Source organism: Stegostoma tigrinum, chromosome 8 (genome assembly GCF_030684315.1).
Source record: "Stegostoma tigrinum isolate sSteTig4 chromosome 8, sSteTig4.hap1, whole genome shotgun sequence".
NCBI classification, from domain to species: Eukaryota; Metazoa; Chordata; class Chondrichthyes; order Orectolobiformes; family Stegostomatidae; genus Stegostoma; species Stegostoma tigrinum.
The window spans coordinates 76,191,343-77,166,517 of NC_081361.1; the positions used below are offsets into that span (position 1 = coordinate 76,191,343).

General features: G+C 41.7%; 3 protein-coding genes across 7 annotated transcripts; 1 reads left to right on the top strand and 2 right to left on the bottom strand.

The window, feature by feature from the left end:
* Positions 1–204,363: 204,363 nt before the first annotated feature.
* Positions 204,364–224,270, top strand: ptger4c (prostaglandin E receptor 4 (subtype EP4) c). Its single transcript, XM_048539370.2, has 4 exons — positions 204,364–205,191; positions 209,771–210,347; positions 222,383–222,486; positions 223,977–224,270. The coding sequence occupies exons 1-4, from the start codon at positions 204,364–204,366 to the stop codon at positions 224,268–224,270; spliced, it is 1,803 nt and encodes a 600-aa protein (XP_048395327.2).
* Positions 224,271–276,386: 52,116 nt separating this feature from the next.
* Positions 276,387–398,711, bottom strand: LOC125456050 (uncharacterized). The gene is made up of 5 exons (XM_059647691.1): positions 398,612–398,711; positions 306,980–307,068; positions 306,180–306,426; positions 287,227–287,740; positions 276,387–281,988 (listed from the first exon to the last, which is right to left on the bottom strand). The coding sequence occupies exons 1-4, from the start codon at positions 398,709–398,711 to the stop codon at positions 287,283–287,285; spliced, it is 894 nt and encodes a 297-aa protein (XP_059503674.1). The 3' UTR covers positions 276,387–281,988; positions 287,227–287,282.
* Positions 398,712–423,846: 25,135 nt separating this feature from the next.
* On the bottom strand, positions 423,847–967,001 carry LOC125456234 (CMP-N-acetylneuraminate-beta-1,4-galactoside alpha-2,3-sialyltransferase-like). Of its 5 annotated transcripts, none has more exons than XM_059647998.1 (12): positions 966,821–967,001; positions 847,259–847,406; positions 800,891–800,933; positions 782,745–782,852; positions 762,640–762,732; positions 632,217–632,311; positions 590,004–590,067; positions 578,283–578,378; positions 570,715–570,901; positions 488,417–488,563; positions 470,309–470,455; positions 423,847–437,674 (listed from the first exon to the last, which is right to left on the bottom strand). In XM_059647998.1, exons 2-12 carry the CDS (start codon positions 847,374–847,376, stop codon positions 437,585–437,587), a joined length of 1,188 nt encoding a protein of 395 aa, XP_059503981.1. In that variant the 5' UTR covers positions 847,377–847,406; positions 966,821–967,001; the 3' UTR covers positions 423,847–437,584. The 5 variants fall into 5 exon arrangements, with proteins under 5 accessions (XP_059503981.1, XP_059503979.1, XP_059503978.1 ...); XM_059647996.1 differs by lacking the exon at positions 966,821–967,001 and adding an exon at positions 862,373–862,466; XM_059647995.1 differs by lacking the exon at positions 966,821–967,001 and adding an exon at positions 861,849–862,125.
* Positions 967,002–975,175: the final 8,174 nt, after the last annotated feature.

Below are 975,175 nucleotides of genomic sequence, written 5' to 3' on the forward strand. Positions count from 1 at the left end.
CTCAACTGGGCTCACCACATTAACGGAGTGGCTACAAGAGCAGACTAGAAACTAGGAATGCTGCAGCGAGTAACTCACTTCCTGACTCCTCAAAGTCTGTCTACCATTCACAAGGCACAAGTCAGGAGTATGATGGAATACTCCCCACTTGCCTGGATGAGTGCAGCCCTAACAACACTCAAGAAGCTTGACACTGTCCAGGACAAAGCAGTCCACTTGATTGGCACTACATCCACAAGCATTCACTCCCTCCTCCACCGATGCTCAGTAGCAGCAGTGTGTACTATCTACAAGGTACACTACAGAAATTCATCAAAGATCCTGAGACAGCACCTTCCAAACCCACAACCACTTCCATCTAGAAGGACAAGAACAGCAGATATATGGTAACACCACCACCTCCAAGTTCCTTTCCAAGTCACTCAGCATCCTGACTTGGAAATATATTGCCGTTCCTTCACTTTCACTGGGTCAAAATCCTGGAATTCCCTCCCTATTAGCATTGTGGATCAACCCACAGCATGAGGAATGCAGACGTTCAAGAAGGCAGCTCACCACCACCTTCTCAAGGGCAACTAGGGATGGGCAAGAAATGCTGGTCAGCCATCAACACCCACATCCCACAAAATGATAGAAAAGGAAGCATGGAGCTTCACTGGGGGACCTAATGACTAGGATGAACCTGAGACACTTAATGCCAAATACAAACTGTGCTCCCTTCTGTGATCTCTCAATTCCTAAAGAATGGAAAATAGCTATGATCATATGCAGAATACGTGGAGTCAGCATTTTTTTGCTGTCCCAAAGCAAGGGCTCCAATTCTGTGCAATGGTTGGACCTTCAAGGGGTAATAGCATCAATTGTGATCTTGCGGAGTGCAGGTTAAAGTCATCTGTCATTATAGCATTGTGTATGTGAAAAACATGCCGTGTCCAACTATGTAGGGTATAAATATGTAAGGTCACAAGCAATCTTAACTTTGTTATTGGTCCTTGCTGTTCCAAGACAGGCATCTCTTGTAGGAAACAATGATTCCAAAAGACCTTAAAAGAGGCAGCTGCAGGCCTCACATGTAAAGTTAATACAAAACTTCATAGATTGCACAGGGGCATAGGACTGATTTTCTTTCAAGCTGAAACTATAGTTAAATTTGCATATGCTCTTACACACAGTAATGTCTATCATGAGTGATGTAGATCTGGGAGGATATGCATTGAGTACTAAAGCAGCACTTGTAATTTCCTAATTTTTCTTACAATGTGGCTGTAGTCAGATCAGAAAAAAGCCCAATGCCAACCCTCCATGCAGACTTAATGTGTGGTCCTCCTTGTTGATGTCTTCCATGTCTCACTGTATGGAAGACTATGCTAAATTGCATCATCATTTGTGTGTGATGCAAATGCTAACTACTCACATGACTGAAGACCTCTTCTGTTTCTTCTGATCCTCAGACAGATTCATCGCAAGTGTTTGTGATGGACCCTGTCACAGCAGGCATTAATCTCACTATTGCTTAGTACAAAAGATGCAGAGAAATGGAGGAAAAGCAGATGTGCCAGCAACCCAGAGTTAGCAGTGACCTCTGCATGAAGAAGCTGCAGCTGAAGGTCCCTTTCAGAATAGGCAGCAGGTCCTTGATGGCATTTCCTCCAGGTGAGTGAGATGCAGTGTTGCCACAGGCTGAGGATATCCTGGGATGGCCACAGAACTATGCCAACTGCTGGAGCAAGACTTGCAACCTAATGGAGTGGGTGGCCATCATTTCCTGGTGGCCCTTGAGGTGACAGCTGTATTGAACCTTTACGGTTCTGAAGAATAATCATTGGACTTTAAACATTGACTCTAATTCTCTCTCCACACTTGCTGAGTTTCTTCAGTGTTTTCTGTTTATATTTCTCATTTACAGCATCCACAATATTTGCTTTTAGTTGGCTGTTAACTGATGCTATTGTGCCATGTTACACCACTTCATCTCGTTTCCCCACGACGAGGTCACTGCTGCTGCCGGGGCAGTAGGCTTTGGAACATAGTTGGCATCCCCCAGGTACAGATACATATGTCATGATGAGAGGGACATATCATAATGTATCTCAGTTCACAATAGAAAAGGGTTCTTTTTCATTAATGTGCAAGTAATTTGCGGTCATCTGTTCCATTCTTGGAAGTTTGTACCAATTATCCTGGTACCTGCCATGATGCCAATATCCTTGAGCGCTCTCATGTTCCATCTTTGTTTGAGGCACCTGATGCTTTATAAAGATTGTTATTGGAGGACAAGATGTGCCCCCTGGGGCCATGACTAATGACTCCATTGTGCAACCCCTGACTGGTGGAGCGCATTTACAGTACAGTACCTCCTTTGGCCAGAGCCAAGGTGGAGCGGATGATTGGCTTGTGAAAGATGAGATTAGCTCATTCTGAGGTGTGCTGATAGTACGCTTCAGACAGAATGCCCCACATAATCACAGCGTGCGGTTCTCTGCACAACTGCGGTAGACAAAGATACTGATGAGTTGGGAGAGTGAAAGTAGTCTTTTGAGGAGTGGAATGAGGTCATTGAGCAGGAGGAACATCACCTTCTGCATGATGTGATACTGGAGTGTCAGATGTTATAAGCTCGACAGAACTTCATTGATACCCCCTTCTAGAAGATGAAAGCTGAGCGCAGTGATCAGTCCATGATTGTTAATTTGTTCGTATTCAACATGCAATTCATTCCTGTTCTGAGAACCAAATATAGCTTCTTTCTCTTTGATTTCAGTTTGTTTTTGTTGTTAATAGTGAATAAAATTTATTCTTTTGCATCATTTGAAGGCTTCGCTTTTTTTGCTGATCTCAATGCACTTAAAATTCTTACTGTGTAGAAACAGGCCATTTGGGCCAACAAACCCATACCAACTCTCCAAAGAGCATCCTACTCAGACCCATCCCCCTTGTCTTTCCCTGTAACCTCACATTTCCCATGGCTAAGGCACCTAACCCACACATCCCTGGACACTATGGGCAATTTAGCACAGTCAATTTGCAGAACTTACACATTTTTGGACTGTGGGAGGAAACTGGAGCACCCAGCGGAAACCCACACATACACAGGGAGAATGTGCAAACTCCACATAGACCTTCGCTTGAGGGTGGAATCAAATCCAGGTCCCTGGTGCTGTGAGGCAGCAATGCTAACCACTGAGCCACCATGTTGCTCTAATGATGCGATTTCTGACTATATAACCCTCATTCTTCAACTCATCATAGGTGTGCAATGATAATATGTTGGGCTACAATGAGCATTTGAGAAAAAGAATAGCCGTGAGTTGGAAAGAGTTGTGAGGTGGGATGTGGTTGAGGGAAACTGTATGGCCTGGTGCTTGAACAGCAATTGGTGTAGGAATGTGCAGCTGTATGTGCAAGCAAGTGTCAGCCAAGTCACCTGTGTGCCCTGAGATGAGTTGGTTTGTGGTTGCTGTGCTACTATATCCATGGTGAATAGCAAAACTGGTTTTGCCAGTGTTTGACTGGGTTCTTGGCTGGCACTCAAAGTAACCACCAGAACTAGGGATTCTGGGATACTCTGGCAGTCATAGTACTTTCACCTACGATGAGTGGGAGAATTAGTGTTGTATAGTCTGGATGGGCATCACTGGGGTGTGGAATCATTGATAGATGGTATGTAGTTACTAGGTGAGTTTGTGACAATCATATTGATTGAGAAAACTAGCTAGACCTTCTGATGCAAACGCCTTCATGAAGCTCAATGAAAACCAATTTCTGGTAAGCTTTGGCACATTATCTTCTGGATTTCAGTTAACATATGGGATCCTGGATGGACTGAATCAAAATTAAAATAATTCGTTAATGTCTTAAATAATTATCAGCTTCCATTAAACTTAAAGTCACAGCACCAGCGAAGATTAAGTTTCCTAGACACCACAATATATATACTAGAACAAGCCATTAGTTAACAACAAGTTTTCTTTTTCAATAACCGATATACACTTCATTAAAAGCACATTAATGTACAAGGAATTTATTACCTCTGGCATGCAGTCAGATTTTTGAAGGAGTGGCAACCTGATGCAGATTTTTGTAAGATGAAAGAGTTCTCTATATCTGAAAGGAGATTCCAATCAGAACTCATTCAGAAATGTGGAAACATAGTTCAGTTCTGATAGTTGTCTCAGTGCAGAACTGTCAGGGGGAGGCAAACCACACCCTTTTCTTTACAACAACCAGGTCCTTAATGAGTACATTTCTTCGGTATTCACAACTGAGAGGGACCTCGTTGTAAAGGAGGACGTTGTGAAACAGGTCGGAAGCGAGGGAAGATATCGCAAGGACTTCGGCGAAGATCTTTTCAACCTCACCGTCCACGCTGGAAGATTCAAGAGAGGCAAATATCATTCCCTTGTTCATAAAAGGGAACAGGGATACCACGGAAATTACAGGCCAGTTAGTCTTACGTCAGTGGTCGGCAAAATATTGGAAAGGGTTCTGAGAGATAGGATTTAAGATCACTTTGAAAGGCACAGTTTGATTCATGATAGTCAGCATGGATTTGTGAGGGATAGATCATGCCTCACAAAACCTATTGAATTCTTTGAAGAGGTGACCAAACATTTAGATGAAGGTAGAGCAGTGGATGTGGTGTACGTGGATTTAAGTATGGTGTTTGATAAGGTTGCCCACGGTAGGCTCATGCTGAAGGTAAAGGGGCATAGCATGGGGGAAATGTGGCAGATTGGATTCAGAATTGGCTGACCCTTAGAAGACAAAGGGTGGAAGTGGATGGAAAATATTCAACATGGTGCTCAGTTATGACTGGTGTACCACGAGGATCTGTCCTGGGTCCTCTCCTATTTGTGATTGTTGAAATGATTTGGATGAAGGAGTGGAAGGGTTTATTAGCAAGTTCGTGAACAATATGAAGGTGGGTCGCATTGTGGACAGTGCAGAGGGCTGTTCTAGGTTACAAAGGGACATTGATAGGATGTAGAGCTAGGCTGAGAAGTGGCAGATGAAGTTTAACCCTGAAAAGTGTGAGGTGATTCATTTTGGAAGGAAAAACTTGAAAGCAGAATACAAGGTTAACGGAAATATCCTTCGCAGTGTGGAGGAGCAGAGGGGTCTTATGTTTCATGTCGACAGTTCCCTGATAGCTGTGACCGATTTGGATACTGTTGTTAAGAAGGCCTATGTTGTGATAGCTAACATTAATAGAGGGATTGAGTTCAAGAGCCATGAAGTTATGCTCCAGCTATACAAAAGCCTCGTTCACCCACATCTGGAGTATTGTGTCCAGTTATGGTCCCCCCATTACAGGAAAGATGTGGAAGCATTGGAAAAGGTGCAGAGGAGATTTAGCAGGATGTTGCCTGGAATGGAGGGAAGGTCTTACGAGGAAAGGTTGAGAGAGATGGGCTTTTCTCTTTAGAATGACGAAAGATGAGAGGTGACTTGATAGAGGTGTACAAAATGATCAGAGGTATAGACAGAGTGGACAGCCAGAGACTTTTTCCTGGAGTGTAGGCAGCTATTATGAGGGGACATAGTTTTAAAGTGAGTGGAGGTAATATAGAGGAGTCTTCAGAGGTAGGTTCTTTACTTAGAGAGTGGTTGGGGCGTGGAATGCATTGCCGAATAGGGTAGTGGAGTCGGCCTCATTTGGGGCTTTTTAGCAGCTACTAGACAGGCAAATCGATGACAGTATAAGGTAGGGGTGTAGGTTAGATAGACCTTAGGATTAGGGTAAAAGCTCAGCACAACATCGTGGGCCGAAGGGCCTGTACTGTGCTGTAGTGTTCTATGTAGGCACTGCCCTAAACAGATACTTTGTGTTAGTCTTCACAATGGGAAAGGAGGACACAGTTTTAGCTGTCAGGGTAGAGGACTGTGAAATATTAGAGACTAACAGCATAGAGAGACAAGAGGTACTAGACGATTTAGCAGCATAAAAAGTGAATAAATCTGGAGACCTGGATGAGATGTACCCCAGGCTGTTGAGGGACACAAGACAGGACACATCCGGGGCCCTGACAGTGATTTTCAAATCTTTCCTAGCTGGTGGTGAGGAGCCAGAGGATTGGACAGTGCTTTTACTTGGCAGAGTGGATGCAGAAAGGTTCTTTCCACTAACCATGATCTCATTGAATGGCACAGTAGGCTTGATGGGCTGAATTGCTTATTTCTGCTTCTTGGTCTTCTGGCCTTATCTGCAGAAATCTTTGGAGTGATATCTAGGAAGCCTCAGGTTCATATGCCTCCCCCATAGTCCCGTGAGGAAGAAAGATGGAAAACTGAAAATCTGCATCTATTACTTAACACAAAGGCTCATAGGAATACTCAGCCTCTATTCAGGATTGAGGAATTATTGTAAGTTCTCAAATGTGCAAAGTATGTCTGCAGTAGCAACTTGGCCCATCTTTATAACCAGTTGCTCACTGCTGAACTAGGCAATGAGAAAATGACATTACAACTGTGCATCAGGGGACTTTATGTTTACACAGGGATGGTGTTTGAGCTCTGTAATAACCTTGCCACCTTCGTGTGTTTGATGGATTGTTTTTTGTGGCTTTAATTTAGAGTTCCTCCTGTTGTATCTGGATGACATACTTTTGTCTCAACATTTAAGGAGACTCTTGCAAGCTTAGACACCATCTGAAGCTACTTGTTCCAGTTTAACTTGAAAGTCAAATGAGAGAGAGCCAACCTTTCCAGGTAATAGTATGATACTTTGATCATTTCCTATCAAAGAAGACATTAATCCTGACGATGAGAATGTCCGAGTGGTAAGGAGTGGCCTTGGCCTAAAATGGAGACAGAAGTGCATCCACATACAGGGCCTGTATGTGAGTTTGCTCACTGAGCTGGAAGGTTAGCTTTCAGACATTTCGTCACCATTCTAGGTAATATCATCAGTAAACCTCCGACGAAGCGCTGGTGTTATGTCCCGCTTTCTATTTATCTGGTTATGTTTCCTTGGGTTGGTGATGTCATTTCCTGCATTGGTGATGTCATTTCCTGTTCTTTTTCTCAGGGGATGGTAGATTGGCTCCAAATCAATGTGTTTGTTGATGGACACTACATTGGATAAACTGGCAGAAAGCTAGCCACCAGGGTAGATGAACATCAACTAGCCACAAAACGACATGACCCACTATCACTCGTATCCTTACATACAGATGAGGAAGGACACCACTTTGATTGGGACAACACATCCATCCTAGGACAAGCCAAACAGAGACATGCACGAGAATTCCTAGAAGCATGGCATTCCAACCAGAACTCCATCAACAAACACATTGATTGACAGCCATGGCTGACAAAGGAAGTCAGGAAATATATTAAAGAAAAAGAGACAGTCTATAAAGTGGCCAAGAGCACTGGGAAATCAGAAGATTGGGAAGGCTACAAAAACAAACAGAGGATAACAAAGAGAGCAATAAGGAAGGAGAGGATCAAATATGAGGGTAGGCTAGCTAGTAATATTAGAAATGATAGTAAAAGTTTCTTTCAATACATAAGAAACAAGCAAGAGGCAAAAGTAGATACTGGGCCGCTCCAAACTGATTCTGGAAGGCTAGTGATGGGAGATAAGGAAATAGCTGAAGAACTTAATAAGTACTTTGCGTCAGTCTTCACAATGGAAGGCTTGTGTAGTATGCCAAAAATTAGGGAGAGCCAGAGGGCAGAGTTGAGCATGGTAGGCATTACAAAACAGAAAGTTCTAGAAAAGTTAGAAGGTCTAAAAATTGATAAATTTCCTGGCCCCAATGGGCTACATCCTAGAGTTCTGAGGGAGGTGGCTGAGGAAATAGCGGAGGCTTTGGTCGTAATCTTTCAAAAGTCACTGGAGTCAGGGAAAGTCCCAGACGATTGGAAAATTGTTGTTGTAACCCCCTTGTTTAAGAAAGGACCAAGGCAAAAGTTGGAAAATTATAGGCTGATTAGCCTAACCTCGGTAGTTGGTAAAATTCTAGAATCCATTGTCAAGGATGAGATTTCTAAATTTCTGCAAGTGCAGAGTCAGATTAGAACAAGTCAGCATGGATTTAGTAAGGGGAGGTCATGCCTGACAAACCTGTTGGAATTCTTTGAAGAGGTAACAAGTAGGTTAGACCAGGGAAACCCAGTAGATGTTATCTATCTACACTTCCAAAAAGCCTTTGATATGGTGCCTCACGGGAGGCTGCTGAGTAAGGTGAGGTCCCATGGTGTTCGAGGTGAGTTACTGGCTTGGATTGAGGATTGGCTGTCTGACAGAAGGCAGAGAGTTGGAATAAAAGTCTCTTTTTCGGAATGGCAACTGGTGACGAGTGGTGTCCCGCAGGGTTCAGTGTTGGGGCCACAGCTGTTCACCTTATACATTAATGATCTGGATGAAGGGACTTGAGGCATTCTGGCGAAGTTTGCCGATGATACAAAGATAGGTGGACAGGAAGGTAGTACTGAAGAGGTGGGGAAGCTGCAGGAAGATTTAGACAGTTTAGGAGAGTGGTCCAAGAAATGGCTGATGAAATGCAATGTGAGTAAATGTGAGGTTTTGTACTTTGGAAAAAAGAATACAGGCATGGACTATTTTCTAAACAGTGAGAAAATTCACAAAGCAGAAGTACAAAGGGATCTGGGAGTGTTGGTCCAGGATTCTCTAAAGGTTAACTTGCAGGTAGAGTCCGTAATTAAGAAAGCAAATGTTGTTCTTTATCTCAAGAGGGTTGGAATATGAAAGCAGCAATGTGCTTCTGAGGCTTTATAAAGCTCTAGTTAGGCCCCATTTAGAATACTGTTTCCAATTTTGGGCCCCACACCTCAGTAAGGACATACTAGCCCTGGAGCGTGTTCAGCGGAGATTCACACAGATGATCACTGGAATGGTAGGTTTAACGTATGATGAACGGCTAAGGATCCTGGGATTGTACTCATTAGAGTTTAGAAGGTTGAGGGGAGATCTAATAGAAACTTACAAGATAATGTATGGTTTAGAAGGGGTGGACTCTAGGAAGTTGTTTCCGTTAGGTGGGGAGACTGGGGCCCGTGGGCACAGCCTTAAAATTAGAGGGGGTAAATTTAAAACTGAAATGAGACGACATTTCTTCAGCCAGAGAGTGGTGGGCTTGTGGAATTCATTGCCACAGAGTGCAGTGGAGGCCAGGACGTTGGATGCCTTCAAGGCAGAGATTGACAAATTCTTGATCTCAGAAGGAATCAGGGGCTACGGGGAGAGTGCGGGGAGGTGGAGTTGAAATGCCCATCAGCCATGATTTAAATGGTGGAGTGGACTTGATGGGCCGAATGGCCTTACTTCCACCCCTATATCTTATGGTCTTATGGTCTTACAAGGTTGGGGAGTTAGAACAAGTGACGGAAGAGGTTAAAGGCAATAGTGAGAGTGCAAGAGCATGACCCTTGATGGGAGGTGGGTGCAGTAGCAGAGATGGGGTCAGTAGAGGTAGCAGAGAGAAGAATGTGTCACTTTTGTTGGTGAAGCAGAAAAACTCATAGGTCTTCTTATTGCTTTACTGGCAATTTCCCAAGACCATGAAATGGCTCTGATTCAAGTGGTGACTTTGGACCAAGCTGCCAGACTCTCGCCCTCTGCAGATCCTGTGGGAAGAATGTACCCCTCCTTTGAATTACGCCCCCCAGCTACAGTCTCCCTGTTGGAGAATCACAGTACCATTTTCTCCTCCTCTGACATTTTTAAGCTGGGTGCTTGACCAAGCAGGGCAGCTTTGAAATGCCACTGCTTGTTTGGATGCACAGAGGCCTTTTAACTGTGGGATGGGAGCCCAGAATGCTGGATTTTGATGGATCTCCACTGAGTAGCAAGTTTTTTTGGGAACAGTGTATGGTAAAATGGGATTGAATCAGATGTGACAGTTTCTGTAGAACATAGGACATAGAGCAGTACAGCACAGTACAGGCCCTTCAGTCCACTCTGTTATTCCGAACTTTTACATCTGTAGGAGCAAGTAGATCGTTAATGAGGTGACAAAAACAGAAGTTGCTGGAAAAGCTCAACAGGCCTGGCAGCATCTGTGAAGAAAAAATCAGAGTTAGCATTTAGAGTCCGGTAACCCTTCCTCAGAATAGAGGAAGAGTCTTCTGAGGAAGGGTCACCAGATCTGAAAGGTTAACTCTGATTTTTTTCTTCACAGATGCTGCCAGACCTGCTGAGCTTTTCCGTCAACTTCTGTTTTTATTTCTGATTTACAGTATTCACAGTTCTTTCGGTTTTCATTAATTAGGTGAGCGTGGTAAGACAGGTTGAGAAGACTTGCTTGGCCTCTTCATGATAAATGCTCCAGAAAAACTTGACACAACTCAAACTTAGCCAAAAAAGGTAAATGTCAGTCCTTAATTTTAAAAGATCAGTTATATGGTAAATTTCAGTTGGCTAATAAAGCAATTCTAAGTTTGTGCTTTGTAATGTCAGCAGGATGTTCAACTGTCTTTGTTAAGAAGAAGTCTGTTATAAGGTTGATTCAATTACTTTTACATGTTTTATTTATATTTAAGTGCCAATTACTGGCAATTCTGCAGCTAGTTGTGTGTCATTGGTGACTCATGCCCAGTGAAAACTGAATCAAATTTGCACCTCGCTAATTGCATTGAGAATATGTTGCAATCATGAGGAAAAGAGATATTCATTCTCTGTGGCTGAATCCATATCCTTGAATTTTAATGTCAGCCAAGATCCAAAATGTATTTGCATTATTAGCAAATGAACACATATTGCAATCTTGTGGCATTCTATTGACCACTACTTGAGCAGAACAATTAACTCATTTAAATTGGATGGTGTAAATAACAGAAAGCAACAGCCTCTGATAGACGCAACCCGAAAGTTCCTAAGGTTGGAATTACATCTATAGGCGAACAAATACCTTGCTTACTGCTGCTTGGATTCTTCCCCTTTTGGACAGAACCTTCACCTTTCCATTGTCTGCCTATCCCCTCCATCTGTAGGGTCGAATTTTACCTCCAGGTCGTGGCAATCCACATTATGGAGCTGGGAAAGCTATTATGTATCTGCCTTACAGGATACTAGCATGATCGCTCTTTCTGTACAAGCCCACAGCTGGCTTTTGGGTCTTCATTGTTAAGTAATGAACAATAGGAGTTTTGCTCTGTCATACTTCACTGATGGAGTCAGATCCTTCAGTATCTCTGTAGAGGCAGTTTCTCTGATGTTTGTGCTGATCTACATTTTGCAGTTAATTTCCACAGAGAATTCTCTTATTATCCTCAGTTCAGTTTGTTTGATTCTAGTTCGTGATATGTTGTTATCACCTCAATTCTATGCTCTATCATTGGGAATTTTTCACTCAAAGCTGAGCTACACAACATTTGTTCTCACTGGTTCCCATCCTGCTTTGAATACCACTTCACTGCTGCTGAATGACCTTTCCTTTGTTATTTTTATGCTTCTTTCTATTTTTTTTACATAGAAGGGAATTATTTATTACTTCACTTTGCAGGAATTCCATGCTTGCCCTGATCTGGCAGCATTTGATATTTGCAATGGAAATCAAAAATGTAAAGCTCTGGCATTCCTCTCGCTAATAAGTACTAAAAAAGTAAATAATTTCATATTTGTTCCTTTATCCTCAGTGTCACTCAGGCATGTTATATTATTGATCATGTCAAGAAAGCAATCGTATTGTCAATACAAACTCTGGTTTATGGAATCCTGACAAGCATTTAATCCAGAATGCCTCAACCCTAACAATCGTACCTCGATACACAATGTTTATTTTCCAATGAATTCGACAAATTGACTACTTAGAGTTCTGCATTTTTGGCTGTAAATTACATACAACTCACACACTCTTATTTTAATAATTCATACTTTGCATCTATAAAAACAGTGTCACTTGATTTTGTTAAATATAAAATGAAAAATTATAGTTTATGTGATGCTGCAGTTTCCTCAACAGTCTCTGACGAATTCATCCAATGGATGTTTAATTGTGTTTTCAGCACTAAACAGATTGACAGTTTTAATATGATACCTCTGCTCAACTCCAATTAGCTAGGTTTAGGTCAGAAATAGAGACGTAGGATTTCTAGCATCTAAAAAATTGGGTGCATTGAAAATGTACGTTCCCCCAGGCAACATATTGGGCTGAATTTTCCAAAACATTAGCTGAGAGTCAATTTAGGAGTTTCATGTGGGTTTTCTGTCTGTGAGCTCCAGTAGGTTTTCTCACTGCTCACTTCACTTCCTTTGTACCACATGTCACTACAGTGATGGTCTTGGGCTAACCCGCAGTGGATGTACTCACCACACCTGGATCATTCTGCACTTGAGGAATGGGAGTCCAGGGACAATAGTGCCACTGTGTCAGCAGCAAGGACAAATGATGGCCCCGTCAGATTTCTTGATCAGACACTGATTACCTTAATTGACTGATCGCCTCCTTGCCCCAGGGTGACATACGTCCCACACAGTTTCAGTTATTGTGCACACCACATGATGACAGCTCTGCCTGCTGCTGGTTTAACCCCAGGACCATTGTGATGAGACCTTTAAGTGGTCATCAATTGGTGTCTAAACTGCCTCAACTGGTGGCAGGAAAAGAAACATAGAAAATAAGAACAGAAGTAGGCCATTCAGCCCATCGAGCCTGTTCATGACTGATTCTCTGTCTCAATGCCATGCTCATGTTCTCTTCCTATACCCCATGAGACCTTTAGCCTCTAGAAACTATTCATTTCTTTCTTGAGATAGTAGGAACTGCTGATGCTGGAGAATCTGAGATAACAAGGTGTAGATATGGAGGAAGACAGCAGGCCAAGCAGCATCAGAGGAGCAGGAAAGCTGACATTTCAGTTCAAGACCCTTTAGAAAATTAAGAAAACGTCAGCTGCTTGGCCTGCTGTGTTCATCCAGCTTTATACCCTGTTATCTCATTTCTTTCTTGAACGCTTTAAATTGAGGGGTGAGAGATATAGGACAGATGTCAGAGGTAGGTTCTTTACTCAGAGAGTAGTAAGGGAATGGAACGCTTTGCGTGCAACAGTAGTAGATTCGCCAACTTTAGGTACATTTAAGTCGTCATTGGATAAGCATATGGACGTACATGGAATAGTGTAGGTTAGATGGGCTTGAGATCGGTATGACAGGTCGGCACAACGTCGAGGGCCGAAGGGCCTGTACTGTGCTGTAATGTTCTATGTTCTGTGTTCTATGTTCTATGTATTCCGTTCTTGGCCTCTGCAGTGTTCTGTGTTGCAGAATTCCACAGGTTCACTATCCTTTGATTGAAGAAATTCCCTTGATCTCAGTCCAAAATGGCCCATTGCACATTTTGAGGCTGTGGTTCCTTGCTCTGGACTCCCCTGGCCAGGGAATCATCTATTGCCTGTCTGTCCAGCCCCATCAATGTTTTATGCGTTTAAATGAGATTTCCTAATCTCCAGTGAATGCAGGCCTAGTCATTCACTGTCTCCTCCTAAAAATGTCTTGTTGGTTCCAATGTCAACCTAATAAACCTTTGTTGCACTCCCAATACGGTGAGTAAATCCATTTATAGGTAAGGAGAACAATGCTGCACATAATATTCCAGCTGTGGTCTCACCAAGGCCCTGTATAACTGCAGTAAAATCCCTTACTTCTAAACTCAAATCCTCTTGCAATGAAGGCCACTTGCCTTTCTAATTGCTTGCTGAACTACCTGTCTGCTTTCATTGACTAGTGTACAAGGACACCCAGATCATTTTGTATGTTCACACTTCCCAGTATGTTACCGTTTAAGTGATATTCTGCCATTCTGTTTTATGCACTGAAGTGTGATTCAACCACATTGTGCTGCATCTGCCATGTATTTGTCCACTCACTCAACTTGTCTAATCACCTTGAAGCCACTGTGCATTCTCTGAGCATCCCTATAGTGTAGAAACAAACCATTAGGCCCTACAAGGCCACACTGCCCCTCTGAAGAGCATCCTACCCAGATCCATTCCCCTACCCCTACATTTTGCATATCTAACCCACCTAACCTAAGTATTCCTGGGCACCATGGGCAATTTAGCATGGCCAATCCACCTACCCAATCCACCTATTCTTCGGATTATGGGAGGAAACTGGAGCACCGGAAGAAAACCCACAGGGAGAGTGTGCAAGCACCACACAGAGAATTGCCCAAGGTTGGAATTGAACCCAGGTCGCTGGAGCTGTGAGGCGGCAGTGCTACACGGCCACCCTGCTGGATTATAATCTGATCAAGTTTTATGTTGACAGCAAACTTGGAAATGTTACATTTGGCTCCCTCATCCAGGTAATTTGTATATATATGTGTATGTGTATACATGATATATGCATACATACTGATCCTTGCGGTATTCCTCCAGATCCTGTAAGCCACGTAGGGAAAAAATCCCACTCATTCTCATTCTCTCTTTCCTGTCTGTCAACTAATCTTCAACCTATGACAATATATTACACCCATTCACGTGCTTTAATTTTGCCCACTAATGTAGGACCTTATCAAAAACGTTCTGAAAATCCAAATATACCACATCCACTGGTTGTTTCTTATCTATTCTATTAATTACATCCTCTATATATCTCCAGTTGATTTGTTAAGCTTGATTTTCCTAAACCCACACTGGCTTTATCCAATCCTGTCCATGCTTTCCAAGTGTCTGTTATCACGGATTCTTGCAATTTCCCACCCTCAATGTTAGGCTGACTGGTCTATGCAATTTTTTAAAATCTCTGTCCCATTTTTAATAATGGAGTTATATTTATCACCATTCAATCTGCCAGAAGTCCAGTGACTATAGAAGTTTGGAAGATGGTCGCCAAATCATCCAATATTTGTGGGATCACTGTAATACTGTGGGATGTAGATTATCAGGCCCCCGTGATGCATCAGTCTTTAACCCCATTAATTTAGCACCATTTTCTTACTAATACTGATTTCTTTTGGTTCTTCCTTCTCATCCTTATTTCTCTAACAGTCCTGAGAGGTTATTAGCAGCTTCTTTTTTGGAGACAGAATCAAGGTATGTATTCAATTTCTCTGCCATCTCTTTGTTTCTCATTATAATTTTCCTGACTTCTGATTGTAATGGACCTACATTTGCCTTTAATAATCTTTACTAATTTCCTAATGCCTAATCAAACGTCATTTCCATCTCCAAGCTCTCCACCAGTATTTCAGATCCATAATCCTTAGCCAGGAAATACATATCTGTGTTGGATTGGGCAGAACACAGATTCACCAGGCTGATGCAGGAGATTAAAGTGTTAAATTATGGGAACCAGCTGCATAAAAGTTACTCATATTTCCTGAATTTAGACAGTAGCAAGGAGGTGCAGGGATCTAAATAAAATCGTCAAAGCAAATCAATATTCTAGATGCAAATAAAACTGTTCCCTCTGTTGAGAATTAAAGAAACAAGGGGCATAATTTTAAAATTACAATAGGTCAATTTAGGAGCGAAATTACGAAGTAATATTTAATGAAAAAGGTAGTGGAAATCTAGAACGATCTCACGGTCAATTAGAATTTTGAGATGACAAATTTTTTGTTGAAATTGGGTAATACAGGTTATGAAAAAAGGTAGATTAGTAGGGCGAGGGAGATCAACCATTCATCTACCTGAATGGGGAAATAGGTTCAAGGGGCTGAACGGCCTCAGACTGTTCCATGAAACCAGACACTTCCATCTGAACAGGATTTCCTCAGTCCTGCCCTGAACTACCATCTTAAATAATATGATTAATTCTCTGTAATGAAACTAGGCCCACACCTTCTGACTCAATTCAAAGTCATTACCACTGAGTCATGGCTAGCATGTGCAATACATGTCCTGCTGCACATATCCAGTGTGGTCTACCTTTAGGCTACAGGAAAATAGTTTCTCTCTTCATCATCATGGTTTCCAGTGCTGGAGATATGGTTGCCTATATAAATACTTAGCTAGGTGATGATGATATTCCTCTGTCTTTGTAGTTCTGAAATATGAAACACTGCCAGGGATCTGGGAGGGAAAGATGTCTGAGTCAACAGAGAAGTGTGGTGGATGTGGTGTGAATTCATATGGCTGGAGCTTTTAGCAGCTGAGATCACAACAGCGCCAGTGTTAAAGGACAACAGTAAATTGTTTTACTGGGTGGTGGAAAGATGAGACTTGCTTTTCACTACGCCTATTTTTAAAAATCAAGGTCTGTCTGAGACAAACATTTCCAGCACCCACTTTATTAAGAAAATCCACCCACATAGGTGGTAAGCTGTGACTACATGAGTGGCTGCGGAGTGGAAAATGCTTTCAGACAGGTAAACCCAATGGAAAATTCCTCCAAACTGCCTTCTAAGAACAAACAGCAGGAGCAGAAATCCTGGCAATGTTAGCCCATTCCAGTCCAGGGAGCATTCAACATTACTAAAGCAGATTTGGTGGATCCATTATTGAATGTTGCCAATAGGGCATGGGTTGAAGTTGCACTCTGAAATGTACTACCTGGAAGCGTACTGGAAGCAGTTTCAATCATTTTTAAAGGAGAGTTGGACAAACATTTTGATTAAAAAATTGCAACATTATGTGGAGAAAGCAGCAGAAAGAGATGACTGAATAGCTCTTACATTGGAGGCATGATGGGTTCAACTGTTTTCTTTCTGTACTAAAGCATTCCATACAGGAAACTGGAAATATTTTGAGCTATTTGTTTCAGGAAGGGATTTCTCTTAAGTGTTTTCATTTTACAAGTCCGATTGAACTACGGTCCTGAAAAGAAGACGAGTGAACCATGTACAGGCAATGAACCCAATCCATGTGGAGAAAGCATACCGCATGCCAGAGTTATCTGACTGACTTTGATGCTGATTTATTCATCTCTCTGTTTAATTCAGGGTCACTCATGACTCAAAATAGCCCATTTTCTAAAGATAAAGCAAAACTCAGTCTCATTTTATTTAAAGAGTTTAGATTGCAGTCTTCGAGTTACTCCTGGTGACTTTTGTGATAAATGTAATATAAATTTTGTAATATACTTTTGTACAATTTTTGAGCTGTTTCATATTGTCAAAGGACTTCAGTACTTCTGCTTATTCACTCCATGTTGTTGATTCAAGAAGTAATTCAAGCTTAGAACAAACGCCTGGAAATTTCCAGGTTATTATTGAGGAATCCAGTGGTCAGTAACTAGGGCAGAATTTTGCCACTCCTGATGGAAGGCCTGTTCTTGCACTTTCCTGTTTCCTATGTGATTGCAATTAAAATTTGACATGCTGGCAGTATGGAAAAAGTGTGCGAGTGTGCAGCGAGGGGTGTTCTGCAGTTGTAAAAGCTGCTTTCAGCTGACAATCCTACAGTTAATGATGAATTTTAAAAATACTTCTGGACAAACAGAAGCTCTGCATCATGGCCAAAACCTTCCTGCTCAACTTCATTGCCAAAAACATGAGACATATTGAGAGCACAAAGATGGCAAAGGTCTTTTTACAACTGTATTTCCCATTACATCGGTTTCACTTTATTCATGTGTGCATCATCATTATTTATTGAGACTAGCAGTCAGACAGTTAACCGGCATACCTCATAGTTGGTACACACACACTCTCCTCCCCTGAATCACTCTTTCAGTCCTCCACACCCCAACCCCACTCCACATTACCCCACCCCACTGACTCACTCTTGCCAGTCTCAGCCCTCCATCCTGCCCCTGTCCCTGGTGCTATCAAGTTCAATAAGGAAAACTGCTGACCTCAGACACAACTGCACAAAATAAATTGCTGCACATTACCTTTAACTGAAGGTGCAGTTAGATTCTCGTACGCATCTTGAAGGCAAGGCGATAATAGAAACTCTTTAATGTCTTTTGAATATTCATGGCAAGCAAGTACAATCCTAGCACAGACTTGGTATGTTGCGAACACACCACTGATTATATCTCTGCATCTCAGACTGCTGTCAGGAAATTAAAATTTTCCATCCTACCCACATGTCATGGTTCCCCTTTTTTTGTAGGCTCCATAAATTCCACCTCCCACTGCACCCACAGTGTTGACATTTTCCTGTCCTGATGGACATGATCACTTACGATGTAGGGTTCGGTCATACAAGCCCCCCATTCCGAAGCTGATAGCACACTCACTCTGTGCTGGTTTAAGTGATGCCAACATGCCGCCAAGCATTGAATCTGCTTCCAAATGGTTGCATGCCCAGTTTTTGTCATGAATTCAATCTAGTCTGCATTCCTGAAATGAAGCCTGTATCTCTTAAAAGGAGATATATTGCTGGCTGGAACTGCCTGAAATTGAGTGTCTGATTGGAAGGAGACTGAATATGGCCATCTTTGTTGACTATCCCCTAATGTGAAGATGCCAGGGTTTTGAATTTCTACCATGGATCTTTACGTGGCTGAACAGGTTAACTCTCAACCCATAGCTTATAAACGCTTCACTGTACTCATGCGAGTGAATACATGTGACAATGAAAGCTAATTCTAATTCCAGTTCTAATAGATTTTGGAGCATGTGAGGCAGGATGTCCCACAGAATCAATTGATTCACTTCCCCTTCTGCTGCTTCTCTGCCTGATGATGAAAGCATTTGGACTCACAGCACAATGCAACTCGAATGACTAACTTTCATCATTTTGAATGATCGGTAGCAAGCTCTTCCCAGCTATTGAGGTCAATGCTGCCGTGCTTCGAGGAGCGCTTTAAAATGCGTTTGTGCCATTTTCTTTGCCCTCACTGGGAAAGCTGGCCATTTGAGAATTAAGAAAAAGACCTGGCAGCAGATACACTGTTCTGCCATTTGGGTGCAGTGCTCTGTCCAATGTCATAGATTTTGCAGTTTGTTTTGCTTGAATGTTTCTTGAGTTGGCTTCAAGAAGGCCACAAGCTATTGCTTGACAGTCCAACAAATGAATTAAAATAAATACGATGCACAAGGGCAGAAAGCATGCTCCAGGGTTTGCTGACAAAGCACATGTAGCCTTAATGAAGGAGGCTGCCCACAGGACAAAGTGCCAGGTGTTGTGCTGGCAAAGCCCGTGGAAGCCGAAACAGACAACCATTGTTATCAACAAAAACAGTTAAGCTCTAAGGATCTAGAAGGAGTGTAGGAAGAATTTTATTGACCTTATATGAGTGGTCAAGGTCAGTGAGTTCATTCTCAAATGCCACAATCTTTCATGTGAACCATCAGCCTCACACACTGCTCAATTCACCAGCCTCACTCCACTAACCAAACAACAATTAGTATCAATCATGGCTCATACCTCACATCCGTAGCTCAACCTCACTCTCACAGCTTCACACAATTCACTTTGTACTGCTGCAAGCCCCACAGCCAAAGCTCACAGTTTGTGCTCACTCCCACTTATTCAACCTCATCACTCAAATACATTGCATCACACTTGCTGACACACTTACCTCTCTCTTGAGGGTTAAAGTGAGACAGAAATGACTGTAGGAGTAAACTGGTAAGAGACAGGCATGGCTGCATGCACTCAACTTGATAGCAGAGATAGTGCTTACCATTGTTGAAGCTTCCATGATTGAGGTTATGACCAGTGGTATAGCTGAAACAAATCATGTAAATGTACCTTCACTTCTCCCCATATCCATTCACTACATCTCTACCATTATATCCTTCTTCTTTTGGATAACTAGCAACCTCAACCTGATCACACAGTATTGCATGATTTAATGTGAAACTGATGATGATGATCGAACACCATTATTCATTCTAGCACTCACAGCCACCAACTCAGATAATATCCCTATATATACGTTAGCTTCAAGGCAGGTTCTACAGGTGGTGAGATACCAATTCACTCTGCTTAGATACCAAGAAAATTTATTGCATAAAAGCAAAAAATACAACTACATTTGGTCAGTCATAATTGCTAGAACCTGAGGAAGCTGTACAGATACATCTACTCTCTTTGAAAGCAAAAGTGGAATTCTTTTTCTCCACTTAGAGACTGCATGTAACATCAATAGAATTGGTCGAGTCAATGTAACATGACCATTAACACTTCCAGAACAATAAGTTTATGCCACAGACCTGGACAGAGCCATTGAATGTACTCCAGAGGAGGACAAGCTCATTGTGTTAGTGGACTCATATATCCCATTAAGGCAGAAAGATTCTAACAAAGGGATAAACCAACCATGGCTAATGACAGAAGTTAAGGAGAGAACCAAGTTGAAAGAAAAAGCGTATAGGGAGTCAAAAATCAGTGATAATCCCAAAGACTGGGATAAATTCAGAATCCAGGACCAAAAAGATAAAAAAAAGAGAAAATAAACCATGTGGGCAAATTAGCAAGGGATATAGTAATAGACAATAAGAGCATCTTTAAATATATGAAAAGGTAGAGAAGACAAAATAGTCTTAAACCCCTTAGATAATGAATCTGGAGAGATAGTTATGGGAGGTAAGGAAATGGCAGAGGTGTAAAACAGACATTTTGCAACAGTCTTTACAATAGAAGATACTTTAAACATCCCACTAGTCCTAAGGAATACTGGGGAGAGTATCATCACCATCATAGAGAAATAGTATTAGACAAACTAATGGAGCGAAAGATAGATAAGTCCCCTGGTTCTGATGGCTTGCATCTGAGGATCCTAAATGAAGTAGCTACACAGGTAGTGATGCATTGATTGTAATTTTCCATAAATCCTCGGATTCTGGAGAAGTTCCAAAAACTGCCAATATAACACCCTATTCAAAAAGGGGAGGGAAAAACCAGGTAACTATAGGCCGATTAGCCTAACATCAACTGTTGGTAAAATGATGGAATCAGTTATTAGGGGAGTAATGTTAGCATCTTTGGAAAGCCATAATCTACTCAAAGAGAATCAGCATGGCTTCATGAAAGGGTGATCACTTATGACTAATTTATTAGAATTTTTGAGGAAGCCTCAACCAGAGAGGATAAAAACCAGTGGATGTGTTATATTCTTACTTCCAGAAGGAGTTTGACAAGGTACCTCCAAAAAAGTTACATCATGAGATAAGAGCCCATGGTATTGGAGGTAGGACATTGGCATGGATAGAGATTTGGCTATTAGTCAGGAAGCAAGGATGGGGGAATAAGGATTCTTTTTCAGGTTGGCAACTTGTAACCAATGGGGTTTCACAGGGATCAGTGCTGAGACCGCAGCTGTTTGCAAAGGTATCAATGATTTGAAGATAGGAAGTAAACATACTGTAGCCAAATTTACAGACAACACAAAAATACGTGGAAAGGCAAGTTGCAAACAGTTCATAGAGAGAGATTGATTAGTTAAGTGGGCAAAAAGTTGACAAACAGAGTATAATATGGGAAAATGTGAAGCTGCTCATTCTGGAAGAGAGAACAAAAGAACGTAACATTATTAAGTGGAGAACAACTGCAGAAAATTGCAAGACAAATGGACTTATCGGCACAAAGCACAGAAAGCTAGCACACAGGTGCAGCAGGTAATCAGAAAGATGAATGGAATGTCAGCCCTTATATCAAGGGGGTTAGAGTACAGAGTAGGGAAGTTTTACTGCAACTGCCCAAGGTGCTGGTAAGACCACTTTTGGAGCACTGTGAGCAGTTTTGTTCCCTTGTATTATGACTTAAGGTTAAACAGGGTAAGACTTTGTCCACTGGAGTTTAGAAGAATGAGAGGTGATTTCATTGAAACCCAGATGATTCTTAAGGGGTTTGAAGGGATAAATGCTGAGAGAATGTTTCCACTTATGTGAGAGTCTAAAGTCAGAGAACTTAGTCTCAGAATAAAGAGATGCTAATTTAAGAGATAAAGTGGAATTTCTTCTCTAAGATGGTTTGGCGCTCTTATGGAGCTCCTTGCCACAGAGAGCTGTGGGAGCAGAGTTCTTGTGTATATTTAAGATAGATAGATCCTTGATCGGTGAAGGCATTAAGGGTTATGGGGAAAGGGCAGGAAAGTGAATGTTGGATCTGCCATGATCCTATTGAAAGATAATCAAGCTCACAGGGCCAAACAGCCTGCTCCTGTGCCTTTTTATTCTGGTCTTATGGCCTTATTAGCTTCAATGCTAGGGTAGGAGTTGACTATCAGGTTGGGATGATGTTCTGGATAATGATGGAGTGGGGAAATGCAACAGCAATGGTACCCTTCTCCTGAGTCTTTACTCCTCTGAGAACATGTCAAGCAGAGTGAACATAAAAGGTGTCAAGATCACAAGGGTTACGAGAGGAGTGAACTGCTCTCTGGACCAAAGTACATTTGCTCCCAGATAGACGTTAATACCTCACTGAAAGGAAACATGCACTGGGCCCCCAAAAGAGTTCAATGTGCAAGAACTGTCATCCATAGCGTGCTCCCAACAATTCAGGCTCAACCATGAGGATATCTGTATTCTGAAGAAAACCCAAGTAATGATGTTGAAGTGACATGGACAACCTTAGAGTCAACAGTTCTGGAAGCTGCCAATGGTGTCCTGAGAACATAGAAAAGAAACCACAGAGGTTGGTTTGATGAGGACACAAATCAAATTAACGAACTGCTGGAGGACAACATACAACAGCATGGCTGGGAAGTAATGATACATTTGCTGCTAATAAATCCTTCCAGAGACAAAAAAGAAACTTACAATGAAGCTACCTAGAATGCATGATGCATTAATAAGCTTCAAGTCTGGGCTCAAGTCTATGCTAATCAATATGACATGAAGAATTTCTGTAAAGCCCTGAAGACTATTTGTGTAGTTCTCCATTACTGAGCTGCTCACTTGATCTCAGCACTGATAGAACAAATCTCCTAATCTGTAGGAAAGTTATCAAAGAACACTATGCTGACTGGATGATCAATTGAGGTTGGTGCCTAACCAATATAATTGGGGTGATTTCAAGAATGTCACTACTGTTCATCTGTGAGATGCAAAGGAACAAAGTGTCCATGTGACAAAAACAGAGGAGTCTTGCTGATTACGATAACTGGTAAGATTCTAGACTGCTAATCCACTTTAAACAATGTGCACTGCCAGAAACGCAAAGTAGATTTATGATAGGCAGAGACACTTGTAACATGATCTTCATCCTTCAGCAAATGAAGAAAAAATGCCGCAGACAGCAGATGGGATGCAGCTGTGCCTTTTTTGACCTGATAAAGGTCTTTGAATGGAGAGGCCTAGTGAAGAATCTCAGTTAAATTTAGGTGAGCATTTGGAGCTGTAAGTTTGATACAGCATTTTCATTATAGAAACTGGCCAGAATCGTTGACTGTGGGGAACATAGCATAGTGGTGTGGATCAGACATGCACCATGGGCCTTGTGCATTTGTACTTGCTGGGCCACTTATAGTTACTTAATGTAAATGTTGATTGAGTGTAAATACAATTTGAGATCAGATGGCAATCACTTCAACCCGAGACAACTGAAATCCTGAACTGCAGTATAAGAGATGACGATATGGTAATACCTCTGTCCTCCTGCCACACTTTCTAACTGGGTTTGGGAGGTGTTGCCATTATCAAGTAGTGGTTATATTCGTACAGAAGCGAAATACAGTTCTTCTTGTGTCTCCTTTGTAAAAATGTATTGTGTGGATGAAAGCTAAAGTTGCGCAGGATATCGTAGGATGTATGTATGGAGGAGGCAATAAGGTGGGAACACAAGAAACATTTCTGTGTGAACTGATTACAGTGGAAATTGATTGTACTTGGTTACCCCACTCTCACAATCTTAAATCTTTGTTTCTGATAGCTTAACAAGTCAAAGCTGCTTGAGATATGCCTGCCTGCAGCAGATGATCCACAGTACCTTCTGCATCTTGTTGAGGTTGGTTGGCTCACCAAGCTGGTTTGTTGTCTGCGGAAGAACAAACCAGCTCAGTGAGCCAACCAACCTCAACACCCACAACCTGAGCTACAAATCTACTCCAAATCCCTATAGACCTTCTGCATCTGCACGAGTTTTACAGCTATCCTGCAGAAAGGATTATCTCTGACACACACTCCACACTCCTAGCTAACAATGCAAACATTAAACACTTCTGAAAACATTGCGGCAGTCAGTGGAAGTCAAGCATCAACTAACATGGCTGTAGTTAATGTGATAATGGGAACTGCAGATGCTGGAGAATCCAAGATAACAAAGTGTGGAGCTGAATGAACACAGCAGGCCAAGCAGCATCTCAGGAGCACAAAAGCTGACGTTTCGGGCCTAGACCCTTCATCAGAGAGGGTCACCCTCTGATGAAGGGTCTAGGCCCGAAACCTCACCTTTTGTGCTCCTGAGATGCTGCTTGGCCTGCTGTGTTCATCCAGCTCCAAACTTTGTTATCATGGCTGGTTAATGATGCCTTTAATTAGCAGTGGTGGAGGTGGGATTCTCTCTTGCTGTTGGACATGTGTCCTGTTGTGTGAGGTTAAAAGCCGGAGCTTTGCACCACTGGAGACAAATTAACGTTATAGAATACCATGAAATGCATAATACTATTGTTCGCTCCCAGTGCCCATGCTAGCAGCTTAATCAAAATAGAGTCCATCATGGTCTGCGCAAAAATCATGTGTAAGAAGCGTGAAAGCTATTTTGTTTCGACAAACGCACAAATAATACAGAGAAATCGGTGCTAACTGTCCACATTTGGTAACAATTGCACATAAAAGCTACAAAAATATTTCTTGCGCATATATTTTCAGTGCCAATATTTGCATACTCATTAACTTTGCACAAAATTGTAAAATTTAATGTTTCATGCTTCAATTTTATGATATAGATTGTACTTGTTCTAATCTTATCTATTTTATGGTCAACAATTAGCCCAAATAGGACTCAGCTTTGAGGTAAATCTAGTTTTTTAGATTATTGCAAGTTCGATCTGAGTCTCCAAGAAATAGTTAAGAACCAATGGTTTGAATGTCACGCTGATCCCACCTTCACTATTATCCCATGCTCCCAGTTGAGTGATTGATTGGCTTAGGTGAGATTTCCACCCCGTTTAGGAGGAAGTCCTCTCACGAAGTGCTTCTGCCCATTTGATTGGAAGTGGGAGTTGGGTTTTAGAGGGCCATGAACAATGGTACTATGGAGGAGAGCCCACCATTGGCTGCACAGTTATATGAAATGAAAGGATTCTGTTCCGCAGCTGGTAAAATACCAAGGGTGATAAGAAAAGACCCTTAAGTGTCCATTATTGGCTGATTTAAGGCCTTGATTAGCTTCAGAGCAAGCATGCCACTGGCAAAATAGGGCAGTATTATGGCTCAGTGGTTAGCATAGCTGCCTTGTAGTACAGGAGACCCAGGTTCATTTCCAGCCTTGGGTGACTGTCTGTGTAGCCTCACCACATTCTCCTTGTGTTTGCATGGGTTTCCACTGGGTAGCTCCAGTTTCCTTTCACTGTCCCAGTAGTGGTCAGGGAATGGCAGGCTCAGTGGGTTACCCATGGGAAATGTGAGGTTGCGGTTAAAAGGTGGAAGGTGGGTCTAGGATGCTGTTAGGAGTGTTCGTGCAGACCTGATGGGCCAAATGACCTCTACTTGCACTGTAGGAATTCAATGAAAGTAACAGCAAAAGCAGATAAGCAAGGCATGGCACAGCCATGATGGCTCTTGTCATGCATGGCTTCCACCCCTTCTTACCTGCTCATGCTCTGTGGACTGTCAAAATCCATCCAGTGATATGAATACAAAACCTCTGCTGCCAGGTAGCATTTCACCCTGGTGCCTTACCAGCAGACTGCATGTTCGTTTGTATGTTAGAGACATTGTTGTTCTATGTAAGATTTCAGCAGTTGAAGACTTGCTTCACACAATAATGACCACTCTCCATTTATTGGGATTGTTACAAGCAGATTTACTCCATGAAATGATGGAAAATGCTTTGTACATATTGATCTCTCAAAGTAAATTTCGTTGCCACTTTGGTTGCAGACATCTGATGAATGCCCATGATCTTTGTGTTCTGCACAATTGTTCTGCATCTCATTCTTCTTTATTTATGCTGTAGGTTCCAGAAAAAGCAGTCAATGTTTTTGCAGCATTGAGGGAAAGAAAAGGAATAAAATGACAGTGACGAAACTAAGTCATATCAGACTGCCTTAACATACTATCACAAAAGGTTCAGTTTGTAAAACTCGAGTTGGTTTCCCAGGAAACAGTCAAAGGCATACAGCTTTGACCTTTGAGGATGGATTATCTCTTATGTTTCATCTTTGAGAAAAACACATTTTCCATTATATCACCTCCTTTCAAATTACATTCAACGTTCTCAAACTGAAGCATAAAATTCTAAGGACTATTAACAGGCCTTAAAAAGATGGCAATTTAATTATTACCTAGGATTTACAGCATGACAACATGCCATTCAGCCCGACTGGTCCTTGATCCTCTTTATGTTGCAGATAAATGTCTCCCACTCATCTTCTCACATCTTCCACATAGCCTTCTATTGTATGCTCTCTTAAATTCTTATCTAGTTTCTACTTAAATTGATCCAAGATGTTGTCCTTAAATACTCACTGTAGTTGAAAGCTCCACATTCCAATTAGCCACTTTCTGGATTTGAAATTTCCCCTGATTTTCCTATTTGATTTAGGTCTTAGTTATATTTCTGTTGTATAATGCTGATGTTATACACAAGTGGAAACATCTCCTCAACCTAAAAATCCTTTCATAGAATTAACGCCCTCCACCAGTATTTTCTTTACCAACCTGTTCAATATTTCTTGACATAACTTCTCAATTCTGATATAATTTTAGTAAAACAGTTCTGGACCTTTGTTAGCCTACCTATATCCTTCTGCTATGGCTCACACTAGAACTGCTCATAGTGGTCAAAGTGTGATCTAATTCAGGATCTAATTATACCTATTCAACATAACTTTGCTTTTCAATAACAGCTGCCCAATAATAAAAGCAATGTTTTGTTTGCTTTACTAAATTTCTTTATTATGCATTTTTGTTACTTTTGGTGATTTGAATGTCTATATACCATGGAATTTGCTCATTCTGCCCGTACCTGCCTGGGCTTCTTCTGGGTGTTTCGGTTTCCACCCACAGTCCAAAGATGTGTAGGTTAGGTCGATTGGCCTTGCTACATTTCTACGTTAGGTGGATTAGCCATGGAAAATGCAGGTTTAAAGGGATAGAGTAGGGGAGTGGGTCTGGGTCAGGAGCTCTTCAAAGGGTTGATGTGAACTTGTTAGGCTGAATAGCCTCTTTCTGCACTGTGGGGATTCTATTATTCTATGATTTAAGCACTTATTTTCCAAGGGATATTAAATCTTTTTGTTCTTCCTATCAAAATTTTGACCTCATAGTTGGCTACATTGAATTGTCAATTATGCCGCCACTCAGAAAATTTTCAAATATTTGGCCAGTTTTTGGTCATTGTCATAGAACATAGAACATAGAAAAGTACAGCACAGAACAGGCCCTTCGACCCACGATGTTGTGCCGTGGAATAATCCTAATCCAAAAATAAAATAACCTAACCTACATTTCCCTCAATTCACCGCTGTCTATTTGCATGTCCAGCAGTCGCTTAAATTTCACTAATGTCTCTGCTTCCACGACTACCACTGGTAAACTATTCTATGCGCTCACAACTCTCTGGGTGAAGAACCTCCCTCTGACGTCTCCTCTGTACATTCCTCCTAACACCTTAAAACTATGATCCCTCATGGCAGTCAATCCTGCCCTGGGGAAAAGTCTCTGGCTATCAACGCCATCCATGCCTCTCATTACCTTGTACACCTCGATCAGGTCACCTCTCTTCCTCCTTCTCTCCAGAGAGAAAAGTCCGAGCTCAGTCAACCTCTCCTCGTAAGACAAGTCCTCCAGTCCAGGTAGCATCCTGGTAAACCTCCTTTGCACCCTCTCCAAAGCCTCCACATCTTTCCGATAATAGGGCGACCAGAACTGGACACAATATTCCAAGTGTGGTCTCACCAGGGTTTTGTAGAGCTGCAGCATAACCTCGCGGCTCTTAAACTCGATCACCCTGTTAATGAAAGCCAAAACACCATATGCTTTCTTAACAACCTTATCCACCTGGGTGGCAACTTTGAGGGAGCCATGCACTTGAACACCAAGATCCCACTGTTCCTCCACACTGCTGAGAATCCTGCCTTTAATCCTATATTCAGCATGTAAGTTCGACCTTCCAAAATGCATCACTTCGCATTTATCCAGGTTGAACTCCATCTGCCATTTCTCAGCCCAGCTCTGCATTCTGTCAATGTCTTGCTGAAGCCTGCAATTGCCCTCGATACTATCAACGGCACCCCTAACCTTTGTGTCATCAGCAAACATACTAACCCACCCCTCAACCTCCTCATCCAAGTCATTTATAAAAACTACAAAGAGCAGAGGCCCAAGAACAAAGCCCTGCAGAACACCACTCAGCACTGACCTCCAGGCAGAATACTTACCATCTACAACCACTCTCTGCCTCCTGTCAGCCAACCAATTCTGAATCCAGACAGCCAAATCACCCTGTATCCCATACCTCCTGACTTTATGAATGAGCCTGCCATGAGGAACCTTATCAAATGCCTTGCTGAAGTCCATGTACACCACATCTACAGCTCAACCCTCATCAACCTGCCTCGTGACTTCCTCAAAGAACTCAATAAGATTTGTAAGGCATGACCCGCCCCTCTCAAAGCCATGCTGACTCCCTTTAATCACGCTATGCTTTTCCAAATAGTCATAAATCCTATCCCTCAGAATTCTTTCCAAAACCTTGCTGACCACAGACGTAAGACTGACTGGTCTGTAATTTCCAGGGATTTCCCTATTCCCTTTCTTGAAAAGAGAAACAACATTTGCCTCCCTCCAATCTTCCGGTACAACTCACGTGGAGTGTGAGGAAGCAAAGATCTTCGCCAGCGGCTTAACAACCTCCTTTCTTGCTTCCCAGAGCAACCTAGGATAAATCTGGTCTGGCCCTGGGGACTTTTCAATCTTAATGTTTGCCAAAATTTCCAGCACATCAGCTTCCACAATCTTGATCTGTTCAAGGCTGTTTTCCTGCTCCTCAGAGTTCTCATTTACAACAAGGTCCCTTTCCATAGTGAAAACCGAAGCAAAAAACTCATTGAGGGCTTCCCCTATCTGCTCAGACTCCACACACAAGTTCCCTATGCTATCCCTGATCAGCCCTACCTTCTCCCTGATCATTCTCTTATTCCTCACGTATAAGTAAAATGCCTTCGGGTTCTCCCTAATCCTTCCTGCCGAGCCTTTTTCGTGCCCCCTCCTGGCCCTCCTCAGTCCACTTTTGAGCTCCTTCCGAGCAAGCCTGTAATACTCTAAAGCTTGCTTCCTCCACCTTACGTACGCTGCCTTTTTCTTTTTAACAAGAAGCACCTCTGTACCCGTCATCCAAGTCTCCTTAATCTTACCCCTTCTTACCTGTCTCAGAGGAACAAATTTATACATCACTCACAACAACTGCTCCTTAAACAGCCTCCTCATGTCTGCTGTGCCCTTTCTGTGGAACAATTGCTCTCAATCTGTACTTCCCAACTCCTGTCCTTCTCTGTATTAACTGCATGCCCAGTTTTGTTTCATCCACAAATTTTGAAATTCTATTCCCTGATTCTCAAATCTATGTTATTGATATAAATGTTGATAACACAGCTCCTAAAATCAATCCACATGGAATGTCACTTTTACCATTTTATCAATATGAAGAACCAACATTAACCTCTCCCGCTATCTTTCTGATGCTTATGAATGTCCCTTGATTTCATGTGTTCTGACTTTAATCATGAATCTACAATGCTGCACCTAATCTACACTTTCAGTTATTCCATCAAAGAATTCAATAATGTTGACCCCTTTTGGAATCCATGTCAACAATGGTCTATTACAGTTATTTGGTAGTATTGAACTTGGAATTTGATGAGGAAAGATACATATTGATAAAATGTTTTCTACTCATCAGGACACGTAAAAATATCACATTTCTAAAGGAGCAATAATTTACCTGCGTGAAGAATGGTACTGCTTGTTTGGCATGTCAACTATGATTGGTCACGGAGAATGCACTGGAAATCATTGTCCCCATGCTTTGTAACAACGTCTACAAAGTGGCCATCCAGTCTGAATTTGGTCTCCCCATTGCACTGGAAACCACTTTGTGCAGAATGAATTGTTGAAACTAGATTGAAAGAAGTACAATAAATTGTTGCTTCACCTTAGAGAGTCTGGGGTCCTGTACAGTGAGATGGTAGGTAAAAGAGTGTTGCACCTCCTGTGATTTCATAGGCACATAGAAAATGGAAGCACAGGACCAGGCTATTCAGCTCTTCAAACCTGCTCCACCATTCAATATGATCAAAGTTGATCATCCAACTTAGTGTCTGGTCCTACTTTTTTTCCTATTCCTTTTGATCACTTTAGCTCTTAGAATTAAATTTAACACTTCCTTGAAAAATATTCAATGTTTTGGCCTTAACTATTTTCAGTGGCAGAGAATTCCATGGGCTCACCACTCTCTAGGTGAAAAAAACATTCTTCTCATCTCAGTCCTAAATGGCCTACCCCATATTCTTAGACTGTGGCCCATGGTAATGAACTCCTGGCTACCTGGAACATGCTTCTTGTGTTTTTCCTGTTGAGACCTGTTAGAATTTGATAGCTTTCTATCAGATCCATCCTCAGACTTATAAACTCCACTGCATCTAGTCCTAACCAAGCTAGCCTCTCTTCAAATGTCAGGTCCTGCCATCCCAGGAATCAAACTGGTAAATCTTTGTCGTAATCCATCCATACCCAGAAAATCCTTCCCCAAATCTGCTCACTATACTCCAGGTGTGGTCTGACCAAGGCCTTGTACAATTGCAGCAAAACATTCCCGCTCTTGTACTTGAACACTCTTGCTGTGAAGGCTAACATATCATTTGACTTCTTCATTGCCTGCTGCACCCGAATGCCTATTGGTGTATGACTGGTATACAAGGTCACCCAGATCTCATTGCACTCCACCTTTTCCAGGCATATCGTCATTTAGATAATAATCTGCCTTCCTGTTCTATGGGAGTGGCATGAAGTGTTATGGATGATGGAGATGTCGATCAGAGTGTCAGGAAGGGAGTGCTCCCTCCAGAATTCTTGCAGCGGAGTAGAGCTGAAGATATGTTTGATGGTGGCATCATGCAGAAGATGACAGAATTGGTGCACCATGGCTTTTTGCATACAGGGGCAGGTGGAAAACGGGGACAAGGGGAAGCCTGTCCTTCTGGGAGAGAGGGGAGGAGATGAAAGCGAGAGTGCCAGAAATAAGTCAGGCATCACTGGGGGCCCCATTCACCACAATCAGGTGGTGGTAAAGGGGAAGGATCTCCCAACTGAAAATCATGGAAAATCTATCAGATAGAATAGAATAGCATTTATAGAATAACCTTGAGTATCATGTGCACTCAGATGAGTGCAGTGAATTGTTTGTAATGTTGCCTCTTGGTGCCATTTTACGTACAAGGTACCTTGGTACAGAAACTTTAAATGTTCTGACAGAATTGAAATAGTGAAAAAAAGTGGACTAGCATGGGAATACAAAGTTTAAAAGTCCAGAATGAGAATAAAAGATATCTTCAAAGTACTCATGTTATGGTCCTTTTTCACTGAGCCCATGCCCACCGGGCTTCAGAAAACAGGGCCTCACTCCCTGCACACATTGGCCTCTGTCCCAGACTCGCCTTCAGGACTCATACCCCTGCCGGCTTGGGCTCGCTCTGCTCCGGCTCCAAGCTGCAGCCACAACTTGGCTCCCAGTTCGGCCTGTATTCATTCCACTCCAGCAATGACTCACTTCCGGGACTCAGCCTGTACTTGCACTGCTCCCGTTCTGGCACCGGCCACAACTGGGCTCCCAGCTTGGCTTGTGTTCACCCCGCTCCCTCTCCAGTCACAATTCTCTTCCAGGACTCAGCCCGTCGGTCTGCAACTCGTCTCCCATGCCGAGCCAGTCTCAGATTCCGTTCACCATTCCCTCCAGGTAGGGTACTTTAAGAAGTTCAACGTTTGGGGGGTGGGGGGGTGGTGTTGGGGATGAAAATTGCAGCAAAAGGTGAAAATAAAAGAGAAAAAGTTGCTGGTGAGTAGAGGAGCTCCGGCTGGAAGATTTCACTCTGCCACCATCTTAACCAGAATTCAGATACATTGTTCTTGAAGTTGGCATCACCTCAATAGATGAAATGGAGACAGGGTAAGTAAGTGAATGAATTGGAATCATTACAGAAAGTAGGGTGTGACGAAGTGTAGTTGAGGTAGTGGTGAGACTGATTGGGTTTGTAACAAATATTATTCGCCTATCTACACGAAGGGAGATTGTGAAGTTAAGAAGGAGAATGGAAAAGTCAGAGATGGATAATGTGAAATTAAGATAAAGGTAGAAATTAAAAACCAATTTGACCAAAGCTCAGTGAGACTCTTATAGAACCATCAATGCACTGAAAGATGTCCTGTTGGAGAGAGTCCAAATCAGATTGGAATAATAAACCACACATAAAGACACACATAACTAAGAGCTACATCCTTGGCCACACCATTTACCTCAAGGTGACATTGTTCAATGGGAGAACAAGTTAGGCCAAGTAGAGGAGGATGATTGTGGATGGGGGTGGCTGCTGGGGACTTTGTTCAAGGAAGAAATGGAGAGCTTTTAGACAATCCTTGTGGGATTGAGGTGTAGAGACATTGGATGTCCACAGTGAAACAAAGGGAATTTAGGCCTAGAGATAATGGGAACTGCAGATGCTGGAGAATTCCAAGATAATAAAATGTGAGGCTGGATGAACACAGCAGGCCAAGCAGCATCTCAGGAGCACAAAAGCTGACGTTTCGGGCCTAGACCCTTCATCAGAGAGGGGGATGGGGAGAGGGAACTGGAATAAATAGGGAGAGAGGGGGAGGCGGACCGAAGATGGAGAGTAAAGAAGATAGGTGGAGAGAGTGTAGGTGGGGAGGTGGGGAGGGGATAGGTCAGTCCAGGGAAGATGGACAGGTCAAGGAGGTGGGATGAGGTTAGTAGGTAGCTGGGGGTGCAGCTTGGGGTGGGAGGAAGGGATGGGTGAGAGGAAGAACCGGTTAGGGAGGCAGAGACAGGTTGGACTGGTTTTGGGATGCAGTGGGTGAGGGGGGGAAGAGCTGGGCTGGTTGTGTGGTGCAGTGGGGGGAGGGGACGAACTGGGCTGGTTTAGGGATGCAGTAGGGGAAGGGGAGATTTTGAAACTGGTGAAGTCCACATTGATACCATATAGCTGCAGGGTTCCCAGGTGGAATATGAGTTGCTGTTCCTGCAATCTTCGGGTGGCATCATTGTGGCAGTGCAGGAGGCCCATGATGGACATGTCATCTAGAGAATGGGAGGGGGAGTGGAAATGGTTTGCGACCACACCATTGCAAACCATTTCCACTCCCCCTCCCATTCTCTAGATGACATGTCCATCTTGGGCCTCCTGCACTGCCACAATGATGCCACCCGAAGGTTGCAGGAACAGCAACTCATATTCCGCCTGGGAACCCTGCAGCCAAATGGTATCAATGTGGACTTCACCAGTTTCAAAATCTCCCCTTCCCCTACTGCATCCCTAAACCAGCCCAGTTCGTCCCCTCCCCCCACTGCACCACACAACCAGCCCAGCTCTTCCCCCCCCGACCTACTGCATCCCAAAACCAATCCAACCTGTCTCTGCCTCCCTAACCGGTTCTTCCTCTCACCCATCCCTTCCTCCCACCCCAAGCTGCACCCCCAGCTACCTACTAACCTCATCCCACCTCCTTGACCTGTCCGTCTTCCCTGGACTGACCTATCCCCTCCCTACCTCCCCACCTACACTCTCTCCACCTATCTTCTTTACTCTCCATCTTCGGTCCGCCTCCCCCTCTCTCCCTATTTATTCCAGTTCCCTCTCCCCATCCCCCTCTCTGATGAAGGGTCTAGGCCCGAAACATCAGCTTTTGTGCTCCTGAGATGCTGCTTGGCCTGCTGTGTTCATCCAGCCTCACATTTTATTATATATATTTCTGTTTTTCTTTTCATTGACTCTGTCAGACCTACTGAGTTTCTCCAGTACTTTCTGTAGATATTTGATCAAGTTTGGAAGAGATTGTAGTAATAGGAAGGGGGGTTGAAAGAGTAGTGGTGTAGAGAAATAGGAAGTGGTTTGGATTATCCTTTTTAATTTATTACATTCATTGTATTATTTCCGTAATACCTCATGTGACAAATATTACCAATCTCTGTTAGGAAATACTTAAATGGATAAATAGTCAAAGTCAACATTTCTTTTAAAAGGGAAAGATATGAAATGTCCTGAGGAAATCATTTCCTTTTGAATTTTTTCTTTGTATATCACACGGCATACTTAATATTTTTCTTTGATACGTAATTGGTTGCAAACCTACCTATTGTCACCCTTTCCTCTTAAAAGTCAATTCACAGCCAAATACTCTCAAATCAGTGGATGGATCTGTATAGGTGCAGGAAATACTATACCCTGAAGCTGCAATTCTCCCAACCATTCAGTACATTGACCCATAGACAGTGTCTCCTCCTTCTTGTTTTTCCATTTGGCAAATATAACACAGTATCCCCAAACCACAGCAGAGTGGTTGCAATTTATTCATCTATTATGAACATGTGCAGCATACAATGACATTCAAAGCAAGACACCCTCCAAGTGTAAGTGAAAATGAGCGTCCAGCTGATTGGCAGTAGGGACGAAGATTTGCAATAGTGCAGTCAGCACTACCAAACAGGAGTTTGAGGAGGAAATGTTGTCAAGAGTACTGTGTAATAAGAAGGCAATCATTGGTAATCGAGCTGTGCAAAACCACTTAGGGAAGAGTGACCATAAAATCACAGAATTTTTAATCAAGATGGAGAGTGAGGTTATTGAATCAGACACTAGAGTGCTAAACCTTAATTAAGGAAGCTATAAGGATGTGAGGCATGAGTTGGCCTTGATAGATTGGGGACAGTTACTTAAAGGAATGGCAATGGCAAACATTCAAGGAACACATGGGTGAACTGCAACAACTGTTTATTCCTGTCTGGCACAAAAGTAAAATGGTTCAGAGGGCTAATCCATGGTTTACAAAGACAATAAGGTATAGTATCCAATCCAAGGCAGAAGCATATTGTCTGGCCAAGAAAAATAATAAATCTGAGGATCGGAAGCAGTTTAGAATTCAGCAAAGAAGAACCAAGGGATTGATTAAGAAGGGGAAAATAGAGCACGAAAATAAGCTTGCAGGGATCATAAAGACTGACACAAAGAGTTTCTAAAGGTGCATGAATAGAAAGAAATTGGTAAAGACAAATGTAAGTCTCCTACAGACAGAAACAAGGAATGTATAGTAGGGGACAAAGAAATGTTAGGTGAACTGAATACATACTTTGGCTCTGTCTTCACAAAAGAGGACACAAATCAGAATTGTTGGATGATGCAAGATTTAGTGAGAAGGAAGAACTAAGGGAGATCAATATTAGTAGAGAAATGGTGCTGGGAAAATTGTTGGGATTAAAGGCAAATGCAGCGTGCCACTGAAGGAATTATCATTACATTCCAATTTCACCACATTCTTAGAATATGTATTATAAGACAGATTTACATGTGGATGAAGAATTCCAATTAGAGTGACGAGGCAAACAGATTCTTATATTTGAAATCGTGCCTGTAGTGACTGGAAACAGGTTGATCTAGTTGACTACAAGGCCATTAATTGTTTTTTTTTTTAGCTTTGGACAATCAGGAAAGCCCTGGTTGATATAACTGGGGATGAGAATCTCTTTGGTTCAGGGGCTGACTCCAAGCCGACTGACGACAGCCACTGTACTGAGCACAAATAAATAAAGGGTGATTTGGTGATGCTGTACTGGCCTCTGTGCAGTTATTTCAGTGTGGAAGACTGTTTTTACCATGGACTTGTATCATTTGAACATATGAATCACTCAAGTCTGTTCTACTTTTCAATAAGATCACAGCTGATTGAATTGGTCTGCATTTTCGGCTACTACCGAAATGCCAATCTGCTTCATTAATGTCATTTATGGAAGAAAATCTGTCATCTTTACTTGTTCTTTACTTGACCTACATGTGACTTCAGAGCCATAGTAACGTGTTTGACTCCTATCTATCCTCTTGGAAGTTGGGGATTGCAATAAATGTTGGCCTAGCCAGCAACTCCCACATCCAGGGAATGAATTAAAACAAAACTCCGGTTGGATGATCTCAGCTTTTCCTTATAAGACAGCCAACCCATTTCAGGTTTTTGACCAGTAAATTTTCTACAAATTCCTTCCTATATCTTTCTTCACTAAGAAGCCCAACATTGTACACAAGTCTCCAGAATAGGTCTCATTAGTGCCCTGTATACTTGAAGCATGACCTCTCTATTTTGGTATCAAGTCCCCTTTTAGTAAACCATACTCAAAGGCGCCAGCAACAATCCTTGTGGCACACTACTCATTGCATCTTATCAATCAGAAAATTATAAATTTATGCCTACTTTTTTTGATGCTAGCTGGCCAATCTTCTATCAATGACAATAGATAGTTATAAAAGTATGAAATATGAATTTAAAAGCCTCAGAATGCTTTCAAGATGGCCCCACATAAGACATTAGCATGTAAAGTTAAAGTGTGTGGGATTGGGTGTAATGCAGTGACATGGATAGAGAACTTGCTGGCAGAAAACAAAGCAAACAAAAATTAGTACTAAATGAGATAACACAGTGTGAAGTTGGATGAACACAATGTGAAGTTGGATGAACACAGCAGGCCAAGCAGCATCAGCGGAGCAGGAAAGTTTGACATTTCGGGTCAAGATCCTAAACGTCAAACTTTCCTGCTCCTCTGATGCTGCTTGGCCTGCTGTGCTCGTCCAGCTCCACACCGCGTTATCTCAGATTCTCCAGCGTCGGCAGTTCCTACTATCTCAGTTATACTAAATGGGTCCTTTTCCAGATGGCAGGCAGTGACTATTGGGTTATCTCAGGGGTCCCAGTTATTCACAATACATATTCACCACAGAATCTTGGAATTTTACAGTATAGAAGGAGGCCATTCGGCCCATCATCTATGTAGTGTGAATTAGGTGAGGGAACTAAATGCAATATCTCCTGGTTTGCAGACATCATAAAGTAGAGTGGAGCTTAAACTGTGATGAGGATGCAGAGTTGCTTCAGTGTGATTTGGACATGTTGCATGAGTACATGACAGATTAAGCGTAATGTAGATAAATGTGAAGTTATCCAAGCTCAGACCGAGAGCTCTGTTCTATGACCCTTAGATTGTATCAGGTCCATGGGAGGACCAGAAATTTTCATGCCCAGATTTCCAGGGAATTAGCAAGGTACAGAGTCAGTTCTGGCTCCGCATCTCCAAGGCTTTGTGACGTAACTATGCCAGATCCTAAAATAAGAACTGAGGGCTGCTAGAGTGGCAGGCCATTCTGGCCTGAAGGTGACAGCCGCATTGAGTTTCTATAGAATTGTCTCCTTCCAGAGAGTATGGGTCCCTGCGTGGAACCTCTCAGTTGTGTACCCACAAATGCATCAGGGCAGTGACCTATGCTTCAGATAAGGTGCAGGGAAGGTGGAGAAGGGTGTGGTGGTCCTCCAGTATAGCCTGGAAAGAGTGTGCTGCATCAACCTGGTGAACTATGTTCTTATGCAAGCAATGAGGTGATGTGCCAGACGCGTAGGAACTGGGAGAGCAGAAGCAATCTTCTCAGGATGAAGATGAGGACACCAGAGACAAGGAAGCTGTCCTTGTGTGTAGCTCAGCTGCACTGCAATCGAGCAAGGACCTGATTGACACTTGGTTCTTGTAGATGAGAACAGGGTGCAACAGACCCTCAGAAAATTCAAAATAATTGTTGTTTGTCAACCTGCCAGCATTTGATTTGCGTTGTGGCAGCAAATTATTCATTTTGTTTGACTTTGCTTTTGCTGGCTGTAAATAAAAGCTTGTTTTTGGAATTGTCCAATTGCTGCCTGTAAGTGATGTTACATTCCTGGAATCAACAAAATGTGGGCCTCAGTGACTATTGGATACTTTGAGCAGGAGGTAGCTAAGGACAGGTAAACTGCGTGGCCTGGTGGTGAAGCAATGACTATGTGAAAGAATATGTTTGAGCCATAAGCAGAGTGGCTTTGTGCCATTACAATGAAGGGCAATGGCAGCTTGTCAGCATTTGTCCAGGTATGCAGTAACCTTTTAAAGATGGGTTTGATATCAGAGATGCTGAACTTTTGGCAGATATCTGCTGAGTGGCAAGTTCTAAAATGGGGCTAGAATCAAGGAAGAGTAATGCCATTGGTAGGTGGTTAATGAGGTAAGCGTGGTTAGATGTGCTGAGACAACTTACTAGGCCTTGCAGAATGAAACCCTCCGTGAAACTTGCTAGGGCTGACTTTCAGCTAAAGGATAGTAAGATTCAGCTGAATGTGGAGTTATAAAGGAGCAAATGTAAGTGTACCTTTGTGCGGTTAGCCTTACAACATATGAAAAGAAACTCCCAAGTGAAATGGCAGGTGGAAGCTATCCTCAGTTCCCCAATACCAGAAGTTGGGCCTGCGCTTCTTGAGTCATGGCCTGATACTGCTCATGATTTCTGCCTGAGCTAATAGTTGCATTAGCTCCACCACAATTTGTTGGAGAAAGATGTGGAACAGCAGTGGTCTAAAACTCCACAGGTTCTTTGAATTTTATGCAAGAAAATCCTGACCAGTGTTGCACTGATCTGAAGTTAGCATGTGATGCTTCAAATTGCAGGATTGGAGCAGAGATTGGTCGTTTATGGATTATGGTCAAGTGAAGCCAATGGTGTTCAGTTTGCATACTCTCACAAAGATCAATATTCAGACAAAAAATTGTCTTCTGATTGTAAATGGTATAATTACTTATTATGGATGACCACAGGACTTTTCTTCCTTTTCAAAATTTCAGAAAGTACTGTACAATGATATCAAACAATTTTCACTGCCGATACCATCCAACATCAAAGGAAGCATTTGAAAGATCTGTTACAAATAAAAGACCAAATAAGCATGTACTGTGTGCATATTCAAAACTCTTTATCAAATAGAGTTTGGATAAATTTAAACTGAAATGAAGAATAACTCTACACTACAAGATATAAACTGGCTCTGAGTTTTTTGAGATAATGGTGTAGGATATATTTGAAAATGCTTCTGCCAAACTTAATAGTTTGAATTAAACACAAACTGGTCTGTCCAAAACATCATTATAGAACAAACTAAAAAGAAAGCAGTTTTGAGTGAGATAAGTCTGTTTGTGTTCTGAGTGTCCCCAATATCACATAAGTAGATGTAGGAAATGTCAAAGTGTGTGGAATCATACTTAGTTGAAATTGACAGAAAGTTGATAAGTGTTAGAACCCATAATCCTGATAATGGATGACTCAAAACATGAGTCCTGTCTACTTAGTCATTATCACTTGACAGAATTTGAACTATGTCAAATGCCAGTTATACCAATTGCTAAGAAAGGAACAGGACCTTCATCGAAGATTCAACTAAAACCAAACATCCAAGACTATTTCTACACCAAAACGTGCAAAGAGATCAAAAGATTTTGCAAGCCAGTTATTAAAATTCATTTGCAACTGTTGTTCAAAAAAAAATGTAAGCTGTCATTATACCAGAAAGGCATGTCCACAAAGATGTATTCTGGACGTGAGTTTGCTCGCTGAGCTGGAAGGTTAGTTTTCAGACGTTTTGTCACCTTTTTTTTTATTTGAAAAAATATACTTTATTCATAGAATGTACAAAAAATAAAACATTTATACACCTACCCAGTCATGCAAGCCACTCCAGGTTACCCGGGGGTACGTACGCCAACTAAAGGGAAAAAAAAACAAAACAGAGAAAAAAAAAAACAAAGCAAAGAAGCCGCCCCGGCAGTCGTCACCCCGCACAGTCCCAGTTGGCCCCCTGACCAGTTGGGGAAGGCGCCAGCTGGGCCCAGTTACCAGATAGGATTCTTTTCCCTTTTCTGGATGAGGGGTTTCATACGGTGGTCTTTCCCCACCGCGCCTTGGCGGCGGCTGCCCCAACCTTTAGCGCGTCCCTCAGCACGTAGCCCTGGACCTTGGAGTGCGCCAGTCTGCAACACTCGGTCGGGGTCAGTTCTTTCAGCTGGCAGACCAGCAAGTTGCGGGCAGACCAAAGAGCGTCTTTCACCGCATTGATGGTCCTCCAGGCGCAGTTGATGTTGGTCTCGGTGTGCGTCCCCGGAAACAGCCCGTAGAGCACGGAGTCCCGCGTCACGGAGCTGCTCGGGACGAACCTCGACAAATACCACTGCATCCCCCTCCAGACCTCCTGCGCATAGGCACACTCCAGAAGGAGGTGATCAACAGTCTCGTCCCCCCCGCAGCCACCTCGAGGGCAGCGTGCGGTGGTGCAGAGATTCCGGGCATGCATAAAGGATCTCACTGGCAGAGCCCCTCTCACCGCCAGCCAAGCAATGTCCTTGTGCTTGTTTGAAAGTTCTGGCGATGAGGCATTCTGCCAAACGACTTTGGCAGTCTGCATGGGGAACCACACGACGGGATCCACCCTCTCCTTTTCCTGAAGGGTCCCGAGGATACTACGTGCTGACCACTGCCTGACGGCCTTGTGGTCAAAGGTGTTTCCTTTCAAAAATTTCTCCACGAAGGACAGGTGGTACGGAATGGTCCAACTACTCGGAGCGTTCTGCGGCAACGAGGCCAGGCCCATCCTTCGCAACACTGGGGACAGGTAGAACCTCAGTAAGTAGTGACACTTGGTGTTTGCGTACTGAGGATCTACGCACAGCTTGATGCAGCCACACACAAAGGTAGCCGTCAGGGCGAGGGTGGCGTTCGGTACGCCCTTTCCCCCATTTCCCAGGTCTTTGTACATGGTATCTCTGCGGACCCGGTCCATCCTCGACCCCCAAATGAAGTGGAAGATGGCCCGGGTGACCGCAGCGGCGCAGGTCCAGGGAATAGGCCAGGCCTGCGCCACATACAACAGTACCGAAAGCCCCTCGCACCTGACAACCAGGTTCTTACCCGCGATGGAGAGGGACCGGAGCGTCCACCTGCCCAGCTTCTGCTTAAATTTGGAGATACGCTCCTCCCAAGTCTTAGTGCATGCCCCAGCTCCACCAAACCAAACACCCAGCACCTTCAGGTAGTCTGTCCTGACGGTGAAGGGGATGAAGGAGCGGTCGTCCCAGTTCCCGAAGAACATGACCTCGCTCTTACCCCTATTGACTTTGGCACCCGAGGCCAGTTCAAACTGGCCGCAGATGTCCAACAGCCTACTCACCGACCGACGATCGGTGCAGAAGACGGCGACATCATCCATGTACAGGGAGGTCTTGACCTGAAGGCCTCCGCTGCCTGGGATAGTCACGCCCCTCAGGCTCACGTCCTTCCTGATGGAGGCGGCGAAGGGCTCCACACAGCACACGAACAAGGCAGGAGAGAGCGGGCAGCCCTGTCTGACTCCAGATCTAACAGGAAAACTGTCTGATTCCCACCCGTTGATCGAGACTGTGCTAACGATGTTGGCGTAGAGCAGCCGGATCCAATTGCGGATGCCCTCCCCGAACCCCAATTTGGAGAGGACGTCCCTCATGTAAGCATGAGAGACCCTGTCGAAGGCCTTCTCCTGGTCCAGGCTGACGAGGCAGGTGTCCACCTGCCTGTCCTGTACGTAGGCGATCGTATCCCTGATGAGCGCGAGGCTCTCAGCGATCTTCCTGCCCGGCACAGCACAGGTTTGGTCAGGGTGAATCACCGACTCCAGGACAGACCTGACCCGGTTGGCAATGACCTTGGCCAGGATTTTGTAGTCCACGTTCAAAAGTGAAATGGGACGCCAATTCTTAATTTCTTCCCTCTCCCCCTTCCTCTTGTAAATGAGGGTGATGATGCCCTTCCTCATGGACTTGCACATTTCCCCTGCCCGAAGCGCACTATCGTACACCTCCAGCAGGTCCTGGCCGACCAGGCCCCACAGAGCAGAATACAGCTCGACCGGTAAGCCATCACTTCCGGGAGTCCTATTCCTCTGCAAGGACTTGAGGGCTCTGGCCAGCTCGTCCAGGGATATCGGCTGGTCCAGCCACTCCCTCGTGCTGTCGTCTAAGACCTCCGTGATAGACGACAGGAACGACTCGGAGGCCGTGCTGTCCGTGGGCTTCGTGTCGTACAGTCCGGCATAGAAGGATCTGCTGATCCTCAAAATGTCGGGCCGAGACGACGTCACCGAGCCGTCGTCCTCCTTCAGCCGGCTAAGCACAGAGCTCTCTTTGTGCACCTTCTGAAAGAAGAAACGCGAGCACGTCTCGTCCTGCTCCACAGAGCGGACCCTGGACCGGAAGATTATCCTGGAGGCCTCCGCGGCGAAGAGCGAGGCTTGCTGGCCCCTCACCTCGCGGAGGTCCTCCGTGACATCAACCCCCATCAACTGCAGAAGGAGCAGGTTCTGCACCCTTTTCTGGAGTCGCGACAGCTTTCCCCGCCTCTCTCTTGCCTTCTGAACACCCTTGAGGACAAAGAACCTCTTGATGTTCTCCTTCACCGTCTCCCACCAGTCGCCTGGAGACTCAAAGAGGGGTTTCACAGTTCTCCAACCGGTGTACTCCCTCTTAAGCTCCTCGACGTTCTCTGGGGTCAACAGAGTCGTGTTGAGCTTCCACGTCCCCTTGCCGGCCAGCTGGTCGTCCTGTAAGTGACAGTCGGCCAACAGGAGGCAGTGGTCAGAGAAGAACACCGGCTTGACACCAGTGGATCTGACCGAGAACGTCCGTGACACAAACAGGAAGTCTATCCTTGAGCGGATAGACCCGTCTGGCCGCGACCAGGTGTACCTCTGCTGCGCTCCGTCTGCAGGGGTGCTGAAGACGTCGAGCAGCTTGGCGTCGCTCACCGTGCCCATCAGGAATCTGGACGTGACGTCCAGATGACTCCCCCCACCCGCTGTCCCCACGCCGGATCTTCCACCTGCATCGATGATGCAGTTGAAGTCTCCGCCTAGGATGACCGGCCTGGACGTAGCCAGCAGGGGTGGAAGCCGCTGCAGGACGGCCAACCGCTCACTCCGTACCACTGGGGCGTACACGTTGATCAGCCTCAGGGGAGCATTCCTGTAGGTGACGTCAGCCACTAGGAGGCGCCCCCCCACCACCTCCTGAACTTGAGAGATGATGAAGTTGTGCCCCCGCAGCAGAATAGCCAGGCCCGAGGAGCGACAGTCGTTACCCCCCGACCAGATCGAAGGCCCACAGGTCCAGGCGCCGGACCATTTCCCGTACCTGCCGAGGTGCGGTATCCCGCACTTCTGCAGAAACAGGAGGTCCGCCTTGATGGTGGTCAGGTAGGCCAACGTGGACACACATCTCGCGGTTGACTTGACACTGCGCACATTAATGCTCGCAATTCGTACCCCCATTGTGGGCAGTGACCGCAGTACCCTCCCCAGGTCCAAGGTCCAGCCCCTCCATCTGTCCCTTCATGCCCATTGCCCGGGCTAACTGCTGGACGCTCTCTGGGCTCAGGAAACCGTCTGTGCTGCCTTCCGGGTGGCATCCCCCCGCCAGGGGTGCGGAGGCAGGAGGGTCCGGCTCCGGATCAGGCTGGGGACGTGCTGTTTCCTCCTTCCCGCCTGGAAGTTCCGGGGGGCCCTCCAGTGCTCCAGCGGCACTTGACTGGGTGTCGGAGTGAGCCTCAGGACGCCTCCCGTCACCTGGAAGCGGGGTGCTGCTTTCCTTCCCCCTCGAGACCTTTAACTTCTGCTTCGGGTGGGCCCTCTCCGAATCCTCCTCGTCAGAGGAGCTCTTATAGCCCCCCTGTAGCTGCCTCTTCCCTCCTGATTGTTGCGGTTCCTGGGCCCGTCGACGCACCTTCCTCCTCGCTTTCCGGACTGTAGTCCACTCCCCTGGGTTGCCTGCCACCGCCTCCATTGGCTCCGGGTTGTCGGGGGGGATCGGAGCCTGCAGGGGTGCTTTGCTGGCCTCGGGCCCATCCTGCAGGGCTGGGCCCTCCTGCACGGCCTGGCCCTCCTGCACATTAGTGGGGTCCTTGCTGGGCCCTGGTGCCTTCCTCTCCTCCGGGGGGGCTGGCCCCGCATTTCCCCTGCCGGCGACCTGGGCGTAGGTGGTACCCCGCCGCGGGCATGCCCTATAGAAGTGGCCCGCTTCCCCGCAAAGGTTGCAGCTTCTCTCTCGTGGGCAATCCTTTGCAAGGTGTCCCTCCTCCCTGCAGTTCCTGCAGATGGTGACTTTGCAGTCGGCCGCCATGTGACCTGACCTACCACAGGCATGGCAGACTTTAGGTTGCCCTGCATAGGTCAGGTAGCCCCTGCTCCCGCCGATCGCGAAGCTGGACGGTGGGTGTGCGACATTCCCGTCTGCGCCCATCCTCAGCGTCACTTGACCTGCCTCTTACTCGTCCAGATGCCAAAGGGGTCCACGATGTCAGTTAGGTCCCCTTCCACCTTCACGTACCTTCCGAGGAAGGTCAGGACATCAACTGCTGGCACATGCGGGTTGTACATGTGTACAGTCACCATACGGCTCCTCTGCACCGGCATCACAAACAGCGGGACAGCGGTCAATACAGAGAGGGGGCCCTCACCTCCTTTCTCCTTGAAAACCTCCAGGAAGCGCTCGCAAAGCTTGGCACTCCGGAAGGTCACATCGTAAAAACCTCCTCCGGGGAAGTCCTGCAGGCAGTAAATGTCCGCAGCAGCAAACCCACAACAGTCCAACAGGACCCTCTTCACGAAGAAGGTGCGGTCCACAGGCGCACCTTCATCCACCTTCTTTACAGAAACACGGATGGTGTTCCGGACCCCCTGACCTGGGGCACGAGCACTTGCCGCAGCCATCGTTGCAGGTTGGCTGCTCCCCTGAACCAGCGTTAGGCCGAAGCCAGCATTAAGATCCACTGGTCGCAAGGGTGCACAGCCAACCCGACGTCTTCCTTTCACCTCCAAGACAGCACTCTCGTCCTCTCAGTCCACAAGAGAGTGGGTCTTTATTGTGTTTGAGATGTAAGCTGGTTCACTGAGCTGTAAGGTTTGTCCCCAGATGTTTTGTCACCATTCTAGGTAACATCATCAGTGAGCCTCCAACGAAGCGCTGGTGTTATGTCCCACTTTCTATTTATCTGATTAGGTTTCCTTGGGTTGGTGATGTCATTTCCTGTGTTGGTGAGGTCATTTCCTGTTCTTTTTCTCAGGGGATGGTAGATTGGCTCCAAATCAATGTGTTTGTTGATGGAGTTCGGTTGGAATGCCATGCTTCTAGGAATTCTCGTGCATGTCTCTGTTTGGCTTGTCCTAGGATGGATGTGTTGTCCCAATCAAAGTGGTGTCCTTCCTTATCTGTATGTAAGGATATGAGTGATAGTGGGTCATGTCGTTTTGTGGCTAGTTGATGTTCATGTATCCTGGTGGCTAGCTTCCTGCCGGTTTGTCCAATGTAGTGTTTGTCACAGTTCTTACAAGGTATTTTGTAGATGACGTTCGTTTTGCTTGTTGTCTGTATAGGGTCTTTTAAGTTCATTAGCTGCTGTTTTAGTGTGTTGTTGGGTTTGTGGGCTACCCTGATGCCAAGAGGTCCGAGTAGTCTGGCAGTCATTTCGGAAATGCCTTTGATGTAGGGGAGAGTGGTTATGGCTTCTGAGCCCGTTTTGTCTGTTTGTTTGGGTTTATTGCTGAGGAATCGGCGGACTGTGTTCATAGGGCACCCATTCTTTTTGAATATGCTGTATAGGTGATTTTCTTCTGCTCTGTGTAGTTCCTCTGTGCTGCAGTGTGTGGTGGCTCGTTGGAATAATGTTCTAATGCAGCTTCATTTGTGGGTGTTGGGATGGTTGCTCCTGTAGTTCAGTATTTGGTCCGTATGTGTTGTTTTCCTGTAGACGCTGGTTTGAAGTTCCCCATTGGCTGTTCGCTCTACTGTGACATCTAGGAATGGCATTTTGTTGTTGTTTTCCTCCTCTTTTGTGAATGTTATGCCAGTAAGGGTATTATTGATGGTCTTGAAGGTTTCCTCTAATTTGTTTTGTTTAGTGATGACAAAGGTGTCATCCACGTAGCGGACCCAAAGTTTGGGTTGGATGATTGGCAGAGCTGTTTGTTCGAGTCTCTCCATTACTGTCTCTGCTAAGAACCCTGATATCGGAGATCCCATGGGTGTACCGTTGGTTTGTCTGTAGGTTTTGTTATTGAAAGTGAAGTGGGTGGTGAGGCATAGGTCCACTAGCTTGATGAAGTTGTCCTTGCTGATGAGGTTGGCGGTGTCTGGTGTATGTGTCTTCGGTTCTTCTAATAGTGTAGTCAGTGTTTCTTTGGCCAGGTTGATGTTGATGAATGTGAACAGGGCTGTTACATCAAAGGAGACCATTATTTCATCCTCTTCTATCTTGGTGTCTTTGATGGTGTTCAGGAATTCTTGGGTGGAGCGAATGGAGTGGTGGGAGTCTTCTACCTAGAATGGTGATGAAACATCTGAAAACGAACCTTCCAGCTCAGCGAGCAAACTCACATCCAGAACCTCAACCTGAGCTACAAATCTTCTCAAAACTCGCTAGCAGCTATTTTGTATTTTGCCCAGATATAAAAAAAATTCAGAAGACTCTCACTAGACATGGAAACATATTCATATGTAAGAATTACTTCGTGCAAAATAGGAAATCATGCTTTTTATATCCAGCAATTAAACAGAGAGCGAGTCCAAGACATTGTCTAGGAACAATCAGGGTTGACTTTCCCTTTTTATATCTTTCTCTTGCATTTCTTCTCTGTATTGCAGTCCAGGTTCAAAATTTTACTGTGTCGTGATTAGACTTATGATTTTGTTTCCTGATTTACTTGGTACTTTAAAGAATAACCTGACAAAAAGGAGTTAGTAAGAACTGCCGATGCTGGAGTCGGAGATAACAGTGTGGAGTTGGAGGAAAACAGCAGGCCAGGCAACATCAGAGGAGCAGGAAAGTGAATATTTTGGGTCAGGACCCTTTTTTTTTCCATACTTTGTTATCAATCTTGCTGCCTAAATTCTAAAAAAAGGCTTTCTGGTGACAGACTTCACCTTTCAAAACTGTGGCTTGTCATTTATTGGCAAACACCCAGGATTGTAGGCTGTACATTATAACCTGTCTGTGTCAAAAACAAACCTATTAGAAAAGCTCCCATGTTGATATGTTCTTTTCCAGTTCTTGTACGCTTTGCCGAGACAAGCAGGCTATGAGTTCTTTGTGGGTCAGTGGTCTGCGACTGAACTTCACTTTTCCTCTTTAATTAATATTCAGGTATGTAACTGTAGGCAAGAATTTCTAGAGAATGAACTTGCATTGGGACACACATTCCTTGGTGGCTCTTTTGTGTTGATGTGCTAATAATCAGTCTTGATATCTATATCTGCTTCAATCAAATTGGTGCTATTTTTAGTTGTTTGAATAGGGGTATCACATCAAACGTTTTCTCTTAACACAGCAGTTATCAAATATGGCATGCGATGAATCTAAACTGCATTTTACATTGTGTATTTGCAATCTATTGTGCCAGATGATTAGCACAAAATAAATATTGTGAAAGTACAAATTAGGAGCAAGAGTAGACCATTTGTTAGCGAGTTTTGAGAAGATTTGTAGCTCAGGTTGAGGTTCTGGATGTGAGTTTGCTCGCTGAGCTGGAATGTTAGTTTTCAGACATTTCGTCACCATTCTAGGTGACATCATCAGTGAGCCTCCGGTGAAGCGCTGGTGTTACGTCCCTCTTTCTATTTATCTGCTTAGGTTTCCTTGGGTTTGTGATGTCATTTCCTGTTCTTTTTCTTGGAGGATGGTAGATTGATTTGGAGCCAATGTGTTTGTTGATGGAGTTCCGCTGGAATGCCATGTTTCTAGGAATTCTCGTGCGTGTCTGTTTGGCTTGTCCTAGGATGGATGTGTTGTCCCAATCAAAGTGGTGTCCTTCCTCATCTGTATGTCAGGATACAAGTGATTAGTGGGTCATGTCCTTTGTGGCTAGTTGATATTCATGTATCCTGGTGGCTAGCTTTCTGCCAGTTTGTCCAATGTAGTGTTTGTCACAGTTCTTGCAAGGTATTTTGTAAATGACGTTCGTTTTGCTTGTTGTCTGTACAGGGTCGAACTTAAAAGACCCTATACAGACAACAAGCAAAACAAACGTCATCTACAAAATACCTTGCAAGAACTGTGACAAACACTACATTGGACAAACCGGCAGAAAGCTAGCCACCAGGATACATGAACATCAACTAGCCACAAAACGACATGACCCACTATCACTCGTATCCTTACATACAGATAAGGAAGGACACCACTTTGATTGGGACAACACATCCATCCTAGGACAAGCCAAACAGAGACATGCACGAGAATTCCTAGAAGCATGGCATTCCAACCGAACTCCATCAACAAACACATTGATTTGGAGCCAATCTACCATCCCCTGAGAAAAAGAACAGGAAATGACATCACCAATGCAGGAAATGACATCACCAACCCAAGGAAACCTAACCAGATAAATAGAAAGTGGGACATAACACCAGCGCTTCGTCGGAGGCTCACTGATGATGTTACCTAGAATGGTGACGAAACATCTGAAAACTAACCTTCCAGCTCAGCGAGCAAACTCACATCCAGAACCTCAACCTGAGCTACAAATCTTCTCAAAAGATGTATTTATTTACACCTTGCTAACATAGGAAATTATTTTTTGAAGAAGGCTAAACGTCCTTTTGTTGTAGAAGGGAAAGGTTGAAGAGATTGCTGCTTTGAATTTTTTTTGTTTATTTTTGCAAATGAAAATCAATGTTCACAAGAGTGCATTTGAATGTATCTATGAAGAGAAGATAAACAGGCAACCAACATTCAGATGAAGAGCTGCAATGGCTCTAATGAATATTCCCAACTGACATACTGATAATTTGTGATGAGTTTTGAAGTGATTGCCTCCATTAGGAAGTGGCACAGAGTGAAGCCTGTCTGCAACACTGAAGAGATTAGAGGGAGGCCAACAATTTTATCGTGCCACAGTTTTAATGTGCTACCATTCCAATATTGCCTCTTGCAGTGATGGGGGGAGAACAAAAATTATTAGGTTTATCAGTGATTACAAAAATAATTAATTATTTGAAATTTTTGACAATGTCAAATGGAGTTTCCTGAAAAATGTGTCTGCATATTATTTAATAATTACTGGGTTCTGGCATTTTCATGTTTCTGAAGGCTTTGTCATGACCATGAAATAAAATATTATTGTGATATAGCAGTTAAATGGGCAGATTCTTGTGATTACATGTTAATTATAAATGAGATTAGGGACTCCAGGCATTGTTTATGAACTGACAGAATGACTGGCGTCAACAGAATATTGTTTACAGCTTAATAAGTGTACATACTATTTGTATGATGGTAAGATTTCATCCATGCAGTGATGAAAAGATCGTGGGTGTGCTTTTCACACAACTATGAGCAAAATCTTGGGATTGCGTGTAGCCTTCCAGAACGTCATTAAACTGCATTAATACTAAATAAGGCAAAAACAATTGTAAAATCTATATATTTTTGCTTAGTAATTTCAAGGTTGTAAGAGTGAGAAAATATTCTGAATAATAATGTGAACATTATGATAAATACAGTTGACTTTTTTTAAAGTTGAAGTGTTTGGTCATAAAGATGTCTTTTAATTATTAGTTTTGACTGCATCTCCAAAGAGAAGCCCTTACATTTTTATAAGATAATGAAATGTGAGGCTGGATGAACACAGCAGGCCCAGCAGCATCTCAGGAGCACAAAAGCTGACGTTTCGGGCCTAGACCCTTCATCAGAGAGGGGGATGGGGTGAGGGTTCTGGAATAAATAGGGAGAGAGGGGGAGGTGGACTGGAGATGGAGAGAAAAGAAGATAGGTGGAGAGGAGAGTATAGGTGGGGAGGTAGGGAGGGGACAGGTCAGTCCAGGGAAGACGGACAGGTCAAGGAGGTGGGATGAGGTTAGTAGGTAGGAGATGGAGGTGTGGCTTGGGGTGGGAGGAAGGGATGGGTGAGAGGAAGAACCGGTTAGGCAGGCAGAGACAGGTTGGACTGGTTTTGGGATGCAGTGGGTGGAGGGGAAGAGCTGGGCTGGTTGTGTGGTGCAGTGGGGGGAGGGGACGAACTGGGCTGGTTTTGGGATGCGGTGGGGGAAGGGGAGATTTTGAAGTCGGTGAAGTCCACATTGATAACATTGGGCTGCAGGGTTGCCAAGCGGAATATGAGTTGCTGTTCCTGCAACCTTCGGGTGGCATCATTATGGCACTGCAGGAGGCCCATGATGGACATGTCATCTAAAGAATGGGAGGGGGAGTGGAAATGGTTTGCGACTGGGAGGTGCAGTTGTTTGTTGCGAACTGAGTGGAGGTGTTCTGCAAAGTGGTCCCCAAGCCTCTGCTTGGTTTCCCCAACGTAGAGGAAGCCACACCGGGTACAGTGGATGCAGTATACCACATTGGCAGATGTGCAGGTGAACCTCTGCTTAATGTGGAAAGTCATCTTGGGGCCTGGTGAGGGAGGAGGTGTGGGGGTAAGTGTAGCATTTCCTGTGGTTGCAGGGGAAGGTGCTGGGTGTGGTGGGGTTGGAGGGCAGTGTGGAGCGAACAAGGGAGTCACGGAGAGAGTGGTCTCTCCGGAAAGCAGACACGGGTGGGGATGACAAAATGTCTTGGTTGGTGGGGTCGGATTGCAGATGGCGCAAGTGTCGGAGGATGATGCGTTGTATCCGGAGGTTGGTGGGGTGGTGTGTGAGAACGAGGGGGATCCTATTTGGGCGGTTGTGGCGAGGGCGGGGTGTGAGGGATGTGTTGCGGGAAATGCGGGAGACGCGGTCAAGGGCGTTCTCGACCACTGTGGGGGGAAAGTTGCGGTCCTTGAAGAACTTGGACATCTGGGATGTGCGGGAGTAGAACGCCTCATCGTGGGAGCAGATGCGGTGGAGGCGGTGGAATTGGGAATAGGGGATGGAATTTTTGCAGGAGGGTGGGTGGGAGGAGGTGTATTCTAGGTAGCTGTGGGAGTCGGTGGGCTTGAAATGGACATCATTTACAAGCTGGTTGTCAGCTTTTGTGCTCCTGAGATGCTGCTGGGCCTGCTGTGTTCATCCAGCCTCACATTTCATTATCTTGGATTCTCCAGCATCTGCAGTTCCCATTGTCACTCACACTTACGTTTTTATGATGATTTTCAGGACGGCAGGACATCCCCGAGTACTTTCTAGACAATGATTTGCCTTTGACAAATAGTCATTGTTGTAATGTAAGAAATATGGAGGTAATCACTTCAAAACTCATCACAAATTATCAATTTGGGAACAGCAAGCTCCCATAACAGCAATATGATAAAGACCAGTTAATCTAAATATTCTGTAATGTTGTTTGTGAGATTAGTGTTGTCCAAGACACAAGAGAGAATTCTTGTTGTGCTTCTTAGCAGTGCAATGGGACACTTTTTGGCACAAATGTAGGATTACAGAGTGCAGTCAACTCATTTGCAACATATATAAATTTGCTGATGACTCGAATAATGGTAGGAAAGTAAGTTGTGAGGAAGACCTAAGTGGCTACAAAATGATATACTTAGGTTAAGTGAGTACGCAAAGATCTAGCAAAGGAGTACAATGTGGAAAAACGGTGAAATTGCCCCACTTTATCAGGAAGGATACAAAATAGGTGCATTATTTAAATAATGAGATATTGCAGAGTTCTCAGATGCAGAGGGATCCAACTGTCCTAGTCCTGAATTAGCAAAAGGCTCATAAGTTTTCAATAACTCACTCCTAACAGATTGTGTGCTGATACTATGGATTTAAGAGATGTATTTGGTTCTTTTTTCTTATGAAGAAGGGTTGGGACAGAGGAACCAAACAATCTGCTTCAAAGCCAATAAAATAAGCAGCTGATGAGGCCTTGGTGTTTTTTTCTCCCTAAAGTTGAAACAGTAGAAGCAGCCTGAGTGGGTAGGGTCAAGCTCCCATACAGTATTTTTAGTTTTAGCTTTTAGAAATAGTTGTTTGGGTCTTGAAGCTGGGTTTGGAAGCTACAGTTCATCTCTCCCTGCTACTCTCTCTCTCTCAAAGGCTTCTCTGGATGTTTTTCCTCCTGGACTTGAGAATTACCTGTGAGACAACTTATTTTACTGAATTTGCCTTTGCCAAGGGTGTGTCTATGGGATGTTACTACATTGGAACAGTTACTGTTTAGCAGTAAAATAATCTATTATTCTGTTAAATTTTCTAATACAGTTCTTATTCCAATTTCTTCTTTCTTTTTGTTGTATTTTAACTATAGTGTATGAATAAAGTATGTTTTGCTTCAAGACCGGTAGTTTGGCATTCATAATGCAACACTTGGCACTTGCCTTTAAAGTAAGAGGGAGTTAAGGTCTAATCTGTCTTCTTAATATGTTTTGTGGAGACACAGTAATTGAAGGATATGGTTAGATGTGGAGTCAAGGTTCAAATGGATTAATAGGTTGGTAGTTTGCTCTGTGGCAAAAAGCAGACAGTGGGACTAAGTGATAGCCATTCCAAGAGGCAGAAGTTTGTAAGTGCTGTTCCACAGGAATTAGTTCTGTGGCCACTGCTGTCCATATTATAGATTATAATTTACTCATGGAATCAAAACACCATTGCTAATATTGTGGATGTTGTAAGTCAAGGTGGGATAGAAGAACAGAAGGGTTTCCAAGTGCAAATGTGCAATAACTGCCATCACAGGTCAGTAAGACCATTTACAAGAAGCAAACAAAGCACTGGGCTTTATTTCTGGAGGGATAGAAATGAAAATTGATGAAGTTATTGCTAAACCAGCATCAATTTTTTTTCAGCCACACTTAGAGAACTGCATATATTTCCGGTCATCATATGATTAAAAGTTACATTGACACTGGTGAGGGCACAGGGAACTTTAAATGTATCACATGACAGAAACATGGATCTTCTTTTCAGGACAGGTTTGACAAACTGTTTTCTTTTTACTTTTGAAAAATAATTCTGAAAGATGACATAATAAATGTCCTTAAAATTTGAAAAGTTTTCACAGAATAGATGCAGAGAGAATGGTGCATTAAAATCCATCAACTTAAGATAGTCATGACAAAATCCAATTGAGAATTTGGCCACAGAACTAACTCACTCAAAGAATGGAACTTAATGCTGTTGAGGGTGGTTGGAGTGAAAAGCATTATCCATTTAAGATGAAGCTAGATAAACATATGCTGAATAAGGGAATCATAATTATAGTGGTACGATCAGATGGGAGAAAATGGAAGCAGGCTCAGGTGGAGTATTAAAACCATTATGGGCTGATTGGGCCAAATGACCTATTTCTGTGTCATAAATTTTGTATAATACAATGTAATTCACTGTATGCAGTGTTACTCCAGTGGTTACAGCCTGATTGGTAGAAAACTGTTTATGTTAACCACGAAGGCTGCTTTGATATCCTCCCTTAACCCAGATTAAGAGTTCAGTACTGTCTGAGGGTTTTGTTACCCAAGATAATTTATGCAAAAAATCAGTATCTACCAATGAGAAGCTCCGGCTGTTAAAATTAATGTATCTGCCAGGTTTGAATAAAATATGTGAGGGGGCGGCTTGAATGATGTAACAATGTGAAATGAGAAAAGAAAGATTACCTGATGTTTTATTTTGTACTTTTAACTACACAATAAATATTTCTGAAAAGAAAGGAAACAAGAAAACAGGGGATTTTCAGATTTCCAGCATGTGCTGTTCTTTGCTTTGTGATTGAGAAAAAAGCCTAGGTAGGAAAATTTCATCAGGATAGTCCTTTGTAAATGACCTAATGCCACAATATTTACCAATTAAATTTTTCAACATGTCCAGCCTACTTGAACAAGAGGAAGCAAAAATGGATATCCTGAATTATCAAATGATACTATCTATCAGTCTCCCTGAGAAAACCTGATGAATTAGTTTAAGCCCAATATCAGTGACATAAGCAAAGTCTCATATTTACGGTAAGTCACCACAATAATGAACAGGACACTGCCCTCTCTAAGTACTCAAATACATTTTTTTTTTCACTTCTCAAGGGAACATCTGTTCTTGAAAAACTTATAAAGATTGAATAAACTCAGCCAAAAAAAAGAGTGGTGCTATTTGTTGGGTGTGAGTGATAATGGGAACTGCAGATGCTGGAGAATCCGAGATAATAAAATGTGAGGCTGGATGAACACAGCAGGCCCAGCAGCATCTCAGGAGCACAAAAGCTGACGTTTCGGGCCTAGACCCTTCATCATATATGTTCGCTGCTATGCTGTTACATTTGAAGCTTATACTGTCAGTTTGACTGATACATTCTTGAACAAAATATGTTATCATTTGAAAAAGGTCATGACCTATTCATCCAAAACCAACGCGGTTTAAGTGATCAAGGAATAAGTTCTTCAAACATTTGACAAGACCAGAGGCTGAACAATAAGTTAAAAGTAAGTTAAAAAGCTGCATATGTATCAGAGTGCTCACCAGTACAGACTCTCAAAAAAGATTGGGCTTCTTTCATTCAAAGAACCTTGTAGTTAAAAAAAAGCTAAATTCTAAATCAACTTGTTAATTCTAGGCTAGCAGAAGCCTGATTGGAGGGATTTGGAAATGAAATTCCAGGAAAGGTAGTTATTTAGCTATCTGTTCTATTAGGAAATTCAGGACAACAGTAGAGGTGTTGGGTCTACCATTTTTGGATAAGACATTTGTGATGAATTTTCTAACGCAGCAGAAAGGTCTGTAACTTGTGATTCAACTTTAAAAGCCAGCCAAGGAAGTTATCAGAGAATGTAAGTGCTGGAATTAACTAGAAGAAATGGTTTTAGTCTCACCGGTGATGAATTGAAAGTATTTTTGTCTCATTTAAGATTTTATGTTGAAAGCAAAAACTGCTCGAAATCACAACGGGTCAGGCTGCATTCATTGAGGGAAAGCAAGCTAACATTTCGAGTCTGATGAAGAGTCATCAAGATCTAAAATGTTAGCTTGCTTTCACTCCATGATTTCAGCCTGACCCACTGTGATCTCAGACCATTTGTTTTCAGTAAAAACTCCAGGAGCTGCAGTAATTTCCTGCTAAGATTTTATATTGAGGGGCAAATAGATAGAGTTCACTGAAGCTAGGTGTTGGCATGATTCATGTGAATATGTTTGCAGACAACTGAAAGTAAGACTTTGAAACTAGGACCACAAGATCACTCCAGTGTTGGTTCATTCTGTAACTGTGACAGGGAATTTAACAGAAGCAATAACAAAGGAATTAGTAGCAATGGCAAGCCATATAGCAGGAAAACTACTAAGGATACTAGGGAAGAAGGAAAATAGTTAGAATACAACCCTTTACATCTGTGACCAGCATTCAAATTCAACAAAATGGACAAATTCAGTGACTCACCTACCCAAGTGTATTTGAGGTATTTATGAGGTATTTGTAGGACTGAGGTCAGGAGGAACTTCTTCACCCAAACGGTTGTGAATCTGTGGAATTCTCTGCCCAGTGAAGTGGTTGAAGCTACCTCACTGAATGTTTTTAACTCAAAGCTAGATAAATTTTTGAACAAGAAAGGAATTAAGGGTTATGGTGAGTGGGCGGGCAAGTGGAGCTGAGTCTCAAAGATCAGCCATGATCTTATTAAATGGTGGGGCAGGGTCCAGGGGCCAGATGACCTACTCCTTCTCCTAGTTGTTATGTTATGTTATGACAGAATTTTCTAAGTCATAGCTGCTCTAATGCACAGCATAAACTCATTTTACAATAGAAAACTATCCATAACTGCTTTATCTTGGTACTGCCATCACTCTCACAAAGGGAGATTATTGTAAAATTGAAATTGGGACATAGAAATGTCACACTAATTCTGATAGTGTGTTCATGGAGTCAGCCACTGAGTCATTATAACAGAAATGGAAGCCACACAGCCCATCAGGATATGCTTCAGGAGCAGAGAAAGAAGAAAGCTCTTGTGGAGATTTTATCAGATAGTACACATTTTTTGTCTTCATAGGCTTATAAATGTTTGCAAGAGAGTTCCAAAAACACAGATAAAGCTTCGATTCACAAAGATGCATATACTACATGGATTTTCCTTACTGCTTACAATATGTTGTGTGTAACGGAAACTCTGGAGTAATGACTAAATGGTGTTAATGGCATTTTCTTATGGTTTTCACGGCACTTGTGCCAAAGTTGCAGCAGGTAAGCAAGTGCACAGGAATTCACCATCCGTTATTGTTAATTTATATCTCTCTAAATTGCTGATAAGGACTGATATTCTGATTTGTGAGTTTGCTACCTTTAAGATACAACTGCACCACATACACCTTTTTCTAAACCAACAAAGCTGCAAGATCAAAACAAAACAGAAGATTGAGTAAGAAACAAATGTACAACTAGGACTATGTTTCTATGTTCAGATGGTCAAGGTTCAGCTAATCTATGCTGTAACATGTTTTAGTATATGTATACTTGGGGATAAGACTGAAACTTTTGACTGTAGAATGAATTTACTCTAGCAGCTAATATGGAAAAATCTTAACAAAATGCTGTAACCAATTAATTACTGACTGCTCAGAAAATTATTCTACATCGTTATTTACAGAAGTCACCCCTACTTTACTATTCCCCAGACAGCATCAAGGAAAGTGTAAAGAAAAATAATATGATTAGTTTCAATAGTTTCTCTTCAATTCATATGACATGCATGACAAATTTTATGTTGAGGTGACTGTTGTAGTCCTGACTTCATTATAGCTGAAGTCTTCTGACAAAGATTGCTGTGGTCTTATCATTGCTCATTAAGACATAGAGAGGTTAACATGCAGCTCATTACATAAGAAGAAAACCAAAAGGAATCATTGCACTTGTGGCAAATGGAAGGCCACATTGAGGATGAAGGGACAAGGTTCAATTCAAGCAACAAAGGAAATTAATAACACTTGGTTCTATATTATTCAACGTGTTTACAGTCTGACATGATGCTACTTCCAAGATGTTGGTGGAGTAGGACACCTGGCCTCATTAGCTTTATCTGTTTCTTTTCTCTTTTTCTGTCTCTTAACGTGTTTTTTTTTAACTTGGTGACGTCTGGGATGAAAGCCAACATGGACGTCCAGCCTTAGTGTAGACTCCCAGCCTCAGTGTGAGCTCCCAGCCTCAGTGTGGGCTCCCAGCATTAAGGTGAAGCCCAGCATGGCCTGTATTGGAAGGAATGTTATTGAGAACTCTTATTTCTCTACTTTTCTAATTCATTGCCGGATTTCTTTTCATGTCTTTATCCTTCCACTTTTCCCCCTAAAAATTTGTACTTAAGATTCTGTACCTAAGAACCTTGGTATCTAAGATGGTGCTGTAAGTGGCTACTTGTAAGCTTTTCACTGTACTCTTGTGCGTATATGTGACAATAAAACTAATTCTAATTCTAATGTTCTCACAAAAACAGTTGAAACACAGAAAGAGTTTTTAAAATTGCTGCTTTTTTTCGCTTTCTAATATCTCTGATACCCCCTATTGCTTGAAATTGAAAAACTAGACCAGTCCCAGACTCAAATTTGAATCTTTCTGTTTCATAAGAACTGATAGGGTCCAAGGCAAATCATCATTTTGGATCCAAAATCAACTAAGAGGCCGGAAACACTGAATGGTGCTTGAGAGCTGTTTCTGGGACTGGTTGTCTGTTTCCAGTGGAAAGCTGTAGTGTTCAGTGCTGGGCCCCTTGTACTTTGTGGAGTACATTAATGATTTTAACTTAAATGTCAGTGCTATGATGAAGATGTTCATGGATGATATGGAAATTGTTAGGCTAGTAAATAATAGGGAAGATAATCACAACTGGCAAAATTATTAAAGGACTGGCCAGGAGGACAGTGCATGTCAGAGCAACCTGGAAATTGTGAGGTGATGCACTTGCAGAGGGATAACAAAGCAAGGGACTATACTATGAATGGTAGGACCCTGGAAAACATTAAAGTTCAAAGAGACCGAGGTATGCATTTTACCTGAAATTGAATGTGCGAGGACAGGTAGATAATTGGTCCAGAAGGTGTTCTTATACCAGCCTATATTAGAAAAGACGTTAAATACAAGAATAGTAAGGCTATACTGGAATTATGTCAAATACTGGTTGAGCCACAACTGGAGTACTCTGTGTAATTCTGACCACCACAATATAGGAAGGATGTGATTACACTAGAGACGGTGCCATGAAAAATAACCTGGGTGTTACCTGGGCTAGAGGGTCTGATCCATGAGGAAAGATTGGATAGGCTGGGGTTATTTTTGGTGAAGCAGCAAAAGTTGAGAAGGTGCCTAATAGAGGCGTAAAGAATTATGAGGTGCATAGATAAGGTGGTTAGGAAGGCACTTTGTCAGTTAGTATAGAGGCCAATAATGACAGGCCTAGATTAAAGGTAAGAGGAAGAAGACTAAGAGGAGTGTTGAGAAGAAATGTTCTTACTCAGAGGGTGGTGGGAGTCTGGAAATCACAGCCTGAAAGGGTGGTTGAGTCAGAAATATTTGCGTTGCCATAGTCAGTAGAGATATGGGTCAAGGGCTGGAAAATGGCCTTAAGGGAGTCATATCTTTGCTGACTGGTGTGGACATGGTGGGTTTAATGGGCTCCCACTATGCTGTAAATATCACTAAGTCTACAAGGTTTAGCTCTCCAGCAGCAATATATGGCTAATATATGGATAGGTAGACTCAATTATGGAGTTTTAAGGTGAAGGAATCTCTAAGGGTCAGTGACTATGATATAGAACATATAACATAGAACAGTACAGCACAGGAATGGGCACTCTGGCCCATGATGCTGTGCCAAACATGATGCCAAATTAAAGTAATCCCTTCTGCCTACACTTAGTCTGTATCCTTCCATTCTTTGCATATTCATGTGCTTCTCTAAATGCTGCTTAAATACCTCTATCATATCTGCTTCCATGACCCCTGGCAGCACGTTCCAGACATCTACCACTCTCTGTGTAAAATGTTTGCCTTTTGGATCTCCTTTGAACCTTCCCCTCTCACCTTACATGCATGTCCCCTAATATCAGACATTTCAACTCTGGGAACAAGAGTATGACTGTTAACCAATCAATGCATCTCAGAATTTTATAGGCTTCTATTAAGTTTCCCCTCAGCATCTTCCACTCTACAAAAAACAACCCTAGTTTTTCTAGCCTCTCCTTATAGTTCATACTCTGTAATCCAGACAGCTTTTGTGCTCCTGAGATGCTGCTGGGCCTTCTGTGTTCATCCAGCCTCACATTTTATTAGCTTGGATTCTCCAGCATCTGCAGTTCCCATTATCACAGCATTATGGTAAATCTCTCCTGCACCCCCTCCAAAGCCTCCACATCCTTCCTGTAATGTAGTTACCAGAATTGAACATAATACTCTAAGTGTGGCCTAACCGAAGTCTTATAAAGCTGCAACATGACACTCCGACAATTTTACTCAATGCCCTGACCAATAAAAAGAAGCATGCCATTCACCGTCCTTCCCACCCTGATAGAATTTGCCCTGCAGTTTGAGAAGAAGGAGCTGGAATCAGTTTTAATGGCATTTCAGTTGAGTACAACTAACTACAAAAAGAGAGGGGATGAATTGGCCAGAGTTGGTTGATTGATTGATTTTATTGTCACATGTGTTGAAATACAGTGAAAAACTTTGTTTATGAGCGCTATAGGCAGATCACAGCAAGCAAACAATGTCCAGGTCAAAAAGATTTAGGAACGTACATGTTATATTGCAAGTTACATTGTTTGAGGCTAGACTCCAATCAACAGTCTGATAATGGCCAGAAAGAAGCTGTTCTTGCTGGTGCGTGTGTTCAGGCTTCTGTATCTTCTGCCTGATGGAAGAGGCTGTAGGAGATCATTACCGGTGTACAATGGGTCTTTGATGATGTTGGCCGCCTTTCCGCGGCAGCGAGCCATGTAAGTAAAGTCCATGGATGGCAGGTTGGCTTTCATGATGGTCTGGGCTGTGCACACCACCTTCTGTAGTTTCTTTCAGTCCTGGAGAGAGCAGTTGCCATACCAGGCCGTTAGGCACCCGTACAGTATGCTTTCAATGGTGCATCTGTAGAAGTTGGTGAGGGACCTTACAGATGTGCCAAATTTTCTGAGCCACCTGAGGAAGAAGAGGCGCTGTTGTGCATTCTTGACAATCGCTTTTATGTGGTAAGTCCAGGACAGCTCGTTGGTTATCATCACTCTGAGGAAATTGAAACTCTTCATTCTCTAAACATCACTTTCATTAAGGTAGATGGTGCATGTTTTCCTCCTTTCTTTCTGAAGTCGATGATCAGTTCTTACATTTTGCCAACATTGAAAGACAGACTGTTTTTATTGCACCACATGTCCCTTCAGTAATTTGATTTGTGGCTTTTAGATATCCATTCCACTACAGAGTTGTCATCAGCAAACTTGTAGATGACATTCATTCAGAATTTGGCGACACAGGAGGTACAGAAGGAAGCTTACTCCAGAATCAAAAGAGGAGCCTAGCAAGAAAGATGGTGGAGCAGTGATAGCAGGATTTTGGAGTCATAAAGTCGTAGAGTAATTCAGCAAGGAAACAGACCCTTTGGCCCAAACTGGTCTAAACTGACCATGGTGCCCACTCAGCTAGTTCAAATTGTCTGCATTTGGTCCATATTCTCTCTAGACACCTCCCGTCCATGTACCTATCCAAATGTTTTTTATATGTTGCTATTGCACCAGCCTCAATGAGAGGTATAGACAGGGTGGATACATGAAGCTTTTTCTCAGAGTGGGGGACTCAATTACTAGGGGTCATGATTTCAAGGTGAGAGGGGAGAAGCTTAAGGGAGATATGCATGGCAAGTTCTTTACACAGAGGTTGGTGGGTGCCAGGAACGCGTTGCCAGCAGAGGTAGTAGAGGCGGGCATGATAGCGTCATTTAAGATGTATCTAGACAGATACATGAATGGGCAGGGAGCAGAGGGATACAGATCCTTGGAAAATAGGTGACAGGTTTAGATACAGGATCTGGATCGGTGCAGGTTAGAGGGTCAAAGGGCCTGTTTCTGAGCTGTAATTTTCTTTTGTTCTTTTTTCAACCACATTCTCTCGCAGCCAATTCTATATATGCACCACTCTTTTTGTGAAGACATTGCCCCTCAGGTCATCCTTAAATCTTTGCCCTCTCACCTTAACCCTATGCCCTCTAGTTTTTAATTCCCATCCCTGGGATAAAGACAATATGCTTCATCCTGTCTACGCCCCTCATGATTTTATACACCTCAATAAGGTAATCCCTTATTCTCCTACGTTCCAAGGAATGAAATCCTATCCTGGCCAACCTGTCCCTATAACTCAGGTCTACTAGTCCTAGCAACATTCTCGTAAATCTTCTTTGCACACTTTCCAGTTTAACAATGTCTTTCCTATAACCGGGTGACCAAAACTGAACATAATACTGAAAATGTGGGCTCACCAATAACTTTTACAACTGTAAGATAATGCCCAACTGTAAGATAATGTCCCAACTCCTACAATCAATGCCTCAACCGGTGAAGGCCAGCATGCAAAATGCCTTCTTCACCACCCTGACCACTTGTGATGCTGATTTCAATGAACTATGTATTTATACTCCTCAGTCCCTCTGTTCCACCACACTCCTCAGGGCCTTACCATTTACAGTCCTTGGTTTGACTTGCCAAATCGCAACACCTCACACTTATCGGTATTGAATTGCATTTATCAATCCTCAACCCACTTCTCTACCTGATAAAGATCCCTCTGTAATTTTTGATCACCGTCCTTGCTACCAATGATACCTCCTAATTTTGTATCATCCACAAACTTACTAATCATACCTTGCACATTTACATTCAGATCATATATGTAAATACCAAATAACAGCACCGACCTGTGTAGCACACTACTAGTACAGACCTTCAGTCTGAGAAACAACCTTCAACCCCCTCTCTTTGCTTTCTACCATCAAGCCAGTTTTGAATAAAATCATCTAGTTCTCCCTGACTCTCTTGTGACCTAAACTTCATTACCAGCCTGCCAAATGGGACCTTGTCAAAGTCTTTACTAAAGCCTGCATAGACAACACCCACTGCCATATGCTCGTCTATCCTCTTGGTTACCTCTTTGAAAAACTCTGCAAGATTTTTCAGATGTGACTTCCTGCACACAAATCCATGCTGACTATCCATAATCAGACTTTGACTTTACAAATGTTGGTTGCTCCTGTCCCTCAGTATCTTCTACAATAACTTGCTTACCACTGATGTCAGGTTCACTGGCCTGTAGTTCCCTGGTTTGTCTTTGCGACTTTTCTTAAACAATGGAAGAACATTAACCATCCTTCAGTCTTCTGGAGCTTCACCAGTGGCTAAAGATGATGCAAGAATCCCTGCAAGAACCTCTACAATTTCTTCCCTAGCCTCCCACAACACCAGAAGATGAACTTGATCAGGCCCATAGATTTATCCACCTAATGCACTTTAACGCTGCAAACACTTCTTTGGTAATATGTATGTGGTCCAAAACACCCACTTGTTTCCCTTATTTCCTTATCATCCATGATTCTTTCCTCAGGAAACATTGAGGGGAAATATTCATTAAAAAAATCTCCTCCATTTCCTGTTGTGGCTCCACACATGAATGGCCATGCTGATCTTTAAGGGGACATATTCTCTCCCCAGCCACCCTTTTACTCTTAATATAGCTTTAGAATCTCTGTGGATTATCTTGAACCTTATCTGCCAGATCCATCTCTTACCCTCTTTTTGATCTTCTGATTTCCCTCTTACATGTGCTGCTGCAGTTTTTATAGTCATCTAGGGATTCACTTGAGCTTGATAGCTTAAAAACCAATGTATGCAGCCTTTCTTTTCCTGACCAGAGCCTCAACATCCCTGATCATCAAGAGATCCCTAAACCTACCAGCTTTTCCCTTCACCCTTACAGAGGCATACTGTCCCTGGACTCTTGACATCATATTTTTAAAAACCTCCTATTTGCTGGTTGTCCTTTCTCCTTCAAACAGACCCACTCAATCGACTGATAATAAAATGTGAGGCTGGATGAACACAGCAGGCCAAGCAGCATCTCAGGAGCACAAAAGCTGACGTTTCGGGCCTAGACCCTTCATCAGAGAGCTCTCTGATGAAGGGTCTAGGCCCGAAACGTCAGCTTTTGTGCTCCTGAGGTGCTGCTTGGCCTGCTGTGTTCATCCAGCCTCACATTTTATTATCTTGGAATTCTCCAGCATCTGCAGTTCCCATTATCTCTGATACTATTTCCACTCAATCGACTGTTGCTAGATCCTGCCTAATAGCCCCAAAATTGGCCCTGCTCCAGTTTAGCACCTTAACCTGTGGACCTGTCCTATCTTTTTCCAAAGCAATGTTAACACTCAGTGAGTTATGGTCACTGGACCCAAAGTGTTCTCCGACTGACACTTCAGTCACTTGCCCGACCTCGTTTCCTAAGAAGAAACCCAGTGTTGCAACCTCCCAAGTAGGGTCCTCTACATATTAATTCAGGAAACTTTCTTGCACACATATAACAAATTCCACCCTGTCTGGGCCTTTTACATTCTGGGTGGCCCAGTCATACAGGGAAATTAAAATCTCTCATCAATACCACTCTGTTTTTCCAAATGATATGTGTAATCTCTCTACACATCTGCTCCTCTAGCACCCGCTGGCTATTTGGGGGTTTATAATACAGTCCCAACATCTTGTTTCTAAGTTCTCACCATATGGCCTCATTTAATGACCCATTAAGAACATCCTCTCTAAGCACTGTTGTTATGTCCTCCCTTATCAAAAACACAACTCCCCCTCCTCGCTTACTTGAACATCTGTCACACCTTTAGCTTCTGTACCCTGGAACATTGAGCTGTCAGTTCTGTCCTTCTCTCAGCTATCTTTCTGTTATAACTTTAATACCCCATTCCCCAGAGCCAACGCATGTTCTGAGTTCATCTGCCTTACCAGTCAGATCTCATGTGTTGAACTAAATGGTTTTAAAACCAAAAGTCTTTTCCCTTCCTTTACTCTGCCCCTGAATAGTAAACTTGCCCTCAATGGCTAATGTATTTTCCTCTGACTTCTCGATGGCCCACTCTTATTCAGAGTTTCCCTGCCAAACTAGCTTAAACCCTGAGGGGTAATTTGGAAGGCATAATTGAAATTCATCCCAAGGAAGAATAAACATACTCAAGGGAGGAAGAGGCAACAATGGCTGACAAGGAAGCCAGAGACAGCATAAGGGCAAATGGAAAAGCATACAATGCGGTGATGATTAGTGGGAAGCCAGAGGATTGGGAAACCTTTATGGGGAGAGACGATGAAATATGAGGGTAAGCTAGTTCTAATATATAAGAAGATTGCAAGAGTTATTTTCAGTAGTAAGAGAAAAATCAGTCTGAACCTTGAACCACTGGAAAATGAGGCTGGAGAAGTAGTAACAGGGAACAAAGAAATGGTAGAGCAACCGAATAGGTACTTTGTATCAGTTTTCATGGTGGAAGACATCAATAACATACTAGAACTTCAGGACAGTCAGGAAGCTGAAGTGAATGTAGTGGCCAACACCAAGGAGGAGCTAAAAGGTCTGAAAGTGGATATATCACCTGGGGCGGATGGACTACAGCCCTGCGTTCTGAAGGAGACAGCTGAGTAGATTGTGGAGGACTGAAAAATTGCTAATAAAACACCTCTGTTTAAGAAGGAAGAAAAGCAGATGGTTGGAAACTGTAGGCTAGTTAGCCCAACATCAGATGTTGGTGGGACCTTTGAATCTATTATTAAGGATGAGATTGTGGAGCACTTGGGAGTGCATGGTAAAAGAAAAAGGGCTGAATCAGCATGGCTTCATAAAGGAGAGGTCAATCCTGACAAATCATTTAGAATTCTTTGAGGATGTAACGAGCAAGTTAGTTGAAAGAGAGTGAAGGTGATCTATTTAGAACCAGAAGGCCTCTGACAAAATGTTGCACAGGAGGCTGCCAAATAAAATCAAATCCCATAGTATTAAAGGCAAGGTACTGGCATGGCTAGAGAATTGGCTAACTGGCAGAAAGTAGAGAGTAGGGATTACTTGGTCCCTTTTAGGATGACTGCCTGTAATTTGTGGATTTCCACAGGAGTCAGTGTTGGGACCAAACTATTCACATTATACATTAAAAATCTGAATGAAGGAACTGAGAGCATTGTTGCTGAGTTTGCAGATAAGACAAAGATAGGTAGAGGGACAGGTAATGTGGAGGAACTGGGGAGGCTGAAGAGGATTTGGACAGGCTCAGACAATGGGCAAAGAAGTGGCAAATGGAATATAATGTGGGAGAATGTGAGGCTACGCATTTTGGTAGGAAGAATTGAGACCTGGACTGTTTTCTAATTGGGGAAAGGTTTTGGAAATCTGAAGGACAAATGTATGAAGGAGATAACAAGAGATAACAGGCCAAGCAGCATCAGAGGAGCAGGAAAGCTGACATTTTGGGTCTAGATCCTTCTTCAGAAAAGGTACTTAGGATCAGGATTCTCTTAAGGTTAACAAGCAGGATCAGTTGGCAGTAGGAAAACAAATGCAATGTTAGCATTCATTTCACAAGGGCTAGAATACGAGAGCAGGAATGTACTGCTGATGCCGCAGAAGGTACTGGTCAGATGGTGAATGATCCCAGGGATGAAGAGGTTTTCATATGAGGTGTGGTTGAGGACTCCAGATCTGCACTCAATAGACTTTGGGTAGATGATGGGGATCTCGCTGAAACTTATAGAATACTGAGAGGCCTGGATAGAGTGATGTGGAAAAAATGTTTCCACTACCAGGAGACACTAGGACCTGAGACGACCCTTTAGAACTGAGACGAGAAGGAATTTCTTCAGCTGGAGGGTCGTGAATCTGTGGAACTCATTGCACAGGAGACGTGGGGATCACGTCATTTAATATCTTCAAGTGAGAGATGGGTATTTTTCGATTAGTAAGAGGATCAGGGGTTATAGGGAGAAGGCTGGAGAATGGGGATGAGAAGCATATCAGCCATGATCAAATGGGGCAGTAGATTCAATGGACCAAATGGTCTAATTCTGCTCCCATATGTTATGCCCTTATGGTCTAATTCATTTGTAACATCTGTCACCTGTTATGACCCCAGATCTTGGTAATTCTGGGCAAGTCAGATGCTAGAATGAAACTTAGCTTGATGGATCACATGTGTCATTTGAGTTTATTATGCAAAAGAAACAAAATTAAACACATACATATATAGTTAGAAAGATGTAATACAAACAGCAAAACAAAGTTTCAGCCTGTTCCCTATCACTATATTTTTACCGATACCAAATTTCATGGAAATAAATATACAATCACAACATAGTTGACACCTCCCAGTTTTTTTTTCCTGGACTGTGGAGGCAAGCTTGCTGTACAATCCTTTCATAATTCTGATGACCTAAACCAAGACTTCCTAAAGTGAAGTCTATACAACATGTTGCGATTGAAATCTGAGATCATGAGCACCAACGCAGAAATGGTTGCTGTGGAGTTCCACTCCCACAATGACCATACTCCCCATCCTCTCTCTTCCCTGGAGTCACATTTCCCCACCTTCCCACTTTTCATAGTGGAGTTATGACAATTTTCAAGTATCATGATAGGGTCTAATGGAAAAAAATTGAGAAATATGGACCCAAACCTTTACAATTTTAGCAACTTTCCACCCAAATTCTCCTGGCTTGGAAACTTGCAACTCTGTTTATCGGTTACCATGAAGGTCCTGCCTTCTCAGTCACACCCCTCACCCAAGGTGTGGTGACCCTTGGGGTTAAAGTCACCACCAATCATCTCTCTCTATGAGACAGCAAGTCTATGGTCCGCTGGGATTATGGTGACACTACTGTGAGTGTGGAATCAGGTCATTTCAATTAAAAGGGTGTCCTTTTGGCCAGGAACAATTCAGAAATGAGTTGCATTAATTTTTTAAAGTGTATTTTTCCATAAACAATCAGCTTAAAAGGACTGAATTAGAGTCAAAACATTTCCAGCTACCATATTTCCAAAAGTACACATTTGATGAAGTTTTTAAAAATCCAAGGAACTTTGTTTCCTAATGTGAAATGCTTTGGCACTTTTTCTCATTCAGGTTTGCAATTTAAGGATTTGCCCTGCAGACAATGTGCTAAAACACTAAGCTCTGATAGATTTTAATTACCATTGGACCTGTTTCTGAAGCTGCAGACAGATTTAGTCTGAAAACCAAGCTGCAATAAAATGCTTTCCTTTAATAAAAGGTTAAGATTGGAGTCATAATCCCAACATCTCGGTATATTTTGATAGCAGTTCCTGTTGTATTGTCATAATTACAAATTCACTGTTAAAATTCGGTATCACATTTTGTCCTGTTATTAATCTCTGACAATAAAAATTGACTATCAGTCATCGAGGAGCTGGTGTGTGTGTGTGTGTGTGTGTGTGTGTGTGTGTGTGTGTGTGTGTGTGTGTGTGTGTGTGTGTGTGTGTGTGTGTGTGTGTGTGTGTGTGTGTGTGTGTGTGCATGCGTGTGTGTGTTCAGAGCATTTCATAGAAAATTCAAGTGTGGTAGAAAAATGAATTAGGGAATTGATGATTTGCGCAGCAAATTCCCTCTTATTTAAACCAGGACATTTTAATTGGGGAAAATAGAATATTACTTAAAATAATAAATACCTTCTGAATTAGCTGGTAAAAGATTATATGAGGAATTCTACTATCCACATCTTAAGACAGCAGAAGGTTAAATGATGTTGTGGGAGAAAGCAGTTTTGATTCAGAAGGACAAAAGCAAAGTTTCTGGAAAAGCTCAACAGGTCCAGCAGCATCTGTGAAGGAGAAAAACAGAGTTAAAGTTTCAGATCCGGTGACCCTTCCTCAGAACTCAGAATTCTGAGGAAGGATCACCGGACCCGAAATGTTAACTCTGTTTTCTCCTTCTCAGATGTTGCCAGACCTGTTCCAGCAACTTTGTTTTTGTTCCTGATTTACAGCATCCACAGTTCTTTTGGCTTTTATTTGATCCAGAGGGCACTGGCACCAATACTGGGGAAGGTGGGAGCTGGATTGTTGGAATCATCTTCATCTTAACCATTCTGGGAAATCAATTAAATAGGAAGGTAGTGAGGGGAGGGATTATGTGAGGGGAAATACAATGAAGGAAAATGACAAGGTAATAGAACATGAAGCCATTTCAGCAGTGATTACCAGAGAATGATTGGTAGGGACAGAGCATACAATCATAAGAGTGCACCAGCCGATACTGGAAAAATAGTCAAAAGAAAGTTAAATGATTTTTTTTTCTGTGTGCAACATTTATTACAAAATGAATGGATTATTAGCACAGATAGTAATAAATATGTATGACCCCGAGTCCCATTTCAGCAACATAGCTGCAAGGTCACTAAAGCTTAGCCCTAAATATCGAAAGGTATTTGATATTTCAAAGAGGCAGGAAAACAGGCAAGTGTCAGTGGGGTGGCTCTGTTAATTAAGGATAACACTTGTATAGTAGTGAGAGTTTACATTAGCTCAAAACAGCAAGTTATAGAATCTGTTTCGGTAGAGAAAATAAATATGAAGACTAACAGGTTTCTTGTGAGAGTAATCAATAGGCTGCATTACAATATTCCACTGTAGAGCAAAACATGCAACAGGTAATACATGGCCTATGTAAGAAAGGTACTGCAGTAATCATGGGTGACTTATCAACATGTAGATTGGACAAATCAGATTAGTAGAGTGTAGTTATGAGCTCCTGGCGTGTTTTCAGAACAATTTCTCAGAGCAGTATTTTCTAGCGCGAATCAGAAGCAGGCTATTGTAGAACAAGTAGTGTGCAATAAAACAAATTAATTAATCGCATAGCAGAGGATCCTCCAGCTGGACAGTGAAAACAACATGATAGAATTCCATATTAAGCTTACAGGTAACTATGAGTGTGTGGCTGGCTAAAGTGAATTAGGAAACTAGGGTAAAAGGAAAGACAGTCAGGCTGCAATAACAAACTTTTAAGGAGATATTTAATAATTCAATAAATCCCAGCAGGAAAGAAAGACTCCTTGAGATGATGCATCATCTGTGGCTAAACAAGGTAGTGAAGGATGGCATCAAATTGAAAGAAACACTGTACCATTCTGTGAAGATTTAGTAGCATCTCAGAAGATGGACAGATTACAAGACTTAGCAACAAAAAAAATAGTTTCCATTCTAGGTTACTGCCGTTCTGTGTGTGACATTAAACCAAATCTTGATTTGCATAACTGATAATAAATACTGCATACTGGAGGGACGTATTAACTTTTCACCATGTGTACTTGTCCTGAAGGCACTCAACTCTCTTCTTCTCAGATATCAAAACATCAAGAGCATGCTAATTAGAGCTCAGCATCACTAAGTCAGTTAGATGGTTCGCAGGAAGGAATCCCAGACACCAAAGACTGCACACTACATCTAGCTGAGTATGGGAACCTCCAACGTAGAACTTAAAGTCACAGAGCATAGAGTTTACAGCACTGGAACAGACCTTTCAGTCCAACTCGTCCATGCTGACCAGATACCCTAAACTATTCGAGTGTCATTTGCCAGCATTTGGTCCATATCTCTCTAGTCTTTTCTATTCATGTACCCATTCAGATTCCTTTTAAATTTGTAATTGTTCCAGCTTCCATGACTTCCCCTGGCAGCTCATTCCATATACTCACCATCCTCTTCCGTGAAAATGTTGCCCTTCAGGTCCCTTTTAAATCTTTCCCCTGTCACCTTAAACCAATGTCCACTGGTTTTGGACTCCCCTATCCTAGGAATAAACCTCTACCCAGCAAACTTTACCTAGATAGCAGAAAGACAATCTGAAAGCCTACGTCCAAGCTCATAAATTGCATTCAACATATGGGACGGACCAAAATGGAGAGGTCTCAGTTATTTAGTGATTTTGACATTTGAGGAGAATTGTCAGAGTGCAAAATAAGAGTTCATGGCTTCTGGGTAAAGTATTAGTTTGGATAGAAGATTGATTAACTAATGGGAAGCAGAGAATAGAGATAACTGCTTCATTTATCGGATAAGAGTCTATGACTGGTAAAGTGCCACACGGATCAGTGCTGACAGTATCTCTGCAATGCAAAATCAGGGATTTGGATCAATGTATAGTCACTAACTTTGTTGATGACATTAAGATAGATAAGAAAGTAAGTTGTCAAGAGGCAATAAAGAATCTACAAAAAGGACATAGATAAGTTAACTGAATGGGGAAAAGTTTGGCAGCTGGAATTTAATATGGAAAAATGTGAATGTGCCCTCTTTAGTAGGAAGAATAGGAAAACAGTACATTATTTAAGGACAGGCAGAAAAGTATTGAGACCATAGTCAGATCAGCCATGATCTTATCCAATGGTGGAGCAGGCTCGAAGGGCTGAATGGCTTCCTTCTGCTTCTAATCCTATGCCTTTTATAGCTGTACGTCTTCCAGGCTAGGGATAATAAATTCGTTCATGGCAGTTTACAGGACAGTAATTTGGATGTTCACCAGTCTACAAAATTTACCAGTTGGATAAAGGTTCTTCAGCTATGATTCCCTGTAAAAGTGTTGCTAAACATTTTCCCTCTATCACCCTATTTTGAAACTTACATTGGTGTGGCCCTCTCATTGAAAACTGTGAGAGGGGAGCATAGTTGGTATAACTTGATCAGGGCCCTATGGCAAAGCGACTGCTGTCCCAGGTCTTATGACATCAAAATTTCAGCTCATAGCCCCAGTTAGTGTCTGACCCTCAATTTGGGCAGTTCCCCTCCATATCATAGAATCCCTGCAGTGTGGAAACAGGTCCTTTGTCCCAACTAGTCCACGCCAAACCTCAGAGCATTCCACCCAGACCCATCCCCCTACAACTCACCTAATCTACACCTCCCTGAACACTATGGGCAATTTAGCATGTCCAATCCATCTAGCCTGCACATCTTTGGACTATGGGAGGAAAATGGAGCACGCAGAGGAAACCCATGCAGACACAGGAAGAATGTGCAAACTCCACACAGACAGTCACCCAAGGTTGGAATCGAATCCAGGCCCCTGGTCCTGTGAGGCAGTACTGCTAATCACCGTGCACACCCTAAACAAAGGAAGTCAGCATAACTGTTGTCACTTAGAACATCCACATATCCTAGACAAGGCTGAAGATAGCATCCCAAATCCAGGAGTTAACTGCCTTTGTAATCTGTCAAACTTCTGGCTGATGCCAGAACAGCATCACACCTTTCTGATCCTGAGGGTAAAGCACAGGAAGACCCTAAAGAAATGCGTCCTCCTTGGTATTTCTGTTCGCCCAGGTGTAACGCCCTCTCCTGGAGAAGTGAATTGAGTTTATATACACCATGTATGGTTTCCATGGCTCTATAAACCTCCACTGTCCTCACTCCAGTTCTCAGTAGACTTGTGTTCCACCTACAGAGGGCTTTAAAGGGCAGATAGGTGAGACCTTCTGAAAACATGACACATGAGGACGGGCAGAAAATTTCTGCATTGTCCTCCCTTCAGAAAATTAGAATAATATCCCATAGTAATCATTTACCTATCCCAAGCCAATCCAGTTCTGACTGAAAGTTTGAGTTTATAGTTTCACGATTTTGGCAGCAATTTGTCTTTAAAAATGTTCCAAGTGGAAGTGATGAGGAAACAAACTAGATTTCCTGGATCCCTACCTTGCAAATAGAAGATGATTTGAAGGCAGATTTCTTCAACAGTTTGGAGGAATTTGCTATCCTACTGCATTATTTAGGCTTGATGCTTGGCAATGTGAAAGCAATAAAAGCAGATTTTTGAAGAAAGAACTACCTTGAACGCTAGAGAATAAACGACCTTCTGGACTAACGTTAGTGTAAGAGAGGAAAGTTGAAATGAAATATCAGGCCGTTTCACTTCTATGTGCATCTGATGAAGCACAACTTTAGCATTTAACAAAAAGCGCAGACATTTATTCCCTATAAAGATGAGTCTTGTCCCAATAATTGTCTGGCAGTGGCTACAAAGAAATATCCCTGTGGGCAGATGATAGGATTTTCTGTAAAGTAACAATACATTCAGGTTTAGCATTGAAAAGGTCTCATTCTTTATTAAAAAGCCTCTGTTTGTTGCATTTATGTCTCATCGATTGCAATATTAGGAGCCGAGGTGGCAATAACTGTAACATCTGCCAAAGGAGAAAGAAAAATGTTTCATTTGTCATTCTATAGGATACCCATTAAATTTAAAGAGAAAGAACTGCTCAATGAACTAGGATAAGAGTCACAGATCAGCCATATTATCCCCGATAGGTTGAAAACAAGTGCAATCCCATTTTAAAATAGAAAATGCTAACAATTCTTCTGTGACTGCCCAGCTGCTGACTAAACCCTCATCCATGTCATTATTGTCCCCCAACGGGGAATCATGACTGTCCCCTCACGCTCCTCCACTAATTTCAGCTCATCTAAAACTCTGCTGTTTACATCCTATCCCAGATCAGCTGTGAATCTCCCCCTCTCTATTCTCTATTTATTTCAGTACATCAAAAACTCAATGGCTCAGTTCTTATTCCACCCAAAATCCCATGCTCCCTAAAATTACTGACCTACATTAGCTGCTAATCCTTAAATGTCATTCATTTAAAATATCATCCCCATATTGAAATCCCTTCATGGCCTCACTCCCCCCTATATCCGTAACCTCCCACAAAAGCTTCTCCCTAAAGTTTCATTCCTCTGACTCATTTTTTAAAAATATTTCCCCAAATCCTTTTGCCTCCTCATTCACATCTGCACCTTTAGTCTTCTAGGCTCTATTCTCTGTAATACCCTTTACATTTCTCTATCCCTCTTTGTGTTGCTCACTGAACTACTGAAGAAGAGTTCTGAAGAAGAATTATATCAGACTCAAAGCATTAACTCTGTTTCTCTCCCTTCAGATGCTGCCAGATCTGCAGAGTTTTTCCAGCATCCTCTGTGGTTGTTTCAGACTTCCAGCATCTGTATTTTGTTGCCTTTATGGAAAGTAAATTGGGCATGATGACAATGTTTGGTTTGCATTGTTGGGGTATACTGCAGCCTCTTTTAATTTCATTTTTGCTAAATGGAAATAAATGTTCTCTTGGAGAGAAGATGGCCTAGTTGTATTATTTACAGGACTGCCAATCCTGAGATCCAGTAACGGTTTGGGGAACTGGGATCAAATCCTACCATAGCAGATGGTTGAATTTGAATTCAATAAAAAAAATCTGGAATTAAGAGTCTAAGGATGACCATGAAACCATTGTCATTGAAAAGCCCATCTAGTTCACTAATGCCCTTTAGGGGAGGAAACTACTGTCCTTTCCTAGTCTGGTCTACATGTGACTCCAGACCCACAGCAATGTGGTTGACTCTTAACTGCCCTCTGGGCAATTAGCAATGAACAATAAATGTCATCCTAGCCAGTGATGTTGTCATCCCATGAGTGAATGCAAATAAAGAAATCTACCTGACAAAAACAAGATGTGAGTCTACCAATGGCACTGGGAACAGAGTGGCAATGGCTTAGGGAGGGTGTTTAGCTAGGATGAAGCTAAACTCAGGTAATCTGTGTTGCTTGGTGTTTAAGCGGTGATTAGGGTGAGAGAACAGAGCTGTACGTGCAAGGGAGTGCCAGCCATGTGGGGCATGTACTGTGCACAGAATAGCTTTGAGGCTGTTATGCCATTAGATTGTTGGTGAGAGTCAATGCCAGATTGCCAATTCCTGTCCAGGTGTACAACACTCTTTTAATGATGTTGCAGGTACCATGATGCTGGTCTTTCAGCAGATATCCATGAGCAGTGAATTGTTCCAGAACACCATAGGGACAGGGTAGGTAATTACTGAGGCAGGTTTGGTAAGATACAACAAGAGCTCTCTCAATGTCTTATGATGATAAGACATCATAAGCCCCCCTTAAAACCTGACCAACTGAGATTTAGCCAGAAACTTAAGATTCAGCCCAATAAGTAATAAGCTAATCTGACAGAATGTCATCATTGATTGTTGAGGCTAATAAAAACAGTATAAAAAGATCATGCTGTCGTTAGCTGGAAAAGCTCAATTGGGATAATGTTTGACTGAAGATTTAAATGCTCCTGGTTCAATCCTAGATTGAGGTTCTTGTGGTGCAGAATTAGCATCCCTATCTCTGAGCCAAGGAGGCCTGGGGTCAAATCCAACTAGTTCAAGAGCTGTGTAATGACCTCTCTGAACTGGCTAAGAGGAAGTATCTAGGACGGCAATGCTTCAGTTATATAGGGAACTGATGACACCACATCAGGATTGCTGTGTATGATATTAATCTTCTTATTTAGGGATAGATATAAAAGAATTAGAAGCAGTTTAGTGACAGTGTACTAGAACAATACCTATAATGGGTGAATTGCCTTATGAGGAAATGTAGAAAGATTCTTGTTAAGTAACGGAATAAAATGTTATCAGGTGTTGCTGGGAATGTGGAGTTGAGATTGCCATCAAGTCAATGATGATCTTATTAAGTCATGTATTACTTTCAAGGAGCTAAATAAAGGCTGCTTCTAACTCTTGAGTTTATATATTCATGCGTAAACATAACTCACTGGTAAAAGAAATGATTACCAAGCAACAATATGCATTAATCACAGAAGTGCCAATGCTTTGTAAGGCTAACTGATTGATATTTACAAATTTGATTGTATTGCTCCCTGGGCAGCCTATTAAGTTCATTTTCCTTCTAAACAATTGTGTCTACACATCAATTAGGCAAATTGATTTTGGAAAATAATAGTTTTGAAAGTTTAATGAAGTCATCAGAAATACACAGCTAATAAAATCATAAATAATCCTTCTGTGTTGTGAATGCAAGAAAATTACAGTCAGTTCCTTTGTTTGATCTCATAAACTGATAAATTATCATTATGATATTTGCATGCTAGCGTTTAATTATTTCATCTGTTTAAACATACCTCTCCAAACATGTTCCTTCCATGTACTGTTATCTGATTAAATAAATTACAAATGTTTATACTGTCATTATTCATAGAACATTGTTATTAAACTGGTATTAGCACAGAAATGCTTGCAATGTGAATACACATTCCTGGAAATGACTATTGCAATCCATCTAGTCAATCTCAAAATTTAAACAATCTAAAGGACTGTGGGCTGAATCTTACCAAAAATTGACTAAATTTCATTTTCCCTAGACATGTTGAACAGAGAAAACTTGGCTCCTCACTTTGCTTGGAAGTCCTGCTGCATGTGATATGCAGTGTGCATGTGGTTGCCTGTAATGGAGCAAAACCTGAGTATTTTATCAGAGATAATGGGAACTGCAGATGCTGGAGAATCCAAGATAATGAAATGTGAGGCTGGATGAACACAGCAGGCCAAGCAGCATCTCAGGAGCACAAAAGCTGACGTTTCGGGCCTAGACCCTTCATCAGAGGAAGGGCCTAGGCCTGAAACATCAGCTTTTGTGCTCCTGAGATGCTGCTTGGCCTGCTGTGTTCATCCAGCCTCACATTTCAAAACCTGAATATTGGTGACTACTCAAGGTTCAGAGACGGAAGCACTGATCTGAAGTCACCAGTTAACTTCTCTGATTTTCATGTCAGGAGTTCTCACCATTGAGTCTCTGTTCAGAGAGCGGAAGAACAGGCAATCGTATGGTAGTGAGGTGAGATTAGGTAATGGTGAAATTGTAATGCATGCTAATACATGCAGACAGGCCCCTCGCCGTTTTTATGTTGTTACGTTTCAAACAGTAAGAATCCCGCAGTTCAACACTTGGTTGAAAAAGGAACATTTTTGCTCTTCAGCTGGGGGAAGCTCCTCATTTCTGGTCCCACGTGATTCTCCCAACTTTCTTGACAATCCACACATTATTCAGAGGTTGGGAAGATTCTGCCTTGTAACTCCTGCCAACCCACAGGGAAAAAGAAGAAAAAGAAGAAACACTTGGAAATTGACATATTTGTCACAGTGGAACACTGTTCTGAGGTATACAAAGCAAGTTGCACCAGTATGTGGTTGACTGACCATAAGACCATAAGACCATAACACATAGGAGTGGAAGTAAGGCCATTTGGCCCATCAAGTCCTTCCGCCATTTAAATCATGGCTGATGGGCATTTCAACTCCACTTCCCCGCACACTACCCGTAGTCCTTGATTCTTTCTGAGATCAAGAATTTGTCGATCTCTGCCTTGAAGGCATCCAACGTCCCGGCCTCCACTGCACTCCGTGGCAATGAATTCCACAACCCCACCACTCTCTGGCTGAAGAAATGTCGTCTCATTTCAGTTTTAAATTTACCCCCTCTAATTTTAAGGCTGTGATTCCTTACTGCTAATCCTTTTTGCTGTTTTTCATCTGAGCTACTGATACTATGTGGGCTCGCATGCCTTCATAAAATCTAGAGCAGAAGAGAGAGATTCAGTCCTAAAGAGTAATTGGATTTATTATACTTCATTTAATAGCTAGTAACATTACATCTGACTGACATATTCGCCCTTTGCGAGACATCAGGATCAAGAGTAAGTGCACATGAATATCACCGAAACATCCTCAAACAGTTTTGGTAGCAAACACAGAAGCAATATAGCACAAAATAGGTTAGCTCCTTCTAAGAATATTCGTTTACATGCTGATGACCAGAACTTATCTTGTGATGTCATGTGATGCTTTTTATGTATTTAACTGCCATACGTGACATGCATGACCAAATGCATCGAAGACTAGTCAAAGTAAAAATCAGTCCACAGGTTAGAGGAAGTAACAATATTGGTCAGATAACTCTGGGTGGGAGATGCACAAGCCGTTCCAAGTGTGTCATTCTGTCATATTTATCTCTTCCTTTAATTTACAGTATCATGCCAGAAAACTGCCATTTCCATCAGAATTGAAGGATTATTGGATAGTTTCTAACTTCAATTTAAAAATAAAGCTATACAATTTGGTAACAATTTCTCAATTGATCATATCTTGATTGAATATTGTGAAGTACTTTCTATCTGAAGACTTCTTTCCAAAGCATAGAAAAGATACTCAATGTGATCAAAACATAACAAAGTGTGAAGCTGGATGAACACAGCAGGCCAAGCAGCATCTCAGGAGCACAAAAGCTGACGTTTCGGGCCTAGACCCTTCATCATCACACTTTGTTATCTTGGATTCTCCAGCATCTGCAGTTCCCATTATCAGTGATCAAAACATATTGTGCTCTGAGGAACAGTCACTGAATTCAAAATGTTAACTCAGATTTCTCTTGATGTGGAGGTGCCAGTGCTGGTCTGGGGTAGACAAAGTCAGAAGTCACATGACACCAGGTTAAAGTCCAACAGGTTTATTTAAATCATAAGCTTCAGGTGAAGATGAAGTCACTTCACTTGACAAAGGAGCAGCGCTCCAAAAGCTTGTGATTTCAAATAAACCTGTTGGACCATAAACTGGTGTCATGTGACTTCTAACTTTGTCTGATTTCTCTCCACAGATGCTGCCAGACCTGTTGAGCTTTTCTATCAATTTCTGTTTTTGTTTCTGATTTACAGCATCTGCAGTTCTTTCAGTTTTTATTAAATTCTTAATGGAACTTCTGTCCCTCACTTGGAGGACGTCCCACTCTTCCGAGCAACTGTTCACTGGTAGATATAGTGGTCAATGCCAGGCTGCAAGGAGGGCCATGCCAGAGGCCACATGGATCCCAGATCCAGGTAGGTCCAAGGATTTTGGGTTTGAGTTTGTTGGCAACTTTGGAGGGTGGTATTATGGGGATGGGAAGGAAGAGGTGTTGCTTTCTTTTCATGGTGTGGTTGTGGGTGGATAGCTCCTAATAAGCAAAGATCACCCTTCAATGATAGCATGCCTCCTTCCCTCCTGCCGTTTTAAGAGCTTTTAAAATATAATGTGAATCCCATTCCGACCTGACTGCCAACACCAATCATATTATATCATACATAGGGGTCACTTGAGATTTTAACAAGCTTGGTTGACCTTAGTTATTTATTTGCATATAGTGGGTGACCTGTCAGTTCTGGCATCTGTCTACCTGCTATTATTGTGGTGAGATTGTGGATGGATGGGAAGGTGATGGAACAGCTTATGTGCTCCCCCATCCGAACACACCCAGTTGGGGCACTTTATGTACATTGAAGAATTTTCATGGACGGCAAACCAGAAGTAAAATGCTCATTGTCCTTCAGCATTTAATCACTTCAGCAAGAACAAAATAAAGATTGGGACAATTGCATGGGAATAAGTTGGATATTGAAAAATTAACACATTTTTAAAGAAGTTTTTTCATTACAAGAAGAATCTATCCAATTTTTGTGCTGTAGAAATTTGACATTTCAAAATTAATCTTTGTCTGAGCATGTGTGTGCATACTAGAAAATGCTGCAGCTTCAGAATTATAACAAAGACAATGACTAACAGTTTTATTGTCAATATGTCTGTAAAATCTGACTCATAATACAAATCTTAAGAAAGAACTATTCCAAGACAAGATGATTGAAGGTACTTTGTTTAATGTTTTTTCTAACAAAATACTTAGCTTTGTTTGTTTTGTGGTTTATGTGCATTAATTATGAACATTCTACAATATTCAAGTGTTGGCAATGGTGCGGTGTGATTGCCGAACTCTGGTGATAATGCATGAGAAACACATTGAAATGAGGCACATCTACTTGGAGTATTTATACAAGTTATATTTAAAGGTGATTTTCTCTGACTCTTTGCTAAATGGAGGAGGTGTTTCACATGCAAAAAGGTTTGAAACAATGAAGCTTTATCTAATTACTGCTTTGACATATATGTCTTGTCCTCATGAGCAACCTGTTACAGACTCTAACACAGAAACATGAAACTGAAAACGCTCAGCAGATCTGGCAGCACCTGTGGGAGCCAATCATAGTTAACATTTCAGGTCAAAGACCTTGCTTCAAAACTGATGGGAGATGGAAATGAAATGGGTGTTAGGGAAACGAGAAAGAAAAATGGGAAGGAAAAAAAGTGTGTGAAAAACAGAAGAGATTGACTAAACAAAAGTTTCATGATACAGTGAGCAACAGGAGTAGTAATTATAGCAAAGCAACAAAAGATTAGTCAGAGATAGTAGGAACTGCCGATGCTGGAGTCTGAGATAACAAGGTGTAGAGCTGGATGAACACAGAAGGCCAGGCAGCATCAGAGAGGCGGAAAAGCTGACTTTTCAGCTCTGGACACACCTTCAGATAAAAGAAATTTTCTGAAGAAGGGTCCAGACCCAAAACGTCAGCTTTCCTGTTCTTCCGATGCTGCTTGGCCTGCTGTGTTCATCCAGCTCTACACCTTGCTATCAAAAGATTAGCCAGGATAGCTGCTGTGTTTGTTGCAAGGGAATCACAACCAAGCGATTGCTTACTTCCCCATGTTATGTTCAGCTCACGGATTTACAAAGATGCATTCTAACCCAGACTTCCTGTTAGACAGGAGTGTTTCAGAAAGAAAATAAGAAGATATTCCCCTTTGAAAATCACTTCCAACCATGACTCCATCCCATCATCCCAACAGCAGACATTAATCTACATCCAAACGTCTGGCAGTAAAACCAATCCTAAAGGTGTCATAAGTCTATGATAATCACTTCAGTCAAGAGAGGGATTACTTAAGGATTCAAAAGTTGCTGAAATTTGTTGGGAAACAGAATAAGGCAGGCTGTTTTCTGGAGCTGGACATTATTATTTAGTGTTTGACAGTTAGTAGAAAAATTAAACGGACTGTTAGTACCACAGGCAGGATACCTACTGATTAACTTGCTTAAGCAGATTGAGACCATTACCAAAATAAAGGAAATAAAAAGTTTTCTATTTAAATCTAAGCAATTGTGATTTCTTAGCCAGGCAATTGAGGTGTTTATTAAATATTATGTTTGTATCGTTTGGTTTATAAGAGTGTGTTTGGGACTATACCTTTAAATTTAGGGAGCATAAAAGCAGTCATGTAACATCTGCAGGATTCTGTCTGAAAGTACACATGGGAGTTTAATTGTTAGAGAGCAAATTAAATGCTCGCTTTATTTTACGACGGGGTAGATGCCAGATAATTCTACTTAGAAACAATGACAAGCTGTCAATGAAAACAGCTAACAATGAGAAGATTGTAAGACTTCAAAGGCCTGGAATGATGTTGTTGACATTAGGTTGTTAATGGTTATGTTGAAACCTGTCCCTTTGTTTCTGACATGCAATCATTATGATCAGAAATAGCTGAGTAGGATAGCTACTTGGCTACAAAGTTAATATGTTCCTTGTTGCTGTGGAGAAAGGGACAGTGGAAGCAAATTTGAGATCAGGTCACTATAGACAGAGATGTATCACAGAGAAAGGGCAGTTTGGTTTTAGGATGATATATAACCAGCTGGGAACCTGAGAGCAAAAGTTAGATGTTAACCAGGCCTTCACCGTGAGCAGTGAAAATGTTGCTTCTATTATTCCCCATGCAGAATGAAAGGAAGAGCTAATGCTCAGTTTGAAAATGAACTTTACAAGGAATTAAGCAGGCTGGAAGATTCACTTGGCTGGACATACAGGAAAATCCACAAGAAAACTCTCACAGTAAAATATACTATAAGGAAAGGAAAAGGAACAGAAGTGAACCCTTAGGATCTCTTAAATACTTTTAATTGCTTCCAGAAAAATTGGACATTGGCAGACTGAATAAGGTAAAATGAAAAAGGAGCTGTTTGTGGTCAGTAAGAGCAGAAGGGTGTGCATTCTATTTAGTTGTTTAAAACATAGGCTGCCTCTGAAGATAAAGTTTTGGACAGTAGGTTTTTCTTTTGCATTTGTACGTAAAAGTTTTAAGAGGTGGAATTTTGTCATATGTCCTTCTTTAGGCTAATGACGGGAAGTTTGGTTTTCCCTTTAACAGTTATCAGTCTCTAGAGAGAAGCTAAAAATTTCCTTTCAGGCAAAAACCTTTCAGCAGGCAATCATGTTTTTAATCCCATTTGCCCGCCTAGACTGCATAGTATTTATTAATAAAAAGAAGTTAAATGTGCTGTCTGAAATTAGAATACAATTTTCATCCAAATTACAGTAGAATGTCTGTATATAATGGAGTTTTTAATGTAGCTGTGTAAGTGCTGGAAACAGCATTGTGCTTGTTTGTCTCGATAAGTTGTAATGGTCCCTGTGCTTGGTTACATCAAAGAAATCTCAAAAGTCCATTCTACGTAGGGCGATACCGTCGTAAAGCACAGAGACAGACCCTTTAGTCCAACTCGTACATGTGTACCAAGTTACTGAAAACCAAATCAGTCCCACTTGCTTGCATTTAGCCCATATCCCTCTAAACCTTTCCTATTCATGTACCTATCCAAATGTCTTTTAAACGTTGTAACTGTACCTGCACATACCACTTCTTCTAGCAGTTCATTCCACATATGAACCTCTACATGTTAGCATGACAAATGAGCTGGAGATGAAAGATGGAGTGGAAAAAGTTGCACCTCAGGTCCTTTTTAAGTCTTTCTCCTTTCACTTAAAATATGCCCCCTAGTTTTGAACCCCCCAGCCTTGGGAAAAGACCTTTGCTATTCACTTTATCTATGCCCCTCGTGATTTTATAAACCTCCTTTAGGGCATCCCTCAAACTTCCATGACCCAGTCCTGGTCTAACCAGCTTTTTGTTATAACTCAAATCCTCCAACATCTTGGTAAATCTTTTCTGAACCCTCTCCAATTTAATAATATCCTTCCAATAGTAGGGCAACAAGAATTGTACACAATACTTCAAAAGTGTCCTCAATTCTGAGGAAGGGTCACCAGACCCGAGACGTTAGCGCTGTTTTCCACTCCACAGATGCCACCAGACCTGCTGAGCTTTTCCAGCAACTTTGTTTTTGTTGGCCCCACCAATGTCCTTTACAACCTCAACATGATGTTTCAACACCTATATTCAAAGATCTGAGCAATGAAGGTAAATGTGCTAAACACCTTGTTAACCACCCTGTGTACTTGTAATACAACTTTCAAAGAACTATGTATTTGAACCCCTAGGCCTCTCTGTTCAACACACTACCAGGGCCCTACCATTAACTGTATAAGTCCTGCCCTTGTTTGTTGCACCAAAATGCAAAACTTTGCAATAGTCCTAATTCAACTCCATCTGCCATTCCTCAGCCTATTGGCAAAATTGATCAAGATCCCTTTGTAGTCTTAGATAGCCTGATAACCTGTAGCATTGAGTTATTGCTCATTTTGAGACTTTATGAAGTCAGTACTATTGGCCTAATGACTCGGTTGAGATAACTCATTTGTATCAATTTATTTAGGGTGAGGTGAAGGAATGGCGAGAAGGAGCATGATCTGTCTGAGTGTGCATGATAGCAGGGGAGGAGGTGTTGATTTAATTAGGCCTCTAGATAAGGACCCAAGTGTTCCCATGATATCATTTTCTGGATTTAAAAAAACCAAAAGAACTGTGGATGCTGTAAATCAGACCCCAAAACAAAGTTGATGGAAAAGCTCGGCAGGTCTGGCAGCATCTGTGGAGGAGAAAACAGAGTTAACATTTTGGGTCCGGTGACCCTTGCTCAGAACTGGCTTGATGGCAAAGTCAGTGTTAGATCTAGTGCACAAGGTGCAATTGGTTTGGAGAGAGATAGGTTGGAATTGTTGAGAGAGGCAGTGAAATTGAGGCCACTAATGTCACGTCGAAAGTTCTCAATGAAAAGATCGCGTGCAGGTAAAAGGCCGGAGGGAGGGGTCCAGGCGGAGGGAGAGTGTTGAAGTTGGGTAAAGGGGTCTGTGGGATGGGGAGAGGACTCTTGTCCAAAGAAATGGTCACGGACGCAAAGACAGCAGAAGAAGAGTTCGCCATCATGTCGTGCCCAAGATTCGTTAAGATGGGAATGCAGAGGGATAAAGCTGAGGCCTTTGCTGAGTACAGCATCAGAGAGCAGAAGGTTAGGAGAGATGGTGAATACCCGACAGGAGGTGAGGGGGTGGGGGTGGAGATAAAGTCAGAGGAAAGGTGAGGAGAAGAAGGTTCCAGAGGGCCATGGGTATTTTTGAGTTGTTGCATCTTGTGGGCCTTGACACCTGAAAAGAGAAGAAAAAGTTTCTTGTTAGCATGACAAATGAGCTGGAGATGAAGTGGAACTGCGGAGGTGCAGCCCTGAGCCAGTGTGTCATGATGCTGTTGGAGAGAGAGGTTGAGTGTATACATGTGGAGCCACATGGCACTGAGTGTGAATCGCAGGATGTGGCGAGAGCGGCTGTCCGTGGAACTTTGAATATCACAGAGATGTCTGTAATCCTGGAAAGATTCAAAACATCAGGGATGAAAATTCATTTGGAATCCACGTGGGGTGAGTCTGAACCGGAAGCCGTCACTGAGGAATATGATGTGGCTGTGGAAATGAGTTTTAGCAAATACCTGGGCAAACACCATCAGTGACAGTGAAATTAAAATCGATGGGCAAGAAGAGAGATTGGAATGGAAACCCCATCAGAGAGAGGAGCAGAACTTCTTCAAGGTGACCATGCCTGGAAGAGATGTGGCAGTGAGTTAAATACTGAATAAAAACCAAAAGAACTGCGGATGCTGTAAATCAGGAACAGAAACAAAGTTGCTGGAAAAGCTCAGTAGGTCTGGCAGCATCTGTGAAGGAGATAACAGAGGTAACGTTTCGGGTCCAGTGACCCTCCCTCAGAACTCATTCTCTTTTCATTTTCTGTATTGACTGGTTGGCAGGAAAAGCAATAAGTGAACAATGGATCATCTTTAATGAAGGTTAGATAGGCTGGGACCTGTTTTCCCTGGAGTATAGAAGGTTGAGAGGTGACCTGATAGAAGTTTATCAACAAATGGGAGGTATAGATAGAGTTAATGTTAGTTGTCTTTTCCTTAAGATGGGAGTTTTCAAGACTAGGGGATACATTTTTAAGGTGAGAGGAGAAAGCTTTAAAAAATAAATCGAAGGCATATCTTTTACAGAAGGTGGTTCCCATGTGGAATTAACTTTCTGAGGAAGTGGTGGATGCAGGTACAATTGTAATATTTAAAAGGCATTTAGATAGACAGATGAATCAGAAATGTTTGGAGGGATGTGGGCTAGGAGCAGACAGGTGGGACTAGTTTAGTTTGGGATTATATTCAGTTTCGATTGGTTGGGCTAAAGCATCTGTTTCCGTGCTGTACAACTCTATGACTCTATACAATTGAGGTATGTTGGAATGAGAATTCTAATTTGAATTAGGTTTATTGTCATGTAGTCAAGTACAGGGATACATGAGTACAGCGAAGAGTGTACAAAATTGCCATTTCCAGTGCCCTCTTGGAAATGAAGACACCTAGGAACAAAATTGCTGGCATAAATCAGAAAAGAAATAAAACTGAAAGTTCCGCATTACAGTCCTAAAGTCCTAAAGCAGAGAATCCACACTGAGTTCCACTTCAAGGCTGGGAGTCTGCACTGGGCATCCTTGAGCCTGGGAATCTGCACTAGGCTTTCTCGGGCTGGGAATCCGCGCTGAATTCCTTGTATTTGGAAAGGTAAGACAAACAAATCCAGAATGTGGATGACAAAGGAAGTGTAAAGTGACATGAAATGGAAAAAATGTTGTTTACAATTGGTGTGAGGGAGAAAATATAATTGAGAACCAAGAGGAATGCAGGTCGTTCAGACAGGAGGTAGGAAAGAGAAGCAAAGGGGAGTTATGAGAAAGGGACTAGTGGTTAACATGAAGTGGATTCCCAAAGTAATCTATAGGCATGTAAATAGTGATAGAGTGGTTTAATAGGAGAGAAGGGCTGAATAGACACTAGAAAGGGGATTTATACATGAAGACAGGGAGCATGGTTGAGGTACTCAATGGATACTTTACATCTGTTATTACAAAAGAGGAGGAGGAAAATCTATCACTAAACGGCTTCAAAATTAATGAGGAAGGAGTATTGGATAGATTGTTGGCAATTAAAGTTAACAAGATACCAGTATCAGATGAGATACATCCAACAATTTTGAAGGAAACCAAAAAGGAATTGTATGGGAACTGGCCATAATCTTTTAGTCATCCTTGAACTCGATGGAAGTTCCAAAAGAATGGAGTTGCAAACATTATGGCCTTGTTCAAGAAAGGCTTTATGGGTAATTGCAGCAATTACAAAGAGGTCAGTTTAACTCAGATGGTGGGGAAGCTTCAAGAAACAATTACTTAAGGAGGAATTAGTAGTCATAAATAAACAGGTGCATTGATTAGGAAGAGTCAGTATGGATTTCTAAAGGGGAAATCATGTTGAACTAACTTGCTGGAGCATATTGAAGAGGTAACAGAAAGGGCCAATGAGGGTAACACTGCTGATGAGGTAGACATAGATTTGCAGAAGATGTCTGTTACATTGTCACACAACAGATTTGTGAGGAAAGTTATAGGTCATGGTACAAAAGGGATGGTAGCAACATGGATATAAAATTGACTGAATGATAGGAAACAAAGTAACTGTCAATAGATATTTTTTGGGATGGAGAAAGGTTTGTAGTGGAGTTCCCTAGCAGTCATTATTGGGATTCTTGTTATTTCTAATACAAACAGACCCCACATTGTGAACAGTTTCTTTTCCTGAATCTGTTTATGAGTCAATTTATATGCAAATTGGGGCACAATGCAGGACAATATAAAGCAGCCATTCATAACTACAGGAAATGTTCATCTGTCAGATATTTAAATGATACCCCTGGAGGGGATCTGGAGCGTCAGTATGAGCATTCATAAGTCAGATATTCATAAATTGGGTACTCTTTGTTCATATTAAAGACCTGGATCTTGGTATGAGGGAACAATATGAAAGTTTGCACAAAACTTGGAAGAATTATAAGCTGTGAGGAGGACAATGTGAAATTTGAAAATGTCATTGGCAAGTTGGTGGATTGTGCAGACAGGTGGGAGATAAGATCCAAAGCAGAGAAGTGTAAAGTGGTGCACTTTAGTAGGAAGAAAGTTGGAGAAAAATATTAAATGGGTGGTACAATTCTAAAGGAGGTGCAGGAGGAGAGGGACCTAGGTGTATATGTACACAAATCATTGAAGGTGGTAGGACAAGTGGAAAGAGGAATTAATAAAGGATACTTTGTTTTCAGCTTTATTAATACAAACATAGCATGCAAGATCAAGGAAATGATGTTGAACTTGTATAAGCCACTTTTTAGACCTCAGCTGGAGTTTGGTATACAGCTGTGGGCAACACATTATGTGAAAGGTCTGATGCATTGGGGAGCATGCTGAAGTGAGTTACAGGAATTACTCCAGGAATAAGAAAGGTTGACTATGAAAATAGATTGAAGAATTTAAGACTGTTCGAAGAATGCTGAGAGGAGATTTGAGAGACGTTTTGAAAATTGTGAATGAACTGTATGGAATAGATAGGAAGAAGCTTTTCCCACGTGTAAAAAGAAAAAGATGAAACAAGCCCACCGACTCCCACAGCCACCGAGAATACACCTCCTCCCACCTACCTTCCTGCAAATATTCCATCCCCTCTTCCCAATTCCTTTGCCTCTGCCGCATCTGCTCCCAGGATGAGGCATTCCACTCCCGTACATCATTCTTCAAGACCGCAAAATCGCGCCCCCGCCTCCACTACTCTGCAGTTGTCCAGAACGCCCTCGACCGTGTCTCCCATATTTCTCGCAACTCATCCCTCACACCCCGTCCCTGCAATAACCGCCCTAAGAGAATATCCCTCATCCTTACATACCACCCCACCAACCTCAGGATACAACGCATCATCTTCCGACACTTCCGCCACCTTCAATCCGACCCCACTACCATAGACATTTTTCCATCCCCACCTTTGTCTGCCTTCCGGAGAGACCACTCTCTCCAGGACTTCCTTGTCTGCTCCACACTCCCCTCCAACCCCACCACACCCTGCTCTTTCCCCGCAACCACAGGAAATGCTACACTTGCCCCTACACCTCCTCCCTCACCCCCATCCCAGGCCCAAAGATGACTTTCCGCGTCAAGCAGATGTTCGCCTGCACATCTGCCAATGTGGTATACTGCATCCGCTGTACCCGGTGTGGCTTCCTCTACATTGGCGAAACCAAGCGGAGGCTTAGGGACCGCTTTGCAGAACACCTACGCTCGGTTTGCAATAAACAACTACACCTCCCAGTCGCAAATCACTTCAACTCCCCCTCGTATTCCTTAGACAGGCCTCCTGCAGTGCCACAACGATGCCACCTGAAGGTTGCAGGAACAGCAACTCATGTTCCGCTTGAGAACCCTGGAGCCCAATGGTATCAATGTGGATTTCACAAGCTTCAAATTCCCCCCCTCTCCCTACCACATCCCAAAACCAGCCCAGCTTGTTCCTGCCTCCCTAACCTGTTCTTCCTCTCACGTATCCCCTCATCCCACTTCAAGCTGCACCTCTATTTCCTTTCAGAACCCTCTCCCCATCCCCCTTTTCTGATGAAGGGTCTTGGCCCAAAATGTCAGCTTTTGTGCTCCTAAGATGCTGCTTGGCCTGCTGTGTTCATCCAGCCCCACGCTTTGTTATCTAAGATGAGAGGGCATATAGTTTAAAAAAAATTACTACCAATGTTACAAATTTCACTTAATTATAAAACATTAACTAACACTGTGAATTTGTTGTGGGATGAAACTATTTTTGATTTTAATAGATTTTTGAAGCCTGCCTTCAAAATTTGGACTATGTTTCTGCCAGAACATTGGATGATGAATGGTATGGAACAGTCCTTATATGACGAATACCATTCAACTTTAAGAAATACTCAAATTCTTTGCTGGTAAATGATGGACCTTTACCTGTGGCCAACACTTCCAGGAGCCCATGTATTGCAAAAGATGCCACAGTTTTTCTATCATCATCCCTGAGTTTGACAAATGATCTCTATGCATGTCCAACCATTTCAATTAGGCATCCACAATGACTATGAGCATTTAGCCCATGTAACTGAGTCCAGGGTTTACTTGGCCATTCCCATGAATGTAGGGGAGCTGCTGGCAGTATTTTTGTTCTTGTTTGCACTCTGGTCACTCCTCCACCATCGCAGCCGCATTTGCATCCAATCCTGGTCCACCGTTAAAACTTCTCACTAACATACTCTCACTAACATGCCACATACCAGACAGACTCCCAGCATCTCATTAAGGGTTAAACCAAAGTCACAGGCCTCTTCCAGTCATTGCATGGCTAACCTATCAAATTTTCTAGCCAAGATATCAGCGTGGCCATATACAAGTTAAATAGGGTCTGTTCTCATATGACTTATTTGTGAGGGGTATTTGTCTATCACTGATGTGTAGCAAAGCAAATTATGCTGATTTACTCCTGAAACTCAACCATCTAACTTAAGTTCCTGCTATTCAGAGGTTATGTTCCTTTCAGAGAACAACAGCAAATGAGAGCCTCAGTCCTTTTAGCACATGATGCACATAGGTCTAGGGTGATCATTTCCCCTCAATGAAGACATAAAATAGTCAGAAGATTTGACAAATTGAGATGTACTACAGGGCTGTCATACAAAGTGCTGTGTTTGTGCCAAGTTTAATGTTATTGAAAAGGTTGGCAAACACACAGCCAGTGTGTTTTCATGTTCTCTAATCTTCCTCTGCCTACTGCTGCATCATTGCAGTGTTTCTGCAAGCAACAGGTGAGCTTGAGGAAGGCTGTCGACCATTTTATCTCCTTGCCGTAGATAACTTTGCATGCATCTTCCGTTGGCCTGGGGCCTGGTGGTTCCCTGCACAGGAGCTGATAAAAACTTCTCAGCCTAACCTGTTGGAAGCATTCGGGGCCCCTGGGTGAGGGGAGGTGATGCAGTAAAGCACCCCGGACTGTTCAGAGATGACAATTCCTGGGAGACTGACTATCATTCCTCCTCCTCCCTTTCAGTGCACCTCCCTCATCACTCGAGGGACTGGAGTCTCTGGACAGAGGTCAAGATTCCTCAACATTTCACTCACTTTGTCAAAGATATCAAAGAAGTCTAGGGGTTAGTGGAAAAGTTGAATTCAATACACAAACAAAACAGCCACGATTTTATAGAATGTCAGAACAAGCTTGAGACGGCAAATGGCCTATTTCAGCTCCCAATTTGTAGTTTATTTTTTATTCACTCATTGAATGTGGGCATCTTTAACTGGGCAGTGCAGATAAAAGTCAACCACATTGTTATGGGTCCATGGTCACATTTCAGCCGGACCAAGTAAGGACACCAGATTTCCTTCTCTAAAGAACATTAGTGAACCGGATGGGTTTTTCTGACAATCGACGGTGATTTCATAGTCATCATTAGACTCTTAATTCCAGATTGTTATTGAATTCAAATTTCATCATCTGTTATGCAGATGAACTCAGGCCCTCAGAACATTAGCTGGGTTTCTGGTTTAGTAGTCTAGTGATAATACCACCAGGCAATTGCCTCCCCATACATTGACATGTTTCCTGAGCTCTCAAAGAGCAGCATGCAGGCCTTATATTGAAATATATGCAAAACAAATCTGAGCCTTGCATCCTCATTGAAATATTTAAATTATTGACTTACTCTCGAAAGCCATTTAACTGCCTGCCTCCCACCTACTCTCTGTTAAAACCCAACGGTAAGATGAGTTGGAATCTAACTCCCTATGTTTAATTTTTTTTTAACTGTCACCCCTCTTCCATATGCCATTAAGAGTTAAACTACCTTCCGTTACAAACAAGATGCTGTTTCAGCAAATGGTGCTCTTCAACACTGTGCAAGTGTCAATAATGACTTCTATAGCAATATTACCGCGAACAGTTGTCCAAAGGAGAATAAAGAAGCTTGTGTTGCAAATGAGAAGACTTTGAATAATTGAAGCTCTGAGTAACATCTGAATAATGTAGACAACAAACATATATCAAAGACTAGAAATGATGTTTGTTCTGCATCAATGTACCCTCACTGTGAAAGAAAGAGAAACAAATTACAGAATGCTTTATTTTTTTGACATACACTGAGGAACTAGTAGCAAAGCAACAATCAGACGTAGTCTTATAGACATTTTTATTATTTACTTCTGACTAGAATAGAGAAATTTCTTCCCGAAGTGCCTTTGCATCTGTGTAAAATAAAAGTTCAACATGCAGATTCTTGCAAAAAACACTACATGGAAAAGAAGATGACAAGATCCCTCAACAAGTTAAAACAGCCAACAAAAATCCAATAAAGCAACAGGAATGGCCTGAATCTGGAACCATCATCTGAATTTCAATGGATATGAAAACATTTTAGTCATTAAACGACCCCTAGCCCATTCCTCCTTTCTCTTCCTTGTGCCCCAAGTTTTTAATAGTGTAACTGCTCTGGAGATACATAAGTGATTCTTTAGTGCACACATGTCTTTAATTTCAAAACAATCAGAGAATGTCCTGTTCCAGTTCCTACCAGCTGTTAACATAACAGTACGATGCACTGCTAGAATTGCAAACACGTCTATTTAAAAAAAACAGGAAGAACTCAATAGATATTAATGAGTTGAGAGAACTAATGAAGGCTGACAAAAACAGAAACATCTAGCATTGTAATAACCATCCAGGGAGAAAGAAAGAGCCTTAATGGGTTGAACTTTTCTGGACCTCGGGTTGTGAGAATGGAGCTAATGGTGCCACAGTGAAATAGTGGACAGTTACATCACAATGGCTTCTTATCACTGTCTCACCAACAGGAAGGTTTCCCAGTGGTGCTCTGTGAAGTGGATTATCTGACTGCTCCTTTGAGGTGGGTATCTAATTTACATAATAATGCCCAAAAATAGGCTAGTTTACTAGTCCATTCATAATCTGCTGATAGTGGGAGGTAGCCATCTTCATCAAAATAGTGTCATAGCAGCCTATGGGACTATTGAAACCTGAGGCTCCATGATGCAAAGAGGGGGCAGCAAACATGAAAAGCGGACTCTAATTCCATATAGATCACCCAACTGTGGAGGGGTTGCAGTTCATGTGGGGGCACAATATGTTCTCTCTGCCCCTTAAATTTTAATGTTTATTTGCCTGTCAGATGATGCCTCTAGTATGAAGTGCCCTGAAGTCTCTGATCAGCCTCAGCAGTGTCTTCTTTTCCCAGTGGCACTCCTGAGTCTTCAGGAAGGACTGGCAGCATCGAGAGTCTGCTCATCCTCATTACAATATGTCAGGACTACAGCCAACCAATCACAAGATTGCCTGTGATAAAATTGCCAAGATGGTCAAGCTGGTGGCAAATCCAGGGTCAACTTTTGTCTGGAATTGGAGATCCTGAGCATCGCGAAAATTTAGCTTCACATTCTAGGCCTGTGACCTTTTGTCAAATTATATTTACACTTCCTGCCTTGCTGAAAAATTAGTTACTTCTACCCACATCTACATTTCCTACACTGAGATTTGGCATCATTTGAACCCAGTCCGCAGGTTCGGACTCCAATGCGTAGATGCAGATATAAACCATTCCCCAGTGGAAAAGCAATTGATAACATTATTTCCAAGCTTTGAAAAAATGGATCAGCCCATTGTTAACGTCTTGTCCTGATCCTATCCATACTAAATGTGCAAGATACATTTGTAAAAAAACAATAAAACTTGCACTGAAATATACTGATCCACCTGTGCTTTGAAATGAAGTTCCAGTAATGACCAGAATGTTCAATTCCAAACAGGACCACTTTTTTGCTGTTTTTTTTTCCAATGTTGTTATTTTTCTAACTGATCTCTCTGGTCCCAAGTGACGCAGTGTATGAGAATTGTTCTTTACCACATCGTTCATCTATATCACTCCAGTTGCAATTGACTTGAATTCATGGACATCTCCAGACTGCAATCTCTTGAACTTCCTTTATTAAAACTCACTTTCCATTTACCACCAATCCTTGATCTGGTTTCAGCAGGTCCTGTCTGTTTCATAATTGCTCTTGGCCTTACAATCGGCTGGTGTGAATAATTACACAGAGTACAGAATCTGGTAGAGGTCTCAATGATGTTGGCAATGTGGATATTTGAGGCAAAATTGTATGAGAAGTCTAATAAGGATTATTCCATTGATAGTGCAACTCACTGCATATTTGATAAATTTGCCAGGTGCCAAGCTGAGATTCTCACTCGGCAGTGACACGATGCCTATTAAGGCAGAATCATAGCTTATTAAAGGTCTCATTCATTGCACTCCTTACCTCATTAATATTCAGCTTCCTATCCCACCAAATGTGCCAAACAAAATAGACATTGGGAATTATTGAGGTGGAAGTTACCTGGTGAATTCAGTTCATCAGCACCGTGACAAACCTCCACGTTGTGTACCATGAAACAGCAACTCAGAATAGCGTCTCACCATCCCCATGGCACCAGAGCAATGAAGCAAGCGTGACAAAACCTTTTTAACCACCCTGTCGACATGTGATGCAAACTTCAAAGAATTATATACTTGCATCCGTAGGTTCCTCTACACGAGACCCTACCATGAATTGTATAAGCCCGATCCTTGACTGTTATACCAACATGCAATACCTTGCATTTATGTAGATTGAACTCTGTCTGCCATTTTATAGCCCATTGACTCATTTGATCAAGATCCCTTTGTAATCTTAGAAAACCTTCTTCACTGTCTACTATGCCACCAATTTTTTGGTGTCATCTGCAAACTTACTAACCATGCCTTCTATATTCTCATCCAAATCATTTATAAACATGACAAACAAAAGATGACCCAAAACTACAGGCCCCAAACCCCACCTCTTCCTCCGTTGCATTGATGACTGTATCGGCGCCGCCTCTTGCTCCCCAGAGGAGCTTGAACAGTTCATTCACTTCACCAACACCCTCCACCCCAACCTCAAGTTCACGTGGGCCATCTCCAACACATCCCTCACATTCCTGGACCTCTCAGTCTCCATGTCAGGTAACCAGCTAGAAACTGATGTCCATTTCAAGCCCACCGACTCCCACAGCTACCTAGCATACACCTTCTCTCACCCACCCTCCTGCAAAAATTCCGTCCCCTATTCCCAATTTCTCCGCCTCCGCCGCATCTGCTCCCAGGATGAGGCATTCCACTCCCGCACATCCCAGATGTCCAAGTTCTTCAAGGACCGCAACTTGCCCCGCGCAGTGGTCGAGAACGCCCTTGACCGCGTCTCCAGCATTTCCTGCAACACATCCCTCACACTCCGCCCCCGCCAAAATCGTCCCAAGAGGATCCCCCTCGTTCTCACGCACTGCCCCACCAACCTCTGGATACAACGCATCATCCTCCGACACTTCCGCCATCTACAATCTGACCCCACCACCCAAGACATTTTTCCATCCCCACACTTGTCTGACTTCCGGACAGACCACTCTCTCCATGACTCCCTTGTTCGCTCCACACCCCTCCAACCTCACCACACCCTTCACCTTCCGCTGCAACCGCAGGAAGAGCTACACTTGCCCCCACACCTCCTCCCTCACCCCCTTCCCAGGCCCCAAGATGACATTCCATATTAAGCAGAGGTTCACCTGCACATCTGCCAATGTGGTATACTGTATCCATTGTACCCGGTGTGGCTCCCTCTACATTGGCGAAACCAAGCGGAGGCTTGGGGACCGCTTTGCAGAACACCTCCACTCGGTTTGTAATAAACAACTGCACCTCCCAGACGCAAACCATTTTAACACCCCCTCCCATTCTTTAGACGACATGTCCATCATGGGCCTCCTGCAGTGCCACAATGATGCCACCCAAAGATTACAGGAACAGCAACTCATATTCCGCTTGGGAGCCCTGCAGCCCAATGGTATCAATGTGGACTTCACCAGCTTCAAAATCTCCCCTTCCCCCACCACATCCCAAAACCAGTTCATCCCCTCCCCCCACTGCATCACACAACCAGCCAAGCTCTTCCCCACCACCCACTGCATCCCAAAACCAGACCAGCCTGTCCCCGCCTCCCTAACCTGTTCTTTCTCTCACCTATCCCTTCCTCCCACCTCAAGCCACACCTCCATTTCCTACCTACTAACCTCATCCCAACTCCTTGACCTGTCCGTCTTCCCTGGACTGACCTATCTCATCCCTACTTCCCCACCTATACACTCCTCTCCACCTGTCTTCTTTTCTCTCCATCTTTGGTCCACCTCCCCCTCTCTCCTTATTTATTCCAGAACCCTCTCCCCAGCCCCCTCTCTGATGAAGGGTCTAGGCCCGAAACGTCAGCTTTTGTGCTCTTGAGATGCTGCTTGGCCTGCTGTGTTCGTCCAGCTTCACACTTTGTTATCCCCTGGTGCACCACTGCTCACAGGCCTCCTGTCCAAAAAGCAACCATCCACAATTACAATCCGACCCCACCACTAAAGACATTTTTCCAACCCCACCCTTGTCTGTCTTCCGGAGAGACCACTCTCTCCGTGACTCCCTTGTCCGCTCCACACTCCCCTCCCACCCCACCACACCTGGCACCTTCCCCTGCAACCGCAGGAAGTGCTGCACCTGCCCTCACACCTCCTCCCTCACCCCTATCCCAGGTCCCAAGATGACTTTCCACATTAAGCAGATGTTCACCTGCACATCTGCCAATGTGGTATACCGCATCTGCTGTACACGGGGTGGCTCCTCTACATTGGGGAAACCAAGTGGAGGCTTGGGGACCGCTTTGCAGAATACCTATGCTCGGTTTACAATAAACAACTCCACCTCCCAGTCGCGAACCATTTCAACTCCCCCTCGCATTCCCCAGACGACATGTCCATCGTGGGCCTCCTGCAGTGCCATAATGATGCCACCAGTAGGTTGCAGGAACAGCAACTCATAATTGGCTTGGGAACCCAATGGTATCAATATGGATTTCACCAGCTTCAAACCCTCTCCTCCCCCCACTGCATCCCAAAACCAGCCCAGCTCATCCCCGCCTCCCTAACCTGTTCTTCCTCTCACCTGTCCCCTCCTCCCACCTCAAGCCGCACCTCCATTTCCTACATACTAACCTCATCCTGCCCCCTTGACCTGTCCGACCTCCCCGAACTGACCTATCCCCTCCTCACCTCCTCACCTCCTCACCTATACTCTCCTCTCCACCTACCTTCTCCTCTATCCATCCTTGGTCCACCTCCCCCTCTCTCCTTATTTATTTCAGAACCATCTCCCCATCCCCCTTTTCTGATGAAGGGACTAGGCCCGAAACGTCAGCTTTTGTGCTCCTAAGATGCTACTTAGCCTAGTGTGTTCATCCAGCTCTACACTTTGTTATCCCGGATTCTCCAGCATTTGCAGTTCCCACAATTACCTTCTGTCTCCTTCGAATAAGCCAATTTGTGTCCAATTGGCAAGCTCACCCTGAATCCCACGTGACCTAACTCTACTAATTTGTCTACCATGCTAAATTTTGTGAAAGGCTTTATTAAAATCAAAATAAGAAGTGTGTACTGCTGTGCCATCATCAATCTTTTTGGTAACTTCCTCAAAAAACTCAACCAAGTTTATGAGACACAATCTTCCTAATCCCTATCCCTAATCAATTTTCAGCTCTTGAGATGCCCATAAATCCAATCTTATAGTTTCCCAGTTTCTCCTTACGCTTTTAAAACAAAGGTAGAGCATCAGCCACCCTCTTGTCATCAGGCACCTCACCATAGTTACAGGTGATGTAAATATTTTTGCAAGTGGACTCATAATTTCCTCCATTATTTCCCAAGAGTTCTGGGATACATTAGATCAGGTCCCGGAGATTTATCCACCTTTATATTCTCTTGGAGTTTAAGAGCTTAATCATAATCACCAAAAATTCAGAGATGGACATTATAACTACTGCACAAGATGCCTTGCCACCTATCCTGCAAACCTTTTCCCTGCCCTGCATCCCTATTCACAACCAGTGTCAATGATTCTCCCATTCTGGATAATTTGCAGCTCCTGGCTTCCCAATAGTTGTGCGGCCAGTATTCCTGCTGTATTATAAGCACAGCCCAAGAGTTCAGGGTACATCTCTACTCATTCATGAGTTGATGTAGATTCCAAAGATTGTGATAATTTTATCGCCATGTTCTTTATATGTCAGTTTCCCAAAAGGGCACAAGTCTATATTGTGAATCTCTTGCCAGTTTATATGTGATAATCTCCAGTCTCCATACTTGCCTATAACTCAGAAATCAATTTCCTCATTTATTTTAATCTTTAGTCTTCAGTGCACTTTTTCCAAGGCTACTTTGATATTTTGTTGCTCTGAAGCCCATTAAAGTAATTATTGTCATCTTACTGCCTTTGCCAGTTCTTGCTTTGTTTGTCTACAGCTTCTGTTTAATGGTCAGTATAAGAGTGAGAGCAGATATCCAATATTTCAGGAGTTGTGATGGGTTTTAGACTTGAAATTCTTTGTGTACTGAATCCAGTATTCCCTTTTATCTATTGCCAACTTGAGGGAATCTGCGGCGACTTTATAACCACTCCATAGGTCCAGCAGGATTTGGATTCAATAATGTCAAGATGCCACAAGAAATGCTTACCCCTCCCTCAAGGCCTAAAGCCCAATATCTGGAAGCAATTAACAAGCTATATCTGCTTCTTTGAGGGAAACTGCTGGAGCTCACCCAACTTTATACTGCATGTAAATATCACTTCAAAACAACCCAAGAAAACAGGGAACATGTTGTTCCAACTTTAACAGCTGTATCATTTAACATTAATATAATCTACTGCTAAAACTATAAACAGGAACAGTTTAAATGAATTGAAATGGACTGAACAGACTTTAACATAGCAGGGATAAAAACCCAGCCTCACAAATGCACAGGGAAATCAACTATAGTCATTGCCATTAATGTACTCCATTCATTTCTAATGTTCCAAGAATATCTGCAACCAGTACGCAGGTGGCCTTTGTAAGCACCCTTCTTGAGAGCAAGGGATATATCTTCCTTCCACTAAAACCTAAGGTCCTGGGGGGTTGAACGTTACTTCAGATCTATCTTAAGAGGGTGTGTCTCCTAATCTATGATGTTTCTGTCTTGTAAAGTAAGGGATCCCCATAACCAACAGTGCTTCCTTGATCTAATCTTCAATCAACAGACATCAGCGTATTCGGTTTTCCTCCAAATCTGTCCATTTCCTACTCATCAGTAACTAGAATATCTACCATACTGTTTTCTTCCTTCATAGAATCAAGGGAACATAACATGGGGAGCCTCTGCCTGAATTTGATCTAAAGGTCTGGCAGTTTCTGAGCCAACAATGATATTAGACAGTTTCATCGACATTGACAGGTTCAATTCCTCCAGAGGAATCCCTACCCAGTCATCTGCTGCTTTAGACTCTGGCACTCATTGTGTTGCTGGGTCATCTCTTCTTTGGTTCCTTTCCCCTTCTTTATCTTCCCGCTTCATATTTTCCTCATCAATTTTCTCCAAGGTAATTGTCCCTTAAATCGCTGCTTTGTGAAGCTTTAAACAAGCTAAACAACCCACTCGGTGCAGCCCAAACAGCAGAACTATTGTTTTAGCAGACGAAAGATTTGTTCAAGGAGAATCCTGTGATATTTGGTTCACATCATTTCAGAACACCTATGTCCACGCTCCCATTAGGAGTCATGAACCAGATTGAGAAAGATATTCTGCCAAATAGTCTAATTCAGACAGAATAGGTAAGTTAAACTGATGAATACTTGAAAATATTATAACTACCAGCATCAAGTTGAGAATACATCTTTGTGCTTTGTTGCCTGTGTTTACTGTATGCTAACTGTTTAATTATTACAGTTGAACAACATTATTTGGAGTTTCACTTGAACCTGCGTGAAGAGACACATTTTGATACAATGGTGTTGCTGAGTTAAGAGGTGTGTGCTTGACATGTTTCATTCTGAAAATAAAAGTGCGTAAGGATTGGCTCCACTACTATCCTTCCTCAACTTTCCACTGGGTTAGAAAGCCTGTGATTGCAAATGAGTTGCACGTTGGGAAGGTGAAGATCCTTCCTGTTCAGAAACAAAGCTGTCTCATGATCGGGAGCTCACAGTATGCAGGCAATGGTATCCTGCCATTGCAGGAATTCAGCACTGCAGCAAAGCCCCAGTGCTTTTCATTCCTGTTTGTCTCACTCTGTGGAGTCGTTCCAATTCTTTATGGACAGGTTCATGTCTTTTATCCAGATATGATGAAGAGTATCTAAAGACACACACACAATGAAAGTTTTTACACCATTATCTCCTTTGGTGTCTTCTCGTAGCTAGGATTTACATTATTCTAAGAATGATGAGGGCTTTCTTAGAATTGAAGGTTACTATAGCAACCACAGTCTCCAGCAACCTTGATCAGCAACTCATGTCCCAGCACAGTTTGCTCTTATGAACAACAAACACTTATGTGAGGCAATGTAAATAGTGACTGTTAGATTGGCATCAGGAGTCAAACTGAGATTATACTGCATTCATTTTGAATAATTTCCAGTCTAAACCACAGTGTTTATCATCAATCATTGCTCAGTGTTAGCACCTTAAAAGCGCTGCGGCTGTTTGATCCCAAAATCAGCGTTTTTGAAATCAAGGATTTCTCTGAAATCATGGACTCTGGCCATGATTCCTCCGAAAGTGAATTGTCTCAATGTATTAATGAGATGTGGTCCTTTGTGGCTATTGATGAAATCTCACTTCAACAGGAATAGGATAAACAGTTATTCACATAATCAGATAACATGTGACCAAACATTACTGCTGAACAGTCTGAATGCCACGTGGCCTACCCTCCAGGAGTACCTCCAACCAGAGTTGGTAACTGGACTTTCAGCTGGTGCAGTTTTCCCAAGTTCAGCAGTTGCAACAAGAAAAAATACATTGAAAGATTGCTGATGCCCATAAACTTTCTAGTCCAAAGTATCCAACAGCAAAACAGTGACCACTGCCAAAATGCCTTTTAAAAGAATCCTTAGCATTTGAATCAACTAACGAATGATTAGCCTCAATGAAAGTTAGTCACTTTTGAAAATTATTTCTTAATTGTTTGTGGATTAAAGCAATAACATGGGAGTACAGCTGGATACTAAATTCAGAAAAGGGTGAATACCCAGCACCAGGAAATTGAATTAAGCAGCTCCTTTGTTTGCCACAGGTGACCATTAGAGATTTCAATTGTTGCAAATGGGGTTAATGAAGGGGTTAATACTGAGGAGTGCCATAAGCACCATATACGAGCTTAGCGTCTTGAAGGAGTAAGAATTAACATCTGGGCCACTAAAAGTCTCAGTAACAATATCCATCATGTCAATATAACCTGCAACTGGTTACTGTCAGGCGAAAAACTATGGGCTGAATTTTCCCATAAATTGGCTGAATGTCAATTTCAGTAAGTAGCATGGTGGATTTCTCTCTGTGAGCTCTATTAAGTTATCTCACACAATTCAACACATTAAGTGTGCATTTTATCTCTACAGCACCATGCTCATAAGTTGTAGAAATACTTATTGGTGCAAGACCTTCTGGGATTTCCACCCTTGGTGTCATACAAAGAAACAAAGAAACAAAGAAACCTACAGCACAGGAACAGGCCCTTCGGCCCTCCAAGCCTGCGCCGATCAAGATCCTCTGTCTAACCTGTCATCTATTTTCTAACAGTCCGTGTCCATTTGCTCCCTGCCCATCCATGTACCTGTCCAAATATATCTTAAAAGATGCTAACGTGTCTGCGTCTACCACATCCGCTGGCAACGTGTTCCAGGCGCCCACCACCCTCTGTGTAAAGAACTTTCCATGCATATCTCCCTTAAACCTTCCTCCTCTCACTTTGAATTCATGACCCCTAGTAATTGAGCCCCCCACTCAGGGAAAAAGCTTTTTGCTATCCACCCTGTATATACCCCTCATGATTTTGTAGACCTCAATCAGGTCGCCTCTCAATCTCCGTCTTTCTAAAGAAAATAATCCTAATCTATTCAACCTCTCTTCATAGCTAGCACCCTCCATACCAGGCAACATCCTGGTGAACCTCCTCTGCACCCTCTCCAAAGCGTCCACATCCTTTTGGTAATGTGGCGACCAGAACTGTACGCAGTTACTTAAACCCTAAATGTGCAACAAGTCAAATGCTTCAGCCAGGAATAGCTTTTTACAGTTGATGTTGTGGGGGGAGGTAAAAAAGAGATTATGAAGGCACTAATTTGATACAAGCGATACATTATTGTGATTTAAATATCACTTTTGGAAATATATTGGCTCTTTACATCAGTAGCCTAGTGGTATTATCACTGGGCTGTCAATCCAGAGGCCCAGGTAATGTTCTGGGGACCCAGGTCTGAATCCCGCCACAGCAGATGGTGGAATTAGAATTCAATAAATATCTGGAATTAAGAATCTAATGTTGACCTCGAATCCATTGTCAATTTTGTGAAAAATGCATCTGTTTCACTGATGTCCTTTAGGGAAGGAAGCTGCCATCCTTACCTGGTCTGGCCTACATGTGACTCCAGGCCCACAGCAATGTGGTGGCTCTTAACTGCCTTCTGGGCAATTAGGAATGGGCAATAAATGCACCCTGGCCAGCGATGTCCCTCATCCCGTGAATGAATAGAGAAAAAAATCTGCTTCTGTCTGTCTGCTTCTGTCACAGTAGATGCAGATACAGGAATGAAATTGCAGAGGTGACTCATGCTTAACACCACTACTCATTTCGTAACATCCATTGCAAAATAACATCTTACCAGTGTTGAATGTGACAGCATCACAGGTTGTAAAGGTTTCAAATGGAAGAAAGTACAAACAAAAATCACACTGATGCAGCAAATAATGAGGAAGGTGAATGGAATGTTGATCCTTATTTGAAAGGAGTTTGGTTGAAAGAGTACAGAAGTCTGACTGAAACTGTAAAAGATTTTAGTGGACCCCATCTGGAGTAGTGTGAGAAATTTTCATATGCTTATTTAAAGAAAGGTGTTTCATTGGAGGTAGTTGAGGAAAGGTTCATTAGGATGATATCTGGTATGGAGGGATTGTCTTATCAGCAAAGGTTAAACAGGGTGGGACCCTAATCTTTGGAATTTAGAAGAATGAGAGGTGATCTCATTGAAACATATGTGTTTTCAAAGGATTTGACAAAGTAAATGCTGAGACGATAGTTCGCCTCATGTGAAGTCTAGCACTAGAGAGCATAGCCTCAAAATTAAGGGGTGGGCCAATTTAACATTGAGATGAGGAGGAATTTCTTCCTCAGTGGGTTGAGAGTCTCTGGAACTCCTTTCCCAGAGAGCTGTGGGAGCAGAGTCCCTGTGTATATTTACGGCTAAGATAGATTCTTGTTCAATAGGGGAATCAAGGATTATGAGGAAAAGGCAGGAAAGTGGGCATGAGGATTGTCAGATCAGCAATGATCTTATTGAATCATGATGCAGGCTTGAGGCATCATGCAGCTTACTTCTGTTTCTATTTCAAATGGCCGTATGGCTTAATGCACCAGTCTATCATGGTAACTGTGATGTTCCTCTTGTTTAATGTCCTCATCTCTCTTGTAGGATGACTACTGCTGCTCTCCCAGCTCATCAGCCCCTACCACGTCCCTTCTTTGCTTTCTTCAGTTGTACAGAGCACAGCATGCAAGGATTATGTGGCACACACTTTCTACTGAAAAGCTCACCCAGATCGATTCAAGTATCAGAACCTCACCTTCAGGAGGTCAGCCTTTTTTTTCTCCTCAATGGCACTGATGGAAAAATAATTTGAATTACCCATCAACAGTCAAGGAATTTATTGAATAGTGTCATCAGCCATGGTTGCAAACAGTTGACTTTGTTTTCAGGTAATTATCTTCATAAAGGCATTTGGTCTTTGAAATGAAGCAGGGGCCTGAGAGGTATCAAGGATAAAAACATCATGGCAGCTTCCAGTGTAACAGATACAGAGTTCTAAAGATAATAAAATGTGAAGCTGGATGAACATGGCAGGCCAAGCAGCATCTCAGGAGCACAAAAGCTGACGTTTCGGGCCTAGACCCTTCATCAGAGAGGGGGATGGGGTGGGGGTTCTGGAATAAATAGGGAGAGGGGGGAGGTGGGCTGAAGATGGAGAGAAAAGAAGATAGGTGGCGAGGAGAGTATAGGTGGGGAGGTAGGGAGGGGATAGGTCAGTCCAGGAAAGACGGACAAGTCAAGGAGGTGGGATGAGGTTAGTAGGTAGGAGATGGAGGTGCGGCTTGGGGTGGGAGGAAGGGATGGTTGAGAGGAAGAACAGGTTAGGGAGGCAGAGACAGGCTGGACTGGTTTTGGGATGCAGTGGGTGGGGGGAGAGCTGGGCTGGTTGTGTGGTGCAGTGGGGGGAGGGGACGAAATGGGCTGGTTTAGGGATGCGGTGGGGGAAGGGGAGATTTTGAAGTTGGTGAAGTCCAGATTGATACCATTGGGCTGCAGTGTTCCCAGGCGGAATATGAGTTGCTGTTCCTGCAACTTTCGGGTGGCATCATTTTGGCACTGCAGGAGGCCCATGATGGACATGTCATCTAAAGAATGGGAGGGGGAGTGGAAATGGTTTGCGACTGGGAGGTGCAGTTGTTTATTGCGAACCGAGCGGAGGTGTTCTGCAAAGCGGTCCCCAAGCCTCCGCTTGGTTTCGCCAATGTAGAGGAAGCCACACCGGGTACAATGGATACAGTATACCACATTGGCAGATGTGCAGGTGAACCTCTGCTTAATATGGAAAGTCATCTTGGGGCCTGCGATAGGGGTGAGGGAGGAGGTGTGGGGGCAAGTGTAGCTTTTCCTGCGGTTGCAGGGGAAGGTGCCGGGTGTGGTGGGATTGGAGGGCAGTGTGGAGCGAACAAGGGAGTCACGGAGAGAGTGGTCTCTCCAGAAAGCAGACAAGTGTGGGGATGGAAAAATGTCTTGGGTGGTGGGGTCAGATTGTAGATGGCGGAAGTGTCGGAGGATGATGCGTTGTATCCGGAGGTTGGTGGGGTGGTGTGTGAGAACGAGGGGGATCCTCTTTGGGCGGTTGTGGCGGGGGCGGGGTGTGAGGGATGTGTTGCGGGAAATGTTGGAGACGCGGTCAAGGGCGTTCTCGGCCACTGTGGGTGGAAAGTTGCGGTCCTTGAAGAACTTGGACATCTGGGATGTGCAGGAGTGGAATGCCTCATTGTGGGAGCAGATGCGGCGGAGGCGGAGGTGTTGGGAATAGGGGATGGAATTTTTGCAGGAGGGTGTCTCCCTAACCTGTTCTTCCTCTCACCCATCCCTTCCTCCCATCCCAAGCCGCACCTCCATCTCCTACCTAGTAACCCCATCCCACCTCCTTGACCTGTCCGTCTTCCCTGGACTGACCTATCCCATCCTTACCTCCCCACCTATACTCCCCTCTCAACCTATCTTCTTTTCTCTCCATCTTCGGTCCGCCTCCCCCTCTCTCCCTATTTATTCCAGAACCCTCACCCCATACCCCTCTCTGATGAAGGGTCTAGGCCCGAAACGTCAGCTTTTGTGCTCCTGAGATGCTGCTGGGCCTGCTGTGTTCATCCAGCCTCACATTTTATTATCTTGGATTCTCCAGCATCTGCAGTTCCCATTATCAGAGTTCTAAAGCATGGTATCCAACATTTCTTCTAATCATCTGTAAATCCACTCCAATGTTTCATGTATGCAAAAACATTGGCTTCTGGTGCATGAATCTCTGAGGTCTGTGCACCAAAAAATTAATTAGTGGAAATATTGGCAACAACTTCACAGATAACTTTTTCATTGACTGAATGTAATCTTTTCCATTTAAAAAGTCAGCTGTGTAATGATTTAATGCCCTCAACATAGTGTCTGTATTCCATACCACCATGCATCTGGGAGGAGCCTAATATGTTGGCAAAAGCAAACTGTTTGGGATGTTGTATTGACCTCATCATGGGGAAATAGGATGACATGGTGTCATCGGACACAAATTGTATCATTAAAATAGCCTTGATAACAAAGTGTGGAGCTGGATGAACACAACAGGCCAAGCAGCATCTCAGGAGCACAAAAGCTGACGTTTCGGGCCTAGACCCTTCATCAGAAAAGGGGGATAGGGAGAGGATTCTGAAATAAATTGGGAGAGAGGGGGAGGCGGACTGAAGATGGATAGAGGAGAAGATAGGTGGAGAGGAGAGCATATATGGGGAGGTAGGGAAGGGATAGGTCAGTCCAGGGAGGACGGGCAACTCTGATCATGAATAGCCTTGATACATTTGTTAGCTGAGCATTGAGAGAAGCCACACAATTGCCTGTGTCTCCTTGGAAGCAGCCCGTTGCATCAAAATTTCATGCAGTCGTTATTCCTTCACTGTCACTGGGTCAAAATCCTGGAATTCCCTCCCTAATGGCATTGTAGGTCTACCAACAGCACATGACCTGCAGGACTTCAAGAAGGCAATTTACCACCACCTTCTCAAGGGCAACCAAGGATGGATAATAAATGTTGGCCCAGACAGTGATGCACTTGTCCTATGAGTTACTGGGAAAAAAATCAACATAAAGCACCCAAATTTAAGTAATATGTGGATTATCCAGCATTTTCCTAAACTGTAAATTGACCAAATTTAAATTATCTTTAATTTTCAGTGTAGATCTTTTATGTGAACAATTTAAATACACCGTATTTATACATTTGACTTAGTGAAGTGCTACTAAAAATAGAATTCATGAGGAAATATGTTATATGCATCTGATACTCTGTTTTGTCAGTGTTTATTTTTCTGCCCTCTTGTCAATCCCATCAAACAATTGAAAATCCGATACATCCTGTAATGCAATTCTAATGCACTTAAAAGTGGACAATGAGCAATAGTATCGTTGGGCAAGCTTTCCATTGAGTAGATGTTTTATTAATTTGAGGAATTTTGGCATTACTGGCACAGCCAGAATTTATTGAAAATCTCTAATTGTTCTTGAGAAAATGTTGATGAGCCATCTTTTTGAACTGCTGCAGTCCTTGCAGTGAGAACATTCCCACAAACAGTTCCAATGAGGAAACAACTCCAGGATTAATTCCTGCCTTCTGAAAGCTCCTCTGCAAAATATATGGTGCAAGTAAGTATTTTTGAATACTTTTCTTTAGCTTGATTAAAGGAGATGCAAAAATAAATCAGCAATTTCAGCATCATGCAAGATAATACAGTCAATTGTTTGATTTTCTATCCGCTGAACTAAGTATCTACTCACCCTATCTCTTAAAAGGAGAAAGGCCATTATACCATGGCTGTGGTATGTATTACCTGCAGCGTGCATTGCAACAAGTCACTAAGATTTCTTTGGCAGCATCTCCCAAGCAGCCCACCAACAACCTTTAGAAGGACAAAGACATTGGTGGTATAGCAAAATCATAATCACCTTGGAAGGTCAATGGAAATTCAATTAAGGTAAGATGTAAAATGGGCTACAAATTCACCATTAACAAGATTACATTATTAAATAAAGCCAACATCTGTCTAATGACAACTAACAGAGCTCACAAAGTGGGGTATCATATTAGGATAAATATCTATAATTCTTCTAAAATAGAGTGTGAGAGAAAGACTTCCTGGAAGATAATGGAAACAGGAAACAGAAAGTAGGCTTAAATGAATCATTTGCGGCTTGGCAGGATGTAATAAGTTGAGTGTCAAGGGAGAAGGATTCAGGCCTCAATTATTTACAATTTATCTGAATGACCTGGATGAAGGGGCGGAATGCAAGATAGATAATTTTGCTAATAATTCAAAATTGGTAGGATAGTAAGTTGCAAAGAGGACACAAGAAGTCCGCAAAGACACATTGATACATTAAATGAGTAGGCAAAAATTTGGCCGATGAGAAAATGTGAACATGCCTAATTTAGCAGTCTGTGCTTTATACATATTTTTACATCTTTTATTTTTGAATTCAAATTTTGAATTTGAATTAGTGGCTAATGAGATTTTTGTATTTCTGAAGGGCTTTAATGTTTAACTTGCAGACCTTTCAGTAACCAAGGTGACTTATTTTAAAACAGAGTGTGAGAGAAACACATTCTGGAGGGTAATGGATATTTCTTTACATTGGGAGAAGGTTAGAAGAAAACAAACTAAATGGTTGTGCATTCACCTCTAGTTTAGAATGTCTGGGACTGATTTTTTTTTGGTAAAGAGAAACTCTTACAAATATTTTGATAAAAACCTAAGGATTGATTAGTTTCAGGTTTTTTATTTAATTGGTTCACCTGATGAAGGAGCAACACTTCGAAAGTTTGTGATTTCAAATAAATCTGGTGTCATGTAACTCTGACTTTGTCGACCCCAACGTAATACCAGTATCTCCACATCATCTTTGCCTGGACAGCAGTCGGTCAAGGGTCTATCACATCACTTTACTTCTGGTGGCACATGTAGGCCAAACAAAAAGATTGCTCTTTACTTGTGAACCTGGTAAGCTTTTATAACAAAGTAACAGTGACTACACAGCCACTCATTGGCTAGCTTCTTTTTCCAGCCTTCCGTTGAATTCAAATTGAAATCCGTGCCCCCAGATGTTTGGCCTAGTGTTCTGGTTTGTTAGCCAAGTGATGTCACCACTATACCACCGCCTTCCCTTCTTCAGGTCATTTGGCTGAGTCTCAAGAATGGGAGTTGAAGCCACTGTTAAATTTATCCCTATAACAACGATAGGGAGGGGTATTCTCTCTGGTGTGAGTACTTTAAATGAGTGCTTTTTGGGAGTATTTCGATTATACTTTACTCAGTGATAAAAATCTTTAAATGTGCGGTTATATGTAAGTAGTCTGGTTTATTCTATTTTGTCTTCCTTTCTTTTGCATTGTAATTTTCTGCTTTATTGCCAAAGCCAAATCTATAACATTGTCTATTTATGTTTCAGTGAGAGGCCACCTCAATAAAATAAAAATAAAAATAAAATGGATCATAACAGCACAGAAAAGCAGGATATTAGTTGAATGGAGAGAGATTGCAGAACTCAAGAGTACAGAGTGATCTGTGATAATAGGAACTGCAGATGCTGGAGAATCCAAGATAACAAGGTGTGGAGCTGAATGAACACAGCAGGCTAAGCAGCATCTTAGGAGCACAAAAGCTGACGCTTCAGGCCTAGGCCCTTCATCAGAAATGGGGGAGGGGAAGAGGGTTCTGAAAGAAATAGGGAGAGAGGGGGAGGCGGATCGAAGATGGATAGAGGAAAAGATAGGTGGAGAGGAGACAGTCAAGTTAAAGAAGTGGGGATGGAGCCAGTAAAGGTGAGTATAGGTGGGGAGGTAGGGAGGAGATTGGTCAGTCCAGGGAGGACAGACAGGTCAAGGGGGCAGGATGAGGTCAGTAGGTAGGAAATGGGGGTGCGGCTTGAGGTGGGAGGAGGGGATAGGTAAGGGGAAGAACCTCTGTCCTCCCTGGACTGACCTATCCCCTCCCTTCCTTCCCACCTACACTCGCCTTTACTGGTTTCATCCCCGCCTCTTTGACTTGTCTGCCTCCTCTACACCTATTTTCTCCTCTATCCATCTTCGATCCGCCTCCCCCCTCTCCCTATTTATTTCAAAACCCTCTTCCCCTCCTCCCCCATTTCTGATGAAGGGTCTAGGCCTGAAACGTCAGCCTTCCTGCTCCTAAGATGCTGCTTGGCCTGCTGTGTTCATCCAGCCCCACACTTTGTTATCACAGAGTGATCTGTGCTTAGCAGACAAATCACAATAAGTTAACATCAGGTTCTTCAAGCGTTTAAGACAACAAATGGAATTGTGTCATTTATGGCAATGGAAATTAGATGTAAAGGTAGGGATGTTGTGCACAGTTTTTGTTTCCCTATTTAGGAAACGATATAAATGCCTTAGATGCAGGCCAGAGAAGGTTCATTTAACTGATTCCTGGATGGTAGGTTATCTTGTGAGAAAAGGTTTAACAAGCTGGGCCGATGTCCTTTGAAGTTTAGAAGACTGACAGGCAATCTAAGTGAAAAATAAGACCCTGACAGGACGGGACAATATAGTTGCTAAAAGGATGCTGATTTTTGCAGAAGGGATGAGAACCGGGGGACACAGTTTAAAACTAAGGAAAGATGAGAAGAAAATTTGTCTATGGGACTGTGATGTGTCTTTGAAATTCTTTTCCCTAGACAACAGTTGAAGCAGGTTTATTGAACTGTGTAAAGATTATTGATTAACAAGGGATTCAAAGGTTATCAGGGATAGATTGGCATATGGAGTTATGTCTACAATCAGAAAAGCATAATCTTATAGAATTGTAGAGCATGATTGAAGACCGAAAAACCCAGCCCTGCTCCAAATGTGCATTTTCATAAATATGTCATGGTTTCACTCTCAGAGATAAAGCAGCTTTATTTAACCATATTAGCATGACCACATTAACCACTTGAAAGCCATGTTCAAAACCTGTGTACTAAATTTACAGCACAATAACAGGTTGTTGTTAGCATGATATTTATTGCATGGGAGACCACTGCCTTTTATTCATTGTAATCTGATGATAATGGATTGATGGTGTATTCCATTGCCATGGCACTGATTTTCCAAAGAACTGTGATGTAAGTTGTGTATATCAATATTTATGCCATGTAAACATTTCCTTGTACCACTTATCCGTTCTGTTGTAATACTTACCACATTAGTGAGAATTCGATTTGCATGATTCCACTATCCTGTAAGATCATTGGCCACGTCCAATTATTTGCATTACTTTGATTGCTGCTGCTACTTAGACTGAACTGGAATGTTGCTCATGGCACTAGCAGCAATGTGTGTGAAGGAGAATGTAAACTTATTTCAACATGCTTTTGATAAACAAAGGATTTAATGGAGTAGGCTCCGACGTTGTCCTTTGTGGAGAAGACTAAAGCTGTGATCCGTAAATATGAAAGAAATCCAGGGGAACTGAACTGGGCCAGCATCTTTTAATAGAATTAGAATTAGATTTTACTGTCACGTACTCAAGCACAGGGATACAGGAGTACAGTGAAAATTGTACAATGTCACCATTCCTAGCACCACCTTTGGTACAAAGGTACCTAGGTTCCAAAGCTTAGATACAAAATCGAAAAATATGGAAATATGATTGAAAGTTCAACATTACACTCCTTCATAGTATAAAGAAGAAAAATAAAGATATAGAGTTGGGAGTTCAGCGTTGCCGTTCTTCTTAAGTGCTTAATCATGCTGGGCTCACAAAGGTGTGATCTCCTTTGCGCGGGCCTCAATGACCCTGTGCTCAACACCCGTCTCAAATTGTCGATTTTAGTAGCTCGGTGGGGCCACTTTCAAGGGCAGTTAAGAGTCAACCACACTGGTGTCAGCCTGGAGTCATATGTCAGCCAGATCAGGTAGGGGAATCAATAAGAAAAATTTTGCTTTACAGCAATCAAATGTGGTTACATGGTAACCATAAGCTAGTTTTTAATGCCAGATTTAAAAAAAATAAATTCAAATATCACCAGCATGCATGATAATAAAATGTGAGGCTGGATGAACACAGCAGGCCCAGCAGCATCTCAGGAGCACAAAAGCTGACATTTCGGGCCTAGGCCCTTCAGAGCATCACCAGCATGCACAGTGGAATTTGAATCCGTGTCCCCAGAGAATTAGCCTGAGACTATTTGCTTACTTGTTAAGTGCTATTACCACAATATTACCACTATATGTCACCTCCTTACCCATGAGTGTGGTTTGATTGTAAGACTCATTACCATAAGGCCTGGTTGAAAGGAATAGAGTAGATGGATTTTGCTGAAGCTATATGAACACATCAAGGAGAGAGGAACAGGAAGTTGGTGGGATCAAATGGGACATTGGAGGAGATTAAAATGAAACATTGGCAGCTGCACACAGCAATTGAGCTGAATGTATTTCCTATGCTGCACATGTTAGATAAACTGATAAAGCCACCTGTATCATAAATATTTCAGTAACTTATTGACAACTATATTTTGTAAAATAAACACAACTGCCAGTACATGTATGCAAGTAGTTCAGACTGCCATTTAACATCCCATGGTTCAATATGATAACTAATCAACTAACTGTGTGAAAATTATGTTGTAATAGCTTCTACCATTGATCGAGTCTAGATGGCAAGAAAAAAAGACTGAGAAATATTTTAAAAATTAAAATTCTAAGAAAAAATTCCAGACTTCTCAAAAATGAGTCTCCTCAGCTTCAAGTTTTTTGAACTTCTAGGCTAGGAATGATGTGAACGTCAGAATATAGTAACAAGTCTCGAGGTGCACTGCACATACAAGGGCTTAACACAAGACTAGTGCAAGTTGTTAACATTTATTACCTGTTGATTATATAAATAAACATGATGGAGAAGGGTTTCACTGGAACCATCTTTCAGTATATCTCAGTTTCATGTGATCTGACCTCATGACAATACAGCGCCTGACGCTATAAACTATACCACTTCCAGGTCATCCATACCACTATTTTTCATCAAACCAGCTGTGGAATGATAATGTGGCCCTGGGATAATGACAAATCTTCAACATTATTGTCATTGACAGCAATACAGCTTGTGTAATATGGTGCAATGTAACTAAGGACATAATTCACTTTCTCTATTATTTCCTGGCACTTTAATGCATTAATAATGGCACATGATACTACTTTTGAGGTGCAAGTTTGCAACAAATTAAGATCTTTCTAATCTCCCAAAATATCAATATTACAATAAATTATTAATCAAGGATGCTGGATTGTAAATTTTACCAAGAATATGGAACATAAATTATACTAATTTTTTTTTTTAAATTGAAATATGTTTTGCAACTAATAAGAAATTCATTCATAATTCATCTATTTAAATAAACAAGATTCTTTTCCAGGCGTAGAAACAAATAATTCACATCTAGGATAATAAAATGTGAGGCTGGATGAACACAGCAGGCCCAGCAGCATCTCAGGAGCATAAAAGCTGACGTTTCGGGCCTAGACCCTCCTCCTGAGATGCTGCTGGGCCTGCTGTGTTCATTCAGCCTCACATTTTATTATCTTGGATTCTCCAGCATCTGCAGTTCCCATTACCACTAATTCACATCTAGGGCAGTTTTAAGATGCCTCAATGACATCAACCGTCAAAACATTGTAATTTCTACAGCAAGCTTTAAAATCAGCAAATTCACACGATAATCTATAACAAAAGAAGGTGATGGTTTGTTACTCTTGGGCTCTATTCTAACATCCTTTATGCATTCATAGGACAGAAATTTAATCTTTGGATCTAGGTTCCAGCAGAAAGGCTATTATTGGTCCAGGAACCGACAAGAAAATGGGAAACGTTTGCTGTGGCTTTTCAATTCAGCCACAAATTAGTATCTTACTTTCAGGTTTCTGATCATTCAGAGTGGGCTGGCCTGAACATGACCTGTGCCTGTCTGAAAAAAACCTCACAATTAAAGGGGGTCCTGTCATGGAGCAGATTGGATCCATTCTGCAATTGTCCGGGTAGAGATGGAAAACCAAATTGTTCCAGTGGGAAGACTGCCACAATTCTCGTATGCATTTTTGGAGGTAATGGTGCTGACTTGGAGTGTCTGTACAGAAATTTTCTTCCCGGTGGAAGGTCAGCTTCTGCAGTGAGCAGGGATTGGGGACGAGGTGAGCAGCAGGAATATGCAAGGTAAGAGCAGTTAAAACATACCAATTCCCAACAAAAACAAAGTTGCTGGAAAAGCTCAGCAGGTCTGTCAGCATCTGTGAAGAAGAAAACAGAGTTAACAATTCGGGTCTGGTGACCCTTCCTCAGAACTTCCACCAGACCCAAAACGTTAACTCTGTTTCCTCCTTCGCAGATGCTGCCAGATCTGCTGAGCTTTTCCAGTACTTTGTTTTGGTTCCTGATTTACAGTATCCACAGTTCTTTTGGTTTTTATGTCAATTCCCAAGCCTCCATCACACTTTGCTGCTATTTTTTTAATCACTCATGGGTGTGGGCCTCCCTGTCCAGGCCAGAAATTATTGCCCATTCTTAGTTACCGTTGAGACGGTAGTGGCAAGCTTCCTTTTTGAACTACTATATTCCGTGTGCTATTGGTAAGCCCACAGTTCTGCTGGGAGACAGTTCCAGCATTTTGGTTCCGTGACAATGAAGGAATGATGACATATTTCTAGGTCACGATGATGCTTGGCTTGAAGAAGAGCTTGAAAGTGGTGGTATCTGTTGCCCTTGTCCTTCTAGATGTAAATGTTGGTTTGGAAGGTACTGGCTATGTATCCTTGGCAAATTTCTGCAGAGTATTTTATAGATAGTGCACACTACCGCTCCTGAATGTGAGCAGTGGAAAGACTGGGTGCTTGTGGATGTGGTGCATATCAAGTAGCTTCTTTGTTTTGGATAATGCCAAGAGTGCTGTGTTGTTGGAGCTGCACTCATCCAGGCAAGGGGAGAATATTCCTTCACAAGCCCAACTTGATGGGAGATAAGCTTTGGGGAATCAAAAGGTGAGTTGCTTGCTGCAGGATTCCTTGCCTTTGTATTTATATGGCAAGTCCGGTGAGTTTCTGGTCAATGATAACCCATTCAGGATGTTAATAATGGGAAATTCATTGATGGGAATGCCATTGTATGAAAAATGACAGGAGTTAGATTGTCTCTAACTAGAGATGGTATTTGTCTGACATGTGAGTGGGCAAATGTTACTTGGCACTTGTCAGCCCGAGCCTGGATATTGTCCAGGTCTTGTTGCATTTGCATGTAGACTACTTCAGTTTTTGACGAGTCACAAATGGTGCTGAACATTATGTCATCATTGGTGAAAATCCCCACATCTGACCTTATGATGGAGGAAATGCCATTGATGAAGCAAGTGAAGATGGTTGGGCCTAGGACACTACCCTGAAGAATTTATGCAGAAATATCCTGAAGGTGAGATTACTGACACCCAAAAACCATCACCAGCTTCCTATGTGCCAGGTATAACTTCAACCAGTGGTGAGTTCCCCCATCACTCCCACTGACTTCAGTTTTTTCTAGGGCTCCTTAATGTCATACACACCGAATGCAGCCTTGATATCAAGAGCTTCACTCTCACTTCACATAATCTCACTATAAATTCTTGCAGAACCCCTGGGCATCAGATATCTCCTTATTAATAATTAGAATGGTTTTGGAAGGTGTAGCTGTGGCACTTTTTATGCTAATGGTGGGTGTTACACTGAGCGTCAGAATGCAGGGAGAGAAAAAGCAAAGGCTGTGTGAACATTATATCGATACAAAACATTTGCAGATCTTCATATGTTTATCATCATGGTTTCATGCAGTGTCTTGATCCAACATGTAAAGGGAATTATAGTTTCTCACATTAGCAATGCTTCTGAGATATGCACTTAGCAAGCAACCTATTACAGTAAATTGTGCCACTACTGGAAGCAAAAGGTGAACTGATTCAAGTCTTTTTATATGGAAGCTTTTTCTTTATAAAATGTCACCAGGTAATTTGCTGGCAGCGGTATTAATGCTTATCACATTACGAGAATGAGCCATCTTTGGTAAATGTAATAAAAGGTAGACAATTTAGATAATTCCCATTAATGAAATGATACGACCAGCTCACAGTCTATGGTATGGAAACTATTGTTCTGTTTCTTTTTGAGACAATGAAATGTTGAACTTTCTGAGAACTGTTAAGATTTGAAAGTTAGGAGAACTATTCAGTTTCCTCATCGCCAACCTCTCTACTATGGCTTTTAGAGGACAGCAGTTTATTGGTGAAAAGGTGACAAAAACTGATTCCTCCACAGCAGTAATAACTCCATATTATACAGTGTCTTATAAGTAAGTAAAGTATATTTTATGTCCATTGTCTGCAAGGCAGTAAAATGATTTGCCCTTATTGAGAGTAAACGCGTTTTAGAAGCAGCCCTTCAAAAAATTATGTGCACTTCAGAAAAAAAATATGATGCTCTGATGAAGTCCTTGCACTCACTGCCACTTTCAGGCAGCGTTCTAGAATGAGCTAAATACAGATGCTATTTTCATGGTAAATTCACAAACAGTTCAAAATAACTCCCTAAAAATGAATGAACTTGAAAACTGTGTTAAGAGGCGACATATGTGTGAGCAATAACCCAACAGGATGAAAAAGGGAAAAAAATATCAGTTTCCATGCAATGAACCATGAGATTTCATCTTTTTTATTACCATAAGAAAAATTTGTATCCTGTTTTCCCTGAACAACCCAAGCATTGAACATAAGTCATGATAATTGGCTTCTGTTGACATTAGCTGTTGATTTTGCTATTTTGGTTTGTGCTACAAAGCTTTGATGAGGTGCATTTCCAGAGGAAGAATCCACCAATCCTAATGGCGAAAGCCATTAGGCAAAAATAGCCAGTGCTTCTGCACTAATTTTAGAAATTAAGATTTAAGATTCTGATTTAAGAGCAAGATGGAGCAGGGAGAAGAGGAGTGGGGGCTTTGCTGCACAAAGCCATGGAACTACCTTCATTTAGGGTCAGCATAAATTCGTTATCATATGAATTTTAAAATCAATAAGATGTATGAATGTTTCTGTATGAAACAATGGATTAAACTCTCGATGAATCAAACAATTATTCCTTGGAAATGTAAAGGCGTTACAATTATGATGTGCCCAAGTTACCCAATGTGCACCAGCGTAGGAGTGAATACAAGGGCGGCAGGAACCCATAGTCTCAAAAGTCTCTCAACTCAATGCAATGGTCGTAACTGGTCTGGGCAACTGGAGCAGAGATGATGGGAACTGCAGATGCTGGAGAATCCAAGATAACAAAGTGTGAAGCTGGATGAACACAGCAGGCCAAGCAGACCCTTCTGATAAAGTTTCTAGGCCCGAAATGTCAGCTTTTGTGCTCCTAAGATGCTGCTTGGCCTGCTGTGTTCATCCAGTCCCACACTTTGTTATCTATGTCAACTGGAGCAATGGTTTCGCCACACAACATCTGTTTGGAATAGAAGCTGAAGGAGACAAAGCTATTCCAAAGTAGCAAAGAAGTGGGAACTTCCTGCTTGTGTCACTCATCTGCCTGTAAACCCATAATAAATGATTTGGTGGGTGTAGCTTTTGTTGGGCATTGGTTTGAGTAATGCAGTCTGAAGCTTCCAAACCATCATGGTAAGCCTACAGGTGGCACCACTAAGTAAAAACCGAAAGGATGCTGTAAATGGATGCAGATGCTGTAAATTAGGAACAAAAACAAATTGCAGGAAAAGCTCAGCAGGTCTGGCAGGGTCTGTGAAGAAAGAAACAGAGTTAACATTTCAGATCTAGTGACTCTTCCTCAGAGCTGTTCCCCAGTTCTGTTGAAGGGTCACTGGACCTGAAACGTTAATTCTGTTTCTTTCTTCACTGTTGCTGCCGGACCTGCCGAGCTTTTCCAGCAATTTTGTTTTTGTTTTAGCACCCCTAAGTAACCCACTTGGGTCTTGCCACTTTGTTTGGGAAGGCCATTTCAGTTCTAGGGATTGAATATTTTCTCATTTTCTCATTCTTCTCCAACTAAAATTTATGACCTTCAGTTTTTCAGTTTTCAAGTTGTATGTGTTGTTTTTATACATTTGATTATATTTGGGGTTTAAATCAAGATCAAATGAATTTAATCTATCTAATGTTGGTTGTGACTATTTTCCACGGAGAATTGAATGCTGAAGGGTTACCTCGCAGAGGTTTATAGAATTATAAGGGACATAGACAAGGTGAATTGTTAAGGTCTTTTCTTCTTAGGGTGGGGGAGTCCAAAACTAGAAGGCATAGGTTCAAGGTGAGACAGGAAAGATATAAAAAGGACCCGAGAGGTAACATTTTCATACGAAAGGTGGTGCATGTATGGAATGAGCTGCCAGAGGAAGTGGTGGAGGCTGGTACAACTACAACATATAAAAAGCATCTGAATGGGTCATAAATAAGAAGGATTTAAAGGGATATAGGCCAAATACTGGCAAATGGGACTACATTAATTATGGATACTGGTCAGCATCGATGAGTCAGACCGAAGGGTCTGTTTTCATGCTGTAGATCTCCATGAATCTGTGCTTCTATGACTGTTTAAGTCAAATTCTATTTGTATTGTAAAATTTGGATATTTTAAACCGATAATTTGGAATTTATTCAATAATTTATTCCATTTACATGTAGTTGATAATATCTGAAAAAACATTGTATTTCTAATTCATGGGTTTCTAGGACAGTCCAGAATTTTATCTGTGTTTTAGGATAATATTCTTTGATTCTCTCTGTTGATCCAAAACAACAATAAAAACGTGGTTTGAGTTCTTGGCCTTTGTTTGCTGCATTTGTAGTGATAATAATAATTGTTAAAGCAAAAAGTGACTACATAAAGTAGTTATAGAATATTATGACCAAGTAATTTCCTTAGTCATATGGAGATTATTGTTCCTTGGATACATACAGACTAAATAAGATGATTTCCTATAAGGAAACCTCTAATATAATTTTGGTAATACGTCATTGCATAGTTTTCTTCCTGATGTAATCATATCATTGATTATAATATCTTAATGATGACCAATTAATTTCTCACAGCCTAGAGAAATTATCCACTTTTCACTATGTTGTTTTGCTGTTTAGGTTAAGATGCAGTACCAGGAGTATAGTGATTCAGTGAAAAGTTATTTTAGTTAAGGGGTGAAAGATTCAAAATTGGTGCTGTGCTAATAAAACACACTTATTTGAAAGAGACAGTAGGAACAGCAGATGTTGGAGAATCTGCGATAACAAGGCTTGGATTTGGATGAACACAGCAGGCCAAGCAGCATCAGAGGAGCAGGAAGACTGATGTTTTGAAGAAGGGCCTAGACCCAAAACACCAGCCTTCCTGCTCCTCTGATGCTGCTGGGCCTGCTGTGTTCATCCAGCTCTACACCTTGTTATCTCACACTTACTTGAAAGCCTGATTTTGGCACACAACTTTTGTTCCCAATTTCTCACTATTGTAATGTGAGTTTGCATGCTAAAACAGACTTAGTGTACAAGTGTTAATTGGAGGCTTTTTTAAAAAATAGAGCACTATACACAGTCTGCATATATCACATTCTCTTGAAAAGGTCAGAGTGCATACATTGCCAGAAAGTGGCAGAATTCAGCGCAACTCAGAGATTGAGGAAGAGGGTGTCAGGGTTCTCAGCCACAATAATAAAGATTCAGAAGGGGAGGAATGTCCTGTAATTGCATTGAGGAAGGAGTCCATTTAAGTCTCAAGTCTCCCCCACTCCTCTATGCTGCCTGGCCTCATGTACTCCTCACATTTCTTCTGCAGGCCAGAGGGTTTCTGAGTAAGATACCCATGACCAAATATTCTCCTTCTCCGAGTGGTTTTAATAAAGCATCCAATACGGTGAGGAATCATAGGATGTACATTTTGTAGATAAAATCTTGAAAGAATTTTCAAAGTAAGTATCATAAAATTTGGACAGGTTGAGCCAGAAAATATCCCAATATGTTCCAAAAATCCTCCTCAAACCTCAAGCATCAAGGGAACAGCTGTGTTACACCTTTTTGTAGCACTCAAAATTCTCAGCAACTACTTCCCAAGCAACTGAATTCTTCAGTACGAGGGATTAGATGCTGACTTGAATCCCTACTGTGTGGGAAAAATCTGTTCAGCTCTTCAAGTCCACACTGACCCTCTGACGAACATCCCATCCAGACCTACCCCATCCTATAGCCCAACATTCCCTATGACTAATCCACACAGCCTGCACATCCCTGGATGCTATAGGCAATTTAGCATGACCAACCCACCTAACCTACACATCTTTGGACTGCGGAAGCTCCTGGAGGAAACCCACACAGACGCGGGGTGAATGTACAAACTCCACACAGACAGTCACTCAAGGCTGGAATTGAAACCAAGTTCCTGGCGCTGTGAGGTGGCGGTGCTAACCACTGAGTCAGCATGTGGCCCCTTCCATCAAACTGCCGTGCAGCCTTCTCAATAAGCACTGCAATTTAAGTGGCAACCAACTTTTTAACAATTCTCCAACCAGCCATGCCTAATGTACACTCAACTCTCTTGTCAATATGTCGTATTGTACTAAAAGCAGCTACACGTACAAGCTACTTCAGAATCCCATCTTGGGTACCTCAGATGTTGTTCAGCAGCAAACAGAACTCACAAAAATTGTTTCCATGATGTTCAAAACTTCCATCCTGTTATGCCACTTTGCCAAATAAAATCTGTCACCAGTAAATGGCTATGAAAGCTGGTTGTAAAACCTGACTAATGTCCTTCAAGAAAGATCATTCCTACACATGTCTAGTCTTCATTTCACTGTATTCCCACTGTATAAGGATAACCGGTAAACTAGGGATGAGCCATGAATGATGACTCATGTTTCCTGCATCCCACTATTATTTTTGTTTCATTAACCATGGCCATTGTAAATCAACTTGCTTTACAGTACAGCAGTGAAAGATAGAATTTGCAAGCCTAAATTAAACAAGTCAGTGACTCATAATTTTGGGAACTTGAATTTTGTATTTTGTTTATTAAAATAGACAATCCTCTCTAAAAGCAGGTTATCAGCAAATTTTGGGCATCTGAAAGCATGTGACTATAATATTAATGTTGTTTTTAGAATGTGGTAACTGTGTGTAACATATGATAAAGTAATAAACTAAAGAATGACATGGATATTAATGTGGTTAAATTAAACACGTAATGTAAACAATATAAGATAATAGTGATACTACAAAGCCTCACATGCAGCTTCTGGGTATTGGAAAACGTAGTTCAGTGCAATCATAATGCCTTAGGAATTTAAGTGCCTGCTAAATGGACAAGTCCTTGATTCTAGTGAATTATGTTTCTTATTTATATTATGCTTCTTGCTTATTTAGTTATTGTGTTGCATTCCATTAGTGGTTTGTGTTTTGTCTGGTATTGCTTCCATTTTGTTCTTTAGTTGATTACATAGCGTAAAGGAGTAAAACAGGACAAATTGATTGAATCACTGAAGGGATGACTTAACATTTTATTCTATGTCTTTGACCTAGGGATCAAGTTGCATATATTTTACAACTGTAATCTTTCAATTGTATTACATATAAAATCTAGCTTTGGAATTCATCGCTTTTTGATCATTTCAGTGTCATATTTCCAATCACAGCGTTATATGACATGCCAGTTGCCTTGTAAGTATTCATTATTTCTGTTATCTCTCAATAATGATGTTCTCTTTGTGTTACAAAACTTGCATCATCAGGTTTCCTGACCTTGCTTATATTTATAACATATTCATTTTAACATGTCATTCATTTTAGCTGCCATCTAATCCATCTAGAATACAAGGTGTCATTGAGAATGAATTTGCCATTTTTTGATGAGGTACAAAGCACAGTTCAAGGGTATCCAGCAATTTGCTTTTTTATAAGAACTTATCTCTAAATATGAGGTGACATACAAGGTGAGGAATAAATAAGTCTATTCACTTCATTCTCAGAGTGTGAATTTAAACACATTTGGTATAACAAAAGCACAATATCATTACACTGCACCTTTCCTCTTTTGCAAAGTCAAGATTAATTCATTTCTATTTTCTATTATGCACCCGTGATTATGTGGAGACACTTTTAAAAAGCCTGATTTCAATTCGGTAACACAGCATGCAACAGATTTTGAAAAGTGTCCAGCTAAATATTGTTTTATATCTTACTAATTTTCACAAAATAAGTTCAACTGACCACTAAATCAATAACATTTACTAAGTGTAGCATTTACTTTCAGTGCAGCCATACAATTGGTGTAATGAACGGGATAAATGGATGCAAATTTGTGACTACAGCCTCTGTCTCTGTACACTGCCCTGTGATTAGTTTCGGTTTTCTTATAGTCAGTCAGACTACAAGGAAGAGTGGCCCTTCTTTGAAAAAAGGTTATGAGAAGTTAGTCATACCAAAAACATTGCACAATGGGCAACATTGGGAAAATATTCTAATCGTGATCAGATGGCAAGGAGAAACAACTGAATAAAACTTCACTTTGAAAGGTCTATGATGCTGGGCATCCACTGAGTGGGACATGACTTGTACATATTCATTCCTGAGTCAAATTCCTGGAATTCCCTTCCTAACACCAGATTTTGGTGAAATTTCTCACAATGTTTATCTTCCAAGAAACTGTACTTATGGTTATCTTTTTGGGTTGAGTACAGCTAGTAGATTACATGAGAGGACCAATTAAACATAATATGCATTACAAATGTCATTTGTTGGACATATCATTGGCAGCCAGTTCCCACCGTACATTCGCCAACATGTAATCTAAATGCAACAAAAAGGAAAAGAGTTCTACTTTGTTAAAGAAAGTGGAAAGTTAGTCATGCAGAGTACCAGGGTAGGTGGTAAATTCATAGCTGGAAATCTGATTAACAGAATCCAGATACACAGGGGGCCAGACTGTGGAGAAAACAATACTTAACAGCATTTTCTGTTTATGTTTCAAAGACACAAGCGAAGTCATTTTTCTGTAAAGAGAGCCTGACTGTCAGTGCGCTGAGCTGTTCTGTGCCTCCATATCGCCCCAATAATCTTCAATAGTACAACTATCCAACTAGCTCAAAGTCATCAAATTCTTTGCTCTTGATTATCCTGGATTTTAATTGCTCTGCAGTTGGTGACCATAATTCCAGCTGTTAAGGCCCTGAGCTTTGGAATTCTCTCCTTACAGTCTCCACTTTGCTTTCTCTCTTTATTCCTTTAAATGCTACTTAATGACCAAACATTTATCATCAGCTGTAATATCTTCTTCTTTGCCTCAGTGTCAAATTTTGCTATTTGTGGCTTTTATGGCAAGCCTCGGGGACTTCTTCAGGTATTCGTTTACATGGGATACGAGCATCAGCGCACAACTATCACTTATTGCTTACCACTTTTCACTCAACTCCTGTATCTCTGGACTTGAGTACACATGACAATAAAATCTATCCTAATTCTAATTCCTTGAGAATGTGGAGCCAAAATGAGTAAGAATCACATATTTTTATAAGGTGAATAGTGAAATAGATAATTTATTGTTTACTTTCATCTAATATTCATTTACCAGTTTCATTCAAGTATTGTGGTAAATACCAGATACCAAACATGGCGAAGGTCACCTAAACCCTAGACAGGGTGTAGAGAATATTTCTTTGACTGATAGCAGTGATGGAAGATTTCAGTCACATGGCCACTCGAGAAATTGATGTTATTTTCCTTAGATCTGAGAAGATTAAGGGAAGATTTGAAAAAGGTGTTAAAAATCATGAAGCATTTTGATGAGCATGAGATAGAAAACATATATTTCTGATGTAAAGGATTGTTAACCAAAGGAAGTAGATCAAAATTGTCGACAGAATCAGAGTTAACGTGAGTTTAAAATAAAATTGAGTTAATCTGGAATGCATTGAAAAAGAGTTGGAATCAAATTCAATAACAACTTTACAAAGGTAATTGCTAAATATTTGAAGGGAATGGTTGCGAGTGTTTTTTTGTAATATAGCATTAGTGTTTCTGCCTCTGAATCAAAAGTTCTAGGTTTGAATCTCACTCCAGAATTTGATGGCCATGGAATGCAAATACATAATGTGGACCAATTAACAGAAGGTTAATCGGTTCATCCTTTCAAATTACCTTTGATAAGTTTTAAGAATGGGTGAATTTCCTTGTCAGCCATGATTGATGTGGAATGGCCTATCTCAAGCTGTTGCCTTTGGTGACCTGTTTCTGGAAAAAGAGGAGCAATGTACTCTGTTTATTACTCGATGTAGAAAGCTTCTAAGTCTAAAAGTTTGCACAACTTCAGAGAAAGAGTAGAGGCACGGTACTAATTGGATAGTTTTTTCTAGAAGCCAGCACAGGCACGATGAGCTAAGTAGCTTTCGTCAGTGCTGTGTGTTATGATTTAATTGTTTGTCAGCAGCAAAGGTTTGACAGTGTTGTCCAAGCTTTATTGGCTAATTAACTATCAGGGAAATGGTATGTGTTGTTTAAACCATGTTAATATGCTGGGATTAGCCTTTGAGTTTGCAGAAGGATTTTTTTTAAAAAAGCTTCTGTCTCAACAGCATTGAACAGCAATTTAATCAGACCTGGAAGCCTATGGAGCTCATTTGCTTCACCATAACTATGAATCCTTGGTTTAAAAGGGAAATTCCAGGTTTGATGTATTTAACTGATAACTCTTCTCATATCCATGCATTTTTATCATTTATCTAACGTGGACTGCACCATAAACAATGCAGATGAACACTGTTGAGCATCCTTTCTTTAGTCTGTAATTTGTCGATGTTTCATGGCCCTATAACAAAGCATTAAAAGTGCAGGCCTCATAAACCAGCACCTCACAATATGTGTCACTGTGGATCCAAGGTAGTAAAACTAGAATGAGCAAAGTTGAAGATGTGACATTCTGTCCCATATTACAGTTTTATTGGTGCCTTAATGTAGGACAGCACATTACAGGTTTTCTTCCATCTGTCCTGATACAACTCCCATCTGAAGAAGGTAGCTGCCGACAAGGACTGTCACCTAACATGAATTATCCCGGTCTCCACACACTTTAATTCTAGGCACTGGCAGTTTACCCTATGTCAATCACTTCTTTGAACTTTTCAAACCAAATAATACAGGACAGGAACTCAAGGTGCCAAGGTGGTCATCTCCCTCCCTGTCACTCAGCTTTTTGATTTATAGGTAATTCTATAACACGTTAGGTGCATTCTTATGTGACCTTGTGCTATAGAAAATCATATTATAGGGAAATTGCTATTGAAAATTGCCATAACTGTACAGCAGAAAGCTTGCGTTATTCAAACAGCATCCACTATTCATCAATCGCATTACAGCCAATTTGTATTAACAAAACACACATTATAGCAGAACTACCTGTACTTTGTGCTGAGGGCAATTTCCTGACCCTTTCTAAACACTTGCATGATTTTGGAGCTATGCCAGAAAGCTCCCTTATATCACTTTAGAAATGCCAAAACTTCAAAATCAGGAGCTTGATTTCTGTGACTTTTAACTCTACATTGTCCTGGATCTTGACTACATAGAATTATTTATACTCTTCCAGAGAGAGAAGAAAATCATGTGAGCCAACTAATTCATAAATGAGTTTTGTACTGCACTGAAAAATGCTGTTTATTAAATGCCATTATTTTTTACAACAGGATGTTTGTGATGCAAAAGTCAGCCCATTATGCAAAAATAAATGTGAGAGGAAATTGCACCCATAAACATTATGATTAATAAATTGCAGGAATTACGTTAACCTGCTATAATAGACTGTTCCTTTTGGATTTTGCAATACCTTAAACAATAAAGTTAATTTATTGCAACTTCCGCCAACATAGGACATCACAGGAGGTACAAGAATGGTTCAACAATTTCAAGCTATGAGCCAGAGTTAATGTTTCAAACAAATAATAAAGGTGGCCAAAAGAGAAGGTCCTAGCAACTAAGGCTACTGATTTTTGACAGTGGTAAAAATATGGTTGAGCTGACCCAATAACATATATAACAACATAAAATTATAAGAAATAGGAGCAATAGTTGTGCATTTAAAATTTTCATCTGCTTCAATTACAGTTTCCCACGTACCCTCGTATCTGTTGATTCTCTTGGTAGTTGACTTGCATACCTGTTGCAGGCAAGACGGGAACAATTTGTCATTGAGTGCAGCTTGACACAAAGTTTAAGCTTGGGATTTGGTGAATGAGGAAATTCAGTACAGTGAGGGAGGATAATAAAATGTGAGGCTGGATGAACACAGCAGGCCAAGCAGCATCTCAGGAGCACAAAAGCTGACGTTTCGGGCCTAGACCCTTCATCAGAGAGGGGGATGGGGGGAGGGAACTGGAATAAATAGGGAGAGAGGGGGAGGCGGACCGAAGATGGAGAGTAAAGAAGATAGGTGGAGAAGGTGTGGGTGGGGAGGTAGGGAGGGGATAGGTCAGTCCAGGGAAGACGGACAGGTCAAGGAGGTGGGATGAGGTTAGTAGGTAGCTGGGGGTGCGAGGGAGGAGATGCTTTTTACATAAGTAGCTACCCTTTGTAAAGAGTCTTCATAAAAGAGCTTGAGAGGGGAGGCCCAGGAGACTTTACAAAAGAACCAGTTCTGAGTTTGATTCTAGAGAAAACTGGCTGGGTTCTGAGGAAATAAAGTGTGGCACCACAGGAAAGTACTTTCAGTATTTTCATAATTGTAAGGTTTTATTAGCGGTAAGCTTTATGAATAGTAAAACTTAATAGATGTGTAGATGAGCATTTCCTAATCTTCATCGGAAATTTAAATCAGAGCTCAGCAGAACTATTACTGAAATAAGATGATAAGGAATTATGAGAGATATTAATTAAAATCTGATGAGTAACTTTAGTTAGTTAAATAATATAAGATGACTGAATAGTTAATACGTGGAGCCTGCAAAATGAGTCCTCATGTGCAACTATGTAATCCAAGGCAGTTGCATCTGCACTATACTTGTCTGAGGCTGAGGGATCATAAAATCAGAGTTTTTGAACTGACGACTGAGCTGCAGACGCTGCTTCACATCAGAAGGAATAAAAATGCCTGGGTGCTTCCTTTCCAGGAGGCAGTCATAGCCCTTGAGATTGCATCAGCTAATTTGGTCTATGATCAGAGACAGAAGAGTGTGCCTATGAGTGGGACAAGTAAGGCGATCAAGAAAATAGAAGTGGAGGAGCTTCAGCCCTTGCAATTGTTCATCAGGTTTGAAAATCCTGCAGATTGTACAGATAAAAGGAGGGATGGCAGGGTAAATGAGAAAATTGACTATGACATTGGGGTATAGGTTGTCATTTAGGCTTTGGAAAGGAGGTTAATAAGAATATCGTGATAGTGGGGACAATGTAGTCAGGGTGACAGATATGGTGCTCCATAGCCGAGAGCACAAATCCAAATTGCTGTGCAGCCCACTCAGTGCCAGAATTCTAGGCACCTGCGCTGAACTGGAAAGGAAATTACAGTGGGAGTGGAGAAATCCAGTTGGTGTGGTCCATATGGTACTAACAATATAGGTTCGACTAGGAAAGAGGTTCTGCTTAGTGACAGTGAGCAGCTAGTGCTAAATTGAAAAGCAGATCCAAACAAGTAATGGTCTCAGGATTAATCCTGAAACTAGAGTCTAACACAAGCAATTGGTAGATTAGATTCCCTACAGTGTGGAAACAAGCCCTTCGGCTCAACAAATCCACACAGCCCCTTGAAGCATCTCACCCAGACCCATTCCCCTTTTAACCTACACATCCCTTAACACTATGGGCAATTTAGCTTGGCCAATCCACCTAGCCTGCACATCTTTGGACTGTGGGAGGAAACCAGACCACCCGGAGGAAACCCACGCAGACACGGGGAGAATGTGCAAACTCCACACAGCCAGTCTGTTGAGGCTGGAATCGAACCCGGGTCCCTGGAGCTGTGGGGCTGCTGTGCTAACCACTGAGCCACCGTGCTACCCCAGTTAAATATTTGGCTGCAAGTTTGGTTTAGGAGATAACAAGGTGTAGAGCTGAATGAACACAACAGGCCAGGCAGGGTCAGAGGAGCAGGAAAGCTGATGTTTCAGGCCTGCATCCTTCTTCAGAAATGAGGGAGGGGAAAGGGATTCTGAAATAAATAGAGAGAGGGGGAAGTGATGATAGAAGGTGGATAGAGGAGCAAATAGATAGAGACAAGACAGGCAGGTCGAGGAAGTGGGGATGAAGCCAGCAAAGGTGAGTGTAAATAGGGAGTTGGGGTGGGGGTTGGTCAGTGAGGAGGGAGAGGCGGGTAGGTGGGAAGGAAGACGGATAGATCAAGGAGGCGGGGATGAGGCTAGTAGGTAGGAAGTGGGGTTGGGGATTGGTCAGTGAGGTCGGAGGAGCGGATAGGTGGGAGAAAAGGTGGACAGGTCAAGGAGGCGCGGCTGAGAGGGGCTGGTCTTGGGATGAGGTCGGGGGTGGGGAGATTTTGAAGCTTGTAACGTTCACATTGAGACCAATGGGCTGCAGGTTTTCCAGGCAGAATATGAGGTGCTGTTCCTCCAGCCTTCGGGTGGCATTGTTATGGCACTGGTGGAGGCCCAGGATGGACATGTCAGTTTAGGAGAAATGTGTTCTGACTCCACTGTAATCATGGCTTCAAAGAATTTCAGCCACCATGGGGAGGTATATAGCTCTGAAAAGCAGCTTCAGTTAGCAATGCAATATGATTCCACACACTTACAGGTGTATAGATGATCGAGAAATGCCCGTGGCATTTACTGATCAGATTTTGCCAACTGAATTGCATATGGCTGCTGAACCACAAGTCTATTTAAACATTCAGCACATCTAAATGAAGCAGGAAACAGTTTGCACCCTTACTTTTTGGTAACGATGAAAAACTTGACAATTCCCTGACTGCACAACGCATTGAAAAGGTGACAGTATCTTGGTATGGACAGTAAGACATTCCAAACATTTGGCAAAGAGAGTTTAAATCTGTTCACCTGTTAATCTATTTCAAAATGTGAGTGCTGAAGCAGGAGGCTCATAACTCCAAGGCTGACAATCTCAGAGGATCTGCCAGGATTGCATCCAGCTGTTGTCCCAGCACCAACCACCGATGAAATTTGCAAAGGCAGTGGGACAGCATCTCATTTGCATAGGGCTAGCTGGTAGAAATGCCAGTTGGATCCATCTACTCCACGAGCTTGGAATCTGACATGGCATTCTACCATGACCCATCCCATGCAGTCCTGTTCTGTTTGATTGGCAAGTTGAGTGTGCAACCTTGTTCTACACTGAGTCCAGCTGACCTGTCATTTGTATCATCATGTCTTCTTTGAATGTACAGGTCTCAAGGATAAGTTAAAAATTCTCATTTTCATTTTTAAACCTCTACATTTGCTTCACTTAACCCAAACTCTGCAATCACCTCCACTCTCATGAAGTAACCAAGAAGATTGGCAAGGGCAGAGTGGGTTGACTTTGTCTAAGTGGACTTTAGCAAAGCCTTTGACAAGGTTCCATGTGGTATGCTAATTAGTGATGTTAGGTCACATGGGATTCCAGGACAGTTTGCCAGTTGGAGACAAAATTAGCTTGATGGTAGGAGACAGAGGGTGGTGTTGGAGGGTTGTTTTTTAGACTGAAGGCTGTAACCACTGGTCTTCTGCAGGGATGCGTTTGTCATTTATATAAACAATATGGATGAGAACTTCCAAGGCACAGTTACTTTGCGGATGACACCAAAACTGGTGGTGTAATGGACAGTGAATCTAAGATAGCAAAGAGATCTTAATCAATTGGGTCAATGGGCCGAGGAGAGGTAAATTGAGTTTAACTTAGATAAATGTGAGATCTTGCATTTTGGTGAAATAAACAAGGGCAGGACTTATATAATTAATGGTAGGCCTCTGGGTAGTGTTGTAGTGGCTAGCACTGCTGCCTCACAGCACCAGGGACTCAGGTTCGATTCCAGCCTTGGGCAGCTGTCTGTGTGGAGTTTGCACATTCTCCCCTTGTCTGCGTGGGCTTCCTTCAGGTGCTCTGGTTTCTTCCCAAAGTCCAAAGATGTGCAGGGTAGGTGGATTAGCCATGCTAAATTGCCTATGGTGCCCAGTGATGTTTAGGTTAGGTGTGTTAGACATGGGAAATGCAGGGTTACGGGAATGGGTCTGGGTGGGATGCGCTACGGAGGGGCAGTGTGGACCTGTTGGGCCAAATGGCCTGTTTCCCCACTGTAGGGATTCTATGCTTCTATGCTTCTAACAGAGAGATCAAAGGGTTCAGGTAAATATTTCTTTGAAACTTGCATCACATGTAGTCGGGGTGGTTAAGAAAGCATTAAGCATGCCTGCCTTCATTGCTCAGACCTTTGAGTATAGGATTTGGGACATTGTGTTGAGGTTGTACAGGACATTGGTGAGCCTTTTTTGGAATACTGCATACATTTCTGCTCCCCCTGCTATAGGAAGGATATTATTAAATTGAAGCGGGTTTAGAAAAAATTTACTAGGATGTTGCCAGGAATGGAGTGTTTGAGTTATAGAGATTGGCTGGATAGGCTAAGGCTTTTTTTCATTGGAGGTGAACACAGGTTTATAAAATCATGAGGTGCAGAGATAAGGTGAATAAACAAGGTCTTTTCCTTAGGGTAGGAGAGTGCAAAACTAGGGGCCATATTTTTAAGGTGAAAGAAGAAAGATTTAACAAAATCGCGAGCGGCAACTCTTTTACACAGAGAGTGGTTTATCTGTGGAATGCACTGCTAGAGGAAATGATGCATGTAGGTACAGTTACAATATTTAAATACATTTGGATAATGACATGAATAGGAAAAGATTGGAGTGATATGAGCCAAATACAGGCAGGTGGGACCTGTTTAGTTTTGGAACATGGTTGGAGTGGACTAGTTGAACCAAAGGGTTTGCTTCCACATTGTATAACTCCATGAGTCTAACAATGAATCAGAAATCTCCCAATTTTCTACTACTCTGATGCTGGCCTATTGTCCATTCCCATTTCCTTTCACTTCACAGTTAGTGGCAGAGATTTCAACTGGCAGGAATTCCTTTCCTAATAATTTTACCTGTCCTTTTGTCTTTCCTTATGGCCCATCTTTGCAACTAAGCTTTCCGTTAACCTTTACAATTTCTGACTCATAACTCATTTCCCACTGACCAAACAATGAAACATCTTCCACATCTCAAGCAAACTAAATGAGGAGCTGGATTTCATTTTACTTCAATTGGTGATACTTGTCAGCAAAAATAAAGATATTTTGTGAAAGGGAGCACAGGATACAGAAGTTTGCTGTAATCCTGAAAGTTATTACTTTATCTGACTCATCTGGTGACAAAGTGACAAATTCACAACCAACAGAACAGTTCTTGACCCTGAAGAGAAACTGGAAAATTGGATGATTGTATGATCTCATAATATCACCATAGCAATCTTGAATATGCATGAATGAAGACTAAAAGTACATTGACCGTAAATACAAAAGTAGCATCACCTTTCCTGCATACAGCTTTCAGTGGAGCAATTGCTAGATGTTTATTTTAACAAATCAAGTAATAACACACATGTATAGAAGCACATCTGTTGGAAAGTGTTGTGTAATTCCAATTAATTGGTACCTCCTGTAGCAAAAATGATGCAATTTTGGTTTGAAAATTACATTATGTCTATTCACTTCATCCCTTCTACATTTAAAGCCAGTACTGACTGAAGGGATGAATGTCTGCAATCTGATTGCAACAGGAACCAGATTGACAGATTATGGTCAAAGCTTGCTGCAATGAAATGACAAGGTTCAATCATCTTATTCGTTTAAACGGCTACACTATTCAACTCAAATCAACTAACCCGAAACATAGCCCTATCACTGGGAAGCAGGCACCCATGTCAGTACAGACAGTAAGGCAGAAATGACCAGGCAGCAAAGTGAGGATGCCTCCATCCTGGTGTCAAGATATGGGTGTGCAAGGGAGACAGGTAGGCCTATAATGTGCCCATAGAATGTGCTGAACCTTCATGTTTTGCTTTACGTTTTCCATTACTGGTGGTAACAGTTTAGGCTGCAGCAACTAACTGTCAGTAAGACCTCTAATTCTGAAGAGGAAGAAGAAAAATCCCAAGGGGATACGCCTCCAAATGCTTCTCCCACACTCTCCATTAATACAGTGGCAGCCACACCTTTTGTAATTGTTCTGCCTTTCACAAGTCAATTTGACTTTAAAGCATTATATTTTTAAATAACAAACTCTAGTACAATTCTGCAAAATTTAAATCATAGTCTATTCTGTTTCTACAATATCCCAAGTAATTTAGATTATCCTTTTCTGGTTCTGTATTTTTGAAATATTATTATAGTCTAATCTTAAATAATTTGAATATTACTCTCATTTCTTCTTAAAGTTCACTGTGCTAGCTGCAAGAATATACCATTTGTTTTGAAATGAAAATTATTGATCTAAACTTTTACCTTCCATTCTGTTAGAACACATGCTGATTCTTCATTTTTTGTATCAATATTTGGTTTGGAACTGTGAGCTGAGAGCTGAAAGGTAACGTATAGACAGTGAGCAGCAGCTTGTGTTTTAAAACAAAGAACGAACAAATTGTGATTGTTTTGAGCCGAGTCTGAAAGTTAATTGCACATTGGTCTTTGATCAAAGAACTCTATAGACTCCAGAATGGCAGTATGCTTAACCAGACAGCAGAAGTTTGGCCATTAACGTCAGTGAGAGAATATGGAGATAATGGGAACTGCAGATGCTGGAGAATCCAAGATAACAAAGTGTGAAGCTGGATGAACACAGCAGGCCCAGCAGAGATCTGATGAAGCGTCTAGGCCCGAAACGTCAGCTTTTGTGCTCCTGAGAAGCTGCTTGGCCTGCTGTGTTCATCCAGCTTCACACTTTGTTATCTTATGTCAGTGAGAGAATATGATGATCAAATAAAGGGAGAGGCTAAAGTCTTTTTGAGCTGTTCTGAGCTAGGAGTTTCTGAAAGGAGGAGTTTGGCTGTTAACATTACAGCATGAAGATTTGAAAGCTCTCTGCCTAGCCTCCCATTAATAGTTATTGCAAGTTCACAGAGTAGAAACTGTTATAAGTAGTATTGAATCATCAGAGTGAAGTGGAAAAGGTGGCATTGATCAACATCTTCAGAAAATATAACAAGAAAATCCCATGTACCTGTGAAGCAACATATAGTGGAAACTGCTCAATAATTTCAGTATTGTTATCTTCATTTTTTCAATCCCTTAAATGTATTTGTCAGTCTTTTGAGAGTGGGTGAAGAAGTTTCTCCTCAACTCTGTTCTAAATGGCCTACCCCTTATTTTTAAACTGTGTCCTCTGGTTCTGGGCTCCCCCATCAACGGGAACATACTTCCTGCCTCCAGATTGTCCAATCCTTTAATAATCTTATACGTCTCAATCAGATCACCTCTCATTCTCCTAAACTCAAGTGTATACAAGCCCAGTCGCTCCAATCTTTCAACATATGATAGTCCCGCCATTCTGGGAATTGACCTCGTGAGCCTACGCTGCACTCCCTCAATAGCAAGAATGTCCTTCCTCAAATTTGGAGACCAAAACCGCACACAATACTCCAGGTGCGGTCTCACCAGGGCCCTGTACAGCTGCAGAAGGATCTCTTTGCTCCTATACTCAATTCCCCTTGTTTTGAAGGCCAGCATGCTATTAGCTTTCTTCACTGCCTGCTGTACCTGCATGCTTGCTTTCATTGGCCTGCTGTGTTCATCCAGCTTCACGCTTTGTTATCTTACTACTGCAAGTAATTGGGCTGAAGGTAGACTGAGGTCTTTCATGACCAAAAATTAGCTACGTAGGTTTGTTAACAGGTTTAGAAAGTCACCTGTAGGGCTCTAGTGGGCAGCGGTAGTGGCCCTAGATTTGCACCAGGAGGACTGTGTTCAAAACCCATCTGTTCCAGAAGTGTATAAAAACATCTCTAAACAGGATGATTTGAAAATATAAGAATGTCCCTTGTGGACTCTGTCACCCAGAACTTAATTGTTGATGGGGAATGCAGGAGAAAGAATTGGCCCTGGGGAGATTCTTGCTATCTTCAGGAAGGGGATAATTATGGATTGACTTCAAAACATTTGGCTTTATTAGGTATTCATGGGATGCTCATGTGCTGAAAACTACCATTGAAACATTACTAAATTAATCACAAAATATCAACCGTTGTGATGACCTACATTTTAGCTCCCATGTTTTTAGGTCCCATTTTTAGTACGTTAGAAAGTGGAGCTTGGCATCCAGACCATTAGAGTTGTAAACAGGAGATATGAAAACTATTGATGCACATAAAATTGATCCCAGTCTTTATATTGATAGTAAACTTTGATCTAAATTTTTCTAATTAAAAAATACATCAACCATGCTTGCTAACACTACTGTTCTGATGGCGCTTACTGTGATGGTTGAACACTTTCACTCATTGTCTTAGTATTTATTCATTTTTAAATGTTTCTCAGGACTGTTCTGAATTTACCAAATCTGCCCTTAACAATGGAATCAGAAAAATTGCTTTGTGACTAATACTTAGCTCACTCTTAATTCCATTTAGCATTGTAACACAATTGGAAAGGGCACTACCTAGCAGTAAAGGTTCATGCAGTTTGTATATAGACAAATATTATGTTGTAATAATAGCTACAACAAAATAAACAAAAGTGTTTAATATGGCAATTGCGACTTTAGGCAGTTGAAACTTAGAAAACAATAACTGGTGTCTGGAACAGTAATAATAATCACACCAAAGGAGTGGGAGTAATCTTGTTTGTGTGCATTTAAGGAATTAAGGGATAAAGTAATAGAACATTTCAGACTGCCAGGCAGAGGAGATGCGCAAATGTTAATTGGTTTAAAATTGTCATTAAAATCTTGCTACAGGCTATGAAGTCTCATTGTTCCTTCATCATTATTTAGGTTAAAATCATTATCTAAAATCTCTGTAAGAGTACCTTCACCACAAAGATTAAAGCAGATCCTGAAATCTGTTCGCCACCACCACCTTCTCAAGAGTAGCAGGGATAGGCAATAAATGCTGGTCTTGCCAGCAACACCTCATCCTGTGACTGGATTGGAACAAGTAAAGCATTAACTAAGCACTTCTGCAATGTGTAGGACAGGAACAAAAGGTCATTTCACCTATAAAGAAATGAACTCTGCTAGTATCAGAGATAATGGGAACTGCAGATGCTGGAGAATTCCAAGATAATAAAATGTGAGGCTGGATGAACACAGCAGGCCAAGCAGCATCTCAGGAGCACAAAAGCTGACGTTTCGGCCCAGGGTCTAGGCCCGAAACGTCAGCTTTTGTGCTCCTGAGATGCTGCTTGGCCTGCTGTGTTCATCCAGCCTCACATTTTATTATCTTGGAACTCTGCTAGTACATTGGTTTCATTCAAATAGTTATTTTACAATACTATTTAGTGAAGCTCACTTGGTCTGAGTGTGTATTGTCATATCCAAACAATAGCTTCATTCTTGATGTGCCTTTAGACAGACAAGAGAAAGGTCAGCCTAGTACAAATAACGCTGTTAGAATATTCAGTAAACTCATTGTAATCCAGCAATTTAAATAGAGGTTTTTGAAGAAACTTAATACAACCAGTAAATTTTCTTAGAAATACTTTGTCAATTGCATGAGGTTCTTGATAGCTTGGGTACCAGATTACAGGGAATGTAATGTACATGTTAAGCGTTTATGGCACTATTAGAATATCTTGATGGCATTGATTTAACGTTTTGTATTTGTGTACTGGAATATCCTGAATGCAGCCTATGAGAGGAGAATGTATGAGGAATTTAACAATGCTAAGATGTGAGTGGCAGCAAAAGATGAACACAGCTAAAATTTCAAATTAACATTAGATTTGAATTTGTTGGAATCATCAGACAAATGTTGAAATGGGATTTCTTCCCATTCTTCCCATTCTTCCATGAAACCACCAGCGACAAACCCTGGGGCTTTAATGAAGGACAGATCCTCCTCCTGAGTATCCATTCCTGAGATGGAGGTGAGTACGGGCTAGTTAAAAATGAAAACCTGCTATAGATTTACCCAATGCACAGTGTTCACTCTGTTTGGAAGAAAGATCTTAAATCATCTGAGGCTGACTGATAGGATGACCCGTGTTGTAAAGCTAAAGCAAAGCAAATTGAATATTAATAAGGATATTAAGTTGCTAGGATGATCCAATATAGAACAAAAAACAACACCAGATAATACTAGTATGTAACCGTGATCATGCCTTAGCTGTAGTAAATTTCAGCATTGCTTCCCTCATATGATCGGTAAAAAGGCTTACTAGCTTAGTGAAAGTTCCTAGCTACTGCCCTAGATTTGTATAGCTGGGTTGTCAGTCCACCTCCTGCATGTGTACAGTGCTGTTGTAAGGATTTAAAAGGAATAGTTCCAGAAATCCACCATTTAAAGCCAAAAGTAAAATAATGTGCAGATATTTTATTTACTTCAGGTTGTGAGATATGAGATTCAATATGTCAACATTAAAGAAACACTAACTTCTTTTAATGAGAAGGGAGAGCTGAGATAATTGTACTTTGTGGGCCATTTCCTCATGTGGAACAAATCCAATAACACATCATGGTCTAGTACACTCTAATCACACTTTCAATGTGTGAAAACAGTAAAATGTATACAAATCAATAGTGCACATGACCCCAACTGGCCTTAGACTACATGGCATGCTTTACCTAAATGATACATTCTGCTTGATGCTCACATATAAAAGCGTTGTTAAGAAGGGCTATTTTGAGAGACAAATTTGTTTGGTCTCAAAGTTGTGCCTCTGCTAATTCTGACATCATAGAGAAATGTTATTTCCTTGGAATCCAGCTGTGGTTTTGTTGCACAGTCACATGGACAATTTAAAAGCAGCAGGATTGTTTTTTACAGAGATAAGCAGTGATAAAAGTAATCACAGAACAAATATGCATTTTACAAAAATAACATTGACTTTAAAAAACCAAACCTAGCCATCAATATTGAGGTGCTTTGCTTGGCAGTTCTGTATTGTGGGTGTTGGAAAAGTGTACCCTGTACACTGATTCATTTTAAAATTAAAATGTTAAGTTGAATTGAGATCTCTGACCTTTCAGGACTTGATTTCATGCCCTTTTGGAAAGGTGTGTGTATATTAATACAAAATGACTCATGAAACTTATCCTTATAAACCCTTGTTCTCATTATCTAATTGAAATATTTGTTCAACATGGAATAATTTAGTCCAGGTATTGTTTTAATAACATTAATCACATCTCAATTGAACTTGATGCTTTGTTTTGAATAAAATAACCCAGCTATACAAATCTAATGCAGTAACTAAGAACTTTTAAGTAAAGTACTAATCTAGTTGCCCTCTTCCTAACTTTTCTCACCCATCATGTGAGGGACGCAGTATTAAAATTTTCTACAGCTAAGGCATGATCAAGATTCGATGCCAAATATTATAAAGCATTGTTTTTTAGAACATAGAACATAGAACATAGAACATGGAACATAGAACATAGAACATAGAACATAGAACATAGAACATAGAACATAGAACATAGAACATAGAACATAGAACAGGACAACACAGTACAGGACATTCAGCCCATGATGTTGTGTTGAACATTTACACTAATCCTAAGGTTATCTAACCTCCACCCCTACCTTATACTATCATCCATTAGCCTACTTAATAGCCACTTAAATGCCACTAATTAGGCTGATTCCACTAACCCCTCCGGCAATGCATTCCACGCCCCAACCACTGTCTGAATAAAGAGCCTACCTCTGATGTCTCCCCTAGATCTACCTCCATGCACATTAAAACTACATCCCCTCGTAATAGCTACCTGCACCCTAGGAAAAAGTCTCTGGTTGTCTACTCTAGCTATATCCCTGATCATTTTGTACACCTCTATCAAGTCACCTCTCATCCTTCATCGTTGTAAAGAGAAAAGCCCTAGCTCTCTCAATCTTTCCTTGTAAAACCTTCTCTCCATTCCAGGCAACATCCTGGCAAATCTCCTCTGCACCTTTTCCAATGCTTCCACATCTTTCCTGTAATGAGGTGACCAGAGCTGGACACAATACTCCAGATATGGCCGAACCATGGTATTGTGTAGCTGGAGCACAACTTCACGGCCCTTGAACTCAATCCCTCTTTTAATGAAAGCTAACACACCATACACCTTCTTAACAACTCTATCCACCTGAGTGGCAGCTTTCAGGGAACTGTGGGCATGAATCTTGAGATCTCTCTGCTCCTCCACACTGCCAAGAATCTTTCCGTTAACCCTGTATTCTGCTTTCAAGTTTTTCCTTCCAAAATGAATGACCTCACACTTTTCAGGGTTAAACTCCATCTGCCACTTCTTGACCCAGCTCTGCATACTATCAATGTCCCTTTGTAGCCTAGAAACAGCACCCACACTATCCACCACGCGACCCACCATCATATCATCTGTGAACTTGCTAATCCACCCTACATCCAAATCATTTATAAAAATCACAAACAGAAGAGGACCCAGAACAGATCCTTGTGGTACACCACTCGTACCTGAGCACCATGTTGAATATTTTCCATCCACTACCGCCCTTTTTCTTCTAGGGGTCAGCCAATTTTGAATCAAATCTGCCAAATTTCCCCCCTTCCCATGCCTCCTTAACTTCTGCATGAGCCTACCATAGGGAACCTTATCAAATGTGTTACTTAAATCCATGTATACCACATCCACTGCTCTACCTTCATTCACGTGTTTGGTCACCTCTTCAAAGAATTCAATAAGGTTTGTGAGGCATGATCTACCCCTCACAAATCCATGATGATTATCATGAATCAAACTGTGCCTTTCCAAATGATCATAAATCCTGTCTCTCAGAGCCCATTCCAATAATTTTCCCACCACTGACATAAGAATAACGCTGATGAAAGACTAAGATGTAAGACTCCAGGGTTATCCTTATCCCCATTTTTGAACAAGGGAATGATGTTTGCCTCTCTCCAATCTTCTGGCACTATACCAGTGGACAGTGAGGATGGAAAGATCATCATCCAAGGCCCTGCAATCTCTTCCCTCACTTCCCATAGAATCCTTGGAAAACTCCCACCAGGCCCAGAGAACTTATCTATCTTCAACTTCCTTAAAATTCCTTGTGCATCTTCCTTACTAACAGCAACCTCCTCTAGCCTACCTGCCTATTTCACACTGTCCTCTGCTACAACTAGGTCCCTCTCAGTTGTGAATGCCAAAGAAAAGTATTCATTAAGGACCTCTCCTATCTCATTAGGCTCTGTGCACAAATTCCTTTTATAATCCTTGATCAGCCCTACCCTTTCTCAGGTCATTCTGTTATCCCTCACATACATATAAAAAGCCTTGGAGTTTTCCTTGATCCTATCTACCAAGGTTTTCTTATGCCCCCTTATAGCTCTCCTAAACCCTTTCTTCAGCTCCTCCCTTGGATAACTTGTATCCCTCTAGAGCTTTTTCTGTTCCGTGTCTCCTCAACCTTACATAAACCTCCTTCTTCCTCTTAAACAGTCATTCTTGAGAACCAAGGCTCCCTCACTTGACTGCATCTTCCCGACTGCTAGGGACAAACATATCAAGCACACGCAGTATGCATTCCTTAAACAATTTCCAATTTCAATAGCACTCTTCCCTGACAGCATCTGTTCCCATTTTATGTTACTCAGTTCTTGCCTGACAGAATTGTAATTACCCTTCCCCCAATTATAAAATTTACCCTGCTGTATGTACCTATCCTTTTCCATGACTGTTGTAAAAGTAACAGAGCTTTGATCACTACCACAAAAATGCCCTCCTACCAACATGTCTAACACTTGGCCCAGCTCATTGCCAAGCACCAAATCCAAAGTGACCCCTCCTCGTGTTGGTCTATCTACATACTGTGTCAGCAATCCTTCCTGAACACACCAGACAAAATCTACTCCATCCAAACTATTACAACTAAAATGTTTCCAATCAATATTTGGAAAGGTAAAGTCACCCATGACTACAACCCTGTGACATCTGCACCTTTCCAGTATCTGCCTCCCAATCCACTCCTCCACTTCTCTGCAACTATTAAGGGTGCTGTAAAAAAACCCCAAAAAAGTGACTGCTCTTTTCTTGTTCCGGACCTCAACCCAAACTGACTCTATAGACATATCATTCTAGATCTGCCTTTCAGTACCTGCTCTACTAGCCCTGACTAGCAATGTCACTCTCCCACTTCTTCTTCCACCTCCCCTATTTCTTTTAAAGCGTCTAAATCCTGGAACTTCCAACAACCATTCCTGTCCCTGAGTTAGCCAAGTTTCTGTAATGGCCACAACATCATAGTTCCAAGTACTGACCCATGCTCTAAGTTCATCCACCTTATTTCTGATACTTGTAGCATTGAAGTATATACACCTCACACTATTCCTGTGTCCACAATTACGCTCCATCGACTGCATTTCTTTATTAACAACATTACACTCCAATCATGTCTGCTGGAAGGCTGAATACCTCATCCTCTGAATTACAAATACAGTTCCCCACCCCCTCCCAGTCTAGTTTAAACCATCCCGTATAGCTCGAGCAAGCCTCCCTCCCAGGATATTTGTGCCCTTCCGGTTCAGGTTCAATTCATCCTTACTGTACAGGTCCCACCTTCCCCAGAATGTGCTCCAATTGTCCACATAATGGAAGCCCTCCCTCCTACACCAGCCCTGCAGCCACGTATTTAGCTGCACTGTCTCCCTATTTCTTACCTCGTTATCACATGGCACTGGTAGTAATCCAGAGATAACCACCCTGTTTCTCCTGTACTTCAGCTTCCAATCTATGTTCTATGTCTGAACATTCTAGCAATACTTCTTAATATTCTATTTGCTTAGCTATAGCTTTATAACACAGTTCATGAACCTCCATATAATGCAACACATAAAACTCTTTGTCATTCAGTTGTGTTTGGTTTTGAACACTGTATAGTATCCACATGGGTGGTATTTGCATCACCCATGTGAATAACTCTACATTTATGTATATGGTCCATCAAAAAGCTGTGCAAATCTAACCTGATCGCTTCCTTTTCCATCAGCTCACTCTTGATCATTCACAAAGTGGTAGAAAGGGTTGTTTACAATACAACCAGGCAGCACCTGGCCAGCAATAACTTGCTTACTGGTGCTCAATTTAAGGGCCACTCAGGTCCTGGCCTCCTTACTGGTGTGATTTACCTGAAGTGAAAATGCATGTTATTTTCTGTAACATAAGAAACTGAGAGTGGATATTGTGGTATTGAAGAATCCAACAGATGTGTATTACAACTAAGTATTATATACAACTCATTACATTCCTCAACAACTTTAAGCTATTCATTACAACTGAAGACCATGCTCCCATTAGAGTGTCGTGCTTCAACTGATCTGACGTAAGATAGATTATTATCTTTACTGATGATGTCATCAACATTTCTCATACAGCTATATTGGCATACTGACCGTGAGGCATAGTGCAACAATTATCATCTTGGTCCAAACATTGACAAAATAACTGAATTCAAGAGATGAGATGAGAGTTCTGCACTAGAGATCAAAGCAACATTTGACCAAATGAGGCATCAAAAACACCCTAGCAAATCTGCAGTCAATAGGAATTGAGGGGAAAATTCTTCATTAGCTGGAGTCACACCTAGCGGAAGGGAAAATGGTTATGTTTATTGAAGGTCAATTATCGTGGACATTGCAGCCAAAGTTCCACATGGTGGTGTACTGGACATAACCATCCTTAGCTGCTTCATCAGTGTTCATTCTTTCTTTATGAGGTCAGATATGGACCCATCAGTTGATAACTGCACAATGTTCAGCAATATATTCCAACTCTTCAGTTATAGAAGCAGCCCATGTTCATGTGCACTTAAACTTAGACAACATCCACATGAAGCAAGTAACAGTTATGCCATTCTTCTCACAGTACTGAAACTACACTCAGCAAAACCATTCATTGTATTCTCTGGAGCTACAGTGAAGGCTCACTATCTATGTTTGTTCTGGTTAATCGGTTGTTAGCACCGAGATATAGTTTGCATGGCAGTTGGCTTATAAGGAAGTTGAAAAACATGGTCAGTGGATTTCAAAAAAAATATAATTGCAGCTTCACAGCTTAGCAAGTAGCTGAACTACAGACGTAGACCATTTCAGTAGATTCTTGCATCCAAAGACAAATGGAAGAATGGCAGAGACAAACTGTAAGGTAAGGTTGAGAGTGAGATCATGTCCTATTGTACCTTGAGAAACCAAATAAGTTTTGTTTAATACCTAGCCTAGCTGTCAGCATTGAGATGTGATTGAATGATATGCATTGTAAGATCCTGAAGATAGGTGATGAAAGTGTCTGGTAAACATTGTGAAATCATGGGAGCACCTAAGATTGTCTATAGAGTTGTCCATCATTGATCGTGTGTTTACAGGATTAGAAGTGCAGATTAGGGGGATATGGCCACCAATGATATCAATGTCACATGTAATTATTGCAATGTGAAATGTACAAATGAGACAGCCAAAGTGTCCAGTGGAAACTGTTTCCGAGGATCTCTCCCATGTTGCATTGGTAAAGAACTTGTAATAAAGACTGACTTGTACTGCTAACCACAGGACTCAAGACTCATTTTTGAAATCTCTCCCCCAACAGCCCTTGGCACAAACAAACAGATAGTCACTGACAGACAAAAATAAGTTGGTATTATAGGTGGAGGGGAAACAATTTATGGGGAAGTAATTCAATAGCACTAACCACTGGGATTCAGTGGAGTGTTTTTTCTGTCTCCCGAATCCTTCAGTTCTGTAATATTTGCCTTCAGGTTTTCTCACTTCTCCAGAAGAGGCAGAGAGTGACTGGTTCACAAATGATAAAGTCTCTGGCTTATTCATTAAAAGCAACAGTTTACATCAATTCGTAGGCGAAAATAAATTGGCTTTCTTCAGGTTTTAGATATTTTACTGGAGAAAGAGAGAGAGGCACCATCAGCAGTACAAAAACTTCTGCCAGCATTCCTCACACCCACAAACTGTTCAGCTATCCAGAAGATAATCAAGTAGTTGTCAGGCTGATGGCCTTTGAAATCCATAACTGGTCACAATTCCAGAAACCAGTTAGCGATATGTTTCTGGCCAAACCTCATTTGAACACAGAATCTGTAGCCAAGCAATCTACAAACATGTCACCCATTGTTTGAATAAAGCAGCCATGTCAACACCACATACAATGAGTTTCAGTAATTTCACAATTAAATATTCTTTTTCTGTTCTTCCTTAGTAAAACAGTCCTTTTCCAAATTCACTCCACAATCAAACCTAAAGTATAGTAAAAAGAGACAATCTGTACAATATTCCCATTTGAAAGTTGATAATGGGGCAAAGCCTGTTTGTCATGATCTTTTTATATTGGCAAAAATGTTGCAAATATTAATTTTGTGACTTATTTTGAAATTTAAGAAAGAATAGGTCCAGACAATTTGAGAGGATTTTTTTTTAAATCTTGAGAAGATTAAAGCTTAACCAATATGCATATGCACTAAAAGAAAATAATGTTGGCTTTGCATCTTGCTCCTTCTGGTCCTTGGATTACATCTGCCCACACTGCCACTCAAGCCATGATGTAACTTATTTTTGTTCAAATGACAGCTTAGTTAATGTTTCCTTGTTTGCAAACATCAAGATCGTATTGTTTCTTTCATCAAATGCAATTTTGTTTTTAAATACTTCTGAAAAGATTGTTACATCACATATTGGAAGGTATCCAATTTGCTGTAACAAAATCTCCCTGTAGATAGACAGTCACTGTGTGCACTTCAGTGAATCAAATGCCAAGAAGGCAAAGTGATGGAAACTAGTTGTTATCCTGTAACAGTTGCAAAACCTATGACCTTTCTGTTAGAGATGTAAATGATATGGGAAAAGACAAGGACGGGATAATGGTTAATGTTTCACAAAAACCTCTTCCATTAATGAGGGGACATTTTGATCAGAGCATTAAATTGTACACTCCACACCCCTCATGATGTTGCAACAATTCTAGTGTTCAGTGGATTTAAGTTTCTTCAATACTGGTTGATTCCCCATGGGATTGCTCTAGAAATCTGAAACTATCTCATTTCATGATACTGAAAAGCTGAAAGTGAGATCAGGGAGAAGAGCACAACAGGAGGGGGACAAGAAGGAACTAAGTGAGAACTGGATGGGAGCTAATTTGGAATTTTGAAATTACGTTTAATTGACTTTGATGACATAGAGCTTCTTAGATTAATAGTGCCATAGGAACACAGAAAGGAACAGAAAATCACCACAGGAGGAGGAGAAGAGTAGAACAAAACAAAAGAGTGTAGGGAATAAGAATGCAATATATAATAACATCAAAACTTCAAGAATATTAGAATCAATATTATTCATAAACTTAATCATAATACTGTGAATTATTTATTCATTATATGTTACTTAAGTTAGAATGTTTACTTTTGTCACTATCGTGTTTAACAAAAAAAGAGGGTAAGCAAGATATTGTGACAATTCTTTGTTGATTTTGTATTATTTTGAGTCTCATGAGTAAATGGCTTGCTGTGTGAGGTCATTCATAAATACAGATCCTTTCTTTTCTCACTATATCTTAAATTACATTGATTGTACAAATCTCAGCTATTTAAACATGACATTTACAATGTGTCTGCCTATTTGCATAACCTAACTCCAACTGTTTTTCCAATCTCCAGATTTTTCACTTTCTGAACCATTTTGGCAAAAAACACAAAAAAATTGTGTAAAATTGAAGCAATAAGGCCATAAGCATCATACCCTGAACGACTGCAGTCAACTTCTCTCACAATCTGATATTGGGGTTGATTTTATGAAACTGGTGAAATCTGTGTGGCGAAAGGATATTTCCCCATGTTGTGAAAATGTTTAATTTCATCATTAATCCTTCTTAGAAGATTAACTTTCAGTCTTAAGACTTTGCTTTTAAATGTAGGATGGAAAAATGGAAAACCTGATTAATAAATCGGCAAATTCTAAAGTAAATAACAGATGGGTGGTAATCAGAATTCACAAGAGAAGTTTTATTGTATTTCTGGCTTTTTTGCAAACGATATTCATGTTTCAGATCATAAGGGTGACTTTAGATCAGTCTAAAAGAATTAGTTTATCTGAAGCCATCTCAGGAAATTCTTTGAAGTTGGAATGGAAACAAAGATGGTTTCAAGTAAGGATGAAGGTTTCCCAGATCAACTGTCTAAATTTAACTTGTAGACATTATAATTTTTGATGGAACCAATAAATTTAATAAAATGGCTGCTATTTCTATTGGAGATATACATTATTCAAGTCAGTCACGGACTCAAAGGAATGTTTTGAAGGTAAAAGCCAATTAAGTAAACTTTCTATCTAGAACAGCCCTGGTGTGCCACATTGTAATGAGAATGATGTTTCTTATGCTTTGAGTTTAACTGTGTGCTTTCTCCCAAGAGCAATTTGCTGTCGCCTGGATGCAGCTTTGAGAGACAACTCTGCCAACCGTGGTAGGCACTAAGAAAGATGACATTGAAACCATGTTTGATGCTAAGGAATCTTATGACTTAATGAATAATCAGAGAAAACAGTTAATTCAGAAGATGCAGAGGTGACTTAATTTAAACCTACATGGTCCTGAGAGGACTTCACTTCAAAACAATGTTTCCTCTTGTGGGTCAGTCGGGAACTAGGGGGTTTAGTTTAAAAATAAGGTGAGGCATTTAAGACAAAGATGAGGAAACCTTTTTTTTCTCTCTTTGGGGATTGGGCTTTTTAGAACTCCCGTTCTCAAAACGTATTGGATTCAGAATCTTTAAATATTTTTAAAGCAGAGGTAGATACTTTCTTGATTACCAAGGAGATGAAACGTTATCAGGTATGTTAATGTATATTTGAGGTTAAATTCAGATTGGCCATGATCTTATTGAATGGCAGAGTAGGCTCAAAGGGCCAAATGGTTTCTGCAAAACTCCTTTCATGTACATTACGGGCTAAGCTTTATAAGGGCCTGAGCAATGTAGTGTAGGAGAGAAATATGGCAGAATTGAACAAGAGCTCCAGCAAGGCCTACCTTAACATTGGGAACAACTCACCGCACATTTTGACTCCAAGCTCCACGCATCAAGATAAAATTCTCTCTAGGTTAAGGGAAATTGTCTATTTAGAGGAATTATTGCTTGTAAATTACCTAATCACCTTATCAGTACGTAGCTTCCAAACCCAACATCACTGCGAGCAAACTAGGCACCGAGCATTCTTGACATGAAACTCAAAGGGGCATCTGGCAACTTCAGCCCACTGCTGACTATAAATAGCCTTCATGTAGAATTGCTCTTTTGCACAGACACACAGGCAGGTTGCTTATCAATGAGGATCTGTCAGCAGTAGGGAGTCATTTTATTGCATAGCTGGACAAAAATGGTCATCTAACACCTATAACATACGCCAGCTGCCTACACAGCAAACATACAGCACATTTATTCAACTAAATGGCCATGACAGAAATTAGGTGGGGGCTAGTCCAGTTGAGTGGAAGGGACTGCTAATGGCCAGGCACAATCCACACACAGCCCAGGCCATGGTCAGTTGTTTGCACAAGCAAGTGACAGTCAGTGAATACACCAAAGTACTGTGCAGGGTGTGGGCAATGAGCAGTCCAATAGGGCCATCACAAGCAGTCAGGGAAATTGTCAGGGAGCTGCAAACACAACAGTCAAGGGACTAGTCAGCCATGCCTAGTGGCTGTTTGTCGAGGTTAGTCAGGGGTCTGGGACAAGTAAATATCTGGAGGCTTTTCGGTGAGGAGGATGCAAGGAAATGCTGGCGGAGCAATGGGAGTTTCATTGCCAAAAGTGGGTAAGTCTGAAAAGGCTGGGGGCCATGTGTAGAGGTGGGCCCAGGGACAGTGATGTGGGATTCTCAGGTATAAGGGGAATGTGCAGAACAGCTTTAGAGGGTGTAGTAAGGTATGTCAACACAAACCACACACACTACCTATATCTGAGGACATTGAGATAGAACCATGCGGGCTGCTACAGCAGGACCTGAGGGCTGCAGGACCATCCTCTACCGGCGGTTGTTTAAGTGACAACTGCTTTAGAATTCTACACTACTGTCTTCTTCTGGGCATCTACAGTTGGTATCTCAATGATTTTGGTGTCCCAGACACCCACAAATGCAACAGAACAGTGACTGATACCATCTGTGGAAGATCACATTGGTTCAGTTCATACTCCCAGGACAAGGTCAGTACTGCAGCCTGGGCAGTAGGAATTGGGAACATAAAAACAAAAGAACTGCAGATGCTGTAAATCTGAAACAAAATCAGAGATTGCTAGAAAATCTCAGCAGATCTGGCAGCATCTTTGGAGAGAAATTAACATTAATGTTTCTGGTCCATTGACTCTTCTTCAGAAATGGATTTGGATTTGGGAACATAGCCGCAAAGTGCAAGGTACGATTGACTGTGCACAGGTCACACTGAGAAATCAATGTTTGGAATTCATCAATAGAAAGGGTATCATTTCATTAATGAGGAGGCACTGTTACCACTGTCTGGTGATGTATGCCTGCAAGCTTGATGGCTGCCATGACTCCTCCATCCTTGAGCAGTTAAATGGGCCTGGTGCATTTGAGTGTCCATGTGCCTTACAAGGCTGGTTACTGGAGACAAGGGCTACAAGCTACAACCATGGCTAATGACACCATTGCATATCCCTGTGGCTGATGTGGATCACAGATACATTGCTGTCCTTGCCTTGACTAGGGGTATGGTGGAGAAGGTGATAATGCTGCTGAAAATGCAGTTCTGCTGCTTGGACTGGTCTGGGGAGGGATCCTCCAATATAATCTGGACACAAATAAAAAACTAAAGGACTGCGGATGCTGTAAACCAGAAACAAAAACAGAAGTTGCTGGAAAAGTTTAGCAGGTCTGGCAGCACCTGTGAAGAAAAATCAGAGTTAACGTTCCGGGTCTGGTGACATGTCTTCAGCCTTGTCAATGCTGTATCTGAGACATCCATACTCTAGTCCTCAGATGTCCAAGAGGGCAGCTCCTTCTTTGCAGACATCATAGGGAAGCTAAAAAACCTGCAAGATAAAAGACAGAGAAGGTGTTTCAGGCAGTAGTTGAAAGTGGTCATCAATGACTGGGAGTGATAGCAGGTTAATGGGAGACTGGTAGAGGCATGAAGATTAGATTAGATTACCTACAGTGTGGAAACAGGCCCTTTTACTCCTTTGGTAGACATGGATATCTCAGCATCCATGCAGGAACGGTCTGTCTTCTGTGAGAGACAACTTCCTGCCATTCCCATATAGCTTTATTCTAACCTGTTATGGCCTGTCTTTTCCTAGAATAGGAAAAAGGGGGGATATGAGTGAGACAACAATGGGTGCCACAGGTCTTAGTGTATTTTGTAGGAAAGGCAGTGAGGTTTGTAAAAGACTGATGAGTGCAGTAGGCATGTGGGGTTGGTAGTGTGTGAGGCTGAGGGAGAGGTATGTGCATTACAGTCCTATGTGAGGGCGATGAGCCTTGGTGACAGCTGTGTGCAACGGCATTGATTGTTTGAATGTGAGGTGGCAGAAAGAAGAGTGTGACACTTACCCTGGTGAAGCAGGGATGGCCATTAACCTTCTTTCTACATGCTGGCCAGTCTTCTGCTACCTGGAGATGGCCTTTGCCCAAGTAGCAACCTCAGAAGAGACTGGCAAGGTATGGTCACATGACCTCAGTCCTCTGGGAAGAGAATTCTTCTTCTTTGCACCACCCCATTCACCAGGACAACCAGATCCCCATCAAGGAAACACAGTATCATCTTTGCCTTGTCTACCAGGTTCCAATTCTGCCCCAATGATTAGGGCAGCTTCAGAATGCCAGTGCTCAACCAGGTGCATGCGCCATTTTAAAGATACCAGTTTTGGGCAGATGTATCTGTTATGATGGAGCTGACATAAGACATGAGAGACACAACAGGGGCATGGTAGATAATTAATGAGGTGAGGTTGGTAGGACACAGTGAGAAAACTCATTAGGTGTCACAGAGAGAAACCTTCCAGGCAACTCTAAGCAATTTGGGCTTTGCCTAAAAAATCCATATTCAGTTACCTTTAACCACGACCTTAAATTTTCTTACTGCCGCAGTGAGGAGCTTGGTGGGAGGTTTCTACTCTGTGCCACCAATCCAGATGAATTTTCTGAGATCAAGATTATTTACTCACTAAACTAAAAGTTTTTCCACCATAGAGAGATGTTACAGTAGCTCCTCACAATGTACATTAGCAGGTTATACAGTCTGAAGATTTTTTAAATGTTAATGAAGTTAAAATACTTGAATTAGGCACTTTGAGTATTAAAAACTTATCTTTCAAATGTTCAGCCTTACCATTTGTGGTCCTTTTCAATGCTGATTGATGAGAATTCACATTGGCGTTCTTGATGCCAAGAATTGCTGTGAATGCCCTGATGGGAACTATATTAGATCCTGCAGCTCTGATATTTGTCTTCCATTTGTAATAATGGAGCACAATTCAAATTTAAGTGCTAGCAAATACCAATTTTCTTTCACATCCCACATGTTACATTAGCTTACTAGTGAGCTGGATAAATTTGGATCCTTTATTCTGCAAGTCAAGCTAATGAAAAACTGCTGGGCCCTTCTTAAGGAGTTTTTGTTTTCTGACATAAAATTTGTGAGAACCTACTTTCAAAACTCTGTCATATGTATGATTTGATTTGATCATCAGTGCAGCCTCCAGTTGCATTTGTCTTTTCACAACAAAAAGGATACAACAGCAAATTTGAGACGCATGCTCTCAATCAATAAGATTCTATGTCAACAGCAGATGAAATGCATCAATTTTCTGAAAGTCTGTTCCATGAAGAGCATCATTAGTTATTATCAATTGAACCATCAAAAAGGTTTGTTCCTGAATCTGGCCTTTCTAAATGAACGCTCATTTAAAGTTATTTTTGTCATATATTTGCTTTGATTGTTATAACTCATTGTAATGCTGTGATATCTATTTTTGATGCACATCCAGTGGGTTACAAGTTGCTTTCACTAATCTTTTTTGCCTTTTCAAATGAATAGTTTATTTTTTCTCTTTGCAGACTGCAAACTTTACCACTGCTTGATGATTCATTCCCTGATTTAAAAGTGGTGCCTCACCGATATCCTTCTTTACTTCATTCTGTGAAGCTTCATGTGGTGGATATGATTAATCAGAATTGCAGAAAATTAATATTCAACTCAGAAGTTTCTGCACATAGGAAGTATTATATACTAGGACAATGATTGAAAAAAGTGGCATGTCGGACTAAACTAAGTTCTCAAAGAGACTTTAGTTTTGGCAATGTTATTGTTTATGATTATCTAAGGTGAACTCCTTTCCGAAGCAGTTGAACTTCTCATTTTAAACAGAAATTGTCATCACACAAAGACGTAACTCAATGAGATGAATCCATGTGAAATACATATTTGCCAGCAGTTTATTGAACCAGGTTATAAAAGTGAATGAAGCTTTTCTGTCAGTTATACCTCTGCAGACAAAACTAGTTGCAGGGAGTAGAGTGGTGTAACTAGTCCTTAGTACTAGCAAGAAAACTGACAATAAAGAAACAGCAGCACATTTTACACTGAGTTCAAGCTCAGTTCCTTAGTAATTTTTCATGATGTTGAATGCAATTCAAAGAAATAGTGCAGAGCAACATGTCACATTTCCAGATAGATTTCATTCCCCGGTGCCTAACAAAAGCTTTTTAAAACTTTGAACCCACATTGCATTTCTGATCAGTAATTTCATTTAAATGTAGTTGTCCTGTCAGGGTTGGTAGTACTTTACAGTTACAGAAAATCCATAAAATTAATCCTAATAGATACAACTAGATCAAGCTTTGATTTCCTAGGATCACAGAATTTTTACTGAAATGGGAGATATTTTGAGCAGTATTTGACTCAGAAAATAATCTGTGAAGATGATGTTCAACTAATTAAAGGCAAATTGTGGGCAGGATGGACACCGAACTGGACACCCAAAGAAACTCAAACTGAGCCTTTCATATTGCCTTGTGGCCTCGTTTGGAATATATGCTTCTCCATCTGTTGACCATCTAAATGTCAATTCAGCTACAATTGTCTTGGGGAAAAATATGTCTCGGGGTTTCCTGATCTCCTGGGGTAACTTTAGTAGAAGATCTTCACAATTCCTAGATTGGTGGCACTAACAAATGGTGGCTTTTAGCTGTTTGCACAATTTCTCTAGAGGAATCTTGATGAGGCAGGTGCTCAGGAGAACTCTGTGGTAATTCTAAAGCTTCCAAGGCTACATCAATGGTTGAATTTTTTGTCCAACCAAGCAACATTTTTCCTAAACATTCCTTTTGAAATTTAAATGTCTCCAATGATATAAGAAATTTTAGATTATGTTGGTGAATGTTCCAAAAACAAACGTTAACTTGGAAAATGTGCTATTCCCGCTATTGACAGTGCCGACATACAGTGTGACAAATTCCATTACAGTGTAGCAATATTAAGTATTTCAACTTAACTTTTCTGTAACACTGATGCCCAAATTTCCATTCCATTTTTCAGAAAGGTTTGTATTGTGATGTCATCACGTTTTTGGGTACAATCATTACAATTGAGAAATTGAAATACCCAATTTATTCTTCCTTTAAACATGGCTTTGAAAGAAGAAGGGGATGAACAATGTATGACAGACAGTTAGGGTGCATCAGAGTCCAACAAAGTTTATATACTTGCATTCTTCTATCCTTGTTTTTAGGCAACTGTATATCTTTGCAATGGCTGCCGAAATGGTAGTATAACTTAGAGGTCAGCAAGATCTATAAAGGTGTCTGTGGAAGCAAATTCTGCCCTTGCATGCTTATTTTCAGCAACACTTGTACAAAAACACCCAGGTCTTGTTGCACATCCGCTTTCCCCAGTCTATTCAGATAGTAACCTGCCTTCCCATTAACTGCACAGCTATCCACATAATGTTGTAGCTGCCATGTATTTGCCCAATAATGCTCAATAGGTTGAGACCTATCCATTCATAGTAGGGTGGACAGTGACAGTCTTTTTCCGAGGATGATGACGTCAGCTTGTACAAGGGGGCATAGCTACAAATTGAGGGGTGATAGATGTAAGACAGATGTCAGAGGCAGGTTCTTTACTCAGAGAGTGGTAAGGGCGTGGAATGCCCTGCCTGCCAATGTAGTTAACTCAGCCACATTAGGGGCATTTAAACAGTCCTTGGATAAGCATATGGATGATGATGGGATAGTGTAGGGGGATGGGCTTAGATTAGTTCACAGGTCGGCGCAACATTGAGGGCCGAAGGGCCTGTTCTGCGCTGTATTGTTCTATGTTCTATGTTAAGCCATGCTCTTCCAGATGGTCATAAATCCTATCCCTCAGAATCCTTTCTAACACCTTGCAGACGACAGATGTAAGACTTTGAGGGCCGAAGGGCCTGTTCTGTGCTGTATTGTCCTATGTTCTATATTGTTCTATGTTCTAAATTATCTCCACTTACTTCTCACCCTTCCACCCAGCTTTGCGTCGTCTGCAAACTTGGAGATATCCCATTTAGTTCTCTCACCTCTATTTCTTTAAACTATGTATCTCATAGATTTACATATTTTAGCTTTGTTACAATCAATTAATTATTCTGTGACTTGTACTCATCATTATTTCACTATGATTTATTGACAATACGCATAAAACACGTGATCAAGGGGAAAACTATTATTTAAGTGTGAGTAAATCACTGTTCAAAGCTAGAAATGAGAAGGGAAAGTCCCAGTAGAGAACACACATTGTCACGGCTGCTCTGTTGAAGGGTCTAGGCCCGAAACATCAGCTTTTGTGCTCCTGAGATGCTGCTTGGCCTGCTGTGTTCATCCAGCTTCACACTTTGTTATCTTGTCACAGCTGCATATGTCTGTAATCAGGCATTTAAGGAAGCAAAATTAACTACAATAAAGATGCAGTGTGTCAGGTAATTCCAATTAACATGCAGTAGAGTAGCATTGTCAATGCAATGAAGCTACTCTGACCTATTGGAACGTTGAGGCAGGAGTGATCTATACAGTCCATTAATTCTGCTTTGCCATTCAATTAGATCATGGTTAATTATTTATCTCAATACAACTTTTAAATTATTCAGTCTCCTTGCTCCCATTGCCGCTATGCCACCTAAGGTAGCCCACTGCAGCAAGCCTGCAAAGATTGGAAAGACCTTGTACCATTTTCATCTCTCATTTGCTAACTTCGTTTCAGGTATTGAAACTTATTGTGCTGGCAGTTGGACTTTGCCATACACTGTGTTATTCAAAAGTCAAAATGTACATATTATAAATGTTAATAGGCTTTACAATCGTGGACAGTATTTCTAAACTCATACTTGGTCTCATCTAACTATTGTTTAACTGTTGCAATTTGGCGAGAACCAAACAGGCTAGGAAGCTTTTAAAAAACTCAGAATATTTGTCGAAGAGTTGTCTTCCCACGGGGCTTTTCTTCCCCAGAGGCAAATGAAGATGGACTCATGAAATTAAGCAACATCAGCACACAAAATAGATAAGGAGGTGCTGATGAAACAATATTGTTTGATTCATATTTATTTTGATGTTTTACTGTTAGGGTGTTGTTACAGGATACTTCAGGGTGTTTAATTGCTGGTCAGTGTATTTTGCTGTTAGTTTTTTTTGTTTGTCCTATTTATCTGCTGCTATTTCAGTTGGTTTGAAAGCCAGTGATAATTGTTTAATGTACGGTATGTTGTAGATGGCTGAGCACATTAACATTTGCTTAAATCAGTTTCTAATCACTGGTTGAAAAGAAACAAATTACTCACAGATAATAATACCTTTCTTAAACATTTTATTATGAATATGACAATTTTTTTTGTCCTTTTTAAGGGCAATTAAGGATGGGCAATAAAAAACTCTGCATGCAATTTTCTTCTCTTAAAAATCGGGTTGGAGAATCGCAATGTCTTTGCAGGGCTGTTTCATTAGTTTAACAAACAAGACGGATGAAAATTTGAAAATCAAAAGTATAAACATTCAGAAAGAATACATAAATAGGTTTATGTTACATTTGCTCTGACAATGAAAGACAAGACCTCAATTGCTAGGAATTACAGGCCAAGCAATTGTTCTGGGGATCATCCATTTTTCACTTGCAATATAGATTTATAGCCTGCTGTAAGTAATATATCCACTTGTCACGCTTACTGATGTACATTCTCGGAATCTTGACTTGCATGCAGCACAGAAACTGGGTTTTCCATATTCAGTTTGCAATAAACATGTCTGCTGGCTGCATGGAATGGAGAGGAAGAAGGCAAAAAGGCAACCAAGAAAAAAATACTTTCCATATTTCTTTCCCCAGGCAGATACCCACACCTTAAAAGCAATGAATTGTTGCTATTTTCATCTCTCTCTTTTCTTCTGTTTCTGATAATTGCCTGAAACATCTTTTCATTACCCAGTTCTTGCATTGTAACTAAGGTCTGCGAATGTGTACAAATCTTGAAGAGTAGGATTTTATTCACCAATGTTCTGTGTAGTATTCATCATGTAACAAAGTGCTTTGTTATAAAAGACAGCAAGCAACTCTGCAAAAAAAACTCTGCAAGCAATTTTCTTCTCTTAAAAATCGGGTTGGAGAATCGCAATGTCTTTGCAGGGCTGTTTCATTAATTTAACAAACAAGACGGATGAAAATTTGAAAGCAAAGTAAAACAAATTTATTGTTAAGTATTCTATATTAGGACATTGAACAATACGGCCTAACCAAAATACATCCTAACCTGAACCATAAGCCTATCACAGGGAACAATTCAGTGAAGGCAACAAGACTTGCCCATGTTATCAAACCAGTGGCAATCTTGGCAATGGAATAGAAAAGCGAGTTCTATCCTGCGGAGGGAATCTCTGTAGGTTGAGGTGTCTCACATATGATGCCTATATGGGATCCCAAGGAAAAGGACAGGTTGGAGATCTTGAAGAGGAATGTTGGCCTGGGAAGTAATATGTTAAAAATCTAGGACAGGAGATCAGGGACCAGAAGGAAGAGAGCTTCAACATCTGTTGAATGTCAGGGATCTTGGGAGAGATCTATAAAGAAGATCAGAGGTCTGTAGGAGTGGGTAGAGGAAGGGTACAGTGTTGTTGGCAGATCAGACGGAGAAGGGATAAGTCAGAGACCTCATGGATAAGGTCATGGCGCCGGGTGGGTCAGCAGTTCCTGATCCTGGTGTTATGCAGGCAGGCACACGAGATAAAGCAGGTAGGATTACACCTTCTGGATGTACCAAGCATTTGCCCAGACATAGCTGTCATATTTTCTGAGGTTCTGACCTGACCGCGATGAAAGTTAAAAACTACAATAATGATAAGGCTTGCATTTCTAGTTGATTAGATTAGATTCCCTACAGTATGGAAACAGGCCTTTTGGCCCAACAAGTCCACACCGCCCCTTGAAGCATCCCACCTAGTCCCATTCATCTATAAGCCACACACCCCTGAACACTATGGGCAATTTAGCATGGCCGATCCACCTGTCCTGCACATCTTTGGACTGTGGGAGGAAACCAGAGCACCTGGAGGAAACCCACGCAGACACGGGGAGAATGTGCAAACTCCACACAGACAGTGGCCCAAAGCTGGGATCGAACCCGGGTCCCTGGCACTGTGAGGCTGCAGTGCTAACTACTGAGCCACCGTGCCGCCCCAATGGTTGCCTATATTTAGTTCTGGGGTCTGTCTTGGCTTTTGGAACCAAGTTTCCTGCATGTGCATGTCCCTGGGGCTACTTACTTTACAGGTATCATTGTGACAAGGAAGAACTCAGTTCAGAACCAATGTACAGCACACCGAACTTGTGTGAACTCAGTGAGGAAAAACACTCCCACAATGATGACTGTGTTCGGAATGACTGACACCAACCAGCAACAAGTGCAACAGCAAACAATTCGTTTGTCCATAGATGGTCACCAGATTAGAGTGAGTTGTTAAATTTCTAAGGCATTACATTGAAGTTTTAAATGCTGCTCTTCTAAACTTTGTTTTACCTCTTTGCCAGTTTGACAATTAATCAATGTGTGCCTATACATATCCATGTATATTCATTAAGTTTTTATCTTTGGCTAAAGAGGAATATTATGTTATGTTTCACAGTCAGAATGTCAGTATCCCTTCAAGGTAGAGGCTCACAATATCATTACTGCATCATAGTATCTGAGCTGAGGATATAAATTATCTCTGAAAGTTGTTCTGTGTAACCTAAGAGTTTAATATCAGTCCAGATTCCTATCTGCCAGTGAATACAAGGTTGTTTGAATGTCCATCAATACCACAATACCCATGCCCAGTTTGTTTTGTCATGTGGGATAACATAAGCATTACTGCATCAGTCGGTAATCTCTGCAAAATCATATCAAGTTAGTCTAGTTTGTGAGTGCAGAACCTGTATGAGGAAACAACGCATACAGTGGAGTCCTAACTCCACAGCAGGTAGGGGAGCACTGGTTTCAGATTCCCTGACCAAATCTTTTCCAACTGCTCAATCCACTTATCAAAACACATTGTCAACATGGGGTCTTCATGAGGAGATTCCCAGAGGGTTGCAGTGGGAGAGAGATCCACTGAGGTCTTTCAAGAGGCAGGAGGGTAACTTCTTCAAGGTAGGCATCCTTAGAAGGAGAGCCTCCCAAATAGGAATAGCACCTCATGTTTTGCTTGGGAACCCTGCAGTTCAATGGTCTCAGTGTGGACTTCACAAGCTTCAACATCTCCCCATCCCCAACCTCATCCCAAGACCAGCCCAGGCCATCCCCATCTCCTTGATCTGTCTGTCTTTTCTCCCACCTATCCACTTCTCCCACCTCACTGACCAACCCCCAACCCCGCTTTCTACCTACTAGCCTCATCCCCACCTCCTACACTTTCCTACCCATCTGCCCCTCCCTCCCAACTGACCAACTCCCATCCCAACTCCCTACCTACACTCACCTTTACTGACTTCATCCCCACATCCTTGACCTGTCCATCTTCTCTCCACCTATCTGCTCCTTTATCCACCTTCCATCATCGCCTCCCCCTCTCTCTACTTATTTCAGAGCCCCCTCTCCCTCCCCCATTTTTGAAGAAGGGTCCAGACCCGTAATGTTAGCTTTCCTGCTCCTGTGATGCTGCCTGGCCTGTTGTGTTCATCCAGCTCTACACCTTGTTACCATGGGGCCTTTATGTTCACTTTTACCTTGATCAGGTGACACTGACCATTGCTATCCTATATAAAGCTCATTCAAAACTAACCCAGGTGGGGTAAACATGGGCAAAGCATTTTAATAAAGTAGCACCAACTTTCAGCCAACTTTCATTGCTCATAAACTTGCCCATGGCAATTAATTTGATCTTAATGTTCTCATCTCCCTATTGATTGGGCATTATAAATATTAGTTAAGCTAATAGGTCTAAGATGTTCTACACAGCCATCCAGTTACCATGAAATGTATGTAGTCTTATCTTCACCTGAAGAAACCCTTTAGAATTGTGCTAATAATAATTGCCATATTGTTGATAAAATTTCCATTAAATGGAAAAATGTAACGTAAAATACTGCTCACTTACTTAGTTTTACCTCCCGTCTCATTTGTGAATTGACAGATTTGATAGGATGGGGAAATTGATACACAAATTATTCATGCATTATTTATCTGTGAAAAAGATTTGCATACCACAATACCCTTATAAATAATAACATAGAAAAAACCCTATTCAATTTTTTACCAATTTTTTAAATTTTCCTTTAAGCAGCCTATTTGTTAGATTATTAGTGGTGTTATTACAATGCTCTTTCTCCAAGTATGAGTGTGACATGTGAGAGGTGAAGTGTTATTGATATTGTTCTCCTGATGACCAATCTGAATTGAGAACTGAGCGCATGCCTTGGCTGCTCAGTTTTGCTGAAACCAGTTACAATTGTGATGCCCTAGAAACTGAAAATAATGTCCTAGTACAAAGCTGAATCTCTAGTGATTCATTGCCAAAAAACCTCCTGAATTAGGTTAAGCTCATAAAATATAGCCCTTAAGGACTAGTTTCATAAAGCAAGTGTTTCTGAAGGTTCCTCACCATAAATTCTTATTTCCAGTCTAACACAAAGCTCTTTATTGAACCCTTCTGTAGCATGAATATATAAAGAAAACAGGAAATTGCAGAGATGTCAGCCTTGATTTAAAAGGTTGAGAGTTTAAGTCACATTCGTGACCTAGGTTAATGTTCCAATGCAGCAAAAGTGACTGTTGGAACAAATTACTCTGTATTGCAGCTGAGATCCATAGTCAGCGTCCATAGTCTTTGCCAGATCCAGCACATTTAGTCATTTCTTGATACCACAAGACAAAGTAAGGCACCTTGGCTATGGTGCACAGAGAAATATACAGTTATATAGTTTAGAGTTCATCACTTCACACGAAGAATTGATGAAGTAAGGAAACAGCCTTCCAAGGACGACACAACCAGAAAAGGGATTAAACCCACATTGTCAGTGTCATTCTGTACAAGTCAAGCCATCCAGCCAACTGAACTAAGCCGCCTCCACTGATACCACATGTTTTGAATCAAATTCAATGAATAGTTATTTCTATGTTGATTGAGATCTCAGAAGGAGACTGAGATGGATCACCCGCTTGGCACTTCAGGTTGAAAGATGTTGCAAATTTTTGTCTTTATTTGTTACACTTGTGTTGGGCTCTGCCTGTTGTGAGGAAGAGGATATTTACAGAATTAATTGTTTAACTGTGCAACATCATTTTCCCAATAAGACGTGGCAAGACCTCAGAATTTTAACCTGATCTATTAAGCATTCATCCCTAACTCTGTCCATAGCATGTGCTATGAAAACATATTTCATAAATGTTATAAACTTGAGTTTGGAGGGTTGTGGATAGTTGGACTTTTTAAAGAGGTCAAAGAAAGGTCATAGAACTTTTTTAAAATCAGGAATTTCTTGGTAGTCACTTGTCTTGTGACAACTGTTTTGTTTACTGGAGAAATTTTGGCTGGTTTATAACGATCAGGTTCCAGGTTATGCTCTGGCTATCACTTGGAATATTTGAGGGCAAGGCTGCTGAAAGAAAGAAGCTTCCCAGCTCAGCTCTCTTGTTTCTCTGGAAAGAATCTTTGCTGTGGTCAATTGTGGTACCTAATCCAGCTGCAGTTGTTCAGGAAGCTTGAAAAAGAGATAGTCAATCTTTCCGTAACATTCATCTTTGCCACCAGAATGTTAAACCAAGCCATCTGTACATTTCATACTTTATCCTTCTTTTTCCTTCAAGAACTAAGACTTATTTGCCAAACATGTGTTTTTAATGCAAACCTCTGCATAGAAAAATCTGTTTTTATCAGGTGTGTGTGTGTGTGTGTGTGTGTGTGTGTGTGTGTGTGTGTGTGTGTGTGTGTGTGTGTGTGCGCGCGCGCGCGCGTGTCTGTCTGTCTGTCCATGTGTTGGAATATCTAGTTGGGTAAGCATCTATATTTTCACAATCAAAATGGGTGCATTAACTAATTTTGCATGTTCATCAAATATATTTTGTTTAACGTTAAATTAACAAATTTGTGTTTATTAAAGAGATCTGCTTGATGGGACATTGTTTTTAATTTATTATACAGTAAATATACTATTGGCAATATCAGGAACCAAATAAAACAATTAAGTCTAAGACAAACTCCAATATCAGTCCAGAGGCTAAGGCATGATTTTGTGATCACCCCTAACTAGGGTGGTGATGATCCAGGGGTCTAATCAAGTCACTATGTAAGGAAGGAAACAATAAGGGGTCCTGCATGAGGGGGTCATCAATGGTAGAAAGCACACTGATTTATGGGAAGCCTTGATATGTTCATCTCATATCTCTGGACGGTGGGGCAAAGTTGGGCAGATGCAGTCTCAGGCAGGCTGGGTGGAGACTTGAAGAGATGCAATGCCTATGAGGTTGGCATGGAGGACTAACAGCAAGGGATGTCGATGTTTGGGAATTCACGCATGCAGCAAATAGAGCCTGGTCTAAGGACAACTTTCTTTTGCTTTCCATTGTCTTACAAGTCACTAGTGAGCATTGGAAATGAAAATAGCTATGACCAGCCTCAGAATGTGTGGAGGTAATGCTGTCATCTGTGAGGAGGGGTGTACAAGTTGTAGCTATATGATGGCCTTCTAAGGGCCATCCCAGTAGGGACAAACCCACACAGTGAAAGTGAAATGGATTGGCAAGCTCAGCATTCTTGTGACTTTTCAGCATTAGCTGAAAGTATGCAGCCTGGCTCTTTGACCCAAGCAATCCTGACTATTTCATTCAGGCTAACGGCTGAAACCCACTGAAATGCCTGTGAAATAATAGCAATGTCTGGCCACCTGAAGACCAGGAGCCTGGTTACTGAGATTGCAGTCACCTGCAATACACTTATTGCCCGTTCACTGTGCAGCACTGCTAAATCCACAACTTGCTCTATGGAATATTGTGGCGAATAAAATGTCATTCTTTTATTCCATTTTTTTTATGAAGATAGATTGGATAGGCTGGGGTTACTTTCTTTCAATGTGAGAAGGTTGAAGGGAAACCTAATTGAAGTGAATAAAGTTATGAGAGGTCTGAATCGAGTTGTCAGGAAGATTCCATTCCCTTGGTTCTACGCATACTTTGTGCATGAGGCCAGAATTTGGGTCATAGGAAGAGAATGTTTGGCTATGAAACTTACTTTTTCACTGAAAACAGCCAAACAGTATTTGACAAGTTCCTAAGCTGGGATAATTAGATGAAATAAAAAACAAAAGAAGTGTGGATGCTGTAAATCGGGAACAAAAACAGAAGTTGTTGGAAATGCTCAGCAAATCTGTGAAGAAAAAGACAGAGTAAACATTTTGGGTCTGGCCAGTTCTGAGGAAGGGTCACTGGACTCAAAACATTAACTCTGATTTTTTCTTCATGGATGCTGCCAGACCTAAGGAGCATTTCCAGCAACTTCTGTTTTTGTTCCAAATGAAGTGAAATAATGCTACATAAAGCTAGCAAGATTCTTCTTTATAAGGAAAGACTTTCTCAACGCACTTTGTGCAAAAAGAAACAAATCCGCTTTGAAAGCTTCTCATTTCTTTCACAATGAAAATCGCCCCCATTTGCCATTACTGCTTTGGTGGTTATTGAGCATTGTGTCAATCCTAGTTTCAACAGATGTGTAATATAAATCCCTGGGTTTAGACTTGTCCATTCGTTCATGTCATCCAGACTTCTTTCCCTTGATCTGTTATCACCAAGCATTCCAGGTAGTGGCAATCAACAACTGTTCCCATGTCTCCCAGATAAATTGCCCACAAGTTATCATTATTCACATCATAAACAGTCTCATTTTTTTGCTTATGCTAGTCAAGGATACTCCCATAAATTATCCTTGTTGTTCAATTCAGTTTCTGAAAATGCCTGTCGTAACTCAAACGTTTCCAATCTTCTCACTCAACAGGCAAGGTGTAGGCTTTATAGCTGTGTGTTGCTGTTAGCCTTACAAAACATACTTCTCTCACATTTACCTTTTGACAATGAATTTAACTTTAGCTGCCAGGGTAAAATTACTTTAAAAGTTAATGTCTAGTTATTTACCTGCCGCAAAACCACCTGACTTCTAATAATTGTGGTTTTTACTCAAGTTTCAGGACAAATGCCTAAGCCATTGACCCAAGGTAGTCTCATTCCTTCTATAAACAAATAAGGAGCAGGAGTAGGTTATTCAGTTTCTCAAGGCTGCTCTTCCATTCAATACAATCATGGTTGATGTGATTGTAAGACTGGAAATTTATGTGTTTATGGCTAAGTGACAGTTTTATCCATTTCATGATGGATTTTCTCCAGAAGATCTAGTGAGCTCTCCTACCGCATCTCACCAAACTAATCTCATTAACCACCTGACAAAAGATCACAAGATGGAAGAGCAGAAGCAGACCATTAAGCCCATCAAATCCATCCACTGTCCTGGCTGATCTGATAATCCTCAGGTCCACATTCCTGACTTTCCCCCAAACTCCGGTCCCCTCTGACCTTCCGCCCCCTTCTTAATTTTGGCGATATCAAATTACATTTTAAATTAATACCCATCAGTTGACTCAGAGCCAAGACTCATCAGCAGATACCCAGCATCAGAGGTGTGGGACCCACACAGCATGATGGTCTCCAGCTCAGAGGCAACGGACGTGGAAGCAATGGCACTGATGGCGGCAGAATTGGAGCACATGACCAGGACTGTGGGGATGGTAATGGACGGCGGTGACTGGAGTAGCAGAGAAAGGGAAGTTTATACAGAGGCAAAAAGAAAACAAAAACTGTTGCGGTGATATTAATTTATTCAGTATTTTACCATATGTACAATTAATTCAGTAATTTATTCTGTGATCTAAGATGGTGCCGGAATGTTACAACATTATGCGCTTTTCACTGCACCTAGGTAAGGGTGACAAAATATTAAATAAATCTAAATCTAACCCTTGATTCCCTTAATGATTAAAAATCCGTCTACTGCAGCCTGGAATACATTTAACAACCCAATCGCAACAGCCCACTGCGGTAAAGAATTCCATTGATATACCGCTTGCTGAAAGAAGCAATTCCCCTTCATCTCTGTCTTAAATGTGTGATCCCTTACTCTGAGATTTTGTCCCCTGGTCCTAGACTTTCCTACAATAAACAACAACTTTCCATATCTACCCTGTCAAGTCCTCTGAAAATCAATGTTTCAATGACGTCACCTCTCATTCTCTAAACTCCAATGAACACATGCCCAATTTATACAACATCTAAAATGCAATTCCACCATATACACAGGATTAGTTTTTCTGGACTGTATCCAATGGCAATATATCTCTCTTTAGATAAAGGGACCAAAGCTTTTCACAGTATTCCAGGTGTGGTCTAAACTTTGTCTTGTATAGTTTTAGCAATGCTACCCTTTTTTTTAACATTATTCCCTTTGAAATCAAGGTCAACACTGCATTTGCCTTCTTTTTTACCTGCTGAAAATGTACGCTAGCTTTTTGTGATTCATGCATTCCTTTTGTACTGTCACATTTTATGCAATTGTTCTCCATTTACATAATATTAGGCTCTGCTATTCTGGTCAAAGTGCATAATCTCACATTTTCCCACAATACATTCCATCTGCGAAGTTTTCACTTAATCTGTCTACATCTTTCTGCAGACTCTTCAAGTCATCCTCAACATTTCCCTTCCCAAATATTTTTGTGTCTTCTGCCAATTAGGCTACAGTACAACCTGAAATTCTCACCTTTGTCCCAACACTCTACCTTATCCCTAAGGTACACTCACATCCAATTCTGGCTCTATTCTACCATCCTCCGTACCCCTAATAATTCACTGTTGTGGGATTCCCCAGAATGGTTTGCACCAATGCCAAGTTTGAAAGAAAAATGCGCCCATGGACAAATGTTCCTGATATTTGCTCTGGACATGGCAGAGAAGGGAAAATTCGTGTCTCAGTTTGCAGGCAGGGGCTTAGATGTCATGTTGGACTGGTGTAACACAGAGGTAGCAAGTATTCTTCCTTCAAAAGCAGCAGAGTAAGCCATGACACCACGCCAAGATGGCCATTGGGGTCAGTGCAGTTCCAGCCAATGCAATCTACCATCATGTGTGTCACAATCTTGTCTCCAATCCCTCAAACTAACTCTTTCTCTGCTCCCGCATCCATCTTCCACCAACATCCATGCTCTACCTCTCTCACTATTGCAAATAACTTTCTTCCTGATTAACTCTCACTCACCCCAACCCCATACACAATAGCCCTGTGTGCCCTCTGTGGTGCCTTCTCACTCACTTCCCTACCTGTATCAAAAGTAACAGCTGTGGTACCCACTTTCACCCCCCCTTAGTACCTACCTGTCTCTCATTCCAGGAGAATACATGCCATAATGGGGCAGAAAGAGTCAAGACAATTGCTGGGCAGCCCAAACATAGTGACCATAAGATATATGAGCAGAATTAGGTCATTCAGCCCAGCGTGTCGGCTCCACCACTCGATTATGACTGATATGTTTCTCAACCCCATTGTCCCGCCTTCTCCCCATAATCCTTGATCCCATTACTAATCAAGAGCCTATCAATCTCTGTCTTAAACACATGCAATAATTTGGCCTCCACAACCTTCTGCAGCAATGAGTTCCACAGATTCACTATCCTCTGGCTAAAGGAATTCCACCTCATTTCAGTTCCTAAGGGTCATTCCTGAGTCTGTGCCCTCGGGTCCTAGTCTCTCCTGTTAGTAAAAATATCTTCTCCAAGTCCACTGTATCCAGGTTTATCTGTAAATTGCCACGAGAGCCCCCTCGTTTCCCTAAACTCTATCGAGTACAGACCAAGAGTCCGCAGCTGCTCCTCACACAAAATGTCCTTCATCCCCAGAATCATTTTTATGAGCCTCTTCTTGATCCCCTCCAACACCAATGCATCCTTCATTAGATAAGGGGCCTAAAACTGCTCAAAATATTTCAAATGCAGTCTGACCAGAACCTTATACATCCTCAGTAATAAATGCCTGCTCTTGTATTCTAGCCCTCTTGAATGAATACTTAGATTACACTTGCCTCTTAAATGCCATTTGAACCTGCATGTTAACCTTGAGGACATTGGATTCATCATCAATTGGAAGAAAAGAATCCTGACTCTGACGACCCTGAATGGCCTGATACACGGCAGTGGTAGCAGAGTTTGCCATTGACTTGTTCAGGACCCCATGACTGTAGGCTATCTCATAGATCATAGAAATCATAGAGTTGCAAGACATTGAAACAGGCCCACGAAGTTTAAGCAAACCAAGAAACACCAAACTACACTAATCCTATTTACTTGGACTTGGTTAAAAAGCCTACTATACCCTGGCATTTCAAAAATTCATCTAAATCATTATTAAATGTTGCAACAGTATCTATCTCCACCAGTCTCTTAGGTAGTACATTCCATGTTTCTACCACCCTTGAGTTCAGAAGAAGAGCCACTAGACCTGAAATGTTAATTCTGCTTTCTCGCCACAGGTGTGCCAGACCTGTTGAGCTTTTCCAGCAATTTTTGTTTTTGTTTCTGATTTCCAGCATCTGCAGTTCTTTTGATTTTTTTGTTTCGTGTCATCTGCAAGTGTACTAGCCATACTTTCTATATTCAAATCCAAATTGTTGATTTAAGTTACAAGCAGCAAGGGTCTGAGCAACAATCCTTGTGGTACACCACCGGTCACAGGCTTAGAATCACAAAAAACAATCCCGCCACCATCACCCTTTGTCTCCTATTCATAATCCAATTTTGGATCCAGTTCACCAACTTGTCTTGGATGCCATGGACTCTTACCTTACCTTTCAGACAAGCCTTCCATGTGAAACCTAGTCAAAGGCCTTACTGAAACCCATGTAAACCACATCATCTGCACTACCATCATCAATATATTTAGTTACCTTATGAAAAAAATCAATCATAATAGTCATACAAGATCTCCCTCAAACAAATTCATGCTGGCTATCCCTGATCAATCCTTTTCCAAATATTGATTAATCCTGTATTTCAGGATTTTTTTCCAAAAATTTCCCTACCACTGACATCAGACTAACTGGTCGATAATTACCTGGCCCATGCCTGCTGCTCTTCTTGAACAAAAGAAACACATTAACCATCCTCCAGTCATCTGGCACTTCTTCAGTGGCCAGTGAAGTGTTAGATATATTTAACAGGGCCCCAGCAATCTTCTCCCTTACTTCCCATAACAGCCTGGGGATTTGTGCACTTGTTTTGCCTGTTAAAACATCCAATATCTCCTCCTTATTAATTGTAATGTGTTCTAGAACCTCACCAGCCTAACTGAAATCCCAGCTATGATGTCTTTCTCTTCTGTGAATACAGTTAAGAAATATCCATTTAATACCTCATTCACACCCATTGGCTCCACACACAAGTTGCCCCTTTGGTTTTTAATAGGCCCCACTCTTTTACTGGTAATCTTATTCTTAATATACTTATAAAAAGCCTTGTGGGAGATTTTCTTGATTCCATCTGCCAAAGATATTTTGTAGTCTCTCTTTGTCCTCCTAATTTCCTTTTTCAGCAACCTCCCGCACACTGCATACTCTTGAAGGCCTCCCCTGTTTTTAATGCACTATACTTTTATCTTTTCCTTCATCAAATTCTCAATTTCCTTTGACAACCAGGGTTTCCTGGACCTGCTGCTCTTGCCCTTCACTCTTAGAGGAACTCACTGACCCTGAATTCTCATTTTACCACCTTTAAAAGATTCCCACTTTCCAAATATAGACTTACCTTTGAGTCACTGCTCGCAATTGAGCTTTGAAATTTAGAAGCCAACCTTCCCCTAATTAGACATTCTGCACTATTCTAATCTCTTTTCATAATGACTTTGAAACTTGCAGAATTTTAGTCACTATTCCCAAAATGTTCACCCACAGAAGCTTCAATCTCCTGACCGGCTTCATTCCCTGGGATTAGGTGTAGCACTGCCCCATCTCTAGTAGGACTATTTACGTGCTAGCACCAAAAGCTGTCCTGGACGCACATTAAAAATGTTACCCTTTGCAAACCTTTCACATTAAGGGGATCCCAGTTGATGTCCCCTATAATTATTTCTCTCACAACTTTCTGTGATTTCCCTACATGGCTGCTCCTCCTTCTGACTTTTTGAAGGCCTGTAGTATGATCCCAGAAAGGTAATCACCCCCTTTCTATTTCTAAGCTCTACTCAGATGACCTAATTTGAGGATATTATCCTTCATTATGGCAGTGATTGTTTCTTTTATCAATAATACAATGGCCCACCTCTTACTGCCCCTAATCCTCACATTAGTAGTCTTCCTCATCAACCTACTATCTAACTCACTGAATTCCTATTGCAGGACCTCATTTCCTTTTTTACCCATGTTGATGGTATCAAAATATACCACCATAGCTTGCAGTTTACGCTCCTTCTTCAGAATGCCTTACAGCCTCTCAGAGATATCCTCAACCCTGGCATGAGAGTGAAAATTTCAGGGTGGATGAGCTTGCTTATCAATATACCGTGGTACAGGAAACTATGCAAGAGGTAGTGAACCATATGAGAAGTCCTTAACTCGACTGAGAACTGTCAACAAACATCTTTGCTTTGCGTCTTCACAAAATGGCGCAGCCACACAGCAGTACTGTGAGCCTGTCATCTCTGATAGTAGGGAAAGGTGCAAAAGTTAAGATAGGGATGCTGTGAGCATTCAGTTCAGCTCAAAGTGATTGAGCCCAAAGAGAATAAGTGAACGGCCCAGAGTCACAGCGTTGTCCTGTTCATGATCTGGGTTCATGACCCTGAGTGCAAGGTGTCCTTGCTGCTGTATTACAGTGATAGCTGTCTTTGTGCCCCAAGATGGAAAGAAAACTATCTATTCCCCTGTCTTGAATGATTTCCTGTACCACAGTGCATTGGTAAGCAAGATCATCCACCTAACAGTCCCCACTCTGATCTAGATAAACTGAAAGAATCTCATACCTGTTGGACAATTGTAAACATTGGAGAGACTGTGTTCTTACTCATTGGGCCTCTTAACCTGCCTTACTCATGGTCACACTGTCCTGTCTGTGAACACTAAGCGAATCAGTTGACCAAACGCTAGGAGGTGTGACTGCTTCCTACTTCAAAGAATCAAATAATCTTTCCCCTCCCTGATGTATTGCAATTGTCAGTAGTCGCAGTGTCTGTAGTTCAGCCTCCACCTCATAAACTCAGAGCTGAAGTTGCTCGATCTTCAAACACTTGTCACAGATGAGTTTGCTCTGGTCTGATCTGAAAGATCAGAGTTTGATGACAATTTCATCTCATTTTAGCTCATGCTTTTGTGCCAGATTGAAGACAGTTAAGATCTGCAAGGAAATGACCCAAGCAGGTAAAAGATTTACTTCTTTTCTTAAAATTTAAATGTACTGAAGGTAAGACCGAAAACTATTGGATATCAGTTTGCTTTCACTGAACATTGGACAGACCAGAGTAAAAAAAAACAAGTTCCTTAACAAAGTTTCAGCAAGAGTAAGAAAGAGAAACACTAAATAATTTATTTACCTCAGTTTTTACAGAGGAGGCAATTGTCGGAATTGTAGAACCATCAAAGATCATTATTGAACTTTAAGGACGCTCCTATAAATTATTCTAGTTCAACTCATTTTCAGAAAATCTTTTTAGCACAATAACTCAAACATTTTCAATAAATGTGTGATTACAAGAGAAAACATTCTCTCTGCATCCACTCTGTCAAAAACTTTTAATAATAATGAAGACCTCACCCCTTTGGCTCCTTCTGTTTTGAGAAAGAAGAGACCTCAGCCTGTCAATCCTGTTTAATGCATCCAACCATGTCCTTAAGGCATCACATCTGTAAGTCTTCTCTGAACCCACTCCAATGTTTCAATATCCCTCTTATAACATGGTAACTAAAGTTGCATACAACTCTCTAAATGTGTGCTAACTAAGGTTCAGTAGAGATTTTGTATAGCTTCTTCAATTATATCCCTCCATAGTTTAGTGCATTTTTTTTAAATGGCCTTGCTAACTGCTAGTGCAACAATATCATGATCAAACTTCTGGAAAGACACTTCACTATGAGGTTCTAAGCTTATACTGACTCACTGCACATTAGCAGGTCTAAAATAGTCAGCCTGTTCTCTTGTTATGTGCACAATGTATTATTCTATGATGCTGTCCTAAATGTCATCAATGAACTTGTCCCTAAGTGTACCATCAGCAATTTGATTTGCACAATATATACTAATATATGGCTGGAATGGTTGCTGGATATTCCAGGGTTTAGAACATTTAAAAAGAATAGGGAGGGGGGAAAAAGAGGAGGGGGTGTAGCACTACTAATCAGAGAGGGTATCACAGCTACAGCAGCTTCCATTGTCGAGGAAGATCTACCTACTGAGTCAGTATGGGTGGAAATTAGGAACAGCAAGGGAGTAGTCACCTCGTTAGGGGTTTACTACAGGCCCCCCAATAGCAGCAGGGAGATTGTAGAAAGCATAGGTCGACAGATTTTGGAAAAGTGTGGACGCAGTAGGGTTGTTGTAATGGGTGACTTTAACTTTCCTAATATTGATTGGAACCTCCTTCGAGCAGAAGATTTGAATGGAGCTGTTTTTGTAAGGTGTGTTCAGGAGGGTTTCCTAACGCAGTACGTTGACAGGCCGACGAGGGGAGAGGCCATTCTAGACTTGGTGCTCGGAAACGAGCCGGGGCAGGTATCAGATCTTGTGGTGGGAGAGCATTTTGGTGATAGTGACCATAACACTCTCTCATTCTACATAGCTATGGAGAAGGAGAGGATTAGGCAGAATGGGAGGATATTTAATTGGGGAAGAGGAAACTATGATGCGATTAGACACGAGTTAGGAAGCATGGACTGGGAGCAGTTGTTCCATGGTAAGGGAACTATAGACATGTGGAGATGGTTTAAGGAACAGTTGTTGGGAGTGATGAGTAAATATGTCCCTCTGAGACAGGCAAGACGGGGTAAGATAAAGGAACCTTGGATGACGAGAGCGGTGGAGCTTCTAGTGAAAAGGAAGAAGGTAGCTTACATAAGGTGGAGGAAGCTAGGGTCAAGTTCAGCTAGAGAGGATTACATGCAGGCAAGGAAGGAGCTCAAAAATGGTCTGAGGAGAGCCAGGAGGGGGCACGAGAAAGGCTTGGCAGAAGGAATCCGGGAAAACACAAAGGCATTTTACACTTACGTGAGGAATAAGAGAATGGTCAAAGAAAGAGTAGGGCCGATCAGGGATAGCATAGGGAACTTGTGTGTGGAGCCTGGGGAGGTAGGGGAAGCCCTAAATGAGTTTTTTGCTTCTGTCTTTACGAAAGAAACGACCTGTGTAGTGAATGAAACCTTTGAAGAGCAGGTGTGCATGCTGGAATGGATAGAGATAGAGGAAGCTGATGTACTGAAAATTTTGTCAAACATTAAGATTGACAAGTCGCCAGGCCCGGATCAGATTTGTCCTCGGCTGCTTTGGGAAGCGAGAAATGCAATTGCTTCGCCACTTGCGAAGATCTTTGCATCCTCGCTCTCCACTGGAGTCGTACCTGAGGACTGGAGAGAGGCAAATGTAATTCCTCTCTTCAAGAAAGGAAATAGGGAAATCCCCGGCAATTATAGACCGGTAAGTCTCACGTCTGTCGTCTGCAAGGTGTTAGAAAGGATTCTGAGGGATAAGATTTATGACCATCTGGAAGAGCATGGCTTGATCAAATACAGTCAACACGGCTTTGTGAGGGGTAGGTCATGCCTTACAAACCTTATCGAGTTTTTTGAGGATGTGACTAGTAAGGTTGATGAGGGTCAAGCTGTGGATGTGGTGTATATGGACTTCAGTAAGGCATTTGATAAGGTTCCCCATGGAAGGCTCATTCAGAAGGTCAGGAGGAATGGGATACAGGGGAACTTAGCTGCTTGGATACAGAATTGGCTGGCCAACAGAAGACAGCGAGTGGTAGTAGAAGGAAAAGATTCTGCCTGGAAGTCAGTGGTGAGTGGGGTTCCACAGGGCTCTGTCCTTGGGCCTCTACTGTTTGTAATTTTTATTAATGACTTGGACGAGGGAATTGAAGGATGGGTCAGCAAGTTTGCAGACGACACAAAGGTCGGAGGTGTCGTTGACAGTGTAGAGGGCTGTTGTAGGCTGCAGCGGGACATTGACAGGATGCAGAGATGGGCTGAGAGGTGGCAGATGGAGTTCAACCTGGATAAATGCGAGGTGATGCATTTTGGAAGGTCGAATTTGAAAGCTGAGTACAGGATTAAGGATAGGATTCTTGGCAGCGTGGAGGAACAGAGGGATCTTGGTGTGCAGATACATAGATCCCTTAAAATGGCCACCCAAGTGGACAGGGTTGTTAAGAAAGCATATGGTGTTTTGGCTTTCATTAACAGGGGGATTGAGTTTAAGAGTCGTGAGATCTTGTTGCAGCTCTATAAAACTTTGGTTAGACCGCACTTGGAATACTGCGTCCAGTTCTGGGCGCCCTATTATAGGAAAGATGTGGATGCTTTGGAGAGGGTTCAGAGGAGGTTTACCAGGATGCTGCCTGGACTGGAGGGCTTATCTTATGAAGAGAGGTTGACTGAGCTCGGTCTCTTTTCATTGGAGAAAAGGAGGAGGAGAGGGGACCTAATTGAGGTATACAAGATAATGAGAGGCATAGATAGAGTCGATAGCCAGAGACTATTTCCCAGGGCAGAAATGGCTAGCACGAGGGGTCATAGTTTTAAGCTGGTTGGTGGAAAGTATAGAGGGGATGTCAGAGGCAGGTTCTTTACGCAGAGAGTTGTGAGAGCATGGAATGCGTTGCCAGCAGCAGTTGTGGAAGCAAGGTCATTGGGGTCATTTAAGAGACTGCTGGACATGCATATGGTCACAGAAATTTGAGGGTGCATCCATGAGGATCAATGGTCGGCACAACATTGTGGGCTGAAGGGCCTGTTCTGTGCTGTACTGTTCTATGTTCTATGTTCTATGTTCTAATATTAAAGTTCCCATTTGGTGAAGTACCTTTCTTACAAATACCCTTTATTTCCCGATGATCTCTCCTACAACATAAATACTATTAGGGTAGGCGAAGTTACAGCTCTTCTGTATCAGGCAGGAGAAAGACATAAGGGTAGTAATGTGAGAAAGAGGGAAGCAAGAGGTGCATCATGAAACATCTGCAGTTTGTACTTCACAAGGAATGATGTGATGAGGGAGAAATGGAGTGCAAGAAGGAGGGATAGTTATGAGCATAACATCATCTTTAAAGGCACTGTATTTCAAGGCCTCATCCACGGCTATTTTGATAATGGCAACTACTGCTTCTTCCATCAGAGTAAAATCATACAGCCATACCTGACCTTCCAAGTTAGCTGTTGTTAGTTGCAAGTTGCACCCATTTGTGTGAGAAAGAGGGAAGTGGAATCCCTTAAATCCCTTTAGATGATGGGCTTGTTGTTATTGAGTAATTGTGGAAATGGATGCAAATTTTGAGATGTGATATGAGGCATGGAGGATTGCTAAGTGTGTGAGGATGTGGTGAAGCTATAAATATGAAGTACGAGTTATGTTTTATAGAGTGGGTGAGCAACGGAAGAGAGTGGTGCATTTAATAAAATGTGAGGCTGGTAATACATTTAGTGGGATGCAACATTTGTAAATGTATTCACTAAGGTCACTGAACTTGCAGCATGGCATTCTAGTGTTAAGGGTAAAGTCACACACTCACAGTATGGAGAGACATGTGGTGGTACATCAACTTAAGGGTCACCACAACTCAGACAAGCAAGAAAGTGAGACCTTCATGGTGATATCAGCCTGTTTGGGAAATGAATGCACATTATTCGCATCTTTCTGCATCACAAACTAGTTATCCAGCCAACTAAGCTGACCAAGTTACACTTGTGGTTATTTACCCTGACCACTATCTGCAACCATTGCCTTCGGTGCTTGTCACAAAGGTCTTCTGGAGCTGCAGCAGGCTTTGTGACATGCCATGCAATTCATGTGCTTTTCCTGGGTCAAACCTACTTTTACAGTGACTTCCAGCACCTGCTCCAGTCAAAATGCACCTTCTCTTTCAGAGGTGGAGGCTGGCTTTCAGTATTGCCAATTAACCAGAACTCATGTGCCACCAGCTCAGCCATGCTACACTTACAAAAATGTAACTATGAAGCCAGCACAAAGCCTGCATACATCCGAAGTCTAGACACAGGTTAGCAGCATACGGAAAGCCCAGTCTATTTGCCCTATTGGGTTGATATGTAAGTTTTCCCCTAACTTGCTGTAAAGGCCCAGTTGCAATATCCTCAAGTTAAGCCATTTGCTCCAGGGTAGACTATAGACTACAATACGTAAATGCCCACATCATACATGCTGGAAGCTAATTTCTCACATTTTCAGTTCTGCCAGTGCCACTACAGCAGTTTTTTTTTGATATCTGGTACAACTGGATTTGTCAAGCAAGCTGTTTTGCCATCATTCCTGGTTCTCTAAAATCCACATCTCTTGTTCTCCTTCGCAGCTTCTCCTGAACCCTCACCGCCACTAATATGTACTGCTGGTTATTAGTTCTCAATGTTTCACCCTGTGCAGAACCCTCTTACTTCACACTGTAATCCGGTCAGCATGCTGATGCTTGGCAATGATGGAACATATGTTGGAATCTCATCAGAAGGATTCTGCTTCTGAGGTAAGTTCTCCTGCTGTTTATGCCTGTTGAAAATGACCTAGTGGAAAGAGAAAAGGAAAAATATTTAAGTTGTCTCTGAGATTCTGAGCATTAGCACCTAATATTTATCTAAATACAACTTTATGAAGTCAGAGTATGTGACTGCATTTTTCACTTGTTCATAAAGGATGCAAGTAATAGAGACACACAGTTCCTGTCAGCCTCGAAATGTCCTATCTTGAATGCAATTGATCTCCAATACCTTTCATTTCCGTTCCTCCGTCTCTTTCAGTCTTGCGTCAGTGTTGTCCCCGTGACATTTTTGCAGAGAGGGCACAGGCATTGAAACTCCCTTGTCTCTTGTACAAGGGGCTTGTAGAAAATGCAAGGAGAAACAAGATGCAAGTGAAATACTGAACTGAGAGCAAGTGAATGGAGCATAAAGTGAGAGGGGAGACAGAAGTGGAGTTGACAATTCTGCCAAGACTTTGAAAATGTGAGGAGATTGCTGCTCCTGGCTGATATCAGTAAGGAAGAGACAAAAGGCGTATTTGTAATGTGAATTAAATGTTATCATGTGACCTCGTAATGGAGATGATGGACATTATGAAAAGAAGGATGTGAAGGATTGGGCATATTCCTGACCCCATTTCTTCAAAACAACTACCTTCTGGGCAATAGAGAAATGAAGCCCTTGAATTTTATTAACATATCTGTTCCTAATTCAACTGTTAAATCCATTGCTCTATGAAATTCCCAGGGAGTCAAAGTTTCACAAAGGGTTAAGGAAGCCACCATGTGATTCTGCAGCCCCTCTTCCTCCAATTTACATTGGTTACTAAGTATTTCCTTTTTGCAAAGGCAAGTTTAATTAGCAAATAATTTGAAGAACATGAATCACAGCAGTTTTTACTCAACGTCTGCATTTATTTTCTGCATTGCAGCTAGCTGCCAAAATACACTATTTCAAAGTTTCAGCTGTGTGTGTGTGTGTGTGTGTGTGTGTGTGTGTGTGCGCGCGCGCGCGCGCGCATGTGAGTGTACACATGCACGCATGTGTATATTCTAATACCCTCACAAAATTCAAGAATTCTGTTACTTAGTTACTTTCCCCCATGGATCACTGATAAATCATTTCGAGCACTTTATGTTTCTCATTTTCGTTTGTAAGCATCAATTGATTCATGTGCTTCTTGGCAAGTCACACTGTGTGCTGACAATATTAAAACCACCAGTGATTTATTCAATATCATTGTTCCATTAAGCTTCTTTGTTTTACAGGCTACACCCAGTTCTGATTTCAATCTCTTAGACTCTCTGACTTCAGAACAGCATCTCCTACTGTCTGGTCCCGTCATTTCAATTTCCCACGTCAGTCGACCTTAGATTTTTCTTTGAATTATGCTATCAACAAAATGACGTATTCAGTACAACTTTATATTGCTGTACTGGGACCTTATGAAATAGAAAAATGCCTTTTTAACTCCTGAAGACAACAGAGAGTAAAAACGAAATACAGAGTATAAGGTATAGCATCTTTGGCAATCTCAAGCTACATCAAAGTGCTCTCCATCTAATGGAATACTCTTAAAATGTAATCCCTGTTTCACAGTAGGAAATGAAGGAGTCAATTTATGTACAGCATGTTGCCACAACAGTAGTGTGATTATATCTGTTTTAGTGATATCCCCAAGGCCTCACTGGGGAACTGTGGCATTCCCACAGAAACTTGGGAATCACTAGGCCAGGGCTGCCCAAAGTGGAGGAGGAGCATCTGGGAAGGCACCAAGCACCTGGAGACTTGCCATCAGGAAAAAGCAGAAGCCAGGCAAGGACAGTATAAAGGCCGTGCTGGCACACCAATGCTCCACCCACCCATTCCCTGAGAATAGAAGAGAGTTATCGTCATCTGTGAGGGACCGCCAACTATGATGAATGTGATAATAACCAGATAATCCTTTTTTTAAATACAATTGATCGAGGGATGAATGCTAAGAAGGAACCAGCAATAACTTGCCTACTCTTTTTTGGAAATAGTGCTAGAAGATGTTTTCATCCAGCTGAGTGAACAGCCATCACCTCAATTAAACGTACTATCTGAAAGGCATTTCCCACCGAGCAGCAGTAAAGTGTTTGTTTTTTTTGAACTCAGGCTCTGGAATGGGACTTGAACAACAGGTTTCTGACACAGAGCTGGGCCATGACTGAAACAAGTTCAGGGATATTGTATCAATGAAAATCACCAATCACACCAGGTGTATCTGATATCTATATATCAACTCTTTGCACTGGAAGGCTCATATAGCTGCTTTTTGAAGGCTGGTGGTGAATTCATGCTTAATGTAATCATAGCAATCTAGTCCTGTGATTGTAAACTTGTAGTAATGTTTTCTTACACTGCTCCCCAGAGATTTCCACTTTCAACCTACATCTTTACATTTGGCTGCCCACAGAAATTTGTCACCATCCTCTTCATACTGTCATATTCTTATGTTGTGTTCCTTAACACAGGATTACCACTCTCCTGCTGGATTGATAAGCTGCTTTGGTTCAATTTACTTGTAAATCTCAAGCAGGTTTACTTAAGTTGAAGCTATACATCAACTTATACATACAACATTAATCTAGTATGCAGCTGCTTTGACTCCTCCTGGCTACTAATCACAGGGGGTCTTCCTAGTCTTGGAGTCATAGAGACATACATCACAGAAACAAATACTTCAATCTGACTTGTTCACGCCAACCAGATATCCTGAATACATTTAGTCTCATTTGCTAATATTTAGCTCAGATCCTTCCTTTCATATACCCATCCAGATGCCTTTTAGATGTAATTGCACCAGATTTGAAGCCAAACAGCAGGTTACTGCTCAGTCAGGCAGTAGTGTAGGTTTCCTTCTCCATTTGAATCACTTCCCAAGTGGTCACTACCCTTTGTCTCCCTTCCTCCTTTTTTATGTGCCATTGCTTTGACCAATTTTTTTCCAAAGTTCCAAAACAATGCAACAGCCTATAAAACAGTAATTAATGCCCCTAGAATTCAACAAAATCAGCTCTGATACTGAAAAATACCTCAAAAAAGGAGGCACAATTTTTTCCTGCCCTCTACCTTGGATTCATCTTGAATTATTAACATACTCAACTCTTAAATCAACACCCCACAACATCCCCTTTTTCCTCCAAGATAGGAACATAGGGAAAGGAGTAGGCTATTCAGCCCCTCAAGCCTGCTTACCATTTACTGAGATCATAGCTGAATGTGGCCTAAATCCATATTCCTTTTGTCCATTTTTCTTACTCTCTTTGCTTAAAAAAAATCTGTCTCAGATTTATATCTAACAACTAATCTAACATCAACAGCAGTCTGTGAAATAATGTTCCAAAATTCAACCACCCTTTGTGTGCAGGAGTGCTTCCTAAGATCTCTCCTCAATGGTTTGGACCTAATTTTTCAACTATGCTCCTGGTTTTATGATCCCCAAGTCGTGGAAATAGTTCATCTGTATCTACGCTGTCTTTTCCTGTTAATAAATTGAAGGTTTTGATCAAATAACTCCTTACTTTCTAAATTCTGGACAAAACAGGCCTAAAATTACATACATTAAGAATAAAAACGTGAACACATTAGTTAGTTGCAAAATTATTTATATGTAATAAGAATTGAAAAAAGTTTACAAGTTTATGAGTCTAAAAGATTGACTAATATATGGGTGGTTTGATGATCTTTCCAGATGTTGTGAAGGTTTAAGGTTCTGGAGATCTAAATTTCATACTTGGTTACTGTTGGCTTATATTTGTTTTGGCATCTTGAGACCATATGAACATAAGAAACAGAAACAGAAGAAGGCTGTTCAGCCCCTTGAGCATGCTATGCCGTTCAGTAGGATCATGGCTGAATGACATTCCTCATGTTCACTTTTCATTCTTTTTCCCATATCCCTTGACTCCTCTATTAATTAAGAATCTATCAATTTCAGTCTTAAATATATGCAAGGACTTTGCCTACAGCTTTCCATGGCAAGGAGTTCCAAAGATTCACAACCCTCTGAGAGAAAAAACTCCTCTTCAACTCAGTCTTAAATTGCCACCCCTTCACTGAGGCTATGTCCTCTGATCCTAGACTCTCCCATGAAGGGAAGCACCCTCTCAGCATTTATTCCGTCAAGCCCCTTAAGAATGCGAGCTGTTTCAATAAAATCACTTCTCTTTCATCTAAACTCCAATGAGTAGAGTCCCAACCTGTTTGGCCTTTGCTCATAAGACAATCCATCCATAACATGGATCATCCTAGTGAACATTCTCTGAACTGTCTCCAATGAAATAATGTATTTCCTTAAATAAGGGGACCAAAACTGCTCACAGTAGTCCAGATATTATCTCACCAACAACATGAACATCACTCTTATTTGTTGTTAGTTTCCTGCCATGTCGATCATCCACATCTTCACTATCCAAGTATATATTTATTGGTGTTCTATGGACAATTCCTGGGCTGTTTTGTTTCTACTCGGTATTGTTGCATTAGATGTATCTTAACAAGATCTAGGCTCAGTGAACACTCGACTAACATTGGTCATGACAAATGTTCCTTGGCTACGATATATGACTCTGACCCGCAGTCTTCAGTGCAGATTAGGCAGTTCCATCCTCATATATCACTCATGCGCCATCTTCATTCTGCCTTTGTTTTAAAGGGGTTTGTCCTGTATTTCTGAGAAGTTGGACAAATGAAGGACCAGCAGGGTTGTACAGTCAACACGGTTTTGTGAAGGGTAGGCCATGCCTCACAAACCTTCTGGAGTTCTTAGAGAAGGTGACCAAACAGGTGGATGAGGGTAAAGCAATTGATGTGGTGTATATGGATTTCAGTAAAGCCTTTGATAAGGTTCCCCATGGTAGGCTATTGCAGAAAATACGGAGGCATGGGATTGAGGTTGATTTAGCAGTTTGGATCAAAAATTGGCTGGTTGGAAGAAGACAGAGCGTGGTGGTTGATGGGAAATGTTCATCCTGGAGTTCAGTTACTAGTGGTCTACCGCAAGGATCTGTTTTGAGGCCACTGCTGTTTGTCATTTTTACAAATGACCTGGATGAGGGCATAGAAGGATGGGTTAGTAAATTTGCAGATGACACTAAAGTCGATGGAGTTGTGGATAGTGCAGAAGGATGTTGCAGGTTACAGAGGGACATAGATAAGCTAGAGAGATGGGCTGAGAGGTCGCAAATGGAGTTTAATGCAGAAAAGTGTGAGGTGATTCACTTTGGAAGGAGTAACAGGAATACAGAGTATTGGGCTAATGGTAAGATTCTTGGTAGTGTGGATGAGCAAAGAGATCTCAGTGTCCATGTACATAGATCCCTGAAAGTTGCCACCCAGGTTGATAGGGTTGTTAAGAAGGCGTATGGTATGTCAGGTTTTATTGGTAGACGGATTGTGTTTCGGAGGCATGAGGTCATGTTGCAGCTGTACAAAAGTCTGGTGGGGCTGCATTTGGAGTATTGCGTACAGTTCTGGTCACTGCATTATAGGAAAGATACAGAAGTATTGGAGAGGATGCAGAGGAGATTTACTAGGATGTTGCCTGGTATGGAGGCAAGGCCTTATGAGGAAAGGCTGAGGGACTTGAGGCTGTTTTTGTTAGAGATAAGAAGGTTAAGTGGTGACCTGATAGAAACATACAAGATGATTGGAGGATTAGATAGGGTGGGCTGTGAGAGCCTTTTTCCTCGGATGGAGATTGCTGGCACGAGGGGACATAGCTTTAAATTGAGGGGTGATAGATATAGGACAGATGTCAGAGGTAGGTTCTTTACTCAGAGAGTAATAAGGGTGTAGAATGCCCTGCCTGCAACAGTAGTAGACTCGCCAAGTTTAAGGGCATTTAAACAGTCATTGGATAAACACATGGATAATAATGGAATAGTGTAAGTTAGATGGGCTTCAGTTTGGTTTCACAGGTTGGCACAACATCGAGGGCCGTAGGGCCTGTACAGCACTGTAGTGTTCTATGGAATATGGAATATGTCTGAAATGTCTTTCCATACCTGATGCTTGCCAGTGATGGTAAGCCCATATCTAAAGATATAGCTCTTAGATATATCACAGCAAAATGATTTTGAAACCTGCGCTTCACAACAAGTGCCTTAACACTGTGAACCATTCACTCAGTGAGGATCTGGGATAACATAATGCTGTCACATGATATATACACCATTTAGCACTCATGTACCTGAAAGGTCTGCCTGAACTTTGTGGCCTGTGTCAGATATCATGTCTTTGATCTGTTAAATAGACTAAACATTGCACTCATTGTGTCCACCACTGACACAGTTGAAGTGATCTTTGACTGACAATTGCAAACTTGCAAAAGTAGCTTTTTACTAGGAGAAAATTGTCCTAATGTAATACTTAAGAAGGCAAATTGATCTACTGGTATTAGAGGCTGTTAAAAAGACATTTACTAGACTGATTCTTTGGAAAAGGAGTTTTTTCATTCATTTGTGCGTCTTGGATGTATTGGCTGGTCTAGCATTTAATGATCATCTCTAGTTGTCCTTCAAAAGGTGGTGATGAGTTGCCTTCTGGAACCACTACAGTCTATGTGCCGTAGGTTGACCCAAAATGCCCTTAGGGAAAAAATTCCAGGATTTTGACACAGTGACAGTGATGGAACAGCAATATATTTCCAAGTCTGGATGATGAGTGATTTGGAAGGAAAACTGCAGGTAATGGTGTTCCCATGTATCTGCTGCCCTTATCCTTCAAGATCAAAATGGAACTGCTTCACAGGTTTGGAAAAGGCTGTCTAAGGACCTTTGCAAATTTCTACATCTTGTACAATACATCTTGCAGATAGTACACAATGCTGCAGCTGAGCATCAGTGATAGCATGACTGGATGTTTGCGGATGCCAGTCAACTGAGCTATTTCACCCTGAATGGTATCATTCTTGAGTGCACTTGGAGCTTCATTCATTCAGGTAGAGGAGTATTCCATCATACTCCTGATATGGGCCTTGTGGATGGTGGACAGGCTTTGGGGAGTTGAGAGGTGAGTTACTCACTGCCATAGGGTTACGGCTTGAGTTAACCCTGTCACAGTATTACTAGCCTCTGATCTTCTTTTAAAGCCACAGGACAAATATAGCTAGTCCAGTTGAGTTTCTGGTCAATGGTGACCCTAAGGTTGTTGATGTGGGGGATTTAGTGATGGTAACACCATGGAATGTCAACCAGTGGTGGTTAGATTTCTGTTGTTGGAGAAGGTCCAGACTGATTGGCATTTGTATTGCATCAATGTTACTTGTCACCTTTCAGACCATGTCTGGACACTGTCCAGGTCGTGCTACATTTGGACATAGACTGCTTTACTATCTGAGCCAAATTGTGCACCATCAGTGAACATCACCATTTCTGACTTTACATAGGAGGGAAAATCATTGATAAAGCAGCCAAACATGGTTGAGCCTAGGGCACTGCCCTGAGGAACTCCTGAAGAAATATTCTAGAGCTGCTTTATCAAGATGGATAAACAGGTTAGGGCTTTATTCATTAAGAAGAATGGGGGTGATCTTCCTGAAAAATCTTCAGGGAACTTCACAGAGTTGATGTTGAGAAGATGTTTCCACTTGTAGTGCTGTCTCAAACTAGGGGACATAGGCTGGATACTAGAAAACATTGAGGAGTAATTTTAAAGAAGGTTGGAAAGTCAAATCTACACAACAATGCAGAACCTGAAGAGTGTGTGAAGAACTCCAAGGCTGCTCCACAGCAGAAGTAGAGACAGAGACCCTAAGACCATAAGATATAGGAGCAGAATTAGGCCAATCAGCCCACTGAGTCTGCTCCATCATTCAATCATGGCTGATAGGTTTCCCGGTTCCATTCTCCTGCCTTCTCCCTGTAACCTTCTGCGAGAGTCAGAAAATTAACTTGCAAATACATCAGACTTCACCACAGAGTTTTAGTGTTTGGTGAAGAAAATCCTGATCTACCAACTTCAACTCAGAGAATGAAACATTGGCTGAAGATTTGGCAAGTAACCCTTAACTAGGGTAAAAAGGTTACATTTATGGTGGACTTGGCAGTCAGCACTGGGAAATTTAGTTCCCTAGAAAGGCAGCTTCAAACAAACAAAAAGGAGCAATCCTCATCCAAGGTTAATAACATAATGCATGGGGACATGGAAACATAGAAAGTAGGAACAGCAAAGTAAACCATTCAGCTCTTTGAGCCTGCCCTACCATTCTAGATAGTCATTGCTAATCATCCTCATGAGTCGCTGTCCCAGCTTTTGCCTCATACCATCTGATCCTTTCCGCCATAAGAACAATATCTGTCTCAATCTTCGAAAGATTGAGAAAGGTTGAAAAGAAAGTCTCCCTTTTGGACCATGAGGAAGGAAAGAAAACTAAAACCAAAAGAATGCCCAGATCATGGAATAAAGATATTATTAAAATAAAGCAGTTTTTGATGATTTTGAATAATATAAATTAGAAGTATCTAGTTTTAACACAGTTTCTTCAAGAGAAGATAAAAGCTGCAGCAAGATTGAATGCAAAGCTAAACAGTAAGGAAAATCTTTGAATATTAGAAAAGAAAATTTAGAAAACCAGGTATAGCACTTAGAAAGCTTAGGAAAAACCCATGGATCTTAAAGTTACACTACATTAAGGTTTGGACACGTGTAAAGACCCAATCAAACTCAAAATAGGGCACTTTAGAAGAAAAGATTTCTAAGGTACAGAATTGCTTCAAAATTAGACAGCAAATCTGAAGCAGAACAAATCAACACACTAGATTGCTCTAAAGAAAGAATAGCAGATGATGCAAGACAAGGCAGTATTGAGACATCAAATAAATCTGAAAAAGTCTTAAAAAGCCTTGGATAATTATTTTAATCTGAGGAGCAAAAAAAATTCTGAAAAGGAACAAATTCAACTGGAGGATTGAGAAACCAGGTGTAATTGTAGAAAATTTTATTAATGACCTTTTCGGGCTAGTGTGAGAAAGTAGACCTAAACAGAGGATTAAAATGAGACTGCATTGCAATACGTCTTGCTGATGAACCCCTACCAAACCTTGCATTCTAAGAAAAACCTCACCTATAGAAAGCAATTGTACGGTGAGATGAGCAAAAGTCCACAAACAGAAGGTTGTTTTTTGGACTGTAGGCCTGAGACCAGCAGTGTTCCACAGGAATTGATGCTGAATCCACCGATGTTTGTCACTTATGTAAACAATTTGGATGAGAATGTAGAAAGCACGATCAGTAAGTTTGCGGATGACACCAAAATCAGTGGTTTAATGGACAGTGAAGAAGGGTATCTACGAGCACAGCAGGATCTTGATCAACTGGACCAATGGACCAAGAGTGGCAGATGGAGTTTAATTTAGATAAGTGCAAGGTGTTGTGTTTTGATAAGACAAACAAGGACAGGACTTCCACAGTTAACGGTAGGACACTGGGGAATGTTTTCACACAGAAACCTAGAGGGGTCAGGTACACAAATCCATGAGCATGGCATCACACTTAGACAGATTAGTGAAGAAGGCTTTTAGCACACTTGCCTTCAATGGTCAGTGCACTGAGTATAGGAGTTGGGATGTCATGTTGTGGCTGTACAGGACATTTGTGAGGCCACTTTTTGAGTACTGCGTACAGTTCTTATTGCCCTGCCATAGGAAGAATATTAGTAATTGGAGAAGGTGCAGAAAAGATTTACATGGGTGTTACTTGGACTGGAGATTTTGAGTTATAAGGAGAGGTTAGATAGACTGGGTCTTCTTTCACTGGAGCATAGGATGTTGAGGGATGAACTGAAAGAAGTTTGTAAAATCACGAGATGCATACATAAGGTGAATAGCAAAGGTCTTTTCCCTAGGGTTGGGGAGCTTAAAACTAGAAGGCAGAGGCATAGGTCCAATTTTGGCCCCACACCTCAGGAAGGACATAGTGGTGCTGGAACGTGTCCAGCAGAGATTCACATGGATGATCCCTGGAATGGTAGGTTTAACATACGATGAACAGCTGAGGATCCTGGGATTGTATTCATTAGGGTTTAGAAGGTTGACGGGAGATCTAATAGAAACTTACAAGATAATGTATGGCTCAGAAGGGGTGGATGCTGGGAAGTTGTTTCTGTTAGGCGGGGAGACCAGAACCCGTGGGCACAGCCTTAGAATTAGAGGGGGTAAATTTAAAACGGAAATGAGGAGACATTTCTTCAGCCTGAGAGTGATGGGCCTGTGGAATTCATTGTCACGGAGTGCAGTGGAGGCTGGGATGTTAAATGTCTTCAAGGCAGAGATTGATAAATTCTTGATCTCACAAGGAACCAAGGGCTACGGGGAGAGTGCAGGGAAGTGGAGTTGAAATGCCCATCAGCCATGATTAAATGGCGAAGTGGACTCAATGGGCCAAATGGCCTTACTTCCACTCCTATGTCTTATGGTCTTATGGTTTAAGGTGAGAGGAGAAAGATTTAAAGGGGACCTGAGAGGAATGTCTTTCAAACAGAGGGTGGTTCACTTGTGAAGTGATAGATGCAAATACAGTTAAAACATTCAAAAGACACTTGGACAGGTACATAATTAGGAAAGGTTTGAAGGGATATGTGCCAAACACAGGCAAATAGGACTGGTTTAGTTAGGAAACCTGGTTGGCATGGATGAATTGGATCTGTTTCTTTGCTGTATGGCTCTATGACTCATTAAAAAAAAACCTGCTTCAGAAAACCTCCAATGACCATGCATTTCCTTTAGTACAGGACTATAGACGACGCACCAGAAAAGAAGATACATTCTTGAGCGAAAGTATAAGTTTACATAAAACCCTACCAGCAACATGGAGCCAAAAGACTTCACAGGCACAAACATTGACCAGCAAACAAAGAAGAGTATTTTCACTGCAAAAAAATTGTCTATTTTGAGATGTGCCAAAATAAAATTAGTTTCACAAGTTCTAAAGCAAAAATCTCCACAATTAGAAACATTAATTAAGTTGAAGTATCTCCACCAAATGAGAAACTAAAAACATCCTTGGTAAGCAAGAGGCTCAGAGAAAGAATAAACATGTCATCGGCAAAGAAGGTCATACTTCTGCAATGCTATATACAGAATCAAAATGTGTAATTAACATATCAATATCAATATTGAAGCCTGATAAATACTCTGTATCATCTCCCAGCTAGACTAACCAAACAGACAACACCTCCTCCATATCGTTGAAAATATGGACCATTTCTGCATGTATCTTAGGAACATCCAATCAACAAAAGAAGTCAGATGATCAAATTTATCATTGCTTTCAATGTGCCAGCTCACCCTTCATCCTACTGAGGGAAGGAGTACTTGAGGACCTATATCTCAAGCCTGAAACAAAGACCATGATCAATAGGGAAACAAGATTACAAGAGAGGCGTAGATAGAGTGGATACCCAGAGACGTTTTCCCAGGGTGGAAATGACAATTACGAGGGTGTATAATCTTAAGGTGATCGGAGGAAGGTATAGGGGAGATGTCAGAGGTAGGTTCTTTACACAGAGAGTGGTGGGTGAGTGGAATGCGCTGCCGGCAGTGGTAGTGGAGTCAGATACATTAGGGGCATTTAAGCGACTCTTCGATAGGCCCATGGATGGTAGTAAAATGTAAGGTATGCAGGGCAGTTTGATCTTACAGTAGGATACTGGGTCAGCCCTACATTGTGAGCTGAAAGGACTGTACTATGCTGTACTGTTCTATGTTCAATGATTCCCATATTTCTGCATGTTTTGGAGACTTGGACAAACTACAACAGGCAGCTCAAACAAATCCAATGGAAAAAAAGGTGGTTCACTAGCAATATGCTTTCCCAGATCAATATGCCCAACAACAAGACACTAGTCACTCAAAGCACAAAAGCTGATGTTTCGGGTCCAGGGGTATGGGGAGAGGATTCTGAAATAAATTGGGAGAGAGGGGGAGGCATATTGAAGATAGATAGAGGAGAAGATAAGTGAGGAGGAGAGTATGGGTGGGGAGGTAGGGAGGGGATAGGTCAGTCCGGGAAGGACGTACACGTCAAGGGGGCGGGATGAGGTTAGTAGGTAGGAAATGGAGGTGCGGCTTGAGGTGGGAGGAGGGGATAGGTGAGAGGAAGAATAGGTTAGGCAGGCTAGGATGAGCTGGGCTGGTTTTGGGATGCAGTGGGTGGAGGGGGAGATTTTGAAGCTTGTGAAATCCACATTGATACCATTGAGCTGCAGGGTTCCCAAGCGGAATATGAATTGCTGTTCCTGCAACCTTCGGGTGGCATCATTATGGCACTGCAGGAGGCCCATGATGGACGTGTTGTCTAAGGAATGGGAAAGGGAGTTGAAATGATTCGCGACTGGGAGGTGCAGTTGTTTACTGCGAACCGAGCGTAGGTTTCTGCAAAGCGGTCCCCAAGCCTACTGCAAAAAAGCCACACCTCCATTTCCTACCTACTAACCTCATCCCACCCCCTTGACCTGTCCGTCCTCCCTAGACTGACCTATCCCCTCCCTACCTCCCCACCACCCCACCTATACTCTCCTCCCCACCTACCTTCTCCTCTCTCCATCTTCAGTCCGCCTCCCCCTCTCTCCCTATTTATTTCAGAATCCTCTCCGCATCCCCCTTTTCTGATGAAGGGTCTAGGCCCGAAACGTCAGCTTTTGTGTTCCCGAGATGCTGCTTGGCCTGCTGTGTTCATCCAGCTCCACACTTTGTTATCTTGGATTCTCCAGCATCTGCAGTTCACATTATCACTAGTCACTCAATCCAGCTTCCTTGGATGTCACATATCAATTGCATGCCTGACATCAGATTCCTCAAGAAATTCCTCTACTTGAATAGTTGCATCCCTGGAGAGGCCAACTCAAAGGGAAAACAAATAGCTCCAAATAATCTATCCACCCAACCCTTCAAGCGCTACCTACCTCACACGTGGCAGAATCTGCAGAATACATCGTTGACTTATCAGCCAACTCAGAACCTATTGAAACAGAGTGGAAGCAATTATTATTAATCTCAAGGGACTGCATAGGAACATCTATACAGATCTAGAGAGAAGCTCTATTTATACAGCATCTTTACTGTTCCCAGAATTTTCCAAAGAATTTGACTATCAACAGTTTGTTTTGGACTTGTTGTTACATTACATTATTTAATTAACAAATAAGAGTTTGAATTTGCACACAGCTAGGTCAAACAAACAGCAATGAGATCATTTGTTTTTGTGATTTTCATTAAGGACTAAAACTTTATCATGTCAACTCTGTTCTGCTTTGAATGTATATTTTCTGCATGCAACTGAACAGAATGTATCATTTTTTAAAAGCACACAACCTTCAATCCTTCCAAATTATACTGCAATCCAATTAAGGAAGTCCTGATGATGAAAACAGTTAATATTTGCATATCATTCGAGTGTCCCCTTAATGAACCTTCTTCCCGCAAAAGCGGGCACTGAGTCCTAATGTAGCTGTAACAAGGGTGTAAATAAGTAATTACAGCATTTCAATATTTCTAACTATCTATTTTTCTTTGCCTACGGCCTCACACTGCTGGTCATGCATGTTCAGTGTTTCATGAACTACAACACCCACGTATCTCTTCTGCTTTGTTCTGTAATGGGAATAATCTTGTGTATGATTATAATTGACTCTAAATGCAGTTTAATGCATCTATCCCAGTTGTGTCATGCTTGAACCTATTGCCCGAAAGAATCTATGTCATACTCTGGGAGAAATCCCAAATGCCCTGTTGTCTCATCAACAAACTGAAGATTTGCTCCTGATGGATGCTATGATCAAAAGGTCATCTGCACATGAAAGTGAAACTGACAATGTTAAATGGATATATTTACTCTACTTGAATTAAAATTAAGTAATGTGGAGTGGTTCATAGTTAAGTAGGGACTTACTGTAAACCTAAATATAAACTTATAATAGTCAGATACAGGTGTATCCATTTAGCGCATTCTCATTTTCCCCTTTAAAAGTTATGATCCCGGTTTAAAGTTTAATGAGCCTTTAAAGCGCTTCTCAGTTTGTACAACATGGGGTCTTGACTTTTTACATGTTGGGCCCATGACTGGTGTCACTTTCCCAGTTCCAGGTAGCATTGTGGACTATAGATATTATGACTCTGAAGGTGAATGAAAATTTAAATTTAATTTGTAGATTGCTTGAGCTGAATTTTCTGCAGCAGAAGTACAATACAGAACATTCTGCAGCAAAGGTGCAATACAAACTTGAAGAACTAATGGCCGACTCCGTCTCCTGTGCATTAATGAAGAGATATTTTAAGTCAATGCAAGAACTGATGATGCAGAGAGCAATTTTAGAGTCTCTTCTTCCAGCCTTGTACTGCAAACACTTTCCAACGTGAGCCAGAAATGCCCAGCAAGCAGCACAGTGGTTAGTACAGTTGTCTTATAAAGCCATGGACCTGGGTTCGATTCCAGCCATGGGTGACTCTGTGAAGATTACACATTCTCTTCATATCTAAATGGGTATCCTCCAAATCCTCCCACAGTCCAAAGATGCACAGGCTAGATAGATTAACCATGCTAAACTGCCACATAGTGTCCAGGATTGTGCAAGGTTGGTGTTTTAGCTATGCAAGGTGAGATGCTGATTGGAGGGTTGGTGCAAACTTGATGGACCAATGGTCACTGCAACGAATCTGTAGTCTAAATTATGGCAATGAGCCTGCAGCTACAAAGAGATCAAAAAATATATTTGCTGGGGTGTTTAAAGGCATCTTTAAGCAGAGGAATGATAATGCGAAGAAATCAAAGATTATACCGGAATCTCAACTACAACTAACCCAAGAAAATCCCATAAAAGCTAGATGCTAAGACAGCACAAACCAATTTAAAAGAAAAACAAGAGCAATAGCATGATGGGAATAGCATTTCTTTTTCTCACAAGCCATCCTCAATTGTTCATGTAACATCTCTATTGTGTCCATATTCTACTATCCCCCACCTAATGCAATGTGCAAAGGCAATCATAACAAGGCAGCAAATCACAGACCCATTCCACCTTTAACAGGCAATTAAGAACGGGTGATTTTTGTAGTTTTGCCTACGCCACCCACTTTCTCTGAACAAAATGAGCACTGAGTTTTCTGTTGAGACAGGAAATCAAAAAAGTAGCGAAAGGAAAACTGAGTCCTAATTTTCAGGGATACTAGAGGAAAGAAGTACTTGATTACAAACAGCTGAAAATCATTTTCATGAGAATAATGAGAAAAAATTTTACTTGGGATAAATCTATATGAAATTGGAGGTAAAAGAGCAAATTGAGCTGGGAAAAATCCCAATTTTGTTTTTAACTCAAGATAGCAAGAGGTGCAGATGCTGGAGTCAAAGATAACAAAGTGTGGAGCTGGAGGAGCACAGCAGGCCAGGCAGCATCAGAGGAGCAGGAAAGCTGACGTTTCGGGTCGGGACTCTTCTTCAGAAATGGGGAGAGGGAAGGGAGTTCAGAAATAGAGAAAGGAGGTGTAGGGCTGGGGAAGGTAGATGGGATGCTGATAGGTAAGTGCATGTGGGGCAGTGCTGGGGATTGGTCAGTGAGGTGGGAGGTGCAGATAGATGGGAGAGGAGATTGTCAGGTTGTGTCAGATCAAGGAGGCGGGGATGAGAGGGAGGGTTGGTCATGGGATGAGGCCAGGGGTGTGGAGATTTTAACACTGGTAAAATCCACATTTAAACCATGGGACTGTAGGCTCCCAAGGCAGAAGGGTGTTGTTCTTCTAGTTTGCGGGGGGTGACATTGTTGTGACACTGGAGGAGGCCCGGGATGGATATGTCACCCAGGGAGAGGGAGGGGAGTTAAAATGCTTTTTGACCGGAAGATATTATTGTTTATCGCGAATAGAGCGCAGATGCTCTACAAAACAGTCTCCAAGACTCCAGTTGGACTCGCCGATCTAGAGGAGGCCACATCAGGAGCAGTAGATGCAGTAGACCACATTGATGGACATGATGATGGACCCTTGTCTGATGTGGAAGGTTTGTTTTTTGCCTTGGATGGAGGTGAGGGGGGAGATATAGGGCAAGTGTTGCACTGCCTGCAGTTGCAGGGAAAGGTACCGGGGTGATGGGGCGAGTGGGGAGTATGGAGCCATCGAGGGAGTCGTGGACAGCAAGGTCTACAAAAAGCAGATAGGCATGGGAAGGGAAATATAGCTTTGGTTGTGGGGTCAGATTGTAGTGGCGGAAGTGGCAGAGAATGATATGTTGGATGTTGGATCTCGTCCTCACACTCAACAACTTCTCTTTTGACTCCTCCCACTTCCTACAGACTAAGGGGGTGGCCATGGGCATCCGCATGGGCCCCAGCTATGCCTGCCTCTTTGTAGGTTACGTTGAACAGTCCCTCTTCCGCACCTACACAGGCCCCAAACCCCACCTCTTCCTCCGGTACATTGATGACTGTATCGGCGCCGCCTCTTGCTCCCCAGAGGAGCTTGAACAGTTCATCCACTTCACCAACACCTTCCACCCCAACCTTCAGTTCGCCTGGGCCATCTCCAGCACATCCCTCACCTTCCTGGACCTCTCAGTCTCCATCTCAGGCAACCAGCTTGTAACTGATGTCCATTTCAAGCCCACCGACTCCCACAGCTACCTAGAATACACCTCCTCCCACCCACCCTCCTGCAAAAATTCCATCCCCTATTCCTAATTCCTCCGCCTCCGCCGCATCTGCTCCCACGATAAGACATTCCACTCCCGCACATCCCAGATGTCCAAGTTCTTTAAGGACCGCAACTTTCCCCCCACAGTGATCGAGAACGCCCTTGACCGCGTCTCCCGTATTTCCCGCAACACATCCCTCACACCCCGCCCCCGCCACAACCGCCCCAAGAGGATCCCCTCATTCTCACACACCACCCTACCAACCTCCGGATACAACGCATCATCCTCCGACACTTCCGCCATTTACAATCCGACCCCACCACCCAAGACATTTTTCCATCCCCTCCCCTGTCTGCTTTCCGGAGAGACCACTCTCTCCGTGACTCCCTTGTTCGCTCCACACTGCCCTCCAACCCCACCACACCCGGCACATTCCCCTGCAACCGCAGGAAATGCTACACTTGTCCCCACACCTCCTCCCTCACCCCCATCCCAGGCCCCAAGATGACATTCCACATTAAGCAGAGGTTCACCTGCACATCTGCCAATGTGGTATACTGCATCCACTGTACCCGGTGCGGCTTCCTCTACATTGGGGAAACCAAGCGGAGGCTTGGGGACCGCTTTGCAGAACACCTCCGCTCAGTTCGCAACAAACAACTGCACCTCCCAGTCGCAAACCATTTCCACTCCCCCTCCCATTCTCTTGATGACATGTCCATCATGGGCCTCCTGCACTGCCACAATGATGCCACCCGAAGGTTGCAGGAACAGCAACTCATATTCCGCCTGGGAACCCTGCAGCCATATGGTATCAATGTGGACTTCACCAGTTTCAAAATCTCCCCTTCCCCTACTGCATCCCTAAACCAGCCCAGTTCGTTCCCTCCCCCAACTGCACCACACAACCAGCCCAGCTCTTCCCCCCCCCACCCACTGCATCCCAAAACCAGTCCAACCTGTCTCTGCCTCCCTAACCGGTTCTTCCTCTCACCCATCCCTTCCTCCCACCCCAAGCCGCACCCCCAGCTACCTACTAACCTCATCCCACCTCCTTGACCTGTCCGTCTTCCCTGGACTGACCTATCCCCTCCCTACCTCCCCACCTATACTCTCCTCTCCACCTATCTTCTTTACTCTCCATCTTCGGTCCGCCTCCCCCTCTCTCCCTATTTATTCCAGTTCCCTCTCCTCATCCCCCTCTCTGATGAAGGGTCTAGGCCCGAAACGTCAGCTTTTGTGCTCCTGAGATGCTGCTTGGCCTGCTGTGTTCATCCAGCCTCACATTTTATTATGTTGGATGTGGGGTGGTTTGTGAGGACAAGGGAAAATTCTGTCTTTACTTTTGTTTTTGTTAAGGGGAGACGATGTGAGGGCAGAGGTGTGAGAGATGCAACAGCAGATGCAGTGGAGGCGGACGAATTATGATCCCATACTCCTAATTCCTCTGCCTCCACCACTTCTGCTCCCAAGATGGGGCATTCTACTCCTGCACATCCCAGATGCCGTCCTTTTTCAAGGACCATAACGTTCCCCTTCAGAGGTTCAAAAATGATCTCAAACACATCTCTTGTATCTTTCACACCTCTGCCCTCACATCGTGCCTCCCACAAAAACAAAAATAAAGACTGAATCCCCCTTGTCCTCATATATCACCACACCAGCCTCCACACCCAACATATCATTCTCTGCTACTTCTGCCACCGACAATCTGACTCCACAACCAAAGAGATATTTCCCCCCCCCACCCCTATCTGCCTTTCATAGAGATCTCTCCCTCTCCAACCCCCTCATCCAGTCTACACTCCCCACTAACCCCACCACCTCGGCATCTTTCCCTGCAACTTCAGGAAGTACTACACCTGCCCCCACACCTCCCCCCTCATCTCCATTCAAGGCAAAAAACAAACCTTCCACATTAGACATGGGCTCACCTGCACATCCATCAATGCGGTCTGCTGCTCCCGCTGTGGCCTCCTCTACATCGGTGAGACAAAGCAGAGGTTCGCTGATCGTTGTGTTGAACATCTGCGCCCTGTACGCGATAAACACCATCCGGTCATGAAACATTTTAACTCCCCCTCCCACTCTCTGGGTGACATGTTCATCCTGGGCCTCCTCCAGTGTCACAATGATGTCACCCATAAACTGGAAAGGCAGCACCTCATATTCCACCCAGGAGCCTACAACCCAATGGCCTAAATGAGGATTTTACCAGTTTCAAAATCACCCCACCCCCATCCTCATCCCATAACCAACCCTCCCTCCCATCCTGCCTCTTGACCTGACACACACCTGTCCATCTTCTCTCCCACCTATCCGTCCCTGTCACCTCACTGACCAATCACCACCGATGCCTACATGCACACACCTATCACCATCCCACCTACCTTTCCCAGCTCCACCTCTCCTCTTTCTATTTATTTCTGAGCTCCCACCACCACTCCACTCCATTTTTGAAGAAAGGTCCTGACCCAAAACGTCAACTATCCTGTTCCTCTGCCTGGCCTGCTGTGTTCCTCCAGCTCCACACTTTGTTTTCTTTTTAACCCGTTGCATTTTTCTTTTCAATGCTGCATCTGGCGACTTCTCAGATTGTTGTTTGATTTTGGGCTACCAGGCAGGATAACTGTACAGGAAGCAAAGAAAATACAGATATTTTATATTGTTTATGTGTTTTTAAGAGAACTGTTAGATCCGCCTTTTAAAAAAACAACACTTAGGTGAGCAGCATTGAAATGTTTAACTTTAATTCAATTTCATAGAATCATAGAATCCCTGCAGTAAGGAAGCAAGGCATTCAGCCCATTGAAATCCACACTGACGCTCTGAAGAGTGTCCCATCTAGAACAAACCCCGTACTCTATAACCCAGCATTTTTCATGGCTAATCCACCTAGCCACACATCTTTGGACTGTGGGAGGAAACCGAAACACCCAAAGGAAACCCACCCATGCAGACATGGGGAGAATGTGCAAACTTCACATAGACAGTCACTTTTGGGTGGAATAGAATTGAGATCTCTAGTGCTGTGAGGCAGCAGTTCTAACCACTAAGTCATCGTGCCACCCTCAAGTGATCTTAAAAGTGTCTGATCAGCTCACTGGATCATCTTGGGCTGGGGAACACTCCCACACAACACTGCCTGACAATGTCGTTTGTTTTAAAATATCTTGATTGATAATGGCAGTGCGATAGAAGGTGTTCCTGAGATTTCAGTTACTTCAATTGCAGTAACTCTTTCATTTGTCATTGCCATCATGTCAGAATTTGGTTGGGAGTGTGTAGAGGCAACAATATACTGGGTGAGCTTAAAGCTAAAACTATGCCTGATTGGAGACACAACAGTTTATCTGGATCTGCCGGCACAGGAAGAGTTCAGAATGTCTTCATCACTGAATGTACATGAAAACTTTGGAACATGCAGTTACTTGATATACTGAGTCACTTTATTAATGAGAACATTTCTCACCATATTTTGACAGTAACTGATTTCCACACATAAACCAGAGCTTTGTTTCAATTGCTCCAGCTTTGTGAGATTCCTCAAACATCGCTGCATTGTCAAGCAAAACTTTTGTTAACACTTTATACATTTTCATTTTTCTTTAAACAAAGCACAATTTAGGTTGAGAAATTGTGGTTTTATTTTGGCTGAACTTCAAATGCATCATCGTTTTCTCATTTTGCAATTTTTGGAGAGTTGTCGATTGAGAATTACACACAAACTGGCTCTGCTTTCTAACAAGCAGATCAAAATCTACTGATTTACTTGAGGCCATAAGGAACCATAATTTATTTATATTTGTTCCAATTTTCTCTCAATTCTAATAACTTAAATACTTAGTCGAAGATGCTACAAAATGAATGTCATTTTGCAACTAGTTAATATGATGAAAGCTGAATAGAAACAGGATCATTTGTTGTTGCTCATGAAGCTTGCTGCAGAGTCTCAATCTAGCCAAACTGGCAATAAAAAAGATTGGCCACTTGATTGTGAATATAGAATTTAACTCAAACCTTCTACATCCTATTGTCCTTTCAGATATTAGCATCAGCATTTTTTTCAGTAGTGGTTTTGTAATTAAAGTTTGCAATGTATTGATCTACACTTTGCACTGGAGATCAAATCCACAACTAATTCTAAATCTTGACATTGAGCATTGGATAGAAAATCATGCTGAGGGCAGGAAAATGTAATCAAATTGAAATCATTTGGATTATGCATCCATTTTCTATCTTGCTTCCAAATTTCACATTATATAAATAAATTGGTTAGACTGACAGATGTCTACAGTAGCTTTGTGACTGAGAGCTGAGTAAGATGAGGTGCAATAGTTTGACTCAGCAGGAATTACATAAGAGAAGAAAGGAAGTGGTGAAGGCACAAGCAGCATTTTGAGCAATTCACTTGAATGAGATAAGAGGCTAAGTAAAGGGAACAGGAACCAAATTGAGGCATTGAAAGTCTAATGGAGTTAGGAGTTGCTCAAAATGAGGCAGTTACAAAATATCAGAATGATCCAAGTGAAAAGTGTCCAACTCCTTTGACATAGTGCATGAAGAAACATTACCATTCTATCCATGCATACAGAGAAGCACAGACACACACATGGACATATACAAGTGTTGTATGTTGTAAATACCATATTTAGAACCTACATATTACATGAGATCATCTACTTGGCATAGAGAACTATACAAAAAAGTGCAGTCTTAATGGCAGCAGTGATGAAAGATGCAAATAAGAACACTGAAGCACAAACGCTTAAAAAGATAACATATTTGTTGTTTCAGCAATTACTATCATGAGCCAAGTAATTGTCAATAAACTGGATCTCCAAGGGACCACAAAAAAGGAAAAGAGACATTAACATGCAGCAAAATTGTTTTCAGCAGGTTTTACATCACAAATAAAATCCATTGAGCAGTGTTTAATTGAGCTTGAGGATTGTGGATTAGCAGCTAAAATTCTCTTAAGTGCGCAGCATCATGTCATCATCATCAGGGGGATGGGAATGCAAGTGAAGCCGAAAACCTGCTCAGAATTGTCAACTGATTTTGTAGCATTACCATGAATCGGCACTCTTGCCTGAACTTTATGAAGCTGAGGATACGGGACTGGAGGTGCGTGAGGCCACAATTTCAAATTCCCTGTCCGTGACTTTGTCCCCCATTTTCTATGCAGTCCTGCCTCCCAGCAATTTTGGAAGAAATAGTGTAACCTTTACACCCATACTCTGAGTTGGAGGTGAGCTGCAAAAAGCAATCATGCTCTTACAGCAAGGGTATCACATTGATCTTGTATGACATATGTTCTGCAAACAGCATTGGGAGAATTAAGGGGATGCATTCCACATAGAATATATAACAATACATGCTGCTTCCCAAACCTGACAGACAACCAGTGGTTGATAAAGGATGTGTCTGTCAAGAGAGATGGTATCTGAGTTGTGTGTATCGGTAGAAGGCACTCCCATGCTTACCAGTAACCTGGAGACAACATTTTTAGTCCTGGGTGCTTTCAAGAAGCAACAGCTGACCTTGCTGCCATCTCAAGGTTAGATCTCCAATGCACATTTGCCCTGTTTCCATAGGCTACACTTATATTAAGTTCACCATTAATGGGGCCATGCATGGACAGAGAAAAAGGGGATTTGCTCTAATGAGTTGCAGAAGATTGTGAACTACACCCACGTGACTGGTAAGGTGCTGGCTGAGTAGCCAGACACATTAACAAACTGTGTCAATGTTCAAGTAGTCTGTGACAGTGTTTCTTGTCGGTACTCCATATCTCAGCAGTTATCTTGACTCCTTCATCCTTAGACAGTCGCAGGTTCTCCTGCTGATCATTTTGCTAATGAGGCCACTGTATGTTAAAGTATTATTCTTTGAAAGAAAGCTGCATAATTGTCTGAATTAATCCAAACAATCTACTTCCAAAACTTCAGAACTTGTTCCATAGAATTACACTAACTCGCTAAAATATTACTGCAGATTAGTTTTAAATTTACCCTCATTCAAGTGCTAGCCATGTTTTTTTGGATCCACTGGTCTGAACAAGGTGAAATAACTTAGCATCTAGTTGTAAGTGCTACCAGAATCTTAAAAATGAAAATCATATTACCTCCTAATCTTTTCTCATTAGAATATCCCAGAAATAAATGCAGGGTGGATGGCAGCTTCATGAAAGTATTCACAGAAACATAGAAAATAGGAGCAGGAGTAGGCCATTCAGTCTTCCAAGCCTACTGTATGTTTCAATCTGATTATGGCTGATCATCCAACTCAGAACCCTTCTCCCAGATGCACGCATACTGTTTGATCCCTTTAGCCCTAAGAACTATATCTAACTCCTTCTTGAAAACATTCTCTGTTTTGGCCTCAATTGCTTCTGTGACAGAGAATTCCTGCCAGCACTCTGAGTGACTTTCAGTCAGAAAAATGTGAGGACTCAAACAACCAAAGTATTGACTCTGCAGTCAGTCATTTAGCTAACAATGCCAGTCTACAACTAACCACCCTCTTCCAAAATATTGCACGCCAGAATCCTGTGATGTCCTTACTTTACATCGATGAGATGACAGCCTTCGGTGTTGACATCTAAAGGGTTCCTTGTTGTGATGCCCAAGCGACAACTGTTAGTCAGGATTTACTAAATCTAAATATGAACATCAGGATGTCATCGTTTTGGTTTTTTGATTTTCATCACTGTGGCTGATGTGTCACTTTGGCCTGAGAATTATACTGTGGGGGTTTCTTTCACAGATTCAGGTTCTGATGCTTCATCACGGTTAGACTGCTGTTTTAAGAAATTATTTTGCATTGAACTCTTATTTTCATTATGAACTTCCTTTTTTTTCTGAATAGCTTCAAAAATGCCGTGCAAACAATTTTCCTTCTTCCTTGGGATTTATAACATCTATTTTGCAGAGATTAAGCATAAAAAGGTAATGGGGCAATCACAGCATCGAAAATGAAACTGAATAAACTCCACTAAACATATCAACTCTTTTGATTCACCATGAAAAGATATAGAAAATGTGCTCCAGACCAGGAAGTATATGAAGAGGTAATAAAATAATGATTTATAGAAGACACTAACTAACTTATTTAATAGGAAGTAATATTAATCTGAGCAAGTTATGAATGACAATGGTCTTATGTTGGGGCGTATTTCCAATTCTAATTTAAATGAACAGTATTGATTTACAAACTCTGCATAAATTAATCAAATCATAAATGGTTCTGTACTGGGGGAAGTGGTATATCAAAGAGGAGGGGCAATAAAATCTACCAAAGCCTCAACCAGTCTTTAAAGTGAATTACATAAAATTTGTGAGTGAATGGAACATAGGCAGATTGAATTTGATACAGATCAATAACAGGTATTTAGCACTGGACAACATATGTACATATTTACAACATATGTGGATGCCAAGATAGCAGGGAGAATTTAAAAGACTATGGCATGTTAGTAAACAGAGCAGTTCACATATTCGGTGGCTGCAACAGCAGTTAATAAAGCAGACAGCAGCATTCAGCAGTAGTGCGAAATATACCTGCACAATAAAAGGCTAAGGACATCATACTAAACTTGCACCTTATTGTCATCAAAACCCACTTCTCAAGTTTGATCAAACAGAAGGGAGCTATTCGAACCAGGAAACAGTGAGGGATAAAGACATCTGACTAATTGTTAGATCATGCTGTTATGTATCATGTTAAATAATTGTGTCTTACAAATCGGAGGAGAAATTTGATGTCTTTGATTTAAGAGGAGGGAACTCAGATGAGACTTCAGAGTGGTTTGTTAGAAAAACAGAAATAAAGTCCCAAACATTACTTCTATTTCAACAATGACACTAAAATTTGATTGACACAGGATCAATCAAGCTGAAGACAAATTAAATATTTTTACCATATAGATCTTCATGCAAAGAGTGTCCACTGAGATTTTGAACCATTATTGTGTCTGATTTGAAGTCACTTCTCCCAACTTCTGCTCTCCTTATCCCTTCTATTATTCATCAACCCATTTACTACCAGGATTTAAACGTTTTAGCAAATGGTATGCAACAGCAGTCAGAGTGGGAAAGGTTAACATTGCCTATATATGGAAAACAAAAGAAAGAAATTATAATTTTCACATGCCTTGCATAACTTCAGAAGGGAGTAAAGTGTTTTACAGCTAATGAAGTACTTCTGATCTGTAAGAGACAAACTAAACTTTGAAAAAGAGACAATGAAACATGAAGTACAAGAGATCCAGTTTAATTGGTGCACTGCAAGATCCAACAAACAACAATGTGGTAAATAAGCTGTTTGTTTTAGTAATATTGGTTAATACATATTGGTGAGAACACAGAGGAGCACTCCTCTGTACTTCCTAAAAATAACGCAATAAGATCTTTCATGTTCACTGAAGTGGCTAATGTCTCATCCAGAAAGATAACATCTCCAACTGGGCATAACATCCTCCATAATACACAGAGCTGAAGTCCCAAGAATTAGTCATCTTTCAGTCTCAACCTGATTCAGAAAGACCTAGATGAGATTAGAGAACTGTTATTTGGCTGACTGATGGATATCTATGGCAGTTCTCACCATGCAGTCATGGAATCACAAACTCATAGAATCATACAGTATAGCAGAGGCCCTTTGTCCCATTGAGTCTGTATCTCCAAAAATACACTACAATCTACAGCGATAACAAGGTGTGGAGCTGGATGAACACAGCAGGCCAATCAGCATCAGAGGAGCAGGAAAGCTCAGGAAATGTCAGCTTTCCTGATCCTCTGATGCTGCTTGGCCTGCTGTCTTCATCCAGCTCTACACCTTATTATCTCAGATTCTCCAGCATTGGCAGTTCCTACTATCTCCTCACCATCTGCAGTAGTCCTATGTTCCCAAACTAAGCCCATAGTCTTGAATGTTATGGCACTTCAGGTGCTTTTTAAAGATTGTGAGGCCATTTGCCTCAACTACCTCCCAGATGGTGCATTCCAGGCTGCCTTCACCCTGTGCGTGAATATTTTTTTCCTTAAGTTCTCTCTAAACGTTCTACCTTTCACTTTAAAACAGTGGCCCCTTGTTCTTGATCCTTCGACTAAGGGGACCAACTGTCTTCCATTCACTCAATCACATCCCTCATAATTTTTCACATCTCAATCAGGTCCCACTCAACTTCCCCTTCTCATAGCTGAAATGCTCCGTCCTAGGAAACAATCTAGAACAAATTGTTGATGCTAGTTCAATGGGCAATGGCTTGAGAGTAGGATGCTTATTTCACACCTTTAAAGAGGCCATCACATTCCACACCAATTGTTGGTTTGTCCTCTGATATCGGTGAACCTTCCCCAGTTGTCATGGTTGTACATGTTCTTTATCTTATCATTTAAAGAATAAATCTAATCTGCTGCTTCCGAACAAACTCAATAAATAGAAAATTACTTACAGGTTGTTGATTGACTACATTGGGTAACTGTGATGGCAAATCCCCTAAAATCAACAGTACTTTGCTTTTATATTAGAAAGGCTGGCTATACTTAAAGCTGGTAGGTCTTTAGATTTATCAAAGGCATTGAAGGAAAAGTGGAAATTGCAAAGGCACTAACCATAATCTTCCATAGAGATAACAAGGTGTGAAGCTGGATGAACACAGCAGGCCAGGCAGCATCAGAGGACCAGGAAAGCTAATGTTTCGGGTCTGGGCCCTTCTTCAAAAATGGAGGAGGGGAAGATGGACTCTGAAACAAATAGAGAAGGGGGGAGGCGGATGGAAGGTTGATAAAGGAGCAGATAGGCGGAGAGGAGACGGACAGGTCAAGGAGGCGGGTATGGAGCCAGCAAAGGTGAGTGTCGCTGGGGTGTTAGGGTGGAGGTTCATCAGTCAAAGGAAGACGGACAGGTCAATGAGGCGGGGATGAGGCTGGTAGGTAGGGGTTGCGGGTGGGGGTTGGTCAGTGAGGTGGGAGCAGCAGATAGGTGGGAGAAAAGACGGACAGATCAAGGAGACGGGGAGGAGCTGGGCTGGCTTTGGGATGAGGTTGGGGGTGGGGAGATTTTGAAGCTTGTGAAGTCCACATTGAGACCATTGGGCTGCAGGGTTCCCAAGCCAAATATGAAGTCCTGTTCCTGCAACCTTCAGGTAGCATCATTGTGGCACTGGAGGAGGCCCAGGATGAACATGTCGTCGAAGGAGTGGAGGTGGAGTAGAAGTGGTTTGCGACTGGGAGGTGCAGTCATTTGTGATGAACTGAGCGTAACCAACCAATCTTCCAATCTCGTTAGAGGCAAAGATGGTGCCCAGGGACTGGAGAATTGCAAACATTACACCGTTGCTCAAAAAAAGATACAGGGATAAGCTACTACTGGCCACTTAGTATAACCTCAGTGTTGGGAACTCATTTTGAAACAATAATCTAAAGCAAAATTATGAGTGAACTGAATAAAGTGTATTAAGAAAACCAGTACGGATTCATAGGGAAGGGGGAAAAACATGTTTGACGCATTTGGCAGCTGCTATGAAGCGAAAACAGAGTTAACATATCATGTCCTTCTTCAGAACTGGATTCAAAACTTTAACTCGGTCTTCTCATCATAGATACTGACAGACCTGCTGTGTTTCTCCAGCAATTTCTGATTTTTATTTGTTTCAGATCCAGCATTAACAGTTATTTTATTTAACTAATTTGATTGAGCTTAACAATTAAGTAACAGAAGAAAGCTGAAATCTTGGAATTCAAAGACATATTTGATAAAGAGCATCACAATAAGATTTGCCCTTCAATATTTAAGTTTTGTTTTGAAGCAAGTTACTGAGTGTGAGATGTACAAACATTGTAGTGAGGAAACTGGCAACATGGCCAGGACCTGTGCATCTCCTTAACTAATCAGATTGAATGATTGTCAAACTAATAGTGCAAGGGCTGGGAAGGACATGTAAAATTGAATGCAGTAAATGAATACAATGCAGAATGAGGTAGAGAAAGAAAAGTGCAGAGAAGGAAAGAAAGATCAGATTAAGAGAGAGGGAAAAAAAACACAGAATGAAAAAGCAAAGATAAATTACATTTTTATTATTTCCAAGAATTCAAAGCCGAACATAGAACAGTACAGCACAATACAGGCCCTTTGGCTCATGATGTTGTGCCAAACTTTTACCCTAATACTAAGGTCTATCTAATCTCCACCCCTACCTTATACTATCATCCATGTGTCTATCAAATAGCCGCTTAAATGCCCATAATGAGGCCAACTCCACTACCCTCTCTGGCAATGCATTCCACGCCCCTACCACTCCTTAAGTAGAGAATCTACCTCTGACATCTCCCTTATATCTACCTCCACTCACTTTAAATCTAAAAGCTCTTATTCAGAGAAGTACCACAGCTTTCAGGAAGACAATAGCAAATATTTGCTGTCAAAGTAACAGGCAGACAAATGGTACTCAACATTATTTATGTGCAAATGCTTCAGTAGTTTCTGACAGGAGCAGTGCTCTTAGAAAGAACTAAACGTTGCTCTCAAAAACAACATCTTTCTTCTGGATCACCCTCATAATAGCTACCTCCACCCAAAGAAAAAGTCTCTGTCTGTCTACTCTATCTATATCTCTGATCATTTTGTACACCTCTATCAAGTCACTTCTCATCCTTCGTCATTCGAAAGAGAAAAGCCCCGGGTGTCTCAACCTTTCCTCGTAAGACCTTCCCTCCATTCCAGACAACATCCTGGTAAATCTCCTCTGCACCTTTTCCAACGCTTCCACATCTTTCCTGTAATGAAGTGACCAGAACTGGACACAATGCTTCAGATGTGGCCAAACCAGGCTTTTGTATAGCTGGAGCATAACAGCTCTTGAACTCAATGAAAGCTAACACACCATATGCCTTCTTCACAACTCTATCCACCTGGGTGGCAGCTTTCAGGGAACTGTGGACATGAACCCCGAGATCCCTCTGCTCCTCCATACTGCCAAGAATCTTTCCCTTAACCCTGTATTCTGCTTTCAAATTTGTCCTTCCAAAACAAATCACCTCACACTTTTCAGGGTTAAACTCCATCTGCCACTTCTCAGCCCAACTCTGCATACTATCAATGTCCCTTTGTAACCTAGAAACAGCACCTGCACTATCCACAACTCGATCCACCTTCATATTGTCCATGAAATTACTAATCCACCCTTCCACTCCTACATCCAAATCATTTACAAAAATCACAAATAGTAGAGGACCCAGAGCAGATCCTTGTGGTACACCACTCGTAACTGAGCACCATGATGAATATTTTCCATCCACTACCACCCTTTGTCTTCTAAGGGTCAGCCAATTCTGAATCCAATCTGCCACATTCCCCCCTATCCCATGCCTCCTTACCTTCTGCATGAGTCTACCATAAAGAAAGAAGACTTTATGTTTATAATTGTTACTTTTCAAAGGCAGAGAGGTAATTGGAATAATTGCGACTTCAAAGCTATCATGTCATTGTGAGAGTACTTGGACTTAACATTCTGCAGAACATCTCATCGATATCTGCTGTGCAAATATAACTTCAGTGCAATTCAATGGTGATCCAGAAGAAAGATGTTGTTTTTGAAAGCAACGTTTAGTTCTTTCTAAGGATACTGCTCCTGTCAGAAACTACTGAAGCACTTGCACATAAGTAATGTTGAGTACCATTAGTCTGGCTGTTACTTTGACAGCAAATATTTGCTATTGTCTTCCTGAAAGCTGTGGTACTTCTCTGAATAAGAGCTTTTAGGTTGCCCTGAGCCTCACCAGAAAGCTCTCAGGTAATTACTGACATCTTCAGTTAGCAAGAAAGTTGTTTTTTGTTCTCCCACAAATGCCAGAAAAATATTTCCATTAAGTGTATTATATATAAATGAGCTCAAAGTAATGCGCATGCAATATTTTAATTCAATTTGTACAAGTCATCACATGCTCCATCATGTATTACAGAAATGACACAGATCATTAATGTCAAATATTGGTGCAAATATATTTTGAAATTAAGACAAAGAGAAGAAATGTTAAAACAGAATTTATAAACAGAAAGATAGTAAATCATGTGAACAACAGAGCAAGGAATAACAAAGTGTAGAACTGGATGAACACAGGAGGCCAAGCAGCATCTTAGATGCTAGATAATAAAATGTGAGGCTGGATGAACACAGCAGGCCCAGCAGCATCTCAGGAGCACAAAAGCTGACGTTTCGGGCCTAGACCCTTCATCTTAGATGCTGCTTGGCCTGCTGTGTTTATCCAGCTCCACACTTTGTTATCTCAGATTCTCCAGCATTTGCAGTTCCCATTATCACCGAGAGCAAGGAATGCATGTTTATGTACTCTCAATTGTTAATGTGAACCTGCACTGGATTTGTTGCAAATCTGATATCTTCAAAATCTAAGCCTGTCACACTAACTGTAGCTGAAAGGTACAATTCACCTCTTTCAATTTTGGCCTTTTAGACACAAACTGAATAATACACTCTGGGAAGAGAATGCTTATAATCTTCCAACTTTTGACTGACCTAGAACTTTCCTCAGTAGCGGACAAGGTGAAGGCAGTCCATTCTTTACTCCTGCATTGAAATTATTTTGGACTAAATGCCAGCATACCATTTCCTTTGCTAATTGCTTGCTGCACCTGCATGCTGGCTTTCAGTGATTCATTCAAGAGGTCATCCTGGTCCCTTAGAAGGTCAAAATCTCCCAATTTAAGAAATTCTCAGCATGTCTGTTTTTCCCAACAATTTTTTGCTCACATTGCTATTTTACCAGTTCCCCAGAGACTTAACCTGTCTAAATCCATGAAGCCTTTTTGCACCTTCCTCACAATTTACTTTCCCACCTGGTTGTGTGTGATCAGCCAACTTGGAAATATGGTGTCCAAATCTTTTCTTTTAATTCACCCATAAAATGTGGGCTTAGGTTGCTGGGCCAGCATTTATTGTCCATTTTAAATTGCCCAAAGGGCAACTAAAGGCCAGCCACATGATATGGGTCTAGAGTCGCATGTGGGCCAGGCCACCATTATGCTGCTTTTTAACATATATTCAAGATTATTTATTATTGAATTCAAATTTCACTATTTGCCATTGTGTGGTTTCAGCCAATGTCGCAGAACACTAACCTAGGGTTCTAGATTCTTAATTAAGGTTCAACATTGCCACTGCCTATGTCCAGCATTGGCCTCCTTCCTGACGTCCCCAAACCCCACATCCCCGCTTAGAGTTATTGCTGCATCCACGCACTGACCCACTTGTCACAGCCTGCTAACTTGGGAATTACTTTTTGTTTTCTGTCCATTAACCAATCCATGTCTGTATATACCCCCCAATTTGGGCCTTCCAAGATGGCAGTGAGGTACCAGGACTGAGCAGGCTCTTGCCCTGAGCTCATCCGCTCGCATCTGCCTTTTCTATCATTTTTTTCCCCTCTTTTTCTTTTGATTCTTTTTCTTTCTTTCTTCTTTTCTTTGGCAAGTTAGTCGGCTGTATTGGCACAGCAGCGGGCCATGTGCAGAGCAGTGGCAGCCTCCAGGTGATCAGAGGTGGTGGATTGGCAGCAAAGATGCCCTCCTGGCAATCAGGGGAAGCAGTGGCAGGAAAGGACTCTTGAAGATGGCAGCACCAGGGAAGTGACATCTTTGAGGAGGGTGGCCAGAGTGGAACTCTTGGTGCAGCACTAACCTGGCCTGGCAATGGAGCCAGGGACTCCTGGTTGCAGTACGTCCTGAGTGGGCATTGGTGAGGCTGCCTCGATTAGGGACTCCTGATGTCATTGAGGCAGCAGGAAAACCAAGAACTCCTGGTTGCAGTCATGGTAGACCTGGAGCGGGGACTCCTGATTATTAGGGAAGGCAGCAGCAGTGGACTGTTGGCTGTGGGGTGAGTGTGGGTTCATTAAGGGACTGGGCCCACCTGGAAGTGTGGTGACTCCTACAAGGGTAAGTCCAGAGCAGATGGCAGCGAGGCAGTCGAGGATGGGTGGTGGCACAGGTGTCATTGGTAACCCCAGTCATAGTGAAGGCAGTGGAACAAAGACATATCCTCCTGCTGTTATATCTTTTTACACGTTTTATTCTCAAACTGTTCAAAATGGCACTGGATTGTGGCAAAAGTTGAAACTTCTTTTATTGCATTTTACTGTATTATTCCCCGTAAAATGCAAGGGACAATAGATCATTCAAATTCAATTCATTGCAGCAATAACGTAGAGCCTTGGTGAAACAGTATTGTATCAGGTTTTGGTTACCCCATTTACAGAAGGGGATTTCAGTCTTTGTGGCACAATTGGTCTATTAACTGAAAAGTTTTTTTCCTTTTGGGAAGAAGCAGTTGCCTAGTGGTTTTGGCACTGGCCTGGTAATCCATAGCCTCAGACTAATATTCTGGGACATGGGATCAAATCCTACCATGGCAGATGGTGAAATTTTAAAACATCTCAAATGATAAAGTGAGCACCAATGGTGACCATGTAACTAATTTTGATTGTCATAGAAACCCATCTAGTTTGCTAGTGTCTTTCAGAGAAGCAAATCTGCCACGAGCGCCTGGTCAGGTCCACACATATCTTCAGATCTACAGTATTATAGTTGACTCTTAACCCTTTGGGCAATTAGGGACAGCCAATAAATGCTAGCTAGCCAATATAGACACATCCCACAAACAAATAGTGAAAAAAAACAAATGCCCTAGAGGGAGTGTAACAAAAGATTCATTAGACAGATTTCTGGAATTGAGGGATTGCTTTCTAAGGAGCTGTTGAGATAACTGGGCTTGTACTCTCTACAGTTTAGAAGAATGAGAGGTGGTTTCATTCTATAAATCCTAACAGGGTGGATGGTTTGGGATTTGGAACCAGGATGGGCAATTTTTGAACTGTAGGTAGGTCATTTAATGACAAAGATGAGGAGGAATTTATTCATTCAAAGGGTGGAGAATCTTTGGAATTGTCTATTTCAGGCAGCTGTGAAGATTCAGTCATTGAGTACGCTCAAGAGCGAGTTCTATATATTTCCAAATATTAAAAAGTATCAAGAGATATGGGGATAGCATGTGTAAATGATGTTGAGATTAAAAAAAAGTCATGCTCTAATTGAATGGTGGAGCAGTTTTGAGGTGTCCAAATATATAGTGCAGCAAAAGAAAAGTCAATGTTAAAAGGAAAGAAATAGGAGTTTCAGAGCAATATCTGATGGCCTTCGAACTCAAATCTAGAAAACAATCATCAATGGGTATTTAAAGTTATTTATTTTAAATCCAATTAATAAATATGAAGTCATAGGATTATACTGAAACTTTGGTTCCAAATAGGCCACTCTGCCAAACCAATTGCCTCTTCGCCATCCCTCTTCATCACACGTTATCAGCAAAACCTTTTGATTCCGTTTTTACAATCCCGCACTTGTCCAGCTTCCCTTTAAACTTGCCTGCTCCATAGACTTCAACTTCTGGGAGCGTGCGTTTCCATGTCGTGATTGTCCGGACGTTCCTCCTGGTTGGAATATGGAAATACAAGTGTGTGCAGGCGGAGAGAGCTCCCGGCAGATTTCACCGCCGTGTTACCGCTGTCAAGTTGCTGTTGTTAACGTCCGAGGCGGTGACGTCTGAGATCTCCGCTTGTGTCACCTGCAGGAGGCAGTTTCAGATTTTAAAAAGAGAGCGCGTTGGGAAGAGACTCAGAACAGCAGCGAGCAGAGCCGGATGTCGCTGTAGCACAGACCCAGGGAGAGGGGAAAAGACCCGTGCAGCGCGCAGATTTGTCTGAGATCTGCTGCTTTCACCCGCGTGTTTGCCCCCTCTCTGTGTCCGTGATGAAGCCGGTGTCAGCTACACCCTACCCTGGAGGATGCTGACCAGGACGATGGTTGAGTCTGTGAGCCAGGCGAGCTGGGAGGAAGTCAGTAACACTTCGATCAACGGCTCGACCATGTCTTTAAACATCAAGTCTAGCCAGGTAGTGCCTTCAGCCAGTATGTTCACCATCGGGGTGGTGGGAAATCTCATTGCCATCGTGGTGCTGTGTGTCTCCAAGAAAGAACAGAAAGAGACCACTTTCTACACGTTGGTGTGCGGGCTGGCAGTGACTGATTTACTGGGCACCTGCTGTACCAGCCCAGTGGTAATAGCCACCTACTTAACCCAGCAATGGCCAGGCGGGCAGCCGCTCTGCCACTTCTTCTCCTTCTCCATGCTGTTCTTCGGCTCAGCCGGCATGACCATCCTGTGCACCATGTCCATCGAGCGCTACCTGGCCATCAACCACGCCTTCTTCTACAGCCAATACATCGACAAGGCTCTGGCCAGGCTGACCCTGCTGGGAGTCTACCTGCTCAACCTGGTCTTCTGCATCCTGCCCTTCTTCGGCTTGGGCAGCAACGTCCGGCACTTCCCTGGGACCTGGTGCTTCCTGGACTGGAGATCCGACAGCACAGTAGCCGCCTCCTACACCTACATCTATGGAGGCTTCAGCGCCTTCCTGATCCTGGTGACTGTCCTGTGCAACTTGTCGGTCTGTGTCACCCTCATCAGCATGAGGAAGAGAGCCATGGGGAGGAGGGACGCCGCTGCTACCGGAGGCTCCAGGAGCCGCCGCTTCCCCAATCTGGCCGATTCCGCCGCCGAGATGCAAATGTTTTGGCTCCTGGTTCTTATGACCATCGTCTTCCTGGTGTGCTCCATCCCTCTGGTGGTAAGTGACGAGGGGCATCCAAAACACTTTTTTTTGCACGGAGACAGACAGTGAGTTTCTCCCTAGTCATCAATCCCAATATAGGTAGCTAAACTTATCATGGAAATGTTTGCGCTTGACCAATAGCTGCATGACCCACTGAGAAACTGCGTCTACTTTTAATTACATGTTTAATTCTTAGGAAGGATCACCGGACCCGAAACGTTAACTCTGTTTTCTCCTCCACAGATGCTGCCAGACCAGCTGAGCTTTTCCAGCAACTTTGTTTTTATTCCGGATTTACAGCATCCGCAGTTCTTTTGGTTTCTACTTTTAATTACCACGCCAATGCAAGATCAGATACTTTTATTGAAAATTCTCCGCTTTATATTTTAACCATGTGAATGCCTTGTCGCATTTCACTTCACAGGGCATCCGTTAGTCTCAATTCTTAAAAGTGAAAGATTCATCTGTTTAAAACTCCGTTATATTATTGTACACAGGGAAGGTCTAACGGTATTATGATTAGACGGTTAATCCAGAGGCCACGTAACGAACCTAGGTTCAAATCCCACCACAGCACATAGTGGAATTTGAATTTGGAAAAAAAAAATCTGGAATTAGAAGTCTGATAATGACTGTGAATTTATTGCCAATTGTCATCTGGTTTACTGATATCCTTTAGGGAAGGAAACAGTCATCCTTATCCAGTCTGGCCTCCAGACCCACTCCAAAGTGACTGACACTTAACTGCCCTTTGAGCAATGAAGGATGGGCAACAGTTGCTGAACTAGCCAGTGACACCTTTATCTCGTGAATTAATTTTTTAAAATGCATATAATTTGTAATATTGCAACCCAAAAAATTCAATGCACTTATTTGTAGTGTTACTGCTGAAAAGCTGCTCTATATGAATTTAAATAGAAACATCACCTATCAGATTATTTCACATCTGGAAACCGGCTTTCAGCCATGATTCGAGGTGCTACCCATTTTATGATGTAAATTTTGAGAAAAAATATCAGTTAAAATTATAGTTCTTACAGCCTTATTTATACAATGCATCAAAATGTATGGTGAAGCTATGACTTGTACACATACCACCTGAAAAAGGGAATTTTTCAGATATCTGAAGGTTGTTGACAGTGCTAAATTCTGTTTGTTGAAGTTACAGTCAATACCAAATATGACTGTGTAAATAAACACAGTAGGTTTTGAGTGTGATTAGTTAAATGGGAGGCATGGTTGATTCTGATTGTGCTTGTGGATAAGCCACTGTTCCCTTACACCATTTTTATAATTCTCCATCACATAATCTCCACTTGTCCAAAAGTGTCATTCTCAGAGTTGATACAATCCTCCAGCTGAAGCTGTGCCAATGGTGTATAAATTTCTAAAGTCTTACTTTTATATTCAATTTATGAAAGCTACGATTTCATTTGTTTATTAAACAGCCTTATCAACCTGGACTGCCGTTATTGGATTTCTGGATAGGTTGTCTGTTCCTGTACTCACTTCATAACAGTGCCATAGAATTTACATTTTTTTCCTCAAAAAACTCATCACGTCAGAGATCTCTGATTTGAATTTCATCTGTCTTATTCAGATTCAAACCCTGTTTGAGAATATATATGACATCAGCTGCAATACCCATTTCAACCATCTTGCATGGCTTCATTTAAAAATGCAAACAAGTTAGTCAAGCACAACTTGCTTTTAATTAAGGACAGCCAGCCTAGATTTGTAAACTCAGTTTTTCCAAATGACCATTAACATTTTCCCAGATTTCTGTACAGCTGATGTTAGACTGATTTATGACCTGATTGACCCCTCTCCCTTTCTTGAACAGGGTCCTAATATTTATAATGCTTTAGTCCTCTGGTACCACTCCCAAGTCTAAAGAGGATTGAAAGATTGTAGCCAGAGCTTCGCTATTTTTCCCCTACTTTCCTCTGCATCCAGGGATGCATTCCTTTCAGGCCAGTTGAGTACAGCCAACCTTTTAGTATCGCATTTTAGTTTTTATCCTATCCAACGGGTCTGTTACCTTCTCCTTTAATGTGACATTAGCAGTATTCTTTCTTTCCTGCAAAAGCAATGCCAGATATTCATTCAGTATCTTAGTCTAGTATTCTGCCTCCACAAGAAAATTTCATTTTTGTCTATAATCGGCCTCGCCCATATTTAAATATATTTTGACATTTTGTAAGTTAGTTTAAAAATAACGTTTCTTTTCATGCTATTCACTAATCTAAGAAACATAGAACTAATCAGAACTGAAACAGGCCATCTAGTCCATTTTATGCGTTAGCGTTTTGAAAGAGCTACCGAACTGCTCATAGTTCGTTGCTCTTTCTCCATAAACCTGCATAATTTTCCATTCAAACTCCTGTTTTGAAAGTTACTATTGTATCTGCTTCCATCATCCTTTCAGACAGTGCATTTCAAATCCAACAAGCTGCTGTATACATTTTGCTTCCCTCTTGGTTCCTTTGCAAATTATGCTTTATGCTTCAGTCACCAAACTCCCTGCAAGTGACAAATATTATTTTTTATTCACAATACATTTGTTTGTCTTATTTCTATTTTCAGTTCACCTGTATTTTCCTAATTCAGTTTATTTCTCTCCTGTGATGAGCTTCACATTTACCATAACTTTCTTTTTCTGTATCGTTACGTCCCTACCTTTGGTAAATCAGGAACCTCTAGCTATGGATTCCATTCCTTTCCCCCTTGTGTTTCCAGTCCGTGTCCAAGCTATCACTTCTGTGAAGAATTGTCACTGCTCACTTATCCTTTGATTTCAATCCAGTTGTCCTAGATATCTTTTTTACCTCACTGAAATTGATATACCTTAGTCGAGCTTGTCTATCTTTCATTGTGTCTTGACCTTTTCCATAACTACTTGACCTTTATAGAAACAGCAGATTGAAATTATAAAATAATTGTATTGCCAAACTAATAAGCAATCATTTTATTAAAAACACTTTAAACTTCAAAGGTGAAATGCCAAATATTGCATGCTGTACAAAAGCAAGGAAATTACAAATGCTGAAAATCCATGTTACAAGTTCATGGCAATTTATTAACATCTGTAAGGAAATGTTAATATTTGATTGCAAAAAAAAAGTGAGATCTCTCGCTACTATCAGAACCGTGCTCATTGCTGTGCATATTGGAAAATACATGTGGCATCACAAATTTCTAAATGTACACTGTCTGCTTCTAAAATTTAACCTAATAGAACTTGCATTTGAAATATTAAGTTTTTTTATCATTATAGATGCTAATGAAACAGCAATATGTTTGTAACACTTTTATGTTTTCAGGTCAAATTTATCGTACTATTAGCATCAAAATAGTAGGTTTATGTTGGGGTAATCAATCACATTTTATATTGAAAATAAAATCAGAAAAGAAACCTCTTATTCGTTCATGGGATATTAGTGACTTTGGCAGAATATTTGTTGCCCTTCACTAATTCCTTGATGAGCTACCTTCCTGAAGCACTGCAGTCTGTCTAATAAAGGTACACCTACAGGACTATTAAGAAGGGAGTTCCTGGATTTTGATCCAATAGCAATGAGGAAACAGGAATATATTTCAACATCAGTAGTGGTGGTCCCATATGTCTGCTGCCCTTGGCCTTCTAAGTAGTGGACGTCTTGGGTTTAGTAAGTGCTGTTGAGGCAGACTTGACACATTGCAGCAGTGCATCTTTTATATGATCCACACTGCTGCCACTATGCGTCAGTGGTGGAAGGAGTGAACATTTAAAGTAATGGATGGGTGTTAATCAATCATGCTGCTTTGTCCTGAATGGTATGTAGTTTTTGAGTGCTATTGGAGACCTGTTCATTGATGCAAGCAGAGAGGACTTCATCGTGTTCCTCCTTGATGCTTAAGAATGTACGGGCCTGAACAATTTAATATTGAGGAGTTAACACCACCTACTGTAATGATTTCATATCAACATGTTGGCAGAACAAATCAGGATCTCAAAGGAATAATATTTAACATGCAGATCCTTCTCATAGTCCCTGTAACAATCACATCATTGTAACCTGTAACCAGTTGCTAAAATGCAATATGCTACTTCTTGTCCAACACACAGTTCTCTTCTAATTAGACCAGCAATAATATTCCTCTACCGCGGAAGACCACGCTGGGCCTGTGGATCCCTACACTTGAAGACAAAATGAAAACTACCAACTAGAGAGGTGTGGACTTAGTCCGACTACAACACTGACTTGTACCTTGTAGATAATGGACAGATTTTGGGGAGTCGAGAGGTGAGTTACTCGCCACAGGGTTCCCAATGCCACCATGGTGTTTATATGGCTGGTCCAGTTCAGTTTCTGGTCAGTGGTAATTTTTCCATACTCTTGATAACAGGAGATACAATGATTAAAAACAGGAAGTTAAGCAGCATCTATGGAGAGGTCTACACAAGGTTTCGGGTCCAAGACTTTCCATCATGGAAAGATTTTGAAAAAAAGAACATAACTTGACAAAGGAGAATGGAAATTGCTTTTGCTGATTTGACCTCTACAAGGTTGTGAGATGAAGTACTTAAATTAATATCTTTTTGTTTATTCAGATCCGCATTTTTGTGAATCAGCTGTATGGCCCTGCACAGCTCCTGGCAGGTGAGAAGCTAGATTACCGCGGCGATCTTCTAGCCATTCGTTTCGCTTCGTTCAATCCAATCCTTGATCCCTGGGTGTATATCCTCTGCCGGAAAAAGCTTCTTACCATGGGGTGTGAGCGGCTGAAACGAACGGTGGGTGCTGCGAGGGATGGCCAATCACGCAGGGTGGGTTGGGCCAGTGGCCAGCAGACACCACTTTCAAGCACCAACAGCATTGCCACCAGCTATGCCTCACTACAAATAAAAGATGAAAACAAAATGTTGCAAGTGAAAGCCTGCCACAGAACTGCTGACTTGACTCATTCATTCACAGACTTCACGAACCAGCAACTGTGGGAGGCCGTAGCTCACCCCTTCAGTATCCCTAATGAGAATCACACTGGCATCACTAAGACTCATTCTGAAAGCCCTCCACAGTCTAATGCTATTCTATGCACAATACTAAAGAAAACTATGATACCAGATGTCAGTGTACAAAATAATGCTGCTCTGAGCCAGGAGAGGAGAACTTTTGACATTTTGAATTGTACTTTAAGTACACCTTCATTGTGCATATCAGAGAGAAGTATTTGACAGGAAAGATTACTTTTCTAATGTGTTTGAGACTAATTTATAAATTTTGAACATGTCGAGCAGCAATCTCATTTTGGCACAGTAACTCTTGTCACAATTTTAACTGAAGTTTTGAACACTGAGGGAAGATTAAGGCATCTCAATTCATGTTAAAATAATAGTAAAAAAAACCCACTTCAGTCATTCACGTGACGAGTTGTAGACCTTAACTTAAATCACTTGACATTAACGGGTTGATACTGTCCTCAGAATGGGGTCAGTAGCTTTACTCCATGTTACCTTTGAAAACCCAGCTGCTAAATGTTTGCACAAGGCTTATCAGACACTGAAAAAATGTATATTAACTGGATCCTATGTTAGTCATCATAGTTTGGAAATCATAGAATCCCTACAGTGTGGAAACAGACCATTCAACCCATCGAGTTCATACCAACCCTCTAAGGAGCATCCCTCCTCGACCTACCCTCCAACCCTGTTCCTGTAACCCTGCATTTCCCATGGCCAACCCACATAGCTTACACATTCTTGGACGCTATGGGCAACTCAGCATTGTCAATCCAGCTAACCCCCAGATCTTCGAACTGTGGGAGGAAACTGGAGCACCCAGAGGAAACCCACACAGATACAGGGAGAATGTGCAAACTCCACACAGACAGTCGCCCAAGGCTGGCATTGAACCTGGGTCCCCGCTGCTGTCAGCCACCATATTGCACATTTTCCATAAACTAAGATGGAACAGAGATCCAGCCAAATTAAGTTTGATATCATTTTGTGAGCCAGGAAGATCAATAGTGCAGCTTTGGATCCCACATTAATATTTGGCGCCATTGCTACCTGAAGATTCCTCATACATGATTGCACTTGTTGTCCCCATACATTCACCTTTTTGCTGACCAGGAGATCCAATTCAAATAGATCCTGCTTGACTTCCACTTGACTCAGCAGCCCATTGTTATTTAGACTCAGCACCACTTGCAAGGTCCCTTCCACTTCACTCACCATCCTACCTTGGAAATATATTGCTGGTCCTTCACTGTTGCTGAGTCAAAGTCTTGAAATTCTCTCCCTAAAAACATTGTAGGTCAACCTGCAGTACATGGACTGCAGCAGCTCAAGAAAGTAAGTCACCACCAAATTCTCAAGGGCAACCAAGGACAGGCAATAAATGCCATCCCATGAGTGAATAAATAAAATAAAGTTTCCTTCTTTTGAGGGCCACTGCCTAAAATTCAAAACCAGCTACATAATCATCTCAGTTTCAAAAATTTGATTTTAAGGGTGGAATTTGATGTTCTCCATGTGGCATGTTTGGTGGAGAATGCTGGGTAGTGACCCAGAATCTACCCGTCTCTGTTCTAATTTAGCCAATTTGGAAAGGCTCATGAACAGCCTTTCTGCTCTGCTGTCAATTGTGCCCGAAAGTAGATGATTAATTAATGATTTTTAACCAATGTTGAGTATGGGTCTGACTATGTGAGAGCCCAATAACCATTCCTGTCAGGGTCGCTTATGGGTTTCCAGGGGATCGGTCCTTGGGAAGGGTGGCGATCTTTCAACCAAAGGCAGTCAGTGCCTGCTTGGGGGATGGGCAGTTGGGAAGGGAGCCCTCTACTGCTAGACTCTTCTTCAACAGTTCCCCACCTACCATTATTCACTTGTATTCCTGAGTTCTGGGTCCGCTGGTAATCATAGGCATTAGATGAGTGTGCTAACATCATCAGTGACCACCTACCCAATGGCACCGCTGAGCAGTTATGGTCTGCTGTCCTTTGATTGGCCAGCAGCTCTTGTAGAGACCAGCACACCTCTATGAATGGGATCTCCATCTCCAGGATTCTCAGTCCCAGGGAAAATCCAACACTGCCAAGATATGAGCCGGATTGGCATTTAATGTTGGACGCTCCCTGAAACGAGGAGCTACAGTGCTCTCACAGTCAGTGAAACTTTTAAAAATTCTCCAACATTAATCACAAGTGCAACAGACAAAACTAAGGAAAAGGGAATAGTTAGTAATGTTGTTACCTAAACCATACAGAATTTAAATACACATTATCTAACAACTTTCCAGACCTTAGCTGTCATAGTTTGCCCTATACTAGAATATGACTACCAATCAGTTCACTGGCACCAGAGTGAAAAATAATGTCCCACCAAAGACTGGAGTCACAGTGGTCTGTTAATTATTATTAATGCTTTATCAGAAACTGATATCTCACTGTCATTACATCAGCTTATGAATTCTATCCAGATTTAACCAGAGAATAGCCCAGAACAATTGGTAAATTTTATGCCTTATTACATTAACAAGATGTTTCAAAGCATTTCACAACCAGGGAAGTATCTTTGAAATAACAACAAAAAATGCTGGGAACACATACCAGGTCTCTCTTGAGAGAACAAAAGTGTTAACACTTCAGTTTTAGATATGGGTCGATATCATTGCTCTTTCCACACAGGTGACAAGCTTAATATATGTTTTTAATTAGTTCTATTTTGGTTTCAGAATTCTAGCATTTCCAGTATTCATACTTTTCCTGATTATTTCTGAAATATATTCACTGTTGATATGTCAAACTATCCAACCCATAATAGAGACTGGCATTAAGGTTGGCATTATGGCTCTGTGGTTAGCACTGCTGCATCACAGTGTCAGGAACCTAGGTTTGATTCCACCTTTGGGCAACTGCCTGTGTGGAGATTGCATGTTGTCCCCATGTCTTTATGGGTTTCTGCTAGCTGCTCCAGTTTCCTCCTACAGTCCAAAGATGTTCAGGTTAGGTGGATTGGTCATGCTAAATTGCCCTAGTGTCCAGGGAGTGTGCAGGCCAGGAGGATTAAGAATGGGAAACATAGGATTACAGTGATAGGTTAAGGGGGTAGGATGCTCTTCAGAGGGTTAGTGTGGACTCAGTGGGTGAAATGACCTGCTACCACGCTATAGGGATTCTATGATTGATTAGTAATGAAATACTATGTGGACCTTAACAAAAACTGGCCATGGTCCAGCAGTCAGATACTATCTATCCAGTCAATTTAGAGGCTGGCACTAGACAGTGTGAAGATGTAGTGATTGTGGAATTTCCTTTAGAATTGCACCTGATCCCTAACAGTGTGGATAAAAACAATCTGTTTTTGTGGAAAGTTATTTGCAATGTTTTCCATCCTTTTCTCTCTAATCTTCAAACAGGTCAGATTATGATTGAGAACTAGAAGCATGATTCACTACCAAGGCTCATTCAATGTTATGCTTTAAGTGACCAACAAGACTGGCAGCAAAAATGTCTTGATTGGATATGACCATTGAATTATAAAAAAAATCTCTAAAATTTTATAAACCCCAAAATAGAAATTGCTGGAAAAACTCAGCAGGCCTGGCAGCATCTGTGGAGAGAAACCAGAGTTAACATTTCACCCCTGGTGACCCTTCTTCAAAACTGTTCAAAATGATTTTGGGGTGGCAAGGTGTCTCGTGGTTAGCAGTACTACCTGAATGCGAGGGGCCCGGTTTCAATTCCAGCTTCGGGTGACTCTCAGTTTAGAGTTTGCATGTTCTCCCTGTGTCTGTGTAGGTTTCCTCTGGGTGTCACAGTTCCTCTTACAGTCTAAACATGAGCACGATAGGTGGATTAGCCATGTTAAATTGCTCATAGTGCCCAGGGATGTGTAAGCTAGGTGTATTAGTAAATGCAGGGTTACAGGGGCAGGTGGTGAGTCTGAGTGGGATGCTCTTCAGAGGTTTGGAGACAAATAGCCTGTTTCCAGGGATTCTACGAGATGCTGCCAATCCTGCCGAGTTGTTCCAGCAATCTCCATTTTTGTTTCTGATTTTCAGCATTCACAGTTCTTTCGTTTCTTTTTCCCCAAATTTTATCCCTGACACTCCTGACAGTGTTGACTGTTCATGAAGTTCCATGGCCATCAGCTGCTATATGGTTCTCCATGCAAGTGGAAGATGCACATTAAGTCAAATTGATAAATTGGCAATCTATTCTAGCTCAGGAGTCACCAGTGTTGAGCTTTGTCTTTGGCACACAGCTGCTTATGCAATCTATATTCAGCAGAATGTACCAAACCGTCATCACGAAGCAGAATCCTAGTAGCTAATGCTTTGCCCAACTCAATGTCATTGATGCTATCTAAACAAAAATTGAACCTGTATCTATGATCTGTTCACTGAATTGTCTGGAATTTAACCCCCACATCTTCATAAGAGGACCTAAAGCCCACCCTTCACTATTGGTTGGCTTGTGAGAATTTATTGGTGAAGCCTGCCATGACCAATACAGTATGTTCAAGTTCCACTACATGTTATTGACTCTGCAGAGAGAGCGCATATTTTTAATTTATTATCATGTAGTGTCTAATGTTTACCTGTGACTTAGGATCAAGCTGCAGCAATTTCTCTCATTACCAAGTATTCAATTGTAAAGGTGATTCTTGTGTCAAATATGTTGGATTTCCATTTACAACAACATTGCATGCTGGAAGAGGCTGCACATATATTTCACTGAATTGTTTTCTTTATTTAAAGACTTTCTCTCAGATGAATAAATTGTGTAAAATATTTTTATGTTCAATAAAAAAGATTTACAAATTAAGAAATCCATAAATGTTGGTACGATTCTAACTGACATTATTACTTGACAATTCAGATTACAGACTGAAATCTGGATAGATAGATCATACTTTGATTTGTTTTTATTTTTTCAAAAGGGTCTGTTGCTAAAAAATTGAGCAATGCTGCAGATTTTGCTTTATCAGCAAAACAGAAGTTTATTAACAAAAGATATAAAAATGAAATAGAATAAACCAAACTACCTATTTATAACAAATTCAATGATTTTAAACACACTGTAAGAATATGTTATTCCTCAAAATGCTTCTTTATAAATTGAAAAGAAAACAGTAACTCTTGTATACTACTGAAAAACTCACCTTATATTATGCCTAAAAACACCAGTCATGCAGTACTCACACCAGAGTTCCTGTTCCTATCACCTCAATGGATTTAAGTCACTTGTGGCTTCAATTTATACACTGAAACTGCAGATAGCTTCTTCCTGTAGCTATTATACATCTGAGTTTGAATGTACTCATTTTAAGTTATCTGTCCGGGATTTTATTAGCATTTCTTGGTCTGGGACAAATGTTTACCCTTCATTCTAAAATAACCAAGTTCACAATAAACATCCCTCCTCAGGAACACTGGTCGATGCAGCCAGCTTCACTCAAGGACCCCACAAGACTGCCCAAAACGCAAAATAAAATTAAATCTCTCTAAACTTTTTCTTTAAGCTTAAAAAGAAACTCCAGAAATCTCTAACAAAACTTGAGGCCCTATTTATTTTACAGGGTTACAAAACAATTGAGTGTAAACAAAAAACCCATCAGTGGTGGTGCACAAAGTATAATTAATTCTAAAGGCCTCTACAAATGTATGAAAGAAATCACCATAACAACAAAAGTACTTACAATTTAATTATCATCTCTTCCACACAAAGAGAACCCCTACATTACTGATTCGAAAACCAAAAGCTCAAACCTAAAGTAAATGATCCTAAAATATATTTAATTTCACAGTCTATATCATACTGTAATGGTTGGCAGTTAACCTGGAAAAATATTCCTTTCATTGAAGAATAAAGAGAACCAAAAGGAAACTGTGAAATCTAATAAATTTGTTCCAAATAGAACCATTCTTTGTTCATTGCTCATCCAACTACTCAAGTCCATTCTGCCATTCAGCTCAGTCTTTGCAATGTTTTTCCATTTTATATTATGCCCAAAAACACCAATCATGCAGTACTCACATCAGCGTTCCTGCTCCTATCACCTCAATGGATTTAAGTCACTTGTGGTTTCAATTTATACACTGAAACTGCAGATCTGCAATTCTCAGCATCCGTATTTAACAAAAATTTATCAATGTCAGTTTTAAAATTTTGAACTAACCAATCCTCAACAGAATTTGAAGTGAGTGTTCCAGGTTCCGACGTCACATTGTGTGAAAATATGCTTCCCGACATTTATCTGAATAGCTGGGTCCAGTTGAAAAGTTATGGCCCCATTTTCTGGATTCCCCCACTAGACAAAGTAGATTTTCCCATTGCTTCCAAAAGCCTTATAGTCACTTTAAAATCTTCAATTCATTACCTTTTAATCTTTTTTTAAGGGAATACAAGTATAAGGCTGAATTCTACCAGAAATTGACCATATTAAATTTCAAACGTTTGATAAAGGGCTTCTCTTCATGAGTCCCAGTGAGATTTCTCATTTTTTTCTGTGAAACTTGCCTCATTATCTATGAGTTATACCACTGTGGTGCCCCTCTCACAGTAGCTTCCTATGGACTGTACCCCTCTCAGCTTACCTTCCCTCTGATGGCTTTGGAAATACTCACCACCGCTTGGACATCTCATTTTATTCACGATTTTTAAAGCCTAGCCATGCACCAAATCAACCTCAGCCAGCCAGGAGTTGCCCTTCTCACTGCATATAGTGTGATGGGAACCCAAAGGAAATGCTTTTGAGGGCATATAGATGGCACAGCTGTCACTTCATTTCAAACACAAATGCATATTTGTGTTTTATTGCTCTTTCAGAACCAAGCTTCACAGGTTACCAATTTGTCACATAATTCCATGTTAAAACCCCATGTAAGGGAATGCTATGCTTTCCCCAATGCCCAGTGTAGCCTAGCATCTTCTATTTTTCAATGTGGGAGCATAATAAACTAGAAGGCCTTCAAACGGTAGGAAACAATTCACATTTATTCAGCAACTGCAAAAGCAAAGAAGAACAAACAAACAATGGGGTGTGGTCAGAGATAATGGGAACTGCAGATGCGGTGTGGTCGCTGCTCATCAACATATCCTGAGATGTTGGTGACTGCTGTTCAAGCTGCAGGCCTGGAGGAAGACATGGCGAACTGGAGTTGACAGATCACCACTCTGATTTTCATATCAGGATTTGACATCATCTACTATCTAACCAGTGTGGGGGAGAATAGGAAGCTGCAAATAAATGAAGCAAGATTAGATACTGATGGCACACTAGTACATGCCAATAGGCCTCTCACCATTCACCAGTGTAAGTCCTGTCTCACCATTCAAAACTTGATTGATTGAGTGAATAATTTATTGTTGTTACATTTGCAGTAGTTGTGATGTTGGGGTCTGTTTCAGGCAGGAAATTAGTGATCCGTACAGTAAAGGTACAGTAGTTATTATGGGTGACTTCGATCTACATATTGATTGGACTAACCAAACTGGTATCAATGTGATGGAGGAGGATTTCCTGGAATGTACGAGGGATGATTTTCTCAACCAATATGTCGAAGAACCAACTAGATGGCAAGATATCCTAGACTGAGAGAATTAATTAGCAACAGTGTAGTGCGAGATCCTTTGGGGAAGAGTGATCATAATATGGTAGACTTCTTCATTAAGATGAAGAGTGACACAATTAGATCTAAAATGAGGGTCCTGAACTTAAAGAAAGCTAACTTTGATGGTGTGAGCCATGCATTGGCTAGAATCTGGCAAGATATTGAAGGAGCTGATGGTGGATAAGTAATGGCAGACATTTAAAATACATGATAAACTATTTAGTAAAGTTAGATTGCACAAAATACAGGAAGAACTAGCTTTTTGAATACAGAACTAGCTCAGAGGTAGAAGACAGAGGGTGGTGATGGAGGATTGCTTTTCAGACTGGTGTGTCACAAGGATTGATGCTGGCTTCTATGCTTTTTGTCATTTATATAAATAATTTGGATATGAACATAGGTATGGGTAGTTAGTTTGCAGATGACACCAAAAATTGGAGGTGTAGTGGACAGCAAAGAAGGTTACCACAGACTACAGTGGGATTTTGATCGGATGGGCCAATGGACTGAGGAGTGGCAGATGGAGTTTAATTTAAATAAATGTGAGGTGCTGCATTTTGGGAAGGCAAATCAGGGCAGGACTTATACACTTAATGGTAAGGTCCTGGGGAGTGTTGTCGAACAGAGACCTTGGGGTGCAGGACCAAAGTTCCTTGAAAGTGCAGTCGCAGGTAGATAGGATAGTGAAGAAACGTCAGCTTTTGTGCTCCTGAGATGCTGCTGGGCCTGCTGTGTTCATCCAGCCTCACATTTTATTATAGTGAAGAAGGTGTTTGGTCTGTTTGCCTTTATTGGTTAGTGCATTGAGTACAGGAGGTGGCAGGTCATGTCGAAACTGTGCACAACATTGGTTCAGCCATTTTTGGACTACTGCATGCAATTCTGGTCTCCCTGCTCTAGGAAGGATGCTTTGAAACTAGAAATGGGTCAGAAAAGATTTATGAGGATGTTGCCAGGCTTGGAAGGTTTGGGCTATAGGGAGAGGCTGATGAGGCTATGGCTATTTTTCCTGGAGTGTCGAAGGCTGAGGGGTAACCTCATAGAGGTTAATAAATTTATAAGAGGCATAAATAGAATAAATAGACAAGGTCTTTTCCCCAGGGTGGGGGAATCCAAAACTAGAGGACATAGGTTTAAGGTGAGAGGTGAGATTTAAAAGGGACCTAAAAGGTAACTTTTCCATGCTTAGGGTGGTGCGTGTATGGCATAAGCTGCCAGAGAAAGTGGCAGAGACTGGTACAATTACAACATTTAAATGGCATCTGGATGGGTACATGAATTGGAAGGGTTGGAGGATAATGGCCAAAAGATGGCAAAGGGGAATGGATTTATATAGGATATCTGGTTGGTCTGATCAAGTTGGATCGAGGGTCTGTTTCCATTCTGTAAAGCTCTATGACTCTATGGCTATTGCACTATGACTCTAACACATGGGTAGACTTCAAAAATTGTACATTCCTGTCTAGTGTAGGAGTAAAACATGGAAGGTGGCTCAACCATTGCTAACAAGGGAAATCAAGGATAGTTAAAGCCAAAGTGGCCAGAAAAAGCAGCAAACCCGAGGACTAGGAGAAATTTAAAATTCAGCAAAGGATGAAAAAGGGTTTAATTTAGAAAGGGAAAATAGAATATGAAAATAAGCTTGTTGGAAACATAAAAACTAACTGCAAAATATTCTGTAGATATGTGAAGAGAAAAAGACTGCTAGATGAACATAGAGCATTGATAGGCAAATGAGAATGTAATATTATTGCATTCATTGAGCCACGGTTGGAGGAAAGTCAGAACTAGGGTCTCAGTATTCCAGAATATCGAAGTTTTGGGTGGGTTGGAGAAAGTTGAGAGGGGAGGCATTGCATTACTTTCAAAGAAAATCAAGACTGCAGTAATGAAGGATGACATTGTAGAAGGTCTTCAAATGAGACCATCTGGGTGGAGCTTAGAAACCAAAAAAGGGGCAATCACCTTGCTGGGATTATGCAACAGGTCTCCCAACAGTCACAGGGAGATAGAGAGCCATATGTGTAAGCAAATCACGGAAAATTGTGAGAAAAACAGTGTTAGTTGTAAGGGAGGTCTACTTTGCTAACATTGACTGAGATTGCCTGAGTATGAAAGAATTAGATCAGGTGGAATTTGTAACATGCATCAGGACAGCTTATTGTGCCTGTATATAAATAGTCCTGCTAGAGATGAGTCAGCGTGTGAACCTAATCCTAGGGAATGAAGCCGGTCAGGTGATTGAAGTTTCTGTGGGTGAGCATTTTGGGAATAGTGATTAAAACTCTGCAAGTTTCAAAATCATTATGAAAAGAGATTAAAATAGTGCAGAAGCTAAGTGTCTAAAATTGGGCGAAGTCCGATTTCAACATCGTTAGGCCAGAATCTAGCAAACATTGACTGGGAGCAGTTACTTGTAGGTAAGTCTACATCTGGAAAGTGGGAGTCTTTTAATAGTAGTGTGGTGAGTATTCAGGGCCAATATGCTCCTCTAAGAGTGAAGGGTAGCAGGCCCAGGGAAACCAGGAGACTAAGGATGTTGAGAGGCTGATAAAGAAAAGAAGGATACATGTGCCAGGTACAGCACATTAAAACTGGGGAAGCCCGTCAAAAGTACGGAGAATGTAGGAGGTTGTTTAAAAAGGAAATTACGAGGGTAAAGAGGGTAAATTCATGTGACAGATGGAATCACGAGAAACCTCAAGGCTTTTTATAAGTTTATTAAGAGTAAGAGGATTGTCAGGGACAGGATTAGAGACCAAAGGGGTAGCCTGTGCATGGAGCCAGTGGATATTAGAGAGGCATTAAATTAATACTTCTCATCTGTTTTCACAGAAGAGGAAGACATTGTAGCTGGGCATCTCAGTTGGGATGGTGAGGTTCTAGAACATGTTAAAATTAATAAAGAGATGGTACTAAATGTTTTAACAGTTATACAAGTGCACACATCGCCAGGCCTGATGGGATATATCCCAAGCTGCTATGAGAAGTAAGGGAGGCAATACTTGACCAACCACAGGTGATTTGCCAGGTGACTGGAGGATGGCTAATCTGGTTCCTTTGTTCAAGAAAGGCAGCAGGGATAGGCCAGGTAATAACAGATTGGTTAGTTTGACATCAGGTATAGGGAAATTTTTGGAAAAAGTTATGAAGGACAGGACTAAACAATATTTGGAAAGGCAGGATTGATTAGGAATAGTCAGCATGAATTTGTTCAAGGGGGATCCTGTATGAATAATTTAATTGATGTTTTTTGAAAAGGTGACAAAGTATATTGATTAAGGTAGTGCAGTTGATATGGTTTACATGAATGTCAGTAAGGCCTTTAACATAGTTGCACCTGGAAGGCTGGCCCAAGGGGTAAGAGCCCATGGCATTCAAGGCAAGTTGGTAAACTGGATCCAAAACTGGCTGGCAAATAAGAGACAAAGAGTAATGCTGGATGCTTGTTTTTGTAATCAGGTGTGAGTGACCAACAGTGTACCACAGCTGTGAGTGCTGGGACCCTTGTTGTTTGTTATGTACATTAATGACTTGGATGTGAATGTAGATGGTAGAATTAATAATTTTGCAGATGGCATGAAAATTGGTGGTGTAGTTGATAGTGAGGGGAATGATCTTAGGCTCCAGTCTAATAATGATCACTTAGTAAATTGGGCAGAGCAATGGCAGATGGAATTTAATCCTAGTAAGTGTGAGGTGATGCATTTTGGGAGGTCCAATAAGAAAGGACATACACAATGAATAGTAGGTCCCTAGGGAGTACTGAGGAACAAAGGAACCTTGGTGTACAAGTCTTTGGATCCCTGAAGGTGTCAGCAGAAGCCGGCAGGGTGATGAAGAACACATACAGGACACTTGCCTTCATTTGCTGGGGCATAGAATATAGGAGCAAGGAAGTCTTGTCCCAGCTTTATAAAACATTCGTTAGACCACAGATGAAATATTGTGTGCAGTTCTGATTGCCACACTATCAGAAGGAGGTGAGAGGGTGTAGAAGAAATTTACAGGTTTTTTTTCTTTTAGTTATAAGGAGAGGCTGGATAGGCTGGGATTCTTTTCAGTCTTATGTGGGAGGTTCAGATGTGACTTTATTGAAATTTATAAAATCATGAGGGGTACAAATGGGATGAACAGTAGGTGTGTTTTCCCTAGGATCGGGGAATTTCAAGACTAGGGGTCATATCATTAAGGTGAGATGAGAGAAGTTTAAAAAAGGCATGAGGGTATTTTTTTTTATACATAGGGTGGTTTGCATGTGGAATAAACTTCCTGAGAAGGTGGTTGATGTGAGCACAGTTACTAGGTTTAAAAGACATTTAGATGAGTTTATGAACAGGAAAGGTTTGGAGGGCTTTGGGTCAGGAGCAGGCAGGTGGGACTAGTTTAGTTTGGGCATAGACTGGTTGGACCAAAGGGTCTGTTTCCGTGCTGTATGACTCGATAACACTATGATTCTATGGCAACAGTAGCAGGGTAGGAAGTGTTTGGGCTTCATGCCTATGTGCTCACCTGGCCAGCAGCATTCCTCTTTTTTTTATTTGCTCCTTAATCTTTTCTTTTGTATCTAAGTTCACTTTTCTTTTTTTTCTGTGCTGCAGTGGAGGAAGGTGCCTGTCGGGGCCTGCTGCGGCAATGTGGTGGATCTGGGTGTCCATTCCTCATGGCCATAGCAGCCATGGCTTTATCGAGGGCTTCATCATCAGTAGGTCTGGTCCATATCTCCTGGTAGCGTATTGATGGTTTCAGGTAATTCTGGTTCATTCCTCATGACTATGGCGGCAATGTGACAGCTTCAGGCATAAACCAAAATGGTGACAGCTTGAGCAAGTGACAGCGACGTGGTGGGTCCGATCTGTCCCTCCTTGCTATGGCAGTAACAATGTGGCTTTGGTTTCAGCTTCAGTGGTGGCAGCATGATGGGTCTGATCTGGAAATCCTTGCTTTGGCAGCCTCAAGGGCAGCTTCAGCAGCAGCATTCGCAAGGCACTGCAGAAATCTAGGAGTCGTTGAGGGAACAAAAGATGAACTTAGTGCTAACCTTGTCTCAACTATTTCCTTTTATAATTTCTGTAATTAAAATTATTGCCAAATTATGGCTATTTATTCACATCTAACTGTACTTTTATAAATACAAGTGACAATAAATTGCTATTCTCTTCTGGGATGTTGTGTGGGTTGAAAAGTTATGAGGAGAGACTGTATAGGCTGGGTTTGTTTTCCTTGGAACAGAGGAGGCTGAGGGAGGACCTAATTGAGGAATACAAAATGATAAAAGGCATAAACAGAGTAAATTGTGAGAATTTCTTCCCACGGGCAGACGTGTCTAAGACCTGAGAACATATGGTTAAAGTGCGGAGCGAGTGGTTTACAGGAGATCAGAGAAAGGATTTTTTTCACTCAGAAGATGGTAGAAATATGGAACGAGCTACCTTAGACAGTGATAGAGGCAGGCACTCTCTCAACATTTAAGAAGCATCTGGATGAGCACTTAAAATGCCAGGGTGCAGCAGGCTTTGGTCCAAGAGCAGGTAAATGGGGTTAATGCGATGTGGTGTTTGTTGGTCAGCATTAATATTGGTGGGCTGAAGGGACTGTTTCTATGCTGTAAGGCTCTTAGACTCATAGTAACCTAGAAGTCGCAAGCCACTCAGTTAATGCAGGAGCTGTGCGTAGACCTGACCTGCATGCTATCACCGTTTCCATGGCCTTAGTGCAGTTTTGGTTTGAACAAAGGGGCTGTGGAGGGGTCAAAGCACCACAAATCACTGCCAGGCCCTTCACGTTTCTGCTGGTAAGCAAGAGGTACAGGTGTGCCTTGGACCTGATTAGAAATAGTGCCTGAAGCCTCTGGCGTCCTCTCAGGTCAAGCCTGGTATGCGCAGCAATTACTCAGAATCTCTACCAGAGACACCAACACATCAATGAATTGCACAGAAGAGTCCTCCACTTATGCAGAAGGCCTTCAAGATACAGAACCCCCTAGTTTTCAGGTAGCCAGAAGGCAATAACCAAGGTCATCCCAAGCCACATGACAGCAAAGTCAGCAGTGTAAGTGCAGGGGAAGCAACTGTATCGATGAACACATGAAAACTTTAAAAAGAGCATCTATATAGACAAAGGGTTCATGGTTACTTTTTTGTAGATTTAGGAAGTCTTGAAAATTGTTGTAACATGAATAAATTTTTGTTACAGCAAGGCCCAAATTCTTTTCATGCGTCTTTAGGATACCATTTAGATTTCAGGCGCTCTTTTCTTTACAAGGTAAGAGTACACAGTCTTCAGTTGAGACGTTGCCACGGCTATTGTGTCCATTCTAACTGGGACAAGACAAATGGTAACATTAATGAAGGAGGTGACACCAAGGCAGTGCCAAAGCTTCATTGGATTATGTGGAATCCAACAAACAGACCATGTGAATCAAGTACAAGTTATGTGAATCTTTTTGAGAATGAGTATGTCCAGAACATCCCTTTCACAGATAGCTGACACTGCCTATGGTCTTTAGGGTGCTGATGCATCTGGTCGTTATTTTCCTGAGGTTACCGTGTAGGACTCATTTTTTCAACCTCTCCCCCTGCCTGAAGTGTGGTGACCCTTAAACAACCACCAGTGATCTCTCCAGTGAGAGAGCAGCCCATGGCCTAGTAAGGCCTTTACCTTTTCACATGTTCAACAATATCCTGATGTTCAATTGCTCTCCATTCTGGAATGCCAAACTACAGAACACTACAATAATGTTTTAATACTTGCTGGACCATTGCAGGTCTTCACCTGATTTGTTCACCATTATCCCCACTTTCAAAAGCGCAATGGCCTGCTCATTTGTCACTCAAGTTGTGCAGTGACAAGTATTGTATATCTCCCATTCAGCAGTGCCAGTGGCTCCTCACAGGTGACGACAGCCATTTCCTCAATGTCACTGTTACAATACAGGGAAGACAAGTCAAACCAGCCTCACTATCATTGAACTTGCAATACTGTGAAATTAAAGCATTCAATGACTCTCAAACATGCTCAATTGTTCATAACCAGACTTTACAAGTAACAGATCTTAGGCGCCAAGTTTATGACCTCAAAAGAATTGACAATTTATTATGAAGAATGTATCTTCAGCAAAACATAGATAAACTATAAGGCAATGTAATTAATATCTGCAATCTAAGCCCCATCTCCTTTGATCATAAACCACCACTAACACACCAACAAATAGCAGACAGACACAGATAAGGGATGAATTAAAAAAGAAAATAAAAGAATCAACATTTGCTAATTTGATAACCATTTCAATGATGGATACCAGGCTATCATGAAGTCCTTAGATGATGGTTGTATGACAAGTACCGAGAACTGTATTTCTTGCTTGAATTCTAAAGTGAACCCATCGATGCAAACAGCTTTTGCAAACCTCTAGTGACTTGTATTTGTTTCTTATAGACTGTGAATATTTTCGCACAACTTTCAGCAATTCATTAAATAACTAGAGAGGGCAAAACACTCTGGAAGATTCCAAAACAAAACTGCTTCCTGCCAAAACGTGCCAGTACGAATCAGGTTAACAAAGTGTGAAGCTGGATGAACACAGCAGGCCAAGCAGCATCTCAGGAGCACAAAAGCTGACGTTTCGGGCCTAGACCCTTCTTCAGTGAGGGAGATGGGGAGAGGGTTCTGGAATAAATAGAGAGAGAGGGGGAGGCGGACCGAAGATGGAGTGAAAAGAAGATAGGTGGAGAGGAGAGTATAGGTGAGGAGATAGGGAGGGGATAGGTCAGTCCAGGGAAGACGGACAGGTCAAGGAGGCGGGATGAGGTTAGTAGGTAGGAAATGGAGGTGCGGCTTGAGGTGGGAGGAAGGGATAGGTGAGAGGAAGAACAGGTTAGGGAAGCGAGGACGAGCTGGGCTGGTTTTGGGATGCAGTGGGGGGAGGGGAGATTTTGAAGCTTGTGAAGTCCACATTGATACCATTGGGCTGCAGGGTTCCCAAGCGGAATATGAGTTGCTGTTCCTGCAACCTTCGGGTGGCATCATTGTGGCACTGCAGGAGGCCCATGATGGACATGTCGTCTGAGGAATGGAAGGGGGTGTTAAAATGGTTCATGACTGGGAGGTGCAGTTGTTTTTTTTTTGTTTTTTTTTTCCTTTTTGTCTCATTCTCTGTGGTTTGTCTTCCTTTGACTAGTTCGATATCCAACCACTGCTAGTTCCTAAGCATAGCAACACTAAGCCAGGTAATAGTAGGGGATCTCATTATGAGAAGCAACAATGAGGCTATGGGATAACAAGGTGTAGAGCTGGATGAACATAGCAGGCCAAGCAGCATCTTAGGAGAAGGAAGGCTAACGTTTCAGGCCTACTACAAACATCAGCCTTCCTGCTCCTATGATGCTGCTTGGCCTGCTGTGTTCATCCAGCTCTACACATTGTTATCTCAGATTCTCCAGCATCTGCAGTTCCTATTATCTCTGATACAATGAGGCTATGGGAGATGGGTTTTTGAGGGTGTCTTGAAGGGGAGCACCTGGGGGAGTGAGAACGAGCAGTTGAGGGCAGTAGAAAGGGTATTCTTGAGGATTGAGAATGTACGGGGCGATTGTGAGAAGGCTATTCATGGAATTTTATGGGCTTCCTTGCCATCAAATCCATCAGTGGGAGACCACAAAATTCTGCCCTCAGGAACATTAGGATAGCATTCAGTCCCTCAAACCTACTTTGTGGTTCAATTATATAAGACCATAAGACCATAAGACATAGGAATGGAAATAAGGCCATTCGGCCCATCAAGTCCACTCCACCATTTAAATCATGGATGATGGGCATTTCAACTCCACTTCCCTGCACTCTCCCCATAGCCCTTGATTCCTTCTGAAATCAAGAATGTGTCAATCTCTGCCTTGAAGGCATCCAACGTCCCGGCCTCCACTGCACTCTGTGGCAATTAATTCCACAAGCCCCCCACTCTCTGGCTAAAGAAATGTCATCTCATTTCTGTTTTAAATTTACTCCCTCTAATTTTAAGGCTGTGCCCACGGGTCCTAGTCTCCCCGCCTAACGGAAACAACTTCCTAGCGTCCACCCCTTCTAAGCCATACATTATCTTGAAAGTTTCTATTAGATCGCCCCTCAACCTTCTAAACTCTAATGAGTACAATCCCAGGATCCTTAGCCGTTCATCGTACGTTAAACCTACCATTCCAGGGATCATCCGTGTGAATCTCCACTGGACACGCTCGAGGGCTAGTATGTCCTTCCTGAGGTGTGGGGCCCAAAATTGGACACAGTACTCTGAATGGGGTCTAACTAGAGCTTTATAAAGCCTCAGAAGCACATCGCTGCTTTTATATTCCAACCCTCTTGAGACAAATGACAACATTACATTCGCTTTCCTAATTACAGACTCTACCTGCAAGTTAACCTTTAGAGAATCCTGGACTTTTATGCTGTTTGGTTCAATGAATCTATGAACTTGTGGCAACAGCCTGTTTGGTAGAGAATACATGCTTAATAGGAATTCTGTAGAAAGCGCAAGACTGTTTTCACAACTTGATAACATGATACATTTGAAAGATCTCACAACAAATTATTGCTTTTTTAAAATACTTTCATGGGATGTGAGTGATGCTGACAAGGCCAGTGTGTGTTGCCCATTGTTAATTGCCCTGGAGGAGGTGATGGTAGGAAATTAATCTCAAGCCCAGGTACTTTCTGACTGAATACATTCAGGCACTTTGGGGTTTGTGAAATATCCTTACGAAATGTATTTCATCAGAAATGACAAGTGCTCCAAGCAAAACAATATGGAAAATGGGCAGAAAGACTTATACATTTCTCATGAGGCTTTCACAAAGAACAGTCTGCTTTTGCTATTGTGTTACAGTTGCCTTCCATTTGTCATATCTCCTCAAATATAAATGATTGCTGGCCACTGTGCCCTTTATCTTCAATGACTTGAGTACCTTAATGACCACTATTGTTACCACAGTGCATGGGAAATCAAGTAGGTTTCAATTGTCGCTTCACAGCTCGGAATTCCCGAACTGCAGCTGTCAAATATTTACTCATCCGTGAATAGGTAGTACTACACGTGCTACTAGCCTGTCATGCTGAACCTTTGTGTGGGCAAGTTCTGAGGGCCCTTTTCTGGTGCAGTGGTAGTGCTCCTATCCCTGGAACAAGAGACCTGTGTTCAAGTCCCACCTCTTCTAGGAGTGCATAATAACATCTCCAGAAAGGCTGATTAGAAAAATAGGTTAAGAAAAAGGGAGTGTCCACTGCCCCAATGAGCTTTGCAGGTAAATTCTTAATAATTGGAAACATGGGTCACATAGTGATGGTGGGTAAAACAGTGAGTTGGTGGTGAACTAAAACTGTTCAGTTGTGGATGAAACCACTTCTGGCTATACACAAATGAGGCCGGAGCCCTGGAGAGATCTTGTGACGCAGTGGTAGTATTCTTTCACTGTATTTATTTGTTAAACACAAGTGGCAATAACTCATTCAATTCAATTCAAGCTAACATGGGGTAACCCGGTGGCTCAGTAGTTAGCACTGCAGCCTCACAGCACCAGAGATGCAGGCTCAATTCCATCCTTGGCCAACTGTCTGTGTGGAGTTTGCACATTCTCCCTGTGTCTACGTAGGTCTCCATCAGGGGCTTCCATTTTCCTCCCACAGTCCAGAGATATACAGGTTAGGTGGATTGGCCATGCTAAATTGCCCGTAGTGTTCAGGGGTGTGTAGATTATGTGGGTTGCAGGGGGATGGGTCTGGGTGGGATGCTTTTCACCGGGTCAGTGTGAACTTGTTGGTCTGAAGGGCCTGTTTCCACACTGTAGAGATTCTATGAAAATACTTCCATGAAATTCATATTTCACTTCTGTCTTCACAAACGAAGACTTGAGAAATGAACGGAACAAAGGACGTATTGAGGGGGAATAACTGAAGGAAATCTGTATTAGTAGAGAAGTGGTGTTGGAGATATTGATGGGATTGAAGGCTGATAAATCTGCAGGGCCTGATTATCTATATCCTGGAATACTCAAGGAAGTGACCTCAGAAGTAATGGATGCAGTGGTGGTTATCTTCCAAGATGCTTTAGATTCTGGAGCAGTTCCCAAAGATTAGAGAGTAGCTAATGTATACTAACTGTTTTGAAAGGGATTTAGAGAGAAAACAGGGAGTTGTTACCTGGTGAGTCTGACCTTGTTAGTGGGAAAGGTGTTAGATTCCATTATTAAGGATTTTACAGCAGAGCACTTAGAAAGCAGTGGTAGAATCAGACACTGTCAGCGTAGATTTATGAAAGGGAAATCATGCTTGACAAATCTACTGAAATTCTTCAAGGATGTATCTAGTTTAGTTGATCAGTGAAGCCAGTGGATGTGGCCATTTGTCCTTTCAGAAGGCTTTTGGAAAAAATCCCACATATGAAACCAATGTGTAAAATTAAAGTGCATGAGATTGGATTTGATATAGTCACCCCCAATTTGAGTTGGGGAGAAAATTGGTTAGTAGACAGGAAACAAAGAGTAAGAATAAATGGGTCTTCTTCTAAATGGCAGGCAGTGACTAATGGGGGTACCACAGGAATTGGTATGAGGACCCCAGCTAGTCACAATATACATTAATGATTTAGATGAGAGAACTAAAAGTAATACCTCAAAATTTACAGATGACACAAAGCTGGGGTGGAAGGGTGAACTGTGAGGAGAATGCAGACATGTTGCATTTTGATTTGGACAAGCTGAGTGAGTGGGAAAACGCATGGCAGATTTGGTGTAATTGGATAAATATGAGGCATTTCACCTTGGTAGCAAAAATAGGAAGCGAGATTACTATTTGAATTGTTGTAAATTGAGAGGGGGGGATGTGTTTAATGAGACCTATGCACCAGTTGTTGAAAGTAAGTATGCAGAAGGCAAGAAGGCAAACTGATTGCTGGCTTTGACAGTGAGAAGATTGAAGTACAGGAACAAGGATGTCTTGCTCCTATTACACAGGGTATTGGTGACACCGCACCTGGAATATTGTGTATAATCTTGATCTCCTTACCTAAGGAAGGGCATTCTTGCTTTGAGTGAATACAACCAATGTTTAACAAAAGCAATTCCTGGGACGGCAAGACTGACAAATAAGTTTGTTTTGAGCTGGTTGGCACTGTATTCACTGGTGTTTGGAAAAATGAGGGTGCATTTCACAGATGCCTAACCAACTCTAACAGGAGTAGACAGGTTAGATGCAGGAAGAATGAATCGCTTTGGTTGGGGAGTCCTGCATCAAGGGTCATAGTTTAAAGATAAAGGATAAACCTTTTAGAAGTGACATGAGGAGAAAATCTTCACCTAAGAACCTGTGAAATTCACTAACACTGAAAGTGTTTGAGGCCAAAATGTAATGTGTTTTAAAAAGGAGGTACGTTTAGCTTTTATAGCTCAAGGCATCAAAGGAAATGTGTGGGAGGGTCAGGATAGGGTATTAAGATCGATGATCATATTAAATGACAAAATAGACTCAAGGGGCCACAGAGGTATATAGCACACAAACAGACCTTCAGTCCATCTCATCTGTGCTGACCACATACTCTAAATAAATCTAGCCCAATTTGCCAGTATGTAGCCCATATCCCTTGAAACTCTTCCTATTCATATAGCCATCCAGATGTCTTTTTAATGTTGTAAGTGTACAGCCTCCATTGCTTCTTCTGGCATCTCGTTCCATACACGCACCATCCTCGGCATAAAAAAGTTGCCCCTTAGGTCCTTTTCAAATCTTTCCCGTCTCACCTTAAACAAATGCCATCTAGTATTGGACTCCCCCATCCCAGGGAAAGGATCTTGTCTATTTACCTTATCCATGGGCCTCGTGGTTTTATGAACCTCTATAAGGTCACCCCTCAGCCACCGATGCACCAGGGAAAATAGTCGCAGTCTGTTCAGCATCTTCCTATAGCCCAAACACTCTAATCCTGGCAATTTCCTTGTAAATCTTTTCTGAACCCCTTCAAGCTTCACAACATCCTTCCTATAGCAGGGAGACCAGAATTGCGCACAGTGTTCCAAAAGTGACCTAACCAATAACCTCCCAACAACTATACTCTATGCACTAGCTAATAAAGGCAAGCATGCCAAATGCTTTCTTCACTAACGTATCGACCTGTGACTCCACTTTCAAAGAATGATGAACCTGCACACCAAGGGGAATTGCCTATTCTTGCTGCCATCTTCTTTACTTCCATGTTTCCACGTGAGTGAGCATCCATAATTGCTGTTCAACTGTGTGGCTTATTTGGCTATTTCAGAGGATGATTAAGAGTCAATCATATTGTTGTCGTTCTGGTGTCATCTGTAGGCTAGTACAGGTTGATAGATGACAGCTCACCTTCTCTAAAGAACATTTGTGCGCTGGATTTTTTAATAAAAATCGACAATGATTTCACGGTCACCATTTCTCAGACTAACTTTTAATTTCAGATTTATTAATTGAATTTAAGTTCCATCAGCTGCAGGGTGGAATTGAACATGTGTCCCCATTGCATGAGCATGGGGTTCTAGATTACAAGTTTAGTGACAAACGTTGAGTATTTTATGTTGGTCAGTTCTATACTGGTTGGGGTCAATACCAGGTTGGTTAAATATTGGGCAGGTTCTGTACTGAGTAGTTTTGCTTTTTTATGAAGATGATTTTTCATTGTCTGCACCTGACATGGAGTAGGTTATATAATGTATCTGGTTCTGTGTTGTGAGTAAGGACTACTTTGGGCTGATCCCATAGTGGTCAGTGAATAATTCTGGCAATTTACCAACAAGATGTCAAAGCTGAAATGTACTCCTGTAATTTTGAGCCAGCTCTGATCTTAACTATACTTTATAGACAATGTTGCAATCAGAATTGAAGAAGAAAATACAAGATAAAAGCAAACAGAGAGACACACAAAGTGATGAGGATCAGGAGATAAAACGCAGCAGGGTAATTTACAATGAGAGTGGAAGATCCTCCTGCCGGAGAACCAAAAAGTATTCTTAACATTAATGCTAATCAATCTGGTTAATTGTACAGAAGGCAGGGCTAATTACTTTACCTAGTTACCTTCTAGGTAGCAATGATCTTCCACTACTGTCTGTAAGATAGAGTAGACTGAAGATATAACAAATTAAAAGCAACAGTCACAATTAACAGGAATTGACAGTGGAACAAGAAAATAAAACAGTCATCGAAATGTAAAATATTCCTCAAAAGCAACTGTCGTAAGCACTTGGATAAAGACCATTAACAGCAATGAAAAATATTATTAAGGAAACATGTCAAGGAGAAGCTGTTAGTCACAGTTGACCTTATCATGAATTATTGCAGAAAATTATTGTCAATTCAGTAGAGGAGGCCTTTGATACGGTGCCTCACGGGAGGCTGCTGAGCAAGGTGAGGGCCCATGGTGTTCGAGGTGAGATACTGGCTTGGATTGAGGATTGGCTGTCTGACAGAAGGCAGAGAGTTTGGATAAAAGGCTCTTTTTCGGAATGGCAACTGGTGACGAGTGGTGTCCCACAGGGCTCAGTTTTTAGGGCCACAGCTGTTCACCTTATACATTAATGTTCTGGATGAAGGGACTGGGGGCATTCTGGCGAAGGTTGCCGATGATACAAAGATAGGTAGACAGGCAGGTAGTACTGAAGAGGAGGGGAAGCTGCAGAAAGATTTAGACAGTTTAGGAGAGTGGTCCAGGAAATGGCTGATGAAATTCAATGTGAGTAAATGTGAGGCTTTGCACTTTGGAAAAAAGAATACAGGCATGGACTATTTTCTAAATGGTGAGAAAATACGCAAAGCAGAAGTACAAAGGGATCTGGGAGTGTTGGTCCAGGATTCTCTAAAGGTTAACTTGCAGGTAGAGTCCGTAATTAAGAAAGCAAATGTAATGTTGTCGTTTATCTCAAGAGGGTTGGAATATAAAAGCAGCGATGTGCTTCTGAGGCTTTATAAGGCTCTAGTTAGGCCCCATTTAGAATACTGTGTCCAATTTTGGGCCCCACGCCTCAGGAAGGACATACTAGCTCTGGAGCGTGTCCAGCGGAAATTCACACAGATGATCCCTGGAATGGTAGGTTTAACGTATGATGAACGGCTAAGGATCCTGGGATTGTACTCATTAGAGTTTAGAAGGTTGAGGGGCGATCTAATAGAAACTTATCAGATAATGTATGGTTTAGAAGGGGTGGACGCTAGGAAGTTGTTTCTGTTAGGCAGGGAGACTAGGACCCATGGGCAGAGCCTTAAAATTAGAGGGAGTAAATTTAAAACTGAAATGAGATGACATTTCTTCAGCCAAAGAGTGGTGGGCTTGTGGAATTCATTGCCATGGAGTGCAGTGGAGGCCGGGACGTTGGATGCCTTCAAGGCAGAGATCGACAAATTCTTGATCTCACAAGGAATCCAGGGCTACGGGGAGAGTGCAGGGAAGTGGAGTTGAAATGCCCATCATCCATGATTTAAATGGCGGAGTGGACTTGATGGGCCGAATGGCCTTACTTACACTCCTATGTCTTATGGTCTTATGGTCTTAGGAGTAAGGCATAACATGTAACCACGAGCTCCAATCAGACCAATTTCAAATGAAATGGTGAAATGGAATTTGCAATCTCTTTCTCACTGTAACCAATCTACGCAAAATTCATTTGGGTAGTTTCAGTTCAAATCCACAACAGAAAAAAAATTCTTAAAGTTTGATCTTGGTAATAGTTAGCAAATTAGAAGCAGTGCCACCCTGTGGTCATTCAGCTGCACACAAATATAAATTCCACAGCAACAGATTGTTTGGCAAAGGAACTAGAGACAACATGAGGGAAAAAGTCTTCATACAGCAACGAGTTTGGATCTGGAATACAAGGCCTGATACAGAGGGGATAAAAATTGCAGAAGTGTAGAGAAATATCAGGGCAGTGGGACTAACTGGAACAATCTCCAAACAGCTAGTCCAAAAGAACATAAGACATAGGAGTGGAGGTAAGGCAATTCGGCCCATCAAGTCCACTCTGCCATGAAATCATGGATGATGGGCATTTCAACTCCACTTCCCTGCACTCTCCCCATAGCCCTGGATTCCTTCTGGGATCAAGAATTTGTCGATCTCTGCTTTGACGGCATCTAACGTCCCGGCCTCCACTGCACTCTGTAGCAATGAATTCCCCAAGCCCACCACTCTCTGGCTGAAGAAATGTCATCTCATTTCAGTTTTAAATTTACTCCCTCTAATTTTAAGGCTGTGCCCACGAGTCCTAGCCTCCCCGCCTAACAGAAACAACTTCCTAGTGTCCACCCTTTCTAAGCCATGCATTATCTTGTAAGTTTCTATTAGATCTCCCCTCAACCTTCTAAACTCTAATGAGTACAATCCCAGGATCCTTAGCCGTTCATCATACGTTAAACCTACCATTCCAGGGATCATCCGTGTGAATCTTCGCTGGGCATGCTCCAGAGCTAGTATGTCCTTCCTAAGGTGTGGGGCCCAAAATTGGACACAGTATTCTAAATGGGGCCGAACTAGAGCTTTATAAAGCCTCAGAAGCACATCACTGCTTTTATATTCCAACCATCTTGAGATGAACGACAAAAGTCCAAGCTCAATGGACTGAAAAGCCTCCTTCTCTGCTGTATTGTTTGACAGTCCTATTTTCTTTTGAGTTAGGGACTTTTTTTAGCATTTTGTAAGGGATTGCTAAGGTGGTGAGGGCTTTTTTCCTGCTATTGATAGAGTCAAGAACTAAGGGACCTAATCTTGAAGCCAGGGCTTAGTCGCTCAGGAGACGACCTAAGATTAACTTCCTACCCACAAAAAACAGTAGGACTAGGCCAATAGTTAATTGTAAAACTGAGATCAATAGATTTTGTTGCCCAAAAGAAGTTCTGAAATCTTTTAATCAGGAATTCTCCCCTTGTGTGACAGACAAAAGGCAAGGAATCGACTCAGAATTTAATTAAACAAACCCTTCTGTTTTTAACTCTTCCAGTACTAATGCTCAATATAAAACAGACATCCATTGCAATAGTTATTTCTTACTTCATCTAATTTAGCTTCAACTTTAACTCATCTCAATTAGCTTCACTTAATTCACATTAGCTCTTACTTTGACTCTTGAAGGTTGGCTTGAAACAAATACTACCCTCATTCAAGTGAACTGGCCAACTTAGCTCTCTGTGTAGGTCTTACTTTGTGGTTCTCTGAAAGTCACTCTAGGGCACATACTTTTCAAATGTTGGTCTCGGCAACCTCTCCTGAGAAAATCCTTTGTTCCACTAACTTAAGTCAAAATGCGATCCGTTTTCAGAAACTTCTCTGGCACTAGCCAATAAATCAACCAAAGTCTGATCACATTGTTCGATCCCAGCCAATGGAGTTTACTGGTGAACATGTCCCAAATGTTTACACCATGTCATAAACAGCCACATGCGGTGCTCTCCAGATAAAGTCATATGCTGCCAGTATGTCGGGAGACGACCATAAAACCTGCCTTGTTTGGTCATCACAAGCACTGCAGGTCACAACACGTCCTGGCCCGCGGTTTTAACTGAGATCAGACTTTAAATTAGCTTGACTAAAGCTCCCAGCATGCTTGCGTCTACCTTAACCATTTCTACTATTGGCCAGAGATAGTAGGAACTGCAGATGCTGGAGAATCAGAGATAACAAGGTGTAGAGCTGGATGAACACAGCAGGCCAAGCAGCATCAGAGGAGCAAAAAGGCTGACGTTTCAGGCCTAGACCCTTCTTCAGAAATGGGGGAGGGTAAGGGGGTTCTGAAATAAATAGGGAGAGAGGGGGAGGCAGATAAAAGATGGATAAAGGAGAAGATAGGTGGAGAGGAGACAGACAGGTCAAACAGGTGGGGATGGAGACAGTAAAGGTGAGTGTAGGTGGGATGTTAGGGAGGAAATAGGTCAGTCCAGGGAGGACGGACAGGTCAAGGGGGCGGGATGAGGTTAGTGGATAGGAGATGAGGGTGGGGCTGAAGGTGGGAGGACGGGATAGGCGGGAGGAAGGACACGTTAGGGAGGTGGGGACAATCTGGGCTGGTTTTGGGATGTGGTGGGGGTAGGAGAGATTTTGAAGCTTGTGAAGTCCACATTGATACAATTGGGCTGCAGGGTTCTCAAGCGGAATATGAATTGCTGTTCTTGCAACCTTCGGGTGGCATCATTGTGACACTGCAGGAGGCCCAGGATGGACATGTCATCTCAGGAATGGGAGGGGGGAGTTGAAATGGTTCGCAACTGGGAGGTGTAGTTGTTTAGTGCAAACCAAGCATAGGTGTTCTGCAAAGAGGTCTCCAAGCCTCTGCTTGGTTTCCCCAATGTAGAGAAGGCCACAACAGGAACAGCAGATACAGTATACCACATTAGCAGATGTGCAGGTGAACATCTGCTTGATGTGGAAAGTCTTCTAGGAGCCTGGGATGGTGGTGAGGGGGGAGGTGTAGGGGCAGGTGTAGCACATCCTGGGAATGCAGGGAAAAGTGCCGGGTGTGGTGGGGCTGGAGGGGAGTGCGGAGAGGGCATGGGAGTCATGGAGAGAGTGGTCCCTCTAGAAAGCAGACAAGGAGGGGCGAGGGAAAAATATCTTTGGTGGTGGGATCGGATTGCAGATGATGGAAGTGTCAGAGGATGATGCGTTGGATCCGGAGGTTGGTGGGGTGGGATGTGAAGATGAGGGGGATTCTCTTTTGGCGGCTATTGTGGGGACAGGTGTATGGGATGAGTTGCAGAAAATGCGGGAGACATGGTCGAGTGCGTTTTTGACTGCTGCTGGGGGGATGTTGCGGTCCTTGAGAAACGAAAACATCTGAGATGTACAGGAGTGGAATGCTTCATCCCGGGAGCAGAAGTGGTGGAGGTGAAGGAATTGGGAATAGGGGATTGGGGGGGTCCACCTATCTCGACTCCATTTTCTCCCCCTTGGTCCAGGAACTCACTACCTATGTCTGTAACACCACCCATGTCCTCCACCTCCTCCAGAACTTCCAATTCCCCAGTCCCCAACACTTCATCTTTACCATGGACGTCCTGTCCCTGTACACCTGCATTCCCCATGCAGATGGCCTAAAGACCTTCCGCTTCTTTCTGTCCTGCAGGCATGATCAGTCCCCCTCCACCAATACCATCTGCTTAGCTAAACTCGTCCTCCCCTTCAACAACTTCTCTTTCGATTCCTCCCACTTCCTACAGACAAAGGGGGTGGCCATGGGTACCCGGATGGGCCCAAGCGCTGTCTATCTCTTTGTAGGCTACATGGAACAATCCGTCTTCCATAGCTACACTGGCCCTAAACCCCACCCCTTCCTCCATTACACTGATGACTGTATCAGCACCACCTCATGCTCCCACGAGGAGCTCGAACAGTTCATCCACTTCATCAATACCTTCCACCCCAACCTTAAGTTAACCTCGACCTTCTCTGAGACCACTCTCTCCTTTCTGGACCTCTCTGTTTCCATCTCTAGCAACCATCTAGAAAATGGTATCCATTTCAAGCCCACCGACACCCACAGCTACCTAGAATACACCTCCTCCCACCCACCTTCCTGCAAAAATGCCATCCCCTATTCCCAATTCCTTCACCTCAAGCACATCTGCTCCCAGAAGAGGAATTCCACTCCCGTATATCACAGATGTCCTCACTTTCCAAGGACCGCAACACCCCACCCCTACCCCCACAGTGGGAGAGAATGACCTTGACCCTGTCTCCCGCATTTCCCGCAACGCATCCCTCACACTCCCTCCCCGCAATAACAACCAAAACAGAATCCCCCTCGTCCTCACGTATCACCTCACCAACCTCCAGATCCAACACATCATCCTCCGACACTTCCACTATCTGCACTCCAACCCCACCACCAAAGACATTTTTCCCTCCCCACCCTTATCTACTTTCCGGAGAGGCCACTCTTTCCGGGACTCCCTTGTCCGCTCCACACTCCCCTCCAACCCCACCACACCCAGCACTTTCCCCTGCAACCACAGGAAGTGCTACACCTGCCCCCACACCTCCCCCCTCACCCCCATCCTAGGCCCCAAGAAGACTTTCCACATCAAGCAGATGTTCACCTGCATATCTGCCAATGTGGTATACTGCATCCGCTGTACACGGTGTGGCTTCCTCTACATCAGGGAAACCAAGCGGAGGCTTGGAGACTGCTTTGCAGAACACCTACACTCGGTTTGCAATAAACAACTGCACCTCCCAGTCATGAAACATTTCAACTCCCCCTCCTACTCCTCAGATGACATGTCCATCCTGCCCTCCTGCAGTGCCACAACGCTGCCTCCCGAAGGCTGCAGGAACAGCAAATCATATTTTGCTTGGGAACCCTGTAGCACAATGGTATCAATGTGAACTTCACAAGCTTCAAAATCTCCCCTACCCCTACCGCAACCCAAAACCAGCCCAGCTCATCCCTGCCTCCCTAACCTGTTCTTCTTCTCACCTATCCCCTCCTTCCACCTCAAGCCACGTCCGCATCTCCTACCTACTAACCTCATCCTGACCCCTTGACCTGTCCGTCCTCCCTGGGCTGACCTATCTCCTCCCTACCTCCCCACCACACTCACCTCTACTGGCTCCATTCCTGCCTCTTTGACCTGTCTGTCTCCTCTCCACCTACCTTCTCCTCTATCCATTCTCTCTCTGCCCCCCCCTCCCTATTTGTTTCAGAACCCCCTTGCCCTCCCCCATTTCTGAAGAAGGATCTAGGCCCAAAACATCAGTCTTCCTGCTCCTCTGATGCTGCTTGGCCTGCTGTGTTCATCCAGCTCTACTATTCACCACCTGACCACAATTTTTATTAGCCAAGGGTATTAATGGATGTGGAACCAAAGTGAGTGGTTTCAATTCAGACATTTAGCAGCCATGGTCTAGTTGAAAGGTGAAACAGACTCAAGAGGAATATTATTAATTTGAAGAGAGTTCAGAAAAGATTTACCGAGACGTTGTCAGGAATGGCGGATTGTGTTATAAAAACAGACTGGACAGGCAGGAGCATTTTTCTTTGGAACAAAGGAGTTTGAGGGGTTACCTTATAGAAGTTTATAAGACCATGAGAGCACATATAAGGTGAACAGCAAGGGTCTTTTCCCTGAGGTGGGGGAGTTCAAAACTTGGGGTCATATTTTTCAGGTGAGTGGAGAAAATTTTAAAAGGGACATGAGGGCAATGTTTTTACACAGATAGTGGTTCATGTGTGGTATGAACTGCCAGAAGAAGTGGTGGGTACAGGTACAGTTACAGCATTTAAGACATTTGGGTAAGTGCATGAATAGGGAAGGTTTGTAGGAATATGGGCCAAACTTGGGCAAGTGAGACTAGTTTAGTTTGGGAACATGGTTGGCATGGTCTATGTGGACCAAAGGGTCTGTTTCACTGCTGTATGACTCTATGAGATGCTGAGTGGATTTGTCATGGTCCTATGTCCAAATTATTGCTGAGTCTTACTTGGCAACAGAGACAATTCGGAAGAACTTACCAATAGCTTTGAGTGGTTCTATTGGTTTGCTTCCCACTTTGATATATTTAGTGACTGAATATGCAAGAGGCCCTTGGTTCAAATCGCAGGTAAGCCCTGGTATATTGTCACTGTAGCTGGAGATGTTTGGTATTTCTTAAATATCACCTTTTGTTCAAATGTGAAGTGGGTTCATGAATCCACAATATCGTTGTGGCCAACATATCACAGCAAAAGGTGGAATTGAATTTGGAGGCCCTTGTGGGTCAATGGCAATGTCCCTGCGTTTGAACTAGAAGGTCCAGGTTTAAATCCCATCTGTGCTGGAGGTAGGTCACTGATCCAAAACGATTACCAACAGCTTTGAAATTTGCGACTGCTCTGCAAATTCACTTCTGCCTGTAGTTTCCAGTGTCCAACAGCAGGGGGAGCTAACCAGCAAAAACCAGAATTTGACACACGAAAGGGTCGAACTGAAACTTGGAAATAGCTATTGGAGACAAAACTGAGCCAAATAGCCAAGGACATTTCCTCTGGCTTTACAACTAGATGTACATAATATTTGGCAGGCAGCTGACCCAAGATGGAAAACACCTTGAAAAGCTCTAAATCATACAGTCAGCAAGAAAGAACAGTTACTAGTTGTGGAATAATCGGAAGACTAATAGGGCAGCCTTATTTTTTTTCTGTCATGTTATCATCAATCTGGCTCCCACGCTGTTCTTCTGAAAGCATTCATTCCATGCTGGGCCACTACTTTATAAGGAAAGGATGCTCTCCTATTTGCTCACAACGACAATTCGGCAAGCTTTGATGTGCCGTACAAGAGAGGTCAATCTGTGGGGCGCATCATGGAGATGTACAGCACGGAAGCAGATGCCTCGGTCCAACTCATCCATGCCAATCACAAATCTTAAATTAATCTAGTTCCATTTGCTGGCATTTGGCCCATATCCCTCTAAATCTTTTCTATTCATATGCCTATCCATATGCCTTTTAAATGTCACAATTGTACAGGCCTTCAACACTTCCACTGGCAGACCATTCCATATACACACCACCCTCTGCATGAAAAGGTTGCCCCTGAGGTCTCTTTTAAATCTTTCCCGTCTCACCTTAAGCCTATACCCTCTGGTTTTGGACTCCCCTAAGCTAGGGAAAAGGCCTTGTCTATTACCCTATCCATGCCCCTCATGATTCTATTCGCTTCTACAAGGTCACCCCTCTGCCTGCAATGCACCAGGGGAAAATAGCCCCAGTCTATTCAGTCTCTCTCTGTAGCTCAAACACTCCAACCCTGGCAACATCCTTGTAAATCTTTTCTGAAACCTTTCAAATTTAATAAAATCTTTCCCAACGCAGAGTGACCAGAATTTGATACAGTATTCCAAAAGTGGCTTAACCAATGTCCTGTACAGCCATAACATGACCTTCCAAATCCTATGCTCAATACACTGACCAATAAAGGCAAGCATGCCAAACGCCTTCATCACTATCCTGTCTACATGCAACTCCACTTCCAAAGAACTAGGAACCTGCACTCCAAGGTCTCTTTGTTTGGCAATACTCCCCAGGACCTTACCATGAAGAGTTTAAGTCCTGCCCTGAACCACCCTACTAAAGTGTAGCGCCTCACATTTATCTAGATTAAACTCCATTGGCACACCAGTCCATCTGATCAAGGTCTCGTTGTACTCTGAGATAACCTTCCTCACTGTTCACTATATCACCACTTCTGGTGTCATCTTCAAACCTATTGCCTCCTGTATTCACAAGCAAATCTCTGAGCTCTGATCATGTTGCCATCCCTTGTTCTCAGATATAGTTCCAACAAGAGTCAAAGTGCCTCTTCCTAATATGGAGATCATCTACCTAATTATTCTGCCCACCCTTCACCTAGCTGGAACCGAAACATTCAGCACAGAGTAGGATTGAATCAAAGATTTTACTGTTTGGCACAGCAAAAGCAGCTCAGCGCATTTGGATTTTCTTCAAAATAATTTGGAATAATTTTTTTCTCCTTTATATACTTACATGCTCTACTGAAAATAATTGTCCTTATAAAAAACTAATAAATTATATGCTCTACTGAAATGTGATTTCAATGCGCAGCAGTTCTACCTCTTAGCAATATTTTAGTCTATAAAAACCTATTCTCAGTACTTTTTAATAGCACAGAGATGGCAATCAGTAACAAGATCAGAAAATCCTCGCTAAGTAGCTGTCATCAAAACACACAACCTATGTTAAGTTATTGAACATGTTTAAAATAAAAAGTCAGGTAAAAACAATTTACTGCTTCAATAGGTCACTCAGCCAGAGGGATTGACAGTTCAAAGGCTTGCCAGTCTTCCCCATAGGGGGATTGGAAGTTCAAAATTCTCCTACACTGTGCCTCAAAACATTTATGCTTTCAGGCTTTTGCTTCAAAGTTTTGGAAACCTGAAGCCATTGAGTAAAACAGCCACTGCAGCCCAGTCGGTAACTCTCTAGAGACTGTCATGAAACATGAGCATATACTCTACTCCCCTGTTGGAGTGCTGAAAGAATCTGGGGACTTGTTCACCACATGCTGTCAGACACAAGATACTTCTCATGAGAACATTAGATAGGGTAACATAAAAAGAAGTTACATTTGGGGGAAAATGGTTATCAAAAGAACAGCACTTGCCTTGAAGTGACTGTGACCAGAGGGCAGGTTGTAAGAAGAGAGTAGCAGTGAAGGGAACTTACCGTTGTCATCTGCTACGAAGCTGGTTTTGCATTTCTGGGACCCCTAGTTTCAAATGTGATCCAGACTAGATGAAAGTCTCTGTCTATTGAAAACATAGTTATTGCATGAATTCAGCCTTGGTCAATACATTGGCTGAGGAGATCGTATGGCAATTCATGCTCCTGGTGTGACAAATGCTGTATCCAGAAACACTAAATTGGAAAATTTACCTTTCAGTGCCAAGAAGCCACAGTTTTTGGGATTTTGCATTGCAGATTGGGAACAATGGAAAAAATCTGCACTGAAGTTAATGTGTTCTATGCACGATTTTAATTTTCAATATCAATTGCCAGGGCTCCAAAATCTTACACAAATGATAGGGTTTTGAAGGCTACAATTTTACTTTTGAGAGCACATTCTGTTTCTCTTAAGCCAATCCTTCAAATTTATATTGTTACTATGGTTGATTTGATTTTGTTTTGAGTTGGGGCAATGAAATGATAAGTGAGTTTAAGGGGAGGCTTGTTCATTGAAAAAGGTGGCAATATAACTTGCATTTTGGACTGCCATGCGATGTGCTAGTGCATGATTGCTTCCCAAGCAGTCTTCATTTTACTTGTTATTTCCAAACTGGATTGGTGTAGATTCTGATGATTCCCTTATTCTGTGTAAATCACATTGCTGGGGGTCTGGAGCCACATGTAGGCCAGACTAGGTAAGGATGGTAGTTTCCTTCCCTAAAAGACATTAGTGAACCAGAAGGATTTTTCCTGACCATTGACAGTGGATGCACTGGCATCATTAGATTCTTACTTCCCTAGAACATTATCTGGGTCTCTGGATTAACAGTCCAGCAACAATATCACTAGACAATCACAACCCCTCCCCCCACCACATCACCACCCCGTCCCCCGCCCCCATTCTGACCGTGTACTCAGAACAACCTGTTCAATGGTGGCAGCAGGAGATGCCAGCTTTTAAGAGCTTCTCCATTAAACTCTTTAAAATCAACTACATTTTATTTCCATTTACACAGCAACTTTCACATCAGGAAATGTCACAAAGCAATTCATGGCAATCAAAATCAAAAAGACAAACCAAAGAAGCAATATGGAGCTGACGTTGGAGACAGTCTGTCAACACAAGTATGACTTGTTTATTCTTACTATCTGTTTTCTGTCTGTCACCCATCAGTACATTACTTCGTATACCATGCGCTTTAATTTTGCCAACCAACTTCCTATGGGGCATCTTATCAAAGTCCCAATCTAAATTTATGATATCTATTAGCTTGTTAGAAATTTCCTCAAAAAAATCTAAGTTTCTCAAACATGGTATCTTACTTGCAAATCCATGGTAACTATGGCCTGGCAGATAATTTTCATCCACTTATCATGTATTTTATGAGAGATACATTTGTCCAACTGCCTGACATAAACCAGATGGGTATAACAGAGTAATTTCTTCAGTGGAACACTTTGACTGGGACTAATTTCCTTCAACTCCTCATTCTCCACAGTTCTCATGGATCCACAGTTGTCTTAGCCAAACATCTCCTTCAACATACCTGTAGAAACTTTCATACTTTATTTATATTTTTATTTAACTGATTTCATTCATTTTCTACTCTTCCTTTCCTTACCAGCTTCTTGCTCCTCCTTTTGATGTATTCAACAACCTTCACAATGCACAGATTTATTACTATTTGTGGCCACTCTATAAGCCTTTCCTTTCTCATTTTATACAATCCTAGTTTCCACTGTCAGCCATGGTTTACTGACCATTTTTGAGTTTTGCATCTTGAAGGATACATGCTGAAGCCATGTAATAACTACTTAAACATTGTTGCCTGATTATAGTCATGATTTTTAATGTGTTTGTCCTCTGCAGTTCATGTCTTCATAATTTCCTTTCTTTATACTTAATACCCTAAATTGACTCACTCTCATACATAATGTGAATTTCCATTATATGGCAATCAGTCATTCTTACAGGCCCTTTTAGAACATGATTATTAATTAATCAGTTCGCATTGTTTAATATTAGGTCCAAAATAGTACATCCCCTTGTTGTCTCTTCAACATGCTGATCAAAAAGACACCCCTTAGATTTTCCAGAAACTTGTCCTCCACCACTTCCTCATTATCTCCATGCTAAACCTCCTTACTGAGCAAGTGCAGCTGTAATCAATTTCTTTTGGCAAGTTTCTCTTTTTACATAATGCTATTTTCTCTGACTGATGTCTCTCCCTGAGACCTTATACAAACTGCTAACTCAACTCACTTCCCTAACTTCATGCCTTTGACTGCTTTGGTGGAGGGCCTTTCCCGTCTGATACTTCAACAGCCTTCTAGTTGTAATTGTCTTCCAAGCCACTCAGGACATTTTCCCCATCCTTAACTTCTTGGATTGCTAATAGCTACTCTTCTGCTGTTTGGGACATCCCTCTATAAGAATAAGTTTCTGTCTGATTAAAACTGCTTCTGGGCTTTTCTTTCCATCTCTCTGGTCTGTGCTATAAAACTGACAGCAAATAAAATAGCAATTATTCTCCCCCAACTCCCAAACTCCACCACCCCATCTACCAAAGAATTGTCTAGTAATTTTGCTATCATGATAAAACATGAAAATTCCTCTAAAGACAACTAGAAATGCAATCCTTAGCTCACTGTTGCAAAGTGGCTTTCTGACCTCTCAAAGTAAATATTGGTGGTCACAGAATGAAAACTAAAATTGATTTTTCCTTCAGTTTAAAACTTAGCCTTCGAAATGATAATTTACTATGACTTCATCACACAGAAGAAAAATGAAGATCTGTCTTTAAGAGGTATTTTCATGTTCTGTTACAATTTTCTCATATGATTATTTCAATTCCTAGATTTTACTTGATCAGCAACAATTTATTTGCCTCATGTTCACAAGGACATTACAAAATGATTATAATCTGCATAAGTCCATTTTTATCATGATATTAATTTTTCTCAATGTTTGCTTTTGATAAGGGATCTGCCATCATATTGTCTCTCACTGCGGTGTGAATTATTTTCAAATAACATAGTTTTAGCATGAAACTCCAGTGAAGTAGCCTCACATGTTAGTTATGAAATTTCAAGGAATAAGTTAGAGGCTTACAATTCATATATGTAATAGTCTCTGCAGAGTTGTTAGATATGTAGACTTCAAAGCATTTAGAGCCAATACTAAACTCAAAGTCTCTTTTTCCACAGTTGAATATTTTTCATGGCTTCATTCATCTCAGATGAAAAATATTTAACTGATCATTCAATACCCACTTTGCCTTCTTGAAAAAACATTGCACCAACACAATGTTGCTGGCATTGACATCTTGTTTCAAAGGCTTAAAAAACCTCAGTGCTGCTAAAACTGGTGCAGTAGTCATTGTAACTTTCAAGCTTCAAAGGCACTGTAACAGTCCCTTGTCAATTCAAATGCCTCGCTTCTTTTTAAACAAACTTGTTAATGGAACTACCACAGTGCTTAAATTCAGAGCCACCATCCATGAAATCCATTCATGCCAACTTATCGTAAAATGTATCAGAGATAATAAGAACTGCAGATGCTGGAGAATCCGAGATAACAAAGTGTGGAGCTGGATGAACACAGCAGGCCAAGCAGCATCTTAGGAGCAGGAAAGCTGACATTTCGGGCCTACACCCTTCATCAGAAACATCAGCTTTCCTGCTTCTCTGATGCTGCTTAGCCTGCTGTGTTCATCCAGCTGTACACCTTGTTATATCGTATAATGTCTTGTTTTGTCTTGGGGAAAGGTAACTCCACAGCAGCCCATACTTTCACTTCTCCAAGTGCTACCTAGTCTTGCCCTATATTGTGGTCCAAATAAATTACTTTTACTCTGTCAAATTCACTTTTAGCCAAACTTCTGACCAAATAGCTCTTTGCGATCAATCAAACAATTTGGTTAAATGTTGTGAATGTTCCATGCATGTTTGGCTGAACAGAGCCAAATTGTCTATGCATATAACACAGTTGTATAATACTTCATTGACCTTCTTTCGTTAGTCGCTGAAAAGTTGTTGGTGCATTTTGCATTCCAAATGACATGACTTTAAATTGACAACATCTGAATACCCAGATAGCAGGGTCTTCTCTTGACCATTTTGAATCCAAAAGAAAGCGAAGCATTATATTTGATAGCAGCTGAGTTTCAGGAGTTGCTGGAAAAAATGACATATTGAGATATAAGTTTACCCTTAGACTCCACTACAGATTTTTTTGCCAGGGTTTAGCTTTCAATTTTCCTAAGCTGCCTAAAAGGCAGTGAAGTTATTCACCAATATCTGGGACCTTGGTACATCAGCATCAACCTGCACTGAAGGCGTGGTGATGGGGACTATGGATGTTTTCACATATGTAGGCTCCACAATCATTAGGAATATGTCACTTAAGCTAAAATCCACTTAGTCAGCGCTAAACCTGAGTTGTTATTCCAAGCTGTGTGAGAAAGTGTGGAACGACAGCAAACTACAGTGGAAATTACAGCCTGTACAGCATTGATACCTGGACAATATATATTAGGCAGGAGAAAAAAATGAACAATTTCCACTTCACAATCTCAGACATTTACTTGGTATCTCTTGGCAAGCCAACACCACCAACTCCTAGAAACCAATCATGTCTTCACTTGCACAGCCTCACACATAGATAACAGCACCTATCCAAAGATCTTCTATGTGGTGAATTGGCCACTGAATCATTACTTCCTGGGAATCCATAGGATTCTCTGATATAAGGACACCCAAGAGTAATTATAAAGTTGGCAGACATAAAAAATGACAACTTGGAGACAGTCACTGACAGATGTGACCACTGGAAGATAACTGTTTGGAGGAGGCAAACATTACCAAAACATTCAGCTGGTCAAGAAGATGCCCCAGAAGAAACAGAGGCCAATGAGACCTGTTTCTTCTCAGGGCATTGTCTTCTTTTGCAGCAAATTTAGGAGAGACCGTTGTGCCAGAACAGGGCTCCTAAGCCTCACCAGGCGATGCCCAACATAGAGCTCACAGCCATGGCGCAAACCATTGTCTTACGAGAAGGATGATTTCCATCAAAGATCACCCCTCCATTATTTTCCCAGAAATTGGACATTCTCAAATTAAGTTGACCCACTAGACATTATAGCAGGCAAGAGGTTTTCATTTGTTTGATTAGTTGAGTCCTGCCCATGCTCAAGTGTTAGTTACTCTGTTGTGTGTTATGTCCAGCACATCCAAACATATCAATTTCTCCCAAAAGCAGACAGAGCAATGTTTCCATAAATGTTTAAGTGCTGAACATGTAGGATTGCCATATAATATTGTTGATAAAATTAGAGGTCTATCAGTAAGTCATCAGACCATGTCGAGTCGAATTAGTAATTTCAGCTGTTCCCACAAGAGGGTATCAAAGTATTAAAATCCAGGATTCTGAAATCTGCTAGACACACAGCAAATATTATTCATCACGTTATATCATAAATTCTTTGTTACAATACTGATTTTAAAGAACAGTCCTCTAAAAAAAACTACATGCAAATACATTTATTGTTCCAATCCTGTGAACATATACAAATAACTGACATAGAGCAACTGATTCTGAACTAAAAAACATCTAAAGGATAAAAAGTGGCTGGTGAGGTGAAACAGGCAGTAGGATTTCTGATAAACATCAGCAAAACCCAAACGTAAATTACAGCGTTAACCACATTAAACCATTGCTTCTTGTAATAATTCCTTTTTGAGGAAGGAAGATGCAAGGCAATGCTGGTCTTGAATATCCAAGCTTAAACAGTTACTTAATTTTTTGGCGTTAGATCAGAGGGGTTTGTGATGAAGAGCAGATGCCAGAGTTTAATTAGGTCCTAATACAGAGTGTAGGGTGTCTTTGAAAGAATCAGTTTACCTCAATGATTTGGACAGTGGATTATGATGTGTCCTCTCCAGTTTATACAACATATTTTCTTTTGGCACTTCTCACTCTCTGCTCTCCATTTAAGTCATTTTTTAAAGCCTGTCTCTCCTAAGCTTTTGATTTCCTGACTTGTTAGGCAGAATCTGATTGTATGGTCAGAATTCACAGTAGGGGAGGAGATGGCCTAATGGTATTATCTCTGGGCTGTTAACCCAGAAACCCAGAAAATGTTCGGCGGACCCGGAGTCAAATCCCACTGTAGCAGATGATGGAGTCTGAATTCAATAAATATCTGGAATTAAGAATCTAATTGTGACCATGAATCCATTGTTGTATGTCAGGGAAAACCCATTAGGTTCACTAATGTCCTTTAGGGAAGGAAACTGCCATCCCTTTACTACGGTAAAACTTTGTCACAAAATTGTGGGCCAAAGGGCCTGTACTGTTCTATGTTCTTACCTGGTTTCACCAACATGTGACTCCAGACCCACAGCAATGTGGTTGACTCATGACTGCCTTCTAGGCAATTAGGGATGCGCAATTAATGCTGCCTGGCCAGCGACACCCCCCCATCCTATGAATGAATAAAGGAGCTCGATGGCAAGCCAATGCAGGAGTTGTGGACAGTAGTTAGCATTGCTACCTCTCAGTGCCAGGGACCCAGATTTGATTCCAGCCTTAGGTGACTGTCTGTGTAAAGTTTCGGTCGGGTGCTCCGGTTTCATCCCATAGACCAAAGATGTGCAAGTTAGATTGTTTATCCATGCTAAATTGCCCTGTCGTATCCAGGCTAGGTGGATTAGCCATGGTAAATGCAGAGATACAGTGGGGCTGGGTCTGGATGAGCTTATTTTTGAATGGTCGGTGTGGACTAAATGGGCCAAATGGCCTCCATCTGCACTGTAGGGACTCTATGAATTTCACTGCCTTTTTATAGATGGGGTCCATACTTGCCGTTTAGCAGAATCTTTCTTTTGCTGTCTTTTATTGGTATCAATAATGTACTGCCTGAAAAGCTGATGGAAGGAGGGTCAGCCATAAGTTTCAAAAAGAAATTAGATTCAGTTGGTTGACCCTCTCACCTCTGTGTCACAAAGTTGTGGGTTCAAATCTTTCAGGGCTCTAGCATGAAAATAAAAACTGACACCCCCAGTTCAGTAAAGAAAAATTTACCGTAGCCTAACAAGACAATAGGGCTGCTCTCTCTCATTAGAGAGCAAGAGATGACTGGTGGCTGTTTAACCTGAGGTGCACCAAGTCTCAGGTAAGGGAAGTGGTTGAGTAGGACTGTCCCTTATAGTAACCTCAGCCAGTGTGGAAATTGAACTCATCAGCTCGGTGCTACTCTGCATTGCAAACCAGCCATTCAGCTAACTGTGCTAGCCAAACCCTTCTTAAAAGCCCACTACATTTAGTATTCTAGGCAATCTCACAGTCAAGTACTAACCGAGAATGAATCTGCTTAGCTTCTGAGGTCAGACAATTTCAGGCTTTTTTTGGACGAATATACTGCACCAGAGATTAAGTGCTTTGATTGTGAGATTAAATCGAGGCTCCATCTGCTTTGACCCTGGGTGGATCCGAATAATTCAATGATATCATCGTTTAGAAGAAAAGGAAAAGTTATCCTTCGTGAGCTCTATTTATCCTTCAATCAACATGACAAAAAAAATTATCAAGTCAGTATTACATGCTGTTTTTGCAAGTTTGCAGTGTGCATATTGGCTGTCACATTTCTTATATTGCTATAGTGACTTCATTTCAAAATTCTTCGATTGTTAAGCACTTTGAGATATCTGGTGGTTATGCAAAGCATTACATAAATGTAAATATTGTTTTCATTGCTACTTATTCAGTTATAGTCGTCAGATCTTTATTAGTAAAAATTAAGAACAGTCTATAAACAAAAAATGCAAAAAAACAGAAAAATATGTGATAATTAGATTTGCATGCTGATTTTACTGTCTGCAATATTTATAAATATTTAGAATTTAATAAATTGACAAAATCAATTTAAGCTCTGACTCAATAAATTACAATTCCAATTATTTAGCCCACAATCATTCTTTCTCCAGTAGTTAAATTCTTCTGGCCTGGTCATTATCCTACTTCCACATTGTGGAAGTCATGGTAAAGGAACGTGGTTGAAAAATCAAGTTTGTTGAACAAAAAAGAAAATGCACATGTGGTGCTATTTTTGTAAACTCCCACTGAACAATCATGAATAGTATAGCTCAACAGAGCTATAACAATTCTTATATCTCTTCCTTCTATTCACATTCTATGGCTGCACATAATATGGCTGCTTGTCTTCAGCATTAGCCCTCTGCCTCCCATCATCTCCCATCTATCTGTCAGAGAGGAAAATTTTGGCCACAGAACTTTTACAGGATGGCAAAAGACCCCATCTATTCTAATCCCATTGTCAGCACTTGGTTTGTAGCATTGCTGGTTATGTCCCTCAAATACTCATCTAAATATCTCTTAAATACCGTGAAAGTTCGTGCTTCTACCATGCTTTAAGGCAGTGATAGCCAGATATCCACCAGCCTCTGAGTGAAAATGAATTCCGCAAATCCCCTCTAAAACTCGAGCTCCTTATCTTAAAATTGTCTTTCGATTATTGACCCTCTCTTCTAAGGGAAAAGGTTTCTATGGCCCTTTAACTTTGTAAGTCTCAATCAAGCACATCTTCAGCCTTCTTTACTCTAAGGTAAACAATTCCAGCTCTGATGAAGAATCATCTAGATGTGAAACGTTGGCTTGCTTACTATCCATGCATGCTGCCTGACTTGCTGTGGTCTCTGGCAGTTTTTGTTTTCAGTGCAGGTTCCAGCATCTTTATTAATTTGTTCCAGCTATCTAGTCTCTCTTCACAGCTGAATCACTCCAGGGCAGGCAACATCCCAGTGCAACAAAATGTGAGGCTGGATGAACACAGCAGGCCAAGCAGCATCTCAGGAGCACAAAAGCTGACGTTTCGGGCCTAGACCCTTCATCAGAGAGGGGGATGGGGTGAGGGTTCTGGAATAAATAGGGAGAGAGGGGGAGGCGGACCGAAGATGGAGAGAAAAGAAGACAGGTGGAGAGAGTAACCCTCACCCCATCCCCCTCTCTGATGAAGGGTCTAGGCCCGAAACGTCAGCTTTTGTGCTCCTGAGATGCTGCTTGGCCTGCTGTGTTCATCCAGCCTCACATTTTGTCGTCTTGGATTCTCCAGCATCTGCAGTTCCCATTATCTCTGATACTATTATAACATCCCAGTGCATTCTCATCTGCACCTTCTCTTAATGTAATCACATCCTTCCCATAGTGTGGCGACTTGAACTGCATACAGTACTTCAGCAGTTAGAAAGGTAGTGACCTCTCCAAAGGACTTCTGTAAGAAAGGTATTCCATTGAGATTTTATTTTTAATGCACTTTAGAAATAGTCAATTGAGGCTGAACAAAAGAATTCTGTCTCCTTAAAGTTGAATGCAGTTGCAAAGCAAAATGAATGGAAGAACCCTCATGTCTTTAGCAGTTAAGTGATGCTCATCAATAACATGATACAAACTGTTTGAACACCTGGTCACATACTTCTTTTGAACTGTAGAGTTGACTTTTTAAATGTCTGAAGATTGATATCAGAGATGATCTCAGTTTGTTATTCCCTACCAAAGCTGTTTGTGATCCACAGTTATTTATGTAAACTGTAATGCAGATCATGTTATGAATCAATCCCTTGTTGATGTGTTTCCCTGTCCTGTTTCCTGTGAAACAGTCATTAAGATGAAGGATCATACATCTGAAATTCAATGGTGAATAATCAGCAGCTAATCTTCAGAATTGAAAACACAAAATACATAGACATGAAAGAAGCCTTGTGAGTTTGCACTGAGAATTTCTTTGCTTAAGAACAGTCGCATATTTACAAAAAGGGTTATTTACATTTTAACCAGACACTCCCTTCACTGTATACAGCGGTAAGGGCATAAGTGTGGACACTTACATTCTCCCTCAGGCAAAATATGACATAGGCAGGAGATTCTCTGGATGGATATTTACTACAATACCACCTTCCCTAGCTGAACCTATAGAACTTAGTATGGAGTAATGGAGAATGTACAAAATTAAATGCAGGTTAGATCTGTTTCAAGCAAGAAAAGTAAAACTTGGTGCTGTTTCAATTAACCAAATTCAGACTGTGTCCCTTATTATCATGTACAGTGAGGTGTTAAATGAACATGTCACAATGGCAGACTGGAGAAGAAACCTTCTGGTCCATAGAGTCTGTCCATAGTCTTGTAGCAATCGAGGATCATGACCTCCATTGGCCCGATTCACTAACAGCACAGATGGGCAAAGTGAAACGTATGATGTAACATTTGTGTAATGTAAATAATTGACAGGTGAGGGAACATTGAATCAGTGCATAGATGGAGAAAGGAGATTTAATGCAATTTGAAGAACGGAGGTGGAAAGGTGGGGTGTAATTACATAACTCTCAGTGTTGAGGTAGAAGCTACTAAATGTCTGGGAAAGTGTCGATAAGATTGTCCCTTTGATCTGACTGTATTCTAGTAGGAGCTTGAATACATTACTCATGGTTATTCTTTCTTTTTGGTCTGAAAAGAATATCTGGAAACTATTGGAAACATTGCCGAGGGATGAAGGATTGTAAAAACAAATGTCCGGAAATGATAAAATCCTGGGCTAATCTCAACAAGGAGGTGAGAAACAGTCAAATGTTGCTGGGTTTGTGCTTGTTCACAGGAAAATTGCTCCAGCTGAGTTTTTAAGTTGTATTGTAACATACAAAAGTGCACAGAAAGACAGGGGTGTGATCTGAATGATGTGAGCAATGCTATGATTTGCGGCAGAATTAGATGAGAAGCCTGTCAAGGCTAATCTCGATGTCACAAACATATTATTGCTTCTCCTGAGCAGTAAGGTGAGTTTCTCAATATGCAGTGATGAAATGCCAATTCTGAGGATCAGAGGTTATTAAACTCTTTATTATCAGTTTAACTCACCTCACTAATATTGAGCTTCCTAATTTATAGGCACACTGAATGAACTTGACATTGAGAGTTCCCAACATGGAGGCCAAAATGGGTACCTGGTAGATTCAGCTCGCTGCTTGCTCCAGAGAACCTCCATATTGGAGACCGGTTCTGACATAGTCTATGAACACCAGCAACACACACATCCTCACATCCACTGACATTGGCATTTGACATGTAACAGCCTCAAAAAACCCTACTGACACATCTCTGATCAATTTACAGTCTGCTTCTGAGCTTCAATGCCGCACCTCAAGCTGTACCAGCAACTATCATTGTACAGTAGTTCTGAGGACAATGTGCAGTCAGGGACATGTACCCCGGTCATGTTTTGGAATAGTCTGCACCACTGGGCTCTTTGTTTGCTCACTTTGCTCTCACTCACTTTGAGCTAAATTGGATGCTCTCAACATCCCTGCCTTGCCTTGTTTTGCCTTGCCTTTTTACGCTTTGCGGTTAGAGATACCAAGTTCAATGACTATAGCACAGAGACAAAGCCAGAGAGCTTATCGTGGTCATGATCCATCCTCAGTCAAGTCCAGTTGGAAAGCCTTCACTCAGGGTACTCCAGCATAATTAGTCAAGGACAGTGCCCAATATCAGACCCAAGACTTTGACCTAATCAATCTCTCAGGGCAGTGAGAGCCTGGTTTTTCTTCTCCTTATAATTAGTGGCTAGGCTGTCCACCAACCATCTTGACTCTTCTAACCATACTTTAGGCTGTTTTCCTCCTGGAATGAGAGAGAGGGAGGTACTAAGGGAGATGAAGTTGGATTGGACAACTGGTATTTTTGGTGCAGGTGAGGAAGGGTCCCACTGAGTAAATAAGCAGCACACAGGACATGCAGGGTTAGTGACTTTGGGTGTTGGGATGGGTGATATTGAGTGGGAAAGACATACAATAGTGAGCATTGCAAAATGAACATTGGTGGGAGGCAAGCACTGTAACAGAGGGTGAGTATGTTGCACTGGAGAGGAGATGGCAGCACTTACTCTGACAAAACGGAAAAGAGCATTGGCTTCTTCCTTCTTTGCTGGGCATTCTTCCAGTTGGCTGAGACTACACTGATCTGGGTAGCAAGCTCAGATCTGGCTGGCATGGTTTGGTGCTGTGTCCTCCACTTCTGGTCTGGGGAGGAGGGCATCCCACATTTGCATAATGTGGGACGGTCTGCTGGAATAATACAGCAGGAACTCAAGGTCCCTGCCTGTAAAGTGTGATTCCAATATCCCCCGGTCATGGCAGGGGCAAATGGGAGGAACTGTGCAGGGCTGCTCCAGAATGGCAGTGTTTGGTGAGATACATAATGACGTGGACACAAGCAATTTGGCCCGTTTGGTGGACATCCAATGAGTGGCAAGTTGTTCTTGGAATGATGTATGACAAAGTGGAGCTAGAATCGGATACGAGGGATGCCATGGGGGTGTGATAGATAGTTAATGGTAAGAAACAACAAGAACTATTACCAGATCTCATGGTGAGAACATCTCCAAAAGATCCAACTCAACTCACACTTAGCCAACAAAAAAATGATTCAGCCGAGGGAATTGGAAATAATTTCAGCAACAACATACATTCATGCATCACGTTTAATATAATAAAAGACCCCTAGGTGCTTCATAGGAGCATTATTAAACAGAATACAATACAGACAGGTCAAATGACCATAAACCTGGTCACTTTGATAGGGCTTAAGGAGTGTCTTAAAGGAGGAAAGTCAGGCAGAGAAGTAGAAAAGTTTAGGAGGGATAAAGCAGCATTGTAAGGACTTAAGCATTCAGTCCTTAAAAATTTTCAGTGACCCCTCCTCCACTGCCAACTGAGGTAGAGTATCCCATAGTATTCCAAATTGCACTAGCTACTGAGTGAATTAAATTCTCCTCCTACGTGACCAAACAGGATACAAAGATGTCTGTCAAGGCTCCAACAACTTGTTCTCTTGCCTCCCTCAATATCCTAGGATAGATCCCATCGGGACCCGGGGACTTATCTACTTTAATACTTTTTAAGATGCATAACACTTCTTCCTTTTTAAAAACAACTTGGCTTAGAAACTCAACACTCCCTTCCCTGAAATCATCCTCCACCATGCCTATTTTTGGTGAATACTGACACAAAGTATTCTCTTAGGACCTCACTTTAGTGTTCTGGCTCCACATATAGATTCCCTCCTTTGTCCTTGAGTGGGGCAATCCTTTCCCTGGTTACCGTCTTACTTTATATATTTATATAATATATATGTGTGTGTGTGCGCGTATATGTGTCTGTGTGTATTTTTATATATATATATAATATGTATATTTAAAGTCATGAGATTCTCCTTAATCCAGTTTGCTAATGACTTTTCATGAATCCTTTTGGCACTTCTAATTCCTTTTTTAATTTCTTTCCTACTTTCCATATATACTTCAAGAGTTTCAGCAATTCCTTTCCCCCCAGACCTTACATATGCTTCCTGTTTTGTTTTGACCAAGGTCACAACATCTCTGGTCAACCAAGGTTAACTTGCCGTACCTATCCATAATTATGCAGGAACGCGCATCTCCTGACCTCTTCTGAACCTACTTCTGGACTCACCCACAGGAGGAACATAGTTGCCTCATTCATTTTGTGAAGACCATCTAGGACCTTATATACTTCAATCAATTCACCTTTCTAAATTCTAGTGAAAACAGAGTCTGTTCAACACTAGTGTTTAAAAGTTGGTTAGACAGAGGTAAGACAGATACTTTTCCACTCAGAGTTTTATCCTAACTCACACATTACAAAACTCCAACATACTGTTTACTTGTTTCCACTATATACAACCAGTTCTCATCCAATTATCCCTTAATTAACATATATTCTTTTCACAAATTTCATTTGGTTTAGACAACCCTGCCAGAACCTGCTAGATGATAATTGAGGGTCTAGGCCCGAAACGTCAGCTTTTGTGCTCCTGAGATGCTGCTTGGCCTGCTGTGTTCATCCAGCCTCACATTTTATTATCTTGGAATTTTCCAGCATCTGCAGTTCCCATTATCTCTGATACTATTTTAACCTCACTGCGAAGCCTCTTCCAGGGATGCCTAACCTGAAGAAGTTACCCTCCTCCCTCCGGACCAACCTCAGGGAATCTCTCCCTATTTATTCCAGAACCCTCACCCCATCCCTCTCTCTGATGAAGGGTCTAGGCCCGAAACGTCAGCTTTTGTGCTCCTGAGATGCTGCTTGGCCTGTTGTGTTCATCCAGCCTCACATTTTATTATCTTGGAATTCTCCAGCAGCTGCAGTTCCCATTATCTCTGATACTATTTTAACCTCACTGCGAAGCCTCTTCCAGGGATGCCTAACCTGAAGAAGTTACCCTCCTCCCTCCGGACCAACCTCAGGGAATCTCTCCCTATTTATTCCAGAACCCTCACCCCATCCCCCTCTCTGATGAAGGGTCGAGGCCCGAAACATCAGCTTTTGTGCTCCTGAGATGCTGCTTGGCCTGCTGTGTTCATCCAGCCTCACATTTTATTATCTTGGAATTCTCCAGCATCTGCAGTTCCCATTATCTCTGATACTATTTTAACCTCACTGCGAAGCCTCTTCCAGGGATGCCTAACCTGAACAAGTTACCCTCCTCCCTCTGGACCAACCTCAGGGAATCTCTCCCTATTTATTCCAGAACCCTCACCCCGTCCCCCTCTCTGATGAAGGGTCTAGGCCCGAAACGTCAGCTTTTGTGCTCCTGAGATGCTGCTTGGCCTGCTGTGTTCATCCAGCCTCACATTTTATTATCTTGGAATTCTCCAGCATCTGCAGTTCCCATTATCTCAGATGATAATTGATTTATTTCAAAAGAATTAATGTATATCCACACGAAAACAATGAAAAACAAACAACCAAAAAATATAAAAGTACTGCACATTGTGTAGTAGGCAGGACGTTACACTCCCACTAGTTTTTAAATGCAGAGGAATTCCAAATGTTGTTTTTCCAGTATTTCTAATGGCTTCTCAGAGCTTGCTCCTTTCCCACAAAGCAATCAGGTAGCAGTCATTTGCTATTCACCATTTAAAATTCAAGATTCTCAGTTTTCAAGTAATTGTTTTAAAACAACAATATTGATCCTCAGCCTTTTATCATTGACACATTTTGGTAAATAGTGGCTTATCATTGATGTACCACATAATAACTATCGCTGCTAAACCATTTGAGAATTTCTTCCAATATTTTTTCCTAAAAACGTACCATCCCTACTGTCTCAGCAAGAGTGAGAGTTTCTGTACTGTTAAGGTACTACTCTGTCAAGTTGAAGGGCAACATTTACCTCCCACTCATAAAAGAAAACTAATAAGCCCTTCTGGAACAAGAACAAAGTTGCTGGAAAATCTCAGCAGGTCTGGCAGCATCTGTGAAATTAAAAAACAGAGTCAACGTTTCAGGTCCAATGAACCTTCATCAGAAAAGCCCTTCTGCACTTGGGGAACCAGTACAAATATTTGCATAAGAAGTATCACTAAAACCAATAAATTTTGTAGATTCTTAATGCCTCCCAATGATGGTCATTTCAAACGCAATGCTCCATTTCTAACCTTTCAGTGATTTGTTTGCTTCAATAATATGTTTCATTTTGGGATTATTCTTATTTCAGATTTCAGACTTAACATCTATCAGGGCGCCCAGCTAATTCAATTGTCCTATAAAACTTTGCAATTCCTCCATTTCAACATTGGAAGCTACTACACATTTCAAAGCCTACTTTGACCAACTGTAATGGGTTGCAGAGGCTGATGTTGATGTTGCCAGTTCAACTTTAGTTCATCACTGATACAAAGTCTCACATTTTCGAATTGAGACTGCTGATGCAGACTCACTCGATTCATTCTGCTCGATTTGAAATCCAATGTACTTAACAACCCTTGAAGCCTGACCTCCAATTTTCAATTCTTCTTTAAGCCCACTTATGACAATTTTCAACTTCACTACTAACATTCTACAAAAAAAAACCTACATGCAACATAAAGGTGTTTGCAATCTGTCCCCCATGATGCCAGTAATATACAGCAAGCTCTGCATTCAACTGCAGAAAGCCCAGTTTTAATAAGATGGTACTTACTGAGAAGCACTAGAATTGAAAGCATGGCTTTAGGCCATATTTGGATTTATTTAACTTTCAGAGTGTCTCTACTGCATTCAGCACTTCTTTTGGTGCGAGATAAGATATTTCCCTTTTGAACTAATCTGCCTTCACAAATGTAACTTTAATATAAAATTATCTAGACTCACAAGTATTTGTTGCTCGCAAAACAAGATAAATCTTCAAATTTTATATCTTGGGGGCCCAGTTTTTCTTCAAAACCTCATGCCACGAGCCTAGTTTTAGCCACACAAGCCCCGTCAGGAAACATCATCTCCTCACATATCCTTCGATATGACAGAGCTGGTTGTCCCTTATCTGGCATTTTTACATACACCCCAAATTCTCTCCAGCTTTGTCTTTTTGACTATTTTGATCCTAGTTGACTGGGTAAGTCAGATCCCAGAATGAAATCTGGCTTGATAGTTTCTTTAATTTTAGTTAATGTGCTGGTCAGTCACCAAATAATGGTCACGGAAGGTTCAAAAGTTACTTTAACAATGGAAAATAACAACGCAAAAGAAGAAATAAATTAATAAAAGCTATCTAAGTATAGAACATTATTAGAAATATCTTCAAACACACCGCATAACAACATTTCAAGCAGTTTTTCTCATACTGTCTGTCACGGAGATCCGAATCCAGAAAAATTATCCCTCTATATTGAATCTCTACTCAAATATCTAATCTTGATTTAATCAATTCTTCCTAGGTTTTGTCTTGTGAAATTTGAACTGAACTGAGAGCTGAAGCTTTCTCAGCTTTTAATAATCTACAGATTTCTAGCTAATTTCAAACCATTCCTGTTTCAGAAATTGCACAAACTAGTCCTTTCTAATGTGGTAATTAATTTATTTAACTATTCTGAAAATCTACTTTGTAGAATGGAAACTATACTTGCTTATTCTATTGCTCAGTTACTATTCTTGAACCTCCAATCACCACATAGATTTCAGCCTCTGGGTTTTCCAATCTAAAGTCAATCACTGATTATGTTAAACCAAAAAAAAAGCTAAAGGCTTTCACTTTTTACACTACAGTCATAAACCCCCATAGTATGAACAATTTTACATTAGCACTCCAAGGGTTCACAGGCACCTCTTGTCTGACACAGAGTAGAGTAGACTACAGTTCGGGAAGAACCATCTGACTAAGTCTTCTTTTAAAAACAACTTTCAAAACAGTAACCAACACACATATGCAACTATTTTGACATCCAAACTTTAAAAATAATATTTATATATAAAAATCACACAATTTTCACCACACAGCTTTTATTAACCTTTCTTCTAACTTGTCCATTATCACTAAGATCTTTGGTCATACAAGTTTCTGTTCCTGGTAGCATTCCGGTTCTAAATAATATTCCATGCCTTTGTTAAGCTGCACCATCCATCACACTTCCCACTAGAGTGCTGCTTTTCCTACCTATACTCATAAGTCACACACCATCCTGATTTGGATCTACATCAGCCTTCCTTCATTGTCACTGGATCAAAGTACTGGAATTCCCTACCTGACAGCACCATGGATTTACCTAGACCACACAGATTGCTGCAGTTTAAGAAGTCTACTCAATACATTCCTCTCAAGCATGATTAGAAATGGGCAGTAAATGCTGGAATAGTCAGTTATGTCCACTTACAGTGATGAAATTAAAAAGATAAATTTTATCAAAACAAAGCTTGAGTGTAGTATAAACACCAGTATGGACAGGTTTGGGATGTATGGTCTGTTTCTATTTTGTACATTCTTTGTAAGTAATTCCCCCAAGCAAGTAAGTGCAGCAGCAGCATTTTTCACAGCTCCAGATGCGTGTGGACATTTGCTCCACACTGAGCTTGATGACAAAGTGGTGATATTACAAACTTTTCACTGCACTCATTTGAGTGTACGTAACAATGAAGACTATTCTATTCTATTGAATTTACTCTGTAACCAATATTATCATGTCAACAGCTCCAACAGTCCCCTTATGGCTTTCTCTCCATAAGTGATAAAGGCTATACTATGAGAGACACTGTATAACCTATCTTCCCTACTGAGCCATCAATCAGCGACACATTCACATACCAGAAGAAGAGGTTAACATGACTGTGCTCTCAGTAAATATCTGAATTGCTGAACAGGCTCCTTCACATAATCTCAGCTGTGACTGGCATGTATATCTAAAAGCAAACTAACTTACTTCAAATGTTAACATAAATGATTAAAAGGTGTAAGAGTCATGTGTGATATGTCCCCCATTTTAAATTTGAATTCAAGATTTTGACAGATTTCTTCCACTAAGCTCACCCGTGTTTCTTCTATAGCAGGTTTGCATTATCCATTAGACTTCCAGGTGACTGTGTCAATTAATTCTATTTATCATAACTAATTCCAAAGTAAGCAGAATCTTCGCAAGCTCTAATAGTCGTTATCTCTTTTTGAAAGCACTAAAAGCTCTCTTTAAATTTTATGGCCTAACTTATCTTACTGCCCATTTTACATGGTTAGCCTGCTGGATGAAAAATGGCTAATTTAAGGTATTTTGTTTTCTTTCCCAGATTCAGAGGGCAATTGGCCAGCTGGATTGCAAGTCTTTGTCAATGCTGCTCTTAAATCAAGCTCTGTAAATGCAGAAGACCAAAGAATGACATGTCTGCTTCTCAGCGAAGAGGTTACAATGTGCTTCCTTCCTAATACTAGGGAAAAGATTGGAAATTTCTCATGTCTGTGAAGTCCTTTCACACGTTGTGGAATGTCAACAGTTATCTGTACCAACCAGGGCCTACATCTTAGAGTGGATCACTCGTCATGATTCTCTGTTATGTTGAACACCTGATGACTGCTTCTTCAATCCAGTTTTTTACGAGGGCTAAAAAGTCAAACCATGCTTCAGGCATAAAAGGATCTCATGTTAACGAGAGGCTGTATTTGTATTGGCAGCAGGAACAGAGACTATAATAAATTCCTTCAAAATTAAAAAAAAATAACATTTGGATCTGAAGTGAGATTATAGCTTGAAGTGAGTTTACAATCTGCATGGTAGGGAGGGGTGGGGTATTGGGGTGGGGAAGGAGGAGGAGTATGTGGGGTGGAGAGTGCTACACTGTGCCAAACATTCCAGGACAGAACTACAGATGGCCTGAGATGACCTGACCAAGATTGTAGTGGAGTGTGTAATGCACTCCCAACAAAATAAGACTGTTGCTTAATTTCATTTTCTGTGGTAGGATTACTTTAAAGTGACTAATATACTGTAAAATCCTCTGCAGCTTTCAAAGACATCATTTCAAACATTGCCTATCATGGTTGTTCTGTAAATGCAGAGCTAATTCTGTTATCATCAAGTGGATGAGGGCAAATAACAATAAGGTTCAATGATTTGACTTCTTCCCTGTGGCGGTGGAACTATGACTTTTGGAGTGCCCTTAACTGACCTCTTAACGTAAAGCAAGGCCAGCAGATTGACATCTTTCAGCAGTATGCTGTTCACACTTCTGGTGATGTACTGAGGGTACACCGGGATCAAGGTTCAAGATATCTGGTATCAGCAGATATTAAAGGGCCAGTCACTCTTATACCCATCCGACCAATGAAACTGCAAAAACACCGTACCTCTCTAAAGATTGAGGGCTGACATTTCGGGTGCCATTAGGGGCACGAAAGGAGGTAGACAGTCTTGTATATGAGTCTTCAAACGTTAGTACTGAAAAGAGCAATAAGTACCACCCACAAAAATGGCATGATGTGAATTTGTTGGTAAAACAGCCTAGGATATTGAAGGAGTGAGAACTAATATTTGTCCTCTTCAAAGGCTTTGTGACAAGATCTATCATATCAATGTGAGCTGTAACTAGGTGAGCAGTGAGCTATATCATGTTAACTACAAGAGAGTCTTCCAGATAGACCCATAAATGGTTTCCCTCTACCACGCTCAGACCCTGTAAAACTGTAGTTTCCTACACTTAGAGGATGGCGGCAGCAAATTTCATCATAAACTCCAGGAAAAAGTGAAATCTTGTCTTTTAGTTCTATCTGTTGGTTATGGGGAAATTAATCCCTTTTGAAAAGATTATTGGACATTGTGATTCTGGTAACAATATGGTGGTCAAAAATAACAACACTCAACAGATACTGTAATAAGATCCTTTACTGATCCAATCAGTGTTATATAAAATACGGTGGAATCTCCACTCAACCACTTCTACATGTTGCTTCACTTGCGGCCTCAAATGAGGTGGAGGCAGCCTACTCACTTGTTTTTGTTTGTAGCTGAGACACGTATGTGGTAGCTATTCTCATTTCAGCGGTGCCCATGGAGGAACGTCCAATTGTTGCTTCACCCCTCCCATTGCAGGAGCAGCATGCACCACTTGTTCTATTGCATGCAGGTTTCCACTGTGAGGAGAGCCAACAAGGTTGAAGATGATGAAGATACCCCATAAAGGATTGCACCCGCACCCTCATCTGTCTCACAGAATTATGGAATCATAGAGTGTAGACAAAGCCCTTTGGCCCATTGACTCTGCACTGGCACATAAGAAACACCGATTTTCAACCTAGTCCTATTTACCAGCACTTGCTCCACAGCCCTGAATGTTATCATATGCTGAGTGGTCATTCAATACTTTTTAAAGGACATGAGGCAACTCACTTGTACCCCCTCTCCTGTGCAGCTCATTCCAGACTATCACCACCCTCTGGGTAAAAAAGATTTTCCTCACATTCCCCCTGAACCTCCTTCTAATCAACTTGAAGCTGTGTCCTGTTGTGACTGACCATTCAACTGAGGAGAATAGCTGTTCATTATCCTCTCTGTCAATGCCCCTCATAATCTTGTTCACCTCAATTGGATCACCACTTAGTCTTTTCTGCTCTGACAAAAACTACCCAAGCCTATCTAATCTTTCCTCTTAACTTAAATTTTCCATCCCAGGCAGCATTCTGGTGAATCTCCTCTGCAACCCTTCCAGTGCAACCGCACCTTCCGATAGTATGTGATTCTGAACTGCACACAGTATGGTAGTTGTGAACTCACCAAAGATCTGTACAATTCCATCATGACTGCTCTGCTTTTGTAATCTTTGCCTTGACTGTTAAAGGCAAGTGCTCCATGTGCCTTTTCCACCACCCTACTGACATGCCCTTCCACTTTCAGAGATCTATGAACAAACACGCTGAGGTCACCTTACGACTCAGAACTTCCTAGTGTCATGCCATTCATTGAATATTTTCTTGCCAAATTACTCCTTCCAAAGTATATCACCTCATACTTTTCAGGATTGAATTCCGTCTGCCACTTATCTGCCCATTTAATCATCCATTTATATCTTCTTGCAGTCTAAGTCACTCAATCTCACTTAACCACCTGAACAATCTTTGTGGCATCCACAAATTTACTCATCCAATCATTCACATAGACATCTATGATAATTATATGAATGTTGAATAATAAGTGACCCAAGTCAGACACCTGTGGTATGTCATTGGGCACTGGCTTCTAGACAGTAATGTAGCTTTCCGTCATCACCTATCTCTCCTATAACTGAGCCACTTTTGAATCCACTTTATCAAATTACATTGTTTCCCATGTGCTTTGCCTTCCTGATAAGTCTCCTTTCTGGGACATTGTCAAAGGCTTTGCTGGAATCCATATACACTACATCAACTGTACTATCCTCATCTATATGTTTGATCACCTCCTCAGAAAATTCAATCAAATTCATTAAGCATGAACTACTTCTGATGAAGCCAGGCTGACTATTCCTGATCAATCCTTACCTCTCCAAATGGAGATAAATGCTCTCCTTCAGAATTTTCTCCAATAGTTTCCCTCCCACCGATGTCAAACTCACTGGTCTGCAGTTCTCTGGTTTATCTGAAAAACCCTTCTCAAATATCAGAACCACTCTTCTCCAGTCCTCTATCACCTTCCCCATGACCAGAAAGGAATGGAAAATTTGGGTCAATGCCGCTGCAATCTCCTCCCTTGCTCCCACAGCAGCCTGAGATGTAATTCATCTGAAACAGGAGATTTGCCCATTTACTAATACTTACAATTCCTTGTCCTTTTGTAAGTCAATTTGTTCAATCATCTCGCAGTCTCCTCCCCCAGGTTCCATACCTTTATCCTCATTTTCTTGAGTGAGGAAGGGTGTAAAATATTTGTTCAATATTCAACCAATATCTTCTAGCTCCATGCACAGATTGTCTCATTGTTCCCCAATGGGCCCTACTCTTTCTCTGGATCACCTCCTCAGAAAATTCAATCAAATTCATTAAGCATGACCTCCTTCTGATGAAGCCAGGCTGATTATTCCCATTGACATGTTTATGGAATGCCTTGGGAATTTTCCCTTCTTTTACCAGGCAGAGCTTTTGGCCAAACTTAACAGTTGGAAGGCATACTGGTGGGAGGAGAGCATCACTCTTGGGGCAACTGGCATGCCCTGTAGAGATAATCACACTAGTAAGGTTCAGCCTGAATAGTGTCAAACACATGTATATCTCAGTCTGCAGCTCTTACATACTCTTACATCTAGTGTCGCCCTGAATGGGTCTCTGTGAATTGGACATTGTCTGAATGGAGGAGCCCATGCACTGAAATCCCTGACAGACATGAGCTGGATAAAAAAATTTAATTTTCAGCAAATGATCCAGCACTGCTAAGGGAAGTCTAACATGTGGGAGGGCACCTGCTGCTGGTTTAGGTGGAGCCTTATTCTTCTGATCCTATGGCTGCGTATCTATACCCAGTTGAATCACGCTGTTCCTGCACTCCCTCCACCACAGCAGCCCCTGTCTTGTGTTTAATATCCAACATCACCCTATCTACACATGTAAGGGTTTACTGAGTAATTAATCCGCAGTTGCTAAAAGGTGGGTTGATATAATGGCACTTCTTTTCTTTCTTCCTTGTCACTTGGGTGACCAATGGAGCGGGAGATAGTCTCAAGAGGTGGACACCTGCCTCTATGAGAGACACAGAATAAATGATGCGAGATAACTTCAGAGTTTCTGTATGTGCTGAAGCTTCTCAGTGCAAATCAGAGTTCAGTCTTTTGTAAGAGATGAAGTGCACTACACACCCTGAACGGGCATTTTGCATTCTGTCATCACCACCTCCATCATGAGTTCCCATTTCATTGGGTCAGCATCCAGTCTCCATTGCTAAATCATCAGTTGGTATGATTCTATTCAGGTACAGCAGCCCTTCACTTATTTTTATCCTTTCCAGGGTACTATCTGCCCATTTCTCCTGCAAGAACAAAAAAAAGGAGCTAAAATAGTGCTGTGTTTAACAGACAGTGACAGCTGATCAAATGCTTTCGAAGTTAAGTGTATCAGTTAGTGGCCAGAGGCCCTCAGCTACACTATGGCGCTCAGCCAATATGAGGGGTGAGCTAATGCCCTGGGCACATGCTACTATTGTGTTCAGAAACAGCATGCAGCCACAGGTGTCTCAGCCTGGCGTATTTACTGCATGGTGAATACCACAAGCCTGGCTTGAGGAGTTGCAGTTACACTCACCATGTCTAGGCATGATGTGGAAGTGCTGGTGTTGGGCTGTGGTGGACAAAGTCAGAAATCACATGACACTCATTTATAGTCCAATGGGTTTATTTGAAATCACAAGCTTTTGAAGCACTGCTGCCTTGTCAGGCGCAGTAAAGGGACACACACGGATACAGAATGTGTAGGCAGAGAGATAATGACAAGATAATTCCATGTAATTAAGAGTGTCAATAGATAATTACAAACAGTGGAGTGTCAAGTGGCTGAATAACAAATCTTTGCAGGTGATCAAAAGAGTCAAACAGTGTGAGTAAAGAGTCAACAACTAAGTAACAATTGAAGGGATGACCTACGAGCTGATTAATTAAGGCAGGAAGATAATTACAAAAGAACAAAAAATGAACAAAAGAGAAGTACAGCCCAGGAACAGGCCCTTCAGCCCTCCAAGCCTGTGCCGATCATCGTGCCTTGACTAAACTAAATGAAACCATCCACCTTTATTCGGTCCAAGTCCCTCTATTCCCTCCCTATTCATGTAACCATCTAGGCGCCTCTTAAATGTCACCAACGTACCTGCTTCCACCATGTCCTCAAGCAATGCATTCCAGGCTCCTACCAACTCTACATGAAAAACATGCCTCGCGCATCTCCCTTAAATTTTTGCCCTCTCGCCTTGAATCTGTGCCGCCTTGTTATCAAAACTTCAACCGTGGGATAAAGCCCCTGATTATCCACTCTATGTGTGCCCCTCATAATTTTATAGACCTCTGTCAGGTTTTCTCTCAGCCACCATCTTTCCAGGGAAAACAATCCTAGTCATTTTAACCTTTCCTCATATCCAATGCCCTTGAGCCCGAACAACATCCTGATGAACCTTCTCTGCAATCTCCTTAAAGCTCCTATGTGCTTCTGGTAATGTGGCGAACAAAACTGCACGCAATACTCTAAATGCAACCTAACAAGGGTTTCATGTAGCTGCAACATGTTTTGGCAACTCTTCTACTCCACGCCCCAGTCTATGAAGGCAAGCATGCCGTATGTTTTCTTAATCTGGTTACCTGCGTTGCCACTTTTAACGAACTGTGGACATGCATGCCCAGATCCATCTGTATGTTAATGTTCCTAAGGGTCCTGCCATTTACAGTGTAATTCACACCTAAATTTGATCCTCACATTTGTCTGGATTAAACTCCATTTGCCATTTCTGTGCCCAAGTCGCCAATCTATCTATAATCCTGTTTTATCCTTTCACAAGCGTTGGCGCTATCAGCAACTCCACCAATCTTCATGTCATCTGCAAACTTATTAATCAGACCACCCACATATTCCTCCAGATCATTTATATATGCCACAAACAACAAGGACCTAAGACTCATCCTTGCAGAACACCACTAGTTAGTGGTCTCGATTCTGAAACTAAAAATAAGATGGTGCAAGAGGCAAACCTGGCTGGAATTACATGAGTGGGAATTAGAGTCACATGATGAGGGTCTAATCAAAGTAACAAGTAATCAAAAGTGTACAAACTGAAGTCAAAACAGAACAGTAAGGAAAATTTTACAAACACAGAGGAGTATGGTAGGGTCACATGTAGTGCGACTATGATCATGGCTGAGGCCACCCTCATGAGTGTGGAACTTGGCTAACAGTTTCTGCTCAGGGATTCTGCATTGTCATGTATCTCAAAGGCTGCCTTGGAGAACACTTACCTGAAGATCAGAGGCCAAATATCCTTGACCGCTGAAGTGCTGCCTCCCACTTGGGCAGCCTGGTTGTAGATTGCAGAAAGAGTGGAACCAATTTCTCCGCCTGGAAAGAGACAACAAAGAAATTTGCTTGTCACTGAAAGGTTGCAATGTTAAGTGTGTTTCCAATTTGCCAAGTTTGTATCATTGCCTTACAATGGGAGCTATAAGCATTTCACTGTAATTTTAATTAAGCATCCCATATGTACCATTAACTGGGCACCTCTTTTCAAATGCTCAGCCAGCCCACAGGAATGTGTTTTGAATTGAATCATTTATTGTCACATGTATTCAATGAAAAAATACAGTGAAAAGCGTGTACCTTTGCCGTATGAACACAGCGCCATTCACATTAAGTTAGAATAAAATAAATTTAAAAAAGATCGTTTTAGAGAGCCCAACTTTTCACTGCCGCAGTCTCGTTCAAGGCTTTCCAGTCCTCGCCATGCCTCCACCAGCATCCCGTTCTGGGTCTTCCAGTCCTTGCCACACCTACGCCAGTGTTTCATTCAGGGCTACCTCACTGGCAAATCTCACTGTCGCTGCCTCACAGGTCCATTGTCTGTGGTCGACTCTTGATCCGCCACAATTGCTCCGGCCCACGGTCAATCTGTGCTTGCACTCTTGCATTTTAAATCTTATGGAGTCTGATTTTCATACAAATGTTAAGTTCTACTTCAAGTAGTAGTGCTAGGCAACCCCATGTGAATTGGCGTCTCTACAAACAGACGTCCTTGAGCATTGATATGCAGAGTGATCAAACAAGCATGTCTCAATGTTAATGTAAAGCATAACATTCTCATGTGGTTCCTCTTTCCATGACTTCTCCCATCGTGCCCCTGAGTCACCAGATATCAAGTAAATATCAATAGTAGGAAAGGCAGACCATATGCTGGCAAATTATGAATTAGTAGGAATTTAAGAACTATCAAAGAATTAAAGAGAAACTAATTGCCACATGCCAACAGATATTTCTCAGCTGCTGTAGTTAAGAGGTTTATAAATTTGTCATGTTTGGTTTTAAGATTTAAGGTAGCGTGAAGAGGGACATGCCACCTGTTCTGAAGACTGCCTGACTGTAAGTCTCAGAGATAGCAAGAACTGTAGATGCTGGAGTCAGAGATAATGCAGTGTGGAGCTACAGGAACGCAGCAGGCCAGGCAGCGTCAGAGGAGCAGGACAGTCAATATTTTTGGTCGGGAAATGTCAACTTTCCTGCTTTTCTGATGCTGCCTGGCCTGCTTTGTTCGTCCAGCTCCACACTGTGTTATCTCTGATTGCAAACTGGTTGTTTCATCAAATAAAGGCTGAGTTTGTTTTACTAAAAAGAAGATGCCTCATAATTATGCTTGCATGTTAACAGTACAGACTGAGAGTAAAGTTCTAGTAAAGTCTTGGGAATGTTGTGTATCAAACGGTCCTTTTAGCTACCAGATGAAAAATAGATGGGCTCTGCAGCAAACTAATTAGCATTTCAACCGACATTCAATGCACATGTGACTCACATTGCCATGGGAAAGATGCAGAAGGAATCACAATCATGACCAGGTTCTAGGCGTTAGCAGAAACCCATTGTCAGCTTTGTTTTTATTTCCGCCTGAATCTGGGAGAAAGGGCCAAAGAATTATTTATGATTCACCATGCAGGAATGTAGGTGGAAGTACATGCTCGACTGAAAAGGCCAAATTAATGGTGAGTTAAAACAAAGTTAGAAATGTTGCTCAGATTGTGAAAGTTGGAAGGTCTTTGGGAAAAAGACAATTTTAAGATTGCAGGTTACCAAGCTGAGGAAGGACTGGAATTAACCCTCAGGAGCTAAGAATCATGTTGGATTGATTCTCGGAAAATTGTATATCAATACAGAGGTCAATAGAGAGGTTGCTTGTGAAGTGTCTTTTTGGTTGGGTTAAAAATTAGGAGAGAAATATTGTTTTCTGTAACATAAGATACATGTTGATTCCAAAAGGAAAATCGAGTTTAACCAATAGTGTTATTTTTTTCAGTCATTTTTTACAGTAATTGTTTAAAAACGTGAAATGTTTTCATGTCATTCTTTTAGCTTTCAACTGGAAGTTCGGATTTTTTTAACTGGAAGTTTGTTTTTTTTAGAAAAGTTAACAATTGCCCCCAAGACCACAAGGGGAAATGGTGGAGCAGCGGTAATGTCACTGGACTAGGAGCTCAGAACCCCAGGTTAACATTCTGGGGATGTGTGTTCAAATCTCACCATGCCAGATGGTGATGTTTGAATTTAATGCAAAAAAAAAACCTGAAATGTCTAATAGTTACTATAAAACCTATGCTGGTTGTTGTGAACCAGTACTTGGTTCCCTAATTTCTTTTGGGGAAGGAAATCAATCAATATTACCTCAGAGATAATGGGAACTGCAGATGCTGGAGAATCCAAGATAACAAAGTGTGGAGCTGGATGAACACAGCAGGCCAAGTAGCATCTCAGGAGCACAAAAGCTGATGTTTCGGGCCTAGACCCTTCATAAGAGAGCCCGGAACGCGGAGAGTAACTTCTTCAGGTTAGGCATCCCTGGAAGAGGCTTCGCAGTGAGGTTAAAATTGTGATCAGAGATAATGGGAACTGCAGATGCTGGAGAATCCAAGATAACAAAGTGTGGAGCTGGATGAACACAGCAGACCAAGCAGACCAAGACCTCTCTGATGAAGGGTCTAGGCCCGAAACGTCAGCTTTTGTGCTCCTGAGATGCTGCTTGGCCTGCCGTGTCCATCCAGCTCCACACTATGTTATCTGTCAATATTACCTTGTCTGATCTACATGTGACTCCAGACCCACAGCAATGACTGATTTATAACTGCCCTCTGAGAAGTCAGAAGTGTCTACATCTGTGAAAATTGATTGACCAGACACAATTATGGCATTTCAAGCCTAGTTCATAAGGTCCACAATTCCTTTGGAGAATCACTGCCGATAGAGACATATTTACTGAATGATGCCAAAATTTGATCAGTCACTTCTGATGTATTCACAGTCCAGCATATAAATAATTTTGGAATTGATCATTCTAACTATGGCTCAGCTGAGGATTATTTTTGTTTTGTGTTACATTTTAATTTTCTTGCAAGAGATTTTAATGAGAAGTGTGTATCTTAAGAAACATAAAGGTATAACATTGTAAATTGAAATAACACTCAGGATAACATCTTGCAATTTCAAAGCCCCACACCCACTAGTAGCAGTGTGTACCATCTACAAGATACACTGTAGGCATTCACCCAGGGTTTTTAGACAAAACCTTCCAAATGCATGACCGCTACCATCTCGAAAGACAAGAGCAGCAGAACATCACCACCTGCAAATTCCCCTCCAAGCCACTCACAATCTAGAAATATATTGCCATTTCTTAAATGTCATTGGATTAAAATCCTGGAATTCCCTCCCTAATGGCATTGAATGTACCTACAATTGGGCTACTGTGGTTTGTAAAGGCAGATCACCACCACAACCTCAAAGCTAATGAGGAAGGGCCAATGAAACTCACAACTCTGAACGAATAAAAACAAACAAAAGATATCCCTACATGCTATTTTGGAAGAGTTGCCAATATGTAGGTGGTGTGATGATCCTGTGCCGTTAAGAGATGTGATCTGTCCCGATTCTTTTGCAAAAGGTTTTTGTCACTTTAGCACAGAAGTGTCTCCTCCTGGCAGACATCTTGTGTTCAGCTTTGAGTATCCCTGGGCATTCTTTTAGATTAGGAGGGAAGATTCATGAGTGGGCAGGAGACAGCAAGGACTGCAGATGCTGGAGTCAATAAATGTGAACATGGAAAAGCACAGCAGGTCAGACAGCTTCCGAGGAGCAGGGAAATCAACATTTCAGGCTGAAACTGACTGTGGAGGGGGATTGGAGCTCACAAATAAATAGAGAGAGGGTATGGAGCTGGGGGGAGGGTTGGTGAGATGGAGACAGGTGGATACAGGTAGGGGGTTATTGTTGTTGGTCAGTGGAAAGGGTAGAGTGGCTAGATGAGTCAGAAGGTAGACAGTTGGCAGAGCAGAGATTTTGATGAAGTCAATATTTAGGCCATCGGGCTGTAAGCTCCTAAGACAAAATATGAGGTGTTACTCCTCCAGTTTACATTTGGCCACACTCTGACAGCGGATGAGGCCAAGGATGGACATGTCAACAGGGGAGTGGGAGGGGGAGTTAAAGTGGATAACAACTGGAAGTTCATGTTGTTTGCCTTATGCAGAGTGTAGACACGGCAAATCGATCCCTGAGTCTATGTTTGGTCTCCAAGATTATAGAGGAGACATCAGGAGCAACGGACATAGTAGATAGGGTTAGATTAAGCGCAGGTGAATCTTTGTCGGATTTGGGAGGATTGTCTGGAGCCTTAGATGGAGGCAAGAGGGAAGCAAGAAGGGCAGGTGTTGCATCTCCTGTGGTTGCAGCAAATGTTCCTGACTGTGGTGGAGGGGTTGGTGGAGAGTGTGGAACTGATGAGGGAGTCACAGAGTGAATGGTCCCCTTGGAAAGCGAGCAGGAGTGGGGAGAGAAATATCTTTTTGGTGGTAGGGTCTGATTGTAGGTGGCAAAAATGGTGGAGGATGATGCGTTGGATTCGGAGGTTGGTGGGGTGGTATGTGAGGGCTAGGGGGACTCCATTCCTATTGTTGTTGGGGGAAGAGAGCTTGGGGGCAGAAACACAGGAAATGGGGGAAATGTGGTTGAGGGCATTGTTAACAACAGAGAAGGGGAAACAATGGCCTCTAAAGTGGGAGACCCTCCTCACCATCTCCTCTCTCCTGACAGAGTTTTGGCCCGAAAAATTGACTTTCCTGCTCCTCATGAGTAGTTCGGATCAGGCTGACACAGACCCAGAGGACATTGATCTTGCTTTCAGTTAGGTTTTTTGTTAGTTAGCTGCTGGAATGGATAACTTGAGTTCTCATTGCTGCTAGGTTAAAAACTTAGAGAGGCAGTTTTCCTTTAGAATTCAGAAGGGGCAGTTTGTTTCTTTCTGCTGCACCGGAGAGAGACAGCATGTCAAAATAATAACTGTTTCACTGCATTGCATTTTGTCGAAGGGTGTTCATGGGGTTCTTCGAAAATTGGAACAGTTAATGATTAATGGTTAAATAATACAAATATCTTGTTAAGTATGTCAATTGAGTGCAGTTATATTGATTCTTTGCTTTTAGGCATTTTAATGGCATTATAAGAATAAGTTGTGCTTTGATTAAAATTTAGTTGTTGACCAATCAAATAATGTCAGAAATGCAGCACCTTTCACTTGCCTCTGAAATGAAATAGTAGGTAGGATCTAGGCTATCTCCATAATACATTTTGGCAAAGGCTGGCCCGATCTCAAAGAGTGGCAATAAGCACTAGTACGGTGTTACATATGGGGTACTGAAATGTACATTGCACAGCAATGTCGTATAAACCTGAACAGTGTTAAAACGTAATGTAGACACTAAGCCATAAATTGTACGAGAGGACATATAAATTAGTAATGTGACGCAAAGGAAATCACAGAGTGAAGAAAGCATTATTTTAGCACATTTATTTACATGGAAACTCTGGACAGGTGATTATTTTTAATAAAGGGAGGGAAAGTGCCCATGGGTCCTCTAAATATTGATAACCTGTACTAAGCCACTGGTCCACTGACATATCTGACAGAATGCATATTTTTGGACTTCTTTGCTTCAAAGAGCTATGAAAACTTAGACGTCAGTGCTGAAGGCACTCTTTCAGCCCATCATCTCTGCCCTAGCTCGCTGAACAAACATCCTGACTTAATCCATCCTCCCAACCTTTCCCCATAGCCCTGCACATTATTGTTATCTAATGTCCTCTTGAATGCATTGATTGAACCCGCCTCCCTCACAATTCATGGCAGTACATTTCAAACCCAAACCGCTCACTGCTTGAAAATGTTCCTTCTCACATCACGTTTACTTCTTTTGAAAATCACTTTAATTCTGCGCCAACTGTGCCATCTTTTCAACAGTTAGAACAGTTTGACCTTACCGACTCTGTGCAGACCTCTCACAATTTTGAACATTTCAATTAAATACCTTCTTAGCCTTCTTCACTCCAAGATAAACAGTCTCAACTACTCCAACCTATATTCAGAATTGAAGTTTCTCGTCCTTGGAACCATTCTCACAAACCTCCTCTGCACTGTTCAATGCATTCCTGCTAAAATATAATGTCCAAAACTGCACACTATATTCCTGTTGGAACCTAATTAGTGTCTTTTACCAGCTGATAATGACAGTCTTTTCCATTTCTGTACATTCCTGTATTCCTTGAAAGTTAGCCCAAATTATGACTAAAGCAAATAATCACAAACTAGTGCTTTTTTTATCTTTTTAATAAACTTTATCTCACAGCCACTTAGAGTGATTCATATTTTTCTCCCTCCCACCAAGTTGGGAAGTATTTGTATTGGCAATAGAAAATGTTCTACTACTGCCTGAAGTGTTAGCTTGGTTCCACTAATAATATTCTTGCCTGTGAATTAGAAGCTTGCAGGTTGAAGCCTTACACTGCTATCTGAGCAAATTATCAAGGTTGATCTTTAGTACAGTAGTGGCAAAGTGCTACATTGTTGAAGGCAAAATTCCTTTCATATGAGATCATAAACCAAGGTTTTGCCTGTTCAAATGAACATAAAAGATTATGCAATAATTACTTGAAGAAAAACATTGTGGTATCTTGGCAATATTTGCGTTTCAATCAAAGTAATCAGAAAGGAATTAACTGATCATTCACAGCATTTACTGTCCATGGCATCTCACTGTGTGAAAATTCATATACAGTATTTTTTTTGCCTATGAATCAACAGTGACATGAGTCACAACAGTCTTAAATGTGATTGGAACTCACTCAGAAGTAATAAAGGTGCATATATGTTCATTGTCTAAGCTCATGTCAGCAATTGACACTTGTACTGTTCTAAAGATCATAATACTGGGAAAATATTCCTAAGCATTGCCTCACAATGCACCTTAAATCTAATTTCATGGAAATAAGTACAATCCCTCTGCTTCCTACAGACACTTTCTTGACCTCATTGATGTTATAAAAATATTCCAAATTATCAGGCATGTAGCCATTGAGATAAGATTTCCAAAGTTATTTCTCTTCAACCTTTACAGCAGACAGCACAGAGAACTTATACATGTTCAGTTTGAATTGGATCAAATCTAGGGTTTCTGATTGTTCAAAACCATAGACTCCTTGGGGGTGGCAGGGTGGCTCAGTGGTTAGCACTGCAGCCTCACAGCACCAGGGACCCAGGTTCAATTCCAGCCTCAGGCAACTGTGTGGAATTTGCACATTCTCTCTGTGTCTATATGGATTTCCTCCAGGTGTTCCAGTTTCCTCCCACAGTCCAAAGATGTGCAGGCTGGGTGGATCAGCCATGCTAAATTGCCTGTAGTGTTCAGGGGTGTGTGGGTTATAGGAGGATGGGTCTGGGTGGGATGCTTCAAGGGGCAGCATGGATTCATTGGGCCAAAGGGCCTGTTTCCACACTGTAGGGAATCTAATCTTTCAGTCCCCCTGGAGGCTTTTCTGTAAATATGATGAAAATAATCTGGAGGCAACACATCCCTCACCTTCCTGGACCTCTCAGTCTCCATCTCAGGTAAGCAGCTAGAAGCTGATTTCCATTTCAAGCCCACTGACTCCCACAGCTACCTAGAATACACCTCCTCCCACCCACCTTCCTGCAATAATTCCATCCCCTATTCACAATTCCTCCACCTCCGCCGCATCTGCTCCCAGGATGAGGCATTCCACTCCCGCACATCCCAGATGTCCACGTTCTTCCAGGACCGCAACTTGCCCCCCACAGTGGTCGAGAACGCCCTTGACCGCATTTCCCGCAACACATCCCTCACACCCCACCCCCGCCACAACCGGCCCCAGAGGATCCCCCTCATTCTCACATACCACCCTACCAACCTCCGGACACAACGCATCATCCTCCGACACTTCTGCCATCCACAATCCGACCCCACCACCCAAGACATTTTTCCATCCCCACCCTTGTCTACCTTCCAGAGAGACCACTCTCTCCGTGACTCCCTTGTCCTCTCCACACTCCCCTCCAACCCCACCACACCCAGCACCTTCCCCTGCAACCGCAGGAAGTGCTACACTTGCCCCCACACCTCCTCCCTCACCCCTATCCCAGGCCCCAAGATGACGTTCCATATCAAGCAGATGTGCACCTGCACATCTGCCAATGTGGTATACTGCATCCACTGTACACGGTGTGGCTTCCTCTACAAAGGGGGACCAAGCGGAGGCTTGGAGACCGCTTTGCAGAACACCTCCACTCGGTTCGCAACAAACAACTGCACCTCCCAGTCACGAACCATTTTAACACCCCCTCCCATTCCTCAGACGAAATGTCCATTATGGGCCTCCTGCAGTGCCACAATGATGCCACCCGAAGGTTGCAAAATCAGCAACTCATATTCTGCTTGGGAACCCTGCAGCCCAATGGTATCAATGTGGAATTCACAAGCTTCAAAATCTCTCCTTCCCCCACTGTATCCCAAAACCAGCCCAGTTCTTCCCCTCCCCCCACTGCATCACTAAACCAGCCCAGCTCAACCCCTCCTCCCACTGCATCCCAAACCAGCCCAGCCTGTCTCCGCTTCCCTAACCTGTTCTTCCTCTCACCCATCCATTCCTCCCACCTCAAGCCGCACCTCCATTTCCTACATACCACCTCATCCCACCTCCTTGACCTGTCCGTCTTCCCTGGACTGACCTATCCCCTCCCTACCTCCTCACCTATACTCTCCTCTCTAACTATCTTCTTTTCTCTCCATCTTCGGTCTGCCTCCCCCTCTCTCCCTATTTATTCCAGAACCCTCTCCCCATCCCCCTCTCTGATGAAGGGTCTAGGCCCGAAACGTCAGCTTTTGTGCTCCTGAGATGCTGCTTGGCATGCTGTGTTCATCCAGCTCCACACTTTGTTATCTTGGATTCTTCAGCATCTGCAGTTCCCATTATCAATGAAAATAATCTGAACTGTTTGTGCAGGAATAATGAGAAAAAACAAACTTTGCATAGTATCACAAAAATTTATTTAAAATATCTTAAAATACTGCATTGGAAAAGCTTTTGTTTTACAGAGGTTTTGTGTTGACATTCTGCATGGTTGAGATTAAATTACAATATAAAAAAATGCTGTCAGAGACATGGCCCCATATTTCACTTCAAATAAATAGGATCTTATATCTGTAAAGGATGAGATTGATAAAAATAAATAAATAACTTAACTATAATAAATACTTTGCCTAATAAGTTTCTTTAATGCATAGAGATGCATAGCATCCAACATGGCTGGCTTGCGCTCAAAACATCTGTTTGAACCATGTGTTCATGTGAGCGAATTGGTTGATGGCCTTTTACTTTAATGTTTCTCATAAACCATTCACTTCAATGGAATTGTTTTAAAAAAAACAAAAAAATCCTCTTTTGTTGAGTGCTAGCTGATAGCTATTTCAAAGTCTTTGCATTATAGTGATAATTTCAGAGTTTCAGTTTTGGATGCTACATTTAACCTGTTTCACCTGCGCAGGTTTTGTTTGATTGATGTACCGAAGTACAGTGAAAAGTGATGTTTATGAGCAAAATGGCCAAATATAAAATGGTGCGCTGTCCGTGAAACTGCAATGATATAGAAATGTGCCAAAAGACTACTTCACCCAACAGACTCTTTAAATGCACTAATGTGAAGACATAAGTCTGTTATCAGTTTTTTAACCGGCATGTGACTCTGGTCCATCAATGGCTCAATGTTTCACTTGTTGATAGTGAGTAGCAAGGTGGCATACATTGGTTTTTAGTGCCTGTTTGATGGTTATGGTGTGGTTGGATAAGGCTCTCATCCCCGTCACCCAATCATGAAATGCTGTCAACGTCCCAATTTTGCCACCCACCAAAAAGCAAAAACCATTAAAACTGGAAAACTACAATTCATTTCCAAGTGTTACTGTATTTTTAAAAAATATTTTGTTTTCCTCTGGGCAGTGAAAGCTGTCAAGCAGAGGTAAGGTGTTTCTAAATGGAAAAGTGAGTGACTATGAGCAAAAGTGAGACAGACACCCAAACTCCCTTTATACATCCACTCTCAGACAGATGGGGGAACTGAAATGGCTGTCTAGCCACAATGATGGAGAGGGGAGAAATCATTAAATGAAAAAAAAATTGCAGTCATATTTTCAAAAACATCAGTAAATAAGACATCCCTTTAGTAAATATCACGACAAGAACCAGTGATACAAATTACACTCATGCACTAAACAGATTTGTTATTAAAATCATAAGGGGTGAAATTCCATTTCAGCAGCAATGCAAGACATAAATAGTGAATTGACCAGATGCTCTGCCTGATTTCACTTACAACAAGAAAATTTGGTCAGACTATGCAACAGGCAGCCATTCCCTGATTTCATAGTTGTGTTAACAACAGCACATATTGCAAGTCAGAAGGAATTTTATCTGCTTCAGTTCTATAAAAGCCACTGAATTGGAATTCAGCACTTATTTTGAAATCAGAGATTTCCCCATCAGTATCATATTCAACTTAAACTGAAAACTGATCAAGCTGCCTTATTTCGTGGTCAGACTACTGAATTAAATGCCAGTCTTTGGACCTTTGTATTTTTTCCTTTGATCCACTCAGGCTGCCATATCATTTAATTTTAAAGTGAATAGAAATTCCACTGTCTCTATCATAGCTGCATTGACTTATTTAAAATGCAGAAATGCTCTAGGCCAAGAATTACTTAAGGGACTTTGTTGTCAAAGTTTCTCTGAGTAGCCTGCTTTGCAACATATACATTCTGAACTGTTATTCTGTTAATATAGTACTTAATACTCAGTCACAGAGCAGCATTGAGGTGTTCACATACACAACATGACATTTGTATCTTAGTGATATGCGTTTTGCAATGCATTCTTTTGAGGGAGAAGACTGTAGGGATTCTATGATGTGATTCATCCTATGACTAATAAATGCTCTCATTAAATAAACAAATACTAGCATAGTGGTAGTGGAAAAAATTGTTGCTTGCTTTTGTTCTTTTCATCCTCATTCAATTATTCTATTTGACCATACAGACCTATTTGCTTTCGGGAAGGGAAATATCACTGGAACAGCTCCAGGATCTTTATGTTTTCTTTGTGAGCATATTGTATTGTTTTTCTGCTTGATGTTCAAGGAATTTTGTAGTATTCAGAGTTGCTGTTTCATATGCCTGGACTGATCTCTGCAAATGACTCATTACATGTGACATATTCATATGTTTCTGAGAGACATAAGATATGATATAAATGCAAGCATTACTTTTCCCACTCTCAAACTTAACAAAACTATCATCTACAGACTATTTCTCTTTGATTAGATACACCATAGATGATACTTATGTGGCAAAGAAAAAGGTTTGAAAATCAATATTGTTAAATGGCAGGCTATTTATATGGTCCATTGACTACCTTCAACTTATTAAGAGTTCTATAGCATTGAATTTAATCATACCATTATAGGTGGTTCTGTTTTCAGTGGCACAGGCCCTAAGCTCCATGTCACAAACCAGCTCTTTTCAAACGAATATATGAATTATTACAAGTGGAATGGAGATCTTCTCAGTGTCATATTCCCATATCAGAGACGATATGCAACAATACTCTTGAAAAGGATTAATTCTACAACTGGTCACTGCCAATTTTAGTACTGGGCGTGAAATGATTATGCTTATTTTTAGATCTGGATTGCACATTGCCATGCTAACTATTTGGTTCCAAAGAGTGAATATGAATCCAACTAAGGTACAATATCAAATTTTCACAAGTTGCAATTAACAGAACAAAATAAGAATGACAGGAATTTTTCCACTGGCGCAGTCGTGAGGCCTGTTGAGAAAAAAAGGCACTGAAGACTTACAAGTAGATAAGAAAAAGAAATTGTTTTTAAACTTTCATATAGTCTCAGCAGGTATGAAATTCTTAGGTGGCAACTGATGTCACAATGTTTTCTTTGAAGAATAGTAAGTCTATTCAATGGAATGTAAAAGGACAACTTAACAAATTTTTTTTTTATGTTTGATCCCAGATTTATTATAAGCATAGTTAATATAGGTTTGAAGCTCTTTAGAACTCCTAATAGGTTTCTGCCAGTTATTTGTCCTCACTTCAACACAACCCCTGGGGGCAAGATTAATTTCCACATTATCCCCTAAGATCTTTCTGAGAGCAAGCAATTAATGTAGTTGGGTGATTTGTGTAATATCTATTAAGAACTAGACTCAGACCAAGTAATTTCATTATAAGTAAATAAAAGGAGAAGAGTCAACTAAAACACCATCCATAATGAAAAAAAATGACCCAGAGATGATTGATCATCTACAACAGCAAGGTATTATGTGACAGCGTACTGCCATGGTTTATAGGTGACATTACAACAATTAGATTAGCAGAAGGTTTCAAGGGTCGCTTTGTAACCTGCTGTTATTTTGCAAGATATGTAACTTTAAATAGAATTAAGGTGAGAGGCTGATTACAGCATAGGTCAAGGGAGATGTGTAATCTAAAGGCAAAAGAACAGTAAACAAGATAGGGAGGCAATAAATAAAGTTAGGAGGTATACTTGGAAAACTTCTAAGACTTAGCTTAAGCTCAATGCAAAACACCCGTGTGCTCCATTAACCACACATTCCTCTGAAATATACTGAATTTAAAACACACCCAAGAATCAGACAAGAGAAGACTGAGGTTAAAATGCCTTGAATTATTGTCCTTAGCAGATCTGTGGGGGCTCAAAACAGACCATTGGTTGTTACTTTGGAGAAGACCAGAAGATATTATTGTGACAGAGATAGCTGAGAAGCAAAACGTAAAAGAATTCAGGATGAGCACTATTGGTGTAAGGTATATCAGGACATTAATAAGCTTTTGCTTATTAAAGTTTCACAGTATGCTGGTTGTCCATAAACATACTGACTCTGCTCCTGCATGGATACAAATCACTGTGGCTCATATTGTGAACAAAGCAAGATTAATATTATGTTTAGAAGCTGGCATGCAAACTAAATGTATGCTTGAAACCCTTAATAGTCTTCTTTAGCAGATATAAGTATTAGCTGTTAATAAAATTGCTTAGGTATATGAATTTTTTCATTTCTCATTTAAGCTAGCTTTCTCCATTTTTACTTGAAAGCAAATTTGATAAACTGTTTTGTAAGGGATCTAACAAACTGATTATTATTTGAAAATTCATACATACATTATTTCAGCAATACTTGATAAAAGGGGACAAATGGCAGATTTAGCTCCTTCAACAATCCACTATGTAGTATCAGAGCACTAGTCAGTGTAATAATAGTTTAGAACATACTCTTTTAAGTATTTTACCAGGTATCATGATTTCATGAAAAGGCAGTCTATAACTGAACTTTGCCCTGTTCCAATTAAAAATGATTGAAGTTTCCATATGTGAACATGATATAACTTGAAGAGAATGATCCTGACTAAAACCAGTATTCAGTTTCAGTTATTTTGTAGATGCACCACATACCTTGCAATATGTTTCAATATGTGCGCCATTTCTACCTTTGATGAACTGCATCATCGTTTCAATGAAAGAAAACCATACACATAAGATAATGTTGGAAAAAGATAATAGTAAATCAATGAATGAACGGCATTAAGATGTCTCTCCATATGCATGAGATGCAGTGTTACAGAATTCAGATCACCGTATGGAAATGGCTCCAAACTCTCTTCATTGAATAGTTTCCAATATGCACAGTGAGGTCTTTGAATATTTTTAGAGAATTAATAGGGTCTCTAATCTCTTAACAAGTGGGACAGGAATGAAGACTAAATAAACAACAACCAGGGAGCTTCAGTTCTATGTTGTATAAATACTTATACACACATGCGTATATATCCATTCTGGTTAAAAAGAAATATTAATGAGTATACAAGGTTGAGATCCAAACAAGACAAAGCTTGGGAGGATGGGAAACAAAAAATTGTTCTGGAACATTCTCAATTTCTCTGAGATAATGCCATATATTTTTTGCTGTGAATTGCTGATGTTTTACTTTGCAATTTCATGTGATTTTTCTCAGTTAAGAACTTTGAAAGCCCTGAAAAATCTTCCTTTTGAGAGTTCAGCATTGTCTCACAGAGGTAATCATGCTTTCTCCACTTTCGGTATTCATTGCATTCCATTAAAATAAATGTCGCACATTGATATAGCTGAAGCAAATTTGCTTTTTCCAGATAAAATTTAACTGCTCTTCCATTTCTGGGATTGTGTTGTGAATCCTCGTTGACGAAGCAAACGATTTTGACTACAAGATATTTGTTGAAAAAAATACTCTTTCTCGGAGGATAATTCCATGTCATTTCTTTTGAAGAACATTTTAAAAGCTCCATGTATCTTTACTGTGACTTTTTCATATTCCATTCGAAAACTGTACATTGATATGTTTATTTCTGAAGAGCTTCATGGCATTCTTCCAAGAAAAACATTATGCAGAACTTTTTAGTGGTCATACTATACTCCGCACAATATAAAACTTGGTGTATCCCTCTGAACAGAACAAATCCAGTGCATTCCTGTCATCTTAACACGGAGAAATCTTGGCAGTATTTTCACCTGAGGAATGACATGTACTGTTATATTTTACTGTATTGTCTGTAAAGAGCTAGGAACTGATTAGCTGGGAACCAATTATGGTGTGCAAGGGTTCCATAGGCCACAAACACAGCTACATTAGACAGTCATGTGACAATGTACAAAGACACCGGCCTAAAATAGTCATCTTATTAGACAGCATTAAAAACAAAGGGTTTTAACTTTTCAAGTCTTAAGTGATTATTTCTAACATATGAGAACCAGAAGACATAAAATCTTGAGAGTAAATGCCTGTAAGTAAACACAAAACATTTTAAGTTAATTTCGTGTGAACCAGGAACATTGACTCAAATTAGTGCCAAGGAGAGAAGGAAAAACTGAGTGTACCGCATGAAAATGAAAAATTGGAATGTTGACTGTACAGCAATGAATTCCCAGCCACTGCCTGTAATGAGCTGGAATTCTGATGATGTCATGAAGGCATTTGGGAAAATGAAATAAAAGTTAAATACTGCGGACGTTGGAGATCTGAAATAAATAAAAAAAGAAGATGCTAGAGAAATTCAACAGGTCTAGCAGCATCAGTGGAGAGAGAAAGAGAATTAACATTTCAAGTCTTACATGCCTATTTTGCAGTTCCGAAGAAAAATCATATCGGACTTGAAACATTAATCCCCTCTCTCCACAAATGCTGCCAGACCTGCTGAGCTTCTCCAGCATTTCCTCTTTTCCTATTAAACAAAAGTGCAGATTGGCATTCACTGGTTTCCTAAAAGGCACTAGGAATGAAAAGTGGGATCATCTACACCCTTCTATGAGCAGGAAATAATGAATTATATTTGTGTTAAATAGCTGGGAGCTTACTAAACAGGACAACATGATTCAGCACCCATCTCTAAACAAATTCAAATCATTAGATCTCCCAGCATGAATTTCAAGGCCCCAGGCTGGAGATAGGTGAGCCTATTGGCAACTTTGCAACAAGATTCAAAAATTCAGGCAGAAAATGTAAGCCCAAAAATACACACAAAAGGCTGATGGATCAATTAATTTGTATGCCGCACATCTTGAAGTACAGAAACTGTTAATCAAAAAGAATCTAATCTTCAGTTAAGTCTAGAGAAAGATAGCATAATCAGTGTAGTGATACAGCCAGAGAAGATTGTATTAAAAAACACATACGTAGTATCTGAGGGCAATCACATGAATTCACAGATGGAAGGAAATGTTAAAATGTTAAGCTCTTCAGAAATATGATCCACATATGGATCAAACTGCAGAGCTGTTGGAAAGGTCAATCACTGGGAAAAGATCTGCCGAACAAATGAAGGGGGTGATAAATAAGTTACCCAAGCCAGTGCAACAGGGAAATTGTATAGGGAGAAAAAACATCCAAACTCTGGAAGATACCAGTGAGTTTGAGAACATGTCAGACATAGAAACTATACAACGGCATAAAATATCTGAATATGACATTTGTCAGAGAAACAGAATTCGTACTATAATTCAGATCAGGAGAGGATGAGAAATAAGGTGACAATCATAAACCTGAGTTGATCATAAACCTGAGTTGAATTGCATCATCTTTCACAGACTACATGAGATAATTCCTGAAAATTTGTAACAAAACATTTATCCAAAAAAGGCATTCTGAAAGTGAACAACATCATGTCAACAGCATATGAGGGTATGTGATTCAGCAGGTAAGAACAACCTGAATCAAAGGGACGCACAAAATGTTAGCTATTTGTTTCATGACACTGAAACAGATGGTTTTGCTATCCTGGAGTTGCACAGTTATGAAGGGCTGCGGATTAGCTCAGTGAACCTCAGCTGAAGGAGAAAGCACTGATGGTTCAAAATAGTACACCTAAGATAAAGCATCTCTGCTCAGATGCAAAGAAGTTCAGGTACAAATGTATCCAGTATGTTTTGATAAATGGTAGGGTGCTTTGAAGTTTTGGAGTATCACATTGCCTATGACTTAGAGATGAAACCAGTGATTCATTGCCACTCATGAATTACTCATGGAACTAAAAGTAAATCTAAAAAGAGAGCTCCATTTAATGGGAACAAAGAAAGTGATGACTGATTGGATGAATTCCATCATGGTGAAAGAGAAGTAAAATGAACAGCTAAGAATTTGCCTATAACCCTATGATCTTAACCAATCCATAAAGAGGGATCACTAAAATAAAAGCAAAATACTGCACCTAACCCGAGCCCTAATGCACCCTGACCCATTCTTGGGTTGCTGGAAATCTGAAACACACAGAAAATGCTGGAGAAACTCAGCATGTCTGGCGATAATGGAGAAGAGAAAAACAGAATTAATGTTTCAAGTCCACTGTGACTCTTCTTTAGTACAAGTGGGATGACCACACCATTCCAACACTGAAAGAGATCCCATCAGCGTTACCCAAGGCAAAACCTTTCAAGAGGTTTTAGAACCTGAAGCTGAAAATGGAATTGTTGCTGTTGGCAACATTCAATAAACCCCTCGAATGGTGTAAATTCCTCAGATACCTTTAATGTTAAAGTAAGCCAGAATGAGTTCCAGGAGAAAGTAAACAAAACCTATAAGGAATGCAAAGGTGCAGTCAGCAAAGCAGTTAATATCCAGATGCATGGTGGAGTTGAGAAAGATCATGAAAGCCATCTACATCAGGAAAGTTGAGACTAAGTTAAATGCAGATAAATGCATTGCGGAAGTGACAGAATGCCACTTCTACCCACTGACAGAACTAAGTCAAATCCTGAAAGTACAATGACTACTTCTGGGATGGAAGCCCCAAGAGATAAAAGAGAGTTATGAAGTTTCATTGGCTTGCTCCTTCACACCACAAATGTTAGAACAGACAGCAAACCTGCAGGAGCTAATGACAGGTGATGCAGTTTATCAATGGTCAGAACCACATGACAGGAGTTTCAACAAACTCAAAATGCTAATCTTCCAGGAGACAAAGTCTGTCAAACAACAACAGAAAGAAAACTGTCACTCTGCAACTGGATGCTTCTATAAAAGGACAGGGAACAGCTCTGGTACAAGAGGAAAAGCCCACGGTATTCAGGTCCAAAGCCCCAACCTCAGCTGAATCCTGTCTGCCAACAAAAAGAGTTTTGGCTTTTATGTTTGGATGTCAGAAGTTCTGTACATTTCTCTACGGGAGAAACTTCATAGTGGAGCGTGATCACTGCCTGCTGGAGCAGATCCACATGATACATTTGTGTATCACACCAACAAGAATTCAGAGGTAACTCATGAGGCTTGTTACAAATTCACTCTGAAATTCAAGCCAGGAAGAGATAAACTGCTTCCACAAACCCTATCTCAGTTGTTGCCATGCGGGAGCCGGAGATAGAAAATCGAGTTAGAAAGATTCATCATCGAGTGAATGTAGCATGACTTAAACTGAGTCAAATCAGAGAGGCTCCAGCTACAGATACTGTCTCAGGAAGTGGTCCAGAGATGGTCTGATAAGATGCAGCAAGCACAGCCAGTAAAGTGTCATTACTGCCCAGTCAAAGAAGACATCTTACCGTAAAATAGATCTCTACTAACTGGATCATACTCAAAACAATGCAGGAAGGGCTTCTCCAGGAGACTCATGAAGACCACATGGGAATGGAGAAGTGTAAACCCAAAGCCAGATGAACTGTGCACTGGACAGGCACGTACAAAGGCATTGAAAATATGATATCTACATTCCAACGTAGGCCAAAAATGAAGGAACACATGGCAGAGGTGGCTAGTAAAGTATTACACAGACTGTGGCATACCATAGGAGCTAATTTGTTCACATGCAATTAAGAATGGTACCTTAGAGTCACACACTACTATTCAAAGTTACCTTTAATACAGAAGGTGAAAGACTTGAGAATCACAACAACCATTTCTGCAGTATCAGTTCTGTCTGCTGAGCAGGGAATTCCAGAAATATTAATAAACAACACTCAAATACAGCTCACATCCAGAGAATTTAAGGAATTTACCGAAGAGCATGGGTTCAACATCATCACCTAATCACTATTCTTCCCTCAAGAAAATGGGTTGACAGAATGCCATATTTCGACTGTGAAAATAATCCCTATGAAATAATGAGAGACCCAAACTGTGCCTTATTGCCACTCCAACCCTAAACCCTCCAGATAACAGCTGCAGAGTTATGAAATTGAAGACTGCTTTGCCAAGCAAACTATATTCCCAAGGAGAAAGTGAGTCAACATCTCACTGAAGCACAGAAATAGGAGGTCAACACTTCAACAAATATGCCAAATCTCTACCTGAGCTGTTGAAAGGACAAACTACATGTACGAGTCCAATCATGAAAGCCCAGAGTCCAGGAAAAGCTATTGCCAAAACTGAGACCCCCACAGTCATATATAATTGAGACCAAAACAGTAAGCAAGTGAGAAGAAAACAGTTCTTATTCAATCTACCATGGAGCTGGAAAAATGAAAAATATTGTCAACAACAACACTGAAAAAAATCACAAACCGATGGGATAATATTAGCAACAGCAAGCATAATCCTGCAACACCAGAAGCAATGCTCACAACATTACCTGTGCAGCATGCCAACTCACCACTGAGTACAATGAATGCCAAGCCTACAAGAAAGAGACACAACATCTTACCACCTGGGTGATGACATGTATTATAAAATATGCTACAGCAATAGGGGCATTACATTTTAAAGAAAGACGGCTCTTCTATATTGTTGTGTTGTCTGTGAATAGCAAGGAACCAATTAGCTGGGAACATTTGGTATGTAAGTGTAGCATGGGAGCCATATTCATGGCTGCATTGGAAAGTCATGTGATATGTAGCAGGTCTAATGCAACTTTTGTTACCAGCAGCATGGCAATCTGTTTTAAACACAAAAAGCTCCAACTTTTCCAAGTCAAAATTTGATTATTTCCAAAATTTTGGAACCCTCGGAGGCATACTACATCCTTCTGAGCTGTTAAAAGCCTGAAGTTACCATTAATCTTTAGACCAGAAAACAAATTCAACGTCAAATTCTTTTTGGTTGATTTGTAAGTTTCAGCAAAGGACCAGCACTGATCAGAACTAAGTCTGGCTCACGGTCCAACTGAAAAATCAGTTACCCTTTGGCTCAATCAAGTTGAAGTACAGGACATAGCAATCCACCCCTTCCCTCCTGCACACCCACCCTCATACCCCTACCCCTCCTAATGCTCAAATATCAACACCACCTTGTTATCTTTGAAAAAAAGTGTTGTACAGACTTTTTACCTTGCCTAGGTCATTGTTCCTCAAAGTGAATGCATAGTCCATAGTGACATGGCTCATCATCCCTGACACATGCATTCAACTGCAGAGAGATTCGTGACCCTCTGCCACTGGTTTTGCAAATCCAGAAAGGCTACATCTTCGTACTTGCTTGGTCTGCAGCATGGATGATTGATCACTATCTCATCAGTATGAGAAAGAATTCCATTTTTATTTAACAGTTTGGACAGTGTTAGGTCATAATTTGACCGGTACCGTGGACAGTTTCCACTGCAATATTTAAAAAGTACGATCTCATCTGATTTATAACCAAGCCCCAGGTCTTCAACTCTGAGCCTCAAGGTATTGATATGGCATTCACTTTTATTCTTTTTCATTCTCCTAGATCCTCTCCGTCTGTTTCTCCGTGAGGTCTTTGCTCGTTCTTTGCCTTTATGTGAACGGCCTGATGATCGTTCATAGCGGCTTCGCACATCCTCTGCAAATTCGCCCAGTCTGTTTAACATTGCAGTCTGATCTGTAAAAAGGAGAATTTTAAAATAATACAGAACTATGACTTTTCCATTTAAAATTACAGTGTAGACATACTTACCAATTGAATTTGTTTAATTGATGCATGTTTGTAGCAAATCAATTCCTCTGTAACAATGATTAACGTTGCATTGTATGTAAGTTACATAATTTACCTGGGTAAACAAAATCCCTCCCAAAATCTTAAGAGTCTGTGCTCTCCACCATGCTTTGTTATGCACACTTGGGTTCACATGAGGTCTATAAAGAGCCAAGGGCAGGAGCTGCCATCAATGCATGGGGATATTATGAGTTGGTGAACGATGATAGGGTGTAAGGTTTGAGAGCTACTTTGCCTAAAATATAACCAAATAACCTGGACAAAGTGCCAGAGCCCTGGAGTAGGACGTATAATCAGCCCAACTCAGCACTCAATTGTTCTATAACCACCATCAATCTGCTTCTAGGGTCAGCATGCCTGCCTGTATTACATCCCTATTCCCTCGAGCAGAGGTAGAACATAAAGGAACACTTTGTACTCAAACTACCTGTCTTGGTTATGAAAACCCAGCCCAATTAAACACTTCAAAGATGTTCTGTCAGTTCCAAGTATTTCCAGCATTTGCTGTTTTTATTTAAAATATAATTGTGTTAGATCCGCGTGCAGTAACAAACTCAAATCCTAAGAACGCTACTACAAATGAGGCTGTCACCAAAGAAAAATTGTAACTTTTGGAATAATCACACTGTCTCTTTGACAAACACTGCTTCCTTAGCTACTCGGTTGAATTTGGCTGACAGTATTCTAAATCTTCTCCTATGCTAATTTTCCTCTTTTTTTTAATGTGTCTTATCTCTCATTTCCCTTAGGCTGAATGTTTCACATCTAGAGGGAAAAATATCTAATTTGTTCTAGGGTTCCTAAAAATACTGCCCAGGTTTGTTTCTCTGAGGCACTCAGAAGCAGTGGAAGGATGACAAACCCTCAGATTTTAACTCCATGCTTGTGCTGTATACAAGTGTTAATACTTCCGACTCTGTTTGACTGTCAGTAAAATGTAATTCAGTCATCAGTTAGCATTAGCCAGTACCCTTCCATTCATAGAAACTAGAACAAAGAAATAATGTGCAGATATGACTGGAAGCCAAATACTTGCAAATGCTTAAAATATAGTCCATAGTGATGTGGCCCATCATCCCTGACATATGCATTCAACTGCGGGGGGATTTGTGACCCTTTGCCACTGGTTTTACAAATCCAGAAAAGCTACATTTCGTACTTGCTTGGTCTGCAACATGGATGATTGATCACTATCTCATCAGAAGAAGAAGGAATCAGTGGAACTCACTTAAACTGCAGATGCTAGAATCCAAGGTAGACAAACAGAAGGCTGGAAGAACACAGCAATCCAGGCAGCATCTGGAGAAAAGGAGCTGTCAGCATTTCAGGTATTACCCTTCTTCAGGGCAGTCAGAACAATCCTGATGAAGGGTTATACCCGAAACGTTGACTGCTTCTTTCCTATAAGAATGTTAGTTCAAATCTGCTGTTATCATTAACCATTTTATGACCTGTGGTTTCCTCAATTATTTGTATACCCATGGTTATCGTTTCCTATTTTGCCTCATGATTTTAACACGATAGATGAGCCCATCCATTTAAAAAATAGCTTGCTACAGACGCCAACTTGCATAATTACCGCATGTTAAAAATTATTCCTTCGCACTCCATTGATGATAGTCGATGATGGACAAGTCATTTTTTACAACACTTTTATCGAAGTGTTTTGCCCCACTCTCAAAATATAACCCTTGCTTCATTATTATGGCATGTTTTAGACAGGATTGACAATCTGCCAAAGTGGCTTTGTGTAAATAATTGGAAAACATAACGAAAGAAAAAGATTAAATGATGCTTCAGGCTATGTTATAGGATGTCATACCCGAGTATCTCAAAAACACAGGTATGTTTGTGAACAAAGTGTGAAGCTGGATGAACACAGGAGGCCTAACAGCATCTCAGGAGCACAAAAGCTGACGTTTCGGGCCTAGACCCTCCATCAGAGAGGGGGTTGGGGAGAGGGTTCTGAAATAAATAGGAAGAGAGGGGGAGGTGGACCGAAGAAGGATAGAAAAGAAGATAGGTGGAGAGGAGAGTGTTGGTGGGGAGGTGGGGAGGGGATAGGTCAGTCCGGGGAGTACAGATAGGTCAAGGATTTGGGATGAGGTTAGTAGGTGGGAAATGGAGGTGCGGCTTGAGGTAGGAGGAGGGGATAGGTGAGAGGAAGAATAGGTTAGGGAGGTGGGGACGAGCTGGGCTGGTTTTGGGATGCAGTGGGGGGAGGGGAAGAACTGGGCTGGTTTTGGGATGCAGTGGGGCAAGGGGAGATTTTGAAACTGGTAAAGTCCACATTGATACCATTGGGCTGCAGGGATCCCAAGCAGAATATGAGTTGCTGTTCCTACAACCTTCGGGTGGCACCATTGTGGCACGGCAGGAGGCCCATGATGGACATGTCGTCTAAGGAATGGGAGGGGGAGTTAAAATAGTTCGCAACTGGGAGGTGCAGTTGTTTATTGCGAACCGAGCGGAAGCATTCTGCAAAGCGGTCCCCAAGCCTCCGCTTGGCTTCCTCAATGTAGAGGAAGCCACACCGGGTACAGTGGATACAGTATACCACATTGGCAGATGCGCAGGTGAACATCTGCTTAATATGGAGAGTCATCTTGGGGCCTGGGATGGGGGTGAGGGAGGAGGTGTGGGGGCAAGTGTAGCACTTCCTGCAGTTGCAGGCGAAGGTGCCGGGTGTGGTGGGGTTGGAGGGGAGTGTGGAGCGAACAAGGGAGTCACGGAGAGAGTGGGCTCTCCGGAAGGCAGACAAGGTTGAGGATGGAAAACTGTCTTAGGTGGTGGGGTCGGATTGTAGATGGCGGAAGTATCGGAGGATGATGCATTGTATCCGGATGTTGGTGGGGTGGTATGTGAGGATGAGGGGGATTCTCTTAGGGCGGTTATTGCGGAGGCGGAGCGTGAGAAATGTGTTGCGGACAATGCGGGAGACACGGTCAAGGGCGTGCTCAACCACTGCGGGGAGGAAGTTGCGGTCCTTGAAGAATGCAGCCATCTGGGATGTGCGGGAGTGGAATGCCTCATCCTAGGAGCAGATGCGGCGGAGGTGAAGGAATTGGGAATAGGGGATGGAATCTTTGCAGAAGGGTGGGTGGGAGGAGGTGTATTCTAGGTAGCTGTGGGAGTCGGTGGGCTTGAAATGGACATCAGTGTCTAGTTGGTTGCCTGAGATGGGGACAGAGAGGTTCAGGAAGGTGAGGGATGTGTTGGAGATGGCCCAGGTGAACTTGATGTTGGGGTGGAAGGTGTTGGTGAAGTGGATGAACTGTTCGAGCTCCTCTTGGGAGCAAGACGCGGCGCCGATACAGTCATCAATGTAACGGAGGAAGAGCCGGGGTTTGGGGCCAGTGTAGGTGCGGAAGAGGGACTGTTCCACGTAACCTACAAAGAGGCAGGCATGGCCTGGGCCCATGCGGGCACCCATGGCCACCCCCTTTGTCTGTAGGAAGTGGGACGAATCGAAAGAGAAGTTGTTGAGGGTGAGGACGAGTTCGGCTAGGCGGATGAGGGTGTCGGTGGAGGGGGACTGGTTGGGCCTGCGGGACAGGAAGAAGCGGAGGCCATCTGCATGAGGAATGCAGGTGTATAGGGACTGGACATCCATGGTGAAAATGAGGTGTTGGGGGCCAGGGAATTGGAAGTTCTGGAGGAGGTGGAGGGTGTGGGTGGTGTCACGGATGTAGGTGGGGAGTTCCTGGATCAAGGGGGAGAAAATGGATTCCAGATAGGTGGAGATGAGTTCTGTGGAGCAGGCGGAGACAATAGGTCAACCAGGGCAGGCGGTTTTGTGGATTTTGGGAAGGAGATGGAAGTGGGCGGTGCAGGGTTGGGGAACAATGAGGTTGGAGGCTGTGAGTGGGAGGTCACCTGAGGTGATGAGGTCATGGATGGTTTTGGAGATGATGGTATGTTTGTGAACAGTTAGCACAGTGTTAGGAACTGTATTATGCAAGAACAAAAACAGAAATTGCTGGAAAAGCTCAGGTGTGGCAGCATCTGTGGAAAGAAATCAGAGGTAATGGTTCAGGTCGAGTGACCGTTCCTCACAACCTTATGCAAGACCTGGTGAGTTTCTGAGTTCTTTGTTTTTATTTTGTGTTAGGATAAATTGTGATGCAAGATTAATCAGGATGTTTCCAAAGTGTGCAGAATCTAATTACGTAAAGAGTGACCAAACATCCTTGCACTGGAAAAGAGAAGAATAGATGAAAACACAACAGTGTTTTAAAATGAAAAGTGGGAAAAAATAAGGAATTCGACACTGTTGAAGTATAAATTCTTTTTAAGCTAGAGAATACGCACAAGACTAGACAACAATTTTCCGAGCAACAAGCCAACATTGACAGGCTGCAATAAATTGAGAGATTAGAAAAAAAGTTCTTCCTAGAGACTGTGAGTTAAATAGAAATGGTATGGATGCTGTAGAAAGTATAGAAAGGGGGCAGGTGTAAGAGAGGAGGGGAAGTGGCATTTTTGATTAGGGATGACATTAAGGTGGTACTTAGGGAGGATATTCTGGGCAGCACGTCCTGGGAAGTTATTTGGGTGGAACTGAGAAATCAGAAAGTGAGGGTTACCGTCTTGGTTTTGTACTATATACCTCCAATAGTTAGCGGGAAATTGAGAAACAAATTTGTAAGAAGATCTTAGTTACCTGTGAGGATGGTTATGGGAGGGAATTTAAACTTTCCAAACATAGGCTGGGACTACCATAGTGTTAACGGCTTAAATGGAGAGGAATTTGTTAAGCGTGCACAAGAACATTTTCCGATTCAGGATGTGGATGTACCCACTAAAGAAGGTGCAAAACCTGTGTGCATTTTAAGTCTCCTTTCATGAGGATAAATGCTCTTCCTCTCAAGGGAGTGCAGCAAAGGTCTACCAGGCTGATTCTGGGGATGGTGGGTCTGACATATGAGGAGAGATTGACTAGGTTTGGGTTGTTTTCACTGGAGTTCAGGAATGGGAGGATCTCATAGAGACTTATAAAATTCTAACAGGACTGGACAGGGTAGATGCAGGGAGGATGTTCTCAATGGTGGGTGTGTCCAGAACCAGTTGTCACAGTATGAGGATTCAAGGTAGATGATTTAGAATGGAGATGAGGAGACATTTCTTCACCTGAAGAGTGGTGAGCCTAAGGAATTCAATGCCACAGGAAGTTGATGTCAAATCATTGAATATATTCATGAGGCAACTAGATATAGCACTTAAGGCTAATGGGATCAAAGGTTATGGGGATAAAGCAGGATTAGAATATTGAGTTGGATGATCAGCCATGACTGTGAAGAATGGCAAAACAGGCTTGAAGGGCCAAATGGCCTCCTCCTGCTGCCATCTTCTATGTTTCTATGTTGACCTACTCTTGGGAAATGAGGCAGGGCAGGTGATTGAGGTATCAGTGGGAGAGCACTTTGGGGCCAGTGACTATAATTCTATTAGTTTTAAAATAGTGATGAGAAACAATAGACCTGGTCTAAAAGTTAAAGTTCTAAATTAGAAGAAGGCCAATTTTCATGGCATTAGGCAAGAACTTTCAGAAGCTGTTTGGGGGCAGATGTTCACAGGTAAAGGGATGGCTGGAAAATGGGAAGCCTTCAATAAGGAGATAACGAGAGTCCAGAGACAGTATGTTCCTGTTAGGGTGAAGGGTGAGGCTGGTAGGTGTAGGGAATGCTGAATGGTCAGAGAAATTGAGGTTTTGGTTAAGAACAAGAAGAAAGCCTATGTCCAATAAAGACAGCAAATGTCGAGTAAATCCTTGGAAGAGTATACAGCTGGGAGGAGTATACTTAAAAGGGAAATCGGGAGGGCATAAAGGGGACATGAGATAGCTTTGGAAAATAGGGTTAAGAAGTTTCCAAAGGGATTTTACAAATACATTAAGGATAAAAGGTTAACTAGGGAAAGAATAGAGCTCCTTAAAGATCAGCAAGGCCGCCTATGTTTGGAGCCACAGGAGATGGGGGAGGTAATAAATGAGTACTTTGCATCAGTGTCTACTGTGGAAAAGGTTGTGGAAGATAGACAATGTGGGGAAATAAATAGCAACAGCTTGAAAAATGTCCATATTACAGAGGAGGAGGTGCTGAACATCTTAAAACACATAAAGGTGAATAAATCTCTGGGATCTGATCTGGTGTGCCCTAATGTGGTGCTACTATTTAATTTGGTAAGGAAAAGCCAAGGAACTATAGACCAGTGACACTGACATTGGTGGTGGGCAGGTTGTTGGAGGGAATCATGAGGGATACGATTTACATGTAGGTGGAAGAGCAAGGGCTGATTAGAGATAGTAGGAACTGCCGATGCTGGAGAATCGGAAATACCAAGGTGGACAGCTGGATAAACACAGCAGGCCAAGCAGCATCAGAGGAGCAGGAAGGGTGACGTTTCAGGTCAAGACCCTTCTTCAGAAAAAGAAGAAGAAGGGTCTCAACCCGAAACGTCAACTTTCCTGCTCCTCTGATGCTGCTTGGCCTGCTGTGTTCATCCAGCTCTACACCTTGTTATCTCTGGGGCTGATTAGAGATAGTCAACACGCTTTGTGCACGGGAAATTGTGTCTCACTAACTTGATTGACTTTTTTGAAGATGCAACAAAGAGGATTGATTAGGGCAAAGCGGTGGACGTGATCTATATGGACTTCAGTAAGGCGTTATTCAAATTCCTCATGGTAGACTGGTTAACAAGGTCAGAGCACATGGATTACAGGAAGAACTAGCTATTTGAATACAAAACTAGCTTAAAAGTAGAAGATAGATGGTGGTGGTGAACATTATGTTTCAGATGAGAGGCTCGTGACCAGCGGTGTGCCACAAGGATTGTGCTAGGTCCACTGCATTTGTCATTTATGTAAATGATTTGGATGTGAACATAGGAGGTCTAGTTAGTAAGTTTGCAAATGACGCCAAAATTGGATCGGTAATGGACAGAAAAGAAGATTATCTCATAGTACAACAGGATCATGATCAGATGGGCCAATAGGCTAAGGAGTGGCAGATGGAACTTAATTTAGATAAATATGAGGTGTTACATTTGGCAAAGGCAACAGGACTTATACACTTAATGTTAAGGTCCTGGGGAATGTTGCTGAACAAAGAGACCTTGGAGCGTGGGTTCTTTGTTCCTTGAAAGTGGAGTCACAATAGACAGGTTAGTGAAGAAGCCATTTGGTATGCTTGCTTTTATTGGTGAGTGCAGGGAGTACAGGTGTTTGGAGGTCATGTGGTAGCTGTACAGGATATTGATTAGGCCACTGTTGGAATACTGGATTCAGTTCTGGTCTCTCTGCTGTGGGAAAGATGGCGTGAAATTTGAAAGGGTTCAAAGAAGATTTACAAGGATGGTGCCAGAGTTGGAGGGTTTGAGCTTTAGGAGAGGCTGAATAGGCTGGGATTATTTTCCCTGGTGTGTCAGAGGCTGAGGGTTGACCTTATAGAGGTTTATAAAATCATGAGGAGCATGGATAGGGTAAATAGACAATTTCCTTTCCCCGGGGTTGGGGAGTCCAAAACTATAGGGCATAGGTTTAAACTGGTAGGGGAAAGGTTTAAAGGGGACCAAATGGGGCAACTTCTTCACACAAGGAGTGGGAAGAAGTGGTGGAGGATGGTACAATTACCACATTTAACAGGAATCTAGATGGATATTTGAATCGCAGGGTTTAGCGGGACATGGGCCAAATGCTTTCAAAAGGGACCAGATTTATTTAGGATATCTGGTCAGCATGGACGAGCTGGACTCAAGGGTCTGTTTCTGTGCTGTTTATCTGTATGATTCTAACTCCCACAGGAAGCATTACCTTCAGGATGAATGGGCACATTTGAAAGGGAGTTGGGTAGATATCTGCTGGTTTTGTCAGAACCGGAGAATCTGAGAGGTACTAACAACGCTGTTTGATAATTTGGGGGTAAACTAAGCGGATCAAATTTAATGTGACTTCAAGTAGGAGATCAACAAGTGGTGCTAGTGACAGGGAGAATTGGAGATGGAGGGATAGTGATTTGGCATTTAGGCTCCTCTGAATCCCATGGATAAACTTACCTAGACTGCAGTTCATTAGTTTCATTGTGAGTTGTTCAAATCAGCATCTGCGTGGTTTTATGCTCTGATTCTTTCCAGCATAAAAATTGAATTTGCATCTCTTGGATTCCAAATGCATGCTATAAAGAACATACAGTCTAAAACAGGCAGATGTTGTGCCGACTCTCCGACACCTCCTCCTACTGACCCCTGAAACATGGCCCCACTCCCGAGCACCAAACCATCATCTCCCAAACCATCCACAACCTCATCACCTCAGATGACCTCCCACCCACAGCCTCCAAACTCATCGTTCTCCAACCCCACACCGCCCACTTCTATCTCCTTCCCAAAATCCACAAACCTGACTGCCCTGGTCGACCCATTGTCTCTGCCTGCTCCTGCCCCACCGAACTTATCTCCACCTAGCTCAACTCCATTTTCTCCCCCTTGGTCCAGGAACTCCCTACCTACATCCGTAAAAACACCTACGCCCTCCACCTACATAGAATACATAGAACATTACAGCACAGTACAGGCCCTTCGGCCCTCGATGTTGTGCCCACCTGTCATACCGATCTGAAGCCCATCTAACCTACACTATTCCATGTACGTCCATATGCTTGTCCAATGATGACTTAAATGTACCTAAAGTTGGCGAATCTACTACCGTTGCAGGCAAAGCGTTCCATTCCCTTACTACTCTCTGAGTAAAGAAACTACCTCTGACATCTGTCCTATATCTTTCACCCCTCAGTTTAAAGCTATGCCCCCTCGTGCTCGCCGTCACCATCCTAGGAAAAAGGCTCTCCCTATCCATCCTATCTAACCCTCTGATTATTTTATATGTCTCAATTAAGTCACCTCTCAACCTTCTTCTCTGTAACGAAAACAGCCTCAAGTCCCTCAGCCTTTCCTCGTAAGACCTTCCCTCCATACCAGGCAACATCCTAGCAAATCTCCTCTGCACCCTTTCCAAAGCTTCCACATCCTTCTTATAATGCAGTGACCAGAACTGTACGCAATACTCCAAGTACGGCTGAACCAGCGTTTTGTACAGCTTCACCATAACCTCTTCGTTCCGGAACTCGATCCCTCTATTAATAAAAGCTAAGACACTGTATGCCTTCTTAACAGCCCTGTCAACCTGGGTGGCAACTTTCAAGGATCTGTGTACATGGACACCAAGATCTCGCTGTTCATCTACACTACCAAGAATCTTACCATTAGCCCAGTACTTTGCCTTCTGGTTACTCCTACCAAAGTGCATCACCTCACACTTGTCTGCATTAAACTCCATTTGCCACCTCTCAGCCCAGCTGTGCAGCTTATCTATGTCTCTCTGCAACCTACAGCATCCTTCGTCACTATCCACAACTCCACCGACCTTAGTGTCGTCTGCAAATTTACTAACCCATCCTTCTACACCCTCATCCAGGTCATTTATAAAAATGACAAACAGCAGTGGACCCAACACCGACCCTTGCGGTACACCACTAGTAACTGGTCTCCAGGATGAACATTTCCCATCAACTACCACCCTCTGTCTTCTTTCAGAAGCCAAGTTCCGATCCAAACTGCTATATCTCCCACAATTCCACTCCTCTGCATTTTGTACAATCGCCTACTGTGGAGAACCTTATCGAACACCTTGCTGAAATCCATATACGCCACATCAACCGGTTTACTCTCATCTACCTGGTTGATCACCTTCACAAATAACTCAATAAAGAACTTCCAATTCCCTGATCCCCAATACCTCACTTTTACTATGGACATCTAGTTCCTATACACCTGCATTCCCCATGCAGATGGCCTAAAGGCTCTCCGCTTCTTCCTGTCCCACAGGCCCGACCAGTCCCCCTCCACTGACAACCTCATCAGGTTAGCCAAACCCGTCCTCACCCTCAACAACTTCTCTTTCAATTCCTCCCACTTCCTACAGACAAAGGGGGTGTCCATGGGTACCCGCATGGGCCCAAGCTATGCCTGCCTCTTTGTAGGTTATATGGAACAATCCCTCTTCCATAGCTACACAGGCCCCAAACCCCACCTCTTCCTCCGGAACATTGATGACCGTATTGGCGCCGCCTCGTGCTCCCATGAGGAGCTCGAACAGTTCATCCACTTCACCAACACCATCCACCCCAACCTTAAGTTCACCTGGACCATCTCTAACACCTCTCTCACCTTTCTGGACCTCTCTGTCTCCATCTTGGTCAACCACCTAGAAACCAAGTCAGAGATAATGGGAACTGCAGATGCTGGAGAATTCGAGATAACAAAATGTGGAGCTGGATGAACACAGCAGGCCAAGTAGATGAAGGGTCTAGGCTTGAAACATCAGCTTTTGTGCTCCTAAGATGCTGCTTGGCCTGCTGTGTTCATCCAGCCCCACATTTTGTTATATCACTTTTATAATTTGTTGCTTGCCTCTTTGGCAATGATTGTAATGTTACAAATTATATATTGAAGCCACTTTGACCTGTTTATGCTGAATAATAGAAGTGAAAACTGGCTTTCATTATATAGTAATTACACATTTTCTCATGGTTTAAGTGAGCTTTTTGCGCTGACTGGCCTTTCCCTCTTTAGATTTATTATTACTTTACCAAATTGTGGGTATGGGGAATCAAGTTAAGACTGCCTCAGTGTTACTTTGATAATATATGAAATTGACTCAAATGAAAAGAAACATTCAACCGTGCGTAAAATAGGTCTAACAGTTTTGGAAGCAGAATCACTGATGGATGCATGATGAATTGAATTCAGAACACCCACTCTGCTGGAATCCAGCATAGAAAGAGCAGATGAAAATAACTCCCTCTCCTCATAGCATAGATTCTAAAGTGAATTAGAATCAAGATAACCCAGCTCCCCACATCTTTACGTAAGTTCACAACTCAAGGATGCATGGTTTCTAACAAATTGATTGTGAGTAAACTTAGCTTGATAGATCACCGCGATAAATCTAGTTGGAAAAGAATTCACCATAGTTTTCAGTGAGGAAGTCCTTTTAATGTTTAAATAAAGGACTGTTTCCCTAGCACAGAATATTTTTATTCCGGACATAACTCATGCCATATCTGGGTTCAAAATAATCCCATCTGATGGATGAATTCACCCCCAACACACCACCAGTCACCTGCAGAAATGTAATGACAAGAGCAACAGATTCAAGAAAAGCTGCCTCCATACAATAATTCCATACCTTACAGCTGTTCTGGTCCAAGAGTGAACAACTCAAGGTATAGAGGGTGAAATAACATAGTTTGATTGGAGGAGCAGCAAGTAGGTGGAGGAAACAGACATTATGGGGAGCTATTTCTCCATTCACAGATTACTTTTCCATAGCTGCTGCTCCAGCATCTCCATTAATGGGTTCTCTCTCTCACACCTTTGCTGATCCATCACAGGCAGAAGTTATTGTTGCAGGAGGAAGGTTGAGGACTATGATGAGGCACAGGAGATAAAAGTGGTGACACCTTGCTTCCTTTAACCGAAGCATGATGTATATAATCCAGCGGTGTCATGCTGTATTGTTGGGATGGACATCATCTTGTAATACTGGCACTAAATGTATGTAAAGCTGAAAGATTGAGGTCACTCTGGTGCATTTACTCATATGCATTAACCCACAGTCTTTATAGCAATAAAAGAAAAATCCAATTTTGAAAAAAAATGAAATAGAAGCTAAAGAACAAGAAATGTGATGATTGACAGTGAAAGTAACTGATAGAGATGAAATGTGTTAAGCAAACCAAATTCATTTCTATCTTTGATTTCTCTTCACAGAAGTTACCAGGCTTGCTGAGATTTTCTGGAAATTTCTGTTTTTGCTTCATTTCTGTCTTGCAGTTTGCACAATTATGGAGGCAGTTGTGTAGCAGCAATGTCATGAGACTGGTAATGCAAAGCTCCTGGCTCATGGTTCAAATCCCACCATTGCAGAAGGTGAAATTTGACTCCAATTAAAGTTTTAAATGGCAAACATGGTGCTATTGTCAATTGTCAGAAAAATCTATCATGTTTACTAATGTTCTATATGGAAGGAAATCCGCCATCCTAATCTGGTCTGGCCTACATTTTTGTCCAGACACACAGACACATGGTTGACTCCTAATGCCCTCTAAAATGGCCAAGAGGTCCAATGGGTTTGATTGTGATTAGGGATGGGAAACAAATGGCCTGTCCATCCAATGCAGGAAGAAAAAAACATTATTGTAAATAAATCAAATTTTTATCAAGGAGTAAATGTCTAATAATATATTTAGACTCTACAGGTAAGTATTCAATAATTTGGCTATAATGGAAACTTTCATTTCAACCAAACTGCTGTTATTCACATTCCATACATTTTCTCCGTTCTAGTTTTGAACGACTATTTCACACTGTTGACAAATAAAGGGATTTTTTTAAAATCAAGTATTGATATACAATTGGCACACAAATTCAATCTAACTATCATTGGAGGGGTGACCTCATAATTTACAGAGGCCTACAAAATAACGAGATGGATGGATAGGATGAATAGCCAAGGTTTTTGTTCCCCAGGGTAGGGGATTGCAAAACTAGAAGGCATAGGTTTGAGATGAGAAGGCGAAAATTTAATTTTGATGGGCAACTTTTTCTACACAGAGGGTGGTGTGTACGTGGGACAAACTGCAAAAGGAAGTGGCAGTAATTGTACATTTACTACATTTAAAAGACATTTGAACAGATACGTGAATAGGAACGGTTTAGGGGGATATGGCCCAAATACAGGCAAAAATCTAGTTTAGTTTGAGAAACCTGGCTGGCATGGACGTTTTGGCCTGAAGAGACCGTTTCCATGCTGTATAACTCCGTGACTCTACCCTTGGCTTCAGATTGGATGAGCTCTTATTGTCTCTCCATTTCACTTCTCTGCAATTTTATCGAAAGGAGGAAACCTCAAGAAAAGAATCAACACGAATACAAGTGATTGCATTACCTATTAAAGGAGTCAGTCAGAATTAAACAGAAGCCCTAAAAATCAAAAAAATACTCCTCAAGAAACACAGCAGAAATTCATCCCAAGGAAGAAGAAACATACTTAGGGGAAGATGAGGCAACCATGCCTGCCAGAAGTTCAGGGATAGCATAAAAGCAAAAGAAAAAGCATATAATGTGGTGGACATTAGTGGGAAGTCAGAGGTTTGGGAAGCCTTTAAAAACCAGCACAGAATAAGTTAACTCATATTCCGCCTGGGAACCCTGCAGCCTAATGGTATCAATGTGGACTTCACCAGTTTCAAAATCTCCCCTTCCCCTACTGCATCCCGAAACCAGCCCAGTTCATCCCCTCCCCCCACTGCACCACACAACCAGCCCAGCTCTTCCCCCTCACCCACTGCATCCCAAAACCAGTCCAACCTGTCTCTGCCTCTCTAACCGGTTCTTCCTCTCACCCATCCCTTCCTCCCACCCCAAGCCGCACCTCCATCTACCTACTAACCTCATCCCACCTCCTTGACCTGTCCGTCGTCCCTGGACTGACCTATCCCCTCCCTACCTCCCCACCTATACTCTCTCCACCTATCTTTTTTACTCTCCATCTTCGGTCCGCCTCCCCCTCTCTCCCTATTTATTCCAGTTCCCTCTCCCCATCCCCCTCTCTGATGAAGGGTCTAGGCCCGAAACGTCAGCTTTTGTGCTCCTGAGATGCTGCTTGGCCTGCTGTGTTCATCCAGCCTCACATTTTATTATCTTGGAATTCTCCAGCATCTGCAGTTCCCATTATCACAGAATAAGTTAAATTCAGTTAGGAGCCTGGAAGATGAAATATGAGAACAAGCTACCTCTTAATATCAAATAAGATTGCAAGAGTTTTTTTAGTAAGAGAGAGGCAAGAGCGGACATTAGACCACTGGAAAATGAGGCTAAAGAAGTCATAATGGGAAACAAAGAAATAGCACAGGAACTGAATGGGTAATTTGTATCAATTTTCACAGTGGAAGACAGCAGCAGCATACCACAACTCCAAGAGAGTCAGAGGGCATGTAGTGGCCATCACTAAGGAGAAAGTGCTGGAAAGCTGAAAGGTCTGAAGGTGGATAAATCACCTGGACCAGATGCAGTAAACACCAGAGTTTTGAAGGAGATAGCTGAAGAGATTGTGCAGTCGTTGGTGGTGATCTTTCAGGAATCACTGGAGTTAGGGAGGGTCCTAGAAGATTAGGAACATAGTCAATGTAACACCCCCTGTTTAAGAAAGGAGGGATGCAGAACACAGGATACTATAGGCTTGTTTGCCTGACCTGGGTCATTGTAAGATTTTAGATTAAGATTTTAGAATCCATTAAGTATGACTTTGCAGAGTACTTGGAACAGCACAGTAAAATAGGGCCAAATCAGCACAGCTTCATGTGCAACAAATCTGTTCAAATTCTTTGAGGATTTAACAAGCAAGTTGGACGAAGGAGACCTAGCAGACATGATCTATTGGATTTCCGGAAAGCCTTTGGCAAATTGGCGCACAGAAAGTTGCCAAATAAGAGCCATGGTTTTAGGGACAAGGTACTGGTATGGAAAGAAGATCGGCTAACTGGCAGAAGGCAGAGAGTAGGCATCGAAGGGTGTTTTTCAGAATGGCAGCTGGTGACTAGTGGCGTTCTTCAGGGCCCTGTGTCGGGATCATAACATTATACAGTAACAATCTAGACAAAGGAATTGAGGGCATTGTTGCTAAGTTTGCAGATTACACTAAGATAGGTGGAGAGACAGGTAGTGATGAGGAAGCAGGGTGGCTGCAGGATGATGTGGACAAGCTAGGAGAGTGGGCAAAGAAGTTGCAGGTGGAATACAATGTGGAAGTGTGAGGTTATGCACTTTGGTAAGAAGAATAGAGGCATAGACTATTTTCTCAATTGGGAAAGGCATCAGAAATCTGAAGTAGTGATAATGGGAACTGCTGATGCTGGAGAATCCAAGATAATAAAATGTGAGGCTGGATGAACACAGCAGGCCCAGCAGCATCTCAGGAGCACAAAAGCTGACGTTTCGGGCCTAGACTCTTCATCAGAGAGGGGGATGGGGAGGGGGTTCTGGAATAAATAGGGAGAGAGGGGGAGGTGGACCGAAGATGGAGAGTAAAGAAAATAGGTGGAGAGGAGAGTATAGGTGGGGAGGTAGAGAGGGGATAGGTCAGTCCAGGGAAGATGGACAGATCAAGGAGGTGGGATGAGGTTAGTAGGTAGGAGATGGAGGTGCGGCTTGGGGTGGGAGGAAGGGATGGGTGAGAGGTAGAACAGGTTAGGGAGGCAGAGACAGGTTGGACGGTTTTGGGATGCAGTGGGTGGAGGGGAAGAGCTGGGCTGGTTGTGTGGTGCAGTGGGGGGAGGGGATGAACTGGGCTGGTTTTGGGATGCGGTGGGGGAAGGGGAGGTTTTGAAGCTGGTGAAGTCCACATTGATACCATTGGGCTGCAGGGTTCCCAAGCGGAATATGAGTTGCTGTTCCTGCAACCTTCGGGTGGCATCACTGTGGCACTGCAGGAGGCCCATGATGGACATGTTATTTTTTAGATGACATGTCCATCATGGGCCTCCTGCAGTGCCACAATGATGCCACCCGAAGGTTGCAGGAACAGCAACTCATATTCCGCTTGGGAACCCTGCAGCCCAATGGTATCAATGTGGACTTCACCAGCTTCAAAATCTCCCCTTCCCCCACCGCATCCCAAAACCAGCCCAGTTCGTCCCCTCCCCCAACTGCCTCACACAACCAGCCCAGCTCTTCCCCTCCACCCACTGCATCCCAAAACCAGTCCAACCTGTCTCTGCCTCCCTAACCTGTTCTTCCTCTCACCCATCCATTCCTCCCACCCCAAGCCGCACCTCCATCTCCTACCTACTAACCTCATCCCACCTCCTTGACCTGTCCGTCTTCCCTGGACTGACCTATCCCCTCCCTACCTCCCCACCTATACTCTCCTCTCCACCTATCTTCTTTTCTCTCCATCTTCGGTCCGCCTCCCCCTCTCTCCCTATTTATTCCAGAACCCTCATCCCATCCCCCTCTCTGATGAAGGGTCTAGGCCCGAAACGTCAGCTTTTGTGCTCCTGAGATGCTGCTGGGCCTGCTGTGTTCATCCAGCCTCACATTTTATTATCTTAGAAATCTGAAGTACAAAGGTTTATGGGAGTTCTAGTTCAGGTTTCTCTTAAGATTAACAGGCTGGTTCGATTGGCAGTCAGGAATGTAAATACAACGTTAGCATTCGTTTCCAGAGGAGCAATTTACTGCTGAAGCTGTTTAAGGTTCTGGCCAGACAAGGTTTGGAATATTGTGAGCTGTTTTGGGCCCTATATTAAAGGAAGAATGTGTTGGCCTTGGAGGGTGTTTAGAGAGTCTTTACAAGAATAATCCTGGGGATTGTCATATGAGGTCTGTATTTAGTGAAGTTTAGATGGATGAGGGGAAATATGATTGAAACTGACAAAATACTGACAGGTCTGGATAAAGTGGATGTGGAGAATATGTTTCCACTAGCAGAAGAGACTAGGACCCACGGGCACAGTCTCAGAGTGATGGGACGACCCTTTAAGACTGAAATGAGGAGGAATTTCTTCAGTCAAAGGGTAATTAATCAGTGAAACTCATTGCCCCAGAGGGTTGTGGAAAGCGAAACATTGAGTGCAGTTAAGAAAGAAATGGATATGTTCTTGATTGGTAAGGGAATCAAGTGTTATGGGGAGAAGGCAGGAGAATGGGGTTTAGAGTGATGGAATGGTGGAGCAGACTGAATGGTCTAAATATCTTAATTCTGTTCCTATATCTTATGGTCTAAGAAAGTTTCAAAAAGAGCCCTTTGGAAAATGGGAATGGCATATACTACCATCCGTGGAGTCAAACAGCTGTACAGGTCCTTTGATCTAACATGTCCCTGCCGACCAGATATCCCAAATTAATCTAGTCCCATTTGACAGCATTTGGCCTATTTCCCTCTAAACCCTGCCTATTCATATACCCAACCAGATACCTTTTAAATGCTGTAATTGTACCAGACTTCACCACTTCCTCTGTCAACTCATTCCATACACACCCCACCCTCTGTGTAAGATCCCTTTAAAATCTTTCCCCTCTCACATAATCCTATGCCCTGCAGTTTTGGACTTGACTACCCAGAGGAAAAGACGTTGGCTATTCACTCTATATCTGCCCCTCATGATTTTGTGAATTTCTACAAGGTCACATCTCAACCTCCAGGGTAAATAGACCCAGCCTATTCAGCCTCTCCCTATAGCTCAAACTCTCCAACCCTGGCAACATCCTTGTAAATGTTTTCTGAACCTCTCAAGTTTCACATCTTTCTTTTTTTCAGGGAGACCAGAATTGAATGCAGTATTCGAAATCCATTATTAATTAATGGTGGACAAGGTCAGAAATCACATGATACCAGGTTAAAGTCCAACAGGTTTACTTGAAAGCACAAGTTTTTGGAGCTTCACTTCTCATTCAGGTGTTAGTGAGGGTTATGGTATCAGACACAAAATTTATAAAAGATCAAAGGGTAGTGACTTGAAAGGAATTTGGAGATTTACATATACATATTAATCAATTAAAATCTTCTAAATGATTAAAGATTTATCAGCATCTTAGGTTCATCTAATACAACCTCATCAGTGGAGTGACCCTTTGATCTTTTGCTTATAGATTCGGTGTCTGATACTGCCTCTCTCACTAACACCTGAAGGAGGAGCGAAGCTCCGAAAGCTTGTGCTTTCAAATAAACCTGTTGGACTTTAACCTGGTGTCGTGCAATTTCTGACCTAGTTCACCCCAGTCCAACACCGGCACCTCCACATCATAATTAATGGTGGGACATCTGGTTGTGATTCTTCAGATGCTATGCTCTCAATTCACTGCAAACTAGAAGAGAGAAAGGTTAGAACCAATGAAAGGAAAGAGTTTTCTACATATAAAGGGAAGTTAGTCAGAAGACAAATCTATTTTTGTGCATCTCCCAGCAGGTAATTACAGAGCACTATTGATGATAGTCTGAGTTGAAGTTGATTGCCTTCTCTGCCAACAGATGCTATGTAGTGAAATAGACTGTAAAATCATCACAGAATGGTTGTTGATTTTACCATCATTCCCATTCTACCTCTCTATTAGAGTTACCCACTTAGACCCACACCTTGCCTTTTCCCTGTTGTCCTACAAATATAGTCCCTTCACAGAGATTAAATTTGTTTTTTTGAGTTGCTTCTATTGATTCAAGTATTAACAGTTGCCTCACAATGTTTTATGATTAATTTGCTATACTTACAATGCGCAGCAGCCCAGACAGATTGAGTTGGCAATTCCCTGCTCTCATCTGTTTCACTTTTCAGGGATCCTTGACTCTCCAGAGGTTCTTGGCTTTCCATTGAAATCCTACTGATGGAAACTTTCTTGTCCTGAGCTGGTATCTGTCTGGCTCGTGGGTTATTCACTGGAAACCTGTTCTCCTCTTGGGATGAAGCAATTGTACTGGCAATCAGGGATAGAAAGATGGCCAGTGTCCAGTAAGTAGCCTTCAAGATAAGAGCCATAATAAATAACATTTCAAGGATCAAATCGGACAGAAATGTTTCTCCTTTGCTCTCATATGACAGGATTCAGAGCTTTGACACAAAATGAGGCTTATTTCTAAAGGCCAAGTTCAAGAAGGTTTGGAACAACATCAAAGAAAATGAGCCAACTTCCCCTTCAAAGCAAACTATCAGCAACAAACAGAATCATTTGGAATTTTACGCTAGGTTTGGGCTATATCATCGCATTGACATATTGGCTGCATTAAGCATATTTGTCAGAAGGGTTCAGTCTGCCTGAAAGAACTAGATAACCAATTTCTCATTGCAAAGTAGTTAAAGCACAGGGCTGGCTCATGTGCAGAGGCACCCGAAGCAGATTGTTTAAAGTTTACAGCAGTCTTTCAAAATACAACAGATTGAGATTCACTGACCTCCAGAAGAGGAGAAAGGTGGATGGGACAGTGGTTTGCAACAGTCAGGATTTCAGACCACATCAGATTATAACAAAATCTTGGCCTCAGAAGAATTGGCTTGATTTTTAAAAAATTCATACCTGCCATCTTCTCAGAGGTTTTATGGGTAAATCAGCCAGACCTCCTGAATCTATCAGATTGACACCATCACACTCTTGCTTGCACCTGTCTAAAAAGATTAAAATTTAAATTGAAAACAAAATTAAAGTTTCCAGTCCTCAAGAGAGTTCCAAGCTAAGTGAAATCTGTAGAAGCAATTAACTGTGCCTATGTTCGTACAGTGAATAACCGATGATCCTATTTTATTACTTTATGAACAGTAATCTCTGGTAGAGATAGATGAGGTGTTGGGTCATATGATGACAAGTAACTAAAACAAGGTTTTGCATCACTTATAAACAAAGCAAAGGTTATTAAACTGGAGCAGACAGATGATAATTTAAATGGGTTCAGGCAAAGGTCCGTGTAACAGCAGCAGTGCCTATAATCTGTAGATCACACTAGTTTTCAAATCACTGAGTAGCCCTGCCAATTCCTTCCTTAAATTTTTAACACTTACAAATTCACAAAGAATGGCCGTGGTCTTAAAAGGATCCAATCTGGCCAGGTAACAAATCTTTCATGCTTAAGTTAAATATATTTCGATACAAAATGGGGAGTGATTGATTTTAATCAATTCAGTATTTCAGCTGAACTGATGTTGAGTCTTTGCAGCACAGCAAGAAATACTATGCATGGATTAGAATTATGTAGGAATTACAGGATTCTATAAACTGAAGAATAACAGGCAATTTCATAGATTGTCGAGTCATAGCCTCTAAACCATGCAATTAGCAATGGCATCTCAACGATGACAAGAGAAAGTATTGAACAAAAACATGTTGTACAAGAGAAGTGAAATTAAACTTTTAGAAATCACTGGGCAAGTATTTATGCTTCAGCCAGATGTCATTTATATTTAAGGCTGGATCAGGAATTCTATAGAATAGATGTTGACATTAAGTAGTTTAAACCATTGACAACTAATAACCTTCAAAACCAATTTCCTCCATTGCCTTTAAATTACAATGGTAACAACAATGCAGTGAAAATACTATCCATTAATTCATGTGAAAAGTGAACAGGAGCACCCACTGAGGACAAGCACCAGCTCATCTTCCATAATCTCCATAGCTAAACAGTTTGCCAACATTAACAGTTTAGGTTTCACACAGGGGGAATGGACATTTAGTAGGTGAGACAGTTAACTGTTAATGGCTGCATGCAGGAATCTGGTAAATCTTCAGGAGTGGAAGGAGAAGAGAAGTCAGACCAAAGGCATGAAAGGTGGCACAATCAGGAAACATGTTAATGCCCTGTAAACTGCAATTCATTCCCACATTTATTACATTCAAGTTCTAAATAACATAGTGCCCTCGAACAAACAGCTTTTTTCTCATTTTTTTTTTGCTCATTGCTCTTATCTCACACATTTAACTGCATTACTGCCACTGAATAGTGACTTTTCTCCACCGCAAACACCACACTGCCCCACCTATGTAGCCATTGGATGAATTTCTCAATTGCCATCACTTCAATTTTTTGAGTCTGTCAAGTTTTGTTACCATGAGTCCATTTCTTCATCTATAATCCCATTTTCTACTTATGCTCCCTAAGCATGCACTAGCTTAAACAGAATAATTAGTTGCATTTAAATACAGCTTTATGAGTGCTGTTGGCTCTCCCCTGACATCAGGTAATATGGACATTACAGCAAGTTTATTTCGTCTTCTCTGAAAATTAAGTTTACACTAAGCATTTTTACAAATCAATGTTATAACTATAATGTACTACTGGCTGGTGGTGCTGAGGCATTTAAGAGAGTATTGGATGATTATTTAGATACAAATAATATGCAAGGTTAAGGGGAAACGCTGGAAATTGGCAATAAGTAAAGACGCTCATTCGAAGATCTGATGCAGACATAATAGGCCCAAAAGATTCTCTTCTGCATTGTATCACCTTTCTGACTCTAGAGAACTCAATTAATCAAAAGAGAAAGAAAATTTTAAATACATTTAAAAATACTTTTCTGCCAAAATGAAACTCATCAACTTGCATTTCTATAGCACTTTAAAATTTGCCAATGCACTTCACAAGGCATTAATCAAACAAGTAACACTTGGTTAGAAAAAAATTCTGATATAAAGTGTGGCCTTGAGGAAAGGACAGGATCATCCTGGATTTATTAGGATCTCTGTGGACTTAGCAGATCACAGGCAAATCAGCAATACACTTGACCTCAGCCCTTCTAAGCAAGAGGTCAGAAAAATCACTCAGGTTTCCTCCTCCCAATTGCTTACATTTGCTCCTCAGCAAAGAGGATTATCAGCAGTCATTCCTGCTGCTGTTCACTGACTGTCACCTTTGGACAGGTTGCATTGTTTAGTTCTAGAGTCCCAGTGCAGCGGGGAGGATCAACAGTTTGTTTGGTTGCGGCTTTACCTCCTCAGGGGAAGGCTGTGATTTGGACGGTACATGATGGGAATATTAGTAGAGCATCAATTCAAACAGATTCCAGCAGACAGGCAGATTCACACTTGTGCTTTCCTGGTCAGCACCTCTACGTTTTGGGGCACATGTGAACTGATCCTGGTGGAACATAAGAACATAAGGAATAGAAGCAGGATTTAACCATCTGTCCTATCGAGCCTGCTCCACCATTCAATAAGATCATGGCCAATCCTTTCGTGGACTTACCCACCCATTTACTATAACCCGTAATTCCTTTACTGTTCAAAATCTATCTTTCCTTAAAAACATTCAACGAGGTAACCTCAACTGCTTCACTAGGTAGGGAATTCCACAGTATCACAATCCTTTGGGTGAAGAAGTTTCTCTTCAACTCAGTCTTAAATCTGCTCCTTCTTATTTTAAAGCTATGCCCCCTAGTTCTAATTTCACCCACCAGTGGAAACAACCTCCCTGCTTCTATCTTATCTACTCCCTTCATAATTTCATATGTTCCTATAAGATCCCCACCCATTCTTCTATATTCCAACAAGTATAGTCCCAGTCCACTCAATCTCTCTTCATAAGCCAACCCTCTCAACTCTGAAGTCAATCGAGTGAACATCCTCTGCACTCCCTCCAGTGCCAGTATATAGTTTCTCAAATAGGGAGATCAAAAGTGTAGACAGGAAGCAGTGAGGGGATGGAGCAAGGCAGTTTGATCCCTAAAAAAAAGGCTCAATTTTTACATGAGGTGTGTGAAAAATTACTAAATTTTAAAGCCAAAAGTTATGGGTCACTTTCTACATAAGATCAATTTTTACACATATTATATGTATGGTACTTCTGAAGTATAACCCCTCTTGGAATGTAGTAAACATGGCAGCTAATATGTACAAGAATAAGCATGCAACAAGACTATGTGTTTTTAAGACATTTTGAGGGTTAAGTATTAATCCAGACAGATTGATGGTAAAGTGACGAGGTTCTTCATTGTTACCTGAGCCTTGTCACAGCTGACAGTTCAGAAATTGCAGCCTCTCAACCTTTCTGATGTGCTGTACCCACGGCTCCACCAGAAGGGAAAGCCTGACAAGGGTTGCCATTAACTTTCTGACCTTGTCCATGGAAAATAGTCACTTGGGAGATACACTTGAGGTTTGTCAGCTTTGGTAGAATGTATATTCCTACAAACGTCAAGGCAGAAAGAGGAAGCAGGCACAAAAAGGGACACACAACAGTAATTTGTAATCCTGACAAGGAGATTTGCTGACAGAGGCACAAAAGCAGAAATTTACCCTTTGTGTGCTTTGCTGCAGGTATTGAAAGTATTTTTAGCTATTGCAAATGATCTCAGGATAGTTCCTTAAGTGGTGTTTGGATAATGCCATAGCTTTTCAACACACAGCTGATGAGTACTGAGCACTAATGAATCAAGGCAAACTGTGCAATAGAAGTGCTTTCTGTAAATACACTCAGTATGATTGCATACTGATAATATTAATGACCAGCATATTTTGACTATGTAGAATGAACCTCCAGTCATACAGATAATGCACAGTTTACACGCTTGAGGTCAACAGCAAAAGGCTCATTTGAAAAGCTTCAAAAACAATGTAAGTGGTGTATTCTTTCTTACAAACATTTTTGGACGCACACTATGACATTCACTCATGCTGCATTCAAGCTTATTCTGCAGTGAGGAAAGAAAGTCATCCTCTCTGACATCGAATGGCCCTTTTCAAAAAAAGTTAGCAGAAAACTAAACAGAAAATAGCTGATTGTGAATATTGTTACCAATACCGGAACATAAAAACAATTAGCCCCAAACACACAAGGTGACAGATCTGAAAAAAAACCTCTCAAGTAAGGCAACCAAACTAATTCTTAAGTTTAGTACCTGTTCTGTGAGTGTATGACACAAAGATTTTCCCCACAACCTGTCATGTTTTCATCACTTTCATGCTGTTCTTTGCCACTCACTAGGAATGAGGCAGCTGCTTGACTTATCAGTGGCCTTGTGCAATCTTTCAGAAAAGCCAATATTAAAATGAAATGTTGCATTTATTTGGTATTTTTGCACATTTGTCAGGATTGGAGCAATTTGCAGCTATTTTATTATTTTTTTTAAGTGCAGTCAGTACCATTACATAGGAAAAGCCAGCAATGATTTTGAAAGTAATAAGGTCCCACAAACAGCAATGAGATGCTTGAACAGCTAATTGTGCTTCTAGTGATGAGAAGAAAGAGTTTTTCAGAGCACCAGGAGAACACTGTTCTTTGAATCTTGTCACGTGATTTTCTGACCACAGAAAATGCTGAAACAAGACAATGGATTATTGCGTTTCTTTGAAAGGGAAATGGCAAGTTGCATAACTGCCATGTATAACAGGAAAATGGCAGTTTTGCCCATCCAATTGCACTAATGAACAAGACTTCAATGAATAATAGAGATCTTCATAACATACTGGCGTGGTAGCAGCAGAGATTCCAAGTTCAATACTGACTGGTTGGGAAATGCGTGAGTTGGGAAGTCATCATTAACTTACTTACCTGGTATGCAAAATAATAGTTGGTTATGAAAACAAAATTAAAGTTAGAAACAAATTTTAATTGTTTGCAGATTGGCTTGTGAGATTGGGAAAAAAGCCTTTATTTAATACTGGCATATGTTCTGACTTGTGAAGTCAGCTCCTCCAATTACTAAAAAATGCACATGGGTAAGAGTCAATTTATGGAAACCAGCTGAATATATTTGTAGGGATGATATTCACAAGCAACAAATCCATGGTTAACAAAGTTTACTAATACCATCAAATAAAAGCAAAATACTGCAGATGCCAGAAATGTGAAACAATAACAGAAATTGCTGAAGAAACTCAGTGGGCCCGGTAGCAATTCTGTGGAGAGAGAGAAACAGAGTTCATGTTTTGATGGACTTGAAAGGTTGGCTCTGTTTCTCATGCCACAAGTACTGCCAGACCTTCTGAGTTTCCTTTTATTTACACCATATACTAATCTAGCATTTTGTCAGTAATTAACTGGGCAAGCTCTGGAAAAAAGTGGACTTAACTATGTGACATAAAGTTCAGTTGTGTTTTTTAATTAATTCATGGGCTGTAGGTAGCATTGGCCGGGCCAGCATTTACTGCCCATTCGCCAGTTGCCCAGAGGGCAGTTAAGAGTCAACCACCTTGCTGTGGATCAGGAGTCACATGAAGGCCAGATCAGGTAAGGTTGGCAGATTTTCTTCCTTAAAGGACATTAGTGAACCAGATTGGTTTTTCCTGACAATAAGCAACGGTTTCACAATCATCATTAGATTCTCGATTCCAGATTTTTATTGAATTCAAATTCCACCAGCTGCCATGGCAGGATTCAAACCAGGTCCCCAGAACGTTACCTGAGTGTCTGGAGTAGTAGTCAAGAGTAATCCCACTAGGCTATCGCAGAGGCAGTGTCAGTGCTCAGTAAATTATTGCTCAGTGACATGATCGAAAATGTTTAATTTGTTTCCCGAGAAAAAATTCATTTAATATCTTCAGTGTGATTTTACAATGTCAGCTCTGTGAAACATAGCAGTTAAAATGAAATCAGGCCACTAATAATTTTCATATTTCATAAAAATGACATCATGTTGCATGATGCTTCTACTAAGTGAATTAAACTTTTATTCCACCAGGTGGGGTATGATATTTAGGCTACTAGCCAGCATACACCTATATTATACAAGCCTACATTATCCGATTGTCACAAGTTTAATAACATTAACCTATTACAGACTAAATATCAGGCTTAAAATACATCTCACAATATCTACTGATATATTTTTAAGGAAATTAAACTCCAAAACAATACCTAATTTTCACCCTTTATTTCTGGCAATGAGAGAGTTAGGAAGCTAAAGGAAAGAACAGTGATCAGACTCACTTGTAAATATCAAGCACAATTCAAAACTGCAAGTAAACTTGTCTGAAATTTGATTCTTCATGAATCACACATTAAAAATATGAAATCACAAAAAAAATTTTGATGAAGGATTGCAGTCTCTTGCTTGCTGGCAATGGCTTTCTTTGCCAAATTTATTCGGTTTCTTTGGCTCCAGGCTGGAGGCCCTGGCTTTCTCACCACCAATGATTGGTAATCTTTCACATTCCTTATTTATTTGTATTCTTTCATGGGATATGGGCATCAATGGCAACATCAGAATTTGTACCCCATCCCAAATTACCATTCAGGTGTTGGTGCTGGACACCTTTCTCAATGCCATAGGCCCTCTGGTGTAACCAAGGTACAGTTAGGAAGGAGTTCCAGGACTTTGACTGACTGACAGTGAAGAAATGGTAATATAATTTCAAGTAAGAAAAGTGGGCGGTTGTATGGAAACATGCAGCGAATCAGATTACTATGTGCTTACTGATCCTGTCCTTCCAGGTGGGAGACATTTAGTTTGGAAGGTGCTGTTGAAGGATTGTCACGATTTGCTGCAGTGCATGTTGTATATGGTGCATACTGCTTCTACTGTGCATCAGTAGTGCGGTGGTACGTCGATCTTTAAGGTGGTGGACAGGTTGCTGATCAAGGCTGGATGGTATTGACCTTAAAGCCACATTCATCCTGACAAGTGAGACAGTATTTCTAACACACTTCTTGTAGACGATGGACAGGCTTTGGTAAATCAGGAGGTCTGCCTTTGTAGCCATAATATTTATATGACCAATCCAGTTATCAAGGGTGGTCACTTTCAACCTCATGTCGTTAATTCTATACGTCTGTCCATGTTTAGACCAAGCTTGCAATGACGTCAAGACCAAATGGCCCTAGTAGAGCACAATTTGAGTATCAGAGACCAACTAACTGCTAAGTGCCACTTTATAGCACAGTTGATGACACCTTTCGTGACTATGCTGATAACTGAGAGGAGTTTGACAGGACTGTAACTGACCAGTTCGGATTTGTCCTGCTTTTTGTGGATAGGACATACCTGGGCAATTTTCCACTATATCGGGTAGACTTGCTCTTCAGCAAGAGCAATAGTGAAAGTAAACAGCAACAGTGGTAACAGAAACCCACAACCAGGCAGCTGTGAAGACAGAAATTAAAAGAGAGCATATACACAGAGAGGAAAAAAGAGAAAAATAGTAACAATACACTATGTTAATTTGAGATTTGCATAAATATACAGCAATGGTTCAGTTGTCACATTAATGTGAATTAAAGTGATGTTTTCATTTAATGGGCCAAATCTTGTTGGCAAAGTAATTGTATTAGCAGCATGCATCATTCTTAAAACATAAGTAAGCCAATACATTTACGGGTAAAAAAGACATGCCAGGAGTTGCAAATCTTCAGAGATGGCTGGTCAATTTGCATAAAAATGGCTTCCAATCCCCAGCCACTCAGTCAGAACATGCTGAATTCCATTGTTTTGTTGTTGACTGAACTCAACAGCAAGTTAAGGTTTATGATTTAACCGTAAGTATAGGTACAATATAAGTACTTGATCATTGTTATTGCAATACGAATTGATCTTTCTGTCAAAAAAAACACATTTCAAACAGTTAAGACTTATTTCAGCATACGATCAGTTTTATAAATTTCGAACAATTAAAATATCAAAAGCATTTTTGTCATGAGGGCATTTCGTGAAATCCACTAATGTCGTAATTGTGAAACCAATTCATCCTCTTTCAGAACACTGCCCAGTTCACCTGAGTCTTCAAGAGGACGTGCAAAAATGCATGTTTTTCTCAAAGTGAAAGGATTATCAAAATTACAAATGCTATCATGCAAGGAACTCAGTGATGGAAAAATGCAACTGAAACCTTAACAACCTCAATAATAGTAATTCTTGCCGCACAACTTGTTTCCCTCCAGTGGATGTTATCCCAACATGACACCGACTTTGAGAGGTGAAGGTGCCAACCAATCTCCTCTCATTTGCATAACTGGTTGAATAATTCCATACGGATATTATGGAATTATCTCCTTATACTACAACAACTACAATTGCACCTACCTTTTTATCCCTCACAAAATGCACTAATTTATCTAAGTCTAAAAATATCACTGAAAGCACCTGATGATTTCTTACGCTGCCACTTGTGCTTGCTACTCATGAACCACCAGACTGAATATTGTTGTTGTTAGAAAATAAATTGGAAATAAACGTCTCACAATACAAATCAAAGCCAAAAATCCTTAACAAAATAACAATTAATGCACTAATAAAAATGTATGTAAAGTATGTAATTCCTGCATGGCAACTTTTGATCTTACCGTTACAGGAAATAATTTATTTGTGCTAACCCACAAACAAACCACTGCTCCTAATTAAAATACACATGCCAGCAAAAAGGCAGTGATAAGCTACAAGATTCAGTGAAGGACCAACATGCCAATGTATTGAGGCATGTTCTGGCCTTCACTGTACCTTCCAAAATTCAGGCATATTTCTTAAACACAGAATGTGCGGAGGTAGAAATCAAGAGGGCAATAATCTGCCGGCTCAGTTTCATGATTTGCATTCATCCCAAGTGAAGCTTCACAAATCAGAGCAATAGAATAAAGTGGTACAAAAGCACAAGCAAAGATGAAATCAGTTAAAGCATTTGGGAAAGGGGGATACAAAAGCTCAACTTTCCAAAGCATATTTATGACATTGGAAGGAAAATAGAGAGAAAGAGAGAGAGAGAGAGAAAATAAATATCTACTGTTACTTTAAAATTTGAGGCTTTCTAGAACGTGTATATTACTACAATCAATACTGTTGTATAGGAGGACAAGTACCTGAAAAGGTTAACCGACAACACCAAATAAGTACTGCCCATGAAGCCGTGATGGTCCATTCCTGGGAGAACTCAACCCTTTCTGCAGGTGTTACCAATGCTGTGTTAGAATGTTTCAGTTGTGAAAATGCGCACTTCCCCTCCAGTTGAATCTGATGTCTCAAGTAAGACTGTCAAGCATCTAATATATTACTTAATAACTAGTTACATGATATTTAGTAAAACTATTTACAGTTTATCAAGATTGTCTCTTGACAAAGACAACATGTGAGCATCTTTTTTCACACGGTATTAGTGGCTTAGACTAATACCAGCAAGAAGGACAGGTGACGGCAAAACTGCTCAAAGCTTATTAGCTCCACCATTATGACAATTACACTATTTCAAGCAGTACTTTGTTGGTTGTAAAATACGCTGGGATATCGGGAAGCGATGAAAGGTACTACATGAATTATTACACATCGTCCACTGAAGAAAAGGGCAATTAGAAATTATAGAGTCATAGATTCAACAGCATGGAAACGGACCCTTTGGTCCAACCTGTCCATGCTGACCAGATATCCTAAACTGACCTCATCCCTTTTTCCAGCATTTGGCCCGTATCCCTCTAAACCCTTCCTATTCATAAATCCATCCAATTGCCTTTTAAAATTTCTAATATCTCCACCACCTCCTGTGGCAGTTCATTTCATACACACCAACCACACCAATGTGAAAATATTGCCCCTCAGGTCCCTTTTAAATCTTACCCCTCTCACCTTAAACCAATGCCCTCTAGTTTTGGACTCCCCTACTTAGGAAAAAGGCCTTGGCTGTTCACCCTATCCATGCCCCTCATGATTTTATAAGCCTCTATAAGGTCACCCCTCAGCCTCCAATGCTCCAGCGAAATTAACCCCAGCCTATCAGCCTCTCCCTAAAACTCAAACCCTCCAATCCTGGCAACGCCCTTGTAAATCTTTTTTGAACCACAAAAGAAGGGAAAAAAAATTATTCTGGGCAAGGGTGGAATAATGGAACATCTAAATTTAGTGAGGATCCTGTCCACAGGCCCAAAGGTCAGAGACAAGTTCAGCCATGGTGTTCTGTTCAACCCAGGGCTGCACCTTGTTTCTGGCAACTAGCAAACTGGCTACTGTCGGGGCTGCTGTAACTATTAAGATTAGCTGCCTGTTCCCAGGGTTTGCAGGTCCATCGGACAACTGGCAGCTCAGTCAGCAGATTTAACAGCGGCACTGGAAGCAGTGGCCATTTCTTCTGAGATGGCACCCAGGAGAAGAGGCGCCATGGAATGTTGTCAGTCTCCGAACTTGGTAACTGAAATTAGGGGCCCCGCATAGAGTATGTTGCTGCAGGACCACCATTGCTGGGTAGGAAGGAGGGAGGGAGGCTCCTCCATATGTAAAAGATTGGAGAGAACTATATAGCCCATGCTAGCTTGAAGCAGCCAATGTTTACTTGGTGACATCCCCAGATGGCAAAGAGAACCCCTTGCCTCATCATTGGTAAAATGCCAGCAGGAGGCTGCTAATTCATCCCTTGAGACATTCAATTGACATCAGAGCTAGTGGACCATTGCAATTATATCTGCATCAGCAAGATGACATGGAGGCAACTAGATATTTACATTCCACCCCTTGCCTTCCATCACCATTTTACTGTGCCCATCCCCAAACCTTGACCTTGAGAGCCAGTAAAACTAAACCCATTATGTTGGACCTCCAACGCAATTCAAAACAATTATATTTCACTTCTGCATTCTTATCTGGGCTCAGCATAGACCCTGGTTCGAACCTTGGGTTGAATGATTCAAGATTCAATCATGACAAATGATGGGATTTGAATCCAATAAAAATCTGAAATTAAGAGTCTGAAGATGACCATGAAATTATTGATAATTAGTCATAGAGTCATAGAGCTGTTACAGCATGGAAACAGACCCTTTGGTCCAACTCATCCACATGCCACCCACATATCCTAAATTAATCCAGTCCTATTTGTCAGAATTTGGCCCATGTCCATCTAAACCCTCCTTATTCATATATCCAACCTAATGTCTTTTAAATGTTGCAATTGTACCAGGCTCCACCACTTCCTCTGGTATCTCATTCCATACAAGCATCACCCTCTGTGTGAAAAAGTTGCCCCTTAGGTCCCATTTAAATCTTTCCCCTCTTACCTTAAACCTATGCCCCCTAGTTTGGAACTCCCCCACCCTAGGGAAATGACCTTGGCTATTTACCCTATCTACACCCCTCATGATTTTACAAACTTCAATAAGGTCACCCCTCAGCCTCCGACGCTCCAAGGAAAATACCCCCAGCCTATTCAGTCTCTTTGTATATTTCAAATCCTCCAACCCGAGCTACATCCTTGTTAATCTTTTCTGAAGTCTTTCAAACTTCTCAACATCCTTCCTATAGTAGGGAAACCAGAACTGAATGAGGTATTCCAAAAGTGGCCTAACTACTGTCCTGTCCAGCCACAACATGACCTCCCAACTACTATACACAATGCACTGACCAATACTTATCCTGTCTACCTGTGACTCTGTTTTTAAGGAACCATGAACCTGCACTCCAAGGTCTCTTTGTTCAGCAACAATCCCAAGGAACTTGCCATTAAGTGTATAAATCCTGCCTTGATTTGCCTTTCCAAATGCACCACACATTTATCTAAATTAAACTCCATCTGCTACTCCTTAGCTCATTGGCCAATCTGTACTCCAAGATAATTTTCTTGGATGTCCACTACACCATCAGTTTTAATGCCATCTGCAAACTTAAGAAGCATACCTCCTATGTTGACAAAAAGCAGTGGGCCCAGCACCGATCCTTGTGGCACACCGCTAGTCACAGACCTCCAGTCTGAAAAGTAACCATCCACTACTACACTTTTTGCCTATTTTCAAGTCAGTTCTTTATCCAAATGGCTCGTTCTCCCTATATTCCATGTGTTCTAACCTTGCTAACCAGTCTTGTTGAAAATACCCATCTGGTTCACTAATACCTTTTAGAGAGGTAAACTGCCATCCTTTCCTGGTCTGACCTGTATGTGACTCAAGACCCACAGCAATGTGGTTGACTCTTAACTAGAGATGCGTAGTAAATGCTGCCTTAGACAGTGATGCCCATATCCTATGAATGAATGATGAATGAAATCATATGCAATGCTGTACAGTTTAAAATGAACCTAATGCAGTCTTCATCTATTATCTAATTCCAAATTAAAATGTGCTTTATCATATTCAGTCTGCCTAATGGAGTGCACGCAGGATCCACCGAGCATGCCCCAGACAGTACAATTATAACAGAGTATCTTGATACAGTTCAGAATTATCACAATTCTTGCCTGTGGTTAAAGGTTAATAATTTTACCATGAACAATCTGGATTTGTTTAAAGGCACTGCAATTCTACCATAAAAATCTTGATATAAATAACTAACAATACAGTTTAATTAAATGCAGCTCAAGAATAGTTTTACAATCTCCAACCCAGTCCTAACACTCCAACAGCCTGCTGCAGAGTGACCAATGGGTGTAGTCACCAGAATTAGATCTGCACTGCAGACATATATTTCCTGCCAGCGATTCAAAAATGACACTCATAGCACTCACGAAGAAACTTAAAGTTCACGTTCTTCTGCTCAAAAAGTTACGCTCAAGGAGACAATGATAAAGAAAGTTGACATTTACAATCCATTGACGTGCACTTGGCTGTAAATGGTACTAATCTAGGCCACAACATGATCGAAAAAGTATTTAACAGAGTCGAGCACCCAGTCACTTCCCCATGAGGTAAAAGAAAGAAAACATCTCCCGTTCCATACTTCTGAACTCTTTATGCAAAAAGTTTGGGGAGAGTATTATGTTAGTCATGCCAGTGTCCACATGCAGTCGGTATGAACTCAAGGAGACCAACAGGAAACATGCATTATTCAGAAGTGTTTAATGGAGGAAAGGCAGTATGATCCGGTTACAAACACTTTTATTAAATGGCACTAAGCTATAGCATGTTTTTGTGTGCTTTGACCCACATTACAACTTGCCCAATTACTGCAGATGCTCAGCCCAAAATTTTCCATTGAAGTTTCCAGCATGACCGCAGGATCAGGTTACACTGAATTCCATCGTCTAAGCCCTATGCCTCATTTGTCTAGGCTCCCTGCATGTGGAAAGTGGTTGCAGGACTACAGGCCTACAAATTGTTAGTCACAATATCTGGCCTATCTAAAGTTTGATCCTTGTCTTTACCATGGGCATGCAATTCCTTTACATGTCCATCCCCCACCAGGATGGCCTTAGGACTCTTCAGTTCTTCGTAGAACAAAGGCCTGAACTGTCCACACCCACCACCACCCTCCTCCACTTGGCAGAGCTCATTCTCACCCTCAACAACTTCTCCTTTAACTCCTGTCATTTTCCTCAGGTCAGAGGGGTGGCCATGGGCACTCACATGGACCCCAGTTATGCCTGCCTCTTCGTAGGTTACATGGAAAATTCCTTGTTCCAGTCCTATTCCAGCCCCCACCCATAACTCTTTCTCCATTATATCGATTATATCATCGGCGTTGCTTCACTTTCTCGTACGGAATCAGAAAAGTTCCAGTTTTCACCCTGCCCTGATTTTCGCCTGGTCTATCTCGGACTCCTCCCTTCCCTTCCTCGACATCTCTGTTTCCATTTCTGGGGGTATACTGGCCACGAACATCCACTATAAACTCACTGACTCCCACACCACCCGGACAATACATCTTTGCACCCTACTTCCAGTAAAGACTCCATTCCATTCTCTCAGTTCCTCCGTTTCCATCGTAAGTGTTCAGATGAGACCAACTTCAACAAGGGAGCATCTGAAATGCCCACCTTCTTCCTCAACTGAGGATTCCCCAGCACTATTGATGACTGGGCCCTCAACCAGGTCCAACCAATCTCCAGGTCTTCCGCCCTCACTCCCTGTCTCCCCTCCCAAAACAGCAATTGTGTTCTTATGTACCATCCCACCAGAATCCACATCCAGAAGATCATCAGTCACTATTTCCACCACCTCCAGCAAGATGCCACCACCAGACACATATTTCCCTTCCCTCCCTTGTCCATCTTCCTCAGGGACCATTCCCTCTGGGACACCCTGGTCCACACTTCATTCACCCCAACAACACCCCACAGCCCCATGGCAACTTCCCCTGCAACCTGCGAAAGTGTAACACCTGGCCATTTACCTCCTCCTTCCCCAGAATCAAATGGCCCAAACAAACCTTCCAGGTGAAGTAACACCTCACCTGCACTTTCCAGAATCTAGTCTGCTGCATTCACTGCTCACAATGTGGTCTCTTCTACATTGGGGAATTGAAATGTATACAGGGTGACAGCTTCACAGAACATCTACGTTCTGCTCGCAATAAAGAATCTGACCTACCTGTTGCCTGCCAGTTTAATACACCTCCCTGTTCCCTGGCCAACAACCCTGTCTCTGGCTTGCTGCAGTGTTCCAGCGAAACTTAGCGCAAGCTGGAAGAAACACTTGGGGACACTGCAGCCATCCGGACTCAATGTCGAGTTCAATAATTTTAGGACATAAAATCTCCCATGTCATAGCCCCCTACCCCAGACACCAAGCCTTGCTATCAAATAGCTTGCCATTACACACTACCTATTATCAGTTGCTAATAGTCCCCATTAACAGCAATTCACCCTCCTAGCCAAATAGTTATGAACTCCTATGTCTATCCAACTGCTCTTCTCTACCTTTGGGCTCTTTCCTTATTGTTTACTCCTTACCCTATTCCACTCCCTATCTTCTGCATATAACCCAATGTTTTCTAGCTACAGTCAGTTCGGAGGAAGGGTCACCAGACCCAAAACATTAACTCTGATTTTTTTCTTCAGAGAGGCTACCAAATCTGCTGAGCTTTGCTGGCAACTACTGTTTTGTTTCTGATTTACAGCATCCACAGTTCTTTCAGTTTTTATAAAGTTTGGTCCTCTTGTTTTGAGAGCATGTGTAGCAGGCTGGAGGTTGTGGGGAAATCCTGGTGTTTGCTGATGTGGGGTACAGAGTTACACTGGCAGAGATGACCATTTATTCACAAAATATGGTGGACAAAGCTACCCCATTAGTTAATGAGGTCCTAAGGTAGTGATGCATTGAAAGAAAATGGACCTTTTGGTCTAAAGGATCTCACCCCCTTCCAAAGCTAGCACCTTAACCTCCATAGAAGGAGATGACGTAGAAAGGCAATGAGATTTTTAAAATTTAAATGTCAGTGGAGAGCAGATAATCTACAGTACAATCACTTGATTCTGGAGTGTTGAAATGTATGCACAGCATGATTAAAATTTATGCCCTCTCCCATGGTGAGCTTGCAGACAGGTGGGGCATTTAATCAGACGAGAGGGTGTAGGGTGACCTTAATGTAAGTTTTTTAAAGATTTCCAAATTGATTGGTTGGACAGCTCTAAATGGGCAGTCATTGTAATGATTATAATGGGGTCAGCCAGGTAGACCTCATAGTATGAGTTCCCTGATTGGGACTGTTAATCTGGTCCACTCAGGGAGTCCTGGCTCATAGATATAAACAAAAGTGTCAGACATCCTGTTCACTCTGAGAACTGGCTCTAAGGGAGCTGGGTCAGTGTCAAGGCCTCTCCACATGCAAATAAAGAATGACCTGGTGATGGAAAACCAGCCTCTGTGGAGTTATTTCAGTCACATGATGAAAATTCCAGGAATATACCTGGAGCTGGCAACCTATCATAATTGTCTGTGCTATTTTAAAGAAAGTCAGGGAATTTATCCCTGGTCTCTTAGCCAATATATCTCCCTGAATTAACATCATAAACCAATGATCTGGTTCTTATTACATTGCTGTCTGTACAAGTTTACTGTGTGTGTATTAGCTGCTATGTTTCCTGCAAAAGTGACCACACTTCAAAATTATTTAATTGGCTTAAAATGCTTTGAAACATCTGGTACTGGCCATGTGGCACATCAAGCTAGCAAGTAGCACTAATACAATGAGTGTGTTGAAGAGATATTGGGCAAATGACCCTTAAAAATAAGTTACTTTCAGAAAGACACCTCCTTTTCATTTAAAATAAGGGCTTCATCAACATAGTACCTTTTGCTCCCTGTTCTCTTTGCTTGCTAACCACCTTCAGATAACACTGAGAATGCTGAATGCATTGTACGCTTCAGGCCTCCAGAACTGATTTTTCAGGAAGTAAGTAGATAATGCACTTCAGCTTGCTTAATACACAATCTTACAACTAGCCCTGTTAACATAGCCTGTCACTTTCTTGGTACAATTTGTCGGCAAGAAAATGGGCTTTCGCTTTCCAAATTAACTTTAATAGTCTCTGGAAATTCTTCCAGACATTTTCACAGACATAATATAATGTTAACTTTCTGTTGGGTTTCAAGGAAGCTGTTAGGTTTACGTTATAGTTTAATTCTCCAAATTTCTGTTAGCATTTATGTTTGGCACCTAGTTTTACTGTATATTAATGCAAGTTAGGCAATGGGAGTTCTCATGTACAGTTTTTCTTTGGATTTAAATTTGATGTTACTGGTTCTGGCCTTCGCCATAGTCAGACTTCTGTAGGTCATATACTTAACCTCTAACATTTCTTTTTACCTAAGTTTTCACTTAAACATTGGAGACCTGTGGTATGTTCTTTGATTCCAATACTGTGATGGTGTAATTTTTTGTGGAATTCCTTCCTTGACTCTCTAATGTAGACGCATCACAGTCACCACACTGAAATATGTAAACACTGTTATGTACATATTTGGGAAAGAGTCTATCTTCTGGTTTGCTAGGCTTGCCAAAAATCTACTTAAAACAAAAATCTCCCTCCACCAATGTAATTCAACTTTTAAAAGCAGATTCTCAGAAGTTTTTTTTTTACCTTTTGACTAGTGGGAGATATTTTGTAGCTGTCTAAATATGCATAAGTATTCACAGAATTTGGTGGGAAAATTATGCAACCTTAAAATCCTAAAGTTCATAAGCCAAAGAGTAATGTGATTAAAAATAACTAATTTACAATGTTGTCAAGATTAACTAAATAAAAGTTTCCAAGAGGAATACTCTCAGTCATTTGCTTATTCTTCATTGTAGACCATTTGGACTGTGGTTACCGCTTCAGTCGTACAAGCCTGGAAATTACTGTTTGCAATAGAGGGGAAAATCTTCCTGCTTGTCAAGGAGCAATGTTACATCAGAATTTTACCACGGTAATGTATGAATGACAAAAAAACATTCTTTTAACATTTCTATATCTATTATTTGAATTTAAGCTGTGAGCCAATATGTCTGTCGAAGTCCTGTCAATTGATAGCCAAAAAATTTGTTGAGCATTTGAATGCTAGCACTGCAAATAGTGACTTCTAAGCTTTGATTCTTAAGCAATCTGTGGTTCAATTGGATGTTAGCACTTAAATAATAATTGGCCAGGACTCCCAGACCTGTTCGTAACTTCAGGGGATAAAATTAAAAATTTACATTGCTTATTTTACATTTCATCTTCCTTCAGAAAAATTGATCCATGTATTGTGAACAAATTTGTCAAAAAATATCAATGAATTGGATAAATTCCGAAAAAAGGATTCAGGGGCCATAATGGAATGAGGACCAGCTAACAACACGATAATTATTTGACTGGCTAGTGAGAATGGTCAATCCCTTTATACTGATGAAACACTATTCACATGTTTGCAAGCAGGTTCTGTTTTGAAAGCCATTGTAGTATTGTGTGTGCTTCTGGCAAGGCCAGGATTTATTGTCCTAGTCTTAATTTCCCTGAAAATCCAAAGTAAGCTGTCTCCTAGAACTGAATGGTTTGCCCAGTCACTTTAGAGACCGGTTCAGAATGGACCACATTAGTGTGGAATTGCAGTTACATCAAGGTAACAACTGCAGGTTTCCTTTTTCAAAAGAAATGAGGCACTAGATTGGGTTTTTAGCAATAGTGCACTAGTTTCATGGTCACTTGTACTGAAGATATTGTGTTATTTGAACTATATTATCAGACCATGCATCAACATTTGCAAATTTTGTTCTCAAGTCTTTAACCTTATTTAAAGTTGTTTTAGTGTTGGAATTAGTCATATTTCTCAGAGATTTGTTCTCACTAAACTTAAAGTCAGAACAAATGGGGACGCAATAGCTTTGTCGAGAATTCCTTGTTACAAGGTACAAATTATCTTGGTTTATTAAATTACTGGCAGCTAGTTTGATGGCATCAACAAAACTTTTCCAAAATGCTTCCACCTGATTTTTAAAAGCATACAATATGGTTCCTCCATCACGTGAAATGTAAAGTATTCCTTTCCCAAAAAGGGATAATGTACATTGGTTCCAACATCCTGTTGGATGTTCCATCCAATATTAAAGCATGTTGTTGCTTTAACACCTTTGAGATTCTAATCTAATTTAAATGGAGAAAACCATCACAACACAATAGAAGACTTACATAAAATCCATTAATTTCCATCTGCCACAAATGGAATTTCAATGTTCCTCTTTTTATAAAATGAAACAGAGACCGATAGGCTGAAAATTCTAGTCTTTTGAGTTGGTTCATCCTTAAAGGGATGTAGGAATTTTCAGATGGGCTATGAATATCCACATTTGAATAGGTATTTTCTTGATACTTAAATTCTGTAGCTCAAATGCCAAAGGTCACATTATTTGGAGCAATCATTTTTAATAGTCTGTTTGTTCCTAAAAATATTCTCTGAAAATCCATAGCATACTGGTGTTTGACAAGAGCAACTGATAAAGTAATAGCTTGTCACTTACACTTCACACTATTCTAAACAACACCTTACAGGCACATATAACAGCTGAACAGATAAAATACAACTTGAAATGCATGACTTTCTACAGAAAAAAGCTGTGAACTTGGGTTGCTTTTCAAATTCACTGTAAGTTTATAAAATAGCTAACCTTATTTCCCAAATTGTCGGAAAAACATCAAATTGTACAATGTAACCCCTGCCATCAACTACAAATATATAAGGAATGGTTAAGTTTGTGCACTTGGTCCACACTGCAGATGTTGGCAGAGGTGCAGGAACAATTGTTCCTGATCTGTTTCCAGAGCATCAGTGAAGTTTTTTTCTGCAAATGCTTTACAAACTCTGACGACCATAAAGAACAGCTGAAATTGTCTTCTCCAAACGTTTCTTTCACAGTGCAGAAAGTTGTTGAGCTGTCAAGGTTTTGAGGAGCTCATTCCTGCGCTGTTGGCAATTTGTGGAACTGTTAATCTGTGTCATGGTCTCAAGTGACACATTAGGTGATGATTATTTTATTTAGTGTTTATTTAAGGATATTACAAATTGAACTCAACTAACTGAGAAAGAAACTTTTGGACAAGGTAAAGTCATGATACTATGGCTATAAGAGGTGTATTTTGTCCCGGGTTTTTTCTATGAACAGAGGTTGAGACAGAGGTATCAAACAATTTGCATCAAGCTAAGAAAGTAGACAGCTTGTGAGCCTTGGGGATTTTCCTAAAGTTGGAACAATAGAAGCAGCCTGAATGGGTGTGGCCAACCACCCACAGAACCAGGATTTTTAGTTTAGTTTTCTGTAACAGTTGCTGGTGTCTTGAAGCTGTATATGGAAGTTGTCTTTCCTCTCTCTGTTACAAGTAAAATCTGGGGTCATTTTCCTACTGCTCAAATTGCACGTGAGACAATCTATTTTACTGACATTGCCTTTGCCAATGGGGTGTTACTATATTAGAATTGTCAACCTGTAGCATATTATTTGTTAAATATTTCAATAAACTTACAGTTAAGTCAATTCTTTTATTTTTATTTCATCTGTATCTTAACTATAGTGTATGAACAAAGCATGTTTGGTCCCAAGCCTGGTAGTTTGACCAATTGAATTGCATCCTGAATGCAACGCCTGGTGCTTGCCCTTAAAAACCAGAACAAGTTACCTTCTAGGCTAATTCTTTGACATGTTTTAAGGGACTATGGTCTGGTCCACGACAGTAAATTGAGCATAGTTCTTCGGAAGTTTTTTTTTGTTCCTTTGTAAAACATCAGTTGACAGGTTCATTTGAAAGCATCCCAGAGGAATCAGTTATCATTGCTGGCACTGCTGCTACTTTCAAAGCAGACATTTTCTCCCCCTTACTCTATGTCATTTTGTTGTCCTGGTCTTCATTTTTGACAGTTTTAGTGTGGAGTATGCCGTAGGCACGACACCAGCCCCTATTGCTGCATCTATGCATGTCTATAACCCTGATGGTCAGTGTAAATTTGTAAGCAGGATCATCTTTGGTAGAATCACCATCACAAATAAAAAAAAAACCTTATTTCTTTTCAGTACAGCAGGCCCAGGTGACTGACAATTGTTTAGATTCCATGAATTCAGGCCTTTGAGACATAGAATAGTTGATAATCTACAATATGCCTAGTGATTAGTTAGAGGTAGAGTTGCCTAAAGATTGAGAGGTGACCTAATTCAGATACACAAAACTGTTTAGAAAACATTAATAGAGTTTGTTTAAAAATTGATACAGTTAATGGAGATAAACCAATTTGTGTGGTGAGGAAATTCAGAACCGGAAGTCACAAATTTAGCATTGAACACACATCATGTAGATCAGAAATGAAAAAGGAAGTTTGAAATCCTCTCCCTGGAAGATTATGGATGTTGGTCCAGTTTAAGTTTTCCGGAATGCAGTTGCTAAGCTTGTTGTTAGATAAGAATATCAAGGGATATGGAGTAAAGACAGGCAAATAAAATTAAGATACAGATCAGCAATGATCTAGTTGACTGGGTGCCTAGATTTGAAGGGCTGAATATCATACTCTTGACCTTACAGTCCTAAAATAATTTTGTATAAAATTCATCATTCCTAGTTTAAAGGTTCAACTTTACTTCTTGGCCTAGAAATAGTAGATACTGTGCTTACTTTAAAGGTATAAAACCAGTATCTTGGTGTCCAATATAGCAGATAGCATGATCCCACATACGCTATGGGCAATAAATATGCCCCCCACCACCCATTACCCACCCCCACTTGGGAAAGGCTAAACTATAAACAGGTGGGATGGTGGCTCAGTGGTTAGCACTGTAGACTCACAGCGCCAGGCACTTGGGTTCGATTCCAGGTAACTCAGGTAACTGTCTGTGCGGAGTTTGCACATTCTACCCGTGTCTGAGTGGGTTTCCTCCGGGTGCTCTGGTTTCCTCCCACAGTCCAAAGATGTGCTGACTAGGTGGATTGGCCATGCTAAATTGCCCATAGTGTTCAGGGGTGTATGGGTTATAGGGGGTTGGGTCTGGGTGGGATGTTCCAAGGGGCGGTGTGGACTTGTTGGGCCAAAGGGCCTGTTTCCACACTGTAGGGAATCGAATCTAATCAGGATCCATGCCTCAAAATCATGTGCTTGGACCTTTAGGTGTGCAAAACAGAGATGGCAATGGCTGGTTTTCAGATCCATTCCCAGAACCAAGTTGCCCTAAATTTAGTCTTACTGCATTTAGGACAATCATATTAAAATATGGAATTTCAACAAGTTGCAAAATAAATTTTGGACACAATTAAAGAGTCAGAAGAATCAGAAGTAGTCTTCCCAAATCCATAGCAATTTGAAAAAGCATTGCCCGCTCTTACTCAGCCATGGCCCAACAATTTTTCTTTCCATTATGCCCACTTCTCAGGATCTATCCAACAGTCTCATCTTCTGCTCACCAGTCTAATTTAAATAATTCCCTGGCCCCAATGTCAATCAGGCCTTGGGCCTTGACTTTTCAATTCAACAACTCTTCCCTGCACTGTAATCATGCTGATAGGCTGTTGCAATCAAACTTCACACCTTTAGATAGAAATATTATACATGCAAGATGTTACATGCTCCTTGCACAGAATTGACCAATCAGAAGTAATCCTGCAATGATTTAAAAATATTTGTTGCCAGTGTTTGGAACTCTACATCAGGGCCGAAATTTTTTTGAAGCCAAGTGTGACATGCAATACATCGCCACTTTTTGCATAGCTACAGGTCATAAACAGTAGTCTATAACACTACATAGTCACAAATACTCACTGAACACATTGCTGCCAGAATATAAATTCACCTGCTTCCACCATATTCTACTTAATTTGCATCTGCTTTGACTAGAGTTTAAATTTCATCGGCATTTATTTTCTGAACTTTCATACCACGTAATTCTATTTTATAAACCAAGTACTAAGTCAAATTTGTTGAAGGCCAGATTTATGTTTTTACAACTGTGGAAGCAAAGAATGTGTCCCTTGTGCTTCAAGAAATAAATGGGCCAAATGAGACATTGCAAATTGTTTTAATCTGATGTGAACCTTTGCGGATTTTAATTTTTTTAGATCTTGGAGATGCTTAGAGCATAATACATTTTTTTAAAAGACAACGATCTATTTCCTGATCATATATCATTTGCTAGCAGCGTTCCTTTTTATTATTGAACTTCTGAGCATATTTGATGTTTCAAAATATATTTGTTGCAATAATCACTTTGAACTATATATTGGGACATTTTTTGAATTTTGTCAGTAAATGGTTCTTCAACTTTTATGGACCAAATCATTTTAATTCACTCTTATTTTATAAAGTCTTCCGATCCAAGCATAACATTTCCCAATTAAATCCTTATGCAAGAACAACATGTTCCTCAATTAACTTTTTTCCATTCCTCAATTTATTCAATCCGTGGCTGTATGTCGGAGGCATCCGTATATTTTAGAGGCACCAGTCGGTTTTTGTAAAAAATATTCATTTGATCAATGGTTTCTGTTAGTTTTGTTTAAACAAAATTGATATATGAATGATTAAATGTACAGCAGTAGAAAAATTTTCCAAATTGGCTTTTTATTTGAAGTGCATGGAAATCCTGATTCAAATATAACATTGTCATTATTTGTTAAGATTTAACTGTCTGACTGTTTATACTCCAAAAGCATACCTAGCGTGGCTATTTCTGTTGATACTTTGAGAACAGCTTTTTTGATTTCACAGTTCCAAGCACTTTTTCAAGATCACTGTTATTCCTGCCAGATGGTAACTATCCACAAAATATTGATTTAGGCAGTGTTGAATTCTCAACAGGTATTTGATTTTTATAATTCTGCACGGATATTCCTGCACCAACTTTTTTGTAGTTTCTTCTATGTCGAAGGATATTATAGTCCTTCAGTATATTGTGAAATAATTGGGTGGATTTTGTGGTAGAAATGACTGATTCTAAACAGCATTAGTGCAAATCAGACAGCAGTTTCCAGCAGCCACACACACACAGTTAAGAGCAGAATTGGGAAGTCGTCATCCAAAATGTCTCGCTCCTAATAAAACTTCACCATTTTGGTACAGAATCTTAGCACTGAAATACATGGAGCAAGGATGTGGTATGTTTTGCTCCATACATGCACTGCCTCACCAGAAAAAAAAGTTAAGAGCTTTGTTGTTCCAGTAAGACTTTCACAGTGAGATAAGCCTTGATTGCCAATAACTTCTTTTATACTGAAAATTAACTTTAAACAATAACAGTTTCAGATTTGAACTGCTGGTGATTTAAACCATGATTTTACTTTCCAAATCTCTCTCAATCACATTTTTCTTTCCTTCTCTTACTCTCATGTTTTTTTCACATGATTTGGCATTGAATTTAAAACTTGCACTTTCTAATTTAGACACTGCGCAATTAAAACAATTGTTCAATTTGGATGGTTATGATAATAAGTTGTTACCTGGGTTGTTCATAGGCTCCAGATGCCATGTAGAGGAATCTGGACTTTTTGCACAGTTGGCTAACATGAACGTCCAGTGTACTATCACAAGACTTTTATGGGGAAGTGTATATGAGATACATAACTAGTATCGTTTGTTTACTGGGGACCATAAAGCTGTTTTTTAAAACAAGGGTCATTGATTTTATCTCTAATTATTGTCTTTGAAATACCTTAGGCATTAGAGTGACTGGCATGTCGATACTAGGTACATCCCTCCTACCTCTTTTGAATAGGGGTGAGAGATTTGCAGCCCTCCAATCTTAGAAAAGTACAGCACAGTACAGGCCCTTCGACCCATGATGTTGTGCCATGGAATAATCCCAATCCAAAAATAAAATAACCTAACCATTTGTGCTCCTGAGATGCTGCTTGGCCTGCTGTGTTCATCCAGCTTCACACTTTGTTACCTAACCCACATTCCCCTTAATTCGCTGCTGTCCATGTGCATGTCCAGCAGTCGCTTAAATGTCACTAATGACTCTGCTTCCACGACTACCACTGGTAAACTATTCCAAGCACTCACAACTCTCTGGGTGAAGAACCTCCCTCTAACGTCTCCTCTATACCTTCCTCCTAACACCTTAAAACTATGACCCCTCATGGCAGTCAATCCTGCCCTGGGGAAAAGTCTCTGGCTATCAACTCTATCCATGCTTCTCATTACCTTGTACACCTCAATCAGGTCACCTCTCTTCCTCCTTCTCTCCAGAGAGAAAAGTCCGAGCTCAGTCAACCTCTCCTCGTAAGACAAGCCCTCCAGTCCAGGCAGCATCCTGGTAAACCTCCTTTGCACCCTCTCCAAAGCCTCCACATCTTTCCTTTATAGGGCGACCAGAACTGGACACAATATTCCAAGTGTGGTCTCACCAGGGTTTTGTAGAGCTGCAGCAAAACCTCGCGGTTCTTAAACTCGATCACCCTGTTAATGAAAGCCAAAACACCGTATGCTTTCTTAACAACCTTATCCACTTGGGTGGCAACTTTGAGGGAGCTATGCACTTGAACACCAAGATCCCGCTGTTCCTCCACACTGCCGAGAATCCTGCCTTTAATCCTATATTCAGCCTTTAAGTTCGACCTTCCAAAATGCATCACTTCGCATTTATCCAGGTTGAACTCCATCTGCCATTTCTCAGCCCAGCTCTGCATTCTGTCAATGTCTTGCTGAAGCCTGCAATAGCCCTCGATACTATCAACGGCACCTCCAACCTTTGTGTCATCAGCAAACATACTAACCCACCCTTCAACCTCCTCATCCAAGTCATTTATAAAAACTATAAAGAGCAGAGGCCCAAGAACAGAGCTCTGCGGGACACCACTCAGCACTGACCTCCAGGCAGAATACTTACCATCTACAACCACTCTCTGCCTCCTGTCAGCCAACCAATTCTGAATCCAGACAGCCAAATCACCCTGTATCCCATATCTCCTGACTTTATGAATAAGCCTGCCATGGGGAACCTTATCAAATGCCTTGCTGAAGTCCATGTACACCACATCTACTGCTCAACACTCATCAACCTGCCTCATGACTTCCTCAAAGAGCTCAATAAGACTTGTAAGGCAAGACCTGCCCGTCACAAAGCCCTATCCCTCAGAATTCTTTCCAAAACCTGCTGACCACAGACGTAAGACTGACTGGTCTGCAATTTCCAGGGATTTCCCTATTCCCTTTCTTGAAAAGAGGAACAACATTTGCCTCCCTCCAGTCTTCCAGTATGACTTCTGTGGAGAGTGAGGAAGCAAAGATCTTCGCCAGTGGCTTAGCAACCTCCGTTCTCGCTTCCCAGAGCAACCTAGGATAAATGTGGTCTGGCCCTGGGGACTTATCAATCTTAATGTTTGCCAAGATTTCCAGTACATCAACTTCCTCAATCTCGATCTGTTCAAGCCTATTTCCCTGCTCCTCAAAGTTCTCATTCACAACAAGGTCCCTTTCCTTAGTGAAAACCGAAGCAAAAAAACTCATTTAGGGCTTCCCCTATCTGCTCAGAATCTTCTGTCACTTCTACATGTCTAAAGATAATTGGAAGGCTGTGGTCAGAGCCTCGGCTACCTTCAACATTGCTGCCCCTGCATTCTAAGCTGCACTCAATTCTAAGTGGGTTTTAAGAAGTTCCTCTTGATTTATTTTACTCTCATCAATTTCTCTACACTTCCACCTCTACTCATTTTTTTTTCCAGGTATTTGAAAATAAATGTTTCATGCATGATATGGAGCAATCATTGCACAACAAATAGCTCCATAGGCAATGTAAGCAGCCATTTAATGAAAGAATGAAGTTTACTCCTGATAAGATACTCAAAACATTGATGTAGCTAGCATACAAGATTCTTGGCTTTATAAACAGAGGCATACAGCATAAAATTAAAGTGGCAACGCTACAACTTTGGAACCACTTGTTAGTCCTCATGTGGCAGATTACAGGCAATTCTGGACACCACAATTTTGGAAACATGTCAAGGCCTTAGAGAGAATAGGGCATTTACTAGAATATATGTAAGGAAAATGACTTCAGTTGCATGAACAGAGGAGAGTAGCAATGTTGTTCTTGAAAGTAGAACAAGCTAAGGGTTGATTTAATAGCAGTGCTCATAATGATGTAGGGTTTGGATACAGAAAATGAAGAGAACTGTTTCCTGTAGCAGTAACATAATTAACCACAGGGTACTGATTTAAGATAATTGATTTAAGCTAAAATGAGGGGAAATTATAAATGCACATTATTATCTGGAATAGACTCGAATTTCTCACACCTTGGAAATGGCATAATTCCTACTTCCAAGCTTTCATCAAAGCAGGACCTGGTGAACCATTATAAACCCCACAGCAGCAGTGCATTAACTGTGTTCCTCCCAAAATAAATTTCAATTCTAAGATTCCTTCTTATAGCAGTAACCTGATCAACATTCTTCTTTTAACCAACATCATCAAAGAATGTAACAATTACGTTATTCTCTCTTTGTGGCCTGTTGCTATGTGGAAATTAGCTGCTTTGTCTAACTAAATAGCAGCAATAATTCTTCAAAACTAGTCAATTATTATAAAGCACTTTAGGAATTCCTAAGGGTTCAATAGCGGTTGCGTGCATTTTCTTTTCTAACTATGACCATGGTCATCCCTTTCCTCATAAATCCTAGTCAACAAACCTGTAATGTTATTTATTTATCTTAAAGTTTGCTTGTAAGCCTCTTTTAATTAATCCAAATTGCTTTGATTAATGCTTTTTAAATATGTCATTGCTCAAATACATAAATTCTTATTTTTTTAAAACAATTTGAGGGAAGCAATAGAGATAATGGGAACTGCAGATGCTGGAGATTCCAAGATAATAAAATGTGGGGCTGGATGAACACAGCAGGCCAAGCAGCATCTCAGGAGCACAAAAGCTGACGTTTCGGGCCTAGACCCTTCATCAGAGAGGGGGATGGGGGGAGGGAACTGGAATAAATAGGGAGAGAGGGGGAGGCGGACCGAAGATGGAGAGTAAAGAAGATAGGTGGAGAGGGTGTAGGTGGGGAGGTAGGGAGGGGATAGGTCAGTCCAGGGAAGACGGACAGGTCAAGGAGGTGGGATGAGGTTAGTAGGTAGCTGGGGGTGCGGCTTGGGGTGGGAGGAAGGGATGGGTGAGAGGAAGAACCGGTTAGGGAGGCAGAGACAGGTTGGACTGGTTTTGGGATGCAGTGGGTGGGGGGGAAGAGCTGGGCTGGTTGTGTGGTGCAGTGGGGGGAGGGGATGAACTGGGCTGGTTTAGGGATGCAGTGGGGGAAGGGGAGATGGGAACCCTGCAGCCTAATGGTATCAATGTGGACTTCACCAGTTTCAAAATCTCCCCTTCCCCCACTGCATCCCTAAACCAGCCCAGTTCATCCCCTCCCCCCACTGCACCACACAACCAGCCCAGCTCTTCCCCCCCACCCACTGCATCCCAAAACCAGTCCAACCTGTCTCTGCCTCCCTAACCGGTTCTTCCTCTCACCCATCCCTTCCTCCCACCCCAAGCCGCACCCCCAGCTACCTACTAACCTCATCCCACCTCCTTGACCTGTCCGTCTTCCCTGGACTGACCTATCCCCTCCCTACCTCCCCACCTACACCCTCTCCACCTATCTTCTTTACTCTCCATCTTCGGTCCGCCTCCCCCTCTCTCCCTATTTATTCCAGTTCCCTCCCCCCATCCCCCTCTCTGATGAAGGGTCTAGGCCCGAAACGTCAGCTTTTGTGCTCCTGAGATGCTGCTTGGCCTGCTGTGTTCATCCAGCCCCACATTTTATTATGAGGGAAGCAATACATGAGGTGGCCATTGATCTTTGGGAATCACATAGAGACAAACTTTAAGTAAGGTGACCAGGTAGCTGAAAAATTATCACCCTGGAGACTTGAGCACATAATCTAGGTTGAAATGGAGTGATGCGATGTTGGAGGCAGGCGATATTTTTGAATGTGACTTTAAACCAAGACTGTCTCCCATACAGTAATTCAAATATTCCATTATACTGTACTAAAAGAAGAACTGTGAAGTTTTTCTTCTTGGTGCTCTGGTGAATAACTATCTATCAACCAACAGACTAAAACGGATTATCTGGCCCCCATCAAATTTCTCTGTGCAAATTGGTTGTGGCATTTCCCAAGTTACAGGTGTGACTACACGTAAATGCTTATCTGAGTGTGGAGTACTTTAAGACATTCCAAAGTTGTGAAAGGCTCTATGCAAATTCAAGTTCTGTTTACTATTTTTTGATGTAGTGAGAGCAGCTTCATTTTATATCAAGACTGCATCTGACATGGTATAAACACAGGATGAAATAGACAGGGAGAGAATTTCTCTTCCAAGAATGTACTCCTAACTCAGTGGTACAGACCTGTCAAGCCTTACAGATTTGTTTAAATTATGACTATTAGTTTTATTTTGCTTTGCACATAGAGTCATAGATGAATAAAAATTTACAAGAGATTTAGCTCCTTTCATTGTTGAAATGTTGGACTATAGTACAACCATGTCTGTCGCCTAAGGCACTGTCTCCAACAGAAACAAATAAATGAGAAACAGTAATACTATCCTGATACAGCCTTCAGGGTCCTGCCGTACACCATATAATTCAAACGCAAGCCATTAATATAATAAGTTTTCTGTGACCCAAAGACTTTTTCAAAAGACATTATTTTAACTTATTTTTGAAGGGAAAGTTTTTGCTCATAAAGTGAAGGATGTCATTTCCTAGGATTGGAATATATTTCTATTTTGGGAATCTAGTTACACAATCAAGTACCACTGAGTTATGTGCAATAAAGTTCCCTTTATTGTGCATTGATGATAACTTCAACTACAATTAAGCATCTCTGTATTTTCACATTTAAGATCTGTATGGACAGACGTTCCAGTATAATGCTACATTGTTGTTGAAAAAAAACAAATTATCTGACAGCACTTTGTGGAACACTGCTGTGTGCAAGGTGAATGCCTCATTTCCTACATTACAACTGCACCTCAAAAGTATTTAATTGACTGTAAAATATCTTGAGACATCTTGACTGGATAGACCTTACATACATGCAAATCTCTTTTTCCCTTCTAAGACATCAAAAATTTTGTGGTATGAACTTGAACTCACTAGGGGCTGCCCTTAAGTTACTTCAAGTAAGACTCTTATAGGCAAAGTCAGAAGTCACATGACAGCAGGTTATCGTCCAATGGATACCTGAAGATTTTGAGGGACACCCTTATAAGAACGGGATATGATGCTCAACTCATCAATCGCCATTTCCAACGTGCCACAGCGAAAAGCTGCAACAACCTCCTCAGAACGAAACAAGCAATAGAGTACCCTTCATCATACAGTACTTCCCCAAGCAGACAAACTATGCTATGTTCTTCATAGTTTTCAACATGTCATCGATGACAATGAGCACCTCACCAAGATCTTCCCATACTTCCACTTCTCACCTTCAAACAATCACCAAACCTTAAACAGACCATTGTTAACAGCAAACGTCCCAGCCTTCAGGACAACACTGGCCACAACACTATACAACCCTGACAAGGCAACCTCTGCAAGACATTTCAGATCTTTGACATGGAAACTACAATCCTACATGGGAACGCCACCCACCACATACATGGTAGACACACATGTGACTCAGCCAGTGTTGTCTATATGATACACTGAGGCATGGTATATTGGCGAGACCATGCAGATGCTGCAACAACGGATGAATGGACACTGTGTAACAATCACCAGACAGGGATGTTCCCTCCCAATTGGGGAACACTTCGGCAGCCAAGGGCATTTAGTCTCCGATTTTCAGATAGCGTCCTCCTAGGTGGACTTCAAGATACACAACAACGTACAGCTGCCGAGCAGAAACTGATACACAAGTTCCATACCCATGAAGACAGCCTCAACTGTGATCTTGGGTTCATGTCATGCTACAGGTAACACAACCACACTGTTTTGTATCTGTAAAATCTTCCTTACTGTCCTGTTTTGACAGCATCACCTTGATAAATTGTAATGGCCTCACTACTTTAATTAGTTTGTACAGTTTTGAATTTGACACGTGATTCCAGTCATTTAGTTTGTCGCCAACACAACCTTATTTTCAAATTTTTGTAATTATCTGTCACCATCTAACACTCCTGGCCACCTGCAGAGACTTATCATCTGACGCTCCACTCGCACCATTTGTATGATCTTTTGATTTCTCTGCCCTTGCTCTCTCTGCCTATAAACCCTGGGTCTGTGTGATCTGCTCTCTCATTGCACCTAACAAAGAGGCTGCGCTCTGAAAGCCTGCGTGATTCCAAATAAACTTGTTGGACTATAACCTGGTGTTGCGTGACTTCTGACTTTTCCATCCCAATCCAACACTGGAACCTCCACATTTTACAGGTAAATGAAAACTTCACCAAATTAGTCTGGGCTTAATTCAATTTCATTCAAACGAAACACAAGTTTTGTATTTAATGCAAACTCAGTCACTAAAGATGGAATCTTCTTTTTTTGCAAAAGAAATAAAATTGCAAATTTACAACGTTGAAATCCAATAATTAAATGTCAGTGTGATCAATAATTGGCTCTCCAGCTCTAAATCAGATCAAGCCAAGTTGTCACTTAAGTTTTGTGCCTGTTTGTGAAATCTGGGAGTGGAATCCTCCCAGTCCCTAAACAACATGGGCACTGGTGAGAAAGTTGGGAGGGTTACATGAAATGGACAGTGAGGATCTTCCTGTGCCAAGAACTAAATTTTTTCCATTTTGCAACCAAGCGTTGAATAGTGAGACAATATTCTCTCAAACGAGCAGTGAAATTCCTCTTCGTGTGTATGTGCATGCTTTAACGTCCTCATTATTATACCATCGCACCTCATTAAAACGCAACTTCCCATTCTCCAACATCATGGATCAAAACTAAATGGTAATAATTCCCAACATGCAAGTCAGAATAGCAATCTGGCCACTCCAGCTTGTTGCTTGCTCTTCTGGCCCTCCATCAGTGACCAACATCTCAAGGCACAGTCCATGAGCATACATCACTTCCACCTGCAGCATGTGGGGGAAACATCACGGGGTCATGGTTTAAAGCCAATAAGGAGAATTTGGGAAGATAACATGGGGAAACCACCACCCGCCCCCATGGAGAGAAACCATCCATGAAACACGACAAAGTTGAACTTGAGCCAATTTTTGACAAGGTTCAGCTTTTGCCGTGTGAAAATTCACTGCAATTACCAAGTAAACATTAGGCATTCCTTTTGAAAATATAATTATCGGTTATTAAATGGTTTGGGAAGGTGATTAAATTGAAAACGTGCGGAAAGTAGCATTCTTTGTAGTTAACAAACTATAAATGAAAGTAAATGGAGACAAAGGCCAGTTGTAACAACTCCGTAGAGGCGAGTATCCCGTCACTAAGTCGCCCTTTATTCACACATTGGAGAGTCCTTGACACTGATACAACTCTCTCAGAGCCAGCTCTCAGAGTAAACAGGAAGTCTGCAACTCCTGTTCTTTGTTATCCTGTGCTCCCTGATTGGACCAGATTAACAGCCCAATCAGGGAATTCATATTCTATGAGGTCCACCTGGCTGACCTCATTACATTTACTACATTCCTCCCCCTCTGAGTTTGACTGTAGCTCCTTCTGGGGCATTTTGGCACCGGATCAGGTTCCTCCAACTCTGCCTCTGATACAGGCAGTTTGTAACACACAGTAACTCACCTCTTGTGCCCAGAGCACCTTGGAAGAAATTCATTCTCTTCTTCAGGCAGCAAAGGCATCGAAGTTGCAACATCTACTGTGTCCACCTCTGATTCCCAGGTTTCTTCGAAGTTTGATGGACGGGGAAAACCCATGAGTTCCGGAGCAGTCAGAAGGGCAGTCGGGGAGCCAGGCTCATTTTGATCCTGCACCGTTTGTGAGTTTGCAGCTTTCGCATGGCCCATGTACTTGTTCAGGACCGTCACATCTACCCAAACTTTATATGTCACTGCACCTGACCTGGTGTCGACCATGCCTCTTACTATTTGGGACCATTCACATGTTTCCCAAATCAAACTTTGACCCCTGAAGTAAACTGTCTCTCTTGTTAGCTGAGTTTTGTTTCTGTGTTAGACCCAAAACAGCAACTTTCCTGCTCCTCTGATGCTGCCTGGCCTGCTGCGCTCATCCAGCCCTACACCTTGTTATCTAACATCCTGGTAAATCTCTTCTGAACCCTCTCCAGCTTGATAATGTTCTTCCTATAACTGGGCAACCAGAACTGGACACAGTATTCTAGAAGAGGCCTCAATAATGTGCCTTACAACCTCAACATGACTTCCTAACTCATATATTCAAAAGACTGAGCAATGAAGGCAAGCATGCCAAATGCCTTTTTAACCACCCTGTCTCTGTGTGATGCAAACATCAAAGAATTATGTACCCGCATCCTAAGATCCCTCAGTTTTACAACATTGTCCATTAATTGTATGAGCCCTACCCTTGTTTGTTGTACCAAAATGCAATGCTTCACATTTTTCTGGAGTGAATGGCCATCTGCCATTTTTCAGCCCATTGACCCATTTAATCAAGATCCCTTTGTAATCTTCAAAAACGTTCTTCATTGTCCACTATGCCAACAATTTTGGTGTCATCTGCAAACCTACTGACTATGCCTTCCATGCTCTCATCCAAATTGTTTATATAAGTGACAAACAAAAGACGACCCAGAACTGAACCCGATGGATCACCGCTGGTCACAGGCTTCCAGTCTGAAAAGTAACCCTCCGCTATTACTCTCTGTCTCCTTCCATTAAGCCAATTATATATCCAATTGGCAAGGTTATCCTGAATCCCATGTGACCTAACTTTACTAACTAGTCTACCATGCAGAACCTTGTCAAAGGCTTTACTAAAATCCAAATAAACAATGTCTACTGCTCTGCCGTCATCAATCTTTTTGATAACTTCCTCAGAAAACACATCAAGTTTTTGAGACATGATTTTCCTTGCACAGAACCATGCTGAATATCCCTAATCAAATTTTGCCCCTCCAAATGTCCATAAATCTTTTTACAATTACCTCCAATAATTTACCCACAACCAAAGTCAGATTCACCTTTCTTAAACAAAGGGACAACATTAGCACCCCTCCAGGAATCAGGCACCTCACCCATAATTATAGATGATGCAAATATTTCTGGAAGAAGTCTCGTAATTTCCTGGGATAGGTTAGGTCAGGTCCCAGAGATTTATCAACTTTATATTTTCTAAGATCTCCCAAACTTCCTCTGCCGTAATGTGAACTGTTTTTCAAACATCTAAGCTTATTTCTCTGCATTCTCTAGTCTCCATTTCTTTCTCCACAGTAGAAACAGACATGAAATATACGTTTAGTATCTCTCCCATCTCTTGGGGGTCAACACAAAGATGACCTCAAAATATTTGACTCAATTTGAACTTAACTAAATAAAATTAAATTGAGCCGTTTGTTCAAATACAAAACTTTTAACACTGTAGACTAAAAGGTTAAACAAAATCCTAGAGTACAACAAAGTAAACATTTAAGTACATCTCTGAACTATATGCTAACAGCACATATACCTGTTAAGAATAGAAAAGGTCACCCATGATCTGTACAATGCAATGCCAGTTGCTATCTATAAAGCACATGAATTGGTCAAGAATTAAAACAATGAGGATATATTCTACCAAATAACTCAGTCACCAGTGGGGAAAACTGGCCTGCTTCGAGAGTAACCCAGAATGCTTCAAATCTCAATCAGGACATCTGTTCAAAAACTCTTCCACTACAGGCAATTTATTAGAGTCCATCTTAGACAAGGGAGAAATGCATTAAGAACCAATGGACTACTAACTGGTTCTCACGCTGTTTAGCATGCCAATACCACATCTTACAAGTTCAAGGGCCATCCTTCTGCACCTTTGACCACACCCTTAATACAGATGTTGCAAAGTTTACGGACTATTACAGCAAATGGATTAGAATAGTTGAGATAACTAAGTGTAGAGCTGGATGAACACAGCAGGCCAAGCAGCATCTTAGGAGCAGGAAAGCTGACGTTTCTGGTCTAGGCCCTTCTTCAGAAATGGGGGAGGTGGATAGGGTTCTGAAATAAATAGGGAGAGAGGGGGAGGCGGATCGAAAATGGATAGAGGAGAAGATAGGTGGAGAGGAGACCAACAAGTTAAAGAGGCGGGGATGGAGCCGGTAAAGGAGAGTGTAGGTGGGGAGGTAGGGAGGGGATAGGTCAGTTAAGGGAGGATGGACAGATCAAGGGGGTGGGATGAGGTTAGTAGGTAGGAAATGGGGATGCAGCTTGAGATGGGAGGAGGGGATAAGTGAGCAGAAGAACAGGTTAGGGAGGCAGGGACGTGCTGGGCTGGTATTGGGATGCAGTTGGGGAGGGGGAGATTTTGAAGCTTGTGAAGTCCACATTGATACCATTGGGCTGCAGGGTTCCCAAGCTATTCCTGAAACCTTCTGATGGCATCGTTGTGGCACTGCAGGAGGTCCAGGATGGACATGTCGTCTGAGGAATGGGAGGAGGAGTTGAAATTCCTGACTGGGAGGTGTAGTTGTTTATTGCGAACCGAGCGTAGGTGTTCTGCAAAGCAGTCCCCAAGCCTCCGCTTGGTTTCCCCGATGTAGAGGAGGCCACACCGGGTACAATGGATGCAGTATACCACATTAGCAGATGTGCAGGTGATCATCTGCTTGATGTGGAAAGTCATCTTGGGGCCTGGGATAGGGGTGAGGGAGGAGGTGTGGGGGCAGGTGTAGCACTTCCTGCGGTTGCAGGGAAGAGTGCCGGGTGTGGTGGGGTTGGAGGGGAGTGTGGAGCCGACAAGGGAATCATGGAGAGAGTGGTCCGTCCGGAAAGCAGACAATGGTGGGGAGGGAAAAATGTCTTCGCTGGTGTGGTCAGATTGCTGATGGCGGAAGTGTCTGGAGGTTGGTGGTGTGGTATGTGCAGATGAGGGGGATTCTCTTTTGGTGGTTTTTGTGGGGACGGCGTGTGAGGGATGAGTTGTGGGAAATGCGGGAGACACGGTCAAGGGCGTTCTCGACCACTGCGGGGGGCAAAGTTGCGGTCCTGGAAAAATGAGGACATCTGAGATGTACGGGAGTGGAATGCCTCATCCTGGGAGCAGATGCGGTGGAGGCGAAGGAATTGGGAATAGGGGATGGCATTTTTCTCACCTATCCCCTCCTCCCACCTCAAGCCGCACGCCCATTTCCTACCTACTAACCTCATCCCGCCCCCTTGACCTATCTGTCATCCCCGGACTGTCCTATCCCCTCCCTACCTCCCCACCTACACTCACCTCTCCTGCTCCATCCCCGCCTCTTTAACTTGTCCATCTCCTCTCCGCCTATCTTCTCCTCTATCCATCTATGATTCAGCTCCCCCTCTCTCCCTATTTATTTCAGAACCGTCTCCCCCTCCCCCATTTCTGATGAAGGGTCTAGGCCTGAAACATCAGCTTTTCTGCTCCTAAGATGCTGCTTGGGCTGCTGTGTTCATCCAGCTCTACAATTTGTTATCTCGGATTGTCCAGCATCTGCAGTTCCCATTATCTCTTAGAATAGTTGGGTGCTGTTTTTTTTGACCAAGGCAGACTCAGTGAGCTGAAGGGCCTTTTATTGTGTTGTAGACATTCAAGGCTCTATGGTATTTCACACTGAATCCCTCTCTAACATATCCAATATGTTCAACCTCCACAATGCCACTGCCAAAAAAAAACTGCATATCTCAATGAATGGTCAGAGACTTGAGTATGGCCTCAATATCACATACTTGAGAGGATCTAAACAAGACTTTGATCTTCCAGCAGTACCAGTAAAACAAAAACAGGAGAAGTACTCAAAATCAGAAATGATCTTCTCATCAAATTTACTGAATCTATGTGAAGCACCTCTACCACAAAACCCTGCACTTCTTCATTCCTCCATGGGATCCCAAATTGCCCTTGAAGTGAATGGTTTGCTCAGCTGGTTCAGAGGGCAGTTAAAAGTCAATCACTGTGTATTGGGTCTGGAGATACATGTAGATCAGACTGCATAAGAATGACCAAATTCCTTCTCCAAAGCAGATTCGTGATCAAGATAATTTTTTACAGAATCAATGGGAGTTATCTAGCTCATCACAAAGTATGGTTTTATAATTCCACATTCCATACATTTAATTTAAATTCCACCAGCTGGCATAGGGGGATATGCGCCAAGATCATTATCCTAGGTGATGTTACCACAATGTCATCATCTTATCTGGTCTATCACACTCCATAGAATACTGTGCAAAGGTCATCACAAACATTTTGTAGACTCTCAATTGAAAGTAATAATGTGCATCATAGCTGGAGCACTCCACTCAACAACACTCCCCTGCCATTCCTTCTTCTCTGGCTTCCTGTGCTTACAAATATTCACATCCACCAATTGAAGAAAACCCACAGGATGGCTGAAAACATTCATATTGCACCTCACTTAACATTCCACAATGATCTACTCAATCCCCCCACTGCCTGTCTTTCATCTTGGCATCCCATATGGAGCAACTTACCTGAACAAGATTTACCAGTAGATGCCATTTGAATTTGGGAACGTGAACCACAGAAAATGAAGAACAAGCTCCTCGTGTCAAAATATATCCATCAAATGGTAGATTTTGAAGTACCATGCAAAGGGTGGCCCTGGCTAAACAAATTCAAGATCAGGCAGACAATTCCACTAGTCGGTACTCAGTGCAAACCCCTCATGCATTTGTGGAGCCGCAAACAATGCTGCACATTACTGAGGAGAGTTCCCGCTGAAGGCTAAGGGGCAGACTAATCCTTTTATACTCAGCAACTCAGGAGGCCACCATATGGCTGTAGGGTTTTGTATTTGCCAAATAAATAACCCAGTCACCCATTTAACAGAAGCTTGTGAATCATTTCCCTCATCAGGGTCTGTCTTGAATCTGTCATTTTTTTTCTGGTATCGTCCATTATTTAGTTTTATGGAATCCTTTTGAGGTTCAGCAGAAGATTGTTCTCGATATAGCCTTTGGGGCATTACTTACATTTTGTTTATCTTTGTATCTGAAACCCACCAGGACCTTTGGCTGTGACTAATTCATGTTACATTCTACCACATTGGTTACTTAAAATGCCCCTCACTGGTCAAAATCCTTTGCTGTTGTTGGAGCTCAATGTGAATATATTGTGATAATCCAAATAGGCTAATACACCAAAAACATGGACCGATTACTCAATCTCAACACATACCACAAATATGGCTTTATAATGGGTATATTTTAAAACTACAACACACTTGTATTATTTAGCATTGATAAAAGTGGACTCAAATTAACATTGAGTGGAACAAACTAGGACATAGCAATTAGTTGTTAGCCTATTATAATGTACTATAGCACATGACATCAATGAATTGCTATTATGAGACACTGGTTCTTTTGTTAGCTCATTTTGATTGCAATCACTAGACCACTTCTTCACACAGAGTGACTTGAAGGGTCCAGTGTCATCTGCAATTTCTGTCTGTCAAAAAAGACTCCAGCTATTGGAATTTCATTGTGCCCCGATGCTCCTTTTGATAATGGGAAAGCAGTTATTTCTTGTTAGAATTCAAACTTTGTTAACTATGCATCAGAAAAATTGCTTGCTCAAATGGTAGATGATCAATCTTTTCTGACATTTATACCTGTGTCTTTCAGAAAAGAATAAACTACACTCATGATTTCTACCATAGTTCTTAAATATTAAATTCAACTTTGCACTTGAAGTTATGAGATCTGAATGAACAGATATACAGTTTGCTCAGTTTAATAAAAATGAAGCTCAGATCAGGTCATCAATGATCTATGCAAAGCATCTCAAGTGATTGTCCACAATTTGCTCGTCACAGAGTCATAGAGTCACACAGCACGGAAACAGACCCTTTGGTCCAATCAGTCCATGCCAAACATAATCCCAAACTCAGTCAGCCCCACTTGCCTGCTCCTGGCCCATATCCCTCCAAACCTTTCCTATTTGGGTACTTATCCAAATGTTTTTTTGAAACATTGTAATTGTACCTGCATCCACCACTTCCTCAGGAAGTTCATTCCACACGCGAATCATCCTCTGTGTAAAAAAATTTGCCCCTCACGACTTTTTTAAATCTCTCTCCTCTCATGTTAAAAATGTGTTCCCTAGACTTAAAGTCCCCAATCCTAGAGAAAAGACAACTACCATTAACTCTATCTATACCCCACATATTTTATATACTTCTATATAATCGCCTGTAAACCTCCTATGTGGCATTAGAAACACAGAAGCAGGATAATACCTTTTGGTAACCTGAGCCTGCTCTGCCATTCTACATCTTGGATGATCTTAACACAGCTTCCCATACTAACTCAATATTTCTTGATTTAATTTGTATCTATAAATCCTTAGATCTGTCTTGAACATAGTCAATGACCGAGCTTCCACGGATCTCTGAGATACAGAATTCCAAAGACACACTGTGTTTGGTGAACCAGTTTCCCTACTATTCAGTTTGATACTTTTGATACTAGATGTGCAAGTGTCATTGATGTGGTGTGGGTGTCTGGGAATTTTGTGAACAATGAAACCCACAACCTAGCTGTGTAATCAAAATTTGAGGAAATATGGAATTTGAGTCAGATTAGGCACAGGAGAAAAAATATCATGAGGAAAAGAAAAATTGTTTTGAGAGATAGTTTTTAAAAATGGTTTGAAAAACATACAATTTGTAAATCACTTAATATTAATTTAGTACCTGGTTGAATGAGTGTCTACAATCTCAATTTATCCCTTTCTGCGCCAGACAGATGGAGGTACATGGCAGGAGCATTAATCTTATTAAAGAGAAAGGAATTTATACTGTGAAGTGTCAGTTGTAGGCTTCTGCAGTGTGTTCAACTGGTAGTTCAAGTGCATAAGCAACAATTCTTTGAAACTCTGTGATTGAGAGGAAGCTGTCTTTTTCCCAAGTCTATAATGGCAAGAAACGCAAATCATCTAGCAATTTGCAGCAATCTGTAAATCACAACACTTTGCTAATTCACCACAAATTGTTGGACAATATACGCATTAACAATAAGAAGGACAAAATATTTGCTCATTCTTTGCCAACAGATTTTTCTAACTTTGTCTAACCACTGCTAAACTCATGTGTTACGGTGAACTGTGATACAGATACACTTTTCTTGGCAAGTTTTACCATTTTGCCCTCTCACCTACTTCACATTCTCAACTTACAAGAAAGCAATGATTCCATAATTTGAAATGTTGAACTTTTGAATAGAGATCATCCATAGAATTACAATTTAAACATGATGATTGAGGAACAATCTGAATCAACTTGCTAAAACAATGAAACGCGCAAATAATGTAGCTGTAAGGAGGATTTTAAAATTCACCATTACAGTTTGTGTGTTCATTGTATGAGACCACACTGTGTTCAGAAAGAAATACTGTTCTCCATTAGACATGCTGAATTTGGTGTCATCTGTAAACTTGTACCTTTGTATGTGCTATATATGGAGCAGTAAAAAGGATTAATGATTGCACCCCTACAATTGACAGCACATCCACTTCCTCCAGCACCAACGCTCAGTAGCAGTAAATGTGTACAATCTACTAGGTGCACTGACAAAATTCACCAAAGATCCTTAGGCATCGCCTTTCAAATCTACAACCACTTCCATCCAGAAGGAAAAAGGCAGCAGATACATGGGAACACTATCATCTGCAAGTTTTCCTCCAAACCACTTGCAATTCTGACTTGGAAATATATTGTCATTCTTTCACTGTCGCTGTGGCAAAATCCTGGGACTCCCTCCCTAGTAGCTTTGTGAGTCAACCTACAGTACATAGACCGCAGCGGTTCAAGAAGCAGCTCCCTATCACGTTCTCAAGGGCAATTAGAGATGGGCAATAAATGCTATCCAACCAGCAATGTCCACGCCACAAATATATTAAATAAAGTATATATTTCAGAACAAAGAGCATGAGAAACCCTCTCTGCTCTCCTTCACTCCTTGAAAGACAAAAGATGCCACATCATCAAAAACATGCAGGTTGAACTCAATAGTTGGATTTAAAGTCATAGAGTCATATAACATGGAAACAGACCCTTCAGTCCAACTCGTCCATACATACCAGTTTTCTCAAATTTAACTCGTCCGTTTGCCTGCAATAACAGGAATTTCTGCAAACTCAGTCAGTGTGGCAGCATTTATAGGAATTACATTTAGTCTCAAGAGTCACATTGGACTCTGAATATTGGCTGGAATTTTCTGGAGGCACTGGGGGTTTCATAGTTAGAGGGGTGCTGGTGAAAGACTCGCACTGCCATTTTCAGGGAACATCAGCCAATTCACACAACAATCCAGGGCTGGTGAGACCATTGCTTTGTTTGAAATTCAGAGTCTGCAGATGGAGGCGCCACACAGCAATCAGAGAGCAGAAGCTCTTATACTCAGATAGGAGCATCCACAGAGTCTCAGAGTCCTAGAGGACCAAGGATTAAGATAAGTGATTTGAGCAGTGTAAGGTGGAGGGTGGGTGTGGATTAGGGGTTCATGGGGAGGTGGGCACCCTCTGCCCCATCCTTCAAGCACGCAGTGATTGCTTTTCATCAAGGACTCCCAAACAGCAGACAAGCCAACCACGCAGACCTACAAATATGCCGCATGGTGAGAAGACTGCTTGCCATTAAGTTAGCCTCAGTGGCGGCACTGGGAATCTTAACTGTTCACTTCAAAGTCTCATTTGGCATTACATCAGAAAGGTTAATCGAGGGCCTTCCCACAAGAACTCAATTTCAATGAAACTGAGAGGGCTGTCAGGGTTGACACTCTGTATCCTTATGTGCCCATCCTGTCTCCCAGCTTGCCACCTTCAGGAGCAGAAAGTTCCATCAGTTATATCCTTCTCTCTCTATAGATGCTGCGAGAACTAGTGATTCGAGCACTCTGCTTTTACCTCCTATTTCCAGCCTCTATAGCATTGAACTTTTAGTCAGGATTTATTTTTAAGTTCAAGAGATTGCCAAGATCCAGTGAGACGCTGAGTGCAAAATTTAAAGATAAAAATTGTAAGTGTTTTTTTGCTGGTATGGTAAGTGAATAGAATAGCATTATAGACCTTCACAGTATGATAATGTATCTGGGTGATGCAATTTTCCAATGCTTCAATAACATTCAGATATCCATCAAATCTTTGGACATCAGCATTGTTATTTATAAGATGATTATTATTTTATAGAATAGATAGTATTTTGAAGTCACCTTCACAGAAGAAAACAATTACAGCTGAAGCACCTTTCGCCAAGATTCATTCTAGGCAATTAAGTACTTGTTGAAATGCAAGTGAAACATTGCATGGTACATGCGTATGGTTACGTTTCACAAATGCATTGAGACAAATGGTCGATAATGCTGCATGCATGAGAAGAATAGCACTTTATTTTTCAAAAAAAGGCAACAAATCTTCAATGAACACCTGAAAAAATAGTTGAACTTCATTTTTGATTTGCATCTAACAAATGCAAGGTTCCTGCAGTGAAATATCAGCTGAAATTGTGCTCAAATCCTTTTAAATCAGAAGACTGGTACACAAGGCTGATACATGAGGGGTAAGGGTTTGAGTTACAGTTAACTGTACCCTTACACTAAGAGTACTTACTGAGTAAGATGGTGGGGAGCTATGCAATAGGAACATCAGATCTCATGAAATTCGAATCCAAGTCTAGAAGGTACAAGAGATATTTTTGTTCCGAAATGCAGCCCAGTGCTAAGAACAAATGAATTCAGTGTCGACCTCGGCACTGGACTACAGAGAGGAAAATCCCACACAATGCTACAAGGTGCAGGAAATGCCCACAGAACAGGAAAACAGGATGCGGCAAAATGTCAATCAGGCACAAAGATGCAGGAGACACTAAATTTGACTCAGTGCATCTTAAGTCAGTCTCCTCCAAGCAGCCTTCATTTTCTAGGGCCGCATGAAGACACAGGTCTTTTATTTACCCAAAACAAAGGCTGCAAACAGGTAACAAAGCCGATGGTGACCAGCCACATAAGGATATCATAGATATATCACTTACGTTATTGATTCGGTAGAAGCTGGAGGTCCTTGAGCTTCCTACACAATTGACTTGACCAACAATGATTACGAGGTCACTTTTGAAAGGAACTACCTCTTTGTTGAAAAAGATAGAAAGGGGGGAAATTGGTCTGTTTATTCCATTGAGTTAGCCAATAATTTGCATTCTTCCTTGTATTGAAGGTCTGATCACTATCAAGATGTAAAAAGAAACCAACAGCCTGAACTTCCAGTTACTGCTCCCTAAACTTCAACAACCATTAGGGAAGAAAAGAAGTTTGACGATTTTGGAGGGAACTCACCACCGATAAACAAACAGGTAATCTACTGTAAAGTGGTGACATCTTAACACCTATGGGATCAATGGCCATAAATGAGCTTGTATTAATTCAATGACAATGAATTCATTGGCAAGGCATCAACATTTTCTTTAAGCAGCAAGGGACCCACGATACCTCAGAAGTCCAGAATTATGGACTTAGAAAGGGATCTTCAATCATGTAGGCAAGCGTTTGCAGGGCTTCAGTGCAGATTTATGAGCAGTAAAGCTTCAAATAGGGAGGAATGTACTTCTCATCTCTTAGTAGGAGTCAGCAGTGTGGCACATCCTTACTGTAATATGCAAACAAAATCAACCAGAACATGATACGTTCCAAGAAAAGCTTCAAACCTCAGAATGGTTCAAAAATTGCAAGCAGTTCACAAGAAGTTGTCTGGGGAAAAGGAGAAACCCACGGTCAAACTTGATCAGGCAAAAATGGCATCTGAAGTCAGCAACTGATTCTCATCAGCAAGCCATGGAAACAGGCCTTTTTCAGTAAGAGGTAAAGGCCCAAACTCTAAAATTCAGGAGTTTGGAGAAACTTAAAGAGGAACATCAAAATGAGTCTGAACATAATAAAATAAAGCAAGAGTTGGGGAGATCCAGCTAACTTAACAAGGCTGCTGAACCAAAAGCCAGCTATTAGCAGTCACATGACACTATCAATCTTCAGAAACTTAGAAAGAAAAGATTACCGAAAATTTCCATAAGTCCTGTGCAGAAACTGTTATTGCTCTGAAACAACTGAGAGAAACAACAGAGCTGGAAGATCAATGAGAATTATCAGTTGAGGAAAATATTTGCTAGAATCAATGAGCAATAACCTACAATTGAAAAAGAACTTTTGAAAGGCAGTGGCGAAATAAAGAAATTAAGTATAATAGGAAGTCAAAAACTAAGGCATGCCATAGTGCAAAGGTTAATGACAGGCTGGAAGTTTGAGAAACATTTAAAGATCAACAAAGGTTTACTAAAAAATTCACAAGTCAAGCAAAGATAAATTATGAAAGAGAACTACCACAAAACAGAGAAATAGGCAGAAAATAAAAGGGACGAGAGGAGCTAAAGTGAATGTTGGCTCCTTAGAGGGTGACACGGGGATGATAATAATGGGGAACTCAAATGCTGGAGTCACTAAATCAATATGTTACCTCAATTTTCACTGTGAAGGACACTAGTACCATCCCAATAATAGCAGGTAATGCAGAGATTGTAGCAAGGGAGGAACATAGAACAATCATCATCACCAAGTAAAAAGTACCAAGTCAGTTATTGGAATTGAAGGCACACAAGTCCCCAAGGCCTGATGGCCTGCATCTCAGGGTCTTAAAGGAATTAGCAGCAGAGATAGTGGATCCGTTGCTTTGATATTCCAAAATTCCCTGGATGTGGGAAAGGTTCCAGTGGATTGCAAAAATGTTTATACAACACCCGTAATCAAAATGTGAGAGAGGTAGAAAGCAGGAAACCACTGGCCAGTTAGTTTGACATTTGTTTGGAAATTGTTGGAATCCATTATTTACAAAACATTAGCAGAACACTTGGAAAGTCAATTTGTGATCCATCAGAATCAAAATGACTTTATGAAGGATAAATAATGTTTGAATAACTCGCAAGAGTACTTTGAAAATGTAAAAAGCAATATGGATAATAGAAATCCTGTAGATAGATTCATAGTCATAGAGCTGTACAAGTGATGGCCTAGTGGTATTATCACCAGGATGTTGATCCAGAGACCCAGATAATGTTCTGGGGGTGGGTTCATATCCTGCCACAGTAGATGATGGAAGTCGACGTCAATAAATATCTGGAATTAAGAATCTAACGACGGAGTTTAATGCAGAAAAGTGTGAGGTGATTCACTTTGGAAGGAGTAACAGGAGTACAGAGTACTGAGCTAATGGTAAGATTCTTGGTAGTGTGGATGAGCAGAGAGATCTCGGTATCCATGTGCATTGATCCCTGAAAGTTGCCACCCAGGTTGATAGGGTTGTTAAAAAGGTGTACGGTGTGTTAGGTTTTTTTGGTAGAGGGATTGAGTTTCAGAGCCATGAGGCCATGTTGCAACTGTACAAAACTCTGGTGCAGCTGCACTTGGAGTATTGCGTACTGTTCTGGTCGCTGCATCATAGGAAGGATGTGGAAACATTGGAAAGGGTGCAGAGGACATTTACCAGGATATTGCCTAGTATGGAGGGAAGGTCTTATGAGGAACGGCTGAGGGGACTTGAGGTCGTTTTCATTAGAGAGAAGAAGGTTAAGAGGTGACATAATAGAGACATATAAGATGATCAGAGGGTTAGATAGGGTGGACAGTAAAAGCCTTTTTCCTTGGATGGTGATGGCTAGCATGTGGGGACATAGCTTTAAATTGAGCGGTGATAGATATAGGACAGATGTCAGAGGTAGGTTCTTTACTCAGAGAGTAGTAAGGGAGTGGAATGCCCTGGCTGCAACAATAGTAGGCTTGCCAACTTTAAGGGTATTTAAATAGTCATTGGATAAACATATGGATGATAATGGAATAGTGTAGGTTAGATGGGTTTCAGATTCATTTTACAGGTCGGCGTAACGTCGAGGGCCAAAGGGCTTGTACTGCGCTGTAATGTTCTATGTTCTATAACCATGAGTCCATTGTCAATAGTCAGAAAAAAATCCATCTAGTTCACTAATATCCTCCAGGGAAGGAAACTGCCCTCCTTACCTAGTCTGGACTGCATGTGACTTCAGACCCGCACCACTGTGGTTGACTGTTAACTGCCAGCAATACCCTCATCCAATGAATGAAGAAAGGGGAAAGGAAAGCATGGAAATAGACCCTTCCGTCCAACTCATCCATGCTGACCAGATATCCTAAATAAATCTAGTCTCATTTTCCAGCATTTGGACTATATCCCTCTAAACTCTTCCTATTCATACACCAATCCAGATGCCTTTTAAATATTGTAATTGTATCAGCTCCACTAGTTCTTCTGGCAGCTCATTCCATACACATACCACTCTCTACATGAAAAAGTTGCCCCCTTAGGTCTCTTTTAAATCTTCCCCACTCAGCTTAAACCTATGCCTTCTAGTTTTGGACTCACTCTCCTGAGGAAAATGCCTTGTCTATTCACCCTATCCATTCCTCTCATGATTTTATAAATCTCTTTAAGGTCATCCCTCAGCCTCCAATGCTTCAGCAAAAATAACCCCAGCCTATTCAGCCTCTCCCTGTAGCTCAAGCCCTCCAATCCTGGCAACTTCCTTGTAAATCTTTTCTGAACCATTTCAACTTTCACAACATCCTTCCTTTAGCTCTGAGACCAGAATTGCATGCAGTAATCCAAAACTGACCTAACCAATGCAACATTATATCCCAACTACAATAGTCAATGCACTGACCAGTAAAGGCAAGCATACCAATTGCCTTCTTCACTATCCTTTCTACCTGCTATTCCCCAGGATCTTACCATTAAGAGTATAAGTCTTGCCCTGATTTGCCTTTCCAAAATGGAGCACCTCACATTTATCTAAACTAAACTCCATCTGCCACTCCTCAGCCCATTGGCCCATCAGATCACAATCCTGTTGTACTCTAAGGTAACCTTCTTCACTGTCCACTATACCTCCAATTTTGGATGGCGCAAATATTTCAACAATAGGGCCAGCAATCACTTCCCTAGCCTCCCACAGCGTTCTCGGGTGCACCTAATCAGGTCCTGAGGAGTTACCCACCTTTGGGTATTTTAAGACACACAGCACCTCTGTCTCTGTAATGTGGACATTTTTCAAGATGTCACTATTTGTTTCCCCACATTCTATATCTTCCAGATCCTTCTCCAAAGTAAACACTAATGTAACATACTTATTTAGTATCTCCCCCATCTTCTGCAGCTCCACACATAGACAGCCGTGCTGATCTTTAAACAGCCCTATTGTCTCCCTTGTTACTCTTTTGCCCTTAATATATTTGTAGAATCCCTTTGAATTCTACTTAACTTATTTGCCAAATCCATCTCATTCCCCCTTTTTGCCCTCCTGATTTCCCTCCTCTACTGCCTTTATACTCTTCTAGGAGTTCACTCAATCTCTGCTATCGATACCTCACATATGTTTCCTTCTTATGTATTCTATCTGGACGTCCAGAAGGCATTTGAAAAGGTGCTGCATAGAAGATTAATACACAAGATTACATGGGGATGAGGTATTTTACCAGCTTACATGGAGGATTAACTAGTAAACAGAGAGCAGACAGTTGGGATAAGTAGGTCTTTTTCTGGTTGACAAGATGTAACTAGTGGGGTGCCATAGTATTCAGTCCTCAGGCCCCAGCTGTTTTGCAATCTAAATTACAAACTTGGCTGCAGATACTATAGCAAATTTGCAGATGACACTAAAATGGTCAGAAAGTAAGGTGCAAATAAAAATTAAGGAATTTAAAAATAGATATGGATAGAGTGGGTGAATGGGCCAACATTTTGCAGATGAAGTTTAACATGAATATGTTTGAGATTATCAATTTTAATTGAAGCAATAGAAAGACACATTATCTGAATGGAGAGAAACTTCAGTGTGCTTCAAGTGTGGGGGATCTGAGCATTTTCATGCATGGATTACAGAAAACTAGTACAGGGGTACAGTGGTTGACAGGAAACCAAATTGAAATTTGACATCTATTACTAAAGAAACAGAATATAAAAGTGAAGTGTTGCTGCAACCAAAAAAAGTATTAGGTACACTGCATTTGGAGTATTGAGTACAATTTTTGTTCCATTACTCGAGGAGAGATGTAGTTGTATTGGAAACAGTTCAGACATGGTTCACTGATTGATTTCAAGGATGGGAGTTTGTTTTGTGAATAGAAATTAAGCAGTTTAGGCTGAAACTCTCTGAAGTTTAGAAGAATAAGAGAAGATCTAATTGAGGTATTTAGGATACTAAAGGGGATTGACCAGGTATATGTAGACAGAATGTTTCCTCATGAGGGGTAATCTTGAATGACTGGCTATAATTTTAGGATAAGGGTAGCTTGGTCATGGATCTGTGGAATTCAGTATCCCAGAGTGCGGTGGATGCTGGATAATGAGTAAATTTAAGGAGGAGATATACAGATTTTTAAGTAGTAATGGGTAGCAGGGTTTTGGAGACGAGGCAGAAAATGGAGTTGAGGCTGAGATGAGATCTGCCATGATTGTATTGAATGGCGGAGTAGGCTCGATAGTCTGAATTGGCCATTCTTGCTCCTAGTTCTTACATTCTTATGAAAGATCCTGTTCAGTGCTACAGTGTATTCGTACGGCATAAAATACCCAATTTATCATTTAGGCTTATAAACCTTCCTGTTTCTAGTGACAGATGAGGACAAAGTAGGTAGCTAACTTCTTCCAGAACAAATCTTTACCTTAAAACCAGAGTCTATAGCTTCAGGGTACCAGACTACATCAAGCCTGGCTGACCAGCAGATTCCCCAGCTCCTAATGTCTGCCATGGACATTTGGGAAGGATTTACAGGTTAAATATCAACCTGCTTGGTGACAGATTCCTGATCCCAGATTTGACTGTACTAAACTAGAGGATGATGTTAACAACTGTGATGCTTCACCAGTCTCCTTTCCCAGAACAGTATATTGTGTAAAGGTTTGTACACTTACATTTGCCATATAAAGAAAGTTAATACATTGGCGGAACCATTCATATGATACAGTATTATTGCTCTACTTTAGGGGCCACAGCAAAAGAAGGCATATTGCCAATCTTTGACTAAGCACTCAAATAGTTAGAGCTGGCTAGGTTTTCACCATTTCTCATCAAAATAACTTGTATTTTCCACCTTGATTTGGTCACCTCTCTCTATCACTTTGCACTGCAGTATAGAATTGAAGATGAAAGGTGGCACTTTCTTTCTACATTGTAATGAATTTCAAACCAATAACATAAAGAATTCTTTTCCAATTTGGGAAGATTGATTCATGCTCAGAAATAAAGGACATGTAAGACAGGAGATCTTCTGGTTTGAAATATCATTATGACTAAAAAGGTCCAACAGTATTCCATGGATCTTTTCACTGACTAGTCATGAGACCAGTACGGTCTCATGTATCTTCTTATAGTAGCGCAACACTACTGTCAACCTATCAGCTTTTATTCTGTTCAATTCTGTATCCAAAGGTGACATCTCCTTCACGGTGTCCCCGATTCTCCTCACCTCTCCTGAATGTGGGGATGATGTTGGCACATTGTTCAATATACCCAGAAATCACTGCCCACAATGGTGGAGGGAGCAGAAACAATTTTCTGAAAAGGTAATTTGATGAGCACTAATAGGAAATAAGGGTGGCTTTGGGGACTGAGCAGGGGAGTGGAAAAGACTGAAATGCTCTGGGGAAGCCAGCATAGACTCAGGGGGCTGAATGGCATCTTTCTCTGTTGTAAATGACTCTGAGCTCCTAAACTGACAGCTCATACATTCCTTGTCCAAAGTGGTCACTTTTCACAGGACCCTGGTAAATATTACTGGATTGTGTAACATCACAGTTTCTGAAACGTTATCTAATAATTTTTGCCTCTTTGTTCATTCTGCTGCCTGAGCGCATTGAGACCAATCGCAGTGTCTCGACACTATCTCAATTAAACTCAAAGCTGTTGGCATGTATGACTCATGAATCATTTATCCACTTAGGCATCAGGGAGCCACAGAGCTTTAGTTACTATTTATGTTGGAAGGAGCATATTAAACCTGCTGATCCAATTGCCCCAGGTTCCTCTTGGTGAAAACCACAAGAGGCTCAACAAGATCATAAGTTCATGGATTGAAACCAATGTTCTACGGACATATCCCCAACCTCACTGTTTTCTAGCAATCTAGTAAATGAATACTCTAATACCAGCCACATATCTTAAGTATGATCCCTGTAACAATATAAGTTTCCTGACTGCATGTGACAAAGTAATTCATAGGAATGTTCTTGATTTATAAATTCCTTAGATAATCACTGTAAAACTCATCATATAGGTAGTTAGCACCTAAAGTTCAAAACCAGAGCTGCATAATTCAGTCAGATCAGAATTTGGGCCTCAGCTTTAAATCTCAATCTCCTATTACAAATTCACAATTCTATTTGCTCCAAGGCCTTGGTCACATTTTCCCTGCAGCACTACCCATCTAGCTTTCAAGCTAATATTTTGCCACAGTTGTTCTTGTTTAACATTTACTGCCAATTCCTCTGTTCAGCGAGAGCATGAACTCATCCAACACTATGTCAGTCTTTTCAAGTGAAGTTCCATTCCGAATCTTCTGAGAGGGACAGGATTCAGAAATTGATATCAACCTGTTGCCAGTACGGTTACACTTGAGAATCATGCAATCTCCAGTGTTCTGAAGAACAGTCACTGGACCTGAATAGTTAACTCGGATTTCTCTTCACAGATGCTGCCAGACCTGCTGAGCTTTTCCAGCAACTTCTGTTTTTGTTTCTGATTTACAGCATCTGCAGTTCTTTTGGTTTTTAATCTCCAGTATTAGACAGTCTTTATAATTTACAAAAGGAAAGGAGAAAAAGAAATAAAATGTAATTAACTGTATTCATTCACACAATAGGCTGACGTTAGATTCTGAATTTGCATCTTAAGCTGGCAACGTGATCACGGCTATGATCTTTTCAACTTCTGAGATAAGCTGTGGAATCATACCACTGGATTGGGCAATTCATTTCCCAAGGTCAACCCACTGCTTAGAGTTTGAAGCCTTTGATTCACTCTGTGTATTTGTGTTCCGTTGATACACAAGTCAATGGAGAATTTAAACTAGTACAATTATGCGCATCTGCATATCAGTTGAAAAATATTTACAGAGGTTCTCATTTAATCATAAACACTTTTGATTTCCCATGGCAACATGCCAAGATTGTCTAATATAAAGCAATTTCCAGATACACTGAAATCAACTCAGGTCTAAAGGATGAATGGACTGAATTTTGTTTTTTCCCCCAAAAGTCTAAATGTCAACTGTTTAACTCTCTAACAGGCCAAGGTACATACCAGGTATTGACATCTGTATGCTATGCCAATTGGGAACCTTTTGTTTTTAAACGGAAGGTTTGCTACTGGTTATCAAAGATTTTCAGTAAAATTTAGCGCTATGTTTTTAAACAATGCTTCTGTGTAAATATGTTATCTGGCTGAGTAGCAACTGCTGAACATGCAATAATAGTTCTGTACCATTCTTCAACGCTGGTTAATTTTTCTATACATCTTAGAAATGCTGTGCTCTATCTAGGAGCCTTTGATTTGCAATGGTGTTCAATTATGAACTCTATCTAAAAAAAACCCTATCTAAAACCTATGAATAGAATATAAACAGGATTAATGCAGAGGTGCAGAAGTTTCATGTCTAAATTCTAATGCCTACAGTTAATGCAATGTGCTTAGATAGATTTGATAGATTTGAAGGATGGGGCTCGAGGTTGAAGATCCAAGCATGATTTCTTTGGGTGGAATTAATGAGTCAGGAATCACATATTTGGTAGCACATATCTTCAGAAGAGTCTCTTCTGAAATAATTCAGCAATTCAATAATTAACAACAGAATAAAGTTAGAATTTTACGCCATGGTTCCACTTGTGTTTTTCTTTACTTCAATGCAAAAGTTTATTACTGGTTACAGCATCTCAGGAATTTCTAGCAGGAATGGCCATTTCAGATCCCTAATTCAGTCAATAAGTGGAAGCATTTTAACATTTAGAAATATGGCCAGGGAATTCAGAAAGCTGCAGTAATCCACAAAAAAAATGCTTGGCATTTTGGCTTAAATCCACAAAAGATATAAAGTGAAGGCCAAAATGGAGGAAAAGTTTAAACTTCAAAGACATTCTAAAGAGAAGTGGATCCAGAGGTGTTTTAACTCAGTAATAATGGGCTTTGAGGAGGAGAGGGAATTAGTCATTATGCTGGAGTTTATGGCTACACATTAAATGCAGACCAGAAATCCAGAAAGGAAGTTATCAACTCAATAGACTCAATTATCTGAGTGGGTGATTGAGTCACTGGAGTGTTAATTAAGTGGGCTGCTTTGTCTTGGATTATACCCAACTTCTTGAGCATTAATGGAACTCCACTTATCAGGGTGAGTTGAGTATATTGCATCATTTTTACCTGACTTGTTGATAGTGGATGGGCTGCTTATAAACATAAACATTTAGAAGTTTCTTGCCTTTTAAAATGTATTGTTAAAAATATGTTTTGTCAAAGCTTTTCATCTTGCATTCAGCAGAACAATTTGCAAGAGTACCAATTTAAGATGGAAATCAAAATTTATACTGTATGAGAGAAGAGTTCTAATTGCTGGCAAATAGATCCTGATTGGCAGAACTGTTGTCAGAAGGCAAAAGCCAGTGATGACAGTTAACTGCCAAGCTTTGTTTAATTTTTATACCAGGCAGATTGATTCTGATTGGTCAAATGAACAAGTGAATGGCTTTTAATGTTCTGTAGAATTGAAACAGGTTCAAAGAATGGGCTCCAGTGAATTAATATGTCATACATACACAATGCCCAGAAAATATTAGTGTACAATACAATGACCCCAAATGACAATCCTAAATTGTTGTCAGTGCAATTCATTCATGCTGGCGATTAGCCATTGGCAAAAATCATATCAACCATTGGGCATTTAGTTGTGAGTTGAGCAAGCATAGGCCAGTTGGGTACAACTTGTACCTTGCTTGCTGTAAACAGGCAAAGGGATTGATGTTTGATAGTCCCTTCAGTATGTAATTTGCTTTCATTTTCCTATAACTAATATGAATAATCTGCACAGTCTACTTGATCTGTTAGCTTGATGCCCACTCACATAACCAGTCTTTATCTCTTTCAAGCTTCTTTTTATCCACCATGTAGCTTTATTCCCACCAAATTTATATCAGCAGGCATGGGTAAATTATTTTCAATCTTTCGTTCAAGTCATAAATATAGATTGTAAGTTATTGGGGTCCTTGTCCTGATCTTTGCAGCAATAATTGGTTGTATCTGCCAACTTGACGATGCCCGATTTATCCCTACCCTCTGCTTTCTGTGCATTTATCAATCCTCTATCCATGCTAACATATTATCCAGAAAACCACAAACCCTTATCTTGCACGTTAAGCCGTTCTCAACAACTTATTGAATGCCTTTTTGAAATCCCATCTATTGGTTCCCCTTTATCTACCATCCTAGCTACATCCTCAAAAAAATTCAATAAATTTGTCACATACAATTTCCCATTATAAAACTATAGGTGCTTATCATTCGATGAATATCAAGACAATAGATTCTAGCATTTTCTCCGATGTTGATGTTGAGTCAGCTGCACTGTAGCTCCTAAATTCTCTCTGTGTTTTTCTTGAAGAATGGTTTAATATTTGCAAACTTCAAACCTGCTGGAATTGTTCCAGAACCTATGAGCTAATTTTTTCCAACTAACTAATAGAATTTAAATTCTATATCTGCCGTGGTGAGATATGACTTCACATCTCCAGATGATGAGAGCAGGGCTCAGGATTACCAGTTCAATAATCCGATGTGATCCAGAATAAAAAGCTTGTATCAATAACAGAGACCATGATCCACCAGATTGTTTTAAAAACACAAGCCAAACCAGTTAGTTGTTCTCAAACGTTAAAAGGCAAATTATTGAGAAATGTGACAAAATCAATAAATTACCCATCCGAATATTAAGGCGGGGTAGAACTATATAATCGTCCTTCTATATAAATTATGGAAGAAAATTGTATCTTGATGGTCCGATATGAAAAGCTGTAATTGAAAAAGCAAATTTCTCTTAATATTCCTTTGAAGAAAGAGAAGAGATCAACTCATTCAAACCACCTCGTCAATCTCCAACCTTAATTAATTTTAACTTGTCAGAATACTATGGTCGTTGTCCCATGCAGATGACCAGGTGGCGACCATCCTTGTCAACCTCTGCTGATTCCTACAATCTGGCAAAATAGCATCAAGATTAGGTTTCAAATGCCCCTGTGGCATCTCTTCATCTTATCTGAGTGAATCCATGTCTCTTCCTTGAGGCCGCTGCATATTATATGCCATGTGTTTCACAGGGTCCTGTCTCCATCACAATAAAAAGAGGAAGAAAGACTAATTTAGTTTCTTGCAAAACCTCTGGACATTGCAATGCACTTCATAGTCAGTGAGCTACTTGGAAGTTCTTTTAACTACTGAATACCTTAAGGAGTAAGCCGCAAAGAGCAGAAAGTATCTCACAGAGGTACTAGCAACTTCTGGCAACCTGAATCACCAGTGTCAAGGTGATCGGACAGGATACACCACTTGCGTACCTATCAGCTCCTAATAAGCAGATTAGTGGGCAACCAAGTAAATTCTCTCACTAGCAAGGGTGGCATGTTAGTTATCATCTAAAACACTCACCCTGCATTGGTAAGATGGTAAACCAAAACTACATTTGCCCTGTCAGCTAAATGTAAAAAGATCATGGCACCATTAAAGATGAACTTAGGAGGCCTCCAGTGCCCTTGTAAACAGTTACCTCTCAACCAAAAGCACTAAAAAACAGATGAACACGTTATTATCACATTGCTGTTTGTGGTTCCTTACTATGATCCAATTGGCTGCTGTGTTTCCTTTTTTGCAACAGTGAATTGTCTTCAAAACTGCTCCATTGACTGTTAAAAGTGCAATGTATTGAGGCATCCATGGCTGTGAAATGATCTAAATAAAGAGAAGTCTGTACTTATAGGACATTGGTGCACTCATTGGCAAGGCCATTCTAGCATCTTAAACTTTTTGAAGGTGGAGACAGGGTCTGAAAAGCCTTGGGTACATTGAGACTGACCACAGTTTGGTTAGTACAATTCTCAGTCAGAAAAACAATTGATTGCCAAACATCTGTTCAATGCAAGGTGACTGGCTCTCAGGGGTCAAATAAAATGTATCTAAGGATTTCCAAGGATATAAGGAAGGAAATTGCAGAAACTTTGGCACAATTCTTCCAGAAATCACTGAATACTGGCAAGATGCCTGGCGATAAAAGAAGGGCAGATGTTGCTCCTATTTTTTAAATATAATATCTAAAGTGTCCCAGGAAACTGCAGACATCTGAATTTGACATCTCACAAGTTAAGAAATTCTACTAAAGGTGATGGAATCAGATATGTGAAACATATCAGCAGTATGGAAGCATAAAGGGAGTTCATGCCAACCTAACTTTCTGGATTTCTTTGAGACTGTCACAAATTCGCGTAATTGGATAAGGCAATGAAACTTGTACACCTGGATTTCGGTAAGGCCTTTAATGCTATTTCTGTGGAAAAGCTACTATTCAGAGTAAAGAAAGTGAGCAACAGCAGGAATATTTTACATTGGATACAAACTTAATTCAATTTGATTTTATTTATTGTAGTCATATGCCTAAGTACAATGAAAAGTTTTGCTTTGCAAGCAGATCATAACAAACAAGAGCATTGGCTGCTTAGGCAGAGTGAGGAATACAGGTTATGGCCGCATGGGAGGTGCACAAAGCAAGATCACCATTAGCAAGATCAATATTATTTGAAGTTAGAGACGTCCATTCAGCAGCCTAGTAATGGCAGGAAAGAAGCTGTTCTTGAACCTGTTGGCGCATGTGTTCAAGTTGCTGTATATTCTGCCCACCAGAAAAGGTTGTAGTAAAGCGTTACCGGGTGAGAGGGGTCTTTGATGATATTGGTGGTCTTTCCATAGCAACGAGAATGAAAGTGGTGTCCATGGATGGGATGTTGGCTTCCGTGATGGTGTGGGCTGTGCACACCACCTTCTGTGGTTTTTGTTAGTCCTGGGCAGAACAGTTGCCATACCCGGCCATTAGGCACCCGGACAGTATGCCTTCTACGGTGCATCTGTAAAATTTGGTGAGGGTCCTTATGGACATGTTGAATTTCCTGAGCTGCCTGAGGAAGAAGAGGCGTTGTTGTGCCTTCTTAAACATCACATCTATGCCGGAGGTCCAGGACAGATTGTCGGTTATCGTCACTCCCCGGAACTTGAAACTTCTCATCCTGTCTACCTCAGCTCCATTGATGTAGTTAGAGGCATGTCCTTCTCCTTTCTTCTTGAAGTCAATGATCAGTTCTTTTGCATTGCTGACTTTGAGAGACAGGTTGTTGTCATTGCAGCATGACACCACGCACTCTATCTTCCTCCCGTATTCTGACTCATTGTTTGACATCCATCCTACCATGGTGGTGTCATCAGCAAACTTGTAGATGGCATTCAATTAAAATTTGGCTACAGTCACGGGTGTACAGGGAGTACAGTAGCGAGCTGAGAACATATCCTTGCGGCGCACTAGTGTTGAGGATTATCATGGAGGAGGTGCATTCAACTATCTTCACTGAATTGCGGTCAATGAGATCAGAAAGCTGAGGATCCTGTTGCAGAGCATAGAGCTGAAACCTAAGTCTCGGAGTTTTGAGGTTAGTCTGGAAGGGATATTGGTGTCAAAGGCGAAACCTTCACATTGATGAGTCGGAGCCTGACATAGATGTCCTTGTTATCCAGATGTTCCAGGGATGAGAGTAGGGTTAGGAAAATGGCATCCACTGTGGGGCTGTTTTGGCAGCAGGCAAATTACAAGGGATAGAGGCAGCCTGGGAGGCTAGAGTTGATGTGGGCTATGACCTAGTGGCGATGCCCTGTGAGTGTAATCACTAGACTGTTAATCCAGAGACCCTGATAATGTTTTGGGGACACAAGTTCAAATACCGCAATGGCAGATGGTGGAATTTGAATTCAATACATATCTGGAATTAACAATCTAATGATGACTGTGAATCCATTGTCAATTATTAGAAAAACCCATCTGGTTCACCAATGTCCTTTAGGGAAGGAAACTGCCAACTTTACCTGGTCTGGCCTACATGTGACTCCAGACCCACAGCAATGTAGTTGACTCTGAACTGCCCCCGGGGCAATTAGGGATGGGCAATAAATGCCGCCTAGGTAATAAATGCCCTTATCCTGTGAATGAATAAAAACCAGCTTCTCGAAGCACTTCATATTTAAGGAGGTTACAGCCACTGGCCGGTGGTCATTCAGGCACATTGCATGTGCTTTCTTAGGTATGGGGTGCTGGTAGTCTTTTTGAAGCAAGTGAGGAGTTTGGCTTGTAGGAGGCAGAGGTTGAAGATGTCAGCGAGTCCACACAGGTTCTAAGTGCTCAGCCAGGGACTCCGTCTGGGCCAGTCGCTTTCCTTGGATTGACACTCAGGGAGACCCATCCGATACCTGCAGCAATGATGAGGGAACAGGTGCTTCTAGGTCTGTTGGAGCAGATGACACTGAGCCTCTGACATTCTGCTCAAACTGAGCATAGAAAGCACTAAGAGCATCATGCAAGGGACGTGTTTTTGTCTGTTATCTTGTTCTGTTTCATTTTGTATCCTGTTAATGTTGTCTGGGCCTTGTTATAGGTGGCAGGAGTCAGTATTTTTTGTTTGGGCCTCTAACCTGGTCCAATACTGCCGCTTGGCATCTTCAATGGTTTTGTGGAGGTCATATCTAGAGTTTCTGTATTGGTCCAGGTCATTCAACTTGAATGCTGCATGCCTGATCTTCCACTAGGCAGTGGATTTCCTGGTTCATACAAGGTTTATGGTTGGGGAGTGCACGGATTGACTTCTTTGGCATGCAGTCCTCCAGCCCTTGCTAATGAAGTCCATGACGTTGGTGGCATACTCATCAAGGTTGTTCACTGAGTTCTTGAATATTGTCCAGTCCACCAATTCCAAGCAGTCCCAGAGAAACTCTTCCACTGCCTCAGACCAGCATTGCAATACTTTCTGTGAAGGATCCTCCCATTTCAGCTTCTCCTTGTAAGCTGGGAGGAGGAATACAGCATCGTGATCTGATTTGCTGAAGTGTTGACAGGGTATACCGCGATTTGTGTCTTTGATGGTTATGTAGCAGTGGTCAAGGATATTCGGCCCTCTAGTGGGGCAGGAGACATGCTAGTGGTATTTTTGCAGCACCCTCTTGAGATTGGCCTGGTTAAAGTCACTGGCCATGATGAATAAGACATGGGGAATTTTGTCACCAGAGTGTTTGTAGCAGTTGACCATATTTGTTGACCGGAAGGGGTACAGGGATTATCGTTAGCTAAGAAAATATTATCAGTGGAACCCTGCAAGATCTGTGATGGGGTCTGTTTTACATGCTTTTTTATAAATTATCTGGAGCAAGGAATTGCGAGAGTAATGATTTAATTACCAACTGATACCAAGCTGCTGAAGAATGACTGACTCCAAAGTGCAGCAGAATAGTCAGAGGACATTTGAATATTTTGGGAATTGGGAAGATAGTTGACAGATGAAACTCAAAGTAAAGAAAAATCTAAATTTCTCACATTAGGAGAAATAAGTCCACAAAGGAGTAATTATTTCAATAAAAGGACAACCAAGTGCAGGGAAATGATTGGTGATGAAATTAAGCTATCAGAGCAAGGATAGATGGCAGTAGGGAAGGCAAATCTAATGAAATTCAGGCATATCCTGCATCTTTTTCTCCAATATTTAAATAAGTTGCATCTGTCTTCTCATGAGCCTCATCAATTCGAAAGATCATGGGGAGGTAATGGCCTAGTGGTATTATTGCTGGGCTGATAATCCAGAGACCCAGATAACTTTCTGTGGACCCAGGTTTGAATCACACCATGGCAGATGGTGGAATCTGAATTCAATAAAATATCTGGAATTAAGAATCTAACGATGATCGTGAATCCATTGTCAATTGTCAGGGAAAAACAACATCTGATTCACTAATGTCCTTTAAGGAAGGAAACTGCCATCCTTTCCTGGTCTGACCTACATGTGACTCAGGAACCACAGCAATGTAGTTGACTGTTAACTGCCCTCTGAGCAATAAATGCTGCGTACTCAGTCACGCTCCTCATCCGTGAGTGAATAATAAAGATTGTGTTGAAGCAGTGCAAGGAGAGTCCCAAGTTGCATCAAATTTATGCTGAGTTTGACTGAAATTTTAAGAATGAGAGAACCTGTTCCATTCCTGAGCTTCACCAGAGCGTAAAAAACTATTTCTATAAAGTTTATCCAGGCTTTTTAAAAAAGCACAATTCTTTATAAAATACCAGCAACACTCATTGGACTAAGTTTCTTCTCCACTCCTTGGAAATCATAAACCTAAGAACATTTAGGATTTCATAATAAAACTTGAACAGAGAAAGTATCTCCTTATTGAACCGCTATTCAATAACAGTGTCAACACTTACACAAGAGTAGGGGAGATTAGCAAAGCTTCTTTGGATTCATTCCAATTTTAGTATAGATACTCCCTCCTTCCATTTTATCTAATATTTGAATCTGACTTGTAAAGAACATTGATATTAGACAGAAAATGCTCAGGAGGAAAAACTTATTGGACAGACCATGGGGGTCTTCAAAATTCTTCAAAAGAATAAACCTATTATATAAGCATGAGGACAACATGTATGTTCAAAAATATTAATCTGACAGCCTTTCCATTTAGAAGGGTGAGGTTACAGCTCCATTCAGGGACCTGAGCTTCAGTCCTGATTAAATGCTCGAGTGCAATACTGAAGAACTGCCCTTACTTAAATTAAGTATTAAACAGAGATCCAATCTGCCTGCTCAGCACTCGATAAGAACATTAAATATTTCACACTAAAATTTGAGGACCAGGAAACTCCACCATATCTTTGTTAAAATGAATCCCTTCAGCAGCAATCACTAGAAACAGAACAAATTAATCTTATTGGTGAAAATGGGAATTTGCTGTGTGATAGTTGACAAAGATGTTTAACTCTAAAAGAAAAGATAGCCACTTTAAAGTAATTCATCATATGAAAAATACTTTGCGATGTCAGTTGGATGCATGCATTCCTTTCTTTCTTATCTATTGACAGGTGTGGACTTATTTACTTGAACAGTCCTGTGTGACTGCTCTTTCCAACCCCAAACCTGTCATAGCAACAATTTCATCTATCCCTTTGCTCATATTAAACTCTGTAAAATAATGAGTTTTGAGCACATTTTTAGATTATTAGTTTCAATCTAAGGCTACCGCTCCTTCCAATACAGTAGTAAACATGAATCAACTTCCTATTTTTAGAACTGCCTCAATGTCGTGTTTTTGGATCAGTTTTATCACAGCTGCACAAAGTAGTGGTATATAGACTCTGCCCCAGCAAAGATACCTTTGTCATAGAAGGCTGCTTCCTAGTACAGCCAGTATGATATTTCCATTTCCCACAACAATAAATGTCATGCTTATCTTAACAAGATGATGAATTTCATGGCTATTGTGGCCAAGTTATGAGCAGTTCCAGGATATAAATTCATGCTTACCAAAACAAATAATAACAAAAAATTCAGTCTCCAAGGACCAAAGCTATTTCATTTTAGACTGACTTGGAGACAATGTTTGGAAGTCTGGATGGATTCAAACCCGGATCCCAAATGGACTACAGCAGGACAAGGCAGCTGCTCATTATCACCTTTTCAAGGACACTTAGGGATTGGCAATAACTGCGAACCCAGCCAGCAAAGCCTACATCCTATGAATGAATTTAAAAAGAAATGAATTCAAATCTGTTGTCCTACAAATCTCTCCTTTAGAACTATTTGTATATGCATGAAATACATTATTTTCAAAGTGTATAAGGGGACCTACAGGTGCTTACCTCTGCTCCGATCAAGTCTTGGAAGACCTTCTCCCACACCACACTAATGAACCATGAGGCATCAGCTGGCCAATTCTACAGTGGGAGGGAGAGATGACACTATCAACGCCGAGATAAGAATAGGGACCTACAGTTATATCACTGCAATCAAATAAAAATATGTAAGAAGTTGTCCAAGGCCAGAACACCCATATTAAGCATTGGGTAGGTAATAGTGAAAAAAGGGGAACTTAGATCATGTGATAAACCAAAACAACAAGAGATTTATCAATGCCATCTGAATCCAAAGAACCCATTACACACTCACTTCTTGTTATTCCTAATCATAGAGAAAGTTTGCCTTTCATATTTGGGTTTTTACAATAAGTGCAAGAATACCAGTCTTTAATTGGCAAGAAGTTTCTTGGATGAGAAGTAATGCAAATTTAGCCTTTGAAAAGCCTTTACTGGAGGGCCTCATCAAGTGCACAGGCAAGATACTACGTAAAGGACATTGTCAACTCTTGCTTTGTGAAATGGCTTACAATATGAATGTACAGAAGATCTTCCCAGCAGTTGCCACAGAGAACGTAGCAGGATTTTACCTCAATTTTCAAAGATTGGAATAATATCTTATGAGTACTCAGGGATTTGTGATCCTGAATCAAACCTGGCAGTCCATGTTCACATGCAACAAAATCTGGACATTATCCAAGCTTGGGCTGACAAGTGGCAAGTGACATTCACACCACACAATTGCCAGGCTATGACCATCACCAAGAAGAGAAAATCTATCCACTGCCCCTTGACATTCAATGGTGTTACCATCACTGAATCCCCTAGTGACAACATCCTGGGGGTTACCGTTGACCAGAAACTCAACTGGGCTCACCACATTAACGGAGTGGCTACAAGAGCAGACTAGAAGCTAGGAATGCTGCAGCGAGTAAATCACTTCCTGACTCCTCAAAGTCTGTCTACCATTCACAAGGCACAAGTCAGGAGTGTGATGGAATACTTCCCACTTGCCTGGATGAGTGCAGCCCCAACAACACTCAAGAAACTTGACACCATCCAGGACAAAGCAGCCCACTTGACTGGCACTACATCCACAAGCATTCACTTACTCCACCAGCGGCACTCAGTAGCAGCAGTGTGTACTATCTACATGGTGCACTGCAGAAATTCACCAAAGATCCCCAGACAGCACCTTCCAAACCCACGACCACTTCCATGCAGAAGGACAAGGGCAGCAGACATATGGGACCCTCCAAGTTCCCCTCCAAGCCACTCATCATCCTGACTTGGAAATATATCACTGTTCCTTCACTGTCACTGGGTCAAAATCCTGGAATTCCCTCCCTCATAGCATTGTGGGTCAATCCACAGCAGGAGGACTGCAGTGGTTCAAAAATGCAGCTCTCCATCACCTTCTCAAGGGCAACTAGGGATGGGCAAGAAATGCTGGCCAACCAGCGACACCCACATCCCACAAATTAATTTTTAAAAAATTCAACTTCAAATCTGTTAATCCCTTGCATGTATACAAAGTTCCCATGTAATCAAAACTGATTGAGATGTGCACACTCCCCAGATGAACTTGAACCAGTGTTGATAAAAATATTACAAAGTCTATTGAAACAAATTATTTTATTCATAGATTTCTGTTCTATTCTGTTCTTAACTTTGTTTATGAATATTTGAAAGGCAGAAACTCTTAAAATTAAAATGAAATTAATGAATAGGGAAATTTACTGAACCAGAAAAACAGGTTTTATAGGTGAGGAGACCTACAGATAGTTGCAACAATTAACTTGTAAAACTGAATTATCACTTCATTAAGTGAGTACATACTTAGCTAAAACATTCCAAAAAGAAAAAATAATTTATTCACAGCACAAAATGGATCATGCTTTTGTATCAATTTGGGAAATAAATGAAACTGCTTTTGGCTGAAGGATCTGATTTCATACTGTAGATGCTATGATTCTGTGATTCTACGATCTAATTCAGACCAGTAGATGGACCTACATGTTTCTGCTACATGGGCTGAAAGATCTTGTTTCTTCTTTCCTATTCTGTTTGCGGATTGATAACTGTTGAATGCAATAGAGAGTGTACTGGCAAGAAAATACTGTAGCAATAATGTTACTCAAATAATGAACTACGCCTAGAACCATTATTTACAAGAAAGTAGAAAAAAGTAAAACTTTGTTATGTTAATTATCACGAAGAACAAGGGACTTTGATTCAGTAGCTTATCTGTTTTAGACAATAAGCCTTGTTGCATAGATAAGTATATTCTGAGATCAGCTAAAAGTTATTCTTCTGTTGTCAGAGAAATCTCTTTCCAATCAGCAGAAAATGGTTGGGTTCCTTTTTTCAAAAACATAACATTTATGTGTGACAAGATGTGATGGAATGAAGGAAATATTTTTAAAACACCAGAGTTTAATGGGATTTACTGAGCAAAAATACACATTTCCTTATTAGGAAAAAGGGATAGCAACTTAAAATGCTCCAGTACACTTCCTGCCCATTGGCACCGGAACAGAAGAGGCCAGGGAATGAACTGGTTGCCCACATTCTCAATTGTGAAATCGAGAGAACCTGTATTAAAGCCTACCCAAATTTCTTATCATCAATTGTGCAGGAAATATAGCATTCTTGTTAAATTATATATTTCATCAATATATATGCAACCAATCAGAATCGTAATTAATCATAAGATTTGAAAAGCAAATAGCATCTCTCCAAATTAGTGTTCTTCTGATCACTCTCTGGCAGAAATTGACAAGAAGCCAAACAATCATCTTCAGAGTCCTTCCCTTTGATCTTTTTACCAGCCATTAAAAGGATTTCAAAAGAGATGGAGAATTCTTTACTATGGCTCCTTGTTTGTTCATTCTATTTGATAATCCTACTTCTTTTATTTATTTTAGAGGGTAAATAATAAATGTCTCTCCTTTTTTACCTTCTTAGAATATGAGGTTTCCCTTTATAGCTCTGAATGTTAATCAAATACAAAGTCAAGAGTCTCAGTGCAGCTGTTTCATTCTTGCTTTTTATCATCTTTATATCTTAGGTCAGATTACCAGGTGACCAATGGTTAAATGGGGACTTTGACTCAACTTCGATTGTGTGTGCATATTCATGCATTGTAGTATCCATGGTCTAAGGACGAGGCCCATAAAACTATTATTTTTCATTCCTCATGTTAAGTAGCCTTCGCAGAATTTGTATCACAGCTTCACGGGCGGCATGGTGGCTCAGTGGTTAATACTGCAGCCTCACAGCGCTAGGGACCCTGGTTTGATTCCAGCCTCGGTTAACTGTCTGTGTGGAGTTTGCACGTTCTCCCCGTGTCTGCATGGGTTTCCTCTGAGTGCTCCGGTTTCCTCCCACAGTCCAAAGATGTCCAGATTAGGTGGATTGGCCATGCTAAATTGCCCGTAGTGTTCAGGAGTGTGTGGGTTATAGGGGGATGGGTCTGGGTGGGTTGCTTCAAGGGGCGGTGTGGACTTGCTGGGCCAAAGGGCCTGTTCCCACACTGTAGGGAATCTAAATGGAATCTTCAATATACTTGTATAGTCTGTATTGCACACAATATCATTATAATTTTGTTTTGGTTCAGCAAAATGTCACGGCTTTCAAATTCTATCATTCTTGATTATAAAACCTACTTCTTTAATCCTATTAGGGGATTTTTTGCCAATTCCAAATATCCTGAAGACGATGGTGGCATGTCACCTTTTTGATCTTGCTGTGACCAGCTCTCTCCACTCCTGAACTGATGGCAACAAAGAGTTTGAATTTAAAAAGGAGGTGATATTGCCAATTTGATAAATAAATACTTCACTATATGCAACATGGTGTAGCAAATAAGCCAGCCAGGTTCCTATGTTTAAAGTGAAAAGGTACTTTAATTACAAAATTCACTCAGGCAAACACAGAAATTATCAATAAAAAGGTTTAAAATGTCTAGATATATCTAACTCTCCATCAATACTGACAAAATGTACACGGTCACCCCCAAGTATGCCAGAAATGAAAACAGAACTCTACAAAGTATCAGATCTTAAAACTTGGCCAAGTAACATGTAGAGCCAGGGAAAAAGAATATTCACAGGTTGTTTGAAAACGTGTACACTGTTGAAGGGATCACTTTCTACAGTAGCAGCATTTCTCAATTGAGTAGCTGTAGTTGATTGATTTCTCTTTACCCCTGGAGACAGTAGTGTTGATTCAGAGTTGTCCGTTTAAGAACAATGAAGTGTTCTCATGGATTTTCAACTCTCAAAAGTTGATGAGAGATATTTTAGCAGCGGAGGAAAGGCTGCTATCCTTGTGGCAGCTTTTCATTTATTATCAGTTCAAATTATGTGTACAAACTGGATCATTTGACCTTTCACTCAAAAGGCTTTATTGACTCAGTGTCTCCATTAAGGAGCTTTGTGATTTGCAAATGCAAGATCTCAGCTACTGTATCCAAAGACCTTTGCTTTAAAAGTTATTTTCAAAACATTCAAGAGACATATTTATATCAGCAGTACATTTAAAATTATTAGATCTGGCCAATTCTAAAATAAATTAATATTTTAGCTGAAATCTGCACATCACCACCACCTTACAGGAGATGAAAAGTGAAGAATTGTAGAAATGTTTAATTACAAGGTGTCAAAATCATATGAAAACAATAAGAAACACATCTATGCTCAGAATTCTGACTAGAGATAATTTCTATACAAAATATCAGTCATCATATTGCTTTTCCCTGCAATGTGGGTGATTTTTAAGAGATATGGCTGTAATAGTAAACTCTTCCAAAAACCAACCTGGTATTCTGGGTTTGGAATTTTTCCACGAAGGTTCAAGCCTTATGATCAATATGTATGGACATAAACTTCACAGGATTTAAGGTGCAGTCATAGTGTTTCCTTCTTCACTATTTATTTTCATGTCAACATAACTTTTTGCAGAAGTTTTCTACTGACTTCCAAGCCTAACCTATTTTCTGAAGCAGGATAACACCCAATCTAAGGTCACTAGCATTAATGCCTACCTTGAAGGGTTTATTGAAATTTTGGGCATGTAAAACCAGTTCATTTATTAAGATGTGTTTCATCTCAAAATTTGTTCTGCCATGGACTTATTTTTCTGTCACAAATCCATTAGTGGAATAGCTAAAGTGCTGAGGTTTGGGGTGAATTCGTGTTAAACCCTTACTTTTAAAAGTGGTAAGATTTCCTGTTGTGTCTTGTGGGTGAGGAAAACTACAAATGCCAACACTTTTTCTGTTGTTGGCAACCGCAGTAGCTAACTCACTATGAGTCCAAAGTAGGTTACCTGCACTTTTGCAAACTCTCTCTTTGTAAGATGTACCACTGAATCAGCTATTCAGGCTGACAAAGGCCAACATTTCTTTAGCCTCAGATGCCAAGGAATCCTGTCAGTGCCCTTTACCAGATAAAGCAGTTTTTGTTAAAAACTTGACACTTCCTACCCTGTTAATTTAATTCTGCAAGTGAGGAATCTTTCCCATTTTTCATGTAACCAATGTACAGCGTGGTTGGACCATCAGGTTTGGACACTATCACTACTAGGGAAGTCCAATCACTTTGACTGGGTTCAATCGTGTAGTTTCCCAACATGTATAGGAGCTCTGCTTTCATCTGTCTCAAGAAACAGAACAAAATCATCAGGGTGCTATTTATGGGAGCAGTCTTTGTTAGATCCATGGAGGTTTCCATATTTGGTTTGTCTCTACTGAATTCTTTAAATTCTGTGAGCTGCCCTATCAGATCTCTTCTCCTTTCTGTACATAAATATGCGAGCGAAGTGTGTCATCTCCCCAATACTGCAACATTGGCAGAGTGGACAGCATAAGACCATAAGAACATAAGACATAGGAGTGGAAGTAAAGCCATTTGGCCAATCAAGTCCACTCCGCCATTTAAATCATGGCTGATGGGCATTTCATCTCCACTCCATGCACTCTCCCCATAGCCCTTGATTCCTTGCGAGATCAAGAATTTGTTGATCTCTTCCTTGAAGGCATCTAACATCCTGGCCTCCACTGCACTCTGTGGCAATGAATTCCACAAGCCCACCACTCTCTGGCTGAAGAAATGTCATCCCATTTTCGTTTTAAATTTACCCCCTCTAATTTTAAGGCTGTGCCCTCGGGTCCTAGTCTCACCACCTAATGGAAACAATTTCCCAGCGTCTACCCCTTCTAAGCCATACATTATCTTGTAAGTTTCTGTTAGATCTCCCCTCAACCTTCTAAACGCTAATGAGTACAATCCCAGGATCCTTAGCCATTCATCATACGTTAAACCTACCATTCCAGGGATCATCCGTGTGAATCTCCGCTGGACACGCTCCAGGGCTAGTATGTCCTTCCTGAGGTGAGGGGCCCAAAATTGGACACAGTATTCTAAATGGGGCCTAACTAGAGCTTTATAAAGTCTCAGAAGCACATCACTGCTTTTATATTCCAACCCTCTTGAGATAAACGACAACATTACATTCGCTTTCTTAATCACGGACTCTACCTACAAGTTAACCTTTACAGAATCCTGGACCAACACTCCCAGATCCCTTTGTACTTCTGCTTTACGAATTTTCTCACCATTTAGAAAATAGTCCATGCCTGTATTCTTTTTTCCAAAGTGCAAAACCTCACATTTGCTCACATTGAATTTCATCAGCCATTTCTTGGACCACTCTCCTAAATTGTCTAAATCTTTCTGCAACTTCCCCACCTCCTCAGTACTACCTGCCTGTCCACTTATCTTCGTATCATCGGCAAACTTCGCCAGAATGCCCCCAGTCCCTTCATCCAGATCATTAATATATAAGGTGAACAGCTGCGGCCCCAACACTGAACCCTGTGGGACACCACTCGTCACTGACTGCCATTCCAAAAAAGAGCCTTTTATCCCAACTCTCTGCCTTCTGTCAGACAGCCAATCCTCAATCCAAGCCAGTAGCTCACCTCGAACACCATGGGCCCTCACTTTGCTCAGCAGCCTCCCGTGAGGCACTGTATCAAAGGCCTTTTGGAAGTCGAGATAGATAACATCTACTGGGTTTCCCTGGTCTAACATACTTGTTACCTCTTCAAAGAATTCTAACAGGTTTGTCAGGCATGACCTCCCCTTACTAAATCCATGCTGACTTGTTCTAATCTGACCCTGCACTTCCAGGAATTTAGAAATGTCATCCTTGACAATGGATTCTAGAATTTTACCAACTACCGAGGTTAGGCTAATCGGCCTATAATTTTCCATCTTTTGCCTTGAACCTTTCTTAAACAAGCATGTTGACTTAATGCAGTCCATTGTTTTCTGTAGCCTGGAGGATTAAAAGAAACTCCACCTCACCAATCCTCTTTGCTTCCTCAATTAGGCTTTCAACAGTGTAAATATAGTATCACCAACAAACAAAAATAAAAATTGCTGGAGAAACTCAGCAGCCCTGACAGCACCTGTGGAGAGAAAACAGAGTTAACACTTCGAGACCAGTGACCCTTCTTCAGAACAAATCAAAGGGTCATTGGACTCAAAATGTTAATTTTATTTTCTCTCCACAGATGCTGCCTGATCTGTTGAGTTTCTCCAGCAGTTTCTGTGCTTGTTTCAGATCACTAGCATCCACAATTCTTTGTTTTATTTCAGTAACACTAACACTCTGGCTGAAAGGTTCAGATTTTGGCATGCTTGTCTGTTCACTTTTTCATGATGATCTGTGTAGTTTTAACCTGTTTTTTGGTCAAGTTATAGGCTTTGATGACCTGCTCCCAGAACACAGATTCGTAATATAATGTGGAAGATTCAACGCTTTGTTCAAATAGCCTTTCCTTGATTCATTTCAGATGACCTGTACCTTGTACCAGTGAACTAATTCAGAAGGCACGAAAGACAATGGATTCATTCAATGCATCCAGAATGGAAAACAAGAGAGATCCCAGCCTTTTGTCTTACTATGGGATACTTATGGCTATATGCCCAAATAATTATCTTGAGGATTTAATTGTCCTGCTCTAGAGTCCCTTGCTTCTGTGGGTGTTGTACTCAGAAAATTCTCAAATATCAGAAATATTTTAGACATGTAATTAGTAACTGTCTAACTGGATCTTGGCCAATAATCCACACTGATTGAAGAACCGGATCAATCTCTCCACCACTATCCGGGTGGAAACTGTTCTCGGGCGACTGTCTCTGGGAACGAGGTGGCCATATCCATTATAGTCAGAATGTAGCTGATGCGTTCCCTTTTGGTTTTCAGCAGGGTCCCAAACAATCTCTGAACACCATGCTAAATGGATACCCAAAGTTAGGTATGGTAATCAGGGTTGCTGGTTTTATTATAACTTGGGGTTCTCCCACAATCTAGCACTTGCAATGCATTTTATAGTACAGCACAGCATTCTTGGGGTGACATGGACAGTATGTATGGGCAGATATAAACACAAGCCATGGGATTTCATGGACTATCCTCAATATTTTCCTGCAGTACCTGGTGGCACCGCTATCTTCTGGACACGTCACTCTTTGACTGATGGGGGTTTCTATTATCTCATCAGCATCCATGACTTCAATTTGTTGCAACCAAGGAACTTCCTCTGTTTTGATCTGGATAGTTACATGCTATTTTGTCTTAAATCTAGATCATCTTGCTGGGCCTCAACCAAAGAAGGCCTGCTTATCACCTCCCTTGAGTCAGCCAATTGTCCAAAAAAAAGTTTCAAATAGCTAAATGGTTGAAATATCTGCCTGCGCTGCCTCAGCCAACAACGCTCATTTGCCCATCGATTGGTCACTACACAGGAAGAGAAAACCCACGCAGACAGGGGGAGAATTTGCAAACTCCACACAGACAATCATCCGTAGGTGGGATCGAACCCGAGTCCCTGGCACAGTGAGGTAGCAGTACTGACCACTGTGCCATCCTAAAAGAGCCAGGACGGGCAGTTGGGTGCCCGACATTCAACTCCTCACTCTCTATGAGATGATTTTGGAACAAGCCAACACGGACAGGGATCAGTCATATGAGGAAGCTGAAACATCCATGTCCCAGCAACCAAGCAGGAAGCAGTGGTCCTTACCCCAATCTGAACGTATTACTCTGATACAACTTCTTATCTTTGGTCATGACACATTCTCAATTTTATCTCCTTCAGGTATCAGTTGGATTTCATGACCTTCATGGTCAAGAATACAGCGTGGCAAGACATTCACTCTTCTGCTTCTGAGCAAGTCAACGTGGATTCCTCAGAGGAAGCACCATCAAGGCTGCTCCTGCAAGCTTACCAACTAGGATACTGATAGCCTGGGGGAATGTTGGCTGGATTAGACTTGGGAACCTCTGATAATGAGCACTTCACTGCCACATCTCTACAGTGGCTTCAGGAAGAAACCTAATCAGCTCACCCAACTTCTCAAGCATAAGGAAGGATGGTCAATAAATGTTGATGCACAATTAATGATGAACCCATTAACATGCAGCTGCTGCAACAGATTGGGAAGGTACATGACATTTGGGCCTGTATTGCAAAGAGAATTGTAGGAGTATAGGAATAATTTTTCAGAGTTGAATGGGAAAATCTGTGACAAATGGAATTCAATATAAGCAAAAGTAAGATTACCCAGTTTGGACCCAAAAAGGGATAGATCATAGCCCTTTCTAGAAAGTATGAATTTAAGTACAGTCAATGCCTAAAGAGACTTGGGGTTCAGGTCCATAGCTCTTTGAAATGTCACCAGAAGGTTCAGGAAACAATCAACAAAGCTAGTAGAATGTTGGCCTTTATGTCCAGAGGTCTGGAGTACGACGATGCAGAAGTTATGACGTAGTTGTACAAAACTCTGGAGTACAGTGAGCAGATCTTAGGAAGGATATATTTGCCTTAGATGGAGTACAAAGTAGGTTGACAAGAATGATACCTGGACTTGAGGTGTTAAATTATGATGAAAGATTAAAGAAACCTTTTTCTTCCTGGAACTTAGGATGTTAATGGGCAATGTAATCAAATTCTTCAAGATATCAATAGGAAATGAGAGGGTAGATAAATTATTTCCACTTGGAGATTCAAGATCTTGGGGTCACAGCCGGAGATTTAGAGCCAGACCATTCAGAAGTGATGTCAGGAAGCATTGTTATACACAAAGGGAAGTAGATGTTTGGAACACTGTTCTACAAATGGCAGTGGATGCTGGATCATTTGTTAAATTTAAATGTGAAATAGATAAATTTTTGATAAGGAAAGATGTTAAGGGATATGGACCAAAGGCAGGTATATGGATAAAATAAAACAATGAGTCACTGGACTCAAAATGTTAACTCTATTGTCTTATTGCCGAGTTTCTCCAGAAATTTGTTTTTGCGGCAGGTATGTGGAGTTAGGCCACGAATCAGCCATGATCTCATTGAATTGTGAAACACATTTGAGGGACTGAGTGGCCTACTGCTGTTCCTATGGTCCAGTCAATGAGCTGGGTGCCTGTCCCTGTATATGACGTGTTCTTGCAGCAGTTTCCAATGATAGCTGCTGATGTATTCCAAAGAGCAGGATCGAAGTGCAGAAGCATACATGAATGGATTGGATATGAGCCATGATGATATGATGCTTTTGGGAACATGTTGGATGCTAAGTTTCGTGGATGGGAGAGTATGTAATCCACACCCGTGGAGTATGCCCTGAGTAGTTGGTGGCTGGTGCCCAAGATGGAGGTCTGGAGAAGCAAGTGACAAGTTGGAATCTCCAGACTACCACTCTGACTTTCAAGCTGGGAGTTGTCACTGTCTAACTTCGACCTAGCTGGTGGGAGATGGTTGGAAATGGAACTCCTTAGTCTCAATGTTTCAAAGGCTCTCGATACCTCACCCAATTTTCTCAAATTTCACACGATGGCCTATATTGTTCAGTTGCTGGGAAGATCCTGCCCTTGTTTTCAACTTTAAAACAGTGACCTGATCAGGATTACAGAGGGAAACTGAATTTTCTTAAAACTATTAGACATTTAGAAGAGCAAAGTGTCCTGCTCAAAATCATTCAACAACTAATCCAGGTGGCAAATAGAAAATTTGTCATTTATACAACTTTGAATCAGGTTTCAGTGCCCAATTCATATGCCCAACAACAGAATTTCACAGCCCTTTTCTTTGGAATCAAGAGAGAGAGATGTAAATTCTGCATTGACTCATACATGACTCAGAATAGTATTTGGTCACATCAAACTAAAGAGGCTGATTTGTTAAAAAGAGCATTGAGTGGACTGGATGGATATAAGTATCGTTGCATCAGATTGCTCCAGGCATTTCCATACAGCCCTGTTCTCTTTTTGGCTCAGGTCATTGACCTTTTAAAAGGTCTGTTGAGCATCAACCCTTGTGGATTGTATATATGCTTATAAATAAAACCTTCACACAATATCTGAAATGACTATAAGTCAGTGATATGGTTTTATCCAGCCTTGCCACCAGTAGGTACATAATCAACAGGGAAAGAGTCAGTTAGTTAGGGAGGGAAGCCTGCAAACAACTGTAAATGGTAAGGGATTAACTTAATCCTCTAAAGCAAAACTAGCTACAATCCAATACGCAAGAACTCCTCTTTAAAATAAGGTATGGGCAAATTTAGGGCTCATAAACTTTGCTAGATCTTTTACAACAATCTTATCTGATCTTTCAGTATCCCTGAGGAGGCATCAAACAAAAACACTCACACAGTCTCTTTAATCTGATGTGACCAAATACCATTCTGAGTCATGTATGAGTCACCTGTAGTAGCAATTTTTATTTTATAAGGAGAATTGCGTTGTACCTGTTCAATTCCATTCTTATAACTTGTCTAATGTTGAAAGAAAGTACATCAAAAACCGGGGGAGATGGTGGCATACAGGTATTGTCAACAGAATAGTAACGCAGAACCCTAGACCAATGTTCCAGCGACATTCCATGCAGCTGGTGGGGTTTAAATTCAATGAATAAATCAAGAATTGCAACTTACGTTTGGTAATGGTAGCCATGACAACTGTCATCACTGTTCGGGACAAAGGTGATGGAGTCACTAGACAAGTAATTGGAAGGTCCAAGAGCAGTTAATCTAATGCCCTGGGGACATGCCTTCAAATCCCACCATTGCAATTAGTGTCATTTTGTAGCCTACTGGTAATGCCACTGAACTTACAATCCAAAGGCCTATTAGCAGTGTTTCAAAGATTTTATTTTCTTCTCGTCAGCCTCAGAGATCCATGTGCAGCAGTGACTGCTGGAACCAGATGTCACTGCTGTGAACACTGTCCCCACACTGATTGTAACCTGCCTTCCAAATTATATCGCATCTCCCATGCAATTTCCCGCCCACTCAGCCTTACCAAATCATACTGCAACATCTCTGCATCCTCCTCACAGCTCACCTACCCACCCAGTTTATGTATTGTGATAATAATATATTGCGAATACCTGAGATGCAAACACTGAGCCATGTAGTATGCTATAATTCACAAGCTGGCCATTCAGAAAAAGATTTGTATATTCTTACTGTTTGTTTCTTCTCTGACAGCCTGTGGTCTATCCAACTCAATGCACTACCTCCAATCCCATAGAGGTTAATTTTTGGCATTAATCTCTAATGTGGGACCTGGGTTGAAAGCCTTCTGAAAGTCCAAGTAAACCGCATCTTTTTTATTATTCATTTGTGAGATGTGGGTGTTGCTGGTTGGCCAGCATTTCTTGCCCATCCCTAGTTGCCCTTGGAAAGTGGTAGTGAGCTGCCTTCTTGAAGCATTGCAGTCCATCTGCTGTGGGTTGACCCACAATGCCATTAGGGAGCGAATTCCATGATTTTGGCCCAGTGGCAGTGAAGGAATGGCGATATATTTCCAAGTCATGCTGGCGAGCGTCTTGGAGAGGAACTGGAAGGTGGTGGTGTTCCCATGTATTTGTTGCCCTTGTGCTTCTAGATGGAAGTGTTCTTGGGTTTGGAAGGTGTTGTCTGAGGATCTTTGGTGAATTTCTGCAGTGCACCTTGTAGATTGTACACACTGCTGCTACTGAGCATCGATGGTGGAGGGAATGGATGCCTGTGGATGCAGTGCCAATCAAGCGGGCTGCTTTGTCCTGGATGGTGTCAAGTTTCTTGAATGTTGTTGGGGCTGCCCTCATCCAGGCAAGTGGGGAATAATCCAACATGCTCATGACTTGTGCCTTGAAGATGGTGGACAGGCTTTGAGGAAACAGGAGGTGAGTTACTTGCCACAGTATTCTTAGTGTCTGGCCTGCTCTTGTAACCACTGTTTTTATGTGATGAGTCCAGTTGAGTTTTTGGTTAATGATAATCCCAGGATGTTGATACAGTGATGGTAACACTGTTGAATGCCAAGGGGCAGTGGTTAGATTATCTCTTATTGGTGATGGTCATAGCCTGGCATTTGTGTGGCGCACATGTTACTTGCCACTTTTTAGCCCAAGCCTGAATATTATCCAGATCTTGTGCATTTGGACATGGGCTGCTTCAGTATCTAAGGAGTCACAAATGGTGCTGAATATTGTGCAATCATCAGCGAACATCCCCACTTCTGACCTTATGATGGAGGGAAGGTCATTGATGAAGCAGGTAAAGATGGTTGGGCCAAGGTCACTGCCCTGAGGAACTCTTGCAGAGATGTGCTGGAGCTGAGATGACTGACCTCCAACAACCACGACCATCTTCCTATGTGCCAGGTATGACACCAACCACCGGAGAGTTTGCTCCAGTTTTCATTCCAGTTTTGCTAGGGCTCCTTAATGCTACACTTGGTCAAATGTAGCCTTGATGTCAAGGCCTGTGACTCTCACCTCAATTCTGGAATTCAGCTCTTTTGTCCATGTTTGAACCAAGGCTGTAATGAGGTCAGGAGCTGGGTAGCCCTGACAAAACCCAAAGTGGACATCACTGAGCAGGTTATTGCTGAGCAGGTGCTGCTTGATAGCACTGTTAATGACACCTTCTATTACTTTACTGATGAGTGTGAGTAATCTGATAGGGCAGTAATTGGCCCGGTTAGATTCACCCTGCTTTTTATGTACAGGATATACTTGGGCATTTTTCCATGTTGTTGAGTAGATACCAGCGTCATATCTGTACTGGAACAGCTTGGCTACAGGAGTGGTAAGTTCTGGAGCACAAGTCTTTAGTGCTATTGCCAGAATGTTGTCAGGGCCCGTAGCCTTTGCAGTATGCTGTGCCTCCAATTGTTTCTTAATTTCTCAGAGAATGAATTGAATTGGCTGAAGACTGATATGTGTAATGATGGGGACCACTGGAAAAGGTTGTGATGGATCATCCACTCGGCACTTCTGGCTGAAGACTGCTACAAAAGCTTCAGCCTAATCATTTACACTGATGTGCTGAGCTTTTCTATCATTGAGCATGGGGACATTTGTGGAGTCTCCTCCTCTGGTGAGTTGTATAATAGTTCACCACTATTCAGGTCTCAATGTGGCAGGACCTCAGAGCTTACATCTGATCCATTGGTTGTGGGATCACTTATCTCTGTCTATCACTTGCTACGTATGTGTTTGACATGTAAATAGTCCTGTTATAGCTGTGTTGGTGAAGATATAGTGGTGGGAAGGTCCATGGTTGGTGATGTAGCCTGGAGATGTTACCAATCTCATCAGTTAAAGGGATACTTTTTCTGCTTGTGCCTGTTATTAAAGTGGTAACACCCCACCTATTTAAGACATTGTTTACATTGTATTTCCAAATCAGGATCTCAACTGACATCTGGAAAATATGACTTTTTTTTTACAGGCTGCTCATGAGTTTAAAGTTTGCAACCATTTCTTATTTTTTTATGTGCTAATTGCAAACATTCAGTTAAAATTGTGGTACCATACTTGTGAAGGCTAATAAATGGAGCCATGGAATTAAAAGAAGTAGTTAAGTTTGACGTCTAGAAATCTTGTCTTGAAGTGCAGCATAGCAGAGTGTATATCACGATGTTTGGTGAATAAGGGAGTTAGGTAAGGAGGGTTGGGGTTAGGGTTAGGGGAGGAAGATATCCCTTTCTTTTTCTTTCTCTACCTTTGTCAGCCTGTAGCAGTGTGAAGGTTCAAACCTGCATGGGAGGTGACAGAGAGCTAGAAGGCATTCTCGCACAAACATGTTTGGAGACGAATGAAAGGTAACATTGTAAGGAAAAGGACATATAATTGGTTGATGTGTATTTGGGTTACTTAATTAAAAGACTCTAGAAGAAGGGGACTAAAAAGTTACTGACATCACCAACCATGGACCTTACCACCACTGTATCTTCACCAATACAGCTATATTCTTTTAAAATGGGCATGATGTGGAACCATTGTGAACCAGCAAACATCAGGCATATTTGGATTTTCTTCCCCCACTTGGAAATACATCATTCATTTAGCTTCATTATTCTGTCTTTGGCACTTTAATAAATCCATAGTTTTTCTCCATATCGTTGGCGAGTTTCCTTTAAGTGTGACAGTTTCCTTTCAATCAATTTTATCCTAAACTCCTTTCAGAATACTTAGAGTTATGACAGATAGATGATATTGATCAAATGTTCTTTGATAACTGCAAAACAATAGATTCCAATTCAACAAAATATAAAGTATCATTGCAATGAATCCTGTAATCCTGAGATTGTATTTCAAATGGTACTGGGCAAATATTTTTTGAAGACCTTCGGGATGCAATCAATGCATGTGAGATGCTGGAAATATCTTACTTTAATACCTCGTGTGATTTCCTGTGGAAGTACACAGATCAAGTATTTTTTCTGAGTCTAACTGGACTTACAGCTGAGCGAGTGGTAATGAATGTGATGGACCCATTCATCATAATGTTGGTCAAATACAATGTCACAAATGAAGACATGGAGAAAGGAAAGTTCATTGTGTCATAAAATTATCTTCTGATGGCAAGCACCTGTTATAGAGTTTGCAATGTTCTATGCAGAACATGATCTTTTCCAGTACAAAATGTATATACTGTATTTCTGGTGTAAGAATGCTTGCTGGGATACCATCAAAAATAAATTACAATTAATATAAGCTCAGGCAAACACAGCCTTAACTAATAATCGAGCTGCTTATCAGACTTTACCTCTTTACTGACACATCGCCAGGGGGAGAATTTGACAATACTTCTCCCAATATACCGGCTGGATGTTTTTAGAGCAGTTGTGCCTTTGAATCAATTTCTTTCTCAAAATCAGTGGCTCAAATCAAGAGACGTTCTGCGTTAATGAACAGCAGTTCACTGCAACAGATTACTCAACTGCTGGCAGAATCGGTCCTCTCTTTAGGATCAATGGAGCTCAAACCACAAGTATAGCCTCAAAAAGATGTGGATTTTATTAAGTTTCAAAAGTAATTTATTATCACTGATCTTCAAACTATCTTCAAAGAACATTTATCCACAAATGAAGGCATTAGAATCAATATTTTTATGGCAGCTATTCACATGTCTCTTAAAACTCCAGTCTAATCAGGTCCCTTGGTCATGGTAGAGAGATTAATTCCTTCATGACCTCAGACTCAATGTCATAAAAGAAAAATACTTTTGCTAAACTCATATCTCGTGCTATAATTCACAATATTCTTTTCCTTCCCACTGGCAGAACTATTTATGGAAATAATGTTTAGTTAGCTAAATCCATGAATTGGAGAATAGATTCATAAAAAAAAACAGAAATCTATTATAATCAAGGGAATACCTTCAATTTACACCTTGGTAAGATGTCAGAGTCTTTCAGGGCCCTAGTAATAATTAAGCACCCTATGACAGGATGGCCCTTCCACATTTGGCATCCAATTCCACTTTCAATTTTAACTCTATGGAAGATTATATTTTTCATAAACAGGAATGCACGGATAAGGAGTTCTTTATTGGTCATAGATGAGAGAAAGTTAAACAATATGGAATTGATAAAAGCAAGGGGTAAAAGCAAACTGCCACACCTATATCAACTAGACTGAATTACAAGTGACATGGGGAATGGACCCTATGTGATCATTATGGACTTTCAGATTTTCTGAATGTGGTCTGGACATAGGCACCTGGATGATAATGCTAAAAACACCATTTGTTGTGGTCACGTCACCAATATAAAAATTTCCTAGACCTAGGAATTCCTATACCCGTCATACTGTAAATGTACCATTAAAATTAGCAAGCTTTGTGTGGTTCTTAGCCAGTTATAAGGCATGAAACTGATTCTTCCCTATAGCATTTACTCAGTGGAGGATACTGTTGGAACAGCACCTCACCTGCTGTTGCAACTTGAATTAATTAATATATGCCATGCTCTAGATTTGCTCCAGGCTCTATGTCAGGTTGTTATAGAGGCAATGCCAGGGTTAACTTCTGTTACCAAGTCTGTGATCAAATAGATATCGATACTGACTCAAAAGCGTTTGCAAATACCTATTGTTCACAGTAAAGATACTTTATTGAACACCCATATTTCCACAAATCAACCATTAAGTACAATATGCACCCCCTCCACCCCCACTTATAACAGGAATCAGTGTATCTTACAGCATATATAATCAGCTCATCCATATTTATCCCCATTATTTCCAATCAGGTTTCCAACTAGATCTATCTAAATCAATTCATAAAAAAGAATTAATCAATAAATTATTGTTCCCTTTAAATATCTGCAAAACGAAACAGCATTGTGTCACTGAGTATAGCGAAGACAAAGTGAATGCTTGTAATTTTGATGAGTTGGGAAATACAGTGTCATGAGGAAGGAGGTACAATCTAAATAACCATTTTAATTTTTATGTTGGAATTGAGTAAAAGTTACTATCATGGATAGTTGGTGTGTATTTTATCTTACCTTTAAATTTAGAGTAATATTTATTTCTATTAGAGTGTTAAGTACAATAAGAGTAAGCAGTATTAGTGTTATGACCAGATGAGGAGAAATTCTCTACTTTTAACATAACCCCTACCCCTGTTGTTTTAAACATTACGTTTATTTACTTACAGCATACAACTGTATCACATGGCAATAAAAACATCAAAATTATAGATCCCCTATATGTACCCATTCTCCAACCAGTATGCAGTTCTAGAACATAGAACAATACGGCGCAGAACAGGCCCTTCGGCCCTCGATGTTGCGCCAACCTGTGAACTAATCTAAGCCCCTCCCCCTACACCATCCCATCATCATCCAAGGAAAGGTTCTGATTCTGATGGGCATGATGCTTCAACTGGGGAGAGCATCCAGGGACAGGACCTTGGCGCCATGGATGACTAAGCTGTACAGGGCAGTACAAGGAATATTGAAGACCAGAGAGTGATAGTTGACTCAATACTTATTGTTTTTTCTGCAGGCACAGATCAGAATCCAGGATAGTGTGCTATCCTCCCAGCTTCCCTTGTCACAGAGCAACTGCAACCATCCTGGGGGTGGTGGTTAGGGTGACATGAATGAATGAATAACTTGTCATCGCACATATCTCAGAAAATACAACATAAAGTTTTCTGCCACCACAATCTGGTGCCATTTTAAGGTATAAAAGAATAAAAAGAAAGCACTTAAATAGAGTTCATTCTCATCGGCTAGGATCCTGGACATGGCTCCAACACTCATGCAAAGTCTCTGCAAGGTCCCTGCTCCATGCCTATGGAGTCAGGAGTGCCCACTCCCCCAGCACTGCTGCCAATTCCCTTCCACCAATTGTAAGAGTCCACGCATTATACCTACGAAACCGGGAGTCCCCACCCCAGTCATTGCCAATACCACTCTGGCCTCCACACAATATCAGGACGATGAAGAAAAGAAAAAGAAAAAAAACACCATAAAGAAAGAGAGAAAAAGCACACAGCTGACCTGGAGCAGATGAGCTTGGGATTCCGCACACTACCTACCTTGCTGGTGCCACCATCTTGCAAAGGGGAAGGGAGAGGAGGGCGAAGTTAGAGAAGTCAGAAACCACATTGTGGACAATGGTATAGGCAGAAACAGTGATGTGTCCTTCAGTCAGAATTTAGGAAAATAGAAAGCAAATTAGCAAGCAGGACCTCAAAAAGCAGTCATCTTCAGATTATTCCCAGTGCCATGCACAAGTGTGTACTAGAAAATGGGGGTTAAGCAGCTGGCAGAATGGAAATGGAAGGCTCTTCAGGAGATGAGACCTGTAGAGTTGGGTCTAACAGAGTTGGGACTGAATTCCTGATGAGGGATTTTGACAAATGTAAAGCTATTGGTGAGGATGTAAACTAACTTGGCAGGAATATACAAGCCATAAGACAATGTCTGGGTAAAGTGTTGAAATGCACAAAGTACTGGGAGAAACAGAAAACACCAGAAAAAGGAATAGTAAGTAAATGGGTGGAGTCAGAGAAAAGCACAAAGAAATATAGTCGAAATCAAGGTTACTGTACATGGATGTGAATGCAATGATGGAGGTATAAATAGAAATACAATGTCACGACTTTAACAGATAGTGCTAGAGGAAGGATATTATTAAATTGGTGAGGGTTTGGAAAAGATTTACCAGGATGTTACTGGACTCGAAGGTTTGAGTTATAAGGAGAGGCTGGATAGGCTGGGACTTTTTTTTCACTGGAGTGTAGGAGGTTAAGGGGTGACCTTACCGAGCTTTATCAAATCACGACAGGCATAGGTAAGGTGAATAGCAATGGTCTTTTTCCTAGGGTAGGAGAGTTCAAAACGAGAAAGCATAAGTTTAAAGTCTGAGCGGAAATATTTAAAAGGGACCTGGGGGGGCAACTTTGTCACAGAGACCGTGGTTTGTGTGTGGAATGAACTGTCACAGGAAGTCGTAGATGCAGTTACAACCATTAAAGACATTTGGACAAGTACATGTATAGGAAGGGTTTAGAGGGATAGAGATCAAATGGAGGCAAGTGGGACTAGTTTTAGTTTGGAAAACTTGGTCTGCATAGCCAAGTTGGACAGAAGGGTCTTTTCCATGCTGTATAACTCTATGACCTCATCCAAACTGGGTGGGACCTGAAGTTTAAATTGCCTGGAGACTAGCATTATTATGGTGATAGCAGCTTTAAGGAAATTTCTCAATATTCCAAGCATTGTATCACTACTGTGCACAGTATTTTACAGCATTTCATTTACTGGCAATATCTGATCCAGTATTTTGTCCTGTATTTGGACAAAGTGAGTGTCAGCAGTAGCAGCCTCAACTGAGGCCATTCTCCTGTAATTTAGATAACATAAACAGCTATAAAGAAGGATAAATAAAAGTGCACGCATACAGTACGTTTAATATGAACTTCAAGCCAATGACTACTTATGAAATGCACTCACAAAGTGTGTCAGCAAGCATAGCAGTCACTTAGCATTCAACAAGGTCCCACACTTAGCAAGAAAGAGGGTTAGCGGTTGATCAGTTTCAATGCGGTTGCTTCAATGGTAAATGTTGACCAAGGCATGTGAACATTCCCCTGCTCTGAATAGCATTTCAGGACCTTTTATATCCTCCTGAATCTTCTGGGAGTAGATATGAAAGTGGATTTGGGGCCACAACTAGATCAGATATGATCTTATTAAATGTCAATGCAGGCTGGAAGAGACTGAATAACTGGCTCCTGAGCCTAATTTGTAAATTTGTATGTTCATTTGAATAAAAACAAAGCAGAAGGACCTTCTTAGGAAGGGTCACTGCACCCGAAATGTTAGCTCTTTTTTCCTTCACAGATGCTGCCAGACCTGCTGAGCTTTTCCAGAAACTTTGTTTTTGTTCCTGATTTACAACATCTGCAGTCTTTTGGTTTTATTTTGTTCATTTGAATAAGACCAGAAGACCATAAGACATAGGAATGGAAGTAAGGCCATTTGGCCCATCGAGTCCACTCCACCATTTAATCATGGCTGATGGGCATTTCAATTCCACTTCCCTGCACTCTCCCCGTAGCCCTTGATTCCTTGTGAGATCAAGAATTTATCAATCTCTGCCTTTAAGACATTTAACGTCCCGGCCTCCACTGCGCTCTGTGACAATGAATTCCACAAGTCCACCACACTCTGGCTGAAGAAATGTCTCCTCATTTCTGTTTTAAATTTACCCCCTCTAATTTTAAGACTGTGCCCACGGGTCCTAGTCCCCCTGCCTAACGGAAACAACTTCCTAGTGTCCACCTTTTCTAAGCCATACATTATCTTGTAAGTTTCTATTAGATCGCCCCTCAACCTTCTAAACTCTAATGAATACAATCCCAGAATCCTCAGCCAAATAGTTGGATAAGGTAATAAAATGTGAGGCTGGATGAACACAGCAGGCCAAGCAGCATCTCAGGAGCACAAAAGCTGACGTTTCGGGCCTAGACCCTTCATCAGAGAGGGGGATGGGGGGAGGGAACTGGAATAAATAGGGAGAGAGGGGGAGGCGGACCGAAGATGGAGAGTAAAGAAGATAGGTGGAGAGAGTGTAGGTGGGGAGGTAGGGAGGGGATAGGTCAGTCCAGGGAAGACGGACAGGTCAAGGAGGTGGGCTGAGGTTAGTAGGTAGCTGGGGGTGCGGCTTGGGGTGGGAGGAAGGGATGGGTGAGAGGAAGAACCGGTTAGGGAGGCAGAGACAGGTTGGACTGGTTTTGGGATGCAGTGGGTGGGGGGGAAGGGCTGGGCTGGTTGTGTGGTGCAGTGGGGGGAGGGGATGAACTGGGCTGGTTTAGGGATGCAGTTGGGGAAGGGGAGATTTTGAAACTGGTGAAGTCCACATTGATACCATATGGCTGCAGGGTTCCCAGGCGGAATATGAGTTGCTGTTCCTGCAACCTTCGGGTGGCATCATTGTGGCAGTGCAGGAGGCCCATGATGGACATGTCATCAAGAGAATGGGAGGGGGAGTGGAAATGGTTGGCGACTGGGAGGTGCAGTTGTTTGTTGCAAACTGAGCGGAGGTGTTCTGCAAAGCGGTCCCCAAGCCTCCGCTTGGTTTCCCCAATGTAGAGGAAGCCGCACCGGGTACAGTGGATGCAGTATACCACATTGGCAGATGTGCAGGTGAACCTCTGCTTAATGTGGAATGTCATCTTGGGGCCTGGGATGGGGGTGAGGGAGGAGGTGTGGGGACAAGTGTAGCATTTCCTGCGGTTGCAGGGGAAGGTGCCAGGTGTGGTGGGGTTGGAGGGCAGTGTGGAGCGAACAAGGGAGTCACGGAGAGAGTGGTCTCTCCGGAAAGCAGACAGGGGAGGGGATGGAAAAATGTCTTGGGTGGCGGGGTCGGATTGTAAATGGCGGAAGTGTCGGAGGATAATGCGTTGTATCCGGAGGTTGGTAGGGTGGTGTGTGAGAACGAGGGGGATCCTCTTGGGGCGGTTGTGGCGGGGGCGGGGTGTGAGGGACTTCCAATTCCCTGGCCCCCAACACCTCATATTCACCATGGACGTCCAGTCCCTGTACACCTGCATTCCGCATGGAGATGGCCTCAAGGCCCTCCGCTTCTTCCTGTCCCGCAGGCCCGACCAGGCCCCCTCCACCGACACTCTCATCCGCCTAGCTGAACTCGTCCTCACACTCAACAACTTCTCTTTTGACTCCTCCCACTTCCTACAGACTAAGGGGGTGGCCATGGGCACCCGCATGGGCCCCAGCTATGCCTGCCTCTTTGTAGGTTACGTGGAACAGTCCCTCTTCCGCACCTACACAGGCCCCAAACCCCACCTCTTCCTCCGGTACACTGATGACTGTATCGGCGCCGCCTCTTGCTCCCCAGAGGAGCTCGAACAGTTCATCCACTTCACCAACACCTTCCACCCCAACCTTCAGTTCACCTGGGCCATCTCCAGCACATCCCTCACCTTCCTGGACCTCTCAGTCTCCATCTCAGGCAACCAGCTTGTAACTGATGTCCATTTCAAGCCCACCGACTCCCACAGCTACCTAGAATACACCTCCTCCCACCCACCCTCCTGCAAAAATTCCATCCCCTATTCCCAATTCCTCCGCCTCCGCCGCATCTGCTCCCACGATAAGACATTCCACTCCCACACATCCCAGATGTCCAAGTTCTTTAAGGACCGCAACTTTCCACCCACGGTGAAACGCGTCTCCCGCATTTCCCGCGACACATCCCTCACACCCCGCCATTGGGGAAACCAAGCGGAGGCTTGGGGACCGCTTTGCAGAACACCTCCGCTCAGTTCGCAACAAACAACTGCACCTCCCAGTCGCCAACCATTTCCACTCCCCCTCCCATTCTCTTGATGACATGTCCATCATGGGCCTCCTGCACTGCCACAATGATGCCACCCGAAGGTTGCAGGAACAGCAACTCATGTTCCGCCTGGGAACCCTGCAGCCATATGGTATCAATGTGGACTTCACCAGTTTCAAAATCTCCCCTTCCCCTACTGCATCCCGAAACCAGCCCAGTTCATCCCCTCCCCCCACTGCACCACACAACCAGCCCAGCTCTTCCCCCCCACCCACTGCATCCCAAAACCAGTCCAACCTGTCTCTGCCTCCCTAACCGGTTCTTCCTCTCACCCATCCCTTCCTCCCACCCCAAGCCGCACCCCCAGCTACCTACTAACCTCATCCCACCTCCTTGACCTGTCCGTCTTCCCTGGACTGACCTATCCCCTCCCTACCTCCCCACCTACACTCTCTCCACCTATCTTCTTTACTCTCCATCTTCGGTCCGCCTCCCCCTCTCTCTCCCTATTTATTCCAGTTCCCTCCCCCCATACCCCTCTCTGATGAAGGGTCTAGGCCCGAAACATCAGCTTTTGTGCTCCTGAGATGCTGCTTGGCCTGCTGTGTTCATCCAGCCTCACATTTTATTATCTTGGAATCTCCAGCATCTGCAGTTCCCATTATCTCTGATACTAGTTGGATAAGGTCCTGACTTTGTGTCTCCTCATAAAGATGACACCTCAGCAATGTAAAATTCACTTAAAAATAAAGCGCAAGGCTGCATTATGTGCTCAAGTAATGCAACACAATCTCAGGAGGTGCAGTATTCTCCACACCAGCAAAAAGTAAAAGTACTTAGCCTGCCAGATAAATTCTTTCAATCAAAAGTATGCCACACAGGCAATCAATTTTCTGGCTGAGTCCTCTCTCCCTATCGCCAATTTGTGCAGGTCAACCATACATTTTCATGTAGCTGACCCAGATGGAACCCAGCCAAAAATGAAAGTCATGATGCAAGAACACATTATATATACAGAGCTATTTATCTGATGTTTTACTTTGTTAAAAGCACTTTTATAATTAGCCATTGTTGATTTTTCATGCTGCTGTGTAATATAAAACATAACAGATAGCAGACTACAAGGAAGCAAGACAGATAAAAATTTCTATGCAACATAAAGTCTTCAGCTCACATCATGAAATAGTTGTTTTTTTCCTACTTGTGGTTCACCCGGTTTCTATCTTTTTAGCTGCACAAGCAATAAAGTTTCAGAGATTTGTTTTGGAGGCACTTCTAAAATATCATATGAAAAGATTTTATTTGAGACTACTGCTGGTGGAAATTGTTAAATTATTTAATCTTCGGTTATAAGAAGTTTGGAGTTATGTACTTATTTGTTAGTATATCCTTTTCCACAAGAAGTCGAATCAAACTTGCCAGCTCAGAAGGGAAAAAGCAGGTCCCATCACATTATTTGGAAGAGAAACAGGTGGTGGTGGTTGGGGAAGAAGAGAGAAGGTAGAGTCATCTGTGGCGTCCAGGCCAATATTTATCATTTACAATCAATATTGCTAAAACAGATTGCTTCGATTTTGCAGTCACCAGTGGATCAATAATGCTCACTACCAACCTTGACTAAAGCTGCCTACAAACCTGTAGGACATATTTTCAGCTTCAGACATCAGTTTGAATCTGCCATCAAGGTAAGGTCATCTCCTTTATTCTAGAGAGTGACACCAGCAAGGAAAATAAGCACAAATTACCCCGGAGTATTCTCAAACAAAATAATCAGGTGCTAAAATAATCATTTGCAATAAAAACTGTTATGACTGCAAAATAAATTGCCAGGTCATTCATTTGGCTTCAAGGTAGAATCAGAAGTATTTATTTAAAAGGTGGATTTTACTGTAACAGAAATTTTAAATTCTACAAGTATAACATTATTCTTTCATCAAGGTGAGAATGTGTTATCAATTTTGTCCTCTGTTAAAAATCCAGTTGCACTATATTCAGTAAGATGCAACTATTTCCAAGGGTTTACAGGAGAGTCAAAAGTGTAAAAGGCAAGCTCTCATTAGTTCAGTGATGTCCACTCAATTTCAGCCTCTGACCAGTTCAATTAGCATCCCCTTTCCGGTAATGTGGAATTCCTAATAGCAACTACTGAATGCTCAGAAAAGCAAATGATCAATGGATACTGGCGTTCTAAACCAAAACAGAAAATGCCAGAAAAACTCAGCAGATCTGGTGGTATCTGTGGAGTGAGAAACAGAGTTAACGTTGAGTTCCATTATTGTTCCTTTGTTTGGACTGGAAATGTTTTCATTATGGATTTTCATGTTTAGCCGTCAATGTTCCAATTCCAATGATTGCTGTCAATTTGAGAAGTAAATACTGTAATTTGTTTTCACTATTACCATTGCAAAACCAGGTATCCTATCCATTACAAGCCCATCAACTCCCTCAGCTACCCTCGTTATACATCCTCATGCCCTGCCTCCTCTAAGGGCGCCATCCCATTCTTCGGGTTTCTCCATCCCATCTGTTCTGAAAATGCCACCTTCCACATTTTTCTCAACTGAGGATTCCCCTCTAACATGATCGAAATAACACTTAACTGTACTTGACCTGTCTCGCACACTACTTTCCTTCTCTCCCACTACAATGATAAGATCCCCCTGCTCCTTGATTACCACCTACCAGCCACCCCATCCAAAGGATTGTAGGCTGCCGTTTCTGTCACCTCCAACAGATCAGACATATATTCCCCTGCCCTCCCTTGTCAGCATTCCACACGGTGCATTCCTTCTAGGATACTTGGTCCTCTCCTTCTCTATTCCCAACATGCCCCACATTCCCATGGCACCTTCCCAAGCAATTGCAGAATGTGTAACACCTGCCCATTTACATCCTCTCTCCTCACTATCCAAGGCCCCAGAGACACCTTCCAGGTGAAGCAGCAGTTTACCCACACTTCATTCAATCCAGTCTTCTCTATTTCCTAAATAAAAACCAAAAGAACTGCGGATGCTGTAAATCAGGAACAAAAACAAAGCTGCTGGAAAAGCTCAGCAGGTCTGGCAGCATCTGTGAAGGAGAAAACAGAGTTAATGTTTCAGGTCTAGTGTTCTGAGGGCCACTGGACATGAAATGTTAACTCTGTTTTCTCCTCCATAGATGCTGCCAGACCTGCTGAGCTTTTCCAGCAACTTTGTTTTTTGTGTCTGTGTTTGCTGTTCACAATATGGTCTCCATTGGGGAGACAAAACACAGGCTGGCTGATCACTTTGTAGAACACCTACATTCTGACCCTGACTTTCCAGTTGTCTACTACTTCAACACACCACTGTGTTCCCTCAACAACATTTCCACCTCCTGCCTGCTGCTGTGTTCCAGTGGGCCATACCACAAGCTCAAAGAACAATGTTTCATTTTTCTGTCTGAGGACCTTGCAGCCTCTGGGGCTGAACATTGAGTACTTTAGAGCTGGATTCCATTCTTCCATGTTTACATTCATCCCACACCTGCACCTGTTATGATATGGTTTGCTTTTAGCAAAGTCACACGTTCTCACTTGCACCTAGATCCATTATCACATCTCATCGGGTGTTTTCAGCACAGGTCACCCATTCTCTCTCTCACTCTTCACTCTAATTACCACTTATACAGTTTTTCTTCTAACCCTGCCTGCTACCGAAAACCTCCTTGTCTATCTACCCCTTTCATCTCTCTCTCTTTCTCTGGGATCCATCTGCACTTCTCCCTTTCCGGACCAATCTCATCTTTAGAATAAATACCACTTTTGCCTGGCTACTAACAATTTCTGACGAAGTCGCCAGACTCGAAAGGTTAACTCTGCTTTCTCTCCACAGGTGCTGCCAGACCTGCTGAGTTTCTCCAGCAAGTTCTGCTTGGCTGAGATTTCCAGCATCTGCAGTTCTTCTGTTTCAGAGGCGGTGCTGTCAGCTTGGAAAAATGCTTCTATTTTCTGCGGTGAGCCGGCGTATTTAGATGCGAACTGATTCACTCGGCTGAACTGCGGAGGCGTAAATTTGTTGACGGCCAGTCTCTATTAAACACTTGTGGTTGATAGTGAACGTGCGAAAGATGCAGACTCTAAACTAACTTGGTCTTTCACGCCTTCAGTTTTTGATTTGCGCTAAAGTTTCCGTGAAATTTCTTCCCTCTCGCCCATCCGAGCCAAGGCTTCAGCAAGTGGGCACCAATGAGGACCTTTTACACCAAACATCAGCATCTTACTTCAACATGAGGAGGACACCGCGTTAATCTGAGCGTGATCTTCTCAAGAAAATATGTTTCCGGTCAACACTTTGGATAATTCCTCCAGTACCTTGGCCAATTCTCCCCAAGATGGTTGATGGACCCTGAGGTCGATTGTCGCCAAGCAGGCGGAAACTTACCAAGTCGCTACCAAGCGAAGATCCAAACTGGGACCATGAGGGTCCGTGAGGCTCAATTGCTCCTGAGCAGCCTGAAGTCTACAAAGAGATTGTATTACAGGTAATTGGCGCTACAATAAACACCCGAGATTCATTAAAGAGTGCCTACAGCCGCAACTAAAGTATCTGGCACCAGATCGGGTAACTTCAAAGTGAAATGATGGCGTTTCCAACCAAAAAAAAGCAAAATGTTACGCGTTACACTATACAGTTCCAAGGGAGTCTAAGTCGATTCGAAACTTTAGCTCCGCTTCCCTCTCCACGGTACTTTGTGATACCTGCAGGATATTGGTTATATCCTCGATGCAAGATACACATCAAAGAACATCATTATGGAGAAACAGGCCATTCGATCCATCACATTTTACTAATGTTTTGACTTGAATCCAATATCAATCCATCGCTCATTTCCTGTGTGTTTTACTAGATTTACTCCATTAACTTTTTTTAAAAAAAGCTAGAAGTCTTCTCGGGAATTATATGTTCTAATTAAAGGTTTTATTCCGAAATTTTATTTTAATTCATTGAGATTATATTTGTGCGGTTTTTTCCCCTCTTTATATCAAGCTAATCAATGGAAATGGTGAATCAGCATTTATTTTAACGAAACGCTTCTTAATCTTGAAGATCATTATCTGGTCCTTTTTCTGTCCCGTCCTTCTACCTTAACCTTCTTAGGCCTACTGGATGTATTGTCCTATCTGTAATCTCCCATCACCGGTATCATGATAGTCAATCTGCAGTGAAGTAACATGTGGAAAAGTACTGTGACTAGAATAAATTCTATTCTGAATAGATGCTACCAGATTGCTGTACGAGGTTTAAACTCAAGACTGATCGTTTTTATAGGGCAATGGGACTGCTTCAAATGCTTAAGTGCCCCAGAATTGCACCACTTTGTAATGAATCTTGTGTCTCCAATTCACATGTTAAAATAGCCAGAGGTTAGAGATTATTGTGTACCAACTCCCAATGAAACATCTATATGCCGTACTATTGTTGCTGCAATTTCGAATAAGGCATTGCAGCAAAGAACAGCGAAGCAGTATTATGAATCACGCTGTCCTTTACAGTGACTCGATTGTGAAGAAACAGAAAAAGTCATCACAGCCATTTATCGCAGAATTTAAAAAAAACAGGCCTGACTGGGTAGGATGTTCACATATTTGATATTTACTGGCACTGGCCAGGAACAGTGAGAATACGATTGTTGGTCACAGCCACGGAATTTTAGATTATAAGCCTCACAAGTAAACTCTACTCTGCAAGACAGAACATAAGGTAAGTGTCTTCTTTTCAACCAAGAGAATGAGGAAAAAGATACTGCGTGCTCAGTGGTGTGAGGCAAGCGAGTGCATTCAAAGACCGAAAACCTGAAGGAATTTGATCATGATTTTGATCAGTCTGTTCCACGGGAAAACAATCCCTTAATGTTAAAACTCCAATACACTGTCAGGAGAGTGGAAGAATACAAGTTCTCATTTCTAAGCATTCATGACAGAATAAGACCTGAAATTTTTTGTCCCTAGCAAAAAAAAGTCGTCCCAGAGCCTCAGAAGATGGAAAACAATTATTTTAAATTTAACATTACATTTTGTAAGCTTGTGGAACAGATCGCAATTAAGTATGATACTCTGCTGTAGGATGTCACAAAAGCAGATGCGTTCACGAAAATAAAAGAGCTGTGGGCTGAGTGTTATGCAGGAAGGAAAATGCAAAAGGTTATATATCATTCAGAACAATGAATGACCTTTTCCATGTTGCTACCTTTGTAACCTTTGATGAGCATTCATTTCGTACATGTTTTGTTTCAATTAAATGTTTAGCTCACTATTGAGGCAGTGGAATGTGAGTTACATTTTTTTGTTACCTCATAATCTGTACACCCAACAGTGTTGAATAAACAACATTGCAGCCTTGCCTTAGTCATGCCGTATGACAGACTGGAAAGTTTTTAAATCATGGGACTGAATATCCCATTTATTGTTCTACCGGAAGGGTTTTGTGATGATCAAAATACAAGTCCATACGTCCAACATAATTGCATTCTTAACAAAATAAAGTGCAGTTTTAAGTATTTTAGTTTTGTCGGCGCCTTAGGAGTCAAGTATACTTAGAGTTTGTTCTTTCGGCTATTTTAATTTAAATAGTGTTAGTGCACATAATACTTAAGCAAGAAATTTTAATCTGTTCTCCAACTAATACTTGAGATATCACTATATTGCATTTTTTAAAAAGAAAACTTAAGTATTTCCTACGGGGCTTGTTATGATGCTGTTGTCTCAATTTACATAATTAAGAGGTCTCAGTCTCACGTTCCAACTTGTTCTGCTTGTCATGAAATGTATCCAGTATATACATTATTTCCATTCTAAACACTATACTCTAATACACGTTCTTTGCTCAAAATGTAACGTCTTCGATTTCAGTGCTTGGGTTAAAAGAATGACATCCAGTTTTACAGTGCTGTGTGAAATTTACCCGTAACTATGGCCTTCAGAATAAATGCAGCATCTCACGCACCAGGCAATATGACATTCACTCTTTTACGCATGAGAAACCGTTTTCACGCACCATTTGTCCTTGCAGTATTCACGAGTTAATGGCGTTTCACACTTAAAGGAGGGTGGGGGGGGTGCGGGGGGCGGACAGTCAACCCAAGCAGACAATTAGCAGGCAGCAGCTTCCGTTTAAACCGTGCGTTCAGTACAAAAGGTCCATGCTGATGTGAAATAATAAGTATAGTTTTATTGCTTAAGCGAACACACGAAGGAGCGGGCAGATGAACAGATTACTACAAATTATTACCTCTGGCCAGCCTACAGCACATTGCCAGCTCACGCACCGCTCTGACAGATGGCCAAAAACATCCTCAGCATTTGACAAAGTGGGCACCTTCCCCCATCCAAACTGTTTCGTCTAACAGAGAGAAAAAAAGTAGCACGGTCTCCTCAGGTGCCCGCCCCCAGTCCCAAAGATTAAAACGTCATTTGCCGATGATAAAAATACGCACAAAAGGTATACAGAAATCATTACTGACTCGGCTATCAAACTAGAGGCATCTGGCGAAAATGGAAAGAGTGCTGTTACACGAATCATGTGTGGAATGGCATTTCATGGGGTTGAACCTGAGCTACGCAGCCTCGCGGACCTTAAGTCGAGTGACAGAGACATTTTGTCGCCCACTACTGACCACAAAGTGCCAGCAATCCCCTGATCACCCACGAAGATCCATCCGTAGGGACATTAATTAATAGTCACTTTTGGAGAGAGTGAGGCTGTCAGTTCTGCATGCATTCGATCAACCCAAAAAACCATTCTGCAGACCCGCTGTGTGTTATTGCATTAATGTGGTCCAAAAAGGCGCACACAGAAACATAAGATAGTAGTCGGATTGTTAAACCTACCGGCCGTTGTCGGGGTCCCCGGCCGAGCTCCTTGTCCTCTGGGCCGGCCGCAGTCGCTCCTCCTGCGCCCTGGTGGAACTCGGTGCCCCTTACAACTCATGATACGCTCCGTGTTTAAATCCCCAGCTAATCAGACATTTCCTGACTCTGGTTTTAGCTGCGAGGGGTGGGAAATCTCCTGGGGCTGCTCTCAAGGGATAGATCCGATGCTCATTTTGGGTCTAGCGTTTCTGTGAAAGCGCCGCCCTCTGCTCTCTAACATGTTGTTGGAATCCTTTCCAAAAGTCTTCTTGCAGCCACTTCCTGGGGCTCGCCTCTCGGTCCTGTTCGAAACACGAGTGTGTTTTTTTAATTTAAGTGATGAGTACGAAGGAACACATCAATCTCAAACCCTCGATCTCAGGAACAACACCCAATAGACCAGTGACGAAGGCATCCAAAAATATGACAGTCAAAAGGGATTTCCCAAAGAAAGGGCTCACCCTGAAAACCAAGAGGCCATCCCCTTCACCCACCCTCCCCTCCCCCTTCCTCCCAACTTCAAACAGCCCTCAGCACTCTTCCAAAGGTGCACAGAAATTGTTAAACTGGGTTTCCTATCCTATTAGTGCTATCCTTCCGTTGCAAGCGCGCAAACACGAACCGGTGCTAACCATCAGACCGAATGTCAGCTGTTTCCAAATAAACCGGGACAGATACAGTGATATAAACGTGTAGAGAAAGACCGTGTGTCCATGTGCTGTAGGGAAAAACAAACCTCGTAATCAAACACCTCCTGCCATCACCAGCTTAGGTTTCAGCTCTAGTTTGTGCTTCTTTCGTTTGGTCTAATTTAATTTGAAATGGTTAATGTAACCTAGTTATATCTACACGTTTCCGAGATACATTTGGACCAAGATCGAAATAATTTGGTTTGGAAGTCGCTAGTTTGAAATACATCTTTCACAATTTGGCTGTCGCTCATTAGGTCGAGCAAACTGTTGGTTAGTTTGCAGAATTATTTCAAACTGAGTTTATCGAGTTGGCGCTGTTTTCCGTCATTTGTAAAACACGCAATGGCTAAACAGAAAGATGTAAGCTACACTAAAGTGCGACTTCATTCGTATATTCAGTGCGCAGAACAATTTACTTAACTCTACGCTAACCAAATTCATTTACATTTCTTTGCTTTTGTGCAAGATACTTCCTTAGCTTATACAGTCATCACAAACTTTACCCTGTATTATTTCCTGAAAAAATATTACAACTGGCATAGGAGAACCAGAGCTGACAGAGGTTAATAAGGAGGGTAAAAGTCATTAAATTAAGCGAGTTGGTGGGATCTCAGAGACTCACCGAGTTGATATGGGATCTAAACAACACGCCTTGATCACTAGCCGCTCAACTTGCCAGTTCCGGGGTAATCCGCGCTAAGCAGCAGCCCAGGACAATGAAGAAGTGAAGGAGAGTGCGAAGGTGGGGTTGGTAACCTGCCAGTAGGTCAGCCTGGTTGTCTCCATCCCTGAGCTGCAGAGCGTGAACAAATTCTCCTCGCCGTTCGGTGTCAGATTCCGCCGGAGAGGTCACATGATGGCTGTGGATTTTCCGTCAGGATCTCCACCTGCCCCGCAACAGGCGTGGAGCAGCTCCAACCGCCAGCCCGCACCCTCAAACAAATCAGCTTTCTCCCAACAAAAACACACCCCATCAGGATCTTGAACGCCATCAACTCAGATCTTCGAGTGCAAATCTCTCCAAAAATTCCCCACACAGAACCTCTTCAGAACATGAATGTCCCTGTGCCTCCAGCCATATCATACCATACAAATGAGAACCACATTTCCATTGCTCCAGAAGCCGGGCAATCTTTTCACCGAGATCATCCTCTCTGTGCAAAATCCACACATAGCAGAGTCTCCGGGCAGCCATTTATATTGCACCCGGCCAGGCTTCCGTATCAAGTCTGATCATTTTGCTACTAACATGAACCTCTATTTAACCAGATTCTGGTCAGTCGTGCTTCAAGGGTAGAACTAACAGATAAACTATGCTGAACCGGGACAGCCTCTGCCCCATATCTGAAGCCAAGCACTTCCAAGAGTTCAGGCCAACCTCGTACATAAACCCAATCCAACCAGCAAGAGAGTGCGAATCGTCCAGGAAACAATATGTGATGCATATCTTGGCTATATTCATTCATTTCAAAGTCTAGGCCAGAAATCATTAAGTGTTGTAAATTCAAAACCGAATAAGCCAGTTATATGACACGCCGGTTTACCACTTCGCTGCCTCCCCGGACGGAATACAGACAGATCCCGGTCAGCTACCAACACTGATCCCAAATAGCCGTTTATTCAGGAATCGTGAATTCATTGTCTGTGCCACTAGAAAGTAACAGAGGGGCTGAACAATATATGAATATATAATGCCGGTCCCTAAGCTGTGTTTATCATTGCAGACAGCTCCATCAGATCTCCAAAACAGATTCCAGGCATCCACCCTTTCCAACTTCAAACCAATTCCTAATGTTCAGATACAGGCAGTCCCGCCACCTAAAACTGCTTCGCCTGTTTAATCGAAAATGCTCCTCAATATGGAGCAGAATCCATTTAGAAATGGCATAAATAATTATAATTAAGACGCTGACATTTGTAGGCCTTTGTTTTACAATTGTTGGAAGACTATTTTGTGGGGGAAAAGAATTCAAACCTCAGACGGTTTTGTTTGGGTTGAAGTCAGTTACGGAATGACCTATGGAACTCGGAGCTCCAGTATCCTATGTCCATTCAGAAGCCAGACTCGCTCTTAGTAAACCAATCTTATCTACCTATCCCACCATCTACAATATGATGACTCATTAATTAAAGAGATACTATTGACTTTGGTTCTGTGGTGTAAACATGGCACCGAGCCCAAGTCAAACCCAACTATAAGGGAATCAGAGACAATTCGCCGCATTCCTACCTGCAAGAGAACAGTGGAAGATCCAAATCAAGAGGTGAGTGCCTGACCGACGCTACCGTTCATATCTCGCTCTGGGAGTGTGTTGTTAGAGATGCTGTCCTTGGGAATATGGTGTTTAAACTAAACATGATTGAAGAACCCATAACAGAATTCCTCCAATAAAATTCAAAATAGTCATTTCGCACGGTTGTAGGGGCGAAATTGCTGTGTGTGTGTAAACCAAGGGCCAGCACAGAAACATTGCCTGCCATTTGCTCAGCGCTGTCCGTGTAAGGACAATCTGTAAGGTTTGCTCTCATAGTTCTCTAAATACACAAGTCAATAACGTTCTATCCAAAAATATTTAGACCCCCAATTTTATAAAATGTCAAAAAGTGAATGAAGAATGACTTCCAAGAATTGAAGGAAATATTGTTTTCATTTCACAAGCGGGGCTTAATTCACTTCAGTTCAGTGTTTCAGTCCTGTGAGGATTGCAGAATTATTCATTTCGCAAATTGATGCCCACACTTTTTTTTAAACATTGAAGTTAATTTGTTAAATCGCCCAAGAAAGAATACTCAAGTTAAACGTCTTCCTCTGAGCAAGGAACAAAAACAAAGTTGCTGGAAAAGCTCAGGAATGGTTTGGCAGCATCTGTGAAGGAGAAAATACAGGGTTAACGTTTCGGGTCCAGTGACCCTTCCTGAGAACTGAGCAGGTCGGGCACAGTGCGGAGTGGACTCACAATGCTGCCGTTTATTTGGACTACCGGGACGCTTTTGATAAACGTGTTGATTATACATGTCTCTTACATCAATTATCATCTGGTGAATTACTGAATAGAAAAAGGATACTGGCTGAGGGAGAAGACAACAAAAAAGAATCCATTTTTATGGTTTTAATGCCACTGTTACTTCTTTCCTATGAAATTAATGCCCGAAGGTTTGAGAACTCTTTGAATACTTCCATATTTCAGCTGGACAATGTAAGGATGCATAACTGCGTGACCCTAAAGCTAATCGGACCGAAAGCAAAAATATACTCGTCTCGTCTAGCCCCGCTAGATTAACTCCACATTTTGCCAACAATCATCCAAAAATAACTAAAATTATTGCAAGGACATTTTTCTCTCCCAGGCAGGCGTCTACTTCTCTGGGGAGGGCTGGCGCTGAGTTTTCAAACGTCTCGGGTCACCCAAATCCAACCGACACTGTTATTCACATTGTATCATGTTTTGCACAGTATCTCTGCTCTTAAACGATGTAAACGCCTGATCCTACTGGTGAACTGACCAACAATATATCCAGATGTTCCCAGCCACAGTAACGCAACCTGCCCCACAAACTTAGGGAAATATCTGACATTTCAAACAAATCGAACGAAATTTTCCCGGCTGGGAAGGAAAATCGGTCGTTTGTTATATATTTACTCATAACTGTATCTTGAACGTTGGATCATTGTAGAGAGATCAGACCGCCTGAAGGGGCTGTTTCACATCGGCTTTAAGGGAGCCGAAAGGGTTTTCCAACCTGGAGCCCACAGCATGGAGAAGGGGAGAGGGATAACTGAGGCCACAACGTGGAGACCTGGTGGCGGCAATGTGGAAAACCGCACAGCAACCGGGGAACGATGGAAATCATAAACCGGTGGAGTAAATATGTTTGGAACAATCCGGACAGTTTCAGGAAATTGATTTCCCTGTTCAACAAAGCTGTAGCAGACAAGGACATTTTGAAATAAAGGACGATGAAAGTCGCGATTTAATATTTCCAATAACGATTTTCTTTTGGAAAGGTGAAAACGTCTCCTGCCTTAAAGCACCAGGAACCTGATGGGTTTGTTGAAATGACCAGACAATGCAGAAAGAAAGCACTAACTCCTTCTAACGTACCCTTGACCCCTCCAACTGCACTAAAGAAAACTTTTCTGAATGTCTTGGCTGTCCAGCATCAAGGACCCACAGGCAGTCCTTCTTATGCCTATATTTAAGGAGGGCGGGTAGTGTTCGAAAACAAAAATCAATCATTCAGGAGTACACTAGTTAAGGCAAGAAGTAAGGGTATACTTGCCTCTACGGTCTTTGCTTGCTTGGTCTGATGACCGTACACTCACCCCTGTAGGCCTCCTCCATAGGGAGTTGAGAGCAAGATTTAACCAGGCAGTCGGGTGCAGCTTTCCAGATTCCTCACAAATTGCCCGCTGCTTGTAGAAGTAAGACCATTTTTGGCCTTGTGAAATTCTCTAGAGCTAACCTAGAACAATTAAAGCTCCTTGTGACAAGGTCTACACCCTTAAGTTCCAGTGGTGAGTCAGGCTGACTGGTTGAACACCAATGAAACCCCAAAAGCACCACATATTTACCTTGCTCATGTAATAGGTTGCTAAATTTGCCAAAGAGGTGTGACTGGCTCCAAATCTCTGTAACACCTAGGTATGCTACTTTATTTGAAAATGTTCTAGCCTGCTACAGCTTTGGTGAAGAGGGGAATCAATTGTTGGTCATTCGCAACAAACAGGCCTGGATCTGACTGCTACATCGATAGTCATAGAGTCATACAGTGCGGAAACAGACCCTTTAGTCCAACTCATTCATGCTAACCAGATATCCCAGTCTGACCTAGCCCCATTTGCCAGCATTTGGCCCGTATCCTTCTAAACCATTACTATTCATATACCCATCCAGATGCCTTTTAAATGTTGTAATTAGACCCACCTCCAGCACCATCTGTGTGCAAATATTATCCCTCAGGCTCTTTTTAAATCTTTCCCCTCTCACTTTAAATCTATGTCTTCTAGATTTGGACTCTCCTACCCGAGCGAAAAGACCGAGCTATTCACCCTATCCATGCCCCTCATGACTTTATGAACTTTTCTAAGGTCACCCCTCAGCCTGCGACAGCAAGAAATAATAGAAGCCCTTCATAATCAACCAGGCAAACAGTAGAAGTTGTCATAAAATCTATTGTGACGAATCTTCTGATTACATAAGGACAAAACACATTCCCTTGGGAGTGTTGGCTCTTCCAATATTGAGCTGTATAATCAACCCAATAAATGGAAATACCATGCCCTAGAGATATAATCTTGCTCATTTTCCATTTCCAGGCTGCAATTGATGTTTCATCGTCCTAATCCTCAGAGTTTCTGCATCAGTTATTGGAGCTTCCACTGACACGGTAGGGCACATGCAGGATGGCTTATGCTATGCTAAGAATCATAATATTCCAAATATGCAACTTCAATGTCAAATATTCAGATGTACAAATAGCTTAAACCAGCTTTTCATGTAACAGCCTTTGTTAAGGATGAAGCCTGCAGCGTGAACAGACTCCTTCCAGAACAATCATTTTGAGATCAGTACAGTTTGGTATCCAGCCCCCTCCATTCACTTTTTCCCCATATAATGCACTTTTAATTCCTGCTCTCAGGTATTCAATGAAAAGCCTTATTTTTACTCAAGAGTTAAGACCATAAGACATAGGAGTGGAAGTAAGGCCCATCAAGTCCACTCCACCATTTAAATCATGGCTGATGGGCATTTCAACACCACTTCCCTGCACTCTCCCTGTAGCCCTTGATTCCTTTTGAGAACAAGAATTTGTTGATCTCCGCCTTGAAGGCATCCAATGTCCCGGCCTCCACTGCACTCTGCGGCAGTGAATTCCACAAGTCCACCACTCTCTGGCTGAAGAAATGTCGTTTCATTTCAGTTTTAAATTTACCCCCTCTAACTTTAAGGCTGTGCCCTCGGGTCCGAGTCTCCCCGCCTAACGGAAACAACTTCCTAGCATCCACCCCTTCTAAACCATACATTATCTGATAAGTTTCTATTAGATGTCCCCCCAACCTTCTAAACTCTAATGAGTACAATCCCAGGATCCTTAGCCGTTCATCATACATTAAACCTACCATTCCAGGGATCATCCGTGTGAATCTCCGCTGGACACGCTCCAGGGCTAGTATGTCCTTCCTGAGGTGTGGGGCCCAAAATTGGAGACAGTATTCTAAATGGGGCCTAACTAGAGCCTTATGAAGCCTCAGAAGCACATCGCTGCTTTTATATTCCAACCCTCTTGAGATAAACGACAACATTACATTCGCTTTCTTAATTACGAACTCTACCTGCAAGTTAACCTTTAGAGAATCCTGGACCAACACTCCCAGATCCCTTTGCACTTCTGATTTGCGAATTTTCTCACCATTTAGAAAATAGTCCACGCCTGTATTCTTTTTTCCAAAGTGCAAAACCTCACATTTACTCACATTGAATTTCATCAGCCATTTCCTGGACCACTCTCCTAAACTGTCTAAATCTTTCTGCAACTTCCCCACCTCCTCAGTACTACCTGCCTGTCCACTTATCTTCATATCATCGGCAAACTTCGCCAGAATGCCCCCAGTCCCTTCATCCAGATCATTAATATATAAAGTGAACAGCTGTGGCCCCAACACTGAACCCTGTGGGACACCACTCGTCACTGGTTACCATTCCGAAAAAGAGCCTTTTATCCCAACTCTCTGCCTTCTGTCAGACAGCCAATCCTCAATCCAGGCCAGTAGCTCACCTCGAACACCATGGGCCCTCACCTTGCTCAGCAGCCTCCCGTGAGGCACTGTATCAAAGGCCTTTTGGAAGTCGAGATAGATAACATCTACTGGGTTTCCCTGGTCTAACATACTTGTTACCTCTTCAAAGAATTCTAACAGGTTTGTCAGGCACAACCTCCCCTTACTAAAACCATGCTGATTTGTTTTAATCTGACCCTGCACTTCCAGGAATTTAGAAATCTCATCCTTGACAATGGATTCTAGAATTTTACCAACTACCGAGGTTAGGCTAATCGGCCTATAATTTTCCATCTTTTGCCTTGATCCTTTCCTAAACAAGGGAGTTACAACAGCAATTTTCCAATCATCTGGGACTTTCCCTGACTCCAGTGACTTTTGAAAGATTACGACCAAAGCCTCCACTATTTCCTCAGCCACCTCCCTCAGAACTCTAGGATGTAGTCCATCGGGGCCAGGAGATTTATCAATTTTTAGAGCCTTTAGCTTTTCTGGCACTTTCTCTTTTGTTATGCCTACCATGCTCAACTCTGCCCCCTAGCTCTCCCTAATTGTTGGGATTTTACTCATGTCTTCCACTGTGAAGACTGACGCAAAGTACTTATTAGGTTCTTCAGCTATTTCCTTATCTCCCATCACTAGCCTTCCAGCATCAATTTGGAGCAGCCCAATATCTACTTTTGCCTCTCGTTTGTTTCTTATGTATTGAAAGAAGCTTTTACTATCATTTCTAATATTACTAGCTAGCCTACCTTCATATTTGAGCCTCTCCTTCCTCTTTGTTATCCTCTGTTTGTTTTTGTAGCCTTCCCAATCTTCTGATTTCCCAGTGCTCTTGGCCACTTTATAGGCTGTCTCTTTTTCTTTGATACATTTCCTGACTTCCTTTGTCAGCCATGGCTGTCTAATCCCACCCCAAATAATCCTTCTTTTCTTTGGGATGAACCTCTGAACTGTGTCCTCAATAACACCCAGAAACTCCTGCCATTGTTGCTCTCCTGTCTTCCCCGCTAGGCTCTGCTTCCAGTCGATTTTCGTCAATTCCTCTCTCGTGCCCCTGTAATTACCTTTATTTAACTGTAACACCATTACATCCAATTTTGCCTTCTCTCTTTCAAGCTGCAGAATTATGATCGCTGCCTCCTAAGTGTTCCCTTACTTTAAGGTCTTTTATAAAGTCTGGCTCATTACATAGCACTAAATCCAGAATAGCCTGCTCTCTTGTGGGCTCCATTAGAAGCTGTTCCAAAGAGCCATCCTGCAAACATTCCATGAAATCTCTTTCTTTGGATGCACCGACAACATTATTCACCTAATCCACCTGCATATTGAAGTCCCCCATGATCACCGTGACCTTGCCTTTCTGACATGCCCTATTTATTTCTCAGTGCATCTTGCACCCCTGGTCCTGATCTCTGTTAGGAGGTCTGTACATAACTCCCGTTATAGCTTTTTTGCCTTTGTGGTTGCTCAATTCCACCCACACAGACTCCACATCTTATGACCCTATGTCATTTAGTGCCGTAGATTTAATTCCATTCTTAACTAACAAGGCAACCTCACCCCCTCTGCTCACCTCTCTGTCTTTGATATGTTGTAAATCCTTGGATGTTTAACTGCCAGTCCTGAGCTCCCTGCAATCATGTCTCTGTGATGCCTACCACATCATAATCATTCAAGAGGATTTGTGTTGTTAATTCATCTACTCTGTTGCGAATACGAGCATTTAGATAAAGTGTCTTAATGCTAGCTTTCTTATCATTATTAGAGAGGTTGGAAATCCCAAGATGTCCTTAGCTATCCTTCCTTTTTGCTGTATTCCTCGTCTGCCTCGAGTTTAAATCCACCTGTACGCATGCTATCCTGTTGCTTATCTTTCCATTTAACTCCATGCTCCCTCTCTCTTTCACTTTCCCTTCCACCCGACTCACTAATTTAAAGTCCTACTGACCACCCTATTTATCCTTTTCACTGGAACACTGGTTCCAGATCGGTTCAGGTGGAGACCGTTCCAATGGTACAGATCCCCCCGGTTCCAAAACTGATGCCAATGTCCCATGAAATGGAATCCCTCTTTCCCACACCAATCCCTTAGCCACGTGTTTACTTCCCTAACTTTCTTTTCCCTATGCCAATTAGTACGTGGCTCGGGCAGTAATCCGGAGATTATGACCCTTGAGGACCTGTACTTCAATTCCTTTCCTAGTGCTTGATTATCCCTGAAGAGGTCCTCTACCCTAGCATTGCCTATGTTGTTAGTCCCAACGTGGACCACAATAACTGGATCCTCCCCCTCCCACTCCAATATCCTTTCAACCCGGTCAGAGATGTCCTGCACCCTGGCACCGGGCAGGCAACACACCATGCGGGACTCCCGATCCGGCTTGCATGGGATACTATCTGTCCCTCTAATTATAGAATCCCCTATAAAAACTACCTGTCTTTTTGCTCCCCCCTCTTGAATGACCTTCTGCGGCACGGTGCCATGGTCAGCTGGCTCATCCTGTCCTTTTCCTCAACTGTACAGGGAGCAAGAATCTCATACCTGTTGATCAAGGTCAAGGGCTGAGGCTCCTGCACTCCTGAACTCGGAATCCCCCTACCTGCCTCACTTACAGTCACACCTTGTCCCTGAACACTTATTGAATTTGAGTTATTTAAGTTCGTTGAGTTTTGAATTATGAAGGACAACTTTGGATATGTCCTTAGAAAATATGGTATCCTGCAGCACAGAAGCTGGTCACTTGGTCCCTTATGCCTGCACTGGCTTCCAGAGCAACTCAATTGATCGCATTCCCCTCCCCATTCTCATTAACATTACATAATTTTCAATGTGTACTTCAAATTTCACCTCCCTGCAGGACTTCAGCATCATTGGCTGGTTTATCTTGTTTGAATTTTAAGAGCCTGGATGTTTTGAAATGGGTATTGCACTATTGTTGTATTGGTGAATGAATCTTAAATGAGAACATTCAAATTTGTAAATATAAACATCTTGAAATATTTACAAATTAATGGGAACATGGGTGAATATCCTGGGTAGAGCCCAGACTCATTTTTGCTAGTAACATGACCACTATCTTGGCAAAAATGAGCTGAACCAATGTAAGCAGTAAGACAATTTTAAACATGAGTATGCTCAAAACCACTTATGTTCTTACGCACATGCAGAACTGGGCCCATTTTCAAAGCTTTTCATTTCAAAAAATATTTACTGTGTTAAATAACCGACTACAGTAGTAAAGGGTTTAATAAAGTTTTTAAAACTAATTTGCAGCAATTTAAAATCAGGCTCCTCACAGCTAAACTGCTTAACATTCTTAAAATGCTTATCTTTATCATAAACCAATTATTGTAGCATTTATACAACTGACAACGGTCACTATTTTAAAATTTATCTCCAAGCATTTCTGAGTGCTTTGAGGAAAAGGTTTTTGCACTCTCTGATTGGTTCATAGAATAATTTACGTTTGTGGTAATCTAAAAGGACTTCTTATATTGAAAACTTGAACTGTAACCTAGCCGGTAAAATGTTGGACACATTTTAGGTGCAATTTCCTGATTGTGCCAAAAGCAAATCCCCTCAAGGCATTAGATGTCAGTTAGATTCCTGTTGTGCACTTCAGCAACTAGAGAACCAAAGAGCTTGAATACTCTTGCAAAACTTAGAAGAGAAATACTTCCCAAGTCTGCAGATATGAAGCTCCCCCACACTTCTCTTCATAATGTGTCGAATCCAACTTGATAAGGACAGGGAGAGGCCATTTGGTCCATCAAGCCACAACTAACCAAACAAAATATTGTGGTCCACCAGTTATATAATCCCCAATGATCTGCAAAGAAAGGAAAGCTTGAGGCCAGCTTGTGAGATTGTATGGGAAATTCTTCTCCAACCATCAAATAAATCAGGCAATCATCAGGAAACGAAAGCAACCTATGAATCTATTTGTTCCACCACATCTCATAATTTACTTTCTCAAATTTGAAATATCTTTTCCTCTAAGGAATTAGCCCAGCTCCCTCTGCAAGAGATCTACACTCACCGCAACATTTGGTAATTGATAGTCCATCAGTCAGACCACTAAATCCCAACTGTCATATTTTACCTTACTTCCTACTCATAATTGAAGGCCCAAAATGAAATGACAGTTTATAACGTTTTCCCAATAAATTCAACTCCCTAACAATATAAATAACTCTACTATTCATATTTCATCTTCTCACAAGCGTGGAAAATTTTATACAAAATAATCTGAAGATAGGATTAACATACAAACCTTGTTAGTTCTATGTAAATATCTGTTCTGTTCGATACAATGCAAAAACCATTAGAATCATTATCCCATTAAAAATCCTAGAAGTTATGTTAAAGTACAAAATTGCACCCATATTTAATCAAATGAATAAAGTGTTATTTTTGTGAATCCCATCAACCTAAGCACATTTCTCAAATATACAAATATAGAGATGCAAAACATTAAAAAAATGAATATTTGAGAATGTAATGGTACAAAAATTATCTGTTAAATGTTTTATATTTTTGTGCATCACATCTATCTACTGTAAATAATCACAATTTTTTTCTTTGAAATATACACTTTTGGTTTTATGTGCAACATGAAACACTTAGTTTCTTGACACAGATTTGCATTGATTCTTAAAAATGAGAACTTAGAATTGCCACTGGGGATGTAATTAATGATATTGGCATAATTTGTGCTAGTTTTGATGATTTCATAATTTCTGTAATTATTATTCGAAAAAGGGGACATGGTTTTGGAAAATCTTTGAAAATTCACTGCCATGCCTAACTGATAGCATATCCTAATTCAAGTTAAAAATACAATGGGTAATGGAAACCTGCAATTAAAAAAAAGAGAAAATACTGATAACACTCATCAGTTCAGACAACATTTGTGGAGAGAAACAGAGTTAATGTTTCAGCTTAATGGTCTTTTCTCAAAACTGGTAAAAAAGAGATTAAAAGCATTTAAGTAATTACAAGTCATGGAACACTGGAAGGGATTAAAAAAAAGAATAACGAAGGTCTGTGATAATGTGTAAGACAGTGGCAGATATATTATAAAATAGATGATAATATAAAGCAAAGAGGATGATATTAGGACAAGTAAAGAAACAAAAGACAAGTCTAGAGAGAAGTAAATACATTAACAGAATGTATCCACAGAACTAGCATCAACAGTTATTGTTGAAAAAATGGAAACTACCTCATTTGTTGAGTTTGGAAGACTAAAGTGCTAAAAGCTGTTCATCGAGTTTAAGAAAGATTCATTAGAACAGTGTAGGAAGCAAGAATGAAGTCGAGAATTAAAAATAACGGGAAATTAGGAGGTCAGGTTCACACTTGGACACTGAATGAAGATGTTCTGAAAACTGATTTCACAATCGACATTTTGTCTCCCTAATGCAGAGGAAACTGCAATTTCAGCAGGACATACAGTATATCAAGTTGAAAGAATTACAACTAAATCCATGTTTATTGCTAAACAGAGAAATATGTTGGCAAAGTATTCATCAGGTTAGGTGCAAGAGTGCTAAATTTCTGAGGGAAGCAACAATTGATACCTTATAAGAAAAGGACATTGAATGGTTGCCAAGTTGACTTTGGATGGTTGAAGCTTTGCCATGGAGAATTCATGAGGGAATTATCACCCTCCAAGGTTTTATTTTTATTTGTCAAATACTGCTTTACTGAGAAGGACAGTTATCCTTAATATCCTTCTTGAATTCACCTTTTTTGTCAATTTGGACCGAGGTTAAAATGAGGTCAGGAGCGGAGAGGATCTGCTAGAACCCAAACTAAGCATCAGTGAGCAGATTGTTGTTGAGTAGTAATACTGCCAAAAATAATTTACATCCCTTTGCTGATGATTGAGAGTAGACTGATGGTGTGGTAACTGGCTGGTAGGATTTGTGGACAGTTTATACCTGGGCAATTTCCCACATTGTTGATTAAATGCCAATGTTGGTTCTGCACTGGAACAGCTTGACCGTGTGTGGCTAGCTCTGGGACAGAAGCTCTCGGCACTATTTCCAAAATGTTGTCAGACCATAAAGGTTTTGTGGGATTCAGTGCCTTCAGCCAATACTTACTATCATGTGGATTGAATTGAATTAACAACAAGCATCTGGGAACATCAGGAAATTTAAACTGATTATGTATTTAAGCTTTGTGGTGGAATACACTTGCAAATAGTCCAACCTCATCTTTTGCACTGATATGCTGCACTGAATCATAGTATAGAATCATAGAATCCCTACAGTGTGGAAACGGGCCCTTCAGCCCAACAAGTCCACACTGATCTGCAGTGAAGGGGACCCAGACCCATGAACCTATAACCCACCTAATCTATACATCCTGAACACTATGGACAATTTAGTATGACCAATCCACTTAGCCTGCACATTTTTGGACCGATTCCATCATTGAGGATTGGAACATTTGTGCAGCCTCCTCGCCCAGTGTCCTGTTTATTTTCCCACCACTATTCATGACTAGATGTGACAGTACTGTACAGGTTAGGTCTGATCTATTAGTTGTGAAATAGCTAGGCTGATTATTCCATGCTGCTCCAACTGCCTGACACACTAGTAGTCCTATGTTGCAGCTTCACTAGTCTGGCATCTCATAGTATGTCTACTATTGCTTCTGGTATTCCTTTCTTTATTTTTCATGAACCAGGGTTGATTCCTTGGTTTGTTGGTAACGGAATAGAGGTGGTATGTCTGGCTATGAAGTTACAGGTTATGCTTGAATAAATTCAACTGCTGCTAAGGGCCCATAGCATCTCATGGATGTCCAATCGAAGGTTACTCGATTTGTTCAAAATCTATCCCACTCAGCATAGTGATGGATGGTATCCTAAATGTGAAGGTGGGATTTTTGCCTCCAAAAAGACAATGCAATGGTCACTCCTATTGATACTGTCAAGGACAGATGCATCAGCTACAAGTAGATTGGTGAAGGTAAGGTCAAGGACATGTGATTTTTTCCTTGTTGGTTCCCTCACCAACATGCCCAATCTAGAAGCAATATCCTTTATGATTTAGTCAGCTCAATCAGTGCTGGTGCTACATAGCCACTCTTTGTAATAGAAACTGAGTATACCTGGAGTACATTCAGTGCTCTTGTCACCGTAATTGTTTTTTCCAAGTGGTGTTAATCATGGAGGAGAACTGATTCATCAGCTAGGAGTGGTAAATCAGCAGAGAGTTTCCTTGCCTGAGTTTGACCTGATACAAAGAAACTTCATTGGGTACAGAGACAATGTTGGAGCTTATTAAAAGGAATGAAACCAAATGGACCACTTCGTACCAACCAAGGCATCAGAAATTGGCACATTCAGCACTGTCGTCCCTGCAGAGTCTGACTTACTAACACCTGGAGGCTTGTGCTGAAATTTGGAGAGCTTACCCACAGCAACATAGAACATAGAACAGTACAGCACAGAACAGGCCCTTCAGCCCACAATGTTGTGCCGACCATTGATCCTCATGTATGCACCCTCAAATTTCTGTGACCATATGCATGTCCAGCAGTCTCTTAAATGTCCCCAATGACCTTGCTTCCACAACTGCTGCTGGCAACGCATTCCAAGTAAAGCAACAGCCTAACACTGTCATTCCTTTTATCAATACTCAGCATCTAGGCATTCAAGGGTAATCACATTGCATGTACAAATTATTGAAACAGACAGGATTTTATAACAAAATGTTATTAACTGAAATTACTAGCGGGATTCAAACCGATGTCCCCAGAACATTAGCTTTGGAACCTAGATTAAGAGCTCAGTGACAATACTGCTATTCCACCAGCTCTTCCACACTGAACACATTGATAAAAGTCCAAATACTTCCCCCTCTCCCATTCAACGTTGGTAAGGTTCAAAAAACAATGTTATCTTCTTGTTTTGCTCTTATAATGTTATTGTATTGGTTAAGAACTGGCTGCGCTGTTGCAAGCAAAAACAGTTATGAATGATTGTGGGTTATTTTTCACAGAAATAATTTTTGAAACCATTCTTAATGCTCTGATCTGACTTTATTATAACTACAATTTTCCTGACAATTCCAAAATGTATTAAAATTATTCCCGAACATGTTTTTCTCTGTTTGCTTCTGTCAGGAGGTTGCATGGTTGCTGGTAGATAAGAGGATGTTATAAATCATGATTATTTAGACACACAACTGTATGGGGCAGCCTCATAGAGCAGCTGGCCTTTTCCTGTTCGTTGTTTAATAGGTTCAGATGTGGGAAATGTATTATTCCTTCAATTATGTGCAATCATTTTCAAACACAACAGGAGATCCAGTCAGTAATATCAAGATATATTGACAAGTTGTTCTGTGTGAAGTAACATACATCAATATTTTTACTGGAGAGATTTCTGTGCTAGGAATCTACCAATATTTGAATGGTGCTGTTATGACAGGATACGTCAGGGATTCAAATTAGGAATTCAAAACATTTTTAATAGTTTACGTGAAGAAAATGTTCAAATTTTTTTTAAACTTAATGTGTACAGAACAATGGACTTTGTGCTGAAAATAGTGAACCAACACCTATAAACTCATAGTCTCTTACACTCAGCACCTGATCTTAATAGCCTGGATTTTACATTCCTAATAGGTGCAAATGCTGAGAAGTTAGCCACTAATGAAGGCTGCAATGGCATTGCAGCCTCTGGGGAACCCACATGCTGAAATCCAGAAGGTGCAATTTGTCTGTCTTACAAACTCACAGGGCAACAGTTTTGCTTGTCTTGTTATCTCTATTGAACTGGCTGGAAGATGGATATCTGCAGCAAGTGCCTTGATTGTAGGGGTCACATAGTTCTGGCAAGACAGGGAGGCCATTAACACAGCACTGCATTTCCATCCTCAGCACCCCCTTTTTTAAATAGAAAACAAATGCTGACATTATCAATTACACTGAGTTACTCACATTATACACAGAATTATTATTCTTGCCAGTCTCTGCACATGCATTCCACATACACTGTTTAAATCAAGCTTGTCTGTTACAGTACACGAGCATGTTGTTATTGGTAGTTCATGTGAGGGGTATTCCTTTTTCAGGAAGTGTTATTCCTGTGCTGCCAAATATTATTGCATAACTGTTGTTCATATTTATTGTTGGGGTGCTGTGCCCCTCTGGGACTGATAGTTGACCTGTGGACTGTGCAGATGGTGAGTTTGTTATCTTCTGATTGTATGCCTGCAGTGAAAGGACAACTTCTTGAATGTGCATGTGATAGGAGTAGAAATTGACGATCTGGGCATTCACTTCCACTATGCACGAACAAGGCAGTAATTGCTCTACAGACATCCCAGGTCGTCACATCAGCTGACCCTTGTTAAGAACACTGAAGTTTTGCACTGTGACTGACTCTCCGATGCTCAATCCTGGCAATGGCTTGGCAGTTTAGTTAAAATAGAATTGTTTTTCAGCCATTTCACTTTGATTTTGTCACTCAAATCATTTGTCAATCACTTTTTTGCTTTTGAAAGAAGAGCTGGGGTGTGGTGTAACATTATTCTTTTTGCTAGATTACTAGCCATGCCTTCAAAAGTGTTTCTCCATGCAATGATTGCTTTGAAAATATCTGAGCTGGACTCGCTCAAGTTCCTTGTTAGTCCTTTGGCAATTTTCAGTGCCGTTGCAGCTATTCCATTTAATGAGGAAAACTGTGGAGATGATGTATGATTTTGAATTTCCCAATCCTTCATGACACAGCTATATTTTTACCTATGTCACTGATCAGTGTGTTTGGAATCCTATAACAACTGAAATACGCTTTTAGGCATTCAGAATCTCAGCAGTGGTTGGTGAAGTCAATGGTCCACCTCCCAGTGCTCAGAAGAGTAGCCGACGGTAACAAGATAATCAGTTCCTGTGAGTGGAAAGAGGTCTACTTCCAGATTTATCCATTATCTGCCTGAAATTTCATGTGTCATGAGGGACTCTCTAACTTGCTTAGCTTAGTATCCACATTGCACTGGCTAGTGTGATCTTTGATTTCATTGTTATTGATGCTTTCAGGGCATCCTTTCATCACTACTTCTTGCCACACTAGCACTGGATGGGTAGCTTATGTGTTCTGAGCAAGGTGCTTGTCTGTCTGATACAATCTCTCTGTTAAATTGTTTACTTGCAGAGAATGATGATGAGCTGCTGTCTTTTGTAGGGTCTCAAAGATTTCAAACTCTGTGGCGGCATCCTTTACTTTCTTCATTGAGACTGCTATTCTTGAGAGCATATCAGTGATATACACGTATTTTTACTTCTTGAATTTCATATCCAAATCTGACATAGTTACTCTTCAGCCTCAATTTCAGTCTCCTGTTCAATCACCATATCTCTTCATCCCGCATAAGTTCACAAATCCATCTATCCTAAACATACTTAATAGTTACCTTAAAGTGTGGGGCTGGATGAACACAGCAGGCCAAGCAACATCTTAGGAGCAGAAAAGCTGACATTTCGGGCCGAGACCCTTCATCAGAAATGGGGGAGGGGGAAGAGGGTTCTGAAAGGCCTTCTACCCTCTCTCGGCCTCTTCATCTACAACTGCCATCAAGATATCAATCGCATCAACCTCTCCACCCCTCTCACCCACTCCAACTTCTCCCCTGCAGAGCGTGCAGCCCTCTGCTTCCTCCGCTCCCATCCCAACCTCAACATAAAACCCACGGACAAGGGAGGCACAGTTGTAGTATGGCACACTGACCTTTACATAGCTGAGGCCATACACCAACTCTCCAACATCTCCTCCTACCGCCCCCTGGATCATGACCCCACCCCCGAACACCAACCATCATCTCCCAAACCATCCACAACCTCATAACCTCAGGTGACCTCCCACCCACAGCCTCCAACCTCATTGTTCCCCAACCTCGCACCGCTTGCTTCTGTCTCCTTCCCAAAATCCACAAACCTGCCTGACCTGGTCGACCTATTGTCTCTGCCTGCTCCTGCCCCACCAAACTCATCTCCACCTATCTGGACTCCATTTTCTCCCCCTTGGTCCAGGAACTCCCTACCTACATCCATGACACCACCCACGCTCTCCACCTCCTCCAGAACTTCCAATTCCCCGGTCCCCAACACCTCACTTTTACTATGGACATTCAGCCCCTATACACCTGCAAGAACAGTGCAGTACAGGAATAGGCACTTCAGCTCACCATGTCTGTGCTAACTCTGATGCAATCCTAAAATAATCCCACAATCCTAAAATAATGCCTGCACATGATCCATATCTCTCTATTTTCTGCCTGCTCATCTGTCTGTCTAAATGCATCTTAAACTTTGGTAACGTATCTGCTTCTATCACCTCCTCCCCTGGCAGTGCTGGTACCTACCACTTGACCGAAATGAGAAGAAATGTTTTTACTCAGAGGGTTGTAAATCTTCGGAATTCTCTACCCCAGAGGGCTAGTGAAGCGCTGTCTATGAGCATGTTTACAGATTGATAGATTTCTGATTACCAATGGCCTCAGGGGTAAGAGGCATTGAAGTATTCAATCAGCCATTACGGTACTAAATGGTAGAACAGGCTCAATAGATTGAATAACCTTCATCTCTCCCTATGTTCCAATGCAAGATTAGTGAATTTTTACTATGATTTTATGGTGATGCTATACTTCTGTTTACAAATGTTGAAATATCATTTTAATGTGGAATAACGTGCAGCATAGTTATATTATCACTTTTATTTTGTAGTAGTTGGAAAGATCACCGTGTTGCACATAATATAAAATCACATCTGTGTCTTACACTGCTCAGAATGGGTCCCAAATTCAGCTAAAGAACAGTTGACTACAACTGATTTGTATGCAGTGTTATTGAGAGGTGAGCAGCAGAGGGCAAGAACAGTTGTCTTCAGATGTTAATCACAAAATTCATAAAAACAATCACCTACATTTTGGGTTGCTGGTAAATTTATGAAACGAATCAATGCAGGAATCTGGCCATTCTTACTTAATGATTCTTCTTTATCAAATACAATTATTGCAGCAATGTCCTTGCTTTTGACCTTATGTGTTGGAATGGTACTGGCCTGCTCACAAGAGGGAGATTAACCTCCCCAATAGTGAGTCCGGGTACCAGGGTCAGGGGTGAGATATGCTGTAAAAGCTGTCTATTTCCCATGAGCATATGGCAAAATTACCACAGGAAATTATACATTTCTTTCAAAGGACATGAAGGACAATTATCGCCTACTTAATTCTGTGGAGAAGCTGAAAGGTCAGTTCTTGTCACAGTGAGGGTTTGTTTATCTCCCGTAGTCGGTCAATTTTCTGGACAAAATTGCTTAAGTACAATTGGTAAAAATGTTTTACTAGAATACTTAACAAGTGTAATCTTTGTGCTCCAGTCATCCTATATAAACTCCTCATTCAAAACAACTACACAAAAAGTTGTAATTATTCTGTATGTAATGGATTCAAGCATAAAAATAGTAGACTTCAACAACAGTTAAAGAAATACAAAATTGCAGTACAGAGTTGCAGCAAAGGAACAAGGGAATGAACAATTTTAATACATTTGAATTGCAGTGCAAATTTATTTTAATTTACAAAATATTTCTCCTGGTCAGATGGACGGCAAAATGTTTGGGAATAAATGCTCAATTGTCAGCATCAAGATTTGAAATTGGGAGTTACTTGCTACGTGCAGATAGCCTTTCACAGCCACAAAGGGCATGATTATGAATTTTGAGTTGGGAGCAGTTTAAAAGAAGGCTGTCCAGCTTGGAAGGAGATACAACCTACCATCTCTGATAAGGGTGGGCACACTCATCTCAACTCCCACTCAGAACTTCTAAAATACATTTAAATGTCCATAATGACCAAGTCTTTCCACAACAACAGGAGCTGTAGTCAAGTCGATGGATAGTCAGCCAGATAAACTTGCCTGGAGCATTGGTCCCCATGTCAGGTACCAGGATGCCACCTCTAAGGAACTGCTGCTTGGAATGCTGCATCGGGCCCGAAAGCCATCGAGAAATCTGGTCAGGTATTTGGTCTTAATTGGGTAAGAACTTATTTGAATTGGCAAATTGTTTGTGTGCAGGTAGCCCTTCTATTCCTCAATAATGACTCTGAAAATGGATCCAATGTAGACCAAAAATATGTCCCATATCTAAATGTTACAGCTTCACATTGCAAACAAATCTTACTTTCTAGCTTTGCACTAGAATCATGTTATACATTCTAGTCTCATACTGCAATAAAATTTTACTCAGCAGCTTCAAATGATATTTGTATTCTACTCAAGAATTTCATGCAGAGTCAGTAATTTGTTTTTATTTCTAAAATTGTTTAGTGATGTATCATTCCACAGATTTATGTTTTGAGTACTGTTAAAAAAAATCAGATTTTATTGAAGCTTTTCAGCTTGCATTCATCAGGCTCTGAATCAAAAAGAAATGAATCTGTATAAAACCGAATTTCTCTTCAGCTGTTTGCAACAAACAAGGTACTGACCATAACTAATCAGCTCCGTGCTTGCAAAATTCAAAACAGTGTCCAACGTTATATGTACTTCTGAAATTGGACAACATTTGGTGAGTCTGCACAGAATTTTACTGACTACCACATGTATTAGAAGCTACACATATTCATACGCTATCATTTCCTTCACAGACAGAAAACATGTAAATTCACCGCACCTGTCTCAATTCAACAAAATAGATGATTGTGATTCGTTGGTTCATTTCTCAGGGAAATGCTTTGACAAAATCAGAGTCAATATGTCTGACTTAGTATTTAAACAAAGCACAGTAATTAGCTGTCAGTCAAAACTAACTGGTGCACTCTCTACTGCAACACTTTTACTAATCACAGTGCACTTGCCAACAATCATTACTGTCTTCTCATACAGAAAATATGCTGGTTTCTGATTAAATCAGTATTCTTGTGAATTGTCCTTATGAATGCAAGATAAAAAAGCTTCAGGAAAACATGCTTTTATTAAGCAATGCTTAAGTTCTGTACTACAAAATGAATATTAATAGAAATGTTTCTTGGGATTACTGACATTGACAACTATTATAGGAATAAACAGACACGATATTCCACATGTAGACTGAGTCTTCATTTACCCACTATCATCCTTTCCTTCAAATGCATTGGTGTTACTCAGTTACTCCATGTAATAACAAGTTTCACAAGTCTCTCTGTGAAATTGTTTAGAGATGTATCATTCCACAGATTTATGACCCTTTTGGGAGAAATAAATTTTCCTCATGTCTGTTTTAAGTCTGTTACCCCTTATCTTACAGCCATGATCTCTTGTTCTAGGTTACCCCACATGGTGAAACATCCTTTTTACAGGACTTGGTCAATCTCCTTTAGCATCTTGTATACCTCAATTAGATCTGCTCTCACTCTTCTCAACTCCGGACAGTATAGGCCTAAATGGTAAAATTTCTTTTCACAAGACAAACCCATCATCTCTAGAATTATTCTAGAGAAGCTCCTCTGAACTGCCTCCACTACAACTGCATCCCTCCTCAAGTAACAGACTGTGTGCACTAATCCAGGTGTGGACTCTCTAATGCCTTGTACAGTTGCAACATCACTTCCTACTTTTATACTCTATTTCTTTAGTAATAACAGCCAAAATTCAATTTGCTCCTTATTACTCACTGTATCTTTACACTAGTTTTCTGCGATTCATGCATGAGAACTTCCAGATTTTTCTGTATTGAAACAGTCTGAATTTTCTCTCCATTTAGATAATAAGTTGCCTTTCAATCCTCCTCACTCTTATCCATGTTAAATTTCATCTGACAAAAATTTTGGCCCATTCACTGAATCTTTCCATAAAAGTTTGTAAATTTCTTATTTCTTCATTGCAAATTATTTTAATGCTATCTGGAAATTTAGTTGTAATACTATTTCCACATCCAAGTCATTAACAGAGATTGCAAATATTTGGGACCTAAGGGCTGAAGCTTGTTGCACCCCACTAGATTAACATCTTGACAACTAGAAAAAGACCCATTAATCCTGTCTCTGCCTTGTTAGTTAGCCAAATGTCTAACCGAGCTGATAAATTGTCCCTAACCTTGTGTATTAACCTTTTCTGCGAGTTATTCTTAAATATTTTCTGGAAGTCCAGATATACTAGAACGGTGGGAACCCCATTATCCATATTGCTTGTTACATCTATAAAAAATTTGAGCAAATTAATCAAATAGGATTTATCCTTCATAACACCTTGTTAACACTGATGGATTGTATTTAACTTTCCAAATATCCTCTTATTACTTTCTTAATAATGGATTCCAACTATTTTCCAATGACACATTAAACTAATTGGTCAGTAGTTTCCTACCTTCTGCTTCTCCATGTGTAGAGGGTACCTAACCACGTTCCACCACCATCACATTATGGCAGTGGAGGCTGAATTAAGCCTTTAAACCAGCCAGTAAAAGGTTTAAACAGGCCTAAGGGCAGGTGGAATAGTCAATTCTTTATATACTCTTTGTAATGTGGGTACAACTATGGAGCAGGTGAGAAAGCAAAGGGCTAGATGTACATCTATTTTACATGCCCCCATGACTGTGCAGGCAGGGATCATAAAATACATATATATAATACATTTGGTGTTCAGCAATTTACAAAATTTAAAAAAAACTTGATTGCACTTAAATATAAACATTGAGCAGTTCAGCAAATAAACATTGAACAGTTCAGCGAACTTCCCTGCAGACTTCTTGCTTTTGAATTGTATAGTTTCAATAATTGTAAATCGTTGTATACAAAGTTTGATGTGCAGTGCATTAAATGCATGATATAATTTGTGCAGTTCTACCAAATTGCAACTTGCAATTTTGGAACATTCCTATCAATCACTTTATGTTTATAAAACTCAAATTTTTACTGAAATGAACATCAAATGGAATATGTAACAAATTAAAATATTTTCTTAGAAAATTTGATTAATCTATTTGTAAATCTAACAATAAAGCAAAAGAAAACTGTGAGCAAGTTAAAATGGAAGATATAGAGCCATACTACAGAAATTCAATTATAAAGCTAACACATTCAACCCATTAACTTTTCATAATATCACCCATCCCAACACAACCAGCTGCTGAAACCATACATAGGGTCATAGAATCCTGCAGCACAGAGGCAGGCCCTACAGTCCAAACTGGTCTATGCTGACCAAAATGCCCATCCACTCTAACTCCATTTTCCATCACTTGGCCCATATCCTTCTAAGCCTTTCCTAGCCATGTATCCGTCCAAATGCCTTTTAAATGTTGTTAACGTACCCAGCTCAACCATTTCTGCTGGCAGCTCATTCCATACGTATACCACCCTCTGTGTCAAACAGTTGCACCTCAGCTTCCCATGTATTTTTTCCCCCTCTTACCTTAAACTGATAGCCTCTATTTCTTGATTCCCTAACCCTGGGGAAAATACCTAGTGTATTCACTCTATCTATGCCTTTTATGATCGCATAAACTTCTGCATAATTCTCCCTCAGTCTCTTGCGCTCTGAAAAAAAATGTCCTAGCATGTCCAATGTCTCCTTATAACACAGTCCCTTGAATCCTGGCAACATGCTTGTAAACTCATTCTGCACTTTTTCCAGTTTAATAACATACTTCCCATTGCAAGGTGACCAAAACAAAAGACAATACTCCAAGTGCGGCCTCACCAAATTCCTGTACATCTGCAACTAAACTTCCCAATCTCTGTACTCAATGCCCTGACTTATGAAGGCCAGTGTGCCAAAAGCCTTCTTCACTGACCTTTCTATCTGTGACTCCAATTTCAGAGAACCGTGCACCTGAACTTCAAGGTCCCTCTGTTCCACTATACTCCTTAAGGCCCTACTATTCACCATGAAACTCCTACCTTGATTTGACATTCCAAAATGCAACACCTCACACTCCATTTGCCATTTCTTGGCTCATTTGCCCAACTGCACTCTCCCTGCATTCCATGCGATCTGACCTTCGAGAGCAGCTTACCATGTGAAACCTTATCAAAGACTGTACTGAAATCCATATAGACTACATCTATTGCCCTGCCCTCATCAAACTTCCTGGTCACTTCATCAAAGAACTCTAACAAATTTGGTTACCCCAGAACTTGACTACGTGCTCTCTTGCAATATCTCACTCTCCAAAGACATGAACTCACGTTACGCTATTGCTTGTAACCTAAATGTACTAGTCCCATTCACCTATTAAACAACCTACTCTTAGTCTAGCAACACCAATATTAAAATTCTCACTCTAGTTTTTAAAGCCCTCCAATGCCTCACAGCCCCCCAATTTTTGCAACCATTTATAGCTCAACAACTACTTATGAATTCTGAACTCCTTCAATTCTGGTCCCATGCATTTATAATTTTCTTAATCCTAACGTTGTTAGCCATGCTTTGAACTGTTGATGCTGTGAATTCCCTTCCTAAACCACTTGCCTCTTTCTTTAAGACACTTCTTCAAAGTTAGCTGTTTGATAAAGCATTTGTCTCCTTTGGCTTTAGTCTGTTTTTTGTTTTATTGTTCTTTTGGGATCTTGGAATATTTTAATACCTTAATGGGTAAATTGCTGTAGTTATTGTTAGTGTGTACAAGAGAATCTTTGAAATCTGCATTTGTCAGGAGGAATTTGCAATATTGGCTGCAAGAAAATAAAGAAATTTTTAAAAAGACACATGAAAGTTGATTCAATAATTTTATTGCTTCAGAGATATCATGTACATAATCAGTTACATTTAATCTGGTCTGATCAGTCAGTATAATACTGTTATTTTTAAAGGAAACATACCAGGGCTCACATATAAGTTTAACTTTAAAATAAGACTGTACAAATAAAGAAACATTAAAATTTATACTGCTGAAATGTAATATTTTACTTACTTGTGACTAAGTTAAGGATCAGTAAATCCAGATTAATCAAATGCTGTATTGTTATTCTTTATCACAAAATACCAGGGATAGTTCTCATATAGATCGACAGTAACATTGCCAACCTCAGGTTATTAATATAGTGTCATGCTGAGATCCTGGGAAAAGTGAGCCTTCATTTACCGAAACCCACTTTATTATTATTGCCATGTCACAGAGATAAGCATTTCAAAATCTGTCTCTGGAGAAACTCAAAAAATGGGATCATCCAAAAAATGAATCAGGAGTATGAGATTACTGATTTGTTTGTGTTTTAAATTGCGGCTGCCAGAAATGTCAGCTTCCAAAAATTCAAACCTAAAAAGTGTTGTACACTAATCCCTGGAGCACACAACATAAGGCAAGTAACCTTTCAATTAGTTCAAGTACTTTAGACCCTTCACAAATCTCAAATTGTTTTTGGTAATTGGGGCATCTTACTGTAGTTACAAATTCTTAATATTTGACCATGTCCGAATTTGATTTGGTTTGTGTTGTACATTATAACATACATAATTATATTTGCAGGTACCATTTTGAGAAAATCTTTCAGTTTCATTGTGTATGAATAGTAATCAAAACATCATTGCTAGACATTTTAAAAATGATTTTCCTTTAAACAAGATATTCCAGTTATTTCTATTTAACTTTTTAAAATATGGAATGTGAGCATTACTTGCAAAGTCTGAATTTATAACCCCACCTAATTGCCCTGAAGAAGGTAGTGGTGAACTACATTCCTGGATTTTGACCCATACACAGTGAATGAATGAGGATATAGTTCCATGTCAAGATGTGTGTTACCTGGAGGTGGAAGTTCCACTCGGTATAATAGTTGAAGTCTTCTACTCAGTTGCTTAACAAATACAATCTATATTTTTGCAACACTACAATAGAATAAACCTGTTCTCTGACCTTCATGCCCTAATATCATGAATGTTTATAAGACTGGTCAGGCGTCAGCTTGGGCATCTTGTACAGTTCTGGATGCCAGATTATCGGAAGGAATGCATTTGAGAGAGTGCAGAAGAGTTTACAAAAGTAGGTTCAGCAACAAGTCACTGTGGTCATGAAGAAAGATTGGATAAGTAGGGACTGTTTGCCTTGGAGAGATGACTAAGAGAAGAGGTGACAAAAGTTTTCAAAATCATAAGCGGTCTGGACAGAACGCATAGGGAGAATCTGTTACACTTGTAAATGGATCAAGAATCAATTGGTACAGTTCTGTAATATCCTGCAAGCAAAGTAAATGTGAGGTGAGGAAAAATTTTCGAACACAGCAAGTAGATAGAGTATGGAAATATGGTGGAGGCAGGTTCAGTTGTGGGATTCAAGAAGGCATGATTATTTGATGATTATTGAATGATTATTTAAATAGAAACTATGTTCAGGTTTGCAGGGAAAAGGTAGATTGGCACCAAGTTAAAATATATGGAAAGACATGACGTGCTGAATGGCTTCTTTCTGCACTGCAGCAATTTTTTGACTGACATTTATGGTCGCCAAAACTATGCCTATCTTAATCTTAAATAGATGTGATGATGTTTCACAATTCTCTGCTGCAGACAACATGAAATTCACAACACTTTGAGAGAGGGCAATTCTCCTTACCTCAGATAAACATTTGGATTCTCATACTCGGGCCCAGTGTTTTAATTCCTCAGTCAGGAGAAACAATCTCTCTTTGCCTATGTCGATAAATCCCTTCAGAATTTTATATATTTCAATTAGATCATTTCTCAATCTTCTATCTCAGGAGAACATAGGCCGAATTTACTCATTCTGTCCTCAAAGGAAAACCTTCCCAGTCCAAGAAACACTTTTGATCCAAGTATATCCTCCATTAATTATGGAGACAAAAACTGTGCACAATACTCCAGGAATGGTCCCATCAAAGCCTGCGCACAATGCACTGGGAACATTCTCAGCACTGTCCTGTATAATCGCAGCAAGACTTCCTAATTATTATTCTCCATTACCTTTGCAACGAAGACCAACATGGAGTGTGCTTTTCTAATTGCGGTATCTGCATGTCAATTTTATGTTCCTTGTACAAGTTCACACAGCTTTCTCTGAAAATCTACATTTAGAGGTTGCGTTCCTTTTAAAAAAAGTATTCTAATTTTCCATTTTTATGATCAAAGTAAACAGCCTTACACTTGCCCAAACTATAGTCCACCTGCCATCTTGTTGCCTACTCATTTATTCTGACTATATGGACTCAATCTTACTTTACTTTGGCTAAGCCTGGGTTGCACTGAATATTTTTGTAAGAATTTCCATCCTTTGGGGCTGCACCATTTTAAAAGGCGTCCACGCATCCAGACAAGCACTGGCATGACAGCGGCAGAGTAGGATGCTCCAGCCAGAACTCCTCTGCTCGACAATCCCTTTCTTTTTGCCTTTTTCCCTCTTTGCTGCAGTTTTTTTTCTTTCCACCTCCCCCAACTTTTAACTTCTTAAACTAATTTACCTGGAGGGAATAGAGAACAGATCAGGCCAGTGTGGGAAGCGAGTTGCAGCCAGAACCTGTAGCAGGAGCAGACCAAGCCCGGGCCAAACTGGGAGGCGACTCGTGGCTGGAGACTGGAGCAGAAACAGAGTGACCATGGACCGAGTCTCAGAAGTGAATCGTGGCCAAGGCCTGGAGCATGAGCAAACCGAGCCCCAGCCAGCTGGGGGAACAAGTTCTGCAGGCAAGTTCAGGATACAGGCCTCATGTTCTGCAGCCCGGCAGGCACGGACTCAATGAAAAAAAGACTATACTTTGAGTATTTCAAATATAGTTTTTATTATTACTCTGGAATTTTAGAACTCTGTATTCCAATGCTAGTCTTTTTTTTTACTATTCCAATTCTGTAGCAACTCTTGAAGTATGTGTCTCTAGATACCCTGTACCAAAGGTGGTACCAAGATGCAACATTACAAAATTTTCACTGCACTCATTCAAATGCATGTGACAATAAAGGCTATTCTATTCTATTCTAATTGTGAAGCTGCCTTGCTCATTCACACGTGGAATCTGAACATGTCGGAGAAGAAGAAGATGGCATCGCAATTCTCCAATAGGGGCCTGGAGGTCTTGTTGGACAACACAGTAAAATGTACTGGTGTCCTCAACTCAGAGGACCACCAGAGGAGGTGTTGACACCAGACCCAATCTCTCACTAAGGCTCAAGCTCCACTACTCTCCCTATTGTCCGTTATCTTACTGAGACCCCAGATCAGGGAAAAAGTGAAGGTTGTATCATGTCAACATAATCAAACAATGTGAGCTCAAACAAAATGTCAAAAAGGCAATGGTCTGAACCACTGCCATAGAATTAGAGGACAAGAATGACAATTCAGTAGTGAGTTGGAGGGAGATATGGGGAAGGCGCACATTCAACCCCTGATCACCCTGTTAAATAATGCATAAATACTAGTAAACTTAGATTCCTTATTCATTCACCCAGGTGGAGAACAGGGAACAGACTTAATGAGGCTGCTCAGTGATTCAAAGACTTGAGATCAGAAAGCCTGGGTCCTTTGAACAGGTGAATAATTGGCAAAAGCCATTTCTTTCTGCATTAGACTGCCAAGCAATGCACGACTGTCAGCCACTGATTTACCAGTAGCTATCAGGAGATATGATTCTTTGACCAAAGAGAAGGTTCGCCTTTTTCCAGTTAAGTGGCTAAGTTCTTAATTTCATGGGTCTCCCAAAATGAGATGAGAGATAGGGTTGTTACCTTCATTAACTGCCACACAGAAACTGGGTTAATCTGTGTGGCAGTGCAACATAACATCAAAATATGAACCACAGGATGATTGACAATGGCTCAAACTCTCATTTTCCTAAGATTTGATGATTGCTATGTGATTGGATAGGTCACACAGTTCCTAAATGGTTTGTTGAGGAATAATTTGTCGGTCCTGGGCAACCCATTCACATTTTCTGAAACTAAATCACATTAAAATTGGCAGAAAGCTTAAAGAAAGCTGACTGCAGGCAAGTCAACATTGGGGGACACCAAGGGTTAGACCATAAAAATAACCTGGGGTCCAATGTGTAGGATAGTTTAACTGTTGTGGGGCAATGTTCTCAGTTGTAACTTTGGAGCCAAAACAGTAATCTACAATGTGAAAGAATGCTAAATTGTAATTTACATATCAACGGGCCATCGTGATGGCTTTTGTACTTAAATAAAATTGCTGCAGAGGTTGAATATTTCCTTCATTTAAATGCAGCATGGAATGGTTCGTAGACCAAGAACCTATGGAGTGGCTCAAACTAAAGAAGTTTAAATCACCAATGCACATGACCAGCATGGTTGATGTCAGCAGTCTTTTTGCCTTGGTTAAAATGTCATCTTATAACCTATTAGGATTAGCTAGGAGGCTAGGGAATGATCAGCTTTCTACCAGATGTTATCCTGTTATAAATTTTCATCCAATAACAGTTTACTTTCCGTTTTCACCATGCTCCTACTGAATGACAATGGAATCAGTAAGATCATTAATGATGGGGAGAGGAACAATAAGTCAAAGTTGCTATTTTCTATGTTAGTTTGCAGGCTAAGTAATTCCTTCTCTAAAGAATGGGTAAAATGATTCATACAAAATATGTTATCGTTGATGGTTTTGGAACTATGATGTCCCTGTGTGTCCAGGTACTTGAGCTTCATCAGCACTCAAACAGATTTGCCAACTGTAATATCTTTCTGTAAGATACGATTATATGGGCAATAATAGTTGGCCTGGCTAGCAATACCGACCCGCCATTAACAATGTTTTAAAATTATAACAAATCTTTGGTTAAAAAATGGGTACTTTATGAGCATTGATAGATGGAATCTTTGCTTGCCACATAAAACAGTGATTATTTAAAACCAGTTTCAGATTATTCCTTCAAAATATTTAAATTAACAGTTGCAAGTGCTAATGCAATAACTGAGAGAACTACTCACACCTTTATCCAAAATAAATTGTGATTTGGTCACTAATATTGCAATGTTAGCTTGTACATGGTTGCAGTAGTCAAAAATACAAGTATTTTCCATTCACTGCAGCACTACAGAGCAAATAAGCTTTAAACATCCCTAGGGTCAGGGAATTCCCGAGTAGATCACAGCAAACACAAAGGCAACAGAAACGTGGCCCAGATCTTTTGATCAGGATCAGAAATCTAATTTCCAAGCTTCATCAGACAAAAAAAAAACTTACCTTCGTCCGATATTCCTGAGTGATCTTCCAATAGAAGATTCTTCAGAATGGATTCAGTGCTACAGATTTTGGACAGATCATAGCAGACAGGAAATCACATCCTCTTCCTACAATAACATTGGCCATATTCTGGTTGAAGAGGTTAATTGTCCCAAAAGTGAAGTAAATAAAGGGAGTGGGGGAGGAGGATGGTGGATAAAGCAATTGTATAAGGGAGGAGGGTGGGTAAGGTTACAAGTTAAATGGGTTGGGTAGGGTAGGCAAGGGGATTGTTCAAGTTGGTAGGATGGGTGAAGCAAGTGGGTATTTTGGCAGGTGGCCAGGGTGGTAGGTAGCTAGGGTAATAGGTAGAGTGAGAATTGATGAGGCAGGAGAAAAGCAGTTATGAAGTTACCCAGGAGTTAAACTAGGGTTTCTCTACACTTGGAAACTTTCCATTGGATTGTTCAAACTTTCCTGACAATTCCCATGGAGTTAATACACAGGTGTTTCAAGGGGTTCCATAGACAGCCTTTCAGGGTATGGCTTGGTCTCCATTCATCTGAAAATCCAAAGATCTGGACTGGTGCATTTTGCTTTTGGGTTGGGGACGGGTGAAGATAGTGGGATGGTGGTAATATCACTGGACAAGAAATCCAGACACCAAAATTAACGTTTTGCAGAACATCATGATGGAATTTAAATTTGGCTAATAAAAAGAAACTGGAATATAAAACTGGGTCAATAATGACATCCATGTAGGTAACATCAATTGCCATAAAAAACCATCTGGTTCATTCACGTCTTTGAAGGAAGGAAGTCTGTCATCTTTACCTGGACTGGCCTAAACATGACTTTAGATCCATAGTAATGTAGTTGACTCTTAACTGTCCCCTGAATTGGCCAATCAAAGCACTCAGTTAAGAGGCAATTAGGGCAGGGCAACAATTGCTGACCTTGTCAGCAAGACTTACATCCTATGAAAGAATGAAATAATAGCTACTTAACATCTGCTGTATTATACATTATATTTAACCCTTTCACTGGTATAGTATATTTATTAAATTCAATCCACTACAGAATTCTGCTCCAGCTTTCAAGTGTTTACTTTCCTTAGTTTTAAAATTATCAATCATCATCAGTTCTGCGTGTTCAGTTCTAGCCGCATCAATTTGCCCATTTCTCAAGCTTATTTAAATTCCTTCTCAAGTCCCCTCCTGATGATGTAAAACAGACCCTTAGTAAGGATTACAACTAAGCTATTTATTTGTAAACCAGTGAGACATTAGAACAGGAATTCGTTGATATCCACAAATACTGTGGCTTGAGGAATCCCAATTCAGCACAGGACAAGAGGAATAACACATTTCAGCATGAGCCATCAAAGTGAAAAGATTCCATGAATTGAAAATAAATAAATAAGTTGGGAGTGTCAAACAGTACAGCTCTCCGAAATGATAGGATTCAGTGCAAGACAAAAACGTAAGCAACAGGAGCAGAATTAGGCCATTTGACCCCTTAAGCTTGCTCCACCACTTAACAACATCATGGCCAATCTGTTCCCAGCTTCAACTCCTCTTTTGTGCCAACTTATCATCGCCCTCAATTCCCCCATATTTCAAATATCAAGCGATCTCTTCTTTAAATACTCCCATTGTTCTAGCCTTCACAATCCTTTGGGAAAGTGATTTTCAGACTGTCATATCCTTTGGGAGAAGATATTTCTTCACATCTCAGTTTCAGATGAATGTCCTCCTATTTTGTAACTACATCTCCTCGTTTGAGATTTCCCCAATTGTGGAAACTTCTTCTCAATATCTACACTGTTGATCCCACTCAGAATCTTGTACGTTTGAATAAAATCACTCATTTTACTAAACTCTAATGAATGTGACCTCATCTGTTGACTGTTCTTGATAAATCAATCCCCTTATTCCAGGAATCAGCCTCATGCATCTCTTTTGAAATACCACAAATGCTGGTACATCTTTTGTTACAGAATCCAAAACTGTATATAGTACTTCAGGTGCAGCTTAATCAATACCTCATTTAGTTCTAACAAGATTTTCCTATTTTTAAACTCCAACCCCCTAGCTATGAAGGCAAACATTTCATTTGCATTTTTAATTACTTGCTGCATCTGCATGATAATTTTTTTTGTTTCATGCCCAAGATCACTGATATGCCTCTGTGCTACATTTGTTTTGGGAGAGTCTTGCCACTAAATTATAGTTTGCTTTGTGATTCTACTAGATTGAATAACATCACGCTTATCTATGTTAAATTTTATCTGCCAAGATTTTGCACAATCACTCAACCTATCCATAACACCCTTGCAGATTCCTTGTATCTTCATTGCACATTCCTTCGTCCTAGTGTGTTTCATCAGAAAAATTATATTCTTCTCTTTCGTTCAAGTCATTAATAAAGATAACAAATAATAGGACTGATCCTTGTGAGACATCACTACTTGTGTCTCTCCAACCCGAAAAAGATCCATGAACCTGGCTTTCCGCCTTTTATGTGTTAACCAAACTTCAATCCATGGTAATGGGGAAAACCAGGAAATGGCAGAATTTTACATTTCACACGATATGACATATAAAGCATCCTAAGAATAGTTGACAAATACAAGGCAAAACAAGAGAAGAACTTAAAATAATCATGCTATTTGAAGAATACGTAGCACAAAAAACTAAGGCATTAAAGAGAGACAAGGACCCCATTTCTCTTGGCCACCCACATAAGTGTCTGCAATCTTCCAAAATTCCCAAAATTTCTGGACAGATCCCAGTGATTGAAAATCCACAAATGCACCATCACTGCTCAAGAAAGCAAGGAAACAGAAATTGGGAACTATAAGCCAGTTGGTTTAACATCTGGCAATGGAAAAATGGTATAGTCCATCATTAAGATGTGAATAGAAGGGCATTTAGAAGGTCATAATAAAGTTAGATAGAATCAACATAGTTTTGTGAAAGTGAAATCATGATTGACAAATTTATTAGAGCTATTTGAGGATATAACAAGCAGGATGGATAAAACAGAACCATTGTGTATATTGTGTATTTAGATTTTGAACAGGCATTTGTCAAGATACCAGCTTCGTGTACATGATGAGAGCTCATTTTGTAGGGGATAATACATTAGCATGGATAGAGGATCAGCTCACTAATGGAATACAGAATACAATGTTAGAACAAATGAATCATCTCCATGTTGGCAAACTGCAACCAATGGGTGCTTGAGGGATCAGTTCTGAGGCATCAAATATTTACCATCAACATCAATGACTTGTACTGTAGTCAGATTTGCTGAGGATACAAAAATAAATAGGAAAACAAGTTGAACGGAAGATACCAAGAAATTGCAAAAGATACAGATTGGTTAACTAAACAGGCACAAATTTAGTAGGGAGAATAGAATGGAGGAAAAAACGAGGTTGTTCACTTTAGAAGAAAGAATAGAAAAACACTTTAATTATATTATCAAGGATACACAGATGAAGGGCAATGATTGCAGATAAAGAAAGTCTTCTCTGTTGGATATGACTTCCTATGGCTGCGACTGCTGCATATTCTTCATGTTTTGCCTTTGTGAACCATCTGGGCATGCCATGGTGTACCATGTGCCACCTGGAAGAATTGGGAGCCCCAATGGGAGACTCATTTATTAACGGGTATTTTGTTTAGATAGGTGTTGCATGCAGCATGCAGCATTCCTGTGAAACAAAAATTAAGATGGTTCTTGGACTCTCACACTACTTATATTTTTTAAAGCTTGAGGAATCTGTATTCCATGTGTATACAGAAGCTGCAACATCACACAACCTATTTCACTTTTTCAGTGAGATGTACTTCAAGTTTTGTCTGTATATCAGCTCCATCCATGCTCCTGACCTTTGGCTATCTGATAAGGAGGGGCACAGACAAGATGGAGTATGTCCTTGCTAACTTGCTCCTAGGCCTGGTCAAGATAGCTTCCACTGGTCCAAGCAGTGGGCAGTTGAGATGATTGTTCAATGCAGTGACTAGAATGCATTATCAGTCCTGGCAAAGTTATTTTAAACCAATATATTTTCACTGTGATTTTTATGTCTCTTCAGTTTCTCAAATTTTTTACATAGATGCTTTGTTTTACTTAAAAATAGTATAAGGAAAGACTTACAGGACAGTAGAGAATGGTTTGGGAGAATCTGTCATATTGCAGGCTGCAAATAAATCTAGTATGAAGTAAGTAAAAACAGAAATTGCTGGAAAAGCTCTGCAGGTCTGGCAGCATCTGTGGAAAGAAATCAGAGTTAAAGTTTTGGGTCAAGTGACTCCAACCTCAGAAGTATGACATAAGACTGGCATTGGCATCCTACATTGCCAACAAAGCAGAATACTATTTAAATTGAGAGAAAGCAAAATATTGCAATACAGAGGGATCTGGGTGACCTTATTCATGAATAGGCAGGCAAATAGAATGTTGATGTTTGTACCCGCAAGGTGAGTATAAAAATAGAGAAGTCCTGCTATAACCATAGAGGGCATTGGTGAAATCATATCTGGGATACAGTGTGCAGTTTTGGTCTCCTTATATTTAAGCAGGGATATATGTATATTGGAAGCAATTCAGGGGAGATTCACTAGGCTGATTATTGGGACGAAGGAGTTGAGGAAAGACTGAGCAGGTTGGGCCTATACTCATTGGAATTTAGAAAAATGAGAGGTGGCCTTATTCAAACATGTAAGAACCTGTGGGAGATTAGATGCTGACACTATGTTTCCTCTTATGGGGACATCTAGAACAAGGGAGCAGAGTCTCAAGATAAAGGGAGATGAGGAAGACTTTTTCTCTTAAATGATTTCTAGTCTTTAGAATTCTCTTTACACACAGGAATGGAGCCTGGGTCATTGAATATATTCAAAGCTGAGTTGAACAGAGTTTTAATTGACAAGAGAGACAAAAGTTATGGGGAATAGGCAGACAAGTGAAGTTAAGCTAGAAAGCAGATCAGCTTAGATCTTACTGAATAGTTAAACAGGCTCGTTGGGCTAAATGGCCGATTGCTGCTCCTCTTTCTTATGATTTAATTGATGTGTCATTGTATCAATTGACACCAATGCAAAGAGAATATAGAACAAGAAGCTTGAAAAGGTTAGTTGTCAAACTGATGCTAGTTCTCTAAATAAGAGGCACTGTGTATGAAAACTGAGCCAAGTTTTCAAAGTACACTGCCTGAATATCTGGGCATTTAATCCAGGAATATTTGGAGCATCACCAATTATCTGCAGTCTGGTACCAGCAAAACCACATTCATGCCTGGAGCAAAGGTAAAGTCGCCATAGTCCCAGAGGATCAGAGGGCGGCTCTTATTGGAGAGAGATGACTAATGATGATTTAACCCAAGGGTCACCATGCCTCAGGTAGTAGGATAAGTTGAGAAGGAGAATCCTCCATGGTAGCCTCAGCCAATGCGCGAACCCACACTAGGCTTCACTCTACATCATAGGGCAGCCATCCTGCCAAATGAGCTGACTGATCCTCATGCCTGACAGAATTATGGAACTGAAGTCAAGAGGACAACATTATTTAAATACCGTTCAAGTAGATCTGTAACAGTTCACCTTCAATGTCGCTTACATCTAATCCTGACAGCATTAAGAGTTTGAGTTCTCTTTTAAAAACAATTCTGTAATGGTCAAGCCTGCAGAGACAAGGCTTAACTGTTAGCCAGGGCCTTTGAAAGGCATGAATGAATATTAAAGCTTCTTAAATTCTCTATTAGTTTCAAAATGGAGAAACTAGAAGTCCAACACATAATTATCATTTTCAGCTAATTCTGTTCTCATATTTATTTGTTAACATTTTGAACATGTAGGTCAACAATATATCACTTTACTTTATCCTCGTCTTCATTAGAATTTATCACTAAGGTTGGATTCATGAGGAGTTATATTTTGAAACCCGGGAGAAAACCGGTCACATGTACAGAAAGCATGAATTGTTCTTTGTTGTGGCATGATCTACATGATCTCCAGTCTGACACTAGAACTATCCTAAATCAAAAACACAATGAGACAGAAAGACTTTGTGAACTATCACATGGACCTTTGGTCAGTTACCAGTTGTTCTTTCAAATTTAGAGATTTCTATGAACTAATGAAGTTTGCTAACAACAGATAATTGGGCAGCATGGATCTAATGAATGCCCAAGAATTGAGAAAGAATAACTTGACTATAACAGGATAATATGCAGCAAATGATATTCAGAATAACTACTAGAAACAGGATTCAAATCTTAGTGAAAAACTAAATTGCAAAGTTATTTTTCTTGTTGTTGAGAACACATTTAACAAATCACGGCCAAATGGCTCTGCTGGTTTTGCTCTGAAATACTGAGTCCATGGGAAGTTTACTGCCGTGGTATTTCCATTTCAGATCTCATATCATCTACTAAGGCAGAGAAAGAGTTTGTACCTTTTATAACGGTTACATGAAATTTCTTTTCCAGGGCTGTTACAATTAAAGATTCAATCATATTTGAATGGGCATATTGAAGTTGCCAGCTTAAATTTTAGGAAAATCCTCAACCATATAAAAAATTCAAACAAATTGCCATATGCTAAATCTATAGGTTTGTATAGACCACTCAAAACTCTAGTCAATGAGTATCTGATTAAATTGGCTGCAGGTGAAATCAGGAAATATTTTCCTCCATTATATTTAAGAATGGGATTAAGTAGAATTGTTATGTGTTTTCCTGAATTAGAGCTGACAAATTCCAAAATCAAGTTGATACACTTAATATGGCATCTCGATATTTATGCACGAATAGACAGTATACTGCATTCTATTGGATAATTTGTTACAAGTTGTTACAGAAGGATGGGGACAGTTGCAATTTTGAGACCTGCCCAGTTATGAGATGATGCATTGTATGTAACTGATGGTGAAAGGAATAAAGGAGAGACATGGAAATTGAAACAAGAAATAAATGTTTAAGTGGCTGGAGGGGAAGTGTTTTGCTAAACAATGACCACAATCCAGATTACTTTGTACTCAAATCCCCAGTGAGGGAGTATCAATTACATATCAGGCATGGCATGGCAAATAGACAAGCTGGCAACATGAAACTCTAATGTATTTAACAGGAAAGTTCTATAACAGGTTATATTAGTATCAGAACAAACAATGAGTGTTCTTCTTCTGTTTCAGAGCTATCTATTCTGTACCAATAAGGTTCGCTCAATAAACATCAAGGAAAAAAAATTAAAAGAAACATTGTTCATAAGTACTGCTGGAGTATTAAAAATCATTATATTCTGCCAAAAAGAAAGTGGTGAAGGTAACACCTGGCCAAAGTTTGTTGAATAGCGGGGAGATAACGCCACCTCGTGTAGTTTACTTGCTAGTCCTGAAAGAAATGTGGATTCAGCTGAGAAATGTTCTTCCAAAGTCTTGAAAGCTGTGACTGTACCAGGGCATGACATGAGTCAGAAACACTGCAATTCAAATCAATAATACTGTGGCACAACACAAGCACATGAAACAGTTCTCTGCATGAATTGTTCTTTGTTGTGACATGATCGACTTGTATTGATATAAAAATGCTTTATAAGCAGTTATCTGAACTGAGAAGAATGCATATTTGCTGAAGGTTTATGTTTCAAGTTTGAGTTCCAGTTACTAAAACCGTTCGAAGGAGCACTTTCTTCTGATCATTGCACACACGAGTGATAGCAACACGCCAGCACTGACACAGCAAAATATTACCAATACATGATTTTCTGCTTTTAAAATCAAAAGAGGTTGATCATACCTAACCTCTATCACAGCTTCTGTTCTGTATGGATAAACTTTATCCTGAAGAACAATCTGTTTAAAAAAAAAAATCCTCTACCCCAAAAAGGAATAGCAGCAATAATGGACAAGTCTGGGATGGAACAGCCAGTGTCACAAAATTCGGGATAGAGAGAAGAAATAATACTAAAATAAAACAATGTAAAACTGTTTGTTCATACAGCTTATGAAAGTCTTTACATTCAACCTATAAAAGAGAAATACCTCAACAATCGTGTTGCACTTCTTTCTCCAGAGGTAATTATGGCACATCTATTAGTGTCTTTCTTTTTTCATTGCACTCTAAAGCTGAGCAATGAAGTGTAACTGCACAGAAATCCCCCTTCAATATAAAGTTGATGCAAGATGATAGACGAATGCCTTTATTCAGAGATGTGCAGTCTTCTGGTAGTGTGGGACAACTGTATCCTTAGTCGAGGTTTTCAGAGCCCACAAGCGCCTCCTCTTCTTGTTTGGTTTTGTGTCTTTCTTCTTCTCACTTTTATTTTGGGATTGGAGTAAAATTGCCTCAAATCCCAGCTGTCAAATCTGTAATCACTTGCCCTTTCACCAATTTCCTAAGGAACTCTTTCTCTTTTCCAATATTATGAGTCCATGACTGAAATGAAATTAATAGAAAACATCAATAATTAATATTTTAGGGGAGCTAACACAGATTTATGAGATGTTTCTTATTGCTTATGGTGACTTTTCATAAACATAGAAATATGAAAGTAAAACTGCAACCCAAAGCCCAGGCCAACCCTAACTGAATGACTTAAAAAAATTAAACTATTTTTTAAAACTGTTACTGAACAGACTTCTAAAATGAAATGTTTTGAGGTAAATTTAGCTGGGATTTTATTACATATAATCTAAGAAGTGATAGTGAATAATTTAGAGAATCTATGACATAGTGGTAATGTTAATAAACTAATAATCTAGAGTCAAAACTAGAAATTGCTGGAAAAACTAACAGATCTGGCAGCATCTGTGCACAGAAATCAGAGTTAATGTTTTAGATCTAGTGTTCCTGCTTCAAAATTGATTGCAGCTGGTAAAATGTTGGTATATATGCTGCAGATACTGTGGGAATGGAGTAAACAACAAATGGAAATGGAGACCACAGAGAGAGAGAGAACCACCATTGGACGAACAAAGAAAAGGGTGATGGTCAGCCTGGGAAAATCAAAAGCGGCCAATGGGATCATTAGTAGCTGACAATGGGTTGGCTGTAGTAGCAGCCCACGTGATGACCAGGTATGTATGGGGTTTGGGTTAAGGACACGGAAGAATGTGCTCAGATCCTAAAATCATTGAACTTATACTAAATACTGAAGGTTGCAGAGTCCCTAAGTGGAAAATGAGATGCAGTTCTTCCAACTTCTCTAAGCTTCTGGTTGACTGTCACTTCAACACACTACTGTGTTCCCTACCCAACATCATTGTCTTGCGTTTGTGCAGTTTTTGGGGATCCTGCAGCCTTCAGGACTTAATATTACGTCCAATAATTCATGGCCTGATCACCTTCTTCCACGTCCTTACATAAACTCACACACACCAGGCCTTGTCATCAGATGAGCTGCTACCAAAACCAACCCAGTGTCAGCCACTAATGATCCCTATTAGCTGCTTTAATACTCCCAGGTTGACATTTACCCATTCTGTTCTCGGTCCAATTGTTGTTCTCTTGCTCTGAACTCTCTCTCCACCTATTGCATACTCTTCTCCCTTAGACCCACCTCTTCAGCATAGAAACCAACCTTTTCCTAGCTACAGTCAGTACTGAGGAAGGGTCACTGGAGCCAGAAGTTAAGTTTGCATTTTCTTCACAGGTGTTGTCAGATCTGCTGAGTTTCTCCAGCAATTTCTGTTTTTATTTTGTATTTCCAGCATTTTCAATTGTTTGGTTTTATTGTTTAGTAACGTTTAGCAATTTATTGTTTAGTAGTCTTTCAATCATGCTGTAGGGACATGGGTTTGAATCCCACCATCAGAGATAGTGGGATTGGAATTCAATCAAATCTGTAAGTAAATGCTGGTCTAATGATAACCATATAACCAACGTCAATTGTTGTAAAAATCCATCTGGTTGACTAATCTTCTTGCGAGACAGAAATTTGCTGTTCTTACCTGTTCTGGCCAGAATTCAGAGCAACTAAGCCACTCAATTAAAGGGCAATAAAGGGTTAGCAACAAATGCTGGCCTAGTCAGCAACCCGTGAACAAATTCTTTTAGAAGCTGTCCAAATCATATACAAAAATTACATCTTCGCATAGGAATTCCAGAAATTTTAAAATTACCTACCTATGCTGTGCTCTTCCCTAATGTTCAAATGCCCTTATATTGCTATATGGAAATATTTCCACCAGTTGTTTGACTTACATGATAACCCAAAGCAACAACATACATTTATGCAGCACCTTTAACAGTAAAAGGCTAGTCACATCGTGCTTCATAGCAACAATGATCAAATAAAATTTCACACTGAGTCACACAAGCAGCTGTGATAGGAGACAGATAAATGCTTGACCAAGTTTTAAGGGGAATTTCAAAGGATGGTAGGAGATGTGGAAAGGTTTAGGCAGGAAATTCCTCAAATATTGGACTTGGAGGGCATAGCCACATGTGGGGTTGCAATTAAAATCAGTGTTGTATAAGAGTTTAGAATTGAAGTGCAAAGATTGCCAGATTGTAGTGCTGTTACAGAGATCAGAAGATGAGGTCATGGAGGAATCTGAAAATAATGAGTATTTTAAAATTGAGTCAGACCCATCATCCCCGGAATCAGTCTGGTAAACCTTTGCTGCACTCCCACGAGAGCAAGAGCATCCTTCTTCAGAAAAGGAGACCAAAAATGTACACAATATTCCAGGTGCAGTCTCACCAAGGCCCTGTATAACTGTAACAACACATCCCTGGTCCTATACTCGAAACCTCTCGCAATAAAGGCCAATATCCCATTTGCCTTCTTTACTGCCTGCTGCACCTCCATGCTTACCCTCAGTGACTGGTGCACAAGGACACCCAGGTCCCGCTGCACACTCCCTCTCCCAATTTACAGCCATTCAGATAATAATCTACCTTATTGCTTTTGCTTCCAAAGTGAATAACCTCACATTTTTCCAAAATATCCTGCATCTGCCATTGATTTGCCCACACACCCAACCTGTCCAGATCATGCTAAATTATCATCATAGTTCACCCTCCCACCCAACTTGGTACCATCTGCAAACTTTGAGGTATTATATTTTGTTCTCTCATCCAAATCATTAATATATATTGTGAACAGCTGGGGTCCCAGCACAGATTCCTAGTTATTGCCTGCCAAATTGAAAAGGACCCATTAATTCCTACTCTTTGTTTCCTCTCTGCCGACCAGTTTTCTATGCACCTCAATACACTTTCCACAATCCCATGCGCTTTAATCTTGCACATTAATCTCTTTTGCAGGACTTGGTCAAATGGTTTCTGTAAGTCCAAATATACCACATCAACTGGCTCCCTCGTGTCAAACCTACTTGTTACATCTTTATAGATTTTCAGAAGATTTGTCAAGCATGATTCCCTCTTCATTAATCCATGCTCTGATCCTGCCACTGCTTTTTAAATGCTCCACAACAAGTCTTTGATAATGGATCCAGGAACTTTCCCCACCACCGGTGTTAGGCTTACTGGCCTATAATTCCCTGTTTTCTCTCTACCTCCCTTTTTGAATACTGGAGTGACATTAGCTACCCTCCAATCTGCAGGGACTGTTCCAAAGTCAAAAGACTCCTGGAAGATGATCGAAATGCATCAATTATTTCTACAGCCACTTCCTTTAGTACGTTGGGATGCAGATTATCAAGCCCTGGCGATTTATTAGCCTTCAATCCCTCAATTCTTCCCTCTCACTGAATCTTGCATTCTCTAACATTTCTGATATGTGACTTGTGTCCTCTTTTGTGAAGGCAGATTCAAAGTATGTATTTAGTTGCTCAGCCATTTCTTTGACCCCATTATACATTCTCCCATTTCTGTGTGAAGGAGGCCAACTTTTGTCTTCACCAATCTCTTTCTCTCAAGTACCTGTAGAAACTCTTCGTGTCAGTCTTTATGTTCCCTGCGAGCTTACTTTTGTACTGTATTTTCCTCTTCTTAATCAATCCATTCTTTTGCTGAATTCTAAACTGCTCCTAATCTTCAGACATATAAATCCAGTGCCCTTTGTTCTACTCCGTGAAACTCCAGATGGTTCAAATAAGAATTTTCAGGTACGTTGTCAGCATTTTAACTTCAAAATTAGACCTGTAATTCAGTCTGAAATCTCAACTTTTCATCATGACTTTCTGAAAAACACTGACTTCGCAAGTTCAGAATTCAATCTGCCTGAGGCCCTAAAACCATATTAGACTGTAAGATATAACAGCAGAATTAGACCATTCATCTTCAGACCTTTCAGCTTCCTCGTACATTCTCCTTAGTGATGGCCATAACACTCACCTCTGACCACTGGCTTTCTTGGAGTTCTGCTGGTGTCTTCCACTCTAAAAACTAATGCAAAGTACCTATTTATTTCCTCACTACTTTTGTTGGTCCTCATTACTACTTCTCCAGCCGCGTTTGCCAGTGTTCCAATGTCCTCATTTGCCTTCCTCTTACCTTTTCGATATCTTAAAAAAAACTCTTGCAAACTTCTTTTATATTACTAGTTAGCTTACTCTCATTTTTCAACTTCTCGCACTTTATTGCTTTTTTTAGCTATTCTCTGGCTTCCACCCACATTCACCACATTGTAAGTTTTTCCTTCCATGCTGTCCCTGACTTCTCTTGTCAGCCATGGTTGCCTTGTCCTCCCCTTTGAATGTTTTTTACTCCCCTTGGGATGAATTTCTGTTGTGCCTCCCAAGTTACCCCTAGAAACTCTTGCCATTGCTGCTTCACTGTCTTCCCTGCTGGATCCCTTTCCAATTAACGCTGGACCTCCTCGCATATGTCTTTGTACCCTTACTCAGTAATAATATATTTGATTCCCGCTTCTTCCTCTAAAAATACTTGGTGAGTTCTATCACATTATAACCACTGCTCCCATGAGATTTCTTCACTTTAAACTCTTTAATCAAGTCTGTCTCATTAAATATCAGCAAATCCAGAATAGCCTGTTCCCTAGTGGGCTCAATCACAAGATGTTCCAAACAACCATCTTGTTATTCCACAAATTCCTCTTCTTGAGATCAAATGCCAACCTTTTTGCAGGTCACCTACATTTTGAAATCCACTACGATTATTGTAATAGTGTCATTCCCACATCCATTTTCTATCTCCTGATTTATTTTCTTCCACATATCCTGACTACTGCCACAAGTACATAATTCCAAACAGGAACTTTTCTCCTTTGTGGTTCCTCTACACTTTGTCACTCTATGTCACTTTTTGTATTCGATTTAAATTCATTTCTTACTAATAAGGCAAACTACTCCTCCTGCCTGTCCTTTTGATAGGACATGTATCCCTGCATCAGTATCCATCTAACTTTCAAGGCAATATTTTATCACAATTGCTTTTGTTGTAAGTTTGCTGCTAAGTATGTGCAATGTATTCATATGGGGCACAGACACACAAATCTTCCCAATGCTAGTGGGTTTTTCAACTGAAGTACTTTTTTAGACTACTCCAATGATTGAATATGGAAACCTTCATTGGCCTGTTGTTGTAGACACGCGACCTCACGCCACTTGTGGTCCGGTGCAAAATTTCATTTGATAGATCTGCTTTGAAATGCCTTGGGATGTTTTGCTTTGTTAAAAAGTTTTTATTTTAATGTTGCCACTGTTCAAATAAACTAAATCATCTTGTTTTCTTCAGTCAGAAATAAGCCCCCTAAATTAATCTAATGCACCCTTAGACCGAGAATGGATTATTCGTTTGTCTGCTATGTTAAAGCTAGTGGTAAAACCATAAGAAAAATGAAGTCTCCAGCTATTCTTAACTCTGGACTAAAAGACGGGTATGTAAGTGCATGTTGCCACAGCTACTCCAACTCTTTTCGTAGCTGATTGGTTCAGTCAGCTGTACAGCTGGTGTAGATCAAATTAATGCTAACAGCATAGTATTTGATCCTCATTCTGGCTGATGGAGATTTGAGACTGGTTCCTCAAGAAACTGAGAGTTGGAGCTTTGTTTTAATTTACTTGTGGCATTTATACAATACTGGCCAGTCAGCGTTTTATTGCATGTCCCTGGTTGTCCTTGAGAAGGTGGTGGTGAGCTGCCTTCTTCAACTGCTGCAGTCGTGTCTATAGGTAGACCCACAATTCCCTTAGCTAGGAAATTCCAGAATTTTGATCCAGCAATAGTGAAGGAATAGTGATATATTTCCAAATCAGGATGATGAGCGGCTGCTTTTAGGGAGAGAACTGAAAAAATAATTACTATAAAAAGCATAGGTTAGATGACCTGGAATCAGTACAGGAGCTCCCAAAGCTACAATTTCTGATTTCTTATTATAAGAAATTGTGGGGATTGTGCATTGTAAAAACAGCTGAGGAAAATGGACATATTGTCAGAGGCCTTTCCAAGGCTCACAGCTGACACCTTTACTTTTCCAGTCCTTTTTTCCAATGTCTTCACACATACTATTGCATATTTTGGCCATCAAAAATGAGAATTCCTACTAGATTCACTCAGATTTCATTGTCCATCTCTGCATTTGCTTCAGCCCATCTGATGAAATCCTCATCAATGCTTTTTCTGTCCTGGGACTCAATTCATTGTGCTCTGGTTGGTATAAATTTCGTAAACCTTCACCAGTGAGTTGCAGGTGGGAGGGCCTGTAAAATTCACCAGGAATTTTTCCCCTTGTCCATACATGACCAGCCCTTGAGTTTATGAGGAGCAACAAAGACCATGGGGTGGCCCACCTGTTCTTGCCTTGATGAAGCTGGCAAGAAAAGGGACAAAAGTCTAGCAAGTCACCTTGTTCAGTATTTTGGACAAAAAAGGGACCTCTCTCAAGGGCTCCCTTTCTACATCAGTCACAGCTTCCCCACCCTCCCCCATTTTACTACCTGCGAATGCTCACTCCCCTCTGGTCTCACCACCACCATCCCATCCCTGCTGTGTTACAATTATCTGCTCCTGGATAGCAGTGTTTAGAATCGTATCAGCCAAGTAAATATGTAGCAGCTCTCCGAGGTGGCACTTTTGCCTAAATGAGGGCTGAAATTTTGTCTCTAGTCAATTAAAGCTCCCTGAATCATTAGGCTTGCTTTCTCTGACAACTCCTTAGGTGTGGGACAGGTAACCTTGCCATCTGAAAAATTCTGTTCCCCTTCTCCACTTAACAAACTTAAAGTACACATCTGATACTCTACTGCCAATTTTGAACTTCACTTATTCAGCATCCCTATATTCACTGGCTTAGAGTAGTTACTGGTCACCCAACCTATCCTGTAGCTTCCTCAAGTCTTAACAACTATTTAAGAACTCTGCATTCCTCTTACTCCCTTAGTGAATATCAATGCCTAACACTGTGGAAAAACAGCAAAGAAGTGCCATGTATTGAGAGTTCTAATATATTGCATCATAGATCAAAAAGATTTGTGTTATGTGCCCTTGATTACATTCTCATTGAAGTTCCAATCTAAAATGTGCAGTTGTTAGGCATTGTATGGGAAAAGAAGGAGGAAGCTACTTCTAAAAGCCAAGCACTTCTCAACTTAACACGAAGACAAGATTCAAGGATACACTACTCCCTACCATTCTGTGACTTCTGTGATACAATATGAACTGAATGAACGCCCTGCTCCTGAACAAAATATATTGAGTAAAGGTGAAATTTCATTTTAGTAGCCTGCCGTCATGTTTACAATTATGTATCCTTTTGTTCCATCAACACTGCTGTCACATCATCAACTAGAATATTTGTAAAATAGAATTTATAACTGGCAAACCATAGAATCTGCTGATTAGATTAGATTAGTCAACATACTGACACCCAGGGAACAAAAGACATTGCAGTTATGCTTTTCACTCTGTCTCTGCACCACCCTTCCATCATCTCCTTGAAGTTAGAACTTACGCTAGAGGTTTCTTAAATAATGGAAAACTAATCTGCTGTATTCAATCAGTGGAATGCAGAAATACCACTGTTGACTAGCACTCAATGACTCACTTGACACAGTAATTACACGGTAACACAGGTCAATAATCTATGGCCAGTGCCATGGCCAATGTTGGAACATGATAGGTAGCTGTAGACACGAAATGGAACATATGAACAGGTGGGATTTGTACTTTGAATACAAAAGTGTGCACTTAAATCACTCATTAGTCTTAACGTTGAACACAGACATGTTTTCAAAGGTCTTTTGATCTTATTCTAGGTAAAGTGACTCTTAGCAGATTGTAGGCAATTAAAAAAGAAACTTATTGTTAAAATTTCAATAATGTACTTCTAATCTCTAAGATATGGATTTAAGCAGAATAAGGGGAAGTTGCCTATCAATGACACAACACTGACCTTTACGTGGGTTTCAATCTTCAGTTACCGATCCTGCATTTTCCAGGGAGATCAGCAACATATTCACGTACGGAAAAAAACTACCAGCAGATCTGCTGGACCAAATGTTTTTAGGATCATTCGTCTAGGTATGAAATACTCAGCAAAACATAAGGCTCCTGTGCTATTGAGAGGAATGGTCCTGGAAGATACTGTCATTCATAGACAGCAGGTGATTAGAAGTTCATTGTGGAAATTTGCAGATTTATAAATATTAAATGATCTACTTGATCAGTTTTGGGGATCAGGCAACATTTGTGGAAAATGCTATTGCTTCCTTGGAGATTCACTGATATGGATTAGAAATTCTCAGTGTAACAAGCAGGTTTCTTGGCCATTGTTCTGCCCATACAATTTTTAGATTTTATGATGCATAATTGGATTTAATACAGTTCAAGATATTTTAAAAAATTGCTCATTTGCGGATGTTCATTGGCCTCATTAATGAACCAACTGACACCCATAATTTGTGAGTCCACTGCAATTTATTAGGGGCTCAGCAATTAGGTAGAGGTTACAGTGGTTTTCTACACACTTGCAAGACTGTTCTGCAAGATCTTGGGTTATACCAATGGCTTCTCAAGTGAAGCCCTGGGGATGGGTGGGGCAGATGGACCAAGCAAGAAGCAGCGGGTGGCCTCTGGAATCACTCTTGCCCTCCACCTTAGTTGCCTCTGACCACTCTCCTGCAACTCCTGTTGCACCTTCATTTACTGTGGCTACTACAGTCTTCCTTGGGCCAGAAGGTGATTTGACTGAGTACGGTTCTGATTATATGCAGCAGTTTATAATAGCAGGGAATTTGAAGTTATATTTGAGGTTACAATGAATGTTTGAGTTTCTCAATAAAGTCCTACAGACTATTATTTACAAGTGCTGGTCAGCGAGTTTGGTGTGCAACCACACGAATTTCTAATTTATTCAGCAGGCTGTGACTAAGAGATTGTATGAGTTTCTGTTTATTCATCACAGTTTTTTTGCCTAATTATGCAGAGTTTGTGCAGTTGTACTTCACTGAGGAATTGCTTAGGCATCCACTTTAACTATGCAAGGCAAGAGGTGAAGTTCACATCAAGTAAAACAAAACAATTCCGCTGCTATCTGATATATTGTATGCTGTAAATCTCTCCCAGTGTGAGCTTATGTTTTTATGAAATGAATGCACATTAATGAAGACAGTTCACTCACATTTTATATTGAATAAACTGCTACACAGAAAACACACAATAATACAGTAGGTAATTCAAACATTAGGTTCTAAAATTACTCTTCTGTAGCACATGGAATCTGGAACTGTAGCAAAATGTTCATTATTTAAATGAATGTAAATCTCTAAACCAAAGGCAAAAATGACTTCTTTCTTCCTATTCTTACTTTGAAGTTTGGTTTAGTTTATGCTTGCCATCTGCTCATCATTGATTACAACTTTGAAATTATTCTCTGATGCCTATGTTTTTCATAAATATGAAGTTTATTTGTTCATTTTAAAAAGTTTTGTACTTTTAAAAAGTTAATGCAGTTCACGACAACATGATGCTATTCATGAAAAGATTACAATTGTGACAGTTGCAGTAAGTTACAGAGAAATAATTTGAGGGTTACTAGGAAGCTCTATATTCAGATATAATGTTACAGGTTAATTTCTGTTTGAGAAGGAATGACAGTCAAGCCTGTAAATAAGCATATTCACAAACACCATGACCCTGTGTAAGGGTTTTGCTAGAGACAGGGATATAGATGAAGAAAAAGCTAAGATATACAGAAATATATTTGGTGTTTGGCTCCTCGTAGGTAGATATATTCATCTCCTTGCATAGCAGTAATATCACAGAATCAACCACATTTAATACTGCAACCGCAGTATCAGATTGCAGTAGTTGCTTATTAATTATGAGCTGACAATCATCCATTGGAATAGCAATAGCACTATCAAGTACATAAGAATTTCAGCTATGGACACTGTTTCTCTTAGGGGCATTTTTGCCCTTTTTTTAAAATTCCCTGAAGAATACAGTTGAGTTGGGTAAAGACCATCACCATCTTAATCTAAACCTTTCCAATTCCAAACTAATTTGTGCAGTTAATAAAAACACTATTACCTATTTAATAAGTAGAGTGAATCATGGGGGCAACATGGTGGCTCAGTGGTTAGCACTGCAGCCTCACAGCACCAGGGACCCAGGTTCGATTCCAGCCTCGGGCAACTGTCTGTGTGGAGTTTGCGCGTTCTCCCCGTGTCTGCATGGGTTTTCTCTGGGTGCTCCGGTTTCCTCCCACAGTCCAAAGATGTGCAGGCTAGGTGGATTGGCCATGCTAAATTACCCATAGCGTTCAGGGGTGTGTGGGTTATAGGGGGATGGGTCTGGGTGGGATGCTGCTAGGGGCGGTGTGGACTTGTTGGGCCAAAGGGCCTGTTTCCACACTGTAGGGAATCTACTCTAAACTTAAAAAGTCCTAGGAAGCATTGAATTAGTTGCTCTCACTCAAATGAGGGCATATAATTTAATTATTGTTTAACATTTAGTTTAAATGATGGGGAAAAAGAAAAGCTTATGTCACTTCTTATACATTACTGAGGGCCTCTGCTGAGAACTGTGGTAATCACAGAAGGACTGCACACAATACTGCTGTAATATTCTGATACACAGTCTACACAACGTGTAATTCACACATGATAAATGCGCACTTGAGCAAGGCACTGGACATTGACCAACATATACCGAACAATCCTCAAAGCAGGAAGAGAGAAAAATTAAAACCCAAAACATTTCTGTTAGACAAACAGAACTAGCCACAGGCAAATCAATATGTATATAGGCATTATTTTAAGTGTTTGAAGGATTAAGTTACAAACAATATTAATCACATCTTACTCCAGAGCATGAAACATTTTATTTGCAAACTTTGTAATAGGTTTTCAACTAGATCAGTATTAAAATATTTCTGACCAGTTGTGCAAGTTTATTACTCAGAAAACAAAGGAGTAGACTGTGGTGACACATCACTCGTCCAATATTCGTAGGGAAGATAGAAAACTGCATTTTTAAAATTGCGCAAGTGTGATAACTTACAACTAGAATTAGTTCTTGGCAGAAAGCTAAACTTGTGATCCAGAACAGCAATTTTAAGTGCCTGTGAGTTTGCACAATTTTATACTTGCAGAACACGTCAGGAAACCGTTCTAGGGTACTGCAGCACTTAGACCATTGCTTTATTGCTTGTAGAGATAGCAGGAGGGATTGGTGGAGGGGTAAGGGAGAATTTACGCTTAGCTAATCTTAGTCATAGAAACATTCAGTTAGTTTTACATGCCAGGATTGAGTAGGAAACCACAGCAATGTTAATCAGTTTGCACAATTAAAATCTTCTTATGAATAGCAATTGTTTTCAGTATTCCCTTGCCACTTTATACAGAAGAGGTTTAACAAGAGCAGAGAAGAACTTTCTCCACTTTTTTTTGGTGTGGACCTCTCCCAAGTCCATTTATCATCATAATTATACGCAAATTTTGTTTTGTCTTTTAATGTGTTCCCAACTTTATTAACATGCACGCCTATCTCCTCATTTGAAGTTAAGGCAAATGAGCTTACAGTTAACTATAGTGCAAATCAAATTGCATTTCGACCTTTACTTCAGATTTCGAGTTACACAACTCTTTTCCCAGAATAAGTGATCATTGTATGCTCCACAGCATTTATGATCAAGTTTAAGGTAAAGTGAAAATTAAAGTCAGGGATTAGCTAGCCAGGCCATACTTTACTGGATAACAAAGTGTGGGGCTGGATGAACACAGCAGGCCAAGCAGCATCTTAGGAGCACAAAAGCTGACGTTTTGGGCCGAGACCCTTCATCAGAAAAGGGGGATGGGGAGAGGGTTCTGTAATAAATAGGGAGGGGAGGGTGTGGGTACCCCCTCCCTATTTATTTCAGAACCCTCTCCCCATCCCCCTTTTCTGATGAAGGGTCTCGGCCCAAAACGTCAGCTTTTGTGCTCCTAAGATGCTGCTTGGCCTGCTGTGTTCATCCAGCCCCACACTTTGTTTTCTTGGATTCTCCAGCATCTGCAGTTCCCATTATCTCTGACCATACTTTACTGGAGATATTTTACAACGTCCACAGAGCCGTCTACATTTGACTCCTTCAAAGGTTACTAATGGGTTGAAAAGCCCTAGTGAAATTTTCCAAAGGCATCAAGGATGCTTGGCCAGTGTTCATCCATTTGTCTTTAAATTAGCAAACTTTCTGATACCACTATCAACTAACGCTTCCCATATTTTGAAAACTGCATTGTAACTATGAATAATTACGATATTGTCAACAGGAATTGCACAAATAAGGCTTTTATTTCTTTCTAGCCATTTGTATCAAAACCGAAAAATATTGGTCACCACTTCTTAGGGGCCAACAATATGATAATGCATGCCTGTATACTTTAATTTCATAAGATCTTCACCTTTCACTATTGCCATATTCTACTGCCTTTGTCAGCATTGTAATTAATGACAGACAAGCATTCAGTGCAACATTCAAGCCCATCACCTTTATTTCGTCTAATGTCTAGTTTGTTGGTTGCTTAAATTGGCACATTGTTGTCTTTGTGCTTGTGTTGTATTGCACCCCTCTGACAAATAACTGACCACTCTTTTTAACCCTGTGAGTTTCATCAATTGCCTGAACGCTCTAGATTTTCTGAGTTTTTTCATTAGGAGTGAATATTCGCAACATTCAAGGCATTTTGGCAAAACAAACAAAGGGCCTTGAGTAATGTTGAAGAACAGAAAGACCTTGGGGTTCAGGCACACAATTGTTTGAAGTTTGCATCGCCAACAGATAGGGTGGTTAAGCAGGCGTTTAGGATGCTTGCCTTCATTGCTCAGATCTTTGAGTATAGGAGTTGGGACATGATGTTGAGGTTGTACAGAACATTGGTGAGGTCCCTTCTGGAATAGTTCTGGATCTCCTGTTACAGAAAATATATTATTAAGCTGGAGAGGGTTCAGCAGAGATTTACCAGGATGTTGTTGGAAATGAAGGTTTTCAGTTATAAAGAGAGGCTAGGTAGGCTGGCTTTTTTTTAACTGGAGCTTAGAAATTAAGAGGTGACCTTACAGAGGTTTATAAAACAACGAGGTGTATAGATAAAGTGAATGGCAAGTGTCTTTCCCCCCAGGGTGATGGATTTCAAGACAAGGGGCATATTTTTAAGTGGAGAGGAGAAAGATTTACAAAAGGCATGAACGGCAAGTTTCGTTTACACAGAGAGTGTTCATGTGTGGAATGGACTTCCAGAGGAAGTGGTAGATGCAGGTACAGTTATGAAACTTTAAAGACATTTGGGTAAGCACATGCATAGGAAATGTTTGGAGGGATATGGGCCAAGTGCAGGTGGGTCGCAGTTTGAGATTATCGTCAATTTGGACTGATTAGATTGAAGGGTCTGCTTCCATGCTGTATGATTCTATGACTCTATTCAGCATATTTAGTTGAAAAGACTAAGAGTCAAGTTTATTAGTTTGCTGATGATGCAAAATTAGACAGTCAGGCAAACTGTGCGGAGGACGCAAAGAGAAATTAGTTCAGTGAGTGGGTAAAAAGGTGACTAATGAAAGATAATGTGGGTAATTGCAAAGTTATTCACTTTGGGCATAAGAAAGACAGAATTACTTTTAAAAGCTTTGAAACATATAAACGTTGGTGTTTAGAGGAGATGAATCGCACAAAGAACATGAGGCACATCAGCCTTTGTTCCCTTCCAAAGAGATTGGAATAAAGAATAAAAGTAGTCTTGCCATAGTTCTGTGATGCGGAGGTGCTGGTGTTGGACTGGGGTGGATTAAGTTCAGAAGCCACGTAACCATGTTATCGTCCAATAGGTTTACTAGAAATCACAAACTTTTGGAGCATAGCTCCTTCATCAGGTGAAGGGAGAGAGAACAGCACAAAGACACATAACTTATAGGCAGCGAGATCACACCATTGGTGTATGGGGAGTGCTGAATAATAAGTTTCTGTAGGTGCCAAAGAGTGTTAGACAGTATAAGTGTCAACAGCTGAACAACAAGCAATGGGATGACCTATAATTTAATTAAATGAGAGAGAAAGATAATTATTTAAAATTAAAAGTAAGGTTGTGCTGGAGACAAATTAAATGACTGGAATAACATGATAGATATAACAGTTGCATGCCAAGGATCTAACCAAAGAAATAAATAATCCAAAACTATACAAACCAATTAAGTTGGAGAGATCATAACAATCTTTCAAGGTGATGGTGTCAAAACAGGGCAGTAAGGGAGATTTTACAGATAAAGAATAGTGTCGTGGGGTCCAATGCAGCGCGACATGAACCCAAGATCTGTAAAATCCTCCTTACTGTCCTGTTTTGATACCTTCACCTTGACAAATTGTTATGACCTTTCTACCTTAGTTAGTTTGTACGGTTTTGGATTACATATTACTTTGGTTAGACCTTTGGCATGTGACGCTTATATCTATCATGTTATTCTAGTCATTAAGTTTATCTTCAGGACCACCATATTTTTAATTTTTTGTAAATATCTCTCTGCCTCTTTAAATCAGGTTATAGGTAATCCCTTTGCTTGTTATTCAGCTGTTGACACTTTACCCACACCATCTAACACTCTTGGTCACTCTCTTGCAGAGACATATTATTCAACACTTCACTCACCATTTGTATGGTCTTTTGATCACTCAGCCTATAAACTCTGTGTTTGTGTGCTCTTCGCTCTCACTTCACCTGATGAATGGGCTGCACTCTGAAAGTTTGTGATTTCATAAAACCCTGTTGGACTGTAACCTGGTGTCATGTGACTTCTGACAATGCTACACAGCTTTGGTGAGATCACACTTGGGGAGGACTGACAGCAGTTTTGGTCTTCACATTTAAAGGATGAAATACTTGTATTGGAGGTGGTGCTGCAAAGGTTCACTAGACTGGCCCTGGGTGTGACAGGCAGAGAAGTTAAGTCTATATTCACTACAATTTAGAAGACCATGAGGTGATTTCATTGAAACACACTTGTGCCAAAGAAACTCAACAGTGGCCAATGAGATGGTGTTTTCTCCACTGAAGAATCTGGAACACAGAGACAAAGTATTAGGATAACACAGTCTCAGGAAAAGTGGATGTTGATTTAGGCTCGAGACGAAGAGAAATTTCCTCACTCACTCATTGTTATAAGTCTTAGTATTTCCGTTGACTGAAATTTTGGAATATTCCATCCAGATTAGGAAAGCAAACCAAGTAGATGGTGCAACTTCTTTGCAAATCAAATTCCATTACCCAGCTTTAAACTAACAGATGTGCCTTGAAGATTATCAAAGATTTGCATCTTGGTTCCATTCAATGACTTTCAATGCATCAGGATGTATTTCCTGCATGATTTTTAATTCTCATCAAATTTCCTCCTTAATGCATATTTCTCGAGCCACAGATGACACAGAGATGTGAAGTTTTATTCATATCACTAGTCATATGACATCACTTCAAAAGCCGAGAAACAGATTACCTCGGTCTGTGGTTCAATTTGTTCACATTTCTGATATTTTTCAAAACTTACAATAATAAAGAAATAAATAATAAGAATAATACTGACTGCTTTTCAAGATGGAATCTAAAGTTAACATTTTAAACAAGTGTTCCAAATTGAAATAAGTCTACAAGACAATATTATTATGGAGAAAGAACACAACAAGAGACAAGAGAGCAGGAAGGAAGAATTTGCTTAGATATGGCTTTTTTTAATGATCTTTCTTGCCTTTTTTGAAAAATAACTGATGCTGGGCAGAATATCAGGGGGACTTCCACTGAACAGTGCCATAAATACTTTTAAAAACATTCAAGGAAGCAAACAAACCATTGATTTAGCATACATTATGAGATGGCAGATCCAACATTTCAGCAGTCTTTCTGTGTTACAATGAATACAACACTGAAGTACTAATTCACCCCACTGGGTCTGCTCCGCTAGTCAAAGAGATCATGACTGACCTGATAACCCTCAACTCCATTTTCCTACCTTTTCCCTGTAACCCTTAATTCATTTACTGTTTAAAACTTTGCCAAGAAAGTGCTCAAATCTCTGGAGTGGAATTTGAACTCATAATCAACTCATTCAGAGGTGGAGGTGCTGCCATTAAGGATGCACTAAGACAAATGCATTTCAGCAGGAAATCTGTATTCCTGCTTTGTAATCATAACATTTATTTTGAACTACATCAGATAAAAGAATGCAGCAAATATTCTCACAATTCATTAAATCATGTTATAATTTCAATTATTTTACTTACTTTCTCTCTTGTAAGTGTCATTGGGCTGGATCTCACACTTTTTTGGCCAAGTCTAAGTTACGTTGAGCTTTTTGGGAAGATTTCTGCTGCAAGGCCTAGCGTGTTTTCTTATCATATCTTACCAAACCTGCAACAATAACGATCTAGCCAACGTGTATGGTGACCCTTCAGTCTGATCTGATCTGGCCCCACCTTGCCACGCACTGTTTGCAGAACAACTCACCTCTCAGCAAAAATCTGCCAAAAGACCAGCATCTCCTTTTTGCGCCACCTTTAGAAGGTTACTATGCCCTGGGATGAGCACTCCAAAACTGCCCTGCTCATTGTTAGATAGAATCTGACCTTGACCATAAGATGTAGGAGCAGAAGTGGACCATTCACTCAACTGAATCTGCTTCGAGATCATGGCTGATCTAATAACCATCAACTTCACTTTCCTGCCTTTTCCCTGTAACCTTTAATTCCTTTACTGTTTAAAACTCTGCTTAGCTCTGCCTCAATTGTACTTAATGACCCACCCTGTACAGCCCTCTGCAGTAAAGAATTCCACAGATACACAGATCTTGGTAATCCAAGATGGTGGCAGAGTTAGGCAGCATCTAGGCTCCTGCGCCATTCACTATTCTTATTTTTCTTTTCTTTCTCTTCTTTTCTCTTTTTTCTTCTTTTCACATTTTCTGGCAGAAGGTGGTAGGAAGACGGCTTTGTTGGGATTCAGACTGTGATGGCAGGTAGTAAGCCCGTAGCGGATTCTGACAAACAACAAAGAGGTGTCTGCTGAGCCCAGATTGGGACCCTGGTGTACAGCGGCAAGCAGGTAGCTGACAGAGAGGCAGGCAAAGGAACCTAGTATCAGTTGCAATGTTGGCAAGGTTGAGCAGGGCTATTTTGGGTAGCTGTTGTCCTGGTGATGGTGGTTCCATGTGAGCCTTTGCAGTCACGTCTGGTAGTGGTCTGCTTTGATGGCACTGCCCAGGGTTCCATCGGACAGGTCAACATTGACCTCAGTGACATGGTGTTTCAGCCCAGCATCCAGCTGCCTGGGATTGCTTTGGGCGGCTTCAGGATTCTGCAGAATCTTGTGGCTTCTGGCCTGGTATTCCAGCAGTCTGGTGTGGTTGTCTTGCAGATGTACTGTCTTTTACCAAAAGCAGGAGCCACAAATTGAAAATATGATGGGTTTTGTCTTTATTTTTAAAAACATTCTTATGCATGCTTTCTGTTATTAATGAAGGCGCCATGTTATGGTGACTTAAACACTCGTCACTGTATTATATTTTTGTAAAAAAATGCAAGTGACAATAAATGACAATTCTATCCGAGGGAAGAAATTCCTCCTCACCTCTGACTAAAATATGCAGGTTTTGCCCTTTAGACCTAAACGCTGCCACAAGGAGAAATATTCTTTCTGCAAATAACTTGTCATGTCTTTTGGAATCGACGTTTAGACAATAAGACCATGAGAAAATGGTTCAAAATTAGAACATTCGGCCCATCGGGATTCTCTCTGCCATGGCTGATATGTTTCTCAATCCCATTCTCCTGCCTTCTCCCTGTAACCCTTGTTCCCCTTGCTAATCAAGAACCTATTTACCTCTGTCTTAAATATATTCAATGACTTGGCATCCCACAGCCTTCTGTGGCAATGAGTTCCACAGTTTCACCATCCTCTGGTTGAAGAAATTCCTTCTCATCTTAGTTTTAAATGTTGATACCTTCATCCTGTGTCTCCGACAGGAACCTGAACATCCTGGTGGAAAGGGCAGTGTCAAAAAGTCCACTTCCTGAAGAACTGGCAAAGGTGGCCACAACGTGAGGCTCATACAGTCTTGTATGAAACTATCAACCAGTCAGTGTGGTCTCCACGGTCCTGACACATGATCAGCCATAATGCTATTGAATGGCAGTGCAGCTGTGAGGGGTCTACTCCTGTTCCTATTTCTTATGGTCCATTCCTTTTCCTCTGGACCATGGTTAAGTTCCGTACTCAGTGAGAGGAAGCCAACTCTTCTTTTGCACTCACCTTCAGTAAGGCTCATGCTCTGCCATTCTCACTATTACCTGAAACATGTTCCCTCCCTGCCTCTTAAACCTCCAGCCTCCCACACCACTCATTCCACATGGCTTCAGCCCTTCCTACTCACTTCTTTGAAACACCTCACCACACATTGCACACATGCACCAGAACCAACTACCATATCATCTGATATAATGGGAACTGGAGATTCCAAGATAATAAAATGTGAGGCTGGATGAACACAGCAGGCCAAGCAGCATCTCAGGAGCACAAAAGCTGACGTTTCGGGCCTAGACCCTTCATCAGAGAGGGGGATGGGGGGAGGGAACTGGAATAAAGAGGGAGAGAGGGGGAGGCGGACCGAAGATGGAGAGTAAAGAAGATAGGTGGAGAGGGTGTAGGTGGGGAGGTAGGGAGGGGATAGGTCAGTCCAGGGAAGACGGACAGGTCAAGGAGGTGGGATGAGGTTAGTAGGTAGCTGGGGGTGCGGCTTGGGGTGGGAGGAAGGGATGGGTGAGAGGAAGAACCGGTTAGGGAGGCAGAGACAGGTTGGACTGGTTTTGGGATGCAGTGGGTGGGGGGGAAGAGCTGGGCTGGTTGTGTGGTGCAGTGGGGGGAGGGGATGAACTGGGCTGGTTTAGGGATGCAGTGGGGGAAGGGGAGATGGGAACCCTGCAGCCTAATGGTATCAATGTGGACTTCACCAGTTTCAAAATCTCCCCTTCCCCCACTGCATCCCTAAACCAGCCCAGTTCATCCCCTCCCCCCACTGCACCACACAACCAGCCCAGCTCTTCCCCCCCACCCACTGCATCCCAAAACCAGTCCAACCTGTCTCTGCCTCCCTAACCGGTTCTTCCTCTCACCCATCCCTTCCTCCCACCCCAAGCCGCACCCCCAGCTACCTACTAACCTCATCCCACCTCCTTGACCTGTCCGTCTTCCCTGGACTGACCTATCCCCTCCCTACCTCCCCACCTACACCCTCTCCACCTATCTTCTTTACTCTCCATCTTCGGTCCGCCTCCCCCTCTCTCCCTATTTATTCCAGTTCCCTCCCCCCATCCCCTTCTCTGATGAAGGGTCTAGGCCCGAAACGTCAGCTTTTGTGCTCCTGAGATGCTGCTTGGCCTGCTGTGTTCATCCAGCCTCACATTTTATTACCATATCATCTGTTTGCATCTCATTCCATTTATCACTTTATTTCACGATAAGTGAAGACAGGCCATACAAGGTAGAGTAAAACCTTCTGGATGGGGAGTTGCTAGATATTAGGCCCCACCATGTCCCTACCCAATGTGAGCCTCCTAATGCTCACCTTTCCCATCCAGTGCCTCCAAAAATCTGAGCAATCTATTCTTATTCATTATGAATATTCCTTTATATTTTAGTCAACAGATTAGCTTGTCTGGAAATTTTCTGAAGTATTCTTTACTAATAAAAAAGTGTTCCTGTTGAAATCCACAGTTACACATATGTGGTTTTTGAAATTTTTTACAGATAGAATTTCTAAGTGAATTTCTGAATGTGATATTATTAAACTCATCTGTAAAACTGCCTTCAAAAAAAATAGAAAGGTTAAGTGGAGATCTCCAAAATTATACTGAGTTCTTGCAAAATCTTGTGATGCTTGATCAAACAGAGGGATCATTATTAACTCCCTGCTTGGGGGAGAATATTCAGTAGACTGAGCCTGACAATATGGTGACAGGAGCAACTTGATTTACCTTGCCAGTAACAAGCACTTTGTCTTTCAAAACTGAAACGATTATATTTCTTCAGAAGCACTTTTTCCAAAATGCAATTGACCTCTTACAGTTCTGTAAAATACATATTTACGGAACATACTTGCAGTATTTGTCAAGCTTTTGTATTTATACCTCTAATCTTTATTTACAAAATCATTTTTGTGACTTAGTTTTGTTTCTGACTGGCAAAGTTTCCATTGTGTCTGCTTTTGATTTCTATTTTATCATTTTTTAGCTTTCCAATTAATCATCTCGCCAACCACATTCCACAGCCATCAACTAATTATGTTTCTCTTTTTGAATCATCAATCTCATTTAGTAGCAAGCAGACCAAAAACCAGGTGCTGAATCGAATTCTATAAAATTGCCCACTAAATTCTTCAATTAACAAAATGTACCCACATTAATTTCTTGCATTACTAAATCTTTAATCAGGATACGCTGGTCAACAGATAAAGCTGCCTTGTTATTTCCCTGTCTAAATGAACAATTGCTCAGCCTTGTACTCCAGACAAAATGAAAGTGCAACTGTAACATAACATTTCTCTGGTGTTGAGCCACCAGACACTGTACACTAGCAACGACTTTCTTAAATTACTTCCAAAGTTGTGACGCACAGGAAAAATGAGTGGGAGCTTTTAAATAAAATGCAAGATTGTGAAAGCCCCAGCACTTGGAAACCATTGGGACTCTCATTTTCTTGACACCAGACTTCCAGTTTGGGATTGAATCTGGATCTTGAATAAGAATGCAGGTCGAGGAAGAAGCAGTAAGATGCTACAGATGTGAAATGGAAAAGTGCAGTAGGTCAGACAGCATCAGAGGAGCAGCAAAGTCAATGTTTCGGGCAGGAACACTTCATCAGGACTGGGGAGCCCAGAAATAAATAAAGGGATGGGGGTTGGGGGGGTAGGAGAGACGGTGATAAGCGGATGCAGGTAGGGAGTTATTGTGATTGGTCCGTGGGAAGGGCAGAGTGGATTCGTGAGTAGGAAGATGGGCAGTTTAGAACAGATCAGGAGGAGGAGGGCTGAACATGGAATAGGAGGAGGGGTGGAGGGATTTTCAAGTTGGTGAAGTGAATGTTAAGGCCATGGGCCACTAGCTTCCAAGGTGAAATATCAGGCATTGTTTGTCCAGTTTATGTTTGGCCTCACTCTAACAGTGGAGAAGGCCAAGGTTGGACATGTCGTCAGGGAAGTGGGAGGGGTAATTAAAAAAGCTGGCAACTGGAAATTTGTGATCAGAGATGATGTGAACTGCAGATGCTGGAGAATCCAAGATAACAAAGTGTGAAGCTGGGTGAACACAGCAGGCCAAGCAGCATCTCAGGTGCTCCTGAGATACAGCTTGGCCTGCTGTGTTCATCCAACTTCACACTTTGTTAACTGGAAACTTGGATTGGTTGTTGTGTGAAGAGTGCAAATGTTCCGCAAACCAGTTTCTGAATCTGCATTTGGCCACCCCAATACAGAGGAAACCACATCTAGCCTTATCTACTGCATCCATTGCTCCTCAAGTAGTCTTCTCATATCAGGGAGACCAAATGCAGACTCGGGGACCAGTGTGCAGAGCATCTGCGCTCTGTATGGAACAATCAACCTGACCTCCTGGTTGCCATCCATTTTAATTTAGTCCCACTCCTCTATCTTTGGCTTCCTCCACTGTCAGAGTGAGGCCATACATAAACTGGAGGAGCAACACCAGATATTTCACCTTGGAAGCTTGCAGCCGGTTGGTTTAACAATGACTTCACCAGTTTCAAAATCCTGCCACCTCAGTGTTATCCTATGCCCAGTCTTGCCCCCCCCCCCCGAGCTGACTTAACCTGTCCATCTTCCTACTCACCTCGCCACTCCACTCTTCTCATGGACCAATCACAATAACCCCCTACCTGCATCCACTTATTAGCAAGTTTGCAGATGACATGAAGATTGGTGGAGTAGCAGATAGTGAAGGGGACTGTCAGAGATTACAGCGGAATATAGACAGATTGGAGACTTGGCTGGTTAAATGGCAGATGGAGTTCAATCTGGGCAAATGCAAGGTGATGCATTTTGGAAGATCTAATTCAAGAGCAAATTATACAGTAAATGGAAAAGTCCTGGGGAAAATTGATGTTCAGAGAGATCTGGGTGTTCAGGTCCATTGTTCACTGAAGGTGGCAACGCAGGTCAATAGAGTGGTCAAGGCGGCGTACGGCATGCTTTCCTTCATTGGACAGTGTATTGAGTACAAGAGTTGGCAGGTCACATTACAGTTGTATAAGACTTTGGTTTGGCCACATTTAGAATGCTACAGAGAGTTCTGGTCGCCACAGTACCAAAAGGATGTGGATGCTTTGGAGATGGTGCAGAGGAGGTTCACCAGGATGTTGCCTGGTATGGAGAGCGCTAGCTATGAAGAATGGTTGAGTAGATTAGGATTATTTTCATTAGAAAGGCGGAGATTGAGGGGGGACCTGATTGAGGTCTACAAAATCATGAGCGGTATAGTCAAGGTGGATAGCAAGAAGCTTTTTCCCCCCAGAGTGGGGGACTCAATCACTAGGGGTCATGAGTTCAAAGTGAGAGGAGGAAAGTTTATGGAAGATATGCGTGGAAAGTTCTTTACTCGGAGGGTGGTGGGTGCCTGGAACGCGTTGCCAGCGGAGGTGGTAGACACAGACACGTTAGCGTCTTCTAAGATGTATCTGGACAGGTACATGGATGGGCAGGGAGCAAACGGATACAGAACTTTAGAAAATAAATGACAGGTTTAGACAGAGGATCTCGTTTGCCCATGCCTGCAGGGCCGAAGGGCCTGTTCCTGTGCTTTAATTTTCTTTGTTCTTATCACCATTTCTCCCAAGCTTCCCCCATCCCCATTTATTACTGGGCTCCCCTCCCCCTCCCAGTCCTGATGGAAGGTTTTGGCTCGAAATGCTGACTATCCTGCTCCTCTGATGATATCTGATCTGCTGTGCTTTTCCAGCTTCATACTCATAGGGACTGGCTTCAAGCATGTGCAGTCCTTCTTTTCTCCAGGAAGCAGTATGATGTTGGGAATTGATAGGATGCCACAAGCTAGAGTCCAGAAATGGGAAAGAGAACATAATTGGAGGTTGGTGAATGAGGAAGAGGCTACAAATCAGAGGGTTGGGGAGCAGGAAGGCTAATGAAGCAGAACTGTCACCGCACAGATTAGTGTGATCTATAAGTAACAGGTTGCATTTTTCTTTCATATTTAATTTAAAAGTTATTTCATTTACCAATGTAGAAAATTTAATGATGTTTCAATGCTTATTTTTTTCTCTGACAAGAAAGACCCTAGAGAGGCGAACCAGAGTTATAACAGGAACCAATATTTCATGTAAAATTGAGATTTTCAGGAACACAAACACAATTTTTACTGAGTACCTATTGTATCTTGACCTGATGTAGCAACGTTTACAATGTTTAAGTAATAAATATGTGCATCTATAGCTGCTTTCATGACATCAAACCTCTTCACCGATAACTGAATATTATGAAGCGTAGTCACTGTTGTGGCGAATCAGCAACCAATTAGCACACAGTAGCAAAGATAACAAAGCGTGGAGTTGGATGAACACAGCAGGCCAAGCAGCATCTTAGATGCTCCTAAGATGCTGCTTAGCCTGCTGTGTTCATCCAGCTCCATACTTTGTTATCTCCGATTCTCCAGCATCTGCAGTTCCCATTATCTCAGCACACAGTAGCATATGTGATAATTACTTACTAGTTTTAGGAATAAATCAAAGGATAAATTTTGGCTGAAGTGATTGGGTTAACTTCTCTTTTAATGTGATCTTGTAATGTATGCAATGAGTGTATTGGTACCTTTTGCATCTATTTGACACAGAAAATAGGGAAATAAAGGCATAGTGCTAGGGATATTGGAAGTAAGAATGGAAAGTGCTGGAGAAACTCAGCAGGTCTGATTAAATCTGTGGGGAGTAGAAACACAGTTAATGTTTCAAGTCCATTAAGGCTTTTCTTTGGAACACAGGGAATACAGGATCTTTGTTTAATGGCTCATCCAAAAGATGGCAACTCCGATAATGTTAAAATCTCTTCGTTATAGAACTGGAGCGTGAACTTAGACTACAGCACTCAAATCCTAAAATTTCATTTAAGCCTGTGATATCCTGCTTCAGAGGCAAGAGTGCTATCAAATGAACCATGGCTGACACAACACTGCGGCTTCTATGCACATCAGACAATGTTAAAACAACAGTGAAAGGACTTGGAATCACTATTCTTAAGAAACTCAAAACAAATATTTATTTCATAACTTGAAAAATGACGAATGGATCTTGGTTTTCTTGAATAATTTTGTCTTCAAAATACTGCAATCAATTTGGTCAAAGTATTCAGAGTTTCTTAGCTTAAAATGTGTTTTTGTGACTTGGTCAGAAGTGATTAACTCGAGTGGTATAGGGTGTACCACACCTCTCAGGGTACAGTTACAGCCTTGTAGTTTCTGACCTTCAGGGAGTCTAGGAGTGATGGTCATAGTAACTGTAACATACTCTCTGAACAAGAGACTTCAAAGAGTTTCAAAGCTGGAGCGAAAACTAAAATGAATGACAATTTAGCATTCTCTAAGCACCTGTTTGTTCTATTGAGTTATAAAGATACCTCATACAAATCTGTTTTGTTTTTATGTTGCTGTCTTTGATTTAAGATTATAAGTAATGTAAGCTGTTCAAAGAAAAATACCAAGAACCTCCTAAATCCTTTCAAGTGTTTGTACTCCTTCTGTTTAGACCTTTTATATTTAACTCTTTGATTATTACAGGTCTTAAATAACTGCTTATCCATAACACATTTCAGAACTGATGTAAATTGTAAAAATCTAAACATCATGTTGCAAATTTAAAGGAATGTAGACATTTCCTTATTTAAATTAATGATTAACCATACTACTCACCACATTTTTAATTAAATGTATATTATTGAACATTCTATGCTTTGAGGTATGGAGAGACTAAGGAGTCAGTTTGTATGACTACTGATCTTTAACTCTAGTATTATAGAAACAATGAAATAAATATGAAATTATGCATAAATGAGTACATGAAAAGTAAAACTAGCAGAAAGTAGTCTATAGGCACATAATGTACAAAGCAATGGTGGAGGTACTGTGAATTATAGATAACACATTAAACTGAGGCTATTAAAGTGACACTATTCGTATTTGTCTTAGGTCCAGAGACCATAAGATATAGGAGCAAAATTAGGTCATTCAGCCCATCAAATCTCTTTTGCAATTCAATCATGGCTGGTATGTTTCTCAAACTCATTCTCCTGCCTTCCGCCATGACCTCAGCTATCTCCTTCAGAATCCTGGGGTGTATTCCATCCAGTACAGGTGATTTATCCACCTTCAGACCTTTCATCTTCACCAGACATTCTCCTCCGTGATAGCTAAGACATTCACCTCTGCCTACTGACTCTCTTGAAGTTCTGGTATGCTACTGGTGTCTTACACTGTGGAGATTGATGTAAAGTATCTATTCAGTTCCTTGATTATTTCTTTGTTTTTCATTGCTAATTCTCCAGCCTCATTTTCCAGTTGTCCAAAGTCCATTTTTGCCCTCTCACTTCTTTCATATCCAGAAAAATTCTTGCAACTTCATTTTATATTTCTAGCTGGCCTACCTTTACATTTCATTTTCTCCCCCTTTACTGATTATTCTTAACTGTCCTCTGCTGGTTTTTAAAGGCTTTCCAATCATCTGGCTTCCCACTTACCTTCATCACATTATTCTTTTGCTTTTATTTTATCCCTGACTTCCCTTTTCAACCATGGTTGCATTGTCCTCCCCTTTGTATATTGCTTCTTCCTTGGGATGAATTTCTGCTGTGCCTCCGAATTACCCAGAAACTCCTGCCATTGCTACGCCATCATTTTTCCTTCCAATCAAATCTGGCAGCTTCTCCCACATGTCTTTGTAGTTACCTTTACACACTTTTAGTATCAGTACATCGGAGTCCAGCTTCTCCCTCCCAAACTACAGGGTGAAATCTATCATATTGAGGTCATTGCTCCTCAGGGGTTCTTTCACCTTAATCTCCCAATTCAAGTCCATCTCATTACACATTAGCCAATCCAGAACTGTCTGTTCCCTGGTGGCTCCATCACAAGCTGCTCCAAAAACCAACCTTGTAGACATTCCACAAATTCCTGCTCGTGGGAGTCACTACTAACTTGATTAACTGCACATTGAAGACATGATTATTTAATAGTGCATTCCTTACATTTTCTACCACTTGATTTATTTTCTGATTTACATTCTGGCCACGCTGGGAGGCCTGTATATAACTACAACCAGGGCCTTTGTTCATTGAATCCCTACCGTGTGGAAACAGGTCCTTGGGCCCAATAAGTCCACACCGAGCACAGCTTCCCACCAAGTCCCATCCCACTATAACCCACCTAATCTACACATCCCTGAACACTATGGGCAATTAGCAGGTCAATCCACCTAATCTGCACATCTTTGGACTGTGGGAGGAAACGGAGTACCTGGAGGAAACCTACGTAAACACATGGAGAATGTGCAGACAGTCGGCCAAGGCTGGAATTGAACCCGGGTCCCTGATGCTGTGAGGCAGCAGTGCTAACCAGAGCCACCGTGCCGTCCTTTGTTCTTTTGCTCAACTCTACCAACACAGATTCTACGCCTTGCAACCCTATAATGCTTTGTGCAATCAATGTAACTTTATTTCTTACTAACAAGGCTCCCTCTGCCCATCTACTTGTCCCTTCACTGCACTCATGTGCTTGGGTATTTAGGTCCCAACCCTGATCCTCTTGCAGCTACATCTCTGATGCCCACATTACCATACCTGCCAATTTAAATCCACACGATAAGCTCATTTACCTTGTTTCATAAACTGTTCACATTTAAATACAACACCCTCAGTACTCACAAAATGACTGTTCCCTTCTCATTTTGTCCCATAATCTACTGCGACTTAAGTTAGATTCTTGACTCCTTCCATATTCTCTGTCCTATTATTTGTTCTGGAAACTTTATAACCTCTCCCAAGACCTCCTTGTCTTTAACTAGATTAAAGTCCTTGTGATCATCGAGTTAGCATTTCCACCAGGATGCCAGTCCCAGATTGGTATCATTGGGCCTCATCCCAATGGTACTGTTCCCTCCTCTCCAAATATTGATGCCAGTGCCCCACGAGACGGAACTTCTCTTTCCCACACCACTCCTTTAGGGGCATGTTTATTTCCATAATCTTCTTATCTCTTTGCTAATTTGCTGTGGCTGAAGTAATAATCTAACAATTACAAACTGTGAGGTCCTGTTTTTATATTTTGTTCCTAATCCCTGATATTCTGCAAATAAAATCTCTTGCCTATGTTGTTGGTGCCAACATGGTCCACAATAACTGGATCCTCTCCCTCCTCCTGAGATATCTTTTCAAGTCAACTCAAGATGTCTTTCATCTTGGCACCAGGAGATAGCACATCATGTGAGACTCGATGCTGCTCAAAAAAGAATGCTAACAAGAGTTGAGGTTCCTCCCATGCCAGGGTCTATACCTGCCTCACTTGTTGTCACACCCTCCTGTCCCCAACCAGTGGCCAAATCTGGGGTACGACTGTCTGGAACACAGCACCAAAGTAACTTTCCCCCTCCAGAATGTGTTGCAGTGTCCAAAGCTTGGATTCCATCATCAAATCTGAGCTGAGGTTGTTGTGCTGCTGACACTTACTGTTCTGGATGTTAAGCAGCTGTGCAAAGAAAAGTTGAGCTTTCTTCTTAGCTTTGTGAAAGTGTCAAATAAAACATTAAAGCAGTTTCATCGGTCTTTTTCTCTGTGACAAACGGTTGCCTCATTTTCCTACAAATCACTGCACTTCAGATAAACAATTGTCTGTGATGCACTTTAAAACGTCTGAGGTATGAGAAAACATTTTGTGAATGCAAATCTTTATTTCTCTATTCAGTTACCACATTTTAGCTTTTTCATTAAAACTCATTAAAATACAATATTATTTCCCCAATTTAGCAATTAATCTGCCTTTAAGAACACAATCTAAATGTCAAATCATTTGGCATGAATTCACCGTAACTCATATTAAGAGGTATTATCCCAAATTCGTGATTCCTAAGCTTCCCAATTCTAAGTATTCATATAGTCTTGGAAGCCTAAATTTGCATGCTTCAATGCTAACTGTGGGGAGAATGGGACATGGCACAGAAAAGCATCAAGTTCACTTGGATGAAACAAATTGTAGATCATTTGCCAATCAAACCTCCTCTTGCAATATTTCTTTCAGTATACCTGTATTCAGGGATATAGACCAAGGGTAGGTTGGTGTCATGTTCTGCACAACATCAGGCCTAACAGCCCATTCCTGTACTGCACAGTTCTATGTAACGTGCAGTGTCTGGTCACGGATTACAATGGCTACATCCATTGTATATCACAGCTCCCCTTGTGCTGCTTGGCAATGCACCTTCACTTTCTAAGCAATGGCAATATCAACATACTGCAGGTTCAACTGTTCTCTTTACACATAATCATCGAATGACTGTGACTCATAAGCAATTTCAACACTTGAAATATTAGCTTATTTATTCGCTCTCACTATCTTCACAAAAGCTAAGCTAAAAGTTGATCTGAAAACAAAACAACAATTTAAACTAATGGAACAAAACTGGAATGCTATCTGCCCCGTCAAGTGATGCAGAACATGAAGGCTAGGTCTTCTAGTTGAAGGGAAGCCAAGATGATATGATTAAAGAAGTGGGAGAGAAGTAAAAACGCATATTCCCACAGGGAAAGATCAGTGAGTAATAAAGAATTTTCATAATGGCTTAATATTTTTCTATTAAAAATAATCCAAATCTACTTTTCTAGCGACAACAATGCACAGAGTGGTCTCATCTTTTAAAACAATATCCACAGAGTGAAATAAGACCTAAGACATTATTCGACCTTTACAATGGACCATGTCCATGTATGATCCCATGGGACTGAACAGTTATCATGCCACATCAATATTAATGACAGGGAAATCATATCCCTTCCACCATGGGGAACATCTTGCCAACTCATGAGAAAACAATTAGAAATGCATTAATTATTCATTTTAGCTGCCAGGTGGCTTTTTGTGCCATCAAATTAAAACAATAACTAGAACACATGTTGGAGAATAAGGGTTTGATGCAACCTGGGAATATTAGGTAACAGCCTTCATTGAATAACCAGGTAACTTGGACTTATTCCAACTACTCCTGCATGGCAATCTGCTGTGCAGATTATTGGTTTACTATATACAGAAAATTCCTGGGCAGTCTGGAAAAATTCCAATTTTGTGGATTAGTAAGATCCTCATCAGCTGATGAGATTTCATACTGTTATTTTAAGATTCACTGGATAATCTCAAAATTGGGACAATTGATTATCCTGAAAGGTTGACTGCATCTCATCTCTGGGTTAATACTTTCACAACAACAGCATTCTTTCTGCTTCACTAAATAAAATCTTGGATGTGTTCATAGCAATAAAGTAACATAGACTTCAAGTCACAGAGATACACAGCATGGGAACAGGCCCTTCAGTCCAACTCATCCATGCCGATCAGATATCCTAAATAAATCTAGTCCCATTTGCCAGCATTTGGCCCACATCCCTCTAAACCCTCCCTAATCATATACTCACCCAGATGCCTTTTAAATGTTGTAATTGTATCAGTCTTCACCACTTCCTCTGGCAGCTCGTTCCACACAGGCACCATCCTCTGCGTGAAAAAGTTGCCACTAGGATCCCTTTTAAATCTTTCCCCTCTACCCTTAAACCTATGCCCCCTGGTTTTGGACTCCCCCACACTGGGGAAAAGTTCTTGTCTATTTACCCTATCCATGCGCCTCATGATTTCATAAACCTCTATAAGATCACACCTCAGTCTCTGACACTATGGGGAAAACAGCCCCAGTCTATTCAACCTCTCCCTCTCGTTCAACCCCTCCAACCTCTAGCAACATCCTTGTAATTTTTTTCTGAACCGTATGAAGTTTCACAACATCCTTCCTTTAGCAGGGAGACCAAAATTATACACAGCATTCCAACAGTGGCATAACCAATGTCCTGTACAGCCGCAACATGACCTCTCAATTCCTATACTCAATGAGGTGACCAATAGAAGCATGAAAATAGCTAATACATTGAGAGAAGTTTTCAACTAGCATTAACAAGTAAAACACCAAGTAGCATGTATAGTGACCAGTCCAATAATGTGCATACGTAAAATACATAGCTTACTTTGTTTCTCAGCAGAGAGGTCACATGGAAAAACGAAGGATATGTGAGGGCATTGAAATGGCTTGGAGGGTTCATGGGGTTATAGCAGTGTCTTAATGAAATGAGGGGCAAGCAGGATTCATGGACAGAGGCAGTTTAGGAAAAGGTGAGGTGCAATGAGACCTAGGTGTCATGGTGGAACAGTCTTTGAAGGTTGGAATGCAGGAGCAGCAAGCAGTGAGGAAAGCTAATGGCATGCTGGCCTTCTATACTCAAATCCTGTCACTACAGAGTAGGGATGTCTTGCTGCAATTATACAGGGCCTTGGTGAGGCCACACCTCGAGTACTGTGTGCAATTTTGGTCACCTAGTCCAAGGAAGGACATTCTTGCTATTGACCGATTCCAACGAAGGTGTGCCAGACTAATTCCTGGGATGGCAGGACTGGCATGTGAACAACTGGATCTACAGGGCTTGTATTCAATGAAATTTAGAAGAATGAGGGGAGATCTCATAGAAACATAAAAAAACCTGATGGGACTGGCCAGGCCGGATGCAAGAAGAATATTCCCCATATTGGAGAAGTCCAGAACTAGGGGTCACAGTCAAAGAATAAGGGGTAAACTATTCAGGACTGAGATCAGAAAGAATTTCTTCACTCAGAGAGTTGTGAACCCGTGGAATTCTCTACCACAGAAAGCTGTTGGGGCCAGTTTGTCAAATATATTCAAGAGAGAGCTTGACAGGGGCCCTTGCAGCTAAAGAGATCAAGGGGTATGCAGAGAAAGCTGGAGTGGGACATTGAAATTGCACGGCCAACCATGATAATATTGAATGGCGGTGTAGGCTCGAAGGGCTAAATGGGCCATGCCTGTACCTATTTTTTATGTTTTTATGATCTGAGGGAACATAGGTTAGACATGGGTATGAGATATGAGGTCTGGAGAGGTCATTAATTCTTTTGAGTTGGGATCTCATATTGGAGAAATGAGGCAGATCTTCCAGCAGGCCCACCTGTATTCCTGCCCTGGTACCTGGCTTGCAAACTGCATTATGAACCTGTGTCGGTGTGAAAGGCATAAGTGGCATACAAAATCACCCAGAGACAGGTTTGCAGTTAGCAAGTGATCCAAATGCACAGGTTGGATATCCCTAATGCTATAGTCTGACTTAAATCTTTATATTTATGTGGGTATGATGCAGAACTTCTCAGGAGAAACTGACCTCTGGATTTATCTTGCAACCTATTCTTAATTGGGACAATTGTAGAAACAACACATTGCATTCATATATCACCTTTAATGAGTTAAATCATCATGAAGTGTTCCACAGAAGGAGTATGCTAAAAATTTGAAATTGAGCTATATCAACGTATGTGTGTATATCAGGGCAGACAACGAAAGTCTTGCTCGAAGAAATTAGTCTTAAAGACAGTCTTGAATGAGGAGAGTGGACAGTTTAAGAGGGGAGTTCTAGAGTTCAAAACACTGGTATAGTCATTAACATGGTATGACTGAATAATGTGACTATGATAGATCTTGCTTCTTTGGGCAGCAGGATTTTAAAAATGGGGTGAAAAAACAGATTTGTGGTCCATCAGGTACACAGCTCCTTAAAAGAGCCGCATGCAGAGAGGGTAGTGAAGAAGGCATTTGGTACGTTTGCCTTCATTGGTCGGAACATTGAGTAAAAGAGTTGAGATGTCCGTTTGTGGCTTTACTGGGCATTGATGAGACCACTTTTGGGATAGTGCATGCAACTTTGGCCACCTTTCCACAGGAAGGATTGGTCAAACTTGAAGGGGTGCAGAAAAGATTTGCAAGGATGTTGCTGGGACTGGAGGGCTTGAGTTATATGAGAAGCCGAATAGGCTGTGGCTTTTTTCTTCAGAGCGTGAAGGCCGAGGGGTGACACCACAGAGGTTTATAAAATCTAGAAGGGCATGGATGGGATGAGTAGTCATGGTCTTTTTTCCAAGGTGGGGGAGTCCAAAAATAGAGGACATAGGTTTAAAGTGAAAGAGGAAGGATTTAAATAGGACCTGAGGGGTAACTTTTTCATGTAGACGGTGGTGCATGTATGGAATGAACTGCCAAAGAAAGTGGTAGAGGCAGGTACAATGACAAAATTTAAAAGGCACCCGGATGGGTATATTAATAGGGAGGGTTTAGGGAGATAAGGGCCAAATACTGGCAGATGGGGCTAGGTCAGATTGGGGTATCTGGTTGGCTCAGACGAGTTGGTCTGAAAGGTCTGTTTCGGTGCTGAATGACTCTATGACCCAGCAGACAGGCCAGGCATTATTTGTAGTTAAAACAGTCCAGAGAACAATTGATGAACAAACTGTCTGAGTTGTCTTACCTCTTTAATGGCTGACATCTTAACATTCTCATAGTAATGAAGGGGTGCATTTGGAGCATTCATATCATAGCCAAACCCAGCCACTGCCACTTCATCACAATTGTGCAATGCCATTGTTATTGCCACTGTACCCAGTGTTGGGATATTCTGTGAAAAAAGTAAAAAGAGCAGAGTTAAATACATAAAGCAACAGAACAAAACCTTGGCAGATTCAAAAACAAAAGTTGCTATAAAAGCTCAGCAGGTCTGGCATCATCTGAGAAGAAAAATCTGAATTAATCTTTCAGGTCCAGTATCTTTTCCTCAAAACAGATTGGCAGATTCATTGTGAAAACAGAAGACTTTGTTAGTCTTGAGACTAACTATTATAAATATTTTGAACTGAAAGGTTTGATTGGGATAAGAACAGAAATGTGGTTTCGAATGTTTTTCTTCTTCTCAAAAAAAATACAGAACTGTAGAGAAGTACATTTAGCAACACACCCATGAATTGACAAACTTTTCTCAGGAAGGTTGACCCAATATTATAGTATTGAATAGTAAGAAAGAGTTTGTGACAATAACTCTCAACCAACTGAAAATCAAAGCTCAAATATACTGCACCAGTTGCTGCATGGCTCACCTATTCTTGCCTCCATGCCACAAGGTTTGTGTGTTCAAGCCTAACTCACAGAGCTGAGTAAATAATCTAGGCCTAAGACAGAGTGCAGCAGTAGGGAATGTGCAGCATTACTGGAGATGTTATTGTCCAGATGCAACAATGAACACAGTATTTCCTTCTCGGAGTTATAAAAGTCCCATTTTTTTTTATCTAAAAAAGAGCAGGAGTGCTCTCCTAACATCCTCCTAATCGTTACACCTCAGCCAACTTCACTAAAACAGATTGTCTGGATATTTATCTCACTGCTGTTGTCGGATTTTGATGTTTGCAAACTGGCTGTTATGCTTCCCTCTATTTCAACAGCAGCTACACCTCAGGGAATAAATATACTTAATTAGCTATGATGAGTTTTTGAAATATCTTGAGTTAGTTAGCTGCCCCATGTAAATGCAACATATAGGTTTTTTTTCTTACAGTCTGTTCAGGAATCTTGTAACACATCTCTGCAGCAGGTGGGACAAGAACTCGGGGCCTTCTGGACACTACCATTTCAGTACTGGACCCCTAAATGAAAATTATATTTTCAAGCACCAACTACATATGACTTGAAACTGTTTTACTTAGTTAGAAGAGTACTTTGGGAAACAATACTAAATTTAGTAATTCCACATACCAAGCAGGTGATCATGCTTAAGAAATGTATTGAAATATTAAGTGTGAGGGTACTCTTTCCAAAGCATTGTTGGGTTAAAAAAATAGGAACTTCAGCATGAACTATGCCATTTGCAAATTAGAGAGTATGGAAATCTAGGGATAAATGCACAAGAGCTTTTGAAAGTGCAAAGCGAGTTCAGAAAATAGTTACATAAGGCAGTCAGGGTTGTACGAATTATAAACAAATAAGTAAGGTACAAAATAAAGAAAGTTATGGTGAAATGTTAGAAGGCAATGGCCTGTCCTCAATTGGAATACTGTGCACAATTTTGGACTGTGTACTTGAGTTAGGATGTGAAAGTATGAGAAAAAGGTGTAGAAAAGATTTGAGAATGGTTCCTGTAGTGATTGTAACAAGGTCAGACAACTGGACATCATAGAATATGACTTCCATGATTTAGACTGTTAATCAGAGAGCCCTGGCTGACATATAAAACGGGTGAGTGTCAGAGATACTGACCCTTTGATGCCTGACTCTGTATACGGCAGTACTATTGTAAAGGACTGTTCATGCGCAAATAAAAGGTGACTTGGTGAAGAGATACCAGCTTCAATGGACTTATTTCAGTTCCATGGAACTGGCACTTCAATGACGAGAATAGCATGTAAATATTGAGCTGTTCTTTCCTTAGATGGGGTTAAATAGAGGAGTTTAAAGTCATGAAGCACTTGGGCACAGAATTTAGGGAAGTATTCCTATTGGTAGATTGGTCTACAGCCAGAGACAACAATTTAAGATGCTTGGCTAGAGAAGCAATGGTGAAATTGGGAAAACGTTTTTTAATGAAATGTATAGTTAGAATGTGGAATGCACTGTCTGAGTACAGAGTAGGGGCAGATTCAATAGAGTAGAGGCTTTCAAAAGGAAATTGGAAAATAATCTGAATAGGTGGAAAAAGGCAAGCGAGTGGGATTTGCTGGGTTACTTTTACAGAGAGCTGTCACAGGCACAATCAGGTTGAACAGTCTGATTAAATTATAATGTTAAGGCAGCAATGTTTGATCTTAAAACTAGACAGCTAACAATGAAAATCATAGCAGCAAGATACCTCAATTTGAGAACAAAGTTCACTCACCCCCTGTATAAACGTAATTAATAATACTGTATTTCATATAGTTTATGAATGAAAATCACATTTCTTTATCTAAACTCTGATAGTCGTGAGTGTTTTACTCTAGAGCAATATTATTTCTTCACTGACAAATTGATTGAGGAAGCCTAGACAGCATCTTAATGAAGAAGGTACTGCTGGAGCAGGAGGCAGCATAAGTGAGGCACTGCAGCTTAAGTTTCAGAGCTTCCTTTTCAGGGATTCAGGAAGACTGTGGAATTGCATTCTGGGCCTCAGAGAAGGCATTGGGATCATCATACATATGATTATGGGGATCGCAATTGGAGCCTCAAAGTTTAGGTCAGATGATTCCAATTGGGGATTTGGAGAGGGGACGGAAGGGTGCAGTGCCTAATCTGTTTACGTTCAAGGTCAATTAACAATTATAGTTGAAGAAAGAAAGAATTTTGATTCTTAAATTGCAAGGATGGGTATTTACTTCTATTTTCTTTTCGATTATTCTGTGCATTGAGAGTGGTTCTGTGCATGAGTTGAGGGACATCAGCACCAGGAGGGCAATGCCCAATGTTTGCTTCAGGTATGGGAAAAGATGCCTCATCTTTGCTCAGTGAGGCCAGCACTGCATTTGCAGTTGTTCCTTTCTTGCCATTTTGGAACTTTAGGAAGCCAATTTTTAGTGCCTAAAAATTAGCGACCCGAGACCCAACTCAAGCCCATTTGTTTAAATGTAACTTCCACTCTCGCTTAAAGTTCATTATATTAAATTCTTCATTTTAACATAAAGTCTTAAGTTTCTCATGGCAAAACTAACAAAATAAATCAACAGTGAAACATGGTTTTATCTTCGGGTTGTGAGGAGAAGAGGAAGAGAATCGACTCAATCTCCCTGGAAAGCAGCAAGCTCATTACTTGAACATAAATATATGTTTAGTATTCTATTCAATCCTGAAACTCAGTGTCAGATAGAATACCTGAACCTCTTGTAGCTGCATGAATGATAAGGCAGAGTTTCATATCTTTTAATAATCTCATTCTATTAATGTCTTATCATTTTGTTCCACGCAGTAATGCATTAATGCATACTGATGTGTCTGACAATGCACTGATAACATGCTTCAGCTCATGTCATCCAATTCTCCAGGACTCAAAGGATTTCTTGGACTGCAAAGCCTCAAAATATAATCAAAAGTAGGGTAGCAACAAGATTAGAATTAATTGGCTTAACTAATTTATTTATCTTTTAAAATTTAAAACCTAGATCATTCCCAGGCAAAACACGATTGGCAACTAACCTTCAAGTATAACATGTCATGTGTACTTCAGGACTGCGACAGCGTTACGAACTTGATGAATTGGAATGTGCCACTGAACAGAATGGCCTAAAGCTCCATTCTAACTTCTGGAGTTGCTCCTCTCCTGCAGTTTAGAAAGCAGGTACTCACCATCTCCACTTTAATATTAATGTTGATCCTAAGGCCAGTCTGCCTACATCATCAGGACTCAAGAGGAAAAAAGATCTGTTCATTTTTTTTCACAGAGTAAACAAGACATGAAGCCAACCTCTATAAAACTGCTACAGAAGATTAGGAAACAGATGTACCATATTATGCTAACCTCTGGGACATAGTTGGTGGCTTCAGGATTTGTTTCCACCAAAAGTAAGGGCTGTCTGTTCTTATTATTTTGGGGAAACCACTTTTTTTTCAAATGAGATTCATGATACTCAATCCATTATGTCCTATGGTGACCTTTCTCATGCAATCTTCTGCTCTTCATCTCAAATTATGCAATTGGCTTCTTTGGTGCCTGTCTCATGCATCATGTAGGAGAGGTGAAGTGCTTGCTGCTGCAGAGGCTTCGCAACGGTCTTGCCTCTATCATCATATATAAACCCCGCTAAGCACCACTTCAGATACTGCAAACCAGGAACCATCCTTCACATTGTGACCTTGCAGAGTTATCCTCAAGGAAACAGCACAGAAAGGCAAGTTAGATCCTCAGGAACTGAATATACTGGTGGATGGGGTGGTAGAGGGGAAGGCAGAGCTATATTTGATTGACTGGCAAAGAAGGCCACACCACCAAATCCAACAGGCCTGTACTGAGATTATGGCCTGGTCAGTGCACTCTCTGGGTGGAACACCACACATAGTAGTGTAGGAAGAAGGTTAATTATCTTCACTGCTCTGCAAGGGGAAGTGCCAACATTTTCGTTTTGCAATCTCATGTTTACAGGGCTACTGCTAAACTAACTGCACTGCACACACACAACACCAAGATTAGAACATAGAACATTACAGCGCAGTACAGGGCAGTACAGGCCCTTCAGCCCTCGATGTTGCGCCGACCTGTGAAACCAAACTGAAACCCATCTAGCCTACACTATTCCATTATCATCCATATGTTTATCCAATGACCATTTAAATGCCCTTAAAGTTGGCGAGTCTACTACTGTTGCAGGCAGGGCATTCCACGCCCTTACTACTCTCTGAGTAAAGAACCTACCTCTGGCATCTGTCCTATATCTATCACCCCTCAATTTAAAGCTATGTCCTCTCGTGCTAGCCATCTCCATCCGAGGAAAAAGTCTCTCACTGTCCACCCTATCTAATCCTCCGATCATCTTGTATGTCTCTGTTAAGTCACCTCTCAACCTTCTTCTTTTTAACGAAAACAGCCTCAAGTCCCTCAGCCTTTCCTCATAAGACATTCCCTCCACACCAGGCAACATCCTGGTAAATCGTCTCTGCACCCTTTCCAAGGATGCTTCCGCATCCTTCCTGCAATGCAGCAACCAGAACTGTGCATGATGTTCCAAGTGCAGCCGCACCACAGTTTTGTACAGCTGCAACATGACCTCATGACTCCGAAACTCAATCCCTCTACCAATAACACTTAATACACCGTAGGCCTTCTTAACAACCCTATCAACCTGGGTGGCAACTTACAGGGATCTATGCATATGGACACTGAGATCTCTTTGCTCATCCACACTACCAAGAATGTTACCATTAGCCCAGTACTCTGTATTCCTGTTACTCCTTCCGAAATGAATCACCTCACACTTTTCCGCATTAAACTCCATTTGCCATCTCTCAGCCCATCTCTGCAGCATATCTATGTCCCTCTGTAACCTGCAACATCCTTCTGCACTATCCACAGCTCCACCGACTTTAGTGTCATCTGCAAATTTACTACCCATCCTTCTACGGTCTCATCATTTATAAAAATGACAAACAGCAGTGACCCCAAAACAGATCCTTGCAGTACACCACTAGTAAGAAAACTCCAGGATGAACATTTCCCATCAACCACCACCCTCTGTCTTCTTACAGCTAGTCAATTTCTGATCCAAACCACTAAATCACCCTTAATCCCATACCTCCGTATTTTCTGCAATAGCCTACTGTGGGGAACCTTATCAAACGCTTTACTGAAATCCAAATACACCACAACAACCGCTTTACCCTTATCCACCTGTTTGGTCACCTTCTCAAAGAACTCAATCAGGTTTGTGAGGCATGACCTACCCTTCACAAAACCGTGTTGACTATCCCTAATCAAATTATTCCTTTCTAAATGATTATAAATCCTATCTCTTATAATCTTTTCCAACACTTTACCCACAACCGAAGTAAGGCTCACTGGTCTATAATTACTAGGGCTCCCTACCTTCATGAACAAGGGGACAACATTTGCTATCCTCCAGTCTTCTGGCACTATTCCTGTAGAGAATGACGACATAAAGATCAAAGCCAAGATGGTGCCATACATCAATGTGTCCTCCTGCTGACTGTTCAGTGCTCTCTTCTCTGCTCTGAAAAGCATTGCAAACTGTAGAGTAGGTGCAAAATGTGTGAGCATTAAGGAATGAAACTATAAGCCATAAGATGCATCCTTTGCAGATTCATGAGATGAATGTATGTCCCAGTGCACAAAGTGACCTGGCAGAAACATGCAAGTCATAAGCATACCTGATCTCCAAAGCAAAATCCCTAAGGGGAAAGTGGTGTATGAGTTGGTCTGAAAGTAGGCTTGATGACAGAGTGAAGCTAATAGTTTGCCACTGCCAACATGCATGGATGAAGGCTTTAAGAGGACAGCATCCATGGAGCATGCAGAGACAACGTGATGAAAACAAAGTGCGTACAAAGGCCCAGGGAAAACAAGCAGCTGGCTGCTGCTAGGTAACTGCTCTGACTTCCTAGCTGGAAACTGCTGTCGCCTAGTTTTTCAGGGAAGTAGATGTGAATTGGAGGCTTTGGGCTATTCACAACATGCAAATGCATGGAAATAAAGGTATTTGCTGTTCATAAGCATTATCTTGAACTATTTAAATGTTAAGAGAAAATCTTAACTTTTCATTGATGTCAAACTTCTGACATTCATTTTCGCTATGGTTTCCTACCTTTCCTGTCACTACCATATTCTGCTCAAGGCAGTGTAAAATTCTGCCCTAAAGATGTGTTTTCTTTAACCTTCAATTTCAATTTCTTTATTAGCTGTTTTAAATCCTTCTAGAGCATAGAAACCGTGAGAGTACCAGTAATTCATCTGATAACATGCTTCTGACAATTTTGCTACATATGACCTCAAGAAGTTTAGAAGATTAAAACTGAAAAACAAGTGGTCTTGTCAGCTGGATGTAGGTGGAGGGGCTTAGATTAGTTCACAGGTTAGCACAACATCGAGGGCCAAAGGGCCTGTGCTGCTCTGTATTGTTCTATGTTCTTGTGGGAAAACCTAGAACTAGAGACCAGTGTTGCTCAGATGAAAGAGCAAATGTCACTCATACTCCTATTTCTCTAGAGCTAAAGATGGAATACATCTTTAGAGACTTTGTAGTTAGCATACCATTCATCCTTGCCTCCTGCAAAGAACTGAAACAACCTGGACAAAGAAGCCTACAGAACAGTAAGACCTAGCAAGCCAAATGGATTATCTCAACAAATCCTGTGGACTGGTATTGCTGAACTGTATTGGCCAGTTTATTTCCTCCATCTAAAGCCATGTGTGCATCCGTGCGTGTGCGCGCGCGCGCGCGCGCGCGCGTGTGTACACGAACATAGGGGTATTAAAAGGAGTTAGGGTTTTAACTAGTACAGTGATACGTTATAGTTCACAGATATTTACTTGTGATTACAAATTACTTATATCTGTATTAAATAGTAGTTCTTATTAAATACAGGAATCTGGTCAGTTTCCTTGTTAATCTGGTTCTGACAGCTAGGTAAATTGGGGACTCTGCATAGTTTGACCAAAGTTTGTGTAGCAATCCTGGGTGTAGTGGACCATGAGAATCAATGCATTTTCCCAACTTACCATTCTCATTGCTTGCAAGCCACCCCTCCAGGAAGTCCTATTCATGTCCTCCATGTAACATCACTCACCATTCATTTAACTTAATTGACAGTGAATTTGCTGACACTATATATGTTCTGCAGAAGTAAACCTGCAGCAAAGAACCCAAGTACAATTAAAAGGGACCAGTACCCAAAGAAGTTAGGTGCCATAGTGACAGTCACTTGCATAATGATTCCTCTGTTTGAGGTGGCATCTGAGCCCATATCAAACAACCGGTACAGCTTTTTTGTTTCCCCAAGAAAATCTTGGCCCTTGTAAACTCTGGTGAGGTTGGCCACCCTGGTTTGTAAATCAAGTGACATGGCTACCTCTAGGTAGACCTCAGAGATCTCCAGTGTTGCCTGATAAACTGCTTCATCTCATTATATTCCTCCCATACCTTTAGGAAAATACCATTATCTCTTATTAAATATTTAACGAAGTAAACATTGCAAAGACCATTGCACTAGGAGTTATGCTGAATCTATCACAAAATTTCAGATTGGCAAGGCACAAACGAAATCATGTTCACACTCTGAATCAATGGAGCAGCTACTGAATTCCCAGACAGTGTCCTTAATACATTTCTGCTTATTGACAGCTGCCTGGCAATCCTGACTGCTTCAAGGTGGACAACAGAGAGATTCATACAAATGCTATGCACAATAATGCTCTGGGCAATATTTTATTGGATATGTTATTGACAGTAATTTCCTCCTTCAATGATTCTCAACTGGACTGAAAAGGGGCAAATATCAGGATAATTTAGGTCTTGGTCTAGTTATAGGAATTACACTGTACAAACAAAGTGTTGGGCATAGGCCTGAACTGTAACAACAGCCTCCCTTCTTACAAACTATGATAGGTATGTTGACAGCTAAGTGCAATTAGCTAATCCACAATGATCAGATTCCTTCACCGAGAGATTTATTTTAAAAAAGTGACAATCAAAAGCTAAGTCTTAAGCGATATTGACTAATCGCATCAATACTTCCTCAAAACATTTCTACTGTAGATTACTGCAGAATTCCTATTTACATGCTGTCCAAAGTTATGATTTTAGCAAGAGCTCCCACCATACTCGACTGCGAATGCAGTTCTAGGGACTGGCTTCTTTGGATTAACCCTATCTGTGCTGCTGTTGATCTGTGTTCTCTCAGAATTAAAATAGAGATATTCACCATATTTTGAAAAATAAACAAAAACTATAAAATCTTACATAAAAATCTTATTTGACTGAAATTGAATATCTTTTATTAAAAGCCCTATTCAATATTTCATGTAATCCACAAAGACATTTTGTGCAGAATTTTCCACTCCCTAGAAAAGGCCAGGGGTGGGGAAAGGGGTACTGCGGTGTCGTAAGGGCAAATAATCTGGAGGATGACATGTAAGAAATACTTGTTCCCTTCCTGACACCTCAGCAATTGAGTTCTTCACAAGAAGGTCCATGGACACCACTCCAACTCACCATCAATTTAAGGCCCCTAAATAGTCAGTTAAAGACTCTTCAGAGCCTTATCCGTCTCCATGCTAATTACCTACCTTCCTGGCAGATGAGAAAAGTAGCTGCTGTCCAAATGGGGAAAACAGGGTGGTCTGCCTGCTGGGCTCTGGGCTTCCACTAGTCTTAATTTGGGCTAATTATGGTTACAGATTTGAATGAATATTGGCCTTGGCTTCACCCCCCCAATCAACCTGGTGGGATTACAGGTGTAGCAGGTGATTAAAAAGGCAAATGGAACTTTCTGTGCCATTGCTCGAAGGATGGAGTTTAACAATAGGAAGGCTATGCTGCAGCTGTATAGAGTCCTGGTGAGGCCAAACCTGGAGTACTGTGTGCAGTTTTGATCTCCATATGCCAGCACTGGAGGGGGTGCAGAGGAGGTTCACTCGATTGATTCCAGAGTTGAGAGGTTGAATTATGAGGAGAGACTGAGTAGACTGGGGTTATACTCACTGGAATTCAAAAGAATGAGGGGAGATCTTATAGAAACATATAAGATTATGAAGGGAATAGATATGGTGGAGGCAGGGAGGTTGTTTTGAGACTAGGAATAGAGGGCATCACCTCACAATAAAGGGAAGTAGATGTTGGACTGAGGTCAGGAAGAACTTCCTCACCCAAAGGGTTGTGAATCTGTGGAGTTCCATGCCCAGTGAAGTGCTTGAAGCTACCTCACTGAATGTTTTTAAGGCAGGGCTAGATAAATTTTTGAACAGTAAAGGAATTAAAGGCTATGGTGAGTGGGCTGTTAAGTGGAGCTGAGTTTCAAAAAGATCAGCCATGATCATATTAAATGGCAGGGCAGGCTTGAGGGACTAAATGGCTTACTCCTGCTCCTAGTTCTTCTGTTCTTATGTTCTAACCTCTCCCTGCGATTCCCACCATGTGGTGCCTGTTCCCAGTAAACCATACCTTCTTGCCATCTCCAGTCTTTATCGCTGAGCAGTCTGGGCCTCCAATTGTCTACAGCTCTGAGTGGCTGCCAGATTGATTCACAGTTTCAGGCAGATTTCAACACCTTTTGGCTATGGCACTGGGCAGGTCAAGAAATGTAAACAGAAATTGCTGAGAAACTCAGCAGATCTAGCAGTCTCTGTGGACAGAGAGCAGAGTTAACACTTTGGGTCCAGTTTTGCAGGTCTGAAGAAGGATCACTGGATCTGAAAAGTTAATACTGCTTTTTCTCCATAGATGCTGCCAGACCCGCAGAGTTCCTACAGTAATTTATGTTTTTGTTCACGATTTGCAGCATCTACAGTTCTATGGGTTTTTTTTGTTTAGGTCAAGACACTTGTGGTCAATACCTAATTACCTGATTGGCACTTGATTTGGCAGGTTTTCTCACTGGCAAAGTGGGGGAATTACTCACTGTTAAAGATGCCTGACCCCACTCCCAGACAAAATAAATACAAATGTTCCCATTTTTAACTGATCTGAATTGGTGCAGTCTAAATTGACTTTGGTTGTTTCTATCCAATTCTTGGTGAGCACAGAAAATTACACATCCTCTACTGCATGTATAGTTATGTGATATAAAAGAAATTGAAAACTCAAAATGTAGAAAACAACAACTAAGAACTGATTGCAATTTACTGCAGTAGAGTGGGTGGGAGGTCCAATGTGATGCTCTACCCTCCCACACTTTTGAGCATCAGAATTCAGTAAATAATCCATTATTATTTGTCTTTTCTGTCAATACCTTACCAATTTAGTTTAAACAACTCCGATCTTTCTACTTTGCACACCTAATTGTGGCCTCCTCAGGGTATTTCGCATAATGATAAACTGTGTAAAATGATCTATAATGGGTGAGACCGTTCCTAACCTTCTGATCAGCTTACAGATAAAGACTGTCTGAAATGCTCTCCTCCTGATTCATTCACCAATGGTGACTAATGACAAGGAAGCTCAGTGTGGAAGGTGATGCATTAGATAGATGATATCATTCTGAAGAAAATTTCAGCGAAGGAAGAAAGAAATGGTGTCATTTGTTCTTTCAGAATTCTGAAATGCCTGCAAAACATTTCAATTGCCTTCTGCCCAATGTAGCCATACAATGGCCACACAACAGGACGATGGAAATAGAAGTCTACCTTTGCATATCCTTTTGCTAAGGGATTCTAATCTCAGTGGTAGCATCAGAAAGGATGCACAAAAAAGAATAATCACTTCCCAAAGTAATGCAGGGGTCATCCATGGAGCTGCTCAATATTGCTACTGTTAGGGACTGAACAAAGGTTCTCTGTGTGTATTTAGCTGAGGAGTGGTGTATCATGCACATGTACTTAAACATCTAAAGGGAAAGAGAGAAGGTGCTTGAAGTAACTAACTTTCAAATCATTTTAACCACAGTAAACATAACAACTGCTGAATGTATCTATAATGATAGACGCACGCTTAAACAGATTGGACGAAATGACTTCTCATTAACTCCTTTTAAGATCTCAATTTTTAGGATTTAGCACAAGTTCAAACCCTGAATAAGGATTGTTGAAATAAACATTTGGTCACCGTTACTTCAGTTGAAAACAGAATTTTAAAATTGTTCTGTTCACAAAATGGTGACATAGAGGAGGAATGTGGTGATGAAGAGTGGAGAAACCGCACTGCGTTTCAAGGCAGTTTAAAACTGGATTGAAAATTCCAGTAAGCCATCATTAGTAGCAGTTTGAAAACACTTTGTTCAAAACACAAATTAACAGTTTTACATGTTACTTTATGAAAATGGACTTGAGTGGAACAATGCTTTTAAAACATAAATCTTGCAAGACCCAAGTTCTTGGGTCAGCAATCAATCAAATCAATCTATTTTCAAGAATTTTATAATCATATTCTTGAGGACATTTATGTTTTGGCACTCTGTAAATCAAAAGGCCAATATTCTTTGCCCTACTAAAAGCTTAGTAGTTCTATTGATTCCATATGTTTAAATAAACATAGATGAGGTTAAGATTTGCCCCCTGAACCTGATGCAGTTTTAGTTTTTTATTTCTCTTCCATCTTCCAGTAAAAACTTCAGGACGTAATTTCATTCTTGCATTGTTAGCATTGGAATAATTAATGGGGTCTTGCATTCCTAGAGTTGTGGTACTGTGCAGAAGTACAATAACTTTAAAGTTTTGTCTAGCTAAATTCTTCTGCCTTTAAATCGCAGACTAGCAGAAACTCCATGAAAACATAACTGAGCAGATTTATCAGGCCACCGTCAGGATCATCACCCAGCTCTCCTGAGATAAAATTCATGTTGTGGACATGATAAATTGTATTAAATTAATTTTATGAGATATGATTATCTGAAAACATCTTTTTCATCAGTATTTTCGCCCAATATTACTTCTTTTTACACTCCCCATGGCTTTCTACAGCAGAGAAGATAAGTCATCAATACTTCCAGACTGCCATCAGTGCTCCTAATAATTATCCTGACAAAATGAAAAATTGCAGAAACAACTCAGCAGATCTTGCAGAACAGTTCTGAAGAAGGGTCACTGGATTTGAAATGTTAATTCTGCTTTCGCTCCACAGATGTTCTCAGTCCTGCTGAGTTTTTCTAACAATTTATGTTTTTCTTTGATTTCTCGCATCTGCCAGTCTTTTAGCTTTCCATTATCCTGACAACACTGTTAATCCTGAAGGCAGCAAAAAACCTCAGACAGAAACACATTGCTAAGCTGAGCGCTCCATCATATGGATCTAGGCTAAGGAAAATTAAAGCATTGGGTCTTGGACTTAAATATCAAAGTCTGCAGGAATCCAAAGCTGTCAAATAAAAGCTGGAATATAGAAATTTACTCTTCAATTAATAAATTTGACCCTCAATTTTTCATTTTGTTCAGTTTGATGTGAAGAAATAAATCTGACTATCCAAGCTCGATGAATACAATTTACCTTCACTCACAACCAACTGAAGGAAAATCAAACTAATTTAATTGAATCTAAAGAAAACTTCAAATCATTTCAGTTAAAACTTAAATCCAAACAAACAAATCTGAAAACCAAATCAATCTAATCTAATTAATTCCAATTTGAGAATCAAATTAAAGTTAAATTAAATCACTCCAACACTAAATCAAAATAAATCTACCTCAAAACAAACCAAAATAAAGGCCTGATTGTATCAGTAAAATTGAGTATTCTGTATTGCCCATCTTTACCAACAGAAAACAATCTAAATATTCTCAAATTTTTCACATTACAACAATTCAGTGTAAGAAATTAATTTTTGTGTTTTTAAACAGCAAAGTATGTTCACAGAAGGTGCACTGAAACAAAAAAAGCAATAAATTACTGATTTTTTAAATTAGAAATGAAACAGAGAGTTAAGTCCAAGGCATGAATGAGTTACAAAATCTTCTTAATCATTTAAAAAAAGTTTACAGAACAACTGAAGTGAAAACACTAAAAACACAAAACATTCTGTATGGCTGCTTTAAATTTTGCTTTAACACAGTTAAAGCAATTGCTTCTCTACATTATTCCACACCCCAAGGTGAAGCGATGTTACAGGTCACCTTTAAAACCACTGAGATTTTCAGGGAGAGGACAATTCAATCTGCTTCTGTACTGACTTATTATGAATGTTGATCCAACTCGACCTCTTCTCCACCTCTCTTGAACCATTTGCTGTCTCCAAATTGTCTGACTGCTTCCTCAGGCAAATTCATCCCTCTCTCTGTCAAGTGTTAGACGTTGAATCATACTGTGTACAATCTTGCTGTTATATGTGACTTCAAGGAGAGCTTCCGACATCAGCGCCATCGCCAAGATCACAAACTTCATCTCCAGATGCCATTATTCACTCACTGGCCCATCAAGTCCACAGTGACCTTCCGAGGAGCATCCCACCCAGACGTACCCTCCTACACCATCCTTGTTTTTCCCACCAGGTGGGCATCACTGGCCGGGCCATCGTTTATTGCCTATCCCTAGTTGCCCTTGAGAAGGTGGTGATGAACTGCCTTATTGAGCTGCTGTAAAGGAGGGAGTTCCAGGATTTTGCCCAAGCAACACTGAAAGAATGGGTATAGATTCCCAAGTCTGGATGGTGAATTGCTAGGAGGTGAACTTGGTGGCAGTGCTCTCGTGTATCTGCTGCTCTTGTTGTTCTACACGGGATTGGTCATGGATTTGGAAGGTGCTGTCTAAGGAGCTTTTGTGAAATTCTGCAGTGCATCTTTTAGATAGCACACATTGCAAAAATTTACCAAAGATCCACCCATGTCTCAGTTTATCTGTAGATGGAACCCTCATCCATGTCTTTATTATCACTAAACTTGATTATTTCAGCTTAGTCTCTGGTTTCCAATTTTCTACCCTCTACCAGCTTGAAGTCTTTAGAGTTTATTTCCCATGTTTTAACTCACACAAAATTATGTTTAATGATCAGAAGGGTGGCAGCTCTTCAGACCCAGTAGCACTAGCCAGAGTGGTGGCAAATGTTGGGACGGCTCTGAGCAGCAGCCATAAATCTGAAGCAGGTCCTGGAAGACAGGTGAGAAGTATTGGGCTGGCTGAGGTCTATCAGGCAGGCCCCAGAAAGAGGTTGATTTAGGAGGGGTCCATTAAGGAGGGGAGGTGTGGCTGTTACCAGGGAGTCCTCCTTGCTCCACGAAGTGCCCAATCAAGAGGATCCCTGCACCAAAAGGAAGCCATCAGCTTTTACTGGTAGCTTCCCAACATGCAGATGGGACCCCTGCATTGGGAGAATGTCAGTAGTGGAGGGAAGAGTTAATTTAAGAGTCTTAATCACCATCCCCAAATGCATTAGGAAGGTGATGGGCACTCCACCACTGCCTTTCTGCTCAATTCTATAACAAACCCAGCAACTAAGCTGGCACAGTGGCTCAGTGGTTAGGACTTCTGTCTCACAGTGCCAGGGACCTGGGTTTGATTCCAGCCTTGCACGTCTGTCTACTGGAGTTTACACGTTATCCCCGTGTCTGTGTGGGTTTCCTCTGGCTGCTCTGGTTTCCCCCTAAGTCCAAAGATGTGCAGGTTAGGTGGACTGTCCATGCTAAATTACCTGTAGTGTCTCAGGTGGGAAAAACAAGGATGGTGTAGGAGGGTACGTCTGGGTGGGATGCTCCTCGGAAGGTCACTGTGGACTTGATGGGCCAAATGGTTTGATTCTACTCTGTAGGGATTCTATGACTCTACTCTTGTGGGCTGGATCAAATTCTGCCCACAAAGTCTGGAGCTCTCTCCATCAAGCCGCTATTTCAAGTTTCACATTGTTCCACTAATTTTTTATACCACTTTGATATATCATTTGTATATTAATAACTAAATTAAACACTGCAAACTGTATGGTCAGAAAGGTTTGCTTTCCAGCTGGTACATTTTGTGCTTCTAATGCTATTATATTTCAATTTAACTTTGACTAATGGAAATGATGAATATGAAATGATGAATATAAGCTGAATATATCCGGACTTCAAAAATATAATTAAAAGGTTGCAAAGGGGAAAAAAAAATCCATCATAATGATAAACTGCCCAATCACAGATGCAACATATGTAATAACTTTATGATCCAGAATAGGTTTTGATTAATTTTTATAGAGAATAATTTCAACGTACAAGATCCATTAGATTGACCTTGCTCAATCATTCATATGCCTTTTTTAAAGCCTGATATATTATTTGTAATTTCAGTTTGCATCCTTGAAACTTATCAATCTTGCTCTGCAGAATCAAAAGCTGATTCTTTTCCTTTTTGAATGCCTCCCCGGATTTAGGCCTGAATTTTATCTCTTCTTGTGACAGAGTTGGCTAGTAAAATCCAGCATGTGGCCTTCTGTCCCGCTCCTAATCTGTAAGAAATTTTGCAGGAACCAGTGGAATTGCCAGGTACTCTCTGGCTCATTGCGTCCTTCAGGCAGCTATTATTAGTGTCATAATGGTTTTTTTCCACCCCTGCTACTAATTTACCCACATTACAAGTTGTGCCACAGGCTACATGGGAAGCCCAGCAGCTTGAGCTGTACAGAACCCATCAGAGGCCAGGATCCTAACCTGAAGAAGTTACCCTCCTCCCTCCGGACCAACCTCAGGGAATCTCTCTCCCATTGCAACTCTCTCCATCTTCGGTCCGCCTCCCCCTCTCTCCCTATTTATTCCAGTTCCCTCTCCCCATCTCCCTCTCTGATGAAGGGTCTAGGCCCGAAACGTCAGCTTTTGTGCTCCTGAGATGCTGCTTGGCCTGCTGTGTTCATCCAGCCTCACATTTTATTATCTTGGAATTCTCCAGCATCTGCAGTTCCCATTATCTCCGATACTATTTTAACCTCACTGCGAAGCCTCTTCCAGGGATGCCTAACCTGAAGAAGTTACCCTCCTCCCTCCGGACCAACCTCAGGGAATCTCTCTCCCATTGCAACTCTCTCCATCTTCGGTCCACCTCCCCCTCTCTCCCTATTTATTCCAGTTCCCTCTCCCCATCCCCCTCTCTGATGAAGGGTCTAGGCCTGAAACGTCAGCTTTTGTGCTCCTGAGATGCTGCTTGGCCTGCTGTGTTCATCTAGCCTCACATTTTATTATCGAGGCATACCTGTTCAAGATTTACATTTCTCCCTATCCCCATCCACAGACTTACGTACCCAGCATCCTTTCCCAAACATTAAGGCTGGCAAACACTGATAAATCCATCCCATTTACCTTCTTATTCAGATCCAGTGACAATCTCCACTGGGGTCTGTTTGTGAACCTGGTAGGGGTCTCTGTTCCCACACTTGACATAAAGAGACCACAGCAGCTCTCTGAGGTCGGAATTCCAATTCCTGAGGAAATCACATCCTGCCTCTAGTCTGTTAATGACAAACTGACTATTTATCAACAGTCATGCAGCCATTCTTCCCTTGGGCAGACCTCCAGCCAACTTTTTAGCTGTGGGCATGGAAATCATAGCACCATGTAGACTCCAACATTACATGTTTACAAGTGGAGTTGAGGTTGAAGATCAGCCATCGTATTTTTGAATAACAGTGAGGCCTCAAGGGGCTATATGGTCTAGTCTTATTCATATTTATAATGTTCTTATTTATTGGTCCCCAAACTCCCCACCCTTGTAGAGAAATCACCAGGCTGAAAACCTGGAAACTTTCTTACTGGGTAACAAAAGCTACAACTAAAACCTTCTCATGTTTGGGGAGAATATATTGGTGTTGTCCTTCTTTCAACAGTATTTCAGTTATCTGAACAGTAGGCATCCAAATCATGCAATTATATAAATTAGTTGATTTCAATTCCTGTAGTCTAAAATAATATTGTTTATACCTGCCTAGTTAAGAAACATCACTACTGTGTAAATTATACGAATGCTCTCTTGTGATCACTGAAAATGGAAAAATGTACTTAACATCTCTACTTTTATGAAGCTGTGCTATTTGTTAAGTGCACAGTATGTTGTCTGCTTGGGTTTTGCAGTTTTTACATGTACCGTTATGGCCTGGTCTTACGTAAATTTAACTGAAGTGCCATGCATTATGATGGAAACTCTGTCACCTTCTCCCTCTGCCCAAAATAACCAGTGGTTGCTTGATTTTGCTTGTTCTGCTTATTTAGCATGTCACTGTGCTTAGTAGTTTCCTTTAATGGTTTCGATAACCTCTGCTATTGCCACATTGAGAGACCAATAGGTGGTGCATGAGAGCAACTGAAGTGCCTTATTCCCCCATGGTACCCTCTTTGTGGAAACTTAACATGTAGAAATGTTAGTGTAAATCATTTCTTGGCACAGTGTTATACATTTATGTTCTGTTCTTGAACTGTAATTACACTGTGTTCAACTACAATATATTTTTCTCAAGATTCCATAGAGATAAATTAGGCAGTCCAATCTACTTCAGAAATAGTCATAATATATTTACTCACCCCACGACCCATCATCCCGTTGTTAACTGGAAGGCCAATAAATGTGAAAGCTGCTTCACGGATGAAATAAGGATTCAGAATCCGGATCTCTTTGGGCTCCTTAGGGACAACTGTGGCAACAGACTTCCAGAAACCATCCAATGGGCTCTGGAAATAAAGAAAGCAAAAAGATTACTTTCCATATATTTTTCACTCTCCATTGCAATATTTTTAATCCTATTTTCAAATAAAGTTGAATGTCTAGATGGTGAAGAAAATCACCATCTGTTCGAAGTTATAATCATGATTTTGTCCATTAGTTTGGTTTATGCAACATTCTTTGATTGAGCATGCAGATTAATCTGCAGATTGCTCTTATTTACTGACACCGTAGAAGTAGTTCACTGTAAGTTGGTGCGTTCCGGTCAGCCTCGTTTAAGAGAGGAAAGCATAACATAAGGATAATATAAGTACAGAAAACCTAAATGCATATTTAATTTGAATTCTGGTTTTAATCCTAACTTTTCCTCTCAATCACTCAGTCCCTCATACTCTATCTCACTCCTATCATTTTTTTTCCCAATTCATCTGTCTTTCTGCCTCTCTGTTTATAACTCCAGAAGCACAATGTTCAATTCTGATCGTAAGTCCAGGCATTGGGAAAAATTCTGAAAGCAGAAGCCAAACTCCTGATGCATCCGAACTATGAGGAGAGAGGTGAGGCAGCCCAGAATTATTTAGTCTGACAAAGACAGGGATCAGTAGAGGCATTATACAAAGATCCTTAAATAAATAAATTACTTGTCTGAGATTGCCACATACTCTAGAATCCTAACACAGCTGACTAGCGTGGACCCGATGGGCCGAGGGATCATTTTCTGCGTCTATAACTCTAAACTTCAACTGTCAATGCATTATTCCTTTTATAAATTTGAACTGTGTCGGTTCATTTGAGTATATATATTTGGTTTCAATTTATTGAGTTGCAACAAAGTATCTTCAATACCAGTAAATAGGTTACAGATGCTTATGCTTTTAAATTGAACGTACATATTTATCGCAAGTACTTGAAAATAAAATTTGACATTTGTTAAGGCAAAAGGTCTAATCATTTTCAAATGCAATTTTTTCAAACAGTTTGATTTTATTTTCAAAATTTACAGACCATTATCAATAGCAGAATTCTAACTTCCCAAAATAATGTTGAAACTTGCATTTATTACAGTATAATGGACACTGGCTATTGTAGAAAATCTGTTCATGACCATTTAGCTAATGTACAAACAATCTGAGAGTCAGGTTCCATTTCCAATTCTACTGCCTTATTGATTAATATTTTGTGCAGCTTTGTTAAAACCTGAATGATTTAGCATCATACCAAAATCCTTCAAAAACTGCTGTAAAATTTTCAAGAAATGCTCTACTCCATGAAATAACTCCTTAGTATTGCTTCAATGCAGCAGAATTGGCTACAATTGGTTATATGACTGACACACAAGTTGGATGAACTAGTGTACAACTTAGGTTTTGACAGTTTGTAGCAACGTATTAAAGTGCTATCCTCCAAGGGGAGTTCTTCATTGAAACCAAAGAAAAGGACGTTAAAATATGGCCATTAAATCACTTAATTCAATGGAGAAATCTGTTATCCAGTTCTTCTATTCAAAGATAATATACAGCATTAGCTAAAGGTGCAGGGCAATCAAAATGGTTAGCTGATTTACGAATACAGAATTTCCATTTGGTTCAAGATACCCAAAAACAGAAGACAAGTGGAACTCCTGTAAACAGTCAGTACTTTGTCAATATCACAGTGTGAAGATATCTAGTGTCACCAATACATAAATCAAACCTTGTTTCATAACATATACTTCTACCCTGCTCTCAGATTAACTGTACCTCAGTTTAATAGGTACTGTGGGAACTAAATACAGAAGGATAATAAATTTTTCAACAAGAAAATAAGACGTTAATTTAAAGGTCTGAACTTTTGAATATTATTGGCAATAATTAGTTGCAGGATATTTAAAAGAAATGTGCTTTCAGTTACTTTAAGTTCATCAATTATAGAGTTTGACATGTATTCAACTATCACAGCAGGAAGCTTTCACTTTCTCACTGCTTTTGTGCGCACACATCATATTATTGGGGCTTCCATATTTGAAAAGAAACCGAAGATTCACATCTTCTGCAATGTGCCAAGGGGCAAGAAGAATGAGACTATTTGCATAGCCTTCAAAGAGCTGGCATGGACACAATGAGTTTGAATGGTATGAATGTCCTTATCCTGTGCTGAATTATTCCAAGATTCACATGATTCTATACAAAAAAAAACATTCTGAAGTAAAATTTATTTGAACTAAATTTGTGCTTTTGCCCAGTGGCAATGGGCTTGGAGAAAGTGGTGCTGGTAAAACAGTGGTGATGACATCAGATTAGAGGTTCACTAGAAAGGACGTGAAAATCAGCAGGAACGAAAGAAAGTGAACCCTCAAAAAAACGGGTTGTGTCACTCAGGTCCAATACTGCTAGTGCACACAGTATTAGACATTTGAAAAGCCTTAATCCATGAAGGTTTCGCATCTCAGTGGGTTGAGCCTCTGAATAAGTCTGATTCCTGCAATGAAAAGGAGTGTGGGAGAGACAGGTGTCAGAATGCCCACATAAGGTGTTTGGAATATCCAGGCATGTACCTGCATGAGGATTTGGCTCAAGGGCCAACAGCATGATTGGCTCCAATCCTATCACTGCATTCTCTCAATGCAGGGGATAAATTATTGGACATATGGTTATAAAGGTTCCTGCAGACTAACAGGTCCTTTTACTAACAGGAATGCATTCCAACCACTGAGCGTGCAAGCAGTCTGCAAGCTTTGTTGTATCCACAACTCCTGGGAAAATGCAAGAAGTCTGCCATCCCAGGACAACTAGTATGCCTCAGCTCTTTAGGCTAAATCTTAGTGGATGGCTACTGTGTGACAAAGAGTAGGCACCAAAAGTTGTTATGTCACTACAAGGACAACCATCATACAGGCCACTGGACATTTGAAAATGAGGTTCATTTGCTGGTATAGATCTGGAAGAGTCTTCCAACATGATCCATCAAGGATCTGGTATATTATATAGTCAATTGCACTCTGGAAAATCTGGTTAAGTCCTTAGGGGACAGTTGCATTGGAGATGGATGACTACATTTAAAACACACTACCTTTTCTGAAGAGGAATGTGAGTTGAACAGGAGTTAAGACCAACTGGCCATAGGCTTATCTTAATGGATACTAATGTGCTTGCCAGGAAGACTCTTGAAATGTTTCTCCTGAGATACTGTTAAACATCCCTAGAAGTAGCCTTGGAGTCCTTTCAGTAAACACCATTACTATTTCACCAATCCCATTATTAGATGATTCTCAGAGCTTATTCCATGAGCTGCCTCATTTCAGGCCTTTCTTTTCAAGTTCTCCAAATTAAGTGTTCAAGATCAGTTAACAGTCCACTAGTGCAAAAATGAAAGGTTGTTTCTGTCACTGTCAAAGGAGTTGAAGATCTGCTGTGAATGCAAAGTGGCAACTTAAAAGTCTTCATAAGCTCCAGGCAGCCTTTCTGTTTAGTGTGAAATGAAAGGGAACTTGCAGGTGGTAAAGTTTCTATGTAACTGCTGCTCTTGTTCTTCCAGGCGGTATTTGATCAAATTTGTAAGGCAATGTTGAAAGGGCCTTAGCAAGTTGGTGTAATGCATCTTGTAGATGATATACCCTGTTGCGACTGCATGCCAGTGAGTGAATGTTTAAGGTGGCGGATGAGATGCCAATTGAGCAGGCTGCTGTAACTCATCATATCTCAATTGTATCCTCCTTCCTTGATTACATTTCATTTTTAAGGACATATCACTTCCTGTCCTTCTCCATTCCCTAACACTATGAGCACGCTTCTTCATTAACATACAGAAATGTTACTCAGGTCTAATATTGTTTTACTTGTCAGTCTTTGTCAATTGACATGTCCAACATTATGCAACTTGAACGTTTATTGCATTATTTACCTCTGACTACAGGTCTCCATTGTGAGAGAACTTTTTACATTGATGTGAAAACTTGTCTAATGATTAGTTTCAATATTAAGATGGAAAAGGATAAAGATCAGTCAATAATTAAAACCCCAGACTGGAAAAGGGCAGATTTTGGGGTTCTAAAAATTAAGCTTGAGCACATTTGAAATGCATTTTAGTAGATAAAACAGTTGATGAAAAATGGTAGAATTTCAAAAGCTGTGTACATACCCATGTAAAATAAATACACGATTTTCCAAAACTGTAGTACCCTAGATTGATTGATTGATTCATAGATTCACCACAGTGTGGAAGGAGGCCATTCGGTCAACTGAGTCCACACTGATGCTCTGAAGACCATCTCACACAGGCCCTACCTCCTTAGCCCTGCATTTCCCATGGCTAATCCACCTAACCTACACATCCATAGACACTATGGGCAATTTAGCATGGCCCATCCACCTAATCTGCACATCTCTGGGCTATGGCAGGAAACTGTAGTGCCTGGAGAGAACTCACGCAGACACAGGAAGAATGTACAAACTCCACAGTCATCCATAGGTCCCCGCTGCTGTGAGGCTGCAGCGCTAATCAATGAGCTCCCATGCTGTAAACTGAATGACTAAGGATGTTGATGAGAAAATAAAGAAGAAAAAGATGGCACATGATGCAATTCGTAATAATAACAACAATAAAACTCAGGACGAGTATCTCAAATGCAGGAAAGAACCCAAGGCTGGAATAAGGAAGCCCAGAGAAAGCATGAAGAAAGGATGGCAGGCTGTACTAAGACAAATTGTAATATGTTCTTTGAGCAAATTAATAGCAAAACATTAGGGAAGGACAGAGTGGAACCCACAAGGAACAAGAACAGTAATCTGCTCACTGGAGCAAAGGATCTGGTAGAAGTATTAAATGAATAAATTTTGCTGATCTTTACCAAATCAGAAAATGGCGACAATGAACTAGTTGAAAAAATGGGTGTTAAGCAACTGAACAGTTTAGGGTTGGATAAAGAAGCTGTGTTAAAAGGCTGGCAGCACTTTAGGTAGAGAAGTCACCATGCTGATGGGATGCATCCTACAGATTTGAGACAGTTAAATGAGCAAAATGCAGAGCCGTTGACAGAAATTTTCCAGGCCTCTCTGAACACAAGACTAGCACTGTGGGGCTGGAAGATTGCAAATGTGACACTGCCGTTTAAGAAAGGGACAAAGGATAACTCAGAAAATGACAGAATCAATACTGAAAAAAACTGATGGAGCCTATAATACAGGTAAATATACACTTTGAGAAAAAAATCAGTTAACACTAGGCAGTCAATATTGCTTTGTCAAGGACAGGTCATATTGATTTGATACAGAGCATTTGATACAGAGACATATAGCATGTTGGATAGCAAATTAGAAATGTTTGGGGATTGATGGGTCCTTGGCAGCATGAAACAGAAGTTGGCTAAAATGTAGGAAACAGAGGCTAGGTATAGACTCCTATAGCATGGAGACAGGCCCTTCAGCCAGATAGGTCCATGCTGACCAAAATGTCCATTCATGCTAACCCCAATTCCCTGCACTTGGCCCAAATCCCTGTAAGTCTTTCCTAGCCATGTATGCATCCAAATGCCTTTTAACTGCTGTCAATGTACACGGCTCAACCACCTCCACTGGCAGCTCATTCCATTTGTACACCACCCTCAGTGTAAAAATGTTGCCCCTCAGGTTCCCATGAATTCTTTCCCCTCTTACCTCAAACTGAAGCCCTCTAGTCCTTGATTCCCAAAAAGACTGAGTGCATTCACCCTACCTATGCCTTTGATGACCTTATATACTTCTGTATGATCCTCCCCTCAGTCTCCTACATTCTGAAGAAAAAACTCCTTGCTTGTCCAACTCTCCCTATAGCTCAGTTGCTTGAGTCCTGGCAACACCCTTGTAAATTTCCTTTGCACTCTTCCTAGTTTAATAACATCCTTCCTATAGCAAGATAACCAAAACTGAACACAACACTCCTGACGGGCAAAACGCACAATGACTTCTGGCTGCTCACCCTCCCCCTTAAGTGCTCCTTGATACCAGGCCCAAGGTGATCTGCTCTAGACTCTAATGTACGCACTGAAGATCTGCCTCACCCTCTCAGTTGTCCTGTGTCGGTATAAATGGGCATTTCGCAGATTGGTGACGAGTGGTGTTCACCAGGGATAGGGTGTTGCTTTTTCTGATTTATATAAACAATCTGGAGATGTGGTGTTAAGGGCAAAATCTCTAAATTTGCAGATAATACCATGCTAGGGAGTATAATGATTTGTGAATATGATGCTGAACAACTTGAGAGAGCCACTGACAAGTTGGCCAAATGAGCAGACACCTGGCAAACAGATTTCAATGCAGGGAAATGAGAGGTACTGCATTTTGGTAGAAGAAACACAGAGATAATACAGGCTCAATGGTGTAAATTTTGGAGGAGTACAGGAGCAGAGGGAGCTTGGGATTCATATGCATGATTCTCTGAAGGTAGCCAGGAAAGCTGAAATAATTTTTGAGAAGGGTTATATGATCTTTCGGTTTATAAATAAGGGCATAGAATATAAAAGCAAGAAGTAATGCTACACCTCTACAAATCAGTAGTCAGACCAGAATTGGAGTACTGCATTCAGTTCTGGGGGCCTTATTTAATGAAGGATGTTAAAGCCCTGGAAAGAATCCAGAAGGGGTTTACTGGGATGACACCAGGAATGAAAGACGCTAAATACAAGGAAAGAACAGACAGAAATTTCCCTGGAGCAGAGAAGATTAACAAGTGACCTTATTGAGGTGTTCAAACTTATGAATAATTTTGATATGGCAAAGAAGGATATTCTGTTTCCACTGCTTGGTATGACAAGAACGAAGGGGGTCACGATTATTAGATGGTCAGCAAAAACGTTGGGAGTGAGATCAAGAGAAACGTCTTTACTTAGACAGTTGGTAGGATTTGGAATGTGCTGCCTGAGAGTGTGGTGGAGATGGATTCCATAGGAGGTTTCAAACAAGAGATTGTAATATATTTGAAAGTGATGAATTGAGAGGGCTAAGGAGATAGCGCTGGACGATAGGACTAGCTGGGTAGTTCTTTCAGGAGCCAGTACAACCATAATAGGTCAGGTGGCCTCCTTTCGAACTGCAAAATTCTACAATTCTATTCTATTGCCCATAGTCATGCCCAATGCATGTATTGGCTGGCTCACTTCATGAGTTAAGGTTGAACTTAAGACATGCTATGCATTATGAATGTTACTCTTCTTGCCAGAGTACATGAGGTAACTGAAATATTTCTAGTATTGCACAAACGTGATGAATAATGCATCTTGAGTTTGCTCAGCATGTCCAGCTATGCCTTCATCCTGAGGTTTGCTGGTAACCCCCCCCTCATCCATTGCAAACAGAAAATCTCTTTTTATCCCTCAGTTCCTAACGGAGCATTTCCAGGGAGGTATCACTGAACTGTGAAGCCTTCCTTCCCTTGTTTCTGTTTAGTTCCTCACAGTTATTTTACTTTGCAAGCTCTTTCAATGCCTTCTAGATTTGCAGCCTGTATGAAGATTGCACATTGGTTTTTAAAATTGTGTCTTTCATCAAACACATCATAATAAAACAAAGAACTATGGATGCTGGAGATCTGAAACAACAACAGAAGATGACTTCTGATGAAGAGTTCCTGGACTTGAAATGTTAACTATGGTTTCTTCCCATAGATGCTGCCAGACGTCCTGAGTTTCACCCGCAATTTTGGTTTTTGTTCCGTTCACCCACCACCTGTCATGACTAGCTTCCAGGCCTACCAGATATTATTGGATGCAGCTTGGAAAATCACTGTGGGAGTCCCACCAACTGCCTGTCTGACCTTATGACCTCAATTTGTTGGGACATGCTCTCATTTGGCCAAATCCAATCCTTGCTGCCTTTTCATTTTCTAAATAGTGACATGACATGTAAAAAGTAATCAGTTAAATCAGAAGATCAAATACTGGCAAACAGCCATAGTATTAGTGACTTAAAGTGAAATTCTCATCTAAATTTTGGAGAATCCTGTTTTACAGTGAGATTACGCAAGTCATGGTGTAATGTTCCTAACAGATCAAGAAATCAAGCAACTCTCAACTGGGACTACAAATTAAGTCATAAATTCTTTCCCAAAGTAATTTTCACTCTTTTTCTGGTTTACTCATTCCACGTACCAAATGAAATTGAGTGACCTATTTTAAGGGCCATTTCAACCAACGGCACATTGAAAGGTACAGAATTGGGCATGTTATGACTCACTAACTGGTGAAACTCTATGAGCTACAATCAAGAAAAATGGCCACGGGGTCTGTGGACATGAAACCACATTCCAACATTTGTGCAGTTAAACTGTGGAGCACAGATATACAGCATCATCAAGCCTCAATTTAGTTAAAACATCTATTGGATTTTTTTTCATAATTTTTCCCACTGGGGTTTCATGCTTTACAAGTTTTTAAAAATGCACTCTAACATGTAACGTGCCTTATGAATAACAGGAATGAGGCATGTAAAACAAAAACAACCAGCTCTCGCACAATACCATATAAACTGGCTGCCAACAAACAACTCCTCAGGCATGCTACCAGGGTTGCTGTAAGACTAATAGAATTTACTACAAACACAAATTTCTGGCAGAACTAAGTAGATAATAAGTGATACAACAGAGAAGTTGAAACAGGAGTTTTGGCATTTAAAAAAAATCTATACAAAGAATTATTATGGTCATGTTATTTTAACAGAAAAAAATGCCAAAAAAAGCTTAAAAATTGTGTTACTGTTTCCTTTCTTAGTAAGAATGTTCCATTCTCTATGGATATCAGTATTAAAGATTGCTTTGGAGCTGATAATGATATTGCCAAACTCTGAAAACTTAACACTAGTTAGAATCTGCGATATTCTGCCAGCTTTGACCAATCACAGGTCAGATGCCTCAGAGCCAGCATTCACACTGATCCTAACAATTAACTTGCATGATACTCAATGGATCCACTCAAGAACAAACTTATCTAAAGTAAATGCAAACAATTCTTGGAAGAGAATCTCATTGTTTCTTTAGTCTTTGCTCATAAACTAATCATCTAGGTTCAGGGATCAGCCTTGTGGTACTTTTTCATACTGTCTTCAGAGTTTATATAGCTGCCTTTATTTGAATGATCTAGAGTTGGACATAGAACTCAAGGTACAATCTTACTTTCCACTGTGCGCAATTTTCTCTGAATTATTTTTCACCTGATTAAAAATTTAGGGGTAGGCCCTATAGGTTTGCTGATTATTGCCCCACAAATATCTTACATATCACACAATAACTCTGGTTTAAAAAATATGCTTTTAAAGTGCATTACTTTATGCTCATAGAAGTAAGACACTTCCCATAATATAAAATTTTGATTTACTTGCATTTAGTTATTAAATTGTGTTAGGGGTAAGTCCTTTTAATGATTAAAATACATTTACAAATTACAATACATGGATGTAAATATTGCTTATTGCAGATGTACAGACGTTTATAGAAAGTTATAACAGCTTAACATAAACGGCTGCACAGGGCATTGGTTAGGCCACTTTTGGAATACTGCATTTAATTCTGGTCTTCCTGCTATAGGAAAGATGTTGTGAAACTTGAAAGGGTTCAGATATGATTTACAAGGAATATTGCTAGGATTGGAGGATTTGACTTAAATGGAGCAGCTAAATAGGCTGGAGCAGAGTGATGGACATGGCCTATATGGACTTCAGTAAGGTGCTTGATAAGGTTCCATGTGGTATACTGTTTAGCAAGGTTGGATTACATGGAACACAGGGAGAACTAGCCATTTGGAAACGAAATTGAGTTGAAGGTTGGAGACAGAGGGTGATGGTCAAGGATAATGGGAACTGCAGATGCTGGAGATTCCAAGATAATAAAATGTGAGGCTGGATGAACACAGCAGGCCAAGCAGCATCTCAGGAGCACAAAAGCTGACGTTTCGGGCCTAGACCCTCTCTGATGAAGGGTCTAGGCCCGAAACGTCAGCGTCTGTGCTCCTGAGATGCTGCTTGGCCTGCTGTGTTCATCCAGCCTCACATTTTATTATCTGTGATGGTCAAGGGTTGCTTTTCAGACTGGAGGAGTGTCACCAGCAGTGTGCAGCAACGATTTGTTCAGGGTCTACTTTTTTTTTAATCATTTATATAAAAGTATTTGGATGTGAATATAAGGTCCGTGTGGGTGTTGCCAAACATACAGACCTTGGGGTACAGGTTCATAGTTGCTTGAAAGTTGGGCTGCAGGTAGATAGGGTAGTGAAGGAGTTTGATATGCTTGCCTTTATTCGTCAGTGCATTGAGTATAGGAGTTGGGAGGTCATGTTGCAGCCATACAGGTCATTGGTTAGACCACTTTTGGAATACTGTCCTCACTTCTAGTCTCCCTGCTAATAGGAAGGATGTTGTGAAACTTGAAAAGTCTCAGAAACTATTTACAAAGATGTTAGTGGGTTTCGAAGTTTGAGCTCATCAAGTTGGGGCTACTTCTTTGGAGTGCCGCAGGCTGTAGGGTGATCTTATAGAAGTTAATAAAATCATGAAAGGGATGGATAGGATGAATAACCATGGTCTTCTTCCAGGGTAAGGGAGTCCAAATCTAGACGGCAAAGGTTTAAGGTGAGAGGAGAAAGATTTAAAAGGGATCTAAGGGGCAACTTTTTGATGCACAGGATGGTGCATGTATTGAATGAGCTGCCAGAGGAGGTGGTGGAGGCTAGTACAATTACAACATTTCAAAGGCATTTGGGTGGGTATATGAATAGGCAGGGTTTAGCGGCATCTGGGCCAAATGCTGGCAAATGGGATTAGATCAATTAGGTTATCTGGTCAGCATGGACGAGTTGGGCCAAAGGGTCTGTTTCGGTGCTATACATCTCTATGACACTAAAATTACTATTCTGATCACAATCTAGTCTACAAAACCAATACTCATTGCAATCGAAAAGATCAAAACCTAATTACAAAAATAATCACTGAAAGGTTCTGGAGGTATTCTATCAAGAGTTGGAGCAGTGTTTCAGAACCAAGGCTCAGAGTTGCTATTGCAGTTTTTGATGGGATACATCCTGAATCTATCCAAATGATTATTTAGATAATCTGAACTTTCCATTCAAATGATTAAAATAACCTTTTCAATCACAAATATTGATTTGCTTACAAACTCTGACATTAATTGCATTTGAATGGCATTGGAGAATTACATTACAAGAATATCTACAGAAACACTATTAATGTTTTTCTCAGCAATACACAGGAGTAGTAGGAGTGCACTTTCCCTCAGCTATTTGTCGCTAAGTAGACAAATCATGCAATACAATATCTATCACAGAAATAATTTCAAAAACGCTGGTTTTATTTTAGCATTTTGGATATTTTCCTTTAGTGCCATATAGATGTGTGGTGTACTGCTTTACACAATACAATTTTTTTTTACACCGGTTACTCAGAGCAAACGTGCATTTTTTCAGATTCCAACACCATAGTAGGTAGCCAACCCTTTGTAGTGCCTACATCCCATAACAAGTCTTTAAACATGAAAACAGCATAGATAGATTTAGTTCTCTTAAGGCCTGATGAACAGTTCTTTGAGGAGGTGACCAAACAGGTAGATGAGAGTAAACCGGTTGATGTGGTGTATATGGATTTCAGCAAGGCGTTCGATAAGGTTCCCCACAATAGCCTATTGTATAAAATGCGGAGGAATGGAATTGTGGGAGCTATAGCAGTTTGGATCGGAAATTGGCTTGCTGAAAGAAGTAGAGGGTGGTAGTTGATGGGAAATGTTCATCCTGGAGACCAGTTACTAGTGGTGTACCGCAAGGGTCGGTGTTGGGTCCACTGTTGTTTGTCATTTTTATAAATGACCTGGATGAGGGCGTAGAAGGATGGGTTAGTAAATTTGCAGACGACACTAAGGTCGGTGGAGTTGTAGATCGCGACAAAGGATGCTGTAGGTTGCAGAGAGTCATAGATAAGCTGCACAGCTGGGCTGAGAGGTGGCAAATGGAGTTTAATGCAGACAAGTGTGAGGTGATGCACTTTGGTAGGAGTAACCAGAAGGCAAAGTACTGGGCTAATGGTAAGATTCTTAGTAGTGTAGATGAGCAGAGAGATCTCGGTGTCCATGTACACAGATCCCTGAAAGTTGCCACCCAGGTTGACAGGGCTGTTAAGAAGGCATACAGTGTTTTAGCTTTTATTAATAGAGGGATCGAGTTCCGGAACCAAGAGGTTATGGTGAAGCTGTACAAAACTCTGGTGCGGCCGCACTTGGATTATTGTGTACAATTCTGGTCACCACATTATAAGAAGGATGTGGAAGCAGAGGAGATTTACTAGGATGTTGCCTGGTATGGAGGGAAGGTCTTACGAGGAAAGGCTGAGGAACTTGAGGCTGTTTTCATTAGAGAGAAGAAGGTTGACAGGTGACTTAATTGAAACATATAAAATATTCAGAGGGTTAGATAGAGTGGATAGGGAGAGCCTTTTTCCTAGGATGGTGACGGCAAGCACGAGCGGGCATAGCTTTAAATTGAGGGGTGAAAGATATAGGACAGATGTCAGAAGTAGTTTCTTTACTCAGACAGTAGTAAGGGAATGGAACGCTTTGCCTGCAACAGTAGTAGATTTGCCAACTTTAGGTACATTTAAGTCGTCATTGGATAAGCACATGGACATACATGGAATAGTGTAGGTTAGATGGACTTGAGATCGGTCTGACAGGTGGGCACAACATCGAGGGCTGAAGGGCCTGTACTGTGCTGTAATGTTCTATGTTCTAACACTGGGTGCATTATATTTCTTAACTGCTGTAAATTTGAAAATCAGACAGATCAGAGTACACTTCTTTAAAAGGAACTGCTTGATTTTTCTCCATTTAGATGAATGGGAGGAAATTGAGGAGATTTATTTGCAGCTGCACATGCTGGTTCGCCAGTTCTTCTCTAATTATTGTACGAAGTGACTTAATGCAGGCCTACAGAATACTCCTCATAAATCTTGAAATGTCGACATATACTTTGTGTATGGAATGGCTCAGTGAGAAGAAACACATTGCACTGCATGTACATAGGAGCTAACAGGTATCCACAGCTAAATATATAAGTTAAATTTGTTTGAAAGAACTTTTTTCAACCTATGACCATATGCCCAGGATAATAAACATAGATGGCAGTTGCTGGTTTTACAATGATGAAGAGCTGATCTTATCAAAGCAATGATCACTCCTCTGTGAAACAGACAAAAGTTTTCTCAGTTCAGTCTCAAATGTGCCGAAGCTTGTCATGGATGCCTAGTTTCTGGAATTATGCCTGAGATATACTTGACATTCAGCCAATAACTTTGAACTAAAATGGCCACATTTTAAGACCTGGCAAACAATGGGACTGAAAGCTAAATAAGCAGAACATTTACTTTGCAAGAAATGTGTCCCGGCTCTCCTTTCCACTGCAGTCTGTATATAATATTAGATTGCTTGATGTCAACTAATTTGCCAGTGACTCAATAACGAGTAGCATCGTGGCAGTAAAGCAGTTTTGAACTAGTTATCATTGAGAACAACAGGTTACAGCTGTCAATTGCACAAATAAGCTCAGATGGTGATAATGTGGAAAACCAAAGTTAAGACTTAGTGCAAAACATCAAATTAAATAAAAAACAAAACAGAAGGCTAAATAGTTAGCAAATGGCACCAAGTGCAGACTTTAAAATGTCAGGAGATTGTACGAGGAGGAGGAGAAAAATGAGAGATAAGGTAAGATCGAGTAAGCATAAGAGTTGGTGGAGTTTCAATTTAAATATGCAGGGTTTACAGGATGTATAGGGAGACCATCATGTAGAACATTACGACTTGTAATTTATCTGGATTTCTCTTGACCTTCCTACGTAACTTGGTGAAAACTTAGGAGAAACAAAGTAAACATTTGTTCATGCTGAACATACTTAAATAGGAGGCCAGTAGAAATGCCAGGTACGTGTGTGGAATGCAAAAGGAACAAACCAGCAAAATTTAAAAAAAAACTGTGAATGTTGTAAATCAGAAACGGAAGTACAAATTGCTAGAAAAACTCAGCAAGTCCAGCAACTTCTGTGGAGTGAAAGCAGAGTTACCATTTTGGGTCCAGTGACCCTTTGCTAGAACTCTGAAAGAAGGGTCACTCAGCATGAAACATTATCCCAGTTTTCTCTCCACAGATGCTGCCAGACCTTTTGAGTTTGTGTAGCAATTTCTGTTTTCGTTTTTGAGTAAAGTTCAAAAGACTAACTTACTAACACCTTATCAATAAATGCAAAACAAGAAAAGAATCTCATGCTGAGAATTAAAAATTGCAGTTATGCGAAAAAAAAAGGTGAGGTAACAGCTACTGCTTTTAATGTCAAGGCAACATTTGACAAAGTGATAATTCAAGAAACCCTAGTGAATGGCATTCAATGGAAAGTTATCCATTTACTTGGTGTCATACTTGGCACAGAAAAAGAGTCATTATTCTCAGAAACCAATTATTGAAGGGCTAGGTCATCATTGCTGGAGTTTTGAGCGCTTCAGGCCAAACCTAGTGGTGAAGCTCTCCTACAAATAACCTTTACACCTTCATAAGAACAGCAAATATTTATAGATGATTGCACAGCAATCAGAACCTTTCACAACTCTTTGGTGGAACACGTTTGACAGACTGAATAACCCACTCCTGATCCAATGTCCATACACTGAAGCATTCTGTGCTCATGTGCAGCAGGGTTTGGACAACACTGAGGCTTGCATTGATAGGTGGAAATAATACTTGAGGCATCAAAAGCTGATCAATGCCCATCTTCAATAAGTGGGAATTTAACCATTTCTCCTCAATATTCGTTGGCAGTAACATCACTGAATCCCCTAGAGATTAGCATTAGTCAGTAAGTTTAGCGGACTAACCAAAAATACTATGGCTCCACAGTAGGTCTGAGGCTGGGAATTCTGAAGTGAGTGACTCACTTCCTGACTTTCCAAAGCCCGTTTTCAGGAGTATGATTGGAAACACTCCACTTGTACGGTCCAACAGGCCGCTCTAACAAAACTCAAGAAGCTCAAAGCTGTCTAGGACAAATCAGCTTGTTGACTGCGTCCCCTCCACCACCTTAAAATTTAATTCTCTCCATGACTGGCAGACAGTGGCAGCTCTGTGTATACCATCTGTAAGATGTCTTGAGGCAACTTTTCAAGGCTCCTTCAGCAATACATTTTTATTTTATCTATTCCAGGACTTCTGAATGAGTGAGTGATTCACCTTCTTCCATTTTGTATAGATACACAATTCTGCTTGATGGGTTCTAAGAAGGGTAGTAACTGAAAAGTTGACTGCTCCTTTCCTCCAGATGCTGCCTGGCCTGCTGTCTTCCTCTAGCCTCCTGCTTGATGCTGTTCAGTAAAGGAATGACGAATCAGTTCCAGGATAGTGTGCAGCTTGGAGGGAACTTACAATAATTTGTGCTAACAGATCTAGTACCCTTGCTCTTCCAGATAGTAGAGATAACAAGAGTGGGATTGCTTACTGTTGAAAGAATCATTCCAGACTTGTGACCTCTACAAGCTGGAAGAGTAATGAAAGCAGCAAAGTGGAAGCACCATTTCCATCGAGTTTCAAGCTCCTCCAAATCATACACTATCCTGACTTGGAATCATATAATCCTTACTTCATCATCACTGCATTAAAATCCTGGTACTACCTTGCTAATACCGCTGTAGATGTATCTACGCTATACAGACTTCAACAGTTTCGTAAGACAGTTCACCACCATCATGCTGAGGCCAATTAGGAGTGGATACCAAATGTCGGCCTTGTCACATTTGTGTGCCTCGAATGAGTTAAAAAAGGCATGCTTCATAATCAATTGAAGCCTCAAAGCACTTTATTGTCAATGAAGTACTTGTATCACTTAATCGGATCAAAATCCTGGAATTTCCTTGCTCTTCCCCAGACCAAATAGACTACAGCAGTTCAAGAAGGCAGTATACTACCAGCTTCTCAAGGATAATTAGGGACGGCTAATAAATACTAGCCTTGCCAGAGATGCCCACATCCCACTAAAATATATTGGATAAACAAAGATAGCTTCCAGGACTATCAAGCACACATGAGCTATCTTGGGAAAAGGACCTTGTTCAAACACTATTTTAATATTATGACTCTACAAAGGAATGTCAAAGAGATCCCAGCTGAAAATCTGTTTCTGAACCTCCAGCTATCATTTTGAAGATATCAATTCAACATTGCTCTTGTAAGCTGTAATTCCAACACAATTTGTGAAAAATTGCTCTTATCTAAAAGCTTTTCAAAAAGTCTCTTTGTATCAGTGCTGTGACACACTATCAGCCAGAAGCTGAGGAGAGTGAGCACTTTAACTTGATAATTGGCCAAAGACCTGACATTGAAAATCATATTGATTTCATGCCAGTAAAGTTAAAAACAGGAGTTAGATAAGAGGGAATACAAAAGCTGCTTACCATCAATTTTAAATCTTTCCATATCTTGCATACTGTGACATGTCCTTCCTTGAAGCAGCAAAAGAACACCAAATTGCAAACTTCCAGTGTTCTAATTCTGAAGACCAGGTTTATAATTTAATCTTAAATCTTACTGCAAGTGATTTCCTGACGGGAAGTTTTTTTTTGTAGCCTTTAATAAAGTTAATTATTTTTATACCACAGAAACTTTATCAAAAGGAGAAGAGAAACTACTAAAGTCAAATAAACACAGGCAGAAGTTTGAAAGGAAAAGTTTTGAATTTTAATTATAAGGACTTAATAGGCAAAATCACAGCAAATGTGGGTACAAGCTCTTATCTGACATCAGCTAAAGGTGAGTAGTCGAGTTTTCGTATCCCAGATCATTCACGTATCACTGAGGAAAAAACTGCAAGTGAGTTAAGTAAAATTCAACATAATCCAACACAGTGAATGATGTAAATATTCTTTACTTAGAACAATTTCTTTAACATAAATGGAAATTATATGGTATAGACTATTTCCTCTTTCTCCAATATTCTCTTCTTTTCTCTTTAACATTCATGAGTCTTAGGTCAATTTTTTTCAGACCTTTGTTTTCAAGTTACCCAGTCCTTGATCCTCTCTACCCCTTGTAATACTCTCTAAACCCACAACCGTCCAGAGCAGTCCTCTAATTCTAACCTTTTAGCATGTAATGTGCGCGCAATTACTTCACCAATGGTGGCCATGCTTTCATTTGTTGATGTGCCAGTCTCTGGATTTCCTTCCCTACACTTCTCTGCCTCTCCGACATGCTTTCCTCCATAAAACCTTCTTAAACCTTTAATCTCATTCTCTGAAAACGTGTTTGATCATCTAACCTAATACCACCTGATGTGGCTTGGTGTTACACTTTGCATTATGATGTTCTTGTAAAGTGCTTGAGAGCAATCACCATGTCAAAGATGCAATATAAATGCAAGCTGTGGTTGAAAAAGTAATTAAGGAACCCGTTTTTCAATTAGCTCCAAGGAGCTTGTGCAAGTGGTAGCTGTGGTTTTGTCCTTTGCATTCCTTTCTCTTGTGTCATGGAAAGATCCACCTCTCCACTCATCACATAGCTGATGATGTAGAAAACAACCAATAGCATACCCCACACCATGACAGCCTTGGCTTAAAAATATTTCATCTCACTGGTTGAATGGCATCTAACAAAACCAAAGAGAGAGTTTTGCTGAGATTTACCTTATGACACCTGAAGTACTATCAATTATAAATAAAAGAAGCAATGTATAAACTTAAGATTAGGATATTAGAAAATGAAATTTTAATTCATGACACAACTTACCAACATTACAATTGGTTATTAATTACTTAACAGGAATTTACTCTTCATACCATTTCTTGCTGAGCCCTCAAAATATTAGTTCAAACATTAAAAAAAACTCCTGATGTAAAGATTTGAGAAATGAAGAATCACCATATGACGTTTTAATGAACATCTTAAAATGTCTATGTACAATTTTAAGGCAGGCTCATCCATTAGCATATGTTAGTGATTAGTCAAGCGATTCCTCAATACTCTAATCATGTTATATAAATATTGTCCTGCACTAGTTGGACGCAGAAGAAAACCTTAAAACTTAGTTTTATTCTCATGTAAATTTATCATACATTTAAATAACTAAGTCATGAAAATAATGATCCCTCACATTGACTGCACCTGTAAAATCTGCAGAACAGCTGCCCTAGTTGGAAGTGAAATAAGTTACACAACCAAAGGAAAATTTGGGGCCTTATGCACTTCCTCATAATGATCAACTATACCTGCATGTTCTAACCAAAGAAATACTAATTCTAATACATATAGGGCACAGTAGAAACAAGAATCTCAATTGCAAAACATTTATGTTGGAGAAGTATGTTTACTGACACTGTATATCAATTGCGGCCGCTTGATACAGCCACAACACATGCCAAAACACCAGACTTTAGAGAAGCTGTAGCAAGAACCATACCGAATGACACACTTAGCAATGAATGTGTTAATAATGTGCTCAGATAGAGGGGAAATACTCCATGTATGTTAGCTTCCTGTTAATCTGTGAGTGATACCCTCTAAATCAGACAGAATAACTAGTGAGAATATAGAGTAATGGTGTTTATTTGAGGAGGGAATCTGATTCCCAGCATTTCCATGACATTTGTAATTATTAATGGGGTGCTTATGGACATGTTCCGACTGAAACAGATTGACTTCACTTAATCTGTAAGTCTGTTGTTCCATCAGACACACAGACTATTTTCCTCAGAGATGATTAAAATTTCAGAAACATTTCTTCTGGACAATTTTCTTCTGGCAGTTTCCATTCAAATTTACTTAAAAAAAGGAATAAAGTAGTTCACACCATAAGGTCCAAATGCTGCTGTCACAACGTTATGTGTTTTGAGAAGGTGAAGGTGCTATTGGCTCCGGACACGCACATGGGCCAAACACATGATTAAGCTTCGTCTTCAGCATGACAGATCCAGTAATTTTCATCAGTGCCATTTTCAATTGGGTCTGAAAAGACTCATTGCTACATATTCTTCTTTCCACCCCCACCTCTGCGGATGTCAAAAACAGTAATTGAGATTGATAACAGTAATCTCACAACTAATTGATGAAATCGGATAATGTGCAAGGGAAGAAAATTGGAAGCTAGGCTTCAAAATTCAAGAGAACGATAACTGGTCAACAGTTTTATGGAGCTTTAATAAGGTAACGTTATCATGGTAACTAGTTCCTAGCAAGTATTTTCACAATTTAAAGACTATATACATTTGAAATGAATTGTGATCTGCAATATGGAAACACCACTACATCAATAACATCTGAGACTATAACATGTTTGCAACCAGAAATAAAACTAGAACTGAACAAAAGTTTCCAAAACAACAAACAGAACATCTGCCATATTACTGTCATGCAAAAGCATACTGCACTGAATGCAACTATACTATTTTCATGTCCTTGATACTAGCATTTTATGAGTCAAAAACATCAAACGCAAAATAGGAAATGCTGAAAATTCAACAGAAAATACCGAAAACACAATTTAGAATTCTTATTACATATTCATCCATTGATATTCAATAAAATATCCATAAGTTGATAAAAACTCACTAACAAATTATTTTTGTCACTAAACATTTTCTCGCAACGTCACCACATCTGCAAACAGCCTACAGTTAATATTTTTTCCGCTGTGTCTGGGATTAATTTGCTGACACATTATTAGTAATGTTTTGTCAGAAAAGCCTAAGGGGTTACAGAACTTGAATAGTTTGATCATTTAGCTAGTTTCCTGCATAATAAAGTGGAATCTTACATGAAGTTGGTAAGCCTGAGTGAGCTAGGTGACAAGAGTTAAAACACTCCCTTTTCTGATTTGGGAGATGGACTAAAATCAAGGTCAAACTAATTTGTTGAAATTGCATCTTTCTGTCATCTTGATGAGTCCAACTTCATATATCAAAACATAAAATGAAAAGTTTAAGTCACTTTTTTAGGGGGTTAAAGTAAGGATGCCATCTTACTCAGTATGGTAAATGGCACTGTATCTCTTTGCCACGATTTCTCCACAAGCCATTATGTTTTACACATCGCCTCCAACCACAACCATTTCCAATTTGGGCCTTCTGTTCGTTTTTCCTTTTTCTAATTTTATCCATCTTATCTGGGGCAACAGAGCACATTGGTTTGAATGTTGAAGGACTGGACATGGATTTCCAATTGGAATTTGATAAAGTATCATGTAATAGTGAAGGGTTTTGTACTTCAGGAAAGGTGAAGACATGGAACAAAGGAACAGTGGCAGCATGAATGTGCAGCTGGCTGAGTAACAGGAAGGCACACATTGAGGGAACATTATGAGCTAAAAGGAGGAAACAGACAGGCTGAGAGCACAGGCAGGCACAAGACTGATGAAATTTAATTCAGAGAAGAGTGAGATGATGCATTTTTGTAGAAAGAAGCAAACAAAACAAAGGATACAATTCAAAAACAGTTCCAAAGTAGAGGTGGCAAGACAGACTGAAAAACTGCTTAAAAAGGTTTTCAGAATCCCCTTTCCCTCCCCCATTTCTGAAGAAGGATCTCGACCCGAAACATCAGCCTTCCTCTCCTCTGATGGCGTTCATCCAGCTCTACACTTTGTTAAAAAGGTTATATTGATTTCAGTGCTTTATAAATAGGTGAACGGCACAAAGGAAAGCAAGCAGGTTATGATAAACCCTTATAAATTATTGGTTCGACAACAAATGGTAGATTGTGTCTGATTCTGGAGACTACACTTTAAAAAGTATATTAAACTGAAAGAATTTATTGTCTTGGTTGAGGGTTGTGAGTCTTCAGATACAAGGACATTTTGGAGAATATGGAGTCTCCCTATCGAAGAAATGTTCAGAGATTTTATAGGGGTGTTCAGAATCATGAAGAGTGTTGACAAAGTAGCAGTTAGAAACTATTCTCATTGGAAAAGGCTTATCTACCAGGCAATACATTTAAGGCGACAAAAACAAAATACTGTTGATAACTGGAAATCTGTAAACAAAAAAGGCAACAAGGATGGCAGCTTCAGTGGTGACAGAAAGACGACAAGACTATAACAAATAGAAACAGCAGTAGCCTGTTTAGCCCCTTGAGCCTGCTCCAACAATCAATAACATCTTGGCTGATCGGACACACCTCACTTCCATGTTCCTGCCCTTTTCCCGCAACCCTTGAATCCCTTGCTGACTCATCTTTGGATCTAAAGTGAGAGATGGGAAAGTGATGTGTTTTATACTCCAGAAACAGTGGGGAAGAAGGAAGGCAAGAGTAAGGATGGAGAGTGACTGAGATTAGTGATCGTAGTGATCAGAGAACTAAAGATAAATGAAGTGGTAATGGTTGTACTGAAAGGGGACAGTTGTAGGTGTTACAAGCACAATTTAGACCATCTCTGGTGAAGGCAAATCCGTGAAAAACATATGTGGGCATGAGAAAGACAGAGAAATAGAGCACGAGAGATAGAGGTGGGGGGCAAAGAAATGGGGTGGGGGAGAAAGGGTGAGGAAACAAAAGGACAAGAGTTCAATGTTGAGTCCAGAAAACTGTAAAGTGCCAAAATGAAAAGTAAGGTAAAAATCCATAGATTTAAGATGATTGGTGAAAGAACAACAGTGACATAAGGAAAAGTTTTTTTTAAGCAGAGAGAAGTTGAGTCTAGAACTACTGCCTGAATGTGTAGTGGAAGCAGAGTCAATTGTGACTTTCAAAAGGGAATTATTTATCTGAAAGAGAGAGCTTGTAAAGCTATGAAGACAGGACGGGGATTGGGTTAATTGTCTTTTCTCTTGGCAAATGATGACTGATAGGCCGAAAATTCCCAACATTTGCTTCAATCTTTTCCTGCATGGTTTAAATAGTTTGGTAAGAATTTATCAACAATTCATCCAATCTTAGAAGCTGATCTATAATATTCACTCAGATTTAGTTGGGCTGCTGATGCGTCTCATTTACCAGTCAGGGAACTGGCAGTGACTCCTGTCAGTTCTGTGGTGAAGGTTCAATGGAATCAAGTCCCTAGTGACAGACATCCTGTCTGCTGACAGTTATTGACAAATCAGAAGATGACTGTTCATCATTATCACCAGCGTCGGGAATGCATTCATCAATGCCTAAGATCACAGATGGACTCTAGGCCTTGGTCAGGTTCAGGCAACACAGGATTCTAACATTCTAGATTACCACAAAGTGCATGAGCTAAGCTATAATGCTGTTGGTACATATGTACTGTGAGACTTAACATGTCAAAACTAAACTGTACTCAACTACTGTCACTGGCTGATGCACACAGAACTTAAAAAGGATTTGATTTGTATTAATTTGATTTATTGTTGTCATGTGCACCTAACTACAGTGAAAAGCTTTGTTTGCGATAAGTACAGGTAGATCATAGTAAGCAAGGACAAACAGATCATAAAGTGCTTAGACAGAGCGAGGCATACAGGTTACACTGCACAAGAGGTGCACGAAGCAAGATTAACATTAACAAGATCAACATTTTTTGAAGTTGGATACATATCAAGTCTCATTATAGGATCAGAATGCTGGATGTTGCTGTTGGTAGTGTGGTTAATATCATAGTTTGGTTTTATGGTACAATTTTCGGCCTTTAGAATCTGACACCGAATGCAACTCAAGACTTGCTGTCGTTTTTTTAAACAGTATCTAGTAGAGCAGCACCACATTGTGATAGAAGCATACAGCCAATCGTACATGACCCACCTCTCTCATCTCCAAGCACATATAACCAGATGCACAAAAGTACACACCTATTATGCTATACTTGTAGACAGATCTCTCCAGGTTAAACAAAAAATCGAATTCCCAGTTACAGCCAGAGATGGAGAAAGTTTAGTTTCACGCATGCTGGATTAGCTAAATTGGTGTAATGTGGTCAAGAATGTCATGTTGCTGGAGGAAGAACAAGACAGTAAAACATGGATCACAAATAGTTATAAAAGCACTGGGAAAATGTCACACCAGCACCAACTGACAACTCAATTTACTATGGTGAGAAGTCATACCTGCCAGGATCTAATAGTGTTGTTTCATCTAGGCCGTCATTGTGACACATTGTTATAACACAGATCACAGGAATAATAACATTTTCTTTTTCGTTTGTTTGAACTATGTTGCTTATTTCCCGTCTCCATTGACTCTGATAAATAAAGAAAGCAGAAGCGTGGTGTTGTCCACTAACAGCTTGCACAGAATAACAAGCAAAGTCCCAAACGTCAATGCTAACTTCTGACCACTCAGCAGATACTGTCTCACTGAGAGCTATTCAATAAATACAACATGCTGGCCAAGAAGCCTATATGGCCAAAAAGCTAATATTCTTCACGCCTCATAAAACTTTCAAATAGCAAGCTTTGAATACATAGCCAGCAGACTTGCTCTCTGGCCCTCAAATGCAAAATATAGGATGTTTTCAGAAACAATAAAATACAAAAAAAACTTAGAAAATATTACAAGGGAAGGTGAAATTGAAGCAGAACCAAAATTATCATAGTACTGATATGTAATTGGCCCCTCTAATTCAACGTGTCCAACACAACTGGGTGAAGAAACAAAAGCAAGCTGATGGATTTCATGTTGACTTTCACTTGCAGAAGATGAATAGCACTATCAATGCCAAAGTTACCAGTCTGGCACATGAGGTTGGGCCAAAGTTTATAGAGGACAGAACAGTCCAGCACAGTACAGTACAGGCCCTTCAGCCCACAATGCTGTGCCAACCTATTATCCTACTCGAAGATCAAACTACTCTGCTTACCCTACATTTTACTATCATCCAAGTGCCTATCCAAGGGTTGCTTTCATGTCCCTATTGTATCTGACTCCACTACCACCAGCGGTAGTGCATTCCACATACCCACCACTCTCTGTGTAAAGAACTACCTTCGACATCCCCCTATACCTTCCTCCAATCATCTTAAAATTATGCCCCCTCATAACAATCATTGCCGCCCTGGGAAAAAGTCTCTGGCCATTGACTCTATCTGTGCCCCTCATCATCTAGTACACCTCTATCATGTCACCTCTCATCCTTCTTTGCTCCAGTGAGAAAAGCCCTAGCTCCCTCAACCTTTCCTCATAAGACTTGCCCTCCGGTCCAGGCAGCATCCTGGCAAATCTGAACTGAGCTGAACACAATGTTCCAAGTGTGGTGTAACCAGGGTTTTATAGAGTTGCAGTATAACCTCATGGCTCTTAAACGCAATTCCTCTGCCAACGAAAGCCAACACACTATATGCCTTCCTAACAACCCTTTCAAATTGGGTAGTAACTTCAAGCGATCCATGGACATGGACCCCAAGATCCCACTGTTCCTCCATACTGCCAAGGGTCCTGCCATTAACCCTGTATTCTGCATTCAAATGTGACCTTCCAAAATGAATCACTTCACACTTCCATGGGTTGAATTCCATCTGCCACTTCTTTGCCCAGCTCTGCATCCTGTCAACGTCTTGTTGCTACCTACAAAAGCCCTCCACACTATCCACAACTCCACCAACCTTCACGTCATCGGCAAACTTACTAAACCACCCTTCCACTTCCTCATCCAATTCATTTATAAGGATCACAAACAGTAGAGGTCCCAAAACAGATCCCTGCAGAACACCACTGAACACCGAGCTCCAGGCTGAATACTTTCCATCTACGACTGTCCTCTGTCTTCTATTGGGCAGCCAATTCTGAATCCAGACAGTCAAATTTCCCTGAATCCCATGCCTCCTTACTTTCTAAATAAGCCTATCATGGGGAATCTTGTCAAATGCCTTGTTAAAATCCAGATACACCACAACTACTGCTCAACCTTCATCAATGTGTTTTGTCACAACTTCAAAGGCTTCAATAAGGCTTGTGAGGCATGACCTGCCCCTCACCAAGCCATTCTGACTATTTCTAATAAAAATGATCTTTTCCAAATAATCATAAATGCTATTTCTCAGAAACCTCTCCAATAATTTGCCTACTGCATTAACATGTTCTGACATCACTGTCAGCTTAGAAGCAATTGTCCTTGTAATCCTTTTTTAGTGACAAATAGTAGGTGGTACAGTGGCTCAATGGTTAGCAGTGCTGTATTATAGCACCAGGATCCTGGGCTTGATTCTACCTTCAGGTGACTGCCTGTGAGAGTTTGCACATTCTCCTCCGTGTCTGCGTGGGTTTCCTCTGGGTGCTCTGGTTTCTTTCCACAGTCAAAAGATGTGCAAGTTAAGTGGATTGGCCATGCTAAATTGCCCTTGTGTAGGCTAGGTGAATTAGCCATGGCAAATGCAGGGTTACAGGAATAGGGTCAGGACAGGCTACTCTTTGGGGGTTCAGTGTGTACTCCATGGGCTGAATGGCCTGCCCCTACACTGTAGGGATTATATGATTCTATAATTAAATAAATGTGTGTCTTTCCTACTGTAGGTTATCCAGTGCCAAACATCACGTACTGAAAGGACGTAAGAATTCTGCAGGATTCTGTCAATGTTACTTGATAACAAATTGATACATACAAACATTAAAGCATGAAAGAGACTGGGATACGTTGAAGAAAGAAATGGTTCACTTAAGGGATAAAATCGCTGAAGAAATTCAAGCAAATTAAGGGGAATTTAGCCAAAGACATCAGAGAAAATGGAATAGAAGGATGTATTGGTGAAAGAGATTAGGAGGGTGTTCGAATAGAGCACACTTAGACTTGGGTCTGTTGAACCAAATGGTTTCATGCTCAATATTACTTAGACTAGTTTACAATTTAAAATCATTAACTGAATTTGAGCTTCACCTGCCGACATGATGGGATTTGTGTCCATGTCCCCAGAGAATTGAAGACCTATGCTCCAGAACCTGCCACTCTACTAGCCAACCTGTTCCAGTACAATTATAATACTGACATATCCAAACATGCAGGACAAATCTAACTCAGCTAATCACAGCCATCAGTCTACCCTCAGTTGGCAGTAAAGTGATGGAAGGTGTCATCAACAGTGCTATCAAGCAGCACCTGCTCAGCAATAATCTACTCAGTAATAGCCAGTAACAGGGCCACTCAGGTCCTGGCCCCATAACAATATTGGTTCAAATGTGAACAAAAGTGCTGAATTCCAGAGGCCAGGTGAGAGTCTTAGCCCTCATTATCAAGGCCGCATTCCATCATGTGTGGCATCGAGGAGCCTGAGCAAAACTGAAATCAATGGGAGTTGGGGTCAAGCTCTCCACTAGTTGGAGTCATACCTGGTATAAAGGAAGCTGGTTGTAGTTACTGAAGGTCAGTCATCTCAGCCTCAGATATCTCTGCAGGAATTCCTCGGAATGCTATCCGCAGTTATCCCCCAACCATTTTCAGCTGTTTCATCAATGACCTTCCCACCATCATTAGGTTAGAAGTAGAGATGTTCACCGATGATTGCACAATGTTCAGCACCATTCACAACTCCTCAGGTATTGAAGCAGTTGATGTTAAATGCAACAAGGTCTAGAAAATATCCAGGCTTGGGCTGACAAATGGCAAGTAAAATTTGGCAAAAACTATCTCCAATGGAGACAATCTGACACCACCCTTGACATCCAATGGTGTTACCATCTCTTAATCCCCCATTTTTAACATCCTGGGCTTTACCATTGATCAGAAACTCATCTGGAATTACCAAATAAACACAGTGGCTGAACATCAGAGACTAGGTATACTGCAGTGAGTAACTCACCTCATGACTCACCAAAGCCTGTCCATCATCAACAAGGCACAATTCAGTAGTGATGGAATACTCCCCACTTGCCTGCATGGGTGAAGCTTCAACAACACTCGAGAAGCTTGACAGCATGTTGGACAATGCAGCCCACTTGACCCAGACCCATCTCCCTATAACCCACCTAATCTACACATCCCTGAACACTACGGGCAATTTAGCATGGCCAATCCACCTAACCTGTACATCTTTGGACTGTGGGAAGAAACTGGAGCACCTGGAGAAAACCCACGCAGACAAGGGGAGAATGCGCAAACTCCACACAGTCAGTCGCCTGAGAGTGGAATTGAACCTGGGGCCCTGGTGCTGTGAGACAGCAGTGATAACCACTCAGTCACTGTGTCACCCCAATTATGTCTCTATCTCCCCGCAAATGCAAAAATAAGCTGTTTGGTCTAACCAGTGTATGATGGTGATTATAATCCATTGAAGCCTTTACCCGTCATTCCTGTCCAAATCCATCATCGCAACCCTTTATTTTCTTCTCTCTCATATGCTTGCCCAGATTCCCCATAAATGTATCTATACTATTCATTGTGGCAGTAAGTTCTGGATTTTCAACACTCTTTCGGTAAAAAATGGCAATTGCGACAGGCCCAAACTACTTATCCTTTTCTAACAGAAAAGCCTCTTCATCCTGGCTATTAATCTAAAGAATCTTCTCTGAATGTTGCAATTATATCCATCCTTAAAAAAAAAGATCAAAGTCTGTGCAGTACTGTAGGTACGGGTCACAATGGTTTTGTAGTTGTAGCTGAGATTTAGATGAATTGAAGCTTATGGAGGACGGAGGTTAGGAGAGGGAGCATCAAATCAAATCCAGTCTAAGATTCTTGGTAGTGTGGATGTGCAGAGGGATCTTGGTGTCCATGTACATAGATCCCCTAAAGTTACCACCCAGGTTGATAGTGTTGTTAAGAAGGCTTACAGTGTGTTAGGTTTTATTGGTAGAGGGATTGAGTTCTGGAGCTGTGAGGCCGTGATGCCATGCTGCAACTGTAAAAAACGTTAGTGCAGCCTTATTTGGAATATTGTGTGCAGTTCTGGTCGTCCCATTACAGGAAGGATGTGGAAGCATTGGAAAAGGTGCAGAGGAGATTTACCACGATGTTGCCACAGGCTCTACGAAGAAAGGCTGAGGGACTTGGGTCTGTTCTCATTGGAGAGGAGGCTAAGAGAGGATCTAATTGAGACATACAAGATGATCAGAGGATTAGATATGGTGGACAGTGAGAGTCTTTTTCCGAGGATGATGACATCAGCTTGTACAAGGTGGCATAGCTACAAATTGAGGGGTGATAGATTTAAGACAGATGTCAGAGGCAGGTTCTTTATTCAGAGAGTGGTAAGGGTGTGGAACGCCCTGCCTGCCAATGTAGTTAACTCAGCCACATTAGGGGCATTTAAACAGTCCTTGGATAAGCATATGGATGATGACAGGTTAGTGTAGGGGAGGGGCTTAGATTAGTTCACAGGTCGGCACAACATCAAGGGCCAAAGGGCCTGTTCTGCGCTATATTGTTCTATGTTCTAAAACTGAAAAAGGCATGTGCATTCTCATCACTAGATGGGGTTCAGTTTGCTGTACGGATAAAGTGAAGTGTGAAATGACACAACTGATCCAGGTTCAAACCTTGTCCCAACTGTGACAGTTCATGAAAGACTGTTTCCTTACCTGCCCCATGCTTGGAGGAGAATGGAGCCTTTCAAGTTATAGAAAGACTTGTCTCTCCCTAATATTAATTACTTTACCTCAGTCCACCAAAATGCTTAAAAATTCTCTTAAACATTAGATGTAATTCATTTTGGTTAGGTTTATCTTGTTTGCATGACAAAGTATAACAGTTGTTACAATGATAGAGCTATAACAGTGCTGAAGGAGGCCATTTAGATTAGATTCCCTACTGTGTGGAAACAGGCCCTTCGGCCCAACAAGTCCACACTGCCCCTTACAGCATCCCATCCAGCCCATCCCCCTATCACCCACACAACCCTGAACACTATGGGCAATTTAGCATGGCCAATCTACCCAGCCTGCACATCTTTGGACCGAGGGAGGAAACTGGAGTACCCGGAGGAAACCCACGCAGATACGGGGAGAACGTGCAAACTCCGCACAGACAGTCGCCCGAGGCTGGAATTGAACCCGGGTCCCTGGCGCTGTGAGGCTGCAGTGCTAACCACTGAGCCACCATGCCACCCAGCCCACCACATATATCTGTGCTTGAATGCCGAAGGTGCCATTTACTCAGTGCTACTCCCAGCCTTTATCCCACAACCTGCAAATATTTCCGTTTCAAAGAATACAAATCCCTTTTGGGAGCCTCAATTGATCCTGCACCCAGCACGTTATCAGGCATTGCATTCCAGATCCTAAACACTGCTGTGTAAAGAAGTTTCGCCTCTTGCTGTCATTGCTCATTGTTCCAATTACTTTAAATCTGTGCACTCTACTTCCCTGTCCTTCCAAACAGTTTCTTGCTATTTACTTTGTGCAACCCTTCATGTAGTTAACATTTCCTCTCAACCTTCTCTTTGTCAAGAGAAAGTTTAAACCTCTCCAGTCTGTTCCATAACTGTGGAAACATTCTCATGAATGCTTTCCAGACCTTCCCGAATGACTTCAGATTCTTCCTAAATTATGGTGTCCAGAACAGGATGCAATACTTCTGTTGCAGCTGAACAAGTATTGTACACAGATTTAACATAACGTTCTTGCCTTTGTACTGTTATGATCCCACTGATAGTACTATGGGACAAGTCAGATCCCAGAATGAAATCTGGTTTTTATAGATCATATGTTTCTTTTGTTCAGGCAGTTAAGGTAGTTGTTACTCTCTGAAATATATTGTTAGGAGGCTTTAGACTTTCTTTAATAACTGAACAGAAGCTTATTAACACAACTAAATCAATGAAAAAGCAACTTATTCAAATATTTATAATGGTTAGAATTATCCCAAAATACAGTAAAATAAAATTTCAAACTGTTTTGTGATAGTATCCATGACATGAACTCAACTCCGAGTAATTATACACCTTTATCCAGATCTTCAGGGTTCTACTTAATTGAATCCTGACAGATTCCTTGCCATATATTGTGAAGACAATTCAATGAGTACTTTTCAAATCTGCTGACGTGAGATATACACAAATTTTAGAACTTAAAACTTTTTCAGTTCTGTTAATTTTCGTATTGCTAATCAAACTCTCCTGATTTAGAAATATTTTAAACTACCCATTTGTTGATGTAACGTATTCCCTGAACTAGCCTGAATCCTTCTTCTTGGAGAGAATCTAACTTGCCTTCTGAACTCAACACTAGTGTCTTTTGAAACAAAAACAGAAATTGCTGGAAAAGCTCGGGTGGTTTGGTGGCATCTGTGAAGAGAAATCTGAGTTAACGCTTTGTGTCCCGTGACCCTTCCTCAGAGTTCTGTTCCATTCCAATCTTCTTTCTTTTCCAAAGACATTAATTTTGCTTTTGCTCCGACTGTTTGACCAGATATTTGCTAAAACTCATTTCCACATCCTCAATTACATTCCTCAGTGACTGTCTCTGGCTCAGATTCATCCCATGTGAACTCTAACTCAAATTTCATCTCTCATGCTTTGAATACATGAATGATCACGGATATTTTCACAATGTTCAATGTTCTACTGACACCTACTCTCGCCGCATCCTGAAATCCACACTTAGTGCCATGCAGCATCATATGCACACTCTCGACCTCTCTCTCCAACAGCACTGCTTCACGCTGGCTCAGGGTTGCACTAGTTCTGAGGATGGGTCACCAGACCTGAAATGTTAACTCTGATCTCTCTTCACAGATGCTGCAAGACCTGCTGAACCTTTCCAGCAATCGCTACTTTTATTTCTGATTTACAGCATCCAAGGTTCCTTTGGTTTTTACTGGTGTCTTCTGAATTGAATTAAACTTCTTGCTCATTCCACGTTCTTCTAAACAGAAAGCTAAACTATATAAATACCTTGCCATTAGCACCACTGGAGTTTACAGTCACCTGACACATACTCAATTAAGTCACTCTTCAATTAAGTTACTCTCTGACCTTACAATTTAAAGAAATCCCTTTACAAAAACAACCAACCAAGGACCACTACTTTGAAGTCCAACTCCAAAAATAATGCAAATAAATACTCCTCCTTTCACCGTAAGAAGCATGAGTAGGAAATTCAACCCCTCGAGCATACTTCACCATTTTATACGAACATAGATAATCTCAAATCGGCCTTTATGCCCCAATCTTTTGATAAAGCCCAAGAAATATATGCATTATTAACCATACTCTCAATCTGCCTTGATAATGTTTTGCTTTGCATCAGCTTTTGCATTGGAGTTGCATGCAGAGTGAGTTGTTCAGTAGTTTAGCAAATGCAAATAGCACAGAAATGTATGCATTTTAAAGCTATGAGTGAATTGCTAAGCATTTCAACTTCAATTTCAAGTTATAAATGATCAATCTTCAGGCAAAGCAAGTTTAGAACTCCATAGGTATGGAACTCTAACTTTGTTTATTTTAAGATTATGGATAATTTAGAACTTGAAGTTGGTTCTGGACCTTCCTTCCCGGAAGTTGGGTCTGATTTTGGATCCTTGTCTGTATCGGGGAGGGGAGGAGATAGGATGGGACGCTCGCTCAATTAGCATGGAGACAGGTTCTGTGTCCAAAACAAGGGTGTTGGGTTAATTCTTCAACAATGTTACTTCTAAGCTGAGCAGGTGCGCAGCCGCTCCAAACATCCACACATGTCAGTGTGCCAATGCCATTCGCAGCACTGACTTCCAGTTTTGGAAGTCATTGCTGTGCGTGTAGTTCAAAGGTCTGACCTCTGAGGCAGCCTGTCAGGTGAAGCAGGCTGTAATGAAAAGTAAGTAAGGATTAGAGCACTTCCAACATGGAGCAGTCACGGAGACTGCCAATCTCTGCTGCATTCCCTGACAATACCCTGATCAAGCAGCATTTGCCTGCATAGCCTAAGAAATAAGACTGATAGTTAACTGCTCCTGCAGTATTTCCATGCCAATGCTGAATCAACCAATCAGCATCCTGTGCTCATGTTATACAAGTTTTTTTTATTCCAGTCTGTTACTTGTGTCCTAGTCCAAATGAGTGTAAGATGAAAAACTTCAAATTCTTAACAAACACAGAGACGACTGGAGGAATTTTACACATCTGGCATCTGTGCAGAGAGAAACAGAGCTAATGTTTTGAGTTCTAAATTGAGATTCTGAAGAAGAATCACACCAGACTCAAAATGTTGACTCTGTTTCTCTCTCCGCAGATGCTGCCATACCTGAATTTCTCTAGTATTCCCTGTTTGCTTCAGATCTCCTTTTTGTTCTTGAAAGTTTCAGTGGCAATGGATTTTAAAAATCTTCTCATAAGCACTACTAACTAATGTAATTTATGCTTTACAAGACAACCTTTTCAAAAAGACTTTAATGCTGTTAATACTCATGGAATTTCGATTATATCAATTCAAGCTGGACATATAAAGCAAATAAAGAAATGACGTTCATTTAATTAATTTTCTTAGATCATACAGAGGTTTTTGTTAGAAATGGACACCAGCACTTCAGTTCATTAATAACAGGACAACAAGGAACTGCAATATTGGCACTGGTCATTGACACCCGGCTTCATACCTCTTGTTAATCTCCTGTCTTGGGATACAGAATCAGGGAACTAATCCCTTTAGAACATTTAGATATAGAGAACTATATCAGAATCATTCTGGAGAAGAATTCATAGAATGATTAAAACTATATATTTACCTCTGTGAAATGCTTACAGCAGAATATTTAAAATTTCTCATTTAGAGTGCCTATATCAACAGGCTAAAAATTAGTAAGGCAGTGGGGTTTTAAATCATTGCAGCAACTTCTACTGATAATAGTGTTTAATTTGTAGATCTTTTAAAAGACTGAATTCAAATTCTTAAACTACCCTGGTTGGATTTGAATTCATGTTTGGATTAGTAATCTACACCCTGGTAATACTAGTTCGTAACGTAACTATCACACAATAGCCACTAGAAAAGCAACACTATAATGGACATATTATTTCATAAACCATATACTTGCATGTAGCACCAACCTTACTACAGATGAAAATATTATATTTGTATTATAAACAATTTTCATCTATCCCAAGTAGCAGGGGTAGAAAGAAAGTGGCACTTATCAGTTCAAGTTTATATTTTTATTGATTATAATTTTTGATCACAGTGACAGCAAAATATATTGGCTTTTAAATAAGAACTAATTAAGTGTTCATTTAAGTTCTCGCCTACCTCTCACATTTGCAGAATAGTTACTGTCATATGTGCAACAGCATATCATGTTCACAATGTTTATACCATAATTAAAGGAAAATATTGCCAAATGGACCACTCCTGTTCCTAATTTTTATGGACTTATTTAAGCAAAATTGTTCAATTCCTTCTCATTTTGTACCCGGAATATTGCACATATAAGGAAGATTTCTTCTTTATACCGCACGTAACAGAATCACTGATCAATTTATAAAAGAAAAGTTTAAAACTTTGCTATAAACAGGATGTACATAAAGGAAGTCTTCTGTATATTGCAGAGTAGGATTAGTACTCATAATAGCTCAAATACCTTGTATCTCTTTTCGGAGCTAACTAGTGCTTTAAGGTCCCACGTAGTGGCAATGAAGCATTACATTTCAGTTCTGACCTCCACATCTTTCATGAGTGACCCAGAGTTCAAGTAAATATTGACTTGAAGCAACAGGAAAAAAAATTGGCAAGTTTGCTAATTCTGAACTTTAGGTGCCTGACAATGAATCAGACCAAATCTCTATAACAACTTAAAAATAATAACGTACATGAATGGTGGATATGACAAGAAACTAGGATTCCTTTTTAAAGGAAGTAATTTAGACAAATGATAATACATCATTTGTGACTGGCTTTCTTACGTCTGTAACTATTGCCACCAGTGGAGAATCATTGACTCATAATGGTTTTCTGGACTGGAGTGAGGCAGATGACTCTTAGTGAATGTGCTATTGCAAGAACAGCTGAACACCAGGTAATGAAATGATCAGATGTTTTTGTCTTTTCAAACTAAACTAGTAAAATCAGTTTAAAATATTTATATATTTCAAAATAAACAACATTCTCATTCCAGAGAAATAATCCCTTTCAGCTAAATGAGGTTTACCCAGGAAAATTAAATAACTGAATTGCAAATCTCTTGTACAAGCTTTTTAAATAGAAAATGTGAGATAACAAGGTGGAGAGCTGGATGAACACAGCAGGCCAAGCAGCATTAGAGGAGCAGGAAAACTGATGTTTCAGGCCTAGGATTCTCCTGCATCTGCAGTTCCTATTAATTCTAAATAGAAAATGTATTGCATTAAAACTTTATTGACTCAATTTTGTGTGATTTTCCACCTATTATAGCAAAAAGGTTAAAAGAGAGAATTATTGAGCAAGGTATTTAAAATGACAAAATGTTACAAAGAAGATAGGTGGAGAGATTGTAGGTGGGGAGGTAGGGAGGGGATAGGTCAGTCCAGGGAAGACGGACAGGTCAAGGAGGTGGGATGAGGTTAGTGGGTAGCTGGGGGTGCGGCTTGGGGTGGGAGGAAGGGATGGGTGAGAGGAAGAACCGGTTAGGGAGGCAGAGACAGGTTGGACTGGTTTTGGGATGCAGTGGGTGGGGGGGAAGAGCTGGGCTGGTTGTGTGGTGCAGTGGGGGGAGGGGACGAACTGGGCTGGTTTAGGGATGCAGTAGGGGAAGGGGCAATTTTGAAACTGGTGAAGTCCACATTGATATCATATGGCTGCAGGGTTCCCAGGCGGAATATGAGTTGCTGTTCCTGCAACCTTCGGGTGGCATCATTGTGGCACTGCAGGAGGCCAATGATGGACATGTCATCGAGAGAATGGGAGGGGGAGTGGAAATGGTTTGCGACTGGGAGGTGCAGTTGTTTGTTGCGAACTGAGCGGAGGTGTTCTGCAAAGCGGTCCCCAAGCCTCCGCTTGGTTTCCCCAATGTAGAGGAAGCCGCACCGGGTACAGTGGATGCAGTATACCACATTGGCAGATGTGCAGGTGAACCTCTGCTTAATGTGGAATGTCATCTTGGGGCATGGAATGGGGGTGAGGGAGGAGGTGTGGGGACAAGTGTAGCATTTCCTGCGGTTGCAGGGGAAGGTGCCGGGTGTGGTGGGGTTGGAGGGCAGCGTGGAGCGAACAAGGGAGTCACGGAGAGAGTGGTCTCTCCGGAAAGCTGACAGGGGAGGGGATGGAAAAATGTCTTGGGCGGTGGGGTCGGATTGTAAATGGCGGAAGTGTCGGAGGATAACGCGTTGTAAAGAGACCACTCTCTCCGTGACTCCCTTGTTCGCTCCACACTGCCCTCCAACCCCACCACACCCGGCACCTTCCCCTACAACCGCAGGAAATGCTACACTTATCCCCACACCTCCTCCCTCACCCCCATCCCAGGCCCCAAGATGACATTCCACATTAAGCAGAGGTTCACCTGCACATCTGCCAATGTGGTATACTGCATCCACTGTACCCGGTGCGGCTTCCTCTACATTGGGGAAACCAAGCGGAGGCTTGGGGACCGCTTTGCAGAACACCTCCGCTCAGTTTGCAACAAACAACTGCACCTCCCAGTCGCAAACCATTTCGACTCCCGCTCCCATTCTCTAGATGACATGTCCATCATTGGCCTCCTGCAGTGCCACAATGATGCCACCCGAAGGTTGCAGGAACAGCAACTCATATTTCGCCTGGGAACCCTGCAGCCTAATGGTATCAATGTGGACTTCACCAGTTTCAAAATCTCCCCTTCCCCTACTGCATCCCTCAACCAGCCCAGTTCGTCCCCTCCCCCCACTGCACCACACAACCAACCCAGCTCTTCCCCCCCACCCACTGCATCCCAAAACCAGTCCAACCTGTCTCTGCCTCCCTAACCGGTTCTTCCTCTCACCCATCCCTTCCTCCCACCCCAAGCCGCACCCCCAGCTACCCACTAACCTCATCCCACCTCCTTGACCTGTCCGTCTTCCCTGGACTGACCTATCCCCTCCCTACCTCCCCACCTACACTCTCTCCACCTATCTTCTTTACTCTCCATCTTCGGTCCGCCTCCCCCTCTCTCCCTATTTATTCCAGTTCCCTCTCCCCATCCCCCTCTCTGACAAGGGTCTAGGACCGAAACGTCAGCTTTTGTGCTCCTGTGATGCTGCTTGGCCTGCTGTGTTCATCCAGCCTCACATTTTATTATCTTGGAATTCTCCAGCATCTGCAGTTCCCATTATCTCTGAAAATGTTACAAAGCTGCTTTAGCAATGCTAGATAACAAAGTGTGAAGCTGGATGAACACAGCAGGCAAAGGAGCATCTCAGAAGCACAAAAGCAGACATTTCGGGCCTAGATCCCGATGAAGGGTCTAGGCCCGAAACGTCAGCTTTTGTGCTCCTGAGATGCTGCTTGGCCTGCTGTGTTCATCCAGCTTCACACTTGGTTATCTTGGATTCTCCAGCATCTGCAGTTCCCATTATCACTGATACTACTTTAGCATTGATGCCTCACAGTGCCAGGGACCCGATTTGATTCCAGTCTTGAGCGATTGCCTGTGTGAAGTTGGCACATTCTCCCATGTCTGCGTGGGTTCTTCCAGGTGCTCCAGTTTCCTCCCGCAGTCCAAGGATGTGCAACCTAGGAGAATTGGCCATGCCAAATTGCCCAGTGTCCAGGGATGTGTAGATTAGGTGGATTACCCATGGGAAATGCAGGGTTACAGGGATAGGGTGGGGATGGGGGGGTAGATCTAGTTAAGATGCTCTTTGAACGGTCAGTTTGGACTCAATGGGCTGAATAGCCTGTTTCCACACTGTAGGGATTCTATTATCATTCCTCTCACCAGTGAACATTGGCACCAAGTATTAATTTAGAACACTACCTATGTTCTCTAGCTCCACGCAGAAATTACCACTGTTGTCCTTACCGCACCCTACTCTTTGCAAAATTAATCTGTTATCCTTGACGTACTTGCACAATAATTTAGGATTTTGTTTCAGATTACCTGCCACTATTCTTTCAAACATTGCTTTTGCTCTCCTGACTTCCTTCCTAACTTTTCTCTTGCACATACTATATTCTTCTGGGGTTTCAGTTACTTTGAGTCCTTGGTATTTGCCACGAATCTCGCTTTTTCCCTTCATCTAACTGTGCATTTCCAATGGGTAACCCACCTAATAGTAGGAACTGCAGATGCTGGAGAACCTGAGATAACAAGGTGTAGAGCTTGAAGATCCGTTGAACCCCCAGATCCAACGCATCATCCTTCAACACTTCTGCCATCTGCAATCCGAACCCACCACCAAAGACATTTTTCCATCCCCACCCTTATCTGCTTTCCAAAGGTACCACTCTCTCCATCACTCCCTTATCCGCTCCACACTACCCTCCAGCCCCACCACACCCAACGCTTTTCCCTGCAACCGCAAGAAGTGTTGCATCTGCCCATGCACCTCACCCCCATCGCAGGCCACAAGAAGACCTCCCACATCAAGCAGATGTTCAACTTGCACATCTGCAAACGTGGTATACTGTATCAGCTGTTCCCGTTGTGGCCTCCTCTACATCGGGGAAACTAAACGGAGGCTTGGGGGCTGCTTTGCAGAACACCTATGCTCGGTTCGCAACAAACAACTGCGCCTCCCAGTCGCGAACCATTTCAACTCTCCCTCCCATTTCTCAGAAGACATGTTCACCATGGGCCTCCTGCAGTGCCACAACGATGCAACCTGAAGGTTGCAGGAACAGCAACTCATATTTCACTTGGGAACCCTGCAGCCTAATGGAATCAATGTGGACCTCATAAGCTTTAAAATCTCTCCTCCCCTGACCGCATGCCAAAACCAGCTCAGCTTGTCCCCACCTCCCAAACCAGTTCTTCCTCTCACATATCCCCTCCTCCCACCTCAAACCCCACCCCCATCTCCTACCTACTGGCCTCATCCCGCCCCCTTGACCAGTCTGTCCTCCCTGGACTGACCTATCAACTCCCTAACTCCCCACCTACACTCACCCTTACTGGATCCATCCCCGCTTCTTTAACCTGTCTTTCTCCTCTTATCCATCTTCTATCTTCTTCCTGCTCTCTCCCTATTTATTTCAGAACCCCCTTCCCCTCCCCATTTCTGAAGTAGGTTCTTGGCCCAAAACGTCAGCTTTCCTGCTCCTCTGATGCTGCTTGGCCTGCTGTGTTCATTCAGCTCTACACTTTGTTATCTAACATTTTTAACAAAATGTGTTAACCACATCAACTACCCAAATAACACTCATAACATGAGTGTCTAATCCTTACTTTCTTAATCTTCATTTCCTTTGTTTCTCACTTGTTCTCTTCCACCCTTTGAAATCTAATTAGATTAGATTACCTTCAGTGTGGAAACAGGTCCTTTGGCCCAACGAGTCCACACCGCCCCTTGAAGCATCCCACCCAGACCCGTCCCCCTATAACCCACACACCCCTGAACACTATGGGCAATTTAGCATAGCCAATCCACCTAGCCTGCACATCTTTAGACTGTGGGAGGAAACTGGAGCACCCGGAGGAAACCCACGCAGACACAGGGAAAATGTGCAAACTCCACACAGGCAGTCACCCGAGGCTAGAATTGAACCCGGGTCCCTGGCACTGTGAGGCTGCAGTGCTAACCGTTGAGCTGTAGAATTTATAAATACTTTATTTCATGCTTTCCTGCTCATTGTAAATGTATTCAAAACAGAGCTCTGTCATTTCAATGAATAGGCTTCACTGATATTGTGAAGACTGGAAAATTTCACCCTTCGTGTGTCACTTTCTCATGTTGAAGGGCCAGCGATGCTTCAACTCTCAAAGCCCTCAAACTTGATAGCCAGGGTCCCACCCTTTACCTTTATTTGAACATGTTGACCCTATACTCGGCCTATTTCCTTGCTGAATGTTTTACTGCTCTGATACAGATTGACCTACAAGTATTGACTCCCAGTCCATTCTGACAAAATTATGTCATTTTATTGAAATGACTTTGATTTCAGGCCCATTCTCATTATCACATTCTCACCTGTCAGGAAGTTGAGCACTATGAGCAGCTGGCACGAAAGCAGAGACCTGAGGCATTTCAACTGTGATCTTATTTCATGGCAAGACAGGCTTAAGGTGTTGAATGGCTTACTCCTGCTCCTATTCTATGTGTTACTATGATAACTTTTCACCCAAGAACCTATCCAGTTCTGCCTTGAAAATATTTAAAGAGTCTGCTTCCACCACCTGTGTGGAACAGAATTCCAAAGACCCCAAAGAAAAACATTAGCCTCATCTCCCTGAAATGGGGAAATGGTTGATGAAAGGTTATTTTTAAACAGTGATCCCTAATTCTAAGTTGCCCCGCAAAAGGAAATATTGTCTCCACATGGATGCTGTCAAGTTCCCTCTGGATTTATATGTTACAATTAAATTGCTTATTACTCTCCTAAGCCCCAGTTGATACCAGTGCAGCCTGTTCAAACTTTCCTCATAAGACAATCTGCCTTAGGGGAGTTGATTAGATTCTCTCTCATTAGAGGTGGTCATTGCCTGGCATGTGAAACAGAGATACTTGCCAGTTGTCAGTCCAAGCCTGAATATTGCCCACATCTTGCTGCATGGGCACAGAGTGTTCTAGCACATGTGGAAATTTGAATCAAACCAGGTGCAGAAAGTACATGCTCTGAAGTTGTACAACGAATGTAAATTCAACTAATTGACACAGAAAACGATATCTGGGAAAGCAGTAGATTTCTATATATTTTTATGTCCTTATGAACTGTAGGATCTTTACAAATAACGTGCAAAGTTCAAATGGCAGGTGCCAAATATATTTCACAATCAGTTGAAAAATGTTATAAGCAAGTAACAAAAGTCAAGAAACTCAGATTTCACAAAGAAAAATTCACTTCCAAACAGCACAGTGCAGTTAGTGTAGACAACAATGATGCAAGTGAAAATTTTTTCTATAGATACAGCAGACCATTAGGTGTCATTTGTTGCCAGACTGAGATGGTAAGAATATATTCAAGAAGATTGTAGGAATATTTATATCATAAAGGATTACTTTTCTTTTTCCAGACACTCAGCTGATGGTGTGTCTTAAAGAATTTTACAGCGATAAACATTACTTGCAGGAAGTGTTTCTCTTAAAAACTGAGTTTGCAGCCACAATTTTCCACCCATTAAAACTATTAGGAGCATACATTTTTCACTTGCAATTTCTCAAAATATGCTCCATTTTCCACTGGAAGTGCGAAATAATAGAATCACCATGCATTTCTCAACAATTAGGAAACTGTCACTTTCAGATCCAAGTTCATGGTCTATCCTTGCAAATGAAAGATTTACAGAAAACATCAACAAATTGCAAAATAAAGTAGTTATGAAAGTAGAAATAAAATCCATTCTCTAAAGACTATGAGAAGCAACACAAGCAGTCTGGGGTTTTGAGTGATAGATACTATATGAACATGAAATACTCCTGCTGCATGGGTTGAATTCAAATGGTGTAATCTAAGCCAGTGCTGTCTACTTTCCCACAGCGTGTCCTGTGTCAGAAGACACTTGGTGAATTCAGGTCTCGGCCGTGTGAATTAGCAGCACCGTAGTGATATGGTTCAGGGTGAAGAAACAGGAGCAGACAAGGCTCAGATTCATGATGGCTATCCATGAGTGCTTTTGAAAGTGTGCTCATTAATTGTGTGCCACTTACTTTTTACACTGATAGGATGAGGTTGCAATTTTTATCAATAGTTGCAATTTCTGTTTGTTATCACACAAACACTTCCTACAGCCCGTTATTTTGCTAATAAAGCTCGTGCACAATTTTTGTTACTGTTCAACTTGTCCAATACTATACCAGCATTTACACAGACCTGAAATTGCAAAATGATGTAATTCAATCTCTTCTGAGTACATCAGACACAACGAAAAAGATAATATCTACACACAGAGACCAAATACAATGGATAGAAGGAGAAGACACACCTCATGGGACAGTAATTTGAACTTGATAGAAGCTTCATTGTGGAAACTGAAGATGGGTGCACCATCACAGTTTTCCAAACCTTATGTACCTAACAGGTTTGATCTGGGATTTTAAAACCAATTTTTCATTTGTCAAGATATTTCATAACTGGTGTCAAAAGTAAAAGTATAGTTTTGCATCTTTTAGGTGTTTTTTGCCAATGCAAAATTTTACTTTCAAACTAGTCAAGCTGGAAGATAATCTTATTTGCATTTAGATGATGATCTGCTGACTTTGGACAGTTTTGCTCAACTATGCAGCAATAGTTCGAGAGGGAGGAACATGGTTTGAAAACCAGAGCTAAGATTAAATAATGGTATTCACAAACAAAAGAGGGCAGAGCTGGGTGGGCTGGGCTGGACTGGGAAAGGAGTTTAGTAGTGAACACTGTTGAGGTACAATAGCAACTGGTTAAGAAAACAGTTCATGGCTCACTGCAAAGATGTAATCCAATGAGGAAGAAGATGGTAAGGAGGGGATAAGCCAAACACAGTTCACCAGGGGAGTAAGGATACCATCAAATTGAAAGAAAAAGTATACAATGTGGTAATGTCCAGTGAAAGTATGAGAAAAATCCTTTATTTTTTGAAAAGCTGTGGATGTTTCTTCTAATCAAAAGAAAAACAAAATCAAACATTGATCTTTCAAACTGCCTAATGCACAACTGGTTACCTTGTGTATAAGTGAAAATCTCCTCATATAAAAAGCCCATTACTGCCCAGGAAGTCTCTCAATGTTTTAAAATGAATCACTGTGTCTACACTAATACTTAAAAGTTCATCATTAAACCCCTTCAGACATGCAGGAAATCCATATGCCATTTGTTCAAATAGAGGAGGTTAATGGCAGGTCACTGAACAGCATTGGTTTTATCACTGGACTGTTAATCCAGAACCCAAAATAACATTCCGAAATCCTGGGTTTGAATATTGCCATAGCAGATGATGGAATCTGAATTCAACAAATATCTGGAATTAAGAGTCTAATGATGACCATGTATCCGTTGTCCATTGTCAGAAAAACCCATCTGGTTCACCAATGCCCTTTAAGGAATGAAACTGCCACCCTTACCTGGTCTGGCCTACATATGACTCTAGACCCACAGCAATGTGGTTGACTCTTCACTACCCCGTGGGCAATTAGAGATGGGCACTAAATGCTGGCTTTTCCAGGGACACCTGCATTCTGTGAACGAATTTTAATAAAATTCAAAACTCCAAATTCAAAAACAAATGATATCTATCACACTGCACATCCCACAATAATTCAGCTTTAATATTCATAAAACATGGTGACTGGTTTCTGTTGCTCAGAGAACTCAGTCCACCAACTGAGCAAAGATATCAACATAATTCAAACATAACTAATATTGAGTGGACCTCAAATGCTTGGATGTTCATTCAAAATCAATACCTGCCAGCTTTCATTTTTAAACTACAAGATAGTCATAAAGAAATTAAAAATGAGCGTTTTAGATCTATTAACTATTCCATCAGAGTTACGTTGCTATCCAGAAGTACAGTTTAACTGTGTTTATCTTAGCAAGATTAAAATTATGAACAAAGGGTTTCACATTAATAAACTGTTGAAATGAATAATCAGGAAACAAATTTAAGGATCATCTGTCAATTAATAACCTTTAAAACAGTAGTCAACTTTAGTTAGAAGGGAGAATTTCTGCCTTGTTGAAAGAACACTCCAAATGTTTGTAGGAAAACCTGCCAATTTGGTGAAACTATTATTCCAAAAATCAGTTTATCGAGTTCTACATGCATGGCTTTTATGTAAACTTTGATTTATGATGACTTTATTCTTCCAATTCGCTCGAAGTTTTAAAACCAACAAAAGACTCTGAAAAACAGAGAAAAGCAGATAATGGAATCTGAATTCAATAAATATCTGAAAAACACAACATTGACTGGGATTCGCTCAGTGTTAGGGGTCAAGATGGAGCAGAATTTGTAAGGTGTGTCCAGGAGGGTTTTCTGGAGCAGTTGTATGTAGTCCAACTTGGGAAGGGGCTATACTGGACCTGGTGGTGGGAAATGAACCCAGCCAGGTGGTTGATATTACAGCAGGGGTCTACTTTGGGAGTAGCGGCCCAAATTCGATAAGGTTTACAATACTCATGGACGAAGATGAGAGTGGTCCTAAAGGAAGAGTTCTAAACTGGGGGAAGGTCAACTATACCAAGATTCGGCAGGATCTGAGGAACTTAGATTGGGAGAAACTGTTTGAAGGTAAATCCACATTTGACATGTGGGAGGCTTTTAAGGAGAGGTTGATTAGCGTGCAGGAGAGACATGTTCCTGTGAAAATGAGAAATAGAAAAGGCAAGATTAAGGAACCATGGATGACAGGTGAAATTGTGAGACCAGCCAAGAGGAAAAAGGAAGCATACATGAGGTCTAGGCGACTGAAGACAGACAAAGCTTTGTAAGAATATTGGGAATGTAGAGCGAATCTGAAACGAGGCACTAAGAGAGCTAAGAGAGGGCATGAGATATTGCTGGCAAACATGGTTAAGGAAAATCCCAAAGCCTTTTATTCATATATAAACAGCAAGAGGGTAACTAGAGAAAGGACTGGCCCACTTAAGGACAAAGAAGGAAAGTTATGCGCTGAGTCAGAGAAAATGGGTGACATTCTTAACGAGTACTTTGCATCGGTATTCACCAAGGAGAGGGACATGACAGATATTGAGGTGAGGAACAGATGTTTGCTTACTCTAGGTCAAGTTGACATAAGGAAGGAGCAAGTGTTGGGTATCCTAAAAGACATTAAGGTGGACAAGTCCCCAGGTCCGGATGGGATCTATCCCAGGTTTCTGAGGGAAGCGAGAGAGGAAATAGCCGGGACCTTAACAGATATCTTTGCTGCATCCTTCGACACAGGTGAGGTCCTGGAGGACTGGAGACTTGCTAATGTTGTCCCCTTGTTTAAGAGGAGTAGCAAGGAAAATCCAGGTAATGATAGACCAGTGAGCCTGATGTCAGTGGTAGGGAAGCTGCTGGAGAAGATACGGAGGGATAGGATCTATTCCCATTTGGAAGAAAATGGGCTTATCATGATAGGCAACATGGTTTTGTGCAGGGAAGGTCATGTCTTACCAACTTAATAGAATTCTTTGAGGACATGACAAAGTTGATTGATGAGGGAAAGGCTGCAGATGTCATATACATGGACTTCAGTAAGGCGTTTGATAAGGTTCCCCATGGCAGGCTGATGGAGAAAGTGAAGTCACATGGGGTCCAGGGTGTGCTAGCTAGATGGATAAAAAACTGGCTAGGCAACAGGAGACAGAGAGTAGTGGTCAAAGAGAGTTTCTCAAATTGGAGACCTGTAACCAGTGGTGTTCCACAGGGATCTGTGCTAGGACCACTGTTGTTTGTGATATATGTAAATGATTTGGAGGAAGGTGTAGGTGGTCTGATCAGCAAGTTTACAGATGACAATAAGATTGGTGGAGTAGCAGATAGTGAAGGGGACTATCAGAGATTACCGCAGAATGTAGACAGACTGGAGAGTTGGGCAGATAAATGGCAGATGGAATTCAATCTGGGCAAATGTGAGGTGATGCATTTTGGAAGATCAAATTCAAGGGTGAACTATGCTGTAAATGGAAAAGTCCTAGGGAAAATTGATGAACAGAGAGATCTGGGTGTTCAGGTCCATTGTTCCCTGAAGGTGACAATGCAGGTCAATAGGGTGGTCAAGAAGGCACGTGGCATGCTTTCCTTCATTGGGTGGGTTATTGAGTACAAGAGTTGGCAGGTCATGTTGGAGTTGTATAGGACTTTGGTTTGGCCACATTTGGAGTACTGTCTGCAGTTCTGGTCGCCACATTACCAAGAGGATGTGGATGCTTTGGAGAGAGTGCAGAGGAGGTTCACCAGGATGTTGCCTGGTATGGAGGGTGCTAGCTATGAAGAGAGGTTGAGTAGATTAGGATTTTTTTTCATTAGAAAGACGGAGACTTAGGGGAGACCTGATTGAGGTCTACAAAATCATGAGGGGTATAGACAGGGTGGATAGCAAGAAGCTTTTTCCCCCAGAGTGGGGGACTCAATTACTAGGGGTCATGAGTTCAAAGTGAGAGGAGGAAAGTTTAAGGGAGATATGCGTGGAAAGTTCTTTACACAGAGGGTGGTGGGTGCCTGGAACACGTTGCCAGCGGAGGTGGTTGACGCAGACACGTTAGCATCTTTTAAGATGTATTTGGACAGGTACATGGATGGGCAGGGAGCAAATGGAGACCCTTCGAAAATCGATGACAGGTTAGACAGAGGATCTTGATCGGCGCAGGCCTGGATGGCCGAAGGGCCTGTTCCTGTGCTGTAATTTTCTTTGTTCTTTGTTATTTGTAATATTAAAGAGGGAGAAGATAAAGTTTGAGGGTAAACTTGTAAGTAATATCAAGGCAGACAGCAAAAACCCCTTTAAATATATGAACATTATGAGAGAGGCCAAAGTGAACATGTGACTTTTAACTTCGCCCACCTCGGGCCAACACTGACACCTCCACATTATAACTAATACAAGACAGCAATTTAGGATAAAGAGGCATTTTCAGATGGAAACCTAGAATTAATGGAGTATCAGAGGGACCAGTGGTGAGGCCACAATTATTTACAATATAATAATGACTTGGAAGAGCGAAGTGAATATACAATAGCCAAGTTTTCAGATGACACAGAAATAGGTAGGAAGGCACATGGTAATGATGATGTAAAGAGTCTGCAGAGGGATATGGACAAGTTAAGCAAGTAAGCAAAAAACTTGCCAAATGGTATATAATTTGAAAATATATGAGGTTCTGAACTGTGGCAGGAAGAATGGAGAAGTTGAATATTATTTAAATGGAGAAAACCTGTAGAATGCTTCAGAACAAAGGATTTAGGAGTCCTCAAGCATGAGTCATGTAAAGGGCAGTGGAAAGAAGAACAAGCAAATGGAATGTTCATCCTTATTTTACAAGGAATAGAGTATAAATGTAGGAAGGTTTAACCAAATCTGCACAAGGCACAAGTCAGACCACAGCAAGAATGCTATAAATAGTTTTGTCATCTAAGGAAAGATAGACTGGCATTGGAGGCAGCCAAGAGAAGGTTCAACTCAACTGATACTTGGTATCAGTGGACTGTCCTAAGGAAAGGATGAGTAGGTTGGGGTTGTATTTACTGGAAATTAGAAAAATGAAAGGTAGCCTTAATGAAACATACAAGATTCTTAGGGCGCTTGACATTGTAGATGCAGAGAGGTTGTTTCCCTTTGTGGGACAGTCCAGAACCAGATGGCATAATCTCAGAATAAGAGCTCATAGAGTTAAGACAGAGGTGAAGAGGAATTTCCTCTCAAAGGGTAATGGATCTGTGGAATTCAGAGGCCTGTCAAGGTTAGATTATTATGTATATTCAGGGCTGATATAGCCATTTTTAAACAGCAATGGAATCAAGGGTTTTAGTTAAGAGGCAGGAATATGGAGTTGAGGATTATCAGACCAATATGATCTAATTTAAAAGACAGAGGAGGTTCGATGGGTGAATGGCTTAATTTTGCTCTACGGCTTAAGGTCTTATTGTCAGTGATAAGTAACCACAGCACAGTTAATGCAGAGATCAAGTTCCCAACTTCACAGTGAGGAGACCCTTCATGGTGTTGTCTGGCAACCCCTATGCTAAGTGAAACAGACAAAGCCAGATCCAGCAAGACATCTGGGCAATGATGAAGTGATTTGTGTTTATGTGGCAACTAACTTCTACACTACACAAATCTCAGGCAATGTGTATTTCTGACACTAGAGAATCTAAGCATCTCTCCTTGACTTTCAATAGCATTACTGTTGCTGAATTATCCTACCATCACCATCCTGGAGGTTAGCACTGAAAAGAAACTAAATTGGCCTAGCCATATAAATGTGACTAAAAAACCAAATTAGAGGCTTGGAATTTTGTGAGGAATAAGTAATCTGAGGACTCCCCAAAGCCTATGCAACAATGTACAGGACACAGGACAAGGCTATTTGTTCCATAAAACTCTCCTTCCACAACCTATGTAAAATGGCATTGTGAGTACAACAGTCAAGATGTATTACAGCAACTTGTCAAATCTTCTTTCTTTAGTACCTTTCAAATTCATGACCTCTACCACCCAGAAAGACAAGGTCAGCAGATATATGGGAATAACACCACGTACAAGATCCCCTCCAAGCCATCCGGATTTAGTGTTACATCATGATTCTTTCACTGTTACTCAAATTCCTGAAACTCCCTTCCCTAATGACGATAGGTATATTTATTCTGGAAGAATGGAAGGTCTAAAGTGTTGGTTTAAGTTCCAATCTCCATTGAGTTGTGGGTTCAAAGCCCATGCTACCAGAGTCACAGATAATGCTCCTCAGGCAGTTACATTCAAGCCTGGGCAACTTGAGAAAACCAAAAGAGCTGTAGATGCTGTAAATCAGGAACAAAAACAGAAGTTGCTGGAAAAGCTCACCAGGTCTGGTTAAGATCTGTGAAAAAAAATCAGAATTAACATTTCAGATCTGGTGACCCTTCCTTAGAAGGGTCTGAGGAAGGGTCCCTGGAACCGAAACATAAACTCTGATATTTTCTTCACAGATACTGCCAGTCCTGTTGTGCTTTTCCAGCAACTTCTGTTTTTGTTCCTGGCACCTTGACGTTGGCCATGTTTATTTTAGGGCAGCGTAGTGGCTCAGCATGTAGCACTACTGCCTCACAGCACCTGGGACTCAGACTCGATTCCAGCTTTGAGTGGCGTTTGCACATTCTCCATGTTCTCTGGTTCGTTCCCACAGTCCAAACATGTGGAGGTCAGGTGGATTGGCCACACTAAATTTCTCCACAGCATCCAGGCGTATGCAGGCTAGGTAGATTAGCCATGTAATAAATGCAGGGTTATGGGGATTTAGTGGGATGTTCTTTGGAGGGTCAATGCAACCAAATAGCCTCTTTCTGCACTGTAGGGATTCTATGATTCTATGTTCACACATAAATCTTTGAAGGAGACAGGACAAACTGAGAAGGCTGTTAAACAGACATACAAGATCCACGGCTTTAAACATGGAACCAAGAGTGCAAAACTAAGGAAGTCTTGCTAAACATGTACAAAACACTGGTAAGACTGCAGCTGGGTATTGTGGAGAACTCTAAGCATTATAAGATTTCAAGAGCCTGAAGAAAATGAAGAAGGGATTTACTAGGACATTGGAAGCTATGTTAAGAAGGAGAATTACTTTCCTCAAAACAGGGAAAGATAATGGGAGGTGTATAAAGGTTTTCAAAATAATGATAATTCACGAGCAATACTTTACGAAGGTGAAGTATGTGCACTTTTATTTGTAGATGCTGGTGAAGGGGGTATAAGCTGAGACACAGAATACCTTGGATATTAACTAATACCATTGTGTTGGTTATCTTTTTCTGAGAACTTGATAATCCCTTTGGGAAATTTATTACTGGCACTAAAAGCGTGGAGGTTAAAAAAAAGGTTAAGAAAAGTTGTCACAATGGCTCAAGTAAAATCAAATGGTAATGGAAGACTATATTTACAAAGAGCTTTTCATTGCCATCAAATGATCCAAAAAATACTTTACAGCCAACAAAATATTTTAAGTGTATTCACTGTCATAAAGTAGGAAACACGGTAGCCAACTTGTACACCCACAAACAGCAATGTGATTACCATGTATTCGGTTTTGTGATGATGATTGAGAGATTAATATCAACCAGGACAAATTAAAATAAATACATAAAAGCAGCACCGAGAGAGTCTTAAGACTGCAGCATAAACTTTCTTAGCAATTCTGTATATTTTGTACATTGGTGTGAGCTTCCTTTTCACCTGTCCTAAGGTACACTGGAATCAGGAAATTAAATGCACATTGAAATGACATTTACCCATTGTCTTAATTCACTTACTTACGAAGCTCTTCACAATTTAAGGTGTAAGTTTAGGTGGATGTTGCCTGAATTTGGCTTTTATTGATGTGGAAAAGTACACAGTACATGAGTTGGAAATTTGGGTGTTGGAATTTAAAGAAAGATTCATAACTAAAATGAATGGGCATAAAATTGTCAGAGGTTGTTTTAAATTGGCCTAAGGTGAGAGGAGAAAGATTTAAAAAGTACATGAAAGATAACCATTTTCCCACAGCAAGCAGTTCGTGTGTGGAATGAACTGCCAGAGGAAGTTGTGAATGCAGGTACAGTCTCAACATTGAAAAGGCTTTTGGATAAATACATGAATAGGAAAGGTTTAATGGGTTACGGGCCAAATGCAAGCAAGTTGTACTAGTTCAGTTTGGGAACTGGGTCAGAGTGGACGAGTTGAACCAAAAGGTCTGTTTCCATGGTGTATGATTCCAACGCTCTATGGCTAAGTATCACTAAACAGACTACAGACCTAGAATGTTGCATGGCCTGCTGTGTTCATCTAGCTCTACACCTTGTTATCTCTGCACATCAGCAGGCAGCTTCTTAAAATCAAACCAGAAGTTCCACGAGCTGACAATTTCATTTGATGGAAAGGGAGAGCTAATGAGGTGCAGAGGGGCGGAAGTGCTATAAATTGAATCTAGGACTGTCCTAGGAATGAATGGACTCATGATCACAATATTAAACATTTAGAATCTGTCAAACGTAAAGGCATCAAAAACATTAGGCTATCTTCTGAGATCATCAGACATTTGTTGATGGAATGCAAGCAAACTGCCCAAAAAGATCTACCAATCTCAGTGATATGGAACTCACTTTTCTTGAAATCAGCAAAACTGGGAGGTAAATGTAGAGAATCTTCAGCATTCAGAAACGCTGATGCTATCAAATAGGGAAAGGCAAAGCCATCAACTTTATTGAAGTGTTGTCACAGATAACAAGACAATTAGTAGAAAACACTGAATCCCTTTTCATTTTTAAACTTTCCAGATAACAAAATTGAGATTAATGGGATTAGGATAGCATCTAAAATACTACAAAGAAAAATACATTAGTGTGTTGATAATATCCCACTCATACCTCATTCAACACAGCACAATTATTTTCATTTGTTTTTACAGCAGGACTAAGAACACAAAAGAGGATCCTCTCAATTGTTCAATAATTTTAATTGATTACACACTGGGATGACTTCAACAGCATATTCTTGGGAGAACCACAGAATTACTAACAGCCACTTCTGGATTCTTGCTTTTATCTCATATCTCTGCAAGTGTGTAAAGTCCAAAAGTCAGTATTCATTTCAGAGAAGTGAAGTGGCCATTACTGACAGGTTCACTGTCATTATCACTGCAAAATCTGGGGCAAGTACATATTTAAAAAAAAACAGGTGGTTTCTCCTGACTTGGTCTCAGGAATTTACAGGTAAGATGTCAACCTGCAATTTACCTGCTGTTCACAGCAATTACATTTTGTGGATCTAGAGGACGATAACCTTGTGCCATAAAACAATGCATCTTGTGATTTACCATAAACAACACGATGACAAAACCATTAGCTAGGATTAAACAACTGTCATCCTTGCATAATATGGAACTCACTGCGCAGACAAATGCATCTACGTACTCTCACACTAATACACTGAAGAAATGTGCATGGAATGGACTGGTTTATTGGCACTGAATATAATTTTTGGTCTGTTTACTCCGTCCTGTTATTTATTTTTGCTATTTGTACCCTGTCTGATACTTGAATGTGACTCTGCTATTCTGTTTATATTTTGTTTAGTTTACACTGTTAATAATCCCATCCGTCCTGACCTTCACAGCAAGGCCTCACTGTAAACAAGATGTTCTGGATGAAACTGCTTTCTCATGTACAGAATAACATTTCCTCAAACACCGACTCTTTACTCCCCTTTTGCATGTTGTTTCCTTCCTCATGCACAATTTGCTTCCTTTTCCAATATTTTGCACCTTGTTCTATCAATATTTTGCCTGTTTCCCTGCGCATAAGAAACACTATTCCAAATCTAAGATCTTCTCTTCTCTGCATTTTACCTTTCCTCGCCTTTTCACTTGTCTCTTTATAACAGTCTGACCCTGTGTCCCTCTCCACTTATCTGTCAGCTCTTGCCTCTCATTCTTTTAACCTCACTCAACCCTTCATTACTTACAATGAAATCTCACCTTGCCCAACATTAGCACTCCCAGGCCTTCTCTATCACAAGGCTTAAAGATTCAATACAAGCACTGAAGCACATGCTGATCTTTATTCTAGTGATGCCACTAATCCTATTCCTTTTCATTAATTTTTATTCTCACAATATTTCTTTTTGGAGTTAATTTTCGCCAAACACCTTTTTAAATTGTATTTTTCGTAACCTGATCCTCAACAGCTTATAAGTTTTCATCCAATTTTCTGCCTGTTGGACAACCTCAGGGAATCCAGTGCCTATTTTACATTTGCTCTCTCGCAAGCAACTCCTGCATCATTCACAAGTTATGTACGTTTGCCAACATTCTAGGCCACACTGAAACTCAACTTACAAATACAGATTCCATCTTCCCTCGTTGCGTCTGCTCTTCCAATTTTCAATGGGAGCACAAGCACTTGCAATAGTTCAATATACAATTTCATTGATCTACAAAGCTCTGGTAGGTCCTAGCTTTAATGCTCGATCTCTGTTATTATCAGAGATAATGGGAACTGCAGATGCTGGAGAATCCAAGATAACAAAGTGTAAAGCTGGATGAACACAGCAGGCCAAGCAGCATCTCAGGAGCACACAAGCTGACGTTTCGGGCCCAGGCCCTTCATCAGAGAGGGGGATGGAGACAGGGTTCTGAAATAAATAGGGAGGGGTGGGGAGGCGGACCGAAGACGGATGGAGGAGAAGATAGGTGGTGCAGTAGGAGAGAGATTCCCTGAGGTTGGCCCAGAGGGACGAGGGTCACTTCTTCAGGTTAGGCATCCCTGGAAGAGGCTTCGTAGGGAGGTTAAAATTGTGATCAGAGATAACGGGAACTGCAGATGCTGGAGAATCCAAGATAACAAAGTGTGAAGCTGGATGAACACAGCAGGCCAAGCAGCATCTCAGGAGCACAAAAGCTGACGTTTCAGGCCCAGGCCCTTCATCAGAGAGGGGGATGGGGACAGGGTCTGAAATAAATAGGGAGGGGGGGGGGGGGGGGAGGCGGACAAGACAAACCGCTTTGTGGAACACTTACACTCTGTTCACAACAAACAACTACACCCCCCAGTCGCGAACCATTTCAATTACCACCCCCAACTCCTCAGACGACATGTCCATCCTGGGCCTCCTGCATTGCCACAATGAAGCCATCCAAAAGATGCGGGAACAGCATCTCATATTTCGCTTGGGAACACTGCAGCCCAAGGGTATCAATGTGGGCTTCACAAGCTTCAAAATCTCCCCTCCCCCAACCACATGCCAAAACCAGCCCAGCTAGTCCCTGCCTCCCTAACCATTCCTCCCACCTCAAGTCCCACCCCCATCCTCTACCCACTAACCTCATCCCGCCCCCCTGACCTATCCGTCCTCCCTGGACTGGCCTCTCCCCACCTACACTCATCTTTACTGGCTCCATCCACCCCTCTTTGATCTGTCTGTCTGCTCCTTTTTCCACTTTCCATCCGCCACCCCCTCTCTCTCTATTTATTTCAGAATCCCCTAACCCTATTCCATTTCTGAAGAAGGGTGCAGACCCGAAACGTCAGCTTTCCTGCTCCTCTTACACTGCCTGGCGTGTTGTGTTCATCTAGCTTCACTCCGTGTTGTCTATAATTGGCCAGAACAGCTCTGAAATTAGCTGCAGTTTCCATTCTTTACCATCGTGTTATGATCTGCCTTCTGGAAAATACATATAGGGACACTGGAAAAGGCTGAAATCTGACAACTGAAACACTTTTATTTCTCTTTCTGGATTTGCAATGCATAACGTATTGGAGGCAACATATCCCTCTAATACCTGTTAGCAAAAATATACTTCATTTAGCTTAAAAAAACTATTGCAAAACATTTCAAGTAGGACATGACAGAAAATACAACTTTTCTCTAGTGAGTATGGTGCACCCTAGGTGTCTCAATCCATTGCAAAAATGTAGTATTAACTAAATTGTGACATTAATTATATAAATTCAGTAACAAAGTTGAGGGATTCTAGAAGTTAACAACTTCTTGGTACATAATTAATGAAAGACGTTCAACATGGGCCTTTCCCCACTGCATTTGAATTGGCTATCCAAGATTTAGTTTGGCTCCAGTATTTAGTGCTGGACCTTGGAATTTGCCAGTCTGCAACTCTTGGTCAAGGATAACTCTTTGACTTGGAAAGCCAACACGTTTCAGACAGAGTAAAATGTATCTTTCACTGAGCTGTTGGTTGTCCAGGTGCAGATGATGTCTATCTTGTATCCATGGGAATAGCCTATAATGCACCGAGTCCTCTCATTCCACTCAAGGAACCTTTTTTAATTCATTCATGAGAGGTGGGTGTCACTGACTAGGCCAGTATTTATTGCCCATTCCTCACTGTCCTGGACAGGAGCAACCATCTTCCTTCTTCGAGGGCATCGAAGATGTTAAATGATGATCACAGCTTGATGGTCTTGCAGTTAAATATGATTTTTTGTCTAAAACTTTCCATGGTCACAGTGAATGGTGGAGCAGATGTGATGGGCTGAATGGCTTACTTCTACGTCCTATTGTCTTATGAGGGATAGACATCATTGTATAATCCACCTGCTTGGAGCATTCCGTGGCAATATAGCCAGACTCAACATTGAAAACAGGGGACAAGTGGAATGTCAACACGGTCTAATACTTGTGTTTGCATACCAAGGACGTACGCAGCTTTGTGCAGCCTCACATTAAGATGGTTATCTGGGTGAGGGTGACGTTGGATAAATTCTTCTCCCTTCTATTTAGAGTTTTGTGCACAATGTCCCTGCAGACATCTCTGATCTCCAAATAACAGAAGGATGAAACAGAATACCCTTTTAATTTACTGCAGGCACCCAACCACTGAAAGAGCAATTACTTCCTACTTCCAGTCTCAGGCACTGGCAGACCATCTCAAAATGTAATATCAGAATGATACTGGAAAATTCACTACAATCAGTGGAAGGTCTGTTCTGGCACAATAAGGGATATAAATGGCAAAGAGGAAAACTTCCTACCCATAGTATGACTCCAATGATTGAGGAGTGCTTCAAACATCAATTCGGGACAAATTGTTGGAACAGACCAGCTTAAAACAGAAACTGAGATCCACCAAAAATTAATATGAAAAAGAGCCTTGCACCAATTCTCAGATAAAGTCACCAAGCAAGCCAAGAAACTTAAAAGGGAAAAGAACATGCATTTATACAGTGCATTATCACATCCTTAGGCCATCAACCAATAGTTTACTTTATGAAGTACCACGTCAGTTGCTCAGCAACTGACTGACTGGTGATTTATATTTTTGTTGTACGTGAACCTGAGCAGGTAGACAAAGTTTTGGTTGAACAATTGATCTGAAAGACAACACTTCAGACAATAGAGTATTCTATGCTTTGAAGTTTTTGCCTAAATTATGCACTCAATTCCTGAAGGGGGTCTTGAATTTATCCTTTACAAGATACAAAATAATGCTAACAATTTAATGAGGGCAATACATTGTAAATATTGTGTATTTGGCTGACTACAAACATTGTTAAGTACTCACTTATCTCAATTTTTTAAAAAAAGTTTTGTTTCTACAGGGCTGCATTCAAGCTGTGTATAATTTTCAGTTCAGTTATAAATAGCATAAATAATACACTGCAGTGACAAATCTGAAGTAACATCATTGAAGTGTCTTCAGTTATCAAGATCACATTTCTCCTTGTGTAATTAACTGTGTCCCCAGTTAATTTTAGCCCTTTGAAATTTAAAGTTTCTAATCTTCAGTGTAGCAATAATGATTAACAAAATCATCATATGAATATTCATATTAAATTCATGGATGATTTTTTCTACAGTCATTGTCCTATTTAAAATTAAGGAGCACATAAAATGTGTAGTAATCAACAATTTAGATCAACTGGGAGCACTGTCATGTGAATGACAGGAAAGCTTTTTTAAACCTTGTCTTCAGAATTGGACTTTCAATTCAGTATAGAGGGCACACATTATCGAGATAGGCTGTCCAGAGGATCAGTTAGCTGAGTTGGTCAGACAGTTGGTTTGCATTACAAAGTGGCAGTGACAGCACAGGTTGAAATTCCTATACTAGTTGAGGTCATTGTGAAGGCCCCACCTTCTGAACCTCGTGTCTTGCCTGAAGCATGGTGACTCCGGTTAAACTCACTCCCACTCCTCTCCTTCTGAGAGAGCAGCCCAATGGTCCTCTGAAATTACAGCCACTATACCTTTTAGATGAACGATTAAATCAAGGTCTCCATTGCTCCATAAATGAATGCAAAAGACAAAACTGTGCTATTAGAATGAGAGCAGGGATTTCTTTCTGGTCTTTGTTAACACTTATCCCTCAACCAACACATTTAATACTTTTCAAAGTGCAATGATTCATGAAAATAAGAAGTTTACAGGCACTGATCAGAGTCAATAACTATAAACTATACTTATACTGCATCTATAAATTTTGAAAATGTTGCAGTATGGATCATAATTAGAGCAGTGAGTAGGAGAGGAGATAATGGACAGCAAGCAGGAGTTCAAAGAAATGTGGAATGTATTGGAAGACACAGTTGAAAAGATTTGTTTTGAAGAAAAATTTTGAAGGTGGGGACAGATGGAACAAAATAGACAGGTTTATGGAGATGATTTTAGGATACAAGAGTGTGATGATTAAGCTATCACTGAAAGGAGGTTAGAGGGAAAACACAGTAGAGCAGTCAGGTGAATGCTAGCTGCAGGTCAAAACTCAAGCAACCAGGAGTAATAAGATTGGGTAAGACTTATCTGTAAATTTGTACACAATGATGAGGAATTCACAATCAATGCAGTGGGAAATATGGGGCAGAGGTATTGATGTGCATCAGAGGTGGGAGGACAAGAAAATTGGCTTCAGGTTGTCGTGTGCTTGCTTTCCGACCTTTTCCTGCCACTGACCATTTTAAAAGTGGATGGTGTTGAGTAGCTAGTAGTAATTAAGGTCCTTAAAGGGCCTATTAGGACAATTGGAGACATCATCTGGAATAATGACCTTACTAACATTTTTTAACATCCTCCCCTCCAACCATCTCCAGACCCATAAAATGGCCACAGCTATAGGCCACTTTCTGCAGGGACTTGCTTTCAAAATAGTTGCCTTGCAGTCGTGCTCAAAAAAGGTTTAGCTTTGAATAAAACATCCTCTACAGTAACTTCAGGTACTGTTCCTCTCTTACATGCCTTGACAGCTCCCTCACCTGATGGTGGTGCTGTCAATCTCTGGTGCCTAAGGATTTCCTATTGGTCCACCAGATGTCCTGAATTGGAGCCCAGCACTGACTGACCAACAGTTCAAAATTGTGTTGGACTTGAAAGATTGAAGTGAGCTGAGGACCCAGAAATGTTGCTGAAATTAAAATTGGGCTCATGTACTCCACAGATATCTAGAGGTAAGGACTAAAAGATAACCAGGAACTACTTGGGATAAAATGTTACCATTTGAATTTTGAGTTGAAGTTTATGTTGTTGAAGGACAAGAGGTCAATGAGTTTAACTGAGGCAAAAGTAGGGAGGCACAGTGGCATTATTGCTAGACTATTAATCTAGAAACACAGCTAATGCTCCTGGATTTGAATTGTACCAAGGCAGATGATGGAATTTGTATTCAGTAAAAAAATAACTAGAATTAAGAATCAGCAAATGGCCATGAAACCATTGTCAATTGCCAGAAAAACACATCTATCTCACTAACGTCCTTCAGGGAAGGAAATCTGCCTTCCTCACCTGGTCTGGCCTACACGTGACTCCAGACCCACAACAATGTGGTTGACTCTCAATTGCCCTCTAAAATGAAAGCTGCTCAATTGTTCAATCACTATGAAGTCTCAACAAAGAAACAAATCCAGAAGGACCACCTATCATTGATGATGGTACTGAAAAGACAACCACAGGAACAGTCCTGAAAAGTCCTCCTAACAACCCTGGGGTCGTGCCAAAACTGGGATAGCTGTTTCACAGACTAGTCAAGTAACAGCCTGGCATAACCATACTCACAGGTTCATACCTTACAGGCAATATCTCAAATACCACCGTCGCCATCCTTGAAGATGTCCTGTCCTACCATCAGACCCAACAGAGGTGGTGGAATAGTGGTGAACAGTCAGGAGGGAGGTACCCTGTGAGTCTTCAACATTGACACTGGACTGCATGAAGACTTATGGCTTCAGGTTAAACATGAGCAAGGAAATTTCCTGCTGGTTACCATGTACTACATACTTTTGGCTGATAAATCAATACTCTTCCATGTTGAAAAACAATTGGAGGAAGCAGAGGGTGGCAAGGATGTAAAATATTCTCTGACTGGGGGGTTACAATGTCCACCACTAAAGGACATCACTGCTAGGCTTTGGTCAGCAGCAGGTGGTGAGGGAACCAACAAGAGGGAAAAACATACCTGACCTCATCCTTACCAAGCTGCTGATTGCAGAGGTATCTGTCCACGATATTATGGGGAAGAATGACCCCGACACAGTCCTTGTGGAGATGAAGTCCTGCCTCCTAATTGAGAATACTTCCATCGTTACACATGGCACTATCATTGTACTAAATGGAACAGACTTGAAATAGATCCAGCAACTCAAGACTTGGTACCCAAAAGGTACTGTGGGCCATCAACAACAGGGGAATTTCAGCTCAATATGCAACTCAACCACTGCCATTGAGCTGGGGATCAACCCTGGTTTGGTAGAGAGTGCAGGAAGGCATATGAGGAGCAGCACCAGGTATACCTAAAAATGGGGTATCAAACTTAATGAATCTTCCAAACAGAGCTACTTGCATGCCAAACAGCATAGGCATTAAGTGATAGAGTTAAGCAATCCCACTACCAACAGATCAGACTTAAGATCAGCAATCCTGCCACATCTACTCATCAAAGATGCCGGACAATTAAAAATGTACTAGAGGGGGAGGGTCCATAAATACCCCATCCTCAATTATCAGAGAACCCAACACATCATGACAAAAGATAGGGCTGAAGCATTTGCGGGAATCTTCAGCATGAAGTGCCCAGTAGACGATCCATCTCGGCCACCTCCACTGGTCCCCAGAATCACAGATACTAGTCTTCAACAAATTTGATTCACTCCACACGATGTCAATAAACGAATGGAGGCACTGCATACTAAAAAGGACATGCGTCCTGACAACATTCCGGCAGTGCTTCTGAAGACCTGTGTTCCAGAACATACTGCTCACCGAGCTAAGTTGTTCCAGTTCAGTTACAACACTAGCATCTACTTGACAATGTGGACAATTGCCCAGGTATGTCCAGTACACAAAACCCAGGACAAATATAATCCAGCCAATTACTGCTCCATCAATTGACTTTTGATCATCACAAAAGTGATGAAAGCTGTCATTAACAATGCTATCAAGCAGCACCAACTCAGCAATAGCCTACTTAGTGACACCCAGTTTGGGTTCTGCCAGGAACACTCAGGTCCTGGCCTCATTACCGCCTTGATTCGAACATGGACAAAAGAGATGATATCATAGGTGACGTGAGAGTCATAGCCCATGACATCAAGGCCACATTTGACCATGAGTGGCATCAAGGATCCCTAGCAAAACTGGAATCAATGGGTAGCAGGGGACAAACATTCTCTTGGTTGGAGTCGAAGGTACTTATTGTTCTTGCAAGTCAGTAATTTCAGTTCCAGGACATCTCTGCAGGAGTTCCTCAGGATACTGACCTAGGGCCAAACATCTTTACCTGTGTCATCAATGACCTTCCCTCCATCATAAGGTCAGAACTGGGGATGTTCATTGACGATTGCACAATCTTCAGCATCATTCACAAATCCTCATATACTGATGCAGTCCATATTCAAATGTAACAAGATCTGGATAATATTCAGACTTGTGCTGACAAGTGACAACTAACATTCATGTCACACATACGCCAAGCAATGACTAGCTCCAATAACAATTTCACCACTGCTCTTTGACATTCAATAGTACTACCATCAATGAATCCCTCACTTATCAACATCCTTGGTATTATCACTGACCAGAAGGTCAACTGGACTCACCATAATAATACATTGGCTATAAGAACAGGTCAGTGGCTAGGAATATTTTGGTGAGTAAGTCACTTCCTAACCTCCCAAAGTCTATCCATCACCTTAAAGGCACAGTATTATACACACTGTGCTGGGCATGTATCAGTGACGATTTCAGAGCGTGATCAGCTCAGTTTTTGATTTGAAGACTTATAAAGATCTCCTCATGCTGCCAATGGAAATTTTCACACGGCATGGGGAGGATACACCAAACGTTCAACTGTCCAGTAAGAGCCAATGGCCTGGTGTCAGGCTGAAGGATATTTATTCCTTTTTAGATATACTGCATCCATGTCACAAAAGATTCCATTTTTCCACCTTTTCCTTTCTTCCACTCTGACCACCAAACCTCAGTTCTGTCAGTTTAATCTGAGCTACAACCTGGATACACCTTTATTCTGGGATCCTGACTCCACTTTTTCAGGGGATTTGTTGTAGTCCCATGAGTGGTCACTGCTCTCAGTTGCATCATGGGTCAAGAGAGCTACCAGCCAAATGCAGGCTTCTCGACTCAACGTAAAACTCAATAATTTCCAATCATTACCCCCACAACCCCACATTATCTCCTGATGCTGGCCAAAAACAAAAAAAAAGAATTTATTATTTTCATTTGCATCTCATCCAGACAACTTTTGTTTATTGTTCCATTATTATCTCCCTTTGCCTTATACCTTTCACCTCTCTAGCCTTCACCCAAGCATAGACCTTCACTTTCATTCTCTGCATCTCAAAACCAGAACTATCCACCACCTTTTCTTTCCCTATTTCATTTGCCGCTGGACTTTTTCCAGTTCTAATAAAAGGTCACTGACTTGACATGCTAACTCTATTTTGCTCTCCTCAGTTGATGCCTAGCCTGGGTGGTTCTAGCACATTCTATTTTTACCTTAGCTTTCCAGCAACTGCAGTATTTCAGTTTTCATGGTTTTAATTTTTCTTCCTTTTTATTTTTCTTATCCAAATATCATGTATTATTAATTATTACTAAAGTAATTGAAATATGATTTACCATCAAGTGACTAATCAGGAGTAATTTCCTCCCAGGTCTGTACTAACTACACACTGCAAGTAACTAAATACATTATGCATGCGTAAGCTGAGTTATATTCAGATTCTCGCAGTCAAAAGGGAAATATCTGCCGCTGTGAACCCACACCCCCACTCCAATCCTTTCATTAATTGTTCCACAGACATATCAGCCCTCCACTCCACAGGATATCTTGCCTATTCACCACTACATTGCATTACCTTTAAAAGTTTATTATTAATCTAAACATTCACTCACATATGGTAGCAATCTTTGCTTTAAGGGTTTTTGTTCTTAGTGAAGTAGCACATTCTCTACAGTTCAGAGAAAAGTAATGCTTTTGCTCCTGATGGCATTGAATAGATGCATATTCCTTGTCACTCAGTAAGTATGATGTTCAAAAAACAGTACATTACAAAACAACTTCAAAGCATTGACAGATTGGTCAATCAGACTACTTCAAAGGTATTTTTATACAAATATATTATTCATTCACTGAATGAACACTGTTAGGGGTTTCAATGACTAAGAACAGCAAAGGTTTTTGAGTTTCTATCATTTATTGTCTCAATTGTTAAAATATTACTAGTGAAAACATGTTTACTTTTATTTTTAGTGAAGAGATCATAGAATTTTTAGTTCAGCACATGTTTGGATTCTTTGAAATTCTTTCTAATGAGCGAGTCAGTGTTTACTGCTTGCAGTATATCAGCTATCAACAGCATATCAGTAAACGTGACAGGGGACCCTACTCAACGAATATTGTTAGTTATCTTTATACTTAGCTTATCCTTTCTGTATCATCTAATTTTGAAATATAAACAGAGCCAAAAGAAAATGACAGTAGAAAGTCTTAGCTTTTCACTCCCCAAATGTCCCTAGTATCTGAAGACACATCAACAGTAATAGCAAAGGCATTTCCTGCACCAGACATCTCAAAATGTGGAGAAATACTATCAACTGTGGCTTCACAAGATGCTACAAATCTAATGGCAAGAAAGGCGACACAACTACACTGTCCCCTCCCAAGTCAATGTGCCCAGCATCAAGGTGCTAATCACTCAAAGCGAGGACTTCTCATATGCCTGACCCCAGCCTTTCAAAGCAAGTGATTCACAGAGAACCCAGTTGTGGCACAAGACTTCTAAGAGGACAGCAGAAATGCCTTAGAGGTGCTCTTAAAGCTTTCATGAAAAATCAAACATCTTCATCAGCTCATGGGAGAACCTGGCTTATGACTGCCTGAAATGGATAAGATTTTTTTTAACGGGAACTATTGGACAATGAAAGATGTTATCGGACCATCCAGAGGAGTAGCTCAGGCATCAGAGATAGTGCAGAAAGCTTCAAACACATTACCTGATTGACTCTTTTAGCACTTCACATGTGGCAGAGGGTACAGAGCAGAGATTAGATTTTATCATTCTTTTCAGAACACATTGAACTGGAGTGGAACCAATTCATCCTTGACCTGGAGGGTTTATCCAAGGAGGAGGAGTGGCATTCACATGTAAGGTGGAGATATATGCGCGTAACTCAATTAATGAGTTTCTAAATTGTTTCTTTTTTGGAATTTTACAGGTAAAGCAACACAGAAGGCACTACATAATTACTGCTTCCTCCTTCACCAAAAATGATTGGTGTTCACTTACAAAAAAATACAAGTCACCCAATCATGAACAAATCTTCAATTAACACAGAACATTGAACAGTACAGCACAGTACAGGCCCTTCAGCCTACGATGTTGTGCCGACCTATCATCCTCAACTCTCAAATATCAGACTGTCCGTTGCTGGTACACATTTTAACCTACTCAGATACTGTCTGTTCTGTTACCACCAAAGCTCATCTTTCTCACATATCCCAGAGTCTTCATTGTGGCAGAGTAGAATACTCAACTCACAACACATGTTATGCACACAGGGATCAAAATGACATGCTCTAACCTTTAAGATCAGTTTGTGCTATTTGGTACAAGCCTTATATAAATCATATTTCATGTGTTAGCAGTAAATAGTGACACCAAGCAAGGTACTGAAATCCCTACAATTAGGAAATGACAAATGAAAAACACACAAAGTACGAAAAGACATCATTTACTCTCTTCAGCCTGCCCTGCTGTTAAGTTTCAATGACTCACTCACACCACTTGCATTTTCCTACTGCCAAACCACTCCCCATCTGAATTATTTATGCGTCAATTTGGTTTCTGGAAAGTTGCTCAACATTATTTAAGGAACATTCTAAGGAACGTACATTTATAAGCCTTGAAAAAGGCAGGAATACAAGTTAGTAAAGTTTGATTCACATTTTAGCCACTGAGTTCACATTGGAAAAAAAATGACTGAATATTGGAAACAGGCAACAAATATTCAGACTAAACAGAGAATTAAATATCTATTTAGACTTATGAGTTTAACGCATGTAGGACATGCTCCAGAATGAGCTTTAAAATAGTACTGCAATCACGTAACATGTTTGAAAAAAATCATAATGGATTCAGGACTATACAATAAATAGCATTAAATGCTACTTCTATAGACAATTAACAATAGGTAGAACTTCAGAGAAATTACACTTCTGAAAACTTTCCCAGATGCTAAAGGCAAACAATCAAAAACTTTAGTACATCAATTTAACGTTATTCAAAGAGACCTACTATAACACTCCTGTGGTAAGAACTCAGCTGGAGTTTTATGGGATTATTCTGGTAATTAACAAATTCTAGTATTTATTACATATATTCTGTATTACCTGTGTTATATCAGTAATAGGCCTTACTACATTTTGGACATCCAAGACAATACAGCAATCCAGAAATAAAACAAAGCTTTACTATAACCTGTAATTGTACCTTAATGCTAACTTCAGAAGGGTACCTTCCTGTAATAATGTGATATCTTCACATCTCACATGACTAGGTATCAAAAGAAAATGCTAATGCCTTCACTACTCCATGGCAAACTATGGGCACTCCCAAAAACCTATCCCACGGAAAATGTTAACAGCTGGAATGTCAATAGGCCAAAAACATGAAAATATATAAATTGGCAAGATCACTACGTTCAAGAATCTACACTAAAATGCCCTTAATTTATGGTATAGATTGTAATCCCATGAACATATCAGCAAACTTCACCACGTAATTGGGTTGAAATGTTCAAAAAATATTTTTTTCCTGTTTGATCTACACAAAGGTCTGATCCTTACAACTCTTCACAAATGGAAGTTTTGATAAAATGGTATCGAAAACTCTGATCAGAAATCGAAGTGCCATGACTTTATATTCAACCCAGGAATTTTATTGCAAACAGAATTTACTAGAGTGCAAATGTGAAGCCTATTAAAATCAGATGATGGTCTATTGAAAGTCCGAGAGCCCTGAATATCAAGTGGTTAACTTGCACCACCCAGTCGCGAACCACTTCAACTCCCACTCCTCAGACACATCCATCCTGGGCCTCCTCCAGTCCCACAACGATGCCACCCGAAGGTTTCAGGAATAGCACCTCATATTTCACTTGGGAACCCTGCAGCCCAGTGGTATCAATGTGGACTTCACAAGCTTCAAAGTCTCCCCGACCCAACCACATGCCAAAACCAGCCCAGCTCGTCCCAACGCCCCTATCCTGTCCGTCCTTTCTCCCACTGATCCACTCCTCCCACCTCAAGCCCTACCCCCATCTCCTACCACCAGCTTCACCTCCACCTCCTTGACCTGTCCATCTTCCCATGAGTGACCAATCCCAACCCGAATTCCCCACCTACACGTACCTTTTCTGGCTCCATCCCCGCCTCCTTGACCTGCCCGTCTTTTATCCACCTATCTGCTCCTTTATCCACCTTCCATCCGCCTCCCCCTCTCCCTCTATTTATTTCAGAATCCCCTTCCCCTCGCCCATTTCTGAAGAAGGGTGCAGACCTGAAAAGTCAACCTTCCTGCTCCTCTGATGCTGCTTGACCTGCTGTGTTCATCCAACTCCACACTTAGTTACCTACATCTCGTTATATTAGATTCTTCAGCATCGGCAGTTCCTAATATCTCTGACTTAGTTGTCTTGTTGTTTAATGAACAAAATAGTTATGAAGTAGTAATTTATGCATAAACAACCTGTAGAATTTTATTCAAATTAATTTCCAGGGCATTGCCATAAAGCCCAGCATTTATTACCCATTTCCAACTGCCTTTAACTGAATGGCTTGCAAAACATTTCAGCAAGCAGTGAAGAGTCATCAGTATTGCTGCAGATCTGAAATCACATACAGATTAGAATGGGGAATAAAGGCAGATTTCTTTCTCTAAATTACATGAAAGAACCAGGTGGGTTTTGGCAGCAGTTGAGTTGTATGTGGTCACTATATTTGCTTTTTACTCCACATTCATTTACAAACTAAATTTAAATTCCAGAGCTGACATGCTAGAGCTGAAGTCATCCTCCAGATCATTAGTCCATACCTCTACATTATTAGTCCAGCAACATAAAAACTATGCTGCCCGGCAAGCTGTACCTGATGTCCATTAAGGTCAATTCGCTGCAGAGGAAAAGATTCTGCATGGAAGTAGGAGATGGAGGGCTCCCAACAGAAAGTCTGGCCTACTAACTGTCGCAAGGGCTTTTCCCGCATCCACTTTAGTTGAGTATCCAAAGAGCCTGCAATCTAGTCTGGAAGTGGTCACAGATTTGCTCATGGTTGTCACTGTTTTCAGCTTCTAGGCAATCTTGCTCAATTTCCCGGTGTGGGAAAGTCTCTGAAGCAGGAACGTCGAATCTCACCCCCCCCCCCCCCCCCCCACTAGAGTTTTAATACCGGAGAAGAAGTGGGAAACTGCTTTCTTCTGAACCACTAGAGATTCTGAGACAAAAATAAAGTTCTAATCTTCAGGATTTTTTTGTTTACTCATTTAAATCTGTATCATTTAGTTACATGCTCAGAATTGACGTCAAACAGCAGCATACATTTAGAACAACCATGCTGCTGAGCATTTTAAAGTTCTGAATATTTTCAGCAATATAAAGACCATATGCTGTTACAACTCAATTTTTACGCAGTAATTATGAAGCTGTACCTCAGGGATAAGCCCTGAATATCACAAATACAGTGCATCTAAAAAGTATTCGTTTCTAATAAGTTTCCTTACAAATTAAATAAATGTAAAGATTGTCATCATACCTTTACTCCCACTGAAACATCATACAGAATATTTGGTGTTAGTTATAATAATTGTTCCATATTTCCAATCATTTGAAACAAGTAGGAAAATGTAATTTGGAATATCTAAGGAATGACAATAAGTAAATTAATGAACTGATTTGCATCCTGGGCTCAGGGTAAAGAAAATAGCCTCAGGGTTTGTTCACTGGTTGTACAGCAGGTCCAAACTTTAATTTTCATAGTGTCTATTCTTTCCTCCCTAGTGACTCAAGAGCTTTGCCACAAACAATCCATTCTGCTCAGAGAATAATGATATGTGTCAGAATTTAGCGTTCTTTTCCTAGAGAAGATCAACTATCCTTGTTTATAGAAAGGCTCAAGTGTGCCAAAAATGCACATTTTTAACTGCAACTCAGATAGGGGGTGTTCATAAACATGTAATGGGTTAAGCCTACCAACTTCTAGACCAGTTTCTTCCTATCCCCACTCTAAAGCTTGGTGATACTTGTTCCAGAAATCTCCATTTGTCCAGTTTTACCTTCTTTGCTCTCGACTAGATTCTCACAATTTCTGGAAGTTTTTACTTTAAATACTATTTACACATATTTCCTAAGTTCCTGTGTTCATAGCTTCGGTAATTCATTTTTAAAATCTATGCGTAGTTTCAGCAATAGCAAAGTTCCCATCAAGCAAAGCAGCCCTGGCAGATGTTGGAATTTGAATTCAATAAAAAAATTCTGGAATCAGGAATCTAATGGTGACCATGAAACCATTGTTGATTTTCAGAGAAGCCCATTTGATTCACTAATGTCCTTCAGGGAAGCAAATCTGCCATTCTCAGCTGGTTTGGCCTACACATGACTCCAGACCCACAACATTGTCGGTGACTTTCAAGTGCCCTCTGAAATGGTCTTGCAAACCACTCAATTGTATCAATCGCGACAAGGTCCCAGCAAAGAAATGAAACCGGATGAACCACGGGGACTCAACCTAGCAAAGGAAAAGACAATGGCAGAAACAAGCCCTGTTGACTCAGCCAAGCTGGGGCTTAGTGCTAAAACTGGGAGAGCTGTCCACAGACTAGTTAAGCAATAGCCTGACACAGTCATACCCAGAGGTTCATACCTTACAGGCAATGTCCCAGACACCATGAGCAGGACAGACCCAGCAGAGATGGCAGAATAATGGCATATAGTCAGGGGAAGTTGGCCTCTGACTCCTCCACTTTGACTCTGGACCCCATGAAGTCTCACTGCTTCGGATTACACATAGATGAAGAAATATCCTGCATGTTACCATATATACTCTACTTGTTTGTCTGAAAAATCAGTCCTCCTCCATGCCAAACAACACTTGGAGGAAGCACTGAGGGTGGCAAGGTGCAAAATGTACTCAGGATGGGGGATTTCAATGTCCACCACCAAGAGCGGCCATGAGTCAGCGGATCAATTTGATTTAATGGACAGGGCATGCCAGGAGTGCCAGGCAAACCTAAAAATGAGGTGGCAACCTGGTGAAGCTACCAAATAGGGCTAATTGCATGCTAGGCATTAGCAGCAAGTGAGAGACAGAGTTAAGCAACACCACAACCTGCTACATCCATTTGTGCATGGTGCTTGACAATTAAACAACTCACTGGAGAAAGAGGGTCCGCAAATGTTCCCATTCTCAATAAGAGGAAAAACCAACATATCAGTGCAAAAGATAAGGCTGGCATTCATAGCCAACTTTCACCAGAAGTGCTGAGTGTATCATTCATCCAGATACTGAAAAGTCTAAGGGCCCTGACAACACTCCAGCAACAGTGCTGAAGACCTGTGCTCCAGATCAATATTCTCCCCTAGCCAGGCTCTTCCAGTATAGTTACAACACTGGCATCTAGCCAACAATGTGGACAACTGTCCAGGTATGTCTTCTACACCAAAAGAAGGACAAATCAAACCTGGCCATCAATTTACTCTTAATCATGAGTTAAGTGATGGAAGGTGTCATGAACAGTGCTATCATGCAGTACCCGTTCAGCAAAACTCTGCTTAGTGATGCTCAGTTTTAGTTCTGCCAGAGCCATTAGCTTCTGACCTCAACACAATCTTGACTCAAAACAGCTGACAAAAGAGTTGAATTCCAGAAGTGAGGTGAGAGTGACAGTCCTTAACATCAAGACTGCATTTGACCATAAGTGGCATCGAGGAGTCCTAGAAAAACTGGAATCAATGGATATCGGGGGAGCACACTCTCTAGTGGTTTGAGTCATTACTGGCACAAAGAATAATGGTTGTATTTGTGGGAGCTCAGTGATTTCAGCTCCCGAACATTTCTACAAAGAGTTGGTGAGGATAGCATCCTCAATACTACTGTCTTCAGCTGCTTCATCAATGAAACTCCTTCCATCGTAAGGTCAGAAGTGGGGATGTTTGCCAATAATTGCACAATATTCAGCATCAATTGCAACTCCTTGGATACTGAAGCAGTCCATGTTCAAATGCAACAACTTCTGGACAATATCCAGGCTTGGGTTAAAAAGTGGCAAGTAACATTGGTGCCACACAAATGCCAGGGATGACCACCTTGAACAACATAAAATCTAACCACTTTCCCCTGACATTCAATGGTGTTACCCATCACGGAGTTCCCCCGCTATTAACATCCTTAGGGTTATCACCGACCCGAAATTCAGCTGGACTCTCCCCGAAAACAGAGTGGCTATCAGGGGCAGCACACTAATTCAGTGGGTAGCACTGCTGTCTCACAGCAGCAGGGACCGGGTTAGATTCCAGCACTGATTGACTGTAAGCATAGAGTTTGCACGTTCTCCCCGTGTGTCTGCATGGGTTTCCTCCGGGAGCTCCAGTTTCGTCCCGTAGTCCAAGGAAGCGCGGGTTAGGTGGATTGGCCAAGCTAAATTTCCCATAGTATCCAGAGATGTGCAAGCTTAGAGGATTCGCCATGAGAAATTCAGGAGTACAGGGATAGGGTAGGGGGTGGGTCTGAGTAGGGTGTTCGTCGACAGGTCAGTGTGGACTCAAAGGGCCGAATGGCCTACTTCTATGCTGCAAGGATTCTGTGATCAGTGCTAAGGCTAATAATACAAACAACAATTGAACCCCAGATCTTACTTCACAGAATATCACCTTCAATAGTGTGGGGTAGGTTAGCTCACAATGCTGTGCACGCTGCTGCTTTTCCTGATGGCTATAACTACCAATCTCTACATGTGGGAAACTACAGATCCTGTTGATCTAGAGTGGTAAGGTAAGCCATTTACTGGCCTATTTAGAAGAGTCTCGTGTTAACAAACTGTGGTATATTACATTTTAGCATCTAGTGACAGGTTATATGGAACTGACAGGCATTCTTCCAGAGCCTTTCAAGAGAATATTATATTCATTTCAATTCATTGGTATCTTAAGCTGATTCGCTCAAATCCACAAAACATCATCAAAATAGACTATGCTTGTGGCACTCTTCTGCATTAACCCTATCAAACACAAATACAATAGTTACTAGCAGTAGCATGGCTGAATGGTCTAAGGAGCTGTCTTAGAACCTCAGTCTCTTTGGAAACAATGTTACAATCACCCTTAAATGAGAGTGGTTGTGACACAGTGGTGGCTAGAAGGTCTTGGTTCAAGTCCTATCCGCCCAGGAGGGGTGAGGTTTCTGCACAGGTTGATTAAAAGTAACTACATGTCTGCTACTTATAGTACACGTTTCTGCTATTTTCATTCATTGCAGCACATTTACCTTCATAGAACATAGAACAAAACAACGCAGAACAGGCCCTTCGGCCCTCGATGTTGTGCCGACCTGTGAACTAATCTAAGCCCATCCCCCTACACTATCCCATCATCATCCATATGCTTATCCAAGGACTGTTTAAATGCCCCTAATGTGGCTGAGTTAACTATATTGGCAGGCAGGGCGCTCCACGCCCTTAATACTCTCTGAATAAAGAACCTGCCTCTGACATCTGTCTTAAATCTATCACCCCTCAATTTGTAGCTATGCCCCCTTGTACAAGCTGACGTCATCATCCTCCGAAAAAGACTCTCACAGTCCACTCTATCCTATAGGGATATAGATATGGTGATGCTCTCAACTTCCATTCCTCATACTCTATTTCTTTTATCACCACAATGTGGTTCATGAACTTCTTTCTCATGTAGTTGATAATTGAGGTATCTGCAAATGCAAGATGTCACATTGTGAATGAAAACATTTATTTTGTAATTTATACTTGAGGTGTACCTCATTTATGCATGCACTCTGATTTCTTGTTCCTTAACTCACCAAATTGATGTCTTTACCTTCATTCTCAAACTTATCCACAGCCTCCTGTTACTTCTTTCTTTGTCTACTTACAGCATTGCTCTTGTCTCAGCCTTTGGTGTTGCTTTGAAACTTTGATTTCCCTTTTTTTTGAATTTCAGCCTGTCAGTTCATGATCGTTTAGGTTTCTAATGGTTCTGATTGTCCTGCATTGCCTTGAGCCCACAGTAGTTTTGAGTTATTTTCTGTCCCACTCTTAACAAGTCAAAACTGTCCAGCTTACTATCCAGTGATCCCATCTCTAGGCCTTTCCAATCAGGATTGTGTCTGAACTGGTGGCTCCAAGTGTGAGGAAGGTAGAGTTAAGGCTGTAGATGGATCAGCCACGATCTCAGTAAATAGTGGAGGATACTCGATGGGCAGAATGGTTTACTCCTGGCTCCCTGGTTGGCGACATGACATATTGCCCTAGCCAACTATCACTAATGCATTCTATGAATTCGTTGGAGCTATCCTTTCCAAAGTGATTAACCCAATCAACATGAAGATTTAAGGCATCCATAGTTATTGCTCCATTCTTTATACATTGTCCAATCATTTGCTAATTCAGCAGGGCAGCACAGTGGCTAGCATTGCTGCTTCACAGCACCAGCAACCTATGTTTGATTCCAGCCTTGGATGATTGTCTGTGTGGAATTTATACGCTCTCTCTGTGTCTGGATTTCCATCACATGCACTGGTTTCCTCCAAAAGAACAAAGCAGTGCAGGCTAGGTGGACTGGCCATACTAAATTGTCCCATTTGTCCAGAGTTGTGCAGGCTACGTAGGCTAGCCATGGAAAATGCAGGTTTACATGGATACGGTGGGGCTCTTTAGAGGGTCAGTGCAGACTTGATGGGCTGAATAGCCTCTTTTTGCACTCTAGGGATTCTATAATTCTATTTATATTCTTTTGTCAGACAAATGCAAGTTTAGGAAATCAGACAACAGGCATCCACACTTCCTAATTTGGCAGTTAAGGCATCAAAGTTCCATTCTCAGGACCATAGCTTTACCTTCACTTACAAGCATAACCAATTTCATTCCTCACTATTTCACGGAATGAGGATATCCAAGCATAGGATTTGGATGGGGTGGAAGGTTGTTGGAAGAGTTTTCTCAGTATCAATTAAAGCTAACAATACTGCCTGTCATTGATATTTTTGAGTAATATACATTGCAATCCACAAATAAGAAATACTCTCACACACTCTCCACATTGTGGTAAGTTACTGCCTGTAATAAATGGAGTCTGTCTAAGCCCAAGAGTTTAAAATCGAAGAGTACATGTTAGAGTACATATACTCAAAGATTTTGGGAAGGGGGGGGGGGGGGGGGGGAATACCGTAGATACTGAAATCAGTACTGAATGAATGAGCAACTGATTAAGGAGGCTTAAAATGTTAGCTTGCTCTCTCTTCACAGATGCTGCCTAAGCTGCCGTGATTTCCAACATTTCTTGTTTCCAGATTGTTGGGGTAGCACAGTGGTGTAGTGGTGAAGTCACTTGACTAGTAATCCAGAATGCTAGGGTAATGTTCCAGATGCTGCAGTAGTAGTGTCCCTATCATTGAGCCAGGAGGTCTGTGTTCAAATAGCACTTGCTCCAGAGGTATGTAATAAGTTCTCTAAACAGGTTGATTGGAAAATATCTAAACCTAGTGATAATGCAGTCTCCAACTGATGCTAATGGTGGCAGAATGAATGCATAATTCATCGTCAAATATTTTAACCTAAATCACAATAATTAATAAAGTATAATGGTTAAGAATCTTTTTTTCTCTAACACTAGGTCATATTCATGGAATGGAAGACCCTTGTCTTCTCTGGTTTGAAATCTTCTGCAATCAGAGACAGCTAAGAAAGAAGAACATCTTCTTCCCCTCTATATTAAGACTTTTGAATGGACCTTTTTTTAAAGTTGATCTTTCTCTGCACCTTCTCTGTAGCTGTAACACTACATTCTACATTCTGTTCTAACAACCTGATGTACTTATGTAAGGTATGATTTGCGTGAATAGCACACAAAACAATACTTTTTACTGTACCTCAGTACATGTAATAATAATAAAGCAAATCAAAATTAATTTGAAAATTTCAGTTCAGTTTCTCACATCAGTTTGTTTTGTAAATTTTCAGTCTGATTCAAAGAAAACATTTTAAGTAAAGGATGATACAAATCTACAAGGGGAGAACTGAACCACAGTATTTGATTTGGATTATTCCAGCAAAGCACCAAAGGGCTGAACAGATTTTGTGGTGTAATCCTCTATGCTTCTGTATTTTTGGACAAGGCTTGCAACAATGTTGGAAAATGCCATAGGTCAGCAGGGAATGATCTCTGGCTTTAAGATTCTAGCAGGGTAGAAGATATAGTGAGAGTGTAATCTGCACTGTACCAATCCTAGAAGTGGTTAATAGCAACAGGAAAAAACTTTTATTACAAATTAAATAACACAAAAACTTCAATGCTGAAAAAAATGCGACTATGAGCTTTCCCCTACAGTCTCTTCTTAACTTTTAGGCTATCTAAATATAAAAGCAAATTTTACCTTGTTTGAGTTTTTCCTAAGGATTTCCTCTTTATCATTAAAGGAAAGATTCTTTCCGAGGTCAGAGACACTTCTGTTTCACTGAACTACCAAATAACTCACTCTGATGGCAGGAACACCGAGTTTATTTCATAAGGTGAAAAGACCAGCAACTAACAGGGAGGGCCCTTTACATCAGTACAAACAAAATAAACTCTGCATTCCCATACACTGCATTTAAACCCATTTTGTTAGATAACACACAATGCTGTCTCATGAGATTTAAAATTCTGACATGATGATAAACATTTAGAAAACAGTCTTTTTTTTGTTTTCAGGAGTGCTAAAGGGAACATGAATAAGACATGAGAAGACAGGCAACAAAAGACATCAGACAACACCTTATCACATCTCTCAGAAATGCTTCAATGAAGCACTTTGAAGTGAACTAATTTTTCATGTAGCTACTTACCCCTGAGACACCTGATTAGTACTTTTCCTTTCATCATTTTTTAAAGCATATTCATCAAACTTGCAAAATTCCTCTCTGCAACTCTTCATAATCCATCTGTGAAGCAGGTAAGTTAGAGGGACATCTGCTTAAGGGAATCTACTTGGAATACATCCATTCTTTACCTTCACAGTCAGAGTAATTAGGTGATTTTTAAACAGATCGCTAGCATCCTTTCCTTCTCCTCTGAGTTCACACCAAGTATTTGCCAAATTGCAACACGTTTGACAAAAAAGAAAAACTGTAATACAAAACTATTTTAAACAACTAAAACATCTTAAAATAATGTTTATAAGTCATAAGTCTATAACTCCAGTGTTTGAATTTGCTATCTCTTTAAATGCTGTACGTTGTATTAAATGTCCAATCTATTATAATATTTTTTCCTTTAAATTCTGAGACCTTGCCCAAAACCCCCAAAGAACTACTAATTAGACTTAGTATGATTTAGTTAAGAGTGTAAACCCTGGGATATAAGGAATGAGAGGAGACAAGTTAGACCAGTAAGTCTGTTATTGATAATAAAGTGTGAAGCTGGATGAACACAGCAGGCCAAGCAGCGTCTCAGGAGCACAAAAGCTGACGTTTCGGGCCTAGACCCTTCATCAGAGAGGGGGATGGGGTGAGGGTTCTGGAATGAATAGGGAGAGAGGGGGAGGTGGACCGAAGATGGAGAGAAAAGAAGATAGGTGGAGAGGAGAGTATAGGTGGGGACGTAGGGAGGGAATAGGTCAGTTCAGGGAAGACGGACAGGTCAAGGAGGTGGGATGAGGTTAGTAGGGAGGAGATGGAGGTGCGGCTTGGGGTGGGAGGAAAGGATGGGTGAGAGGAAGAACAGGTTAGGGAGGCAGAAACAGGCTGGGCTGGTTTTGGGATGCAGTGGGGGGAGGGGAGATTTTGAAGCTGGTGAAGTCCACATTGATACCATTGGGTTGCAGGGTTCCCAAGCGGAATATGAGTTGCTGTTCCTGCAACCTTCGGGTGGCATCATTGTGGCACTGCAGGAGGCCCATGATGGACACGTCATCTAAAGAATGGGAGGGGGAGTTGAAATGGTTTGTGACTGGGAGGTGCAGTTGTTTATTGCGAACTGAGCGGAGGTGTTCTGCAAAGCGGTCTCCAAGCCTCCGCTTGGTTTCCCCAACGTAGAGGAAGCCACACTGGGTACAATGGATACAGTATGCCACACTGGCAGATGTGCAGGTGAACCTCTGCTTAATATGGAAAGTCATCTTGTGGCCTGGGATAGGGGTGAGGGAGGAGGTGTGGGGGCAAGTGTAGCATTTCCTGCGGTTGCAGGGGAAGGGGTCGGGTGTGGTGGGGTTGGAGGGCAGTGTGGAGCGAACAAGGGAGTCACGGAGAGAGTGGTCTCTCCGGAAAGCAGACAAGGGTGGGGTCGGATTGTAGATGGCGGAAGTGTCGGAGGATGATGCGTTGTATCCGGAGGTTGGTGGGATGGTGCGTGAGAACGAGGGGGATCCTCTTGGGGCGGTTGTGGTGGGGGCGGGGTGTGAGGGATGTGTTTTGGGAAATGCGGGAGACACGGTCAAGGGCGTTCTCGACCACTGTGGGGGGCAAGTTGCAGTCCTTGAAGAACTTGGACATCTGGGATGTGCGGGAGTGGAATGCCTCATCCTGGGAGCAGATGCGGCAGAGGTGGAGGAATTGGGAATGGGGGATGGAATTTTTGCAGGAGGGTGGGTGGGAGGAGGGAGGTGTATTCTAGGTAGCTGTGGGAGTCGGTGGGCTTGAAATGGACATCAGTTACAAGCTGGTTGCCTGAGATGGAGACTGAGAGGTCCAGGAAGGTGAGGGATGTGCTGGAGATGGCCTAGGTGAACTGAAGGTCGGGGTGGAAGGTGTTGGTGAATTGGATGAACTGTTCGAGCTCCTCTGGGGAGCGAGAGGCGGCGCCCATACAGTCATCAATGTAACGGAGCAAGAGGTGGGGTTTGGGGCCTGTGTAGGTGCGGAAGAGGGGCTGTTCCACGTAACCTACAAAGAGGCAGGCGTAGCTTGGGCCCATGCGGGTGCCCATGGCCACCCTCTTTGTCTGTAGGAAGTGGGAGAAATTGAAAGAGAAGTTGTTGAGGGTGAGGACGAGATCGGCTAGGCGGATGAGGGTGTCGGTGGAGGGGGACTGGTCGGGCCTGCGGGACGGGAAGAAGCGGAGGGCCTTGAGGCCATCTGCATGCGGAATACAGGTGTATAGGGACTGGACGTCCATGGTGAAAATGAGGTGTTGGGGGCCAGGGAATTGGAAGTTCTGGAGGAGGTGGTGGGCGTGGGTGGTGTCACGGACGTAGGTAGGGAGTTCCTGGACCAAAGGAGAGAAAATGGAGTCCAGATAGGTGGAGATGAGTTCGGTGGGGCAGGAACAGGCTGAGACAATGGGTCGACCAGGGCAGGCAGGGTTGTGGATTTTGGGAAGGAGATAGAAACGGGCCGTGCGGGGTTGGGGAATAATAAGGTTGGAGGCTGTGGGTGGGAGGGCCCCTGAGGTGATGAGGTCATGAATGGTGTTGGAGATGATGGTTTGGTGCTCGGGGGTGGGGTCATGATCAAGGGGGCGGTAGGAGGTGGTGTCGGAGAGTTGACGTTTGGCCTTGGCAATGTAGAGGTAGTGCGCCATACTACCACTGCGCCACCCTTGTCTGCGGGTTTGATGGTGAGGTTGGGGTTGGAGCGGAGGGAGTGGAGGGCTGCCTGTTCTGCAGAGGAGAGGCTGGAGTGGGTGAGAGGGGTGGAGAGGTTGAGGCGGTTAATGTCTCGACGGCAGTTGGAGATGAAGAGGTCAAGGGAGGGTAGGAGGCCTGGGGGTGGTGTCCAGGAGGAGGACTTGTGTTGGAAGCGGGTGAAGGGGTCAGTGGAGGGAGGGTTAGTCTATTATTGATCCTTAGTTACAATTTATATTAAGGAGCCATAAAAATCCAAATGCAGACACCATTCTACGTTATTGTACCTGTGACATTTCTCACAGTAAACAGCTGTTTTTGGACCATCTTCAGTAGACTAAGTAACACTCACGAAAGGCCAAATTGCAAAAATTGTGTAGAATAACAGGCTTACTCAGATTCATGAACCATTGGGATTATTTATCACAAAGTGTTCTGAAGGCTCAGTGTTTTGAGTACTTTTAAGATCGGGATTGATAGATTTCTGATTACCAGTGGCATACTGGGTATGGAGATGGAGAGTGTAAAAAGCTTTGAAACATGTTTGATCAAACAGAATTGGACTGAATGGTGGACCATGCTCAATGCAGGGTTCAAGGAAGATCGAGAAACGGATTATAAAAGATACTTATTACAAATATGATTGATTTTCAAGCACAAACTCATGAAATTTGTGAAACAAACTACAATAACGGATTTAAAAACGTGCACCAAACGCACACAGTATTTGGCACAAAGTTGATGAGCTATCGGCATAAGTAGAAGGAAATGGGTACGACATGGTGGGGATTACTGAAATGTGGTTACAGGAACAGCAGGACTGGCAATTCAATATCCAAGGATATTCAATATTCCAAAAGGATAGGAGGAGGAGCAGGAGGTAGAGTTGCCTCATTGGCTAAGAATGTCATCAAGGCCGTATTAAGAAATGATACTGGCACTATGGACCAAAATGTTGAATCAGTCAGAGTGGAAATAAAAAGTAAGGGAAGAAACTCCTGTAATTTACAGGATCCTGAAGAGTGTTTCCAAAGCTGGGCACAGTATAAACCAGAAAATAAAGATGGTGCCAATAACACAAGCTTGTCACAGTAGCTGTTTTCTCATTTATGTAAATATGGAACTGGAAGTTTCTAATTCATATCTAGCAGCCTATACTGCTGTTAATCAAACCTCCCAGTCCCCATTGGCTCCACTTCTCTCCCAGTCAGAATCGTTTCTCCCCTTTCACCCAGTCTAAGATGGCCGCAGCAAAGCAGCACTATCCGAGCTCCTCAGTTCAGGAGTTGTCCATTCCATTTGCTTTTCTTTTTTCTCTTCATTCCTTGCTATCTTTTCCCTCTTTTCAAAAATTTTTTAGATTTTTTTATATCTTCTGGAGAGAGCTTGGTCATGGGGGCAGTGGTGGCAATGAAACATGGCAGCCGTTGGGTGCCCGGAGCAGGGCTTTGACAGTCAGCATGAGCCTAGATGGCGGCGAAGTCTATTGATTCCAGATGGCGGTCAGCAGCAAGGAGGCTGATGAGCACAGATGGCAGTCAGCACCAACTATAATGTTTATTTTTTAACTTTATTTTTCTATTTTATACAAGAAGAACTTTAATACTTAGCTTATTTATTTTTCTATTTTAGTACCTAAGATTTTGTATCCAGGTATCTTTGTACCTAAAATGGCACCTGTATGGCACCTGAGTACACATGACCATAATCCTAATTCTAATTCTAAAATAATGAGGGATTATGAGAAGGGCACAACAGTAATTAAGGGTGATTTGAATAAACATGTTGATTAGATTAATCAACTTGGCAAGGGCAGTCTTGAATAAAGGTTCATTGTGTGCATGATGGGTTGTTTCTTAGAGCAACATGCCACAGAGCCAACGAGAGAACTGGCTACTTTAGATTTGGTATTATGTAGTGAGGATGGATATAAATGGTCTCGTAGTTAAAGATCCTCTTGGAAGGAGTGATCACAACATGCTAAAATTTCAAATTCAGACTGAAAGAATGAGGACAGAGTGGCATACCATATTTTTAGCACTGGGCTACAGATCTAAGGAAGGAGTTGGCCCAAGTGGGCTGGGTAAAAATATGAAAGGGCAGGGCAGTTGAAGAGCAGAGGTAAGTGCTTAGGGTGATACCATCATTAATGTACATTGCTGAGAGGAAGAGGAATTGTAAAAAGGTGAAAAATCATTCATGGTTTAACAAGTCAGTCAAGGATAACAAAGGCAGAAACTAGGACATTTCATACTGCAGAAGCTAGCAGCACTCTGGAGGATAGGGAGAATTTTAAATGTAGCAAAGGGTTACTAAAAACAAAACCAAAAGAGATGGGATTAACTATGAATGGAAACTAGCAGAAAACACACATAGTGATCACAAAAACTTCTATAAATCTATAACAATGAAGACAGTAGTAAAAGAAAATGCTGGCCCATTTGAGGATGAAAATGGTCAAGTAATAATGGGAAATTACTATAATTAGGTGGAAGGTATTAAGTTAACTGATGGGATTAAAGGCAGATAAGTCCCGAGGGCTTGATGTCCTGGACTCTCGGGTATTAAAGGGTCTGACAGCAGAGACAGTGAATGCTTTAGTTATGAGGAGATAACTGAACTTGGAAAAACAAAGCTCAAACCATCAGTGTCAGCACAGTTTCACGAAGAGTAAGTCATGCTTGAAAAACGTGCTGGAGTTTCTTCGAAGATGTATAACCAGCAACGTGAATAATGGGGATCAATTAATGTGGTATATCTAGACTTACAGAAGGTATCGGACAAGGTACTGCATAAAAGGCTGATTCAGAAGGTCAGATTGCAGGAGGTTATGAATAGAGTACTAGCTTGAATATAGGATTGGTTGACTGACAGAATGCAACATGTCCACAAATATGGATCCTTCTCTGGATGGTGACCTGTAACCAGTGCAAGTGTAACTGTAATGCAGGATTCACTTCTTGGACTTCAACTATTTAGAATCAATGTAAATGATCAGCCAGAAGGGACAGAGTGTAGCATAGCAGAATTTGCACAGGATACTTAAATCTCATTGACTATGAAGAGATCTTTGATTGGGGCCATTAACCTGGGCCATTCAGGGAGCCCTGACTGACAGACATAAACAGGAGATTCAAAGACTCTCCTCATTCCAGGGACTGACTCTGAGCAAGCTAGTCAGAGCCCACGTACTGTGCACATGTAAATAAATGGTGACTTGGTGACAAGATACCCAGCTCCTTGGAGTTATATCAGTGCGAAAGCAAGCTGTGATGAGGAGATAAAGAATTTAGAGATGGGTATGAATAGGCTAGGAGAATGGACCAAAATCTGACAGATGGAGTTTAATGTGGATAAGTGCAAAGTTGTCCATTTTGGCCAGAAAACTAAAATGACAAATTATTATTTAAATGGGAAGCAGATTCAAAGTGTATCTTTGTGCATGATTCACAGGAATTGGATATGCAGGTGCGAAACATAATAAGAAAGGCAAAAGGACTAGATGATAAAACTACATTAGGCATTGGTAAGACCATACCTGGAATATTGTGTCCAGTTTTGGTCTCCTTACTTGAGGAAGATTGTGGTGGCACTGGAGGCAGTTCAGAGGAGGTTCACCAGATCAATTCCAGAGATAAAAGGACTGCCATATGAGGAGCGGTTGAATAGCTTGGGCTTGTACTCACTGGAGTTCAGAAGAATGAGGGGCAATCTGATTGAGGTATATGAAATACTAAAGGGGATTGATAAGGTGGGCATTGAACAGATACTCCTCTGTGGGGAAGAGTCTCAAACAAGAGGTCACTGATATGGAGTGAGACAGGGAGGTTTGAAACTGAGATGAGGAGAAACTACTCTCAGAGAGTTGTGAATCTGTGAAACTCAACTGCCCCAGAATGCAGTGCAGACAGAATCAATCAACAGATTCAAGGAGGAAACAAATCCTCTTCTGATGAAAAGCAGGATAAAGAGCTCTGGGGAGCAGGCAGGAAAGTGGAGTTGAGATTGGGATAAGATCAGCAATGATCATGTTAAATGGTAAGGCGGGCTCAAAGGGCTGAATTGTCTACTCCTGCTCCAAATTCCTATGTTCTAATTTTCACTGAAGGGAGTGAGATAATGATCCTACTTAGATTTAACAAGATTGTCAAGAGTAATTAGAGACTAGTTACAACCATGTTCTTTATTAGCAGAGCTCTCAGAAAATAGTGACAGGAGAAGACAGGGTCAGCACAGATTTATGAAAAAGAAGTCAGGCTTGACAAATCCATTGGAATTTTTCAAGACTATAACTACTAGAGTTGGAAAGGGGAGCCAGTGGACGTGGTTTACTTAGACTTTCAGAAAGCTTTTGATAAAGTCCTACAGAAGTGATCACCATGTAAAATTAAATCGACTGGAATTGGTTGTAATGTACTGACATGGATAGAGTGAGTAATGCTTGGCAGACAGAAAACAAACAGCAGGAGATGTTCCAAGTGGCAGCCAATGACTAACGGTGTAATGAGGGATCAGGGTGCTTCGACTCTTGCTATTCACAATATATATTAATGATTTAGACGAAAGAACTAAATATGATGTCTCCAAGTCTGCAGATGACACAATGATGAGTGGGAGAGCAAACTGTGAGGAGGATGCGGAGTGAGTTCACTGTGATTTGGGCACGTTGAATGATTGCAAATGCATGACAGGTGCAGTAAAATGTGGATGAATGTGAATTGGGAGCATGAACAGGAAGACAAGTTATAAGCTGACTAGTGTAGATTGGGAATGGGGGAGAAGCAAAGAGACCTGGGTGTCTTTGTACATCAGTCACTGACAGTAAGCATGCAGATACAGCAGGCAAAAGGTACACAAGAGGTTTCAAACACAAGAACAGGGATGGATTTCTGCAATTTTAAAAGGCCTTGGTAAGAACACACCTAGAGTACCGTGTGCAGTTTTGGTCTCCTTATCTGAGGATGGATGTTCTGGCTATACACTGACTGAAACAAAGGTTTAACAGATAGATTCCTGTGATGGCAGGGCTGTGATGAGACGCTGATCAGGCCTACATTGCCCAAAAAAATCTATTCTACCACACTCCTGGACTTGTGGCAAGCAAGTAATTGTTCCATTATTAGTTCATACTTTTCATCTTCTATATTTATATGGCTGGTCCTACTGAATTTTCCCACAATGTTGACACTCATGGTATTGATGGAGGACTTGACATTTGTGACAACATTGAACATGAAACAGGGTGGTTAAGTCCACTCTTATGAGAGGTGGTCATTCCTGGTACTTGCTTGGCATTAATGTTAGTTGCTATTCATTTGTGAAAGCTGGCTGCTTTTTAAGTCTAGCTGCATGCAGCTATTTCCAGTTTTTGATGATGCAACCTGTTTCCAATGTCCTCTTCAAGCTTCGCAGCCACGCAGCAATCAAAGATTGCACGCAGGTTGTTCAAAATTGTTTCAAGTTGCAATGCATACACATCTGCACAAAAATAAATTAAAGGGACTGTACTTTTAAAACATCATGCAGTACAAAAACAAAACAGCAAGAGAACTTGTTGCTTAGACACGATCTCAAAGTAGAGCATCAAGTACGGGGATTTGCAACCGTAATTTCCAATGTTTAAGTCCCAAGATAAGAACAAAATAAAGAATCCAACCTTTATTTATCATTTTAAAGTGCAGGAAAAGCACATACGCAATTCCACCATCTGTAAGTTACATACTTGGCCGTACTTTCTGCAAGGCAGAATTCTACTGAGTACATAAAGGAATAATATTACGGCAGAATAGACTCTCACCATTATTTTCCATTCTTGTATGCCATACATTTTAAACTACTTTCTATATTAGAAAGTGACACCATCACAGACTTCTAAAAACAAACAGATTGTTTTAGCAATGGTGTTGGATCTCACTGGTAATCACAGAAAGCTCAGTAATAAAGATTGCATACAAAAATGACAATGATTAAGTAATACTGGTACATTTAAATGATCATGTTGAGACTTCTCACACTGTCAATTTCTAACTACAAACATTGATGGTTAATAATGAGGTAAATAATTTTGATCATTATTGCTGAAAAGAAGAACGAGAGTATCATTGATAAATTTCTGCATTTTCATTCCCTATATAGCATTTCTACAGGTTACTGATATGTAATAGTTCTTATTGTGGGATAATCAATCAATCTAGTCTTTCTCCTTAGATGTGCTATCGTTTAGAACATCAGATAATTCATCAGTGGCAGAATATATTGAATTATTAACCATGCTTCACATCTTTTGTACAGAAGCAAATATTTACTATGCTCTAATTCATTGCTGGCATAATGAGAGTTGGCATGCGATTTGGAACATTTTCAAAATTCTCCAAATGTTACTGTAAAGTAAATACATAGCTATTAGTGGGACATTTAATCTTATATGCATAGTTAATACTGGGCTAGTCAGGCCAACTTGCTCAAATCTACTGGACATAGATTATTTATGCCAGTTATGTTTTTTGACTGAAGATGGATGCTTATTATCACCACTACTGATGAAATGCAACCTCTGTTGTCACTTCTAATGAAGCCAACTACTTGTTCTGATGATCTCTGAAGTCTGGTTCTCAACTGTGGTCATTCAAGAATTCATCTTGCCCACATTAGATCAATAAGGCATAATAATTTTTTAAAATCCTCACATACATGTTATTCTATGAATTACGTTTAGCATTTTCCACTCAAACAGAAGAAATGAACTTGAAGTCATGAATGACAACAAAACATAGCGATCTAATCTGCTGTGCCTTTCTTGTTCACAGAACGCCACAGGCATATATGAAGGAGAAGTCTTACCACTTTTTCTTTGTAAACAATGTATTTCAACCATTTGAAGTCTTGAGGTTTGAATCCAGCAAACACAAATAGTGAATCCTTCTCATACCGAGCTGGTTTTTGTATGGCACCTTCTGGATATGTAATTCGAAGAGTTGTCTTTGCCCCAACATCCTTTTCAAAACCTTTCACAGGAGCTTCATTTAACCTGCAGGAAAAATGAACAAGAATTTGGTAATAATGCAAAGTTTTTCTTTGTTTGCTTACTATGCGTGCCCAAACCTTTACAAGAGTAGGACCACTGACAAAGGCATAAATCATTCTTTCACTAGCTAAAGGTACTGCTCTCTTCGACATAGCCACAATTATAAAGGTCATTGGGTAGAACATAGAACAAAACAACGCAGAACAGGCCCTTCGGCCCTCGATGTTGTGCCGACCTGTGAACTAATCTAAGCCCATCCCCCTACACTATCCCATCATCATCCATATGCTTATCCAAGGACTGTTTAAATGCCCCTAATGTGGCTGAGTTAACTATATTGGCAGGCAGGGCGCTCCACGTCCTTAATACTCTCTGAATAAAGAACCTGCCTCTGACATCTGTCTTAAATCTATCACCCCTCAATTTGTAGCTATGCCCCCTTGTACAAGCTGACGTCATCATCCTCCGAAAAAGACTCTCAGTCCACTCTATCCTATAGGGATATAGATATGGTGATGCTCTCAACTTCCATTCCTCATACTCTTTATTTCTTTTATCACCACAATGTGATTCATGAACTTCTTTCTCATGTAGTTGATAATTGAGGTATCTGCAAATGCAAGATGTCACATTGTGAATGAAAACATTTATTTTGTAATTTATACTTGAGGTGTACCTCATTTATGCATGCACTCTGATTTCTTGTTCCTTAACTCACCAAATTGATGTCTTTACCTTCATTCTCAAACTTATCCACAGCCTCCTGTTACTTCTTTCTTTGTCTACTTACAGCATTGCTCTTGTCTCAGCCTTTGGTGTTGCTTTGAAACTTTGATTTCCCTTTTTTTTGAATTTCAGCCTGTCAGTTCATGATCGTTTAGGTTTCTAATGGTTCTGATTGTCCTGCATTGCCTTGAGCCCACAGTAGTTTTGAGTTATTTTCTGTCCCACTCGTTTAACAAGTCAAAACTGTCCAGCTTACTATCCAGTGATCCCATCTCTAGGCCTTTCCAGTCAGGATTGTGTCTGAACTGGTGGCTCCAAGTGTGAGGAAGGTAGAGTTAAGGCTGTAGATGGATCAGCCACGATCTCAGTAAATAGTGGAGGATACTCGATGGGCAGAATGGTTTACTCCTGGCTCCCTGGTTGGCGACATGACATATTGCCCTAGCCAACTATCACTAATGCATTCTATGAATTCGTTGGAGCTATCCTTTCCAAAGTGATTAACCCAATCAACATGAAGATTTAAGGCATCCATAGTTATTGCTCCATTCTTTATACATTGTCCAATCATTTGCTAATTCAGCAGGGCAGCACAGTGGCTAGCATTGCTGCTTCACAGCACCAGCAACCTATGTTTGATTCCAGCCTTGGATGATTGTCTGTGTGGAATTTATACGCTCTCTCTGTGTCTGGATTTCCATCACATGCACTGGTTTCCTCCAAAAGAACAAAGCAGTGCAGGCTAGGTGGACTGGCCATACTAAATTGTCCCATTTGTCCAGAGTTGTGCAGGCTACGTAGGCTAGCCATGGAAAATGCAGGTTTACATGGATACGGTGGGGCTCTTTAGAGGGTCAGTGCAGACTTGATGGGCTGAATAGCCTCTTTTTGCACTCTAGGGATTCTATAATTCTATTTATATTCTTTTGTCAGACAAATGCAAGTTTAGGAAATCAGACAACAGGCATCCACACTTCCTAATTTGGCAGTTAAGGCATCAAAGTTCCATTCTCAGGACCATAGCTTTACCTTCACTTACAAGCATAACCAATTTCATTCCTCACTATTTCACGGTTGCTTTTACAAAATTAGGAAATAATGGCAGAAAAAACATACAAATGTTTGAAATGAAATTGGATCAAACCATAAAAACTGAACAAAAGAAAACAATTAGGGTTTCACTAATAGTTTATCCGGCTTTAGTTTCGGAATAGGTTTCCCATGACAGCATTGAAAGAGATCTTTAAAAACCTGTTCTTATGTTCACAATAGGATAGGAACATAAGCAATCAAAAGTTGTCAGCAATACATTTATTCAGCATAAGCAAGGGTTTGATTTTTCCCTTTGATTGATTAATTCCTTCTTCAGCATCTCACTTGGGTGATATATGATGTCTCTCAGTGATTTTATTCACTACAAAAAACTTGCTTCCGAGTGAATCAATTATTCTTCTTGTTTCCAAAGGAGTAGTTTAGTCACTACATGGAGTATTTTCCTGAAAGAATATTTTATTATATATGGATTAAGCTGTACAATCTGTACAAGAATTCAGTGTCTGCAGTTGTTTGACTAGATAGCTTTTACTTTTGCAATAGTCTGAAGAAATAAGTATACAGAGAATGGATGGCATGGTAGCTTAGCAGTTGGCACTGCTGCCTTACAATGCCAGAGATCTGGGCTTGATTCCAGCCTTGGGTAACTGTGTGGAATTTGCATGTTCTCTCCTCGCCTGCATGGTTTTCCAGTTCCAGTTTCCTCCCACATTACATAGATGTGCAGGCTAGGTGGATGAGCCATGGGAAAAGCAGGGTTACAGGGATAAGGCAGGGGCCTGGGTTTGGGTGGGATGCTCTTTGGAGGGTCGGAGTGCAGACTCCGAAAGGCCTCTTTCTGCACTGTAGGGATTCTATGGCTTTCCCAATCGAACAAAGGCTTCTGTGGAAATCTACTGCCAAGCGGGTTAAAGGAATGATAAACAAAGTTACATCAATTTGGATGATAGCATTCTGTTTTCAGTTACCACTACATGAAGCCTTTTTATTACCAGTTAGATCTAGTCAGGTAATTCATATATTGTGAAACATGAGTCTTCACATGCATCTTAATTATTAATTCAGTATTAAGAAGTCTCTAACCACTGCTACTACTGTTGATAGATGGTGCATGCTATCAAGCCTTGGAAAATAAGAAACTGCAAGACCCTATTAGCTGCAGCTTTTTAAAAAATCATTCACAGGATGAGGCCATCACCATCCCGAATTGTTAAGAGTCAACTTCATTGCTATGGGTCTGGAGTCAGTCACATGTAGCTAAGGATGATTACTTCTTTCCCTAAAGGACATGAGTGAGCCAGGTGGGTTTTTCCCAACTATCAACAACAAATTTGTGGTCATCATTAGACTCTTAATTCAAGATTTTTAAAAAAAAAAAATCAAACACAGGTCCACAGGACACTAAGAACTGCAGGTGCTAGAGTCAGAGATAACATAATGTGGAGCTGGAGGAATACAGCAGGCCAGGCAGCATCAGAGGAGCAGGAAAGTTGATGTTTCGGGTCGGCACCCTTCTTCCGACCCTTTTGAAGAAGGGTCCTGACCCGAAACATCTATTTTCCTTCTCCTCTGATGCTGCCTGGCCTGCTGTGTTCCTCCAGCTCCACACTGTGTTATTCCCAGGACACTACCTGGGTCTCTCGATTAACAGTCCAGCACTAATACCACCAGGCCATTACCTAGAAATTAAAGGCAGTGAAAAGATATGAAAATGATCTTGAATAGATACTGGTGGCAGAGTTTCACCCAGTTAATGTATGCTACTTTAATCAACATTCAGCATGAAAAGATCCAATTGTGATTAATCCTGAGGTGCTATTCAATAGATCAAGAGAGCAGTATACAATAAGGAAAACCAACTCAAAATTAGTGCACCTCAGTCCAAGGCACTGATCAGTAGTAACGGGGTCCAACCACTTCAAAGCCATCAGGGCAATAATCCAAATAATCCTCCCACCTTTGGTTCCTTTTCATTTTAAATGAAGCACAAATGCATCACTCACATGTATGAACAACGAAGGCAGCAATTAAAAGAAGCTTTATAATATCATTCATTCAGCAGCATGTCTGAGGTGTAATACAAGATAATCTGGGGTTCAGCAAGCTAAATGCACATTGCAAAAACATGAATAAATGATTTTAAAACAGAAACCCACTAACTCACGCATTTAGCTGTTAATCTGATGTCCTAAATAGTTATAGCAAAGTTTAACTGCAATCGAACCTTTGATTCTCTGCCTCCAACTCCGTACCTATGAAGGAAAATAGATGTTGTTCTCTGAAGTTCAAGCACTTGTAATGTCATCCAAACCACAGTGATATCGCACATCGTGCAGTGTTGCACCTAGGGATTCCTTCAGCAATCACTTTTGTTTGTCATTTATATAAACAATTTGGATGAGACTATCGGAGGCATGGTTTGTAAGTTTGCAGATGACACCAAAATCGGTGGTAATGTGGACAGTGAAGGAGGTTACAAAGGGATCATGAACAATTTGGTCCATGGGCTGAGGAGTGGCAGATGGAGTATGATTTGGATAAATGCGAGGCTTCAGGTACATAATTCTTTGAAATCTGCATCACAGGTAGAGCGGGTGGTTAAGAAGGCACTTAGCAGGCTTGCCTTCATTGCTCTGACCCTTGAGAACAGGAGTTGAAATGTCACGTTGAGGTTGTATAGGACATAGTGAGGACTCTTTTGGAGTACTCTGTGCAGTTGTGGTCACTCTGCTATAGGAAGAATATTATTAAATTGGGGAGGTTCAGAAAAGATTTACCAGGATCTGGCCGAGAATAGAGCGTTTGAATTATAAAATCAGACTGGTTAGGCCAGGGCTTTTTTTCATTTGAGTATATAGTGGTTTGTAAAATCATGAGCACAGATAAGGTATATAGCAAGGGTCTTTTCCCTGGGGTAGGGGAGTTCAAATTTAGGCAGCATATTTTTAAGGTGAGAGTTGAAAGTTTTAAAAAAAAAGACATAAGGAGCAACTTTTTATTTTACACAAAGAGTGGTTAGTGTGCGAAAAGAACTGCCAGAGGTAGTGGTGCATGTAGGTACAGTTATAACATTTAAAAGACATTGGATAATTACATGAACAGGAGGGGTTTGGCAGGATATGGGCCAAACGCAAGCAAGTGAGAATTGTTTAGTTTGAGAATGTGATTGGCATGCACTAGTTGGACCGAAGGGCCTGTTTCTATGCTGTATGACTCTATGACTCTATTATACAGCACGATACAATACAATACAATATAATCTACTCAATAAAACCTGAACTTTTGATGCTCCTATCGCCTTTAAAAAAAACTTTGCTCCTGTCCTTCTCCATGGTCCTGTTGTCTTAAATTTTAGTAATGCAAACCTAATGCCGAAGGAGACAACTGGTTTAACTGTTGCTTTTTCTGAATGGGTCACAGTAAAAAAAATTAGGTACTGCCATCCAGTGAAAAAAGTGCCAACTGCAAAGATAATCCCAGGCTTCCTGCCTCTTGTACAAACAGTCTCCTTAAACTTCTTTCCTCTGCTTCCTGAGCTGTCACCTCTAACAATAAATGCAGAGTATTTTTTTCTATCACTACGAATGAAAATACCCAGTCAGCTGTCTTTTCTGCTTCCCTTTCTTTCATCCAAAATCAATGTGTTGGGTTCTATAATATAGAAAGATGACAGTCTACTCCAACGCCACCCTTGAACTCACCATAATCTCTACACTGTCAGAATAGCTGGATGAGTAGAACTACCTCCTTAAACATAGTAAAAACACAGCAGGCATGTTCTTTAGTCCATTCTGTAGACACTACTGCTTTACAATCATCTCTCTTTCTGTTGACTGGAAGAAGCTGAACTAGATCAGTTGTAACCTTGGTGTCATATCTGATGTCAAGAGAGTTTCTGACCACATATCTACACTGTCACCAGGACCATCCATAAGACTGTAAATCATAGCAGCAGAAGTCAGCCACTCAGGCCCATCAAGTCTGCTCTGCCATTCAATGCACACACACTCACGCTCTCTTCATACAAAAATCACGGCATTCACAGAAACAACGTAGCATACTAATTTGTGGGTGCTATGCATGTGGGTCTTAAACTCTGGAATTCCCTTCCTAAATATCTCTCCACGTCTTCCTTCTCTTTTTAAGAGACTCCCTAAAACCTTTATTATTCACCAAATGTCTGGTCATCTGCCCTAAATTTTCTTTCTTTTGTTGGCTTAACTCTTCTTGGGGCATTTCACTATCTTATTGGCAATATAAACGTGAAATGTGTCAAGACCAAGTGTCATCTTCAGAGGACGTAAGTTAAATGGCATCAATTTTGAAGTCTTCCATTATGTGATCTTTGATACATGAGCATTGTATAACAGGAAAATATTTATACAAGTGTAGGAAGCAGAGTTGGCAATAGAATAGCAGTTTCTCTGGAGTACAAAGTAAATAACTGGGTATGCCAAACAAGTACTGAAGGATCACTAAATAAAAACCAAAAGAACTGCGGATGCCGTAAATCAGGAACTAAAACAAAGTTTCTGAAAAAGCTCAGCAGGTCTGGCAGCATCTGCGGAGGAGAAAACAGAGTTAACGTTTTGGGTCCGGTGATCCTTCCTCAGAATTGAGGAAGTTCTGAGGAAGGGTCACCGGACACGAAACGTTAACTCTGTTTTCTCCTCCACAGAATCTGCCAGACATGCTGAGCTTTTCCAGCAACTTTGTTTTTGTTACTAAAGGATCACCATTGGCTAGAGCAATTACAATGTGACAAGTTTACTGAAGAAGTTTTAATTATTTTACAACAATCCATTGCTTTGAGCTCTAGTTTTCTGACTGTTGCCGCTACATTGAACATTTTACAATGCTGTGACCATATCCTGTAGGGGTAGTAGGATTAGATGACAGAAAAAAACAGAAATAATACTTGCAGATTTATATGAATTAAAAAGTCTTGAAAACGCAATTGCTGATGTTAATAATGCATCTTTATTGTAAAATAATGTATTTAAATCTCCTTGTTCTTTGTGAATTTGGAACAATAGCCCAATTATATGCATTGCTGTACTGTACTCATTGTCATTTTAGTATTACTTGAGAAGCATTTCATTTCTATGTTTCCTAACATCCAGAAGTAGCAACAGAAACCCAAACTCGGGAAACAGGGACTGAAAGGAAAATTTACTCATTTTAGTAACAGATTAATTTTAAACAGTGCAACTACCCTGATGTGGCATTTTCAGTTAGGTCCTCACATTTGTAAGCTTGGCCATCAATCAAAGTGAACTGGCTAAAGGGGTTTGAATACGCAGCAAGCAAATGGAAAGAATCTGTGCGTTAGTCTGTAAGCAAGCTGGTGACCTCCAATACCAAACAAAGGTGACTGCAAAGAAACAGTACCACAGGTAAAAGCTAAAGCTTTACATGAGCAAACGAGAAAGATCAGAGAAAAGACTTGCTTGCTTATCCGCACAAGACAAAACTATATTGTGGCTGGCTCTTATTCCTGAATCACTGATGCTGGTACAAAAGTGATCTTGAGTAAACAAGCTACTTCATGAACATTTTTTTGAGGTGGTTCCTTTTGGAACTATTACAATACATGAAAACATACCTTATTACAACATCATATTCATCAATTCTTGACCCAAGGGATTTGTTGGCCACTATTCCTCCATTGCCCATGATAACGCATCGTTTGCAGGTTAAACTGAAAAAGACAAAGGCTATTTACTATAAAATTACTCATGTCCTCTGGCAGTTTTCAAAGAAAGGGTGCATTTCAATTGCAAATCTAAATTTGCACAGAAATTCTGATGTTCACTGCACCATTATTAACAGAAGAATAACACAAAATTCCATTGACATTATGGCTGTGGTTGTGGAAGCACCTACAATAAGGCCAGGACACACAGAGTTTACTGTAGTGCGTGCATTAAAGACTGTAACAGAAACACATTCTATGCACCTTTTGAAGTCCAGTTGAGAATTTCCCAAGAAAGAGATTGACTCTATAACTAGTGAGTAATCCTTATGCCACAATACAAACAAAGTTATAGTTGTTGCATAACATTTGCACAAATGGAAACAGTTCCCAAATATATTGTAAACTGTCAGGCCTGATTAATTGTTATTTATACAAGAACAAATAAAATACACCTAATGCGAAATCTAATGAAAAAAGTTTTTATTTTAATATTGAGGACATTTTTAATGTAGAGGTTCAGAGTTCTCTGACAGTAAGTTTTATCTATTCTATGGCAAAGGAGAAAAAGGACTTAATGTTTCCTTATAGCACAGAACAATGACCTAATAATTAGGAGAACATTAGTTTGAAAAATAGGGTAGGAAAATAAAGTTTATTATACAGGAACCAAATCAAAAGCATCAAGGGAGAGTGAAGGAAATAAAAGCAAACCATCATGGAATTATAAAAAGCAGGTTGTTCCTGAAAGGATTAAAATCTTTGAGGATGTACCATAGTTGCTGAATGAAGGCAAGTAGATGGATATCAGGGTAACAAAGTGTGGAGCTGGATGAACACAGCAGGCCAAGCAGCATCTCAGGAGCACAAAAGCTGACATTTCGGGCCTAGACCGTTCATCAGAGAGCTGGTGGATATCATGCATTTTTACTTCATAGAGCAGTTGAGGTAGCCTTTGACATGAAACTAATGGTTAAAGGGAAATCTGGTGGGATCATGTAGGAAATTTAGAATAGGAATATTAATTTGCTAGATAATAGGAAACAGAAAGTAGTTATCAATGGCAGCAATTCTAATTGAGCAGCTGTGACTATCAAACTCCTCCAGGGATATAACCTGCAATTCCGGCCATTCACAACATTTATTAAACATCTCAATGAAGGTAATACAAACATAAAATACAAGGGAAGAATTAATTTGTATAAAATGTAATTTTTTTCATTCTCAACAGTTTTGTTTTGGCTTTTAAGAATGTTAACCGTGCAAGCAGGTTTGTGATACATTATCACCCATCCAATCACGAGACACATTAATCTCTCAAATAATGAGCGATAAACTGAAAACCTTTTTGAGGGCAAACACGTGCTAGGTTATCAGCTAATGTCCTGCCTGTAGGTACAATAACAATTTTGGCAAGGACATGGCCTGACATGTAGAGATTAATAATGTTAATCTAAATCATGTGGACTTCATTAAAAGACAATATGCAGCTGATGATGTCCAACAGATGTCGTCATTTTGTTTACAATTAGAAGAACAGGTGGTCAAAATGGCCTAACGATTTCAAGAAGCAAAAATGCACTTGAATAATATTTACTCTGTACCATAGAGAAAGGTAGATGTGGACCAGACTATCTGGGGCTATTTCAAGCTCCTGGGCTTGGATTTTTGCCACAATACACTGCCTCTCCATCAAAGTAAAAATGGGAAGACAATCCCAAAAACTTGAAGTCGCATCCCCCAACATTTTTGCATGGGCAGCTAATAAGTCCAAGTCAGAATTTAATTACTGTAAATTTTGTGGAGGCAACTACCCAAAGAAATCAGCCACTGCCTCCACTTCTGTCATAATTTGGTGACATCGATGTCTGAAATATGATATGTGTGGATTAGACGTGGTAGAAGATCTGAACATTGTGGGATCATTCAGAAAACCCTTTGGGAGAGGTAAGGTCCCAGAAGCCAGTTTTGATATGGTACCAGGATAATTCTTGAGATCAGGAGAGGTGTCCTTTGGGGTTTCTAAATTTTGCAAATTTGTGTGCAAAAAGTGTCGAGCAAATTAGAATGGTCAACAGGCCTATCAAGGGCACTGTTGAAAGCACCTATCTAAGGGAATTGCAATGGAACCTCAATGGAACCTGTCAAGAGAAACTCTCAAATACATCTGTCAAAAGTGACAAGTGTAACTGCTGAAGACTACTGTTGAAAGCGTGAAGAGAAAACATCAAAAGCTGCTGTTTTAGAGAGATGTCAAGCTGTTGATGCATTTAAAATTCTCAGCCCTTAAATTCTTGAAAGACAACTGAAGTGTTTAAAAAAGCATTACTTGCTACTTGCTATTTCACTCTGTCTGTTGACCTATGCCAGATGACAGGATCAGCGCTGCATCACTGATACCGCATTTAAACATGGCCCTAGTAGGGTGCCTGCCATTTTACAGTATGATTGACAACTCCAAGTTTTGACCTCAGACTAGGAATTCCAATCCATGTTTTTAAGAAGGGATTATTCAGCTGAATAACAATGTTATTATAATACGGCATTAAATCAGAATTGGAAATATTATAAATGGGGTTTTATTGAAATTGAAAGATTTATTGTCACTTGCAATTCACGGTGAGTAGTACCATTAAATATAGTGAAAAGCTTCAATACTCACCAAAATCTGGCACCATTTTGAATACTTTAAGAATTAAGAGGTATAACTAAAGGATAGTCTACCTTTGTTCCGCCAGTTCCACCATGAGTCCTCAGCTGACTCACCAACGATACTGGTGCCGCCAACCCTCCTCCACTGCCTCACCACCACGTGACCTGGACCCACCAACATAGAAGTCATCACTCTTCAGGTGCCATTTCTTCATTGCTGGGCCCACTTTGTCAACACTGGGTCCTGTGCTAAACCCACACTCACTCCCCACCCCAACCACCCCCACAGGCCTAGAACAACCAGGGGCTGCAGCTGCAATCTCGCCAATAATCAGGAGTCCCTGCTCTGGGCTGCCTCAGTAATGCCAAGAAGCGTCTTCCCTTTACTCAAAGGCTGTGCCCTCAGGTCCTTGTCTCTCCTGCTAATGGAAACAGCTTCCCAACATCAACTCTATACATGCCTGTGAGTATTCTGTAAGTTTCAATTAGATCCCCCTTCATCCTTTTAAACTCCATCAAGTATAGGTCCAGAGTCCTCAATATGTTCCTTATATGTTAAGTCTTTCATTCCTGGGATCATTTTCATGAACCTCCTCTGGACCTGCTCTATAGCCAGTATATCCTTCCTGAGATATAGGGCCCAAAATTGCTCACAAACTCTGAATGTGGTTTGATCTGAGCCTTATACAGCCTCAGAGGCATATTCCCTGCTTTTATATTCTAGTCCTCAAAATAAATGCCAACAAGGTATTTGCCTTCCTAACTACCGACTCAACCCGCAAGTTAACTTTAAGACAATCCTGGACGAGGGCTCCCAAGTGGCTTTGCACTTCAGACCTCTGAATTTCCTCTGCATTTAGAAAATAGTCTCTGTCTCTAACCTTCCTACCAAAGTGCATGACCTCAAGCTTTCCAACATTGTACTCGACTGCCACTGCTTTACCCACTCTCCTAACCTGTCTAAATCCTTTTGCAGCCTCCCTGCCTCCATATTGCTACCTGTCACTCCACCTATCACCTACAAATGTGGCTAGAATGCCCTCAGTTCCTTCATCGAGGTCATTAATGTATAAGGTGAAAAGTTGTGGTCCCATCACTGGCCCTTGCAGAACACCAGTAATCATCGGCTGCCATCCTGAAAAGGAGTCTTTTATTCCCACCATCTGCTTTCTGCCAGACAGCCAATCTTCTATCCATGCCAGCACCTTGCCTCTCACACCATGGGCCGTTATCTTATTCAGCAGCCTCCTGTGCAGCACCTTGTCAAAAGCCATCTGGAAGTCCTAATAGATAACATTCATTGGCTCTCCTTTGTCTGACTTGCTCGTTATTTCCTCAAAAAATTCTAACAGATTTGTCAGGCACGACCTCCTTTTAATGAAACCATGCTGACTTTGCCCTATTTTACCATGCACTTCCAAGTACTCAGAAATCTTATCCTTCACAATGGAATCAAAACCTTATCAACAACCGAAGTATGATTAATTAGCCTGTAATTTTCCATCTTTTGCCTTCCTCCCTTCTTAAATGGGAAGGGGGGTGTTTACATTGGCCATTTTCCAGTCCATTGGGACCCTCTGTGACTCCAGTGATTCCTGACAGATCCACACTAACACCTTCACTATTTCTTCAGCTATCTCCTTCAGAACTCTGGAGTGTATTCCTTCTGGTCCTGTTTGTTGATCTACCTTCAGATTTTGCAGTTCTTCTAGCACCTTCTCCTTGGTGATGGCCACCATATGCACCTCTGCACCCCCCACCCCCGGACACTCTTGAATCTTTGGGATGTTACTCATGTCGTTCACCATGAAGACTGACACAAAGTACTTGCTCAGTTCCTCCACCATTTCTTTGTTCCCTCTAATTCTCCAGTATCATTTTTGAGTGGCCCAATGTTTATTTCTGCCTCTCTTTTGCCCCTTCTTTATCTAAATAAAGTCTTAGATTTTTTTTATATTACTGGCTAGTTTACCCTCATATTTAATTTTCTACCTCCTTATTTCCTTTTTAGTACTGCCTTTTGGTCTTTGTAAGCTTCCCAATCCCCTAGCTTCCGGCTGCCTTTGCCGCATAATACGCTTTCTCTTTTGCTTTTATGCTTCCGTTGTCACCCATGATTGCCTCATTTTCCCTTTAGTACACTTCTTTTTCCTGGGAATGAATTTTTCCTGCGTTTCCAAAATTACTCCTGGAAATTCCTGCCATTGCTGTTCCACTGTCTGTCCTGACTGTGCACAGTCCTGAAGAAGGGTAATACCAAAAACATTGACTTCTCCTTTCCTGCAGATGCTGCCTGGCTTGCTGTGTTCTTCCAGCCTTCTGTCTGTCTATCTTGGATTCTAGCATCTGCCATTTTTTTGTCTCCAACCACTGTCTTTCCTGCTAGGTTCCTTTCCCAGACAATACTAGCCAGCCATCCCTCATGCATCTGTGGTTGCTTTTATTCAACTGTAATAGCATTACATCTGATTCCAGCTTATCCCTATCCAATGGCAGAGTAAATTCCATCACATTATGGTCATTTCTCCTACAGAGTCCTTCAGCTTAAGCTCCCTCATCAAGTCTGCATCATTGTACATCACCAAATCCAGAACTGCCTGTTTCAGAGAGAGCTGCTGCTCCAAAAAGCCATCTCGTAGACATTCCACAAATTTCTTTTGATGTTCCCAGTCCACCTGCATATTGAAATCCCCCATGATCACTGTAACCTTGCCTTTCTTGCATGTCTTCTACCTCCTCGTGTACTACTGATTGGAGACCTATACATAACTCCCATTATGGTCTCTTTTACCTCTGCCATTCCTCAATCCTTGCCAAACAGATTCTACATCATCACACCGACTGTCGTTTCTTATATCAATTTAACTTCAATTCTTACTAATGAGACAATCCCACTCCCTCTGCTCACCCGCCTATCTTTACAATAGGATGTATATCCCTGGATATTTAGCTCGCAGTCCTGATCCCCTTGCAGCCAAATCTCTGTGATACCCACAAGATCATATCTGCCAATTTTAATCTGCACCACAAGTTCATTTTTCTTATTTCTAGCATCTGCAGTTTTTTTTGTCTCCAACCACTACCTTTCCCTTTAAGTTCCTCTCCCAGTCAATTCTAGCCAGCCACTCCCTCATGCCTCTGTAGTTGCTTTTATCCAACTGTAATACCATTACATTTGATTCCAGCTTCTTCCTCTCACATTACAGAGTAACTTCTATCATGTTATGGTTACTGCCTTCTAAGGGTTCCTTCACGTTAAGCTCCCTTATCAAGACTGCCTCATTGTACATCATTAGAACACAAAACAATACAGCGCAGAACAGGCCCTCCGGCCCTTGATGTTGCGCTGACCTGTGAACTAATCTAAGCCCCTCCCCCTACACTATCCTATCATCCATATGCTTATCCAAGGATTGTTTAAATTCCGCTAATGTGGTTGAGTAAACCACATTGTCAGGCAGGGCATTCTACGCTCTTACCACTCTCTGAGTAAAGAACCTGCCTCTGACATCTGTCTTAAATCGATCAACCCTCAATTTGTAGCTATGCCCCCTTGTACAAGCTGACGTCATCATCCTCAGAAAAAGACTCTCACTGTCCACCCTATCTAATCCTCTGATCCTCATTTATGTCTCTATTAAATCCCCTCTTAGCCTCCTTCTCTCCATTGAGAACAGACACAAGTCCCTCAGCCTTTCTTCATAGGGCCTGCGCTCCAGACCAGGCAACATCCTGGTAAATCTCCTCTGCACCTTTTCCAACGCATCCACATCCTTCCTGTAATGGGGCAACCAGAACTGCACGCAATATTCCAAATGATGCCGCACTAACGTTTTGTACAATTGCAGCATGACATCACGGCTCCGGAACTCAATCCCTCTACCAATAAAACCTAAAACACCGTAAGCCTTCTTAACAGCACTATCAACCTGGGTGGCAACTTTCAGGGATCTATGTACATGGACATCAAGATCCCCCTGCACATCCACACTACCGAGAATCTTTCCATTGACCCGGTATTCCGCCTTCCTATTATTCCTCCCAAAGTGAATCACCTCACATTTATTCGTATTAAACTCCATTTGCCACCTTTCGGCTCAATTCTGTAGTTTATCCAAGTCTCCCTGAAACCTGCAACATTCTTCCACACTGTCCACCACTCCACCGACTTTAGTGTCATTTGCAAACTTACTAACCCATCCACCAATGCCTGCGTACAAGTCATTTATAAAAATGACAAACAGCAGTGGTCCCAAAACAGATCCTTGAGGCACACCACTAGTAACCAGACTCCAGGCTGAATATTTTCCAGCAACCACCACTCGTTGCCTTCTTACAGAAAGCCAGTTTCTAATCCAAACTGCTAAATCTCCCTCAATTCCATGCCTCTGTATTTTCTCCAATAGCTTACCATGTGGAACCTTATCAAAGGCTTTATTGAAGTCCATGTACACCACGTCAACTGCCCTACCCTCATCCACATGCTTGGTCACTTTCTCAAAAATCTCAATGAGGTTTGAGAGACACAACCTGCCCTTGACGAATCCATGTTGACTATCTCCAATCAAACTGTTGCTTGCCAGATGACTATAAATCCTCTCTCTTATAATCCTTTCCAAAATTTTTTCTATAACAGATGTAAGGCTCACAGGTCTATAATTACCTGGGTCATCCCTACTGCCCTTCTTGAACAAGGGCACAACATTTGCAATCCTCCGGTCCTCTGGTACTAAACCTGTAGACAATGAGGACTCAAAGATCAAGGTCTCAGGCTCTGCCACCTCCTCCCTAACTTCCCAGACAATCCTCGGAAAAATCCCATCTGGCCCAGGGTATTTATCTACCTTCACACCTTCTAGAATCGATAACACCTTCTTCTTATTAACCTTAATCCTTTCAATTCTAGTAGTCCGTAACTCAGTCATTCCCTCGACAATATTCTCCTGTTCCTCACTGAAAACGGATGAGAAATAATCATTTAGCATGTCTCCAATCTCCATAGGGTCCACACACAACTTTCTACTTCTCTCTCTGACTGGCCCTATTCCTACCCTAGTCATCCATTTATTCCTCACATACCTATAGAAAGCTTTAGGGTTCTCCTTTATTCTACCTGCCAATGTCTGCTCATGTCCCCTCCTTGCTCTTCTTAACTCTCTCTTTAAATCCTTCCTAGCTAATCTGTAACTCTCCATCGCCTCATCTGAACCATTATCATTAAATCCAGAACTGCCTATTCCCATGTGGGCTATATCACAAGCTGCTCCAAAATGCCACACTGTAGACATTCCACAAATTCCTTTGCTTCCAATCCACTACCAACCTGATGTTCCCAATGAATCTGCATGTTGAAATCCTCCATAATCTTGCCTTTCTTACAGGCCTTTTCTATCTCTTGGTGTATCTTGTGCCCCAAATGCTGACTACTGTTTAGAGGCCTGCACATAACTCCCATACATGGTTTTTATACCTGTGTCAATCCTCAACTCTACCCATACAGATTCTATATCATCTGTCCTAACGTCGGTTCTTGCTACTGATTTAATTTCATTTCTGACTAATAAGACAACTCCACCCCTCTGCCCATCTGCCTGACTTTGCTATAGGATGTATATTCTTGGATATTTAGCTCTGAATCCTGATCCCACTGCAGCCACATGTCATTGACACCTATCACATCATACCTGTCAATTTCAATTTGTGCCACAAGCTCATTTACCTTACTTTGTATACTGCGTGTATTCAGATAAAACATCTTCAGCATTTTTAACTGTCCCTTTTCACGCTGTGATTCCTTTATCCGCTGTGCTTCAAGTTAGATTCCTAACCCTTTACAAACACTCTGTCTTATTTTGTGTTCTGAAGACTTTAATAACCTCTCCTAAGTTCTCCCTTCTTCTCATTTTTTTCATACTTTTACACAGAACATAAAACATAGAACTGTACAGCTCAGTACAGGCCCTTTGGCCCACGACGTTGTGCCCAACCTATTATTCCACTCTAAGATCAAACTACCCTGCATACCCTACATTTTACTATCATCCACTTAGATGTCCCTAAAGTATCTAACTCCATTACCGCCACGGGCAGCACATTCCATTGGCCAACCACTCTCTGTGTAAAGAACCTACCTCTGATAGCTCCCCTAAACCTTGTCCCAATCACCTTACAATTATGCTCCCTCGTAATAGTCATTTCCGCCCTGGAAACAAGTCTCTGGCTATCCATGCTATCTATGCCTCTCATCATCTTGTACACCTCTATCAAGTCACCTCTCATCCTTCTTTGCTCTAATGAGACAAGCCCTAGCTCCCTCAACATTTCCTCATAAGACCTGCCCTCCAGTTCAGGAAGCATCCTGAGAAATCTCCTCTGCACGCTCTCTAAAGCTTCCACATCCTTCTCATAATGAGGTGACCAGAACTGAACACAATATTCCATACAGTTGAATCCACCCCCAAATGTTAACCTGCTGTTTTGTTTCCCAGTCACCTTTATACTTCTTGGAGTTTTATCCTTCTCTTCACCCCCACTTTCTAGTTTAATGTTCTATAGCCCACCCGACTTACCCTTTTTGCTAGAACATTCATCCCAGCATGGTTTAGGTGGAGACTATCCCAACAGAAAAGATCCATCCTCTTCCAGTACTGATGCCAATGCCGCATGAAAAGGAAACCCTCTTTGCCACACCGCTCCTGTAGCCATGTGTTTACTTCCTTTATTCTCACATTCCTATGCCAATTTGTGTATGGCTTGGGCAGTAATCTGGAGATTCTAACCTTTGAAGACCTACTCTTTGATTTAGTTTCTAGTTCCTGATAATCCCCGAACATGTCCTCTTTCCTTGTCTTGTGTATGTTGTTTGTCCTGACAGAGACCATAATAACTGGATTCTCCCCCGTCTCTCCAATACCCTTTCCAGCCGAGCAGTGATGTTCCTCAATAAAAGATACATGGGATTTTCTATTATTTAACCTCAATATAGATCCTGAGGTCTGCCTATGGTGTATACTGGATGAAATGGCACAGGCAAGAGCAAAGAGTAATGGATGGGAACAACAGTAGACGGCATCATGGTGGGCATAAAGGGCCAGGAGAGAGTTATGCATCATAAATTGGCATGGAATAACAGGTGTTAAGGGGAGTACATATAGGACATGAGGTGGATTCAGTTGGCTTGAAAGGGGAACAAGAAGTGAGTTGGGGGTGGACAGCATGTTAATAGTAAGGACCCATGGGATGTTTTATATTTTATTCTTTCTTTTTAAATTTTTACACAGTACTGGAATTCCCAGATAGGCTTACAGGTGGGTCACTGCCACACCTCGTACTCTTCTTCCTATATCCAGGGTTGCAGCCCTGATTTTAAATATAACCTGCTCCACAAATTGAAAACTGAATGTTTCTCAGACATTTTAAGAAAGCAAATTTGCAGAGACAGGAATTCTCATGACTGCGCACAAGATGAATGGACCAAAATCAAGGCCTTACACATTGAAACGAGTAGCTTGTCCCACATTATCTTATTTGATTCAACTAAAGTCAATATGTGATGATTTTGAAAGCAATCTCCAGGAAGTAGCTCTCAAGTACGGCAACATCAAATTTAAGGCTATCTAGCAGTGTCCAATGAGTTGGTTGAAAGATGATACAGAAACATCTGATCATTGTTGTGGAATATATTCTTTTTGCTGCGAGAAGCAGCCCCAGGATTAGCTTGTGATTGCCAAATAATATTAATGGGTCTTATAACATTTATCAGTGCACTATGTTTGACGTAGGGCCACATTAAAGAAGTCTCCAGTGACACTCAATTTAGGAAAACTTGCAAGTCAAACAGTTGCTCTGGTGGGCAATGCACTCTGCTTTATGGTTAGAGACAAGTGAAGATAATCAAAATTAAAACATAATAACATATCAAAATTAATAAAGTTGCAAGGTATAAAGCATTTAAAAAACACATATGAATTTTTTGAACATCTCCTCACATGCAGAAAAAGATCAACCAGCTTGCAAGGTGGGCAACAAGCTTCAACAAGCAGGAGGGAGAAAGACAAAAGGTGGATGGAGAGGTAAAAGCACTTTAAGAAGCTTTTGAAAGTAAAGAGGGAAGAGAAGGACAAAGATGCCAAGAAAAAAGGAGGGCAAGGGGTCTGGGCTAGGCAGCAGTTACTGATAATGGAATTGAAAAAATATAGTAAGGTTGACTTGGGAGAAAGGAGGATGAATGCATGACTATAATGCTGAAGAAATAATCAAAGATAAGGAGGAGTGACTCTCTTTAGGAACTTAAAAGAAAGAATTACTGCCTTAAAGTCAGCTCCTTCAAGCAAGATTACTATCAGAGTTTCGTAAGGGTGTATATTGTAGAAAAAGTTAACATGCAGTGGCTGCATTCTGAATGAGTCATAGTTTCTGGAACACATTCAACAACTTACTTTGTGAACACCAATACAAATTATGCATTCCTGACGGACAATATGAAATGAAAAAGTTATGCTGATGTATGTCAAGAAGGCGATTTTTAACCCTTTAGCTTTAGCCAAGATCTGTGGCTTCCACAGTCATAAACAAAACACTTAATCTGACATCTCTCAGGTCCACTCAAATTTCTACGAATTTCCGAAATCAGACCAACCGTAAGCAAGCAACCACCATCATATCGGAGTAGCTGCATAAGGATAGGGAGAATCTGTTGACATCTATTGATATCAGAAGTATTCTGACCAGAATATGTATAAAAGAAGCTTGGTTGGGCAACACTCTATGAAACTCACTGGGTATGCCTATCAGCAATGGATAAAATAGTCGCTTGTTGAGATCAAAATAACTGCTCCTCAGCTGTTACTGGAAATTTGACGTTGTTTATTTCAAAACACTTTGTGAGAACCACCTCCTCACCTGAAGAATTCATATTTCTCCTAAAATCATAATTGCATTGTTCTTTCCTATATCCTTGTACATTGCACTGTTACCTACCTGTCCAGATATGAAGTCAAAGTATAATGTTTAGTTATTCCCAGAATCTTCTGTATAACTGATTCTGTAAAAACAAAAGTGACAGAAAACCAAATTCAGCAATGAAGTGGCTTTTATCAGGCATTTCGTCTATGCCTCTCTAAACATTCCAGATGAAAGAATAAAATCACAGAACTGATGTACCGAATTTCAAACTTTTTCCCCTTCAAGGCAAGAGGGAAGTTCTGATGTTATTCCTCAATAACAATGCAATGCAGCAATTTTTCTCTTCATCCTCATGTTATAATGACAGCTGCATGATTTATTGTCAGGTTGCTGATTCTTGTAAAACCCAATCAAAACACAATTATTCAAGAAACCTCCAGGTTAAAATATATTGGGAAGACAGTTATTTCACATGTTTAACACCATGCCAAAATATACAACATACGAGGATACAGACATTTGCTGGATGCAAGTACAGGAAGACAGGTGGTGTATTTTTAGGAGTTCAATGAACCTTTTTGCTTAGCTGTTAATTTACTGAAATACAAGAAAATTAGAACACAAGATGGTGCAGCACAGGAATGGGCCCTTTGACCCACAATGCTGTGCCAAACATGATGCCAAACTAAACTAATCTGCCTGTCAATGGTCCACATCCCTCTATTCCTTGCATATTCATATGCTTATCTAAAAGCCCCTTAGGTGCCCTGTCATATCTGACTCCACCACCAACCCTGCCAAAAAAAATTCCAGACACCTACCACTCTGTGTAAAAAAACTTCCTCCTTACATCTCTTTTGAACTTTTCTCCTTCTCACCTTAAATGCATGCCTCCTAGTATTAGACATTTCAACTCTGGCAAAAAGACTGTCAATTCTATCGAAGTATCTCATCTATCAAATTTCCCCTCAGCATATGCCGTTCTAGAGAAAACAACCCTAGTTTTTCTAGCCCCTCCTATAGCTCATACACAGATTTTTACAAGTGTAAAAATTATAATCTAGTACTTCAATAAAGAAATCAAGTTAAACTTCACCAATTTTCCAATATGCTGCAAAACTGGCAGCACTACATTGTAATTTCCAGCTTTTCTGCACTCAGTGCTGAAGCAACATATTTAGCACTGATCTTGGATAAAGCTATCCACAAAGACTGTGATATATTTGTAGTAGTGTGGATTTCATATTCTTAACATTAATTTTATAGGCAGCACCAAGTCATTGTGATCGCCAAGCATCTGGCAACTGTGACATGATTATGTACAGCAAACAGCCTCAAAGTATTCTCAAATAACACATCAGGAAGTTTGTAGTTGCTAGCAAAACAAATATCTGGATGTACACATATGAAGATGAAATATCATGGACTTCTAAAAACTTCTGTTAAGCTTGAAGACATCAGAATAAATAATCACAGTAACATTATATCTTCTATGTAATAAATCACAACATATAAGTTGAACCCATTTGTCAAAGCTCAAAAATGATGTTTTGGCAAAGATTCTCTTTTCTCTTTACTCATTCATAGGATGAGGGCGTCACTGACCAGAGAGCATTTATTGCCCATCCCTGATTGCCCAGAGGGCAGTTAAGAGTCAACCACATTGCCATGGGTTCTGGAGTCACATGTCGGCCAGACCAGGTAAAGATGGCAATTTCCTTCCCTAAAGGACATTAATGAACCAGATGGGTTTTTCTGACAATCAGCAATGGATTCATGGTCAATCACTAGATTTTTAAATCCAGTTTTTTTTATTGAATTCAAACTCTACCATCTGCCTTGGTGAGATTTGAACCCGAGTCTCCAGAATGTTATCTGGGTCTCTGGATTTAACAGTCCAACAATAATACCACTGGGCTATCGCCTCCCCCAACTCAGTACTTGCATTTCCTCCTCAATATGCTATATTCACATTAGCAGTCAGTCAGTCTCAATTTTTCATTCTACGTATGCATGTTTTACTTTCTGGTATCTTATAATAGGGCACAAGCAATCAACCAGGTGATACAGGCTGTATTTTGAAGATGCACAAAAGGAAAAGCCATTCACATCGTGAGAACACTAACCAAATGCAAAATATGCCAAAAAGATCAAACATTTTTGATATCTATTCAATCCATGTGGGCAACACTCAACATGAAGGAGCCTAAGATGCATATTTTGAAGACTTAAACCATGTTGTCAATTCATGCTAAATGTCAAAAGCATTTCAAAATGGTGACCACACACATCAGTTTACATGCTTGGGTTATAAATCAATCCCAGTTTTGGAGAGATTTTCAAGGTTTTAAAGATTGACTTATACGCTAACATACATGGTATTTACAAGTTCAATGACATCTATTACAGAATGGATTAGCGCCTAGGCATAATGTATCTAATGACTTGGATGTGGGGACCAAATGTAATATTTCCAAATTTGCAGACGAGACCAAACAGAGTGGGAACAGGGGTTGTGGGGAGACGGCTAGGAGGCTTCAAAGGACTTGGACAGGCTAAGTGATTGGAAAAGTACGTGATAGAATAAAAGAGTAGTAAGTGTGAAGTTATCCATTTTGGTACAAGCAAAGTGGAAAGATAATATATTTCTTAAATGGTGAGAGATTGGTTAGTACTAATGTCCAAAGGAGCCTGAATATCGCTGTTCAAGTAACCACAAAGGTGCAGCGAGGCATTAGGAAATGAAATGGTAAGTTAGCCTTTATCTCGGGGGAGGGAAAGCTGTCTTGAGGCAGTTGTATAGAGTCTTAGCGATACCTCACCTGGAGTATTCTGTACATTTTGGTCCCCTGGTCTAAGGATGGATATTCTTGCCAAACAACGTGCACAACAGACTCACTCGACATATACCTGGGACGGCAGACTGCATTTCAAGGAGACGTTAAAAAGACTGTGTCTGCATTCTCCAGAGTTCTAAGAATAAAGAGTGATGTCACTGAAACTTACAAAAGATATGGATGCTGCTTCTAGCAGATGAGATGGAATCTGGAGACAGTCTTAGAAATAAGAGTAGACCATTTAAGAATAAATGAGAAGGAAATTTTTTAAATGGGGATGGTGAATCTTTGTAATTCTGTAACTCCAGGCAGCTGTGAAAGCAGAATCACGGAGCACGTTCAGTACAGAAATCGTTAAATTTCTTAATACTAATGTGATCAAGGGCTATGGGGATAGTGAGATAAAGCGGTGTCAGGACAGATGATCAGATATAAGATAAGTCAACAGCACAGCAGGATTAATGAGGTTAATAGCCTGAGCATGCTCCTGTGCTCCTAAAAAGAGAACATAGGAATGATTTTCAAAGGACCAATTGGCCCAGAAATTCCCATATTTAGATAATCATTTCTATAGGTTTGATTAGAATTGTGCATCAAGACTTTGCAGAAATTGATATTTTTCTGTGGAAATTACCCTGTATCTGGCTACCTATTAAAATGTTAACGAGAGTCAGGCATTTTAGAGGATTTTAATTCAGTTAAGCTTATTAGTTACCAGGAAAAGTTACATAAGTAAAAACCGACTGTAACTCCTACATTACCATTAAATTGAACCCTGACTCACTGCTGCTTTCCACAACTACAAATCTTCTTCCTCAGATACTTGACAACTCTGATCCACTCCCACCGCAACAGTCCCACTCTCTTTCCTGACCTAGTAACAAGTTATCCCCAGACTGACAACACCAATTCAACCCTGCCAGCCAAAACACTTTTCTTTGGTCTAACACCTTGATCTACTACAAGAGTTCAACCACTTACATGGGGATAGTGAGATAAAGCGGTGTCAGGATAGATGATCAGATATAAGATAAGTCAACAGCACAGCAGGATTAATGAGGTTAATACGCACTTAGCATATGTGCCCCCCTCCTGCAACTCACCCACCCGCTTCCCCAATCCTTCATCCAAGTGACCCTCAACCCCTCACCGATCTGCTCCCAACCCCTTCTCTATTTGGTACCCTAACTTTTCACCACCTAACTGCAACAGTATCCTATTCCTACTACTCCCCCCCACCCAACTGCCATTCTACCGCCCTCACCCACAAAACTGTCATCCAAAGTCCTACCAATCATACCCCCCATGCAGAGATAATGGGAACTGCAGATGCTGGAGAATCTAAGATAACAAAATGTGAAGCTGGGTGAACACAGCAAGCCAAGCAGCATCTCAGGAGTACAAAAGCGGACTGATCTATCCCCTCCCTACCTCCCCACCTATGCTCTCCTCTCCACCTATCTTCTTTTCTCTCCATCTTCGGTCTGCTTTCCCCTCTCTCCCTATTTATTTCAGAACCCTCTCCCTATCTCCCTCTCTGATGAAGGGTCTAGGCCCGAAACGTCAGCTTCTGTGCTCCCGAGATGCTGCTGGGCCTGCTGTGTTCATCCAGCTTCACACTTTGTTATCTTGGATACCCCCCATGCAAATGCCATTCTAATCCTCTCACTTACCTTACTTTTATGCCTTGACCGTCAAAGTGCCTACTAACATCTGCGCATTTACATTTGCCATCAAGGATCTGGTTTCCATTGCAATCATTCCTGAACTGGTCTCTGCCCCTTTACAACAGGAGGGTCTTGTCCAGGAAATTTCATCATGGGACTGATCAAAAGGCAGAACTTCTTTAAAATGTCCGAACTGGGTCTAAAGTAGAGTTTCCAAATTTGAATGGAATTTCTGGGCCAAAATTAATCCAAGATCATGCTATTCGTCAAACATTAACTTTAAATTTCTCTAAGTTCAGAGGAGAGAGAGGAAGCTAAAAGATTCAGTCATCATACCTTCGAAGGCCCTTAAATGTGTACTGAATAAATCAAGAGCTGACTTGAAAAATCAGTGAGTCTCATATGGAGTAGGAAATCTCACTCCAGTTTGGATTTTTGTTCAGACTAAAATGTATTCCATAAATTTACATTGGTATGAAGCCAACATATTGTAAAATGACTGGTAAACTTGGATAACAAGGTGTAGAGCTGGATGAACACAGCAGACCAAGCAGCATCCTGGGAGCAGGAAAGCTGACGCTTCAGGCCTAGGCCCTTAATCTTGGCACCGATTTTCTTTTAATCTGTATATAGATGAAGGGCTTTTGCTTATTTTGGTCAGACTCCAACTACATAGTTCATTCAGTTTCAGGCATCAAGCCTCAGGAGCGTAAGGGACCAGAGAAGGAGGCCATACAGTCCCTCCAGCCTGTTCAGCAATCAAGGCCTTAACTTCATTTTCTAGCATGCTCTGCATGCCACTTGATACCATGAGGCAACAAAAACCTGTTTATCTCAACCTTGAATGACATTTAATGACAGAGCATACAAAGCCCTCTGAGATGGACAATTTCAAAGATTCACAAACCCTTTTGAGTGGAGAAATATTTTCTCTTATTGGTTTTAAGTTAGTAACCTCTTATCCTGAAGTTATGCCCCAGTATTAACCATATTCCCCTCCAGGGAAAACAACCTCAGTGCCTATCCTGTCAAGTCTGTTCAAGATCATATATGTTTCAAAGAGAATAACTTTCATTCTTCTAATCTCCAAAGAGTTAATGCCCAATTTACTCAGCCTCTCATCCCAGGTGCCCCAGGCCTAGTGATCTTTCATTGTAACATATCAAATACAAATATATTGCTCCTCATATACAGAGACTAAAACTGCACAGAGAACTCTAGATGTGTTTCACCAAATCACAATACATGCTTCCTTGTTCTCGTACTCCAACATTCTTGTATTCTTGCATACTATTTTCAACACCCCCAAAGGAGTAAAGCCAAATTTCTGTGGAGAAAAGTTTAAAATTTAAAAGTTTTAAGCTATTAAAAGATTTTTTTAAAATAGCAAAGTAAATGCGCTCAGATGAACACTATATATTTAAACTGTGAACTTGTCATACATTCACACAATCAGTCTATGCCTTGTGGAATCTTTTGGCTCCTTCCTCACAACTTAAAAGAATACTGAGAGGCCTAAATAGCATAAATATGGAGAGATGTTTCCACTGGTAAGAGAGGCTACGACTTGACGGTACAGCCCCAAACCTTTTAGAGCTGAGATGAGGGGGAGTTTCTTCAGAAAGAAGGTAGTGAATCTGTGGAACTCAGTGCCGCAGAGAGCTATGGAGGCCAAGTTATTCAATACATTTAAGACTGAGATAAATAGGTTCTTGATTAGAAACACAGAACCCCTACAGTGTGGAAGCAGGCCATTCAGCCTATTGAGTCAATTTCTGAGTTTCTGGGTGTAATCGGGGACACAGTACAGAGGTTCATCCCAAAGGAACGAAAGATTTTCCAGGAGGCAGGGGGGGAAATTAGACAGCTATGGCTGACAAAGGAAGACAGGAAATGTCTCAAAGAAAAAGAGACAGCCTATAAAGTGGCCAAGAGCACTGGGAAATCAGAAGACTGGGAAGGCTACAAAAACAAACAGAGGATAACAAAGAGAGAAATAAGGAAGGAGAAAATCAAGTATGAAGGTAGGCTAGCAAGTAATACTAGAAATGATAGGTAAAAGTTTCTTTCAAAACATAAGAAACAAACAAGAGGCAAAAGTAGACGTTGGGCCGCTCCAAACTGATGCTGGAAGGCTAGTGATGGGAGATAAGGAAATAGCTGAAGAACTTCATAAGTACTTTGCGTCAGTCTTCACAGTGGAAGACATGAATAGTATGCCAACAATGAAGGCGAGTCAGGGAGCAGAGTTGAGCATGGTAGGCATTACAAAAGAGAACATAGAACAATAAAGCACAGACAGGCCCTTCGTTCCTCGATGTTGCACTGATATGTGAACTAATCTAAGCCCCTCTCCCTATTAGAAAGTGCTAGAAAAGCTAAAAGGTCTAAAAATTGATAAATCTCCTGGCCCCGATGGGCTACATTCTAGAGTTCTGAGGGAGGTGGCTGAGGAAATAGCCGAGGCGTAGGTTGTGATCTTTCAAAAGTCATTGGAGTCTGGGGAAGTCCTAGATGATTGGAAAATTGCTGTTGTAATCCCCTTGTTTAAGAAAGGATCAAGGCAAAAGATGGAAAATTATAGGCCGATTAGCCTAACCTGGGTTGTTGGTAAAATTCTAGAATCCATTGTTAAGGATGAGATTTCTAAATTCCTGGAAGTGCGGGTCAGATTAAAACAAGTCAGCATGGATTTAATAAGGGGAGGTTGTGCCTGACAAACCTGTTGGAATTCTTTGAAGAGGCAACAAGTAAGTTAGACCAGGGAAACCCAGTGGATGTTTTCCGTCTAGACTTCCAAAAGACTTCTGATAAGGTGCCTCACGGGAGGCGGCAGAGTAAGTTGAGGGCCCATGGTGTTCAAGGTGAGGTACTGGCATGGATTGAGGATTGGCTGTCTGACAGAAGGCAGAGAGTTGGGATAAAAGGCTCTTTTTCGGAATGGCAACCGGTGACAAGTGGTGTCCTGCAGGGTTCAGTGTTGGGGCTGCAGCTGCTCACTTTATATATTACTGATCTGGATGAAGGGACTGGGGGGCATTCTGGTGAAGTTTGCCGATGATACGAAGATAGGTGGACAGGCAGGCAGTACTAAGGAGGTGGGGAGGCTGCAGAAAGATTTAGACAGTTTAGGAGAGTGGTCCAGGAAATGGTTGATGAAATTCAACGTGAACAAATGCGAGGTCTTGTACTTTGTAAAAAAGAATACAGGCATGGACTATTTTCTAAACGGTGAGAAAATTCATAAAGCCGAAGTACAAAGGGATTGGGAATGCTTTTAAAAAGCAAATGTAATGTCACTTATCTCAAGAGGGTTGGAATATAAAAGCAGCGATGTGCCTCTGAGACATTATAAAGCTCTAGTTCGGCCCCATTTAGAATACTGTGTCCAATTTTGGGTGCCACACTTCAGGAAAGACATAGTGGCACTGGAGCGTGTCCAGCGGAGATTCACATGGATGATCCCTAGAATGGTAGGCCTAACATACGATGAACAGCTGAGGATCCTGGGATTGTATTCATTAGGGTTTAGGAGGTTGAGGAGAGATCTAATAGCAACTTACCAGATAATGCATGGCTTAGAAAGGGTCGACGCTGGGAAGCTGTTTCTGTTAGGCGGGGAGGCTCGGACCCATGGGCATAGCCTTAGAATTAGAGGGGGTCAATTTAGAATGGAAATGAGGAGACATTTCTTCAGCCAGAGAGTGGTGAGTCTGTGGAATTCATTGCCACGGAGCACAGTGGAGGCCGGAACTTCAAGGCAGAGATTGATAAATTCTTGATCTCGCAAGGAATTAAGGGCTACGGGGAGAGTGCAGGTAAGTGGAGTGAAATGCCCATCAGCCATGATTAAATGGCAGACTGGACTCAATGGTCCAAATGGCCTTACTTCCACTCCTATGTCTTATGGTCTTATGGAGTCCACACTAACCCTTCAAACAGCATCCCACCCAGACCCACACACCCACCCTATTCATGTCCAATAGCCAATCCACCTAACCTACACATTCCTGGGCATTATGGGCAATTTATCATGACCAATCCACCTTTGGACTGTGGGAACAAACCAGTGCACCCATGGGAAACCCAGGCAGACTGGTAAGGATGTGCAAACTCCACACAGACAGTCGCCTGAGGGTAGGTTCAAACACGGGTCCCTGGTGCTTTGAGGCAGCAAGGCTAACCACTGAGCCACCATGCCAGTGGCCGGTCTTGACAGATTCTGCTTCTTTGTAATGGTCAACCGAATATTCTAAGTGTAACAATCTCCCACTGTAACCTGTTACTAAAAACAACTTGGTGGAAATACAGGATTTCCCCACTGCTGATCAAAATCTCTCTTTGAACATGATAAAAAAACACCAATTATTCAGATCTGAAAACACACCAATAGTTCCTTAAGTCAGGGAAACAAGGTTTATGTGTAGAAGGAATTGGGTTGAGAAATATATCAGCCATGTTCAAACAGCAGTGAAGTCTTGATGGGCGAAATGGGCTAATTTTGCTCCTATATCTTATGGTCTACATTCCCAGCTAGCTTTCCATTATCAGCAAACTTGGATATATTACTTATGGATTATTTGTCTAAGTGCAAATTTTCCTTTAAGTCACATACGATTCTGACTTGGAACAAATTCAACATTTCTTCATAGTTGCTGGGTCAAAGTCCTAAAATCCCCTTCCTAATTGCACATGGATGTTCCTATGCTCTAAGGACTGCAACAGTTTGAGAAAACAGCTCAGCCTCTTCTTCTGCAGGTCAATTAGGAACAGACACTAAATGCTGGCCTAGCCAGTGTGGCACACATTCTCTTGAATAAATAATTTAATGGAAGAATATCCTTTCTAGGTCACTACAGAAGGATATAAAATGAAAAAGGAAGCAAAATTATGGTCAAGCTGAAGTTTAAAGAAAGCAATGGGATGTCATGGTTGACATGGCTGAGATTGGCAGAGATGAGACTTCCAGTGTTGAGACTAAGATGAGTGATGTTAGAAATAAAAAAAAAGGTCTATGCAATTTAGAATAAGTGACAACTGAAGCATTGTGTAAATTAACTACTGCTGGTCTTGACAGCTTCTGCTTTTGTGTAATGATCTACTAAATATTCGGAGTGTAACAGTCCTCCATTGTAGCCAGTCAGTAAAACAGACTTGGTGGAAATACAGGATTTCTGCACTGATAATCAAAATCCTTCTTTGATACGATAAAGAGCACCAATTATTCAGATCTAAAAAGCCATCAATAGGTTTCTTAAAAGGAAGAACTGACATTTACATATGGTCTGGTTGTCAAATCTCCCTAAGTGCCAGTCAATATGTACATTAGCATTTTCAGCGGACTCTAAAGTCCAACTGATCAACTAGTCAAGTTTGACTGAAATTGATATAAGGCATGGTTAAGATGAGAGAGGGGTTTCTGCAATTTGCCCGGGAATGTCTGCTTTAAGTAGAACCCGAGTTCACAATGTTCGAGGAGTAAAGGCATTGTAATAGTGTGACTCAGTTCTGTAATGTAATTGCATTGTTTATTTATTGATTAAGAGCCTATTCAGGAAATGATGTCAGCGTCTGGGAAAATAGGGCAAGTAATTGGTATTGTGTGATGATCCACTTGCTCTTCACTGAAAGTGATAACTACAGATGTTTCCTGGGCTACACCAGTCCATTGCAGAATATTACTTGAATGCGTGAGCTGAGAAACACTGACCAGAGGAAGCCGGAGACAATACTGTAAATACATCAAAGATTAATTGTTCTAGTTTACAATTGGGGTACAATAGGCTGTTCCTCTTGGCTACACTATGCGGACAGAATGATCTGATACATTTGCCACTGTGTCTGCATTTGAACATTGTAGAATCCAGCATAAGATAGAAAATAGAAAAAAATATTTTAGCATGTTCCAATGAGACTGGGAAGCTCAGAAATTTTCAAAATGCAGCTATATTTTCCAAAGCCAGAAACCAGCATAGCATGGTCAATGTGCTGTTTAAATTTGATAAAATCCTGTTTAAAAACAAACACTTCCATGCCTTTTGAGAATCATTTCTGTCTTTTAATTCCGCTTTCAATTTTGAACTGCTCCATAGAACATTACAGCACAGTACAGGCCCTTCGGCCCTCGATGTTGAGCCGACCTGTCATACTGATCTCAAGCCCATCTAACCTACACTATTCCATGTACGTCCATATGCTTATCCAATGTCGACTTAAATGTACCTAAAGTTGGCGAATCTACTACCGTTGCAGACAAAGCGTTCCTACCTCTGACACCTATCCTGTATCTTTCACCCCTCAACTGAAAGCTATGCCCTCTCGTGCTCGCTGTCACCATTCTAGGAAAAAGGCTCTCCCTATCCACCCTATCTAACCCACTGATTACTTTATATGTTTCAATTAAGTCACCTCTCAACGTTCTTCTCTCTAATGAAAACAGCCTCAAGTCCCTCAGCCTTTCCTCGTAAGACCTTCCCTCCACACCAGGCAACATCCTAGTAAATCTCCTCTGCACCCTTTCCAAAGCTTCCACATCCTTCTTATAATGCAGTGAACAGAACTGTACACAATACTCCAAGTGCGGCCGCACCAGAGTTTGGTACAGCTGCAGCATTACCTCTTGGTTCCGGAACTCGATCCCTCTATTAATAAAAGCTCCAGTCTTCTGTTTGTAATCAGTAATCATTTCAATTAAACTTGATTAAATTTATGTAATTAATAGTATTACTTTCATCCTTTTGTTACTGTTGTTGGAAGGATGAAACATTCAAAAATAACTCAGGACTCTTGAAACACTGGAAATACCAACACAACTGCTGGTAGGCCATATGCCACATCATAAAAATGCTCTTACTCGGTGCAAATCTGTAAACCTTTTCCAAGGCATCACAGGAAGATTGATGAATGAGCAGAATCTATTCCAGTTCTTTGAGACTCAGGTACTTGTAGAATATTGAAACTCAAGGTAATTGGCTGTTCAGTGTAAGTAAAGCTGCAGGCTGTATTCAACTCCATTACACGATCTGGAAATGTTCTATTCCCCAACAACAGCATCCATCAAAATAATATTACAATAAGGTTGCTGGAAATCATCCATTGCCTAAGGTTAGGATGATAGGATTAATATCAAGAAAGATTCAACCAAAATACTTTCTAATATTTTTGCTCATTATTTAAGTTACACCGTGATCAACAGAATTATCAGTAATCATTGTAGAACACTGACAATACTGTCATCTCATTAGTTACCTGTTTTCCTTCCTTTTATAGACAGTTTCTTTTAATTTTTTTGCACATTTACATGAAATTTGTAAATATTACTCATACCTTCTTTAACAAATGCAAAAATGGTCCAGAATCCATCATGTAAATTTGTTCAATGTAGCCTTTACGAAGGCACTATTGCCAACATCAACAGATATCAATCAGTGATTGCAGAGTAACAATTAAGCCAAAGTTCCATTGCTTCACAGTGACTGAGTCTATATTAAATGCTTGCATTACAACTCACTGAGGTAGCATGCTGGAAATTGAGCCCCACTCTTCTAGGTGTGCTCACAGCAGTTAAAGATTTTGTAAAGGAGACAAAGTTCTCCAACTTACTTCACTTTCAGACCCAGAGTGAGGGAAAGCAGGAACCAGGTTTGTGTTTTGAAAAAGAATTACTATTTATTTCAAATTATTAGTCTCTAGCCACAGGCAAACAGTTATAAACCTCTGACATAATTGAACACTAATCCCCTTACCCCAGAATAAGCTCCCCTTCTCACACAGGAGGACAAACTGACAAAGAAAATAGGTAATAAAATGTGAGGCTGGATGAACACAGCAGGCCAAGCAGCATCTCAAGAGCACAAAAGCTGACGTTTCGGGCCTAGACCCTTCATCAGAGAGGGGGATGGGGTGAGGGTTCTGGAATAAATAGGGAGAGAGGGGGAGGCGGACCGAAGATGGAGAGAAAAGAAGATAGGTGGAGAGGAGAGTATAGGTGGGGAGGTAGAGAGGGGATAGGTCAGTCCAGGGAAGACTGACAGGTCAAGGAGGTGGGATGAGGTTAGTAGGTGGGAGATGGAGGTGCAGCTTGGGGTGGGAGGAAGGGATGGGTGAGAGGAAGAACAGGTTAGGGAGGCAGAGACAGGTTGGACTGGTTTTGGGATGCAGTGGGTGGAGGGGAAGAGCTGGGCTGGTTTTGGGATTCAGTGGGGGAAGGGGAGATTTTGAAGCTGGTGAAGTCCACATTGATACCATTGGGCTGCAGGGTTGCCAAGCGGAATATGAGTTGCTGTTCCTGCAACCTTCAGGTGGCATCATTGTGGCACTGCAGGAGGCCCATGATGGACATGTCATCTAAAGAATGGGAGGGGGAGAGAAAATGGTTTGCGACTGGGAGGTGCTGTTGTTTATTGCGAACCGAGCGGAGGTGTTCTGCAAAGCGGTCCCCAAGCCTCTGCTTGGTTGCCCCAATGTAGAGGAAGCCACACTGGGTACAATGGATGAAGTATACCACATTGGCAGATGTGCAGGTGAACTTCTGCTTAATATGCAAAGTCATCTTGGGGCCTGGGATAGGGGTGAGGGAGGAGGTGTGGGGGCAAGTGTAGCATTTCTTGCGGTTGCAGGGGAAGGTGCTGGGTGTGGTGGGGTTGGAGGGCAGTGTGGAACGAACACCTCTTTGACCTGTCCGTCTTCCCTGGACTGACCTATCCCCTCCCTACCTCCCCACCTATACTCTCCTCTCCACCTACCTTCTTTTCCCTCCATCTTCGGTCCGCCTCCCCCTCTCTCCCTATTTATTCCAGAACCCTCACCCCATCCCCCTCTCTGATGAAGGGCTAGGCCCGAAACGTCAGCTTTTGTGCTCCTGAGATGCTGCTGGGCCTGCTGTGTTCATCCAGCCTCACATTTTATTATCTTGGATTCTCCAGCATCTGCAGTTCCCATTATCAAGGAAAATAGGTATTGGGCAGAGGGAAAAACTGGAAAGACAGTTCAGTAGTCTTTACTCTCAAGTTATATTGTTCAGATGATCCTTATCACTCATTAGCTGTCTTGCACGTTAGATCAGTTTTTTACCTGGATGCTTCCACTGTTTGGTAAAAGAGAATAAGTTGGCTGATGCACTTTTTAAAAAGTCTCTGACTTATCGATCAGAAGTCACAGGTTACAACAACTGCCACAGGAAAGATAGACTTTTTTCATGTTTATAGTTTTGACTGCTTCCAAGCTGGTGAATTAAGTAATCACTTCTGTCTCTAATTTGCTCCCAGCTCCAAGCTGTTCGGTTCTCAGAGAGCCGTTGAAATAGCTGTTGGCAGGCAAATGTTCTCCATCATCAATAACTGGTCACTAGCCCACAAACCAATGAAATTCTATTTCTAGCAAGATCTCACTGGTACACCCTCTCAACTCCAAATAATCTGCAACTTAAACTTCTATTACTGTTGTTTACATTTTTTTTAAACTGTAGTGATCTTTTCAAACACAGACCAGCATGCAACACAGAAAAAGCACAGGAGCAGGCCCTTCCTTCACCATAATGCCATTCTAAACTAATCCCATCTGCCTGTTCATAATCCTTCTTCTTCTATTCCCTGCCTGTTCATGTGTCTGTCTAAATGCCTCTTAAACATTATTATCATATCTTCATCATTCTATCACCTCCCCTGGTAGTGGGTTCCAGGTATCCACCTCTGTGTAAAAAAAAAACTTACCTTGTACATCTCCTTTGAACTTTCCCCTCTCACTTTAAACCAATGTCCCTAGTATGTGACAATTTGACCTTGGGAAAAAGATTTGATCAACCACCCTATCTCTGCCTCTCATAAATTTATAAACTTCTACCAGGTCACTCCTAAGCCTCTGAATCTCTAGTGAAAACAATCCAAGTTTGTCCAACCTCTCCTTATAGCTAATACACTCAAAACCAGGAAACATTCTGGTAACACAATGTGGAGCTGGAGGAACATAGCAGGCCAGGCAGCATCAGAGGAGCAGGCAAGTTGACGCAGTAGTTACCGAAAAGGTGCACAGAAAAATCAACTTTAATAATATATTCGGGTCAGGGCCCAATTCGAAACATCAACTTTCCGGCTCCTCTGATGCTACCTGGCCTGTTGTGTTTCTCCAGCTCCACATTGCGTTATCTCTAACTCCAGCATCTACAGTTCTTACTATCTGAATGAGTTAAACATTCTGGTAAACCTCTTTTTCACCCTCTCCAAAGCCTCCACATCATTTCTACAGTTTAGTGGCCTGAATTGGACACAACACTCCTAATGTGACTAACTAAAGCTTTATATAGCTGCAACATGACTTGTAAATTTTTATACCCAATGCCCCAGCCAATCAAAGTAAGTATGCCATGCGCTTTCTTTACCACCTTATCACCTTATGCTGCTATGGACTTCCAACCAAATTTGCCTCAATATATCAATGCTCCTAAAGATCTTTCCATTTACTGGATAACTACCTCTTGCAGCCACTGACCTATTTTTATCAATCATCTTCAAAAAACTTAATCAAATTTGTGAGACAATGCCTCCAATGCACAAAGCTATGCTGCCTTTCCTTAATAAGTCCAATCTTTTCTAAGTGCAAGTAAATCCAATCCCTTAGCACTCTTCCATACATCGTTCTCTGTCAAGGCTCCAACAATCTCCTTCCTCACCTCTCTCAGCATCCTAGCAGGCTCTAGGAACTTATTTGCCTTAATGTTTTGAAGACACCCAACACCGCCTCCTTCTTAATACCGCTATGCCCTAGAATATCAACATACCCCTCTCTAATCTGATCTTCATCCATGTCCTTCTCTTTGGTGTATACAGATGCAAAGTATTCATTAAGGCCCTCGCTCATTTCCCCTGCCTTGATTTCTAAATTCCCTCCTTTATTCTTGAGTGGATCTACTTTTGCCCTAGCTTACCTCTTGCATCTAACACACTTACGTTCCTTATTCCTACTTGGCAAGGACATTTCATTGTTCCTTTTAGCACTCCTAATTCCTTAAGTTCTTTCCTGCTTCCTTTATTTTCCTTTATGAGTCTTGCTTGATTTCAATTTCCTAAAACTTACATATGCTTCATTTTCCTTTATGACTAAACTTTCCATATATCTTGTCATCCAGGGTCCCTGAATCATGTAATCCTCATCTTTCATCCTCACAGGAACATAATGGTCCCGAACTCTGGGCAGTTGGCATTTAAATGCTGTCAGATGTGGATTTATTCTCAATCTTCAACACGGTCCCACAAGGCTGCACACTCAGCTCCTTACTAAGCTTCTTATACACTCACAGCTGTGCAGCCAAATTCTGCTCTAACTCCATTTACAAGTTTGCTGATGACACCTTTGCAGTGGGGTCGGATCTTAAAGAATGAATGATGAGGCAGACTATGGTAAAGAGATAAAAAGCTTAGTGGCATGGTCCCTCAACGTCAGTGAAATGAAGGAGTTGCTCATCAACTTTAGGAACCAGAGAGGAGTACATACCCCTGTCTGTATCCATGGTGCTGAGGTGGATATGGTTGACAGTTTTAAATTCCTAGGAGTAAAGACCACTAACGATCTGTCCTGTCGACATCAATATCATGGTTCAGAAAGCACACCAATGCCTCTGCTCAGACATTCAAAATAATTCAGCATGTCCATAATGACTCTTACCAATTCTTACAGATGCACCATAGAAAGCATCCTGTCTGGATGCATCACAGCTTTGTATGGCAAATGCTCTGTCCAAGGCCGCAACAAATTACTAAAAAGTTGTAAACGCAGTCCAGTCCACCACGAAAGGCCTTCCTTCTATTTTCTCCATCTACACGTGGGCTGCTGTGAAAGCAGCTGACATAATAAAAGACACCTCCCAGAGATAATGGGAACTGCAGATGCTGGAGAATCCAAGATAACAAAGTGTGGAGCTGGATGAACACAGCGGGCAAAGCAGCATCTCAGAAGCACAAAAGCTGACGTTTCGGGCCTAGGCCCTTCATCAGAGAGCTCAAAAGACACCTCCCACCCTGGTTATATTATTTTCCACTCTCTTCCATCAGGCACATGATTCAAAAGTTTGAAAACATGTACCAACAGATTCAAGAACAGCTTCTTCCCTGCTGTTACCAGACTTTTGAACAGATCTCTTATATATTAAAATGATTTTTCTGTGCACCTTCTCTGTAACTATAATAATACAGTTTGCATTCAGTTCTATTACTCAGATGTATTGACGTATGGCATGATTTATCTGGATAGCATGCAAAACAATATTTTTCACTATCTCAGAACATGTGATCATAATAAAATCAAATCAGAAGCCCCCTATTTGATTTCTCCCATTCCTGCCTAATACTGTCATAATTAGTATGGCCCCTTCCCTAGTGCATCCAATAAACTCGACCCCATCTAACTCCTGGCACGAAGGGAGTCCCAGTCAATACAAGGAAAGTTAAAATCGCCAACTACAACAAGCCTGTTGTTTTTACATATTTCTGTGATCAGGCTATATATCTGTTCCTCTATCACCCATTGGCTTTTGGGACACCTATAATACAACCTCAGTATAGTGACAGCACTTTCTTTATTCCTGAGTTTTACTATATGGCTTTGTTGGATGAGCCCTCCAAAATGTCCTCTCAGTGCAGCTGTGACATTCTCCTCAGTCAACAATGCAACTCTCCATCCCTTTAATATCCCTCTCTATCTAATCTCTGGAATTTGGAGCTGATAGCCCTGTCTTTCTCTCAACCAAGTTTCCGTAAATGGCCACAGCATCGTAGCTCCACGTAATAATCCAGGCTCTAAGCTCAGCTACCTGATCGGTTATACTCTTTACATTAAAATAAATAAACTTCAAACTTATAGTCCCACCATGTTCATTAACCTAGCCCTGTCTGCTTCCCCTATTAGATTTATGTGACTCAACCTCTACTTTGTCCTCGAATACTCCACATGCTGCCCTACTGCGCTGGTTCCTACCACTGGTTATAAATAATTCCTCCTCATTTTAGTCCCCAGTTTTTTTTTTAAAGAATAGTCTTGAAACTCTCGTGGTTCTGTTTTCATGATTCTCCTCTGCATCTTCTAAAGCCAGTCTGACTCCGAACCAAAACACTAACAGATTCTAAACAAGGGCTCACACCTAACATGCATTGTCTGACCTAAAATGTCACCTCTTCTTTACACTGATGAACCTTTTAGTTCTCCGAGTAGTGACTTGAACGAAATTCGGGGCTTTACATATATATATTAATCAAATAAAACCTTTTAACTAATTTAAAGATTTAACAGCATCTTATGTTTGTTTAATACATCCTCATCAGTGGTGTAACCCTTTGATCTTTTACTCAAAGTCTGTGTCTGATTTCACCACTCCCACTAACACCTGAAGGAGAAGCAGGCTCCAAAAGCTTGTGTTTTCAAATAAACCTGCTGACTAGTGTTGAGACCCCTCTGGCCTAGTATTATCGCACAATTACTGTTTCAACTTCATAACCATACTTAAGGGAATAAATTAGTCATTACTAACTCGCCAGAGGGATACAAAAACAGCTTGAGAATCACCAGTCATATTAAAAGAATGCCACATAGTATAACCCTGAAGAAATAAAGATCTTTGATTGGTTAAATTATTTAATTATTACTATAGACCTGATTTTGTGAAAAGCAATGGCATTAATATTGCATACTCAGCCATCTCTCCTGCATCGCAACATTTTGTTCTATCGCCCAGGGATTTACTTGGGAAACCTATTGCATGGTGATTCACAGGTGTATTAGGAAACAAATACCATGTGAAATATGTAGAAATTAAGTATGGTTAAGGAGTCTTAAAAGAAAGCATAAAAACAAAGTGATTGTGTGGGATAGCTCTGAGCATCAGAGCTGATAAAAGCACAGCCATCAATGGCAAAGTGAAACAAGAGACCACAGCTATAAGGGTAAAATGTTAAGGGAGAGGAGGCTTCGGCAGACAATTACTACATACATAGAACGATTTTTAAGGAAAAAAAAACTTACATTTGAGGACCTAATGAACTTGAACTTAGGTTAGCAAGAATAGATGATGAATCTGAGAGACTTGGCCTGAGATCAGCCTTGAAGTGAACTTGCATGGTTGACTGTGTTAAAAGTTGCAGCGAATTTGAGGACTATAGAAAGGCTGCGCAACAGTCACAGAGAGTGTTACTTATAATTCTGGTTAACACTGTTCTGATGCAGTAGTAGTGCAGAAAACTTCATTATAGCGATTTGAATTCAGATTTCAGAGAAATGGGCACAATTCAGCCAAGATTCTATTCGGAAGCTACAAAAAGAAAGGAAAATTTTTGAATAGGAGGAAGGAAGTGCTGTGAAGGAGGAACCATTTAAAATGGTAGTTCACATGCAGATCAGCAAAGGGAGATGGATGCTTAGGGTCTTAGAACAGCGAGATAGTGGGGACAGAAAATATGTTTGGAGATGGTAAGGACGAATGGCAGAGAAATTAATGAGTCACAGCACAAAAGAGAGGCAGGGACAGCCAAGATTTGAGGTGAGCATTCAAGAATTCAATGGAAGGGGCTGTGAAGTCCTGACTTCATTGGAAAAAAGAGAGGATGTAATTGGGTAAAAGTCTCCATTTTCAAAACAAACAAAAACTTCCATGAACACCTTGTTCTAATGACTGGAACTGAGGGCAGATGGAGCAGAGGAATGAGGTTTAGGAAAGTGGTTGAAAATAAAGAAAGTCTAAAGACAGAATCACAACATTTAGTATAGTCCCAAGCATTCATTATTTTGCATAATCTACATTACACTTTCTTGCATTGTGTTCAGTCCGTTGGAAACAGTGATCTCTCCAGGTCAGAATACTTTGGAGCCAAGTCATTTCTTGATTTTTGAATCCTCTGGATTATAAAAATAACATCAGAATACACAATCACAATTTTATAATTTAGAAAACACTGTAGATTTAAATATTTACTTGAAACCTAATGAGTGATAAAACATCATAAAGGAGCAACAAAAATCATTTAAATATTCCAAGTAGTGCAGATCTTCCATGTTTCTGTTTCCAAAAGTAAGTACTAAAATAATACTGATGAAGTCAAGAACACACTTGGATCTGTTTAAAAATTTTCAGACACCTGTTTTTTCCAAATAATAGATTACTCAGCTGAGGAGGCTACAGTGCACTCAGGCATGTTTTCTGCAAGAGTCACAACAGTCTACGAGTAGCAAAATGCGTGTTAAGCTTGCATTTCAAAACTATTTTTAACACGATACATGTTGAATGTAAATAACAGTTAGCCAGTTAGCACAGAGAAAAATAAATTCTGCAATGGCATCTGGTTATGTCTTTGTGCTTTCTCTGCTGTTTTCCTTACCTAAACAAAAAAAACTTTATCCACCTGCTTATTGATAGACCCACAAAATGCACTTTTATAATCAAAAAACCAAGAGTGATAGAAGAATGTAACAATGAAATGCTGCATTTCAAACCCAGTTACTTCAAATGCATTGCAGATTCCTCATCTTTTCTGACCCCTGAAGCACACAACATTAGATTCTGTCAACAAATCAACTCAAGATCCAACTGTTTGTCTTTACTGAAATGTAAAGGGGAACCAGGCAAACACACCTGAAAGTCTATCAGCATATGGTTAACACTTTATATTTCACAAATTACTTATGGAAGCAAGCAACATTCTGCGACCGGCAGTTCTGTTATTAAGGTTTTCAGCTTTTGAGCTGCAGATCAACAACTATAAGTTAAAGCACAGGCAAACAAACATTGAAAAATTAATAATGTGAAGATATAAGGATAAAGGTTACATTATCTATCCTCACCATTATAATGGATGAAGCCTGAGGACAGCTTCTGGACTAGGCACATGTATAGTTAAATATAGATATCCAGAAATTACTATCAGAGATAATGTGATCCCCTGCTACTAATTAACTACTAATGATTCTCGAACAGAACAAAACTCTAATGGCATGCTGTTCCAATAAATACAAGTCCCACTTATATAAATCAAAATAAGAAGAAAAATAAATTAAAACTTCAGCTCTCAAAACTACAGTGAGGATGCATCTTTCGGAATGTTCCATGTTTTTTCCACTGTTCTTCATCAAATCCTACTGTCAAGAGCATTAGCTAAGGATGTCACAGTGCTCAGAGAGCTTAAAGGTTTCTGTGAGATCCAGAGTTTTACTCTTCTGATGGCAGTTCGCTCTCACGTTGATTTTCAAAAATTTATCTTCTTATATACCCTTGATGGCCTGTCAATTTTCATATAACAGGATTGGTCCTAGATTGCCAACGTTATCAGATCTAACTTTAATTGGGTTTTGGTATCCAGGTCTTGGTTGAAATTAATTGGCTGATGGTATTCAAGCTAGCTACCTTAACATCAAAACAAGCTGAGGTTGCCAGCCACACAGCCAAATGATACATATGCTTCAATTTCAGAACTATAAGTGCATCTGTGGCTGCATGCAGACTTTTTTTTAATCCCCAAGCTTAGAAAAGCACAATCTCTTAAAGAGATAACGTAATCTTCCCCCCACCAGTTTTACAAACAAATTCTAAAATCTTGCCTTTTAATTCACAAGTACTCGACCCAACTTTGTAACACATTTCAAAGCACTGGAATTTTCTTCTTGCTTCGGGGAACAACCCATTGCTTGGAAAGCTGTTGGTTTCACTTTGCACTGGTTGTGGTGGAGATTAAATGTGTGAAATTGCTTTTCCTGAAGGAAATGGCTTCGAACATGTTGTAAAGTAGGTTACCTCAGTATAGAGATTTTAGTTTGAAATTTCCACACCAGAAATATTTGGTTAGTACCTTGAACGGATTATGTGAAGCTGAGAAAACCTAAGTTCAATTGTGTAAATGGTAAAGAAAGAGGCTACCAAGACCTGGAATTGAGAGAAACAGTTATGTTAAACCTACAAATGTAATATAAGAAGTGAGCTCCCTGTGGTGCTTGCATACTGTAATGTGATGGTGTTGAGATAGATAGGATTCCATTTTTATTGTATGTTTCTAAATCTTTCAAACTGTGTGACGTTACTTGGTTTATTCTATTTTATTCTGATCGATTTTATCTTAACTTCTTTTGCGTAATAAACTGGTTTCATTGTTAAAACTTTTTATTTTGGCTCATGCAGTAGGTGTGAACATTGTCAGCTGGGCTAGCATTCATTGCCCATTCCAAAATGCCTTGGAACTGAGTAGCTTGCTCAGCCATTTTAGAAGGCAACAAAGAGTCAACCACATTGCTGAGAGTCTGGAGTTGCACGTAGGCCAGGTAAAGATGACACATTTACTTCCATAAAAGACAGCAGTGAACCAATGCGTACTTACGACAAATAACATTGGTTATGTGGTCTAATTGGACTAGCTCTTAATTCCAGATTTTTAAAAAAAATTTAATTCAAATTTCACCATTTGCAAGTGTGGTTCAAACCAACATCCCAGTCTGGATTCTGGTTTACTCATCCAGTGGCATTAGCACTCTTCCTGGCATTTGCACCATTATACATTGCAATGAAAGATCACCTCGTTAAACAAAGACAAAACATGACATATTGAGCTAGATTTCAGTCTGCGATCTAAGGTGCCCAGTATTAACATCAGCTGGGATCATAATAGCTAACTAATACATAGATTGGCTTACCTGTAGTTCCAGTCCCACAATGTGTGGTCAGAATCCTATACCCTCGGGATAACAAAGCATGGGTAATAACTATTACGTTACTAGAGTCACTTCCATTGAATGGATAAAGGAGTACATGGACAACTGTGTGCAAAGCTCGATATTCGAATATATAATAAAAATTACTCAGTATCTCCCATTAGTGAGGAGGACTGTGTAGCTGGAATTCCCACTTCAATTGACACTTCATGGGAGGTCCTCATTATAGCATTTAAATTAAATGGTACAAGTGCTTTTGCCTGCACTTTCATATAGATTCTTCTTTCAAAGTACACATCAAAAATTGTCTTTTACACACTTTTAATTTTAAATTCTGCTTACCCACCCCAATGAGGTCCCCTGTCCAAGTCTGGGCAGTCCAAGTTATTGTGCACTTTATCTCATAAATCTATCCTCTATGTCAGGAGAGTTTGTTCAATCCGTCCCTCCTTCAATACTGGGGCACTATGGACTACTATTGACTGCAGCACTTCAGAAAGACAGCCCACCAGCACTTTCTCAAAGGGAATTATAGACAGGCAATAAATGCTGGCCCAGCCAGAGACATCCACATCACATGAATGAATATTTTTAAAAAGTGGCTGTGATATGCATGATCTACAACGTGTACTGCAGCAACCCACCAACCTTACTTCAACAGTATCTCCTCCCTGTGAACTTCTGCAACAAGAAGCACAAAAACAGCAAAGTCTTGTGAACTCTACCATCTTCAAACCATACACTGCTAATTAAACATATCAATCCAGTAGCCATGCAAGTATAGGTCCTGAAATTTGTGTCATAATCTGTGATATGCTCACCATCACCACTTTGCAGTGATTCTACTTAGTCCACCAGCACCTTCGCAACTCAATTAGGAATAAACAATCAAAATAGCAATGAAAGTGTTTAAAAATTATGTTTAAAAATTCCAATAAACAGTAATTTTATTGAAATGCACAAGATGCTGAATGGTCTTGATAAGGTGAACACTGGTAAACGCTTCGTGTAGGCAGATCAGAACGCTGTCCCTTTCAAAAACAGAAGGGGCAAAGGGATTATAAAGTGTGAAGCTCTCTGATGAAGGATCTAAGCCCGAAACGTCAGCTTTTGTGCTTCTCAGATGCTGCTTGGCCTGCTGTGTTCATCCAGCTTCACACTTTGTTATCTTGGATTCTCCAGCATCTGCAGTTCCCATTATCTCAGGGGCAAAGGGATTATTCTTTTTTCTCAGAGAGTCATTAGCCTGTGGAATTTTCTCGCACACAAAATATTGAAAGCTGGGTTATTGAATTTATTACTCAAAGCTGAGAGAAGGGAGGCAAAAATTATGAGAGTAGACAGAAAGTGGAATTAAAACCACAACTAGATCAGCTATGATTTTACTGAATAGCAGAGGCAGGCATGAAGAGTTGACTACATACGTATGTGTAAATTAAGGTCAGAGTAGACCAATCAGCCCTGTGAGCCTGATCCATGCCATTTAATAAAACCACGGGGGATCTGATTGTTGTCTCAACTCCACAATCTTGCTTACCTCCAGCAACATTTAATTCCCATTTTAGTCATGAATCTATCTACTTCTGCTTTTAAATTATTCAGTGACACCACATCTACCACTCCCTGATCAAGAGATTTCCAAAGAATCATTATGTCAAAGAAGGAATTCCTTCTAATCTGTCTTAAATATTTTTAAACTTTGTCACCCAGTTCTAGTATTTCCCAGAAACATCCTTTCAGCATCCAACCTGTAAAGTCCTTTCTGAATTTTTTAATGTTTCAACGAGATTGTCTTCCATTCTTCCAAACTTCAATGGATTGACCCTGTCTGTCCAATCTTTCTTCATGAGGTAACTTACTTCATCCTAGGTATCAGTTAAGTGAATCTTCTCTGAACTGCTTTCAACACACCTACATCCTTCTTAAAATAATGAGACCCAAATTATACGCAATTCTCCACATATACATAATCCGTACAACTGCAACAGAAGATCCCCATTTTAAATTTCATTCCACAAGTAATAAACAACATTTGCTTTGTGTGCTAACGTTTTTGTGATTAACATACCAAGTCACCCAAATCCTTATGTTTCTCAGACTAATGCAATCTATTTTGATTTAAATATTATGCTATTTTTCCATTCCTCTTGCCAAAGTGGACAAGTTCACAATATCTCGTCATGCTCCATAACTAACATCACTCAACCTATCAATATCCATTTGCAGGCTGCTTGTGTCTTCTTCACAAACTACATTTTTTTTATTCATTCACGAGATGTGTGCATTGCTGGTGCCCATCACTAATTGCCCAGAGGGCAATTAAGAGTCAATCACATTTCCACATGGCAAGAATCACATGTAGGTATGACCAGATAAGGACTTAATATATTTAGCTCTCTGATACAATAGCAACAATCTCCCCTTCCCCTACTGCATCCCTAAACCAGCCTAGTTCGTCCCCTCCCCCCACTGCACCACACAACCAACCCAGCTCTTCCCCCCCACCCACTGCATCCCAAAACCAGTCCAACCTGTCTCTGCCTCCCTAACCGGTTCTTCCTCTCACCCATTCCTTTCCTCCCACACCAAGCCGCACCCCCAGCTACCTACTAACCTCATCCCACCTCCTTGACCTGTCCGTCTTCCCTGGACTGACCTATCCCCTCCCTACCTCCCCACCTATACTCTCTCCACCTATCTTCTTTACTCTCCATCTTCGGTCCGCCTCCCCCTCTCTCCCTATTTATTCCAGCTCCCTCTCCCCATCCCCCTCTCTGATGAAGGGTCTAGGCCCGAAACGTCAGCTTTTGTGCTCCTGAGATGCTGCTTGGCCTGCTGTGTTCATCCAGCCTCACATTTTATTATCTTGGAATTCACCAGCATCTGCAGTCCCCATTATCTCTCTCTCTCACAATAGCAACATTGTTGGGCACAGTCAAAAAATATGCACCACTCAATTTTTCCAAATTGCAAAACTCTCCTGGTATTTCAGTTACATATTAGCCCAATTTCCATTCCAATTCATAGTGCAAAAGCAGCAAAATATGTGGTTCCTTATAAGTGGAAATAATTTAAGCAAAACACGGATCTCTATGCCACACCATTTTTGACATTCTGGGGGAGTGCGAGGTGGTGTATTCGAAGACTGCCACACGCATTGTTGCGTGCATGCCTTAAAGGTGTACGGAACTAAGATTAATGATAGAAAGTAGTGCACAATTTAAAAATATTTCAAACCAGTCACCTAGGAGTTAAGAAAAGATGCAAAGTGTGCAGACAAGAAAAACTTGCACAAGTAATGATGTTGTAGCAAACAGGTACATTATTAGTCTTAAACACTTGGCAGCTGCAGCTGCAATCTTAATTATTGGCATGGAATAGGTAGATCTGGATGATAAATCAAGTGATTACTCCTAATGCTTCTGCCATGATTAAAATATAACTATTCAATGCATAAATCATTTTATTATTGTAAAAATACAACTTTCAGTGTGCAACTGAAATTGGACAAGCATAGAACCCTTTCTTCAGAACAAAATGTTTTAAAATGATCATAGCATTCAGGACTCAGATTTCATTGATAAAGTTGAAGAATGATCAAAGTAAAATTGTCAAGTATATAACTGTCAGAAAGAAAACTTCACAATTGTGCATTATACCTTTTCCTAACATTCTAAAGTTGTCAATTTCTGGTCACAATTCACGAATTAGAGATCAACCATCCGCCACACTAAAAATTACAGTGATTAACTCACATTCCAAAAGGCCAACCTATCCATAAAAGCATTGCTGCAAAAACAGTGAAACACATTTGTTCAAAAACACAGATGCAAGATAATCTGCAAACAAGAGAACATTCCACTTTTAATGTGCAATTTACTATATTCTATTGTTAGTCAAGCAAAGTAGTTTTCACTTCAGGATTGACAAAGTTGGGATTTTCAACCTCATTTTGGAGCCTATCCAGATAATCTCGGTGGCACTCTCCTGAATTACTGAAGGAATGCTATCAACCAATCCACAATTGTGTTACAATGGAAACTGAACCTCTTAGAAACCCTGCCACTTAAAAAGTTTCAAATTCTAATAAGATCTTTTTAAGGAAAGGATTTTTCATCCTTCTACACCTCCATTTACAACCAATAATATAAGAGGTCTCTCTTTCTTCCTTGAGCAGCAACTGTAACTTGTACCTTGATTCCATTCAAACCACAGACCTATGACTGGCTGAACTTTTTCTCACTTCTCTTTTTCTCTCAGCTTTGATGCTACTCATTTCCTTCAAACAAAAGTTGTTGTGGTGAGAACCTACATACCTGCCTTTTGAGAGATATGTAGTCATTTGCCGTTCCAGTCCTACTCAGATTCCATCCATTACCCCTGTGTCCAGCATATTGATGGTTATAATAACAATCTTACCAAGATCAGGAACTTCTACCAATTTCCCTTCCGCCTTCTACCCTTCATTCACCTTCACATGGTCCACCTTCAGCTCTTTCGCTCCTTTCCTCAACATCTGTGCCTCACGTCTGGGGATAGGCTATTGGCCAATTTTCACTCCAAGTCCACTATACAAGGATAAGTACATCCCCCTACCCTGCCTGCTTCCTGTAAGGGCTCCAGTGCATTCTTCCAGTTGCTCCATATCTATTGCAACTCTTCGAACCTTTGAAACTTCCACAGCATTATTTCAGATATGCCTTCCCTTTTCTATAACCTGGGAAGCTCCGCCACTGTGGCAAACTGAAATCCTGGCTATGTTCATTTAAATTTTCTCTATTCTCCCTCGCACCTGAATGAACATTAGACTGGATTAGAATTTATTGCCACTTTTACCCGAGTACAAGAATACAAGAGTACAATAAAAAGTATTCAGAGTCGTCACTTTCCAGCGCCATCTTAGAATACAATAGTTAGAATTAAAAACAAGAGCTGAAATTAAAGAAACAGAAACAGTAAGTAAAGAAAATGCCCAGATCACCCTCACAATGCCACTAAGCTGGAACCACTAATGCTGTGGTGCTGCCACCACCACCACATCATTGCCACTGAAGCCAGCATCTTGAGTCCTGTGCCTTGCTGCCACCTGCCCCAGACCTACCAACGAGCCACGTCTGGTGTCATCACTCGTCGCTGGGACCACCTCACCAATGCCAACTTGAAATCAATTGAAGTATCAGAGTCCACAACATTCCAGAATAAATGAAAGAGTGTAACCCTCTGAATCAGTGCTGATATCAGAACCACCGTCGATGCTGGTAACAATGCCACCGCCTCAAGTCCTACAGTGGGCCCAACCTTCCACCAACAATTCAACATGTTATCCTACCCCAATTCTGCCACTTTGGCATATTAGCAAAATATTCACAAGCATTAGCACAAATGAGCCTTGGTGAATTTCTGCATCTTGTAGACAGTACACATACATGCTGCTCAGTGTTCGTGTATGAGGGCCTAAGTTCTTGTGTATGTGATGCCAATCAAGCAGGCTGCTTTTTCCTGGATGGCATCAAGCTTCTTGAGTGTTGTTGAAGCTGCACTCATCCAAAAAAGTGAGGAGTATTCCATCACTTTTCTGACTTGTGCCTTGTAGACGGCGAATAGGTTTTGGAGATTCAGCAAGTCAGTTTTCATTGCAGGATACCTAGCCTCTGATCTGCTCTAGAGGCAGCAGTATTGAGGTGACTTAACCAGTATCTGGTCAATGGTAATCCACAGGATGATGATAATGGACATCCAGTGATGGAGATACTATTGAGTGTCAAGGAAAAGGAGATTAGATTCCCTCTTGATGGCGACGGTTATTATCTGCAAGTGTGCGGTACTGATACATCTTGTCATTTATCAGCCCAAACTCAGATATTGTCCAGGTCTTGCTATATTCGGACATAGACTGCTTCAGTAACTGAAGAATCCCAAATGGTGTTGGGCATTGTACAATCATCAGCCAACATCCCAATTTTTGACCTTACAATTGAGAAAAGGACATTGATGAGACAGCTGATGACAGCCAAGGACAGTATCCCAAGGAACTCCTGAAAAGCTGTCTCAGAGCTGAGATGACTGACCACCAACAACTGCAGCCATCTTCCTTAGTGTTAGGTACAAGTCCAACCAGTGAGGATATTTAAACCTGATTCTCATTGACTCTAGGATAGCTACAGCTCCTTGATGCCACACTCAGTCAAATGTGGCCTTTATGTTAAGGGCAGTCACTCTTACCTTACCTCTGGAATTCAGATCTTTTGTCCATATTTGTACCAAGCCTGAGATTAGAAGGTGAGTGGCCCTGGCGGAGTTCAAACTGAGCATCAGCAAGTAGATTATTGCTAAGTGACTGCTGTTTGATAGTACCTATGTTTACATTTTCAATGATTTCACTGATGAGGCAGTAATTGACTGAGTTGGATTTGTCACTCGGAGATAGCAAGAACTACAGACGCTGGAATCAGGGTCAATATAGTGTGGAACTGGAAGAACACAGCAGGTCAGGCAGCATTCGAAGAGTAGCAGAGTCGACATTTTGGACTGAGGCCCGGAACATTGACTCTCCTACTCTTCTGATATACTGCCTACCTGCTGTGTTCCTCCAGATCCAAACTGTACAGTTGGGTTGAATTTGCCCTTTTTGTGTAGAGGACGTGCCTGTGCAACTTGCCACATGGTCAGATAGATGCTAGCATAATATATTTGGTAGAACAGATTAGGGGTGCAACTAGTCCTAGAGCATAAGTCTTCAGTACAAATGTGAAAATGCTGTCAGGACCCACAGCCTTTGCAATATCCAGTCACTCTAATCAATTCTTGATATCGCATGGATTGAATCAAATTTGGAGTTAGTTGGGTCACTGGGCTGGTTTGTTGTTTGGCAGATGTTTCATTACCATGCTTGGTAACATCCTCAGCGTAGCCTCCAATGAAGCGCTGGTGTGCTTTCCCACCTGATTTTTAAACTCTGGGGTCCATTGAGATGGATTGTCTCACTTCCGGGTTTCCTTCGTAGTGGAACATACATGGGGTTGAATTCAATGCGTTTATTAATAGCATGCTTCGTGAAGTGCCATGCTTCCAGGAATTCTCGTGCTTGTCCCTGCCTAGCCTGTCCCAGGATCTTGGTGTTGTCCCAGTCAAAGTCGTGGTTCTCCTTGTCCATGTGGATTGAGATGAGTGAGCATTGGTCATGTCCTTTTGTAGCCAGTTAGTATTCACGTACTCTTGTTGTTAGCTTCCTTCCCGTTTGTCCGATGTAGCGTTTCTCGCAGTCTCTGCAGGGGATTTTGTAGATGATATCGGTCCTGTCCATGGCAGGGAGTGGGTCTTTAGTTTGGGTGAGCAGTTGTCATTGGGTTGATGTGGGCTTGTGTGCCACTCTGCTGCCCAGTGGTCGTAGGAGTCTTGTGGTGAGTTCCAACGTGTTCCTGATGTACGGTAGTGTGATGAGTGTTTCTGGGCGTGTAGAATCTTTCTGCTGCTGTTCTTGTAGGCATCTTCTGACCCAGTTCTTTGGATATCCATTATCCTTGAACACTTGGAAGAGCTATTCTTCTTCCTCTTGGCGTAGTTCCGTGTTGCTGTAGTGTATTGTTGCCGTTTTAAATAGTGTTCGCACATAGCTTCTTTTGTGTGTGCTGTTACACTAACCATCCCAGCACACACAAACAATTTTGGACTTGACCAGCCTGGTCAGTATTGCAGCCAAGCCACAGTGGGTGGAAGACACTGAAAACTCCCATTGAGCGCATTCCACGGCCTTGCCACCCTCAGTGTTTCTTCTCAGCACTGTTCAACATGAAAAAGTAATGATTCATCAGCTGACAGTGGGTGGCATGTGGTAATCCGCAGGTTTCCATGCCCACGTTTGACTTGATGCCAAGGGGTCCAGAGTCAATGTTGAGGATTCCTAGGGCAGCTTCCACCATGCTGCTGTCTCGGTTGGGTCTGTCCTGCTAGTGGGAGTCACCTTGGATTTCTCAACAGATAACTGTATTTAACTAACTTGCGGGAGTATTTTTGAAAAGGTAACAGAGGGTTGACATAGTTTATGTGGATTCCGACTTATTTGATATGGTGCCACACAACAGACTAGACTGGAAAGTTACAGATCATGATATGAAAAGATCAGTAGCAACATGGATATAAAAGTGGCTGAATGATAAGAAACAGAGTATTAGTCCATTGATACCTTTTGAGCTGGAGGAATGTTTTACAGCAGGGAGCGGTGGGAACCGGGCGGACATGAGGTCAGAGCAGAGAGGCAGATGGGAAGGTAAGTGAGTGCTATTTAAGTACTTACCTCGAAGCCAGCGGTCTTTTTTGCAGCAGAGAGCAGCGGGAGCCAGGCGGACGCGAGGTTGGAGCAGCGAGGCAGTTGGGAAGGTAAGTGAGTGCTATTTAAGTAGGTGTGTTCTCGGCCCCAGGTCCTACACAGTAGGGCCTCCCTCCCACCCTCCTCCTCTAACCTAATTAAGAGTCCACAGACTCATAGCAAAAAACAAGGGTTGAGGGCAGTGCCTGGTGAGTAAAGTGCAAATCTTTGGCTCAGGAGTTTTCGGCGAAGAGGCTCAGTGAGGAGATTACGCCACTGTTGAAGAGGTGAAGACATGACTGCCAAGCTGATTCAGTGTGCTGCGTGCATGATGTGGGAGGTCAGGGACACTGATGATGCTTCTGGCTCCTATAACTGTGGAAAGTGTATACACATTCAGCTTCTAAAGGAGGTTGTTGCAGCACTGAAGAAAGAACTAGATGACCTCAGGATCATCTAAAAGAATGAGAATTTTCTGTACAGGACCTTCAGCGAGGACATTACACCGAGGATACGAGAACAGAGAAGGGGAATGTCGATGAGGAAGGAAGATATGAATGAAGTACAAGAGACCCCAGGGGAAGAACCTATTGTAAACAGGTTGACTCTTTTGGAAACTGTCGAGACAGACAACACTGCCAGTCCGAGAGGCGGACAGGTCTGCAAGTCAAAAATTGGTGCAGAGGCAGAGCCGAGGAGTCAGACATCATAGAGAGCTGTGGTAATAGGGGACTCCATAGTGAGAAGGACTGACAGGGGTTTCTGCGGCAACAGGCGGGATTTGAGGATGGTGTGTTGCCTTCCTGGCGCAGGATGCAGGAGGTCACTGACAGCGTGCAGGGAATGCTCAAGGACAAAGGTGAAGAGCCAGAGGTGGTGGTGCATGTCGGCACAAATGACGTCAGGAAGAAAAGGAGGGGCATTCTACAGCGCTACTTCAGAGAACTTGGAAGAAGGCTGAAAAGCAGGTCTTCCAGGGTGGTTATCTCCGGTTTGCTTCCAGTTCCTCAGGCTGGAGAAGGCAGGAACAGGGAGATAATGGACTTCAATGTGTGGCTGAGGGACTGGTGCAGGAAGCAATGATTTAAATTCTTGGACCACTGGGCTACGTTTTGGGGTAAGGATAAATTGTACAAGAGGGACGGTTTGCATCTTAATAGGTGGGGGACCAGCATTCTGCCAGGCAGGTTTGCCACAACACAGGTGTGTTTAAACTAGGTAGTGGGAGGAGGGAACAAACTGAAAATTTTAAGAATTAAGTTAAAGGGAAAGTGAGAATAAGAGAAGCTAAGAAAGACAACAGAATCAACGGAGCAGAAAACTCAAGAAGGGATCGGGCAGTATGGCCAGGTCAAATAGGGATTGAGAGGAAGGGCGAGGGGAGAAGCAAATTGGAAATATTACATATGAATGCATGAAGCATCAGAAATAAGGTGGATGAGCCTGAGGCTCAATTGGAAATTGGCAAGTACGACGTTGTGGGGATAACTGAGACGCGGCTTCAAGTGGACAGGGCCTCGGAAATGAATATTCAAGGCTATACGTGCTATCGAAAGGACAGACTGATGGGCAGAGGGGGTGGGGTGGCCCTGTTGGTGAGGAATGATATTCAGTCCCTTGTGAGGGGGGACACAGAATCAGGAGATGTAGAGTCAGTATGGATAGAGCTGAGAAATTCTAAGGGTACAAAGACCCTAATGGGAGTTGTCTACAGGCCCCCAAACAGAAGTCATGATGTAGGGTGCAAGGTGAATCAAGAGTTGAAATTGGCCTGTCGCTAAGGTATCACTAGAGTTGTTATGGGAGATTTCAACATGCGGGTAGACTGAGAGAATCAGGATGGTATTGGACCCCAAGAAAGGGAGTTTGTGGAGTGCCTCCGAGATGGATTCTTAGAACTGCTTGTACTGGAGCCTACCAGGGAGAAGGCAATTCTGGATCTGGTGTTGTGCAACGAACCAGACTTGATCAAGGACCTCAAAGTAAAGGAGCTATTAGGAGGTAGTGACCATAATACGATAAGTTTTCATCTGCACTTTGAGAGGGAGAAGGGAGAATCGGAAGTGTCAGTATTGCAGTTGAATAAAGGGAACTATGGAGCTACAAAGGAGGAGCTGGCCAAAGTTCAATGGTACAATACCCTAGCAGGGATGACAGTGGAACAACAATGGCAGGTATTTCTGGATATAATGCAGAAGGTGCAGGATCAGTTCATTCCAAAGAGGAAGAACGATCCTAAGGGGAGACAGGGCGGCCGTGGCTGACGAGGGAAGTTAAAGACTGTATAAAGATAAAAGAGAAGTATAACATAGCAAAGATGAGTGGGAAGCCGGAGGACTGGGAAGCTTTTAAGCAGCAACAGCGGATGACTAAAAAGGCAATACACAGAGAAAAAATGAATTATGAAGGAAAACTGGCCAAAAATATAAAGGTTTTTTAGGTATGCGAAAAGAAAAAAAAAGGTTACAACTAAAATTGGGCCCTTCAAGTCAGAAATGGGTGAATTTATTGTGGGGAACAAGGAAATGGCAGAAGAGTTGAAAAGGTACTTTGGACCTGTCTTCACTAGGGAAGACACAAGCAATCTCCCAGATGTAATAGTGGTTGAAGGACCTAGGGTAATGGACGAACTGAAAGGAATTTATGTTAGGCAGAAGATGGTATTGAATAGACTGTTAGGTCCGAAGGCGGATAAGTCCCAAGGACCTGATGGTCTGCATCCCAGGGTACTCAAGGAGGTGGCTCTAGAAATCGTGGACGCATTGGTAATCATTTTCCAAGGTTCTCTAGACTCAGGATCAGTTCCTGCGGACTGGAGGGTGGCAAATGTTGTCCCACTTTTCAAGAAAGGAGGGAAAGAGAAACTGGAAATTATAGACCAGTTAGCCTGACGTCAGTGATGGGAAAGATGCTGGAGTCAATTATAAAAGATGAAATTACGACTCATTTGGATAGCAGTAACAGGATAGGAGTCAGCATGGATTCATGAAGGGGAAATCGTGCTTGACTAATCTTCTATAATTTTTTGAGGATGTATCTATGAAGATGGACAAGGGAAAACCAGTGGATGTAGTGTACCTGGGCTTTCAGAAAGCCTTTGATAAAGTCCTGCATAGGAGATTGGTGAACAAAAGTAGGGCACATGGTATTGGGGGCAAAATGCTGACTTGGATTGAAAATTGGCTGGCTGACAGGAAGCAAAGAGTAGTGATAAACAGGTCCCTTTCGGAATGGCAGGCGGTGACCAGTGGGGTACCACAAGGTTCGGTGCTGGGACCGCAGCTGTTAGCAATATACATTAATGATATAGACGAAGACATTAAGAGTAATATTAGCAAATTTGCTTGGTGGCAGTATGAAATGTGAGGAGGATGTTATGAGAATACAGGATGACTTGGACAGGCTAAGTGGGTGGACAGATGCATGGCAGATGCAGTTTAATGTGGATAAATATGAGGTTATCCACTTTGGTGGCAAGAACAGGAAGGTAGATAACAAATCAATGGAGTCAAGTTAGGTAAAGGGGAAGTACAATAAAATCTAGGTGTTTTTGTACATCAGTCAATGAAAGCAAGCCTGCAGGTACAGCAGGCAGTGAAGAAAGCTAATGGCATGCTAGCCTTCATAACAAGAGGAATTGAGTATAGGAGCAAAGAGGTCCTTTTGCAGCTGTACAGGGCCCTGGTGAGACCACACCTGGAGTATTGTGTGCAGTTTTGGTCTCCAAATTTGAGGAAGGACATTCTTGCTATTGAGGGAGTGCAGCATAGGCTCACGAGGTCAATTCCCAGAATGGCGGGACTATCATATGTTGAAAGATTGGAGCGACTGGGCTTGTATACACTTGAGTTTAGAAGGATGAGAGGGGATCTGATTGAGACATACAAGATTATTAAGGGATTGGACACTCTGGAGGCAGGAAGCATGGTTCTGCTGATGGATGAGTCCAGAACCAGAGGTCACAGTTTAAAAATAAGGGGTAGGCCATCTAGAACAGAGTTGAGGAAAAGCTTCTTCACCCAGAGAGTGGTGGATATATGGAATGCTGTGCCCCAGAAGGCAGTGGAGGCCAAGTCTCTGGATTCTTTCAAGAAAGAGATGGATAGAGCTCTTAAAGATAGTGGAATCAAGGGTTATGAGGATAAGGCAGGAGCAGGATACGGATTGTGGATGATCAGCCATGATCATATTGAATGGTGGTGCTGGCTCGAAGGGCCGAATAGCCTACTCCAGCACCTATTATCTATTGTTTGCAGTATAGGGGCTCTTGCTCTTCCTGATTTATAATCATGACTGGACCTTCGTGCGCAAGAGACAATTGTGAAGTTTGTTTCTAAACTTGGAAGAATTGTAAACTGTGAGGAGGACAGCCTGGAACTCTAAAAGGTCATTGAAAAGTTAGTGGAGTGGGTAGATAAGTAGAAGATGAGACTCAATGCAAAGAAGTATGCGGTGATGCACTTTGGTCGGAAGAACATTGAAAGACGATATAAAATAGGGGTTACAATTCTAAAGGGATACAGGAGCTGAGGGAGCTGGGCGTATATGTGCACAGATCATTAAAGGTAACAGATAGGAAGAGAATAGATCACAAAGCATACAGTGTTCTCAGCTTTATTAATAACTGCCCAGAGTACAACAGCAAGGAGGTGATGTTTAACTTGCACAAAACATTTGTTAGCCTCCCCTTAACTGCAACATTGTGTCCAGTTCTAGGTGTCAATTATAGGAATGAGATAAATGCACTGAAGATAATGCAGGAGTGGTTTACAAGAACGTTCCTAGGAATGAGAAATTTCAGTTATGAGGATAAGTTGAAGAAGTTGGGACTGCTTTCCTTGGAGAGAAGGCTGACAGGATATGATGTTTTCAACATCATGAGCAAGCAGGACAGAATTGATACGGAGAAGCTCTTCCTGCTTGCAAAAGAAAGAAAAAAAGAACAAGAGGGCGTACATTTAAAGTGAATGTGCAATCTAAGCAAGGATGATGTGCGAAAGACCATTTTCCTGCAGCAAGTAGCACAGAGACAGGGTAAGGTAACAGTCTACTTGGAAATGTGATGGGGGCAGGTTCAACTGAGTCTTTCAAGGAGGAATTAGATGATTATTTGGATAGAATCATAGATTCCATAGTGTGGAAGCAAGCCATTTGGCCCATCAAGTCCACACTGACCCTTCCAAGAGCATCCCACCCAGACCCAGCCCTGTAACCTTTGCCTGTGACCTCACATTTACCATAACTAATCCACCTAAGACGGCACATCCCTTGCAATTATGAACAATTTAGCATGGCCAATCCACCCAAGTTGCACATCTTTGCATGTGGGAGGAAACCGGAGCACCCAAAGGAAATCCATGCAGACACGGGGAGAATGTGGGAATTCCACACACACAGTCGGCCAAGGCTGGAATCGAATCTGGATCCCAGGCGCTGTGAGGAAACAGTGCTAACCACCGTGATAGGAATGGTTTTCAAGGATTTGGGGAAAGGGCAAGAGATTTGCACGAGGTAACAGTACCAGAGCATGCACCAAGGGCATAATGGCCTCCTTCTGTGCCACAACAATTCAGCGATGTTGATAGTGCTGCCTGGGCGGAATACAAGATTTGACTCTGTAAGGTTTATTGTATGGAAGGTATGATTCAGGTTGTTGCTTGACTACTTTGTGAACTAGCTCTCCCAAGTTTAGCATCAGTCCCCAGGTATTAGTAAGGAGGACTGGTAAAGGATTAGTAGGGAGTTTGTCACTGTCACTTCCAGCGCCTTATTCGATGCCAAGTGGTCTGCCTCATTTCAATTTTCTGTTTGTTGTTTCAAGCAGCTGATGCAACTGAATGTTTCACTGGACAATTTCAGAGGGCATTTAAGAGTCACATTGCTGTGGATCTGGAGTCATGTGTAGGGGTATACCAGATAAGGATAGCAGTTTCCTTCCATAAAGGGCATTAATGAACCAGATGGATTTTTCTGACAACCAATAATTGATAATCATTTGATCTTTAGTTCCAGATTTTTTTAAAAACTGATTTCAAATTCTAGCAGGATTCCCCACTGATTTCCTAAACTTTACTTGGAGTCTCGATTACAAGTCCAGCAACAATTCCACATGGCCATGACCTCCCATTTGCAATAGTGAGGAAGAAAGCTGTTGACTGCAAGTTGATTTCAGTGAACTGGCCAGGTAGGCAGTAAAGTAATCGAGAAGTGTCTGACAATGCAATTCTGGAGGACCAGTGAGGAAGGGAATAACAATAAATGGTAGGCTCCAAAGAATTATAGTGAAACTGACCATATCCCCAAATTAAGTTGATCAAGAACACGCTGGATACTTTCCTTTATTAGCTAGACCTTATCGTTATTCACTTATGATAGAACATGATTAAACATTTTGGACCACAACAACAGAACTCACAACAATATGAACTCTGGTTAAACAATATTAACAGTTGTACATGACTGTGTTCGAAAAGGTACAGAGATTTATTAGGATGGTGCCAGGACTGAAAAACACTAACTAATTCAGGCACAAAAAATTATGAAGGGTCTAGATGGAGCAGACAAGAATAACCTATTTCCACTATTAGGGACCACAGATTTCAAGTAACTGCTGGAAAGAACAGGGTGGAGTTGAAAGCATTATTTTCACTAAAGGGTGGTGGAAATTTGGACTCTGACTGAAAACGCAGTAGAAACAGAAGTAGAAGCAGAAACACTTCTTGCATTTAACAAAGATTTCGATATGCAGTTGAGATGTTGTAACATACAGGACTACAAACAACAGCTGGAAGGTGGGGTGAGGCTGGACACGGTATTTCTCATTTTTATGCTTTCCAAGGTATCCTTCTAACCTGTACCCTCTTGAAACTCCCAATTATTCCAATGCTTCATTGCCTGTATTTTGATTTGTACACTCATCAGTTTTCTGCTAAATGACCTACACTGTCTTCACTTCACAAATCCTTCTACTTCGGATTCGCAAATCTGTGTTCAAACATCTTCATGGCCTAGTCCCTTCCTTTCTCTGTAATGTTTCCCAGCCCTCTGAGTCTGGACGCCGATGTATCCTCCAACATTGTAGAATGCTTTCTGCTGTCTAGAAATGTTCACAGAATTGTTATGGTACAGAAGAAAGCGATTCATTCTGTCTTGTTTGCAAAGGCTCTGCATTGCAGCATTGTGGCTTAGTGCCATCCTCTGTCATTTCTCCATAACTTTGCACATTGTTAAATAGAAACAATCATCAAATGCACTCAAAAATGCCTTAAATAAATGTGTTTCCACTACTCTTTCAGGCATATCCAAACTACTTGGTGTGAATATGAGATAATAAAATGTGAGGCTGGATGAACACAGCAGGCCAAGCAGCATCTCAGGAGCACAAAAGCTGACGTTTCGGGCCTAGACCCTTCATCAGAGAGGGGGATGGGGGGAGGGAACTGGAATAAATAGGGAGAGAGGGGGAGGCGGACCGAAGATGGAGAGTAAAGAAGATAGGTGGAGAGGGTGTAGGTGGGGAGGTAGGGAGGGGATAGGTCAGTCCAGGGAAGACGGACAGGTCAAGGAGGTGGGATGAGGTTAGTAGGTAGCTGGGGGTGCGGCTTGGGGTGGGAGGAAGGGATGGGTGAGAGGAAGAACCGGTTAGGGAGGCAGAGACAGGTTGGACTGGTTTTGGGATGCAGTGGGTGGGGGGGAAGAGCTGGGCTGGTTGTGTGGTGCAGTGGGGGGAGGGGATGAACTGGGCTGGTTTAGGGATGCAGTGGGGGAAGGGGAGATTTTGAAACTGGTGAAGTCCACATTGATACCATATGGCTGCAGGGTTCCCAGGCGGAATATGAGTTGCTGTTCCTGCAACCTTCGGGTGGCATCATTGTGGCAGTGCAGGAGGCCCATGATGGACATGTCATCAAGAGAATGGGAGGGGGAGTGGAAATGGTTTGCGACTGGGAGGTGCAGTTGTTTGTTGCGAACTGAGCGGAGGTGTTCTGCAAAGCGGTCCCCAAGCCTCCGCTTGGTTTCCCCAATGTAGAGAAAGCCGCACCGGGTACAGTGGATGCAGTATACCACATTGGCAGATGTGCAGGTGAACCTCTGCTTAATGTGGAATGTCATCTTGGGGCCTGGGATGGGGGTGAGGGAGGAGGTGTGGGGACAAGTGTAGCATTTCCTGCGGTTGCAGGGGAAGGTGCCGGGTGTGGTGGGGTTGGAGGGCAGTGTGGAGCGAACAAGGGAGTCACGGAGAGAGTGGTCTCTCCGGAAAGCAGACAGGGGTGGGGATGGAAAAATGTCTTGGGTGGTGGGGTCGGATTGTAAATGGCGGAAGTGTCGGAGGATAATGCGTTGTATCCGGAGGTTGGTAGGGTGGTGTGTGAGAACGAGGGGGATCCTCTTGGGGCGGTTGTGGCGGGGGCGGGGTGTGAGGGATGTGTCGCGGGAAATGCGGGAGACGCGGTCAAGGGCGTTCTCAATCACCGTGGGGGGGAAGTTGCGGTCCTTAAAGAACTTGGACATCTGGGATGTGCGGGAGTGGAATGTCTTATCGTGGGAGCAGATGCGGCGGAGGCGGAGGAATTGGGAATAGGGGATGGAATTTTTGCAGGAGGTGTATTCTAGGTAGCTGTGGGAGTCGGTGGGCTTGAAATGGACATCAGTTACAAGCTGGTTGCCTGAGATGGAGACTGAGAGGTCCAGGAAGGTGAGGGATGTGCTGGAGATGGCCCAGGTGAACTGAAGGTTGGGGTGGAAGGTGTTGGTGAAGTGGATGAACTGTTCGAGCTCCTCTGGGGAGCAAGAGGCGGCGCCGATACAGTCATCAATGTACCGGAGGAAGAGGTGGGGTTTGGGGCCTGTGTAGGTGCGGAAGATGGACTGTTCCACGTAACCTACAAAGAGGCAGGCATAGCTGGGGCCCATGCGGGTGCCCATGGCCACCCCCTTAGTCTGTAGGAAGTGGGAGGAGTCAAAAGAGAAGTTGAGTGTGAGGACGAGTTCCGCTAGGCGGATGAGAGTGTCGGTGGAGGGGGCCTGGTCGGGCCTGCGGGACAGGAAGAAGCGGAGGGCCTTGAGGCCATCTCCATGCGGAATGCAGGTGTACAGGGACTGGACGTCCATGGTGAATATGAGGTGTTGGGGGCCAGGGAATTGGAAGTCCTGGAGGAGGTGGAGGGCGTGGGTGGTGTCACGGACATAGGTGGGGAGTTCCTGGACCAAAGGGGAGAAAATGGAGTCCAGATAGGTGGAGATGAGTTCGGTGGGGCAGGAGCAGGCTGAGACAATGGGTCGACCAGGGCAGGCAGGTTTGTGGATTTTGGGAAGGAGATAGAAACGGGCCGTGCGGGGTTGGGGAACAATGAGGTTGGAGGCTGTGGGTGGGAGGTCCCCTGAGGTGATGAGGTCATGAATGGTGTTGGAGATGATGGTTTGGTGCTCGGGTGTGGGGTCATGATCGAGGAGGCGGTAGGAGGTGGTGTCGGAGAGTTGGCGTCTGGCCTCGGCGATGTAGAGGTCAGTACGCCATACTACCACTGCGCCACCCTTGTCTGCGGGTTTGATGGTGAGGTTGGGGTTGGAGCGGAGGGAGCGGAGGGCTGCCCGTTCTGCGGGGGAGAGGTTGGAGTGGGTGAGAGGGGTGGAGAGGTTGAGGCGGTTGATGTCTCGACGGCCGTTGGAGATGAAGAGGTCGAGGGAGGGTAGGAGGCCTGGGGGTGGTGTCCAGGAGGAGGACTTGTGTTGGAAGCGGGTGAAGGGGTCAGTGGAAGGAGGGTTGGGTTCCCGGTTGAAGAAGTAGGCATGCAGGCGAAGACGGCGGAAAAACTGCTCTATGTCCGACCGTGACTGGTATTCGTTGATGTGTGGTTGTAGGGGGACAAAGGTGAGCCCCTTGTGGTATACTGCATCCACTGTACCCGGTGCGGCTTTCTCTACATTGGGGAAACCAAGCGGAGGCTTGGGGACCGCTTTGCAGAACACCTCCGCTCAGTTCGCAACAAACAACTGCACCTCCCAGTCGCAAACCATTTCCACTCCCCCTCCCATTCTCTTGATGACATGTCCATCATGGGCCTCCTGCACTGCCACAATGATGCCACCCGAAGGTTGCAGGAACAGCAACTCATATTCCGCCTGGGAACCCTGCAGCCATATGGTATCAATGTGGACTTCACCAGTTTCAAAATCTCCCCTTCCCCCACTGCATCCCTAAACCAGCCCAGTTCATCCCCTCCCCCCACTGCACCACACAACCAGCCCAGCTCTTCCCCCCCACCCACTGCATCCCAAAACCAGTCCAACCTGTCTCTGCCTCCCTAACCGGTTCTTCCTCTCACCCATCCCTTCCTCCCACCCCAAGCCGCACCCCCAGCTACCTACTAACCTCATCCCACCTCCTTGACCTGTCCGTCTTCCCTGGACTGACCTATCTCCTCCCTACCTCCCCACCTACACCCTCTCCACCTATCTTCTTTACTCTCCATCTTCGGTCCGCCTCCCCCTCTCTCCCTATTTATTCCAGTTCCCTCCCCCCATCCCCCTCTCTGATGAAGGGTCTAGGCCCGAAACGTCAGCTTTTGTGCTCCTGAGATGCTGCTTGGCCTGCTGTGTTCATCCAGCCTCACATTTTATTATCTTGGAATCTCCAGCATCTGCAGTTCCCATTATCTCTGATACTTGGTGTGAATTCTTTTTTTCAAATCGCATTTACTGTGCCCTCTCATTCTCGATTCTTTTACAAGTGAAAATAGAATTTCCCAAAGTACTTTGTCCAACTCGTTCATGTTTTTGAAAATTTGAGCGTACCTTTCTTCCCCTTTCTCCATGTTGAAACAGGACATCCTTGGAATTCTGGACTGATAGAGCCAAGGATATAACATCTCACCCTTTTCCATCCACCGTCCCCATGGGATAGAATAGAACACTCCCAATCCCCTGTATCTCCTCCATATTGAGAGAAGGAAAGTCAACAGAAGGGAAATTAAAAGGGCTAAAAGGGGTCATGAAATATTTTTAAGAAACAGGGTTAAGGCAAATCCGAAAGCCTTTTATTCATGCACAAGGATCAAGAGAGTAACCAGAGAAAGGGTTGGCCCACTCAAGGACAAAAGAGGAAAGTTATGCGAGGAGTCAGAGAAAATGAATGAGATTTTTAATGAGTACTTAAACAACCTTAAAAGTTGCTTTGAGACTTTCACCTTACAAGACCTTCTAAGGTTTGCCATTGAAACTCATTTTGGGTAAGGGCTTCCTTCAAAGCCAGTGATAAAGAGTAATCATTCGCTGTATAAATAACATATTCCTAATAACAAAACCAGTGACTCCATTCTGAATGAGGCCACAAGCGACCAGACCTCTCAATCTCTATTTTCACATAGTGGTTTTACTGATGGGAACCTCTATTAATATTTACAAAACAAAAAGGACTTCTGTGTTCACCTTATACAATTTTAGGCAAGATAGATCCAAATTAAGGTGTAAGTTAATTCAGTCGCCTAAATGCCTAAAGTGTAGTGCAGAATAACTCCACCCCTGAGTATCACTAAGAGGTTCTCTGGCCTGATATCTTGCCCCATAATTATCAACCCTCAGGCAACAAGGATGCAGTGTGGAGAGAGGGAGAGAAATCTAATTAAAATAATGTTAGCTAGTTGTCTGACAAGAAAATCTGCACAAGAATGCTATTTTGAAAGGGAATGGTGAAGGAGGATGAAACTGCAGAATAATAAATTAGATCAATGTCCTATCCAGTTATTTGCACAAATTTCTGATTTCACATAATTCAAATGAGGTTTTAAATGTTTTTCTGTAACAGTACCTTGTCCTTTGATTCCAAATGGAGGAACAAAATCTTTGAGTTTCGACCAACGTCTGTAGGTGTTATCGAGAAACATTGGTGCTGGTTTTGAGAATCTGAAATATAAAACAGAAGAAAAAGCTGCGACAATGATTAAATAATTTTTGAAGTGTTCTTTGCATTATTGCAGCACTGCTCATATGCTATTGAGATTTAGAATGCTGCTGCATTTTTAGGCTCTCCAGTCTCACTGCTGAAAGCTGATTTCAGCACAAAAGGACAAAAATTATAATCAATACAATGTATGATTAATACAATTTGTCAGATCAAACTCAGAGTTCAATACTGTCTGCTGGATTTGCCAATCAGACAACAGTACAATATTTCAAGAAGTAATTAATAGCTTGCAAAGAACGAACTTTGGGCACTTTGCAAATGTAAGATGTTACATAAATGTAAGTGTTTTCTTCTGAAGAAGGGTCAAGGCCCGAAACATCAGCTTTCCTGTTCCTCTGACGCTGCTTGGCCTGCTGTGTTCATCCAGCTCTATACCTTGACATCATAATCAATGCTGTTTCTTTCTCTTGTCAGGAATTGGAAAAATTAATTGATTCAATTAATCCAATTTTTCAAACTTCTCTCATCTTCACCTGTTCTATCTCTGACTCTTCCTTCCTTGACAGAAAAGAGAATAAAGCAATGTTCATGCCAAACCAACCGACTCCCACAGTTATTTTGACTACAAAGCCTCAACCCTGTTTCCTAGAAGGACTCCATTTCATTCCCCAGTTTCTCTATCTCGGTAGCAGCTGCTCCAATGATACATGGGTGCCTCGATATGTCCTCCGAATTTTTTTCAACCGTGGAATCCCCCCACCCAACAGGAGAGATGTTCCTCAGCTAGGGCTGACCTGCTTCCACATTTCTATTCTCACCCTTTCTCCTGTGTCCCAGAGAAACAGATGTTCTCTTATCCTCACTTACCACTCTCATATGCAAAGTATCATTCTCCCCCATTTCCGCCACCCGTGGCAGGATGCCATCACCAAACATATCTACTCCTCCCCTCTCTTCGCAGAATTCCACATGGACTATTTTCAATCTGACAACTTCGCCCACTCCTTTATCACCCCAAGCACTCCCCTTTCCATTCCATCCCCAAAGCAGTCACAGCAAGTGTTACAGAGACAACAAAATGTGAGGCTGGATGAATACAGCAGGCCCAGCAGCATCTCAGGAGCACAGAAGCTGACGTTTCGGGCCTAGACCCTTTATCAGAGAGGGGGATGGGGTGAGGGTTCTGGAATAAATAGGGAGAGAGGGGGAGGCAGACCGAAGATGGAGAGAAAAGAAGATAGGTGGAGAGGAGAGTATAGGTGAGGAGGTAGGGAGGGGTGAGGTCAGTCCAGGGAGAAGACGGAAAGGTCAAGGAGGTGGGATGAGGTTAGTAGGTAGAGGTGCGGCTTGGGGTGGGAGGAAGGGATGGGTGAGAGGAAGAACAGGTTAGGGAGGCAGAGACAGGTTGGACTGGTTTTGGGATGCAGTGGGTGGAGGGGAAGAGCTGGGTTGGTTGTGTGGTGCAGTGGGGGGAGGGGACGAACTGGGCTGGTTTAGGGATGCGGTGGGGGAAGGGGAGATTTTGAAGCTCGTGAAGTCCACATTGATACCATTGGGCTGCAGGGTTCCCACGCGGAATATGAGTTGCTGTTCCTGCAACCTTCGGGTGGCATCATTGTGGCACTGCAGGAGGCCCATGATGGACATGTCATCTAAAGAATGGGAGGGGGAGTGGAAATGGTTTGCGACTGGGAGGTGCAGTTGTGGCTTCCCGGTGTGGCTTCCTCTACATTGGGGAAACCAAGCGGAGGCTCGGGGACTACTTTGCAGAACACCTCCGCTTGGTTCGCAATAAACAACTGCACCTCCCAGTCGCAAACCATTTCCACTCCCCCTCCCATTCTTTAGATGACATGTCCATCATGGGCCTCCTGCAGTGCCACAACGATGCCACCCGAAGGTTGCAGGAACAGCAACTCATATTCCGCTTGGCAACCCTGCAACCCAATGGTATCAATGTGGACCTCACCAGCTTCAAAATCTCCCCTTCCCCCACCGCATCCCAAAACCAGCCCAGTTCGTACCCTCCTCCCACTGCACCACACAACCAACCCAGCTCTTCCCCTCCACCCACTGCATCCCAAAACCAGTCCAACCTGTGTCTGTCTCCCTAACCTGTTCTTCCTCTCACCCATCCCTTCCTCCCACCCCAAGCCGCACCCCCAGCTACCCACTAACCTCATCCCACCTCCTTGACCTTTCCGTCTTCCCTGGACTGACCTATCCCCTCCCTACCTCCCCACCTATACTCTCCTCTCCACCTATCTTCTTTTCCCTCCATCTTCGGTCCGCCTCCCCCTCTCTCCCTATTTATTCCAGAACCTTCACCCCATCCCCCTCTCTGATGAAGGGTCTAAGCCCGAAACATCAGCTTCTGTGCTCCTGAGATGCTGCAGGGCCTGCTGTGTTCATCCAGCCTCATGTTTTGTTGTCTTGGGTTCTCCAGCATCTGCAGTTCCCATTATCACTCACACAGCAAATGTTACACTTGCCTCTTCCCCCCACCTCACAGCCCAGGGCTCCAAACACATCTTCATGGTGGAGCAGCGATTTATTTCTTTCAATCTAGTCTGCTGTATTCACTACTTGCTGTGTCAGCTCCTCTACATCGGCAAGACTATATGCAGTTTCAGTATGGAGCTCTACCCAATCCTTAAGGACAACTCCAACTTTTCTGTTTCTTGTTATTTTCCACACTGTGCCTGCTGCAGTGTTCCAGCAAAGCACAACATAAGTAGGATGAACAGCACCTCATTTGCCTCATGAGCATCTTGAGCCTTCAGGATTCAGCATTGTGTTTAATAACTTTAGATCATGAATACCAGCATGTGCTTTGATTACAATGCCTTCCACCTGCACCCACCACCCCCACCAAAATCCAATGTTGTGAATGCTGTCAGCAAACCAAGCTATTTTTGACTCTCTGCAGCTATTAACAACAGCTGTTGTGCATCAGGATCACTGCTTCACTACCATTGCTACTTTTCTCTTTTGCTCCATGCGCCTTCAACATCTATTCCACCAGCTTCTCTTCCCCTTTATCAGCAGTGTAAATACTATCAGTTACCATCTCTACTCTGTTCCACAGAAGAATCACGGGACTCAAAACATTAATTCTTTCTTTTTCGACAAATTCTGCCAGACCTGCTGACTTTCTCCAGGACTTTCAGTTTTGATTATTGCACAAACCAAACTGTACATGGAAATTAAGGCTACCAAAAATCCAGTGCTAATACAAAGCAATTCCACGCTGACTTTCCCAAGAGGGAAGACACTGTTTAGTTCTGCAGCCAAATTATAATCCATTCCAGATTTATACAAAATTTAAAAATTCATTAATTTATACAAAAAAAGATTTTATGGGCTGAATATTCAAAGGAATGGCAATCACCATTAGATTATCACTCCATTCCTTTTCATTTATCTTGCCCCAGACTTCTGATTACGGCCTCTTGAGAAACATGGAGAATATCTGATCCGCACGTTTTCCCACGAAATTTCCAGCCTCTGAACTACTGTTGTTGCCACAGTATTCAAATAGATAACTGGAAAAGATGGTTGGGAAAATGAGTTTATAATTCAGTTTGCTTTGTGGATTCATGAGTAATGGGACCAAGAGGTAAATCCACTTAGGTCGAACATTTTGCAATGAATCTTGGTTACTCAATAAAACCATAGTTACAAAAAAATCTTCTGGGATATGGAATGACCAAAATGTGATTGAATTAAAATCAACATACTCCAATTAAAAAGAAAACTTTCAACAAAGACAATTACAAAAGTATGAGGTGGAAGCTGGTTAGCATTCATTGGGTAAATATACCAAAAGCATGTACACAAACAAAAAGCAGGAAACTGTGATGATATTATGGCTTTAAAAGGCATATTTTCATTTTTTTTTGAAGAAAAGTGTTAAAACAGAGATATTGATCTGTAAATTTGAATATAATAATCTGAATATTTGAGAGGTGATGGGTTTTTGAAACAATAGAAGTAACCTGAATGGGTGAAATTAAGCTACCACAGAACCAAGATTTGGAGCTTTAAATTTTAAGCAGCAGTTGCTGGGATCTTGAAGCTGGATTTGGAAGTTGCAGTACATCTCTTGCTGTTACTCCCTCTCTCTGTCTCTCTCAGTTTTCTTGATTTTTTTTCCTCCTGGAGTGGAGAATTGCCTGTGAGGCAAGCTATTTGACTAAAGTTGCCTTCGCCGAGGGTGTGTTTATGGATGTTACTATATTGGAACAGTCACTATTTATCAGTTAAATCATCTTAATATTCTGTTTCCAATGGAGTTAATTATTCCAATTTCTTCTTTATTTTGTTGTATTTTAACTACAGTATATGAACAAAGTTTGTTTTGCTTCAAATCTGGTAGTTTGACCAATCAATTTGCATGCAGAATGTAATGCCTGGTACTTGCCTTTAAAATAAGAAAAAGTCAGCGTCAAGGCTATTTTCTGAATGTATTTTGAGGGTTCGGTCCGGTCCATAACAAAACATTTCAAAACAAACAAAATGTTCAGCATGAAATACATCATCAAAAAACAAACACTCAGCAAGATCCATCTGCAGACTACTAAGGAGGCTAAGAATAAGATTAAATAAAGTGGCTTATAATGTGACAATTAAGGACACCTAATCGTATGAGACAAAGAGACATTCAATACAGCAGGTTGTCAAGCACAATCACGGGCCTCTAACTGAAGCTAACAAATTAAAAGCACCCATATCACAGTTGTATAACATAAATATTTATTTCTGCAACAAAACCACACTCTAATGGTTCAATGACAAAAACTATTTAGTGCTGATATTACATCAGGAAGACAAGGGAGTTATAAATTAAATTCCAATCACGCATTGAGTTATCTAATATCTTAGTGATTTGTGGGACAGTACAGGATGACTGATATAGCAAGTGGCAAGGCTATGGCGGCATTTGAAAATAAAGATAGGAATCTTTAAATCATAGCATAATTGAGTGCCAATTTAGGCCAATGAGCATCAGAATTATGGGTATACAAGAATTGTGCAAGTCAGTTTGTGGGCAGCAATATCTTAGATTACCACAAATTGAAGGTACATAGGACACAGCACAGCGCAGGACGTTCAGCCAGTGATGTTGTGCTGAACTCTTACCCTAATCCTTAGGTCTATCGAACTTCCGTCCCTACCTTTTATTATTATCCATAAGCCTATCTAATGACCGCTTAAATGGCCCTAATGAGGCCAACTCCACTACCCTCTCCGGCAATATATTCCACACCTCGACCATTCTCTGATGAAAGAACATACCTCTGAGGTCACCCCTATATCGACCTCCTTTCAGTTTAAAACTATGTTCCCTCATAGTAGCTACCTCCACCCTAGGAAAAAGTCTCTGGCTATCCACTCTGTCTATACCTCTGATCATTTTGTACATCTCTATCAAGTCACCTCTCATCCTTCATCGTGCAAAAGAGAAAAGCCCTAGCTCTCTCAACCTTTCCTCGTTAGACCTTCCCTCCATTCCAGGCAACATCCTGGTAAATCTCCTCTGCACCTTTTCCAACGCTTCCACACCTTTCCTGTAATCAAGCGATCAGAACTGAACACAATACTCCAGATGTGGCCGAACCAGTCTTTTGTATAGCTGGAGCATAACTTCATGGCTCTTGAACTCAATTCCTCTATTAATGGGAGCTAACACACCACATGCCTTCCTAACAACTCCAGCCACATGGGTGGCAGCTCTCAAGGAACTGTGAACATGAGCCCAAGATCCCTCTGCTCCACCACACTGCCAAGAATCTTTCCATTAACCTGTATTCTGCTTTCAAGTGCATCCAAAATCTTTTGTGCTTCCAAAATGAATCACCTCACACTTTTCAGGGTTAAACTCCAACTTCCACTGCTCAGCCCAGCTCTGCATTCTATCAATGTCCCTTTGTAACCTAGAACAGCCCTCTGCACTGTCCACAACGCCATCCACCTTCATATCATCCGTGAACTTGCTAACCCACTCCTTCATCCAAATCATTTACAAAAATCTCAAATAGGAGAGGACCAGGTCAGATCCTTGGGATACACCACTTGTAACTGAGCCCCATGTTGAATATTTTCTGTCCATTACCACCCTGTGTCTTCTAAGGGTCAGCCAATTCTGAATCCAATATCCTACATTTCCGTCTATCCCATGCCTCCTTACCTTGTGCATGAGCGATCATGGGGAACCTTGTCAAACACCTTACTGAAATCCATGTATACCACATGCACTGCTCGCTATTCATCCACGTGTTTGGTCACTTCTTCAACAAATTGAATAAGGTTTGACAGGCATGGTCTGCCCCTCACAAATCCATGCTGACCATCACGAATCAAACTCTGTCTTTCCAAGTGATCATAAATCCATTCTCTTAGAGCCCTTTCCAATAATTTGTCCAACACTGAAGTAAGACTAAGTGGTCTGTAATTTCTGGGGTTATCCCTATTCACTTTTTTGAACGAGGGAGTGACGTTTGCCTTTCTCCAATCTTCTCGCACTATACCTGTGGACAGTGAGGACAAAAAGATCACCAAAGGCCCTGCAATCTCTTCCCTTGCTTCCCATAGAATCCTTGGATGAATCCCATCAGGCCCGAGGGATTTATCTATCTTCAACTTCCTCAAAATTCCTCGCACATGTTCCTTACTAACATCCACTTTCTCAGGCCTACCAGCCTGTTTCACACTGTCCTCCTCCACAACTAGGTCCTTCTCAGTTGTGAATACTGAAGAAAAGTATTCATTAAGGACCTCTCCAATCTCTTTAGCTCCACAAACAAATTCCGTTTATAATCCTTGATCGGCCCTACCCTTTCTCCAGTTATTCTCTTATTCCTCATGTACGTGTAAAAAGCCTTGGAGGTTTCCTTGATCCTATCTCCCAAGGTTTTCTCATGCCCCTTTATAGCTCTCCCGAGCCCTTTCTTCAGCTCCTTCCTGGATAACTTATATCCCTCTAGAGCCTTTTCCATTCCTCTTTTCCTAAACCTTACATAAGCCTCCTTCTGCCTCTTAACCAATCATTCAACCTCCTTTGAGAACCAAGGCCCCCTCACTTAACCGCATCTTTCCTGCCTGCTAGAGATAAACATATTGAGCACATGCAGTATGCATTCCTGAAACAATCTCCACATTTCAACAGTGCCCATCCCTGACAGCAGTTGTTCCCAATTTCTGTTGCCCAGTTCTTGCCTAACAGAATTGTAATTACCCTTCCCCCAATTATAAACCTTACCTACAGTATGTACCTAGCCTTTACCATGACTATTGTAAAAGTAACACAATTATGATGGCTACCTCCAAAATGCCCTCCTACCAACAGGTCTAACACTTGGCCCGGTTCAATGCCAAGCACCAAATCCAAAGTGGCCTCTCCTCGTGTTGATCTATCTACATACTGTGTCAGGAAGCCTTCCTGAACGCACTGGACAAAATCCGCTCCATATAAACTATCACAACTAAAATGTTCCAATCAATAGTTAGAAAGTTGAAGCCACCCATGACTACAACCCTGTGACTTCTGCACCTTTCCAGTATCCGCTCCTCTACTTCTCTGCAACCATTAGGGGGTCTGTGGAAAAAACCAATGAAGTGACTGCTCCTTTCTTGTTCCTGACCTCAACCCAAACTAACTCTGTCAACACCACATTCTTAAACTGCCTTTCCGTAGCTGCTGTACTCACCCTGACTAGCAATGCCACTTCTCCCACCTCTTTTTCGATTCTCCCTATTTCTTTTGAAGCATCTAAATCCCATAACTTCCAACAACCATTCCTGTCCCTGAGTTACCCAAGTTTCTGTAATGGCCACAACATCGTAGTTCCAAGTACTGACCAATGCTATAAGTTCATCCACCTTATTTCTGATACTTGTAGCATTGAAGTATACACACCTCAAACCATCTTTGTGTCCACAAATACACTCCATCAACCACATTTCTTTATTAACAATCTCATTCCGTCTTGTGTCTGTTGGAAGGCTGAATACCTCATGCTCTGAATTACAAATCTGGTTCCCCACCCCCTGCCAATAGAGTTTAAAACATCTCGCATAGCTTGAATAAACCTCCCTCCCAGGATATTTGTGCCCTTCCGGTTCAGGTATAACTTGCCCTTACTGTACAGGTCCCACATTCCCCAGAATGTACTCCAATTATCCACATAACGAAAGCCCTCCCTCCTATACCAGCCCTGTAGCCACGTGTTCAGCTGCACTCTCTCCCTATTTCTTAACTTGTTATCACATGGCACTGGTAGTAATCCAGAGATAACTACCCTATTTGTCCTGGATTTCAGCTTCCAACCTAACTCCCTGTACTTGTTTTTCACATTCTCAGTCCTTTTTCCACCTATGTCATTGGTACCGATGTGTACCATGACTGCTGGTTGCTCACCCTCCCTCTTAGGGATCTTGAAGACATGATGCAAGTCATCAGGATCAGAGAATAGGAGAGCAATTGTAGCATGCAATTCAATACGAAGAGGCACAGACAGGCGGTTCTGTGGATGCGAACGAGATGAAAGGATGGTATGTTGCCTCCTGGGTGCCAGGGTCCCTGATGACTTGACCCTGGCACCCAGGAGGCAACATACCATCCTTTCATCTCGTTCGCATCCACAGAACCGCCTGTCTGTGCCTCTTCCTATTGAATTGCATGCTACAATTGCTCTCCTATTCTCCGCACTTCCCTTCTGTGCCCACTGGACCAGGTTCAGTGCCACTACGGCCTTCCCCTGGTAGGTCGCTCCTCCCCAACGGCATCCAAAATGGGATACTTATTATTGAAGGGAACGGCCACAGGGGATCCCTGCACTGTCTGCCTAAGCCCTTCTGCCTTCCTGATTGTCACCCAGCTACCTACTTCCTGTACCTTGGGTGTGACCACCTCCCTGTAACTCCTCTCTATAATGCCTTCAGCCTCCCGAATGATCCAGACTTCATCCAGCTCCAGCTCCAGTTCCCTGGTTTCTAAGGAGCTGGAGTTAGGTGCACTTCTCGCAGGTGAAGTCAGAGGGAACACCACTCGTGATCTCCTCCCACATCCTACAAGAGGAGCATGCAACTGCCCTAGCTTCTATTCCCTCTACTCTAGAATTCCAGAAGAATACAAAAAAGCCTTACCTTACCCGACTCTCTACTCTCTTTTTTTTGGTTACAGGAGGAGGATGGGTGGGAGACACTACACGTGTAGTGTGTTGGGTTTAGCCAATACCCGAATATATCAGTTCCTTCCTGGCTTGGGCTGCTGCTGAAAACAAGAAGGCTGCTGAGGGACTTTGGCTTGCGCTGATAGACAGGATGGATAGATAGATAGGAATTTGGTACACTTGCTTTTTTTGGTCAGTGCAATGAGTATAGGAGCTGGGGGCTCACGTTAAGGCTATACAGGACATCGGTTAGGCCACTTTTGGAATACTAAGTTCAGTTTTGGTCTCCCCACTACAGAAAGGATGTTGTGAAACTTGAAAAGGTTCAGAAAAGATTTACAAGGATATGCCAGGGTTGGACGGTTTGAGAGAGGGAGAGGCTGAACTGGCTGGGGTTATTTGCAGACTGAAAGGTGTCCTTACAAAAGTTTATAAAATCATGACGGGCATAGATAGGGTGCATAGCCAAGGTCTTTTCTCCAGGGAAGCAGAGTCAAAAACTGAAGGGCATAGGTTTGAGGTGGGAGGGCAAAGATTCAAAAGGGACCTGAAGGGCAACTTTTTCACACAGAGGGTGGTGCATGTATGGAATGAGCTGCCAGAGGAAATGGTGGAGGCTGTACAATTACAACATCTAAAAGACATCTAGATAGGTATATGAATCGGAAGGGTTTGGAGGGACATGGGCCAAATGCTGTCAAATGAAACTAGATTAATTCAGCATGGATGCATTGGACCGAAGGGTCTGTTTCCATGCTGGTAATTAGTTTACAGGCACTGAACAGGATAAGGCAACCAGAAATGCTTTGGAATGGTCAAACCTAAAAATGTACCAAAGACAAGGATGGAGCATATCAACTCTGGATAAAATGAGACATGGCTGTCAGACAATGACAAAGAGACGGAATTTGATGGTCTTAGTAATTCACAAATATGTCATTGCCGTATGCACATCAAAAAATACCGAAGATGCAAGCAGCCAAGTTAATCTCCTGTTAAGGGAAGAATGGTGACTGGAGAGTGGAGCTCTGGCACAAATTCCAAAAAAGGGCTAATTTTCTAAAATTTAGCTTGAGGAAATTTTTGGTTATTTTGGATGCAGAATACCTGGTCTGTCAATTTAGAAACAAGCAGTGAGCGTGGAGCAAGGTTGTGCTGTGCAATCTTACCTCTAAGTTTCTTTGAACTGGATTAGTTACAAACTCCACAGGGCATGATTTACATATCCGTTGGCACCAAGAAGCCTCAGCAAAGATGTAATTAAAGGGAATCAGGATGAAACCGCTTCACTGGTTGGACTTGAATTTATATTTTGAGTCTGTGTTTTAAATTCGGGGTAAATGAAGGAGGTTATGTATAAAGAATAATGAACAATACAGCACAGGAACGGGCCTTTCACCCTCCTGCGTCGAATTCCTTTCTAAAACTGTCTCCACTGTGAATGTAATTTCTACTTTCAGGAAGACAACAGATACATGACAACACCACCACCAGGAAGTCCTTGTCAAATTCATACATTATGTTAACTTGCAATGATATCATTGCTCCTTCATCATCCTTTGAACATCTTTCTCATAGCAAACTGGCTGTACCCACAGATGGTGCACGGTGCACTGCAATGATTCAAAAAGACAGCCCACCACTGCATTCTCATAGACAATTAGAGTTGTGCAATAAATGTTGACATTGCCAGGAACCTGACATTTCATAAATGAATAAAGAGAAAAAACCTTCAAAAGGAATACTGATAAATACTCAAAATGGGGAAAATTTCAGGGCACTGGGGTAAAAGCTGAACAGTTGGTCTATATGCATACACCTTTCAAAAAGATTAGGCTAAATGGCCGCTTTCAGTGTTGCAATGTTTTGATATTTTGGTCAAGGCTGCCAGCAATTATGGGACCACATTTCAGTGAGAAATTGGTACCTGCAGACAGAAAGATAGAAAATTTGGCACAAAAATGTAGACGTTACTTAAATGAAATGAAGAGCTCAACCTCAAATCACTGAAAATCCACACCCTCAGAGTTAAAATCAGGTCCATTGTCTCTCAGGAAATAATTTGACATTTTAAAATGGTTGTTGCCCTTCTTCATTTTCATTCTAAAAAAGTGTTCAATAGGTAGGTCTTGTTTTAGTCAATTCACTGGCCTCCAGAATACCAGTCAACCAGATCTCGTATCATTCATTGAAGCAATCAAAACTCTACTGCAATCGTCTTTTTATGTAAAAGCTATCACCATTAATGTATTACCAGATGGGATATAATGACAAAAATATTATTAAATCATGCTCTATTGTCCTTTTATATTTGCTGTTCCATTCACTTCATTTCAAGTCTTTCTTGTTTTAATATTGATTCTGCTGTACCTTATGTCAACCATGCATTTCTCACTGCAAGAACACTTACTCAGTATTACTCAAATGCAATTTCTACACTTTTTATTCAAAACTGTTAGCAACTGTTGTTACATTTAGCAGCTGTGGGGCGATAGCATACACATTTAGATGGTTTGACAGTTACTCAAGACAGTGGCAGCCTCTTGTATGATGAACTTGTATATTCGTGCAGAAATCCCAATGCTGTAACCTTGCTCGTCTTAAATTGTGCTGATGGTTTCAACAATCTTGACAATCATGTGGCTTCATTCCAATGTAACATTGAAACTGAACTGCCCTATTCAAGATTCCATCCATAATGATGGAGGGTCTAACTCCATCATATGGGTGGAATCTTGAATAGGGCAGTTCAGTTTCAATGTTACGTTGGAATGAAGCCACATGATTGTCAAGATTGTTGAAACCATCAGCACAATTTAAGACTAGCAGGGTTACAGCATTGGGATTTCTGCACGAATATACAAGTTCATTGAGCAGTTTCAAATTGCTTGCACCATCTCTACAATCTACGTCTTGTAACTGACAAAAACGATACCATCTTCAGAAGAACCTGCACTGGTACACTTAAGATTGTACATACCATGCAGCACATTGTAGGGTGCTATCAAGCATTCTTATCTCATAGGATTAAATGTCATTCACTAAGTTTTGTTTACCAACAGTCTTTCAGTTGTCACAATGTACTTCAAACCAGAGCAACATTTTTTGTGGTTTAGTTTCTTTGCAGCCAAATTGGAATCAGAGAATTATGTGAACTTTCTTCCTCGGTGTCAATGTTTGGCAAAATAAATTCTACAGGCAACAGCTGTGTCATTTAATTTCACCACAAAAATACTCCCATGAGTACTTTTCCATCACCTGTTTGAAAATATCATGACTGAGTCAGTCCTCCCTCAGGCCTAAAAAGTGACTTCAAAGCAAATTACTGCTTTAAATGTCATGGTTTCAATTACTTTGCAGTTTTACATTTTTTATTGTAAATATGGGTATTGGATGCAGTAGAATGAGCTCACTTGCTATGGGCAGGAAAAAAGGTACTTATTGTCAAGCAGCCATCAAAAAATGACAATCCATTATTTTTCAGTTGTTTCTTGTAAACTTGTGAAATTTTCTCAGTGGAAATGCAAATTCCTCCCTCAGCCTGTCACAGTCGTTCTCTCTATCCTTGCAAAGTATAACGTCTAACTTCTTGTGAGCAATGCAAGAAATAAGATATAAGTTGTTTACATCTAGTTAAAACATATTTTGAAAAATTATATTTTCAGAGCTTGAACATAATATAAGTTGAAGGCAACTGTAAAAATGCCCTGGAAAATAAAGAAAAACTTTCAAAAGGAATACTGATAAATACTCAAAAAGTGGGGAAAATTCCAGGGCCCTGGGGAAAGTGCAAAATGGTGCAAAATGTTAAACACTGGTACATTTAATTGGCATTAATTCTACATTTTTCTCGGCATCCACACAGGCTAAGGCTTCATTTGTTTTATGACATGATTCATCTTAAATGAATTAAATCTGATCTTATAGATATAATCTGCTCAAAGCTTCAGGATAATACTGAAGGGTAGTATACTAAATAAAAACTTCTTAAGTTCCAAATTCTGAACCTCAAAGGTTGAACATTTGGTAGTAAATTGTGCCTGAAATCACTATGAGATAGCGTGACTGGGCTGAACAAAGCAGCTGTATAAGCATTTGTTAATACAGCTTAAAAGGCAAAGGTTCCACTTCAGTAAACTGGCTTATGCCACATAGAGTAAATACTTCTGACAGCACTAACATCAAAACAATTCAAATATTCCAGACAAAAAGATAGACAAAGATCCAAGTGTCAGAGTTTGAACTTTATACACCTATTTTTCAGGGTAACAGCTTCAAAACAGTTCTCTTAAGGCTACTACAAACCAAACCCAAAGAGTTACAACTGACAAGCTGACATTATTGCAGCCCAGGGACCAAATCCACCACTCGTAATCAGCTGTTAATTGGAAAAACATATAGGATGTCAGCAACTTTCCTGCCAACCGAAATAATGGGGAAAAAAAACAGTACACTGCTTTGTAACAATTGATCTACTTTCAGTCATAGCTCAGTCCCTGGCACTCTCACTAGGGCAGGCTACTAATACAATACTAAGCGAGTGCTGCATTGTCTCAAACACTATCTTTCGGATAGGATGTTAAACTGACACTCCATGTGGTCTCTAAAATTGAGATAAAAGTTCTCATGGCACTATTCTGAAGTTCATGCGTAATTTCTAGGGTGCTCACCAAAATTTATTTTTTGAAACCAGCAGCGTTGCATACCACTGATTGCACATTGTTTTATTGTATATTGTCTGTGCCATGTACTGGAAATATGTTCAATCTCATTCATAACTTGACAGATACAGAAACAGTCTATTTCCAATAAGAGGGAGCCCGACCATGAACTATCAGTGAATCTACCAATGTAAACATTCAGGAGGTTACTTTACCATTGACTTTACCAATCACATAAATAATGCAGCCACAAGAGCAGGCTGGAATCTGGGAGCTCTGTAGAGAATAACTAACTCTTCAACTCCCCAAAGTCTGTCAACCATCTACAAGTTGCAAGTTACAAGTTGGCAAAGTTATGAAATATGCTCTTAAAGAGTGAAGCTTCATCAATACTCAAGAAGGTTGACATCCTCCAGAAGAAAGCATGAAGAATCCCAGACGCCACCTGAAACATTTACTATCTTCATCACTGTATTGCACCAGTGTCTATAAATACAGTGCAGCAACTCATTGACAACACATTCCAAAGCCACAACCTCTCCCACATCCAAGCACAAAAGTGGAAAGCACGTGAGAAGTGTGGCACGGTGGCTCAGTGGTTACGATTGCTGCCTCGCAGCTTCAGGGTTCGCTCCTGGCCTCAGACGACCGTCTGTGTGCATTTCCTCCGGGTGCTCCGGTTTCTTCTCTCAGTCCAAAGATGAGCAGGTTAGATGGATTGGCCACACTGAATTGCCCATAGTGTCTAGGGTGGGATATACATGGATAAGGTAGGCGGTGGGTCTGGATGGAGGGTCAGAATGGGCCAAATGCCCTGCTTCCACTCTGTAGGGATTCTATGGCAGATATCATCACTTGTAAGTTTCCTTCTAACTCACTCTCCAGTTTGAATTTGAAATACGTCACTGTTCATTCACTATCAGTTCGTCAATATCCTGGAACTCCAAACAGTACCAGACCCACATGGACTGCAGTGGTTGAAGAAGACAACCCATCTTCACAAGAGTAATAAATTCTGGCTTTGCCAGTGATACCATAACCAATGGACACACATATAACAAATGTTCAGCTATGTGGCTATTATGATGCCTACATTCTACCGATGTTCACTCCACCAGGTGCATTTTAGCTGTCACAGGAAATAAAAACCAAAAGAACTGCAGGTAAATCAGAAACAAAAACAGATATTGCTGGAAAATATCAGCAGGTCTGGCAGCATCTGTGGAGAGAAATCAGAGTTAACATTTCGGGTCAAGTGACCCTCCCTCTAAATGGGAGATATTAGTACTGGTTTTATTGCAGCAAATTTAAATGTGGCTACAGAATAACCAAGCTTATTCATGAATGCCATACAACTCCATATACATGTATGTAGTATGCATATGATGACAGCCACATTGCCACAAAGAATCTGACAGAACAGACTACAGTGTACTGAAGCAATGATTTTACTGCACTACTTGGCTGAACAGGTCTCAAAATTCATGGAAGAGTGGGCATTGTGGCATAACTTTACAATTATGAGGACACCAACTGTTAGGCAAGGCATTCAGGAGCAGGAGGACCACTCTACTGGATTCTCTTAACACATCAGCATGTATTTGTCTCAGATTCTGGAATTAGCTTCTAGCCTTTGATAAGAACCATATTTCCATCCTAGTCCAACCTTAAAATACCAAAATTTATTTCTTGTAGCCAGAAAAGAACTGAAATATGGGTTTCTCAATACATCAAATACAACTTTGTGGCTACTTTAATCATTTCAGATTTAAGAAATCAAAACGATAAAATTAAGCGGTCTTGCATGTCAATCCACGTTTTAAATTTTGTCCCTTATGAACTGTAACACTCAGTGTGCATGTGAAATGGATGGGAATTTTTAAAAATCTCTACATTCCTTTACAAGTCTATGCTTTATCTTTTAACAATGACTCTTAATTCTCCCACACATTAGAATGGTGGATTTAACTAAGATAACAAGACGTACAGCTGGATGAACACAGCAGGCCAAGCAGCATCAGAGGAGCCGGAAAGCTTCAGGTCTAGACCCTTCATCAGAAATGGCAGAGGGGAAGGGAAATCTGAAATAGATAGGGAGAGAGGGGGAGGTGGATAGAAGATGGATAGAGGAGAAGATAGGTAAAGAGGAGACAGACAGGTCAAAGAGGTGGGGGTGGAGCCAGTAAAGATGAGTGTAGTGGTGAATTTTGGGGGGATAGGTCAGTCAAGGGAGGACTGACAGGTCAAGGTGGTGGGATGAGGCTAGTAGGCAGGAGATCGGGGTGGAGTTTGAGGTGGATGGCGGGGATAGGTGGGAGGAAGGACAAGTTAGGGAGGCGGGTACAAGCTGGACTGGTTTTAGGATGCGGTTGTGTGTTGGGGGGGGGGGGGGGTGGATTTTGAAGCTTGTGAAGTCCACATTGATACCATTGGGCTGCAGGGTTCCCAAGCAAAATATGAGGTCCTGTTCCTGCAACCTTCGGGTGGCATCGTTGTGGCAATGCAGGAGGCCCAGGATGGACATGTCGTCTCAGGAATGGGAGGGGAAGTTGAAATGGTTCGCTACTGGGAGGTGCAATTTTTGTTGCGAACTGACTGTAGGTGTTCTGCAAAGTAGTCCCGAAGCCTCCATTTGGTTTCCCTGATGTAGAGGTAGCCACAGCTGGAATTGCGGATGCAGTATACCACATTAGCAGATCTTTGATGTGGAAAATCTTTTTGTGGCCTGGGATGAGGGTGAGGGGGAAGGTGTAGGGGCAGGTGTAGCACTTCCTGCAGTTGCAGGGAAAAGTGCCGGGTGTGGTGGGACTGGAGAGTAGGGTGGAGCGGACAAGGGAGTCACAGAGAGTGTGGTCCCTCCGGAAAGCAGACAAGGGTGGGAAAGGAAAAATGTCTTTGGTGGCGTGGTCGGATTGCAGATGGTGAAAGTGTCAAAGGATGATGCATTGGATCCGGAGGTTGGTGGGGTGGCACGTGAGGACAAGGGGAACTCTGTTTTGGTTGTTATTGCAGGGAGGGGGTGTGAGGGATGAGTTGCGGGAAATGCAGGAGACACGGTCGAGGACATCCTCGAACAATGAGGGGCGAAGTTGTGGTTGTTGAAAAACAAGGACATCTGAGATGTACGGGAGTGGAATGTCTCGTTCTGGGAGCAGATGCAGTGGAAGCGAAGGAATTGAGAATAGGGGATGGCACTTTTCCAGGAAGGTGGGTGAGAGAAGGTGTATTCTAGGTAGCTTTGGGAGTCAGTAGGCTTGAAATGGATATCGTTTTCAGGTAGTTGCCAGAGATAGAAACAGAGAGTTCCAGGTAGGGTAGAGAGGTATCAGAGATGGTCCAGATAAACCGGAGGTTGGGGTAGAAGGTGTTGGTGAAGAGGATGAACTGTTTGAGCTCCTCATGGGAGCACGAGGTGGTGCCGAAACAGTCATCGATGTAACGGAGGAAGAGGTGGGGTTTAGGGCTTAGATTTAACTAAATTCACAGTAGCTCCAAGCACCTTTCAAATCGTCAAAAGAATGAGATTTTTGATACTACCATTACTGAAACAAAACGTTTGCCCTGATGATACTGATTACCTTTTTCCAATGGTCGCAAATGCAGTATCTTTTTGTAAACACCTTCAATGATACAGACTATTTGCAGCCTACTCGCAAAAATTCCATTCACCCTAAATAGCTGATGTTAAATCCCCTTTCCACCTATTTCGTTTAGTCCTGTTTAGTTGTCTAACAATATTAACTTCTTTGACAATTATTTCAGAATGCAATACAATAAGGCGCACATTACCACAAACTGTAAGAAACTGGAAACCTATCTGAGCCAGAATTTCTCTGAAGAGTTTAGCATCGTTTTCAAGGCAATGAGCGGAACTTGAAGGAGCTATAAAATCTTTCAAATGGCCTGTGAATAAATGGCATTGGCTGTAGCCAAATATTTTAATGGAATGTTTTACTCCTTGACTCAGACCTCAAATTAGTAGGCAAAGATTGCCCATTAAAACTGTTCCAAACTTATTTATAAGGAGAATGATCAATTGATCTTGTCCTTTTAAGTGATGAGATGATCTTCAGAAATCAATTAGCCTTCCCAGACCCAAAGGCTGTCACAGAATGCACCTGGCGTGAATTATACATTTACTCCCTTAATTAGGTGATGGTAACATTTCCTTCCTCCTTCTGTTCTTCCATGAATGATTTTCTATTTGCATCTCTTCATAGACACTGCAATACCTGAGCAGCCAAATTAACTGCATGGAAGTGCAATCAGCCGAACAGATCAAGAAGATTATAATTTGTGTGAACGTATGGATGCATTCCAATTGATCTGAGTGTCTACAGACTAAAATATTCCACTCAAAGGGACACTGGCAAAGTAATGTAACAGCTCACCTCTCAATCATGGATGCTGCATGTAAGTTAGAAAATTAAAGGAATAAAAAGCCTCAAAATACAAATAACAACTAAAATAATGACAACACATTTGGTACATAATGCATTCTTCAAATGGTCCACTCAGATTTCCATGCTTACTTTGCTGGAACTCTCTGGATTCCATTCAAATACTCAAAGGATAAACTTGTTGATTAGAAGGTAGTCATGTAATAACAAAGGTCAAAAAATATCCACCAACTGATCTAAAAATCTATCAGAACTGTTATTTTGATAATCAACTGATCAAAATACAATGGTCTGTAAATAAACAAAAAATTTATTTACAAAACAAAAGGGTTTCAGCAAATATTCCCTATATCATTTGCAAAGTATACTGTTTGCGAAGAATCACCAAATGTGATTGGCTTAATCATCCCATCTTTTCCACTGCTTTTTCTCTTATTTGTTCGATCTGTTCCAGGCTTTGTTGGTGCATTGGAATTGGCTTATCCTGAATTTTTCTCAAATCTTGATGTTAAAAGTAAGATTCACAACAGAAAATAGCTGATTTGTAAAGCAATAATAAATACTGATTGTAACAGTTCTTCAATGTAGTCGAAGGCATCCTTACTGCTAAATTGACCCTATTATGTCGTGATGCAGCTGCAGCAACAATGAAACATACACAATGCAAATGCAACAAGTGCCAGAGTGAGTGTAAAGCATCTACTCATGTGGAGAATCGTTATAAGTGCAGATGTTCCCCCATTGTAAGGGAAGATTCTAGCAGACAACAACAACAAAAGCATATTGCTAGCCAGTACAGCTGTCAGCCTATCCAAAGTTCGAATCAAAAAATAAGCTGACAACACGTTCCATCATTTACAGCTATTTACTCATGCTACTAACATTAGTTTGTCAGCAAAGAGTGGAAACAAACCATCTGCCTGACTCCTGGGACAGTTACAGATACAATCAGGTTAGCATTCAATGGCAGACTAGGAAACGTCACTGCAGTATGGATAACTTCATTCATGGTGTCAAACCCTGATCAAGACAATTTCTCCAATATAGATGAATAAAACATTCTAAATTTCTAATTTTAGAAAAAAATTATAATCAATATCCATCCCTAAATAATAGCACTGTTCTGCCATGTTGGAAAAAAAACTGTCTACAACATTAAATTATCTCATACAAATAGGACATCACATTTTTTTCATCAAATCTAGTTGAATTTAGGTACAATGCCACAACTGCAGTCAAATATACATTCTATGGTAATGCTGTTTACAAAGCATTTTGTAAACAAATATTGTTTAAACTCCATCCATTGTTTGAGTGCTAAAATCTGGGTACAACTTTGCACTAGAAAGCAAAAGATTTGTAATTTTTTGTGGAGCCTCCAAATGTCAAATGAAGTACTTTCAAAATGACATCATTGTAGTCATATGGCAAAAAACCAGCAGCCAATTTTGTGTAAACTTTTGGTCTCCTCATCTAAGGAAGGATTCATCTACTGTAGAAGGAGTGCAAAGAAAGTTCACCATTCTGATCCCTGTAGTGTACAAATCAAAGAGACTGAATCTATATTACCTAAAGTTTAGAGGAATGAGAGGTGAAAACAGCATAAGAAATAGAAGCAGTAGACCACTCAGCACCTTGAGCAGGGTCCACCATTCAGTCAGTTAATGACTGATATCCGGTATTCCACACTTGGCTGTATCTCGACATTTTTAATAAATAGAAATGTCTTGATCATACTCAAAAGCTGGCCCCTCTGGGGTATACAACGCCAAAAACACCACCTTCTGAGTGAGGAAGAAGCTACATTAATGGAAGAAGTATGACACATGAAATAAAATGTTAAAATGTGAGCTTATCTATTTTGGTCAAGAATACAGAAATGCAAATGATAACAGTCAGGGAAGTGGACTCATCTTGGTCTTAAATTACCTCCCCTTTATTCCGAAACTGTGGCCCCTGGTTCTAGACAAACTTCCCCAGACGGGGAAACTTATTTCCTGCATCTACCCTATAAATCTCTGATTAATTTCATATATTTGAATGAGATCATCCCATATTTTTCTAAACTCTAGAAAATATAGGCCCAGTTTATTCAATTTGTCCTCCTTTCCAGGAATAAGTTCAGTGAAACAAAAACAGAAATTGTTCGAGAAACTCAGCATATCTGGCAGCATCTGAGGACAGAAAGCAGAGTTAATACTTTGAGTTCACTGAACTTTGAATTTCAGAGATCTGAAGAAGGTCACTAGGCTCGAAATGTTAATTCTGCTTTCTCTACACATATACTGCCAGATTTGCTGATTTCTTCCAGCATTTTCTGTTTTTATTTCAGAATTTCAGCCACTGCAGTTCTTTGCTTTTTGAGTTTACTGAATCTTTGCTGCACTCCTTTATGGCAAGCATATCTTTTTTAAAGTATGAAAACAAAAACTAATGCAATACTCCATGTGTGGTCTCAGCAAAATTCTTTATAACTGTAGTAAGCTATCTTTACTCCTGACATCAAATACTTGTGTGATAAAAGGCAACATATGATTTATCTTTTTGATTGCTTACTGCACCTACCTGTAAACTGTCAGTGACTCATAAAGAAGGATCCAAATCCATTTAAAGTCCCCTTGCCAGATGCTCATCATTTAAAAAATAATTTGCATTTCTGTATTCTTGACCAAAATGGATAAGCTCAAATATCCTTCACGATGTATTCCATGTGTCATTATTTTCTATTAACTTAGCCTCTTCCAAATCCCCAAATTTTGTGTCATCAGCAAAAGCATTTTCATAGAACAAACCACAGCCAGACTAATACAATTCATGGTAGGGCTTTAGGTAGTGTTATAGAACAGAGCGACCCAGGGACCCAGAGGGATAAAGTACGTAATTCTTTGAAGTTTGCACTACATATAGACAGGGTGGTTAAAATGGTGCTGAACACACTTGTCTTCATTGCTCAGTCCTTTGAGTACTGGAGTTGGGAAATCATATTGAGGTTGTACAGGCCATTGACAAAGCCTCTTCTGGGGTGCTGCGTCTGTCCTGGTCACATGGTTATAGCAAGGATATTATCAAGCTGGAGAGGATTCAGACGAGATTTACCAGGATATTGCCAGGTATGGAGGTTTGAGTTATAAAGAAAGGCTGGACAGGCTGGGACTTTTCCCACTGGAGCATAGGAGGTTATAAGGTGACTTTAGAGGCTTACATCATCATGAGGGGTATAGATAGGTTTAATGGCAGGTGTCTTTTCCCTAGTGCAGAGAATTTCAAGACTAGGGGACATAATTTTATGGTGAGAGCAGAGAAATTTAAAAAAAAAAAAGAGATGAGGGGCAATTTTTTTTTTACACAGAAGGTAGCTTGTGTATGGACTGAACATACTGTGATAGTTCTGGTTGCGGGCGCAATTACAGCGTTTAAAAGACAATAAGGTAAGTACATGAATAGGTAAGGTTTGGAGGGATATAGGTCAGCAGGAGGCAGGTGGGACTAGTTTAGTTTGGGATTACATTCAGCATGGACTGGTTGGCCAAAAGGTCTATTTCTTTGGCGTATGAGTCTATGACTGTTACATTTGGTGTTCACATCCAAATCATTGATATCGATTGTGAATAGCTGAGGCCCAAATACTGACCATTGTAGTACTCAACTACTCCCAGTCTGAAAGTGATCCATTTGTTCCCACATTTTCTAAACTCCAGAAAATATCAACCCAGTTAATTTAATCTGGCCCTCCAATGGTGTTTCGATTGTTTTCTATTCACTAGCCAGTTCACAATCTATGCAGTATTTCTCAATCCCAGATGCTCTAATTTATTTACAAATTTAATATGTGGAATTAACAATGACAGTCTGAAAATCTAAGTAGACAACATCCACTATTTCTCCCCAGTTTATTGTGTTAGTTAGACTCAAAAAACACACAACAGGTTTGTCAAATCTGAATTCCCTTTAATTTCATTCATCTATTATTTTCTAAGTGTCCACTCTGCACATCTTTTATGACAGAATCTAGCATTTTACTTATGACTGGTGTCAAGCTAAGAGGTCTAGTAGTTCGCTGGTTTCCCTCTTCCTCTTTTCCTAAATAATTGGGTCCCTTTTGCCACCTTCTAATCTGCAGGGACCATTCCAGAGTAAAAGATGACCACCAATGTATCTACAGTCTCTACATTCACCTCTCTCAATATGCTGGGACATAAATGATCAGGTCCAGGTGATTTATCTACTTTAAATCTCACTAATTTCTCAAGGTTTGTTTTGAAAGTAATAGTAACATCTTGCAGCTTTTTAGTATTTTCTCTGCAATTTTCTTATTCCCATTATTAAATTCTCTAACTCTGCAATGAAGGTACATTTCCTTTTATTAATCTTTTCCTATTTACACACCTATAAATGCTTCCATGGCTCATTGTATGTTTTTCAATAGTTTACACTCATATTCAGAATCTCAGAATAAGAAGTAGGCCATTTAGGACAGAGATGAAGAAGAATTTCTCCAAATCAGTGTGATGGATCTTTGGAATTTTCTGCCCAGAGTAATTTGGGGGTTTAGTCATGGAATATATTCAAGGTAGGGATTGATTGATTTTTAGATATTAAAGATTCCAAGGGATGGGGGTGTTGTAGGAAAATTATATTGAAGTACAAGATCAACCATGATCTAGTTGAACAGTAGACAAGGCGTGAGAGACCAAATGGTCTACCCTTACTCCTACTTCTTATGTTCCTAAACAAAATGAAATAGATTTGTTGGTTCAAAGATAAATAGCGGCCAGGTTCAAATATGGTACTGGAATTTTTCATGTCCACTTCAAAGGACTGACAGGACCAGATGTAACACACCATTCTAAATACAGCTTGGATTATTTGCTTACATCACTGGAGTAGGGCTTTAAGTCACGATACTGCATAAGTAAGTGAACTACGACTGTGCTGTGTAGTCAAGAAATTCACTTTAAAATGACTGATCAAATATTGATGTACTTGACACAAAGGCATGAAATTATTTAACAGCATAGCATATATTATATTTTACGAGATAAAAAGTACACCAAATGTGTGATGAATTAGAGAAAACAGTACAAAAGACCAACCTGATTTGCACTCAGATGAGGTCAAACTGATAACAAAAAGATTTTAGTCATGAAGTATACGAATGTCATGGGGTCCGATGGGAATACTGTCCCAGGAAACACCTATCATGGTATCATTGTTGTTGCTTTTTTCAAATCATTTTGTGGATCTCATTACATGGATGTGTCTGAATTTGTTACAATTTTATTAGTAGCAGCTGGTGGCCTTTTCGATATGCACAGCTATGTATGCATAACCAAGCCAGCATGTTGCCTGGTGATAGTCTATTTTATTGCATGTTTCATAGTAGTCAAAAACAATCTTTCATTACAACAAAAACAAACTCAGAATACAATTGGTGGGGAGCCAATAAACAGAGGGTAAGAGAGGTGGGACACTACCTGTGTAATAAAGTCACTTTCTGAATTAATTCTTCCCAACATGTTCATTACACGCTCACTTCCCTTCTCACATGGTTCACTCAAGGACCTTCCTCTGAATTTTATACATACATAATCTGCAAATTATTATAACTATATAACTGGCAGTTGCAGGAAAATAGCTGCACATACTACGATACCAAAACAAATAGTAGCAATGTAATAGAACTACATAAATACCAAGGTAGTTGTAGTGCTGAAATAATATTGGATAATGTATAAAATAACAAAATAATTTGTTTATCAAGTTTGTGCTTGCAGTCAAGCTATTTTAAAAAGAAGATTCAAATCGCATGGGAACAGAGAGGACAACAGAGGCCAATCAAATTTCTTTCTCTTTATTCATTCATGGGATGAGGGCATCTCTGACGAGGCAGCATTTATTGCCCATCCCCAATCACCCAGAGGGCAGTTCAGAGTCAACCATATTGCTGTGGGTCTGGACTCACATGTAGGCCAGACCAAGTAAGAATAGCAGTTTCCTTCTCTAAAGGGCATTAGTGAACCAGATGGGTTTTCCCAACAATCGACAATGGATTCACAGTCATTATTAAATTCTTAATTCCAGATATCTGTTGAACCAAACTGTTCACAGTATTCCAGCTATGGTCTGACTAGTGCCTTGCATAGTTTTAGCACAACCTCCCTATTTCTATAATTCATTTCCTTTGAAATAAAGGCAAACATTCCATTTGCCTTCCCTAATACTTGCTGAACCTAGATGCTAGGTTTGTGATTCATGCACAAGGACTCCCAAATTCATTTTTTTTCTTTTATTCATTCATGGGATGAGGGCATCGCTGACTAGGCAGCATTCATTGCCTATCCCTAACTGCCCAGAGGGCAGTTCAGAGTCAGCCACATTGCCTGGAGTCTGGAGTCACAAGTAGGCCAGACCAAGTAAGGATGGTAGTTTCCTTCCCTAAAGGACATTGGTGAACCAGAGGGGTTTGACCAATAATCGACAATGGATTCATGGTAATAATTCGGTTCTTAATTCCAGATATTTTATTTAATTCAAATTCCACTATCTGCCATGGCAGGATTCGAACCCGAGTCCCCAGAACATGATCTAGGTCTCTGGATTATACCACTAGGCCCTCACCTCCCTATGATCTTATCAAATTGCAAAGCAGGTTCAAGAGAATGTGCTCCTAATTCAAAAGCTTAATTGTATATAAGCCTAATTGTATATAAATTGTAATGTTGCTCAGCCAGTTAAACAAATTTGTTAAATTCAAGTAAACTGAACAATGATAACTTCAGAACTGGCAGGGATGCAGTTGGGGAAGGGGAGATTTTGTTAAATTTGTTAAACATTAATAATGAATAATTTGAGCTTCATGAAGAAACTCAAATTGCTCCTCAAAACCTTTTAAAGGTAATTGAGTAAATTTCCAGGTTTATCTAAATTGAGCCGCAGACGTATGAATATACCTGCGATCCCAACATGGTTGGAATCAGTTGTCTTCCAAGTATATATTAACCATCCTGTACATCTACATTCATCCCCATTACTTTAAAGCAGGCATAAAGTTAGGAACAAGAAAGTGTGATTCCACATTCTTGCTTTAGAATTCAAATCTAACTAATTTAATATGGAGTTTTCTCACTTGTCAATCCTCAACCAGTGTTGTTAAGATCATTCAAACTATCAATTTTCTCTCCCACACATATTTGGAGAAACCATTTTTTAAAAGGGGTGAGAGATAATAGGAGCTGTAGATGCTGGAGAATCCAAGATAATAAAATGTGAGGCTGGATGAACACAGCAGGCCAAGCAGCATCTCAGGAGCACAAAAGCTGACGTTTCGGGCCTAGACCCTTCATCAGAGAGGGGGATTGGGTGAGGGTTCTGGAATAAATAGGGAGAGAGGGGGAGGCGGACCGAAGATGGAGAGAAAAGAAGATAGGTGGAGAGAGTATAGGTGGGGAGGTAGGGAGGGGATAGGTCAGTCCAGGGAAGACGGACAGGTCAAGGAGGTGGGATGAGGTTAGTAGGTAGATGGGGGTGCGGCTTGGGGTGGGAGGAAGGGATGGGTGAGAGGAAGAACAGGTTAGGGAGGCAGAGACAGGTTGGACTGGTTTTGGGATGCAGTGGGTGGAGGGGAAGAGCTGGGCTGGTTGTGTGGTGCAGTGGGGGGAGGGGACGAACTGGGCTGGTTTAGGGATGCAGTTGGGGAAGGGGAGATTTTGAAACTGGTGAAGTCCACATTGATACCATTAGGCTGCAGGGTTCCCAGGCGGAATATGAGTTGCTGTTCCTGCAACCAGATGGCATCATTGTGGCACTGCAGGAGGCCCATGATGGACATGTCATCTAAAGAATGGGAGGGGGAGTGGAAATGGTTTGCGACTGGGAGGTGCAGTTGTTTGTTGCGAACTGAGCGGAGGTGTTCTGCAAAGCGGTCTCCAAGCCTCCGCTTGGTTTCCCCAATGTAGAGGGTGCCACACCGGGTAAAAGAGTTCCTGCATTATTTTGATCGGCTTTTAAGCTATTTGGATCTGGTTCTTGCAAAAAAATTCCATTATTCTGAAGCTATGGGCGGAATTTAATGTACTCCCTTAGGGCACGTTTGCAGACTGCAGATTATTAATTGGGGCAAGAGGTGCCAGGTGGAGACCTCATCATCTTCCTATCCCTGTCCTGATGGAATCTGGAGCAACTATGTTGACTCAATGCCAACTGAGGGTCTTATACTGGCAAGTGATGGCCGCTCAGAAGCCTTATCCTGCGCTGCTATGCAGGAAGACATCCCTGTTTGCTCAAGGATTCTAGGGAATGGGGTTTCTTGTTGTCATGCCTCAGTGCCTGATCAAATAATGTAACATCAGGAAAGCATGGGCCTGATGAAAGCCACTCCCCAACCCTTGTTTGGAACACTTCATGGTACCCCCAGTTCCTCGCAACCCCCATCTCGTCCTCGTTAATTTCTGATCTGGGTCCATTTCTAAGCCTGGGCAGCTGGCTCTCCTGGTGGCACTGACAGTAATTAGCAGCTGCCAGTGTCTGACAAGCTGGCAGCTCTGTGAGGCGGAAGGCTGTCTTTGATGCCAGTGATGCCAGTGCTGAAAGGCACTTAATATGGAAGGCCTCTGGCCAGTTCTACAGTTGATGGACAAGGCACCTATTGTCTGGATTAAATTACTTGCAATAAAATACACTATTTTGTCCACTGTTCAGTTTGCTTTATCATGCATTTGTGATATGTGTTTATTCAGAGGAATGTCCTACTAGCTTATTACACAAGTGCTCAGGAACAACGTCAAGGAACTCATTCAGAGTAAGAATTATTTTCACAGCCAATAAATCAGAGGGTAAAATGCAATGATTAGCTATCAATCTACAAAAAGCAATATAAATGATTGGAATGCACAAGATTAAGAATGTTGAAACAACCTATTAAAGAAAATTTTAAAATGCAGAATCATTAAGGTCGGGTGTGATATTCCCCAAGTATTAGCTTTTCTGAAACATAGAAGTTTTTCAACAGTAAGTCTGAAGTTAGCATTCCATTAAAAAAAATACACCCTCACCTAATATGTATAACTTTTTCAGGGGCTTTTACAGCGAGACTAATAGCATCAAATCTCATCAATGATTTCTAATTAATTGTAGTGTGGGGTCTATGAACTGTGCACCAAAAGAAGAAGTACAGAGCCAGTGAAAGCAAATTCTGGATCTCTGTGTTTAACTGCACATTTTCATAGATAACAAAGTGTGGGACTGGATGAACACAGCAGGCCAAGCAGCAGCTTTGGAGCACAAAAGCTGACGTTTCGGGCCTAAGCCCTTCTTCAGAAAAGGGGGATGGGGAGAGGGTTCTGAAATAAATAGGGAGAGACAGGGAGGCAGATTTCTGCATTCCCTCAATTGTCATCATAACTGCAATATCACTTACCTGTTCTGAAAGTAAGCACAAAGCATTCTAGGCTGTGAAATGTAAATAAAGTTATTGTCAAAGCACCATATCACATATCCAATTTTTACACAAATTTTTTCATGCAGGAACTATTTCTCATTTTCTAGAAGGCATTCAAACATCTAGATCACAGTTAAAAACTGAGACTATCCAAATGCTTACAAAGTTGGCTGAGCTGTTGAAAAATATATAGTACACAAAGAATGCTGGAGAAACTCTGCAGGTCTAGTAACATTAGCAGAAAAAGAAACAGTTATAGTTTCAAGTCTGGTATGACTTCTTCAGAACAAAAAATATATGGTAGTTTCATTCTTGAGGACTGGGGATTTGGAAGGAGTATACACATTAAGTTCATGATTTTTTTGAGCAGTACAGCTTTCCTGTAGAACAAAGATTATCTTTAATGAGAATGGAGTTGTACATCTGAGGGAAAATTGGGGAGGCGATGGCCTAGTGGTATTTTCACTGGATTATTAATCCAGAGACCCAGATAATATTCTGGGCACCTGGGTTCAAATCCCGCCACAGAGGATGGTGGAATTTGAATTCAATAAATATCTGGAATTTAGAGTCTAATGATGATGGTAAAAACATGATTGATTGTTGGAAAAAACTCATTTGGTTCACTAGTGTCCTTTAGAGAAGGAAACTGCCATCCTTACCTGGTCTCGCCTACATGTGACCCCAGACCCACAGCAATGTGGTTGACTCTTCGTTGCCCTCTTAACTGGGCAATTAGGGATGGGCAATAAATGCTGCCTAGCCAGTGACACCCTTATCCAATGAATGCATAGAGAAGAAACAAATTCACAAATCAGTCTGTCTTTAGCGGCAATTATTGCAGAAAACGTAAATATAATCTGTTAATTCCTGTTTAATGAACTGGAATAAAATGTAACAACCAAAACAATGCAGCATCTACGTTGTCACCTTGCGAAATTTTGATTTCCAAAGCTGATCAGGGGCCTCTAGTGACAAAAGCACAGTACTACATTTTAACAGAAAATAACACCCTGCAAAAGCATCATTTATACAAAATCCTGTGTTAGGTACTAAGTAGTAGCGAATATCAATGTCTCCTTTGATCCAACATTCTTTGGAAACCTGGCTGAGAAACTGTAGAAGATAAGAAGGGAAGTTAATGCACTGGATGTATTCCAAGTGCCTTAACGAATACAGAGACACAGATCAGTTCCAATGGAACGACAATCCTCGAAAATAATTCTAAGTGCCAGCAAGGAGGGCTCTTGTGGCCTAATGATAGTATCCATACATTTGAGAAGTGTCCCACCTGCTCTAGAGCTGTTTAATAACATCTCTGAACAGGGTTGATTAGAAAACAGTTTTTTTTAAAGCACTAAAATTGACTTAGTTATAATCTGCTATTAGCGCAGTTTCACAAGGTCATATGCTCGAATTCAAACTGATGCCAACAAATGTGCTAGTTGTCTTATAAATCTGACAATGGCAATAAAAACAACTTGTATTTATACAGCTGCTTTAATATAGGATGTCCTAAGAACTTCACAGGGTATTAAAAGCAAACTTTGTCACATTACAGAATACAGTATTAAAGCAAATAACCAAAAACTTTATCAAAAAGGCAGATGTTAAAGGAGTGTTTTAAAGAAGCTAAGATAGATAGAGGCCTAAAGAAATTTAGGAAAGGAATTTTAGAATTTTTGGCCTTGCCATCTGAAGACACAGTCACCAATGACAAAGCAAGCAAAATTGGAGATGCTCGAGAGACCATATAAAGGAGCACAGATATCTGAGGCCACTGAGGTGGAAGAGATTACAGAGGCAGAGTAGAGAACTTGGAGGGATTTGAAAACAAGTATCAGAATTTTAACACTGAGATTCTATTTAATCAGGTGCCACAGTAAGTCAGTAAGCATTAGATGAACAAACAGAACAGGTGTAGATACGGGTGAAAACAGCAAAATTTTGGATGACCTCAAGTTTACAGAGCATAGAATGCCAGAGAACAGCCAAGAATGCATTGAAATAATCAAGCTCAGAAGGAACAAAAGCACGAATTAGGTTTTAAGTAGCAACTGAGATGAAACAGGACAGAATTGAACAATGTTATAGAGTGATAGACATGTGGTCAGAAGCTTTCCTGGGATCAAATACAATACCAAGGTTGCGAACAGTTTGGTTCAGCCTTATCTACTGTCATGGAAAAGCATGGAGTCAAGGCTCATAACAGTGCCTGTAGAGGGGAGCCAAGGCAGCAGTTTCATTTTCCCAATATTTAATTTGAGTATATTTCTCCTCTAGAAGTATAACAACACAGAACCAACGGAGGCTTTAAAACAGATGGTGCTGATGTAGAACTGGGTGTTCTCAGAGGTATGTGAAAACTAATGCTGTGTATTTGAGTGATGTTATTGAAGGCAGCAGCTAGAAGAAATGGCAATAGCAAAAGACAAAGAGGAAATTGTGTAGGAGTGGGAAAAATGTCAATGTATGCAACTCCACAGCGATCACTTCACGAAGAATGAAACTAGGTTAAGTGCAATACCACCCACATAGGCAATGGTAAAAGAGATATGAAAGGAAAACGTGTGATCAAAGTGGTAGGGAAAGATTCATTTGAGGTGTATAAATTTAGGAGGGGCCTGGATGGAATTCATTGGAAGGAATTATTTCCATTAGAAAGATGTCAATAACCAGGAAAAAACTGAAGGTAATTGCAGAAGGATTGGGGGGAGTTCAGGCGAGTGTTTTTTCACCGAAGCAGCAGCAGGGGTTTTGGGATTCTCAGCCTCTGCAGAAACAAAAATTGTCATAATATTTCTCTGCTTTCTTGTGTTTCCACTGTGTAAGAAGCTGCCAACAGGTGTAGAAGGAACAGGGAGGGAAGTTTACCTTTCTCAGTCACATAGTCGTAACTTGGACAAGTACTGTTTCAGGGCAATTGCCGGTGGGGAAAAATTATTGGAAAATTTCACATGTAAAGTTCCAGGTAAAATGAGTATGGATACCGGATCAGAAATATGTTCAATGACTTTGGAGACAAGAGGCTGTACATGCAGTGGTTCACAGAATCGCTAGTGTGGAAACAGGCCACTCAGCCCAGGCCACCAACCCTCCAAACAGCATCCCACCCAGAGCCATCCCGTACCATATCCCTGTAACTGTACACTTCCCATGGCTAATGCACCTAACCTATACATCCCTAAACACTATGGGTAAAAAGCATGGCTAATCCACCTACACTGCACATTTTTGGACTGTGGGATGAAACCAGAGAACCCAGTAGAAACCCATGCTGACAAGGGAAGAAAGTGCAAATTCCACACAGACAGTTGCCCGAGGCTGGAATCAAACCCGGGTCCCTCGTGCTGTCAGGCAGCAATGTTAGCCAATAAGCGACCATGCCGCTCATCCCCCTCTGGTAGTTTGCAAGAGATGGGAGCAAACATTAAACTCAAGTGGTTAGGAGCTGGAAAGCAATAACTGAAAATGGGGTAGAGGCAGATTCAATTTTGGCTATCAAAAGGAAATTTACTTGAACCTATGTGATCCCAACAGCAGAGCGTACGAAAATTGCTCTTTTCCAAGCAGATGACTTCGATCAAATGAACAGAATGAATGAAGAATTTGTTAAAATCTAATGCCAGCCTTTTCAAATAACAGAATGGCTAATGACAGGTAAAAATGGAAAAATCAACTTCTATACACATCGATTACTGATCATGACATCAATTTGCAAATTAGTCTAATTAATATCTTATTAAATTAAGTCTACAAGGAAAGTATGCCATTGTCCTTTGATGATACTTGATCAGAATATACACAGTGCATTAAACTGGAAAGATCGTTCAATCATAGAATCCCCACAGTACAGAAGAGAGCATTCAGCCCAGTGAGTCTATATCAACCCTCCGAAAAGAATTGCACCCAGTCATACATCTCCGTCCTCCCATTCCACCCCGGTACCCTGCATTTCCTCTGGCTAATCCACCTAACCTGCACATCTTTGGACTGTGGGAGGAAGCCCACACAGACCTAGGGAGAATGTGTAAACTCCACAGACACCCAAGGCTGCAATTGAACCTGGGTCTCGGAAGGTATAGGCAGCAGTGCTTACCACTATGCTGCTTGATTGAAAATGTGAAAGTCATATTAGTGGGCATGCATTCAAAATGAAGCAGAAACAAGTTAGAAATCATCAATAAACTGTAATATTTAACCTTATGTGAAGATGGGCTGGCTCAAGACTTCTGCTAACTTTTGTAACTGCCATATGAAATTGAGAATAGTCAGCAGCAGATGGCCTGGCCCAATAATAGAGCCACTCCTAAGGTTTGTTCATTTCAATATTAGGATGTTAGCATTCAGGATAGATTGAAATCAAAGGGTATTCCTGCAACCATATACACCAAGTTGAGAGTCAAAAGCAAATATGATTTCAGCTACATCATAAACTAATGTTGTCTCTAGAAATCAAGAAAGTTATTTCACTGGCTTATGTTAAACAAGGATTTACTGTCATATATATGAGGACATGATATATGCAAGTATTTTCAAGCCAAACAGCAAAAACAGCAAAGATACCGGGTGTAAATAAAGTGCAATCAGTTTCTTCCTTTTGCTTTGGACAACTGTTCTAACATTTACTTTGATTCTTTAAAACGGAAACTGATAAAAAGAGGTAACCTTCATAGCTATGACGGAAGTTCATCTTTCATGTCACAGAATTAAGAATTACTTTCAGTATTGCAGAGTTAAGTCAAATTACAATTTCATCAATGTGTCTATAGTTCATCCACCATGCATATGGTGAATTAGAATTCAGTAAAATCTGGAATTTAAAACTGCCTAAAGGCAACCATACAACCATCATTAATTGTGGCAAAAACTCAAATGGTTCACTAATACTGTTTAGGGAAGGGTCTCTGCTGTTGTTACCTGATTTGGCATACATATGACTCTAGACCCACAATAATGTGGTTGATTCCCAGCTGCCCTCTGAAATGACCAGTTATAAGAAAATTAGGATCGACAAACGCCAGCCTTGCCAGCATAATTTACAACCCATGTAAAAATTTTTAAAAAGTCAAGATGTTGTGTGACTTTGAAGGGAACTTCCAGGTGGTAAGGAAGTTAAATATCAAGTGCTGTCAAAATTACAAAGATAACAAAAACAAATGTTATGGATCAGACCAAACCCCCTTCGAATATATCAAGGAGACAGCCTAGGCCCTAAAGTTTCTTATTTAAAGACAAGGGTAAGGCACTGCATTCCAGATGTTATTTGAATGGCAGTGTAAACGAAACACACTTTATTCTTACACTACAAGTAAAATACAAACAAAAAATTTCGTCTAACTTTAATAACTTTATTCGAAAACTTAACAGAATAATAGATTATTTAACTATTATAACTGTTCCAACATAGCAACATTCCATAGACACCCCCTTGGCGAAGGCAAATTCTCTAAAATATATTGTCTCACATGCAATGTTTCTCCAGTGCAGGAGGAAAGAACATCAAGAGAAAACTCAGAATCCAGTTTCCATTCCCCATTTCCGAGGAAGGGTCCAGACCCAAAACATCAGCTTTCCTGCTCCTCTGATGCTGCTTGTCCTGCTGTGTTCATCTAGCTCTACATCTTGTTATCTCTTAATTTTTAAACGCTTTAGTCTTACTCTATTGGCATACTACAAAACATATACATTACACTAACACTACGCATGCAAATATGACTCTCCCACCTTGCCTTATGCAATGGAACACTACTCTTCTCACCATGAATTCCATGTAATACAACCTTTTCTAGCAATACTCCTTCCGAAGTACAGACTTCCTCATTTTTCACCGAAGATCAACCTGTTCCTGTATCTCTTAAAATTTTAATTTCTTTACCTACTCCTCCTGGTCCACAAGTAAACTTTGCCCAAAGAGGTAAAATCTTTAAAGAGATCAGGTACTTTCAATGATCAAATTAGTCAAATTCATCTCTCTTGTACTACTACACAAAATAAATGAAACATCTATCAGACTTAATTAAAAAGGTAGAAATAATCTATTTATTATGAACAAAAATTATTCTTAAAGCAAGTGTCATCCAAGCTACAGTGTGAACTGAAGTCATATGCCTTTATCATGCATACACACAAACACACCCATTCAAGATAAACAGGACAAGATTCTGCAGAAATGAAGGTTTTACAGAAAAGGGCCAAGGATCAGGGAACAAACGATAAAATATAATAAAACGTGAGGCTGGATGAACACAGCAGGCCAAGCAGCATCTCAGGAGCACAAAAGCTGACGTTTCGGGCCTAGACCCTTCATCAGAGAGGGGGATGGGGAGAGGGAACTGGAATAAATAGGGAGAGGGGGAGGCGGACCGAAGATGGAGAGTAAAGAAGATAGGTGGAGAGAGTATAGGTGGGGAGGTAGGGAGGGGATAGGTCAGTCCAGGGAAGACGGACAGGTCAAGGAGGTGGGATGAGGTTAGTCGGTAGATGGGGGTGCGGCATGGAGTGGGAGGAAGGGATGGGTGAGAGGAAGAACCGGTGAGGGAGGCAGAGACAGGTTGGACTGGTTTTGGGATGCAGTGGGTGGGGGGGAAGAGCTGGGCTGGTTGTGTGGTGCAGTGGGGGGAGGGGAAGAACTGGGCTGGTTTAGGAATGCAGTTGGGGTGGGGAGATTTTGAAACTGGTTAAGTCCACATTGATACCATTAGGCTGCAGGGTTCCCAGGCGGAATATGAGTTGCTGTTCCTGCAACCTTCGGGTCACATCATTGTGGCACTGCAGGAGGCCCATGATGGACATGTCATCTAAAGAATGGGAGGGGGAGTGGAAATGGTTTGCGACTGGGAGGTGCAGTTGTTTGTTGCGAACTGAGCGGAGGTGTTCTGCAAAGCGGTCCCCAAGCCTCCGCTTGGTTTCCCCAATGTAGAGAAAGCCGCACCGGGTACAGTGGATGCAGTATACCACATTGGCAGATGTGCAGGTGAACCTCTGCTTAATGTGGAATGTCATCTTGGGGCCTGGGATGGGGGTGAGGGAGGAGGTGTGGGGACAAGTGTAGCATTTCCTGCGGTTGCAGGGGAAGGTGCCGGGTGTGGTGGGGTTGGAGGGCAGTGTGGAGCGAACGAGGGAGTCACGGAGAGAGTGGTCTCTCCGGAAAGCAGACAGGGGTGGGGATGGAAAAATGTCTTGGGTGGTGGGGTCGGATTGTAAATGGCGGAAGTGTCGGAGGATAATGCGTTGTATCCGGAGGTTGGTAGGGTGGTGTGTGAGAACGAGGGGGATCCTCTTGGGGCGGTTGTGGCGGGGGCGGGGTGTGAGGGATGTGTCGCGGGAAATGCGGGAGACGCGGTCAAGGGCGCCCTTGACCGCGTCTCCCGCATTTCCCGCGACACATCCCTCACACCCCGCCCCCGCCACAACCGCCCCAAGAGGATCCCCCTCGTTCTCACACACCACCCTACCAACCTCCGGATACAACGCATTATCCTCCGACACTTCCGCCATTTACAATCCGACCCCACCACCCAAGACATTTTTCCATCCCCACCCCTGTCTGCTTTCCGGAGAGACCACTCTCTCCGTGACTCCCTCGTTCGCTCCACACTGCCCTCCAACCCCACCACACCCGGCACCTTCCCCTGCAACCGCAGGAAATGCTACACTTGTCCCCACACCTCCTCCCTCACCCCCATCCCAGGCCCCAAGATGACATTCCACATTAAGCAGAGGTTCACCTGCACATCTGCCAATGTGGTATACTGCATCCACTGTACCCGGTGCGGCTTTCTCTACATTGGGGAAACCAAGCGGAGGCTTGGGGACCGCTTTGCAGAACACCTCCGCTCAGTTCGCAACAAACAACTGCACCTCCCAGTCGCAAACCATTTCCACTCCCCCTCCCATTCTCTTGATGACATGTCCATCATGGGCCTCCTGCACTGCCACAATGATGCCACCCGAAGGTTGCAGGAACAGCAACTCATATTCCGCCTGGGAACCCTGCAGCCATATGGTATCAATGTGGACTTCACCAGTTTCAAAATCTCCCCTTCCCCCACTGCATCCCTAAACCAGCCCAGTTCATCCCCTCCCCCCACTGCACCACACAACCAGCCCAGCTCTTCCCCCCCACCCACTGCATCCCAAAACCAGTCCAACCTGTCTCTGCCTCCCTAACCGGTTCTTCCTCTCACCCATCCCTTCCTCCCACCCCAAGCCGCACCCCCAGCTACCTACTAACCTCATCCCACCTCCTTGACCTGTCCGTCTTCCCTGGACTGACCTATCCCCTCCCTACCTCCCCACCCACACCTTTTCCACCTATCTTCTTTACTCTCCATCTTCGGTCCGCCTCCCCCTCTCTCCCTATTTATTCCAGTTCCCTCCCCCCATCCCCCTCTCTGATGAAGGGTCTAGGCCCGAAACGTCAGCTTTTGTGCTCCTGAGATGCTGCTTGGCCTGCTGTGTTCATCCAGCCTCACATTTTATTATCTGTACAATGGAGTGTATGTCTTGTGATATGTGCGAAGATATGAACGTACCAAGTGTCAAAGGAAAATGAATTAGGAGGCTGTGCCTTTGGCTGCACAGGCACGAGCTTGAGGCTTCCAAATGTGTGCATCAGCCAGACTGACTTGTTGCAGAGAACTGCTGAGTTTGCAAAACTGAACTTTAGGACCAGAGAGGGTTACTAGGCAACTATTAGCATATGACTGTAGATCTCTCAAAATCCGTCTTTATCCCAGTAAGTACAGCAATAAACCCCTTTTCTCATCTCCTTGAAACCTTTGCTTAGCAGCTTCTCCAACATCACTTGATTTCTCGTAAAAACCAGCAGGTAGCTTACAGCACACATTAAACTATTAATTTCAGTTTCCAAGAAACCACAATTAAACGAATACCTAAATAGTCCAATATACACCCATTGAAAAATGTCCAAGTAGTCAAAAATCTTCCAGTATGTTCTAGATATTCTTAAAATATATGTTTAATTACATTTAAAACTTCTGAAATTGAGGTTTATATCAGAAAGGTCAAACTAGTGTGGTTTGCATTAACCGTATTGAATTCTGGAGAGGCTGTGAAAAGGAGGAGTTCTTGCTGAATGTTAAACAGTAGGAGCATGCAAATAGATAAGTGCAACAGCACATGGCTTTCCAATCTATAATGCAGAATTAGATCATCTTTAAAAGGGATGAGAGATAGATATGCACAGTACACATACGTAAATGTCCAGAAAAATAAGGAAATAAGAAGAAAAATCTAATCAATAATCAACTAAACTAAAAAGAACCACTGTGCCAACATGGCACATTGAGCCTCCGTTAAACAGATGCTCTCCTCAACAAAAGTGTCTATGGCACAGTCAAACATTCCAATATACTGCACAGCAGTGTGCAAAAAACTCCCAAGTCAAATAAAAGAAGACACTGGAACATAAACGGGACATTACATATGATAAGCCTACCAACTTGACAACAAAGATTGGTAGAGGAGTATGACAATAATTTTAATCATCATTTAACTGAAAAACTGAGTTGTATAACTTAAGTAAATTTTATTATTGCCATCCATAAGGTGTTCTTATTTAGACCTTTACATTCTTTGCAGCAGAGGAGCATTGATTGTTTACGCTGATAGTTTTAATTGAGTACAGAAAAGATTCTGTTATTTTAGACCTTTAAGAGTTTGCAGAATTTACAGCTCCACACAGCTAACTGAAAACAGTTGATCAGATAAGACGATGTTTATTTCCAATTTACCACCAAACGAGTACAACAACCAATGCAAGTATCATGCATGCAAAGTGTGCATGTTTCAAGTAAATGGGATACACCTCTTGACAAATATCACAGAATCACTGTAGTGTGGAAACAGGCTTTTCGGCCCAACAAGTCCATGCCACTCCCCCTCAAAAGGACATTCCACCCTGACCCAGCCCACTACCCCTGCATTTCCTCATGTCTAACGCATCGAATCCAAACATCCCTGAACACTATGGGCAATTTAGCACAGTCAATCCACCAACCCTGCACATCTTTAGCCTGTGGGAGGAAACCAGAGCACCTGGAAGAAACCCATGCAGGCACAGGGAGAATATGCAAACTCCACGCAGATAGTCGCCTGAGGATGGAATCAAACCCAGGTCCCTGGAGCTGTGAGGCAGCAGTGCTAACTGCTGAGCCACCGTGCCACCAGTTCTCCCAACAGTTATATAATTATACTGTTACAAAGTTGTACAGAGTATTCACAAATTGGAAGGCAGGAAGTTATAATTTGTTGGTAAAAATGATTGTGGGGAAGAGAGTGCTTTGGTCCCTTTAAGAGCTTGCGCTTGGAAACTGACAAACGCAGGTGCACGTAGAGTGCCTGAATGGAAACATTTTGTATAGAACAGCTAAGCAGCACTTTTTCCAAGGTACCAAGTCTGAATTTAGTCAATTAACTTAAAGAAAGCACCTGGTTATTCAATGCTGATTGAATTTAAATATAATGGTGTTGCCAACTTGAAACCAATCATATTGTAAGAACTGATTATGTCATTACGGGTAGATAAGACAAGGGTGTTTGGAAAGTCGAAGAGAGCAAACTGTGATCTGAGAGAGTCATCTGCCACTTGCCAGAGTTAGTACCATTCAGCTCTCAGAGAAAGCCCATCTATTTAATCAAAGGCACTACAGTATTTTAGTTCAAAGTCCTCACTGAAGAAATTATAAATACAAAAGATCCCTGGCAACAGAATTAACAGAAGAAAGGTGTTTGCGAACAGATCGGAGATGACAAAATATTCCAGAAGACAGTCTGTGTGAACTTGGAGAGAATAAGTAATAATTTATTGCTTATTTAAACACCATTCCAGGAGAATGTAGATCAGTTAGGGAGCAGTTAGTAATCTATGGGGGAATTGTTGGTTTGTTACTAATTTTATCAATTTTTTCATTGTTGGGTTAAATAAATAAATTCTTTCTTGTTATTTGTAAGGTGGAGGTCAAGGATTTTCTTTCTTTTAACCACTCTTTTAACAGATTATGAGGGGAAACACGAGCTTCTCTAGGTGTTTCTGGGGTAATTATTAGAGGAGAACCCCCTACTCCTGTCATAACAGATTAGGGCTTGTGTTTTAGTTTAATTATCAGAGGGATACAGCCTTCCCCGTCATAACAATATATATTCCAAATTATGTGAATACAAGCGTTAAAAGTTTTTAATATTGTTTAGGTTATACATTCACATCTAGATTTTGTACTCTGGTCTCCTTTTTTATCTCACTGTCAACTTTTCTTTCTGATGCTCCTGTTAAAGACACAATGTAAAATCACATCATTACTTTTGGTGACAGGAACCAATTTGCTCACCAGCATATGGTTGCTTACTAAGATCCCAATTAACTTAGACTAATGTAATGATACTTCAGTTTAATGTCACTAATATGACAATTAGTATAACCTCTAAATGTTGAGTTTTGGCTTTGACATTACGTCCCAGGCTTCTTACATTGTGGTATGCCTATTCAGGCGACCTTTCTCCCCCAAGCACCTCTACTCTCATATCTAGTCCCTCTTCCCACCTCCCAGTGCTGTCTTTGCCCCTCCTAACCTTAAGAAGTGAATGACGCCTGCCCCCGACCGGGCATATCTTTTTCGCCCCTAGCCAGCTGGCTTCATCTTACAGATTTCTCCTTAACACTATTTATGTTGATTCTAGTGCATTTTGAAAGCACTACCGGTATTACATCACAACTATTTTTATATGACAGCATAATGCAGAATGATTCAACTTGGGCTGTTGTTGCGCATTTCCTCCCAGCTAGCTCAAGACTAGTGAGCTTCAGTAAGTTACTGAACCATTTTCTCAACTGGGAAATGGTATGCAGTAAAGAGAAAACTAAGAGAAAGGCGAAATAGGTTTGTTTCAAGCCACATTTAATAGTTACTACAAAACTATCCTGCTCTATCACCCAGCAAACAAGGTCAGAGGATGTGGAGTCGAGGAACCACAAAGGCAAAAAAACCATAGTGGAAGTTATGTACAGACCTCCTAAGAGGACCGGGGCACAAGATGCACCAGGAAATAGATAGGGCATGTCAGAAAGGCAAGGTCACGGTGATCATGGGGGACTTCAATACGCAGGTGGGCTGGGTGAATAATGTTGCCGGTGGATCCGAAGAAAGGGAATTCATGGAATGTTTAAGGATAGCTTTTTTGAACAGCTTCTAATGGAGCCCACAAGGGAGCAGGCTATTCTGGACTTAGTGCTATGTAATGACCCTGACTAGATAAAAGATCTTGAAGTAAGGAAACACTTAGGAGGCAGCGATCATAATATGGTAGAGTTCAGTCTGCAGGTTAAAAGAGAGAAGGCAAAATCGGATGTAATGGTGTTACAGTTAAATAAAGGTAATTACAGGGGCATGAGAGAGGAATTGACAAAAATCGACTGGAAGCAAAGCCTAGCGGGGAAGACAGTACAGCAACAATGGCAAGAGTTTCTGGGTGTAATTGAAGACATAGTACAGAGGTTCATCGCAAAGAAAAGAAAGATTATTCGGGGTGGGATTAGACAGCCATGGCTGACAAAAGAAGTCAGGAAATGTATCAAAGAAAAAGAGACAGCCGATAAAGTGGCCAAGAGCACTGGGAAATCAGAAGATTGGGAAGGCTACAAAAACAAATAGAGGATAACAAAGAGAGAAATAAGGAAGGAGAGGCTCAAATATGAAGGTAGGCTAGCTAGTAATATTAGAACTGATAGTAAAAGTTTCTTCCAAAACATAAGAAACAAATGAAAGGCAAAAGTAGACATTGGACTGCTCCAAACTGATGCTGGAAGGCGAGTGATGGGAGATAAGGAAATAGCTGAAGAACTTAATAAGTACTTTGCATCAGTCTTCACAGTGGAAGACATGAGTAGTATCCCAACAATTAAGGAGAGTCAGGGGGCAGAGTTGAGTATGGTAGGCATTACAAAAGAGAAAATGCTAGAAAAGCTAAAAGGTCTAAAAATTGATAAATCTCCTGGCCCCGATTGGCTACATTCTAGAGTTCTGAGGGAGGTGGCTGAGGAAATAGCCGAGGCGTAGGTTGTGATCTTTCAAAAGTCATTGGAGTCTGGGAAAGTCCCAGACGATTGGAAAATTGCTGTTGTAACTCCCTTGTTTAGGAAAGGATCAAGGCAAAAGATGGAAAATTATAGGCCGATTAGCCTAACCTGGGTTGTTGGTAAAATTCTAGAATCCATTGTTAAGGATGAGATTTCTAAGTTCTTGGAAGTGCAGGGTTAGGTTAGAACAAGTCAGCATGGATTTAGTAAGGGGAGGTTGTGCCTGACAAACCTGTCAGAATTCTTTGAAGAGGTAACAAGTAGGTTAGACCAGGGAAACCCAGTGGATGTTTTCTATCTCGACTTCCAAAAGGCCTTTGATACAGTGCCTCACGAGAGGCTGCTGAGTAAGGTGAGGGCCCATGGTATTCGAGGTGAGCTACTGGCTTGGATTGAGGATTGGCTGTCTGGCAAGAGGCAGAGAGTTGGGATAAAAGGCTCTTTTTCGGAATGGCAACCGGTGACAAGTGATGTCCCGCAGGGTTCGGTGTTGGGGCCACAGCTGCACACTTTATATATTAATGATCTGGATGAAGGGACTGGGGGCATTCTGGCCAAGTTTGCCGATGATACGGAGATAGGCGGGCAGGCAGGTAGTCCTGAAGAGGTGGGGAGGCTACAGAAAGATTTAGACAGTTTAGGAGAGTGGTCCATGAAATGGCTGATGAAATTCAACGTGAACAAATGAGGTTTTGCACTTTGGAAAAAAGGATACAGGCATGGACTATTTTCTAAACAGTGAGAAAATTCGTAAAGCAGAAGTACAAAGGGATCTGGGAGTGTTGGTCCAGGATTCTCTAAAAGTTAACCTGCAGGTAGAGTCCATGATTAAGAAAGCAAATGTAATGTTGTCACTTATCTCAAGACGGTTTTATAGGAATATAAAAGCAGTGATGTGCTTCTGAGACTTTATAAGGCTCTAGTTAGGCCCCATTTAGAATACTGTGTCCAATTTTGGGCCCCACACCTCAGGAAGCACATACTAGCCCTGGAGCGTGTCCAGCAGAGATTCACATGGATGATCCCTGGAATGGTAGGTTTAACATAGGATGAACGGCTGAGGATCCTGGGATTGTATTCATTAGCGTTTAGAAGGTTGAGGGGAGATCTAATAGAAACTTAAAAGATAATGTGTGGCTTAGAAAGAGTGGACGCTGGGAAGTTGTTTCCGTTAGGCAGGGAGACTAGGACCCGTGGGCACAGCCTTAGAATTAGAGGGGATAAATTTAAAATGGAAATGAGGAGACATTTCTTCAGCCAGAGAGTGGTGGGCCTGTGGAATTTATTGCCACGGAGTGCAGTGGAGGCTGGGGCGTTAAATGCCTTCAAGGCAGAGATCGATAAATTCTTGATATCACAAGGAATCAAGGGTTAGGGGGAGAGTGCAGGGAAGTGGAGCTGAAATGCCCAGCCATGATTTAAATGGCGGAGTGGACTCGATGGGCCAAAAGGCCTTACTTCCACTCCTATGTCTTATGGTCTTAAACAGAGTAAAATCACTTTGATGTTACAAAGCTATTACATTTGTCCACTCAGCAGAAACAGTGACAATATCAATTAAAAGGCCAGTATTGAAATAAGAACATTTGCCAAGTTTCACTGCTTTTGATCGCATTGTTTGAGGAGAAATAGCAATGGGCAAGACATCACTTCGTCAAAAAAACACTTCAGCTTCTTGTATATGTACATAATGACATATTTGTAGAAGCCATGAAGGTAGAATATACCACCTGCACCAACCAAGCACTCCTAAGATAGTGAATAACGTGATGCATTAAGAATTGGAAAGAAATTATGCAAAGATTTTATTCAAACAAGATACAAACATGCAAGCACCTCACTGATAGAAGTTAAATTCTATTTTAGTGGTAGAATATATAACTCTGGAGATGTCTAAAATGAAAGCAGGCTCTGAGAAAGTACAAGCATGCCCTGGCCTAATCTATGATCTGTCAAGCTGAAAAATACAGAACATTTTCTGGTGCAGTAACTTACACACTAGAACTTTCCCACAACAAATGAAACAAGTCATGATACAAGCCTTCAATGGCCTTAATTATCAACACTCACATGAATAAAGAGCTCTGGATTTTTTTTTCAAATGGTAGATCTCTATGCTATTATTCATCAGTAATCTCAGACAGGAGTGCAATTTCTGACATTTACTTTAACCCAAACACATCACTAATGTAATAAAAGAAATTGACAGAACTAATTCAGAGGATTATTGACACAAAGCAAGATCTTACCAACAGTGAAAGATATCACAAGTTTACTGTAATAATATTTACATACTTCACAAAAGCTGCAAACTGCAACTCTACTCCTAAAACTGCTCAATTCACTTTTATAATGCTATCCCTCCCATGGCATATTTTCAACATCTGAAGCGAACATAATAAATTTACCCTTACTAGCTACTTCCTATTTCCACCTAATTTTTCCCCATTCCCCTTATTTTTTTTTCCACAGAAGTTGGGGCTCGTGATGAAGCAATACATTACATACCACTGTATTCAAACGTTTTCCTAATTATTCAATTTTCACTGGTCGTTAATCATCTTGCTCATGGCTAGAATGACTGCCAACCAATCATTTGCAGTCTCTTTGTAAAGATTCCCATCTGGCTTCAATGAAAGTATCAGCAGCTCATAATAACAGAAAAATTGCATCATTCTAAACCAGTGCAGAATTTCCCTAAGTGGTATACCATCAGAACTGGGATGGGATTCAGTGTTGTTAGATCTCTACCATGAATAAACAAGTCAGGTATTTGAAATCCTCCCATCCCTTCCCCCAATAACGATCTCATGCTCATATGCAGTGAAGCTAGGAGAAAGTCAAAACTTGCCTCAATTCCTAATACTCTTGCCTTCTTTGCACAAAACAATCAAGGGCTACATTTATGTAACTGAAGAAGTGGGATTCCTAGAGGTCTTCAAGTTTTGGCTATGGCCTAGAACTGTTCAGCATACATTTTACAGAACGACAAACAAAGAACAATACAACACAGGAACAGGCCCTTCAGCCCTCCAAGCCAGCACTGACACAATTTACCCTTCCATACTAAAACTGTCTTCACTTACACGATCTGTATACTTCTATCCCCTTTCTATTCTTGTACTCATCCAGGTGGTTCTTGAATGCTGCTTTTGTGTTTGCTTCCATCAATTCCTCAGGGAACATGTTCCAGGCACTCACCACCCTTTGTGAGAAAAATTTTCTTTGCACATCTCTTTTAAACATCACCCCCACCTCCACCCTGCACCTTGAACCTCTATCTTCTAGTATTTGGCCTCTTCACTCTGGGGAAAAAGCATCATACTTTCCACTCTACCCTTGCCCATTCTCAATCTTATAAACTTCCATCAGGCGACACACCACCAATGCCCAACTCCCAACTACCCACCCCACCGGCCCCACTCCCCGCCACTGTCCTGCCACCGGCCTCTACCTCATGTGTTCCAATGGAAGTAAACCCAGTCTACCCAACCTTTCCTCACAGCTAAAATCCCCCACACCAGGCAACATCTTGGTTAATGTTTTCTGTACCCTCTCCAAAGTATCCACCACAACAGTACACAATATTCCAAGTGTGGCCTAACTAAAGTTCTATAAACCTGCAACATACCTTGCCTAACCTTACACTCAACAGCCCATCTAATGAAGACAACCATGCAACAGGCCTTTTTTACTACCTTATCTACTTGCATTGCTACCTTCAGTGATTTATGGACCTGCACATCCAGATCCCTCTATTCCTAAGGGTTCTGCCATTTACTTTATAATTTCCACCTGTGCTTGTCCTTAAAAAATGCATCACCTCATATTTGTCCCCAGTAGTAATACTCTTGCCTTCTTTGCACAAAACATCCAAGGACTATATTTACATAAATGAAGAAGTGGTAATCCTAGAGGTTACTGTCATGGCCAGGAAGACCTAGAATTGTTCAGCACACATTTTAGAGAATGACAAGAAAAAGTAACACGTCATTTTTATGCCCATGCCTCCAAGTGATCTATACCCTGCTGTATCCTCTGACAATCCTCTTCACTATCCACAACTCCACCAACCTTTGTAACGTCTGCAAACTTTCTAATTAGACCAGCTACGTTTTCCTTCAAATCATTTACGTAGAGGTCCCAGCACCGATCCCTGTGGAACACCACTAGTCACAACCCTCCATTCCAATAAGCATCCTTCCACCACTAACCATTGTCTCCTATGACTAAGCCAGTTCGATATCTATCTTGCCAGCTCACCCCTGATACCATGCAATTTTGCCTTTTATACCAGTCTGCCATGAAAGGCCTTGTGAAAGACTTTGTTAAAGCCTATGTAGACAACATGAACCGTGTTTCCTCATCAACCATCTCAGTTAAAAAAACTCAATCAAGTTAGTGAGGCACAACCTCACCCACACAAAACCACACTGTCAATCACTAATCAGTCCATTTGCTTCTCAATGCGTATAAATCTTGTCTCTGAGAATCTTTTCCAACTATTTCCTGACCACTGATGTGAGGCTCACAAGTACCTCTCTTATACAGTCACCATTTTCTCTCATCACCACCACCTCCAAAACCCAACCCAGTCCAGAACCTTCTCACAGGAGCTCACCACCATTAGTTCAAATATGCTAGTTCACTGATATTCAGCAGGAAGCAGATTTCACTCAAAATTCCGGATTTGTTATCCTGCCCCCGCACCCCCGCGCACCCCCCCCCCCCCCCACTCCACCCCCCCCCCCCCCCCCCCCCCCCGCCCCCCACACCCCCGTCCACTCTTACCTCTTCTTGGCCATTCTCCTGCAGCCTTTACTATGAATGCAAGCTTCAGGTTCCAGATTTTTTTTCTATTGCTATGCAAGACAGTGAAAAGCAGACGGAAAGTTCCTGACTTAGAGAATTCAATGATGATTGTGAGCAAATGCCAATCACAAACAAGCAACTCACCACAACTTCTATTTTCCATCATTTCTAATACCCATCTCCCTATCCTATCCAGCATCTTCCTATACAAACACATCACCCAAGACCTCAAATCTGCTAAGTGAACAGTGATTTATTTGTACTTTTTCCAACTTGGTTCATCATATTTGCTGATCACTATTCATTCTCCACTGTGTTGGAGAGATTCAGTGCAGTTTGAATGAGGTCTTTGCTGAACATCTGCATTCATTTAAACATTAAATCACTTGCTAGTTAATACACTTCCCATTCTCACTCTAACAACAATCTTTGGTTTCTACATTACTTACATGCAATCTATAGAAACATGAACTCATCATGTATAAAGTAGCAGAATTCACTTATTTGACCCATTCAGTCTGCTCCGTCATTTGATCACAGCTGATATCTTTCTCAAACCCATTCTTTTTCCTTGTCCTTCATGATCTCCACACTAATCAAGAGACTTGTAGAAGCATGACAGGAATCAAGACCTGGGGCAGCACACGGGGAAGTGAACCCCAGTGCAGCATGAGGGGAAGCAAGTCCCAGTGCAGTGCAACTTGATGCAGCTGAGTGCCTGTGAGGAGTGGACTGGAGGCTGAAGCAGGACAGTTGTTGTACTGGAGCCTGCTGCAGACAGTTAGACCACGTGCTAAGCTATTTGAAAGTGTTTACTGCAATGTAATACCAATCCTTAAACTGAATTATAATTATCTTATTTTTAACTTATCTCTTAGACACTGTAAGTAATGCTACTACTTTTCCTTTTATTCCTCTTTGTATCCAAGATTAGATGGTGCCATCAAAGGCAGCCATTGTCAAAACTTTTCACTGCACTTCTGTACTGGAGTACATGTGACAATAAAGAATATTCTATTCTGTATTCTGTTCTGTTCTGTTCTATTCTATCTCTGTCTTAAACATACTCAATGACTTGGCTTCCAGAACCTTCTGTGATAATCAGTTCCACAGATTCACCACCCTCTAGCTGTAAAAATTCCCCTTCATCTCAGTTCTAAATCATTAGCTCTTCATTCTGCGGCTGTTCCCTCAGGTCCAAGTCTCCCCTAGCAGTGAAAACATCTTCTCCACACTGACTCTAGCTAGGCCTCTCAGTACACTGCAAGTTTCAATGAGATCCCCCTTCATCCTTCCAAATTCTATCAAATACCAAGTATCCTCAACCACTCCTATGACAAGCCTTTCAGCCCTGGGATCTTTCCCCTAGCCCTCCTTTGAACCCCTTCCAATGCCAGCACATCCTTCCTTCCACAGAGCTTCATAATTTTCCAGGTTCAAATTTCAGTTATAGCTTTGCAATGTAACGACTGCTCCCATTTACTCAGATACTGTTAATCACATTTGCTATTATCCTCTTGCATCTCTTTTGATCCCAGCATGTAGAACTTTGTTTAGCCATTATCACCTAACCTTTACCTTGTAATATCATCCCTTCTGCCATGTAAATGACTTCAGTTTGCAGGACCACAGAACCTCCCACGTATTATGTCTTAACCCCCAACTTCTAGACTTTGCACTGCTAGTTACTATAAAATTTCCAATTTCTTCTCATTTTCATAAACGATTAACATAAAACAAACTCAATTTCCTTCTCCACAGATAATGTATAGTTTCTTTAGCATTTTCTTATTTTGCTTAGTAAATGGCTTCTTGCTGTGATTTTTATTTATAGCTACTTTTAGCAACACTTTGATTCTTATCTTCAACGAAGTCCTACTGGATATCACTCAAGAATGCACTATTTGCTGTTACCATGATTGTTGTCACCATGCTTCGGCAAGTGGTTAGCTTCCTCAATGAAGGAAGCACAATAATAGTTCTTTTTTATTTGTACATAGGATGTGGGCATGACTGGCTGGGTCAGCATTTATTCATCATACCAATTGCCCAAACTGCGGTGAACAGTAAACTACATAATAGACCCCTTCCCTCAAGAAGCATTGTGAACCAGATGGGTTTTTCCAGTAATCAACAATGGTTTCTTTTCATCATTATAGTCATAATTTCATATTTATTTTACTGAATTCTGATATATATAAAAGACCCCTAGAATTAGGCCTACCCCTAATGAGAATGATAAAGAAATTGAAGCGCAGTCAGTAAAATGACTGTTAACAAATGATGAGAACAGCAACTCAAAAAATCTTTCTAGAAAAGCCAACACATCATTATCTCTTGATCATCAAACAATATCCAAGACGGCAAGTTTTTTTTCTCTGTGAGGGGAGACTGAGATGGGCCCGTAGTCTCTACAGTGGACAAGAACAAGAAATGATCTAATTACAAAATGTTGAAAGAGGTAATCAGGGTAGATGCAGAAAGGTTGTTTCCCCATTGCTGGGCAGTTTATATGCAAGAGACATGGTTTCTGAAGGTGCTGGCCATTGAGAACTGGGATGAGGGGAATCATCTTCATTCAATGGATAGTGTATCTTTAAAATTCTAGGTCCAAGAGGGTGGGAGAGGTTCATCCATTGATTACGTTCAAGGCAGAAATTGATAGATTCCCAGGTATGAATAAAATCAAAGGATATGAGGATAATGTGGGAAAATAATATTGAAGTAAGTGATCAGCCATGATCCCCAATAGCAGAGGAGGCTCAAGAGGCTGTCCAGACTTTTCAAATTCTACTGTGTTTTTGTCAAATTTGTTCTTGGGATAGAGATGTTTCTGCCTTCTTGAACTGCCGTAGTCCAATTGCAGTCAGTACGCCCACACTGCTTTTCAAGAGGGGTTCTCAGGATTTTCGCCCAGCAACAATGAAGGAAAGGGTAATATATTTCCAAGTCAGGATGGTGAGTGTCTTGTAGGGGAACCTGTAGGTAGTAGTGCTTCTACGTGCCCGCTGCCTTTGTCTTTCTAAGAAGATGCTGTTTAAGGAGTCTTGGTAAATTCTGCAGTGCATCTTTTGGGGTCTTTTATATATGTCAGTATTCCCAAGTGTGGTAGAGGCTGATTAAATCTTGAAAAATACAACCAAATAAACATTTGAAGCAAAAACAACTTGTCAGGCTATGGGATATGGCAAGAAGGGGAAGCTAAGTTGCTCCTTCAAAGAGAGACTATCATTATGACAGACCAAATAGCCTCCTCTGTACCTCAACTATTCTGCACTTCCATTTCTTTCTGAAAACAGAAGTGTGAAAAGGTACAGGCTTCAAACATGCTGCATAAACCTCTTCATGAAATACCAGACATACATATTCATGGTATCTCAAGAAATCACTTCTTATCTAGTAGTTACCAAGATAAATATAAGAACCAAAACAACATTATGTAAAAACAGGCAAATGAACCTGAAGCTTTTGTGCCCTTGAGATGCTGCTTGGCCTGCTGTGGTCATCCAGCTTCACACTTTGTTCAGTGAACCTGAAGAGTGTTTTATGCCAATGTTCGTTCAGTGATAGCACTTTCATCGGAGTCAGAAACCCCAAACTAAAGACTTGAGTACATACTTCTGTTTTTCCTTCAGGACAAATTGTGAAAGTGCTATCTTTTAGTTGAGACTTTAAACCAAAGTGCAATACATTCTCTTGGGTAGTATTCGAAGAACAGCAAGGGAGTTATACTGGGAAATAGGTATGTTATAATCAATATCACCACACATTGAATGTGCTTCCACTGTTGTTTATTTGTGGCTGCGTCTTAAGACCAGCAGCACCTGTCAGGTGGAGAGTTGTGCAGGTGTGCAAAATTAGAGTGTTACAGGGAGGGAATTCCAGGTTTCTGAATAACAGTGCAGAAAAAATATTCTAAAAACTGCTGGCACAGGCTAACTGTTCATGTGAGAAGGAACAGCTGCTTCAAGATAATGCTGGGCTTGCTTCCAATCCACACTGACTGGGCAGCAGTAGGGGCTGAAGAGAGGATAGAGGGCTGCACCACATATGCAGTACATGGTAAAATTCAGAAAACACAACAAAAATGACAGGCACAGAATGAGTTCAGTACAGTCAAAGTGTTTGTTAAAGGCAGTAGGGTGCTACCTTCCTCCAACACTGCTGGTGAATGCAAGATGGTTTATAACAGTCACCAATGAAGAGCAGTTCATTGCTTCTACACCGATGGATTGGTCCCAATCTGAGTGAAGGGAGCAGCAGGATGGGAAGAAATAGTTATCGAAAACTACTGATGCTTTCTATCCCTAAAGCAGCAGTGAATATTCCTCGAGATAGTAGGAACTGCCGATGTTGGAGTCTGAGATAACAAGGTGTAGAGCTGGACGGACACAGCAGGCCAGGCAGCATCAGAGGAGCAGGGAAGCACATGTTTTGGGTCTGGATCCTTCTTCAGAATCTGCTTCCCTGCTCCTCTGATGCTGCCTGGTCTGCTGTGTTCATTCAGCTCTACAGCTTGGTGAATGTTCCTTGTTTAGTTCCCGTTTCATCCGCTTTGCTGTTCAGCTTCCTATTCTGAACATGCATCAAAGACATCATTGTGATGGCAGAGATTCTTGATTCTTTTGAGGGCTTATATCTGAACGATTGTACAAATTGGCTATTTGAAGTGGAGGCAATACAGGCCTGCATAAAATAATAAAGTGTGAAGCTGGATGAACACAGCAGGCCAAGCAGCATCTCAGGAACACAAAAGCTGACGTTTCAGGCCTAGACGCTTCATCAGAGAGGGGGATGGGGAGAGGGTTCTGGAATAAATAGGGAGAGAGGGGGAGGCGGACCGAAGATGGAGAGAAAAGAAGATAGGTGGAGAGGAGAGTATAGGTGGGGAGGTAGGGAGGGGATAGGTCAGTCCAGGGAAGGCGGACAGGTCAAGGAGGTGGGATGAGGTTAGTAGGTAGGAAATGGAGGTGTGGCTTGAGGTGGGAGGAAGGGATGGGTGAGAGGAAGAACAGGTTAGGGAGGCAGAGACAGGCTGGGCTGGTTTTGGGATGCAGTGGGGGAAGGGGAGATTTTGAAGCTGGTGAAGTCCACATTGATACCATTGGGCTGCAGGGTTCCCAAGCGGAATATGAGTTGCTGTTCCTGAAACCTTCGGGTGGCATCATTGTGGCACTGCAGGAGGCCCATGATGGACATGTTGTCTAAAGAATGGGAGGGGGAGTTAAAATGGTTTGCGACTGAGAGGTGCAGTTGTTTAAAACAGGCCTTTGTTTTGTTTTGTTATAAAAAGGTCATAGAATGTACATTGTGGAACTTCTTTAAAAAAAAGACACCCACAGGAAATAAAAAGACTTCAGCTAAATGCTTGGACTTACTTGAAGTCATATGCCTGAGATTATGGCTGTCAGAAGCTTAGTTACTTGATATAGAATTGGAGTTCAATTAGAGCTTTGTGTGGGAGAGATAAGATCACCAAGCTTCCTTTAATACCTTTCGAGTGATAGCTGACAGGGTAAAACATATTAAATATAAACCATGAGCAGAGGAATTATGGGACTAGAAATAGAGAGTACATTCCTCAAACATCAGTAATAACATTAGTCATCAATCCTTTCATTATTTGTAGGATCTTATTGTATACAAATTGTCTATCAACTGAGCCTACATTTACGAAAGACTGGGTGGGATATTGAAAATCCTGAGAAGTGTTTTATAGATTATAAGTTCACACATCTCTTTCCCTCCAATTTATAGATAGAAGAGAAATCATTTGTCTGTTATTATTATGGTTTCACTGGGAGAAAGTAATTTCCTTGGTGCTTTCTGGCCTCCATTTTTCAATGCCATGCAGGTAACCCAATGCCCAGTCTACAACTCCCAATTTTGATGAATCATAAAACTACAGAGCGATACAGAAATAAATCATCCAGTGGGCTAAAATAATGAAAGCAAAGACTCATTCAAATTCTCCAGATATCATATGTCTCCATGATTCAGTCTGTGTGATGGGAGTGGATAATCTGAAGTTGTTATCTAATTTCTAAAATAATGTACACAAGTTGCTGACTTTGCCTTCGTGATTTATCAGCGTATACTTCTGCTGAGAATATTTTTCATTCCCACAGAAACTTCTACAGCAATTCAACTTAGTTTTAAAAAAGTCAACATTTGTAGGATGCAGACGGATGAGTAAACAGCCTTCCTTAATCATTACTGAATAGAATTATGCTATTCAATATTCTCATAATTCAATTTCGAGAATAAAACTATCCACAGTCATAACAGTTGCTGAGAAACAAGAAACTACTTTGTGCTTGTGAGATTAAGAGCTAATTTGATCCAGATTTTGCCAACTGTACAAGTTGAACTGTATAATTCGAGAGACTTATTTTCATTGGGATGTAGCTCCTTAGAGAAGACCATAACAGAGGTGGAAATTGATTTTTAAAAGGATGCTTAATCTGGGGCAAATTCTGAAAAAAAAAGTCATCTCTTGCACACTGCAGTTGAAATTGAATGGGCAGAGCTTCAATAAAGATAACAAAGTGTGGAGCTGGATGAACACAGCAGGCCAAGCAGCATCTCAGGAGCACACCTGAGATGCTGCTTGGCCTGCTGTGTTCATCCAGCTCCAACACTTTATTATCTTGGATTCTCCAGCATCTGCAGTTCCCATTATCACAAAGCTTCAATAAAGGTTCTGTTACGGAAATGGTTTTAGTTTTGAAAAGTACAGTGTGAAGTAGTTACTAACCAATTTATTACTTAAACTCTACACTTCTTCACCACTGCATCCAGCATACCCACCAACTTCATCACCCTTTGTTATCTGATTATACCATGTATTTATTTTGGAGCTATGAGATTGCGTTCATGAAGAGTTATTGAGCAGACTATTAAAACATAGGAACCACAAAAAGGCCCGGTGGAGAAATGTACCAAGCCAATGCTCAATATTAATAACATTTTAAGTATAATTGGAATAAAAATCATGATGAACACATTTTTATCCAAGAATTTGCATTGAATCAAGTAAAATTATTTTTACAACATCAAGATTATTTAAGCCTATTGCAACATGTTTGTAACAATAACAACAGAGATCGAATGTGGCTTTGTCTTAGTAGATCTATAGGTTGTATCCTGGTCAGAAGGGTATTTGAATCGTTACACAATCTGCCAGTATGGCACCATGCAATTTATTTTTTTAAAAGTCTATAAAATCTTGAGGGGCATAGTTAAGGTGAATAGCCAAGGTCTTTTTCCCCCCCCAGAGTCGGGGTGTTCAAAACAGAGGGCATAGCTTTAAGGACCTGAAAGGCAACCTTTTCTTCCAGACGGTGGTCTGTGTATATAACAAGCTGTCAGAGAAAGAGGTAGAGGTGAGTACAACTATGGTACTTAAAAGGCATCTGGATGGGTATATGAATAAGAAGGGTTGAGAGGGACTGATTTTGCTCCCATATGCATCTTCTAAGGGGTCTGAACACAGACCCCTTAGAAGATACATATGGGAGCAAGGTAGATGAGTTCAACAGATACTTTGGAACACAGTCTTTGTGGTGGAAGTTACCGGAAACATCCCTTTATTACCAAAGAATAGGGAAAGGAATTAAATACCATCACTAGCTTGTCTCATATTACTTCTCTAACGGGGCTAAAGGCAGATAAGTAGTCTGGAAGGGTAATGGAATGTTTGGCCTTACTTCAAGGGGTTTGGAATATAAAGTAGTGAAGTGTTACTGCGCTGTAAAAAGCACTGGTGAGAACACATCTACAGTACTATGAGCAGCTTTGGTCCCCTTATTTAAGAAAAGGTATTATTTCATTGGAGGAAGTCCAAAGTAGATCGTTAGGACTGTCTCTGGTCTGGAGGGATTGTCTTACGAACAAAGGTTAAACAAGGGTCTCACTTGAGATTAAAGACTAAAAGAAATAGCTTCTTCAATGTAAAGTGTAGGCCAGCATGGAGGTTCAAGCCTGCACTGTGGTAAAAACTCTGGTGTTTCATGCTTTAGACAAAAATGTAGAATTATGGTCATTGTCAAATGAAATGATGGCAACACGCAAAAAAATCTTTTCACTCAACTCGTGGCTAAAATTTGGAATGCAGTGCCTCAATACATTGCAATGTAGAAGAATGAGAGGGGATTCCATTGAAACATATATGATTCTTAAGGGGCTTGTCGAGAAAATGTTTCCCCTCATGGAAGAATTCAGGATCAGAGGGCATTACCTTAGAAAAAAAGGGTGCCAATTTAAGCTAAGACAAGGAGGAATTTCTTCTCTGAGGGTTGAGTGTCTTTGGAACACCTTGCTAGAGACAGCTGTGGAGTCCGAGTCACTGTGTACATTTAAGGCTGAGATAGTTAGATTTTTGATCAGTAGAAGAATCAAGGGTTGTTGGGAAAAGGCAGTAAAGTGCATGTGAGGAATGGTGGACCAGTCATGATCTTATTAAATAGCATAGCTGGCTCAAGGGGCCGAATGGCCTATTCCTGTTCCTATTTCTTATGGTCTTTATGGCAACCCCTTACTGAGATTATGCCCTCTGGTCCTAGATTCTCCTAAAATGACAAACAACCCTTCTGCATCTGCCCAGTTAAGATCCCAAAGAATCTTATCGAATCAGACAGCTTTGGTCCTTTCGTCCAACGCATCCATGCAGACCAGGTATCTAAAATTAATCTAGCCCCATTTGCCAGCATTGGGCCCATAACCCTCTAAACCCTTCCAGATGCCTTTTAGATGTTGTATTTGTATCAGCCTCCATCACTTCCTCTGGCAGCTCATTCCATACACACACCGCACCGTGTGAAAAAGATGCCCCTTAGTTCTCTTTTAAATCTTTCCTCTTTCACCTTAACACTATGCTCTCTAGTTTTGGACTCTGCTTCCCTGGAGAGGAGACCTTGGTTATTCACCCTATTCATGTAGACCATCAATATTAGGTTACCTTTCAGCCCACGATGCTCCAGGCAAAATAGCCCCAAGCCTATTCAGCCTCTCCTTGTAGCTCAAGAACTCCAACCCTGCCAACATTCTTGTAAATCTTTTCTGAACCCTTTGAAGTTTCAAAACATCCTCCCTATAGCAGGGAGACCAGAACTGAACATAGTATTCCAAAAGATGCCTAACCAATGTGCTGTACAGCTGCAACGTGACCTCCCAACTCCTATACTCAATGCACTGACCAATAAAGGCAAGCATCCCAAGCACCTTCTTCACTGTCCTACCTAGCTACAACTCCACTTTTAAGGAGAATGTTTCAATAAGATGAATAAAATGAGAAGCTTCGACTTTCTGTTACTTCTTAGCAATGCTTAAGTTCTGTACACTCAATTCTCTTGATAGCAGGCAATAGTAATTCTTGGTTTTTGAGGATGTGCTACTTTTGTTTCCTTTCTCAGCCAGTTAACGTTCAATCCCAGAACTATCTCTCATGGTCTTAGGAATTTTGTCTTTTCTGAGTACCAGCTTGCAAGTGCATTCTGACGCAATGAACTAGATGATATTTGGCTGCTTTCTCTCTCTCTCTTTCTCTCTCTCTCTCTCTCCACCCGCGCCCCCCACCCCCCACACCCCACCCCCACCTCCCTCCCTCTTACTACTACCTCTTCCCACCACCCCAAAATTGGGTCAAAATTTCAGTTGAAGACTCAAGTTTTTCTCAAGGGTTACTTTTTGAATTTTGAAGTCTTTGATGATTTTGGCAGCCTTTCTGCTGCAATGAGAAACGTAAACAGAGTTCATGGTTGGGAGAGATAGTAGGAACTGCCGATGCTGGAGAACCTCAGATAACACGGTATGAAGCTGGATGAAGACAGCAGGTCAAACAGCATCAGAGAAGCAGGAAAGCTTGACATTTCGGGTCGGGACCCTTCTTCAGAAACGGGGGAGGGGAAGGGGATTCTGAAATAAATAGAGAGATGGTGGTGGCAGACAGAAGATGGATAAAGACAACGATAGGGTGAGAGGAGACAGACAGGTCAAAGAGGCGGGGTTGGAGCCAGTGAAGGTGAATGTAGGTGGGGAGTTGGGGGCGGGCTGATAGGTCAGTCCAGGAAGGATGGACAGAATCGGGGGGCGGGATGAGAGTGCGGCTTGAGGTGGGAGGCCACAACAGTATATACATATGTTCATCTGCACATCTATCAATGTTATACACTGCATCCGCTGTTCCCGTTGTGGTCTCGTCTACATTGGGGAATCCAAACGGAGGCTTGGGGACCACTTTGCAGAACACCTACGCTCTGTTCACAACAAACAACACCTCCCAGTCGCGAACTATTTCAATTCCACCCCCCCTACTCCTCGGACAACATGTTCATCCTGGGCCTCCTGCATTGCCAAAACAACGCCACCCGAAAGATGCAGGAACAGCATCTCATATTTCGCTTGGGAACTCTGCAGCCCAAGGGTATCAATATGGACTTCACAAGCTTCAAAATCTCCCCTCCCCCGACCACATGCCAAAACCAGCCCAGCTGGTCCTCGCCCCCTTAACCATTCCTCCCACCTCAAGCCCCACCCCCATCCCTGACCCACTAACGTCATCCCGCCCCGCTGACTTGTCCATCCTCCCTGGACGGACTATCCCCCTCCGCCTCACTCCCCACCTTCATTCACCTTCACTGGCTCTAACCCCACCTCTTTGACCTGTCTGTCTCATCTCACCCTTTCTTCTCCTTTATCCACCTTCTCTCAACCTCCCCCTGTCTCCCTATTTATTTGAGAATCCCCTTCCCCTCGCCCATTTCTGAAGAAGGGTCCCAACACGAAACGTCAAGCTTTCTTGCTCCTCTGATGCTGCTTGGCCTGCTGTGTTCATCCAGCTTCACACTGTGTTATTTCATGGCTGGGAGTTTGACTTTCATGATGGTCTGGGCTGTACAAAGCTTACCATGGACGTCCAGTCCCTATACACCTGCATTCCCCTTGAAGATGGCCTAAAGGCCCTCCACTTCTTCCTGTCCCGCAGGCCCGATCAGTCCCCCTCCCCCAACACCATCATCTGCCTAGCCGAACTTGTCCTCACCTTCAACAACTTCTCTTTCGATTCCTCCCGCTTCCCACAAAGGGTGTGGCCACAGGTATCTGCATGGGCCCAAGCTATGTCTGCCTCTTTGTAGGTTACATGAAACAATCCCTCTTCCACATCTACATTGGCCTCTTTGTAGGTTACATGAAACAATCCCTCTTCCACACCTACATTGGCCCCAAACCCCACCTCTTTCTCTGTTACATTGATGACTGTATTGTCGCCTCGTGCTCCCATGAGGAGCTTGAACAGCTCATCCACTTCACCAACACCTTCCACCCCAACCTCAAGTTCACCTGGGCTTATCCAACACATCCTTCACCTTCCTGGACTTCTCTGTCTCCATCTCAGGCAACCACCTAGAAACCAATATCCATTTCAAGCCCACCGACTCCCACAGCTACCTGGAATACACCTCCTCCCAATCACCTTCCTGCAAAAATTCCATCCCCTATTCCCAATTCCTTCGCCTCTGCCACATCTGCTCCCAGGATGAGGCATTCCACTCCTGTACATCACAGGAGTCCTCATTCTTCAAGGACTGCAACGAACCCCCACCCCGCAGTGGTCGAGAACACCCTCGACCGTGTCTCCCGCATTTCCCGCAATTTATCCCTCACACCTCATCCCTGCGATAGCCACCAAAAAGAGAATCCCCCTCATCCTCACATACCACCCCACCAACCTCCGGATCCAACGCATCATCCTCTGACACTTCCGCTATCTACAATTCGACCCCACCAGCAAAGACATTTTTCCATCCCCACCTTTGTCTGCTTTCCAGAGGGACCACTCTCTCCCATGACTCCCTTATCCTATCCACACTCCCCTCCAACACCATCACACCTGGCACTTTCCCCTGCAACCGCAGGACGCGCTACACTTGCCCCCACACCTCCTCCCTCACTCACATCCCAAGCCACAAGAAAACTTTCCACATCAAGCAGATGTTCACCTGCACATCTGCCAATGTGATATACTGCATCTGCTGTACACATTGTGGCTTCCTCTACATCGGGGAAACCAAACGGAGGCTTGGGAACCGCTTTGCAGAACACCTACACTCGGTTCACAATAAACAACTACACCTCCCAGTCGCGAATCATTTCAACTCCCCCTCCCATTCCTCAGACAGCACGTCCATCCTGGGCCTCCTGCAGTGCCACAATGATGGCACCTGAAGGTTGCAGGAACAGTAAATCAATTTCCGCTTGGGAACCCTGCAGCCCAACGATATCAAGGTGGATTTCACAAGCTTCAACATCTCCCCTCCCCCCACTGCATCTGAAAACTAGTCCAGCTCATCCCCACCTCCCTAACCTGTTCTTCCTGTCACCTATCCCCTCCTCCCACCTCAAGCCACGCATCCATTTCCTGCCCACTAACCTCATCCCACTCCCTTGACCTGTCCATCCTGCCAAGCTGACCTATCCCCTCCCAGGCTCCCCACCTACACTCACCTCCACTGGCTCCAACCCCACACCTTTAACTTGTCTGTCTCCTCTCCACCCATCTTCTCCTCTATCCATCTTCCATCCGTCTCCCCCTCTCTCCCTATTTCAGAACCCTCTCCCCATCCTCCTTTTCTGATGAAGAGTCTAGGCCCGAAACGTCAGCTTTTGTGCTCCTAAGATGCTGCTTGGCCTGCTGTGTTCATCCATCTCCACACTTTATCTCGGATTCTCCAGCATCTGCAGTTCCCATTATCTCTGATACAGTTTTGTTATTTCAGCTTTTTTACAAAGTAACCCTTAACTGTCTCTATTTGTCTGTCTTTCAGAGACTTAGAGCTAGAAATAAACTTGATTGTGTTTAACTTGCATATGTTAATTAGATTAGCTTGTGGTTTAACATGATTCTGCTAAAGCTACTATGTTATTAATAACTTGTTAAGTCTTTTGTAGATGTCATAAACCTGAGATGTCGGTTATTCACAAAGACTGGCTCTATTCAAAAACAGAAACAGAAATTGCTGGAAAAGGTCAAGCATGGCGGGCGGCACATGCGGAGAGTAATCAGGGTTAATGTTTCAAATCAAATGACCCTTTCTCAGAATTGCCTTTGTTTGTTTCAGATCTCTGGCATTCACAGTTCTTCATTTTATTTTTATGCTGTTGAGTGGTTGAGGGAGAGGCAATTGCAAAATTCAGGGACAAGTTTATTTACATTCAAAGCAGGGCAAGATATTGGGATATGCAGAAGTATATTGGTACAAAATACAAAGGTTGACACAACACACTACATAAAGGTGCCTTATTCTTTAGTATAAACTTCTGTGTTTCTTTAAAAATCTATTAGCACATTGATAGAGAGAGAAGGGTGCGAGAGCGAGTGTGTGAGAGAGAGAAGGGTGTGCGTGTGTGCGTGCGTGCGTGTGTGTGTGTGCATGTGAGACTGAGTGAGTGAGTGAGTGAGTGAGTGAGTGAGTGAGTGAGTGAGTGAGTGAGTGAGTGAGTGAGTGAGTGAGTGAGTGAGTGAGTGAGTGAGTGAGTGAGAGAGAGAGAGAGAGAGAGAGACTGCGAAGAGAGATTAAAGAACTTTAATATCTTTAAACCTGTACGTATTATGGATTTGGGGTGCCAGAGAAGCAGTGGGCTTAGATTAGATGGTTCAAGTGGAAAAACATTGCCACAAGCTTAATCTGTGACAAGACTTGCCTGAAAAACTGCTTTTGTACTGGAACATTCTCTGATTCATTGATATACCTTAAATATGTTAACAGGCCTGCTGGACAATTTTATTTTTAATTCGTTTAGTGGATGTGGGCTTCACTGGCCTTCGTTGGCCATCTCCATAAGTCCCTGAGAAAGTGATGAGGAGCACTGGTGATATCACCACAAATATCATATTTTAGTCCTTAATTAAAATTATTTATAATTCTTTACATAGAAACACACAAAATAGGTGCAGCAGCAGAGCATTCAACCTTCGAGGCCGCACAACTATCCAATATGATTATGGCTGACCGTGCAATCTCAGTTTCCCCATACTCCTTTAGCTTTAGCCACAAGGGCCATGTCCAGCTCAGTCTTGAATACATCTAATGAGCTGGCCCCAACAGTTTCCTGTGGGAGAGAATTCCATAGGTTCACACCTCTGAGTATCAAAAATCTTCCTCATCTCAGTTCTGAATGGCTTACCTCTTCTACTTAGGCGGCCACTGGTTCTGGACTTCCCCAACATCGGGAACATTCTTCCCACATCCAGCCTGTCCAGTCCCATTAAGATTTTATACGTTTCTATGAGATTTCCCCCTCATTCTTCTAAATTCCAGCGAATACAAGCCCAGTCGATCCAGCCTTTCCTCATATGTCAGTCCTGCCATCCCGGGAATCAGTCTGCTGAACCTTCACTAGACTCCCACAATAGCCAGGATGTTCTTCCCCAGAACAGGAGACCGAAACTGCACACAACACTCAAGGTGTGGCCTCATCAAGGTCCTTAATAACTGCAGCAAGACATCCTTATTCCGATACTCAAATCCTCTCACTTTGAAGGCTAGCTTGTCATTAGCTTTCCTCACTGCACCTACATGCCAACCTTTAGCGATTGGTCCACCATGAAACTCGGGTCTCATTGCACCTCACCTTTTCCTAAACTGCAACCACTCTGATAATAATCTGCCGTCCTCGTTTTGCAACCAAAGTAGATACCTTCACATTTATCCACATTATATTGCAATTGCCAAGTATCTGCCCACTCAGCCACTCTGTCCAAGTCACGCTGCAGCCTCTTAGCATCCTCCTCACAGCACACACTGCCACCCAGCTTAGTTGCAAATTCAAAGATATTGTATTCAATACCTTCATCCAAATTGTGAATGTATATTGTGAACAGCTGAGGTCCCTGCGGTACGCTACTTGTCACTGCTTGCCACTCTGTTAAGGATCCATTTATTCCAACTCTCTGCTTCCTGTTTGCCAACCAGTTCTCTATCAACGTCAATACATTACCTTCGATATCATGTGCTTTAATTTTCCTTACTAATCCCGTGTGGAACCTTGTCAAAAGCCTTCTGAAAGTCCAGATACATGACATCTACTGATCCACCGTTGTCCACTCTACTGGTTGCATCTTCAAAAAAAAAATCCAGAAGATTTGTCATGCATGATTTCCCTTTAAATGGATTTACGTTGACTAGGACCGATTCTTTCACCGCTTTCCAAATGCTCAGTTATTACATCCAGCATTTTCCCCACCACTGATGTCAGGATAAGTGGCCTATAATTCCCCTTTTTCTCTCTTCCTCATTTATTATTACTCACTAGACAGAGAATTTGAAAATTCTAGCTTTACAAGGTCTACCAACGAAAATGCACTATTTTCAAGATGTTAATTGCTTCAGGTTTGTTCCTGTCGAAAAAACATTCATGGACATGGTTACTTTCATGGCCACTGGAAAGAAGGCCCCTGCATTTCAGCAAAGGACAAGAAGGCTCACATCCACTCAAATGAATAAAAAACGGAATGACCCAGCAGGCCTGTCAACATATTTCGGGAGAAAATGTATTAATGAATCAGAGAATTTTATAGTACAAAGGCAGTTTATGCAGAAATATTGTGCAGTAGATTAGGTTTGTGATGAGGCTTTCCTTTTGAGCCATCTAATCTCAGCCCGTGGTATTTCCTGCACAAACCATCAGCTTGTCTTGTCTGAGTTCTGCCTGTTTCAGGTAGGCCAGCTAGACTATAGAGTAATCCACTAGCCAGCCTTCCCCAGGAAACACATGTATGGGGCATAGGTTTCACCTACTTGGACCACACTCAGAGACCATTTACTATATCATTGGCTAGCCCATGTCTTCTTCAAGAAGGATCAGAGTTCCAAGGTCATGAAGCTATTGAGGCCCAAGGTGAGCAACATCAGAGAGGAGCTTTGCAGTACAGAGGCTGTTGGGGAAGGGATCAGAAGAGCAAGCGGGGGTGCTGGGACATCAGTGGTTCCACCTCTTCCTAATATCGAGTTCTCAATCAGGCGCTTGATTACCTTTGACCAAGGTATGTACCTGCACACGCCACTGCCCCACCCCCAAAGATGACAAGCATGGATCTAATTATCGTGCACATAATGGGGCGACATCCAAGTTAATACGAGTAATAGCAGAAGACCACCCTTGGACGGTCATTATTTAGACACTTCGGGGCATCGATTAATGGCAGGATGCAAACACCAAACATGGTACTTCCTTTCCAGAATTAGAATCTGATAGAGACAGGAAATTGGCATGGTTGATGTACAGTGACATACTGCCCAATTACACATCCTTCCATCTCCAAACATGCCATCAGAGGCAGGACACTTTGCCTGTGGATAGCAGCAGATGTCAGTGAGCTGCACTATAATGTTCCCAGTGAAGGCTGAGGTAATAGAAATGTTCCCCGAAAATCATGACTGGGTAAAGACTTTGGTCAAGAGCCCATCTCCATTAACTCCTCCGTCTGAGAGTAGTTTGGCTTCCTTTATGTTGCCACTGCTCTACCTCTCTCAGGCTCTAGGCCTAGAAGAATGGTAACTTAGTAGACACAAGAAGAAAGCAGTTTGACTAGAACAAAGTCCTTCTACATGCAGAACAAAATACACAAGGGTTGTCTCATGGATTCACTCTGAAAACTCCTCAAATCACCCAGGAAAATCTAATTAGGGGCTAACAAATCAGAAAACTTCACTCCATAAGTAGAACAGAGGAAATGCTGAGGAACTGCCCCTTCAATTACAGGGATACATATGTGGGAGATAAACAGCCTGTAACTGCAGGAGCAACAAGCAGTTGGGAAAGTCAATGCTGGCAGTGAGGGAGTTGACGAGGCAGTGCTATTTGATTGGCTGCCGAACATCTGGAGTGTGGAGTCACGAGCCATCTTTGGCAACAGGGGCCTTTTGCCGAAGCTAAAATTCCTTTGCAGGATTTCTGGGCTCAGAATGAGGGCATCATCTAGGAAACTGCAGGGGTTGGTGGAAAAAGCAGTGAGAGAGAGAGAGAGAGAGAGAGAAAAAAAAGAGAGAACGAGAGAAAGAAAGAAATAGAGAGAGAGCACAAGACAGAGAAATAGAGAGTGTGAATCCGCGAGAGAGAAAAGAGAGGGGGAGAGAGAGAGAGAGAGAAAAATAAAGAAAGAGAGGGAGAGAGAGAGAGAGAGAAAGAAAAAGAGAGAGAAAGAGATGGAGAGAAAGTAAGAAAGGGGGGGGAAGAGAGAGAGAGAGAGAGAGAGAGAGAGAGAGAGAGAGAGAGAGAGAGAGAGAGAGAGAGAGAGAGAGAGAGAAACAGATTAGATTCCCTACAGGGTGGGAACAGGCCATTCGGCCCAACAAGTCCACACTGTCCCTTGGAACATCCCACCCAGACCCATCCCCTTATAACCCACTCACCCCCTGAACACTACAGGCAATTTAGCATGGTCGATCCACCTAGCCTGCACATCTTTGGACTGTGTGAGGAAACCAGAGCACCTGGAGGAAATGCATGCAGACACGGGGAGAATGTGCAAACTCCGCACAGACAGTTATCCGAGGCTGGAATCGAACCCGGGTCTCTGGCGCTGCGAGGCTGCAGTGCTAACCACTGAGCCACCGTGCCGCCCAGAGAGTAACAAAAAGAAAGAGAGAGAGAGAGAGAGAGAGAGAGAGAGAGAAAGAAAGAAAGAGATTACTGTAATGAATACTGTCAATTGTTAAATTTAAATCTGAAATTGAGATCAGAGGTACTGAAACAGAGTTGTAAATGCTTGATTAAAAGGTTCCAAATGTATTAGGAATGCATTAGGAACATAGAATTGGGAGCAGAAGTAGGTAATTTAGCCCTTCGAGTTTGCTCTCCAATTAACATGATCATGGCTGATCTTATCCTGGTCTCAACTCCACTTTCCTGCCTGCTTCCCTTTATCCCACTTTCCATCAGAAGGATATCTATTTCTTGAATCTGTTGATTGATGCTGTCTCCAATGCACTTTGGTGCAACAAGTTCCACAAATTCACAACCCTATGAGAGAAGTAGTTCCTCCTTAACTCAGTTTTGAACATACCTCTTCTCACTCTTGATACTACTCTATGACTTCTTGTTTGAGACTATCCCACAATGGGGAACATCTGTTCAATGTCCACCTTATCAATCCCCTTTAGCATTTCATATACCACAGTCAGATCCCCTGCATTCTTTTGCAATCCAGCAAGTACAAGCCCATGCTACTCAACTGCTCTTCAAACGACAGCCTTTTCATCCCTCGGATCAACGTGGTGAAACTCCTCTGGACTGCCTCCAGTGGCGCCACATCCTTCCTCCTGTAGAAATTGTGTTTGTGTTTAAGGGTGATGACTTCAGTGCAGAATTGTGTCAGTAATTTGAACTTATGCCTGTACATTTTGTACCAATTTGAATGCTGTGATGTCTAAGAAACTATCGCTTTCCATGTGGACTGCGGCTTTAAGTTCAATGAAATGAGCTGATCATCTGAGTATTGATAAATTTATCTAATTCCAATTCTATACAGTCCAAATTCTCCATCTATCTGTGGAAGTACAGAAGAATTGTTACTATCTGAGGGCATCACCTAATAAATGCGTTATTGAGAATGAAAAATTAACTGCCAGAAACCAAAAGTTGATCTCGAGAAAATCGCACAGAAGAGGAGGAATGATTTTGACCCTGCTGCAGAACTAACTTTAAAACAGCAATAGAAAATCACAGCAGTCCTATAAATTTGAATGAAATCAATCAATCAACAATTAAACTGAAAACTGATCACTTTAAATACCAATGGTTTGCAGTGGTTTTCCTGCTGTTGAACTGATGAATGTTGCTGTAGCAGTGAGTTTGGAAATCTCATGGACTGGGATCAAATCATTGTTGTACACTAACTGACATAACAAACTACCTACTCTATCGTGATAATGCTAGTACCGAAATGGAGTCCGGCATGTGCCATTTCCATAGTCTATGTACACTGTAAAAATATGATTTTGGAACCAAATGTTTCCTGATTTTCCAAAACTACAGATGCTCCTGAGCCAAATGTTTTCACTTTACTTTGCTTTTTGAGCGATAAGACATGATTAAACATGGAGTGACCCAATTCACCACTTACATTCTAACTTACCTTCAAATTTCGACCTAAAGTTAATGTTTATCCACTTTGGATAGTCTTGAACACTGCTCTTCACAATAAACAGAAACATACTTCCATCTGAAGACACAAAACAGATTTTGCTAATTTTACAATGATTATGCTACTAAGCCAGAACAGAACCTTGACCATTGATTTCTACCTTCCAGTTTTTAAAAGACATTTGTTTTCATGCTGCATCAGAGGAACAAGAAAGCTGATGTTTCGGGTCGGGACACTTCTTCATTTTTCTAAAGAAGGTTTCCGACCCGAAACATCAGCTTTCCTGTTCCTGATGCTGCCTGGCCTGCTGTGTTTCTCCAGCTCTACACTGTGTTATCTCAGACTCCAGCTTGAGCAGTTCTTACTATCTCTGTTTCCATGCTGCATTTTTTTTGTCACCACTGATCCCAGACTCCGCTGCCAAAGGAGGAGTGGGATGGCGGCCAAGGCCCCACAGCCAACCAAGACAAATAGCACCAGCGCGCCCACTTGGCTCCTATAGGCAGTGATGGCTATAATGAAGGGGCAAAACAGGCCTCCCAAATTATCATCAGGCAATGGTTATGATATCGCACAGGGCCAAGCAGTATTAGAAATAAGAAAGGAATGATGACCTTGATGGAATTGTACTATAGGCCCCCCAACAGTCAGATGGAAATTTGGAAACAAATATGTAGATAGATCTCACATATATGTAACAGTAATAAGTTTGTAGTAGTAGTTGATTTTAATTTTCCAAATATTGACTGGGACTACCATAGTTTTAAAAGTCTGAATGGTGAAGAATTTGTTAAACCTGTCAAGAAAATTTTCTTATCAATACATAAATATTCCTACTGGAAAAGGAGCAAAACCAGACTTTCGCATGGGTAATAAGGCAGGGCATGTGACTGAGTAGACTGATAGTAGGGGAAAAGTTTAGATGTACTGATTATAATTCTATTAGTTTTAAAATAATTAAAGAAAAGGATAAGCCTTCCATAACAGTTCAAGTTCTTAAATGGAGTAAATCAAATTCTAATGGTTTGAGACAAGAACTTTCCAAAGTTGATTGGGGTAGACTGTTCACAGGTAAAGGGGCATCTGATGATCAGGAGGTTTTCAAAAGTGTGATACTGGGAGTTCAGGATCATTATGTTCCTGTTAGAGTAAAAGATAAGGCTGGAAGGATTTACGAACGACAAATGTAGAAAGATTGAGGTTCTAATCAAGAATAAAAAAGAATCATAGTAGATATGGACTACTGGGTTCAAACAAACCTCTTGAACAATATAGGGTGTGTACAGGCATTCTTAATTGAGAAATCAGCCAGACAAAGAGGGGATATGAGACAACCTTTGCAGATAAGGTTAAGGATAATCCAAAGAAATTATACAAGTATGTTAGGGGAAAGAGAATAACTTGAGAGCGAGTAGGACCTCTAGAGATCAAAAAGGTTGACTCTATGTTGAACGTCAGGAGATGAGAGAGATATTAAATGAATACTTCATATCAGATTTTGTTGAAGAGAAAGAAATGGACACAAGAGAATTTAGGGAAATAAACACTCATGTTTTGAAAACAATACATATTACGGAAGAGGACATGCTAAAGGTGGATAAATCTCCAGGATCAGATCTAGTGTATCACAGGAAGTTGTGGCAAGTTAGAAAGGTAACTGCAGGGGCCCTTGCAGAAATATTTGTATCATCTATATCTATGGATGAGGGGCTGGATGCCTGGAAAAAAATGGCTAATCTTGTGCTTTAGTTTAAGAAGGGATGTCAGGAGAAGCCTGGAACTATAAACTTGTAAATCTGACTTCAGTGGTAGGTAGGCTATTGGAGGTGATTCTGAAAGATAGGTCTTGCAAGCATGTGGAGAGGAAAAGAATGATTAAGGATAATCAGCATGGCTTTGTGCAAGGGAAATTGAGTCTTACAAACTTGATTACCTTTTTTGAGGAAGTAACCAAGAATGTTGATGAGGGCAAAGTAGCAGACATTATTTGCTTGGACTTTAGCAAAGCCTTTGACCAGGTTCTGCATGGTAGATTAATTAGCATCACTTGAGATTCAAGGTGAGTGTGCTAATTGGATACGAAATTGGTTTAACCAAAGGCGACAGAGTTTTGTGCTGCAGGATTGGCTTTCAGACTGGAGGCCTGCTACCTGCGGTGTTCCACAGGGATCACTGCTGGATCCACTTCTGTTCATCATTTATATAAACGATTTACATGAGAATATAGAAGGCTTGGTTAGTAAGTTTGCAGATGACACCAAAATTGGTGGTATAGTGGACAGTGAAGAAGATTATCTAACTTTAGAAAGAGAACTTGATCAACTGGATCAACGGGCTGAGGAATGGCAGATGGGAGGTACTGCATTTTGGTGAAACAAGTAAGGGCAGAACTCATACAATTACAAGTAGGACCTTGGGTAGTGCTGTGTAACAGAGAAACCTAGGGGTCCAGGTACATATTTCTTTGAAGTTTCCGTCACATATCGACAGTTTAACATGCTTGCCTTCGTTGCTCAAACCTTTGAGTATGAGAGTTGGGACCTCTTCTAGAGTATTATGTCCAGTTCTAGTCAGCATCCTATAGAGAGGATATTATTAAGCTGGAGAAGATTCAGAAAAGATTTACCAGGATGTTGCCAGGAATGGAGGGAAGAGATTGCTGCGCCTTTGGCAATGATCTTTGCATCCTCACTGTCCACTGGTGTAGTGCCAGATGACTGAAGTGTGACAAATGTTATTCCTTGTTCAAGAAGGGAATAGGGATAATACTGGGAATTACAAGCCAATCAGTCTTACTTCTGTGGTGGGTAAATTATTGGAGAGAATTCTGAATAGTACTTATGATTACTTGGAAAAGAACAGTTGGATTAGAAATAGTCAGCGTGGCTTTGAGGGGGACAGGTCATGCCCCACCAGCCTTACTGAATTCTTTGAGGATGTGACAAAACACACTGAAGGTAGAGCAATGGATGTGGTGTATATGGATTTTTTGCAAGGCAATTGATAAGGTTCTCCATGGTTAGCTCATTCAGAAAGTAAGGAGGCTGGGGTTCAGGAAAATGTGGCTGTCTGGATACAGAATTGGCTGTCCAATAGAAGACAGAGGTTGGAAAGTATTCGGCCTGGAGCTCGGTGACGAGTGGTGTTCCGCAGGGATCTGTCCTGGGACCTCCGCTCTTTGTGATTTTATAAATGACTTGGATGCGGAAGTGGAAGTCTGGAGAAGGTGAATGTCAGGTGTCTTTTCTCCAGGGATGAGGAGTTCAAGACAGGAGACATATTTTTAAGGTGAGAGGTGAAATATTTAAAAAAGACATGAGGGGCAACTTTTTTACATGGAGAGTGTTTTGTGTGCGGAGGTGCGAGTACAGTGGCAATGTTTAAAGGACATTTGGGTAAGTACATGACTGCCGCGTTTTCATCATTTGATATCCCTACTTGTGAGCTGTCCACATGTCTGAATCTTTGAGGTACAAAGCCCCAGTGCCTGAGGCCTGCACCAGGGAATCTCTACGCATTCTACTCTAGATTGCCAGTTTCAGCCATAGAATCATAGAGTTATACAGCATGCTAACAGACTCTTTGGTCCAACCCAGTCCATGACAAACATAAACCAAACTAAACTAGTCCCACCGGCTGACGCTTGGTGCACCACTCTAAATACTACTTATTCATGTACTTATCCATCTCTTGCCCAAAGCCTTGTCCCCTAGCATTTGCACTGTCAGCTAACAAGAACAGCTTGATAGATGAGGGAAGGGTTGTAGATCTCATATACATGGACTTCAGTAAGGCATTTGTTAAGGTTCCCCCATGGTAGGCTGATGGAGAAAGTGAAGTCGCGTGGGATCCAGGGCGTACCAGCGAGATGGATAGAGAACTGGTTGAACAACAGGAGACAGAGTTGCAGTCAAAGAGAGTTTCTCAAAATGGAGAACTATGACCAATGGTGTTCCACAGGAATCCATGTTGGGACCACTGTTGTCTGTGATATACGTAAATTATCAGGAGGAAGGTAAAGGTGGTCTGATTAGCAAGTTTACAGATGACACTAAGATGGGTCGAGTAGCAGACAGTGAAAGGGACTGTTGGAGAATGCAGCAGAATATAGACAGATTGGAGAGTTGGGCGCAGAAATGGCAGATGGAGTTCAATCCAGGCAAACGCGAGGTGATACATTTTGGAAGATCCAATTCAAGAGCGAACTATACAGTAAATGGAAAAGCCCTGGGGAAAATTGATGCACAGAGAGATCTGGGTGTTCACGTCCATTGTACCCTGAAGGTGGCAACGCAGGTCGATAGAATGGTCATGAAGGCATCTGGCATGCTTTCATTCATTGGACAGGGTATTGAGTACAAGAGTTGGCAGGTCATGTTATAGTTGTATAGGTCTTTGGTTCGACTACATTTGGAATACTGCGTACAGTTCTGGTTACCACATTAGCAAAAGGATGTGGATGCCTTGGAGAGGGTGCAGAGGAGGTTCATGAGGATGTTGCCTGGTATGGAGGGCGCTAGCTTTAAGAACGGTTGAGTAGATTAGGACTATTTACATTAGAAAGACGGAGGTTGAGGGGGGAACCTGATTGAGGTCTACAAAGTCATGACAGGTATTGATAGGGTGGAGGGCGAGAAGCCTTCTCCCCCAGAGTGGGGCACTCAATTACGAGGGGTTATGATTTCAAGGTGAGGGGCGAAACGTTTAAGGCAGATATGCTTGGAAAGTTCTTGACACAGAGGGTGGCGGGTGCCTGGAACGCGTTGCCAGCAGAGGTGGTAGAGGTGGGCACAATAGCGTCATTTAAGATGTATCTAGACCGACACATGAATGGTCAGGGAGCAGAGGGATACAGATCCTTGGAAAATAGACGACAGATTTTGAGCGAGGATCTGGATCGGCGCATGCTTGGAAGGCCGAAGGCCCTGTTCCTATGCTTTAATTTTCTTTGTTCTTTTGTCTACTTGACACAAACTGGTCACGATTTTGTATATTTCTCTAAGATTTCTCCTCACTCTTTAGTGGTAAAGCAAGCATCTTTAACCTAATCTTGTAATCTAATATGTGAAACCATCTGGCAAATGTCGGTGGTGCTCTGGGGACAAAATTCCAAGGCCCTTTTCGTTATGGCCGGGACTTCAACCAGTACCCCAACATATCTTCTGCCCCACCAGAGGATCACTCCTTGACCACTGCTGCACAGCCAAAGACACCTAACGCTCCATAGCGCGTCCACACTTTGGAAAGTCAGATCTCAACACCGTTTCTCCGCCCAGCCAACAAGCAGAAGTTGAAACAACAGGATCCTTCACAGAAAGTGGTATAATGCTGGTCTGCGGCTGCAGAAGAGCTTATGAGAGACTGCTTGGAATCAGTGGACTAGGCCAAATTCACGAATTCAGCAGACAACCTAAATGAGTATATCACTATCGTCACTGACTTCCTGGAACATGTGGATAACAAGGACATGTACATCAGGCTCCTATGCATCAGCTACAACTACACCTTCAACACTATAATCCCTACCAGACTAATCTTAGAACTCCAACACCAAGGTCTTGGCCCTGTCCTCTGCAACTGGATCCTCAGCTTCTTGACCCATAGACTGCATTCGGAGAAGATGGACAACAGCACTTCAACACTAGTGCCCTGCAAGGATGCATTCTCAACCCTGTTCTATATTCCCTATTTACCCACAACTGCGTGGCCAAATTCCGTATGAACGCCATCTACAAGTTTGCTGATGACACCACCATTGCAGGCCGGATATCAGACAATGATGAGTGAGAATACAGGAAGGAGATAGAGGGTTTGGTGTCATGGTACAATGATAATAGGGTTTCTCTCCCTCTGTCAGCGAGACAAAAGAACTGATCACTGACTGCAGGAAGAAAGGAGGACAGGCCCCTATCTACTTCAATGGAGCTGAGACAGAGCGGGTCGGGTGTGTAAAGTTCCTACGAATGACAATAATGAACAATCTGTCCTAGACCTCCCATGTTGATGCTGTCAAGAAAGCACAACAATGCCTCTTCTTCTTTGGGAGGCTGAGAAAATTCAGCATGTCCATCAGGGCCCTCACCCACTTCTGCTGATGCATCATAGCAAGCATTCTATCTTAGTGTTAGAACGGCCTGGTGTAGCAACTGCTCTGCCCAGGCTCTAAGGAAACTAAAGAAAGTTGTGAGAAAAGGCCATCATGGAAGCCAGCGTCCCATTGATGGACTCCATTTACACTCCTCATTGCCACAGAAAGGCTACCAACATCATCAAAGACCCATCCAACCACTGGAATACTGTTTTCCAACAGGTTCAAGAATAGAGTCTTCCTTGCTGTTATCAGGTTGCTGAACAGATCACTCTAATTTCAAATCAAATGTTGACCTTGCTTTTGAGCATCTTCTGTGCAGTCGTAACCTTGTATGTCTCACACTGTCTAAGCACACTTTGATCTGTATGTCATTTACTATGATCTGCCTGCACTGTTTGCAAGACAAAACTTTTCACTGTACTCAGGTACGCGACAATAAATCAAATCAAACCAAACCTTCTCAGCACATTTTCAAGGGCACACACATCCCTCCCCAAGTGTGACGACAACAACGGGATGAAATACTCCTGTTATGGCCTAACCTGATGCTGTACACAGTCAGCCTCAGAACGTTCATGCTTTTGACCTCAATATGTCAAATTATAAAGCCAAAGACACCAAATGATTTGTAATTTACTCTCTTATTATACAATTTCAAGGATCTATGTACACGAATGCCTAGATCCCTCTATCACAGCATATACTTGAGCTCTGCAAAAGTGTCTGTGCCTCTACCCATCCTTCTGTCAAACTGCGTCACTTCACATTTACCTACAGTAAATTCCTCCTGCTTCTTGACTGCCTATTCCATTCACCCATCCTTGTCCTGATGCCATGAAATGATGTCATCACTGTCCATCGTACTGTTTCTTGCCCTTAAGCCAATTTTTTCCAAACCCAAGCTGACATTTACCCTCCTATTCTACATGCTGTAATTCTGTTAACCAGCTTTTTATTGTTCCAAAGTAGCACTTTGTCAAATACTTTCCTAACATTCTTGAAGGTACATCCACTGTTTTCCCTCCACCAACCTTCTCTTCTAGTTCATCAAAATTTCAATTAGTTTAGTTGATTGTAACAAAGTGTTTACAACTCTTGTGCTGGTTTTCTTTAATTAATACGTTTTTTAAAAAGATCTCTCACTCTTCTGGAAAAAGTGCGTTGTTATCTTCCTCTCATTATGGTTTCTAAAATGTTACCCACTGCCTACATTAAATTGACCAGTCTGTAGTTATTAGGAAAAATAATTACTTTCCAATCCAACCACTTAATTTTCACCCCATCATTTACCTTTACCAAAAGAAAGGTATAAGGTGCTAAAAGCAGAATATATGTGCCTTAATGCGCATTTGCAATAAAGTGGATGAACCAATTGCACAGATAGATGTAAACAGCTACAATATAATTGGGGTAACCAAGACATGGCTGCAGGGTGACCAGGAATGGGAACTGAATGTTCCAAGCTATTCAGTATTTAGGAAGGACAGGCAAAAGGGAAAAGGTGGTGGAGTGGCATTGGTGGTCGAAGAGAAAATTATCACAATAGTGAGAAGGATATTAGCTCTGATAAAATGTCATCTGTATGGGTAAAGTTGAGAAATACCAAGAGCCAAAAAACAACTGTGGGTATCATATATAGATCCCCAAACTGCAATGGTGATGGTGGGAATGGCATTAAACAGGAAACTAGAGATGCATGCGACAAGGGAATGTCAATATTCGCGGGCGATTTTGTACATAGATTGGGCAAATCAAATTAGCCATAATACCAGAGGGAAGGAATTCCTGGAGTGTATATGGGATGGTTTTCTTGGCCAATACATGAAGGAACCAACAAGAGAGCAGGCACTGTGTAATGAGAAGGGAATCATTTCCAATCTAGTTGAGCAAGACCCCTGGGGAATGGGGGACCATAACATGACAGAATCTTTTATATTAAGATGGAGAGTGAGGTAGTTGGATCGGTGGCGAGCATGCTGAATCTTAATAGAGGAAACTACGAAGATATGAGGTGTGAGTTGGCCTTGATAGATTGATAAGGGTTGCTGCAAAGGGATAACAGTGTATAGGCAATGGCAAACATTCAATGAACGCACGGGGGAACTGCAACAACTGTTTATTCCTGTCTGGCACAAAAGCAAAATGGGTAAGTGGGTCAATCAATGGCATACAAAGGAAATTAGAGAAAGGAAAGTAAGGAAAAAAGCATAGGGATTGGCCAAGAAAACTGATACGTCTAAGGATTAACAGCAGTGTGGAAGGAGGGCCACAGGATTGATTAAGAAGGGAAAAATACAGTACGAAAGCAAGCTTGCAGGGAATATAAAGATTGACACTAAGAATTTCCATAGGTAGATGAAGAGAGAGAGATTGGTATAGACAAATGTAGGTCCCCATAGACAAAAACAGGGGAATGTATAACAGGGGACAAAGAAATGGCTGAGTAACTGAATACATACTTTGGTTTGGTCTTCACAAAAGAGGACACAAATCAGATACCAGAAAGGTTGGAGAATGCAAGATTTAGTGAGAGGGAAGAATTGAGGGAGATCAATATTAGTAGAGAAATGGTGCTAGGAAAATTGAGGGACTGAAGGCAGATAAATCCCCAGGGCCTGATAATCTACATCCCAGGGTACTATAAGAAGGTGCTCTAGAAATTGTGGATGCATTGATGGTTATCTGCCAGGATTCTATAGACTCTGGAACAGTCTCTGCAGATTGGAGGGTTACTCATGTCACTCCAAATTTCAAAAATGGAGGTAGAGAGAAAACAGGGAATTATATAATCAGGAGGCTTAACATCCGAAGTGGGGAAAATTCTTGAATCCATTGTCAAGGACTTCTTGTGGAGCATTTAGAAAGTAGCGGCAGGATCAGACGGAGTCAGCAGGGATGTATGAAGAAGGAATCATGCGTGACAGATCTGTTCAAATTCTATGAACATGTAACTAGTAGGAAAAAGGGGAGCCAATTGATGTGGCATATTTGGACTTTCAGAAAGCGTTTGACCAAGTCCCGCAAAGGAGATTATCGTGCAAGATTAAAGTGCATGGGATTGCGGCAAGTGTATTGAGATGAATAGAAAACTGGTTGGCAGAGAGGAAGCAAAGAGTAGGAATTAATTGGACCTTTTCAAATTGGCAAGGAGTAACTAGTGGGGTGCCATAGGGATTGGTGCTGGGGCCCCAGCTATTCACAATTATATATAAATGATTTGAATGAGGGAACAAAATGTAACATCTTAAAGTTTGCAAATGATACCAAGTTAGGTGGGAGGGTGAACTGTGACAAGGATGCAGAAATCCTTCAGCATGATCTGGACGGGTTGGGTGAGAAGTGAAATCAATGGCAGATTCAGTATGCTTTGGATAAATGCAAGGTTATTCACTGTGGAAGCAAAAACAAGGTGGCAGATTACTACCTGAATGGCTGTAAACTGGGAGAGGGGAGTGTGCGGCGAGATCTGGGTATCCTTGTGCATCAGTCACTGAAGGTAAGCACGCAGGTGCAGCAGGTGTTAAAGAAGGCAAATGGTATGTGGCCTTCATTGCGAGAGGTTTCGGGTACAGAAGCAGGGATGTGTTGTTGCAGTTATACAGGGCCTTGGTGAGGTCATACCGAGAATACTGGGTGCAATTTTGGTCTCCTTGCCTGAAGAAGGATGCTCTTGCTCTCCAGAGAGTGCAGTGAAGGTTTACCAGACTGATTCCCGGGCTAATATATGAGGAGACATGGACTAGGTTATGACTGTTTTCACTACAGTCTGGATGAATGAGGCTGGATCTGATAGAGACTCAAAATTCTAAAAGGACCAGACAGGGTAAATTCAGGGAAGATGTTCCTGATGGTGAGTGTGTCCAGAACCAGCTGTCACAGTCTGAGGAGTCAGAGTAGACCATTTAGGACGGAGTTGAGCAGACATTTCTTCACGCAAAGAGTGGAATTCATTGCCACAGGAAATAGTTGATGCCAAAACATTGAATGTATTCAAGAGGCAGCTAGATATAGCACTTGGGGTGAATGGGATCAATGGTTATGGGGAGAAAGCAAGATTTGGCTACAGAGATAACAAGATGTAGAGCTGGATGAACAAGGCAGGCCAAGCATCATCAGAAGAGCAGGAAGGCTGACTTTTCGGGCCTAGGGCCTACTTCAGAAATGGGGGAGGGGAAGGGGGACCTGAAATAAATAGGGAGAGAGGGGGAGGCAAATAGAAGATGGATAAAGGGAGGATAGATGGAGAAGAGACAAACAGGTCAAAGAGGCGGGGATGGAGCGAGTAAAGGTGAGTGTAGGTGGGGAGTTGGAGAGAGGAGATAGGTCAGTCCAGGGAGGGCAGGCAGGTCAAGGGGGTGGAATGAGGTTAGTAGGTAGAAGATGGGGGTGGGGCTTGAGGTGGGAGGAAGGGATAGGTAGGAGGAAAGACAGGTTAGGGAGGCGGGGACAAGCTGGGCGAGTTTTGGGAAGCGGTTGGGGGAGGAGAGATTTTGAAGCTTGTGAAGTCCACACTAATACCATTGGGCTGCAGGGTTCCCAAGTGAAATATCAATTGCTGTTCCTGCTACCTTCAGGTGGCAGCATTGTGGCACTGCAGGAGGCCCAGAATGGACAAGTCATCTGAAGAATGGGAGGAGGAGTTGAAATGGTTCGCGACTGGGAGGTGCAGTTGTTTAGTTCGAACCGAGCGTAGGTGTTCTGCAAAGCAGTCCCCAAGCCTCCGCATGGTTTCCCTAATGTAGAAGAGGCCACAATGGGAACAGTGGATGCAGTATACCACATTAGCAGATGTGCAGGTGAACAGGGCCTTGGTGAGGTCACACCTAGAACACTGGGTGCAATTTTGGTCCATACTTCTGGGGGAAGGATGCTCTTGCTCTCCAGAGAGTGCAGTGAAGGTTCACCAGACTGATTCTGGGGATACATGTGCAAGGATGGGGGTGAGGGGGTGGTGTAGGGGCAGGTGCAAGGAAAAGTGCCAGGTGTGGTGGGGCTGGAGGGGTGTGCAGAGAGGGCATGGGAGTCATGGAAAGAGTGGTCCCTCCGGAAAGCAGGTAAGGGTGGGGAGGGAAAAATGTCTTTGGTGGTGGGGTTGGATTGCAGATGGTGGAAGTATCGGAGGATGACGCATTGGATCCGGAGGCTGGTGGAGCGGTAGGTGAGGATGAGGCGAATTCTGTTTTGGTTGTTATTGCGGGGATGGGGTGTGAGGGAGGAGTTGCGGAAAATGCGGGAGACATGGTTGAGGGCAGTGTCGACCACTGACAGGGGAGGATGTTGCGGTCCTTGAAAAACGGGGACATCTGAGATGTTCTCCTCATCCTGGGAGCAGATGCGGCTAAGACGAAGGAATTGGAAATAGGGGATGGCATTTTTGCACGAAGGTAGGTTGGAGGAGGTAAACTCTGGGTGGCTGTGGGAGTTCGTGGGCTTGAAATAGTTTCCAGAGATGGGAACAGAGGAGTCCAGGAAGGAGAGAGAGGTACCAGAGATGGTCCAGGTGAATTTAAGGTTGGGGTGGAAGGTGTTGGTGAAGTGGATGAACTTTTCAGATATTTCAGTTATTTCTGAAGAAGGGCCCCGACCCAAAAGGTCAGCTTTCCTGCTCCTTTGATGCTACCAGGCCTTCTGTGCTCCTCCAGCCCCACACAGTTATCTCAGACTCCAGCAAGGGCAGTTCTTACTAACCCTAAAGAAAATACCTGTTTCAATAAGTCTCATGGATCAATTTTTGCCCCGCTCAACCCTGTAATTCCTGACAGTGTTGTTTCTTCATTTCCTCTTTACCAGGTTATGATGCCAAGCAGGCACTATGAACTCTCCAGCAGTGTACTTAGTTGCCATATTAACATTTTTGACAACAGCGACAGCTGTATCTGATGCTGTTTTCACATTACATGCGAGCACCAGATTCCAAACAGATCATAGGGCAATGGTCAAAGCATGGCATCTAGCTCAATTTTTCCTCACTAATCTATAGCACTGAGAACAAGTTAAATCTCAAGACAAAACCAAGGTGACGAAGTAGAATCCCAAGACAAATCCCAAATATTACCAACCACTTCCAACTTAACCTTTTCTAATCATGCATTTTAACAAAATTTAAAAACTCCATTAAATGCTTAAATGCTTCAACACAGAAGTGTGATTTTCAAGTTACCGAATCTATTCCATCTTGCTCATTTTTCCTTTGCTTTAGCTTAGTTATAGGAATCAATTTGAATCATACAACTGCTGAACATTTCATAAAGGTAATGCAGCAAAATCTGTCATGTTTATTAATCTCACACTTTCCACCCACAAGTGAAAGCCACAAAGACTTCTGAATTGCGTTTTCTATCCATATAGAAAATCTACATATGCCTTGGATATCCAGTCAATGCATTAGAAATCACACACAATGGTATCCTGAACGAACTTTCTTCAGAGTCTGAATTCTCATTGTTCAATATGCTAATAAAGAAACTGGAGAATACGTATGTGAAAGTGTAGGCAGCAATTTTTTTCTAATATTGAACAGATAGCAGGTCAGACCAGCTTTTCTTTCCATTGCCTAGGGACAGACATTAGAGAAGCTTGTAGAGCCAGGCATGTTACTACCTATTCTCCAGTGTGTGTATCCACACTTGAGAGGCTAAGTACCGATTAGTTTTTTGATGTATAATTGATGCCGATTCAATCAGATGGCATCTCTCACTTGAAGTTATCTTTAAACTGTCGCACGTAACATGATACAAACTATGAACAAAACATGAGAGATTTGTATGTATAAAAGACTTAAATAAGTAATGCAGTAGTGATGAGAAAAATTTTATTAAAATGTTAGTAAACAGATGAAAAAGAGGGCTTTTTCATCTTCGTTTACATTAAATCAAGGCTGTACAAATTAAACTAAAACTGCAGTGAAATTCATATGTACTGACATCCCTGGCACAGGCAAATATATCTGAAATTTGCAGGGTGCTAAAAAGTGTGGAGACTATTAGGCCATTCTGACATGAAATTAACTGTCTGAAAAATAAGCTTCACTGCGAAAATCCAATCAGAAAAAGGACCTGTTTATCAAATGCCTTGGACCATCCCTAAGAAATGCACTGCACTTAAGGTGCAATCATAACTATTACGTGGGTACAACATTTTGTGTGCCGGAGCATTAAATGCCAAATTGAATTCCTTTGATAATGTTAGTTGAGGAAAGAAAGGTGACCCTAGCTACTTTTTGGAGAAATGCCAGTTAATAGATTCCCCTTGCGGAGATGTTAAACCCAAAAGCTTCTAACTCAGAAGTCAGATTACTGCCAATTAGTAACAACTAAAGATAGTCAAATGTCAACCTGGGGAAAGGTTCCCAATTAATTGCCATGCTGGTTTTTCACTGTCAGAGCAAGACTAGAATGACTGAAGCTAGTCCCCTAACCAACAGTATCATTGTGGCTGAAGTCAATACTGTAGAAAAAAAGCTGCAGGAACTGCGAATGCTGTAAATCAGGAACAAAAACAAAAGTTGCTGGAGAAACTCAGTAGGTCTGGCAACATCTGTGAAGTAAAATCAGAAGAACAGATTCTGGAAGGGTCACCGGACCAGAAATGTTAACTGTTAAATTTTCCTTCACAGATACTACCAGACATGCTGAGCTTTTCCAACAACTTCTGTTTTCGTTACTGTAGGGGGAAAAAAAAAGGACTGGTACTGCCTAAATATTCCAATCCTGAACTCAAATTAGGACAATTATTGAGATCTACAGAATCAGAAAATACAGAAATCAGAAAATACAACCTGGCTTGCAATTTTACATTTTTTTAAAATTCACTTGTCAGACATGCACATCACCGCTGGCCAGCATGTTTTGCTCATCCCTAGTTGCCCTTGAACCACTGCAGGGCACATGCTGGAGGTTGACCCACAATGCTCTTAGGGAGGGAGTTCTAGGATTTTGACACAGTGACAATGAAGGTATGCTGATATATTTCTAAGTCAGGATGGTGAGTGGCTTGGAAGGGAACTTGCAAGTGGCAGTCTTCCAATGTATATACTGCCCTTGACCTTCCAGATGGAAGTTGTCATGGGTTTGAAAAGTGTTCTCTAATGATATTTGGTGAATTTCTGCAGTAGACAGTGCATACCACTGCTTCTGAGCAGCGGCGATGGAGGGAATGGATGCTTGTGGACGTGTGCCAATCAAGAAGGCTGCTTTACCCTGGATTGTGTCAAAGTCCTTGAGTGTTGTTGGAGCTGCAGCAATCCAGGCAAGCAGGGATTATTCCATCATACTCCTGACCTGTGCCATGTAGATAGTGGACAGGCTTTGGGGAGTCAGGTGGTGAGTTACAAGCTGCAGTATTCCTTGCCTCTGATTTGCTTTTATTAATGCGTCAAGTCCAATCGATAGTGGGGGATTCTGTGACAGTAATGTATGGTGGTTAGATTGTGTCATATTAAAGATAGTCATTGCCTGGCAATTACGTGGTGCAAATATTACTTGTCAGCCTAAGCCAGGATATTGTCCAGATCTTTATGCATTTGAACAGTCTCCAATGGTGCTGAATATTGTGCAATCATTGATAAACATCCCCACTTCTGACCTTATGATGAAGGAAACGTCATTGATGAAGTAATTGAAGATGTTTGGAGCAGAATACTAGCCTGAGGAACTCCTGCAGAAATAATGTGAGGAAGGGGCGCTTGGCCTAAAACGTTAACTATGATTTCTCTCCAAAGATGCTGCCAGACATGCCTAGCTTTCTCAGCAATTTCTATTATTGTCTTCTGCAGAGATGTCCTGAATCAAAAAATGACTTCCTTCCAAAAACTACAACCATGTTCCCACATGCCAGGTATATCTCAAACCAGTGAACAGTTACACCCCACCACCACCACCACCAACCCCCCACCCCACAATTCACCACCACCCCAGATTCCAGTTTTGCTCAGGCTCCTTGATGCCATACTTGGCTGAATGCAGCCTTGATGTCAAGGGCTGTCATGCTCACCTCACTTCTGGAATTCAGCACTTTTGTCCATGTTTGAAACAAAGCTGTAATGAGGTCAGAAGCTGTGTAGCCCTAGCTGAAATTAAACTGGGCATCAGTGTGCAGGTTATTGTTGTGGAAGTGTTGCTCGATAGCACTGTTGATGTCACACTGATGATCAAGAATAGACCGAGGGAACAATAATTAGTTGGGCTGGATTTATCCTGCTTTTTGCTTCCAGGACGTAACTGGGTAATTGTTGGTTAGATGCAAGTATACTGGAAGAACTTGACTAGGTAGAGCTGCAAGTTCTGGAGCATAAGTCTTACAGTACCACTGCTGGAATGGTATCTGGTCCCACAGCTGTTGCAGTATCCACTGCCTCCAATCGTTCCTTGATAAACACTTTCGTGAACGCTGGGCCTTATTTTTTGTACTGATGTGCTGGGCTCTTCCATCATTGAGGATGGGGACATTTGTGAAGCCTTATCCTCCTCCAGTGAGTCATTGAATTTTACAGCACAGAGGGAGACCATTCCACCCATCCCGTCTGCACTAGCTCCCAAAACAGCAAAAAGAGTTGTTTAATCGTTCACCACCATTCACGGCCTTATGTGGAAGGAAGCAAATGTTAGATTCAATTCGTTACTTGTGGGATTACTTATTCTGTTTATCGCTGGCTGCTTAAGCTGTTTGCCGCACAAGTAATTCTGTTTGGTAGCTTCACTGAGTTCACATCTCAATTTTAGTGCTGCTCACCACTGAATCAGGTTTGATCCAGCAGCTTGATCTAATGGATCAGTGAGGGATATGCAAGGCCATGAGGTTACCTATCACCTCCCTACCTCCCCACCGAAAGTCACCTCCACTGGCTCCATCCCCACCCCTTTAACTTGACTATCTCCTCTCCACCTATCTTCTCCTCTATCCACCTTCGAACCGCCTCCCCCTCTATCCCTATTTATTTCAGAACCCTCTCCCCCTCCCCCTTTTCTGAAGAAGGGTCTAGGCCCGAAACGTCAGCTTTTGTGCTCCTAAGATGCTGCTTGGCCTGCTGTGTCCATCCAGCTCCACACTTTGTTCTCCCAGGTTACACATTGTGTTGGAGTGCAATGCTGCTGCTGTTCATGGCCTAAAGCATCTCATGGCTGTCCAGTCTTGAATCGCAAGATCAGTTTGAAGTCTATACCATTTCATACAGTGATAGTGCCACACAACTCAAAAGGAGGGCAATCTCCATATGAAGGCAGGATATTGATCACTGTACATTTCATCTGGAAACACTCTTACCGATATTGTCATGGACAGGTGCATCTGCAGCCAACAGATTGGCAAGGATGAGGTTAAGTACGCTTTTCCCCCTTGTTGGTTTCCTCGCCACCAGCCAAAGACTCAGTCTAAGTGATAATGGGAACTGCAGATGTTGGTGAATCCAAGATAACAAAGTGTGAAGCTGGATGAACACAGCAGGCCAAGCAGCACGTGCTCCTGAGATGCTGCTTGGCCTGCTGTGTTCATCCAGCTTCACACTTTGTTATCACAGACTCAGTCCAACAGCTTTGTCCTAACCAGCTCAGACTCATCAGCTGAGGGGGGGGGGGGCAGAATGTGGTAATCAGCAGCAAAAGCCATGACACTTCATGGGGTCCACAGTCAACACTGAGGTCTCCTCTGACTGTATACGACTGTGCCACCGCCTCTGTTGGTCTATCCTGCTGTTGGGAGAGGACGTATCCAGGGACGGTGTTGGCAGTATCTGGGCCATTATTTGTAAGGTAGATTCCTAAAATGCTTGTGTTTCTACTCTAAGTCTGCACTGAAAGTAAATGAAAACAAAAAGGTTGTCTGCCCTTTGATACTTGCATTGATTTAATTGGAACATTTCTCAATATCATAAATTATTACATTTACCTTTCATCCTTTCTCCGGCTTGGCTTTACTTTCTTCCTTTTAACTTCAAACATTTTAGGAGGTAAAGATAGCTATAGCTACAATATCATAACCTAGGAATGCAATGGCTTTAGAAACAAACTGCAAGTGAAAAGATGTGCAAAGATTTTCAACCTCCAAACAATGCAGATACATTTGATTAAGAAACCAACTATGAACGCAATTTAAATGGTTCAAAAGTAAACCATCTTCAACCATGACATTTCTCCTCTCTTTGCAAGTTGAATTTTTCCACTATTTGTATACATGAATATTACATACACTTTTAAAATTACTTGCGAGACATGGGAATCACTGGCTACATTTGTTACCCATCCTCAATCATCCTTGAGAAGGAAGCAGTGAGCTGCCTTCTTGAACCACTGCAGTCTACGTGCTGTGGGTAAATCCACAATGACCTGAAAAAGGGAATTCCTGGAATATGACTTAACAATAATGAAGGAACAGCAATATAATTCCAAATCAGGTTGGTGCGTGGTTTGGAGGGAAGCTTGCAGAGTAGTGGTTCCCGTGTATTGCTGCCCTTAGTCTTCTAAATGGAAGTGGTTGTGGGTTTGGCAGGTGCTGGCTAGACTTCTTTAGCAAATTTCTGCGGTGCATCTTGTGGACAGTACACACAGCTGCCACTGAGTGTCAGTGGTGGAGTAAGTGTATGTTTGTGATATGGCGCCAACGGGCTGCTTTATCCTGGATGGTGTCAGGTTTTTTTGAATGTTATTGGAGCTGCACTTATCAGAAAAGTAGCGTATTCCATCAAACTCCTAATTTACGACTAGTTGCAGTATTCTCAGTCTCCTACCTGCTCTTGTAGCCACTGCATTTACACAGCTAGTCCATTTAAATTTCTGATCAATGGTAACCTCCAGGATATTGTAGTTGGGGATTCAGTAATGGTAACATCATTGGAATATCAAGAGGTGGGAGTTAGGTTCTCTCTTTTTGGAGATAGTCACTGCCAAACATTTGTGTGGTGTGAATGTTATTTGCCATTTCACAGCCTAAGCCTGGATTTTGTCCAGATCTTGCTGCAGTTGAACATGGGCTACATCAGTATCTGAGGAGTCAAGAATGGTGCTGAACATTGTGCAAGAATCAGTAAACATCCCCAATTCTAACCTTAATAAGAAGGGAAGGTCATTGATGAAGCAAGTGAAGATGGCTGGGCCATGAGAAACTCCTGCAGAGATGCCCTGCAGCTGAGATAATTGCACTCCCAACACCACAACTATCTTATCACAAGCCAGCAGAGAGTTTGCCTCCGATTCCCATTGATCCAGTTTTGCTAGGGCTCCTTTATGCTATATTTGCTCAATTATGGCATTTATGTTAAGGGCTGTCACTCTCGCATGACTATTGAAATTCAGCACTTCTGTCCATGTTTGAAACAAGGCTGTAATGTGGTTAGGGAGGTAATCTGATGAAGATTCACTGGGCTCAAACATTAATTCTGCTTTGCAACTCCCCTACAGATGCTGGCAGATGTGCTGCATTTCACTAACATTTTCTGTTTTTGTTTCTGATCACGAGCACCCAGCTTTTTGTATCATATACATGAGGCGAGTGACCCTGGCAGAAGACAAATTGGGAATCTGTAGCAAGTTGGTAAGCAGGCGCCGCTTGATAGTACCACTGATGACACTTTCCATCATTTTACTGGTGACTGAGAGTAGACTGATTGGATGGTAATTAGCTGAGTTGGATTTGTCCCGATTTGTGTGTGTGGGACATACCTGGGCAATGTTCAAAATTGTTGGTTAGATGCCAGTATTAGTGCTGTACTGGAACAGCTAGGCTAGGGGTACACCAAGTTCTACAGCACTAATCTTTAGTACTAATGCCAAAATACTATCAGCAATCATAATCTTTGCAGTTTCCAGTGCTTCGCACTGTTTCTTGACATCATGTGGAGTGAATTGAATTGGCTGAAGACTCGCATCTGTGATTCTGGGGACCACTGGAGGAGGCCAAAATGGATCAACCACTTAGCACTTCTGGCTGAAGATTGCTACAAATACTTCAGCCTTGTCTTTTGTACTAACAAGGTGTAGAGCTGCATGAACACAGCAGGCCAAGCAGCATCAGAGGAGTAGGGAGGCTGATGTTGCGAGCCTAGTCCCTTCTTCAGAAAATGGTAGGCATCCTTAGAAGAGGCTTCGCAGTGGGGTTAAAATTGTTTGAGATAGTACGAACTGCAGATACTGGAGAATCTAAGATAACAGGGTCAGAAGGGTCTAGGCCAGAAGCATCAGCGTTCCTGCTCCTCTGATGCTGCTTGGCCTGCTGTGTTCATCCAGCTCTACACCCTGTTATCTCAGATTCTCCAGCATCTGCAGTTCCTACTATCTTCTTGTCGTTTGTACTGATGTGCTGGGGTCTTTCATCATTGAGGATGAGAATATTTGTGTAGCCTCCTCCTCCACCAGTTAGTTACAAAGAACAAAACCGCACAGGAATAGGCCCTTCGGCACACCAAGCCTGTGTTAATTCCTAATCCTTATTTAGACCCGCTACTTACTGCCCATACTCTGTTACTATCCCTTTGTTTGCCTCCCGTTCACCTGTCTATCAAGACACGTTTCAAATGTTGCAAACTTGCCTGCTTCCACCATCTCCACTGACAATCATTCTAAGCACCCACTACCGAGTGATAAACCTTCCCTGCTGTTCACCCCTAAACTTTCCCTCTCTCACTTTGAGCCTGTGCCCTTTTGTAGTTGATGTTTCCAGTCTGGGAAAAAGCCTCTGGCTAACTAACTTAAATATGGCACTCAATTTTGTAGACATTTATCAGGTCACCCCTTAGACTCCATCTTTTCAGTGAAAACAATCGAAGTTTATCCAACCTCTCATACCTAAAACCCTCCAGACTAGGCTACACTTTGGTAAACCTTCTCGGCACCCTCTCCAAACTATCCACATCGGCCTGGTACTATGGCGACAAGAAATGCACTCAATACTCCATATGTGGCCTATCTGCAGTTTTATAAAACTGTAACACAACTTGTCAACTTTTGTATTCAATGCTCTGGCTGGGGGCAAGCATGTCATATGCGTTCCTGACCACCTAATCTATCCACGTTCCCACCTTCCAAGAGCTGTGGACCTGTACGTCCACATCCCTCTGTATTTCAATGCTCCGAAGGATTCTGTCATTTATTGTATCATTTGCACCTGAATTCAGTTTTCCAAAACGACTCACTTCTCATTTGTCCACTCTTCCAGTATGGTGACAACACTGGCATCTAACTAACAGTTTGGAAATTTGCCCAGCTCTGTCTTGCACACAAAAATCAAGATAACTCCAATCCAGCTAATTACTGTTTCATCAGTTGCTTAATTGCGCATTACCATTCATGACTTGATGTGGCAGAACTGCAGAGCTTAGATCTGCCCTGTCAGTTGTGGGATCATTTATGTCTGTCTGTCACTTGCTGCTTATGCCAGTATCAGTAAGATTGACCACTGTACAGTCCTTATGGAGAAAATGTCATACTTTCACACTGAGAATATCCTTCATTGTGTTGTATGGCACTTTCACTGTGCTAAATGGGACAAACTTCAAACAGATCATAAGGTTCTACGGGTCATCAAAAGCAGCAGAATTGTACTACAAAGTCTGCAAACTCGGACTCGCATATCACCTGCTCAATGATTACCATCAAGCCAGCAGATCAACCCTGGTTCAAAGGACAGTGCAGGAAGGCTTGTCAGGAGCAGCTCAAGGCCTATCTAAAAATGAGATGACAACCTATTGAAGTTACCATACAGGAATAACAACAAAGAACAATGAATAGTACAGTATAAGAACAGGCCCTACAGCCAAACAAGCCTGTGGCAACGCACGACACACTTCTAAACTAAAAATGTTTGCCTCTATGCAGTCTGTATCATTCTGTTTCCTGCCAATTCATGTATCCTTCAAGATGCTGCTTAAACATTGCTGTTGTCGCTGCTGCTAACACCTCCTCTGGCAGCACATTCCAAACACTTAGCACCTTATGTACAAAACTTGCTTCTTGGTCTCCTTTAAACATTCCCCTTTTACCATAAACCTTTAACCCTGAGTAATTTGACATTTCTACCATGGAAAAATAATTCTGACTACTCATCTATCCATTCCTCCCATAATTCAGTAACTTCTATCAAATTGGTCCTCATCCTTCTATCTTCATGTGAAAACAAACCAAGTCTGTCCAATCTCTCCTCATTCCTGCTACCCTCCAAACCAGGCAATATCCTGGTAAACGTTTTCTGTTCTGTCTTCAAAGCCTTCTGGTAGCGTGGCGACAAAAACTGCACATAATATTCCAAATGTGGCCGAACTAAAGTTCTATATTTCTGCAACATAACTTGTGTACCAAGCAGCAAGCGGTAGGCTGAGCTAAGTGACCCATCACTAACAAATCAGATCTTATCTTTGCAGCCCTGTCACATCTCATCATGAGTCGTGGTGGACAATTAAACAACTCACAGCAGAAGGTGGTTTTTCCACAATCTCTGCAGGCAGATTGGTGAGGATGAGGTCAAGCATTTTTTTCCCTCTTTGGTTTCTTCACCACCTGCCACAGACCCAGTCTAGAAGTCTACCAATTTTGACATTAGCCCCCAGGTGTTAGTACAGCAGACTTCGCAGGGTCAAATGGGTTGTTTTTTTCCCCAATATAGTTTCTCGTACATTGGTCAATGCCAGATGGTCCACCTAGTTTCACTTTTTTGTTGAGAATTTTTAGCAATTGATACAACTGAGTGGCTTGCATGGTCATTTCAGAGGGTAGTTGAGAGTAAACCACTTTGCTGTGGGTCTGGAGTCACACATAAGCCACACCAGTTGAAGCTGATGTAAGAGCAACTAGGGAGAGAACAGGACCCCTTAAAAGTCAAAGAGGTCATCAACATGTGGAGCCACAGGAGATGGGTGAGATCCTAAATGAATATTTTTCATCAGTATTTAGCATGGAGAAAGAAATAGATGTTAGGGAACTTGGAGAAATAAATACTAATATCTCAAAAAGAGTCCATATTACAGAAGAAGAGGTGCTAGATGTCTTAAAATACATACAAGTAGATAAATCTCTGAAAGCTGATCGAGTGTATCGCAGGACATCATGGCAAACTAGGGGAAAAGACTTGCAGGTCCCTAGCAGAGATATTTGTATCATCGACAGCCATGGGTGAGATGCCAGAAGACAGGAGGGTGGCGAATATTGTGCCATTATTTATGAAAGACTGCAAGGAAAAACCAGGGAACTACAGACAGGTGAGCCTGAATCAGTGGTGGGTTAGTTGTTGGAGGAGATTCTGAGAGACAGGATCTACATTCATTTGGAAAGGCAGGGGATAGACAGCATGGCTTTCTGCATGAGAAATCATGTCTCACAAATTTGATTCCGTTTTTTTGAAGAGGTGGCCAACACAGATGAAGGCAGAGCTGCACTTGTCTACAAGGACTTTAGTAAGGCCTTCAACAAGGTTTCACACGGTATGCTTGTTAGTAGGATTAGATCACATGGGATCCAGGGGGCAAAATTGGATACAAAATTGTATTGACAACAGGAGACAGAGTGGGAGGTAGAGGGTTGTTAGAGAGTCACAGAGACAGCACAGTTGCAGACCCAATGGTCCAACTCATCTATGTCGACCGGATATCCTAAATTAATCTAGTCCCAATTGCCAGCATTTGGCCCATATCCCTCTAAACCCTTCCTTCTCATGAACCCATCCAGACGTTTGGTTGTTCAAACTGGAGACCTGCGACCAGCTGTGTGCCACGAGTGTCAGTGTTGGTTACATTGGCATTCGTCATTTAAATGGTTTGAATGAGAATTTAGGAGGCATGGTTACTAAGTCTGTGGGTGACATGAAAATTCGTGGTAAAGCGGACAGTGAAGGTGGTTATCTAAAAGCACAATGGGATTTTGATCAACCGGACCAGTGAGACGAGGAATGGCAAATGGAGTTTAATGCAGATGAATGCAAGGTATTAAATTCTGGGAAGACCTACACCGTTAATTGCAGGGCCTTGGGGAATGTTGTCAAAACAAAGAGACCAAGGGTGCAGTTACATAGTTCTTTGAAAGTGGCATCACAGGTGGACAGGTTGATGAAGGCAATGTTTGGCATGCTTGCCTTCCTCAGTCAGAAAACTGAGTACAGGAGTTGGGACGTCATGTTATGGCTATACAAGACATTGATAAGGCCATATTTGGAGTGTTATGTGCAATTATGGTTGACCTGCTAGAGGAAGGATGTTATTAACATGGAAAGGGTGCAAATAAAATTTACAAGGATGTTGCAGAGGCTGGCAGATTGGAGCAATAACAGAAGGCTGGATAGGCTGGGACATTTTTTCCTCCTGGAGGATAGGAGGCTGAGGAGGGACTTTATAGAGGTTTATAAAATCATGGGAGGCACAAATAAGGTGAAGAGCCAAAGTCCTTTTCCCAGGGAAGGGAGTCCAAAACTTAAGCATGCAGGTTTAAGAGGACAGGGGAAACAATCTAAGGGGACTGAAGTATGTGGAACAAGCTGAGAGGGGAAAAGGTAGAGGCAGGTACAACTACAACATTTAAAAGACATTTGGACAAGTACATGGATAGGAAAGGCTTAGAGGAATACAAGCCAGCCCCAAGTAAATGGGTAATAAAATGTGAGGCTGGATGAACACAGCAGGCCAAGCAGCATCTCAGGAGCACAAAAGCTGACGTTTCAGGCCTAGACCCTTCATCAGAGAGTCTCTGATGAAGGATCTAGGCCCGAAACGTCAGCTTTTGTGCTCCTGAGATGCTGCTTGGCCTGCTGTGTTCATCCAGCCTCACATTTTATTATCTTGGAATTCTCCAGCATCTGCAGTTCCCATTATCTCATCCCCAAGTAAATGGGATTAGTTCAGTCTAGGCAACCTGGTCAGCATGAACAAGTTGGGCCAAAGGGCCTGTTTCCGTGCTGCATGACTCAATTGCAGATTTCCATACCGAAAAGACATTAGCGAACCAGATGAGTTGCTCCAGCAATCAGCAATGGTGCCATGGTCATCATTAGATTTTTAATTCCAGAAATTTATTGAATTCCAAGTCCACGAATTGCCATTTGAACTTGAGCCCCCAGAACATTAGATGAGTTTCCAGATTCATAATCTAGAAATAAAAGCACTTGGCCTTTGCCTCCTCCCGTACAGGTGTCCCCAGTACATATCTGTCTTCTCTATGAATGACAAAATATTCTACCTACGTGTTCCCAGGCTAACAGCATACTTAATTTCTGATAGCTGCCAAAGTCACTGTTAAAACTCAACCACTGCCTCACAGTTTACTGCCAATTATTTTGCTGTCCTAATAAACACAATCATGTGTTTCATCCAACATTTTGCATAAGATAATCCTTGGAGTATAAACAATATTTTAAAAAACTTGCATTACATTTAATGTACAATGGATTCAGTTCAGAATATTCAAAAAAGGTCTTTATATCAAATATCCATAAATGGTTGAAATATACTTATTATGTTTCTAAATAACTGGAGTTGTTTAAATCCTATTTATATATTGTTAAATAGGCATGACTGAAAAAGATTAATGCACCGAAGTATTCTCCACAGCTCCAGATTAATTCAAGAGAATGCATGAGAATTTTCTTCTGCCTCTTTGCAGGAGGAAAAGCTTGAAAAAAAATGTTGTATGTCTGGGATCACAGACTAGGACAAGCATCAACTTCTAAAGAGGCAAGATAATAGAAATAAATGAAGCGATTGAAGCCAGAAGTCCTGCTTCAGTGTGGGAACTAAGATCTACAACCTATTTTGTTATAAATCTAACACAAATGTGCACAAAAACCAGACATAAGCAGCTCATAGGCAAATCACCATTTGAATTAAATGTATTTCATTTTTCACTTGAGGCATACAACACAGCATTGAACATCTACTGTTCGATCGTTCTCCACTACAACTTCATCACATTTTCCGGTGTTGGGATTCTGAATATTTTGAGAATTCAATTCCCACAAGCACTGCTGAAGATCTATAAAATATTTTAGTTAAAAACTCAAATTTTAATTCAAATATCAACTGTACAAATCCATCTCTATTCCATACAAATTTCTAGTAATTGCTAAGATAATGAAATTTTAGATTTAATTGGGAAGTTAAAAAAATTAACAAGTTTAGGGTGGTGCAGTGGCAGTGCCCCTATTTCTGGACCAGAAAGCCCAAGCTCAAATCTCAGTTACCTATAGAGGTGTGTCATAATATGTCTGAAGAGGCTGATTTAAGAAAGAGGTAATATAGTAAGAAATAACAAAAATAATTTCCAGAGCTCAATTTATCTGTATTCAATATTCATGGCACAAAGAGATTTTAAAAAGGAGTGAACAGTTGATTTCTCAGAGATAATGGGAACTGCAGATGCTGGAGAATCCAAGAAAATAAAGTGTGAAGCTGGATGAACACAGCAGGCCAAGCAGCATCTCAGGAGCACAAATGCTTGATTTCTCAATGTCTTCTTTTTTTATTTTACTCACAGGATGTGGGCATTTCTGGCTAGGCCAGCATTTACAGCCCATCCCCAATTGCCTAGATGGTAGTTAGAGGTTGCTGTGGTTCTAGAGTCACAGGTAAGTCAGGCACGGTATGGATAGCAGTTTTCTTCCCTGAAGAACATGACTGAGCCAGATAGGTTTTTTAAACAATCAACATTGATTTCATGACCATCAGTACTCTTAATTCCAGATTCTTCATTGGATTCAAATTACACTATCTACCAAGACAGGATTTGAACACAGGTCCCCAGAACATGAATGGAGTTTCAGGATTAATAGTCTAGCGATAATATCACAAGGCTTTCACCTCCCCCATTTGTTTGTACAAAAGTTCACGACTGTTCTTCAACTTTCACCCACAGTGTTTAATTTTCAATCCATATTCTCACTATGAAGGGATTCAAATATGGTCAAGTCAGTTGACATTCCAAGAACATCACTACTGATATCTAAGTACATCTATGAAATGAGATAAAAGCCTGGATTTTCCCATTTGGTCTGTAAAACAGATCAGCACAAACTGAGCACAGCATTGTAAAAATGGCTGAAGATTCAGTGCATCACGTGCACTTCTGTGTCGTTGGGACATGTGTGTAGGGGATTTTTAAAAATTCTCATATATGGTAGTAAATACCATTTTCAACAGACTGGCGAATGTTTATGGATCATGAATACAAATCATCCAGTGTTTCTGGCAAATCAACTGTGATTATTATTAAATTTAAAATGCAGTGAGTACACTGGTCTGTTTTTAATGCCAATTTGTGCTTTAAATGCTCATGCTAGTTTTTGCTAATTATTCTGATCGTGTTAATTATCAGCAGATTGCCACAATCAATAGAATTCCCAGTTGTAATCTAGTCATCAACATTTTCAGAAGATCAATACAGATGTCAGGCAGTTGAGCCTGAAGAAGAGGCATTCTGTGCACTTGCATGTATAGACAGAGGTGAACATCAGTTGCTTTGGTAGATGAACAGCGCATTGTTCCTTTTCCTAAAGGTTCCATGGCCAAATGTCATGAGGTTGTTCAACAATAAGAACTATCACAAACAACTCTAATCCTGATCACGCTTGCACATTTCCAAAAGAGGTCACTAGACAGCAATCATGAATAAAAATTACTCCTATTCCAAACCTGTTTCACAGCTAGCACAGCACTGTTCAAGGACTGAATCTTAAAATAAAATTTGGAAATACTCAGCAGGTCAGATAAACAATGTAGGATTAATTTTCCAGGCCAACGACCTGCCTCCCTTTTGATGTAGCCCGACGTACTGCTTCCAACACATCCTGTTCTACTTTAGTGACTGAAATCAGTGATCTGTAGGTTTTAGGTATCACATCACATGAGACATTAACCATTAAGAGTCAGCTGTGACTCAGTTGACAACACTAGCCTCTGACTTATAAGGTTCAGAGTGCAAGTCTTATTTCAGGGCACTTATGTTTAGAACAGATGCTACTTTTGACATATCGGATTTAACTAGATAAATCCTGCTAAAGTTATGAGCGTTTACAGGGTAAATAAAACATTTTTAAAATTTGTCTTAGAGATAATAGGAACTGCAGATGCTGGAGAATCTGAGATAACAAGGTATGGAGCTGGATGAACACTGCAGGTCAAGCTGCATCAGAGGAGCAGGAAAGCTGATGTTTTGGGCCTAGATCCTTCTTCAGAAATGATTTCTGAAGAAGGGTGTAGGCCTGAAACGTCAGCTTTCCTGCTCCTCTGATGCTGCTTGGCCTGCTGTGTTCATCCAGTTCTACACATTTTTAAACACCTAATCTGGCAAAATCTGCACTAAAATTCCTTTCCTTACGTGATGCAGAGAATAAAAAGCCATTAATTTTTATTCATGCTTCACATACTGGTTTATTTACAAATATTCTAGTGCAGCTAATTAATAATATTTCAGATCGGTGAAATTGTAAAATATCTTAAAGCTTGACAAAGAAAGTTAAAACATGTGTTTCAGAAGTAGGTCTGCTGCTGAAACATTGACACCTGTGTGGACAGTAGATTTTTTTTTAAATCAGGCATGGGATGTTGGTTTCTCTGGTTGGCCAGCATTTATTGCCAGTCCCTAGTTTCCCTTGAGGTGTCATGGTAAGCTGCCGTCTTGAACTGTCGCAGTTTATGTGCTGCAGGCAAACAATGCGGTTAGACTGGGGATTCCAGGACTTTGTCCCAACAACACAATGATCAGAGATAGATTTCCACGTCAGGATAGTGAATGAAGTGGAGGAGAACTTACAGGTGATAGTGCTCCCATGTATCTGCTGTCCTTATCCAATTCTGTAGTAGTGCTGAAGGGTTTGGAAGATGCAATCTAAGGATCTTTAGTGAATTTCAAGGCCTTTTCCCCAGGGCAGGAGAGTTGAAAACTGGAGCACAGTTTTAAGCTGAGGGGATAAAAGATTTAAAAGGAATTTGAGGTGCAGTTTTTTACACTCAAGAGGGTAGTGGGTACATGAAATGAGCTGCCAGAGGAAGTGGTAGAGGCAGGTACAATTACAACATGTAAAAGACTCTTGGACAGGTACATGGATAAGAAGGTTTAGAGCGATACGGGCCAAATGCAGGCAAATGGAATTAGTTCAGTTGAGGAAACCTGGTCAGCATGGATGAGTTGGGCTGAAAGGTCCGTTTCCGTGCTCTATGATCTATGAACGTACTGTCGCCTTCCACGATTAAATGAGTTCTACCACACACTACTGAACCTGTCCAACTCAAAGTCTTTAGTAACTATTATTTCATGTAAACACTCATCATCTTACTCCTCAACCTCTTACACAAGCATCAGCTTGTTTCCCTCCAATTATTAACAGTGATTACTAACAATTGATTACATAACCAACTGAATCCAGAACATTTTCACCAATGGCTTCTCTTTCTGATTCCACACACTATTACCATAGGAGCATTCAAGACTCTATCCTGAATCCCTGCTAACCTACATGCTGCCCCTTAATAACATTACCAGGGAGCACAGGTCAGCACATGTAGGCTGCAAGCTCCACAACTTCAATGCTGTTCAAACATGTGTGCAACAGTTAGCTTTCGGCGTGCCGTAAATTCTTCAAGTTTAACATTTAGGTTGAGTCATCCTTACGGGTGCTGCAGACTACTTATTTCCCATATTCAGACATGTTCTTTTAGTTTTAACTACTTTGTAGTCCATTTTTCTGTAAGTCATATAATTATTTCAATTAAATTCCATTCGAGAACTTGACAATACACATTTTTTTAAAAACTTTTCCACCCGACCTTTGCATGCTGTAAAATTGAATTTTACACGCAGTACAGATTTCATTACAGGTGAAGCCACATTTAAAGAGAAGCTGCTGTGTGAAGACCGATGATGGAAAGGTACCTGTAAGCATGGGAGTAGTTATTCTGTACATTACATATCAAAGACAATGGCAGCAATGGATGATTCTTAAAGAGGCGGCCACCTGACGAAATCCAATTTAATTTTACTATAGCAATGGCAAAAAGTAAAAACAAAAAAAATCCAGTCAAGAAAACTGCCAAAAAAAAAGTAAATCTCAGCCCTGGAGACAGGTTAAAGCATTCAGTCTGATACATCAGAAAATGGATTAAAGAGATATTAGGTCACTTTTGGATTTGGCACAGCTTACTTCTGTGGTAGATAAATTTACGTAATTTAATAAATGCCTCAATACTATCAGCAACAACATCAGCGAAAAACATATCTCAAACTAGGTCCAACCACTATAAATTATATAATGTTCCAAACACAAGGGATTCATATCTTCAGTCCATTGGCACAAAGGAAAATGAGCCAACACATTTTTCTAACCAGGTTGAAAGAAAATGAAATCTGAGCTTGAGGGTAGTAACTGCTCCATAACTTTGAACACAGGAGTTAATAAGCAGCACATGTGTACCATATTATTTTTATTGTGCAAAACTGCCAAAGTCCATGGGTTACTGTGCAACTTAACCAGATGGTCCTTTCAACCTAGCTATTCAATCGCATTTCAGAGCAATGAAAAGAAATATTAAAAAACGTATAGCTTACACACTTTATTAAAAGCATCAAAGCACTGGAAAACTCCACAACACATCTTATAATTAGCAGAGGTGTCACAGGTGTCCAAAACTGAAAACTTTGTATTTGTAGTAAAAATAGGAAGTCAACATCAGGCCTGTAACTTAGTAAGTATTAGGTCAAAGAAATAAACCATATGACACTGCACAAATACAACTGCATCATGTACAATTCAATCTGTAACACGATACATCTGTTTCTCTTGTATTACAACAGTAAATATCAGCACCCCAAACATAACAGACATTCCCTGCTCACAGATACGAACACTTCCTCAGTGGTTACCCTTCCAATAAATGCAGACCTGAAACATACAAAAATAGAAATTATCGGAGAAACTCAGCAGGTCTAGCAGCACCTGTAGAGAGAAAACAGTTAACATTTTCAGTCCTGTGGCCCTTCTTCAGAACAGGGCTTGAAACATTAACTCTGCTTTCTCTCCATAGATGCTGCCAGACCTGTCAAATTTCTCAGCAGTTTCTTTTTTGTTATCAAGTTAGCTGAGACAAGAATGTCACTGCAATATTTAATCATGTTAACACACTGTTTATTAAACACTACGGCAGCTAAATCATATTTAGAACTGCAATGGTTTTATACGCATGCTGAACTAAAATTTAAAATCATCTTTCCACAAAATGCCAGTTATAAGAATCTTATACTTTCCTTCAGGTTATTAAGTATACAAATAGCAAATAGTGCTTTTACTGCGCAACTGCCACATGATCATCTGTCTGAAAAAAAATTTAATTAAATTGAAGAGGATGCTTTCATCTTGTAGCACACTTCCCCGTACTTCAGTGGCAGCCTGCTGCTTCCTTCAAGCAGAAAGACCTCTGATTGGCCATTCAGCTTTAATGTTTAGATTGTGTAGTTGGATGCAGTAGCCCCAAGGAAGGGTCATACTGTCGATAATGCAATTATATAATGGATTCTTGTTAAAATAAGATCACAAAGTACAGATGGCTTATCAAATGGAAGTTGCATACAAATGTTTAAAGGCCTTTGAAAGTTCTGTTTGATGTCTCTTATCTTAATTACATGTTGATCTCAATGTACCATGTCTGAGGTCCAACAGTGGTATATTTGTAACATTATTTTACATACTTGTGATGTAATTACTGTAGAATTATCAGAAAGCAATGATATAAATGTATATTTATGTGTAATACGTATACCAGGAATTATTCAGCAACTTCAATGGTCTTTAAAAAACGGAATTGTTCCAATGCTGATGTTATGTTGCATACATGTTATGTTTGTCATGCAAATGAAGTGGCATTAAAACATGTCGCCTCACTTGTGCACACAATGTTGAATTTCACTTGCACTTTGAGCATGATATTCCCTAATGGTATCTGAATTCCGTTATCTGGATGAGAATCAGGCACTCTGATTTTCCTCAGCCAACAAAAATCCAGACAGCAAGCTGCCATCGAATTAATGATGGATTGTGGCCTTTCATAGCTGGATGGCCGATCAGATGTCTTCCTGCTTGAAAGCAACAGGGTGCCACAGAAGCATGGAGAAGTGTGCTACAAGATGAAAGCACCCTCTTCAATTTCATTAAATTTTTTTCAGACACATGATCATAGTGGGGTCAGATGTAGCACTTCTGAAGAGCAGCCCACAGCTACTACAGCATTTGCACTGTCATGAAGGGCAATTCAATTCATTTGTCAATCCCAATCGACTTGGCAGACCACCTCTAGGCACATTAATTGGGGCTCCCTATCTGTGGAAACCCAGAAGAGAACTGGAAAATCTAGTTGGGCTCCTTGAATTAGTACTAGGTGGCCCCAACTAAATTTGACATATTGGGCACTCACAACAGGTGGTAGCTCTGCCAATGCCATTCCACCTCCACAAAAATGGTCAGAGATGGGACAGAAACGGGGAACTAGAATATTTTTTAGCTCCCACCTGTCTCCCTGACACCAATACAGCTCAAGATCTTGCTTTTTTTCCCCTCTCTAATACTACCATTGCACATGTGTAGAAAGAACTGTTCAGCTCTTGACCTTTCCAAAGGAACAACATTCTTGCTCCCTGTGTGAATGAGGAACAGGAATAGGGGTGATGAGCCAGCTGACCACAGCACCATGGCACAGGAAGGAGCAAAAAGACAATTGGCAGCTGTCGGGAATTCTGTAACTACGGAAATAGACAGCATCCTTTCTAAGTAGGATAGGCAGTCCTGCGTGGCATGTTGTCTGTCTGCTGCCAGGATGCAGGACATCTCCAACCAGCTTGAAAGAGTATTAGGGAGGGAGTGGGAGGATCCAGTTGTGTCAGGTCCACGTCAGGACAAACAACATAGGAAAGAGGACCCGTTTAGGGGTCATCAAGAACTAGGAACTAAATTAAAGAAAATGTCTTTAAGAGTTATAATCTCTGAATTACTGCTCAAGCCACATGTAAATTGGCACAGTGATGTCAGAATAAGGGAAGTAAACATGTGGCTAAAAGAATCGTGCAGGAAAGAGGGGTTCCATTTCTTGGGGCACTGACATCCATACTGGAACAGGAGGGATCTGTACCATTGGGACGGTCACCATTTGAACCATGCTGGGATCATTGTTCTAGCGAAATGGGTAAACAGCATGGTCAACAGAACTTTAAACTAGAAAGTTGGGAGGGTGGGGGGAAGAGGGGTTTAAAAACTCCAAGTAGCATAATGGCCAATGGGAAGCAAAACAGCAGGTTAATATCTGTGGGGTAGATTCAACTGCATAGAAAAAAATTAAAGGAAAGGAGAACTCAGGAGAGGTTATTAAAGTCTGCAACACACAAAATAGGACAGAGTGATTGGAAAGGATTAGGGATCAAACTTCAAGCACACTTGATAAACAAATGACAATGAGAAGGGGGGTGGTCAATACAGGACTGAAGGTGTTGAATCTGCATGCATGCAGTGTACAAAATAAAATACTTGAATATGTGGTAGGTATGATGCATGTGCGTCACAGAGGCATGTCTGCAAGGGACTCAAGACAGGAAGCTAAATATCCAAGGATATACATCCTACCAAAATGAAAGGCAGGTGGGCAGAAGGAATGGGGTTGCCTTATCAGTAAGAAACTAAATTAAAGTCAATAGCAAGAAACAAAGCAGGGTCAGATGTTGTGGAATCTGCATGGGTAGAGTTGAGGAGCCACAAAAGGTGAAAAAAACCATAAATGGGAATTATGTGTAAGTCTCTAAATAGTTGTCAGCATTTGGGGGAATGTGATACACCAGGAGATAGAAAAGGTGTGCAAGATAAGCAAGGTTACAATGTCATGGGGCATTTCAATATGCAGGGAAACTGGGAAAATCAAGTTGGTAGTGGATCCCAAGAAAAAGAATTTGTGGAATGTTTATGAGATGGCCTTTTTGGAGCAGCTTGTGGTGGACCCCTCTGGGGAACAGGCAATTTTGGATTTAATGTTGTTCAATGAGGCAGACATGATCAGGGAGCTGAAGGTGAAGGAACCCTGAGGAGGCAGTGACCATAATATGATAGAATTTACTCCGTCACTGGAGAGGGGAAAGCTGGAATCAGAGTAACAGATTACAGTTGAATAAAGGCAACTACACAAGCACGAGAGAGCAGCTGGCCAGAATTAACTGAGAGAGGAGCCTAGCAGGAAAGACGGTAGAACAGCATAGGCAGGAGTTTCTGGGAGCAATTTGGGAGAAACAGAAAACATTCATCCCCAGGAAAAAGAAGCATGTTAAAGATGAGGCAACCATGGATGACAAAGGAAGTCAGGGACGGCATAAAAGCAAAACAGAAAGCATACAATGCGAAGGGAGCAGGAAGCCAGAGGATTGTTGGTCTTTGCAGGCTTGCCAGAGGACAACTGATAAAGATATAAGGAGGGAGAATATTAAATATATGAGGTAAGCTAGCCAGTAATATAAAAGAAGATTGCAAGAGTTTCTTTACATATCTAAAGGGCAAGAGAAGCAAAAGTGAACATCAGGTCACTGGAAAATGACGCTGGAAAAGGAGTAATGGTGAACAAAGAAATGGCTGAGGAACTAAATAAGTACTTTGCGTGCATCTTCACAGTGGATGGTATGACTAATATCCCAAAACTTCAAAAGAATCTGGGGGCAGAGGTAAGAATGGAGGCCATCACCAAGGAGAAGATGCCAGAAAAACTGAAAGGTCTGAAGGTGGATAAATCACCTACAGTATACCCCAGAGTTCAGAAAGAGATAGTTGAAGAGATAGTGGAAGCATTAGTGGTAATTTTTCAGGAATCAATGGAGTCAGTGAGTGTCCCAGAGGATTGGAAAATCGTTAATATAACTCCCTTGTTTAAGAAGAGAGTAAGGCAAAAGACAGGAAATTATAGGCCAATTAGCCTGACCCCTGTGTTGGCAAGATGTTGGAGCCCATTGTGAAGGACGAGATTTCTGAATACTTGGAAATGCATGGTAAAATTAGGGCAAAGTCAGCATGGTTTCATCAAGGGGATGTCATGTCTGAAAATCTGATAGACTTCTTTGAGGTGGTAATGAACATGTTAGACCAAGGACAGCCAATGGATGTTATTTACCTGGGCTTCCAGAAGGCCTTTGATAAGGTGCGGCACAGGGCCGATGGTGTTACAGGCGAGGTACTAGCATGGAGAGAAGATTGGCTGTCTGGCAAAAAGCAGAGAGAGTGAAGGTAATAGGGTCCTTCTCAGGACTGCAGCCGGTGACCACTGGTGTCTGCAAGGGTCAGTGTTGGGGCCACAACTTTTCACTTTATACATTAGTAAGCTGAATGAAGGAATTGAGGGCATCCTGGCTAAGTTTGCAGACGATACAAAGATAGGTGGAAGGACAGGTACTATTGAAAAGGCAGGAAGGCGGTCGGAGAGTGGGCTACAAAGTGGAAGACGGAATACAATGTGGGCAAGTGTGACGTCATGCACTTTGAAAGAAAGAATAAGAGGCACGGACTATTTTCTAAATTGAGAGAGAATTCAGAATCTGAGGTGCAAAGGGGCTTAGGAGTCCTAGTCCAGAATTGTCTTAAAGTTAAGTTGCAGGTTGAGTCAATAGCTAGGAAGGCAAATTCTTCTTTCGTTGTCCTTGGCTGTTTTTTTTTGGTGAAGTGGAGCTTTTCCTTCTTGAGGGTACAAACTGTTCTGAATAAATGTTTCTTTGAAGAACCTCCATTGTTCCTGAGTTGTTTTACCAATTAGCAGAGTTTATAAGTTTACTGTGAACAATCTCTGCCTCATCCCACTAAGCCTGCCTGAGTTAAATCCAAAATTCTAGTAATTGATCTTTGCTACGTCTTACAAATGCAACTTGAAATTCAATCATTTTATGATCACTATTCGAAAAATGGTCACAACCAACCAGGTCACTTACTAAATCAGGCTCACTGATTACTACTGGATCCAATACGGCTTGTCCTCATCGTATTCCCGACAGATTGCCACGAGAAACTATCCTGGACACACTTTAGACATTCACAACCTTCCTGGCAGGTGCTTGCCCATCCCTCCTAATCTATGTTAAGATTAAAATGCCCCATTAATACAATTGTGTTGGCTACATCATTGTATAAGTGCTGTAATTAAACAATCTAGCACTTCTGAGCTGCCACCAGGAGCTCTATATATGACACTTATGTGGGTTTTCGTTCTTTTACGGTTCCTTGGTTTCACTCAAAAGGTCTCCACTGGGTGCTTTGGCTTCATTACATCTTCCATCACCATAGAACTGATTTTGTTTCTAATCAGTCACTCTATTCCATTCTCTGTTGTTTTCTCTATCTCTCTTGTTTAGCTCCCAGTCCTGACCATTTTGTAGCTTTGTCTCCATAACAGCTATTGTATCATGGTCTCCAATTTGAATCAGTGCCAGCAGCTCTTTTAACTGTTTTTCACATGTTAAGAAGAGGATTCTTAGCTCAAGAGACAAGGTCACAAGACTTTCTTTCTTCCAATTAGTATTGCACTCTCTGATCTTGTATCTACTACCTTGCTTCTACCATTGGATGATTAACTGGAGTACCAGTTACATAAAAGTTGCTTGAAGTCAAGCCACTTCTCTAGTATAACTGTTAGATGCAGGAAAATGATGCAGAACCTGATAATTCCAGCTTCAGAACTACCTAACAGTAAGGAGTCCATGAAAGAAGGAAGAGAGAATATATCATAGTCCTACATAGAGTCATCTAGCCTCAAAATGTTAGTTTGCTCTCTTTCCATGGATGCTGCATAACCCATTGTGATTTCTAGATTTCTTTGTTTTCAGTAGAGATTCCAGTATCTGCAGTAATTTCTTCCAACAGTCATCACTTGGGCTCTCTGATGACCCCAGAAATTCTGGTGACTCATTGGTTAGCACTGCTGCCTCACAGCATCAGGGACCTGGGTTCAATTCCATCCTCGGTGACTGTCTGTGTGGAGTTTGCACATTCTCCCTGTGTCTGCGTGGGTTTCCTCCGGGTGCTCCGGCTTCCTTCCACAGTCCAAAGATGTGCAAGTTAGGTGGATTGGCCGTGCTAAATTGCCCATGGTGTTCAGGGATGTGTAGATTTGGTGGCTTATAGGGAAATGGGTCTGGGTGGGATGCTCTTACAGTCAGTGTGGGCCTGTTGGGCAGAAGGGCCTATTTCCACACTGTAGGGATTCTATGATGATATGTCCTCAACAGGTCTATGTGGAACTGTTGCAAGCTAATAGTTACTTGGAGTTCGAGGTCCCACCATTCTAGCAGACCAAATATAAATTTGTAGCATAAGAACTACTACTCAGAACTTTAGAAAAGAAAAACAAGTTTCTTCCATTCTCAATGGGTTGAATTAGTCATCATCATGAGTGGTACAAACAGACTGAACCAAACACAAATGCTTTAATCCCAGAAATGTGGAAAGAATTCATACACAGCATACGGATTCCATTCCAAACTTGTATCAGAGTGCTATCTTTCAAAGCTGATGCACAATATATCACAGGAATGTTAAAATGCTAATATTTCAATGACGCATCCTTACTTCTGCCAATCATAAGCATGACAGATGAAAAACTGATAAAGATAGTAAATTATTGGCTCTAAATGCTCAAGGGTTTGGGCAAAAGGGCCTAAGTCAGGTCAATGGCACAAAAGAATTCAGATCCCATGACATATGCCGACATGCACATAAGTCTGAAACTTCTCTAGTGACAATATAGCCAATGAGTAATTACTTTCTCTTCAACCCAGCTTTGCCCAAGTTTGTAATATTTGTGTTTCCAAGGCCTTAACGAAACAAGTCATTTGACACATGTTTAGCTCCTAAATTCCCCAAATACTTTAGTCATAAATCACAACGAAAATACATTCAAATCTGTGATAGAGTTTAAAAAGCAAAAGAAATTCAAATGATTAAATCAAAATAGACTGAAATATTAAGTGAGAAATCGTAAGAACTGCAGATGCTAGCGTCAGAAACAATAGTGTGCAGCTGGAGGAGCACAGCAGGCTGACAGGGTTTCTGAAGAAGGGTGCAGACCCGAAACATAAACTTTCCTGTTCCTCTGATGTTGCCTGGCCTGCTGTGCTTCTCCAGCTCCACACTGAAATATTAAGTGCTCTATAGTTCGAGATTGTTTAATTCTTAAACCTCAATATATTAAAAGGGATCACATGCAGCTGACATGGTATCTAACTGAACAAATTTGAAAATTCTTACAGCAAGATAGGAACGGAATCACGGTAGGCACAGGATTCATGCAGAATTTAATGCTGATAAAGCACAAAGTTCATTTCCACTGGTCACTGAAGAAGAAATTCAATTCAATTAAAAATAATCGTCTGATTGAGGGCCTTTCAGTAAAATCAGCCAGCTTGCCTTTTCCGCATTTTGATCAGTCCCACAGCCAGCATCCCCTCCTTCTGAGATGGGACACAAGTGGTGTGTCCCAGGGACAGCTTGCATCCTGACTGCCAGCGTCTAAGATTTTGACTCTTCACCCTTTCGCCTGTGAGGCATAACATTCAGAATGTGTCAGATAAATGTCTAATTGGCCATGCCGTCTAACAGTTTGTAAGGTCAGCTGATTTCACTGTCAACTAATGCATGAAGCACATAGTGAGTAGCAGACATGATAGCACAATGACAGCTTCACACTACAGCCTGATGTCTGACGCAGCACATTTGTATCCTAACACTTGGCATAGTACATCTTCTCCCTTTGTCTATCCCACAAGTTACTAATCCTGCTTTAGAAAAATTACAAAAAAGGTTTAAAATGTATTTTCTTTGATCTAGACAAGCTTTTGGAGACAGGGCTATGGCCTTTTCTGTGAATCACCACTATGCCTTCATTATGTACAAATAAAACCAAATACCCGAAAGGTTATTTTACTGAAGCAGATCCACCATTCCCAACTTCAAGTCATCCATCTGACTGCATCCAGACACGCAAAAGCTGCACATCACACTTTGAAGTCCAATGTCCACACAGCAGGGTTGGAACCACATTAAAAACAAACAATCATTCAAATCACTACAGAATCTACTGTAATAACATTCCACAAGCTTGTTTCTGAAATTAAGGTGAAACCCCCTTAATGGAAACATCTTTATGGCAAGTATCCATTAATTATCTGATCATTTCTATTAAGAAAAACTATTAAAAATGCATGCACAGATACTTTTATTTATTGCAGTACCTCTGAAATGGCCATGAATTATAACTAAGTCCATATTTCAAATGCAGATCTGCAGTAAGTAATAAAATGGTGGTTAACTTTTTCAGGCTGCTGCTTTAAAAGAATAGTAAATCAATTAACACTGAGAACTAATGGTTTTCACAGACAGTTGAGGTTTAACCATTCAGAACATTGTACAGCAATGTCAATCCCAAGAACGGCACAACTGAATTCTTTATAAGTTTGATTCTACTGTGCAGTGCTCAGAACAGCTAAGTCTAAGCTGTACAGGAAAAACACTAATTAGCAATTGTCAGAGTTCCAGGATTTGGATAACGATTGAACTGAAACAAGAAAGCAACAACTACTGTCAATTTAGTGGCACTATGGATATCAACAAAACAACTCAGATTTTGTATATTCAAAATAAATTAGAAGTCCACACAATGAATTAGGAAATTTGTCTTGCCAATTCATTTTCTGTTTTAGTAAAAATGGCAATGCGGCATCAGTAAACAATTGCCTCTGGGAATATTGGGGTAAATACTGGGACAAACTTCTCTTTATCCTTTATGTAAACAATTTGAATGAGAATTTAGGAGACATGATTAGTAAGTTTGTGGATGACACTGAAATTGGTGGTATAGCAGACAATGAAGGAAGTTATCTAAAATTACAAAGAGATCTTCGTCAATTGAGTCAATGGGCTGAGGAATGGCAAATGAAGTTTCAATTTTGGTCAACTTGAGGTATAACATTTTGGTAAAACAAATGAGGACAGGACTTATACAGTTAAGGAAATAAAGGAGGATATCAAATTGAGAGCAAATGCATACAAAGTGGCACAGATTAGTGGGAAACTAGGGGACTGGGAAATCTTTAAAGGGCGAGAAAAGCTGTCAAGGAAAAGTAAGATGGAATATGAGAGTAAACTAGCTCAGAACACAAAACAGATAGCAAATGTTTCTACAAATATATAAAAATGAAAAATAATGGCTAAGGTAAACATTGTTCCTTTACAGGATGAGAAAGGGATTTAATAGAAAGAAGTAAGGAAATAACAGGCATTGAACAGGTATTTTAATGTTACAGAGATTGTCGGAACTGCCAATGCTGACGAATCTGGGATAACACGATGTAGAGCTGGATGAACACAGCAGGCCAAGGAGCATCAGAGGAGCAGGAAAGCTGACATTTTGGGTCGAGACCCTTCTTCAAAAACGGGGGAGGGCAAGGGGATTCTGAAATGAATAGGGAGAGGGGGAGGCAGATAGATAAAGGAGATGGATAAAGGAGAAGATAGGTGGAGAGGAGACAGACAGGTCAAAGAGGTGGGGTTGGAGCCAGTAAAGGTCAATGTAGGTGGGGAGTTAGAGAGTGGTTCGGTCAGTCCATGGAGGACCGACAGGTCAAGGAGGCGGGATAGAGCTTAGCGGGTAGGAGATAGGGGTGGGGCTTGAGGTGGGAGGAATGGTTAGGGAGGCGGGGACAAGCTGGGCCGGTTTTGGAATGCAGTTGGGGGAGGCAGGATTTTGATGCTTGTGAAGTCCACATTGATACCCTTGGGTTGCAGGGTTCCCAAGCAAAATATGAGATGCTGTTCCTATAGCTTTCGAGTGGCCTCAGTAATACTACTTGGCCAGCTGTGTTCATCCTCCACTACGCTGTTATCTCAGGTATTGTATGTTGGTCTTCACAGTGGAAGACACAAATAACATACCAATAATTGATGACAGTGGGGCTAATGGCAGGTGAGGATCTAGAAATGATAGTTATCGTTAAAGGGGTAGTGTTGGGCAAGGTAATGCGGCTAAAAATAGACAAGTCTTCTGGCCCTAACGGAATGCATCCCAGGTACCAAGATAAAGTGGGGGAAATAGCAAAGGCATTTGTGGTAATTTACAAAATTCGGTAGACACTGGGCAGTTCCAGCAGATTAGAAAAGAGCAAATGTGATGCCGTTGTTTAAAGGAGGAGGTAGACAAAAGGCCAGTAACCATTAGCTTAACTTCTGTAGTGAGGAAAATGCTTGAAGGGAATGCATCAAGGAAGAAATAACGAGACGTCAGCACAGAAATTGTCCAATCGGGCAGATGCAGCATATGTTCATAAAAAGCAGATCACGTTTAACCAATTTATTGGAATTCTTCGAAGACATGACAAGCCTGGTGGACAAAGGGTAACTGGTGGATGTGGTGTATTTGAATTTCCAGAAGACATTCGACAAGGTGCCACACAAAAGGCGGCTGCGTAACATGAGTGTATGGTATACAGGTAATATATCAGCAGAAGATTAGTTGACTAACAGGAATCAAAATTGGGGATCAAAGAGTGTTTTTCTGGTTGGCAATCAGTGGCTAATGCTTTGCCTCAGGGATCAGTGTTCAGACCGCAGATATTTATAATTTACAAGATGATTTAAAGTCGAGGGCCAAGTGCACTGTGTCAAAGCTCACAGACGACATGAAGATGACTGGTAGAGCAAAGTGTGCAGAAGACAGTGAAAGTCTGCAGAGGGATATAGATAGGTTCAGTGAGACAGCTAGGGTCTAGCAGATGGAGTACAATATTGGCAAGTGTGATGTCATCCATTTTGTTAAGAATGGCAGTAAAATAGTCTACTATTTAAATAGCGAAAAAATTGCAGCATGCTACAGTGCAAAGGGACCTGGGTGTCCTTGTGCATGAATCATAAGAATGTGGTTTGCAAGTGCAGCAGATAATTAAGAAGGCACATGGAATATTGTCCTTTATTGCTAGAGGATGGGGTTTAAAAGTTTGGAGCTTATGCTGCATCTCTGTCTCCATCTCTGGCAACCACCTGGAAGCTGATATCCATTTCAAGCCCACCAACTCCCACAGCTACCTAGAATACACCTCCTCTCACTCACCTTCCTGCAAAAATGCCATCCCCGATTCCCAATTCCTTCGCCTCCGCTGCATCTGCTCCCAGGATGAGGCATTCCACTCCCACACATGTCAGATGTCCTTGTTTTTCAAGTACTGCAACGTCCCCCACCCCCTTCAGTGGTCAAGAACACCCTCAACAGTGTCTCCCGCATTTTCAGCAACTCATCCCTCACACCCCCTTCTCGCAATAACACCCAAAACAGAATTCCCCATACCAATAACATACCAATAATTGATGACAGTGGGGCTAATGGCGGGTGAGGATCTAGAAATGATAGTTATCGTTAAAGGGGTAGTGTTGGGCAAGGTAATGCGGCTAAAAATAGACAAGTCTTCTGGCCCTAACGGAATGCATCCCAGGTACCAAGATAAAGTGGGGGAAATAGCAAAGGCATTTGTGGTAATTTACAAAATTCGGTGGACACTGGGCAGTTCCGTCCTACCAACCTTGGGATCCAATGCATCATTCTCTGACTCTTCCACCATTTTTCCATCCCCACCCTGATCTGTTTTCCAGAGGGACAACTCTCTCCGTGGCTCCCTGTCCACTCCACACTCCCCTCCAGCCCCATCACTTTTCCCTGCAACCGCAGGAAGTGCTACACCTGCCCCGACACCTCCCCCCCTCACCCCCATCCCAGGCAACAAGATCTTCCAAATCAAGCAGATGTTCACGTGCACTTCTGCTAATGTGGTATACTGCGTCTGCTCTTCCTGGTGTTGCCTCCTCTACATCGGGAAAACCAAGCAGAGACTTGGGGACCGCCTTGCAGAACACCTACGCTTGGTTCACACTAAAAAAGTACACCTCCCAGTCGCGAACCATTTCAACTCCCCCTCCCATTCCTCAGATGACATATCTATCCTGGGCCTCCTGCAGTGCCACAACGATGCCACCCGAAGGTTGCAGGAACAACAACTCATATTCCGCTTGAGAACACTGCAGCCCAATGGTATCAATGTGGACTTCACAAGCTTCAAAATTTTGCCTCCCCCTACCAAATCCCAAAACCAGCCCAGCTCGTCCCCGCCTCCCTAACTTGTCCCTCCTCCGACCTATCCCCTCCTCCTACCGAAAGCCCCACCCCCATCACCTACCTCAACCTCATCCCACCCCCGTCCTCCCTGGACTGACCTAACTCCCCACCTACACTCATGTTTACTGGCTCCATCCCCGCCTCCTTGACCTGTCTATCTCCTCTCCACCTATCCTCTCCTTTATCCATCTTCTATCTGCCTGCCCCTCTCTCCCTATTTATTTCAGAACCCACTTCCCCTCCCCTATTTCTCAAGGAGGGTCTAAGCCCGAAACGCCAGCCTTCCTGCTCCTCTGATGCTGCTTGGCCTGCTGTGTTAATCCAGTTCCTTGCCTTGTTATCTCACCATTATGTAAACAAACAATCTTCTCAAAAGGATGTTTCATTAAATTATTAAAAAAAACTGCATGTGATATTAGCACAGCACACTAAGTGTCCATTATGACAGCAGATGATTTAAAGCATTACCTGTGACCAAAAGTCAATATAAATGCAAATTCAAAGAATGAGCATCTGTTAAAGTTAAAAATCAAGGACTTTGAGAGATTTTGACCACTGAAGGAAAACTTTAACAAGGCTTGGGACTAGCCCATTGTTTAAGCTGCCACACAATGTATCAGTTTGAAGGGTCACATCCAACACCAAAATCACCCAAATGATTGTTTCATATGTGAATACCATTCTCCACAGGAATCAAACCATGGTACTTAATACAAGTCATTAATTACTCTGAAACTGATGACTTTTATATTTATGCTGCAAGACAACATTCAGTAGGTCCACTGTAGCAACTGTTTTGCCCTCAGCAAGTGTAGGTACCATCACACGTAGCAGGAATGAGTTAGGCAGAGGCCACAACCCCATGCAGACTGCAAAGGTTCAAAAAGGCCGCTCACCACCATTTTCTCAAGTGCAACCAGGCAGTAAATGCTGGACAGCTAGCAACAGTCATATTGTACAAATTATTTTTTTTAAAAAAGTTCAGAAGAATAAGAGGTGATGTTGTTGAACTACGTCAAGTTCTTCAGTGACTTGACAGGTTCAGTTGCTGGGATGCTTTGTCATTTAGAGCTGGAATTAGAAATTTCTTTACCCAAAGAATCGTGAACCTTCAGAATCTCTCCCACAGAGAACTCTGGATGCTGTCGTTGAGTAGATTCAAGTCAGAAATCAGAGATCCTTGGGTACTGAAAGGGTCAAGGAAGTGATTTAATGCAGAAAAGTGAACCTGAGGCTGAAGACATGTTCCCGAGTCTTTATACTTTTCTGTCACAGGAGGCAGAAAAAGGTTTGGAATAACTACCTTCAGGCAAGATGTTATCTGGATAGTTTTATGTTTCAGAAAAATAATAAGTCATTCTTGTTTGGGTGGCTATATTTAATTAAATGATTCAAATATTCTCTCTTTCAGCTGCAGATTTGGTTTGTGAAATGTGTTTCTGATGGCAGATCTGATGAGTACATTACAATTTTCATTATAACATGCCTGTTATAGGAAGGATATTATTAAGTTGGAGACAGTTCAGAAGAGATTTACTGGGATGTTCCTGGGAAAGGAGGATTTGAGTTAGCCAACAACAGAGGCTGGATTGGCTGGGACTTTTCTCCCCTGTCGTGTAAGAAGTTGAGAGGCGACCTTAGAAGTTTATAAAATCATGAGAGGTATAGATAAAGTGAATGGCAAGGGGATTTCTGCACTAGGGGACATATTTTTAAGATGAAAAAGAGAAGAAAGATTTAAAAACAAGTTTCTGGAGTATTGAGAGAGATTTTGGTCACCCAATTATGGAGAGGATATTATTAAATAGGAAAGGGTTCAAAAGAGTTTTACTAGGATGCTGATGGGTATGGAAGGTTTGAGTTATAAACAAAGGTCGGATTGGATGGGACTTTTCTTACCGGAGCATAGGAGGTTGAGAGGTGACCATACAGAAGTTTATAAAATCTTGAGGTGTATAGATAGAATTAATGGTAGGTATCTTTTCCCTAGGATGGGGATTTCAAGGCTAGGGGGCACATTTTTAACATTTAGAGAAGTGTGGTTTAAAAAAGACATGAGGGGCAATTTTATTTTGGACAGAAGGTAGTTTGCATGTGGAATGAACTTCCAGAGGAAATGGTGGACGGGGGTACAATTACAACGTTTTAAAAGACATTTGGATAAGTACATGAATAGGAAAGGTTTAATAGGATGTGGGCCAGAAGCAGATAGGTGGGATGAGTTTAGTTTTGGATTATATTCAGCATGGTCTTTTTGGACTGAAAGGTCTGTTTACATGCTGTATGACTATGCATTTGCCCTACACAGGGTCAGAGTGTGGAAAGCCATTTGCTTTTGTTTGCATCCCATAATGTAATATCCGATCAGGAGTGAAACCCAGAATTTGGACTTTTAAAGAAACAACAACTTACAAATATATCACCTTACATGGTGAGGTCCTAAGCACTTTACAGCCAATGGGGTACTTTTGAAATGTAGTCATTATTTACTTTCACTTTACTTTCCAATAGAAGCAATCCTAAAATAGGCAATATTTCAAATACTTCCAGTGAATGAAGCAGTAAACAGCACAAAGATCCTGGGCAAAAATAAAGGAAAGCAACTGATGAAACATTTGAGAAGACAATAACTTTCTTTAAAAAGTTCCTGATTACTTCTTTACTTTATCAGAGATGAGCAGTGATTTAACCTTCGCTCTTGAGTTTTACATGATTTACCCATTTGCTCTGCACCCTAAATGGCAAAGTTAAAATGAGGATGGGGAGAAAGATTCTCCTTGAATCACATTATACTTATGAGCTGCTTACCCTCTTGGGGGCCGCCACTTGCAATGGTACACTAATGCTTGAACGATGTGAGGCGCAGGTTTGGAGTGGTTCAATTTCCCCCAAGTGTTTCTCAATGACACTGGCAATTAGCCTAACTCCAGTTTTAGATGGTGGCTAAACAGCTGATATCCAGCATATATCCTTAGGATGTCAATCCCAGAAAATACCATCATTCAGTCCAGTCTTCAATTATCAGACAGGTGCTCGAAGAGCCAATTTTTATTCCACTAAGGCCATACTGTATCAACAGCAACAGTAACGACAGGGGATTATCAAAGGTCTTAATTCATCTAAATGGAATTACAGCTATCTTTGTTAATTTCCATCAAGTCCATAAAATGTCCCAAGTCATGCTTAAGCAATTTATTTCGAATTGTCTGAAGGAGTAACATAAGAACTAGGAGCAGGAATAGGCCATCTGGCCCCTCGAGCCTGCCCCACCATTTAATAAGATCATGATTGATCTTTTGGAAACTCAGCTCCACTTATCCGCCCACTAACCATAATCCTTAATTCTTTTACTGTTCAAAAATTTATTTAGCCTTGCCTTAAAAACATTCAGCAAGGTAGCTTCAACCACCTCACTAGGTAGGGAATTCCACAGATTCACAACCATTTGGGTGAAGATGTTCCTCCTGACCTTAGTCCTACATCCGCTTCCCTGTATTTTGAGGCTATGCCCCCTTGTCCTAATTTCACCTGCTAGCAGAAACAACCTCCCTGCCTCCACCTTACAGAAACATAAAAGATTATGAAGGGAACAGATAAGATCTCCCCTCATTCTTCTGAATTCCAATGAGTATAATCCCAGTCTACTCCATCTCTCCTCATAATCCAACCCTCTGAACTCTGGAATCAACCGACTGAATCTCCTCTGCACCCTCTCCAGTGCTAGTATATCTCTTCTCAAGTAAGGAGGCCAAAACTGCACACAGTACTCCAGGTGTGCCCTCACCAGGACTCTAGACAGCTGCAACATAGCCTCCCTTTTTTTTGCACTGTGAATAAAGGGAAGCCTGTACTGTACTGTATATGGATTTCCAGAGGCATTTGACAAACTTTTATTGTGTAGAATAGTAGCTCAGCGTGGGGGAAATATATTAGCTTGAATGGAAGGTTGAATGGCTGGTAGAAAATAAAAAATATATAGAAGGGGCCTTTTCTGGAATCACAAGAGTGACCAGCAGATTCCCACAAGTGCCTGTACTAGGCTATCAGTATTTCATTTTACATATTACATCCACTGTTTCTATGAAGAGATTGAAGGCATGGTAGCTAAATATGCAAATGACACAAAGGTAGGTAAGAAAGTGTGTTGTGAAAATGACGTTACCTATCTATATCAGTCTGCATCCTTGTTAAGTGATAAGGTAAAAATCTGGCAGCTGGAATATCATGTGGGCAAATGTGTTTTATTCCTCCTGTCAGAGTATAATTTAAACAGAGATGATTGCAGAATTCCAAGGTACAGGAGGATCTAGATGTTCTTGCGTACAAATCAAAACAAAAGTTAGCATGTGGAAAAAGAACATAATTCAGAAACCTAATGGGATGCTGTCTTCTATTACAAGTGGAATTAAACATAAAAGTAAGGATGTTATGGTTCAGATTTATAGGACATTCATTTTGATCTCCTTATTTCAGGAAGACGGTAAATGCATTGGAGGTCTTTCAGAAGAGGTTTACTAGATTGATATTAGAGATAAGCAGGTTGTCTCGGAAGGAGAGATTCGACAGGCTGAGCTTGTTTGCACTGGCGTTTAGAAGAACGAGAGATGGTTTGGTCAATTGTGTAAGGCCCTGAAATGGTTTTGACAAGTTGGACACGGAAAGGATATTTCCTCCTGAACGTTGGACAATTGCGTTAAAATAAAGGACTGCTCTTTTAAAACAGAGATTAAGCGTGTTTCTTCCTTCTGTCAGAGGGTTATATAACTTTGGAACTCTGCCCCAGAAACTGACAGAAGTGGGGTCATTGAATATTTTTTAAGATCGAGGTAGACTAATTCATTTTCCCAACAAGAATTGAAGATTTTTTGGGAAATAGACGGGAACGTGGAATTCAAATACAAAAGCATCTGCCATGATACTAATTAAAGGTGATGCAGATTTGAAGGGCCAAATAGCCTACTTCTATCCAAATTCATATGTTCAAAACATCCTTAGATTCCCTATAGTGTGAAAACAGGCTCTTCAGCTCAACAAGTCTACACCAACCCTCACAGCATCCCACCCAGACCCAGACTCATCCCCCGGAACCCACCCGTCCCTTGGCAATTTAGCATGGGCAATCCACCTAGCCGGCACATCTTTGGACTGTGGGAAGAAGCCTGGAGGAAATCCATGCAGACACGGGGAGAATGTGCAAACTCCACACAGACAGTCGCCTAAGGTTGGAACTGAACTCAGGTCTCTGGTGCCGTGAGGCAGCAATGCTAACCACATAACCACCATGCCACCATCATTCTGCATCATGTTGTTGGAGACAACCTTCGTCTCTTTTGTGTCACTCTTCAGTGTAAATTCCCTTCCTACTATTCTGAAGTTGTACCATGTGGAGAAGATCAAGTGCTTTCTGTTGAACCATTCCTCACACACTTTCTTTGGTTAATGTTGTAAAACTTGGACAGTGCTGGAGTGATTTTTTTTACATTGAGAAACAAATGCACAAAAACAGATGTTTGGATATTGTGCATGTTTATTAAATATAACACATTTGCCGAGCTAAAGATGCACAAGATTAGCGAGTTTTGAGAAGATTTGGAGCTCAGGTTGAGGTTCTGGATGTGAGTTTGCTCGCTGAGCTGGAAGGTTAGTTTTCAGACGTTTCGTCACCATTCTAGGTAACATCAGTGAGCCTCCGGTGAAGCGCTGGTGTTATGTCCCGCTTTCTTAACACATTGGCTCCAAAAAAATGTGTTAAGAAAGCAGGACATAACACCAGCGCTTCACCGGAGGCTCACTGATGATGTTACCTAGAATGGTGACGAAACGTCTGAAAACTAACCTTCCAGCTCAGTGGGCAAACTCACATCCATGCACAAGATTTGCTGCACTGTTATGCTACTGGGAAGGATTATTGGCTACTTTTCATTTATAATTTTACTTACTCTCTTCATTCATAGCTTTAATCCCTGTAGTGAATGTATTGCTATTAAGAAGGCAAATACAAAAAAAAAATCGATTCAGCAAATGAAATAACAATGATACATTGCCAAGTCAGAATAGTCTGTACCTGTACTTTTTAGCTGCCACATGCAAACCATCAGCATAAATATTAGAAAGCTTGTTCAGTTTCAGCACTGTGAAAAAAGGCATTTTGTCAAAGAGTTACAGAGATAGCAGGAACTGCCGATGCTGGAGATTCTGAGATAACATGGTGTGAAGCTGGATGAACACAGCAGGCCAAGCAGCATCAGAGGAGCAGGAAAGTTTTACATTTTGGGTCGAGATCTGAAGAAGGGTCTCAACCCGAAACGTCAAACTTTCCTGCTCGGACTGCTGTGTTCATCCAGCTTCACACCGTGTTATCTCATTTTGTCAGTGTTTCATTTATACAAATCAGGACAATTCGCAAGAATTATCAATGTAAAGGGAAAACAAGATTTATATTATGGGAGAGGGAACTGCTGATTGGTTGCCAGTGGACTCTGATTGGTAGGGGAGTTCACATGGAGAACGCACCAGCACTTTTTTACCTTTCCTGGGATTTGAGCATTATAAGGTAAGTCAGTATCTACTGTCCATCTCTTATTGCCCTGGGATATGGTGGTAGTAAGCTGCTTTCTTGAAACACAATAGCCCTTGGAGTGAGTCACCAACATTGCGGTTAAAAACAGTCTCTAGTATTTTGAGTCAGCAACAGTGAAGGAATGGTGATATAGTTCTAAGACAGGATGTAGCATGGAGGGGAATCGGAGTGTAGTGGTGTTCCCATGCAGTAGTTATACAATAACTGACCACCAACTGTCACGGTTCATTTTAAAATTTTAAACCGGGGTTGACACCAATTGGTCAAGGCCTTGTTCTAAGAAATGAAATTTGAGAAATGTCACCTGTGTAGTTGAAACAGCTACAACGTATGAGCATGCTCCTTCTGTCTGTGTATCAAGAGATGCAACTGGGCAATACACAAGTGTGAGATGCTGTGAACCCAAGTGACAATTTAAATTGGTTATCAACTAATTATTAGCAGAGCGGAGTTTCTCCAGTACGTTCTGTTTTTATTTCAGATCTCAAGCAACAGCATTATTTTGCTTTTGTTTTTAATATATATTCTTGACCATCTAAGTGACAGTCAAATAAAGTCAAAAATCTATTTGATCTACTGATATGAAGCTAACCACTACCTCCCAATTCATTCCTCCTTTTCTGAGTTAGCTATTTACCAGACATTGGGTAGAATTCTCGTATCCATACAATTTCAAATGTTTGGATATTGTGCACGTTTATTAAATATAACACATTTGCTGAGCTAAAGATGCACAAGATTAGCGAGTTTTGAGAAGATTTGTAGCTCAGGTTGAGGTTCTGGATGCGAGTTTGCTCGCTGAGGTGGAAGGTTAGTTTTCAGACATTTCGTCACCATTCTAGGTAACATCATCAGTGAGCCTCCGGTGAAGCGTTGGTGTTATGTCCCACTTTCTTAACACATTGGCTCCAAACCAATGTGTTAAGAAAGCGGGGCATACCACCAATTTCAAATCAGTGTGGAGTTAGACTTTATTTTGTTGATAAATTGTGCAAAGATATAAACGAGGAGTAGCAGACTATTCAGCCCCATTGATGCTACTCTGTTATTTAATAAGCTCACAGCTGATCTGATTATTACCTCAAATCCATATGCCTGCCCTACCTCTGGTAACACATCATTAAGTCAAGGTTGAAATGTTTCTGAAAATATCAGTTGCAGATTCATTATGTTCACATAATACCACTGAGAGAAATATCAAGTAGACATTTACTACCGTGAATCAAATCAAACTAGATGCCCAATCCATAATATTTTAGCATCAATTAAAATGTATGGGTTAAGGCTGGCAGTTAAATTATGTTGATCAGAAAATCAATGTTATAGGGCACGTTTTACAATTTTCATGTGTGACAAAGGACAAAAAAAATTTAAAACATTTAGCTTTGTAACACACGAGGAATGCTGAAAAAGGACACTTTGTCAAAGCTTTTCATTTTGGATTTATTCGGACAGTTTGCAAGAACATGAACGGAAGAGCAAAAACAACTATTATACTCATGACAGCAAATTATCGACTGGTTAGCAAATAGACCAACTGGTAGAAACATTGCTATGGAGAATGCAGTTAGATGTGACTGATAATTTAAAGCTTGGACCAAGCAGGTTGACTCTTATTAGACCATAACACCATAAAGTATATAACAGGATTAGGCCATTCACATAGCAAGTCTGCTCTGCCATTCAATCATGGCTGAAATGCTTCTCAAACCCATTCTCCTGCTTTCTCCCCATAACCTCTGATCTCCTTACTCGTGAAGACTCTCACTCTCTCTCTCTCATACACTCAATAACTTTGCCAAAGGCGGCTGAGGAGGCTATGATTTCCGCCCACTGGCTGGAGAAATTCCTCCTCAACTCAGATCGAAAGGGTCGACCTTCACTGTGACACCGTGCCCTTGGGTCCTAGTTTTTCCAACGAGTAGAAACATCTTTTCCATGTCCAGGCCTCTCAGTGTCCCCTAAGTTTCAATCAGAACTCCTCTCATCCTTCTCAACTCCACCGAATACAGACCCAGAGTACTCAACTGCTCCTCATTTAACATTCCTGGCATCATTCTTGCAAACCTCCTTTGGAAGCCCTACAATGCCAGCCCATCCATCCTAAGATACAGAGGCCCAAAACTGCTCACAATATTCCCAAATGTGGTCTGACCAGAGCCTTATACAGCCTCAGAAGCATATCTAATTTTAACACTGCATTGCCTTCCCAACTGCCAATTGAACCTACATGTTAACCTTAAGAGAACTGTGAAATCAGATTCCCCAGATTCTGTTTCAGATTTCTAAAGCCTTTCCCCATTTAGTAAATAGTCTACACCTCTCCCTTCTTAGAAATGTGCAGAACCTCATACTTTTCCACATTGTATTTCATCTGTCACTTCTTTGTCCACACTGTTCTGCAGCCTCCTCATTTTCTCAACACCACCTAACCCACCACCTACCTTTGCGGCATCTGTGACTTTGCAACAATGCCTTCAGTTCTTTCATCCAGATCATTAATGTTTCATGTAAATTGCTGTGGTCCCCACACTGAACTTGGCAAAACCCCACTAGTCACGGTCTGCCATCCCAAAAAAGACCTCTTTATCCCCATTCTTTGTCTTCTGCCAGTCAGCCGATTACCTACTGGTGAAACATTACCCTGAGAGATGAAACTGAGAATGATGAGTTTTTTTTTGTAATACGTTGAAACAGTGTTCACTTGCCAACCAAATCAACATTCTCCTCTCATATTGTTTAAATGTTGCTTTCTCTTCACATTGGGGCAATTCATAAGAATACAAATATGAGGCAGGACAAAAAACTTTTGAAAAACGTATCCTTTTTCTCTAATACTAATTTACCTTCATGTGATTGCTCACATTTCGTCAACCCTACAACGACAACTCCATGACCTCTGATACTGCACATGGCTGAGGAACTACAGCAAATGCTACTTCTTCCGATTTGTAACTCTGCAGTCAAAATGGCATAAAAATGAGAATGTTTGTCAGTACATCTTCCCCATCCACTATAAATCACAAAGTGCTCATCATTCCACCTATACTTCATTAATAGAGATCACAGATCTGTACTTCACGTGGTTATGTCAATGTTTCAGAGTATATTGTGAACCAACGTAACCCAGACCACCAATTTCATCGAGAGGAAGCATCACAGAATTTTAAAATGAAGAGTTCCAAACTGCACATAAACCACCTGTGGTGAATGTCCTGCAAAGCTGATATCATACAGGCCTTGTCCTTGCCTTCTATCCACAAAAAAGGCCCTGGCTTCCAGCTGTCTCCCACTTCACCACCCTACAGGGTTCCCTGGCCAATGTGTGTGTCATGGGCTAGCTGCAGTGCTCCAGCAAGGCTCAGCATTAAACTGGAAGAAACAGAATCACATTTTCTGCTAAGGACACTGCCAGTCAGGGCTCAAAATTAAGTTCAATAATCTTATAACCCAAGCCCATTCTTCCACATCCTTTAGCTACCTCACACCCCAGAATATGGGGCTGCTTTCATTGTAACCCATTAACGGTTCCCATCAACAGCTTTTCTTTCTTCCCATGTTACCATTTTGTCTGCCTAAATGCTGTTCTCTCACACTCAAGGCTCCACCTCTAGCTACTGTTTCCTCCTTCTCTCTTCTCCAACCCACAACCCATCTTCAGCAGATATACCACCTCTTCTTAGCTACAATCCAATCACAAATGTTGATCTGGTCCAGAGTCCTGGAGGCAAGTCTCAGGCCAGGCCAGCAAGAGGGCAGTAAGTATTACAAACGGTCCCAGAGGCGTATCCTAGGCCAGGCCAGCACAGAGCAACGAGTCCCAGAGGCGACTCCTGGAATCGAAGCCAGCAAGCACCGCTAAGTCCCAAAGCTGAGGCCAACATGGAGGCAGTGAGTCTTGGAGCTGGAGAGGCAAGTCCCAGATCGGTGGCTAGCACGGGAAGAGCGAGTCCTGGAGTGGAGGCAAGGCCCTTGGAAGCAAGGCCTCAAGGTTTGAAGCCCAGCATGGTCGAGAGAGTTGGGCAGGACAGTCTGAAAGGTCGTAGCTGGCACAGGTTTGGCAGAAAGATTAAAATTAGAGTAATCTTTAAAAGAAAAATTTTTTTTATTTATTTTTATACTGAACTTTTATTCATGATTCTTTCAAGTGTGTAACACATACTTTAGTATTCTCTACCTAAGTACCCTGTACATAAAAACGGCCCCAGAGCAGCAACATTACAAACCTTTTCACTGCACTCATTCAAATGCTCGTGACATTAAAGGCTAATTCAATTCAACTTGTTTTGAAGGGTCATTAGACCCAAAACATTGGCTCGGCTTTTTCTCCACAGATGCTGTCCAAGCAGCTGAATTTCACCAACGATTTCTGTTTTTGTTCAGAGTTCTAGCATTTGCAGTTCTTTGTTTTTGACCTTAACTTCTATTTATTGAGATGAAATCAATTCTGTTTCTCTTCCCAAAAAATATCAGCATGAAGCAGAAGGAGTTAAAATTGGAAGGCAGTAGTTAATTATAATGAGATATCCCTCGATTAACTATAACTCAAAATTATATGTCGTCTGTTACTACAGTGAGTATCGATTACTGATTGACATATTTGGGGTGACTTCTGCCCGACCACCCGATACAGCCCATGCGTGCTTACAAGATGGCAGACAGAAGCTAAGCAAAACTAAGCAGCCTGCTCAAACAGCGGAATACATTGGTAGCTTTGAAAAGAACTGCTAGATGGTCAATAAAAGAACACTATGTTCCCATCCGAGACAGTTCTGATAAAAGGATGCCCGAGGATAGATAAGTGACCAATTCTAACCTTATTACTAAAAGGATGATTGTCCCAGTAAATGAATAACATCAGGTGCTAGATTAAGTTCCTAAGCAGCTGCAAGGATGACAGCTAAAGTTATTTTGTAGTAAATAGTTGCTTCTTTGAAGCTACCAGCAATATTAAAGTTTCTAGTTAAAAATGCTTTAATCGCAGAAGTTGGTTTCAATATGCAATCAAAATATAATACGAGCATTTAAAAAATTTAAGCCAAGATGATAAGATTAACTAGCCTTAGGAGATGCCTTCCCTTTTGCCCTGAAGATAAATTGTTCACAACACAAATTACAAAATGTTAACAGTAGAAGTAGTTGTATAACATTACACTTTATAATTAACTTAACAACAGAAACTAACCTTATAGCAATTAGTTTAAACTAACTGACTTCTTATTTTAACACTATGTAATTGGGACAGTGGGAAGTATTAGAGGAATAGCTGAAATTGATAGAATTAAGCACATGTAGTACAATGAATAATAGAATTCACACGGTCCTTAGAAAAAGAAGCCTGAGACAGATCCAAAGAAGTAAACTTTGGGAATATGAATGAATACAATGCATAGAAAGATCCTAAGGCCTACGGATTACAAATACCATTAACATCTTCGGAACCTGGGGCTGTCCATAGCAATGTCCATCGTTGATTAGGTGAGCCACGAGACTGGGAGTATGGATTAAGTGGGAAGGACATTGTTATAATGATCAAATACAGCATAGTCAAAGTGTATAAAATGCTATATTTTCACTGTCAAAATCAGACAGAGTGCCATTGATCACCCTTCCAACTTGGGGAAGATTCTTTGGCCCTCTCCCTGTATCAACTGGCTTTTGCTTGAATAAATACCTTCCACTTGCCCGAATCCTGTACAACAGCATGGATTGGATACAGTACACAGATACAACACACTTGCAGATAGGAATAGGCAACAGTGTAAGGATCCTTCGGCAGCAAGGCTAACTGCAGCGGGTGATAAAGAACATGTACTTGTACAGAATATTTAATACAGCAAAATACTTTACTAAGAGCATAAGCACACAAAAACTCCAAACAAAGGAAAAGAGCAAATCATTAGAAGGGGTAACCAAAAGCTTAATCAAGAACGTAGGTTTAAGGAATCGGATCATTCAGCTGCAAAGAAACACGTAGTAATTTGCTGTTTTCAAGCTGAAATAGGCAAGTTATTCTGTGACAGAGAAAGAACACGTCCTTCTCTAGACACAGATCCTCACAAAACTGAACAGACAGCATCAGCCACCATACGGCTCAATCTTTTCAATATATAACAAACATCTGCCTTGCTATGCTCATTAAAACACCTCTTCCATTACATTGTTCTTCATTAGTGTTATTGAGGTGAGGCAGACAAATACCATGTTAGTCAGACTTTCTTTTAAGCTCTACGTTGAATTTTACACGACAGCTGTGAGATGTAAAAGGAAACATAATGTATGGCCTCAGTAAAGTTGACATGAGCCAGTAAAAGGAAGGCTGTCTCACTCAAGTCAATGCTGGGCTCTGACAAGAACCTTGATTCCATAAAATACTGATCTAATCACCAAAGTCTACTCGATAGCACCACCTGCTCAACGTAATGAATAAGGCAAGAGGCCATTTCCAGATTCTAATAACATTTTAATCTGCAGTGGGTCCTTTGAGTGAAGCCCTAAAGTCTCAGTAGTGCCCTTAAATCGATCCTTCAGACTATATAACATAATAAAAAAAATTTTACTATCCAGCCGTTACAATGCTTAATTCAGAGAACTTTTGATTTTTCCAACATAATGCTCATATGTATACATCAAGAAAGCAAGTAGAAACAAGTTGACCAAAAATGAAAATATCTGGTAGATTACTGCTTTCTATTCAAACAATAACAGGATATTTTGAAAAAAAAAGCACCTTGATGAACAATGTTTTCTTACTGCATGTGGAGAAGAAACATTTAAGAGAAATGTACAACATCAGCAACAGTGGGGCTACACGAACAAAATAATCTCCAGGCCTGTACCAATGTGATTAACTCTTAGCTGACTTCTGACATGGCCTAGAAAGCATTCGGCTGTATCAACCATTAGAGACAAAGACCCTATTCATCCCCTGCAATTTGCCTACCAGCAAAACGGGTCCGTAGTGGACACCATTTCCCTAACCCTGCATTCATCCCTGAACACCTGGATAACAAGGACACCTTAGTCAGGTTCCTACTCATCAACTACAGCTCCGCCTTTATTACCATTAAATCGCTTCTGGACTAATTTCAAAACTGAGATCGAGGTCTTGGCTCTGTCCTCTGCAAGTGGGTCTTCAGTTTCCTGATCCACAGAATGCAGTCAGTGAAGATGGACCACAGCAGCTTTTCTACAATTATCCTCAACACAGGTGTCCTGCAAAGCCCCCTACTGTATTCGCTGTACACCCACGACTGTGTAGCCAAATTCAAAATGAACAGCATCTACAAATTTGTTGACGACACCCCAGTGGTAGGACGGATATCAAACAACGAGTCAGAATACAGAAAGAAGGCAGAGTGCTTGGCGTCACAGTGCAATGAAAACAACCTCTCTCTCTCTCTATGTCAGCAAAACAAAAGAACTGATCATTGACTTCAGGAAGAAAGGAAAAGGACATGCCCAATTTACATCGATGGAGCGGAGATAGACAGGGTCAGGAGTTTCAAGTTCATAGGAATGACATTAACTGACAACCTGTACTGGACCTACCACATAAATGCGATGGTCAAGAAGGCACAACAAAACCTCTTCTTCCTCAGGTGGCTTAGGAAATTTGGCACATCTATAAGGATCCTCAACAACTTTTACAGATGCACCATCGAAAGCATTCTATCCTGGTGTATAACAGTCTGGTGCAGCAACTGCTTGGCCAGAACCACAAGAAACCACAGGAAGTTGTGTACACAGCTCAGGCCATCTTGGAAGCCAACGTCCCATCCAAGGATTCCATTTACATTTCTCATTGCCACAGAAAGGCTGCAATCACCAAAGACCCCTCCCACACCAGTAATGCTCTCTTGCAACCTCTTCCATCTGGCAGAAGATACAGAAGCTTGTACACACGCTGGGGGATTTCAAAATTTCCACCACTAATGTCTCAGAAGCATCATTGATTGAGCTGGATGAGTGCTATAGGACATTGCTGTTAAACTAGGTGTGCGCCAAGTAGTGACAGAACCAACAAGAGGGGAAAAAATTTGACCTCATCCTCAATAATCTGCCTTCTGCATCTGCTCATGACAATATTGATAAGAGTTGCCACCATACAGTTCCCATGGAGATGAAGCCCCTTCTTCAAATTGTTAATACCTTACATTATACTGTGTGGCACTTTCACCACACTACACGGGCATACGTCAAACAGATCTAGCAACTCCAGACCAGGCATTCATGAGGCACTATGGCCCCTCAGCAACAGGTGACTTGTACTCCAATACAATTTGCAACCTTGTGGTCTGGAATATCCTTGACTCAACTATTACTATCAAGCCAGAGGATTAACTCGGCTTCAATGAACAGTACAGGAGGGCGTGCCAAGATCAGTTCCAGTCATACCTGAAAATGAAGTATCAACCTGGTGAAGCTACAATACATGACTACTTACATGCTAAACAATCCAAGCAGCAAATCAACAGACAGAAGCAAGAGAGTTTCCACAATCAATGGATCAGATCTGAATTCTGCAGTCTTGCCACATCCAGTCATGAATGGTGGTGGACAATTAAACAACTCACTGGAGTAGGAGACTCAACCAACATCTCCATCCTTAATAATGAGGGAGCCCAACACAGTGCAAGGTGAGAAGGTTGAAGCGCTTGCTTCTTAACAACATACAAATCACACCTTATTAAAAACTGTTAAAATAGTTTTACGGCTTCTGTTCGATTCTGAAAACCTGGAACTCCACAAACTAACATCCCTCCTGCATTAATGAACTTGCTTATCTCAACTAAAACCTAGTCAGGGGCCTTGATCTATTTTTGTGTCAATGGAGTTCAAAATTTTTACCAACTAACTATCCAGTTACTTTGTCTAGTTATTTTCTTTAACTCAGATGCTTTCTTGGAAATAACGTTGAAGGTCACTGATCAAAAGTGACTTTCTGATCTCTTGATCACATCTCTGCCAAAGGAAAAAGACAAAAGCTTCCTTAAGAGGCATTTTCATTTTATCAACATTTCTCATCACTACCAATATTTTAAATTGACAATACTTCTAATAAATTCAAGGATTTTCATGACGATCATTCTAAACATCCATCAAGATCATGACATTTATTTTCTTTCATATTTCGTGTTAACAAAAAGTGTCCACTATAGTAGTCTTTTCCTAGAAGATGCATAATTTTTGAATTGCATCGTTATAGCATTAAGCTCCAATGAAGCCTCTCAAAGAAAAGGTTATGGCCTGTATGAATAACAATTTCTGTTGCAAACTAATATAAAAACAAAGAACTATGAATGCTGGAAATTTGAATCAAAACCAAAGTGCTGAAGAAATTCAACAAGTCTGCAAGCACCTACAGAAAGAAACTCAGATTACCATTTCAAATCCAGTGATCCACTATCCAAACTTCAAATAACTGGGAAAAGCGATTTTTATGCATTTAAGCTAATGATGAAGTGGTGGGGATAGAGAAAAAGAGGAGGGGAAAAGGAAAGAGGAGGGGAAAAGGAAAGAGGAGGGGAAAAGGAAAGGAGAGAAAGAGAGAAAATCTGGTTGGGAAGGGACTGAGGAGACAGGAGTGGGGCAAGTGAATAGAATATATGGAGACAGCATCGCAGACATGTCAGACAGGTGAACGAATCCTGAGAATAATGTCAACATTAAAAAAAGGCAGAACATTAATTATGGGTGACTTCATTCTTCATGTTGATGGGAAAATAAGGCTGACAGAAATAGCCATGAACATGAATTTAAGAGTATATTTGGACACTTTCCTAGAACAATACGTTGTGAAATCAATCAGGTGTCAGGCTACTTCAGATTTGGCAATGGGGAATGAGGCAGGTATAATTAACGATCACAGAGTAAAAAGATGCCCAAGGTAAGTGAACATAACATGATAAAATTCAGCATTCAATTTGAAACACAGTTAAATTCAGCACAGTTGAAACCTAAGAGTGATTGCCAAACGACTGAGTACAGTGCTGACCGGAGTGGGCTTGGTCAGGAGTTTAGCAGCAAGGTGGAACAAGACTAGACATTAAAAAAAAAGATAATGGCTGACAACAAAGATATATCTTAGTCAGAAAAGAGGATTCTAGGAAAGGTGATAAGCAAGCCACAGTTAACCACGTAAGTTAAGAGGAGCAACATTTCTTCCTTTCTTGCAAATTCTACAAAGATCTGATTAGATTTCTCTCTTAAAGTCCTTCCTCATTTACGATCCATGAGCTTTAGGAACAAGCTAATAAGCATGTAGCATTGCCCTTCAAACACATTTCCAGTCTGCAGGCTGTTTTATTGACAAACTGGTGTTGCTATACTAATCACACTGTAATGTTAAGGTTGAAACATCTTTTGACCATTTCAATATGGCAACTATCTTTTTAAATGAGAAATGTCTTTTGACTCCATCTTCTTTAAATTCAGGCACTAAACATAGATCAAGGTAAATCAAATCCCTCAGTGGAATCAGAATCATGATAGTTACCACCTCTTTTTCCTTCCTTTATTCTAAGCATCTCTCTTTTCAATTTCAATTACCTTTCACTTTCCAATTCAAGCTTTGTGTCCATTGGTCTTTTCACCTTCTTCTATTTTTCTTTCAAATCAATTATCTTAATTTCTCCTCTTTCATTGTCCTTCCTCCAATTCATTTGTAAATGAATCTTCACTAATTATAACAAAGACATTTCAATCTCAGGCTTCCCTTATTTTAATTCCAAATACTGGGTAATAACTTGAAGCATCTTCACAACATGAGATCATGTCCTTTAGGTGTTGGCCAGATCATTCAGTAGTAGTTCTACCAAGACACGCTTGGTGGTGCACAACCAAGTCCCCCACTCAGTGTACACTCTATGCCCTTGCCACCCTCCTCAGTGCTTCCTTCAAATAGTGATCAGCGTGGAGGAGTGCTGATTTGTCAGTCAAGAAGGGGGAGGCTAATCAGCAAATTTTCTTGCCCATTTCTGACCTGATACCATGTGGCTTCATGAAGTTAGGAGTCCATGTTGAAGACTCCCATGGTAATTCACTCTTGTCTGTATATCATTATATCTGTAATGGCACTTCTGACAGGCATGCCCTGTTGGTGGGACAAGACATATGCAGGGAATGGTAATGGTGCTGCCTGGGACATTGTTTCTGAGGTATAATTCTGTGAGTATGCTTGAGTGATGTGTAGCACAGATCTCCCAATATTGCTACAACCTCCAGTAAGGAGAAATTTGCAGGGTCAAAAGTGTTACATTTATTGTAGTAGTTTTTGGCATCTTGTTTAGTGTTGGGTGGTCTGCTCAACTTCATTCCTTTCTTTAGACTTTGTGGCAGTTTTGAAACAATTGAGTGACTTGATGCAACATTTAAGACTCAACCACATTGTGGTGTTCTGGAAGTCACGTCAATGCCAGATCAGGCAAGAATAACAAATTCTGCTCCCAAAAAGACATTTTCTGAAGAAGGGTCTAGGCCCGAAACGTCAGCCTTCCTGCTCCTCTGATGCTGCTTGGCCTGCAGTGTTCATCCAACTCTATAACTTGTTATCTCATTAGTAAACCAGCTGGGTTTTCTTTCTTTATGACATATTACATGGTCACAATTAAACCCTTTCCTTAAATTCCAGATGTCATTAAATTCTGTAGCGGATTCAAAGCCATGCCCCCACAACATTAGCCTAGGGCCTCTGGGCTACTACAGCAGTGAAATTATGACAATAAAATTTACTACAGACTATGACTATCACCAATAAAGAGACAAATCTGACCACCACTCCTTTACATTCAATGGTAATGCCATCACTGAATTCCCTACTATCAACATCCTGGGGACTACCATTAACGAGAAACTTGACTCGCCATACAAAAACAATGGCTACAGGAGCAGATCAGAGGCTCTGTGATGAATAACTCACCTCCTGACTCCCCACAGCCTGTCCACCATCTACAAGGCGTAAGTCAGGAGTCCGATTGAATACTCCACACTTTTGCCTGGATGGATGCAGCTCCAACAATACCCGAGAAGCTTGATATCATCCAGGACAAAGCAGGGCACTTGATTTGGCACCATATCCACTCCCTTCAGCACCGATGTTCAGTAGCAGCAGGGCATACTGTCCACTAGATGCATTGCCGAAATTCACCAACAATCCTCAGACAACAGCTTCCAAACCCACAACCACTTCCATCTAGAAGTACAGGTATAGCAGTATCTTCTCAGTATGAGATCATGTCCTTGGACTAAGATAGTGGGTCGGCACAACATGGTGGGCCAAACGGCCCATACTGTGCTGTGTTGTTCTATGTTCTATGTCCTATAAATCTAAAATGCAAAGGGGCCACTTTCAAGTTCCCTTCCAAATCACTCACCATCCTGTCTTGGAAATATAATCGCCAATCCTTCACTGTCACTGGGTCAAAATCCTGGAACTCCATCCACAATGGCTTCTTCAGAATTCTAGGACTTCGTGGGTCAACCCACTGCAGGTGAACTGCAGCAGTTCAAAAGGCAGCTCACTACCTCCTTCTTAAGAGAAACTTGGGACTGGCAATAAATGCTGGCCAACCAGCAACACCCACATCCCATAAGTCAGTATAAAAATTGCTGCTACCTCCCCATTGCTTGAAGTAGACAAATTGCAAGGCTTCAGGGAAAGACAATAAGATTTAGCAGCAGAATCAGGGCACTCAGGCCATCGCATCTGTTCTGCCATTCAATCACGGTTTATATGTTTCTCAATCGTATTCTCCTGCCTTCTCCCTGTAACCTTTGATCCGTTCACTAACCAAGCACCTATCCATCCCAGTCTTAAAGATACTGAGCTAGTCTCCACATCGTTCTGTGGCAACGAGCTCCAAAGATTAACCATTCACTCCTCACATCAGTTCTAAAGGGACGTCCCTTCGATCTGAGGCTGTTCCTGAGTCACAGTCTCTCCAACTAGTGGAAACATCTATTCAACATGAACTCTATCCAAGCCTGTCAGTATTCTGTAAGTTTCAATGAAATCCTCTTCATCCCTCTAAACTCCACTGAGTACAGATCCCAGAGTCCTCAACTGCTCCTCATAGGACAAGCCCTTCATCTTCAGGGTGATCTTGCAAACTTCCTCTTGAAACCCTCCAATGCCAGCACATGCTTCTTTAATTAAGGGGTCCAAAACTGCTCATAATATTCTAAATGTGGTCTAACCAGAGCATTATACAGCCTCAGCAGTACATCTCCCTTGGCAATATTCTAGCCCTCTTGAAATGAATGCTAACATTGCATTTGTCTTTCGAATTGCCAAATGAATCTGCACGTTACCCTTAATAGAATTCTGAAGTAGACTCTGAAGTCCCTTTGCATTTTAGGTTTATAGGACGTAGAACATAGAAGAACACAGCACAGTATGGGCCGTTTGGCCCACGATGTTGTGCCAACCCGCTATCGTACTCCAAGATCAAACTACCCTGTATACCCGACTGCCTTTCCCTGTTTAGAAAATTGTCTACCCCTCCATTCTTCCTTCCAAAGTGCATAATCTCACACTTACCCACATTACATTCTACCTGCCACTTTTTTCCCTGCTGTCCTAACCTGTCCAAGTCTTTCTACAGCCTCCACACTTCCTCAACATTGCCTGCCCTACTGCTACCTTTGTCTCATCTGCAAACCTAGCAGCAATGACCTCAGTTCCTCTGTCCAGATCATTAATGTGTAACATGAACAGTTGTGATCTCAACAGAACTCATGTGCAATTCCATGGTTTTCTCCATGCCAGTACTTTGCTCCTAATATCATGTGTTCTTATATTTTTAGTCACCACTTGTACGAAACTTTGTAAAAGAACTTCTAGAAATACACATAGATCACTTTCTCTGGCCGTCCCTTGTCTAACTTGCTTGTCAGCTCTTCGAAGGATTCTAACAGTTTATCAGACAGGATCTTCCATTGACATAATCATGCTGACACAGCCCTATTTTACCACACACTTCCAAGTTCTCTGTAATCTCAGCCTTAATAACAGACTCTAAAATCATACCAACAACCGAGGTCTGGCTAACCATCCTAAAGCCTCTCATGTTCTGCCTCCCTCCCTTTTTGTTACAGTAGGCATTGTCCAATCCTCTGGCACTCTCCCTGACTCTAACGATTCCTGAATCACCACCAATGCCTCCTCAGCTATTTTCTTCAGAATTCTAGGACTTGATCCATTAGGTCCAGGTTATTTATCCACCTCAAGACACTTCAACTTCCCAAGCTCTGTCTCTTTAGTGATGGTCACTGCACTCAACACTGCTCCCGATTCTCGAAGTTCAAGTATGCTATTGGTGTCTTCCATTGTGAAAAATGATGGGAAGTACCTGTTCAGTTCCTCCACCATTTCTTTGTTCCCCATTATAACTTCTTCAGCCCTATTTTCCAGCAGTCTACTGTCTGCTCTTGTCTCCCTTCTTACCTTATATATACGTAACAGAACTCTTAAAAACTTCTTTTGCATTACTACCTAGCTTACTTTCATTGCATCTTTCTCCCCATATTGGCCTTTTAAGTTATTCTCTGCTGGTTTTTAAAGGCTTCCCAATTATCTGGTTTCCTACACAACTTCACCACATTGTATACTTTCTCTTTTGCTTTCACGCTGTGCCCAACTTTGTTCGTCAGCCATGGTTGCCCCGTCATCCCCCAACAGGTTTTTTTCTTCCTTGAAATGAATTTCTGTTGTGCCTCCTAAATTACACCCAGGAACTCCTGCACTGCGACTCTACCACCTTCTCTGCTGGACTTCCTTTCCAATCAACTTTGGCCAACTCTTCCTCATGGCTCTGTAGTGACGTTTATTCAATTGTAATACAGTTACATCTGATTCCAGCTTCTCCCTCTCAAACCGCAGAATGAATTCTGTCACATGATGGTCACTGTCACCAGGGATTCCTTCCTCTTAAGCTCCCTAACAAAGTCTGCCTTTTTACAGAGAGCTGGGGGCCTGTGGTCATTGTGAAGTGTGAGCAGTAAGAAAAGGAACAACACATTTGTCAAATTTTGCATATTTGGTAGGTTCCAATAATTAATGTTAATGCATAGAACTGTCTACTGAACTTCATTCATGATACATTGCACAACTGCCATTGTGCCAATGGATGAAGCACATTTTAATCAGACCTCAAGTATCTCCCCTATCCGAATAATGATATAGCATGAAAAACTGCTCAAGTTTCATTCGCAGACTGCACTGTGAATCGAAGTATTTGCATTTAGAACCAGTATTTATACCAGGGCATGGCATTTTGCAATGTCTTTGTGACCTTGTGCATTTGACTAAACCAACTTGACCTTTCTCCAAACTACGACAAATGAAGGAATATCAACAATGACGGATGACTCACTCAACTACTTCAGAAAGTATCTCCCAAGAGAGGCTGCCTTTAAACACCTCATTGTAAATTCAAATATTTGCATCCAGCTGGATTGTTTTGCACACTTTTTCTTTATTCATTCATGGGATGAGGGCGTTGCTCGCGAGGCAGCACTTATTGCCCATACCTAATTGCCCAGACGGCAGTTCAGAGTCAACTACTTTGCTGTGGATCTGGAGTCACATGTAGGCCAGACCAGGTAAGGATGGCAGTTTCCTTCACTAAAAGGACATTAGTGAACCAAATGGGCATTTTCCCGACAATGGATTCATGGTCATCGTCAAGACTCTTAATTCCAGATATTTATTGAATTCAAATTCCACCATCTGTCGTGGCAGGATTTGAACCCAGGTCCCCACAATGTTACCTGAGTCTCTGGATTAACAGTTCTGCAATAATACCACTAGGCCATTGCCTCCCTCTTCTGTTATCATATCATTCACATCAGACTCCCTGCTTCAGATTCAGACTTGGTCAAAGTTAATGATGTAGTCATTCTCGTGAATTGGGACAAGGAAGAAATCAAATCAAGCAAAGAGGGGTTCAAGAGAGGCAAGGTGGAGGAGTAGGTGTGGTCAGGATGGGATTTGGGCCCCTCTTAACCCCACACTGGGTCTCTCTTTCCCTTTCCCATTCTGTATTCCTTTCACTTGCATCTTGGTTCTCTGCCATTGAACCCCATTTGAAAAGGATGTACGCTTTGATGATGTCACACTACACTCTACATGATGTAGTCGTATCTGGAAAGATGGGCATGCGTGTTTCTGGTTTAATACAAACATGTGGCTGCTTGCCATTGTGGGTGTTTGTAACTGTAGAGATATCGGAAACTGCTGTTTGGGAAAATAAAACTAATAGCTTTGCAATTAAAATGTCCTACCACATCAAGACCAACAAGGATAATAACAGCCACAGGCAGCAGCATCATCTGTAGTTTACTTTAGTTTTCTCCACACTGCAATTTCCAGCCGCACTTATAGGTTGAGGATTCTAACTGCTACAGTCTCCTAAAGTACAGTGACCACTCATTGCACAAATATCTCAATAACATAGTTTAAAATTATTACTCAACTCCTATTCACCAAAGACTTATTTTACAAATGTCATTATGTAGCATCTCATCATCTTCTGAGAACATCTTAAAATGCTGTTCAAAGTGCACAGGTGAACAAATTCAGTACCAAATTTATATACTGAACATTTGAATTTGAGAAACATATTAATGAATAATGAGATAAGCGGTTTTTGCTGTTGCCAGTTGAAGGAAAAGTACAACTAAAATATATGCAATTTTACAAAATGAAGTGATTCTCTATTCATCAACCACTTGGCATTACAGCTATTCTGTCACACAGATTCTCTAAAAGCAGGGAGAGGGGGGAAAAAAAGGACAGAATCTTCTCGTGACACTGATTCCTTACTTTGGGAATATTGCTGTCATCTGTGCAGAGGCAAATCCTTTTCTACAGCCACCTTCAGTGTTATTTCCATTTCTGTAGGTCAAATCTGTTGAGCTGGAGAGAGAGACAAGCAAAAGATCAGTAACACAATGCTACTAAACAAATACGCAGAGTTCATTACAGTACAAACATTTACAGCAGGAGTCAATTCCAAACATCACACCAATACTCATGCTGCAAAAAGGGCAATCTACTTCGTCATTTTCTTGTAAATCCACATATACTTGAAAAATATTTATGTTTCCCTTCTTAACAAAGCTTTTTGAAAAGCAGTGTCAGTAGCAGAATTCATAATCATTATATTCAGAAGACCATTTCACGCATTTTGCCTGCACTTGTGTCAATTTCCTGCCTTTCCTCCATATCCACACCACTTCTACCTAAATAATTATCCAATACACTCTTGAATGCCTCAATTGAATCTGCCTCCACCTTCCACACAGTGTAATTCCATGGAGATAGCAAGAACAGCAGCTGTTGGATTCAGAGACACCATAGTGTGGAGCTGCAGGAACACAGCAGGCCAGGCAGCAGAGGAGCAGGAAAGCTGACGTTTTGGCTCGAGACCCTTCTCCAGAAAAAAATTCCATACACTAACTACTTGCAATGTGAAAAATCCTTTTCCTCACATCACTCTCGCTTCATTTGCACGTCATTTTAAATCTATGCCCTTTTCCCTACTTTGATGGGCAGAATAACTTCTCTCTAACTAATCTGTCCAGCCCAGTAATGATCTTGAAAATTTCTAGTGAAGCCCTCTTAACCTTCTTCGCTCCAATCTATCCTTGGCACTGAAGTTTCTCATTCTTGGAACCAGACGTGCCTTGTTCAACATCACCTCCTTGCTGTAATGTAAACGTCCATTAATAAACATGAGAACACTATTTGTTATTAACTGCCTACCCACCTGTCTGGAACTTTCAATGATCTGCAAATATATTAATTCAGGTCCTCTGCACTCATCTTAGAATTGTACCATCTTTTTTACTGTGCTTCCAACCAAAGTGCATCATCTCACACTTCTCTGCAATTGGACCTTATCTGTCCACACCACCAACATGTCAATGTCCACAATGACTTCCTCTCAGTTTAAAACTCTTCCAAATTTAGTCCCACCTGAAACCTTTAAAATTGTCTGCACACCAAGATTCAAATCATTAATATATAACAGGAAAGGCACAGGTCCCAATACTGACCTTGGGGAACTCCATTATAAAGCTTCCCCTAGCCTGAAAAATATCCAATGGCCATTACACTGTTTTCTATTACACTGAGCCAATTTTGTATCCACATTGTCACTGTTCCTTTCATATGCTGACCTATACTCTTCCACACAAGTCTGCTGTGTGGCAATGTGTCAGGTGTCATCCTGAAATTCACATATACATAATGACACTGCTACACTTTTCGACCCTTTCTGTTAGCTTTTCAAAAAAACTTAGTGAAGTATTTCATGTCCTGACAAACACTTGTTTACAAAAATTCTTAACCTTTTCCATAATTAGTTGGGTCTTCAATGCATGCCCCTGTTTACCAGCTACCCAAACAATGAAACCAGTTAATTTAGCTGCCCTCTCAAACATGCTAATCATACATACTTCTCGAAACTCTATCTAAACTCATGTGCCAGAGACAGCAACCTTAGTTTCTCTAGCTTCTCTTTTGCACTAACAGCTTAACAAATTGCTCCCACTTCCCCACAACAGACTTAACATCCCAAGGTACTTCACAGAAGTGCGATCAGTAAAAATTGACAATGAGCCAGTAAAAGGGGCATCAGGGAGAATATGAAAAAGGGAGTAATCGAGATGGAAATGTTTAAGGAGGGACTTCAGTGCAAAGGGTCTTACTATTAGTAGAATGGGGAAAACAAATTGAGAAAGCATAACTGAGCAGAATTAACACAACAGGAATGGTCGTACGAACCAGGATTATGGAGTAGAAGGAATGCTAAGCAATGGAGACACACAGGATAAGAATTTAAAATTTGTGCCTTTGATGAACGAGTAAACACATGATCTAGAACGGTGGGGCAGGCTCAACGGGGCTGAATGTTTCACTCTCATTCTTGTGTTCCTCTGATGGGATTGTCCTTTGAGGGCAGATTCATGAAAGTGGGCCTGTATTCTCCAGAGTTTAGAAGAATGAGAGACTCTCTCACAGAAACATAAAAAATTACTAATGGGATAGACAAAGTAGATGTCAAAAGGATGTTTCCCTTGAATGTGAGATCTCAATCCAGTGAGCACAATCTCAGAAAAATGGACATGCCATTTAGGACTGGGTGGAGGAATAATTTCATAAATCAGCAGGTGGTGAATCTTTGGAGGGCTGTGCAAGCTCAGTCTTGAAGTTAAAGGCAGAGATTGGTAAATTTGTAGTTATTGATGACATCAAGGGATGTGCAGATTGTCTCCTTAACAGCACATTCCTGCACTATCATCTATCGTCTAGGCCAAAACATCTTCAGCTGCTTCAATTACACTCTCCATCAAAATGTTAAAATTGCACATGTTAATCGATCAGTGCATAATGTTTAGCACAATTTGCATTTTAAATGCAACCACACCTGGAGAATGTTACAGGCCAGTAGTGAAACGTGGCAAGTAACATACAGAAGTGACAGGCAGTGGCCATCTCCAACAAGAAAGACAACCTAACCAATCTTGCTTGTATGAGGGGACACAGCTGGAAATTGAGGGGTGATAGATTTAAGACAGTTGTCAGAGGCAGGTTCTTTACTCAGAGTGGTAAAGGCATGGAACACCCTGCCTGCCAATATAGTTAACTCAGCCACATTAGGGGCATTTAAACAGTCCTTGGATACGCATATGGATGATGATGGGATAGTGTAGGGGGATGGGCTTAGATTAGTTCACACGTCGGCGCAACATCGAGGGCTGAAGGGCCTGTTCTGTGCTATATTGTTCTATGTTCTATGTTACTTGACACTACCATCGCTAAAACGCCAGCCAGCCATCTACATTCAGCAGAGGCTTACAATAGCACAAATGCAGAATTAGACTATCATATAAATACAAGAGCTTCACAGAGGCTTGGAATCCTGCAGCGACTAAGTCACCTCCTGACTCCCCAAAGTCTATCTCCAAAATACAATCGGGATGTGACAGAATATTCTCCACTTGCCTGGATCAATCACAGCCCCAAAAACACACAAACCACTTGACACAATCCAGGCGAAAGCACTTTGATTAGACCCAGATCCATAAACACTTACTCCTTCTACGTCACTGACAACATAGTAGCAGCAATACGTCGGTCTACATGATGCAATATAGGAATTCAGTGAAGCTCCTTAGACAGCAGCTGCCAAACCCATAATGATTACCATCTAAAAAGGAGAAGGACACTATCACCACACATTCTCCTGTCTTTTTGTTTTAAAATTCATTCACAGAATTGTTGTCACACTAGCTAGGCCAGCATTTACGGCCTATTCTTGAAAATAAAACAGCCCTGCTTCAGTTTCACAAATCTTGGATCTCCTACCCTCAGGCCATTGCATGGGTACCTATACCAAAAAATTGCATTTATTGAAAGTCACCAACTGCACATGATTGTCATCATGCATTAACTGTTCGTTATTCTCTTCAGTTCCTGCATGTGCACTCCACAATAGTTAAATCATGCCTCTCTTAATGACATCTTAATGCACTGTCATTGGTCACACAGCCGAGTAATCTGTTTCACTGGTGAGTGTTGTTCCTACATCGCTTTCTGCTACAGTGGCAACTACAGTTCAATCTCCATTAAGATATTATGGACAACTGGTACTGATGACCGATCTGTGATCTATGCAGATGGCAAATTCATTCACAACTTCCTGATAGTTTACGTGCAGTGAAGGAATAACTTCTGCAATTGCACTTTTTTTGCTTGTGTTTGTAGCCTGGCATCTGGTCACTTAATTCCACCATGTGAGATGGAGCCAAAAAGTGCGTTTTGTCAACGCCACATTACTACTTGGGCTGAGTCAAGTGGGAAATTTTGAAGGTTCATAGCCTGGCTGACTCTCCAGTGCTCAATTCTGACAATTGTTTAGCGGTTGTCTATATGAAATCAGGATTTCCGTTTAAGATTGCTTTTCTCATTCATGCCTTTCACCACTTCTGGCTCTAGTAGCAACTTAATACTGAAAGGCTAGTTTGGATGCATGATACAAGCCCATGTACTGGATTACTTACAATGCCTTCAGTAGGCATATTTCCTCATTTGAGCATTACCTTACATATATTTGCATTAAACTTATTTTTATGCTGTGTATGTTGTGTGCAGATGACCTCTCTGTTCAGAACCAAAGACAACAGAACAGCACACACTATCGCATTATTTTATCTTAATTTCCATCTCTGTCATTCAAAGAGTCCTAGATTTGTTTGTTCTTCCTTTCGTATTTGACACGAATATACCTTGACCGTACCTGAACGTCTTCTTTGAAGTTAGACCATTGTTCAGTTGTTGGATTTTTCAGCCAACCTGTCAATCCAGTCAACCTTGCCCAGCTTTGTTCATGCTCAAATGAAATTCACTTCCACTAATCGATTTTTCTGACTGAATTTTTGCATGTCTTCTCCACAATCATCCTGAACACTATGATTGTTTAGGATTGGACAAAAGGCTAAAAATTAATGATGACATTTGACTGCTGCATGAGAAAATCAGCTGGGAAAGTTGGGAATAATATATGACAAGTTGCGTGACCTTGAAAGGAGTCCTGTGAACATTCTTTATGAACTTAACATGGCACCTCCACTTGTTTTCCCATCCTATGTTTTCTGTACTAGTTAGCAGTTTTGTCTTTCTGTATTTGCATTCTTTGTGCTACCTGTCTGTCACACTGTATAAGAGCTGCTGCTGGACTTCACCTTGGCTCAGAATTGTGAACAGTGCCAGGAGCCAACCTAAGTCTCCAGACCAGCCATCGATCAAGGGGTACTCAAAGGGCAGACAGACGTGTGGCTTGTTGCTTTTTCTCCCCATTTTTCTCTTCCATTTATCATTACCACTATAATTATTTATTATTACCATTATAATCCTGATTCTTACTTAATAATATTCACATTTAAGGAAATTGTTGTTGTCAAGCCTTCTCTTAATAATATTTGACTGAATCTGAAAAGAACCACTCGGGTACACAGTATGATCCAAGACAGATTTTGGCAATGAGGAATGGGACTCAGGAAAATATTTAACAGAAAGGAAAGGCAACCTGATGTTCTGGAGACATTCCGTATTCCAAGATGGAATGTGGCAGACTCTGAATTTGGGTATGTAGTGAATTTGTTAGCACACTAGTAAGTGACTAGTAAGGTTGATGAGGGTCAAGCTGTGGATGTGGTGTATATGGACTTCAGTAAGGCATTTGATAAGGTTCCCCATGGAAGGCTCATTCAGAAGGTCAGGAGGAATGGGATACAGGGGAACTTAGCTGCTTGGATACAGAATTGGCTGGCCAACAGAAGACAGCGAGTGGTAGTAGAAGGAAAATATTCTGCCTGGAAGTCAGTGGTGAGTGGGGTTCCACAGGGCTCTGTCCTTGGGCCTCTACTGTTTGTAATTTTTATTAATGACTTGGACGAGGGAATTGAAGGATGGGTCAGCAAGTTTGCAGACGACACAAAGGTCGGAGGTGTCGTTGACAGTGTAGAGGGCTGTTGTAGGCTGCAGCGGGACATTGACACGATGCAGAGATGGGCTGAGAGGTGGCAGATGGAGTTCAACCTGGATAAATGCGAGGTGATGCATTTTGGAAGGTCGAATTTGAAAGCTGAGTACAGGATTAAGGATAGGATTCTTGGCAGCGTGGAGGAACAGAGGGATCTTGGTGTGCAGATACATAGATCCCTTAAAATGGCCACCCAAGTGGACAGGGTTGTTAAGAAAGCATATGGTGTTTTGGCTTTCATTAACAGGGGGATTGAGTTTAAGAGTCGTGAGATCTTGTTGCAGCTCTATAAAACTTTGGTTAGACCGCACTTGGAATACTGCGTCCAGTTCTGGGCGCCCTATTATAGGAAAGATGTGGATGCTTTGGAGAGGGTTCAGAGGAGGTTTACCAGGATGCTGCCTGGACTGGAGGGCTTATCTTATGAAGAGAGGTTGACTGAGCTCGGTCTCTTTTCATTGGAGAAAAGGAGGAGGAGAGGGGACCTAATTGAGGTATACAAGATAATGAGAGGCATAGATAGAGTCGATAGCCAGAGACTATTTCCCAGGGCAGAAATGGCTAGCACGAGGGGTCATAGTTTTAAGCTGGTTGGTGGAAAGTATAGAGGGGATGTCAGAGGCAGGTTCTTTACGCAGAGAGTTGTGAGAGCATGGAATGCGTTGCCAGCAGCAGTTGTGGAAGCAAGGTCATTGGGGTCATTTAAGAGACTGCTGGACATGCATATGGTCACAGAAATTTGAGGGTGCATCCATGAGGATCAATGGTCGGCACAACATTGTGGGCTGAAGGGCCTGTTCTGTGCTGTACTGTTCTATGTTCTATGTTCTATTAGGGCCTCTGCAAGAATGGGGTATGGTCATAACCAGAAAAAAGAAGAAAGGAGGGTTATTCATACAGGCTACCATACATCAGGATTTGTGGGAGGCAAGCCTGCCCAAAAGCAAGGACAGTGCACCACAAATGGGATAGTTATTGTTCACAGCTTAATGTTCAATGCAGGGAATCAGAAGAGTGCCAGGCCAAAAACAGGCAGTTTCAGGCCACGTTGGCAATAGAACAATGTAACCTCACCCTAACAGAGGCAGTTAAGACAGTGTCGAAGAGAGCAGAGAAAAGGTGAAGCAGAAATAGAAGCAAACAGTATGCTGCCTAGCAACAGTACAATTTTAAAAAAGGCAGCAAAACTGCGCAACTGGAAAGCTGACCCGAAGCACGCGCGTTCTTAACTTCGCAATGGGACTCCAACCATTCAGATAGGGACATTTGGTATTCATCTGATTCAGAGTCTGAATGGATGGATGAGGAAGAGTTTGTTCCACTTCCAGAGTCATCCTCAGAGAAGGGGCTAATAGCACAACCCCTAATAACAAATAACGCAAAACAGGTTAAGAGGACAGAACCCACAAAATGCGAGAATAGTGAGAGATTACTTTATGTCCAAACAGCAGGATTTGGTGTCACGCTTTAAGCAAAAGTCAGGTGAAACCTTGGCCACTTGGTTGACACGGTCATGATACCAAGGTGCCACCCATATTATGCCAAGTGCCACAGAACGAGGGAATCTGGGAGCACTAAGTGTTGACTCTTATGTGAATAGTGTCTTTTGAAACATAGGGCAAACTGGATCGTTGTGAAATGCACTGACACTAGGAAACAAATACCCTTCCACAAAAGACAGGGAAGGTGATGTTGAAAAACAAGAGAGCGTACTAAAAGGTATAAAACATTTGAGGGATTTGGCTATGCAAGTGGATATGTATTTTCCACAGTTTCAGGGTCCAGACCAGGAAGTTTTCACAGCGAGAATGAGGAACTGACTCACGTAAAGTGGTCCAGGCTGGATGACACGTGCCATGTTAGCCCTATTAGGGCCAGCCCAGGGACAGGCAGTGGGATAGTTACAAGATGTGGAGGCTGGTAAGCAAACAGTGAGACCCCCCCCGAGCAAACGACAAACAGGGACAACAAGTTGGAGATGGGGTGGGCGAAGGTGAAACAAAAGATAAACAGAAGGGAAATGTTCGTCGTATTGTTGACGGTAGAAATACAGGGGAGTAAGACAGACTGATTACCGACAAATGCCATGTACAGAATGTGGAGGATGCACTGCTCTCCAAAGGATAAGGAAGTAACAGAGGCTGAATCAGATGTGGAGGGAGAAAAGAAAACCACACCAATTGCATCTCCCACAACATCCCTATACCCTGGCATGGAGGAGGTCAAGCAGTTGTAGTGAGCCAGTCAGCCAATTGATTAGGGGTTGGGTCAGAACTCTGGAGTCCTTGTAAAGGCACTTGGTGGCACAACTAGAGACCTGAGGCCACATGTCTCTATCACTGTTTACTGGAGGAAAGGCAGTGTACAGCAAGATATCACATTATTAGACAGTGGAGCAGAAGTTCCTATTATACATGGCAAGCGACGTAGACAGGTAGGACACAGAACAATTCCTAATGGATTTAGTGGGGGGATAACACTTACAGTTAGAACAAATATTAGACGGGCCTTGGGGAATGGACCCAGGAGCAGTCCTGGTATTGATATCCAACATACCAGAAAATATTATCAGTAGGGACTTGTAAATAGATACCATCTCAGAACCCATTGGGCAAATTCACTTTTGATATACGAGCATTGATGGTTACTGTTGGAAAGGCAAAATGGGAGCCCCTCATTATTCCTCTGCCCGCACAGGTTGTTTCAATGATAAAGTACATTGAACAAAGAAACTGGAGATACTATACAGGGCCTGTTAGCTGCAGGGATTGTGACACTTGCAGTATCTGTGTACAATTGCCCTGTATGGCTTGTAAAGAAGCCTGACGAAAATTGGCAAATGACAGTTGATTACTGCCAATTCAACGAATGCTATCGGTGGCCATGCTTGATGTGATCACTGCTGTAGAAAATTTTTTACAGGGGTCGAATGCCTGGTACATCGCTACGGATCTATCCTATGCCTTTTTCACAATACCAATCACCCCGCAATCACACGCTCAGTTTGCTTTCACATGGGAAGCTCGCCAATATAATTTCTGTCAGCCACCCCAAGGATACCCACACAGCCCAACATTATGTCATGGGCTAGTAGCAAGGGACTTATATACATGTCCATTGCTACCCAAAATTCACATAGCAAATTATATTGATGACATCTGGAGGGGTCATCAAGCCAGTACACCAAATTGTCGGCTGCAGTCCTAGGACTGGAAGAAGCCAGGCAGTGTCTGCACATTAATGATGACTCATGGCCAGTGACCAACAGAATGGCTGTATGGATGCCAACCTGGCAGTCACATGACTGAAAGATTGCTAGAAAGCTCTTGCAGGGAACAGAGCTACAGAAACAAATATGGACAAAGGCACAGAGCATGAAAATCACTGCCTACCATGTTGATGCCAATGTGAAGGATAGTTTGGAATCCGCTGATCACTACAATACCGTGGAGGCAATAGTAAAAGTCAGAACGGTTGAAGATACATCTGGAGTGTACCACACTGGAAAATGGGGTCATGTAAAATCAGGACACTTAAGATATCACAGCTCTGCGCAATGGGCAAGAGATCGAGGTTTGCATTTACCCACCAACCCTGGCGAAATAAGTCATCGGCAAGTATGAGGTATGTCAGAAGGTAAAACATGTATCACTTCCGAAAAAGTTAATAGCACAAATCAAGCAAGAAGATTGGTCTGCTCAAATCTGGCAAATTGACTGTGTTGGTCCATAACCATTACAAAAATGATATCAATATCTGTTAACTATGGTGGACACCTATTCTGGAGTAATGCTAGCTTTTCCAACAGCCAAAGCAAATCAGCACAACACTTAAGGGCCTAGAATAGTTGATATCCTAGTATGGTGAGCCAAGGATGGTTCGTCAATTGGCAGCTGCTGTACCTAATCTCACGAGAAAAGCCACTGCAGTCATTAATTTGATGAACACCCTATTGTGGTTTTATTCGCATTGATGGTAGTTATTTTTATCAGTGTTTTCTTTTGGCGTAGATTACATACTCTTATTATACTTTCTCGTGTGGCTAGTGTTGATTTGAGCCTGCATTTGCAACTGTAACATGCGCTGTCAAATATCATCAGGATGGATTGTACAGGGTTGGACAAAAGGCTAAAAGTTAATGATGATATTTGACAGCTGCATGAGAAAATAGATTATACAGGAGGGGAAAATAGGTTGGGAGAGTTGTGATTAATACTTGACAAGCCACAAACTGAATATGACACCTGGGCTTAAGATAACAAAGTGTGGAGCTAGATGAACACAGCAGGCCAAGCAGCATCTCAGGGGCACAAAAGCTGACGTTTCAGGCCTAGACCCTTCATCAGAGAGGGGGATGGGGAGAGGGAACTGGAATAAATAGGGAGAGAGGGGGAGGCGGACCAAAGGTGAAGAGAAAACAAGGTAGGTAGAGAGGAGAGTATAGGTGAGAAGGTAGGGAGGGGATAGGTCAGTCCAGGGAAGATGGACACGTCAAGGAGGCGGGATGGTAGGTAGGAAATGGAGGTGCGGCTTGAGGTGGGAGGAAGGAATGGGCGAGAGGAAGAACAGGTGAGGGAAGCAGAGACAGGCTGGGCTGGTTTTGGGATGCAGTGGGGGTAGGGGAGATTTTGAAGCTTGTGAAGTCCACATTGATACCATTGGGCTGCAGGGTTCCCAAGCGGAATATGATATGGTTCGCGACTGGGAGGTGCAGTCGTTTATTACGAACCGAGCGGATGTGTTCTGCAAAGCGGTCCCCAATCCTCCGCTTGGTTTCCCCAATGTAGAGGAAGCAACACCGGGTGCAATGGATACAATATACCACATTGGCAGATGGGCAGGTGAACATCTGCTTGATACGGAAGGTCATCTTGGGGCCTGGGATGGGGGTGAGGGAAGAGGTGTGGGGGCAAGTGTAGCAATTCCTGCGGTTGCAGGGGAAGGTGCCGGGAATGGTGGGGTTGGAGGGGAGTGGGGAGCACACAAGGGAGTCGCAGAGAGTGTGGTCTCTCCGGAAGACAGACAAGGGTGGGGATGGAAAAATAGCTTGGGTGGTGGGGTCGGATTGTAGATGGCGGAAGCATTGGAAGATGATATGTTGTATCCGGAGGTTGGTGCGGTGGTATGAGAACAGGAGGGGGATCCTCTGGGGGCGGTTGTGAAGGATGAGTTGTGGGAAACGCGGAGACGCGGTCAAGGGCATTCTCGACCACTGCGGGTGGAAAGTTGCGTTCTCTTTCGATTCCTCCCACTTCCTACAGACAAAGGGGGTGGCCATGGCTACCCGCATGGGCCCAAGCTATGCCTGCCCCTTTGTATGTTACGTGGAACAGTCCCTCTTCCACACCTACACAGGCCCCAAACCCCACCTCTTCCTCCGTTACATTGATGACTGTATCGGCGCCGCCTCTTGCTCCCCAGAGGAGCTCGAACAGTTCATCCACTTTACCAACACCTTCCACCCAAACCTCAAGTATGGGCCATCTCCAACACATTCCTCACCTTCCTGGACCTCTCAGTCTCCATCTCAGGTAACCAGCTAGAAACTGATGTCCATTTCAAGCCCACTGACTCCCACAGCTACCTAGAATACACCTCCTCCAACCCACCCTTCTGCAAAAATTCCATCCCCTATTCCAAATTCCTCCGCCTCCGCCGCATCTGCTCCTAGGATGAGGCATTCCACTCCCGCACATCCCAGATGTCCACGTTCTTCAAGGATCACAACATTCCCCCCCGCAGTGGTCGAGAATGCCCTTGACCGCGTCTCCCGCATTTCCTGCAACACATCCCTCACACCCCGTCTCTGCCACAACCGCCCCCAGAGGATCCCCCTCGTTCTCACAACCACCCCACCAACCTCCGGATACAACGTATCATCCTACAACAGTTCCGCCATCTACAATCCAACCCCACCACCCAAGCCATTTTTCCATCCCCACCCTTGTCAGCCTTCTGGACAGACCACTCTGTCCACTCCACACTCCCCTCCAACCCCACCATACCCGGGCACCTTCCCCTGCAACCGCAGGAATTGCTATACTTGCCCCCACACCTTCTCCCTCACCCCCATCCCAGGCCCCAAGATGACCTTCCATATTAGGCAGATGTTCACCTGCACATCTGCCAATGTGGTATATTGTATCCATTATACCCGGTGTTGCTTCCTCTACATTGGGGAAACCAAGCAGTAGCTTGGGGACCGCTTTGCGGAACACATCCGCTCGGTTCGCAATAAACAACTGCACCTCCCAGTTGCGAACCATTTTAACTCCCCCTCCCATTCCTCAGACGACATGTCCATCATGGACCTCCTGCAGTGTCACCACAATGATGCCACCTAAAGGTTGCAAGGACAGCAACTCATATTCCGCTTGGGAACCCTGCAGCCCAATGGTATCAATGTGGACTTCACATGCTTCAAAATCTCCCCTTTCCCCACTGCATCCCAAAACCAGCCCAGTTCTTCCCCTCCCCCCACTGCATCACACAACCAGCCCAGCCTGTCTCCGCTTCCCTAACATGTTGTTCCTCTCACCCATCCCTTCCTCACACCCCAAGCCGCACCTCCATCTCCTACCTACTAACCTCATCCCACCTCCTCGACTTGTCCGTCTTCCCTGGACTGACCTATCCCCTCACTACCTCCCCACCCATACTCTCCTCTCCACCTATCTTGTTTTCTCTCCATCTTCGGTCCGCCTCCCCCTCTCTCCCTATTTATTCCAGAACCCTCTCCCCAACCCCCTCTCTGATGAAGGTTCTAGGCCCGAAATGTCAGTTTTTGTGCTCCTGAGATGCTGCTTGGCCTGCTGTGTTCATCCAGCTCCACACTTTATTATCTTGGATTCTCCAGCATCTGCAGTTCCCATTATCAATGGCACCTGGGCTTGTTTTCCTATCCTGTGTTTTCTGTACCAGCCAGCAGTTTTGTCTTTCCATATTTGCTTTCTTTGTGCTGGCTGTTTATCATATTGTATAAGAGAGAGCGAGCCCAATTTGTACATTCTCCCCATGTCTTTGCAGATTTGCTCTGGTTTCCTCTTACAGTCCAAAGAAGTGCAGGCTAAGTGGACTGGCCATGGGAAATTGCCCATATGTTGAGGGATATGTAGTTTACGTGGTTTATAGGGGGGATGGGGTCTGGGTGGGATGCTCTGAGGGTCGGTGTGGACTTGTTGGACTGAAAGGCCTGTTTCCACATTGTGGGGATTCTGTGATTCTATGATTATGATTACACTATAATGTGGCAACTCTCTAACTTTTGAGCAGATGTGTTTTCCAACAGCCACTTCACGAGTTGATATTCAATAGACCATACCTAGCAATATTAATTTTTGTTCCTCAGCTCTAGGCAAACTGATTCTGTGCTTGGACCCTCCAAGACATCCTCTATCGCAAGCACTGCAATACTGCTACCCATCCTCCTTTTCTGATTACTTTGTACCCAGGTATATATAACATTCAGTCTTACTCTTCCTTGAGCCCGGTCTCTTCTTGGCACAACATCTTGTTACCTTCCTCTGGACATTCACATGCATGTTGTGTAACCCTGACTTATCTGTAACTTTTTTAAAAAAATTAACCTGACTTTACCTAATAATCTGCTACTGTGTAAGTCAGTGCCAGCTGCTTTTCTAAGAATTTTGTGAACACTGGGTTTCTCCCCTACTATTGTCTCACATCTCTGCCAAGTCAACTTAAAGCGCTTCCAAAGCGTGAGAAAAACACCCTAAGAACTACTCAGTCCCAGCTTTGTGCAGGTGCAACTCATCTGGCTTGCACAGGTGCAAATTTCCCCAAAGCCATCCATGTCCTTGAAATCTAAAGTTCTTCCTCCTGCAACATCTTTCCAGCCAAGCATTCATCTGCCCATTTGGAGATTTCGGTTAGGTGAGCAAGCTGACTGGTTTTCGTGCAAACGTTTCGTCTCCCCTCAGAATGAGGATAGCACACAAATCAACAGCCACATTTTGCCAGTTACTCTCAAAGATGAAAGGCCCCATACCCACATTGAGCAGGACAAATGTGATATATAAAATACCATGCAGCAATTGCAAGAAACACTACATAGGTCAGATGGGCAGGAAACACATCAAGCTTCCTAAATTCCAACGGCACAACCTCATTCCCCGTTCTACACAAGTCAGTGATACCAACCTGGACTTTTGGACCTTTGGTCTTTCTACTTAAACTTGCTTCCCTTACACTAACTTTACTCTATTTTCCTTACCGTACTTTATTTAAGTAAATTACTTTATTATAATCAGCACTTTTACTTATTCCTGTTGTTTCTCAGTTACTCCCTTGTTCCAAAACTACAAAAAAAGATCACAAACTAATCAACTCATCACTTCCTTGTGATGACACCATTTGACTTGTTTTTGATCTCTCCCAAACAGCAGTGGTTTGAAACAGTGACTGTTAAAGCTATGCCTCCCCTCTTGCTGCTGGGTCCTTGATCCTGAGCCTCAATACATTCTCTCACTGCTGTGTTGAAACAGAAGTGCTAGGGTCTCGATCCTGGGCCTAAACATATTCTCTAACTTATGGCAAAGTTCCTTCCACGATTGGCATGAAGTATTGAGATATCTTAAGAGATTTATTTGGATCTTTTAAAGTTGATTCATACTCTCAACTTGTTTTAATGCTATCATGCTACTAACTCACTTCTAAGAGTTGTCACTTTCCTGGTCCATCTTTGTCATCCTTTCAATCTTGACTTTCAGGCTGACCTTGAGGACAGCTAGAACTTGCCTCAGTGGATGCTGCCTTGGTGTTAGCTACATTTCTATATACAAATGATACAATATTTGGCAAGGTGATAAATAGTGAGGCGCATGGCCTTAGACTAAAGAGGATATAAACAGGCTGGTCAGACGTGCTGATCAGTGACAAATTGAATTCAATTCACTTGGGCAGGACAACAAGGCAGGATGAAAAGTAAGTACCCTGGCCTGGAATGTACCAAGGATCAGAGGGACCTTTTTGTGCACATCTACAGATTGCTTAGGGTATCAGGATAGGTTGCTAAAATGGTTAAGGAGGCATATGCTTTACTAATAGATCACAGAAGATCACAGAACCCCTACACTGTGGAAACAGGCCCTTCAGCTCAACAAGTCTACACCGAACCTCAGAGAATCTCACCTGGACGTCATACCCCTACAGCCCACCAAATCTACACATCCCTGAACACTGAGCAATTTAGTATAGCCAATCCATCTAGCCCGCACATCTTTGGACAGTGGGAGGAAACCGGAGCATCCAGAGGAAACCCACGCTCACGGGGAGAAGGTAGAAACTCCTCACAGGCAGTCGCCAGAGGGTGGAATAGAACCTGGATCCCTGATGCTGTGAGGCAGCAGTGCTAACCAATGACCCACCATGCCGCCCCAACAGCACAGGCACCGCTGGCATTTGAAACCAGGATCACCCGTTTACTCGACCAACTAACGTAAGATAACAAAGTGTGAAGCTGGACAAACACAGCAGGCCAAGCAGCATCTCAGGAGCACAAAAGCTGACGTTTCAGGCCTCTGAAGAAGGGTTTAGGCCCGAAACGTCAGCTTTTGTGCTCCCGAGATGCTGCTTGGCCTGCTGTGTTCGTCCAGCTTCACACTTTGTTATCTTCGATTCTCCAGCATCTGCAGTTCCCATTATCCCCGCATTAACCAACTAAGCCCCTGTGCCAGTCGAGGCATTGAGTTTAAGAGCAAGGACATTATGCTGGAACTGTGTAAAATGTTGATTGGGGCACAGCTAAAGTACTGTGTACAGTTCTGGAATCCACCTTATGGGAGGGATGTGATAGCACTGGAGAGAATGCAGAGTACCATGACCTTCGCTGGAGAGTTTATTATCAAGAGGTTGGACAGACTAGGGTTGTTAACTTTTGAGAAGATGAGAGTGAAATGGGGCATAATTGATATGTAGGGCTTAGATAGGTCAGACAGATAGAAACTTTTTCACCCAGGGTGGTGAGAAACTGGAATTCACTACTTGTAGGGGTTGTAAAGGCTATCATAACATTTAAGAAGCATTTAGACACACACTTGTAATGCCAAGGCATACAAGGCTATGAAACAAATACTGGAAATTGGGATTGTAACAGTTGAGTTGTTCTTTTTGCACAGCATGGACACACTGGGCCAAAGGGCCATTTTCTGTGCTGTAAATCTATGATGCTATCTACTTGGAGATGAATTTCATAAGGAAGACATATTAAACCAGTAAAAACACTGTTCTATTTCTCTGAGGCGTTCCACAGTCAATGGTTTAGTGTGCTGCGACATAATATGCCAAAATAAATTTGTAGTAAGGATCTTTAGTCCAATTTTTAGACTGGCTCTTGCTGAGATGAGTGGCTGTTGCTTGCCATATATGATCTGGAACTGCATATTTTCACTTGTCCATGCACTGGACTCAGAGTAATCTGTTTCCTCAGTATCAGTATGGTACCATCAGATGGCCTCAAACTTTCATCTTAGACTTGATTTTTGGATCACCACATTTAGCCACTCCACACAGGTCTTGAAGTTATGACATTGTATGACACAGTGTCCACCTTATATTTTATGTTAACTTGGTATTGTCCTTCTGACAAACCATTTGTCATCTATCAACCTGACTGAGCTGACCTGTTGCATGGTGTAGGGTGATCGGTCACAAACTTCAGCTGATATCTCTTTGGAATCCATCTGCAACTACTTGTGGAGTCTGCTCTTTGCCAAACACCTGTGTGCAAAATAATTTAGCTTCTTAGAGCAAGAATGTTCATTCTCCTTCTGTTCATTTGCATGACATCCTCTGCATTATTTGCATCCCGTCCTTTGTCTGTGATACTTCTGCCCTTTCCAGTCTGGAATGTCTTTCAGCATAATACAAGGCTTGGTCTGCCCTGTCATAATTACGTCCTAGCTGTTGATTTACAACTTCTGCACTTCACACATCAAATGCTTTCCAGAGAATGTGTTTTGGCTGTTTCATTAGAGGTTTTCTCACTGCAGGATTTCATATTCCTACTACAAACCCTGTCCGTATTTAGACCATCTTTTAGTTGTTCAAAGTCACTTTTAAGTAATTTTCATGTAGACAAATTAATGGACGATGTCTCACCTTATGCCTTAATATCAAACATACAGTTAATAAGTGATGTTCGCTTGGAGTTTAAAACATGCCTTTAAGACTTTCAAAATATCTGTTGTCCATATCTTTTATTCCTTGGAGATTAGAGCAGAATCACTTTGAAACAGCCCCTCCCCAACAGTCAAAAATATTGCCACTCATAGCTCCTATTTTTAGAGAATTCACTGTCATAATTTCATAATTTTGACATTGACAGCATAAAAACCATTAGTTCTGCTTCATTTAAAATCTGACCCTAGTGAAATTAATCCTAGTGACTTTAGGAAAGAAAATCATAACATTGCATTTAAAAAAAACTGTAGAGTTGTCAATATTCTAAAACAATTATTCTTTACTGTTTGACAAAGATCCCAGCAAAATGAAATTGATTTGAATCCAATCTACACTATATCAAATTATTTTAAGAGCATCAATAACACTCTGGGGTATTATGTGTACTTTTTACAATATAGTCCTAATTTGGACAAAAACCACTCTGAATGACTCTGAACAAATTACAGCAGACAAGTTATTCATCTACAGGTTAACAGCACAGTCAAACACAAATTCAACTTCATCCCAGTCCTCCGGATCACAAATGAAATGCATGCAGCGGAAAATCATTTTGTTGTGGCCCTCACCTAAATGTTTGTTTTGCATCTCTGCTTTAAAATGCAAATTCACAAGGCATTCCATTTGTTGAGAAGAGTTTTGTTCCTTATAAAGCTATGAAACCAACTGATAAAAAGCTCAGTGATAATGGGAACTGCAGATGCTGGAGAATCCAAGATAACAAAGTGTGGAGCTGGATGAACACAGCAGGCCAAGCAGCATTGCAGGAGCACAAAAACTGACGTTTCGGGCCGAGACCCTTCATCAGAGAGGGGGATGGGGAGAGGGTTCTGGAATAAATAGGGAGAAGGGGGAGGCGGACCGAAGATGGAAAGAAAAGAAGATAGGTGGAGAGGAGAGTATCGGTGGGGAGGTAGGGAGGGGATAGGTCAGTCCAGGGAAGAGACAGGTCAAGGAGGTAGGATGAGGTAGTAGGTAGGAAATGGAGGTGCGGCTTGAGGTGGGAGGAAGGGATGGGTGAGAAGAACAACAGGTTAGGGAAGCGGAGACAGGCTGGGCTGGTTTAGTGATGCAGTGGGGGGGAGGGGAAGAACTGGGCTGGTTTTGGGATGCAGTGGGGAAAGGGGAGATTTTGACGCATGTGAAGTCCACATTGATACCATTGGGCTGCAGGGTTCCCAAGCGGAATATGAGTTGCTGTTCTTGCAACCTTCAGGTGGCATCATTGTGGTGACACTGCAGGAGGCTCATGATGGACATGTTGACTGAGGAATGGGAGGGGGAGTTAAAATGGTTCGCGACTGGGAGGTGCAGTTGTTTATTGCGAACCGAGCGGAGGCGATCTGCAAAGCGGTCCCCAAGCGTCCGCTTGGTTTCCCCAATGTAGAGAAAGCCACATCGGGTACAATGGATACAGTATACCACATTGGCAGATGTGCAGGTGAACATCTGCTTAATATGGAAGGTCATCTTGGGGCCTGGGATGGGGGTGAGGGAGGTGTGGGGGCAAGAGTAGCACTTCCTGTGGTTGCAGGGGAAGATGCCGGGTGTAGTGGGGTTGGAGAGGACTGTGGAGCAGACAAGGGAGCCCCGGAGAGAGTGGTCTCTCCAGAAGGCAGACAAGGGTGGGGATGGAAAAGTGGCTCCAGTCAGATGGATTTTTTTTCCATTTGGCCAGAAACTGATGTCCATTTCAAGCCCACTAACTCTCACAGCTACCTAGAAGATACCTCCTCCAACCCACCCTCCTGCAAAAATTCCATCCCCTATTCCCAATTCCTCCGCCTCCGCTCCCAGAATGAGGCTTTCCACTCCCGCACAACCCAGATATCCACGTTCTTCAAGGACTGCAACTTTCCCCCCCGCAGTGCTCGAGAACGCCCTTGACTGCGTCTCCCACATTTCCCGCAACACATCCCTCACACCCACCCCCGCCACAACCGCCCCAAGAGGATCCCCCTCGTTCTCACATACCATCCCACTAACCTCCGGATACAACGCATCATCCTCCAACACTTCTGCCATCTACAATCTGACCCCACCACCCTAGCCATTTTTCCATCCCCACCCTTGTCAGCCTTCTGGAGAGACCACTCTCTCCGTGACTCCCTTGTCCGGTCCACACTCCCCTCCAAACCCACCACACACGGCACCTTCTCCTGCAACCGCAGGAAGTGCTACTCTTGCCCCGACACCTCCTCCCTCACCCCCATCCCAGGCCCCAAGATGACCTTCCATATTAAGCAGATGTTCACCTGCACATCTGCCAATGTGGTACACTGTATCCATTGTACCCGATATTGCTTCCTCTACGTTGGGGAAACCAAGCGGAGGCTTGGGGACCGCTTTGCAGAACACCTCCGTTCGGTTCGCAATAAACAACTGCACCTCCCAGTCGCGAACCATTTCAACTCCCCCTCCCATTCCACAGACGACATGTCCATCATGAGCCTCCTGCAGTGTCACCACAATGATGCCACCCGAAGGTTGCAAGAACAGCAACTCATATTCCGCTTGGGAACCCTGCAGCCCAATGGTATCAATGTGGACTTCACCAGCTTCAAAATCTCCCCTTCCCCCACTGCATCCCAAAACCAGCCCAGTACTTCCCCTCCCCCCACTGCATCCCAAAACCAGCCCAGCCTGTCTCCGTTTCCCTAACTTGTTCTTCCTCTCACCCATCCCTTCCTCCCACCTCAAGCCGCACCTCCATTTCCTACCTACTACCTCATCCCACCTCCTTGACCTGTCTGTCTTCCCTGGACTGACCTATCCCCTCCCTACCTCCCCACCGATACTCTCCTCTCCACCTGTCTTCTTTTCTCTCCATCTTCGGTCCGCCTCCCCCTCTCTCCCTATTTATTCCAGAACCCTCTCCCCATCCCCCTCTCTGAAGAAGGGTCTAGGCCCGAAACGTCAGCTTTTGTGTTCCTGAGATGCTGCTTGGCCTGCTGTGTTCATCCAGCTCCACACTTTGTTATCTTTGATAAAAAGCTCATTTGGGTTTTACATGCAAATTGTGCGCATTTTCAATAGGTATTCTGAATATTGATCAACATAATGTATAGTAATCACATCTCCTACACAAATGAATAGCATTGCACACATTCTCTTATTGTTATGGCCAGCAATATGGCATTATGTGAAGCCACAATGCAAGTCCCTCAATTTCTGCACTTACCGAATGTAGCCCAATGTGGGTTGGGAAGGAATAAAAAGTCTGTCTTTGTGGGTATCGGCATTTGCACAGCCATCTCTTCTGTTGTCCACCACTGGATTCTCCAGTTCCCTAAGAGTTACCCACAAATTACATTTTCAGAACTTTCTAACAAGTATGATATACAAGTACTCGTACAAAGGATATGATTCTGTCACTCTATATAGTGCAAATCATTAGTTTGGAACATACCATAAACTAACCAACCACTTGTTATGCCACCCCTCACCAGAAAGCTGCATAACTATTTGTTGTAAATAAAATAGAGATGCAGGGCCAGGCAATGCATTGTACCTGCAGAATGTGGGGGCTGGTGGACCCATTGTCTCGTGGGGTGTCCAGATTCGGTCGGGACCGATTAAAATCTTTGCCTGGGGCTGAAGGTCTGTCGATGCAGGCTTCAAACTTTGCCCCGAGTGTCAGAGGCTGCGTGCCTTCACCTGACTGAGGCTGAATGTGCTGGGAAAAAGGGAAGTGGCTTTTCCGAGTCAGGGAATGAATCTGAATACACACTCCACCAGAGAGGCTCTTCAGGCGAGTGAGGTGCCTGGATTTCATCGGGGCCAACCAGAATTTTTGCCTGGGCCTGAAGGAAGTTCGGTAAAGGCTTCAAACATTGCAGCTGAGTCTCGGAGGCGGCCTGACCGAGTCTGAAATCACTGGGACAACAGGATGTGCCTTTTCCAAGTCAGGGAGTGAATCTGAGAAATCACTACGCTGGAGACGCATTCCAGGCCTCAGAGTGATCAGATCTGCAGCAAGTATTGATTGCTTGAGGAACTCTGGCCCAGAGTTGACGAGCTGGAGTCCAATCTTCAAATATTGCAGCATATCAGGCAGGGGAAGAGAGTTATCTGGCCATTGTGTTTCAAAATGCAACCACACACGTAACAGTAACTACTTCGAATTCAGTCAGAGATCAGCCATGGTAGAGCGTGACTATGAGCAAGGCAGGCAGAGGGATCCTGGGAGGTGATACTGAAGGAGTATCAGCCCTTAAACTTCTCTAACAGGTTTAAGATTCTTGCTCCGTGTGGATCACAGCAGAGTGCTGTAGGAAGAATGAGCAAACTGACAATAGTGCTGTGGTACAGCAAACCATTTTTGAGTGGTGGGGGAGAAAGAAGAGAAATATAGCTGTAATCAGGAATAATATAGTCAGGGGAACTGTACACTGTTCTGTGTTTCTAGGATCAAGAGTCCGAAGGCTCTGTTGCCTGTGTTCAGGATGTCTCATCTGGCCTGCAGAGGAACTTGGAGTGGGAGGGGAAAGATCCAGTCGTCATGGTCCAACTGGTACCAATGATACAGATAGAAAGAGGGAAGAGGTTCTGCTGAGAGATTATGAAAAATTAGGGGCTAAATTCAAAAGTGGGACCAAAAAGGTAATAATATCTGCATTACCACCTGAGACACAAGCAAATTCACATAGGATCAACAAGATGAAAGAGGTATACACATGGCTCACAGATTGGTGCAGGAGAAACGGGCTCAAATTCATGGGACATTGGCACCAGTAGTGAGGAAGGAGGGCGCCTTTCTGATGGAACAGGCTCTACTCCAGTCATGCTGGAACTATAGTCCTGGTGAATCACAAATCTAGGGCTCTGGATAGGGCTTTCAATTAAAAAAGGTCAGGTGGTGTCATTTGCATAGAAAATTATGGAAGAAGTTAAAGTGGGGAGTGCTTAGCAGAGGTTTCCACAACAAGTAATAGGACACGGCGCATGGAAAGGCTCAGGAATCTAAATTCAGGCACAGTAAATAAGGGGACAATTATGAGAAAGGAGGCAGTCAATGCAAGACAGATTTATTTTTACTTATTCACGGGATGCGGGCATCGTAGATCAGGCCAGCATTTACTGCCCTTCCCTAATTGCCCAGAGGGCAGTTAAGAGTCAACCACATTGCTGTGGTCTGGAGTCACATGTAGGCCAGACCAGGTAAGGATGGCAGCTCCCTTCCCTAAAGGACATTCGGTGTTGTACTTGAATGCACACAGTGTATGAAACACGACAAATAAGCTTGTGGCGCATATTGAAATTGGGGGATACGATGTTATGGGTATCACAAAGACATGGCTACAAGGGAATCAAGCTGGGAACTAAATGTGTAACGTTTTGCTTCCTATCAAAAGGACAGGCAGATGGACAGAGCAGGCAGGGTTGCCTTGCTAATAATAAATGAAGCTAAATTGATAGCAAGAAGCAATATACATGGGCAGGCATAGAGTTGAGGACCGCAAAGCAAAAAAATGACTTTGATGGGAGTTATATTCAGGCTTTCTGGCAGCAGAGCCGTCAGAGTGTAGGTTCACTGTTCTTTGAAAGTGGAGTCACAGGTAGATAGCTTAGTGAAGGCAGCATTTAGTGTGCTTGCCTTTATTGGTCAGTGCTTTGAGTATAGGAATTGGGACGTCACGTTGCAGCTGTACAGGACATTGGTTCAGCCACTTCTGGAATATTGCGTACAATTCTGGTCTCCCTTGGACGTTGTGAAACTGGAAAGGGTTCAGAAAAGATTTACAAGGATGTTGCCAGGGTTGGAAGGTTTGAGCTATAGGGAGAGACTGAATAGGCTGTGGCTATTTTCCCTAGAGATTTGGTGCCGAGTGGTGGCCTAACAAAGGTTTATGAAACGAGAGGCACGGATAGGGTAAGTAGACAAGGTCTTTTCGCCACAGTGCAGGAGTCCAAAACCTGACAGCATAGGTTTAAAGGTGAGAGGGGAAAAGATATAAAAGGGACAATAGGAGCAACCGTTTCATGCAGAGGGTGCTGTATGTATGGAATGAGCTGCCAGAGGAAGTGGAAGTGGTGGAGGCTGATATGATTCCATGATTTAAAAGGCATCTGGATAGGTATATGAATAGGAAGTGTTCAGAGGGATTTGGGCCAAATGCTGACAAATGGGAGTACATATCTGGCCGGCATGGACAAGTTGAACAGTCTGTTTCGGTGTTGTGTATCTCTGTGGCGCAATGTGGGGAAGAAAATAAATCAGGAGATAGAAAGGCATGTAAAAAAGGTATTCAACCCTCGCTTAGGGGCTTCAATATGCAGGCAGACTGGGGAAATCAATTTGGTAGCAGGTTGCAAGAAAATAAATTTAAGGAATGTTAACAAGATGGTTCTTATGGAGCAGCTTGTGGTACAGCCTACTAGGGAACAGGCAATTCTGGATTTGGTGATGTGTAATGAGGCAATTTAAGAGGGAGAAGCTGGAATCAAATGTAATGGTAATACAACTGAGTAAAAGTAACGTCAAAAGCATGTGTGAGGACTTGGCCAGAGTTGACTGGAAGGGGAGCCTCGTAGGGAAGGTGGTGGAGCAGGAATAGCAGGTGTTTCTGGGTATAATTCAGGAGGCACTGCAGAAATTAATCCTAGGCAAAAACAAACCTAGTTTATAGACTTGTTAACTAACTCCATAGCCACAGCAATGGGGGTGACTCTCAACTGCCCTCTCAAATGGCCTTACAAGACAATCAGTTGGATGAATCAACACAAAGTCTCAAGAAAGATATGAGACTAAACAGACAACCTGGCATCGACCCAGGCATTGGAAATGACAAGGACAGAAACAGCCATATCAACCCTGCAAATTCCTCTTTACCAACATCTGGAAGCTAATGGAAAAACTGGAATAACAGTCTCACGGACTAGTCAAGCAATAGCCTGATACAGTGACACTCACGGAAACGTACTCTACAATGTCCCAGACATCATCATCATGATCCATGGATACGTCCTGGCTCACCAGCAAGACATATTCAGTAGAGGAGGCCGCCAACACTGCTATACAGTAGGGGCAGACTGGACCTGTGAGTTCTCAACACTGACTCCAGATCCATAAAGTCTCATGGCTTCAAGCTAAACATGGGCAAGGAAACCTCCATGTACTGTCCTACCTCAGCTGATAAATCAGTATTCCTCTATGTTGAGCAACACTTGAAAGAAGCACTGAGGGTGGCAAGGTGCAAAATGTACTCTGGGTGAGGGATTTCAATTTCCACCATCAAGAGTGGCTTGACAACAGCACTGCAGACTGAGCTGGTCAGGTCCTAAAGGACACAGCTGCTAGACTGCGTCTGTGGCAGGTGATGAGGGAACCAACAAGGAAAAACATACTTGACCTTATCCTTAACAATCTGCTGGATAAAGATACATCTTTCCATGACAGTATTGGTAAGAGAGACGCCCTCACAGTCCAATTGGAGATGAAGTCCCACCTTCCCTTTGAGAATAACCTCCATCGTGTTATGTGGCACTATTACTGTGCTAAATGGGACAAGCTTTGAACATTATTAGTAACTCAAGACTGGGCATTGAAGAAGTGCTGCAGCGATCAACAGCAGAACTGTACTCCAGCACAATTAGGAGACTCATGGCCTGCCATATTCTCTACTCCACAATTACCATCAAGCCAGGAGATCAACCCTGGTTCTATGGAAAGTGCAGAAAGGCATTCCAGGAGCAGCATGGAGAATAGCTAACAGCAAGGCGTCAACCTGGTGAGGCTATCAAACCAAGAATACCTGCAACCCAAGCAACATTATTAAGTGAGAGATAGAGCTAAGGAGCCCAAAAGCAATGGATCAGATCTATGCTCTGCACCCCTAACACATCCAATTGTGAATGGTAGTGATCAATTAAACTCACTGGTGAGAGGAGGTTCCACAAATATCAATGATGCAAGACTCCAGCACATCAGCGTACATGATAAAAGTGGAAGCATTCACAGCAAACCTCAGCCAGAAATTCCGAATGGCTAATCCATCTCAACTCCTCCAGTGGTTCCCAGCATTATAAATACCAGTCGTCAGCCAATTTGATTCACTGCGTGTGATGTCAAAAAAATGTTTGGAGGCACTGAATACTACAAATATCCTGACAGCATTCCGCCAATAGTACTGAAGACTTATGCTGCTTAACTTGTTGCTCCGCTAGCCAAACTGTTCCAATACAGTTGCAACACAAGCAACTACTCAACAATGTGGAAAATTACATGGGTATATCCTGTGCACAAAAAGCAAGGAAAATCCAACTGAGCAAATTACGATCCCGTCCGTCTACTCACGACCTTCAGTGAAGTGATGGAAGGTGGCATCAACAGTGTTAACAGCAGTATTTGCTCAGTAATAACCTACTAGTGATAACAACGTGTAGTGCTGGATGAACGCAGCAGGCCAAGCAGCATTGTAGGAGCAGGAAGGTTGACATTTCGGGCCTAGACCGTTCATCAGAAATGGGGGAGGGAAGGGGGTTCTAAAATAAGTAGGGAGGAGCAGATCGAATTGATGAAGGATAGTGGAGAAGATAGGTGGAGATGGAGCCAATAAAGGTGAGTGTAGGTGGAGAGGTAGGGAGGAGATAGGTCAGTCCTGGGAGGACGGACAGGTCAAGGGGATGGGATGAGGGTAGTCAGTAGGGGATGCAGCTTGAGGTGGGAGGAGGGGATAGGTGAGAGGAAGAACAGGTTAGGGAGGTGGGGATGAGTTGGGCTGGTTTTGGGATGCGGTAGGGGGAGGGGAGATTTTGAAGCTTGTGAAATCCACAAGTTGTAGGGTTCCCAAACAGAACATGAGTTGCTGTTCCTGCAACCTTCGGGTGGCAATGTTGTGACACTGCAGGAGGCCCCAGATGGACATGTTGTCTGAGGAATGGGAGGGAGAGTTGAAATGGTTCACGACTGGGAGGTGCAGTTGTTTATTGCGAACCGAGCATTGGTGTTGTGCAAAGCAGTCCCCAAACCTCCATTTGGTTTCCCCGATGTAGAGAAGGCCACAACGGGAACAGAGGACGCGGTATGCCACATCAGCAGATGTGCAGGTGAACAGCTGCTTGACGTGGAAAGTCTGCTTGGGGCCTGTGATGGGGGTGAAGGAGGTGGTGTGGTGGCAAGTGTAGCGCTTCCTGCGGTTGCAGGGTAAGTACCGGGTGTGGTGGGGTTGGAGGGGAGTGTGGAGTGGACAAGGGAGTCATGGACAGAGTGGTCCCTCCGGAAAGCAGGCAAGGGTGGGGAGGGAAAAATATCTTTGGTGGTGGGGTCGGATTGCAGACGGCAGAAGTGTCGGAGAATGACGCGTTGGATCCGGAGGTTGGTGGGGTGGTACGTGAAGACGAGGGGGATTCTTTTTTGGTTGTTCTTGTGGGGATGGGGTGTGAGGGATGAATTGTGGGAAATGCAGAAGACACGGTTAAGGACGTTCTTATCACTCGGTGGGGGTGCGGACCTTGAAAACCGAGGGCATCCGAGATGTATGGGAAGTGGAGTGCGTCATCCTGGGAGCAGATGCGGCAGGGGCGAAGGAATTGGGAATAGGGGAAGGCATTTTTGGATATTGATTTCTAGGTTATCCATTAACCGATATCCATTTCAACTCCACCCCACCCTCAACTGTGTCTCCCACATTTCCCGCAACTCATCCCTCACACCCCGTCCCCACAATAACAGCCAAAAAAGAATCCCATCGTCCTCACATACCAACCCACTAACCTCCGGATCCAACGCAACATCATCCGACACTTCATCCATGGCCTTCACTCCATCATAAAAGGTCAGACATGAGAACGTTTGCCAATGAATCAGTGTTCAGCACCATTCACGTCTCCTCAGATGTGGACTGAAGCAGTCCATATTCAAATACAAACAAGATCTGGACAATATTTAGACTTGGGCTGACAAGTGGCAAATAACATTCACAACACACAAATGCCAGGCAACGACCATCTGTAATAAGTGATAATCAAACTACCTTGACATTCAATGGTATTATTATCATTGAATCCCCCACTAACAACATCCTTGGGTTACTATTGACAACCAAACTCAAGTGGACTCGCCACATAAACAGAGTGGCTACAAGAACCAGGTCATAGTCTAGAAACACTGAGGCAAGGACATCACGATTCCCCACATCCTGTCTACCATCTGTAAGGAACAAACAGCAATGTGACAGAATACTCCCCACTTGCTTGGATGCGTGCAGCTCAAACGAGGCTCACTAAGTGTAACACCATCAGGAACTTAGCAGCCCACTTGATTGGCATCACAAGCATCCACTTGTTCTCAACCAACACACAGTAGCAGCAGTGTATATTATCACAGGATGCACAGCAGAAACCCAAAAGATCCTTAGAAAGCACCTTTCAAACCCACAGCCATTTCTATCTAGGACAAGGCAACAAATACATGGGAACACCACCTGCAAGTTCCTCACCAAGCCATTCACTATCTTAACATGGAAATATAATCGCCATTACCTCACTGTCATTGGATCAAACTCCTAGAATTCACTCCGTCAGGGCACTACGGGTTAACCTACAGGATATGGGGTGCACTGGTTAAAGAAAGCAGCTCACTACCAACTACTCTAGGGTACCTAGAGAAGTAGGAAATGCTGGCCAGCCAGCGACAGCTACCAACCAGGAATATAAAAGAAACGGGGTGCATTTAAAAACCAGAAGATAACTAAGTAAGTAATAAGTGGGGAGAAGCTGAAACATAAGGGTAAGCTAGCTGGTAAGACAAAAGATTGAAAGAGTTTTTTTAGATACTTAGAAAAGGCAAGAGCAGTGAATGGACAGCTGACAAGTGAGGATGAGGAAGTAGTAATGGAGAACAAAGAAATGGCAGAGAAACCAAACAGGTACTTGGCAGCAGTTTTCATAGCATACCAAAACTTCAAGACAGCCGGGTGTAGAGGTGACTGCAGTGGCCATCCAAGGAGATGGTACTGGAGAAGCTAGAGAGACTGAAGGTGGATAAAAGACCTGGACGTCCCAGAGTTCTGACGGAGATAGCCAAGGAGATGGTAGGGGTATTACTGATGATCTTTCAGGAATCACTGAAGTCAGGGAGGATCCCAGAGGGCTGGAAAATGGCTAATGTTGCACCCGTTTCAGAATGCAGGGACACAGAAAACAGGATACCACAGGCTGGTGAGTCTGACCTCAGTCGTTGGTAACATTTTACTGTGTGATATTGCAAAATACTTGGAAGTGTGTAATAAAATAGAGCTGAGACAAGCATGGCTTAGTCAACAGTAGCTGACAAATTTGATTCAAATTTTTGAGCAAGTAACAAGCAAGTTACACAAAGGAGAGCCAGTGAACATGATCAATTTTGATTTCCAGAAGGCCTCTGACATGGTGCTACAGAGGACCCTGCTGGGCAAGGTGCTAGCACAGAGAGAGGATTGGGCCAACTGGCAGAAGGTAGGGGGTGTGGATAAAGGAATAGTTTTCAGGAATGAAAGCAAGTGACTAACTGAGTTCTGCTAGGATCAATGTTGGGAATCACAACTATATTAAAATATCAGTGATCTGACCAAAAGAAGTGAGGACATCGTTGCTAAAGTTTGCAGATGGCACAAAGATAGGTGTAAGGGCAGATAGTGTTAAGGAAGTGAGGAGGCTTCAGAAGGACTTGGACAGACTAGGACAACGAGAGAAGTGGCAGATGGGTTACAAAGTCAGAAAGTATGAGGTTATGCATTTTGGTGGGAAGAATAGAAGCATAAACTATTTTCTAAATAGGGAAAGGCTTTGGAAATCTGAAGCACAAAGGGACTTGGGAGTCCTTGTTCAGAATTCTCTAATGATTAACGCGCAAGTTCAACTGGCATTTGGGAAGGCAAATGCAAAGTTATCATTCATTTCATAGAATCCCGATGGTGTGGAAACAGACCATTCAGCCCAACAAGTCCACACCAACCATCCGAAGGGCATCCCACCCAGACACACCCCCGATCCTTCCTCTGTAACATTTCCTGTGATTAACACACCTAACCTACCCATCCCTGAACATGATGGGCAATTTAGCATGGCTAATCCACCTTGCCCGTATATCTTTGGAACCCATGCAGACACGGGGAGAATATGCAAACTCCACACAGTCACCCAAGGGTAGAATCAAACCCAGACCCCTGGTGCCATGAGGCAGCAGTACTAACCACTGAGCCACCGTGCCGCCCTAGAGGGCTAGAATACAAGAGCAATAATGCACTGCTGAAGTTAGAACATAGAACAGTACTGCACAGAACAGGCCCTTCAGCCCATGATGTTGTGCTGACCATTGATCCTCATGTATGCACCCTCAAATTTCTGTGACCATATGCATGTCCAGCAGTCTCTTAAATGACCCCAATGACCTTGCTTCCACAACTGCTGCTGGCAATGCATTCCATGCTCTCTCAACTCTCTGCGTAAAGAACCCGCCTCTGACATCCCCCCTATACTTTCCTTCAACCAGCTTAAAACTATGACCCCTCGTGTTATCCTTTTCTGCCCTGGGAAATAGTCTCTGGGTATCAACTCTATCTATGCCTCTCATTATCTTGTATACCTCAATTAGGTCCCCTCTCCTCCTCCTTTTCTCCAATGAAAAAAGTCCAAGCTCAGGTCAACCTCTCTTCATAAGATAAGCCCTCCAGTCCAGGCAGCATCCTGGTAAACCTCCTCTGAACCCTCTCCAAAGCAACCACATCTTTCCTATAATAGGGTGACCAGAACTGGACACAGCATTCCAAGTGCGGTCTAACCAAAGTTTTATAGAGCTGCAACAAGATCTCACAACTCTTAAACTCAATCCCCCTGTTAATGAAAGCCAAAACACCATATGCTTTCTTAACAACCCTGTCCACTTGGGTGGCCATTTTAAGGGATCTATGTATCTGAACACCAAGATCCCTCTGTTCCTCCACACTGCCAAGAATCCTATCCTTAATCCTGCACTCAGCTTTCAAATTCGACCTTCCAAAATGCATCACCTCGCATTTATCCAGGTTGAACTCCATCTGCCACCTCTCAGCCCATCTCTGCATCGTGTCAATGTCCCGCTGCAGCCTACAACAGCCCTCTATACTGTCAACGACACCTCCAACCTTTGTGTCGTCTGTAAACTTGCTGACCCATCCTTCAATCCCCTCATCCAAGTCATTAATAAAAATTACAAACAGTAGAGGCCCAAGGACAGACCCCTGTGGAACACCACTCACCACTGACTTCCAGGCAGAATATTTTCCTTCTACTACCACTCGCTGTCTTCTGTTGGCCAGCCAATTCTGTATCCAGACAGCTAAGTTCCCCTGTATCCCATTCCTCCTGACCTTCTGAATGAGCCTACCATGGGGAACCTTATCAAATGCCTTACTGAAGTCCATATACACCACATCCACAGCTCGACCCTCATCAACTTTTCTAGTCACATCCTCAAAGAACTCGATAAGGTTTGTGAGGCATGACCTGCCCCTCACAAAGCCGTGTTGACTGCATTTGATCAAGCCATGCTCTTCCAGATGGTCATAAATCCTATCCCTCAGAATCCTTTCTAACACCTTGCAGACGACAGACGTGAGACTTACTGGTCTGTAAAAAGTTGTACAAGGATCTGGTCAGACCACATTTGCAAGCAGTTTTGGGCCCTGTATTCAAGGAAGAATACACTGACGGTGGAGGGGATCCAGGGGTGGTTTACAAGAATGATCCCAGGGATGAAAAGCTTGTCTTATGAGGAGCAGCTAAGGACTCTGGGTCTGTACTCAGTGGAGGTTTAAAAGGGGGCACCCGTACAGGCAGTGAATTCCAAATTCCCACATCCACATCTCCTCTAAACCTTCTGTGTTTTACATTAAAGCTATGTCCTCTGATCACTGATTCAATATCAAGGGGAAAGGTTTCTTCTGTTTACCTGTACTATGGCCCTCAATTTTATACATCTCAACCCTCTTCCCTCTAGTCGAAGGAAAATAAAACCCAGTCTATCCAATCTCTCTTCAGAAAAAATTCTCCAGCACAGGAAACGTTCTGATAAATCTGCTCTGCAAACTCTCCAGTGCAGTCAAATCCCTGCTTTGTGGATTCTTGACTGCACACAACACTCTAGCTGTGGCATAATGAATATTTTAAACATTTCCAGTATAACCTTCTCTTAAACATTATACCTTGTCTAATAAACACAAGTATAACATATGCCCAATTAGCCATTTTGCCCACCTTAAGGGACCAATGTACATGCACACCAAGATCCCTCTGAACTTTAGCGTTTTCCAGGGTCTCACCATTCATTGTGTACCTCCTTGCCTTGTTTGTCCTGCCCAAGTGTATCACCTCATGTTTATCTAGATTAAATTCCATTTGCCACTTATCAGTCCATCTAACTAACCCATTTACATCCTCTTGTAAATTATGACCGTGTTCCTTATTATTTGCCAATTCAACTTCTGTGCCACATCGGCAAGCTTAATCATCAACCCTCCTATATTCATAAGACCATAAGATAATAGGAGTGGAAGTAAGGGCATTCGGCCCATCAAGTCCACTCCGCCATTTAAATCATAGCTGATGGGCATTTCAACTCCACTTCCCTGCACTCTCCCCGTAGCCCTTGATTCCTTCTGAAATCAAGAATTTGTCGATCTCTGCCTTGAAGGCATCCAACATCCCGGCCTCCACTGCACTCTGCGGCAATGAGTTCCACAAGCCCACCACACTCTGGCTGAAGAAATGTCATCTCATTTCAGTTTTAAATTTACCCCCACTAATTTTAAGGCTGTGCCCACGGGTCCTAGTCTCCCCGCCTAACGGAAACAACTTCCTAGAGTCCACCCCTTCTAAACCAACCATTCAAGTCTAAATCATTCATATAAACCACAAACAGCAAAGGCCACAACATTTGCCCCATGTAGGGCTCCATTCGACACACAGAAAGGCACCACAACAATCACCCTGTGCGGTTATTGAGAAGATTTGTAGCTTGGGTTGTGGATGAAGTTGTAAACGTGCTCACCAAGCCAGTGTGTTTGGTTGCAGACATTTCATCACCCTACTAGGCAACATCATCAGTGCACCTCCAGTGAAGCACTGGTGTTCCATCCTGCTTGTTATTTACATACCTCAGTTTGCTGGAGTTGTTGGTATTACTTCCGGTATTTTCTTCAGTGGTTTGCACAGCGGGTCCAGTTCAACGTGTTTGTTGACGGAGCTCCGACTGAAATGCCAGGCCTCCAAGAATTCCCTGGCACGTCTCTGTTCGGCGACTGACGAACGTAAAGGACCCCATACCCACAACTAATAAAACTAATGTAATATACAAAACCTAATGTAATATACATGCAAGGACTGTGAGAATCAATACATAGGCCGAACTGAAAGAAAACTGGTAATGAAGGATATACGAGCACCAACCAGCCACCAAGAGGTATGACCAATTCTCACTGATCTCAATACACATAAAGAAGCACACGACTTTGACTGGGGCAACACATCCATAAATAGCATATGCCAAGCAGGCACATGCCAGGGAATTCCCAGAGGCCTGGCATTCCAACCGGAACTCAGTCAACAAACACTGAACGGACCAGATATACAAACCACTGAAGAATAAAACCAGGGTACCAACTACCCCAATAAACCAAAGGCATATAAATAACAAGCAGGACAGAACACCAACACTTCACCAGAGGGAAACTGGCAAGGTTACCTAGCAGGGTGACAAAACATCTGTAACCAAACACACCGGCTCGGCAGGCAAACCTGCAACCTCGACCATCCTGTGCTTCCTGCTGGTCATCCAACTGTGGGTACAATTTACCCACTTTCCTTGGATCTATATGGGCCCTTACTTTCTCATGGAGAAACTTTGTCAAAAACTTTGCCAATTCAAAAATTCAAACAAGTTGGTCTGACATGACCTTCCCTTAAAAAAATCTTGCTGACTCTTCTTGATTAATCCCTGCCTCTCTAAATGCAGATTAATTCTGTCCCTTAGAATTGCTTTCAATAGTTCCTCCAGCAAGGTTAATCTGACTGGTCTGCGCTTCCCCGGTTTTTCCTTTGCTCCCTTAAACAGTACTACATTGGCTGTTTTCTAGCCAGAAAGGAATTGAACGTTTTTGCAAATGTTTTCTTTACAAGATTCAAGTGAGCATATATCCAGGCGACATTTTACACCATATGCTTTTGGGACACCGACTGTTAACATATGGTTTAGGGCTGGCACAACTAGTGGCATTAATGATCTCTGCCTCCTTTTATTCATGGAATAATGATAATTAACTGGAATGCTGCAACTGGGTGGCAAACTGGTTCACCTTCTTTGCAACCAGTCATTGCAATGTAGCATCTAAGAATGCTCACAATCTTATCTGCTCTATCATTTGCCTCTAGAGTGGAGCCTGCTTACTGGATTTCCTTTCAGAACACAATTTTTCATATCTTGGACCTCTCCCATTTTTCAGTCTCAGGAGGGACTACTAATAGTTTGATTCACTGCAAGGATTAGTATTCTCTATTTTGCCACTTGCCTTTGACTTCTCATATAACAACATTTTACCAATTGCAACTAATTATGCATGTGCACAACATTTAATCACTATTCCCAATTTATCAATGCCCAATCAATTAGAATGTGCATGTATATCGAAGTAGCACTTTTACCTTCCAAATAAATTTAGAATTTCATAATCTGAAACCTTTTTCAATGCTAACTCAAATCACAAATGAGGCGTGTTTCTCCATGAAGTTTAAGACGTTACTGCAAAAGTTTTAGGGTGATTGTCGTGCCCAAAGGTTATACTAAATTCTGGAATCAGGTACCTGTTCTGGCAAGAAGACATGAGCTTCTAAGAAATTACATCTATGCATTTAAGTGTGCTCAAAGATATGTGTGTAATATCTTAAGTCCTTCTTTTCAAATGTTTTTGTAAAATAGACAGATTAAATCTATATGAATGACCTCCAAAGAATCAAAATATACGATGTCTTCATCATCATGGTCACTGTAGCGTGCAACTATCAGCATACTAATCTCGGAAATTTCATGAAACTCCTATCTAAATTTTGGGTGTTGCTCTGATGCTGTTCAGCACTGTTTTATTTCTGAAGACTTACTTTCAGTCAAACAGCAGAAGTTGAGGAGACCATAAAATCTGCAGCACGCAGCTGGAGTATGTCAGGTGTACAAATTTGACATTTTAATAGCTGTTATTGTGCTCTGGAGGGAACATTTCCAGATTAGTAAGGAAGAAAACTGACAAAATAAACAGAACAAAGGTAATAAAGTAAAATGTATTAATCAAGCACTTCACACTAACATCTGTTCTGAGTTTGTTATTCTTGGATTTGCTCTAAACTAAATTAAGTTATTCCTGTATTGAATAAGCATGCATTAGCACAGTAAAACAAAATATCAGAAGATATTCTGAATGGTTCACTGGGTGAATGCACACTATAGGTGGAACAGGTTAAAGATACTAGGGAAGATTCAGGTTCAATATCTGCATTCTACATTGAGTTAACAGTTCTCATGCAGCACACTGGGTACATTAATCTTAACAAGAAGCAAATGAAAATCAACAAAGCTTTCACAATTCTAGTCAGTAGCTGTTGCTGGGAAATGTAATGTAATTGTCAACACCAAAATGTACCTGAACCAACAGCATTCTCCATTTCCCAGTATTAACATTCCTCACTTTGAGCAGATAATTGTAACTTCTCAATCTCTTAATACTAACTGTGGCAATGGGGCTAGCAAAGGGTAAGAAATTACGTGGTTATGAAGGTTGAAATAGGTTAATCTTGATGATGGCTAAAATGTAGGTTGAAGCTCAGCTCAATGCCCAACAGGATTTTCTGAAGGCATATTTAGCATATAGGTTAGTTCTCCCAAATGCGCTTGCAAACATAGTTCAGCTAGTTTGCATTCAGTACCTCACCAGTCAAAACTACTTTAGAGCAAACATTTCAAACCTCTGCTGCAAGGAATCATTGGGAAAGTAAATAAATAGCTTTAAAATCCTAATTGTATCGTTAAAAGTTTGTTGTTCCAAGGGATGTCAATTATTTATAATTGACTTATGATGAAGCACTTTTTAGTGCTTAATTTTAAACTGTGTGAGATGTGAAACTTACCACAGGTGTATATCGGTAAGAACATGTCTGCATCAATCAATACCCACAATTAGCCCTCACTGAACAATAGCTTCCTCCTCTTCTCCTGGTATTGTCAAAACAAAACATTTTTTTTTCTGCTTGGAGCAAATAGTCTTAACGCTATAGTTCCTAAATCGTTTTCATGACATTAAGAATAATGAAGACATAGAAAATACTTGAATGCATACAATGCCTTTGGCAAAAATATTGCAAGGAGCTTTACAGAAGCAGTTGGAAAAGATGACCAAGAAGTTTGGTCAAAGAGGTAAGCATAGAAGAGTCTCATGAAAAGGAGAGATGGGAAATTTCGAGGAAATTCCAGAACTTTGGAAGTGAAGGCAGGGAAATTGCTTGTTGCAAAGAGAGTGTTAATGTCAATCAATAATAGATTAAAATTTCAGAACTTCAACAACGTTATTGTTCCAGGTTTATATTTTATTTCTTAAAATAAAGTGGGCCAAAGAATGGTAAATGAAGTTTAATTCAGACAAATACGAGATGTTGCATTTTAGTAAGACAAACTAGAGCAGAACTTACACAGTTAACTGTAGGGCCCCAGGGAGTGCTGTCGAATGGAAAGACATGGGGTGCAGGTACATAGTTCTTTGGCACGTTTGGCTTCACTGGTTAGAGCACAGAGTACAAAAGTTCAGACGTCATGTTTCATCAGTACAAGACATTGGTCACATTTGGAGTACTGCATCTAAGTTTGGTCGCCCTGCTACATGAAGAATATTATTAAACTGGAAAGGGTATAAAAATGATTTACAAGGATGTTACTAAGACTGGACGTCTGAGTCATAAGGGGAAGCTGGATAAGCTGGGCCATTTTTGCCTTGAAGCACAGGAGGCTGAGGGGTGACCTTATCGAGGTTTATAAAATCGCAGGAGGTGAATAGCCAAACTCTTTTTCCCAGGATAGGGGAGTCCAAAGCTATGGGGCACAGTTTTAAGGCAGAAGGGGAAAAGACTTAAAAGGGACCTCCAGGGCAAACATTCACACAGGGTGATGCTCATATGGAAGCAGCTGCCACAATAAGTTGTAGAGGCAGGTACCATTACAACATTTAAAAAACATTTGGACAGAACAAAGAACAAAGAATATTACAGACCCTTCGGCCCTCCAAGCCTGCGCCGATCCAGATCCTCTTTCTAAACCTGTCACCTGTTTTCCAAGGATCTGTATCCCTCTGCTCCCTGCCCATTCATGTATCTGTCTACATACATCTTAATTGACGCTATCGAGCCTGCCTCTACCACGTCCGCTGGCAAAGCGGTCCAGGCACCCACCAGCCTCTGCGTAAAGAACTTTCCCTTAAATCTTTCCCCTCCCACCTTGAAATCGTGATCCCCTAGTAATTGAGTCCCCTACTCTGGGAAAAAGCTTCTTGCTATCCACCCTGTCTATACCCATCATGGCCAGAACTCTCTGCAGTATTCTAAATGTGGTCATACCAAAGTCCTATACAACTGGACCATGACTTGCCAACTCTTGTACTCAATACCCTGTCCGATGAATGAAAGTTTGCCGTATACCTTCTTGACCAGTCTATCGACCTGCGTTGCCACCCTCAGGGTACAATGGACCTGAACACCCAGATCTCTCTGTGCATCAATTTTCCCCAGGGCTTTTCCATTTACCACATAGTTCGCTCTTGAAATGAATCTTCCAAAGTGCATCACCTCGCATTTGCCTGGATTGAACGCCATCTGCCGTTTCTCTGCCCAACTCTCCAATCTATCTATATTCTGCTGCATTCTCCGACAGTCCCCTTCACTATCTGCTACTCCATCAATCTTAGTGTCATCAGCAAACTTGCTAGACTTGATAGGTACATTGATAGGAAAGGTTTTGATGGATATGAGCCAAAGGCAAGCAAATGGAACTAGTTCAGTTTATAAAAACTGGTCTGAATTGACAATTTGGGCCATAGGACTCATTTCTGTACTGTACACCTGTTTTTTGACTAAAAAACACTTGTTGATTTATAATGTTCAAATATGAAGCAACAGGATTTACACATGCTTTCCACAACTGTGTCAAGGAGTTACTACATATTAGCAGGATCTGGCTTTGTTTTCAACATTAAAACGTCACCCTTTCATCTTTTATTCCTTTAGTTAATTTAGTAATGTTGCATTAATTTAGTGAGATTTTGCTCTTGTATTTAGAAAAGAGGAATGGGGGGACTAAATAGCTCTGAAAACTGGTCACAGGGATTACTATAAACATTCCACCACATGAACTTCAGAAATTCAGTAAGGTGGATCACCAATTTCTCAACAGCATTGGAGAGTGCAATTAATAAAGCAAATGGCATCTTGGACTTTATAAGGCTTAAACTACAAAGATCAGAAATTGTGTTAAACCTGTATAAAACTGCGGATTAACATTTTTCTTTTCCTTATTCATTCAGGGAATGTGGGTTTTACTGGCTGGGCTAGCATTTAGTGCACAATCCTAATGTACTTGAGGAAATAACAGGGAACTGATTTCTTGAATTGTTGCAGTTCATTTGCCATAGGTACACGTATAACACTATTCTAGAGGAAGCGCCCAGAGTTTGAACCAGCAACAGTGCTGGAATGACAATTATTTGCAAATTGGGATGGTAACTAACTTAAAGAACAACTTGCAAATGGTTGTTTTCGTATGTATCTGCTGCCCTTGTCCTTTTAGATGATAGGAGCGGTGGTATGTGCAGACAAAGAGAATTCACGAGGATGCCTGCAAGAATGACAAATTTCAGTGATATAAATTTGGGGAATTTAGGACTGTTCAAATTGGAGAAGGTTGATAGAAAAGTTGATCAAGGTACACAAATTCTTGTGGGATCTAGACTGAGTAGAAGAATGAAACTGTTCTCACTGAAGGAAAAATTGAGAACGAGTCGCCACAGATTTAATAATTAATTGGCAAAAGACAGAATTGAAATGAAGAAAATTTTTTTCATGCAGCAGGTGAATGGTATCCGCTCTTATAAGCATAGCATTCATCAATAGTTAATAACAGAGGAAATACAGGACATAATTTCAGAATCTGAGTCTTTGCCTGCAACTTCTCTCGAAAACCTGTGTCAGTGGCCAAAATATTCTGCCTTGAGCCCAATGTTAAAATGTCTTAAAAACAAATGCACTCAATTAGTTAACAGTTAGTTAAACAGAGTTTCTACTTACATTTTGGAATCTAACTTCAGCAGAAATCCCAGTCTATCATATTCTGGAAAAGAACAGAAAGATCTTTGAATTCAATGAACAAGTCCAACATTTCCCTAAATGTTAGATTCATTAATAATACTATATTGGTATTACTTGGTGCTGAATACTATTTTCAGTTCTTCACAAGGTTTGCAAACATTTCTGTTATCTTTAAATAATTATCTTGCAGCGAATTTCAGGGTCTGAAAACATTGCAAAAAGCTATTACCTCCAATCACCTTTGATTGGATATCCTTTGTGCAAACTGGAATATATATCCTACATGCAACCTCAGGTAGTTTCACGAGCCAAACAAACCAAATTTTGATGGCAGTATTAGATACTAGCAGTTAGTGAGTTTTAAACTTCATAAAACTAAGTTTTGCTCTCATTTACCATTTAAAAAATCCAATTGAAATTTCTCACACTGAAGCAGGATCTTCACTGGAAGTTCACTTGAAATTAGGAAGTTAAGGAAGACAGCTAAAATTGTTTGCTTTTGCACCTGGTATCAGCCAGCTCTTTTTCTTCAAAAAAAAGCAAGGCACCTTAGTGAGGCTTGGCACAGAATGGGACTTTGAACAGATTGGTGCAATTGATGTTTAAGAGAGTTGGGGAGAGGGGGAAAAAGAGCTAGTTTGAATTTCAGATTTTGAAAATAAAATTTCACCATTTGCCATTCTGTGATTTGAACTCACGCCCTTAGAACCATAGCCTGGGAATCTGGGTTCGTAGTAGTACGGCATTATGCTACTGTGCCCTCTAGAATGCAGAGCACTGAGATGTAGAAGGATCTGGGTGATCTTGTATGAATCACAAAGTAATTAGCAAAGCTATTAGGAATGCTCTTACTTATCAGAAGAGAGATGGAGTACAAAAGTAACGAGATTTTGCTTCAGTTACATAAATTCCTAATTACATCCATATCATCAAAGTCACAGTTCAAAGGATGAAGAATTTTAATTGCAAGATTATGCTGGAGAAAATGAGATTGAGGGGAGATTTGATAGAGCTTTCATTTGGATTTATTTATTTATTGTCTGCGTATTTTATTACAAAATACAGTGAAAAGTGCTATACAGTGTCACCATTCTCCAGTGCTATCTTAAAACACAGAAAAACAAATAAAAACATCAAATATTAGGACAGATAAATGAAGAAATAGTGAAAAGTGGTTTTCAACTTGAGACGTTTACATGTTTAATAGTTTTGGATTGATAGATAAATCTGGTAGATCAGAGACTTCCTGCCCATAAGTTAATTGTAAAAGCGTTATATCGGACACAATTTACAAATGTAGGTAAACTTTACTGGGTGATGTGAGGAAGTAATGTCATGCAGCATGGGGTTATATAAAACCACATCTGCAGTACTGTAGACAATATTGGTCTCCTTATTTACGGAAGGTTGTACATACATGAAAACAGATCAGAGAAGATTTACTAGACTTATACCCTGAATGGGCAGACTGTCTTGTGGGAAAAGATTAGACAGGATCAGATTATATCTGTTGGATTTCAGAAAAGAGGAGACTTGATTGAAACATACAAGATCCTAACTGGTCTTGACAGGGTAGATGTAGACAGGATGCTCCCTATTATGGAAGAAGCTGCAATTAGAGGTCACATTTTACAAATAAGGGGTTGAGTTTTAAGGAGAGAGAGGAAGAGAATTTTTCTTACAGAAGGTCATGACTGTTTGGGGCTTCCTTTCTTAAAAGGTGATGGAAGCAGATTCATCGAGTATTTTTAAGGCAGACTGAATAGATTCTTGGTAAGCAAAGGGATGGATATAATGACATCAGCAGTGATGTTTTCATGGCATAGAAACCTTGCGATAGTTTCTCATGATAATGAAAACTGCCAATTAAATTTACATAAACTTATCTAATTAGCACTTCAGAACTATTTCTACACCTTAACACTATCATTATTTTCCACAAGGCAAGTTTCTGAATTTGTGTGCACCAAATGCAAATTATGAACTAATTGATTTTTTATGTATTTAAGGCATTTCCTTGGAATCTCAGAAAATATAAATCATTCCTACGCAAAATTATCTTTAAAAGATAACTATGTGGAATTCCCAAGTTCAATTCGATAAGATAAAACATGTGGTGAGAGAACTAAGCAGACAAATACAGTTGCAAATACATTTGGACGAGGTACAAATGCAAAGCCAGTATCAGTAACAAGCAGGCTAAACAAATTGGTGGTATAAATGCTCTGCCATATTTACATCTGAAAAATGATGTTTACACAATAAAAATGAATTCCATTAAAAAAGTAATGTCATCTTGTTCAAAATTCAAACTCCCAGCTACAGAGCTGGAAAACCAGAACCAGTGCTTCAAAAAGTACAGTCCTCCACAAAATCAGTTCACAGTCTTGATGTTGTCATTAAGACAGGTTTTGACGCAAAGTTCCTTGACAGAGATTTGTGACTTTTATTGAACAATTCATCCACAGCACCCAAGTCCAAACCTATTTGAATATCTGTCCAAATCTACCTATCTGGCTCTCAGGACTGAAACCTCGATACGGCTTAATGCAAATGGATTTGCAAAATTCTTATCCAATCCCTAATCATTGTTGGACAATAGTATGAAATTGTTCATAATCTAACATAAATGTATATCAAGCTAACAATTTCACATCCATTTGATATATGGAAATGCTGCGTTGGGGTATATGGAATGTCTTCAATGAAAGTGAGATTAATAGCATATTTTTGCGATATACGCACGTGAGCTTCACTGAACAGACAATTAGGGCGGGTTATGTATATGTTTATATTTATTTAAATTCAACACGTTGCCTCAGATTTTGTTTTAATGGTACTTATGGAATCTGGTCACTTAAAATATGTTTGGACATAGTTAGGTTTAATTTTTTTTAAACATATGACATGTTGCCGGAAGCTTGAGCCAATAACAGGGAAAAGAGGAAAGAAGAAAATAGGTGAACAGGCAAGAGCAGATTGTAAGATTAAAAAGAGGACAGTGCAAGAAGAGCAAATTATTGAGAATGAATTTAAATGCCAAATCAGATGCAGAAAGAGAGGAGAGCAGAAAGATTGGATTGAAAGAGAAAAGCAGAGCCAGAAAAGACAAAGTAAAACAACTTGATTTTCTTCAAGAAAATTGGCATTTTTAACACTTGCTACAATTAATAACTGAAGAAAATAGAGTTCACAATAGTCATAATTTTCCGTGCAGGAGGTGCTCAATAACTAAATTACCACATTGTGAAATGGGTAATTATACTTTTATGAGAAGACTTAACTTCCTGCAGTAAATTTATTTGAAACTGCGCATAAACAACAATTATTTTTAAACATCCAGTAGTATGTCACTAGAAAGGTTGTGAAATGCTGCTTCTGTGAAGCTAAAAGCAGAATGGCTCAATTTAAGTCTGCATTTTCTCAAGATTGGCATTTAAGCATGCACCTGTTCCCCACTGAGTTAATGTACTATCTACACATAAATAATGGAAATGGCATTAGTCTCAATGTTATTTTAAGAAAATCAGGCTAAATATGTACGGTTAAATATTAAACGAGTTGAGATGTAGCATTTGAGGGACATATCTGAATTTTTCTACTCATTGCTTTTATTTTAACCTTCTTATATTTCTTGCTGAGTGTGGAAGTACACGAAGGGCTGAACTGCCTCTTCTCCACCATTACATTCTATGGCTCTATACCTTAGAACACATTGTTAGAAGTCAGAAGACACCAGGTTACAGTCCAACAGGTTTATTTGAAACCACAAGTTTTTGGAGCGCTGCTCCTTCAACAAGTAAGTGGAGGGAATCACAGAGGTGCAGAATTTATAGGCAAGAGAGATAACTGCAAGATAATGCCAGGTAATTAAGGATACCAAAAAAATGCTACACATGGTGTGAGTAACGTGTCAACAGCTGAATAGCAAGTGAAGGGATGATCTGTGATCCAATTAGTTAAAGCAGCAAAATAATTACAAAAATATCAAAAATAGGATGGTGTTCGAGACAAACCAAACGGCTGGAATATTAGAGATAGTAAGAACTGCCAATGCAGGAGTCAGAGATAACACAATGAGCAGCTGGAGGAACACAGCAGGCCAGGCAGCATCAGAGGAGCAGGAAAGTGGCGTTTGGGTTGGGGTCCTTCTCCAGAAATGATCCGGGTGTTGAAGGAGCTCAGAAATAAACAAACAGAGAGGAAGAGGGGTGGGGTTGTGGAAGGTAGGTGGGATGGTGATAGGTGAGTGCTGGTAGCGAGCGGTGGGGATTGGTCAGTGAGGTGGGAGTAGCAGATAGGTGGGGACGAAGACGGACAGATTGTGTCAGGTCAGGGACGGGGGGGGGGGGGGATGAGAGGGAGGATTGGACATGGGATGAGGTCAGGGGTGGGGAGATTTTGACACTGGTAAAATCCACATGGAGACCACTGGATTGTAGGCTCCCAGGGTGGAATATGAGGTGCTGCTCCTCCAGTTTCCAGATGGCTTCACTGTGACACTGGAGGCAGCCCAGGATGGACATGTTGCCCAGGGAGTGGAAGCGGAAGTTGAAATGGTTTGCAACTGAAAGGTGTTGTTGTTTGTTGCGATCAGAGGGCAGGTGCTCTACAAAACGGTCTCCAAGCCTGCGCTTGGTCTCAATGATGTACAGGCGGCCATGTCGGGAGCAGCAGATGGAATGAACCACATTAATGGATGTGCAGGTGAACCTCTGTCTGGTGTGGAAGGTTTTTTTGGTGCCTTGAATGGAGGTGAGGGGGAGAGGTATAGAGGCAGGTGTAACACTTCCTATGGTTGCACAGAAAGGTGGTGGGGCTAGTGGGGAGTCTGACGCGGACGAGGGAGTCGCAGCGGTCCCTACAAAAGGCAGATAGAAGTGGGGAGGGAAATATATCATTGGTTGTGGGGTTGGGTTGTAGGTGGCAGAAGTGGCGGAGAATGATACGTTGGATACAGAGGTTAGTGGGGTGATATATGGGGACAAGGGAGATTCAGTCTTTATTTTTGCTGCAGGGAGGGGATGAGTCGGTGGAGGGGATGTGAGGGCAGAGGAGCAAGAGATGCAGTCAATAGCATTTTCATCCACTGAGCGGGGGAGGTTGCAGTCATTGAAATACGAGGACATCTCAGATGTTCAGGAGTGGAATGCACCCAGCTTGGGAGCAGATGCAGCAGAGGCAGAGGAATTGGGAGCAGGAGATCACATTCTTGTGAGAAGATGGGTGAGTGGTGGTGCACTTTAGGTCGCCATGGGAGTCAGTGGGGTTGAAACAGATGTCCGTTTCAAGGTGGTCACCAGAGACAGAGACACAGGGATCCAGGAAGGAGAGGGAGGTATCAGAGATGGTCCAGATGAATTTGAAGTTGGGGTGAAAGGTGTTAGTAAAGTTGACAAAAAAAACTGTTCAAGCTCCTCATGGGAGCATGAGGCAGCACCAACAGTCATTGATGTAGTGGAGGAAGAAGTTGGGGATAGTGCCAGTGTAGCAGCTGAAGAGAGACTGTTCCATGTATCCTACAAAGATGCAGGCATAGTTCGGGCCCATGCGGGTTCCCATGGCCAACCTGTTAGTCTGTAGGAAGTGAGAGGGGTTAAAAGGAGAAATTGTTAAAGGTAAGGATGAATTCAGTTAAGCAATGAGGGTGTTGATGGAGGGGGACTGGTTGGGCCTGTGGGAGAGGAAGAAGCAGAGGGCTTTTAGGCCATCTGCATGGGAGATACCAGTGTACAGGGATTGAATGTCCATAGCGAAGATGTGGTTTTGGGAGCCAGGGAATTGGAAGTCTTGGAGGAGGGAGAGGGAGTGGGTGGTGTCCTCGACATAGGTGGGTCTTCCTGGACTACGGGGATGAAAAGAGAGAGTCAAAGTAAGCAGAAATAACTTCAGTGGGCCAGGTTTGTGGATTTTGGGAATGAGATAGAAACGGGCAGTGCAGGTTTGGGGAATGATGTGGTTGGAGCTGTAGGTGAGAGGTCACCTGAGGTGATGACGTTGTGAACAGTTTGAGAGATGATGGTTTGATGGTCGGGGTGGGGTCATGACCTGGGGTCAGTGGGGGGTTAGCAGTAAGTGTCAGAGAGTAGGAATCTGGCCTCAGCTACATAAAGGTCACTGAGTCCTACCACTACAGTGCCTCTCTTATCTGCGAGTTTGATAGCGAGGTTAGGATGGCAACAGAGGGAGCGAAGGTCTGCACGTTCCGTGGGAGAGAGCTTGGAATGAGTGACGGGAGTGGAGAGGTTGAGGCCATGGATGTCACAACAGCAGTTGGAGATGAAGCGGTCGAGGAAGAGTAGGAGGCTTTGGTACGGCGTCCAAGAGGATGGGGTGTGTTGGAGACAAGAGAAGGGGTCTGTAGAGTGTGGCTTAGATTCACGATTAAAGAAATAGGCACAGAGGTGGAGGTGGCAAGTGTGTGATGTCCAAGTGTAAACGGAATTCATTGATGTGTGGATACAGTGGATTGAAGGTGAGTCCTTCACGGAAGACTGACCATTCGTCCTCAATGAGGGGAGGTCCGGGGGGGGGGGGGGGGGGGGGGGGGGGGGGGGGGGGGGGGAGGTAGAGAAACAACTGTGGAACCCTGCCAAGGCTTGGGGCTGGGGATGGGCATAGATCTGGTGGCTGTGTTGGAGCTGGCTGTGAGGGTGGAATTTATGACATTGTCAGCAACGTCGGTTGTAGGTGGGTAACATCAGTGATGGGTGGGGCAACCCATGGTAGGTCTAACAGTCACATGATGACAGCCTAACCAAAGTAATGAGTAATCCAAAACTGAACAAACTAATTAAGGTAGAGAGATAATTACAAGTTGTCAACGTGATGGTGTCAAAACAGAACAGCAAGAAAGAATCTGCAAACGCAGAACAGCATGGTGGGGTTACATGTAGCGTAACACAAACCCAAGAACACGGTTAAGGCTGTACTCACGGGTATGGAACTTGGCTATCAGCTGCCAGTGCCTGTGCACTTTCCTCTACTTGACCTGAAGGAGCAACGCTCCAATAGCTTGTGATTTCAAACACACCTGTTGAGCTAAAACCTGGTATTATGTGACTTCCGATTTTGTACATCCCAGTCCAACACCGGCACCTCCACGTCTTGGAATACATTGCAATTTAATCTTTTATAATAATATGAGCCAGTGTAATGGTTTTCACACAAGTATTCATTAAATCAAATGTACAAGTCACAACATGTTATGTTAGAGCTTACCATTATGGAGGTCACCTATAGAAGTCTGTCAGTTAGGAAAAATGGTGTTGGTGCATTGCCACCACTGCAGTATTTGATAAACAACATTTTCATTGCTGGTGTAAAATTCGATTTTGTAAACTCAGTAAGAATTTGTAAAGATACATTTCTCAGCATTCAGTACAAGTTTTGACTGTTCCATAACTGTACATAAACTTGCAGCATACTTCACAAAAAATAATTAATTCCCCTTTTTGACTAACCATCCCCTCCGAAGTGAAGTATGTAATGGTAACACTTTCTAGCAACAGGCCTCAGACCGTTAATCAATATATTAACTCCAGTGGAAAATATTCCATGAAGAAACTAATATTATTGCACCTGATGACAAAGCTGTTCAGGAAGTCTACTTCATTAAAAAATATTCTCTTTTTCCGATTTCACGTCAAGAAGTACTTTCATTACTTTTTTTTAAACGTACTACATTATGCTAATTAGAATATTGTTTGTTGACATATTTATACTTCTGTTTGTTATTGTTTTCATTAACAGAAACTGGGAATGATATTAACCAGTATGCTTTTTTTTAAGAATCCCTAGAGTGTGGAAACCCTTTGGCCCAACAAGTCCACACTGACCCTTACAGCATCCTACCCAGACCCATCACCCTACACCCACTTAATCTCCTTATCCCTGAGCATTACGGGCAATTCAGCATGGCCAATGCACCTAGCCTGCACATCTTTGGACTGTGGGAGGAAACCGGAGCACCCAGAGGAAACTCAAGCAGACATGAACAGAATGTGCAAACTCCACACAGACAGTCGCCAGAGGGTGGAATCGAACCCATGTCCCTGGCGCTGTGAGGTGTTTATAGGAAAATATTGGAGGGAAAAGGGAAAAATATGAGCCATTTAATACTGCCACCTATTTTTCTCTGGAATCCCCACAGAAAAGTTTAAAACATTTCCTGTCTTCCAAGGCAAAATAAGTTTACATAATGCCACATACAACTAGATAAAGGAGGACCGGTATATGTATTATTCTTGGATTTTAAACGGCATTCAAAGTACTACAGAACATGTAACATAAGGTTCATGAAGTCACAAATAGGTTTACAGACAGGACGCAAAGTGTATAACAAAACGCAGGTTAGAAGCTGGGACGAGTAGACTGCTTTAAGGATCAGTGTTAGGGTCTCAGCTATATATATATATATTCTATATCATTGACTTAGACAAAAAGACAAAGAATAATGCATCAAAGTTCATGAATATCCAAATCATAAACTGGAACATATGGTCTGAAAAGGAGAAAGTGATCAAATGAAGATTTGGCAGGTTCATAAAAGTGTTAGAACTGTTGCTGATTTTTCTGTTTCTTTTTAAATTCAGTTTTGGCTTGGACCTGTGAACTGTGAGCTGAAAGATGACCTGTGGACTTGAAGGAGAATTGTGCACTGAAAAAAGGGACAAATAAGCTAGCGTCTGCTTGTCAGGCCAGGCCTGAAAGTTAGTTGCAGGTTGGTTCTTGGCCAAAGAGCTCCACTGACACTTTGACACCAGACAGAGCATATGTCGAACAAGATAACAGATGGTTGGTCACTGACAAAGTCAGCACTTGGTGATTGCTGCAAGCAACTCTGGGTAAGAATACAACGGTCAAACAAAGGGAGGTACTGGTGAGCTTGAACTTGCCTTTGGGCTTAATTTCTTTTCTCTGAACTTTCAATGGCTGATAAACAGGAGGTTAGCCAGGGAGTTTTCAAATCTTCATTGAATAGCATCAATAGCCAAACCTCTTCTCCCAAAAATAAATTTATAAGGATTAATTACATCTTCTGAAAATGAACGGAAAAGCTGGCACTGATCAACATCTTCAGAAAATCAACCCAGAAACAATGCATTATGAAAACCAGACACAGTAGGAACTGCAGATGCTGGAGAATCTGAGATAACAAGGTGCAGAGCTGGATGAACACAGCAGGCCAAGCAGCATCATAGGAGCAGGACAGCTGATGTTTCAGGCCTAGGCCCTTCATCAGAAATGGGGGTTCTGAAATAAATAGGGAGAGAAGGGGAGGCGGATAGAAGATGGATTGAGCAGAAGATAGGTGGAGAGGAGACAGACAAGTCAGAGAGGCGGGGACGGAGCCAGTAAAGGTGAGTGTATGTGGGGAGGTAGGGAGGACAGCCAGGTCAAGAGTGAGGGATGAGGTTGGTAGGTAGGAGACGGGGGTGGGCTTGAGATGGGAGGAAGGGATACGTGGGAGGAAGGGCAGGTTAGGGAGACAGGGACAAGCTGGACTGGTTTTGAGGTATGGAAGGGGGAGGGGAGATTTTGAAACTTGTGTAGTTCACATTGATACCATTGGTTGCAGGGTTCCCAAGCACAACATGAGTTGCTATTCCTGCAACCTTCAGGTAGCATCGTAGTGGCATTGCAGGAGGCCCAGGATGGACATGACATCTGCAGAACGGGTGGGGGAGTTGAAATGGTTCACGACTGGGAGGTGCAGTTGTTTGGTGCAAACCCAGCGTAAGTGTTCTGCAAAGCGGTCCCCAAGCCTCCACTTGGTTTCCCCGATGTACAGGAGGCCACAACAGGTTCTACAAAGCAGTCCCCAAGCCTTTCCACATCAAGCAGATGTTCACCTGCACGTCTGCCAATGTGGTCTACTGCTTCCACTGCTCCCGTTGTGGCCTCCTCCACATTGGGGAAACCAAGCACAGCACCTACACTCGGTTCACACTAAACAACTGCATCTCCCAGTCGCAAACCATTTCAACTGCCCCTCCCATTCCTCAGACGACATGTCCATCCTGGGCATCTGACAGTGCCACAACAATGCTACCGACAGTTGCAGGAACAGCATCTCATTCTGCTTGGGAACCCTGTAGCCTAATGCTATCACTGTGGACTTCACAAGCTTCAAACATCTTCCCTCCCCTACCGCATCTCAAACCAGCCCAGCTCATCCCTGGCTCCCTAACCTATCCTTCCTCCCACCTATCCCCTCCTCCCACCTCAAGCCCCACCCCCATCTCCAACCTAATAACCTCATCCCCGCCCCCCTGAACTGTCCCCTCCCTACCTACACCTCATCATTACTAGCTCCCCTCCCTGCCTTTTTGACCGGTCTGTCTCCTCTCCACCTATGTTCTCCTCAATCCATCTTCTATCCGCCTCCTCCTCTCTCCCTATTTATTTCAGAACCCGCTTACCTGCCCCCATTTCTGGAGGGGGGGTCTAGGCCTGGAACGTCAGCTGTCCTGCTCCTATGACGCTGCTTGGCCTACTGTGTTCATCCACCTCCACACCTTGTTATCACATTATGAAAACCACTTAATCTGGCCAGTTTTGTTGCCTTCTTTCATTTACCCTTTAACTGTGTTGGTTTGTCTGTCTGTCTTTACTGCAAATGGGGCTGAAAATGAAGATTATTGAGTTTAAAATCATAGATAATTAGGTTACCTTGTTGTCAAAAAAAAACAAAAGAACTGCGGATGCTGCAGATCAGAAACAAAAATAGAAATTGCTGGAATAGCTCAGCAGGTCTGGCAGCATCTGTGGCAAGAAATCAGAGATAACATTTCAGGTGCAGTGACCCTTCTTCAGAACTGATGGTAGCTAGGAAAAAAAATGTTTTTGACGCAGTGTAAGGGGAGGAGTAAGGAGTAAACAATAGGTGGAAACAGAGCCCAGAGAGGCAGAAGAACAGTTGGACAGACAAAGGAGTGGATCGCAGTCAGTCTAGGAAAATGAACAGCTACTAATGCAGACTATTAGTGGTTAACAAAGGGTTGTCAGTAATGGCAGACCATGTGAATAACAAGGCCTGGTGTGTGGGAGTTGAGATAAGGACATGGGAGAAGGTACCTCAAGCCGTAAACTGTTGAACTCTATTCTGAGTCAGAAAGCTGTAGAATTCCCAAGTAGAAAATGAGATGCTGTTCTTCCAGCTTGTGATGAGCTATGCTTCAGTACTGCACAAGCCCGCGAGAGAGATGCTGGCCTGGAAATAAGGTGATGTGTTGAAGTGACACCTGGAAGCTCAGGTATTCTTGCAGACAGAACTTGGGTGTTCTGTCAAGCGGTCATCCATTCTACGCTTCATTTTCCCAACGGACAGGAGACCACATCGTGAGCAACGAATACAGTAGACTAGATTCAGTGAAACAGATAGTAGGAACTGCTGAAATGCAGGTAAAGTACTGCTTTACCTCGATGGCCTATTTGGGCCTGTGGATATGGAGAAGGGAGGAAAATAAACGGACAATTGTTAAGCCTTGTGCGGTTGCAGGGGAAGGTGCCTTGGAGCTGTGGGGATATGTTGGGAGTGAAGGAGGAGTGGACGTGGTTGTCCCAGAGAGAACAGTGCATGCACAAGGCTGACAAGGGAAGGGAGGGAGAACAAGCATCTGGTGGTGGCATTCCACTGGCAGAAATGGCAGTTAATGGTCCTCCAGAAGTGGATGCTGGTGAAATGATAGGCAAGGATAAGGTGTCCCTGTCACTGTTGTGGGAGGGAAGAGAGAGTTGAGGGCCAAAGTGCAGGAGATGGGTTGGACTCAGATGAGAGTTATGGTACTGGAGAATCCTCGGTTGGGGAAGGAGGTGGACATTTTCAGACCCCTTGTCGAAGTTGGCATCATCAGAACAGACTCATGGAATAGAGTCTTTACAGGAAGTAAGGTGTGAGGATGTATAATCAAGGTAACTCTGGGAGTTGGATATTTTGTCGTGGATATTGTTGGCCAGCCTATTCCCAGAAATGAAAACAGATGTCGAAGAAAGAAAGGGAGGAGTCAGAGGTGGGCCAGATGAAGGCGAGACCAGGGTGGATATTGGAGGCAAAATTGATAAACTTTTCCAAATTCTGGACGAGGAAAGGAAACAGCTCCAATGATTTTACCCAGTAGAGCACTGGAATGTGGAATGTTTCCCATACCAAACAAAGAAATGGGCACAACTGGGCCTGCATTTCCAGGAATTGGCTAAGCTGACCATTATCCACTCCTCTCTCTGTGCAACTGTTTTTCTCTCTCTCCCTCTGTGGGCTCTGTCGCCATCTATCATTTACTCCTTACACCCTCCCCTATCTTCTACATGAAAACCAACACTTTCCTAGCTCCCATCAGTTCTGAAGAAGGGTCACTGGACCCAAAATGTTAACTCTGGTTTTTCTCCACAGATGCCGGCAGAACTGCTGAACCTTTCCAGCAATTTTTGTTTTGTAGTTTACTTTGTTGTTTTATTTTGCTCAAGTTACCATTTTAATACTTGTTAAGTTTGTTGAATAAGCTATAAACCTGGTATCTAGAATTGATTATGAATAACTAATCCCTTTCTGTGAATAAAGTTTAGTTCGGAACCACTGGGTTCAAATTTGAGAGATTTTGAAGGTTTTAACTGTACTGTGTTGGCAATATAGAATGCTGATTGGTCTGTGAAATGTTGATCAGTTAGTTAATGTTGATGAATGCCTCCTGCCTGCCAACAACTTATGATTGGCTCTCATACGCCAAACAACTTTGGAGTGAGAGTGTTCAGGTCAGAATCCAATGGACCACTGAAATGCAAGTTGGTTTTGATCTCAGTTTTTAAAAAACAGCTTAAGCCTAAAGTAGCCAGTTTTAAGCTGTGACTTGCAACTATTAAATCAGAGACCTTTCTAAGTGCGAAAGGGTCTGATTTAGATCCAATGTGAAGGTGTCAGAGACATCACAGAGGAATTGTGGGAGACGGCCCTGCAGTCACAGCAACAAGGGACAGAATTGCGAAAAAAACACCCTCACTGACCGAAGTGAAGAAGAGCATCCAATCAGATGGTGACAGAGATGTCACTGAGAGGAATTCTGGGAGATGGCACTACTTTTTAAAATCTTCAACTTTGATAATAACTCCAGGAATAAGAGGTCTCAGTTTCCAGTGCGCTAGTCCAGTGAAGTGTAATATTATTCACTCAGGTCAAAATTATTTTTATGATTTGAAATTTCTAAATCTAGGTGGTTAATGAGATATGTGTACATGTGTAAAGTATACAAATAGTTATCATACAGGCGCAAGCAATTAGGAAGGCATAGTACATTGACCTTTACAGGAAAGGGGTCAGAACACAAAAATAAAAGAGTGGTTTGCTGCAATTTTACAGTACTTTGGTAATACTACACCTGGAATACTAATTCTACTGTGTGCAATACTTACCTGGTCTGGCCTACATGTGACCCCAGACCCGCAGCAATGTAGCTGGCCCTGAACTGCCCTCTGGACAATAAATGCTGGCCTAGCCAGCAATGCACACATCTCATGAACAAATTTTTAAAAAGTCTCCATATTTAATATGGATGTACTTGGCACTGGAGGCAGTACAGCAAAAGATTTACTATATTGTTAAACAAAAATTTATTGCTAGAAGCATTGTGGTCTGGTAGCACCCATAGATAGACAGGAGTTATTACTTCAAATCCCAAATGATTCTTCTTTCGAACTCTGCTTTGTGGGGTTATGATATTTTTAAATATGAACACCTCACCGCATATAAGGGACAAGGGGAAATAATGATCACCAGAGAGTCAAAATGAATAGGCAGATAGTGAGAGAATGTTCCAACAAATGTTTTGTTCTGAATAGTGATGAATGTGACTTCTTCTGAGGAGTCCAGTCAGAACTAAGTACCACAGAGAGCAGAGAGCACAAACCAAATTGTTGATAGAATCTATGGGAAGACAGGCAATAATCGAATGAGAAACAAATAGGTTCAGTATAAGAGAGAATGTAACCAAGACTAAATTAGACCTACAATCCATGTATGAGAATACATGGAATGCGATCAACAAGATTGGTGATTTGCAGGCATAGACTGCCATATGGAAACAAATTGTTGTGGAAATAACAGAAATCTGACTCAAAGCCAGGAGACAGGACTAAATATTCCTGGATGCAAGGTGTTCCTTAAAATATCAGTTTTCCATTCCAGTGAGAAAGGAGGCATTACTCAACAGGCTGCTTGGGAATGAGGTCAGCCAAGTGGATCAAGCATTAGCTACAGAACATCAAGGGGGTCATGGTCCTTTTCTCCTTTTTGTTCATTTGGGATATGTGGGCATTATTGGCTGGCCAGCATTTCTTTATTGCTTCCAAGCCAGGATGGGCAGTACCCTGGAGAGAAACTTGCAGGTGACGGTATTCCCGTATATCTTCTGCCCTTGGCCATGTTGATGGGAGCAATAATGGCTTTGGAAGTTGCCATCTAAGGATAATGTATCAGAAGTTGATGCCTCATGTATCATGAGGTTTAGACTAGCTATGGAAAAGGACAATCCTGAGTGAGAATAGGTCAGTGGGAAGAAAAAACTTCAATGGAATAAGAATGAATCTGCCCAGATAATGCTGAAAATAAAAATTAACAGGCAAAGTTTTAACTGAATTACGGGCAGTCTTAAAAGTAAAAGATATTTCAGGCACTGGCAAGGATTAGTCCCATGAAGGGGAAAAGTAGAGCAAACAAATCCAAAGCTGCCTGATGACCAAAGAGAGAGAAGAGAAAGCAGAAAAATTGCACTTTTGATAAATGTCAGGTGCATAATATATTTGACAACCAAGCTAAGTACAGATGATTCAGCAGGGAGCGAAGAATAGGAGCAACAAGAGAATACAGTCAGCAAACATAAGAAACCAAACCTGAAAGTCTTTAAGGCATATAAAGGGTAAACAGGTGACATGAGGAGGAGTGGGGTTGATCAGGGCTAACAAAGAGATTTACACATGGAGGCAAGGGACATGACTGAGGTAATAATACTGAACATATGTTTTTACCCAGGAAGATAAGGAGGGCATGGTAAAAGAGGAGCGAGTTCAGACATTTAAGTATGCTTAAAATTGATAGGTAGGAGAAACTGGATTTAAAGTTGATAAGACACCAGGACCAGACATGACATATGAGCATATTGTGGGAGTCAGGGCTGGAAGTCTCCAGTCGCAGAGGCACTGATCAAAACTTTGCTGACTTAGGCTAAGGGATAGGAACAGGGGACTGGCAATTCGCAACTGTTATACACTTTTTTTTCCCCAAAAGGGATGCAAAGAGGAGTCCAGCAACTCTAGTCCAGTCAGTTTCACCCCCACGATGGGGATGGAAACAATAACTCAAATAACAAACAATAAAATTAATAGGTTGCAGGTTAAATTAACCAACATATTCTTTGAGGAAAGCGACAGCCTAGCAATATTATCATTGGACCATTAACCATTCTGGGAATTTGGGTTCGAATCCCACCAAAGCAGATGATGGAATTTGAATTCAACAATAAAACATCTGGAATTAAAAATCTAATGACGACCACGAATCTATCGCCAGTTGTCAGAAACACCCATCTGGTTCACTAATGTCATTTAAGGAAGGAAAATGTCATCCTTACCCGGTCTGGCCTACATGTGACTCCAGACGCACAGCAATGTGGTTGATTCTGAAATGCCCTCTGGGCAGTTAGGAATAGGCAATAAATGCTGCAGAGGCAGCGACATCCTTTATTCATTAAGGGAATGAGGGTATGATCATTAAGGAAAATCATTTTTAGCTGATTTTAAGTTTTGTTTGATGAGAAAGCAGAGAAAGAAATGCTACTGATATCAAAGACAAAGGCGGGTTAATGAAATGGGCAAATAGATGTTCAATAATATTTATTACAGAGAAGCATGAATTGATTGAATTATGGTAGGATGACCAATGTAAATCTAAAAGGTACATTGGTAAAGGAATCATTGAAGGTAGCAGGATTCATTCATGAATATATTCTTCCACCTTCCAGAGATGAGGAACTACAGGAGTTGGGACTGTTCTCCTTGGAGAAGGTTGACAGGATATTTGATAGAGATGTTCAAACCAAGAGGATTCTGGATACAGTATATAAGGTGAAACAGTTCCTATCAGTGGAAGGATTGAAAACCTGAGGGGACAGATTTAAAGTAATTGGCAAAGTAAACAATGGTGAGTTGAGGAAAAGTTTTTTCATGCGATAAATGGTTAGGATCTGGAAGACACTACCTAGGAGACTGGTGCATGCAGGGTAAACTGACATTCAAAAAAGAAGGAACTGGATCATTATCTGGAAAGAAAAAGAAAATACAGGGTTACAAGGACAGGCAGTGGAGTGGCACTACATGATTTGCTTCAAAGAGCCAGCACAGACACAACAAGCCAAATGGCTTCTTTCTCTGCTAGATTCTTTGACCAATATTAAATTGCAGAGGTGGTTTGACAGACTACATGGTTTATTGTTGTCCCTATTTATATCTCCATATTATTAAACTAACGTTTCAGATAATAAGTCAGCCAGAGTGACAGTTGGCTGATAGCAACATCTCTACTGATTTAGAGATTGGCGCCCATTCCATTCTCTGTAACTCACTAATTAGTGGAATGCTTCCACCAACTTACTCTCACATGAAAGAATCTACCATTTTGACACCCAACTGTTTTACTGTTTCAAACAGAATAGTTCAGAAACTCATCTTGGCTGTTTCAAATGTAGATTTGTTGTAATTACATCAGATTTTCTTTCCCATTTGCCTCAAAGTAGTATGTTTTCTTTTTAAATTGAAACTTTCTCTCCTTTATGAATCAGTTTAGAATCTCTTTATGATCACTGTATCTAATTACTAATTTGTAGTAATTTCTCAACATTTTAAATAAAATCAAAAACATTTATGAAGAAAGAATCTATGTTGGTTTTTCCCCAGGGAGGTTTTACAATACAGTCAATGTAAAAATGTTGCTCTTGGCATAGTCTCAGGATTGTAATTAGTCTCAAACAAGGAGGGTAGAAGATTGAAATTATTAGCAGAAATTAGGGTGCAGGTCACTTTAGTTAAACTAGTCCACACCAGTCACTGGACTGCATGAGTGCACACACAAATCCAACAAGCTCAGCATGACATAAACTAAAATCAACACTTGCAAATGTAGCAATTCTATAGTCAAATAACTTAGACTGTAAGTGTTTGCACAGAACTGTCACCGCCTGGACCTAAGCACTCCTATTAAGCGCAGAGCTTTTTTAGCATTTTGTGTTAATTTATTTGAAGGTGGTCATTCATACCACTGATACATGATGATAGTACGCACTCATCACCTGGCTGTATTTTGTACATACTGTATTCACTGTCTAATTAGATTGAGGGACACAAAAAATACGCTGTTCAGACTGAACATCAGGAGGAAATAGAACACAACTACAATCCTCACAAATTGTTTCTTATTTTTGTTCAGGAAAGAAGCTTCCAACTGTACACATTACTTCTATTTCGATAGTAAACTGCGGAAGTGACAGCTTTCAACAACTGCAGAGCTGTAAATGCAAAAACTTAGTATTCTATCCTACAATTGCAAATCTATACTGGTGACAAGAAATTTCAGTAAAATAGATTGGAGGAGTTAATGTTGGTGAAATATAGGAACATAGGAAAGTGAAGGTTGACAAAGATTTGTTAGAGGTATTCAAAACTAAGATTTCACACAAAGTAAATGGGGTGAAACTGTTTATATTGGTAGAACAAGTGACCAGGAAACAGAGTTAAGGATATTGGCAAAAGAAACAATATTGACACATGGAAAAGCATTTTCATGTAATGAGTTGTTAGGATCAGGAAGGCACTGTCTCAGAATTTGATGCAGGCAGAGCGACATTAGAGATCTAAACTGCACCAACAATATTCACATAACTGAAAAAATAAAAAAAGACATTTGGACAAGTACATGAATAGGAAAGGTTTGGAGGGATACGGGCCAGGACCAGGCACATGGGTCTAGGTTAGTTTGGGATTATGTTTGATATGGACTGATTGGGCCGAAGGATCTGTTTATGTGCTGTATGACTAGGAGTCTATGTTGACTTTATTCACATTGAGAAATTCCTTGTTTTATTTGTCAGTTTGCTGACCTCAGATTACGACGGTAGTAGTCAGACAAAAAGATGCGTTTTCTATTAAGAATACAAGATACTTGTACTTCTTTTCCCAAATGCTTTCAACATTTCCAATTTTAAAGGAAAGTTAAATAAATAACAATATAGTTGCACATATGTTAGTAAGATATTTGAGGTCCCAGGAATACATGCATAAAGTTTTAAGAAGTGAATTAAAAAAAAGCTTGAATTCTGTAGCACAACTCTAATAATTATTATTACTGGCTTCAAGGGTAATCTAATTCCATACACCAAATAAGAAAGGAGCATTAAAAACAGCTTCAAACTGGGCAATTTTTAAAAATGCAAATAGACATCAAGCATTGTGGCATTCAGCCTCTCATGTTTATACCAACTCTCTGCAAGAGCAACATAGCTAGTTAGTGTCTTTCCTCAATGTCATACAGATTTTTTCTCAAAACTAAGGGGTAATCAAGCATGCTTATATCATCCTATCAGGCATTTAGTTCCATATCTTAATTGGTGACAACGTTAAAAAAACCTTCCTCAAATCACCTCTGGTTCTCTTACCAATAATTTTCAATCTGTCCTCTAGTTCTCGACCTTCTGACAACGTGAACGGTTTCCATCTCCTTTGTCCAGAGCCCTCATGACTTTAAGAATCCTCTATAAAATCTCTGAAAGTTCGCTATCCATGTAACTGAAATGCCTCATTTCTGAAACCATTTCCATCAATCTAATCAGGGAGGCTCTATAAGAATCAAACTTGGGCCCCAGCTATTAAAAATCTGTGTCAACAATTTGGATGTGGGAGCCAATTGTAATATTTCCAAGTTTGCAGATGATACAAAACTTGATGGGAATGCAAATTGTGAGGAGCATACAAAGATGCTTCAAGTGTATTTAAACAAGTTGAACAATTGGACAATAGCAAGGCAGATGCAATGCATACAGACAGAGGGAGAGCAACAGGAATAAGGCATTAATGCAAGTGATCAACCGTAATCTAAAACAGCAGAGCAGACGTGAGGAAGTGAATGACATACTAATGGTTTCTATGTTCCTTCCGTTTTCCTAATTCATTTTAATCGCCATTTCCTTTCCATCCCAGGGATTTCCAGCTTTCTCTGCCCTATCTTTCCTCCGGTGGGAATCTACCTCAGAAGTCCAAAACACAGTCTCTTTAATGGCAGCCAAACTTTGATTCCAAACTGGTCTGCCAGCATCTGTGGAGGAGAAAACAGAGTTAACGTTTCAGGTCCAGTGACCCTTCAGCAGAACAGTTCACCAGTTGAGGAAGGGTCACCAGGCCTGAAACGTTAACTCTGTTTTCTCCTCCACAGATGCTGCCAGACCTGCTGAGCTTTTCCAGCAACTTTGTTTTTGTTCCTGATTTAGAGCATCCGCAGTTCTTTTGGTTTTTGTTCTGATTCCAAATTGTCTGCAACTAACCCACTCTCAATCCATTGAAATTGATCCTTTTACAATTAAAAGGTCTTCAATCTAGATTTCTTGTTGTCCTGTTCCATAGCTAACAAACTTTATGATGATGTTCCTCTAATTGAAATTGATCCTTATGGCCCAGATAATGCCACAAAACTAGACCAGCAGTACCACCTTCCTTGTTTTGCTTGAAATGTACTAATGAAAATTTCTGAAGACATTTAGAAACTTTTCACCTCTCTTATCTACACAATTATTATTCCAAACTATATTCAGTTGATTGAAATCTTCCATATCACTACTCTGTAGCTCTTGTACCACTCTATAATAGAAACCAGGAACTTATCCACACATGAAGTGAGACAAAGAAATTTTAGACCGCTCATATGCATCTCCACATGCGATTATAACAACACCTGGAAGTGGTTGCCAGGACGCACTGACGAAGAAGAAAGTATTGCAACGGATACACAAGAAAATATTAGCGTTTTTTTGAACATTTGAAAGATCTACAAGTTTATCCCCCAAGTCTTAAATGTAATACCATATGCTGAAAAAGATATTTTATTTTCAATATTTCTTGAAATATTTAAGATAGTATTTATTTTACCCAATAGCTACAATTTGAATTACGAACGTTAAAAGTTAGCCCTCGAAAAAAATCACCGCAAAGAACATAAGAATGTTTCAGATTTAGTTCTTACATTCCTTCTTCCCTCATTTACTATCCATCCGACAAATATGTCTGACCATTAAAGAAGTTTTAGCTTTACAGATTTTCTCTATGCACTCAAATTGTATATGTAGATTAAAGATAAGGATTAAAATGTAGAGTTTTAACACGATGCTAAATATTTAATTGCAAAATGTATCCTATTGTTCGGAAACAAATCATCCAATCAGGGCAATCATCTTCTATGTTAAATGTGCCATGTGATGCATGGATAGTCAAGCGGTCAGCTTCTGTTACTTCAATTTATGCTTAAAACTGGAAAAGTGTTTCTTTGGCAGATGGTCAGGTGAAGATAGTGTATCGTAAAAGTGGATTTTTACAATTTGAGATGGTACAACATTGCAACTCTTGCATCTTGAATGTCAGCGCAGAAATTAATTTTTCTTCTCAACTAAGGGAACACGTTTTCTTGGAAACATCTCACTCAAATGGTTTAAAATGGGTACGACATGTTTTTGATCAATGCTAAAGACTTGTTGCCTTTACTAAAATTTTCTCTAGGTCCTGATGTCCAAATGACACATTACCAGCTAGACAGGAGGAATTTTCTACCCTTGTGGTGGTTAATTAAAATATGTATAACAAGTTTCTGTTACTTAAACATATGGTAGATACATGATCTACAGTGTTGGATTACAAACACAAACTAAGCCACACACACAGCCTCGTTACACTCGATATGTCATCCAACGTCATGAGTGATTGATTTTGCACTTTTCAGTGGCCTCTCACATATTCTGTTTGCACAAAGTGTACTCCTGATTGCAAGCTTGTTCAAACAACACAGTGCTTATGGACCACAAAGTGCAACCAAGTCATTGTATGAAATTATACTGTTTAGGCTCATAGCAGAAGTAAAGTGTTACCATATGGGCAGTGAGAGAGAAGTGTGCTACTTTGAACTTCTGTTGCAGATCTCTGTTGGAGAACTAATATTCTTAGGACATGGATTTGTAGATTCAATTTTCTGCATGATCCCAAGACATGCCAAGGGGAGATGTCAGTCAATGGTCAACTAATTCCCAAAAGAATTTTGGGCTACGAGGAGATTCAGTGGATTGAAAGAAATGAACCAATAACTTGCTTAGAAATTGCAATTACAATTGCTAGCCAGGTATGGGGGAGGGTGTTGCATGAGAAATTGCCTTTCAGTACGAGTTTCTGTTTTGTGGCTTCTTACAGGGGTGGCACAATGGCTGTGGTTAGTGCTGCTGCCTCACAATGCCAGGGACCCAGGTTCAATTCTACCCCTGAGCAACTGTGGAGTTTGCACATTCTCCTCGCGTTTCTTCGGGAGCTCCGTTTTCCTCCCACAGTCCAAAAATGTGTAGTTAGGGGAATTAGCCAAGGAAAATGGCAAGTTTACAGGGCTACGTCAGGGTAATGGGTCTGGGTGGAATGTTCTTTGGAGGATTGGTGTGGATATGGTCTGCTTCCACACTGTAGGGATTCTAAGATTCCAAGCCTTACCTTTCGAATCGAAAAACCATAGGATGAATTATCATGGATAGAAATCTCAAATGTGGACAAAATGAAGAGAATGAGGTTTTCTCTGTAATTATAACAAGCTAACTGCAAAACTCTTAATATGGCAGATTATAACTGCCACAAAACATTAGTTGAATGAGATAGGTACAGCACAGGTCAGGAAGAAAACAATATTTCAGATGAGTAATATTGCAGGTTACAAGAGTAAGATAGAGGATGTTTAAGAAAAGGCAGACTTGTACTTAATAAGAGACTTCAATCATCACTCAACACTCAAAACCAAGTATCTCTGAAGTGTAGTCACTGTAGTAACGCAGTTGGGTAAGAACACAGAAAAACTTACATAAACTGGAGACCATAATAGCATAGGTTATCAAGAAAAAGTAGACATATTTGGACACGTGTATGTACATGCATGAATACCAGAAGAATTAGAAAGGAGACAAAAGCTGTTGTGACTCTGGGTAACTGTAAATCATGAATTGTAATTAACCCAGAGACGGAAATCAATCTAAAATTCAGGGATATAAAACGATTGGAAATGGAAGTTTTGGAACGGGTGACTGGAGAAAACTAAAGTTGATCCTGTTCGAATCGAAAAACCATAGGATGAATTATCATGGATAGAAATCTCAAATGTGAAAAAAAATCCCAACATCTGTTCTATTAAGAAATGAAAATGAAAGCAAAATAAAACTATTGGAAATGGAAGATTTTTAAAATCACTATCTGGTAAAGCTAGGCTGTTTAGACTCAGAGTTGATAAAAGCATGACTTCTTCATGACCCAATGCCCAAAAGAAAGTGACGAGAGGATCTTGAACTGGTATTTAACAATTCATGTGACTACCTTCAGGAACAAAACTACTGACACTCCTGTACTGCAATGAAAATCTAGGCGTCAGAAATACCCAAGATCAGGAACATGTTCAAAAATTCACAATGAAACAGCTAAAATAAATTACTTTCTAAGGCGACTCAACAAAAGCTTTGAATAAGTAACCTTGAGCAGATAAGATTAATACAAGAATATTCAAGTATGACGTTAAATATATTTCCCCATTTGCTACTGCATGTAAGTGTCTGGCAACTTCCATCACAAACCACATTTTACTCACTAACTTTAAGTAACAATGAACTCACTATTATAAGGATACTATTAGCGATTACTGGCAATTAGAGAAGAAACCTGAATATGCAGCTAAATCACAGAACACCTTCACAAGATCACATATTTTTAAATAAGAAAAACAAACTGACTTACTATATATTAAAAAAAACTAAGTACTGATAATGCTACAGCATACAGCTGTGCTTATTTTGAGATCAGTTTTACCTGTAAAAATTCAATTATATAATAGACTTGAAAATGGATTTACTTTTCTACAGACCAATCCAAAGTAATGCCACGGCCCTCAACTTCTATTTAGTCCTCCATAATGTTTCAGTTATCCTATATGGTAAGATCCTATGGGATTCTTCTAATAGCTTTTTGGCATATAGTCCTCCGCCTTGTCATTGCGGAACTCGATGCTGTGCTAGATGATTTAGTTCCATCTTCAGGTTGCTGGGAGATGCCCAAGCTATCTTTTCTAACGTCTTTCTAACTGCTAACCGCTTTTCCTCTCACGAAATGAAGCTGACAATGAACTCCTCACACATTCCAGACAATGAAGTTAGTATTTACTTTTAAATGCAGGGTGAACTGACTGCCGTCTCATGAGCTTCCTCCATCAGGAGAAAGGTTGGTGTACTCCACAGCAAAGGAGCAATTATTTCTGTCTGTTCCCAAATGGAACTGCTTACTTCCATTTGGGAACAGACAAGATAGACAGATTATGAGATTAAACTAGCTCAGAATAAAGGCAGACAGTTTAAGTTTCTATACACATATAAACTAAAGAGCGGCTAAGGTAAACATTGGTCCCTCAGAGGATAAGGAGGGGCGATTTAATCATGGGAAATGAGGAAATAGCTGAGGCATTGAACAGGTATTTTGCATCAGTCTTCACAGTGGAGAACTCAAATAACTTGCCAATAATTGATGACAAAGAGACTAAGGTAGGCAAGAACCTAGACAGTCATTATCACGAAGAGTTAAACTAATGGAGCCCTGATGGAATGCATCCCAGGTACTGAAGGAGATCGCAGGAGTGATAGCAAATGAACCTGTGGTATTTTTCCAAAAAATTTCTGGACTCTGGAACAGTTCTAGCAGATTGGAAAACAGCCAAATGTGACACCACTGTTCAAAAAAAAGGGGATAGACAAGAGATAGGGGCTTATAGACCGGTTAGCTTAACTTCAGTAGTAGGGAAAATGCTTGAATCTACATCAAGGAAGAAATAGGACACCTAGATAGAAGTTGCCCCATTGGGTGGACACAGCATGGGCTCATGAAAGGCAAATCATGCTTGACTAATTTGCTGGAATTCCATAACGACATGAAGAGTGCTGTGGACAACAGAGACTCAGTGGATGTAGTGTGTCTAGATTTCCAAAAGGCATTTGACAACGTGTCACATAAAAGGGTGCTGCATAAGATAAAGGTGCACAGCATTACAGGGAAGATTAGTTTGGATCGAGGACTGGTTAACTAACAGGAAGCAAACAGCTGGGATAAATGAGTGCTTTTTTGGTTGGCGAACAGTGGCTAGTGGTGTACCTCAGGGATCACTGTTGGGATCAAATTGTTCATAATTTAAATAGAGGAGCAGCATGGTTGCTCAGTTGTTAGCACTACTGCCTCATAACATTGGGGACCCGGGTTCGATTCCACCCTTGGGTGACTGTGTGTAGTTTGCACCTTCTCCCCATGTCTGCGGGGGTTTCCACCAGGCGTTCTGGTTTCTTCTCAGACCAAAGATGTGCAGGTTAAGTGGATTGGCCACGCTAAATTGCCCATAGTTTTCAGGGATGTATCAGTTAGGTGGATTAGCCATGGGAAAACACAGGGGCGCAGGGGCAGGATAGGGGGATGGGTGTGGGTGGGATCCTCTTTTGAATGGCATCATGTACATTATGGGCTGATTTGCCCTGTTTCCACACTGTAAGGATTCTATGATTTGGAGTTGGGGACCACGTGTAGTGTATCAAAGTCTGCAGATGACACTAAGATGAGTGGTACAGCAAAGTCTGCAGAGGGATATAGACAGTTTAAGTGAGCAGGGGAAGGTCTGGCAGATGGAATTCAATACTGATAAATGTGAAGTCATCCATTTTGGTATGAATAACAGTAAAAAGAACTATTATTTGAATGTGGCTTCCTCTACATTGGAGAAACCAAGCGGAGGCTTGGGGACCGCTTTGCAGAACACCTCCGCTCCGTTCGCAACAAACAACTGCACCTCCCTGTCGCAAACCATTTCCACTCCCCCTCCCATTCTCTAGATGACATGTCCATCATGGGCCTCCTGCACTGCCACAATGATGCCACCCGAAGGTTGCAGGAACAGCAACTCATATTCCGCCTGGGAACCCTGCAGCCTAATGGTATCAATGTGGACTTCACCAGTTTCAAAATCTCCCCTTCCCCCACCGCATCCCTAAACCAGCCCAGTTCGTCTCCTCCCCCCACTGCACCACACAACCAGCCCAGCTCTTCCCCTCCACCCACTGCATCCCAAAACCACTCCAACCTGTCTCTGCCTCCCTAACCGGTTCTTCCTCTCACCCATCCCTTCCTCCCACCCCAAGCCGCACCCCCATCTACCTACTAACCTCATCCCACCTCCTTGACCTGTCCGTCTTCCCTGGACTGACCTATCCCCTCCCTACCTCCCCACCTATACTCTCTCCACCTATCTTCTTTTCTCTCCATCTTCGGTCCGCCTCCCCCTCTCTCCCTATTTATTCCAGAACCCTCACCCCATCCCCCTCTCTGATGAAGGATCTAGGCCCGAAACGTCAGCTTTTGTGCTCCTGAGATGCTGCTTGGCCTGCTGTGTTCATCCAGCCTCACATTTTATTATCTTGGATTCTCCAGCATCTGCAGTTCCCATTATCTCTGATATTATTTGAATATGCTGCTGTGCATAGGCACTCGGGTGTCCTTGTACATGAATTGCAGTAGGCTGGTTTGCAGTTACAACAGGTAAATAAAAAGGCAAATGGAATTTTGTCCTTCATTGCTAGAGGGATTGAGTTTAAAAGCGGAGAGGTTATGTTACAGATACATAGGGTGCTGGTGAGGCCACAGTTGGAGTACTGCATGCAGTTTTGGTCTCCTAACATGAGAAAGGATGTACAGGTACTGGAGGGGCTACAGGGGAGATTCACTAGGTTGATTCCAGAATTCAGAGGGTTAGCTTATGAGGAGAGTCTGAATGGACTGGGAATATATTCATTGGAATTTAGAAGAATGAGGGCAGAACTTATAGAAATATATAAAATTATGAAGTGAATAGGTATGATAGAAGCAGGGAGGTTGTTTCCACTCGTGGGTGAAACTAGAACAAGACGGCATAGCCTCAAAATTAGGGGGAGTAGATTTAGGACTGAATTGAGGAGAAATGTCTTCACCCATAATGGGTGTGAATCTGTGGAATTCCCTGAAATAGTGAGGTTTCATCATAAAGTTAAGACAGATAATTTTTGGAATCATGAAGGAACTAAGGGTTATGATAAGAGGGTAGGTAAGTGGAACTGAGGCCACAAAAAGAGAGAAAAATCAGCCATGATCTTATTTGAATGGCTGAGCAGGCTGCTGGGTCCAGATGGCCTAGTCCTGCTCCTGCTTCTTATATTCCAATGTTCTGTCAGCAAAAAAACCTTTCATGTAAATTAAACATTTTCCACATCCACATCCTGACTCTATCACAACACGGCATACTTTGAAATGGTGTTAAAACTGAAATATGTGTTAATTATTTTATCTTTAACACAATTCTGAGTTTAATCTGGACTCTTTACATTATTTAAACCTTACACTGAAGTGTAACAGCAGACGTCCAGCTTTACTGCGCAAAGATGGAAGACTCCGTGTTGTCCATGGCTTTCACCATGTCAACTCTGACCTTGAAGATAAACATAAGACACCTTTTATGTGTAACTAACTTCAAGTTTGTTAACTGCTTTGAATGCTATTCAATGTCCAATTCTCAATCAGAATTTTCTATTTATCTTGTGTTAATACTTTAATACCTAGAAGCAAAGAAGTTATATTCTCAAACATATAAACCACAAACCAGATTCTCATAACATTCTGCCTTCCCCAAAGCAACATTTTTTTCTTAATATCCCAGAAACCCCAAATTTCTTTTTCTCAACAGGTCAATTTAAGCTATTCTGTCCAATAGTTTTTCAATCTTTTCCCATCACTGTTTTCTTGTACATGCTTATATTTGTTTCACCAATCATGGTCAGTTTTAAGTTAAATAACTTGATTACTTCAATTGATCTGTCCTCTTCCTCAGCACTGAGATCTTGGATCCAGAACTCTCTGTCAACACCCACATTTTGGGCACTACAGGTGTCCTCAAAAGGAAATTTGAGACAAATTTCTACATCAAATTGCACTAGACAACATATTGGTGAGAGAATGACTATGTTCAGAGTGAGTGTTAAAGTACATAAAACAGCCAGATCATGACACGAATCAATGTGTGCAAGGCAGACTGTATTCTGACTACGTTCAATGAACAATATGATATACTGATCGTCAAGGGTCAGCTTCTGTTCTTTCAATTTTTCATTAAACTGGAGAAGAGCCTTTCACATAACATAAGTACTTTTTTTCAAATTAATAAGATTACAATATCACAATTTGCAGATCTTAAATCTCAAAGATGATAGTTTTGATAAGTTTACTATATCTATAATGGTCTCAACGATTGGGATAAGCCAATGGAAAAGAAATGTAACTCTTATCAAATTACACTGAACACAATACATGTTTTTAATTGGCCATAAAAGGTTTCATACTTTACAAAAATTCTCTATAGGTCTAATTACACAAGACAAATACATGATATAAGAGCAAGAGTAAGCCATTTACCCCCTTCCTGTTTTCTCTACCAATTAATACTTAATGACTAATGTGACCAAGTCTCCAACTACACTCTCTTACTTACCCCGATACCCCATTACTCTAAGAGCCTACCTACCTCTGCCTTAAAGATAGTTACTGGCCCTGTCTCCCCAACTCTGAAGAAGAGTTCTGAAGTCTGACTACCCTGCGACAGAAATAAATTCTCATCTCCATCTTAAAGCAGCAGTCCTTTATTTTAAATTGTATCCTTTAATTCTAGCAGGTGCCACAAGGGGAAACGTATTTTGTGCATCCACCCTGTCAAGTCCGCTCAGGATATTTTAGATTTCAAAACTGTACTTCTCATTCACATAACCTCCAAAAGATAAAAGCCCAGTCTGTGGAACTTTGCCTTCCAAGATAATTCCTCAGTCACTATCAGTCAAATGAACATTCTCTGAACTTGCTTAAATGCATTTATATGCTTTCTTAAAAGGACAAGCAGTGCACTGTATCAGAGATAATGGGAACTGCAGATGCTGGAGATTCCAAGATAATAAAATGTGAGGCTGGATGAACACAGCAGGCCAAGCAGCATCTCAGGTGCTCCTGAGATGCTGCTTGGCCTGCTGTGTTCATCCAGCCTCACATTTTATTATCTAGCAGTGCACTGTACTCCAGATGTGGCTGTGCCAGACAAGCACAGCAAAAAACACCTCTTCTCTTCCATTCCCCATGCAATAAATGAAAACATTCCAACTGTTCAGAATGTTCACACACACCAACCAGTATGTGGATGCACTGACTTTCAATTCCAAAATTGTTACTGCATATGGGCATCAGAGGTCCATACAGTGAGAATGTGGCCATTGACCATAAGATGTAGGAGCATTTAGTCTATTAAACCTGCTCTGCTACTCAATGAGATCACAGCCGATCTGACATTCTCCAACTCAACTTTTCTGTGTTCGCCTCATAACACTTGGGTCCTTACTGATTTAAATGTCGTCTATTTCAGCCTTGAATACACTTAACAACCCAGCAGCGAAAGCCCTCTGGCATAAGGAATTCCACAGATAAACTGCCCTTCAGGAAGTTCTTACTCATATCTGCCTTAATTATGTGATCCCTTACTCTGGGGTAAAGCCCTCTGGTCCTAAACTCTCAAGGAGGTGTGCTAGCATGATGCCAAACTTCCCGTGGTCGGTCATTTTAACACAGCATTCTGCTCGCACGCCCACTTGTCTGTCCTCAGCATGCTGCAAACTGGAGGACCAACATCTCATCTTCAGACTACAACCTACCAAACTTACTGAGTTCAACACCTTCAGACTGTGAACCCACTCTTATTCCTTTCCTTTCTTTTAGCTTTATTTGTTAAATTCTATATCATTGTGTTCTCTCTCCCCTCCCCCTACTCCAGTGGGACTGTCTGCTGTTTCCAATCTGGCAGTTAGACAAACCATTGTTCTGCCATTTCCACATTCCAATCACTTAATCTGACTATCAACATCCTTTCTCCCCCAGCACACCACCCCCACACCCTCACCACCAGTGCGAAAAAGCTGCACGTCAGCTCTGATGAAAAGTTAGCTTGCTCTCTCTCAATGGATGCTGCCTGACCTGTAATTTCCAGCACGTTTTTGTTTTCTTGTACTACCTGGATCCTGTTCACTTGCTTCAGCATTCTCCCATCTCCAACCTGCAATTAATTCCTATCTCTGTAAACACAAAAATTAAACAAGAAACAATCAGCTCTACCCAACTCCATGACAGTATTGTCTCTCTCAAGAACAAATAAACAATCTCTCTGATCTGTCACTGCTGCAGACAATAAAGACAGTACATTGGTGACAGTAAGGACTGCAGATGCGGCAAGCCAAAATCAATAGATGCGAAGCTGGAAAAGTACAGCAGTTCAGACAGCATTTGAGGAGGAAAGTCAAAGTTTCACGCAAAAACCCTTCGTCAGAACTGGGGAGGAAGAGAGAAGACCAGAAGTAAGTGAGTGAGGGGGGTTTCAGGTGGTGGAACAGTAAGCAGGATGGTGATAGGTGGATGCAGATCGTAAGTCAGTGAGAGTGGTCAGTGGAAAGGGCAGAGTGGATAGCTGAGTAGGAGGTTGCACACGTTAGGTCAGTTCAGAGAAGCGAGGTGGTCAGGGAACGGCTGAACATGGGATAAGGCTGGGGATCGAGGGATTTTGAAGCTGACAAAGTCAATATTGAGGCCATTCAACCATGCGTTCCCAAGATGAAATATCAGGTGTTGTTCCTCCAGTTTATATTTGGCCTCACTATGATACTGGAGGAGGCCAAGGATGGGCATGTCCCCAGGGAGTGGGTGGGAGAATTAAAGTACATGGTAACTGGAAGGTCAGGTTGGTTGGTGCATGCAGAGCACAGACGCTCCACAAACTAGTCCCCGAGTCTGAGCTTGGTCTCCCCAAAACAGAGGGGACCAAATTGGGAACAACAGATCTGGGTGGATGAAGTGCAGGTGAATCTCTGCCACATCTGGAAGGATTGTTTGGGGCCTTGGACAGACGCAAGAGGGAAGGTGTAGAGGCAGGTGTTGTATCTCTTGCGGTTGCAGGGAAAGGTAGCAGGCTTGGTGGAGAAGTTGGTGGGGAGTGTAGAACTGTCAAGGGAGTTGAGGAAGGAACAGTCCCTGCAGAAAGCGGACAGGGGTGGGAATGAAGTATCTTTTTGGTGGTGCGGTCTGATTGTAACTGGCCGAAATGTTGGAAGATGTTGCGTTGGATTTGGAGGTTGATGGGGTGGTACTAAGGACGAAGAGGTCTCTATCCTTATTCCTTTTGGAGGTAGTGGGTTTGAGGGCAGAAGTGCGGGAAATGGGGGACATGCGGTTCAGGGAATCCTTAATTAGAGAGGAGGAGAATTCCAGTCCTAAACTAAGAGGATCTCTGGGATGTCCTGGAGAGAAACACTTTATCCTGGGAGCAGATGGAGTGGAGGGTGAGGAATTGCAAGTATAACACAGCGTTTTTACAGGAGGTTGAGTGTGAGGAGATGTAGTCGAGGTAGCTGCGGGAGTAGGTGGGTTTGAAATGGATGTCAGTGGTGAGTCAATTTCTGGAAATGGAGGCAGAGAGGGCCATGAAGGGGAGGGAGGTGTCAGAAATGGTTCAGGTGAATTTGAAGGCAGGCTAGAAGGTGTTGACAAAGCTGATGAACTGCTCAAGCTCCTCACGGTAGCCTAAGGCAGCACCAATGCAGTCATCAATATATCAGGGATAAAGGTGAGGGATGGTATTGGCGTAATTGTGGAAGACAGACTGTTCCATGAATTCTACAATGAGGTAGGCATAGCTTGAGCCCATGTGTGTGCGCATGGCGACCCTTTGATTCCTTCCACTTCCTACAGACCAAAAAGGGAGAACTGTTGAGGTTGAGGACCAGTTCTGCCAAGCGAGTGGGTGTCAGTGGAGGAGGACTGATTGGGCTTACAGGAGAAGCAGCAGCAGAGGGCTTTCAGGCCCTCTGTATGGGGGATACGGGTGTAAAGGGACTGTACATCCACGGTGAAGGTGAGATGTTGGGGGTTGGGGAATTGAAAGCTTTGGAGAAGTTGGAGGGTGTGGGTTGTGTCACAGATGTAGATAGTGAGTTCCTGGACTAAACGAGAAGGAAGTCAATGAGCTCAGTGGGGCAGGAGCAGGAAGAGATAGTAGGTTGACCAGAATTGTCAGGGTTATGGACTTTGGGAAGGAGATAGAAACGGGCAGTGCAGGGTTGGGGAGTCATCAGGTTAGAGGCTGTGGACAGGAGATCTCCCAAAGGGGTGAAGATGAAGGCTTTGTGATCAGAGGTGTGGTCATGATCACGGGGATGGTAGGAGGATCTCTCAGAGAGGTGGTATCTGACCTTAGCGATGTACAGACTAGCTTGCCATCTACCATCTTACACCCCTCCTTATGGGTGGGCTTAATAGAGAGGTTGGGGGTTGAGCGAAGGGAGCAGAGGGCTGCAAATTCTGATTGGGAGAGGCTGGAGTAAGTGAAGGGGGTGCAAACACCCAAGCAATTGACTTTGCATAGGCAGTTCGAGATGAAAAGGTTGAGAGAGAATAGGAGGCTGGGAGAGGGTGTCCAGGAGGAAGGAGTTTGCTGGAAGTGGGAGCTGGGGTCATTAGAGGGTGGGTTGGTCTCTCATTCAAAGAAATAGGTGACAAGATGGAGGCAGGGGAAAAAAAAAGAAAAACAGTTCAACATACGACATGCGCAGAATTCTTTTACACGTGGGCACAGGGGAATGAAAGTGAGCCCTTTGCTGAAGTCTCACCATTCAGCCTCAGTGAGAGGGAGATTAGGGGTGGAGTGAGGAGATGGTAGGTACCCGCAGGGCTTGGGGCTGCACAGTAGAATTGGGGCCAGGAGTGGGGTGGAGGCTTCATCAGGAGTGAGTGTGCACGCTGCAGTGGTCACTTGGGCGGAAGCAGAATAGCCCAATCAATGATCCTGTCAGTCACATGAACTTCCTCATTGGCAGAAGCAGCAGTCGTGTGGTTTTCTAGGTCAGCGAAAGCGGCAGCCACATGGTCTTTGACATTAGCAGAAGCAGCAGTCATGCAATCCATAGGAGCAGTTGGAGCACCCGCATAATCAATGGCGCTGGGCTGATTCCAGAGAAGATCAGAGACAAGGCCAGGATGCTGCATGGTTGAGGAAGGTGGCGTGTGGAGTATGAGAGAGCTTGGCATACTTATGATCTTTGATGTCCAATAGAGCCGAAAAAAACGTCTGATGAGAGAGTGTGGATCCTTCCGAGATCAAAGAACAGCACAAGTCCTGCTCAGCAAGCCCATCTGCCGTTTCTGATCCTCAGTCTTCTCCACTCCAAGGAAAATAACCCCAATTCATCGAATCTCTCTTCAAAACTAAAAATCTCCAGCCCAGGCATTCATCTTGCTAATCTTCTCTGCTCTCTGCAGCATGATGACATCCTTCCTACAATGTGGATCCCAGAACTCCAAACAATGGTCTAGCTGTGGCCTAATCAAGATTTATACAACTGCAGCATAACCTCCCTGCTCTTAAGCTCCATGCTTTGGCTAGCAAAAGCAAGTATCCTATACGCCTTCTTAATGCTATTGTATACCTGTTCCTTTATGGATCTAGTGGACATGCACACCAAGGTCTGCTGTGTCCTCAACAGTTCCCAGAGTTCTACCATTCATCATTTCTGTCTTGTTTGCATTGCACAAGTGCATCACTGCACACTTATCCGGATTGACTTCCATTTGCCACTTATCAGCCCACCTAGCACCAGTGGACACAAGCTTTCAGTCACAATAAACACCCCAAACCATTATTCTCTGTTTCCAGCCGCTCAGTCAATTCTGGATCCAATCAGTCAAATTTCCTCAGATCTCACAGGTTTTTACCTTTGTTATCAGTCATGTTTTGCTGAAGCCCAAATCGACAATAATTGAATGTACTGCTTCCATTACACATCCTGGTCAGCTTTTCAAAAACTCAAATTGGTCAGATATGACCTCCCTTTAACAAAACTATGTTAATTATCCTTGATTAATCCTTGGCTCTTCAAGTGCAGAATAATTCTGTCCATCAAAATTGCTTCAAATAGTTTTCCTACCATGGAGGTTAAGCTGACTAGCCTGTAGTTTCCTGCTTTATCCCTTGCTTCCTTCTTGAGCTATCCCTCCAGTCTCTGGCACCTCTCCTGTGGCTAGAGAGAAATTGAAAATTATTGTCAGCGTAAAGTTATTTCCTCCCTTTCCTCACTCAACAGCCTGGGATAAATTTCATCCAGCCCTGGAGATTTATCTATGTTTAAATCTATCAGATCTCCCAGAATCTCCTCTCCGCCTATGTTGCTTAGACTATCACAGATCTTGCCCTGATTTCTATACACGTCATCCCCCTCACTAGTGAGCATTGAAATGACATATTAATTTAGAACCCTACCTACATCCTCCAGCTTCACACACAAGTCACCTCTCTGGTCCTTAATGAGCAAATTTTTTTGACAGGAGGACCACATGGAGATTGGTATTAGCCTCATGATAGTGAACCTCCTGATGTCCTCCACAAGAACAGGGGTTGATAGCAAATAAAAACATTTCCACTGACACAAGACAACAAAAAGAAAATTTTTACATTCATCTGAATTTCCATTCTCTCTACTGGAACACACTGCATGACTTAAACTGACAACATCTCTGCCTTATGGTGGCACACTTCCTGGTTTTCTGAAAACATGGACTACAAACTACAAACTGACCTAAATGGTGAAGTCACAGGTTTCAGCTTTGTGAAGAAAATCAGGACAATTCTTGACCACTTAAGTGACCATGGAAGATGTGGCTACTTGCTTCACAAGTTAACATGAAAAAGATTCCAAGGCAGATCACCACTGTAATTGTGCTGGCATCCACCACTTCCTCAAGGAGTTCGCTCCACAAGCGAACCACACATGGTGTAAAAAAAGTGCCCCTCCCCTTTTTTAAAATTTCTCTTCTCCAAGCATTAGAAATGTGCCCCCTAGCCTTGAAATCCCCGTCCTAGGAAAAAGATACCTATTAATCTTATCTATACACCTCATGATTTTATAAACTTCTATATGGTCATCTCTCAACCTCCTACGCTCCAGTGAGAAAAGCCTCAGCCTATCCAGCCTTTGTTTGTAACTCAAACCTTCCATACCCATTAACATCCTGGTAAAACTCTTTTGAACCCTTTCCTATTTTATAAATATCCTTTCTACAACTGGGTGACCAGAACTCTCTCAATACTCCAAAAACTTGTTTTTAAATCTTTCTTCTCTTTCATCTTAAAAACATGTCCCCTAGTGCAGAAATCCCCTTGCCATTCACTTTATCTATACCTCTCATGATTTTATAAACTTCTAAGGTCGCCTCTCAACTTCTTATACAGCAGGGGAGAAAAGTCCCAGCCAATCCAGCCTCTGCTGTTGGCTAACTCAAATCCTCCTTTCCCAGGAAAATCCCAGTAAATCTCTTCTGAACTGTCTCCAGCTTAATAATATCCTTCCTATAACATGCTTGTTATAATGAAAATTGTAATGTACTCATCAAATCTGCCATCAGAAACACCTTTCAGCTGTAGATTTGGTTTGTGAAATAAAGAATATTTGAATCACTTAAATAAATATAACTGCACAAACCAGAATAACTCATTATTTTTTTGAATCAATGAACTATCCAGATAACATCTCGCCTGAAGGTAGTTATTCCAAACCTTTTCCTGCCTCCTGCGATAGAAAAGCATAAAATGTCAGGAACACATCTTTGGCCTCAGGTTCAGTTTTCTGCACCAAATCATATCCCTTGACCCTCTCAGCACCCAAGAACTTGACATATTTCAACATCACCTTTCATTTTTCTATTTTAAAATTAATTTGCACAAAATGAATGTCTCTCGCTGGCCAGCATTTATTGCCGGTTCCTAGGTGCCCTTGAGAAGGTAGTGGTGAGCTGCCTTTTTGAACTGTTGCAGTCCACAGGCTGTGGATTGACCCACAATGCCAATCAGGAAGAAATTCCAAGATTCTGGTGCAACAAAGACTGAAGGAACTGTGATACATTTCCAAGTCAAGCTGATGAGCGGCTTGGAGGGGAACTTGCAGGTGGTGATGTTCCCTTGTTCTTCTAACTGGAAGTAGCCATGGGTTTGGAAAGTACTGTTGCAGGATCTTTAGTGAATTTCTGTAGTGCACCTTGTAGACAGTACAAACAGCTGCTACCGAGTGTCAAAGATGAAAGGGCTGCCTGTGACCACCTGCCTGATATTGACCAACTCCAGGTAGCTGCATCTTTGGCAGCTGACTTTGTGTTGAGGGCATGATCTCTACTGACTTCCTGTCCCTCGTGTCTCCTGTGCAGTCCTGTTGCTGAAGGCTCAGTTTCTCCTGTGGAGAATGTTGTTCGTTTCTGACACTACGGACAGAATCTGATATTCATGTATCCTCGGTTAGCGCTGCACTTTTTCATTTGCACAGCTGGCAACTCAGTTGCGATTGTCAGACTTCCAAACTTCACACCTAACTCCACAATGCTGGGGGAGCATGTGACAGGCCTGTCAATTCTCAATCGTCCACTCTCTTCATTAATGATGCCAAGGGCACATTTCCAAATGCCAAGTTGATCTTTGTCCCATGTACCCTTTTATGATCTAGCCACAACTGACTCCCCACTCTGCACTTACTTCTCTTCAGCTGTTTAGCAACAAACAACTTCTGAGGCCTTTCAAGTTTGCAGCCTTTGCCTCCGACAAGTCCTTAACAAGTTTCACAAGTATTTTAAATAGTCTCAGGAATCACTCTCCTACCCTCACTCCTGTCCCGGCATTCTGGCCAACACAAGAACTGCCTACTTCCCATCCCATCAAGGTTTCTAACCTCAGGAAGGGGCTGACATTTCAGCTTTTGGTCTCAATCCAGTGATCTGTCTTGCTAAGAGATTACAAACCCTGGTGTCTACAAGCCATAAGCTTTCTGCTCAGTGACACAGGTACTGGAATGCTAATGTACTGTATTGTCATCGGCAGTATTTTGATTTGAATTTAAATGACAGTTATTAAAATGTCTTGACAAATGCCAAATTATTGGCAACTGGTGAAATTAAAAAGCAAACTCAAATACGCTAGATCTTTGTCTTCTCATTTGGGTCCTGGGAACTTGGCCATTATCCTAGAGCTCTGTAAGAAATCTCAGACTGTAGGGCAAAGGCTGTTCTAAGTAAAAGCTCAGAATAAAAGGAAGATGCCAGCTGTTGATGAATTACATTGCTCTTTCAAGTTTCTCCAAGTTCACAGAAGTTTCTAAAATGGATATGTTGATGCCAAGTGACTTGTAAAATATTGTTATGAATCGCTACAAAAAAATCAATTTTGAAATTTCACTTGATTTTAATCATGTGCCAGGAATCACCTTTTTAAAATGCATAACGGTCATACCACTCTTGTCAATGAATAAAAGCAAAGTATGTCATCCAAAAAAAAGAAAAACTAGGGATGTGTAAATTTTGATAAGCCCCAACACTAAGGTCATTAGCAAGGAAAAATTGTGATCGAGACAAAAATTGGTCACTTAAAACAAGATTAACTTCAAAAGATCTCATTATAACTTTAACTCAACACTTCAGTAAACACAGTGGAGAACATATATTGTTCTACCAATGGAATAAACATTATTATTCTTGGTACAGCAATTACTGAAAAGTAGTACACATTGTTAAACTTAAAAGGAGCAGCACAATATTATCACTGTTAATATATGGATGACATTTTTATTCATTCCTGGGGCAAGAGATAAAGCGACAGCATTAGAGAAAGCAAAACCAGAGAGAGCAAACATGAATAGTCATGGATATGGAGACACACCAGATATATTCAGAAAGACCACACATAGGGTAAAAAAAATCAAAAAGCAATACACAAAGAAAGCACAATAACAAGGGAAAATAAGGACACTTTTTAAATCTCTTATCCCCATGCTCTCCTAGAAAAAGGGTGTTTTCTCTCAGCAAGACAGATGGAATGTGTGTTCAAACAGGTAATATAGGTTATCAAGTCTATTAGGGCTTGATGCGTAAGGGGAAGGATGCATAGAAAGTATTTCTCCATTCTTACAATGATCATAATCTTTCTGACCCACATTTCAGTATCACATCTGGTGGTAAGATTGTCCAGTAGGCTGGATTCATTCAATTGAGAAGCTAATGCAATTTTCCATGAATACTGTAGGCGTGTGGGATCATAAATAAGGAGAAAAGCTGCATAGTTTGAGTGAGAGAGAGAGAGAGAGAGAGAGAGAGAGAGAGAGAGAGAGAGAGAGAGAGAGAGAGAGACTGTGTGCGTGCACGTGTGTGGGGTGTTGGTGTGTCTGTAGGAACGGTCACTGGAGCTGGAGCCGAAACGTTAACTCTGATTTCTCTCCACAGATGTTGCTAGCCCTGCTGAGCTTTTCCGGCAATTTCTATTTTTGTTTCTAATTTAAAGAATCTGCTGTTCTGTAGGTTTTTATACGAATCCTTAAGCCTGCATTGTGCCTAGACTGAATGCAGTGAAGATAGTGTGGATTTCATCAACTACATCTGCCTTTTGAGAGGAGACTCTGGAGATATGTCAAGTGGTCCAAGGAAGGAAGTTGGATGTGAAAGAATCAAAAGTCTGTCAGATTCTTTTCAGTTGTTTATCTATGAAAAAATGGGGCCACACTGTGCAAGCAAGGCTTTTGTTTTGGACATGAATGAAATGCTCTAGCACGTGGCAAGTCGAATTAAGTGACCCACCAAACCTCTTCAGTATTGCCACATTCTACTGTGGATGTTAATAAACAGCTAAACAAATAAAGGGATAAGGCTCCAGAACTATCCCGTCGCAGCCTAATCCATCACACAAAGCAGCCTTCAATGTATTGGCTATATCTCTCCTTCCTGCTGCCTTGGGAGAGGAGCCAGCAAGATCAAAGCACACACCTCCAACCCTGGTTATACTCTCTTCCCGGAGGCAGAAGATACAAAAGTCTTAAAACACGTAACGGATTCATGACCAGCTTCTTCCCTACTGTTATCAGACTTTTGAACAGACTGCTCATTTTAAAGTTGATCTTTCTCCGGACCTTGTCTGTAGCTGTAACATTATATTCTGATGCTGTTCTATTACCAATATGTACAGTTTGATTTGCCTGGATAATATGCAAAACAATACTACTCACTCTATCTCAGCATATGTGGCAACAGCAAAGTCAATTTAAATCAAATCTAACAACGGAAAACCCATTCTGCACCAGAGATATGGACTCATTTTTACAACTGACAGTAAAAGTATTTGCAACCATCTTCAGTCAGATGTTATGTGAATGATCCATCTTGGCCTTCTAAGGCCTACCACATCACAAATACCAGTCTTTGGCCAATTAGATTCACTTCATGTGCTAGGAATAAATGGCTAACGGCACTGGATTCAACAGAAACACTTCCTATTTCCCACATAACAGTAACCATGCTTTAAAAACAGAATTAATTGGCTGTAAATACGCTTTGAAGCATACAGATGGGACGGAAGGTTTTCCTTCCCTTTTTATTTTTAGTTATTTTTCACTTCTAAATAAGTAATCTAGTACTTGATTTCTTCCATCATCATTTCTCATTTCAAAAATTGTCTTGGATGCACCTTAGCATGCGTCAAAAATTAGTGTTCAAATTCTGCCAAAGCATTAGGCAAAATCAAGGCTGAAACTATTGCAGTATCGTGGCATTGCTGTACTTGGTTGAGGCATTAAAGTGACGCCCTCCACTCCCTATTTACATGGATGCAAGAAAGTGCATTTGTAGGCTGTGTGTAAAAGAGCAGAAAATTGAAGTTCTGGTCAAGAAAAAGGAGGCATATATCAGTTACAGACAGCAGGGATCAAGTGAATCCCTAAAGGAGTATAACAGAAATCAGAAGGACAAAAGGGGTCATCAAACAGCTTTGGCAAATGCAGTTAACAAGAATCCAAAGGGTTTCAACAAATACATTAAGAACAAAAAACAGTTACCAGGGAGAGAATACCATCCCTTCCAGATCAACATAGCCATCTACGTGCAGAAGCTGGGCAAGATACTAAATGAGAATTTCACATCAGTATTTACTGTAGAGAAGGATATGAAAGCTACAGGACTTGGGGAAATAAACAGGGATATCTTCAAAAGTATCCATATTACAGGGGAGAAGGTGCTAGGTGTCTTAAAATGCATAAAGGTAGATAAATCCCCAGGACTAGATCACGTGTACCCTAGAACTTTGTGGGAAGCTAGGGGAGTGATTACAGCCCCCTTACTGAGATATTTGTATCATTGATAGCCACAAGCGAGTTGCCAAAAGAGTGGAGGCTGCCTAACATGGGACCATTATTTTAAAGAGGTGGTAAGGAAAAGTCAGGGAACTATAGACCAGTGAGCCTGGCATCAGTGGTGAGCAAGTTGTTGGAAGGGATTCAGAGGGACAGGATTTACATACATTTGGAAAGAGATGACTGATTAGGGATAGTCAGCATGGTGTTGTGCATGGGAAATTGTGTCTCACTAACTTGATTGAGGTTTTTAAAAGAAGTGACAAAGAGGACTGATGAAGGCAGAGTGATGTACGTTGTCGACATTGACTTCAGTAAGCCATTCGAGAAGGCTCCGCATGGTAGACTGGTTAAGAAGTTTAGGTCATATGGAATACCGGGCGAATTAGCCATTTGGATATAAAATTGGCTTGAAGGTAGGAGACAGAGTTGAGGAGGGTTACTTTCCGCCCTGGAGGCCTGTGACCAGTGGTATGCCACTGTTTCTTGTCATTTATAGAAATGATTTAGATGTGAATATAGGAGGTATGTTCAGTAGGTTTGCACTTGACACCAAAATTGGTCGTGTGGTGGACAGCAAAGAAGGTTATCTCAGAATGCAACAGGATATGGATCAGATGGACCAATGGGCTGAGGAGTGGCAGATGAAGTTTAATCACTAAATGTGAAGTGCTGCATTTTGAAAACACAAAGTCAGGGCACGACTCATACAATTAATGATTAGGTCCTGGGCAATGCTGCTGAACAAAGAGACCTTGAGGTCCATCCTCATAATTCCTTGAAAATGGTGTCACAGGTAGTTGTGAAGAAGGCATTTAGTATGCTTCACTTTATTAGTTGGTGTATTGAGCATAGGAGGTGGCAGGTCATATTGTGGCTGTGCAGGACATTGGTTCGGCCACCTTTGGAATACTGCATTCAATTCTGGATTTCCTGCTACAGCATTATTAAATTTGAAAAGTGTTCAAGCAGATTTACAAGGATGTTGCCAGGGTTAGAGGGTTTGAGCTAGAGAGTGAGGCTGAATACACTAGGGCTATTTTCCCTGGAGAGTCGGAGGCTGAGGGGTGGCCTTGCAGAAGCTTGTAAAAGCATGAGTAACATACAAAGGGTGAACAGTCAATGTCGTTCTCCCAAGGTAGGGAGTCCAAAACTAGAGGGCACAAGTTTAAGGAGAGAGGAGAAAAATTTAAGAAAGGGACCCAAGGGGCAACTTTTCACGCAGACAGTGGTCCATGTACGGAATGAGCTGCCAGAGGAAGTGGTGGAGCCTGGTACAATTACAACATTTAAGAGGCATCTGGAGGGGTATATGAAAAGGAAGGGTTCAGAAGGATATGGGCCAAATGCTGACAAATGTAACTAGATTAATTTAAGTTACCTGGTCAGCATAGATTCATTGGACCAAAGCGTCTGCTGTATATCTCTATGACTAATTCTTCTGATGTCCTGATCAGCAGTTATTCTTCAAGCAACATCATTTGTCATTCTTTATGGTGTTTCTTTTTGCACTTTGCTTTTTTAAAAACGCAGTCACATTTGCCTACATTAATGATGGTAATTTTACAGGATGCAAATGATGCTGTGTACTTAAGATTTTGCTTTGTTTCTTAACACAGGATGGGTGGCACGATGGCTCAGTGGTTACCACTGCTGCCTCACAGCACCAGGGACCCAGGTTTGATTTCATCCTCAAGCAACTGGGTGTGTGGAGTTTGCACGTTCTTTGTCTGTGTGGATTTCCTCCATGTGCTCTGGTTTTCACCACAGGGTCCAAAGATCTGGAGGTTAGGTGCACTGGTCATGTTAAATTGCCCTGTAGTATGCAAGCTAGGTGGATTAGCCGTAGAAATGTACAGTTGCGTGGATAGGGTAGCGGGGGGCAAAAGATCTGGGTGGGATGCTCTTCAGAGAGGGTGGTGTGGGCTCATTGGGCCAAATGTCCTTTTCACTGCTGTGGAGTTTCTATGAAAATCAGTCCTCAAATCAAGATGTCAGCAAAAAAAATTGTAGCCATCTTCCCTATTCTCTCATTTTCCAAAATGACTATTCAACACATTGCAAATACTCCCATAACCTGACATTCCATTTTTATAGTACATACTATTTATGGGATTATATTGGAGCAGTAATAATGTCCCTGCTGCTGGACTAGTTAGTTCAAGATTCAAGCCCCAACTGCTCCAGAGGTATGTAGCAAAGTATCTGAACAAGTTAATTAGAAAATATGTACACCATGTTCATTTCTCAAATTATTACCCAAGTCTAGTCCAAATATAAATAAACACTGTCTTTGTCAGTACTCAACGCCCATTTTCACATTGCCAAGCGATATATTAAAATATGGAAATTAATCACAATATTTGGACAAAATATTTGTGTTATGCACTATTATTTGCTTTAAATATACTTAGAAAAAAGTGCAGTCAAAATTAAAACACTAAAAGATCTAACACAGATAGTAGGAACTGCTGATGCTACAGTATGAGATAACAAGGTGTAGAGCTGGATGAACACAGCAGGGCCAGGAAAGCTGACGTTGCGGGTCTTGTCCCTTCTTCAGAAAGGTTCTGAAGAAAGGTCCAGACCCGAAACTTCAGCTTTCCTGCTTCTCTGATGCTGCCTGGCCTGCTGTGTTCATCCAGCTCTACACCTTGTTATTTAGGTCTAACACAGGCTGCTGGTTCATGGGGTGTTGCTGAAGCTGGGCCATGAATGAATGTAAAGCACGATGTTACAATCTGATCAAACTACAATCAACTGTTCTATCTCAGTTATTGTAAGGTATCGTGACTGACTAGATGCAAGAACAAGTCAAATTAGTAGCAACAATGGCACTGCATTTAAACTTCATTTAGTTAACTCAGCTTTATATTCAATTACCTAGCCAAGAAACAGTCTTTTACTGTAAGACAATGTCTCCCTCCACTGGTACTGTGCTGTTACCACAACCTACAACACAAGTATTCGAACTCCAATTTCAAAAAACACAATTAAATTTACATTATATTAATTACCTGGCAGGGAACAACTCTTTCTGCTGTTACGAACTGAATTCAGAGAATTCCTCCTTCCAAGCATACATTCATGTATATCTGTCCAAAAAGCTAGCACATTTTCCATTTAGGTCACCTAAATACAGTGCATTTATTATCAATTATTACCATTCTGTGTCCAAAACAATTATATAATAAATTGCATGGTAATGAAGAAGCAACAATAATGAAGGAAGATTTTTTAAATCCTGGAAATCTGATATTAAAACAAAAACAAAAACGCACATTAGCACGTCATCTGAAAGACAGACAGAAGCTTCAGTTACAGATCACGGTAAACTCATTTACCGAACTATTAACTAGAAATTTCAGCTGCTGATGGGGCTGTGGTGTACTCATATGTCTTCTTTTACATTGTATGGAAACAGGATAAACAGGATGGTTAGTACCAATTTACAACGATTTATAAATGATAGCTGAACATTCAAGTGGAGACGCATGAAAACTACAACAAATTATGAACTTCAATTCTTAAAAGAAAAACCATGCAGCTGCCAAAAAAAGCTGAAAAAAATAGTTATGCAAGATATCAGGAGATTTCCCTCCTACTCCCCCAATAATGTCGAGAATCTTTTATATCTAAATGGACAATTTTTTTTAAAATGGCAAGGTCCCCAAAATGCAGTAATTCCTCAGAACCAAGTTTTTGTACTATGATTGGAACATGACTCTCCTAGTTGACATTACTCTCCTCTCTAAGTCAAACTATCAAAATATGGTCTCAGGAGAGTAAAAACAGCTTTCAAAAAAAAAAGTTAGTTTTTTCATTCAGTAAGCAGACCGAATTATGGCCTGATTATTTCACTTTTCAGGTTGGAGGGCTGTGACCAGCGGAATGCCACAAGGATTGGTGCTGGGTCCAATGCTTTTTGTCCTTTATAGAAATGATTTGGATATGAACAGAGATGTGATTAATAAGTTTGCAGATGGCACCAAAATTGGTCATGTAGTGGACAGCGAAGAAGGTTATCTCAGAGCACAACATGATCTTAATCATATCGGCTGAGAAGCAGCAGTTGGAGTTCAATCTAGACAAATGTGAGATGCAGCATTTTGGAAAGGCAGATTAGGACAGGACTTATGCACTTAATGAAGAAGTACTGGGAAGTGATGTTGAAAAAAAAGACCTTGACATGCAGGTTCATAGTTCCTTGAAAGTGGAGTTGCAGGTAAGACAGGGTTGTGAAGGTGGTGTTTGGTATGCTTACCTTTATTGGTCAGTGCATTGAGTAAAGGAGTTGGAAGGTCATATTGTGGCTGTACAGGACATTGGTTAGGCCAGTTCTGGTCTCCCTGCTCTAGGAAGATGTCGTGAAACTTGAAAGGGTTCAGAAAAGATTTACAAGGATGTTGCCAGGGTTGGAGAGTTTGAGCTGCAGGCAGAGGCCGAGTAGGCTGGGGCTGTTTTTCTTGGAGTGTCAGAAGCTGAGGGATGACCGTATAGAACTTTATGAACTCATGACGGACATGGACAGGACGAACAGCCAAGTTGCCTCCTCCTCCTTCTTCCTCTCCCCCCCGCCATAGCAGTCCAAAACGAAAGGACATAGTTTAAGGCAAGAGGAGAAAGATTTTTAAAAAGGGACCTAAGGAGCAATTTTTTTTTCACACAAAGGGTGGTGCATGCATAGAATGAGCTGCCAGAGGAGTGGTGGAGATTGGTACAATTACAACATTTTAAAGGGGTCTGGATGGGTATATGAATAGGAAGTATTTATGGGCCTAATGCTGGAAAATGGGACTAGATTAATTTAGGATATCTGGTTGGCATGGACAAGTTGGACCGAAGGGTCTGTTTCCATGCTGTACAGCTCTATGACTTCAAGACTGTGCATGTCAATGCCTGAGAGTGATGACAAAATTAGTAGTCTTGCATTTCTTGGCCTGTTAGATTGAAACTTGATCTACTGAAAAAGTTTTCTTTTCAGTACTCTACATTATAATGCTACAAGACCTAATAATAAGGACCAACTTGGGCAACATATATTTTTTATTTGCAGCAGTGGCCTGACCTTTGCTCTTCAACACTGGGATTCAGTCATATATTCAGAATTACCTAGACTTCACAAACACAGTATATATAAAAACAATGAACTTCAACTTCACAAAAAGATAAAAGATACTTGATAGCCTAATCATGCATGATTTGGTTCCACTGAATCAGTCTTCCTGATCCAGATGGCACAGGTAAAAGAAAATCTAGAATTGTTACTAACAATTCTCCTCATTTGAAAATCATTCTGAACATACATGATAATAAACCATTCTAAGTTGCTTTCTAATTTGCTATCTGGGATGCTGAAAGCCAGAAATTAACCTGACTGCACATTTTGGAATCTAACATGCAAGACTACTTCAGCTTTGGTTGACAAATCAAAATAATAGGGTTGTTACTGATCAGTACACATTCTGATTCATAACCGTCTGCACATGATTTGGTATTTCTTGAGATATCTATAGGGCTGTAAAGTGTAATGTTCAATTGATTCATTATGTATGATGAAGGAAAATAAGCAAAACAATGATATCGGTGTTAGAAAAAACAATTTTTTGTGGAACTTGTAGGGAAAGCTAGAAGGATTAGCTGGTGGATTACCAAACTTTTGAACTACATCTTTCTGTGCCAACAAGACTTGGAATGAGACATTAGCCAAGTAATCCACAAGACTTCCATATTTTTTCCACATTAAAGTTTCTACATAAATATACACTGATATTGTTTAGGAATTCTCAAGTTGGGTTCAGAATGCTATTACATTGAATTCCCCCTGCTGGATTTTAAATAGTGTAACAACATATTTTAAGTGACACTCATGTGAGATTGTTTGCATAATTGTAATTTTTATGAACCGGACTGTTAGCACTGCGTATTTTTTGCTGTAACACAAGTTGCACTAATTAACTTCTGTTTTTCCATAACATAATTATGGCACCATCCAAATAAACACCTTGTCTGCCAAAAAATTAAACTGCATTCATTTTGCTTGTTCAGAGATTTTAATGAACATTTTAAAAGAGGAACAAAAACGAAGTTGCTGAAATAGCTCAGCAGGTCTGGAAGCATCTGTGAAGGAAAAGACAGAGTTAATGTTTCGAGTCCGGTGACCCTTCCTCAGAACCAATGGATGCTATCACCACGACCAGGTTCTTTCCTGGAGTTAAGGAAAATAGAAGAAAATAAAAATGAGAAAAGAGAGAAAAAAGAAAATACATTTAAAGGAAGGTGGATAGAGCAGACAAGCCCAGGGCTCAGAAGCCCTATTCCACCACCAAGATGTTGACTGTGGGGGATTCTATGATGGTTGAAAGGCCAAATGTTTTCTCCATTCCTTCCCTTTTCTGAGTGCGTGCAGTTTAGCCCCTATAAACTGACGCAATACATTTCCAGTGATTAAAAAGAAACCAGTTAAAGGGGGATCATTTTCCTGCTTAGTCACAATAATCTTTTAACACATACATGATTGAATAAAATATGCTTCCATGACATTTGCATTAAGACACAGATCATGATTCAGAACAAAAAAGGTTACAGTGCGCCCCGACATTCAATTTGATTACAGGTTAAAATATCTCAAGAAGTCCCAAACCCCACAATTGTGAGAAATCACAGATCAATACCTCAGCATTTGGATCAAGAAACAAAAGATCAGAAAAAGATTTTAGAACATTTTTAAAATAGTACATTCATGACTCACGTGGTTCCTGTCCCCATCCATGCAAATGTAACTTTCCAGCAGAATAGTAGAGAAATCCCAAGACCAGCATCAGACAAAGAGCCAGCAACAAATTGCGGACAGATCCCAGCAAACTCATTTTCACATTATTCCCAGAGTTCTACAGTACCTATTCAAAATAAAATCAACTAATTAACTCTGGTAAGAATGGAGGGAAAACTGTTAAGTCCACAATATCTAAACTTATACAAAATACTGATGTTGGAGATTTTTGTCTGAAAAAAGAAGTTCCCATCCAAACACAACATGTATAACAGTAACTGAAATACCACAACAGTAGTTTTCAAAAGGAAGCGGGTTATTATTTCTGCAGATTCCTGAGATTTAGTAGAAGAAACCACAGAAGCACAGGAACATTTTACAATTTACTTGATAGCAGGTAAAGATAGGTAGAGCAGGACAGTAAAGATTTGAATATTGAATCAAATAAATAAAGGTAACCACGTAACACACTCAGAGATAGTAAGAACTGCAGATGCTGGAGTCAGAGATGATAGCGTGGAGCTGGAGGAACACAGTAGGCCAGGCAGCATCAGAGGAGCAGGAAAGTTGGCATTCAGGTTTCTTCAGAAAGAACGGTCTTGATCCGAAACAGCAACTTTCCTGCTCCTATGATGCGGCGTGGCCTGCTGTGTTCCTCCAGCTTCACACACTGTATTATCACTTTGTGGCACACACTGATTTGAGAGGGAGAGCCTTTAAAGAACTGGTATAAATCTCCAACTAGCAGAAAGGAGAGTTGGTTCCTGAACTTTCTAGACTTGTGTCATTTACATATCTTGGAGGGGCTTTCTAGTCTTCACTGGAAATTTATCAGGAGTAGGGGATAGAGAAATTTGCTGCAGTCAGCCTCAGATTCAGTCAGACTTAAACTTTCAATATTTTGAAATGGTCTGTGATAATGAATCAAATTTCAAAGGCTCTTCAAATCTGAATATTAGGTGAATAAAATGTATCCCCAATATCCATTGCTACTCTGAGACTTAATACATACATTGGATGACGTAGTTCATGTTATTTAAAAAAAAATTACAGAAGGCCAAATACACACAGTCAGTACTGATTTTCTGCAGGAAGTGATAGGTAAATGGTATAAAATTATTTGGGAAATTCAAATTCTCCCTGATCACATTTCTAATTTTTTTGTGCTATCTCCACTGAAAAGAACTAGTCACAGTAAGAGTGAATGAATCACAAAAGTGATACAGTGCAGGATGCTACAATTTGGCCCATTGTCTCTGCACCATCTTTTCAAATGAGCATTATCTCATAGTTCCATTTTCTTGTTTTACCCCATAATCCTGCACATTGTTTCTATTCCAATAGCCATCAAGTACCCTTTTGAATGCATAGATTGAAAATACCTTCACCACATATCCAGGCAGTGTAGTTCAGACTTTAACAATTTCATAGAACATAGAACTTTACAGTGCAGAACAGGCCCTTCGACCCTCGATGTTGCGCCGACCTGCGAACTAATCTAAGCCCCTCCCCCCCTACACTATCCTACCATCATCCATATGCTTATCCAAGGACTGTTTAAACGCCCCTAATGTGGCTGAGTTCACTACATTGGCAGGCAGGGCATTCCACGGCCTTACCACTCTCTGAGTAAAGTACCTGCCTCTGACATCTGTCTTAAATCTATCACCCCTCAATTTGTAGCTATGCCCCCTTGTACAAGCTGAAGTCATCATCCTCGGAAAAAGACTCTCACTGTCCACCCTTTCTAATCCTCTGATCATCTTTCCTACCTACGTCCATCATCAGCACATTTGGATGCACTACAGTCTGCACCTTCATCCCACATCATTAACACACACTGTAAATAGTCAAGTGCTCAGCACCAATCCTTGTGAAACTCCACAGCCAATTTGCTAATCTGAAAGTTACACACTTATTTCCATTCTGTTTCCCATTAAGTTAAACAACCCTCTGTCCTTGTCAACCTGTAACCACCCAACATCCCAATTTCCTAACTTGCACAGTAACCTTTTATGCAGCACCTTATCAAATGTCTTACAAATCCAAACACGCTTCATCTGCTGGCTTGCCTTTACCCAATCTGCCTGTTACATCCTCAAAGAACTAATACATTCGTCATAAACAAATTTTCTTTCACAAAAGTGTTGACTCAGACTGACTGTATTACGCTTTTCTAGATGCCCTTTCTTATTCTTTATTGCTGTGGGGTCACGTGAGCTAGACCGGTCGGGATGGCAGTCTCCCTCCCCGAAGGACACTAGTGAACTAGATGGTTCCGCCAACAATCAAAGGATTGGGCCTAACCCTTCATCAGAAAAGGGGATGGGAGAGGATTCCGAAACAAATAGTTTTGCTATGTGAAAAAGCTTTTCCTCACATCACATTTGCTTCTTTTGCAAATTACTTCAAATCTGCACCTTCCCATTCACAATCCTTTTACAAGTGGGAACAGTTCCTCCCTAACTTCTCTGTTCAGCGCCTTCATGAATTTGGAAACTTCACTGAAATTTTCTCTATGCCTTCTCCTCTCCAAGGACAACAGTCCCAACTGCTTCAGTCTATTTTCATGATTGAAGTTTCTCATCCCTGAAACCATTCGCAAGCATCTTCTCTACTTTTACCAAAGCATTCAATCCTACCTCAGATATGGCATCCAGATCTGTATACAATACTCCAGATAATGTCAAATTCATGCCTTACACAAGTTCGCCATAACCTCCATGCCCTAGTACACTATTCCCTTTTCAACAAAGTCAGGTACTGTATTTATTAACTGCTCTCTTCACTTGTCCTGCCACCTTTAGTGGCATATGTGATACACCTCGATCTGTTAGCATCTGCACACCATTTACAGTAGTACAATTTACCTTATACTGTCTCTCCATAGTCTTCATACCAAAGTGTATTACTTCACACTCCTCAACTTCATTTGCCACCTATCCACCAATCTACCAACTTGTCAATATTCTTCTGAAGGAAGACACCACCCTTAAATAGTTTACGAGGCTTTCAAGCTTTGTTTCGTACACAAACTTTGAATTTGTTCCAAGTACACGAAGCTCTAACTCATTTATAATAATCATGTAAAGCAAGAGTCTAAGGAACTCATCTACAAACCATCAGCAGCCCAAAAAAAACCTACTTACCCTTACTCTATTTCTAAATACTCAACCAATTTTGTATCCAGATTATGAGTACACATTTTATTCCATGAACTCTAACTTGTTTTCACGACTCTGTTCAGCACTGTATTAAAAACACCTTTTGAGGGTCGAATGTAAACCATAATCAACATTACTTTCATCAGTCCTCTGATATCTCATCACAAATCTCCAGTAAAATACTTAAAATACCATTTTCCCCTCACAAAATCATTGTTTGCTTTCCCAAGCTGACTCACATATGCTCGTGCGACTGGTAATTCTACCCCAAATTATTGTTTCCATACCACTGACGTTAAATTGACTGGTTTGCAATTGCTGGGCTTATCCTTTTTGGAACAAATGTGGAATGCTTGCAATTCTCCAGAGCTCTGGTACCACTTCAGTCTAAGAAAGACTAAAAAATTATGACTGGTGTCTCCATAATTCCTTATCTCATTTCTTTCAAAGTTCTTAGATACATTTCGTCCTGCATCGGTGTCTTTAAGTACAGACAATCTATTCAATACCACATCAATTTTGAATCATTCTAGTGACTGAATTTTCTCCTTTATCACCATGACCGAGGTTACTTTGGTAAAGACAGGTGCAAAGTATTAATTTAAAACCTCAACCATGCCCTTTGCTTCAAGATTATATCCTCTTTGATCCCTGTTGAGCCGTACTCCTGTTTTTACCCTTTATGCACCATGGAAAACTTTAGGATTCTACTTTAAGTTAGTAGTCAGTTTCTTGGCATAGAGATAATGGGAACTGCAGATGCTAGAGAATCCGAGTTAGCAAAGTGTGGAGCTGGATGAACACAGCAGGCTAAGCAGCATCAGAGGAGCAGGAAAGCTGACGTTTTGGGCCTAGACCCTTCGAAGGGTCTAGGCCCGAAATGTCAGCTTTTGTACTCTTACGATGCTGCTTGGCCTGCTGTGTTCATCCAGCTCCACACTTTGTTATATCAGTTTCTTTACATAGTTCCCTTTTGTTTCTCTTTTTCTCACTTGTGCACTTCTCTTCTACATTTAGCCTGGTTAACAATGTGTTTTCTAAGTACACTTTTTCTTCACCATCTTAATTTCTGTCTGTTGTTTCATCCAGGGAGCTGTGTGTTTAACCTTCCTTTCCCTTTTTGAGGTAATCTACCTTACCATGGCCAAACCATCTTTTCTTTGAAGGTAGCCCTTTATTCAGCTACAGTTTTGCCTGCCAACCTTTGGCTCTAGTCTATCCATTCCAGGATCATTCTTGCCTAATTGAAGTCAGCTCATCCAACATTAATTCACACTCCAGATTGTTCATTGTTCTTTTCTACGGTCAACCTAAGCCTATGAAATAACAATTATGGTGCCCAAAATGTTCCCCTAACAATCGAATCTATTTAACCCAACTCATTCCAGGTTTAGAAAATGAAGATGATCCCAGTCACAGAATCTAAGCACATTTTCCACTGACACAGAATCAGGCAAATTAAAAACCATGCAGTACCTCAAACTACCTGAAAATGTGAGCAATTTAGCACCACTATGTAAGGTAAAGAACATGCCATTTAGCCCAATGTGATTTTTTAAAAATTCCTTTTTACCAAAGGTAATTATTGTTAACAGCACCAGCATTTATTACCCACCTCTGATTCCTAATAATAGGAATAGGAAAGGTTTGCAGGCACATGGGCCAACAGCAGGCAGTTGGGACTAATTTAGTTTGGGGAACATGGTCAGCATGGACTACTTGGATGAAGGGTTTGTTTCCATGCTGCTTGACTATAAGTAATAGCAATCTGGTTCCAAATCAGGATAGTGTGGGGCTTGGAAAGTATTCTACAGGCTGTATGGCCATGTGCCTGCTATCCTTGCCCTTCTAAGTGGTAGAAGTCTTAGATTTAAGACTGGGATCTATGTCCAAAACAAATCTTAATTTTAAAGTCAGCAACATAATTATCGTCGGATTTTCACATGCAGCAGTTATATAACTACAACTCATCCATACAGCTACGTACAAGTTATTGCTAAATCTAGCAGTTCTTCGCAGACGAAGATTTTATGAAGACTGCATTTATTAGCTGTAGGCCTACTGACTTGTCACACCTCTGCATGACAGACATCTCTATTACAATGGGTGCATATGAGGGTGTTGTCACCAATGGAGACAGTCAGATCTATCCTTCTCCAATTTTCTTTATCCTGGTCAATGCTCACTCAAAAGGTCCCAGTTGTGCTCCTAATGTAGTATGCCCTGGCATCACAAACCATATCATGCAATTCTCAGTGGAAATGGGCATAAGATGCCCCTGAAACATTTGCATGGGACTTCTCTATTCTTTTCAGGTGCAGTCAGCTCTCTGCACAGCATGAGCTTGGAGAGGCGACTATCACTCATCCAGGCAATGCGACTTGCCCAACAGCTTCTTTGCAGGGGCTAAACTTATTATGTGAGGTTGGCAGTTTCCAAACATGTGTGATGCAGTCTTGCCAGCAGATCTGAAGGACGAAAGTGCACTAAAAGAGCACACAGGTTAGCAGCACAGGGCCTATGTCAGTGCCATTCATAAGGGCGGTGAGGACTACCTTTTGGGCAGCAAGTTTGGTTTTTGCTCCAAGGAAATGGTTGCTCAATACTCATTTGTAGACCCAGCTGAATGTGCCATTTGCATTAGAAAGCCAATAGTCCACTTGCCTGTGGTAGTATCAAATGAAATGAAACTCCCCAAATCAGAATTTCTTGACAGCATTTAGTTCAGTTCCTTCAATATGAACTGTTTGGTGGCCTTTTTTTAAATGCAGTCTGATGAAGAATTTCAGTTTTCTCTACACAAATTTTAAGTCTGAAGAATCTGGTACCTCATTAAAATGCCCCATGATCCACTGCATGTAGTCCAGGATTGCAGAGTCATCACCAAAAGAAAGTTCATGGATGACTTTTACATGTGTCTGCGCCTGCAGACACACAAGGTTGAAAGGATCTCTCTCAGTCTAGAAGTGCCTGTACACTGCCAATAAAAGGAAAATTCTGTTGCCTGCTGCAGAACAATGTTGAAAAAGATGGTGACTACAGTTGAGGCCAGCCAACATCCCAGCTTCATGGAGATTTGGAAGAAACCTGGGGAGGTCTCTCGTGCTCAAATTAAATGTAATGACTTTCATGAAATTGTTCCACCATAGCCAGAAACATGTGTAGGTATTCAGGTTTTTCCAATGCTTTTCAAAAATCTCTCACTATTCAATGTTGAATGACATGGTGGGGTCTATGAAAGATATATACAGGTCTGTTTTGCTCATGTTTGTTTTCATATACTTGGGAGTGCAAATATAAACAACACACTAATTCAGTGCAAAAGTAGGCTATTTGGCCTCTCAGGCCTGCAGTGCCATTCAAGATGAACATGGCTGACCGTTTCAGCTTTGAATTTCACACTTCCATTTCTCCTTGAGAACATCTGACCACCTTCAGTGAGGATAGGCAAGAGCACCTCCTCCGCAAAAAACCTCAATACTGGCACCCCACAAAGCTGCGTATTCAGCCCTTTCCTGTACTCCCAGTAGACTCATGACTGTCTGGCCAAGTTTCTTCCTAACTCATTCTACAATTTGTCTGATGACAACACCATTGTCGCCCGGATCTCAAACAATGTCAAGTCAGAATTATAGAAAGCAGATGGTGTGCTTGGTTGCATGGTGTAAAAATAATAATCTCTCCCTTAACATCAGCAAAACTAAAGAGTTGGTCAGTGCCTTCAGGAAGCAAGGTGGATGGCACACTCCTAGCAATAATCAATGGAGCAGGTGTGGAGATGGTGGACAGCGTCAAGTTCCCTGGAGCAATAATCACCAACAATTTGTCCTGGACCACCCACGTTGATGAGACAGTCAAGAAGGCACAACAATGCCTCTACTTCTTCAGGATGCTAAGGGAATTTGCCAGGTCCACAAGAACTGCTTTACAGATGCACCATGGTAAGTATTCTATCTGGATATATCAAATTTTGATATGGCAACTCCTCTACCCAGGACCATAAGAAACTACACAGAGTTGTGAACAAAGCCCACACCATCATGCAATCCAATCTTCTACCCCTGGACTCAGTTTACACTTCGCACTCCTCAAAAACCCCTCCCACCCCAATTATAATCTCTTCCAAGCTTTGCTTGCCAGACAGAAGACACAAAAGCTTAAAACACACATACTGACAAGATCAAGCACAGTTTCTTACCCGCTGTTATTAGAAGTCTGAACAGACTTCAAATTTCAAATCTACTGCTGATCTTGCTTTTTGTGCACCTTCTCTGCAGCCGTAACATGGTATGCTTCACCCTGTTCTATCACCCAATGAACTTTCTTTGGCATGATCTGCCTGGACTGCACGCAGAATAAAAAACTTTTCACTGTACCTAGAAACGTGACAATAATAATTCACATCAAAAAGATCTTGCCTGACAAGAATCCATCCTCCTCTGCCTTAAAAATATTCAATGACCTCCACATCTAATACCTTCTGGGACAGAAGTTCCAACGTCATACAATCCTTGGAAAAGGTTTCTCCTCATCTGTCCTGAAGGCCCAATTTTTGAAGTGTCTCACAATCCTACAATCCCTACAATGCAGAAAGAAACCATTGAGCACATTGTGTCTCCAGCAATACTCTGAAGACCGTCCAACCAAACCGTCCCTGTAATGCCGCACTTCCCATGTCTAATGCACTTAGTCTGCACATCCCTTGACACTACGGGGCAATTTTACATAATCAATCCACGCACACTGTGGTAGGAAACTGGAGCACTGGTAGAAATCACATGCAGACACTGACAGACCATGCAAACTCCACAGTTACCCATGGTTGGAATGACACCTGGATCCCTGGTGCTGAGGGAGTAGTGTCAACCATTGAGCTACCACACCACTAGCTAGTTATGGGCAAAAAACATTCTAAGTCCACCTTTTCAAGACCTTTTAGGATCTTACGTACTTCAGTCATGTCACCCACTACTCTTCTGGAAATAAGTCCAATCTGTTCAACCTTTTCACTTGAGACCAGTTCCCACTCCAGATATCAATCCAGTAAACTTTTAAACCACCACCAACACAAATGCATCTTTCCTTAAATGAGGAGACTGCAACAACAGCATACATTACTGGAGATGTATCTCACTAATGTCCTAAGGAACTGAAACAGAGCATCCTTACTTTTACATTCAATTTCTCCTGTAATAAATGATAGCATTCCATGAGCTTATTTTTAAATTATTTGTTGTACCTACCTAATAAATGCATGCCTATCTCGCATTGGGGAGGTGGTGTTGAGGCAGAAATGTCACTTCAATGTCAATGTCAATTCAAAACCTCCAAAGACAGATGGTTAAATCTGGCTTCATTAAGAATCTGGAATTTTAAAAAGGCTAGCCTAAAGGCAATTTTGCAATCATAGATTATTGCCTTTGCAGTTCCACTTCCTAATTTAGCTCATAATTTCTCATATCCTGTCAACTGAACATCTTAATTCAGAAACTACTGGAGAATTCTCTCTCATAAGTTTATAAACTTCTCAGGGCCCCTCTCAATCTCCTACACTCTAGTGAAAAAAGTCCCAGCCTATCCAGTTTTTCCCCCTCAATAACTTAAGCCATCCATACATGGCAACAATCTGGTAAAACTCTCTGAACCTTCTCCATCTTGATAATATCCTTCCTATAAGTGGACGACCTGAACCGGACACAGTATTCCAGAACAGGCCTCACCAAAGTCTGATACAACCTCAAACAAGACTTCCCAACTCCTATACTCAAAAGACTAAACAATGAAGGGAAGCATGCCAAACGGTTCATCACCCTGTCCATACATGACTCAAACTTCAAAGAATTATGTACCTGCACCCCTAGGTCCCTCTGTTCTATAACACTACCCAAGGCCCTATCATTAATTGTAAGTGCACTATCCTTGTTTGTTGTAACGATACCTCACATTTATCCAGATTTAACTCCATCTACCATTTTTCAGCCCATTGACACTTTCGATCAAGATGACTGTAAACTTAGAAAACCTTCTTCACTGTCGAGGAATCAGCTAAGGCTTTTCTATATTGTCTACCACAAACTTGTATCGCTACTAGTCAGTATACACTTTGGAATTCTGAGTTTTGCATGCTAGGAGATTACCTAATGTTTCTCCTGAATGTCTCCTTAATTGAAGTTGGATTCCCAGCAAGATGGTAATGGACAACCATGGTCTTGTGCTGGGCCATGAGATTACAGCTTTATGGCTGAATACCCTTCTGCTGCTGAGGGACCACAGTGTTCATGTATGTCCACTTCTGAATTCCTAGATCTGATGAAAATCTAAAAATCCTATTTGGCAAAATGGTCAACATACAATACGATGGTGGGTCGGGACTAGGTAATAGTCATTCTTGTCAATATTGTGACAAACTGATGCATCTATCAAAGATAAATTGGTGAGAACGTGATCAAGTAAGTATTTCCCTTGTTGGTTACTTCACCACCTGCTACAGGCCAGCATTCTTGATTACTTTCTCTTCTGCATGGACACTAGAAGAAGCTATACATACACACAGCTTAGGAGGGAACACAGTTGCTAGACTGAATCTGCACTAAGTCTGCCCAGGTCTGTAAGCAACTGTTCTACCATGTCACTCTTGGTGATGGACACTGAAACAACGCCCCCCCAACACCCACCAAGAGTACAATATGTCATTGCCACCTTCATTGCTTTGTCCAATTGGTGTTCACCACGGAGGAGTGTTGATTCATCATCCACGGGAGGGAAAGGGCTGCATAGGTGGTAATTAGCAGGAAGTTTCCTTGTCAGTGTTTCACCTGATGCCATGAGTCAATGCTGAATTCTTCCAAGACATATCCCACCTGGCTAAATACTATCATGTCAAAATCTCCAGTGGAACATAACGTATCCAGGGTGTGTTGAACACTGTAGAGTAAAATTCCATCAGTTACACCACAGTTTGAGAACAGTGTGAACTACCAGTCACCCTATTAGATTAGTTTTTTGTAAGATTACCTACAGTGTGGAAACAGACCCTTCAGCCCAATAAGTCACACCGCCCCTTGGAGCATCCCACTCAACCCATCCCCCTATAACCCACACACCCTGAACACTATGGACAATTTAGCATGGCCAATCCATCTAGCCTGCACATCTTTAGTCTATGGGAAGAAATCGGAGCACCCAGAGGAAATCCATGCAGACACTGGGAGAATGTGCAAACTCTTCCAGCCTCAGGCGACTGTCTGTGTATTGAACTGGGGTGCCTGGTGCTGTGAGGTTGCAGTGCTAACCACTGAGACACTGTGCCCGCCTAAAATGATTACAGGAAGGGCAGATTAAAGTGGTCAGAGGAAATTCACAAGGATCTTTTCAGAACTGGAAAATGGCAACAGGCAGGAATGATTGGGCAGAATGGGGTTGTTTTACTTGGATCAGAGGTGACAGAGTAAAGATTTTATTGGCACGTACATGGTTGAGAGAAGCTGACGTCCCTTACCAGGGGTATTACTGACTCAAACAATAGACTCAAAATGATGAGTTGAAGGATTAGAGGAAAATAACAGAACTTGTTTTCCAGCCAAAGGTGGTTGGAGGCTCAAAACAAAGTGGCTGGAAAAACTCAACAGGTCTGGCTCCATTTACAAAAACAAAATCAGTTAATGTTTTGGGTCCAGTGACCCTTTCTCTGAACTGGGAGATAGACGTCTCGCCTTTTGAGAGGGTAGGAGAGACTGGAACCCTAAACAGATTTTTAAAAGGTGTTTGGATATACACCAGAAGTTCTGGAACCTCTAGGAATATGAACAAAGTGCTGGAAATGGAATCAGGCTTATTGATTCATCGTTAGGTCAAAATTAGCATAACCAGCAGAGTGGCCTCCTTCAGTGTCAGAAATGTTCAAAATATCAAAAAAGGAGGAAACATGTTTGAATGTGAAGACAGGGCAAATCAGTGGAAGTCTATCATCTGTTCCATAGGGATAGACAACAAATGCTGTAGTTGATTCACTCGCTGAACTGGTTCATTGGTTCAGACGTTTCATTACCCTGGTGGGTAACATCATCAGTGCAGCCTCCGAGGAAACACTTGTGTTTTCCCACCTGGTATTTAAATTGTGGGATCCGTTGGATCTGATTACCTCATTTCCGGTTTTCCTTTGCGGTGGTGTCTACCTAGGCTCTAGTTCTATGTGTTTGTTGATGGCCTTCTTGGTGGAGGACCAGGCCTCTAGGAACTCCCATGCTTGTGTTTGGCCTGTCCTAGGATCCTGGTTTTGTCCCAATCGAACTGGTGGTTCTCCTTATCAGTGTATGAGGTATGGTAACATGTTAGGGCATGCAGTATCCTCGTCGTCGTTCGTGTGATAGGTATCGTCGGATCCAGTTGTTCAGGTATCTGTGGTCCTTAAATACTCAGAGAAGGGGCTCTTCTTTTGTTGTAGTTCCAGGTTGCTATTCAGGTTGTTATCACTCATTTAAATAGTGTTTTTATGCAACTTTGTTTGTGGGGTCAGGATGGTTACTGTTGAAATTCAGTACTTGGTCAGTGTGTGTGGCTTTTCGGTGTACCTTCGTCAGGAATTCCCTATTTGCCCTGTGTTCTACCATGACATCCAAGAATGGGAGCTATTTGTTCTCTTCTTCTTCCCTGGTGAATTTGATGCTGGTGAGTGTTGTTTATCAGTTTGTGCATCTCCTCTAGTTTGGTCTGTTTGTGACGAAAAAAGTGTCGTCCACGTATCAGATCTATAGTTTGGGTTGGGTATCCATCAAACGGACCAAACCAGGGGGGACATCGAGAACATATCCAAACTGACCACGAGACTCCTATGACCATTAGGCATCACAGTAGCACACAAACCCACATCAACCCTACACCGACTGCTAACTCAAACCAAAGACCGCTTACCCACTATGGACAGAACCAATGTTACATACAAAATTCCATGCAAGGACTGCAACAAACATTACATTGGACAGACAGGAAGACAACTAGCAACAAGAACACCAACTAACAACAAAAAGACACGACCAATACTCACTCATCTCCATCCACATGGATAAGCAAAATCACCAGTTTGATTGGAACAAAATCAGGATCCTAGGACAGGCCAAACAGAGACAAGCACAGGAATTCCCAGAGGCCTGATTCTCCACCAAGGCAGCCATCAACAACCACAGAGAACCAGACCCCAGGTATACACCATTGTGAAGGAAAACCAGAAATGAGGTAATCAAATCCAACAGACAACAGAGCCCACAGTTTAAATACCAGGCGGGAAAACACAACAGTGCTTCATCAGAGGCTGCAGTGATGACATTAGCCAGCAGGGTAATGAAACCTCTGCAAACCAAGGAACGAACTTAACAAACAAACCAACCACAGAATCCACAACCTATGCTGCAAACCTACTCAAGAACCTTATAGATAATAAATGCGGACCTAACCAGTGATGGCCACACCTAATGAATGAATAAAGGAGGGCCGACACAAATATGGATGGATCAAATGTTGTAATTTTTGTAATCATTCTGTATTGAAGACCCCTTGAAAGACATTCCGAGGGTAACTCAGGCACAGAATGTCTGCTGGATGGGAAACTTTAATGTCTATCAAAAGGAGTGGCTCCCAGGCACAACTGATCAAGTTGCCAAGGACATGATCACACCAGTGTGAAAAGTACTGAAAGAAGTAACAAAAGGGATGACACAAATGTTGGTGGAGTTGTGGACAGCATGGAGAGCTGTTGCAGGTTGCAACGGGACATTTGACAGGATGCAGAGCTGGGCAAAGAAGTGGCAGATGGAAATTCAATGCAGAAAAGTTTCAGGTGATTAATTTTGGGAGGTCAAATTTGAATGCAGAATACGGGTTAATGGCAGGATTTGCAGCAGTGTGGAGGAACAGAGGGGTCTCGAGGTCCACGTCCATAGAACCCTCAAAGTTGCTACCCAAGTTGATAGGGTTGTGAAGAAGGCGTATGGTATGTTGGCTTTCATTGGCAGGGGAACTGAGTTTAAGAGCAGCGCGCTTAGAGCTGCTGCTCTATAAAACTTGGGTTACACCAAACTTGGAATATTGTGTTCAGTTCTGGTCATCTCCTTACAGGAAAGATGTGGAAGCTTTAGAAGGTGCAGAGGAGATTTACGAGGATGCTGCCTGGACTGGAGGGCAGGTCTTATGAGGAAAGGTTGAGGAAGCTAGGGCTTGTTCCATTGGAGGAGAGGTGATTTGATAGAAGTGTACAAGATGATGAGGCATAGATACAGTGGATAGTCACAGACTTTTTCCCAGGGCCGAAATGACTACTACAAGGGGGCAAAATTTTAAGGTGACTGGAGGAAGGTCTGCGGGAGATGTTAGATGCAAGTTCTTCACACACAGCCTCATAATTAGCACATCAAATCAAAGTACTACAATCCTATCATAAACAAGCATGAACAGTGGTGGACACTGAAACAACTGAGGGAAGGGGTTTCAAGAACACGGTCATTAACCAACAGCAGTAGGGAAGAAGAAAGAAAGGAGTTGTACTACAGCTTCACAAACATCTGACGCCAACGACTTCTCTTCAATGCAACCAGGTCAGTGGCTGCATAGTATTTCAGCAACACTTCGTTTACAAAAACAGTTTTAAATGACTTGCAGGTATAATAATCTTAAAGTATTCAGGCACTTCTTAACTTATTATTACTCAATTTTTCATTTCAATGAGTCTGCACTGTCGGGTTACAACAAAACATTCGCAAACGTGGCTTGCAGGAGTAAATTCCAAAAACCATCCCCTCCCTACATCAGCGACAAGTATATTCTTGTTGCTGCCACACGGGGAATGTCGATGGGTGTCAGAACAAAGCCTGCAACTTGACTGGGAAACACTGCAAATTTCGGCTATATATCCAACTGGAGGTCAATACCCTGGAGAATATCATATGGCCATTAAATCTGGAGTCAATCGAAGAACGCTTATGCAGATATCCGTACTGTATTTAACCTCATTGAAACAACACTGACATGGTCTGCACACGATTATATCACAACCTACCGAATCTTAAACGGGTCAACATGTAGCCTCACGGTGATAAATAAACTGAAGTTACATCATCGACGTAAACAACCTTTCTTAATGAAGGGAAAATCGAAAGGTAAGCAAATCTAAAACACTGTACTCATCAATATCACTTTAATTTACAGGTTTATACTCAGCCTTTTGCCTCTAGCCGTTAGCAATTAATCCTCAAAATTAAAAAAGCGCTGGGTCGAGGTGCAATTGGTACTTGTACCTACCACACTCCGGAATTTAATCAAAATGCTTCTGTGCCCAGCCCATTGCTTAAACAGATAGTCGAGCACCAACATCACAAACATCGACAACACTTGCAGCCAAGAGCCACTCGACGTACCGTCCGATAAGGTATTAATCCCAAGGCCGTGGCTGCTCATTGCTGTTTAATACTTGACAGATCAGTCGAGTACTCATCACACCAAGGGCTGGAGCACACATAGCAACCGCTGGCTGATGTGGGTTGGGGGATGGGGATGGAGGTGGTCGCCATTCATTAGCGTACCAAAATTCAAAAGTTTTCCTACCTCCTGGTTTACATTTCTACCTGTCATCCCTTCTCCCCACCCTTACTAAACGTTTTCGTTAAAATCGGGAACCACCTCCCCTTCGTCCCACATCCCCCGACCCCATGCTACATTTGTCCGTTACGCTACAATAAAACACTCCGGTGCGTGTCATGCATCCAATACCGCGCGTGCGTATTCAGTTCCGCGGCGCTTGCGTTACAGCGCACGATCCAGTGAGGGGCCTGATTTCGCCTGCCTGCAGTCCTCAAAGTTGGTGCTATACCCGTCAACAAATTTCACTGGAAATTGGGGCGAGGTTTTTGCTTTGTTCTATTTTCTTCCTTCTCCTTTGTACCTGTGGTCATTTGTTCGCCGTCGAATCGCATCCACCCCCATCCCCCTGCTCAGATTTTCTTCCGTTAGCTTTCCCACGGCCACTTGGCTTCTACGCACAAATCCCTCCCCCTCTTGCCCCCCACCCCGCACAGCGGCACAGTGGAATGAGGAATCCGAAGCCTGCGCAGTCCTGTGTTGATTCTAATACGGACGGCATCCAACGCCTCTGACACCAATGAGTGACGCTCCGGCGCCATTTTGGTAAAGGATAACTTATACCAACTGTCAGTTGCAGTAGATTTCTGATACCTGGTGGCCCTGTTTAACTTGGTGAAGACCGCTTCCTCGAGTAATTTTGCCAACTGATGATTGATTTTATTGTTTGAATGAAATCCACTCTAAATTGGCAATCACTGTTTTTCTTTCGTGACCTCTAACATTGTTTACTAATCTTTTGCATATGCCTTCTGGTAAACCATTATCCTCACCAGCCCTTGTGTAACCTCAGAAGCTTCAGCATGTTACACGTAATTTAACCCTGAATTCATGCTGATTTTCCTTAATTAACTTAAATTTGCTCAGGTCACCACTGCAAAAAGCGACAATGTCCATTTTGACAAAATTGGCACAGTGCAGGCACACTAGGCTACTATTGAGTCATTTTCTCAGGTCTAGGAAATCATTAATTGCATCTGTGTAACATACTAACTAGTAACTTCCACAAATGAAAAGGTTTCCACTCACTGAAAGTTGAGATTGTGTGTGACCATAAGTGAATCTTGACCACTCTCATCAGTTGTGATCATTCCACCATATTATAGGAGTTCCAGGTGCTGGTTCTCATCATCCCACATCTAAGCACCTTGTGTGGCTGCGAGTGGATAAAACCTGCACCATTTTGATTTAGCCCCTAGCCGTCTCACTACCGTTCCCTCCTCTTTGATGATTTGCATTGCCGTCTACAGGCTTTGCATATTAAGTAATCAACTGGAAAATATGGTGTTTTACTGGTAGTGGTTAATAGATGAAAAAAAAAGTTACCACAGGTGATTTTATGATAGTAAAGAAAAATGTTCAGTTATGCACTAGAGCACTTCTACAAAATCCAAAAAAGCACTATGACTAGATCTATCTAGTAATACATTCTTGTATTGAACAGATGAATTGCACCTCAAAAATGTGTCTTGGTTGCCTGGGTGTTACCCTTCTGTACAAGCCTGTCAGTGTGTCTCGCACTCAAATGCAAAGCTTGTTAGAGAAATTCAGCAGAACAGTCATATCAGACTCCAAATATTAACTGTTTCTTTCCCATAGATGCTGCCAGACTTCTTCAATGTGTCCTGCATTCTCTGTGTTTGTATCAAAGTTTCAGCATTAGCAGTATTTTGCATTTGTTAGGGCAGCATGCAATGTGGTTTGTTTTGCTACATACTGCACAGTATAACTGTACAAAGAAGCCTGGAGCTGGATGAAGTAAAGAATCTGCTACCCAACTCTTCCTCTGACGAAAAATAAAAGTCAAAGGTGTTGCTGCAGATGCATTTGGACCTAGGATTTATGGTTGGCAGGCTAGCATGACCACAACATACATGCTGACTGAGCAGTTCTTAATATGAATGCCTTTTAGCCCTCTCACAAATGGCTCTACAATTCATCCTCCATCAAAAAGCAAAATTATCCAGAACACACACCTGAATAATCTCCTTGCCCGCCAAAAACACTAAGAATGGAGTTTCTTCTGCCACCACTGCCTGACATCACAGACCTTGCAACAGCATCAAGCTCAGGCATTTGTTCACCATGAATAATATGAATTTCACTTTTCTCTCCAAACTTTAAAAATACACTGCCAGTCACTATCATGATGATTAATCATAGCCAGATTATTCAATAACAAAAGAACGTCAACAAAGTGACCTATCAAGCATTGGTAACACCACGTTGCCTTGTGCTCGTGCTCGTGCCTACAGTTTACTTTTCCTGTGGCTGGGGAAGAGATGGAAGTAGCCTTTTGCATTGTATCTGCATAAGGCTGAATGCCTGTCCACACCATGGAGGTGCCCACATGGGCTTCTCCATAGGCTGCTGCACCTGTGTCATTGTAAGCGAAGGCATTATCACAGAACCTTTACTGGGATGGTGCTGAGTTGAAGGGGCCAAGGATGTAAGGAATGACAAAAAAACAACTTGAAGAACTGCAGATGCTGGAAATCAGGAAATAAAAAGCAAAATTTGCTGGAAAATCTCAGCAAGTCTGGCAGCATCTGTGAAGAGAAATCAGAGTTGACATTTCAGGTCCAATGACACTTCTTCAGAACTCAAGGGATGGTTCCCTCATTAACCACTATGAATACCCCAACATTTGTAGAAGTACCTTACCTGCTGGATGAGACCACCAGCTGAGACACAGCTGGTATCCACCTCATGCATCTCTGTGCCAGTGACAATAAGTGTTCCATGTTGCAGAGAGTCTCACTATTTCTGTGCATGTCAGCATGCTGTTCTTGTATACACAATGTATAGCATATGACTCTTCAAGAGCAGTTGAAATACTTGATTTCCTGAACTATGAGAGAGCTCAGACACTTCATTGTCACTCTATTGCCTGCCCATGGCTTTGCAATGCCTCAGGACTCTGACATATGGGGGATTATCTGCTTCTAATAACAAAAGCTGTCATTGTCTTGACATGCAAGACCAAGCATCTTCACAAGGTGAAGCAAGGTCTACCTGTCGTCTGACAGGTCTGCCACAGCTGATTCTGTTACACTGCTCTCTTGCTCATGTATTGTACTGCTTACACAGTGTTCCGTCCTTTAATGTTGATTCAGGGCCAATCAAAGTTACTGTGACTGAGTTGGTGGATGATGGCAGTATGACGTGATTGACAGTCCAGGTATGTAAAGTCACTCACTGCCCAAGCACAACCTATCCGCTAGATGACAGCAGCCAGTTCACAATCAGCATGCACTTCACTAAAGAATAGAGCTGTCAAATGGCCTCAACATTATTGCCTCCCATCTTATCACTACTGACGGGCTGCCATGATAGCACTCATGCAACACCAAGCACTGCCACTTCCATTGGTGTTGAGTCATGATGGTCAGCCATATTTAACTACTACTCAGTAGATCTTCTACTAGTTGTGCATTTGTTTTTTTCTGAAGGATTAGAAAACAAAGGTATACAAAGTGGGTTGACCTATTCCAGCATGGTCTTGATATAGTTCTTGAAATAATTGACAGGGATTCTATCATTCTATGAATATGTTGTGCTCCTGTAAGATACTACCTTCTCAGTTGTGTGCTCTTGGGTTTCCTTGACATATCTAGCACATCTAATTTACACCTCCTTGTCTATGAAACACAAAAACATGAGCAAATGTTACTTCTGCAAATCATGCATAGGCAAGTGTCAAAATACTACAATGAAAACATAAAAAAGAAAATAAACAAAAATAATTTCAAATTAATGAAACCGATATTAAGCAATAGCCAATGTTTTCTCCATAAATTAAGTTGTTTAATTCACTCGTGGAACACGGGTATTGCTGGCTGGCCCTTGAAAAGTTGGTGGTGAGCTTCCTTCTTGAACTGCTGCAGTCCATTTGCTGTAGATCCACAATGCCCTTAGGGAGGGAATTTCAGGCTTCTGATCCAGCAGCTGTGAAGGAATGGCAATGTATTTCCCAGTTAGGAGGGTGAGTGGCTTGGAGCATAACTTCTACTTTTGTCCTTTTTGATGATAGTAATCATGGGCTTGGAAGGTGCTGTCTTAGGATCTTAGGTGAATTTCTGAAGTGCGCTGTAGATAGTGTACACTGCTGCCTCCATAGTGTCAGTGGTAGAGGGATTAGATGCTTATGGTTGTGGTCCCAATCAAAAAGTCTGCTTTGGGCTGGATGGTATTCAGTTTCTTGGGTGTTATTGGAGCGGCACTCATTGAGGCAAGTGGGGAGTATTCCATCACACACCTGACTTGTGCTTTGTGGATGGCAGACAGGCTTTTAGGATTGTAGCGAAAATTTGTAGCTTGGGTTATGGATGTGGTTGTTCATTTGCTCACCGAACCAATTGTTCTGAGGTGTGCAGATGTTTGATTAGATTAGATTCCCTACAATGTGGAAACAGGCCCTTCAGCCCAACAAGTCCACACCGCCTCTTGGAGCATCCCACCCACACCCATCCCCCTATAACCCACACAGCCCTGAACACTATGCGCAATTTAGCATGGCCAATCCACCTAGCCTGCACATCTTCGGATGTGGGAGGAAACCGGAGCACCCAGAGAAAACCGACAGGGAGTGGGTTTTCTACAATATCCAAGACACAGGGAGAACGTGCAAACTCCGCACAGTTATCCGAGTTTGGAATTGAACTCGGGTCCCTGGCACTGTGAGGCTGCAGTGCTAACCACTAAGCCACCATGCCGGCCAATACCAACAAGGAACATTTTGTTACCATTCTAGGCAACATCTTCAGTGCGACCTCTAATCAAAGCATTGGACTTCTGCTCCATTCCGAATTTATATGACCCTCTGGTGTATGGGTCTTGTCATTGCTGGTTCTGTTTTTCAGCAGCAGACTGCGTACGGGGTCTGTTTCTAAGTGTTTGTTAACGGAGTCCCACATTGAGAACCAGGCTTCCAGAAATTGGCTTGCATATCTGTTGTTTGCTTGACCCAGTTTAGTCACTTTGACCAAGTCAAGCTGATGCCATTCTTTGTCTGTGTGTATGAAGACAAGTGAATATTAGTTGTCAGAGATAATGGGAACTGCAGATGCTGGAGAATTCCAAGATAATAAAATGTGAGGCTGGATGAACACAGCAGGCCAAGCAGCATCTCAGGAGCACAAACTGCCAGCTGGAGTTTGTGTATCCTGGTCATCAGTTTCCTCCCCATTTGTCCAATGTAAAGTCTATTGCACTCGTTGCATGGGATTCTGTATATTGTGTTAGTCTTGTTTACTGTCAAGATGGGGTCTTTAGTCTTTGGTAACATTTCATGCAGTATTGAAATAGGTTTGTGTGCAATCATGATCCTATGCAGTCTAAGGAGTCTGCTTGTCATTTCTGATATACTTTTGATGTAGGGTACTGTTTTTTTCTGGCGTACCATGTCCTCTAAGTGTGGTTTGGTTTATAGGCAACAGCAGGTGAACTTCTTGGGGATCCGTTGTCTGTGATATGGCTCATTTAAATAGTGTCTTAATGCAGCTCCAGTCATAACTATCCCACCACACACAACTGAAGTTCAGGATTTGGTCCCTATGTGTGGCCTTCCTGTACAGTCTGGTCTGGATTTCGCCACTAATTAGTCTAACGTTAGTTTTGCTAAGGTCCCTTTATGCAGCTTTGATATCGTATAAAGTCACAATATGGTTTCTAAGTGTGGGGCCCAAAACTCAACATACTTCTCTAGATAGGCTCTGATCAGAATTCTGTGTAACTGATGCATGCGATAGTCACACTTTGTATTCCACTCCTTGTTGAAATAAAGGCCAGCATCAATTAATGTAGGTAATAAAAAGGAGGAGTTTAGGGGTAACTGTATGTTTGTGTTTTTGTGCTTGCCATTTGTCTTTGTAACAGAGATGTTTCTAAAATTTTATTTCCTTATTTTCTTTCCCCTGAAAGCAGGGGTGAGTATGTTGTTTCCCTCAATCCTGTTTGTGGAGTCCTGTCTAAAATAAATTACAGCAAATGCTTTAAGGTTAAAGCAAAGTAGGACTTATTACAGCAATCAAATCCCAGGGGAATTTTTCATAACCTACATTCATATATAAAAGCATACATTAAAAGGAAAGAGAAAGAAAAGACATTATAATTGACCAATTTTACAGGAAATGCAGGAGAGAACTTAGGAAAGCAAGAGTAAAAAGCAGGCACGAGAAATGACGTGCAAACTGGATTTTACAAATAAAAAGGAAGAGATTGACCAGGGAAAAACTACAGCCCATTAGGGACTAAGCGGGCAATCTGTGTGCAAAGCTGCTGGATGAGGAACTTGCACAGTTTGGGGCTATGTTGGGCTTAAAAATAGACAATCCACTGGCCCAGATAAGTTGCATTCCAGGCTGTTGAGGGAGACGAGGCAGGAAATTGCAGGGGCTCTGACACAAATTTTTGATTCCTATCTGGACAAGGGGCAAGCGCTAGAGGACTGGAGGATAAGAAGGGTGGTAGAGATGAATTAGGAAATTATTGACTGGTGAGTTTCACTTCAGCGGTAGGGAAAATATTTTTAAAATTTTGAAGGCACAAAATATTATCCACTTAGAACAGTACAGCACAGTACAGGCCAGGCCCTTCGGCCCACAATGTTATGCCAAACTTTTACCCAAAACCGAAAGGTCTATCTAACTGCTACCTTGTACTATCTTCCAGATGCCTACCTAATAGCCGCTTAAATGCCCCTAATGAGGCCTACTCCACTACCCTCTCCGGCAATGTATTCCACTCTCCTACCACTGACTAAAGACCCTACCTCTGACGTCTCCCCAATATTTACCTCTTTTCACTTTAAAACTATCTCCACCCTAGCAAAAGTCTCTGGCTATCTACTCTATCTGTACCTCTGATCATTTTGTACACCTCTATCAAGTCACCTCTCATCCTTCATCAAAAGAGGAAAACCCTACCTCTCTCAACCTTTCCTTGTAAGACCTTCCCTCCATTCTAGGCAACATCCTAGTAAATCTCCTCTGCACCTTTTCCAACACTTGCACATCTTTCCTGTAATCAGGTAACTAGAACTGGACGCAATACTCCAGATGTGGCCAAACCAGGCTTTTGTACAACTGGAGCATAACTTCACCGCTCTTGAACTCAATCCCACTATTAATGAAAGTTAACACACCATATGCCTTCTTAACAACTGTATCCACCTGGGTGGCAGCTTTCAGGGAACTGTGAACATGAACTGTGAGATCCCTCTGCTCCTCCACACTGCCAAGAATCCTTCCGTTAACCCTGTATTCTGTTTTCAAGTCTGTCCTTCTGAAATAAATCACCTCACACTTTTCAGAGTTAAACTCCATCTACCACTCCTCAGGCCAGCTCTGTATTCTAATGTCCCTTTGTAACCTGCAACAGACCTCGGCATTGTCAACATGATCCACCTTCATATCATCCGCAAACTTGTTAATCCACCCTTCCACTCCTTCATCCAAATCATTTACAATAATCACAAACAGAAGACCTAGAACAGATCCTTGTGGTACACCACTCGTAACTAAGCACTATTCTGAATATTTTCCGTCCACTACCACACTTTGTCTTCTAAGGGTCAGCCAATTCTGAATCCAATCTGCCTCATTTCCTGCTATCCCATGCCTCCTTACCTTCTGCATGAGCCTACATGGGGAACCTTATCAAACACCTTACTTAAATCCATGTATACCACATCCACTGCTCGACCTTCATCCACGTGTTTGGTCACGAATTCAATAAGGTTTGAGAGGTATGATCTATCCCTCAGAAATCCATGCTATCATAAATTAAACTGTGTCTTTCCAGGTGATCATAAATCCTGTCTTACCAATAATTTGCCCACCACTGATGTTAGACTAACTGGCCTGTAACTTCCAGCGTTATCCCTGTTCCTTTTTTGAACAAGCGAATGACATTTGCCTCTCTCCAATCTTCCAGCACTATACCCGTGGACAGCAAGGATGAAAAGATCATTGCCAAAGGCCCTGCAATACTGCCTCTCACTTCTCATAGAATCCTTGGATAAATTCCATCAGGTCCAGGGGACTTATCTGTCTTCAACTTACTCAGAATTCCTAGCACATCTAGTTTACTAACATCAACTTCCTCTAGCCGACCTGCATCACAATGTCCTCTTCTACAACTGGGCCTCAGTTGTGAATACTGAAGAAAAGTATTCGTCAAGGACCTCTCCTATCTCTTTAGACTCTGTGCACAAATTCCCTTCACAATCCTTGATCGGCCCTACTCTTTATGTGGTCGTTCTCTTGTTCTACACATACATGTGAAAAGCCTTAGAGTTTTCCTTGATCCTATCCGCCAAGGTTTTCTCAAGCCCCCTTATAGCTCTCCTAAGCCCTTTCTTCAGCTCCTTTCTGGCTAACATGTATCCCTCTAGAGCCTGAGATAACACAGTGTGGAGCTGGATGAACACAGCAGGCCAAGCAGCACCAGAGGAGCAGGAAAGTTGGACATTTCAGGTCGAGACCCTTCATCTGTTTCTCTTTTCCTGAACCTTACATAAGCCTCCTTCTTGATCTTAACCAGTCGCTCGACATCTTTCGAGAACCACGGCTCCCACACTCAACCGCATCTTCCTTGCCTGTGAGGGACAAACATATCGAGCACATGCAGTATGCATTCCCTAAACAATCTTCACATTTCTGTGGTGCTCTTCCTCGACAGCATCTGTTTCCAATTTATGTTACCCAGTTCTTGCCGAACTGAATTGTAATTACCCTTACCCTGCCGTATGTACATATCTTTATCCACGACTATCATGAAACAAACAGAGAGTTATGATCTCTACTGCCAAAATGCCCTCCTACCAACACGTCTAACACTTGGCCCGATTCGTTGCCAAGCACCAAATGCAAAGTGGCCTCTCTTCAAGTTGGTCTATCTACATACTGTGTCGGGAATCCTTCCTGAGCACACTGGACAAAATCTACTCCATCCAAACTATTACAACTAAAATGTTTCCAATCAACATTTGGAAAGTTGAAGTCACCCATGACTACAACCCTGTGACTTCTGCACCTTTCCAGTACGTGCCTCCCAATCTGCTCTTCTACTTCTCTGCAACTATTAGGAGATCTGTAAAAAACACTCCCAACACAGTGACTGCTCCTTTCTTGTTCCTGACCTCAACCCAAACTGATTCTGTTGACATATCATTCTTGAACTGCCTTTCCATAGCTGCTATACGCGGCCTGACTAGCAATGCCACTCCCCCACCTATTTTTCCAACCTCTCTATTTCTTTTAAAGCATCCAAATCCTGGAACTTCCAACATCCATTCCTCTCAGAGTTAGCCAAGTTTCTGTAATGGCCACAACATCGTAGTTCCAAGTACCGACCCATGCTCTAAGTTCATCAGCTTTATTTCTGATACTTCTTGCATTGAAGTATACACACCTCAAACCATCTCGGTGTCTGCAATTATGCTCCATCAACTGCATTTCTTCATAAACCACCTCACTCCCTGTTGTGTCTGTTGGAAAGCCAAATACCTCATCCTCCGAATTATAAATCCGGTTCCCCACCCCGTGCCAAACTCATTTAAGTCTTCCTGTACAGCTCTAGCAAACCTCCCTCCCAGAATATTTGTGCCCTTCCAGTTCAGGTGCAGTCTGTCCTTACTGTACAGGTCCCACCTTCCCCAGAATGTGCTCCGCTTACCCACATAATGGAAGCCCTGACTCCTATACCAGCCCTGTAGCCACATGTTTAGCTGCACTCCCTCCCTATTTCCTACTTCGTTATCATGTGGCACTGGTAGTAATTCAGAGATAACTACCCTGTTTGTCCTGGACTTCAGCTTCCAACCTAACTCCCTGTACTCATTTTTCACATTCTCAGTCCTTTTCCTACCGATGTGTACCATGACTGCTGGATGCTCACCCTCCCTCTTAAAGATCTTGACGACACGATCAGAGGCATCACAGACCCTGGCACCCAGGAGGCAACATATCATCCTTTCATCTTATTTGCGCCCACAGAACTGCCTGTCTATGCCTCTTACTATTGAATCCCCCACTACAATTGCTCTCCTATTCTACCCACTTCCCTTCTTTGCCACAGGGTCAGGTTCAGTGCCAGAGACCTGTCTGCTGTAGCCTTCCCCTGGTAGGTTGTTCGCCCTAACAGTATCCAAAACGGTATACTTATTATTGAGGGGAACGACCACAGGGGATCCCTGTACTATCTGCCTATTCCCTTTCACCTTAATAGTCACCCAGCTACGTCTTTCCTGCACCTGGATGTGACCACCTCCCTGTAACTCCTCTCTATCACCCCTCAGCCTCCTGAATGATCCGGAGCTTGTCCAGCTCCAGTTCCCTAACACAGTTTTTGAGGAGCTGGAATTGGGTGCACTTCTCGCAGGTGAAGTCAGAGGGGACACCACTAGTGACCCTTACCTCCCACATCCTGCAAGAGGAGCATGCAACTGCCCTAGTTTCCATTCCCTCTACTCGAGATTTCCAGAAGAATAAAAAATACCTTACTTACCAAACCTCCACAAAGTCATTTTTGGTTCGAGGAGGATGGCAGGTGGGAGACACTGCACATGTAGTGTTTTGGGTTTAGCCAATGCTTGAATTTATCTGTTTCTTCCTGTCTCATGTTCCCTCCACACACCTGCCGCTGAGAACAAGAGGGCCACTTCCTGGGCGAGGTAAGTTTTTAAGATCCAAGGAGAAACAAAAACAACCTTACCTTCCCATCGGTACTCTGGCTCACGCTGCTGCCACTGAAAACAAGAGGACTACTTGCTGCTTGAGGTAGGTTTTGTTTTAAATAGAGGGAGAAACAAAAACCGCCCTTCCTTCCCATCGGCAATTAGGGATAGCCAACTTGGCTTTGTCACAGGGACTTCATGTCTATGAAATCTGATAGAAGTTTTTGAAAATGTGTTCATAGCAAAACTTTTGACAAGGTGCTACTTGATTGAGAAGTTTAAAAGAACATGGTATTGAAGGAAGTGATAATGGGAACTGCAGATGCTGGAGAATTCCAAGATAATAAAATGTGAGGCTGGATGAACACAGCAGGCCCAGCAGCATCTCAGGAGCACAAAAGCTGACGTTTCGGGCCTAGACCCTTCATCAGAGAGGGGGATGGGGAGAGGGTTCTGGAATAAATAGGGAGGGGGGGGGAGGCGGACCAAAGATGGAGAGAAAAGAAGATAGGTGGAGAGGAGAGTATAGGTGGGGAGGTAGGGAGGGGATAGGTCAGTCCAGGGAAGACGGACAGGTCAAGGAGGTGGGATGAGGTTAGTAGGTAGGAGATGGAGGTGCGGCATGGGGTGGGAGGAAGGGATGGGTGAGAGGAAGAACAGGTTAGGGAGGCAGAGACAGGTTGGACTGGTTTTGGGATGCAGTGGGTGGAGGGGAAGAGCTGGGCTGGTTGTGTGGTGCAGTGAGGGGAGGGGACGAACTGGGCTGGTTTTGGAATGCAGTTGGGGAAGGGGAGATTTTGAAGCTGGTGAAGTCCACATTGATACCATTGGGCTGCAGGGTTCCCAAGCGGAACATGAGTTGTTGTTCCTGCAACCTTCGGGTGGCATCATTGTGGCACTGCAGGAGGCCCATGATGGACATGTCATCTAAAGAATGGGAGGGGGAGTGGAAATGGTTTGCGACTGGGAGGTGCAGTTGTTTATTGCGAACCGAGCAGAGGTGTTCTGCAAAGCGGTCCCCAAGCCTCCGCTTGGTTTCCCCAATGTAGTATACTACATCCACTGTACCCGGTGTGGCTTCCTCTACATTGGGGAAACCAAGCGGAGGCAAGAGATTTAGGTGGAATTGGGGATTAAAAACTTTCCACACAGCAGGTGTTGGGAATCTGAAATGCATTGCCTGCGAGGGTAGAGGATGCCAAAAATCTTACAACCTTTATAAAGTATTTGGATGAGCACCTCAGTATCACAACATTCAAGGATATGAGACAAGTGCAGGAAATTGGGATTAGTGCACTTTTAGTGATAGTTACGTCAGTGTTGACCTGATGGGCGAAAGGACTTTTTCTGCACTGTATAAACCTATGTCAAGGGCTATCACTCTCATCTCACCTCTGACATTGAGCACACTTGTCCACATTTGAACCAAAGTTGAAATGAGGTTGGGAGCCCTGATGGAAACCAAACTGGGCATCATTGTGTAGATTATTGCTAAGCAGGTGCTGCTTAATAGCACTGTAGATGACATCTTGCATCACTTTGTTGATGATTGAGAATAGACTGATTGAGGGAGTAATTGGCCTGATTAGATTTGTCGTGCCTTTTGTCTACAAGCAACACCTGGGCAATTTTCCTCATTGTTGTGTGGATGCCAGTGTTGTAACTATACTGGAACAGGTAGGAGAGCAGTAAATTCTGAAGCTTAAGTCTGTAGTAGTATTGCTGGGAAGTTGTCAGGGCCCATAGCCTTTGTGCAATCCAGTGTCTCCAACTGTTTCTTGTTATCATGTGAGTGAATGTGATGCTGGCGACCACTGGAGGAGGCTGAGATGGATCATTTCTGGTTGAAGATTTTTGCAAATGCTTCTGTATTACCTTCTGCACTGATGGGTGGTTCTGTTCCATCATTGAGAGTGAGGAAATTTGCAGAGCTGTTCAACTGTCTATCAACATTCATGGATGGATATGATAGGACCGCAGAGCTTAGATCTGATCACTTGGTTGTAGGATTACTTAGCTCTGTCTATCACTTGTGTTTTTGCTGTTTGGCACATGGGTATCCCTGTTTGGTAGTTTCACCAGGTTGACACCTCAATGTTATTTATGCCTGATGCTGCTCCTGAGAGGCCCTCCTGCAATCTCCATTGAACCAGGTTTGATCCTCTGGCTTGATGGTAATGGTTGAGTGGGGGGGTAATGCTGGGCAAGGAGGTTGCAGATTGTGCTGGAGTACAATTCTGCGCTGTTGATGGCCCAGATTGCCTCATGGATGCCCAGTCTTCAGTTGCTAGATCTGTTTGAAGTCTGTCTCATTTAGCAAAGTGATAGTGCCGTACAACACGATGGAGGATATTCTCAATGTAAAAGGTGGGACTTCATCTTTACAACGACTGTGTGGTGATCAATAATTAGTGATACTGTCATGAACAGATGCATCTGCAGCTGGCACATTGGTAAAAATTTGGGTGTGTTTTTCCTCTTGATTGTTCTATCACTGTTTGTCACAGATGTAGTCTTGCAGCTATCTCCTTTAGGAACTAACCAGCTCAATCAGTAGTGCTACTGCTGAGCCACTTTTGATGGTAGACATTGAAATTCCCCAGCCAAAGTATATTTTGTGCCCGTGCCACCCACCGTACTTCCTCCAAGCGTTTTTCAGCATCAGCTGAGGACAGCATAATTATCAGCAAAAGGTTTCCTTGTCCATATTTAATCTGAAGCCATGTGACTTCATGGGGTCCAGAGTCAATGTTGAGGAATCCCAGGGCAACTCTCCTATCTGTATATCATTGTGCCACCACCTTTGCTGGGTCTGACCTTCCTATGGACACGAAATATCTAGGGATAGTGATGACAGTAATTGGGACATTGCCTGTAAGGTGTGATTCTGTGAGTATAATTAAGTTTGTCTGTTGCTTGACTAGTCTGAGAGACATCGCTCCCAATTTTGGTACTAGCCTGCACGTGTTGATAAGGAGGACTTTGCAGGGTCAACAGTGCTGTTTCTGCTGGGTTTTTTTTTGTCATACCTACGTTAATGCCTGGTGATCCGTCTGGTTTCCTCTTTGTTCAGACTTTGCAGAGTTTACACAACAGAGCGGCTTGTTGAGGCTAGGCCATTTCAAAGGGCAGTTGAGAGTTGACTATTTTGTGGTGGCTCTGGAGTCACATTAAGGCTGGGCCAAGCAAGGATGGCAGATTTTCTTCCCTGAAGGACCTTATGAACCAGATGGATTTTTCTGATCATTTTCAATGCTTGTCAGTAGATTCTTACGATTCCCATGGTGAAACCAATCAGAAATTACAGACTTATTGCTCTTAAAATAAGTTCTTAATTTGAGAGATTTTTTAAAACTGTTTCACGTTCACTGTCCAGGTTAATATTTATTCCTCAGGCAACATGAATGCAAACAGATAATTTATTTCTTATTACAAACCGTTGTTTGTTGGAGCTGACTGTGCTTGAACTGGCTGCCAGTCTTCTGTATTACAAAAGTGACTACACTTAACATACATCATTAGCTCTATAGTACTTCTGAATGTCCTGAGGGTATGAAAGACACTTACAAATTAAATATTTGTGGGTGTTAATGAGTTTCAGTCTCAGAGGAATTACTTGGATACATTTTTAAAACTGAAATGGTGGAAACTGCTGAAAGAAATATAGACACTTCGTATAACACCTATTTGTCTCCTCCAACTGTGCACCAATCTTTGAGCGATGCATTAAATACTGACTCAGCAATGTTTAATCATGGTGATTACAAAATCCTAATGAATAAATGGAATAATTTCTATTGCATATAAAACCAATACAGATCACTTTTAGAAATTCATGAATTAAAAGTAACAAAGAGGTTAGTGGATATGATCATATAGCCATTAGAGAGATATGGTTACAAGGAGATCAAAACTGGGAACTTAAAAAAATCAGGGGTCTGTGATCTTTTGGAAGGACAGCAAGGGAGGGTGGGTGGTGGGGTACGTTTGTTAATGAGACGGAATAAGTATAATAGGAAGAAATGATCTAGGATCAGACGATGCAGAATCCATAGGGGTGGAGGTAAGATGGATACACAGAGTAGTAATCTTCCACGAATATTTAGATTTGGGATGAGACTCAGGATTGTAAAATTGACAATGTAACAAACATTTTAAAAAGGGAACCAAAAGAAAACAGGTAACTGTAGGCCAGTTAACTTAATATATCAGTCATCGGTAAAATGTTATATGCTATTATAATAGAGCATTTAGAAATTTCAAAATAAAGCAAAGTCTGCATGGTTTCATGAAGGTGAAATCATGCCTCACAAATGTATTAAAATTCTTTGAGGAGATAGCAAGCAGGATAAAGTTAGACCAGTATATGTAATACATTTGGATTTCCTGAAGGTGTTTAATAAGATATCACAGATAAGGCTGCTGGGGCCACAATTATTTACAATATACATTAATGACAGAAGTGAATATACTATTGCCTAGCTTGTGTATGACAGAAAATTAGATGGGAAGGCAAGTACTGAGAACGACACAAATAGTTTAAAGATTTAAAAAAAAGTCAAGGGATTAGTGAAGACTTGGCAGTTGAAACCTAATGTAGGAAAAAGAGAAGTTATGAACTTAACGCAGGAAGAACAGAAGAACTGAATATTATTTAAATTGTGGAAAAGTGCAGAAAGCTGAAGCACACAAGGACTTGAGAGTCCTCGTGCATGAATCACAAAGAGCTGGCAGTTATGTTCAGCAGGTAATAGGAAAAGCAATTGGGTTGTTGGGCTTTATTTTGAAGGGAATGAATTATAAAAATAGGCAGATCTTGCTAAAACAATACAAAGGCACTTGTTAAACTACAGCTGGAGTAATATAAACAATTCTGTTCCCCTCACCCAAGGAAAGATTTATTGCATTGGAAGCAATCCACAGAAGGTTCACTAGGTTGATTCTGGGTTTGGAAAGATTTTGAGGAAAAGTTAAGGAGATCAGACCTGTACTCACTGCAAATTTAGAAGAATGAGAAAAAACTCTATTTAGGGTGCCTGATGGGGTGGTTGTTTCCCCTTGTGGGCAAGTCTATTACCAGAAGGCATAATCGTGAAGTAAGTTTTTGCCCATTGAAGATAGTGATGCGAAGAGATTCCTTTTCTCAGTAGTCAATCTGTGGATTTCTCTACCATAGCGAAGTATCAAGATTGGGAAGTTAAGTATCTTCAAAGTTGTGATGAATTTTCAATAGTAAGAAAATCAAGAGTTAAGAATAATGAAAATGGAGTTCAGAATTATCTCATTAAGAGGAGCATTCGACACATCAAGTAAGTCTTAAATACATTAAAATGTCACTGAGAATATTCAAAATTCATCAATATGTAAAATTTATGACTATAGACTAAAAGCACTGTGCTGAGCTTGTACAAATTATTTCAAGAACCCAATTGAAAGCCAAACAGAAGCGTAGCAACTTGAAATGGATACTAAAGGAAAAATTCGAATCCACTTGGATACCCCTAGAAAGTCTATTGCATGGATTTTTCAAAGGTAGTGGATGGCAAAACTCCTACCATTGCATCATTGAGCTAACAAAAATACCTGGACTCCACTATTACGCAGAATAACCTGGAAATCCAGAAGCTGGTATCAGTGATTTTACGTCCCCAGAACATATGATATTGAGGCACTTTCAGGCTATAATCAATGGGAAACCGTAAGAATTGACAAGAACTTACAAACTTGTGCTGCACATGTAAAAAAAAGTGTAAAAGTTATAACCTGTTGAATTAGATGCATACTGTGTATTAACATCATCATAATTGTTAAACACCTTCACATCTGATTGGAATTCCACAATCATTAAGAATTGCCTATGTTTTCTATTATGGTAACAACATATTTTTAAAAGAAAGAAAGAATTAATGTTCAGTCCAATATAACTCTTATTTTGAACTTAAGCAGTTTCGCTCTCCAGAGATATTTTGAGAACTGTTGAGTTTCTCTCTCACTATTGTTTTAATTACAAAACAATAATGTTCTGAAGACCCAATGCCATTACCTTTATCAACTAAACCACGTTGGTGACTTTTGCATTCAAGGTGAAGGATCTTAATAATAAGACTCCAAAATCAAAATACTGTTTTTGATGCAGACTGAAACTCTTACAGATTTTCTGTTTATCAAACAAGCCAAGTTTTGGGGACACAGTATTAGTTTGTGGTTGAACAATATGGTAGCTCTGACTCTGCACTCACATCACTTACACATTTTAAACATAATATTAGGCAAAAGCGGGTAGCTAGTGAACAAGTAGGCCCACTGAAGGATTAAAGATGGAGGTAATGTGTGGAGCCAGATGAAATGGGAGACACCCTTGGAGTACTTTATAGTGGTATTCACCAAAGAGAGGGATGTGAGGATATTAAGGTTAGGAATAGCTGTGTGATTACTAACAGCAGGTTGACGTAATAAAGGAGGAAGTGTTGGATGTCTTGAAATACAATAAAGTAGACAAGTCCCCAGAGCCAGACAGGATGTACCCCAGGATATTGCGGGAGTCAAGGGAGGAAATGGTGGGCTCTTGACAGATATCTTTGTATCCTATTTGGCCACAGGTGAGGTTCCAAAGGATAGGAGAGTGGATGGTGTTGTTCCTTTCTTTAAGAAGGGAAACAAAAATAATTCAGGTAATTACAGGCCAATGAGCCTGACGTCAGTGGTGGGGAAGCTGGTGGAAAAGATACTGAGAGATAGGATTTATTCCCATGTGGAAGCAAATGGACTTATTAGTGATAGGCAACATGGATTTATGTGGGGGAAGGTCATGTTTCACCAACTTGATTGAGCATTTTGAGGATGTGATGAATGATTAATGAGGGAACAACCATGAATATTGTCTATATGGACTTTAGTAAGGTATCTCATAGCAGGCCTGTACAGAAAACAGAATTTCATGGGACCCAGAATGAGCCAGCTGGCTGGATACAAAACTGCCTTGATCATAAAAAGAAAGACAGAGCGCTGTGGTGGAATGGTGCTTTCTGGAATGGAGATCAGTAATTACTGGTGTTCTACAGGGATCAGTATTGGGACTGCTATTTGTAATATACATAAATGATCTGGAGGAAAATGTAGTGGTTTAATTGGTAAATTTGTAGAGGACACCAAAGTTGGCAGAGTTGTAGACAGTGAGGAGGATTATCAAAAATTACAGCAGGATATGGATAAATTGCAGATTTTGGCAGAGAAATGGCAGCTGCAGTTTAATCTGGACAAATGCAATTTGGTGCATTTTTGAAGCTCTAATCCAGTGCAAATTATACAATAAATGGCAGAATCCTTAGGAGCATTGACATACAGAGGCATCTGGATGTACAAGTCCACAATCCCAGAAAGTGGCAACACAGGCAGTTAAGGTGGTCAAGAGCACATACAGCATGCTTGCCTTCATTAGCCGAGGCGTTGAATCTAAAAGTTAGCAAGTTACGTTATAGCTGTACCAAACTTTAGTTAGGCTACACTTCAAATATCACATGTAGTTCTGGTCACCATGCTACCAGAAGGACGTGGATGCTTTGGACAGGATGCAGAAAAGGTTTACAGGATGTTACCTGGCCTGAAAGAGTTTTAAGTATGAGGATAGGCTGGATAAATCCGGATTGTTTTCAACAGAAAGACGGAGAATGAAGGGTGACTCTGATAGAGGTCTACAAAATTTGAGAGGCAAGGATCGGATGGATAGTCAAAAGATTTTCCCAGGGTAGAGAGGTCAACTAAACACCTCCGCTCAGTTCGCAACAAACAACTGCACCTCCCAGTCGCAAACCATTTCCACTCCCCCACCCATTCTCTAGATGACATGTCCATCACGGGCCTCCTGCACTGCCACAATGATGCCACCCGAAGGTTGCAGGAACAGCAACTCATATTCCGCCTGGGAACCCTGCAGCCTAATGGTATCAATGTGGACTTCACCAGTTTCAAAATCTCCCCTTCCCCAACTGCATCCCTAAACCAGCCCAGTTCGTCCCCTCCCCCCACTGCACCACACAACCAGCCCAGCTCTTCCCCCCAACCCACTGCATCCCAAAACCAGTCCAACCTGTCTCTGCCTCCCTAACCGGTTCTTCCTCTCACCCATCCCTTCCTCCCACCCCAAGCCGCACCCCCATCTACCTACTAACCTCATCTCACCTCCTTGACCTGTCCGTCTTCCCTGGACTGACCTATCCCCTCCCTACCTCCCCACCGAATACTCTCTCCACCTATCTTCTTTTCTCCCCATCTTCGGTCCGCCTCCCCCTCTCTCCCTATTTATTCCAGTTCCCTCTCCCCATCCCCCTCTCTGATGAAGGGTCTAGGCCCGAAACGTCAGCTTTTGTGCTCCTGAGATGCTGCTTGGCCTGCTGTGTTCATCCAGCCTCACATTTTATTAACTAAAGGAGGGCACAGGTTCAGGGTGAGAGGGGGAAAGTTAAGGGGGGAAAAAAAAGTGAGGAAAGTTTTTCACACAGGGTGGTCTGTGCCTGGAACACGCTACCGGGTAAGGCGGTGGAAGTAGACACATTAGCAACAATAAAGGCAGATCTTGATAGACACATGAATGTGAGGCAAACAGAGGGATAGATACAGTGCATAGGCAATAAATAGCAGTTCTAAATAAGGACTAGAAATTGGCATAGGCTTGGTGGGCCGAAGAGCCCGTGCCTGCCTTGTATTGTATACTGTACATCCCAATATATATTGCAACTACTCGGAACCAATTGGATCAGACACTAATGTAATGCAGGTCCATTTTTTAAAAAAAACCTGAAAGAACTGCAGATGCTGTAAATCAGGACCCAAAATAAAGTTGCTGGAAAAGCCCAGTAGGTCTGGCAGCATCTGAGAAGGAAAAAGCAGAGTTAATGTTTCGGGTCAAGTTTCCCTTCCTCAGAACTGAACAGTTCTGAGGAAGGGAAATCTGACCCGAAACATTAACTCTTTCTTCCTTCACAGATGCTGCCGGACATACTGGGCGTTTCCAGCAATTGTGTTTTTGTTCATTTTTTTAAAAAAAAGTTTACTTCACCATTCTAATTTCAAGTTTAAAATTTCTTGTGCATGACTTAACTGAAAGCCAGGTCTCTCAGTAAAATTATTCTGCTTAATTGATGTGAATAATAAAACTAATTTATCGTGATATATTGGTGGTGTCCCTATCTCTGAACCGAGACAGTTGGGTTCAAATACAGTGTGGAGCTGGAGATATCCTGCCTGATCTGCTGTGTATCTGGGCTGGCTTCAAACCCCACTTGCTCTAGACATATGTAATATCATCTTTGGATAGGTTGATTAGAAAACATATAAAACTAACTTAGTTTCATTGGGTCATTTTCTTTATGGCCAATTCCTAATCTTGACTTTCTCAAAAGCTCCAACCCAGATGGAAACTCAGGAAGCTAAAAATAATAATTTGCATAATCGCTATAAAATAAATTTTACATTCAACACACAACTCCCTTTCTTAAATGGGCAAAGTAAATTTGAGCTCTATGGTATCATCTTCTAACTCTCTAACTATTATATTACTACCATTTTACAAACTGTCACTGACATCAAGTCCTCTGTAGATTCTCCACCACTATCACAGTGGCAACTGAACTTTGGTCAAGCTTGACTGAACTGGCAGAACCACAATTGTAGATACCTGGCTGACCAACCTTTTTGAAGGCTTTATGAAATATTCATTCGAGTTGTATTCAGCTCTACTCTCTCACCTCTTTTTCCACTATTTTGATGGGTTTGTGGTTGCTTGCCTTCCTGTTGACCTTCAGATCCTACACAGTTTCAATGAAGCTCAATGAATTCAAGTTGTTCCTGTCCATCAGTTAGACACTGCAAAATCTTCCAGACTGTCAGTCTTAAAATTTTGTTTGTCTCAGCTTTCTTCTTCTCCTCAGGACTTTTAAGTTTCAACTAGCAATTTAAACACAAGATTTTGATTTACAGCTGAGCCCATAACCTATTTCAAGAACATAATTATACCTATTTAAAAGCAATATACTCATTATATTGATTTTTCAAATCTTATAAAATAACATACACTGACTTATAAACAGCATTATAGCCTGTAAATGTGCACTTTCTATAACTAGGACATGTTATTGTTGTTGTCAGACACTCTATTTAAATAAGCCATGATAGAGGTGCCAGTGTTGGACTAGGGTAAACAAATTCAGAAGGTGCACAACACCAGATTGTAGCTCAACCTATTTGAAATCACTAGCTTTTGGAGCACTGCTCCTTTGTCAAGTAAGGTGATGATTCATCTGTCAAAGGAGCAGTGCTCCAAAAGTTTCTGATTTCAGATAAACCTGTTGGACTGTCACATACTGTTGTGACTTCTGACTGTTTTAAATAATACAGAATTGATTCCAACCTAATTCAACTTCTAATTGTCACTGATTACTAATTCTGGTTGTTAACCCAAAACTTACAGGTCCTCTTTTCCTCTAAGTCCATAGAAGCTCTAGTCTATTTCATAAGAAAATGCTTCAGGAGCTACCTGAATTCATTGAGCTTCATTGGAACAGTGCAGCATCTGAAGGTCAACAGGAATGGAAAGCAACCACAAACCCATTAATATACTCGTAAATCAGGTGACAGCGTAGAGTTCAAGAGGACTAGAATGAATGCTAAACTAAATTAAAGCTGAATTTTAGAATTGAAGACAATAATCAATCTACACCCAAGGATAACTATTTGGCCTAGAGGTAAAGTACAAAATGCCTGAAAGCAGCTCTCGTTCCACCTAGAAAATAGCAGACATTCAAGAGGACAGGCAGAAAATAGAAAACTATAAAGCTAGTTAGCTTGAAATCTGTCATGGGGGAAGTTTAGATTAGATTCCCTACTGTGTGGAAACAGGCCCTTTGGCCCAGCAAGACCACACTGCCCCTTGAATCATCCCACCCAGACCCATCCCCCTATAACCCACACACCCTTGAACACTATGGGCAATTTAGCATGGCCAATCCACCTAGCCTGCACATCTTTGGACTGTGGGAGGAAACCCATACAGACATGGGGAGAATGTGCAAACTCCACACAGACGGTTACCTGAGGCTGGAATCGAACCCGGGTCCCTGCTGCTGTGAGGCTGCAGTGCTAACCACTGAGCCACCATGCCGCCCCTTATAAGTGTTAGAATTAATCGTTTAATGAGGTTTTAGCTGGGCTCTTTGAAATACTCAAGGTAATCAAGAAGACTCAGCATGGTTTTGTCAAAGGAAATTACATTATTCAAATTAATGGGGTTCTTTGAAGGAGTAATGTGCTGTAGATGTACTGTCCTTTGATTTCCCAAAGATATTTGGTAAAGGGGCTTCATAAAATGTTGCTGCACAAAGTAAGAGTTCACGATTGAAGGGAAATTGTATTAACATGGACTAAATCCACCATATTCAAACTGGATCTAATTCCATCTCTAAAAATGACTGCTTCTGTGCTATTATTAGTTATTACAATGTTGCAGGAGTCTTCAGCTCCCACACTTGTTCCTGAATAGATGATTTTGCAAACCCATACTAATAAGCTGAAAATATCCTCCACAAATGAGACACATCAAAATCTTTAGAACAAGTACCAGTTATGATTTTGACGGCTTTGTAAGACACAGACCCAACTATAGTGACCAATAATAGGTTGCCATTTAACCGATTTAAGAATTAGCAATAAAGGATCTTGGCTTAATAGATAAGGAAATAGAATTTGTTTGTCCATTGATTAGGAATGACAAATAATAAATTGCTTGTGGGTGTAGTTTTAAGATTCCTAACAGTAACTAAACTTGAAATAAGAAATAATTGGAGCTTGTAGTAAAGACGATATAATAATTGTAGGAGGCTTTAATCTTTGCATAAGTTAACAATTTTTTTTTCATTCATTGGATGTGGGCAGTTCTGGCTCGGAGAACATTGTGGCTCGCTGCCATCTTGGACCTTTGCAGTCCTTGGTGTATAGGACAACACCAACGCTGCTTAGAAGGGATCTCCAGGATCTTGACCTTTGTGACAACGAAGGAATAGCAACATAGTCTGAGACAGGACAATGTGTGGCTTGGAGAGAAACTTGCAAATTGTAGTGTTCCCACGTATGTCCTGCTCTTGTCCTTCTAGATGGTAGATTTGCGGTTCAGAACATATCATTGGAGTCACCTTGATGAGTTAGTGTACTGCATCTTGTAGATGGTGTGTACCACTGCCATATTACCACTTGGTTTGAGATGTGAAGGGTGTGAATAGGTTGCCAGTCAAGCAGGTTACTTTGTTCTGGATCAAGTCACACTTCTGAATTAGGAAGGAGGCAGAAATGGATAGCACTGTCCTGCCTGAAGGTGGATGCAAATGCTTCCCGTTGTCGCGGATGGAGATGTTTGTGCAGCCATCTCCTGTGGGTTGTTTCACTGTCCATCACTATTCAAGATTGGATAGAATAGGACTGCAGAGTTTAAATAAAATCGCTGAAAATAGGAGGAGCAAACCATTCAGCCCTTTGAGCCAAGTCAACATTCAATATGATGATGTGGAGGTGCCAGTATTGGACTGAGTGGACAAATGTCGGAAGTCATGCAACACCAACAGGTTTATTTGAAATCACAAGATTTCAAAGCACTGCTCCTCAGTATGATCATGACTAATAATCTCACTCTGGATTCTGTTTCATATTTCTCCCAAACACTTTGTTTGAACAGCTATCATTCAATCACCTGAAGCCTCAATAGGACCTCAATAGTTGTAGTTTACTATTGAAGCTTAACTAGTGCAAGTCATCACAGCTCACCTCAGTTCTGTTTTAAGAGAAATTATTGAAAGCCCACAATCAGTATGCTTTGTACGGACAGGAAGGAGAGATCACGTCTGGAATGAGACATAGCCTGAGTGAGTGTATAGTTCAAGACTTGAGGCAGCGAATGATTTCAGTGCAGAAAGGAAGAGGTGCTTTTTTGACTTATCGTTTGAAATGTTTTCTTTAACAGAAATTTTTCTAACAGGATAAAGTGAAGTCCAGGATCAGGAGTCCAACATAAAACAAAATGATATCAAAAAAAAATCTAAGTTGTGTTTTTGTTTGGTAATGGCTGCTAATTTGACAATTTAATTTCAGATTGAAGGTAAAATATGAAAAAACATTTACAGATTTCAAATGAAAAGATCAGTAGGAAACTTTTATAAAGAAACAGATTAAGAACTATGTAAATAAATAAAGTTGCAGGACCAGGCAATGTGTTGTAATTGCATGATGTGGGAGGTGGTGAGTCCCATTGTGGTTCACAGTGGCTACATCTGTAGCAAGTGTTAGTTGCTGGAAGAGCTCCAGTTCAGATTTGTTGAGCTGGAGTCTGCACTTCGAACACTGACATATCAGGGAGGGGGAAAGAGTTATCTGGATGCTGTGTGTAAGGAGGCAGTGCATTAGCTACTTTGAATTTGATCAGTGGTCAGGGACAGGAGGGTGTAATTGAGTGAGGCACGTGCTGAGGTGCTGTACCTCCAATTTTCGGGTGGCATTGTTGTGACACTGGAGGAGGACCACGATGGAAATGTCATCCAGGGAGTGGGAGGGGGAGCTGAAGTGGTTCGCATTTGGGAGGTGTTGTAGTTTGTCACAAACCAAGCGTCGGTGCTCCACAAAGCAGTCTCTGAGCCTCCATTTGGTCTCCCTGATGTAGAGGCGGCCACATCAGGAACAGCGAACATAATAGACCACATTAGAGGATGTGTAGGTGAACATCTGTTTAATGTGGAAGGTTTTCATGGGGCCTGGGATGGAGGTGAAGGGGCAGGTGTAGCACTTCCTGCGGTTGCAGGGAAAGGTGCTGGGGATGGTGGGGCTGTCACAACGATGCCACCCAAAAACTGGTGGAACAGCACCTCCTATTCCACCTTGGAACCCTATAACCCAAATGGTCTCGATGTGAACTTTGCAAGCTTCAAAATCTCCCCATCCCTGACCTCATCCAAAGACCAGCACTCCCCACCATCCCTGCTTCTTTGACCTGTCAGTTCTCTCTTCTCACCTATCCGCTCCTCCCACCTCACTGACCAACCCCCAATCCCACTTCCTACCTACACTCACCGACTAGCTTCATCCCTGCCTCCTTGAACTGTCCGTCTTCCCTCTCACTTACCCACCCCTCCCTCCTCACTGACCAACCCCCATTTCAACTCCCTACCTGTATTTACCTTTACGAGCTACATCCTCACCTCCTTGAGCTGTCAGTCTTTTCTCCACCTATCTGCTACATGATCACCGCCTCCCCCTCTGAGTCCTCTTCCCCTCCCCCATTTCTGAAAAAGGGTCCAGACCCAAAACATCAGCTTTCCTGCTCCTCTGATGCTGCCTAGCCTGCTGTGTTCATCCAGCTCCACAACGTATTATCTCAGATTCCAGCATCGGCAGTTCCTACTATCTATGAACTATGAGAAGGGGACTGGTCAATGCAGAACTGAGGGTGTTGTACTTAAATACTAATTGACCTGGTAGCACAGGTTGAAATTTGTGGTTATGATGTGTGGGCGTCACAGAGGTGTAGCTGCGAGGAGATCAGAACAGGGAATTAAACATCCAAGGATACACATCCTATTGAAAGATCGGAGAAGGGGCAGGGTTGTCATCTGAATAAGAAATGAAATTAAATTGATAACAAAAAATCTAGGGTTACAAAGCACAGAATCACTGTCAGTAGAGTTTAGGAACTGCAGTGCAACAAAGATGCTGATGAGAGTTATGAACAGGATGTCAGCAGAAAACAAATCAGGAGGCAGAAAAGGCATGTGAGAAAGGTACTATTAGAATTATCACGGGAGACATCAATATGCAGGTAGATGAGGAAGATCAGGTGAGTAGTGGATACCAAGAAAAGGAATTCATTGAATGCTTACATGGTATTGTTTTGGAACAGCTTGTGGTAGAGCCCACTAGGGAACAGGCAATTTGGGATTTGGTAATGTGTAATGAGGAAAACCTGACTATGAGATTTAAGGTAAAAGGAAACCCTAGAGAGCAGTAACTATAAATTTGATAGAATTCACGCTACATTTTGAAAGGAAAGAGCCAGAGTCAGATGTAATGGTATTACAATTGAATAAAACAAATTATATAAAGACATGCAGGAGCTGGGCAGCGTTGACTGATTGGAAGGGGAGCTTAGTAGGGAAGACAGTGGAGCAGCAATGGCAGAGGATTCTGGGTAATTCAGAAGGAACAGCTGAAATTTATCACAAGCAAGAGGAAACATACTAAAGGAAGGACCAGGCAACAATGGCTGACAAAGGAGGTCATCATCCGCATGAAAGTAAAGATAAAGCATACAATGTGGTGAAGCTTAGTGTGAAGTCAGAGAATTAGGAAACCTTTAAAACCCAGAGAATAATTTTAAAAAGCAACAAGGGGAAAGATGATGAAATATGCACAAGAAGATTGCTTGAGTTTTTTTAAAATATAAAAAGGTAAGAGAGAGGCAATAGTGGACATTGGACTATGGAAAATGAGGCTGGAGTTGTAATGGGGAATAAAAAAATGATGGAGTCTTCCAATGTGAAAACCAATATCAGGGGGCAAAGGCGAGTGTCAAGGTCACCACCAAGGAGAAGATGCTGGAGAAGCTGAAAGGTCTGAGGTGGATAAATAAGCAGACTAGATGGACTACTGCCCAGTGTTCTAAAGGAGATAGCTGACAGATTGTGGAGGTACTTCTTGGCTCACTCTCCAGGCCCACCCAAGCTCATCTGCAGTCTCCTTACCTCCTCAACCTTACATGTCCCTCCACTTATTTTTGTGTCATCTGCAAAATTAAGAACAATGCCCTCAGTTTTTTTGTTCAAACTGTTACAGTATAACAAACTGTTGGGACCACAACAGTGACCACATTAGACACCAGCTTCTGTCCTGACAAAAGAAAGTGGCAGATGGAGTACAATGTGGGAAAGTGTTAGGGCATGTGGGAGGAAGAATAAAGGCGCACGCTATTTTCTGAATGGGGAAAGGCTTCAGAAATCTGAAGCACAAGCACGATGGGAATTAGGAGCCCTGGTTCTTGAATCTCTTGAGATTAACATGCAAGTTCAGTTGGCAGTTAGGAAGGAAAATGCATTGTTAACATTTACTTCAGGAGGGCTAGAATATGACAGCAGGGATGTACTGCTGAGACCGTATAAGGCACTAGTCAGACATAATTTGGAACACTGAGCAGTTTTGGGCCCTGTAGTTGAAGACAGACATGCTGGCATGGGAAGGGTGCTAGAGAAGGTTAAAAGAATGATTCCAGGGATGATGGGCTTGTCACTTGAGCAGCTGTTGAGGTCTGTGTCTGTACACTTGGAGTTTAGATGGATTAGGAGGAATCTGATTGAAACCTACCAGATGCTGAGAGGCCTGAATAGTGTGGGCATAGTGTAGATGTTTCCACTATGGAGGACAGTGTTGGGCCTAAGGGCACAGCCTCAGTGAAGGGAGTGACCCTTTAAAACTGGGAATGATGAGGAAATTTTCCTGTGTCTGTGTCTGCCTGTTTGCAGAACTCATTGCCACAGAAAGCTGTGGAGGCCAAGTCATTGAATGTGTTTGAAAGAGAGAGACAGACAGCTAAGTTCTTGATTGGTGAGGGAATCATGGGTTCCAAGGACAAGGCAGGAGAATGAGGTTGAGAAACATATCAGCTGAGATTGAATGGCAGAGCAGACTTGATTGACCAAGTTGCCTAATTCTGCTCCAGCATCTAACAGTCTTTGAATCCCTTGAGCCCTATGATGCAAAATTCAGTGTTTGGCTTTATATGGCATTGAATTTCACAGACTCACCATTCTCTCTGGGTGAAGAAATCTGTCAATATTTCAACCATAAATGGACTTCTCGATCATCCAAACACTCTGTTTTTACTGTCTATTACTGGCAAAACTTTATAGGTTTCTATGCAACACCTTCTCATTCTTCTAAACTTCAGTGAATATAGTCCTAACGGATCCAATCTGCCTTCATACACTCTGGTATCCTTGAAATCAGACTAGTAAATCTTTGTCGCACTCCCTTCATACGCAGAAAATACTTCCTTAAATAAGGAGACCAAAACTGTACACAATGCTCTTGGTGTGCTCTCACTGAAGCCCTACTCCTGTACTTGAATCCTCTTGCTATGAAGATCAACATGCTATTTGTCTTCATCACCAGCTACTGCAGCTGCATGCTTGCTTCCAGCGATTGTTGTACAAGGACAGAGATAATAGGAACTGCAGATGCTGGAGAATCCAAGATAACAAGGTGTGGAGCTGGATGAACACAGCAGGCCAAGCAGCAAAGCTGACGTTTCAGGCCTAGACCCTCCTGAAGAAGGGTCTAGGCCTGAAATGTCAGCTTTCCTGCTCCCAAGATGCTGCTTGGCCTGCTGTGTTCATCCAGCTCCACACCTTATGTACAAAGACAACCAGGTTTTGTTTTACCTCCCTCTTTCCCAATATATCACCATTTAGATAATCTGCCTTAGATAATAAAGTGTGAAGCTGGATGAACACAGCAGGCCAAGCAGCATCTCAGGAGCACAAAAGCTTACATTTCAGGCCTGGACCCTTCAGGCCCGAAACGTCAGCTTTCGTGCTCCTGAGATGCTGCTTGGCCTGCTGTGTTCATCCAGCTTCACACTTTATTATCTTGGATTCTCCAGCATCTGCAGTTCCCATTATCACAGATAATCTGCCTCGCTGTTTTTGCTACCAGTGTAGATAACCTCTCATTTTTTACATTATATTTCATCTGTCATGCATTTGCCCACTCAACACAGAAGCATCTCTGCATCTTCCTTGCAGTTCACCCCTCCATCCAGCTTTATGTAATCTGCAAACTCGTATTATATTTAGTTCATTCATCTAAATCAATAACATATTGTAAATAGCTGGGGTCCAAGTACTGATCTCTGTGATACTCTACTGGTCACTGGCTGCCACTCTGACAAAGACCTGTTTATTCCTTCTCTTTGTTTACTATCTTCCGAACTGTTCTCTATCCATGTCAGTACACTACTCTCAAATCCATGCACTTTAATTATACATATTAATCCACTGCCTATGATCAGGTAGAATTATGATGACCTCACTCGCTTGTGATACTGTAAACTTTAGAACTTTAATAACTTCACGTATTTAAAGAATCAACAATAAGTCTGGCTGGAATAAAGAATTTTTTGAGCTGGAATGAATATGGACAATCTATTACAATGAATTGAATGCAATTAACCATCCCTGTGAAATGGAGTCAAAGCAACATAAACAAACTGTTTCTGAGGAAAGAGGAAGTAACAACTGCTTGATAACTTACTGCCTTGTGGCAATTGAGCAACTAAGATTGCCTGCATTACCAATGTCCTGGAGGTGAAAGTGTTAATGGCAGGACAGGCTATTTCAAACAGACAGTTAACACTGAGTGGAATAAAGGACAGTGAAGCTACTCCTGATGAGAAAGCAAGCTTGATGACTTCGGAAGTGTTATAAATAATGTCCTGTGACATGCTTAGTAAGAATAAATATCCTATAAGAACAAAAACAAGTTGGTGGAGAAGTTCAAGATAATAAAATGTGAGGCTGGATGAACACAGCAGGCCAAGCAGCATCTCAGGAGCACAAAAGCTGACGTTTCGGGCCTAGACCCTTCATCAGAGAGACGTGGTGGAGAAGTTCAGCAGGTCTGGCAGCATCTGAGGAAAAAAAAAATCAGTTAACGTTTCGATCCGGTGACCTTTCCCCAGAACTAGGTAACCAGACCCGAAACGTTAACTGATAATTTTTTTTCTCTTCACAGACACTGCCAGACCTACCAAGCTTTTCCAACAACTTCTTTTTTTGTTCCTGATTTACAGCATCCACAGTTCTTCCAGTTTTTATTCATTCGATAAGAATTCAACTTTGGGATTCTCCAGTAGCAGATCTCTGGAGAACAAAACTGCACAAGTAGTGAACTCTGGATATACCCAAAGACAGACAATGTTGGATGGAATCATAGCTATTACTCAATGGTGGAATTTAGCAAAGTTGGGTTGTGATGCTAACTTTCTTATTTTACAGATTTTATTTTGGACGCTATATGCAATAAAGTTGAATTAATTGTTTAAGTATTTGATTATCAATGAGATTTCTTAATAAATAGCTACAGTCACAGAGTCAAAGTTCAGAAAACAGACCCTTCAGTCCAACTCATCCAAGCTGACCAAGTTTCCCTAATTAAACTAGTCCCATTTGTCTGTGTTTGGCCCATATCCTTCTTAACCTGTCCCATTCATGAACCTGTCCAAATAAGTGTCATACTGTACCCACATCTACCACATTTCTGGCAGTACATTCCACTTATGAACCATCCTGTGTGTGAAAAAGTGCCTTTTAAATCTTTCTCCTCCCATGTTAAAATTATGCCTTCTTGTTTTGAATTCCCCTACTCTAGAGAAAAGGCCCTTGTCATTCACCTCATCTATGCCACTCTGATTTATAAACCTCTAAGATCACCCTTCAGCATCCTCTAAGAACAAAAAGAACCGCTGATGCTGTAAATCAGAAACATCAACAGAAGTTGGTGGAAAAGCCCAGCAGGTCTGGCAGCATCTGTGAAGAAAAAAAGAGAGTTAACGTTTCGGGTCGAGTGACCCTTCCTCTGATGGTAGCTGTGAAAATGTCAGTTTATATGCAGAAAATGGGGAGGGGGATGGGGTACGGAGTTAAAAATAAGATAGAGCCCGAAGAGAGAGAAGAACAGTTGGACAGACAAAGAAGTTGATGACAACCTACTGGGAGGGTGAAGAGTTATTAATGGGGACAGTTAGTGACTAACAATAGGAAGTGTGTAATGGCAGGCTGTGATGACAAGGCCTGGTCTATGTGGTAGGGGGCTAGGTAATGAGAGTGTTTAGGTACTAAAACTAATGAACTCTATATTGAGTCTGGAGGGCCCTCAAGCAGAAAATGAGGTGTTGTTCTTCCAGCTTGGGTTGAGCTTCACTGAAGCACTGCAGCAAGCCAGAGACACAGATGTTGGCCAGGGAACAGGATGAGGTGTTAAAGTGGCAGGCAACAGGTAGCTTGGGTTTTTTTTGTGAGCAGAACGTAGATGTTCTTCAAAGTGGACACCCAGTCAATGCTGCATTTCCCCAATGTAGAGGAGACCACATTGTGAGCAGTTGGACTAGATTCTGGGAAGTGCAGATGAAGTGTTGCTTCACCTGGAAGGTGTGTTTGGGCCCTTGCATAGTTGGGAGAGAGGAGGTAAATGGGCAGGTATTGCAACATCGCCAGTTATAGGGCTGTGGGACATGTTGGGGGTGAAGGAAGTGTGGACCAGGTTGTCCTGGAGGGAATAGTCCCTGCTGAAGGCAGTCAAGAGAGGGAAGGGAAATGTGTCTGGTGGTGGCATCGGCATCTGGTGATCTTCTGGATGCGGATGCTAGTGGAATGGTAGGCAAGGACAAGGGGAACCCTATCACTGTTGCAGGAAGGAAGAGAAGGGGTAGGGAGAGAAATGCGGGAGATGGGTTGAGGGCCCTGTCAATAACAGTGCTGGGGAGTCCTCAGTTGGGGAAGAAGGTTGACATTTCGGAGGCTCCCTTGTCAAAGTTGACCTTATCTGAACATATACAATGGAAACGGAGGAATTGAAAGACTGGGATGGAGTCTTTACAGGAACTCTAATGGGGCACCTTATTGGAAGTCACATGAAAGTCCAAGTAGACCATGTCCACTGGTTTCTCCTTATCAACTAACCTGATCTGATCCAGTGGTTATCTAAGTTTTGATCACTGGAGGTTTTAAAAATAATTTTTGTTTAGTATTTTCTCTCTTTCCAAGGCTACACTTTATGGAATCTTTTTTACCCAGTTTGAAATTGATTACTTCAATCTACATTCAACTTTCATAGGTTTTGTGCTGTTAATTTCAGAATCCTTCAAGCTGCCTGTTTAAAGAGGCAAACAGTTCTATACTGTTGACTCAGATCCCTGAAGGCCTGCACATTTGGCACCTCATTATATCAAGATACAGTAGTGGAAGATGCCATCCAAAATATTTAGCCTTCTTAGTATAAATTATTTAAACATGAGTTTAAAAATAATCAGTACCAGTATATAGCACAAAGGATATTTTATATCTTTTCAGCCATTTCGTGACAAACAAACAATACTGCTAGGACTTTTTGGGAGTATGCTTCACATTGGTAACACCAATTCTGTCATTATTCTGTCATTTTGACGTGGACCGAGTATGTGATAGGGTAAGGTTATATCAAAACACAATATTTCAGACACAAGAAACACTGTCCTAAATAATACATATCATGCTACCATTTGTATATTGGTAGTACGACTTCTGAAAACTGCATGTTAAGCTAGCAAAATTTTTTTTTAAATCCTTCAATATTCTTCGAATATTGTCTTGTGGTTCCCAAAGTTTTAAGCATTCACCGTTTTAGTCTCAAATGCTGGAGGTTTCATCTGTATTTCTCAGATCTAGCACGTGTTGCGCAAAATAAATTTCTGCCTGGTACATTTGCCTATCATACAGTTGTAACTGTTATGCCAGTCTGAACACCATATCTGTCTGCATGAGCATTCCTAAGTTATACTGAAATAATATTTTTTAAAAGATGAAAGTTACACTATTTTAATGTCAAAGCCGTTACTGTTCTTGGAACACCTCAAAGGACACTAAAGTTATAAATTAGTTTAATCTATCCAGAAAGAAAGATGATTGTTCATCTTTTAATGAGCATATTTATACATTTGCATATTATAATGGTTTTATAAATTTGATTTGAAATTGACTCATCATTTGGCAAAAACATATTTAGCATTTGACTGGCATACTCTCAGATTTTGGAAGGGGGATGGAGTTTGAGAACAAATGAAGATCAACCTCTATCAGGCAATGGTTCTTGTATTCAACTCTTTATGGATACAAGATTTCACCGACCTGCCTACCTAAAGAAATGGAAACATCCCATACTCACTACCTGAGACTTATTGCAACATGAAATTCCCAGCACCAATATTCTGGCATAGAAAGAATGCTGACCAGAATGCAGATTTACTTTTTCTGTCAACCACCTGACTAAGTGGACTCTCATAGTACAGACGGAACTTTATCGCAGAACAAAGCCAACTGTCTTCAGGCCAGGTGGGGTATTTGAAGAGGCACAAAACCAATGCCTCCATCCATCTTCCAACACTGACTTCATAAATGCCCTAGACCCAACCATGTTCAGTTGCTTCATCATTGGCCTTCCCTTCATCGTAAGGTCAGAAGTAGGGATATCTGTTCAATGTTCAACACCATTCAAATTCCCTCGATACTGAAAGAAAGTAAGAACTGCTGATGCTGGAGTCAGAGATAAGTGTGGAGCTGGAGGAACACAGCGGGCCAGGCAGCCACAGAGGAGCAAGAAAGTTGACGTTTCTGAAGAGTCCCAACCTGAAACATCAACTTTCCTGCTCCTTAAATGCTGCTCTCCTATCGTCAAGCAGTCCATGACCAAATGCAGCAAGACATGGACAATAGAAATAACGGCACCTCCCAGTTGCCAACCATTTCAACTCCCCCTCCCATTCCTCAGAGGACATGTCCATCATGGGCCTCCTGCAGTGCCACAGTGATGCCACCTGAAGGTTGCAGGAACAGCAACTCGTATTCCTCTTGGGAACCTGCAGCCCAATGGCATCAATGTGGACTTCACAAGTTTCAAAATCTCCCCTTCCCCCACTGCATCCCAAAACCAGCCCAGCCTGTCCCCGCCTCCCTAACCTGTCCTTCCTCTCACCTATCCCTTCCTCCCACCTTAAGCTGCACCTCCATTTCCTACCTACTAACCTCATTCCGCCTCCTTGACCTGTCAGTCTTCCCTGGACTGACCTATGCCCTCCCTATCTCCCCACCTATGCTCTCCTCTCCACCTATCTTGTTTTCTCTCCATCTTCGGTCCGCCTCCCCCCCTCTCCCTATTTATTTCAGAACCCTCTCCCCATCCCCATCTCTGATGAAGGGTCTAGGCCTTTTGTGCTCCTGAGATGCTGCTTGGCCTGCTGTGTTCATCCAGCTCCACACTTTGTTATCATGGGCAATGTCCAGTTTGGGCTGACAAATGGTAAGTAACATTCATGCCATACAAGTACGAGGTATTGACTATCTCCAACAAGGGACGGTGTAACCACTGTCCCTTGACATTCAATTACCTTCACTGACCCACTGTAGATATTTCAGGGGTTACCATCAACCAGAATTAGGACTGGAGTAGAAAAGTTGGTAGCTACAAGAGCAGAGCAGCAACTATCATGTCGCAAGTATCTTGTCTCTCGACACCCACCCCCCTCAACAAAAGTTTGTCCATCATCCACAAGGCATGAATAAAGCATGTGTTGGAATACTTCCCACTTGCCTGGATGAGCACACCTCAAAAGAATACTCAAAAAGCTCAACAGTATCTAGGACAAAGCAGGTGACTTGATCACATTATACATTCTTGCCCTGCACCACAGCAGGGATAGTATGTATCTACAAAATGAACTTAAGCAACTCACCACAGCTCCCTCAACAACACCTTTCAAACAATTTCTATTAGTAGAAGAACAAGGGAAGAATATGCATAGATATGGCACCATCTGGTATATATGACAATGGTTTGAACAGTAAGAGTACATTAAATTGACATGCAGTAATTACTGTAAGGGCACCAACAATATTTTCAAGACCTAATTCTAGTTACTATTCCTCAGCTTTGTTTCCAAGCCAATTTCACTCTTAATATAGGCCTGCTAAATTCTATGATGTCTTCACACGACTCATTGGAACATTGGTACCAGGAGTAGGCTATTTAGCCCCTCAAGTCTGTTCTACCATTCAATGGGACAATCGATCTGTATCCTAATTCTATCTATCTGCCTTGATTCAATATCTTTATGCCTCTTTCTTGTAAATATCTGTTTATGTCAGATTTACAATTATTAATTGGGCTGGTACTTACTGCTTTCTGTAGAAGAGGGTCACAAAGATCTACCACCTTTTGTAGAAAGAAGCGTTTGCTCACTTATCTCCTGAATGACCTGGTTCTGATTTTAAGGTTAGTTCCCTTTGATCACCAGCAGGAAAAGTTTCTTTCTAACCCCACAGAGTTCTTTTCCTTTTTTTTAAATAAAGTTAAGTCACTCTGATATTTAAGAAATTTGGGACAGAGAAACTAGCGAATTATATGACCACAAGATTGAGTGATAGATCATACAGCATGTCATTCATCCATACCAAACTGACCTGGTCCCATTTGTCAGCATTTGGCCCACATCCCTCAATCCTCCCTATTCATACATTTAGAAAGCATCTGGATGTGTAAGTGAACCTGCATTCCACCACTTCATACACGCACCACCCTCTTCGTGGAAACATTACCCCGCAAATCCTTTTTAAATCTTTCCTCTTTCTCCTTAAACCCATGCCCTCTAGTTTTGGACTTTCTCACCCTAGGAAAAAGGCATTGGCTACTCATCCTCTCCATGCCCCTCATGATTTTATAAAACCCTATAAGATCACCACTCAGCCACTGACACTCCAGGAGAAAAATACCCCAGCTGATTCAACCTCTCCCTATACTTAAACCCTCTTGTCTCGGCAACATCTCTTATAAACGTTATCTGCACCCACTCAAGTTTACCAATATCTTTCCTACAAGAGGGCAACAGGAACTGTATGCAATATTCTAAAAGTGGCCTCACCAATGTCCTGTGCAGCTGCAGAATGATATCCCAACTCCTATATTCAAACATTGTCATCAAACAATGAAGATAAGCAAGCCAAATGTTGCCTTCACCATCCTGTGACTCCACTTTCAAGGAGCTATGCACCTGCACCTTAGATATCTTTGTTTGGTAACACTCCCCAGTTTTCTAACATTAACTGTACAAGTCCAGCCCTGGTTTGTCTTTCCAAACTGCAACACTTTATTTATCTAAATTAAGCTCCATTTGCCACTCCTCAGCCCATTGGCCCATCTGATCAAGGTCCCATTGTACTCTTGAGATAATCTTCTTCACAGTCCACTACACCACCTATTTTGGTGCATTCTCCAAATATATGAACCATGCCTCCTATATTCACATCCAATATCATTTCTGTAAACGATGAAAAGCAGTGGACCCAGCACCGATCATTGTGGCACACCACTGGTCACAGGCCTCCAGTCTGAAAAGCAAACCTCTACCACTATCCTCAGTCTCCTACCTTCAAGCCAATTTTGTATCCAAATGGCTAGTTCCCCCAGATCCCTTGTGATATAACCTTACTAACCAATCAACCATGTTGAACCTTGTTGAACACTTAAGTCCATATCAGCAATGTTTACCACTCTGACTTCCTTTATTTTTGTCATTTTCTTCAACAAACTCAATCATGTTTGTGACTATTTCCCATGCACAGAGCCACGTTGGCCATCCCTAAATTAGTCCTTGCCTTTCCAAATGCATGTAAATCTTGTCTCTCAGAATCCCCTCCAACAACTTACCCACCACTGAACAAAAGGCTCATTAGTCTGTAGTTCCAACAGACACACTTCTGAGGAATGGTCACTCAACCTGAAATGTTAACTGTGATTTCTCTCCACAAATGCTGCAAGACGTGCTAAGCTTTTCCAGCAATTTTTGTTTTTGTTTCTGGTTCATAACATTCACAGTTCTTTCAGTTTTTGTCCAGTCTATATTTCTCAGGCTTTTCCTCACAGCCCTTCAAGTCTGGAGACTGAGGAATTGCATCAGACTTGGAGATTGGCTTTTTAATGAAGCAGCTAACCAGTGTAGTTTCACAGCTGTTGTACTGAGAAATTGGACTAGGGCCCTGGGTATCACGTATCACTGAAATAGGAGGATGGATTCCAACTGAGTTGGAAGGGGACCAATATCCTTGCAGGGAGATTTGCTAGTGCTATTCAGCAACTTTAAACTAGTAACAGTGGTCGGAGGAATCCAAAGCAATAGCAAAAAAAAGAGAAAAGGCCGAGGCTGGTAATAGTAGGTAAGGGGACCAAGTCAAATAGTCAAGGTAGAGAACGAGGTAAGACTGATAAATTAGACTGCATTTACTTCAATCAAGAGGCCTGAAAGGCAAATGAACTTAGGCCATGGTTGGGAACATGGGACTGGGATATTATACCATGAATCTGGCTCAGGGATGGGCTGGACTGGACAAGCAGCTTAATGTTCTGGAGTATAGATGTTACAGAAAGGGAGTCGAGAGGAGAAGTGATGTTTTTGATAACATAATGGCTGTTCTTAGGGAGGATATTCCCGTTATATGGTTGGAATGGAGAAATAAGAAAGGGATGATCACCTTGTTAACACTGAATAATATATTCTTCCGCCGCCCCCCCCCCCCCCCCCCCCCAATAGTCAGCAGGAAATTGAGAAGCAAATATGTAGAAAGATTTCAGCTGTAAAAATAATAGCGTTGTAATGGTGGGGGATTTTAACTTACCAAAAATAGATTGAGACGGTCATACCGTTAAGGGCTTGGATGGGGAGGAATTCGTTGTGTGTACAAGAAAACACACTCACTCATTCAAACTTTCTTTGGGTGATATGGTAGCTCAGTGTTTAGCACTACTGACTCTGTACCAGGGTCCTGATTTTGATTCCAGCCTTGGGCAGTTATTTGCACATTCTCCCTTGGTTTGCTCGGATTTCCTCCTCCAGTACAAAAATGTGCAGGTTAGGTGGACTGGCCATGTTAAATTGCCCATAGTGTCCAGGGATGTGCAAGCTAAGTGGATTAGACATAGGGAAATGTAGGTCTACAGAGACAGGCTGGGGCAGGGGGAAGCAGTGGGTCAGTGTAGACACATTGATCCAAATGGTCGGCTCCCAAAGTTCATCATTCTATGAGGATTCCATGATTCAATATGTGGATCTACCTACTAGAAGAAGGAGCAATACCTGACCTTCTATTGGGAAATAAGGCAGGGCTGTGGTGTCAACAGGGGAGCACTTTGGGGCTAGTGACCATAGTTCTCAAGTTTTAAAATAGTTACGGAAAAGGATATAATTGCTCAAAAAACTAAAGATACAAATTGAAGGTAAGGCCAAATTTTGTCAGCATTTTTCAGGAATTTTCAAAAGTTGATGGGGGAGGCTATTCATGGTTAAAGGAAAGATAGGGAAGTAGGAGACCTTTAGGAATGAGATAACAAGCGCTCAAAGACAGTATGTACCAGTTACAGTGAAGGGCAAGGCTGGTAGGTTTCGGAAATACTGGATGACTAGAGCAATATGGACTCCAGTCAAGAAAAAGGATGCACATATCTGGTATGGACAACTGGGATCATGTGAATCCCTGGAGGACTATAAAAGCAGTGGGAGTATACTTGAGAGAAATCAGGTGAGCAAAACAGGGACATGAGAAAGCTTTGGTAAATGGAGTTGAGGAGCATTTAAAGAGATTTTATAAGTCCATCAAAGGTAAAAGAGTAACTATGGAGATTATAGGGCCCCTTAAAAATCAGAGTGCCCATCTCTGTTTGGAATGACAGGAGATGAGTGAGATACTAAATAAATGTTTTGTTTTACTTTACTGTGGAAAAGGATATAGAAGCTAGGAAACTTGGGGAAATAAATAGTGATGTCTTCAAAAGAGCTCATATTAGAGAAGAGGTGGTGCTGGAGTTCTTAAACTACATAAAGGTAGATAAATTTCCAAGACCTAGTCAGGTGTTTCCCTAAACTTTGTGGGAAGCTAAGGAAGCAATTGCTGGGCCCCTGTGTGATACCTGTATTATTGACAGCCACGGGTCAGGTGCCAGAAGACTGGAGGTTGGCTAATATTGTAATATAGCAGCAGAATTAGGCATTAAGCCAATCGAGACCACTCTACCATTTGACCATGTCTGATATGTTTCTCAACCCCATTCTCCTGCCTTTTTCTCCAAGCATGAGGTTCCTTTACCAATAAAGAACCTATCTATCTCACTCTTATGAGAATCTTAAGTCCAAAGCCCTCTGCAGCAATGAGTTCCACAGATCAACCGGCTTCTACATGAAGAAATTACTCATCTCAGAATTGGAAGGTCATTCATTCACTCTGAGGCTGTGCCCCTAGGTCTCATTCTCTCCTACTACTGGAAACATGATTTCCTCTTCTACTGTATTCAGGCCTCTCAGTATTCTGGAGAGTTTCGATCAGATCTGCCCTCATCCATCTAAATTCCATGTTGTCCAGACCCAGCGTCCTCAACCGCTCCTCATGTGACAAGTTCTTCATCCTCAGGATCATTGCTGTAAATATCTTTTGAGCCCCCTCCAATACCAACATATCCTTTCTCAGATATGGGGCTGAAAACACAGATGTGATTTGACCAGAGCCTTTTACAACCTCGGCAGTACATCTCCATTGTAGAACAAAATCAGCCTCACGCCGGTTGTTAGGAAACTGCTAAAATTCAAGACCAAGGCTACCATAACAGAACTGGATTTTAGTTTTAGTTTTTCAGTAGCAGTTACTGCTAGGGTCTTGAAGCTGGATGTGGAAGCAGTTTTTCCTCTCTTTGTTACAGCTAAAAGCCAGTGTTCACTTCCTGTTGCTCGAATTGTATAAAAGACTATCTATTTTACTGAATTGGCCTTTGCCAAGGGTGTGTTTATGGGATGTCACTATATTGGTAAAATTGCTCTTTAGTGGTTAAATAATCTATTATTCTGTTAAAGCACTAGGGTCCAGGCCATCATCTTAGAATTTTGATGAGGTTTGGTCTGATCTATAACAACTTCCTAAATTATTAAACATTAGAAGAAGCGAAAGTCTGAAGAGCCTTACCAGTTTTTATATGGAGATCACTGAAATATTGTGTGATGAAAGTCAGATAGCCAGAAAGTGAAAGACAGAACACTGAAATAAAGTGTTCACCTTTTAACTTGTTAGCGGAAACACACATTACATATGGTGTACTTCCAGGAAGGTGGAACAGTCCCTCTTCCGCACCTACACAGGCCCCAAACCCCACCTCTTCCTCCGATACATTGATGACTGTATCGGCGCCGCCGCTTGCTCCCCAGAGGAGCTCGAACAGTTCATCCACTTCACCAACACCTTCCACCCCAACCTTCAGTTCACCTGGGCCATCTCCAGCACATCCCTCACCTTCCTGGACCTCTCAGTCTCCATCTCAGGCAACCAGCTTGTAACTGATGTCCATTTCAAGCCCACCGACTCCCACAGCTACCTAGAATACACCTCCTCCCACCCACCCTCCTGCAAAAATTCCATTACCTATTCCCAATTCCTCCGCCTCCGCCGCATCTGCTCCCACGATAAGACATTCAACTCCCGCACATCCCAGATGTCCAAGTTCTTCAAGGACCGCAACTTTCCCCCCCACAGTTATCGAGAATGCCCTTGACCGCGTCTCCCGTATTTCCCGCAACACATCCCTCACACCCCGCCCCCGCCACAACCGCCCCAAGAGGATCCCCCTCGTTCTCACACACCACCCTACCAACCTCCGGATACAACGCATCATCCTCCGACACTTGCGCCATTTACAATCCGACCCCACCACCCAAGACATTTTTCCATCCCCACCCCTGTCTGCTTTCTGGAGAGACCACTCTCTCCGTGACTCCCTTGTTCGCTCCACACTGCCCTCCAACCCCACCACACCCGGCACCTTCCCCTGCAACCGCAGGAAATGCTACACTTGCACCCACACCTCCTCCCTCACCCCTATCCCAGGCCCCAAGATGACATTCCACAATAAGCAGAGGTTCACCTGCACATCTGCCAATGTGGTATACTGCATCCACTGTACTCGGTGTGGCTTCCTCTACATTGGGGAAACCAAGCGGAGGCTTGGGGCCGCTTTGCGGAACACCTCCGCTCAGTTCGCAACAAACAACTGCACCTCCCAGTCGCAAACCATTTCCACTCCCCCTTCCATTCTCTAGTGGACATGTCCATCATGGGCCTCCTGCACTGCCACAATGATGCCACCCAAAGGTTGCAGGAACAGCAACTCATATTCCGCCTGGGAACCCTGCAGCCTAATGGTATCAATGTGGACTTCACCAGTTTCAAAATCTGCCCTTCCCCTACTGCATCCCTAAACCAGCCCAGTTTGTCCCCTCCCCCCACTGCACCACACAACCAGCCCAGCTCTTCCCCCCCACCCACTGCATCCCAAAACCAGTCCAACCTGTCTCTGCCTCCCTAACCGGTTCTTCCTCTCACCCATCCCTTCCTCCCACCCCAAGCCGCACCCCCAGCTACCTACTAACCTCATCCCACCTCCTTGACCTGTCCGTCTTCCCTGGACTGACCTATCCCCTCCCTACCTCCCCACCTATACTCTCTCCACCTATCTTCTTTACTCTCCATCTTCGGCCCGCCTCCCCCTCTCTCCCTATTTATTCCAGTTCCCTCTCCCCATCCCCCTCTCTGATGAAGGGTCTAGGCCCGAAACGTCAGCTTTTGTGCTCCTGAGATGCTGCTTGGCCTGCTGTGTTCATCCAGCCTCACAGTTTATTATCTTGGAATTCTCCAGCATCTGCAGTTCCCATTATCTCTTATAAAAAGACTTAGTTAAGTTAAGCAAGAAGTGGAAATTGATAGATTTCAGTCTTATGTTCTCCTTCACTTTTGAATAAAGAAGTTACATCCACTATTTTCCAATATAACGAAAGTTTCCCCAAATCTCAGGAATCTACATGCAAAGGATGATAACAGTTTGGAGCTTTATTTGCAAACAGCAGTTGGTGCAATGTCCATTGTAAATTTTAAATCTGAGATAGAGAAATTTTAGATCAACCACAGTGGAACAGGCTCAAGGGTTATGCAATTCTTTGTTCCTAAAAGTATTCCTAACTTTCCATATTTCAGGAAATACATACTTTGTACATGTAATTTTTCCTCAATTTAAACTGATGAGGTATGGTATAATTTTGGTGCCTCTGTGATGCACTGCTTCAAAGTTAATTTATCCAAAGGTCCAAGTCCCAAAACTGAGCACAATAGCTAATGTTCAGTCAGCATTTTTGACTGTTTTTGTGCCTACCCAATAATTAGTGATTGTTTCAGACCGCCACTATTCCAGCCTTTTACTAAAACTTAAATCTATTTGTCTTTAATAACCAGACTGAAATCTGTCAATTTCTCCATTTTTGCTTAATTTAGCTAAGTTTTTTTATAATTTTATTTTCCTAACTTCAGCCTTACTTAACATGTGGCAGTTTTTGTGTCATCCATAAACCTGGTTTATGGCCTATTATGCTATCCAATTAATAAATATCACAGGTTGTTGAGGCATTGTAGAGCATCACGTTCAATTTGGGTATCTCACAACATTCTATTTCTATTGGTGGGATGTGGGTATTTCTGGTAAAGCTAGAATTTATTGCTCATCGCTAATAAGTGAGCCACTTTCTTTTATTGCTGCAATGTCAGCACATCCACTTTGCTCTTAAATGGAAGCTCGAGAATGTTGAGTTAGTAGCAATGAAGTGAGAGAAATTTGGCTGGATTGTGTACAAGCTATAGCTGACCAATATTCCACATTGTCTGAAAGATGCCAGTGAAGGCATGTCTGAATGCTAAGTTCCCCTACATCTAGTTTGGAACAGTGAAATGCCTTAGCAACATCCAAACCAAATTCAAAAGTAAACATTTGAGGTCACCTGGTTCCAATGGAGGTCAATACCAGCACAGCCATTTCAGTGATCGCAGAATCAATCTTTAACAAAATTCACTCCAGCTCTTAGGTTTGCATGACACCTCGGCTAGACTGAGAACCTGTAGCAGGGGAATATTAAGGGTACAACTTCAGTTCCTATTACGAAAAGCAACTGTTTCAGTTACAACTGGTTGTAGTAAAAGCCTCAAGCTTTACGGAGCCAAATTGGTTGAGAAAGATTCACCTGGATTGGCTCAACATTTTTCAATTAGAAAATGGCTACATGACTGAAGTTCTAATTAAATGCACAGATGTTTTTCAGGAAGGTCTAGGGACAATCAATAGAGCCAAGGCCACCTTGCACGTTGACCAGGAAGCAATTCTGCAATTTTGCAAGGCCCGCCCAGTGGTAAAAATCAGAAGGAATAACCAAACTGGTCCAATTTGTGGAATGGCCAGTACCAGTTGTAATAATTGTGAAGCTCAACAGATCGATTCGCCTTTGGTCGGGATTTTTACAAATGATAAGCTGCTTTTTGTACCTGAATCAATAGCTAATCCCCTGCAAAGAGGATTTCTACGCAAAGCTGGCAGTGGGGCAACCTTCATGAAACTGGACATGAACCATGCATTTGTGGTTAGGTGCAGATTCCCAGAAGTATGCTACAATTGATACCCATAAGGGTTTGTACCAATATACAAGACGGCCATTTAGGGTATTGTCAGCTTGTACAATTTTTCAGTGGACTTTGGAGAACATTTTACAAGGTCTGCCTCAGAATGCCATTTATCTAGATGACGTGCTAATAACAGGAAGACCAACAAAGGAGCACTTAGAGAACTTGGACATGATCCTTCGAAGTTTCTCCCAGGATGGCATTTGCCTTAGAAAGGAAAGATGGGTGTTCCAAATTACATATTCGGCCTGCAATACTGGGTTACACTGTCGGAAGATAAAGTGAGGGCAGTCAATGCTGCCCTGATTCCCATGTCTGTACCAGAGCTTAGATCTCCCTGTGGGCTGATGAATTATTACAGAAAGTTCATACATAACCTGGCCTCAATCTTGGCACTTTTGCAAAACTCTTTAAAAAGGGTCAACCTTGTATGTGTTTGCATAGCCAAGACATCTTTCAGGGAAGTGATGAAACAGCTATCATCCTATAAAGGTGTTGGCAAGATCTGCTTTTGACATTCGATGCCTCTCTGCCTCTCTGTATGGCAACAGGGTAGTGTTAGCTCATAGGTGGCCCAATGGAGAGGAACGTCCAATAGCATATGCATCCTGGACTTTGGTTAATGCAGAACGTAAATGTGCCAGTTGGAGAAGAAAGGTTTAGCAATCATATTTGGAGTCATGAATTTACACCAATACACTTACAAATGTAAATTTGTCATAATAATGGACCGCAAACCCATGCTAGGTCCACTTAAAAAGGAGGACAAATCAGTGCCACCCATAGCTTCAGATCAAATTTAGTGGCAGGCTCTAATACTAAATGCACATAATTACAAATTGGAACTCTGTCCAGGAGGCCAAGTAGCAAATGTGGATGCATTGAACTACCTCCTGCTGGCAAAACCAACATTCACATCTGAGGTATCAACAAGTTCCAAGGAACGACAATCACCAACAATCTGTCCTGGACCACCCATGTTGATGCAACAGTTAAGAAGGCACAACAAGGCCTCTACTTCCTCAGGGGCTAAGGAAATTCAGCATGTCCATAAAGATACTCAACTTTTACAGACGCACCATAGAAAGCATTCTATCTGGATGCAGCACAGCTTGTTATGGCAACTGCTCTGCTCAGGACCATAAACGACAGAAAATTGTGATTACAGCAAGACCATCATGCAAGCCAACCTTCTATTGATCGACTCCATCTGCTCTTCTCAATACCATGAAAAGGCAGTCAACATCTTCAAAGATCCCTCCCACCCCAGCTACAATCTCATCTAACCTCTTCTGTCAGGCAGAAGATTCAAAAGCTGAAACATGTGTACCAACAGGTTCAAGAACAGCTTCTTTCCCACTGTTATTCGACTTCTGAATGGACCTATCAAATTTCAAATCTAATGTTGACCTTGCTTTTTATGCACTTTCTTTGCAGCCCTAACTTTGTAATCCATGTTCTGTTCAATCACCCTATGATCTTTGTATGTTGTGATCTACCTGTACTGCATGCAAAACAAAAAACTTTTCAGTGTACTTACGTACTCTGATAACAATAAATAAAATTAAACCACCACTAGAAGAGTCCATAATGGTTTTAGATTTTCTGGAGACACTTCCAGTCACAGCTAACAATATCAGACCTTGGACACAAAAAGATTCGGTGCTGGTAAAACTGAAACAGTTGGTGGTGATGGGGGAAACCAAATGGCCATCACAACCAGAACTGAAACCTTTTTGGACCCAGAGATACCAGATTACAGCAGAGGGTGGCATATTATGTGGAGTAAGAGTGATTGTCCTAAGCAAAGGTCACCGCCAGATACTGGCTGAATTCTACCAAGATCATCAGAGATTTCCAAAACGAAGATGTTGGCGAGAGGTTGTCTCTGGTAATCAGGATTGGATGCAGACGTAACCACATTGATAGGATAGTGTCGAGAGTGCCAACAAGGACAAAAATTACTGCCTACAGCTCCTCCACATTTGTGGGAATGGCTAGGTAAACACTGACTCGGTTACACATAGACTATGCAGGTCCTTCCATGGGCTCAACGTTCTTAGTCATTGTGAATACCTACTCAAAGTGGCTGGACATGCATAGAGTTCATTTGTTAAACACAGGGATAACAGTAGAAAAACTGTAGCCATCTTTTGCAATACACAGATTCTTGTAAGAGTTGGTTACAGATAACAAGCCATTGTTTACCAGTAAGGAGTTTGAGTATTTCCTAAAGTCCAATGGTATTCAACATATAAGGATCATCCAATGGTCCGGCAGAAAGAATAGTCCAAACTTCATAGGCAGGCTTAAAGAAACAGCTGACAGCTTCACCAAATACCAAATTGTCCCAATTCCTATTTGATTATAGACTACCCCTCATGCAACTACAGAGATAGCTCCTGCAGTGTTACTAATGGTGAAAAGACTCCGTAGGAGATTAAATCTGATATTCCTGGGCCTGGACAAAAGGGTGAAATAGCATCAGGAACGTCAGTGTTGGACACAAGACTTCACTAAGTGAGACAGACAGTTTCCTCCGGGGCCAGAGTTTGGGATAGGAACCATGGGAATGGCCCTGCATGGGTAAGAACATGGTTGATGCAAAGTCAGGTCCCATGACGTACAAAGTTTAGGCAAGTGCGATGGTCCTGAACAAGGACATGGACCATATTGAAAACTGCAAACGCACAAACTGTGCAGGAGCAAAACATGCCCAACTCTTTAACCGCCTTTCTGGCAGTTTCAGAACCCATGGGTTCTCCCACTCCATCAGGCATTTAAGATACTTTGGAACCTGAGATAGACAGGGAAGATGTCGCAGCCTAGATGCCTTTGCCACCTAAAGAAGAGAATGAATTTCTTCTGAGATGCTCTGGGTGCGAGAGGAGAACTATTGTGCGTTACTCACTGTCTAAATTAGACGCAGAGTTTAAGTAACCCGACCCAGTATTTAAAAAGACCTAGGAGGAGCTACAAAGAAAGAACTGGCTTATGTCTTTGGACTCAGGAAGAGGGATTGTAATAAAGTCAGCCAGGTGTACCTCATAGCGTATGAGTTCTCCAACTGGAGCTGTTAATCTGGTCCAATCTGGGAGCCCTGGTCGACAGATAACAAATCGAGTGTCAGATATCCTGTCCACTCTAAAAGCTGGCTGGAGCAGTGTCAAGGAGTCTCCACATGTAAATAAAGGAGGACTTGATTGACAGGATATCAACTTCTGTGGAGTTATTTCAAGAGTGTAATGTGGAAAAATGTGAGGTTAAATCATTTTGCTTGTAAGAACACAAAATCTTAAACAGATTGAGACTTTTAAATACTGATGTCTGGATAAGGTTTGTGTCTAGTTCACTATGGAAGATAAAAAATTAACTGTAAGTCAGAAAGCAATCAGGAAGAAAAACAGTATATCATATTGTATTGCATTGGGTTTGGAATAAAATAATGAAACTGTGGCTGGAGTTCTGTGTACAGTTTTGGTCTCCATTGTTGAAGAAAGGTACATTGCTTTGAAGACCGACCATGCAGTATCAATTCACTAGTTTCATTTCTGTATTGAGAAGACTGTTTGATGATGAGATGCGGAATAAACTGGTACATGATCTTTAGTTTAGAAAAAAAAAACTAGTAGTAGTCCATTTGGCCCCTTTAGCTGTTCCGCCATTCAGTATGATTATGGCTGATCATTGAGCTCAGTGCCCCAAACTTGCTCTCCCACCATATCCCTTTACTACAAGAGATATGTCCTTCTTAAAAACAATGTTTTGGCCTCAATCATTTTCTGTGGTTGTGAATTCTGCAGGCTTACCACTCTCTAGGTGAAGAGTCATAAAACCCTCGACAGTGCAGAAGGATGCTATTCGGCCCATCATGTCTGTACTGAGCATCCCATCCAGAGCCAACCCTCAACTGTATCCCCACATTTACCATGACTAATCCACCTAGCTTATATATCCCTGAACACTATGCAGAATTTCAGAATGGTCAATCCACTTAACCATCACAACTTGAGTGTGGGAAGGAACCAGAGCAGCTGCAATAAAACTACAGACAGAGGGAAACATGCAAACTCCACACAGATGTTAATCCAAGGCTAAAACTAGTCTCTGGACTGTGATGCAGCAGTGCTAACCACTGAGCCACCATGCCTCCCTAGAATTTGTCCTTATCTCTGTCAAGAAAGGTTTATCCCTCATTCTTAATCTGTGACACTGGTCCTGGACTCTCCCACCATTGGGAACAACTTTTCTTAGAGTCATGGAGATGTGCAATACGGAAACAGACCCTTTGCTCCAACTCATCCATGCCGACGGGATATCCTAAATTAATCTAGTCCCATTTGCAAGAATTTGGCCTATAATCCCTCTAAACCCCTTCTATTCATACATCCATCCAAATGCCTTTTGAATGTTGTAATTATACCAGAATTCATCATTCCTTTGGCAGCTCATTCCATTCTGCACATCTTTTCCCTCTCACCATAAATCTATGCCCTCTAGTTTTGGAGTCCCCAACCCTAGGGGAGAGACCTTGTCTATTTACCCTATTCATGCCCCTTATGATTTTATAAACTTCTATACGATCACCCTCAGCCTCCGATACTTCAGGGAAAGTAGGCCCTACCTATTCAGCCTCTCCTTGTAGCTCAAACCTTGGCAATATCCTCGTTAATCTTTTCAAATTTAACAATATCCTTCCTATAGCAGATTCAGCAGAATTGCACCAAGTATTCCAATAGAGGTTGAACCAAATGTCCTGTACAGCTGCAACATGACCTCCCAACTCCTATACACAATGCACTGACCAAGGAACGCAAGCACACCAAACCCCACCTTCACTATTCTATCTACTTGCAACTCTACTTTCAAGGGACTATGAACCTGCACTCCATGGTCCCTTTGTTCAGCAACATTCCCCTGGACCCCAACATTAAGTATTGCCCTGATTTGCCTTTCCAAAATGCAGCACCTCACATCTATCTAGATTAAATGCCAAGTGCCACTCCTTGGCCCATCTGATCAAGATCCCTTTGTACTCTGGAGGTAACCTTCTTTGCTGTGCACTACACCTCCAATTTTGGTGTCATTTGCAAAATTACTAACCACACCTCTTATGTTCACAATCCGAATCATTTACTTTAGTGACGAAAAGCAGTGGTGCCTCACCGATCTTTGTGGCACACCTCCAGTCTGAAAAGCAGCCAGCCATCGACCACTGCCCTCTATCTTCTAGCTTTGCGTTAGCTCTGTATCCAGATGGCTAGTTCTCCCTGTATTCCAAATGATCTAACCTTGCTAACCAGTCTACCATGAGGAACCTAGTCGAATGCCTTACTGGAATCCATATAGATCATTTCCACCACTCTGCCTTCATCAATCCTCTTTGTTACTTCTTCAATCAAGTTAGTGAGACATGACTTCCCATACTCAAAGCCATGTTGACTATCCTTAATCAGTCCTTACCTTTCCAAATACATGTAAATCCTGTCCCTCAGGATTCCTTCCAACAACTTCCCCAGCACTGATGTCAGGCTCTCTGGTCTATAGTTCTGACTTTTCCTTATCACCTTTCTTAAATAGCGGCGCCACATTAGCCAACCACCGGTCTTCTGGCACCTCACCTGTGGCTATTAATGATACAAATATCTCAGCAAGAGGTCCAGTACCACTCCCCAACTTTCCACAGAGTTCTAGGGTACACCTGGTCAGGTCCCAGGGACTTCCAGCTTTATGCGTTTTAAGCTATCTAGCACCTCCTCCTTATAATATGGACATTTTCAAGATTTATTTATTTCCCCACATTCTATATCTTCCATATCCTTTGTCACAGTAAACAATGATGCAAAATACTCGTTTAATGTCTCCCCCATCTCCTACAGTTCCACAAGTAAGGTGGCCTTGCTCATCATCTTTAAGGGGGTCTAGTCTCTTCCTAGGTACCCTTTTGTCCTTAATGTATTTATGAAAGCCCTTTGGATTCTCTGCATCTAATCTGTCTCGTCCTGTTAGAATTTTATAGGTTTCTATGAGGTCTCCCCTCATTCCCCAAACCCAAGTGAATACAATCTTAGCCAAATCAACCTCTCATAGATCTGTCCTGCTATCGCAGGAATTAATTTGGTACATCTTTGCTTTACCCCCTCTATAACAAGAAAGTCCTGCCTCAGGAGACCAAATATTTAATGTGTGGCCTCACCCATGTCCTGTATAACTGCAGCAAGACAGCCTTGTTCCTCTATTTAGATCCCCTTTCTCTGAAGGCCAATATACAGTTTGACTTATTTACCACCTGCGTGCCTGTGTGCTTTGTTTCAGGGTCTGGTGCCTGAACATTTCCCCCCTGCAATTTAAAGCCACTCAAGTGATAATCTGCCTTCCTGCTTTTGCTACCCAAAGTAGATAACCTCACATTCACCCACATTATACTGTATCTTCCCATTTTTCCCCATTCACTCAGCCTATCCAAATCACACTGCAACGTCTCTGCATCCACCTCACAGCACACCCTTCAACCCAGGCTTTGCATTAGCTGCAAAGGTTTAGTCCCCTTATCTAAGTCATTATCAAATATTGTCAATAGCTGGGGTTCTAGTACCAATTCCTGCAGTACCCAGTTGATCACTTCCTTCTATTCAGAGAAAGACCCATTTATTTATACTCATTTCCAATCTGCTAATTTTCATCCTTCTCCATACACTATCCCCAATTCCCCTGGGCTTTAATTTTACAGATTAATCTCTTAGGTGGGACTTTATCAAAAGCCTTCAGGAAGTCCATAAACCACATCCACTGGCTCCCTCTGATCAACTCTATTAGTTGCATCCTTGAAGAATTCCAGTAGAATTATCAAGCAAAAATTCCCATAGGTAAATCATGCTGTGTCGGATTCTACCACAGTTGTCTCAGTGTTCTGCCATAAGATCCTTGATAATTGACCCTAACTACTTCCCCACAACCAATGTTAGACTTACTAGTCTATAATTCCTTGTTTTCTTTCTATCAGGAACTGGAAGTCAAAGCAGTGTCAGGCTAATTGATATGTGCAGAAACTCTGAACAGCTGCATTGCCTAGGGTGGAACATTGTTAATTCACTTACAAAGAAGGGTCTTGTAGTGCAGCGATAATGTCCCTGCCTCTAGGCAGAGACAGTTGGGGTGGCAGTCGCTCAGTGGCTAGCACTGCTGCCTCACAGCACCAGGATCCCAGGTTCGATTACACCCTTGGGTACCTGCCTGTGTGGAGTTTGCACATTCTCCCCATGTCTGTGTGGATTTCCACCCAAAGTCCAAAGATGCGAAGCCTAGGTGGATTGGCCATGCTAAATTGCCCGTGGTGTTCACAGATGCCGAGATTCGCGGGGTTATGGGGTGGGATAGGTCTGGGTTGGATAAACTGAGGGTCGGTGTGGACTTGTTGGGTTGAAGGGCCTGTTTCCACACTAAGGATTATGTGAAACTTATGAAATTTGGTTACATCTCCTATCTCAAGTCATGATAGCATGTAGGTTATATTAGCTACCCTCTAATCTGTAGAAACTGTCAGAGTCTAAAGTATCTGGAAGATGACCACCAATATCAATTTGCTTAAGTTTCTCCCCCTCACCAAGTCCTGTATTTCCCATAATTTCTGGTATGTTATTCGTATCCTTTGTGAAGATAGAAGTGAAGCACAAGTTTCATTAATCAGCCATTTCTTTGTTCCCTGTTAGAAATTGTCCTGTTTCTAACTGTAAGGGACTACATTAGTATTCACCAATCTTTTCTCTTTACCTATAAAAGACATGTACAATGAATTCTTAGGTTCCCCCAAGCTTACTCTATTTTATTCTCACCTTTTTAATCAATCCCTTGGTACTCCTTTACTGATTTCCAAACAGCTCCCAATCCTCAGGCCTAAATAACAATGTGTAGAGAGCTGGATGAACACAGCAGGCTAAGCAGCATCATAGGACCAGGAAAGCTGATGTTTTGGGCCGAGACCCTTCCTCAGGCCTATAGTTTTCTCTTTCCAATTTGCATGCCACTTTTTTGTATTGAATGCTTTCTGTAACTTCCCTTGTAACCCATGGTTTGACCACTGCTCTCTTTGCACTCTTCCGTCAGAGGAATAAACAAGTTTTGCAGTTCACACATTCAGCCTTTGAATGCTTGCCATTGCCTATCCACTGTCATTCCTTTCAGTAACATTTTTCTATCCAACACAGCCATCTCATGCTTCATACCATCACAGTTTCCCATATGAAGAATCACTAACCCTGTCTCAGAATCAACAACCTTACTCTTCATCTTAATAAAGAATTCGATCATACTGAGGCCACTCATCTCCAAGGGGCTCTCAACTTCTTTACCAATGATTTCCATTCTCATTGCATTATACCCAGTGTAAAATGCCCTGTGCTCTCGTTTGTTCCTCAATATATTGATCTAGAAAGCCATCCCGTATATACTCAAGGAATTCCTCCTCTACATTATTATGACTAATTTGATTTATCCAATCTATATGCAGATTAAACACACCCATAATTACAAATGTTCCTTTACAACAATGCATTTGATTTCCTATTTAATGCCATTCCCAGCAGCACCGCAACATTTTGGTGGTTTATATACCTCCTCCAGTAATGATTTTTGCCTTGGTATTTCTCAATTCAATTTTGGGTGGCAGTGACTCAGCGGTTAGCACTACAGCTCACAATGCCAGGGACCTGGGTTCGATTCCATCCTTGGGCGACTGTCTGCGTGGAGTTTGCACATCCTCCCCGTGTCTGCATGGGTTTCCTCCGGGTGCTCTGGTTTCCTCCCACAGTCCAAAGATGTGCCATGCCATGGTGGATCGGCCATGCTAAATTTCCCATAGTGTTCAGGGGTGTATGGGTTATAGGGGGATGGGTCTGGCTGGGATGCTTCAAGGGGTGGTGTGGACTTGTTGGGCTGAAGAGCCTGCTTCCAAACTGTAGGTAATCTAATCTAATCTAACCACACAGATTCTACACTGTCCAAACCGATGTTATTCTTCAATGTTTTATTTATATCTTCTTTAACCAGTAATGCAATTCCACCTCCTTTTTCTTTTTTTGTCTTCATAACTGCCGAATACCCTGGATGTTCATATTGTACCTCCGATCATCCTGCAGCCATGTCTCTGTAATCCAAAATTATCATACCCATTTACATCTATTTGTTTTATTAGCTCATTCATTTTATTTTGCATACACCATGCATTTCGGCAGAAAGCCTTAAGGCTTGTCTTTTTAAAGTTTTTTGTCCCATTTCCACTACATTTTTTTAAAAACTATGGCCTTGTTTGATTATGCCCTATGATTCTTCTACCGATCACAGTTTTTATTTTTCTTTGTCTTTTGTTCTTGTGTTTAATTCTTCTTCCTCTTACTCCTTGTATAGGTTCCCAACTCCTGATAAATTAATTTAAACCCTCACCAACGACTCTAGCAAATACTCCCACTAGGGCATCAGTCCCGGTCCTTCCAGGTGTAACCTCTCCGGTTTGTACTGGTGTCATCTCCCGCAGAACTAGTCCCGACGTTCAGGAAATTGAAACCCTCCCCAACACACCATCTCTTTACCTACATGTTCATCCAATATGTCATGCTACTTATATTTTGATTAGTATGTAGTAATAGTAGAAATCCTGAGAACACTACCTTTGAGGTCCTACTTTTCAGTTTGCTTCCTGGCTCCCAATATTCTGCTTTTAGGACCTCAAGAATGAAAGGTGATCTTATTGAACATTGACATACATAATATTCTAAATAGCTTCAAAACGCATAGACAGAGAAAGGTTGGTTCTCCCGCCATGAAATCTAAAAGATGGGTCACAGACTGACAGGAGGAAAAATGTCTTCATTCAGAAGGTCGTGAATCTTTGAAATTATTTCCCTAGTCAGATGTGGATGTTCTGTTGTTGAATATGTTTAAGGATGATATTGATTGCTTTAATTTCCTGTGAGATCAAAAAGCTAAGAGAGAATGTGAAGGAATATGACAGTTAATGTAAGTGAATGGCCCCATAGGCAATTTCAGAGGGTAGTTAGTTATTAATCATATTGTAATGCACCTGGACTCTCACGTTGGTCAGACCAGGTAAGAACAGATTTTCTTCCTTAAAATGAATAATCAATGAGGTGGGGTTTTAACAGTAATCTGTTAGTTTTATGGTCACAGTTACTGTTGGCTTTTAATTTTGGATTTGATTTTCATCACTGAAATAGTGGAATTTGAATCATAGAATCATGATAGAATCCCTACAGTGCAGATTGAGGCCATGTGGCCCACTGAGTCTGCACTGACCTTCCAAACCACATCCCATCCAGACCCACCGACCCCAACCCTGTAACCCCACATCTACCAGAGTCATAGAACAATACAGCACAGAACAGGCCCTTCGGCCCTCGATGTTGTGCCGACCTGTAAACTAATCTAAGCCCCTTCCGCTACACTACCCCATCATCATCCATATGCTTATCCAAGGACTGTTTAAATGCCCCTAATGTGGCTGAGTTCACTACATTGGCAGGCAGGGCATTCCATGCCCTTACCACTCTCTGAATAAAGAACCTGCCTCTGACATCTGTCTTAAATCCATCACCCCTCAATTTGTAGCTATGCCCCCTTGTATAAGTTGACATCATCATCCTCGGAAAAAGACTCTCACTGTCCACCCTACCTAATTCTTTCATCATCTTGTACGTCTCTATTAACTCCCCTCTTAGCCTCCTTCTCTCCAAAGAGAACAGACCGAAGTCCCTCAGCCTTTCTTCATAGGGCTTGCGCTCCAGACCAGACAACATCCTGATAAATCTCCTCTGCACCTTTTCCAATGCTTCCACATCCTTCCTGTAATGGGGCGACCAGAACTGCACGCAATATTCCAAGTGAGGCTGCACTAGCGTTTTGTACAGTTGCAGCATGACATCACAGCTCTGGAACTCAATCCCTCTACCAATAAAACCTAAAACACCGTAAACCTTCTTAACAGCACTATCAACCTGGGTGGCAACTTTCAGGGATCTATGCACATGGACACCAAGATCCCTCTGCACATCCACACTACCAAAAATCTTTCCATTGACCCGGTATTCTGCCTTCCTATTATTCCTCCCAAAGTGAATCACCTCATATTTATCCATATTAAACTTAATTTGCCACCTTTCGGCCCAATTCTGCAGTTTATCCAAGTCTCCCTGCAACCTGCAACATTCTTCCACACTGTCATAGAGTCATACAAGACAAACAGTCCCTTTGGTCCAACCAGTCCATGCAAAACAGAACGTAATCCAAAACAAAAGTAATCCCACCTGCCTGCTTCTGGCCCAAATCCTTTCAAGCCTTTCCTATTCATGTACTCATCTAAGTGTATTTTAAACATTGTAACTGTGCCCACATCCACCACTTCCTCTGGACGTTCATTCCATTGACGAGCCAACCTCTGGGTAAAAAATTTGCACCTCATGTCTTTTTAAAATCTCTGTATCTCAGCTTAATTGTATGCCCCTAGTCTTGAAGTCCCTCATTCTCAGGAAAAGACAACTACCATTAACCCTATTTATTCCCCTCATGATTTTATAAACGTCTATAATGTCACCTCTCAACTTGCTATGGTCCAGTGAAAAAAGCCTCTCAGCTTAATAATATCCTTCTATAATAGGGTCACCAGAACTGGATGGCTAATCCATTTAGCCTACACATCGCAAGACACTAAAGACAAGTTAATGCGGCCAATCCACCTAACTTACACATCTTTGGGTTGTGGGAGAACACCAGAACAACTGGTGGAAGCCCACAAAGACACAGGGAGAACATATGAATTCTTCAGAGACAGTCACCCAATGTTGTAATTGAACCCAGGTCCCTGCCAATGTCAATGAGCAATGCTAACCACAGAGCCACCATGCTACGCCATCCAAGTAACAATGGAGCATTCACAACCCTCTTGCGTCAACAATTCCAAAAATTCACAACCCTCTAACTGAAGGGCCTTGTGCCAGGTCATGTAAACTATATTCAAAGGCATTCAGCTAGTTACTTGCTTAAAAAAATGTATGGTTCATTGGACATGACCTACCCTTTTAAAAATGTGTAGGCAATCCTTAACAGCTCAAATTGCACCAAGTGAATGTGTATTGTCTTTAATTAGATGTTCCAGTAATTTTTCCATAAGTAAGGTTAATACTTCTCGCGTGGCCTGTCTTCTCACTCGCATAATTCTTAAATAACGGAGAGACATTTGCTTCAACCTAGGAATGTTTTTGACATAACTTGTGTCCTTGACATTAACAGGAGTACCACCACGTACCATTGCACTCATTTCAGGAGATTTTAATTTTTCAAATTAAGTTTGTCATCTCCAAACAACCACTTTATGCTTGCCGCTTCCTGTAATTACAGGGCTATCGTAGAAGGTTAAAAATCAGATTACAAACTGGGCATTAGAATTTTCTTGATCAGAACAGAAAATCAGGTAGAGATGATTTAAAGATGAGAGTCATTACATTTTAATTTTCAAAGTGGGATGGTCATACATATTTTCTACTTGCTCTACTAATGTTCTCCAAAATATGAAAGTGTAAGCGTCCAGCAATTCACTGCATGAGGTTAATTACTATTTCAAGTGCCAAACTACCATTCACACTTATTTAAATGAAACTGACTGCAGCCAAGTAAATTTATAATTGGACAATGTATTTACTATGCTGCTCAATAAAATGAGAAGACCATACAGTCTGCAGTGAGTAATTGTTATTCTGCTAACTAAGAATAAAGAAAGAATAAACAAACATTCTGGAATTGTGTGTCAATCTCCACTAATGTATGTAAAACGAAGATTACAATTTGTGATCTAACATTGTTTTTATTTTTGTAGAATAAACTTGTGGTTCTTCACTGGAACTTTCTATAAATTGCTTGTTGAATTTTATTTTTACTAAACAGTAGGTTTAGAGGACCAACCGAACAAGACAGAGCAAATGCAGGAAGAATATTCTTGATGACGAGAGGCCCCAGGACCAGGAGTCACAGTCTAAGGAGAGAGGGTAGACCATTTAGAACTGAAATGAGGAAAAATTTTTTTCACTTTGACAGTGGTGAATCTGTGGATTTCTTGGCCACAGAAAGCGAGTTTTCACGAAGGAGTTAGATATAGTTCTTAATGCTAAAGGGATCAAAGCGAATGGGAAGGAAGTGGGGATGGGTACTGAGTTGGATGGTCAGCCATGACCATATTAAATGGGAAGCATGTTTCAAGGCCCGATTGACCTACTCCTCCTATATTCTATATCTCTGGTGATAAATTTTAGTTGAAATAGCAGAAGGAACACAAAGCCTTTGGGAGATTCCTTGTACAACTGACTTCAAAGTACAATGCAAACCAACTACTAGATGTGATTAACTCCAGCTTTGGGTTGTTGACCTAACAACAGTTCACAGAACTGAAATGTGAATAACATGAACATCTCATATGTCCATAATAACCCACAAATTTAGTGCAATTTGCCAGCTTGGCAGGTAACCATCCCACCACGCGCTAAGATAACAAAAAAGTGTGAAGCTGGATGAACACAGCAGGCCAAGCAGCATCTCAGGAGCACAAAAGCTGACGTTTCGGGCCTAGGCCCTTCAGAGAAGGGGATGGGGAGAGGGTTCTGGAATACGGGGGCGGCGGGGGGTGGGTGGGACCGAAGATGGATAGAGGAGAAGATAGGTGGGCAGGTAGGGAGGGGATAGGTCAGTCCGGCGGAGGATGGACAGGTCAAGGAGGCAGGATGAGGTTAGTAGGTGGGAAATGGAGGTGCAGATAGGTGAGAGGAAGAACAGGTTAGGGAGGCGGGGATGAGCTGGGCTGGTTTTGGGATGCAGTGGTGGGAGGGGAGATTTTGAAGCTTGTGGAGTCCACATTGATACCATTGGGCTGCAGGGTTCCCAAGCGGAATATGGGTTGCTGTTCTTGCAACCTTTCAGGTTGCATCACTGGGGCACTGCAGGAGGCCCAGGATGGACATGTCATCTAAGGAATGGGAGGGGGAGTTAAAATGGTTTGTGACTGGGAGGTGCAGTTGTTTGTTGCGAACCAAGCAGAGGTGTTCTACAAAGCGGTCCCCAAGCCTCCACTTGGTTTCCCCAATCAGAGGAAGCCACAACAGGTACAGTGGATACAGTATACCACATTGGCAGACGTGCAGGTGAATTGGGGACCACTTTGCAGAACACCTCCGCTCGGTTCGCAATAAACAACTGCACCTCCCATTCGCGAACCATTTTAACTCCCCCTCCCATTCCTTAGACGACATGTCCATCCTGGGCCTCCTGCAGTGCCACAATGATGCCACTTGAAGGTTGCAGGAACAGCAACTCATATTCCGCTTGGGAACCCTGCAGCCCAATGGTATCAATGTGGACTTCACCAGCTTCAAAATCTCCCCTTCCCCCACTGCATCCGAAAACCAGCCCAGCTCGTCCCCTCCCCCCACTGAATCCCAAAACCAGTCTAGCTCGTCCCCGCCTCCCTAACCTGTTCTTCCTCTCACCTATCCCCTCCTCCCACCTCAAGCCGCACCTCCATTTCCCACCTACTAACCTCATCCTGCCTCCTTGACCTGTCCATCCTCCCCTGATTGACCTATCCCCTCCCCACCTATCTTCTCCTCTATCCATCTTCGGTCCGCCTCCCCATTTCTCCCTGTTTATTTCAGAACCCTGTCCCCATCCCCCTCTGTTTCGGGCCTAGATCCCTTCATCAGAGAGGGGGATGGGGACAGGGTTCTGAAATAAACAGGGAGAAAGGGGGAGGCAGAATGAAGATGGATAGAGGAGAAGATAGGTGGAGAGGAGAGTGTAGGTGGGGAGGGGATAGGTCAATCAGGGGAGGATGGACAGGTCAAGGAGGCAGGATGAGGTTAGTAGGTGGGAAATGGAGGTGCGACTTGAGGTGGGAGGAGGGGATAGGTGAAAGGAAGAACAGGTTAGGGAGGCGGGGACGAGCTAGGCTGGTTTTGGGATTCAGTGGGGGGAGGGGACGGGCTGGGTTTGTTTTCGGATGCAGTGGGGGAAGGGGAGATTTTGAAGCTTGTGAAGTCCACATTGATACCATTCGGCTGCAGGGTTCCCAAGCGGAACATGAGTTGCTGTTCCTGCAACCTTCGAGTGGCATCACTGTGGCACTGCAGGAGGCCCAGGATGGACATGTCGTCTAAGGAATGGGAGGGGGGAGTTAAAATGGTTCGCGAATGGGAGGTGCAGTTGTTTATTGCGAACCGAGCAGAGGTGTTCTGCAAAGTGGTCCCCAATTCACCTGCACGTCTGCCAATGTGGTATACTGTATCCACTGTACCCGTTGTGGCTTCCTCTGATTGGGGAAACCAAGCGGAGGTCGGGGACCGCTTTGTAGAACACCTCTGCTTGGATCGCAATAAACAACTGCACCTCTCAGTCACAAACCATTTTAACTCCCCCTCCCATCCCTTAGATGACATGTCCATCCTGGGCCTCCTGCAGTGCCCCAGTGATGCAACCTGAAAGGTTGCAAGAACAGCAACCCATATTCCGCTTGGGAACCCTGCAGCCCAATGGTATCAATGTGGACTTCACAAGCTTCAAAATCTCCCCTCCCACCACTGCATCCCAAAACCAGCCCAGCTCATCCCCGCCTCCCTAACCTGTTCTTCCTCTCACCTATCTGCACCTCCATTTCCCACCTACTAACCTCATCCTGCCTCCTTGACCTGTCCATCCTCCCCCGGACTGACCTATCCCCTCCCCACCTATCTTCTCCTCTATCCATCTTCGGTCCGCCTCCCCCTTTCTCCCTATTTATTCCAGAACCCTGTCCCCATCCCCCTCTCTGATGAAGGGATCTCGGCCCGAAACATCAGCTTTTATGGTCCTGAGATGCTGCTTGGCCTGCTGTGTTCATCCAGCTCCACACTTTGTTATCTTGGATTCTCCAGCATCTGCAGTTCCCATTATCTCTCCACCATGCACCAAACTGGTTTTTCTGTAAATGGTTATTGTAGTAGGTGGGAATGTAAAGTACAGGCCGTGTTCAGATCAGCCATGACCTTATTGATGGACAGAGCAGGCTAGAGGGCCAGAATGGCCTATTCCTACTCCTAATTCATATGTGTGTATGTTCTTAGCATTTCTGAAGTGATCAATTTAAAGAAGTGAAAGAAAGGGTTCTGAGGCATCTGGATGGTTATATGAATAGGAAGGGTTTAGAGGGATATAGGCCAAATCCTGGCAAATGTAGGATATCTGGTTGGCACGGATGAGTTGGGCCAACAGGCCTGTTTCCATGCTGTACAGCTGTATGACTCTGACTGTGTGCAATTGAAGAATTTTTTTTAAAAAGACATTAGAACATAGAACGTACAACATAGAACAGTACACAGCCCTTCCATCCATGTTGTCATGCCAACCTATTATCCTACAAAGATCAAACTACCTTGCATACCCTACATTTTACTATACTCTATGTGCCTATCCAAGAGTTGCTTGAAAGTCTCTAAAGTATCTGACTCCATTACCACTGCCGGCAGCACATTCTCCACACCCACCACTCTGGGGGAAAAAAAAGACCTCTGACATCTCCCCTATACTTTCCTCCAATCACCTTAAAATTATGCCCCCTCATAATAGTCATCTCCACCCTGGTGAAAAGTCTCTGGCTATTCACCCTATGTTTCTCATCATCTTGTACACTTCGTTCAAATCACTTCTCATCCTTCTTTGCTCTAATGGAGCAAGCCCTAGCTCCCTCAACCTTTCCTTATAAGACCTTCCCTCCAGTTCAGGCAGCATCCTGGACTGGAGGTACTATCTCTAAAGCTTCCACATATTTCCCATACTGAGATGACCAGAACTGAACACAATATTCCAAGTATGGTTTAACCAGTGTTTTATCGAACTTCACCATAACCTCACTGCTTTTAAACTCAATTCCCCTGCCAATGAAAGCCAACATTGCTACTAATCATCAAAAATCCCCAGTTTGTACCTCAACGTGAATAAATTCATTAGATGAACAGGACATGTATAATCTTCTCGGGTGTACAGACTACAAATTCTGCTTTTTGCTGATATTATGAATGCCCAAGTCACTTGCCCCTTTTTGCACCCACCTTGGGCCAAGAGATTCTATGCCTGACTGGGTCAAAGGATAAATTTCCACAAAAACTAGAACCCAGGATATTTGAGCTCCTAGCTAACACTGGTTCTTAATGATACTTCTAATCAACCTGTTCAGATATGTTATGACATGTCTAGGGCAGGTGGAATTTGAATCCAGGACTTCTGACTCAGAGTTAAGGACACTACTACTGTACAACACAAACCCTAATTTTGATCTTTATGCTGTGATCCTGCCAGGGTTACAATGGAATTGTTCCAGCAGGATCCCAGCTTTACAGCCTTGAATTTAAGGTATAAAATAATATAATGACATGAGCAAAATTATAATCAGATCACAATAGAATTTGACTTCTGAACAGTACATTAACAATCTCAAAAACAATAAACATTTTTCAGGTAGAATCATTCTTAAGTTGGAATACAAACCTGTGAGAAAAACAAATGTAGAAGAATTTTGCTTTGAATATTCAGAAGATCATAAAACAAAATAGACGGGAAGCATCTACTTTTGAAGAGATGTTGAATTCGAAAATGTGCATTTCATGCATTTGCTTATTCTTTCACAGAATGTGAACATGTCTGTCTCGGCAGGCACTTATTGCCCATTCCTAATTACACTTCAGATTGCTAATTGCTAAGCCATTTCTTGACTGCTGCTGTCTTTGTAATACTGAAATATTGCCAATAGCCAGTAATCAATGCTAAAGAGGCCACAAACATTGCTGTTATTGATTGCCTTGCAATCAGAAGAAAAAAAATCTATTTGGGGTGGTGAATCTCAGAAACCTATGAGATTCTAACAAGTTAGAATAAACACAGGAAGGGTGTTCCTGTTGACCAGACAGCTCAGAATTGGGGTTCACAGTCTCAGAATACAATGTAGACCATTCGGGACCAAGATGAGGTGAAATTTCTTCACCCAGACATGGGTCAGCCTGTGAAATTCTCTGTTACAGAAACTTGTTGGGGTGAAAACATTGAATGCTTTCTCAAAGGTGTCAGATATAATTCATAGGCTAAGAGATCAAGGGGTATCTGCAGAAAGCAGAAGCAATGAACTGAGTTGATGATCAATCATGATCACTTACTGAATGGCAGAGCAGGCTCGTAGGGCTGAATGGCCTAAACCTGCCCTATTTTCAATGTTGTATCAGAGATAATAGGAACTGCAGATGCTGGAGAATCCAAGATAACAAGGTATGGAGCTGGATGAACACAGCAGGCCAAGCAGCGTCTTAGGAGCACAAAAGCTGACCTTTAGGCCCAAAATGTCAGCTTTTGTGCTCCTAAGATGCTGCTTGGCCTGCTATGTTCATCCAGCTCCACATCTTGTTATCTCCAATTTTCAATGGTGTGTTTAGCAAGTTACTTGAGGATCATCACAATCTCATTCCACTAACTTCAAATTTGCACGAATTATAAATTTATGGTTAACGATCAGTTGCTCGCTTTCATTGGAAAGGAAAATCAGGCTGTGTATATAACAAGACATAAGTTTCAATTCCAATCAATATTTTTGATTTCTTTACAAGGCACAATTTTAAAAAACCCTTTGTCCACAAGGGCAGTAACTTATTGGTTTCATGTTGTCATCTATCTGAAACTTTTCCTCTTAAAGGCTGATAGGCAAGGTGCTGAATTTGATATTCTGAAACAGTATTTTCATGATCTTCAGCTTTAACCTTCACAATTGATTGTATTATTTTACCACTGGCCAATGTAAGAGTAGTGGTTCCATTGTTTTGCCTTTTGTGAAGGAATGCGTTTTTATATTTAATTTGTATGTTTTTGAGGCAGAACTGAAAATGAAATTGAAGGTCAAATAAGAATTCACATTGATTTTCTTTTGTAACTATAACACTGTTAAAAGATTAAAAGGACATGGATCAATCCTAGGCGAACAGTAGCAGTCAATGAGTTCACTGGTGCAGTGCAAGTACACTGAAGAATACGGTCCAGATCCAGAAGTTGAGAATAGGGTACTGAAGCTGTTTCTGTTCCTGAAAGATATCATTAATGTGTCTACCTCATCCAGACTAATTTGAGCAGGTAGGCAGATGTGTTCTGCTGGTTGTGAAGACTCTGCCCATGGACATCAGGTCTTAAGAGTCATACAATCATAGAGATATACAGCACAGAAACAGACTCTTTCATCCAATGCGTCCATGCTGACCAGATATCCTATACAAATTTTGTCCCATTTTCCAGCATTTGGCCATATCATTCCAAGCCATTCCTGTTCATGTACTCATCTAGATGCCTTTTAAAATCTTCTAATTGCACCAGCCTCCACCACTTCCTCTGGCATTTCATTCCATATACACACACACCAGCCCCTGGGTAAAAAAAGTTGCCCCTTAAGTCCCTTTTAAATCTTTCCTCTCTCATGTTAAACTTCTAGTTTTGGATTCTGCCACCCCAGGGAAAATACCTTGTCACTTTACCCTATCCATGCCCTGAATGATTTTATGAACTACAATAAAAGGTCACCCCTAAGCCTCCAATGCTCCAAAGAAAATGTCCCCAGGCTACTAAGCCTCTCCCTGGAGTTGAAACCCTCCAACCCTGGTAACATCCTTGTAAATCTTTTCTGAACCCTTTCTAGTTTCACAATATCCTTCCTAAAGGAGGGAGACCAGAGCTGCATCAACACTAAAAGTGGCCAAACCAAAGTCCTGTACAGCCACAACGTGACCTACCCCCAACCCCTATACACAATGCAATGACCAATAAATGTAAACATACCAAACACCTTCTTCACCATCCTATCTACCTGCTACTCCACTTTCAAGGAACTATGAACTTCCAGTTCAAGGTCTGTGTTCAACAACACTCCTCAGGCCCTTACCATTAAGTGTTTAAATCCTGCCCTGATTTACCTTTCCAAAATGCAGCACCTTACATTTATCAGAATTAAACTCCATCTGCCACTCCTAAACTCATTGGCCCAACTGATTAAGATCCCATTGTACTGTGAGATAACCTTCTTTGCTGTGGGGAATCAGAATTGCTCTCGGAAGGAGGATATTTGACATTCCTCATGAGGAAATGGATTCTGAAGAATTTTGTGATTCACTGGGATCACTGAAATCTGAGTGGACTGCTGAGTCAATTCATTAGATCTGCCTTAGTTGTATCTGTCACTAAAGGTGTAATTTTGCAATATATTCTGCACAATGCCTGTAAATTAATGTTTAACTCATTAAATTTGGAATTTTTACTATAATGTTAGATAATGTTTAGAGTTTTCTCAGCCAAGTCTTGTACAGTAACAATTCTTGTCTTTTAAATCATGGAATTGTGTAACTTTACTCTTTTCAAAAATAACAGATGCCAAATTACACCTTTTCTGTTTTGTGCCCTCTGCTAAACTGTAAGTAATAATTGTTCAGTTTCACATCCCAGAAATGATATTTCTTTCAACAATTTAAACTTGTTTAAAAAGGTGCTTATGTGTAAAAGTAAATGAAAAAAAATGATTAATTGTAATTGTTAAAGCTCCTGCAATGACAATCATGATCCTATTGTCTTTGGAAACTATTTTAATGTTTTTATTTTTAAATTAACATATTTTGGTTCATGTTCAGCTTCAAATCATATTCCTGTTCCTTTAATCGTCTCAGTTCTGATGATAATGCACAACTTTGACTTCTACAGCTATCCCTATTTCTTGTTCCCATACGCTTCTCTGGCCATCTTTAAAGACATATAAATTTTCTGGTATTTCCTGTGTTCTCTTCAATGGTTTCATTCACTTTCCTTCCTACAGGTTCTATTATGTTCACTATTCACTTCTTGTTACATTTTTCTTCTATGACCCTTAATATATAAAGCGTTCACAACATTCCTTTTCTTTGCTGACCTCTATTAAAGAAACATTGCAACCACATCAGGTTGAAAGTGAAACAAAATCAAAATGCAATGTAATCTTCAAATTTTCTTCTGTATAACAGAAACTGAATTAAATAGGGCAATCACATGCATTCACGTTTCTGGCTCTATCAACTCAGGAATACCATGATTATTCCAAGCCACCAACGCTGATAACAGACAGTAAAAAAAATAAAAATAATCTGAAAAGAATCCACTGAGGACGTAAAACTGTACAAGAATGAGAAGGTCAGTGAGTATATAGCCTGTTTTTACAGAACAAACTTGTGCTCAACTTGATCATCCTTGCACTTAAACAATTCATTTAGTCTGATGAGGCAGAATCATACTGTCAAAAGGATAAGGATCTATCAAATTTATTTTTTCCATCCTTCGCCTCCTCCCCAATCTAACAATATTTTGGTATGTCAAGTTTAAAATAAAACATTTATTTAGACTGACTGCATTTTTCAAGTTAACTTTCAACGATCCCAGTATTATTTAGTTCATCCCACCTAGCTCAAGAAATACAGATTTATCTAGCACTGCTTTAAATAGTTAATAGCACTGTTCTAACTGCTATTATTCTGTGGAAGAAAGAAATGATAAAGGGATTGTGTAACAATTTTAAATGTAGAGAATGAGAGGAAGAGATGTTTACTCCTAAAGTAAGAACTTGTAAATAACACAGTCAAAGAGGGCAAACATGAAAGCATATGTAATGAAATCCATTTCCTGGGCATTCAATTGTACCAGGGAAGCATGCATTCTCCGTGTAATAGAACATAGAACAGTGCAGCCCCTTCGGCCCACAATGTTGTGCCAAACTCTTACCCTTATCCCAAGATCTAACTTCTACCCCTACCTTATACTATCATCCATAGCCACTTAATATAGCCGCTTAAATGCCCTTAATGAGGCCAACTCCACTACCCTCTCCAGCAATGCATTCCACGCCCCGACCACTCTCTAAGTAAAGAGCCTACCTCCGACATGTCCCCTAAATGTACCTCCACTCACTTTAAAACCATGCCCCCTCGTAATAGCTACCTCCACCCTAGGAAAAAGTCTCTGGCTGTCTACTCTATCTATGCCTCTGATCACACAGCATATAAAAATCATATAGCATACAGTTCATATAGAAATATAGCATAAGGAGCATACTCAGATCAAGAGTTAATGGTAGCAAGGACAATTTATCAAAATATGACAGAAAGGGACGAAAGATCAGAAAGTCATAAGAGAAACAGAATAGACTCCATAATAGAGAAATAGAGATAATAGGAACTGCAGATGCTGGAGAATCCAAGATAACAAAGTGTGAAGTTGAATGAACACAACAGGCCAAGCAGCATCTCAGGACCCAAGATGCTGCTTGGCCTGCTGTGTTCATCCAGCTTCACACTTTGTTATCCATGTTAGAAATACTTATTTTTAGCTGTATTCAGGGAAAGCAACTGAGCTGCACAGATTCTGTGTAGGGCACAAATGAGTTTGGTCCCAAGAGCAGTTGAATGTCTCTGTGCTGTTAGAACTCAGGGTAAGTTATCAGAGACATTAGGCAGCCAGATATTGTAATCAGAGGTTAGGAAAAGTCTTGGAAGTTGAAACAGCTAGGTGCCGCTAATAAGACAGTAGAGTGAGGTAGAAAAACCAGTAAACATTATTTCCATGATATAACTGAGCTAGATTAGAGCACAAGGAAATCATAGAAAAGATCTAGCTTGGTGAAGATCGTTGCTGGTGAAAATATGGATTTGTCCCTGTAAATAAGTATGAGAGCATAGTATTCAGAGTCCAGGGGAGCACAAACTGTATGTGTATTACAGATTATTATAAAAGTCAGAACAGTAATACAAAGTTTATTATTTGTTCAAAACAGTGAAACCTTGTGCTTTTACACCCTTATTCCCAGATCTCACCTTGTATAGAACATAGAACATTACAGGCCCTTCGGCCCTCGATGTTGTGCTGACCTGTCATACCGATCTGAAGCCCATTGAACCTACACTATTCCACGTACATCCATATGCTTATCCAATGGCGACTTAAATGTACCTAAAGTTGGCGAATCTACTACCGTAGCAGGCAAAGCACTCCATTCCCTTACTACTCTCTGAGTAAAGAAACTACCTCTGACATCTGTCCTATATCTCTCACCCCTCAATTTAAAGCTATACCCCCTCGTGCTCGCCATCACCATCCTAGGAAAAAGGCTCTCCCTATCCAACCCTCTGATTATTTTATATGTCTCAATTAAGTCACCTCTCAATCATCTTCTCTCTAATGAAAACAGCCTCAAGTCCCTCAGCCTTTCCTCATAAGACCTTCCCTCCATACCAGGCAACATCCTAGTAAATCTCCTCTGCACCCCTTCCAAAGCTTCCACATCCTTCTTATAATGCGGTGACCAGAACTGTACGCAATACTCCAAGTGCGGCCGCACCAGAGTTTTGTACAGCTTCACCATAACCTCTTGGTTCCGGAACTCGATCCCTCCTTTTATACTTTTAAGATAAAAGAACACTAGTCTGTAACTGCACATTAGCATAATTTGTCAGTCTGAAATCATAACCAATGATACAGAAAGCTTAAAAAGGTGGTGAAGAATATTAAACCAAAAAAAAGGTTCAGATAGTAGTGAATATTAAAACAAAGATCAAATATTTCTGTGAACACTTTTGCAGCAAGCAGGTGAGAAAACAAACTGTTGAACTGAGAAAAGATTTCAAAAGCCTTTGGATATGAAGAGACCAATGGGCAGCTAACAATAACTTTTGGAATTTTTTAAAAAATATTCGTTTGGAATGTGAGTGTCACTGGCTGTATCACCATTTATTAGTCAAAATAGTTGTCCTTGCGAAGGTGATGGTGAGCCACCTGCTTTAACTCCAGCAGTCAATTTGGTCCAGGTATACCCACAATCTTGATGAGGCTCTCATCTGCTGGCCAGAGATGCACCAGAACTCTGAATCACTGCCTTTTGGGAAGGCCTGCTGTGTAAAATTGCCATTCAGCAGCAGAATCACGGAATCAGGGGTAGAATTCCCACCTTGAGAGCCAGCTGTTCCTGTCGGCATCAGGAGGTTCTGGTAATAGCTGTTGGCAATGCACCCCGATACAGGCCCATCTGACTGAGATGGGGAGGAGGAAGTTGTTGGCATGGTGGCGGGAGTGGGGGGGCTGCTTTTCAGACTGGAGGCCTGGGACCAGCCGTGTGCCACAAGGCTCAATGCTGCGTCCACTGCTTTTTGTTATGTAAATGATTTGGATTGTGAACATGGGAGATATGGTTTGCAGATGACACCGAAATTGGAGAAGTAGTGGACAGCAAGAAAGGTTCCCTCAGGTTACCATAGGATCTTGAACAGGTGGGCCAATAGGCTGAGGGATGATAGTTGGAAGTTAGATAAATGTGAGGTGCTGCATTTTGGAAAGGCAATTCAGTGCAGGACCTATACACTTAATGGTAAGTTTCTGGGGAGTATAGCTGAACAAACAGACCTTCAGGTGCAGGTTCATAGTGCCTACAAAGTGGGTAGCAGGTATATAGGATAGTGAAGGCGGTGTTTGGTATGCTTGCATTTATTGGTCAGTGCGTTGTGTATAGGATTTGGAAGGTCAAGTTGTGGCTGTACAGGACATTGGTTAGGCCTCTACTGGAATGCTGCATGCAATACTAGTCCCTCTACTACAGGATGGATGTTGTGAAACGTGAAAAGGTTCAGAAAAGATCTACAAAGATGTTGCCAAGGTTGGAAGGTTTGAGCTATAGGAAGAGTCTGAATAGAAGGGGGCTATTTCCCCCCGGGCCATTGGAGGCTGAGGGGTGACCTTATAGAGGTTTTATAAAATCATGCGGGGCATGGATAAGGTAAATAGACAAGGTCTTTTCCCTGAGCTGGGAGAGTCCAAAACTAGAGGGCAAACGTTTAAGGCAAGGGGGGAAATATTTAAAAAGGGACAACTTTTCCACCCAGATGGTGGTGTGTGTCTGGAATGAGCTCCCGGAGGAAGTGGCAGAAATTGGTACAATCACAATATTTAAAAGGCATCTGGATGGGTATATGAATAAGAAGTGTTTAGCGGGATATGGGCCAAATGCTGGCAAATGGGACTAGATTAATTTAGGGTATCTGGTCTGCATGAACTAGTTCAACTGATGATTCTGTTTTCATGCAATATATCTCTGTGACTCTGTGGCGCATCCCTAAGTGCCCAGAGGGCAGTTAAAAGTTAGCTGCATTGCTGAGTCTGGTCTATGTAGATATGTAAGGACACCAGTTACCTTCTGGTTCAAAAACTTCTCCAACTCAAATGGGCTAAATCCAGTAGGTGCATTTAGGGGGAATCCCTGGTAGCAAGTTGTAAGAAATCTAATCCTTTGTCCAACTTCTGTGGGTTTTCATTGGCAGAATGCATTAAATCACGTTGAGAGTCTAATGATACTTTTCCAAAGTTCAGAGATAGTCGAAACTGCAGATGCTGGAGAATCTGAGATAACAAGGTGTAAAGCTGGATGAACACAGCAGGCCAAGCAGCAGAGGAGCAGGAAAGCTAACGTTTTGGGTTGGGACCCTTCCTCGGAAATTTCTGAAGGTCTAGGCCTGGAACATCAGCCTTCCTGCTCCTCTGACGTTGCTTGGCCTGTTGTGTTCATCCAGTTCTACACGTCTCCAGATTTCCCTGGGTTTGTGCACGATATGGATTTTAATTGTTTGTACCCAAACTGCTAATGATTTCCTGGAAAACTTTAGACATGAAGTTAGAATCTTGATCAGACTGTATTTTACTTGGTACTCTATATTGAGTAAATAACTCCATGAACTTCTCTACTACTACCCTGGATCTAAATCGTCCTTAAAAGGGACAGCTTCTGGGAATCAGGTTGTTGTATCCATGATTGTAAGGGTATACTGATGTCCCATTTTTGTTTTTAATGATGATCCTACACAATCCATTACCACTCATCTGAATGGTTATTTAAAACTGGTACTGGTGTCAAATGTAAGATAACAAGGTGTACAGCGGATGAACACAGCAGGCCAAGCAGCATCAGAGGAGCAGGAAAACTGACATTTCAGGTCTAGACCCTTCTTCAGAAGAAGCTGTGTTCATCTAGCACTACACTTTGTTATCGCAGATTCTCCAGCATCTGCAGTTCCTACTATCTCTGGTGTCAAATGTGTTGGTTTGACTATATGCTGAGGTTTTTCCAATCATCGATCATGCATGACCTTCTACAAAACTGCACTATGTCTTTTAAATCTGGGCCATGTAAAATACAAATTTATCAATGCCAAGTTTTTTGTATTCTTGTCTGCCCTGCTATAGGAACTTAACATGTTACCCACAATGTCTCCCTACCACCTCTTGGCTGTACGAATATCATCATCAACTGTGTACCTTTGGTCCACAAGTCTATGAGGATGTCTCCACTTTCTCATTAGAACACATTTTCTAACATAATACTACTCAGGCATTCCTTCAGACTTAGCTTCAGTTTGAGCCATCTGTACTAACTCACTTAACCCCAGATTTTGTTTCCTGAGCCTCTATTAACAAAGACATGCCAAATGCTTCCTTTGAATAATCCTCATTCTTAAATAGAGTTTCAACTATATTAATACCTGCTGTGGTAATACTGTGACCTTTGGGGATGTACTTTATTTTACCATCACTCTGGTCACTACAAAATGATGCAAGAACACCCAAAACCTGATCCTGCAAGTGTTGTACTCTTTGGCTTCAATTGGACTCTGATTACAGCCAAAGCTATGACGTCCACTCCTGTCAAAACATTTTCTAGGAGTAAAGCAGCTCCATCTGTAGGTAATTTCTTAATTACTCTTAACTTCCACTGGTCCAGACAACAAGTCACACTCAAATTGGACTTTGTACAATGAAGTTAGGGAAAATTATTCTTAGGGAAAATCACATCCCTCTCCAGCAAGAGAATTTGAGTAACCCCATGTATACCCTGGAATAGTTTTGGGCTTGGACACAGTATTTGACCAAAAAAAAAGTTTTTTCCCCTTTCAATAAAATCCCTTCATAATTATCTTATGTACTTCCATACATATCGTCTGCCTCCAGTCTCTTAGTTGTAGTTAAAGCCACAATGTGATCCATGGCCTTTTCTTTCAGAGTTTCCTTTTCAAGCTGATTCTTATGAACTCCAATAAGTCCCTCGAGTTTCCCTTTCAAGTTCCAACATTACAAATGAATGCGCCCAACTATTACAATGGAAATGCCTTTGCTTCCAAATTTAATCTCCATCCCAATACTTCACTTTCTGATCTGAGAAGTCATCAACCAGCTTGTAACTGATGTCCATTTCAAGCCCACCGACTCCCACAGCTACCTAGAATACACCTCCTCCCACCCACCCTCCTGCAAAAATTCCATCCCCTATTCCCAATTCCTCCGCCTCCGCCACATCTGCTCCCACGATGAGGCATTCCACTCCTGCACATCCCAGATGTCCAAGTTCTTCAAGGACCGCAACTTTCCCCCCGCAGTGATCGAGAACGCCCTTGACCGCGTCTCCCGCACTTCCCGCAATACATCCCTCACACCCCGCCCCCGCCACAACCGCCCAAAGAGGATCCCCCTCGTTCTCACACACCACCCCACCAACCTCCGGATACAACGCATCATCCTCCGACACTTCCGCCGTCTACAATCCGACCCCACCACCCAAGACATTTTTCCATCCCCACCCCTGTCTGCTTTCCAGAGAGACCACTCTCTCCGTGACTCCCTTGTTCGCTCCACACTGACCTCCAACCCCACCACACCTGGCACCTTCTCCTGCAACCACAGGAAATGCTACACTTGCCCCCACACCTCCTCCCTCACCCCTATCCCAGGCCCCAAGATGACTTTCCACATTAAGCAGAGGTTCACCTGCACATCTGCCAATGTGGTATACTGCATCCATTGTACCCGGTGTGGCTTCCTCTACATTGGGGAAACCAAGCGGAGGCTTGGGGACCGCTTTGCAGAACATCTCTGCTCGGTTCGCAACAAACAACTGCACCTCCCAGTCACAAACCATTTCCACTCCCCCTCCCATTCTTTAGAGGACATGTCCATCATGGGCCTCCTGCAGTGCCACAATGATGGTTGCAGGAACAACAACTCATATTCCGCTTGGGAACCCTGCAGCCCAATGGTATCAATGTGGACTTCACCAGTTTCAAAATCTCCCCTTCCCCCACCGCATCCCAAAACCAGCCCAGTTCGTCCCCTCCCCCCACTGCACCACACAACCAGCCCAGCTCTTCCCCTCCACCCACTGCATCCCAAAACCAGTCCAACCTGTCTCTGCCTCCCTAACCTGTTCTTCCTCTCACCCATCCCTTCCTCCCACCCCAAGCCGCACCTCCATCTCCTACCTACTAACCTCATCCCACCTCTTTGACGTGTCCGTCTTCCCTGGACTGACCTATCCCCTCCCTACCTCCCCACCTATACTCTCCTCTCCACCTATCTTCTTTTCTCTCCATCTTCGGTCCGCCTCCACCTCTCTCCCTATTTATCCATTCCTTACCTTGGCTACTTGCCTTTCTTTCACTGTCTCATTTCCTATTCTTTTCAAAATTTATGAACAGTGATGGAAAAAATGTTTAGTTTTATGACTAAGTCATAACTGTCAGCTGTTATTGCTGCCTGTCTAGAAGTTAGAATATTTTGGACCGCAATATAAGTAATTATGGAAGATTGTTAGTTATTAAATTCTTCTAAACACATACATTTCTCTAAGAATTTCATACATGGTTTCATACTAGTGCTCATAACCACATGTTAAAGCCATATGTTTAATCTTCCAAATTCAATATAGGTTTGCCCAATCTATTTCCTTGAATTCTGGAACCTTTGCCTATGTGCCTCACGGGCAAACTCAGAAGCAGCCAATTTATCTTCTTTACAGCATCATAATGTCAAGAAATTTCTACTGAAAGTGAAGCATAAATTTCCCATCCTTTATCTGTCAATTTACTCTGCCTGAGCAATATCTAGACTTGTTTTGTCCAATTTGCCAAGCCATTTTCTCAAATGAGATGAAAAAATACTTCCACACACTTTTTCTCAAATTTCGGTGGTGCCTGTGCAAACTGAAACATTTGTCCTCTGAACCACAAACTGTGATTCACGCTCTCCCTACTGGGGCCTGCATCAATATCTAACATTTTCGGCTTCAATAGCATCATTCTAAGCTTATGTTCATGATGTAGAGGTGCCAGTGTTGGAGTGGGGTGGACAAAGTGGGAAAGAAAAATCACACTAAACCAGGTTATAGTCCACTAGTTTATTTGAAATCACTGGCTTTCAGACCACCATTCCTTCATCAGATGCAGTGAGAGAGGGCACACAAAGTTTATAGGTAGAGAGCGCAAAAGATCACACAACTGGTGTGAATGGAGCAAACAAACCTAAAATGGCTGATGGAGAACTCTTAGAAAGGAGATGCAAACTTCGCACACAAATTAATGGGGTGAATCATTTCATCCAAGATGTTTGTCTACTTGCAGATACATTCTATTTTGTTCAAAAAAATACATAATTTGTAGTCACAGTCAGTGTGGCATTTTATATTCCTGCTTTTGGAATAAAGCCAGCCTGATTCCAGGTTAGAACTCTGAGCCAGATTCTGAACAAGGCCTCACACCTATAATTCAGTGTCTCACCTGAAATATCACCTTTTGTACCTCTGACTAATTGAAGTTTGGAACGTTAGGCAGAACTGATAAAATCTTTAATTATCTCAGGGCAGTGGTTTGAAACAGATTCTGGAATTTGCATCTTAATCAATTACTCATATGCTATAGTTAAAATACTTTCTTTTATTTGTATGTTTTGCTTCAAGACTGGTAGTTTGACTAATCGAATTACATCCAGAGCATGAAACCTGACACTTGCCTTCAAAATAAGAACAAGGTAGAGTCTAGGTTATCGTCTTAATATATTCCGAGGGAGGTTTTGTCTGGTCCATTACACACATGATTCTGATCCTTCATTATCCAAAGTACTCAACCTCCTCTGAATTTCCTCTATGCTAAAATACTGTGCTAGTACCTCAAATATTTTTGCCTTTTTAGCCCTCGGGCAATACCACCTCCAGTTTACTTGCCAAGTTAATCAACCTCAGTCTTAAAAGAACGATCAAAACTATCAGGAACAATTGTGCCACCTGCAGGAAATCCTTTGCCATTTCCAATGCTATGTCTTAAACACACCACAGAACTTATGTTATTTATTCACACCACCATAAAAATCACTCGTTGTTCCCGTTTCCAATACAATTTAATCTGACCAAGCGCCTCCAAACTTTGTCATGATTCACTGGGGTAGCATGCTGGAAATCAAGCTCTGCTATTCCTGGAGTCACCACAAAAGTTAAAGATTTTAAAAGAAGTATACAAAATACCCAAACTACCTGATTTTTGTGAGAGATAATGGGAACTGCAACTGCAGGTGCTGAAGAATCCGAGATAACAAAAAGCGTGGAGCTGGATGAACACAGCAGGCCAAGCAGCATCTTCGGAGCACAAAAGCTGACTTTTCGGGCCGAGACCCTTCATCAGACCAGTTCACAAACAGTTGATGGAAAACACAGACTAGGTTTTAATACTTAACAGGAATCACTACTTATTACAACTAATCATATTCAAACTGCATTAAGCAACTAAGTTAAATTAGTTCTACAAATTACAATTCTAAACTGCTTAAAAAACAGACCCTTACAAACACAGACACAGATAGATATTAACAGAACAAGAACATAGAACATAGAACATAGAACAGTACAGCACAGAACAGGCCCTTCAGCCCACAATGTTGTGCCGACCATTGATCCTCATGGATGCACCCTCAAATTTCTGTGACCATATGCATGTCCAGCAGTCTCTTAAATGACCCCAATGACCTTGCTTCCACAACTGCTGCTGGCAACGCATTCCATGCTCTCACAACAAAGAAGTGGAGAGAAATCTGGAAAAACATTTTTTGTAATCTTTGTTCACAAGATGATCTATTGGGTTGGTTCCTGTTGATCCAAAGCTTTCATCTCAACCTTATTTGTTCCAAATGCTTTCGCAGTTTGCAAGAGGCAGAGGATAGCTGGTTTACATATGAAAGATCTGACTTATCAAATTCACCAGGTCACAACTTGCAACATTAGCTGAAAGAAAGATAACCTGCTTTATTTCGAGTTTAATGTACCTTACTGCAAAGAACTGAGGAGAGTAAGATAAAAAAATGTGAGGCTGGATGAACACAGCAGGCCAAGCAGCATCTCAGGAGCACAAAAGCTGACGTTTCGGGCCTAGACCCTTCATCAGAGAGGGGGATGGGGAGTGGGAACTGGAATAAATAGGGAGAGAGGGGGAGGCGGACCGAAGATGGAGAGTAAAGAAGATGGGTGGAGAGAGTGTAGGTGGGGAGGTAGGGAGGGGATAGGTCAGTCCAGGGAAGACGGACAGGTCAAGGAGGTGGGATGAGGTTAGTAGGTAGATGGGGGTGCGGCTTGGGGTGGGAGGAAGGGATGGGTGAGAGGAAGAACCGGTTAGGGAGGCAGAGACAGGTTGGACTGGTTTTGGGATGCAGTGGGTGGGGAGGAAGAGCTGGGCTGGTTGTGTGGTGCAGTGGGGGGAGGGGACGAACTGGGCTGGTTTAGGGATGCAGTAGGGGAAGGGGAGATTTTGAAACTGGTGAAGTCCACATTGATACCATATGGCTGCAGGGTTCCCAGGCGGAATATGAGTTGCTGTTCCTGCAACCTTCGGGTGGCATCATTGTGGCACTGCAGGAGGCCCATGATGGACATGTCATCTAGAGAATGGGAGGGGGAGTGGAAATGGTTTGCGACTGGGAGGTGCAGTTGTTTGTTGCGAACTGAGCGGAGGTGTTCTGCAAAGCGGTCCCCAAGCCTCCGCTTGGTTTCCCCAATGTAGAGGAAGCCGCACCGGGTACAGTGGATGCAGTATACCACATTGGCAGATGTGCAGGTGAACCTCTGCTTAATGTGGAATGTCATCTTGGGGTCTGGGATGGGGGTGAGGGAGGAGGTGTGGGGACAGGTGTAGCATTTCCTGCGGTTGCAGGGGAAGGTGCCGGGTGTGGTGGGGTTGGAGGGCAGTGTGGAGCGAACAAGGGAGTCACGGAGAGAGTGGTCTCTCCGGAAAACTGACAGGGGAGGGGATGGAAAAATGTCTTGGGTGGTGGGGTCGGATTGTAAATGGCGGAAGTGTCGGAGGATAATGCGTTGTATCCGGAGGTTGGTAGGGTGGTGTGTGAGAACGAGGGGGATCCTCTTGGGGCGGGGTGTGAGGGATGTGTTGCGGGAAATACGGGAGACGCGGTCAAGGGCGTTCTCGATCACTGCAGGGGGAAAGTTGCGGTCCTTGAAGAACTTGGACTGACCTATCCCCTCCCTACCTCCCCACCTATCTTCTTTACTCTCCATCTTCGGTCCGCCTCCCCCTCTCTCCCTATTTATTCCAGTTCCCTCTCCCCATCCCCCTCTCTGATGAAGGGTCTAGGCCCGAAACGTCAGTTTTTGTGCTCCTGAGATGCTGCTTGGCCTGCTGTGTTCATCCAGCCTCCCATTTTATTATGTTGGAATTCTCCAGCATCTGCAGTTCCCATTATCTCTTATAACTGAGGAGAGTATTTGCCTTTTGCAGACCTGCTGGTCTCTCTTCTCATCTGATTAGCATTTCTTTGCCTTGCTCACAGCCTGGAGCTGCTTAACTCCCTGACAATTAGTCGCTGTTGTTTGAACCTTGTTGTTTTGAACTTCCCCACCTGAAGACAAGACTCCTGCCATTCACCTTTTCTATGCACCTCATGATTTTATAAACCTGAATAAGTCACAACTCAAATATTTATGCTCCAGGGAAGAAAGTCCCAGCCTTTCCAGATATTTTTATAATTCCAACTGTCTATTCTGCCAACATTATAGTAAATCTTTTCTGAATCTTCTCCAGTTGAATAATATCCTTCCTATAACAGGGCATCCAGAACTGCACACTGTCCTTCCGAAGAGGCCTTGCCAACATCCTGTACAATCCTAATATGGCGTCCCCACTCCTATGCTCAAAGCCCTTCCAGTTCTTTGAGCTGACCATGAGGGTTGGCAACACTCCAGGACTTGAAGATGAATTTCCACGATACTGCACTGTGAGACCCTAGATAATCATAGGGACATGACAATTTTTTTGTCAGTTTCTTTGAACATTTCTCTTTACCAAATAGAAAAATATTGAAAATAGGAGGGAGAAAGTGTTGTTTAGCTGACAATCGTGCATCATCCAACAAGTCTGTTCTTTCAAATTGGCATTGGAAGGCAGGAGATCGAAAAAAGATCAATGTGTTGGTTGACGACTGGCTGGACTATGGGGGCAAGTCATATGATGACCTGTCCAGGAATAGATTTAATTACAGTTGGCAATTCAACTGACCATAAAGATAACTACAGATAAATTGCCAACAAGCTTTGATATTTTCACCCATTTTGCGAAACATTTTTGCATTATTTAATAAAACGAGGCACACACAGGCTCAACAGCCATACTATGCTTGTCTTACCATTTTACTGAGATGCATTCAGAAGATTCCCCCAGTAGGGCTTCGTTTCTGGGTAAGGAGAGGATCCAGAAGGGAGGGATAGAAACTGGTATTTGTACTCGACTACTGGCTAACAAAGAAAGAATTATAAATCACAGAACGTCAGTCATCGGCTGTCTGATTCAGTATATGGATATGTGCCTGTTTTAAAAAAACTGAAGCATGCAGAATTTGATAACAAGGGTTATAAAAGTTTAAAACTAGCTCTCAGCTGGGGTATTGTGTACACTTGTCGAAAGCACATTGTGGGGAAGATATAAATGCATTGGAGAGACTGCAGAAGCAATATACATGAATCAAAGTCCCAAAATGAGAAACGTCATTTCTGGAAGATAGATCAAAGAAATTGGTCCTGTTCTCTTGGAGAGAAGAATGCCGAGGAGGAAACTCAATAGAGGTTTTCAAAATCATGAACGTGAATCAAAATCATGAATCATGGATAATGTAACTAGACAGAAACTGTTCCTGCTTGGAAGAGGAAGAAAAACAAGACGGTATATTTTTAAGCTGATCTACAAAAGCAATGGTGATGTGAGAAAAAGCATTTACAATCAAGTGGTTAAGGTAGGGAATGTACTGGAAACATGGTGGAAGCAGGTTCAACTGAGGCATTTAAAAGGGCCATTGGATGGCTGTTTGGATAGAAAGTCGGGTGAGAGGACATAGGGAAAAGGCAGATGAGCATAAATTACCTAGTGCCACTTTGAAGAGCTAGTGCAGACACAATACACTGAATGGTCGCCTTCTATGCCTAACAATTCTAATTCTTGACCAAAAGCCAATCTTGGTCAACTCACAAGGATGATATTTCAACAGAACTCAGTGTGAGTAAAGACAATGACAACAGAATTTTAGATGCTCTCATGTCTAAACAAGGAAGAATGTAGAAGACCAAATAGGAGAGCATTGGAATAGCCCACAGGTAGCAACGATATGAATGCAGGTTTTAAATCGGCAGATAAACTGAGACAAAGCTGAACCATGGTACAGAAGAAGAAGTGGCACCTCTGCTGGAGAGTATTTAATTTGAAGGAACTGAAGAAGTGAAATTAAATGCACCATATGGACAGATGACTTAGAATTTATGGAGGGAGTATAAAAAGAAACTGGCAGGAGAGTACTTGAATAGTTGAGTCTGGAGGTGACAAAAGCATAGACGTTACCATGGTTTCAAAGAATTGATTTGAGACAGAACTAGAGATGGCTCCTTTAATGTAGTGGCTTCAGAAGTTGACAGTGTTTATGATGGACAGCATACGGAATTCAACAGGATTTCAATATTGCACTTTAGTTTTGTCTGAGCCTTTGGGTGATGGGTGGCATTTAGGGATAGGCAATAAATTCTAGCCTTGCTACTAAATCTCATGTCCCCAAAACAAAAAACTGGGGGCTGTATTTGATACAGTCCTGTTGCATTACCAACTGGGCCTACTTAATTACAGGCGAGATCACATGTCTGTCTCCCAGTAGTAGGATAATGTTTAGTAATTACGTTAGAGACAGGATTGGGTAAAAACACGTTGGCTCATAAGTCATTATTAGGGCAACTGACATCAATTATCCCCGAGTATACTGAAATTTAGTGGCAGTTCATGGATTACAAACTTAACCTGTTTTTTTCAACTATGGGGTTTCAATTACATTATATTTAATGAGTCTATTGTCATAATATTTAAACTAACTTTTGCGCATTTAAAAAACACACCAGGACTACTTGGTCATCGGGTGCTCTGACATTGGATGCAATCTCAATAGTTGACATTTGCACTATTAGATTCATAGAGGTCTACAGCATACAGCATGGAAACAGGTCCTTCAGCTCAATTTTCCTATGCCCATCCAGTTCTCACAATTAAACCAGTTCCATTTGCCTATGTTTGGTCCATATTCCTCTGTACCTATCTCATCCATGTATCTGTCTAAATGTTGCTTAAGTGACAAAATTGTACTCTCTTCCATCACTTTCCAGGCACTCACCACCCTCTGGACCCTTTTCTGCCTCTCCCCTCTCATCTTATACCTACACCCTCCAGTTTTAGGCTCTCCTACCATTGGGAATCAACTATTAGCTATCCACATTATCAATGCCTCTCATGACGTTATAGGCGTCTATTAGGTCACCCCTTAGTCTCCTATGCTCCAGGGATAAAAGTCCCAGCCTAAGCAACCTCTCCTTATGGCTCACACCTTCCAGTCCAGCATCCTAGTAAATCTTTTCTGTACTCTTCCTAGTTTAATAATATCCCTTCTGTAGTAGGACAACCAGAACTGCAAGCAGTACTCCACATGTGGACATGCCAACATCTTGTACAGCTGCAACAAGACGTCCTAACTTCTATACGCAATGTCTTGCCTCTCCAAATGCTTGTAGATCCTCTCTAACTTAACCACAGACGTTGGGCTCACTCGTCTGTAGTTCCAAGGCATTTCCCTGCAGTCTTAAACAATGGTACATTAGCCACCCTCTAATTTTTGGGCACTAGCCTGTGGCTTTCAATGAGACAAATATCTCCATTAGGGGCCCCACAAATCCTCCCTAGCCTCCTGTAAAGTCCCGAGTTACATTTCATCAGATCCTGGGGATTTACCTAACTTAATGCATTTTAAGAATTCCAGCACTTCCTCTTCTGTAATGTGGATTCTCAAGACATCAATGTTTATTTCCCCAAGTTCCCTCGCATCTATACATTTCTCAGTTGTAAATACCGACAAGAAATATTCATTTAAGATCTCGCCCACCTCTTGTGGCTCAGCACATAGACAACCTTATTGATCTTTGAGAGGCCCTATTCTCTCCCTGGTTATTCTTTTGCCCTCATGTATTTGTGGAATCTCTTTGGATTCTCCTTTACCTATCTGTCAAAACCATCCTGTGTCCCACTTAAGGCCTCCTGATTTCTCTCAAAATATACTCTAACACCTCTATACTCTTCCAAGGAATTCACTTCATCCCAGCTGTTTATACATGTCACATGATTCCTTTTTCTTGACCAGGGCCTCAATTACTCATCATTCAGGACTACCTATTCCTGCCAGTCTTACCCTTCACTCTAACAGGATGATGAACCATTATTAACTCACTTTTGAAAGCCTGTCACTTACCACATGTCTCTTTGCCTGCAAACAGCTTCTCCCAATCAACTTTTGAAAGTTCTTGTCTAAGAACATCAAAATTGATCTTGCTCCAATTTAGAACATTAACTTGTGGACTAGACCTATCCTTTTCCATAGCTATTCTAAAACTAATAAAGTTATGGTCACTGGTCCCAAAGTTCTCCTCTACTAACACTTCTGTCAATTGCCCTGCCTTATTTCCCAAGAGGATGTCAAATTTTGCTCCTTCAACAGGGCAGCCTACATACTGTGTGAGAAATTCTTCCTAAACACAGAGTCATACAGCACGGAAACAGACCCTTCTGTCCACCCAGTCCATGCCAAACATAATCCCAAACTAAACGAGTCCCACCTGCCTGCTTCTGACCCATTTCCCTCCAAAACAGTTCCTATTCATATATCAATCCAAGTGGCTATTAAACGTTGTAATTGTACTCACATCCACCATTTCATCAGGAAGTTCATTCCACCACGAACCACCCTCCGTGTATAAAAATGGCCTCATGTCTTTTTAAGATCTCTCTCCTCTCACCTTAAAAATCCACCCCCTTGTCTTAAAATTCCCCATTTTAGGGAAAGTCAACTACTATCAAATCTAAGATAATAAAATGTGAGGCTGGATGAACACAGCAGGCCAAGCAGCATCTCAGGAGCACAAAAGCTGACGTTTCGGGCCTAGACCCTTCATCTGATGAAGGGTCTAGGCCCGAAACGTCAGCTTTTGTGCTCCTGAGATGCTGCTTGGCCTGCTGTGTTCATCCAGCCTCACATTTTATTATCTTGGAATCTCCAGCATCTGCAGTTCCCATTATCTCTACTATCAAATCTATCTCTACTTCTCATTATTTTACAAACTTGTATCATGTCACCTCTCAACCTCCTACACTCCATTAAGTCCCAGCATACCTACCCTTTCCTTATAACTGAAACTTTCGACACCCAACAACATCCCGGTATATCTGTTCCGAACCCTCCCCGGTTTGATAATATCCTTCCTATAACTGGACCACCAGAACTGACAGTATTCCAGAAGAGGCCTCACCAACGTGCTGTACGTACTCAACATAACATCCCGACTCCTTTGCTCAAAGGACTTAGCAATGAAGGCAAGCATCCCAAACGCCTTTTTAAACCACCCTGTTCAGATGTGACGCAAACTTTAAAGAATTATGTACCTGCATCCTGTGATCCTTCTGTTCTACAACACTGAGGGCCCTACCATTAATTGTATAAGTCTTACCCTTGTCTGTTGTACCAAAATGCAATACCTCACATTTATCCAAATTGAACTTCATCTGCTTTTTTCCGCTCATTGACCCATTTGTTCAAGACCCCTTTGTAATCCTAGAAAAACCTTGCTTCACTGTCGACAATGCCACCAATTTTGGTGTCATCCGCAAACTTACTAACCATGCCTTCTATATTCTCATCAAAATCATTTATATAACTGACACACAAGAGGACCCAGAACCAATCCCTGTGGAACACTGCTGGTCACAGGCCTCCAGTCCAAAAAGCAACCCTCCACCTGCTACTCAGCCAATTATGTATCCAATTGCCAAGCTCACTCTGAATCCCATGTGACCTAACCCTACTAGTTAGTTTACCATGCGGCACAATGTCAGAGGCTTTACTAAAATCCAAATAAACAATGCCTACTGCTCTGCCAATCTCTTTGCCAACTTCTTCAAAAAACGCAATCAAGTTTTAGAGAGACAATTTCCTTGCACAAAATCATGTTGAATATCCCAAATCAATATTAGCATCTCTAAATGTCCATAAATCCAACAACTGACCCACAACTGAAGTTAGACTCACAGGTCTATTGTTCTAGATGTTGGTGTGTTCGCCAAGCTGGGAGATTTGATAGTAGATGTTTTCTCCCCTTACTAGGTGACAACCTCAGTGCTGTGGAGCCTCCTGTGTTGTACCTGTTCGAATTTATATGGTCTGGTATTTGCTGCTTCCAGTAGGTGCCGGTTCCGGCTGGGCATTGTAATGGCCAGTGAATCGGGTCTAATTCAAGGTGTTTGTTTGTTGATGGGAGTCCATGGATGAATGCCAAGCCTCCGAGAATTTCCTGACAAGCCAAACGGAGGACAGCCAGGAAGTTCTTGGAGTCCGTGGATGACTGCCAAACATCCATTAACAAACAAACACATTGTAATGGTCAGCGTATCAGGCCTAATTCAATGCCCATCCAGAACGGGCAGCTACTAGAAGCAGCAAAAATCAGACTATATGAACTGGAACAAGACAACAGGAGGCTCCACAGCACCAAGGCTGTCAACAAGTAAGGAGATGAAAAAAAGTCTCCTATCAAACCTCCCAGTTCGGTGAACACACCAACATCTACCTCCAGCATCCGATCTACGAATCTTCACTCAACCTTAAAAATCTATAGTTCCCCAGTTTCTCCTTACAACCTTTCTTAAGCAAAGGTACAACATTAGTCACCCTCCAGTCATCAGGCACCTCACCTGCAGTTACAGATGAGGTAATTATTTTTGCAAGGTATCTTGTAATTTCCTCTTTTACTTCTCACAACATTCTAGGATACATCAGATCAGGTCCCAGAGATTTATCCACCTTTTATATTCTGTAAAACCTCCTAAATTTCTTCTTCTGTAATATGAACTGTTATTAAACAAAGTTTATTTCTCTGCATTCTCTAGGCCCTATTTCTTTCTCCACAGTAAAACTGATGTGAAATATTAATTTAGTATCTCTCCCACGTCCTGGATTTCAACAGAAAGATGACCTCCTTGATCTTTAAGAGACCTAATCCAGTCTCTAGTTTACCGTCTTGCTCTTAAATGTATTTGTAGAATCTGTTTGGATTATACTTAACCTTATCTGCCAATGCTATCTCATATCCCCTCTTTGCCCCTACGCTCTTTATATTGATTAAGAGTTTCAACTAAACCAAGCTGTCCATATCTTTTTAAAAAAAATCTTTTATTCTAGACTAGAACCTCAAATTTTTTCTTCATCCATTGTTCCTTAGTCTTACCACCCTTACCCTTCACTCTAAAATGGAACAAAATCCCTCTGAACACACTTAACAGATTTCTCTCCATCCAAACCTTTAACACTATGTCAGTCCCAGTCAATGTTAGGAAAGTCAAAATCCCCTACTATTACAACCCTTTTATTCTGGCATCTATCTGCAATGTCTTGTGTTTGCTCCTCAACCTCCCACTGACTAATGGGGGAACCTATCACACAATGCTATCAAAGTGATCTCTCCCTTTTTATTTCTCAGTCCTACCCATATATAGTGGACAGACCCTAAAGAAGGTCTTCCCTCAGTACAGCTGTGATGTTCTCCCTAATCAAAAATGCAACTCCACTTCCCCTCTTACCTCCCCTTCTAACCTTCCCACAGCATCAGTACCCTGGAACGTTGAACTGCATGTCTTGTCCCGAACTCGGCCATTTTTTTGTACTAGCTACAATATCCCAGTCCCATGTACCCATCCATTCCCAGAGTTCATTTGCCATATTGGTCAGGCCTCTTGCACTGAAATAAATGCATTTTAACCTAGACTTCCCTTGCATCTTGCCATGGACTTGCCTGCCCTGAATATTATTTGGATTGACCACACTGCCTTTACAATTTAATTTACTCTCATTAATTTCTACTTTGTCCTCAACCTTCTCTGACATCTCCCTATTGCTACGGATCGCAAAACCCTGCCACATTAGTTTAAACCCTCCCAAGTAGCTCTATCAAATGTCCCGGCCAGGATACTGGGCCTTTCCAGTTCAGGTGCAACTCATTCCTAATGTACCAGGTTATCTCTACTCCAGAGGAGATCCTAAAAGATCTAAGAACCTGAATCCATACCCCCTGCGCCAGCTCTCAAGCTACGCATTCATCTGCTAAATCCTCCAATTCCTACTCTTGCTAACATATGGCACCAGACGTAGCCCAGAAATCACTACCTTTAAAGGTCCTGCATTTTAACCTTCTGCCTAACTCCTTATTTACTCTTCAAGACTTCATCTCTTTTCCTACCCATATCATTGGGACCAATATGTACCAAGGGGTAAATCCCAATTTAAATCCCATTTGGGGTATCCTGCCAATTGCCAAACCAGATGGGCCATCTTACCCCAGTTAAAGCATTGCTGAACATGTTTTATGCAAAGAATTAGGAACACATACAGTGAGGCAGAAGCAATATGCATATTCGCAGTAAAATCACAACTTAAGATATTCTAAAATTCATCTGCACAGCTATGACTGGCAGGCACAGCATCCAAACTCAGTTAACAGTTTTAACTTTACAGAGTATCAACCATAGTTAGTTAGTTTTTTTTAAAAAAGAAAAGGACTATTATCAATTAAGCCTGTCCAGTTCCTTGGTTTGGAATTATTTAAAAAAAGCTGTTTTTATCACATGCTGAAGAACAGTTTCTCAATGCATTCGCTATAAGCGCAGTATTTGACATTCTTCCTCCTATGAAACTGATGATTTTTAAACAAAAACACAAGCTATCTCATGATAATCATCTGCACTGAAAGACATTATTTTCTATCAAATGGTTTCGTAGAATCAGGTTCAGATACATTTTTAAAAAGCAGAAGATACAGCACTGTAGGATTGCAGAATTGCAGGTGTCACAATAATAACGCCACTGACTGAATTTCACTGGGGTAAAAACAAACATTAGTGTCAGATATATTTCTCTTACACATACTAAATGATAAAGCAAAGGAATCCTTAATCTTTTCGATTCAAAGCTGCATGTTGATGTTTTCTTCAAAGTTCTCAAAGTTGGAAAAGGTAGGGATTAAAATACTTCCAGATCAATGTCTGGTAATTGTTTTCACAATCACATGTCTCTGGTTTACATGAAAATTGGACTGCCTAACAAGATGCAATTCATTACACAGTACAGTAATTTCTAAATTTGTTTTGTACTGTTAACATGAGGTCACACACAAACTGCTAACCTAATAATTTGCATTTCTCTATGACATTGCTATGGTTTCACTTATTTTTGAACTGCATGTTTACAAAGAGCACCCAGTGGTATTTAAAATATCAGCTACTGCATGTGAGATTAATTCCACTACAGCAAGAAATTCCTAACTCAGGAGATTTTGTCATTGCACTTGATGCTTGACAGATGATCTTCTAGAAATGCCTGTAAAAATAAGATGTATGGAAATGGTAGGCCTGGAAAATTGCTTCAAAATAAATTATGACAGTAAGGCAAGGCAAAAAGAGATCAAGGGGGCAGACTTTCCAATCCTAATGTTGGACTGGTGTCACATACTTCCGCTCCTGTTTCCAGTGCGGGCAATTGCAGTGGTATGCTTGAAAATATGCATATTTATGTCCTTACATTGCTGACTCGATAGCAAAGTGGGCATTTCAGATTTTTTCCACCCCCCCATGTTCATTTGTGGGATGTGGGCATCGCAGGCTGGCCAGCATTTCTTGCCCATCCCAGTTGCCCTGAGAAGATGGCAGTGAGCTGCCTTCTTGAACCGCTGCATTCCTCCAGCTGAGGGTTGACCCACAATGCTATTAGGGAGAGAATTTCAGGATTTTGACGCAGAGAAGGAACAGCGATATATTTCCAAGTCTGGATAGGGAGTTACTTGGAGGGGAACTTGGAAATGGTGGTGTTCCCATGTGTCTGATGCCCTTGTCTTTCTGGATCGGAGGTGGTCGTGGGTTTGGAAGGTGCTGTCTGAGGATCTTTGGTGAATTTCTGCAACACATCTTGTAGATTGTACACACTGCTGTTACTGAGCATTGGTGGAGGGAGTGAATGTTTTTGCATGTAATGCCAATCAAGCCGGCTGCTTTGTCCGGGATGGTGTCAAACTTCTTGAATGTTGTTGGGGCTACGATCATCCAAACAAATGGGGAGTATTCCATCACAATCCTGACTTGTGCCTTGTAGATGGTGGACAGGCTTGGAGGTAGAAGAGTTACTCGCTGTAGTATTCCTAGCTTCTAGCTTGCTCTTGTAGCTATTTCATTAATGTGGTGATTCCAGTTGAATGTCTGGTCAATGGTAACCCCCAGGATGTTGATAGTGGGGAATTCAGTGATAGTAACATCATTGAATGTCAAGGGATGGTGGTTAGATTGTCTCTTATTCGTGATAGTGATAGTCATAGCCTGGCATTTGTGTGGTATGAATGTCACTTGCCATTTGTCAGCCCACTCCTGAATATTGTCTAGACCTCGTTGCACGTATAACAGGGACTGCTTCAGTATCTGAGTCGTCATAAATGGTCTGGAATATTGCACAATCTGCGAATGTCCCCACTTCTGACCTCATGATGGAGGGATGATCATTGATGAAGCAGCTGAAGATGGTTGGACCTAGGACATTGCCCTGAGGAACTCCTACAGAGGAGATGTCCTGGAGCGGAGATGATTGACTGCGAACAGCCACAACCATCTTCCTATGTGTCAGGTATGACTTCAACCACTGGAGAGTTTGCCCCCGATACCCATTGATTCCAGTTTGGCTAGGACTCCTTGATGCCACACCTGGTTGATTGCAGCTTTGACATCAAGGGCTGTCACTCTCACCTCACCTCTCGAAATCAGCTTTTGTCCATGTTTGAACCAATGCTGTTATGAGCTCAGGAGCTGAGTAGCCTAGGCAGGATCCAAAGTGGGCATCACTGAGCAGGTTATTTCAGAGGAGGCGCTGCTTGACAGCACTGTTGATAACAGCTTCCATCACTTCACTGACGATCAAGGGGAGATTGATGGGGCCAGTAATTGGCCGGGTTGGATTTGTCTCGTTTTGTGTACAGGACGTACTTGGGCAATTTTCCACATTGTCAGGCAGATAACAGTGTCGTCACTTTACTGGAATAGCTCGGCGAGGGGAGCAGCAAGTTCTGGAGCATGAGTCTTCAGTACTATTGCCGGAATGTTGTCAGGGCCCGTAGCCTCTGCAATATCTAGTGTCTCCAACTGCTTCTTGATATCACATGGAATGAATCAAATTGGCTGAAGGCTGGTATCTGTGATGCTGGGGACCAGAGGAGGAGACTGAGATGGATCATCCAGTCAGCATTTCTAGCTGAAGATTGCTGTAAATGCTTCAGCCTTCTCTTTTGCACTGATATTCTGGGCTACTCCATCATGGAAGATGGGGATATTTATGGAACCCTCTCCTCCAGTGAGTTATTTAATTGTCCACCATCATTCACAACTGGATGTGGCAGGACTGTAGAGCTTAGATCTGATCCATTGGTTGTAGAATTGCTCAGCTCTATCACTTGCTGCTTCCGCTGTTTGGCATGCAAGTAGTTCTGTTTGTTGGCTTCACGAGGTTGAAGCATCATCTTCAGGTATGCCTGGTGCTGCTTCTGGCATGCCGTCCTGCACTCTCCATTGAACCAGGGTTGACCCCCTTGCTTGCTGGCAATGGTTGAGTGGGGGATACACTGGGCTATGAGGTTACAGATTGTGCTGGAGTACAATCCTATTACTGTTGTTGGCTACAAAGCCTCATGGATGCCCAGTCTCAAGTTCCTAGATTTGTGCAAAATCTGTCCCATGTTAGCATAGTGATAGTACCACAAACACGACAGAGGTTGTTCTCAGTGTGACGGTGGGACTTTGTCTCCACAAGAACTATGCGATGGTCTCTCTTACCGGTACTGTCATAGACAGATGCAACTGCAGCTGGCAAATTAGTAAGGATGAGGTCAAGTATGTTTTTCCCCCCCACCGCCTCTTGTTGGCTCCCTCACCACCTGCCACAGACCCAGTCTAACGGTTATGTCCTTTAGGACCCAACCAGCTCGATCAGTAGTACTGTTGCTGCTGAGCCAGTCTTGGTGGGGGACACTGAAATCCCCCACCCAGAGTATATTTTGAGCCCTTGCCATCCTCAGTGCTTCCTCCAAGTGTTGTTCAGTGTGGAGGAGTATTGATTCATCAGCTAAGGGAGGACGGTACGTGGTGATCAGCAGGAGGTTTCCTTGCCCATGTTTAACCTCAAGGCATGAGACTTAATGGGGTCCGGAGTCAATGTACTGCCGTACCCTCTTGGCTGTGCTGCCACCTCTGCTGGGTTTTGCACGTGGGACAGGACATACCCAGGGATGGGGATGGCAATGGCGATGGTGGTGTCAGGGACATAATCATACCTTACAAACAAGGTTAGGTTGTTGCTTGACTAGTCTTGTGAGACAACTCTCCCAATTTTGCCACTAACCCCCATATGTTAGTGAGGAGTTGCCAGGGTAGTTTCTGCTGTTGTCTCTTCTGGTGTCTAGGTTGATGCCAGGTGATCCTTCTAGTTTCATTTCTTTGAGACTTTGTATTGAGTTCTACAGCTGAGTGGCTTGCTCAGCCATTTGAGGGGGCAGCTCAGAGTCAACCACATTGCTGTGGGTCTGGAGGAGTCACATGTAGGCCAGACCAGGTGAGGGTGGCAGACTTCCTCCCCTGAAGGGCATTAGTGAACCAGAAGGGTTTTTCCAACAATCGATTCATGGTGATCAGTAGATTCTTAATGCCAGATTTCTTTGTTTTAAAATGCAAATTTCATTATCTGCCATGACGGGATTCAAACCTAGGTCCCCAGGACATCAGCTGGGTTTCTAGATTAACAGTCTAGCCATAATACCACTATGCTATCACCTACTCATCTTCCACAATTTTCAAGGAATCTGGCTGCTTGTGGAAAAATGACTTGCATCAACTCAGAGGTATTATGAGCCTTGATTTATAATTGGGAACTGCATGAAAGGTAAGCTCAAAAGCGGATTCTAACTTTGAATGCTAGTAATAAAATGTTGTACAAGTTACATATAATTTTTAATACAATGAGTGATGTTTGAAAGGGAAGCTACCATTAAAAATGTGTTTGCCAGTTTGATGCTTTTGACATTTGGCAATTTTAATCGAGGCAATAAACAGCATTGTGGAAATGGAAAAGTTTTCACATACATTATAAAATGCTATTCTAAACAATGTTGAAATTCAAATCTGACAAAGTGAAGCATGCCAGTGATAATGGGAACTGCAGATGCTGGAGAATCCAAGATAACAAAGTGTGAAGCTGGATGAACACAGCGGGCCCAGCAGCATCTCAGGAGCACAAAAGCTGACGTTTCCAGCCTAGACCCTTTCGAAAGGGCCAGCAACTTTGATTTACTCCTGCTCTGGCTGTTTCAAAACTTTGATTGATGGGTGATATCCCGGCTGTTTTCAAAGGTTTTCATGCATTCGGCTCCACAGGTTTTATTTACACTGTTGTTCAATGGAATGAATACTTGCTGAGTTGTAAATTCACAGCAGGTGTCATTCATATACAGTAATTCAGTGGAATCCTATTATAATAGTTCCGTAGACTTCCATTTCCTACTACTGGATTTTACTCAGCAGGCCTGGCACAAATATCAACAGAATGTGATCTTGGTTATTTCAGCAGTTTTATGAGCTGTTAAGAGCATTAAGTTTGTTTAACATATATTTAAATACTATATTTTATTTGACAGCTTTATGAACCTCAGACTTTCCTTCTTGTTTTCAGCAGCAGCATGAGCTAGGGTGCCGAAAGGAAGGTAAGGCGGTTTTTGTTTCTCCCTGTATAAAAACTTACCTCTAGCAGCAAGTAGCCTTCTTGTTACCAGCAGCGGGTGTGTGGAGGGAACATGAGCCAGGAAGAAACAGATAAATTCGGGCATTGGCTAAACCCAAAACAGTACAAGTGTAGTGTTGCATGCTCCTCTTGCAAGATGTGGGAGGCAAGGGTCACTGCTGGTATCCCCTCTGAGTTCACCTGCAAGTAGCGCACCCAACTCCAGCTTCTCAAAAACCGTGTTAGAGAACTGGAGCTGGAGCTGGATGAACTCAGTTTCATTTGGGAGGCTGAGTGGGTAAGAGAGAAGAGTTACAGGGAGATGGTCACACCCAAGGTATAGGAAATAGGTAGCTGGGTGGCAGTCAGGAAGGGAATAGGCCGCAGGGATCCCTGCGCTGTCTGCCGTTCCCCTCAATGGTAAGTATACCGTTTTGGATACTATTGGGGGGGAAGCGACCTACCAGGGAAGGCCATAGCAGACAGGTAGCTGGCACCGAGCCTGACCATGTGGCAAAGAAGGGAAGTGGGGAATTCAATAGTAAGAGGCACAGACAGGCAGTTCTGTGGACGTGAACAAGAAGAAAGGATGATATGTTGCCTTCTGGGTGCCAGGGTCCGTGATGTCTCTGATCGTATCTTCACGATCCTTAAGAGGGAGGGTGAGCAACCAGCAGTCATGGTATACAAAATCGGTACCAATGACATAGGTAGGAAAAAAGGATGGAATGTGAAAAACGAGTACAAGGAGTTACTTTGGAAGCTGAAGTCCAGGACAAACAGGGCAGTTATCTCTGAATTACTACCAGCGCCACACAGTAATGAAGTAGGAAATAGGGAAGGAGTGTAGCTAAACTCGTGGCTACAGGCCTGGTGTAGGAGGCAGGGCTTCCATAATGTGCGAAAGTGGATCACATTCCACTTGGAATGTCCAGGTGGGGCCTGTACAGTAAGGACAGGCTGCACCTGAACTGGAAGGGCACAAAATATCCTGGGAGGGAGGTTTGCTCGAGCTGTACGGGAAGACTGAAACGAGTTTGACAGGGGCTGGGGAACCAAATTTATAATTTGGAGGATGAGGTATTCGGCCTTCCAACAGACACAACAGGGAGTGAGGTGGTTTATAAAGAAACGCAGTTGATGGAGCATAATTGCAGACACCGAGATGGTTTGCGGTGTGTATACTTCAATGCAATAAGTATCAGAAATAAGGTGGATGAACTTAGAACTACGATGTTGTGGCCATTACGGAAACTTGGGTAACTCAGGGAGAGGAATGGTTGTTGGAAGTTTGGGGATTTAGGTGCTTTAAAAGAAATAAGGAGGGTGGAAGAAGAGGTGGGGGAGTGGCATTGCTAGTCAGGGCTAGTACAGCAGCTTCTGAAAGGCAATTCAAGAATGATATGTCTACAGTCAGTTTGGGAACAAGAAAGTAACAGTCACTTTATTGGCTTTTTATTTAAAAAAAAACAGAACCTCAAATAGCTGCAGAGAAGTAGAAGAGCAGATTGGAAGGCAGATACTGGAAAGGTGCAGAAGTCACAGGGTTGTAGTCATGGGTGTCTTCAACTTTCCAAATGTTGCCTGGAATGGAGGGAAAGTCTTACGAGGAAAAGGTTGAGAGAGCTAGTGCTTTCCCCTTTTGAACGGCGAAGGATGAGAGGTGATTTGATGGAGGTGTACAAAATGATCAGAGGTATAGATATAGATAGAGTAGGCAGCCAGAAATTTTTCATTGGGTGGAGGTAGCTTTTACGAGGTGGCATAGTTTTAAAGTGAAAGGAGGTAGTGAATCGGGGAGACAGAGGTAGGGGCGTGGAATGCATTGCCAGACAGGGTAGTGCAGTTGGCCTCATTGGGGGCATTTAAGCCGCTATTAGATAGGCATATGGATGATAGTATGAAGGTAGCAGTGGAGATTCCTTAGGTTTCGGGTAAAAGTTCGGCACAACATAGTGGGCCGAATGGCCTGTACTGTTCCATGTTCCACGTTCCAGTGTAAGTTAATTTGTGTGAGAGAGCTCTATTATAGATGATACTGGATGCATAGGTGAAAGGATTATAGAAGTCAGCGGATGAGTAACGAATGGGAATATGTGATGGAAGAGGTTTGAGTCAGGAGGGACATTTCCAGAATTGGGCCAGTATCTTTGTAAATGGAGGTAGGCTTTTTCACCCGAGTGCCTCCTCAGCATTCCTCCAGAGTCAATTGCTCAACTCTAGTCCAAGCCCAAATCTCTGTCATGAAAATAATGCAGGCAGCACCATTGGTTCGGAGGCAGATGGTAGCGTAGGAAAATCTGAACCCCGATTCCCCACTTCTAAAATTAAAATGCAACCCTGGAGGTCAAGGTGGAAATCTGCTGCAGCAAGTTATAGCCAGTTTATATAATTGAATAGCTGTGTAAAAGCTATGTAGTCAAAAGCCCTGAAATTATTTTAGAAACAGCTGCAGCATTGTCTGGTATAATTGAACTACAGGAGGCCAAATTGGGCCTTGCTGTTTATACTTTCCTGAAATGATGCAGTGTAACTTCGTATATAGTAAGCAATAGTCTCCTTTTAAAAAAATGCTCATGTTTATTTAATATTTATTTCCCAGGAACAGCTTTTTCTCATTTATCATTGCAATTATATTTCTTTTGTTGATACTTCTCCCAGATTAACTAATTTGGCCAAAATTTCATTCATTGAATCTGGACTTTGAAATCAGACATAAAAACAGGTCTTAAATTGAACTCAAAAACTGACTGACATTCCGCAGCACTTCTAAACCACAGACTTTCTGTATGGCACTACAGATGGTGCAGCAATTTCACGCCTGGGATGAGTGTTTCAACCAGTTCCCGATTGACAGGATAAAAAAAATTGCCTGGTGTTTACAAATCCATGCCATAACTTGAGTTGTGCTTTTCATGCAAAAACTACAAACATAGCCCTGTGGGAAACACAAATGCCATATTGCTGCATACAGTATACTAACTATAGTTCGGAGCAGTTCTTGTGGAAGATTTGTTCTGGATATTATTTGTACCTAATTAAAGAATTCTTGGTAGTTACATTGGATTTAAATAATAAAAACATTCCCATCCACATTACTGGTAACCTTCCATGATGGTCAAAAAAGTGATTTTTGAAGAAACATGAAGTATTAAATCTCACAGTAAGAAATCCTTTACAGCAAATATATTTTTCAATTTTTAAAATTTTGCAACAGGCTATGAGTGGATAGTGGAAAATTCAATCAAGTTCATTTGGTGCTTGCTAAAGAGGCCTTGCTGTATGCGCCAAGGACAAGGAATAGTCTCTCCCTAACCAAGGAATTGGCTGACTGACAGAAGCAGCTGAGTACAAGTGATCCTTTATGTGGAAATACATAGTTAACTTGTCCTAGAAAGAAACTAAAAAAAAACTTCTTAATGCTCCTACAACTATTTGCCTTTACTCAGTCACTTATTGCAGAAGCTAACCATTTCAGAGTAATTTGCATTTCTCCTTTGTACTCACATCAAATAATGTGAAAATATCTTGGTGCAAATTTAACAGCCAATGAGTTGCTCTGTTTAAATAGTTTGTGACATATATGCTTAATTTAACCATTTGAGAGCTGTTGCTGTTCAAATACCTTTCATTTCATCCCTAAATAGGGCTATTATCCCCTAAATCCAAAATGTCCATTTGTCCTGCTTCTTCACAACATTTGCACTAAAACAAAAAAAGTGTAAATATTTCTGGCAGTGTCAAAAATAAAACATCGATAACTTGTAGTTGTGGTTGTTTAAAAGAGTAAAACTATTAAATGACATGCATACCATTCACACACAAAAGAAAGCACTTTTTAAAGTCACTACAAATAAGAATTTATTATTCTTAATCCTTACTTAGGCGTAACAAATAGCAGAAGGGATGATACAACTATCATCTAAAACAGGGCACAAAATATGAAACCCACTGAGGCTCTCTTTTGGGCTACTTTTAGATTTGAGAGCTTAGTTTTTGATTTTTGGGCTGGTTTTAATTTCAAACCTATTCCTTAACTAGGTGATGCTGTCACTTAGTAATAATGCTTTCCGTGGTTGTGTTGATGTAAACAGCTTTCAGACTTTCACAGAAAGAGAATTAGAAGAATTTGTCGATACCCTCATTAATGATCAACTCCCATTAGATTTAAAGCCAAATTAAAATACTATGATATTTAAGTCAATGTGGACAACAGGCATATAGCTCAACAAAAAAAAAACTTTTCAAAAGAACTGACACACACTTCTACACAAAAAAAATCTTGACCCGAATCTCAATTTCCTGACTGATCCATGACACTTCACCATCGGGTGTATCCAAGCGTCCTTTTCAGATTTGATTCAATGCTGTTAAGAGCAGACTTGACAATATGCATTTACTTAAATGCAAACATTTATTGACTAATAATGAAAATGAACAAGGAAAAGAAAAGCCTCACACCCTTCCACCCATCAGGGAGCCCTCAATTGTCAACTGGGTTGGAGGCTTCGGTTCATTCCTGGCACTGTCCACAATACTGGTCTGAGGTGAAGTCGAGCCGTTGGCATGAAACTCTCCTGCTCTCTTATACCCGTGTAACAAACAGCCAGTACAGAAAAACAAGCTGCTCGTGCCATCTTTGGCCCATTAAGGAATGTTCACAGGACTCATTCAAGGTCATGCAGCTGTCAAATATCAACTTTCCCAGCCTATACATGAAGTCATTGTTATTGCATTTCAAAAGCACCAGTCATTTGCTGTACTTTATACAGTACCTCAAATTTATGTTTAAAATTGACAGTGTTTACTACAACAGCAGCCACTGCATTTTCATTATAGTTCCTGAACTGATGCACCATTGAGACACACAGATTCCACATTCATTTGTAGATAATATTTTACCTCTGTGATGTTAAGTTTTCCTAGCTGCTAGTTATCCAGGTTTTCCATTGTTGACTGTCTGCTGTCTTGCCAACTCCCTATCCTTTGTAGCTTCTCTCTCACTCCCCACTCTCGTCTCTTCCTCACCTACTTACAGACTTCCCTCTCTGTAATCCACTTGGAGCCTCCCCTCGTCTCCCATATCCTTGCAGACTCCTTCTCTATCTCCCACCAACCCCTTTGCAGTATCCCACCTACCAGTAACCACTAAGCCAAGCCAGGCAAGGGCAGCAGATTCCCTTCTTTTAAAAAAAAGGACATTATTGTAAATATCCATCTGGTTGACTAATAAAAAAAGTGGTTACAAGGCCACCATTAGGCCAGCTCACCGTTCCAGTTTTTTTTTAATTCAAATTTTACTGTGTACCAGTTCACACAACTTTGGTCCGGGCTTCGATTTGCTAGTCCAGTAGCCATACCAGCATACCACCACTTTCACATTACACATGAGAAAACAAACGTACTTGATCTTATCCTCACCAATTCACCTGTCATACACGTATCAGTTTACATAACATTGGCAGGAATGACAACTACAAAGTCCTTGTGAAGATACAGTCCCATCTTTACTTTGAAAATACCCTCCATTGTATTCATGCCACCACCACAATCCTAAATGGAATAGAATTTGAATACAGCTGGCAACTCACACTGGGCATCTGCACTGAGGGAAATCAGTCACAGCAAAATTGTATTCAACAAAAAAATCTGCAAGCCCATCCCTTAACATATTTACCCACTCTACCATTATCATAACGCTGGAGGGATCAACTCTGGTTGAAAGAGCAGTGCAGGAGGGATTGCCAGGAGCAGCACAAGCCAGATCCAGATGTCACCCAATGGAGCTATAAAACAGGATTACCAGCATGCTAAATGGTGGAATCAGCCTGCAATAAATAGAGTAAAGCAATTAATGGATTAGAACAAGCTCTACAATCTAGCATCAGTCATGAATGGTTTTGGACAAATGAACAACCAATAGGAGGAGGGTCCACAAAAATTCCCACCATCACTGAAAACCTGTGTTCCAGAGTTGCTGCATCCCTAGCCAACCTGTCCTAGTACAGTTACACCATTGGCATCCACCTGACAATTTGGACAATTAGAAAATATGTCAACAAAAAGCAGGACAAATCCAAGTCAGCCAGTTACTGCACCAAGTGTCTGTTCTCAATCAAAGTGATGGAAGGGAGCCACTACATAGGTGTGCCAACAAAATCTCTAAAGCCCTGTATGTTAACATCTTCGGAGTAATAGAACAGATGACCATATGTTACGCTGCTTAAAACGTTCAGCAGTTGACTGAATTGTCAAAGAAAAAGTAAATTACAAGGGAAAAATCAACAGGTTAAAATCTTAAAACTGGTACTGTTGAATCTAGAAGAACATTTCATCCATGGGACAAAGTACTCTTATGCATCTGTAAATGTTCACAAATGTTCCCCAATTTAAAATGGTCACTTTTCTAAACAAAGTCCTATTGGTGTGTTAAAATTGTATTTGGCTTGTCATATATCATTACATTATAATGTTAATTAGACAACATTTTTTGACTTCACCTCTCAAGAGGTTCCTGACTCCAGCATAAGCTTCCCCTTTTGCTCACAACCTCTCAGATGCCATGAATGTCACCTGTCAGAATAGACCCAACGTCTTGGAAACAACAGGTGTTCTAAGATGCCCACCTTCCAAAAACATAATACAACATAAAATGTATTATTAATTCTTTAGATGCCCAACGGAAATGGCAAAGAGAATAAAATGGTCAACAAGCTGAAGAGAGTGTCAAAAACAATTTAATAATCAGTAATTATCAGGTGACTCATACAAGTGAAAAAAAATCTCTGAAGGAAAATAGTATTACAGGAATGGAACAGCAAAGGAACTTTGGGTCCGTGGCCATAAAATATTATAGGACATGCTCAGTTTGATAGGACTGGTTGAAAGCTACAAAGAATTTCAAGTTCATTGAAGATGTAAAATGTATCCAGACTGTGATATAATTTCCAGACAAAAAGCAAACAAACAATTTGCAAAAACTGGCTGTGAGTGTGCTGTGAACAAGAAGATATCTAATGACTAACCCAAGACAGAAAACTGTCATCTCTGCCATAGCTGTAAAGACTGGTGTCTTTTAATTAAATCATGTGTTTTTGATTGTGGACTGAAATGGGATAAAAGGGCAGTTTTAATTTTAAAAAATGATCGCTTAAGGATTACTGCAGTTTTTTTGAAAACAAGTAACTGTCACTCATTCTAAGTACTGGTTACATAATTTCAGATTCAAGCAGTAATAGATGGTTTGCAGACAAGCTGGAGTCAAGGATTATATACAAATGAGGATTTGGTCAACAACACGTAGCTGATTGGTATTGATATCTGGCCATAAGTCCACAGACCAAAGACGTACCCAACTGCCAGCAACCATATAATTAGTCACCAAGTAGCTTGATAGCTACGGGCTATGAACAAGAGAGGAGAATCCACAGAAGCTATCTCTACTTTGCTGCTGCAAAAAAAAAATAAAAACACTAAGCCTGAAGAAAACTAGGTGTAAGCTGTGATTTTTAAAACCAATAAGTCAGAGAGCTTTTAGAACAATGAGCCCATCACCTTGTATCTCAGACAAACAAATGAAAGCATCTGGAGAGATTAAAAAAAAGAGAAGCAATGTTCTGTTAAGCATAGTATCATCTCAACAATCAAGGACCACTAAACTGCTTTCCCCAATTGTTCCTTCTGTCTATAATACCCATTTTATCCCCCTGGCTGTTTCTGTCTGTATGTGTTATACAGTGGGTATTTATAATGATGTTAGAGTTATAACTAGTAAACTTGTATGCTAATATTTCATAATTGATTACCTATTGTGAGACCCTATTTATTTGTAATAAATTGTCATTTTTGATAAGTACTGAAAATCTGGTCCAAGCCTTCTGTTAACCTGTGTCTAAGATTCAGATAAATTGGGGGACTCTGTATACTTTTTATTAAACGTTAACTTTTGCGACAACTCCTGGAATATTGGAGATAAATGGGAACTGCAGATGCTGGAGAATCCAAGATAACAAAGTGTGAAGCTGGATGAACACAGCAGGCCAAGCAGCATCTCAGGAGCACAAAAGCTGATGTTTCGGGCCTAGATCCCTTCAGAGAGCTCTCTGATGAAGGGTCTAATTCTTTAGGCCCAAGACGTCAGCTTTTGTGCTCCTGAGATGCTGCTTAGCCTGCTGTGTTCATCCAGCTTCACACTGTTATCCTGGAATATTGGAGCTTGATTTCCAATGTGTCACCCTGGTGAGGTATAACACAGCTTATAGAGATGTGATCATATTTGGAGATTTTGTTGCAGCAGATCTGTTTCTCATTACAACCCTGCTATTTCCTCTAATGTTCTTCTAAAATGTAATTCTCTTAAGTCAATCTGCATCGACTGTACTAGTTCTTTGACTTTCTAACAAAAGATATTTAACTCTTGCATGTTCATATTTTCTGGTCTTGGTTTGAAGATGACGATTCTTAGCTTAGAATTCAGTTGTGTTATTTTTAAAATTGATCGCTTGAATGAATTGATCATTCAAAACTAAACATACAAAATAAGATATGCTCCCACCAAGTCAAAGTAATTGCATTCATGTAACTTTCAACTTGCTTTATAGAAGGGTCTAATTTTCATTGTCAAATTGACTGTATTTGTGCTATAATTACACCAATTATCCTCTAATAATTTGAAAGTCCTTTTGGAGGGTATAATTAGAATCAGTAGATGAATGTTCACTTCATTCATAAATGTACACATCAAAACGCTGTTTATGTTTTTAAAAACCTTGACCCTCAATCTTGAGATTAAATGAATCTTTTGACTTTTGGGGACGAAGTATGTTGAAAGTTGCTCTATCTTTCCAACTACATGGTGCTTAATATTTGCTTTTGTGTTTTAACTGCTTTTGTATTTCACTAGCTCAAATGAGTCTCAAAGTGAATGCCCTTTTCTAACGTGTTACACTCAAGAAGCAATTAATGAAAACCCAAGCCATTTACTGATAGAAACATTCACAATCCCATGGTACTATTCAAAGAAAAGTTATGATCTTAGCAGATGGCAATACTGAATCAAATCACAAAGTGAAACCTAACATGACAGACTAAGTTTTACTTTTGTTATTTGTTATCTGATGATGAACGGACAGTATATACTCATAAGTCTGCCAATTTACTTTCAATAAAATATCAAAGTTTACTATGCAAAAAAAATGCAATATGTTTTACAAGATACTTGAAATTAGCTCATTACAAATATCAGAAATAAAAAAAGATTCATCACATTTACCCCCAGCAGCAACTATACGGATATTCAAAAACTTTAGTGAAGAATCAACCTGCATCCACAAAGTTCCTTGTTCAGTTGGAATGATGTAATCATTTTCATTTTGGCAAATATCCACATTCATTCAAGAACATTAAGCAAAAGGTCTCTCCCTGAAACCCTTCAATAAATTACTAACACTGCTCACTTATTTCTTAACCTGGAATCCTTAAGTTCTTCTTCCAGCTTTCCTAAGTTTTTCCTTACTAACATTAAGCCACTCGGGACTCCTTTTCTTCTGTTATTAGTTTTCTGGAGACTGTTCACCTGCACTGCTGCTGTCACAGCCTGTTTTCTTGGATGACCTTGAGAGGCTAGATAATCTCAGAACAGTCACAGTTCAATATAAAAGAAAAAAGTCCCTCACCTTAGTGATGCACTCAGAGAAGTAACTTGAAACCTTAAACTGGTACTAACCATGAATTATCTAAATCAGGCCAAATCTTTACTCTCCTTCAGAAAGATCTGGCACATATTTTCAGATAGCCAACTTAGAATCAGAAAGAATACCTATTCCACTCTGATTCTCCCCAAACTATTCTAATTCTAGATCTGCGATTGATATGGAATGCCACAGATCCAACTGCCATCTCTAATACTTACGTAGTAAGTAAATTTACTCAAAAGGGCCTGAGCATGGCCGATATTAAGATTATCAGTGGTCAAATAATCAGTCTATATAGAGAAGAGTGACAGGATTGAGAACAATGGGCTTGAGATCATATCAAAGCTGTATATAATCTTAGCTCAGGTTATGGGAGTAGCATCTGCAATTTGGAAACCATTTTTTTAAAAAATCCTTCTATAAAAAAAGTGTACATTCAGACAACTGTGAAGACACTGATTGGGGGTCAGGATGAAGAGCAGCATCAGTGCTGTCAGTACTACCAGTGGTTTGTGGAGGGAGAGTTGTCAAGGAATAGTTAAACCCCAAACACTTCTTCAGTGTTTCACTCCCTCCCTCCTCCAACCCAAAAAAAGTCACTGTGAGGACCACAAGCAAGGGAAAGTATGTGGTGTTGTACTGCTGCAGGTGACTATAAGGGAGAGAGCTGTTTGGTGAGTAGTGGGTAAGACAAGTCCTTACAACTTCTTATGGTTATAGTACTTTTCTTGATTTCTAATCTGCAAGGGTAGTACATGGACCAGGAGCATTTGCAATAAAGTGGATGAACCAATTACATAGATAGATAAAAATGGCTACAATATAATTGGGGTAACCAAGACACGACTGCATGGTGACCAGGAATGAGAACCGAATGTTCCAGGCTATTTAGTAAGGACAGGCAAAAGGGAAAAGGTGATGGAGTGGCATTGGCGGTTACAGAGAAAATTAATACAGTAGTGAAAAAGGATATTAGCTCTGACAATATGGCTTCTATATGGGTAGAGTTGAGAAATACCGAGGGGCAAAAAACATTTGTGGGTGTCACAAACAGACACCCAAACTGCAGTGGTGATTTTAGGAATGGCATTAAACAGGAAGTTAGAGATGCATGTGATAAGGGAATGTTGGTGATCATGGGTGATTTTAATCTGTACATAAAGGAACATCTGTGATTATGGGTGTGTTTATCTGTATATAAATTGTGGCTAATTTGATTTGCCCAATACCGTAAAGGCAGAATTCCTGGAGTGTGTTCAGGATGGTTTTCTTAACCAATAATAATCAGGAAGAACCAACAGGCAGGTCATTTTAGACTGAGTACTGTGTAATGAGAATGGAATCATTGCCAGTCTAGCCATGTGAGACCCCTTGAGGGTAAGTTACCATATCATGATGGAATCTTTTTTAAAATCAAGATAGAGAGTGAAGTAGTTGATTCGAAGACTAAAGGTGCTGAATCTTAAACTATCAAGATTATGAGGCATGAATTGGCCTTGATAGAGTTACTTAAAAGGGATAACTGTGGCTAGGTAATCGCAAACATTCAAAGAACGCACGGGGGAACTGCAACAACTGTTCATTCCTGTCTGGCACAAAAGTAAAACGGGCAATAGGGCCAAAACCATGGCTTACAAAAAAAGATAGTATCCCAACCAAGGAAGAAACAGAATAGACAGGAAAAGTAAAATATCTTGTGAACTGGGAGCAGTTTAGAAATCAGTAAAAGGACCAAGGCATTGATTAAGGAGGGGAAAATACAGTACAAAAATAAGCTTGTGGAGAACATAAAGACTGACACTAAGAGTTTCTAGAGGTACATGGAGAGAAAAAGGCCACCTGGCCCATCAAATTCACACCAGCCCTCTGAACACCATTTCCACCTAGACCCAGATCCAGTTCCCCCCCCACCCCCCACCATATCCCAACCCCAGAACTTTGCATTGAGCCTAGCTAATTCACATCTTCTGCATTTCCCTGGACACTATGGTGTAATTTAGTACGACCAATCCCCTAACTGGCACATCTTTAAACTTTGGGAGGAAATTGGGGCACTGGTGCAAACTCCACATTTGCTGGAATTGAACCTGCATCCCTGGCACTGTAGGGCAGCAGTACGAGCCAGTGAGCCACCAGGGCTCCAAGTCAGGAGTGGGGGGATAATGTATTCCCTATTTGCCTGGATCGGTACAGCTCCAACAACACAAGTTTGACAGCATCCAGGACAAGCAACTTTGTTAATTGGCACCTCATTCACTCTTTCCACCATGGGTGATCAGTAGCAATAGTGCAGCTGCACTAGATGCACTGCAGGAATTCGCCAAGTCTCCTTAGAAGCTTCTTCCAAACCCATGCCCAACACCATCTTAAGGGATGAGAAGAGAAGATACCTGGGAACAAAATAACCAGCAAGTTCCTCTCCAAACCACTCACCTAACCCAACTTGGAAACACATCACCATTCCTTCACTGTCACAGGGTCAAAAGCCTAGAACTTCTTCCGAAAGGCATTATGGGCCTACCTACAGCAAATAGACTGCAGCAGTTCGAGAAGGCAGCTCATCACCACCTTCTCAAGAACACCCAGGACAATAAATATTGGTCCAGACAGTGATATTTACATCCCATAAAATGGCTTTCAAAAAGTATTTCAACAAAAGTTGTTCGGAAGGCTGTGGTAACTTATTCCTTCTAAGGCACTCCTACAAACGTTACCACTGGCTTTTCTGACCTTTACCAGGAACAAAGCAAAATTATTCACAACCTGAGCTGGCAAATACATATTTGAAAATTAGAGATGAAGACAGAGTCAGGGGAGGCAATGGCCTAGTGGTATTATTGCTGGTCTGTTAATCCAGAGACCCAGATAACACTCTGGGGATCCTGATTCAAATCTCACCAAGGCAGACGGTGGAATTTGGATTCAATAAATATCTGAAATTAACAAGCTAACGTCGACCTTGAATCCATTGTCGATTGTCAGGAAAAACCCATCTGATTCACTAATGTCCTTTAGAAAAGGAAACTGCCATCCTTACCTGGTCTGGTCTACATGTGACTCCAGGCCCACTGCAACATGGTTGACCCTGAACTGCCCTCTGGGCTATCAGGGATGGGTAATAAATGCTGCTAGTGACACCCTCATCCCATGAATGAATAAAGGGGAAAAAGAAAGTTACTGTAATCATATAGTTTGGAAACATTGTGCAAAACAACACATCCGGATGTCAGGGAATGATAAATGTTCTCTATGAAAAGGTGGAATGAAAAAGGAGGAAAGAATTAGTAATGAAGTTTCAATTTCGTACCTAAAAGTCAGTGCCAGGCTTGATATCTTCCCACTGTGAACTATTGTAACCATACTTTTACATTTAAATAGCAAAAGGTACATTAATGAAAATACTGAAATGGTGCAAAAAGGAATAACAGTTTCCATTTTTCAACGAGCAGCACACCATTTAAAACTAAGAGCAACCACTCAGAAATGGTTTTGAAAAGTCCCATTCAAACTGCTGATTCGTCTTTCTCTATCAAATGAAATTACCAGGGGCTCAATTATAGGTATACTAAATCAAGCTGTTTCATGTAATATCACTGGGAAGGAGGGGACTATGAACACTCAGCACTTAACACCCAACATTGCTGCGAGTAACCGCACACGTGCATCACAACATCTTGCCGACCTTCCCATCCCTCGTCATAAGATCATTTAAAACAACATAGGTTTCAATTCTAGGATAACAAAGTGTGAAGCTGACGTTTCGGGTCTTTTGTGCTCCTGAGATGTTGCTCAGCCTGCTGTGTTCATCCAGTTTCACACTTTGTTATCTCGGATTCTCCAGCATCTGCAGTTTCCACTATCTCTGATTTCAATTCTAGGAGCTGTGGCCCTTTTGCAGTCAAACAAATTGACAACAAATCCAGTATTTTAATTTAAACAGGTATTGTGGATGTACACGAACTCGAAAGTAAAAGAACAGATCCAGTTTGTCCTTTTGACAACAATAATGCATATCCACGAACCGACATTAAGACATAAGCTAGGCTGCACCACACACGTGTGTGCATATCAGTGTGCGGCAAAGTCGCAAATTACTTCTTGTGCTATAAACGTTCAAAAATCGGCAATACAATGTGCGATGCTGTATAACTCCACAGCATAATTCACCGCTTCCCTTCACTTAGTCAGTCCAGCAAACATAGAACATAGAACATTATAGCGCAGTACAGGCCCTTCGGCTCTCAATGTTGCGCCGACCTGTGAAACCAATCTGAAGCTCATCTGACCTACACTATTCCATTATCATCCATATATGTTTATCCAATGACCATTTAAATGCCCCTAAAGTTGGCAAGTCTACTACTGTTGCAGGCAGGGCATGCCACACCCTTACTACTCTTTGAGTAAAGAACCTACCTCTGACATCTGTCCTATATCTATCACCTCTCAATTTAAAGCTATATCCCCTCGTGCTAGCCATCACCATCGAAGGAAAAAGGCTCTCACTGTCCACCCTATCTAATCCACTTATCATCTTGCATGTCTCTAATAAGTCACCTCTAAACCTTCTTCTCTCTAACGAAACAGCCTCAAGTCCCTTAGCCTTTCCTCATAAGGCCAAGCAACATCCGTAAATCTCCTCTGCACCCTTTCCAATGTTTTCACATCCTTCCTATAATGCGGCGACTAGAGCTGTACGCAGTACTCCAAGTGTGGCCACACCAGAGTTTTGTACAGCTGCAACATGACCTCATCGCTCCGAACTCAGTCCCTCTACCAATAAAACCTAACATGCTGTACGCCTTCTTAACAACCCTATCAACTGGGTGGCAACTTTCAGGGATCTATGCACAAGGATACTAAGATCTCTCTGCTCATCCACACTACCAAGAATGTTACCATTAGCCCAGTACTCTGTATTCCTGTTACTCCTTCCAAAGTGAATCACCTTCACCTTGCGCATTAAACTCCATTTGCCACCTCTCAGCCCAGCTCTGCAGCTTATCTATGTCCCTCTGTAACCTGCAACATCCTTCTGCACTATCCACAACTCCACCGACTTTATTGTCATCTGCAAATTTACTAACCCATCCTTCTACACCCTCATCAGGTCATTTATAAAAATGACAAACAGCAGTGGCCCCAAAACAGATCCTTACAGTATAACACTAGTAACTGAACTCCAGGATAAACATTTCCCATCAATTACCACCCTCTATATTCTTACAGCTAGCTAATTTCTGATCCAAACCGCTAAATCACCCTCAATCCCACAATTCCATATTTTATGCAGTAGCCTACTGTGGGGAACCTTATCAAATGCTTTACTGAAATCCATATACACATCAACCGCTTTACCCTCATCCACTTGTTTGGTCACCTTCTCAAAGAACTCAATAAGGTTTGTGAAGTACGACCTACCCTTCACAAAACCATTTTGACTATCCCTAATCAAATTATTCCTTTATAGATTATTATAAATCCCATCACTTTTAATCCTCCCTGCGTCTCTTTTTTTTTAAACTCATACATTAAAATAGACGGCACACATACAACTGCCGAACAAGGCTATAACCTGCAGCTATAGGTCTGGAGGCTTGAAGTGACAAATTATTTCCGCCATTTATCTTAACTAGTTTTTAACACCTACAAATAAAGTCATTTAAATCACTTTATACTGTACTTACTGGTTTCTCAGTGCCTATACTTTTATGTTCACATTCCTGCTATCAAACCTCCTTTCAGCATTCAATCTTTAAAAGCGATATGAAGCATTTTGGGAAAGCATATCCTCTGGCCAGTGTGGCAAACATACGTGGGTCAGTTTATACGGCGATGGGTTCAACGCCAAAGCTCCGCTGATGGAACTATCCGCCATTTGTGTAGCGCCGCTCCCCACCAACCCACACGTGACAACCATGTGGTAATTAGCTATTAATCCAAATTCTTCAACCTTAAAATTCCCTCAACCAGCCCCGAAGGGTAACTGCCAGATAGAATGGGGGTGGATTAAAATGAAACGTGAGAGTCCTGCGGAGCGGACGCTGCGCCGTTAATAATTGTAACCCATTCGAAAGCGGTTTAAACTTTTGAGGGGCATTGAAGCACATCAATGACGATCGTGCGGACGTCCATCCCAATTTCGTTATGTTACCGACGATCCCTCATAGAGAAAACGCAGGGTGAAATTAGAGTGAAAATTAACAAAGCAGAGAGATCATGTAAAATATTGGCACGCAAAATTGAGGAAACACAAAAGATAGGTTACACATAGGTAACAGGAAGGTGATAAAAAAAAGTACGATTAGGGACCCAGTGGATAATTTAGACGGTGGCGGGGGGGGGGGGAATGTAGCCTGATGAATACTTGTGTCTCTGTCCACAAAAGAGTGGACAGTGCAAGCAAATATAAGATAATAAGTGTGGAGCTGGAAGAACACAGCAGGCCAAGCAGCATCTCAGGAGCACAAAAGCTGACGTTTCAGGCCTAGACCCTTCATCAGAGAGCTCACATTGGCAGATGTGCAGGTGAACCTCTGCTTAATATGGAAAGTCATCTTGGGGCCTGGGATGGGGGTGAGGGAGGAGGTGTGGGGGCAAGTGTAGCATTTCTTGCAGTTGCAGGGGAATGTGCGGGGTGTGGTGGGGTTGGAGGGCAGTGTGGAGCGAACAAGGGAGTCACGGAGAGAGTGGTCTCTCCGGAAAGCAGACAAGGGTGGGGATGGAAAAATGTCTTGGGTGGTGGGGTCGGATTGTAGATGGCAGAAGTGTCGGAGGTTGATGCGTTGTATCTGGAGGTTGGTGGGGTGGTGTGTGAGAACGAGGGGGATCCTCTTTGGGTGGTTGTGGCGGGGGCGGGGTGTGAGGGATGTGTTGCGGGAAATGCGGGAGACGCGGTCAAGGGCGTTCTCGATCACTGCAGGGGGAAAGTTGCGGTCCTTGAAGAACTTGGACATCTGGGATGTGCGGGAGTGGAATGCCTCATCGTGGGAGCAGATGCGGCGGAGGCGGAGAAATTGGGAATAGGGGTTAGAATTTTAGCAGGAGTGTGGGTGGGAGGAGGTGTATTCTAGGTAGCTGTGGGAGTCGGTGGGCTTGAAATGGACATCAGTTACAAGCTGGTTGCCTGAGATGGAGACTGAGAGGTCCAGGAAGGTGAGGGATGTGCTGGAGATGGCCCAGGTGAACTGAAGGTTAGGGTGGAAGGTGTTGGTGAAGTGGATGAACTGTTCGAGCTCCTCTGGGGAGCAAGAGGCGGCGCCGATACAGTCATCAATGTAACGGAGGAAGAGGTGGGGTTGGGCCCTGTGTAGGTGCGGAAGAGGGACTGTTCCACGTAACCGACAAAGAGGTAGGCATGGCTGGGGCCCATGTCCACCCCCTTTGTCTGTAGGAAGTGGGAGGAATCGAAAGAGAAGTTGTTGGGGGTGAGGACGAGTTCGGCTAGGCGGATGAGGATGTCCGTGGAGGGGGACTGGTCGGGCCTGCGGGACAGGAAGAAGCGGAGGGCCTTGAGGCCATCTGCATGTGGAATACAGGTGTATAGGGCCTGGACGTCCATGGTGAAAATGAGGTGTTGAGGGCCAGGGAATTGGAAGTTCTGGAGGAGGTGGAGGGTGTGGGTGGTGCAGTTCCCATTATCACTGATACAATTTTAACCTCACTGCAAAGCCTCTTCCAGGGACAGTGCAAGCATTTTAGTTAAGGAATGTGCAATAATGGAAGGCGGATACATTTTGAGAGACAAATATCAGGTGATTAATTGTTAAGCCTGCCTGAAATGGATTTCTGTTAGCTAAGAATAACAAAAAGGAGGAGATACGGTTCTTTCAATTTTCCATTCTCTCTAGCCAACATACATAATGCCAGAGGACTGCTACTGTTGTTTAAAAAGGAAGGGAGTGGCCGTGTACTTAGAGGCTAGTTGGTAATTTTAAAAAGAGGGGAAATATTAATCATCGTTTAGAAAGGCATGGTTTAATTAAAAACTGTGAGAATAGATTGTTAAATGAAGATTCAGTCTGATGTAATTGCACATTTCGAGGATATAGTTCATTTAGTGTAGAATAAGCCCAGCAAATACAGCTCTGCTAATTTAACCTTGTTGGTAGGAAAGCATTAAAAATGATTATTCAGGACAACATTTAATAACCACTTGGACAAATGCCTGCAGATTTGTTCTGGACAAATCATATTCAACTAAGTCATTTGTAAACAGAGATCAGTGATGCACTCGATCTGATGCATGTAAACCTCCATGTGGCACTTGATAAATACTACATGTCAACAAAATTGAAGTCAGTAGAATAAAAGTATCAGTCCCAGTCAATTAAGGGACTCAACTTACCACATCCACAAATTATGTCTCCCTCAGCTAGGAAAGCAGGTTGAACTGCCTGCTGAGTTGGTATGGAGTTCCCCCATTTCCAAACCTGGGAGCATATGGGTGGATAACAAGTGATGGCCTCTGAAAGCCGTCTCCCTGCCACTGCCTCCAACTCCATCCTTCTATTACCTTGGGATTACCCAGCTCTGAATAAGATAAAAATCATTTACCTTCTCACCATCAAATCCCCTGAGAAGTTGGCCTCAGTTGGCAGCCCTTAGGAGCCAAAAGCTTCTAGCCTGTTATTGGCCAACAAACTTCTGACAACCTGTGAAATGAATGTTGTGAACTCTGAAATGCTGATAAACTTGACCACACTCAATGCATAACGATCAACAGTGGTAAATAGATGTCTGGTGAAATAAGCTGTGACAATTTCTAATGTTTAAACAGGAATCATGGACTGGGAATGTTATAGCTCAACAAATTACGTTGTTTTTAAGTTTATCAGTCTATCATGTGTTTTGCTTTTTCTCCCTTTGTTCTTTTATTAGCTGTGAACACAACTGGTAAGGACAGCATTTGTTGCTTATCCCTGCCTGCTCTTGAACTGAGTGGCTTGCTACAAAAGTTTCAGAGAACAGTTAAAGAGTCAACAATAAAAATGGGAAGGGAAGTAGGCAATTTGACCCCTTGAACCTGCATAGCCATTCGGTAGGACATGTCTGATCCAAATTCCTCACTTTACTGCCCTTTCCCCACACCCATTGACTCCACCGTTGATTAAGAATCTATCAATTTCAGCCTTAAGCTTACACAAGCCTCCGTCCCGCACAGCTTTGTGTGGCAAGGACTGCCAAAGACTCTCAATCCTTGAAGAGAAGAAATTCCTTCTCACCTTAGTTGTAAATTGGCACCCCTTCTTTCTGAGGCTATGCCCTCTGGTCCAAGATTTTCCAATTAGGGGAAACATCCTCTTAGCATTTACCCTTCAAACCCCATAAGATTCCTATATGTTTGAATGACATCACTTTTCATTCTTTTAAATTCCAGTGAGTACAGTACAAACTCATTTAGTCTTTGCTTGTAAGACAATCCCTCCATTCCAGGGAACATCCTGGTGAACCTTTTCCGAACTGTCCCCAATGAAATGATATCCTTCCTTAAATAAGGGGACCAAAACTGCTCACAGTACTCCAGATGTGGTCGCAACGGGCACCTTGTACAGTTGTTGTAAGGCTTCCCTTCTCTTGCACTCAAACCCCCTTAAATAAGGGACAACATTTCATTAACCTTTCTGATTACCTGCTGCACCTGTGTGCTAGCTTTCTGTGTTTCATGCACAAATACATCCTTGTCCCTTTCTGCTCTTTATCTCCAGTTAAATACCATTTTGTTCTTTTGTCTTCCCTTCCAACATTTCATTTTCCCACATTATACTCCACTTGCCAACTTTTTGCTTGTTAACCTATCAGTATCTCTCTGTAAACCATTTGTTTCCCTCTCACAACCTTTTTCTGAATGGTCTAGGCCAGAAATGTCAGCCTTCCTGCTTCTCTGATGCTGCCTGGCCTGCTGTGTTCATCCAGCTCTACACCTTGTTAACTCACCTTTCTACCTATTTTTGTTACATGTGCAATTTGGTTTCAGTACATTTACTTCCTTCTCATTGGGGATCTGGAGTCACATGTAGACCAGATCAGTTAAGAAGTTCAGATTTTCTTGCCTAAATGGGACTAATGAACCAGATGGATTTTTTTACAAATATCAATGTTAGTGTCCATGGCTACCATCTGAGACTAGCTGCATATCCCAAATTTATTCATTTAAAATCCACCAACTGGTGTGGAACAATTTGACGCTGTTCCTAGGGTATTAGCTTGGGCTTCTGGATTGCGAGCCTAATGACGTTCCTACTTTGCCACCATTTTCCCTGACTGGGAACTGTAGAACTAGGGATCAGAGCCTCAAGATAAGGAGCCAATTATGAGATTAAGAGAAAATTAACCCTCAAAGTGTGTTACTTTTTCTGAGACCTTTTCCTCAAACACTGGTGGATACTCAGTTGTAGGTAGTTCAGGAAGGTGGAATTGAGGTAGATCAACCTTGATCTTACTGAATGGCAGAAGAAGTTCAAATATATATTCCCGATCCTACTTCTTGCATCATTTTTTTTTGCATTCTTGTTGTTTGTTCATGCCACATAAACTATTCTGGGAATTGCATGACATGCTTTGCCTACCCCTCGTGTACTACAACATCTACATTTTTCATTCATAGATGACCCATTTAATTTGTAGGAAAGCATGGGGAACAGGCAGTTTCCACAAAAAGATCCTTTGTTGATAATCTTTTACTTCAAAAGAATTGAAATTTCAGTTTCTTGTAACACCAGTAATTAATTTAATAGTTAAAACAAATGAAGAAATGAATATAATCATTTCTTGTAAAAGGTACTGCCAGCCAGGTATATCTGTTGCTTTTTAGAAGCACTAACAACACTTAATGCCAGTAATAGATTATGGAGTATTGTATTCAGGTCTCTTGTTAAACTTGACCCAATTCAATATTAATTAGGAAGTTGCTTCTAATTAGGGAAGATACATTTTGTACAGTTTATACAAGAAGAATGCAATACTAATCTACAACTACCCATAACAACCTGAAGATATGTGAAATATTCAAAATGTGTCTGCAAGAGGACTGATTGTACACGTTTAGATTAGGAATCTCACAACTTTTTTTAAAATTGCAACATTTTTGGAAAACCCATGGGTAATTTTTGTTTACTTAACAGAAGGGAAAGAGACTAAGTGAATCTATTGAGAGAATCGCAGTACATATGAATGGTGCTGTGTTCAAATGGAACTTCAGGATCACTATGAAATATCAACATTATTTGGATACTTGTCAATTTCCTTCCTGCAGTCACATTATTCTAAATTTAAATTTATGTAAATGAAAAACATGAGAAATCTAGACAGTTTCCTCTGACTGAAACAAGAAACTCGATACTGCATGTCTGTGCATTTATTCATGTTCCCATGTTTTCTTTTACATTTTCATTTATTTCAGGCTGAAGTGTAAATGCTGACGTTACTTTCCTAATTATAGATCTCTGTAGCAGATAGAAAAAAAAATGAACTGAAAACCATTTGGGTAATGGCTGCAAACATTTTAGATGCCCACTAGGGAATTATACCACAACTGCAGATAGTTACATAGAACATAGAACATAACAGCACAGTACAGGCCCTTCGGCCCTCGATGTTGTGCCGACCTGTCATACCGATCTCAAGCCTATCTAACCTACACTATTCCATGTACGTCACTTCTTATTGATAAAAGTCAATTTCTCCACTGCTATCGGCCCATATAGTGAACATAACATGGGGACAGTTTTCTACACGTTAATTCTGATACTTGTACTTCTACTGTGCTCTCGATTTTATGTTCATCTGCCAGAAGGTGTTCAATCTAAATTGAGCTATCTTTCATCTGTTTCTGCGGAATGTCATCTTGCTGTGAGGATTCTGTTCCATTGCTGCGAACATCTTTGTTGTACTGCTTTCTGCCTGCTTCCTCTTATATCTGACTTTACCTGTTCCTCACTGCTGGCGCGCAGTTCTAATCACCATAACCACTGTTTACTCTGCTGAGCTCCTGCGTTATGCAATGATGGGTCGTAGACAAAACTCAATACTTGCTTCAATCTCAAATCTTTAACAGAAATACTTTCACTAGACAAATACTCTCACTTCAAACAATTCCTGGATTCACTCAACATTCACTGACTGCATGCATCAGTGCTCTAAGTCGATTCTATCCAAAAAATATCTTTGTCACAGCATAGGATCCTGAATTTAACTTCTGACTCACTCTTATTAACTTATCCCTATTTATATACAACCAGGTAAATGTACCTTGCAGATTGCAACCTGCAGATTAGTTGTTTAGTTGTTTAAATAAAATGAACTTTAAGGATGTGTAAAAATGAATTTTTTCCACTAATGTTCAGAAGAAGGGCCCAGACCCGAAATGTCAGCTTTCCTGCTCCTCTGATGCTGCTTGGCCTGCTGTGTTCATCCAGCTCTACACCTTGTTATCTCAGATTCTCCAGCATCGGCAGTTCCACGATCTCTTGTTTTCAGCATTATTTTGAAGGAAGCTCAACTTGCTAAAATTATGTTTCTGCAGAGCAAAATAGAAATACCAATTTAGCTTACATGCCGATGTTCAACAGCACTTTCTGTTACATTACAAGGAGGACTCAGGCCATGGTATTTTAAAGGAACAAGAGCCTCCATCAAGGAACAGCTCACTCTACAAGGCAACAAGTGAGACTGAGTTGTTTCCCTTCAAATGATCATTGATGTCATCATGTCATGTGATTGGACTCGTAAAATAACCAACATACAAAATACACAACGTGGCTCTGCCTTTATATCACAGGCTCTTGCAATGAAAATGTTTACAATTAAATATAACACAGTTCATAGGAATGTAAAGAGATAGTAGGAACTGCAGATGCTGGAGAATCTGACATAACAAGGTGTAGAGCTGGATGAACACAGCAGGCCGAGCAGCATCAGAGGAGCAGGAAGGTGGGTGTTTCGGGCCTAGACCCTTTCTGAAGGAGGGTTTAGGCCCGAAACATCAGCTTTCCTGCTCCTCTGATGCTGCTCAGCCTGCTGTGTTCATCCAGCTCTACACCTTGTTATCCCGGTTGGACTGTAACCTGGTCTTGTATGATTTCTGACCTTGTCCACCCCAGTCCAACACCAGCACCTCCATGTCCCAACTGCAATACAAGTTTGTGAAGAGTATTGTCAATAAGTGACAAGATGCTAATAAACTCCTCTACTACTGATTGGCCTGCTGTGTTCATCCAACTCTACGTCTTGTTATCATAGAAGTGCGAAGAATCTTTTACCTTTTATTTTCTCTTGGGATGTGGCTTCTGCTTATCGATATTTCTTGGAGTGCAGTAGCATGATGTGCATAGGCACAGGAGGTCAAGATTGAATAACGTTCATCTCTTTTTCAAATCAGATATGACAAGATTAACTAATCACTACTCAAGTGTAGCTGCCATCTTGCTACTCAGCTTCTATAACCCATGTCTTGGGTCCATCTTGACACATAAATTTCTCGCCTCTTGTTCATAATTTGCCTATCTACTTTAGGCAGTTCTCCAAATTTGGATTTCTTTTTGCTAGACATTGTCTTCTGTCTTTTGGAGTATCTTCTAGAAATTTTCCATAAGTTACTCGGTATTTAAGGGGTTTTCTTCTTGTGTTCTTCATGGCAAGCCTGAACAAAATAGATGCCAGAGGAAATCCTACCTCTTGGCTTCGTAGGGTCATAAATTTGCCAAGTAGTATTTTTCTGGAGGCTGGCTGCTGGTGCCATAGTTACGGCTTTTAAATTTGAAGGTGACTTGCATAGTACAAAGACCTATCCCCTCCCTAACTCCTCACCAACACTCACCTTTACTGGCTCCATCCTCACCTCTTTGACCTGTCTGTCTTCTCTCCACCTATCTTCTCCTCTGTCCATCTTCTATTTGCCTCCCCCTCTCTCCTTATTTATTTCAGAACTGCCTTCCCCTCCCCCATTTCTGAAGGAGGGTGTAGGCCTGAAACGTCAGCCTTCCTGCTCTTCTGATGCTGCCTGGCCTGCTGTGTTCATCCAGCTGTAAACCTTGTTATCTCAG

Coding starts and splice junctions, on each gene's coding strand:
- LOC125456234 (XM_059647998.1), bottom strand. CDS start 847,376: ATGAGTTTGCTGGGATCTGTCCGCAATTTGTTGCTGGCTCTTTGTCTG. Junction 782,853..800,890: donor CTGAAGTTAGATTCCAAAAT/GTAAGTAGAAAC, acceptor GGTAACTCTTAG/GGAACTGGAGAATCCAGTGG. Junction 570,902..578,282: donor GAATATGATGTTGTAATAAG/GTATGTTTTCAT, acceptor TTTTTCCTGCAG/GTTAAATGAAGCTCCTGTGA.
- ptger4c (XM_048539370.2), top strand. CDS start 204,364: ATGGTTGAGTCTGTGAGCCAGGCGAGCTGGGAGGAAGTCAGTAACACT. Junction 205,192..209,770: donor TGTGCTCCATCCCTCTGGTG/GTAAGTGACGAG, acceptor TTGTTTATTCAG/ATCCGCATTTTTGTGAATCA. Junction 222,487..223,976: donor TATCGAGGGCTTCATCATCA/GTAGGTCTGGTC, acceptor TTTTTGTTACAG/CAAGGCCCAAATTCTTTTCA.
- LOC125456050 (XM_059647691.1), bottom strand. CDS start 398,711: ATGAGTTGTAAGGGGCACCGAGTTCCACCAGGGCGCAGGAGGAGCGAC. Junction 306,427..306,979: donor AACCTCTGAGAAGATGGCAG/GTATGAATTTTT, acceptor CTTATCTTGAAG/GCTACTTACTGGACACTGGC. Junction 287,741..306,179: donor TGTCTGGGCTGCTGCGCATT/GTAAGTATAGCA, acceptor TCCTTTTTACAG/ATCAGACTGCAATGTTAAAC.